Raw genomic sequence first — 1,153,433 nt, 5'->3', positions numbered from 1 at the left:
AACTACGTTTTTCATAAAGAAGGCACAGGTTAAGTTGCTAAGAGTATCAGTTCACTTTTGAAGACGCAGAGGGGGATTAGAAGTCAGACCACCCACGGGAACTGAAAATGTTAGGAAGATGAGTCAAAGGCACAAAACATTAGAGTAGAACCTGGAGAATGGAGTAATGACAGGAATTAATTCCACAATATGTCCACATCGTGAATCTAGAACACAGGTGGGACTAGAGCAGAGTGGGAAAAATAGAAGGTAAGCTCTGAGATGTGACTTTGAGCAAATAATAATAAAAAAATAAATAAAACCAAATGTGTTGCCATTGAGTTGATTCCAACTCATAGTGACCCTAAAGGACAGAGTAGAACTGCTGCAAAGGGTTTCCAAGGAATGCCTGGTGGATTCAAACTGACAACCTTTTGGTTAGTAGCCGTATCTCTTAACCACTGTGCTACCAGGATTTCCGAGCAAATAATAGGGGCCTTTAATGTCTTTGAGTTTAATTTTGAGAGAGGTAAGAAGCCACTGAAGATTTTTTGAGGAGAAAGCATATAATCTGATGTGTATTTCAAAAGTATCACTTTAGCTACTATGCTGAAATAGCTTATAAATGAAGAAGAGCAGAACTTTGGAGATCAGTTCAGAGGCTAATGCAATAATCAAGGAGAAAGATGATAGAAGCATCATGGTGGAATTGGAGGTGATGACAAGTGATCGAATTATGAATATATTTGGAAGGCTCTGCTAACAAGGTTTACTGATGACTTGTAGGAAGGTATAAGAAAGAGAGGAGTCAAGGATTACACTAAAGTTCTCGGTCTTAGCAAATATAAACTTCACATTGTCATTTCATAACATGGAAAGACTGCAGACTTGGGGGTTGGGTGGGCTATGGAAATGAAAATGACATCTAAATTTTAAAACACTTCTTGGGTATCCAAGTGGAATTGTTAAGTATGCAGCCAGACTGGAGATATAATTTGAAGTTGCAGTCTTAGGTTGTCCTTAACGCCTTTTAAGTGGGAGGAAGCACCAAGAGCTAGAGAGCGGACATATAATTAAGGCTCAAAGTTCTCCAACATTTAGAGGATGAACAAATGAAGAGGAACAAACAAAAATATTGAGAATACTACTTACCGGGAGGTGTTTAAAGTCACATAAAATTGTCTTCTAAGAGGACCACCTGTCAAATGCTGATGAAAATTAAAACAATATAAAGCTTGGAATTGGCCCCAGGATTCACCAACTTTGAGTTCATGAGTGACCTTGATCCAAAAAAAAAAAAAAAAGCAACTAAAAATATGGTTTAGTAGAGTGATGGGAGTTCAAGCTGATTGAATTAAATTTAAGAAAGAAACAGGAGGAATTGGAGACAGGAAATCTTTTTGAGGAGTATATCTTTAAATAGTATAAATAAAACAAATCAATAACTGAAGCTAGAATAGTTTTGGATTCACAGTAAAGTTGCAAAGAGAGTGCGGAGAGTTCACCTATGCCCCTTACCTAGGTCCCCTTTTAACATCTTACATTTACTATGGTACATTTGTCACAACTAAGGAATCAATACTGGTGCACCACTATAAATCTTTCGTGACCTGTGGTATATATGGCAACCACCTGCATTTTCCACCTCTCAGGCTTACTGGGGAACTGCTATCCCACTTATAGTGCCTGCTGCAATATTTCAGGTGTGGTCCACACATAATATCTCCCACTTCATTTTGTTTAAGGTGCACTTGTTTCATGGTATTATGGTCAAATTATGCATGAGATTACACAGATGACAAAGTCTGTTCATCTCCATTTTATTATCACTTATTGGAGTTCCCTTACTAAATCTTCTTATGTTTAAATTTTATTACCTTTTATTTTATTATTTTTTTATTCTTGCACATCTTGATTTCTGCCCAAATTAACTATCAGCTAATTCTTGCATACACCAAACATATTCTTATTTCGAGAATTTGCCTATGTAATTTCTTCTGCTTTGTATATGCATATTCTTAAATATGTCCACTCCTGCTCTATCTCATGTTCAAATTCTCTTCATACTACCAGACTCATATCCAAAATCAAATGTAACTCATTTCATGAAGCATTCCCACGTGTAAGGAGAATAGTCAGTCCTTTTTCTACCACAGTTGTGACCCAATTCTTACTTTTTACTATAACCTTTTGTATAAGTATTCCCATCATACACTGTAATATCCGTCACAGTAGAGTATTGCAAATTTCATAATATTCTATTGCATAGAATGAGTAAGAAAAAGTATGCATAGATATATAGGTTAGATGTTTGTATAGTTCATGACAAAAGCAACTATATCAAGTAACTTTAGAACACTGAAAATTATGGTTTAAGTATTGTTTATTGAACCTTTTATTTCTGGAGTTCAGGGAATTCTCTTACATGCCATGTTTGCAATTGGCTTCAATTTTAAAAAAGTAGAAAAACACTTCAAAAACTCTTAGCTTTGGCAATCTAAAAAAGAATTATTAGATATCTCTCTCCTTGCTACTAATGAACTTTAGTCCAACATTTTTATTACCTTTCAAGCTGTTAATTTGTCAGAGCTACTTTATCGTCTGCAGGCAGGAATAAGGAATTCTTGAGCAGATAGTTTTTCTATTTCCATCAGACTATTTCAGCTGAACTCCCCCCGAAAACAAAACAAAAAACATGTCCCATCATTCAAATTGTGTTTGGTTAAAATAAAACTGATGGTTTGCTTAGGTATGTTTTAGGAAAATGATTGTTGTTTACACCAGTTTGTATTGATATACTGAAGGAAGCTATTCTACCACATTTACATAAACAGGTCTCTCTTTATCCAAAGAGGGTTGTTTGCATATTGCTTTTTCTCTGAAGTGTTTCCTATTTTTATTCCTGATATACAGCAACCAAAATATGACTGTACACAGTAGTGTTCTAGAAGCACAGGCACATGGTGTATGAAAGTTATTTGCAAGTTGTTTAGTTCAAAATACTCTTTGTAAGGCATTTCTTTATTTTGTCAGCCATTTTTTTCCCACAACAAGCAGTGCATTGTAACATGGTCTTCCAAATAACCTTCCAATACCTCTTTATTTCATTCTCCATGTAAGTTACTTATAGACTAGCACCCAGCAAAATCTAAGTGTAGCATACTTCTGACCTTGTTGATCTCTAACAGTGCTCCTTCTCTAAAATTCCTCAAATATCTCTCAGTAACACTGTTTCAGTTCTAGGTATTATGAACATTTCTTTAAAAGCAAGTAAATGGAATAGCACTAAACCAACTCCTGTGATCTGATAAGTGCTTTTTGGGTTTGGGTTAAATTTATTCCCATTGGGATTTGTTTTACAGACCATAAGATCTACTTTGTACAGGAAATACAGAATCTCTGGTAGCTATCAAGGACATAGATTTTCTCTTCAGGCCTCTGGCTATGTCCACCATTAGTCAATGTCAAGCAAAAAGCTCTAACACAAAGTAGAGGAAAAAGGAATCTAGTGCTTTATTGCTAAAAAATAAGTGATGCAGTTCTTTAGATGTAATATTTACTGATACTGTTTTTAGCCACTGAAACCTAAAATTAGTCAGTGTTTAAATTTTTATCAAAGTCATCGTTATTATTTTTACTATATAATATTTATGGAAACCCTGGTGGCGTAGTGGTTAAGTGCTACAGCTGCTAAACAAAGGGTCGGCAGTTCAAATCCGCCAGGCGCTCCTTGGAAACTTTATGGGGCAGTTCTACTCTGTCCTATAGGGTCGCTATGAGTCGGAATCGACTTGACGGCACCGGATTGGTGGGCTATATAATATTAACTATTATTTATTTATTTATTTATATTGATTCATAAAAATAATTTCTTTCTTGGTGTGTGCCAGGAACTGAGTTATGAGCAAGGAAACCAAATAAGTAATATTCTTTCACCTCCAGAATCTAAAAGTCTAATGGGAAAGATAGAAGCGTAAGTAGGAGTAAGTGTTAAAAGATGATAAATGCTATATTAGAAGCCTGTACCGGGATGTGGGAGATTAGCAAAGGCATCAATTAACTTGACCTTAAAAATATAAACAACCAGGAAATCTGGAAGAAGAAAAACAAGGCAATGCCTATTTTACAGAAGGGATATAATTGTTTTATATATTTTAGATATTTTGAACACAAAAATATACTTGCTTTTCTGCTATTTTACATGCTTTTTAATGCATGTATAGTTATTGCTATGCTAGCTTAACTGCCCTTTTTACTTCCCATTTTAGGTTCAGTAGCATGCTGTCATTTTGCAGTTGAAAAATCCTGTGTTTTCCTACTGCTGTTTAGGCTTCATTTTTAAGGTCCTTCCTGTTTTTCCACCATAAGGTATATTTTGTTAATCCACCATAAGGTTTATTTTGTTAATAGATAAATCATATGAAAAAAATACTAAGGTGATTAAACAAACAGAATATATACGTCCATTTAAATTTGAACTCTAAAGGTTGATCATTTGGTCAATATTAATTTATGATTAAAGACTATCGGACCTAATGTTGGTAAGTTTTATTGCTGAATTAGTAAATCCATGAATTGATAGTGATGGTATAAATGGAAAATCAATTTCGGTAATATGTTTCAGAGACATAGAAATAGCCATATCATTTGATCCAAGTGCTTCGTAAGAACTAATTCAAAATAAATCATTCAATGGAAGAAAAGATGATATATCAATATGTTTATTGCCATCTTATTAATAATACATCACATAAAAATCATAAATGTAGAAAATGGTTAATTCTGGCTCATTAAATCGAAGTGATATTATGTACTTATTTCAGTGCAAATGTTATTATGACCATTATGATTACGTTGCCAGAGAAATAGGTAATGACAAAATGTTAAATAATAAGATTCAAAATTACAACTGAGTTCCAAATGCTATTATGCAAAATGACATAAAATTAACATGAGAAAGATTTTTAAAAAAAACTGCCCTTGTGTTAGGTGTTGTTGTTGCTGTTTTTAGGTGCCCTCGAGTCAGTTCCAACTCATAGCTACCCTATCTACAACAGAATGAAAATCTACCTGATCCTGTGCCATCCTCACAATCATTATTATTTTTAAGCCTATTGTTGTAAACACTGTGTCCATCCATCTTGTTGAAGATCCTCCTCCTTTCCACTGACCCTCTACCAAACGTGATATCCTTCTGCAGGGACTGGTCTCTCCTGAAAACATGTCCAAACTACTTGAGACAACATCTCGCCATCCACACTTCTAAGGAGCATTCTGGCTGCACTTCTTCCAAGGCATTTGTTTGTTCTTCTGGCAGTCCAGGGTATATTCAGTGTTCTTCGCCAACACCATAATTCAAAAGCATAAATTTTTCTTCTGTCTTCCTTATTCATTGTCCAGCTTTATCATGCCTATGAGGCTATTGAAAATGCCACGGCTTGGATCAGGAACTCCTTATTCCTTAAAGTGACATCTTTGCTTCATAACATTTGAAAGAGATCTTCTGCAGCAGACTGACCAATGCAATACATCATTTGATTTCTTGATGGCTGCCCCCATAGGCGTTGATTGTGGATCCAAGTAAAATGAAATCCTTAACAACTTCAATATTTTTTTCTCCATTTATCATGACATTGCTTGTTGGTTCAGTTATGAAGATTTTTGTTTTCTTTATGTTGACGTGTAACTGATACTGAAGGCTGCAGTATTTGATCTTCATCAGTAAGTGCTTCAAGTCTTCTTCTCTTTCAGCAAGCAAAGTGTGTCATCTGCAGATTGCAGGCTATTAATGAATTTTTCACCAATCCTTATGTCCCATTTTTCTTCATATAGTCCAGCTTCTCAGATTATTTGCTCAGTAAACAGATTAAATATGGTGGAAGGATACAACCCTGACACACACTTTTCCTGATTTTAAACCAGGCAGTATCCACTTGTTCTGTTTGAATGACTGCCTCTTGATCTATGTACAGGTTCCCCATGAGCACAATTAAGTGTTCTAGAATTCCCAATCTTAACAATGTTATACGTAATTTGTTATGATCCACACAGTTGAACGCCTTTGTGTAGTCAATAAAACAGGGGTACATCTTTCTGGTATTCTCTGCTTTTGGCTAGGATCCATCTGACATCATCAACAATTATCCCCCATTCCATGTCCTTTTCTGAATCTGGCTTGAATTTCTGGCAGTTCCTTGTTTATGTACTGCTGCCACTGTTTTTGAATTATCTTCAGCAAAATTTTACTAGGTTGTGATATTAACTATATTGTTTGATAATTTCCGCATTCCGTTGGATCACCTTTCTTTAGATCACCTTTTTTTGGAATATGGATCTCTTGCAGTCTGTTGGTCAGTTAGCTGTCATTCCAAATTTCTTGGCATAGACAAGCGAGAGCTTCCAGCATCGCATCCACTTGTTTTAAAACATCTCAATTGGTATTCTGCCAATTCCTGTAGCCTTGTGTTTGGTCATTGTTTTCAGTGCAGCTTGGAATTCTTCCTTCAATATCATTGATTCTTAATCATATGCTGCCTCCTTAAATGGCTGAATGTTGACTAATTCTTTTTGGTAAAGTGACTGTGTATTCCTTCCATCTTCATTTGATACTTCCTGCTTCATTCAATATTTTGCCCATGGAATCCTTCAATATTGAAATGTGAGGCTTGAATTTTCTTTTTAGTTCTTTTGGCTTGAGAAAGGCTGAGCGTATTCTTCCCTTTTAGTTTTCTAACTCCAGGTCTTTGCACATTGCATTGTAATACTTTGTCTTCTTGAGTCACCTTTTGAAATCTTCTGTTCAGCTCTTTAACTCATCATTTCTTACTTTCACTTTAGCTAAGTTCAAGAGCAAGTTTCAGGTCTCTTCTGACATCCATTTTGGTCTTTTTTTCTGTTTTTTAATGACCTTTTGCTTTCTTCATATATGATGTACTAGATGTCATCTCACAACTCATCTGGTCAGTGTGTCAAATCTACTCTTGAGATGGTCTCTAAATTCAGGCGGGATATACTCAAGGTCATACTTTGACTGTAAGGACTTCTTTTAAATTTCTTCAGCTTCAACTTGAACTTGCATAAGAGCAACTGATGGTCTATTCCCCAATCAGCCCCTGGCCTTGTTCTGACTGATGATATTGAGCTTCTCTCTTTCCACAGATGTAGTCAATTTGATTCCTATGTACTCTATCTGGCGAGATTCACTGTTTATGTTGTTGAAAAAAAGATATTTACAATGAATAAATCATTGGTCTTGCAAAATTCCATAATGAGATCTTAGAAATAATTTCTACCACCAAGACTGTATTTTCCAATTACAGATTTCTTCTTTGTTTCTAACTTTTGCATTTCAATCACCAGGAATTATCAACGCATCTTGATTGCATGTTTGATCAGTCTGAGACTGCAGAAGTTAGTAAAATTCTTCAGTTTCTTCATCTTTGGCCTTAGTGGTTGGTGCATAAATTTGAATAATAGTTGTATTAACTCTTCCTCCTTGTAGGCTTATGGATATTATTCTATCACTGTCAGTGTCGTACCTCAAGACAGATCTTGAAATGTTCTTTTTTGAAGATGAATGGGATGCCATTTCTCTTCAATTTGTTATTCCCGGGATAGTAGACCGTGTGATTCTCTCATCCAAAATGGCCAATACCAGTCCATTTCTGCTCACTAATACCTAGGATTAGCAATCTTTATGTGTTCCATTCAATCTCTGATGTCTTCCAAATTTTCTCGACTCATACTTTGTACATTCTATGGTCCGATTATTAATGGATATTTGCAGCTGTTTCTTCTCATTTTGAGTCGTGCCACCTCAGCAAATGAAGGTCCTGAAAGCTTTACTGCATCCACGTCATTAAGGTCGACTCTTCTCTGAGGAGGCAGCATTTCCCCAGTCATAATTTGAGTGTCTTCCAACCTGAGGGGCTCATCTTCCAGCACTATATCAGAAAATGTTCTGCTAGTATTCATAAGGTTTTCAGTGTCCTTTTTTTTTTTTTAAGAAATATATTCCAGGTCCTTCCCCCTAGTCTGTCTTAATCTGGAAGCTCTGCTGAAACCTGTCCACCATAGGTGACCCTGCTGGCATTTGAAATACTGGTGGCATAGTTCCAGCATCACAGCAACAGGCAAGCTATCATTGTACAACAAACTGACAGATGACTGGTGGTGTGTTAGGTGATATGATCATATATACTTCTGTTGTTATCATTTATTTTAAAATTTTAATGTATTTTCATTTAGTTCAATATATAAAAAATCATATATGTAGGAAAATGAAATGGAATATAAAAAATATGCCTGGCATACACCCCTGCTCTATAAACTCAGGCTAAGTTGCTTTGCTATATTCTAGTAATACGGCTAAGAGTACTAATGAATTTACAATTAACATATACTGTATTAAATTAAAATATTAGTCAGAGAACATGATTATGCCTAGAAAGGTTGAGTCGCCTACAATGACAGAGATGGCCCAATCCCATTACTGCGGAGTTGATTTCAATTTATAATGACCCTGTAGGAGAGAGTAGAACTGTGCCATAGAGTTTCTGAGGCTGAAATCTTTACTGAAGCAGACTGCTACATCTTTCTTCTGAGGAGCAGCTGGTAGGCACTAACTGCTGACATTTCAGTTAGCAGCTGAGAGCTTTAAGCACTGCACCTCCAGGAATCCTTACAATGACAGAGATAGGCTTCGATATTTTTTACAAAAATATTGTGCTGCTTAGTATTACCACACATGGAGAAGCCTAATAGACAGGTTTTCTGCTGTTATCCATATCATTAGAGAATTGATTAACTGATTGATTTTAGATTTTGCTAAAATTATGTAAACTGTTTGCTTATATGCAGGTCTAGTTTTGCTCCCCTATTTTCTAATCTTAAGCAGTCAGTGAATCAGGTTTTTTATTTTTTTTTAATTGTACTTTAGATGAAGATTTACAGAGCAAATTGTTGTTGTTGCTAGGTGCCATCGAATCAGCTCTGACTCATAAAGACCCCATGCACAATGAAATGAAACACTGCCCAGTCCTGCACAATCTTCACAATTGTTGCTATGTTTGAGCCCATTGCTGCAGCCACCATGTCAATCCATCTCATTGAGGGTCATCCTCATTTTTGCTGACCTTCTATTTTGCCAAGCATGATGTCCTTCTCCAGGGACTGATCCCTCCTGATAACATGTCCAAAGTATGTGAGACTTAGTCTCCCTATCCTTCCTTCTAAGGAATATTCTGGTTGTACTTCTTCTAAGACAGATTTGTTCCTTCTTCTGGGAGTCCATGGTATACTCAATAATTCTTCCCCAACACACCAATTCAAAGGAATCAATTTTTCCTTGGTCTTCCTTATTTATCGTCTAGCTGTTGCATGCATATGAGGCGACTGAAAACATCATTGCTTGGGTGAAGTGTACTTTAATCTTCAAGGTGACATCTTTGCTTTTCAACACTTTAAAGAGGTCTTTTGCAGCAGATTTGCCCAATTCAACGCATCTTTTGATTTCCTGACTGCTGCTTTCTTGGTGTTGATTGTGGATCCAAGTAAAATGAAATCCTTGACAACCTCAAACTTTTCTCCATTTATTACGATGTTGTTTATTGATCCATTTGTGAAGATTTTTGTTTTGTGTTGAGGTGTAATCCATACTGAAGGCTGTAGTCTTTGGTTTTAATCAGTGTTTCAAGTCCTCTTCACTTTCAGCAAGCAAGGTTGCTGGTTTTAATCAGTGTTTCAAGTCCTCTTCACTTTCAGCAAGCAAGCATCTGTATAACGCAGGTTGTTAACAAGTCTTCCTCCAATCCTGATGCCCTGTTGTTCATATAGTCTAGGTTCTCAGATTATTTGTCCAGCATACAGATTGAATAGGTATGGTGAAAGGATACAACGCTGTCACACACCTTTCCTGACTTTAAACCATGCAGTATCCCCTTGTTGGAACAACTGCCTCTTGATCTATGTACAGATTCCTCATGAGCACAATTTAGTGTTTCAGAATTCCCATTCTCTGCAATGTTACCCATAATTTGTTATGATCCACAGAGCTGAATGCCTTAGCATAGTCAATAAAACACAGGTAAACATCTTTCTGGTATCCTCTGCTTTCAGCAGGATCCATCTGTCATCAGCAATGATATTCCTGGTTCCCCATCCTTTTCTAAATCCAGCTTGAATTTCTGGCAATTCCCTGTTGATATACTGCTGTAGCCACTTTTCAATGATCTTCAGCAAAATTTTGCTTGCAATGATATTGTTCAATAATTTGTGCATTTGGTTGGATCACCTTTCTTGAGAATAGGCATAAATATGGATCTCTTCCAGTTAGTTGGCCAGGTAGCTGTCTTCCAAATTCCTTGACACAAACAAGTGAGCACTTCCATTGCTGCGTCTGTTTGTTGAAACATCTCAATTGATATTCCGTCAATTCCTGGAGACTTGCTTTTTGCCAATGCCTTCAGTGAAGCTTGAACTTCTTCCTTTAGTACCATTGGTTCCTGATCATGTTACCTCCTGAAATATTTGAATGTCGACCAATTCGTGTATTGGTTCCATCTTCTTTTGATGCTTCCTGCATCGTTTAATATTCTCTCCATAGAATCCTTCAGTATTGCAACTCGAGGCTTGAATTTTTTCTTCAGTTCTTTCAGCTTGAGAAATGTTGAGTGTGTTCTTCCCTTTTGGTTTTCTATCTCCAGGCCTTTGCACATATCATCATGATACTTTACAGAGCAAATTGGGTTCTCATTAAACAATTAATACACGTATTATTTTGTGACATTGGTTGATAATCTCACAACATGTCAACACTTTCCCCTTCTTAATCTTAGGTTTCCTGTTATCAGATTTCCTGTCCCCTCCTTCCTTGTCCCTGGGCTGGTAGGCCCATTTAGTTTCGTTTTGTTTCATGAGCCTGTCTAATTTTTGGCTGAGGGATGAATCTCAGTACTGAATCAAAACAGTGTCCAGGGGCCATATTCTCAGGGTTTCTCTAGTCTCTGTCAGACCAGTAAGTCTGGTGTTTTTTGTCAGTTAGAATTTTGTTCTACATTTATCTCCAGCTCTCTCTGTGACCCTCTATTGTGATCCCTGGCATAGCAGTCAGTAGTGGTAGTCAGGCACCATCTAGTTGTGCTGGACTCAGTCTGGTGGAAGCTGTAGTAGTGTGGTCCATTAGCCCTTTGGAGAAAAAGTTTATCCTTTTGAAATGTTTGTGTGGGTCCATGTTTTATTTACATGAATAGAGTTAGGGCTAAATAAAATACCAAATTTCACAGTCAGATTTAAGACACTATCTGAAACACAGCAGCACCATATGGACACTTGTTTGAAAGTAAGCAAGTGGAGCAGCGGTTAAGCACTCGGCTGGTAACGGAAAGGTCAGCGGTTCAATCTCTCCAGTGTTCCGTGGGAAAAAGATGTGGTAGTCTGATTTTGTAAAGATTCCAAAAAAACAAAACAAAACCCATTACCATTGAACTGATTCTGACTCATAGTGACCCTATAGGACAGAGTAGAACTGCTTCATAAGGTTTCTAAAGAACAGCTGGTGGATTTGAACTGCTGACGTTTTGGTTAGCAGCTAAGCTCTTAACTACTGCACTACCAGGGCTCCTTCATAAAGTTTACAGCATTGGAAACCCTATGGGACAGTCCTACCTTGTCCTACAGGGTCGCTATGAGTCAGAATTGACTGGGTGGCAATGGGTCTGTTTATTTGTTTGTTTGTTTTTATGGTTAGTGGGTAGTTACTACTTCTCTGATTTTATAAAACCTTAGTACATAAGATTTTCCTAATTTTATTTAAAAAATATCATAGTCTTGTCTCCAAATATTATAAATAGAGAAGCTAGGAAGTTAATAACTTACTTACTATCATTTCTAAATAAGTTACAAATTAAGAAAGTAAATAGACATTCCCTAATTCTCCAGAGTACACGGAAGATAAAATATAGAGGTAATATCTCATTTTAATCTGTTTAGTTATACTATGTAGTATATATATGTGTGTGCATATATACACATGAATTTGTTATTTATAAATAATAACAATGAGAATAGATTTATTTAAGCATAAATTAGATTTTTTAGGAAATGATATAATAGAAATTCCTCATTTCACTTTATTTTTCTTTCTGAGCAATTAATGATACAATTTTCATTAATGATTGCTTTTAAACAAACTTTTTTAAATGATTAATAATTTATCAGTAAAAAGAAATCAAAGTATTTGTGTGTATGTGTGTATATATATATATACATATTATATATACAAATATATATATATAAAACAGAGCCCTGGTGGAAAACAGGTTTCCAGCTTGGCTGCTACTCAAAAAAGGTCAGCAGTTCAAATCCACCAGCCTCTCTTTGGAAACCCTGTGGGGCAGTTCTACTCTGTCCTAGGGTAGAATTCCTATGAGTCAAAATCAACTTCACAGCAATGGGCTTAGTTTTTGGTTTTATATATGTACATACACATATATTTTCTTTTTTCAACTGGTCTTTTATTGGGGAAAGAAAGACAGTCTATATCCAAGAAAGGTGTGACCACACCTGACTTTCAAACTATATGCCATTTTGGGCATCACTGCTCACAAGCCTCCTTAATACCATGATACTAATTAGCATAAGAAGGTAGTCATAATCAGCACAGGTGGAATATATTATCATTTGATTTAGAAATCACCCCAATCATACCATAAACTTTGCTGTTCTACTGGAAAACACTAGAGTACAGAAGTCTATGTGCTGGAATTTCATTGTTGTCCTAATTGGCAAGGTGTCATCATCCATCAAACTTTCCTAATTCTGCCACTGAGAAACGATATTCTGGCATATGAACTAAAGAATTAGAGTTAACAACTATATATTTAATTTTCTAAAACTGTTTCTGTGGTTTTTTTTAATATAAGAATTTGATTTCTTTTTACTTATAAATTGTTACTTATAAGAAAGTTTATTTAAGAACAATCATTAATGGAAATTCTATTAATTGCTCAGAAAGAAAAATAAAGTGCAATAAGGAATTTCTATTATATCACTACCTAAAATAATCTAAGTTTTGCTGAAATAAATCTATTCTCATTATTATTTCTAAAATAATAAATTCCTGTGCATAATTACATAATATTTATATGAAAATAGGGCAATCAGTTCACCTTCAGCTGAACTACATGCTATTATCTTAAAACTTCAAGTTGGCTTTTTCCCAATATAACATATAATGTCCTATTGAGAGCAGTGAATGGGCAAGTTATTTATTCAGGCCCAATTGATTATTCACTTTGGAGCTGCCAGCTGATATCTTGTCCACATTTGACTATGACGAGTTTAAGAACAAGTCCTCTGACCCATAATTTTTTAAATAATGTCAGATGAATACTGAGAAAAATATTTTCCATATTTCTAACACAGCATTTTCTTAATTTTTTATTGTGGAGTGTACCACATCACAATTTAATTTACCTTCTTCCTATATTCTTTAGCAAATGTTTTGTTTAAAAGTAGGTAGAATATTTTACTCATCATTTAAAACTAGTCAATGTATTGGTATACAATAAGTACTTTGTTTTGTTTGAAAAATGAACATAAACAAATCCTAAAAATTTACTAGTCCCCCTTACCCCCCTTTTACATTTATAAAATACTCGAGTAGAGAACTACAGAAATCATTTTGTCACCTTTAAATTCATAAAATATTCACATTCAAATTAAATTCAAATAATACTGAGGACTTTGAAGCCTGTGTTTATTTATTCTCTTTCTGCATCTTTGTAAAGAGCAGTGTTTTTCTAGATTTGTCACATATGCTTTTGAATTACTTTTGTCATGCACCCCTTAGCCTCTCCTCTGTCAGTGATTTTTACTGAAACAAATTACCTTAAAAATTAGTTATGTTATCAGTAGTCATTTGAGCCAGGTTAAGGATGTCAGTGCAATGTAGAAAGCATATTCCCTGTGATAGTTAATTCTATGGGTCAACTTGGCTAGGCTATGGGGCCCAATTGTTTGGTCAAATACTAGTCTGCATGTTACCATGAAGGTATTTCGTAGATGTGCTTAATGTTTGCAATCACTTGTCTTTAAGTTAAGAGATTATTCTTAATAATGTGGGTGGGCCTCATCCAATCAGTTGAGGGCCTTAAAGGGAGAAACTGAGGGTAACTGGAGAAGAAGGAATTCTACCTCAAAACTGTAATATAGAAACAAACCCTACTTGAGTTTCCAGGCTGCCAGCCTGCCCTATGGATTTTAGGCTTGCTTTTACTAAATCCCTTTATTAATTTTTTTTAGTTGATTCTCATAAATCTTGTAATTTATTCTTCATACATGAAATAATTTTCTCTTTTTCTTTCATTTCCTAAGTTCGATCAACATTTCTTCTCATACCTGTCCATATTTTTTTTTTTTGGAAGATGCTCACTGTAACGTTATTTTTAAAACCAGCATTCGCATAATGGAATAGTTAATTGCTAAAGGAAATCATAACAATTCACTTAGTGGACATTTATAAAGAAAAATGTAATAATATGGGAAAATATTTATGACTGTCATCCTTATAAACTTCCTATACATACAAAAGAAAGATTGAAAGGAAAAATACCAAACGTTAAAAAGTGGTTCTGTTTGGGTAGTGCAAATATAGGTAATTTCTCCTCCTTATTTCTTCCTGCAGTTTTAAATTTTCCAGTTGGTACCAACTTTTACAATAAAAGCAATGCTTCTGTCTCAATCATTCTTTTTTTTTATTCTACTTTAGATGAAGGTTTACAGAACAAACTAGCTTCTCATTACACAATTAATACGTATATTGTTTTGTGACATTTAATTGCCAACCCCACGACATGTCAATACGCTTCCCTTCTCGACCTCGAGTTCCCTATTACCAGCTTTCCTGTCCCCTTCCGGCTTCTCATCTTTGCCCCTGAGCTGGTATGCCCATTTAGTCTCATTTTGTTTTTTATCGGCCTGTCTAATCTTTAGCTGAAGGGTGAACCTCAGGAGTGACTTCATTACTGAGTTAAAAGGGTGTTCGGGGGCCATATTCTTGGGGTTTCTCCAGTATCTGTCAGATCTCCCTATATTTTTGTCCATTCTGTTTTTAGTTTTTGAACTTCTGAGTCAAGTGGCTTTTCATACCCTCATACAAACAATTTTATTTCCTCATGTGAACAATTTCTATTAATGGTTGGTTGTTGTGTGGGGGTAGGGGAGGATATTCGGGGTATGAAATTGTTTCCTTGTTTTCTTTAATAGTTTCTCTGAACTTTTTTTTTTTCATTAACATTGTGATATTGGGGCATTCTACAAGATTCCTAATTTAATGGCATCCTTTTCTGTTAGTTTAGCACACTAGAGGCACTTTAGTAATTTTTTTGCTTGTTTGTGTTTGCTTGCTTGTTTTGGTGGTGGGGGGTTGTCCACCATCTGAGAGAGATTACTTTTGATTTTATGGTTTTGTCTTGAAAGACTCTAAAGTTACTATTCTTCTCTCCTCTTGTCAAAGAGCATTTTTTGTTTCGTTTTGCCTTTTTTTTTTTTTTCCTTATTTCCCAGAAGCTTTATGCTTGGAAAACAGTCCTTTTATATGTTTAAAAACAGTCCCTTTAATCATGGTTTCCCCTTTAAATCAAGTCTGTCCAATTAAATCACCTGCCTAGCCTTTTATATGGCCTTTGACGCTTTAAAACTTGGGTCTGGTCCTTTACATGGAGTCTAGCCCTTTAAATCAGTCATAATTTGAAATTTCTTACCTGAAGTCAGTGCTATAATTTTCTCAATTCCTTTATTAGTATTCTCAGTTTTAGGGTAGGTCTAATTTTCTGGTAGTTGTTCCAACTCATCTTTTGCTACCATACTTCTCTTCTCATCAATTTTCTAGGAATGTGTGTTTATCCACACATCTATCCCAAAGGTGAATGTTAAATAAAACCATTAAATTTAGTAATTAAGTGTATTAAATATGCATTCAAAATTCAGCATAGTTTTGTATGCCAAGGAGTGCTTACATCTCCCCCTACTGTATTACTGGCAGTGATTCCATAGTCAAGGGATATGAGAAAACAAAATTTGCAGCATTCACTATAATAGCACTTTTATGAATGGTATTAGAAGAGCCTACAAAATATAAGATTAATTACCAGAAGGGAAACTTTTTTTTATATTTTCAAAAGCAATTAATTAACCTATAGTAATTGCATTTTTCTTGCAGGCATTATTTACATATATTTAAGCAACATTAGCATGATCATTTGTATAATTACAGCATCTTTTGTACCCCTTTATTATCCGGAGGTCTGTGCAAAGAAGCTCCTAGTCCAGGGGAAGATTGATGAGAAGGCCGACACAGAGAGAAAGCTTCCCCTGGAGTTGACACCCTGAATTTGGACTTTTAGCCTACTTTACTGGCAGAAAATAAACTTCTCTTTAGTTAAGGTCATCCACTCGTGGTATTTCTGTTATAGCAGTACTAGATAACTAAGACACCCATTAACCTAAAATATAACACATAATAAATGGAAAGTATAAAATAGCATATTAATGTAAATACATTATAAGGACTTAACTGAAGTTTATTACAGCTCTAGACGTGGATTCAAAAGGCATGATCACAAGTGGAGTAAATGAAATCAAAGTGTTACTCTACACATTTCAAACCTAGAAAAACACAAATTAAAAGTAGAAACAGCTTTAATTTTCCCATAATCTGCTTCAAAGTAGTCTTTCCAGTAAGATGAGTTCTCACTCATATCAAGAACACTGTTGGCAATCAACGGTGATTAGATTATTACGCGGTCAGTTAACGCAGCACAGTGTTCCCTCAGTATCCTCGGGGGATTGATTCCAGGACCCCCGTGGATACTAAAATCAGAGGATGCTAAAGCCCCATACCTAAAATGGCTTAGTATTTGCATATAACATACACGCATCCTCCTGTATACTTTAAATCATTTCTGTTGTTGTTAGATGCCATCAAATCACTTCCGACTCATAGTGACTCTAAGAACATCTGAATGAAACATTACCCGATCCTACATCATCCTCAAAATCGTTGTTATGCTTCAGCCAATTGTTGCAGCTACTGTCAATCCGCCTAGCTGAGCATCTTCCACTTTTTTGCTGACCGTCTACTTTACCAAGTATGATGTTCTCCAGGCAATGGTTCCTCCTGAAAACATGTCTAAAGTACTTGAGAAGACGTCTCACCATCCTTGCTTCTAAGGAGCATTCTGGCTGTACTACTACCAAGACAGATTTGTTCATACTTCTGGCAGTCCATGGTATATTCAATATTCTTCACCAACACCATAATTCAAAGGTGTCAGTTCTTTGGTCTTCCTTATTCATTGCCCAGATTTCAAAAGCATATGAGGCCATTAAAAATATCGTGGCTTGAGTCAGGCACACCTTAGTTGTCAGAGTAACATCTTTGCTTTTCAATACTTTAAATAGGTCTTTTGCAGCAGATTTGCCTAATGCAATATTTGGTTTGATTTCTTGACTATTGCTTCCAAGGGCATTGATTATGAATCCAGGTAAAATGAAATCCTGGATACCTTCAAATCATCTCTAGATTACTTATAATACCTAATGCAATGTAATGCTACATTAATAGTTGTTTCCTCACAATTTAAGACTTGCCCTGGAAAGAAGCCTTTCTCTGAGTTCCTTGAGTTCTTCTGGGAACCCTGATGCTACCTGGGCCTCAGCCAATGCTGATTCCTCTGTAATCTGAAGTTCTTGAGGCTGTAGTTCTTTATAGAGCTAGCCAGCCATCCCTTACTAGCCTGAAACTCCTTCCTCTCCCTCCTCAACCCCCTCATACTTAGCCTCTGAGGGAGTGCTTTTACCCCTTCGCTGATTTTTAGGAGCCATTTTTGTCACAGAAACAAAGGGTGCACACAAAGCAAATAGCGAAGAAACTAGACGTGAGGGGGTAATGCTCAAAGGAGTGCTGAGAAGAGACTGAGGAGCTATGAAATGGTGGGGGAGCTACAGCAGGGGATGCCTACACATCCCTTCATTGGAGTGCATTCAGCATAGTGTTCTGTACACGGCAAATGCAAGTTTTGCTTTTTGGCACATTTTTTTCCTGAATATTTTCAATCCATGATTGGTTGAATACACTGATGCAAAACCCAGGGTAAGGAGGTCCAACTGTACATCTTGAATTAGAAACATTGTCTTCCAGTCGATTCTGACTCATGGAGACTTACAGAGTCTCATGGAGAACCACCAACCTTTACATTAATGGTCGAGCACCAACCATTTGTGCCACCCAGGCAGGTGAAACAAATATTAAGGCAACTCAATGTAGAAGAGTAACTTTTCCTTACTTATAATCATTCACTAAATCAATGTTCATTGACTTGAAGATAAGTTTAAATTTTAGGTCCCTACAAAATTTTGCAAACTGTTGCTACTCCAATTTATTATGGTTGGACATGGATTTCTGTGGCTCTCAGATTGTTCATGTTGTCATTATTCCCACTTTCTTATATATACCAAAAACAAACCCATTCCCATCTAGTCGATTTTGACTCATAGTGACCATATAGGACAGAGTAGAACTGCCTCATAGGGTTTCCAAGTCTAAATCTTTATGGAAGCAAACTGTGACATATTTCTCCTACAAAGCGGCTGGTGGGTGGGAACTGCCAACCTTTAGCCAAACAATTCAATTATTATTATTTTTTTTGGTAGCATACATAATGAGCAAAACAAAACAAAACCTCCTGTATGTCAGCCGTTTGCCAGTTGACTACTTCTCTAATTTCTTTATTGCTCTCATTTTCTAATTGAGCTTCCATTCAGGAAGAATGGGATGAAAAACTTGGGATAAAATCAATATACTCTCTATCCCATGATGAGACAAATAGTTTTTTTGATAGAACACTTTGGTTTTGGCAATGTGTTTCCAATTTTATTTTCTGTATGTTTTTGTTTTGTTATGATATATAACTCTTTTATTTCCTCAGATTTCATCCTTACAATTTTGGTCAGTTCTTTTGTCCCCACAATGTCGTTAATGAATAGATAAGCATCGCAGATGATTTGACAGAGATATTCATGTCTTGCAAGGTATAATAAAGCCAATTTTATATTTATGTTATATATATACATATACCCAGAAAAACCCAGTGCCATTGAGTCGATTCCATATATATACTTAATCTGGTGATTCAGATGAGTATCAAAATTATTTTTAAAGATGGGTGATATAGTATTTCGTCTTTAATGATTAAGGAATGAAATTCTACAGTATATTTTAAATAAACTGACAGTAAATAATTGTTTTGAAATATGGATAAAGTTATTACAATTAGAATAAAATTTTCATCTTTTTGAATAAAATTTCAATCTTTTCCAATCTGTAGAGTTATCTCCACATATAAAGTCAAATGCAATTACCATGCTGCCAAATAATAATTACGAAGCAGCAAGGTACGGAATTTCCCTCACATCATTCTGGGTTGGAAACAGAATTTGATTTGGTTTCAAAATACATGAGTTCACCAATACCCCTATACTGAAACATACATTAGCTGTGTTATATGTAATATAACATATACATATGTCATATGTATATGACTTTACCTGTTTCTGCTTTTTTACTTTAAAATACATATAAGAAACCTCTGCTTAAAGACAGAACATATTAGTTTCTAACATTTTGACACTAAGACTGAGAACTAGGAAAAGCATGGAACTTTTTAAAAAATGTCATATATTCAAAGGCATCCAGAGAGGCACGGAAACAATAAATTCTAAATGGACTACAATTCCAGGGATGGGAGATATCTTCAGAAGTGTGCTGAGTGATCAATATCCCCTTTTATTTTCTATAGTGGCGTCTATACTTTCTGGATTTTGGATGATGATTTGGGTGTAAAGGGGGGTGCTACTGTTCCCACTGATTGACTTGAGATATGTATACACACAGGCATAGGTACACACACTATTCATTTGATGGCTGCACTAAAGAACAAAATATGTATCCTTGATTTATCACAACCCAATGTAAGTTATGACTTTTACAACTTGACAGACAATGCTGGGACTTCACAGAATTTACCTCCATTCACTACACTACCCGACTGTCGTGTAATTGTTGTTGAGCATATTTATCCTACATTTATTCTGTGGTCCAGAGGACATTATTTTTACAGTTTTCTAAAGTCAATATTGATTTTATATACCTGGATTTCCATACATATGTAGCTCTTTATTTCTTCTTTCATTCACATGGGATCATTTTCTTATGCTTGAAAAAACCACTATGGTACTTTTTTAATGCAGCTGAGACTTGGCAGTGAATTCTCTGTTATTCTTCGTTCACAAGTATCTGTATTTTTACCATCATGTTTTCACAGCTTTAGTGATATATAATTACAGAAAAATTATCACATATTTAAATTATATACTTTAATGAGTTTTTCATATATATACTCCCATGAAATCCTTAATACAATCAAGATAGCAAACATTTCTATCACACCCAAAATTATTTCTGGCTAATTGTAACATATTTCTTCATTCACTCCAGTCCCAGGTCACCATTGATATGTTTTTCATCACTATAAATTGGTTTGCATTTTCTAGGACCTTATATGTATGGGATCATTCAAAATATACTCACATTGGCTGGCTGGGTGAGATCTTCAACTCAACAACTCAAGGATCTAGGAAACCACTACCAACTAAATGGAACAAAGAAAACCGAATTGTTTTTCTGTAAGTTAATGATTAGTAGCCAGTTCTAGATCTACTATACTATTACTGTAAAGTTATTCATTATTAAGATATGGAAGAATATGTTGCCACCAGAAAAGAAATCTCCTCTAATATCCTTCAAAGTAAAAACAGCAGTTTGCCATAAATTTCCATGAAATATTACCATCACACTAGGAAGAGGGCAGAGTTTTTTTTTTTTTTTTTAATTATTCCATAAAAAAATCATTCATGTAAATGTTCACACAGAGAAGAACTGTTGTTTTTAAGTCAAGGAAAACAGGCAGTAAGAACCCTTTGTTGCTGTTGTGTGCCATCAAATCAATTTTGACTCATAATGACCCTATAACAGAGCAGAGCTGCCTCTTGTTGTTAGGTGCTGTCCAGTTGAGTTCCAACTCATAGTGACACTATGTACAACAGAATGAAATGCTTCCAGTCCTGGGTCATCCTCGTCATAGTTCTTATGTTTGAACCCATTGTTGCAGCCACTGTGTCAATCCATCTTGTTGAGGGTCTTTCTGTTTTTTGTTGACCCTCTACTTTATCAAACATGATGTCCTTCTCCAGGGACTGGTTGGTCCCTCCTAATAAATCCAAAGTAAGTCAAACAAAGTCTTGCCATCCTTACTTCTAAGGAGCATTCTGGGTATACTTCTTCCAAGACAGATTCGTTCATTCTTTTGGCAGTCCATGGTATATTCAACATTCCTCCCCAACAACATAATTCAAAGGTATCAATTCTTCTTCAGACTTCCTCATACGTTGCCCAGCTTTCTCATGCATGTGAGGCAATTGAAAATACCATCAGGTACACCCCTGGTCCTCAAAGTTACATCTTTCTTTTAAACGCTTGAAAGAAGGACTTCTGTAGCAGATTTGCCAAGTGCAACACGTCGTTTGATTTCTTGACTGCTGCTTCCATGAGCGTTGATTGTGGATCCAAGTAAAATGAAATCTTTGACAACTTCAATCATTTTTTCCATTTATCATGATGTTTGCTTATTGGTTCACTTGTGAGGATTTTTGTTTTCTTTATGTTGAGGTGTAATCCATACTGAAGGCTGTGGTCTTTGATCTTCATTAGTAAGTGCTTAAGTCCTCTTCACTTTCAGCAAGCAAGTCATGTTATCTGCATATTGCAGTTTGTTCATGAGTCTCCCTCGAATCCTGATGCCCCATTCTTCCCCATATAGTCCAGCTTCTCGGATTATTTGCTTAGGATACAGATTGAGTAAATGTGGTGAAAGGATACAAACAACCCTGACACATACCTTTCGAATTTTAAACCACACTGTATCCCCTTGTTCTGTTTGAATGACTTTTTTATTCTATGTAGAGGTTCAGCATGAGCACAATTAAGTGTTCTAGAATTCCCATTCTTTGAAATGTTATCCATAATTTGTTACGGTCCATACAGTCGAATGCCTTTGCATAGTTAGTAAAACACAAGTAAATATCTTTCTGGTATTCTTTGCTTTCAGCCAAGATTCATCTGACATCAGCAATGATATCCTTCATTCCATGTCTTCTGAATCCTGCTTGAATTTCTGGCAGTTCCCTGCTGATGTACTGTTATCACTGTTTTTGAATTACCTTCATCAAACTTTGACTTGCGTGTGATATTGATGATATTGTTTTATAATTTCTGCATTCCATTGGATCACCTTTCTTTAGAATGGGCATGTATATGGATCTCTTCTAGTTGGTTGGCCAGGAAGCTGTCTTCCAAATTTCTTAGCAAAGATAAATGAGTGCTTCCAGTGTTGCACTCATTTGTTGAAACATCTCAATTGGTATTCTTTCGATTCCTGGAGCCTTGTTTTTCACCAATGCCTTCATTACAGCTGGAACTTCTTCCCTCACTACCACTGATTCTTGATCTTATGCTATCTCCTTAAATGGCTGCATGTCGACCAATCCTTCCTGGCAGGGACTCTGTGTATTCCTTCCATCTTTTTTTGATGCTTCCTGCATCATTCAATATTTTGCCCATAGAATCCTTCACTACTGCAACTCAAGGCTTGAATTTTTCTTCAGTTCTTTCAGCTTGAGAAATGCCAAGAGTATTCTTCCCTTTTGATTTTCTACTTCCAGGTCTTTGCACATTTTCATTATAATACTTTCCTTTGTCTTCTGGAGCTCCTCTATGAAATATTCTGTTCAGTTCTTTTACTTCATCATTTCTTCCATTTATTTTAGCTACTTTACATTCAAGAGCAAGTTTCAGCATCTATTCTGACATCCATTTTATCCTTTTCTTTCTTTCCAGTCTTTTTAATGATCTTTTCCTTTCTTCATGTATGATGTCCTTGATGTCATCCTACAACTCACCTGGTCTTCGATCATTAGTGTTCAATGTGTCAAATCTATTTTTGAGATGGTCTCTAAATTTAGGTGGGATATACTCAAGGTCACACTTTCACTCTTGTGGACTTGTTCTAATTTTCTTCAGCTTCAACTTGAACTTATATATGAGCAATTAATCAACTGTTCCTCAGTCGACCCCTGGCCTTGGTCTGACTGATGATATTGAGCTTCAAGATGTATCCTGTAGTACAATGCTGTTAGTGATAAGTTAATATCCATAAGCCTACAAGAAAGATTAGTTAGTATGATTATTATTCAAATGTACATACCAACCAGTAATGCCAAAGATGCAGAAATGCAAGATTTTTACCAACTTCTGCAGTCTGAAATTGATCAAACATACAATCAAATGCATTGATAATTGCTGGTGATTGGAATTCGAAAGTTGGAAACAAAGAAGAAGGAACGATAGTTGGAAAATATGGCTTTGGTGATAGAAGCAATGCCAAGATGGCATGATAGAATTTTGCAAGACCAACCACTTACTCATTGTAAATATCCCTTTTCAACAACATAAACGACAAATATACACGTGGACCTTGCTGGATGAAATACACAGGAATCAAATCAACTACGTCTGTCGATGGAGAACTGACCCTTGCCATTCTCTAAAAACTACTTGCTGTTTAAAATTATGCATATGTGTTCCCTTTGCCCTTAGTGTCCTCTCTCACCTTTCATGCTCTGCAATTCCCTTCTGTTTACTCAAAATTCAATTTATTCTTTATGAATTTTCCTTTGGTGGTTCAAGAAGAGTTAATATCTTGCGCCATAGCCATAACTTGTACGTACTGATGATATTGCACTTAGACTATTTTATTGTGATTATTTGTTTTTATGTCTGTCTTCCCTACTATATCAGGAAGGACTGTATCTTATGCATCTTTAGATTTTCAGTTTCTTGGTACATATTAAGCTTTGAAAAATATTTTTCAATGGATAGCATGCTTAATGAAAGGAAGTGGATACTTTTCTTTTAGATAGTTATCAGGTGTGAATCACAGGCTACAAGTTTTAAATCTGTTCCAGCATGCCCCCAATAACATTACAGATTGGTGATCATTCAAACTCAGTCAGTCAAGCATCTAGTTAATGTCCAAACATCGGTGATAAACTCTCTCTGCATTACCATTGCTGGTTATCAACAGAGCCCTCACTCCCACACCACATGATGCCACAGTATCCGGTAGCTTTATATCATTATTATTATACTTAGGGTGTGGTGTTCTTCAGCAAGGCTGGGGACCATCCAGGCAAATTCATCTCAGCTTTGTCCTCTTCTTTATAGGCCTTAAAAGGCAAGATGAAGGTTATAATGCTTTTAGAACCATTCTAGCAAGATTAAAGGGCATAAGGGGCAAGTGTGCCAATCTCTTTAGTGCTCCTTAATATAATATTTACTATCTTCCTTCTGGCACATTACATTTTGAAAATAATACCATTTATTCATTTAGTTTAAACACAACAGTAAACAAGATAGACCAATTTCTTATGCAATGGGAACTCCAGTTAGAAGACAGGACAATAATTATAAATGTGATAAGTGGTATAATAAGGAAGTAGTCTCTGGGTCCACATAGGAAAGGTAACCAATCCAGTCAGGTGGGAGAAATAACAAAGAGCATTTTAGAGGTGGTAATGTCTAATTTGGGGGCAATGGCGGTACAGTGGTAGAGTTCCTGCCTTCCATGTGGGAGTCCTGGTTTGTATTCCCAGGTAATGCACCACAAGCACGAACATCTCCCATCTGTCAGTGAAGGCTTGCATGTTGCTATGATGCTGAGCAGGTTTCAGTGAAGCTTTCAAACTGACAGACTAGGAAGAAAGGCCTGGGGATCTACTTATTAAAAAAATCAGCCAATAAAAACTCTGTGGATCACAATGCATTGGACCAACAGACACTGACTCAGAGGCAGCCAACAGCAACAACTATGTCTAATTTGAGATATAAAGGGTGCATGGGAAAGAGCTGAAATTTGATTGTAATATAAAACATGAAGATAAAATTTCAAGAAAAAAAGGCAAGTAAATGTTAGTGTGGAAGGATCACAGAATGTGATATAAGAAGACTGAGAGAAGTGATTGGAGAGGCAACAGATGTGGGTTTGAAATCTAGCCCAGTAACAATGGGAAGGTAATGATGAGACTTAAGACAAAGCGTAGCATAATTAGGTTTGCACTTTAGAAATACTACTATGTAGTGTTCTATGAAAAAACGGGGGTGGAGGGGCAAGTTAGAAGGCATTCGGCCATAAATGTGTAACTATGGTACTGACTAGGGTAGAACTGAGAAAAGTAAAGAGACTTAAGAACAAAAAAAAAACAAAAGCTAAGAAATAGAATCAGCAGGGTCTGTTTATTGATTGAGTGTGAGGAGTAATCGAGAGAATAAATTATTATTCCCAGAACTCTATCAGGAAGATTCAGTACTTTCATTGAGAAGGCATGCAGGAGAAGCAAGCTGACAAGTCAGGGTTTGGATGAAGTTGATGAGATTCAGTCAAGGGGAGATGTCGAATAGCAATCAGATATATGAGAGGCAGGTCTAGTTGGTAGAAATAAATTTGGAAGTCATCAGGCATAGATGGGAAATGAAGCCAGTGAAGTAGATAAGATGCCTTGTGAGTGTATATACAGTGAGAATATCTGAAGACATAGGGTAGAAACCTGAGGAATACTTTTTTTTTTTTTTATTATATAAGCTGAGGTCTGGAGGCCTGAGAGGAAGTAGAAGCCAGTAAAGCGTAAGAAGAACCTAGAGAAGTTAGTAAAATGGGCACCAAGAGGAAAACATGATTTCGGAATGTGGGAGTGGTCAAAAGTATGTAACCAAATGGTCATATAATTAATAACATCAAAATGTCCATCCACACCTTTCAAAAAAAATAAAACTCCCTTTAAGCACTGACCTAGGATACTTTTACTTTCTCAGTATTTTCAAAACTGCTTCCAACACATTTCAGAGAAATGAAACCTAATCTTAAATACATGTATTTTTTTTTTAATCAAGAAGACAGTCTAGGTTGCAAGCAAACAAAAAAGCACAGATTGATTGTGACTTTCCCTGCAAGCACTTAACTGCAAGGAAAAAAAAAAAAAAACTCAAGCTGATTTCTGGTATTTTGTAGCAGAACGAAAGAAGGCAGATTTATATTTATGTTCTCTACACTTTTTACTGCTTCCCAGTCATCCTTTTTTTTTCCCTGTGAGTTGAAATTCAATTTAAAGCAAGGTAGGGATGAATGAAGCATTGGACCTGGTGAGTGTACCACAAACATACTCAGGGTTTTCAATGACCAATTTTTCACACTATTTGAAGGGAGTGAAATGTTAGAATTCATCTCACATTGAAGAAAGCAGAAAAGGCACAGTTACACTTTTCAGCCTATTTGTTTGTTATTTGAAGTGTAAACTCAGAAACTGTAGTTATAGAGAGGAATACAAAAAGGCACAGAACAGAAACTGGATTGTTTTATCTTGTTAAAGGCAGACTCTACGCACTGGGCATTATTTGGATTTCAGAACGCCATCCATTTTAATTGGTTGATTGATATTCATAAAAGTTCTTGGAGCCCTAAACAGATATTGCGTGGAGAAAAGAGGGAAGTGGTAAACAAATGTGTCTCTTTATTCACGCATTAATTCTTCTCATAAAATCAGGCTAAACAGAACATTAGCCTTAGTTTCTGAGCCCTGGAAGTACATGGAAGCATGGCTAGGATAAGCTGAAATAAAATAGGAAATAAAATCTCATAGAAATACTTTGAACTGTGCTTTGCAACCTCCAATATATTCTACCCAGTTCTACTACAGGAAGTGTGAAACAATGTTGTAGCCCAATTATTACAAGAACATGAAACAAACAAAAACAAGATCTTTCTCCTCAGCTCCGTCTACCCACACACAGACAGCAGGAAAAAAAAAAAAAACGTGGCATTTCTCCTGCCTTTACCCAACAGAATGTGCCCTATTAGGTTTGAACAAAACGACAAACCAAAACAAAAACCACTTTGAATATGACCATTTGCTTACAATCTGTTTTTGAAGAATTTTAAATAACCTTGCTTTTAAAGAAAACAAATATTTCATGATCAAAATGATACTTTGCTATAAACTGATTAATTTAAAATAACAAAATCTATTTAAATAAAATTATGAAAAAAACTGATCACCTCTTTGATTACTAAAAAAAAAAAATGAGAAATTCAAAAACTCAATTCGATTCAAACCAACTTGTATACAAATCATTCCAAGAAATATTTGTTTTCTACAATACGCGGTATTGTGCTGTGAGGTACAAAAATATCAAACAAGACCAAGACTTAGACCAGCCCTCAAAAAGCGTATAGTCTAATAAGGGAGACAGACTTTTAAACAATTGATTGAAAAACAACAGAACACGAAATAGGTATCACAGCAATGCTGCACTGACAAACAGTAGCTTAAACTTTAAGTTAGATATTTGATGCTAATATTTCTTGTTTATATGATTTGAGAGGACAAATAAACAAAATCCCCTTCCCTCCTTTCCAATATAAGAACCAAAAGCAACTGAAATAAAATTTTGAATGTTATTTCTGCTGGCATTGCAAGTTGACTTAATGTAATAGTCAAATTATCTCTAAACGTCATTAAGATTCTAGGAATATCTCATCTGAGACAAAGTTTGGATGTCTAGAGCAGCAAGAACTCTTAATCATATCATTGTCTCACTCTAGTCCAGGATGGAGAAGGAAGGAAAGATAAATACTTGCCTTAAGGACAACCAGTTGGGAAACGTTCCCCATAACAAGGTGGCTCATTCCATCTCCAGTAGATGGCATATGAATGAAGCGGCAGGATACTAAGACTGTTAGTGCAAAAATCTCTCCTTGGAAAAACAAGAATGGGTCGGGGATAAATATTTTCCCTGACTATCTCCCAGGTATTTGGTCTCTTAAAAATTTCAATTAAATATTAAGCCAATGCTCTTCCTTCCTGGGACCATTCATTTAATACCAACAACTACTCCTTTTTGAAACCATTGGTGGACGGTGTTGAGTTTGCCCCCAAAAGGCCATAACGTGCCCTAGGTCAAAAGTTCATACTTGATCCTATATTCAATGAACATTTAGTTCTCATCAGAGATAATGCAATGGAAATAATTGAAAATAATTCAAAAAGTTTTTTTTAAATGTAGAGATACTTGAAATTTATATATAAACTCTATGCCACTGTGAATTACCTTGGAAAATTAAAAACCCAGTATTAAAATTCCAAACACACTGAAGTCCAGCATTCTTAATTAAAGTTCAAAAATAATTAATTAATCTATAAAGAAATTCACTGTACCACATCTCGTACAATGAGTGTCTTCTTGACAGTCAGGTAATGATTTTAATACAATAGCAATATCACAGTCACCAACCAAAGAACACCTAGTTCTTCCAGGAGACAACTTATGTGCAGAGAGAGGTCAAAGAAATAAGTGGCTCACACTACACTACTTGCTCTCAATTAATTCTGTGTTTCAATCAGAAAGATGAATCATTCAAGCAGAGTGATGATGCTTTTCTCAAGGTAATCCCACCCTTTATCTCCTCTGGGATGATTCTGCTTTCTAATCACGATTCCAGTGAGGAATGAGTCATTAGTCTCCAAATGCAGTTTCCACCACTGTAGTGCAGAAACCATGCCAAGTATGTTCATAACTCTTAGTTTGATCACAATATCATTGATATTCCAGGTATGATCAGAGAGTATAAGTAGCTGGCTGAAGTGTCCTTGGAAAGTAGTTATGTTGCATGAAGTATTAGAATCAGCTATCCTTTCCAAACTCCAAATATCTTGATGGCAAATTTTCTAATATAGGTCTAAATATCAATTATCAGGTGAGCACAAAAATAATTATTTACATTGTTCTATAAACATCCGCCTATTGTTCAACTGTTGTGACCACATTTTCTATGCATAATTTTTTTGAAGTAAACAAGACCAGATGCTACAGGCAGATTCAGTTAACCTAATCATTGGCTTTAGGCAACCAGAATCCTCCAATTAAAGATAAACCAGGACCTCTAAGATTACAAAATACATTGTATTCAAGATACATATACCCTGTTCTGGGAAAGGCAAAAAGTGTCTCAAAGATATACAGGTAGTCTCTGACTTATAATAGAGTTCCATTCAGATGACTTTGTTGTAAGTTAGGTTCTGACTAAAGCTGAATACCTCTTTTATTTTTTAGTTTTCATATTATTGCCTTATATCATTAGTGTCTTTACAAATTGGATCTTTGAACATCTGCAACTGAACATCTGAGAATGATAACATCAGAAAATTACTCACTGCAACATTATATGTAGTACATATTACTAATAAGGATGTGGCTATTAGGTGCTGTCCAGTCAGTTCCGACTCTATACACAATACAACGAAACACTGCCCAGTCCTGCACCATCCTCATGACCACAGTTATGCTTAAGCCCCTTGTTGCAGCCACTGTGTAATTTCATCTCATTGAGGGTCTTCCTCTTTTTTGCTGACCCTCTACTTTACCAAGCATTATGTCCTTCTCCGGGGATTGGTCCCTCCAGATAACATGTCCAAAGTATGTGAGATGAAGTCTTGCCATTCTTGCCTCTAAGGAGCATTCTGGCTCTAAGGAGCACTTCTTCCAAGACAGATTCATTTGTTCTACTGGAAGTCTATGGCATATTCAATATTCTTCACCAGCACCATAATTCAAAGGCATCAATTCTTCTTCAGTATTCCTTATTCATAGTCCAGCTTTCACATGAATATGAGACAATCAAAAACACCATGGCTTGGGTCAGGCCCACCTTAATCCTTAAAGTGACATCTTTGCTTTTTAACACTTAAGATGTCTTTTGCAGGAGATTTGACCGATGCAATGTGTCATTTGGTTTCCTGAGTGCTGCTTCCATGGGCATTGATTGTGGATCCAAATAAAATGAAATCCTTTACAACTTCAATATTTTCTCCATTTATCACGATGTTACTAACCATAAAATATACAAAAAAAAAAAAACCAGATGGTCAAAAGTGCTGTTCATCATAACTTGAATACATTGTAAGTTGGGAACTACTTGTATTTGAAAATTCATATCTTTGTACGGTACTTGTTTAAAGCAAGCAAACAAAATATTTCCAACATCTATTATTCTAATCAAAGTGTCTCTGGTGTTGATCAGATATAAAGATAAATGCAGCACTTCTGGAAGAAAGACACTTAATAAAGTATAAGCTCTCCCCTTAGAATGCTAGCTAAACATCTCTCAGATTCGAGGTTCTGATTTAGGTAACTAAGCAATCCTAGGGTATAACTTAAGCTAACCAATGAATACATAATACCATACCACTTATGCTAAAATATTTTAAAGTAAGTTGCCTCCTTATAGCATATAACAATTAAGAAATGTAATTTTTGAGTCCATGTAGACTTTGGAAAAATAATTTTAGTTACATGACCTAAAAAACAAAGGTGCTGGAAAAATAGTCATTCAAAAATATTGCATTTGGAATGTATCATGAATTAAGTGCCTGATGAATTAAATGTCTGATGTTCCAAAGAGATCAGAGAAACCAATTAGGACAACATCACAGTTTAGGTGATATGTTAACTCTCAAAATTTTTGAAGTTTCTGCCTAAGTTTTCAGAGATTGTACCAGGTAGCTTGAAATGTACTGAAGGCATTGGCTGGTGAATGGAGGAAACATACCAAAAATGACTAAATTACTTTCATTACTCAAGTTGAAGCCAGAAGGAAGTAGTTACCAGTTTAGTAACTATCCAGATCTTGAGATGAGGAAGCCACCATAAGCCACACTTGGACTGAGGCTGGTCTGAAGTAGGTGACTGGAATCAGTCTATCTATATCAAATGTTCTATTATCTGGCCTAAAGAACATAAGGATGTACCACTATTTAGGTGCCTTTGTACTAATTTTCACTTATATTTAGAACTTCATGTTAGTTTCTTTTGAAATTTCCCCAATATCTTACTGAGCAGAGCAATAAAATTTTTCTCAGTTTAACTCATTTACTTTGGCACAAGACTGCTTAGAGGAGGATGGAGAAAAAGCCATGGCAAATCCTACTGATTAGCTTCTTACCTGCCTAATTTATGTTATTAAGGTATATCTTAAGTTATTCATGGACTATTTAAACATTGATAAGGATTTTCTTCTTTTCCTTTTCTCCAAGAAAGAAAAGTAATGGTATGGAATGCAGATAAAAAGCCTATTAATGAGTTCTTAGGACGGCAAGCTAAATGCCAAATAAACTCCCAAGTTAAGATTTTTGGGTTAACATAAACTTCTACACATTCCTAAGACTGTAAGAGTGGCTTTCTATAGCTCAACTGTTAAATGAATTATTGTAAGTGGTTAGGAGAGCCACATTAGTTTATTAAATTAAGATTCAACCATATTATTTTCCAAGACACACAAATTCATTTTTATTGATCAGTAGGATGATTTTAAAGCCTTGGTTATTTGCACAACCTACTTAAAAGTATATAGAGCTGTGGGAGACATTAAGATGTATTTTTGTGATACATAACAATTGTGATTTTTACACCACAGTGGTATTTCATATTCTAACAGTTTTTTATTTTTCTCTATATTCTTCAGTTTTAAGTGGATCAATACTGCCTCAGTTTTCCTAAAGACCCTTGAATGAAAATCACAAAAGAGCAGAATTATAACCTAAAATTCAACCCTCTGTCTTCATATGAGAACATAAACGGTAAAAGGAGTCTTCATTTCCAGTAGTAAACAATTAACCAATTACTAAGAAATGGAACTGACACAAAAACATTATTTCATTCTAGATATCATAACAAGTGAACAATAAAAATTGGATGTGGTCTAGCTACTCAGTTGAGACAAACATTTTCAGCCTTATGTATTCTGCTCAACTACAAGAAGTTTAATGTAAAACTCATTTTTAGGTCCTGTGTGAAGGTTGAAGTAAGACAGCACCATGGTGAAAACACCATGTTTTGGGTCAGGAGCTTCTTAGTCTTCAAGGTGACATCTTTGCTTTTTTTAGCACTTTAAAGAGGTCTTTTGGAGCAGATTTGTGCAATGTAATGCTTCTCTTGATTTTTTTTTTTTTATTGTACTTTAGATGAAGGTTTACAGAACAAGCTAGCTTCTCATTAAACAGTACACATATTGTTTTGACATTGGTTAACAACCCCACAACATGTCAACACTCTCCCTTCTCGGCTTTGAGTTCCCTAATGCCAGTTTTTCTGTCCGCTCCTGCATTCTAGTGCTTGCCCTTGGGCTGGTGTGCCCTTTAGTCTAATTTTGTTGGGAAAAAAAAAAAAAGTTGCCTTTCAGTTAATTCTGACTCATAGTGACTTTATAGGACAGAGAAAACCTTATAGGACAGAGTAGAACTGCCCCATATGTTTCCAAGGAGTGGCTGGTGAATTCAAACTGCCAGCCTATGATTAGCAGCAGAGCTCTCAACCACTGTGCCACCAGGGCTCCTCTTTATTTCTTGACTGCTGTTTCCATGAGGTTCGATTGTGGATCCAAGTAAAATGAAATCCTCAACAACTTCAATCTTTTCTCGGTTTATCATGATGTGGCTTATTGGTCCAGTTGTGAGAACTTTTGTTTTCTTTCTGTTGAGGTGTAATCCATACTGAAGGCTGTGGTCTTTGATCTTTATCAGTAAATGCTTCAAGTCCTCTTCACTTTCAGCAAGCAAAGTTGTGTTATCTGCATAACGCAAATTGTTAACGAGTCTTCCTCAACCCTGATGCCCCGTTCTTCTTCATATAGTCCAGCTTCTCAGATTATTTGCTCAGCATGCAGATCGACTAAAAAAATCCAATCGACTAGGTATGATGAATTCATACAACCCTGACGCACACCTTTCCTGACTTTAAATCATGCAGTATTCCCTTGTTCTATTTAAATGACTGCCTCTTTTTCTATGCACAGGTTCCTCATGAACACAATTAAGTGTTCTGGAATTCCCATCCTTCCCAAGGTTATCCATAATTTGTTATGATCCACACGGTGGAATGCCTTTTCAAAGTCAATAAAACACAGGTAAACATCTTTCCGATATTCTCTGCTTTCAGTCAGGTTCCGTGAACATCAGCAATGATATTCTTGGTTCCACATCCTCTTCTGAATCTGGCTTAAATTTCTGGCAGTTCCTTGTACTGTTACAGCCGCTTTTGAATAATCTTCAGCAAAATTTGACTTGCTTGTGATATTAATGATATTGTTCAATAACTTTGCATTCAACCCTTGCACATTCATATACAAGTGGTGTTGAGAACATGCAACATGTTTCTGTCCATCTGGCATTCTTAGGTATTCAGAAAATATCTGCTGCCTTCAACAGTAGAAGATCTGAATTATGCTTTCATAATTTTGAAGGATTCCCCATATTTACTCATTACTTTCCCCTTCCTATTCTTACCATATTATGAAATAGGCCCTTGGAAATTTGGAATTTGAACAGTCATAGCATAGGCAAGTCAATGCATAAGTGAATTTTCCTGTCAGTTTTTTTTTTTTTTTTTTAAATCAAAGAAAACTTCATCTGGCCTGTGAGTGTATGGAAAAATTGAGCTTCAGTGTCCATCTCTCTGACGCTCAAAGAAAATGTAAAAAAAATAAAAGTACTTAAATGATCTCCTTGGGAGCTTTGAGGGTCAGCTGTTACATCCCTAAGATGCAAATCTCAAATAAAAGAAGCACAGTCACTAGCAATTTGATAAATGAGTAGTACCTCCCATCAAAAATTAGAAACTGCCACATCTTAGAGGAAACATAGATGGTAATAAATGCCCATTAAGAGCACTATATTAATGAATAGATCTTATATTATTTTTTTATCCCACTGCTAGGTGTCTTCTACTGGTCATGTTTACAAAATAATGTCTCTAATGGTAATCGTTTTATTTTCTTCTATACTCAATCCTATGTGATTTCTTACATAGATATATTTACTAACTAGAATTATATTTCTCAACACTAACAAACTATTAATATAAGGTAAAAACATTTTCATCTAATAATATTAAGGGTAACTTGTAATAAAGAATACTTAATCGTATACAAACTTTTTAACCAGCAGCAGGACCTCTGAACTGTTTTACATGATATCTTATTTGAAAATAATTTTTCAGTATATTGACCTAAATAACCTATTTGAAATATGTACATTTTCTGAAGCAAGCATATTAAAACATTCCATATTTGATTTTATTTATTTTGCAATCCGAACCAAACCAAACCCGTTGCTGCTGAGTTGATTCTGACTCATAGCAACCTTATAGTACAGGAGTGTCTGGTGGATTTGAACTGCAGACCTTTTAGTTAGCAGCTGAGCTCTTAAGCACTGCAGCACCAGGGCTCCATTTGTAATCAGACTTGGAATTTAGAACAATTCTTAATAATTAGCATATCCAATTTTTACAGCGGACCTTACAGATTTTCTCAGTAGTACATTATCTAACATAAACAAACAAAAATATTTCCATAAACATTCAGCAAGTTTTGAATAATCTAGTCAATATGTAAACAGAGTCATAGATCAGTAAAGCCAAAAATCTAAAACAGTTTTCTATACAGAACTAACAACCGTTTGCTTGGAAAAGACAATTTGCCTTCCCATTAGCCCTTGTACGTGGGGATCACATTTGATTGGATTCTACACATCATTTCAGAGGGATACTAAAAACCCATTGCTGTCAGGTTGATTCCGATTCATAGCAACCCTAAAGGACAGAGTAGAACCGCCCCATAGGGTTTCCAAGACTATAAATCTTTATGGAAGCAAACTGCACCACCAGGGCTCCTATCCAAAGGGATACCAAAACCAAGCTCATTGCTATGGAGTCTATTCTGACACATAGCGACCCTACAGGACAGAGTAGAACTATGCCATAGGGTTTCCAAAGAGCCCCTGGTGGATTTGAACTGCTGATCTTTTGGTTAGCAGGCTGTGCTCTTAACCACTGTGACACCACATCTCCATTCAAAGGGATACACTGTGTTAAATTTTGTGGCCTGAAATTCCCAGGTGACCACTAACTTGGATTTATCCGAAAAAACTCAAACAAACAAACAAATATCTAAATGGTTATCTAGGAAGTTTTAATAATAGATAACTGAACCATATCAGTGGGAGAAAAGACGTGGCAGTCTGCTTCCATAAAGATTTACAGCCTTGGAAATCCTATGACGCAGTTCTACTCTCTCCTTGTTGGGCCACTATGAGTTGCAATCAACTCGATGACAATGGGTTTGATTTTTTGGTTAAACTATATAAAAATGAGTATGCAATAATATGAATGATTAATAAAACCCCGTAGAAGAGAGAAGGAAGAGTTACAAAGAATTGTCTTTTGGTCCCCTTCCCAAATTTTCAGATAATCTTTTCAAAATAGATTTACTCTTTGCAAAATCAATTGTGGATTGATAGTTCATTATAAGCGTGTCTTCTGGGAGACTACTGCTATGAATAAAGAGGGAACTCTTATAAAGAAGATCTTTTGTCTGCTAAAATAATTACTATGCAATTATATCCGTGCAATTTTTACTTGTATAGCATTGTTTAATTTCATCAATAGATACCTGTTTTAGTTTCCATAGATTTAAGTTTAAAATATTTTATAATCTTAATTAAAGTTAAACTTTCAAACATATTTCATCTGTATTTTTAAAATTCTCAATCTTTGGAGGAAAAGGGAATCTATTCTCAAATTAAAAAAAAAAATTTTTTTTTTTTTTGGTATAATCTCATGATTTCTCCTCTCTAATTTCATAATTTTTAACATGGTTTTAAGATGAAAAATTAGGCTTGATTCTTGTGGTTGAAACATGCAGAGAGGCCAAGAACTCTGGAGAAATGTATGTTTGAGAAGCTTCTAATTTTCAAGTGTGTTATTTGTAAGAAATTTCAGAATAGTATCAGATGGGAAGACCTATATAAAATACAAATTCTTTTGGTTGATAAAATGAATCAAACTAAATGGGCTTTTTGACCTTTACCCACAAGCTGAGAACATTAATGCTTGTGGCTGATAACAAGTCAATCATTTATATAATGACATCCATTAAACCACATGAGTATTAAATGAAGGCATTATTCATGTCTATTAATTCATGTCTATTAATCAGCTGCTTTGGCTTAGCCTAGCTAATTTCCTTCCCCTGTGCTGCCAGTATCATTAGTAACATATTACTCCCATCACTCAAAAAGCTTCATGATGAACCTCAGCCATTGTTTCATACATGTTACCTCCTTAGCATTATTAAAGGATATTGTTTTGATTTTTATATATGCAACCTGTTTTTCAACTAGGAGCATTAAGATGATAAAGCTATGAAGTGACAAATAACTCACAAATAATTTGAAGGAATCTATAACCTGATTATTCTGAGAACCATGTCTGTGAGTGGGTAAAGGTTTAACGAAGCCTGTGTTCTGTATTCTGGATGAGGGTAGGGAAAATATCAAATCAAAATCCCATATTAGAATTAAAAATTTGATCTTCCAGGACTATTAACAGAGAGTGATTGAATGCTACTGCTCTACATGTTTGGCATATTTCCTACACTTCTTTAAAACTGATGAAGGCAGGCTTAATAGAGGGAAGGAAAGAAAGTTGAAAAATAGTGGCATCCATAAATACAAAGAAAAATATTCTACTGTAATTCAAAATTGAAAATATGTGAAAGTCAAGGTTTTTTTTTTAACTGAAAAATTGAAAATATGTGAAAATCAAAGTTTTTTTTTTAACTGAATGGCAGTATTCTGGGGGTATAGTTTATAGACAAATGTGGAAGTAACTAAGACACTCTAAATAAATTAAAAAAATAAACACCTTAAACATGATCACCATAAAAGTCATATCATAACCGTTTTTTTTTTTAACCAGTTATAGATTGAATTGTGGCTCCCAAGAAGATGTGTTAAGTCCTAATCCCTATACCTGTAAAAATGATTTTGTTTGTAAATAAGATCTTTGAAGATAGTCTCAGTTAACATGAGGTCACACTGGAGTAAAAACACTCAAAACTAAATCAATAGCCATCCAGTCAATTCTGACTAAAAGCAACCCTATAGGACAGAACTGCCTCATAGAGTTTTCAAGGAGCAAACTGATGACCTTTAGGTTAGCAGCCCAGCTCTTACCCACTGTGCCACCAAAGTTCCTACTGGAGTAAAGTGGTCCTAATTTATATGACTCGTGTCCTTACTGGAGCCCTGGTGGCACAATGGTTAAGTGATATGGCGGCTAACCATAAGGTCAGCAATTTGAATTCACCAGCCACTCCTTGGAAAACTTGTGGGCCAGGTCTACTCTGTTCTGTAGGGTCGCTATGGGTCAAAATCAACTCAACAGCAACAGGTTTCATTTTTGGTTTGGTGTCCTACGAAAGAGAAGATACACAGAGACAGGGAGACAGAGGAAGGACGGTCACATGGCATCACAGCTTCAAGCCAAGGACTGCCTGGAAACTAGGAGAAGTGAAGACAGAAACAAGGGACAGTTTCTCTTTCAGAGCCCTCAGGAGGTATCAACATGACCAGGGACGGATTACCCAATAAGCCAGGTATGCGCGGGCTTAATTGTGCATTACAGATTAGTACACAAGCACAACCAAGCCTGTGCATACCTTCCTTACTGTAAGCTAATGAATACTGTGCTTACGGGTAGTTCCACCCCTGAACACAACCAATATTTTGATTTGTACTTCTAGCCTTCAGAACTGTGGGACAATAAATTTGTGTTCTTATAAGCCACTTATAAGGAAACCCCGGTGGTATAGTGGTTAAGTGCTACGGCTGCTAACCAAAAGGTCCACAGTTCGAATCCTCCAGGCGCTCCTTGGAAACTCTATGGGGCAGCTCTACTCTACCCAATAGGGTCGCTATGAGTTGGAATCGACTCGACGGCAGTGGGTAAAGTATTATAAGCCACTCAGTTTTTGACAGTTTGTTACAGAATCCCTAGAAAACTAATACAGGCAGTCTCTTGGTTATGAATGAGATTCGTTCCTAAGTGTGTCTTTAAGATGAATTTGTAGGTAAGTTGGAATAGGTGCACAAGGTCCTTATTTAGCCTTACTTTTAGTGTGAGAAAAAGGCTCAAAGCCTTTTCAGTGATCTAAAAGCTGCACCTGCAGGAAGCGAAGGTGATTGTAATGAAGAATTTGTTGTAAGCAGAGGTTGCTTCGATCCAGGCCTTTGAACTCGTTCATTCTGGTTCAACACCCTGCTGAGAATTTGCATTTCAACCCCATATATACTGAATCAGAATCTATGTTTTAACAAGATCCCTAGGTAATTCTTATGGATTCCCACGAATGCATAAGAATACATAAATGTGTCTTTAAGTCAAATGTGTAGGTAAGTTGGAACGGGTGCCTATGGTTCTTGTTTAGCCTTACTTTTGGTGCAGTGGTGAAAAGCCTGACTGCTAAGCAAAGGATTTTCAGTACAAATCCACCACTGCTCCTTGGAAAACATATGGGGTAGTCCTACTCTGTCCTATAGGGTCACTAAGAGTCAGAATCATTTTGGGGGCTTTCTTTTTAGTGCAAGAAAAGGCTTGAAGACCTTTTAATGATTTAAAAGCTGCACATGAAGTAAGGGAAGGTGATTGTGATAAAGAATTTGTTGTGAACAGGGTTTGGTTCTATTAATTCATGTCTATTAATCAGCTGCTTTGGCTTAGCCTAGCTAATTTCCTTCCCCTGTGCTGCCAGTATCATTAGTAACATATTACTCCCATCACTCAAAAAGCTTCATGATGAACCTCAGCCATTGTTTCATACATATTACCTCCTTGGCATTATTAAAGGATATTAAAGGAATCACCTGTGGATCTTGATTAAAATGTAGATTCTAATTCAGTATATCTGGAGTGAAATGCAAATTCTCACCAGGGGGTTAGACCAGAATGAACTGGTTGAAGCCCCGCCTTATTATCTCTATGCCTACATCAATCCACCAAGAGGACATATTGAAGTAATAAAGATAACATGTATTGCATTCTTACCTGCTAAATAATACTTGCATTATGTCATGTAATCCTTATAATAATTCTATTGCATAGGTCCTGTGCAGATTATCCAGATTTCATAGATTAACAAACTGAGGGTTAGAAAAGTCTAGTTCACAGCAATTGACAAAGCTGGGCTTCAAATCCAGTTCCTCAAGACTCCAGAACCCAAATTCCCAAGGCTATATTACTCTAGCCTATCAACAAGTTCATATACTCTGAACTGGTTTTTACAATTCTAGTAATATGTCCTAGAATAGAAACAATGCCGGAAATCGAATGATACAATTTTGCAAGACCAATGACTTTTTCATTGCAAATACCTTCTTTCACCAACATAAACGGTGACTATACACATGGGCCTTGCCAGATGCAGTGCACAGAAATCAAATTGACTATGTTTGTGGAAAGAGACAATGGAAAAGCTCAATATCATCAGTCAGAACAAGAAATCAAAAGACGCGTTGCATTGGGTAAATCTGCTGCAAAGGATCTCTTTAAAGTGTTGAAGAGCAAAGATGTCACCTTGAAGACTAAGGTGCACCTAACCCAAGCCATGGTATTTTCAATCACATCGTATGCATGTGAAAGCTGGACAATGAATAAGGAAGACCGGAAAACAGTTGACACTTTTGAATTGTGGTGTTGGCGAAGAATATTGAATATACCATGGACTGCCAAAAGAGTGAACAAATCTGTCTTAGAAGTACAACCAGAATGCTCCTTAGAATCAAGGTTGGCAAGACTGCATCTTACATACTTTGGACATGTTGTCAGGAGGGATCAGTCCCTGGAGAAGGACATCATGCTTGGCAAAGTACAGGGTCAGCGGAAAAGCGGAAGACCCTCAACAAGGTGGATTGACGCAGTGGCTGCAACAATAAGCTCAAGCATAACGACGATTGTAAGGATGGCGCAGGACTGGGCAGTGTTTTATTCTGTTGTGCATTGGGTCGGTATGAGTCGGACAGCACCTAACAACAACAATAAGAGTAATATATCCAAAGGAAGTAATGAGAGATACTGAAATAGCTGAATCATTCTTTTAGAAATGATATCACAATTTAATCATTTTAAGAGCTAAGTTACTAAAATATCTGGAAGTGCAAAAAAAAAAAGGAAAAAGATAATCATTTAATCTCGGGAAAAAATCTATCATCTGCAAGAAACATTAAAATAAGAACCTTTGTGCATACATTGTCTTTAATGGAGGGTACATATTTTTTTAAATCAATATTTCTCATGTAAAATAACCAATTGTATATTTATAAGTAAAAATGTGCTGTTATCAATCTCTTTAGCTTTGTAGCATGTAAACATTTTTTTCTCGTTTAACTTCAAAATCATTAGTCTCTGTCAAAGTTTTTTTTTTTTTTTTGTAATATCTTAGAACACATATGCTTAAAATCCTTTTGTAATCAGCACCAGGAATATTGTGTACAATATAACATTCATTTTACATGCTCAGCTATGAACACACAAAAGTAAGGAAGAATGGTGGGGTGTAAGAGGGTGAGATAGAGAGGAGTGAGGAGAGAGACAGACAGTGACCTACTACTACTAAAAGCCGAACATAGAACAATCAAGACAATGTCTTGTAATAATACAATTTGGGGTATTTTGACTGAGAGTACCACATAAAACCAGAATTCCAGAGGAACTAAAAATCACATTGAAATTATGGTTAGGGAAGAAAAAAAGAAAATCTCTCTTACAGACTTGCTGGGATTAAAAAGCAAGTGAGAAAAAAAAGATAGAAACTTGCCTGAGACTAAATCTTCACAGGCTGTACTTCTTGTGTTTTCATTTAACTTAGAATGCTTACGTGTCCCAGAAATCCTAAATGCTGTCAAATACTAATGGAAATTGAAAACTTAATCAAAGAATAAGTGATGCTAAAGTGATAAGGTAGAATAAAAAATATCTTTTAGATATCAAAATATAATAGTTTGAACTAAAATTCATCACTATGAGTCAGAATTGATTCAACGGCAAAGGTGTTTTTTTTGGTATGATTGGCCTAAAACATATTAGACATAACTGATGAGATAATAAATCGTAGCATTTTCTTAAGCTAGTTCTGAAAAACATGCTATGAAATGGAGATTTGTCTGCAGGAAGTGAACAGGAGAGTAATCTCAGGATGAACACCTGGCAGGAATAAGGGAAGAATGGTGGGTTAAAGAAAGAAGTTGAACTACAATGTAGTGACAACAGCAGCCTCACAGGATCCCAAGAGAAGTTCTGAGCCAGGAATGACCCTCAGAGACCCCCTTAATTGAATGGTGGCATCCAGGGTTGTGTCACATTAATCAGTCATTGGACATAGCCTACCCTAGATAGTATAACCTTGGGAAAGGCAGCTTCCTTCTGATGAGAGTAATTCTTGGAGGGATTCAAGAGTAAACCATCAGTGGACAACACTCCTGGCAGCTGGAGGAACGACTGTGAGTTCAGAAGTGAGATCTGGGCAGAACATGACCACAGCCACTATAGCCAATGTAGTCTGATTTTCAGTATCAGAGGAGGGAGATGGGGCAGGCCTGGGCTATTCATCCCAGTTCACATCTCTTTAATCTATCAAACATATACTATGCATATATATGTAGAAAATGAAATGTATATACAAATACATACACATATATGTACATCTATTTCTATACACTATGTTTGTTGTTGTTAGGTGTCATCGAGTCAGTTGTAACTAGTAACAACCCTATTTACGTATAACAGAACAAAATACGGCCCAGTCCACATGAGCACAATTCAGTGTTCTAAAATTTCTATTCTTTGCAATGTTATCCATAATTTGTTATGATCCACACAATCGAATGCCTTTGCATAGTCAATAAAACATAGGTAAACATTTTTCTGGTATTCTCTGTTTTCAGCCAAGATCCAAGATGTGAAAACACTATGTACACATATTACATATGAGCATGTTTGTATGTTGATTCGGTGGTCATAGTCGACAAATACATCTCTCTTTGGAGAAATAATTCATGTAAATAATTCTCTTTAGCAAGTGCAATCTAACTTGCTGAAGAAGATTTTACAATCCAAATTTTTTGTAACTTGGAAAGTCAACTGTTTGTTGTTATTTCATTTTAGTTTAATGCCTGATTGTAAATTCCAAAATCAATCTCAGCATGAAAGTCACCTTTTTTGTAAAGGCCTCTGGGAATAAGTCCAGGGAATCCCCTTATCTGAAGTGAAAATATCTAAAATCTACTCAGTTAATGTGCCTTTAATTCTAACAATTTATTCTATGCCCAAAGAGTAGAGTGGAGTCTCAAGTTAAACTAACTTAATAACAAGAAAACATGCCCATATAAAAACGTTTGATTATGCCACATAAGTTTAAAAGAGACACGTTTAAAAACAGCTTTATTTAAGTATAACATCATGCAATAAACTGTACGTAATTAAATTGAATGATTTGTTTTTTTTGTTTGTTTAATTTTTATTTAATTATCATAAACTTAACTATGCAATCCAGCTATACTTGGAGGAGGATAAGTAAAAATATGGAACCTAAAAAACTGCAGCAAGAACACAAAGATTACAGGATATTGCAAGTAGTCTGGGTGTGGAAGGGTGCTTTCCCCAGCTATAGGAGAAACGGTCTGATGGTTAAGACAAACATGAAATACTGATGCAAATTATTAGAGTTGTCCACAGTTGGCAATGGTGATCCTCTTGCTGGTCTTACCTTTCCTATACCCAAAACACTCCTTAATGTTCAACCTTCTTTCACCTTGCCAAAGGCCACATGCTTGCCATTCAACCACCCAGTCTTGGCAGTGCAGATACAAAACTGGCAACCATTTTATTGGGCCCAGCATTCACCGGGCAAGATGCCAGGACTCATACGCATCAGGATAAAGTTTTCATCATCAAATTTCTCCCTGTAGATGGACTTGCCACCAGTGTCTTTACAGCATGTGAAGTCACCACCCTGGCATATTGGAAAAAAACAAACAAACCATTGCTGTTGAGTCAATTCCAACTCACAGCAACCTTGTAGGACAAAGTAAGACTGCCTCATAGGGTTTCCAAGGCTGTAATTTTTATGGAAGGATACTGCCACATCTTTCTCCTACTGAGCAGCTGGTGGGTTAGAATTGCCGGCCTTCTCATTAGCGGATGAGTATTTAACCAACATTTCTGTGAAAGCAGAAACCTTTATAACCAAATCTTTCTCCCCAATGCTCAGAGCGTGAAAGCTCTCTGCTGTCTTTGAGACTTTGAAAACAGCTTGAAGGAGACACATCCCCAGGAGTTAGGAGTTCAGGGCAATGTCAAAATACATGGTGGGGTTGACCATGGCTGGGCGTAGTGGGGCTGGACGAAGCTTCTGATCTGGGCAATAGTGGGGGCAAAGTGGCCAACTGGATGTTTTTACATATGCATATACCTTTGAAGTCATGGCCATAAATAAAGAACATTAACATATCCAACTTCAAAAGTTTCTTCATGCCAATTTTTTGCTTTAACTTGTCACAGTCTGCTTTGAAGTAAAATTATACAGTTCAGTGTATAGTATAACAATCTTACAACTTTCTCCCCTCCTGAAATATATGCTATTGTAACACAATTTTTTATGGCCCATGTGGTTAGAGGTTTATAAATTTTGTTGAAAGAATGTGTACTCTGTGATTGTTGGTTGAGATGCCTTATGAAGGTCAATCATGGTAAGTTGGTTGTTAAGCAGGGTTTCCTCTCTACATGTTCTGTCACTTACTGAAAGAGATACTGAAATGTTTTGCTATGATTTTGTATTGTCTGTCTTTGCATTTCTGTCAGTTTTTGCTTCATGAGAATATATATTATTTGCAATTACACATGAAACAATTACCAAGAAAGACCATATTCTGGGTCATAAAAAAAATCTCAATACATTTAGCAATTCAGGTCATATAAAGTATATTCTCTGACCTCATTGGAATTAAATTAATAAAAGTAACACAAGGATCTCAGGAATATCCCTGAATATTTGGAAGCTAAATAACAAACTTCTAAATAACTCATGGGTCAAAGAAAAAATCAAAAAAGAAATTCAAAAGTATTTTGACCTAAGTTAAAATGAAAATAACTTTTTAAAATGTCTGGGATGCTGCTAAAACTAATGTGGGTATATATTTTTCATAAAATTTTGAAAAACTTCAGGCATTATTTTTCAATATTTTTCTTATATCTCCCCTCTTCTATTTCCTGTTCACTGAAGACTCCCGTTATAGAGATTTTAAGCCATGGTGATTCCACAGTTCACAGATGCTCTATTAATTTCTTTGTGTGTGTGTGTCTGTTTATTCTCTTTCTCTTTGTGTTTCACGTTAGATAATGTCTATTATTATGTCTTCAAGTCCATTAATCTTTTCTTCTGAAATTTCTAATCTGTCATTGACTGCATACAGTGAATTTTCCACTGGAGAAATTGCAATGTTCATGTCTAGAAGTCCAAGTTTGTTCTTTTTTATATCTTCCTTATCTCTAATTATCTAAACACATGAAATTCAATTATAATAATTGTTTTCATGTCTTTGTCTGCTAATTCTAACATCTGTGTCAAATCTGGGTTGCTTTTGATTGATTGACTTTTCTCCCTGTTATTAATCATATTTTGCTGCCACTTTACATGACTGGTAAATTTTGATTGGATGCCAGATATTGTGAATTGTACCTTGCTGGGTGTCAGATATTTTTGTATTCCTATAAATGTTCTTGAATTTTGTTCTGCACAAAATTCAGTTACTTGGAGACAGATTGATCTTGTTGTGTCTTGGTTTTACAATAGTTTTTGGAAGAACAAGAACAGTGCTCATTCTAGGGATAATTATCGGCCACTGCTGAAGCAAAACTCTCTTGTGTACACTTCATAATAGCCAGCAAATCTTGGGATTTTCTAGTCTAGGTGGTGGGAAGTCTCTCTTCCCGTGCTCTGTAAAAGTACCAAGAATTGTTCCTTCTGATCTGTTTAGCTAATTCTTTCCCTGGCCTCAGTAATTTCCATACATGCACGTGCTGATGAATACTCAGTTGAATACGACAGAGGTTCACTCTGCAGATATCCACAGACGTTCTCTGTGCAACTCTTTCCTGCTTACTGTTGTTGTCTTAATCCTCCAGGACTCTTAGCTGTCTCTCCTAAAGTCAAGGATTCTGCTCAGCTCCCTCTACTAGTGCTGTAGACAGGAAAATGTCACAAGGCAATTAGCTACGGCAATTGTAGGACTTATCTCATTTACTTCCTTTCAGCGATCTCTGTCCTTCATTGCCTGATGCCCAGTGTCTTACACACAATTGCTTCATTTATTTTGTCTGTTTTATGGTTCTTTCAGGAAGGGGAGTAAATTCAGTCCCTATAAATCCATCTTGTTCAGAAACCAAGGTCCGGGCACTCTTTTTATGCTTCTCTGGGTCTCTGTCTTCTCTGTAAAAACAGCCAGTAGCCGTGGAGTCGATTCCACTCGTGGTAACTCTATGTGCGTCAGAGCAGAATTGTGATCCATAGGTTTTAAATGGCTGACATGTCATAAATAGATCACTAGGTCTTTCTTCCAAGGTGCCTCTGAGTGGGCTTGAACCTTCAACCTTTTGATTAGCAGCTCAGGGGTTTAACCGTTTGCACCACCCAGGGACTCCTATCTTCCCTATACTCTCTCTATACCTGAAACAGACTGTTTATGAAAATCATAAAAATTTCTCCATTTTGAATCAAATGATAGTTATTAGGCTTTGGAATATCTTCTAAATTGCCATTTTTCTTCATGGTTCAGTATATTAAGAATAATTCATTACTGATGCATTCAATATATATTTATTTAGCACCTACCCTGTGTCATGTACTGTTATGGGTACTCGTAAGGAATAGCAAAAAAAAAAAAAATCTCTTCTCAACTAGAACATACATTTTGGAAGAGAAGAAACAGAAAATAAACAAAAATGAGTAAAATAAGTAATATGTTAGCTTGTAAAAGGGAAGAAAACGCTAGAAAGTATATATTGTTTTTATGACTTCAGATAAAGGAGTCCAGAAAGGCCTCACAGAGAAGTTGACTTTTGAGTACAGACCTAAATATGAAAGGAAATCAAAGCATTGATAACCAGGAAATGTTTTCCCAAGAAAGGTGTGTTCCAGAGGAAGGGATATGTTTGGAGTAATTAAAGATTTTTTAGAAGGAATTATCTCTAACTCTGGTACTCACAGAGAAATTAAAATGACCTATTATTTTGCCAAAGATCTGTTGTGCCTTTTTGTGTGTGTATGAGTGGGTATATATGCATGCCTGTGTGTGTGTGTGAATAGAGGGAAAACATTTTTTTAGACCACTAGCAAAAACCCGCATAGTGTTTTGTATTATAAGGTGCTATGTTATTTTATTTTGATAATCACTACATGTGATTGAGGAAGGAATATTATGCCCATTTCTAGATGATAAAACTAGCACTCAGAAAAGTTAGGAGGTTTTCTCAATTTCACAGTTAATAAGGAACAGATCCAAGAGGTCAGCCCCAATCATTTGCCCCAGAACTCTTTTTAGTCCCACCCTAAAAAAAAAAAAAAAAAAAAATTTTTTTTTTTTTTTATTATGGTGCTTCCCATTGTTCTGCAATCTTCCTTCTAAGCTGTATGTCAGTAATACCTTTCTGTACATAAAATGGCACCCTGGTGGTATAGTGGTTAAGAGCTTGGCTGCTAACCAAAAAGTCAGCAGTTTGAATCCACCAGCTGCTCCTCAGAAACCTATGGGGCAATTTTACAACTAAGGTGCATACGCATCAACTCAAGCATTATAAAGAAACACTGATTTAAAAAAAAAAAAAAAAAGACCTTTTGGTGTCAAGTCAATTTCAACGCAGATGCAATGATAAGGTATATAGAAATTTGGACATAGCACTGCAATTACCTTTACCATTAAATCTTTCACCACCTGTTTCACAGAATTGACCTCCTCCAGTGTTTGGGAAAATGCCTGATTACAAGAGTATTACTTCTTTTCTCTTAAAAATATCAAAGACTCCTTACTCTTCTTTCTCATTGCCTTTCTCCTTTTGTGCCATTCTGTTGTTTATTAGCTGAATATCATTTGTTGTTCCCTTTTTTAATATATGCTTTGAATGGATGAATGCATTTGTATTCCCCTAGCTTTAGGAGTTCATTGAAATTCATATATGTGTGTGTATGCTTTCTTTATACATATTATACCTACAATATATGTATTGAAACTTTCTAGTTGTCATTATACTTATTACTCTGGATTATAGACAAATTCTGGTAGTTAATTTTGGTCTATACAGAAATAAATCTCCCACACACCACTAACACAAAGAAGAAAAATAGTATCAGTATTACTTCTCTTCCACAAATTTTTGTGAACATTAATGGTGATATCCAATTTACAGCATAGCACTATTAAGTCAAACATTAAGATAATTAAAATTATAATTTGAAACCTGTAAAGTATGTGTGTTTATATATGCGTGTGAGTTTCCGTACGTGTCACTAGATTGTGAGTAAGCACAGTATTCAAACCTTATTTTGGGGAGTAGCTCCTTCCTCAATACCCCAACCTATTGCTGTGAGTAGCATAATACTTGGCATGTAGTAGCAGATACTCTACTCATGTTTGTTAAATTGAAATTGCTGATTATTTTTATAATAAACTGAAATTTCAAACAACCGAGCTCAAAATATACACACAATAAAAATAATAATGTGAAATTTCTGACTTACTGTATAAAATTAAAGTGCAGATGAAATACCCAGGCTCTGAAACTTTAAAATTATTGAAAAGAGTTTAAGGATATTAGGGGTAGAGGAACGAATCACGGGATCAAAGAAATTAGATGGAAGGGAGACACAGGGAAGAAGCAATCCTTGCATTATAATAAATTTACTGATTTAATGTAAAAATAGACCTCCTTCCCTTATAATCCACTTTTTCAGGTAGTGGGTATTTTAAGGACTCAGATAATTTTATTACTAGTCATTACTTTAAATTATCAATTAATGCCTTAAAAGAATTAGTGATTAAGAATTATAAAGAAATTTTTGATAACTCCAATGTAATACAGCAACTTTTCTACTTCCTTAACTAGTTTTCTTCTTTACTAACGTCTAATTATTTTTTCTCTCACTATTATATTGTACCCACATTTTGACCTTAAATGCCTCTCTCCTCTTATGTATTGTGGCCCAAAGACATTCATTTCCCTTCATTTTATTTTCTTCTCATACTTTTGCTTGTCTAACCTTCTACTTAATTTAACTTAAAAATCATTCATATGAAAAAGATAATTTTTGTTGTGTTATGTATGTCTTTATTTTTAATATTCTTTTCTAATATTTTTCTGCTTTTAAACACTTCCTTTTCTTTCTCCTTCACTTCCCAGTTCATACAGTCAGAGATCTGAATATGAATTTGAGGTGCTAGAGGGGACTTTGGATAGGTAGATGATAAGCCAGAATTGTCCAACAATGTGCACTTAGTTTGAGATGTCAACAGGGTCCAAGGTTTATCAACCATCTTTGAAGGTCTAAAAAGTCAGTTTTTTTAATGTTCTGATATTGATGATGGTTAGACTTAAAAACTTTATTGAACACATACATAATCTAGAAAGAACATGCATTAATTTATAATGGGACATACAATCAAGTAGGTCACTTGACTGGCCCTGAACATCCTCTCCTTGTCAACAAGATACATGGGGAACTAAGATCAGAGTTATACTTGGTTTGCATTATTAACTCAAAGCATTGCAATTATATGAAAGAATATTAAATGTGCCTTTATAAACTCCTTTTCTCATGTACACTGATAGAAAATCCCTCTCCTCTAAACAAATACATATACAACTGAATATACTACAATTCCTAAGGTAGTTATAGCCTTAGAATGGAAGTTATTCAAATTCCATAAGACTTATTTCCCTGTTTTTAACTTTTAATGCATAATTTTTTTCTCATTCCCTAAAACAAGAGGATTACCTAACTTGTAGTCAAGTCCTTATAACTACACTTGTTTTTATGTTTAGATTTTCATTATATTTCAAATATTATTTCTTTTTTGTTTACTTTTGTTGATTTATTTATAAAAATATATTAACATCAGCAATTGAACTGATTTCATGATGTTAACTTAATACAAACCGTGTACATCTAAACCGTGGTCCTAACTCCATGAATTTCCACCTGTGTAACTATGATTGTTAATCTATCTTAATAGTATTTTAGTAGAAAGGAATTTTATATTTTCCTTCCTTTTTCTACATTTTAAAATCTATAAGGTGGAAAATTGTTTTTCAATCTATTATTAGAGGAATTAAAAAAAAAAAACACAGTTGCTGTTGAGTCGATTCCAATTTATGGTAGTTCCATGTATTTCGGAGTAGAACTGTGATCCACAGGGTTCTCAACGGCTTTAGGAGGCACTCCGAATGGATTAGAACCACGACCCTCTCAGACAGTAGCTGAGCACTTAACTGTTCATGTCATAGAAGGACTCCTATTATAGGAATAAAAAAGAATAAGTGGGGGATAAATAACTCTACATAGGCACAAAGGTGGATTGGTGCTGTTAATGCCCATTTTCTTTATCTGGGAGATTGTTTTGTGGCATTATTCTTTGAAACTTTGTAAAAATTCACCAAGCTGTACAATTAAGATTTGTCTATTTTATGCATTCCTGCTATTCTTCAATAAAATTTACTAAAAAATATTCCTGAGGTGATCTGTAAATCATACAATAAAACCTTTCACTTGCAAGGATTTTGAAGTTTGTAAATAGTATTGTTATCATGTTTAAAATGTAAAGCTTTTCTTCTGGATATTAATAGAGACAATTATATTTGGTTCATGTATCAGTAGAATTTGAAAATGGAAAGCACTAGAATTATCTATTTCAACCCCCAAACTATATAAAAGAGCAAATGAGACTTATAAAAGATTACAGAGCTAATTAGTAGAGGAACAAGAATTAGAAACTAGCTCACTGAAAAATATTCTCTTTTGATGTATTTAAAAATAACATCTAGGTCATTCTACATATTAACTTGCTTGGGCAAACAACTGAAGAGTCATTTTAAATAAGATAAATGAAAACTGAGATAAGATACAAATTCTCTAATGATTAATTGATTAAAGTTGTTGAAACCTCATTATAATTTAGTTTTCATAATTGTTATATTCTTTATGATCTGGAAATATTTTTACTTCTTTGGCTGCTATGGTATTATAAAGCAGTTATGAAGGGCTATAGTGCCATTTGTCATCGACTGATGTCATGATTATGAATTATATTCTGAAGTTTAGGTGACTTTACCAATTTATTGAGCTTTCTGAAGGAAATAAAGTACCTGGTGTTGAAAGTTCATTTTTTTTTTTTTTAATGTTTATGGGTTACGTGTAATCTAATTTTATATATACTCCATTGATAAATTTACAGAGTTAATTTTCTTTCTATTGCTTCCTCTTCTACTATAAACCATGGTTTCTGTAACAGGATTAGGAACACTAAGGCTCACATAAAAGCTCACACTCTTCTTTCATCTGGGATACTCAGAAGTCAATATGCCATTGTGAACTTTCATAGAGCAATATATAATTAAACTGGAATTTTTTCCAAAAGGATATTATAAGAGATAAAATACTTAGTAAGCTTCCAAAAACGATTAAACATTTATACAAGAATAGCATATGTTAGGCTAAAAATAAAGGCTATTAATAAAAGCCGTTGTGTAGTATTGCTGTCATCAAATCCATCTGTCCCTGTGAGGACTCAGCATGTGCATTTCCAGTGCCAAGAGAGCTGTCCTGTGTTGCAAGGACTTTGGATGACCTACCACCGATGAATATAATCCTCCTAAATTCTCTTAGTTGGATGAATGTGGCCTAACAAGAAGAGCACTGGTCTGTGAAACAAGTGATCTTCATTCCCATCGCATTCTGCCCTAATAGCTCTTTGAACTTCAGTGCCTCAGTTGTCTTGTCTAGAAAATGGAGCTACTTCATTTTCAATTAACTGATAAGTTGTTTGTGTAATTAATATTAGATGATGTATTTGAAAGCATTATATTATTATATATTGGTTTTTGCACTATCAGTATGTGCTTTGAGATACAAGGATTATGGAGGTGATTTGTCAGTTCTTCATAGATAGAAGCCAGTCAAGAACCCGGTATTCAAGCTTTACGCAGACACAGTGACAAAGTGTTCCAATTGTCCATCAAAAAAAGGGACTAATTTGAAAAATTCTGTGTTACAGCCACACAATGGAACACTAAGAAGCCATTAAAGTGAATAACTGAGTTATGTGAGCTGATATGGAAAGAACTCCCAGTTGCATGTATAAATTTAGAATTAGAAGTGTAGAGAAGAATTAATATTACAGGGCCACTATGAGTCGGCATCAACTTGACAGCAATGGGTTTTTGGGTTTTGGTTTAAGTTCTTATTTATATACGTTTAATATATTGTTTACTCATATAAATGGCTGTTTATGTTTGTCAGTTTAGAAATGATGGGCAATGTGGTTATGATGTGCTTCCCCTGGGATCTGGGATAGATGATTATTTATTGGGTATTTATCACTGGGGGTTTTCAAAACCTTCAATGAAATGGCATCTTTTGTACAGTTTATATATTTTTGCTACATTCATGTACTCTTTTTTGTATCTTAACCTTAATAATTTTTTTTTTTGGGGGGGGAAGCAATTTAAAGAAAAGGAAGTGAAAAAGAGGGAACTGAGCCTTTCAGTGGGGAGGGGCTTCGGAAAGAACAAACGTGGGGCTGGAAGAACTTGAGGAGAGAACAAGAAGAGGGATATTTAATGGGGATTTAATGGGGAATTGAATCCTGGCCAATTTTTCTGTGTGAGCTCATGAGATAGCCTTGGTATGATTATTTGTCTTTGGAAGCTAGAAGAAGAGCTCAGTTTGATGAAGGAGTGGGGATAGAAAGGAGTCAGGTGATATGGATCAGGGATACGACAGTCACCTCTGTCATCTGCAGGGTTTTACTGTTCACCGCACCAGCTGCTGTGCAGTCGATGCCAAGTCATGGGGACCCCACGTGTGTCAGAGTAGAACTGTGCCCCACAGAGTTTTCATTTGCTGATTTTTTGGAAGTAGATCCCCAGGCCTCTCTTCCAAGGCACCTCTGGGCAGACTTGAACTTCTAATCTTTTGGTTAGCAGCTAAGCACATTACCTGTTTGCTCCACCCAGTGATTTAGTTTTACTGTTGGAGCCTCGATATCACAGATGATGCACCATAATCTGTCACTAGTAGTTGACTGTCACTGAGAAAATGTGATAGCAAAAAACGAAGTACACGTGCACTAACAGAATCCTTCCTCCTCTGTGTTTATAAAACACATTCTACAGTGTTTTAGCTTTAAGGAATCATTTGCTGTAATCAACCCTTTTCAGTATTTTTATTCCATTTTCATTATGCCTAGATGACACTCCCCCAGTTTTTAAACATACTCCGACACTTCCTGTAGCTCTGTTACTGAAAGAACGAAAGATAAACAAGAATACATATGCAGAGGACATGGCAGGAGAAAGGCCACACCGCAGAAATAAAGTACTGAAAGATAATACATAAAATAAAACAATTGAACAGATTCTTTATGGACTTGCTCCATTATATTACAATAATCTATTTATGTACCTGTCTTCCCCAGCAGACCATAGAAAATTCCTAGAAGGCAACACCCTTATCTTAATAGCATTTGTATTCTCAGTGCCTGGAAACGGGTACATACAAATTGTTCAATAAACACTTGTTGAACAGGTTCACATTACTTAATATAGGCCTTTTTGGAGGCTTTTTTTTTTTTTTTAACTACAGGCAAGTACAGCTGCACCCAATTTAAGTCACACAGACTTGGAACATGTCTCACCAAATATATTACAATGAGATATTTGAAAATCTAGAACAAAACCCAAACACCCAGCATATTTCATTCAATAATAATAGTATTTGAGAAAAAAAATACAATGATATATACATTTTTATTTGCCTTTCAGAAATGATTTTACATTTGTTTTCCGTTATATTTAAGTCTTCATATTACCTAAAATCTGGGATATGCTATGCAATTTTGATGAAACAGTTTCTTGAACCATTTATTGAAATTGTTTCTAAGAACAGAAATGTAGGAACAGAATAGCAGTTGCAATTACTGCATTAATTTAACCTCTGAGATAAACCAGAATAAATTGAGTCCCTTTGAAAAAAAAAAAAAAGTTACTTTTTACCTTTCTCTTTGTTCAGGTATTCTTTAATACTATAAGAATCTAAAACAACCAAAAGGAACTTTGATGTAGGAACATTTTGTAGGTCATATTCACGTTCCTTTTCAATAGACTGAAGCTAAAATTTGGGGCCAAAGAACATCCAAGGTCCAACAAAGCTGTGGATACACTCTTCCTCTCTAACTTCATCTCTCAAGCTTTCCTATATGTGTTCTATTCTCATTCCAGGTCAAACTCCTTTCTGCTTCCAGGACTTTACTGGGCAATCATTCTGACATCCTGTGCTCTCTACCTGAAATATGCTCCTATTTCTCCAACTTGCAACCCCGACTCCCAACTCTATCACCTTCCCTAAATTCCACACATGACACTTTCTCACAATCCCATTCTACAAGTGAAATCTTCATTCCTTTTTAGATTCAGTTAAAGTGAACCTTTTCCTAAAGTCCTCAGACAAGAGTTTTTAATATTTTCTCTGAGCCTATACTTTATATTCAGCACTTAAGCATTATATTGTTGTTAATAGCCTACTTCTCCTTCTCACCTATAAGACTCTGACTTCCAAAGAATGTTGTTGTAGTTAGGTCCCATTGAGTCGGGTTTTGACTCATAGCGACTCTATGTAAAACAGAACAAAGCACTGTTCGGTTCTGCATGACCCTTATAATCTTTGCTATATTTGAGCCCATTGTTGCAACCACTGCGTCAATTCATCTCGTTGAAGGACTTCCTCTTTTTTGTTGACCCTCTACTTTACTAACCATGATGTCCTTCTCCAGGTATTGGTCCCTCCTAATAACACGCCCAAAGTATATGAGACGAAGTCTCACCGTTTTCCTTTCTAAGGAGCATGATGGCTGTACTTCTTCCAAGACAGATTTGTTCATTCTTCCAGCAGTCCACAGTATATTCAATGTTCTTTGCCAGCACCATAATTCAAAGGCATTAATTCTGCTTTGGTCGTCCTTATTCATTGTCCAGCTTTCACATGCATATGAGGTGATTGAAAATACCATGGCTTGGGTCAGGTGCACCTTAGTCCTCAAAGTGACATTTTTGTTTTTTAACATTTTAAAGTGGTCTTTTGCAAAAGATTTGCCCAATGTAATACATGGTTTAATTTCCTGACTGCTGCTTCCATGGGCATTGATTGTGAATCCAAGTGAAACGAAATCCTCAACAACTTCAATATTTTCTCTGTTTATCATGACGTTGCATATTGGTCCATTTGTGAGGATTTTTCTTTTCTTTATGTTAAAAAAAAATTTTTTTTGATGTAATATATACTGAAGGCTGTAATTTTGTATCTTCATTAGTAAATGCTTAAAATCCTTTTCACTTTCAGAAAGTAATGTTGTATCATCTGCACGGTGCAGGCTGTTTATGAGTTCTCCTCCAACCCTGATGCCTCGTTCTTCTTCATACAGCCCAGTGTCTATGATTATTTGCTCACTATATATTTTTTTTTTATATAAAGACTGAAGAAGTACGGTGAAAGGATACAACCCTGACACACACTTTTTTGATTTTAAACAACATTGCATCTCCTTGTTCTGTTCAAAGGACTACCTCTTGGTCTGTGTACACATTTCTTCCAAAGGTTTTCCATAATTTTTTATCATCCACATAGTTGAATGCCTTTGCATAGTCAACAATACACAGTTAAACATATTTCTGGTATTCTCTGTTTTTATCCCAGACCCATCTTACATCAGCAATGATATCCCTAGTTCCATGTACTCTTCTGAATCTGGCCTGAATTTCTGGCAGTTCCTTGTCAATGTACTGCTGCAACCATTTTTTTATCTCCAGCAAAATTTTACTTGTGTGTGATTTTAATAATACTGTTCGATAATTGCCACATCCCATTGGATCACCTTTCTTTGGAATGAGCACAAATATGGATCTCTTCCTGTCAGCTGGCCAGGTAGTGTCCTCCAAACTGACAGATGAGTGGTGTCCCTAAGAATAGGGAGAGATATGTTACTTAGCATTGCTCTCCCAGGTCCAGTTGGAACATCTAGACCATAGCAGGCTTCCAATAGATCATGAATGCCTATAAAACATGAATGCCTATATAAATGAATAAATCACGATACGGAAAACAGGGTAGGTAAGACTGAAACCTAGATTCAAATAACATGTAAACAATTAGATAATATTGATAATTTAGCAGTAAGAAAGAAAGGACCTGGAGAAATGAATAAAAAGAAAAACATTAAGAATCACTTAAGAGACAGATATTATGAGATTTGCCAGTTACTGTTGAAAGGAGTCAGTATGTGCAGATGAAGGTCAACAATGTCTATATTAATCATCTTAATAAATATCTTTATGTAGAGTTCATTATTAAGTGTTCTTTTCTGAAAGCATTTTGTAAACTCCTTGAAGTTAGTGAATATTTCTCATCTTGTAGTATGCTTCTATAGTTCCTAGCGTGAGGCCAAATATAAGGTTAAGGCTTCAGTTCGTAATTTTAAGTTCAGAGGTGGGTCCACTTTTTTCCGAGAAAGACACCTCAAATTTGTAATGAATCACAGTAAGCAATGGCTTCAATAACAAAACTATATAATAAATTCAAATTTTCCTATCTTGCCTTATTTTGGTAATGACTTCACTATTTTACTTTAGTCATCCAAAGCATATAGTCAAAGTTCATGTTGTAGCAAAATATTTTTCTTCTTTTTTTGAGTGTTTTTCTTTTCCATTTTTAACGTGTAAGATTTGATTTGTTGAAAATGTTTCTTACTTAAATATAGGAACTGAATGACCCTGAGATAGCAACGTTTGCCACAGACTTTGTTGAAGATCCTTAAGGAAAAAAGCAATTGAAGAAATCAAGTAGAATTCGGACATTTGGAATCCTCAGGGTTATACTGATGACACGTGAAAGTCCAATTATTTCTTCCACTTTATAGACTTGTTTCTCTACTTAGAAAATGGAGAGTTTTCTTTTTCCTTTAAGTTGCATCAATTATTAATTGCAACAAAGAGTACGTCAAAATTACGACATTACAAAACACATTAAAAACCAATTCTGTGTTTAATTAATACAGGAGTCAGACTGATAATGAAATAGATTACATAATGGGATTCACCGTGATTGGCTGCTGTACATACTGTTGACACCTGTCATAACGACAATTTATTTGTTAATTATAAAATATAGCAACTTAGAAATGGCTTTAGATAGAACAGTTATTCTTGTTAACATCATAAAATGAGCATACAGATTGAATAGGCATGGTGAAATAAAGAACGTTTTGTGAAAATTATAATTTTTTAAATCCCTTGAATTACTAATAATCAATTGGCATTGCTCTGAGAATATGTATTTCCAAGCTAATGTGTAGAAATACAAAAAGCTACCATACACATCAGTTTAGTGATTAGATTTTTTATCAAAGAATGTAAACCTCGTCCCCAAACAGAAGGTAATGCAAATATGTAATACCTGTTTTGATTCCAGTTATACATGATGTAGATGCGTTGATTATTACATGCATGTGTGCAATCTGACTACTAAACAGATTACTGGTCTTGATAAACTCATTAACTTCGATTCCTGTTTTAAGGATAAGACTGAGCATAGGGAGGAGGTGGTTATCAAAAGTTTGAAATATGGTGTGGAAAGGATGCTGAATCCTTGCAAACGTGCCTTATATGTAAAAGGCTGATTTAATTGTTTAGGAAAACAGCTAGCAATTTATCTGGAGATTTAGGGACAGGGTGTGAGAAAGGGTTCTTACTAACTAAAAAACAATTTCATTATTAGACTGTCACAGCCTTCAGGCATTTTTTCTTATCTTCTATCTTACTGCAACTCTATTTTTTTTGCGGTTAGTGAAACATGGGTTAACAAAATAATTCACTGTAATTGGCCAATGAGTATATTGTTGACATATAACTTTCACATTTCTCTGAGATACCACCCATCTCAGAAAGGCATAATAACTTGTTTAAAGACATGATTTGTTCGTTCAGCATAAAGTCAACAAGATGTGACTTTATGGAACAGAGCTCTGAAAATAACATTGGTAATCTACAATGTTGTGAAAATCTACATGTTGTAAAAATCCTTTGCATGTAATTTGATTACTACTCAAACCAGGCATCAAGTTTAATTAAACAGCTGAAAATTAAAAATTCTAAATGTGATTGATTTTGTGAAGTTACTCAGATAAGAGTTCAATACAGTCACAATGGTTTCCCAGTAGTCATCCTACTCTTTTCCCGCCTTTCATTCCATCACCAGCTTCTTTACTCTCAGAACTATGATTTGGTTTAGGTACCCTTTGGAAATACACTTATGAGTGAGCACAGCAACAAGGTAAATTGTGTCTACTCTGAATTAATCACTGTAATCCCATTTCTCGTTGCCAATGATTAAAGTGACTGGGTTTGTAAAGTGAAATGCAGGGAAAAAAAATACAAAGATGAATTTCTTTGCAAATTTTTTGTTGTTTTTGATGATGTTTTATCTTTGATAATAAAAATAGATGCACAAGAAAGTACTATCCTTTCCTTCCTGCCTTTGGGTACAACCTTCTTGTGACATGACAAAATAATTGCTGGCAACTCAGAGTGGCAGGACAGAAAATTGGAAAGTGCCCATGTCCTTGATGACATCACTGACCCTTGAACAACCTTTAAACTTATGCTTCCTAATTTACAGCTATATGGTACTAGAATAACCAAAAACCAAATCCGTTGCTGGCAAGTCAATTCCAACTCATAGTGACCCTATAGGACAGAGTAGAACTGCCCCATAGGGTTTCCAAGGAGCACCTGGTGGGTTCCAACTGCCGGCCTTTTGATTAGCAGCCATAGCTCTTAACCACTATGCCACCAGGGTTTCCATGTGATATTAGAAAGGAACCACTATTTAAGAATTAAAAGCATGAAATCTTGGGCTATGTTATTGAGGTTTGAAACATGGCTCTGACATTTACTAGCTATGTAAGCTTAGGTAAGTTATTCAATCAATATGTGCCCTTGAGAGGAAAGAGCTAACACAGCACGTCTGTATCCTAAGTTCTTGCTTATCTCTGTAGTCATGGTGATGGCCCTTGGTCAGCTCTGAAAACTAAACTACTGGAATGTTCACAAAATTTCTCAGTAATGATGTTTTACTATGCACCCAAAGCAGTGGGCCAAGATGAACCAGGCTGTTAGCATGTGTTAACTAAAACACGAAGGCTCATTAGGTGCACCTGGTGCCTGGTTTGGATTTCTCACCATGGCTGGCTTTGGAGCACAAGACTGGGCAAAGACATCTCACAACGTCCCTGCAGATTACAGCTGGTGAGATGCATGTCCACATAAACCCTGTGGAGGGAGAATAAGAAACCCTGCTTTTGACCCTCTGGCCTTTGTCTATGTGTATCTTTGCTCTGCTTTTCCTGCACTGTATTCTTCGTAGTAATAAATCTTAGTCATGCGTATACATTTATGCTGAGTTGTGTGAGTTATTCCAATGAATCACTGAACTACTGGTAGGTTGTGGGAGACAGTCCTTGATTAAAGCTCTGTGAAATAAAACTAATATTAGTATCTACCTCAGATTTATTTGAGAATTAAAATAATCAATATGTTTAAAACACTTATTAAACAAGTGGAAACCCTGGTAGTGTAGTGGTTAGGTGCTACAGCTGCTAGCCAAAAGGCCGGCAGTTCAAATCCACCAGGCGCTCCTTGGAAACCCTATGGGGCAGTCCTACCCTGTCCTAGAGGGTCACTATGAGTTGGAATCAGCTCGATGGCAACAGGTTTTTTTTTTTTTTTTAATAAGTGTTTAATACTAACACTTAGGAATATTTATTAAGTAAGTGTTCTTTTGAGGCAAATAGAAATGTTTATGGAATAGCCACTTCCAAGAACAAATCTGTCTTGGAAGATGTACAACCATAATGCCCCTTAGAAGCAATGATGGCAAGACAGCATCTTATATACTTTGGACATGTTGTCAGGAGGGATCAGTCCCTGGAGAAGGATAACATGCTTGGTAAAGTACAGGGTCAGCGAAAGAGAGGAAGACCCTCAATGAGATGGATTGACATAGTGGCTGCAACGATAGGCTCAAGCATAACAACGACTGTGAGGATGGCGCAGCACCAGGCAGTGTTTCGTTCTGTGGTACATAGGGTCGCTATGAGTTGAACTGACTGGACAGCATCTAACAACAACAGTAGGGTCGCTACGAGTTGGAATCAACTCGACGGTAATGGGTCTACTATTACTGAAACAACAGCAACAGCAATAACAAAACTCTTTTAAAATGAATTTTGGTCAGTATTATCTTACTTAAATAGAAAGCACCCTACAGTTTCAGGCTTTCTATTAAAAATATTTTACAAATCTAAGATTTCTAGATGATTGGTCTAGAAAACGTATGGAGAGGGTATCTATTGAGTAATGAAGAACACAAAGGGACAGGGCTTCTAACTGTGTTTATAATTGCTGAATTTATATAAAAACTAAAATTTTTAGTTTAGCTGTGTTATTGGTTGTCAGTACATAAATGGCTTCACTATCAGCTATCTATCCATGAAACTATATAGCTGGATTAACGTTAATAAATTCTGGGTGTGTGGCTTATAACAGTTAGGCAATAACAATGCATTGTTAATCATTTAATTAATTAAAGAATAGCAAGAATGACATTCCACTCTAATGTAGTGAGCAGGTTTATCTTATACCACAACTAAAAATGCAACTGTTGCAGTGCTGACAAGAGCTAACTCAATGAAATGAAAGCACCATCTGTGCCGAGAAGACATATACCTGTTTGTATGATTTTCTTCTCAACAGCCCCTTGTTTACAGTGTAAGTGGATTTTATATCAATATAAAGTGTTACTGCTGCAGAAGTCCGTGACATGGGAAATAGACACACTGAAAAGCGTAAGATTTATTGTCCTTGTAAAAAGCAGAAACACAGCATGCACCAGTGAGAACGCTGAAAAGAACAGAAGACGTGGAGGCACACTTACATTCACCAGAGGTTCAATCTTGCATTACATCTTCTGGGGACCGTATTCAAACTTACTCTCCAAATTAGAAAAGCTAAAAATAAAATAACAATGTCTCATAACGAGAGATAAAAATGAACTCTAGATTTTAAATTCCCTTATGAGATATGAGCCATCATCCTAAATTAATGCGGGTTTTAGTAATAGACGGCAGTGGGGGCGGGGGAGTAATAGTAACTGGTATCTGCCTAGCGTTCTGTGGTGTATTTTCACATTCTACACTGCACTTAAGGAAGGTTTCGAATCTTGAGTGAATGTTCGCTACCCACCCGATACTGTACCTTCTGCTAGGCGCTCTCCATGATGATAATGATAATGGTGATAACATAGCCACACCAAGGGGCTCTGGGAGGCATTTAAATACATTTAATTTACTTGTCTATCATGTAACACTCCCAATAGTCATGGAAATAGGAGAGAACCAACATTACCTAGCTTTGTGGGGGTCTTTCCTCTGAGTTCTAGGTTCTGCTAACCCCAACCTCTTCCCTGTTGTTCCCTCAAGCCCTAGGAAGGCTAGTTGCTTCCTGAAATTACAATCTCTGAGTTATCTCTGGGATCTGTTTTGCCCTGTCAGCCCTCCAACACCTTACTGTCCAGTTTCCTATGAAAAGCCCCCTCCGTTGAATTCCTATAGTGGTTTCTATTTTCCTGATTCGACCCCCATTGGTGCAGTCACACAAATTATATAACCTTTCTTCAAATTCAATTTAACTTCATTCACCAAACATTTATTCAGACCATAAACTATGCCAGGCACTGTTACAAAAGTTAAAAAGAAAAAAACCACGGTCCTCAGATAAGAGGGACTGAAAGCAAGTTCTCCTGAGCAGCCCCCTCTGTCTGTCTGCTCCTCTGCTTATTGTTCAGCCAATGCCCCTGAGTCATCAATACCTACAGTAACCATTTTACAGTTCTGAGACCTGAAGCTTAACTGCTGATTATCTCCTCCCAATGACAGTATTTTAAAACTGCTCCTTCTACCTTAGTAATTTAATTCTCCTCTTTGTTTTTGAGGATATATTTGTCCATTTAACTTCAACTTTTTAAGGAAAAGATTTAAAGCTATTTTAGTGCAGTCTGTCCATCCATAAAAAAAAAAAAGTAATAATAATGAAGACAAGCACTGAAGAAAGATTTAGTACTCTTTAAACAGGTGTAATTAGGGTGATGACATGTACAGATTTAAACAATAGTTTAGAACTATTATGCCAACTTAGCATCTAGTTTAGCATTTGTTAAGATTTTGTTAACTATTATTATTAACACTTGCATTAAAATGAATTTGCTTCCTTTGCTATGGTCTGTTCTAGCAGTTAGTGAAATGTACAATAAAAGTGTTCTCTGAAAGATGGCTGGCAAGTAGTTGTCTCTTTTTTTCATATTCTCTACAAGCATAGGGTTACTGATAGCTACTTTTTAAGTTAAACATGCAAAGTGCTGGCTGAATAAATGAATTATCTTGCACCCAAATAGCCAGAGACAGTTTCCAATCTTAGGTGGTAGTGGTGGGCAGGCATTATTTGATGTTGCAGTCTCTACCAGTTATTTGGTGTACCAGCTGGTTGCACCACACCAGGACAGATTTCTATCGAATCTTCCACATAGCCAGTTGGTATGTTTAGTAAAAAACATAATAAATTATAGGTTTAAGTATGTATAAAATATGTGCAGGAATTAGGCTGATAGTTGTCTGAATGTTCTTGCTACATTTTTTTTTTTAATGTTTTATGTACAGTAAGTCTACTTTCAATTTATTATTTGGAAACATTTTTACTTGCAATAATCTCCTTTAAAGCAATTACCCCAAACACAGGAAAGTCATGTTAAATATAGATTTAAACACTAAATTCAGATACAAAAGACATTTGAGAATGACCGTATAACTAGCACTTGTTAACATTCACCATTCTCCATGGGAGAATGATTCATGAGAGCCAGATGCTACAAGTCTTCCTAAAAAGCACCAGCATCTACTTCATAAGTCTGTAGTCATTTTAAGAAGACAATTTAACATGTGCAGTGCAGGAGGTTCAATTACATATCACTCTGTGAAGCATTACTTTACATTTAAATCAAACGACTGTTCTTCTAAATCAATTTCACCCTTTTTGATTCCATGTTTTCTTACAGATGTAGAAAAACTATTACTGTGTTGTCTCTATTAGCATTAAGGGCCTCACATACAATTAAAAGTTGCCAGATATATACAAATGCTTTAGATATTGCCCCCCCCCCAAAAAAAAGTGCATTAGTTTCTTTGAATAATTCTTTCGCCCTGCAGTGATATAGCCCTGATGGCACAGTGGTTAAAGTGCTCTGCTAACTAAAAGGTTAGTGGTTCAAACCCACCAGCAATGCCCTGTGGGAGAAAAATGTGGCAGTCTGCTGTGATATACCAGAAAAGTCCCTGAGATACAAGTGGTAGATAATAAAAGGAGTAGGGAAATACCAAAAAAAAAAAAACACAAACTAGATTAATGTTCTAAGATCTCTCTCTCCATACTGAGAAAGATCTTTATTCTCTCCAACTCACTAGTTTATTCTCTTCATCATTGTTATGGATTGCATTGTGTTTCCCAAAAATGTGTACCAATTTGGCTAGGGCATGACTCCCAGTGTTGTGTGGTTGTCCACCATTTTGTGATATAATGTGATTATCCTATGTGTTGTAAATCTTAACCTCTATAGTGTTAATGAGGAGGACCCAATCTACAGGATTAGCTTTTATCTTGAGTTTATCTCTTTTGAGATATAAAAGAGAATAGAGAGGAGAGGGGCCTCATACCATCAAGAAAGAAAAGCTGGGAGCAGAGGTATCATTTGGACCTGGGGTCCCTGTGCTGAGAGGCTCCTAGACCAGAGAAAGACTGATGACAAGAGCCTTCTCCCTGAGGTGACACAGAGAGAGAAAGCCTTTCCCTGGAGCTGGCGCCCTGAATTCAGACTTCTAGCCTCCCAGCCTCCCAGACTGGGAGGGAATAAGTTTCTGTTTGCTAAAGCCATCCACTTGTGGTATTTCTGTTGTAGCCGCACTAAATAACTAAGATATAATTTGGTACCAGGACAGTGGGGTGCTGTTCTAACAGATACCTTAAATGTGGAAGTGGTTTTGAACCTGTGAATGGGTAGAGGAAGCGTTTTAAGGTGCTTGAAGAGACTGTTGGTGGAATTATGCACATCAAAGACAATCCTAGTGAGGGCTCAGAAGGAAGTGAGGAGAGCTGTAACACTGGACATGGCACACACGGTGAGAAGCAGCAGCAGAGAAATGGCAGCAGCAGAACAGGGAGACTGACATGAGACTGTACAGGAGCCAACACATGGAAGAAGACATCTGAGAGCTTTTGGACAAGATGTTTCCTGGTGGAGTAGGGTACCTCCAGGCATCTATTGGTAGAGCTAAAGAGCTTTGGTACACTTTGTTGAGCAGAACAGATGCTAGGCCAGCCTGAAGGTCTGAGAGGCTGGGAGGCCAAGGAACCAGTTAGCAGAAATTGAAGAGACAAGGAACACAGGATGCCTCAGTCTTAAAGGGTAGGGCTATGACCTCTGCAATCTCAAAGGGTGGGACCATGGCTTCTGGGGTTTCAAAGGCTCGAGCCACAATCTCCTAGGTTTCAAAGAGTCAGATCTTCACCAACTCAGTTCCAGAGTGTGGGGCTGCCTTTCATGAGTGCCAGCAGGCTGAGGCCAGATCCACTGTCCAAAGCTGAGGAGGCAGAGCTGCCATGCCCAAGGTGCAGAAGAATGGGGCCTGCCAGGGCCAAGGGGGTAGGGTCACCACTCAGATGGACTGGGAGAATGGAGTTACCCAAATGCAAGGGAGCAGAGTTGCCATTCCAGTGGGCCTAAAAGGTGGAGATGAAGCCCAGGGTCAAGGGGCCTCTACTCAGAATCCAGAGAGTGTGAGTGTGACCAACACCAAGAGTCTGGAGGACAGGGCCATTGCCTAAATGGTCTCAGAGAAGAGAGAATTATTTTCAAGCCTTGAGAGTTAATGCAATATGTTCTGCTGACCTGCCTGGTACCTGTTATTCCTTCTTTCCCTCTAATTTCTCCCATTTGTAATGGAATTATCTAGCTTGTTCCTGTTCCACCATTGTATCTGGATGCAGATAATTTGTCTTTTGATTTCACAGATGAAGAGGAATTTTGCCAAAGATGAGATTCTGGACTTGGAGTTGATTTAAGACTTTTGGGATGATATGATGGGGTGAATGTGTTTTACATGTGGCAAGGACATGAATTTTGGGGGGCAAAGGGTAGAATGCTATGGATTGAATTGTATCCCCCCAAAATGTGTATCAACTTGGCTAGGCCATGATTCCCAGTATTGTGGGCTGTCTACCATTTTGTCATCTGATGCAATTATTCTATGTGTTATAAATCCTAACCTCTATGATGTTAATGAGGTAAGATTAGAGGCAGTTATATTAATGAGGCAGGACTCAATCTACAGGATTAGCTTTTATCTTCAGTCAGTCTGTTTTGAGATATAAAAGAGAGAATCAAGTAGAGAGGAAGGGACCTCATATCATCAAGATGGAAGAGCTGGAAGTGGAGGTGTCCTTTGGACCCTGGGTCCCTGAGCCAAGAAGTTCCTAGACCTGAAGAAGATTGATGACAAGGACTTACTCCCTGATCTGACACAGAGAGAAAGCCTTTCCCTGGAGGTGGTGTTCTAAATTCGGACTTCTAGTCTCTCAGACGGAAACCCTAGTGCATAGTGGTTAAGTGCTACAGCTGCTAACCAAACGGTCAGCAGTTCAAGTCTGCCAGGTGCCCCTTGGAAACTCTATGGGGCAGTTCTAATCTATAGGGTTGCTGTGAGTCAGAATCCACTCAACGGCACTGGGTTTGGTTTTTTTTTTTTGTGGTTTAGTCTCCTAGACTGTGAGAGAATAAATTTCTGTTTGCTGAAGCCATCCACTTGTGGTATTTCTTTTATAGCAGCACTAGATAACTAAGACTACATCATCTCATAAACTGCTCAGTCCTCTCTGGGTTTCTTACTCCCTTCATTTCCATAGTCACCAATTATGATTTTTACCATATTTTGTGTAAGTAAAAAAAAAAAATCATAAGTAGTGACTATCTTTTACTACATTTTTTTACCATCTTTTTTGTATGTCAGAGCCCTAGTGTCGCAGTGGTTAGGCATTTGGCTGCTAATCAAAATGCCGGCAATTCAAATCCACCAGCTGCTCCTTGGAAACTCTATGGGGCAGTTCTGCTCAGTCCTATAGGGTTGCTATGAGTTTGAATCAACTCAACGGCAATGGGTTTGGTTTTTTTGGTTTGCGTATGTTATTACAATATCAAGGAGCCCTGGTGGCTAAGCAGTTAAGCACTTGGCTACTAACCAACATGTTGGCAGTCCCAACACACACTGCAGCTCCCAGGTAGAAAGACATAGCAATCTGCTCTTGTAAAGATTACAGCCTAGAAAACCCTATAGGGCAGTTGTACTCTACCACATGGAATCGATGTAAGTCGAAATCGACTTGAGAACACCCAACAGAAACAACAACAAAGTATTATTCCAAATAGTCATTGACTGGAAATAAAATAGAATGGCAAATAAACACGAACTAAATACTTAGAACTGTGCCTGACCCATAACTGGTGCTGAATAAATATTAATAATAAATATGTTGTGAATGAATAAAAGGAAAAGGCAGAATGTTGGTGAAATTAGACTGAAGAAGGATGGACAATAAAGATAAAGCTCCTTAGAAAGCAGAGTAAGAGAACCATTAATTTTACAGTTGAAAGACACTGTAAATCAATGGAGGAAAAGTTTCTTTTATACAAATTTGATGTGCATGAAAAGTTTTAGGGTCACGATACTTATAAACAATGGTTTTCATGAAACATTTTGAAAATCAAGACCAATTTCCATATTACAAAACCAGAAATATTGCTCATTTAAATAGTCATTTGCTTCCTATAGCATCCATTTTCAGGTAGGTATAGTTCAATTGCTCATTCTGCCTCAGTCTTTTGAAAGTGTTTCTGCTGAAGCTAGGAAAATGGTCTCCTGAAACAAAGTTTTCATAATCCTATACCAAGTATTAAATCTCATCTCCTATCTTCTATGTTCTAATTAGCAATCCATTATCACTACTTATGGCTTTTAATCTTTATGGCCATGCATTATGTTCACTCTTTCATTGTTAAAACTGTTAGCAATGTAAGCTCTTTAGAGAGATGCAATTCATTTGAGTGAACATGCACATTCATTCTTGTTCTCTATAATCTCACTCCATAAATTCTGATTCCCTTAGCCTTTCTTCACGTTTTTGAAACTTAGAGCAGTATAAAATCACAGCCAGAGTATCTACTTGTAAGAATGAATAGAATATTGCCAGCTTTTCAGGAGGGATGTGCAGTTCTATTAACGGATCTGAAATGATCTAGGGGGTCACAATTTCCATAAAGGCTTTCCTGATGCCCCACCATGAGTAAATTCTCCCTCAAACTCCTATCTCCTCATTTATTTTTGTTTTGAAGAATACTTTTTTTGTGTCTCTTAAAAAAAAAAAATGATTGTTTACTCAGTAATGTTAACAACAACAACAAAAAAAAAAACTCACTACCATCAAGTCAATGCCAACTCATAGCGACCCTATAGGACAGAGTAGAACTGCTGCATATGGTTTCCAAGGCTGTAAATATTTACAGAAGCATTCTGTCTCATTCTGCCTCATCCTTCTTCTGTGGTGGGTTCAAACCACCAACCTTTCAGTTAGCAGCCAAGCTCTTTAACCACTGTCCCACCAGGGCTCCTTATGTTAATGCTAACAAGGTGTGTAATATATATAAGCTCCTTTTATTTTTAACTCCATCCTCGGAACTGTAATTAGGTTCAGACATGTATGTTCATCTCTCACAACACCTATAAAAATTATCTTCTACATGTTAGCTACTAAAATCTCTTGAATTAATAAATTAGTGAATCCACATTAAAAAAAAAAAGACATCTCTGTTTAAGAATAGATATAAGCTGTTACATCTTCTTAAATAGTTATATCCTGTTAGTTGTGCATTCTGTTAAATAGTTACATCCTGTTAGACATTTCAATGAGGGTAATCTTTCATTACTCAATGCCTACTATGAGCTAATTCTATGGCAGTTGAAGTAAAGTGTGATGCAAACATTTACATCCTGCAGACTTTGTGAATTCTTCCTTGTTCAGTTACAAGAGCTCTGTGATGCCATTTAAGGACTCACTGAGGTAGGAATACTATGGCCATGGTGATTGGAGAGATTATTTTTTATCCTCCATGTATGTGAGTGTGTCAAGCTTTTGTCCAGCTGTGTGGTATATCCTGCAGGCTGGCTCCAATTCCAAACTCTTTCTCTTCTTCTTCCTTTTTTTTTTTCTACTTGGCACCTGGAAAAATAAGCACCTAATTTCTCAGCTTTGCTTTGCATCTAAGGATGGACATATGACATACTTTTCAGTAATGTGATATAAATGAATGCCTTCTTTGGTAAGTTCTGGGGAAGGTTTTCTTTCCCAACAAAAAGGTCAGAGATGCAGCTGAGGTTATCATTTTGATTGTCTGTGACTGTCCTTTTTTTTTTTGCTTTGAAATAGGATATGAGTACCAGAACTGCAAGAGCACCTTGTGACTATGAAGTCACAACAGGCAAAACTTAAAGCCAGAAAGAACCTCAGTCTTTAATGGCATCATGGAACAGCCGATCCAACATCAACAATTGCCTCCTCCAAACGTCTGTGTGTGAGGAAAATGAAATCCAATTTATTTAACTCACGAAGGTTAGGTATTCTATTACTGGCAGCGGAGCACATTCCTGATTGATTCGTGGTACAATGGAGGACAACTCTCATTAATCATTTGTTCATTTTAACCAGTTCACACAATTTGGCACAACTGAGGAAAATCACTGATTAATTTTGATAAAAATTGATTTTACTTACCGTCATTTTACAATTCATAAAGGGATATAAAGTTTGATATTTTCAATTAGTTAGAAATAGTTTGTGTCAGAAATCTGTGAGTTATTGGCTACATTTTATAAATAAACAAAATATTCTCTAATTTTAGATAATTAAATACAGGGGCAGTTTTTTTTTTTCCTTAGAAGTAGAGCATATCTTATTGAAAAATGACAGGACATGCAAATATAGTGTGGTTAGAGATATTTTTCTCTTCTCCTGTAAGCCAAGATGTGTGGAACTAGAAGCCAATTTTTCTTCTGTGCTGAGAAATTGAGGCTGGACAGCTAGTGAGAGTTGAGCACATCAGTGCAGGATAAAAATGCAATGCCATCTAAAGACTCTCAAATAAAACCTTAGCAGAAGAAAGTGTGCAACAGACTCAGGCATTTTCAAAACTTACAGACTTTAAGGGAAAAAAGTGTTAAAATGTATTTTTGATAGAAGAAGAGGAAAAAGTAGGAAGATTACAATGCTACCAAATAACAACAACTGAAATAATGAAACGAGCCTAGGCTATACAATGCTATTTGTACTAACTTAAATCAGGTTTTGTCTTTATTAATTACAAAATATGCTAAGCATGTTAGCAGTTTTAAATAGTGTAGATCACTCTGGTCAGTTAGCGTCTGTTCAAGTAGCAACTGATAAATATGCATGTCCTAAATATTTTAAATGTAAAATATAAAATGATGGGAAAGCCCTCTGATGTAAACATATAGTATCAACTTTTTAAATTAAAAATGAATTTTATAGTATTCTCACCCACACTTAACAGCAAAAGTTTTGTTGTTGTTTGCCATCAAGTCGATTCTAACTCACAGCACCCCATGTGACAGAGTAGAACCGCCCCAGGGTTTTCTTGGCTGCAATCTTTACGGAAGCTGATCGTCTGGTCTTTCTTCCATGTTGCTGCTGGGCGGGTTTGAACTGTCAACTTTCATTAGCAGCTGAGAACTTAACTGTTGTGCAACCAGGGCTTCCAAGAGCAAAAGTTTTAGCAAATTATCAGTCTGATTAATCACTCAACCAAGTTTTCACTGAAATAAGAACTCATTCTTTTTTCTTTACTCATATTTTCTAGTTAATGTACTCCTTATTTAAAGAATACGATTTCAGTAAGTATACCTAAAATAGTCATGAAACAGATATCATTCTTAATAAGTGCATGGGCATATCAGAGAGTAGCTTATTAGCTGAGTGATCATCAGTGCAGTCACTAGGGTTGGTGTCACCCAGTGCGGTAACTCACGGTGTCACCCCCCTACCGTGGACCTCCTCCCTACCAGACCATGTGGAATCCTTAGTAATGTTTTTTGTACTAATGTTACTCCTAAATTTTAATTCCCATATATAACTCCTTTTCCTTTAATTAGTACTTCATTCTCAAAAAAGTTATTGATAATAGTTTGATAAATACTAATTACCACAATATTGTAGCTAAAACATCAGAAAAATTGACTATAAAAACACCAGCAGCAATGAAAACAACAGCCCATGCTTATAGTATGTGCAGATGAAACCATGTGATTCGAGGTGTCATTATAATTGGGTAATAATAGCAGCTATTAGAAGGTTCAAAAAGTAAATTAGCATAGAGTTTTAGCTTTGTAGGTATATTGATACATGTAAGCTAGGCTTATGAAAAATGTTTTTATTGTATAACTAACTACAGGGATGTTTTTATAGACAGTCATTTTGGTGTCACCCCCTCTGACAGTGTCACCCCGTGCAGTCCGCACCCCCCACCACACCCCTTTAGTGAAACCACTGGTGATCATATAAGTCATTGTCCAAACTCGGATGATTTTGAGAGTAAAGGATATGTTAATTGAATGGGGCACTGGGAACAAGGATAAACTGTGACAGTTTATAAATAAACTGAAGGTATTTTTTATATTTACTCTATTTGCTCTAAATATTCAAGATGTGATTAACATCCATTAATCTATTATAGGAAGAAGACCCATTAGAATATACAGATGAAATGCACTTTATTGATAGGTGGTGTTATTTACTTACGTGTTTGTAGAAAAAGCTTAACTGATAGAATCATGCATTTATTTATAATGTATATTCTATCCCCTCATATAATGGATCTATGTTAGAACATAAGAAATATAGTCATTTAAATTAGACCACCCCTTTTGCTTAGTGATTTTGACCTGAAATAAAGAATCTATGAATGGTAGGGTCAAATACATACCAGTACAATATTAGGAAATCCTGTGAAGACCTTTCCACACCTTCATTCAGATGTGAGGTTACTTATTTTCTTGATGTTAATGTGTTGGAGAGGTTCTGTAATACTCCCTTGTATGAAAACTCGTTAGCTTCATTCTATCTAGGATAAGGGTCTTGTACCATACACCCATGTCTCTGAAAGGCCAGTATAGCCATGTTCCTGAAAACTATTTATAATAGATTAAATAGACTAGATGTTCATATCAGGTGGATAGATTCCATCCACAAGCTATAAAACAATTTTAGTTGCAACTGCAGTGAAGCATCTCCCTGTGACTCACTTAAATCAATTTTCTTTGTTTGCCATTTCCATCTACTTCCAAACTTGCTCATTTTGATGCTTTCACTATTGTAGCTGTTAAGGTCTGTGTTATGAAATATAAACTATACTGTATCAGATACTGCTTTTATGTTTCTTTTTGGGTTTGGCTGTAATAGTGGATCATAATGAAATGCATGGAAAATAGAGTAGAGATACACACAAATAAGAGAAAGAAAAAGCAAACATTTAATTGTCTGAGTCTATCTCCCTAGAAGGCTCCTGGGTGATGCAAACTGTCTGTTCTCGACTAGTAACCTAAAGGATGGCGGTTTGACTCACCCAGTCACACTGTGGAAGAAAGGCCTGGTGATCTGCTTCTGTAGTGATTACAGTCAAGACAACCCTAAGAAGAGGTTCTACTCTATAATACATGGGTTGCCATAAGTCAGAATCAACTGACTTTATTGTATGGTTTTATCGTATGTCTGTGTGTTTAATTTCCCTAAAAGAGTGGGATTTACTCCTCAAGGTACACTTTAGCCTCTCCTTACTTCCTTTTGTGACAATTTAGAGACAACGAACATGATTTGGGAAATGAACAATTCTAGATTCTTCTTTGTTTCCACCCTACACATTAAAAACAAAATTGAAAGTCTTTCTCTGCAGAAATCAAAATACTTAACTTCTCTCCCCATTTCCTAAATGATGTTTCAGTTTTTACTTGCTCTTTGACAGATACGTCAGAGGAATCATTTTTACAGCTCAATGTGAATTCAAAAAGAAGCGTGGACTCTGTGTTTCAATGATTTAACTTTGTTTCTATAGTTTTCCTACAACATTTACATTAGAACTTCCAAAAGGCATTTTAATAGTTCTTCATGTAAATTTTGTCTAAAAATGATTACTTAGATAACTTTTTTATTGTAGAAACATTCCTTTAGAAAGGAAAAAGCTAGAATAAAAGTGACTCTGGATTTGAGTCCAAAGAGAATAATTTTACTCCAACTTTTTACTTTAAAAAGTTCAAGTATATAACCTTCACCTAATTTATCAGTTATCTACCCCACACACATACACACACACAATCATGTCATAAAACAAACCAAACCCATTGCCTTCGAGTCCATTTCGACTCATAGAGACCCCTATAAAATAGAGTAGAACTGCCCCATAGGGTTTCCAAAGAGCAGCTGGTGGATTTGAGCTGTCGACCTTTTGGTTAGCAGCTGTAGCTCTTAATCACTGTGCCAATCATGTCACAACACCCCTAAATATTTCTGTGCATATCTCCAAAGAACAAGGACAGTTTCATTTATAACCACAATAAAGTTACCACCTCTGGAAATTTAACATTGACCCACTATTAGTACGTAATATATAGCACAAATTCAAATTTCTGGAAATTAATCCAGATTGCAATAAGGATTATGGATTGCATTTATTTGTCGTGTCTCTTTAGTCTCCATTATTCCCGAATGTTCTCTCACTTTTTTGTTTTTCATGATATTGATATATTTGAAGAGTTGAGGCTAATTATTTTGAACAGTGAATCTTAACTAGGATTTATGTGATTGTTTCTTCATGATTACATTAAGGTTAAACTTTTGACAGGGACACTACAATAAACACAGTTGTGTTCTTCTGAGTGCACCACATCAAAAGCATATGATCTAATTTTCCCCAAGGTAAGAACCCTGATTCCCTCAAACACCAATCTATTTACCTATTTCTTTAGTTGTTCAATAACCAATAGTTCTGTTATTATCATTCCAATTCCACTACCAACAACAAAGCTAGTAAATAAACTTCAAGATTTTCTTTTAGCTCTTCTTTTCCTTAGACTATACTTTACCAAGTTGTCGTTAGGTGCCGTCCAGTCGGTTCCAACTCATAGCGACCCTGTGTGCAACAGAAAAAGACATCCCTCTGTCCAGTGCCATCTTCACAAATCCTTGCTATGTTTGAGCCCATTGTTGCAGCCACTGTGTCAATCCATCTCGTTGAGGGTCTTCTTCTTTATCACTAACCCTACACTTCATGAAGCATCATGTCCTTCTCCGGGGATCAGTCCCTCCTGACAACATGTCCAAAGCATATGAGACAAAGTCTCGCCATCCTTGCTTCTAAAGAGATTCTGGCTGTACAACTTCCAAGACAGATTTGTTCATTCTTCTGACATTTCGTGGTATATTCAATATTCTTTGCCAATGCCACAATTCAAAGGCATCCATTCTTCTTCAGGCTTCCTTATTCACTGTCCAGTTTTCACATGCATACAAGGAAACTGAAAATGCCATGGCTTGGGTCAGGCACACTTCAGTCCTCAAAGAGACATCTTTGCTTTTTGACATTTTAAAGAGGTCTTTAGCAGCAGATTTGTCTAATGTAATATGTTATTTGATTTCTTGATTGCTGCTTCCATGGAAATTCATTGTGGATCCAAGTATCATCTTCCGGAATATCATGTTGAAAACATACTTGGATTAATGATTTTCTTCTTCTTCTTTGTGTGTTAATTTTATATAAGGTTATATTTATTATCTTCCTTTTTATATTCAGTGTTAAGGTTTTTCCAACTTTATGAATTTTTCTTTTAAAATATGGTAATATTAGGGAAAATAATATGAAAATGTATCCTCAGAGGAATTCTACAGTCTTCACTGCCCATTTGCACTATTTCCACCCACCCCTTTGTTGGTAATCAATTTCATTCATTTCTGTCTTATTACTCCTGCTTTTTTTTTTTTTTTTTTACAAAACTTCCTCTTTTCTGTTACACAAAACATTGCATTCTATATACACTCTCATAAAAAGGAATATTATTAGTATGGCTCTGGCATCAGATGCTGTAAGGACGACTGAAGAGTTTGGAGATAAGGCTAGCTATTTTGAAGGTAAGAAAGTGACACATATAAAATATTTCAAAAAGGGAGTTGCATGAATTTGTGATTTTGATTTTAATCATCCTTCATAAATAACTCAATACCAGTCTAATGATAAAAATATATGCAAAGTTAAGTAAAGCATTCTAGTTCTTACCTAAATAGCAGCAAAATAACTTGCAACTGACATTTTCCAATTTTCTGTGATGGATTCAATCATCTGGACAATTAAAAAATTCTCCAACACCTTCATTTTTCACATTGCAATTCAAGACATGTTTATCCTCCTACTATATGCCAAGTTGGGACTAATATTCTATATTATTTTTGTCATTTAACTTTTGCAAAAATCCTGCATTTTTTTCTATTTTGCAATTGAGAAATATAGACGGAGACATACCTGGGACTTAGGTCATTTCCCAACAGAAGCTATCTTTCCAACAGGTAAATGTAGCCATCACTATAGTGCAAGCATTTTTTTCTAGATTTTAAAAAACAGCTTTTTCTGAAACCAAAAAACCAAAACCAAACCCAGAGCCGTCGAGTCGATTCCGACTCATAGCGACCCTGTAGGACAGAGTAGAACTGCCCCATAGAGTTTCCAAGGAGCACCTGGCGGATTCGAACTGCCGACCCTTCGCTTAGCAGCTGTAGCACTTAACTACTACGCCACCAGGGTTTCCCACAGCTTTTTCTAACTTTCATAAATACATATTTTGGGCATTTTCTCTCCCTCTATCCTCTCTCCTCTGTAAATTATTTCTGTAAATATTTAAATTATTTCCCCCAAATTAACCACAACAAATAAAAACAACAGCAGATACTCTATGCTGTAAAGTATATGTAAATGAATGTTACCTATGTGATACAAAATATACTTTACATTCCCGATTCAATTGGTACAAAATAACAAAGAATAGCTTGCTCTCTTCTGCTATCAGATTTTCATACCTACATTCCTTGAATCTCTGTTGCTCACACCTCAATCGGTATTCCCTGTCTGTTCAATCAGACAGACCCTTACCGAGAATGCTCCTTCCAGAATAACTGACACACTAAACTCAGATGATCCAAGAAGCAAGAAGTTAACTTTTCTTACAGTTTTTCTTCTAAATTCATGGTTCTTACCTCTGAAACCTGTATGATTTCTTGACATCAGATAAAACTCTCTTTCATTTTGAACTCGCCCTGAGATGCTCTTTCTACGTTGAAGTTCCCCGAGAATTCAAGATTGCCTTTGCAGAATGCAAGCCCTCTCAAACCCTTTGGGCCTCATTACAGAACAGCCTTGCCTTGTTCCTTCAGGGTCAGACTGCGAAGTACCAACTTTAAACTTCAGAGTGTCTGGAGCGTCAGTCCTAGTCAGCACTTTCTGACCATCACAAAGACTCCTGTGCTGATTAAAAGTGTATTATGTTTCATTCCTCTTTGATAATTTGGAGAGAAAATGATCCTTAATTTATCTTTGCATTGTTAAAGACTGAGTGCACACGGAGAACTATGAAAGTGAATTAAGTTGACAATATTACAGAAAGAGTATCTGGGCATTGTTTGTCAGTTTATAAATTATTTTTGCCTGGTGAATTCCTTCAAACATTGAACAACAGCAAATAGGTATAATTCATGACAAACCCTAACAGCTTAGCTATTTTCTACTAAATTAACACAACAAATGGAAACTACAGCAGGCACTCTCCTTGTAAGGATTCAGGAATAGAATTAATATCGGAGACACCAAACATACGACACAACATAAATAAGAATGAGAGTCTTCTATGGAAAATGAGGATACCACAGTCATATTCCCCCATGCATCTGTCATTTTGTTGTACTGTTGGGGCTTGCATGTTGTGGTGATGCTGGAAGCTATGCCACCAGTATTCAAGTACCAGCAGGGTCACCCACAGCGCACAGGTTTCAGCTGAGCCTCCAGCTAAGACAGACTAGGAAGAAAGACCCGGCAGTCTACTTCTGAAAAGAGTTAGCCAGTGAAAACCTTATGAATAGCAGTGGAACATTGTCTTATACAGTGCTGGAAGATGAGCCCCTCAGGTTGGAAGGTACTCAAAATACAACTGGGGAAGAGCTGCCTCCTCAGAGTAGAGTTGACCTTAATGACGTGGATGTAGTCAAGCCTTTGGAACCTTCATTTGCTGATGTGGCATGACTCAAAATGATATGAAAGAGCTGCAAACATCCATTAATAATCAGAACATGGAATGTATGATGTACGAAACTAGGAAAATTGGAAATCATCAAAAATGAAATGGAGCACATAAACATTGATGTCCTGAGCATTAGTGAGCTGAAATGGACAGGTACTGGCCATTTTGAATGAGATAGTCATATGGTCTACTATGCTGGGAATGATAACTTGAAGAGGAATGGCATTCCATTCATCATGAAAAAAGAACATTTCAAGATCTATCCTGAAGTACAGTGTTGTTAGTGACAGGAAAATATCCATATGCCTAAAGGGATGACCAGTTAATATGACTATAACTCAAGTTTATGCGCCAGTAAGACCAAATATGAAGAAACTGAAGATTTTTACCAACTTCTGCAGTCTGAAATTGAAAACCTGCAATCAGGATGCTTTGAGAAGGACTGGTAGTTGGAAAATATGGCCTTGGTGATAGAAATGATGCTGGAGATCACATGATAGAATTTTGCAAGACCAAAGACTTCTTCATTGCAAATACCTTTTTTCATGACTACACATGTGGACCTCAGGAGATGGAATATACAGGAATCAAATCAACTACAGCTGTGGAAAGAGATGATAGAAAAGCTCAATATCATCAGTCAGAACAAGGCTAGGGGCTGACTGTGGAACAGATTATCAGTTGCACATATGCAAGTTCAAGATGAAGCTAAAGAAAATTAGAACAAGCCCACGAGGGCCAAAGTATGACCTTGAGCATATCCCGCCTGAATTTAAAGAACATCTCAAGAATAGATTTGACATGTTGACACTAAAGACTGAAGACCAGGCGAGTTGTGGAATGACATCAAGGACATCACACATGAAGAAAGCAAGAGGTAATTAAAAAGACAGGGAAAAAAAAAAGACCAAAATGGAAGTCAGAAGAGACTCTGAAACTTGCTCTTAAACATCGAGTAGCTAAAGCAAAAGGAAGAAATGATGACGTAAAAGAGCTGAACAGAAGATTTCAAAGGGTGGCTCAAGAAGACAAAGTAAAATATTATAATGACACGTGCAAAGACTTTGAGGTAGAAAACCAAAAGGGAAGAACACGCTTTGTATTTCTCAGGCTGAAAGAACTGGAGAAAAAATTCAAGCCTCAAGTTGCAATACTGAAGGATTCTATGGGGAAAATATTAAACGATGCAGGAAGCATTAAAAGAAGATGGAAGGAATACACAGAGTCAGTATACCAAAAATAATTGGTCGATGTTCATCCATTTCAGGAGGTAGCATATGATCAGGAACCAATGGTACTGAAGAAGAAGTTCAAGTTGCACTGAAGGCAGTGGCAAAAAACAAGGCTCCAGGAATTGATGGAACACCAATTGAGATGTTTCAACAAATGGATGCAGCGCTGGAGGTGCTCACTTGTCTATGTCAAGAAATATGGAAGACAGCTATCTGGCCAACCAACTGGAAGAGATCCATATTTATGCCTATTCCCGAGAAAGGTGATCCAATTGAATGCAGAAATTATCACACAGTATCATTACTATCACACACAAGTAAAATTTCCTGAAGATCATTCAAAAGCTGCTATAACAGTATATAGATGGAGAACTGCCAGAAATTCAAGCCAGATTCAGAAAAGGACGTGGAACTGGGGATATCATTGCTGATGTCAGACAGATCCTGGCTAGAAGCAGAGAATAGCAGAATGGTGTTTACCTGTGCTTTATTGACTGTGCAAAGGCATTCAACTGTGTGGCTCATAATAAATTATGGATAACATTGTGGAGAATAAGAATTCCAGAACACTAATTTGTGCTCATGAGGAACCTGTACATAGATCAAGAGACAGTCATTCAAACAGAACAAGGGGATACTGCGTGGCTTAAAGTCAGGAAAGGTGTGCGTCAGGGTTGTATCCTTTCACCATACTTTTTCAATCTGTATGCTGAGAAAAAAATCTGAGAAACTCAAATATAGGAAGAAGAACAGGGCATCATGATTGGAGGAAGATTCATTAACAACCTGCCATATGCAGTTGACACAACTTTGCTTGCAGAAAGTGAAGAGGACTTGAAGCACTTACTGACGAAGATCAAACACCACAGCCTTCAGTATGTATTACATCTCAACGTAAAGAAATAAAAAATTCTCACAACTGCACCAATAAGCAACTTCGTGATAAACAGAAAAAAGACTGAAGTTGTCAAAGATTTCATTTTACTTGGATCCACAATCAACACCCATGGAAGCAGCAGTCAAGAAATCAAGACACATTGCGCTGGGCAAATCTGCTGCAAAAAACCTCTTTAAAGTGTTGAAAAGCAAAGATGTCACCCTGAAGACTAAGGTGTGCCTCACTCAAGCTGTGGTGTTTTCAATTGCCTCATATGCATGGGAAAGCTGGACAATGAATAAGGAAGGCTGAAGAAGAATTGACACCTCTGAATTGTGGTGTTGGCTAAGAATATTGAATATACCATGGACTGCCAAAAGAATGAACAAATCCGTCTTGGAAGAAGTACAACCAGAATGCTTCTTAGAAGCAACGATGGCGAGAATAAGTCTCACATACATTGGGCATGTTATCAGGAGGGATCAGTCCCTGGAGAAGGACATCATGCTTGGAAAAATAGAGGGCCAGTGAAAAAAAGGAAGACCCTGAACAAGATGGACTGACACAGTGGCTGCAACAATGGGCTTAAGTATAACAATGATTGTGAGGATGGCAGAGGACCTGGCGGTGTTTCATTATGTTTTGCGTGGGGTTGCCATGAGTTGGTAGCAACTCAATGGCACCGAACAACAACAGCAACAACAGTCATATTTGGTGAAACACTTGAGTATTTTTGATACAGTGTGGAAATACTGCCAGATGTAATTAGAAATACATTTCCATTTACATCATTGAACTGTGGATACCACTGACATGTTATATTTTCCTATTTTTGTTCCTCAGACGGCTCATTGTTTTTCATTTATTAGTTAACTTAGCTTTCAAGTATATTTTAAAAGCCATAGAAAATATTTTAAATGAGCATGTCAAATTCCATATTCAAAGTAAAACCATGATCGGAATTAGGAGACATGCTGAATAGAGGCCTTTTGAACATGAATGTTCTTAAGACAGTTCAATACTCACCTCTTTATTATTAATACTGACCTTCATTTGTGATATTTTTCTCCCCTAGGCTGATTTATGACAAGACAGAATATCCATTCTTTATGATAGGATGTGAGGTACTAATTTACTGAATTTTTTTTTTCAGACCTTAGTACATATGGTGGCCAAAACTCTTTTATATATTTAGCAGCATAACTAGCTCCATGGCTATGAAAATTTATTAATCAATTGCCTCTTTCTCTAACGCCTTAACATACCATTGTGCTTTGAAAAATAATATTTTTCTCCCATGTCTAAATAGGATGGAGGAGACTCAATTCCAATTAATGGAAGCTATGAGCTACTAATTATTAAAGAAAGATAAAATTGTTTTCCTTCTAATAACATTTAGTAAGATTAACTGCTATACAAGTGAGGCCTAGTAGAAGTCCTACTGGGTCTACCTCAATAAAAAAATAAGATTACTTTTACTAATAATTAATGAATATTATTATTATGCAGAGTGATACAAGGGAAAGCTCAAGCATTTCAACTAAGATTTTATGCTTTGTGCATCTTTTTCTTTTTTTTTTGTAGGATTACATAAATAGGCTTTAGCTCAGTCTTAATAGAATACACATCATTTGCTAGTAACCAGTTAATAATAATAATGAACACGTTCAGTCCACAATCCCTGGAGATGAAATTTAAATAAGTACCACCGAGAATATATAAAGAACACATAATAAACTGAGTTAATTTTTTATAATTTCAATAAATTTGTAAAACTTATAGTAGGAATTAACTTGATTCCAATTTTGGTTAAATCTTTATGGAACAGTAAAAACACATTAACTCTTCCAAATTTCAGACGATTCTTTCAAATAAATTATAGTTAGGAGGTAACTCTCTAAGGTGAACTTATGGAAAATGTATTCTATTGTCTCATCTAAATTAATAAGTGCACAGTATATTCTATCTCATTTTAAATTGTTGAACTTTCACCAAATAGTTTAAACTAGGTTGGGAGGACTGAAAAAAGGTGATTGAGAATTTAGTCAAGGCAGAGAAATCAGTAAGCACAAAGATATGGGAAAGAAAAAGTGAGGCATTCAGAAACTTTCCAGTTATTTGAGATTGCTATAATGTAGTACTCAAAGACAGTGCTTTTAAGAAATCAACTCAGATCATGAAAGATCTTATATGCTGAAGAACTGGGATTTTATTAAAAGGCTATGGTGAGGCGCAAAGAAATTTAAGCAGAGAAGTAACAGAATGACATTTGCATTTTGTAGAAACATCACCACAGAGACCTTGCTAAGAATGGCTTAGCAGAGGGTTTAGGGTTGGTGAGAAGTGGAGTGCAAATTTGGGTAGGCAAACCATGTTTGCCTTCAATCATTTTCCCTCCATGAGTGAAATTTGAATTTGGAATAATGTGTTTGACTTGTTATATTCATGTTTCTTTTTTTTTTTATTATTGTACTTTAGATGAGGGTTTACGGAACAAACTAGTTTCTCATTAAACAGTTAGTACACATATTGTTTTATGACATTGGTTAACAATCCCACATGTCAACACTCTCCCTTCTTGACCTTGGGTTCCCTATTACCAGCTTTCCTGTCCCTTCCTGCCTTCTAGTCCTTTCCCCTGGGCTGGTGTGCCCTTTAATCGCCTTTTGTTTTATGGGCCTGTCCAAACTTTGGCTGAAGGGTGAACCTCAGGAGTGACCTCATTACTGAGCTGAAAGGTGTCCAGGGGCCATACTCTCAGGGTTTCTCCAGTCTCTGTCAGGCCAGCAAGCCTGGTCTTTCTTTTGTAGTTAGAATTTTGTTCTACATTTTTCTCCAGCTCTGTCTGGGACCCTCTATTGTGATCCCTGTCAGAGCAGTCAGTAGTGGTACCTGGGCACCTTCTAGTTGTACTGGACTCGGTCTGGTGGAGGCCGAGTCCTTTAACTTTAGTCCTTTCAACTAATCTTTCCCTTGTATCTTTAGTTTTCTTCATTCTTCCTTGCTCTGGAAGTTGACTTGTATTCATATGGCAAATTGGGATGGGTTAATTGCCCATTTGGTAGTTTACATTCTGGTTCCCAGCAGTCTTAAGCCAGATAGGGAGTTATAATCTGGATCTAGATTCATTCCAGCGTTTGAAATACACTCAAGAAATACGGAAGCAAGCAGGACTCAACTATCCTCTATGATTCAAAGAATACGGATGTAATCAATTTATTAATAATTGCTCAGTTTGAGTAGTTCCACATTCTTTTGGATAAGTTCCGAGAGATCCTATGTTAGAAGTAACAGCAACCACCTTTTCATCCTTTCTCTGAGCATGTGACCTGTCTGAGGGATGGTAAATAAAGCTTGGGAAACTTTTGGCAGTCTCACACAGCAATGCATGCATGCACATATTCATAGAGAAAAACATTTAGACTCCAAATCAGAGTTCAGAAAAAAAAAATGACATGAAATTTGGGGTGTGGAAAAAAAACAACAGTATTCACTCTGGAAAGAAATTATTGGAAAGCATATCGTCTCATCCCGATAATAAACAGCAAAATCAGAGGCCAAAAGTCCTGAGAGAAGGACATGTACTTTGCATATTATGCTCTTCATATTTTCAATTTCTTAAATGTTCCTCTTTTTTATCTTTCAATGTTGAGTAATTTTGACTACGGGAAGATGTAATTTTGACAACAAGCTGATGTCATTCTACTGTCAGGTATTTAAAAAAAAATTTTTATTTTTTTTGTATTTAGGATGTATTAATACAAAAGAGTTGAATTCTCTGAGAAAACAGCAAAGCACTTACTGATTCCTGGATGCATGACAATGAAGGTCAAGAAGTCAGGGTGTAAGATGCTTCTGTTTCCCCTTCCTCTTTGCCAAGGGGTTATGCCCTGTCACTAGCGTGACATCTACAGAAGGTTTGTTACTAGGGCTGGGAACATGCAGGAGCAATAACTTGCAGCAATAACATGAACAACTGAGGAAAATACTCAGTTGAATACCAAGTAAGTTAAATGTTCATTATCCTGTTCTTTTTTTTGTTTGTTTCACCCATTAAAAAGAATAATAATAATAATCTGTTCTTTGTCATCATGCAGGATGCTGGAAAACATGATCCTGAGTTCATAGGGCTTCCCAAGCCTAAATCCAGTGTCAGCTTAGGGTGTCTTTCTTCCTCCTTTTTAAAGCAGATAATATCTTCAGGTCTTCAAGGGATTGAATATAGTCATAGTTTATCTTTTCTAGTGGACTAAATGAAACTCTAATATCTTGAATGAATTTATGCATTCTTCCTCATGATCAATTTCATGCCATAGGCATCAGTAAAGAATCCAGTCAAAAACAGACATGGAGATGCCCAGAGAAAGATCGATAGCGATGAGTATGCAGTCTAAAAAAATGACAGCCAAAAGGTGAATCAGAATCAGGTTCTAAATAATGAATGGATTTTCCATGTGAATATTAACCTCTGAGAATGCAGTGAAAAATCAGTGCATAAGAATGTGCATCTATTTAGGTGGATCTTGTGAAAATTAAATATAAATTGGCAATTTTTATTTTATATGATAAATGTTTTAAACATTTCAAATTAAATTTGTATTAATCAGTGCAACGTTGTACAGCTGCCCCATGTACCTGATCTTCAAGTGGTTGAAGCAGTAGGAGCCGGTTGCCGTCTAATAGATTCCAACTCACGGGAACACTATTAGAGTACCGAGTAGAACTGCCCCATAGGGTTTTCAAGGAGCAGCTGGTGGATTTGAACTGCCACCCTTTTTTTGGTTAGGAGCCGAGTTCTTAACCACTGCACCACCAGGGCGTAGTATAGCACGGTGATTAAAACCACAGACTCAGGATCCAGAATTAAATGCTTTTGGGCTCTAATATTCAAAAGAAACCCTGGTGGTGTCCTGGTTAAGAGTTTGGCTGCTAAACAAAGGTCAGCAGTTCAAATCCACCAGGCACTCCTTTGAAACCCTATTGGACAGTTCTATTCTGTCCTATAGTGTCACTATAAGTTGGAATCCACTCAATGGCATTTTTTTTTTCAATATTTATAAACTGGGTGAGCTAGGAAACACTCTTAATAGCACATCTATGTGTACCAATTTCCCCATCCGTGAAATGGGGAAACAAACTGCACTTAACTTTTAGAGTAATTTTCAGGATTCATGTAGTCAATATTTGTGAAGTGCTTAGAAAATAGCTTGGTACATAGTAAATGGTATATAAAGCATTTAAGTCAACGAATCGAAAATGAATTAATAGAAAAGTATTAACGGTTAAAATCTGGCAATGTAATACGCTATATTAGACACGGCTCAAAGTCCTTCTTTCAGACACAAATGCCAAATGAAACACAACAGAGAACATTTTTCAAAAAATACATACTGACTGAATGAAAACACACACACGTGTGTGTATTACTGCATCTTTATAAAATTAAACAGTTATTCCTCCACCTCATGCTATAATTATACTGACACACCATATTACAGGGAAATTTCTGTCAAATGAAAAAAAAACTAGCATATTCTAAATATTAAACACATATAAGAGAAAAACCAAGGCATCAGAATGTTCTAACTTGTTACAACTTGTTTGAAAATTATGGATTCAAACCTGAATAGTCACAAGGATCACCTGAGGAGCTTTTAAAATATAGATTTTCAGACCCTGCCACAGATATACTGATCCATGATCTCAAGATCTCTACGAGTAAGACCCCAGAATTCTTCTTTGTAAAACAAAACAAAAACATAAAAAGAAATACAAATAAAGTAGAATCCTGTCCAGGTGTTGTAATTATAAACACCGTTAGGAATCTCTAGCTACGAGATCTCTAAAGGTTTCTTTCAGACGTTTACTTCTATGATTATGTATGTATATGACTAAGGGTGTGTCCTTCTATAATTAAGAGTGTGTGTCAATGTTTTTGTGTGTGTGTGCTAACCACCAAGTATGAATTTAGAGCCAAAACATTTAAAAAATGTTTAATAAATTCTAATTTCCTCACCTCATCTATATTACCCATTTCATCTTTAATAATCCAAGCAATGTCAAGTCCAAATAATTGTATATAGTTGCCCATGTACTCACTTTGTATCATATGAGCGATTTGACTCATAGGGGAACAATGGTCTCATGAAGATAAATGAAACAGATTTCCATTGCGGTCACAACTAAAAGCATAGCTTTTACCAAAATAGTATCTTGCTTTCAAAAATCCATATCAAGTGATAAGGCCAACGACTCATTACATCTGAATAAAGCAACTAAACTAAAGGAGGCTGAATTTTTTTTAAAGGGGAGGGATAGTGGGTTTGTCATCTTTGTTCAGAATGGTCCAGCTGACAAAACTCAAATATACTTGTGCGACATACAGAGAATAAAAAAAATAGAGGGGAAAAAATGCCCACTTCCGCATAATTTGCCAAATAATGGTTTCATGGTACTGTGCTATTTATTTTCAGGATTAAAAATACAGTTACATAGTCAATAAAAATAAGGTGTGCAATTATTAAAAGATGATTTGTTTAAGAAATACTAGGTACAATATCTCAGTAGGCAGAGCACATAAATCCTTTTGCTTATTGTATTGATTTGGTACCAATTGCTGGTAATAGGATTCAAGTAAATTATACGCAGATGGTTTATTGGCAGAAGTTCACTCTGAAGTGTTGAGAAACATTTCAAAAAGGCTGCAAAGTGTTCCATTCCCATAGTCAAATCAGCTATAATTGCCTATCTTTCATTAGCCAATAATAAAGAGATGCATTTTAGTTAGGGTCTAATTGGTTTTAGATCATCATGCCTTTCATCAAAAGTTGTAGAAGGATCCTGCAAAGGTACAGTTCTTTCTTCCCTCTGGGCTTCATTCACAGAGTGATATTTAATGATAACTGTACTTCTACTGGTTTCTATGGGAATAACACACTTCCACTAAAATAAGTAAATACACAGAAGGATTTAGATTCTTAGACATTTTCATCTGCTGCTCTAAAATATTTGTCAAGCAAAATAAATCAGCGTTTCTACTTACATGATATTTTATCAGTACTTCTTTCCATGGCTAAGTATTACTCCCTGTTAGGGTTCACAAAATTTTGTTTTTGTGAAGTTCAGTGATTTTCTTGCCACCTATCCTTCATTTAACTTCAGTTTTCTATTCAGAAAGTATATCTCCACATCACAAAAAAAAAAAATTTTTTTTTTTTTATGATGCTCCCTTTAAGGTTTCCTTTCCAAAAACACCTAGTTAATCTAATAAGAAAATCAAAGGAATAGATCCAACCCAGTTGTTTCCTGACAGATAATCAAGAGTGATGTAATTAGATTATCTAGAGTTTACATTGATTTTATATATATATGTACATATATATATACACACATATATATCATGACAAAGATAAAATTATATAGGAAATTTTTATTTTATCATAGTCCAATTCACTTATTTTGATAATTATAGATGAATACCTTCAAATGTAAGCTGCCCTTCAAATTCATTTTTACCTGCAACCTAGGTTTTAAAATGTTACAAATTTCCTCTTCTCAAGGGGCAGTAAGAAAAACACCATTCTAGCCTTCAAACAAATATCCTGCTGAGCTTATTTAACCTTGTTCAAGCTAAATAAATGTCTGGTAATATCAACTGGGCATGTTGGGATTTGGTATCAATAAGCTCTCAGAATCACTGCCTATAAGATCTCATTTTTGTTAATAAGCATATTTAATACTATAAAGGCCTAAAGAGTAACATTTTAGAAGATAATTAAGAACCACTTATGACTGTCACATGTCTTTTATAGCACAGCAATGTATCTGTACTAAGACAGATGGACTGTGGCTTGCTTACCCTACAAACATGCGGTAACAATGGAAATTTTACTAACAGGAGGAAGTAAACTTCCAATGCTTTGATACCTATTGTAAGTGCAGTGGTTATGAACTCGGCTGCTAACCAACAGGTCAGCAGTTCGAATCCACCAGCTACTCCTTGGAAATCATATGGGGCAGTTCTGCTTTGTCGTATAGGATCGCTATGAGTTGAAATCGACTGCATGGCAAAGGGTTTGGATTTGTTTGCTGGTTTTGGTAATCAGTAAATAAGCCACCCAGACAAAAGCTAGGGTATGTGCTACTTTCAAACTTCTCGTTATTTGAGCAGCAGATAGAAATTTAAAAAACCAGGTGCTGTCCAGTCAGTCCTGACTTATGGCAACTTCATGTGTGTCAGAGTAGAACTGTGCTCCACAGGGTTTTCGATGGTTGATTATTTGGAAATTGATCACCAGGCCTTTCTTCAGAGGCACTTCTGGGCAAAGTCGAATCTCCACCCTTTTGGTTAACAGCCTAGTGCGTTAACTGTTTTCACCACCCAGGGACTCCATGTAGAAATTAAAAGAGTTCATTAAATATTATTCTCCACCAGGGATTTGCATAAAATACTTTTCATACTGTTTGTACCCTGAATTAACCAGCAGCTTCAGTAAAACAAATGGTCAATCTACCCAAGATTTTAATAACCTTAAAACAGATTTTATAATTACATATTTTGCTGTGATATCAAGCACAAAGTTAATGATGTAGCAATAACTCTGTTAATTTTTTCCTACTGCAATAAAAATAGTAAACAGAACCTCCAATTATCTATCTATTTTTCATGATTTCTCAGAAGTTGATTAGTCAGTATGTGTTAATTATATAATTCCTTGCAATGGTATTGTTAGTTGCTCAAGCTTTTTTAAATTCAGGTGATTATTAAGTCTTCCTGATAAGTACCTTTTATGCTATACCCAAAGAGAGAAACTACGGGTGGAACACTGGAAATTATACCAGCTGAGCCTTAAGTGCTATACAAATGTAGCCTGTGAGTAGTCACAGCTCCCACCTGCTGTGCGAGCACAATGCTAGATATGAAAGCTGTTCTGGAATTCTAAAGATGAACAAACATGGAAAGGGTAGAGAGTAACAGCGAAAAAGAACTGAAGGAAACTCATTTGCTCTCTTCCAAAAACAGCTTAAATGCAATTATTTCAATGGCATTTATGGCTGTTAAAACATAGATATTGTAAGTAATAACTAACTTGGAAAATTTTCAATTAATTACATTTATGTTATTGAACACATTTTCCTTGTAAAAATGACTACTTTGGTGAAAACTCATATGCATATCAATTTAAAGCTCATATAACCTTCATTGACCTTTACTATAAATTAAAATGTCCTACAGAAATTACTTTACCCCACAATATCATTGAAAGCCATATTTCAAAATAAAACACATACATCTAAAAAAGCAAATATACTAAGACAAGGTCATAAACTGAAAGCTATCAGGAAGAAACTATGTTTCGGTAACATAAGCACTTATTAGCAAGTGTTTGAAAAGAGAGGTCTCATCTCTCCACAGAAAACCCCATAATATTTTTTCAAGAGGAATAAGGTGGCAGAAATATAGGAGCATTGAATAGTAATGAAATAGGGAGTATATTTTGTTGCTAAGAGTAGAAGTAGGTGTAAATTGAATCAATGTCGCCTCAAACCCTAGAAATAACTGAAAAGTATAAAATATAACTTACATTTACATGAAAAGACACATTGATTTGAACAAGATGGAAACCCTAACTCTGAATGGACAGGTAATGAATAGTGCAAAAGATAATAGGTATGAGTTGCTCACGGTGCCAGAGTCAACATCAGGATGAATGTTTGAATTGATTCTATAGAATTCTATAGAATCCATCAAGCAAATCAACATATATTAAGAGTTATATGGAACATGGTATCAGAGATACCTATCCCTAGGTAGAATCAGTGAGTGTGAGACCCTGGGAAAGAGGCACACATGGCTATATGGTTGACGGAATCGAGGAGTGTGGGGAAGACTCTAAGCCAAGAGGATAGCTATTGGTATACTAGATTAGCAATATGAGCTAAATTGCAAAATGTGGATAATTAAAGAGAAAAAGTAGTGAACAAAGAAATTCTTTCTTCAAGTTGCGATATATATTCTGTGGCTGTTGCTGTTTTGTCATCGTTTTAAAGACAGCATCCATGCCGTCTGTCCAATTCTTGTGATGACAACACGTTAATTTTCTTTTGAAAATTGACTTCTCCTTCACTCAGTTCCTCTGGGTCTTTGAGAGGAGTTTACACCTCACAAAGGTGTTGCTGCCTGTGGCTGCTGCCCTCTTGAGATCACAAGGTGAAATACTTTCTGGGAAGGAAGACAATACATTCAGAAAATCATGGCTGAGATCAGAGACAGAGCCCAGTTCTGGGAGTTTGTCTGACACTCTTCATCAGTAGTCAGTACATCTCTTGACTTTCCACTTAGAAGAGCTTATGGATTCCTTTTTTAGATGAGGTTGTTGAAGAGAAATCTCTGCCACTTGCAACTGAAAATCTTAAACACAGAGTGTAAAAGTGAGAGATGAAATATAAGGAAGAAAAGTCAAGGGGCATAAAGGACTGATATGGAAACAAGGAATTTTCTGGGGGAATCTAGTAGAATCTCCTGGAAAAAAAAAGAAAGTCAAAAAGTGGAAGAGAGCAAATTAAATCAAAGAGTACAAAGAAGCAATGAAATATCAGGGTCGGCTAAGTGCTAAGCAGGATTGATGAGTGTAGATGCAATATTTAGATGTATCATAATAATATTTAAAACCAGCAAAGATTTTTAAAAAATCATCACAAGGAATAGAGAAAGATATGTTCGATGATCTGAAATCAAATTATCCGATATGCAGATTCTTAGTTATAAGTTAAAAAATAGCAAAGAGATAAACTTATTTGTTGATACAGCAGGAGTGCAAACCCTACCATTTATGATTCATATTTGAGAGAATTATTAGACAATACAAGGGTAAGTCAAAAAGGATTGCTACAAAATGATAGAGACCTTTATTAGACAAAAATATCAAAATGTGAAGCTACTGTTTCTCAACATAGCCTCTACCTAGGTCCATACCCTTCTGAAGGCGGTGTTTCCATCTCTCCAACCCTTCCCCAAAGAATTCTGTGCTCTTTGATTAACATGGCAGTTTGGGCATACTTGAGGTAGTCAAATTTTGTACTTTTTAAATGTTCTTAGAGTTTTCGGAACAAAAAGAAGTCTGAAGGGGCAAGATCAGGACTGTAGTGTGGCTTGGGTAAGGTTTCCCGATGAAATTCTTATAGGACAGCCCTTGCTACCCTTGGAGAAAGAGCAAGTGCATTGTCATGATGGAAAAAAGAAAAACTTCCTTGGGCAACTTTCCTGGCTTTTTTTGCTCACCAATGCAGTTTTCAATTTCTTTAAACTTCTTCATAAGGCCCTGTGATCATCCTCTGTCTTTTGAGAAAATCTATCAAGATTGCCCCTTTGGAATCCCAAAAAAGAGTCCCCCTAATCTTCTACTAGTCTTCCCTCTCTTGGTCCATCTTTGAGGTCTTCGACCTTCCTTAAAACACTTGATCCATCTAAAAACTGCTGTTTTATGTGGGGCAGCATTCCTATAAACTTGTTGGAAAACTTCAATGATTTGAGAAGATGTCCACTTGAGTTTTGTTAAAAATCTGAGGGTAGCCTTGACCTCAAAATCATTTTTTTCCATGGCACAAAAAGTATCCTTTTTCTGAAGGCACCAAAACAAGACTAAGACGAATGTCTTACTGAGAGAACTTACCTGCAGCCATCCACTGACTGCAGAGACATATTTAAACATGTTTGTTTGGAATCGGCCTGTGCATTTCTGAGCTGGAACCCTAGTAGCAATACTTTTTGACTCACTGAAAAATGGCTTGAGGATGGTGTCTGACTTCCTCCAACCCCTCAAGGGGGAAGGAGACCCAAGATCAACAGCCCAAGGCTGATTCCTATGAGGTGGAGGTCAGATACGCCTCCTCTCTCTGCCGTCTTTACCAATTTGGATACCAACCATCCCTCCCACAGCACTTTCTACTGGGTTCGATAATTCACTGCAGTGGCCACACACAACTCACAGACCACACTCACAACTAAGAAGTTATTAGGGAAGTAATAGTTACAATTCAGGCTCAGGGACACTCAGGATACAGTTCTTCCAACAAGAGAGCCTCTTTCCAGCCATGCTCACAGACGCCCCTCTCCCTGGTCCTAGGCCTCTCCCCCAAGGCACTCAATTTTCTCTCTATGTGGGCTGGGAAGCCCGTTGTGCCATCTTCTGCTGCCGAGTCTGCTGCAAGTCTCTCCTGTTGGTCTTTTCTTCCTTGGTTGTGGTGGGCTTTTTCTCTCTCCTCTGGAATTGGCTCACTTTTAAGGCAAAACTGACAAATTCCCTGGGTAGGCCACAAATACCCTATCACACAGTCCCACCCAGTCACCTGGGTGGAAGTTACAAGACTGTGGCTAGAAAGGCAACACAAAAAAGTAATTAATCGCACTGTACTTACTCTTTTATATTGAAGCAAATATTATTAGTATTAATTCAAGGGGGAGTTATGCAATACTAGAAGCAGTGATGACCAAAGGTTAAAAAAAAACAAAACAAAACTGAAGTCCAAATATAAGTGTTGAGGACTAAATAATATCAATACAGAAAGTGGGAATATTTGTAGAGGCTGATATATTTCTTATCATTGCTGAAATAAGGGCAAAAAATTAGATACTAATTAAACCAAAAAAACAAAAACCCATTGCCGTTGAGTCGATTCCGACTCATAGCGACTCTACAGGACAGAGTAGAACTGCCCCAAAAAGTTTCCAATGAGCGCCTGGTGGATTTGAACTGCCGACTTTTTGGTTCGCAGTCATCTCTTAACCACTATGCCACCAGGGTTTCCAGATACTGATTATTTGTAGATAAATCATCATCAATTTCTCTCCCTCAGTTAGATGATCCTTACCAGTGTAAAACAGTCTACACATCTATCTCTAAAATGAAAAAAAAAATTATTCCTTGACCCCCACATTCCTATCCAACTACTGTTATGTTTATTTTTCAGCTTTTATCCTCAGGAAAACATTGAGAGTTGTTTGTTCTCTCTGCCTCTGTTTCTCAAACTTAAGTTCTCAGTATACTGCTGCTAGGCTTCTGAACTAATAACGCAATAAACTTGCATTTTCTTTGTTTTGTCTTATTTGTTTTTTTTAGGTTTTACAAGAATCTCTGATATGGTAGATGTGTTGTTGTTGTTGTTGTTGGGTGCTGTTGGGTCAATTCTCACTCATAGTAATCCAATATGACAGAGTAGAATTGTCCCATAGGCTTTCATAGGCTGTAACCTTTATGGGAGCAGGTCCCAGGTCTTTCTCCCATGGCACTGCTGGGTGGGTTCAAATTGCCAGTCTTTTGGTTACCAGCCAAGCACTTAACTCTTGTGCCACCAGGGCTTCTACGATATACATAGTCATCATTTTATTTTTTCAGGACCATTAAACATATTTGACTATATTCTTCTCATTTTGGAACTGTCATTTGTTACCTCATGTAGTAGCAGTCTTAGTTCTTCACCTAACTCAGTGTAACCATCTCAGTTTCTCTTTTGGCAACTTCTTTTCTGCCCAGTGTCTAAATGTTGGAATGCCAAGGGTTCATTCCTGAATCTTTTTCTCTTATTTATTTACGTTCTGCTACTAAGCGACTTATGCAGTTCAATGCCATAAAGTATCATCTCCTTATTGATGAATCAACATTTTTTCTACAGTCTTAAGCAGTCCTTAGAGCTCCAGACCTATCTATACAGTTACCATTTCAGTATTCCCACTTGACTCTCAGTCATCATAAACTTAGTATCCAAAACTGAACACTTGATTTCCATGAGCACGTGGTACTAGTCACTGCTATCCTTCATTTTGACTGATGGCACCACATCTACTCAATTACCCAGATCCAAACTGAGAGGCCATCCTTCTTCCCCTTCTTGCCCTTCCTTCCTTCATCTAATCCTTAAGCAAGTCCTATTTCCCTTCCTTAGAAACTGTGCAGAACTGTCCACATTTTTCCATCATGACTAACATCCTAGTTGAAAACATTATTAACCCTTAGCTGGACTACTGAAGAAGCCTCCTAACAAATCTCCTCATTTTCACTGCTTGTCCTTTGTGCCTATAATCCATTCTCCTCAGAGACGCTCATGTGAACTGTAAAATTGGAAAACAGGCCATCATCATTTCCCTTCTTAAAATCCTCCACTGCATTCCAATACTACTTAGAATAAAATTTAAAATACTTATCATGGATTTTCTGTATTCTATCTGAGCTTTCTGTACTCTATCTCTACATAGAACAAGAGGCAGTTGTTTGCACAGAACAAATGGTTTCAAATCAGTAAGGTGTGCATCAGGGTTGTATCCTTTCTCCATACTTATTCAATCTGTAGAAAATCTTCTGCTACTATTCAGATGGATCCTGGCTGAAAGCAGACAATACCAGAAGGGTGGTTACCTATGTTTTATTGACTATGCAAAGGCATTCGACTGTGTGGATCATAACAAATTACGGATAACGTTGAGAAGAATGGGAATTCCAGAACACTTAATTATGCTTATGAGGAACCTTTACATAGGTCAAGAGGCAGTTGTTCGGACAGAACAAGGGGATACTGATTAGTTTAAAGTTAGGAAAGGTGTGCATCAGGGTTGTATTCTTTTTGCATACCTATTCAATCTGTATGCTGAGCAAATAATACAAGAAGCTGGACTATATGAAGAAGAACAGGGCATCAAGATTGGAGGAAGACTCATTAACAACCTGCGTTATGCAGATGACATAACCTAGCTTGCTGAAAGTGAAGAGGACTTGAAGCACTTACTAATGAAGATCAAAGACCATACCCTTCAGTATGGATTGCACCTCAACATAAAGAAAACAAAAAACCTCACAACTGGACCAATGAGCAACATCATGATAAACAGAGAAAAGACTGAAGTTGTCAAGGATTTCATTTTACTTGGATCCACAATCCACAGCTATGGAAGCAGCAGTCAAGAAATCAAGAGACGCATTGCATTGGGTAAATCTGCTGCAAAGGACCTCTTTAAAGTGTTGAAGAGCAAAGATGTCACCTTGAAGACTAAGGTGCACCTGACCCAAGCCATGGTATTTTCAATTGCATCATATGCATGTGAAAGCTGGACAAGGAATAAGGAAGACCGAAGAAGAATTGATGCCTTTGAATTGTTGTGTTGGGAAGAATATTGAATATACCATGGACTTCCAAAAGAACGAACAAATCTGTCTTAAAAGAAGTACAACCAGAATGCCCCTTAGAAACAAGGACGGTGAGACTGCATCTTACATATTTGGACATGCTGTCAGGAGGGATCAGTCCCTGGAGAAGGACATCAGGCTTCGCAAAGTACAGGGTCAGCGGAAAAGAGGTAGATCCTCAACGAGGTAGACTGCCACAGTGGCTGCAACAATGAGCTCAAGCATAACAACGATTGTAAGGATGGCTCAGGACCAGGCAGTGTTTCGTTCTGTTGTGCACAGGGTCGCTACGAGTCGGAACCAACTCGATGGCACCTAAAAACAACATTCAATCTGTATGCTGAGCAAATAATCAGAGAAGGACTATGAAGAAGAACTTGGCAGCAGGGTTGGAGGAGGATTCATTAATAACCTGTGTTATGCAGATGACACAACCTTGCTTCCTGAAAGTGAAGAAGACTCGAAGCACATACTATCAAAGATCAAAGACTACACCTCTTAGTTTGGATTATATCTCAACATAAAGAAAACAAAAATCCTCACAACTGGACCAGTAATCAACATCATTATAAACAGAGAAAAGATTGAAGTTGTCAAGGATTTCATTTTACTTGGATCAAAAATCGACACTCATGGAAATGGCCGTCAAAAATCAAATGATACGTTGTTCTGGACAAATCTGTTGCATAAGACCTCTTTAAAGCATTTAAAAAGCGAAGATATCATTAAGGTGCACCGGACCCAAGCCATGGTATTTTCAATCACCTCATATGCATGTGAAAGCTGGACGATGAATAAGGAAGACCAGACAAGAATTGATGCCTTTGAATTACGGTGTTGGCAAAGAATATTGAATATACCATGGACTGCCTACAGAATGAACAAATCTGTCTTGGAAGAGCACAGCCAGAATGTTTCTTAGAGGCAAGGATGGTAAGACTTCATCTCACATACTTCAGACACATTAATAGGAGGAACCAGTCACTGGAGAAGGACATCATGCTTGGTAAAATAGAGGGTCACTGTAAAAGAGGAAGACCTTCAATGAGATGGGTTGACACAGTGGTTGCAACAATGGTCTCGAACATAGCAATGATTGTGAAGATGGCACAGGATCTGGCAGTGTTTCTTCTAATGTACACAGGAGGGCTCTGAGTCAGAACTGACTTGATGGCACCTAACAAGAACAACATCTGATCTTTGACTCATATTACACCATTCTCCTGCCTACGAAATATGTATCGATGAAATTGACTCACTACATTCTGTCAAATGTGCTAAGCTCATCATGGGCTCCAGGACTTATCACAATGCCAGTAAAAGTGCTCTCAAGACCAGCAATATCAGCAACATTTGGGAACTTGTTAGAAATTCAATATCATGGGGCCCACTCCAGACCTACCAAATCAGAAACTCTGGGTTTGGGTAACTGCTGATCTGTGTTTTAATATCCCTCCAGGTGAATACGATACAGGCTAAAGTTTGAGAACCATTTAGTAGATTCTTGCATTAATGATTTCTCGATATTTATTCCTCATTTTAAATGCACTTCTACTAAGAAGGCCTCTCATCATCTGTTTGAAAGTAGACCATCATATGAATTTCAACCAAACTGTTGTTATTGTTTTTGTTAGGTGCTGGCAGGTTAGTTATGACTCATAGCAACCCCCTGCACAACAGAACAAAATAGTATCTGGTCCTGCACCATTCTCAAAATTGTTGCTATTTTTGAGCCCATTGTTGCAGCCATGTGTCAAATCCATCTGGTTAAGGGCCTTCCTCTTTTTCTCTGACCTTTTACTTCACAAAGCAGGATGTCTTTCTCCAGGGACTGGTCTCTCCTCTTAACATACCTGCAGCACATGAGATGAAGTCTCACCATCCTAACTTCTAAGGAGCATTCTGGCTGCACTTCTTCCAAGATAGATGTTATTAGCTCTTCTGGCAGTCAATGGTAAATTCAACATTCTTCACCAACACCATAATTCAGAGGCATCAATTCTTCTCTGGTCTTCGTTATTGATTGTCCAGCTTTCCCAAGCATATGCAGCCATTGAAATACTATGGCTTGGGTCAGGGGCACCTTAGTCCTCAAAGTGATATCTTTGCTTTTAACACTTTAAAGTGTTCTTCCAAACTAGTATATTTAAGTTGTTAAATCAACCTATTTGTCTATCTTTACACCAGTACCACACGGTCTTGGTTACAGTACCTTTGTAATACAAATTGAAATTAGGTAGTAGGCTTTATTCTTTGTTCTTTTTGAAAATTGTTACGGGTATTCTAAGACCTTTGCATTTTTATGAATTTTAAAACTACTTTGTCAACTTCTACAAAAAAAAAAGCTTGCTGAAGTTTTGATCAGAATTGCATTGCATCTATAAACCAATTTGGAGAGAACCATTTTAACAACAGTAAGTCTTCTGATACATGAATTTCATATACTTCATCTATGTACACTTAAATCTACATAGCTCTTGATTAATTTTCCTAACCGAAGGTTCTGGTTTTCTGTTTATAAGCCTTGCACAAATTTTGCCAGATTTACCCCTTATTTGATGATTTTTGATGTTCTTGTCAAAGGTATTTTTTAATTCTAAATTCTGATTGAAATTCTTTGCCTGTATATAGAAATATAATTGCTGTTTGTATATTGATTTTGTATCCTGCAATATTTATAAAACTTTTTTTATATACCATCTGATTTTCTAAATAAGCAATGATGTCATCTGTAACTAAAGACAGTTTTATCTTTTCAATTCCCATTTACTTATTCTATTTTTCTTGCCTTTATTTTGCCCTGCCTACTACTTGCGGTATAATGAGGAACGAAAGCAGCGAGAATTTCCTTGTCTTATTCCTGACTTTAGGAGGAAATCATGAATCTTTCACCATTTAGTATGAGGTTAGTGCATACTTTTTTTTTTTATGTTATTGATTTCAAATTTAATTCCACTGTGGAAAAATAGAATACTTTGTACGACATATGGCCAAGAATATGGTCTATCTTTGCAAATGTGCCATATGCACTTGCAAAGAATTTATCTGCTGCTTTTTCAGTAGCAAGTTTAATAATATCAATTAGGTCAAGGTAGTTGATAGTATTTTTCAAATCTATATGCTTACACTGATCTTCTGTTCACTCGTCTATCAGTTATACCGAGAGAGATACTGAAAATTTCTACTAAAATCAGAGATCTGTTCTTTGTTCTATTAGTTATATCAGTTTTTGCTTCATGCATTTTAGAGCAGTTATTAGGAGAATAATTGGTTAGAACATTTTGTTTCTATAAATTTGATGTGTCTGTTATTCATAAATGACTCTCTTTATCTCTGGCAATATTTTTTGCTTTCAAATCTCCTTTGTCTGATATTGATACAGCCACTCTAGCTTTGTTTTTGATTAGTGTTAGTGTGGTAAGTGTTTTGTTTTTTTCAGTCTTTTACTTTTAATCCATTTGAGTCTTGTATCTGAACTGTGTTTCTTACAGGCAGTGTGTAGTTAGGTCCTTTTATCTCCTCTGACAAATTCTACATTTAATTGGGGAATTTAGATCAGGCGTATTTAATGTTGCTATTATTGATATGTATACTTTCAAAATCACAACGTGGTTTTTGTTTTCATTTGTCCCATCTGTACTTTGTCTATTTTCCTCATTTTCTGCCTTCTGAACTAACTGAAGAGTAATTATACTTCAATTCTATCTCCTTTGTTAGCTTATTAGCTATAATTCTTTGTTTATCTTTACACCAATTTTAGTGGATGCTTTAGTTTTTTAATAGTATTCTTAAATTTATCACAATTTTCTTTAAAGTGATATTATGCAACTTTACCTAATAGTATAAGACTGTTATGGTTTGAATTGTGTCCCCCCAAAATGTGTGTCAACCTGACTAGGCCATGATTCCCAGTATTGTGTGACTGTCCTCCATTTTGCCACCTGTGTGATTTTCCTATGTGTTGTAAATCCTACCTCTATGATGCTAATGAGCAGGATTAAAGGAATTTATGTTAATGAGGAAGGACTACAAGATTAGATAGTGTTTTAAGTCAATATCTTTCGAGATATAAAATAGAGAAGCCAGCGGAGAGACAGAGGGACCTCATACCACCAAGAAAGTAGTGGAAGGAGAAATGCAAGTCCCTTAGACCCTGGGTTCCTGCACTGAGAAGCTCCTAGTCCAGGTGAAGACTGACAATAAGGACCTTCTTTCAGAGCCAGAAAAGAGAGAGAAAGCCCACCCCTGGAGCTGACTTCCTGAATTTGGACTTGTAGCCTACTAGACTGTGAGAGAATCAACTTCTGTTTGTTGAAGCCACCCACTTGTCTATTTCGTTACAGCAGCACTAGATAACTAAGAAAAAGATCTTATATAGTATACATTCATTTCTCTCCTCCTGACCTTCGTGTTACTGCTATCATATATTTTAATTTTATAATTTTTAATAATACCCAACTGTTGTTGTTGTAATGTTGTTAGGTGCCAGCAAGTTGGTTCAGACTTGTAGGCACCCTATGTACAACAGAATGAAGCACTCCCCAGTTCTGCACCATCCTCATAATTGTTGTTCTGCTCAAGCTCATTGTTTCAGGCATCATGTAAATCCATCTCATTGAGGGTCTTCCTCTTTTTCTCCGACCTTCTACTTTACCAAGCATGATTTTCTTCTCCAAGGACTGGTCTCTCCTGATAACATGCCCAAAGTACGTGAGACAAAGTCTTGCCATCCTTGCTTCTAAGGAGCATTCTAGCTGTACTTCTTCTAAGACAAATTTGTTTATTCTTCTGTCAGTCCATGGTATATTCCATATTCTTAACCAATGCCATAATTCAAAGGCATCAATTCTTCTTTGGGCTTCTTTATTTATTGTCCAGCTTTTGCATGCATATGAGATGATTGAAAACTCCATGGCTTGACTTCATTCCTTAAAGTGACATCTTTGCTTTTTAACACTTTAAAAAGGTCTTTTGCTGCAGTTTTGTCTAATGCAGTCCATTGTTTGATTTCTTGATTACTGCTTCCATGGGTGTTGGTTGCAATCCAAGTAAAATGATATCCTTGACATCAATCTTTTCTTTATTTATATGATGTTGCTTATTGGTCCTGTTGTGAGGGTTTTTGTTTTCTTTATATTGAGGTGTAATCTATATTTATATTGAAGGCTGTAGTTTTTGATTTTCAACAGTAAGTGCTTCAAGTCCTCTTCACTTTCTGCTAGCAAGGTATGTAATCTCCATATCCCTGATTGTTAGTGAGTCTCTTCCAATCCTGGTGCCCTGGTCTTCTTCATATAGTTCAGCTTTTCTGATTATTTGCTCAGCATACAAATTAAATAAGCATGGTGAAAGGATACAACCCTGACCCACACCTTTCCTGACTGTAAACCACCCAGTATCCCCTTGTTCTGTTCCAACGACTGCCCCTTGGTCTATGTACAGGTTCTTCATGAGCAGAATTATGTGTTCTGAAATTCCCATTCTTTTCAATGTTATCCATAATTTGTTATGATACACATAGTCAAATGCCTTTGCATAGTCAATAAAACATAGGGAAACATTTTTCTGGTGTCCTCTACTTTAAGCTAAGATCCATCTCAAATCAGCAATGATATCCTTCGTCCAAGTCCTCTCCTGAATCCTGCTTGAGTTTTTGGAAGTTTCCTGTGTATGTACTGCTGAAATCGTTTTGAATGATATTCTGCAAAATTTTACTTGTGTGCTATATTAATGATATCGTTCGATAATTTTCACACTTTGTTGGATCACTTTTCCTGAATGGGCACAAATATGGATCTCTTTCAGTCGATTGGCCAGGCAGCTGTCTTCCAAATTTCTTTTTTTTAACCAAAGTCACCACTTACCTGTTGTCTATTTAGTGTTTTTCCATCCCCACTTATCCCCTCCCTCATAACCATCAAAGATTGTTTCTTTTTGTGTGTAAACTTTTTCATGAATTTTTATACTAGTAGTCTCATACAATATTTGTTCTTTTGTGATTGACTTATTTCACTGAGCATAATATCCTCCAGATTCATCCATGTTGTGAGATGCTTCACAGGTTCATCCTTGTACTTTATTATTGCATAGTACTGCACTGTGTGTATGTACCACAGTTTGTTTATCCATTCATCTTTTGATGGGCATCTAGGTTGTTTCCATCTTTTTGCTATTGTGAACAATGCTGCAATGAACACCGGTGTGCACATGTCTATTCATGTGATGGCTCTTGCTTCTCTAGGATATTCCTAGGAGTAGGACTTTAGGATCATATGGCATTTCTATTTCTAGCTTTCTAAGGAAATGCCATATCATTTTCCAAAATGGTTGTAGCATTTTGCATTCCCACTAGCAGTGCATGAGAGTTCCAAGCTCCCTGCAGCCTCTCCAACATTTGTTATTTTCTGTTTTTTGATTCGTGCCAGTAATGCTGGGGTGAGATGGTATCTCATTGTGGTTTCCATTTGCATTTCTCTAAGGGCTGGTGATAGTGAGCATTTCCTCATGTGTCTGTTAGCCACTTTAACGTGTTCTTTGATGAAAGGTCTGTTCATTACCTTTGCCCATTTTTTAATTGGATTATTTGTCTTTTTGTTGTAGAGGCGTTGGATTTTCCTGTAGATTTTAAAGATTAGACCTTTGTTAGATTTGTGACAGCCAATTTTTTTTCCCCAATCCGTAGGTCTTCTTTTTACTCTTTTGGTGAAGTCTCTGGATGAACACAAGTGTTTATCTTCCAAATTTCTTGGCATAAACACTGAACTCTTCCAGAGCTGCATCCGTTTGATGAAACATCTCAATTGGTATTCCATCAATTCCTGGAGGTTTTTTGGATGTCTTCATTCAGTACCATCAATTCTTGAGCATATCCAGTGCCATCGAGTTGATTCCGACTCACAGAGACCCTATAGGACAGAATAGAACTGCCCCATAGAGTTTCCAAGGAGCGCCTGGTGGATTCGAACTGCCAACCCTTTGGTTAGCAGCCATAGCACTTAACCACTACACCACCAGGGTTTCCGTTCTTGAGCATATGCTATCTAAATGACTGATTGTAAACCAATTCTTTTTGGTACTTTCACCCAGTGTATTCCTTACATCTTTTGATGCTTCCTATGTCATTCAGTATTTTCCTGATAAAATTCTCCAATATTGCAAATCTAGGTTTGAATTTTTTCTTAGGTTCTTTCAGCTTGAGAAATGTCAAGCTTGTTCTTCCGTTTTGGTTTTTTATCTTCAGGTCTTTGCACATTTCCTTATAATGCTTTTCTTTGTCTTCTCAAACCACCCTTTGAAATCTTCTGTTCAGCTTTTTTACTTCATCTTTTCTTCCTTTTGCTTACTTCTTTCTTCAACATTCCTTTTGCTTTCTTCAACATTCCTTTTGCTTTCTTCTTTCTTCAGCATTAAAGAGCAAGTTTCAGAGTCTCTTTTAACACTCATTTTGGTATTTTCTTTCTTTCTTGTCTTTTTAATGACCTCTTGCTTTCTTCATGTATGATGTCCTTGATATCATTCCACAGCTCATCTGCTCTTAGGTCATTAGTGTTCAATGCTTCAAATCTATTCTTGAGATTGTCTCTAAATTCAGGTGGGATATATTCAAGGTCATACTTTGGCTTTCGTAGAACTGTTTTAATTTCCCTCAGCTTCAACTTGAACTTGCGTGTGAGCAATTAATGGTCTGTTCCACAGTCGGCCCTGGCCTTGTTCTGACGGGTGATACTGAGCTTTTCCATCATTCTACAGATATAGTTGATTTGATTCCGGCGTATTCCATCCAAGAAGATCCGTGTGTAAAGTCACCATTTATCTTTTTGAAGAAAGGTATTTGCAATGAATAAGTCATTGGTCTTCCAAAATTCTATCATGTGATCTCTGGCATTGTTTCTATCACCAAGGTCATATTTTCTAAGTACTTGCCCTTGTTCTTTGTTTCCAACTTTCACATTCCAATAACCAGTAATTATCAATACAACTTGATTGCATGTATGATCAATTTCAGACTGCAGAAATTGGTAAAAATCTTCAGTTTCTTCATCTTTGGCATTTGCAGTTGGTGCATAAATTTTAGTAACAGTTGTATTAATTGGTTTTCCTCGTAGGAGTATAGGTATTATCCTATTACTGACAGTATTGTACTTCAGTATAGATTCTAAAATTTTTCTTTTTGACAATGAACGTGAAATCTAGAAATGTTCTTTTTTGACACTGAATGTGACACCATTTCTCCTCAATTTGCCCTTCCCTGCATAGTAGCCCGTATGATTACCTGATTCAAAATGGCCAGTACCAGTCCAGTTTGGCACAATAATGCCTGGGATAGTGATTTTCATGCATTTCATTCATTTTTGATGACTTCTAATTTTTCTTGATTCATTCTTTGTACATTCCACGTTCCAATTATTAATGCATGTTTGCAGCTGTTTCTACTTTATGCCACATCAGCAAATGAAGGCCCTGAAAACTTTACTCCATCTGTGTCATTAAGGTCGACTCTACTTTCATGAGGCAGCTCTTCCCCAGTCATATTCTGAGCACTTTCCAACCTGAGGTGCTCATCTTCCAGCACTATATTAGACAATGAACTGCTGCTATTCATAAGGTTTTCACTGGTCAATTTTTTTAGAAGTAGATCACCAGGTCTTTCTTCCTAGTCTGTCTTAGTCTGGACTCTGCTGAAAATTGTCCACCACGGATGACCCTTCTGCTATTTGAAATACTGGTGAGGTGGCATAACTTCCAGCATCACAGCAACACAAAAGCCACCACAGTATGACAAACTGACAGACAAGTGGTTACTCAAGGTCATACAGGTAGGAATTTGAACACAAACTCTCTGTATCCATAATTCCTACTCTTATCTGTTGCCCTATTATATTTATAAGGAAAACACAAATTTCTAAAACCTTTTTTTTTTAACTGGTCAGGTAATAGATATTCATTTCAACTTCTTTTTTTTGAAAAGTAGTGATATGTGAGATACCATGTAGGCCAATGTAAAAACTTAAAAGTGAGCAAGGCTTATTTATAGCCCTTCAAAATGATTTAGCAAAGCATAATTTTGCAGAGAAATTAAATGATATCATCTCAAAATGACAAGGCCAAAATATTTTATTTTTGTTCATATGCTTAATTTAGAAAGTTCAATAAAGATTTCCAAGTTTTGTATTTATTTGTTTGTATTTTCAGTTTTCTACAGTGATGTATATCTTGGGCTCAAATATTTTCCTAGAACAAATCTTTGTGAAGTTTCCTTGGTAGAAATAAATCAATATGTTCCTCTTAATATCTTCCCATGGTTCAATTTTCCAATGTTTTCTCTTATCTCTTACATAGATTGAACCCATCTGTATTGATGCAGGTGTTATGAAAACTTCCTTGGTTATCACTTAAATTCATTGTTTCAGAATCTCCTTAACCTAAGGTACTGCTGATAATTCTTGATACCTTTTGTTTATGTTTATTTAATTTCAGTAAGATTGTATAGAGGTAAGTTAGGTGAGTTTTCCATAACTGCATTTAAATTCACTATATTATGGATTCCCTTTGTAATTCTAAATTCTTTCACTGCCACCAGCATGTATTAGCTTTATTTTATTGACCTTCTGCTGAGCTTTTCTGAGAAAGCGAATTATAAAGTACATACAAAAAATAAGTAAATTCTGGTGATTATATAGAATGTGCATGAAACCTGAGCCTGCTTGGAAAAATTATTAATGCAATATAAAACAGACACTAAATCTTCCAGAGTAATTTTCCTTTAAAACAAGGAAACCAAAAATATTCCATTAAGTTTTCTTTAAACCAAACAATAGTAAAGAATGTCTGCCTTGAGCACTGTATTCTTTTAAAGAATTATCTATATGGGATCAAACTGACAAGTCAAAAGGTTAGATAGGAAGCTTAGGGGGCAGTAAGTTTATGTTAATGGTGAAGGAATAATTCAGAAAAGGAGGGTTAGAAATGGTTGCATATCTTGAAGAATGTAATCAAGTACGAGTAGAACTTGTTGCATTAGTGTGTATTTTGTTGTGTATATTTTAAACAACAATAAAAATAAAATAGATTATTTTTTAACACCAGTGTGGGGGGGGGGAGGGATGAATAGCTTGTAAATCAAGATAAAAAAAAAAAAACCTACGTTATGACACGTAATGAACCAGAGATACAAGTATATGGAGGGAAATTATATTACTTCTTTCAAAATTGGCTGTACAGAAAATTCATACACGAAGTTTGATTGTTTCTTATCATTTTACGGCCTCTTATAAAAACAAATGGAAACCCTGGAGGCATAGTGGTTACGAGCTACGCTGCTAACCAAAAGGTCGGCAGCTTGAATCCACCAGGCGCCCCTTGGAAACTCTATGGGGCAGTTCCACCCTGTCCTATACGGTCACTTTGAGTGGGAATCAACTTGACAGCAACGGGTTTGGGTGGGTATAAAAAAAAATACACAAACACACACACATACATACCCCACAAATAGAAATATCTGTGCATTTATTCTATTTTTATTCTTAGAAGTAATTTAGTAATGAAGAGAATGTATAATATGTATTCACTATTACGAACTGTGAATACATTAGATGTTATTTAAATTTAATCAATGAAATAAAAATACAGGTATAAAATAATATGCTATCAAAAATATATTTTAAATTATTAAGCTTTACAGACATTAATATAAATGCATATATTTTAGAAATGTGAAAAATTGTTTCCAAAATGCTTTTTCAGTAAACACCATTAGATTGACCATTTATAAGTTTCCAATTTGAATTAGGATTCAAGCTGAAAATATCTACCTCACACACTGTGATGGTTAATATTATGTATCAGCTTGGCTAGGCCATGATTCTCAGTGGTTTGGCAAACATTATGCAATCACTTTCCATTTTGTAATCTGATGGGAGCAGCCAATCAAACTGAAGGGTATTTTCCTTGAGAGTGTGGCCTGTATCAGATATATATGGATGTTCTAGCAAAGCTCACACTTTCTCTCCACCCTGCATTCATCTCATTATTCTCCAAACTCCATTTCTTGGTACAACATCAGAAGAATTCAGTCTACTGCCTGACTTAAAAATTTTGGATTTGCCAGCTCTCCCAGCCCTGTGAGCCAGTAGCCTGCTGCCTAACATGCAGATGTCGGGTTCCTCAGCTCCTGTAACCACATGAGTCAGGAAAAGTCTCTAGCCTGCTGTCTGACCCACAGATTTGGGACTTGCCGGCCTCCACAATTGCATGAGCCCTTTCCATGAAATAAACGTCTCTCTATATATTTGACTCATTAAAAAAAAAAAGTCAATTAGCCATTAGAGAAATGCAAATTAAAACTACGATGAGATTCCATCTCACACCAGCAAGGCTGGCATTAATCCAAAAAACACAAAAGAATAAATGTTGGAGAGGCTGTGGAGAGATTGGAACTCTCATACACTGCTGGTGGGAATGTAAAATGGTACAACCACTTTGGAAATCTATCTGGCGTTATCTTAAACAGTTAGAAATAGAACTACCATACAACCCAGAAATCCCACTCCTCGGAATATACCCTAGAGATACAAGAGCCTTCATACAAACAGATATATGCACACCCATGTTTATTGCAGCTCTGTTTACAATAGCAAAAAGTTGGAAGCAACCAAGGTGTCCATCAACGGATGAATGGGTAAATAAATTGTGGTATATTCACACAATGGAATACTACGCATCGATAAAGAACAGTGACGAATCTCTGAAACATTTCATAACATGGAGGAACCTGGAAGGCATTATGCTGAGCGAAATGAGTCAGAGGCAAAAGGACAAATACTGTATAAGACCACTATTATAAGATCTTGAGAAATAGTAAACCTGAGAAGAACACATACTTTTGTGGTTACGAGGGGGGGAGGGAGGGAGGGTGGGAGAGGGTTTTTTATTGATTAATCAGTAGATAAGAACTGCTTTAGGTGAAGGGAAAGACAACACTCAATACATGGAAGGTCAGCTCAATTGGACTGGACCAAAAGCAAAGAAGTTTCCGGGATAAAATGAATGCTTCAAAGCTCAGCGGAGCAAGCGCGGGGGTCTGGGGAACATGGTTTGCGGGGACTTCTAAGTCAATTGGCAAAATAATTCTATTATGAAATCATTCTGCATCCCACTTTGACATGTGGCGTCTGGGGTCTTAAATGCTAACAAGCAGCCATCTAAGATGCAGCAATTGGTCTCAACCCACCTGGAGCAAAGGAAAATGAAGAACACCAAGCCCACATGACAACTAAGAGCCCAAGAGACAGAAAGGGCCACATGAACCAGAGACCTACATCATCCTGAGACCAGAAGAACTAGTTGGTGCCCGGCCACAATCGATGACTGCCCTGACAGGGAGCTCAGCAGAGGACCCCTGAGGGAGCAGGAGAGCAGTGGGATGCAGACCCCAAATTCTCATAAGAAGACCAAACTTAATGGTCTGACTGAGACTGGAGGAATCCCGGCGGTCATGCTCTCCAGACCTTCTGTTGACACAGGACAGGAACCATCCCTGAAGACAACTCATCAGACATGAAAGGGACTGGTCAGCGGGTGGGAGAGAGACGCTGATGAAGAGTGAGCTAATTATATCAGGTGTACACTTGAGATTGTGTTGGCAACTCTTGTCTGGAGGGGGGATGGGAGGATAGAGAGAGAGGGAAGCCGGCAAAATTGTCAAGAAAGGAGAGACTGAAAGGGCTGACTCAAGACGGGGAGAGTAAGTGGGAGTAGGGAGTGAGATGTATGTAAACTTATATGTGACAGACTGATTGGATTTGTAAACGTTCACTTGAAGCTTAATAAAAGTTATTATAAAAAAAAAAAAAAAAAAAGTCAAATACATAGAGAGACAGCAATGGGTTTGGTTTTTGCTTCGGTTCTATATATTTGCATATATGCTTCACTGGTTTTGCTCCTCTAGAGAACCCTGCTAAGACACACACTCTAAGGTTTTATTCCATTATAATCCTTTTCTTTAAAATAATAACTGCAACCTACCTCATTTAATTCCACTTCTATACTATCTCACTTTCAGGGCATTCACTGTTTTGGGCGACCTCTATATTCCATTCAAGCTTCTTAGGACAAGACCATTAGAGATATCCTGTAGCCTTAGGATGAAGATATTATCTTTTAGCCCCAAACACTGACTCTTCCCAGTATACCCTGCTCCCTATATTTTTATATTTTCTCTACTTTCTTTTTTTATTTTGTTCTGTAAAATATCAATGTAAGTGATCAGTGATTTCTCTTGATGTAATTAGTTTCTAAGAGATTCAACTTGTTTTCTAATCTAAACATTTTAAACTGCTGGAGCATATAGCAACTGGCTTCTGAATATCAGAATAATGAAAAGTTACTACAGTTTCATAATTTTCTGTCAATATGCACATTCAATGTTCCTATTCTGAAGTTATATTCTGCAAGAAAACCCTAGGATTTCTGCCAAATAATCCATGATTTGGTTGATATTCACGAAGACCTTAATAGGCCCTATTTTATTACCTCATTCTGCTTGACATTGATTTGCCTTTGAACCCGACTAATGTCCATTACTCCAAAACTCAAGTTAATGAGTATTTAAATAGGAAATTCCTTACCATAGCAGTATATCTCTCAATTTTTTATTGATAAATTTATTGGATGCTCAAAATCAATCAGTTTCTATGCACACTTCAGAGAATAATGAAGGATGATTCTGAAGTGTGTATTACTGTTGTATACCTAATATAAAATAGAGGATCAGAACATGTTTCCATATAAGATAGGCCACTGCTTTTTTTTTTTATCTTACTTATGTGGATTTGTGTAATTATTTTTAACTACCTGAGATAATACTTTGTACAAAAAACTTAAATGATTTATAAATGAAATGATGATATATAATTGTTGAGCCAGCAAGTGGTTGAATGCCTTACTGCAGTACTTCATATCCGTATATAGTCAGTTGTAAGTTTTATTTGTTTATGATTTAACTACTTTTCAATACACTATCTTGAAGAAACACTTTTAATAGAGAAAAAAATTAATCCTACATACCAGAACAAAGTTGACACTTAATTGAGAATTTTAAAAAGGACTCCTCTGTCTCTGAAATCTGTCTGGGAATATTCAGTCACTTTTTTTTTTTAATCAAAGCAGTGGTCTGGGAAAATATCTGAATTACATCAGAAAACAATCAAAGAAGATATTCCAAGGGATTGGCAAACAGTACAACCACAGGCCAACAATTATCCTCTAGATAACACAATAATGTGCCTAACATCTAAATGCTTTGTACAAAAGCTACGTATTTTGGTTGTTCTATATTCCACACTTCATTTCAGCTAGAAATAGAAGAAGATGAAAATGAAGATGAGACTATGATCTTTAGGATAAATACATTTAATTTTCTCATGATGACTCTCCCAAGCTCTGATTGTAAAGCACAATTCTTAATTATCTTAAAGAATGCAAAACCATTAAAGAGGTGATCTCTGTGTTTGCATTTCTACATAGTCACAACTGATGTGTACACACTGAATCAACATCGTTATTATTATTTACTGAGAAGTAACTGAGCAATCACTAACTTTGATACCTTGACATCACATAAAAAAATGAATAAAAGTTTGTAACATGCCAAAGCTCATTTAAAAGGTGAATGATGAAACCAGGCTGTAAGGCAATTTACTGATGACTAGTCTACCCCTCTTAATTTATGTATTAATTTTCATTTTAAGAACTTTAATTTGAAGTATAATATACACATAGAAAAGTAACCCTAATAAAAATGCAGAGCAGGATGAATTTACACAACTGAACACATTTAATCAGCCCATGCATTACAAAACAGAACATTACTCTCACTCAAGGAGCCCACTTTGTGCTTCCTTCTGTCACTACCACCCACAAGGATAACCACTAAGCTAATTTCTCACCACATAGACAGTTTTGTCTGGTTTTGCCCTTCATTTAAATAGAATCATAAGGTATATTCTTGTGTCTGGCTTCTCTCGCTCAACATTAAGTTTATGAGATTTAACTCTATAGCTGCTCATAGTGGCTCTTTCATTCTATTTGCTTCATATCAGTCTCTGACGTGAATATGTCACAAAGTAATTTTCCATTCTACTGTTGATAGACTTTCTGGTTATTATAAATAGGATATGCTGTGAGGATTCTGATATTTTAGTAGATTCTTTTTTTTTTTATGTTTGCACTTCTGTTGAGAATTTACCTCATGAGCTTCCAGGTTACAGAGTACACATATGTTTAACTTTAGTACACGTTGACTGTCAGTCATTCAGAGCATTTACACTTCTATCAACAGCATCTGAGAAATTCCATTGCTTTAGATCATCGGCAACATTTGCAATACAGTCTTTTTTTTTTTTTTATGTTAGACATTCTGGTGAGTGTGTAGTGGTATCACCATGAAGTTCTAATCTGTCTTTTTCTGATGGCCCCATGAAATTGAGCACCTTTTATGTTATTTGGTCATTTGATAGCCTTTTGTGTAAAAGGATTTCCAAGAATCAAACAACTTACTTATTTTTCTATTGGGTTTCCTCCCTTTCAGTTATTGATTTATGGGAGTTTAAAAAAAATATTATGGATACAAGTTTTACATATATGTGTTTTTTTAGTTTTTAGGTTTTGGTTTTGTATTTTTAAACTGTTGTTGTTGTGTGCTGTCAAGTCGATTTCAACTCATAGAGACACTACACGACAGACTAGAACTGCCCCAACGGGTTTCCAGGAGCAGCTGCTAGATTTGAACTGCTGACCTTTTGTTTAGCAGCCTGAGCTCTTAACCACTTTGCCACCAGGACTCCATTTTTAAGTAGATATCAAGATATTCATATTTTCAATTTCTTCTTCTGTTTTGGTAGTTTTCACTTTTTAAGAATTTATTTTATCAAGACAGAATTTATATATCTCTCCCTCCATTATTTTCATTGCTCAATATTGCTGAAGTTTCAATTTTACTTACCTTTTCATGACCAATCTTTTGTTTTTTTCTTTTCTTTTTCATTTACTTTCTGTTTTAATGAGTTCCACCTTTATCTTTATATGTTTTATTTTCTCTGTATTGTACTGATTTTTTTCTAGCCTTTTAAAACAGAAACATTATTTTTTTCCTAATATAATGCCTTTGAGGCTATGAATTTCCCTCTAAGTACTGCTTTAGCTGAATTATATACATTTCAATATATCATATCTTCATTATCATTCAGTTCAAACTATTGTCTGGTTTATATTTTGATTTTTACTGAAACAGGTATTATTCATATATGTTTCATTTAATTAACATGTATTTTATTTTTTCCAGTTATCTTTTTGCAATTAATTTATAGTGTTATTTTATTGTGACAGTATAAACCCTGCATTATTTAAATTTTTTAAACTAGTTGAGCCTTAATTTGTGAATGTCATGTGGTTGATTTTGATAAAAATTTACTGAACTTGAAAAGTTTACTGCACTTGAAATTAATGTGAACTCTGTCATTTCTTGAGAGCAATGTCTATGACATTGAGATCAAATTTGGTAATTTTGCTTTTCAAATTCTCAATATTCTTACTGATTTGTTTTTATCTGCTTATTCTATTAGCTATTGAGATTGGTATATTAAATTCTGCTACTATGATTTCGAATTGGTCTACTACCATTTTTATTGTATCAGCTTTCCTCTGTACAAATAGAAATTCATTATACAGGTCACATAGCAACCCTGTAGGACAGGGTAGAAATGCCCCATATGGTTTCCAAGGCTGTACTCTTTATGGAATCAGACCACCACATCTTTCTTCTATGGAGCAGCTGGTGGGTTCAAACAACTGACCTTTTGGTTAACAACCAAGCACTTAACTACTACCCTACCAGGGCTCCTTGTACAAATATAGAATACTGATATTTTCCTGTTTACTGCCTCTTCTAAATATAGGAAAATCCCTTTTTTCCCCTCTGGTAGAGCTTCCTCCTCTAATGACATTGTCTCATCTTAATATGGCTATACAATTTTCCTTTGCATTGTTTATCTTTTCAAATATCTTATTCTCAAATTTTCTGTGATCTATTTAAAGTATGTCTCTTTTAAGCAACCTATATTTGGAAATTGTTTTATCTAACTGGATGATATTGGGTTTTTCTTTAAGTATTTATGTCTTATCATTTAATTATTTTTATATCTAAAAGCTTACTATTTGTTTTTTATTTGTCCCATCAGTTATATATTCCACTTTTCTTCTTTTATTTTAAATTATTCATATAATTTACACATTTATTGGGACATCATTGGCAAGCAGTTAGGTGTATATGTTTAAATTCACAATTTCATGAATTTGAAAATGTGTATACATGTTAAATAAAATATGAATAATAAAAGTATGGACATAACTATCATCTCCAAATTTTCATGCACATTTATAATCCATCCATACTCCACCTTCCCCCAGGTAACTATTGATCTATTTTCTGTTACATTTTTCATTTTATATAGGCTTACATTTTCTATGAACTTGTATGGTACGTATTTTTTTTTTTTTCTGGTTTCTTTAATTCAGCATAATTACTTTGAGATTCATGCTTGTATATACATATATTCTGATATTTCATTTATTTTATTACTGTATAATCTTCCATTGTATATGTATATCATTGTTGCTGTTAGGTGCCAGCGAGTCAGTTCCGACTCATAGCAACACTATGTACAATGGAATAAAACATTGCCCAGACCTGAACCATCCTTACTATCATTGCTGTTTGAGCTCATTTTTGCAGCCACTGTGTCAGTCCATCTTACTGAGGGTCTTCCTCTTTTTCACTGACCCTCTACTTTACCAAGCATGATGTCCTCCTCCAGGGAGTGGCACCTCCCGATAATATGTCCAAAGTACGTGAGATGAAAGCTCACCATCCTTGGTTCTGAGGAGCATTCTGGCTGTACTTTTTCCAAGACAGATTTGTTCATTCTTCTGGCAGTCCACAGTATATTCAATATTCTTTGCCAACACCATAATTCAAATGCATCAATTTTTTTTCATTCTTATTTATTGTCCAGTTTTCGCATGCATATGTTGTTGTTGTTAGGTGCCAGCAAGTTAGTTTTGACTCATAGCTACACTATGTACAAGAGAAAGAAACACTGCCCAGTCCTGCGCCATCGCTGCAATTGTTGTTATGCTTGAGCCCGTTTTTGCAGCCACTGCATCAATCCACCTCGTTGACAGTCTTCCTCTTTTTCTCTGATCCTCTACTTTACCAAGCATGATGTCCTTTTCTAGGGACCAATCCCTCCTGATAACATGTCAGAAGTATGTGAGAGAAGTCTTACCAACCTCACTTCTAAGGGGCATTCCAGCCATACTTCTTCCAAGACATATTTGCTTGTTCTTTGGGTGGTTCATGTTACAAAATCAATATTCTTCACCAACACCATAATGCAAAGGCATCAATTTTTCTTTGGTCTTCCATGTTCATGCATGTGAGGCTATTGAAAATACCCTGGTTTGGGTTAGGGGCACCTTAGCCCCCAAAACGACACCTTTGCTTGTTAACACTTTAAAGAGGTCTTTGCTGCAGATTTGCCTAAAGGAATATGTTGTTTGATTTTTTGGTTGCTAGTTCCACAGGCATTGATTGTGGATCCAAGTAAAATGAAATCCCTGACAACTTCAATCTTTTCTCCACTGATCATGATGTTGCTTATCGTCCCAGTTGTGAAGATATTTGTTTTCTTTATTTTGAGGTGTAATCCTACTGAAGGCTGTAGTCTTTGGTCTTCGTCAGTAAGTGCTTCAAATCCTCTTCACTTTCACTGAGAAAGGTTGTGTCATCTGCATACCGCAGTTTGTTAACGAGTCTCCAGTTCTGATGCTGCGGTTTTACTTCATATAGTCCACCTTTTTGGACTGTTTGCTGAGCATACAGGTTGAGTAAGTATGGTGTAACGATACCCTGATGTATACATTTCCTGACTTTAAACCAAGCAGTATCCCCTTGTTCTGTTTGAACTACTGCTTCTTCATCTAGGTACATGTTCCTCATGAGCAGGGTTAAGTGTTCTAGAATTTCTATTCTTCACAATTTTATTCATAATTTGTTATGATCCACACAGTCGAAGCCTTTGCACAGTCAATAAAACATAGGCAAACATATTTCTGGTATTCTATGCTTTCAGCCAAGATGCATCTGAAGTCATCTTCTAAATTTGGCCTGAATTTCTGGAAGTTCCCTGTTGATGTACTGTTGCAACTGTTTTTGAATTATCTCCAGCAAAATTTTACTTGTGTGTGATATTAATGATAAAAAAAAAAAAAAGTTTTTTTTTTTTTTTTTTACTGTTCTATAATTTCCACATTCTGTTGGATCACTTTTCTTGGGAATGGGCACAAATATATATCTCTTTCAGTTGGTTGGCTAGGTATCTGTCTACCAAATTTCTTGGGATAGGCAAGTGAGCAAGTACACCATAATTTATTTATTCGTTCACATGTTAATACACATTTGTTTCCAGTTTATAAGTACTAAAAAAAAAAAAAGTTGCTGTGAACATGCATGTACAACTCTCTGTGTGGAAATATGCCTACATATGTCTTATATAAATTGCATTGGTTGGATTATATTGTAGAAGTACATTTAATTTTTTAAGAGAGTGCCAAATTGTTTACCAAAGTAACTATACCATTTTACTTTCTCAGTTGCTCCACATCCTCACCCATATTTTATACGGTCAGTTGGGTGGTTTTTGATGTTGTTTTCTTTCTTTCTTTTTTTTTTTTTTTTAACTTTATAGAGGGTGTGGAGTTGTATCCCACCATGGTATCATTTTTCATTTCCCTAGTGAATAATGATATTGAGTACATTTTCATATGGTTATTGCCATTTGTATATATTCTTTGGTGAAGTATCTGCTTAAATTGAATAACATTTTTTGGAATTGTTTATATTCTTATTAATAAGTTGCAAGGGGATACACATAATTTTCTCTAGTTAAGCTCTATGGGGATTATAAATTTGAAAAGTATTTTCTCCCTGACTGCAGCTTGTAATTTCGTTTTCTTAATAGTGTCTATTGATGATCAAAAAACTCAACTTTATTATTGTATTAGTTACATGTTTTAAAATTTACCCATTTTAGTTTATAGTTCTATGAGTTTTCACAAGCATGTAGAGCCACACAAATAAAGATATGAGACATTTCCATTACAATGAAAGTTTTCTGCTGTTCCATTGAAGTCAATTCCTCCTCTATTCTAAATCCCAAATATCTGGCAAAACTGATTTTTTTTTTTTTCTTATTCCTTTAGTTTTTCCTTTTCAGGGGGAGAAGGAATATAGATATAGACATAGAGAAGCAGAACGTATCCTTTTGAGTTAGTCTTCTGTCATTATGTATAAAGCATTCCATACTGTTGTGCTCATCCATGCTGTGTATTTATTGCTTTGCTACATAATGTTTTATTGTATAACACAGTCATTTATTTTTACACTATTTCAAGGACATGTGGGTTGTTTCCACTTCGGTGCCTTTATGTATAAAGACACTATAAACATCTCTGTACAGGTTTTGGAGTAAACATGTTTTTATAAATTTTTAAATATTATCAATAATAAAAAATCAAACTTGGCCACCGCACAACTGTTAACCCAAAACCCACTGCAATCAAGTCATACAACTATTATATGCCTAAAATTTAAAGCAATGACAACATCAAATGCTGGAGAGAATGTCAATGTTGAGCAACAGGAACTTTCATTCATTGCTGGTGGGAATGCAAAATGATACAGTCACTTTGGAAGACAGTCTGGTAGTTTCTTACAAAGCCAAATGTAGGCTACCTATTTTTTTTTTATAATCCAGTAATTATATTCCTAAGTAACTATCCAAATAGGTTGAAAATGTATGTCCGCATAAAAACCTCAACATGAATGTTTATAGTAACTGTCATGGGTTGAATTATGTCCCCCCAAAAATGTGTGTATCAATTTGGCTGGGCCATGGTTTCCAGTATTGTGTGGTTGTACTCCATTTTGTGATTGTAATTTAAAGAGGATTAGGGTGGGGTTGTAACAGCCTTACCCAGGTCACATTCCTGATCCAAAGTAAAGGGAGTTTCCCTGGGGTGTAGCCTGCACCACCTTTTATCTCTCAAGAGACAAAAAGGAAAGGGAAGCGAGCATAGAGTTGGGGAACTCATATCACCAAGAAAGCAGTGCTGGGAGCAGAGCGTGTCCTTTGGACCCAGGATCCCTGCACAGAGACTCTCCAAGTCTGGGGTAAGATTGATGAGAAGGTCAAAGCCTTCCCCTGGAGTGGACAACCTGAATTTGGACTTTTAGCCTACTTTACTGTGAGAAAATAAACTTCCCTTTGTTAAAGCCATCCACTCGTGGTATTTAGGTTATAGCAGCACTAGATAACTAAGACAGTAACTTTCTTCATAATTGCCAAAAATTGGAAGCAAACAAAATGTTCTTCAGTAGGTGAATAGATAAACAAACTGTGGTACATCCATTTAATAGAGTATTATTCAGTAATAAAAAGAAATGCACTATTAAGCCAGGACAAGACATGAAGAAAATTTAAATGCATATTGCTAAGCAAAAGAAGACAGCCTGAAAAAGCTGAATACTGTATGATTACAACTATATGATATTTTGGAAAGGGCAAAACTACAGAGACAGTTTAGAGATGAGTAGTTTCTGGGGGTTTAGGTGGAAGGGGAAGGGATGAATTGGTACAGCATAGGGCATTTTTAGGACAATGAAACTATTTTGTGTGCTACTATAGTGGTGGACACACGACATTATTCATTTTCCAAAACCCATAGGAACTGTACAATATAAATTGAATACCCCAATGTAAACTATGGACTTTAGTTAGTAATAATGAATCAATTGTAACAAAAGTACCACAGGAATGCAAGACGTTAATAATAGGATAAACAGTGTACAGAAGGGAGGGGGCATATGGGAATTTTCTGTACTTTTTGCACATTTTTTTGTAAATCTAAAAATGCTCTAAAAAATAAATACTATTAAAAGTCAAATTTTGATCAACCTAATAGAGGTAAGACTAAACAGGCTGTCGTGTTTCTATACAATATAGTATTGTAAAATATTGCATTAAATATGATATAAGAATATGGAAATAAACATGTAGAAACATATTGTAAAGTATATTACATGATTGAGTAATATAAATATTTCGTTACTTTTCTGGATTTCATTAGGATTGGTTTTGGAAAATTAGATATGATCTATTTTGTCCGTCTAAATAAACATGGCTTATGACATGTAAACTTTTTTTTAAAATAATTATGCATTTTTTTCCTTAAAGTTGTCCCCCAAATTGTGGGTTTCAGCTCCCAGGAAATCTATATTCACTACTGAGTGAAACATAAACACAAGCAATTAACAGAAAATTTTATCTGTTCTTTTTTAATGAATTTGGCATCTTATCTCAATTAAATTGCATCACATTTGACTGGGTTTCCTCTTTTCCCACTCTCTTTCAAATCTTGGGAAATTTTAAAGGTATCTTCCTGTCTACACATCTTTTTCTGTGACATTGAACAAGTTATTCTCGCTCTGTCACCTTGAACAAATAGCTTTTTTATCTCAAATATTCTCTTCTCCAAAATAATGAATGACAAAATGTTTATTATCCACAGAGTAGACAAAAATTGAGCTTGGCATAGATTTAAAAAAAAACTATTAAATAATACAAGGAGCTGTTCAACCCTGTTTTGAAATCCCCTCATTATTTGTGTACAAACATCCCTTATAAGCCAAAAACCTTGTCATTTTTAAACAATAATTAAAATGATCTTAAGCATAAAACCAATTCTACCTTTTCTCTATTTAGGCCTCTTTAAACTTAAACATGATCTTCCCCATAAGAATTATTTATATTGCTAATGAGTGCAATGACTTTTGGTCATTTTTATACAGTTGAAGTTTATATTCTCGTACATCAAAGTCACCAAACATTTCTCTTGCTCTATTCAAAAGCCTCACTGTTATTATATCTCAGATTCTATATTATTTTCTTCAGGGTGCAGGGACTTGTAAATGAACACCCACTAGCTTCCCAGGATCTTATAAATAATTCCCTTTGCTCTATTGCTATTTTTCCACTTCCTCTGCCAAACTCTGTTCCTTTAACACACCTCAAAATATATCTCAGTGATTATAGAATCATACTCTTTCTGATTACTTAAAATACCTCAGTTTATATCCTCCTCCTTCTTTCTTTCTTTTCTCTCAGACAGTAATCTAAAAGAGCTGTGTGGCCTGAAATGGTTTGGGCTTCTAGGTCAATTGCGTTCACATTGTGGCACCTTCAGATACTGAATCAGATACAGAAATGTTTCTGATAAATGTTTTGGAAACATTGGCAAAAGTACACTGGGGCACTGAGATTGAAAAATACTAAGAACTATTTCTGAAGGTTATCAATATTTGGGTAATTTTAAACGCCTGTACTTGAATGATGCAACATTCATTTGAATAATATTCTTCAAAATAGTAGTGTGTGTTTTGGAGAGTGCTATGGTTTATGGCAGGAGCCTTGGTGGTGCAGTGGTTAAGCACTCTGCTGCTAACCAAAAGATTGGCAGTTCAAACCTACAAGTTGTTCTGTGGGAGAAAGATGTGGCAGTCTGCTCCTGCAGAGTACAGCCTTGGAAACCCTGTGGGGCAGTTCTATTCTGTCCAATGGGGTCACAGTGAGTCATAATCGATTTGACAGTAATAGCTTTGCTTTTTTTATTGGGTTTGGTTTATGGGAAGCTAACCTAAGAGTCATCGTGAGGTGGGGAGAGCTTACAGCAAAGAGAAGTGGCTCTAGGCCCCACACCTATGCAACCAATCAGAACACACCCAAAGCTGTTTGTCAGGGTCTCCAATAAAGAAGATAAAGCTCCTGTCGTTTTTTACTAGCTTCACTGAGGGATAGAAAATGGAGGCTACCATGTAGAACTTGAGAGTGAAACTAATTGAACAGAAAGCTCAAGAGATCCAGAAAACTGATCCCAAGCACAATGTTTGAGCAAAAAATTCAGGCCTATTTGAACCAATTATTGCCCCTAGATTTCTCAATAAGCAAGGTATGTTACTGTTATTGCATTCTGTTTCAGCTGGATGTTCTCCTATTAGCAACTAGAAAGATATAATTAACAGAAGAAAACAAGAAGAAATATGTGAAGTATAAATTTACTTGCTTTGTTGGTAATTAATCTCTTTATTCACTGAAATGCCTAAGAAGCAGTGTATTACAATAATCTAGAAATATCCTGATTTACCCTAGTCTCATCCACTACCTCAGTAGTAAATTTGTATAAACCATGGCTCCAAAAAATATATAATTAATATATTCATTCAATTACCATTTAAAGGCCAAGATGTTTTGCTTTTCATTTATTACCTAGAATACATACTCTCTGAAGACAGAGTACACCCTATATATAATTTTCTCTTTAACTCTCACAGAAGATGTATGACAATGATGTGCTTATGTGGATATTCAATAAATTAAAACAATAACTTTTCCCCATAAAACAGAAAAAAAAACAGAAGGGTCTGCTAAATAGGAGTTGTTGAAAGCCAATAGAAAATAGCAAGGATCAGCTATTTCTAATGTGGTCATCCCAACTGTGTCAACTCCAGAGAGGTGAAGGCTGCAGCTGAAACTGCTGAGTTTACCTTCAAATGCACTGCATTTCAATTTGTTTTAAAATGCATGGAGTTTCAGTGTCTTTATGTTTACAAAACACAACTTGCAATACATTTTACATTTTAAAGAATTTTCCTAAGTCAGTCAGCCAGAAATACTGTACTTCTTGGCAGTCTTCTAGCCCCGGGGCTTGTAGTTAAATAGGAAATGATCAGAAAGAATACAGGATCCTGGGGCGAGGAAACCAAAGAATTTAAATGACTCGCTGGTTTCCCATGCCTTCTCTGGAAAAGCTGGAGGAATGTGAATTTCATTTCAGTGTTTTGAGCACATCCACTGGTTTTACACACACACACACACACACACACACACACACACAGAGTTGTTTCCTAAAAGTTCATAACTTTAATGGTTACCAATATCACTAAAATCCATCTACTCATGATGTACTGTGAGGACCTGATTATATTTCATTAACCTTTTGATATCATACCTTTTATGAGGTAATGGCAAGATTCCTGTTATCAACTGAAAAATCTGGTAAGACAGTAAGAGATAAGTATTGTAGAAGTAAGAATTCTATACTGGCAACTAGTTCATAGACCTATCAGTTTTCAGAAGGTCAACTATTATCAGATTACCATCTACCGTTTGAGGACCAGGAGTCCCTGAGTGGTGCAATTGATTAACATACTCAGCTGTTAACCAAAAAGTTAGAGTTCTGAGTCCACCCAGAGGGATCCTGGAAGAAAGGCCTGGCAATCTACGTCCAAAAAGTCAGCCACTGAAAATCCTGGGGGGCACAGTTGTACTCTGATACACATGTGGTCACCCTGAGTCAGAATCAACTTGACAGCAACTGGTATTTGAGGACATTTGTTCCAAAGTAAAAGAAACATATAAGCTTATTTACTGAATGGACAAATATTGGAATGATATTTGGCTATATCTGTTCTTTTTTTCTAGGGGAAAAAATACATATGGATGGTCTGAACAATGAGCACATTTGAATTTTTTCCCTTAATATGGAACAAATTTTTTTTTTCCCCATAGGCTTACTTATCCAATATATAATGAATGCCATAGCTCCTGATAAAATTAGCTATTTGCAGGCAGCTAAATAACACTTCATACTGAGAATGATCTACAAAGACATGACACAGCAATACACACTCCATAAAAAAAATTAAATGTGATAAAAACAAAACTGAATGTCTGCATTATTCTAAATAACTTTTATGTTATTTGAGAATTTTGAACACATAGTGAAACTTCTTTTACTAACATTAACTTATTAAAGACACTTGTGATTCCTTCTGAATGTAATTAAATGTGGAAGGTCGTGCCCAACCAGAAGAACGAGGGTCTACTCTTGAATGACAAATTTGTTTTTAAACATTTATTGTCTAAATGAAGGATGAATTTTTAATTAAAATAAATATTTCCAAACATAGCATATTTCCAAATAGCATATATATAATATAAACATATAAAATATCGGTTTCAAAATATTAACAAAATAATGTATACGACATATATATTTAAATGTTTTTTTTCCTCAAACATGGCAAGTAAAGCAGAGAATGAGCCACTTGCTTGAAACATTTGGCAAATGCATCTATTTAATTGGAGCAATGATATTTTGTTTGCATAATACAGGAAGCTACCTCAAGTCTTTATCAAGAATGGGTATACATTGCTGTTATTTTTCCTCCATGCCTTTAGAAAATTATACATGATCTCACGGTCTAAGTGTCAGGATATGCATTTTAGGATAGCATTGTGTTAGTTCAATATTCAATGAAGAACAAAATATTTAATTACTTTATATTTTTATGAATCACACTTATAACTAGTGTGGGCTGAGGGGGGAAATTGGAACTGACAGCAGACATAAATTCAGAGGGCCTGTCTTCTGACATATTTACTTTGTAGCCTTGGCAAATCACTTAACTACCCTTAGCTTTAGTTTCTTCCCTTGTAATACTGAATTAAAAATTTTTTCCTATGTCTTTCTTAGAATGTACTGTGAAACTGGCATGAAACCATGTATGAGAGTATGCTTTGTAGACTGGGAGCTGATACCAACGAAAGGTGCTAACAGAGAGAGCAAAATATTGTACTAGGTAAAAACATAGTAGGCAGTAGGAAGCCCTCAAAATAGTTTTGCTCATTAATTATAATATTAATAAGTATATTAGAGTTGGGAATATTATTTTTCTTCTTCTTTCTGCTTCTCCTTTCTTCCCCTTGAATGAAGGAAAGAAGGTTTCCTTCTCAAGCCAAATCAGGAAGACTCCATGAAAATTGTTCACGGATTTTGAGGGTGCCAACAAAATTTCAAGCATCTCACTCTGGCTCATAGGACCAAACACTACGGGGTTGCAAAGGAGATAAGTGTGGTGAACGAATTCTTCAGAGAACCTAATGCATATTCCTGGGAGCCTGAGTAATATTAAAAGTGGCGAGCGGCCAAAGATGGAACAGCTTGCTCTCCTTCTGGCATGACAAGGGTCTCTAATTATACCACAGGTTGTGGGGATGCCACAAAAAGCAGCTGAATTTGTGTTCTCTTGCTAATTCCCCATTCCAGGCGTTGGTCACCAGGCATGGGTCCCCCACAGCAAACAACTGTGGTATGTACTGTGGAGACTGAGATCAGAAAAGCATGATTAGTATGCAGTCACAACCAGAGGGGTCTCCCATATCCAGGAACTCTTCAGTGAAGAAGCTCCTACAGATCCTCCAGAAGAAAACACACTTGTGCTCCATGTTGTTATTCTCATTGTATGCTGCTGAGTTGATTCCAACTCATAGTGACCCTAAAGGACACAGTAGAACTGCCTCAGAAGGTTTTCAAGGCTGTAATCTTCATGGGAAAAGATCACCAGGGGGAGATATGACATGCTGCATGAGAGAGTCAATACTGGAATGACTGCCAGAAAGAAAAAAAAAAAAAAAATCAGCCTTTTCTTTCTAATTTCCTTTCACTATGCTCTTGCCCTGGAGGATGAAGGAGCACAAAAAGGTGGGGAGGAAGAGTAAAAAATAAGTGTTAAAAGAAGAGCCAATCCTCCTTCTTAGTGCTGGTGTATCTGGCCACAAATCATCTTAGGTAAAATGAGGAAGAAAGTATGTGGGTATATGATAGAACTGATGATTTAGACTGGAGTGGACTCATTTTAATTACAAAGTGAATGTTAATTACTAGAGGGATATTTTCTTATTAGTGAATATGAATAGACAGCTGTAGGATAAGCCCAGGATATCAACAAGAAACAGGAAATGGAGATTCAAGAAAGCTTCTTGGAAATGGCAAAATTAAAGATGATTAATCTATAAAGTTGGCACAGTGGTGAAGATCTCAGCTGTTAACCAAAAGGGCAGCAGTTCAAACCCACCAGCCACTCCTTAGAAACCCTATGGGGCAGTTCTACTCTGTCCTATATGGTCACTATAGGGTCAGCTGGATAGTAATGGGTTTGTTTTTTCTTTTTTTTTTTACTCTGTCAAGTTCATCATATTGGTTAACATCATGTACTAGATTCCCTATTTTCACTTTTTTTCTCTTATTTTGTTTTACCTTTTAATGGTAGTAAATTTTCTTAGTTTTGACTTCAATATTACTGACTTCATTTACTCCAATGCAAATTATGCTATTTACTATTTAAAATCATTAGGTAATTTCAAAACACAAATTTCTCATCTCACCTTAGTTCCCTTTTCATCTCTGATCAAATTTGTCTTTTCCATTTTAACTTCATCTGCTATTTTATCATCTTATTTTTAATTTGTTTCTTGTTATCTTAAGAATGGTCTAAGTTTCATTTTAAATTATTTTGTTATAACTTCCTATGTTCCCTATGCTTCGGAGTTATAGATCCTCATTAGAAGAATAATGTTGATATCCAGTTTTAAGCTACTCAGATACTGTATAAATAAAAATACACAAAATACACAGAGAAAGATTAATTATGGATGGACAGATGAATATAAAAGCATGCCATATTTTGTCATACAAATTAATTTATAAAATTATTGGAATGTTGGTATATTTTAGGCCATCGTCCAGGCTGATGGAGAAAATATTCAGGAGAGAAAAGATTTAAATTAGACAAATAGTAATGGGTTGAAAAATTACTATGGTCTATTTTATTGAATCTTCAAAATTTCAACTCAGTTTTCATGGTATTTATATTTGTTGTTCAGTTATAAAACATATTAAAGAGTATTAGTGGAAAAATGCCTATTTTTGTCATATGTCCCCCAATAACATAAGCTATTTTATTATCTGCTAGATGAGTGATTTGCACTTTCAATTATTCCCAATTCATGAGTGAATCCATTTAGTTCATCATAAGCTATGCTATACAATAAATATTCTTTGCATTAATATTTGAGTCTTATTAACAGCCATCAAGAAAATCAATAGCCATTTTCTTTATAAATAAGCTGAATATATAAAAATACTCCTTTTCTTAACTGTGGAAAACCACTATAAAACCTGAAATTTGTCATTAATGATGCAATATGTACACTATGTTAGTAATGCATACCAAATAAGTTATTTCCTAAAATACTTAGGGTTTAAAATACCATGTTTCCCAGCTAAATAGTATGAAAATTAGTACGCTATAAAGACAAAAATGCTAAACATATCTCAAATTCCTCAACAGGGAAAGACAGACTATTTAAACAGAGCCAAAAACAAACACAATCATTGATCAAAAGTTACATCTGCATAAGCAGTCTTCCCTTGCCTTCCAAAAAACTTCCTTCTTCCACAAAAACCAAGCTGCTGTTATATCCACGGCCGTATTTTAAAAGGAACGAGTGTGTCTAAGAGAATGGAAATAACCATTACATTGAAATAAGTTATTTTAAATATGTTTATTGAACTAAATGAAAGTAAATGGGAAGTTAAATGAGTACTAGAAGACAAAACTTTTTTTCACCATATAATTTATTAAGTACTCTGGGGTATATAACTTTAGATAAAATATTTGCCATTCAAAATGTTTTAGAAAAAATGGTATAGCATCCAATTCTATAATTTAATACTACTACATCACTTCTGTTTACCCTAGTTATTAGGCCGTTTTGAGCTTATGTAAATTAAGATGACATCTAGAATGCTAAAAGTTTTTCATGCATATTATACATGTTTCTTTTTAACAACTGTAGCATAGATAATTGTGAAAATACACCCAGGAAAAAACTAAGCTCCATGTCTCTATTCCCATGTTTTGTTTATGCTTCCTTCACCCTAAAAAATGGATTTTATACTTAAAATATAGCATTATTAATATATATTGAATGCCATGTGCACAGCAGTTTTATTTCTATTTTTAAAATAATCTTATATTTTTGTAAGATGGCCTATCTGTCAAGCTTTTTATTCACCACATCATTCTAATCATAAGTTTAAATTTCTACCTATAAAAATTTTTCTTTCACATGAGGGATTAGATTCAAAAATTATTTTGAACAAAAAATTAATCATAGTGAGGATGTAGGAAGGACTTATCACTCCTATGAAGAAAAGGGATTATTCTGGGTTTTCCGCCATATCAACATTGGTACTTATTCAAAACTATTCTGCTTTTCTTCCTATTAAAATTTATTACTTTGAAATTGAGCATTTGAAGATATGAAAAGGAAGAACAGTACATGTTCTTGATTATGTCTCAAAGCCGAGGGTTTAATCCTGAAGGAAAATACTAAGGCTTCTTTATAGCTAATGTTTCATAGTGAAAAGTAAAAGCACTTGAATACTTTGGACGAGGATGCAGAGAACCACAAAACAGTCGGCATAGATATAAGCAGAGCTTATTACAAGGTTGAGTTCATCGAGAGTGCTCACATTAATTTCTGCTGCAGAAAAATAAAAGAGTGGCTTGAGAGCAAGGGTAAAGTTGCCTCATAAAGAGTTTTCCTTTTACTGTGTGAAAACTGCTTCAATCCTCAAAGCTTAAGGGCATTTTAGTACTCTGAAATCACTTTGAAAATGCTGCCTTCTGCTTCAGTTGCCAAAGGAAGCCTAAGCTGATCTTAAAAGTGTTTATATTGTCCTTATGTTCACAATCTATCAAATGCTCTTGGAGAATTATTATAGATCTATGCATCCTCTTAGAGCAAAAGATCATGGAACTTCTCTTCCCTAAGCTAAAGTTTCATAATATTATTATTTTTATTTCATGTTTATGTGAGAAATGAACCTTTAGAAAATAACTGAATATGACTGGCCATTTGAATTAACTTAAAAGAATTTATAGATCCAAATGGAGATTGTGATTTTGCCACTAATTTCTGAAAAAAGTTTTGAAGTGGTCATCAAATTATGTCAAATATCCTTTTCCCTATTTTCGACAGTGGAAAATAGTTATCATTTGCAAACACCTGATCTTAATTTGGAACTAATGAATAAAGTACACAAACTCAATAATCAGTTTGGGGTGATGAAATAGGCAATAACCTAAACCTCTCTCTATATATCAGTTTTTTATCTGTCTGCTGTAGCTGCAGAGTAAAGACTTTAGTCATTTCCTCTTGAAAATCCTTTCAACTTTTAGCCGGGGTTTGCGGTATTAAAATTCATTAAATTGTTTTCTTAACTCTCTACAACCACAACACTGCTGGCCCCCACTCACCCCTTCCCTGCTTTCTTCACAAACTCATCTTCAACTTGGATTTAAGAAGAGAAAGAGTAAAAATTTCCCTTATGGTTTATGTTTTCACCATATCCCAAACACACTTGATTCTTTTTTCATCTCTGATGTTTTATCTCTCCTACTCATTGTTTCAAAGTACATCAAAGGAGAGAAATTGCTGGACAAGAATAGAGAAAAGAGCAAAAAAATCTTAACTCCTTCCCACTTCCTACATTGTAAAGACTCTCATTTACATGCTTTGGGCAATCATTCACTAAAGTGATTCGATAACCTCATTCAAGGGTTTTCATTTATTGTAGTGAATTAGTACTACATAAACAGTGTTCAGCCAAGAAAATGGTGCTCTGATACGTGAAATTCTTTGATGAAGCTTAATGGTTTTTCTCATCATTTTTGTTAGCTGTTGGGCACGTTGGTCCCACTAATTTCATAAACTTTTCTGCTATTTTTTCATCTCGAGACTTAGGGTTCTCTTGAGTTTCAGTCTCACTGTTGTTGTTTGGTTAGAGAGGATTTATAAGAGTAAATAATCCTCAAGCATCAAACAACTCAACTGTGTCAGAGTAATCAGGAGGCCTGGTGGTTCAGCGGTTAAGCACTCAGCTGCTAACTGAAAGGTCTGTGGTTTGAACTCACCAGTTGCTTGGAGGGAGAAAGATGTGGCAGTCTGCTTCCATAAAGATTACAACCTTAGAAACCCTATGGGGCAGTTCTACTCTGTCTTATACAGTCACTATGAGTTCCAATCTACTTGAAGGCAGCAGGTTTGAGTGTCAGAGTAAGAACATACCCCAGTGACCTTGCTAGTGTGAAATCATAATGTTAATGAGATCCGGATCCATCAGGAGCCAAGAGGACACAAGAGAGTAGCCACTGCTCCACGTCTGTTTGCCAAGTAATGTGTAATTACTTCATAATATATACTCAATAAGTATTTGTTTTATTTAAATAAATTTGACTGAGGTAAAACAAAGGGTTTTGTCACCAGAGTGAATATTACCCAGTATTTGATCAAAGTTGTACTTCAATTCTTTACTATTAAGAAATGTATAGGAAATTAGGATGATCCATCTTTTTTGTTTCTGGAATGATTTTTATTTTCTCCAAAAGTCCATCTAACAAATGACTCTTAAATGTTCTCTGAGGAACACCACAAGATGGCAGTATTTCAGAAATTAATCCATAGAGGGATCGTTGCTTCATAGTACTTAAAATAATGAAATATATTCTGCTATATTTTTACTGACTAAAAATATTCAAACTTGCCATTACAATGATTAAAAATTAATGATACTAGGAAGTGTGTTTAGTAATAAGCAAGTTATTTCCATTATGTAACTGTCAGTTTTATTGTTCCAAAACATTAGTAAACTGCATAAACATAAATGATTTGATGCTAAAGGATTGTCATAGACTCGTAAGTCTCTTAATTGCTTACATGCCAGTCTATAACTATTATCATATATATTTCTTAATTGTTTGATAAAATTAAGAGCTCATTCTAATAAAACATCAATTATATTTTATTTCTGCATGATTGTTTTATAACCAGTTTTAGAATGAGATAGAAATTAGACATTTTACATATTAAGTAAATTACTCAGACTTTTAAAAACACTTCTTGATTTTAACTATCATAAAACTTTAGAATATTGCTTGTAAAAAGAGAATATGGTTTCAACCAAAAGAAGATACTTTAAGATGTATGAATATGTAAAATGCAGAGGTTGCTGTAAACGCAGAAGGGTAGTAAAGTAGCTTCGAGATTTGAAGTGTTATTTCCTTAATGCCTGATTTTAATTGTGAACTATCTGCTCAAAATTAAAAAAAAAAAAATAGATTGCTACAGAATAGCCTAATAGTTGTTAGAGCTACATCTGGGTGATGCTAATTACTCTTCTAGTGCCAGCAACGCTAGTTATTAAGAAGTTACCAAAACTCATAGGAATCCAATCTTGGTATTTTAAGTATTGTACAAATAATACCTGTTTCTTATTACCTTTGAATGTGCTAATAGGACATTTCAAAATGCAAAGCTTGATTTATGGAGAAAAATTAAGCAAAAACTTATATCTTTCAGTAAAAGGTATTTCTTACCAAAGAAAACAGGAATATATATCAGTATGTTTTTTACATTAATATCAGCACTGAATTACAGAAATTTGAATAATTTCTGTTGAATAAGCCATAATATATTTTGTGATTTCTTGCCAGAAGTAGTCTTTTTTTTTTTTTTTTAACTTCAATTACTTTAGTTCTCTATTTGGAACGGTTATTATTACCAAAAGAAATGCACATTAGAAGTTTCCATTTTCAGAACAACTGACTGATCAACCTCAAGGCTGCCCAAACGCAGAGTCAGTATGCATGTCAGTGTTCTATCACACCATCCGATGTGATAACCTCTCTATGGTTCCTCATTTCTCCCAGAAGCCCCCCCACATTGTGCTAAAATGGGAAGTATAATATTAACACCTGGAGTTAAAGCATTTTCAGTAAGTTCTGGTTAAAACTAACAGTCGGAGCAGTGCAGCACCAGGAGTGGTGTCACCCAGGGTGGTAACTCATGGTGTCACGTCCCCCTTGAACCTCCTCCCATACCAAACCTTACAGAGTCCTTAGTAATTATCAATTTTAATCATAGAATAATATGGGATAAATACAGGTGTAATTTGCTTAAATGCAACATTTCTTAGATTATATGAATACTAACAACAAAACTGTTTATAAAATCTTTCTACACTGAATTACAACATCATTAGTAACTGAGCAGAAACCCTTCATTTTTCTCCTTTTCCTTTAGTTACTACCTCATTCGCAGAAAAGTTATTAATAGAGGTTCACATATACTACTTACCACAATATTGTAGCTAAAACACAGGAAAGCCGGAAGCAATGGAAACAACAGTGTGTGCTTATAGCACGTTCAGATGAAACAACATGATTCGAAGTGTCATTGTCATTGGATAATAACGACACCATAGAGTTTTAGCCTTGTAGGTATATTGATACATGTAAGCTGCACTTATGAAAAATGTTTTTGTTGTTATAATTAACTACAAGGATGTTTTTATAAAAAATAATAAATTTCTGCTGAAAGACTGCACAAAAATTTTAGAGACAGTCATTCTGGTGTCACCGCCTCTGACACTGTCACCCAGTGCAGTCTGCACCCCTTCCCTCCTCCCTAGTGATGCCACTCCCTAGTGAGTCAAAGTATGGTATAGGTAAGCCTCAAACATCCAGGAAGCTGCAATCAGGGGAAATGTTTAGTAGCATAAGTTAAAAGTATATTAAAAAAGTGTGTCCTAAGGCTCCTGTTCACTGGGAGAGATGTTTTTATGCATGCCATATTTAACATAGACAATGTTATCTTTCCCAAAAAAGCCAGTATAGTTATAGGATATATTACCATGAGAAAAAAACTAAAAAAAGACAGAGTAAAAAATATTCTTAGAACAAAGAGATGATTATTCCAAATGATGACATTAGGAATTGTCTTAGTTATCTAGTGCTGCTATAACAGAAATTCCACAAGCAGATGGATTTAACAAAGAGAAGTTTATTCTCTCACAGTCTGGGAAGCTAGAAGTCTGAATTCAGGGTGCTAGCTCCAAGGAAAGGTTTTCTCTTTCTGTTGGCTCTGGAGGAATGTCCTTGTCATCAATCTTTCCCTGGATGAAGACTTTCTCAGGGCAGGGGCTCTGGGTTCAAAGGTTACGCTATGTTCCCGGTGCTTCTTTCTCATTGATATGAGGTCCCCCTGTCTCTCAGCTGTCTTCTCCCTTTTATATCTCAAAAGAGATTGGTTTAAGACATAATCTAATCTTGTAGATTGAGTCCTGCCTCATTAACATAACTGCCAACAACCCCATCCATTAACATCATAGAGATGGGATTTACAACACACTGGAAAATCAACATCAGATGACAAAATGGTGGGCAATCACACAGTACTGGGAATCATGGCCCAGCCAAATTGACGCACATATTTTGGGGGAACACAATTTAATCCATGCCAGGAATTTTCAGTGTTTATCAAAGGGAAGCAAGTATTTATTATTTCCAAAATTTTATTACTGAAATTTGAATAAGATCTGAAAAACTTTTAAGATTTACACTGAATATTAAAATACCCACTATTAAGATTCTGCCATTAAGATGTTTATACTTTTATTACAAACCTTTCCATATCTCCATCACTATAATCATACATTGATCTATTTTATTTTGCGTGTGTGTATTTTCAAGTAAATTGCAGGTATCAGTAAACTTCCTCTAAACATTTAATCGTGCATTTTATTAACTAAATCATATTTGTAAATGTTTTAAGTGAAATGTGCATATTGATGAAATGCACGAATTTTAACGGTATAGTTCTGAGACATTTTGCCCAATGCATACACCCGTGAAAATCATAAACTTAACAAGAGGCAAAACCTTATGGTCACTTGAAAAATGTCCCTCTTGCTCCTTCAAAGTCAAACACATTCTCATCAACTCAGAGGCAACAACAACTCTTTTAATTTTTCTCCAGCACAGGTCAGTTTTGCTTTTTCCAGAATTTCGTAGTAATAGAGCAGAATGCTTTCTTTTATATAATGATTTTTTTACTCCACATAATGTTTTTGAGATTATACCTGTTGTTGCATAAATTAATATTTTACTCTTTTTGGTTGCCTAGTAGTATTCCATCGTATATAGCACTCTGTTTATCTCTTTTCATACTAAATGACTTCCTGCTGTTTCCAGTTTTTGGCTTTTATGAATACATAAGTTTTGAGCATTTTTGTCTACATTTTGTCCTCATTCTCTGGAGTAAATACCAGGAAGTTAAATTACAGGGTAAGGGTAGATAATAATAAAATAAATTGGCAGGCTTGTTTTCAAAACTGAATGCACCAACTTCAGGTCCAGGCAAGATGGACTTGTTTCTCTCTGTTCTTCTCCACTAAGCAAAACCATAAGCTCTGGAAATAATGAAAGAGGAAAGCAAAGGGGCAGAAATATGGGTGCACAGAACAAATTTTCTTCTCCTTATGAGTTTTATAAATTATACTAAAAATTGAAACCAAAGTTATAACACCATTTGAGACTCAAGACAATATTTAAAAGTAGGCAAATAGACCTGATTTTAAATAAGTTTTCCACACTTCACTTGAAGTTGTAAAATACTGAGACCTGTAGGCTTTGATATGTCACATATGTGTATTGTAATACCCAATGGAACCACTACAAAAGCTAAAGAAAGAAATACAATAAAAACATACTGAATAAATCAAGGTAGAATCTTAAAAATTCTTCAAGCAATCCAAAAGAGAAAAAAAAAAGGATAAGCAGAAATGAGAATCACATGAAACAGAATAGAAATAAAAAATAAAATATCACTAACATATCAATTATAACTGCAAATGTAAATGGTATAAACATACCTATCAAAAGAAAGAAACTGTCAAAGTAATTTAGAATAAAAAACATGATGCAACTAATACTGTTTCCAAGAGGCCCACTTCAAATTCAAAAAAATAAGACATAGGTAAATTGAAAGTAAAATAAAAGAAAAAGGAAAAAGATATACCATGCAAACTTTAATCATAAAAAGCAGGAATGACTATATTAATATCCAATAAAGTAAATTTCAGAGGAAAGAAAATAGCTAGAGACTAGTTTTTTTTAAGAGGGACATTACAAAATAACAAAATTAATAATCCATCAGTAATGCATAACAATCTTAAACATACATGGACAAAACAACAGAGTCTCAAAAAACCTGAAGCAAAAAAAAATTATAGGTCTAAAAAGAGAAATTGAAAAATGCATAATTGTAATTGGGGACTTCAACCTCTCCTCCTAGTTACTGACAGAAGAACTCAGTAGAAAGTCATCAGGGATAGAGATGATCTGAACAACACAATCAACCAATAGAATCTGTGGTTGTTAGGTATCGTCCAGTCAGTTTCAACTCATAGCAACCTACGTACGTATAGCAGGCCCTAGTCCTGTGCCATCCTCACAATCTTTGTTATGCTTGAGCCCATTGTTGCAGTCACTGTGTCAATGCTCCTCATTGCAGGTCTTCCTCTTTTTCGCTGATCTTTGTTTTTACCATGTATGCTGTCCTTCTCCAGGGACTGATCCCTCCTGATAACATGTCCAAACCAGGTGAGACATAGTCTCATCATCTTTGCTTCTAAGGAACATTCTGGCTGTGCTTCTCCCAAGATGGATTTGTTCATTCTTTTTGACAGTCCACTCAATATTCTTTATTCAATATTCAATATTCTTCCCCAACACCACAATTCAAAGGTATCAATTCTTCTTCGGTCTTCTTTATTCATTGCCCAGCTTTCACGTGCGTACGAGGCGAATGAAAACACCATAGCTTGGGACAGGCGCACCTTAGTCTTAAAGGTGACGTGTTTGTTTTTTTAACACTTTAAAGAGGTCTTTTGCAGCAGATTTGCCCTATGCAATGCATTGTTTGATTTCTTGACTGCTGCTTTCATGGGTGTTGATTGTGGATCCAAGAAATATGAAATCCTTGACATCTTCAGTCTTTTCTCCATTTATCATGATGTTGCTTGTTGGTCCAGTTGTGAGGATTTTTTTTTTCTTTATGTTGAGGTGTAATACACATTGAAGGCCGTGGTCTTTGATCTTCATCAGTAAATGCTTCAAGTCCTTTTCACTTTCAGCAAGCAAGGTTGTATCATCTGCATAACTCAGGTAGATTATAAGTCTTCCTCCAATCCTGATGCTGCATTCTTCTTCATATAGTCCAGCTTCTCAAATTATTTGCTCAGCATACAGATTGAATAAGTATGCTGAAAGGATACAACCATGACACACACCTTTCCTGACTTTAAAATGCACAGTATCCCCTTGTTCTGTTCGACCAGCTCCCTCTTGATCTAAGTACAGGTTCTGCATGAGCACAATTTAGTGTTCTGGAATTCCCATTCTTCACAATGTTATCCATAATTTGTTATGACCCACACTACACAGTCGAATGTCTTTGCATAGTCAATAAGACACAGGTAAACATTTTTCTGGTATTCTCTGCTTTCAGCCAGGATCCATCTGATATCAGCAATGATATCCCTGGTTCCACGTCTTCTTCTGAAACTGACCTGAATTTCTGGCAGTTCCCTGTTGATGTGCTGCTGCAGCTGCTTTTGATGATCTTCAGCAAAATCTGACTTGTGTGTGATATTAATGATATTGTTCAATAATTTCCACATTTGGTTGGATCACATTTTTTTAGAATAGGCATAAAGATGGATCTCTTTCAGTCGATTGGCCAGGTAGCCCTCTTCCAAATTTCTTCGCATAGACGAGTAAGCACCTCCAGAGCTGCATTCATTTGTTGAAATATCTTTATTGGTAATCCGTCAATTCCTGGAGCCTTGTTTTTCACCAATGCCTTCAATGCAGCTTAGACTTCTTCCACCAGCATCATTGCTTCCAGATCACATGCTTCCTCCTGAAATGACTGAACATCAACCAATTCTTTTGAAAGAGTGACACTGTGTATTTCTTCCGTCTTCTTTAACGCTTTCTGCATTGTTTAAGATTTTCCCCTTAGAATCCTTCAATATTGCAACTCGAGGCTTGAATTTTTTCTTCAGTCCTTTGAGCTTGAGAAATCCTGAGCACGTTCTTCCCTTTTGGTTTTCTATCTCCAGGTCTTTGCACATTTCCTTACAATACTTTGTTTTCTTGAGCCACCTTCGAAATCTTCTGTTCAGCTCTTTTACTTTATCATTTTTTTTTTTTCCATTTGCAAGTATCAGAGTCTCTTCTGATATCCATTTTGGTCTTTCCTTTCTTCCCCGTCTTTTTAATGAACTCTTGCATGTATGATGTCCTTGTTGTCATTCCATAACTTGTCCAGCCTTCAGTCACTAGTGTTCAAAGCCTCAAATCTATTCTTCAGGTGGTCTCTAAATTCAGGTGAGATATATTCAAGGTCGTACTTTGGCTCTCGTCAACTTGTTCTAATTAACTTCAGCTTCTACTTGAACTTGCATATGAGCAACTGATGGCCTGTTCCACGGTTGGCCCCTGGCCTTGTTCTGACTGAGGGTATTGTGCTTTTCTATTGTTCTCTTTCACAGATGTAGTCAATTTGATTCCCGTATCTTCCAACTGGCGGGATCCACATTTATAGTTGCCGTTTATGTTGTTGAAAAAAAGGTATTTGCAATGTAGAAGTTGTTGGTCTTGCAAAATTCTATCACGTTTTCTCCAACATCATTCCTATGACCTAGGCCATATTTTCCAACTACCAGTCCTTCTTTGTTTTCAGCTTTCACATTCCAATCACCAGTAATCATCAATGCATTTTGATTACATGCTTGATCAATTTCAGACTGCAGAAATTGGTAAAAGTCTTCAATTTTTTCATCTTTGGCCTTAGTAGTTGGTGTATAAATTTGAATAAGAGTTGTATTAACTGGACTTCCTGTAGGCGTATGCATATTATTCTATCTCAGGACAGATCTTGAAATGATCTTTTTGAAAAGGAATGCAATGCCATTCCTCTTCAAGTTGTCACTCCTTGCATAGTAGATCATATGATTCAAAATGGCCAGTACCAGTCCATTTCAGCTCACTAATGCCTAGGATATGGATATTTATGCATTCCATTTCATTTTTGATGATTTCCAATTTTCTTAGATTCATACTTTGTATATTCCACATTACAATTATTAATGGATGTTTGCAGCTATTTCTTCCCATTTTGAGTCATGCCACATCAGCAAATGAAGGTCCCAAAAGCTTGACTCCATCCATATCATTAAGGTCAACTCTACTTTGAGGAGGCAGCTCTTCTCCAGTGGTATTTTGATTGCCTTCCAACCTCCAGGGCTCATCTTCTGGCACTGCATCAGACAATGTCCCACTGCTATTCATAAGGTTTTCACTGGGTAACTCTTTTCAGAAACAGACCGCCGCGTCCTTCCTCCTAGTCTGTCTTAGTCTGGAAACTAAGCTGAAACCTGTCTGCCATGGGTGACCCTGCTGGTGTTTGAATATCACTGATACAACTTCCAACATCACAGTAACATGCAAGCCCCCACAGTACAACAAACTGACAGACATGTAGGGGAATAGGATCTAATGGACATAGAATATATATGTCAACAATATCAGAATACAGATGTTTTTCAAGTGCTTATGTAAAATTCATAAAGATAAACGATACCATATGTCATGAAACAAATCTCAACAGTTTTAAAAGAATTAAAGAACAAGTAGACAACAGGAAAATCTCATGCATTCCAAATATTTTGATATATTTTATTTCAATTTTTGGAGTCCTTATGTGGCGCAAATAGTTAAACAGGTAACTACTAGCCAAAAGGTTGGAGGTTCAAAACCCCTCAGAGGCACCTCAGAAGACAAGCCTAATCTGCTTCCAAAAGATCACAGCCTTGAAAACTCTGTGCAGCAGTCCTATTCTGCATACATGGGGTTGCTATGAGCTGAAATCAACTCTAGGGCAACTGACAACATTTCCATTTTCATTCAGTTCTATGGATTTTCAAATTTCCTTTGAGATTTTCTCCTTGATAAAATGTGTTTTCATTTTACAACCATATATGTATTTTTTAAAGAAGTTTCTCTTGAGACTCCCTCTTTGTGTGTTTCTAAATTTTTGCTGTTTTTTTTTTTTTTAGCAATCATACTGTTATTGATATTTTGTTTAATTTCACTGTGGTCTGAGAATGTATTTTGCATGATTTCTATTCTTTTAAATTTGCTGAGTTGTGTTATGGCCCAGAATGCAGTCTATTTTGATAAATGTCTCATGTGAGCTTGAGAAGAATGTGTATTACACTGTTCTCAGATTGACTATTCTAAAAATGTCAATTAGATCAAGTTGATTAATAGTACTGTTCAGGTCAATTATATCCTTATTGATTTTCTGCCTCCTGAATCTATTAATTACTGAAAATGGAGTGTCGAAGTATCTAACTATAATAACATATTTGTCTATTTCTTTTAGTTCTGTCAGTTTTTGCTTTATCTATTTCTGAATCTCTTTTGATAGGTACACACATGTTTAGGGTTGTGATGTGTTTTTGGACAACTGGCTCCTTTACTATTATACAATAGTCTCTTTATCCCTTATAATTTTGCTTGCGCTGAAATCTTCTTTGTCTGAAATTAACAATGCTATCAGCCTTCTTTTTATTACCACTAACATGATATATATTTCCCCATTCCTTTAGTTTTTATTAAAACACTTTATTTATTCCTTTCTGACATTCTTTTTTTGTTTTTTGTTTGTTTTGTTTTTATCTACGCTCATATCTAGTTCATTTAATTCCCCATATTTTAATTTTTCTAAGAGTTTTTATTTAGTCATGAATGGTTGTTGAGTTTAATATTTTTTGCATCAATTGATATGATCTTGGAGTTTTTCTCCTTTAGCCTGTTTATATACCCGAACCTTGCTGCCATCAAGTTGATTTCTACTCATAGCCACCCTATAGGACAGAGTAGAACTGCCCCATAGAGTTTCCAAGGAGCAGCGGGTGGATTTAAACTGCCGACCTTTTGGTTAGCAGCCGTAGCACTTAATCACTACACCACCAGGGTTTCCACCTGTTTATATATGTTGTTTATGTTGATTATGTTGTTTAATATTGAGCCAGCATTGCATATCCAAAAGTAAATTCCATTTAGTGATACTATATAATTATCTTTATTCATAGTTGGATTTGGTTTGCTAATATTTTGCTGAGGAATTTGGTTTCTAAGACCACGAGAAATACTGTTTTACAGCATTTATTTATTTATTTATTTGCTTGTTTATTTCAGTAGCCTAGTAGGAGGAAAAAGTCATATCAAAGAGTTATGATCAGGTAGGCAGAACAGTTGTATTTTGAATTCTAATCTCAAATCTAAGCATGCTCCTAACCCTTTCATGGAAACCCTGGTGACGTAGTGGTTAAATGCTATGACTGCTAACCAAGAGGTCAGCAGTTTGAATTCACCAGGTGCTCCTTGGAAACTCTATCAGGCAGCTCTACTCCGTCCCTATAGGGTCACTATGAGTCAGAATCCACCCAATGGTAGTAGGTTCGGTTTGGTTTGGTTTAACCCTTTCATGGGTATATATACATAATTATATGTACATGTATATACAGATATGTAGTTTTTTTTGGTGCTGTCACTTTTTTTCACTAATGGAATGGATGCTGAATCATTGTTTGTGGGTAGCTTTTTTTTAATTATTTGAAAAAATGGGGTGCCATTTGCAAGTGGTCCATATCAGTACCATGTTCCATTAAGAACATCGCAAACACAGTACGTATAAGTACCATGGCCCAGGACATGCATCACACTTCCTGGGTACACTTCTGCCATAAGCTATCTTTCTCAACTTTCCAAAAATACACAGAAAATACTAAATAAACATTGCACTTGCTACACATAAAACTGTTATCGGTTTGATTTAGAGTGGGCCATTTCGGTACCATGTTCCATGAAGCACATCACACACATGGTACATATTGGTACCATGGCCTAGGATAGATAGATTTATCTATTAGATAGATAGATTTATCTTTTAGATAGATTTATCTACTGGTAACTATTAAACGGTTAACTATGAAAACGTTAAAATTTAATAAAGTGCAAGTTAAAATATGAACCTTTATAAAGCCTAACTTAGAAAACAGTTGTTTTGCTAAGTAAATGTTAAGTAACTTTAAGTGACTAATTTTTGCCCTTCTTTCTTTTGGATAATAAGGCTTACTTCATTGCCATTAAGAAAAACTGCGCACTAAAATAAACCCCTAAATAGGACATATAAATGCGGAGTAATTAAATGGTAACTGGATATTCATGTAAGATTATTGAAAGTAAAATTCAAATGTTGATACTACCTATTCAACACCTACTTCTAGTATTATTTCCTCTATAAAACCATTTCTTACTCTCCAAATTAGATTTTTATACCTGCTCTTCAATACTCATTTATACATGCATAAGATTATCTTCTATTAGTCTCTTAATAGTAAACAATTAGCACCATATCAGGCTAGAACCTAATAAATGTCTACTCTGTGCCAGGGGTTTTACTAAATACTGTGATTTTTAAAAAAAGACTCTGCCATTCCCTTAATACAATTCACAGTCCAGTGACGAACAAATAAAGGAATAATAAACAAAAGTGATTCATTGTACAGCTTGGAGAATGTAATCAATGTCACTGAATTATACATGTAGACATTGTTGAATTGATATATGTTCTGTATATATTTTTAACAACAAAAATCATTTTTTTTAAAAAAGTGGTTGAAAAGCAAAATGCTTTCAATTGTTCCTATATAAAAACACTTGATATTTACATTAATTGATTATGACAGTTTTTAATTATTAATAGACAATGGAAAATAATATATATTAATAAGAGAAACTGTGGCTCTCTTCCATAAATGTCAATTGAAGCAGCATAATTAATGTCACATTATCAGTGACAGGTATTTGAACAAATCCTTTACTGAATCTGTATGTGTGTGGTGTATGCGTGTGCATGTATACAAGTCATCAATATAGAAATCCATGGTTTCTTTTAAACAAAGTGAAGAGAACCATTTAACTTGCCCGAAGATTAAGAAACAGAAGACAACTAGTACCTCCCACGCTCCCTTCCAGTCACTAACCACCCCAACAGTTAACCACAATTCTGACTTCTAACACTATAGATTACCTTTTTTTTTTTTTTTTGAAGTTTATATAAAGGAAACCATACATTAGATACACTGTCGTCAGGCTTCTTTCATTCAACACTATGTTTGTGAGATTTACCTGCATTAAAAAAAAGGCATACTCATTGGGTGTTCGTGATACTGTATTTGCTCCATTGATGGTGCCAGGTACAGTGGGCTACATGGAAGACGTTATTTCTAATTGTCTTTTCACTAGGAGGACAAAGCATCTGTAGCTAGTTTCCCCAACTCCGCTAGGGATGTAGGATCATCAGTTACTTCTTATAAAGTCAGATGAATTGGAGCCTTTCCTAATGATACTCTGTCTGAGATTATAAATCTATATATTACTCATTCTGATAATCTGCATTATCTAACACTTTAAGAGCCCATCTCAACATCTTTTTGTGTGGCAGAGTTAAACTGGGTATTAAAAAAAAATAGTTTGTTAATTTGTAAGTGTAATGATTGTGCTCAATTGTCAAATGGTATCAACAATAAGTGGTCCACTTATACTTTTTTCTTTACATTTGGGTAGGGCCTATCCTAATTATAGTTCCCTTCTGTAAGTCTTGTAGGTGGTAACTTCAAAAGCATATTAATAACACTTTTCTCTGATTGATTATTGGAAGTATTATAACAGAGCACAGGTCCTACCCATATCTACGTCAAAGCGAGTAAGGTCCTATTTCTGCCATTCAGCTACTCAGTCTTGTTGCCATTAACAATTCCTACTCTTAAAAATATGTTCACTATATTAAAACAACAGTTTTACTTAGATTTTAGTAGGAGGCTTCTTGGATTTTTAACATTTATTTTTATTAATTTTAACATGAATATGTATACAAGGTAATCTGTTTCAGAGACAGGTTATTATTATTCAGTTAAAAATAAAATATTGGCTTTGTGGTTCCCATATCTCTATATTCTAACATAACCCTGAGATGACACAATGAAAGCCAGATCAAATGTCTTACTCATACAAAATCTATACAGAGGCAAGGGACAGGGAAAACAGGACTTTCTCTGTTTATATACAGGAGAAAGAGGCAGCTTCCTCCCATACCTCTCCTGGAAGAGGAGAAAGACCTTTGTTCCCTAGAAACAGAATGGAAAGGATCCTGGGTTCTCATTCCAACCTTTTGGAATATAAATACATCTCTCCAAGGGTACAATAAACCCTGCTGTATCCAGTCTTTATGGCCAGGACATGTATTGTAGATCTTGGACTCTCCTTCCCTTGAAATCTAAACACATGCCTTCCAAGTTAGGTAAATTGTCAGTATATAGGAACGTTCTCAAGTTTCATTATCCATGCAGTTGTAAATTAACTTACCAACACTTGGTCTTAGCCCAGGATCACAGTTTTCAGGAAAATTTATTGAGACCAAGCTCTGCAGAAACACAAAAATATTTTCTCTAAACATCAACAGACCTATACAATCCACCAATATAATGTTTTTAAATTAACCAGTTAACCAGTTGCCGTCGCTTCACCTCAGACTCATGGATCTTACATGTGTCAGACTACAACTGTGCTCAAGAGGGTTTCCAATGGCTAACTTTTCAGAAATAGATTCTCCAGGCCTGTCTTCCAAGCTGCCTCTGAGTGCAGCTCAGCTAGCTGCCGAGCACATTAACCAATTGAACCAATCAGGGATCCATTGTCTCCCTGGATCATGAAGTTGATCAAGATATTCAAGAAAACGGTCTACTATTAATTCTTTCTTTAAAGTCTGCTTTATATTCTGTCTATATAGACTATTTGTTATTATCAGACTATTTGCATTCCCTCATGCCAGTGAGGGCAAGGCCGACTCTTGGTGAAATGAACCGGCACAATAGCCACAACAATGGACTAGAACATACATGAGATTGTGAGGATAACGCAGACCAGGCACTATACATTTTTGTTCTACCCGGATTTTCACAGGTCTGTCAGATTATCTGGATTATACCAATGTTTATGCGATAGTGATTTACAAAGTGTTTTCAGATACGAATATTTCTGTGCTTTCGTTCTCTCTTTATCATTTGTCTGTAGTGTTTTGGAATTTACCGTTTTCATTTTACATCCAAAATTCTTTCATACTATCTATAGATAAAACACCTATTTTGTCTTTAGGGATACCCCTATCTATTAGGGATTTCCAGATTTTTTTGGTACATTTCTTTATAGATAATAGCTGAACACAAATACACATTCCTGTGTATGTATATATGTATGCGTACAGATAGACAGAAAAATACATACATATATTGTTTCTTTTGTATTTTATTTTTCAACTATAATATTTATCCTGTGGCATTTCCTCAGTTTCTCAAGGCATCTATCAATTCCTCAATCTTTTCTATAGTAGCTACAATGCTACCTAATATAGTTTTTCCTCTTTGTGCTACAGATCTCATTAATATCTTTTTAATTCGTTATGTTGCTTCTATGTAAAAAAAAAAAAAAGTCCATGATACCTTTTTGAGTGTATTCACATACCCATCAAGGGGACCTGGTGGTGCAATGGTTTAAATGCTCGGCTGCTAACCCAAAAGGTCAGTGGTTCGAATCCACCAGCTGTTCCATGGGAGAAAGATGTGGCAATCTGCTTCAGTAAAGATTACAAACCAAAAAAACCCAATCCCACTGCCATAGAGTCAATTCCCACTCAGCGACCCTGTAGGACAGAGTAGAACTGCCCGATAGAGTTTCCAAGGAGTGCCTGGCAGATTCGAACTGCCGACCTCTTGGTTAGCAGCCTTAGCACCTAACCACTACACCACCAGGGTTTCCTCAGTAAAGATTACAGCCTTGGAAATACTATGCAGCAGTTCCACTCTGTCCTATAGGGTCACTATGAGTCTGAATTGATTGGACAGCAATGGGAGTATACTCATTATATCATTCCAATTTGTTTACTAACTCAATGGCTGCTGTATGGTTTCCATGGCTTTATCCGACCCAGTTTTCAGTATTTCTCTTCTTTGAATGTCTGACTTGATATTATTTTTATGCAGAATTAATATTTAAATTCTGGAGCCCTGATGGCACAGTGGTTAAGAGCTACAGTAAGCTACACTTATAACCAAAAGGTCAGCAGTCCGAATCCACCAGCTGCTCCTCAGAAACTCTACGGGGCAGTTCGGAATTGACTCAATGGAAATGGTACCTGGTATTATATCAGTTATCTCTATTCTTGGCTTCCTAGCAAACCCATGTAATTTTTTTTTTTTCATTTAAATATTATGTAGAAGCCATGAAGCTCTTTGATTTTCCTGACTCACAGCAGAATCTCTTCCTCACATTTTCTTGGTCTGCTCTGTTATATTCTCTAGTTTCCATGACTTTTGTTTGTGGGATTCCTTCTGCTTAATCATTGCTTTAGCTGCCAGAGGCCCATTATCATCATATCTTTTATCCTAAATGGAAGATTTGTAGAACTAGGGCCACATGAGTCACCAACTGGTAGCTATCTAGTTTTAATAGTTTAGTATTTTAGCCATGTTTTCTCTCCCACCTTTCTGTCTGTCAACACCACTCAAGACCTCTAATCCTGGGTTCAGGATACCGAAGGTAGGCAATATGGAGAGATGTCACTGACATCAAGCTGCTCTTGCTAAGTGTATTTACGTTTATTTTCTTAACAAGCTGAGGAGGAGAATTAATGAGGAGGAGAAAGGGTATGTCAACCTCTCAGTGCCTCCATCACCTTTGAGTCTCAACCAGAGTATCAGTAACCTCTGTTAGGAAGATTTTTCTCCTCTGGCCTGTACAAGACATTGATATTGCTTCACAGTATGCGTGTCACTATCCACAGTGTATCTGATTCTCCATGAGAGACTCAGAGAGATTGGTGTTTGGTGCTCAAAGCTCAGTGGCAACATGGATGGGCAAGCCATAGTGTTAAACTTTTTACTAAGGGATTGGGGGATTATAGGAGTCAGAAGTCACAGCATAAATTCTTATTACTGTTTCCCCAGGCTTTCTTACAAATACAAGTATCTTGCTTACATTATACACTTTTCAGGTAAGAACATGTTTTGTACTTTTTAACTTTTCTCAAAAACAACATGTTCAAAAAAGAGTTTTAAATAAACATATTTATCACATTTCCTACGAACATGTTCTCACTTTCACAAAGGAAGGTGAAAACACTACCAAAACAAGTCCACATTTTTGGGGAGCAGGGAGAGCTATCCTTTACTCACTTTCATCCCATTTACACATATTACATATATGTATGTTTAGCTATAGTAAACAAAATAATGCAATCCATTTTTCCAAAGTGATTGTGCACACAAGCACACTGTATGTTAGACATCCACCTGCTCCATTTCTAAAAAAACACATAGTATTGTCTTTCTTTTTTAAAAAGTTTACCAGTTCTGGTGGCGTAGAGTGGTGCTGAATATGGTTTTAATTGCAACTTCTTGATTACCAGTGATATCGAATACCTTTCTATAGGTTTATTGTCCAATCCCTTTTGTGAAGTGCCATTCAAATGTTTTGCCTATTTTTCTATTGAGTTAGACTTTTATTGACTTGAGGAAGTTCTTTCAATATTATAGGTACAGATTTTTACTATATATATTTTGCAAATAATTTCTACCAGTATATGTTCTCACTCTACTAAGGATGACTTTGCTGCACAAAATACTTTTAATACAATCTAATATATTCCTGTTTTCCTTTCTGGTATGCATATTTCCTGTTTTGCTTAAGAAATCTTTGCCTACCTTAATGTCATATATATATTCTTTCATGTCTTCTTAAACATTTATTATTTTATTTCTCACATTTATATCTACAATCCATGAAACTGTTTTTTTTTTTTTTTTAATTTTTTTTTTCTGGTATGGTGTGTGCTAAGGGTTAAGATTTTTTTATTTCATTTGGCTATATGACTGATACAGCACCACTTCCTTTCTTCATGGCCCTTCATGGTCACTGGTTAACAAATCAGAAGTCGCTATAAATCAGGGTCAGTTTTGGGATAGTATAATTCTATTTCAGTAGTTTATTTGTCCATCATTGCACCAAAAACCCTATTCCCTTATTTATTATATATAATGTAAGTCTTAATATCTGATTGCTTAAGTCCTCTAGGTTTGTTCTTCCTTTGCCATTTAGTGCCCTTTCATTGCCATATAAATTTCAAAATCAGCTTATAAATTCATACACACACTAACACATAAACTGCTGGGGGTTTTGATTAAAATTATATTGAACTTATAGATCAATTTGAGAATATCTGTCATTTTAGTATCATATCTTCAAATCTGAATAAGTTATACTCTTCTATTACAGTTTTTTTTTTTTAATTGCTCTCAGCGATGCTCTGGAGTTTTAAGCATAATTTTTTTTTTTTGCAAATACTGTGTTAGATTTACGATTAGGTATTTGATGGTTTTGGTGCCAATGAAAATGGTATTAAAATATTTTATAAGAGCTTACAATAAGCATATTGAAGTATAGTTATTTTTTATATTTGTCTCATATCCAATGACCTTATTATTTCTTTCTAATCATTTATCTGTAGACACTTTTGGATTTTCTGCAAGCACAGAAATATAAATGACTTTTACATACAATAACAGCTGTTTTGTTTTTTCTTTCCCACTTTTTTGTCTATGTATTTTTATTGCCTTATTTCACTGATTAGGAACTTCAGGATATGTTGCAACGCTATGTGATAGTGGGCATTTTTGCCCTGTTCCAATCTAGGTTGGGTGGGGGAGTTTCTTAATGAACATCTTGTCAGATTTAAGAAGTTCCTTTAACTTCTCATTTACTAAATGCTTTAGTACAAATAATTGTTGAACTTTTCTCAAATGCTGTTCCTGCAACTATTTAGAAAACTATATGTCATTTTTTTTAATGTGATGAAATAAACTGGTTTGAAATGTTAAACCAAGATTAAATTCCTGGAGCAGATATTATTTGGATTCAATGCATTATTCTTTATTACTGGATTTTAATTGAAGATATTTTGTTTGGGATTTTTGCACCTCTGTTTATTAGGTTGTAGCATCAAGCTGTCCTCATAAAACAAGTTAGAAATTGTTGTCTCTTGATGCGTTTTTTTTTTATGTTCACTAGATGAGTTTGTGTAAGATGTGTATTTTTTCTCCCTTATAGGTTTTTTTTTTATAGGTTTAGAAGAATTCTGCATTGAAGCCTGCGATTTCCTCTGTGAGAAGTTCATTTTCGTTTGTGTTTTTCTTTCTTTCTTTTTAATCAATGGATTCAATGTCTTTAATAGGCATACAATTATTTTCTGTTAGTTTGCATGTTCATAGCCAATACATACATTCTACCATTTTTCTAGTTTACATAAAATTATTTACATAAATTACAGTCCACAATAAAATAAGTTGCACTTTGTCAAAATGCATGATTTTAAAATGATGCAATTTCTACTAAAAAAAAATCTAAAAAATAGAAAGGGCCTGCAAAATGTATTCTTGTTATATGTGTGCCTGAATTGGAAATTAATAAAAACCTTGACTAGATACTTGTCCTTGGGCAAATCATTTAATTTTCCAGGACCTATATTCCGCATCTGAAAAAGGAAGAAAACACTTGTACTAACTACCGAACAGGTCTTACATGACTACTAATTCGAAGAATCCATTTATCCAAGTAACAGGTATCAACTAAAAAAGCTGACTCTACTCATTGACTGTTTAAATGCATAATGATTGATTGTAATTTGTACTAAATTATATTTTAGTTATGTTAGACAAATAGCTTTAAGGTTTAATTTTTTAAATAGCTGAATGCTTTTCAGATATTACAACCTAAAGAAGAAACACAGTTGTCTATTAAGAAAACAAAGCCACTTATAAAAAATATCAGTGGAGCTAATGTGAGACAGTTAATGCGTCCTCTGATTTCTTACTGCTGCTTCCAGGGGTGTTGACTGTGGATCCAAGTAAAATGAGATCCTTGACAACTTCAATCTTTTCTCCACTTATCATGGTGTTGCTTGTTGGTCCAGATGTGAAGATTTTCATTTTCTTTATGTTGAAGTGTAATCCATCTGAAGGCTGTAGTCTCTGATCTTCATCAGTAAGTGCTTCTAGTCCTCTTTACTTTCAGCAAGGTTGTGTCATCTGCATATACAGGTTGTTAATGAGTCTACTCCAATCCTGATGCCTCCTTCTTCATATAACTCAGTTTCTCAGATTATTTGCTCAGCATACAGATTAAATAAGTACGGTAAAAGGATACAACCCTGACTCATACCTTTCCTGACTTTAAACCAGGCAGTATCCCCTTGTTCTGTTCAAACAACTGGTCTCCTGGTCTATGTACAGGTTCCTTGCCAGCACAATTCAGTGTTCTGGAATTCCCATTATTCACAATGTTATCCATAACTTGTTATGATCCACACAGTGGCATGCCTCTGCATAGTCAAAAAACATAGGTAAACCTCTTTCTGGTGTTTTCTGCTTTAAGCCAACGACATCTGACATTAGCAGTGATATCTCTTGTTCCACGTCCCCTTTTGAATTCGGCTTGAACTTTGGCCGTTCCCTGTCAATGTACTCCTGCAACTGCTTTTGAATGATCATTAGCAAAATCTGACTTGCATGTGATATTACTGATATCGTTTGATAATTTCCACATTCTGTTGGATCACTTTTCTTTGGAATGGGCACAAATACGGATCTCTTCCAGTAGGTCGGCCAGGAAGCTGCCTTCCAAATTTTTTGACATAGACAAGTGAGCACCTCCAACGATGTACCTTTCTGACCTCAGCAATGATACCCTGTGTTCCATGTCCTCTTCTGAATCCAGCTAGATTTCCTGGCAGTTCCCTGTAGGTGTACTTCTGCACACCATTATGAATTATCCTCAGGAAAATTTTACTTTTGGCTGATATTAATGATATTGTTTGATAACTTCTGTGTTCTGTCATATTTATACCTACAGATGATTTTATTCAACAGAACAATGAAACTGAGCAACAAAAAAACCTTAAGGATTTTTTGTGGTTTCATGACATTTTAAATCTAGCAATCCTAAAGACTTGATTTTCCACAACAATGTTCTAAAATTTTATTAATCCAGAACTTCTATGTGGTAGACATAAAGATGTGCCAATCCTCTGGGGACAGCCAGCATCTAGAGACTAAGTGCGGTAGGCTAGAAAGACTTGGACATTTCAAATCAACACCAGACAACTGTGCCACGGGATACTCGCCCCAAATCTCTAAAGTGTGAATGGATTTGCATAGTAGCTTGACTTCATTCTCTGTTCAGTGCTGCTTCTTCCTTGTTCCTTCAAAAGTATTGATCCCTAAAAGCCTTTTCATAGGTAAATTATTCATTTATTTGGAATTTTTTGGTGATGACCTATTTTTTCACTGAAGGAACGGATGCTGAATCATTATTTGTTGGGAGTTTTTTATTATTTGAAAAAATGGTGTGCCAATTGTAAGCAGGCCATATCGGTCCCATTTTCCATGAAGTACATCATATACAGGGTACATATCAGTCCCATGGAAGTATATCACAAACTGTTTTCAGGGAGGTGAGCATTTTATAAAAATGTCATCAGGAAGGTGAATATTGCAACTGGGTCATATCAGTCCCATATTCCATGAAGTACATCACACACGTGGTACATATTTGTCCCATGGCCCAAGTAGTGAATCACAAATTATTTTCAACCCCAAAATAACTCATTTACTTCAATGTTTCCAAATGCCAGTAACCTTATCTTCCCAATAACACAAAGGAAATAGTAACCATTCTTGTAAGCCTTATCGTCCTGTACAGAAGCCAAAAAACACGTTTCACACAGTCACTCCTCTAGGAAGCATCCCCTCATATGAATGGCTCTCAACACTCAAATGTGGCACAGACCAACTTCTTTGTTTTTCAGGCAGTTGTACCAGTATCTGCCATGATGCCAGAACATACTAAATTGGTTCAAATCCCTGCCAATAAACCTCCAGGGGCAAAAAATATAGCTGGAACCATAGCATGTTAAAGAGATACACATCTTGGCCCCCGAAATCCATCTCAACAATGGCTTTCTGGCACACCCAACCTGTTAGTCTGAAATTGGTCCTTCATGAACATGAAAACCAGTTTTCTTTGTAGATTTTCTTCCTTTATTATACTTATGGTCAAACAAGTTATTTTCATTATTTTCTGGGAAACTTATTTTGAAAATTATTTTAGCTTAAACACTGAAGGTTTAGTTTTACATTTTTTATAATAATTATTTGTACAGAGTGTATTTGTTTAAAAGTGTAATGCTACTTTGTTTATTCTTTTAATTCCTGTTTATTTCTTTGTTAATTCCTTTTTATGGAGACTGGAGATTAGGGTTTTTCATATTTTTTAAATGTGTTTGCTTATTTGGGACCCTGGTGGCACAGTGGTTAAGAGCTGGGCTGCTTTCCAAAAGGTCGGTAGTTCAAATCCACCAGCCTCTCCTTGGAAACCCTATGGGGCAGTCCTACTCTGTCCTACAGGGTCACTATGAGTCAGAATCGACTCAATGTCAATGGGTTTTATGGGGTTTGCTTATTCATTTCTGTGCTCATGTATGACAAAAACTAGTGATTTTGTCCACGCAATATTTCTTGTCCCCTTTTTCTACAGTTAATATAATATTTCGTTTTTAGCAGTATTTGTGTCTACCCAGAAAAAAAGACATTTTCCATCTTTTCTTTAAATGGATTTGGACATTGACTAATTTGTAGATAATATTTTTAAGATTGCTATTACAACTTCTAGGACTTTGAAGGATGAGGAAATGCCCCTTATCTCCACTCTATTCCATTCAGTCTCTTAAAATGTGGATGTAATGGCTGACATTAGGCCATCATGGACAATGAGGACAAGGCTCATCATTTAGGAGTAATGAATCACTGGAGTCACCGAATTTTGGACAATGCAAAGACAATACAACACCCCTGCAATGCAATGCCTAGACTTGGTCTTTTACAAGAGAGAACTGTTTGAATCAGTATTAATCTGGCCTTAATTTTTTTTTTTTTAAGGACCAAATTACTTTATTAGAAAGACTGGTATAAATAAAAGAACTTAAGTGGATGTTTCAATACAATTTATAGGAAAGGTAGAGCCAACTTCCAGGCGCTGTCATGGTGACAATTGAAGTCACCCTCCTGCCTATGGGGAAGCCAACCTTATGCTTACCTTTCTTCATCACTGTCTCCTGGGTGTGCTTGTGAAAGAGACACTCTGCCAGGCCAGATTTCAAGCCCCATGTAGCCCAAGGTGGTTACAGTCCCACAATTCTTTGATGGTTTTCACCTATTCATTCAGAGACTGCATGTCAATAAAGTCACAAATATGGGTCATTTTAGTCAGTGGCCAGTTTGTGCAGTTCCATTAGCGACCAATTCAGCCTTGTTTCCAATGTAATGCACACTCCATTGCATTCAGCCTGCTCTCCAGACGTCATGTCTGGCGTCCTGACGTTAAGAAATGCTGAAGGGAGATTCTGCCACCTTGTTGGTTCTGCTCAGGTACCAGTTTCTCAGCATGCTTCCTCTCCTCATGGGATTGGTGAAGACAATATTTGGCAAAATTCTTCAAGGCCGTAAAATTAAAATAATAATAATAAAGAATTCTTCAAGGCCACATCATCATGGTCAGAGAACTAAACTAGGAAAATAGATATAGGGGACACAGAACTCCAAAGGTAATCTGTCAGTGAATGGCGGCCTCCCAGTCCCAGTTGTAGCTCTGGAATACCTGTGAAGGGCACTTACCCTCATGGTAGGAGGCTGAGGAGAGATGGCCACTGCGAAAACCGAAAACCGTGGCAACTGCGGCTGCGCAACGCTGGGTCGGAGGCGGGGCCTAGAAGTGGGTTCACGGCGCTTGTGAGGTGGTGGCTGTTGCTTGCTCGGAAAGGGTTTCTGCCCCAGCAGTGTTGGAAACCGCGGCGACTCTTCCTAAGGTCTCTCCTGGGCTTGCTCTTGTGTGCAGCCAAACCTAACTGCTACTGGTACAGCTTATTTGTTATGTGTTTTGCATGAAAAGTCGGATTGGACTTCACAGCAACGGATTTTGGTCATTAATACACTCACATATAGCGTAGTAATTTAATGACCCACGTTTGGAATTATTCTGAGTGAGTTCAAGTCCTAATTCCAGAACTTAATCATTGTGTGGCCTCAGAAAAATTATTAAGACCCTAAAAGCCTCACTTTTTCAGTTCGTGATTTGGCGTTAACAATAGTACATGTCTGACAGGTTCGCTGAGTGTATTAATTATGAATATATATGTCAAGTGCTGAGTGCTATGTGTGGCTCATACTAAAGCTCTTAATGTTAGTTACTATTGTGTTATATTATTTATCAATTATGCTCAAAAAGATGACGGCACATTTTTGGTATCAGCAAAGAACAAAAAGAAATAGACCTATTGAAAGAAATAGTTATGAGAATATTTGGTACTGATACTTTTAAACTATGTGGGCATGAATGATTTATAAGCCTAAAATGACCACATACTGTTCATGATTTTTTTTTTTTTTAAATCTGCTGTTCTCTGGACTTATGATAGATGAATTTTTTTTTTTAAACTCTATTCACAGAGATATTGTGTTATTTTTAGTACTCATAGAAACAGGGTCCTTGCTATGGGCAAGAAAGAAAAAAAAAAAACAGAGTAACTCCATAGGAACATAAAAGCCTTCAACGATCTCCTGATAGATTTTCTCACTCACTCTAACATCCATGAATATATGCAATCAGGATTCAGCTCTTTGTGTAATTTAAGTGTGCGTAAACTTTAAATAATCAATTCTGTTCTCCGAATGCTTACATTCTTATCTGTTATTCTAAAAGTGAAAAAAGAAGTCTCCAGATTGTTCACATTTGTTTTCTTAGCTATTGTACACCCTCTCAGCCCTATATCATTCTGCATTAAAGTTGGTGTATTTTTATTTAACTCCATATTATTAGACATCATCATATTGAAATGTCTTATTACTTCAAGACTTTAGCTTATTATAATGTACAATTTCTCTTCTGATAAATAAACAAAGGTGATTTCAGGAATTTCTTTGCTGTTTGATGTAGTATAATAAGCAATTTACCAGGAGTCAATTATATCAATATCAAGCTGCATGAGTTTAGCTAAGTAACTTCAAATTTTTAAGTGTTATGGGTTTAAGCAATAAAATGAGGGACAGATATTCCATAAAGGAGATTTATATTTTTATTTATTTTTTCACATGATTGTCAAATATGGATCATCTTCCTTCTTAACCTGAAGTGGTGAATTATAACATACTGGTATTAAAATAGGAGTTTCAGCATTATCAAAATAAAATACAGTAGACTAAACTGTTGGGGTTGGGGGAAAAAAGGGTGATAACAATTTTAACTCCAGTATTTACATATAATACAGGGTTGGAGGTGGTTTCTTAAGTTTGATTCAAGCAGTTTCATGAAAAAGAATGCATGTTCATAGAATCATATAGGTCCAACATTACCCAGAGTTTGGCCAAATAATCAAAAATATCTGTAATTCAACGAGATGGGTTGACACAGTGGCTGTAACAACGGGCTCAAACATAGCAACAATTGTGAGGATGGCAAAGGACCAGGCAGTATTTCTTCTGTTGTACGTAGGGTTGCTATGAGTTAGAACCGACTTAACAGCACCTAACAACAACTGAAATCATAGCGCCAGCACCAAAATAAAATGGGTTTGTTTTGGGAGGTACTTGTAAGGAGCAGGTGAGAACAGTGTGCACTAATACATTCATTGTACTACAGCACCTTCCTTGCAAAGAGTGCAAAAAAAAAAAAAAAGTTTTTCTTTTTTTTTTTTTTTATATTAAGTTTATGAATTCCCAGGTAAACTAAAGCAAAGGGCCTGGGCAGCAAGCCAATAAGCATTGTCTGAATCTTTTCTTTCTTGTAAGGTAGAAATGAGGCAGGTAGTATTTCAACTTTTATTGAATAGTTAGGAAAATTGAAACAGAAGACATAATCTTGTTTCTCAAAGGTCACACAGCTAGTCAGCAGAGGCAAATACTATAATGTCTGCTGTTTATTGAATACCTATTATGTCAAGGACACGTTGCATACATTGTATATTTTAATGTACATTTTTAGGCCCTTAAACCTTATTTTTTCTTCAATACAGATCAAGAACAAAGGTTCAGAAAGATGAAATAACTAGCTTAAAGTCATGCTTGTATTAAGTGGCAAAGCTAGGATTTTAACAGAGATTTGCAAGTCCTCAAAGCATTACTTCCCTTCTCCCAAATAATTAGCCATATTAATATTCAGAGTTGCTGTGATCTCTATAGAAGACAGTATAGAAGTTCATCAATAGCAAAACTAAATAAGTAGAAGGTCTTCTGTATAAAATTGTTACAGAAAATGGGATTTTATCACATTCCAGTTCCACAGCAGTCACAGTAGCAAAGTGATTCTAATTTGAGACCCTGGTAATGTATTTTAGTTAAAAATGAAAATTTTCATATTTTGGTTTCCAAATACTCCACAAAGTATAAACGTTTGGTACGAGCTTGTCTTTAAATGGGGTAAACATGACTGGTAAAATCTATTTACACCTTTATTTATTTTTTATTATTTTAAAGAAATACAAAAGTTATATGTAAACCAACTCTCAGATCACATCACCACAGAATTCCAATGTTTACAGCAAGAATTAATGAAATCTCCTTTTTTCTTGTCGCAAAACTCACTACCATTAAGTCGATTCTGACTCACAGAAACTCTGTACGACAGAGTAGAACTCCCCCATAGAATTTCCAAGGCTGTAATCTTTATAGAGAGCCTGGTGGTGCAGTGGTTAAGAGCTTGGCTGCTAGCGAAAAGGTTGGCAGTTTGAATCTACCAGCTGCTCCTTGGAAACCGTATGGGGCAGTTCTCTCTGTTCTATAGGGTCACTATGGGTCAGAATCAACTCAACAGCAATTTTTTTTTTCAGGTTAATCTTTCTGGGAGCAGACTGCCACATCTTTCTCCCGTGGAGCTGCTGATGATTTTGAACCATGGACCTTTTGATTAGTAGTTGAGCACTTTAACCACTGTGTCACCAAGGTGAAGAATATTGAATATACCATGGACTGCCAGAAGAATGAACAAAATCTTTATTGTAAGAAGTACAAACAGAATGCTCCTTAGAAGCAAGGATGTCAGCACTTTGTCTCACGTACTTCGGACATGTTATCAGGAGGGATCATCGTGCTTGGTAAAGTAGAGACGGTCAGCAAAGACAGGAAGACCTTCAAAGAGATGGACTGACACAGTGGCTGCAGCTATGGTCTCAATCATAGCAATGATTGTGAGATGGTACAGGACCAGGCAGTGTTTCGTTCTGCGGTACGAAGGGTCACTATGAGTCGGGACCAGCTTGACAGCACCTAACAACAACAATTTACTGCAGTTATTTGAACGAACAGAGATTTACTCTGGATTATGAAACCAGGTAAAATAGCTGCTATGTAAGTACCTTATAGGCTATGAATTATACTTGCCTTGTGAGGGAGGAAGAATGTTTAAAGTGTTTATTAACTATTGAATATTTACACAATAATACTAATAATATTTTGCATATATATTGTACTTTCCAGCTAGAGCAACTTTTGGAGATTGCATCCAATAAATATAGGGCAGAAAGCATTCTTTTCTGTAACGTACCAGGGTAAGTCCATAGAGTGTCATTCAAGTAGAAATTTGAATAAACAAAGAACTGGAAGCTGTATCTGCTAAAACAAAATTAAATAGGTTATAAGCCTGATCAGTAAAGAGGGTTATCCCCTGTCTCTATCCAAGAGAAAGTTTGCTACAGTAAAGAGGCAGTATCATAGAGATGAAAGGTCATTGCGTTTGTATTCAGAAATCTTAACTATGAACTCTACCAACTGTGAGACTTCGTGAAAATCACTTAACCTCTCTTCTCAGTTCTAAAAGAGGAATAACCACTCTTGAGCAACTTACTCTTAGGTTAATGTGAAGTATATTAGCATGTAACAACACATTTAAACCACATAAACTGTAAAAATATAAGATGTTATATTTTGCTAGACATTGCTAGACTTAGTACTATAAAGCTGTCATGATCAATCAAGTTAATATCACAGGCAGTTTGTGAAAAAAAGTACTCTCTAATCCTGCGTGATTTCACAATCTGGGAGTTGACCATTTTAGGCCTTAGTCTCCATACTAACCAATCAGTAAGTGGTAACATGAAATACTAGTTGGCTGACTCTAGGATTCATGCCAAAGAAACAAGGCTCTAACAGTGCACCACGGGCTTTGTTAGACTGCAGCGAGTCTTCGATTAGAACCGAAGAGCCCTGGGATCGGTTTGTATTTAATGTTGATTGAGTTGCCTTTTTATTTCTAAGAAGGATCGCTCTCTCAGTCTTGTAAGATTGGTCTTCTATAATTCTGGACATAATTGTGCTTCTTACAATTGGTTCACAATATTCAATAATAAAACTGTGCACTTTTTTCTGCAAAAAATATTATATAAAATATCCCATCATGATTTGGACTTTTGATGTGTCTTCATAATTCATGTATGAAGCAATAACTATGATAATGTAGCATGTACCAACCCCTCCTTTAGGCCTACATAAATAAATCATGAACTCTTGTCATAATACTGGATCTTTCCTCAGTGACCTCCTCAACACAACACTCCAGCAGGTTATCACCAATTAATTGCCATTTAATTCAATTTGCTGTCTCTGCTCTAAGATTTGGGATAGCTTTAAGAAGTAGTCTATGAGAAAAAATTTGCAGTCCTTTACTTGGAGACACCATGGCCTTTATAAGGATTCTTAAAAATCAGTCCTATAGTACTGTGATTTCCTATGTGCTATGGCATAAAATGAATTATTATGGGCATACATATAACAGTTGTTGGCTAATTTTTTTTTTTAATTGTACTTTAGATGAAGGTTTACAAAACAAACCAGTTTCTCATCAAACAGTACACACATTGTTCTATGACATTGGTTAAAAACCCCACCACATGTCAACACTCCCCCTTCCCAACCCTGGGTTCCCTATTACTAGCTTTCCTGTTCCCTCCTGCCTTCCAGTCCCCACCCCAGGGCTGGTGCATTCCTTTAGTCTTGTTTTATTCTATGGGCGTGTTCAGTCTTTGGCTGAAGGTTGACCCTCAAGAGTGACCTCATTACTGAGCTGAAAGGGTGTCCTGGGGCCATACTCTCAGGGTATCTCCAGCCTCTGTCAGGCAGGCAAGTCTGGTCTTTCTTTTTAGTTAGAATTTTGTTCTACGTTTTTCTCCAGCTCTGTCCAGGACCCTCTATGGTGATCCATGTCAGAGCAGTCCGTGGTGGTAGCCGGGCACCACCTAGTTGTATTGGCCTCAGTCTGGTGGAGGCTGTGGTAGATGTGGTCCATTAGACCTTTGGACTAATCTTTTCCTTGTATCTTTAGTTTTCTTCACTCTTCCTTGTTGTTGGCTACTTTTACCTCTTTATGTGTGGCAATAATATTATCATCATAGATAACAGTAATAATTCAGTGAGTAAAAATAAGAAATATTTGGTTAGTTTAAAGCAACTATATGCTGCTGTTACCAACCTATCCGAGTCAGTAACAGCAGCATATAGTTGCTTTAAACTAACCAAATATTTCTTATATATTAACTTTGATATATTAACTTTGTTATGCTGTTATTTTGCTTAGGATTTTTGCATTGATTTTTTTTTTTTTCTTTTTTAATTTTTATTGTGCTTTAAGTGAAAGTTTTGAAATCAAGTCAGTCTCTCACACAAAAACCTATATACACCTTGCTACGTACTCCCAATTGCTCTTTCCCTAATGAGACAGCCCACTCCCTCCCTCCATTCTCTCTTTTTGTGTCCATTTCGCCAGCTTCTAACCCCCTCCACCCTCTAATCTCCACTCCAGGGAGGAGATGCCAACATAGTCTCAAGTGTCCACCTGATCCAAGAAGCTCACTCCTCACCAGCATCCCTCTCCAACCCATTGTCCAGTCCAATCCCTGTCTGAAGAGTTAGCTATGGGAATGGTTCTGTCCAGGGCCAACAGAAGGTCTGGGGGCCATGACCACTGGGGTCCTTTTAGTCTCAGTCAGACCATTAAGTCTGATCTTTTTACGAGAATTTGGGGTCTGCATCCCACTGCTCTCCTGCTCCCTCAGGGGTTCTGTGTTGTGTTCCCTGTCAGGGCAGTCATCCATTGTACTTGGGCACCATCTAGCACTTCTGGTCTCAGGCTGATGTAGTCTCTGATTTATGCGGCCCTTTCTGTCTCTTGGGCTCATAATTACCTTGTGTCCTTGATGTTCTTCATTCTCCTTTGATCCAGGTGGGTTTAGACCAATTGATGCATCTTAGATGGCCGCTTGCTAGTGTTTAAGACCCCAGACACCACTCTTCAAAGTAGGATGCAGAATGCTTTCTTAATAGATTTTATTATGCCTATTGACTTTTTCCAAACCCCTGCCCCTGCTACACTGGCCTTCAAAGCATTCAGTTTATGCAGGAAACTTCTTTGCTTTTGGTTTAGTCCATTTTTGCTCACCTCACCTGTATTGTGTGTTGTCTTTCCCATCACCTAAAGTAGTTCTTATCTACTATCTAATTAGTGAACACCCCTCTCTCACCTTCCCTCCCTCCCCCCCTGGTAGCTATCAAAGAATATTTTCTTCTCTGTTTAAACTATTTCTTGAGTTCTTAAATAGTGGTCTTATACAATATTTGTCCATTTTCAACTAATTTCACTCAGCATAATGCTTTCCAGATTCTTCCATGTTATGAAATGTTTCAAGATTCATCACTGTTCTTTATCGATGCATAATATTCCATCGTGTGAATATACCATAATTTATTTATCCATTCATGCATTGAGGGACACCTTGGTTGCTTCCATCTTTTTGCTTTTGTAAACAGTACTGCAATAAACATGGGTGTGCATATATCTGTTCGTGTAAAGGCTCTTATTTCTGTAGGCTATATTCCTAGGAGTGACATTGCTGGATTTTTATATTCCTAGGAGTGACATTGCTGGATCTTATGGTAGGTCTATTTCTAGCTTTTTAAGGAAGCACCAAATCGATTTCCGAAGTGGTTGTACCATTTGACATTCCCACAAGCAGCGTATAAGTGTTCCAGTCCCTCCACAGCCTCTCCAACATTGACCGGTTTGTGTTTTTTGGATTAATGCCACCCTCGTTGGAATGAGATGAAATCTCATTGTAGTTTTGATTTGCAATCTCTAGTGGCTAATGACCCTGAGCGTTTCCTCATGTATCCATTAGCTACATGAATGTCTTCTTTAGTGAAATGTCTGTTCATATCTTTTGCCCATTTTTTAATTGAGTTATTTGTGTTTTTGCAATATCCTGTAGATTTTAGAGATCAGGCACTGATCAGAAATGTCAGAGCTAAAAACTTTTTCCCAGTCTGTAGATAGGTAATCTTTTACTCTTTTGGTGAAGTCTTTGGATGAGCATAGGTGTTTGATTTTTTAGAAGCTCCCAGTTATCTAGTTTTTCTTCTGCACTGTCAGTAATGTTTTTTTTGTATACTGTTTATGCCATGTATTAGGGCTTCTAACGTTGTCCCTATTTTTTTCTTCCATCGTCTTTATCATTTTAGATTTTATATTTAGGTCTTTGATCCATTTTGAGCTCATTTCTGTGGATGGAGTGAGGTATGGGTCTTGTTTCATTTTTTTGCAGATGGATATCCAGTTATGCCAGCACCATTTGTTAAAAAGACTGTCTTTTCCCCATTTAACTATTTTGGGGCCTTTGTCAAATATCAGCTGCTCATATGTGGATGGATTTATGTCTGGATTCTCAATTCCGTCCTATTGGTCTATGTATCTGTTGTTGTACCAGTACCAGGCTGTTTTGACTACTGTGGCGGTATAATAGGTTCTAAAATCAGGTACAGTAAGGCCTCCCACTTTGTTCTTCTTTTTCAGTAATGCTTTACTTATCCGGGGCATCTTTCCCTTCCATATGAAGTTGGTGATTTGTTTCTCCATCTCATTAAAGAATGTCGTTGGAATTTGGATCAGAATTGCATTAAATGTATAGATCGCTTTTGGTAGAATAGACATTTTTATAATGTTAAGTCTTCCTGTCCATGAGCAAGGTATGTTTTTCCACTTATGTAGGTCTCTTTTGGTTTCTTGCAGAAGTGTATTGTAGTTTTCTTTGTATAAGTTTTTACATCTCTGGTAAGATTTATTCCAAAGTAGTTTATCTTCTTGGGGGCTACTGTAAATGGTATTGATTTGGTGATTTCCTCTTTGATGTTCTTTTTGTCGGTGTAGAGGAATCCAACTGATTTTTGTATGTTTACCTTGTATGCCGATACACTGCTGAATTCTTCTGTTAGTTTCAGTAGTTTTCTTGAGGATTCCTTAGGGTTTTCGGTGTATGAGATCATGTCCTCTGCAAATAGGGATACTTTTACTTCTTCCTTGCCAATCTGGATGCTCTTTATTTCTTTATCTAGCCTTATTCCTCTGGCTAGGACCTCCAGCACAGTGTTGAATAAGAGTGGTGATAAAGGGCATCCTTGTCTGGTTCCTGATCTTAAAGGGAATGCTTTCAGGTTCTCTCCATTTAGGATGATGTCGGCTGTTGGCTTTGTATAATTGCCCTTTATTATGTTGAGGAATTTTCTTTCTATTCCTATTTTGCTCAGCGTTTTTATCATAAATGGGTGTTGAACTTTGTCAAATGCCTTTTTCTGCATCAATTGATAAAATCATGTGATTCTTGTCTTTTGTTTTATTTATGTGGTGGATTACATTAATTGTTCTTCTAATGTTGAACCATCCCCACATACCTGGTATGAATCCCACTGGGTCATGGTGAATTATTTTTTTGATATGTTGTTGAATTCTGTTGATTAGAATTTTGTTGAGGATTTTTGTATCTAAGTTCATGAGAGATATAGGTCTGTACTTTTCTTTTTTTGTGGTGTCTTTACTTAGTTTTGGTATCAGGGATATGGTGGCTTCATAGAATGAATTTGGTAGTACTGCATCCTTTTCTATGTTCTGAAATACCTTTAGTAGTAGTGGTGTTAACTCTTCTCTGAAAGTTTGGTAGAACTCTGCAGTGAAGCTATCTGACCCAGGGCTTTTTTTTTTGTTTGGAGCTTTTTTATTTCCTTTTCAATGTCTTCTTTTGTTATGGGTCTATTTAGGTCTTCTACCTCAGTTTGTGTTAGGTTAGGTAGGTAGTGTGTTTCTAGGAATTCATCCATTTCTTCTAGGTTTTCAAATTTGTTTGAGTATAGTTTTTCATAGTAATCTGATATGATTCTTTTAATTTCAGTTGGTCTGTTGTAATAATGCCCATCACATTTCTTATTCTGGTTATTTGCTTCCTCTCCTGTTTTTCTTTTGTCAGTTTGGCCAGGGGTTTATCAATTTTGTTGATTTTTTTCAAGGAACCAGTTTTTGATTTTGCTAATTCCTTTAATTATTTTTCTGTGTTCTATTTCATTTAGTTCTACTTTAATTTTTATTCTTTGTTTTCTTCTGCCTGTAGGTTTCTTTTGTTGCTCTCTTTCTGTTTGTTCAAGTTGTAGGGATAATTCTTTGATTGTGGCCCTTTCTTCTTTTTGGATGTGTGCATTTATTGATATAAATTGTCCTCTGAGCATCGCTTTTGCTGTGTCCTGAAGGTTCTGATAGGAAATGCTTTCATTCTCATTGGATTCTATGAATGTCTTTATTCCTTCCTGAATGTCTACTATAATCCAGTCCTTTTTGAGCAGGGTATTGTTCAATTTCCAAGTGTTTGATTTCATTTCCCTGCTTTTTCTGATACTGATTTCCACTTTTATGGCCTTATGGTCAGAGAAGATCCTTTGTAATATTTCAGTGTTTTGGATTCTGCTATGGCTTGCTTTATGACCTAATATGTGGTTTATTCTAGAGAATGTTCCATGTGCACTAGAAAAGAAAGTATACTTGGTTGCTGTTGGGTGGAGTGTCCTGTATATGTCTATGAGGTCAAGTTAGTTGATTGTGGCATTTAGATCTTCCATGTCTTTGTTGAGCTTCTTTCTGGATGTCCTGTCCTTCACCGTAAATGGTGTGTTGAAGTCTCCTACTATTATTATGGAGCTGTCTATCTCATTTTTCAGTGCTTATAGAATTTGTTTTATGTACTTTACAGCCCTGTCTTTGGGTACATAAATATTTAATATGGTTATATCTTCTTGGTGTATTATCCTTTTAATCATTATATAGTGTCCTTCCTTATGCTTTATGATGGGTTTAACTTTAAAGTCTGTTTTGTCAGAAATTATTATTGCCACTCCTGCTCTTTTTTGCTTGTTGTTTGCTTGATATATTTTTTTCATACTTTGAGTTTTAGTTTGTGTCTCTAAGTCTAAGGTGTGTCTCTCAGAGGCAGCATATAAGCAGATTGTGTTTTTTAATCTATTCTGCCACTCTCTGTCACTTTATTGGTGCATTTAGTCCATTAACATTCAGTGTAGTTATGGATAGGTATGAATTTAGTGCTATCATTTTGATGTCTTTTTTTGTGTGTTGTTGACAGTTTCTTTTTCCCACTTAATTTTATGTACTGAGTAGATTTTCTTTATATATTGTCCTTTCTTCATATTTATTGTTGTTGATTTTGTTTCTGCTGAGTCTGTATTTTTCCCTTGTATTTTATTTTGATGAGTAGGATAGTTTGTCTTCTTTGTGGTTACCTTATTATTTACCCCTATTTTTCTAAATTTAAACCTAACCTTTATTTCTTTGTATCGCCGTATCTCACTCTCTGTATGGAAATCTATGATTGCATTTCTTAGTTCTTCTTTATTGTTTTAATGTTGTCTTCTTTTACATAATAACATCACTGTTACCCTGTTTTGAGCTTTTTTTTTTTAATCTTGCTTTGTTTTTTTTTATTTCCCTGTCTGCTGATTGCTCTGCCCAGTTTTCTAGTCCTGGGTTGATACCTGATATTATTGATTTTCTAACCAAAGAACTCCTTTTAGTATTTCTTGTAGTTTGGATTTCGTTTTTACAAATTCCCTAAACTCCTATTTCTCTGGAAATGTCCCAATTTCACCTTTATTTTTAAGAGATAGTTTTGCTGGATATGTGATTCTTGACTGGCAATTTTTTTCCTTCAATTTTTTAAATAAGTCATCCCATTGCCTTCTTGCCTGCATGGTTTCTGCTGAGTAGTCTGAGCTTATTCTTATTGGCTCTCCTTTGTAGGTGACTTTTCGTTTATCCCTAGCTGCTTTTAAATTTTTCTCTTTGTCTTTGGTTTTGGCAAATTTGATTATAATATGTCTTGGTGACTCCTTTTAACATCTACCTTATGTGGAGTTCAATGAGCATCTTGGATAGGTATCTTCTCATCTTTCATGATATCAGGGAAGTTTTCTGCCGACAAATCTTCAACAATTCTCTCGAATTTTTTGTTATCCCTCCCTGTTCTGGTACTCCAATCACACTCGTAGGTTATTTCTCTTGATTGAGTCCCACATGACTCTTAAGGTTTCTTCATTTTTTTAAATTCTTTTCTTTAAATATATTAGTGCCAAGTGATTTATCTTCAAGTTCAGAAATTCTGGCTTCTACTTGCTCAGTTCTCCTCCTCTGACTTTCTATTGAGTTGTCTAATTTTGTAATTTTATTGTTAATCTTCTGAATTTCTGATTGCTGTCTGTCTATGGATTTTTCGAGCTTATTAAATTTTTCATTATGTTCGTGAATAATCTTTTTAATTTCTTCAGTTGCTTTATCTGTGTGTTCCTTGGCTTGTTCTGCATTTTGCCTCATTTCTTTCTTGATACCTTGAAGGTTTCTGTATATTAAACTTTTGTATTCTGCATCTGGTAATTCAGGAATGTGCTTTCATCTAGAAGATCCCTGGGTTCTTTGTTTTGAGAGCTTGTTGAGGTGATCATGGTCTTTTTCTTTACAGAAGTTGATATTGACTGTTGTCTCTGAGCCATCTATAAGTTACTGTGTTAGTTTATGCTTGCTTACTGTGTTGTAGCTTCATGCTTTGTTTTGTTTTGATATGCCCAAATGGGTTGCTTGAGTGAGCTGGCTTGATTATTTTCGCCTTTGGAGCTCTGACGTCCTGTCCCCAAATGCCCAGAGCTATTATCAGGTATATCAGTCTTGGAGTCTGTTCACTGTTCTGGTATGAATTCAGCTCAGCTGTCCAGGTAGCTATCATCAAGTGTGTGGTACAGGCCCTGTCCTACAGTCTTAGAGGGGCAGGGGTGATTGGTGTATGTACCAGTATCTGATTGCAGCAGGGGGTCACGCTCTGAATAAGTCAGGGGGCTGAGAACCAACCCGAGTGTCTCTGAGGAAAGCGCATCCCTGCTCCCTAGAGCATGCAGGCGGGTAGGTTCTGCAGACAGACCATGGGCACCCAAGGTTTTTGGTTGTAAGGACTGGGAGGTACCAGTTATCCTTGGACCCCTGTTGCAGGTGGCTGGATGACCTAGGTGGAGCTACATGTCCTTAGGCCCCTGATGTAGGTAGGTAAGGACCCTGTTTAACAGGCAAAGGAATGTTAAACTTGAAACACCCACTTCTCAACCACACAGCTGAAAATGGTTGGAGTCCGCCAATAAGGGCCTATTCTCCTGAAGTAGGCCCACACAGGTCCACTCAAGGGGGAAAGGTGCTCAAAGTCCATGGACCTTTTGTGCTTGGCTAGGAGCCACTTCTGTTCTGAGCTCCCTCCAGTTAGTGGACCTGGCAAATTACCTCTTCCTCCAATTGCAATTTTTTTTCCTTCTCCAAGGATGGGAGGATGGCTCTAGGTGCTCAACAGAGCCTATCTCAGGCCCAGGGAATTCAGCCACTGAAGCCAGCTTGGGGGTGTGGGGGCACGTAAAATATACACAAGTGCTTAGCTTTTGCCAAGAGCACCGTTTTTCTCTGGTTCCGGAGGTGTGAGTAGGCTGTGTGGCTGGGTGCTTCTCCCTGAGGAAACTGTGGCCCAATGCTAGTACCAGCCCACCATCACCGCTCCAGGAATGGTGCCTGAGGGCTCCCTGCAATTCAGGTCCTGTAACTCCTCTCCGCTTCTGAACTGTCTCTTCCTCCTGCTGCCCCTCTGTTCATTTTCTAAGCTTGCCTGTGATACTCAGGGCTCCTAGCTTGTCATAAATATACTCATTTCACTTGTTTTTTCGGGTCTTTATTATAAAGAGGGCTTGCCAGAAGCGTCTATCTATTCTGCCATCTTGGCTCCCTCTGCACTGATATTTCATGAGGAAAATAGGCTTGTAATTATCTTGTCTTATAATGTCTTGGTTGTATTTTGTTTCCCAAATAAGGCCAGGCAAATAGAATAAAATGGTAAGTGCTCCTTTTTATAATATTTTGCAAAATTTTGGGTAAAATTAGATGAACTGTTCATTGAAAATTTAGTAGGGATTTTTGACAGCAGAAATCATGCCCTTCTCATCATTGAGTCTCCCAATTTTAGCATAAGATTTAACATAATACTGTTGTTGTTGTTAGGTGCCAGGGAGTCGGTTCTGACTCATAGGGAATCCTGTGTACAATAGAACGAAACACTGCCCCATCCTGTGCCATCCTCACAATTGTTGTTAGGCTTAAGCCTACTGTTGCAGCCATTGTGTCAACCCATCTTGTTGAGGATCATCCTATTTCTTAGTGACTGCCTAATTTACAAGCATGATGTCCTTCTCCAGGGACTCATCCAAAGTATCTGAGATAAAATTTTGCCATCCTTGCTTCCAAGGAGCATTCTGGTGGTACTTCTTCCAAGTCGGATTTGTTTGTTCTTTTGGCAGTCTGTGATATATTCAATACTCTTCACCAACACCATTATTCAAAAGCATCAAATCTTTGGTCTTCATTAGTCACTGTCCAGCTTTCACATGCATATGGGGTGATTGAAAACACCATGGCTTGGCTCAGGCACACCTTAGTCCTTAAAGTGACATCTCTCTTTTTAACACTTTAAAGAGGTCTTTTGCAGCAGATTTACCCCATGCAGTGGGCCCTTTGATTTCTTGACTGCTGCTTCAATGGGTGTTGATTTTGAATTCAAGTAAAATGAAATCCTTGACAACTTCAGTCTTTTTTCCTTTTATTGTGATGTTGTTTACAGGCCCATTGGTGAGGATTTTTGTTTTCTGTATGTTGAGGGATAATCCGTGCTGAAGGATGTGGTCTTTGATCTTTATCAACAAGTGCCTCAAATCCTCTTCACTTTCAGCAAGCAAGGTTGTGTCATCTGCATACTGCAGGTTGTTAATGAGTTTTCCTCAAATCCTGATGACCCATTCTTCATGATATAGTCCAACTTCTTGGATTATGTGCACAGCATACAGTGTAAAGAAGTAGGGAGAAAGATCACAACCCTGATGCACACCTTTCCTGATTTTAAACCACTTGATATTCCCTTGTTCTATTCAAACAACTGCCTCTTGGTCTATGTACAGTTTCCCCCTGAGCACAATTAAGTGTTCTGGAATTTTCATTCTTTGCAGTGTTATCCATAATTTGTTATGATCCACACAATAGAATGCCTTTGCGTTGTTGTGAAACACAAGTAAACATCTTTCTCGTATTCTCTACTTTCAGCCAAGATCCATCTGACATCAGCAATGATAACCCTCATTCCATGTCCTCTTCTGAATCTGGTTTGAATTTCTGGCAGATATCTGTCGATGATGTACTGTTGCAAACCCTTTTAAAATGATCTTCAGCAAAATTTTACTTGTGTGTAATATTAATGATACTGTTGGATAATTTCTGCTTTCTGTTGGATCACCTTTTTTTGGAATGGACACAAATATGGAACTCTTTCAGTTGGTTGATCAGTTAGCTGTCTTCTATATATGTTGGCATAGACAAGTTAGTGCTTCCAGTGCTGCATCTGTTTGTTGAAACATTTCAATTGGTATTCTGTAAATTCCCGGAGCCTTGTTTTTCTCCAGTGTCTTCAGTGCAGCTCTGACTTCTTCCTTTAGTACTATTGGTTCTTGATCATATGCTACCTCCTGAAATGGTTGAACATTCACCAGTTCTTTTTGGTATACTTTTTTTTTTTTTTTGACTATGTATTCTTTCCATCTTCTTTTGATGTTTCCTGTGTTGTTTAATATTTTCCCCATTTTACCCAGTGCTGTGGAATCGATTCCAACTCATAGCGACCCTATAGGAGAGAGTAGAACTGCCCCATAGAGTTTCCAGGGAGCGCCTGGCAGATGCGAACTGCCGACCCTTTGGTTAGCAGCTGTAGCACTTAACCACTACACCGCCAGGGTTTCCTTTTCCCCATAGAACCCTTAAATATTGCACCTCGAGGCTTGAGTTTTCTTTTCAGTTCTTTCACCTTGAGTAAACCCAAGCGTGTTCTTTGCTTTTGGTTTTCTAACTGTAGGTCTTTGCATATCTCATTGTAAGACTTTACTCTGTCTTCTTGAGCTGCCCTTTGAAATCTTCTGTTCAGTTCTTTTACTTCACCATTTCTTCTTTTTGCTTTAGCTACTCTACGTTCAAGAGCAAGTTTCAGAGTCTCTTCTGACATCCATTTTGATCTTTTCCTTATTTCCTGTTTTTTTTAATGACCTCTTGCTTTCTTCACGTATGCTATCCTTGATGTCATTCCACAGCTCCTCTCGTCTTTGGTCATTAGTGTTCAGTGACTCAAATCTATCTTTGAGATGGTCTCTATATTCAGGTGGAGCATACTTAAGGTTATACTTTGATTCTCATGGACTTGTTCTAATTTTCTTCAGCTTCAGCTCAAACTTCCACATGAGCAATTGGTGGTCTGTTCCATAGTCAGCCCCTGGCCTTGTTCTGACTGATGATATTGAAATTATCCGTTGTCTCTTCCCACAAATGTAGTTGATTTGATTCCTGTGTATTCCATCTGGCAAGGTCCATGTATATAGTGGCCGTTTATGTTGGTGAAAAAAAGTTTTTGCAACGAAGAAGTCGTTGGTCTTGCAAAATTCTATCATGCAGTCTCTGGTATCATTTCTAACACCAAGGCCATATTTTCAAAATACTGTTCCTTTTTCTTTGTATCCAACTTTCTCATTCCAATTGCCAGTAATAATCAGTGTACCTTATTGCATGTTTATCAATTTCAGACTGAAGAAGTTGGTAAAAATCTTCAATTGCCTTATCTTTGGCCTCAGTGGTAGTGGTTAAATATAATATATGCAGGCATAGTCGTATTATCTGGTCTTCCTTGTAGGCGTATGGATATTATTGTATCATTGGCAGGGTTTTATTTTAGGATAGACCTTGAAACGTTCTTTTTGACGACGAACGGGACTTCATCCCTCTTCAATTTGTCATTTCTGGGATAGTGTACCAATGATTGTCTGATTTATAGCAGCTAATACCAGTCCATTCTTGCTCACTAATGCCTAGCATATTGATGTTTAACCGTTCTATTTCATTTTTGACGATTTCCAGTTTTCCTAGATTCGTACTTCATCGTTCCACATTCCTATTATTAATGGATATTTGCAGCTGTTTCTTCTCATTTTGAGTTGTGCCACATCAGCAAACAAAGGTCCCAAAAGCTTGACTCCATGCATGTCATTAAGATTGACTCCATCGTCAGGAGGCAGCTAGCTCTTCCCCAGTCATCTTTTGAGTGTCTTCCAACCTGAGGGCCTCATCTTCCAGTACTACATCAGTGTTCCACTGCTCTTCATAAGGTTTTCACTGGCTAATTTTTTTAGAAGTAGACCACCAGGTCCATCTTCCTAGTCTGTCTTAATCTGGAAGCGCAGCTGAAACCTGTTTACCATGGGTGACCCTGCTGATCCTGGTGGCATAACTTCCAGCATTACCGCAACACTCAAGCCACCACAGTACGACAAACTGACAGACTTGCGGGAAGCATAATACCAGTAGTATTTTAATAAGTTGTTTAAGAAACGTTTTTGTGAGGAAATGTACTGTACTTCATCTTGACTGATAGATAAATAATGCGTCAGATTGGGAATACAAATAACTGCATTACATATATTTAATTTTAGAAAGTAGAGCTGCGATAAAATATGACCCTTTCATAAAAAATAAAATTAGAAATGACATGAACTATATTAATTTTTGAATTATAAATATAATAGGTACAGACATTAGTTTTTATACAACGTGGTACACACACAAGTTTTGCAAAAGAAGGGATTCAGCTTAAGTTAACAGAAAAGCAAAATATTTTTGGCAGCTATTGATTAATGGAATAATGAATGAACTCAGCATAATGAAACATGGATTTAAGCCTCAGCTCTGTTTCTTAAAAGCCATGTGATTTTAGGTAAGAGTAAAGATTTCTGAATCTCTGCTATTCTTTACCCGAAAATGGCACAATTATTTGCATCACAAGGATTGAATCAGGTTATATATTTTAAGCACCTGTGAACTATAAAGCAATATACAAATATAGAGTGTTATTAGAGCTGATTAGGTGTAAACTGAAACATGATAGGTGAAAAAAAATTTTTTGACAAGAATATTAAATGAGATTCTAAATCAATTAAAAAACAGATTCTCATATATAAGGAGTTAGCTAGATAATTATTGAAGCTTAGTTTTCAAATACTCAGAAATGGAAAAGGTAATAATGGACAAGCTAAATGAATATTCTAAAGTTATGTAAAAAAGGATTTTTCTAATGGACTTTCCATCTGCAATTATCTCTTGCTAGATTGGAGACAGTGTGCAGCTTAGTTGGCAGTATTCATTACAACCAATTAGCATCCACTGAAGGATGCTAAAGGAATTCAAAGATGGAAATAGGGAGATATTTACCAAAATGGGCAGCCTAAAATCAAATCAAGCATGTGGTAGGCAGAATGGTTTCCCAGGGATGTAAACCTGTGAATGTTATGTTGCATGGCAAAATGGAATTTGCGGATATATTTAAGGTTACAGACCTTATAATAAGGAGATTAACTTTTTATACAGGTAGGCGCAATATAATTACCTGAGCCCTTAAAAACAGAGAACTTTCTCTGGCTGGAAGCAGAAGAAAGATGTGGCAAAAGGAGAAGCCAGGAAGCTTCAAGCATGAGAAGGATTTGGCACACCATTTCTTCTCTGATATGTAGGAGCCTGGCGCAGTGGTTAAGAGCTATGGCTGCTAACCAGAAGGTCAGCAGTTCGAAACCACCAGATGCTCCTTAGAGATCCTATAGAGCAGTTCCAGTCTGTCCTTTAGGGTCACTATGAGTGGGAATCAACTCGGCAGCAGTGGGTTTTTTGTTTGGACATTCAGTGACCAGAAACAGACCCTTAGGAACTAAGTACAGCCCTTAGCTGATAGCCAGCAAGAAAATGAGCATCTCAGTCTTCAAAAAGGACTTGAGGTTGTCTTAAAAAATCTGGATTCTTCCAACAATCTGGAAGTGGATTCTTCCCAGAGCCTCTTGCTAAGGGTCAGGCAGACAGACACTTTGATGTTGGCCTTGTGAAAACCGGGGCACAGAAACCAGTTGATCCAACCTGGATATCGAACCAACAGAACTGTGAGATAATAAATTTGTGTTGATTTAAGCTGCTATATTTGTGAAAAATCTATTGTGGCAGTAATAGAAAACTTATACAAACTACAGGACAAGAATATGAATAAATAGCAAACCAACCACAAGCCACTGGACCAATTGATTACAAATGTCTCTCTGGGTCTTAAGAATGGTCCAGAAGATATCCAAGGAATAAGGCATCCAAAATATGCACCCTCATAGTGTAAAGGTTTATGCAGATAACACACACCTTTACGTTTGTTTGCTAACTGCCTCCTCCCCTGTGAGGTATTTTCATAAGTGCCATATTATGCAGTATTTATGAAAACATCTCCCAGGAGGAGGGTGCAGTTGGCAAACAAACGTACAGAGCACACATTATTTGCATTAAAATGGTGACTATTATCAATTAAAATTTAAATCACTGAATTTCCAGTTTTCCTTTTTAACATAATGAACATCTAAATATAAAACTTTACACGTACACTTCAACCACATAAGTTAACAAAGGAAGTAAATAAAACACCATATGATCCACACCTACAAGAAAAAAAAAAAATACCATGAATTAAATATATAAGCACATGGTGAAATAAGTATCCAAAACTATAGAACAAGCGCCGGAGCTCATCAAGAGCATTAGAAGGAGACCGTGTGGGATACAAGAGATAGCAACGGGCGCCAGTTGGTGATAAACAGATAAAAATCACTCCGAGAGAGACAGTTCTCTTCTGAGGGGGCAAACACTAAGAAAATCTCTGGAAAGCGAGAGCATTTGTTTCAGGGAATTACAAAGAAAAGGCCAGAAGTAGAATCTGAGGAAGACACTGCTTCCAGGTGAAAGAGAGATCTCCTCAAAGAGAAAGGCAACACCCTGAGTATTGGTGGTGAAGAAAAAAAGCAAAACAAAGGGAAAATCAGTTTAAGTCCTATAGAAAAAAAAAAAATAGAAACAGAAGAGTATCAAAATGTTAGAAAACACAGTATGCTCCCCAAAAATCCTCCACCCTCTTAAAAATATGTTAAAGACATTGCACTTACCTGTACCAACAGAAAATCAAAAAAACACAATTTGGTCTAAGAAACCCGGTAAAGATGTCCAAATTCTTCATTACTGCTTATATAGAGGAGCCCTGGTGGTGCTGTGGTTTAAGCATTTGGCTGCTAACCAAAAATTCGGCAGTTAAGCTGCTCCTCGGAAACACTATGGGGCACTTCTCTGTCCTGTAGGGTTGCTATGGTTTGGATTCAACTTGAGGACTATGGGTTTTTGGTTTGGTTGCTTACGCAGAAATACCTAACAGATGTTTCAGGAAAATAGTAGATATTTCAAAATAAGATCAAAATAAAAACTGACAATATCATAAAAAGCTAATAGAGAAAGAAAATAAATGCCAAAGCATTACAGGTGATGAAAGTAACCCCTCAGAACCATCAATGGAGGAAAACTGTAACAACACCAAACCCCAACATAATTAACCAACTGCTGTCAAGTCGATTTCAATTTACGGCAACCCTACATGTTGTGGAGTAGAACTGTGTTCCATAGGATTTTCAAGGCTGTGACCTTTGGAAGTTTACCACCAAGCCTTTATTTTATTTAAGGTTTGAACCACTAACCTTTTGGTTAGTAGTTAAGCACTTAACTGTTTGTGCCACCCAGGGACTTTTCAACATAATTAAACATCCTTGAACAAGCACTGAGTGACATTAAGAAACAACTTGAAACAAAAATTTTTTTCACGTCTTTCTCCCACAGAGCAGCTTGTGGATTTAAACCATGACCTTTTGGTTGGCAGCCGAGTGCTTAACCGCTGTGTCACCAGGGTTCCCTGTTTAACAATAATCAATGTAAATTTATAATTACACCCACATACAATCATAATACAGTCTGAAGAAATCCAGAAAGCCTGGACATGTTAACCAAAAAAACCAAACCAAACCCGGTGCCGCTGAGTCGATAACGACTCATAGAGACCCTATAAGACAGAGTAGAACTGCCCCATAGAGTTTCCAAGGAGCGCCTGGCAGATTGAAACTGCTGACCCTTTGGTTAGCAGCCATGGCGCTTAACCACTACGCCACGAGGGTTTCCACCTGGACATGTTACAGATCATAAAATTGATCCAGCACATTGATGGCAACATGCCAGCATGCTGAAGGCATTAGTATGCAACATGTTTTCCAGATGGTGGAACATAAAACCTATGAAGATTTAAGAATCTGCCACTTCAGTAAAGTTTGTAAGCGCCCAGTGGTCAGAAGACATCACTTCCAAAGTAAAAGATACATTGCTTTATCTTGTATCTGCTACTAAAAAGAAGAAAGCATAATCCCTGAGTGGCTACTCTGCATTCTGGGGATACTTTTCACACCTTAAAAAGTACTACTCTAGCCCTTTTATCAAGTAATAGGAAGCATTTCCTGGTTTCTGTAGGCCCTATTTTTCCTGGAGGAATCACTGATGGAAAAAAGATGCAATGTGGAGTTTATTGCATGCCTGAGAGGAAGAGTTTTTTTTTAGTTGATTCCCACTCATAATAACCCTGTAGGACAGAATGGAACTGCTCCAGTGGGTTTCCAAGTCCGTAAATCTTTATGGAATCAGGCTGCCACATCTTTCTCCCATGGAGTGGCTGGTGGCTTCAAACTGCCAACCTTTTGGTTAGCAGCTGAGCAATTTAACCACTCTGTCACCAGGGCTCCATTGTCTATGTAGCACATTTGTTTTTTTTTCATCAACCTAATGAAGGGCATCTTGCTTATTTCCAGTTTTTGGCAATTATGAATAAAGTTACTATAAACATTTGAGTAAAGGTGTAGATAATAAGTTTTTAATCAGCTGAGTAAATACCTAGGAGCATGAAGGCTGTAGTGTATGGTAAACTGATACTCGTTTGCTAGACTACCAAATTCTCGTCCTAAGTAGCTTTACATTTGGATTCTCGCCAGCAGTGAGTGAGAGAGTTCCTGTTGCCCTGTATCCTTGCCAGCAGTTAGTGTTCTCAGATTTTTGGATTATAATCCTTCTTTGTCTTAAATTGCTCTACTTTCTTTAATTTCCTAGGGTGAACCCTCAGGTTTTTAATTTCATATCTTTTATCTTTTCTAATATGTGCATTCGATGCTATGAATTTCCTTCAAAGAACCACTTTTGCTGCATATCACACATTTCCATAAACTGCATTTTCAATTTCATTTAATTCAAAATATTTTAATTTTTTGTTTGATTTCTCAGACCCAAGTATTATTTAGAAGAGTATGGTTTAATTTTAATTGTTTTGGATTTTCCAGCCACCCTTCTGTTATTGATTGCTAGTGTAATTCCATTGTGGTCTGAGAATACACCGTGTATGATTCCTATTCTTTAATTGTAGTAAGGTGTATTTTTTATTATCCAGAAGGTAGTCTGTCTAGCTGAATATTCTCTGTGAGCTTGAGAAGGAAGTTTTAGTTTCTCATTTTTGGATGCAGTATTCTATAAATGCCAATTAAATTAAGTTGGTAGAAAGGTATGTTCAGGTCAAATATGTTATCATTGATTTTCTCCCTGCTTGATATATCAATTACTGACATGGGAGTGTTAAAGTTTCCAACTATAATGGTTGATTTTTCACCTTTGGATTCCATCAGTTTTGCCTCATGTATTTTGACATTCTGTTTTTAGGTGCATACACATTTAAGACTGTAATGTCTTCTTGGAGGAATGATTCTTTTATTGTTACATAGGACCCCTCTTTATCCCTAATAATTTACCTTGTTCTGAAGTATAGTTTATCAGAAATTAATACAGCTACTCCAACTTTCCGTTGATTAGTATTAACATGGCATATATTTCTCCATGCTTTTTCTTTTAAAATATCAGAGTCTTTATTTTTAAAATGAGTTTCTTATAGACAGTGCACAGTCACATTTTGTTTTTTAGTCATTCACTTTGACAAGCTCTATTTTTTAAGTGGTGTATTTAGAGCATTCATATTTAAAGAGAGGAGACAAAACAAGAACATTAGAGAGACTGGAAATGTCTGGAATCTATAGCAACAGCAAACACTAAACAAAACCCAATTCACAGACAGATTAACATAAATCCTCACACTAATAGTTTACTTACCTCAATTCGCATTACATGAAACAGCCTGGCCAGCTTCGAACAAAAAATTGCATTCTTGCCCAAAGGAAAGGAAACACAAAATCTGAAAAGACAAAATAAGCGTAGACAAGACTCAGGTGTAACAAATATGCTGAAATTATCAGATATGGAATTAAAAATAGCTACCATTAATATATTAAGAGCTCCAATGTAAAAAGTGGACAGTGTGCAAAAACGGACAGGTAAAATAAGCAGGGAAATAGAAATCATAAGAAGCAATCAAAAGGAAATATTAGACAAAAAAAAGAAAAAAACACTGTAAAAATGAAAAATGCCTTTGATGGGTTCATTAGTAGACTCAGCATGGCTGAGGGAACGGTAAGAGAGTCTGAAGGTTTGTCAATAGGATATGTCAATAGAAACTTCCAAAACTGAAATACAATGAAAAAAGTAATAAAATAGAGTAGAACATCTAAGAATTGTACGATAATTCCAAAAGATTTAGTATACACAAAATTGGAATACCGGCAGGAATAATAGAAAGAATAATGGCCAAGAAATTTCCAAATTTAATGACCAATACCACATAACAGATCCATAAATCTCAGAATCACCAAGCAGAATAAAATCAAAAACAAAACAAAGCATAACAAAAACTATACTTAGGCATATTAAAACTGCAGAAAACCAAAACAAAGAGAAAACCTTAAAATAGGACAGAACGGAGGGGAAAAAAAAACCTCCCTTATCTACTAAGGGGCGCAAATAAGGATTACAACAGATTTCTCGTCAGAAATCATGAAAGCAATAAGAGAGTGGGATAAAATATTTAAGGAATTGAAAGAAAAACAAACAAACTTAGATTTCTATACCCAGCAAAATAGCCTTCAAAATGAAGTATAGATTTTCTCAAACAAACAAAAACTGAAGGAATTGATTGCCAGCAAACTAGTCCTGCAAGAAACATTAAAATATTTTCCTGATGCAGAAAAAAAACAAATTTATATAGATCAGAAACGTCAGTCTGCATAAAGAGTGTCCAAGATAAAAATAAAATACAATCTACTACTCTTCTTATTCTTAATCGATGTAAAATTGTTTCTTTAATAATAATAGCAGTGGATTTGTAATTATAGCATATGGGTGTACACGATGATGGATTGCTTTTATATGGCCTTTCTCACCGTAGTCTTGTAACTCCCACCAAATAATTGTGTGGGACTATGCAAATAAGGTGCTCGTGGCACACCAAGGGATTTGGACAGCTTGCTCATAATGCAAATAAGGTGCATGGCACCTTTGTGGGGGTGGGACCGTGCAAATAAGGTATATAAAACACTAACAAGGGGATGGGTCAGTTTTGCCATCCCACTAGGCTTAAAATGAACCATCCCAAAGGTGGGAAGGGGATCCTCAGTACTACCAAGAAAGAAAAGCTAGGAGTGGAGTGCATCCTTTGGACCCAGTATCCCTGCATTGAGGACCTCCTAGATTCAGGAAACAGCAGAGAGCTGTAACACCAGAGACGGCAAAAGATGGTGAGAAGTAGAAGCAGAGAAACAACGGCAGCAGAGGCAGCAGAACCAGGATGCTGGCAGGAAACAGCAGGGTGGGCTTCCCGGCCTACAGAGTGAGAAAGCTGAGCAACTTCAGGTAGAAAACTTGCTTATAGAGTGGTATGCCTCTAGGCAGTTGGCAGAACTAGGTTCACCAACCAACAGAGCTAGAGAGCTGAGTGCCTTCGATCTGAGGCTTCCTGGTGGAGTAGGATGCTTCTGGGCACTTATTGGCAGAGCTAATGAGCTTTGTAATGCTTACCTGACCAGGGCAGAGGCCAGGGTGAGGGGCTGAGGGATGGAGGGCCAGAGAGAGGCCTGCTTGCGGGCATGGCTGAGAAGAGGCTGTCCTCATAGAAGAACTGTATCCTGAGTCCATCCTGATCTTGATCTGTAACCTGTTACTTCCCTAATAAACTTCATAACTGTTAGTATAGTCTGTGAATTCTGTGTGGCCATTGTAACGTTTTATCAAACCCAGCAAAGAAATAGTGCCATGGGAGGGACAGATGGTGTCAGAATTGGAAAAAAGGTTGGAGAGAGGAGGTATATTTAACTTCCACTTCATAGTTGTCAGCCTTTGGCTGTTAATGCTGATAATGATTCTCTCTCCCCCCTTGTAAAATTAGAGGAGGAGGTCTGACACTGATGCCATGCCATTCTTTTCTACAGTTGGTGTCAGAACTGGAATTCATTACAATGGCTTCAGATTCATGGAAGCATGGGACTTTGTGAGAGAAAGAACACAGGGGCATGGGAAGTGAAACTTTTGATTACTTAGATGGCTACTTTGGTTGTTGTTACATGTAATAGCTAAAAGGAAGGTAAGACATATTATGCTGAAGCTGAGTAGAGAAAAGCCTCTTCTGGAGTGGCTCAAAAGCAAAATCCAGGCTGGTTAAACAAGATGATTGATAGAAGGCCAAGGTCAAGTCTGGTTCCACCCAGCCAGAGGCCAAGGCCATATGCATATAAATGGGAAATAGTCAAGGGATGGACAAGAGAAGATGGAATGTTTTAAAAAGGGTTATGTGTTTATTTTAATGTACTGTGGATACGTACGAGTCGGAATCGACTCGATGGCACAGAGTTTTTGGGTATACGGATATTGAATGTTTCTCCTACCTATTTTTTTTTTTTATTGTTTTAAAGCAGACCAATATATATGATGGAAATGTATATTGGGTATTATAGATTATAGCGAATGTGTAACTCTGCCTTCAGCTAATATTTGATTGGATATGCTGAAAGGAGAACTAGGATTTGCCAGAAAGAAATAGAAGCTGTTCATATCAATGCAGTAGACCTGTGTATAGAGATTTGGGGGCTTAGATAAAAAAAAGTGAGCTCTGCTTAGAATCTTTTTAGTTTTGAAAAGACAGGCAGACCTATCCAGAACTCCTGAGAGAACAAGAGATATGCATTTGAAGGAAGGACCTGCAGGAAAAAAAAAAAAAAAGACTTTTTGAATTTTGAGTAAGCAGTTTGCTCTTGGGAGCTTTGAGGCTGGAAATGTCAGTGCCCATCAGAAGAACCTCCTTCTAGGACTGGAAGTTAAAGGGAGCCAGGGAGTAGACAACCTGGTGTGCTTGCTTGAGGTGACCACTTGGGGCCACGAGATTAGTAGAAGTTGGGGAGGTGCACCAATGAAGACATGGGCTGAGGTGGGCACCCATTGACCTAACCCATGGGGGCTAGGGATGAGCTGACCAGAACCCAGCCAAATTAAGAGAGAGAAAGATGTTTGACACTGTGACCTGGTGTAAATTGCCGGACTTTAATGGCTTGCTCAGGACTGGACTTTGCTTATGGATGTCTATGCTCAAAGTTCCAACCAATACAAAAGAATTCTTCAGATCAAGGAACATACTTTCTCCTCAGAGTACTGGTTTGATAAGGACAGGCAATTTAAACATAGGCTATCTAAAATGGAGGGAGATAAAGGCATGGATTGGCTGGCTTACATGCTTTAGTGGTTGTGCTTACACTAAAAATGAGGGGGACAAGGGAGTATCCCCACTGAATAGATTCGTCTTTTCCTAATAGGTCCGGGGAAGAGAAGGTGAGAGAAGATGCTGATAGGATTATATGATTCAGTTGAGCAGGGACAGATTAACCGGTGAGCCAGGTATTAATGTAAGCCAGGCTTACATTAAGCAAGGTATGCACAGGCTTGTTTGTGTTTACTTACTAATCTATAGTGCACTATTTCACCTTTTTTTCACCACATGATGTATGCACCTTGTTTACTGGGTAATCCATCCCTAGTCATGAGTGTTGACTGTTAACCAGGTTAATTGTGACTGTAAAATCTGTAATTGTAGAAGTAGTAACTGTGAGAATGGACTGAGGGGAAAGCACTTGCTGGACTGGTCTTGCTATCAGCAATCTGGACTGGCACAGCAGCTGAACATGATGTCCCTTTCCAAGGTAGAAAAGTTTGGGTAAAATAAATGACAAATGGAAGAAAGGAGAAATAATAGTTAAAGATATGAGTAAATGGGTTATGCAGTGGGGGAAATCTAACATCATGCTGATACCTCAAGTGAGACTCAGAGCAAGGGAATAATCTTCTCTCAGTTTAATTTTATCAGAAGGCTAGAGAGGATAAAGCTGAGGTGGCTTTTGAAAAACCTGGCCAGATCAGATGGATACCTGCAGCAGACCTGACAGGCTAGTTCCTAAGTAACCTCACCCTGAGGACTCTTCTTAAGAACTAATTGTTGATGACTGTATTGGACTGGTAAAATGATTGGGAGGGGGCAGTTTTCCTCTGAGTATGAAAGAACCATGGCTAGAAAAGGCAGAGGGTGGCCTGCAGTGCGATAGATGGCTTTTATAAAGCCTTTCTCGCCATAGTCTTGTAACTCCTACCAAATGATTGGGTGGGACTATGTAAATTAGAGGCTTGTGGCCCACCAAGGGGATTGGACAGCTTACTAATAATACAAATAAGGTACATGGCAGCCTTGTGGGGGTGGGACCATGCAAATAAGGTGTATAGAACACTAATGAGGGGATTGGTCAGTTTTGCCATCCTGCTAGGCTTAAAATGAGTCATCTCAGAGGTGAAAAGGGGGACGCTCACTACATCAAGAAAGAAGAGCTAGAAGTGGAGTGTGTCCTTTGGACCCAGGATCCCGGTGCTGAGAACCTTCTAGTCCCAGGAGATAGAGAGAGAGAGAGCTGTAAGTCCAGAGACGAGAGACAGTGAGAAGCAGTGGCAGGGAAATAGCAGCAACAGAGACAGCAGAACCAGGAGACTGATAGGAGAAAGCCTAGTGGGCTTCCTGGCCGTCAGGGCAAGAGAGCTGAGTGCCTTCTGGCCAAGGCTTCCTGGTGCAGTAGGTGCCTCTGGGCACTTATTGGCAGATCTAAAGAGCTTTGTAACACTTGCCCAACCAGGGCAGAGGCCTGCCTTTGTGCACAGCTGAGAAGAGGCTGCTGTGATCAAAGAACTGTATCCTGAGCATTCCTGATCCTGAATTGTAATCTGTTACTTTCCTAATAAATGCTATAACTGTGCGTATGGTCTCTGTGAGTTCTGTGTGGCCATTGCAATGAATTATTATTAACCCACCAGAGAAGTAGAGAGTGCCATGGGAGAGACAGCTGGTGTCAGAATTGGTAAAAAGGTTGGAGAGATGAGGTATGTCTGACCTCTGTCTTGTAGGAATCAGCCTTGGGCTGTTGTTTGTGATTCTCCTTCCCCCGTGTGAAATTAGGGGAGGTCAGACACCTGCTCCCCCCACCCCAGCACTGTCATGCCATTTTTACAGGATAAGTGAAATGAATGATAGCAATGTCAGAAGATCCAGGTGGGAGAAATTTGGAATGTTCTTTTATAAGGTACCTGCACTACACATGAACTGGAATAGTGTTATTTGAAGTTGGACTTAGGTTAGTTAGAAATGCATATTGTAAACTCTAGGACAACCAATAAAATTATTTTAATGAAATATAATTGATATGCTAAGAGATAAATGGATTCATATTAAGTTCTCACAATGAGAGAAGCCTCTGTTGGCAAACAGAAAACAGATACAAACATGGTTGTTATTAATCCAAATACATAAATTATCACTTTAAATATGAATACTCTAAAGCCCAAAACCAAACCCGTTGCCATTGAGTTGATTCTGACTCGTAGAGACCCTATAGGATGGAGCCAAATTGCTCCATAGGGTTTCCAAGGAACGGCTGGTGGATTCGAACTGCCAGTCTTTTGTTTTAGCAGCTGAGCCACCAGACACCAGAGCTCCATGAATACTTTAAGTACACCAATTAAATGGAGGGAAATGTTCAATAATCTTTCAATTAAATTTCAGTCTTTTATTGACTCTTGTTCTAGCCTATGACATTTATAAGTTCTTCTTCATGTGTAGCTTTCCACACCCTCAAGTGAGAAATTGAAGCTAGTATGGACTAGAGTGTGAGGAATGCAGTTCCCCCTTGCTCTGGGACAATCCTTTGCTATGGAGACGGTGCTGGGATATTTCACAATGGTTACTCTTCCCCTCCCCCATCAGAGACACAGGTGATTTTTCTCAGTTCTTCACCATGACAACCTGGTAAGGTTCCCAGAGGTAAAGCCCATGAAAGTGGGAGGGCCTCCCTAATTCTGAACAACCAGGTGCTTCTCAGTGTCACGCTAACCTATGCTCTTTCTCCAGCAATTCATCAAAATTACCATTTAAGTATTCCTGGCCCTGGTGGCACTGTGGTTAAGTGCTTGGCTGCTAACTGAAAGGTTGGCACTTTGAACCCACCAGCTGTTCTGTGGGAGAACAATGGGACAATGGGCTTCTGTAAAGATTTCAGCCTTGGAAACTCTATGGGGCAGTTCTACTCTGTCCTATAGGGTCACTGTGACTTGGAATCAGGGTTCTTACCAGTTTATGGCTCCAGTGGCTTTTGCTCTAGATATGCAGATCTGAGTACCAAAAAAAAAAAACCAAACCCACTGCCGTCGAGAGTTGATTCCGATTCATAGCAACCCTATAGGAGATCTCAGTAGTCTTAGTAAACTCTAAAAACCAAAGTGACTCTGAATTTGTCTGTGGAGACTCATTTCTCTGATAGGGCCAAGAAGGGTCACTGATTTTTAATTTGTCTAGCTTTGTCTTGTAAGTATGGAAATACCAACTTCCAAGCTTTCTACATGTCAGAACTGAAAATAGAAATCCTCCATATGTATTTTTTTAAGTGTCAATAATAAAGTTTTAAGGAAAAAAGATATAAGATAGGAACCCTTTACAAGTTACTTCTGGTTAATCCCCATGATAAATCTGCGTAATTTTTAAGTCCCTGGATCTATGGGTCAGCAGTGCGGTTAGCTGTATTTTCACCTTGATTTAACAAAAGCATGAAAGCAAAAGAAAAACTGGATTTGAAAGAATTTGTAATTGAAATTCTGCAATTAATAATTTATGTTCTTGTGTGAATAGCCAAGGAACTAAATCCTGGGTTAGTCTTACTGCCAGTTAGGTCTCAAAGAACACTTGGGAAAAAATATGGCTAACACTTAAAAATAAAAACAGTTTTTCTCTTTTATTTCTCATTTGTAAAGCCCTCCCTCATTCTTTTATTTATTCTGTACATTCACATTGACAATCAGATGTGACTAATGTTCTATTTTGGCCTTTTCTATGTATGAGCTTAAATCAAGACAATAAAAGACAACTGGTAACTCAGAAATTCTAAATTCTCTTTTCAGCCCTAGAAGAAAAATAACCCTCAGGAACACCACGCTACATTTTTTAAGGCAAAGTATTAGGCCAGCAGCAGACTTTGTCCTCATTTTCTGCCTCCCCCACACTGCCTTTGGCATTCTAGGCTATGTTTTTTTAGTCTGTGATCTCTATCATTAAAGGGTTGGAACTGATATAGAGCCAGTTCCACCCACCACACAGATGCAGGAACCGATGAGGGGAAAAATGAGGCTGAAAGTAAGTACCTGTGATTTAAAGGAAATACAATCCTCCCAAAGACAAAACATCAGGCATTGTGAAGGCCAAGAAAGATAAGACAAGGGAGCTATGTTAGAATACCAAACTTACTTAACTGGCTACTGAGTACAAACAAAAACTGTTTCCCCAGTGGTTCTGAAAAGAAAAAAAAAAAATGATTACTAATGAAATATTCATTTTAACAGTGTTTCTTTATTGCTTAAATGTTCTTATTTAAAAAATGATTTTCTGCTATACAAAGTCCATGTTTTAATATTAAAACAGTGGAAAAAAAAAAGTGAAATAGTGCTAAATTTTGAATATTTTCCAAAGGAAGGTGTCTTGGGTAATTCACATGTGTTGTTTTCTTTTTTTCTTTGTATAAAAATAGATATTAATTGGGACTGTGCAATGGGAAATTATTTGACTGCTTTTGGGGTATTAGTTTTCATAAATAGTATTTTTCGTTGTGATATTTCATTTAACCTTTTTATTTCACTTAAGTTTTATGCTATTAAACTTAAGATCAATCTATAGAAAATATTCACAAGACCATTTTTAAAAGTTTCTCTTTTTACTCAAACATCTCCCTGTGAAAATTCTCAGCAACACCCTTTCTCTTTTCTGTGCTGCATTTCTCCGAAACATAATAATAAAGAAAGATTGTTCGATGGGGCAAAAGTTTTGCCTATCCCAAATGTACTATTGCTGGTTTCTCCAGAGCATTGCTTGTCTCCTTAGTGTATCTGGAACATCACTGGAGCCTCAAGACAATAAGGGAATTAGTTCCATTACAAAGAAGCAAAGCATTTCCCCCATGTGGCTATCAAGCTGCTTGACAGTAAGATAGATTTTCATCAAAAAGACTCATGAAGTTCAAAATGAAGTATTGAGTTCAGTCCTCCTTGATGTAATGTCCCAAACCTTTTTCTCCTTTTAAAGATGAAAGTACTCATTCCCTCTTGTCGTCTTCTGCCTTTTAAGCTTCAACGGCCCCTAATTAAGTGAAACCATGCTGTCACCATCCATCAACTGCCGGGCCTCTAATTCCCAATACAGCCTGATACTCTAGTTCCAGCAGGCAGGGTAGAGTTACCAGTTGGATTTGCATTTTAATCTAAGAACTCATAATATCCATAAATTTTCTGAGAATATTAAGAACTCTGGAGTGAAATAAGAGCAAGTCCTGTTTCCCTCTTCCATTCAGTTGCTAAAAAATACATAATTTCCTCAGGTTTATTTTTTTGGAAAGGAATCTTTGCCTTTTTTTGTTCATTGATGTATTTCAAGCCGCTAGAATAGTTTCAGGATCTCTGGTGGCACAGTGGTTAATAGTTCAGCTGCAAACCAAAAGGTGGGCAATTCGAATTCACCTTGGAAACTCTATGGGGCAATTCTGCTCTGTCCTATAGGGTCACTATGAATTGAAATTTGTTACAATTAGTACATAATAAATAATGAGACCATATGACAACATATAAATCATATTAAGTAGGTTTAAATTAATGGGAAATGAAAAAGGTTGAAAAGAATTGCCGTATACAACTGAAACAACAAAGGGATTTTATGAAATACAGATACTCATTCACAACCTGCTGGCTGATAAATTAGCATCTTTCTTCTGTTTTCAGGTCTTGCTCTAGGAGGCAGTTCTGCTATTTCAAGTTTAAAACTTTCAATTATTCTCAAACATAGTTTTTTTTTTTTATGATTAGAGTCATGATCTGATATTACCCTGGGACATTCAATGTTAAGAAAAAAGAATCTGATATGAGCTATATGAGCTATACAATATGAGCCACTCTACAAATATATAACTACAACTGAACAAATAAATATTTGAGTATGGAACTATTTGTATATAATCATATAGTTAAGATGATGGCTCTGAAGGCTTGAAATGCAGAAGACAAAATACTACTTTGTTTATAATCGTTATTCAAGGGTAAATGAGAATGTGGGACAGTTTCATTATTTAGAGGACTAATGGAACTTAAACATATGTGATGGTCCTTTCAAATAATCCGAGCCGTTCTCAAAATTCACAGGTAGGGATTCAAGGATATAGCAAATACAGTACTGGGACTGAATGCAGAAAAGGTAAGATTTGGCACACTCTTCTCATCTCTTTAGATATTTTAAATAAAGGGTAAGTACTTATTCCTCAGTGGTCAGTAATTGATGTCACTAAAAGTGATCAAAGTGATGTAAGTTAATGGGCACTCCATGACCTTATTCCAGCATCAAAAGAATAAAACTTTTTATCCTCCCATATGACAGATATCCTTACAGTGATTCATATATTTCTCAGAAACCCCTGACTTTTGAATTTTTATTAGTTACTAATCCTTATAAGTTAAGAATATGATTATTATGAGTCATTCATATTCATGGGTTTTAAAAAGTCCAACCTGCAGAGACTTTTTTTCCATTCTGCAGTTCAGTAGTATACCCAAATGTATATGGAATTTAATAGACAATTTTCTACAACTAGAGTTTTGCCATATAGTAATATATTGGGCATCTTTGTCAACATTTATGGCTTTATCTTATTCTGTGCAATTGAGTCACATTCAATTTAAAAAATGTGCCATAATTACTTTAAAAAATAAGATTTTTTTCTAATATTGTGATGATGTGTGCACATGGTAATACTTTTTTTTTTTTTACATATACTAGAACAGATTGCTCTTGAATGTATGTGATTTTTTTGAAATTGTGGTTTAGATGAAGGTTTACAGAACAAATTAATTTCTCATTAAACAATTAATACATACATTGTTTTGTGACATTGGTTGCCAACCCTGCGACGAGTCAACACTCTCCCCTTCCAGATCTCGAGTTCCCCTTTTCCATTCATCCAAATTTCCTGCCCCCGCCCCCCACCCTCTCATCCTTGCCCCTGGGCTCATGTGCCCATTTAGTCTTGTATATATGACTAAGCTGCGTGTATTATTGTTTTTTATATGGGCCTATCTGATCTTGGGCTGAAGGGTGAACCTCAGAAGTAGCTTCAGTACTCAACTAAAAGGGTATCTGGGGCCCATACTCTTGGGGTTTCTCCGGTCTCTGTCAGACCAGTAAGTCTGATGTTTTTTTGTGAGGTAGAATTTTGTTCTACATTTTTCTCCAGCTCTGTCCAGGACCCTCTACTGTGATCCCTGTCAGGGCTGTCTGTGGTGGTAGCCAGGCACCATCTAGTTGTGCTGGACTCATTCTGGTGGAGGTTGTGGTAGTTGTGGTCCATTAATCCTTTTGACTTATATTTCCCTTGAGTCTTTTGTTTTTTTCATTTTCCCTTGCTCCAGACCGGGCAGGACAAGTGGAGTATCTTAGATGACCACTCACAACCTTTTAAGTAAGATCCCAGACATTTTTCATGAAGGGTAAAAGCTAAAGTCATGATATTATTAAAACTGTCCATGAGAACCTATAGGATTTCCTCTCCGTCATCCTTTTCATTACTCCTGATCCAACTTCCCTTGCTTTCCTCAGCCATACTGGATTCTAGGTAGAAAACCTTTTTCATGAAAAATATGAAGCTATTAATTATCTTTGAGTTTCTGATGCTGGTATAAAATCTGATATTAGTCTTTAATTTTTTTTAGTAGGTTATCTGTGCTTTTAACATGAAATCCTCTGGAATGTTTTTCTTTATTCTTAGAGTTCTAATCAACTCGATGGCAACAGGTTTGGTTTTGGTTTTTATGCTTAGTTTGAGATATATCGTTAATTCTCTTTGAAATGAATTTAAATATTTAACCTCACAATTGGGAATTTAGTAGCTTGGATCATTTTTCTATTATTTCAATTTACTCTATCAATTTTTCTAAGTTATGTACAAAATATACCATGTATGTATTTTCTTGAGTACTGGTTTTCCTGTATGAATTAACACAAGCTTTTTTATTCAAGTTATTTGCATCTAATTAATCCCATACTATTTTAATATGTTTGATCTATCTGTATTTGAGAGTTTTGTGTTTTTTTTTTAATCCAAAAGAATGCTGTGCTTGTTGTTGTTGTTAGGTGCTGTTGAGTCAGTTCCGTCTCATAGCGACCCTATGCACAACAGAATGAAACACTGCCTGGTCCTGAGGCATCCTAACAATAGTTGTTATGCTTGAGTTCATTGTTTCAGTCCACCTTGTTGAGGGTCTTCCTCTTTTCCTCTGACCCTGTACTTTGCCAAGCATGATGTGCTTCTCCAGGGACTGATCCCTCCTAACAACATGTCCAAAGTATGTAAGACGCAGTCTCGCCATCTTTGCTTCTAAGAAGCATTCTGGTTGTACTTCTTCCGAGATACATCTGTTCGTTCTTTTGGCAGTCCATGGTGTATTCAATATTCTTCGCCAACACCACAATTCAAAGGTGTCAGTTCTTCAGTCTTCCTTACTCATTGTCCAGCTTTCACATGCATATGATGCAATTGAAAATACCATGGCTTGGTCAGCCTCACCTTAGTCTTCTAGGTGACATCTTTGCCCTTCAACACTTTAAAGAGGTCGTTTGCAGCAGATTTACCCAATGCAATTCGTTTTTTGATTTCTTGACTGCTGCTTCCATGGCTGATGATTGTGGATCCAAGTAAAATGAAATCCTTGACAACTTCAATCTTTTCTCCATTTACCGTGATGTTGCTTATTAAAAAAAAAAAAAAAAAAAATTTTTTTTTTTTTTGCTCATTGGTCCAGTTGTGAGGATTTTTGTTTTCTTCATGTTGAGGTGTAATCCATACTGAAGGGTGTGGTCTTTGATCTTCATTAGTAAGTGCTTCAAGTCCTCTTCACTTTGAGTAAGCAAGGTTGTGTCGTCTGCATAACGCAGGTTATTAATGAGTCTTCCTCCAATCCTGATGCCCCGTTCTTCTTCATATAATCCAGCTTCTCATATTATTTGCTCAGCATACAGATTGAATAGGTATGGTGAAAGGATACAACGCTGATGCACACTTTTCCTGACTTTGAAGCAATCAGTATCCCCTTGTTCTGTCCGAACAACTGCCTGTTGATCTATGTAAATGTTCCTCATGAGCACAGTTAAGTGTTCTGGAATTCCCATCCTTCACAATGTTATCCATAATTTGTTTTGATCCCCACAGTCGAATGTCTTTGCATCGTCGGTAAAACACAGGTAAACATTCTTCTGGTATTCTCTGCTTTCAGGCAGGATCCATCTGACATCAGCAATGATATCCCTGGTTCCACATCCTCTTCTGAAACCGGCCTGAATTTCTGGCAGTTCCCTGTCAACATGCTGCTGCAGCAGTTTTTGAATGATCTTCAGCAAAATTTTGCTTGTGTGTGATATTAATGATATTGTTCTATAATTTCCACATTTGGTTGGATCACCTTTCTTGGGAATAGGCATATAGATCTCTTCCAGTCAGTTGGCCAGGAAGCTGTCTTCCATATTTCTTGGCATAGACGAGTAAGCACCTCCAGCGCTGCATCTGTTTGTTGAAATATCTCAATTGGTATTCCATCAATTCCTGGAGCCTTGTTTTTCACCAGTGCCTTCAGAGCAGCTTGGACTTCTTCTTTCAGTACCATTGATTCCTGATCATATGCCACCTTTTGAAATGGTTGAACATTGAGTAATTAGTTTTGGTATAATGACTCTGTGTATCCCTTCCATCTTCTTTTGATGCTTCCTGCATCGTTTAATATTTTTCCCATAGAATCCTTCACTATTGCAACTCGAGGCTTGAATTTTTTCTTCAGTTCTTTCAGCTTGAGAAATGCCAAGTGTGTTCTTCCTTTTTGGTTTTCCATCTCCAGCTCTTTGCACATGTCATTATAATACTTTGTCTTCTTGAGAGGCCCTTTGAAATCTTCTGTTCAGTTCTTTTACTTCATCAATTCTTCCTTTTGCTTTAGCTTCTCAACGTTCAAGAGCAAGTTGCAGAGTCTCCTCTGACATCCATGTTGGTCTTTTCTTTCTTTCCTGTCTTTTCAATGACCTCTTGCTTTCTTCATGTATGATGTTCTCGATGTCATTCCACAACTCATCTGGTCTTCAGTTACTAGTGTTCAATGCGTCAAGTCTATTCTTCACATGGTCTCTAAATTCAGGTGGGATGTACTCACGGTCATATCTTGGCTTTCATGGACTTGCTCTGATTTTCTTCAGTTTCAGTTTGAACTTGCATATGAGCAATGGATGGTCTATTCCACACGCGGCCCCTGGCCTTGTTCTGACTGATGATATTGAGCTTTTCCATAGTCTCTTTCCACAGATGTAGTCAATTTGATTTCTGTGTGTTCCTTGTGGCGAGGTCCATGTGTATAGTCACCGTTTATGTTGGTGAAAGAAGGTATTTGTAGTGAAGAAGTCGTTGGTCTTGCAAAATTCTATCATTTGATCTCCGGCATTGTTTCTGTCACCAAGGCCATATTTTCCAACTACTGATCCTCCTTCTTTGTTTCCAACTTTAGCCTTCCAATCGCCAGTAATTATCAATGCATCTTGATTGCATGTTCGATCAATTTCAGACTGTAGCAACTGATAAAAATCTTCTGTTTCTTCATCTTTGTCCCTAGTGGTTGGTGCATAAATTTGAATAATAGTTGTATTAACTGGTCTTCCTTGTAGGCGTATGGATATTATCCTATCACTGACAGTCTTGTGCTTCAGGATAGATCTTGAAACTTTCTTTTTGATGATGACTATTGGTATTCCATACGATTATGTGTTTTATAGATATAAATACATGTAGATCTTATTATACATGTCCTAAAAGACCTAAGCTCCATTCTAACTCACAGAGATTTGCTTAATTTCTCCTCCTTGATTAGAAATCATCCCCCAAAGAAGACAGATATATTAGATAAATTACACCCACTCCTCACTTATGGACATGGTTAGGTTCCAAAGATCAACTTGTGCGAAAATCAGCGTTATGAAAAATATTTAACCATTTCCTGTTCTGCCTTCCCTCTTTCCCAGCCACGGCCCTCCCACCTGGGTGATCATGGCCCCTCTGTACCTGTGGGGGTCACAGGCTTGTCCTCGCTCTGCTGGCTGGAATCCGAACCCATGCTGTGGGCTGCTGTCCAAATGTCCTCAGCCACCCGCTATCCCAGCTTGGGCTCTCTGTGGCACTTGATGCAGAAAGCAGAGCAGCAAGGCTGTGCACAGTGGCCTCGGTAGGGGGCGGCTCTGCAGAGGTAAACACTGCCCACCACCCGCACCCTGCTTCTGGCACCTGCTAACCAATGCCTGCATGATAGGCCAAAGGCACTAGACGAGAGCCAGCCAGAGGGAAGGAGGTGTGGCCTGGGAGGAGTCAGAGCGTCTGGTAGGCTCCAAACTGGGCTTAAATACCCCTGTCAGCACTGTGCCTTCCTCCGCCGTACCCTCAAGGAGCAGTGTGAGGGTTGGTTGTGTAGGTTGCCGGGGTCGTTAATGCTCAAAGTAGTCAGATGGTAAATTTTTTACTGTTGTCCTCAGTAAGAAGCATCATGTATAGAGATAGTCGATAAATGAGGAGTCGGTCTACTATTAACTGCGCATTTGCAACTTTCAAATATTCTAATTTTCATTCACCCATATTTTTCTTTCCCATTCCTATTTTCCTTTCATTCAAGACATGCTTTTCATCAGTCCTTCAATTCCTCAGAACATTTATATAGAAAAAAAGGATACTAATTAACATCTCAGTTAAATAGCTCTGCTCTTTTTTCTCTGTTTAGAATTATCGTTACAGCAAGTATTTCAATATTGGAAAAGAAAATAACAGCCGTGATGATCCTCCTGAACCCTGTTTAAATGTTCTATTTTGACTTAATATAATAAGACCATGAAATGATTGTTTTTCTCTGAGAATACCTTGCCAGTATCTGGGTGTTGGAAAGTTATTAGAAGGTTTTTTATTGGTACCTTTGTGGGGAGAGAAAGACTAGGTTTTGAAATAAAGAGGCATTTACAAGGGATTATGTAGTCAAATGAAGAAATATGTTTAGATATATGTAGTACCGTACTCAGAAAATCAGTACTACAGGTATAGTAACAACTTCATTAAAAAAAAAATAATAAAAATGAGTTCATTTAATTGAATTACTTGTAATAGCTAATCAATTAGAAACACTTCCAGAAAAGGTTATGGCATTCTTGGGTTTCAGGTTAGAAAACCCTCAGGGCATAGAAGGCTCATTAACTGTTCCCTATTTAAAAATGAAATGAATTAAGACCTAGGATTGTAAAGATTTAGACTCTCACTTAGAACATTTTTAAATAAGACATTATGAAATAAAACAAAGAATTTTATCTTTCCCAAAAAGAGGATGAAGCAAATTTCTGAAGTACAGTTAATATTTAAACAACACACATCTATGTAGTATAACTCGTTGCCATCGAATCATTCTAACTCATAGTGACATTCCAACTCACAACTGCCCCTTAGGGTTTCCAAAGAGTGGCTGGTGGATTCCAACTGCTGACCTTTTGTTTAGTGCCGAGCTCTTAACCACAGCGCCACCAGGGCTCCTACGTAGTATAATCCTTAATAAATATTTTTTTCAATAATTTTTATTGTGCTTTAAGTGAAAGTTTACAAATCAAGTCAGTCTCTAACAAAAAAACCCATATACACCTTGCTATACACTCCCAATTACTCTCTCCCTAATGAGACAGTCTGCTCTCTCCCTCCACTCTCTCTTTTTGTGTCCATTTCGCCAGCTTCCAACCCCCTCCACCATCTCATCTCCCCTCTAGGCAGGAGATGCCAACATAGTCTCAAGTGTCCACCTAATCCAAGAAGCTCACTCCTCACCAGCATCCCTCTCCAACCCATTGTCCAGTCCAATCCATGTCTGAAGAGTTGGCTTCAGGAATGGTTCCTGTCCCGGGCCAAAAGAAGGTCTGGGGGCCATGACCACCAGGGTCCATCTAGTCTCAGTCAGGCCATTAAGTCTGGTCTTTTCAAGAGAATGTGGGGTCTGCATCCCACATTATTCTGCTCCCTCAGGGGTTCTCTGTTGTGTTCCCTGTCAGGGCAGTCATCGGTTGTAGCCAGGCACCATCTAGTTCTTCTGGTCTCAGAATGATGCAGTCTCTGGTTCACGTGGCTCTTTCTGTCTCTTGGGTGTTCTTTATTCTCCTTTGATCCGGGTAGGTTTAGACCAATTGATGCACCTTAGATGGCTGCTCGCTAGCGTTTAAGACCCCAGACACCACTCTTCAAAGTGGGATGCAGAATGTTTTCTTAATAGATTTTATTATGCCAATTGACTTAGATGTCCCCTGAAACCATGGTCCCCTGAAACCATTGTCCCCTGAAACCATGGTCCCCAGACCCCTGCCCCTGCTATGCTGGCCTTCAAAGAGCATTCAGTTTATTCAGGAAACTTCTTTGCTTTTGGTTTAGTCCAATTGTGCTGACCTCTCCTGTATTGTGTGCTGCCTTTCCCTTCACTTAAAGTAGTTCTTATCTACTATCTAATTAGTGAATACCCCTCTCCTACCACCCCTCCCTCCCCCATCTCATAACCACAAAAGAATGTTTTCTTGTCAGTTTAAACTATTTCTCAAGTTCTTATAATAGTGGTCTTATACACTATTTGTCCTTTTGCAACTGACTAATTTCACTCAGCATAATGCCTTCCAGGTTCCTCCATGTTATGAAATGTTTCACAGATTCCTCATTGTTCTTTATTGATGCATAGTATTCCATTGTGTGAATATACCATAATTTATCCATTTATCCGTTGATGGGCACGTTGATTGCTTCCATGTTTTTACTATTGTAAACAGTGCTGCAGTGAACATGGGTGTGCATATATCTGTTCGTGTAAAGGCTCTTATTTCCCTAGGATATATTCCAAGGAGTGGGATTGCTGGATCGTATGGTAGTCCTATTTCTAACTTTTTAAGGAAGCACCAAATCGATTTCCAAAGTGGTTGTACCATTTGACATTCCCACCAGCCATGTAGACGTATTCCAGTCTCTCTATGGCCTCGCCAACATTTATTCTTCTGTGTTTTTGGATTAATGCCAGCTTTGTTGGAGTGAGATGAAATCTCATTGTAGTTTTGATCTGCATTTCTCTAATGGCTAATGATCGTGAACATTTCCTTATGTATCTGTTAGCTACCTGGATGTCTAGTGAAGTGTCTATTCATATCTTTTGCCTATTTTTTAATTGGGTTGTCTTTTTGAAGTTGAGTTTTTGCAGTATCATGTAGATTTTAGAGATCAGGCACTGATCAGAAATGTCATAGCTAAAAACTTTTTCCCAGTCTGTAGGTAGTCTTTTTACTCTTTTGGTGAAGTCTTTGGATAAGCATAAGTGTTTGATTTTTAGGAGCTATCTAGTTTTTCTTCTACATTCTTTACCATGTTTTCTATACTGTTTATGCCATGTTATAGGGCTTCTAACGTTGTCCCTATTTTTTCTTCTATGATCTTTATCGTTTTAGGTTTTATATTTAGGTCTTTGATCCATTTTGAGTTAGTTTTTGTGCATGGAGTGAGGTATGGGTCTTGTTTCATTTTTTTGCAGATGGATATCCAGTTATGCCAGCACAATTTGTTAAAAAGACTGTCTTTTCCCCATTTAACTGTTTTGGAGCCTTTGTCAAATATCAACTGCTCATATGTGGATGGATTTATGTCTGGATTCTCAATTCTGTTCCATTGGTCCATGTATCTGTTGTTGTACCAGTACCAGGCTGTTTTGACTACTGTGGCGGTATAATAGATTCTAAAATCAGGCAAAGTAAGGCCTCCCACTTTGTTTTTCTTTTTCGGTAATGCCTTATTTATCCGGGACCTCTTTCCCTTCCATATGAAATTGGTGATTTGTTTCTCCATCTCATTAAAGAATGTCTTTGGGATTTGGATCGGAATTGTGTTAAAAGTATAGATCACTTTTGGTAGGATAGACATTTTTATAATGTTAAGTCTTCCTATCCACGAGCAAGGTATGTTCTTCCACTTATGTAGGTCTCTTGATTTCTTGCAGAAGTGTACTGTAGTTTTCTTTGCATAAATCTTTTACATCTCTGGTAAGATTTATTCCAAAGTATTTCATCTTCTTTGGGGCTACTGTAAATGGCATTGATTTGGTGATTTCCTCTTCGATGTTCTTTTTGTTGGTGTAGAGGAATCCAACAGTTTTTTTTATGTTTATCTTGTATCCTGATACTCTGCTGAACCCTTCTATTAGTTGCAGTAGTTTTCTGGAGGATTCTTTAGGGTTTTCTGTGTATAAGATCATGTCATCCGCAAAAAGAGATACTTTTACTACTTCCTTGCCAATCTGAATGCCTTTTATTTCTTTATCAAGCCTAATTGCTCTGGCTGGGACCTCCAACGCAATGTTAAATAAGAGTGGTGATAAAGGGCATCTTTGGTTCCCGATCTCAATGGGAATGTTTTCAGGCTCTCTCCATTTAGGGTGATGTTTGCTCTTGGCTTTGTATAAATGCCCTTTATTATGTTCAGAAATTTTCCTTGTATTCCTATTTTGCTGAGAGTTTTTATCATGAATGATTGTTGAACTTTTGTCAAATGCCTTTTCTGCATCAATTGATAAAATCATGTGATTCATGTCTTTTGTTTTATTTATGTGGTGAATTACATTAATTGTTTTTCTAATGTTGAACCATCCCCGCATACCTGGTATGAATCCCACTTGGTCTTGGTGAATTGTTCTTTTGATATGTTGTTGAATTCTGTTGGCTAGAATTTTGTTGAGGATTTTTGCATCTACATTCATGAGGGATATAGGCCTATAATTTTATTTTGTTGTGGTGTCTTTACCTGGTTTTGGTGTCAGGGATATGGTGGCTTCATAGAATGAGTTTGGTAGTATTCCATCCTTTTCTATGCTCTGAAATACCTTTTGGTAGTAGTGGTGTTAACTCTTCTCTGAAAGTTTAGTAGAACTCTGCAGTGAAGCTGTCCAGACCAGGGTTTTTTTTGTTGGGAGTTTTTTGATTAACTTTTTCAATGTCTTCTTTTCTTATGGGTCTACTTAGTTGTTCTACGTCTGTTTGTGTTAGTTTAGGTAGGTAATGTGTTTCTAGGAATTCATCCTTTTCTTCTAGGTTTTCAAATTTTTTGAGTGTAGTTTTTCATGGTAATCTGATAATGATTCTTTTAATTTCAATTGGGTCAGTTGTAATATCGCCCCTCTCATTTCTTATTCAGGTTATTTGCTTCCTCTCCTGTTTTTCTTTTGTCAGTTTGGCCAATGGTTTATCAATTTTGTTGAGTTTTTCAAAAAACCAGCTTTTGGTCTTGTTAGTTCTTTCAGTTGTTTTTCCGTTTTCTATTTCATTTAGTTCAGCTCTGATTTTTATTATTTGTTTTCTTCTGGTGCCTGTGGGTTTCTTTTGTTTCTCTCTTTTCTATTTGTTCAAGTTGTAGGGATAAATCTTTGATTTTGGCCCTTTCTTCTTTTTGGATGTGTGTATTTACTGGTATAAATTGGCCTCTGAGCATCACTCTTGCAGTGTCCCAAAGGTTCTGATAGGATGTGTTCTCGTTCTCATTGGATTCTATGAATTTCTTTATTCCATCCTTAATGTCTTCTGTAATCCAGTCTTTTTTGAGCAGGGTATTGTTTAGTTTCCAAGTGTTTGATTTCTTTTCCTGTTATTGATTCCCACTTTTATGGCCTTATGGCCAGAGAAGATGCTTTGTAATTTTTCAGTATTTTGGATTCTGCTAAGGCTTGCTTTATGACCTAATATGTGGTCTATTCTAAGGAATGTTCCATGTGCAGTAAAGAAAGTATAGTTTGTTGCTGTTGGGTGGAGTGTTCTGTATATGTCTATGAGGTCAAGTTGGTTGATTGTGGCATTTGGATCTTTCGTGTCTTTATTGAGCTTCTTTCTGGATGTCCTGTCCTTCACCGAAAGTGGTGTGTTGAAGTTTCCTACTCTTATTGTGGAGCTGTCTATCTCACTTTTCAATGCTGATAGAGTTCATTTTATGTGTCTTGCAGCCCTGTCATTGGGTGCATAAATATTTAATATGGTTATATCTTCTTAGTGTATTGTCCCTTTAATCATTATGTAATGTCCTTGCTTATCCTTTCTGACAGATTTAACTTTAAAGTCTATTTTGTCTGAAATTAATATTGCCACTCCTGCTCTTTTTTGATTGATGTTTGCTTGATATAATTTTTTTCCATCCTTTGAGTTTAATATGTTTGTGTCTCCAAGTCTAAGATGTGTCTCTTGTAGGCAGCATATAGACAGATCTTGTTTTTTAATCCATTCTGCCACTCTCTCTTTATTGGTGCATTTAGTCCATTTACATTCAGGGTAATTATGGATAGGTATGAATTTAGTGCTATCATATTGATGTCTATTTTTGTGTGTTGACAGCTTCTTTTTCCCCATTGATTTTATGTGCTGAGTAGATTTTCTTTATATATTGTCCTTTCTTCATATTTGTTATTGTTGATTTTGTTTCTGCTGAGTCTGTATTTTTCCCTTGTATTTTATTTTGATGAGTAGGATAGTTTTTCTCCTTCTGGTTACCTTATTCTTCACCCCTATTTTTCTAAATTTATAACTAACCTTTATTTCTTTGTATCACCGTATCTTCCTCTCCATATGGAAGGTGTATGATTACGTTTCTTAGTCCCTCTTTATTATTTTAATGTTGTCTTCTTTTAGGTAATAACATCGCCGTTACCCTGTGTTGGGCTTTTTTTTTTTAAATCTTGCTTTTTTTTTTGGATTTCCCTGTCTCGGTTGACTTTCTGTTGCTCTGCCCAGTGTTCTAGTCTTGGATCGATACCTGATATTGATTTTCTAACCAAAGAACTCCCTTTAGTATGTCTTGTAGTTTTGGTTTGGTTTTTACGAATTCCCTCAACTTGTGATTATCTGGAAATGTCTTAATTTCACCTTCATATTTAAGAGACAGTTTTGCTGGATATATGATTCTAGGCAGGCAATTTTTTTCCTTCAATTTTTAAAATATGTCATCCCATTGCCTTCTTGTCTGCATGGTTTCTGCCGAGTAGTCCAAGTTTATTCTTATTGGCTCTCCCTTGTAGGTGACTTTTCTTTTATCCCTCACTGCTCTTATAATTGTCTCTTTATCTTGGTTTTGGCAAGCTTGATTATAATATGTCTTGGTGACTTTCTTTTAAGATCTACCTTATGTGGAGTTCCATGAGCATCTTGGATAGATATCTTCTCATCTTTCACAATATTAGGGAAGTTTTCTGCCAACAAAGCCTCAACAATTTTCTCTGTATTTTCTGTTATCCCTCCCTGTTCTGGTACTGTAATCACTCGTAGGTTATTTCTCTTGATAGAGTCCCACATGATCCTTAAGGTTTCTTCGTTTTTTTGTAATTCTTTTATCTGATTTTTCTTCAAATATATTAGTGCCACGTGATTTATCTTCGAGGTCAGAAATTCTAGCTTCTATTTGCTAAGTTCTGTTCCTCTGACTTTCTATTGAGTTATCTAATTCTGTAATTTTATTGTTAATCTTGTGAATTTCTGATTGCTGTCTGTCTATGGATTTTTCCAGCTTATTAAACTTTTCATTATGTTCCTGAATAATCTTTCTGATTTCTTCAGTTGCTTTATCTCTGTGTTCCTTGGCTTGTTCTGCATATTGCATCATTTCCTTCCTGATGTCTTGAAGGGTTCTGTATATTAAACTTTTGTATTCTGCATCTGGTAATTCCAGGAATGTACTTTCATCTAAAAGATCCCTGGATTCTTTGTTTTGAGAGCTTCTTGAGGTGATCATGGCCAGTTTTTTGTGTGACTTGATATTGACTGTTGTCTCCGAGCCATCTGTAAGTTATTTTATTAGTTTATGCTTGCTAGTTACTGTGTCGTAGCTGCTTGCTTTGTTTTGTTTTAGTATACCCCTATGGATTGCTCGAGTGAGCTAGCTTGATTATTTTGGCCTTTGGAGCTCTGGTGTCCTGTCCCCAGCTGGCTAGAGCTGTTATCAGGTATATCAGTCTAGGAGTCCATTCAGTTTTCTTGTATGAATTCAGCTCAGGTTTCCAGGTAGCTGGTATCAAGTGTGTGGTACAGGCTCTGTCCTACAGTCTTAGAGGGGCAGGGGTGATTGGCATATATACCGGTATCTGATCGCAGCAGGAGTCACGCTCTGAACAAGGCAGGGGGCTGAGAACTGACCCCCAAGTGTCTCTGAGGAAAATGCGTCTCTTTTCCCTAGAGCATGCTGGTGGGTGTCCTCCAGAGAGGGACCATGGCACCCAAAGTTTTTGGTTGTGAGGACTGGGAGGTATCAGTTATCCCTGGACCCCTGTTGCGGGTGGCTGGGTGACCCAAGTGGAGCCACCAGTCCTTAGGTCCCTGTTGTGGGTAGGTGAGGACCTTGTTTAATAGCCAAAGCAATGTCAGATGTTAAACACCCACCTCTCCACCGCACTGCTGAAATGGTTGGAGTTTGCCAACAAGGGCCTATTCTCCTGAAATAGGCCCGCACAGGTCCATGCAGAAGGGAAAGATGTTTGAGGTCCATGGACGGTTTATGCCTAAACAGGAGCCGCTTCTGTCCTGAGCTCCCCCAGTTAATGGAGCTAGCAAATTATGATTTCCTCTTGGTTGCAAATTTTTTCCTTCCCCAAGGCTGGGAGGACGGCTCCAGGTGTTCACCAGGGTCTATCTCAGGCCTAGGGATTCAGCCGCTGAAGCTGGCTTGGGGGTGGGGGGGCGTTGTGGTAAAATATACTCAAGTACTTAGCTTTTGCCGAGAGCACGCTGTTCTTCTCCAGTTCCGGAGTTGTGAGAGGGCTGTGTGGCTGGCTACTTCTCCCTGAGCTAGTACCAGCCTGCCACCGCCACCGCCCCAGGAATGGTGCCTAAGGGTTTCCCATGATTCAGGTCTGGTAACTCTTCTCTGCTTTTGAACCGTCTTTTCCTTCCCCTGTCCCTCAGTTCGTTGTCTAAACTTGCCTTTAATGCTCAGGACTCCCAGCTTGTCACAAATATACTTGTTTCACTTGTTTTTTCGGGTCTTTGTTGTAAAGAGGGCTCAACGGAAGTGTCTGTCTATTCTGCCATCTTGGCTCCAGCTCCCCCTAATAAATATTTTTATTTAAATTTAATTCAATGAGTTTTTATCAAAATCACATCTTCTGTTAAGAATCCAGTACTGCTATATGTGACAGATTTGGATTCCCATATGTGATATTAGAATCTTAAATACTGATGCTTACCATTTGTGTGAACTTGGCAAGTTACTTTAACTATTTGTGTGTCTGTTTCTTGATCTATAAAATGAGGTTAATAATACTATCTGCTCCTTAGTTAGGAAACCCTGGTGGCATAGTGGTTAAGTGTTACGGCTGCTAACCAAAGGGTCAGCAGTTCGAATCTGCCAGGCGCTCCTTAGAAACTCTATGGGGCATTTCTATTCTGTCCTATAGGGTCGCTATGAGTCGGAGTCGACTCAATGGCACTGGGTTAGGTTTATTTTTTGGCTCCTTGGTTATTTTTAGAAGTAAATAATATAATATGTAAAAGGTCCTTAAAACAATGACTGGAATTGAGTAATGTTTAGTAAATGTTACCTGTTTTTATATAGTTGTTGTTATTTTTATTTTTATTACTCACTTTTCTCTCTGTCCACTTGTATATTTCCCTTTTTGGTATAAAGGACAATTTGTCAGCTAGAGCTCCAGGTACGATTTAGAAATTTCCTCAAATCCTTACTTAAATCTCTCGTCTACTGAGCAACAGCCTCTTCTGAAACCAGTATTTGATTATCTGTAACTCTGAAATGTGGACAGATTTTTTTTTTAAAAGCCAGTGTGAGCTACTATTTTTTTTTTTTTTGGCCTGTGCTGTTTATTCTTAGTGCTTTATTTGTGGGGACTGTACTTTTTAGAAACGCAAATGACATTTTAAGCACCCCCACCCCACCCCACACATACACACTGACTCCTCTACCCCTCTCCTGAGAATCACTGCCTCTGCTTCCTGTGAAAATGATCGCTAACGGAAAGGTCCGTACTTTATCTGGAAGAAAAAGAATCGGCAAAGAGCAAGACTAGGTTTGGCTGCTTAATTTTTGGTTGTTTAAGGCTGATTCTTTGACTCAGCAGATCGTGAGAGACATTTAAAGCACCTTCCTACTACTTCCCAGGCAGCCTCTGTGTAATAAGGTAGATAGATGGATAGGTAGGTAGGTAGATTAGATAGACAGACAGACAGACAAAACCAAAAACCAAACCCATTGCCACGGAGTCGATTCTGACTCATAGCAACTGTAAAACCAAACCAAATCCGTTGCTGTGGAGTCCATTTTGACTCATAGCGACACTACAGGAGAGAGTAGAACTGCTCCATAGAGTTTGCAGGGAGCACTCGGTGGATTTGAACTGCCATCCTTTTGGTTAGCAGCGAATTCTTAATCACTACACCACCAGGGTTTCCAGCAACCACAAAGGGCAGAGTAAAATTGCCCTGTAGGGCTTTCAAGGAGCAGGTGATGGATTTGAACTGCTGACCCTTTCGTTAGCAGCCTGAGCTCTTAACCTCTGCGCCACCAGGGTTCTGGTAGATAGATTAAAAAAAAATAGATGATGATAAACAGATAAATGATGATAAAGGTAGAGATTGAGAGAAGTAAAAAGACAACATAGTGTGAAATGAAGGGAAATCTGGTAAGTTCTTCACAATAAAATTGCTATGCCTTGGATGCATATTACAAGTTTCTGACATTTTGTACATCTGTCTATTCCTTTACCTTTTTTAATTTTAGAAATCACTTAACTAAATCATTAGGATGCTTTTTTCTTTTAAATTCTCTTATATTTTATTTTTTAAGTAGTGTTGTAATATCATCACATTTTATAACATTTTCTATCTGTTAAGTAAACATTTGTATTAATCCAATTTTAAATGGATTCAGATCCCAGCGCTTTTCTCTTCCTGAGTTCTTTCCATAGCTAATTTTGTAATTAGTTGTTTTTTTGTCTCAAAATAGATTTATCAAGGAAGGCTTATTTGTGTTATCATCCCTGAGTTTTCCCATAGCTGACACTGTCTTTAGTTTATATTTTGTACTTGGAAAGTATTGAATTTGAGGATAATATCCTTAGGTTACACTTTCCATCTCTCAGAGCTTTTCGGTCCTCATTGCAGTGTTTTCAAGCATTTAAGGTTGTTAGAGAGAAGTTTTAGGCTGTGCTGACTGGTTGCTTCTCCTTTATGAGATTCCCATGCCACCCTCCCCTACTTCACGGCTAAGGTAATTCTTTCCTCAGACTTGAACATATGTAATGTTTCTCCGTAATATAATATAGAGGATAGCACATAGCCTGTATTAGATTATTTCTACCCTGCTTATTCTTTTCTTGATATTTTGAATTTATTTTCTTTGTTTTTCAAAGATTGTTTTGATCCTTGATCAGATTCTTCAGATCTACAAACTATGTTGTCATCCTACCTTGTTGCTGTTGTTGTTTTATAATTCTGTCTTAGAAGTATTGTTTAATTAAATTAATATACTATTTTAAGCGTTCAAAGTATTTATGGAAAATTTGCTTGTGTTTTAGCATTATATAATCTGGTCTACACTGTGTAATATATGATCTTTTATTTATGTGGTGTGATTTGCGTAGTGGCCATTTATTTTTCACTTTTGTCCTGCTGGGGTTGCTTTGTCTAGATCTCTGCTCTTTGTCATGTCTTGACCATGTTCTTACCATATCCATATTGTTTGTTTCCTCTGCTTCATTACTGTTTGATAGCTAGTTATATTATATTTTATGTTTTTGTAGCCTGGAAGCATAACAGGTAAAGGAGAAAGCTAGAGTGAGGCTGTCTCTAATCTTTGTTAGAACACTTGAGCTCTGCTTTTATTTCTGTAATGATTTTAAATGTGCAACCTCTGTGTTCCCTGTTGTCTCCTCAATAACTGCCACATAACCTACATTTTAGATGCACAATAAGTTTTTATTGAATGAAATAATGGATAAATGTCTTAGACCAGAGTGCCTGTCAAATAATTGGATGGTTATTATGCTTCTGCTACAGATTGTTTCCCGGACTCATGGTATACCTTGAAATTCACACTTCAGTTAGAGAGAATTAGCAGAGACATGCAATGCTACATAAAGCTGTTTGGAATTGACACACTGTTGTTTTCATTCACATTTTATCAGCCCAGACAGGTCTCACAGCTGAGCCTGATATTGAGGAAGGAATATGTATATGCCACCCACAGAGAGATGCTGAAAATGCCAATGGGAAGAGATGCGTATTTTCTTAAAGGGAAGAAATGTTCTAGAACAAAAATACAATGTACCTTAAGTTGTTCCACCCATTGCATGTAAGCAACCCTTTCTAGAACTCACCTATCAATACGTGTAAGATAAGGATAGAGTGCCATATTTTATTTTATTTTGTTTTTCTTCTTATTTAAAGCTAATATTAAACATTTTCAGGCCTATATTTACTCCTATGGCTCATGGGTATATGAGTTTCAATAACATTATCTGCTTTCTTACAACTCAGACTTTGTAGTCATTAATAGGAAAAGGGATCAGTTTTCAAAATAGCTATGAAGGATTTCAGCTTTTCCTCATAAAGGAATAACCGGTATGAGAAATAAATGACAAACTGAAGAAAGTGTATGAAGCAACAGTTTTCAGACTTCAGACAAATAGCAGCAAAATGAAAATTTGAAATATTGGCAGGGATATGGAGCAAATGGAACATGCACACATTGCTAGTGAAAATACAAAATGGCATAGGAACTCTAGAAAACAGCTTGGCAGTTTTTCACACTTATATATATACTTGTTAAACGATCTACCAATTTCAAGTCTAGGTATTTACCTAAGGAAATTGAAAAGATATCCACACCAAGTTTGTACATAAATGTTCATAGCAGCTTTATTTATAAGAGCTGATAACTATAAACAATTCAAATATCCAACAACACATGAATTGGAAACCAAATCATACGATAGAATGCTACTCAGCAAAAAAAGAAACACACTTATAACACATGAAACAGCATGAATGAAAACAAAAATTATGCTTAGCAAAAGAACCAGGCGTATAAGTGCTCATAATCTGAGTCCATTCCATATGGGATTCTATAGTGTACAACTCTAATCTGTAGTAAAATTAAGCAGATAAGTGGATGATTAGAACCAGAGAGGTTGGGGGATTGACTAAAAAGGCTACAGAGGGCTACAGTGTTCTATCATATTGGGTCCTTTCTTTTGTCCATTGATTTGTTTGTATATTCTGTCATTCTTTTCATAACTGGCAATTCAAGATGGCAAAAAACCTGTCCATCAAACTTAGAACTAGTGGAAATTCCTCCAAACTTTATCAATTGGTTGACTACAAATTTCAATTTTGATGGTATTTTCAATTGTCATCCTTTTTTATGCTTAACGCATCAATTTTTGTGTAGTTGGGAGAGGCCACATCAGCATCTACTGGCCGAATGCAATTTTACACCACTGATCTTTTTGCTAATGGAAAAAGATGAGCAGTTTTGCGTTATTTCCTAACACATTGTTCCTTAGGTAAGCACAGCACATATTCTTATTATGTGTACTGAAGGCAATCATGAAAAAGCGGTAAAATTTAAATAGAATCTTCAAAACTGCTCAAATATATGTAACTTAAACAATGTACACATACATAAAATTGAATCACCTAATCGTTAACTCTTGTTTCAGCTCTATTTCTCTCCCTCTCTTTCACTCGTACTAGGTGCTATGTAAATTACTTGGGTTTTTTTCTAAGTTTGGTTTTATTTCTCTTTTGGAACATTTTTTTTTTTTAATCTATTTACTTCTTATCCAGAGTATTGTGTAACAGAAAGTGTTAGGGGCTTTGTGTTCTATACCATACTTGCAACATATTTATTAAGAAGCCAATCCATAGATGTGGTTCTCTCCCTCCTTAGGCAAAGTGCAGTATTAATATCTCCTAGATTATAGAAATGGAAACCCTGGTGGTGTAGTGGTTAAGTGCTACGGCTGCTAACCAAGAGGTTAGCAGTTCAGATTTGCCAGGCGCTCCTTGAAAACTCTATGGGGCAGCTCTACTCGGTCCTATAGGTTCGCTATGAGTCAGAATCGACTCAACGGTAGTGAGTTTAGATTATAGAAAGAGGTGAGCCTGAGCATTCATTAGAATTTTTTTGTTTTGTTTTGAAAGCTTGACTGAATAGCCAGCTTCCCCAGTGAAATGAAAGAACAATATTCTCTTTGTGATCTGTATATGCCTCCTTTTACTCTGTTTAACATGTGGGGTATTCTAATGTTTGTGGTATGTCTATCCAAGTTGCTAACTTTTTTGTCACTAAGCTTAAAGCTACAAAATACATCTCTTCTTTTTGTTTTAATCAGCTTTCTGGGTTAGACAGTAACACAAAGGAGCCGAAGTTATGGGTCCAATTGGTGTTCCCACCATGCTCTTCCATGTGAACCCGGTCTCCAACTCACTCTGGCCAATCATTGCACTTAAACACGTAAGCAGTCAGCCACAGGCAAAGCCTGTTAGTTACATATTCACTATACAAGGAGTGGAATTTAGGAAAATATACCCAAGTTACTGGAGAATGTGATGCAGTGACATCTCGATAAACTAAAACCACAGTGTTGTCCTGTGGCTAGCATTAATATTGGGAACATCGCTCAATAAAATGTTTTATTGGCATCATGGAATGTCAAGAGAATGAGATACGGTGCAATTATAATGAACATTTTTTTAATTCAAATTTAAGTCAAAATAATTGTTTTTGTCTATCTCTGTTTTGCATTGCATGATATAAATGCATCTACTTACTATTCTTTCTAGTTGAATTAGAAATTTTATGTGTAATATATTTTTCACTGTAAGGGACTTCAGTTTTATAATAGCCTAGAAAAATGTGCTGGAGCATGATAGGTAAAAATATTGTGGCATTGTTAAAGCTAATTGCCCAAAGATTTACAAGTGAAGACGTGTTTAAAGGTACAATCATTTTGGTGATTGCTTCAATGAGTGCTTTGAACTTTCAATATATTGTTAAACAATGCCCTAGAGAAGTGTCATTTCTAACACATTATTTTTGATATGGCATCCCCTAGAAATACGCCAGTAAATGCCAAATTTACTATTAAACATTATTTCTACAGTTATTCATTCTTTATTAAATGATCCATGATCAATGAAAAATTAGCAACTTGATATCACACATCTAAATTATAATCTAGTGAAAAGGTATGAAGAGTTAGACTTTAACATCTCTGTGGCAATAAAATAACTTAAAATTGAAAAAGCAATTTTAAGGGGAAAAATAGGCTTCAGTGTTGAAGATTATTAAAAACCCAGCACCATAGCCACCTGGTTTTTCTAAGTAAATACAAGTAACAGCTCACACAGTTTTAAAAATCAAGAACAGTCGTGTAGGATAAATTATTTTTTATGATTTAGTTCCACACTCTGTGAAAGGTGGAATTGTAGCAAATATACCCAATCTATCAAAAAAATCTATGCTCTTCTAGTTACTGAAATTCAGTGTGGGTATCTCTGAACGTGTCTGATCACCGTCTCTCACAGGGTTTGATTCTCATGCAGAGGTTACAAGTGGCACCATTTCGAAGATGGACATTTTCTTTGAGCTTTTGAGTTTGAATCAATGTTCAAATTATTTTAGTAATTTTATGAAGGGACCTTTATCTCGGCTTATTTTATTGCGCAATGGGAAAACAAAGGAAAACAAATAAAAGCCTATGATCTTGCATAAGATAGCCTAAATTTGAGTTCATTTCTTTCGTTTGCTAATTGTTAAAGTATTCGGCTTATATTTTCTCTTGTGATCATAAACATTAACAATGTACTAAAGTAAAGAAGGAATACATATTTATTAATAGCACCTAGTGTTTCTTTACTGTCACCAATCCCCCAGATTTATTTTTGTTTTCCTTCTGGTGGGTAGACCTAGTGTTGGCACAATGTATGAGTAATTAGCCAGAAGCATGAATAAGTTTGGTCTTAAAATTACCCGTCAATCTTTTGTAAATCAATACTTCTAAGAAAAAAAATACACTAAGGTATTTTCTTAAAGTAGATTGTTTAAAGTTCTGGCAAACACTGACACATAAACAGATTAATCAGTTTAAATGAAAAGAAACACACCAAGGTTTATGTGAAAAGTACGTGTGTATCAACATTCTAAAGTGGTGAATTAGAGCAGGTATGGGACTTGCATAGACATATCATCAAAGTAGTGTCTGAATCAGTGATGACAACTCAGCCTTCAGTCTACATGTCCTTCCTTGCTGTGTCATATGCCTTTGATAGTATATTAATATCACAAGAATTTTAATCCCAGTGATTAGCAGTTGCTTTGTGAAAGCACTCACTCAGATGAGTTATTTCATTCAGAGCTCCTGTCACCCAACTTGATTTTGATTAGGAAAACCAAGAAAATGAAAATCAGAAGCTATCAAGGAAAAGGTCCACAGATTTGCTTACATAAAAATAAAGATCTTCTGTACACAAAATATCATAAACTTAGTTAATATACTAGTAATATTCTAGGGAAAATATTTGCAATATATAGAAAAGGCAAAAGATTAATATATAAAAATTTTCTAAAATATAGAAAATTAATCACTAGAATAATGGACAAAGGGAAGGTAGAAGCAATTGATTAAAAAAAATAAATTATAATTTGTCAACAAACATAAGATGCTCAAACACAGCAACAGGTATTAATGAAAATTAAAACAAAAAATCACCATTGTCCACCCATTAGATTATTAAAAAATAAGATTTTTAATATGCAGTACTTACACCTCAACGTAAAGAAAACAAAAATCCATACAACTTGACCAATAAACAACAGATAAACAGAGAAAACATTGAAGTTATCAAGGATTTCATTTTACTTCGATCCACAATAAACGCCCATGGAAGCAGCAGTCAAGAAACCAAAAAACTATTGCATTGAGCAGATCTGCTGCAAAAGACCTTGTTAAAGTGTTTACAAAGCAAAGATGTCATTTTGAGGACTAATGTGCCCCTGATCCAAGCCATGGTATTTTTAATTGCTTCATATGCATGCAAAAGCTGGACGGTGAATAAGGAAGACCAAAAAAGAGTTGATGCATTTGAATTGTGGTTTTGGCAAAGAACATTGAATATACCATGGACAGCCAGAAGAACAAACAAATCTGTCCTGGAGGAAATACAGCCAGAATGCGCCTTAGAAGCAACGATGGTGAGACTTTGTCTTCGCATACTTTGGACATGTTACCAGGAGGGATCAGTCTCTGGAAAAGGACATCATGCTTGGTAAAATATAGAGTCAGTGAAAAAGAAGAAGGTCCTCAACTAGATGAACTGACACAGTGGCTGCAACAATGGGCTCAAACATAGCAATGATAGTGAGGATGGCAGTATTTCATTCTGTTGTTCATGGGGCTGCTAGGAGTCGAAACCTACTGAATGGCACCTAACAACAAGTCCCAGCATGGTGCAAATGGTTAAGCACTCGACTGCTAACCGAAAGATTGGCAGTTCAAAGTCACCCAGAGGCACCTCAGAGACAAGCCCAGTGATCTTCTGAAAGGTCACAACTTTGAAAACACTGTGGAGGAGTTCTGCTCTGCACACGTGGAGTTGCCATGAATTGGAATCAACTTGACAGCATCTAACAACAATGACAACAGTGATATTGTAGTGCTATGGCTGTCTTTTATAATGTTAGTAGCAGTATGCAGTAAACTCATTTTAGTAGGCTAGTTTACAATATCTTTAATATTTTAAGTTCTCATATATTATCTAAGAAATCTGTTTCTACAGAAACATTCAAAATATTTTTGCATATATGTGAATGTTCACTGCAATATTATTTATACTGGTAATATACTAGTAATATAAATGTCTACTTATTAGGGAATGGTTAAACAAAGTTACACTCATACAAAAGAAAGTTATGAAGTCATTAAATGTAATTGCTAAGAGCTAAGAGATCTAAAATAATGCCCTAGCAAAAGGGATTTTAAAAAAGCAAATTTCAAAATTATACATAAGTGTATTACATCACTTTTTTGTTGTTAAAAACAACTTTGGGTTCTCTAGCGGGGCAAAACCAGTGAAATGTATATACAAATATACATAGAGATTTACTTCAAGGAAATGGCCCATCCAGTTGCGTGGGCTGACAAGTCCCACATCCTTGGATCCAGCAGCAGGCTGGAGAGCTCTGCTAGCTCATGAGGCTGTAGTGGCTGAGGAACCCAAAATCTGCTGCTCAGGCATCAGGCTGGGGACACCTGCTGGCTCACGGGGTTGAACAGGCTGGTGAATCTGAGATCTGCAGGTCAGCAGCGGGCTAGAGACTTTTGCAGGCTTATTTCCTAAGAACCAGAGGTCAGGTGACAAGAGTGCAGGGTTAAGAGAGAGAGCCTTTCCGTGAGCTGGCCACCTGAATTCGAGAATGGCAAGACTTCATCTAACATAATTTGGGCATGTTATCAGGAGGAACCAGTACCAGGAAAAGGACATCATGCTTGGTAAAGTAGAGAGTCACCAAAAAAGAGGAAGACCCTCAACCAGGTGGATTGACACAGTGTCTGCAACAATGGCTCAACCATAGCAATGATTGTGAGGATGGCACAGGACCAGGCAGTGTTTCTTGCTGTTGTACATAGAGTTGTTTTGAGTCAAAACCAACTAGATGTTACCTAAAAGCAACAACAAACTGAAAGAAAATTTCTGTTTGTTAAAGCCACCCGCTTATAGTACTTCTGTTAGAGCAGCACTAGGTAACTAAGACAGCAGGCTAATGAGTACAGGAGTTGGCCATTCATATTTCAGCTGACTTTGGAGTTTGGCACCATGACTTTGCAGGAACAATACCTTACCTGGTTTGTCATTCATGTAGCCTATTTCTGCTGGTGTATATTCTTCTGTTTTCTAATTGATGTTATAAAGTCATGTATCTTTTCTAATTTTTGTTTTGTAAGTAGTTGCCTAATTAACTATTGAAATTTTAGGATTTTCGTTATGCAAAGGACTTTAGCTTAAGCCTTTATACGTTTATTTGTTCTCAGAGAGAAGTCATTTCTTATGAACGTAGCAGTCCATGATTTTGAGAACTGGATGGTAAACCTAAGAAAACCTCAATGAAGAGTAGCTCTTTCTGCCTCCTGGGTTCTGAAGAAATTTCATATTCGCTATTCCACAAACAAACTGTGTACCTCTCATTTCTAACAGAAAGAAGAAAGCCTAGTTATTTCTCCTGTCTCCTATTTAAAAAAAAAAAAAAAAAATTTTTTTTTTTTTTAAATTAGTTGAGGCTAAATAAAGTAGTGAGAACAAAGGTAAAAACATACATTATGGAAAAGCGAAAAATTGAAATTTCAATCTTCTGGTTTCTTCCTTCATTGTTTTATTTGCTGAAATCTCAAAGGACTGCAATAGGAAAGAGTGATAACTATAACTATAAAAGAAAATAATAAAAAAGTATAAAAAGAAGGCAGTTACACTTGGTAGTGGAGAAAGGGATTAAGAAAAGAGACATTTAAAGAAAAAGGAAATAATCACATAAAACTGGCTCCTCTTGCCATTAAGAACAGGCCCGAGGATAGCAAAGAACAACAACAAAAGCTATTAATGCGGATCTCATCATGTTGACCAGAAAGTCTGTGTTCCTAGGAGTAAATGCAGCCCACAGCTATAGTTTCTAATTCGATAACTACTCTGCTTTGGACACATCAAGAAGGAGTCACTTCCAGAACCATGTAGTTCTTTTCTTCTCTGCCTAAGGGTCCTAGACTTTGGGAAAACAAACATACAGGAAATTGTGTCTTGCCTCCCCAATAAACCACTGAATGTCTCCATCAAAATGTTATTTAAAAATCAGGTTGCAAAGCAATATATACAGTTGATCAAATTTATATGAAACGAACACAAAACTGCATATTTCTATGAATGCATATATATGAGTAAATACATGATTACATGCAAAAAGATCTGGAAGTATAGGCATCAAATTAGCAATGATTACCCCCTAAGATGGGAGAGTGAATTTGGATATTCGGCATAGAAAAATCTGTAATTTTGATGTTTTAATGGCAGGGTTTTATTATGAATTTCACATGTTATTTTAAAAGAGGAACACAAAATCGATAAGTAGGCGATACATTGCTAGATCAATATATTACAGAATAAAAAGGATAATCTGTAAGATTTTATCAGATGTTTAAGGTCTAGATTTGTGTTTTGAGGAACTCTTACCAATTTGAGAAGCTAAATAAATTTGTTCCCATTTTCCCTAGTGCCAGTTAAAATACCTAAGAAAATAGAAATCTTGTATAAAAATACCATGTTGATTCAGAAAAGAATCATCAGTGAATGTTAAAACTATTGGGTGAAAATTTGAGGAGAAACAGGGTATTTACATTATCTTAAAATACCTCACCACAGAATGCTTACAAAGGAAAACATGCTAAATTTCAGCAGGGAAATCTAGCAGCTACTACTTTAATCAAGTGATCAAATTAATATCTCAATAATAGGAAACTGACGTCTGTATCTCCTATTGTGATAAATTGAAAAGGACACAAAATCATTTTTTCTATGTATCTGCCAAAAATAGATGTCATCCATCCAATCATGAGAAAACATCAGTCAAATCCAAACTGAGAGGTATTCTATAAAATACCTGGCCTTTATTTTTCAAAAATATCAATATCATGAAAGAAAAAAAAATTTTTTTTTCTGAGAATTGTCCTAGGCTAAAGAAGACTAAAAGAAATATATAAATACAATGTTTTATACTACAGTAGATCTTGGGTCAGGGAAACATTTGCCATAGTGGAAGTTACTGGGACAACTGGCTAAATTTTAATATATATAATGTAGTTTTATAATACCATTAATTTCTTAGATTTGATAATTTTTTTTTTTTTACTATGGTCAAATTAGAGAACATCTTTTCTCTTACAAAATACATGCTGAAATATTTAGAGGTAAAAGAGCATAATGTCTGTAACTCTCAAAAAGTTCAAATAACTAATTTTATAGTTTTTTTGTGGATATTTATGTTCATATTCCATATGCAAATATACATAATTACATATATAGAGAGAGAGAGTGCATATATGAGCCATTGTAGGAAACAAAAATTGGTGAGTCTGGGTGATGGTTTACAAGAGTTCTTAGTATTATCCATGCAATTCTTCTTTAAATTTAAAATTATTTCAAAATATTTTTAAAAGGCCATTTTCACTGAGGCAACTTGGGAGAGAACAGTATTAATGTATCATATTATTTTCCACTTTTCCCTCCAAAAGAATCAGAAGACAACGTCAGCTTTGTGTCTCACAGCTCTTATGCTCTTTTCTGTCCTGTCCTTACAATTCATAAACTAATAACTGAGCCCTTTCCCCCAAAATATTGGTGTTTATCTTGGTATATATGAAGTACTGATGTTCCGTGTGTAAGTGACTCTGAACACTTAACCAAAATATCCATGAGATAAATACGTAATTATCTTTGGCCTCTTGAGTTGAACACTGTAGACTACGGTAGATGTTATTGTTTATAGAAATGCAATTGATTTTTGTGTATTAACTTGTATCTAGCAACTTTACTAAATTAATTGACTAGTTTTAATGTTTTTAGGTGGATACAACGCAGTCACATCATCTGTGACTAATGACACTTATTACTTCTTTTTAGTCTTTGTATATGTTTTTGCTCTTTGTTGCATTGGCTAGGAAGTCCAATACAATGTAAAGAAAACTAGTTATAGAGGATATTTTTACCTTTTTCAAGCTTTTTCACCACTAAGATTTATATTCTCCAACAATACAAAATGTATATGTACATAATTATTAATTATAAAATTATTATCTCAAAATATTGCTGCATTGCCTTAAAAGTTGTCTCCAGATCCCAACTACGCACCAGAGTAATTCTACTGAGTGATACCCACCACTCCATGGGTGTTATGTCCATTTATCCTGAGCAAGTCATACACATGAGACACATACATGGTGTTAGCAATAGTGAAAGTTGTTCTAATTACTCACAGACAGCAGACAGTGCACACAGGAAAAGTTCCGTCATAAGCAGTCTTCCCCGGCTCAGAAGTGGTCTGGGCAGGATGAAAAACTTCCACAGGTACCCCTTCTCTTTGCACCATGGACGAAGGACCCTGGGAATCTTCTCGCGCCTGGTTTTATATTCCAGGGGTTGTATATTTCACTGCACAGCGTGCAATGCGTATTTTCCCATCTGCTAACTCAAAGAGGGGGGTAGTTAGACATGAGGGTGCTGGCCTGGAATAGTTCTGGGTTTTATCTCGTTAGCCCTGCTCCTCAGACAAACCATTAAGCTTCATAGGGGAAGGTACAATGGTTTGTTGCAAAGCCCAATGATGATAGTAGTGGGAAGAAATAGAGGTAATTATAGCTGTTTGGGCCATCCAAAGGACTACCTCTTGTCAATTGCAAACTACCAATTGCCAAACATATGCATCTACAAAAATGAGAAGAGATGCATGAACAGATGTGGAGTGTTTTTCAAAGTATATTGTTAAGGGGGGGAAAAAAAAACTAAGAAAAGAAGATCCGTAGTATACCACCTGTTGTGTAAAGAAGACTGGGAGGTAACAAAATATAGTTGATTTGTTTATTTGTATAAGTCAAAATTTGCTTATTTGTACAAAGGCTGGGAGAGAACGGGCTGAAAAGGATAGAAGAAATGAGGGAGGTGAATTGACACTGCAAGTAGTCCCCAAATTATGACGTATTCGAATTATGATGACCAGCACGTAGGACCATCTGTTTTACTTTGGTTCTGTGCACCTCATCATTAGTAATTTGTACTACATACAATGTTGCAGTACAAAATTTGCTGATGTTATTCTCAGTTGTTCAATTTTTATGATTTACTGTTCAAAACATTGCCACATAGCAAGCTATGGCCTGGTCTACAATGAAGTCATTGTTGGTATTGGGAGTTGTAATGGACAGAAAGTTCAGCAATGTTCAACTCCAATGACGTATGACAATTGAACTGTGCATGGGCCTGACAGCCATTATGACTCCAGCCTCATTGTTACGACACTGGAGCTGACTTCATTGTAGACTCGGTTTATAGCATGATCTTATTCAGCATTTTGTAACATAAGAAGCATTAGTTGTTAATTTGAAGCCAAGTTGTTCATATTTCTCTAATTGTAACACTCCATAGGTTATAACCCCAAGAAAATGTGTAGCAAAAGAAGTGATGCCACTGAAAGTTCTAATCCAAAAAAAGAAGGTGAGGAGGTCTCTAGACATGGATATAAAGATGAAGATCACTGAGGCCTAAGATTATGGAAAGAAACAGCACAACAGCACGTAAAGACTGTTTCATTCAACAGTTTTGACAATCATTAAGAACAAGAATAAGATTTTGGAGGCAGTTAAAGGAGCAATTGGCATAAAATTGACAATTTTAACAAAAAAGAGGCAAGGGCCAATCCACGAGATGGAGAACCCGTTGATGATTTGGATGGAAGACCAAATCCAAAAGAGAATTCTTATGAGTTTACTGGTAATTACAACGAAAGCACACACCCTTTTTGAAAATCTGAAGGAACAGCAAAAAGACTACTTTGAGTACAGGCATATCACGTTTTATTGTCCTTCGCTTTATTGAGCTTCACAGATACTGAGTTTTTTAGAAATTGAAGGTTTATGGCAACCTTGTCTCAAACAAGTTTGTTGGTGCCAATTTTCCAACAGCATGTGCTCACTTTGTGTCTCTGTGTCACATTTCTGTAATTCTCACAATATTTCAAATTTTTCATTATTATTATATCTGTTATGGTGATCTGTGATCAGAGATCTTTGATGTTAGTATTATAATTGTTCTGGAGTGCCAGTAACTACACCCATATAAGATGGCAGACTTAATAAATATTGTGTGTGTTCTGACTGCTCCACCAACCGGCCATTCCCCATCTCTGTCCCTCTCCTTGGGCCCCCCTATTCCCTGAGACATGACAATATTGAAATTAGGCGGCCACGTACTAACCCTACAGTGGCCTCTAAGTGTTCAAGTGAAATGAAGAGTCGCGTGTCTCTCACGTTAAATCAAAAGGTAGAAATGGTTAAACTTAGTGAGGGAGGTATGTCAAAAGCCAAGATAGGCCAAAAGCTAGGCCTTTTGCACCAGACTGGTGGTTAAGTTGTGAATGCAAAGGAAATTAGAAGTGCTACTCCAGTGAGCACATGACTGATAAGAAAACGAAACAAACTTATTGCTGATATGGAGAAAGTTTTAGTAGTCTGAATAAAAGATCAAACTAACCACAACATTCCCTTAAGAAGCCAAAACCTAATCCAGAGCAAGGCCCTAACTCTCGTCAATTCTATGGAGGCTGAGAAAGGTGAGGGAGCTGCAAAATAAAAGTTTCAAGCTGGCAGAGGTTGGTTCAGGAGGTTTAAGGAAAGGAGCCATCTCCATAACATAAAAGTGCAAGGTGCAGCAACAGCTGCAGATGTAGAAGCTGCAGCAAGTTATCCAGAGGATCTAGTTAAGATAATTGATGAAGGTGGCAACACTAAATAACAGATTTCCAAGTAGATGAAACAGACTTATATTGGAATATACCACCTAGGACTTTCATGGCTGGAGAGGAGACATCAATGCCTGGCTTCAAAGCTTCAAAGGACAGGCTGACTCTCTTGTTAGGGGCTGATGCAGCTGGTGACTTTAAGTTGGAACCAGTGCTCATTTACCATTCTGAAAATCCTCCGGCTCTCAAAAATTATTCTAAATCTACTCTACCTGTGCTCTAAAATGGAACAACAAAGTGTGTATGACAACAAAGTGTGTATGACTGAATATTTAAAGCCAACTGTTTAGACCTACTGCTCAGAAAAAAAGATTTCTTTCAAAATATTCCTGCTTATTGACAATGCACCTGGTCACCCAAGAGTTCTGATGGAAACATACAAGGAGATTAATGCTGTTTTTATGCCTGCTACACTTTTTTTTTTTTACACAGTATCCATTCTGCAGCCCATGGATCAAGGAGTAATTTTGAGTGTAAGCTCTTTTTTTTTTTTTTATTGTGCTTTAAGTGAATGTTTACAAATCAAGTCAGTCTCTCTCACAAAAACCCATATGTATCTTGCTACACACTCCCAATTACTCTCCCCCTAGTGAGACAGCCTGCTCTCTCCCTCCACTCTCTCTTTTTGTGTCCATTTCACCAGCATCTAACTCCCTCCACTATCTCATCTCCTCTCCAGGCAGGAGATGCCAACATAGTCTCAAGTGTCCACCTCATCCAAGCAGCTCGCTCCTCACCAGCATCCCTCTCCAACCCATTGTCCAGTCTAATCCATGTCTGAAGAGTTGGCTTTGGGAATGGTTCCTGTCCTGGGCCAACAGAAGGTCTGGGGGCCATGACCATGGGGGTCCTTCTAGTCTCAGTCAGACCATTAAGTCTGGTCTTATGAGAATTTGGGGTCTGCATCCCACTGCTCTCCTGCTCCCTCAGGGGTTCTCTGTTGTGTTCCCTGTCAGGGCAGTCATCGGTTGTAGCTGGGCACCGTCTAGTTCTTCTGGTCTCAGGCTGATGTAGTCTCTGGTTCATGTGGCCCTTTCTGTCCCTTGCGCTTGTAATCACCTTGTGTCTTTGGTGTTCTTCATTCTCCTTTGATCCAGGTGGGTTGAGACCAATTGATGCATCTTAGATGGCTGCTTGCTAGCGTTTAAGACCCCAGATGGCACTCTTCAAAGTGGGATGCAGAATGTTTTCTTAATAGATTTTATTATGCCAATTGACTTAGATGTCCCCTGAAACCATGGTCCCCAGACCCCTGCCCCTGCTATCCTGGCCTTCAAAGAGCATTCAGTTTATTCAGGAAACTTCTTTGCTTTTGATTTAGTCCAGTTGTGCTGACCTCCCCTGTATTGTGTGTTGTCTTTCCCTTCACCTAAAGTAGTTCTTATCTGCTATCTAATTAGTGAATACCCCTCTCCCACCACCCCTCCCTCCCCCCTCTCGTAACCACAAAAGAATGTTTTCTTGTCAGTTTAAACTTATTTCTCAATTTCTTATAATAGTGGTCTTATACACTATTTGTCCTTTTGCAACTGACTAATTTCACTCAGCATAATGCCTTCCAGGTTCCTCCATGTTATGAAATGTTTCACAGGTTCCTCACTGTTCTTATCAATTCGTATTATTCCATTCTGTGAATATACCATAATTTATTTATCCATTCATCCGTTGATGGGCACCTTGGTTGCTTCCATCTTTTTGCTGTTGTAAACAGAGCTGCAATAAACATGGGTGTGCATATCTGTTTTCGTAAAGGCTCTTATTTCTCTAGGATATATTCCAAGGAGTGGGATTGCTGGATCATATGGTAGTTCTATTTCTAGCTTTTTAAGGAAGCGCCAAATCGATTTCCAAAGTGGTTGTGCCATTTTCCATTCCCACCAGCAGTGTATAAGTGTTCCAGTCCCTCCACAGCCTCTCCAACATTTATTCTTTTGTGTTTTTATGCCAGCCTTGTTGGAGTGAGATGAAATCTCATTGTAGTTTTGATCTGCATTTCTCTAATGGCTAATGATCGTGAACATTTCCTCATATATCTGTTAGCTACCTGAATGTCTTCTTTAGTGAGTGTCTATTCATATGTTTTGCCCATTTTTTAAATTGGGTTATTTGTCTTTTTGCAGTTGAGTTTTTGCAGTATCATGTAGATTTTAGAGATCAGATGCTGATCAGAAATGTCATAGCTAAAGACTTTTTCCTAGTCTGTAGGTAATCTTTTTACTCTTTTGGTGAAGTCTGTGGATGAGCATAGGTGTTTGATTTTTAGGAGCTCCCAGTTATCTAGTTTTTCTTCTACATTCTTTATAATGTTTTGTTTACTGTTTATGCTATGTATTAGGGCTCCTAACGTTGTCCCTATTTTTTCTTCCAGGATCTTTATCGTTTTAGATTTTATATTTAGGTCTTTGATCCATTTTGAGTTAGTTTTTGTGCATGGAGTGAGGTATGGGTCTTGTTTCATTTTTTTGCAGATGGATATCCAGTTATGCCAGCACCATTTGTTAAACAGACTGTCTTTTCCCCATTTAACTGTTTTGGGGTCTTTGTCAAATATTAACTGCTCACATGTGGATAGATTTATGTCTGGATTCTCAATTCTGTTCCATTGGTCCCTGTATCAGTTGTTGTACCAGTACCAGGCTGTTTTGACTACTGTGGCGGTATAATAGATTCTAAAATCAGGCAAAGTAAGGCCTCCCACTTTGTTTTTCTTTTTCAGTAATGCCTTATTTATCCAGGGCCTCTTTCCCTTAAAAAATGTTGTTGGGATCTGGATCAGAATTGCATTAAATGTATCAATTGCTTTTGGTAGAATAACCCAGCACCATTTTTATAATGTTAAGTCTTCCTATCCACGAGCGAGGTATGTTCTTCCACTTATGTAAGTCTCTTTTGATTTCTTGCAGGAGTGTACTGTAGTTTTCTTTGTATAAGTCTTTTACATCTCTGGTAAGATTTATTCCTAAGTATTTTATCTTCTTGGGGGCTACTGTAAATGGCATTGATTTGGTGATTTCCTCTTCGATGTTCTTTTTGTTGGCGTAGAGGAATCCAACTGATTTTTATATGTTTACCTCGTATCCCGATACTCTGCTGAACTCTTCTATTAGTTTCAGTAGTTTTCTGGAGGATTCCTTAGGGTTTTCTGTGTATAAGATCATGTCATCTGCAAAAAGAGATACTTTTGCTACTTCCTTGCCAATCTGAATGCCCTTTATTTCTTTATCTAGCCTAATTGCTCTGGCTAGGACCTCCAACGCTATGTTAAATAAGAGTGGTGATAAAGGGCATCTTTGTCTGGTTCCCGATCCCAATGGGAATGTTTTCCCATTTAGGGTGATGTTGGCTGTTGGCTTTGTATAAATGCCCTTTATTATGTTCAGAAATTTTCCTTGTATTCCTATTTTCCTGAGAGTTTTTATCATGAATGGGTGTTAGACTTTGTCAAATGCCTTTTCTCTATCAATTGATAAAATCATGTGATTCTTTTGTTTTATTTATGTGGTGGATTACATTAATTGTTTTTGTAATGTTGACCATCCCTGCATACCTGGGATGAATCCCACTTGGTCATGGTAAATTGTTTTTTTGATATGTTGTTGAATTCTATTGACTAGAATTTTGTTGAGGATTTTTGCGTCTAAGTTCATGAGAGATATAGGTCTGTAATTTTCTTTTTTTGTGGTGTCTTTACCTGGTTTTGGTGTCAGGGATATGGTGGCTTCATAGAATGAGTTTGGTAGTATTCCGTCCTTCTCCGTGCTCTGAATTACCTTTAGTAGTAGTGGTGTTAACTCTTCTGTGAAAGTTTGGTAGAACTCTGCAGTGAAGCCATCCAGACCAGGGCTTTTTTTTTGTTGTTGTTGGGAGTTTTTTGATTAACTTTTCAATCTCTTTTTTTGTTATGGGCCTATTTAGTAGTTCTACCTCTGTTTGTGTGTTTCTAGGAATTCATCCATTTCTTCTGGGTTTTCAAATTTGTTTGAGTATAGTTTTTCATAGTAATCTGATATGATTCTTTTAATTTCAGTTGGGTCTGTTGTAATATCGCCCCTCTCATTTCTTATTCAGGTTATTTGCTTCCTCTCCTGTTTTACTTTTGTCAGTTTGGCCAGTGATTTATCAATTTTGTCGATTTTTTCAAAAAACCAGCTTTTGGTCTTGTTAATTCTTTCGATTGTTTTTCTGTTTTCTATTTCATTTAGTTCAGCTCTAATTTTTATTATTTGTTTTCTTCTGGTGCCTGTGGTTTTCTTTTGTTGCTCTCTTTCTATTTGTTCAAGTTTTAGGGATAATTCTTTGATTTTGGCCCTTTCTTCTTTTTGGATGTGTGCATTTATTGATACAAATTGGCCTCTGAGCACTGCTTTTGCTGTGTCCCAAAGGTTCTGATAGGAAGTATTTTCATTCTCATTGGATTCTATGAATTTCTTTATTCCATCCTGAATGTCTTCTATAATCCAGTCTTTTTTGAGCAGGGTATTTTTTAGTTTCCAAGTGTTTGATTCTTTTCCCTGCTTTTCCTGTTATTGATTTCCACTTTTATAGCCTCATGGTCAGAGAAGATCCTTTGTAATATTTCAGTATTTTGGATTCCGCTAAGGCTTGCTTTATGACCTAATATGTGGTCTATTCTAGAGCATGTTCCATGTGTGCTAGAAAAAAAGTACAGTTGGTTGCTGTTGGGTGGAGTGTTCTGTATAAGTCTATGAAGTCAAGTTGGTTGATTGTGGCATTTAGATCTTCCATGTCTTTATTGAGCTTCTTTCTGGATGTCCTGTCCTTCACCGTAAATGGTGTGTTGAAGTCTCCTACTCTTATTGTGGAGCTGTCTATCTCACTTTTCAATGCTGACAGAGTTTGTTTTATGTATCTTGCAGCCCTGTCATTGGATGCATAAATATTTAATATGGTTATATCTTCTTGGTGTACAAAAATGTATTGTCCATTTAATCAGTATATAGTGTCCTTCCTTAACCTTTCTGATGGATTTACCTTTAAAGTCTATTTTGTCTGAAATTAATATTGCCACTCCTGCTCTTTTTTGCTTTTTGTTTATTTGATATATTTTTTTCCATCCTCTGAGTTTTAGTTTGTTTGTGTCCCTAAGTCTAAGATGTGTCTCTTGTAGGCAGCATATAGGCAGATCTTGTTTTTTAATCCATTCTGTCACTCTCTGTCTCTTTATTGGTGCATTTAGTCCATTTACATTCAGGGTAATTATGGATAGGTATGAATTTAGTGCTATCATTTTGACGTCTTTTTTGTGTGTGTTGACAGTTTCTTTTATGTGCTAAGTAGATTTTCTTTATATATTGTCCTTTTTTCATATTTGTTGTTGTTGATTTTGTTTTTGCTTAGTCTGTATTTTTCCCTTGTATTTTATTTTGATGAGTAGAATAGTTTTTCTCCTTTGCGGTTACCTTATTCTTCACCCCTATTTTTCTAAATTTAAAACTAACATTTATTTCTTTGTATCGCTATATCTTCCTCTCCATTTGGGAGGTGTATGGTGTATGATTACATTATTTTAATGTTGTCTTCATTTATATAATAACATCGCTGATACCCTGTTTGGGGCTTTTTTTTTTTTTTTTTTAAAGGGTTCTGTGTATTATACTTTTGTGTTCTGCATCTGGTAATTCCAGGAATGCACTTTCATCTAGAAGGTCCCTGGATTCTTTGTTTTGAGAGCCTTTTGAGGTGATCATGGTCTGTTTCTTTATTTGACTTGATATTGACTGTTGTCTCTGAGCCATCTATAAGTTATTGTATTAGTTTATGCATGCTTACTGTGTCGTAGCTGCTTGCTTTGTTTTGTTTTGCTATACCCCTATGGGTTGCTTGAGTGAGCTAACTTGATTATTTTGGCCTTTGGAGCTCTGGTGTCCTGGCCCCAGCTGGCTAGAGCTGTTATCAGGTATATCAGTCTAGGAGTCCATTCAGTTTTCTTGTATGAATTCAGCTCAGGTTTCCAGGTAGCTGGTATCAAGTGCGTGGTATAGGCTCTGTCCTACAGTCTTAGAGGGGCAGGGGTGATTGGCGTATATACCGGTATCTGATTGCAACAGGGGTCATGCTCTGAACAAGGCAGGGGACTGAGGACCGACCCCCAAGTGTCTCTGAGGAAAACGCATCTCTGTTCCCTAGAGCGTGCTGGTGGGTGTCCTCCGGAGAGGGACCATGGACACCCACAGTTTTTGGTTGTAAGGACTGGGAGGTACCAGTTATCCCTGGACCCCTGTCATGCTCATCGAACTCCACATAAGGTAGATAGTAAAAGAAAGACACCAAGACATACTATAATTAAACTTGCCAAAACCAAAGATAAAGAGAGAATTATAAGAGCAGCAAGGGATAAACAAAAAGTCACCTACAAAGGAGCACCAATAAGAATAAGCTCGGACTACTTGGCAGAAACCATGCAGGCAAGAAGGCAATGGGATGACATATTTAAAAAACTGAAGGAAAAAAATTGCCTGCCAAGAATCATATATCCACCAAAACTGTCTCTTAGATATGAAGGTCAAATTATTTCCAGATAAACACAAGTTTAGAGAATTCGTAAAAACCAAACCAAAACTACAAGAAATACTAAAGGGAGTTCTTTGGTTAGAAAATCAGTAATATCAGGTATCAACCCAAGACTAGAACACTGGGCAGAGCAACAAGAAGTCAACCGAGACAGGGAAATCCAAAAAAACAAAGCAAGATTGTTAAAAAAAGCATCTGTCTATTCTGCCGTCTTGGCCCCGCCTCCTCAACTCTCATTATTTTAGAAATACATTTTGTAAGACTATAGCTGCCATAGATAGTGATTCTTCTGATGGGTCTGGGCAAAGTAAATTGAAAACCTGGGAAGGATTCACCATTCTAGATGCCATTATGAACATTTGTGATTCAGGGGAGGATGTGAAAATATTAGCATTAAAAGGAATTAGGGAGAATTTGATTGCAATCCTCATAGATGACTTTGAGGGGTTCAAGACTTTGGTGGAGCAAGTAACTGCAGATACGGTACAAATATCAAGAGAACTAGAATTAGAAGTGGAGCCTGAAGATGTGACAGTTGCTGCAATCTCATGATGAAACTTTAATGGATGAGGAGCTGCTTCTTATGGATGAGCAGAGAAAGTGGTTTCTTGATATGAAATGCACTCCTGGTGAAGATGCTGTGAAGATCATTGAAATGACAAGGAAAGATTTAGAGTATTACCTAAACTTCACTGATAAAGCAGCAGCAGAGTTTGAGAGGATTGACTACAGTTTTGAAAGAAGTTCTACTGTGGATAAAATGCTATCAAATAGCATCACATGCTATAGAGAAATCTTTCATGAAAGGAAGAGTCAGTCGATGCAGCAAACTTCATTGTCTTATTTTAAGAAATCGCTACAGCCACCCAAACCTTCAGCAACCACCATCCTGAGCAGTCAACAGCCATCAACACTGAGGCAAGACCCTCCACCAGCAAAAAGATCACAACTCACTGAAGGCTCAGATGATTGTTAGCATTTTTTAGCAATAAAATATTTTTTAATTAAGGCATATACTTTTTTTTTTTAACTTAATGCTATTGCACAGTTAATAGACTACAGCATTGTGTAAACATTACCTTTATATGCGCTGGGAAACCAAAAAAATCATGTGACTTGCTTTATTGCAATACACACTTTATTGTGGTGGTCTGGAATCCAGCCTGCAGTATCTCCAAAGTATGCCTGTTCTTTAATCCCAGTAAGGACTGGTTTCATTGCATCAAATGCAGATTTGGCTTACATGATGTGCTTAAACCAGAGAAGCAGGTAGCACTGATGTTGAAACTACCAAAAAATTGAATGATGAGCTGGACAAGGTAATACAAGATAAAGAATATCTACCAGAGCAGATTTTTGATGTGGATGATACAGGCTTGTTTTGGAAAATCATGCCAGAACAAACCTGTATTCACAAAAGAGGCGAAGTTGATGCCTGATTTCAAGGCATTTAAAGACAGAATCACATTGCTGTTTAGAGGAAATGCTGCTGGATTTAAATTAAAACCTTTTCCTGTTTGCTCTTCTGAAAACCCCTGAGCTTTCAAAAACATTGACAAAAATAAGCTGCTGGTCTACTGCAGGAGTAACTCCAAGACCTGGATGAGCATTGTGTTATCTGAAGACTGTTTTTTAAATTGTTTCATCCTCGAAGTGGGAGCCTACTTCTTTGAAAAAAATATTCCTTTCAAGATTCTGCTGCTACTTGGTAACGCCCCAGGATATCCTGCTCATGTGGATGACCTAATTCAAGATGTGCGAAAGGGGTGTATCTACCTCCCAGTAAAACAGCTGTGGTTCAGCCTATGGATAAAGGTATAATTGCTAACTTCAGGACGTACTGTGGACTACGTTTGCTCAGGCAATAGCTACAACAAATGGAGATGTGGTAATGTTATGCAATTTCTTGGAGAATTATAATATTCTTCAGTGTATCTGGAAGATTGCATCTTCCTGGGAGGAAGTTAAGAAAAAATGCATTCAGGGGATATGGAAAAAAAAAAATGCTGAGTTATCTGAACATGCTCGAAGCATTCTATCAGGATAATATGATGGAAGAGATCTGTGGGAAAATTGCCCATATGGCAAGAACACTGAATTTAGAACTTGATATCACCAATGTGGAACTTCTTATAGACCACAAAGAAGTGGAATTGAGAGATCAGGACTTAATGAATTTTGAAGAGGAAAGAAACGCTGAAGGAGAAAGAAATAATGAGGAAGGTGAGAAGTTTTCCAAAAATTTTACAGCGAAAGAATAGCTAGAGTTTTTTTAAACTAATTCAGGGATTCCAGTTGCTTGAAAACATGGACACTAACACTGATGCTTTGCTAAAGCCTATAGGCAAATTTGGAAAGTAGTGAGACGTTACCACAAAATATATGAAGAAACAAAGAAAAGGATCATACAGACAACTCTAATTTGGAAAGTAGTGAGACGTTACCACAAAATATATGAAGAAACAAAGAAAAGGATCATACAGACAACTCTCACTAACTTTCTGGCTAAAAATGCCATCTGAATTCCCAGATGATGCAGAACCTTCCACAAGTGGAGTTACTACTGCAGCTGACAAAATGCCAACATCTACCAACTCTTTTTCATTGTCAGAGTAAATTTGTATGATTTCTCTACTCTAAAGAATATAAAAAAAAAAAAAAATTTTATGTATTATTAAAATATATCTGTAAGTTTGTATGTAATGTTTCCAACCCCCAAAGACAACTATAGATTGAATTTCTAAAGATACTGATGATAAAAAACAATAATAATGAAAAAAAAAAAATGAGGTCGTTGACTTACATCAGAACTGACTTATGCTGGAGTCATCAAATGGAACTCCATTGTAGCTGGAGACTACCTGTACTTTGGACTTACTTATTCTGACTTCTGGAATCATGTTAGTGTTTCACATATAAAACAAAGGGGGGAGGGATAAAATCAATAGGGATGAAGAAAATGCTTAAAATGGAACACAAATAGAACAAAGTGAACTGACTCTACTTAAATCACTAACATGACCATACCCTGAATGAGGAAAAAGAACATCATATATGATTTTTTTTGAAAGGACAGTATTCTATGATATTTATCAACATATTTGCAGTTCTCAAAGCTCTTCATTTTTTCCTAGAATTTCTGTGTCTGCATGAATATTTTTTTTTACCCTCAGACTTTGGTTTTTTTTTTTTTTTATTATAATGAAGTATTTAAGTTATGAATATTTTCAGTATTTTTCATCAAAAGTATTTTATCTTCATTTTTGAAGGCTTTTATTGATGGCTATAGAACTCTACTTTGGCAATTTTTTGGTTACTGCCTTAACCAAATAAGCAGACCTTAGAAATAATGGGAGAAATTAAAATATCAGTACTTGCTGATCACCTCCAAAAAGAAAACCAAACCATTGTCGTCGAGTCAATTCTGACTCATAGCAACCCTACAGGACAGAGTAGAACTGCCCCATACAGTTTCCAAGGCTGTAAGCCTTTACAGGAGCAGACTGCCACATCTTTGTCCTGCAGGGTGGCTGGTGGGTTCAATCCACCGGACTTTGAGTTAGCAGACAGCACTTAACCACTGCGCCACCAGGGCTCTTCCATAATCTCCTAAACATCTTCAAATATCACCATTTTCATTTGGTTACACTCAACAAATAGCTACAAAGCCCATTCCCTCACCTTGCTTGCCTACTTGAGTTGACCTTGCTAAATGCTCTTATAATACCCTCCACTTCTTTCACAGCACACATCTTGCTAAACAGTATTGTTATCTCTTTGTTACTGGTCTGTATTTCCTTAATACTAGTTTATATTTGTTATGTATATAGAAATGGGTCTGTTTCTGAGTCAAATGTAGACTTCCAGAGGGAAGTTATGGTTGGAAATGGTCCGTCAAAGCTCTGTGGGAGGGAGAGGACTTGTCTTTTATTGCTCTCCGTGACTTCTGTAACCTTGGAAACTATGTCAGTCAGGTTTTCAGTAGAACCCTCAAATTGAGTAATTGGAGGAGAGGTTAATAAGTATACTATTTAACAAAGGTTTGAGCAGGAAACTCAATAAGAAAATTATAAAAGTTAGTAGAGTATCCCAGGGCTAGAAACAGTCCACTAGTAATAACTCAGCCTAGTCCAAGGGGTGTGCAGAGGGAGTAGTTAGCAAAACCCAGAGTGAAAAAGCTGTCAAGGGAAGCAGCCAGACAGAGAAGACCCCACAGGAAGGGAGTCAGGATCATTCTCCTTCCTTTCTTTGTTCTACCAGTGCTCTTCATTGTCTGGTCCTAACCAGAACACAAAGGATTCCATTGATGAAATCTACAGAGGTAAGAGTCTCAGGGCATGGAAGAGGTTGTAGAAGGGTAGAAAGTATATATGGAGGTGGGGGGTAGGGGGGCAGTACCAAAATGTATCTAGTACAGACACTCTGAAAGAGGGGGGAGGAAACATGGCAAATGGTGATTGGCATGAGTGCGAAACCTCAGAAGGGACAGGCTTAACTGTTGACTTTTCTTCTCTGAGATACTTTCCAATGTTTCAGCAAGAAGAGAGGGTGGTAAAGACATTGCTGTTATTGAACCAGAAGTAAACTTTAAGATTTTGCATTGTATTTAGCCCTCTTGGCAAGCCATCCTGGGAAGGAAAAAGAAAAGTAGCCTTTAAAAAAAAAATAGATTAACAACTGAGCCAGGCAATTTAAGCATGCCTTCTATTTCACCCAAAAGGAAACCTTCAAGAAACATAATGTGAAAATAAAAATTTGCGCCCTACAGAGATCTCACAGCACATTTGCCCAGGGAGAGGCAGTCGTCTATTACACATGCCTCAGGTTAACATCCTCCCCTACAGCCCTGGGAACTGCGGCATCTGTCAGACTGGTTGCAGAAGGACTGTTTGAAGGATGGTGCAGCAGCAACAACATCTCTGATTTTTTTAAATGTAAACATACTGAGCACACCAGCAGATTCACCGTCTTCAACTACATCCTACAAGTGCCTAAATAAAACACTTTTTTTTTGCATCAGATAATTAGGTGAGGTTAACTGAAAATAATTACATAGCTCTTCAAGTTCTAATCATTATCTTCGGGAAATGATAGGTTATAAGGTGTACAACATGGAACAGTTTGTAAATTGTTTATTTTTTATCCTCCAAGAAACTAACAAAGTGATACCAGTTTTCAAATAAATAGAAAAACAATAATAAAAAAAAAAGTAAGCATTGGCACAGGTGTCAGGCAGATCTGATTAATACTAACTAAACCATGTGATCATGAACAAATTACCTAACTTTTTACACGTCAGTTCCCTTAAGGGTAAGATGAAAATTACTATGGAACCAAATTCGAGTTTGATGAAAGGACTAAATAAAGTTAATGTCCATCCAATTAAACATGAAAGAGTGAACACTCCCTCCCAAAATCCTACTAAAACTATAGCAAAGGAATGAAAAAGTTTAAAACTCCAAGAATAGGAAGGAGAAAAGAAGTGGCAGCCACTCTGATATGATAGGAGCCCTGGAGGTGTAGTGGTTAAGAGCTACAGCTGCTAACCAAAAGGTCAGCTGTTCAGATCTACCAGGTGCACCTGGGAAACTCTATGGGCAGTCTGACTCTGTCGTAAAGGGTCACCATGAGTGGGAATCGACTCGACGGCAACTGATTAGGTTTTTTGTTTTTAGTTATACAATATGTCAACAAATATCTGGAATGTGTAAGTGGGAAAATGAGTAGTAGAAGACTTATTACTGCAAAGAAATCAGAAGCCTAAGCACTTTCAGAGTCCAGCTCTAGGCCAAAATCCTATGTTTGATCTTTCAGGCTTGACCATAGGCAATTATAGGGCTTTGCCTGTCAGGCTTCATGGAGGCAAGTTGCTCTTCCCACACCAGACTTGGTACACAGATAGTGCGTTGCAGTTTTCTGGAGGGAGTTACGGTCAATGACTCAACCCCCTCTCCCTCTAGGCCAGCCATGCTGACAGGCATAGTTGCATTCCCAGCTCAGGTGCCTTCATTTGGGGGCCTCATTATGGGTGATTGGGGAGGGGTGAGGGAGGAGCTTGGCTGAGTCTGACTCAGTGGTTTTCCACCCCTAACTCTTCCCTCCTCCCTTTCCCCAATTCCTTGGGTCCCTGGGTCCATCAAAAGGCAGGAACCTTTTGTCATGGCTCTTCAGCAGAGAAATAGTTCTGCTCATCTGGGCTTTGTTGATTTGACCCTTAGTTCATATAGTTCTGTGGAGAAAATGGAACACTTTTGGGCAGGTGCCTCTCTTTTGGGCCTCTTGCTTGCACTGTCTCAGTAAGTCAACAAAAGCTTGCTTTATTGCTTTCCGTTTGGGTCCTTATCCTAACTGACCGCCTTGGCACCTGGATGCTAGACAGGGACAGCCAGAGCCCAATCACTGTGTATTATGCAAGCCATGAAATTACAGAAAGACTAAACACTATAGCCAACAAGTAGGTCTTAGAGCAACTAGGAGAGTGAGGTGGAACTAAAAGTCAGGAAGAAGTTTTGAAAACTATGTGGACTGCAGTTAAGTACCTAGATTTCCTATTGTAAGCCTATAGTCATCTCCAACCATGACCTTAAATGTGGGTGGGGGGGGACCCATTTCTCTCAAGTTGATTCTGACTCATAGTGACCCTATAGGACAGAGTAGAACTGCCCCATTCAATTTCCAAGGAGTACCTGCTGGATTCAAACTGCCGACCTTTTGGGTAGCAGCCATAGCTCCTAACCACTACACCACAGGGTTTCCTTAAATGTTTAAGGCCTCCAAAATTCTGAGGAAAAGCTAATGTTGACCGAAGTCACTTGACACATGCAAAGGATCTAAAAATATTATCTTAAACGCACCTTTCCTGGAAATGTGTTTTATCTAATGTGAAAAGTAAGTCATAATGGGGATAGATCTGGAATTCAGGAAACCCAAAGTGCAGGGAACTGACAGAATAATGAGAAAGTGTAATCTCAAGGTGACAGGTATGCAAGGGGCATGGAAAGCAACCATTAAAAACTAAAGTGATAGAAGAGACGCTTCTAGGAGGGATGTTTCCAAGAAAAACAAACGGAATGAGTACATTGCCTATTATGTGTGACCATTGTAAAAGAAATTTTACACTTCTGCCAGAGAATTTGTAAATAATTAGAGATAAATATATGTAAAGCTAAGCAAGCAAAACAGGGCAATTGTAGCTCCAGAAAAATAAAATAGTTCTACAAGAAAAAAATATGGTAGCAGATTATACTGCTTGATTCAGTTTAAATAATATTTAAATAATCATAATATTGAAACACAATATCCAATTTAGCCTGAAATTATGATACTACTGTACTGCTACAGTCGTATAACTGTCACTTCTCAGTGTGATATTTTCTGTTGTTGTTGTGTGCCATCAAGTCGATTCCAATTCAACCCTATAGGACAGAGTAGAACTGCTCCATATGGTTTTCTTGGCTGTAATCTTTATGGGAGCAGACTGCCAGGTCTTTTCTCCCACAGAGCCACTGATGGATTCAAACCACCAACCTTTTGGTTGGCAGCCAAATGCTTAACCACTGTGCCTCCAGAGCTCCTGCCCAGGATGATGATGGTGTTAGGAGCCGTCAGGTTGGTTCTAATCCATAGTGATCCTGTGTGCAACAGAATGAAGTATTGTCCAGTCTTGCTTCATCCTCTGAGCCCATTGTTACAGCCACTGTCAATCCATCTTGTTGAAGGTCTTCTTTTTTTTCACTGACCCTCTACTAAGAATGATATCCTTCTCCAGGAACTGGTCCCTCTTGATATCATGTCCAAAGCACGTGAGACAAAGTCTTACCATCTTGTTTCTAAGGAATATTCTGGCTGTGCTTCTCCCAAGACAGATTTGCTCCTTCTTTTAGCAACCTGTGGTATATTCAAAATTCTTCATCAACACCATAATTCAAAGGCCTTAATTAATCTTCGGTCTTCCATATTCATTGTCCAGCTTTCACATGCATTTTAGGCAATTGAAAACACCATGGCTTGCGCCTGGCACACCTTAGTCCTCAAAGTGACATCTTTGTTTTTTAACACTTTAAAGAGGCCTTTTGCAGCAGATTTGCTCAATGCAATGCATCCTTTGATTTCTTGACTGCTGCTTCCATGGGCATTGATTGTGGATCCAAGTAAAATGAAATCCTTGACAACTTCAATCTTTTCTCCATTTATCATGATGTTGCTTTTAGGTACAGTTGTGAGGATTTTTGTTTTCTTTGTGTTGAGGTGTAATCCATACCGAAGGCTGTAGTCTTTGATCTTCATCAGAAAGTACTTCAAGTCCTCTTCACTATCAGCAAGCAAGGTTGTGTCATCTGCATATCACAGGTTGTTAATGAGTCTTCCACCAATCCTGATGCCCTGTTCTTCTTCATATAGTCCAGCTCCTCCGATTATTTACTCAGCATACAGATCGAGTAAGTATGGTGAAAGGATGCAACCCTAACACACACCTTTCCTGACTTTAAACCATGCTGTATTCCCTTGTTCTGTTCGAACAACTGCCTCTTGGTCTTTGCACAAGTTCCTCGTGAGTACAAATAAAACCAAAAAAAAAGAAACCCACTGCAGTCGAGTCGATTCCGACTCATAGCAACCCTATAAGACAGAGTAGAACTGCCCGATAGAGTTTCCAAGGAGTGTCTGGCGGATTCTAACTACCCACCTCTTGGTTAGCAGCCGCAGCACTTAACCACTATGCCACCAGAGTTTCCGAGCACAAATAAGCCTTCTGGAATTCACATTCTTTGTGATGTTACCCATAATTTGTTATGATCCACACAGTCAAATGCCCAGTATGATGCGGGGGGGGGAGGGAATTGTGTGTTTGTGTATTGGGCGTGAAGGGATAGATGTAAGATCGTTGATACTGTATTATATATTAAGAAATCAAGAGAGAATAATTAAAGCTGATTAACAGGGCAATAGAAGTAGAGCATGGTATTCAGGAATAAGTCATAATTACAAGAGGAAACCAGAATTAAAGTAGTTATTTCCAGGAAATTGGACTTATAGATAGATAAGTGATACTCAGGAGGCCTGGTTGCACAATGGTTAAGCACTCAGCTGCTAATCAAAAGGTTGGTGGTTCAATCCCACCAGCTGCTCCATGGGAAAAAGATGTGGCAGTCCACTCCTGGAAAGACTGAAACTTTGGAAACCATATGGGCAGCTGTCCTGTAGGGTTGGTATGAGTTCGAATCTACTTGATGGCAATGGGTGTTTTTTTTTTTTTTTTTATGTGATAGTGATGGGGGCTGCTTTTTTGTGTGTTAATATTGTAGTGCCACGTGTAATACCTTTTTAAAAACACTAAGCATTTTAAAACTATGCTTTTAAGGGTGTTCGGAAAATGAGAGGGGAAATGAGTGACTTGCCTAGTCTTCAAGTTTTAAGTAAGAGAGTCAAAATTCTAATTAAAGGTAGCTGAATCCAGTGATTTTTCAGTAATAAGTTGTTTTTTAGGCCTGGATATGGGTTTTTCCATTAAGTTTTAGGTAGTGTCAAGTTAATCTATTTCTCAAGTGGAATTCCTGAAAGTTTGCCCTTCAAATTGTTTCCTACTGACTACTGGTCAAAATCCCTTACAAAATTGACATTGACATTAATTGAACTACTCTCCACTTTTTTTTTTTTTCCATTGACCCAAATAATGCTTAATTTGGTTATTCTTTTGCCTTATATGAGTAATACAGGAGACTTTGTTAAATCATTACGTAAGTGTTTATTGATCAACTCTATGCAAGAATTGTAATAGACGTGAGAATATAGATTAAAAAGATAGACAGGGCCCACCTCATGGAACTTAAAATCAAGAATGGAAAAAGTCATTAAACAAACAAGTTCATTCTTTATTATTTAATTACAATTGTAATATGTGTCATATGGACAAAAAATATGCTATTGGATTATATAACAAAGAGAACTGATCATATTTGGGAGTCAGAGCTGATTTCTTGAAAGAAATTCTTAAGGATCGATAAGAATCCTTTGATTGAAGGAGGTGAGAAAACATTCCAGACAGAGGATGCAACACATAAAAGGCCTGAAATAAGGAGAAATGTCACACTTTCAAAGCTTGCTTTCTGATTGTTTCATCTTGGAAAATTAATACCTGAGAAAGTTCCTGTAACATGTCACATAAATTCCTTCCTTTTTAAAGAAGTGTCATATAGAATTCATTGGTTTATATTTGAGCATGATGTTGCTTAGAATATGCAATGAATGTGAGATAGCTTTGTACAGATTGACTTGAGGGAGTAAAAATATTTAATTGCTGAATACTAATAAATTTTGTCATTCTAAATATATTAAAGCCTTTTTTTTATGCTAATAATCAGTTAATTTCCTGCTGTTTGGAGCGAATGAGAATGAAGCTCCATTTCTGACCTAATGAGAAGCTTGATTCAGTTGGGAATTTGTTCTGTTCTACATGACAAGAGTTGGAGATTTCATTCAAGTCAGGGCAGAGGGGTGGTATGGTAGGCGATTTTCACTAGAGATGAATGGGATTTCATCCAGGTCATGGAGGACAGGTGGACTGGTGTGTGTGTATTTTATTTGTTTAGATGATGTTTGAGGCCCAACCTATTAACCAAAACCAAAAACAAAGCCTACTGCCATCGTAGCAATCCTATAGCCACCCACAAAAAACTGTGGGAAATGAATGGAATTAAAATGGGATTCCAGTATAGCCAAATAATGGTCCAAGTGAAGACATAAATGACAGACATTAATATCAATAGATCAGAGCCACACCCTATTCAAGGGAGAAATGTTACACTATAAGTTTATTCTGCCATGGTAAAAAACTGGGGAGATTATATATATATATATATATATATATATATATATATATTATATATATATATATTTTTTTTTTTCTTAAACAGTCTAGTTTAGTTGGATAAGCTAAACTTTAATTACTCTAACTACTCCAAAACCATCTGGAATACTTGACAATAATATAACATGAAAGATACAATTATTCATTATTTATGATTTTACTGAATATAAGGATACAACATGAACATGACAAAGACTTCTCTACTGGTGTTTACATTCAAGTGCATGTGAGAGAAAATAAGTTTAAAAAAAATAGATGCATAATGAAATGAGAAGTAATGGTATATAACCCCCCCCCCAAAAAAACACAACAAAACATAGCCATTGCCATTAAATTGATTCTGACTCATAGCTACTCTATATACTCTGAAGAAAAAATAAGGTAGGATAAGAAGAGAGCCACTGGGACTGCAATTTCAGATAGGGTGACTGTGACTAGGAGGTGACATTTGAACATAAACTTGAATGAAGTTTGGGAGCTTGCTGTGCAGGTAAGCTGCTAGCTCAAGTCCCAAGAACCAGATGTCCGAAGAACAAGAGGCAGCTGCAGGATCCAGAGAGGTCAAAAACCAGAACGTCCGCTTATATTTGGATGCAGGCTACACGCCCGAGGAAACTCCCTTTCAACTGATTGGCTACTCACAGCAGATCCCATCATGAGGGTGATCACATATAAACACTGAGAATCAAGGCCCAGGCAAGCTGTCACACAATCTTAACCATCACACAAGGCTTAGTATTAGAGAAGTAGCCAGAAGCCAAATCACATAGGTCTGTTCAGGCAAAGATAAATGGATTGAACTTCATTATAAGTGTGATGAACAGCCTCCAGAAGTTTTTGGGTAGAAGAATGAGATGGCCTGAGTCAAAAAAAAACAGCCACCCTGGATACTCTCTGATGAGTAAATTCTAAAGGAGCAAGATTTATACAAGGAGACCAGGTAGGAGGCAATTATAGCAGTGCATGTGAGAGATGATAATGGCTTGGATTAGATTATTGTCAGTGGAGATATTTAAAAGTGGTCAAGTTCTGGATAACAGTGATGGTTGAACAACCTGATGAACATAATTAACGTTGCTGAATTATACATATAAAAATTGTTAAAATGGCAACTGCTTTGTCATGTCTATATATTTGCCACAATAAAAAAAAAAGTGGTCAAATTCTGAATGTATTTGGAAGGTAGAGTTGGAAGAATTTACTATGAAATGAAATGTGGGATATGAGAGAAAGAGAAATCGAATGAATTCTAAAGTGTATAACAGAGCAACAAGAGGAATGCGTGTGCTGTTTTCTAAGATGAAAAAGATTGTAGAAAAACCAAATTTGAGAGTGAGAAATAACAAGTTATATTTTCAGCACACAGCATTTGAGGTGGTGAATAGGCAGTTTTACATTCAACTCTTGAGGGTGGAGATACACATTCTAAAACTTCAAAGGGTCAAGATATAAATTTCAGAATTGTCACAACATATTTAAACCCATGGGATTAGATTCTATTACCCAGGAAGTAAGTGTAAGTATGGATAAAGAAGAAAAGCCCAAGAGTTGAGACCAATGGCACTGCAATAACCTCATGTTAGGTGAAAAGAAGTATTCAACAAAGCAGACAGGTGGTCTGTGAGATAGAGAAAAACTAATGTCCTGGAGGCATCGTTGTTGATCCTGATGATCTCGTGTCTATAGAACGTGCGACTTGTCCCTTCAATGCTCATTCCATGTATTAGTTCTGTGTTGTTTTTTATTTTATTAACTATATACCTGTCTATATTTCTTAAATAATAGTGTAGTCCTTTGACCTAAAGGCAACAAGGTCCAACTGATATGTTAGGTCTGAAAAACATATATAATCTAAATGTTATTTGACACCTGCAATAAGTCTATGATGATTTCTATTACTTGCCAAAACATTCCCCAATTACTATTTTGCATTTGGTTCATAAAACTCAGCATCATCTTCAGTCATCCCTGGACCAGCTGTTCTGATTGTGAAACTTCAAAGAGTTTCTCTAATCACCAGCCTTCCATGACTGTGTTTTAAGTTCCGAAAGCAACCTGGGATAAATATAGAAATCAAGAACAAAGCACATATGAGACTCTAGATTTAACAGCTTGTGCCTTTTAATGGCATCTGCCATCATGCCTTTGAAAAGCTATTTATCACCACAATTCCCTACTGTACTGTTTTGAAATGGTGGCCTTTTTATCTTCCTCACCTAAACACGCCACATAAGCAAGTCCGCTAGGATGCAAATAAGATATCGTATTTGATAAAGAACTACTTTTGTGTGCTTTGGAGAAGCATAAAGTGTATCTGGCAACCGATATTCAGATACAATTAAATATAGTATTTTTCCCGATATTTCAAAGTACATATTTCTAATATTACCAGGTCTTATGACATCATATGGGAAACCTGGTAGTATAATGGTTAAGAGCTACATCTGCTAACCAAAAGGTCAGCAGTTCAAATCCACCAGATGCTCCTTGAAAACCATGGGGCAGTTCTCCTCTGTCCTATAGGGTTGCTATGAGTCAGAATCAACTTGACAGCAACAGGTTTGGTTTGGTTTTATGACATGATGTGAGACATGCCTAAGCCTCACCTGAGCGTGGATAGGCATGTGATACACAGAACAAAGCGATACATAAGGAGTAGTAGAGTTAACATTAAAAGGTTGCCCTGTGGCATTGGACATGTTCATCATCCCACGTGGGCTAAAATGACCTCGTCTGAGAAATTAGAAATTTCACTCACATAAATTTAAATTCCCTTTTGGGTATGAAAGTTTACACATTTTTGAGCAATAAGATAAATCCACCAGGTTTAGTTCCCCATCAAAATGGTAGCATAAATCACTAAGAAAAAGGACAGGTTAGATTTTAGCTTGAATGGCTCAATAAAATCCATTACCAAGACAGGTTTTGACTCCTTTGAAGTGCACATTAATAACACAATACAAGGTAGTTTAACTTACTAGATGATATTTAGTAAGGCACAATGGGATTTGGTACCATAGTTTAAGAAAAAAAATCATTGTACGTATTTCAAAAACTTAGATTTCAAGAAAAATCTGGTAAGATATTCATTAGGATAAATATCAGATTTGGAGTACTTCTTTTTACCTCCCACCTACATTAATTCATAGTGTAACTTTTCCTCTCCTCTTCCTTTGACCACCTCCCGAGTGCCCTTCTCCAAGGAGTGTCAGAGTTTGTCTGACAGCGATAGATTGTAAAACAAACTAATCTCATCAGCATTTGGATGCCAATGAGCTCAAGATCTTTCCTGGCTGGGCATAGTTTTCAGACTTTCTTTCAGGGACCTGCCATCCCTGTCTGTCTTTACACAATCCACTTCTACAGACTCGTCTGAAATGAATAAGGTGATTCTGTGATATACTGCCTGCTCAAATGCCGTGCTCCTTACTAACGTATCCCTTTATTATTCAGTTCACAAAAACTCTACAGACCACATCAATTTAAACTATGAGTAAATCTCATGCTTATTCATAGAAAGCTAGTTCAAGATAGGTTTATTTTACAGACAGTTTTCTATCTACAGAAAATTAAGATATAACTTCATAGGGAGCTGTTTAGTGTAGGAAGTACAGGACAGAGTGTAACAGTGCCAGAATGTATTAATTTGCCATGGTAGTGCTTTCTGACATTTTTGTATCCCATTTTCTGAGTGCTGGTGATTGATGAGTCAGGAGGGCAAACCAAAAAGTACTGCATCCATTCCTCCAGTAGCTAAACTGGCACCTTCCTGCAGTGAGGTGACAGCCACAGTGGGCATGAGCCTCTACAGAGAACTGAGTTATGCATTTTTTTGGAAGCAAAGGGTGAGCTAAGTTTTTCAAGGAAGGCCACGTTCTCTGTTAGTTATAATGCCAATGACTTGCATTTCTAAAGCCTCTTCTTACTCCATGTGAAAAGCAGAGGACCAATGTAAGCAGCTACGAATGTTCCATGGTTTCTTATCAATTTCCAATCATGAAAAATCATGAACAAGTTATCTGGCTAATGACCTCAATGCTGCATTTTCTTTTATCTGATTAAATATAGTCCTTCATGCTTTGTAAATAAAGGTGTTTTGTTTTATTATTATTGTTTTTTTTAATCAGAAAGACTTTCTTCTACTCTTCATTATACTTGGATGGACACTGTCATGTCCTAGACAAGAATATGAAAAATACCCTTATTCAATTAGTTTGCAAATTGCAGAAGGAAATAGGCAAAAACAAAAATATGGTGTCATTTCTATCACTTTCCTTGGTTTAGAATTGGTCAGTTTAAGATGATTCCTAAATCAGCTTCAGATTTCAGCTGACACCTTACATCACCTGCTTTCCCTGTACACATATTCCCATCTACTATAGCAGAACACTAGTCATTTTTACTGTAGCTTGTTAGAATTTAGTAACCTTAAGGGTTGATGGCAATGGTGAATGGAAGGGTCGATGAGACTAAACAAGGAGAAATTGGAAATGAGGATTCACATTTCTCCTAGGTTATAAGAAAAATACACATGTGCATTTATAAAACCAAACATATGTTCCTAAATGCCATATATGAAGTGATAAGAGCTGCCACACAGATTACAGAAGCCCACACAAGTATCCTTCTAGATTGGATGGATCTTGAAATAATCTGAAATAACTGTAAAATGCATGCAGTATACTAGTGTTAGATGCTGTCCCTCTACGGCTTGATATCTGTCTCTGTGTGTGTGTGTGTGTGTGTGTTCGATTTGCTGTTTTGGAATTGTTTGATGCATGTATTCTGTTAATAGTTGATATGTATATTGTGACATTTCTTTTATTAATATTTAACCAGAATTACATTTCAAATGTATCAGATTCTATCATCAGGTTTTAGAACTTTAATTATTTTAAATAAATCAATAAATATTTTATGTCTTAATTTGTATGTAGTTTATCTGTGTACTATATTTTTTCAAATTTCTCTGTAAGTTGTTCTGCCAGGTGGTGTAGTACCTAGAATTATTTTTTTTAAACGTTCATCTTGTTCCAAGGGTAAAACGAGTCTGAAGCAAATATCTTAATTATTGCATATTTATTTACTTCATCTAATTGTCCGACTGGAGGTTCATCTAGGATCTAACAGTTTTTTTTTTCTGCAGTCTAATCTGTCTGAATTAAAGAAAAACTAAAGCATAATTTAACAATATTATTCTGAAAAATGAATGAGAATTTTTTCCATAGCTGAAATGCAAGTGTTCGCTACTAAATTAATAAAAAAAAAAATAGCTCTGCTAATTTATAAAATGTTTCATTGTTGTTGTTAGGTGCCACTGTGCCAATTCCAACTTATAGAGACCCTGTGTACAACAGAATGAAACATTACCCAGGCTTGCACCATTCTCACAATCGTTGTTTTAGATTTTTTAAATTTGAAGAACCATTTTAATTGTCAAAAAAAATGAATCTTTGAATAAAGTGAAAGGTGGGGCAGTGGCTAAGCATTTGGCTACTAACTGAAATGTCAGCAGTTCAAACGCGCTGGCCGCTCAGTGAGAGAAAGATAGGGCAGTCTGCTTCTGTAAGATTTACAGCCTAGGGAATGCTATGGGGCAGTTCTACCCTGTCCTATAGGGTCATTGTGAGTTGGAATCGACTCAATGGCAGTAGGTTGGTTGGTTGGCATAAAGGGAGGTGTTATTTCAGGAATTCACTTTTAACATGTTTGTTACCTTGGTGTGGACTCAAGTGTGCACACATATTTTATACTACTCAGTGTCTGCTCAGCTACCCATTTTTCTTTTATACCATGTTATACCAGATATCTGTAGTTTGACATAATCTATTTCTCCACCAGCAGTTTTCTCTGTGATAGTGGCAGTGTTAGTTTCATTGAAGTGGCTCTGACTGATGGCACCATTATATATAACAGAAGAAAACATTGCCCAGCCCTGCCGCATCTTCATGATCATTGGTATGTTTGAGTCCATTGTTTTGGCAGTTGTGTCAATTATCTCATTAAAGGTTTTGCCTTATTTTCATTAGCCCTCTTCTTTACCAAACGTAATATCCTTTTCTAGTGATTGATCTTTTGGTCAGCCATCTGTCAGTTTGTTGTATTGTGGTGGCTTGTTTGTTGTTATGATGCTAGAAACTATGCCACCAGTAAATACCAGCAGGGTAACCCATGGTGGACAGATTTCAGCAGAGCTTGCCAACTAAGAGACTAGGAAGAAAGTCCTGGAGATCTATTTCTAAAAATTAGCCAGTGAAAACCCTGTGGATTACAACAGGTTTTCTCTATATGTGCAGCTATACATAGACTTCCTCATTCCTAAACTAAATGTCAACGGTCAGATATGTATGGGATTTAACTACAATCTCAAATTTACTTACATATATATCTCTGTGTGGAGCCCTGGTGGCACAGTGGTTAAGACCTTGGGTGCTAATCAAAAGGTCAACAGTTTGAATCCACCGGCAGCTCCTTGGAAACCCTATGGGACAGTTCTACTCTCTCCTATAGGGTCACTATGAGTTGGAATCGAATTGATGGCAATGGGTTATTTTCGGGTATATCTTTATGTGACCAACATATTAGAACCAAACAGCAGTATATATATTCTTATAAATATAGGAATGATTTTTTACATACAATCATATTTTCTTCAAATAGTCAAAAGAGAAAGGATTTGAATTCTGGACTGGATCCAAATCGGGTTACAGTGTCCAGCCCAGGTAATGCTTCATTTCTGAATGTAGAAATGCAAAGAAATTCTTTATATCATATGACCATTCTTCATATCATTTTGTTTAGACCTACAGTGAATTATCAGATTTTTTTTTTAAAGGCTTTCTACAAAGTAGCTTTTTAACTTAACCTTGCTATTGATTTCTAATGAGTCTTCAACTTGGTTTATAAGTCTTAATTTATTACTAGAAACTTTAAAAATATGATATTCTAAAAAAGATTAGGCACTGGTCACCATCCATGACCCAGAATTTCAGTCTGATCAGCATTACATTAGTTAGATTCCAAATTGCTATAAACTAGAGGTAAATTAGACCTCAGGAATTGTTTTATTTCCAACATCATTTGACCTTGAAAGGTAATCTTAATGAGAGCATCATGATTCTTAAGAAGATTCCAATTAATTTATGGTATGAGCTAGAGGGAAATGAATTGAAGCACCAAAATGCAGGACTAAATGAAGCAAAATAAAAGGAAATTTATAATTACTATTAGGAAAATCATCAGAGTGAGAACAATTTTACTTACTTTTCACCAGAAAAATAGTGGAAAACACTAAGGGAGTTATAGTCAGTGTGCCTATGGGACACATTTTCAGTAATCACAAACATGAACATGATCACATGAAAAAATTAACCTTTATTATTGACAAATATATTAGATAAAATTTGTTTAAAAATAGGTTAAAAATCAACTCTTGTTTATGGAGTACTGAGTTTTGGTTTAGAGTAATGAAAAGATCTCATTGATTAGGGGGAGTGTTGCACAGCTGATTAATGTAATTGCTGTCAGTAAGTTGTACACCTATAAAAGGTTGAATTGGCAAAAGTTGTGTGATAGAGACATTTACAACAATGACCAAAAAACAAAAAAGAGTAACTGCTAAGGCTGGTTATGTGCCATCAAACATCTCACAATATTTGGTTCCTTGGTTTGGAAGTTTACGGTAACGGTTCTGTGGGACATTCAGTTAATAGATCCAATATTGTGTTTAGTGCTTCTGCTCTCACTCCTAGTTTGTTGTGTAGTCCCTGGAATCTTAAAAGCTTGCAAGTGGCCATCCAACATACAACAATTGGTCTCTATTCTCCTGGAGCAACAGAGGAAGAAGGGGAGTGAGGAGCGGGAGGAGAAAATGGACTATGGGCTAACTGCCTCTATGAACAACTGCCTGCCTTGCCATGAGACCAGAAGAACTGGGTGGCACCCAGCTGCCATCACTGAACGTTTTGATCCAAGATTCTATAGACGAATCCTGACCAAAAGGGAAAATGCAGAACAGAATCTCATATTCTTATGGACTCCAGACTTTCTGGAGTCGTGGAGGCTGGATGAGTTCCTGAAACTATTGCCCTGAAATAATGTTAAACTTTAAATCAAAATTATTCCCTGAAGTCTTCTTAAAACCAAACAATAATTTAATTAAACTAGTAAAGAAAGTCTGCCTTGAGCATTATGCTCTTTTAACATCTATTCATATGGAATCAAATTGACAACAGCAACTCAAAAGATTAGGTAGGAAACTTAGAATGTATGTTAATGGGGGAGGAACAACTCAGAAAAGGAGAGTGAGAATGGTTGCACAACTCGAAGAATGTAATCCATGTCACTGAATTGTACATGTAGAAACTTGAATTGGTATGTTTTTTCTGTGTATAGTCTCAACAACAAGGGTATAAATTATTTTTAAAAAGTCAACTATTGTTGAAATGGTTATTTAAAAAAAAAAATGTTCTAGTCTCTTCATGACCTGTCAAGCACCTCAAAAGTAAACATATGTAACTGTTCAGCTGTTTTATCTGGTAATTATCTTCATAAATCTAAATAACATGGACTTACTGCTACATTATCTGTAATCATTTTAAACATTAGCTGTCAGCCTCTTACAAGGTTGTATTATTTTAATTCACTTACACACCCCCTATTCAGCTCTCAATATAAGTGTTTGAATTCTTGCTTGAAAACATTTAATGTTTCCCTGATGACTTTTCAAATACTGTTCATTGCTGAGCCAAAAAATTGCCCCCTTTGATTTTTTTCTTTGAATTTATATGCCTCTCCACATAATCCAGAAGCTCTGTAATAGACCTCATTATAAAAATTTCCATATCGTCAAACCCGTCATCTAATTTTCAAGCATGTTTATTTTTCTTCAGAAATACCTAATGGCGAAATCTAACCTTCACATAAAATAACCCTGGTGGCATAGTGGTTAAGAGCTATGGCTGCTAACTGAAAGGTCAGCAGTTCAAATTTACCAGGTGCTCCCTGGAAACCCTATGGGGCAGTTCTGCTCTATCCTGTAGGGTCACTATAAGTTGGAATTGACTCAACGGCAATGTTTTGGGTTTGGTTTGGTTTGGTTTTTTTTTGTGCACTCTAGGCTTCCTATACAACTGTCACATGGATGCTTGCCTTTTGGTATGATCTGGGGAATTGTCTTCACCTCCTAGTGTGTTGGGTGCTCTGTTCCTTGGATCCCAGTTCTTTTTATTTCTTCCTTTGTTTGATAGAAACTATTTTCAGCCTCCTGAAAAAAAGGGTAGAAGACTCAAATTTTATATACTTTTAAAGTCTAAAAATACTTTTTATTCTACTCTGCTTCGTGTTTGAAAGTTTGACTGAATAAAGAATTTTAGCTTGTAAATATATTTTTCCTCAAAATTTTGAAAATGTTTTTCAATATTCTTGTCGCTTCTCTTGTTGCTTTTGGCAATCAGATGTCATTGTGAATTACAATGCATTAGACTTGTTTTTTATTTGAGTTATATTAGGACCTGCTCCTTACTTTCTGTGTTCTAAAATTCATAATATGTTTTAAAAACTACTTTTTTTTAATTGCCTGTTCTGAGAATTCATGAGCCCATTAACTCTGCAAATCTATGTGCTTTAGTCCTGAGATTTTTTTTTTTTTTTTTTTCCTGAATGATTGCTTTGAAAACATACTTTCCTTTATTTCTCCTTTTGTTGAAGTTCTAGTTGCCAGATTTGGGGCTTTCTCAATTTCTCTCCTACTTTTCTTTTTTTTTACCTCTCCTATACATTTTTTTTTATAGTATGTTATCTTGTCTTCTTTTTCTTTTCCGACTATTTTACTGTTTTATAGGCATTATGTTTAGAATTTACAAGACCTCTTTTTTTTCTGAATGGTTTTTAAGTATTGCTTGATAGTTAGAACATCTTTTCCCATCTATCTAAAAATATTACTTATATATATGTATATATATTATATACATATAAATTTTTCTTCTATCATTGTCTCTACTTCCTTTTTTCTGTTTTTTGTTTTGTTTTGCTTTCTCTATATCATTCCTTCTTAAATGTTGGCAGACTATTTATATTTACAAATGAGGTGCTAAAAATTGGATTAGAAGTTCTGTGTGCATTGAATATACTGTAGGACAGTCAGGTCTCCTTGCCTGGGTGGTATATATCTGGCTGCTGTTGTTCAGTCTCTTTGGGTAGCCTTACTTTTTAGATGCAAAACTGAAGTTATTCCCCCTATTTTTGTAATATCACCTGTCCCTTAACATCTACTGTGCCTAAAGATCTTGAGATCAGAGACTAAGCAATGCAGACCATATACTTCTTGATTGTGCTACTACATTGGATAGAAGTCTGGGAGGACCTTTTGTTTTTATCATCTTTCAACCAGCACCCCTGTTTTTTCTACCATCACCCCACACTACCACAGTACCTAGTGTGTTAGATCCCAGAGCTCTCCGAGGTTTCTATAGGGCTTCTCATTAGCACTCCCATTCCTTCTCCTCCACCCAACTGGGAGACATTTTTTTTTTTTTTTGCTAAGACACTATTTGTTCTTCTGCCTCATGTATTCAAATATTGTAGTTAGGTTTGCAGATTTCTCCTACTTTTATGGAGCATATATTTTGTAGTAGTACTTCTTGACATCATGCTACTTGGAAACAATTATTTTAGAGAACTGGGAAGAAATATCTCTATTTCACCATCCTAAAACCAGAAGATTGGACACACATTAAATTTTATTATTCCATAAATGTTGAATACATTTTAAAAATAATTTATTTTTGTTGTTGAGAATACACACAGCAAAACATACACCAGCTATCTCTACATGTATAATTCAGTGACATTGATTGCATTCTTCAAGTGCTGCAACCATTCTCATCCTCCTTTTCTGAGTTGTTCCTCTCCCATTCACATAAACTCACTGTCCCCTAAGTCTTCTATCTAATCTTCCCAGTTGCTATTGTCAGTTTGATTGCATATTGATAGATCTTAAAAGAGCATAATGCTCAAGGCAGGCATCCTTTACTAGTCAAGGTAATCTGCCATTTGTTTTTAAGAAGACATCAGGGGATATTTGTAGTTTATGTTTTAAAGATTATCTCAGGCCAATAGTTCTAGGTGTTCATTCAGCCTGATTTGCTCCAGAATTTTTGGAGTCCATGAGAATTTGAAATTATGTTCTACATTTTCCCCCTTCTGATCAGGATTCTTCTGTAGAATCTTTGATCCAAATGTTCAGTAATAGTAGCTGGGCACCACCCAGTTCGTCTGGTCTTATGGCAAAGGAGGCAGTTGTCTATGGGAACAATTAGCCACACAATCCATTTCCTCCTCCTCTTCCTGACTTCCCCTCTACCTCTGTTGCTCCAGGCGAGCAGACACCAATTGTTGTATGCTGGATGGCTACTTGCAAGCTTTTAAGACCCCAAGGACTATGCAATGAACTAGGAGGCAAAATAGAAGCATTAAACACATTCTTTGATCAATTAACTGGGATGTCCCATGAAACCATGACCCTAAACCTACAAACGAAGAAATCAAACCCCATGAGATGTTTGGTTGTACATGAGCAGCCGCAACAGCTACTCTTTTTCTTTTTTTTTTTTCATTGTTATAAATATATCTATCACACAACTTTTGCCAATTCAACTTTTTACAGGTGTACAACTTATTGACAACAATTACAATAATAGATGTGCAACCCTACCCTTAATCAATGTGATGTAAACCTCCTTAATGAACCATCTCTCCTTCATTTCTCACTGTCCTACCTACCTCAGTGTGAGATGAGAATCTAAAACTCTCCGAAAGTAAAAGTAGATTGTTAAGAATCAATACAACTTGAAATTTTATAGGAATAACAAAGATGGTGAAGTATTTTAAAAGCCTATTTTTAATCCTTTTAAAATGTTTTTGAAGAAAAACATGACACTGATACCTCAAAATCAGTACATTTCTTCAGAGTTGCCAATACATTCTAGACCTTTGCAAGAAGTTTGAGTCACTAAGACACCAAAGAGATATAGACTACATGGTACAACCATAGAAGTTAATTCTATGAACAGAATCAGGGTATCTTTGATCAGATATAAGCTTTAAAATGGAATTTAAATATATTTTATAAAAGTTTTTGTCATTGTTGTGAAAAGCAACCTGATATTGAAAGTCAGTATCTTTATTACTCTGTTCCCTTTTGTAATTAGCAATATTCACAATTGTAAAACAATGGAATAGAACATAATACTCAGGATGCACCAATGCAGTGGAAAAATACTGGATGCTTTGACTCAGACTATGCCAAACCAAGTGGCTGCAGCACTATATGAACAGGGAACTGCCAGAAATTCAAGGCAGATTTAGAAGAAGACGTGGAATGAGGGATATCATTGCTGGTGTCAGATGGATCCTGGCTGAAAGCAGAGAATACCAGAAAGATGTTTACCTGTGTTTTGCAAATTACGGATAACATTGTGGAGAATGGGAATTCTGGAACACTTAATTGTGCTCATGAGGAACCTGTACATGGATCAAGAGGCATTCGCTTGAACAGAACAAGGGGATACTGCATGGTTTAAAGTCAGGAAAGGTGTGTGTCCGGGTTGTATTCTTTCCCCATACCAATTCAATCTGTATGCTGAACAAATAACCCGAGAATCTGGACTGTAGGAAGAAGAACTGGGCATCAGAATTGGAGAAAGACTCACAACTTGCATTATGCAGATGGCACAGCCTTGCTTGCTGAAAGTGAAGAGGACTTGAAGCACTTACTGATGAAGATCAAAGATCACAGCCTTCAGTATGAATTACACCTGAACATAAAACAAAAATCCTTACAACCGGACCAATAAGCAACATCATGATAAATGGAGAGGAGATTGAGGTTGTCAAGGATTTCATTTTACTTGGTTCCGCAATCAACACCCATAGAAGCAGCAGCCAAGAAATCAAAAGATGCTTTGCATTGGGCAAATCTGCGGCAAAAGACCTTTTTAAAGTATCGAAAAGCAAAGATGTCACCTTGAGAACTAAGGTACCCTGACCCAAGCAATGGTGTTTTCAGTCACTCATATGCATGTGAAAGCTGGGCAATGAATAAGGAAGATCAGAGAAGAATTGATGCCTTTGAATTGTGGTGTTGGCGAAGAACATTGAATATACCGTGGACTACCGAAAGAACAAACAAATCTGTCTTGGGAGAAGTACAACCAGAATGCTTCTTAGAAACAAGGATGGCGAGACTACAACTCACACACATTGGACATGTTGTCAGGAAGAATCAGTCCCTGGAGAAGGACATCATCATGCTTGGTAAAGTAGAGCGCCAGTGAAGAAGAGGAAAACCCTCAACAAGGTGGATTGACACAGTGGCGGCAACAGTGGGCTCAAGCATAGCAACAATTGTTAGGATGGCACAGGACCTGGCAGTGTTTTCTTCTGTTGTACATGGGGTTGCTGTGAGTTGAAACCGACTCAACGGCACCTAACAACAACAATGCCAAACCTGTAACTGCATTTACATATTTGTTAGCTCTCATATCTGGCTCTCATTCTCATGAATATAAGGGGTTCCAAGAATTTATGGTATGCTTTCATCATAACCACATTATAAAGCCCCATTTCCTGGTATCTACTTGGCAGAATATTTTTTTTTTAACTTGGCAGAATGCTAACCTTGGTGATGCTTTGAGAAGAAATGTTTCTGAGGTAAATGTTTTCAGGCTTTTACCTCCTTATTCTACTTTTAGAGATTGAAAATATATACTCACATAGTATAAGTGATGCTGAGTTGTGCAGTAAATAAATGCAACTTAGCAATCTTTCCGCTCATATTTGCCCAAAAGTATTTGATCTCAGAACCACTTTTCATTATTCCTATTATGACATTAAAGTACTACTCATTTAAGCAAAGAGTTTCAGAAGTTTAGTTTTCTGTTTGTTTTCTTCTTTTGATATGAAGAAGACATAATCCAAAGAAGATAAAAAAGGAGTTAGCTGATAAAGCTATTTCAGTCTTAGCATTGATAATAGTATATAAGCCAAAACTTTTCTACTTGTACGTATACCTTTTATGAGGTATAAATAAGCTTATAACTTCTATCTTCTTAGGTTACTTCCTTTAAGGGTCTTAAAAAGGCTCTGTTAAGTTGGTCAAGGAATAACCTGTCAGGAGAGATAGGAGTGTGTAAAACACAGCATCGCTTGCAGACAAGTGGTTATGTTGATAATACACTATTTTTTTTTTCTACCATTGGAGTGCTTATTTGGTTCTAGTTTGTCACAACCTTTGATCCTAGTAAGTTCCAACAAGTGAATCTTAAACATGTGGTTTTTCCCACCCCAAGGTTATTTGAATCAAATACAAACCATTTACTAGACCTTTCCTTACCATTGGTCTTAACCAAAATCTTTTATTTCTGTATTCTCAGAAGACATCTCCAAGCTCAATTTTCAGGATACGCAGAGTCCCTGAGTGGTACAAAAAGTTAAGTGCTCAGCTACTAACCCAAATTTTGGTGGTTTGAGTCCACCCAGTGGCAGCTACTTCCAAAAGGCCTGGCAATCTACTTCCAAAAGATCACAGTCATTAAAAACCCTATGGAGTGTGGATCTACTCTGAAACACCTGGGGCCATCATGAGTTGGAATGGACTAGATGACTGGTTTGTTTTTTTGGTATTCTTTATTTCAGCAACAGAGTGTTGATCTAACAAAATACATCACTTACTGCATCATACTTCATTACTGTTCAGAGGCCTAACAGAGACATTCTAAAACATGAAGTCAGAAAGGACACAATGAGACTGTATTTGGAAACTGTATTTTGAAAACTCTTTTTCTGTTCATGACTTTGTTTCCTTGTTGCTGACTCTGTTTCCAGTTACCAATTTACATATATAAAAATCCAGAATGCTAAATCCAATCCTGAGCTCTGAGTGCTTCCTGTGTTTAATGATTTGATTTAGCATTATTGATCCAGGACTCTATCTTTTAATAATCCTTATATGGTGAGTAAAGAAAGTCCTGGATTGTTTTTGATGGGCAAAGGAAACTCTGCAGCCACCAATGAAGACTAACCTTGTGCAGGAACTACTACATCAGTGACTGTAAGCCTGGTTGCAAATGGGAAAACTGGAGCGCTTATATTCCAAGACTTTATTTTCACAAATTCCAAGCTTGTGCTATTAATACATGTTCTGTTGGGTAGCTGAATCGTCTTTGTTCAGAGGTGAGAAAGAGGAGGTGAGAATGAAAGGGGATTTTCTTTTAAAGAGGAAAAGTAATCTTTTTTCCATCTGCCTCATTCATATTAGAAAGGATCTAAGTTATGGAGAGATATTCCATTTTATGGATTAGAAGATTCAGTATTGTTATCAATGCAGTCTTAATCAAAATCTCAGCCAGTTATGGATTTTGACAAACTGATTGTAATGTTTATATGGTAAGGCAGAAGACACAGAATAACGAACACAGTATTGAAGAAGAACAACAAAGTCATAGGGCTGTCATTACCCAACTTCAAGGCTTACTATAATCAATACAGTGTGGCATGGGCAAAAGTACGGACAAATACATCAGTGGAACAAATTAGAGACCCCAGAGATAGACCCAAATAAATAAAGTTGATCGTTGACAAAGGAGCAGAGGCAATTCAGGGAGTAAAGATAGTCATTTCAATAAATTGTTCTGGAACAACTGAACATCCACAGGTGAAAAATGAATCTAGATGCAGACCTTATACCTTTTAGAAAAATTAACTCAATATCATAGACTTAAATGCAACATATAAAACTTCTTCAAGATCACATAGTAAAAAATCTAGGTGATGTTGGGTTAAGAGATGATTTTTTAGATTCAACACCAAAAGCACAATTTATTTAAAAAAAAATTGATGAACTTCATTAAAATTAAAAACTTCAGCTCTATTAAAGACACTGCTTAAGAAACTGAAAAGAAGCCACAGACTTGGAGGAAATGTTTGCAAATCACATGTCTTAGTCATGTAGTGCTGCTGTAACAGAAGTACCACAAGTGGATGGCTTTGACAAAGAGAAATCTATTTCTTCACAGTAAAGTAGGCTGAAAGTCCAAATTCGGAGCTTCAGCTCCAGGGGAAGGCTTTCTCTCTCTGTTGGCCTTCACATCAGTCTTCTTCCAGACAGGGAGTTTCTCCGTGCAGGGACCCTGGTCCAAAGGATGTGCTCTGCTCCTGGCACTGCTGCTTGCTTCCCTTTTCTTACATCTCTTGTAAGATAGAAGGCAGTGCAGGTCACACCCCAGGGAAATTCCCTTTACATTGGATCAGGGATGTGACCTTGGTAAGGGTGTTACAATCCCACCCTAATCCTCTTTAACATAAATTTACAATCACAAAATGGAGGGCAACTGCACAGTACTGAGAATCATGGCACAGCCAAATTGATGCACACATTTTTGGGGGAACATAATTCAATCCATGACATTCCACCCTTTGGCCTCCCGTAGAATCACATCCTTGCAACATGCAAAACATTCATCCTATCGTATCATGGCAAAAGTCTTAACTCCAAGTCCAAAATCCAAAAATTCCTCTTCACCTGTGAAATCTAGTATATGAGTTATCTGCTTCCAAAGGTACCGTGGCAGAACAAGCATAAGCTAGACATTTCCATTACAAATGGGAGAAACTGGAGGAAAAGAAGGTGTAAGTGGCACCAAGCAGTTCAGCAGAACACATTACAGTAGTCCTCAAGGCTTTGCTTTATATATCTTGACACCCTGTCATTGGGTGTGTAAATATTTAATACAGTTATATCCTTCTGGTTTATTGTCCCTTTAATCATTATGTAGTGTCGTTGCTTATCCTTTGTGGTGAATATAACTTTAAAGTCTATTTTGTCAGAAATTAATATTGCCACTCCTGCTCTTTTTTTATTGTTTTTTGCTTAATATATTTTTTTCTAGCCTTTGAGTTTTAGTTTGTGTCTTTAAGTCTAAGGTGTGTCTCTTTAGGCAACATATAGATGGATCGTGTTTTTTTATCCATTCTGCCACTCTCTGTCTTTTTATTGGTGCATTTAGTCCATTTACCTTCAGTATAATTATGGATAGGTATGTGTTTAGTGCTGTCAGTTTGATGTTTTTTCTGTGTGTTGTTGGCACTTTCTTTTTTCCACTTAATTTTTTTGTGCTGAGTAGTTTTACTTTACATATTGTATGTTTTTCTTGTATTTTATTTTGATGTGTAGGATTATTAGTCTCCTTTATGGTTACCTTGATATTTACCCCTGTTTTTCTAAGTTTAAACCAAACTTTTGTCTCTTTATATTGCCTTGACCTCCTCACCATATGAAAGATCTATGACTACATTTCTTAGTCTCTCTTTATTGATTTCATGTTGTCATCTTTTACATAATTGCTGTTTCCCTGTTTTGAGAGTTTATTATCTTGATTTATTTTTGTGATTTCTCTGTCTGGGTTGATATCTGGTTGCTCTGTCCTGTGTTCTAGTCTTGGGCTGATATCTGATATTATTCATTTTCTGACAGTAGGACTCCCTTTAGTATTTCTTGTAGTTTTGGTTTGGTTTTTGCAAATTCCCTGAACTTCTGTTTATCTGAAAATGTCCTTATTTCTCCTTTATGTTTGAGAGACAGTTCTGGTGGATATGTTATTCTTGGCTGGCATTTTTTTTTTTTCCTTCAAGGCTTTATATGTGTCATCCCATTGCCTTCTTACCTGCAAGGTTTCTGCCGAGTAGTCTGAGCTCATTCTTATTGACTCTCCTTTGTAGGAGACTTTTCGTTTATCCCTAGCCGCTCATAGGATTTTCTCTTTATCTTTGGTCTTGGCAAGTTTGATTATAGGTCTTGATGACCTTCTTTTTGGATCTGCCTTATGTGGAGTTCGATGAGCATCTTGGATAGATACCTTCTCATCTTTCACGATATCAGGGAAGTTTTCTGCCAACAAATCTTCAACAATTCTCTGTGTATTTTCTGTTAACCATCCCTGTTCTGGTACTCCAGTCACTCATAGGTTATTTCTCTTGATAGAGTCTCACATGATTCTTAGGGTTTCTTCATTTTTTTTAATTCTTTTATCTGATTTTTCTTCAAATATATTGGTGCCAAGTGTTTTATCTTTAACCTCACTAATTCTGACTTACATTTCCTCAGTTCTGCTCCTCTCTGACTTTATATTGAGTTGTCTAATTCTGTAATTTTATTGTTAATCTTCTGAATTCCTGATTGCTGGCTCTCTTTGGATTCTTGCAACCTATTAAATTTTTCATTATGCTCTTGAATAACCTTCTTATTTTTCTCAACTCCTTTACCTGTGTGTTCCTTTGCTTGTTCTGCATTTTGCCTGATCTCCTTCCTGATCTCTTGAAGAGTTCTATATATTAATCTTTTGTATTCTACCTCTGGTAATTCCAGGCATATATCTTCATCCAGGAGATTCCTTGATTCTTTGTTTTGGGAGCTTGTTGAAGTGTTCATGGTCTGCTTCTTTATGTGATTTGGTGTTGACTATTTTCTCGGAGCCATCTATAAGTTATTGTACTAATTTATTTTATGTTTGCTTACTGTGTCCTACCTTCTTGCTTTGTTTTTTTTTTGATATGCCCAAATAAGGTGTTTGAGTGAACTAACTTGATTATTTGTGCCTTTGAAGCTCTATTGTCCTGTCAGCAGATGTCTAGAGCTGTTACCAGGTATATGGCCTAGGAGTCCATTTGTTTTTCTTGTATGGATTCTGCTCAGGTATCCAGATAGTCAGTCACCAAGTATGTCATGCAGGCTGTCATGTACAGTCTTAGAGGAGTTGGGGTGATTGTTGTAGGCACAGGTATCTGGTTGCAGCAGGGTATCATGCTCTGAGCAAGGCAGGGGGCTGATTGATAACAGTGCTCTGAGTGTCTGTGAGGAAAGCAGATTCCTGTTCCCTAGAGCGCACAGGTGAGTGGGCTCTGCAGCTGGACCATGCACACCCAGTGCTTTTGGCTGTAAGGACTGGAAGGCACCACTTATCCTTGGACCCCTGTTGCAGTGGTTAGGTGGCAAGGGTGGAGCCACCAGTCCTTAGGCCCCTGATATGGGTAGGTGAGGACCCTGCTTAATAGGCAGAGCTATGTCGAATGTCAAAAACCCACCTCTCTACCACATAGCTGAAACAGAGGTCCATGCAGTGGTGAGAGGCATTCAAAGTCCATGGAATATTTGTGCCTGGACAAGAGCCGTTTCCACCCTGAGTTGCCAGCTTAGGGGAGCTGACAGATTATTTTTTCCTGATTTGTTAATTTGTTCCTTCTCCAAAGCCAGGAGAATGACTCAGGAAATGCAGCAGAACCTATCTCAGGCCCAGGGAAATCAACAGCTGCTGAAGCTGGCTTGGGGGCTGGGGCAGAGGAAAGAGGAATCAGATAAATGAGAGTTCTTTGGTAAGAGGTACTTTTGATCCGTCATGTAAATTAGACACAAGCACTTATCTTTTGCTGAGAATGCTGTTCTTTGCTGATGACAGAGGTGTCAGTAGACTCTGTGCTGCTCGCTAACTCTCCCTGGCTGAGGAAACCACATTCCGAATGCTACCACCAGCCCCGCCACTGGTCATGCCAGAGGATTGGGCCTGAGAGGCGCCGTTCCCACTGAATCAAGTCTGGCAACTTCTCATGGTTTCTGAACTGTCTCTACCTCCGCCTGTCACTCAGTCCAATTTCTTAACTTTGCCTTTGATGTTCACAGCTCCTAACTTGTCACATATATAATCAATTCACTTGTTTTTTGGGGTCTTTTTTGTAAGAGGGAACACTGGAAGCAGCTGACTACTCTACCATCTTGGCCCCGCCTCCAGTCCTCAAGGCTTTGAAGATAATCATCTGTTCTCTGAGACAATTTACACCATGCTCCTGCCCTTCAGACTCTATGTATTGGCCACACTCTCCAGATTCAGAGTAGAGGCCCCTCAGCTCTGTGTTTCAGCTCCACCTTCCAGGACCGCTGGGACAGCAACTCTGACTCCTTGGCTTTAGGTGCACCATTCTCCAGTCCATCTGAGTAGCAACTCCACCTTTAGAAACACCAGAGGCCGTGGCTCTACCCTTTGAAACCCCAGAGGTCATGGCCATACCTTTTGGGACTGAGGCAGTTCGGTTTCTTGTGTTCCTTTGTATCTTCAGCTTCTGGTTCCTGGTTTCTTGGCCTCTTGGTTCCTCAAGCCTCACACCCTCATCTGCCCTGCTGGGGCAAGTGTTCCAAAGCTCTGTAGCTCTACCAATAAGAGCCTGGAAGCACCCCACTCCACCAGGAAGCCTTCTGTGCACAGGCACTCAGCTCTCTTGCTCCATGGGTTTGTAAGCCTAGCTCCACTGACAAGAGCCCAGAGGCACCCTGCTCCTCCAGGAGGGCTCCTGCGCACAGGTGCTCAGCTCTCTCACTCTGTGTGTCAGCTCCAGCACTGTCTGGCCTGGCTTCCTTGTTCTGCTGTTTCTGGTTCTCTGCTGCTGCTGCTTCTCTGCCACTGCAGGCCCTCTGCTGCTGGCGGTTCTCAGCTGCTGCTTGTCCTCTGTTGCTGCTGCTCCTCTGTCTATTCACAGCTGCAAAACTGCTTCCACATTTTAGGTATCCGTTAGAGCAGCACCCCACTCTCTCAGTACCAAATTCTGTCTTAGTCATCTAGTACTGCTATAACAGAAGTACCACAAGTGAATGGCTTTGACAAAGAGAAATATATTTCTTCACAGTAAAGTAGGCTAAAAGTCCAAATTCAGGGGTTTAGCTCCAGGGGAAGCCTTTCTCTCTCTGTTGGCCTTCTCACTAATCTTCCCCTGGACTGAGAGCTTCTCTGCACAGGGTCCCCAGGTCCAAAGGACATGGTCTGCTCCTAGGACCGCTTTCTTGGTGGTATGTTGTTGTTGTTCTTAGGTGCCGTCGAGTTGGTTCCAACTCATAGCGACCCTATGCACAACAGAAAGAAACACTGCCTGGTCCTGAGCCATCCTTACAATCATTGTTATGCTTGAGCTCGTTGTTGCAGCCACTGTGTCAATCCACCTCATTGAGGGTCTTCCTCTTTTCCACTGACCCTGTACTCTGCCAAGCATGATGTCCTTCTCCAGGGACTGATCCCTCCTGACAACATGTCCAAAGTATGTAAGACGCAGTCTCGCCATCCTTGCCTCTAGGGAGCAGTCTGGCTGCACTTCTTCTAAGACAGATTTGTTTGTTCTTTTGGCAGTCCGTGGTATATTCAATATTCTTTGCCAACACCACAATTCAAAGGCGTCAATTCTTCTTCGGTCTTCCTTGTTCATTGTCCAGCTTTCACATGCATTGGTGGTATGAAGTTCCCCAATTTCAATTCAGTGATTCAATTCATGACATCACATATCTGATAAAGGTCTTGTATCCATAATATTCCAAGAATGCTTGAAACTCAACAATAAAAAAAAAAAAAACTGATTTGAAAAATCAGCAAAAGATCTGAACAGATACCTTACCAAAGAAATATACAGATGGCAAATAGGCATATGAAATGATATTCAACTTCAGATGTCACTAGAACTAATTGCCAGTTGAGTTGATTCCAACTCATGGTGACCCCACGTGTTTTAGAGTATAACTGCATTCCATAGGGTTTTTGGTGACTGTTCTCTTTCAGAGGAGACCCTGGTGGTGTAGTGGTTAAGTGCTATGGTGTTAGCTAAAAGGTCGGCAGTTCGAATCCACCAGGCACTACTTGGAAACGCTACGGGGCAGTTCTACTCTGTCCTATAGAGTTGCTATGAGTCAGAATCGACTCTACGGCAGTGGGTTTGGTGTTTTTTGGTTTTATTTTCAGAAGTAGATTGCCAGGCCTTTCTTCTAAGTCATATGTCATTAGGAATCGCAAATCAAAACAATAATGAGATACCATTACATGCCTATTTGAATCCAAATCCAAAACAGCAACAACATAAAATGCTGGAAAATGTGGAGCAACAGGAACTCTGGTGTGAATGCAACATGCTACAGCCACTTTGGAAGACAGAAGGGCAGTTTCTTGCAAAGCTAAACATAGTCCTGCCATATAATCTGGCAATTTTGTTCCTTGGATTTACCTAAATGAGTTAAAAGCTATGTACACATGAAAACCTACATAAAAATATTTATAAAATTTTATTCATAATCACCAAAAACTGGAATTACCAAGATGGCCTTCAATACCAAGATGTCAACAGATAAACTATGGTACATCCATACAGTGGAGTGTTTCTCAGTGATAAAAAGAAATGAGCTATCAAGTCAGGAAAACACATTAAGGAACTTTGCATATTGCCAAGTGAAAGAAGGGTCCCCGGATGGTGCAAGTGGTTTGTCATCTGCTGCTAATTTAAAAGTTGGCAATTTGAACTGACCCAGCATCAGCCAGGAAGAAAGGCCTGGCAAACTCCTTCTGTAAAGATTACAGCCAAGAGATCTGTAGAGCAGAGAATTATAATAGTTGTGAAACAAGTTCAGTCATCTCTATAAACTTTATTCTTTCAAACATTCAGAAAACATTTTTATTTCTCTTTTGAGTGTTAAGCACTATGACAAACTCTTTAAATAAGTGCACTATAGGTTTCATGTCAGATGTATGTACAGAATAAAATAGGGGAGCACAAACCCATGAGTCACTCTACTTGCATGATAGGATTATTTTTTAATCTACATAAAAGCTTTTGAACAAAAAATGAGTTGGAAAAGTGGCTAACAATTTATTCTGGGTACAATTAATACATTAAACTTCTTTATTTATGTACTTATTCAAAAGAGTTCAAAATTTCCCCATTTCCTTTCAAGTGAAGTCTAATATTCTCACCTTGACAGTCAGGCTGTTGGCAATGTGACCCATCATACTTTTCAGCCTTCGTCTTCCAGTACCTCTTTTGGTGCTTAAACAATTTTTAATGGACCTGGATTGCTCACAGTGTGCTCATATACACATCCCCCCTGCCACTCCCCTTTTTATTTTCTCCTTTTAGGTGTCCACCTCAAGTTTCCCTCTCTAACATTTCTGCGTTTTTGTGCTTATACACTTCCTTCATTAAGCTTTTTCTGATATTTTTATCCATATTATCTTTTTTCCCCCTCTAACCTTCTCCACTGCATTTTTTATGTCTTTTGTAGTGTTTATGGTAGTCTACCTTTTATTAAGGCCATAATGGATTATAAACTCCATGAAGCAGACTCTGTTTCTTATTATCTATGTATTTTATAACAAATTGCTGTTCTTGATAGGTATTCAAATATTGCAAATATTTATTGATTTACGTTTGATTTTTTTAATGCCAGGTTTATAATATAATCTTATATTTTTTAAAATAAAAACTTTGATGGAGTTTTCATTCTCATAAATATTCTGTTTTCAGCAATTGTGCTGAGTTAAATATATGAATATATTTTTCAAAATGAGGGAATTTTAAAATAACAATGAATCCTCCAGTGCAAGTATCATTACTGGGTGTTTTCAGTGGTAGGAATTATGATAAGAGGTTTGCCACATAAACTTCAACTTAAGCTGAAATGCCAGGAACAGAAAAAAGAGCATAAGTTGTCTTCAAAGTTAAAAAAGGCCTCAAATTTTTCATGCTTTTTAGAATTTACATCTCTCAGAAAATACTCTCTGTTAAGCCACTAGTTCTGTTTCGCTTATGAAATAGTTAAGAGGATAGTTAACAAGTTTGGTGCATGTGCACATGTGTGAGCAACTCATGCACACACTATGATTATTTTTAAATCCCACTGGATACAGTACAAAATTTGTATTGTTTTGATACAAAGTTTAATAAGAAACACTGTATTTTTTACAATTCTTTATGAATAACACCATTTTGTAGCTTGCAGGGTTACCAGGAATGTTTACGATGTTCATCTCTCAATGTGAAGCTCTTCGTATAATATTCACATTTGTGTATGATCCTTCATTTCCTAAACTTGATCCTTGAACAAGAGGCAAAATACAATTGTCTTTTGTTATTCAAATTGCTATGTATAATTTTTTATATTATTTCTATTATTTATTATATTATCATTTGGTTATTCATCCGTACCTTGGCCTAGTTCTAATAGAGAGATGATTTTGTAAGTCATGAGTCTATATGTGTCAATTTGAGATTAGTTGTGGAGAAAACATCCGAGCGCTTACATAGGATGCCTTGAGTGAGAACTCAAGATCTGCAGGAGAAGGTAATGAATTCATAGTATTTTCTTTTAGTTCTCACCTCTCCTGAGATTAGATTTATCCCATTCCATTTCCAATGTAATAGCTATTTTGATCATGAGAATAGACGAATGTTGTGTCTTTTTCAGTCCCCATTACAATTCTGTGATGAAAATGTGGTATGGAAATGTTAACATTTTATATATTTCTGACAGTAGTAATGTATAATTCTGTTTTGACCTTTCCAATATGATACAGATCGATTAGCTTGGCAATTTATTTCTTCCTTTGTCTACTACTGTAATAGTCTATTAAGAAAAAGGGCAAAATAATCAATCAATCAAATTTTCTAATGTGTTATATAATAGTTCCCCAATTATGTCTAGTTCAGTTAGACATATCTCTATCGTTTAAATACATTTTTACACACATTCCTGTCAGTATAGGTATTCTGTTACTTAATATATATCACAATAAATCACTATAATTTTTTCTTTTGAATTATAGTTTTAATATCAAATTTTATGCTTTCCATAGCCAGTTACAGATTTTGAATAAAAAAGAAAGTCGTGGCTTTTAGCTTCTAGCTTCTAGAAATTTGGAATGCTTTGTTTTTGATAAAATAGAATGATTTTCTTAGGTATACTGGACAAAATATCAAGCTCCCTAGATGTTATGTTAAATTAATGAAAGACCTTGAGGTTTCTGCATGTATCTGCAAGGTAGCTGAACTAAATATTTTAATGTATACTCTCAAATTATTTATTTATGACAACAGAGACAAGAAGGAAAGAAGAAAAATTCCAGTCTCTCCCATTCCAAAAGTCGTCCTATCACTGGAGAGTTTAAAATGCTTTGTTCTTATTTGATCTATGCAAAGGAATCTCTGTGATGAAAACCAAACATTTCACTCTAAAATCTCTCCTCTATGGGCGATATCAAAATAGCTGCATTCAGAGTGGGAGAGAGGTTTAATAAGTGTGTCCTAGGATCTCCTGGCTCACTCCTAAGGAAATCAATCAATAGCAATTCGGTGATTAACAGCACTGTAGGCCAGGTTCCCGGAGTCAATAATTTCCATTTGCACCACTGCAGGGATATCATAAAAGAAATACAATATGTTATCCTGAAGTTAAAATTAGTGTTTTTGCCACCTATTAGGCAGCCTTCAAAGTCTGCAAGTTATTGAGGGTTACTGCTTATATATTTTAGGTGAATATTATACTAATGATTTCCAGTATGAACATGTCATTTGAACATTTGGACACCAAAAAAAAAGTGCCATGTAGAATTCTTTCCAAAGTGAAATAAAGAAATATAATACAACCATACTATTTTTGAAGGACTTGGAATGGTTTGAGACACTATTAACAAAAACAACTCAAATTTCTTATCAAGCCTCTTGTCCTCTGGTTACCTTTGCTGTCTATTTTTCCTAACACAAGGTAGACTACAAAATCTCATTCGAGAGGAAAAAGGAAAAATAAGAAAGTTACAAGCTAGCATCTGTTTGTGTTTATATGGAAATAAATGGCACAATTAAACACTTGAGAGAGATCTCTACCTATAACACTGGAGTCATCTCTTCCTGTAGTTCCCCAAGAAGAAATCTGGGAGTCATATTGATTACTCTGTCTTCCACATCATGCATATCCAGTGGGTACCCAAGGCCATTCATCCGCTACTTCCATCTCTACTCCCACTGTCTTCTTTCTCATTCAACAGATACTTGTCTAGTTCCTGTTTTGTGACAGGCACTTTGCTTGAATTTTACCTGGATTTTTGCAACTGTTTTTGTTTTGCATACCTCCTATCTTAGTCTCATCCATGGCATCTACTGCATTGTCATTATTAACTCATGTTAAACAAAAATAAACAAAAAACCCATTATCACCAAGTCGATTCCAACTCATAGCAACCCTATAAGACAGAGAAGAACCGTACCATAGAGTTTACAAGACTGTAATCTTTACGGGAGCACTGCCACATCTTTCTCCTGTGAAGCGGCTGGTGGGTCCAAACCGCTGACCTCTTTGGTTAGCATGCAAGCACTTAACCACTGTGCCACCAGGGCTCCTTGGATCATTTTAATGTCTAGTCTTTAATGCTTCCCCTTAGCTTTAAGGTTTGGTTCATAAACATTAATGTCACACATATCCTTTAAAGAATAGGCCACTAACTTCCTCCCCAATAGAATTTCCTCCTTCTTGCTTATAGAACATTCTAAATTCTTACAGTGCTGAGAAATAGCATGGCCTAGACTACATTGTTTGCATAAACTGATCTCTGTGCCTGAGCCACTTTTACTTTACCGGTTGTCTAATTTTTGCTCAGTATTCTTTGCCTACCAGTCTAAATTATATAGCACTCCCCTCATAGCAAGCCGTGCTTTCTTTTATATTAGCACACATTGCATTGCATTTCAATTTTAATTTAATCAAATGTTCTATTTTGAGATAATTGTAAATTCACATACAGTGGTAAAAAATAATGCAGAGAGATCCTGTGTGCCCTTTGCCTACTTCCTCCCAGTGGTAACATCTGGGAAATCAGTAATACAGTATCACAGGGAAGACATTGACATTCATGCAATCCACAGATTTTATTCAGATCTCCCAGGATTTGTGTGTGTGTGTGTGTGTGTGTGTGTGTGTATTAAGTTCTACTAAGTTTTTACACATGTGTAGGTTCATGTATCCGGCACAGTCAAAATACAGGACTGTTCTCTCGCCATAGGATCTCTCATGTTGTTCTTTTATAGCCACACCTACCCACTTCCCTCTTGGTTGCTAACACTTAGCAACCACTACTCTGTTCTCCATTTATATATTTTTTTTTCATTTCATTAACACTATATAAATGGAATTATATAGTATGTAACATTTTGGGATTGGCTTTTTTCACTCAGTAATGAAAGAAATAAAAGAAGGCCTATATAAATGGAGAGACATACCATGTTTATAGACTGGAAAACTCAATATAGAAAAGATGTCAATTTTACCCAAATTGATCTATAGATTTAATGCCATTGCTATAAAATTCCAAGGAGTTTTTTTTTTTTTTTTGTGGACATAGTTAAGCTTATCTAAAATGTATATTGAAAGTCACTGGCCCTAGAATAGTTAAAATTATTTTTAAAAAGAATAAAGTGATATGAATCACTCTTCCTGACATAAAGGCTTACTATATAGGTACAGTGGAGCCCTGATGGTGAGTGGTTAAGAGCTCAGGCTGCTAGCTGAAATGTCAGCAGTTTGAATCCACCAGCCACTCCATGGAAACCCTATGGGGAAGTTCTACTCCACCCTATAGGGTCTCTTTGAGTCAGAATTGACTCAGTGGCAACAGGTTTATATAGCCACAGTAATCAAGACAGTATGGTAATGGCAGAGTGATAGACACATAGACCAATAGAACAGAATGGAGAACCAAAAATAGACTCACACAAATATTTCCAGCTGATTTCTGACAAAGGTGCAAAAATCAATTCGATGAAGGAAAGGCAACTTTTTCAACAAATGATGTTGGAGCATTTGAAAATCCACAGGTGAGAAAGTGAACCTGAATCTAAATCTAAAAAAAAAAATCAAAATAGATCATGGACTTAGGTATAAAATGTAAGAAAATAAAATTTTAGAAAAAATAGAAAAATTTGGGATCCAAAAAAAAAATTTTTTTTTTTTTTTTTTTTAGTGGTAGACAAAGAGTTCTTAGACATAACACAAAAAATGCATTTCAATTATTTTTAATTCCACTCCACTGGATTTTGAGCTCTTAATGGTAGGTAACTTGATAGAAAGAACTGTATCTCATTTATCTCTGTAAAATAGATATTTGTAATAGTGTTTGCTTTTATCCGTGATATCCATGATATGTTCTTGACTGGCTTTCCTCTCCAGACTTCAACAACATCTTCACTCCTTTACAACCTATAGTATATTTTGTTATTATTTTTACTCATAATGATATCCAAACTAAAAACCTACTTGGAAACAAAGTGCCAGTCAATTACATTGGACTGAGTATTTTCTCCTCTACATGGGCCTGGGTAGCTTCTCTCTGAAGGAATGGATTTTAATGCTTTCCCAGGCCAAGGTCTCCCAAGGACAAGAAATAAGGGATGGTTAGCAGTCTTATAACATGAATAACCACACAGTTATGGGAAGAAGGTACAAATCTTGGCCCAAGGGTCTGTCTAAATAATGAGGGAGAAAGGGAGACAAAGCTCACTTCCATCTGAAGGGGAGGAGGCGAGCTGGTATGCTCCAACACTCCTCTGTGCATATTTTTAAACTGATGGCAACCATTGCTTCTATCACCTCCTTCAGCTAGTCCTTATATATGGACCCAGAGGTCTAGCACATGCTGCTCCGTTCATCCTTGCCCAAGGTGAGCCTCAAACCCACAAAGAAAGTCTTTGGACAGGAAGTTCTGGTTCACTGTCTTTAATTCTACCAAATTGAATTATGAATCACTTTATGTCTTGCCCTTCTCTTATCTCCATAAATCTTCTGTGTCATCTCCGTGTCTTTTCTTACGCTATTCCATTACTCTGGAAATTGCCAATTTCACTATATTTCTTATCTTGTCTCCATCTACCCAAATCTAACTCATCTTTCATGATCCATTTCATGACCACAAGCTCCATGAGACTTTCCTTTAGGCCTTCAATTTGCATGTGCTCCCTCCTCTCACATCCTGTAATACTTACCATCTTCTACATCATATGCTACATTTATTGTGCTTAATCCCCCCTGTGTTTTAGCCTATCCTAATTGCATAATAAACTCTATGATATTGGGCCTAATAGATGTTTTTAATAAATATTGGATATTAAATGTTATTATTGTGTGTATGTATGCATACATATATAATACACATACACTATGCATATATTTGTTTGCATTGCTATGTTGTTAAAAATTTTTTTGACGTAAGTTATTGTCAGTAACTTTGATTCACACATCCAAAAGTTTAATATGTTTAGTGGTTTAATATGGTCAGTGCTGTATGATACTGTAATACAGTAGATTGTTAGTAAAGATGTATGTGTGTGTGTGGGTAGGTGAGTGTGTGCTTATGTGACTCCTTAGACATCTGACCCTAAAAAGTTTGGTAGAACTTGTGGTACACTGAATACGGTGTTTTTGGTAACTCGGCTATATCATGAAATGTGTGATTTAGCACTTCTCATGATTACTGTGATTCACACATATTTGAATTCATGCTGAAACTCTGTGCTAAATTCAGTTAGGAGCCACGATTTGGAATGTGGGTGCATCCACAATATTTTTCCCTTCTCTGTTTATCTGCTTGTTTTGATTGATGATTACTAGCAGCTGCTGTGCGTACTTGCTGCTAATAAGAGATGTTTAGTGTTCTGTTTTCCAGTTTCTCTTGCCTGGAACGCTCCATGATAATCAGCTTATCTGCATTTGGCATTGACACGGTAAGATTATCTATACTCCCATGGGTTTAGTCCTTCCATCATGGATATGAATCATTGAGACTGGGCACGCAGCAGTGTGAACTTCCAGACTAAGACAGAATAGGAAGAAGGACCTGGTTATGTACTTCTAAAAATATTGGCCAGTGAAAACCTTATGAATAACAGCAGAACATCATCTAATATGGTGCTGGAAGATGAGCCCCTCAGGTTGGAAGGCACTACACAGTGGCTGCAACAATGGGCTCAAACGTAACAACAATTGTGAAGATGGTGCAGGACCAGGAAGTGTTTCATTCTGTTGTACATAGGGTCGATATGAGTTGGAACCAATTCAATAGCACCTAACAACAGAAACAGCAACACACAGCAGCGCTGACTTTAGAACAATCAAGAATGGGCCCCGTTCTGTCTTGTTCACTGGCATCAGCCCCCATCTCTGGAAGAAAAGATTTAGAGAACTTGGTCATGAAACATGTTTGTATATCCACTTGTTGTTAACTGGGGATGAAGAACAATTTCTTAATGGTGCCTATCAGCCAGTACTCTGCAGATAGATACGCAGAGAGACCTCATATTTTGAAGTTAGCGTGTGAGATTATCAGAGTAATGTTTCAGAGCTGTTCGACAGGCATTCTTCTCCCCCACTTGTATAGGGATGATGTGGGATCCAGGCTGGTATATCTGGAAGCAGAGTCTAAAAACCCACATTCTCTTTTAGTTCATGTCCCTGTCATGTATCTTTGCACTGGAGTAGATAATATAAGAAAGACAAATCCGTTGATTGAGAAAAGTAGTGATCTTCATTCATCTTAAGGAATTTAACTTCTTTAGTAAATCTTAGATCATTTCGTTAAACAGCATGAAAAGGTGGTTCCCCACACTCATCTTTTAACCATTTGTGCTTTGGCTCATTTATTTATGTCAGTGGCATTTACTCAGAAATCTTGAATTTGTCAAACACTTCTAAATTTGTAGTTAATTATAGGTAAGTGAATTTTACTCCACTGGCTTCATCTGAAGGAAGGATACTATATCAATGCTTCTCAACCTGAAAATGATTCATCATTTGTTCCTACTATGGGCTATATATTAGTATCACCTGGAGGCTTTTAACTCTCCTGATGCCCAGACCAATTAAACCATACTCTCTAGGAGTCGGCTCCAGGCATCAGGATAGCATTTAATGCTCACAGGTGATTCCACTGATTGTCAAGTTTGAGGACCAATGATTAACTAATCACCCTCGAGTGCCTAAATTGAAATAGTCATCTCTTCTGCTTTACTAGGAGAGTCAAAATCTCTGATTTGTTTGCTCATCTCTGGAATTTAAATTTTTGTTTGTTTGTTGCTGTTCCCTCCTACTTACACATTCCTCCCCTTTCTGTTAAGATCTAAATGTCTACAAAGTGTTTTGTCTTCAAATCTCATTCTATTTGTCTATGCTCTAATATATCTCAAGGAGTCACTGGGTGGTGTAGTTAACGTGCTCAGCTGCTAAGTTAAAGGTTAGAGGTTTGTGTTCAGATGCCTTGAAAGAAAGGCCTGGCAATCTACTTCTAAAAAAATCACCCATTGAAACCTATGGAGCACAGTTCTGCTCTAACACACAGAGGGTCACCATGACTCAGAATCCACTTATGGCAATAGTTTTTTTTTTTTTTTTTTCCTTAAATGTATTTCAACAAAAATCATAATGGTTTCTCTGTTAGCTATGAATATTAGGGGGACCCTTCCTTGTTTTTGCTGCCAGTGAAACTGCTGAGCCTCACAATGATGTCCAAATCACAGTAATAGAAATGTGCACATGGCCTTGTAACAGGGGTGCATCAGAGGGTCAGCTTTAAATAATACGATACAGTGAAACAAGTTACAGAGAGATTTTCTGGGCTCTGCTGTACTCAGTGTTCAAGCCTCAATGTTTAGGTTTTATATCATCTGTATAACTTTTCATGTATATTGTTTCCTGCCATGACTTATGCTTATTTCCTACATACTATTCATGAGTAGAGGCATCCAGTAGGATGAAATAAAAAATAGCCTTTATCTTCCATTTTTTCTTATCATATATGTAGATTAATAGCAACAGTCATTCCTGTTGTAAAGTGGGGACACAACCAGTTTTGAGGGTTCATAATCTTAGACACATAAACGAGCCCCACTGGTGCAATGGTGAAGTACCTGGTTGCCAGCCAAAAGGTGGTGGTTTGAAGCTACCAGCCACTCAAAGGCAGAAAGTTGTGGCAATCTGCCTCCCTAAAGATTACAGCTGTGGATATCCAATGGGGCGGTTGCACTCTTTCCTGTAGGATCACTATGAGCCAAAATTGAGTCAATGGCAATGGGTTTGGCTTTTGGAATATTAGAGACGTGTCACGGAGATGTGAATATCAGTTATCACATAATGAATATTGAAGACAGCTCTCATTTCAGCATTTTTCTTCAGCTTACCTTGTGGTTGTTGTTATTGTTGATTTTGAAAAATACCTAGTAAATGAATGTTTTTGAAAAGTTCTAACTGTAATGACGTGTGTCTATCAAGAAGCAAAGGCTTCCTATCCACTCCTCAAAAGTTTTACTCCCTTCTGAGATACAATCTCTGATAACAATCTGAATTCAATATGAATTGAAATTATAGCCACAGTTATAAATACACACACCTATGTGCATATATGGAGGACTGTTGGCCTGGTGGTTAAGAGCCAACAAAAGGTTGGCTGTTCAAATCCACCAGCCATTCTTTAGAAACCCTATGGGGCAGTTCTACTCAGTCCTATAGGGTCTCTATGAGTCAGAATCAACCTGATGGCAAGGGGTTTGTTTGTCATTTGCATATATATGCATGATTGTCTATGTGTAGAATTATAGAAATACATAGAAATTTTATATATGTATATATTCCAATTGGATTCTTTTATAGCATTATTGTTCAGGAATTTGCTTGTTTCCCACAACAGTGAAGAATTTTACATATCTGCAATTATTGTTTCCCTATATTTTTTTATATTTTTTATTAAAATATACTTACACATAGTAAAATGTACAGATCATAAGTGAACAGTTCAGTGACCTTGGACAAACATACACACCCTTGTAAACAACACTCCAATCAAGATATATAATACTATGATCACCCCAGACAGTTTCTGCCTATTTCTTCCTATGAGTCCTCCCTAGAGATGACCACTGTTCTGATTTCCATCTCTATGCAATACGATTTTAATAACAGCATGGTATTGGCTTTATGAATATATGGTAATTTGTTTATTGTTGTCTTATTGATAAACACTTGCACTGTTTCCATTTCCTCTTTTTTAAAAAATTAAAATGAATACACATGTTCATTTATATTTATGCACACATACAAGTATTTCTCCAGAATAGATTCCCAGATGTGCAAAGTTTCAGTCAAAGCGCATGTACATATTTACTTTTAATAATATTGCCAAATTGCCTTGAAATTCATTGATTTTGATGACAGGCATGTTTTCCTTCACATTGTGAGGATGGGGAGTTAGAGGGGAATGCTTTTAAAGACCAAATTGATAAAGGCTTTACTTGGGGTATGAGCCTTGCAGATTTCATTCTCAAGTGGACTGTCTTTTTCTCCTCCCCATCCATATCTCTTGTGAAAATCTAGATATATATTAAATTCTGCTGCTCTGTTTCTCTCTCCAACCCCAATTAGCATGAAAGAAGTCCCCACTTCTTTGAGTTTTTGAGTTCATCTGGAGGTAAACATAACAATCCAGCCACTTCTATAGGCATGCCTGGCTAATCTCTTTCTCAAGCAGTCCTTCATTTGATTACTTATACGATCTTTCCACAGCTTACTTTTAGTTCATTCTGAATTTGGAATTTCTCAGTAACTTCTTTAGCAAAACTTCATCTTACCCTTGCAACTGTCCAATTTTATGCCTTTTTAGTAGTTTTTTTTTTTGTCTTTTCCCATATGACCTCATTTGTTTTCTATCTTCTAGAAAGTCTCCATTTTTATCTATTTTGTTATTTCTAATTATTTTTATTACTATTATAAATTTAAATAAAATATATTTTCTGCCAATTCGATGTAATTGAATCAAGAGTAGGTGGGAGAAGAAATAAATGCATGTACACAGGCCGTCACCTGGAAACAGAACCCCCATTCTGCTTCTAAAAAACACAATTCCCTTATGCAGCATCAGTGACTATGGTTAGCCCATAGTATGTAAGTAATATCTCCTCACATCTTTATTCTCTTCCCAAAGCTAATAATTAATCACTATACCTTGTTGTTCACAATTTATCTTTAGCGCACAAAGGAAGGCAAACTTAAAATAATATAAAATTCTCAGCATTATATGATTTTAACTATTTGGTTATATCCACTTACTTCTTGTATCTGAGCATTTTTGGTTGTGTATATGTGAATAACTAGGCAGCGTTTTGTTCTGTTGTACATAGGGTCGCATTGAGTTGAAACCCCCTTGAAGGTACCTAAGAACAACAATATGTGGTTATGCATGAATGTTTAAATGAAGATATATTTGTTGGAGTTCAGGGAGAAGTTTCAAATTGAGATAGTCCTTGATTCAGAGTTATTCACATAAAGTTGATAATGGATGATTGATATCAACAAATCTGAAAACCACACTGCCTTCTCTTTCTTCTCTTCTGAGATTCCCATGGCTACCTCTCCTGAATAAAAAATAAATAAATAAATAAAAGTAGTCTCCAGATTCTGAGAAAGAATCTATAGGCACCAAGACAATTTTGATCCTATTCTCGGTTCCAGGTATGCAAAGAAAAAATTGCTGACTTGTGTGGATGCCATTAAAGTTGGCTTAGATGACTTAGAACATGTTACACTAAATAAATAAATAACCACTAACTTGAGAGGAAAAAGAGTACAATTTACTTCATAACCAAACAAACCAAACCCAGTGTCGTTGAGTCGATTCCGACTCATAGCGACCCTATAGGAGAGAGTAGAACTGCCCCGTAGAGCTTCCACAGGGCGCCTGGCAGATTCGAACTGCCAACACTTTGGTTAGCAGCTATAGCACTTAACCACTACACCACCAGGGTTTCCATTTACTTCGTATGAGGCATTTTTTTCCAATTTTTTATTCCATTTCAGGTTAAATGATACAGAAACTCTTTTTGCAAGAACTGAGTCTTAATAAAAATTCTCTTTGATAGATTGTTTCTCTGGGTACTTTAATATTTTGATCATGGCTAACCAAGGCAAGGTTCTTTTTTTTTTTTTTATGAGCTTTCTTCTTCAGTTTTTCTGTATAATTTTACTTAAAAGAATTTTTTAGCATTTTTTTGGTTGTTTATCTGTACAAAAAGGAAAGTAATAAAATGGGAAGCAATTTGTCTCAACTTAAATAATGGAAACTCACAGGACTCATTCAGACACAGAGCTTTAGGCCAAAGACTGCCGGGGACCTTGACCTTGAAAGTCCATGGCATAATGTATACAGCTTGATAAGTCAGAGCTCTTCTAAAACATCTTGAGAAATTTTAGTAACTTTAGAATCATGACTGATAGTAATAATTTTCCAATTAGGTGCAAAGATGTTTTAGTAATATACAACATGATGGCTTATTAATAAATAGGTCTTACATTTTTAAAATGTTTAAACTTTTATGTGAAAACTTTGGTAACTGTGCTTCAGAAGAAAGCACTAAAGTCCAGCATCCTTATATAGAATATACTGAAATATAAAAGAGAAAATTTCTGGCCCAAATTTAGGGCTTATCATTTAGAGTTATTATTTTAAGGGTAATAGAGAAATTTTTTAAGAACTTGATTATATATGTTTGAAATATATGAGTAAGAGTAATGGGGCACTTCAACCAAAAAGTAATACTTTAAAAGAACTCTCCATTAAAATAAAAACATATTTTACTGGGTTAAGAAGGATACTAGACTACTAATACAGGTTAAACTTGTACACGTTTAAAATATTACTAGGTATAAAGCAAAAATCAATATGTAATGGATCAATTTTTTTATCTTATCAGAGGAGTTTAGTTAATCAAGAATCAAGTGAATCATATTAACAGGGAGTCTAATATATGTTTGATGAACTTAGAGTGAAAATTTAGAGAGATTCTGTGTTAGTTAGGGTAGGCTAACCTGTTGTAAGAAAGATACACAAAATTTTGAAGACTCAAGCAAGGAATAGTATATTTCTCTCTCATTTAATAATCCAGATCTGTGGGAATGGTTAACTTGTGTATGCCTGGTAGTGGTGGGGGCGGGGGCGTAGAGGAGGAGGAGGTCTCTGCTTCAAAGAGTCATTTGGAGACCCAGATTAACAGTAACTCTTCCATCTTCCATACACGGCTTCTGAGATCATGTTGGTCATAGCCATTCTAGACAACGAGAAAGAAGTAGAGGAGTTTGCATGGCAAATTTTAAGGGGCTTTCCTGAAACTAGAACATACACTCTGTTCACATTAATATGACTGTAATTATGGCCTCATCTAACTGCATGGAGGCTGGAAAGGTTAGTCCAGCTGTGTTGCTCAGGTGACAAAAGGAGAAAAGATTTGGGTTGATGGCTAGTAAACCAATGTCATACTTAAGTGTTTTAAAAAGCTACCTTATTTGTTGGGCTCAGGAACAATAGAAACTAAAATTTAGAACCAAAAATATTTTATTTATCAAGACTTTATTCTTATACTTTCAAGTGGAGTAATGTTGAAAAATACTAATTATATCTAAGAATAGTTAGAGAATCACAAATAAAGAAAAACAAAATGCCAAGCAACAATTTGCTTTGTGCAGTTTAGGTTTTTCCCAGTAAATGCTGGTCCGTTCTACTTGAATCAAATGTGTAGATGTTACTTGCAAAATACAATATATTTCAAACAAAGAAACTTTAAAAAAAAAAAAAGGAAGAAAAAGAAACTCAAGTATCACACAAGAAAAGCAACCTTTGGTAATAGCCAGAAGAAATAATATATGTGAGATATGTGCTGTTGAGTCAGCTCCAACTCATAGCAATCCCAAGTACAACTGAATGAAACACAGGCCGGTACTGAGCCATTGTCACAATCGTTGTTATGCCTGAGCCCATTGTTGCAGCCACTTGTCAATCCATCTCATTAAGGGTCTTCTTTTTCGATGACCCTCTACTTTACCAAGCATGATGTCCTTCTCTAGGGACTGGACCCTCCTGATAATATGTCCAAGGTACCTGAGATGAAGTCTTGCCATCCTTGCTTCTGAGGAGGATTCTGGATGTACTTCTTCCAAGACAGGTTTGTTCATTCTTCTGGCAGTCCAAGGTATATGCAATATTCTTTGCCAACACCATAATTCAAAGGCATCAATTCTTCTTTGGTCTTCCATATTCATTGTCAAGCTTTTACTGCATACGAGGTGATTGAAAATACCATGGCTTGAGTGAGGCGTACCTTAGTCCCCAAAGTGACATCTTTACTTTTTAACACTCAAGAGGCCTTGCCATCAGATTTGCCCAATGCAATATGGGTATGTACAGCTCTTAAAAGACTATGTTGCAACCAGAAAGAATCAGCTTTGGGCACCAACCATAGCAGAGTAGCTCTGCTCTAACATACCTTTTTATTCTGACACATGGGCACATGACATAACTTGCCCAGGTTGCCACAGAGATTGCCTCTTTGTTTACAGTTTTATGCTGTACAATTCTGTAGAAGATTTGGATACCATTTTCAGATGCTCTAGAATTTTCCTCAAGATTCATCAATACTGTATAAAATTTGGCTATTATAATTATAACCAGAAAATCAGTTACAATGTAATTTACTTAGCATTAGTAGCCTACAGTTTTTTTAACTTGCATTCTATAGAGTACTATTCTGTACTGTAATTTTCAGTCAAGACGATGAGTTATAGTTATTACACAGACATATGTGACCATCTACTTCATTTCATATTATGGCTGAAAACTTATGATATCAGTTTAGTGTCTCTCTCTGTATGTGTGGGTATAAATATATACATACAAATAAGTTATGTATATATTTGTGTATATACATATATGTATATATACACACATATCTATATAGGCATACAGGCAGTCCCCATGATTATGAACAAGTTCCATTCCTAAGTCTTTCTTTAAATCAAATTTGTATGTTAAATTGGAACAGTTAGGTATGGTTTGTATCTAATGTTAGTCAAATACTTGTCTTAGTATATAGTATATAGTGTAATTTTCTGTGCAGACAAATCATTAAAGAAACACTTCCAGATACACTAAAACATCTTTAACATAAGAATACAGTAACAATAGTAATAATAATAATAATGTTTTGATGTTCATTGTAAAGTAGTGCTCATTTCTTATTACCTCGAACTTTTAATATGTTGGGCCTCATGGGGGTTGGTCTGTAACTAAAGATTGTACTTAAGTTGGACTTCCTTTACCAGGGGTCTCCCTGTATATATTGACTTGACACTCTAAATGTGGAAAATATTCTATCCTGAGAACAAAGATACTTGGCTAATAGTATATACATCACATTAGAAAATATAATTACTAAGAAAAAGTGTCAATATTCTTTACAAATTCATAAGTCCTTTTCAAATACAAACACTATTCCCTGTGTCTTAAAGTCCAGACCTAAGCCGTCATCATTTAATACTGATAATCAAAACTATATTTCCAGAGATTCTAAGCCATCAGCTACTAGAAGCTAGACATAGCCCCATGCTCCCTTATCTTATTCTCCACATGACCGAAATACCCCATGGACTCCATTTACTTAACGAGACGCAATCTAGTGTTTTGTTCAACGCAAGGGTCTATCAAGTGATTGCTGTTTTGGGCAAATTACATTTTTACTTTGTACCTATTCCCCAAATATATACATATAAAGATGTTAACTATAGTTCAATGCCTACCTCACAGAATTCTATGATGTTTAAATGAGCAAATGCTTGCAAAGAGTTACCACATGCCTGATAAAAAAGTTAATGCTCAATGAAAGTTAACATTAATATTGTAAAAGAGAATAATTATTAATTTCTTTTTACTAATATCCTTTCCACAAAACTCATACTTCTGAGTCCAAAATAACAGTCTCCAAAATAATAGATTTATGTGTGTAATGTTTTAGCTAAAGTAAGAGTGATGAAATAAGAGTAAATACAGACAAAATAAAATTTCACGTAAAAAATTTCAAGAAGAAAGCAGTTTCATGGCATATTTTAAGTAATTTATCGTTTTAACAAAGCCAATTTGCTTTTCTCTTTTTAAGAACAAGACTTTAAAACATTGATAGTTCTACTATTGGAAGATTGTTGTCCATTCAGCCCCCCAACTCATGGGCAACCTCATGCATGGCAGTATCGAACCATCATGATCCACAGGTTTTCATTGGCTGGTTTTCGGAAAGAGCTCACCAGGCCTTTCTCCCTTGTCTGTCTGAGTCTGAAAACTGTTTAGCCTTATAGCAACGTGCAAGCCTGCACTGACAGATGGGTGGTGGCTGTACTTGAGGTGCTTTTGCCAGGAATTGAATCCTACATGGAAGGTGGGAATTCTACCACTGAATCACCACTGCCCTTTGGAAGATTCGGGTGGCTCATATTAAACAGGTGAGAGTCCCCAGTAAACTGTTTAAATTAGTATTTAACAGGATGGTCTTAACTTTATTACTTTATAACTAAGCAAGCATACACATACCCCAAAACTCATATGTTAGCAGAGTATTCAACTGTCAAGTGCTCTTGAAAAGGCAATCAAAAGAACTGAGAAAGTTTTTTTTGTTGTTGTTGTTGATGACATAATCCAAATGCAGAAATGCATTAAACCATCCTCTACATATTCCACAGCTTAATGACCAGTCTCATCTCCCTTCAGCATTTTTCAAGCACTTGTGCTTAAATGGATAGAAGTAATTTTAAAACCATCTTTCATACACATACAATATATCTCTCCGAATTATGAGAACTGTAAGAAATGCAAATGTAATATATTACCTGAGCAAAACGTAAGCGCCTTAACTCTGATGTTTCCTAAGAGCTTTGCCTTTGAAGGATATCGCCAATTTCAAATGAGCAAAATGTGTGAAATCTTCTTATAATGGAAATACAAAAAACCCAGCAATTGTTAAAATTAGATAAAGTTAAGTACAACAAAGCTGCATGGTAAAGAGAATGAGACACAGTTTCTTATAAATCCACCTATTGAGTCCAGATGATATGTCACTGAGTATCTGTTTTTGACACTTTGTGTTTGGGGTAGGGACTATCATTGACCTTGGAATATTGAAGAACCAAATGGTACCATTGTAAATGAAAGCTGATGAAACTGACTTCATTAGCCAGTTATTAAGAACCTCATAGAACCCAGGGTTTTTTTCCATTGGAATGTAAAATTATGTTTTTTCCTATTTATCAATAGAATACAAAAAAAATTTCATTTTTTTATCAATAGAATACAAAAAAATTTTTTTTTTTACTTACAGATATATAAATACCTGTGAGGACAATATAAAATTTGCTCCATCTATTAGATTATAGATGTGCTGTGTTTCATAAACAAATATCTCATAACTCACTTCAGGAGATCATGAATTTTGAGTCATTTTAAGTAGCCATAATGATTTTTTACTAATTGATTTTTGTGTGTCTGCCTTCCAAATAGTCACCTCTGTTAAAAACATCATTCTTTATGGGCCAGGTTTGAGGTAGGGGTTTTTATACGATTGTCAAATATAGTGCTTACAGGTTTCTTAAATTATCAAACATTTTAAATTCATTAGCATGGGGTATTCATGTACTAAAGTAAATAAAAAGGTGAGTTGTTTCACCATAATTTCAGAATTTGTGTTTCCTTCTCCTTTGAATAGTCTCCACCTATCCTACAACACTTTTCCTACTTTTCTGAGTAACAAACTGAAAGCATTCAAGTTGGCAACCTACTCCCTTCTAATTTGTCTAAAAAAGTTCCCCATTGTTATTTTCTTTGTTCAACACTCTATTCATTTCTAGAATTGTGATAATGGTGTTTTCTCTTACAGAGCAATTGTGCTACTTAATTAATGTTTGTTAACACTCGGACATCTTTGAATAGTGGGTGATATTCTGGTGCCAAGTACATTATTATTTCATTAAAATTAATGCCAAGATGAAAGATAATGTGGAAGGTGATGGCCTGGAAAGTGTTTCCTATTACTGAATGGAAAGGATACATTTGTTTAGCATCTTTCTAGGTTCAGTCAAAGCAGGTGGCCACCCACAAAGTGATACTTAGAAATGTTTCAACCAGATAATTTAGGGTTCAATTGAATTATTTATAATGTATATAAGTTTGGGATTGCTTTTACTAGGTGATGATTTGATAAATAACTTTGTTAAAAAACTATAAAGAAACAAATAAATCTTGAAATTAGATTTACAAAAAACTGATATTTTCAAGAGACAATTTAGTGTAATGAAAAGAACATGAGCTTGGAGTCAGAGAAGTTGGACCCATCCGTGCTGAAGTCCCATGACACACAGACTAGATCTGTCTTGTTCATTGCTGTATTCCCAGCATATAGAACAATACCAGGAACATACCAGGGGCCCAATATCTATTTGTAAGTGAATAAATGAGTGGTGACCTTGGGCAAGTCATGTAACCTCTGAATATTAGTACACAATATATTAGTATATTAGTTTCATTGGTCTTAATATTCACTTACAAGTGTGAAAATCAACTCAAATAATGAATGTAAGTGCTTTATAAATATATGTCATACATATTAATAGAAGTAACCTGTTGTTCTAAAACCTCATGTAACATCTCCATAAGCTTTAAACAACAACAACAACAAATCCGGTGACCTACATGAAGACTTTTTCTTTAAGTTTCAGTTCTCTCCTTTTAGCTTTAAAACAAGTCCAGAACCATCTCTACCGTATGTTTCTGATCCAACCCAATGCCGTCGAGTCGATTCCTTTTTCTGATATAACAATTTAATGAATGTGAAAGAAAAGTAATACTGCCCAGAAAATATTAAGTGCCAATTAAGTCAGAAGTGTTATTATTAGCCTGTTCACTATACTATCTTACTGGAATTAAATATTTTTATTAAAAATTTACAGTATATATGTTAATATCTGGGATAAAATGTTCTCTCATATCACTGTTCCTTTTAAATATGTGCTTGGATATTCTCAATCATTTATCCTTTCTCATTTCATCAAACTTAAAAGACCATTGGAATTTTTATTAAAAACACATTTAAATGTCTATATCTTATTCTGTTTTCCAGTTTTATTGATAAAATCTTCACTTTTAGATCACATTATTATTATTGAATATTTTTGTTATGTTTCTACTATTTCAAGAATTATTTTTATTGTTTGTATTCCCTTTGTATGCATATTTACATTAAAAAAATTACATTAGCTTTGATTATTTCAACTTTTCCACATGCTTTTCTTTTCAAAGATTTGTATTATTCTTTTCTTGCATTTCATTCTCTATTCTCCACATCAGTAAAGTTTTTGTTGCTATGTTACCTATGAGTCATATTTACTATGCTAATGTTCCCCTGTTTTAATTATTTCTCTCTGTTCATCAGATTGTAAGGTATATTCCTAAAGTTTCATCTACATCACTAATTCCATTTACATAGTTTTCTTTTAAAAATGGATGCCAAGTTTTAAGATATATCTTTATTTTCCTTATAATACTTTTATACCACAGTATCGTCTCTCCTCATTTTCCTCCTCTTTCTTCTTCTCTTCCTCTCTCTCTCAGTGCTTCTTTTTTTACCATGTACACTTCATTTTAATCTATTGGGTTATTATCTCAGCTTTCATCTGTTTTTATGATTAGTACGTTCTTGAATTTTTGCAACTACATAGTTACATTTTTCTTACTTATCTTTCTTGCTATTGCCCTTTTTATGTTGCATATCTTTAATTGATTTTATTATAAAATTAAGCTGCCTTTTCCTAATCCTTAAATGGAGAGAGATCCAGCTTAATTTAGGCTTTGACATAAGCAGAATAGCTAATTATTTCTGCCTTTCTAATTCTTTGAGTTAGACATTAATCTGGATTGTACCATGTGTACACCCTACTCTCTGTTATTTAAGGTTCATTTATCTAACATGACTTTACTGAAATTAAAGGGGTTTCTTTTGTTCAATGACATAACTTCATTGCTGCAATATTTGAAGCTGGCTGTAATTATTTCCCTTTTAGAAACTGCAAATGACCCACTGCAACCCCTAACACACCACCATTCCAGTTGTTTCTATCTCTGTCCTTCCCTACCAAGAACCAGTGTATAACACATGCTAGTGTGTAACAGGTCACTGAATGTAACATTTCTACTTTCAGTCAGCCCTTGAAGTGGCAATGAATGAAAACTAGAGATCCCATGTAATCACAGAGGTATGAAACAGAGAAAAATAGAAAGCTGCTCTTGTAAGATGTGTGCATGTAAGATTTGGGTAGAGTAAGGAATAGATCATTCCTTTCCTAGTCTGGGAAAAGATGTTTTCTCTGGAATTGGTTAGAAATCTGCCATCATCTTCTTGGCTCCTTTCATTTTGATGCTCCAGAGTCCTATCTCTGCTGTGATTAATGACAGTTTCTTCAGGGTTCTGCCAAGTCATTGACTAGTATTCACAGTTTTTGCTTGTATTATAACTGTATGTCTCTTTCTGTGTTTTCATAGGTAACTAGAAAGCAGTAGTGCCAGCGAAAAGCCATGATGTCAAATTGCAATAAAGTTTATTTTTGGCTACATATTTCATCACATCAATAGGTGCAAAAAAAATACCTAAGATTTCAGCAGTATATTGGCTGTCAGCCTTTCCTTTTGGGGATGAAATTTCTGTACTGTCTTGTATTTTTATAGATATCTTAATTAGTTTGCAAAAACTGGGCAAGGCAATGTCTTATATTTTAAATTCTGATTTTCATATTTTCATGATCATCAAATAAGCCAGCTAATTCTTCCATATATTTTTCAAATTATTTAGTGACATAAAAAAAAAGTATTTTTGAAATTCTGGTGTATTTAGTCACACTTCTTAGGACAGAAGTCCTTTATAGTTATGTGTCAGTAATAAACCAGTATAACCTTACAGGTAATGATGTGGGTATCTACAGACTGTGCCTTGTTTTGGTGATGTTTTCCCAGTGCAGTCCAACCACATCAGCAGAATTCTGTACATATGCGGACTAGAAGACGACATGTTATTAAACTCATTTTGAGCAGTTGACATCAGAAAATCTCAAATGTTTTGACCTATTTTAAGCAAGTCACAAAGATATTTCTCACCCAACTTCTCAGTTCCTATCGTTGTTTTTCTGTCATATTCTTTTGAAAATAATTGACTCCCATGCATCCTATCATCTTTTTAAAAGCTCAAAAAAGGCCTTTAGAACAAACAGAGTAGGCAAAAAACCAAAAAGCAAAAAAATGCTTCAAAGGAAAACTGAAGCACAGTTTGAAACTGTGCCACAGAGCTGAGAACTGCTGAAAAACGGAAATTGTGCTCAGACTTACGGACAGTCCCTTTGGCTGGATCCTGACTTTCCCAGTGACTGCTTTGGGGAGTTATAAGCAGCAATAAATACGTGGTCTGAATCGCAGCCTCAGATTCAAATCAGAACAGTGTCTTCCCTTTAGCTCGGTGCTGCAGGTGTTTGACGTTAACTTGGTTAGGTTTTGGCTCCTGCCTGTAAGAGAGATCTCTTCCTTGTAGATGTGCATCCCTACCGGAGTCCTGTTCCTCTGTCTAAAATCTAAACAGAGGAAGAGCAACAGAGAACGGTTCAGGATCAGTGGTGAGAACAACCAGCAGTACTATTCTCTCCTTTTCCTTCAGCTCTCATACCCCGTGCAAGTCAAAACCACAATTGTAATTCCAAATATAAATATGAAAACATTTTTAATAACTTATAAAATATGCAGGACTTATAGAAAGAATTAGTAGATTTAAGGAGATTTACCCACACCCATGGTAATGATCATTGGGTATGATCATTTTATCTATTGCCGAGCAACAAACTACCCAAATATTTAGTGGCTAAAAACAACAACCACTTCAGTATGCCTCATTGTTTTGTGAGCCAGGAATTTGGATAGGCCTGGGCTGGGTGATCCTTCTGTCCCCTATGTCATAAACTGGAATCATTATATATTATTTAGCTGGACACTGGACTCCTCTGGATGGTTCAAGATGGCTTCACTCATATATCTGGCATGTTGGGCCGAAAAAGCTGAAGGCTGCACTCTGTTGGACTCATCCACTTCTCTGTGTAGCTTTAGGATCCCTTCAAATGGTCTCTCCAGCAAGGTAGTTAGATATCTTATGTGGTGGCTTAAAATTCCAACAGGTTAAGATAGAAGCTTCTCATCTTACTAAACCATAAGCATGGAGTATCACTTCTATTGGTCAAAGTAGTCTTAGGATAGCCCAGAATCAGGAGGCAGGGAAATACCCCCACCTCTCAGTGGGAGGAGAATTGAAGAATTTGTGTCATTCCTTTATCCACCACAGGGCACTACTTACTTTCAATAGTTCGTAACATTTTGTCCTTCAGTTTAGTTGCTATGTGTGTACTCATCTCAACTGTACTTTTTGATACAAGGATGAATTTCACAGATAGGATTTCATACTCTAGTACAACCACCATTTATTTACTATTCTCATGTGTGTTTGTGTGTGTGTGTATAATCAAGTCACCATGAATCTATCTATCTATCTATCTATCTATCTATCTATCTATCTATCTATCTATCTATCTATCTATCTATCTATCTATCTATCTATCTATCTATCTAGCAATCTAGCAATCTATCTATCTATCATCTATCCACATCATCTATGTTACAGAATGAATTTGAGGCAGCTATCCTGATTTTTTTTTTTTTTTTATCCTGAGTTTCCAAAGCATATTAAAACAGTATGTGGTAAGAGTTGATAAAGATTACTTCTTCTACCTGGGAGACTTTAAGGGATAAGTAATCATATATTCATCAGTGGGATTACTCAGTGTTATTTTAGAATTCTAGATGACAAAAATTTTTACAATGGATTAATAATTGAAACATAACCACTCCCTAGCCCATCCTCTGATTTTTCCTAAGAAGGAAGGAAGGAAGGGAGGGAGGGAGGGAGGAAGGAAGGAAGGAAGGGGTGGAGGGAGGGAGGGAAAGAATAAGGGAAAAGAAAAAAGAATAGAAAAGGAGTGGAAGAGGCAACACTTACCGCAATTATTTTCATCTCAGACACAACTAATTTTTTCTACCAAGTATCCAGCAACACAAAATCAATGTTATAGTAGTGGTGGTTATCCCCAGGTAGATTAGTTTAAGCAGTTCATTGTTAACTAATAGAAGGAAATAGTTGTTTGTTTATTTTGCAGTCTTCTCAGTACTTTATGCAGGAATGATGCAGTTATTAAATCCACGTTAAATGAAAGAAAAATAATTAAATTAGAACATTAGATCAAGTTAGGATATAATGAATGGATCATATGTATTGGCTTTCTGGCTACATTAAATGCACCATTTTACATCAGCTTTGAAGACATCACCCAAGTAAAGAGATGAAAAAATATAAAAATAATTAGATATTTGGGAATGGGCATAAAGGTTCTTTTCACTTTTTTGAGAACTGATTTTATTCAGACATCACTGAGGGTATTTCTAATACAGAAAGTTAAGTTAACATAAAAAATTCAGCAATTCTATCCTGACTCGTAGTAACGCTATAGGACAGAGTAGAACAGTCACCATAGGGTTTCCCAGGAGCAGCTGGTGAATTCAAACTGCCTACTTTTTGGTTAGCAGCCGGACTTTTAACCGTTGCGCCATACTCCATGAATATCACAGTTATGTTTAGAATTACTCATTTTTTTTCACAATGTGGTTTCTCATATTCATCACAATTCTTCTGAAGCAAAGAGAGCCACCATCACTGTATACCGTAACACTACCCGTTTGTGTATCATAAATCGTGACTTGCTTCCAGGCCTCTGTTTTAGGGATCTAGCATGGGAATGTCGTCATAAGGAAGGTCATTCTCAGAATCTCAAGTCATTAACACAAGTCTATACTTTTTCCAAAGACATCCTCAATTGAACACCATGAAGCACAGCTAGTTATACATTATTTTCTATCATAATGTATCATATAATTTATCGTATACATTTTAGGAACATATACATCAAAAATTTAGGCAAATCTAAAAATTCAGCTGAGAAATTAATATGGCTGTCTAATAGAAACCATCTATGGAAAGTGGGTATCATGCTCACATGACTGTGATTTTATCTTTAGATTTCTTTCTGGAATCACCTGATAATTTTGATATAAGTATTTTAAATAAACCTTATATCCAAGTGCATTGTTATTCTATTGCAGTTATTCCTAGAAGAAAATGTCTCAGCTTTACTATTTATTTAGAAGCTTCTGATTTTTCAATATATGTTTTTCTACTTGAGAGAAAAACAGTCAAAATAAAATAGCAACTTCTTTAAACTAAACTATTTGATCATGTATATATCACTTAAATTTTTTTTTTTATATCACTTAAGTTAATCTTCTCTCATATTCTCTGGTACTGGTGCTCATGTTGTTTACTGGTACAGTTGTGAGGATTTTTGTTTTCTTTATGATTAGGTGTAATCCATACTGAAGATTGTAGTCTTTCGATCTTCATCAATAAAAGTTTTGAATCCTCTTGGTTTTCAGCAAACAAGGTTGTGTCACCTGCATATTGCAGATTGTTAATGAGCCTTCTTCCAATCCTGATTCCATGTCTTCTTCACGTAGTCCAGCTTCTCAGATTATTTGCTCAGCATACAGATTGAAAATATGGTGTAATGATACAACTTCCACGCACGCCTTCCCTGATTTCAAACCAAGCAATATCCCCTTGTTCTGTTCAAGACTGCCTCTTGGTCTATGTACAGGTTCCACCTGAGCACAATTAAGCATTCTTTGCAATGTTATCCATAATTTGTTATGATCCACATGGTCAAATGCTTTTACACTGTTAATTAAACACAGGTAACCATCTTTCTGGTATTCTCTGCTTTCAGTCAAGATCCATGTGATGTCAGCAATGATATCCCTCATTCCATGTCTTCTTCTGAATGTGGGTTAAATTTCTGGCAGTTCCCTGTCAATGTACTGCTGCAACAGTTTTTCGGTTATTTTCAGCAAAATCTTACTTGCATGTGACATTAACGATACTGCTCTATAATTTCTACATTCCACTGGATCACCTTTCTTTTTAATGGGCACAGGTATGAATCTCTTCCAGTCGGTTGGCCAGGTATATGTCTTCCACATTTCTTGGCATAGACGAGTAATCACTTCCAGTGATGCATCGTGTGTGGAAACATCTCAGTTGGTATCCAGTCAATTCCTGGACCCTTGTTTTTTGCTGATGTCTTCAGTGCAGCTTGGATTTCTTCCTTCAGTACCATCAATTCTTGATCATATGCTACCTCCTGAAATGGTTGAATGCCGACCAGTTCTTTTTGGTACAGTGACTCCGTGTATTCCTTTTGACACTTCCTGTGTAGTTCAATATTTTGCCCATAGAATCCTTCAGAAATTCAACTTGAGGCATGAAGAAAAAAATGTTTACCAGTACCAACTATTAATTTCAAAAGAGATTGAATAGCTCTGTATTCTGAACTTCACTTAAATAGATTCCATTACAGAATATTCTCAATTAATTTTTAGGATGAAATTTATTTTATTTCATTTCATTAAACTACTCAATCCTCTGCAGTTAATTTGCATTAAAAATTTAAATGTGGTGTTTTAATCATTCCTTTCATAAATATGTCAGGTGCTATGCTAGGCATTAGGGATTCAATAACAAATACATAGACCATACACACAGTTTTTGAGACTTGTGGGAGAGAAACGGAATTTCGTTGTAATTTGAAAATACTCAAAATATTTCAGATGCTATTTTTTAAATTCTAAAACATGATAAGAATGTTTGCAGGTTAAATCAAGAATCATAACAAATAAATTATAGAAAATATGTCACTACTCTTCTGAAACTCAGAAAAAAACAAACCCGTTACTGTTGAGTCAATTCTGACTCATAGCGACCCTACAGGATAGAGTAGAACTTCCCTACAGGGTTTCCAAGGAAAGGCTGGTGAATTTGAACTGCCCACGTTTTGGTTAGCAGCCATAGCACGCCATAGCTCTTAACCACTACACCACCGGGTCCCCAAAACTCAGAAGATATCTAAATTATCATTTAATCCAACATCTCATACAATCCACTAATCATTCTAAATTATCCTTCCAAACCAACCTTTTGCTGTTGAGACGATTCCTTCTCACAGCGACCCTGTAGGTCAGAGTAGAACTGCCCAATGGGGCTTACAAGGATGTAATCTTTACGGAAACAGACTGCCACATCTTTCTCCTGTGGAGCATCTGGTGGATTCAAACCACTGACCTTTAGGTTAGTAGCAGAGTGCTTTAACCACTGTACCACCAGGGCTCCATATATTATCCTTGAGACGTAAAAATTCAACTATTCTGAGGCAGTCCCTTTCATTGTTTGAGGGTCCCTTTGGAGCTAAATCTTACTTATAATGAATCAAAAGCAGCTGATTGTCACTCCCAACAGCTTTGGGAGCACAGATAATTTTACTATTTACATCCTGGCAAATTTACTATCTATGATATTTAAGTATATAATTATTTGATCGTTTTGTTTAATGCCTTTTTAGAATAAGATTTCCGCAAGGTCGAGAAATTTATTTTGTTGATTGGTGTTCTCCAAGCACTTAGAACAGATCGTTCCAAATAATAGGTGCCCCATAAATAATGGATAAATAGATGAACAAATACAGTATAATAAATATGAAGCAGAGTGTGGCAGATGCTATTGGTGAACCAGCACAGTTGCCCTGGAGCACCTGAGTTCACCCTTAGCTACAGACAGGTGGGAACACACTGACAGAGTCTTACCTCAAGCCCCTGTATCTGTTTCTGTTCTCTACCTGAGGGATTTCTCTAGCCCTGAGGGCACATATTTCCCACTAGCAGATGGAACTATGTAGTATGGTGGAGTTAACCACCCCTGAGAACAACATTCAAACAATGAGGTTTGAGAGTTAGTAGGTGAATACTAGAGCCAGGTTGTCCTCTCTTGAGACAATTCTGGGATGTGTTTTGCACTCTTTCTCAGAGGCCCTAGTAAGATTAAACCCTAGTTGTTTTCAGGTGTAACTGCCTCATTAATGCATTTTTATTGGCTTTTGTCTGTGCCGCTATCGCCACTTCCTCACCTGTGCTTCTTTGGATCGCCTCCCAGATAAACTACTGCATCCAAGTCACTTTCTCAGAGACTGTCCTTGTGGGTACCCAAACTATGACTTAAGAGTTGAAGTCGTAGCCCACTAGACACCATTAAGTGATAATATTAAGTTATCAATCATATTTCCCCTGAGCAATGCTTATAATTGTATAAAGATGAAGTTAATGAGAAATTGCATAATAATTTTGCATATTTTGTTAAATGTCTGAATTAGAAACAAAAATTGGAGCCATCAAATTATACATTAAAATAACTTTACTCAATACTTATAAAACATGCAAATAGATGCCAAATATGAAGTAGGTACTATCTTTATGTTTTATGTCATTGCTTATCACCCTGCTATTCTTAATTGCCCTTCACGGCTTAAATTGGAGAACAGAAACCTTCATATGAGTGACATAGATTATACCATTTTTTATTTAACAATTATCTTCATTAGGGTTTAACTAATCACTATGGCTTTGGCAAATAACATATTATTTTATTACATTTCAAGGTGAATAGTTAAATGATAGAATAATGAAATCTTTCACTTGTATATTTCTTAGCAACAAGAATTTTTATACTTTGTATATATTTTCCAAATATTCTGAATATTATTTGTTTCCCAATTAATTTCCAACTATAGTCCATTTTTGAAGACTTTCTTCTTGAAAAAGTAAATTTTAAAAATGAAGATAAAAAGAAAATGGGAATAATCCATTTTCATTTTAAGTCAGGAATATAAAAACTGACTTATTTATATACAGTATACATAACTTATCAGTGATACTTTTTCCTGGTGGATGTATTTATTTTATGCAATATTTGAAAAATAATGTAAAATGAGATCCATCCTTTCCATTATCCAAAGTGTTTTATTAGGTAGCCCATGAGATGGAAAGTGAAAGAAGAGAAGTTCTACATTTGAAGAGAAGATTCTGTTCTTATGTCTTTCTATATATGTCCTATACAATAATGCATTATTAAAACCACTATGCCTTGTTGCTAAATCAAATGATCACAGTGAGACTAGAGATGACAGGTTCATTTGTGGTATTAATGTAAACCCCACAATACAGCATTTGAAAGAATAAAGAAATTTATTCCCCTTTTATGCAATAGTTCTAGATAAATGGTCAGTGTTTATAAGACAACTCTGTTCTACATGGTCATTCAGAGTCTCAGGTTTCATCCATCGCATTGCAGTCACATCCCACAAAGCACTATCACTGTCTCAGTGGTCAGAGCTGGATCAGCTGGGCTCTAGATATTCTGCCAGTAGGAAGAGTAAAACCACTCTCTAAAGGACTACATCTAGAAGTGGGGCACATAACCTACTCGCATTCCACTGACAGTCATATAGACACACCTCACTCCAAGAGAAGTACAAAATATGGTCTAACATGGTCCAAGGAATAAAGGCATATTTTGGAGGAACACTGATTATTTCCCAAACAAATAGTTCGTGCTTATTCACTAATAAGTATACATACATCTAATGTAATTTTAAAATTCTTGAGAGTGGCCTAAGTTTAAAAGACAAGGATAGTGTCAATTCCCATTGTGTTTTCTTAACAAATGTGGACTAGGTGTTTTGAACAGGATTATATTTTCTAATATATAAATCAAATCTATTTTATGACATACCTTAATAAAATATTGATATAAAGCATCATATTCAAAGAAGTTTAGAAGCAACACATCTTAAGTAGCATGCCTAACTCCTTGAGCATAGATTCATTTGAGAATTATTGTAGAATCATTCTGATTCATAATATTATTATATGTTCACAAAAGCTAAAGTTTACAAATTGCAATTAGTGCATGCATTGTTCCCTGGTGATAAAATTATAGGAAGAATGGCACTGAGCATATAGGCAAAGACAGCTTCATTTTTTTAGTGAGCTTATGTGTACATGGAAACCCTGGTGGTGTAGTGGTTAACTGCTACGGCTGCGAACCAAAGGGTCGGCAGTTCAAATCCGCCAGGCGCTCCTTGGAAACTCTATGGGGCAGTTCTACTCTGTCCTATAGGGTCGCTATGAGTTGGAATCGACTTGACGGCACTGGGTTTGGTTTGGTTTGGTGTGTGTACATTAATAACATAAGAAAAGTAAAGATTCCAAGACCTTGTCCTATACCTACCCTTTAGACAGTTGAATATAGCAGCAATTTTATCCTACAAACTAACATAACATAGTTTGGAGAAATTAATTAGCCAAATAAACAATATTGTTAGAAACACCTGATTTAGACTTTATCGTGGTTTTTAAATATTTATAATTATTATCTAATAATAATTGCTCCAGCCTTCAGTTTCAGAAACACTAAACTTCTTTGCATTATTCTATTATGTGGAGATTGAAAACTATGTATTTAAAATTGATGTTCTGTGTACAGGACTGTAGAATTAATTTTATGAAACAAAAAGCAAAGTGACTCGACTTGATGGTTTCACCTAGTTTAGTGAAATAATTTTGCAATATTATTGATTTTTCAAATAGACTCATGGCAAGGACATGAAAAATGTAAGGGTCCTTATCTACTTTATTCAGCATGCAGACTGTATTATTTATTCATGATTCTTCCTTTCTTCTCCACTCTTGCCTTGAATGCAGGAAAAAAAAATCTGCATTCCCACTGACTTTGGCCTTGGTCAGGTAACTTATCCTGATCAGACAAATGCAGGCAGAGTTTTCAGAGACATTGTGTGTTCCTATCCATGATTCTTCTTTTTCTCTCTTCCACCATGAGAACACATGTCTCAGAGAAGAGATGATACTTTGTCCTGGTTTCCAAAGTGAGAAGACTTGTGGAACAGTCCTGTACCCAACTTGCATCCTAGATCTAAGTCCAGCAAAGTCTTGAAGGAGCCAACTAGAGCTCTGTAGAGCCACAGGAGACCCTTAGACACTAAAGCAAGGAATAAATGTAAGATGTTGTAAACCACAGAAATTGGAAATTAAATGGTTTGTAGAATTATCACAAAACCAAAGTAATACAGAGATTGGTACCAGATGTGGGCTACCGCCATGACAAACCATAAAGTATATGGATTTGGCATTGGAAATCATGATGATCAGTGAGAATGCTATTTCTGTAGACTAAAAATTTTCAACCCATGCTTAATGTTTTTTTTTTTTTTTTAAATTGTAACCCGAAATAACTTGAAGTAGAAATATTCTAATAAATTCCTGATTTGAGGGCACAGAGGTCCCTTAAGGTGAAGTGGTATGTGCTAATCCTGAACAGAAGTTTTTAGAGGCATTGCATGTTTCTGTCCACACCTCTTGCACTTTTTCTTCTTCCATGAAAACCGCATTCCCTAGATGAGAGGTGCAACTTCAGCCTGTGTCCCAGAATGAAAAGATGTGAAACAGACCTAATTCTAACTCTCAGGCTGGGGCCAAATTTGACTAAATCCATCAGAGATGAATCCCTGCAAAACCCACGATAGTTAAGTAGAGAAGCAGCCAAAAATGCTTAGATGGAGTAGCAATCAATAACTGTCAGTGGCTACAACCCAACAAGTTTCAGAGTTATTCATTATGCAGTGATATTATATCAACACCTGACAAATTATACTCAGGTGCCCTTGCTGATTTACTTCTATGACATATTTAGCATAGTCATCACTTTTACTTTATTTTGACCATTTTTTTCTAACAATTACATTATTTTCTGACAGTATTTGCTTTTATACAAAAATTATTGCAAAGAGCTTTTTTTTTTTTTAATGCGTAATGCCTTTTAATATAAATAGGAATATTTGTGAATAGGATGGACTCTGCTTTATGAGTGTGTGCCATCATTCTAAAATATGTCTTGATTGAATCTAAAATTTATGTTAAAGCATAATCAACTGCATGGTGGAAGAGAAAAAATTAAGAGTGGTACATGGAAAATACACAAAGGGTAAGGGAATTAAATCAAGTTTATTACGATTAAGACTTAGATTCTTAACAGAAATCCATTTGGTAAGCTGCAATTATCAACATAAGCGAGTCTCTCTTTCCTTGCCAGCTTTGCCATCTACCTTTACCAAGCATTAATTTCTTGTTTTTAAAATGGGAATAATTATAATGCCTCCAAGTTTTTTTTTCTAATGATTAAATGTAATAGCATATATTTAGTGTATGCTAGCAAAAGATACTAACATTTAGTAAGTTTTCCACATGTATTACTATTTATATTATTGCTAGGATTGTTATCTTTATAGAATATATATAGAAAAACTGCAGAAATTGGTAAAAATCTTCAATTTCTTTATCTTTGGCCTCAGTGGATGGTACATAAATTTGAGTAATAGTCATATTAACTGGTCTTCCTTGTAGGCATGTGGATATTATCCTATCACTGACAGTGTTGTACTTCAGGATAGATCTTGAAAAAAAAATTTTTTTTTGATGATTCGTGCAATGCCATTCTTCATGTTGTCATTCCCTGCGTAGTAGAACATATGATTGTACAATTCAAAATGTCCATTTTGGCTCACTAATTCCTAGAATATCATTTGACTGTGTGGATCATAACAAATTATGGATAACGTTGCAAAGAATGGGAATTCCAGGACACTTAATTATTCTCATGAGGAACCCGTACATAGATCAAGAGGCAGTCATTCGAACAGAACAAGGGGATACTGCATTGTTTAAAGTAAAGAAAGGTGTGCATCAGTCTGTATCCTTTCAATCTATATGCTAAACAGATAATCTGAGAAGCTGGGCTATATGAAGAAGAACAAGACATCAGGATTGGAGGAAGACTGATTAACAACTTGCATTATGCAGATGACACAATCTTGTTGCTGAAAGTGAAGAGGACTTGAAGCACTTACTGATAAAGATCAAAGACCACAGTCTTCAGTAGGGATTATATCTCAACATAAAGAAAACAAAAATCCTCACAACTGCGCCAATAAGTAGCATCATGATAAATGGAGAAAAGATTGAAGTTATCAAAGATTTCATTGTATGTGGATCTAAAATCAATGCCCCTGGAAGCAACAGTCAAGAAATCAAAGGAAGCAATATGTTGAGTAAATCTGCTGCAAAAGGCCTCTTATAAAATGTTAAAATCAAAGATGTCACCTTAAACGCTAAGGTGTGCTTGACCTAAGCCATGGTGTTTTCAAACACCTGTACACATGTGAAAGTTGGACAATGAGTAAGAAAGGTCGAAGATGAATTGATGCCTTTGAACTGTGGTGTTGATGAAGAATATTGAATATACCATGGACCTCCAAAAGAACAAACAAATGTATCTTGGAAGAAGTATAACTAGAATGCTCCTTAGAAGCAAGCATGGCGAGACTTCATCTCACATACTTTGGACATGTTATCAAGAGGGATCAGTCTCTGAAGAAGGACATCAGGCTTGGTAAAGTCGAGAGTCAGTGAAAAAGAGGAAGAACCTCAACAAGATGGATTGACCCAGTGACTGAAACAATGGGCTCAAACATGACAGTGATTACTGAGGATGGCACAAGACTGGGCATTTTTTCCTTCCATTGTGCATCGGGTCACTATGAGTTGGAACCATCTCTACAGCACCCAACAGTAACAACAACATATAGAAAAACATGATACAGATACAGAATCTGCTTCTAAACATTAGTACAAACAAACGGTACTACTTATATGACTTCAATTCATTGTAATGACCAAGTGCTAAATTTCCCCATGGGTCTGTCAATTTGCCATACTGCAGAGGCTTGTGTATTGCTGTGATGCTAGAAGCTATGCCACAGGTATTCAAATACCAGCAGGTTTAACCATGGTGGACAGGTTTCAGCTAAGCTTCCAAACTAAGACAGAATAGGAAGAATGACCTGGCTGTCTACTTCTGAAAAATTAGCCAGTGAAAACGGTATGAATAGCTGTGGAACAAGTGTCTGATATAGTGCTAGAAGATGAACCCCTAAGTTTGGAAGAAACTCAAAAGACGACTGGGGAAGAGCTGCCTCCTCAAAGTATAGTCAGCCTTAATGACATGGATGGAGTCAAGCTTTTGGGACCTTCATTTGCTGATGTGGCACAATTCAAAATAAGAAGAAACAGTTGCAAACATCCATTAATAATCGGAATGTGGAATGTACAAAGTATGAATCTAGGACAATTGGAAATCGTCAACAATGAACTGGAACACATAAACATTGATGTTCTAGGCATTAATGAGCTGAAATGGACTGGAATTGGCCATTTTGAATCAGACAATCTTATGACCTACTATACCAGGAATGGCAAATTGAAGAGGAATGTCCTCACAATCATCATCAAAAAGAACATTTTACAATCTCTGCTGAAGTGCAATGCTATCAGTAATAGGATAATATCCATACCACTACAAGGAACATCAGTTGATACGACTATTATTCAAATTTATGCACCAACCGCTAAGGCCAAAGATGAAGAAATTGAAGATTTTTACCAACTTCTGCAGTCTGAAATTGATCAAACATGCAATCAGGATGAATTGATAATGCTGATGATTTTAGTGCAAAAGTTGGAAAAAAATAAGAAGGATAGATAGTTGGAAAAATATAGTCTTGGTGATAGAAATGATGCTGGGCATCACATGATACAATTTTGTCAGACCAATGATTTCTTCACTGCAGATACCTTTTTTCAACAACATAAACAGCACTATACACATGGACCTCTTCGAATGGAATACACAGGAATCAAATTGACTATGTGGAAAGAGACAATGGAAAAGCTCACCAGTCAGAACAAGGCCAGGAGCCAACTGCAGAACAGATCATCAAATGCTAATATGCAAGTTCAAGTCGAAGCTGAAGAAAATTAGAACGAGGACACGAGAGCTAAAGTACAACCACTTGAATTTAGAGACCATCTCAAGAATAGATTTGATGCATTGAACACTAATGACAAAAGGCCAGACGAGTTGTGGAATGACATTAAGGACATCATACACGAAGAAAGCAAGAGGTCATTAAAAAGACAGGTAAGAAAGAAAAGACAATAATCTATGTTAGAAGAAACTATGAAACTTGCTCTTGAAAGTTGAGCAGCTAAAGCAAAAGAAAGAAATGATGAAGTAAAAGAGCTGAACAGAAGATCTCAAAGGGCGACTTGAGAAGACAAAGTAAAGTATTATAATGACATGTGCAAAGAGCTAGAGATAGAAAACCAAAAGAGAAGAACACGCTTGGCATTTCTCAAGTTGAAAGAACTGAAGAAGAAATTCAAGCCTCGAGTTGCAATGCAAAAGGATTCTATGGGCAAAATACTGAAAAATGCAGGAAACATCAAAAGAAAATGGAAGGAATACACAGAGTCACTGTACCAAAAGGAGTTGGTCAATGTTCAATCATTTCAGCAGGTAGCATGTGATTAAGAACTGATGGTACTGAAGGAAGAGGTACAAGCTGCCCTGAAGATGTTGGGAAAAACAAGGTTCCAGGAACTGATGGAATACCAATTGCAATGTTTCCACAAACGGATGCAGCACTGGAAGTGCTCACTTGTCTACGGCAAGAAATTTGGAAGACAGCTACCTGGCCAAATGACTGGAAGAAATCCATACTTATGCCTATTCCAAAGAAAGATGACCCAACCAAATGTAGAAATTGTCTAACAATATCAACATCACATGCAAGTAAAATTTTGCTGAAGATCATTCAAAAACAGTTGCAGCAGTACATCAAAAGGGAGCTGCCAGAAATTCAAACCAGAAGGGGACATGGAACAAGGGATATCATTGCTGACCTCAGATGGATCCTGGATGAAAGCAGAGAATACAGAATACAGCCAGAATGCTTCTTAGAAGCAAGGATGGCAAGACTTCATGGCAAGTACTTTGGACATGTTACCAAGGAGGACTAGTCCCTAGAGAAGGGACCTCATGCTTGGTGAATTTGAGGGTCAGCAAAAAGAGGAAGAACCTCAGTGAAACAGATTGGGACAGTGGCTGCAATGATGGGGTCAAGCTAGCAATGATTGTGAAAATGGCACAGGACCTGACAGTATTTCATTCTGTTGTACGTAGGGTGGCTGTGGATTGGAATCGACTTGATGGCACCTAACAACATCATCTGCATCAGGACCTATTGATGCAGATGTACTGCTTTTTCGTGGGGGTCAGGATGGTCCAAAATAAATTGAGCTGGTTCTTCAAACAAATGATTTTTCCATGATTCATTTGTTTGTGAAACACATTTTCACAAAATTCCAAGAGGTCAGAAATGGCAGCAAGGAATGTCTTAGAAGAGGTGTCTCAAGTTTGATGTATCAAAATATAAGAACTTGCATATTATTTATACTTAGAAAAAAATTAGATAAGTGTTTTTTAACCTTTGCCTTATTAGTCAGGGTAGTTAAAACTAACTGTTGTAAACAACCACACAAAAGTCTCAGTAATTTAATACAATAAAGTATTTCTCACACGTGTTATATTCCAGTGGTGTCAGGTGATGCTCCTGGGTATATCTTCTCCAAATAGCCATTCAGGTACACATGCTTCTCTTGTAGCTACATGATCTAAAGCACATGTCATCCTGGTCATTCTGGGAGGGGTTATAAGATGATATAAGATGATTTTAAGTGCCAGGGCTGGAATTATCTTTTATCACTATAGCACACATTTCATGAGCCAGAACTTAGGTACACAGCCTCCAACCTAACTACAAGGAATGTTGGAAAAGATGATCACTCTTTATACCCAGGAGGAGAAAATGGTGTGGAGAGCGTACTGCATTGTCTCTACCAGTCTTCTTAAGGCCATTTTCTATATCTTACTAATATTTTAGGCCATCACTGAAATGTATTCATTATCTGAATTCTAATTCCATCAAAAATCAATACAGGCGATCTATGTCTTTGAAATAATTTTAGAAATAGCAGATTTTGTTTCAGCACTCTCATCTGCAAATATAACTTTGTGTCCTAAAATTGTTAAAATTAGAATTATTAATATATAAACAAACTAAAGAACTATCACAGTAAGAAAGATAAAATTTTCATCAAATACATTTCATGCTAGTATTTCACGTAAGTCAAAAAGGGTGTTTAAGAAATCAGTTACTTTATGGTAAATATGTAGGAAATGTAAAATAGGTAAGTCAGCTAGGAAAATAATAGGAATAAAAATAAAATGAAGGTACGTGTCATAAAATTGAGAAAGAAAGGAAAGATCAATCATCTTTTTGAAAATAACTCCATTGCATTTTTAAAAATTGTGAATATTTGCCATGCATACATAACTAAATCTTCTTCCAAATATCAGGGAAACAAAAACGAAAACCTTCAAATACAACAACGAAATTGTTCCCTTGAGCCAACACCTTCATACAATGTTGACTTTTTAGATGAATAATAAGTTACAAAGATGTCACATAGAAATGATAGTGATACCATTCCACATGAATCAAATAAGGATACAGGAAAATTAAAATAGAAGATAGGCGTGTGTGTGTGTGTGTGTTAATTAAAAATACCCAATGCATTATTCAAGGGTGAAGGGAGAGGCAAGTTTGAACGAGGATTTCCTAGATAAAAACAGAGAGGAAAAAAGGAAATTACTTTGTTAAAGAAATAAGCTTCAAGAAATTGATTTTAGCTAATGATAATAAGTAGGAATGTTCTCAGGAAAGCAAGTTCAAAAGGTAAATGAATCCAGGAAGTCACAGTGTGACTTGCAGAAATAATTCCAAATGCATTTTCTAAATGTCTGTAGAATATTTAAAAATGAACAAAAATAGGCAATTTAAACTGAGAGCAACATAATAATGTGAAATTTAAACCCACTAACATGGAAATAGGAAAACAACAAAAAGGACAAAGGTAGTTTAAAGATATTCTCCTCCTAAAATACAAAATGGAGGAACATCCTTTAAGATATATTCTGCATTTATCAAAACACAAACAAAGCAATAATACTTTGGAAGAAAATGGAAGAGGTTAATTAATAGTGATAGCAATAGAAGGTCGGCAGTTGGAATCCACCAGGCACTCCTTAGAAACCCTATAGTGCGGTTCTACTCTGCCCTACAGGGCCGCTATGAGTTGGAATCGACTCAAGGCAACAGGTTTGGGGTTTTTTTTAATTATTTTTATATTTAATTGGACTTTATTTTTCCAGTGGTAATACATGCACATGATAAAATATGAAAAGCAATCCTCAGCCTTACCCCCACTCTCAGCTGCTCCCCATCCTTCCAGAGGCAACCACTGTTGCCAGTGCTTGTGATTGCTTTTGAACATTCTCAAAGACAGTTTAGCCGTACATTAACATATGTGTATATACTTTTATGCACATACACACATTTAGACACACAAAAATGGCCCACTATATAAAATATTCTTTATATTGCATTAGTCAACTAAAAAAAAAGCATATCTTGAAATTTTTCACGTAAATATACAGTGAAACCTGTGACAGCTGGAACTTGATGGGACTGCTTTGTCTTTCCAGGTCTCACAAGTTCTCCCGGTTTGACAGGGTGCAGTCTTAAACCACTTTTCGATAGTTTTCTGTCAGCGAAAAAACATTTGAGTTTTCCTTCTCTGACAGGTTTCCTCCTTACATAGGTTTCAGCTTTTGTGGATTTGCTATGTATGAAACTTCTGTATTCATTAAACAGATGTATATGTAGATATATGTATAAACATATATGTAAAGCTATACCATATTTACATATTGTGTAATTTTTTGTTATTTGAAATAATACAATCCCTGGGTCAGAGTATGTAAATTTTAATTCTGATAAACATTTTTAACTGCATTATTGTCAAACTATAAAACAGCAAAGTAGAACAGCTCCTATCTTTCTATTCCTTCTAAGAATGTAATCAAACGGTATGTCTGCATTGCTGACCCAGGCCACCAACAGATATATTCAGCTCCGACAACCTTCTGACACACCCCCCACATACATTTTGACATTTGGCAGCTCAGGCCCTGACACTGGCTAGTTCTTTTATTATTTTTTTAATCAAATTCAAATAATAAAATACCCTCTATTCCTAGTATGTGGAGAGTTTTTATCATGAATGGGTGTTAAATTTTTCCAATGATTTTTTCTGCATCAATAAATATGATAATATGATTTTCCTCCTTAGCCTATTGAGGTGGTAGATTTCATTAACTGATTTTCAAATACTGAACCAGCCTTGCACACCTGGAGAAATCCCATTTGGATATAGTATATACAATAAAACCTGCAAAAGCTGTCTTTGTAAGGCAGAAAACTGTCAGAGAAGGAAAACTCAAATATTTTCCATTAAAATGAGCAAGAGAAAAGTAGTAAGACTGCATCCTATCAAAGGCAGAAAACTTGCAAGACCTGGAAAAACAAGTCAGCCCCATCAAGTTACAGCTTTCACAGGCTTCACTGTAATTCCTTTTATACATCATTGGATTTTATTTAATACTATTTTGTTGAAGATTTTTGCATGTATGTTTATGAGAGATATTAATCTGCAGTTTCCTTTTTTGTGATGTCATTAGCTGGTTTGGATATTAGGGTAATGCTGACCTCATAGAATGAGTTGGTAAGTGTTCCCTCTGCTTCTGTTTTCTGGAAAAGGTTGTGAAGGATTAGTTTCATATCTTCCTTAAATGCTTGGTAGAATTCACCAGTAAAACCATATGGGCCTGATGCTTCCATTTAGGAAGGTTTATTCATTTCCTAGGGCCGTCACAACAAAGTACCACAAAGTGGGTGGTTTGTAAGAACAGAAATGTGTTGGTTGTCTCACAGTTCTGGAGACTAGTAGTCCAAAGTCTAGCTAAACTTCCGGTAGCCCCAGGCATTCCTTGGATTGCAAATGAAAGAAAACTCAGTTTGTACATGATGGTTTTCTTCTTTTATCAGACTTTATGTTATCTTAATTGATAACATCTTCAAAGACCCTATTCCCAAGCAAGATCATTTTCCAGGTACCAGGGGTTAAGACTCAAACATGCCTGTTTGGTGGGGACAAAAATAGACAATCATTCTACTGCTGTATCTGTTGTTTCAAAGAACATATGAAATATGGGGTAAGTCGGTACAACTTCACTAAGGTAAATGAAGACACTGAGAGGTATGCAAGAATAAAAGACAATTATTGCAAATGTTATATTCAATTTTGCAAGAACAGTAATAACCAAAAAACATGCATGTGATTACAGAGATAGGTATGCTACATGTGTATAGGAAGGTGTATGTGAGTACATGCACATGTATGTATAGGTAGATTTATAGGCATAAGTATATACATGTTTGGGTGTGCTTGTGATTACTAAAGTTATGTGTCAGCTTGGCTGGGCCATGATTCTCAGTGGTTTGGTAGTTCTGATGCGGTTTGACAGTTGTTTGATGATATGATCACTTCCATGATGAGATTTGATATAATGTGATCACCTCAATGATGGGATCTGCTGTGAGTAGCCAGTCAGTTGAAAGGGAGTTTCCTTGGGGGTGTGGTGTGCATCGAATATATGTGGACTTTCTTGCAAGTCTCCTGGACTTTTGCTCACTCTGGATACTGAAGCTGGCTCCAGTTCATCTGACTCCCAGTTCCTGAGACTTGAGCTAGTAGCTTACCTGCCATCTTGCCTGCCTATCTTGGGATTTGTTGGTCTTTGCAGCCTATGAGGAAGAGCTCTGCTATCTAACTTACTGATCTTGGGTTCACCAGCCCCTGTGCCTAAGTGAATCAGGAGTAGCTTCCAGCCTGACCCATGTTCCAGCCTCTACAATGCCATGAGGCATTTCCTTGGTATAAATCTCTCTCTATATATATTTATACAGTTTACTGGTTTTACCTCTGTAGAGAATCCAGCTACCTCTGTAGAGAATCCAGCCTAAGGCAGCAACTCTACGAAGGTTCAAACCACCTACCTTTCAGTTACTAATGGAGTGCTTAACTGTTTGTGCCACCCAGGGACTACTATTAGCAAGAGCTTTATTCACTGCTTTCATCTCATCATTGTGGTTTCCACAGTACCTGTTCCTAACTCTTTCAGTCCATATGGCCACAAGCTACCTCCTCTATGGCCATAAAAGCATGGACTTTGAGGTCACTTAAACTCGAGTTCAAATCTTAGTAATTTCACATTGTATCTCCATGACCCAAGATAAGACACTTTACAGCTTGTAGACTAGATTTCCTGATCTGTAAAATTTACCTCCCTGATGGAATATTTGTAAGGGTTTAATTGGATAAAACACATATTATGTGCAGCATAGTACCTCACAGAGACTGTTGTTGGATGCCATCCAGTCAGTTCTGACTCATAGCAACACTGCGTACAGCAGAACAAAGTGCTGCCCGGGCCTCAGTCATCCTCACAGTCATTGCTATATTCGAGTCCATTGTTGCAGCCACTATGTCAATCTATCTCATTGGGGGTCGTCCGCTTTTTTCTCTAACCCTCTATTTTGCCAAGCATGATGTCCTTCTCCAGGGACTGGCCCCTCCTGATAATATGTCCAGGGTAGAAGAGACGAAGTCTCACCATCCTCGCTTCTGGAGAGCATTCTGGCTGTACTTCTTCCAAGAAGTACAAATTTGTTAATTCATCTGGCAGTCCATGGTATATTCAATATTCTTCACCAACACCGTAATTCAAATGCATCAATTGTTCTTCAGTCTTCCTAAGCACTCGATAATTGATAGTTCTTTAAAACTATTATGATGATCATTATGATTAATATGTTGATAGTCATCCAGTTTCAGCTGTCTCAGCATCCATTCACTTCAATTCAAAATAGATTTGTATCTCACAGTCACAGGATGGCAGAACGAGGAATGACCTTAGAGATGATGCCATATGCCTGGCATAATCCATACACATACTGGGCTTGTATGCAGTGCTGAGAAATAATACTGGTAACTTTGCCCCCATCTTTGTTTTTCCATTGAAGGAAGCATACTAATACATCAGTGATAACACAAGACAAGCTTCATAGCAATAACTGAAATTCTAAATTAAGAAAGACATTTTGGTACCTCAAACCACCAAGAAAGTAGTGCCAGGAACAGAGTGTGTTCCTTGAACCAGGGGTCCTTGTGCTGAGACGTTCCTAGACCAGGGGAAGATTAATGACAAGGACCTTCCTCCAGAGCTGACAGAGAGAGAAAGCCTTTCCCTGGAGCTGGCACCCTGAATTTGGACTTTTAGCCTCCTAGACTGTGAGAGAATAAATTTCGCTTTGTTATAGCCATTCACTTGTGGTATTTGTGTTATAGCAGCACTAGATAACTAAGACACTTACATTCTGACAATACAAGATATTCCAGGTTCATCGTGTGTATTTCCTGACCCAGTTCTAGAATTAGGTATTTCTCCAATGAGACCTGATTTTTTTAATTGCACAATAATATTGGAAGCCAAGATCCGGGTGGTGTGAGTGCGTATAGCTCATTGCTGTTTGAGTGTCATTGGTGCAAAGGCCTCTAAGGTGACAGAGGAAGGAAATATATGTGTGTATACTAATCCATCTCTGTCTCCTAGGGATCCCTGGTGGTGCAGTGGTTAAGAGCGACGGCTGCGAACCGAAAGGTCAGTGGTTCAAATCCATCAGCCACTCCTTGGAAACCTTATGGGGCAGTTTTACTCAGTCCTATAGGGTTGCTGTGAGTCAGAATTGACTCGAGGGCAACCAGTTTGGTTTTGGAAATCCTGGTGGCATAGTGGCTAAGAGTTCGGCTGCTAACCAAAAGGACTGCAGTTCAAATCCACGAGGCGCTCCTTGGAAACACCTTGGGGCAGTTCTACTGTGTCCTTTAGGGTTGCTATGAGCCGGAATCGACTTGGCGGTAACTAGTTTGGTTTGGTTTTTGGTATACTAATCTATGTATATACACATATCTATAAATATTTTTACGCATAACCATAAGTGTATCGACATTAACTCATATAGGTGTTTCCAACTCTATGTATCACGTGGAAAAGTTTAGCCCCCTCTACTTTCTTATCTGTAAATTCTACTGCAACAGTGAGAAACTTGACTGCCATCATTGCCATCCATTTACTTAATTGATAAATTCCAGTATACTTGTATATAAGAATAATGCTCCTCATGAACCCTTGAACTTCTGTCTTTCCATATAGATTTTAGAATCAATTTGTCAATATCTGCATATTAACTTGCTAGTATTTTAATTGTTCCTGGGTGGTGAAAGTGTTTCTGTTTTTATGCTATTGTGAATGGTATAGTGTTTTTCATTTCAAATTACAGATGTTCATCTCTGGTGTACAAAATTGATTCTGTATATTAACCCTGTATTCTGCAACCCTGCTATATTTACGTATTAGTTCCAGAAATTTTTTTAGTCTATTCTTGGGATTTTCTACATAGACAATGTTGTCATTTGTGAATAAAGGCAACTTTCTTTCTTTATAATCTCTATAGTTTTCTTTTTCTTGTCTTATTGCAGTGGCTAGGAATTTTAGTATAGTGCTAAAAGGTGTGGTTATAGTTTATTCCTTATATTGGAGAAAAAAATGGCATTTCTAACCAATAAATATAATATTAGCTGTTAGTTTGTTATAAATATTCTTTATAAAGTTGAATAAATTCCCCTTTATTTCTAGTTTATTACTAGTTTCTAGTACTGAATTATATTCATTGAATTTCCGGTGTTAAACCAGCCTTGCATAACTGGAATAAGTCCCAATAGGGCATGATATGTAATTCATTGTATAAATTGTTGAATTCTTTTGTATTTTGTTGAGGATTTTTGCATGTATATTGATGAGAGATATCACTCTCTAGTTTTTCTTTTTTGTAGTTTTATAACCTAGTTTTGGTGTTAGGGTAATATTGGCTTCATACAATGCATAAGGAAGTTTTCTATTTGTTTCTACTTTCTAAGAAAGATTTTGGAGAATTGATTTTGGAGAATTGGTAAATTCATCAGTGAAACCTTTGGGCCGGCTCCTTTTTGTTTTAGAAGGATATTAATTGTTGATGCGATTTATTTAATGGATATAGTTCTATTCAGATCATCAATTTCTCTTGGTATGAGCTTTGACAAATTGTGTCTTTCAGGGAATTGGTCTATTTCATTCAAGCTCACGAATATGTGGGCATAGATATTTTACATGTATTCTTTTATTCATTTATTATCCTTTTAATGTCTATAATGTCAGTAGTTGATGACCCCTCTTTCATTTTTGATAAGCTGAGTCTTTTCTTTTTTTTTTTTTTTTCCTTGTTAGTCTAGTTGGAGTTTTGTCAGTTTTAGTGTTCTTTTTGAATAAGTAGCTTTTGGTTTTGTTGATTCTCTCTATTGTTTTCAACTTCATTTATTTCTGCTTTTTTTTTTATTATCTTTTTCTGTTTTCTTTAGGCTTAAATTACCAGCTTCCTAAAGCGGAAGCTTAGATTATTGGCTTTAGATTTTACTTTTTTTTCTAACATATACATTTAATGCTATGCATTTCCCTTTAAACACTGCTTTTGCTCTGTCCCAGAAATTTTTGCAGGTTCTATTCTTATTTATTTAGTTCAAAATATTTTAATTTCTTGCTGAGAAGCTCTGATGGCAATGAATTGCCTCAGTTTTTGTTCTCTCAGGAATTCTTTATTTCTCCTTCACTTTTGAATTGTGGAAACCCTGGTGGTATAGTAGTTAAGAGCTACAGCTGCTAAGCAAAACATCGGCAGTTCAAGTCTACCAGGCATTCCTTGGAAACCATATAGGGCAGTTCTACTCTGTCCTGTAGGGTCACTATGAGTGGAATTGGCTTGACCGCAATGGGTTTTGGTTTTTCGAATGGTAATTTCACTAGCTATAAAATTATATATTTGTGTTTTTTTTTTTTAACACTTTAAATATATTTACACTTAAATATATTTAAGTTTTTCATTCCATTCTTTTCTTTCTTACATGGTTTCTGATGGGAAGTTCACTGTAATTCTTATTCTTGCTCCTCTATAGGTGTCTTAGTCATCTAGTGCTGCTGTAACACAATTACCACAAGTAGATGGCTTCAATAAAGAGAAGCTTATTCTTTCATAGTCCAGTAGGCTAGAAGTCCAATTTCAGGGTGCCAACTCCAGGGGAAGGCTTTCTCTCTCTGTCAGCTCTAGAGGAAGGTCCTTGTCCTCAGTCTTCCTGTGGTCTGGGAGCATCTTAGCTCAGGAACTTCAGTTCCAAAGGACGCACTCTGTTTCTGGTGCTGGTTTCTTGGTGGTATGAGGTCCCTATGTCTCTCTGCTTGCTTCTTTCTTTTATATCTCAAAAGAGATTGGCTTAAGATACTACCTAATCTTGTAGACTTCATCAGTATAATTGCCACTAATCCATCTTATTACATCATAGTGATAGGACTTACAACATATAGGAAAATCACATCAGAAGATAAAATGGTACCCAATCATATAATCTTACATGGGAATCATGACCTAGCCAAGTTGACAGATATTTTGGGGAGTCACAATTCAATCCATGACATTCCACCCTTTGGCCCCGTTTAGAACATATTCACTTCATCATATTATAGCAAAAGTCTTAAATCAACTCCAAGTCCAAAATCCAAAAATTCTTCCTCATCTGTGAAATCTAGAATACAAATTATCTACTTCTAAAGGTACAGTGACAAAACAAGCACAGCTAGACATTTGCATTACAAATGGGAGAAATTGGAGCGAAAGAAGGTATAACAGGCACCAAGCAATTTAGCAGAACACATTACAGTAAACGTCAAGGCTTGAAAATAATCCTCTATTCTCTGAAACAACTTACATAATCACCCTGCTCTCCAGACTCTCTATATTGGCCAGACTCTCTGGATTACAAGTGGAGACCCCTTGGCCCTGCGCTTCAGCAAAGCCTTCGAGGCCCATTGGACAGCAACTCTGCTCCCTCAGCTTTAGGCACACCATTTTCCTGGTCATTCTGAGTGGCAGTTCCATCCTTAGAAATATCAGAGACCATGGCTCCACCCTTTGAAACCCTAGAGAATGTAGCCATACCTTTTGAGGCTGAGGCAGCTTGGTTTCCTGTGTTCCTTGTCTCTTCAGCTTCTACTTCCTGTTTTCTTAGCCTCTAGGCTTCTGGGGCCTCATGCCCACATCTGCCCTGCTGGGGCAAGTGTTCCAAAGCTCTGTAGCTCAATTAGTGGTTGGAGGCACCCCACTCCGCCAGGAAGCCTCCTGCACACAAGCACTCAGCTCTCTTGCTCCATGGGTCAGGAAGCCTAGCTCCACCAATAAGAGCCTGGAGGCACCCCACTCCACCGGGAAGCCTCCTGGTCACAGCTATTCAGCTGTCTTGCTCTGTGGGTCAGCCCCAGTGCTGTGTGGTGATGGTCTTCTGGTTCTGCCGCTGTGGGTTCTCTGCTGCTGCCACTTCTCTGCCACTGCTGGCCCTTTGCTGCTGCCAGTCCTCTATCAAGTCACAGTTTCAAAACTGCTTCCACATTTTAGGTATCTGTTAGAGCAGCACCCCACTCTTGGTACCAAATTCTGTCTTAGTCATCTAGTGCTGCTGTAACAGAAATACCACAAGTGGATGGCTTTAACAAAGAGAAGTTTATTCTCTCACAGTCCAGTAGGCTAGAAGTCCAAATTCAGGGTGCCAGCTCCAGGGGAAGGCTTTTTCTCTGTTGGCTCTGAGGGAAGGTCCTTGTCCTCAGTCTTCCTGTGGTGGGAGTATCTCAGCACAGGAACCTCAGTTCCAAAGGACTTACTCTGCTCCCGGTGCTGCTTTCTTAGTGGTATGAGGTCCCCATGTCTCTCTGCTCACTTCTCTCTTTTATATCTCAAAAGAGATTGGCTTAAGACACTATCTAATCTTGAGGACTTCATCAGTATAATTGCTGCTAATCCATCTTATTACATCATAGTGATAGGATTTATAACATTTAGGGAAATCACATCAGAAGATAAAATGGTAGACAATCATACAAGGAAATTATGACCTAGCCAAGTTGACAGATATTTTGGGGGGACACAATTCAGTCCAGTACAGTAGGCTAACAAATTCTTAAATAGTCTATTCCCCATATTCCCTCAAGATTTGGTCCCACAGAATACTATATCCAGACTTTTGGTTATCATCAGTCTCAGGCCTAAGATAGCAGGTTGAATCCCATTTGACTGAAATCTAGGTACCTATTAAAATTCTCAAAAAGGCCTTCAAAAGATGATGCACTGAAGCATTAATGAGGTTTCTGAAAAAGACAGCAGCAGTTCTTTTACATCATTGGTGGGAAGGGAATACCCAAAGACATTTAAAATCCTATAGCAGAACATGTTTAAAATTAGTTACGAAGATATATTTGCTGGAATTGAAAAATTGGATATGGAGAAGAAAATTTGGGAATCATGACTTATATTCTAGTAGGAAAAAAAAAATTCAGAGCCGAGAGCACACTTGACTTATCTCTATATAATGCAAAGCTAAACATATAAATACAGCCCTGGAGTTTCTGAGGAAATAAATTTATTATCTCAGAACTTGGAAGTATTAAAGCCTCATAATTTTTATGTAGGTTTTGCTTACTGGTGTAAGCAATATGTGTGTTTATGTGTGCACCTATGTGCAAGCACATATGTTGACATATTTATTTTTCATCACAATAAAAGGATCGAGGATGATGAGAGAGAAATAAAAGAGACACAGAAAGCTATGTAAGTGAAGACTCTGGGAGAGGTAAATTTGGAGGATACAATTTGTGCTTTGAGCTCTGAAGTTCCTAGTCTTGTAGAGAAGGTTATCTATCCCAATACTTCGAACTAGATAATAAACAATCAAAATAAAAGTTTCCTGTTACTAAAAATACTAGTTTTCCAAGTTTCAAAGATCTGAGCAACAGATGGTGTCACCGGGCTTGCAATCAGAGGCTTCCAAAAGCAACATGAAGTTGGGAGGCTTTCTCATCCTTGTGGCCCTCCTGACCCTCAGCCTAGAGGTACAGGAGCTTAAGGCTGCTGTGAGACCCTGGAAAATTCTGGCTCCTGCGTAGAGCTCTGCAGAAGTAACTGGGACTTTGAGGCAGAGGAGCAGTGTGTCAGCACTGGGTATGGCCACGTCTGATGTGCAGACTAAGGCCAGAGTTCCTACCTTTGAAGATGTGACTGTTCGGAATTCCTTGTCCAGGAGACATGAAAATGGGGATTCATGGATGGAGGTTGCAAGGGCATGAGGGGGAAAGGAAGAGGAGTTTTTTTTTTCTTTCATAAATCATCATCATTAAAAGAAAAAAAATGAAAAGTTTTAGCAACACGGGACAATTCCATAATAGTGATAATTTGTTGTATACATATATGATAAGGACATATGATCTGGTTAGTAGCCCCGAGTGAAAATTCTAGAGAATCTTGCCGTCTGTAGTGTGCCTAAAACATTATAAAAAACATTATAGACGTGTCCTAATATTGACACATTGAACCATTTCCTATCTGGCATTTCTCAAGTTAGGAAGTTAGGATAAAAAATAGTCAAGTATCAAAAATGTGAAGGTAACACAGTAATTTTCCCCCTCCCCTCCTCCAAAATTCAATTGAAATCTTTAAGTTTCCCAAATACTTTACAGAATTTAAATTCAGTCTTTGCCAGGCTTTCATACATCTCCCCCAAAACTGAATGAGTTCCCCCACACGGGGAGATAAGTGAGAGGAAATAAAGTTGTGATTAATTTTGTACAAAATGATGTACTGGGCTGTCTACGGTTTGCTGTCTACTAATTACAATATTAAGAATGAAAGTAAAACAACATGGGAGTCAAGTAGCATGCTTATGATTGTAAATGAACTGCATTGACAAGATGCTTCACTGATCCCATAGGGTGAGTACAAGTTCATTTAAAGTCAGCTTAGCTAGCAAGTTGTCTTCATGGTGTATAATAAGATTTCCGGTACCCTGGATAAGAATAAGGAGAGACAAACTTAAATCATAGTACATGACACTTCAAAAGGTTTTTTATCTCACCTAATTTAAGATTCATAACTACAGCCAGGCTATGATTTTATTCTGACATTTCATCTGCTTAGCATAAGGAAGAGTCATCATGACCTCAGAATCTGAGGCAGCCACAGTCATTCAGCAATCTAATTTTATACCCAGTGGGCTGGAATACTTTTTATCATTCTGAAAGTGTTCTGGTTCATCTAGGAAACACTGGTTCTTGTATTTTATCTTCTAATAGATTGGTCGGTGATCATGAGGATTAAGACTACATGCATTTAGTGGTCTTAAAAGTGCAGATTTTTAAAACCTCGCTCATGAGAATAATCCGCTTCAGGTAGTTTGTCAGCTGCTTGGAAACAACTGTTCTCTAGTCCAATTCATACTGAGATGTTTGTTTCTTGAAGTTTTCCTGATTAGGTGAATCAGAATATTTAGCATGCAATTTATACTTCTCTCAATTCTAGGTTGATCTGCAACACAGGTTGAATTTAGAGTCAACTGTTATAAAATTTTTATTTTTATGCCTTCTTTTTCAAATTCTTGTGTGCTTAATATTTACCCTCTGTAACTCGATTTTAATGTGGTGCAATTCTAGTCAGCGCATGTAAAGTTTGTGACATAATAATAATACATAATTTCTTTAAGAATTATATATCAAGGTTCTGATATTTCTACAGATAAATTAATAATACATTTTTTGAATGGGTTGATTAATCCTGATAAAATCTAGATAAAAACTAAGACTCATTCAAGATCAACTCAAACATCAACATAATTTGAATGACATCTTTGGGTAAGAGATGAAAATATTAAAGGCTGGGATCAGGAAACTGGGTATATGAAAATAACATTTCTAAGGAACAGCAGACTGGGCGACATACTTGATTAAATGAAAATGCCTAGATCACAAACAAGTGTATAGATCTCATGTCCTGTAATTTTTTTTTTTATTCCATAATCCCCACCCCCAGTCACCACCACGAATCCTCTAAGAGGAGAATGGTATGACTGAAGAAGAAACCCAAGGAAGGAAGGAAGGAATATTCATCCAACCAATCATCTGCTTCTTTTCCCTTCTCGGTAGCCACAGAAATATCTCTAAATAACCCAGAGATTCCAGGTAACAGAACTGAAAAAACTACTGTTCAATTTTTTTTTTTTTACGTCCCTAAAAGCTCATCTTTAACAGATTTTTTTAATTGTGTTAATATTATGCCTCCCAGCAGTGCTTTTAAAAGTGATGAGGTCAAAGAGAGTTATGATATTTATTAATACTGCTTAAAAGGTCAAAAACATAGAGCATGTGAAGCCTGATATAAAATAGTATTCTACGGGTAGACGTAATAATACCTTAAAGGGCAGAGATGGACTGAAGCACGTTATCACAGATGCTACAGGAATAAAACGACATAGAACCTTACAGACGTATCAAACATGATTAATAGTTCTCCAAATGTGATTTACAGGAAATTTGTTGTCCCTGGGGACATTTATTGCAGGTTGTCTGCTAGCCTAGGTTTCTGTGTTAAATTAATGTTTGTATTACTTAATTTATTTATATCCTGCCTAATTCCAAAAACGATTTGGAGTTAAAATACACACAAGAGGAAAAGTTGAGTAAATAATGTCCAAGATCCAAAAGTAGGCAAAATATGATGAATCCAAGGAGATGTTATTACTTAAATATTATTGTCAGAATTTGTATAACAATTAGGAAGAGTTTGTAAATGTCTGATACAAAGAAGGAAAAATAATTATGTTAATTATAGTGATCATGAAGTTGTTTTTGTTGTCAGTGACCATAGAGTTGGCTCTGACTCATGGTGACCTCATGTACAGCAGAACAAAATTTTGCTATTTTTTGTACCATCTTCATGATCGTTGGTATGCTCAAAGCCATTGTTGCAGCCACTGTGTATTGTGAGTGCCTCCCAACCTAGGGGGCTTATCTTGCAGCATTATATCAGACAATATTCTGTTGTGAGCCACAGGGTTTTCATTGGCTAATTTTTGGAAGTAGATTACCAGGCCTTTATAGTCTGTCTTGGAAAAACAGTTGAGTGCTTCACTACTAGTTGAAAGGTTGGTGGTTCAAATGCACCCAGAGGTGTCTCAAAAGACAGCCTGGTGATCTGCTTGTAAAAGATCACAGCCATGAAAATTCTGTGGAGCAGTTCTACTCTGAACACATGAGGTCTCCATGAGTCAGAATCAACTCGATGACAACTAACAACAACATGTGTGTCTGCTTCTGTCTCCCTAAGTAGAGGCAGAGAATAAAGTATGCATGCATTTACTTTGCCTCTCCAGGGCATTACAGAAAAAATTTTTTAACTAAATAAATACTCCTAACTTTCAGTTTTGATATAAAAGTGACCTGTAGGATTCTAACATGAACAAAAATTTACATTAATTGTAAACAATTATTCATCAAGATGAAAGAGATAGTTCTTCAGTGAAAAAATAGACTAAATATCATTGAAATAATTTTAAATGCTTGTTGAAATTTAAAACAGAAATAGTAGTTATACTGGATTTGTAGAATAACAGAGCTAAAGAATATTTATTTTTATATTAACTACACAAGAATTTGAAAAAAAAGCATAAAAATGAAAATTTTATATAACAGTTGACTCTAAATTCAATCTGTTACAGACCAACCTACAACTGAGAGGAGTGTAAATTGCATGCTAAATGCTTCTTATTCATTTCCTTCTATATTACTTTTATAGAAGATCTAATCATGGAATCTCTTCTCAAAAAGCAGTACAAAGGAATTGATAGTGAAAGGTGTGGAAAAAAAGATAAGGAAAATAGAAAAGGGAAGCAGAAATTCTAAGCTCCTCTAATGGTGACGAAGGAGAAAAGAGAGTGGAAGAATGGCTCTCTTTAATGAAATAAAAGAATATTACAAAGCTAAGGAAAGTTGTGCATATGCAGATTGAAAGGCCCCTAAAGTGCTGAACAGAATAAATAAAATAGTTACAAAATTTTGTATCGTGAAATTGAGAATATCAGCTAAAAAAAAAAAATCTGAAAACTTTCAGTCAAAAAAATGTTAGATTTGTAATAAATCCAAATTATGTTGCCATCAGAATTTTCATCAACAACAGTAGAACCCAGGAAATAAGGAATAACATTTTCAAAGGGTAAATAAGATTCTGTACTTAAGTACGTATACGACTGAGCGAAGCATTTTTAAAAATGTATCACCTATAAGTACTTACTGGAAGAATTTCTGGAATACACAAACTCAGCTAGAAGAAAATTTAATTCAAGAAGTGGAATTAGGTTGCAAGAAGAAAAGTTGAGTGAAGAAATTAGAAAAGCTAAATGTTTAATGTAACTAAGTATAAATACATTTCTAAATAAATTACCTGACCGAATCAACAGAGAACATAAAAACTGATGATAAAGACGATAGCTCAGGGCATTAAAAGCATGATTAAACATTTGTTTTTCTTGGATATGGAATATAAATGCTGATTAATTGTACACATATTTAGAAACCAGTAGCCAGTTGCCATCAAGTCAGCTCCAACTCATGGCAACACAGTGTGTGTAGAGTAGAACTGTGCTCCGTAGGGTTTTCAGTGGATGATTTTTTGGAGGTAGATCACCAGGCCTTTCTTCCAAGGGGCCTCTGGGTGGACTCAAACCTCCAACCTTTCAATGAGCAGCCAAGGATGTTAACCAATTACACCACCCAGGAATGCCATTTTTAGAAAACCTAAGTTTAAATATGTGTGCTACGTATTGAATGCTAAGTAGCTCCTGATTCCAGAAGGCTATATATAGAAACGGACCATCCTCCTACAGCACAAATAGCCCTGAATTACCACAAACATTTTTTAAAGCATTTCTAGACTCACAGAGAATAAAAAACTACCTAAAAGAAGAAAATAAACAAGATGAAAAAAAGCTAAAACCGATCTAACAAATGCAAATGATTGCATTGCTTTGGGGCAAATGTCAATCAGAGAGCTAAAATCTGGAAATGAAGTCTTGACTTCATGGAGTAAGACCATTCTATTGGAACTTTTAAGAGACAAAAGTGGTCCCAGATAAGTAGTACCCCGAGATTCTGGCAAGAGCAAATGCAATGCTCCCTGTACTTTAATGCTTTACAGTATGTTTACCAATACCAACATTTTGAGAATTTGGAGCATATTGTGAGAATGTGTATAGGGAAAAAAAAAAAAAAAATCTGTTGGCAACTTGCAGCAACTGTATAGGACAGAGTAGAACTGCCCATAGGGCTTCTAAGGAGCAGCTGGTAGATTTGAGCTGACCTTTTGGTTAGCAGCTGTAGTTCTTAACCACCGCGCCACCAAGTTCCATACATGATATAGATTGCAGAAGTTCTTGTCAGGTATATGTCAAAAACATTCTTGAATTTCTGGAAGTGAATATCCAAAATTCAGAAAGATCCCAGTTTGCACAGAAAACAATAGTACACATATTTTCCTTACTCCAGATAAGGTGGCTGAACCTGTGGTGAAGGTTGCAGGTATTTTTAATGTTAGATCGAAAGTGAGTCATAACCTAAGGACTTCCTTCCTTCCTTCCTTTTTTCCTTCATTTAGCTTCTTTAATTAAATGTTGACTCTCCCTAGACATTCTGCTAGGTTTGGAAAATTCAAAGATGGTCAAGATAGAGTTCTTGCTTAAAAAGGCTTTACTACCTATTAATGATAGGTAGGCTCTCAAATTGAAAGAAAAGATCCAGCTGTTAAAAAAAAAAAAAAAAAAAATCATTCAGTTGTGTTGATCGCTTAACCTAATGGATCCAGGAAGAAAATTAGAGTAGAAAATAGGCTTCTGAGTGAAACATGCCATCTATATCAGGCCTTAGTATGCATAATTTGCAGTACAAACTTATAAACTCAGAAGCTCTTTGGTCTAATTCACCACACACCCTTGCAAGGGCTGATTCAGGTTTTGTGTGGGCTTAAAGATTATGCAGTTTGGAGGAAAGGGACCTCTTCATACGCAATTTGGAGGAAAGGGACCTCTTCATAAAACATAAAATTACTAATACAAAAGTAATTTTAAAATGTGAATATTAATCTAAAATGAACAATCGCAACAAATTATAAAAAATTAAAAGCTAAAAAATAACAAATAGCAAAATCTCCACAAAAAGTAAAATAATAAATTTTTCATAACTGGCAGAACTCTGAATTTTTAATGTTCCTAATTCTTCCTGCATATTCACTGATTACCTCAATATTACAACAGTTATAATATCTTTTTTTTAACTGAGAGAAGAGATAGTCCAGTCTTTACTCTGACATGGTTAATCTATATATATATATATATATATAGATATAGATAGATAGGTAGATAGATATATTATTCATAATTCAGAACAGTTTATTCAGCCTCACAATGTATTTTATTATTGGCAATGTATATCTAACCTCTTTATCAAATGTCTTCCATAAATGAGCTATGAAGTCTTAGTGCATTTAAAAATTTTTTTACACTGATTAATGGTAAATTCTGTACAAATTTCTGACACTCATTAATAGTTGCTGTTGATATCCTGAGGAGCCCTGGCTGCTGATTGTTCAGTGGTTAAGTGCTAGGCCGCTAACTGAAAGGTTGGTGGTTTGAACCCACCAGCCACTCCATGGGAGAAAGCTGTGGTAGTTGGCTTCCATAAGTCTTGGAAACCCTGGGGAGCAGTTCTATTCTGTCCTAAAGGGTCGCTCTGAGTCGGAATTGACTCAATGGCAAGTGGTTTGGTTTGGTGGATGTTCTCATTACAGTGGCTCATAATAAATGTATATTTTTTTCAGCTATGTCAGAATTTCGTCAGTAAAAAATTAATAAGACTGTCTATAGCTGGGTTGGGTGAGTCCATTTCCAGGCCAAAAAAAAGGCAGCAACAAAAATGAAGAATCTCTGGGCTCATAATACGAGAAGCCTTATGTGGATGGTAAGGAGGATAGCAGTGGCCATCAAGCCAAAAAAAAAAAAATCACATGAGTCATTTTTAAACCAAAACCAAACCCACTGCCATTGAGTTGATTTTTAGGGAGGTAAAAAATGGGGCCAAATGCGTCAGTGGTGACATAAAATCATCTTGGTTTCAATTAAGTAATCAAATGCATGTTGATGGTTCACAAAGAATATGCAAGATTACAGTGAGGTTTTTTTTTTTTTAGCACCATAGATGATAAACTTTTTTGAATCCTCTACCACTTACTAGCCTGTGACACTTTGCAAGTTATAACTATTCAGAGAAGTGACTACAAACCTGATGAATAAATCTCATTTAAACTCAAACTAAATATACCCCCAACTCAACACTCCCTTAGCCAGATCCAAAAAAAAAAAAAAAACACTTAGCAGCCACTGCAACACCTTTGACACAGGGGAAGTGTGAGGGACTGGTTAAGAATCAAGTATCTTCTAGTTAGTGTAACAGGCATTTTTAACAAAGTTTTGAAAAATTATGAAATATTTTTGAAAATTTGACAAAAAAGATATGATCTGGAAAGCATATTGCTAGAGCTCCGGATCATAGAATAGAATTTTTTTTTTTTCTCTGTAGAGACTCATCCAAGCTTAGGGCCCTAAAGTATAAGCTTTTCTAGCTTCGTAGTTCATCTGCTTCTCCTGTCTTGCATGGCTCTTTCCTCCTCCCCACCTGTCAATACGTATATCCTTGAAGTAGCCCTAAGTGATGCAGTATTGCAATGGCACTGGAAGGATACTTTTGTTGTCATTGGAGTGCCCTTGAGTCAATACTGACTCATAGGGACCCTATAGAACAAAGTAGAACTGCCCCATAGGGTTTCCTAAATCACTGTAAGTTGACGTCCATTTGACAGTGACAGTTTTTTTGTTGTTGTTTGTTTGTTTTTTAACCTTTACAGGAAAGATTGCCGGGTTTTTTCCTCCCACAGAGTTGCTGGTGGATTCCAACCACTGACCTTTTAGTTAGCAGCCAAGCGCTTAACCCACTGAGTCACCAAGGCTTCTTTTGGAAGGATACTAGGTGTATTAATCAGCAATCTGAATATTTAAGGAAGTGTATAAGAAATGGAAACCCTGGTGGCGTAGTGGGTAAGTGCTACAGCTGCTAAACAAAAGGCTGGCAGTTGGAATCCACCAGGTGCTCCTTGGGAAACTCTATGGGGCAGTTCTACTCTGTCCTATAGGGTCGCTATGAGTCGGAATTGACTTGACGGCAGTGGGTTTGGTTTTTGGTTTATATAAGAAATTACCACAGTTTGGATGATACTTATTTAAATTTATTGTCCATAGCTTATAGTTTTTTTGATCTCTGAAACAAAATAGCAAGACCAGTCCAGGGAGAAGAAGGAAGAAACTTTAACTGATTTACTACTGAGTTTTCTTGTCTAAGACAGAAGCAGTAATCTGAAGAACGGAAGGTTTAATGGCCCACTTAGCTATTTTTCACAAACTATAATGCTTTTTTTTTATAATGAGGAAATTTGAGGAACAGTATTATATCTGGAAATTTATGCACCTTTAATGACCCAAAGTTTATAGGTGACATGCCATATAAGGAAATAATATAGTAAAATAAGACCAAGACTGGGAAAAAAGGAGACTTACATTTATTTACATTCTAGTGTCAATATACATACTGTCTTGCTAAGACAAACAACTCAGCCTGTTCTTTGATCTTACTTTTTAGCAAAGAAAAACTACAAAAAAAAAAAAAAAAAATGAGAAAACACCACTGGAATTTCCAAGAAAACATTAGGAAACACAAACAGGTAAAAAGGAAAAAAGCATCTGTAATCCAAACCCACTCAGGAAAACACTTTTATATTAAAAACTTCACCCATACACATGCACAAACTCATAGGCACATGTGTTTGTTTAATATATTGATAGAAGTTGCAGAGAAAAGGACACATATTACAAACTGAAATAATACAATGGCTTAGCTAGTAAAATAGATTAGAAACAGCAAGAAAAAAGTAGTCATTACTGAAATTAAGATTGTCACTTTACACATCGAGAAAGGAAAAAGAGATTCATGCAATGAGAAGGAGATAATAGGACAAAGAGACTGATGACCCCACAGAAGGATCCTAAAATGAATGTTTCAGCTGAAACCTGGAAAATATATTCAGAGAAATGACACAGCTAAATTTCCCTTAAATGAAAAAAAGACATCACTAGGTTAAAAATATGCCAATATACCAAAACGAATTAAAAGATAAAAATCAACACTGAGTTATATCTTGGACATTAAAAAGGTCAAATATATATATTTTTAAAAAGCTTATTTCATTTGTCTAGGTAGGAGATAGTCATCTACAAAAGGATAATCAAGCTGGTCTCAGACGTCTCCACAAAACCAAAAGACAGTATAGCATAATTTTTTAAAAGTACTTGAGGAAAGTATTGTTACCAAGCTCGTACTTGATAATTTTATTCGGCCTAGTTTGTATGCAAGTATAAAGCAAAATAAGATATCCTAAAAAAATAAGGAAACTCAGAACTGTGCCCCGTTTGAAAAAAGTAGATGTTGACATTTAGTTAACCAAGAAAGAGTCAAAATATAGAATTTAAAAATGGAGAAGCATTTAGAAGGACTGTAATCATACTTTGAATTCATATAAATATAGAACTGCAATTTTGAAACAAGGAGGACTGTAGGATGTGTTACAAACTTTCACCAGGTTAAAAAAAAAAAAATGTTTTATACGCCAGAAGTTGTAGACAGAGAGGAATTAGAGTGAGTGGAGTCCCTGAGTGGCAGAAATGGTTAAGCAGTGAACTACTAGCTGAAAGGTTGGAGGTTCAAACACACTCAGGCATGCCTTGAAAGAAAGGCCTGGCAATCTGCTTCATTAAAGATTATATCTAAGAAAACCCTACAGAGCAATTCTACTCTGTAACACATGGGGTCACCATGAGTCAGGATCAACTCAACGGAAACAAGTTATATAAAGGTTAGCTACATCAGTGTTAAACATCAGTGCTAAAGAACAAACTGGAAAATATTAAGAAGTTTGACTAAATTAACCTTTGATCAAATAGTTAGGCAAAAATCAAACTCCTTATTTCCCTCCTCTATTCAAACCTGCTCCTCTCCTAGTGTTTTCCTATTTCAGCTGAGGAAGTTTCCATTCTTTTCTGCCCTTCCCCATCCCCTTAATTGTGCATGACTCATTTCTTTACTTCAAATAGGACTCTTCACAAATCACTTTCTCTGAGATGACCACTCTGATTACATTATCTAAAGGAGTCCGTTTGTTACTCTACAGCTCTTTTTACTTTCCTGGTTTTTATTTTTATTTTTTTTAACCCATAGCACTTATCTCTACCCAATATATATTATATTTATTAGTTTATTGTCTGTAATAACATGAGAATTTAAGTTTCATGAGAGCAGAGACCTTTCTTGTAAAACCACTTTATTGAGATTTGACTTATATACCCTACAATTCACCCATTTAAAGTGTAAAATACAATGATTTTTAGTATATTCACAGAGTTGTACAACCATTATGACAATCAATGTTAGAACATTTTTGTAACCCCAAAAAGAAACCCCATAGCAGTCAGCAGTCATTCCCATCTTCCCCAATACCTCTCCTCCCAGCCCTAGGCAACAATTGATCTCTTTGTCTCTACAGATGTTTATTCTGTACATTTAATATAATGGATTCACTAATTGAAATAAATGTGTTATTTCTACTAAGCTCCTCCCAATATTGAACATTATGCTCCTATAATTTTTTTAAGAACTCATGTGATAGTTATAATATTCAGAGTACTATCTTATTACAAGTTTAAAACAAATTGCCAAAGCCCTATTATTCATAAAACACTTTCTTACAGAAAATGGTTAAAAATGAGAGACATTACTATTTGAAGGTTCAGTGAGTCAGTTAATGTAATTCAAACACATTTGCGTTCAAGTAATATAATTTGAATAATGGATAAAGATGCTGTATTTTTGTTAATTTTACAAAATATGTGTTACATGAAAATATATGCATAATGATGATTAAACTTTACCCTTTTTAATTAAGAAGTTCCTGGGTGGTGCAAACGATTAAGAGCTAACTACTAACTGAAGGTTGGTAGTTCAAATCCAACCTGTGGCACCTCAGAAAGAAGGCCTGGCAATCTACTTACGAAAGATCGGACACTGCAAACACTACGGAGCACAGTTCTACTGTGAAACACGTGGGGTCACAATGAGTCAGAATCGACTCTAGGGCAACTGGCTGGTTTGTTTATTTTTTTTAAGCTAACGTTATTCTCATCAAAGAAAATGGTAGTCCAATAATAAACTGGCATCGAGTTATATGTCTGCTGCTGTTATTCAGTTATATATCTACCATGTTTAGGTAGAAAAGTAATTAATAACATGACACATATGCCATAAAAACATGATTTAGAACAACAAGATGTCATTGTTCTATTTATGTACTATTCTCAACCAGTTCAAATTTAAGTGCATTTCTAATACTTCTAGAAAAGATACTATTTTCTATTAAGGAAATTACACATAGGACTGTAATTCCATAATCAATTAATATAGCTTTTCTTCTTTCTTTAATTGTAAAACAAAACCATAATATAGCAAATGACAAATCTTATATATATATTATATATATGTAAATAATTTAATAGCTAATCTCTGAAAGAAGGACATCCTATGCCCCATAACTCTGAGAGTGATAGACTTCTCACAGGTTATTTGAACTACCCTGAAAAGCCGTTTATGCTACTGAAATATTATCCGAAGAAAATAGAACATTTTTTTTCCTAGTGAAAAACCTCAGCAGCTACTAAAGTAATGATTTCATTATACATATATTGGAACCTGACCATAGCCAAACTAGCTTTGGCATAACATACAAAGGCAGTTATTTTTGATGTTCTTCAAGGGTTTTATTACTGAAAGTACCAGATGGAAATGTTGTTGTGCCCATAACATTACTGTGGCATGGACTTTTGTACAGGGTTTTATTTACTCTGATTAACCAAAAAAAAACTCATTGCTGTAGCATTGATTCTGACTCATAGTGACCCTATAGAACAGAGCAGAGCTGCCCCATAGGGTTTCCAATGAGCACCTGGTGGATTCAAACTGCCGGTCTGTTGGTTAGCAGCCATAGCTCTTAACTACTACACTACCAGGGTTTCCTTAGTCAGATTACGGATACCAAAATCATAAATTAAGATTTGAAAACACAAATAGCAGAACATTAAAAATGAGGGCCTCCATTAAAAAAAGCTAAGCATATACTTAAAAATGTATCTTTTTGTATCCGTAGTAATCTGATTATATATTTTGGTAAATAGAATATCCTAGTTGCTAGTTTATTTTTCATGTGTGTAAACACTTACAAAAAAAAGTTTAATAAAATGCATTTAACATTTAAAAAGTTGTCATGCAGTATAGCCCACCCCCACTTCAGTAAAGGACTTCAGGAATTGGGAAGGGTAGATCCATACACCTTGCCTCTCTCGCTGTCAATGTGTGTATCTGTTATGTAAATGAATAAGAAATGGCTTCTTTGTATTGGCGTCTAGTTGTCTTCTTTTTCATAACAAGCTGAGGCTCTTTACCCCAAAAAGCCTGCTGGAGCCAAACTCAAATTTGCACTCACCCAATTGTTTTAAAAATAGCCCAAAGAAGCAGACTTTAAGCCACTTGGAGCCTGCTGCTGCTGTACGTACCCTGCAAATCTCCACCTAATGTGTAATAGCCATATAAGATAAAACCCTTTAGTTATAGGGACCCTGATGCCGTCCATCCAAGCTCACTGGCCCAGAGACTCCCCTCCTTATGGCAGCAGGAGGCACCTAAACCACCCCTTTTCTCATCTTCCCAGTGCTTTTTCATGCCCTCCTCCCCTTTGGTGGCTTCCGGTGCTGCTCGCTTCTGGCAGATGTCCTGCTGTAGGGGAATTGCATGTGGCCATCAATGGTTGGCCCTAATAAGTAGCTTTTTGTGCACATCACCTGGTCATACCTCCTTTCTTAGTCAGCCCTGGCTTCTCTCCAGCTGACTATAGTATTTGACCAGGCTTTGAAAAACATAGCTCAGGGAATAGATTCAAGTTTACAGGAAATTAAAAAGCAAAGATAATAATATTGTAGAAAGATTTTCTACTAAGTCAAACAAACCTTTGTTTTAAAAAATCACATAGAGAAGTAAACAAAAGTAGAAAAGTTCTGAATAAATCTTGATACTGCATTACCAAGAATGCGGTCATTACTAAGAATGTGGTCAATTTCAACTACTTGACATCAGAAGTTAGGGTAGATCTGGCTAAAATGTTAAGAGCAGGAACCTAGGCAGAAAATCCTCATTAGTCCAGATACAATGGGGGCTGACTGGGTTGACTGTGGAAATTTTGTTCAGATGTGTTTAGGAAAAAGAAATCAAAGAAGGAAAGTAGTTGTTAATTGCCTCTGAGTTGATTTTGACTCACAGGGATCCCATGTGTACAGAACTGACTCATAGCTACCTCACGTGTGCAAAGTAGAACTGTTCCATAGGGTTTTCGAGGCAGTGACCTTCTGGAAGCATATTGCCAGGTCTGTCTCTGTAGGAACTAATGGGTGGGTTAGACCCACTAACCTTTCTGCTAGTAGTCAGGTACTTAACTGCACCACCCAGTAACTCCTAGATGGGCTAACAAATTTAGTCCACTAGGTCATTACTCCAAGGAGGCCTATACGCTTGGTGAGTCATCCATCAGCAAGGCACTCACTGTTTCTATAAAAATCCCTTCCCAGGTCCCATCATACGTTCATTCCAGACCAAAAAAAAAAAAAGAATCCCAATTGTGTTATTGATGCTTGATTCTTCCCTGGAGGTTGGGAACAAGGTCTCTGAAATGGGGAGTGTTAGCAGTGTGCTGACAACTTCAAGTCTTAGGCCCATTCTTAGGAGAACAGTCATGGCCCATTACTCTCCCACTGTGAAGACAAGGGGTTTTCTTAGAGACTATTTCCTTCATAAAAATATGTTAGTCACATTCTCCTAGTACATACACTCAGTCTAAATAACTATGTTGTTGTGTTACCTTGCTCAACTTGACACTAGAATGACTTCTTTATATCTGGGTAGATTTGTTAGAATCTCACTTCCTTTAGGAAAGGCAGGAGATGACATCTATTTGCCAGTGCTTGCCTTTAAAATAACTTGGTTAATCTCACATCACCTGAGATAGCTATTAAATGGATTTTACAGAGGATGTTGGATCATTAACTAGCCCAAGGTCAAAAGGGAAGGAAGGAATTTGAAACCAAGTCTATCTGATTCCAAAGGTCATTCTTTTTCAAATAAGCAAAAATGTCTCCTAAAATAAAGTATGGACTCAGTACTCTAATATATTTAAAAAAAAAAAAAAGTTCCCTCAAGTTGATTTCTACTCATAGTGAGCCTATAGGACAGAGTAGAACTGCCCCATAGAGTTTCCAAGGCTGTAAATCTTTACAGAATCAGACTGTCACATCTTTCTCTTGTGGAGGGATTCATGGATTTGAACTGCCAACTTTTTGGTTACAGCAGAGGGATTAGCCACTGTGCCACCAAGGCTCCTTACTTTAACATATAAATAAGGTCAATTAATTTTCTTTAAGTTATAACTTGTCCTTAACTTACAACTTAGAATGCACATAAAAAAACCAAACTAAACCCATTGCCATCGAGTAGATTCCAACTCATAGAGACCCTATAGGTCAGAGTAAAACTGCCCCATATATATGGTTTCCAAGGAGTGCCTGGTAGATTCAAACTGCCGACCTTTGGGTTAGCAGCCACAGCTCTTAACCACTATGCCACCAGGGTTTCCAGAGTGCACATAAGGATCTTGTATTTCCTCAGAATTATAATCAAATCACTAATTAGCAATAGCAATTTACATATTGGTTTATTTGTAAACAGTCTATTGCCCCACTTGAGTGCCTTGTTCACCACTATATAGTCAACCCCACACATTCAGCCCAGCATACTATCAATGTTCAAATATTTGTTGGACAGATGATTTAATGAAGTGTTGGCAGAAGTCGTTATTGAAACTTTCAGGGAGACATATGGAAGAGTTGACTAATAGAAAGTCTTAATAAAATGTTTGGCACAACATTTACAGCAAATATGTGACCTTTGTCACTGCCTTTCCCTGTTAAGTATGCAACAAACATAAAAATGTGATATATTGGTTAAATGTCAAAACTCCATCATTTTTACTCACAGCTACTGCCACTTGAAGGGCATTTGCCAAAGTTGCAAAATGAAATGTACAGTTTGAGAAAAATAACTCTCAGACTGTCCCAACTCAGAAAAGTTATTACCAGAAATATTTGTCCACAAAATAGGGGACTTCAGTACCTCCAAAATCTTAACAGCAATACAAACTGGAAAACTACAGCTATTCAAATGCAAGGTGATAAAGTTTCTGCATATTAGTATCTGAAGCCTGCATAAGTACAAAAGGACAGCATTCTTTGCAGTTATGATATCATATCTTATCCAAGGATTTATCTGGCAAAAAGCAAACTCATTTGGAACTGGTTTATTAAACAAAAATTAGCAAGTGCATCAGTATAAAGAAAAAAGAGGCCTGGACAGGACCAAGATAGAAGAAATCCCCCAATTCCTTTAGTGAGGAGGGTTTGGTAATTAATTCCACAAGCATGGTTTAGGCATATTAATATGCTGTATTTTTTTTTCTGCATATATGTCATTTGTATTTACATTTAAGTCATCTGTTTAAATAGTCTTTCATAACACATCTTTTCTGTGGTTGGTAAAATTGTTTTCTCTCCAGGCAAGAGGAAGTAAGACAACTCACAACACAGGGAAAAGAGATAAGCTAAATCGACTTCTTAAGCCTTTTGTTCAATTTCCTTGGTCCTGGTGTTCTGTTAAAAAAAAAAAAAAAAATCAAATCCTCTTTTCCATTAATATTTTGAACATATCCAGTGGCCATCAATTTTGCAACCCATAATTTTTCACTTTTAATCCAGCTTGAATAAATGGACTGTAACATAATTGGATGCATGATCCAAGAGGCTAAGACAGAGTCTATATTGTCTTTTGTTAAGACTATTTATTCCCATTGCTCCTCTGAATCCAAGAGCTATATTCTTGGAGCTGCTGAGAATGGTTGAGAACGTGTCTCACGGGTGTCCAGAGCATGCTTGATGTTAACACCACAGGACAAGGGAGATCTATTCTTGTATACCATGCAGATCTCCACAGGGACAGCTCATTTTCTTTTGCTTTCTAACTTGCCATAAAACACATTTTTTCCCCACAACTCTGTGTTAAAAAAAACAATATTAAGTTGTCAGCTGTTGAAAATTGATATAAAGTGTACTTACAAATTCATTGAACTTGATTAGATTCATTCAAGAGTCCCAGTGGTTCTGACAATTTAAATAAGAATTACTAAGTAAGTAAATTTTTTCATCTGTTTGGACATATCATATTGTACAAATACTTCCACAATGGAGATAAAATATTGTATATAGACAGTTCCAGTGAAATATGTCCTTGTGCAGAAAACATATTAAAATAGCAACCAAAATCTTAATTAACAGAAATGTATATAAATAGGTCTCTATGCCAGAAGTAAGAAGACTCATGCTGTACTCCTTGTAGCACTTATGAAAATGTGTGGTACACACATTATGTTTTTAAAAATTATGTGCTAAGTTAAATAACTAAGTAAGTTATTTCATTGAAGCTTAACTTCCAATCTGTAAAATTCAGATAATAAGATTTTTCCTACTTTACGTTACAGACTAATAACCATTTTTAGAAGAATTGAATAGGTTGTATAATAAACAGTACACCCACTTCTCACTTAACAACATGGTTAGGTTCCAAAGACCAGGTTATTATGTGAAAATTGGCCTTATGTGAAAATGGAGTATAACCACATCAGATCACAAAATGCAGGATGACTACATCATTATATAACTGCCAAATTACATCATTACATAACTGCCAGACCACTAAGAATCATGGCCCAACCAAGGTGACACATAGCCTTAACCATCAAACCATCTCACCTTGGCATTCATTACTGCCAGACATACATTGTTAATGTGCAAAATAGATTTTTTTTACTGTTGTCATAAATGTGAAATATCAGGTAAGATAGTCGATAAGTGAGGAGTACCAAAACCAAAAACCAAACCCAGTGCCGTCGAGTCAATTCCGACTCATAGCAACCCTATAGGACAGAGTAGAACTGCCCCATAGAGTTTCCAAGGAGTGCCTGGTGAATTTGAACTGTTGACCCTTTGGTTAGCAGCCGTAGCACTTAACCACTATGCCACCAGGGTTTCCAGTGAGGAGTAGGCATGTGAAATAAATAGATCTCTAAAATATATAGAGTAGTAATATTTTTATGTTTAAAAATTACGTGCTTTTGACTTTTAAAAAATAAAGCAAGCATATATTTTAAAAATCAACTAGTATTAAAAGACATATGTCAAAAATAGTTATCTCCTTCCCCACAATTTTGATCTCCTAGTTCTATTCCATATAGTCAGCAACTTTCAATAACTTTGGGTATTTCTTTTGCCTTTAACCTCCATATTTCTGAATAATATGCTTATAAAATTATTTCTATACTTATCAATTTAATATACGAGTTATTGATATCCTTATAAATGATTTAGCACTTTTGAGTCTTCTACTAAAAAAACCAAACCCACTGCCGTCGAGTCGATTCCGACTCATAGTGACCCTATAGGACAGATTAGAACTGCCCCATAGAGTTTCCAAGGAGCGCCTGGTAGACTTAAACTGCCGACCTTTTGGTTAGCAGCTGTAGCACTTAACCACCACTCCACCAGGGTTTCCTTGAATCTTCTACTCAACCCTATATCCTAAACCTCTTGCTCTCCCCATCTTGTTGGTTGTTGTGAGGTACCTTTGAGTCCATTTTTGACTCATAGCAACCCCATGTGACAGAACTACCCCATTAGGTTTTCTAGGCTGTAATCTTTATGGGAGCAAATGTTCAGGTCTTTCTCTTGCAGAGCTGCTGGGTGGGTTCAGGCTGCCAACCTTTCGCTTAGCAGCTGAATGCTTAACCATTGTGCCACTAGGGCTCTTACCAATAAAAATTTTTTTTTTTTCCAATAGCTATATTGAAATTGTTGGATGGTTACATAACTATTGACTATGTAATGTAGTAGGATTATGTTTCCATTCTTAACACATTTTTATCTGAAATTATTAATTACTTTGATTTTCTATGTCTCTAGCTATTTATTAATGTGCTTTCATAGATCTGTCAAAGCACAAAAATTATTGCAAATGCCCATGAACCTCAGGTGATGTGTTGGCTTGTTTTTCGTCTAGAGACTTCCCTTCCATTGCTCTCCATCTTCCTATTCTAATCTGGACTGAATAGATATCAGTACTAGGAATTTCTTCAAAGATTCTCCTTTGAAAACCTCCTGTTTCATGGATGCCATCTCTTTTTTATGTTTCTTCCTACATCACATTTTCCAGAGCTTCATAAAAAAGGACAAAAATGAACTTTTTTTTGATGCCTTGCATGTTTGAAAATGTCATATCATATCCTCCCACTTGAATGAATTTGATCAAGTATAGATTTGTCTTTAACTTCTGTGGATAGTCTCCCTCCTCAGAGGCCATAAGAAACAGTGGACTGCTGTACTACAGTGCTGATTCCACTGACAAAGGCATGAACTCGACTGGCTGCTATCCTAAAACCTGCTCTTGCAGGAATACAAATAGGTGGAAGAGATGAAGCAATGCAATTGTGCTATAACACTGAGGAACTTAAACTCTCTAGTCTCCAAGCCAGTGAAAGAAACAAGAAGTTCCCAAACAAATAGGCTGGGACTTACATATAAAAATCGTTCTTTTTTTTTGGTCCCAGTTTTTGATTCAACTAACTTTCCATCCAGTATCTTCCTCAGGATAGGGCCATACATCTCCTTACTTTTCTGACCAAATCAGTCTGCTTAAAATAGGATACATTATAATATGCTGAGTGAAGTGGTGTTTTAGGTTACATTTTTCTTGTGCCTAGGTAGTCCTTTCTTATTATATCTTTAAAATATTTTCAGAGAAAGAAAACATCCTTTCCTTAATTTTTAGAATTTGTAGACAGTAAAAAAAAAAAAAAAAAAAGTTGGTATTATATGTAATCCATCTTACCCCCTCCCCCATTCTTTGTACTTTTGTATTTTTTATTGCAACTCATTATTTTCTGCTTTCAAGTTGTTAGTGTACTTCTAAAATACTACTTTAAGTTGAACTTTTTAAGTGTATTTCAGTTTAAATTTTACTTCTAATCAATTTTTTCCCCAAGATTAAAAATTAAATATCTTCAGGAATTTGAAGTCATTACTCCACTCTCTTCTAGGATGCAATATTGCTATTGAGAAGTACACTAACATTCTGTTTCCAATTAGAATCTTTGGTCATTGCATGATGGTGGACTTCCATGATCTTTTTCTGAGGGTCCCCAGAAACTTCAAAGAGGTACAATGGCCCATGCAGAAGTAGAAATATCTCTGCATGAAGACCTAGAGTTTCAGTTACTTCCCACATTTCTACAGTCTCAAACTGTAATATTTTGTAAGTGTACTAGAAGAATAAAATTTATAAAACAAGCATGCATATATAGACAAGCTTACAAAGAACTCTGGGAGCACTTAAAGATTTTACATTATATTCTGAATTAAATAGAAATATGTGATTATTTGTCATAAAACTATTGTTTCTCTTTAAAACATAAAGTGCCAAAAACCAAAAAAAAAAAAAACTCATTACTATCAAGTCAATTCAGACTCATAGCGACCCTGAAGAAGCATAGAACTGCCTCATAGGGTTTCCAAGGAGCATCTGGTGGATTTGAACAGCTGACCTTTTGATTAGCAGCCCTAGGTAGCTCTTAACCACTACAGCACCAGGGTTTCCAAAGAAATAGTTCTACCTAATTGCTAAATTGTTGGCCTGTTTCCTGCTTCCTGATAATTGTCTCTGACTATAGTTTTTTTCCTTCCTTCATTTGAATAATAAAGCCAACTCAAAGATATTTATGTGCCTAGGCTATTAATTAAGGAAAGCGGGAAATTGTCAAATAGAAACTAAATATAAATATATAATCAGGAAAAATCGCCAAATCAAAAAGAAAATACAGAGAAGTAGACATCCAAAATTTTATATATTGACGTCTACACAATTTTAACTCACCAGACACCTATCAGCATTTAGCCTTATGTTCAACACATTTTCACTGAGCAATAGTGAGAGTAAGAGAAATTTCCAAGTTCCTGTCCTTTCTGATCCATTGATTTGTTCTGTGACCTTCCATCCTGACATCGTTGAACCTTAATTTCACAATCTATAAAATGACTCCTGTTAGATTTACTATTGGTTCCATAACTCTAGTCTCTGGGATAATTTTTTTTTTTTCCCTGGGATACTTTTTGGGAAAAAGAACATAATCATACCACCTCTTTACGCTATTTATACTATGCAGTTCAAAACAATGCATCCTTTCTGTAATGCTTATATCATTCTATAATCTGAATTTTTTTCACTGATCATATTTTTATGTTTATAATATATTTTATATAATTTGAGATTGTATTAGCAGTCATTGATGAAAATAATTTTCAGTCTAAATTAAAATTGTTTAAAGTGTACTTCAAAAAGAAAGTATAGAATATTAAAAAAATGATGGCAAAAATTCTTCTTTCTGTAATGAATAACTTTAATTTTATTCTTCCTTGGAAAAAAGTGGAAGTTGTCTTCCAACGGCTCTAAAGAAACAATTAACATCTAGAATTCTCACTACAAAATACAATCTCCACAATCTCCCTTATATAACTCAATGCATTTTTCTCCTCTCTGCAGATAGGATAATTTTTGATTTTAATGTATGTGTTATACAGTAGGGAAATGGAGAATAAAAAAGAAAGTTCAGTCAAATGAAGATTTTTTTCCCCCAATATATACTGTCAGAGAGAACATTTTACGTAAAATTGGTGCAAAATACACCCAGGTGTCTTATGTACTCTTACCAGAATTTCATTAGTCTTTATGTCTTTAGATGGTCCCTGAGTGCCTTATAATGAAGGTCCCTGCCATCTTCTTTAAAATGTCTTTTTTCTTTATTTGCCTATCATAAATCTTAAATTATAGATGTATTAATATAGTAACATCAGTAAAGGATTTTAAAAATATGTGATACCTGAATTCAGGATTAATCATGACATCAGTGTAATTGCTTATTTAAATATTAGCTATTTTATACCTTCATACTGAAAAAGTTGCTTTTCATTTTATTAAAGGTACTGTCTTAGGCTGGGTTTTCTAAAGAAGCAAAACCAGTAAAGTATATAAATATATAGAGAGAGATTTATATCAAGGAAATAGTTAGTGTAGTTGTAGAGACTTGAACATCCCAAGTCCATGGTTCAGAATAGAGGCTTCTCCTGATTCACGTAACCAGAGAGGCTGTTGAACCCAAGATTTACAGGTTAGAGAGCAGGGCTCTTGCTCACAGGCTGCAAAGATCAATGAATCCCAGGATCAGCAAGCAAGACTGCAGGCAAGCTGCTGTCTCAAGTTCTAAAAACCAGAGGTCAGGTGAACAGGAGCCAGCTGCAGGATCCAAAAAGAGCAAAACCCCACAAACCTTGCCAGAATGTCCATTTATTCTCTCAATGCAGGCCACACAAGGAAACTCTCTTTCAACTGATTAGCTACTCACAGCAGATCCTATCATGGAGGTGATCACATTATATCAAATCTCATCATGGAAGTGATCACATCATAATACCACTGCTAAACTACATCATAACTTCTGAACCACTGAGAATCATGGCCCAGCCAAGATTATACATAACCTTAATGATCACAGTCCACCCCTTGTCAACCTGGTACCTGTACTAATCTTAAACCGTACATAATTTCTGAATAAAAACAATTATAAAGTCATTCTTGTGCCTAACATGATACAACAAACACACATACAAGGCAGAAATATTCGTGACAATTACAGTCCTTGTTTTTACAACTGGCCATGTGCTTGTAACTGGTATTTAGAACTACCTTCTTCCACCATCCACTCCGGATTCCCTTTGTCCTCAGCAAGCACCTCAGCTGATCGTAGTTCTTTCCCTGGTGGGGTGACCCAAACCTTCATTTCTGAAGGGTCTGGACAATTATTGGTCATGTCAGAATTGGGTTGCTGTAGTTTTCCATTGACTTAATCACAAGGCGTGGTAGTACTAACAGATGCTCTAGTGGATCATCGGCATTCCAGACATACTCTTCTTTACCTCCATTATGTAATAGCAATCCAATTTCCTCTTGGTAATCAGGATCAATGACACCAGCCAATATGGTAACTCCCTTCTTTGCTTGTTGATCCAGAGGCATAAAGAGCCCAAAGTGGCTTAACTTCCAGTTCAGTGGAATCACTGATGTGTCTCCAAGTAGAAGCATTCCTCCCTTTAGAACTAAGATCTCCAGGCCTGCAGAGCATAAGGTCATGGGCACAGGAAACAAAAATATTGCAAGTGGTTCACTAAGGGTAATAGTGAGTGGTGCCACTCCCATTTCCACCCCGTGATTCCTGGACCCATGAATTCTGGCTATGGGAGAAATAGCACCATATATTGGATGCTGGTTTAGAGCATATACAGCCTCCTGGAGAATATTGCCCCAGCCCTGCAAGGTATTGCCGCCTCATTGGCACTGTAATTGTGTCTTTAGAAGCCCATTCCATTGTTCTATCAAGCCAGCTGATTTAGGATGATGTGGAACATGGCAAGACCAGTGAATTCCGTGAGTATGGGCCCATTACTGCAGTCCATTTGCTGTGAAATGAATTCCTCGATCTGAGGAGATGCTCTGTGAGATACCATGGTGGTAGATAAGGCATTCTGTACGTGTGTACATGGTAGTTTGGGCAGAAGCATTGTGTGCAGGGCAAATCCATATCCAGAGTAAGTATCTAATCTTGTAAGAACAAAACGCTGCCCTTTCCATGATGGAAATGGTCCAGTGTAATCAGCCTGCCACCAGGTTGCTGGCTGATCACCTCAAGGAATGGTGCCATATCGGAGACTCAGTGTTGGTCTCTGCTGCTGGCAGACTAGGCACTCAGCAGTGGCCATAGCCAAGTTAGCCTTGATGAGTAGAAGTCCATGTTGCTGAGCCCATGCATAACCTCCATCCTGCCACCAGACCACTTTGTTCATGGGCCCATTGGGCAGTGATGGGAGTGGCTAGAGGAAGAGGATGACTGGTTTCTGCAGAACATGTCATCCTCTTCATTTGATTGGTAAAATCCTCCTCTGCTGTGGTCACCCTTTTTTGAGCATCCACATTGAGGCACAAATAGCTTCACTGCTTTAGCCCATTTGGAGATATCTATCCACATACCTCTTCCCCATACCTCCTTATCTCCAATTTTCCAATCATGTTCCTTCCAGCCAAACCATTGGCCACAGCCCATGGAAACTCCCTTTCAACTGATTGGCTACTCACAGCCAAGCCCATCATGGAGGTGATCACATTACACCAGTTCTAATCAGGGAAGTAGTCATATCATTCATAGCACTGCCAAACCACATCATAACTGCCAAACCACTGAGAATCATGGCCCAGCCAAGTTGACACACAACCTTAATGATCACAGGAGGCAACTTTGCCTTTAAATTTATTTTAATGATCAATATTTGTTTTCTTGAATTTAAGTATATATAACTGGGTAGATGGGGTCAAGTAAACAAGTATTTCACCAGTATTACACCGCTCTACTCCAAGGGTCTTTTTGAGAAAATCTTCCTCACAAGCCACAGAAATAAGATTATGACTTGCCCCCTTACCTCTTAAGGTGACTAATAGTACCACACATTTCTTCTTCAAACATTTATGGATCATTAATTAAAAAGCCAGGAAATGTCAGCAAGTCAAATGATACTTTATTAATGTTAAATATCCATGTGTAACTTAGAAAAAATATTCTGGATTTCATAAAGAAGGTATTGACTGGGCTATTAATTTTATAATTAATAGAATATATTTGTATATAGTGTATTTGTATTAATGCAAATACAGTATAATTAGTATAATACAAAAAAAATTTTTTTTTTTGTACCACAATAATATACCTATAACTAATATAATATATTTAGAGAAAGGAATTTGATGAGCAACACCTTGCATTGATAAGAAAATAAGTTGTCTCTGGATTTAAAGCAAGGCTTTGAACCAGTTCTGTTTGGTTCAGTCATGGCTGACAAATGAAACCCAAACAGACCCACATTTTTAAAATGTGGGTTAATCAGAATGATAACCAGAAATGGAAAAATCACAGGTCAAAGCCCTGCTATTAACTTAATCTTCTTCTTAGAAAACAAGCGCAATATGCACGTTGCAAAGCAACTAACTCTCTTGACTGGCAGAGTTGGAAACAGCAGTGCTCTGCTCAAAGATGGCAGTCAGTCATGCCTCTTTGAATGTGTGTCACTCTCCACAGTCCTGCCAATAATCCAATCTACTGCATCAGGCTCCTAAAAGGTCTCACTAACCTCTTCCGAGTCTCCTATTCCAGGACTTCAACCTATAATTTTCCCCATTCTGCTTATTGTTCCACTTCACCCAAGTTTTAAAAATTTGGGCCTGTTCTGATTTCACTTCGTAGGCTTGAGTGAATCAGTTCAAACTGGTTTGAAGCCCTGATTTAAAGACCTAAAATTATATCTTTAAACATTTATTCTCAAAGACTCTAATTGTAAATTTGTAATGTTAAACAATAAAACACCATTATAAAATCAATTTATTGTGGTTTTTTTTTTTTTTATCCATATAATAAACTACAAGGAAGATATTAGATATCAAGTTTTGGAATTGTTTTTAATGGTGTGGAAAATTCTTGTATGTTAAATTAAAAATAAAATGTATAACTGTATGACCCAATATTATTCAAAGGGTTATATTGTAGATATATATATATATATATAATGTAATAAAATGCGAAATGGAACCTTTTTGTCCAAAACTGGTGAATGGGTCTGAAAGCTAATATGAGACCAAACATGTGTAAGATCTCAATCAGCTTGTGGGTATAGATGCAGGGAAGGGAAACAAATGCTTTCTATAGAAAATACTAAAAAATGGCTGGGCTCAAACTATTATCACAAACTTCTGCTTCCACTCACCTACTTTCTCACCAAACCATTTATGTGAACAAATATAGTAATGTGTTAACCAATGAGAGGACAACTCAAACTTTTCCCTTTCCAAGCTCGAACCAGTTAAAGAGCTCCCTTCAAGGTAAATAAAAAGGATACAGGAGAACCATTCATAGAGATTTGGGGGAGGCAGGCAGGAAAGAGAGACCATCATCTTATTCCAGAACTGAACATCTTTCTACATATTGGTTTGTGCATTGCCTCTTGTGTTTATTTGAGCAATGGTTGAAGAGAAAAACAGCAAGTCTGACAGGATGGAACAGATGATAGTGCCCCTTTTTAAATGACAAGTATACATGAGTTTCCTGTGGATCAAGTATAGGGTATTGGGGCAGTGAGAGGGGTGGAGTGCAGGGTGAAGAAGTCTGGTCAGATTATTTCCAAAGATAAAAAAAAAGATAGTGACTGTGAAATAGACTTAACACATTGATCACTGACTGAAGACCAGACGAGTTGTGAGAAGACATCATGCATGAAGAAAGCAAAAGGTCATTAAAAAGACAGGAAGGAAAAGACCAAAATGGATGTCAGAAGAGACTCTGAAACTTGCTCCTGAATGTAGAGTAGCTAAAGTGAATGGAAGAAATGAAATAAAAGAGCTAAACAGAAAATTTTAAAGGATAGCTCAAGAAGACAAAAATAAAGTATTATAATGAAATGTGCAAAGACCTGCAATTAGAAAACAAAATGGGAAGAACAGCATTTCTCAAGCTGAAATAACTGAAGGAAAAATTCAAGCCTCAACTTGAAATTTTTAAGGATTCTATGGGCGAAATAGTGAATGAAGCCCCCCCCCCAAAAAAAACCCACTGCCATCAAGTTGATTCCGACTCATAGCGACCCTATAGGACCGAGTAGAACTGCCCCGTAGAGTTTCCAAGGAGCGCCTGGCAGATGAATGAAGCAGGAATCATCAAAAGCAGATGGAAGGAATACATAGAGTCAATGTACCAAAAAGAATTGGTTGGTGTTCAGTCATTTCAGGAGATAACATATGATCGAGAACTGATGGTATTGAAGGAAGAGGTCCAAGCTGCCCTGAAGGGAATGGCAAAATACAAGGCTACGAGAATTGATACAATATCAATTCAGATGTTTCAACAAAGGGATGCAGCAATGGAGGTGCTCACTCATCTATGCCAAGAAATTTAAAAGACAGCTACCTGGTCAACTGACTGGAAAAAATCCATATTCGTACCGGTTCCAAAGAAAAGTGATCCAACAGAATGTGGAAATTATCAAACAATATCACTAATATCACATGAATGTAAAATTTTGCTGAAGATCACTCAAAAGTGGTTGCAGCAGTACATTGACAGGGAACTACCAGAATCAAGCCAGATTGAGAAGAGGATATGGAACGAGGGATATCATTGCTGACGTCAGATCAATCTTGGTTGAAAGCAGAGAGTACCAGAAAGTTGCTTACCTGTGTTTTATTGACTATGCAAAGGCATTTGAATGTGTGGATCATAAAAAATTATGGATAACATTACAAAGAATGGGAATTGCAGAACAATTATGCTCATGCAGAGTCTGTACATAGACCAAGAGGCAGTTGTTCAAACAAAGCGAGGGGAAACTGCATGGTTTAAAATCAAGAAAAGTGTACGTCATGGTTGTATCATTTCACCATACTTATTCAATCCGTATGCTGGGCAAATAATCCAAGAAACTGGACTATATGAAGAAGAATGTGGCATCAGGATTGGTGGCAGACTCATTAATAGCTTTCGATATGCAGACGACACAACCTTGCTTACTGAAAATGAAGAGGACTTGAAGCACTTCCTGATGAAGATCAAAGACTTGAGTCCTGAGTATGGATTACACCTCACCATAGAGAAAACAAAGATCCTTACAAGTGGACCAGTAAGCAAGATCATGATAAGTGGCGAAAAGAATGACTTTGTCAAGGATTTCATTTTACTTGGATCCATTATCAATGCCTATGGAAGCAGCAGTCAAGAGATCAGACTAAGTATTGCTTTGGGCAAATCTACTGCAAAAGACCTCTTTAAAGTATTAAAAAGCAAAGATAACACTTTATGGACTAAAGTATGCCTGACCCAATCCATGATATTTTCAATCACCTTATATGCATGTGGAAACTGGACAATGAATAAGGAAGACCAAAGGATAATTTGTGCCTTTGAATTATGGTGCTGGTGAAGAATATGGAATATACCATGGAGTGCCAGATGAATGAACAAGTCCGTCTTGGAGGAATACAGCCAGTGTGCTCCTTTGAAGCAAGAATGGCAAAACTTTGTCTCACATACTTTGGACATGTTATCAGGAAGGGTCAGGCCCCGGGAAAGGATATCATGCTTGGTAAAGAAGAGGGTCAGGGAAAAAGAGGAAGACCCAACAAGATGGATTGACACAGTGGCTGCAACAATGGGATCAAACATAACAATGATTGTGAGGATGGTCCAGGACCTGGCCATGTTTCGTTCTGTTGTGCATAGCATCACTAGGAGTTGGAACCAACTTGATGGCACATAACAACAACAGCAACAGTGAACTGTGCAGTGTAGGCTCCCTGTCAGTCCTCCCATAAGAGTTACATGTGCAGCTCAGTATTTGGAAACCAACCCCAGTGTAGCAGACGAGTGGAATATAAGAAGAAGGAAGGAAAGAGAGCGTTTAATTTTCCCAGGAGCAAGACCTCTTTCCATTCCAGGTCATGTAAGCACAAGTCTAACCAGGTATGAATGGAAAAGGAGGGTGTCACAAAGCTTTGAACTAGGTAGAGGATGGCATTTTAAAGTGAACTAGACTTGACTGAAGTTTATGATTATTGAAAAGGACTGAATCTTCCAAACATATCATTTTGGAATGAGAAAAAGAGATTCTCCAGCATGGTAAAAGTCAATGACTAGAGAAAACTAAAACCATTTCTTTTTGTAGTCTACTGATTACAGATTGTTTAATAAATTGATTAAAACAATTGCTTGATGAGGAATGCTTGACAATGCTTATCTAGGAATTGCTTGATTCCTAGCATAGCATAATTACTGGTACTAAACCTCCATGTAATAATTTTGACTAGAGTCAAGGGAAGGACTATGATAAATAATTTCATTCAAATTAGTCAATTCATTCAATAACCTAGGAGTGGGGTGGAACACTTTGCAGCTAACATTTCTTGATAGCCCCTAGATTTGTAGGCTCAGTAAATATCTATTGCAATTAAAGTAACAAATACCTAATACCTAGTCTTAGAATAAGGAGCCTTGGTACTGCAATGGTTAAATGCTTGGCTGCTAACTGAAAGGTCAGCAATTTGAACCCACCAGCAGCTCCTTGGAAGAAGAGATTTGGCAGTATGCTTCCTTAAAGATTACAGCCTAGGAAACCTTATTGGGCAGTTCTACTCCGTCCTATAGGGACACTATGAGTCAGAATCAACTCAAAGCCACACAACAATAACAGCCTTAGAATTTTAGAGATTAAATTATCTATTCAATCTATGACATGGAAATTGGTGGTTTCATCCAATTACCTCAATAAATACAAAGATAATACTTACAGACAGCTTTACCTCATCCACAGGTACCCTTGAAACAATCCTTCAAGTTGAGTGGTGATAACAATTCCAGGAAGGAAATGCAGACTTCTGTGAAAGCACAGAGATCACCCATCAATCAATAACCAGAATATGAACTTGCCTAATAATTCATTACAGCACAGTATGCCTAGGCAGTGATGCTAGAGCCAGACTGTCTGGTGTCAAACTTCAACCCTGCCCCTTCCTGGCCATGTGACTTTGGGCAAGTTACTTAAGAGCCTCAATTTCCTCATTTTTACAAAAGGGGCTGATAGCTTTAATACTTCTTAGGCTTACTGTAAAAAATAAAATACAAAAATAACTTGGAATATTAACCAAGACATAAATTTTGAGTTTGCTGTATGTAGCTCTTGACAAAACCCCAATTGGAACAATCAGTATTTGAGAAAGAATACAAGATAGCATATATTGTTCTACCTTTTCCTAAGTCTTATTCTTGCTTCCTTATTTATGCCTGAACCATATTATTTAGCACCCTGACATTTTTCTGAATTATATTTCAGTACTTACATATCTCAATATAAGAAATGGGCACTAAGGATAATTGTCTAGGCATGTCCCCTATTTAAAAATATACATCATAAATTCTATAATTGAGTGCCAGGAAAAAATACCTCTCTCCTGACGAAAGGATATATACTTCCTTTCATCATGCAATAAGATTATCATGTATCCTTTTTTTAGTTTTACATACAGGAAACAGAATATATTCATCAAATGAAACCACGTTAGACTATAATTTTATGTAATTTTCTTTCCCCTTTTTAGAAGATTTTACATTTTATTATTGTATTTCTAGATGCTCATGTTAAATTCTGTTGCTGAAGCAGGGAAATTTACACTCTACAAGTAGTTTAGATGAGTATGAGTGAACTACTATTGAGGCAGACTCTTCCATCCCACAGAACTATGAAGTCTCTGTAGAGTGAAATATAGTCAGCATTTATGAATATAAAGAGTGGGATAAACATACAATATGTCTGTGATAAAAGTCTAACTAAATCCTCTATTTCTGACCTGGATAGAGAGTCAGGCAGAGAAAGCAAAAAAGAAACAAGAGAGAAATGAAACAGGAGAGGAGAGGAGGAGGGGGATGAGGAGGAGACAGATCAAGATGAATGATGATTAGGCACAAATGTAATAGATAACACCTACCACAGTCAATCATGAGACCAGATGCCTTATTAGGGGTTACTGGCAACAAGTCACCCTTGTACCTCAATGCTCCTCACCATTCCAAGAATAGAACTCTTGGAATTACTTTTTAATAGGGAAAATAGCATACAGTTATAAATAGATTTGTTAATGTCCAGTGATTTTTTTCTGTAAGGAAACACATCTGTGTTTTATCACTTTGTTTAATGTTCAGTGTATTAAAATATAAACCCTGTATCTTACTCAACCACAAGATCAATTTCAGTTTGTCCTGGTTTGGGAATTGGAGAGATGCACAGTACACAACATGTTTACTTAACTTTGAAGGACACTTGTACACAAGGTAATATAGCATCCAGCAAAACAGTCATTGGGTAGGGAGTTCCCCAAACATCTCAGATGCTACTTTCAGGCTCTCTACCTCACGGTGAACATTTGGTTGTAAGAAATGAAGGTGAGACAAGTGTGGACCACTTCAATATAGGAAAGCTGCCCCTATCATTCCTCTGCTAATTTGTATACTATTCCAAGTATCTCCTCTGGGAGGAGGTGCCAAGCTGTATCCCTTCTAGTGTAGCTGCAACCCACCAATCAGTTAATTCAACAATAAATAATCCTGATAACTGAGTACGATCTGCTTGGTACAGCATGAGCCATTAACATTGCACATTTATCTTAATTTAGTACTTTTCAGAAGGCACAGTTTATAAGTAGGCAAATGCAGTCATATACCCCAATCTCCCTGGACTTGAGGTAAGAGTTCAGACCAGCTACTCATATTTTCTGATGGCTGAAACATTGAAAACCAATGCTTTTCTAAGCATTTAATTGCTAACTACAAAGTGTATTGATTGAAAATCTCTGTTATTGTTTTTGTGAGGTGCCATCGAGTCAGTTCTGACTCATAGTGACCCTACGTACAACAGAAGGAAACGCTGCCCAATCCTGCACCATCCTCACAATCATTGTTATGTTTGAGCGTATTGTTTTAGCCACTCATTGAGGATCTTTCTCTTTTTTGCTGACCCTCCATTTTACCAAGCAAGATGTCCTTCTCCAGGGACTGGTCCCTCATAACATGTCCAAAGTATGTGAGATGAAGTCTCACCATCCTTGGTTCCAAGGAACACTCTGGCTGTGCTTCTCCCAAGACAGATTTATTCGTTCTTCTGGCAGTCCGTGGTATATTCAATATTCTTTGCCAACATCACAACTAAAAGGCATCAGTTCCTCTTTTGTCTTCTTTATTCATTGTCCAACTTTTGCACGCATATAAGGCGACTGAAAACACCATGGCTAGGGTCAGGAGCACTTTGCTTTTTAACACTTTAAAGAGGTCTTTTGCAGCAGATTTGCCCAATGCAATGTGTTGTTTGATTTCCTGACTGCTGCTTCCATGAGTGTTGATTGTAGATCCAAGGAAAATGAAATCCTTGACAACTTGAATCTTTTTTTTTTTTCCTTTTTATTGTGCTTTAGATGAAAGTTTACAGAACAAATTACTTTCTCATTAAACAATTAATACACATATTGTTTTGTGACATTGGTTGTCAACCTCACAACGTGTCAACAGTCTCCGCTTCTCGACCTTGGTTTTCACATATCCATTTGTCCAGCTTTCCCATCCCCTCCTGCTTTTTCATTCTTGCCCCTAGGCTGGTGTGCCCATTTAGTCTCATAGAGCTAGGAGTTTTATTGTTTGTTTTATGGGCCTGTCTAATCTTTAGCTGAAGGGTGGACTTCAGGGGTGACTTCAGTTCTGAGTTAAAAGTGTGTCCAGGGTCCATACTCTCAGGGTTTCTCCAGTTTCTGTCAGACCGGTAAGTCTGGCCCTCTTTTGTGAGTTAGAATTTTCTACATTTTTCTCCAGCTCTCCCTGGGACCCTCAACTGTGACTCCTGTCAGAGCAGTCAGTGGTTGTAGCCAGGCACCATCTAGTTGTGCGGACTCAGTCTGGTGGAAGCTGTGGTAGTTGTGGTCCATTAGCTCTTTGGACTAACCTTTCCCTTGTGTCTTTGGTTTTCTTCATTCTCCCTTGCTCCAGTCAGGGTGGGACCAGCGGAATATCATAGATGGCCACTCACAGCTTTTAAGACCCCAGAAGCTACTTACCAAAGTAGGATGTAGAACATTTTCTTTATAAACTATGTTATGCCAGTTGAGCTAGTTGTCCCCCAAGACCATGGTCCCCAGGCTTCAGTCCAGTAATCTGATCCGTCAGGGAGTTTGAATGTGTCTATGATGCTTCTATCACTTTGCCTTTATCAAGTTGTGCTGACTTCCCCAGTATTGTATACCGCCTTACCCTTCACCAGATTTACCACTTATCTGTTGGACAAGTTCAATCTTTTCTCTGTTTATCATGATGCTGCTTACTGGCCCAGTTGTGAGGATTTTTGTTTTCTTTATGGTAAGGTGTAATCCATACTGAAGGCCGTAGTCTTTGATCTTCATCAATAAGTGCTTCCAATCCTCTTCACTTTTAGCAATGTTTCATTCTGTCGTGCATGGGGTTACTATTAGTCAGAAACAACTTGATATTGCCTAACAACAGTGACAACAACAGAATGTATGTACGTATTTTATATATATATATATATATATATATATATATATATATATATATAATCTTTCATTATGTCACTGCTAAACTTGACCCGGTAGTTGCATCAGTCTTGGCCCGTGTATGTCTCTAGTGCCCTAGTGTTGAATTTTATTACTATTCTCCATTTAAAAAGAATTAGAAGGTTAGCTGCATTCTTGTCTTGGGTCAAGAAGAGATCAAGAGGAGTCTTTTATATCTTGTCATTACCTAGGATAAAAAGATGCTATTATCAGGATTAACATTCTTTCATGGAGCAGTGTGAAACGCTAGGGATGTTGTGATAATTTTTGTATTAAGGAGATAATAACAATAATGATAAAAAATAATTATTTGAAACAAACTGAGTCTGTAAAACCCATGAGTTTACATGAAATATGTGGCAAATATTGTACAGGTACTCATCAATTTTTTTTTTCCTCTTCCTGAGCAAAGTTATGTTTCTTAGTCCTTTTAATTATATGTAGGATCAGGTGACTGGTTCCCACCAATGAAATATGAGTAGAAGTGATGTGCCATTTCTAGTATGAGGCATTTGAGAGCTGCTCCACAATCTCCTCTCTCTTTCTTTCCCTGTTGTATATATAAGTGTACATATTTCTGATTTGAAAATGTATTTTTCAATTTAATGTGTTATATCACTGTTTATATATATATATATATATCCCTGTTGGTACAGTAGTTAAGTGATACTGCTGCTAACAAAAAGGTCTGCAATTCAAATCCACCAGCTACTCCTTGGAAACCCTATGGGGCAGTTCTACTCTGTCCACTAGGGTTGCTATCCAGTTGATTCCGACTCACAGCAACCCTATAGGACAGAGTAGAACTGCCCCGTTGAGTTTCCAAGGAGCACCTGGTAGATATTCCAACTGCCAATCTTTTGGTTAGCAATCATAGCTCTTAACCACTATGCCCCCAGGGTTTTCATATATATATATATATATATATATGTAAATATATACACACACACACATATACACACATGCATATACACACATATATATATACATATATATAAACCAAAAAAAAAAAAAAAAAGCCCAGTGCTGTCGAGTCGATTCCGACTCATAGTGACCCTATAGGACAGAGTGGAACTGCCGCATAGAGTTTCCAAGGAGAGCCTGGCGGATTCAAACTGCCGACCCTTTGGTTAGCAGCTATAGCACTTAACCACTATGCCACTAGGATAGAAATATATAAAATAATAATGGGTTTCATTGACAACCAAGGCCTTCTATTACATTAACAACTTTGTAGATCAGTTACAACCCTTTCAGGCTTAGTTGAGAATCTAATCCAAGTATTTCCAGGTGGATGAAGCTTGAGTCCAGGCATTTTTTAAATATACCTTTTCACTTATGACTGCAATCAGAAAGTTGGTCTGACTTCTATAGCTAATAACCAAATTGTCAGATTTTTCCTTCTAAGATATATGGTAAATTGTTCTAAAGATTCTCTTTTAAGGAGAATTTAGCTCACCATTAATGTCACAAATTGTTATAAAACTCTAAAAGTATATACAGTGGTCTATTAAATGAGTACTTTATGTGATAAAGTAATAACTTTTATTACAGTATATTATTATAATTATTCTATTTTTTATTGTTAATTTCTTACTGTGCCTAGTTTATAAATTAAACTTTATCATAGGTATGTATGTATAGGACAAAATATAGTATATATAGGTTTCGGTATTATCTTTCAGGCATCCATGGGGTAGGGGTCTTGAAACATATCCCCCGTGGATAAGAGGGGACTATACTAAGTTTCAAGTTACCTTTTTCTCTTCACACTTTGAACGAAAAAAATACCATATTACTGAAGCCTAAAATTCCAAAATTATTTTTGTGTATTTCATTTGCTGGGCCTTTTCTCTCCCCAAATTCATTCATATGCAGAATTACCCATGATATTCTGAAGAAAACCGAATGTCATTCTCTAAATGAAACACTTGGAAGGAGGGTATATCTATTTCAAGCCTCCAGTTTATTTTAATTTATTTGCTGATGGAGCCAAGATCTGCAAGGAGCAATCCCACTTTCTCATGCTGATTCTAAGTGCAAAAATCTATATCATGACCTTTGTATTAACAGATACAATATAGCTTTAAAAATAAAAGATTCCAGCCATATAAGCCAGGGTCCTAGTGGCTTCAAATCTGAACAGACAACATTACTACAGAAAAGATGCAGTCTTGAGAAGAACAGCTTTCACACAACCGAATGAGAATAATTTTTAAAATGAGCTTAAAATACATTGTCAGACTACCAGCATCCAAAATAGAGTAAAAATGCATGTTTTAGCATAAGCATTTTTGTCTGTCACTCATTTCATGGTTTATAATTACTCTCAAGTGAATATTATCAAAAATGCCTTGGTCTCTTCTGTCGCCATTTCTCCTGAGTGCTCCTTTGAATATCCATGAACCAGAGACGCATTACCCAATAAGCAAGGTACACATGGGCTTCCTTGTGCTTACTTACTAATCTGTAGTGCACAATTTCACCTGTTTCTCACATCTTTGAATCTGAAATTCACATCTCACCCATGTGATTCGCCCCTGCCAGGAACCATTCTCCACGTCCTGTGTGCAGTCAAGTCAGTAACTTAGCCACAAGTAATTTTCCCTTGGCTCATCCTTGTCCTTCGCATTCTTCAAAGAACACAGAAAAAGTTAAATAAACACTAGCACGTTTAGAGTATGCTATTGGAGCCCTGCAATGTTTTGTTCTGCGGTAGGGTCGCTATGAGCCGGAACCAAGTCGATGGCACCAAACAACAACAGCATTGGAGCCCTGGTGGCGCAGTGGTTAAGAGTTCAGCTGCTAGCCAAAAGGTCAGCAGTTCGAATCCACCAGCCCCTCCTTGGAAACCCCATGGGGCAGTTTTACTCTGTCTTGTTGGTTGGCTATGAGTTGGAATCGACTAGACAGCAGTGTGTTTGGTTTTGGTTATGTAATGTAAGCCATCACCCATCTGTCAGTTTGTCTTAGGTGTCTTGCATGTTGCTACAATGCTGGAAGCTATGCCACTGCTATTTGAAATACCAGTGAGATCATCTATGGTGGACTACTGTCAGTGTAGTTTCCAGAATAAGAAAGACTAGGAAGAAAGGCCTGATGGTCTACTTCAGAAAGTTAGCCAATGAAACCTTATGGATCACAACAGAATATTGTGCGATATAGTGCTGGAAGATGAGCCACCTAGAGTGAAAGGTATTACATGACAGCTGCACCGATGGACACAAATGGACCAGTGATACTGAAGATGGCACAGAGCTAGTCAACATTTCATTCAGTTATACATAGGGTCTCCATAAGTTGAAGTCAACTCAATGTCAACCAACAATAACAATAGAGATGTCAGAATAATAGAATGGTTGGTGTTTTGTTAGGAGATAGGTTGCCACTGTCCTTTGAGGCCAACATAATTGTTCAAAAGGAAAAGAGACTGGTAAAATCATTGAGCATGTCGTCAATAGGGGACTGGGGGTCCTCTTAAAGGAACAGATGTCCTGAATGTTTCCCTTAGAAACTGGAGAACTAGATCCCAATTACAATATTAATAAATAAATATTGGTATTGTATCAAGTGCATAGCATTGTACAGTTTACTGTAAGTGACATTTCATTTGATGTAAGAACCTTGAAGGTTAGATGACACAGACATTATTGACAATTTTAAGCTGAAGAAGGTTTGGAAAATTTAAATGATTTAACCTGTCTTACAGTTTTGTTTTGTTTTTTTTACAGTTAGTGTGTGCCTAACTGAAACATTATGAAACGGATCCTTTGATTCAAAATTCTATGTTCTTTTTTTTTTTTTAACTTCATGAATGATTTTCAGATTGCAGTCTGCAATGATATAGGACTAGAGAGGAACCTCAGGGGCACCACAAGGTACAAGGGGAGAAGAGGAGAATCAAGTGGAAATGGCAATTGTATCCTCCCCTACTTCAGTCAAAGCAACCCATTTCTATTGGTTGTCTATATTGGGATTTAATGTAAGATTACGTTTGAAAATAAAAAATACTTCCAGTAACTAAACAACACAAACAACAACAGGCTTTCAATACAAACCATTGTACTATATATTCTTTGCTTTCCTGAGAGTGCTCAAAGTGATTCCTAAGTAAATCAGCCTATCGAGTTTACCTAGGAAGAGATGGGAACTGTAAGATCAGGATCTTTTTAATGGTAGCATATAGATATTTTTCTTGCTAACTTTCTTTAAAGATCAAAGGGTAGCTGATGTACTTAATTTACTGATGCAGTGGTCACCTGTTGAGGAGGTCTGACTTGGAATTCTTCTGTGAAAAGGAGCAGTTGTTATTGGCTGTTGTCAAGTCAATGTTTGACTTGACATGTGATGGAGTAGGACTTCCCCCTAGGCTTTTTAAACTGTAATCTTTATGGAGGCAGATTGCTAGGTCTTTCTCCTGTAGATCCTCTGGGTGGATTCAAACTGCCACTCCTTCAGTGAGCACCCAAACACTGAACAGTTGCACCATCACGAGAGATGGATGCCTTTATGACATAACCCTGACTCTTGACCATGGATGATTGAATTAAGATTGATATTTGACCCAAGTTGAGTCAAATTTATGAGCTATCACATATAAAAAGTAAATAGGTACAATGAGTGGAAGATGGAAACTCAGTCACACTAATAGTAGAGCTTCACAAATTATAAAACTGCTCATATTTCTGCCAATCCTGCAACCTTTGTTTTTCAATATTTTCTTGGACTCTGTGAGGTTCTCTTTCTTTGTTTAGTTAGCTTAAGTGCCATACACCCTCCTTTTACAACCAAAAATACCCTACCTAAAAAAGCAATAATTTAAAAAACTATTTGTGTGTGAAAACCCTGGTAGCATAGTGGTTAAGTGCTACAGCTTCTAACCAAAGATCAGCAGTTCGAATTCAGCAGGTGCTCCCTGGAAACTCTGTGGTGCAGTTCTACTCTGTCCTATATGGCCGCTGTGAGTTGGAATTGACTGGATGACAACAGGTTTTGTTTTGGTATTTGTATGTGGAACAATTATGTTTGGTAATTCAGACTCCTTTTTTTTTTTTAATCTCATGAATGAGTTCAAGAAAATACTTAATTACTGTTTTATTTTACAAGTCATCAGTCCATCACTGAGAATGGGGTTTTCTTCATTTATTTCCAGTGTATTTTTATAGCAAATGTAAGTGATCCAAATAAGGTAAAATCATATCTCTTTAAAGCCTACTAAACAAATTAATGGGAGTGCTTTCCAGATGTTAAATCCAGTTTCTCATAACTTCTACTTCCAATCATAGAAATGCATTTCTATATTTGAGGATTCTTCACTTTGTATATGGTTATTACTTTGCCAAAATATTTGAAAACAGACTATCTGCTTAATTTCACATTATCTCAAGTATGACCATTGTTGCACATGGCATTTTATCTAAGACAATATGCTAAGATAGGGCTCTTCTTAAATGGTCACCATGTAAAGTATAATACCTACTTTATATCATACTCTATTAGCAGAAATGTGGACTGTACAAAATGAGTAATTATATATATGGGAAGATTTTACTGGTAATGACTAAACTTCTAAAACTTTATTGGGTTTCACAGTATGCTATTTTATTAACCTAGAGGAAAAGGGGACAGTTTGCATACCTGGACCTGTCATTCATTATTCAATTAAATAGACTGTTTGAAAAATAAAATTCTCATGTAAACTGGTGAATTAGGTCATTCCGAAAGTCTTCTGATCAATTTTATGGTTTGTTCTTAATAGTGGTCCATTATTGCCTTATGTTCCGTTGGTTCAGGTACCCATCAATTCACAATTCATTACAATAAACTCTCAACTGTCCTCAATGTCTTTGGCTTCTTTCTTTCCTATTACTCTAAATCCAGTCCAATCTATATCCCGTCCATGGATTAATCATCATAAATACCACACTCATCTTGCATCAGCTTATTAAAAAACAAAAACAAATTTTAATCCTATTTTAAGAAAACAAACACTTTTGGGAGGCATTCAGGTATCTCCAGATTGACTTTATTTGGCCCAAAGACAACTATTTTTATAGAGCCAGGCATCTTTAATACATTTTCTTTAATCCTTATAAAAACATGTTTAGTAGATTTAGTTATTCCAGTTGAAGAGCTGAAGAAATCAAGGCACAGAGATTTAGCTAATTTTCCAAAGTTACAGAGCTAACAAGTAGAGGCATCTGCTTTACAACCCAAGTCTGTCTGGATTCCATAAAATACTTCATTAAAAATGGGTTTCAAGGTCAAATAAGTTCAGGAAAATAATGTAGAATATATATCCATCTTGAAAACTCAAAGTTTCCAATAGCGTTTCAAGGGCCTAAATAATCCCATAGTGAGAATTGCATTCCAATTTGATTAATCCAGAATTTTCCAAAAAATATTGTACCTTACTATCTTTTACATCTTCTACTAGTAGCATCACTAACTATTGTAGAAGTATTTTTTTGTCTGCCTAATATATATTAGGAGCCCTGGTAGTGAAGTGGTTAAGAGGTCAGGTTTCTAATCAAAAGGCTGGCAGTTCAAATCCACCAGCCACTCCTTGGAAACCCTATGGGGCAGTTCTGCTCTTTCTTATAGGGTCTCTATGAGTCAGAATCGAGTTGACGGCACACAGCAACAACAATAACAATATATAATAACATGCTTTTTTCAATGGCTTCACTGAGACACTCCTCCTCCCTACTACTGTTTCAGAGTGGTGCTATCAATAGTATATCCACCTCCCCGATGCAGTGCTGGACACACTGCACATGCTGTTCAGTAAGAGTTCCACATCCTCTGTAACACAGTAATTATTTCAAGACTATCAAATGACCTAGGAAACGTCAATTAGAATATTTTTTGGACACTAGGAAAGAAAAGTTACCTTTACAGAGATCCATCATATGTGTGTCGAATAAAGCCAAGCTAAGTCAAGAGATAAGTAATTGAGACTCCTAGGTCCAACTATGTCTGAAGTCAACTTTACCCTTCAGTCTCACAAACACAAAAGTCAATGAATTTTCTTTTGACTAAGCTCATTTGAATTAAGGTTCTGTCGCTTGCAAAAAAAAATAGTGTGACACATAAAAACCTGTGAAATTTCTGTACCATGCTATGACTTCGGCAACAGCTGCATAGGTCTATGCTAAAAAAAAAAAAAAAATGCATTTTTTAATTTCTAATAAACAATTTTTCAGATTATATCTTTTAAACTATCATTTCTCTGTAATATGATGTATATTTAACTGCTTATCAAAAGGGCGCTAGTTTTTGTGTGCGTGTGTGCGTGTGTGTGTGTGTGTATTCTTAAATTAGGATTTACCTATCCTGAGTATGTGTGTATATTCGTAAATCAGAATTTACCTTTCCTGAGCTTGAATCATGTTCCTGTTTATCTAGTTGGTACAACCCTATCTTAAATCACATTTCCTGTAAACTTAGCCCCTGGATGGGGATTCTTGTGCGAGTGATTCATTAAGGTATTATTCTCAGGTGAAAAGTATAAGGGAGTGAAGTAAACAAAATAAAATAGGAGAGGGGAACAAGCTTGCAACGATGTGCAAGCAGGTAAAATTTAGCCTAAGTCTCATATTGTAGATAGTCCTTGCACACGAATGTCCACAGAGTTGTCCTACCTTTCAGCAAAGTGGCTCCCACACCCTTAGGGCAATTCTCAGAAGACTTCCCCTGCAACTGTGACTGTTAGCACCCAACGTTCACAGAAACTGGGAGGTGGATGCCCTCCATCCAGTAAAGGGTTCTTAGGAATTCACCAACCCCCAACTACTTTCAAAAGTTTTTTGAAGTCACTTTGAGAAACTGCATGGTATAATCTAGAAAGAACTCAGTTGTATCAAACTAATCTAGATTCAAGTTCTAGCTCTGGCATTTAATTTCTGGATTATCCTGGACAAGTTATTTGACATCCACCCACCTAGGAATAATAATCTGTTACTTTCTTTGTGAGGTACACAAAATAGTTAAGAAGTATTGTTTTAGGTGCCGTCCAGTGGGTTCCAACTCACAGCAACCTTATGTATAACAGAATGAAAATTTGCCCAGTCCTACATCTTCCTCACAATCGTTGTTATGTTTGAGCCCATCATTGCAGCCACTGAGTCAAGCCATCTCATTGAGGGTCTTCCTCTTTTTTCTCAGACCCTCTACTTTACCAAGCATGATTTCCTTCTCCAGTGACTGGTCGCTCCAGATAGCATGTCCAAAGTACAAAAGATGAAGTCTCACCACCCTCACTTCTAAGGAGCATTCTCACTGTACTTCTTCCGAGACAGATTTGTTCCTTCTTCTGGCAGTCCAGGGTATATTCATTATTCTTAGCTAACACCATAATTCAAATGCGTTGATTCTTCTTTGGTCTTCTTTATTCATTATTCAGCTTTCACATGCATGTGAAGTGATTGAAAATACCATGGCTTGGGTCAGGCACACCTTAGTCCTCAAAGTGATATCTTTGCTTTTTAACACTTTAAAGTGGTCTTTTTCAGCAAATTTGCCCAATGCAATACATCTTTTGATTTCTTGACTGCTGCTTCCGTGGCTGTTCATTGTGGAAGCAAATGAAATCCTTGACAACATCAGTAGTTTCTCCATTTATCATGATGTTGCTTACTGGTCTAATTGTGAGGATTTTTGTTTTATGTTGAGGTGTAATCCATACTGAAGGCTGTAGTCTTTGATCTTCATCAGTAAGTTCTTCAAATCCTCTTCACTTTCGGCAAGCATCATTGTGTCATCTGGGTATCGCAGGGTAATGAATCTTCTTCCAATCCTGGTGCCCTGTTCTTCTTATAGTCCAGCTTCTTAAATTATTTGTTCAGCATACAGATTAAATAAGTATGGTAAAAGGATACACCCTGACACATACTTTTTGATTCAAAACCATGCAGCATCCCCTTGTTTTGTTTGAGCCACTGCCACTTGGTCTATGCACAGGTTCCTCATGAGCACAATTAAGTGCTCTGGAAATCCCATTCTTCACAGCATTATTCATAATTTGTTACGATCCACACAGTCAAATGCCAAATACCTTTGGGAAGTCAATAAAACAGATAAACATCTTTCTGGTATTCACTGCTTTCAGCCAAGGTCCATCTGACATCAGCAATGATATCTCTTGTCCCACATCCTCTTTTGAGTCCAACTTGAATTTCTGGTAGTTCCTTATGTATTTTCTGGTAGTTCCATATGTATCTTGGTGCCTTTGTAATCTCAGTCCAATTCAAAGAAGCACATCTTATATTCAAAAATAATTTCAAAATAAAAGTTTGTTGAAGCCTTTCTCTTAAAAAAAAAAAAAGTCAATGGACTTACATCTTGAATGAATGCCAAACCATGCATGCCAAACCACTTCACAGTCTTCATTCTTCAACCCTGTCCTAAACTCTAAGCCACAAGCCAGCTGTCCCTAAAGTTCAAATCTTTCTCCAAAGCTCCCCAGGCTACACCCCCGAACACAACTTATGTTAAGTCTTCTTGAATTGTTCCTTCTTTGTTCCTGTAGCTAGTATTTACCAGATGCTCTCAGTTCTTTCCAGTGTAAATCCTGTTGGCCTTTCTGGCTTTACCAAGTTTGCTTATCTCTCTTTATTATGAGGGTCAAGGGGCATAAAAATGGCCCAAGAGTCACTCAGACAAAGGAAATCCTTATTGGGTACTTACTGGGGAGGTGAAGGGGAACAAATAAGAACGGTCATGAATTAAAATTTTCCCTGTCACATTTTGTAATAAAAATAAGTAAATCTTGCAGAACACCTTACTGAGTCTCAAAATCCCATAAAATATGTGTGAAACCTTAGTAGTAGTAAAATATGTTAAAGTAGGCAATGGCCATCTCACTGGAGAGCAGAGGGAAAGTTGAAAGCACTTATTCTGTGAACCTGAGAATATTAGCTAAAAAGAGTATGACTAGTTCACTGTTTCCTCAGGCAAAGTTTTGTTTTACTTTAATTCTGATTTTAGAATGGAAAATAGACTGAACTCTTAACAGAGGATGGTATTTACTTCATAAAACGTTGGGCTTTTGCAAACAGATAAGATGACTCGAAAGAAAATTACTAGATCAAGTTACATTGTTTACATAGGTGTCTCTTCATATTCCTGGACTGCTTAGTGTTATTATTTGCCTGAAGACAGCACCAGGGCAGGGCAGACACAGGTTATCTGTGAAGACAGAGATGACTAATTTTTTGTAGTGGGCTACTTGGCTGTGAGGCTGCCTACGAGGGGAAAGATTCATTAGAAAGTCATTTGTCTGGGGAGAACAACCATATCCTCCAACTCAGAGGAGTGAAAATCAATGTTGAAAAGAAACAACATAAGGGTGAGCTTTGTCCATACAGATAAATAGATTTTTAGAAACACAGGAAAAAATCAAGAGCTGAGAGAGACAGAGACCTAAAACCAGTTATTAATATTTCTATTTATATTAACTTTCATTTCTTCTGTAAAAGAGGTATTTTCAGTATTGCCTTTTCATTTATTAAACACATTTCCAAGCTTTGCATTGTTATTGATAAATAGTCCAAAGCTTTTCTTTTTTTTATTTCTTTGCAATATGAATTTTTAAAAATGAGCTCAATAGCTCAGGTGCTTTGGGATCATCATTAACTTCCTAGTCTTTATTTATTAATGTTCCTTCCTTACATCTTGTGTTCCCTTTTCTCCAGATATATTTGTAAAATTCTGTTCTCTTCAAAGCCTTTGACTACCATGAATTATTTCTGGCTTTTTTTTTTTTTTTCTTGTACTTATTTCTGATTTTTTTTTCTTTTTGGTATGAAAACGACAATAACGTAGCATGTCTTTGTTAAGTTTCCTCTTTCCTTTCTTTTCATTTTTAACATCAGCTTTTATTATAACAAACAGAACCATAATCAGATTTTTTATAGTAGTGTACTAATAATTTAACCAATATCATTTGTCATAATTGTATAATATGTAAACCTATAATCCATTGCTGTCAAGTTGATTCCAACTCATAGTGACTTTATAGGACAGAGTAGAGCAGCCTTAGAGGGCTTCCAAGGAGCGGCTGGTGGATTTGAACTGCTGATCTTTTGGTTAGCAACCAAGCTCTTAACCACTGCACCATCAGGGCTCCATAAACATGTAAGGCTTATCCAATTTGTGGTGGATATATCTTTACAATTGAAATACATGGATACTTTAGAGACAGGGAAAATTCTTATAAGAAATATCATTTAATAAAGTGAAATGCAAAAGAGAACATTAGGACTGGCCCTGATTTTGAAAGAATCATAGCTCTTGAAGGCTATACATTATACTGAAAAGAGCATGAACTAGGTTTAAACAGTTCTTGCTGGGAGACAATTACCTCTTATCCTCATATGAATGAGTATCCTTAGAGTGACACTTTGGACTTTCATATATACATGCCAAAAAAGATTTAAGACTCTAAGGGAAGGCAAAAGAAAGACAAAATACAGTTCTATAGGTAGAACCATAATAGGTTAAGTCTAAACCTGGATTAGATATTGGTAGAATGGGAGAAGACCTTAAGGGTGAGATTGTACAGTTAAGGAAGGTGAAGAACAAGATTTAGTTGACTAATTCATGTTTCTGTAGACCAAAATTGTATTATTCAGAGGAATATATATATATATATATATATGCCAGAAAATTAAAGATTAATGGAAGGAAGTCACTTAAGTCCTAAAACCAACCATCACCCTGTACGTACAAGGAAAACAAAAAAGTCATAGGAAGAAACACGACTAAAGACATAAAACATTTAAAAGCTTAGAAAAGCTAGAGAATTTCACACTTCCCCTGGGAAATGGTTTTGGGTCTAGAAATGGAATTGTTTTTAAACTATATTGTGTTTAGGGCAATTATTAAATTTTTTTTTCTGTCCTATTAACTCTTTGGCCTCTTTAAAAAAGATTCTTGAAAAACTTGCAAGAGTATAAAATATTTGAAATTGAATGTCTACCTGATGATTGGATAATAGTGGGAATACATTCAAATTTGAGATATATCTTTTTATTAATATTTATTAGTATTTAATATATGCACCAAATGCAAACATCTTCCATAAGTGTCACAGTTCAGCCTTAGTAAGAAATTTTCCAGTAAAGCAATACATTCCACTTCTCAAAAGACCTCATCATAGTGTTAAAAAGCAAAGATACCACTTTGATGAATAAGGTGTGTTTTTTTTTTTTTTTGATCCAAGCCATGGTGTTTTCAGTTGCCTCTTATGCATGTGAAAGCTGGACAATAACAAAGGAAGATCGAAGGAGAATTGATGCACTTGAATTATAGTATTGGTGAAGAATACTGACTATACTATGACCTGCCAGAAGAACGATCAAATCAGGTTTGGAAGAAGTACAACCAGAACCGTCCATAGAAGTGAAGATAGTGAGACTTTGCCTTGCTTACTTCGGACATGTCTTCAGGAGGGATCAATCACTGGAGAAAGATGTCATGGTTGGTAAAGTAGAGGGTCAGCAAAAATGAAGGAAACCCTCCATGGAATGGACTGACATGGTAGCCGCAACAATGGGCACAAACATACCAAAGAATGTGAGGATGGTGCAAGACTGGGCAATGTTTTCTCAGTTGTACATACATATGGTCACCATGAGTGAGCAACTCAGTAAAGCCTACTGTCTTAGCTATCGAGCCCACTAAAACTGTCAGAAAATAAATTTCTGTTAAAGCCATCCACTTGTGGTATTTCTGTTGTAGCAGCACTAGATAATGAAGACACCTGCCCTGAAATTTTACCCTGAATAACTCTGTACATAAGAGAAACCTTAATGTATCTGAAAATAATTATTAAGTCTTGAAAAATGCTCTTTTTTAGCATAAAAAATTAAAATGTTCCTGGACTATTACAATACACAAATATGTGTTAATCTTATTTTCATTAATATTAAACATGTAATTCTTCCTGATGTTTTCATAGGTCAAAACTTTGAATTCCCTTATATTCATTCATTGACCCTTCCCCTTCACGTGTTCTTGCAGTTTTTAAAAACACAGCACTCAAGATTGAATGTGAGATTCCAAGCATAATCTGACTACCACAGACTTTGACTTTTGTGACAATGGCATAATCCTGTGGTCACCTAAAATACTAAGCTTTTGCGCATTGTGATTATGACACATCTTTTGGATCTAATGAAGAACATTAGCAATTTTTAAACGGTGCAGCACTTTGCACTTCTCTTAATTATATTTTATTTCAGATTCAGTCCATCCTTTTAACCTGCAAAAATCATTGTTGATATTAATCCTTTCATTGCTTCTTTATGTAAAATAAATTGTCATAACATGTTATATGGAACATTTTCCAAGTCATCTATTGGAGTGGAGTTGAACATGATAGAACTTAAATGGAACCCTTCTGACATCACTATAATGATCACCTCTGGGTTAATTTCTAGGTATCAATGAAATATTCAACATAGCCCTCAATTTCTTTAAAAGTCTGCAAGGCACTATCATCACTAGACTTCAATCTAGTACTTCACCTTATCCACATAGACACCAAAAAAGTATTAGTAAAAGGGTTTGCTGATACTTAGATTCATTAGATTTCTATGATGTTCGTGGTTAATTAGTATAAAAAAAATGAAATCTGTTACAATTAAGTTGATTCCAACTTAGGGCCACTCCATGTGTGCAGAGTAGAACTGCATTCTATTGGATTTTCAGGACTGTGATCCTTCAGAAGCATATTGCCAGGCCTTTCTTCCTGTGGTTGGGTTCAAACCACCAACATTTGAGTTCATGGTTGAGCTCTTTACAATTGTGCAGGGACCCAGTAAATAAGGTAAATAAAGATCTAGCATTATCTATTTCTAACCAATTCATGCTAACATCTGGAGATCTTTCGAATCTTTATTTATTTTTTCTCTCCTGGAATTGTAAAACACACGGTTTAGAGGCTATAGAATCTGCTTTCTTTACCTTTTTAAAAAAAGAATGACATTTGCACTTCTCTGTTAGTCTTCTGGAAATTTTCTTCCTCTCCACAGTATCACAGAGATTACAAAGAGAGGTTCCTTTATGTCATCTGTGCCCTAGAATGCCATTTGCTAAGCCCGAAGAATTGAACACTCTTAGAGAAGGTGGTTGTGTCCATACTATAGCCTCAGTGATCATCATGTTCAATTTCTTGTGACTAATATTTTCTTAGCCCTTAGACTTTGAGGATCATTCTCCAGTGCTGAGAAAACAAACCAACATGGAAGTCAGTTAGCTTCAGTTTCTCCAGTTTCACATTTTAGACCTATATATCCTCCTTTGGAATTTGTCCTTGTTTTGAATGTAACTGAACAACCTTCACTTTTGTCCTCAGCATTTTCAATTGGTTCTAGTGATTCTAGAGTTAGCCTGGTTGACAGTTGTTTGTGCCCCTCTTTATATGTCTCTTTGGATATTTGGCATTCTTACCATTTGCTATATGCTTATGCTAAACTTAGATTTTAGAGGGCTTTCTGAGCATCCACTTTCATCTTTTTAAATATTTATTTCCATAAAATTTATCTTTAGATGTATTGTCAAAATTTAATATTGCTTAGCCTAAATGGGAAGTGAAGGTTTTTGAAAGGTCAAAAAGTAGTTAGAAACGTAGTTAAAGAGTTTAGGCAAACATTCTAACAATTGTTAAACTATGCTACAAATATAGACAAATTTTGAAATTATGTATAATAATTCCTCTCAAGAAATTGTCTTCAGCTGAAGAGAACATCTTGCCCAGTCTTATCTCCCTCATGGAGGCCAGCATGCATCCAGTGGTTGATGTGAGAAAATAAACACTTGGCAACCTTGCCTCAAGTTGGAGAAATACTGAAGGGATACTTCGTCTCTAGAGCTGCCCCAGGATAGACTGAGACCTTTGCTATAACTACATCATGGTTCAATTCCTCCTTCAGTCCAGTCCTGCTTCCTTCATTCCTCTGCAGGTGTTGAGCCCGAGGTCAGTGCCAAATAAGTTTTTAGCATGTGAATAAATCTATGTCTCATAATTCATTTCCCAAGAAAACCTCTATAAAACAGTTGGTACTTGGAGTGGTGAAAGGAAGCAGAATCTAAAATAGGATTTTGGAACTGGACCACCTGCCAGCCAGGTGCAAAAGAAGACCCTATTTGGGTTTTCATCCTATATGGTAAACTGTTAAAGTTTACCAGTGAACTGAGATGAGATAGATATGCACTGGCAGGTACACTATCTTAGGCTTTTTAGGGGTTCCTTGGAAGTACAATTGTAAGAACAATGGGATCCTGATAGCTCTTGCTGGGTGCCATTGATGCACTGGAAAAAGACAATAAAAAGCAGAAAGTGATTAATCATAGAATGAAGTGTTAAAGGCAGAGGGCATCCTTGGCAGTGTATAGAGAGACTCTATCTCCTAGAGCCAGAGGGCAGAAAAATCTAAGGAAGAGGCCCAGGACTTAATTACAAGAAGTAGTAGAGTTCCAGGGAAGAGAGGACAGAGAAATCTAGTAAATAGAACCAGAATTTAATTTTATGAGTATCAGAGGTCCAAGGAAGGTTGAATTCTCACCCCCTCCCCCTGGTCCTGCTATGCTATGTCAAGCAAGACTTGGAAAGAGTGGTACATGGAGTCTTGGCATGGTGATATCTAGATGGATGCATTAAAAAAAAAAAAAAAATGTTGAAACCAGGGGCTTTCAACCAATTTGAACCCCTGCTGAGAATTTGCATTTCCACTACAGATATAATGAATCAGAATCTACAGTTTAACAAAATCCCCAGGTGATTCTTATGTATATTAAATTTTGAGAATCACTGCAAGTAGTTCTCAGAATTGGTCCCTAAACAGCAGTATTAGCATCACCTGGGAACTTGTTAGAAATCCAGATTCTCAGCAGGGGTTCAAATCTGAATGAACTTGGTCAAAGCCCTGGTTGAAACCTTACTCTAGTGAACTCTCTCAGAGCCTGCAGAAGTGACTCACTCATTATTGTTAGAGGATGGGGCTACCCTCTTATTTAAAGTTAAGGCAAAAGCTGCTGACTTTCAAGGCAAAGGAGTCCTGGTGGTGCAGTGGTTAAGCGCTCAGCTGCTAACCAAAAGGTCAGCAATTCCAACCCACTAGGAAACCCTGGTGGCGTAGTGGTTAAGTGCTATGTCTGCTAACCAAAGGGTTGGCAGCTTGAATTCGCCAGGTGCTGCTTGGAAACTCTATGGGGCAGTTCTACTCTGTTCTATAGGGTCGCTGTAAGTCGGAATCGACTCAACAGCACTGGGTAGCTGTTCTGCGGGAGAAAGACGTGGCAATCTGCTTCTGTAATGACTTACAGCCTTGGAAATCCTACGGGGCAGTTTTACTCTGTCTTATAGTTTCTCCTTGAGTCAGAATCAACTCCAGGGCAACTCCAGGTTTAGGTTACTTGGTGTGTAAGTTTCAGAATCAATCCACACCTCCTTTCATAGCCAACTACCAATTACTAATAGTAATTCACAACATGCCTGGGGAAGTTGAAGGCATGCTAAGATAGAAAAAAGACTACACTCCAAAGGAGCTGCAAGATCTCTAGCCATCATTTACCAGATGGTATGTATAAATCAGGAACCTATGTATGCTGAATCAAGAGGGCTGGAATATGAGGCTGGATGTTGTTGTTGTTAGGTGCTGTCAAAGTCAGTCCCAACTCATAGCGACACTATGCACAACAAGACAAAACACTGCCTGGTCCTGTGCATCCTCACAATTGTTGTTACGCTTGAGCTCATGAGGCTGGATCGGGAGAGGTTATTGACATGGGAGTACTTTCTTGGGATATAGGATACAACACTTTGGCAAGGATCTCAGGAAACAGTACTAACTGCTGCTAAGATGGCTCTTGAAGGCATGGAGAAAATAATGGCCCACACTGGCTAATGCTGGACAGAAGCATTCCTTTCTCAAATTTGAGAGATTAAAAAAAAAAAAGGTTTCATCCCAGGGGGAATGGCAGGATTAGCGAAGACAGGCTAAAGTGGATATAGTATATAAGGCTTGAAAACTGACTAGCTACCTAAGTTCTACAGAAGGGCCTGAAGGGCATTCCATTTACCAAAATGGTACAGAATGCACTAGTAACAGGAGCATCATTGTAAACCTCAATGGTGGCTGTCCCCTGAACATCGGGGCTGACGGTAGTAAATGCTGTTATAGAATTAAGCTCCCTGATAGCAACAGAGATTGCGCACTAACATACACACACACACATACACACCTTCCCCGCCCATAAGAGAAGTCAGATAGAAGCATTTGGCCATGTTAAAATTATCCTAAAGAGAGAGAAAGTTGGAATGGAATCAGAGAAGGCCTGATTGCGAAGAAGAATGGATGTGTTAATAGAACACAGTGCCACATCCCTCCATGGACCGGAAAGTTGGACAGTCAAAGAGGTTACTGTTCACTTTATACAATCAAAAGGGAGGGATGATTTTTGAGCCTGAGCTTGCTATCTCAAGAAAAGTCATGCTCCTTTGCCAAGTTTATGGATTTGAACCTGTTTTCAGGTCCTGATCCCATTGACTGAAGGAGATGCCAGGTCGTCATAAGGAAGTACCCTGAAACACCACAGCAAATCCTTGTAAAAAATGATTCCCCCAGTTCTTCTCCAGAAGGACATATATATATTTACTCAGGTAACCATGTGTTGGGGAAAAGAGAATACACAAACCCTGGTGTCACAGTGGTTAAGCACTATGGCTGCTAACCAAAATATCAGCAGTTTGAATCCACCAGGTGCTCCTTGGAACTCTATGGGGCAGTTCTACTCTGTCCTATAGGGTCGCTTTGAGTAAGAATTGACTTGATGGCAATGACAATGGGTTTGGTTTTTTTTTTTTTAACTTTTCATGGAGGACTATTGGATACAGGATCTTAGTTAGCATTGCTAATCAAGGACTTGAAGCAGTATCATGGCCTTTTGGTTGGAAGAGGGAAAATGTAGTTATGGCCTTCCTTGGTAGGGTGAGAATTGTTTGGAGGCCAAGAAGTACATGGATATGCCAAGCTCAGGTCCAGCTCTCAGTGAGTCCTTGAACCCACCTAATGATCACTCTTCTGTCCAAGTATATATTTGCATAGACATGCTTGATAGTTGTCAAAAGCCCCACATTGGTACCTTGCCCATGGATTAAGATTCATTATTGTTACGAAGTACAAATGAAAGACTTTCAAATGGCCACCTCTCCCCCAATTCAAGAGAGGAAATAAAAAACCTTATTGCATCCTAGGGGGAATGGCAGAGATTAAAAAAAAAAAAAAAAAAACCAAACCCATCGCTGTCAGGTCGATTGCTTCGCTATAGCTATTCCTAAAGATTACAGGAACGGTGGTCCCTATGGTATCCCCATGTAATTCACTAGATTACAGGAGGTGTATGCTAGAGATGACAGTGAACACTAAGTTGCACCTCCATTGCAGCTGCCATGCCAATTGTGGGTTTTTAGCTCAAAAAGATTAGCATGGCCTTGGGTATGTAGTAATATTTGTGATCTCAAAAATTTATAATCTCACAAATTTATTCTTTTCCATCCTCCTGAGGAAGGAGGCTCTAAAACAGACAACTGTATACATTTATGATTTTGCCCTTTTGTTATAATTTAAAGTGACAATGTGAAATTTTACCTGAACCCTGTGATCCTAGAAAACAATGATAGTTAAAGAAATCCCCCACTCTTTGTGTTTCAGGAGATGGTTTACTGCAAATAACCACCCACGCCCATTTGACTTAGATAAGATCCATGGATGGCCCCTATTTACCTATGACAAAACCAGACACAGACCCTCCAAATTTCCATTATTCACCTCATGAACGATTCATTAAACTGTTTGTTTCCACTGATGTTAACATTTGCCACAAGACAATAACCATAAATATATTAAAAATTTGGGGCACACTATGTTTCTTTCTTTATACTTTTCTATATTTTTCAAGTAAATTAAGAATTTTATAATCTGAAATTAAGAACTATTTTAGGACAAAAATAAGAATAAGGGAGCAAGAAAGAATGTATAAAAAACAAATTAAGGATATAAAGCCCTACCCAAGGACTCTCATGTACCTGACTTGAAACATCCTGAAGACATTTTTGGAAACGGTGTTTCTTTATCAAGCATATTTCCGTAATATCTAAGCGAATTGAAGTAAATAACATTTCTCCAAAATGAATATTAGTGTTGTTCTCCAAGGAGCAAAATTTGCTTGAAGAAAAAAGCAAGGATGTACATAAAACACAGAAGTTAGTATACAAGGTAAAATGTGAGCAGAAATTGCTTCTGAAGCCTAATATTGCCTCTTTCAATCTCACTCCTCACAGTTCTTCTATATTGGTTAATCCCAACAGTGTCCCAAATTGTACTGTTGAGCAAATTGGAATCAAAGAACGAGTCAGTGAACCAACTACCACACTCTTTTTTTCTCTTTTCTCTCTCATTACAAACTCACTCCCATTGCCAACAACACCCTCTTCAATTAAAAAAAGAAGAAACATAGCTAAAAAAATTCTAAAATGCATGTTCTTTATTCCTTTATACAAATTAGGAGGAAAAAACTGCTCATATAGGAGAATTATACTCAAAAAGAACTATAGACAAAATAAAACTGATGGAGACCATGGGACCTTTACTTTGTTCTTTTCTGATTATTAAAAAAAAAAAAAAAAAAACCCATTGCCATTGAGTCGATTTCGACTCATAGTGATCCTATGTGATCACTATGAGCAGAGCTGCCCAGTAGAGTTTCCTAGGATGGCCTGGTGGATTCAAACTGCCAACCTTTGGTTAGCAGCCATAGCTTTTAACCACCATGCCACAAGGGTTTCCTTTCTGATCATATACCCACAACAGCATCATAAATATGAGGCATTGTATAGATAGACATAAATATTCCCATTACAATAAAAGAGAATTCAGAATGGGCCTTGTTGTTGGTGTTAGGTGCCATTGAGGTCAGTTCCAACTCATAGTCACTCTGTGTATGACAGAAAGAAACACTACCTGATCCTGAGCCATCCTGACAATTGTTGTTGTGCGTGAGCCCATTGTTGCAGCCACTGTGTCATTCCATCTTGTTGAGGGTCTTCCTCTTTTTTGCTGACCCTCTACTGTATGAAGCATTATGTCCTTCTCCAGGGACTGAGACCTCCTGATAACACAATCAAATTTTGTAAGGTGTAGTCTCTCCAATCTTGCTTCTAAGGAGGATTCTGTCTATACTTCTTCCCAGACAAATTTGTTCATTCCTTTGGCAGTCCTTGGTATGTTCAATATTCTTCATGAACACAAATTTGAAGGTATCAATTCTTCTTTGGTCTTCCTTATTCATTGTTCAGTTTTCACATACATGTGAGGCAATTGAAAACACCATGGCTTGGGTCAGGTGAACCTTAGTCCTTAAAGTGACGTCTCTGCTTTTTAACACTTTAAAGAGGTCTTTTTGCAGCAGATTTGTCCAATGCAACGTGTCTTTTGATTTCTTGACTGCTGCTTTCATGGGTGATGATTGTGGATCCAAGTAAAATGAATTCTTTGACAACTTGAGTCTTTTATCCATCTACCATGATGTCATTTATTGGCTCAGTAGTGAGGATTTTTGTTTTCTTTATGTTGAGGTGTAGTCCATACTTGAACCACTCACTGATAAAGTTATAATGAAATCTGCCCACCTTGAGTGCCCCACCAGTATTTGAATACTGGTGGCATAGCTTCCAGCATCACAGCAACAGGCCCTCCCCCAGAGTATGACAGACTGACAGGCATGTGGATCTCATTAGAGGCCCAGTAAACCTGAAAACTGAAATCTGTTAATACTGTTCTTTTACCCATAACCCTACATCTTGGGTTAAACAGAATGATAGCTATATAAAGTCCCTTGGGTTGTGGGTAGAGCCCTCCTGAGCCACTTATATAGGAGACATTTAGAATTTGTGTTAGACCTGGAAAGAAAGGAAGAGAGAAGACATCTGCCCCAAAAAAGTTGGAGGTAGATTTGATCAGCCAGAAGAAGATCTGAACAGCTGGATAGAAGCGTTTTGTAAGGTGAGACTTTAAAAAAGCCTACAATGAAGTTAGTCTAACAGCACATATTAACTTCTCAGCAAAGACTGAATTTCCTTCCTTTGTTCTTTTCTTCTTCCCTTCTTCTTCTGTATGTATAAATATATAGAGAGCGTGAGAGTGGTGAAAATAAATTCTTATAATCAAAGAACTGATGCTGTGCCATGAGAACATCTAACTTTGAAATGACCATTAACAAAATTTTAATGTTCTAATACTTTCAACCATTTTCAACAATTACCACTTTAAAATAGCAGTTATTAAGAAAATACTTTTTGAGCACTTGAGATGAATATCTGTCCCACTGTTTCTCAATTAAGAAGACGTTAATGCTCCACTATGATGTATAACAAGGAGGAAATAAGGATCTGAATCAGCACTTTGTTATAAAGAAAATCACTTTGGTACACATATATATTTTCTATCCTAATGATAAAGCTACGTTATAGATAAAGCTACTTCCTTCAATTTTAGAACAGTTGGTATATGCAAATAATAAAATGAACTTGGTGAATGAGAATAATATGCATTCTCCTTCCATGCAGTGATACTTTGTATGAGCTATATTAAAGGGACCGACTGTTTCCTGTTTCACCTTAACACTTAGATACATTTAGTTATTGCAGTTCCTTTGCTCCCTTGTATAGTTGGCAAATCTTGATAACCTAATGAAATACTATTTGTTATCTGAATAAACACACTAAAAGTTCAACATGGCTTTGAAATTACTACCCATATTAAAATAAACCATAATAGCAGAAAAGGAAGCTGTAGTTTAACCTCTACTATATTTAACCATACTCTACCATATCAGAGTTCCAACAGAAATTTATTAGCACACTCAAAATAGGATACTTCAAGGAGTGTTTGTTTATAGATAGGTTATTTATAAAGACTGGCAGTAAGATCAAGAAGAATGGTGCAGTAACCTGGAGTTCGTAGTGAGCTGGAGACCAAAGGGAGGAAGGGAAAGACTAGTTACCAGGATCTGAGAGGAAAAAGTCCAGTAGAATCATTAGCTTTGAGAGGAGCAGTATTCTTTAATCAAGGGACACAGCCAACCCAAGGTATCCTAGCAGGGACAGAGCTAGAGGAACAAGCACTCTGACCTTACTCTTCCCCCGCCCCCCCGCCCACCTTGGATATCCTGCTATGGTTGTTCATTTTCAGTACCCAACCTAGGGCCAGAGGGCATGGAATTGCATTGACATAATCAATAAAGTTCAGCCTGCCAGGGGTGAGAGCAGGAGGAGAAGGTAAATTGTAGATTTGGAGGTGCAAAAGGAACACAACCACCACAGTTAACTTTTTCTCCTTTTACTTGAACATAATAACATAATGATAATAATAACAATAACAGTAGTTTGTAAATGGACACTGAATTTGTTGATCTCCATGTATTATTAGAGAGTTCGGACCCATTTTTTATTATGTTTCATCTAATACAATGTGATATGATGTCCAGGGTGGAATTTAGTTTTCTGGGGACTCACCATTTCAAAGCATCCAAAGTTTCCAAGAATAATACAAGCAAAAAAAAATATATATATATGTATATAACCAAACCCATTGCCCTAGAGTCAATTCTGACACTTAGTGACCTTGTGCCACCAGCACTCCGTTTCCATATATATATTCACACACACAGATATATTACAGCTCAACATAAAGAAAGAAAACAAAAATCCTCACAATTGGACCAAAAAGCAACATCATGATAAATGCAGAAAAGATTGATATTGTCAAGGATTTCATTTTACTTGAATCTACAATCAACGTAGCAGTCAGGAAATCAAGCAATGTATTGCAGTGGGCAAATCTGCTGCAAAAGACCCCTTTCAAGTGTTAAAAAGCAAAGATGTCACTTTGAGGACTAAGGTGCACCTGACCCAAGCCTTAACATTTTCAGTCACCTCATATGCATGTGAAAGCTTGACAATGAATAAGTGAGACCAAAGAAGAATAGGTGATTTTGAATTATGGTGCTGGTGAAGAATATTGACTATACCATGGACTACCAGAAGAACACACAAGTATGCCTTGGAAGAAATATAGCCGGAGTGCTCCTTGGAAGCAAGGATGGAGAGACTTTGTATCACGTACTTTGGACATGTTATCAGGAGGGGCCAGTTCCTGGAGAAGGACGTCATGCTTGGTAGAGGGTCAGCAAAAAAGATGAAAACCCGCATTGAGAAGGACTGACGCAGTGGCTGCAACAATGGGGTGAAACATAGCAACAATTGTGAGGATGGCGTAGGACCAGCTGGTGTTCCGTTCTGTTGTACATAGGGTCACTATGAATCAGAACCGGCTGGATGGCACCTAACAACAACGACAACAACATATATATGTGCATATGTATGTTTGTGTATAAGAGGAAATGGTATATTTCCGCTAATCTCTGTATTCGCCGTAACTCTTGATTTGTTTATTGGACCTTCTGAATTTATCCTCTAATTTTCTTATAAGTTTACATTATTTTCCATCTTATTGTCTTTTTGTTCTTTTATAGAAATTTCTTTAACCTTATTTTCCAACTTTTCAATCAAGGATTGCTATCAGATATTTAATACCCAAGAGCTCTTTTAGGTTCTGGGAACGCACCTTTTTATATACACTTATATAGCACTGTTTCAGAGATACCTGGTAGTGACAATTCCTGAGAGTTCTGGAGATCAAGCAGTATTAATTTGTTTACTTCTTGGCATTTCCCATTTCTGGCTTCAAATTCACTTTTAACAGGAATGCTAAGTAATTTACCACTTGTCTTTCTGCATTTCAGCTTCAAAAATTATGTTACTCAGGTCTTATTTCCTGTTCACCTGACCTTGTGAATCTGTGTTTTAGTAAAAATGTCCCTTTATTATTATTTTAGTGGGTTTGCCAGAGGAAGCCAAAGTAGATGTGGGATCATCCTGCCATTTTTATCTGAATGTCCTCTGTGTTTCTTGCTTTTTTTTTAAGAACTAAATTAACTCAGAGTTAGCATATGCTAAAATCATATTGTAGCCCATGCAGCCGCTATAATCAATTTGCTATTTTGTTACTAATATGTGATAGAAATAAACCAAAAAACCAAACTCACTGCCGTCAAGTTGATTCTGACTCATAGCGACCCTATAGGACAGTGTAGAACTGCCCCATAGAGTTTCCAAGGAGCACCTGGTGGATTCGAACTGCTGAGCTCTTGGTTAGCAGCCGTAGCACTTAACCACTACGCCACCAGGGTTTCCATAATAGAAACAGCTTAAAAAAAAAAAAAAAAATAGGTTAAAAAGGTTCTAAACTCATTCTGCTTCTTCCTTTCCTCCACTCCTAATCTAGATACATTTGTTATATTTGCCAATATTGCACTGATTCAAAATTGTGGATCTAAATTTTGGAAAAAATAAATAATAATTCAGTTCTTTTGCTAGTCCCTTTTCGTCTTTCCATTCCCTAAATGTCCTTCTGCACTCCCACCCTGCCTCATAAGATCTCAGCTTCTTGGCCTTTCTCTCACTACAGTTTTTTCTTTGAGAAATTGCCACTTCTTTGTATTCATTTTTCATTGAAATAGTAATGACTTATTTACTTTATATCCCTACCCTCTCATTGATCATCCAATCTTATATTTCCTATAGCCTATGTGATGTCACAATATGAAAGATCAGTTGCTATTTCAAAATAAGCGTGTCTACACGTGAACTCATCTTCACCCCCAAGATATGTATCCCTTCCTTATTGCTCAATGCTCATTTAAGGAACTATCTTTCTTCTGTTTACCGAGGTTAGGAGGAGTCTCTTCCTGTATCCTTCATCTTTTTGCTTCATCTAATCTGCCTGTCAGCCCTACCATTTCTTCCTTTAAAGAATCTCTCAGGTTTCCACTTTATCTCCTTTCTTGTTATCTCTATTCTGGTTCATCTGCATGTCATCCAAATCCCAGCTCACCAAGCATGAAACTAATTCAGGAAATTTTTGTTATATTATCTAAATGATAGATTTCACACACTCGATGATGCTTTCATAAATGAATGTTGGAAATTTTTCAACCTAAAATTAAGGTAAAACCTGATTCTATTAATTTAATCTACATAAGTATCAGGATTTATTGATACCTGAAAGTAGAAGAAGAAGAAACAAGAACCAAGTAAGTAAACAGTCAGATGTTTTATTATTATTACATCATCGGTATAATTCAAATGAAGTTTGGAAAACACTTTCCCCAAATTAATGATTAAGTCCATGTATCTATTAAGGTAAAAGCATACTAATATTTATTCACATTAGTTAATTCATTCAGTTCATTCAATCAGTACCTACTATGTATCAATAACTGTGCTGAGGTTTGGTTGTGCTTGGATAAGGATACAAATCTGAATAAGAAAATTTAAATGTGACCTCCCACTGTTCAAAGTCTAATTGGAATGATAAATTTTCACCCAACGGTACGCAATATGCTGTGTTAAGTGCTATAATAAAGGCAGACAGGGGATACAGGGTGTAATTTTGTACTCCATTAAGCTATGTCCTGAGGTTAAGGAAGCCTTCTCAGAGGAAGAGGCACTTAAAATGGATAGGGTTTTAGGATGTAGAGTATTCCAAGTAAATACATCAAATATTGAGACAGAGTGACATGTTCACAACTGTGTGTTTAATGATTGTGTGTTTAATGATATTTTCTCTATTTATATCTGTATTTTTATTACCAGGGATAGGTGTTGGTTCATACTATGTAGTCATTAAAACATAATTTAAAACCTATTACATTTCATTCATTGAAATGAATGTCCCATACATGTCTGTTTCTAATATATATATATATTATATTATATCATATCATATCATATCATATATATTTTTTTTTTCTTTGGTAGGTAGCGTTTATCTTTGCTCTTAGAACTATGGTCTATATGCTGTAGTCCCTGCCCTCATAATCATGGATAGCCCTGTTGGACAAGACCAAGGCTTATGCAAATGATACCATAATAGAAAAATTTGTACCATATGTATGCAAAGTAGAAGGTTTTGTAGAAAAAGCTCTGAACCAGAAATCAGGAAACCTAGGTTCTGTCCCCAGACTTCTCTCTAACTAGCTGTATGACCTTCTTATGATCAATTATCATTGCTGTGTACCATGTTCTTAATTTAAAAGAGTGACTTGCATTAGATAACAACTATACTTCTTTTCAGTTCCTAAGTTATTTAAGTCACTAAAAGGACAAATAGCATTCCTCTGCCTATATTCTGTGATAATTATGTCTGGCAAGGTTTGACTTTTGTTTTTAAGATCAGCACAGAAGCCAACTTATCTCTCCTCTGAACTCTTATGGAATTGCATCTCTAGCTCTCTTATGGTTTATTATAGAATAGGATTAAGAGTACAGGTTCTGGAGCCACATGTATTCACTCTACCTAGATGTCTGATGAAGGAGTGTAGAAGTCTACTTCCAAGGAAGCCCTGAATGGAGCAATGATTTCTTTGTGTTCCTTACAGCATCAGCTAAAAGTGCCCTTATCTAATTCTTCATACTATGAATGAGGAAAAGCTAGGAAGTAAGGTTAAGTGAACAGGATTGGCTACATAATTTGTAGGGCCAGTAAAAAATAAAAAACTGGGGACCTCATTCAAAAAACAGGAAAAGATACTAAAATACAAGGCTTTTTTTTTTTTTTTTTTCTGCTTATCTTTGCTGCTCATGCATGTGCTCAAGGTGTCACTGGACTCCACTTACAAAACACCAGCTCAAAGATAAACTTATTAAGAATATCAAGACAGTTATAGCAGAACATTAAACCAGAGTATTAATCTACACATGCACTCCCATGAACGTGATCTCGTAAGAGAAAGGCAGAGACAAAGACAGGGAGAGGGAGGGACAATAAATTTGATTAAAAAGGTTTTGGGAGATGTTTTACTTCATATGAAGGTACAACCCATATGTTTTAAATGAAGTAAACTCTAAGCAGCCCCACATTTACTACATCCTTTTATGTTCTGTGGTATAAAGTCTACCTTACCCAGCCCTGAAACTGAGCTATCTCCCTAGTTCCATTCTAAAGCAACCCTTCTCTCTACCTCCAGGACTCATAATGGAAGCCTCAAACTTCCATTTCAAAAGAGAAAACACATCCTCAAATGTTTCAGCATTCCAACGTCATATTTCTTCTGGAAATAAATTTACTGATATTAAAGTGTGAACTTTGAAGACACACTGTTGAAAGTATTCATGCATTCTACTGTATTTCAAATGAGAATATCTGTTTGAAAATGAAATTCTTAAACAATTCTTAGAATAAATGTAAATGTGAATGACCTATGATTATATTCTATCCAACCTAAAATATATTTTCAGAGGAAATTGCAGAGATTTTAAAGAAATTCTATCAAAAATATGAGTTAAAATTTGAGATACTTCCCAATGTTTGCCTCTTCTTCCTTCTGCTCCAAGAAATTACTTCCTTTGTTGGTCCATAAGCATTGGCTTTAATTAGGAGGCAGTAACTATGGTGATATAGTCTAGACTTGACAAGTCAATAATTATTATACAAGTTTCTTTAGAAAACATTAAATTTTACTTTAGTTCCATCAAATTAAAAATATCATAGTATTTTTTAATGATCACATTTGCTCTCATTAGAAGTGTTTGTACATTGTTGTAAAGGTCAAAACTTAGACCAGTTTTACTGACACTTCATCAGAAAATGATTTAAAAACTAGAGTGTTCAAGTTTTTCACTCCATAAAAGTGAGAGCCACATAGTAGGTGGTACTAGCTGCCTCCACCTTTGACTCAGACCATTTACTGTGGTGCCCAGCTGAGTATTACACACATTACTGTGTCCTTGTTGGATTAGGTGGCTTACATCTGCTCTATTGGCTTATGTATCCAATCAAAAAATATTTGGTAAGTTGAGGGTTAATTATGGATTATTTTTGTCACACATTTTTGAAATCTATGTTTTTTTTTTTATGTTTGTAACTCAGTAAAGTATCTATTTGTTCAATTCTTCATGCGACTACAGTTGTAATGCAGTTTTGAGCACTGTATATTTTCTGCAGATTTTTTTGTTCAAATAAGTATAAAATCTAGTGTAGCTGAACATATCCCTACTGACTGTACATATGAACAAGCTCAACAGCTCAATATAATCCTTGTAAAGATTATAAGCGTTTGCCTAGACATAAAAATTCAACAATAAACATGTTTCATAAATTGAAATTGGCGAGAGAATAGATCTATGTAGAGGCTAGACCCTGCAGCTTGTGACTTGAAGTCAAATCATATTTTCCCTTTCCTAAGATACATTTCTTTGACTCTAAGTACCAAATCACTAACAACATTATATTCATGGATCAGAGGAATGCACCAAAGGCTGGATTAAGACACGTGAGGGCCCTAAACACTGATAATCTGTGGTGCCCTCTCTTGCTTACTCATGTATTGGAATGAGGATATGTGATATACACACACACACACATAATACATATATATGTGTGTATATATATATATAGAAACATATATGTGTATACATATACACACATACATGCAAAGCCCTGGTGGCTCAGTGGTTAAGCATTTGGCTGCTAATCAAAAGGTAGGCAGTTTGAATTCACCAGCTGCTTCTTGGACAACCTATAGGGCAGTTCTAGTCTGTCCTATAGGGTCAATATGAGTTAGAATCAACTCAACAGCAATGAGTTTGTATTTTTTTATACATAAATATATATATATGTGCATGTGTGTCTTATCTATCCATGATGTAACTTCTTTTTAAATGTGACTATAATAGCAATTGAACACAAAACTGGTGTATACCATTTTAGAAGAATGAGATGAACTGGATTTTAAAATTTTTAGTGGATGTGGGGTACTGAGGTTTTTACTCTATACCACATTTTTGACAGAAAGAAATTCCACATATTCTACAACAAAGAAAATGAGTCAGGGAATTTAGTTGTTTCAACAATCCATGTAAAATACTGTTGATCTCCACAACAAGAAATTGACTCTCACCGATTTTCTTTAAAGGCCTCATACTTCAATTTTTACGCTATGATTATAAATGAACAAATGAAAAGATGTCATAAAACAAAATTTAATGATCAGAGAACAAATATTACAACAAATCACTATATTTTGTTTTTTAGATAGAGCTGTAGGGCTTTCATCTCTAACATGTTATAATTTTGAAAATTTCCTTCTATTATTTGGTCTTATAAATTCTTCAATGATTTCATCACAATTAAGCTGCCAAACAATATCTACTTCCATACAAAGTAAGGATAATGAATCACCGAATTATCGTATGCTGAGGGTTTTTGATTCTCTTTAAGGATGAAAATAAGCATTCTGTTGTGCAGTTTGTGATTATTAAAGTTAGGAATATGTGTAAAGCAATTTCAATATTAGGAAACATACATTGTATTTTATCTTCTATTATGGAATCATAAATGCCTGTTGTTGCTGTGGTGGTGGTGCTGTCGAGCCAATTCTGACTCATAGTGGCCCTACACACAACAGAATGAAACACCACCCAGTCCTGTGTCATCCCCGCAACTGTTGCTACGTTTGAACACATTGTTTCAGCCACTGTGTCAATCCATCTTGTAAAGGGTCTTTCTCTTTTTCGCTGACCCTCTACTTTACCAAGCATATCTTTCTCCAGGGACTGATCCCTCCTGATGACATATACAAAGTATGAGACGAAGTCTCTCCATCCTTGCTTTTAAGGAGCATTCTGGCTGTACTTCTTCCAAGACAAAATTTGTCTTTCCTGAATCTGTAAATGTAGCTCTTATGTAATAATGAAATTGTCACACTTCTCTGTAAAGGTGTGTATTTAAGTCATTGGGATAATCCTGTACTCATTTCTTGGATGCCTTCATGTACTATTCATCAGGTATGTCCACATTAAGAAGGAAAATCTACTTGGAAGAACTTCATACACTTTCTCCCATCGTGTCATGCAAGATTATGGTTTGGAAATGATGTAGTATGTAGTTACTCAAAATCGATCTCTGGTACTTAGTACCTCTGGAGCACTCCCATCATTTACTTATTTCTTTCTAATGCTTCTGCTGTGGTGAACTGCTTGATAATCAGCATTGGACAGTATTTGTTTTGTTGTATTTTCAAAATCTTCTCTTAAATTATATAAACACACTTTTAATGACTAATAGAGATTTGAGCATGTCTTTAAATTTACTTCTGCATCTTAGAGGGCTTGAATTGTCCAATGAAAATCCTGCAATATATTTGCACTTTTGGATGTTAACACAATTACTTGTGTTAACACAAAAACTTGGACTTTAACACAAAAACTTATGTTTTAAAATTGTTGTTGTTATTGTTAGGTGCTCTCAAGCCTGTCCCAACTCATAGCAATCACATGCACAACAGAACGAAACACTGCCCAGTCCTGAGCCATTCCTCACAGTTGTTGCTATGCTTGAGCCCATTGTTGCAGCCACTGTGGCAATCCCTCTCATTGGAGGGGTCTTCCACTATTTTGCTGACCTCTGTTTTACCAAGCAAGATGTCCTTCTCCGGGGACTGACCCCTCCTGATAACATGTCCCAAGTATATAACACTTAGTTTTACCATTCTTGCTTCGAAGGAGCATTCTGGCTGTACTTCCTCCAAGGCAGATTTGTTCATTCTTTTGGCAGTCCACAGTATATTCAATATTCTCCTCCAGCACCACAATTCAAAGGCATCAATTCTTCTTTGGTCTTCCTTATGAATTCTCCGGCTTTTGCGTGCATATAAGGCAATTGAAAACACCATGGCTTGGGTCAGGCACACCTTAATCCTCAAGGTGACATCTTTACTTTTCAAAACTTTAAAGAGGTCTTTTGCAGCAGATTTGCCCAGTGCAATGTGTCTTGTGATTTCTTGACTGCTGCTTCCATGGGTGCTGATTGTGGATCCAAGTAAAATGAAATCCTTGACAACCTCAATCATTTCTTCATTAATCATGATGTTGCTTCTTGGTCCAGTTGTAAGGATTTTTGTTTTCTTTATGTTGAGGTGTAACTCAAACTGAAGGCTGTGATCTTTGACCTTCATCAGTAAGTGCTTCAAGTCATTAATGATATTGTTTGATAATTTCCAAATTAGGTTGGATCACTTTTCTTGGCAGTAGGCATAAATATGAATCTGTTCCAGTCAGTTGGCCAGGTAGCAGTCTTCCACATTTCTTGGCATAGACAAGTGAGCACTTCCAGAGCTGCAGCCATTTGTTGAAACATCTCAATAGGTATTCTGTCAATTCCCGGAGCCATGTTTTTCGCCAGTGCCTTCAGTCCAGCTCATACTTCTTTCTTTAGTATCATCGGTTCCTGATCATGTTACCTCCTCAAATGGTTGAAAATTAGTAAGCAAAAAAAAAAAAAAAAAAAAATTGGAACATGTAATTTTGTTCTTTAGGTCTGAGATATTCAAAAGAAATAGTACTTACAAGGCAGTCGGAAATAATTTCATTTGTTTGTCAGATGATGTTTGTTAGCAGGCCCTTCTCAGATCTCCATGAGTGTTTTTTGTCTTGAAATAATATTCAAAATCTTTGGCACTCACTTTCTGTCTTTTGATGCTGTGCCTCCACAGTTCATTGGACTATACTGCTGATACCTGACGAGGGTGAAAGCAATCACAGAGAGCACAATACAAATACAAGGGTATGCTCAATCTGAAGAGGCGTTTTGGTTAGCTTTGCATGGGGCAGAGCCAGATACGTCATGAGTCACATGATTATAATGCCAGTGGTGTGTTCTTACATGGTCAACGAAAGAGAACTGAATGTGAGGTTACAAATGATCAGTCCAAAATGAAAATACAAATATAATTGTAATCATATACAAAATTTATAAAACATATATTTTATTTCTTTGTGGAATTGTTCAACTCCCATATTCGGAGATACATACATAATTGATGTAATAATAGCACCACTTCTCGACAAGCAAATTTGCTTTGGGAGTCATAACAATATCAATCAATTTCATAAAAGAAAGTAAGTCTGAAGGGAAATGGAAAATAAAATACATTTATATAATTCTTATTATCTAAATATTCATTTAATTTATTTCCTTGAGCAATTGTTCAATTTTCTTGCATGCAAATACATAAATAGTCTGATAAAATATAAATGTAATGTTCTGATAAATACCCTTTGTTGCGTTCTTGGAAGACAAATTTGGAAGCACACTCATTGTTGCAAGACAGAAACATTTTGCACAATAAATAAATATTGAATTTTGTATCCTCGTAATGTGACTTATACCTTCTTTAGTAGCATATAAAGAGTAATATCAAGCACTGTGACTCACACAACAGACAATAAAAAATGAAACTCACTTGATACATAAATTAAAACTTTTCTTGTTAGATAAATATTAATATTTCCAGTATTTTTGGACATTTGCTAGGTTAGTATTAAATTATTATACATATTAAAAAAAATAGTATCATATAAATATATACTAGATTGCATCCACATGTATGCCAAACATACTTTAAAGTTATAAATATTGTTTACAAAACTTAGGACATAACTGTACATAAATGTTGTACAGCTAAAAAGTAACTTGATTGAATTCATTGCAATGGTTGACTTAGTCCAGTTGCCTTACTTTTACATGTCATCTGGGACCAGAGTTCGCATTGGTAGTTTACCAGGACGTGCACAAGAGCATACCCTTGTGTTTATATCATGGCAAAGAGCATTACTGGCCCTCTTGGCTGGAGTTGCTGGGTTAGCCAGTGTGGATGTACAAGATGGTTCTCTCAAGATGGATCAGAGGCCAGTTATCTATTAATATATTCATCCTTGGCCAGTAAGCACACACGTTGGATCCAGTTGCAGATTGGGTGAATGTGGCAAGAGTTAGACTCGACAGCCCACCCCTATATTTCTTGCTTATTAAAAAGAAATATACTCCCAAGAGACCCACCGAGATAAGAAGTTTCAATTACACCAGAGGGAATCATAGGAGACAGATGTCAATGAAGGCGTTGAAATGGTAGGGGTCTCATAGCTAAAACAGCCTTGTAAACTGGTGCCCTTGTTACGCTGTGTGAGCTTTATTTCTGACCAGCCATTCTCAGGCACTGGAGCTGGCATCAGTGTCATTTAGCGCCCTGCCGTTTACCTTCCACTGCAGCGCTTGCTTTTCCTTGTGCCCTGTCTTCTTGGCATCTATAGGTCTTTGCTTTGAACAACCGATGCCTCTGTTTTGTTGATCCCCTAAGCACCTGCTTACCTTCCTTGCTGGGTGATCCATCCCTGAATGCTGCCAAAGTGTTGAGGGAAAAAAGGCTTGTAACAGTCAAATGAATTTGGAAATATATAGCATTGTTATTTACCACCCTTATATCAAATTCTAAGTAATATTGCTAATTATGTAGCAGGCATTTATACAATGTTTTTTACAAACTTAGATGGGTAAACTATTTTTACAGTGCATTTTAGGTCCTTCCTCAATCTCTTATTAATATCTATGCCAATAAATGTGTCTTTAAAATGATGCTTAAGTCAAAGTTCTTTTGATATGGTGTTTTATTATCTTTTTGTAACTTAGCTTGTTTTAATTTATGTTTAGGGACTTGATAAATGCTTCTCATGTCTTCCTTTTCTCAAAAGGTAATATGCAATGTAACAGTAAAAAGCTCTGTTCTTAGGGTCAGAAGACAATGCCTACTATGTGTCTGTCATATGAGATGCAAAGATAAACATCGTCTCATCCTTACAGAATTTAAAACATGATAAACAGTATATAATGGGGTAAAGCTTTCTGGGAATGAAGAGGAGGAAGCATGAAACTTCGGGGTTTGAAGATAAACTTTAAAGAGCAAGATATGTTTGAGTAACAAGTTGCCAGAGAATGAGGAAACAACATTTAAATAAGAGGAAACAGCCACTGCATGGACAAAGAGAAAAAAAAAAATATTCCCGGAATTTGTAAGTATTCTGACATGGCTATATTACAGTAAGTGCATGTTGGCAGTGGTGCTGGGGTTGAGGGAGAGAAGAGAGGTGCACAAGTTGCAAGAATGACCTGAAACCATAGTAGAAGGGGTGGTAACTTTATGCTCCAAGTAATGGTGAGCTCTTCCAGAAACTGATCAAGAAGTCAGGCTTTTTTTTTTTTTTTTCATTTTTGCTGTAGCATTGTACACTGTAGACTTTGCATTAGAGAAAGATAAACTGTTGCAAGGAGGCCAGTTAAGAGGCTATGGCCATAGGACACTTGGAAAGAAACCATGGCTTATTGTAGGAATAGGAATGAAGAAAGATGGATAGATTTGACAGTAAATTTATACCTTTTTATAAGCACTTTATCTTACTTTACAAAAGTACCTAGTAAAATTTTCATTTCTCAATATAGAAGACATTGAAAGTGTTTCATCTTAAATTCTTACTTTCTGCTCTTCTGTTAAACTTTCTGATACGTCTAGTGCCCATGCTGTTACTTCAGGCAGTAATTTCATGTTTTTTTTTTTTTTTCCCCCTCATCCCAGACTCCTAGCTCATTCTCTGAAAATGACTCATGGTGTTAGGATCACTAATGTGCCAACACATCACCATGCTTCTCTTCCTCTTCCCACCTCACTGGGAATTTATTGACCCTTCTTTGTTTCCACATTACATTTTGTCCCTTCTATGATTGTAAAAAAAATTTTTTTTTTTTATGATTGTACCTTCTACCCTAGTTTTTATTGCGCTGGGTTTTTTTGTTTTGTTTTGTTTTTATGCTAAATTTACTTTATTATAAGATTCTTAAGGGTAGGGATTCTGCCATGTTTGAAAATGGGACACAGATTCCTTTGCTTATCATAAACACTAAATAAATGTAGGTTGAAAAGAAAAAATAATTGATTCAAATCCAACTCACATGGTGCTGTGAGGAAGCTCCATGGAGAGGTCTACATGGAAAGGAAATGATGTCCCAGGCCCTCAGTCCTGCCTGAACCCCCCTTCCAGCAGCCAGCACCAACTGTCAGCCACGTGAGTTTAATGTCAGCGTGGTTCAGCAGCAGGCCTTACTTCCTCACCAAGCTTTGACTGCCTTATAGATTTATGAGCAAGATAAAATGACTGTCTATTTTAGGCCACAGAATATTGGAGTGGTTTGTTAAAAGGCCATAGTAACCTGCATAAAAGTAAATAAAAGATTTGCATATCCTGCTTTATAAAATATTTGCTTGTAATGAGAATATGACCTCATGGGCTATCGCAGTTGCTCTGTTTGGTTGATGTCCATATTCTCAGTGCCTAAAATGGAATCTGGTCCAGAGATTACAGTCAGTACATAAAAGGTAATAAAAAAATAAAAATAATAAATAAAATAGACAATATAAATCAAGGATAATAAGCTTTAAAAAATATATGCAATTAAAAATTTTGCAATGCACAATTTGTCAGATTGTTGCAGAAATTTATGAAAATGTTGATATAAATAAAAATTAGCAAAAAGCATTTTTTGAGGTTTAAAGATAAATCAAGGATAATAAAAGGCTTTTGGAAAATGTATGCAATTAAATATTTGCAATGCAAAATTTTTCAGATTGTTACACAAATTTATGAAGTTGTTAGTATACATAAAATTTGCAAAAAGCAATTTTTTAAGAATAGGTAAAGTTGCAAGAATCTCAAAACATAACATACACATTTATTTCACATTAAATTCATGCTTAATTTCAAATATATATTACTTATGTTGTCTCTCAATACTATAGCTAAAATTATATATCAATTTTTACTTTAATTGTTCACATTATTCATTTAATATTTTATTGGTACCTGAGATATAGAAATTGTTTCAAATATCTTGAAAAAAATTCTCTCTGTTCTTTCAAATATCATGTGATACTTATAATTTTGGTTTAAAATGTGCTAAGTTATCTTCTCAAAGCAAATACTTTTTATGATTTCTTCACTAGCAATATAGGTAGAAAGGTAAATTGTGTCTTTCTTAAGTATTTTTCTTAGTTGAAAAAGTCCCTGCAGGCATTATCAGTTCAATGATTCAGAGATTCAGCCTTTTTTTTTTTTTTTCCAGTTTATTGACTTGAAGTAAAGCATATTTTCTGTACCAACACATAGGGCTTTGGGGAAAATTTTTGTTAACTATGGAAAATGGCTTATTATTTACTCTGGATTGTGGTGCAGAGCCCATTCCAAGTGTGATTGACAAGAGAGGCACATTGACTAAACTGGCATATAAAAATCAGTCTGAGGAAAATTTTAAAGTAAAAAAAAAAAATCACTGAGTAGGATATTATTAGCCATTATTATATTTATGTAATATAAATTTATCTCTGATGAATTTTGAAAACTTCCTACAAAGATACTTAAATATATTCCAGAATACAGCAAAAATATTCACTGTTTAGTGTTATTTATTATCAATGGGCTCACTAATACTTAAGTTCAAGGAAACACCATGATTTAAATAATTTTAAAACAAATTTATTTAAGTATCAGAAACATCGTCCTATTTAGGGAAATACCACCTTAGACAAAAATAAGCATTCTTGCCATTATACAAATCTATTTTAGAATAAAATTTTGTATTTTCTTTTATTCAAAAAATTATCTGGCTATGTTAAACGCCTCAAAATTTGTCAGAAGACAAAATTTATTTTTTTAAATCTAGAAACTCCGTATGGTTAAGGTTAAATTGCAGAGTTGATAATGTTTCACTTTGAAATGATCTTTTATGGATAGATCTTGAAACTAAAAATTAAAAACAATACAAAACAACAATGGTTGTTGTTGTTAGGTGCCCTCAATTCGATTTCAACTCATAGTGACCCTATGTGACTTACGACAACAAAAACCCAGCATATGGACTTAGTTTTAACCCACTGCTCTTGAGATATTTTTCCAAGGTGATCTAGCAAAGAATGAAGATAAACAGCTTTGCTTTTCAAAGATAAGTGCTCAACAGTTCCATCCACACAAAGACTATATTTTATGTACACTATATTTTAAGTTGGTACAGTATTTCATATTGCATATAAGACATAGTGATAAATTTCATTTTGTAAATGTATCACATTTTGAGACTTAGAATGTGATTCTTAAACTGACAGATAAACACCCTGAAACATGTAAAATAAAATGTTAATATCACTGAGTAAAGAAAGCCAAATTTATTATCTCCTCTGATATTTATTAGAATTTGTAAATAGAAGGAAAATGTACTGTAGTCTCTTGCAAGGAACTCTTAAGAGAAATTCAATATAATTCTGCTTTGGGGAAGGAAGAATACCAAGTAGATAATTGATTAATAAACCTTCAGTCTATTAATAATTTAGTAATAATAGCACAAATTGTTGAAGAGTTCAAATAAGGATAAAAATGCACTATTCTTTCACTGTCCCAAATATCCATTGAATCACAAAATTATACTTATTTCTCATCCTGAATACTTCCTATAGTATTAAGAAGCAATGCTTAATACAGGGACCTCTGAGAGCTGCCTTCTGCCACTGTCTTCCTTAAACTTACTGCTTCAGAAGGAGTGAATTAATTGTGCATCCCCCTAACATAGTGTGGATTCTCATTTCCACGCTTTGGCTTATGCCATGTTTTTGGTTCAAAAATGCACTTAATGCCAGCTCCACATGGCAAAATTTGACCGAGCTTTTAAAAATCAGTTCAGCAGTGTGACAGGTGTCCCCAAGGCCATCCTCATTTTTGAAGATTCACAAGAAGGACTCATGGGGCTTGGCATATAAATATACTTACCGTCAAGATTTATTACAGCAATGTAGTAAGGATATATAGCTGGAACAAAACAGAGGCAAAATCTGGAGGGATCTATGTGCAGGCTTTCATTTGCTTTCTCCTTCCCCTGAGGCATAACACAGAGCACACTCTTCCCCCAGTAGCAAAATGCAGCAACATGTGTGATGTTTCTGCCCAGGGAAGCCCATCAGAGATCTAGCTAGGGGCTGTTCATATAGGAACCCTCTACCTTGTTGTTGTTACTGTTATGTACCATTGGCAACTCATAGCGACCCTGAGTATAACAGAACAAAACACTACTAGACCCCCAGAGGCAAAGCACACACTGTATTGTTTGCACAAACATTCTAAGCACAGTGAACCACTCTCACCAGTTAACTATTGACTAGAACACTCTGAAAGCCAATTTCCAGGTACCAGCCAAGGGCCCATGTTTCAAGCAGGCCTTTCTGAGGATAGCAGTCTCAGGTCTTCTAGTTTAACTCTTCTGCACACAATAAGTAATCTCTTAAGAATTCTATCTAGGTTGAATGGACATAGGGAATGCAGGGTGGAGAGGAGAAGCGTGCTGTCTCATTAGGGGGACAGCAGCTAGAAGTACATAGCAAGGTGTGTATAAGTTTTTATATGAGAGACTGACTTAGTTTGTAAACTTTCACTTAAAGCACAATTAAAAAAAAAAAAGCATTCTAGCTATGATTCCTGGAAAGTCAGCTGCTGATCTTCAGTACTCCCATGCTGATGTACCTCATAGTATTTCCTCCTCTAGAGTGCAATTACCAGTATATTCAACCTTCTCTGCCACATTACAATTGAATTTTCTAGACATAAGCTTTGGAAAAGTAAGTACATAGGAAGAGTTTATGAAAAATTATAAAAATGGACCATCAAAGTGGGACCAAGATGGCTAAGTAGAAGCTTCCACTGATCCCTCTTGCAACAAAGACTCGAAAAAACAGGTGAAACGATTACATGCATGACAATCTACCAACGCTGACCATCAAACACAGAACTAAGGAGTTGACCTGAGTGATGGGAGTGAAAAGCCATGCTCTGAAGCAGCGACTGCTTCTGGAGCCAGTGTTCACACCGCAGCCTTGAGCCCTTGCGGTTCCTTGGTGCCAGAGTGGTGGGGGCTGATTGCAGCTTAGTGAGATGGGGAAAGCGTGGGACGCAGCCCTAACCCACTGGAGCAACCTTGGCGGGGGCCCAGCCAGCGCACGCATGTTGCACACTGACGCGGCTGATGGAAATGAGAAACCACAGGGAAGCAGCAACTGGTTTCAGAGCCTGCAGTGCAGAGCCTCATCCAGGAGACCTTGGTGCTGGGCTTTGGAATAAGTGTGGCGGGGCTGATCACAGCTTCCTGAGACTGGGCAAGCACGGGACACAGCCCTAACCCCCTGCAGCAATCTCAGCATGGACCCAGCCAGCACACACAGGCTGCATACCTCTCTGGAATCTCATATAAAATAGTCCTCACCAAACAAGATAAATAGCTTTGTCTATTTTGCCACGCTACTCTCTCCTATCTATCTGATCCCTCCCCTCTCTGCCCCAGCCGGCTTCATTAACATTGGAATTCCCTGGGCCAGAGAGTGAAGTGCGTCACAGGGTTTTTTAGCTTTTTTGTTTTTTTTTCTTTTCTAACCCATTCTTCTGGCTTGAGAAAAGCAGGAATTAACAATCAGGGGAAAAAATCCTTCCCTGACTTCCCTAAACTGGAATAACAATACAGAACCAGCTCCATCCAGGCATAAGAGATCCACAGTCTTTGGCTTTCACCCCTACAGGGAACCAGGTGGCTATTATAATGCAAAGGCAATTCTGATAGATATCTGACTGTAATTGTTTTAGCTAAGCAGTGGAAAGGCAAGTTTTGGAGGTCAGATACCTCTCTACCTATTAAACAGAGCCCTCACTGATCCATAGCAGGGAACTGAGGGCTGAGTCTCCATCCATACCACCTAGCCACCTGCTAAAGGGGTCTGAGGATAGTGACACCTACCAATCTTTAGAAGTACAAGCATTGGGTGCCTAAGGTACAGATGCAGAACCCACCCACCAGAGTGCTCTAGAGAATACAGAGACTCCTACCTCACTGGCACTTGGGGGAAGGCTGTCAGCATCCTGCCCTCCTCGGAGTGTGATCCTCTGCTGATACTAGAAACTGGAGCATACACCATCACCACTACTCCTCTAAGTTAATAGGTGACAGCCTTTACCACACACTACATGACCTGCTATCAGGACACCTGAGCTGATTCTATTCAAGAATAGTGAATGGACTCTTAGGCTCATATACGTGGTAACAGCTCAAACCAGCTGGTAACAGGACATAAATGATTCAAAGGCTATCAAGGTAGCGCACTCTAGTAGCCCATCTGGGTGTATTGAAACAAAACAAGACAAGAAGATAAGACTCAGTGAGCAAATGTAAAATAAATGATTACAATATCTTATAGATGGCTAGGAGACAGCAGTTGATATCGAGTCACATAAAGAAGCAGACCATGATTGCTTCTACAAACCCCCAAATCAGAGAATCAAAATCTTTCCCAGATGAAGATACATTCCAGGAATTGCCAGATGTGGAATATAAAAAACTAATATACAGAATGCTTCAAGATATCAGGGATGACCTCAGAAATGAAATAAGGCAATCTACAGAAAAAGCCAAGGGACACACTGATAAAGCAGTGGAAAAAATCAAAAAGATTATTCAAGAACAGAGTGAAAAATTTAATAAGCTACAAGAATCCATACAGAGACAGCTTTCAGAACTTCAAAAGATTAACAATAAAATTACAGAATTAGACAACTCAATAGGAAGAGAAGCAGAATCGAGGAACTGGAATGCAGAATTGGGGAGATGGAGGATAAGGCAATTGACACTGATGTAGTTGAAGAAAAATCCGATAAAAGAATTTTAAAAAATGAAGATTCCTAAGGATCATGTGGGACTCTATCAAGAAGAATAACTTGTGTGTCACTGGGGTTCCAGAACAGGCAGGGATGACAGAAAATACAGAGAGAATAGTTGAAGATTTGTTGGCAGAAAACTTCCCTGGCATTGTGAAAGATAAAACTATATCTATCCAAGCTGCTTGCTCCTTGGATCCCATACGAGATAGATCACAAAAGAAAATCACCAGACATATTATCATCAAACTTGCCAAAGCCAAAGATAAAGAGAAAATTTTAAAAGCAGCCAGGGATAAACGAAAAGTCACATACAAAGGAGAATCAATAAGAATAAGTTCAGCCTACTTGGCAGAAACCTTGCAGGCAAGAAGGCAATGGGATGACATATATGGAGCACTGAAGGAGAGAAACTGCCAGCCAAGAATCATATATCCAGCAAAACTCTCTCTCAAATATGAAGGTGAAATTAAGATATTTACACATAAACTCAAGCTTAGAGAATTTGCAAAAACCAAACCAAAGCTACAAGAATTACGAAAGGAAATTCTTTGGTCAGAAAATCAATAATATCGGATACCAACACAACACAGGGTCACAGAACAGAACATCCTAATATCAACTCAGATAGGGAAATCACAAAAACAAAAGGTTAATTTAAAAAAAGAATGCTCAAAACAGGGACTCACTGATTTCATTACGTAAAAGATTACAATAATCAAAAAAGAGGGACTAAATACAGGAGGCATAGATCTTCCATATAGAGAGGAAACCAAGGTGATATAGGGTGATACGAGTTAGGTTTTTACTTAGAAAAATAGGGCCAAATATTACGGTAACCACAAAGAGGTCCAACAAGTCCATACTTCAGAATAAAAACCAAGATAAACATAACAACTCAGCAAAAACAATTCAACTACTATGAAAATGAGGAGCACACAATTTACAAAGAAAAACTTCTCAGCACAAAAAAGTGGAAAAATGAAATTGTCAACGACACACAAAAAAAGGCATCAAAATGACAGCGCTAAACTTATCTATAAATACACTTAATGTAAGTGGACTAGATGCACCAATAAAGAGACAGAGAGTTGCAGATTGGATTAAAAAACACGATCCGTCTCTATGCTGCCTACAAGAGACACACCTTAGACTTAGAGACACAAACAAAAACTCAAAGGATGGAAAAAATATATATATCAAGCAAACAACAATCAAAAAAGAGCAGGAGTGGCAATATTAATTTCTGACAAAATAGACTTTAAAGTTAAATCCACCGCAAAGGATAAAGAAGGACACTACATAATGATTAAAGGGACAATGGGCCAGGAAGATATAGCCATATTAAATATTTATGGACCCAATGACAGGGCTGCAAGATACATAAACTCTAACAGAATTGAACACTGAGATAGACACCTCCACAATTATAGCAGGAGACTTCGACACACTACTTTCGGTGAAGGGTAGGACATCCAGTAAGAAGCTTAATAGAGACACAGAAGATCTAATTGCTACAATCAACCAACCTGACCTCATAGACTTACACAGAACATTTCACCCAACAGCTGCAAAGTATACTTTCTTTTCTAGTGCACATGGAACATTCTCTAGGATAGATCAAATATTAAACAAGCCTTTGCAGAATCCAAAACATCGAAATATTACAAAGCATCTTCTCAGACAATAAGGCCATAAAAGTAGAAATAAACAACAGAAAAATCAGGGAAAAGAAAACAGACACTTGGAAATTGAACAATACCCTGCTCAAAAAAGACTGGGTTATAGAAGACATTAAGGAGGGAATTAAGAAATTCATAGACTGCAACGAGACTGAAAACACTTCCTATCAAAACCTTTGGGACACAGCGAAAGCAGTGCTCAGAGGTAAGTTTATATTAAAAAATGCACACATACCTAAAGAAGAAAGAGCCAAAATCAAAGAACTGCCCCTACAACTTGAACAAATAGAAAGAGAGCAAAAGAAACTGTAGGGACCAGAAGAAAACAAATAATAAAAATTAGAGCAGAATTAAATGAATTAGAGAACGGAAAAACAATTGAAAGAGCTAACAAGGCCAAAAGCTTGTTCTTTGAAAAAATTAACAAAATTGATAAACCATTGGACAGACGAACTAAAGAAATACAGGAAAGGAAACAAATAACCCAAATAAGAAATGAAAGGGGGCATATCACAACAGACCCAACGGAAATTAAGAGAATCATATCAGATTACTATGAAAAATTGTACTGTAACAAATTTGAAAACCTAGAAGAAATGGATGAATTCCTAGAAACACACTACCTACCTAAACTAACACAAACAGAAGTAGAACAACTAAATAGACCCATAAAAAAAAAAAAAAAAAAGATTGAAAAGTTAATCAAAAAACTCCCAACAAAAAAAAAGCCCTGGCCTGGATGGCTTCACAGCAGAGTTCTACCAAACTTTCAGAGAAGAGTTAACACCACTACTACTAAAGGTATTTCAAAGCGTAGAAAAGGATGGAATACTCCCTAACTCATTCTATGAAGCTAGCATATCCCTGATACCAAAACCAGCTAAAGACAGCACAAAAAAAGAAGACTACAGACCTGTATCCTTCATGAACATAGATGCAAAAATCCTCAACAAAATTCTAAACAATAAAATTCAACAACATATCAAAAAAATAATCCACCATGACCACGTGGGATTTACACCAGGTATGCAAGGTTGGTTCAATATTAAACAATTAATGTAATCCACTGTATAAATACAACAAAAGACAAGAACCACATGATTTTATCAATTGATGCACAAAAGGCATTTGACAAAGTTCAACACCCATTCATGATAAAAATTCTCAGCAAAATAGGACTAGAAGGAAAATTCCTCAACATAATTAAGGACATTTATACAAAGCCAACAGCCAACATCATCCTTAATGGAGAGATTCTAAAGCATTCCCCTTGAGAACGGGAACCAGACAAGGACACCCCTTATCACTACTATTATCCAACATTGTGTTGGAGGTCCTAGCCAGAGCAGTTAGGCTAGATAAAGAAATAAAGGGCATCCAGATTGGTAAGGAAGAAGTAAAAGTATCCCTGTTTGCATATGACGTGATCTCATACACAGAAAACCCTAAAGAATCCTCAAAAAAACTACTGAAACTAATAGAAGAGTTCAGCAGAGTATCAGGTTGCAAGATAAACACACAAAAAATCAGTTGGATTCCTCTACATCAACAAAAAGAACATCAAAGAGGAAATCACCAAATAAATACCATTCACAGTAGCCCCAAGAAGATAAAATACTTAGGAATAAATCTAACCAGAGGCATAAAAGACCTATACAAAGAAAACTACAAGGTACTACTGCAAGAAACCAAAAGGGACCTACATAAGTGGAAAAACATACCTTGTTCATGGATAGGAAGACTTAACATTGTAAAAATGTCTATTCTACCAAAAGCCATCTGTATATACATTGCAATTCTTATCCAAATTCCAATGACATTTTTTAATGAGATGGAGAAACAAGTCACCAACTTCATATGGAAGGGAAAGAAGCCCCGGATAAGTAAAGCATTACTGAAAAAGAAGAACAAAATGGGAGGTCTCACTCCACCAGACTTTAGAACCTATTATACCACCACCTGGCATAATGGTTAAGTGCTATGGCTGCTAAGCAAAGGGTCAGCAGTTTGAATCCGCCAGGCGCTCCCTGGAAACTCTATGGGGCAGTTCTACTCTGTCCTACAGGGTCGCTATGAGTCGGAATCGACTCGACGGCACTGGGTGGTTTTTTTTATACCACCACAGTAGTCAAAACAGTCTGGTACTGGTACAACAACAGACACATAGACCAATGTAACAGAATTGAGAATCCACATATAAATCCATCCACATATGAGCAGCTGATATTTGACAAAGGCCCAGTGTCAGTTAATTGGGGAAAAGATAGCCTTTTTAATAAATGGTGCTGGCATAACTGGATATCCATCTGCAGAAAAATGAAACAGGACCCATACCTCACACCATGCACAAAAACTAACTCCAAATGGTTCAAAGCCTAAACATAAAGTCTAAAATGATAAAGATCATGGAAGAAAAAATAGGGACAACATTAGGAGCCCTAAGACATGACATAAACAGAATACAAAACATTACTAAAAATGCCAAAGAGAAACCACATAACTGGGAGCTCCTAAAAATCAAACACGTATGTTCATCTAAAGACTTCACTGAAAGAGTAAAAAGACCACCTACACACTGGGAAAAAATTTTCAGCTACGACATCTCCGACCAGTGCCTGATCTCTAAAATCTACGTGATTCTGCTAAAACTCAACCACAAAAAGACAAACAACCCAATTAAAAAATGGGCAAAGGATATGAACAGGATCTTCACGAAAGAAGACGTTCAGGCAGCTAACAGATACATGAGGAAATGCTCTCGATCATTAGCCATTAGAGAAATGCACATCAAAACAACAATGAGATTTCATCTCATTCCAGCAAGGCTGGCACTAATCCAAAAAACACAAAATAATAAATGTTGGAGAGGCTGTGGAGAGATTGGAACACTTATACACTGCTGGTGGGAATGTAAAATGGTACAACCACTTTGGAAATTGATTTGACGCTTCCTTAAAAAGCTAGAAATAGAACTACCATATGACCAAGCAACCCCACTGCTTGGAATATGTCCTAGAGAAATAAGAGCCTTTACACAAACAGATATATGCACACCCATGTTTATTCCAGCAGTGTTACAATAGCAAAAGATGGAAGCAACCAAGGTGCCCATCAACTGATGAATGGATAAAGAAATTATGGTATATTCACACAATGGAATACTACGCATCGATAAAGAACAGTGAGGAATCTGTGAAACATTTCATAACACGGAGGAACCTGGAAGGCATTATGCTGAGTGAAATTAGTCAGTTGCAAAAGGACAAATATTGCATAAGACCACTATTAATAAGAACTTGAGAAATAGTTTAAACTGAGAAGAAAACATTCTTTTGTGGTTATGAGATGGGGGAGGGAGGGAGGGTGGGAGAGGGGTATTTACTAATTAGATAGTAGATAAGAACTACTTTAGGTGAAGGGAAGGACAACACTCAATACAGGCGAGGTCAGCACAACTGGACTAATCCAAAAGAAGTTTCCTGAATAAACTGAATGCTTCGAAGGTCAGTGCAGCAGGGGGAGGGGTTTGGGGACCATGGTTTCAGGGGACATCTAAGTCAACTGGCATAGTATAATCTATTAAGAAAACATCCTGCATCCCACTTTGGAGAGTGGCGTCTGGGGTCTTAAACGCTAGCAAGCGGCCATGTAAGATGCATGAATGAGTCTCAACCCACCTGGATCAAAGGAGAATGAAGAACACCCAAGGACACAAGGTAATTATGAGCCCAAGAGACAGAAAGGGCCACATGAACCAGAGAGTATATCATCCCGAAACCAGAAAAAGTAGTTGGTGCCCGGCTACAATTGATGACTGCCCTGACAGGGAACACAACAGAGAACCCCTGAGGGAGCATAATAATGTGGGATGCAGACCCCAAATTCTCTTGAAAAGACCAGACTTAATGGCCTGACTGAGACTAGAAGGACCCCAGTGGTCATGGCCCCCAGACCTTCTGTTGGCCCAGGACAGGAACCATTCCTAAAGCTAACTCGTCAGACATGGATTGGACTGGACAATGGGTTGGAGAGGGATGCTGGTGAGGAGTGAGCTACTTGGATCAGGTGGACACTTGCAACTACGTTGGCATCTCCTCCCTGGAAGGTAGATGGGAGAGTAGACAGGGTTAGAAGCTGGCAAAATGGACATGAAAAGAGAGAATGGAAGGAGGGAGCGGGCTCTCTCACTGGGGGGAGAATAATTGGGAATATGTAGCAAGGTGTATATAAGTTTTTATGTGAGAGACACTTGATTTGTAAACTTTCACTTAAAGCACTATAAAAATTATTAAAAAAAAAAAAAAAGGACCAGCAAGGCTCTTTTCTACTTAGTTTAAAGGATATATAGCTCACCCCTTTCTCTTAAAAAAAAAATTGAGTCCTGCTAACATGAAACAAGGCTGAGCAAACTAAGTGTTTACGCGTGAGGAAGAGAGTTGGCAGGTTTGGGTTGCAGTGGCCAAAAATAGGGTGTTAGAGCTAAGTAGGGGTAAGGAGGAATTCCACAGGGTAGAGGCAGACTGGTTTGGATGCTAGAGCCTAAATTGGATGAGGTGTTTACAAGGCAGGTGACCCAGCATGTTGTGTGAGAGTCTCGCAGGAGGAGGGCACCCAAACAGAGTGAGGCCCAAGGCAGGACTTGAGGGCAGGGTGAGGATGATGTTAACAGAGGAGTGGGGCCATGACAGCAGGGCCCAGCAGAGACGACTGGAGCATGAGCATGGGGAAGAGGGGAAGACAGCATATAGTGGGGGAGGGGCAGTGGCAACAATGCGTTATTGGTTGCTTAAAGGAGGATCAATCAAATAAGTAAACATAATTTAGATAATGAGAAGTAGGGCTCTTACTGTCAGAGAGGAGCATTATAATTAAGAAAGAAAGAATACAAGAATTTTGGGTTGAAAGTATCAGGGTGAACTCTGGGTTTCAGCAGATAGATAGATAGACAGCTAATGAATTTGTATGTGCATATATTCTTTTTTTTATATCCTCTGAGATGGCCTGGAAGAAGTGATGTCCCAAAGGCAAGGAACATACCTAATGTACATGCAAATCTTATTTTTAAATAACATTCTTCATTAGAATGAACTAGCACTCCTTGGAGAAATGGCCAATTCCAGGGTTGAGGCAGGGGAAGAACAAGATGAACTTGAAACCTGGGGACATGTCAAAAGGACATGTCAACAGAAGCCAACTTGAAAAATCTCCCACTGACCAAATATGGGACTATATGAGTATCAAAATCAACAATACTAGTAGTGGCTTATAATCCACTGAATGAAATAGGAAACCATGAGCCCATGTTGATATATGTATATATATACATCGAAAATTTAATGAGTAACAGATATTTACATAGTGCCAAAATACCACTCCCCCAAATACTATTTAATTTTGTGGGAGAAAAAAGGTTAACTTTACACTAGAGAAATCTAGCAGATGACAACTTAATCAAGTAATCAGAATGAACACCATCCATAATGCAACAAGTCAAAATTGTGTGCCATCTGACAAGACACAGTAGGAATACCACATCACTTAAGTGATACTGCTGCCAAAGAAGCACCGTCAAAATCAAGTCATGAGGAAACATCACAGAAACACAAATTGAGAAGCGTCCTACCAAATAACTTCCTGGTAACAGCCAATGTCATGAAAATCAAGGAAAGATGGTAGATGGGTTCCAGATTGAAGGAGACGTTGTTACACTCAATGCGAGGTATGATTCCAAACTAGATCTATTTGCTAAAAGGGCATTACTGGAACAGTTGGAGAAACTTCAGTGTTTCTGAGAATTAAAGCATAAATGTCGTTTCCTGATTTTTAAGGTTATATTGTGCTTAAGGAGGATGCCTGGTGGTGCAGTGGCTCAATGCTCTGCTGCTAACCAAAAGGTTGGTAGTTCAAACCCACAATCCTCTCTGTGGGAGAAAGATGTGGCAATCTGCTTCCATATAGATTCCAAACCCAAAAACTCATTGCCATTGAGTCTATTTCAACTCATAGCAACCCTATACAGCCTTGGAAACCCTGTGGGGCAGTTTCACTCTGTCCTGTAGGATCAATAAGCGTCAAAATCAACTTGATGGAAATGGAAACAAGTTATTGTGGTTATACATCCATGCTTGTAAGAAAATACCAATGTATTTGGAGGTGTTAAGGCAGAGTGTCAGCAATTAGTTTCAACTGGTTCTGGAAAAGCGGATTTTGTCCTATACTTGTAAAGTTTCTCTAAGATTGCTTCAAAATTGTCAGAATCAACTCAATAGCAGTGGTTTTGGTTTTATATACTTGTACATTTTAAAAGTTATGTATATGTTTCTATTCTCTGTTTTCCTTATATATGAGTACAAGAGAAATAATAGTAAAAAAAAATTTAATATTCTTTAATGAAATAGTCCACTGGTTATTTTAATGAGAACATATTCCTCTATTTGGGGGAGATACATTATTAAGTAAACAGAATATAAGCACTCATGAAATGTTTTATTGCTCTTGATCTCTAACTGATTTTTAAAGCTTTTTTTCCCCCTATTTCAAGATTAAGGCACTACATCTAAGAGAACTGGAGGCAAAGTTGGGGACTTAGAACAGCAGACTAATATGCAAATGTTTAATGTCAAAAAATTTTTTTGAAAATTTAGGACAGCAAGCTCAGATCTTTCATCAAACCATTCTATCTCCTGCATATAAAGCCTACTGCATCTTGTGTTAGCATGCCCACACAGAATGTGGCATCATTGTTTCCTCAAATATGTTTTTTTTCCCCCTACTTCCTTGCTTCTTACCTTTATTCTCCCAGTCACCAAGCTCAGAATCTGGGTTATCTTTTCCTCTTTAGCCTTTCATTCAAACAATCATACACTTTTTTTTTTTTCTCATACTTTATCTTATGTCCATCCTTCATTTACTTTTTTTATTACCTTCATTATTTGGAGTAGACTTGTTTTAGTTTTTTTTTTTCTTTTTCCTATCAGTCTCTTCTCCCTTAGATTTCTCCTGCACAAGGCTATAATGAAATAAAACATATCTGTTATTTTCTCTTTAAATTTGTTATATAAATTAGTTACAGAAATAGACACAGAGAGAGTAGGATCAGTGTTGGAATATCTCTCCTAACTCCTTTCTATTCTAACTTCACATTTTCATTTTTAACACAAGCAATACCTGCTTCCCCTATAGTATCTTCTGCTCATATCACAAGTTGTCCAAACTTCCTCTTTTTGTATTTCAAATGTTCTAAATATGTTATTATATTATTAAATGTGTTTTAAATATGTTTAAAATATTTAAGTAATCCTCTATGCCCTCTTTTTATTATGAAATGTTTTGCTAGGATAGAAGATTAGAGCTTTCCAAATGTCTTAATTCAGAGTACAATTCATGTTTTCAACAACAACAACAGCACAATACTGGAAATTAGAACACCTATAGACCAAGAACATGAAAGGATAGACCGAGAACATGCAAGGCAATCACTTAATAAACACTGCGTTTGTTGCTTCCCAAAAATCTATAAGCACAGGACTCCTCTTAAAGTCAGTGAGAGTTTTACCATACAAAGATTTCACACAAGGGGAAAAAAATAGGAATTTAAACATAAAGAGTTAGAACAAACTTTAATAAGCTCTCTCGATAAGCATTATCTGAAGGACCGGATGAGCTGCAATGTAAATACCTGTTTAATAACTATCTATTAAAGAATGACCAACTGACTGGGAGAGATCCATATTTGTGCCCGTTCTGAAGAAATGTGATTCAGGGGAATGTAGAAATTATCAAACAATATCATTGATATCACATGCAAGTAAAATTTTGCTGAGGATCACTCAAAAATGGTTGCAGCAGTACTTCGATGGGCCAGAAATTCAAGCCAGATTCAGAAGAGGACATGGGACAAGGGTTATCAATGCTGATGTCAGATGGATCCTGGCTGGAAGCAGAGAATACCAGAAAGATGCTCACCTGTGTTTTATTGACTATGCAAAGACATTTGACTGTGTGGATCATAACAAATTATGGATAACATAGCAAAGAATGGGAATTCCAGAACACTTAACCTACGTACAGGTTCCGCATCTGCTCATAGAACAAGAGGCAGTCTTTCAAACAGAACAAAGGGATACTGCATTGTTTGAAATCAGGAATCGTGTGCATCAGGGTGTATCATTTCACCCTACTTACTCGATCTGTATGCTGAACAAATAATCCCAGAAGCTGGACTATATGAAGAAGACTACGGTATCAGGATTGGAGGAAGACTTATTAACAACCTGCAATATGCAGATGACACAACCTGGCTTGCTGCAAGTGAAGAGGACTTGAAAAACTTACTGATGAAGATCAAAGATTACAGCCTTCAACATAAAGAAAACAAAAATCTTCACAACTGGACCAATAAACAACATCATGATAAATGGAAAAATATTGACATTGCCAAGGATTTCATTTTATTTGGGTCCACAATCAATGCCCATGGAAGCAGCAGTCAAAAAATCAAATCTGCTACAAAAGACCTCTTTAAAGTACTAAAAAGCAAAGATGTTACCTTGAGGACTAAGATGCTCCTGACCCAAGCCATGGTACTTTCAATCGCCTGATATGCATGTGAAAGCTGGACAATGAATAAGGGAGACCAAAGAAGAATTGATGCCTTTGAATTATGGTGTTGGCAAAGAATACTGTATATACCTTGGACTGCCAGAAGAACAAACAAATCTGTCTTGGTAGAAGTACAGCCAGAATGTTCCTTAGAAGCGAGGCTGTCAAGGTACTTTGGACAAGTTATCAGGAAGGACCAGTCACTGGAGAAGGACATCATACTTGGTAAAGTAGAGGGCCAACAAAAAAAGGGGAAGACCCTCAATGAGACTGACACAGTGGCTGCAAGAACAGGCTCAAGCATAACAATGATTGTGAGGATGGCGAAGGACCAGGCAATGTTTCGTTCTGTTGTGCATGGGGCCGCTATGAGTCGGAACCAACTCGATGGCACCTAAAAACACAACATTAAAGAATGATCTTTATTTATTTTGAAATTCAATTCATGCTAAGTTGTAAACAAAAGGATTTACATAATATGCATTTTTAAAAGTGGTAGTACAGGGAGCCATAGTAACCAAATCTTTTTACGTGTTACATCGTTTGCTTTTCTTTAAACTCTACTATTTTTAGTGATTACTAAAGCAGACCACATAGTTTTGTATAAAAATAACAAAGTAAATATATTTTGTGTATCTGAGTGGTTTGTTAGAGCATATCAAGTAGTTTTAAAGAAAGTAAAAACAAGGACGTTAATTGCCAATTTCCTCTAAGAATGTGGCTTCTTAAATGGTGAAAATTGTATAAGATTTCTTCAAGGTCTTCAACTCCCATAAACTATTTGGAAGTAATTTATCTTCTTTGCCAGTGTTAGTACCATATGCAAGAATTTGCTTTTCTCTAGTTTTAGATATATAAGGCTTTTGTCTCTTCAGAACTCTTGGTTCTTCTTTCTCATTTGTAGTCACAATTCTCAGTTTATGGCACTGGAATTATTCCATAGCAATTAATCCCAAAGTTATAAATATGATAATGAGTCCAAGAAGCAAATTTATATATTCTCTCTTATCTTCTCTTTTTCTAATTGTAACAACTGAACAGTTCCTCAGAAAATGAAAACTCAGGGAAAAGACTCTAAAATGAAATTCATAAATTAAGGTTACTTTTGGCTTAAAAGAGATCTCCATGTTGTCTTTTGTTCCATCTCGGATGTCACGCTAGCTGAAGGCAGATCCATCTTGAATAACTTGGGCCACTCTATTGCCTAACTTTGTGCCTTGCACATTGTCAGTAATCAATAATAACAATGTATGAAAACCTGACTCCCTTTCTATTTGTCCCTGCTTTTTTAGGTCACGTAAACGACATGGGCGTCACCACCCATGAGACCATGAATATTGTAACAACAACAACAGCAAAACGAACAAAACCTGAATTCCTTTATAATGACTGCCATCTCATGAGAAGAACTGACACAGTAACATAATGGTTAAATTTCTTTAGATCTAATTACAAAACTGATTTACCTTACAGAGTTCTAATTCCATAGAATGTGACAGTCTCAGGACAGCATTGTGGGAACTTTGACAGGAGAGTCTACTTCATTACATAAAATATATTTAAGATTTTCTGAATAAGAGGAATAAAGTCCTTGAAAATGAGTTATTTTTAGTAAGAGACAGTCAAGGTCTAAAACATGAAAAGTGGAAGATTCTTTGAAGAGGACTTTGAAAAGGACTTTGATGGAATTACTAAAGGAAAAAAAAAAGTTGATCTCTGGTTGCCAAATCATCTTTTTAATAGTGGTCCAAAGAAAGACATTTCTATGTCATGGGGTCATTGCCCTTTACTTGATGATAATATTCTAGGGATCCTGAGGTATTTGAAGTCTCAAGTATGTTTTAAGTATTTAACTAGACCTACCTATTCTGTTTCCTTTTCCATTGCTCAGCTTTTGCATGCAAAATGAAAATGGACAATGAAAAACGAAGAAGAATTGATGCATTTGAATTCTGGTGTTGTTGAAGAATATTGAATATACTATGGACTTCCAGAAGAATGAACAAATCAGTCTTAGAAGAGATACAACCAGAATGCTCCTTTGAAGTGAGGGTGGTGAGATTTCAGCTTGCTTACTTTGGACACATCATCAGGAAAGACTAGTCACTAGACAAGGACATCATGATTGGTAAAGTAGAGGGCCAAGGAAAATGAGGGAAACTCTCAATGAAGTGGTTTGATACAATATCCATAACAATGGACTCAAACACACCAATGATCATAAAGATGTCACAGGACAGGGCAACGTTTTGTTCTCTTATACATAAAATCACTACGAGTAGGGACCAACTCCAGGGCAACTAACAACAACAATCTGTGCTGTGACTTTCACATGCCCCTCCCCCAGATTTTATTTCTTCTGCAAACAGAAGCAAAAAAAGAGTGGTGACTTATATACTTCTTTCAGTGAATAAATTATCCAAAACAAAGTTACCTCCAATCAAGCATATTTGACAAAGACTATCAAAAAGAAAATGGAGCACAAAATAAAAATAAGCTATTTTTTTCTGCAGAATCATATTTTTTGTGGAATTTTTGCAATTTGTGATCAATATTTTAGGATGAAAATATTGATGTTTTCTTGTTTTAACAGTATAAGTCATGTGGTGCTTTAAAAGAAATTTGGAATATAAAAATGCGTAGTAGCAAAAAAAAAAAGTTGCTAGACCTTAATCTAGCGCTTAATTTCAATTACTAGCTAAAGATTTTGCTGAGTTTACGTGTTGTTTAAACTTTCTTAACTCAAGCGACTGATTTTTTTTTTTTTTTTTTAAGAAAGGTCATACTATGTTGACCTATCTCAGACTCTTAGAAAGTGTTGTTTAAGAGGAGGTTCTAAGAATATAGTCAGATATACTAAATTTGTTTTATGTGAAATGTATTATCTACGTACTAAAATTTGTTCATTGCTCTGGGCAGTTTGTGTAACTGGTTGAAGTATGGGATGAACAGGTATGGTGCCTCCCTTCCCTATGACCAGACTAACCAACCACTTTGGCCAGAGATCTCACAGAGATGTGCCACGCAGGATCAGTAGGACAGTATGTACCTATCTGTGCAAATACATCACCAGATGTTGAACTTATTAGTTTTGGAGTACTAAAAACAACAACAAATTGCAAATGTCAGTGTGTTTATTCAGCTAAAAGAATATGTAGTTTAAGGTCAGAAGACCTGAGACCGAGTCAGCTTTTGCTACTCCATTGTACAATACAATCCTGGAAAATCACTTAATTTTTTTTTTTTTTAATTTTAAATTGGGCTTTAGGTGAAAGTTTACAGCTCAATTTAATTTCTCATTCAAAAATTTATACACACATAATTTTGTGACATTGGTTGGCAATCCCCACAATGTGAGAGCATATTCCCCTTTTCCACCCTGGGTTCTCTGTGTCCATTCTTCCAGTTCCTGTCCCTTTCTGCCTTCTCATCTTGCTCTGGACAGAAATTTCCCAGTTGGTCTTTTATATTTGATTGAATGGAGAAGCATGTGGAAGCAGCAGTCAAGAAATCAAATGATGCATTGCGTTGGGTAGAAAAGACCTCTTTAAAGTCTTCAAAGATGTCACCTTGAAGACTAAGGTGTGCCTGACCCAAGCCATAGTGTTTTCATATGCATGCAAAAGCTGGACTATGAATAAGTAAGACAGAAGAATTGATGCCTTTGAATTGTGGTGTTGGCAAAGAATACTGAATATATCATAGACTGCCAAAGAACAAACAGATCTGTCTTGGAAGAAGTACAGTTAGCATGCTCCTTAGAAACAAAGATGGAGAGACTATGTCTCACATACTTTGGATATGTTATCGGGAGGGATCCAGACCCTGGATCAGCAGAAAAGAGGAAGACCCTCAATGAGATGGATTGATAAAGTGGCTGCAACGAAGGGCTCAAGCATAACAATGACTGTGAGGTTGGTGCAGGACAGGGCAGTATTTCATCCTGTTGTACCTAGGGTCACTATGAGTTGAAATTGACTTGAAGGAACCTAACAACAAAAACAACAACAACCATGTTCCTCACGTGTGTTACTTTTTATTTTATAGGCCTGTCTAATCTTTGTCTGAAAAGTGGGGTTCCGGAATAGTTTCAGTTCTGGTTTAGCAGAGTGTCTGGGGGCCTTAGTCTCAGGAGTTCTTCCAGTGTCTGTTAGACCAGAAAGTTTGGTCTTTTTTCATGAATTTGAATTCTGTTCCACATTTTTCTCCCACTCTGTCTGGGCTATTGATGGTAGTAGCTAGGCACCATCTAATTCTGGTCTCAGGCTGGTAGAGTCTCTGGTTCATGTGGTCCTTTAGTTCTTTAGGTTAATATTTTCCTAGGGTCTTTGGTTTTCTTCATTATCCTTTGCTGGCATGGGACCAACAGATGTTTTTAGATGGCCACTCGAAAGCTTTTAAGACCTCAGGTGCTACACACCAGAGCGGGATGTAGAACATTTTCTTTATGAACTATCCTATGCCAATTGACCTAGATGTCCCCGAGACTGTGGTCACCAGGTCCCACCCCCAGCTACTGAGCCCCTCAAAGTGTTAGGATGTGTCTAGGAAACATTTGTGTTTTTGCTTTGGTTCAGTTGTGCTGAATTCCCGTATATTGTGTGTTGTCCTTCCCTTCACCAAAGTTGACACTTGTCTACTATCTAGTTAGTGATTTTTCCTCCTCCTCCCACCTTTTTTTGAATTTTGTTTCCTTTTGGGTAAAATAAACATAAGAATAATACTCACCCCACAAGGTCTTTGTGAGAATCAACAGTAATAAGTATACTGAGAAAGCACTTATTATAAAGCTATAGATATGTGAGCCATTGGTCTCAAAGTTAAGGTAATTTTTCCTTCCCATTGTACATCAGGATAGTAAATCAGCCTGATTTTCTATAAACCTTTTGAAGAGTTACAATAATAATCTATAATGGGGAAAATCTGCATATTAATGATTAGTTAGAGTATTTATTCACTAATTCAACAAACATTTACTGTAATTCTATTATGTGCCAAGTACAATGGTAGATATTAGGGATACAGAGAAAAAAAGACCAGTGTCTTCCCTCAAAGAGATCACAGACTAGTATCTAAGAAAGGGAGGAAACACACAAATTTCATCTAAGCTGTTAAAGTTTCTGGTTGTTGTTGTTGTTAGGTGCCGTCAAGTCAGCTCCGACTCACAGCGACCTTATGCACAAGAGAACGAAACACTGACTGGTCTTGCGCCATCCTCACAATCGTTATGCTTGAGCCCATTGTTGGAGCCACTGTGTCAATCTGGTAGCGCACATGAACTGAACACCACTTTGAGGAGGTTAGGCAAGGGTTCCTGGAGGATGTGACCCTTGAGCTGAGTACATAACTTTGGGAAACAGATACTTGAATCAAGGTAAAACACATCCAAAACTGAAAATAGATGAGTAAGGCTATGAAGTAGGTTAATGGTAAGGCAATAGCATGAAATAAGGGTTAAATGGTACAGGAAGCTGAGACCCTACAGAGTTCTATATTTTCTGCTAAGGACTGGTTTCTGAAAAAGATGGAAGGCTACTAAAAGGGGTAATGACATGATTATAAATACATTTAAAATCACTCTAAATAAAAGGTAGTTTTCAAAGGAAGCAGTAAAATTGATCCTACTTACAGATTACATGACTGTGTAAATAGAAAATTTCCAAAACTAATGAAAAGGTCCACAAAGTCACAGGATACAAGATCATTACACAGAAACTAATTGAAGTTCTATATACTAAGAATGAACGCATGGACATAGTAAAACAAAAAGCAAAACAAAACAACAACAACAACAAAGACACGGTATCATTTGCAATTGTTCCAAAAGAAATGAAGTATTTAGATCTACAAAGCATGTACAGGATCTGTATTCTGAAAATTACAAAATGATGGTGAAAGAAATCAAACAAGACCCAAATAAATGAAGAAACAGACCATGTTCATGATCATATCAATTCTTCCCGAATTGATTTGTAGGCTTAATGAAATTCCTATTAAAATCCCAGAAAAGTTTTTTTTGTATATATAGGCAAGCTATTTCTAAAACATATATTGAAAGGCAAAGAGCTAAAATAGTTAAAATATTTTGTAAAAGAATAACTCTACTTGATGTTAAGGTTTTCTACACAGCTACAGTGTATTGTTGGAGAAGGTATAGACATACACAAATGAATAGAGTAGAATAGACAACCTGGAAATGTTGTTGTTGTTAGGTGCCATTAAGTCAGTTCTGACTCATAGCAACCCTGTGTGTAACAGAATGAAACACTGCCTGGTCCTGTGCCATCCTCACAATCGTTGCTATGTTTGAGCCCATTGTTGCAGCCACTGTGTCAATCCATCTTGTTGAGGTTCTTCCTCTTTTTTCACTGACCCTCTACTTTACCAAGCATGATGTCCTTCTCCAGGGACTGGTTCCTCCTCAAAACATGTTCAAAGTACCTGAGATGTAATCTTGCCATCCTCGTTTCTAAGCAGCATTCTAGCTGTGCTTCTTCCAAGATACATTTGCACATTCTTCTGGCAGTCTATGGTATATTCAATATTCTTCAACACCATAATTCAAATGCGTCAATTCTTCTTTGGTCTTTCTTATTCATTGTCCAGCTTTCCCATGCATGTAAGGGGGTTGAAAATAGTTTGGCTTGTGTTGGATGCACCTTAGTCCTCAAAGTGCCATCTTTGCTTTTTAACGCTTTAAAAAGGTCTTTTGCAGTAGATTTGCCCGATGCAATGTGTCCTTCAATTTTTTGACTGCTGCTTCCATAGGCATTGATTATAGATCCAAGTAAAATGAAATTCTTGACAACGTCAATGTTTTCCCCTTTTATCATGTTGCTTACTGGTCCAGTTGTGAGGATTTTTGTTTTCTTTATGATGAGGTGTAATCCATATTGAAGGCTGTAGTCTTTGATCTTCATCAGTAAGTGCTTCATGTCCTCTTCCTGTTCAGCAAGCTAAGTGTGTCATCTGCATATTGCAGGCTGTTAAATGAGACTTCCTCCAATCCTGATACCATGTTCTTCTTCATATAGTCTGGCTTCTCCGATTATTTGCTCATCATACAGACTGAATAAAACCCTGATGCACACCTTTTCTGATTCTAAAACATGCAGTATTCCCTTGTTCTGTTTGAATACTGCCTCTTGGTCTATGTACAGGTTTCACATGAGTATGAGTGAGTGTTCTGGAATTTCCATTCTTTTCATCCATAGTTTATTATGATCCACACAGTCAAATGCCTTTGCACAGAAAATAAAACAAAGGTAAACATCTTTATGGTATTCTCTGCTTTCAGTCAGGATCCATGTGACATCAGCAATGATAACCCTCATTCTACATCCTCTTCTGAACATGGATTGAATTTACGGCAGTTCCCTGTCGATATAATGCTGCAATTGCATTTGAATGATCTTCAGGAAGAATTTACTTGCATGTGATATTAGTGATAGTGTTCAATAATTTCCACATTCTGTAGCTCACTTTTCTTTGAAATGGGCACAAGTACGGATCTCTTCCAGTAGGTTGGCCAGGTAGCTGTCTTCCAAATTTCTTGGCATAGACGCATGAGTGCTTCCAGTGTTGTATCTGTTTGTTGAAACAGCTTGATTGACATCCTGTCATTTCCTGGAGGCTTGTTTTTTGCCAATGCTTTCAGTGCAGCTTGGACTTCTTCCTTTAGTACCATGGGTTCTTGATCATGTGTGATCTCCTGAAATGACTGAACGTCAGCCACTTCTCTTTGGTACAGTGACTGTGGATATTCCTTCCATCTTCTTTTGACACTTCTTGTGACTCAATATTTTGCCCATAGAATCCTTCAGAATTGCAAGTTGAAGCTTGATTTTTTTCTTCAGTTCGTTCAGCTTGAGAAATGTAGAGTGTTTTTTTGTTTTCTCCCTTTTGGTTTTCTAACTCTTTGCACATTTCATTATAATACTTTGCTTTGTCTTCTTGAGCTGCCCTTTGAAATCTTCTGTTCAGCTCTTTTACTATATCATTTCTTCCTTTTGCTTTAGTTAATTTATATTCAAAAGCAAGTAGGAAAATAAAAGTCACCATCAGGTTGATTCTGACTTACAGCAACCCTACAGGACAGAGCAGAACTGCCCCGTAGGATTTCCAGGGACACGCTGGTGGTTTCAACCTGCTGGCCTTTTGGCTTGCAGCTGAGTGCTTAATCACTGAGCCACCAGGGCTATGCAAATAGCAACAGACCCTCCAAAATTTTCCCAAATGATTTTGACGATGGTACAAAAGTAAGTCAATATAGAAAAGACTGTCTTTTGACAATTGGTGCTGGGACAATTGGACATCCATAGACAAAAAAAATAAACCTTGACCTAAACTTCACAATTTTTACAAAAATTAACTTAAAAGATATCATGGACTTAAATTTAAAACAATAAAACTTTTAGGAAAAAAAAAGAAAAGAAAATCTTTATCTAGGCAAATTGTTCTTAGACTTGACACCAAAACCACAATATATAAAAGTAAAATTTGATAAATTGTACCTCATCAAAATTAAAAACTTCAGCTTTGCAAAAGGCACTGTTAAAAGGATGAAAAGAAAAGCCACAGGTTAGGTGACAGTATTTGCAAACCAAACCACATATCTGATAAGGCATAATTATTTAGAATCCCACCCAAGAATATATATATGTAAAGAATTCTCAAAAGTCAACATTAAGAACTGCTAAAATAAAAAATAGTGCTATCATCAAACTCTGGTGATGATGTTGAGATACCAGACAACTCATACATTTCTGGTGGGATGTAAAATGATATAGCCACTCTCGAAAAAATTATAGCAATTTCTCAAGAAACTAAACATATGCTTAACATGCTCAATTGCACTCTTGGGCATTTATCCCAAAGAAATAAAACATATTAATACAAAAACCGGTAAATGAATGTTCATAGCAGCTTTATTCATAGTAGCCAAAAACTGCGACCAATCCAAATGTCCTTCTATGAGTAAGTGGTTAAACAAAATGTGGTCTGGTATATCCCTACCATGGAATATTACTCAACAATAAACAGGAACAAACTATTGATACATGCAACAACTTGGATGCATTTCAAGGCAATTCTGCAGAGTAAAAAAAAGGTAATCTCAAAAGGTTACCTACTGCCTCATTTCATTTATATTGTTTTTAGGTGCCATTGATTCAGCTCTGACTCATAGTGACCCCACGTATAACAAATGAAATGTGGCCCACTCCTGTACCATCCTCACAACCATTGCTATCTTTGAACCCATTGTTGCAGCCATTGTGTCAATTCATCTCATTGAGGGGCTCCCTCTTTTTCACTGACCCTCTAGTTTAGCAAGCAAAATGTCCTTCTCCAGCAAATGGTCCCTCTTGATGATATGTCCAAAGTTAGTGAGACAGGCTACATGAGAAGAAGTCTCGTCATTCTCTTTTCTAAGGAGCATTATGGCTGTACATCCTCCAAGACTGATTTGTTTGTTTTGAAAGTCCATGGTATATTCAATATTCTTCACCAACACCGTAATTTGAATGGGTCAATTCTACTTTGGTCTTCCTTTTTCATTGTCTATTTATGTAACATTCTTAAATTGAAAAAAAAAATTATAGAGTTGGAGAACAGGGTTAGCGAAGGGGGAGGGAGGGCAATGGCTGTGGCTATAAAAGGGTAGCAGGAGGGTTCGTTGTGATGGACATGTTCTATATCTTTACTGTGATAGTGGTCACATGAAAGTATATGTGTGATAAAACTGGGTACAACTAAATATAAACACACAAAAATTAGTCCATGTAAAGCTGGTATAATCTGAAAAAGTTTGGTGAATTGTATCAATGTCAATTTCTGCATTCTATAGGTCACTTTTCTTTGGAATAGGCACGAATAAAATAAATCACATTACAATTTTGCATTACAGTGGAAGCAATTAATATAGAACACCATGTTGTGATATTGTATTACAATTATACAAGGTGTTCCTTTGTGGGAAACTAGGTGATGGGTATCTCTTGGAATAAAGGGACTTCTTTGTATCATTTCTCACAACCACATGTAAATCTATAATTAATATATATAGATACATGGAAACCCTGGTGGCATAGTGGTTAAGTGCTATGGCTGCTTAACCAAAGTGTCGGCAATTCGAATCTGCCAGGCACTCCTTGGAAACTCTATGGGGCAGTTCTACTCCGTCCTATAGGGTCACTATGAGTCAGAATTGACTCGGCGGCACTGGGTTTTTTTTTTTTTTTTGGTTTATATAGATACATATAACCAGCTGACTGGAAGATCCGTATTCATGCCTATTCCCAAGAAAGGTTATCCAACTGAATGCAGAAATTACTGAACAATATCATTAATATCACAAGCAATTAATATTTTGCTGACAATCATTCAAAAGTGGCAGCAGCAGTATATCAACAGAGAACTACCAGAAATTCAAGCCGGATTCAGAAGAGGACATGGAACCAGGGATATCACTGCTGATGTCATATGGATCTTGGCTGGAAGCAGAGAATACCAGAAAGATGCTTACCTGTCCTTTATTGACTATGCAAAGGCATTCAACTGTGTGGATCATAACTAATTATGGATAACATTGCAAAGAATGGGAATTCCAGAACACTTAATTGTGCTTATGAGGAACCTATACATAGATCAAGAGGGAGTCATTCAAACAGAACAAGGAGATACTGCATGATTTACATTCAGGAAAGGTGTGCCTCAGGGTTGTATCCTTTCACCATACTTATTCAATCTGTGTGTTGAACAAATAATCTGAGAAGCTGGACTATATGAAGAAGAACAGGGCATCAGAATTGGAAGAAGATTCATTAACAGTCTTCAGTGTGCAGATGACACAACCTTGCTTGCTGAAAGTGAAGAGGACTTGAAGCACTTACTGATGAAGATCAAAGACCACAGCCTTCAATATGGATTACACCTCAACATACAAAAAACCTCACAACTGGACCAAAAAGCAACATCATGATAAATGGAGTAAAGATTGAAGTTGTCAAGGATTTCGTTTTAGTTGCATCCACAATCAACACCCATGGAAGCAGCAGTCAAGAAATCAAAAGATGCATTTCAATGGGCAAATCTGCTGCAAAAGACCTCTTTAAAGTGTTGAAAAGTAAAGATGTCACTTTGAAGACTAAGGTGTGCTGGACCTATGCCATGGTGTTTTCAATCGCCTCATCTGCATGCGAAAGCTGGACAATGAATAAGGAAGGCTGGAGAAGAATTGACACCTTTGAATTGTGGTGTTGGTGAAGAATATTGAATATATCATGGACTTCCAAAAGAATGAACAAATCCATCTTTGAAGAAGTAAAACCGGAATGGTGTCCTTAGAAGCATGGATGGAGAGACTACATCTCACACACTTTGGTCATGTTATCAGGAGAGATCAGTCCCTGGAGAAGGACATCAAGCTTGGTAAAGTGAGGGCCTGTGAAAAAGAGGAAGATCCTCAACAAGATGGACTGACATAGTGGCTGCAACAATGGGCTCAAGCATAACAACGATTGTGATGATGGCACAGGACCAGGCAGTCTTTCGTTCAGTTGTACATAGGGTTGCTATGAGTTGGAACTGACTCAAAGACACCTAACAGCAACTAACAACATATATACATATATTTTAAATCACTCCAGTTGTAGTGTGAAGGTTAGATTGGTAATGGTGGGTGAACATACATGACTTAGTGGCTCGTTGGATGAGTACATGTGTTTGTTGGGGAAAAGTAGTGAAGAACAGGCCAGGGTCTTTGATAAGCTCCAGGATTCTTCATTGGGATTCATTCATCAGAAGAGAGAGAAGAGAAAAGGTACAGGTAACTGGAGAAGAGAAGTGATGAACCAGATTTTGAACTTTCTCAGTTTGTTTTCCATGTAATCAACTAAAAAGAATGCATGTATATAAAATGAGATTACAAGAGGACAGAAGAGGAAACCCTGGGCAAGGGAAACATATACAGGGCTCTGCTGGATTTTGTATATATATACCTTTCAATACAACATTTAATGCATAAATAAATATTAAAATATCAGAGTCATATGCATGTCAGGCAAGGGGATGTTTCGACTCAGAGGTAAGAGTAAATTTACAAAAGTATCTGAGTTTTAAATCCAGGCTGGATAAAATAAATCACGTTACAATTTTGCATTAAAGTAAAAAGGAATTAATATAAAACGCCATGTGACAATTACTAAGTTGTTGTCCATAAGAGTTATCCTGTTTAATCCTCACAATAAGCCTGAAAAGCTAAGGTTTTGTTAGCTACAATTTCTGATCAGAGAAGTTAAGAAACCTCTATAGTGACACAAAGCTAATAAATAATTTCTTGGGCTGGAATTTGAATCTAGATGTGTTTAACTCTTAACCCCACATTCTTTCCAGTATACCGAGAAGATTGTGCTGGGTAGAGAAAGGAAGATGATCTTACCTTCCTAAAAACTACAAATTTTCTCTTCTTCCTTATTTGGGAATTTTTGTGGTAGTATGCTTCTACTTTTATAGTTTTAAGTGTTTAGTCTCTTAGAGGGAAGTTTCAAGGACTCTATTTAGGTCCCTTGACACATCTCTATGGGATGGGTAACCAGTATTGGCCTCAACTGAATATTCATTGTTCTCCATTCTGTAGACGCCCTGCCCAGCACTCTGTACAGCCAGATAATCAAAGTATTACCGTATCCTCTAGATTAGAAAATAATTAATTTTCTTACATTAATTGGTAGGTAGACCTGTCCTTTTTATTTTCTAGTTAATGTCTTTTTTTTTCTTCAGTTATGCAGGCTATATAGATTTGTTAACAAGCATCTTCACCTCAACTTAATATAAACAGATATACAGCAGGTGTCTTCATTCCATGTCCCCAAAGTTATATGTTGCATTTGTTCCGATTTCATCAACCACTTCGTAGGACTCCATAAATCTCTATAGAGGTAAACAAACAATGAAAAATCACTACTTTTCCATTTCTACATAAAATCCTGTACTATCAGGTTTGTTTTTCTCCTCCTCAGGTAACTTTCTATATACCCTCTTTTTTTCATCCATCTATATCAGATTTCCAAAGTTGACACATCATGCCTGGGATCTCTAGGGCTTGAAAGTCAATTTTTGTGCTGCATCTCACAGTCCACGGACTTTGCCTGGAAAAGGTAATTTTCAGGCAAAAATTAGGCTCATCTCCTTAATATATGGATGCAGACTCGCTATTTCCTAGGGCCTTAATTTTTTTTTTTAATTACTATTATTTCTACTACTACTTTTATTCAGTAATCTTGATTCAAGGGCATTTCAGCAGGAAACTCTCCACATTCATCCGATACCCATCAACATACAGACTCAAGTCTGGGTAGTAAATCTCCTATAAATATTAAAAAGTGGGTGGGGGGCCGGGGGATTTGGAGATGTTTATGTGACGCAATCCTCTGTTGGGTCAGCTAATTTTGATCCTTCGCCTTTCTAAAGCATCCAAGCCTGTGGTATAGATTTAACTTCTCGCCATTCACGCCATCTAGTGGTTATATGTTACATGTTTGGTTCTAAAAAGATTTCCTGATGTCTGGGGGGCGGGGTACGAGAAACACGAAACTGTCGGCCGCAACAATTTCCTGGTCTCTCGACAAAACACTTACCCTCGCACGGACACCTTGAACTGTTTTTACCATTTTAGAGATGCGCAGAGAGAATGAAGGGGACATGCACTCACAGAGACAGGCCTCATGACGCTGACATTTAGGAGTGGGTTCTAAATCGCTCATGTCATTCGCAAAGGAGGGGAAAAGGAGTTGTGGCAAAACGTAGACCAAGGAGACTGTCTGACTTTTGAGCAAGTTGGATAGATTACGTATTAATCTCTGCAATGTTAACAGCTGGTTTTTACAAATAAAAAGAAGGGAAAGAGGGAAAAGCACTTAAAAATTACGCCGCGGAGCTTTGCAGGTCTTGCCACACAGTCGTCCCCAGAAGACGACCAATTCCCTCGCGTTCCGCTTCTCTCACTCTCCTTCCCAGCTTCTCTCTCTCGCTCATTTTTTTCCCCCTTTTTTTCCCACGCTCGCCTCGAACCGGGATTCAGGGATGCAGAAACAGGCACCGGTCCCCTCCATCCTCTCCACTACCAAACCGTGGCAGCCCTGCGCCTGAAGCTTCTTCCTTTTGTTCGTCCGAGGCTCGTTTTCCTCGCCAGGCAGATCCACCTGGATGCTCTCCCTCGGTGACATTTTGCGCCGGGGCCAGTGGGTGGCTGGGGTGGAGCAAAAGGAGCCCGAGGAGGCGGGGGCGGAGAAAGGTCAAACCGAGGCGAAGGCAGAAGACGCCTCAGCTAACCTGCTCGGCGGGGCGTGCACGCCGTTATTTATTTATTTTCGCCTTATTTATTGATCGTAGGAGCAGCACGACGCAGGGAGCCTGGGGAGATGCAGGACCACCCACTGGCGGGGAAGCAGCCAGCCGCCCTCCCGCGCCCCCGTGCTGCCGAGCGCATCCTGCCTCCGCGCACTGGCAAGACTCCTCGCAGACCCCGGCCCCGATCCCGCCGCGCCGCCGCCGCCCGCCTGGCCGCCCCGCAGCCCCGGGGCCCCGCAGCCCAGCGCCGCGCCGCCCCGGGCCCGGCGACAGCGGCAGCGCAGTAAGTTGGCAGGAGCGGGTCCCCTCGGTTCTCGCCTCCCCCGCACCTTTTGAACTTGTTGCTGCTGCTCGGCTCCCCTGCGCCAGGCTTTTGGAAGGTGAAAAGGAGGAGGGCGCCTGGGAGGGTGGGGGAAGGGGAAGAAGAGCTCGCTGGAGCTTTATTTATGCGCTCTGGGCGGATTGCATTCAGCGGCTCGGGAGCTGCTGTCTCTGCTTTCCTCATTTCGGGTGCACAGCCAGGAGAAAGTCTCTATGCAACTCAGCCCCGGCGCGCACTTGGCCAGGTATGTACCGCGGCAGAGGCGCGTTCTGCGCGGTGGCAGATGCTGCTGCCGCCTTGGCGGCGGCGGCTGCCAGCTCTTGGGCTCTGTAACTGTCACACTGCACCTCAGCTGAACTTGAAAAGAGTGTGAAGGGGCGATTGGGCGTACGCTTTTGGCAGACACAGGGGGTGCTTGTAGACGTGGGGGAGGAGGATCTGCATCAACGCCCCCCACCGTGCCCACCGCGCATCACCTCCATTTCTGCAAATATCGCCCGTGGAGTAGAAGCGGCGACCGGACTCCCAAACACAGAGGTGGGGCAACTGCCGTGACCGTGTCTCGGAAACTACAACAGGTCGCCTTTTGAGACTCCTTTGGCGGGAAGGGGCACTTGGAAAGGGAAGGTTTGAAAGCGCGAAAAGAGAAGAGAGAAAGGTTCCCTAATTCGTCAAAAGAGTATCACTGGGTGACTGTCCTTCCTCCTCTTCTCTATCCTACACGAGGCATATTGACCCCTCCTTATCCAGACTGTGTGTGTGGGGTGGGAGAAATCGCAAACACCTGTTTGAAGAAACTGCTGCACCTAAAGTCACCTGTGTGCTGATTTGTGCCAGGGGGTGGCTGGGTTCTGTGTCTGAAAGAGATTTAATAAGGTTTTTTTTTTTTTTTTTTTTTGGTGGTGGTTGTTAGGACATTGCAGTTGTTCTGTTATTACTCCTAAATACTTGTCTCTGAGTACTATAACTTCACCAGGAGCCCTACCTTGAAATCAGTGATACCTCTGCAACACTTTTCTCGGCAATATTTTATTTGAAGGGAGAAAGCAGGTTTGTTTGTGGCTACTTCAGCTTACTGTAGAGGCCTGGTTACCCTCTCCTCGCCTCCACCCCCAAGGAACCATGGCAGCGGGGGTAGCAGCATGGCTGCCCTTTGCCAGGGCAGCAGCCATCGGGTGGATGCCTGTGGCCTCGGGGCCCATGCCAGCTCCTCCGAGACAGGAAAGAAAAAGAACTCAAGATGCTCTAATTGTACTGAATGTTAGTGGCACCCGTTTCCAGACGTGGCAGGACACCCTGGAACGCTACCCAGACACTCTGCTGGGAAGCTCTGAGAGGGACTTTTTCTACCATCCAGAGACTCAGCAGTATTTCTTTGACCGTGACCCAGACATCTTCCGCCACATTCTGAATTTCTACCGCACTGGGAAGCTCCACTATCCTCGCCATGAATGCATCTCTGCTTATGATGAAGAGTTGGCCTTCTTTGGCCTCATCCCAGAAATTATTGGCGACTGTTGTTATGAGGAGTACAAGGATCGCAGGCGGGAGAACGCCGAGCGTCTCCAGGACGATGCTGATACTGACAACACGGGCGAGAGCGCGCTGCCCACCATGACTGCTCGGCAGAGGGTCTGGCGGGCTTTTGAGAACCCCCACACCAGCACAATGGCCTTGGTGTTCTACTATGTTACGGGGTTCTTCATTGCCGTTTCAGTCATTGCCAATGTGGTGGAAACAGTACCATGTGGGTCTAGCCCAGGTCACATTAAAGAACTGCCCTGTGGAGAGCGATATGCAGTGGCCTTCTTCTGCTTGGATACAGCCTGCGTCATGATCTTCACAGTCGAGTACTTGCTTCGCCTGGCTGCAGCCCCCAGTCGTTACCGTTTTGTGCGTAGTGTCATGAGTATCATCGATGTGGTAGCCATCCTGCCTTATTACATTGGGCTGGTGATGACGGACAATGAGGATGTCAGCGGAGCCTTTGTCACACTCCGAGTCTTTCGGGTCTTCCGGATCTTTAAGTTTTCCCGCCATTCTCAAGGCCTGCGCATACTGGGATACACGCTGAAGAGCTGTGCCTCAGAATTGGGCTTCTTGCTCTTCTCGCTCACCATGGCTATCATCATTTTTGCTACAGTTATGTTCTACGCAGAGAAAGGTTCTTCAGCTAGCAAGTTCACCAGCATCCCTGCTGCCTTCTGGTATACCATTGTCACCATGACAACACTAGGGTAGGTATCTTCAAGGGGAATGAGGTGGAGGTTGGGTATGAGGGAAGGTGATTAGGAAGCCGTTAAGATGTCTGGTAATTTAGAGAAAACAATGCTACCGTTTCCTAAATGTTTTTTGGAAAGCATTATTTAAATGGCTTTGAAGGAGTATTTTGATCTATGAAATGGGTGTGCTGCATACGTTGTGGTACTTTAGAAGTTGCTGGCAGATGTTGAGTATTGATGACTGAAAGTGATAAATACACAAATAAATTTGAGAATTCCTGAATATAGGAAAAGATTTACCATAGTATATGTATGTAGTATATGTATATAGTATGTGTATATAGTATAGGTAGGTATATAGTATTTTTTATAGTATATATATATGTATAGTATATGTAGTATATAAATACATAAAACACAGTGACTGAAAAACACAAAATATGTGCCCAAATAAAGATACGAATATGCTCAATGTATATTGAAAGGTGTAGAAAGTGCTTCTATGTATTCAAAAGAAAAGTTTCTATATATATTTGAAATATTATTTTCATATAAATATATGCTTATGGAAAGTATTTTTCCTCTAAGGACCATAATTTTTGTTTTACATCATTGTAAAACACATCTTTGTAGATGTCATTATCAAATGATTTTGTAATATGTATGTGCATATTCATATATTTGCATTTCATTATGGCTGATAGGTTCTGTAGTGCCTTAGAACTTGAGTGCTGAAACTGTTCAACTCCACAAAATGTAGTGGAATAATATTTGCATGTTTTAAACTTTAGGTTCATAGTTTCAAATTAAAAAGCACATGACTGCCATCCACACAGTTTTGAGAAAGTACAGATCCCATCAGGCAAGGGGCCTATATCCCTAAATAAAAGTAGAAGGTAGAGTAGTACCTGGTGGGATCGATAGTCACCAAGGACTGGTTGTATTACAGAATTTTAGGTTCAGATTTCATTCTAGAATCTTTTGTGTATTTTTTTTATTTTGGAGTATTGATGTTTTGTAACCAAAGGGACATACTCTGAATTAATGTGCTTTTACAAATAAAATTTTAGGGCTAGAGTTAAGATTTTTTAGGTGGCAGAAAAAAATGAAAGATATTGAATGATTAATAATGTTAATCAAACTGCAGAAAAGCACCAGCATTTTTTGTATTAGAGAATCTAATAAAATAAGATGGTTAGAGCCTTTTACTTTTATGAGTTCTTAGATAAGCCAGGGAGTGATGTTACTGCCCTTTCTTCAGCTTTATGCTACTTTTCTTGCATAGGTAATCAGTTCAATATGAGTTTGGTAATGGCTATAAAAGTTATTCCCAAAGCTGCTGTTTAAGGTTTGTATTTCTGACTAATTTAATTGGCTTCTTTAAATGACAATGTGGTTAAAGGCAGCTTAATTTTGTTAGACATATTGTGTTGAACAGAATTTCTCATGTTATCATGTGGCCAAATAATGGAATATTTTATTTGTGAAAAATTTTTGACTAATGAAGGATTTCCGAAGTAGTTATAGTAAAGTAAAATACAATGACTTATGATTTTGATTTAGTCTTTTACATACTTTTTGAAGACCTACTGGTGCACTTTCAAAATTGAGCTAATGAAAACCCATATTCTACTGTTTCTATTTCCCTTGGAAACCCTGGTGGTGTAGTGGTTAAGTACTACGACTGCTAACCAAGAGGTCGGCAGTTCAAATCCTGCAGGCGCTCCTTGGAAACTCTATGGGGCAGTTCTACTCTGTCCTATAGGGTCGCTGTGAGTCGGAATCGACTCGACGGCACTGAGTTTGGTTTGGTTTTGGTGCTATTTCCCTTTAATTCTTTTGATAATTTTGTGACATTATGAAGATGATGCCGAATACCTTAGCAGTTTTGGTGCTTATTCCTTGTCAGAGAGTTTTTTTTGTTTGTTTGTTTGCTTTTTGTTTTTCTGTTACTTGAAATCATTGTTAAGGAAAACTGGATATCGCAGAACACTATTATGACTTCAAAGTAGAAGTTAACATCAATATCAGAGGACTCCATTTAAGAGTGAATAAAGGAAGAAGTGTTAAACGGAAATCTACTTTTAAAAAACTTGGCATAAATGACAATATTTTCCTGAGGTATTAGTGAGTCATTTTAATGCTATGTATTGTCTGTATGATTTAATATAGGTATTATTATTATAATGAATGTTGATGAGATACTAATTACACCTGTTAGAAATTCTCCTCTTAAACTCCAGAAGCTTGTATCATTTTTTCCCTAATATGACTTACAAATTTTTATTTTATTTTGAAAATTATTTTCCCTTTCAGAAAAAGAATGAAGAAATGTTAAAACTATTGATCTTTTTGTTTTTATTGCATAAGTGTAAAATGCTGGTAACATTCTACTTTTTTAAATGATTTAAGAAACTGAATCACGATGCCTGAGTAAAACGTATGCATTCGATTTAGTTCACATGTTCCATATGTAAGTGGATTAGAATAATTAAATGCATACTTTCTGGGGATGTGGAAGCAAAATGGGAGTTACTTTTAAGACTAAATTCCACCAAAGTTGAGAAATTTATTTGCAGGAAATTAAAACTAATTAAGGATCATGATGAAATACAGCAGTCATACTTTTAAGATATAGAAATGTTGATGCAGTCAAAATTCAATCCCTTTATTAGAGACTTCGTATGGACATTTAACAAAGCATAGGCTTTATAATATGGCAGAGATTGTAAGGAAAATGTCCTCAGTTTATCATCAAAATGTATTTACAATGGATTTTAATTTCCTGGAGACATGTATATATTTTTAAACCCTGCCTTTTTTAGCGTCTTATCATTCATTGGTTGCAGTGTGACTCAACAGCTTTATTTAAGAATAGAAAATATTCAGTAAAAGACATTGCCTAACTTTATTTTTTACATTTCAGTTTTATACTTAGAGGATAAAGTGTAAGATATGAACTTACTGTCAAATATCTAATAATTGGAACTAATACTAAGCTGTGTCTGATAAATGATCAAGATGTTTCATTATACTCTTTGAGCTCTATTTAGTTGGCTATTATTTTTAATGGAGTTAATATTCATCAATAATGATAATAGAAGTGCAAAGGAAATCCCAAACAGTAGTTATCAAAAGTTTCAGCTCATAGAGATGTTATCCACGTGAGAAGAACTAACCAAGAGCATTGCCATTTGTTACCTCCCAGTCCACTTTAGACAATATTGAGTTGTGCTTTATTTTCTGAATAAGAGTAGTTTTTATCTTAAAAGTATGTTCATCTAACCATTTTTGTGCTTCCTAAAATATAACATATTATTATACTACAAATTGGCCATGCTTATTACCTAAGTAATTTTTTAACTTTCTGATAAAACAAATGCTTAAAATATTGTTTTAAGACTACATTTTTTCCTATTATTTAAGGTAGGAACCATCAAAAGCATATTTTAAGAAAAAAAATAAAAGTGTGTTGGAAAGATTTCGGAACAAATAAGTGTTTAGATTGTGTGGCTGCGTAGAACTGTACCCCCGTTCCACCCTTTATGAGCATCTTTGTTGACCTTTGCTGGGCCCTGAGTCCCCTTTACTCCCCCACCCCCTTCCAGATGTAAATTGTACTCACTACCATAGACTGCCTTGGGAGAAAAGAACCTTAATCCTTTTTTATCCTAAAGACCTTTGGCAAATAACACCCCGTTTTTATTTTTCATTCAAATAGTCGTACTGAAATGTTGCCAAATTTAGAAAATTTCCAGATGTTCACAAATAATCAAAAACTATGTTGTAAAAATACATTCAACACAGTCCGGTTTCAACTTACCGATTGTATCTCAGGCTCAGACTTCTGAGTTAGAAATGGTCCTGGGTGGCAGAGTAATTAATTTGAGGAGCTATTTTTTTTTTTTTAATTATGTTAGGTAATATTTGCATTCTTGGTCCTGATTACTAAACCCTTAGACCCTTTTTTAAAAACAGAGATTGCATAACTCATAACAAAGTTAAGAACTTGAGAAGTGTCATTTTTATGGTCTATACCACTTCTTTAATTTTAAAACAACATTATTTTCATCAGTTTTCAGTACAGGAAAGGCAGCTACTACACAACGTTTTTGTATATTCATCTTTGTAATGAAACTTTATGATTTTAACTACATCATATTCTGATCTCTGAATAAATCTTGGAAAACAAAAAGTTCATTTGTCTTGTACATTCATCGGAAATAAATATGGTAGAATTTCATCTTTGCTCTGAGAAAACAGTGTAGTTGTCTATTTATATGACCCTGAGAAATTAAATCTATGATATTTAAATTTTAGTAGGTTTGGTGAATTACTATTTTAAGAAACAAAAGGCAAGCTAATTTTTCATTGCAATTTCCCTAACAATGTATCAGGGAAATTCCTTTTTTAGAATGACATGATTCAAGAGAAATTTATCATAAACATAGATAGGCAGATAGAAAGATAGAGTTTTAGAAAAAGAAGGATAACCTTTTAAATAGCATCTTCCTGCTATCTGTCACTACTCTGATTACATAGCTTTGGCGAATGTTGGAAGCCTATCATTCAGAATCATTTGTGTAGAGACTTTTGGCTTACCAAGCTATTACTGAAAATGGATGGAATTATTTTCCGCTATGCCAGCATCTAGACATAAATATTGCTGAAGTCTTAATCTAACACATCCTTACAAAGTGGAAAGTACCAAATTTAACTCTCTGATGAAGAGCCATGCTATGGGTAACATCCATTTTGACTTTGGCATACTACAACATATTTTTATAAAGTTCTTTATAGAGCATGTTAATTGATGGGAGTTGAAAATGAGCTTTTAAAGGTATGGAGAAAAATTTGATATATATTTATCTTTTAGCATCACAGATAGCCAAATCTAAAGCATTTTGGTTGTGTTTTAGCCATCATTTGAATTAAAGACAGGATTTGGCATGGTATAAGTATATGCATTTACTGTGTATTGATACAGCATCTGTAACTTTAGCAATTCCTTGATTGAGCTACAGAGATATGACAGGAAAAGATAATTAATGTCCTCTCAACACAGTGCCCCAGAGAAGGGGCCATTTTCTAAGTTTCACTGGTTTCGTTATGCTATTTGTTTTTTTCTTTTCAGGATTTCGTTTTAGACTACTGATGGACTTTGTATTATTTTATTTGCATAGTTACTTTTTTTTTTACTTCTGGTGTTTTCCATGTTGTATTTGTGTAAAAATTCCTCCTAATTATACTAATCGTTCAAAATGAGTTGTTGAAGTCCCAATTTCTTATTAGCTAATCTCTGAATTCCTGGTGGAAGGAAATTTAACTGTTAAATATTTAAAATTCATCATTTTGCACATGCAAGATTGTTGTGGCTTGCCCAGAGTTCCACAGTTAAACAGCAGGAACATTTTTGGAAGTTTCATGTTTTATGTTAGTTTCATCTGAAGACTTTGAAATGTGTTATAATGACTATTTGAGAGTTGCTGCATGCTACCGAGATAAGAGAAGGAATAAATTGGCTCTTTATTCCATCACTGTGGTGCACTTCACTCCTACTTCTACTCCCTGTGACTTGCTGTCTCCACATTGCTCAGTATCAGTGCTGGCTGGGCATTTATTCACACAGCACTGGGGTTCATCATGATGGTGCCCAGTTGATAGAATACAAACTTGTGCTCTCATCCAATGACTTATTAAGCCATTTAGAGACAAAGTACTTGGTGGAGAGTATTTTACCTGGCCGGCCGGATGGAGAGCAAAATAAATTATAATTATTTCGCCAGGATTATGCATCCCTTCACTGTTATCTAAAAAGAATTGGCCTGTGGTTACTTAAAGCTGTACACTTTAACCTCTCTTTCACTGAAAGAACAAAGACAATGAAAAGAATATTCACTCAAAAAGAAATACATTCTTTCAGAGCTCTAATAATGACTTCACTCTTTTTTTCCCCACTCGCCTTATGTCACCTATAGTTTTCTGAGCACAAATATAGTATGTACAGAAACAAGCATTGTTTTCCCATCAGCTTTGGCATCTAGGTTTGATGGTGTAGGATAGATAAGGTCTGGTACTGAAAAGAAACCCGGGGTGATTCACTGTCTACATTTCTGTGTACATTTGTAGTGCTCTGCTTTAGTGGATTCCATTTCAATGCTCTGCCCTTTAGTTTTCCCCTTTGAGGGCCAGCCTTTGCACTGACCTTCTCCATGAAGCCTTCTTAACCTCCCAAGCCTATATCATCTATAGCTCGAATTATGCTTGACATTATTTAAGTGTTATATATAATTTATGGTTTTATTTGTCTTTCTAACTAGATTAAAAGGCTTCTGAGGTTTGTGATGTAAACCTTTTGGGGCCTTGTTATGTAGTTCTGTGCTCAGAATGTAGAAGAATATATATTAATGTGTTGCTAAACGTGGTGTGAGATGGCATCTGTGCAGGCTATGGAGAAATCCTTAGCCATGGAGCAATACCATCTCAAAGTTCCCAAGAATCTACTAATCAGAGCAAAATTATCTTAGTTCAGTGTTAAAATTTTTACATTTGTTATTTGAACATTTTGTTTGAATGAATTACAGTCCACCTTTTTCATTGTGCTCTTGTGGATGGAAAACCCTGGTGGTATAGTGGTTAAGAGCTACAGCTGCTAACCAAAAGGTCAGCAGTTCAAATCCACCAGGTGCTCCTGGAAACCCTGTGGGGCAGTTCTACTGTGTCCTATAGGGTTGCTATGAGTTGGAATTGACCTGACGGCAATGGAGTTTTCTTGTGGATGGAGAGGGCTATGACGTGTCTTCACTCTTTCAAACATAACTAATTATTCTGCAAAGATTAGAATTAGTGACTATCGGTGGCTGTTTTCTTAATAAATGTGCTTTCTAGTGAAGGCTGGGTAAATTGCATATCCATCTGGGAAGCATATGGAGATACCTCATACATGTAAGTGAGTCAGTACAGAAATATACTGCCTTCTCTTCCAAGAGCAGTCCAAGGAACCTACAGGCCAAAGATACTTTGATGTCATTTCCTCACTAGAAAGTTGCATTTCTTTCCCTGCCCAGTAAACGAAAGCTAGCACTTTTTTTTTCTTTTCCATCCTGAACCATTCATTTATGCATAAAATGTAATTATTTAAAAATAGTGAACTATTATCTGTAAATGATACATAAAATAGATGCAGTCTTTGTCGGGAATAAGTTGGCATTCTATGTGCTTAAAAGGCGAGTGAACAAAGTATAAGCAGATATGTAGGTACATATCCTGGCACAGCACAATCCATTTTGCCTTTGGAGTTTTGACAAGTCTGTTATGTAAAAAAAAAAAGGATCCAAATAATAAAAAGTGTGAGGAGAATGGGGAATAAATTAGCAAAAGTTAATAACGTGAAAAAAAAATAGAATAGGATGGCAGTAGAGACAATGTAAAAAAGGATGGGAAAGCTTGGTTCTAAAGTAAAATCTTGTTTTATGTGGGCTTAACTCTTCCATCTTCCTCATTTTCTTCACTTTTAAGAATACCAGTAACAGTCCTTTTGGAAATTCAAAGTCATCCTAGTACCATATACTCTCAGGAAACCTAAATTGTGCTCACAGAGTTCAAGTCAGTTTAACAGATTTCTCTTGATTACTTACTACCTGTCATTGACCACAGCAGTGAATGTAACTGCCAAATTCCTGCCCTGAAGAACCATGTGTTCTAGTGGGAGAGGCTGAAAATAGATATAAACACATAATATAATGCCAGACAGTGATGTTTACAATGAACAAAATAAATAGATTAGAGAAAGGAGTGTGCTATTTTGGATGGGAGGACAGACAAGGCCTTTCCAAGGGAGTGGCATTTGGTCAGATGCCAAACTGAAGAGATGCAGTGAGTCCTGTGATTGTCTGGAAGAAGAGTTTTAGGGGAAGAGAGAAAAGAAGCACAAAGACCTCAAGGTAGGAGCAGGTTTGGTGTTTTCCGCCTAATACAATGATGATTTAAGCAAAAGGAATGAGGGAGTTAGTAGCAAATGGTATTGGAAAGATAGTTGGGATGAGATGATTAAGGACATTGTAGACCATAGTAAAGACATTTGTTTTCATTGGAGATGTGATGGGGAGACATTAGAGAGTTTTGAGCAGGGTAGGTATAGAATATGATTTCTTTATTAAAAAGAGCACAAGCTCTTAAACATTTTTAAAAATCCAAATGGTCATTTTTAAATTCATTTCTTTACCATGTATACGTTTTCATTCTTTATTAGAGTCATGATATCTACCTTAACTTATATTTTATATCCAATTATTCCAGAGATTTTCCAATTATTTTAAAAGAATACATGATTAATTTATTCCTGCATCCTGAAACTAACTAAAATAAAACGTTTAATTGAAAAGAAATTAATTTCATGTTCTAGTTGAAAAGATAAAACTGGTGCTCAGTTGATAAGGAACCATTTGGGAAATGACTGAGGATAAATACTTATTTTGAATATATATTTGAAGACTTACAGTTGTCAATTCTATTAATAGTGTTCAAGAATATCAGATATACTTAGGTTTCTATTTAAAGGATTTTAGTTTCTTTTTTCTCACTCTGTAGTAGGTACATATATGTATTCTCTCCAGGTGTCTTGTTATTTTTGTGAGTTTGAAAATAAAATGGTTTACATGTCTTGAAATCTGTGAAGGATGTCATAGTATATGTATTTTTCAACCCAAATTAAATTGGGTCCATGCATGTAGCAGGTGTATAGTGAAAATTTTACACAGACAGTATTTTGGTAAGAATCACCATGCTGGATAGTGAAACATGTTTGTGAGTGAATAATTGGAGCGGATTTGGGGTTGGAAGAACCAGAAGTAGATTAACATCATAAAATGAAAAAAAAAAAAAAAGTATGCTTTCCAGAGAAGCAAGTGGTGAAAACAGTTCCTGAATTTAAAGAAAATTCAGGGTGGCATCTCTCTTTGACATGCTGTTTTCATTAACACTTCTGTCCTCTAGATAATTCTGCATCCTACTCAGAAGTTCTAGCCAAAGACTTGTTTCCTGATGAGGCAAGCTAGGATTCATGAGGACCAACACAACAGAAGTTCTGGTGTTCTCAGTTCTTTGTATGTGATGAAGCTGGTAGTGACAATTATACTTTTATAACTACTCTTCATTGTCTATTTTGAATGAGGAACTGATTTTCTTTCACGATGCTTTAGAAACTAAGAGGTCATCTAAACCTATATCTTCTAATGTGCCTGGGAGCCCCACTCCGCAGATTCAGGTGTTCTGCATAACGCCCAAATCACATACTGTCCTATTTCACAGAATGTATAGTGCACATTAAGCGAGGCATGGCTATATGTATGTCTAGGTATAGGAGCCCTGCTGATGCAGTGGTTAAAGTGTTCAGCTGCTAACCAGAAGGTCGGCTGTTCGAACCCACCAGCTGCTCCATGGGAGAAAGATCTGGCAGTCTGCTTCTATAAAGATTTACAGCCTTGGAAATCTTATGGGGCAGTTCTGCTCTGTGCTATAGAGCTGCTATGAGTCAGAATAGACTCGACAGCCATGAATTAATCTTTATGGAATCAGACTGCCACATCTTGCTCTTGCTGACTGACTAGTGGGTACAAACTTCCGACCTTTCGGTTGGCAGCTGAGTGCCTAATCTCTTAATCACCCCATGAAGGCTCCATATATATTTATATTTATGTATATGTGTATGTGTATGTACATGTACATGTACATGTACATGTATATGTATATGTATATGTATATGTATATGTATATGTATATGTATATGTATATGTATATGTATATGTATATGTATATGTATATGTATATATGGGGCAGTTCTACTTTGTCCTATAGGGTTGCTATGAGTCAGAATAGACTCTATGGCACACAGCAAATATATATATATATATTTATCTAGTGGAGGACTATAAATTAGTAACATAATAAGCAAATTCACGTAATAAATCTCATCATTTTTTCCTTGATCGTCTGATAATTGTTAAATTGTGTTGAAACTAAAGAGAAGAAATTGTTGAATTGAAGGTTTCAACTCTGAATTTTAGACAATTTTATGACGATATTTTAGACAAAGTTATGATTTTGTTCTAATATCAATAATGTGGGAAACAAGCTGTAAAATCAGTGTCAAATCACTTGGTTGACTTGCTGTAGTCTGAAAAACTGAAAATCAAAAGTTGGAAAATAAGGTACATTCATAATTTGATCCAATGAAACATCTAATGTTTCTTTCATTAAATGAAAATACATGTTAAGGTTAAAATGAAAGAAGATTTCAAGATAGTATACAATTAAAAGGAGCCCTGGTGGTACAGTGATTAAGTGCTTGGCTACTAACCGAAAGATGGGTGATTCGAACCCACCAGGTACTCCATGGGAGAAAGTTGTGGCAATCTGCTTCCATGAAGTTTACAGCCTTGAAAACCCTATGGGGCACTTCTGATCTGTCCTATAGGCTTGCTTTGAGTCAGAATCAACTTGATGGCACCTAACAACAACAATTTTTCTTTTAGCACACAACGAGAATGTACAATTAAACATTGTAATAGGAAATATATTTTGAGGTAATATTCACAAGTTCATTTAAAGAGTATGTTTCTACTTTGAAAAACATAAAATGCTGTTCTAATTTCTGGAATCACAAAGGAGGAATTCTTCTATTATTTCCTTGAATTTTTTGAAAGTTAATATTCTAGAAAACTAGGTCGTAAAAAGATACTTCACATGCATATTCAAGATGAAGCTAAATTAATTAATTATAAGGAAGGGTCTTACATTGCAACAGATTGTATTTAGAAGAGCTAAGCACGCCATGAAACATTGCTTTTGATTTCATAATGTGCACACAAAATTTAACTAATAATTACCCTTTTTCATGACATTGTTCTATCATTCAGCCAATGATGGCCCTCTTTATCATTTTTTAAAATTTATTTGGTAATATCATTAATGGAATATGCACACATAAACTCACCACCCAAACTAAAGCCATGTCACTGTTAATAATCTGTGTTTAACCATATGTGCCTTCCTTTCCCATCTCGTCCCACTGTCTCTTTCTACTGGAGGTAACCATCATCCCGTGTCCTATAGTTATCGTTCTTAAAAATATATATTTTTAATTGGGAGTTTTTTTTTTTTTTACTGTATAAGAAGTTACCATGCCACATGCACTCTTCTGTGTGATGATATCACTAAGGTTTATGCATATCGTTGCCATGCAATGTAGCTCATTTGTTTTGGCTGCTATATAATACTCCATTCCGCTATGTGGACATACCCATCCCGATTTTTTAAATGTGAACATAGCACAGTTTATTCATCTACTCTCCTAATGATGATGTTTGGATCGATTCCAGGTTTTTGCGAAAAAATGATGATATGAACAGTGTTGACATGTCCTACTATTTCTCCTGTGTATACATGTTGGAGTGAAATTGCTGGGTTGTAGGCACAAAAGATGAGCTTCGAGGAATGATGTAAAATTATTCCAAGGTTGTTTCATCAACTGACACTCTCACTAGCAAAAAAACAAAAAGAAGTCTATGAGGCACGCACTTAATATGAAGAAATTAAGAATAGAGTTTCCATTGGTATTGCTTTTGCATGATGTTTTTAAGATGAGAAATGAGTACAACAGTGATAACTTGCATTTCATTCAGCTCCATGATTTGCAATCTGATTCTTCTGAATTTTTCAACCTGAAAATATTTATTCTGATAAACATTGTACTTATATGCTCACAATGTGTACTTTTTAAAACTTCACTTATACATTTGAATGCAGATAACTCAATCCAAGCTAATAATATAAAAAATATCAAACCTGAAAATATCTCGTGAGGCTTTGGTTTATTTATTCTTATGAAATTCAAGAGTATTGAAATTGATATTCAATCTGTTGATAGTCAATAAAATAGTATTTTATAAAAGGTTATATAAGTTTTTGCAAATAGGTACAATCAAGAAACTGTTCACATTTTTTCCATCCATATTTTCTAATTTATCAGGATATTCTTATAGCCAGAAAAAAAAAGTGCTAATTTCAAAGCATCTCATAGGCATTCAGAAGGAGATACATCATTTTGAAATAGGATGTAAGAATAAATGTTGAAAGGAAATTACTTCCATTTCAGGAAATTCTTCATTATGGAAATTGAGATGAATATTATTTCCAACCCTTCGTAGTTAGCTTTGCAATTTTTTTTCATGTTTGAAAAGCATATTTAACTTGGAGTATATACATGTTAACCTACTGTTTATTTTCAAATATAGCATTTCTGGTTTTGACTGTAAAAAATATATGAATGTGATACATCCATATGAGCAGGTAACACAGTAAATATTCCAATAAAAAAGAAAATGAAAGCAATTTAGAAAATATCTATAAAACTCCTCTCTCTGGAACTAGGGCACTTTCCTTATTCAAGGTTTGCAAGGTCCTAGAGAAATGAAAGTGAAGTGCCTATGGATTTCATAAAGCACTTGATTATTTTCATGTAAAGAGTCCATATACCTTCATAATCCTCTTATCAAAAGGTAAGATTATTTTACTTAAAAAAAATTAAAGGCAAGCATTTTTCAGTCAAGTAGCAATTGTTGGCAGTGTGTTTTGAAATACACTATTTTAAGCCAAACTATGAATAAATTAAGAAATTACTTTACAGACTACTAATTTCTTTAATTCTGTCTGCTCATGACTTCCCACATTTTCAAGTGCCCAGTTTCTGGCCCTCCATGTATTGTTTCAAATATTACTAAAATATATGTGAGTGTATAATGTATGCTCAAATATACATTTATGAAATAAAAACACGTATAAATATAACATGAAATATATAGATATGTAACAAATATTACACACACATGTATATGTTGGTACATACATGTTGTGTGCCATCAAGTTAATTCTGACTCATAGTGACCGTATAGGACAGAGTAGAACTATCTTATAGGGTTTCCTAGGCTGAAATCTTTATGGGAGCAGCTCTTTCTCCTACACAGTGGGCTGGTGGGTTTGAAAAGACAACCTTTTGGTTAACAGCTCTTACCCATTGCGCCACCAGGGTTCCTTGTATTTACATAATCCCCCTTATTTTTCTAGGAGGTAATAAGCCTATAAAACTTACTTCATTAGCCTATAAAACTTTTGTTAAAAGAGGGTCTCTGGTGAAATCTGAGACCTATTTGCTTTGTATTTTTCCATGTAAAAACCTTATCATATGTTATTTAAAAATAGATACCTACCACCTACAATAACTCTTTGATGATTCACTTGAAATATATTAAAGATACAGGATAATAGAAAAGAGGCTGCCTGGATTCTAAAACCAGTGCCCCAAAACACCAGCTCAATGAAGTTGGTCAGTTTGCTTAACCTCTTATTGCCTGAGTTTCCTCATAGGTCAAAATGGATTAATAATATCTACCTCATAGGATTTTTAAAGAAAAAAAATGTAAATATGTAATTTTTTCAGAATGTGTACTGGTGGAGTAGTGGTTAAGTGCTACAGCTGCTAACCAAGAGGTCTGCACTTCGAATCCACCAGACGCTCCTTGGAAACTCGATGGTGCAGTTCCTCTCTGTCCTATAGGGTTGCTATAAGTCAGAAATGACTTGATGGCAGTGGGTTTGGTTTTGGTGGGTTTGGTACTTATACAGAGATGCTATATGAGGGTTCGATGTTATTATTATTGAATATAGTATTAGAGTACATATTTCCTCTGCCTAAGAGAAAGTCTCTAGTGGGTCACAGCGGTAGACAATTAGACAGGGAATGATAACTGAAGGGTTGTTGATTGGCAACACATCGGAGTAATTTCCTGTTGGGAAACTGGAATTTTGAGTTGCCTTTTTTTAAGAACTTTTTTTTTTTTTTTTGGTTAAAAATTCAACAATTAAATGAGTTTGGGTTACCAAAATATAAATCCCTATGTCTGGCAAATTCTTTTTGAAATTATGTTCTTAATCCACTCCTTTATTACTTTTACTCCACCAATTTTCTTTTTTTGGAAAGGAAGGAAACCTGTTTTTATTTGCAGACATGTTATCTGTGTAGAAAATCCATAGAATCTACAAAACAGTGGAGAACTAATAACTAAGTTTAGCAAGGTTATAGGATATAAGATCAATATACAAAAATCAATCATGTTTTTGTATACTGGCAATGAAAAATTGGAAATTAAAATGAAAATAAATACGAAATACTTAGGCATAAATCTGACAAAATATGTGGTAGACCTACACAGTGAAAATTGCAAAAGTTTTATCTATTTTGGAACCCTCTCATTGTGTGCGTAGATGTTTATTATGGTTAAGTCTTCATGATGAATCGTCCCTTTAATCATTATATGGTGGCCTTCTTTGTCTTTTATGGTAGATTTTGTTTTAAAGTCTGTCTTATCTGAGATTAATATTGCTACTCCTGGTCTTTTTTGGTAGTTATTTACTTGATATATTTTTTCCATCCTTTGATTTTTAATAAATTTACGTCTTTGTTTCTAAGGTGTGTCTCTTGTAGACAACATATTGATGGATCCTGTTTTTTTTTTTTTTTTTTTTTTTTAATCCTTTCTATTGCTCTGTGTCTCTTTATGGGTGTGATTAGGCCATTTACATTCAGTGTAAATATTGATAGATATGAGTTTATTGCTGTCATTTTGTAGGACTTTTTTTTTTGGTGGTGCTAACATTTTCTTTGTTACTCTTACTCTCCTGTGCTTAGTTCCTTTTGTTTGTGGATTTCTTTTGTTTTTGTAGATTTTGTTTTTATTGAGACTTTATATTTTTCTTCTTTATTTTGATGAGTAGGTTTGTTAACTTTCTTTGTGGTTACCTTGAAATTTACCCTTATCCTCCTAGGTTTGAACCAGGCTAATATTGCTTGGTATCGCCTTTCCTTCTTCTCCATTAGAAAATTCTATACCTATACCGGTTTATTCCCTCTTTTGTTGTTCTGACATTGTTGTCATTTACAGATTAACCTCTCTGGTTCCCTGTTGCAATTGTTTTGGTTTTGGATCGTCCTTGAGAGTTCATTTCCTAGGTTGGTACCTGGCTGGTATAATCTTACATCCTAGATTCAGGCTGTGGTCTGATGTTGTTTGTTCTCAGACCAAATGACTCCCTTTAATAATTCTTGTAAGTTTGGTTTGGTTCGACTTACTCCCTGCATTTCTGTTTATCTGGAAATGTCCTAATTCACCATCATATTTGAATGAAGGTTTTGTAGGATATATGATTCTTGGTTGGCAGTTTTTTTCTTTCAAAGTTTTATACATGCCATCCCATTGCCTTCTTGCTTGCTTGGTTTCTACTGAATAATCAGAGCTTAGTCTTATTGTTTCTCCTCTGTATGTGACTTTATGTTTTTCTTAAGCTGCTTGCAGGGTTTTTTCTTTGTCTGGTTTTAGCAAGTGTGATTATGATATGCCTTGGTGTTTTTATTTAGGGTTTTTTTTTTTTTTTTTTATCCTATATGGGAGAACCCTGGTGGTGTAGTGGTTAAGTGCTACAGCTGCTAACCAAAGGGCCGGCAGTTCGAATCTGCCAGACGCTCCTTGGAAACTTTATGGGGCAGTTCTACTCTGTCCTATAGGGTCGCTATGAGTCAGAATCGACTCAACAGCACTGGGTTTGGTTTTTTTGGTTTATCCTATGTGGAGTTCGTTGAGCTTCTTGGATCGTCAGCTTTTCATCATTTATATTAGGGAAGTTTTCTGCCAGCAATTCTTCAACAATCTTCTCTGTGTTTTCTATTTTCTCTCCCTGTTCTGGAACTCCAGTCACTCATGGATTTTTGCTTCTGATTGTGTCCACATATTTCTCAGGGTTTCTTCATTTTTTATTGTTCTTTTTTCTGATTTTTCCTCAGAGTTGTATCCATGTGTTTGTTTTCAATTTCGCTAATTCTGTCTTCCATCATTTCAGACATGCTACTCAGCCTTTCTCTGACACTGTCCATTTCTGAAATCTTGTTTATCTTTTGGATTTCTAATTGTTGTTTTTGAATGATTTCTAGTTGTGAATTTATTTTGGTGTTTTGTTCCTATATTATTTTCCTGAATTGTTCCATTTTTTTGGTCTGTATTTTCCATGAATTTGTCTACCTTGTCCATAACTTTGTCTGTTTTTTCCTCATTTTTTATCTGCTTTTTGCTTTAACACTTGGATTGCTCTGAATATTAGAGATTTGAATTCTCTATCAGGTAGTTCTAGTGCCTCTTCTTCTACTGGAAAGTTATCTGGTGTTTTATTTTGGACACCTACTGGAACAATTCTGTCCTGTTTTTTTATGTTTTCATATTGTCTGCTGTCTTTGGGACATTCAGTAGTTATATTCTTCGTTTCTTGATTGTGGATTTGTTTGTTTCATCCTGCCTTTTTGTTTTATTTGGTTATGTCTGAGCAGGCAGGCTGTGCATTCTTTGTTGTTTGCTCACGTGTAGTCACAGTACTTTTCACCTCCTTGTCCAATGGGCAGGGCCAGTCATTCAGCTATGCTGCAGCAGGGCAGATCCAGCTGAAGGGGCGGGGGTCGGGCTGGGTTGTTTGTGGCACGTTCTAGGGCCAACAGAGCAGGCCAGGAATCAGTGCTGGGCAGGTTCCAGTAGGCTGTGCCTGTGCTGCTTGGGAGTGTGATGCTCAATGCACGGTGCAGGTAGGCAAGAATGGGGCGGGGGAGGTTGTGATGTGTGGAGCTAATAGGGGTATGGGAAAGAGGAAAGAGAGAAGTGAGAAACAGGAACCAAAAATAAACAAGAAAAAAAAGAGTGCTAAAGGAGCTTGCCATTGGAGAAACTGACGAATAGAGAAAAGAAAAAAAAAAAAGGAAAGAAAAAATAACTAGATAAAAACTTGGAAAAGAAAAGAGAAAAACCCCCAGAGAGTCCCATGGTGGGGCTGCTAAGACTGGGGCAAGTGGCTCCAGGCTGTGCAGTATAGCCTAGCTAGAGGGGGTACAGATGTCACACAGCACTCTGTATTCAGGAGACAGGAAAAGAAGATAAGTGTAGAGAGGAGAACTGAGAAATGGCGAAAGACAGAAAGGGAAAAAGAGAGAGGTAAGAGGAAAAAAAAAGAAATGCCCCCAGGGATCCCACCTACGTGGCTGTGCAGATTGGGGGAGTGGCTCCTGAGCCATGCAGTGCAGCCCAGCCAGAAGGGGCACCCAAGCTGTGGGAAAAAAAAAAAGAAAACAAAGCAAAACAAAACATAACAAAGCAAAACAAAGAGAAAAAAAAGAAGCCCCAGGACTCCCACCAGTGTGGTGTTGCGGGCTGGGGATGTGGTTCCCCAGTTGAGCATGGCTTCACAGCCTTTCAAGAAAAGCAAAGATGGCACATGGAGCTAGATGTTCCAGGTAAAGAATGGGGAGGTGGTAGGAGGCACAGAAAAAATGAAAAGAACCAACACCAGCTCAGGGGCCCGGCCATTGTGGGCAGGGTGAATCCAAGCAGCCTGAGCCCAAACAAAGCAGTTGCCTTTTGGCCAAGAGACTGCAGCCGGCAGGAAGCAGAGAAGGCGTGGGGGGGGGGGGGGGCGGGGCGGGGCCAGGAAACTGTACATTGGTCCTTACGGGTGCTCTGCCTCCTGCTGAGAGCTTCATGAAGCTGTTTTCCCGTACTCCCTGTCTGCTGATCTCCGATGGTGGGTGGCACAAATTCAAGAGGCACTGATGCTGCACTTCCTGGCTGGCCAAGCCACCATAGCTGGCCGGGAAGTTCAGAGGTAGAGCAGTAGGGAGAGAATGCAGGGTGGGAGAACATGTTCGCTGCTTAGCGGGTGCTTTGTCTCCTGCTAGGAGTTCTGCGAAGCTGCTTTCCCGTGGTCCCTGTCTGCCCATTCCCGACAGCAGTCCAAGATGGCGGATCCATGCTGCATTAGCTGAGGGGGTTGCCAGCACGTATTTCTCCTCTTTCTCTGTCCTCTTTCAGTTTTTTAGTCCATTCAGTGCTTGGCTGAGTGCTTTATCTCTACATTGGACACTTCAAGTTTCAGGAATGACATTTATCTCCGTTTTGCTTAGTTTTTGATGTCTTTGCGGTGGAGGGACAGCACAGTGCTTCTGTCTATGGCACCATGTTGGGCAGAAGCCTACTCCACCAATTTTCAAACAGGATTTGAAACCTTTAACTATTAAATAAACTAAAAAAGGAGAAGTAAACAAGTGCCAGGAATTAAAGATAAAGGGAAAATAATGAGGAAAAATATGTTAAATAAAGCATTGCTGAACGTAAAATTAACCCTGAATTTCCTGGAAGCCAAAGAAAACAAGGAAAATATACCATGTTTCACAACTCTATTTATCCAAGAAAAAGGAGTATAGCACTTCATGAAGAGATTTTTTTAGAAGAGTAGTGTTTGAGAAAGGAGCCATGGTCATGCAATGGTTAAGAGCTCAGCTAATAACCAAAAGGCCTTTAGTTGGAAACCACCAGCCGGTCTGCAGGAGAAAAGGCCTGGTGATCTGCTCTCATAAAGATTTAAACATAGGAAACCCTGTTACATGGGGTACTATGACTCAAAGTTGACTCCAACTTGGGGTCCCTATGAGTCAAAATGAACTCAATGGTACCTAAGAATAACAATAACGAGAATGTACAAAAGGGATTTGTCATGTGGATCTCTATAAATAGGTTATTTAATAACTTAATGGGTAGTGTCTTTACCAGTAGTTTCACAAAATCTTTAGAACTATTTTTTTTATTGTAGTTTAAGTGAAAGTTTACAATTCGTCAGTTTCTTATACAAAAACTTAAACACACATTGTTATGTGACCCTAGTTGCTCTCCCTACAATGTGACAACACACTTCTCCTCTCCACCCTGTATTTCCCGTGTCCATTCAACCAGCTCCTGTCCCCTCTGCCTTCTCATCTCACCTCCAGACTGGAGCTGCCCACATAGTCTCATTTGTCTACTTGAGCTAAAAAGCACATGCCTCACCAGTATAATTTTGTGTATCACAGTGCCAATCTAATCTTTGTCTGAAGGGTTGGCTTTAGTTGTGGGCTAACAGAGAGTTCAGGGGCTATGTCCTCTGGGGTCCCTCTAGTCTAAGTCAGATCATTAAGTTTGGTGTTTTTACTAGAATTTGTGGTCTGCATCCTACTTTTCTCCTGCTCCATCAGAGATTTTCTGTTGTGTTCCCTGTGAGGGTGGTCATTGGTGGTAGCCAGGCACCATCTAGTTCTTCTGGTCTCAGGCTGATGGAGTCTGTGGTGTATGGAGTCTCTGTGTCTCGGGCTCATATTTTCCTTTGCTCCAAGTGGGTTGAGACCAATTGATGCATCTTAGATGGCTGCTTGCTAGCTTTTAAGACCCCAGATGCTACTCACCAAAGTGGGATGTAGAGCGTTTTCTTAATATACTTTGTTATGACAATTGACCTAGATGTTTGAACTATTTTTTGATTTGCCTATATTGTAGATAAATGTTTATAATGCAAGTATACCATATTTAACTGTAAGAATATAAAGGCATTTTAATAAAGTATTAATAATTTGATAAAAATATATAACTTCCAGATAATAATGAGATTCAGATATCCAAACCAAAACCCACTGCCTTAGAGTTGATTCTGCCTCATAGCAAACTTGGAAACTCTAAGAGCTACGGCTGCTAACGAAGAGGTTGGGAGTTCAGATCCACCAGCAGCTCTTTGGAAACCCTATGCAGCAGTTTTACCCTGTCCTGCAGGGTCACTATGAGTCAAAATCTACTCGATGGCTACGGGTTTGGTCATAGTGACCCTATAGGACTGAGCAGAACTGCCCCATAGGGTTTCCAAGGAGCAGCTGGTGGATTCAAACTAATGACCTTTTTGGTTAGCAGCCAAGCTCTTAATCTCTGTGTCACCAGGGCTCAGATACGGAGTTGAGCAAATCTAGGGAAAAGTTTCTTAGTGTAGACTGAAGACCACCAGAAAATAAATCATCTGCAAAGTCTTGGAGTTCACTTAAAGCAATTTAAATAGGTCTAGAGGTGGGACCTAAGATATCTATATTTTCACCTCTCAAATCAAATTTTGATAATCAGTGATCTGGAAGAATACATGCCCAGCCTATTTCTAATGTTACCATCCTGGAATATTATTGGTCTCAGCTGAAATTTGGAGGTGGGGTGGGGGGGGAACGTTGCTGTTGAGTCAATTCCAACTTATAGTGACCCTACAGGACAGAGTTGAACTGCCCCATAGGGTTTCCAAGAAGCAGCCAGTGGATTCAAACTGCACTGTAACTCTTAACCACTGTGCCACCAGGGCTCTGGAATTTTGAAAGGAGGTAAAAAAAAAAAAAATCATTTAAAACTATGATATGGATAAAAAAAAAGATAGGGTAACTAAAATACTAATTTTTAGTGTTTACTGTGTATAGGTAGAAATACTTGAATAGTTCTCAATATAGGTGATAAACTAATTTATTGCAAATACCTATCATATGCTAAGGAATAAGGTTTAAGGGATAATAAGCTAGTGTTCTGGAGAGTAACCAGAGTAGAGAAAACACAACCGCTTCTCTCTGGGTGTTTAGGAAATGTGAGTTTTTAGAGTTACTGATTTACTAACACCATCAAGGACGGGTGGGCTGAGCTTTTCTTACTGGAGGCATAGACAATTGACTGATAAACCAAAAACCAAACCCACTGCTGTCGAGTCGATTCCGACTCATAGTGACCCTATAGGACAGAGTAGAAGTACCCCATAGAGTTTCCAAGGATCGCCTGGCAGATTTGAACTGCCGACCTCTTGGTTAGCAGCTGTAGCTCTTAACCACTACACCACCAGGGTTTCCAATTGACTCATAGAGCATTATAAAAATGAAGAACACGTGGTCTTAGATGGGAGCCTCTGAGGAGGGGATGTGCTTACGAGAAACGAGACAGCACCAAGTATGAAGGGGGTAGTCTTAATCTCTAGGATTTTCTATGATCCTGCTCTCTTTTTTCCTTCTATGTGAGCAGGAAGTTGATTTGGACAGATTTGCTTTTATCACAGGTTGGGGATTTCAACTGTATTGTGCAAAACCTAAACATAGAAACAAATTACTGGTGAATTCTCAGATTATAATTGGGCATAAAGGAAGTTTTTTATGTAAAAATTCATTGAATGGCTGATTTAATGCTGAACTTTTAAATTGGCTTTTCATAGCCATTGGCCTGTCCAGATGGCTTCATATTTTTCCCAGGTAGATATAGGGAAGTAGGCAATAAATCTTTGCTCATGAAGTCCAGGTGCAAAGAGAACTGTCATGTGAAAGACTGATGATTTATATGGCCAGGAACTGAAATCCACTTCCCTGCCTTGGAGGATGCTGTCTAATTATCTGTGGTTACAAGATTTTTTGGACATGAGCTTTGGTTAAAAAAAAAAAAAGTAACACATAGTGCAATCACCAATCATAAAAGTCCTGATAACTCAGGTGCTCCTTAGTGTTAAGATCAAGAAGGAGGCCTGACATGAAGGTCTTGAAATCTTGATTTGAAGTGAGGTTAGTCCAATGAGGCTGATTTATCCTAGACTTCAGATAAGCAGGAAGAGAGTCTTATAAACCCTCTCTAGGCCCTCACTTCTTGAACAGAACATATATGCGCAGAGAGGAAGGTGTATGGAAGCAATGTAACTCTTACAATGGGACAAGGAAAAAAGTCTATTTAGTGGGCCCTGTGCTGTGTCAGTTATCACCCTTCACATGTTGCTGTTATTAGGTGCCTTCGAGTTGATTCTGACTCATAGTGACCACAAGTACAACGGAATGAAACACCACGCAGTCCTGTGCCATCCTTACAATCCTTGTTATGTTTCAGCCCATTGTTGCTGCCACTGTGTCAGTCCATCTCATTGAGGGCCCTCCTCTTTTTCACTGAGCCTCTACTTCACTAAGCATGTGATGTCCTCCTCCAGAGACTGATGATACATTAGTAGTGTTATTTAACTTCCATACAGCGCACAAGCTGTTCCTCCTGCTTTGCTACTTTTTGATTTCCGTTGGCAAGAGAGATCAATTAAAAGAAGCTAAATAATTACTCAAGAAAATGGAAGAGGTGAAATCAAAATAAGGCCACTCCACTAAACACATATTTATGTTCAGATAGCTAGGGCTAACATTAAAAAAAAAAATATCAAGCAAATCTTCTTAGTTAAAAAAAAAAAAAAAAAATTCAACCCCAAAACAATAGAATATGCTGTGAGCAGCAAGTCTGACTTATGATATATGAAATTCTTCTTCTGGGAGAATATCAGAGTAGGCATAGCAAATAATTCATGTACTCAATCTCATGTCCCTGATCAGGAGTCCGGATAGAAGAACCTTATGCTTCTACCAAAGACCGGAGCCTTAAGCCACAAAGTGAACAAGTCCTTTTACCTTCCTGCAGAAAGGATCGATGGGTTTGCAGAGCCAGCAGATGGTGTGTCTCTGCATCTCAGGCCAGACATATCCATCATCCAAACACCATGCTTGCCATGCTTCAAAGTTCTGACTTCCTATTTAAACCTGGAACATTGTAAACAAATGACTTTCAAATATTTAAGATGTATTTTGGTTGGGCTTTGATTCTTGCTTACATTTATTTTAGTTCATTATGAGGGCTCTGATTGAAGAGCTACATATACAATTCATTTTTTATTTTTTTAATAACTTTTATTAAGCTTCAAGTGAACGTTTACAAATCCAATCAGTCTGTCACATATAAGTTTACATACATCTCACTCCCTACTCCCACTTTCTCTCCCCCTCTTGAGTCAGCCCTTTCAGTCTCTCCTTTCTTGACAATTTTGCCTGCTTCCCTCTCTCTCCATCCTCCCATCCCCCCTCCAGACAAGAGTTGCCAACACAATCTCAAGTGTACACCTGATATAATTAGCTCACTCTTCATCAGCGTCTCTCTCCCACCCGCTGACCAGTCCCTTTCATGTCTGATGAGTTGTCTCCGGGGATGGTTCCCGTCCTGTGCCAACAGAAGGTCTGGGGAGCATGGCCGCCGGGATTCCTCTAGTCTCAGTCAGACCATTAAGTTTGGTCTTTTTATGAGAATTTGGGGTCTGTATCCCACTGATCTCCTGCTCCCTCAGGGGTCCTCTGCTGTGCTCCCTGTCAGGGCAGTCATCGATTGTGGCCGGGCACCAACTAGTTCTTCTGGTCTCAGGATGATGCAGGTCTCTGGTTCATGTGGCCCTTTCTGTCTCTTGGGCTCTTAGTTGTCCTGTGGCCTTGGTGTTCTTCATTCTCCTTTGATCCAGGTGGGTTGAGACCAATTGATGCATCTTAGATGGCCGCTTGTTAGCATTTAAGACCCCAGACGCCACATTTCAAAGTGGGATGCAGAATGATTTCATAATAGAATTATTTTGCCAATTGACTTAGAAGTCCCCTCAAACCATGTTCCCCAGACCCCCGCGCTTGCTCCGCTGACCTTTGAAGCATTCATTTTATCCCGGAAACTTCTCTGCTTTTGGTCCAGTCCAATTGAGCTGACCTTCCATGTATTGAGTGTTGTCTTTCCCTTTACCTAAAGCAGTTCTTATCTACTGATTAATCAATAAAAAACCCTCTCCCACCCTCCCTCCCTCCCCCCCTCGTAACCACAAAAGTATGTGTTCTTCTCAGGTTTACTATTTCTCAAGATCTTATAATAGTGGTCTTATACAATATTTGTCGTTTTGCCTCTGACTAATTTTGCTCAGCATAATGCCTTCCAGGTTCCTCCATGTTATGAAATGTTTCAGAGATTCGTCACTGTTCTTTATCGATGCGTAGTATTCCATTGTGTGAATATACCACAATTTATTTACCCATTCATCCGTTGATGGACACCTTGGTTGCTTCCAACTTTTTGCTATTTTAAACAGAGCTGCAATAAACATGGGTGTGCATATATCTGTTTGTATGAAGGCTCTTGTATCTCTAGGGTATATTCCGAGGAGTGGGATTTCTGGGTTGTATGGTAGTTCTATTTCTAACTGTTTAAGATAACGCCAGATAGATTTCCAAAGTGGTTGTACCATTTTACATTCCCACCAGCAGTGTATGAGAGTTCCAATCTCTCCGCAGCCTCTCCAACATTTAGTATTTTGTGTTTTTTGGATTAATGCCAGCCTTGCTGGTGTGAGATGGAATCTCATCGTAGTTTTAATTTGCATTTCTCTAATGGCTAATGATCGAGAGCATTTTCTCATGTATCTGTTAACTGCCTGAATATCTTCTTTAGTGAAATGTGTGTTCATATCCTTTGCCCACTTCTTGATTGGGTTGTTTGTCTTTTTGTGGTTGAGTTTTGACAGAATCATGTAGATTTTAGAGATCAGGAGCTCGTCGGAGATGTCATAGCTGAAAATTCTTTCCCAATCTGTAGGTGGTCTTTTTACTCTTTTGGAGGAGTCTTTAGATGAGCATAGGTGTTTAATTTTTAGGGGCTCCCAGTTATCTGGTTTCTCTTCATCATTTTTGGTAATATTTTGTATTCTGTTTATACCTTGTATTAGGGCTCCTAGGGTTGTCCCAATTTTTTCTTCCATGATCTTTATCGTTTTAGTCTTTATGTTTAGGTCTTTGATCCACTTGGAGTTAGTTTTTGTGCATGGTGTGAGGTATGGGTCCTGTTTCATTTTTTTGCAAATGGATATCCAGTTATGCCAGCACCATTTGTTAAAAAGGCTATCTTTTCCCCAATTATTTGACACTGGTCCCTTGTCAAATATCAGCTGCTCATACGTGGATGGATCTATGTCTGGGTTCTCAATTCTGTTCCATTGGTCTATGTGCCTGTTGTTGTACCAGTACCAGGCTGTTTTGACTACTGTGGCTGTATAATAGGTTCTGAAATCAGGTAAAGTGAGGCCTCCCACTTTCTTCTTCTTTTTCAGTAGTGCTTTGCTTATCCGGGGCTTCTTTCCCTTCCATATGAAATTGGTGATTTGTTTCTCTATCCCCTTAAAATATGACATTGGAATTTGGATCAGAAGTGCATTAAATGTATAGATGGCTTTTAGTAGAATAGCCATTTTTACTATGTTAAGTCTTCCTATCCATGAGCAAGGTATGTTTTTCCACTTAAGTATGTCCTTTTGAATTTCTTGTAGTAGAGCTTTGTAGTTTTCTTTGTATAGGTCTTTTACATCCTTGGTAAGATTTATTCCTAAGTATTTTATCTTCTTGGGGGCTACTCTGAATGGTATTGATTTGGTTATTTCCTCTTCGGTGTTCTTTTTGTTGATGTAGAGGAATCCAAGTGATTTTTGTATGTTTATTTTATAACCTGAGACTCTGCCAGACTCTTCTATTAGTTTCAGTAGTTTTCTGGAGGATTCCTTAGGGTTTTCTGTGTATATAATCATGTCATCTGCAAATAGTGATAACTTTACTTCTTCCTTGCCAATCCGGATACCTTTTATTTCTTTGTCTAGCCTAATTGCCCTGGCTAGTACTTCTAGCACGATGTTGAATAGGAGCGGTAATAAAGGGCATCCTTGTCTGGTTCCCGTTCTCAAGGGAATTGCTTTCAGGTTCTCTCCATTTAGAGTGATATTGGCTGTTGGCTTTGCATAGATGCCCTTTATTATGTTGAGGAATTTTCCTTCAATTCCTATTTTGGTAAGAGTTTTTATCATAAATGGGTGTTGGACTTTGTCAAATGCCTTTTCTGCATCAATTGATAAGATCATGTGGTTTTTGTCTTTTGTTTTATTTATGTGGTGGATTACATTAATAGTTTTTCTGATATTAAACCAGCCTTGCATACCTGGTACAAATCCCACTTGATCAGGGTGAATTATTTTTTTGATGTGTTGTTGGATTCTATTGGCTAGAATTTTGTTGAGGATTTTTGCATCAATGTTCATGAGGGATATAGGTCTATAATTTTCTTTTTTTGTAATGTCTTTACCTGGTTTTGGTATCAGGGAGATGGTGGCTTCATAGAATGAGTTGGGTAGTATTCTGTCATTTTCTATGCTTTGGAATACCTTCAGAAATAGTGGTGTTAACTCTTCTCTGAAAGTTTGGTAGAACTCTGCAGTGAAGCCGTCCGGGCCAGGGCTTTTTTTTGTTGGAAGTTTTTTGATTACCGTTTCAATCTCTTTTTTTGTTATGGGTCTATTTAGTTGTTCTATTTCTGAATGTGTTAGTTTAGGTAGGTAGTGTTTTTCCAGGAATTCATCCATTTCTTCTAGGTTTGCAAATTTGTTAGAGTACAATTTTTCATAATAATCTGAAATGATTCTTTTAATTTCATTTGGTTCTATTGTGATGTGGTCCTTCTCGTTTCTTATTCGGGTTATTTGTTTCCTTTCCTGTATTTCTTTAGTCAGTCTAGCCAATGGTTTATCAATTTTATTAATTTTTTCAAAGAACCAGCTTTTGGCTTTGTTAATTCTTTCAATTGTTTTTCTGTTCTCTAATTCATTTAGTTCAGCTCTAATTTTTATTATTTGTTTTCTTCTGGTGCCTGATGGATTCTTTTGTTGCTCAGTTTCTATTTGTTCAAGTTGTAGGGACAGTTCTCTGATTTTGGCTCTTTCTTCTTTTTGTATGTGTGCATTTATCGATATAAATTGGCCTCTGAGCACTGCTTTTGCTGTGTTCCACAGGTTTTGATAGGAAGTATTTTCATTCTCGTTGCTTTCTATGAATTTCCTTATTCCCTCCTTGATGTCTTCTATAACCCAGTCTTTTTTCAGGAGGGTATTGTTCATTTTCCAAGTATTTGATTTCTTTTCTGTAGTTTTTCTGTTATTGATCTCTAGTTTTATTGCCTTGTGGTCTGAGAAGATGCTTTGTAATATTTCGATGTTTTGGACTCTGCAAAGGTTTGTTTTATGACCTAATATGTGGTCTATTCTAGAGAATGTTCCATGTGCGCTAGAAAAAAAAGTATATTTTGCTGCAGTTGGGTGGAGAGTTCTGTATAAGTCAATGAGGCCAAGTTGGTTGATTGTTGTAATTAGATCTTCCGTGTCTCTATTGAGCTTCTTACTAGATGTCCTGTCCTTCTCCGAAAGTGGTATGTTGAAGTCTACTATAATTGTGGAGGCATCTATCTCGCTTTTCAATTCTGTTAAAATTTGATTTATGTATCTTGCAGCCCTGTCATTGGGTGCATAAATATTTAATATGGTTATGTCTTCCTGATCAATTGTCCCTTTTATCATTATACAATGTCCTTCTTTATCCTTTGTGGTGGATTTAAGTCTAAAGTCTATTTTGTCAGAAATTAATATTGCTACTCCTCTTCTTTTTTGCTTATTGTTTGCTTGATATACTTTTTTCCATCCTTTGAGTTTTAGTTTGTTTGTGTCTCTAAGTCTAAGGTGTGTCTCTTGTAGGCAGCATATAGATGGATCGTGTTTCTTTATCCAGTCTGTGACTCTCTGTCTCTTTATTGGTGCATTTAGTCCATTTACATTCAGGGTAATTATAGATAAATAAGTTTTTAGTGCTGTCATTTTGATGCCTTTTTATGTGTGTTGTTAACAATTTCATTTTTCCGCATACTTTTTTGTGCTGAGGCGTTTTTCTTAGTAAATTGTGAGATCCTCATTTTCATAGTGTTTGACTTTATGTTAGTTGAGTCGTTACGTTTTTCTTGGCTTTTATCTTGAGTTATAGAGTTGTTATACCTTTTTGTGGTTACCTTATTATTTACCCCTATTTTTCTAAGTAAAAACCTAACTTGTATTGTTCTATATCGCCTTGTATCACTCTCCATATGGCAGTTCAATGCCTCCTGTATTTAGTCCCTCTTTTTGATTATTGTGATCTTTTACCCGTTGACTTCCATGATTCCCTGTTATGTGTATTTTTTTTTTAATTAATCTTAATTTGTTTGTTTTTGTGATTTCCCTATTTGAGTTGATATCAGGACGTTCTGTTTTGTGACCTTGTGTTGTGCTGATATCTGATATTATTGGTTCTCTGACCAAACAATATCCTTTAGTATTTCTTGTAGCTTTGGTTTGGTTTTTGCAAATTCTCTAAACTTGTGTTTGTCTGTAAATATCTTAATTTCGCCTTCATATTTCAGAGAGAGTTTTGCTGGATATATGATCCTTGGCTGGCAGTTTTTCTCCTTCAGTGTTCTGTATATGTCGTCCCATTCCCTTCTTGCCTGCATGGTTTCTGCTGAGTAGTCTGAACTTATTCTTATTGATTCTCCCTTGAAGGAAACCTTTCTTTTCTCCCTGGCTGCTTTTAAAATTTTCTGTTTATCTTTGGTTTTGGTGAGTTTGATGATAATATGTCTTGGTGTTTTTCTTTTTGGATCAATCTTAAATGGGGTTCGATGAGCATCTTGGATAGATATCCTTTCGTCTTTCATGATGTCAGGGAAGTTTTGTGTCAGGAGTTCTTCAACTATTTTCTCTGTGTTTTCTGTCCCCCCTCCCTGTTCTGGGACTCCAATCACCCGCAGGTTATCCTTCTTGATAGAGTCCCACACAATTCTTAGGGTTTCTTCATTTTTTTTTAATTCTTTTATCTGATTTTTTTTCAGCTATGTTGGTGTTGATTCCCTGGTCCTCCAGACGTCCCAGTCTGCATTCTAATTGCTCGAGTCTGCTCCTCTGACTTTCTATTGCGTTGTCTAATTCTGTAATTTTATTGTTAATCTTTTGGATTTCTACATGTTGTCTCTCTATGGATTCTTGCAACTTATTAATTTTTCCACTATGTTCTTGAATAATCTTTTGGAGTTCTTCAACAGTTTTATCAGTGTGTTCCTTGGCTTTTTCTGCAGTTATCCTAATTTCATTTGTGATATCTTTAAGCATTCTGTAAATTAGTTTTTTATATTCTGTATCTGATAATTCCAGGATTGTATCTTCATTTGGGAAAGATTTTGATTCTTTTGTTTGGGGGGTTGGAGAAGCTGTCATGGTCTGCCTCTTTAAGTGGTTTGATATGGATTGTTGTCTCGGAGCCATCACTGGGAAACTGGTTTTTCCAGAAAATCCGCTAAAAAAAAAAAATGCAGTCAGACCCCTATCAGAGTTCTCCCTCTGGCTCAGGCTATTCGGATGTTAATGAAGCCGCCTGGGGAGGGTGGGGGAGGGAACAGAGAGATAGGAGAGTAGCACCTCAGAATATAGCCAGAGTTGCTTGTCTTGCTTGGAATGACTATTATATCTGAGATTCCCGTGGGCGCGTCGCCTATGTGTGCTGGCTGTGTGGAGATCGCCCGGGGGGTCTGGCCCGCTGGAGTTACAGTCAGATCCTCCGCTTCCAGCCCCACGCCCAGCGTCAAGGCTCCCCTACTGGGACGGTGCACTCTCGACTCCAAAATCAGTCGCTGCCTCCCGGGGACTTCTTGTCCCTCCAGCCGCGTGGCCGTGCCGCCCCCGCGAACCAGGTGGGCCCCCTCCCAGGGTTAGTTCAGATGGGTGGAGCAGCTCCCCATGCTTGTGCCGTGACCGAGTGTCCCGGCTGGGACGCTGTTCTTCCCGCTCCAATACCAGTCGCTGCCTCCCGGGGACTTCTCCTATCGGCTGCATCCCACGCGGCCCGCACGACCCGGCTGGGCCCCTTCCCGGGGTTAGTTCAGGGGGGTGGAGCAGCTCTCTGTGTTTATGCCGTACCTGAGTCCAGTCCAAATCCCGGCGAGACGGTTCCCCGGCTGGGACGCTGCTCTTCCTGCTCCAAGACCAGTCACTGCCTCCCGGGGACTTCTCCTACTGGCTGCGTCCCACGCCGCCCACGGAACCGGCTGGTCTCCCTCCCGGGGTTAGTTCAGGGGGGTGGAGCAGCTCTCTGCGTTTGTGCTGTACCTGACTGGTACGCTGGCTCCAGGCTCTGGAAACAATCGCTGCTTCCCTGTATTAGTTCATTCTCCATGTCTAAATCTGTGTTTGTTGTTCAGGGTTCGTAGATTGTTATGTATGTGATCGATTCACTTGTTTTTCCGTGTCTTTGTTGTAAGAGGGATCCGAGGTAGCGTCTGCCTAGTCCGCCATCTTGGCTCCGCCCCTGCAATTTATTTTTAATAAGTTATTTCTAAGCCCACATTGTCTGCTTATTTGTAGTATCCTTTGGAAACCCTGGTGGCATAGCGATTAAGTGCTATGGCTGCTAACCAAAGGGTAGGCAGTTCGAACCCACCAGGCATTTCTTGGAAACTCTATGGGGCAGCTCTACTCTGTCCTATAGGGTCGATATGAGTCAGAATCGACTTGACGGCACTGGGTTTGGTTTTTTGGGTTTTTAGGAAGCAAATAAGAAAAAAAAAGAAAGAAAGAAATCCATGATTCTACAAATCTCTGCCTGGAGCCTTGTGTTTAAGGGGCCTCAGTATACCTGCTGACAACAGTTCTACCTTCAAAGAATCTCAGACTAGTTGAAAGCTTCCCCACAGGTTTTCTCACAATGCCTAGAACACTGCTTTGCAAGCCATAGGTGCTGAATAAAGATTTTGTTCTTCTCTTTACTGTAGAGTTAAAGGTCCATTCAATTTTAGGAGCTTATATCCTCCCTGTACGTTCTAGCTACTTCTTTTCCACCCTCACATCCTCTCACACAAATATCAACATACAAAAATAACATTTCCACAGATGCAGTCTTCAGCACTGTCAGTTCAACATATGTTAAAAAAAAAAAATACATAAACTCCTAGAAGAACGTTTATACTTTTTTGATATGTTCATTTATTCCTCTGTAAAACTGCTTTCCAAATTCTTATTAATATCCTTCACCTCAGAAAGAAATCCCTACATTTCTGTGCTTCTTCTCTCATCTCTATGCTGTTGGCTCATAGCTACATGTATCTGTCCTGAACCATTCTTCTGAACTTCAAACTATGATTTCCAGATTTATGTCATCAGGAAATACTATGCACTTGTCTTTTAGAGACAAGCAGCATAAGAAATGGCATATGGAGAATACTTCCAAATCTAATGAAAAACCATTAGACATAAAATACTGTCTAGTTAGCACATTACTCAAGATCTGATATATTACGAGCTATACATATATGGAAATATGTATATCTATTCAAGAAAAAAAAAATATATAATTATATATATATATTTTTTCTTGAACGCCATCTCTAATCAGAGTTTGGACATTTGCTGGTATGACTAATCAGAGTTCTGAGGCATGTCCAGGGTCACTAATAATGGGTGCCATGACCAATTTGTAATGCCCGCCACTGTTTGGGTTAGAGGAGAGACCTTTATTGGAGATAAGCAAAGTTTCAGGGGCCAAAAATGCAGAGCGTATTCTGGGTACATTGAAAAAAAAAAAAAAAAAAAACCTGTTGCCTTTGAATGGATTCAAACTCATAGTGACCCTACAGAACAGCGTAGAGCTGCCCCATACAGTTTCCAAGGAGCAGCTGGTGAATTTGAACTGCAGACCTGTTGGTTAGCAGTGGTCTTTTAACCACTACACCACCAGGGTTCAAACCAAACCTGTTGCCATCAAGTCGATCATAAGTACATTCATTTGACACTCAATATCTTTTGAATGTTGACTGAATAAATTTCTGGTATCACTTATCGCTTTTAAATCTTAATAAATTCTGGTATGAGTTGATTTGAAAGTAATTATTGCAGCACAAAAAAGTATACATTTACTTAAAGGTTATGTTGGTTCTCATATTTGTATTTTTATATTCATTATATATTTTGTCTCTCGTGAGTACTCAATAAATATTCATGGAATGAATGAAAGAATAAATGAAATTTTTTTTACAGCCATTAAAAAATGACAGATTTATACAGTTGGAGAAATTAATGGTAGCAGTAGGAAAGAATAGAGATTGAATCAGATGACATTTGTGCCTTGTCTAATACTCCTTACACTTGAAGTCCACCACCAAATCTGTTATGTATGACATAATATTTTACTTCTGTGTAATACAGCTCTCTTTACTTATGTCTCACCTCACTTTAAAATTAATATTGGTGGTGAAAATTAAGTACTGAGGTAAGTAACCAAAAGGTTGCTGGTTTGAATCTACCCAGAGGTGCCTTGGAAGAAAGACCTGGCAATCTGCTCCCAAAAGGTCACAGCCATGAAAACCCTTTGGAGCACAGTTCTATTCTGCAACACTTGGGATTGCCATGAGTCAGAACTGACTTGAAAACAACTTTTTTTTTTTAATTTATCAATAGCAGATGAACATGATGCATATTTAAATATTGTGTAGAGCTCAACATACATGAACACTGCTCTTTAAGAGAAACGAATATGATGTCCAGAAATAGGGAAAAAAAAATTTACACAGTCATAGACACAAAACTTTGCAAGTAAACACAGAATCCAGATTTCATTTAACTCAATTTATTGGCTGTTTATGCTAGGCAATATACTTGACACTGTGAACAGAAGATGTAAATATGAGAGATCGAATGCTGTGCAGAGCTGGGATTTTAAACCAAAGGATCGAGTCTTTAATTTCTGGCTTTTCGCACTGGCTAACTCTGCAGAGGCAGAATGTAGTTACAAAATATATTTGTATTTGTATGATATAAAATGTGTGAGGAACTTTTTAATGCTCTGAAAGTGATGGATTGAGTTGGGAAGAACCAAAGTGAGACATCCATTCTTCTTAGTCGAGTTAGAGCCCATGGAGCGTATGGGATTAGATGGATATTTGAACGTAGTTTTCCTTCTACCAGTGCCTCCTTGCCACCTTTTAGGACCATCCTGGCAAATGGGGAAATGTAGTTAGGATGCATGGAAACGACATTTTGAGCTGACCTTTGTCTATGCCTATTGCCTGTCTCTTGTTCTGTTTTGTTTAAATATAAGTAATCACTTTTTTTTCCCCCCATACAGTTTAAAATTCCCCACTCTTTATAGTTTTAGGTAGTATGTGATAAAATTGATAAATGGTTTAATGTTACCTTTGAGTAAAACCTTTGAGAGTATATAATATTTGCTTAAATATAGATTGGTAGTTTTATATAGTTACATTGAAATATTTACACGAGTCTTTAAGCACTATAAACGTGCTAGTCACATTTTGAAAGACACATTTCTACGATAAGAAAGCAATTGCTTTAAATATTTCTTTCTAATTCTTATAGTGTTCCTGCTCCTTTGTCCTAATTAATTTTCATTGATGTGCAATGGTATCCAAATCTTTTTCAATTTAGTCGTGGATATTTAAGCCCATCATATTACCAGATGCTTATATTTGTTGGTGATTATGTTTCATAGCTATAGACATTTGGATGACATTCTTTAATAGTACTGTTCTATATTTCATAGAATCATGAAATTATAAGTTCCCTTGTAGGTCATCTAGTTCAAACTCCCACCCATTGGAAGCCTCTCTTCTGACATTCTCTGTATTTATTTATTATGCTTATTTTTTGAATTTTCATGGTCTTCTATAAGCTGTTTGAATATTCTGAGGCAGGCCATTTCTTTGCAGCACAGCTTAAATTTTTAAAAATTGAATCTGAAAATGTATACCTTTCTCCATCATCCATTTATCCAAGTTATTTTTTATGAAGTTAAAGAGAATATGTCTTCTTATAGAGTGCTAACTTCAAGAGTGCCATCATGTCCAACCTTAGGCTTTTCTTTGCTCAGGTCAACCACCCTAGGCTATTCAGACTTTTGCCTCACTATGTGATTTCTGGAGCCCTTCATTGCCTTGATTTCAGATCCTCTGAAGTTGATATGATTGAAAGAGATCACACTGGCATGCTGACTTACTATGACACCAACACTGTGAACCTATGGAAAGAGCCTAAGTGCATTGACTCATATTGATCTTGTGGTAAAATAACATTAAACATCTTTTTTTTTTTTTTTACTTGAAATGCAATAAATCTTTTTTCTGCTTTTTTTTTTTCCATACTGTTTGGTCCTCAAGGATAGATGCAACCAGATAGTTTTTAATCCTTGTTAAATTTCATTCTATGAGCTAATGAAACTGCATTGTTTGCGTGTTACCTAGCTACGTGGTCCAAACTTCTCTGTGAGTCTGTTTAATTGTATTATAAAAATGAAATGGAACATACAATAGACAGTGTTCTTCTGGAAAATCTATAAAGGAGCAACCTTCTCATCAATGGAATTGCTTATCCAAACCATTATACCACAAAGAAACTCTCTAGTGCAATCAACATTTAAAAATCCAACAGGAGAGGGAGAAGAAAAGGAAGCAGTATATAAAAAAATTCTAGTGGTATTGTTCCAGTGCCAGTGGGCTATTTCTGTTCTGTTTTGACCCCAGGCTGAGCTTTACGCAGGTCTCCGGTGGCTTTTTCCTTTATTCTCTTGGTGGATTATTAATGATGAGCCTGTTAGGACAGCTGGGTAGTCAGAGAAAAAGGATCAGGCACAGGCAACTTTCTTGTTCCTCTTTATTTGATCAAATTAATGCTAAGGGATGAAATAACAATCATCAATGTCATCATCATCATCTTCACCTTTAAGACAGAACCTCTCACCTAATGTGTAATTGCCCTGGGTCAGGCACTGTACTCAGCTCTGGTTTGCATATATTTCCTCTGATCCAATATGATTCTGCATCGTAGGTATTACCTTCATTTCACAGGTAAAGAAAATGTGACTCAGAAAGGACTGATGTTAAGTCTTTCTGACTCTAAAGCATGTAAATTATCCACAGAAGCATAAACTTTCAGAAATTATATTTGCCAAATAATTAGTACTAGTAATATAAACTCTCAGTCTGGAGATAGAATTGCTGAGGAAGAGGTTTGGTTTAAAGTGTGTCAGGAGCAGCAATGGCAAAACTAAAGTGCCTGCTCTTGAAGTGTATTTATAAAGACTATCATTTTTTTTTTTTTATCATAACAGAGTATTCTAGGCATGTGTTTGTTTTCGATTTGCAAAGTTTAAGGTTCCTAATTAGAGTCACTCAAGATGAAAAACAATCCTCAACACGGCCTTTCTAAAATGGTTTAGAGAAAAGTTGGGTAGATGGTGAAGGGTTGTTTGTTTTATCTTACTGCAGTCGGAAATAATCCTATAGAATGTTTTCTAACATCTTCTGTTTGAAGTTATCATTCCAGGTATCACTGAGATAATACATGACTGGGTAAAATATACATTCATTATATCCGGGAGGATTGATAGGGTTACAATGGCAGAAATAGAATTTATATTGAGTACAAGGAGAAGTTAGTTGCAGACTCTTACATGACTTGCTTATTGGTATGTCATGTTAACAATAATAGACTTACATTAAGCCTGAAAATTATGTCAGCTTACTCTTGATAAATGCACAAGCAATATTTTTAACAATTCTTTTTTTTTTGTCTCTAATGGAGGTAACTTTATTCATTACATTATCCTCATTTATTAAACCACTTGATCTGATTATAATAGTGTCCCCCAAACCACTGCCGTCCAGTCAATTCCAACTCATCATGATCCTATAGGATGGAGTAGAACTGCCCCATAGGGTTTCTAAGGCTGTAAAACTTTATGGAAGCAGACTGCCACATCTTTCTTCTGCAGAGCAGTTGGTGGGTTCAACCCACTGACCTTCTGGTTAGCAGCCAAGCACTTTAACCACAATGCCACCAGGGCTCGATAATTAGTGCCATATAAAGTAAAAAGGTATGATTATGAAATACATATATATAAAGACTTTTTTCTACCTAACTTAAAATTTAGGTAGAACATATGTACAGGGTATATAGCAAACATCTTAGCACGGTTGCAGAATTTACTGAACATTAATTGGGACGTGATTAAAATTCATTCCTATAATAAATGCATTTTTAAAAATCATTTATATGAGGAAGATTTGTAATAAAGATATGCTTGTTAAGTAAATACTTTCATCTGTTATTGTACATCTAACTTCTCTATATTTCTGTGCTATGTATGTATATATGGCATACATATATGTGTATATAGACCTGTATACACAACATATACACAAATCTATTTGTAAGATATCTATTATTTATCTTGTACTCTCCCCTATATTATAAGCCTTTGGAGGTCAGGACTTGCATCTAACTTTTTTTTTTTTAATACTCTGTGCATTAAGTACATTCTTTTGCTGGTTTTATATTGGTTTTGATGATAATATGCAGTATTCTATTTAGAAAGGAGGATTAACTTGACTTGGAGATAATGATTTTCAATATGTAGCACTAAGAATTCATATTGATGCCAAGGATGCAAACTCAATAAAACATCAGTTTAGTTCAGCTTTGGCTGCAAGAATATTATAATGTTCTATCTCAGTGACTATTAGAAAATATAAAGATTCTGCTATTTCATTTATTCAGCAAATATTTGAGTGCCTACTCTGGGCCAGGCTCTCATGAAGTGTTAAGTGTACAAAGATTAATGAGGCGTAGTTTCTGCCTTGAAGGAATAAGCCATAGAATAGTCTGACACATGCACACACACACACACACACACGAAAGATAATTCTACAATACAATGCAAAGAACATAGTAATAAAATTATGTGAAGGAACTATGGGATCCCCTAGGAGGGGCACCTAATCTAGCTGGAAGTCTCATGGAATGCTTGCTGCTGGTGGGTCCTGAACTAGTAGATATCAAGAGGAATGAGAAAGGAAAGTGGGAAGAGCATTCTAGATGGAAAGAATAGCTAAATCAAAGGGATAAGTAAAATATTTTAACAATAATACAAATAATAGGTACTATGTGTTTAATACCATTTTGCAGACTAGGTGATTCAAATTCATAGTTCAAATGCAGGAAAGCTAGGATTTTAAAACAAGCAGTCTGACTCCAGAGTCCCTATTCTTAAGCCCATACAAGCTTGCCATTTTGGGTAAGGATAAAAACAACACACAAACCCATTGCCATTACATTGATTCTGACTCATTGTGACCCTATAGGACAGAGTAGAACTGCCCCTTTTTGCTGGTGGATTCAAGCTGCTGACCTTTTGGTTGGCAGTCATAACTTCTAGCCACTGCCCCACCAGGGCTCCACTGTGTCAGGATACTCCCAACAACTCAGAGCAGCTATGAACTAGACTGGAATGAAGGAAGCAGGGACAATTGAGCTGGAATGCCGTAGCAAGTGTTCGTGAGAGGTAAACACTGAATACTCAAATATAAAATAGAAAAAAAAAAAAAACTTGGACATTTTCCTATTGCAGAGTACTAAAGATTTAATAAGATTTAATTCTGTTTTTCACTCATTGAAAAGGTTGGCCTATCTGTTTCTAGTTCTGGACTATATTTATGTTGTCATTTGGTTTCCTTTTGGCAGAGTCAGGATTGTATTCATGCACACTCTATAAGAAATTGAAGTGTTGCCTTTGAGGCTGACATTTCTTCCCACTCTGGGAAAGCTGTCTTTTATACACCATGTTCTCCAACTAAAGTGTTTGAGGTCATATTTCTAATTGTGACTTTTGCCCCCAAAATTTTCAAAAAGTCACATTCAAAATGCTAGATCTCATTAAATTTAATTCCTAGGACCATGGAGAGAGGAAATCTCTATTTCAATTTATTTTCTTAAGAACTGACTTTCCTATTTCGAAGAAATCTCCTGAGAAAGACTTAGTACTAATAATTAGCTTCATGTTATCCTTTATTTTGTACCTATAGTATGATCATACGGGAATACTGATTGTTTATTTGAAAAAACCTCTTTTAGTCCATAGTGAAATGATTGAAGAATGAATCCTTTATAGCCATTCTAATTATCTGGGTGGTTTTCATTACATAAATTCCGAAGAATGCAATGCTGCACTGTACTGAGCGGCTTAGAGACATACTTAAGAGAATTGAAGGAGCAAATACTGGAAATAGTCTTTGGCTCTATTGGCTAGGGTACAGGAAACCAGAGCCAGACCTGGAAATGAGACATCAATAAAATGAGCCAAGAATGAACAATTAGGACACCCAAACACTAAGCTTTTCATCTATTTAGCAATTATTTTCTAAGAATTTTTAAGCTATTGGTTTTTCAGAATTATAATTTTGATGTAAGGAAATAGTATTCCATTGTTCTTTTTATGAGTTGAAAGCTCTGACTTGACATTTATATTCCAAAAAAAAAAAAAATTTTTTTTTCTTAATGTCTCTTTTAAATTGGATTTTTTAAAAATAACTTCTCTGTGTCCAGAAATTCTATTTTGTAAACATCTTTACTCATGCCTGATTTGTGAATAGTTATCATTTCTCATGGTTTTCCAGCTTCATGCTCTGTTACTGGAATATTTTAGAAAAAAATGTATTTTATAAGTTTGTTCTGTTCAATTAAGTTCATTTTAGATGTTAACTTTACATTTTTAAATCATTACTGTTTCAAATGGTGTTGATGCATGAAAGTCCAGTAGAAGTTTCTGTCATCATGGCAGAGTTTTATATCTGCTTTGTTCAGTACAGTAGCCACTAGCCACATGCGGCTATTGAACACTTGAAATGTGGTAAATATGGCTGAGGAATTGAATTTTTTAATTATTTAAATATTAATTATTTTAAATTTAAATGGCCACATGTGGTAGATATTGGATAGAGCCATTCTCGTTATTATATTTTAACTGTGGCTAGTAAACTACTATATTTCTAAATATGCATAATTGAGATAACTTAGCGCTCGGCTCAAAAGAAAACTGTCTACATGTATGAGAGCCCTGTATGTGGAGCAGCCTCTGCCTGTGTAGTTTCATTGCAAAATTGGACTAATCACCAAAAAGGGAAATAATTTGAGTAGACTATCCCAAACATATTACTATGCTATGTTGGTATTGAACATAAAAATCAAATTTTTTTTCACATTGGGAACAACCAAGAGTATGAAATATTCCAGTGAGCGGACTGAAGTTTTCCAGCCACCTAAACTTTTCCGTGGCGCTATTTGCTTATTGGTCACTTAATGATTTTAAAGGGACTTTTCAGTGTGATTTAGATGATGGATGATTGGGAGTACTTCCTTTTGCAGCCGTAGATTTCTGGTGTTCATGCTAATAATCTCCAAAAATAAGAAACAAGGGCTTCTGACAGAAGGGATGAAACAGATTCCGATAGTAAAGTTTCCTTTAGAAGATAATATTTAATAAAAATGGCTTTTCTGCCTCACTATTTTAGACTATTGTTTTGGCACGTATTATCACTATTCCTGAGATATACAGAGCCTTGCAAATAAATTTCAGAATAGTCCAAGGCTCTAGGCCCTGTTTCATAGCAATGTCAGTATTAAGAAAGATCCACAGTATAAATGGGTTGGTCCCATTGAGCGGGGTAGTGAGTCAGACACCCACAAAAATATACCATGTAAGAGACAAACTCTTCTTTTTGAACAGTTTGGAAATGATTCCCTTTACTAGTCTGACAACTTCAAATGAATTACTTCTTGTGAATAGGATATTTCCATTATGCTATTGTGTTATGTCTTGGAAATATGGGTCAGGTGGCAAAGAAAACTTAATACAGTGCTCAAGATGAACTCATCACAGTAAGGAGGTAAAAGAACTAAATGCTTTGGCCATGTGAACATATCATAAATCTGCATATATTCTTTAGTACTAGATTTGCATCTGATTGTTGACTTGGCAGAAGACTTAAGAGAATAAACTAATAGCTTTTAGAATCCTATTTAAGGATACGAGTATATGTTGTTTTCATTTCAAGATTATCCAAAGCATATTGTTTTTTCTATGAAATATATAGTGAACATGGATATTACCGGAGGGGGGGGGATGACATTAAGAGGTGAACATATGCTAAAATTATATTTTCTTTTTTGATTAAATTAATTTTATAGTAACTGATATGTTTTAAAATATTCTCATAAATTTAATAAGATGTAAACCAATTATCATAGTATAAGTCTTTGTAAATTTAATAACTAGTGTCTCCCATGTACCCCAGCTATAAATTTAGCAACTCTTCTCTCCCGTATACTCCAAGTCCGTGAAGATTCTGATATTCACAGGACCAACTCCTCTGTTTGGCAGATTAGGCAAGTACCTATGGCCACCATTACTTGTATGGGCACACACACACGCACACGCACCCGCACACACACACACCAAAGTGTTTACTTTCTTCTAAGATAGGAAGAAAATGAATGTTCAGGTTGAAAAATATTTTAATATTAATATGTTAATATTTATACCAATGCTGTTGTATAATATAATTTCAATTTTTTTTTTAATGGAAGATGAGGCACACAAAGCCAAAAGTCCCAAGGACCCACCAAAGTCATAATGTAGCCCTGGATAGCCAGATGAGAATCTGAAGAAAGACTTCCATTCGGTATATATAACAAACAGTAACATAACAAACAAGAGCTAAAACTTCTATAATATTAACTATGGAACAAATGCTGTTCTAAGTGCTTTATATAAATTAACTCATTAAATCCTCACAACTAGTCTGTGAGGAAGGTGCTGTTGTTATAATCATTCCCCTTTTAGGCAGTCCTTGCCACTCTTCATTTTTTGGAAAGGTCCTGAAAATAACCTGCTTAGCAGATGTTAACTTTTGCTTCTGAGCAGTAAACATGAAAGTGCTACGACACTGGTATTATCTCCTTAGTAAGGAAACCAAACAGAGTTAGTCATCAGGTGTCTCTCGAATTTCTCCTGCAACATTTATCAAAGATCTAGTTATTTTTTGGTTCATCACAGTCCAAACGCTTTTAACAGCTTTAAAGTTTTTTTTTTTTAATCTCCATGAAATGTTGAAATGCTTTTTCCAATTTAGTAAATCCTCTAATTGTCTACTTTCTTTGTTACTAAATATCATGAAAATTGCTACCACATTGAGTTCAATTCCATGGCAGCCCACTTTCTTCAGCAACCTATGAAATCGTATTATTCAGATATCATCTGTGCTGCATAAGAGTATTTGAGCTTTTGTGGCTCAAAAAAAAATTGCTCAAGCTATGCACCTCAAGTTAAAATTTGTATAAAGTAAGATTCAAATCCAGAATATAAGTTGAATATAATCTAAAATAACAAAAATGAAAAAGCGTTTGCTGCCATCATTGTCTGCATAATCCTTATAAAGCCTACTTAAGAGATTTGGAAAACTGAAACAGTTCACCAGATGATTATTTTTTACCCAAAGGCATGCTTGCTAAATTATATGTATAATTTTAATAGCCCAGCATTGTGTTTTCCATGTCTAAATATCGCTTTAGTTTACTTGTTATAAGTTGTAACACCAAGCTACAGACCAGTTAATATTTTGATAAGTTGTTGTATATATACAATTATGATATTATATATTATATGATATATAGATGTGTGTGTGCTTCAGGTAATCAATATCACTAGTGAAGACTTCCTAAATATTCAAAGCAGTTCTGTAACCACTTAATCTAGCGGCATTATTACTCTAGTAGAATGAGGGTATCATTGCATGATTGTTGTTGTTAGGTGCTATCGAGTCAGTTCCGGCTCATGGCGATCCAGTGTTCCACAGAACGAAATACTGCCCAGTCCTGCGCCAGCAGCCTCATGATCATTGCTGAGCCCATTGTTGTAGCCATTGTATCAATCCATCTCGAGGGCAGTAACATTAAATAATAATACTCTAAACATTATATTAAAAAGGGATCTGAAAAAATGTTTATGTATGGTTGAAACATTTGAATTAAAAGAGCAGAATAAAGACAGCTTATTAATTTCATTTCTACCAGTGAAGATAACTTTTTACTTGTTAAGACTCAGGTGCAAACTGCTTTTAAAAGCTATTTCTGAAGTAAGAACTTTACCAGTGATCTCATCTGGCATACGTTTTAACCTGCAGCCAGCCTGGTACCAGAGCCAGTTTATCAGACTATATCAATCTGGAGAGTTTGAGTGGATTTTAGTGGTAATCAATCCTAACATTTTCATTCTACATATGAGCAAAATGAGATGAATAAAGGTGAAGTTATCCTTACAAGGTTACATAGTTGTTGAGAGGCAGCAATGGAACTAAAAGCAAGATATTAGAATCTAGGTGTCCTCACTCCCATCCTTTACACTATATTTTGTTACCTATGCGAGATGTTATAGAATTCAAAGCTCTACTGTTAATAGACTTTACTTTGTCTCGTGGGCAGTCATTTTGAGGAAAATATGATAGCTGAGTATTACAAGTAAAAATGATTATAAAAGCTGATTTTTGGCAATGATATTTCATAGATTGCAACATCTTTAGATGAGACAATTACTTCATGAAGAAAGATACTGCAGTATTCGAGAAAGAGTAGATTATGAAGTTTATTCCTGGAGATCTATACCCAAAGGAGCCCCGATGGAACAACTGCTAAGTGCTCGGCTGCTAACCAAAAGGTCGGCTGTTTGAATCCACCTGGCAGCTCTGCCAGAGAAAGATCTGGAGATCTGCTTCCATAAAGATGACTTACCCACTGCTGTCGAATCCATCCTGACTCGTAGTGACCCTACCTTGAAAACCCTGTAGGAAAGTTCTACCCTGTCACATGGGGTTGCTATGAGTGGAAATCGACTTGATGGCACCTAACAACAGTAAAAACATGCTCAAACCCATCCGGAATTGTAAAAGCACAGCATAGCAAAACTAGTTTTACCTCTATAGATTATGAAACGTCAAATTGGTGGTATTTTCCTGTTGAAATAGGGAACTGGATTTCCAAACAGATTTATTATTTTCTTATTCTTTTTTTTATTAAGAGGTTTAAGCGGTTAAAGATAAAATCATTAAATACCTGTCCTTGTAAACTTTGAAAAGAGGTATTATATAGCATATGTGCTTTCTTCTGTTTTTATCATCTTGAATCATTTTTAGCTTCTAAAATAAAGTTTAAAAAATAAGTTTGGGTATTACTTCTCAGTATTCAGCCAAGGACAGACTTGATTGCAGCAGATTAAAGGAAATATCTCTTGCAACCCCAGCCTCTCTTTGAACATCCGAGATTTAAAACGATTTTCAAGGATGTTGATCCAGAACAGCAGAAAATATGTTTACTCCCTACCCGCCTAGGCATCCTTAGATGGGTGAAAGGGAGAATGGCCCTCCCTACTCTCATTCAGAATATACAGTCATACATCTTTCTACTGTTTGTCAATGTCTCTTTTAAAGTGATGACTGCACAAGTAAATAAAAGTACAAACCAATAAAAATCACAGTGGGATCCTTTTCTTGTTCTTGTGAATCTTGGGGGAATTAAATACCACAACACATACAGAGCGCTTAGCCAAATCCCAACACAGAGCAAGTGCTCGATTACTGTTTTAGTAATTGTGGTTGTAGTGGTACCTGTAGCTGTTGTGTTAATAAGGCTTTTGATACATAGTGCCAGAATGCGTTCTGAAACTAAAACAAATCATACTTGAACCAGCCATGAGTGACAATGCCCATTTTATCTTATGATCTCCTGGGCCGGTCTGTCACTGTGCCATCAGCATAAATATGATGCTTTTATGCTCCATTAAGCTTTTTTTCCCTACCTTTGATATGTATTTAATTACAACACAAACATAAGTAATGATTTTAACAACCATATAGGTAAAAAGGTCAATGATTTGAAATAAAAGAATACAGCACATAGAAAGGGTGATAACTTTTAGAAAGGTGGCTATTGAGACAATTAATAATGTAAGTGACGAACTTAACTACACTTTTCTTGCTAAGAGTCTGTATAGACAAAGGCCGTAAAAGTGATTCTCAAAACATGGTCCCCAGACCAGCAGCATCAACATCACCTGGGATATTATTAGAAATGCACACTTATACCCTCCCCCAACCCTGAACATACTACAAGACTTCCGTGGATGCGGTCCATCAGTCTATGGTGTAACAACCCTCCAGCTTCTCCTGATGTATATTAAGATTATAATCCAAAGATACATAAAGTGTCAAACTTCTCTCTCCTCTCTCTCCCCCAGTCTCTTCCTTCTCCATCCTTCCTTTTTACCCTTCTTTCCTCCCTCCACTGTGAATTTGTGGCTGAAGCCAGTTATTAAGACATTGTCAAACTGGAGGAGTTAACTAATTTGGCTGAAGTACTCAGCTGATTGTTTAGAGCCTAGATAGGAGTGCATATCTCCTTGCCTTCAGCCCAGGCTTCTTTTCACTGTACCGCAGTCTGCTAATAGGTTGAAACGCTCTTGAAGAAACCTCCTTCTATTGTCAATATTATTGTCCTTGGAGACATTGTCTCTCTGAATATAATAGAATTTCAAAGCTTACTGATTTAATCTTTCATGCTTCAAATCCAGAAACTGTGTTATATTATAGGTGGAAAGATTGCTATTTCTTTATTATTAAAAGAGGAATTGTGTCTTCCTAGCTATAATTAGTTACATCAGCCTTCATATCAAAAGGGTAGTAATTTTCTGAACCAAGGCTTTGAAAAGTAGCAAGAAAATAATTTTCCAAGTGTCTTTTTCAAGAGCATGAAAATTATGAGGCTGTAGGTTCAAACTATTCAGTTGAAAATGTGCCCAAGTTAAGCCAGACATAAATTCACATCCTTTCTTTTTTCTTTCTTGTGGCTCTTATGATGTGGCTATGACTCATTTTAACTCACCTTGAAAGCATTGTGAGGAGATGGTTAGATGTAAGTTTAAGTAAAAAAAGTAGACAACCTGCAATGAAAGAGATTTAATTAGGGGATATATCTTCGAATAAGAGACAATGAGGAATTTTTTTTTTTATCTTTATGAAGCATAGGAAAACCTTACCTATTTTTTGTTTCCCATTTCAGTCTCCATTATACTCAACCTTGAGCTCCTTTATCTCAAAGCACAGTTCCATTTGAATTTTCCTACTCAAAATCCTCAGTGACTTTCCAGAATCTACAGATTCCTCACCATAAAATCCACAACCCTCCAAAATATACCCCCACCTTCCTGCATCCCATTTTCTGTTCTTAAATACTACTATTCTTCTAAATGTAGCCAAATTAATCTGCCCCAAGTGTAGCCCAGGTCTTCTTGGAGGCATCCTGAAGAATTACAGAGTCTGTACTCTCTTTACAATATTGTTATTGCTAACTGAACCTTTATTTGGTGAGAAATGCCTTAAAATTCTGAATTTGAATGCTTTTAAAGGTCTGATCGTTTTGATACTTGGTGGCAGTGTAGTTTGTGAGATTGCTCAAACTTACCTAAGTATGACCTTTGGCAAGTTTCTTAATAGCTATAAGAATACTAATCTTAAAATGGAAACCCTGGTGGCATAGTGGTTAAGTGCTACAGCTACAAACCAAAAGGCCAGCAGTTCGAGTTCACGAAGCACTCCTTAGAAACTCTATGGGGCAGTTCTACTCTATCCTATAGGGTCACTATGAGTCGGAATCTACTTGATGGCAATGTGTTTGGGTTGGGCGGCATAGTGGTTAAGAGCTTGGCTGCTACGAAAAGATTGGCAGTTCAAATCCACCAGCTACTCCATGGAAACCCTATCGGGCAGTTCTACTCTGTCCTATACGGTTGCTATGGGTTAGAACCTAACAACAACAATCTTAAAATGTGCCTAAAAATGCTTTTATAGTAGAGTGTTTAAGGATTTGTTGAGATAATGTAGGTAAAAAACCCAAAACCAAACCCATTGCCATGGAGTTGATTCTGACTCATAGTGACCCTACAGGACAGCGTAGAACTTCCCCATAGGGTTTCCAAGGAGCAGCTGGTGGATTCAAACTGCCTACCGTTTGGTTAGCAGCCAAACACTTAACTACGGCACCACCAGGGCCGTAATATAGGTAAAGTGGTTAGCATAGAGTAGGCCCACATTAAGTGGTTATTGTTTGTTCTTGTTAGCTGCTGTTGAGTCACCCTGAAATATGGTGAGCTCACGCACAACGGAGCAAAACACTTCCCAGTCCTGCTCCATCCTCACGATTAGTTGATGACAGGACCATTGTGATTCATAGGATATTCATTGACTGGTTTTTGGAAGTAGATATCCAAGCCTTTCTTCCTAGTCCATCTTAGTCTGGAAGCTCCCCTGAAACCTGTTCAGTATCGTAACAATATGCAATAGGTGGTGGCTGCACATGAGGCATGTGAGCTGGAAATTGAACCCATATTCCCTGCATGAAAGGGAAGAATTCTACCACTGAACCACCAAGTGGCAACTATTGTTATTTCCTACATTCATGACTTTCTTCTGCTGCTTCCTCCACCAAGTCTTTTGTGGCTCTTCCCTTAGTGTTTGAAATCCTATATTGCATTGAGGCCCATCTTCAATGCCGCCTCCTCCATAAAGTGTCTTTTAGGCTCTGCCTTACAAAATAATGTAGATCTTTATGACCACACCTCACTCTATATTATTAGTAGTCAATTGTGTATTTTTCTCAAGCCCAACCATGAATTTTTGTTAAAAATTAATATTTTTGAACGGTGCTTTAGTCATTGTTTTGAGCTCTTCGTGGTGCCCTATTTATAGAAAATATGCAATAATGATGACTTGAACAAAGGTTTATTTTTTTTAATAAATAAAAGAAAATATTTAGCAAAATTTAAGACGTGAAGTAAAACAAGTAGGGGCATTTCACAAATAATTCTTGTCACATTATTGTTATAAATAGTATTAGCATAACTTCATTAGTTATGTTTCTTCTTACTATTACAAAAGTATATACGTATTTGCAATAAAAGTATCTCTATTTTATGAGGGCATGTTCTTAATCAACTGATAATTGCCACGTTGCTCAAAAAAATCTTTCACAAAACTCTATGTGCATGTGTGTGGGAGTATGCGTATAGAACTTTTTCAGATATTGATTACTGTATCTTCTCCATATTTCCTCTCTCCTTCGATCAAACAGTTTTTGCTTCCAGGAACTGAAAAAAAAAAATGTATTGAGACATCAAAATCATCTGGAATAGCTAGAGACGGGAAAGAAGAAAAGAGAGAAATCTTGGAGTAGGATAAAGTAGAAAATGGAAAATAGTTACCACATTTTTTAGACTGGTAGTTTAACGTTGTAACTTCCAGGATATTGTATTGTCATGGAGTAACCTCCAGAATGACAAAAGTTAATAGAAAATGGATATTGCACAAATATGGATAAAATAGTAAAACATAAATTATATATTAGTGGCAAATATTAAAATCAGGGAATATGTATGTATATATATCACACACACATTTAAAACAATCATATTTTATAAACTTAGTTTTTTTTTTTGTTAAATTGGTGGTATCTACAACAAATAGGGAAGTCCAAACTCGACAATAAAAAGCACAAAACTTTCTCTCACATAAGCGCACATTGGAGTAGTTCCAGGTGATTCTTGGACTTTGAAAGACTCTCAAGTATTTCTGCCTCAAAACTAAGACCTCCAAAACCTTATAAATTAGCTGCCATCCAGCCAGTTCTGACTCATGGCAATCTCACGTGTGTCAGAGTAGACCTGAGCTCCATAAAGCTTTTAATGGCTAATTTTTTGGAAGTAGATTGTGAGGCCTTTCTTCAGAGGCATCTCTGTGTGGACTCGAACCTCCAACCTCATAGTTAACAGCGGAGTCTGTTAACCATTTGCACCACCCAGAGACTCCCTGAAACCTTACAGCTCCTGGTATTTTTAGATACCTGAGATAGATAGTAAGCAAGAAAGAATTTTGCAAGACACTAATTGTTTTGTAAGACAACTGTTTCAACCATCAAGTAAGGGAAATTAGTCATGTTTAACTGTCAATGATCTTAATTTAAATTAGGGATTCTCTGAAGAACATAAAATAATGTGTTATAATCTATAAGCCATTCAATACAAAATCATTAGGTTTAATACTAGCTGAATTTCAAAATTAGGTAAAATGTTACTAACCATTTCTATGCAAGAAATGATTATATAGAAATATTAATTATCACTTTTTTTGAAAGTCTCAGTCAAAACAGTCTTTAAGTTAATGGCTATTATTATATCCAGTGATAAGAAATACATATTTTCACAACTGCTTAAATATAGGTCTTCTACTATTAAATCAAATAAGTGTAGTAAATATGTATCTCATATAATTGACTATAAATTATTTTAGGGATTTAAACCTTACCTAACTGCATATTAAAATAATCAAATAGTAAGACAAAACAATCAAGGGAATATTACTAATTAATATAATATTCAGAATTAAAATCAGTGAAACATGTTTGTACTTAATATTCCCAGAGTTTTGGACTGTAGTCTGTCATACAGATTGTTACAAGATTTTATAAACTGGAAAAGAAAGAATAATCAGACCTAAAATGGACAGTTCTACTCTGTCTCATTGGGTCACCCTGAGTCGGAATCTACTCGACAATATGCAGCAACAACAATAAGCAGCATTTGGTCACATTAAAGTTTTGATTAAGGTCAAAGCTTAATCACAGGACTGCTTTTAAAATCCATGCTGTGTTTATGATTAGAAATAGATTTTTTTATGTATTTATATATTCTTTAATCCTCTAGTTTTTTTTTTTTTTTTTTCAAAATCTGACACTATGCAGTAAATATGCATATCTCCCTTTGGATAGCTCATTATTGCAGGGAAAATAAAACCTTCACAGCAAATAAGGGAAGTATACAGTTTTATAACTAGTTTTTGTCTACTATTCATATCTTCTTTCAACAAGGGGATTTATCAGTGTAAGGTGAGTGTTTTTAAAAGATAGTATGTTGTTTTACAAGATGATAAAAGCACAAAAATATGGGAATAGTGATGTGCCTGCTTATCTTCTGCCTAGCTAACAGTTTCCTGGTAACTTTGATCAACATGGTATTATCTCCAGAGTCTTGTGAAATTATAGTGCCATGATATTTTGTAAGCACAGCATCAAGCAAGGCTTCTTTCTCTTCTTGAAAATATGTCTAAGAACTGAAAGTCCTACCTCTACCATTTCTAAAATGAGCCAATCTTCCTAGTAATAGAAAAAGATTGAAAAAGAAAAACGTGTTTAGACCTTGCTTGTGTGGCCAGATACATGTTGTGTCACAGCCTGGATTACTCATGTTGCATAATCTACTCAGAAAGCATGCCTTAGCCATCTGAGTAGAACATATCAATGTACAGAAGTTGGAGTTACTCTTCAGAACCAAGGCAAGCTTTAATAGATGCTGCACAAGCATCTGAGACTAGACACCGTGAAGATTCTCTGGGCTATTTCATTAACAAATTGTATCTCTGCAGCATGCTTTCCTCTACTTATTTATTGAACAGATAATAGGAAATAACTACTTTCTTTGTGAAGTCGTAAATAATATGGCAGAGGGATATTAAGCGCACTGAGATGTGACAGAAGAGCTAAAACTTGTGGGTTTTAGAATTTTATGATGCAAGCTTTTTTTTTTTTTTTTCCATGAGTACATGTAAAGTAAACAGATATATCTGAGCTGTTTATGTGGACAATTATCAATTTAACATTGCAGCTGCTGAAGTGTGACAATCTTAAATTCTGTGATGAACTTGTATTTTTCCTGTAATACCACTTGCTGAAGGACTTCACTGTAGAGGGAAGAAAAAAAAAGTTCTCCCTTAGCCTTACCCATAGTCCAGCTTCAAATGATGCAAAACCTTTTATGATTATAAAGGTAGTTTTCTGCCTGTGTTTCTCATAATCACTGTATGGCTTCCAGAAAGGTGGGAGGAGGGCACCAGCTCTTCTAGTCTAACATGGCTTTATCCTGTTTACTGAAATTGTCCCTAGCAGTGCCATGCCAAGATGACACATTACCATTCTTACTCCTATCAGCAGGAGAGCTCTTTCAGCTTGTCTTTTGAGGGCTTAGCAGGATTCTTAACAGTTAGCGAACAAAAACTCTCATCAAGATAAAATTACAGAATAATGGTTTCAGTAGGCATTGTATTTGTTTTTTACTATCACAAAGACCTTGAATTATACCAGTCCATATAATTTGCTGATTCAAGTGTTGTTTTCAGTTGTTATTGAGTGCGGAGCTATGTTGTAGATATGATCAGTTTGGTTTCTTCATCAAGAAGTCAGATTTATATTGTTCAAGGAAGTGTGGGATAGGAGAAAACGGCCTGAGAGGCAGGTACATCTACAATTAATTCATTAATTCTGTGCTTGGGCACTTAACAGCTGTGTAAATGGCAAGTGTCTTTTACAGGGAATACTAACATGAAACTAGCCAATGTGTGGTAAAGAAAACCAGAAACGTTCAAGAAGTGAAGACACCTGGTATTTTGGAGACATGTGTGAGGAATAGTTAGGACTTTTGATTCCAGTGTACTCCTCGTGACCCTGGCAAAAGATAAAGCATTTATTCTTTTGGGAAATTAAACCAGAAAACCTTTGAAGAAAGAGAGGCTTGGTAGAGCAGAGAACCATATTAAAAATAATACTATTTAGAGAAGGTCTATGTAACTGGATACATTGCTAGAAGAAAAAAAAAATAACTTGAATAATGGAGTTTCCCTAGTGAATAAGTAAAATACAATATGAAATATTTATTTCTTAAATTCTTACACAGCTTATTATGTGCTAGGTTCTGTTTTAAGTACTTTACGGATATTAAAATGCATTTTAATCCCCAGTACAACTATATGAGGTGGTGGTACTGATTGGTTTCCTACATTCAGATTGACCTAACTCCTCCAATCTGTTCTCTGATCTTGTCACTCTCCAGCTTAAACCCATTTAATAACGACTCTCTACATGCAATAAAGGAGCCCTGGTGGCATAGTAGTTAAGAGCTACAGCTGCTAACCAAAAATTGGCAGTTCAAATCCACCAGTCACTCTTTGGAAACCCTATGAGTCAGAATTCACTGGATGGCACTGGGTTTGGTATGTATAATAAAATACAACCTTTTTATTTTGCCACATAAGACCCTCCGTTACCTACACACCAGTCAGGGGAATTCCTTACCATTCCTTACCAATTCTTTCATATTGGTTTGTCTTTGCATACACTGCTCCTTCTGCCTCTGACTTTTTAAATTCTTGTGCACTTGACAGACTTCTACTGTTTCTTAAAATCTTCTCCTTTCAGTTGTTACTTCTGTGACACCTGTCCTGACTCCCCCGAGGAGTCGCTTGCAGAACACACAGAACATCTTCCTAGAATAGTAGCGATGGCTCTTACTCACTGTACTCATGTGCTTTATGTGTACGTCTTGCTACATTGAAGCATTGCTGGAAAAAGGGAAAGAAAAGAATTAGAGAAAGTCAAAGAGAATAACTAACATGCAGTGTGAATTTTAGGTTTAAGAAATGTTTAAAGGTAGGTAAATAAAAAATAAATGATCTAATGGACCACATCTACCACAGCCTCCACCAGATGGAGTCCAGCACAACTAGATGGTGCCCGGCTACCACCACTGACTGCTGTGACAGGGATCACAATAGAGGGTCCCAGACAGAGCTGGAAAAAACTGTAGAACAAAATTCTAACTCACAAAAAAAGACTAGACTTGCTGGATTGACAGAGACTGAAGAAATCCTGAGAGTGTGGCCCCCGGACACCCTTTAAGCTCAGTAATGAAGTCACTCTTGAGGTTCACTTTTCAGCCAAAGGCTGGACAGGCCCATGAAACAAAACGAGGCTAAAGGGGCTCACCAGCCCTGGGTCAAGGACTAGAAGGCCGGAGGGGACAGGAAAGCTGGTAACAGAGAACTGAAAGTTGAGAAGGGAAAGTGTTGACATGTTGTAGGGTTGTTAACCAATGTCATAAAACAATATTTATATTGTTTAATGAGAAACTAGTTTGTTCTGTAAACCTACCTCTAAAGTACAATTAAAAATAAATAAATAAATTCAGCGATCTGTCAGAAACTGTCATTTGTGTCAACCCAAAAGTCTTAAAGTCACACATTTTTATGATATCAACAGATACATAAATTCATAAAACTTGTAATTATACCTTAGTAAGTATCACATCGGAAACCCTGGTGGTGTAGTGGTTAACTGCTACAGCTGCTAACCAAAGGGACAGCAGTTCGAATCCTCCAGGCACTCCTTGGAAACTCTATGGGGCAGTGCTATTCTGTCCTGTAGGGTCGCTATGAGTCAGAATTGACTTGATGGCTCTGGGTTTGGTTTTAAGTAGCACATCATATATTCTTCACTGTTTCTAAGGACAGTGAAGAACAGTTTACCTTGATTTGTCCTCCATTATGTTTTTCTTTAAAGAAACCGTTTTCTTACACAAAGATAATTGACACCTGTCAAATACTATTTGCAAAATGCATACCTAGCTGACAACACACAGAGTGGCACGATCAGAGGATTGGGTCTGTTTCTGTGCCTTTCTTTCATGCTATAGAATTACTACTATGTTTAAATAATATGATATAATTATGTTTTTAAGAGCTTGGCTGCTAATCAAATGTCGGCAGTTTGAATCTACCAACCACTCCTTGGAAATTCTACTCTGTCATCTAAGGTCTCTATGAGGTGGAATCGACTCAATGGCAACTTTTTTTTTTTTTATATATATATCATGTAGGAAGCTATATATTACTTATATGTGTTGCTTAGATTGTGTGTGTAGGTACTCGTGTACATACATGTAACAGTAAAGTATATACTGCAGGTTATATTTTGATTAGTTAGTGAATAACTTAGGCCTATTGGGTTCTCACTTTCGTAGCATGTAAAGTGACCTCTTCTTTAATTAGTTTTCAGATAAATAGAGCATAGAAATATGCCACGTCTTCTTGTTAGCAAAGCAGTGTGGGAAATTTTGCTGACGTATCCAGAATTCTTGATGGAAATCTCAAGAAGCTAAGTGGCATCACGATAACAATGCATATTTTAAAGGAGATTTTTTGCATGGTCTTTTAGATAATTATTCAGGTGGCCACTGTAATGGAAAACAAGAAATCAAAGAAAAACACAACAATAAAAATGTCTTAAACATATGCCAGCATTTTCCATGGCAATGATAGTAAGGGTTTTAATTAATTATAGAGGCAATTGGGATAGAATTGGACATTGAAGAAATGGCATTAATTTGAGGAAGGCAAAGTTAAGAGTGAGTCCAAATTTTCTAAATTGCTCCCTTGTAGTGATAGGGATACAGAAAAAAACAAAAACAGAAAACAAACCCATTGCTGTCAAGTTGATTCTTACTCATAACCCGTGTTTATGGAGCACCTACCGTGTTCCAGTAACTATTCTGAATGGATTATAGCCTTATATTCTCAGAATACTGGGCAACTTACTGTGTTAATCTACATCTTTTAAATACGGAAACTGACCCATAGTTGTAAAGAACTTGCTAAGTTCATGCAGCTAGAAAGTCCTTATGTAGATAATATTTGGTTCAGTTTTGGATGTTTAAAAATTGACATGTATGGCAACAAACATCCATGCATCCAGCCTTAAAAGAATTCCTTAAACTCTTCACCAATTTTCCCAGAACTTGGTTACTGCCTAACATTTTTAATGATAGTGCTAATTTGGTCTTGAATAGGTGAACATAAAAAAGCATTATTGCCATTGGATTGTAAAAAATTAACTCTTAAACACATAGATATTGAACCAAAACCCAAACCCATTGTTGTTGGGTCAGTTCTGACTCATAGTGATCCCACAGGGTTTCTAAGGCTATAAATCTCTGTGAGAGCAGACTGCCACATCTTTCTTCTGAGGAGCTACTAGTGGTTTTGAACCACCAACCTTTCGATTAGCAGTCAATTGCTTTAACCACTTTGCCACCAGGGCTGCTTAGATATTGATAGTACTAAAAGTAATAAAAGGAGCCTTGGTTGAGCAGTGATTAAGTGCTTGGCTCTAAACCAAAAGGTTGGTGGTTTGAATCCACCACCTGCTCTGTGGGAGAAAGATGTGGCAGGCTGCTTCTATAAAGATTACAGTCTAGGAAACCCTATGTGACAGTTCCACTCTGTCCTATAGGGTCGCTATGAGTCGGAATTGACTGGACAGCAACAGGAAGGATAATAACTACAAAATAAACTTGAGTAAATGGATATATGGATGGTTAAAGGATTAGATGAAGGATCCCTAGCAGCTATTTTAAAGAGATTAGAAAGACCATTTTTTGGTAATTTAAAACAAAGGCTAATGAGAGCCTTCCCAATATTTTTTCACAAATCTCAGGCTTCTAGCTATGATCAGCATTACCTGGTCTAGAAGCATTTCTAACATGACTCAGTACAGTTAAAGACATTCTGAGGACTGGTCTACTGCAGAAATTTGAAAAAAGTGAATTTATTTATGATAGTTTTTTGAGATGGATCCCTGCTAACACAATGGTTAAAGTGCTCGGCTAACCTAAAGTCTGGCAGTTCTAACCCACCCAGCGGCCCTGTGGAAGAAAGACCCAGTGATCTTTAATCCATAAAGATTACAGCCTAGAAAACACTATGGATCAGTTCTACTCTGTTACGTGGGCTTGCTACAAGTTGAAAATCGACTTGACAACACCTAACAACAAGTTTGTTTAGCCACTTTTAAAACTAATCCATGAGGCCAAACACTGCTTAATTCCACACTTCCATTCTTCTTTGTAATCATTTTAAAATGTCATTGTGAATTTTCTTTCTTTGGTTTAGCACAAAAGGGGAAATGAAACATACATCAATAGGTGCTTGTGGAATATAAATTTAACTTCTGTTACTACTGACTAGGAAAATTATCCTAAACATATACACTGATAAAGACCAGCTTTTTATCTTATTATCCTAACAGATACAATATTCCTATTGTATGTGTAGTAGAGTAGTAAAAAATGTGTAGATAAGTGTACACATGAAATTAAATAATGAGCTGCTTGTGTCATTACTGAGTTAAAGAGTTTTTGGGAAGGAAGGCATTTGCTGTTCAATCTTTTCTTGTGAAAAGAGACATTACTAAAGGTTTAATCATTTTAAATGTGGAAATCAAAGTTACAGCTGATGTAACTCAAAAGACATTTTCTGTCTTTTCCTTTCAGTAGTAATTAGAAGAGCTGGATGGCAAGGGTAGGAGGACTTCTGGAAGTGGTAGCAGCTGGGTCTTTGATGCCATAGCCTGCCTTGTTGGTGGTGTCCAGGTTGCTTTTAGGTCTGACACTGTCACTTCTGCTAGCGGAGTATCTGTGTTTTGTTGTTTTCTAGAAAACTCTGCACAAGTTGTCTCTAGAGGTTCTTTTTGTAACTTTAACGAACAATGTCCTCCTTTGGAAACATGCAATATTTTTAGAATCCTGTGATATTCTACTCTAAGACATAATCCAACAGTTTACACATCCCTGTCCAGAATGTTGAATAATAAATAATCCTAGGAATTTAGGCCTCTATTTTAAGGCTCTCTAGGGATGCTTTCATTTCTTCTGTATAAATACAAAACAACATAATTTGAGCTTCTACTCACTTCAGAAAGGACCCTACACTAGGAAAAAATAAACAAAATGCAGAGGGGAAAGAGAATTATTCAGATTTTGTGAAATTCTTATTTTTTTTTTTAATTGTTTTTGTGAAATCAGACCATGAGTAATGTGGGCAGTATGTTTATATATCGTAAAGGAAAAAAAATCTATTAATATGATTTATTTAAAATCCATGCAAGTTTGAAAGAGTTGAACCTTAGCATTTCTTCTGGGCTTCTGCTGCCTCCTGCCTTTCCCAATACCACCACCACTTACACAGGCTTCAGTTTGAGCCAACCAGGATTTCCTGTGGAAATTGGTGTATTTGCAGGAACAGTTTTATGAACAAGTTACCATACTTTCATCAGAAAAATCCATTTTTACACATAGGATGGGATGCTTTTCTGAGTCTTTAGGAGTTTAAACTATTACAGGGTGTATTTAGGGCAACACAGTGGAACCAGAAACAATACAAACCTGTGATACTTGAATTTTCCACGCAAAGTGGGAGCCTTGCAAGCAGTTGCTGTGTGCCATCTAGTTGATTCTGACTCATAGCGACCCTGTAAGACAGAGTAGAACTGCCCCCATAAGATTTCCTAGGGTGAATTCTTTACTTGGAGTCCTAGTGGTGCAATGGTTCAGAACTCGGCTACTAACCAAAAGGCTGGCAGTTTGAATCCACCAGCCACTCCTTGGAAACCCTATGGGGCAGTTCTACTCTGTCCTATAGGGTCACTTTGAGTTGGAATCAACTGGACAGCAACAGGTTTGATTTGGTTAATCTTTACTAGAGCAGATTGTCAGGTCTTTTCTCCTGTGGTGTCACTGGGGAGTTCGAACCACCAACCTTTCCATTAGCAGAATGATACCTAATATTGTCTATTCTTCAAAAATTTTGGTATCAATCATTTTGATAACCCAGATAGACATAGGAAAAAACACACTTATTGCCTGTGAAATATTTGACAAATGCAGATGCCACTCTTGGAGATAGTCCCTGAGGCTCTCAGAATGTCAGTCTGTCCAAAATCTGCCCCCTAGAAAAACATGTTGTAAATTTCAAGGACATAAACAATTGTTGAACATGCGGGGAAAATAAAGCAGTGAAACACAGAGTGCCTTATGGCTTTTCATAAACACTTTTTTTTTTTAAGACTTAAGATTTAGTGACTTTCCTCAATTTAGGAGTAAGCAGATTTCTAAATTCCAATCATGGTATACATTGTGAAGCTCACAAATCTTTAAATCAAAGGAAAATGCATGTAATAAACTGTGGGGCATTCGATAAGCTGTTTAGTTTTTTTTTATTTGAGCCAATAGCTTTCGTGTGTTTGTTATTTATATTTTTAAACATATAGTGTGTAAGTCTTGAAAAATGTATTTCTAGATTTGATGATCCATTATAAATTATAAGATGTAATTTTGAGTATATTTTAAATGGCAAATACTATATTTAGTATAATAGATATAATTTCCTTTTTTCTCTCCAAGTTTGCAGATTTAATGACATTGTCCACAGTTTTAAACTAAAATCTTCTGGGTGAATTTTCAAGACTAAATAATCTTATTAGTGATTGCTTAAAAATTATACTTTAATTATGATTAAAACAAAGAATGAATACAACCTCAATTTTCTTCTAAAGCCGTAGTTCTTAGGTTTTTATTATAGTAAGGAACATAATGGTATGTAACCCTCCACAATTTGAGAGGTATGAAAAACATTTTAGAATAAGTTTACAGCTCTTACTTATATTATGTAGTAGGCAAATGGATTCATCAATCAAAACTATTTTTTTTAATCTTTTAGATCCTCTGAGAGCTCTTACATCTTATCTCTGTAAGTTGTTCACCACTTAAGTGCTTAAGTGATCTTTAGAACCACCAATATCCTATACCAAAATATGTAGCATACTGAAAAACAGCAAATATAGATGGAGAGACATAGACGAGGTTATTTCATTCTGTTGGTTCTTTATGACCAGATGACTCTGTAGTGTTGATTTTCATGATGCTCTCTTCCCAAGTAATTGGGCAAAAAAGATTCTCAGAATAATTAATTTAGATATTACATATCTAAGAAAAATGACTATGGAGAGAGGTAATGCTGATATATATCCCTAGATAAGTAAACTTTTATCCCAAAAAGTAAAAATCAAACACTATGAGAGAGAACAGTTATGAGGACATCTACAATCTTCAGAAACATGGCTTTTCAAAATGAAACAGAAAAAATTTACCTTCTCATTGATGCTACATCATTGCCCTTTTTAAAATGGCTACACTTTGGATCTAATTTTGACTTTTGATGTTAAAAGAAGTGTTTGGATGGGATTGCAGAAAGTATGCCAGAACCCTAGGCATGAACTTACCATTTGAACAGAACTACCTTCTTTGCCAAAACATTTATGAAAAGTGACCGGACTGTAGAGAAACTTTTGATCTCTCATCTTTGGAGAAAATGAATTATGTGAATTGAGGACACAAATCATATATAGCAATTTTTTTTTTTTTTTTTTTAATTTCCTGAAGGGAACTTTAGCAGTATTATGCTAGGCTCTAGGTGTTAATGTAGAGTTCTAGAGGCATGATAGATGAGCAAATGTTGGGATTTTCATAAAAATAAATCCATGGATTACTGAAGCTTTCCTCAACATGTTGGAGATTAGATGGGTTCAACAAGTACTGGAGAAAAAAAATAGATTTGAGACTACCATGTCAATAGTTTATGAGATGAAAACAAACTAGAGAATCCATTAAACTACTAGTCGATCAAAGATAAGAAAGTGCATTAAGGTATGAACATATCTCTGCATCAATAGGACCTCTTGGCAAAGTACTAATCAGAGGGTAATGTTTGGCACTCACCCAGCATGGTGATTAACACATTTGTTCTCAGTTATAATAATTGGTCTGTAATATCAATTGTAGAGCATCAGACTAAGAAATGTACCCATTGGAAGATGAAGAAAATTGAAGGTGATTGAAGCAGAGTTTTTGTAGATGCATCAAAATTCCAGACATCCCACCTTGAAACACAAAAAAAGGAGTGTATACAAAAATAAATGCTTGAATATATCAAAATTGGTTTATGGAGTTCAAAAGGGAAAAAGTTGCAAATATTTGTTTATTTTGAAAATTTAAATACATTTGTGGTTGATAAAGTCATAATAGGTTACTAAAGAAAACTCAAAGTTAGCATTTACCTTCAGTTTTGGAAACCTCAAGGATAAAACCATATTATTTTACATCTGCCTTGATGTGTCTTACAAGAGATTGAAAGCCGGGTGCTTCTGGTTTCTATAGTACTTTTCTTTGCACCTATTAAAATTCCAATTTTACCGTAAGAGAAAGAAAAATTATTCCACTTCTAGGATTATTTATCTAGCTGTGTGATGCAGAGGCAATTTTCAGATGCACCTTCTTATCATTGTTTCTGTATGCTCAATTATTTTAACAAAGTCTTTTCAATTTCCCCTAATGTTTTTCCATAACTACCTCTATCTTACATTTTTAAATCAAAACTAAATTTTGAAATAATTCATTTCTACTAGACTTTTGAAGCTTTCTGCATCCTGTGTAGATGACGCTCCTATTTCTACATGTGAAGTTTAGTATAAAGATATTCTTCACAATGTGTTTATTAAGCCTTAGCCAAAGTAATCGTAGTAAATTTTAGGCTTGCATTTTTATCAGACTCAATAGCCAATATATTTTCAAATCATGTTGATATATTGGCTATTGAGTCTGGTTACTGTGATGAAGAACGAAACCTTTAAATAAGTTCTCTCAGAAATGTCTATTGGTAAAGCTTTGCATTTAGCAAAGAAAGAGTATAGTTTTTTATTGTACTGAATTATTGTGCGTGATGTTCAGGACTAAAGAATCAAATTATGATATCCTAAATGCAGACCTTTTACATAAATAATTTATGTATTCAGTGATTTATTGAGTAAAAATATATGTCTCAAACTTCTGCAAGAAATCCTTTGGAATACATTTTCGCTTCTGTTTCCCTTCTGTCTGATAAATGACAACTGCTCTGAGAAAAAGTAGCATCAGAACAATAGGATCAAGTCCTTTAACACAGACATTAATTGGAAACTAGTGAACTTTTATATTGTTTAATATCGAATTAACTTTCAAGATAAACCAAAAACAAAGCCATTGCTGTCAGGTTGATTCTGACTCATAGTGACCCTATATTTTAACCAAAATGTATATACATGTTGTACCTATCTTATACATAATAGCAAGTTAATGTCCTTAATTGTAATTATATGCTTTTTTTGAAAAAAGGGAATACATTGTGTTTTCTTTCTGCATTCAGTTGTACATAATGTGAATTATGTATCTTTTACTAAGAACATCTCACTCTAATTAAAAAACACCCATTTAATATATTTGGTTCTAACATGACTTAGAGTTACAAGTTGCCAGGGATTTAAAGATAAGTTTAGAGGACTGCAAAGTGAAACAAATTGCTTTTCATCCTTAAACTTCATCCCAATTTGATTTGTGTGAAACTATGATCTGGCTGAGATTATAGTACATGGCTTCAGAAATTAAATTGTCTTTAGAGATTATTGCTACTGTGCATGTGTAATTAAGTATACTCATTATTGTCTATAAAGCTGTAAAAACCCGCAGTTTTATGGGAAGAGTATAAAGCCAATGATTTCAAATCAATCAGTTGGAGAGAGCTCTAAAATGTTCCAACCATTAGTTTTGTGAAAAACTTTAAGGTAGGCAATCTTCCTGCAGTCACCCTAGATGGGACAAAGTAGCAAAAGCTATGCCATATTAATTAAACAAGCATTCATTAAGCACCTGCTGTGTATTTACCACCTTGTGAGGGCTTCAATGAAGGATGTAAGAAAGTTATGAGAATGTTAATGTCGGGAAGAATTTTAGAAAGCATCTTAGTCCAATTTCCTTTCTTTATTGTTGAGACCTAGAAAATGCAAGGGACTTAATTAAGTTCACACATTTAAAATTAGAGTCAGCACTAGAATTAGACTTACAAGGGAAAACAAAATTAAAACGAGTGAACCTGAGAGCCCAGAGTAGGTGTTGGGTAGACTAAAGATAGTAAAGTGTAAACTGTACAAATTACAAAGCAGTGTCATAGGAAGGAAAGTCAAGGAATGATTAAATATAAAACTTGATTGTACATCATTATGTGTAAATAACAATCCCCATCTTTTTCAGAAATAATGTCAAACAACTTCATAGAATTTTTGGTTGATTAAGGTCATTCATAATGACCAAAACATGGGCTGAATTAATATTTTACAATAATTTTAATTTAATTAATGATAGCATCAATCACAACTCTCATGTTCATGCAATGTATTTATTTCCTCTAAAGACAATGTTTACTGCTCATTTGGCTTTGGCAATGTTTTGAAATTGGTGGTCTGACACCTAGGTTAGCAACATCAAAGCCCGCTTGTAGTCCAGGTTTCTGACTTTATAGGAAAGAGTGGAACTGCCTTATAGGATTTCCAAGTAGTGGCTGGTCGATTTGCACTGCAAACTTTTTGGTTAGGAGCCAAGCTCTTAACCACTGTACCACCAGGGCTGCGAACCCTAGGTTGGGAACCAAGTAAAAGCCGATAGGAAGGTTCTTTAGTCAATGGTATACTGTCTTACTTATCTAGTACTGCTGTAACAGAAATACTGCAAGTAGGTGGCTTTAAAGAATAGAAATTTATTTTCTCACATTTTAGGAGGCTAGGATTCCAAATTCAGGGAAGTGGCTCTAGGGGAAGGCTTGCTCTCTGTCAGCTTTAGGAGAAGATCCTTGTTTCTTTCAGCTTCTGTAGCCCCAGTGTTCCTCTGTTCCTTGGTAATCTTCATATGGCATCTATCTCCCTCTGGCCCTGTTTGCTCTTTGTATATCTCAGAAGTGATTAGGTTTAGGACACGCCCTATACTGATGTAGCCTCATTAACATAACAAATAAAACCTAGTTCCCAAATGGGATCACATTCACAGGTATGTTATTGTTGTTAGGTGCCAGCCATTCTATTTTGACTCATAGTGACCTACCGCATAGGGTTTTCTAGGCTATAATCTTTATGAGGGAGACCCTGGTAGCATAGTGGTTAAGAGCTATGGTGGCTGCTAACCAAAAAGTCAGCAGTTCGAATCCACCAGGCGCTCCTTGGAAACTCTATGGAGCAGTTCTGTTCTGTCCTACAGGGTCGCTATGATTCGGAATCGACTGGACAGCAACGGGGTTTTTTTTTGTTGTTGTTTGAATCTTTACTGGAGCAGATCATCAGTTCTTTCTCCAGTGGAACAGCTGAGTGGGCTCAAACAACCAATCTTTCAGTTATCAGCCGAGGTGTGGGGTTTAAGATTCCAAAACATTCCTTGGGGGGACACAATTCAATCCACAGTATATATATATAGCATTTTTACAGCTTCAAGACTCTCTTTCAAGCTACACAATCATGAAGTACAAGGGAACACTTCTGATGAATCAAAACCACAAAACTCATACTACATGCTAGCATAACAGATTTAAAAGACAGCTTTTGCGTGGAAGCAAATTCATATTACTCTTTGAGACAATGCCTTATGCTTTCCTAAATAAATAAATATATATATTTTTAGAACACCATTAATATATCTCATAGCAATCTGAAAAACTAATCTTACATCAATATGTGGAAAACCTCAAATTTTGTAAAGATTATTTGTGTTCTAAAGTATTTATCTGTAATTTAGAGATAATTTTATGCTATTGCAATCACTATTGTTCAACAAATAAGCTCAGTTTTCGTTTACCAACTATTCTTTACCCTTCTGTTTCCCAGTAGCATTAAATACATGGAAACATCAGAGCATTTAGTTTTATATTTCCTGAGCCACGGTTTCTTTCCATTAACCTGGTTAATAGAGATGACTTGAGTACCTTTCTTCCTGAATGAACCCTAAGTTAGCTGTATGATCTTTTTCTTATTTCTTTGAAGGCTTTAAATATAAACTTAGGCATCCTTCCAAAATCCTGGTGCCTTAACAAGTGAGTAGCTTTAGAGGAACGATAGGGAGCCTATGCTGGACTGAGGGATTAAACTCTATTTAAATGCATGTGTGCAAGTACATGTTAGATTTTTTAAAATTGCATGTTGAGTATTTGTGTTATGTAAGGAGGCATGGAAGAGTGTCTAGTAAAGATACATCACTTTTATAGAAAGTAGATTGAATTTAGACAGTTTAATGACTCTCCATTTTGATGGAAAATGATTACTGAGCATTGAGTCCAGGGACATCTGCTGAAGGGCGCTGGGGAGATTTCAGACGTTTTTCTTCTCTATTATTCAGTCCTTCCGTTCTAACAACCCCCCTTCCCCCCATCGCCCCCTCCCTTCCTTCCTTCCCTATTATTATCAGTGCAGTCAAAAGGCAATTACCAATAACATGGAGAAGATTGTGTCAAATGAGTGAAAGTAGGTGTGAAATGTCACTGAAGTGTATGTTTTAAAAATTGAAACATACCAGGACTAATAAAGTACACATGGGCTATAGATCTAAAAGTCAACAAAGATAAAACATGAAACAAAAAACAAATACAGTTTGTCAAGTAGTACAAATAGTTGTGGATTTTATGTTTTCATTTTAGGCTTGCCAAATATGCTTTTTGTGAGCTATGTATTTTCAGAACTGTAAATGACAAGTTGAATATGAACAAATGAGTACTAAAGACATTTTAAGAATATCTTTCAAAGAAAAATGTGAATATGGAATAACAGATTAAGACATGGAAAAGTGGCAGTTTGAATAAGAAAGTGGAAAGAAAATATTAGGCTGATGGAGTGGCTTAATCCACACTGAAGGTTTTGGGACCTAACTCATTGTACGAAGTTGCTATAAGACCCTAAGAGAGGCTGTCATAAAATATCTGAAGTATCTAAGAAGTTAACTATTAACTGAAAAAGAAGCTAGAAATGGGCAGAGAAAGTTGTTGATGATGATAAAAAATAAAAGCCAAACCTGTTGCTGTTGAGTCAATTCTGACTCATGGCGACCCCATAGGACAGAGTAGAACTGCATCCATAGTGTTTCCAAGGAGCAGCTGGTGGATTTGAACTGCCGACCTTTTGGTTAGCAGTCGAGCTCTTAACCACTGAGCAATGAGGGCTCCTTGATGGTGGTAGCTATGATTAATTGCCCTTATTTATTTGATCATTCTTAAATTTCTTAACAGAGTAGTAATTTGGCAAGTGAAAGAAATCTTACTCCTCTTGTTAACCAACTTCAGTTTTTTGGTAGACCTGTGTGAATAACAATCTAAAATACTCATTTTGCCTTAATTAATTTTTATTACTAACCCCACCTTTATAAGATATGCTAAAAAATGGCAAAAACAACCTTTAATCTTCACTTGGTTTATTTCCCCCATTGATAGTAAAGTCAGTGATTTTCAAGCCAGCATTTCTGGAGATAAAGGAATGTTTACCCATCTATCTAAATAATAGGAGTTTAGGATATAAAGATAGGTAATTTAGAGAAGAAATCTGAAAACAAAATAAGGAGTGGTAAAATTTTTAAAATTAGATTCTGAAAGTAAAGAAAACTTAATCACAGGTCAAATAAATCTAGTATTGCCTCAAAAAACAATTCTTTTTTAAAAAAGGGCATAATTGAAGTCAATGGGTACATAAAATGGCCTAGTCCATAATACTTTTAATGTCAAATGTAAGCTCTTTTTATTTAATAGGTTTATAAATTTTAGAAATCTAAGTAATGCAACACCAGTTGTTCTACAGCCCTTATTTGTAGTGAGGAAACTGAGACCCAGGGGCATTAAGCACTTCACATAAGGCTGCACATGCAGTCAGTGAGAGAATTAGGACAAAATCCAACCCCCCTTCTTTGTCCAGCACTGTTTCTGCTACACAGAATTGCCATATATAATCATATATTCATGTTGAGAGTATTTTAAAGAAGAAACTTCATAAAACAAAACAATTTCTAGTTATTTATAATGTTGCTTTTTTGTGTTGAATAGTAACTCCATAGTCTTTCATAACTTAAATAAGGTTTTATGTTATATTTCAGACAACTTAACCATTTAAGAAGGGAAAATTTGTTTTAACTGTGCCAGTGCCATCATCTTGCCTTGTTTTCTGTTAGGCCAATGTAAGGATTAAAGATGACACTTCTGTCTTGATAGCTGGTTAGTTGATGGTATTTTCTATGTCTTGAGTAACTCTCAATAGTATTATTGGCATGACTTATAATAGATTGGTCTTTTGAAAATGTAAAATGTGTTCCAATGATTGACTTTTTAGGTGCTGAATCAAGAATATTTGACTTTTTATCCAGTGCTATTCCATGGAATGTTTCAAAATAAATCCTAGATATTACTAAAAGTAATCCCTTACTGTAAATGTGATTTTCTGATTCATAATAAAAAACAAATAGTTCTGAAACAAGGTCATTGATCAGCACAGTGACTTTAATGAATAGCTTAAAATAACAACCTGGAAGAAAAATGGTCACCATTTAAAAATAGAATCAACTAATTGAAAGTAATGGTGCCAGTTTAGGGTGCGATCACTGGAAAATTATTATTGATGCAATGGCGGTGAAGAGCCCTGGTGGCGCAGTGGTTAAGTACTTGGTTGCTAACTGAAAGGTTGGCCGTTCAAACCCACCAGCTACTCTGTGGGAGAAAGATAAAGCTTACAGCTTTATCTGCTTCCGTAAAGAATACAGCCTTGGAAACTCTATGGGGCAATTCCACTCTGTCCTATACAGTCACTATGAGTCGGAATCAACTCAAAGGCAATGGGTTTGGTTTCAGGTTAGTGGTAGTGACATGTCCTGTGATGTGGGGTCGATCTTCAGTCCTGAAGGAAACCAGTACTCACAGAAAGAGAAGAAAGCCAGCATCAAAGGGAAAGTCTGAGAATAATAGTTCAATTACAAGGAAAATTAGTAACCCAGGTTTTCAAAGCTTTTCTTAACTGTACAAATTGATTTCTTTAAAGACGCAAGTTTGATAAATGATGTGGTTGGTTCACACAAAAACATAAATGAAAGCGTTTCTGGGTGGAACCTATTTTCTTATTGTGCTATTGTATTACTAAAATATTCTTTGCGTATAAGTTTAAATATTTATATTGAGTACTACATGACTGTTTATATATTAAATATGCACTTACTTGATTCAGAAGGATTGGTGCGGAGTGCACCTGTGAACAGCTGGTGTTTACTCTTCTTTGGGACTACTTGAAAACAGCACTCTGCTAAATTGAATGTAGCCTTCTTAACAGTTCATTAGTAAAAGTGTTCCATCACTTTATGACAGAGAAAGAAATAGGAAAATTATACTTGTTTTATGCTTTATTGACATATTACCCCCGCCCAAAAGCAGACATTTCTAACTTAATTCTAAAAAATTCAAAAGGAAAAATGACTACATATAGTATTTACATGAATATATTTCTTTAAGTGACCTGTTCGATTATAATATGCATAAATATGCATGGACATCCATGATTATTTACAGATATAGGAGTAAAATCAAGAATAATTGGTGACTATTATTGAAGGAAAAGTATTTTTTTTGTCTTAGAAATGGAGAATTTGGAACTCTTCAAGAAAGTTGTGCAGATAATTATAATCAGATATAGATATAAAATAATAAAATGAATATTTTTTTCCTTTCGTGTATTCTGCAAATATGTATTGAGACCATATTTTTTTATCTTCTATTTTATTCAGAAATGTAAGCTGCAGGAAGGCAGCAACTTGGTTTTCCTTCTATACCCTGCTTCACTAACAGTGCCTGGCACATAGTAAGCAGTCAATAAACTTTTGCTGATGGAATGAATGTCTGGTACCGAACAATGTGATAGGTGTAAGGTGGGCACCAAAACAAGGATGGTCTGCGGTCTTAATGTGTAGTCAGTGAGAGGAAAAAAAATTGAATACTTACGTCAATAAACATTTAATTATATTACATTAAGTGATATGAAGAAAAAAGTGTCATGTTTTTCATATTCCAACCCTTTGTTGACAATAAATCTCTCTTACACATTTTTATAAAATATGGAATGCATAAAACCTGCTACATTAAACTTGGGCTCAAAAGAGAAAAGATAAAGAAAAATGGAGTCTAAAGCTTTTCCGGCATTTACAGTAGAGAATTAAGAGTGTGAGTTTGTAATCAGTTACCCGTCGTGACCGATTAGCATAAAAGGTCTTTAGAGATTGCAGTTTATATTCCACGGGAGTTACATTAAACCTCTGAGCTGTACATGTCCCAACGTGAATTCACACACAACCCTAGGAGAAAACCTTAATGATCATTAAATTCAGAATGTGTTTGTGAATGTTTTTATCTCTGCATTTATCTAAAACACTTGTTATATAGATTAATTAACGTTTGGAATTTTATCTCCTTCTCCACCTGCGTCAAGAATTACTCTCCCTAAACGGTAAATGGGGAAACCGTGGTGACGTAGTGGTTAAGTGCTATGGCTACTAACCAAAGGGTCAGCAGTTCGAATCCTCCAGGCGCTCCTTGGTAACTCTATGGGGCAGTTCCACTCTGTCCTCTAGGGTTGCTATGAGTCAGAATCGACTTGACGGCACTGAGTTAAACGGTAAATAGGAAACCTCACTGTTTCAAGGCTAGAGACACAACTTTGCTAGAACTCAATTCTGAATTTCAGCAACTAAAGAAATTTATGAATTAATAAGATTACAGGAAATAATCAATTCTAATATGAGGCACATAATATGCTATTTGACACTTTTATAACCCTTCCTATATTTATTCAGCTCAATCAACATGGAGGAATGGAAAATATGCAAACTCCAATTTTTAAAAGAAGTGCCTTATAGAGATGATCACATTCAATGCAGAAGGTGTCTACCTTAAGAAAATTTTAAACATAACTTCTTTTAAAAAGCAAAATGGTCCAGATCATTGAATTTTTGGGGTATTTATTTTTAGTTGTGTTATATATAAAAATCTGTGACAATATCTTTCACATAAAGTGAGACACTTCTCACTAAGCTCTTTCTTTTTTGGTTAAGGTCGAGACCAGGCCATAGTAACTAAGTCTCTGAATCTGTAGATTCAGTGTTGTCCTGATCTCCTTGAGCACATAACCAACTACAAAGATTGATAGTACATAGTTAACCCACAAGATCTATATCTTAATTTTGTCCAGTTGCTTTTTGTCATTATTCTGACTACTACAGTCCTTGTATTTCATGGTATAATAGCATAGCAATCCCAGCTGAATCCGGTGGTAGCATTTTTCAATATCTTTGTCTTTTGATTCAGTGGCCATTGCTTAGTTCTATAGAATACTGCACAGCTCTCATGAGGTGTTGTTATTAAAAGGATTCATAAGAGCCTATAGGGTCGCTATGAGTCGGAATCAACTCGACGGCAGTGGGGTTTGGAAGAGCTTATGAAGTCAAATTCATTATTAATTTTTTCTCAATATTTGATAATATATTTTGAATAATAACGCGTATGTTGTTGATATTGTTGTTAGGTGCAAATTGCCTCTGACTCATAGAGACCCTACATACAAAAGAAGGAAAAACTGCCTGGTCCTCTGCCATCCTCAAAATCCTTGCTATGCTAAAACCCGTCGTTGCAGCCACTATGTCAGTCCATCTCATTGACTGTCTTCCTCTCTTTTGCTAACCTTCCACCTTACCAAGCATATTGTCCTCCAGGGACTAGCCGCTCTTGATAAGATGTCCAAAATATGTGAGACAAAGTCTCGTCATCCTTGCTTCCAAGGAGCACTCTGGCTGTATTTCTTCCAATACAGACTTGTTCCTTCTTCTGGCAGCCCATAGCATATTCAGTATTCTTTCTCAACACCATAATTCAAATGCATCAATTCTTCTTTGGTCTTTTTTATTCATTGTCTTGGTTTCACATGCATGTGAAGTGATTGAAAACATCATGGCTTGGGTCAGGTGCACTTAAGTCCTCAAAGTGATATCTTTGCTTTTAAACACTTTTAAGAGATCTTTTGCAGCAGATTTGCCCAGTGCAATATGTCGTTTGATTTCTTGACCACTGCTTCCATGGGCAGTGATTGTATATCCAAGTAAAATAAAATCCTTGACAACTTCAGCCTTTTCTCCATTTATCATGATGTTGCTTATTGGCCCAGTTGTGAGGATTTTTGTTTTCTTTATGTTAAGGTGTGATCCATACTGAAGGCTGTAGTCTTTCATCTTAATCAATAAATGCTTCAAGTCCTCCTTGCTTTCAGCAATCAAGGTTGTGTCATTTGCATATCACAGGTTGTTAATAAGTCTTCCTCCAATCTTGATGCCTAGTTCTTCTTCATATAATCCTACTTCTCAGATTATTTGCTCAGCGTATAGATTGAATAAGTATAATGAAAGGATACAACCCTGATGCACACTTTTTCTGATTTTAAACCACGCTTATTTCATTTAAATTTTAGAACAACCCTATTAGGGTAGATACTGTTATTATTCTCATTTCTTATATGAGGAAACTGGTGGTTATAGGGAGCCCTGGTGGCACAGTAGTTAAGGACTTGGCTGCTAACCAAAAGGTTGGCAGTTCAAATCCACCAGCTGCTCCTTGGAAACCCTATGGGGCAGTTCTACTCTATCCTATAGGGCCGCTATGAGTTGGAATCCACTTGACGGCAACAAGTTTGGGTTTTTTTTTTTTTTTTTTGATGGTTATAGAAATAAAGCACCTTGCCTACAGCTACATAACTAGTACATAGCAAGGCTGTAAGTCTCACCTAGGATTATCTGGCTCCGATGTAAACATGCTTAAGGACTGTGGTATAAATATATGGACTTGTTGAATTACAATCTCAAGAGAAGGCATTTTATCTTAAAATGAATGAATGAATGATTATATAGAATGTATCTCAATGCCAAAGAAAGGCCGAAGGAAAAAAAAAAGAACTCTGAAGACATGGTGGTTAAATTTCTAATTTGTAGGTTACTTATGTTTTATCTTTTGTATTTACATTTTGGCTTTCAGCTGCGAAATAGGAAAATAATTTTCTGAGGTTATGTGTAAGAAAAATAGGCATATTATAGTCTTTGTTTTCCCTTCGGTATTAAGGGTCTAAACGTACTTTCAAAAATTGTTTTAGTTATATGTTCTTTTACATTGAAGTTTTATGAGTTAGATGATATTCTAATAAGTATGTATTTGATTCTTGTGAAATGTAGTTTTCAGGGATTTTTAGCACATCATGTTTTTATGTCCCTACAGTCATCTGAGAAATGCCATAAAAAATATCATCCTATAAATTGTTCAATTGGTTACTTATTTTCCCTCTCTTAATTGGATTGTGTAGACTCTTAATCTAGCTAATGGGCAGCTACTGCAGCCTACTGTCATGGAAATAAAATAATATAATGTGGCAAGATGAAAATGCAAGATAATAAAAATATAACTAGCTTAGTGTGTATTTATACCCATGCATACTTTCTGATTCGGAACCTTAATGTGAACTTTCCTTGCTATTTGAAAATTAAGTTAAATCTCCTGAGAGTTCATTCTGATTGTTTTCCTGAAAATTAAAAATGTAATTAATTTTAAAAGAAGGACTTGTTGCATTTCTCAGTAGAAAATGTAGGATTTTTGTCTACTAAATGAGGGCATGTATATATTTTTCTGTCATTTGTCTCTTCTGAAGTGACAGTTCTGTTTTCTCAAGACCTTTTTGACAATGAAGTAATTGTTTTGAGCTCTAGAATTTGCAGTTATTGGAAAATAATCTTTCAAACTCTCCTGAAAGTGACCACTCTAGATTCCAAATAACTGATTCTGTCTAGGCATTGAGAGAAGATCTTTCTGCTATTATCCACACAAGTTAGAGTTTTAGCATCCAGTAAATTTCTGGATTTAGATAAATGTAGAAAATGCTTGTTGATTGTGCTACAAATTTGTTCAAGATCCATGTTGTTTAATTATTCATGACTTTAAAAGTGGCATCTATTACAATTTAGTTTCCATCTGGAGATTATTATTAGAATGCACATAATATATGGATGTGCTCAATTACTTTAGAAAGCACTTCTCAGTGGTGAACCTCCTATTAATTGCCTGGCTCCAGATAATAGTTGGTTGTAATTCAAAATGTCCATATATTCATAGCATAACTCTTAAGCAGTTAATAGGAGGTTCACCACTGAGAAGTGTTTTTTGTTAGTTATGTTTTGTTATAAATAAAATAAGATCTGTAGGGGAACTGTAGAATAATGGGTCTGTTCTCTACAGCGGTATTGCCTGGGTTGAAGCTCTGCATTCGCTAGACATGTAGCCCTTGGACAAGTTGTTTACCTTTGTTTGCCAATTTCTTCATCTGTAAACTACCCAAACCCCACTGCTGTCGAGTAGATTCTGCTCATAGCACCCCTATAGGACAGAGTAGAACTGCCCCATAGGGCCTCCAAGGAGCTCCTGGTGGAGTTGAGCTGCCGACCTTTGGTTCGCAGCCATAGCTCTTAACCGCTACGCCACCTAGGGCTAATAAAATGCCTACTCCGGAATGATCTTGTGAGGGCTGAGTTAATCTCCGTTAAATACTCAGAAGAGTGCCTGGCACATTAAAAACAAAAACAAAAACAAAAAAAACAGTTCATATTAGCTAGAATTACTATTCTCAACATAGATTTTTTTTGAGGGGGGGTCAAATTCAAACACAAAACCTGCTGAAATAAGAAAAAGGCTGTAGTTCTGCATTTTTATACCAAAGGTTGTGGATGCATACTATTTCAGGATGTGAAAAATCATAAAGCAATCATGCAGGTGCAGAACAATTAATATATGTAAATATTTGGCTATTATATTTATTTGTGCTCCTGTTTCTAAATAAAGCATGATGCTTTCAACACTTCAACAAGCTTTAAATATAGGTTATGAAATATCAATGTTGTTAACAATGTAAAATCCACATATACGCCTAACTGAAACTGAAATGAGACATGAAGCAGGTTTTGAACTGCTCTGCGGATTCAAATGAGAAGAAAATTAGGTTGGAAATACCCTTTTAAAAGAAAACTGGGTTTGTGTGACTTTTTTTTCCTCTCTTAATCATTTTCTAAGATTTTGAAACAATATTATTTCCTGTGTTTTAACCTATTACACTATTAGAGTTTAATAGCCACCAACCAAAAAACCCCAAAAAACTAAAAACCAAACCCACTGCTGTTGAGTTGATTTTGACTCATAGCAGCCCTATAGGACAGAGTAGAACTGCTCCATAGGGTTTCCAAGGAACTGCTGGTGGATTCGAACTGCTGACCTTTTGGTTAGCAGCCAAACTCTTAACTGCTGTGCCACCAGGGCTCCTTAATAGCCACAGTAGCATGAAATATTTGAGGAAATAATATTTTTATAGGCTTGTATTTTAATCATATGTGTCCTTGCACTAGCTCATTATTATTACTAGAAACAGAAAATTTTAAATAAATCATTTTCAAATATAATTTGGTCATTTTAAAATTATTTTAATTTGTAAAGGAAAAAAATCAAGGCATAGGCCCCTTGCTTTTCTTTTTTTTCCCTCCTTATTCCTTTATAAAAAAATCATTATATATTTAATGGTCATACACTTTATTTTCAATATATTTACTGGTTGTACACTTTACCTGAGGAGCCCCGGTGGAAGTGGTTAAGCACTCAGCTGCTAACCAAAACGTTAGCAGCTCAAACGCACCAGCCATTCTTTGGCAGAAAGATGTGGCAGTCTGCTTCCGAAAAGATTTACAGCCTTGGAAACCCCTAAGGGGCAGTTCTAATGTGGACTGTAATGTTGTTATGAGTTGGAATCGACTCCATGGCAATGGTTTGCTTTGGTTTGACACTTTATCTTAGAGATTTTCAAAATTATTTTGTCCTGAGCCTAGGGTCTCAGGAGTGCTTTTTCATTAGCTGTCCCCCCCCCAAAAAAAAAGTTTGTGTGGATGAGGGAGGAATGAGAAAGGTAGACCTTGCTGATGTAAGCTATAGTAGCAGGAAAGATCAGATGGGTATTTTTGTTTTGTTTTAGCTTTCATAATCCTATACAAAATTGAGGAAATTCGCAATGATTATGAAGTATGAGTTATATTTATAAATATGTCTTCTGGAGCAGAGCCCTGGCATAGTGGTTAAGAGTTAAGCTGCTAACCAAAAGGTCAGAAGTTCAAATCTAACAGCTGCTGCTTGAAAACCCTATGGGGTAATTCTACTGTGTCCTATAGAGTTGCTAAGAGTCCTAATTGACTCAATGGCAATGGGTTATTCTGGAGCAACATTTAATAATTTGTCATATTAAAAGAGAAACATCACCTTATAAATTATCTTGCAGCCCACCTGAAGTAAGTGAAAACATACAAAAACTCAAAAATCACCTTGGTGCTTTCTTTGGCTCCACGTTAAGAGCCACATCCTGATGTTTTAAAATACCTTGATTTTATCCCTTACTCTCTAGCCACAACTCCCTTTCTGTTTTTTTTTTTTTTTTTTATCTCCAGCACCTACTTGGGGTCACTGTGGATCTGAATGTATTCAATGGCAACTAACAACAGCAACAATTGCAATGGTACTTGTTCTTGTTGGGTGCTCTTGAGTTGATTCTGACTCATATCAACCCCATGTGACAGAGTATAGAACTGCCCCATAGACCCTTCTTGGTTGTAAGTTTTACAGAAACAGTTCTGCAGGTCTAGCTCCCACAGAGCAGCTGAGTGGGCAGATTGCAATGGCCAACCTTTAGGTTAGTAGCCCAGTGCTTAGTAGAAAGTATATCAAACAAGAGTTAACATCAGAAGCAGCTCTTTATCTCTTCCACCTAATCAAAAGAATAAAAAAAAAAAAAACAGAAAAAGGCAAATATCCACGTGTGGAATCATCTTTAAAGTTTTCCTAAATGTTAAGCCAATTATCAGTTCCTGTGGCAGTACATAATAGCTGACTTTTCAGCACAAATGTGAGACATTAAGCAACATTCCACATCTATTTTATTCTTGCTTTAAAAATCAATGATACGTTTACCAGTTAGGTTGCAGAGGACTAATTATGTCACATAAGAAAACCTAGGTATATGTGGCTGACATTTCTTGGAAGGTTATTTTTTAAATATAAGAAACCCAAATGCAGTTAGCTTTTCATCTAATCAAGAAGTATTTCCAGTATAAATGAACGGCTATTGAAGCCTTTATATTCTGTACTTTTTTCTCAAATGCATCATTGAAGGTTTAATACTCTGGCATCCCAGTTTAGAACTTCTTTTAAAGGAGTCTTTCATAAAACTTGAGGGCAGAAACCTGCTTTAGAGGACCACATGGAGAGTTGTACAAAAGAGAAACAAATTATAAGAGCTCAGTGTTACTTGGTTACTTAAGATATCTCTTTTCCTTCTTTGTTTAAAAAAAAAATTGGGGTTAATCACTGACCTACTTTTTAGTTCATAGATCCTAAATAGTTTATATAAAGGTTATATAAATTGTTTTTATAACAAGTGAAAAGACAGCTAGACAAGCATTTTGAAATTAAGCAAACAAAAATTTAACCAAAATAATAAAGACCAATTATTTAACACATTCAGTATCAGTTCATCTCACATACCATTTAAAATAACAATACACCCATCCAGATCTGTTGTGTATACTCGAAATAACAATACACCCATCCAGATCTGTTGTGTATACTCGACAGTGTTTTTTGGTGTGTTTTAGAGTTTATCTTCATGACAAACATTCCATACAGCATTGAGGAACAATCGGAAGGGCATGTGTCTGGTGTCTAGAGACCATGGTCAAGTACAGATTGAGCCACTTATCATATTATCTTGATCTGTTAAAAAAGAACAAAACAAAACAAACAAATAAACAAACAACTGAAGTGTAGCAGAATTAAGTTATCTGTAAAAAGGTGTTAATAATTCATTCCTTGGCTACTTCATAGGTTTATTGAAAGAAGCAAATCAAATATAGTTTGCTTTCAGACTGAAAAGAGTTTGTAATGATCAAGGGTTATCATAGCTATAGATTAAGGGATGTGATTATATTTAAATGAGTCTTTCCTGCTTGCCTTGATTCCTTTGCAACTGGTTGCTGTCAATCATCAGAAGAATTATATGATAAAACATGGGCAGATTCTTAGTAATTCATCCCCATTCATGCAAAAACAACCCAAAACTTGCTTAAACCGGAAAATATTGTTTCTAATAAAGCATCTAAGGACCTCTAACATTGTGGTACAGTTTGAAAAGTAAGAAAAATAGAAAACATTTGTGAAAATATTTTAATATACTTTTCTAGAATAGAGTTCACTGATTACATATATTTTGGCTCCAAAATTTAACTGACCATATTGAAATTATTATTTTATTTTAATCAATAGAGATAGTATAACTAGCCAGTTCCATCCATAACAAACACTGTGGTGCTTGATTTAGTAGAAATGGCTATTGACATTAAACAAAATAAATTATTCTTGCCACAGTTCTCCTTCATTTCATGTATTTGCAGACAATTTATGAGGACACGCTTCCAAAATATTTTCCAAAGTGTATTTTGGCACTTTAGATCTTAGCAACATGCCAGTATTTAAAACATTTGTATTTTAAAGTGCCATGTAAATATAATCATTTTTTTTATATGAATGGATTATAATCAGAATTTTGTCTATTACAGGATAAAGGTGGAAAGAAAATGAGTTCTTAAGATAATACATTTGTTTAACATTTGAAGCCACTTTTTGGGGGATTTTCTGTTTCAATGGACGTCTCTTCAAGAGGAATATATAGGAAAACCTGACTGTCTAGAAGAAACGGGGACTAATCAATGTCACATGAGGATCAAGAGGGATAAAATAGCTGTTGTTGTTTAGCCTAGAGAATAGAACATTCAAAGGTCAAAATAGAAATTTTCAAATATTTGAGTGGATGCCCATTCGAAGAGTGCTGTACTTTATATATTTTAATGGCTAGAACTCATACCACTTGGTGGCAGTTACAGGGATACTAATACCTCTTCAATTAAATGATGGATTTTCTAATAATTTGACTCTTACAACTACAGAATTAGTTGTCTTTGTTCTGATCATTTTCACTTGCTTGAGGTAAGTCCTCTAAGCTTCTTTAGTAACTTATATGTCCCTAATAGAGGGATCCTAAGTGTTTCTTGCTTGAAGGATACAAATTTCAATCAGTGTCAAAAACTATCTTCTAAGAGCCTACAGATAAGTCACTCAAAAACGCACAGTAAAGCTGCACCTCCAAAGTTCTATGTTTGTCCAAAGAGTTTAAGTACCATACCTTGTACGCAGAAGTGTGTAAGGTGTCCACGGTGGTTACTTGCTCTCAGATAAGACCAAGGGAAAATTCTAACAGAGTACTGGGGTCTAAAACGACAGTGAGTTCAGTAAAAGAAACAGTTTATTTGGATTCCCTCACATGACCCACTATGGTTAAAAAAAAAAAAAACATGAGTCTTCATAGATATAACTCTTTAGGCATAAGCTTTTAATTTTGCTGCAGTAAACAAAGAAAGACTAGCTTTCCCCTTTTTCCTAACTCTTTCCCTGAGTAGAGTAATGCCAAGATGGAGGTGACAAGTAACAGATGTGGACATGGGTTCTTGAAGAGTATAGCTTGACTCCACTGACTCTTAGTCAAGTGACACCTGCTCCCTCCACTGAGCAGGAAAAGCTGAAAGACTACCTTTGGGTCTAGATAAGTCATCCATATGAGAGACATATAATTGGCACTGATGACAGGCCAAGGTATGTCTAGGATTGTTTTATTTTTTAATTTACTTCTTTTCTCCCTTCACTGGCAGCTGTAGTATCGAGATTGCCTTTTAATAGCACAGCTTCCCCAAAGTTACTGCATTAGAGGCACAATTTAATTACTTCATTCATTTTAATCATAGATTTTCCCTATTTGGCCCAAGTACTTAATCAAATTCAAGGAAGCACAAGAAGCAATATCACAGCTAATATCTGGTAAGTAGTAAAAACATTTCCTAATGCAAAAATTCAAAAGCAAACATCCTAAATATTTTTTTAACTCTTATTATTTAAGAGGAGATAAACATAGTTACCTTTTTTTAAAAAAAATTCCCATCTCATTCTTTTGTCACAGAATTCAGTCAATCAGAAGTAATCAACCTCCCTAGTGAAGAATACTGCAGAATTTACTTAAGGACAAGATGGGGAGCTGGATTGAATAATGTCTATCAAATAAACCCAAAAACCAAACCTATTGCTACTGAGTGGATTCCAACTCATAGTGACCCTATAGGACAGAGTAGAACTACCCCATAGAGTTTCCAAGGAGCACCTGGTAGATTTGAACTGCTGACCTCTTAGTTACCAGCTGTAGCATTTAACCACTATGCCACTGAGGTTTCCATAATGTCTACAGACATTTCCAAATGTGAGAGTCTATGATTCTGTTAATCATCACTCTGCTTTCCCACTGCCCACCCCTCACCTTCAGATTTCCACCCACATTGTCCACATTGTCATCTAAGATGAAAGTGCCACCTCTTTTTTTTTTCAGTCATGTATTTTAGATTGGGCTTTTTCCCAGGTCTCTTGACACATTCTTCCTTGTGTTTGTGCAAATAAGTCCTTTCCTAGGAAGATACTGTCCTTTGAAGGCAGATTCCACGTAAGGTAGGGATGTATATTTCCTACAAATTATTAGCATAGTTATATATATATATATATATGTTTTATATATATATCATATATGTAGTTATATATATCTATGAAATATAGATATATATATATATATCACAGTTAGATATATATAATATATCTACATGGAGAGGCAGTTAGAGTTATTCCAGGTCTTCACCTATAGAGTACCTATCTGAAACAATGAGTTGTACTATTGGTAGAAGACAGACAAGATGAGGAACAATTCTGCCATTCAATGCACAGTGCATCAGTATTGGCTGGGATACTTGTTAAAACCTCCAAGTAAGTGGGGGAGGGAGGAGTTAAAGGGGGAGCCAGACCTGTAGTTTGTATAGGATCTCCAAGCAAATCTCATGAACGCTAAAACTTTAAAAAAAAAAAAAACGGTGATCTAAGAAGTCATTTTCTCACTACCAGGATTTGTTTACAACTCCACCATAGTAACTATAAGGTCTACATTCCCACCTGAAGTGGGAAGATTGACTATGCAAGGAGTATAGTTAGCATTTGTGACTCATGGTTTTCAAATTGTATATTATTTTTTAGTCAAGAGCAAACATATAATATTTTTCTTCTGGCCAACCAACTTCATTTCCTTTTATTTATTTACCTTTGAAAATAGGCACTTTAAAACATGAAGAGTATTCTGAATAACTTTGCATACAGGTCATAATTTTTGCACTTGAAATTGAAATCTTTTTAAATCTTTTATTCAAGCAAAGATCATCAATGTAACATATATATATATAACATAAAGCATCAGGGTCTAGTAAAGACTGTTTCCTGAGGCTCCATCAGCTTGGTGTACACAGTAAGGCAATGTGGAATACTGGAAAGAGCACTCAGTGAGAGTCAGGAGACCTGGTTTCCGTTGATGAGCAGTTTTTTAAATGATTTTCACTCCTCTTTCTCCATCAGTAAAATCAGTGCTTTGGAATTGATTACCGGGAAATTTTCTTCCCATTCTGAAGTTGTATCTCCTTAGTTTTAATTTTCTAAGCCTAAGAAGTTCATAGACATATGAGTATACATAAACACACATATGTACATAATACGGACAGTCCCCAGGTTACCAATGTCCAACTTACAGACAACTCATACTTAAGAACGGACTGCCATAAAGCCTATTATTTTAAAATTTTGAGTTAAATACAGTGATTTGTAATAATGAACGCATACACTACTTTGTGACACTCATGAAAATATTGTGTAGTGTGCAAGTATTTCTTAAGTGATTTGTATGCATAGAAAGGTAAAATACACACCAAATACTAAGGCAAACATTTGACTAACTAGTGCTGAATAAGAACCGTATGTAACTGTTTCAAGATACCTACAATTTTAACTTAAAGTCAGACTTAGGAAGAGATCTTGTTCATAATCCAGGAACTGCCGATATACACATATAGAGAGAGAAGGAGAGAGGAGGACTGGGAGAGAGGGAGAGAGGAGGACTGGGAGAGAGAGAGGGAGAGGGAGAGAGGGAAAGAGGGAGAGCGAGAGAGAGGGACAGAGAGAAAGAGAGGGAGAGAGAGAGCACCTGGTACAGTGGTTAAGAGTTTGGCTGTGAAACAAAAGATCAGCAGTTTGAATCCACCATTTGCTCCTTGGAAACTCTATGGAGCAGTCATTATGAGTTAGAATTGACTTCATGGCCATGGGTTCAGTTTTGGTTTATATATACATATGTATAATATATATATTGGGTCCTTTTCTTCCAAAACACCTTATGCTCTTTTGTCATTGTATATATAAAATGAGGAAACCCTGGTGGTGTAGTGTTTAAAAGCTATAGCTGCTAACGAAAAGTTTGGAAGTTCGGATCTGCCAGGCGCTCCTTGGAAACCCTGTGAGGCAGTTCTGCTCTGTCCTATAGGGTTGCTATGAGTCAGAATTGACTCGATGGCAATGGCTTTATATATATATATATATATATATATATATATATATATATATATATGATGACAGGAAGATCTTTAGAAATTTGAAGGGTTTAAGGTCCTTTGGAAGAAAAGGACCCAATTAGAGTAAGTTTACGCCAGGGCTTTGAACCAGGTTGCTCCAGTCTGAACCCCTGCTGAGAATTTGCATTTCTACCCCAGATATGCTGAATCAGAACCTACAGTTTAAGAAGGTCCCCAGGTCATTCTTATGTACAGTAAATCCTGAGAACCACTGCTCTGTTAGTGGTTCTCAGAATTTGTCCTAACCAGCATTAGCATCACCTGGAAACTTGTTAGAAATGCAAATTCTCAGCAGGGGTTTGGGCCAGAATGAACCAGTTTGAAGCCCTGATTTATACAAATTTTGAAGATGTGTGCTTATTGTTTTGAAAACAAATTTTTTTTTCTGTTTTCTAAAACAGTATCAAGAACATGCTTCTTCTGAGAAATGATTTTAAGACAGTGTGTTCTTTTGAAGCTTGAAGTTTTTATTTAGCTGCACAGAATAAAGTCTATTTGAACATAATATACCTACATGATAAATCAAAAATGTCAAGCTGTTTTACATTTCTGAGTCTCACAGTAATAAAAATTGTCCTTTTATCCATTAAATATAACATCTTTACACAGGAGAGCTATGCTAGAAAGATCTTTAGAAATTTGAAGAGCTTAATGATTTCACCAAGCACTTGAGTCTCTTCTTCATGATTGCTGTGCTGTCTTTAGGCATCCTAATTATAAGTATTTCATTGTCTCTTATAATTTTATTACTGTGGTATTCATTTATATCACAGTGTGGTACATTGAGCAGAAGACCAAAATGTAATTAAAGTTTGAAAGACCTTCACAATTCAAAGACAGTGTTTAGATTTTGTCGATATTTAGTGTCTTTCTGAGCATAGGGAGATTTCTACTTACCAGGCAGTAGAGAGTATAGTGACTTCTAAGTGATCTAGTCAGTCTTTTCTTCAATTATTCAGGGAGGGAGACTTTTTATAGGGTTTTATTTTGTCTAAATTTTGTTTGTTCTTGTTTTCATCTTTCTAATACAAACGTGGATTTCTTAGAGCACAGTAAAATGGCGTTTCAGAGTTACCCACTGACCCTCTACCTCAGTCTTTTTGTCATACGGACCTCACCTAAAGCTCACTCTCAGAAGGTTGGGAAGAATATAACAGCTCCAGACCATGGGTGAGCTCTTCCCCACTCCTTTTTTTTTTTTTTTGAGGTTCTTCTACATATACTGTCAATGTTTTTGAATTGACTTTAGGTGTATAATTTTTTTAATTGTCAGTTAATAAAGTAGTTATTTGGTTTATGCAGTAGACATCTGTGGGGTCTCTCTGAGTTGGAGTTATTTTGATGACACACAATAACAACCACAACATATTTAAATGCATGTCAGGTTTTCTGCATAGTGTTGAGTACAGCAAAGGGCACCAGTCTAGTAGGCAAGCGACCTGGTTTCTGATTTTAGGCTTGCCACTTTCTGTAATTGCTATGTAATATTGTTGTTGTTCTTAGGTGCCCTCGAGTTGCTTCTAACTCATAGCAACTGTATGCACAACAGAAAAAAACACTGCCCGGCCCTGTGCCATCCTCACAATCATTGCTATGCTTGAGCCCATTATTGTTGCAGCCACTGTGTCAGTCTATTTCGTTGAGGGTCTGCCTTTCTTTCGCTGATGCTCCACTTTACCGAGCATAATGTCTTTCTCCAGGGACTGGCCCCTCCTGATAACATGTCCAAAAATGCCTGAGACAAAGTCTCACAATCATTGCTTCTAAGGGAACATTCTGCTTATATTTCTTCCAAGACAGACAGATAACATTAAATAACTTTGACTTTCAATTTTCTCACTTCAAGCCATGTAAAAGGTCCCCCATTACTGCAGCATTCAAGCATAGGCTGGAAAATTAATATGGGAAAAAAGGTAGAAGAAATATAAACATTATATGCATGATTGGGTTATATAACCTTGAAGGTTCTTTTTGAGAGCCTATTATCCTATATACAGCATTATTAACTATCCTTCAGGTGTAGATCATTATCATATTTGAATTAACCAGGACAAATTTCCAGTTCTCTTTAGAGCTGTGTGTTTATGTATATGTGTGTTGTGTATTGTGTGTAGAATGTAGGTTTAACCAAGCCTATGCTTCATTAATTTGTTCAATAAATGTTTATTGAGGCACTGTTTTAGGCATTTGTATTACTTTACTTGGAATATATATACATACACAAACACACAAATTGTGTAGTTGGTAGAAAATGATAACCATTATTGAAATCACAGAGCAGAGGAGAAGGAAAGAAAGTCAGATTCCATTTTTTAAGTGGGTAGTCAGAGTTGGCCTCATTGAGAAGGTTGCCTCTGAGCAAGGAGTAAATGGAATTCAGGAGATTAACCAAGCAGGTATCTGACAGGATAATGCTCCAAGAAGTTATACTACTGACAGCCCTAAAGTCGAGCATGTGTAGTGTGCTTGCTGAATAATAAGGATATCAGGTGGCTGGAAAGGAGCGAGTGAGGGGACTGTTAGTTCTGAAAAGAAGTGGGACCAGATCCTATGGTCACTGTAGTGCCTTGTTGGTGTTTGTAAGGACTTGGGCTTTACTTTGAGATGAGGAGATTTTAGAGGATTTGGAGCAGAGAGAGACGTGATCTTACTTAGATATTACAAGGATCACTCTGGCTTCTGAATAGAAATAGTTTGCACATGAATGGAAGCAGAAACACCAGTTAAAAGACTACTACAGTAATCCTAGTGAGTGATGATGATGGCTTGGTACCAGGGTGATAGCAATGGAAGTTTTCAGAAGTGGTTGGATTTTACATGTATTTTGAGATATTACAGCAGTATTTTTTATTTCTAACAAATTGGATATAGGGCATGGGAAAAGGGAAAATCTGTAATAAGTCACCAAGATTTTGAACTAAAGGGATGGAGTTGCCATCTGCTTAAATGAGAAATGAGAAAGAGAATAGGTTTGTATGGGTGTTGGGGCGTGGGGGGGCGGGTAAGAGGAATGAAAAGTTCAGTTTTAGACATGTTCAGTAGGCGGCATCTGTTAGACATCTTAGCGAATGTCAGGCAGGCAGTTGGATGTATGGCTTTGAAGTTCAGAACACATGTCTGGGCAGGAAATATACACATGAAGACTTGGGCATATAGCTATTAGTAACAGTCATATACCAACTGAGGTCACAGGGGAGTGGAAGTAGACAAAGAATAAAGGACTGAGCTCTAATGAACTCCAACATTAAGAGGCCTGGAAAAGGAGGGTGAGATGGAAGAAAAATGTAGTTAGAAGAAAACCAAAAGTATAGTGTCCTGGAAGCCAAGTGGAGAAAGTATAGCAAGGACAAGATACTAGATGTTGTTAAACCCAGTAAGAGAGAAACTGAAAAATGATCACTGAATTTGGCAATGTGGAAGTCATTGGTGTCCTTGACTAGAATTGCTTAGGTGTGATGATTAGAGGAAAAACCTGTTTGAAGGGGCTAAAGAAAGAATACAAAAAAAAAAAAAAAAAACCCAGTGCCGTCAAGTTGATTCCGACTCATAGCGACCCTACAGGACAGAGTAGAACTGCCCCATGGAGTTTCCAAGGAGCTCCTGGTGGATTTGAACTGCTGACCCTTTGGTTAGCAGCCATAGCACTTAACCACTAAGCCACCAGGGTTTCCCAAAGAAAGAATAGGAAAAATGAAATTGGTGTTACTGAGAACAGTTGAATATTTCAGGATGTTTTGCTACAAAAAGGAGAAGATAATCTGGGGGTAATGAGGTTTAAAAATTTTTTTTTTTTTTTTTAAGATTGGAGAAGAATAGCATTTTTATTTTCTTGTGGTGATCATCTCTCTCCACTGCAAGGATAAATTAATTTCACAGAAGAACAAGGAATAGATTACAAAGTGTGTTCTTGAATACTCAAAACCACTGCCATCAAGTTGATTCTGACTCACAGAGACCCTACAGGATAGAGTAGAGCTGCCCGTAGGGTTTCCAAGAAGTGGCTAGTGGATTCGAACTGACCCTTTGGTAAGCAGCCAAACACTTAACCACGGCACCACCAGGGCTCTGTGTTCTTGACTAGGTGATAGGAAATCGTATTTAACACGAAAGGGCAGGTTTTAAAGAGGTGTAAATACCATTTATCTCTAGAAAAATGCAAGAAAGAAGAGCAGATGTGTTCAGTTGCAGGTGGATATATGTGGCTGTGAGATTCTCCGAAGATGTGGTTTGCTTCAGTTTTCACAGTGGAGAAAGAAGCAAAGTCATCAGCTCAGAGTGAGTATTAGGATGGAGGCGTTGGAAGTTTGAGAAGAAAGGAGAAGGTATGAAATAGTCATTCAGGAGGGTGGAAAAGTAGGTGATCCAGGGATGTGTAGTGTGATTATTGGCAAGTTTAGGGTTGTTCTGACAGTTTTTCAAGTTGAATTCAAAGTGAGATCATTCAAAGTTGTTGTGCTTTTCTTTCTGGACATGTTTAGAGTGGAGGAGGCAGAGAGTTAGATTTAGCCAGGGTTATAATTTTGTCTAGTGAAGAAGGTCATGTATGCAGGCAAAGCAGTGATTGCAAGCAGTGGTTTGCCCTGGGATTTAATATGGGTAGAGAGAAAGTTAGGGTGATTAAGAGTTTGGCTGCTAACCAGAAAGATCAGCAGTTCGAATCCATCAGCTGCTCCTTGGAAATATGGGGCTGTCCTACTCTGCCTATAGGGTCTCCCTGAGTTGGAATCGACTTGACGGCAATGGATTTTTGTTATTGTTGTCGTTTTGTAGAGAGAGAGTAGAGGACATCAAGGATTAAGGGACATTGAAAAGCATGTAGGATCAACTGGTTGAAGGTCTTAGTGAGATCAAATGATTGTTTGAGTTGGATCCTAGAGGGAATGAGCCGGAAAGATAGGATATGGTGATCAAAGAATTGGATGCATGAAACTGAAATTATGGAAGTATGTTACTGGTAATACCTAGGTCTAGAAATGGCCATGCAGTTGAGTGGCTGATATAATGTAGAGGACAAGATGTTTAGGGAAAGGAGTTCAAGGAATGAATAGGTCAGATTTTAGAAAGGACCATATATGTATATATTGGAATTGTTAATAATCAAACCAAGAGCCATGCTAGGGACAGTGACAGTGAGGTGGGAACTAAAATAGTTGAGAGGCAAGGAGGAGGTCATTGTAAAATCAGTAAATGACTGCAACAGTGAAGGCAATGAGCAATATAATCTGATGACAGAGGACTGAAAGCAAAGATTTACAGGGTGGAGGAAAGGAGAATGTTATAGAAATGATTTTGACAATGGAAGTCGCCATAGATGAATGTGACCTCTTTGATAAAAGGAAAATTTTCATGTGATTTTAAAAAACTTTATTATGTCTAGCATAATGTAGGAATTTATTAATAATTATTTGTATTATATGTTGATATTTACAAAAGAGAAGTGCTTCAAATAAGATGTCATGAAAAAGCACGTTTGAAATACACGCCAGAGAGAAAGAGCATGAAAGAAGGAGTAAGGCAAATTCGAGTTTCAGTCATGGCCCTACCATTGATGAGTGCATTCTTCATTAAGGTGTTTAATCTCTGAAATGGGGATAAAAATAACTGCCTTACAAGGTGGTTGTAAGGAGTAAGTACAATGATGTATATAAAGTATGTATGTAAAGTACTGGCATAAAATAAGCTTTCAATTGATATTCATTTCCTCTCTCATAGTAGAGATTCAAATATTGAACGTATTTATAGGGTATTATAACAAAGATAGATTTCTGAGGTAAATAATTTCTATTTGTATCACCACTGATAAGGAGCCCTGGTGACACAGTAGTTAAAAGATTTCAGCTGCTAACCAAAAGGTCGGCAGTTTGAAGCCACCAGCCACTCCATGGGAGAAAGATGTGGCAGCCTGCTTTTTTTTAAAGATTACAGCCTTGAAAGCCCTATGAGTTGCTTTGAGTTGGAATCGACTCAGTGGCAGTGCGTTTGGTTTGGTACCATCACTGATAAATGACCCATGAACTCATTTCTTACACCAAATGAATGTTATTTCAGTAACTTGAGAATGTACTTGTGGGCTTTTTAAACCTGTTGCCGTCCAGTCAATTCCAACTCAGTGGCCCTGTAGGACAGAGTAGAACTGCCCTACATGGCTTCCAAAGAGGGGTTGGTGGATAGATAGTGACAATCAGAAGAGTAAAATCTGGATATTATCATTCCTTTCATAGTGAATATTAAGCAAGCAAGTACTAATTTTTTGCTTTACTTTTTTAATTCTAGGGAGAGATATTAGCATGATCAATAAAGAACATGTAAATATATAGAATAATTAAAGATTTAGACTCCTTTAGGAACATTTGGAGGCATACAATTGAAGAATAATTACATGGCAGAAGTTTTAAGACAATACATATTTCCTGTTAAAAGTACACTCATGTGGAATGAAAACTATCAAAAATTGTGGTTTCTGCTAGTTTGGCAATCAGTGCCTGGGGCAGTAAATACTTGCAAGTGGCCACCAAAGATGCAATAGCTGGTCTGCATTCACTAGGAACAGCAGTGGAAGAAGTAGACCCAGGAATCAGAGAAGGACATGAATTGCAGGCTTAATTACCTCTGTAGATTTCTACTTCCATTACCCTAAGATGTGGATGATGCCCTGCTACCATTACTGAATGTTTTGATCAAGGACCTAATAAACAGACCCTGATCAAAAGGAGGAAAAGCATGGAACAGAACTTCAAATTCTTTGGAAACCAGATTTACTGGATCCATTGAAACTGGGGAAACACCCCAATCTAATGCCAAAAATAATCTTTAAATCTTGAACCAAAACTATCCCGTGAAGCCACGGTTAAAGTAAACAACAGTTTAGCCCAGTTAATAAAGAATATTTGACTCAAGCATAGCACTTTTATGAAGAATTATCTATATGAGTTTAGGAAACCCTGGTGGTGTAATGGTTAAGAGCTATGGCTGTTAACCAAAAGGTCAGTGGTTCAAATCCACCAGGCGCTCCTTGGGAACTCTGTGGGGCAGTTCTACTCTGTCCTAGAGGGTCACTATGAGTCAGAATTGACTTAATGGCAATGGGTTTTTTTGTTGTTTTTTTTTTTATGAGTGTAAGCTGACAACAGTTAATCTAAAGCACAGAGGAGAACTTTAAGGGGCAGAGAGCCTAAATTAATGCCGTGTTAACAATATGTGTAGAGATAGACTGGTGATGTAATGTGAAATATGTAACCAATGTTATTGAACTGTTCATGCAGAAATTGTGAACGGATTTATGTTTGGTTTTGTATATTGCCACCAAAAATAAATAGAATGCTTTAAAAAAGTAGTTGCTTATCTAGAGAATTTTTAAAAGTGATGGGATATATCCCCAGCATTTTATGATCAAGGAGCGAAGTAAAAAATAAATTATGAACAACAAGAATACCATATAAAGTAGCAGAAGGAGGAGGAGCTGTCTTCCATAGTCATTGAGGCACCCAAGTCCTTTCCATCTTGGACTTCTGCAATTCCCTAGAATCCTGTAGTCCTTGCTGGCCAGTGGAAAAGTACAAAGGAGAGTGCATATAGGATTGTGAAAGAGGTTTAAGGGTCAGGCCTCAAAGTGGTGAACATCATATTTGCCTACATTCCATTGGCCAGAACCAGTCATGGCCTGCCCAGATGCAAGGAGGCTGAGACATACAGTCCAAATGTGTGTCAAGGAAGAGAATGCATGCTTATGGGTGGGCAGCTAGCCTATTCCAGAGGTGATGTGTGAGTAGGTGTTAAATTAAAAGTTAAATATGGACTTTCTGGTACTATAAAAATTCTAAAAATGGATAGATTGTTTTGAGCCAGAGAGCCGGATTTTTTTTTTCCAGTTGTAGTCAAATGACACTATGTGTGTCAGAGTAGAACTATGTTCCACAGGGTTTTCAGTGGCTGAGTTTTCTGAAGTCAATCAGCAGGCCTTTCTCCCAAGGTGCCTCTGAGTGAACTCCAGCCTCCAACCTTTGAATTAGTAGCTGAGTGTGTTAACCATTTGCATCATCCAGGGAATCCAGGTAACTGGGGAATTCGGCATAAAATGGGTGGACCTTGTGGGTAGGCCTAGAAATACACGAGTTTCTGAACAGATTGAGAACATTTTTCAGGAAGCAAATAACTGAGAGTAGGAATGAACCTGCATTATATTTCAACAGTGAAATGAGTCTGAAATGGCCTTTAACCCATGAGAGTTAAGAAACACTTACCTATAGGTAAGATAGATAAAGTAGGATCACAGACCATGGTCCATATGGCATACCAGGCTGGGAAATTTTGTCATTCTTTGAAAGGCATATTTTTCATTTGTGTTATTTTAAAACTAAATAATATAATATTGACAATACATTAACTAAGAGGTTAATAGCAAAAATGTGTATAATACTGATTTTTTAAAATTTTATAGTAATTTGAGTGGAGTATTATTTTCACATGTTATTTATTGTTGCTTGTTATACAAAGCAATGTATAAACATATGTATCTTCACATGCAAATCAGTATGTATCCCTCTCGCCGTGCATGCGTTTAGTACCTCACTGTCATTGTTGGTATCACTGATGAAGCCATAAAATTTTCGGAGTTACAAAGAAGTTTTGAGGTAATCTAGTCTTAGGCAGTCAAATGGCTTTCCAAGGAATCACTGTTAATTCTAAATCTATATCTAAAAAAGATACCAAAAATCGAAAGCAAACTCCTTGCCGTCGTGTTGATTCCAACTCAGACCGACCCTATAGAACAGAGTAAGACTGCCCCATAGGATTTCCAACACTTTAACCCTTTCTCTCGAAGAGTGGCTGGCTAGTTCAAACCACTTAACCACTGCACCACTAAACCAAAAAAACCAAACTCATTGCCGTTGACTTGATTCTGACTCATAGTGACCCTATAGGATAGAGTAGAACTGCCCCATGGAGTTACTGCACCACTAAAAAAAACTAGGGCTCCTTAAATCTAGATACAGGTTTTCTGAATTCAGTATTGTTTAGAGGCAAATCATATTTCCTATTGCCTTAATTATACCAACTACAGTGTGCATATCCTACTTAGAAAGGGCCTTGACTAGATTGTCTTATTACTTTGAAAAAATAGCTTATTTTAGCCTAAGAATAAAAGAATAACTAATAGGACACAAAAGTGGATATACATTAGAAAACAAATTATGGAGAACATACTACACTACCTACTCAGAACTGAACCAGACAAAATAAAGTATATAAGAACAGATACTGCAGTAATGAGAGCACAGGTGCTTGGAATTCTACTGAAATGTAGGGAACATTATTCAGGGAATAAAGAAAGAAAACTAAAGAGAACAGCTTTAAAACAGCACCTTCATATTTAGCTTCATATTGCATATTTTACATATTTTAATCATATCCCACTTCCTTCCAAAATAGATTTGAGGACGTTTTTAACAAGATAATGTTACAATAGCACAGACGCAAGAATAAGACAGGATGGGGTAATGGTGGAATAACACCAGATTGCTCATACTAGATCACTTACGTTAAGGGTGAATTTTATTTAGGACAACCTTCTGGCATTTAGCTTCTTGGTTTGTAAGTCAAAAAAGAATATATATATGTATGTATCTATATCTTTTCTTATAAAAAGAAGCTGCAGAGATTTTTTAATTCATAACACTGACCTCTTAGAGGAACTTATTTTGCAATTATTTAATAAGACAGTTTTACAAGATGTGGCTTCAACATCATCCCATAAATAAATACTGAACTTCTATTTCTTGCCTGGCACTCTGCTGAGTGCTTGGAACACGTAGATGAAAGAAACATCCTTTCACTTAAGGAGCTCACAGCTTGTATAAATCTAATTGGGCAGTAAAGGCAATAAATAAGTGCTAAGCACAATGGTGGCCCAAAGGAGAGTGGTCAGTGTGGTCAATAAGAGAAGACCTCAAAGGGAAAGAAATATTGAGTTGATTCTTAAAGTAGTACTTTAAAAATGGGAGAGTGTAGTTTTATGCAGATACTTTGTGAGAACCTTCCATTGGAGAACCAAAATAATATAGTCCAGGTGCCTAGAATTTAGGGGAACTGATTTGATAATAAGTTCCAAGATTTAAGGAGTAAATGGTTGATGGGTCCCTTAGGCCCTATTTGAATATTACTGGTCATGAGTTACCTAAGTTAATAGCTCATTTCTTTTTATCACTGAGTAATTCTGCATTGTACGGATGTACCTCAGTTTGTTTATCCATTCACCTATTGAAGGATATTTTGGTTGCTTCCAATTTTTGGCAATTATGAATAAAACTGCCATAAACATTCATGTGCAGATTTTTGTGTGGACATATGTTTTCAATTCATTGGGATAAATACCCAGGAGCACAATTACTAGGTCACATGGTAAACACTACCAGACTCTTTTCCAAAGTGTCTGTACCATTTTGCCTTCAGCTCACCAATGAATGAAGATATTCTGTTGCCCCACATCCCCCCCAGCATTTGGTGTTGTCAGTGTTTTGTATTATAGCCATTCTAGTAGGTGTGTAGAGTTATCTCACTGTTACCTTAATTCGAAGTTCCCTAATGACATATACCTGTTGCCTTCAAGTGGATTCCGACTCATAGCAACCCTATAGGGTAGAGTAGAACTGCCCCAAGGATTTCCAAAGAGTGGCTGGTGGATTTGAACCACTGACCTTTTGGTTAGCAGCCAAGCTCTTAACCACTGTACTGCCAGGGCCCCAATGACATGTGGTGCTGATCATTTAGTTTTGACATGATGCTATGCTTTTAAATCACATAAGTAGTAGGATTAAGATTTCTCTCAGAAGTTTTCCCTTGAATCAGTTCAATGCTATCTGGTAGTTTAGGTTCATGGAGTAGAGAATTTTTGTCCTGGACTAAAATGGGAGTGTGAGTTAGTATTTGTTTTGATGTCCTTCTATTTTAAATGATTAGTCATTAGTATTCATCTTGATAAGGATAATATGATCTTTAAACCCACAATCTCAGAATAGATTATATTTCCCATGCATATTTTAAAGAATAAAAAGAAATGTTAAATAAACTGTGAAATAAAATTTAAACTTTCCAACATGATAAAAATATACAGTGTGTGTGCATGTGTGTGTGGGGGGGAGGGTTATGTTAGGTGCCCTCAAGTCGATTCCAACTCATAGTGACCCTATGTTCAACAGAAGGAAACACTGCCTGGTCCTGCACCATCCTCACAATCATTGCTGTTTGAGCCCATTGTTGCAGACACTGTATCAATCCATCTCATTGAGGGTCTTGATCTTTTTTGCTGACCGTCTACCAAGCATGATTTCCTTCTCCAGGGCCTGGTCCCTCCTATAACGTATCCAAGGTACGTGAGATGAAGTCTTGCCATTCTTGCTTCTAAAGAGCATTCTGGCTATGCTTCTTCCAAGACAGATTGGTTCATTCTTCTGGAAGTTCATGGTATATTCAATATTCTTCACCAAAACCATAACTCAGAGACATCAGTTCTTTGGTCTTCTTTATTCATTGTCCAGTTTTCGCATGCATATGAGGCGAATGAAAATACCATGGCTTGGGTCAGGTGCACCTTAGTCCTCAAAGTGACATCTTTGCTTTTTAACGCTTTCAAGAGGTCTTTTGCACAGTAAAACCTGAGAAAATTGGAACCTGTGTAAGGCAAAAACCTGTCAGAGAAACAAAACATAAATATTTTCTGCTAAAACGAATGATAGAAAAGTAGTAAGACTGTACCCTGTCAAAGACAGAAAGCTTGTGAAACCTGGAAAAACAAGGCAGTGCCATTGAGTTCCAGCTCTCACAGGTTTCACTGTACAGGTGGGCCCCGCCTCGTGGCAGGGTTTCATTTGGATGGTTACTCTGTCATAAGTCAGTTCTGAAGTGAGTCGATTACCTCATTATTTTTTTTTTTTTTTTTAAGATTTCATTATTACTGCCTTTTATTATCAGTACCTTTATAAATTCGATGTTTGTCTTTGGGGTTGGAAACATTACATCTGAGAATGAGAACATCGGCAAATTATGCACTGCAACATTGTGTATAGCCTGTAGTTCTAAGGATAAGATGTACAAAAAAAGAAGAAAAGACTAAAAAATGACAGTCATAAGTAGGGTTCATCATACCTCAAATAAGTCACAAACTGGGGACTACCTGTATAAGTGTGCTGAAATGGAGTAGTTTCTGTAAATTTTTGCATTTCTGTCTCTTTGGGAAACCCTGGTGGTGTAGTGATTAAGTGCTACAGCTGCTAACCAAAGGGTCGGCAGTTCAAATCTGCCAGATGCTCCTTGGAAACTCTACGGGGCAGTTCTACTCTGTCCTATAGGGTCGCTATGAGTCAGAATCGACTTGACAGCACTGGGTTTAGTTTGTTTGGTTTTCTCTTCTCTTTTTTAAATTCCCTTATATTGGTCCCACTTTACTGGTGCCTTGGTCTCCCTATTAGGTAAGCTAGCACTGTGTCTTGAATAGAAATTTGAGAACCTTCTTTAAGATATTCCAGACTGACATGAGCAGAATTATTCGTAATAGCTGTCATTTCCTTACCACATACTAAGCACTATTTTGTGCTCTACTCTGGAAGGAAGGTGAATGTGAGAGGTTAATTACCACATTGTTCTTTCCCTCTAGGGACTTACAGTCTAATGGGGGAAAGTGAGGCAATTAACTTGGGTGAAATGCGTTTGCCTGCCTTTAGTGTTCCCCAGGCACTTTTGATTGCAGCCAAGGTATGAGCAGCATTTACCCTAAGGGTTAAGCCCAAATCTTCCCACTCTTTTGTATAAGTTATTTCTAAGAGGATTTAAGTTAATAAAGGTTAACTTGCTTTCATAGAACTATATAAGCTGTTGCTTTGAGGATTTTTCAAGTCTGTTTTTTGTCTTCCAGTAAATAGTTATCATAAGGGACAGCATCCCTTAAATACACAGGGAGCCAGAGCATGTTTCAGCCTGTATATACCCAGTTATCACAACAAAGAGGACTCAGCTTCTTAACACCTACATCTGGCCATTTTGCTACGTGTGTGTGCAGACCCAGTGGCACCTGCACTGAGGGACTGGGTGAGCTCAGGAAGGAAGCTCTAGTGTTTGACACTAAAAAGGCTATTTTCTAGACGAAGATAAAACAACAAAAAAAATCCAAACATATTGCCCTAGGGTCAATTCTGACTCCTGGTAACCCCATGTGTTACAGAGTAAAATTGCTCCATAGGGATTTTTAGGCTCTATTTTTAATCGTTATGGAGGCAGTTCACTGGGTCTTCTTTCCAAGGAGATTCAGATAAACATGGAATTAGTGAACACACTATAATGCTGCCTTCTTGGTTTCATATGTGGTGTCGATTTCTTTTAGATGTCCCACAAAGCATCACTGAATAGAATAAAGTGACTATTACAGATGAGTCAGTCCACTCCATTTGTCCTCCCCAAGAGGGCTAATACAGGCTGGCTTCCTTTGGAGGTCTTTCATAGATGGAACTTTAAGAAGCCATTCATGATTGCATTATAAAGCTTCCCATGGTTATTTTATTGGTCAAATGATTTAAAAGATTGAAAAGAGTGTCAATTTAGTGCCAAACAAATAAAATAGGGACATTTGCCTTGAGAAAGATAGTGTATACTTTAACAAAGGCCAAGTATTCTCATCAAAGAGCCGAGACAGAGGTACAAACTACCTTTGTACGTGCACAATGGCTAAGAAATAGTTCTGCTGGGAACAGAGATCAGAGCAGCCAGCCTACTGTATCCTCCTCAAGACCTGAGTGAACACAGCTTACAGCCTCACTGTGAGTAAATTCATTCTCCTGAGTCCAGCATTCTTTCTGACAAACGATATGACAGACCAGAAGGAAAGCCACCACCCCTCTGCTACCCTTTAGGAGGGGCTGCTGTAACCGTTGTGAAGATATGTTTGAGAATTATTCATAGATCTGATTTTTAGCAATAAGATTGTACATTTCTAAGTTTATGTATATGTATTGGTTTTACTTTTGCTACTTCATTCCTGTAGTTTACTGTGCTGTCCTCAGAAGGCAGAAGTCATATCTTCCTCATCAGCTTGTTACTAGCAGCGAAGTGGGATTTGAGCGTCAGAGCCTGACTACAGAGCCTATAGTAATATATCAAATAATATATATATATATTTTTTAGTGTATGAATGAATATACAAATCTGTGGGGCAAGTTCACAGGAATAATTTCCATTGACCTACTCTGGGATGGGTACCATTATACTCTGTTAACATCTCACAGTGTCTCCCATTTATGGGAGTTTTAACTGCTTGGGAAACCCTGGTGGTGTAGTAGTTAAGTGCTACAGCCACTAACCAAAAGGTGGGTAGTTCGAATCCACCAGGCACTCCTTGGAAACTCTATGGGGCAGTTCTACTCTGTCCTAGAGGGTCACTATGAGTCAGAATTGACTCAATGGCAATGGGTTTGGGTTTTTTTTTTTTTGGTTTTATACTGCTGTACATAGCCTTTTTCTCAATCTTCTGATGAAATTTACTTTTATTATGCTGCGTTCCCCTAAGAAAGGCTCAACAGGCTTTCCTGATGCTCAGCCTCCTAATTATATGGACATCTTGGGTAATGAGAGAAGTATGAGATCACTACCACCATGGCTAAGCTACTACACATATACACACACAAACACACTCTCTCTCTCTCCGAGGACATTTTAACCATGCCTTTCTGAAATGAATGCACCTGTCTTTGTAGTTTCACCCAGAGAAGTAAATATGAGTAAGATGGCCTGAAGTGCAGCCTCTAAAGTCTCTGAATTTATCCTTGCATGGATTTTTATTGCAGACGCACTTGACTTTGCATTTTTTTTCCTGCTGTAGCCTGTACGCCAGTGACTCAGATTTGCTCTGCTGTCAGACCTCTATCGGGGAACCTCAGTAGCAATAAAGAGGTTTCATTGAACTTTATGCTATTGAAGATAATCATGCAAGTAATATGCAACAAATATTTTTCAAGTAGCTATGATAGCCCAGTTACTGTTCTAGATACTTTTTATATTTCAGTGATGAAAACGAGCAAAGTCCTTGGTCGCCTTGGCATTTAATTTTACTATTCCTTATCATTTGTGTTGTTGTTTTTGCTATCTTTTACTCCTTTTGGTCTATAGTCCATTATAGACAACATAAGAATGATGAAATCTTAATGATATTTACTACTGGAGATAGAAAACCAAAAGGGAAGAATATGCTTGACGTTTCTCAAGCTGAAAGAACTGAAGAAAAAATTCAAGCCTCGAGTTACAGCAGTGAAGGATTCTATGGGGAAAATATTAAACAACGCAGGAAGCATCAAAAGAAGATGGAACGAATACACAGAGTCGTTATACCAAAAAGGATTAGTCAATGTTCAACCATTTCAAGGGGTGGCATATGATCAGGAACCGATGGTACTGAAGGAAGAAGTCCAAGCTGCTCTGAAGGCACTGGCAAAAAACAAAGCTCCAGGAATTGAGGGAATATCAATTGAGATGTTTCAACAAACGGATGCAGCACTGGAGGTGCTCACTCATCTATGCTAAGAAATATGGAAGACAGCTACCTGGTCAACTGACTGGAAGAGATCTATATGCCTATTCCCAAGCAAGGTGATCCAACCGAATGTGGAAATTATAGAACAATATCATTAATATCACACATAAGCAAAATTTTGCTGAAGATCATTCAAAAACGGCTGCAGCAATATATCGACAGGGAACTGCCAGAAATTCAGGCTGGTTTCAGAAGAGGACGTGGAACCAGGGAAATCATTGCTGGTGTCAGATCGATGTTAGCTGAAAGCAGAGAATACCAGAAGAATGTTTACCTGTGCTATATTGACTACGCAAAGGCATTCCACTGTGTGGATCATAACAAATTATGGATAACATTGCAAAGAATGGGAACTCCAGAACACTTAATTGTGCTCATGAGGAACCTTTACATAGATCAAGAGGCAGTCGTTCGGACAGAACAAGGGGTTACTGATTGGTTTAAAGTCAAAAAAGGTGTGCGTCAGGGTTGTATTCTTTCATCATACCTATTCAATCTGTATGCTGAGCAAATAATCCAAGAAGCCGGACTATATGAAGAAGAACGGGGCATCAGGATTGGAGGAAGATTCATTAACAACCTGTGTTATGCAGATGACACAACCTTGCTTGCTGAAAGTGAAGGGGACTTGAAGCACTTACTAATGATATCAAAGACCACAACCTTCAATATGGATTACACCTCAGCAGAAAGAAAACAAAAATCTTCACAACTGGACCAACGAGCAACATCATGATAAACAGAGAAAAGATTGAAGTTGTCAAGCATTTCATTTTACCTGGATCCACAATCAACAGCATTGGGAGCAGCAATCAAAAAAATCAAACGACACATTGCATTGGGTAAATCTGATGCAAAGGACCTCTTTAAAGTGCTGAAAAGCAAAGATGTCACCTTGAAGACTAAGGTGCCTTTGACCCAAGCCATGGTATTTTCAATGGCATCACATGCATGTGAAAACTGGACAATGAATAAGGAAGACTGAAGAAGAATTGACTCTGAATTGTGGTGTTGGCAAAGAATATTGAATATACCATGGACTGCCAAAAGAACGAACAAATCTGTCTTGGAAGAAGTACAACCAGAATGCTCCTTAGAAGCAAGGATGGCGAGACTGCGTCTTACATACTTTGGACATGTTGTCAGGAGGGATCAGTCCCTGGAGAAGGACATCATGCTTGGCAGAGTACAGGGTTAGCGGAAAAGAAGAAGACCCTTGACATTGACACAGTGGCTGCAACAATGAGCTCCAGCATAACAACAATCATAAGGGTGGCGCAGGACTGGGCAGTGTTTCATTCTGTTGTGCATAAGGTCGCTACGAGTCGGAACCGACTCGACGGCATCTAACAACAACTCTCATTCTATCTAGTGCCTTCTCAGTTCCTTTACAAATGCAGTGAATAGTAATACAATTATTTTATATTTATTTATAATTTTTTTTTATATGGTGTATATATAGAGAGAGAGAAAGAGAGAGTACCAGTGGTTAAGAGCTCAGCTGCTAACCAAAAAGTCAGCAGTTCGAATCCACCAGCTGCTCCTTGGGAACCCTATGGGGCAGTTCTACTCTATCCTATAGGGTGGCTATGAGTTGGAATGGACTCAACAGCAATGGGTTTGGTTTTCTTGGTTTATGTATATATCTAGTATATAAATGTATCTTTTGCACATTACTTAGTGAATAACATTTTTATAACTTGATGTCACATAAATAAGCTTTTGCAGATTTTTCAGGCATATTTAATATCATTTTATGATGTGATATATACACTTCATCCATGTTTGCAAAAACTACTAAGTTATAAAGTTTTCTTCTGCTACCTTTAAATGCAGGTGCTGCAAGTGTTCCATTCAAGAAAACAGGCATCATTTTTGTTAAGTGAGCATAGTTCATTTTTTGAACCAGTTTATTTTCTTAAATTGCAGAATCCCTTGCTAATACAGTGTTAGGATTGCAGATTTAAACTTTCCTTACTCAAGAAAGTGAAAAGTTAGAATTTTCATAACAGCATTAATTTCCCTACGCTGCTCATGCCTTATAATAAAATGTGCGTTTAGAACAGTAACCAGCAATCCAGGAATTATATATAATCAATGTTGGACAAGTTAATGTTACTAAGAGGATCTTAACTCTCATATTCTCTGATTTGTTTTTAAATTTACAGCTCTAACATTGCACTAATGGAAGGCTTTTGCATTTAATCTTCTAATTTTTATGAAGCGGACAAGAACAGATAATAAAGGTCGGGAAGTTGATAACGATTATTTCAGTACTAGCGAATTTAGAGGCAACTCTGTGAATTTTTAATCAGTGTGTTTGGTTTCAAAATGTTGATGTATATAATGCAATCATTTTATTTCTATTTCAGTTCCTTAGTCAATTTTCATCCTCTGGCCAGATCTCTGTTCACATGATAGCCTGTAACTGAACACCCATTGGTATCCACAGGCAATAAAATCAGTTCCCAAATCCTAAATTGTGGTTCCAATTATACTTCTATTTCAACCAGTACTCATTTAAGCAATATACTTCCAGGTATCCTAGATGTATTCAAACTTGAAATCACTTACAAACTGTAACAACACAAAAATGAGTCTAAAGAAGAATCTACCTTGAACTACCATTTCCCTATTGAATGTTGGTGTAAAGAAATTTACATGTAGTTATGGAAATACAAATGTGTTTTTATTATTAATAGATAGTAATGACTTTAATCAAATTTTTTGTAAATCCTTGAAAAGATCTCGTGTAATATTAAATATGCAAATTATTCTGTTTATTTCTCTAAAAAGCCATATTGTATAGAAAAGTATAGAAAGCATTGTTATATATCCTATATTATCAACCATATGCTATATAACTATATTGATATTACCTATTATACCTTATATTTATATTACATAGTTCTGTTTTATATTGTGTGTTTATATCGCATATTAATTTATGTATCCTGTATCATGTGTGTAAACACTGGTGGCGTAGTGGTTAAGAGCTATGGTTGCTAACCAAAGGGCTGGCAGTTCGAATCAGCCAGGTGCTCCTTGGAAACTCTATGGGGCAGTTCTATTCTGTCCTATAGGGTCCCTGTGAGTCGAAATTGACTCGATGGCACTGAGTTTTTTTTTTTTTTGGTATCATGTATATGCATTTTCATTAGTATCAGTTAGATCACCTCACAAATCAAGGAAACTGCACACATACACACAGACAAAAGCAAAATCCAAGGTTGTAATCATCACGGGTTCTGTCTAAGACCCCAACAGTATTGGCAACAAACCCAGTTCACACTGTGAAGAAGTGTGTATGTAGTAAAATTGGTACTGTGATTTAATAATTTTATTTATTGGCCCTTTTTCAGGGGCAGCATATGAATTCAGGGCCATGGACTTCATATAATTTATTTTCAAAGTTCAGATAAATGTAGACCTAGGAGGCAGTTGCCTTCATTGTGTGATTTGGTATGTTCCAAAATATTTCCTTACTGAAAAATATATCCGCACCATTCTGTCATGAACCCTGCCAGCTCCTGGCACTGTATTCTCTGCCGTCTTCTATAATAGGGCTCATTAACCTTGTCTTGGCCCCGCACCTCTTTTGAGAATCTGAAGAAAGCAGTTGATGTACTTTCCCTCCAAAATGTGTGCCTGACCTTCACTAAAAAATGTGCATAATTTGGTGGAATTTCCCCACCCTTCCTCAAGCCCACAAATGAAAAGGTTAAGATTTTTGCTTTTATGAGCCTTTAGAAGAAATCTGCTTTAAGAACAGGCTTAGGGATTTTGCCAGTTTGGGGACAATATGTTTGCAGGTTAATTTTTTTGTACAGTTTATATGTTTTAACCTATTACGGGATTTTTATCTGGTAATTAGTAGGGTCTTGAGAAATTGAGACATGTAATTGGAGAACATGCAAATAGTAGTTCCCTAAGTAAGTCTGCATTTGTAGATAATTCAGAGAAAACTTTGCATTCATTAACTGACAATTATTAAGCATCAGCTGTATTTCGGATGTTCTGCTAGTCCCTGGGCATAAAAGGAAGAATAAGTTATAGTCTATAACTTCAAGGAAATCATAGTCTAGGAGGGAAAAAGACATGTAAGCTCATGCCTACAACAATATTGAGATAATGTTAAGAAGGGAATGAAAACATAATAATAAAAAAAAAATTTTAATAGTTAATATTTATTAATAACGTGTTAGATGCCAGACTGTGATAGCACCATATGAATTTACACAGCACTCGACGTTTTTTTCTATTGAATTATCTCATTCTTTGCTTTACAACCATTCGTGATAAATACTGTTACTAAAAAACTATTTTACAAAGGCAAACAATATAGCACAGAGAGCCTAAGTAATTGCCAATGTCACTCAGCAAGGAAGCAGCAGAGGAAAGAATTGAGGCTACAACCTTGTGACACAGTCTCTGCCCCTAACTATTGTACCATCTAGATTTGTTTTTTCAAAAGCTAACATCTGAGGACAGCAGAGGATGAATAGGAGGAGAGAGAGACAGGAGAAAGGAAACTACTAATCGGGCAGTTTTCTTAGGTGCTGAAGACTTGAATTAACTCACTCTTGGTGGGGTTGGACAGGAAAGAGTACAATTAAAAGATTGTACTTAGAGATTAATTAGATGTAAGGGGTTAAGGAGAAAGAGAGTCAAGAATGACTCCTAGGTTTCTGACTTCAGTGACGTGGCAAATAATGACATCTGAGACAGAAAATGAAAAAGAAGCAGCTTAGGGGAAGAGGAGGAAACATGGTTGATAATCAGTTACAATTCTTGAGTTGATGACGCTATGTTATTTAGGTTAACAAGAAATGGGTTTATGATTATTATTTTTAAATGAAATAATATAAAAGTTTACATTAGAAAATTAGATTGTATTTGGTGATTTGGAACTGTCTTGAGCCTCAATTCTGAGGGAAATGAAACTCTGCCATTCACTGAGGTTTACCTCAGATACTCTTGGGGTCCATTGCATAAGACATGCATTGCATGAATACACACATATAGAATTATGTGACTAGGGAGAATCTTACCTGATATTGGTAAATACATTTTATGGAATTTTCTTTTGCTTTTTTTTAGTGACTTTAATTAGACTTTCTCTTAAGAAAAACTCATAACAAACAGTTTATACATGAGATAAATTGTATAAACTATAATATAAAAAAAAAATTTTTACTATAATACTCTAGCTTTAATAAGTATTCAAAAATATTTATGTTCAAATGAACAATACTAAGAAGCATTTTCTTAAAAGGAATAAAAAACCAATAAGTCAATATTCTGGTAAAAAATAATCATTCTGCTTAAGCTACATCTGTCCAAACAATCAAGAAAGGATCTCCCCCACTCTGCTTTTTAGATTGAAGCTCCCTACCATACATGTATCTTATGCTAAGAAATTCTTGCAATTTGTCTTCATTGATTTTTATTTTTATTATTGCTTGCCATTTATGAGGAACTTCCACTTGATAATATTTCTAAAATCCCATGGAAATCCCTTATAAATTATAATATCTGTATCACCGGAGAAAATGCATGTACAGACCATTGAAAACATGTAGTCTTGTGGATATTTGTTCTCCCTAAATTCTTATGGTAGGGAGCATTTAAAGTGTTATACTTTAGAATCAAGAGTTCCTAGGATACCAGATAACTCATTTAGAAGAGGAAAAGTTATGAGAAAGGACAAACCAGTCTCAATGGGAGTATGAATCCTGTGATTCCTCTGTGTTAACCTTGAACTGAGGGAGGGCACCTAATTCTTTAAGCCAAACCCATATGACTAACATTCAAATGGAAAACTACTGAGCTGTTGTATGCTCCCTGAACAGAAGGGATGCCTTCCCTGGTGATTTTATAATTATAACTTTTTACAAAGTCATAAAATAATGTGTGCTCCCTTAGGTATGCCTTTAACAGCATATAAACTCGAATTACACTGCTGCAAGTATAGCTACTTTAAGGGTAATAGCAAGTATTAGGGTCTTTCTTTATAAACATAAAATCTGAAGGCATTGTAATAGGAATTCTAAAGCATAGATGAATATTTTTAATGACCACAGGTCCTACAGTAGTATATCATGACCAAGAAAACCTGTTGCTGTTGAGTCAATTCCGAAACATAGAAACCCTATGTCATGACCCAAAAAACCACAGCAGGTAGTAAATGAGATTATCATGAAAGGTAAGTCACATTGCCATGACTTAATTGAAAATGTGGTTGATCAGAGTAGGAGACCCTAGTCTGGCTCAGAGCTAGTATGGAATTTTGAGCAGCCGTAAGGATTGGTAGAGTGGAGAAATAATGAAATCGAAGCAGGAAAATAATCACAACTTCCGTTTCCCTGTCCTCCCTTACTATCAGCTCTTTCTTAGCTTGTCTTACTTTCTTATCCAGCATGGATCAAAGACCTAACTTTTCATGGAAATTTCCACTAGCACTCTCATTCTCTCTAGATATTCTTTTCTTTTGCCCATATCCTCCAGACTAATGCCAAGCTCCAATTAACATTGCTGGAAAAATTTATGTGATCATATGGATAGGTATCATTACAAAGCTAGGGTCCCAGGCTGAGCTAGATCTTTCCATGCTGCTTAGGAGTCCTTTCTTTCCTCCAATAAATAAGCTGTGCATTGTTCTGTCTTCTGTACTTTACCGGCTCCTTTCAGACCTCTCATAATACATTTACCTTTTTTTAAGGTTTAGTATTTCTGTAATTTATTCTTTTTCTAATTTTACTACTTAAACTTATCAAAATAGCTAACATTTATTAAACAAGTATCACCAGAAATTAGAGTTAGTGCTTAACAGTCTCTTTAACTGTAATAATACTGAGATTTAAGTGTTATTATTATCCACTATTTAAAATGATGAAACTGAAGACCTAGCTACACAGTTATTAATTGGAGGAGTCAGGATTCAAACTTTGACTCCAAAGTCAAAATCATCCCGTTACACTGTCCTCTTCCTATTTTGTACTGGTATGCTGAAGTGATTTTTACTTTCTTCTATCCTAATAGTGGTTTAATCTTCCTAAAGAGTGCTTTCTTCTGTGACAATCTGAAATCAATTCATTCATGTATGCATACACTTAGTTAGCGAACATTATTGCAACAAATAAAATATTCCAAGCGTTATGATTTTTTTTAAACAAAATGAAATAACTTTCTGCCCTGTCCTCCAGAGACTCAGAGTTAAATAAGAGAGATAAGAAGAGTCCTGAGTAAACACAGACATCATATAGTCCTCTAGTGAGTTAAAAAAAAAAAAAAATTAGAAAGTTGAGAATTAATTATAGTATGTTGTTATGTGCCATCGATTTTCTATTCATAGTGACCCCGTTTGACAGAGTAGAACTGCCCCGTAAAGGCTGTAATCTTCATGAGAGCAGATCACCAGGTCTTCGTCCTGGGGAGCTGCTGAGCAGGTTTGAATCACCAACCTTTTGATTCGCAGCCTAGTGCTTAACTGTTTCAGCACCAGAAAAAAAAAAAAAAAAAAATAGGTGGAGGTTATTCTGACACATACCCTGGAGGGAAGGAGATATAAGCTAGAGCTTGATGGATGGGTATAATCTGGAAAAATTTAGCACAGGGGGTAGAAAATTTCGTACGATGAAAATCAACTATAGGAGCAAAGATACTTATGTAAGAATTAGCAATGTGTGTGTAACAGGTGATAAAGTTGGGAAAATGTGTTAGGAGAGATAGTGAATTCCTTGAAAAATCATCTCAAAATCTGCATTAGGATACTCTTTGAGTTAGGAATGTATCTCTCTCTTCTTCCTCACCAATAACAAAATCTAGCCGAGACTTACAGTTTTGTTTTGGATTGATTCAAAGCTCAAGTGATCTGCTGGTGGTAAACAGTTTCCACTGTTTATTGCATTGAGTTCAAACTTTTCATTTTGGTGCTTTAATGACTTCAATTTAAGGTTTTCTTTTTAAGGTTTTTTCTTATCCAACCTTATCTCATCTTTTCATCCAGCATGAACCACGTTTCTGTCAGCTCAACATCAACACTATCCCTAACACCTAGACATCATACCTAAATCTACTCTTAGGCCTTTGCTCATGAATTTACCTTGTTTGAAATGCCCTACCCAAGTCCTCTTCATTAATCCAATTGCTGTAACTAGGCTACCTTCAAGTTCAACTTCCATACTTATATGCCTTGCTTGAGGTTTGTAACCAATAGATGTCTAAAGCACTTACAGACTGTATTCTTCAGCAAAGGATTTGATAATAAATACTCTATCTTGCATTGATCTTTGGATAATCATGCAGGTGAATTTTGTCTTCACAACTAGAGGCAAGGATATCATTTTCATTTCTACCTTCTATACTACTTGACTATACTACTTGACGTTGCATTGTGCATACAGTAGATACACAGTAAATTTTATTGGCTATAGTAGCAGGGCTATTCTGTGGCATAGCTCAGCTATTTAACAAAAGAGAGAGAGAGAGAGAGAGAGCGTCACAAACCACAGGTGAAATTCATTAATCCTTAGTGTCTAATCTTTCTCATTGTTGCTTTTTGAGTGATTAGTAATAGTGGTATTTTACAAACTGAAGTAAATCACGTTAGATGTTCAGTGCTTCCCATAATGGAAACCTATTGAGCTTTGCCTGAGGCCTACCTTATCAATGACAGCCTTGGGAAAGATTTTATATCCTATAAATATTTTCCAGAATTTTCTGCCAAAGAAAGTGTCCGTTCTCTATCTACAATAACACACATTCTGTATATTACAAGTAAAGTTATTAAGAAAATATTCAGGAGGAGGGGAAATTGTTTTACATCTGTCTCCCCGGTGGCACTTAACCTTTTGGACATATAGGGTCGCTATGAGTCGGAATTGACTTGACGGCAGTGGGTTTGGTTTTTCGGTTTGGTTGTGACCTGTACTACCACCAATACCTGACAGCTCCCAGTGTTTCAGATATTCTGAGACCTGATAATATTTTAAGATCTTATGTGTCCTTACAATGTATAGCACTCATAAAAAAAAAAAAAAAGCACTCATACAATCCAGAAATCCCAAGTTGCATATGTTTTGTATAAATGATAAAGTAAATTTTACCCCTCATAGTTCTCTTATTTTTTCCTTAAGAAGAATGATCGACTATAAGGTGGTGGACTTTAGAATGTCTCCTTGTGATATTGCAAAAGTGTTCAACATGGGAACAAGTTTCTGCATCGTGAAAGCTTTTGACCCCAGAAAAACCCGTGGAGCTTTTGACCAGAGAGACCTTAAATGTGGAAAATGTGTAAATATGGCCATTTTCCTTTGGGGGTAATAGAACGCTCCATGCAAAATCCTGATTAGCCTACTGATAAGGATGCTAATGATTGCTATTATCTGCTCGTTTTGGATTTAAGTCAATTCAATGCAATATATTTTTACTCATCTTTATAACTGACCAAGATTGATAGGTCTTACAGAGAAAGGGCAAAGACATGTGTGTTCTGACATCAAAGAGTTTTATAAGGTTGTCTTTCGGTCCTGTAACTTTTCTGACCAAAGATTTCCAATGATCTCTATCATTGATAAGGGTTTATCAAAGCCATCCTTCATCCTCTCTTACCTCATCTCTTGCACGTGCCAGGGTTTTCTCATATCATAGTAATTCAAATCTGTCATTTGGAAGCCTTGGGAAAACTATCAGATTTAAAAGCTCTAAAACTTGTAGCAAATTATACCTAAACTCTGTTTAAATATGAAACCTTTGTGCCAATATTATTCGATTCTGTAATGTATATACTTTGAAAGTAGACTGAGTGGCTCTAAATAAATTTTTAATTAAACATCTAATTTAGATGATTTGGCCAAAGTGAAGTTTTTTTTTTTTTTTCCTGCCATTGACCTCTGTTTCTATGTTTTATTTTTCATTAAAAGAAGCATAATTTGGCCCTTACCTATATATCTTGGTGCCATTAATACATGCATTTCAATTTAACACACCAAAACTAAAATTTTAGGTAAAAGAAAACAATGACTAGGACACGTAAAGAAATTCATAGCTTTCAAAAGAAATGGAAATGGCTATTTACCCATTTTAGTTTATTGAAGACTTAAAATGATACAATCATGTGGCTTTTATGCTTTTGCTTTCTGCTAAGTGTGACTTATGAACGTATTGGCCATACACAATAGGTAAGATTCCTTTAAAACATGTCTTCAGGCAATCTTGAATTTCTTTGTTTTACTCAAATGACGTTTAGCTGGAATCCGTTTTGCCCCTGTACACGCAGATACGGTAGGACTTCCACTATTGACCATTTGTCTTGGCGAGAAGATCTATCTTTGTGTGACTGTGTACAAGTTTAGGGCACTGACACATTCCCAATAAGTGGCCCCTCTGTTTTGACTGTCATGGCAGCCTTGATTCATAAAGGATGTACTGTGTAATTTCTGAAGATAAAATACATTTCATTTTTAAACTGATTATGATGAGAAGTGATAATATATGGTTTATTTCATACAATTTTAGGAACCTTAGGGAGAATCTGGAAACCCTGGTGGTGTGGTGGTTAAGTGCTGCAGCTGCTAACCAAAGGGTTGGCAGTTCGAATCCACCAGGCACTTCTTAGAAACTCTATGGGGCAGTTCTACTCTGTCCTATAGGGTCGTTATGAGTCAGAATCGACCGGATAGCACTGGGTTTGGTTTTTTTTTTTTTTTTTTTGGATTAGGCAGAATCTACAGCCAACTTCATATTTTATTGTATTTTACACAAGTTACTATGTAGCCCAAGTATAAAATGCCTGACCTAAACTCTCAAACCAAAGGCTGCTTAGTGATTGTCCTTGGCCCACCCTAGCATAAATATTCTCCTTTATAGCTCTGAAAACAACAGCGAACCTCTTTCCTCTCCCCCCCAGTGTATGTGGAGTGCAACCTTAGGAACAAATTCTTGCTGTATCCTTGAAGCTAGGACAATTTCCTGTCTTTTTTTTTTCCTAAAGAGATACAGCTTGGAAATAAGATGTAAACTAATTTCTTAGTAGATAATCTGGCTACATTAAATTTTCAATAGATAACCTTCCTGTGCTTAGAAGGACAATTTGTAAAAAGCCATTGATTTGAGGATGGAGAGTTGGGATTTGAAGTGTTTGGGGCGGGTTGAAGAATGAGCAGTGGCACCATATGGTGAGTGAGTTGCATGTTAAGTGTGTTGTATGAAAAGGAGAAGCCCATGATAGAAGACTGAGAAGCAGAAAGGCAAAGTCAAAGTACTTAAAAACAAGGCTTTGACAGTTTCACATACTGATTTCCTATAATCACCGTTAATCCCTATTTGGCTCATTAATGTAATAAGAGAACCTGGTTGAAAAGTGGTTTCAAAGTAAGTTCTAATTCTATTTAAAGATTATTGTGCACCTGACTATTTAATTACTTTAAGAGAACTGATTCTATTTCTATACTACCACAGCTGAATAGAAAGATTTACAGCTCCCAGTGAATCTAGTGCCTTCTTTGTGGATCTAGTAAACACTGTGGCCTTGTGAGGATTTCCTTAAGAAGATATAGAAAGTACAGCTAACGAGTTATAACAAATCACTAATATTCTACTTTATACAACTATAGAAGGTTATAAAATAAAGCTATTCAATATTTTCTACCTGGGAGAAACTGAATCTCTTATTGTTCTCATTTGATCTCATACCTTTCAGTATGAACTTATAACTAAACCAGTAGTAGAACAAAGTACCTCTGGAAAGTCTTAAGAAAATGTTTCTAAATTGTGATAGTCCAGCATCCTCTCAATAAATATTTTTTACAACTGTTGTAATGTCATCATTTTTATGTATCCCAACTCTATTCATTGAAATGCCTTCAAAAGTAGTATTTTCTCCGGTTTAAATGCCAGACCATCTTATTGGTGTAATTCATTTATCTCCTTGACGTTTTACAATTCATAGCCCTTTCATCTTCAGGATCACTGAAGGTTTCAAAAGGCATTCAGTTTGAAAAGGAAGGAAAACAAAGAGCTCTGTTTTCATGGCCAGGAAGGGGGCGACCCTATGCTAAATATCTGGTGTGGAATTGTATTTCAAAATAAAAATATAGAAATAGAATGTGAATGCTGCAGCATAAAAATGACAGCAAAAGCAGGAAACCAGATGAGAGGCAGCATGTTCTAATAGCCTGCAGGAGCCCTGAGTTCTAGCTCTGGCTCCATAATAACTAGATGACTGACCTTTAGGAAGTCATTTATACTCCCTGGGCTTCAGTTTCCTCAACTATAAAATATGAAGTTTGCCGTAGATTCTGCCTAAGGTTCCTAAAAGTCAGTACTTCTATGACATAGGCTATACATTATGACTTCACATCAGAATTGGTTTAACAGTGAAATATATTTTATCTTCAGAAATTACCCAATATATTTTCTATTTTTCTATCGAGCTAGACTATAGGTTGGGCTAAGGGTGATTAGAACCTGGAAGGTCCAAGCAGAATATTTTCCTAGGAAATTATCAATTGAGAAACAGGGAAGGAGAATAATTGGAAAAAGGGAAGGCTGAAAAGGGAAAAGAATTTTGTCTTTTAGGGTGACTCCAGTATGCATCTTCTATGTCTAATAAACCTCTTAGAATCCATATGCCCAAACTTAACTTTTCTAAACAAAAACCTCCTCTGTGCACGTTAGCTATCTCAGCTGATAGAAACTCCATCTTACAATTTCCAAGGAAAATACCTTGGAGACGTCCTTGATCCTAAGCTCTTTTTTCACATACCACATCTAATCTATGGATTTATGTTCAAAATATATCTAGAGAGCATCCACTTGTCACTGCTACCGCACTGATCAAAGCTACTGTCATTGCTCACCTGTGTTTTTGCACCAGCTTCCTAACCAGGGTCCCTGCTTCAACCCTTACCCCCACTTCAACCATTACCCTTCACTCACTCTAAGAACCCTTTGCCAGAGTGATCTTATCAAAACCTAAGTTTGTTCATGGTAGTTCTCTACTCAGAACCCCGCAATTGCTTCACATTTTACGCAGAGTAAGCGCCAAAGTCTTTACAATAGTCAACATGGCCGAACATGAACTTTTCCCATACTGCCTTCTATTCCTTCCCTTTCTGGCCCTCCAGTGTCTCCTCTGACTCTTCCTCTTGATCACTCTGCGCCAGCCTCACTGGACTTCTCCCTGATTTACTATTCCTGGAACTCACTAGGAACCTTTGCTTGGGCTGTTCCCTTAGCCTGGAACACTTTTCCCAGATAATCAGTTGGCTAACTGCTTTACCTCCTTTGAATTTCTGCATCACTGTGTTATAACATCTAGCATCTGTGTCTATTTGGTTCACTGATATGCCCCAAGCACCTGGAACAGTTTCTGGAATATTGTAGATACTCAGTAAATACTTGTTGAATGGGTGAATCTTAGATGCTATATTTCTACCACATGGACTTGCCTTACTTCTACAGTTGCTGATCTCATCCACAACTGCAAACCTCATCCAGGTTGCAAATTTTACCCTGAAGTTAGCTTTGTACTTCATTTGTGCAGTTCTCTGGGAAGCATTGCCCTATGTACTATCAATGGCACAGTACTAGGTGTTTTCTGGAAGGAATCCTGGGTTAGTAAATGGAGATATTTTTTATTTCACTTATTTAGGAGGAAAGCAGTGGAAAGGGGAGTAGGAAAACTTTCAAAGCAAAGACCATTCACAGACTAGGAGGCACACCTTGTGAATGGAGTGAACAGAGAAGATGGCAGGAGGAGAAGAAAGGTTTTTAGAAGCAAAATTAAAAAGTTACTTAGTATGCAAAGAAAATATTAGAATATAAAATTGATATTGCAGACAAAGATATAGAAAGACGTATTTGAAGATAGAATAAGATGGTGATGTTATGACAAAGCCAAGGTAAAGTTTGTAACTTATTTATCTCTTTTTTTTTTTTTTTTGCTTTGAGAAAAGAAAGGAAGGAAAGGAAGAAAAGAAAGCAAATCAAGGGCACTAATTAACAAAGTCTGCTTTTGAGATGTGTCTTGAGCTAAGGAGTTACTTTTGGGTGTGGAAGAGTGCACGGCTAGGCAAAAGTGAAGAGCAGGAATCCTGACAGAGAAACGATCCAGCGGGTTTCACATAGAGCCAGCACCTGAGGGGCTAAGAAGTCTAAAAGCCAAAGAATCAGCTGGAGCTCCCTTTCCTCTTTTTCAGTTCCTATTCAGAGAGGACAGAGGATGCTGGTTTGTGTTTGAACACATTGCCAAGGGTTTAGTCAAGGCCCTGAAAAATCCTACTTGCTCCTGGTTAAAGGTGAGGGCAGAGGTGCCAGGCCTGAGGGGAATGAACATGGAGACGAGAAAATACTGGAATATCAATCTGCAATTACTTAGTACTTTTTAATGTGTATGGTTAAGTCTATAGAAAAGAAGGAGGTGGAAAATACACCTGTGAGAAAAGATAAATGAGATGGTTCAAACAGGATGTGCATGTTCTAAATAAAAACTCTATGTTTAGTAACATAAGTTTCTTTAAGTGTGGAAGATGGATTGTTTGATGACGAATCTTACATGTGCCAAATATAATTTGTAAATATCACTGGGAAAAAATGTAAGAACTTTGTATGAAGGAAAATATGAATAAAACAAAAATGTTACATAGAAGTTTAAAGATATCATTTTAAATTTTATTTAAAATTTTTATTTTAAGAAAGGAGGTGATCTGTGAAAGTGCTTGTAGTGAGTTGACTACTGTGCCCCTTGTTTATAAGTGACTTTGGACAAATACGAATTAAAGCAGAGAGATTCCAGATAACAAGCAGCATGGTAGTGAATCACACAGTCTTATGGAAAAGTACGCTTTATCTTGATGAAGGAGAAATCACTGAGTTGTGATGATGAAACACAAACAGGGTAATGGGGTATAAAGAACATTAGACAAAGTGTCAAGAGGATTTGTATTTAGATTTCCACTAAAAATGTTTGAGAGAACAAAACCGTGGGATAATGGTCTTCTAAAGGTATCTACCATCTAACTGACTTACAGTCCTTTCTCAAATACTTTTTCTGCACTGAATCCAAACTTGTAAAATTCTCTTGGTCCTTGGTGTTCTGAAGTTAATACTCTGCTACTAAGGTTTTACAATGCAGTTGCTACAGACACAGTATTGGTGCACCGTAGATAACATTATGCTTCAGGATTTTATCTTTTACGATCCTTTTTCCATGAGGCAGCAAGTTCATCAATATGGATATAGCCCTAGGAATGGAAAGGCTAGGTATTCTTATCTCTGTGGAAACAGAAGCAGAAATTGTAAATAGGCCAAAGGGTGGGGCTTACTCCAGAAAGAAATGGAATTAGTGAAGGGACTTGGCCCTAGTCCCTATTGTGCATACAGTCCTGTGTTCAGGAGTTGAGGTCAAATGTTTGTGTAGTGCTGTTATCCACTGGGCCAACTGGGTGTGTGTTGTTGTTGTTAGCTGCCATCGAGTCAATTCCGACTCATAGAGACCCTATGTACCACAAAACAAAACACTGCCCAGTCCTGCGCCATCCTTACAATCCTTGTTATGCTTGAACCCATTGTTGTAGCCGCTGTGTCAATCCATCTCATTGAGGGTCTTCCTCTTTTCTGCCGACCCTGTATTTTACTAAGCATGATGTCTTTCTACAGGGACTGGTCCCTCCTGACAACATGCCCAAAGTATGTATGTAAGACAGTCTCGTCGTCCTTGCTTCTAAGGAGCATTCTGGTTGTATTTTTTCCAAGACATATTTGTTCATTATTTGGCAGTCCATGGTATATTCAATATTCTTTGTCAACACCACGATTCAAAGGCATCAATTCTTCTTCGGTCTTCCTTATTCGCTATCCAGCTTTCACATGCATGTGATGTGATTGAAAATACCATTGCTTGGGTCAGGCACACCTTAGCCTTCAAGGTGACCTCTTTGCTTTTCAACACTTTAAAGAGATCCTTTGCAACAGATTTTCCCAATGCAATGCATTTTTTGATTTCTTGACTGCTGTTTCCACAGCTGTTGATGGTGGATCCAAGTAAAATGAAATCTTCGACAACTTCAATCTTTTCTCCATTTATCATCATGTGGCTTAATGGTCCAGTTGTGAGGATTTCTGTTTTCTTTCTGTTGAGGTGTAATCCAGACTGAAGGCTGTGGTCTTTGATCTTCATTAGTAACTGCTTCAAGTCCTCTTCACTTTCAGTGAGCAAGGTTGTGTCATCTGCATAACGCACGATGTTGATGAATCTTCCTTCAATCCTGATGCCCCGTTCTTCTTCATATAGTCCAGCTTCTTGGATTATTTGCTCAGCATGCAGATTGAATAGGTATGGTGAAAGGATACAACCCAGACACACACCTTTCTTGACTTGAAACAACTCAGTATCCCCTTGTTCTATCCAAACAACTGCCTCTTGATCTGTGTACAGGTTCCTCATGAGCACAATTAAGTGTTCTGGAATTCCTATTCTTCACAACGTTATCCATAGTTTGTCATGATCCACACAGTTGATTGCCTTTGCATAGTCAATAAAACACAGGTAAACATCCTTCTGGTATTCTCTGCTTTCAGCCAGGATCCATCTGACATTAGTAATGATATCCCTGGTTCCACATCCTCTTCTGAAACCGGCCTGAATTTCTGAAACCAGCCTGAATTTCTGAAACCGGCCTGAATTTCTGAAACCAGCCTGAATTTCTGAAACCGGCCTGAATTTCTGAAACCGGCCTGAATTTCTGAAACCAGCACTTTCCTGTCAATATACTGCTGCAGTTGCTTTTGAATGAACTTCAGCAAAATTTTGCTTGCGTGTGGTATTAATGATATTGTTCTATAATTTCCACATTTGGTTGAATCACCCTTCTTGGAAATAGGCATAAATATGGATCTCTTCCAACTGGTTGGTCAGGTAGTTTTGTGTGTGGACAACAGCAAAGCAGAGATAGGACAAAAAAAAAAAAAATTTTTTTAAATAAATTTCATATTTAAAATCTCAAAAGTTTTAAAAGGGTCACCATGAGTAAAGTTATACAGTATTGATCCTCTTATATCATTTTATAGTCTGGTACTGTTTTGTTATACTGAATCACAAAAGGTATCTCTATGTGAGGATTATTCATATGTCTTAATACAGCCCTGGGTGTGGAGGTGGAAAGTAAGCTAGTTTTGGGGTTTTGGGAGAAGCTCCTGACTAAGCCAGGATCCTACATCAATTATTTCTCCCAAGCTCTTGGTGGGGTAGATCCTTTATATGCCGCTGCTGCCATTGCTTCTTGCTGGAACCCAACGTGGAAAAACAATAGGATGTAGTCAGATAACTGTATTAGAAAACAATAGACTAGTTTGGTTCAGATTTTCTCACTTGAGTTTTTGAATTTCTCTGGGCTTTTGTCTACTCAATTGTCAAAAGAGCAGTTTGGACCAAATTATTTGCAAAATTTGTAAGTCTTTGTCATTTACTGTGTGACCTTGGACAGATTACCAACCTCTTTGTTTTGGTTTCCTCATCTGTTAAATTACTTGAGACTAATAGTTGTTAATCTGTTGTTTCCTTCTTTATTTTTTTTCTTTTGTTCTTTCTATTAAGTGCATAATATAATACATATGAAAACACTTTTAAAATTGAAAAATGTAGGGTATAACCACAAGGCCTTATAATTTGTAAGGAACTGTAGGCTGACAGCTAGTGAGTACATGTGCCAAACATTGAGCTACCCGCTTATAATACATTATCCCATTGTGTCTTTTAGCAAATCTGTATTGCAGTTGTCATACACATGTTACAGAAGAGAACTCTGGGGCTCATAGAGGTAAACTAGCTTGTCTAAGGTCAAAATATAAACAGCAGAGTTTAGGATTTAAACCTAGGTATGCCTGACACCATTCTGCTTGAGCTGATTTCCTGGAGAGCCAAAAGATCAAGGTAACTGGGGTTTCTCTGTTCTCTCTTGACTGAATGTAATGGCTGTTTGTCTGTTTCCTTTGGGGAGGTAGGAGGAAGAGGTCTATTTAGGTGCCTGTATGGGGTAATACAAGGAGATCATTTTGAGGTATTTGTATCCTTGAGATATTGCATCCTTGCATATCTCATTACTAGAATCTTGGAGTTTTTATAAATGTTATGAAAGTAGATATTGAGGAGAGAGCTCCTATATGGGGAATTTCAGGAAATCCCAAGTTTGAAAAAGCTCCATAGATGATTTTAGCAGGTCCTCCTTCCAACGAGAACCTCTACTCTATAAACTCTTGGGTGAAAAAATATTATAAGATTTTAGAAGTGTAATTCTAATTACTAGGTAGCTATGGGTTTGCTTCTCAAAAGAAATCTAAGACTGTAGTTTCAGAAAATACTGACCAATTAACTTCATAATCATTTTCACAAGGAATAAGTAGTGATGAGGGTATGACTGTTACCCACCAGATCTTCCTCTTTTATTGCCCTATCAAGGAGACTAGGGAAGGGCTGCGTCCACCCTGAGAAATAGCTGCTTATAAAGATTTAACGTCCTTTGGGACCTTTGTTCCTAGAGTATAAAAAGACTTGAGATATTGCTCTATTTGATACTAATTCAGCAGGGCAAGCCATAACCAAGAGTGTCACATATAAAAATTTGAACACACTACTCATCTTCCCTCCCTCATTGGTCTTAGGTTATAGCACTGTGTCAAGGTTCATTTGATCCAAACCATTTCAGCTTCAGCTTTTTTCTCTCACTGGCTCCAATCAAAGATATTTCCAGAATGAAAAGACCAAGAATCCTTTAATAATTAAAAATAAGGATTTAAAAATATATTTCATTATATTGCTCTTCAGATTCTCCTTGAAAATTGAGAGATGAGTTTTCTTACTGAGATTTTCTTTAATCTCAACTGCTATTTGCTCGTAGAGAATAGGTTAGAATTTTTGTTTAATTTTTAATGTAAATTTCTTGATTTTCAAGGTATTTCTTGACAGTTTAAGTGTTTTTGTGTGGAAGCCAAACTACTACCTTAAAAGAAATCAATACATGGATCCTTGATATAAATCTTAAAAGTCTAGTAAAGTATTTCTTAGTAAACATGGAAATGATCAGTAATCTCTTTTTATTCTAAAAGTGATTTTTTTTTGCCAGTGGAAATCTGGTTGTAAAGTAAAAAATATTTGAAAGAATTTTTATTTATAATACAATATACAAATTTAGTTTATCCCAAATTGCATAAGCCCACTGTATATTCCATTTTAATTTTTAGGGGCACTCATTTTCACTATTTCTCCTTTACCATTTTCAGTTTGGTTGAATATGGAGATTTTTAAAGGAAATTTGACTATAAGCCACATATCTCAGAAATAATTACTGCCATCCACAAAGAATTCAAAAGTTGACAAGAGGAAAAGATTATAATAAAGAGAAAGAAGGCTTTGGTGGAAGATAAAGGATAAAAATAAAGAGTCAGAATCGACTTGACGGCAATGGGTTTGGTTTTTGGTTGGTATGTTTCACTTTCAAAATATTTTTATTGAATCAAGATTTTGTTATTCATTGTTCTTGAAAGATTTTACCTTCTGTGGATAACTTGCAGCTGCCATTTCCCAAAGTGATTGGAATTCTTGGGTATATTGATGGGTCTGCTGTGGTAGAGATGGCACTTGGTGTTGGTTTTGTTATCTTCGATAAATATATGTAAGGTATAATTTGAGAGTTGACAGTATTGTTGGGTTGAGGTAAACTGCCTAAATTAGAAAGAAGTTTTGAAAAACATAATAATTTCAAGTTAATATTTTATTAGGGACAACTCAAAAATATTAAAATGTGCACCAATCAACTTTGTTGTTGCCTCTACAAAAACAGCAGAACATGTGGCTAATTAGTTATCTTTCATACTTTGCCTTCGTTTATTTTCAGCTCTGTAAAGTTAAGAAGATGTCACACCAGTGACTCGTTTTATAAGAAAAAAAGATACTATTTTAATCTTCAAAAAACAACAGCTTGCAGAGGTCAATCTTTTAAAGTATCTGCTTCACTGGTTGCAATTATTAATCAGCTTCCTTCAGGAAATATATGAAATTAAATATTAAAGCACAGATCTAAACAGTGCTCAGTCTCAGGGCTTCTGAGGACATGATTTCCTTATGAGCCTGAAATAACTGACCTTCCTAAATCCAAGTGTAGAACCTGTGTGAATATGAAATCTCTCTTACTGTCTCTATACCTCACCCATTACCCGTTGCTGTCGAGTCAATTTTGACTCATAGCGATCCGAGAGGACAGAGTAGAACTGCCCCATAGAGTTTCCAGGGAGCGCCTGGTGGATTCGAACTGCAGACCTTTTGGTTAGCAGCTGTAGCACTTAACCACTATGCCCCCAGGGCTTCCTTATACCTTGCCAGTGAGGCTTTATTTAGTTTTTAGCACTCTTCTCTTTTAATGGCCACAGTTTCTTAGAAGTTAACTTTCCATGATGGCATAGTCAATTGTTAAATAACAGTTTCATTTATAAAACAAGCTTTCACAATATGCTCAGTTTGTTCATTCATTGAGCCAACAGTACTTATTTACCACCTACCATGTACCCTGGTGGTGTAGTGGTTAAAAGCTCAGGTCGGCAGTTTAAATCCACCAGCTGCTCCTTGGGAACCCTATGGGGCAGTTCTACTCTGTCCTATAGGGTCACTATGAGTCGGAATCTACTTAACAGCAATGTTTTATTTATTTATTTAATGTGCCAGGCACTATTGTAATTTCTTGGAATCAATGACCAAAACAAAGAACCCTGCCCTCATGAATTTACCTTGATTTGGGGACAGATAAAAGATATTAGTTATAAACATGTATCATGGCAGCCCCAGGTGTGTCAGAGTAAACTGTGTTCCATAGGTTTTACCCCAAAACCAAACCCACTGCCATCAAGTCAGTTCCAACTCATAGCAACCCCGTAGGGTTTCCAAGGCTGTAAATCTCTACGGGAGCACACTGCCACATCTTCCTCCCGCGTAGCTGCTGGTGGTTTTGAACCACCGGACTTTTGGTTCGCAGTCTATCACTTTAACCACTGCGCTCCTTATAGGGTTTACAGTGGCTGATTTTTTGGAAGTAGATCACCAGGTCTTTCTTCCAAAGCACGACTGGGTGGACTCAGACTTCCAACCTTTTGGTTAACAGCTGAGTGTGTTAACTGTTGGTGCCACCCAGGGACTCCAGGAGCCAGGAGGGACTTGTTATTAGGTGCCATGGAGTAGATTCCTACTCATAGCAGCCCCATGTGATGGAGAAGAACTGCCCCATAAGGGTTCTCTTGACTGTAATCTTTACAGGAGCACATCACCAGGTCTTTCTCCTGCAGAACCACGGTGTGAGTTCAAATCGCTATTCCTTCAGTTAGCAGGCAAGGGCTTACCAGTTTATGTCACCAGGGCTTCTCGTGAGGGACTTAGCAGTGCGAATATTTAGAGGAAGAGTGTGCCAGGCAGAGGGCAAAGCTAGAACAGAGACCCCAAAGCAGAATCATTATCCGGTATGTAGAAGAAGAAGCAAAGAGGCCCGTGTTCCTGAAGTGAGAAAGAGGAGAGTAGAACATGAGATTGGAGAAGGTCAGGTGGGGTGTGGCCTGGTGCAGATCATAGGTGACATCACTGGCTACTGTGAGGATTCCAGTGCTTATTCTGAGAGAAATTGGAAGTGACTGGTGTCTATTGAGCAGAGAACTGATGTCATGTAAATTGTATTTTAAAGATCAATCTGGTGCTCTGAGAATAAATTCCTGAATGAATGCCTAACTTGAACACAGGTGAATTCATTTAATCAAGGCTGTCCTGAAAGCGAGTGGTATGCCAGTGAGTTCTGTATTTTAGTTTTAGCTCTTTGTGCCCAGGGCCTCAAGCTGGTTCCTTCTGATTCAATCCCTGCTGAGAATTTCCATTTCCACCCCAGATATACTGAATCAGAATCTACATTTTAACAAGATCTGCAGATGATTCTTATGATTCAGTATATTTGGGGTAGAAATGCAAACTCTCAGTGGGGAGTCGAACTGGAATGAACCCACTGAAAGCCTGTTTGTTCCTCACTCCAGACAAATCTTCAGGAAAGGATCAACAGATTGCCTTTTTATTTATTTATTTATTTTTTAGGTTTACAATCAGAGTAGGAATGTATGCTGGAAGGCCTTATATCCATAGGAATAGGCTGGTCAGGGAAAGTAACTCCTCTGGAATGACATAAAAAATAAAAGTCTTAGACGCTGTAAGTCAGAGAAAATGTGTGTGTGTGTGTGCGCTCGCGTGTGTGCACACACGCGCACACACGCACACCTGTGTTTACTTTGTTCTTTCTCCAAAGAGGCTCTTGTATTGTAAGAAAAAAGCTATGCTGCAGAGATTTTCTTGAGTTTTAGGATAATTTTTATGATACTCTTACTAGAGTAATTTACCTTGTTTACTTCTTGAATTACATGCTGTGATAAAGATTCTCCAAGTCCAAGGTTTTCAAACTACTTCCTTTTTAAATCTTTTCTGATAGGTCTAGAATTACTATAAATCAAATTGATCTGGAAAGAAAAAAAATGTTGAATTCTGTCATGGATTGAATTATGTCCCCCCAAAAACATATGTTATCAATTTGGCTGGGCCATGATTTCCAGTATTGTATGGTTGTCCTCCATTTTGTGATTGTAATTTTATGTTAAAGAGGATTAGGGTGCGATTATAACACCCTTACCCAGGTCACATTCTAGATCCAGTGTAAAGGGAGTTTCCCTGGGGTGTGTCCTGCACCACCTTTTATCTCTCCAGAATTAAAAGAAAAGGGAAACAAGCAGAGAGTTGGGGACCTCATTCTGCCAAGAGAGCAGTGCAGGGAGCAGAGCACGTCCTTTGGTCCTGGGGTCCCTGTGCGGAAAAGCTCCTAGTCTGGGGGAAGGTTGATGAGAAGGCCAACAGAGAGAGAGGGAGAGAGAGAAAGCCTTCCTCTGGAGCTGTTCAGCGTACTTTACTATGAGAAAATAAACTTCTGTTTGTTAAAGCCATCCACTTGTGGTATTTCGGTTACAGCAGCACTAGATAACTAAGACAAATTCTATCTTGAACATTGCTTCACAAATTTAATATTACTGTTTTTATTCCACTAGGAAATGAATAAAAATTCATTTTGTAAATCCAAATGTACTATATTTTCTCTTTGCAGAAGAGTTTATTTCAGTTTATTTGGCAACTAAAAAGTTGTAATTGTTTTCCTCTTTAATATACAAGCATCCTCTTAGTTAATAGATTTTGAAAAAAATCACAAAATTTGGAATGATTTTCTATTTTTTACAAAGAAAAAATCTGTCTTATAAAATCCCAGACACATTTTTCTGGTAACAATTTTCCTTCATTCCCTTTTTTTAGCATTACAATTCTAGAGCATTTGCCTAAATAGTCAAAACTATTTAACTTTATTAAAAAAAAACTTTTCATTTTACTGATAAACTCCTTTATTTCCTGATAAGTTTCTTTTTCCGTGGAGGAACAGGGCTGCTAAATATAACACTGTCAAATACTCCAGGTTCAAAGCTCTGTACAGAGTCCCCAAAATGGAATAGCTGCCACCAACCTTTCAACTACAAGTCTTTATGAAGCTGGACTTTTTTGGACTGAAGTTAGAACTCTGTGAATTGAATTCTCTATTTTAAAGCTTTACTTCAGACTGGTGCCCTTAGCTTTATTTCCCCTCAGGGATCCTTTAACTTCACTAGAATATTCTCTGGGAAATAATACCTTTCAGTGACTTGTGCCAGAGCCCTATCAGAATTTTCATATTAGTTACCAATGCTTTAGTACTTCCTTCCACATCTAATTCATTATTAAATTCTAGATGTAATTTACCGGATTTTTAGAGTCTTTTTTTCCCCCCACCCTTGCATTTTCATGCCTTATTTTTGCTTTCACCTGATCTAGGACTCGAATTTTGAATATAGCATTGATTTACTTCTTTTTTCTGGCATAAAGAAGGTAGAAGAATACAATAACCTGATTTTTTTACTGGTAGAATTTGTAATTAGAGAATGTCATAAAAAGTTTGTCTTATTTTATGGTAATAGTACTGTATGGATGCTGCATATTAGATCTATATTTTACTACTGTAGTGTTATAGACTGAATTGTGTTCCCCGCAAAAATGTGTTATAATCCTAACCTGTGGTTAACTCTGTGGGGCAGTTCTAACTCTGTCCTACTGCATTGCTATGAGTCAGAATAGACTCAACGGCAATGGTTTTTTTTTTTTTTTTGGTTTATACCTGTGGTCATAATCCCATTTGAGAATGTTTTTTTCTTTGTTATGTTAATGAGACAGTATTAGCGTAGGGTGTGTCTTGAGTCAATCTGTTTTGAGATATAAAATAAACAGATTATGCAAGGAAGGAAGGAAATACAGTTGGGGAAGATAAATGTCATGCTAAAGGAAGATCACCAAGGATCCAAGGAACGCCAGATCTACAGACACTGAGAAGAGACAAGGACCTTCCCCCCAAGAGCCAACAGAGAGAGAAAGACTTCATACAGTTGGAGATGGCAACCTGAATTCAGACTTCTAGCCTCCTAACCTGTGAGAAAGTAAATTTCTCTTTGTTAAAGTCATCCGCTTGCGGTTTTTCTGTAGTAGCAGCACTACATAAATAAGACATGTACCTAGACCCTGCTCCCATTTCTGTTGGGATTAACAAGCACATTTCACTCCTGAATAATCAATGAACACTTAACTTCTCATATTAGAAAACAGGAAAATCTTTTAAAAGAAGTAATTCATGTGCAAATATGTAAATTTCTTAACCTCTCCTAAGAGTTGACTTAACTTTGAGTTGCTTTTCATTTTTAAGAATAATAATGAACTTAAATCATGGTTTTCTGGAATATCCATGCTACTCCAAGGACAGACCTTCCATACTTTTAGAATGTGGTGGAGCTATTTCCACACAGGGAAGAAAGTGATCATGAAAATACATAAAGCTTTAAACCACCTATGTAATTTGAGCATTTAGATGGACCCATTTAGATCCATGGATACTCTGGGTAGTAGACATAGACAAAATTAGAATATCTATGTATTAAAAACATGTGTTTGGCTGACTTTTTTCTTCAAAACTTGGTGTTTTTATGTGGCTATCATGTTTGAGCTCAGGAAAATCCAAACCAAACCAAACCCAGTGCCATCGAGTCAATTCCGACTCATAGTGACCCTATAGAACAGAGTAGAACTGCCCCATAGAGTTTCCAAGGAGCGCCTAGCGGATTCAAACTGCTGACCCTTTGGTTAGTAGCCATAACACTTAACCACTACGCCACCAGGTTTTCTCTCAGGAAAATACCATAGAAAATTGGCTCACAGCTTTACCTACCTAGATCTGAAGAATTAAGGCAGTGTCATTCAAGTCAAACCACTTTCAAGTTATCTATCTCCATTCCACGTTTTTCAGAAAATTTGAAATCATATGATAATTACGTATAGGCATTAATTCTATATTTTCTGATAATTAATAAACAACTAAAGCTTTTAATCCTACTGCTAACTTATTTGTGTTTAAAAGTTGACTTCATAATTAGCATGATTTTGTAGAAGGTGAGATTGAAAATATTGCAAAAGATTACCTAAAATTCCCTTTTTTGGACAAGTCATATCTTATTTGGAAACCCTGGTCACGTAGGAAACCCTGGTTGCCTAGTGATTAAGTGCTACAGCTGCTAACCAAGAGGTCGGCAGTTCAAATCCGCCAGGCGCTCCTTGGGAACTTTATCGGGTAGTTCTACTCTGACCTATAGGGTTCCTGTAAGTTGGAATTGACTCAACAGCAGTGGGTTTGGTCACGTGGGGGTTAAGAGCAACAACTGCTAACTAAAAGTTTGGTAGTTGGAATCCACCAGGTGTTCCTTGGAAACTCTAAGGGGCAGTTCTACTCTGTCCTATAGGGTGACTATGAGTTGGAATTGACAAAATGGTCACAGATTTTTTTTTTGGGGGGGTCTTATTTTAGCTGTCTTAAAGAAAAGCTTCTCTATTTTAACCTGGAATAACATAACTTATATTTTCATTAAATGTAATTTTTGGCTTTTATCCACATAAGGACCATACAATTTTTTAACCTTTGCATTTTTTTTTTACCCTAATGCTTACCCAATTTTTACCCCATGGAAGATATTTAATTAACAGATGAATAAACAAAATTTCAAAGGGGACAAAAAAGTATGTGTTTATTTACAATTCTTCTTAATTGGCCTGCTTCCTTTTATAACTTAGTTTAGGAAGAAAAGAAAAAAAGGTAGATTTGACCTAGGGTTTGGTTAATTAATTGCATTCTATATGACTATTTAAGATTCTTAGTTGAATTACTGCAACTGTTCCTTACAGTTCTCTTTCTCTGTCTAGGCTCAATTTCATTTTCCAAATTACCACCAATTTAAGCTTCTTAAATAACATATGAATTTGATCTTAATTAAGAGACTTTCTTTAAATACTTCCCATTGCATTTTACATAAAATTGAGAAACTTTCTAGGTGACCCAAGTCTTTTCTCAATATGACCCTGCCTTTTCTTTTGGACTGAGAGCCTGTATAATGTGTTCTAACTTACTAAAGCAATTTCCATTTCTCAAACACACTTTATTCTTTGGTGTTTCTGTACCCATAACAAAACCAGTTGTTGCGGAGTCTATTCTGATGGAAGGCAGCTGCATATGTGTCAGGACAGAACTGTGCTCCATAGGGTTTTCAATGGCTGTGATCTTTTGGAAGTAGATTGCCAGGACTTTCTTCGGAGGTGCCTCTGGGTGGACTTGAACTGCCAACTGAAAGGTTGATGGCCAAGAGCTTAACCGTTCGGACCATCCGGGGACTCCTTCTGTACCTGTACACACTGCATTTCTTTGAGTGTACATATCCCACCTCACCTGTCCTGCTGTATTTTAATAATCATGCAGGAGTATGACTGAAGGAGTCCCTGAGTGGTGCAAACAGTTAAGTGCTTGGCCACTAGCCAAAAAGTTGGTGATCTGAACCCACCCAGAGGTGCCTTGGAAGACAGTCCTGGTGATCTGCTTCCGAAGGACCACCCGCCTTTGAAAACCCTGTAGAGCACTTCTACTCTGCACACATGGGAGTCACCATGAATCGGAATCGACTTGAGGGCATCTAACAACAACAGTATCCCACAGCTGTAAGAAATACATCTGATGATATTTTTTCTGGTGGGCTTTTCCTAACCTCTGTCTATCCAGGCCAAGACAGCTCTCTTCTGGTTTACAGAGTCCCTGTCCATTCCCAAGGAACCCTGGTGGCACAGTGGTTGAGAGCTTGGCTGCTAACAAAAGGCTGGTTGTTTGAACCCACCAGCCACTCCTCTGGACAAAGGTGTTGCAGTCTGCTTCTGTAAGGATTACAGCCTTGGAACTCTATGGAGCAATTCTACTCTGTCCTGTAGAGTCGATATGAGTCAGAACCAACAGATGGCGGGGAGTTTTCCTCCATTCCTGTAAAGGAACTTATCTCTGTAATGCAGTTATCTCTCACGTGGGAGTCTAAGCTTCTGAAAGGAAGTCACTTGCCTCTTTCCCAGCAGTTAGCATAGTGCCAGGAGTATATTTGATGCTCAGTAGATGAGGTTTTTTGGTTTGTTTGTTTTTCATTTATTTATTTTGTTGCTGTTTAATAAATATTTCATGACTACCAAAGTAAAATCTCTAAAGTCTCTCAGACTGCTGAATTTGTGTTTTGTGTAGATATTGTTAGTTTCCAGCTGAGTGTATATTTTTGCAGAAATACTTAGAACATCTACCATTTTTGTTTCACGAAGTATCAGTTTATTCCAAAGTTATTAACTAAGGACTTCTGTCTATGCCACGTCTAGCCAGAATACACTTTGAAATTTAGATTCATTTCAATATTCTGTATGTAAATGCTAGGTGGCATGTTTATTACATACCACACAAAGTCTTTTTACATCAAGGAATTGTTCAGCCCTATTCCTTGTCAGTTTAAATGTACCGTAAAAATGGAAATATGCCTTTTCAATATGCTACATTAATTTATATCAAGGCTTGATAACTCAACTGTCAGAAATCCTAAATTTATCAGAGACTGCATTATTTTTATGTAGATAAAAAGATATGGCTCTCCGTTCTATTACATGAATTGTCATCATGATATTACGCTTGAAGCTAATGAACCATTCTCTGGCATTTGAAAAGCCAGTTAACATAGCGTTTTTCTGTAGCTCAAGTCTATAAATGAATTAAGTCTGTTTGTGTGGGCGTTGTAATGATCATGGAATTATTTCTCAACATTATGAAATAACCCCTTTCTGTCCCTAATTAAAATCAATGTGACCTACAAGAAGAAAGAAGTCATACTCATTTAATCAAAATAGGATATGTAGGATTTAAAGGGGAAAAATAATCCGATAAGGAAAATTAGTTGTCATAGCAAACATTTCTACTGAAATCTGAACTGTATATTTGGGTAAAAACAGAGTTTGTTTTTTTATCATTTAGCTGCAACCAGACACAAATTGTGCCACACCCTTACTATTTGTCTGCTAGAAGTGCATTCACATTCAATATCCCATTTTGTCTTTCAAACAAGACACTAGTAAGAGTATCAGACAAAATCCCCAGGGACTTTTTATCCGTCCTCTGCTCTCTTTATTAAAATGCATTGAATTTTAAATGAATTTCAGGTACCATAAGAAAAGCGCTTTTAGCGGGAGGAGTTGGTTGTATTTACACTGTGAACCAAGAACCCAATTACAAATTGGCAACCCTTGTAAGAATCTTTCGGCAACTTTTGAGGAACCAATATTAGGTTTTCTTTGCATTATTAAGAGGGTGAATTATTGTAAAACCTCAAATATGTTCAGTTACTTATATTTGATATCCCCTCTACTATTATTTTCTAAAAAAGGCTTTCACTTACTTTCTTTTATCTCAAATATATTTACATTGGATTAGAATACCTAGACCTAAACTCGCGCTTTTTTGAAATAATTGAACTGAACAATCATTTTTAGCTTTAGCCACAGTGCATTGATTCCCTTTATTTCAGTGCATTAGTTTATTCTACTTTTCAAGAATCACAAAAAAAGTAGGCTTCGTCATTTTTATCTCAACTAGGTTCTCAAGTCCCAGCATTAAAAATTCAATCATACTGAGTATTCTCCATATTTCTACATGTTTATCTTCCCTTTTAAGATGTTGGTAAGGCTTACTAATTTCTCATTTTTGTATAGGCAGAATGTATAGCTCAGATTTTTTTGTCTCACATGGGAATCAAAGGTTTTTTAGTGAACATCTTCTTTTCACAATATGTTAATATTTTGACTCAGGTTGAAGTTAAGATGTTTCCAAATTAGAATTCAGTAATCTGCTTAGCATTAGATGTGGTACGAAGACAGTGCTGAAGTTGAAATCTGGAAAATTGAATTCAAATTTGGCCTAGCCATATAGCAGCTGTGTGATTTTAGACAGGTCACTTGACTTCTCTGAGTTAATTTGTCCCCCTAAAACTGGAGATAAAAATGCTGATTTACCTCCCTGTGATATTCATAGATGGATCAGAGAAATATTGAATATAGATTTAATTGTAAATGTAAATTTTGTTATAAAGCATTTACCTCAGAATGTTGTTTTAATTCTTCATTTAATGGATGAAAAATACAACTAGAAACAGCAAACATCTCGAAAAGCTGTGCTGGGTTCAAGGTTTTACACCCAGAAAGAATTTATGCTTTGGATTTCCTTACCCTAGAGCAGTTTTCTACAAAGCTATTCCATTTACTTTTTAAAAATCAATGAGAAGTATGTTATTAGAAGTTTTTCTAGAGACAAAATGTTTTAAAATGTACTGATTCTATATCTAAGTCTCATATCCTACCCTCTTCCCACCAAGAAAAGAGCATATGGTGTCAAAGCAGTGGTTTAAGGTACTGAACAGATATAAGTTTCTATTCAGGGACCACCAGTTAGGTTTAAATTCTCTGAGCCTTATCTTTATTTGTAAGAATGAGAGCCAGTATATTTGTTTTGTGCTTACCTTTTAAATGGCAAGTATTCTGGGAACCTACCACGTGCCAACGTATTTCCATGGCTTTGCACATACTGTCCCTTCCGCATGGAATAATCTGTTGCCATCAAGATGATTCCAACTCATAGCGACCATGTAGGGTAGAGTATAACTACCCCAAAAGGTTTCCAAGGTAGATTCGAACTGCAGACCCTTTGCTTAGCAGCCAAGCTCTTAACCACTGGGCCACCAGGGCTCCTACTCTTCCCCAATCCATCGCCCTGAAGAACCACTTTGCCTCCTTCAAATCTTTATCACTGAAGGCATTTCCTCAACAAAGCCTTGCATGAGACAGTAAGCCCCCTTAGGCTTTCCTCTTCTTATGCTCACACTGCATGTGCAATGTAACCCCCGTTAAAGTTATCAGTTATTGACTGATAACTTGCTTGGTTACTCTTGGTTACATATATACTTTAAGAGGAAAAGGAAGGGTGCATAGAAAATACTGCATACTTAGTGAATGAATGAATGGTGACATAGAAAAACACCTAAGGCTGGCCTTTAAGGCCAACAAAAATTATTCATATTTTTCCTTCCCTTTATACAGCCATATATATTCAAATATACATAATAGAATTTGTAATTTTAAAATATTTATATATATGCAGTATTTCTAAATTTGCCTTATGTTTGCCACCTGCCATGATTAATACTTGTTGGTGGCATTGTTAGGTGCTATCAAGCTGCTTTTTTTTCTCATAGCGACCACATGCGACAGAATGGAACTGCCCTGTCAGGTTTTCTAGTCTGGAATCTTTAGATGAGCAGATCACCAGGTCTTTTTCCTGCAGAGCTGCTGGGTGGGATCGAACTGCCAACCTTGATTAATATTTGCATCCATCTACTCATTGCCATCGAGTCGATTCCAACTCATAGTGACCCTATAGGACAGAGTAGAACTACCCCCATAGGGTTTCCAAGGAGCTCTGGTAGATTCGAACTGCTGACCTTCTGGTTAGCAGCTGGACTCTTAACCACTATGGTTAAATTTTAGAGTGATAAAAAGATGACTTTTATTAAAGTGGCAGAAATTAAAAAAAAAAAAAACACGTATTATATTGCTTTGTTTCAGTAGGTACAGATTTTGACAATGACATTTGGAACAAAAACTTTAAACCAGGAATCACGAAGTTTGTAGTCTCCCCTGACTGGTTTTATTGATTAAACTCATGCCAATTGAACTGGAAGTCTCCCATCCCCACCCGCACCCCCAGTGACGTCTTTGTAGAAATTAGCAATCAGCTACAGAATTCCCTCAGTGCCAGCTATATTTTCTCCAATGACACATAATACATAGGATTTTAAATGAATGTGTAACAGAATGCAATAATTATAGAAAATTATTTTATTGGCTCTACAAGATGTTTGACATACTAGATATTTTTACTAGAACAAAACTGTATGCAAAACAGTTTCATAAAAATCTGATCACTGGATTCCCTAGCCATATAAATCTTTAGGGATTATTTCTGCTTTCAACATAACTTTGAAAAGTTATTGCTAAGTAACAGCTCAAAAAGGGCAACATTTCAAAATGTGGCAAAAAATATAGAAAGTTTTCTTGGATAATTTTCTTTTTTGTTTAAGACTCTTACTTTTTCCTTCTTTCTTTTTAAATGTAGAATTTCGTACACTGGAACTGTTCTAGGTGCTTAGAGACAGTGATAAAATCTTAGTTGTAATATTACTTTTCTCAGTAGCAAATGGCTCATGTCTTCTACTTTAATCTCTGCTGGAAATTTATATGCATGTTTAAGAGAAGAACTCATTTGTAACTGAAAATACAATAAAACTGAAATAAGTGGCCAGAAAATTTTAATAGTTATTTAAAGGCAGGCAGATCTCCACCCATGCAAATTTTTGATATGAGAAATGTTTCATATGCTTTTTATTCAAGGTTAACCCTTTCTTAGGAATGGAATAAAATTATCTTGACACACATAGCATAGCATAGCCTAGAAAAATAAGATTGTGTTTTCTATGCACTGTGGAATTCCAAACTCTGTAATGTACTTAAAATGGATTTGAAAATGCCACTGATAATGTTGTGGTTATTGGCATGCAGCCATGGAAGAAGTCCCTCATCCATATGTAATAACATATGTCAGGGAAATATTAACAACTGAATTAGTATGGTTATTAATATTTCACTGATGGAATGGTGGCACAGAAAAATTTGATAATGTGCCATGCTTTAAGGTCAAAACTGATCAATATCAGTTAAATTTCATGACTTACTTGCCACTTGACAACACTGCTTTGAAAAATGATACGTTAAATGTTGTTTATTTCCATACAATAAAACACACAGAAGAATTTGTGGGTAACTGTCAGAGTAATGATGGCTCGTTGGTTAAGAGCTTGGCTGCTAACCAAAAGGTCCGTGGTTTGAATCCACCAGCCGCTCCTTGGAAACACTATGGGCAGTTCTGCTCTGTCCAGTAGGGTCACTATGAGTCAGAATGGGCTTGACGGCAGTGGGTTTGGTTTTGGTTTGGGCCAGAATAATTTCAAATTTCCCTTCCTTAAAGTCATTCTTAAAATCTCCCAATTCATTTCTGTCTGTGGTCAGGCAACCATTTAAAAAGAAATAATATTTAATTAGAATATTTTTATCCAGTGATTGTTAATGCATAGTGAATACCTCTCATCCAATAATAAGTATTGAAAAATCAATCTAACCCTTGTGTCAGATATGTTATTTCTTCCCCTGATTTTTTTTTTTTTTTTTATTCCTCTTTGCTGAGTACACATGAAACTAGACTTTCCAAACATCTTGAGTTAGTTAGACTATGTCATGTTCTGCCCAATGAATGTGATTTGGGGAGATACATGCAACTTCTGGGCAGGGTTAGGGAAACGCCTTTGAACTGTTATCCAGTCTTTCTCTGCCCCTGCTATAATAAACTGAAAAGACTCCAGTTGAGATGATGGAGCCTCAAAGTTAAGTTGACTTGGATCTCTGAGTCACCACATGTAGAATAGGTGCCCTGGAGTGTTCGGACCCAAAACATACCTATCTCAATAAAATATCAATTTCTCCATGGTGAGACACTGAGCTTTGGGATTTATTATCATAGCCTATATTATCCTATTCTGATTTATATGTCCTCTTTTTAAAAGAATGATCGTTTATCCAAAAATTATAATAAGTAAATAGACCTTGTTGTTGTTTGTTACCATTGAGTCAGTTCCAACTCATGGTGACCCCAAGCGTGCAGAGTAGAACTGCTCCATAGGGTTTTTAAGGTTGTGACCTTTCAGAAGCAGATCTCCAGGCCTATCTTCCGAGGTGCCTCTGGGTGGGTTTGAGCTGCCAACTTTTTGACTGCTTAACCTTTTGAGAACTATATCTAATGCATGAAAATATGAATTTATAAGAAAAAAAAAAAACCTTAAGGTAAGCACCATAATGCTCTTTCAAATTGCACATAACGTTCAAAAATACCTACTGCATAAAGGAATATATTTTATATGTGCATATTATAAAATCTTACCAGAATTGCATTAGCCATAGCATCATTAATACTAGAAACAGATGCAATGAGGACTGCATTTATGTGATCACCTGTGCATTGTAGACTGTCATTGTCTTTGCCCATTCATCCATGCCTTTCCTCTTCCCACTTATAAACCATGTGTTTGTTTTGAAGTGAATACGGTCTTTAGGTCAGGGATTGTGTAGATGATGAATTGGAGCCTGACAGCTCAGGACCTGCAGTGGCTTCTGATATAGCACAAAGTCCCAAGTAGTATGATTTTAGAAAATGACAAAACTAAAAACAAAGATAATACATAAAAATCGAAAGAGCCAAGAAATAGATTTTTAAATCTAACATATCATTGAATGGACAATATTTAAATGACATTACTCTGTTTTGTAGAATTGCCATGATCAACTTTTAGAGCTACAAACTTAATAGTCATCTGACATTAAAAGTATTTTTGTAAGGAAAACATCCAGTTGTTATATATATGTTGGCAACATAGGTACAAATCATGGCCCAAAAATATAGACAAGTAAAAAGATAACTCTGACAAAGAAAGAAAGATCTAAGTTCTTTCCCCAAATACAAACAGAGAGAGTAGATATACCGTACATAAGTGGCCGCAAACCAAACCCACTGCTGTTGAATCTATTCTGACTCATACCCATTGCCATCAAGTTGATTCTGACTCATAGGGACCCTATAGCACAGAGTAGAACTACGGCTTAGGATTTCCAAGGAGTGGCTGGTGGATTTGAACTACTGACCTTTTGGTTAACAGCTGTGCTTTTAACCACTGCACCACTAGGGATCCATATTCTGACTTGTAGTGACCCTATAAAAGGGCGGAGTAGAAATGCCCCATAGAGTTCCCAAGGTTGTAAATCTTTATGGAAGCAGACTGCTACATCTTTTTCCCGCAGGTGGCTAGTGGATTCCAACTGCCAACCTTTTGGTAAGCAGCCCAGCCCTTTAACCACTGGATCAACAGGGCTCCTCATACATGGCCAGAGATGCAGAATTTAAGTGTGCATATTTATATGTTATACAAAATTTGTTTTAGATATTTTCAGCTCAAGAGCGTTGATAACTAACCAACAATAGTAAATTAATAACTAACATTGGTAACTAATCAACCATAGTAAATTAGTTAAGTAAATTATTTTAAATTCACACACAATGGTATCTTAAAAATAAAAATAACTCAAACCCATTGCTGTTGAGTCCATTCCAATGCTTAGTGACCCTGTAGGCCACAGTAGAGCTGTCCTATAGGGCTTCTAATGAGCGGCTGGTGGATTCGAACTGCTGACCTTTTGGTTAGCAGCCAAACACTTAACCGCTGCCTAGTTAAGACTATAGAAGATTTAAAGATATTTTTCACAGAAATCTAAAAGATTTGAGCAAATTCTCACAATGTATTGCTAAATAGCAAAATTAGGAAACAAAATATTACATATACTACAATTAATATTTTGTAAAAGGTAATTATGTACTATAATTAGTTTTTGCTAAGGGAAGAAGGGGCTTTAAGTTTTATTGACAATAATGTAGCAGACAGTAAAAATAAAACAAGGCAGATTTATTTGGGGCTAGGTTTTGCCAAATATTTAATTATCTTTTTAATTTGATGTAATGGGAGGGATGGGAAGAAAGCCTGTTTGGTGCTAATGGAAAAATAAATAAGTTAATAAAGAACAATAATATGCAGAAATGTCGTTCACAATTTCAATAAACCTGAGGAAGATTCTTTTATATTCAGCAGTAAAACCCATAAAAAAAAAATTATTTATTTATTATCTTATTCAGCAATAAGATGCTGCTAAATATCAACCAGAAATTTAGGTAAAAATCTATGAAGAAGCAAAGTGTGATAAAATTATAATCAAATGGTTTCTACACTCTTTCTACAACGTATTTCCAATAAAAAAAAGAAAAGATATCTTCAAGTATGCAACCAAAACCAGAAACCAAACCCACTGCCGTTGAGTTGATTCTGACTCATACCCACCAACCCACTGCCATCGAGCCGAGTCTGACTCATAGCGACCCTATAGGACAGAGTAGAACTGCCCGAGAGAGTTTCCAAGGAGCGCCTGGTAGATTTGAACTGCTGGCCTCTTGGTTAGCAGCTGTAGCACTTAACCACTATGCCACCAGGGTTTCCCAAGTATGCAAAAGCAATTCGTATTTAAATCTGACTTATATCACTCATTTTCAAGAGATAGGAGAAAACTAGTATTTTCTCATTAAGTACAAAGGTGAAGTAAACAATGATAAAACTCAAAAGTTGAATGATTTTTGTATTTCTCGAGAAAGGAATTATCATGATGAGTAGTTTTACATGATTTATTTACTTGATGGTTCTCTCCAGGATACAATCCACGTTGTGATGCTGAACATATTTTATTTTTCCTTGAGGAGTTTGAAGAATATGTAGCTGATTATGAAGCACATTCAAACAGAGAAAAAAAAAAAAGTTATTATTCTTTCTTTTTTAATTCAGGAAAGTAGGGAGTTTTTAAAATCTAAAGCTATCCAATTGTTTCCTTCTACTCTCTTCAGTCTTTTCGTTGCCTAAGGCCTGAGTATGAGAACAAGGTCCTAAGTAGTTAAATATTGATAAGAGCACTTAAGAGCACAAAGATGGAAATAATTTTATACAGTATAGAGCTCCATGTTTTTAACAAGAACTAGGTAAATTTTGTTATATTGCTAGACGAGTGCAAATGTAGGAAAACATTCTATCCATCTTAGAGGAATTATAATACATCTTTGACTCAAATGAACTGATAATTTTTACCACTATTAGAGTTCAAATACAAATGTCTTTTTGTCTGTTTTGTATTTCCTATTAAATTTTTACCGTTTGCTACTTTAGAGTAATTATCAGAATTAACAAAATGTTTATCATTTAAATACCTTTTTTTGGGAAGAATACTTTTTCATCCCAAATTTCACATAACTAAAATATATCCTTTGCTAAATAATAGTCAAAAATGAATTATATAATAGTATTGTGAAGACTTCGAAGGTACTTCTTAAAAAGCAGTCCTGTGGAGAAATTCCAAGAATTACTCTTTAACTGAGCTTTTAGATCGCCATCCTGGGTTCTTAAAAAGTGTATTTTGGTCTTATGTAACACATACTCTTTCTTCTTTTCCCTCTTGTGCTGGGTGTGAAAACTCACAGCCATTTTCCCCCCATGGATGCATTTGTCAGAGTTTATTGTCACGGTCTGCATCACTCTTACCATCTTCCATGATAGTGCCCAAAGGACAACTGATCACATCTAAGTCTGCAACTCTGACCTGTGAAACACAGCATTCTAAGTTTCAATGACACAGATTTGTTCTGGAATTAATTCTGAGCGATAACCTACCACTCTCCATCCCATAAAGGCATTTTCCCTTATATATGTGATGCCTTATTTTATTTTATTTTATTTTTTTATGTTAGGCTACTGCTTCTCCACTTTCGATTCTCTTCTACCTTTTCCCCTCTCTTTCCTTCTGTCTTGTCCACGTGGCTTCCCCAGACAGATTCCAGGCTGCAGAGATTTCCTGTGCACTTGCACTTGTTCTGAATGGTTTTATTTTCGTTCAGCACATTATGGTCATACAATTCTTCAATCAGTTTACTTATGAAGAAGAATAAATACTATCTGTGAATAATATTAAAATTAAACTTTTATTCTTGCCTTCTTTTTAATTAGCAAATAGCAATTACTGGATTTGGGGGTTGTTTAAAATTATTAGGAGTCACACAATGCACTCACCAAGGCCAGCACTGATATGCTCTAAAGCTTAGTTAAAAATCACATAATTTTTGACATGTGATGGCAGAATGAAGATCAAGACATGATTTTAGAAATGCATCGTTGAATATACAAAATTATAGAAGCAACACTTGACTCCATATTTTACACACACACGCACAAGTGCCTGTAATATCCCGTTATATTTTAACTCAGAAAAAAAATAAGTAATCTAAGACTTACTTAAAAGAACATTCTCTGGCAGTATTAAGTAAAATTTAGTTATTAACAAGGCAAAGTATACATGTAGAAGTGGTTGAATTGGTGAATGATTTGCTGTGTGTATTCTCAAAAACAACAAGGAAAAAAAAAAAAGGCATAGTACACACCACCCTTCATCTTTTACTCCTGATTACTTTGGTGCTATACTTGCTTATGTGTAAGGAAAGCTGTATTAGTGAGGGGAGAGTTATCCGCCTTATCTGTTGGAGAAAGGAGGGGCATTCTGATTAATTTATATGTTGCAAATGTAACAAGGTTTATGTATATCCCATCTATCTTCTCAGTTAGATATCCATTGATAAATTTCCTAATGTAAATTTAAACAAGACGTAAAAGACTGTCCAACAATATTTAAATGATATTAGACCCATCAACACAAACTACTCACCATATTTTCAGCAGACATCTTAAGCTTATTTGTATGAGTAATATGTTCTGTAGTTTTAAAATTAACTTTTGGACTATTTCATCATAATGCAGCATATTACCTTCCACTTGAAACATCATACCTTTATCTTCTATCCATTATATTACTTGATCTAAGCATTTTTTACACAGTTCACACAGAATCTTTCTAGAATATTGATTTTCCTTAGGGTAGATATTATACGAGATATAGGTAGCCTACTAAGTGAATCCTTGCCATGTTATTTCCCATAAATACATGTGAATACTAAAAACAAAATAAAAAACCCATTGCCGTCTAGTCGATTCTGACACATAGTGACCCTGTAGGACAGAGTAGAACTGCCCCATAGAGTTTCCAAGGAGCACCTGGTGGATTCGAACTGCAGACCTTTTTGTTCGCAGCCATAGCCCTTAACCACTACGCCACGAGGGTTTCCATGTGGACACTAGAGAGTGGTTATTCAATGCACTGGTTTTAATAATGGGGAGTTATGTAATTATATTTTTCAAACACTGAATTCTGTGAGTCTTCAAGATCTTTGCCATAATCAGAAGATATGATGTGGGAGAATTTAAGTCACTGATGAGGATAGCATTTAGGAGACAACAGAGACCTTCTGATGCTTTACACTATTAATGGTGTTATAACCTTCTTATGAAATTTTCATTTTAGTTAAGGTAGAGGCAATGATAATATTAAGAAACAGACCCCAAAATATATTGGATTAAATGAAACAGAAGCTTATTTCTACATAACAGAATAGTCTGGGTGGGTGGCCAGGACAGCCCAGGACTAGTAACAAGCTCTGCTACCTTCGTCATGTAGCTTCTGCTTTTGGACTCAAGATAGCTTGCTTGCTTCAGTTCTTGCCACCTCTCAGCCTCAGGAAGCCATAAAAATCATACTACCAGCCATTTTTAGGGCAGAATCCAGAACGGTTCAATCACTGCCACTCACATTCAACTGGTCAGAACTTAATCACATGGACATACCTAGCTGCAACCCAATCCAGTGCCGTCGAGTCGATTCTGACTCATAGCGACCCTATAGGACAGAGTAGAACTGCCCCACAGAGTTTCCAAGGAGTGCCTGGCGAATTCGAACTGCCGATCCTTTGGTTAGCAGCCGTAGCACTTAACCACTACACCACCAGGGTTTCCCCTAGCTGCAAAGGAGGCTGGAAATGTAGTCTTAAACAAGGTAGTCTTGTGCCTAACCAAAACTTTATTATTACAGAAGAAAGGAAGAATGAATGTCGAGGGTCAGCTAACAGTCTTTGATATCTTTACTCTTTAGACATGCTTTCGTCTGTATAAGCAAAGCCATTTGTACACAACTTCTCTGAAAGCATACCCTACGATTTTGTAACTCTTAACTGGATTTTATGCTAAAACTGACAAATACCAATATCAGAGACTTTGGGGCAATTTATTAATCCTAAACTATTTACCAGTCCGACATCTTTATGGTATATAGAGTCTAGCGGTAAGAATACATATTTAGAAACAAGTCTTATTTATCGTATAAAATAACATGCATATCAAAGAAGTGTTCAGCTTTTTTCTCAAAGCAGTGTAATGGGGATGTTTTGCAATGAATGTGAAAAATGAGAGTTCACAGGGAACATTGTGATAGCCTCAATTTTTCCTACTTTGTGTTTTAAGCTGTCTGAAATGTCCAGACTTTGGAGCTGGTGGACTTGGGTTTATTTCCCACCTAATGGCACTTACTAGCTGTGCAGTTTTCAAAAAAATACTTAATTTCTGTGAGCCTTAGTTTCTACATATGTTAAAACAACAGGGATAATAGTATTTAACTGTCAGGCTTGTTGAGAGAGATAAATTAGATACCAATACGCAAATTGCCTAGCACAGTACCGGGCTCATATAAACCATCTGTAAATATTAGCTTCTTGTATCTAATAATTGATGAAAAATTCTTTACCTTCAACTCTTAGATACTTTTGAAAAGAGAATGGCTTAGTGTCATCTAGAAGTGAATTGACTTCTCATTTCCCTTTAGCAGGTGAAATACACTTACACTATTCAAATGTTTCACCTGAAGTTTGCAATGTTATATGTGTTATTTTCCTTCTTTATCACATATCAATGCATTCTTCATAAACTACAGCGTATTTAAACATAATGCAACCTGTGGTATCTGATTATGGAAATGTATGAAGATTTAAGACGTAGACATTTCAGTCTGATTATTTTGGTGCTTAGGTTGCTTAAAAATTGTTTCACGGGATGATTTTCTCAGTTCCTCACTTAAAGGTCTCCAGATAATACCATCAAGCAACGTGGTGAATAAGGCCCATTCATTTCAGTTTTTAACTTTTGAAATTTATCCTAAGAAAATTTCTTTCAATTCTATTGTGTCTAGCCAAGCCAATTACTATTGTCTTCAAAACAGTAAACTTTTTAGAAGGGAATTAATTTTTAACTGCTTCAAAGCACATATTATTTCATAAGAGAGAAAATGTGATAAAACATAAGGAGGTAATTTATCCTTTTCTAGGGAGTAAATAATAGTTTTAAATATATGCCATAATGAATTTAGTTAGTAAAAAATAATCAGAAAGGGAAGGGACTTCTAGTGATCATCTGCTTGGCCTTCCTGCTGTGAAGGAGGTAACCACTTAAACCGACTATATCAAATATCTGTCCACGTATGTTTTAAGATTATTAGTGTTGCTTTCACCTGCCTTTGGATGAATGAGAAGAAAAGGAGTTTCTTCTAACTTTGCTGGGAGCAGATAGATTCTGGTTAGTTATCAGAAATATGCTGCTGTATGTCATACTAATTAATGATGCCAAATTTAGATTCCCTGTCATTGAAACTCTCTTACAGCCACTCCTCACTAACATGATTAGGTTCCAAAGGCCAGGTCATTATGTGAAAATTGGAGTTATATGAAAATGGAGGATGACCACATCAGATCACAAAATGGAAGATGACTACATCATTACATAACTGCCAAACCACTGAAATTTGTGGCCTAGCCAAGTCGACACATAACCTTAAGCCATCACAGCCAGTGTTGCTCTTGCCTCACACCTCGACTTTCTTTACTCCCAGATGTATGTCATTAATGTACAAAATAGTCAGGTAGTAAATTTTTTACTATTTTCATTAATGAAAAATGTCAGATAATGAGATTGTCAATAAGTGAGGAGTAGGTATACTATGATAGCTCCCCAAACATTTATATGCTGAAAGTTCAGCTACCCAGGGATTTATCCTCGAAGATTTCTAGTTTTACACATCAATGGGGGTACCAATATTCTGAAAAATGTGGCTTTGTTTATGACTTTTAAAAATCTTCAATATATGGTAAGTCCTAATAGATTACCACATGTTCTTAGTTACAGTTTTACACTGTACACAGTACACATATTTGAAACAGTTTTCAGTAAATTATCTGATATTTTATTTCAAATTCATTGTAACTCAATGTAATTAAACATCAGCTAGTTGAATTGTTCCAATCTCCTTATTTCATTTTCAAGGTAGGAACATTAACATTGGCTGAAGTATTGAAGAAGTAATTTTTGACACATAACCTTAACCATCACAGCCAGTGTTACTCTTGCCTTGCACCTCATTTTCCTTGCTCACCAAGATTTAAGTAATCACCATGATTTCAGTAAACTTTTATACTCTCCATATACCCTCCTGCCCCATTGCCATCCAGTCGATTCTGACTCATAGTGACCCTATAGGACAGAGTAGAACTGCTCCATAGGACTTCCAAGAAGTGGCTGGTGGATTCGAACTGCCAGTGTTTTGGCTAGCAGCCAAATTCTTAACCACAGTGCCACCAGGCCTCCACTCTCAGGTAAACTGTTTTGCTTGGGGCTACCTTTTATGATCACTTAGAACTTACAACAGAGGAAAGCCCAAGGAATTAGCCATATATTTGGGTAAATAGATTGCACAAATATAATAACTGAACTTCCAAACAAAGTCAGGTTAAGAGGTCCGTGTCCAGAGTCTGCTATTGCCATGCTCCGGCAATTACTTGTTTAATTTGATTCGTATAAATAGCCAAGTTGGTCAATGTCAAACCCAGTATTCACTCTGACCTCAATGCACACTCAGTATTGGTCAAATTAATCATAAGATCAATTGGTTTTTCTCCTAATTGTTGAGGACATTATGTGAGACTCTCTGAAGAGCCTCACAAAATCAACTGTTGTTGTTCAGCTAATAGTTTCCTGATTTATATCCTCAGGGTCAAGAATTGTATTTTATGTTAAATGTCCATGGCACCCTCCTAACTTAGCCTGGAACAGCTCCAAATGATTTATTCTTTTGAACTGGGTAGACTAGTTGTATTTTAACATTAATGATAAGACTTTATGATTCTTTTTTCAATAGAACATTAGATAACTGACTTGAATGTGTTTTTCACTTCATATGTGTTTTTCACTGGGTAGATTCATTATTGTTTGTGAGTTCATATTAAAATCAGGAAGCAGTGTGACTTATAGGCAATTCAGTTAACTAGAGGTGCAATGTTCAGTATTCCTACATTTAATTTAGCTTTATTGTGTGTGTGTATGCATGCACACGCGTATGTGAGTGTGCGTGTGTTGGCATTATAGCCTAAGTGATTTCTGTATGTTTAACAGATGTGAGCTGTTGGTTGTTGGATGACATAATGGGAAAAGCAAAAGCCTTCCAAGTTCACGCCCTACATACCTCAGAGCACCATGACCATGTTGTACAACAGAGCAGACACCAGTGTTTTGTTATCTGTAGTTGTTATTTTATTGAATAGCTTGAGCCTTACTAAATGACTTTACTGTCTTATTTTATCAGTATTTAGCATGTCCCTCTAGGCTTTGGGAAGTCAAGCTGTCCACATTTAATTATTTTCTATTTTCTTTAAGTTAATCTTCTTGAGTAGCTGCACTGCTTATCTGATTTTTGTTTTGTTTTATCTACATGTTCCTAGCAATGAAGGTCCTATATCTATGCAGAACTTTCATTCACCACAGAATAAATAATGAAGTATTACCTTAACCCTGTACTGGGTTGAGTGAAGCTACACCAGCCAGTAGCGGAGCGCTCATGTTTACAGCTAATCTTGGCAAAATTTAAGCATAATTTTGAGTCTTCTCATCAAACTCATTCACCAAATTAGAAAATCTTATTTTCATAATATGCAAACATAAAAACTAACATATTCAATAATATTACCTACGGACCCTGGTAAGTGTGACTATATATTTTCAACAGATTTTCTACTTCTTTTTTTAGTAGTTTGTGCTTCTTTAGCTTATTCCATGGATATATTTAAGGTCTTTTGGCCAGAAATACAAAATAGAGAGTAAAGAGTTAGAAATCTTGAAGGATGTTTCTTTCTCTGTATAATTATTCTGGAAAATTTATGGACTTTAAAGCTCTCAACGTTACTATTAAGATGTTGTTGTTAGGAGTCAGTTCTGACTCATAACACAACAGAAAAAAACACTGCCTGGTCCTGTGCCATCCCTACAATCATTCCTATGTTTGAGCCTATTGTTGGAGCCACTATATCAATCCATCTTGTTAGGGATTCTCCTCTTTTTTGACAATTCTCTACCAAGCAAGTTGTCCTTCTCCAGGGACTGGTCCCTCCTGGTAACATGTCCAAAGTACTTGAGACAAAGCCTCACAGTCCTCACTTCTAAGGAGCATTCTGGCTGTACTTCTTCCACGACAGATTTGTTCATTCTTTTGACAATCCATGGTATATTCCATATTCTTGGCCAACACCATAATTCAAAGGTATCAGTTCTTCTTCAGTCTTCCTTATTCATTGTCCAGTTTTTGAATATATATGAGGCGACAGAAAATACCATGGCTTAGGACAGGTGCACCTTAGTCCTCGAAGTGACATTTTTGCTGTTTAACACTTTGAAGAGGTCTTTTGCAGTAGATTTGCCTAACGCAATACATCATTTGATTTCTTGACTGCTGCTTCCATGGGCATTGATTGCAGATCCAAGTAAAATGAAATCCATGCCAACTTCATTATTTTCTCTGCTTATCGTGATGTTGCTTATTAATCCATTTGTAAGAATTTTTGTTTTCATTATGTTGAGGCATAATCCATACTGTAGTGTTTGACCTTCATCAGTAAGTACTTCAAGTCCTCTTCACTTTCAGCAATCAGAGTTGTGTCATCTGCATATTGCAGGTTGTTGGTGAGTCTGCTTCCAGTCCTGATGCCATGTTCTTCTTCATATAGTCCAGCTTTTTAGATTATTTGCTCAGCCTGCAGCTCGAATAAGTATGGTGAAAGGATACAACCCTGACACACACCTTTCTTTATTTTAAACCATGCAGTATCCCTTTGTTCTGTTCGAATGACTGCATCTTTGGTCTATGTACAGGTTCCTCATGAGCACAATTAAGTGTTCTGGATTCTTTTTCTTCGCAATGTTACCCATAATTTGTTATGGTCCACACAGTTGAATGCCTTTGCATAGTCAATAAAACGGGTAAACATCTTTCTTGTATTCTCTGCTTTCAGCCAAGATGCATGCGACATGAACAATAATATACTCCGTTCTGCACCATCTTGTGAATCTGGCTTGAATTTCTGGCAGTTCCATGTTGATGTACTGCTGCAACCATTTTTGAATGATCTTCAGCAAAATTTTACGTGTGTGTGATACTAATTATATCGTTTGATAATTTCCGCATTCTGTTGGATCACCTTCCTTTGGAATGGACACAAATATAGGTCTCTTCCAGTCGATTGGCCAGGTAGCTGTCTTCCAATTTCTTGGCATAGACCAGTAGATCCTGCACGTGTCATTGTAATACTTTACTATGTCTTCTCAAGCCGCTCTTTGAAATCTTCTGTTTAGCTGTTTTACTTCATCATTTCTTCCATTTGCTTTAGCTACTGTACATTCAAAAGCAAGTTACTGAGTCTCTTCTAATATCCATTTTGGTCTTTTCTTTCCTGTCTTTTTAGTGACCTTTTGCTTTCTTCATGTATGATGTCCATGATGTCATCCCACAGCTTGTCTGGTCTTTGGTCATTAGTGTTCAGTACATCAAATCTGTTCCTGAAATGGCCTCCAAATTCAGGTGGGATACAGTCAAGATCATATTTTGGCTCTCATGGACTTCTTTTAATTTCTTCAGCTTCAATTCGAACTTGCATAGGAGCAATTGAGGCCTGTTCAGCAGTCAACCTTGTTCTGACTGATGATATTGAGCTTTTCCATCATTTCTTGCCACAGATGTAGCAGATTGATTCTTATGTATTCCACCCGGTGAAGTTCACATGTATAGTTGTCATGTATGTTGTTGAAAAAGGATATTTACAATGAATGGGTCATTTTCCTTGCAAAATTCTGTCATGCAATCTTCGGCATTGTTTTTATCATCAAGGCCATATTTTCCAACTTCATGTCCTTAGCTTTAGTATATATATGTTAACTGTGTTTACTTATATAGATAATTAAAGTGGCTTGGTAAGATTACAAGTATAATGTGCTCTTATAGCTATTTTTTTTTTAATTTGATATGAGGAAACTTTGAATAAATCAAGATGGTAAGAGAGAATGGAAGAAAGAAATATAGATTTGATTATTTTTAAAATACTTTTAAGTTGGAGAGATGCTATGAAGAATGAAATGGGACACATGAGACTATATTGGCAGCTCCTGTCTGGAGAAGAATTGAGAGAGCAGAGCGGGTCAGAAGCTGGCCAAATGGGCATAAAAATACAGAGTAGAGGGAAGGAGTGTGCTGTCTCATTAGAGGGAGAGCAACTAGGATTATATAGCCAGGTGTATATATATATATATTTTTTTTTTATGAGCGACTGACTTGGTTTGTAAACTTTCACATAATGCCCAGTAGCTATACTATTATTAAATTGACTTTGAAAACATTTGCTTATAAACAGTGATTTATTGAGAGAAAAAGACATCACATAGAAAATATCTTACAGTCCTTTTCAAATAAACGTGGCAACATATACGATTGCTGACACCTTCACTGTGTACTAAACAGAGAAGAAAAAAAAAACCTCATTAAGCATTTGCTTGATACTCATAGTGATTTTCATGGTTGTTTTGGTCAGTCCATTTTCATTATTGCTTCTGGTTATCCTTCCAAAACTTCTCAATTTTTTGTTTCCCTGCTATATCAAGCAAACAATCGACCCACCGACTGACTTACCTACTTACCTGCCTACCTACCTACCTCCTTACCAACCAACCTACCTACCTACGTACCTACCTACTTACCTGCCTACCTACCTATGTAACATACATATAAGCAAACATAAATACTACCTACCTACTTACCTGCCTACCTACCTATGTAACATACATATAAGCAAACATAAATACTACCTACCTACTTACCTGCCTACCTACCTGTGTAACATACATATAAGCAAACATACAAACAAATAATGACATTCTGTGTCTTCACTATACAGGGTTACATAAAAATTCTTTAGTGTATCTTGTTCATTTTTTACCATTTTTCCTTTCAAGAATTATCTCCTGTCTCCTGTAGTTTTTTTTTTTTTTTTTAATGGGCAAATACTGTATATACTACAAAATTTAGAAGGATACTGCATATGTAGAACACATCTATTGATTATTAAAAGCAATACAGGCTTATGAAAGAAAAAAAGGGTTAAAACATTCCCTAACATTATACCACCCAAAGACTTTTTCCATTTTAATGGATATGTTTCCTCTATGCTTTTAAATATATAGGCTTACTCAACCACATGCAAAAAACTCCACTCTTTTCATCCAAGCCCTCCTTTCCACCTCTTGTGCCTCTGATCTCGCTGTTCTTTAGGGTCAGAGGTTTTCTTCTCCTTCAACTCTACCTAATTCAAATTCAAGGCTCAAGTAAAATTCAAATTCCCTCACTCTTAATTTCCTAAACTTTTTGGTTTTTCCTCTAGTAATAAGTAATTTCGTCCTTTTCTAAATTTCCACCTAATTCAAATTCAAGGCTCAAGTAAAATTCAAATTCCCTCACTCTTAATTTCCTAAACTTTTTGGTTTTTCCTCTAGTAATAAGTAATTTCGTCCTTTTCTAAATTTCCATAAACCCTTCTAAATGTATATGGCTATTTTCTTAGGCCCTGCTGACCAGCTCAAATTAAGGATCCGTGAGAACAGTAGGTTACTGAATGAATAAAAATGAAAGAATGAATGAATGAGTGAAAATGGTCAAAATTTTATTAATAATTTTAAGTTAATTGTAGGCTCTCATATATCAACATTATCATATATCTTATAGGGCATATGGGTATATTTTCATTAATATATCAAATATGTTCACAATAATTATATATTATTTTATGCTACATTGTCTGTATACATATATTTATATTTGTTGTTGTTATGTACTGTCAAGTCAGTTCCGATTCATAGCAACCCTATGTACAACAGAACAAAACACTTCCCGGTACTGCACCATCCCCCCGATCTTGTTATGCTTAAACCCATTATTACAGCCACTGTGTCAATCCTTCCTGTTGAGGGTCTTCCTCTTTTTTGCTGACCCTTTACTTTACCAAGCATGATGTCCTTCTCCAGGGACTGATCCGTTCTGATAGCATGTCCAAAGTATGTGAGCCAAAACCTCACCATCCTCACTTCTAAGGAACATTCTGGCTGTACTGTTTCCAAGAGAGATTTGTTCATTCTTTTGGCAGTCCATGGTATATTCAACATTCTTTGCCAACACCACAATTCAAAGGGGTTAATTCTTCTTTGGTCTTCCTTATTCATTGCTCAGCTTTCGCATACATATGAGGCAATTGAAAACACCATGGCTTGGGTCAGACGCACCTTAATCCTCAAAGTGACATTTTTGCTGTTTAACACTTTAAAGAGGTCTTTTGCAGCACATTTGCCCAATGCAATATGTCCTTTGATTTCTTGGCTGCTGCTTCCATGGGTGTTGATTGCAGATCCAAGTAAAATGAAACCCTTGATAACTTCAATCTTTTTTCCGTTTATCATGATGTTGCTTATTGGTCCAGTTGTGAGGACTGTTTTCTTTATGTTGTGGTGTAATCCATGCTGAAGGCTATAGTCTTTGATCTTAATCAGTGTTTCCAGTCCTCTTCACTTTCAGCAAGCAGGGTTGTGTCATGTACTTAACATAGGTTGTTAATGAGTCTCACTCCAATCCCGATGCCCCGTTCTTCTTCATATAGTCCAGCTTCTCAGATTATTTGCTTAGCATACAGATTGAATAAAAAAAAAAAAAAATTGCCATTGAGTGGGTTCTGACTCATAGTGACCCTATAGGATAGAGTAGAACTGTTCCATAGGGTTTCCAAGGAACGCCTGGTGGATTCAAACTGCTGACCTTTATGGTTAGCAGCCAAACTCTTAACCATTAAACCACCAGGATTTTCACAGATTGAATAAGTATGGTGAATTGATATCATCCTGATGCACACCTTTTCTGACTTTAAACCACGCCGTATCCCTTTGTTCTCTTTGGAGAACTGCCTCTAGGTCTATGTACAATTTCCTCACGAGCACAGTTAAGTATTCTGGAATCCCTATTCTTCTCAATGTTATCCATAATTTGTTATGGTCCACACAGTCAAATGCCTTTATATAATCAATAAAACACGGGTAAACATCTTTCTGGTATTCTCTGCTTTAGCCATCATCCATCTGGCATCATCAATTATCTCTCTCGTTCTGAGCCTTCTTCTGAATCCTGCTTGAATTTCTGGCAGTTCTGTGTCAATGTACTGCTGCAACTGCTTTGAACGATATTCAGTAAAACTTTACTTGTATATATGATTTTATACCCAGTGCTTGGTGAGGAAAAAAAATCAGTTTTAAATATTTTCCCATTTCATTGGAAGATATTATTTCCTTTGTGACATATAAAGAAATGTATTATCTTAAACATGGGGGCTGATTTTAACTCTTCCCAATGCTTATTACACATGACAATGATTCCTAAGTGCTCACTCATAGTGCCTCCTTTTGTAAGTGTCAGGTGTATTTTGACCTTAAAATAGGATTTATAGGAGGGAATGAAAAACTTTTTTTACCCTCCTTTTTTTTTTTTTTTTTACAATTAAATCATTTGTCTGAGATCAGGGAAAATATGTGAAACATAACCTTGATTTCTAAGGATTGTTTTTTGTGCAGGAGAAGTCTTGGTGCTTATACCTTATAGATTCTTATAACATCTATTTTATGTAGTCATAAATTGGTTTTATTATGAAATACGTAAATGATAGCTAACATTTAGAATTTTTAAATGATTTGACATAATGCTTAGTTTTTGAAATGTTTCTCTTGCCTTTTTTTAATTTGTTTTTCACTGTTGCCTTCTTTTGAATGTTTTCCTAAACTTGACTACATATATATACATTAGATGTCTGCCACTCTAGTGTCTATATTCTTCCTTAACCTGTTGTTCACTTAACAGTTAATGTCTTCTCCATATGGTTAAATATATCTGTATATCCTTATGCTGGCTAGATATTTCAGACATATTAACTGCTTACCTACATTAAAGTACTTCCGTAGTAAACACAATTAGCATTAAATAGCTGAAGATGGCACACAGCTGAAGATACTTGTTTCCTGTGAACAAATTTCTAAAAATTGAAATGCTCATTCTAAGGGCTTGCACAGTTTTGAAATAGTTTTATATATATTGCTCTTTTATCCGCAATATATGTTATAGCTAATTTTATCTCAACCAGTTGAGTGTAAAGTTGAACATTTTCTGAATGTGTAGCATTAATAGGATTGATAACATGTCCTTTAATAATAAATTAAGGGTGACCTGATAGAAGCCATGAGGAGACATAATTGAAAATTAGTGTTAATACATTTTGTAAAAGCAAGCCAGAAAAATATTACATTGAGAATTGTCCTGGAAATGATATGAAAGTGAACTTCTCTTCTATGATTATTCATTCATTTAAGAAAATTATTTGCTATACACCTGCCCTGTGGTGCATGACCAGGGTACAAAGAGTAAGGAGCCTTAACCTCATCCTTGTACCTTTGCAGAATATACTTGCATGAAACAGGTTCATTTCTGTAAAATGTGGCTGCAAGAGATGTCTGAAGAAAGTATTATAAGAGCACAAAGAGGGAGTGAGTAGGGAAGTTGGTGGAGACTTCACAGAAGAGATAATAGCAGTAGAAGTATGAGTGGGAGTTTATCAAAAAGTGAAGGAAAAAATAAAATAAATAAACAAATGGAGAGGTGTAGAGTGGAGATAATGAAAAGGTGCTTTTTCACAAAATAGTAGAAGTAGGCAGAATGTGGTTTACGCCCACCTTGTGGAGTGTGGAGTGGCCCATACCATGCTAAGAAATTCAGTAGTTTTAAACCGTATTCGTTCAAAAACTATGGAAAAAAGAAGTTTTTAAATGAGGGATGGCTGACAATTTTTTTATAAGAAAAGTACTCTTTAGGCCTCATGGAGGATGGAGGAAAGTGGAGAGGAAATTGTTGGCAAAATGACCTGTTAAAAGAGGTCAAATGATAGATCCAGAGTCTCAGTGGCAGTGGACATAGAGGGAAGCCAGGTCATGGTGCTTACTGGATGTGCTGCGTGAAGAGGAGGGAAAGGAGTAAAGGGCTGAGGTGTCAGGGAAACCTTGATACAAATAAGCTCTTTCCCCAATTTACCGTCTCTGCTCTGACGCACCCTTTTCCTCTGGCACCACAATCTTGAAGGAATCCCCAAGACCTAGAGGGTCGGTGAATGCCTTGAATGTACAGAAATTAATTTGGAGGCACGAAGATCCATAGTTTTATCAAATTCTCATGTTTCATGAATAAAGTTAAAATGGGAAACCAACGTGCTTATATGCATTTTTCTCAGAGAGACTCCAGAATTTTTATCATTCCTCTTGGTACATTAAAACAACAAATAGCTGAGGAACTACTGATCTATCTAAAAAAAAAAAAACTCAGCTTGTGTGGAGGTTCAGTCTTCAGGGCAGTACTACAAAGCAGTATAGCAAAAAGTATGTGGGTTTTTGTATCAGAGAGACCAGGGTTGGCATCCTGGCTCTGTGGTAATGCTATTTGACCTTGGGAAAATAGCTTAACCTCTCTGAATTGTAATTTCTTTGTGTATAAAGCAGGGAAGGTGCTATGTAGCTCAAATGTGTCATTATTAAATGAGAACTTAATAGCCCAGCTCCTAGTAGTATTTAGCCAAAGGTGCTCAGTAAGTGACAGAAAGAGTAGAAAATGTTGTTATTATCATTACTATGAATAAATGGCAGTTCTAAAACTTGTCTTAGTTCTGTCCCCTCCATGAACTCTTTACTTATCCCTCCAAATGAATTCGGTCTCACCCTCTTTTGAGTTCATGGCATGTACTTCCTCTTGACACCTACCTTACTTTAACTTAAATTATAGTGTATATGCCTTTGCCTCATACAACCTACTACTCAATAAGGTCTTTATTCATCTTCAAATTCTCCTTGGTATTGGTTATTGTGATGATTAAGATTGTATGTCAGTTTGGCTGGGCCATGATTCTCAGTGTTTTGGCAGTCGTATAATGTTGCAATCACTTCCCTGTTGAAATTTGATAGGTGATCATCCCCATGATGGGGTCTGCTGTGAGTAGCCAGTCAGTTGAAAGGGAGTTTCCTTGGTCATCTGGCCTGTATTCTGGCAAGGCTCGGGAGCTTTTGCTTGCTCTGGTTGCTGTAGCTGGCTTCTGTTCATCTGAGCTCCCATTCTTGGAACTTGAGCTAACACCTTAGGTGTGGTCTTGCCTGCCAGTCTTGGAATTCATCGATCTTCACAGCCTATGAGCAAGAGCCTTGCTCTCTGACCTGCCGATCTTGGGATTGCCATGCCCTGTGGCTACATGAATCGGGAGAAGCCTCTATCGTGACCCGTGGACTTAGGACATTCCAGCCTCTACAACTGTGTGAGCCATTTCCTTGATATAAATCTCTCTCTTTATATATATTTATATGGTTTACTGGTTTTGCTTCTTTAGAGAACCCAGCCTAAAACAGCTATCATACATACTACGTAGAAGTTCATTATGTTTTTTGATTATTAAGTTAAAACAACACATTTAGTTCAGTCATAACTATCATAGCATTTATCATATTATTGCATAGCCCACTTCTTTGTCTCTCAGAAAACACTGTGGACACTGTGGACAGTGTTTATGGTGTATACATGGTGTTTACTGTGTATTATGGAAGCAATAAATAATGTTTGAGTAATGACCATAGGTTTTGTGCATTTGAGAAAACTTGGGTATTACTTTTAATCTTTTTAAAATAAATATTAGATATCTTATCATTTTTTTTTTTTTTTATCATTTAGGGTAATCTGATAAACCAGAAAACAGAAAACCAAACTCATTGCTGTTGAGTAGATTCTGACTCATAGCGACCCTATCAGACAGAGTAGAACTGCCCCATAGGTTTTCTAAGGAGCAGCTGGTAGATTTGAACTGCTGACCTTTTGGTTAGCAGCCACCAATTTGATATAGAACCTTAAATATCTTATGTAGTATTGTAATTGTTGTATTAAAATATATCCCATATTTACTAAACTTCCTGTAACTCGAACATCAAAAAAAGTTAGCAATATATAATGTGTAGATGATTCAAAGATTTATTTTTAAAAAATGTTATTCTTTGTATAATGGTTTTCATATATATTTTGTCAATATGTAATTTATCCATAGTTATACATTAAAATGTCAACAAGGCTCTGTCTATCAAACACCAAAAGCTCAATTATATTATTCCAAAACGTTTTATAGCACCTCTCTCTATGCAACAGCAAAATTAGTGGTTAAAGCATTTTGGCTCTTTTGTTTTTGTTTATTTTTTTAAAGTTACTTCTGAACACAATTCTATAGATCAATTATGTCATTTTGGAATGTTTAAATGCAAAAAGATTGTTCAATAACGAAGTGCCCTTTGAGCTTATTGGAACTTTATTAAAAGAAAATTTTATGAATTTTTTAGTATAGAGCAAATAGCAAACAATATATTACCAACTGACACTGCAATAAAGCAAACACATGCTATCAGGGTGTACAGCTGTCAGTGACTTCCCAGGATTGCCAGAACTGAATGGGGCAGCCTTTCCATGTGCTTCGAGAATCCTGTACTCATTTGTCATAGCACCTCTCAGCCTCTGTCTCAATCATCTACTCGTCTGTCTTCCCCACTGGAATGGAATATACTCTTTGTAAACCAGCCTTACACTCCCAGAGTCTATCAAACATCTGACTAGTGGAAAAGCATGAAATTAGTGTTTATGGGAGCAATAGAGGAAGGAAATAATTGGTTAATTAAATAAACTACTACTGTGTTTCCCATTGATTCCTAAACCTTAAAACTTACCTGCAGAGTTCTTTTTAAAATGCAGATTCTAATTCAGTGGTTTATGGAGTTTAGGGAGGTGTATTTTAACAAATACAGCAATATTTCTGATGCAGAAGCAAGAATTGCTCTTTAAAAACATTGATAGAATGTGATTAAGGACTCTTTGAGATTGAGGTAAATCTTAGCAAAATAATTGGGCAAGTGTTCACTGATTCTGAATCGAGAGGATCGAAGTGAGTAAGGACTGGACCTTCTGTGAGGGAAGGCCTGAAGTCGTTGTGGAGGCACACTGGTGAAGGCCTTCTCTCTAACATTCTCCTGTTCTATGCCTGTTAGATTTGTAAGGTCAGCATGAATAGAAGGTAAAGCTGAGAACAAACTTGGCAATGTGGACAGACCATAGGGCAGCCTAAGGATCTAGGTAAACCCTGGCATTTGGATGGGTTGCTTTAGGGTCACTATCCAATGATTCAAACATTAGAAAACAAAATCTAGGGCAGGTAATAGAATAGCATTTCAAGATAGGATCCATGTAGGCCTACTGACACCAGAGAACATCCTGAGTGTGGATTCTAATCCTGGTAAAGATATCTTTCCTCGGTTGACATGCTAAGTGGCCTTTATCATGGGAGTGCAAAGGAGCAAACCAAGTATGTGCTGCTTCCTAGAAAGGGACATGTTTCCTACGTGCTGACCATAATGGAGGTTAGATCTTCTAAAGCATTTGTACTTTTCAGATTCGTCAGAGGATCTTTTAAAACTACTGTGCAGATCCTTGGACTCTAAGCCAGACCTAATAAATCACTACTGCAGGCGGTACACAATGGAAATCTATTTCTGTAAGCTCTTCAGGTGGTTGAGATGACCTGCCAGATATGGGAGCCATGATTTTGAAATGCCTTCACAGATATCTCATTATTGACTTTACGAAGAGTGTTTATATTTTTAAGGAGTCATAGTCCCCTATCTTTAGCCACTAGTCTCTACCCCTTGCACATAACTCGTCTGCTCATCTAGTCTCTTAATAGTCTCCTTTCCAAAATTATTTTGTGTGGCCTTGATTTTTGGGGGGACATTTTAACCCTCTAACAGGAGCCCCTGGGTGACACAAATGGTTAAGCCCTCAGCTGCTAGCCCAAAGGTTGGCAGTTCAAAACCACCTAGAGACACCTCAGGAAACAGACCTGGTGACCTGCATCCAAAAGGTCACAGCCTTAAAAACCCTGCTCTGCACACACAGGGTCGCCATAAGTCATAACTGACTCAACAAGGAATAACAACAACCCTCTAACCGTAGTTGGAAGTTCCTCTATTCCCTTTTCTATCAGTTTTCATTCTAAAGATTTCTATTTTTTTTTCTCTCTGTACAACTTAAACCCTAAAAAAAAAAAAAAAAAAATTAAACCCTAAAGCACATTCAAATTACATGACATACTTCCCACCCTTGTCTTTAGCATATCCATAGAGGTAAGTCATCAGCTAGCCTAAATTTCTAAAGGACTCCTTATGTTTGCACCCATGAGCAAGGCCATCATTAAGGATATAAGAAAAAGGTGAGAAAATGGAGAAAGTTACTTAAAATAAATAGAAGATGGGTTCAGAGTGGAGGAGGGTTAAGACATTTTATATCCTGACTTGTTTTAACAAGATTCTACTGCTCTTTAATTCATTTATAGAATAGTTATAGCCTCTCATTGGCTCAGTACTCCCGTTTACTCAACTACTGTAAATAAAAGCCATCAGCAAAGCTTTTGAAATCTTCAGATGAAAGGAACTAAATTAAGGAAGCTTCCTGTGTGCATCCCTTCCCCACAAAAAAGATGCTGACTAGAACAGAGAGCAAGCAACAGTGAGCAGAGCATGGTGACCATAGTCACCCAGTGCCGCCAAGCTTTTGAGAACCGCAGGTTTGTTCTCCATGTACTAAGGATTTTTTTTTTTTCGTCAATGGAATCAGGGTACAGGGGATTTTATTTTAAGATATGAGAGATATTGGAGAAGGCAATATAAAATCCATCACATTACGTGGATTAATAAATACCACAGTACTTTCTTTCTTTGGGTATTGCAAAGCTGCTTGCTATTTTAGGGCTATTAGTCACATGCTCCTGTACCTGAGAGTGAAATTTTTCATTACCATCCAAAGATGATTCATTTTGTTGCTTAACAGAAGAAACTTTTTTTTTTTTTTAAATGTTCCCAGGTACTTAAAATACACCTACAATTTTTCTTTATTTTGTATAGATTAACATTTTATAGAGTTATTTATATAATTTTTACATATCTTACATAGATTATAGATTTGACTTAATGAGCTTGCAGTGGATGATGATATAATCTTAATGAAGTGCTTTGTAAAACCTTATAAATTAATGCTGAGTGATGGGATCAGTACCTGCTCCTCTAGGTCAAAGGTATTTAATTGAACCAGCTTTATAAATAAAGCTGGGGAGCATAATTTGAGATCTAGAATACAGCTGACTTAGATAACAATGGATTTAAATTTGAAAATGTTTGTCTTGGAGCTCTATCGCATTTTATTTTATTATTATAATACCTGATGAATTCAATGTTTGGTTATGCAGGATGCAATAAACAAAAAATAGTGTTGCCTGCTAAGATCAAGTAACAAGCATTGTATGGGAACAAGGAATATAAGACGTGTTCTCATCCTTCCACAACCTCAAAAGGTGTTTGGTCAGAACAGTAATTTATGTCTAAAAGGATAGCTAAGATACATGGCATTTATTTTCAGTAACAAATCTCACAGCCCTTATTTTTTACACAACTTAGCTGACAATATTTATACCATGTGACATCTCCTATCCCGTAACTTTACACTGTTATTAAAATTCTTGATATATTTGTAACCTCAGAGAAAATTTGTCTCCTAGTTTTTCCAATTTGTTTTCTAAAACATCTTCGGTTTTTGGATAACTAAAGTAAAACTGTTTGAAGTGCTGAAAAATTTTATTAGAATCCTAATCATAAATATCATTACTATTTTAGGATGTAAGAATTTTATAGGCATTATTTCCTCGACCTCTTAAAAAGAATAAGTTGAGTATATTTTTATCTTTTTTGCTATTCAGAGGCATCATTATATGCAGCAGTACTTGCAATACTCTCAAAATAAGATTTTCAATATAGAGTGGATATGGTGAGAAGCCCCTCGGTTCTCTACAAGGGCGGGGGCAATATTGATCTACTTTTATATTAGTTTTACTTTTTCTTCTGAAAACAGTGTCAATCAGTTATGTGTTTTTTCTATGCCCTGGAATGGTTTGCCTTTCTCCCAAATTAATAAACGAATCAAAGGCTACAATACACTTCTTCCAAGGGGTAATTTCAATGTATAAAAAACCATCAACTTTCTTATTGCTATCAGTGATCTTGAGTTTGTCAGTATTTTTGAAATGCCAACTCTGATTTCTGCATCACCAGCATGAAGGATCACCTATAGAGCTCACCCACTTCTCTAGCTCACTTGCTTTTATTTTGTTCCCAGTGTAGGAAAGAGATGTATTTTCATCCTTTGAAGACTTTTTGGTAAAGAGTTGCATTTTTAGGAGCTGGAGTGTGGAGATGATTTTTGTGAAACATCAAAAGGTTAAAAAATTTAAAAATCACTTAATCTTATGGTAACAATAAAATTAATAGCTACTTGATAATGTGTCCTCACGAGATTCCTTCATTCCTAAATTACAGTTTCATTTGTTTTGTGAGCAGTCCAGGAGGTAGACTGTGTCAGAAGTGAGTCTTCTGCAAGATTCATGGAATTCTTCTGAAACATCAAGGTTTTGCTTGCTATCTTTGTTTAAATGTATACCACAGTCCCTTTCAAATGTGAAAGCTAGATTATAAGACTACTGCAACTTAAACCATATTTACTTATTTGTAATACACTCTTTTAGCAGTGGATTTGGGTTTGGTTTTGGTTTTAGACCTGGCAGTCTGCTTCAGTAAAGATCACAGCCTAGGAAGCCCAACTGGGCATTTCCACTCTGTCACATGGGGTTGCTATGAGTCGAAAACTGACTTGATTGTACCTGACAACAATAATAACAGTGAGTATGGTAGGCAGAATAATGACTCTCCAAAGATGTCCACATCCTAATCCGCAGAAGCTGTGAATATGTTATGTTACATAGCAAGGGGGAATTAAGATTTCAGATAATTAAAGTTGCTAATAGGCTGACCTTACACACAAAATCAAACAGTTGCCTTCGAGTTGCTTCTAACTCATGGCAACCTCATGTGTGTCAGAGTAGAATTGTGCTTCATAGGGTCTTCAATGGCTGATTTTTTGGAACTAGATCACCATGGTATTCTTTCTAAGTGCCTCTTTGTGGACTCAAGCTTCTAACTTTTCAGTTAGCAGCTAAGCAAATTAACCTTTTTTGCCATCCAGGGACTCCAGTGTAAGCACATGGGACCTTAAATAGAGGAGAAGAGGCAGACATTTCAGGACCAGAGCAATCAAATCCTGAGAAAGACTCTACTGGTAATAGATGGTCTTTGAGCCTGAATCAAGGAATGAAGACAGACTTTGGAAGTTGGAAAATGCAAGAAAATGGTTTCTCCCCTAGAACCTTCCAAAGGAATGCCACCCAGTGAGACCCTTTTCAGACTTCTGACCTCCAGAACTATAAGATGGTAAATCTGTGTTGTTTTAAGTCAATACATTTGTGGTAATTAATCTAGGCAGCAATAGGAAACTAATACTGTGAGTATTGGAGTCAAAGATAGGAGCACTTTTATGGTGTCAGTCAAACATGGAGAGTCAGTCAAAGAATACAGCCGAGTTCCCATATTTAGGTGAGTGTCTGCAAGGGTGCTCATCTGAAATTTTACATCATTTAGAATCTTCAGAAAATAGAAGTAACTACAATTCCTGAGGTGTAATGCAGACAGGGTAGATGAAATACTTTTATATTGATAAATCAACATATTCCTAGATCTCCTTTTAAAAGTGAAATTATGTAGATCCATTTTATTTCAGCTTGTATTAACTTTTTACATGGTATTAGAAAACAAATAGCAATTGTTACAAACTTTTCAGTCTTACATTAATATTCTTTGGTAATATTCTTTTTATAATACAGTGCTCCTAGCTTAGTTCTTCTGCTACAGTTTACCATTAGATAGGTCACATTGTCTATTCTGTACTTTGGTTTAGTGTGTTGCTGTTGTTGTTAGGTGCCGTCGAGTCGGTTCCGACTCATAATGACCCTATGCAGACCAGAACGAAACACTGCCCGGTCCTGAGCCATCCTTACAATCGTTGTTATGCTTGAGCTCATTGCTGCAGCCACTGTGTCAGTCCACCTCGTTGAGGGTCTTCCTCTTTTCTGCTGACCCTGTACTCTGCCAAGCATGATGTCCTTCTCCAGGGACTGATCCCTCCTGACAACATGTCCAAAGTATGTAAGGCACAGTCTCGCCATCCTTGCTTCTAAGGGGCATCCTGGTTGTACTTCTTCTAAGACAGATTTGTTCATTCCTTTGGCAGTCCATGGTATATTCAATATTCTTTGCCAACACCACAATTCAAAGGCGTCAGTTCTTCTTCGGCCTTCCTTATTCATTGTCCAGCTTTCACATGCATATGATGCGATTGAAAATACCATGGCTTGGGTCAGGTACACCTTAGTCTTCAAGGTGACATCTTCACTCTTCAGCACTTTAAAGAGGTCCTTTGCAGCAAATTTACCCAATGCAATGCGTCTTTTGATTTCTTGACTGCTGCTTCCATAGCTGTGGATTGTGGATCCAAGTAAAATGAAATCCTTGACAACTTCAGTCTTTTCTCCATTTATCATGATATTGCTCGTTGGTCCAGTTGTGAGGATTTTTGTTTTCTTTCTGTTGAGGTGTAATCCATACTGAAGGCTGTGGTCTTTGATCTTCATTAGTAAGTACTTCAAGTCCTCTTCACTTTCAGCAAGCAAGGTTGTGTCCTCTGCATAACGCAGGTTGTTAATGAGTCTTCCTCCAATCCTGATGCCCCGTTCTTCATATAGTCCAGCTTCTCAGATTATTTGTTCAGCATAAAGATTAAAAAGGCATGGTGAAAGAATACAACCCTGACGCACACCTTTCCTGACTTTAAACCAATCAGTACCCCTTGTTCTGTCTGAACAACTGCCCATTGATCTATGTAAAGGTTCCTCACGAGTGTGCTGGAATTAAGTGTTCTGGAATTCCCATTCTTCGCAGTGTTATCCATAATTTGTTATGATCCACACAGTCGAATGCCTTCACATAGTCAATACAGTACAGGTGAACATCCTTCTGGTATTCTCTGCTTTCAGCCAGGATCCATCTGACATCAGCAATGATATTCCTGGTTCCACATCCTCTCCTGAAACTGGCCTGAATTTCTGCCAGTCCCCTGTCGATATACTGCTGCAGCCGTTTTTGAATGATCTTCAGCAAAATTTTGCTTGCGTGTGATATTAATGATATTGTTCTATAATTTCCACATTCAGTTGGATCACCTTTCTTGGGAATAGGCATAAATATGGATCTCTCCCATCAGTTGGCCAGGAAGCTGTCTTCCATATTTCTTGGCATAGATGAGTGTTGAAACATCTCAATTGATATTCCATCAATTCCTGGAGCCTTATTTTTCACCAATGCCTTCAGAGCAGCTTGGACTTCTTCCTTCAGTACCATCAGTTCCTGATCATATGCCACCTCTTGAAATGGTTGAACATCGACTAATTCTTTTTGGTATAATGACTCTGTGTATTCTTTCCATCTTCTTTGATGCTCTCTGCGTTGTTTAATATTTTCCCCATAGAGTCCTTCACTATTGCAACTGGAGGCTTGAATTTTTTCTTCAGTTCTTTCAGCTTGAGAAACACCGAGCGTGTTCTTCCCTTTTGGTTTTCCATCTCCAGCTCTTTGCACATGTCATTATTGTACTTTATTTTGTTTTCTCAAAATGCCCTTTGAAATCTTCTGATCAGTTCTTTTACATCATCAATTCTTCCTTTTGCTTTAGCTGCTCGACGTTTGAGAGCAAGTTTCAGAGTCTCCTCTGACATCCATCTGGGTCTTTTCTTTCTTTCCTGTCTTTTCAATGACTTCTTGCTTTCTTCATGTATGATGTCCTTGATGTCATTCCACAACTTGTCTGGTGTTCAGTCATTAGTGTTCAGTGTGTCAAATCTTTTCTTCATATGGTCTCTAAATTCAGGTGAGATGTACTCAAGGTCATATTTTGGCTCTTGTGGACTTGCTCTGATTTTCTTCAGTTTCAGCTTGAACTTGTATATGAGCAATTGATGGTCTGTTCCACAGTCGGCCCCGGGCCTTGTTCTGACTGATGATACTGAGCTTTTCCTTGTCTTTTTCCACAGATGTAGTCAATTTGATCTCTGTGTGTTCCATCTGGCGAGGTCCATGTGTATAGTTGCCGTTTATGTTGGTGAAAGAAGTTATTGGCCATGAAGAAGTCGTTGGTCTTGAAAAATTCTATCATTCGATCTCTGGCATTGTTTCTGTCACCAAGGCCATATTTTCCAACTACTGATCCTTCTGCTTTGTTTCCAACTTTCTCGTTCCAATCACCAGTAATTACCAATACATCTTGATTGCATGTTCGATCAATTTCAGACTGCAGCAGCTGATAAAAATCTATTTCTTCATCTTTGGCCCTAGTGGTTGGTGCGTAAATTTGAATAATAGTTGTATTAACTGGTCTTCCTTGTAGATGTATGGATATTATCCTATCTCTGACAGCGTTGTACTTCAGGATAGATCTTGAAACATTCTTTTTGATGATGAATGCAACACCATTCCTCTTCGAGTTGTCATTCCCAGCATAGTAGACTATATGATTGTCTGATTCAAAATGGGCAATACTAGTCCATTTCAGCTCACTAATGCCTAGGATATTGATGTTTATGTGTTCCATTTCATTTTTGACAATTTCTAATTTTCCTAGATTTATACTTCTTACATTCCAGGTTCTGATTATTAATGGATGTTTACAACTGTTTCTTCTCATTATGAGTCCTGACACATCAGCAAATGAAGATCCCAAAAGCTTTACTTCATCCACATCATTAAGGTCGACTCTACTTTGAGGAGGCAGCTCTTCCCCAGTCATCTTTTGAGTGCCTTCCAACCTGGGAGGCTCATCTTCCAGCAATATATCACACAATATTCCACTGCTATTCATAAGGTTTTCACTGGCTAATGCTTTTCAGAAGTAGACTGCCGGGCCCTTCTTCCTACTCTGTCTTAATCTGGATGCTCATCTGAAACCTGTCCTCCATGGGTGTGGCATGTTGGCTTAGTGCAGCATGATGAAATTGTTTCAGTCCTTTAAGAACTGTATGACTGATGAGACTCTGAGGCTTTTGAGTTAGGTTGGGTGCTAAGTATGCACACTAGACATATGCTAAGAAAAATAATATGTAAGTAGAGAGACTCAGTGTGCCATTTGGGAAATGGACTTTGACCCAGTCAAGGATAAGGTCCTCTCCCCACCAACCCATACTTATGTTTTGAAACTACCTTATCTCTGTAAGGAAACCCTGGTGGCATAGTGGTGAAGTGCTATGGCTGCTAACCAAAAGGTTGGCAGTTTGGAGCCACCAGGTGCTCCTTGGAAACTATGGGGCAGTTCTACTCTGTCCTAGAGGGTTTCTGTGAGTCAGAAGTGACTCAACAGCAACGGGTTTGGTTTGGTTTTGGTTTTATCTCAACAAATGAGAACCACGAGGACTCTGAAACAGAGTTTGAAGACTCAGTGTGAAGTCTCTAAAGAATCCACTTTGAGCTTATTTATTGGTTAGGCAGGGTTTCATAACTTAACCTGGGCACTATTGACATTTTGAGCCAGATAATTCTTTGCTGTATGCATTTCAGGATATTTAGAAACATCACTGGCCTCTGCCTATTAGATGCCAGTTACACCCACTCCCTACTTGTGACAACCCAAAATATTTCCAGATATTGCTGAATTTCGGGGGCTGGGGGTAGGGAGGAAAATCACCCCTGGTTTAGAACCACTGGATTTTGTTATTTGAGCTCTTAACCTCTTTTTTGCAAGCAAGTCCCCATTTTATCATTCTCTTTTGGTAGCTGGGCTCTGTCTTTAATCCTCTTTTCAAATTTCCTGCACTTATGACTACAAATTACTTCAGAGAAGACCCAGAATTTAAATACTTTTTCCCTAGACCTCGGTCTCCATGGATAGGTCCCTACTATGACATTGTTAGACTGTCTTCTGTCCCTTCCATCTTCTCATAGAGCAAACATCTGCAAAGTGTTCTTGGTGAAATAGTCTTCCCTGCCAGATTTTCTCTATTGACTGCTAGAGGTACCCTCTCTGACTGACTGGCCCAGCCTGAAAAATACCCATCATTTTCTGGTTCTGTTAATCTCTTGTTTGGTCTATTCTAGCAGAATCTTATTTGTAGAAGTCAAATTACAAAAAAAAACAAAAATCTTATCTATCCCTATTCTTACTTTCTCTCTCTCTCTCTCTTTCTCTCTCTCTCTCACACACACACACCCCCTGAAGTTTGAGTCCTCAATAAACTCTGTTTACAACAGAAATCAACTTGAGAGAACCTAATAAAAGAGCATCACAAATCAAAACAAATATCACTAACTTTCCTTAAATATTAACCCATAGGGTGGTTCCTAGAACTCAGAGTACAGAATGGGTTTGAGATTGAGTGCAGGAAATAGAAATGGTTAGGGATTCAGGGATAGTATTTATCCTTCTTCCATCTCTGCCCTGTCTTCTACATTTCTATGGTTCTCTCTGTCTGTCCACTGGTTTTCTCACACACATTGCCTACATGGCAAGATGGTGGAGCCAAAGCTCCCGAGTTTACAAGCTCTTTCTTCCAGAGATTAACCCAAACTAAACTATAATAGCTTAATTCCGCTCTCAGTGACCTTGGTGAGAGAATTTTTGACCATGGGTGTGTGGAGGGAGCATCTGGATGCCAGTTAAGATGTCCCAAGAGGTGACAGCCCAGATTGGTTTAGCAGTTTAGCTAAATCACTTCGTTACCACTACAGAAGAGAATTCTGTTTTTTATTAAAATGTAAGATTTATGAATGAAAACAATTCCACTTGTGAAATTTTAATTGTAAAGAATAACAAATTAAGAACATGTCATTTTTGGCAACAAAATACATTTATATAACTATATATCAGCACCCATATTTCAAATTTTGTTTATCAAAGAGACATTTTAAGAACAGTTTTGTCCAGATACAAAAGATGACTGTTTGTTTTTGTTTGTTTAGCAAAATAAAAATTTAATTCTTCTGGATTTAAAAAAATTAAAATATCAAGATCATTTCAAAGAATCTTTAAGGTTTTTTTTTTTTTTTTGCACATCATTGAAACTAAAGCTAAAAAAAAAGAAATGTTCTAGTTCCAAGATAAAAAAAGATAATAGAATCTTTGTGTGTAACTACAAAGGTGATTTTTTTTCCTAAAACATATTCAGACCATGCTTGAAAATTAATATTTGAGAAGACAGCATAGAAGAAATTTCAGTATATTAAGACAAAAAACTGGAAAGTTTGGACCTTTTTGTTTTCCTAATAAGGATGCTTTGTTTTACTTTCTGAAAAGTTCACTGACGGAGCTTCATAGGTAATTCTGCACTTACCTGTCAGCCAGGAGTGAGTCATTTCTGAATTTACTAAAAATGACATGATCAACATGGCATAGTAATGAACCCTGGGGAGGATTTTCAGATACTATGTGACACCAGATTCTCTCATTAGTGTCATGGGTCTTATTAGTACATGTCATTTTTCTAACCTTTATAGCATTGCTTATAGCATATACAGAATACCTCTACATTTGTGACATCTCAATGTCACATCTGTTAGTAAAAAAAAAGAAAAGCTGTTTATGGCTCATTGGATTTTCTACACATGTTTAAAAGATGAGGAAACAGTATAAAGCATGGAAAATGATAAAACCCATACAATTTGTGAAAAGAAAAGATAAAGTATGTGCCTTTGTTATCTAGTGTTGCTATAACAGAAATATCACAAGTGGGTGGCTTTAACAAACAGAAATTTATTTCCTCACAGTTTAGGAGGGTAGAAGTCTGAATTCAGGGTGCCAGCTAGAAGGGAAGGCTTTCTCTCTCTCTGTCAGCCCTGGAGGAAGGTTCTTGTCTCTTTGAGCTTCTGCTCCTGGGTGACCTTCTTGTAGTGTGGCATCTCTCTTCTCCCATCTTTGCTCCTCTAGCTTGCTTGTTTAACCTCTTATATCTTAAAAAAGATTGATTGAAGGCACACCCTACACTAATCCTACTTCATTTACATAACAAAGACAACCCATTCTCAAATGGAATTATAACCATAGGCATAGAGGCTAGGATTTATAACACATATTTTGGGGGGATGCAGTTCAATCCATAACAGCATGCTAGTACCTTAAGCCAGAAATAATCCTTGTGTCCTGTCAGTTTTTGTACCCTAAGAAAGCAATGTCCTATGGGTCAAGAGTCTGCAAGTCAGGATTACTGAGTTCTAGACTCAGCTGTGCCAGAAATAACTTGTATTGCTCTTAACCTCCCTTAGGTACATATTTGACATGTGTGATATAATTAAAGGATTCTGGGGTTCTTTTTCATTAGCGTTGCTTTTTTTCAGGGTTCTTTGTGAACTGCTCTGCTCTTCTACTCTCTTGGAGTCCCTGGGTGGTGAAAATGGTTAACACCGTTGGGTGCTAACTGACGGGTTGGTGGTTTGAGTCCACCCAGAGACACCTCAGAAGAAACGCCTGGCGATCTACTTCTGAAAAATCAGTCATTGAAAACTCTCTGGAGCACAGTTCTACTCTGACACATATGGGGTCATATGTGTGAGTGAGAATTGACTAGAAGACTACACTCTCCTTCTTCTTTCCCTCCCTTCCAACTTCTCTCCCACAAATTGATGGAGCAAATAATAAATGCCAGGCAAAGTGATTGGCACTGCAGATAAAATAGCGTACTTCATTCTGTATGTGTAAAGATGAAATAGTATTATTATATGCAATTAAATTCATTCACCCCAAACTCATATTTGGCAGTACAGAAAACCCCTTTGGGAATAAATTTTACAAGTTTGGATGCTATTTATTTGCAGTTCAGATAATGGAGAAAGAAGTGCCACAGTTGTGGGTTTATGCTCAACTGCTAATGTAAAGGTTGGCCATTTGAACCCACCCAGTGGCACTGCAGAATAAAGGCTTGGCTACCTGCTTCCGTAAAGATTACAGCCAAGATAATCCTCTGGGGCATTCCTGCTCTCTAAGACACGGGCTCACCATGAGTCAGAAATAACTTGACAGCAACAAACTTGGTTTTTTGTTATCTGCCTTCTCTAAATTTTCTAAAGAAAACAAAGAACCACATTAGTTCAAAAAGAAATAGCTATTTTTACTGTAGTATTTTAAAGACCTTAAGAAGTAATAAAGATTGTATGAGAGTAAGTCCAGTCCATCATTCGTTATCTTCAATTTTGAAGTTAACATTTACCATGTGCTACTTTGAGCCAACTTTACAAAGCCTGTCATTGCTAATATCTGATGTGGTGAGTCCCCGTCGAGTTCCTAATGTCTCTTCCTGACGTTTCTTCAAGAGTGACTGATGGTTGGACAGGTCCAAGTGTACTAAACAGTGCAGATTGATGCTGATACAACCAAGGTTTAGAAGCAAGAAAGAGTGATGAAAAATGCACCTACCTAAAAGATGACATCTTATTTTGTTGACTCGCTGAAAATACAGCATAATTTTTATGTCAGATTAAAAAATAACACATTTCCATGTAGATTTACATAAATGCTTCAAGTAAAAATGAGCAAATAAATACTAAAATATATCATTCACATGCACTCAGTTATATGGTTATATCTGCCAAATTCATAACAATAAATGTCACCTCAAAATCAAAATTAAGAGAACAGATTTTTAAAAAAACCATCTGATTTTGTCAGGTAGTTACTGAACTACTTGTCATCATGTGACTAATTTGTCTTTCTAAAGGCAGAATCATGACAGATATTAAATGTAGAATGGAGGTAGGAGTATTGAATACATTTCATGGTAGCAGTTTAGACATCAGGAAAGCTCCTGGGGAAATACCATATGCTGAGACTATAAATTGCATTGAGCGTTTATTGGTTTCTGTCATGGTATGGTAAGTATTGGTTAGTGATAAAAAAAACGAAGGAAAATTCATTTATTTGTTGCTTTCATTTCTCAGTTATGTGCTTTCTGGTAGGTATATTTGTCTTGTGAAAGAAATAGAAAGGAACTACTTTAGAATTCAATTCAATCACAGACAAAATATTTTAATGTAATTTATTTTTCCCCAGTAGGACAGGAGAGGTATAAGATAAAAGGTGAAGTAACCATGGTTCTAGGGTTCTGTGACTCAGAATTGACTTGACAGTAATGGTTTTGGTTTTTTTGTAACCCTGGTTTGCCAGTAGTTAAACTTAATAGATGCAATTTACGTGTGCTTCTTGACTACTGCTCTTTTCCTCTGTCAAAAGGAGAAGTATTTCAAGTAACATAAAAGGTGGCTTCTTTAAAATATGCATTATTTCTTCTAGGAATCTGAAATCAACCTAGTTTGTACAATATAAAAGATATAAGCTCCCCATCATTTGAAATTTTCTTTATGGCATTTATGTACAATAAAGCTTGTGATTTTCAGGCAAATCCTTCCCTCTGGCTTAGAAGCAGCAACAAAAGACCAGCCATCCGTGATGTGCCTACTATGTGTACTGCCTGCGTGGGGAGGCAGAACATTCAGGTGTGGGTCCAAGAGTTTGAAGACTATTTTGAAAACAAAACATATACATGTTAGAAATGTACATAACAGTTTTAGTCAATAATAGAAATATGCTGCAAAGCAGTACATGATTAATAGCAAAATCAATGGCTTAGGCAGTCATTGTTGACAGAGTTCATAAAAGAAGTACTTCCCTGGGGAGGCTAAGGCACATATGCTTTCAAAGGTAGGCATTGAGCTGGATAATGAGGAACTGAGGCAGGGCCAGAAAGTCATTCTAGGCTCAAGAAATGCAGGAAACTCCCACAGCTATTGCAAAGAGATAAAAAAGTAAAATGAACTGTTTTAAGGTGATAAGAGTGAGTATGGATACATGAAGGGGATCTGTAGAGAGCTGAAATATTAGAAAGTTAGCTTAGAGTTGGGGCATGATGGCTTTTTAATGTCAGGCTAAGTGATTTTGACTTTAATCCTTAAAATCAGAATTTCCCAGAGCACAGTCTTCAAAACAGTAATTCCATGAGATGCAGAGATATAATAGCTGTTCCTGAGGGTGGACTAAGAATGGGGTGAGATTTGGAAGTTCAAATATATTTGGGAAATTGTCCAGTAAAATTATAATAGATTTTCATAGAGCCCTTAATATATTAACGTGCATCGTGAAACTCCAAGAGGAGGTTATAACTCATTAGACCCGTTGCCGTCGAGTCGATTCCAACTCATAGTGACCCTATAGGACAGAGTAGAACTGTCACCATAGAGTTTCCAAGGAGCACCTGGTGGATTTGAACTGCCAACCTTTTGGTTAGCAGCTGTAGCACTTAACCCCTATGCCTGCCACCGGGGTTTCCAGAGGAGGGTATAGAACAGATTAATCACCAAACTCATTTGATGGTGAAATCCTTTTCTTTTGGAGCATCTCACAGCAAAGCTGTACATGGAACAAAATTTAGGAAATATCACCATTGATCATTGTTGAACAGGAGGGCAAATAAAATTTAATTAACTCAAAAGTTTTGAGCTCTACTGTGTATCAACATTTTATCAGAGAGGAAGAATGTATTGCTAAATTAGAAAATACCTCACAGTGTGATCATAAACAAACAAAGAAGTCTAATAGCCTTTGATGAGTGCAGTAACAGGCTATGCAAAGGGAAGGTGGGAATACTGATAGTTAAACATGTGGACTTTGGATCCACACCACTGAGCTTTGAATTCTGCCCCTAGCACTTATCAGTCCTGTGTCTTTGAATAAAGCCCTTGCCCTTTCTGTGCTCAGTGTTTTCATCTGTATAATGGAGAAAAATAATACCAACTTCAGAAGGCTATCATGAGGATTAAATCATAACGAATATAAAGAATTTTAACTTTGCCTGGCAACAATAAGCACCATGTAAGCATTTATAGTTATCAGATAATATAAAAACATAATGACTCCCGAGCTGCCTTTGGGAAGAGGCGCAGGAGTTCACTAAGTGAGAGGTACTGAGGCAGGTGTAAGGAGTAAGGCACTCCAGGAAGAAGGAACCACACTTCTAGAGGCACAGGTATGTGAAGCACCTTCATGTATTCTAGGAATTTTCAGTGATTTGATATCATTGACAGGCACTGCGTGAAGAGATAAGAGAGGAAAGATGAAGCTGGAGACATGCAGGTGCCCTACTGAAGTTTGTTCTTGATCATATAGGTAATCTGGATCCAAGAAAGGGTTATAGGTAGAGAGTTGTCAAGACCAGATTTACAGTTTTGAAAGATCATCCTAGTGAAAAGAGACTCCTGTAATCACATGCTTAAGAAGCTTGTGCTCAAACCAAGTCAATGGAAGTAGAAATGAAGAGAAAATGTCTATATCAAGAGTTATGTAATGGGCATAAATCTAAGAATTTGATGATTGATGAAATGTGAAGGAGAGAAAGGAGCTGAGAATGAATGCGGAGTTTGTTGCTTCAGAGGCCGAGTGAATAGTAGCAATTTAGAGAACAAAAGAAAAAAAAGCAGAATGAGATGAGGGGTCAGAATAGTCTAGGAAGATAAATAGTGGGACCAAATTGTGCTTGTTCTGGGTTTGAGGTCCCAATGGTATATACCAAAAAAAAAAAAAAAAAAACCAAACCCAGTGCCATCGAGTCGATTCCGACTCATAGCGACTCTATAGGACAGAGTAGAACTGCCCTATAGAGTTTCCACGGAGCTCCTGGCAGATTCAAACTGCCAACCCTTTGGTTAGCAGCCACAGAACTTAACCACTATGCCACCAGGGTTTCCAATGGTGTATACAGGGGGTCTATCTAAGAGGCATTCAAACATGTCTGGAGTCCAGGAGAGCGATCTGTGCTAGCGGTAAAGATATACAAGGGTCTACCATGTCACAATACATTCCCGTATTGTTAAAGACAAGGGAAATAATGAGAACACCTAGACAGACAGTATAGTGAAGACAGAAGGTTCCCTAAGGACCTAATGTGAGAAAAAGAAAGAATGTACAACAAAAAGAAACCAAGATAATCTAAGCGATGCTTAGAAATTCTTGTATCTAATACTGTGAAACTCAGGATGGAACGTTCCTTCAGGAGTCATTTGTGACCTACCTTCCAACTCATCACTCCCCTCAAACACAGACGTTGGTATTCTTATTCACTGAGGAGCAGAGTTAGATACAGGTTGTTGTCTTCTTGCCCTTCTTGACATTATTATGTGGGTTCATTTTCCCAAATAATTTCCAAGTAAGCATTTGAAGATCACCCTCCACCAAACACACAATCTTTGATGCACAACAGGTAGATTCTTTAGATCACACGACCTGAGCACAAAAACACAAGAGCAAAAAAAAAGTATTAGAAAAAGGAGACAATAATAACATGTCTAGAGCTACACAGTGTATGTTTTCTAAGAGCGGGAGAAACCAGGGGCCATGCTGAGAGAAACATGTATGCACCTTGTTTATGTCCTTCTGAGATTCAGTGCTACATATTTCAGTCAAGACCAAGCTAACATATCTGATTTATTCCAATTTAGAACACAAGGAGCTGCTGGCAGACAGTGTGACATGGTGGAATGGGGTAGTTGAGTCACAGAGATCTCTGAGTTGGATTTATAACGTGGCCTCTTTCTTGGTAGGGAACTTTAGGCAAGGTATTTAATCTCTATGAGCCTCTGTTTCTTCATTTGCAAAGTGGCACAAAATAATACCTACCGCATGAGATAATTGTGATGATTGAAGGAGATGGATAAAGCACCTAGAATAACCTGTGAAATATTGTGTTAAATGATAGTGGTCCAACCAGTGTGTAGCAGTGAGGGTACAAACATGCTGAATTAGGAACCTCGAAGTCCTTGCAAAAGTCCATGTGAGGCTTTGAGTGGCTGCAGCCCACAACCCATTTACCAGCAGCTTGAACAGCCTTGTCCATTTACCCCATTGGAACATACAAAAATTATTATTATCTATCTGTGCTGTAACGTAAAAAAGTGAGAATTGTGATTAGAAAAACCAAAAGGTATAATAAAAAGTTATCATAACTTAAATAGTACAGTACCGGTATAGTATAGGGACTCAATGAATATAATTTCCATCTGTGTTCAATGTCATACTTTTTAGAGCGATCCTTGTCATGTTCTCCTGGTGGCTGGGATTACAGAATTTATTGGAATTAATTCTCTTATGCTAGTTCCTATCACTGCTCTAAGATTTTTTTTTTGTCAGTTTTATTGAGGTATGAATTACATACAAAAAAAATCACTCGTTTTAAGTGTAAAATTTGTTCAGTTTTGACAAGTGTATACAGTCCTGTAACTACCACCACAATCATGACAGAGATCATTTCCATTACCTCCAAAAATTCCCTTGTGCTTCTTCCACCAACTCAAATCTAGGCAATTTCTGATAGATTTTTCTGTCATAGTTTTTTCTTTTTCTGGAATTTCATGTGAATAGAATCCTATAATAGGTAGTTTTTTGTGCTTTACTTCTTTGACTTAGCATAATGCTTTTGAGATTCATGCTTGCTGGTGTTTGTCAGCAGTCTGTACCTATTGTATGGATATACCATGATTTGATTATCCATTCACCAGATGATGGTCATTTGGCTATCATTGATAAAACTGCTATGAACATTTATAAACACATTTTGTGTAAACATATGTTTTCACTTCTCTTCAGATAATGCCAAAGTTAAAGACTGTTGGATAATATCAGCGTATTTTTTTATGTTTAACTTCATAAGAGGCTGTAAAACTGCTTTCCAAAGCCTTGCCCCATTTTGCAGTGGCTGGGAGTTCCGGTTGCCTTAACATCCTTGTCCAAACTTGGCATTGTCAGCCTTTCTTAATTGAACCAAACTAAAGGGTGTGTAGTGGTATTTCATTACTGTTTTAATTTGCATTTCTCTAATGACTAATCATCCTAAGCATCTTTTCATGTACCTTTTGCCATTCCTATATATTTTTTTCTTGTTGCTGAAGTGATTTAATAAGTACGGCATGCCCGGCTTGCATTGAACAAGGTACCTGTGGTTTAATTGCATTTACTTGCTAATCTGTGGTGAGCAAATTTCACAAGTTTCACCACTGTCTTTCATCTGGTGGGGGTCAGGTGAAATCGTGCACTGCAGATTGGTGCGAAGGCATAATCGAGCCTATGTGTACCTTGCTGATTTGGTAATCTGGCCCTGAGTGGTGTTAAACATTTTGCCAGTTAATTTGATTGGGTTGATTGTCTTCTAGTTACTGAGTTTTAAGAGTTCTTCGTATACTCTAGAACTTGAATATATGAATTCATTGTATAATCTAGATACAAGTTCTTTATTGGATGCTGGTTCAGTAAATAATTTCTCTCAGTCTGTGGTTTGCCTTTTCATTTTCTTAACAGTGTTTTTCTAAGAGCAGAATTTTTACATTGTAATCAACTACATTTTATCATTTTTCACCATCACATACACACGTTCATTCATACACATACTCACATGTAGAGAAAGAATGGAGTCCCTGGGTGGTGCAAACAGTTAAGTGGTCACTTGACAACTAGTGGAAAGGTTGCCAGTTCAAACCCAGCCAGAAGCACCTCAGAAGGTTGGCCTGGTGATCTGCTTCTGAGAGGTCACAGTCTTGAAAACACTGTGGAGCAGTTCGACTCTGCACATGTGGGGTCTCCAGGAGCCAGAACTGACTTGAAGACAACTAACAACAAAGGAAGAATAATTTTAAACCTTTCAGTATGACATATCTAAATAACCATACCAATTCTGTATTCTCACATTTTAGTAGCAGTTTGATCCCTTTTCATGGAAGATATCCTTGAAATACTGAAGCAGAATTAGAGTTTATAATAAAAACACTAAAAAAAAAATCCTTCAAGTTGGTTGAAAAAGGAAATTCATGTTCTGTCTGTGAGCTGCCACTTTCTATCTGAATATTTAAAATAAATGCTTCATTTGAGGTGATTAACATTGGCTGGCTGAAGATTTTTTTTCCCTATGGAAGGTTCAGATGAATCAGTGTTTCCAGGATGTTGTTTTGGCATTACAATATATGGTCCTGTTTTATTCCTTAAACTGATTTATTATGTTTCAGATATTTCCTAAGGCAATTTCCTTTTTTTTCAGAACATGTACAGTAAGTTAATCTATTAGACCGAAGTTCAGTTTTTTTCCTCTGTGCTAAATCTGATGATGAGGTTATAATTCTCTTCTGCTAGCAGAAGAGAAACAGAAAATACAGAATAAAAGCCTCTATTTATGGAAAACTTCTTCGCCCTTTATCATCATTGATGTTTTTTCTTTTATGCTGAGAACCAATTATGCTATGCTTAGAAGTAACAAGAAAACCGACGGCACTGGGTGGTTAGAAGTAACAATAACAAAAAGAATCTCTATAATAATTAATTGTGGCTTTACAGGCCTAAAGTTAAGAGATTAATTTAACTAGTGAGATGGATTATTCTACTTTTTCACCTAAATTAAAAACCACTAGGATTGTTCCGGAAAATTTCCAGCCAGCGGTCACAAAATAGTTGCCAGTTGTCCAATGAGCATTACCTCCATCTGACTATTTTCTTATTGCCAATCATTTACTTAACATTTATTGTGTGCACTTCCTTCAGTCTTCCTCTGCAACTCACTTCCTGCCACAGCCATAGGTGAATATTCGTGTGAATGACACTTAGGAAACAGTTGCTAGGGCCTAGTGTTTCAGTTTCTTGGTCTCCTTGGCTCCTGTAAACGTTGGTGCTATACTTCAGGCAGTCTCACAGCCACACTTTATACTTATCACCCCAAACCATATCACCTATAACAATCACTAAGCATCCTACTTTGGGAAGACAACCTTGATTTTCAAAGTACCCTCACGTGATTATTTCCTACTTCATTGTCACCTCTGCTTCCTTGATGCCATTATCATCAGCCTGTCCTCATTCAACAGCTTGATTGTTGAAGTACCCCCATGTGATCATTCTACTTCATCATGGCATCCAGTGCCTTGACACCACTATTATAGTCCTCTTGTTATTTATTACCTTCCCTTCACCTTTCCCTTTTGTCTTCATTTAACTTTCTTAATTCACTTAGACTGCATGGGTCACCATGTTACTAACTTTATGTCAATACTCAAAATCTCGTTGCTTCACTGTCTTTGACTTCCCAATCAGGAAAACCATCAACCTCAGATGAAACCAACTATCTACTTTGTCCTGCCTGTATCTGTGCAGCTGAGCTTAGCTAGCAACAATAACAATGTAGGTCAAACTAGTACTGCTATAACCAAAAAACCAAACCCACTGCCGTCGAGTCGATTCCGACTCATAGCGACCCCATAGGACAGAGTAAAACTGCCCAGTGGAGTTTCCCAAGAGCGCCTGGCGAATTCAAACTGCCGACCTTTTGGTTAGTAGCCGTAGCACTTAACCACTACACCACCAGGGTTTCCTAGTACTGCTGTAAGTAATTAATATTTATTAATTTCAGCTGGACTATCAATAGTGCCATGCATTCCTACTAGTTCATTTCTCTCATCTTGTGAAAAGATGATTTCAAGCCTGCTCTATTCTCTACAAACCTCCAACATCCCTATTGCATCCTTCATTCTTTGTAGATGACCTAGCCAGAAAAAGGAGGGAAAAAGGCTTTCTTATAAAAAAAATGTTCAATTTGCCATGGAATATGGAGAAGTAAACAGTTATAGGGAGCTATTTGTTAGCAATGTTCTCAAAGCGCTGCTATCAAACCTATACTCTCACCTGCATTAACACCATCCCCTTCTTACCCCCCGTGTTATTAAATCCAATAAAAGTTTTTGAGTCTTCTGCTTACTTGCAATTATGTTTATTTCCATAATAACATACATTTTCTGTTTCTCTCCTACCTCCCTGTAGCTGCCTTCTTGATGTTCTTTTCTCATTGTCCTCTGCTTTTCTGTCAAATGTTGGGGTTTTCCATGTTCTGTTTTAAGGCTTCCTTTCCTTTCTATTCTGTATCCCACTCCAGACCAACTTACCCAGTGAATGGCTTTAGCTTAAAACCACCCATTCATGCCAATGAGCTGGATAATAACTCTAGCTAAGCCCTCTCCTGACTTCCAAAAATCTATGTCACCTGCTTCTCAGTTTCTAAACTTGGATGTTCAGAAGCACATCAAATTAAACATAGCCAAAGTTACACCCAATATTACATACTTACCTTACTCCAGTGTTTTATTCATTAGTGAAAGGATCATCATCTGCCTGTTTGCAAAGGCCAGCAACCTAGAAGTCATTCTGGACATCTTTATTTCACCCTTTATCCAAACCATTATCAACCCATGGTTGATTTTGCCTCCAAATATATTTTGAGTCACTCCACTTCTCCATATGTCCACTGTTTCACACCATAGTGCAATCCACCATAATCTCTTGCCTGAACTGCTTCAAAGTGTCCTATCTGACCTTCCTACATCTTCTCTTATGACTCTGAATTTTTTATGGAACAATAAGAGAGAAGTTTGATAGACAAATACTATTAAACTTTTTGGCTTTTCAAACCATTCTGATCCACTTTATGTGGTCTTTCCTTGTTGTAGTTGTTGATAGGTACTGTAAAGTCAGTTCCGATTCATAATGAGTCTATGTACACAGAACGAAACATTGCCTGTTTCTGCATCGTCTTCACAATCCTAGCTATGCTTGAGTGCATCGTTGCAGCCACAGTGTCAATCCAGCTCATTTGAGGGTCTTCCTCTTTTTCACTGACCTTCCATTTTACCAAGCATGATGTCCTTCAAGGACTGGTCCTTCCTGATAACATTTCCAAAGTAGGTGAGACGAAGTCTCACTGTCCTCACTTCTAAGGAGCATTCTGGCTGTACTTCTTCCAAGACGGATTGTTCCATTCTTCCGGAAGTCCATGGCATAATCAATATTCTTCACCAACACCATAATTCAGAGGCATCAATTCTTCTTCTGAATTCATTATTCATTGTCTAGCTTTCACATGCATATCAGGTGATAGAAAATACCATGGTTTGGGCCAGGTGCACCTTAGTCTTCAAGGTGATATCTTTGCTTTTTAACACTTTAAAGGGGTCTTTTGCAGCAGATTTGCTCAATGCAATACATCTTTTGATTTCCTGACTGCCACTTCCATGGCGTTAATTGTTGATCCAAGTAAAATGAAATCCTTGACAATTTCAATCTTTTCTTCATTTATCATGATGCTGCTTTTTGGCCCAGTTGTGAGGCTTTTTGATCTCTTTATGTTGAGGTGTAATCCATACTGAAGGCTATAGTGTTTGATCTTCATCAGTAAGTATTTCAAGTTTGCTTCACTTTCAGCAAGCAAAATTGTGTAATCTGCAATCACAGGTTGCTAATGAGTCTTCCTCCAATCCTGATGCCCCCTCCTTCTTCATATACTCTGGGTCTTGGATTATTTGCTCAGCATACAGATTGAATAAGCATGGTGAAAGAATACAACCCTGACACACACCGTTCCTAATTTTAAACCACACAGTATCCCCTCGTTCTGTTCGAACAATTGCCTCTTAGTCTATGTACAGGTTCCTCGTGAGCACAATTAAGTGTTCCGAATTCCCATTCTTTGCAATGTTATCCATAATTTCTTATGATCCACACAGTCCAATGCCTTGGCATAATCAATAAAAGACAGATAAACATCTTTCTGATATTCTCTGCTTTCAGCCAAGATCCATCTGACATCAGCAATGATATCCCTTGGTTCCATGTTCTCTTCTGAATCCAGCTTGAATTTCTGGCACCTCCTTGTTGATGTACTGCTACAATCATTTTTCAATTATTGTCAGCATAATTTTACTTGCATTAATGAGATCGCTCAATAATTTCCATATTCCATTGGATCCGCCTTTCTTTAGAATGGGCATAAATATGGATCTCTTCCAGTCAGTTAGCCAGGTACCAGATTTCTTGGCAAACACAAGTGAATGCTTCCAGAGTTGCATCTGTTTGTGAAAACATCTCACCTGATATTCTGTGAAATCCTTGAGTCTTGTTTTTTACCAATGCCTTCAGTGCAGCTTGGACTTCTTCTTTTCAGTGCAGCTTGGACTTCTTCCTTCAGTACCATTAGTTCTTGACTGTATATATAAAAAAAAAAGCTACCTCCTAAATGGCTGAATGGCAACCAATTCTTTTTGGTACAGTGACTTTGTGTATTCCTTCCATCTTCTTTTAATGCTTCCTGTGTTGTTCAGTATTTTGCCCATAGAATTCTTCAGTATTGTAACTCAAGGCTTGAATTTTTTATTCAGTTCTTTCAGCTTGAGAAATGCCAAATATGTCCTTTCCTTTCGGTTTTCTAACTCCAGGTCTTTGTACATTTCATTATAATACTTTACTTTGTCTTTGCGAGCAGTCCTTTGGAATCTTCTGTTCAGTTCTTTTACTTCATTTCTTCCTTTCTCTTTTGCTACTCTACGTTCAAAACCAAGTTTCAGAGTCTTTTCTGACTTTCATTTTGCCCCCTCCTTTTTTCCTTTTCTTTCTTTTAATGACCTTTTGCTTTATTCATATATGATGTCCTTGATGTCTTCCCACAACTCATCTGGTCTTTCAGCCATTAGTTTTCAATGCATTGAATCTATTTTTGGGACGGTCTCTAAATTCTGGTGGGATATACTCAAGGTTGGACTTTGGCTCTTGTGGACTTGTTTTAATTTTCTTCATCTTCAACTTAGATTTGTATATGAGCAACTGATGGCCTGTTCTGCAGTCAGCCCCGGCCTTGTTCTGACAGATGATATTGAGCTTCTCCATTGTCTCTTTTCACAGATGTAGTTGATTTGATTTCTGTGTATTCCACCTGGTGAGGTCTACGTGTATAGTCACCATTTATGTTGTTAACAAAAATTATTTATAATGAATAAGTCACTGGTCCTGCAAAATTCTATCATGCTATCTCCAGCATCATTTCTATCACCAAGGCCATATTTTCCAACTTCTGATCCTTCTTCTTTGTTTCCAACTTTCACGTCACTATCACCAGTAATTATCAATTGCATCTAGATTGCATGTTTGATCAATTTCAGACTGCAGAAGTTGGTAAAAATCCTCAATTTTTTCATCTTTGGCGTTAGGGCTTTGTGCATAAATTTGAATAATAGTTATATTAACTGGTCTTTCTTGTAGGCGTATGGATATTATACTTTCACTGACAGCATTATATTTCAGGATAGATCTTGAAATGTTCTTTTGCATGATGAATGTGACATATTCCTCTTCAATTTGTCATTCCCAGTGTTGTAGACCGTATTATTGTCTGATTCAAAATGGCCAATACCAGTTTGTTTCAGCTCACCAGGGCCTAGGATATTGTTCTTTATGTATTCCATTTAATTTTTGATGACTTCCAGTTTTGCTAGATTTGTACTTGGTACATTCCATGTTCTGATTATGAATGGATGTTTGCAGCTGATCTCATTTTGAGTTGTGCCACATTAGTGAATGAAGCTGATGTGGCACGACTCAAAATGAGAAGCAGCTGCAAACGTCCACTAATAATAGGAATGTGACCTTTTCTTAGTTTCTTTAATGTGCTAACCTCCTATCTGTCTCAGGGTCTTTGCATACTTTTGCTTTTATTTCATACATGCCCCCCCACATATGTACTCCCACCACCTTTGCCTATTAACTTTTATGAACATAGCTCAAATATCACTTCTTCCCTGAAATCCTTCTTGACACTCCAGATAAGATCAGTCCCACTATATTTGGCTTTCATGGTATTCCATAGATATTTGCCATAAAAGCTGGCTTTACAACTAAGTATATATTAATTTGATGATACAGTTTTATGAGAAATAAACAGTTCTATCAAAAAAACATTTACTATCAAACAAACATTTACTGAGTCCATAATATATGCTGGACCTAGTGTATATGCTTGAATATCCCACAATCTCTCAGAGATGTTAGCCACATTTAAAGAAGAAAAAAAGCAAGCAAAATTACTCTTTCAAAGAAATATAGTCCATGTTTCAGTTGAGTGAATGTTTAGTATTTACCATATACCAGGCACAAAGGAAAGACATAAACCCTTCTGAGGAAGGATTCATAGTGTAGCAGGGAAAACAGATACATTTTTTTTTAATTGTAAGGACCCTTGGTGCACAATTGTTAAACACTCTTCTGCTAACCAAGGTTGGAGGTTTGAACCCATAAGACACTCCATGGAAGAAAAGACCTGGCAATCTGTTCTAGTAAAGATTTCAGCCTAAGAAACCCTATGAGACAGTTCTACTTTGTACTATAGGGCCACTATGAGTTGGAATCAACTCAATGGCATACGACAACAATACATGATGCCAGCATGTAGAAAGCTTGCTGGTGAGGGAAAGGTTGGGGCAAACCTGAGAAGTATTTTAAAATAAATAATCCCGAAATAGATAGGATATCTCATTTCCAAACCTGCGTTATCATGGAAAACAATTGTGTTCCTCAGGCAAGAAGAAGTTTAGTCCGTGAAAATGAAATTTCACAGGGACTCATACAAACCCATACATTTGCTTTTTCTTGGTTAGTGGAGTAAATCTGAACTAATCACATCCCATCCCCTCACCCCTCTAAGCTTTTCATTTTTTCAGATGACTGAAAAGATTTATTGAGACCTTCCGGCTGCTCACTCCCTAATAAAGTTCTCCCTCAGTCATCCTGCTAATTTGGTTGACTGGTCTATTTTTAAAAATTAGCAGTTTTCAGAAACAGCCTCCAGTATTGTGGCTGTGAAAAATCTGTTGAGAAGAAATAAAAGGCTAAAAAAAGCTAATACTGTAAGCAAGTATAAATTTTTTGGAATGATATACAATCCTGTATTGTACCAGTTTGGTCCCTGAGGCAGGAAAGAAAGCAATCTGGTTTTCTGAAACATTCAAATTTCTCACCTAAGCTCAGCTAAGAATACATCATTATGGGAAGCAGAGTTGAAACTCACCATTTTATCCTTTAATTTACAGTGTCAGTTGGAACAGCACAACACAGAACCAAGAGTTCAAAGAGAGAAAAAGGATCTGGCTTATGGTGGATATAAACTTAATTTCTTTGAACCAGGTGTCTAGGTCCACCTGTACAGATTTAACGCCAGGCATTCTAGACTTCTTTTAATGGCCCTTTATAAATTTCCGAAATATGATAAAATATTCAGTTCAAAGAAACCACTAAATAGCCACTTGGTAAGTGCTGCTGATCCAAGAAAAGATTTTGGTTGTATCATGAAGCATTTTCCCTGTTTAAGATAGAAAAACTTTGTAGATTGTCCTTCATTTAATATTAAAGGTCAATTCTACTTTCTACCTCAGTTGTGATATTAATCTCTCCATTTCTTTCTAAATCCTATTAAGAGAGAGTAGAGGCTTAACTTTATCATCATAATGACAAGATCTCAGCAAGCGTTTATCTAGATATAAACAAGAATGTATGCCTTTCAGTGGCATTATATCTTCATTGTGATAATCAGAGAAAGAGCTCATACATTAATTGCTATGATTTTACAAAATGGAGTGTTTGGGCAGATTTCTAAGCCCCTTTTATTATTTTCCTAACCTGATAGGCAAGAAAACTTAAGAAGAAATCCTTTTGTGATAAAAAATGTAATTCAAGTACGAGCTTCTTTCAGGGTTCATTTTGAGCTTAGCTTATAGGTATCCAATACACCAAAACTCAACCCACCTAGAACCACCTTAGGTGGGGTGGTGGCTTTTAGAAATACTCCTGCCTAAGAAGGCCCACACACAGAGAGCCTGAATTGATCTTGATTTTGACCTGGGGTGCGGCCCTACCAAGGATAGTTTTTGATTAGTTCCCAGGTGATGCTTACAGTCATCCAGGCTTAAGACCAGTTACCAGCTGCCTGTGAATCAATTCTGACTCATGGTGACTCCATGTGTGGCAGAGGAGAACTACTCCACAGGGCTTTCAAGGAATGCCCGACCTTTCAGAAGCAGATTGCCAGGTTTGGGAACCACTGACTGCCTAAATGCTTGATCCCAGCCTACCACTCTATTAAGTCAGGAGAAACCTTGAAGTTAAGGAAACAACTGAGAGCATCTGAAGTTCCCTCTGAAAATGCCATTTAGTCCCTTGCTCATAATCTTCACCATGGTTTTGTCTTTTGTCATTTCATTATTCCACCAAACAGATCCCTTGTTTTAATATCATAAAGTTATTGCTAAAATAAAGCATTAATTTATTTGAACAGGCAGGGAATTCAGTGGGAAAAATCAGAAGTTAAATCGCTTGTTTGGCTAAATCAATGCTTGGTCTCTGCTAAATATTCATCAAACAGCCCTTCTCCAAATCCTTTGTTGGTGAAATAATCTACCACTGTGCCACTGAATCCCCCTGCTTTTTTAAAAGATATAATTGAATATGAGTGAATCCCTGCATTTATATTTTCCTCTGAAAAAGTACTGTTCCTGTTGTGAAATTGGAACATATCGTACTTCCTATATATATCACTCACAAGTCATTTTTAAACCTGGATCACTGTCTATCCTGAAATAAAAGGTCTACTGCTAGGGAGGGGCAGCTTCTACATCTCTCAAAGCTTATACTTCCCATCTGCTATGCATTCCTGAAGGGGCTGCCCATGAATTTCCCATTGCTTCTGGATATTCTAGGAGACAGAATTAAAATGATTGGTCAAGAAACTTAAAAAAAGAAATGAAAACCATTTACTGTAAGGATTTATGTAAAATTAAAAAAAAATTTAGAATACAGTTGAATCCATTTGTCTTGGTAATGTGTTACAGGCATCCATACATTTGCAAAGGAATCGCCCTTAAATTCAGTTGACTGAGCAGCAGGGTCCAATAGGATGCCTTTCTTGAAACTCATGCAAAGTGAGTTCATAATAGGATCATTTCAGTTGACAATGTGGGGGTGAGATTATATATATATATATATATATATATATATATATATATATATATATATATATATATAATTGTTGTGGTTGTTAGGTGCCATCAAGTCAGTTCCAGCTCATAGTGACCCTATGTACAACATTATGAAACACTGCCTGGTGCTATGCCATCCTCATAATCATTGCTATGCCTGTGCCCCTTGTTGCAGCCACTGCATCAATCCATCTCATTGAGGGTTTTTCTCTTTCACTGACCCTCTACTTTACCAAGCATGATGTCCTTCTCCAGGGACTGGTCCCTCCTGATAACATGTCCAAAGTATGTGAGATTAAGTCTTGCCATCCTCACTTCTAAGGCGCATTCTCACTGTACTTCTTCTAAGACATATTTGTTTGTTCTTCTGGCAGTCCATGGTATATTCAATATTTTCACCAATGCCATAATTCAAAAATGTATACAATATGTATGATGTGTATTTGAAACCTGGCAGGCAATAGCCCAAATATTTCCTCTCTTGTGAGGACACAGAAAATGATAACCAACAACACCGTAAAAACCAATTGTCACAGTTTATGGTCAGAATCTAAGAATTATTTCCACTAGTTACCAGACTTTGGGAACCAGATTAGGAAAGATAAAATTTGCTATCCTTAATAAACTTTACTCCCAATGCCCCTCACCCTCTGGGAAAAAAAGTAAACATATATATTTTTCTCCCTGTCCCCCTACTAATTGAACCTGGTGCACAGCACCAGAGTTTATGATTCCAGAAAAACTGAAGAGCCATCTAGTTTTATATAATGATTGTAAGTACAGGCTCTGAATTCTCGTCCTGGCTTTGCTACTTACTTGTAGTTTGATGTTAGGCAATTTTGTAATCTCTCTAAACCTCAGTTCCCTTTTAAAAAAATATGACAAAGGACATTTACAGTATCTTGTTATGAGAACTCTGTAAGATTAATTTATGCAAAGCCTTTACTTAGGGCCTAACATAGACTACTTATTCTATAATTATTTATTCTATAATTATTAATGATTAATACTGTATTGAATTGAAGATTTTTTATAAGAAGGACACCATACTTGTCTTCTTTTTACATCTATTTATAGAGTAAAATTACAGAAATCAGGGAGAAACAAAGAATTTATAAACAGGGACCTACTGCTTCCTGCAAACAGGAACAGACTCAACAGAACAGTGCCTGGCAGATGGAAGGTGCTCAACAATTATTTGCATAGTTGGGAGATATTCACAACTTGGTATAATGGAGGGTACTGGATGTTTAATAGCCAAGAATGATTTCTTTAGAATATCCATCTGGAGTGTGAAGCGAGGGAGAGAAAGAGAGAGATATCTCAGAAAGGCATGGGATAATCCTACAAGTACACAATGAAGCAAAATCCATAATCTTACCATCTTGTCTCTTGATGACTAAGGAGGCTGGATAAATTTTCATTATCTGAATACAGATAAGAGATTAAAAAAACATGGATTCAAATTTTAAAAATTACAGGGGCCCATGGAAGAGAACATCATCTTCAAGACGATTGCTGGAAAAAAATATGCTTCTGTAGAGTGTTAACATAGGCATTTAACATATCATTTGACATACATAAAACCGTGAGCTCTATGCAACATCAGCAGAAATTTACAGAGAACAAATTGTACTGCTAAGTGATATTGTTATAAAAATAACAATATAATTGTTGTAATAACAATTATTGTTAATACTGTGACAGATATTTGATCCTATCAATAATAAATTTATCAATAGCAATAGTGATTATTTCACTGAAATAAATTTTAAATCATGAGATTATCACTTGACATTGTTAGGTTTCCTATTCACAGCATCTGCAATTCAAGTACCTGCCACTTCCACTAACTACAGGTAGGGCTAACAGAAGCAATGCTCAGCTTTCAACAACAATAATAACGTGGGCTGTTTTTCCTATGTGTTTTTAGCACTGTTGTTACTATTGTGGTGATGCTAAAGGTGGATAATAACCTCCATTCTAGAGATGAGAAGGAGGCCTGGTGGTGCAGTGGTTAAAGCACTTGATTGCTGATTAAAATGTCAGAGCTCTGAACCCACCAGCCACTCCAAGGGAGAAAGATGTGGCACCTTGATTCTGTAAAGATCACAGCCTTGGAAACCCTATAAGGAGGTTCTCCTCTGTCCTATAGGGTTGCTATGAGTTGGAATTGACTCGTCAGCAGTGGGCTTGGTTCTTCTAGAGATGATGAAACCTACGGCCCAAAGAGGTTAGGCAAGTTTCCCGGAGATGTAAGTACAGAACAAGGCCCTTGTCTGTGGCCAGGACACTTACAATCACTTTACCAACCACGTGACACTGCACACATAGCAACCTCTCTGAAACTCAAGTTTCTATTTTGAAGAATGGATATGTGGACGTGTTCATCACACCACCATGTTGAAGATTAAATGAGAAAAGCAATGTGAAAATATTTTAAATGTTTTACCATATTATTGGAACAGACTGTCTAAGATGACACCTAGGAATCTGCTTTCAAAGATCCACAAGTGGTGGTTAATTTTCAGCCAGGTTTAGCGATCACCATTTGGAAACACTGGTTGAAATGTTTCTACCAATCTCCCCTACATACTCCTAGATCTTTGTTTGCCCAGCATTCCCTGGGTAGTGCAAATGGTTATGGTTTTTGGCTGCTAACCAAAAGGTTGGAGATTTGAGTCTACCCAGAGGTACCTTGAAAGAATGTCCTGGAGATCTACTTCCAAAAAATCAGCCATTGAATACCCTCTAGAATACAATTCTACTCTAACACACATGATGTTGCTATGAGTTGGAGTCAATTTGACAGGAAGTTTTTGTTTGTTTTAATATCACAAACAGTCCTCACTTCAGACTGCTCCTTCTTTATTGATGTGTCAAGCTTTCAATTGCCAGGCTAGTCTAATTACAGCCTAGATAGCAAAATAGAAAGTCTATATCTGCAATCCCAACCTCACCATTGATTAACTCAACACAACGTCTCCTCTTAGGAAAAGTAAGAGGACCCAGTGGACTAGCAAGCACTTCTTAGGGAGTTTTGTAAGGTGAGAAATCTTACGTCAGAAGCATGGTTGTTGGGAATTTCAGTGTAGGAATCCAACAATAGAGCAGAAGGATGTTCAATACGTCCTCCTCACAAAATATTTAGGAAAATTACTGAGTTCATGAAATGCTAAATGTAGAAAAGAGTAAAGGGATGGATCCTCTCATCTGGGCCCGGTATATGTAGCAGGGTTAGAATTTTACTTATACTGTAACTAAGGTCGATATGGCAAAATCTGCACCCTCCTTATTTTCTGTAAGTAATCTAAACGTCCTTATGAGCTTTATCATTCTGGAAGGCAGAAAAAGAATGTAAGAGTCTCAAACTTTTCTTGCTTAAAACTTTTTATTGTTGTCATTGTTCCACTTCAAAAGAGTCTCAATAAAATATGCAATCAGTTCAAATCCCATATCATTCTTAGACTTGTTTCTCCTTTTTCCTTCCCCTTCACCAATGCAGTTATTCTCTTGAGATTGGAGAAGGGACTGTTCCCCTTGAGCTGTCTTCTGGGTTTATGCTGGCACCACCTTCAGGTGGTATGATTGGTCTCATCTTTTCTGTGGTGCCTGCTGAATCATGGTTGACTTGCCTTGGTTTCTGTGGGTTCTGTGCTAGCAGCCCCTATTCAACCATCCACTGGGGAGAACCATGATGATTCCATCCATTCCACTCTGTTCTCTGGACTGTTCCTTTTTTCTCATGGGTGCTGCTCATCTTGGATTTCCTACCTCACAGTCTCAGCTACATAGTTACTCCTCAATTTTAAGGTAGTTCATGGTAACCTGGTGGCCCTCAACTCAGCACCTTTCCCTGTCCCCCCTGGGAGCCTTCAGGGTTTGGAGAATTTCTACTTCAGGAGTTAAGATAGAGTCTCTGAGTAAATTTACCATACTGCCGTTTTCCATACGCTTGGGATGCTCCGTGTTTGCAAGAGAACACACTGCAAGGTAGTTTGTCCCAGCCCTTATTCTTCATGGATGCTTCCTTCAGATATTTCTAAACTTCTGTCACGTAGTATTAGTGCATTGCTGAATATGGAACTTCTTTCAACAGCTGGTGATTGTTGTAGATTACGCCTTGAGTAGAAAAGAGTAAATCCCCTGCGTTGGGACTTTACCAAACTTAACTGACCAGTGTTCATTACCTTATTGTCTGGACCTCAAATGGAAAGCCAGGACCTTTTATGTCACTTCTTCTCCGTCCCCATCTACCTTCTCTAGATCAGAAGAGCCTTCATTTACTTGACCATCCTATTTCATGAAATTCTCCCTATTTGATTCACTTCTTCCTTTGAAGTAGCATTTCCCTTCTTTTTAACCTGGGGCCAAAACATAGGGAGGTTTGCAGGTGAATATGATTGATTCGTAGGTTCAATACTATTTAAAAGGTTTTCCTTTTACATTAGACTTCACGCAAGAATCTTCAGGTAAGGGTGTGCTTTGTAGATGTCAGAAATAAATTGTCAGATCAAACATTCAGTTTAACTTAAGTGAGAGCATACTGCCCTTCTAAAGAGCAGTCTCATAGGGTTTACCTCAGTGGATGCCCAGGTTTATACCTCTCCCCATAAAGCTGCTTACAGACTCTCCACCTGGTCTGAACACAAGAACCCACCCCATTTAAGATGCGGCCCAGCTGAAACGGAACTATCATGTCTTCCTTTACCCTCCATGACAGACAGGAAGTATTTCTGTCTCTGGAAGAAGCCATTACACTCATGCTGCATTACTGGTGCTTACAACAAAATGATACATTTTATTGCCTTGTTTACTAACCCTTCCTGTTCTGGTACACACCACTGGCATTTTAAAAATGGGCTTTCTATCAAAACCAAACTGCTTCATTTAGTGATTTTGCTCTTTATTTTCCATCAGGATGTTTTAGCCCAACTTGAACAAAATAAGAGATAAAAATTCTCGTTATATAATTTTTTTTTTTTTTTAATGAGGCAGACAGGCTTATGTCACATTAGGGTGAGCTATCAGGCACTTTCCCTACTTCTTCTCCTTGATAAAAATATTAAAAAATGTTGGTTAGCCTATAGGCCACCCAGCAAAAGTTTGATTACCATAGAATCTCTAAATCCTGGCTGTAACTCTGCCTTCAACAGGCCGTCATAGCTTGTGCTAATAGTGATGACAAAGCGTATACCTATTTCAGCATAAACTTGGCTATCAAGTGGGTGATGACTTCTCGGCTAAGAAGAGGAGTTTTGAAATCAGATCACTGGTGTTCAAGCTCAACACTGCCACTTTGTTGATCTGTGATCTTGGGTATGTTAACAATGTCTCTAAGGTTATAATCTCCATATTAACTCTTGGCAGAGCTGAATGAAGACTAAATGAGATAAGGGATGTAGAATTTCTGTGGGAAGAGCTGATACGTTATCTAGTGGTTTAAGGTTTAGTTAGGTACAATTCACAGCAACTAATTAAGATGGTGACATCAGCATTACTATGTAAATTAATCAACAAATAAAATGGTGGAATATTTTGGTCGCTTTTTTTTTTTTTTTTATTCACTTCTGTTAATGGTCATAATGGCTAGCTTTGGAAGCCAAGAAAAGACTCCTTAGGAAGAAAGATATATATAATCTGGAGCTATGCAGTTTCTTACATTGTATCCTGAAATAGATTCCCTGCTTAATAAACAAACCTTTCCTACAGAATGGATTTGACCTCATCTTCAACTTCATAAGCAGAGTTCACAAATCAGCCCAGTGTAAGAAATTTGAACATAGCTACACTACAGAAAATAATAGGAGGCATAAAAGTAAATGAAGTTACAAATAAATTGCCAGCTTGCTTGACAATAGATGTGAAGTCAAGTTCAATCTACCCCTTAATCTAAAGACAAATTAGTGAAGGGCATTTTTTTCTCCACAGCTTAGAGGCAGCTCTAACTATATTTGTGCTTTAGTGTGACATGCATTTTGCTAGTTTATTTCCACAGAAATAATATCTGCTACTATCACAGAGTTAGCCTAAAAAAAATATCTCAAGGCAGAGCTTTGCTAGAAGGGTAACAAACTGATTCCGTTTTTGTACTGAAACTTCAGAATCATTTCTCTTTCCTTGTTCGTTTTCCAAGGTGTACATAATTAGTTTTCTTTGTATTGCATATATTTGTATATTACTTTTCCTCTTCCTTATGCTCTTCTCTGCTATGTTTATATTTATGTAACAGGTGCCAACTGTGTATATAAGGGAGTAAAAAATACAGAAATGAAGTTATTTGTAGACTCACCCCTTCCATCTAGGTTACTAGAAATGCAGCTTGTTCTACCTACTCCCATTATACAGAATGTTTTGCCATTTAGCAAAGGGAGATTGAAATGAATATAACACACACACGCACATGCCCGCACACACACACCCCGACATTTCAATAACACTGCCAGAGCCTCAGATATGTGATGCTTACCTGAGGCAAACATCACCCTCAATGTCAGTCAATTAACAACTAGTTTCTGAGAAAAGTGATATACACTGACAAAATATTCGAAATAGACACGTGAATTCTGTCTTCAGGATGATCCCAGTGCCAACATCACTTATTTAATTTGTAGGTACCAGTGCTGAACATCCCAGCTACTGTTGTACTATAAAAATTTACCCTTATTACTCCCCTTCTGAAGCTCTTTTGCAGGCTTTTTCTGTAACCCAACTCTATTCAAATTTTCCCATTGTTACTTGGTATGGCAACCCTGTGCTGTGAGTGCACTGTGAAGCCCCGTTCTCTGATTCAAGACCATACCACTCACCGAAGTAGCATTATTCTTTTCATAGATACACATTAATCCTGGCAGTATTGCCATGCTAGATCATAAGTTTCCACCTGGCCTGTGGGGAGTAAGCAAATTGACCTTCTCAATCACTTCAACCTTTTTTTTTTCTTTTTATTTCCTCCCATATTTCAGCATCTACCTTCCTCTTTCCCCTACATTATTTCCCCATTCTTGTCCTCTTTTTATTTTTTAGCACTTCCTAATTTTATTTTAGAAGTAAAGCAGTATTCTAAAAATAGTACTCTTTAAATTCTCTGTGTATATAAAATTTATCTTAGGTGTATCAATAATTGATGATATTTTTAAAAATGAATAAGAAAATATTGCTCAGGTCTGAAATGGGAAGAGCACATGATTAAATTTGTATGTAGTTATAACACTTCATTAATGGAAGAAATATAATAAAAATTAAATTCTATTGCTTCTTTACATAATATTTTCTTAAACAGAAAAAGGTATTCTGAAGTTTGAACCTCTCAAAGATAAAAAATGCTGTTCAAACTTAAATTTCATAACACTGTCTTGTGTCTTAAAGATAGGGATGTACATTTAATATAGATCAAAAGAAAGAAGAAACATAATATTTCCCCATGTTCCAAGAAATTTGTCTAACATTAGAAAACGATTTACCTTTTTTAGTTTCCAGAATGTTGATGGTAAATTTAACTCTGAGTTTGACTCTTAAAAGTTAAATAGCAAAGTTAAAGTAAAATATTTTGAAGACATTTCCTGCCACCTTAAAATCCACTACTCTTTGGAGAATATCATAAGGGACATCTACTCCTTATTTGTAAGTCTCCCTCCCATTTATAGTATTACTTTTTAGTGGAAAAAAAGGGGAAAGTCTTCAATGTCAAGTGCATCTAATGAATTCAGAACAAACCATATTGGTGCTGTAAGCTAAAGTTTGATTTTATCTGCAGAGTTGTCTCGGAACAAATCTCCCAATTCAAGTTCTACAGTGCCTTTCTCACAGTTTGTTTCATGTACTTCCCCTAAGTCAGGGCTATTTACTTAAAAAAAAAACAAAGTTGATCCTAAATCAGCATCTGCTAGTATTTCCATACAAATTTAAATGGCATCAGGACCCAAAATTCCCAGGACTTAGGAAAGAGTTCATTTCCCTTACCCTTTTTCTCATGTCCCCTGCCGCTGTTCAAGCATGCCCTTCTAAGCAGAGCCTTGGCAGTCCACCCCCACGGGGCTGTACTACACCACTCAAACAATTTAGTAGACCAGGACATTTTGATGAATTTTAGCCTGAGCCTTGGACTAAACACTTTAGTTTCCACATGAGAAAGCTCTTCAGATCATTAACATCCAACAAATGGAGAGGACTCAGCTGGGCAAATCAACATTTTAACCACAAATATAATAATGCCAAAGCTCTGACATCAAGTACAATGAGGGGTGAATGGACTATTAAAAACTGACAGCAAATATTTATTATTTTATATATGAAATAAGTATAAAAATGAAAGAATGTGAAAGATATATGAGAAAATATCTATACACATGAGATATTTTATATCAAAGAATTTGTTAATTCTAGCATAAAATTCAAAAACCATGTTGATGATTTTTTTTTTCCATTGTTTTGTTTGCCACTGGGGTGATTTTTCACTCCATTGTTGATGAAACCCTTCTTAGTAGAGGTAACCCCACCAATCTAATAATTGGGAAAGATGCCTGTCTGTCTCTTTCAATATTCTAAATATTTGAACATAGGGCATTAAAACAAAAAGCTCATTACTGTTGGAGCTTCCATTCTAGGTCTCAAATCTCTTCTTTTCCCTACTTCAAAACTCTTCATGTTTCCCTATCAATTGCAAGACAAAATCTAAACTCCTTAATCAGGCTGTCTTGGCCTTTCACAGTCTGGATCCTGCCTGCATTTCCAGTTTCATCTCTTACCTCTTTGCCAAACTTCAATCACAGGGATGGGTGGTTCTCATGCCTCTAACTGCAACTTTTCAGAGATGGTGGGAAGGCAATTTGGGGAGAGTGAGAAAAGGATAATCAGTACCATCTGGAGCCTTCTACAAACTGTACATGTCCCTCTCTCCTTCTTAGAGATAATGCCCCTACCAGGGTTGGTGAGCTCTGTTAATCATGAGGGAAGTTTTGAGTCATATGATGAGTCATTATTAACGCTGAGAGATTATCCTGTTCCTTAGCAATAGAATAGGTAAAAATGGAGTGCCGTTGCACACATTCTGTGAAATCCAAATACTCTTTTCAGAATTTTGCTTAAATATTAATGTCTTCTTGGAAGCCCTCCCTTCTCATCATCAGAGTTTCCATAACACTCTGTATTAGGTTAGCCATATCAGCCCTCAAGAAAATCAACGTAACATAGTTCAGTCTACTAGCAGATCTATGAGGACATATATCACTGTTTTAATTTTTTTAATCCTTTGTTTATAAGTCTGCCTTTTGCTTAGACTGTTACCTCTTGAGCATAGAAATCACATTGCATCCTTGATGACCAGCACTATTGCCAGGCATATAGAAGGTGCTCAGTAAATGAGTATTGAATGAATCGATGAGTGAAAAAAATATTTTACTATTATATTTTATATTAGTGGAAAAAATTTAAAACCTAACATTCAACAATAGTAGAATTATAATATTTTGCAGCGATTGATAAATACAGTATTCATAACACAAGTAAATGTGGAATAGTACTTATAGTATAACAACACGCTTAAAGTATATGATCGTGGTATAAAAGAGTCGAGACATGAAAAGAAACATGAAATAAGGGAAGTGTTAGAGTGATGAGGCTGTGATGATCTTGCTAAATTAAAAATTATGCTATTTTTTACTTCATATTTTAAAAAGAAATGCATTTTTAAGCTTGTATTAAATGTATTAAATATGTTAGTATGTGTCATATTACTTGCTTGTTGTAGAGGGCAGGGCATACCCTAAATCTTTGCATCTCACTTCATTTTGCATGTTATATGTGATCAATAACCACCCACTAAAAGGATGAAAAGTTTAACTGAAGTAATATTAACTGAACTAATATTCTGAAACTTTGAAGAAATATTTTGTATGAACAATGGAAAATAAGCTGTTAAGGGGCATCAGTGGTCATATCCAAACTCATATCATTGTATTAAGAAACACTGATGAAATTAGAAAGAACTCCAATACTGACTGATGTCTTACTCCCTCAGACCCCTTTCCTTGTATCTTAAGTGAGGTTGTATCACACTTCTTGTGAAAGTTTGAATAAACCACAAGGAAGGGTCTAGAAGGGAAAGGTAGCAAGTTCTTTTGGTTTTGTTTTTGATTTTTTTCTTTAGTGCTGGGGGTGAAACGATCAAAAAAATAAAAGCAGACGTGCCCATTTCTGGAATTTCCATCTCCCTTTTTTTTTTTTTTTTTTTTTTGAACTTCCACATGCTCAAGACAGCTGAAGATTAGAGCTCATGACCCCTGGTTTTGGAGATTCTGTCTCCTAAGCAGAGCCTCATGGCACTAAGATCTGAGCACAGGCTATGGTTCTAGATAACCCAATTTCTCCCTTGTTTTTCTTTCCTTTTTTGCCTCCCCTTGTGCCCCTATACCAATTGTCTCCCCTGTGAACATTTGCATGAATTCAAGTGCAATGAAACACAGTGGCATCTACACTGAAAAAAAAAAAAAAAGTGGCTAAATCAAGAGCTCGTATTCTGGTTGAAGTTTATAGCAGGCTTGCCTTTGGACGGGGCCTCTTGTGGGGATATAACTGAGATACCGTCATAACTCATGGGCCCCAATGTGCTGCTTTGACCTAATTAGCTCGTTTTCACCACTGTGTAAAAAGATCCTAGAGGAAAAAATAGACCTTTACAGGTGTGAGCTATTACCCTGAAATAGCATTTCTCACCTGCACTAGTCTGTGATCATTGTCCATTAGTAGATGTCAGAGGACACATTGTCTTCTATCTAAGACTCACAGGACAAAGTGACATATTTGCATGGTAAAAAAACAATTCACCTCCACTCAGTGGGAACAGAGAGGAACATGAACAATTTACCTTGCAAATTTTAAAATTCATATGTAGAATATCAAAAACAAATTTAGATAGCTACCTTTAGCTACTAGTACTTTATATTATGTTTTAGAAAGTTATGTTTGTTAAAAGTTTAACAATGACCAGGTAGAACATTATCTCATTTTTAACAGGAAATATTATAAAACATAAAGTAATGATAGTTATAATAAATTTTAAAAAATATTACAAAATTCATTAGATATTCATATAATTTAGAATCAAACCTTTTATTAGACATTAATAATAAGAATAAATAAATAAAATTCAAAAGGGATTTTTAAACCATTTAACTGAACTGTAATTCCCTCCAGCATGTCTAACTGCACAGCTAGCCTCAGTGGAGCACATCCTCTCTGCCCTTCCCATCCTCGTGTTCCAGTGGATAATGTCTGATTGTTCGTTTGGGCAATGGATGTATTTTCCCAACTTCCCTAGGAGAGCTAATACACTGTTAAGGAAAAGCATGGCCCAGAATTTTGAATCTGTATCAATGTGCTACTTGGTCTAATCAAATGAAAAAAAAAGGAAATTGGTCTAAGAGTAGCATGTGGAGGCTAAATGATTGACCTGTTTAATTGCAATATGAGTACCAACTTAAGAATTACAGTGCTTGAGACCAAAATAAAGAGTCACACAAACAATGAGAGAAGGGAGGAATATAAAACTTTATTTTGCTTTTGGGATTGATAAACTATTGTTGCTATCTTCTGGATTCTTTCTATTCCAGTACAAATATTGACCATTGTTATTGTTGGCAAGCTGGAGAGGAGAATAAGAAAAAAGAAGAGGAAGGGAAACACGTGATAGAGCAGACAAATATTCTTACAATGGAATTTAATATATGCCATGATTGAGGAATGAAGGGTAGTGTATAAATGAAGTTCTACATCTGAGCCCATGCCAAAGAAAGATGATCCAACAGAATGCAGAAATTATTGAACTACATCATTAGTATCACATGCAGGAAAATTTTGCTAAAGATCATTCAAAAATGGCTACAGCAATATATCGACAGGGAACTACCAGAAATTAAAGCCAAATTCAGAAGAGGACCTGGAACAAAGGATATCATTGCTGGTGTCAGATGGATCCTGGCAAATAACACCAGAAAGATGTTTACCTGTGTTTTATTGACTATGCAAAGGCATTTGACTCTATAAATCACAACGAATTGTAGATAACATTAAGAAGAATGGGAATTCCAGAACACTTAATTGTGCTAATGAGGAACCTGTACATAGACCAAGAGGCGGGCATTGGAACAGAACAAGGGGATACTATGTGATTTCAAATCAGGAAAGGTGTGTGTCAGGGTTGTATCCTTTCACCATACTTGTTCAGTTTCAGTCTGTATGCTGAGCAAACAATCCGAGAAGCTGAACTATGTTAAGAAGAACAGGGCATCAGGATTGGAGGGAGACTCATTAACAACCTGCGAGGTGCAGATGACACAATGTCTTAGTCATCTAGTGCTGCTATAAGAGAAATACCACAAGCAGATGGCTTTAACAAAGAGAAATTTATTCTCTCGCAGTCTTGGAGGCTAGAAGTCTAAATTCAGGGTGTCACCTCCAGGGAAAGGCTTTTTCTCTCCTTTGGCTCTGGGAGAAGGTCCTTGTTATCATCAGTCCTCCCCATCCAAGGAGCTTCTCAGCTCAGGAACCCCAGATCCAAAGGATGCACTATTCTCCTGGCTCTTGTTTCTTGATGGTATGAGGTCCCCGTATCTCTCTACTGGGTTCTCTCTTTTGTATCTCAAAAGCGGTTGACTTAAGACACAACTCAATCTTGTAGATTGAATTCTGCCTCATTAACATGACCACCTATAACCCTGCCTTATTAACATCATAGAGATGAGATTTACAACACATAGGAAAATCACATCAGATGACAAAATGGTGGACAATCACACAATACTGGAATCCTGGCCTAGCCAAGTTTGCAGATTTGGGGGCGGGGGAGGGCACAATTCAATCCAAGACACACAACCTTGCTTGCTGAAAGTGAAGAGGACTTGAAGCACTTACTGATAAAGATCAAAGACTACATCCTTCAGCATGGATTATGCCTCAATATAAAGAAAACAGAAACCCTCACAAATGAACCAGTAAGCAACATCGTGATAAATGGAGAAAGTATTAAAGCTGTCAAGAATTTCATTTTACTTGCATCCACGATCAAAGCCCATGGAAGTAGCAGTCAAGGAATCAAATGACTTCTTGCACTGGGAAAATCTGCTGCAAAAACCAAAATAAAATAAGATAAAACAAACCCACTGCCATCAAATCAGTTGCAACTCATAGTGATCCCATAGGGTTTTCAAGGCTGTAAATCTCTACAGAAGCAGAATGCCACATCTTTCTCCCAAACAGTGGCTGGTGGTTTCGAACCACTGACTTTTGATTAGCAGTTGATAGCTTTAACCACTGTGCCACCAGTGTTCCTATTGCAAAAGACCTCTTTAAAGTGTTAGAAAGCAAAGATGTCACTTTGATGACTAAGGTTTACCTGACCCAAGCCGTGGTATTTTCAACTGTATGTATGTATGTATGTGAAACCTGGACAATCAATACGGTTAAAGAAGAATTGATGCATTTGAATTATGATGTTGGCGAAGAATATTGAATATACCATGGACTTCCTGAAGAATGAACAAATCTGTCTTGGAAGAAGTACAGCCACAAAGATCCTTAGAAGTGAGGATGGCAGGACTTCATCTTAAGTACTTTGAACATGTTAGGAAGGGCCAGTCCCTGGAGAAGGAGATCATGCTTGGTAAAGTGAAAGAGAGGTAGACCCTTAATGCGATGGATTGACACAGTGGGTGTAACAATGGGCTGAAGCATAACAACAATTGTGAAGATAGTGCAGGCTGAGCAGTGTTTCCTTTTTGTTTTACAAAGGGTTCTTCTGATTAGGAACCGATTTGGTGTCACCTAACAACACCACCACCACCATACAGTAGTTAAAGAGTTGGTATGTAGGGGTAGTAAATACATGAGTAATTAAGTATATTATGTAAATAAAATAACTAGGAGGTAATATTTAATTAATAAGAGTTAAAAAAAATTTTTTATACTATTTGTCATTCACAGACGTATCAGAGAAAAACCTCAGTGCATATGCTCAGGTGTTCAATATGCAAGAAACATCATTTTCTCTATTTTTCTCTAGCCGAATATGATTTGTATTCTGGGCCCCAGTTCCATCAAATGGCAGAAACTCAATCTCAATCAGCCCTAACCGACTGTCCTCCAGGACTGTGTCTATACAATGCCAGTTGGGGGGCCATCTGGCCCTCAATGTCATCAGCTATTCCTCTTGGCACCTGCTGAGACTTCCTCCTTCCAGTCTGGTCTGTGGTCACTGGTCCTTACAGGTGCCACTGCAGCCTCCTTGTCCTCACTCCAAGGACACATGAGGCCTGCTGGCACTCTCTGCATTTTTCACAGGAGACATTTTGCTTCTCCTGTACTGCTCAAGGCTAAGGAAGACTCTGGGAGCTGCATTCAGCTCACATGCCTAGTCAAGCCTTGTTTTTAGAGAATCCCAATTAATGTGAGGTTTTTGTCAGTCTCTATTTTTTTTTTTTTTTACCATACTGAAGTTTGTTCTGTGGGTACCAACAATCAAACGGCCCTTTTCTCAATTTTCTCAAATATCTAGACTCTGTTGTTTTTTGCCTCTCATTTTCTCCCTTTCCAGCTCGTGGGATTTTTCCCTGGAGAAGGGACTGATACGTACAGGAACAACTACACTTTTACTCATTAGGCATCCTTCCAATTCTTTTAGGTTTTGGAACTTCCAAAAGTACTTGAGACAGTGAGCATAGAAGATTCTAGCTGCTAACTGAATTAGAGAAAGGATTTCAGATAAAAGAAAATACCAAGGACAAAAAGTCACATTGCTAGTATAATTTTCAAGTTATCATGATAAAATTTATTAAACTTCTTTTATGAGTTTACGTATATAATACTGAACAATATATTGACACATTTATTTTACCTATCTCCATTTGGGGTACTGGATGATGTAGTAAATGTGGTTGTAGACTTCAAATTTTTTTTTTTTTCCCTGTAGTAACCATTGGAAACAAACTGAAGGCATGACATTAGAATGCAAATCGGTGTAGCCAAAATTCTGAACGGCTAATCAAATGTGGTCCAACTTTATTCAATAATAAATTATGGGGTACCTCTGGGAATACCTGCTTCCTAGGTGATTCTCCCTAAAAATTCCTCCTCTTACCTAAAGAATCAGAAGCAGAAGAGCAGAGCTGCTGGTTTGTGCTAAGTAATGAAGGCCTGGAGGGTTTGGCTTTCATTTTGATCATAGAAGGGGAAGCATATGCTTTGGAAACCAGATGAGCAGCTGTCACGTTTGGCAAAATATTAAGAAACTGAGGAGATTTACGGAGCACTAGTCCATCTCAGCCAAAGGTGCCCATAGGTAACCTCCACATTTTCTTCAGGGAGCAACTTTCTTTGTGTGCCAGCACATGATCAAGTGCCTAATGTAATCCCCAGAATCTCACAGCATAGACAATGGCAGATGTTATCAGGAGTCAGCCATAATGATGGAACAATTTTATGATGCTTTCCTGGACCATGTTATGCTCATTGGTGAGACTCTTGATGTATCCACTGATACTTAATAATGTGTTTATTATTCAACATTCACTTTATTCGGCTTTAAGTAGAATTATTTTATATAGGTCAATTTGAATTTACGTTTGTCAAACATAAACACGGTAATAATGGAGCATAGTTATACCACATGTAGCTACACTACATGCCTGTAGAGGTAGAGAGAGAAAAAGAGATCTAGACTTTCTGGAATGAGTTTGATAGGCACTAAGTCCAGTTTTTTATTGTGGTCAGTTCATGGTCATAATAATAATAGTAAAACCATACGATATGTATTACAAGAATTCCTGTGCTGCACTTAAATATAAAATGATTTAAATCATAAAGTTAGACATAAAAGTATATTGAAGGGATGATTCTTGTGACATTAAAAATCAGATGTTATTGTACTCATTCAGCCTGGCCCATAGCTTGTTTCTATTCTTTTTTAATTCATTTTTATAAGGTTATTGAATTATAAAGTGTCTTACATTGCTTTAAGCAGCTTTTTCTGTAACACTCCTACATTATTAAATTGACAAATATTTATTAACTTTCCTCTTCATGTCAGAGCCATGTTCTAGGAACTTAAATCTTGTTTAGCATGTCTTGATCTTAGTTCAAGAAGATCGATAGTAGAATAGCTGTTCCAGAAGTTTCTTTGCCCCTGTGAAATATCGGGCTGAAGACTTGAGCCTTCTTTTCATAAAGAAAGCAGTCATTAAGTTCTAAAAGAGATTAAACTTTGAATCACCTTTTAGGGAATACTGGGATAGACGGTGCTTCTAAATGGATTTTGTCGACATCATGTTAAAGGAATTAATTGAAGTGGCGCCCCTTTCCCTGATCTAGATGCTAGCAATTAAAATTTAGATAGTTTTTGAGTCGAAGAATCTTCCCTTGATGTTTTATTTTATTTGAAATATTTAATCAGAATTATTATGTTAGGAAGAATTATTGACTCTGAAACACAGAGGTTTCTTGGTGTTATAAAAGTAGATGCATTAATCTAAATCTCTGAGACATAGTTGAAGTCCCAGTCCTCAACATCAGTTAGTCAATCATTTAATTCATCACCACTAGATACTAGATAGTAACTGGATTCCTACTATGTGTTAGTCATAGTCCTAAGCCTGGGCATGGCAGTAAACTGAACTGACAAGACTTCTTCAGAATGCGTAGTCTTAGTTTATATATGGACCTGTGCTTCCCACAACCTCTCTCTTGAATTTATTCTTTATTTTTGCTATTGGTTCTTCAAATTTTTACTATAATTTAGATTTTCAGAGGAAATCCAAACCTGGTAATAAAATTTTAATTTACTTAGTTGTTAGGTAGCCTCTTCTATAGCCTCTTACATGCTACCTTGACTAAATTAAGGTATGTGTGTGTGTGCCTGTAGGGGTGATCTTATTTATTTCTTGGAATCTCTATTCAGACCAGGAGCTGTTGTTGTTAGGTGCCATTGAGTTGGTTTCGACTCATAGAGACCCTGTGTACAACAGAATGAAACACTGCCCAGTCCTGTGCCATCCTCACAATTGTTGTTATGCTTGAACCCATTGTTGTGCCATGTGTCAGTCCGTCTCGTTGAGGGTCTTCCTCTTTTTCACTGACCCTCTAACAAGCATGATGTCCTTCTCTAGGGACTGGTCCCTCCTGATAACATGTCCAAAGTATATGAGATGTAGTCTCATCATTTTTGCCTCCAAGGAGCATTCTGCCTCCAAGGAGCATTCTGGCTTCCAAGACAGATCTGTTCATTCTTTTGGCAGTCCATGATATATTCAATATTCTTTGCCAGCACCATAATTCAAAGGCATCAATTCTTCTTCAGTCTTCTTATTCATTATCCAGCTTTCACACGCATATAACATGACTGAAAATACCATGGCTTGGGTCAGGAGCACCTTAGTCCTCGAGGTGACACCTTTGCTTTTTAACGCTGTAAAGAGGTCTTTTGTAGCAGATTTGCCCAGTGCAGTATGTCATTTGATTTCCTGACTGCAACTTCAATGCGCATTGATTGTAGATCCAAGCAAAATGAAACCCTTGGCAACTTCAATATTTCTCCATTTTTCATGATATTGCTTATGGACCCAGTTGTGAGGTTTTTTGTTTTCTTTATGTTGAAGTGTAATCCATACCAAAGGCTGTGGTCTTTGATCTTCATCAGTAAGTCCATCAAGTCCTCGTCACTTTCAGCAAGCAACCAGGAGCTAAAGAAAAGTGGAAGAAGGCCATAAATAACATTCATAATTCAAGCTATTTTAAATATAATATGATCTTTGAAGACTCAGAAAGCACAGAGGATTTTATAGTGATGCCTTCATTATTATAAAACATTGCTTTTCAATCTCCTCTAGATACACTGAGTGCTAGATGAGGAGTCCCAAAAAAAAAAAAAAAGCCATACGTAATTTTAATTCCATTCTAAGACTTCTTGAGTTATGTTTACTTTTAGTATAAAAATATCATCCTATACTTTTAGTATAGGATGATATTAATCAGGATCCTGTGTAGAAAAATAAATTCTAAAAGTAGTTCTATGACCTTAGTATACCCTCCTTAACGAATTGTTGAAAACAAATATTTTATATTCATGTCCTTAGGAAAAAAGAATAGCGAGAAAAAAATACAATTTTATCTTTGCTTTTTAGATGATACTGTTTACAAAATTAAAACAGATGGCTAGTGTTTTCAGATTAGGAATGATGAATAGTTTTTAAAATGAAAGAACTTATTTCAATTTCTTCATCTAAATAGATACCATGGTCTCCTTTAGATATTTGTAAATTATTGAGTTCACTTAGCTGTACAAAAATTGCCTTCGGGAATTAAGGCAGGTAATGAGAAACTAACAAATTGTCTAGTTGTCCTAAAATGGATACTTAGAACATCTAGATCTTATTTATTTTCATTCATTTCCCAAGCAAAGAGGCACTTCCAGAGCTTCTTTGTGTAAACCAAATCCTACCTGAACTTTTGACACACTGAGTTGTGCTTACATATACCTCTCCCTGAAGTGAGCCCATGAATAGTTCCTGAATCCTAGGGTCTCTGTGATCCTGGTGAGATTTATATCTTTCCAAATTTTTCTTCTCTGAAGATATTTCTCATTATTCTATCCTACAAAGGAATTTTTTTTTTAATACTAAGGACCATTTTCCAATAACAAGTAAACACAAATGCTGAAATTTGGAGGTTACTCTTTTTTTTTTGTCTGTAGTAATGATCAGTTGTATGAGTAATAGTCAGACTTCACTGTTGTTGATTCAGCTTCTGGTGCCCACATTAATGGCTACAAGGAAAGAAAACACTGCAAGGAAGCCTCACATGACATTAAAAAAAAAGTCATTGATCCCATGTGTGTCAGAGTAGAACTCTGCTCTGTAGCAATTTCAGTGGCTGATTTTTGGAAGTAGTTCACCAGGCCTTCTCCCAAGGCATCTGTGGGTGAACTCAAACCTCCAACCTTTCATTTAGCAGCTGAGCATGTTAACCATTTACACCACCCAGGGATGCCTGTCACATTACTTTACAGCTGGCAATTTCATGGAAAATGAATTATATCTAATCAGTTGCCTAGTTTCAGAAAGATAAAACAACTAGTTGAGAAGAAAATAGATAATTTTACAGAAATTTGAAATTGAGCAGTGTTTTGTAGACCCAGAGGCCTGCATTTGAATCCTAACTCTTCCAATTTGTAGTTCTGTGAAATCATGCAAATTATTTAACTTCTCTGTGACACAATTTGTTCAACTATGTTAATAAAATAAATCTAAGGGTTATTAGGAGAACAAAATTAGTGTGAAATTGAGGAAAGATATTGAGTACTTGGCACATAAAACCAAAAACCAAACCAACTGCCATGGAATTGAATCCAGTGCATGGCAACTCCATGAATTTCAGAGTAGAACTGCCCCCCACACAGGAGATTCTTGGCTGTAATCTCTATAGAAGCAGATTGCCAGGCCTTTCTTCTCTGGGCCGCTTGGTGGGTTCAGACAACCAACTTTTAGGTTAGTAATTGAGCACAAACTCTTGTGTCACCCAGGGGTCTAGTAGGACTTTGATATACGTTTTCTTTATCACAGTAACATTGAGCACAGGTGTATTCATTTTACTCTTCAGGAAATAAGTCTTCAATTTCTATTCTTGGTTACCAAAGACAGAGGTTATTTTGAGTGCTTTGAAAAAATGGCAGGATGGGCTTTGTTTACTTTTCCATTATGTAAAGAATGAGTATATACTTTATAGTAGTCTATAAAATAATGAAGGGCTTATAAAAATAAATGAGTATCTAACAAGCAACCCAGTGAAAATGGGACATTGAAAATTCTCTTTTATATAACATGTAATTAACTTGTAGAATATTTTCCTATACCTAGTTAGACAACAATTAACTGAATGAGTTTTAACAAATGGCCAGGTACAGAACTAAAATTAATTAAGGGGGAGTATCACTGTACTTTAGAAAATAAGCTTATTATCAGTTGGGGACAGAAAATAATATATGTGCCCAAGATTTATGGTTACCATTCTCTGCCCATGAGTGTAAATTTCTTTCTGGCATCTGAGCTATTATTGTGGGTCAGCTATAAACTGCCAGTAAGTTGGCAGCCAGCTAATGTTCAAGAAAGGCCTTCTTGGTCTCCACTCTGTACCTATTCCCTTTGGTTAACTGACAACCAGAAATCTCCCTTCAGAACCAAGAACAAAGTTTTATTCTTGGTAAAAAGTACCACGAAAAAAAACCCCACAACAAACCAGCTACCATCAAGTCAATTCCTACTCATGGAGACCACTTGTGTGTCAGAGTAGAATTGTCCTCCACAGGATTCTGAAAAGGCTGATTTTTTAGTAGTAGATCACCAAGCCTGTCTTCTGAGGCATTTCTAGGTGGACTCAAACTTCTAACCTTTCTATTAACGGCCCAGGACATTAACTATTACGCTGCCCAGGGACTTCATACCAAAGAGAATAAGAAAAAAGCCCATGGCCATTGAATTGATTCCAACTAGTAGCAACCCTATAGGACAGAGTAGAGCTGCCCCAAAGGGTTTCCCAGGAGCAGCTGGTGGATGGAAACTGCCAACCTTTTGGTTAGCAGCTAAGGCCTCAACCACTGTGCCACCAGGGCTCAAGGGACTCCATAGACACTGGCGTGTACTTGCTTCATAGTGAAAGAGAGATTGAATCACCACAAGTCTTTCTGCTTCCGGAAAGATTTCAGCCTTGGAAACCATGTGGGGCAGTTCTACTCTGTCTTATAGGGTCACTATTTTTTTTTATGAGTCAGAATCGACTCGACGGCAGTGGGTTTGGTTTTGGTTTTACAGAGGAAGTTCAGAAGTTCCAGTATCAGGGGACATTGCTCAATTCTCAAACAGCAAAGAGAAGCCCACGAGGGCTGCGCTATATGGAGCCACCCATTAACAACTAAAGACTTGAGGGAAGCTTTATGGACACAGATCTCAAGTTAGGAGTCCAAGGATCAAATGCAACCAGCAGGTATGTTTTGCACACCCAGCTTAGTGACTGTTCAGAGCATTGAATGTAAATTCCTTTTGTGAGGCATGCTACACCTAGGTTACCACAGTCCCCTCTGCAACCTATTATCTTAAGTTTGTAGATTTGCATTTGTAACTCCTGTTGTTGAACAACTCATCTTTAATTGAGAAGGAAAGTAATAAGTAGAGGCTTTATAGAATTCTCTAAAATACAAAATTACATGCAGAAGTAAGTGAGAACTTAAAAGTCAACAGTGTGAAAAAAGAAAACAGCAAATCTTTTTTAAGGTAACGTATAATTAACCTATTGAACATCATGATTTACATCGTTGGAGAGCAATTAATTGCTGGGTGTGTTTAACATAGCACATATAAAGTGATTTTTATAGACACCTCTCTGAGAAATCACACAAAGAACACTTTTAAGAACACAAAGTGGCTTTCTGACTAGATCCAACAGTTCATTCTATGGGGCCATCGCTGCCCCTTAGACAGAGCTGACCAGTGTGGCTGGCATGTGTGACCATCATTTCTAGCCCTTGCTCTAACGCAGACAAACTCAGGGAGAAAGAATTAGTCCTAAGCTATTTGAATTTTTAGTTTAAAACAACAAGCTAAATTAAAAGAAGAAATTTTAGGGCTATGTATGTTCTCAGTGGTTAAGAGCTTGGCTGGTAACCAAAAGGTCGGCAGTTGAATCCACCAGCCATTACAATGTCCTATAGGGTCGCTGTGAGTTGGAATTGACTTGATGGCAATAGGTTTGGTTTTGGGTTATATGTTCTCAAAATTAATCTCTAAGTGGCCACATGACTTTACTTTGTTTTCAGAGAGAGAGAGTACACAAGAGTATATGTGCCGTGTAATTGTGTGTGTGTGTGAGTGGGACCCATGTACCTCCAAGTATTCCTGGACTAGTGGTTTTTCGTCATGAAGAAGTGGAACCATGTCAATTTTGACAGAATACCTCAAGTGTAGCCCCAAACCAGCAGCTCCTGCACTTATTTTTGCAGCTAATCAGGGTGAGATGTGCTGCTGAAATTGCATTTCTGATGCTTGCTTTCCCACTGTGTCCCTCAAAGCAATGTTATTGTGACCGACTAAAGAGTAGGATAAAAAAAAAAAAAAAAAAAAGAGTAGAATAGAAGAAGAAAATCTGGCTTTGAAAGACTAGGTAGGATTTCCTTTTCCTCAGATCCTAAACCTTCAGAAAAACTTGAAAGCTTGACTGGTTAACAATCTTAAAAAATATAATAATAAAAATAAAAAGTGTTCCTAAGATATATTTTTTTTTAAGATATTGGGAAGTGTGTCTCAGCCTCTTTCCATAGAGCAACTGGCATTGCCATCGTTTTCCTCCTATTCATTTTCGCTGCCTATAACCCCTCCTGACTTCTCCCCACTGTTTTTCCTGCAAGTCAGTAACCCTGCCAGTGAATGCCAAATTCATCTTCTTGAATCGTATCTTTCCTTAAAGTTATTCTCAACTCCTTTAAAGACTAATCATTTTGTTTCTCATTTCCAAAACTTTTGATAACTCCCCATTGCCTATCAAATAAAGTAACTTTTCTTTGTATAATATTTGATGTCCTGTGTGATATTAACCAAAAAACAAACCCATTGCCATCAAGTCAATTCTGACTCATAGTGACCTATAGGAGAGTGTAGAACTGCCTCATACAGTTTCCAAGGAGGGGCTGGTGGATTTGAACTGCAGACTTTTTGGTTAGCAGCCACAGCTTTTAACCTTAGAGCCTACTTTTTCCACCTCATTTCATACTGCTTCCTTTCATAAGCTGCATCCTCCAGTTTTTCTCAACTGTGGTGCTTTTGACATTTTTGGAGGGACAATTTTTTGTTGTGTGGCACTGAGTTATACAATTAATAGCATCCTTGGCTTCAGGGCAGTAAATGCCAAACCACCCCTCAGTCATTGTGACAACCAAAAATGCCCTCACCCTCTTTCAAATGCCCAGAGGGAATGCTTTATTCCTCCTTTGAGATCTTCTGGTCTGGAACTTCACTTGCCTTCCTGTCTTCATTCTTTGTTCTGCTGCTTCCTTGGCCTGAAATTCTTTCTCTTTCTCTCTCTCATGTCTTTATACCCTAATCCTGTGTCCCCATAATGAAGTTGCCTTGATTGCTAGTTCAAACCTATTTTTCCTTCCTCCTGAACTCCCACAGCAATTAATATTGCCTGAATGCCTTTTTTTTTTTTTTGAATGCCTACCACATGCCAAGCAATTTTTTAGGTGCTTTTATGTAAATTAATTCCCCTTAACATTGTGCTTCCTTGCTCATAAAAACCAAAAATCAAATCCATTGCCATCAAATCAGCCCTGACTCATAGCAACCTTGCTCATAGTGACATTGAAATACATTCACTTCACAAGAGCCACCCCTCCTAACTTCTACTATCTTCCTCCCACCAGAGGGCAAGTTAGAGGGGAAATCCAGGTCCTCCAATTTTATACCTTTACCATTTGGTTTGCATCAGGGTTGTATCCTTTCACCGTACCTATTCAATCTGTATGCTGAGCAAATAATACAAGAAGCTGGACAATATGAAGAAGAATGGGGCATCAGGGTTGGAGGAAGACTCGTTAACAACCTGCAATGTGCAGATGACACAACCTTGCTTGCTGAAAGTGAAGAGGACTTAAAGCACTTACTGATGAAGATCAAAGACCACAGCCTTCAGTATGGATTACACCTCAACATAAAGAAAACAAAAATCCTCACAACTGGACCAATAAGTAACATCATGATAAACAGAGAAAAGATTGAAATTGTCAAGGATTTCATTTTACTTGGATCCACAATCAACAGCCATGGAAGCAGCAGTCAAGAAATCAAAAGACACGTTGCATTGGCAAAACTGCTGCAAAAGACCTCTTTCAAGTGTTGAAAAGCAAAGATGTCACCTTGATGATTAAGGTGCGCTTAACCCAAGCCCTGGTGTTTTTAATCGCATCATATACATGTGAAAGCTGAATGGTGAATAGAAAGACAAAAGAAGAATTGACGCCTTTGAATTGTGGTGTTGGCTAAGAATATTGAATATACCAGGGACTGCCAAAAGAACGAACAAATGTCTTGGAAAAAGCACGACCAGAGTGCTCCTTGGAAGCAAGGATGGCGAGACTACATCTCACATACTTTGGACATGTTATCAGGAGGACACAGTCCCCGGAGAAGGACATCATGCTTGGTAAAGTAGAGGGTCAGCGAAAAAGAGGAAGACCCTCAACGAGATGGATTGACACAGAGGCTACAACAACAGGCTTAAGTATAACAACTATTGTGAGGATGGCACAGGACCAGGCAGTGTTTTGTTCTGTTGTACATGGGATCACTATGAGTCAGAAACAACTCGATGACACTTAACAAAAAGTAACAACAAGAACCGTTTAGTTGTTTCTACCCTAGGTATGAAACCCCTTTATTGATTTTCATAAAGACGATATTTGGGCTCAGTTGCTGCCTACATATGCCCTTTTCTTTTCTCATCTTCTGTATTGGACCAGTATCTCCCTGAAGTCCACATCTCTACCTCATTTATCTCTGAGTTTCCTCAGATACTCTTCTACCTAGCAGAACTGGCCTCAAAAAAAGTTTGCTGTAAAAACATGGATACTTAAAAAATGACTAATGTATTCTAATTTTAAGTGCTTATGTAACCCAGAGCAGTTCAGAAGAATCAAGACTAGAATATCAGAATATTAGGAAGGGGGTAGGGAAGGAGGAAAGTAGCTTGAAAAAATAAAGCTAAAGACAATGACGTTCAGTTCCACTTTTCAAACAAATGCATAATAATGTCATACTGTAAAACGAACATAAAATGCCAGGAAAAGTTTGATATTTTGAGGGTATTAAGGGGTAAAAATTCAGAGCACATGAAGAAAGACAATTGCACAGTTTCCATTAACATCAATGAAACTCATGTAGTAAACTGCATACACCTCAGTGGAAGCATGACCTCAACTGTCATTGGACATGTTACTTTTCATGGAGTGTGATTTTCTCCTTTAATTTGAGGCAATTTAATTTTCTGCCCACTTCACAAAGAAATGTCAGGCTGAGGGACTAGAGCATTGATGTTGAACATCTTTCTTCACACGTATTTATGGTGAAATTGATTCTGTTATCCTTGATAGCACCAAATATAGGCAATATGTGCAATATCCTTTAGTATGTGCTCACTCACCTTTGAAAATATGAATTTGGACACAAATTATGGTCATAGTTATAAAATAATTTAGTAGGAATGTGAAAATTTTAAAATAAATTTTAGTAAACAAATACAAAAGGCCATTATTGACCAGCAAAATATTCTGTTATTTGTGTTCCTCCGTATTTTGAAAGTATCAGGATAAACTACGTAGACATTGGAAAAGTTGAATACTAGGTTTCTATATTCATTTTAATTTTCATAAATCAAATACAAGGTAGGGGTTAAGGGGACAGGCTCCGGAAGCGGAATGTTCACATCTTTCCTCTCCCTGTTACCAGCTCTGTCACTGTAGGCAAGTCCTGTAACATTGCTGGGCCTCAGTTTCCTTACTGATTAATTAAAAATGGTGGAGTTCTTACCACCTAAGGTTCTTGTGAGGTTAAAATGAGTTAATAAATTTCAAGTACTTTTAGGAGTGTATAGCACATAGCGAATGCACAGCAAATGTTTATTATCCTTCTTATAAATGTGATAGATATACTAGTATTTAAGTATGTTAAGGGGTTCCAGTTCAGAGCACACAAAAAGGGACTACTGCACAGTTCCCATTAAAAACGATGAAAGTCATGTTCCCAGTTTGAGGGGGTTTTTTTTTATCGTTTCTATAAAACATTGGTTCATTAGAAGCTAAACATTTTTAATACTCGAAAATCCCATCCTAATTTAAAACTTAAAGAGTTTACCTTCATTGTGGTAAGCTGAGATGGGATCACTTAGATTTATTAACATTAATGGAAGCAGATGTACAATTTCTAAACCATCAAGATAAGAAAATGATCCCTTTGGGAGAATTTCTATTGAAGAATGAAAAAAAAAAAAAAAAGTCCATAACTAGGCCTGCCACTCACTCTATAATTCACCTACGGTACCTGACTGCCTGTGATGTCAAAGTACGTAACACTGCAACTTGCTTAGCTAATTTCAAATCTAAATCTGTACTGGCAAAGTGCTAGTTTCAGCTTTTTGTGAGAAAAACCGTTGAGCAAAGCTCGAAGGTTGAGCTATATCACTGCAATCACTCAATAATATGAAATTTTGAAAAGAACAAATCATTAAGGGATTCCTAAGGTGAGACATCATATAATGTCCTCTGAAGATTATATTAGAAACACACTTCAATACTTGTTTTTTTGACTCAAATGAAGAAAGTGCCTACTCTCCACCTATCTAAGTACGTAAAAAACCAAAATCTATTGCTGTCGAGTCGGTTCTGACCCATAGCAACTGAGTCAGAGTAGAACTGCCCCGTAGGGGTTTCAAGGCTGTAAATATTTATGGAAGCCAACTGTCCTATCTTTAATGGAGGTTCAATAAAAGCCTCTTGATTTGAATTGTATAGGGAGTGGATAAGGAGGGAAGGTGGGGAAGGAAAAGTGTGTAAGGGAAGAAACAGAAGCAAAAAGATGACAAGGCCATCATAGACAACGGAGAAAAGACCTCCAGGAATTTATATGGGACGGGCACTAAGCAGCTACTTGTGTACACACACTGGAACTCTGTATTCCACCGCAGTATGCATTCTTGCAGTTCGTGCCACATGATCTCATTTAGAGGTATTAGGAGTACAAGACAAAGGAAACATGATTTGGCTCGGGATACGTATAAAAACATCTAAAGTAGTTCACTGTGGGTCTTGTAAACGATAGGGCTCATTTCTTTCATCTCACATTTCTGTAAAGGAAATGACACTTCTGATCTACTGCCCAGGAGAGAATGAGATTAGAGTGTATGTTGCAGTGACTGTTTCTGGTACCTCTTTTACTCAGCCCTGCCCTTAGTAGGCAGTGGGATTTCCTGTGGGCAAGATTGGGGAATCTGACTTCCATTGGGCCTACTCCAAAGATGGTGAAGGTTCTGTTGACTGAGAGTGTAAAGCAGCTCTCTGCAATTCTCAGCCTCATTCCCACCCTCATTCTCACTCTCCTTCTCTCTCCTCTCACTTTCTTTCTCTGTCACTCGCCTGCCATCTCTTTCTTGCCTCTTCTTCAAGCAAAGCACTCCCCTATCCCTGCATTTGCTTCCTCTCTGCGCTTAGCTCAGGTACAACTTTTCCACTGCAGTGGTCCTTTTGGGATTTCAGGTAGGTGACCTGAGTTTTTCATTGTGGAATTTAACAAATAAAACAAAAATTTGTTACCAATAGCAAAATCAGTGCTTTATATAAATTGTTATGTGGCTCTCTGTGTCTATTCACAACTGGTTGGAATCTCCTGGAGGAAAAGTGTCAACAACTTGGCTTACCCTAATCCATTGCTTTTGAGTTGATTCTGACTCAGTGACTCTATAGAACAAGTAAAACTGCCCTATAGGGTTTCCCAGGCTGTAAATCTTTACAAGCAGGCTGCCACATCTTTATCCCATGGACTGGCTCATGGGTTCAAACCCCTGACCTCTTGGTGAAGGGCCAAACACTTAACCACTGCACCATCAAGGCTTGCCCTAGTCTCCAATAAATATCTAAATTCAACTATCAAGAAAAAATATATTTGGAAGAACTCCACTTTGGACAGAATGAGGATTTTTAATGACAGTTATTTTATAACTCTGCAAAAGAAGAAGAAACCAAATGCTATAGATCAATTTATATTCCCCCCAAAATTATGTTCAAGTCCTAACCCTGGTATCTGTGAATGTGATCTTATTTGGAAATAAGGTCTTTGCAGATGTATTTAGTTAATGCAAGGACTTACTGGAGTAGGTTGGGCTGTAATCCAGGATGACTGGTGTTCTCGTAAAAAGACGAGACCTAGACAGAGAAATGCAGAAGGAAGAAGACTAAGTGAAGATGGAACACAGAGATTGGAGTGACTCTATTGCAGGCTGCAGAATGCTTGGGACCACAAGAAGCTAGAAGAGATAAGGAAGGATTCCTCCCATAGAGACTTCAGAGACAGCATGGCCCTATTGACACCTATATTTTGGACTTGCGGCCTCCAGAACTGTGAGAAAACAAATGTCTGTTGTTTTAAGCTACCCAGTTTATGGTACTGCACTTTACAGCAGCTTAGAGCCTTGTAACTTATTTAGACATTTCTTATAAATAATTAAAATAATAATAGTCACCACTGATTGAATATATGTTATAGACCAGGCACTGCACCATGCAATGTACCAATTATTTCGAACACCTTCAATCACAGATTGATAAATGTCTATTGCTAAATAATGCCTCAGTTTTGCCATAAACTGTAAAGGCAAGTTAGTGACATCAGAAGGTCTTATACATGATAAGTAAACATACGACTCTAGTGATGCCACCTCTCCTTCCAGGACCATTTTACACTTTGCCCATCAGTCACAGCACAATCACTACCAGTCAGTCTACATTGACCCATAGAGATGAAACCTATTGGTCATCTAGTGCTGTCATGGCTGATATCTCAGGAAGGTCTAAAGTCTTGATGCTTAGATATTACTGAAACTTTTTTTAAAAAACTCAGTCACTTAGAAGAGTTTCCCAAATATCACGTCACAGGCTAAGCCTTATGTGTACTAATGAGTCCACATAGTCATTTTGAGTACGTTTCTTCTTCTGTAAACTGTTTTCATAGCATTTATATCTGTGATTATTCAAACTATAACAGAAATAAAAAAAAATTGTACTGATAATTTAAAAATTTTTGTCATTTTCTTTCTATTTAGGAGCTCATCATTACAGACTATGAGAGACAGCTAATCCATGACTATAGAACAGACCAGGATGTAAAGAAACATAAAGTATATTAAACTATATAAAGTTTTTAAATTGAAGGGCTGTTGAGCATCATGACTTAGAGCCAAGACTTTGTGTCAAAGAGCTCAGTTTTCATGTTTTGGTTCTTTCACTCCCTCTATTTCCTTGGACAACTTGTATAACCAGTCTACTCCTCAACATCCTCAACTGTAAATTGTAGTTAACAATCAACAGAACCCACGACATAGGCTTGATGGAAAGATTGGGTGTGATAGCATACTTAAAAGCACTTGGCATGAGGCCTGTACACATGTAGGCAGTTATTATTATGGATTATTGCATACTGATAATGAGAGACAGATGTGACATAGTGTAGAGGCTTCAAACCATGCTACTGCTGGGAGAAGGTCTGCAGGCCCCTCAAGTCTTCCCCTCAACTCTGAGTATATCCAATCCACATACATGGGTTTGAATGAAGAGGTAATATATTTTCTTTTTAAAACAGTTCTAGTGAAAGAATTAATGACTAGATGGGCAACTGGGTACTTAACCTAACTTCTCTACTACTCTGAGCCCATTTCTATAAAATAGTAGCATTAGTTTGTATGATCTTTAGTAATCTGTATACCTCTCAAAATCTACTCTTTAGTTATTTAGCATTGATGTAGCACTTCAAACTTTAATTCATTTTACTCATCTTTAAGTTTTTATAATATTAATATCTCTATATCAATATAGTACTTGCAGAATTTCAACTACTGATTTCTATTTTTCTGACCTGTATGCTCCCTGACACTATCGCAATAAGTAAATGCAATTTCATTACAATAAAACAGATTATATTATTAACTCCAAATTTGAAATCCCAGCCATATTAATAACATGTATAAAGCAGCTCAGTAAGAATAGATTTCATCTAGTGTTTCACATCTTAGAATATGTTATTGTAAAGTACACAAAATTTTATCCAAGATAAAAATTTTTATCATTTTCTTTCTATTTAGGAGCAAATTTTACCAAAGATAAAAATTTGATCTGATTAAAATTTCATGAAGAAAAAAAGTCTGTGGTTTTGTTTATGTCCAATTGTGTATGAAGAAAATTCATACATTTATCAGATTCTTAAATTGTTAGAGACCTCAAAATCAGAAACCATTCCCATTATTTCTAATCAAATGACATCTTACCTGTGTTTTTACCCTTCAGTGTGTTCTTCCATATTCTGTAAGTGATAAATATGAAAATGGAAGTGGGAATTGCAAGCTCCATCTTGCGTTCTGTCTCAGGGTAGCATGTATACATTTTTAAAAATGGTCAGCCATATTCATTTTGTTGTTAAATGATTCTTTATTGAGTACTGCTTCAGTTAGGGTTCTTCATTTGAAGAAACAAAGCTAACCAACATTGGTTTATTTAAGCAGAAAGAAAGTTTGTGAAAGGATATTCAGTAAATCACAGAATATTTGAGTAGGTTGGAGAACCAGGCATGAACCTAATCAACCAAGAAAAAACCCCAAAACCATATTTCACAACTAATCCGATAAAGAAAGCACAGTTGCCTCAAAAGAAAGAAGAAAATGGTAACTATCCCTTGCCTCTTGTGTGCTAACTCTCCAGGCTATGTTCTTTGTGGATTTCTCTGCGAGGAAGACCCCAGGTCATAAGTGTGTGCCCAAGACATGGGGGAGGTTAAGGAAGCAAATACTTAATATTTTTACCCTCTGTAAGTCAAGCAGTCTGCCATGTCTAGCAAGACTCATTAGGTGAGTGAGTGCTCATAATCTAGAAAAAGATTCAGATGCTAAATGGCCAAAATGACTAAACGTGCCTACTGTTCTACACTCGCTAAAACCACAACTGTGTGTCAGGTCCTGTAGCAGTTTGAGAATATGAAAACAAGTAATTCATATTCCTTGTTTTCAAAAGAACAGTCAATTTAGGGTATTATCAAAAGGAAAATTTGATTCTATGATAGAAGATTTGGGAGCATAAAAAGGGAGCCCCAGATTGGGAGGTTAAATATATATGGCAGAATTATATGAGAATTGCCACCGTGTTGGAGCCCTGGTGGCACAGTGGTTAAGAGCTCAGCTGCTAACCGAAAGGCAGGCAATTTGAACCTACCAGTTGATCATTGGAAACCCTATGGGGTAGTTCTACCCTGTCCTATGTGATCACTGTGAGTCAGAATTAACTCAATGGGTTTGGTTTGGGTCACTGTTAACTTTAAGTCAAGAAAATGGAGGATTCTTTCTACATTAAAAATCTTTGGAATCATCCTGAACTCCTCTCTTTCACACCTTACGTCTGATCCACCAGGAAATCCTGTTGACTCTTCCTTCAGTTTGAATCCATAAAATTATTATTATTACCTCCTAACTTGCCTCCTACTGTGTTTTAATAACGAAGCAGCCAAAATGAGACATTTAAAACGGAAGTCAGAGTATGTCCCTCAAAACCTTTCAGTGGCTCTCAATCTCTCCCAGAATAGAAGCCCAAGGACTTAGAGTGGCTTCAAGGCCCTACAAAATCCAGCCTCGCTCACCTCCACCACTTCTACTCCTACCATTCCCTCCTTCATTCCCTGCACTCTAGCTCCACTTGTCTCCTTGCTTTTCTCCCAATACAGGAATGTATTTCTGCCTTAGAGTGCTCATTCTTTCTTTCCTTTTTTTTTGGTTTCCTCTGTCTAGAATACTCTTCCTCTAATTATCTATGTATTTTGTTCCTTCACCCCCTTTAGTCTTTACTCAAGTGTAGTTTATTAGTGAGTCCTTTTTTTTTTTTTTTCCAGGATACCTATTTAAAATTTAAATGGCTACCCCAGGGTAGCCTTCCCATGTCACTTCCTTGAGTTACATAGCAATTGTCACTTCCTGGTGTTTTATGTCATTTACTTATTGTTGTGTGTTCTGTTTGTGTCTGTCTCCCACTAAAATACAAACTCCATAAGAATACAGCATTAAGCAGACAGTCAAAAACCGTTGCTCTTAAACTCCATAAGAGCAAGAGTTTTTGACTGTCTGCTTAATGCTGTATCCACAATGGCTGTAACAGTTAAGTTCCTAGCATATAGTAAGCACTCAATAAATACTTGTCAAATAAATGATTGAATAATAGGTATCCACTGGTTTTGTGAAAAGACCCCAATCAAAGAGTAAAAACACATATAGATTTCTCTTTCTGCCTTACTTTTTCTCCTTGTGCCTCAGAATTTCTTTTCCAAGTAATTTCTGCACATATTATTTGAAGATCATATTTCCATCCTTACCCCTGAAAACTCACAGCTCAGGAATCCTTCTCCTTCTTCCCAAAATAAATATCAGAATAAAGACACCTTTCTAGTCTTTCAAAATATCTGTGAGAAAAGAACAAGGAAACATAGAAAATAGTCAATGCAGTAGACTACATCTGCTGCTTCTTTCTTTTGCAATACCACCTTCCTTTTGCTTCTTTCTGCTGAAGGAAAATTTTTCCCTGTCCAGGCTTGGAAATAGCAAAATAATTTTCCTAGGTGTGTGCTAGGCCACTAATTTCCTCCATACCCAGCCATAACGTAATTTTTCTGTGTAGATTTGGTTGAAGTCCCCTTAGAGAACTGAGTGGACCATTTGCTTTTTATTAAACGTGTACTATTGACCAAGCAGTCTTTAGGAGTTTTCAGAACTGTAATATAATTTAATTCAAACAACAATATTATAGCTACAAATAATTATCCCCATATTACAGTTTAGAAAACTGAAGTTGGACAAAAATGGGCAATGTGCCCAAGGTCAGTTCTCTAGGGGTGAAACTATGCAAGCTCATGTCAGTCTGAACCCCCAAAAGTGTTCTTTTCCTACTTTGCTTAGTCCTGATTGCAAATACCTCTTCATGAATTGCATGTGGCCTTCCCTCATTCCAGTTTTATTCTCAGCGCCCCAAAGCATTCTTAGAGGTACTGAAAAGCTTAAGAGGGTTTATTTCATCACCAGGTTTCTTCTTCTTTTTTTCAATATTTGAAATTAGAATTGAGAATGTGAACCTCAGAAACAATTATCTATCCAAAGAAAAATTGTAAGGAGGTAAGTGACCAAAAAAAAAAAAAAAAAAAAAAGCTAAAAACAGCTTGGGGAATTATCAGGGGTCATTTGCATACTGATGCTGATGTATTTTTCTAGAGAGAAACTCAAGTGAGGCAGTCTTCCTAATTTGAGGCTTCAGCCTGCCTTTGACCACTTTCTTTCAATCTAAACAAAAAGAAACACATTGAAGACAAAAAAGATTTTAGAGATTTGACGCTCTCCTTTAGAAATTCAACCAAGAAAAGTAATTCTTATAGACCATTAGAAAAATAATACCTTCCCCAGATAGTTAAGGGAACCGTTTTTTTGCTGCTTTGATATATTACTTGGTGAAAAGAGGAAATGAGTCCTTGTTTTTACTTCATCTTTTATTATTCAACCTAATGTCCGACTTTTTATTCTGCTGTCACCCTGAGCCTTCAGTGTTCCTGGATGCCAAAATTCACTGGATACATTTAGAATAGTAGTGGCTGTGGGGTCATTAGCACTTCCTGCCACAGGCAAATAGTTTAAAGAATTCCTGTGGCAGCCCCCACCTACAATGAAATGTACCTATTGATAGATTAGCAACTAATTAGCATTGGTTGCTTGTCAGCTGTCACTGAGGTCATTCAGCCTCCGTTCTCTTTGTGGAAGATATCCACTTTTTCACTAGGGTTCCTAGAACAAATTATAATTACTCCCCCCGCCCCCCCCCCCGATAAAATATTTCTTCCATTACTGGCATGTCTTCAAGCATCCAGTTACAACTGGTATTTTTGGATATTTTGCCTCACTCCTCCGTTTCATTTTTAGATGTCCAAATTCTTGCGTCCATGCCTCGTTCAAACCTATGTGGCTGTGTCGGCTTTTGAGTTTCCTTTTCATTCATGTTATTATTTTCCATCATGTGCATGATTTTAGACACTTGAGGAGGCTGCTATATATTTGAGCTCTGATTTGAAATGAGATAATTGACAGAGACTTCTACTAACTGTCAGGGTTTTCCAAGAGGTGCAGGAGGCTTTTGAAAAGAACTTTATAAATACCTATGTAGATTAATGGAAATCATGTTATTTTTGTAATATAGAATGCTATTTTTGTTTAAAAAAACAGATTTCTGCCCTCACTTAACTCTGCGCTTGTCACCTTTGTAAAATCACAATCTTCCCACTCCTGTACTAGTAGTTTTCCATTGCAGACCTCACAAATCGGGGGGTACGCTTAGTACATTCAAGAAATTTTAAAATCTACTTGAGAAAGTTGAGTTCTTACATCCTTCCTCCTTGTAAATAACCAAAAAGACATTTATTTTCGTTAGTCAGAATGGGAATTGAGACAGAGATAAGAAATGTCAGAAATGAAATTATAAGATTAAATTCTTCTCACAATGCCATGGTGCTGACTGATTTTTATTATTGGTATTCTCTCTACAAATAATTTCATCGTTTCCTAACAAGCTTTGAAATTTTTTGCCCAAAAATATCCCAGAAAAAAAAAAAAGTGGATTTGGGGGGGTACATAGTGATTTGAAGAATTAGGCCCTCAACAGGTATTTAAAAATTTATATCGGAAGTAGAATCTCACAAATAAGATTGCTAATCCTGAGAAAGCTAATGCAAATGGAGTGTCATCCTATTAAAAAGAGGAAATTCCAACATGGATGCTCAGCACTACTCTTTTGTACAAATTCTAGATTCTGAGATTCAGTATGCTTTACCTTGTTGAAAATAAAGTTGCAGGTGACAGTGAGCATTTTAAAGAGCAGAGACAGCGAAACCGTAATTGTAATGGTCTCTGGCCAGGAAGGAATCTATTTCTAGTAATATTCTTTTAGTAGAATAATACTTATGAGTATATAAACCCCTAACATTCTTTTGAAAATATGCCATTATGGAAAATGGGATAGCATATTCTGTCTGCCATGAGCCATTTCCCTTGTTGGCTGAAGTAATCACCTACCTTGTACTTTATCTTGCACTAAATGATAATAATCCCTATTTTATCATACAATTTACAGCTTATTTTCATGAAGAGAAATAAAACAATAATACAACTGCTAGAAAGGCACAAGCAATGAGAAATAAACTTTTTGAATAAGTACAAAACCATCCACTGTAATTGATTTTCATATTTTAATGATGTATTCAAATATTGAACGTAGAAAACAAAACTAGTCTTTCTTTGCTGTGCTTTACTCCTGATTTCCATTTATTAATTCACACAAACATACTCTCTTCCCATTTGTATATCAAGCTAGAATAGGTTATGCTGCAGTAACAAATAAAATCACGAAATCTCATGGCTTACACAACATAAGCTTATTCCTTCTCTTTTGAAGACTTATGGAGGTTGGTGAAGGTGAGCATATATTTTAGTAGTTTGTTCTAGTGTCCTCTTTTTATTTTTTAGTATCCACTTCTTTAATGTAATCGCTTTCCTAAACAGATTAAATTGATTAAATCAGGGCTTAATCTTACACTTTGACATATAGTTTATCCTTCAAAACTCAGGGGAATTATGCTATTCTTTTCCTATTTTAAATGAAATGTCTGGAAAAACACAATAATTAAATCTCTCAAAGTAAATCTAACAGACACTATCCTTACCTCAAAGTCTTCTCCATTAGTTATTTTAAGAAGTATTATTTTTTACATTTGTAATCTATAAAGTCCCATACATGGGTGTACAAATGAGCATTAAACTTACATTTTTGTTTTGCAGAATATTTAGTATTGCAAGTAATACTTGTGTTAAAAAAAAAAAAAAAGTCTTCTATACATGCAGGTCACTCCATCTGATTCATTCACAATCTATTTTGATACCATTGTTTAAGAGCTGGGCTGCTAACCAAAAGGTTGGCAGTTTGAATCCACTAGCCACTCTTTGGAAACCCTATGGGGCAGTTCTACTCTGTCCTATAGGGTCACTATGAGTCAGAATCAACTCGACACCGATAGGTTTTTTTATTTTTTAAGTCTAAAATAAAGGAGCCTTGGTGGTGTGGTGGTAATGCACTCAGCTACAGCTGCTAACTGAAAGGTCGGCAGTTCGAACCCACCCAGTGGCTCTGAGCAAGAAAAGAAATGGCAATCTGCCTATGTAATATTAAAGCCTAGGAAACCCTATGGGGCAGTTCTACTCTGTCACATTGGGTCACTATAAGTCGAAATGGACGGCACCTAACGTCTAAAAATGAGAGACACAATTTTTAAATCAGTACCTAGTCTGTGTATTTAAACCAAGATGATTCAGCTGTCAGTCTTTTCCATTTACTCTTGGATTATAAATTATAAGCTGCATTTTACCAGCAGCTACAGTGTTTGATTTGCAGAAAGAAACAAAGGAGGCATCTTTGATTGCCACATCTTTGACTATTTGTATCTTGGTTTATCAGAATTGAAGGTGACATTGCTGATTATATGATGTCCTGAAAAGGACTGCTGGTCATGGGTTGGAGTTTTTGCCACACAAGTGAAATCTTTGAATACAGAAAGCAATGAATGTTCATTCTCTAAGAATAGGAATTTATATATATACATCATTAATGTAGGTATATTAGAATACCCTGAGTACATTGGATATGGCAAACATTTTTCATTTCTTTCTCTTGCAGTTGAGCCTTTTTCTTTCAAGAAGACCAGGTACTGAGTCACCCCATAGCAGATCACAGAACTATGTGGTTTTCCCCTAGCTGTCAATTAGACTCTACTGTTATACTAAATTGTGTTGTCAGGGGTCCTGCCTGTGGCTGAGTCCAACCTTGCAAGCTTGTTGGAAGGTTTTTTTTGAGTGGTTAAAGTTCTAAAATATTCCTTTTTAGAGCACCAAACCAAAAGTATGATTGTCACATGAATCTTCTTTGACTTATTTATTTCTTATATAGTGTGTGAATAATACACAATACCTACTTTTAAAGGGTTCAAAAACTAGTGGTAGAAGAAGCAAATACATATACAAATTATAGTGGTTATATGAACAATAGTATAGAAATAGAAGTGATGCATTCGCTAAGATGGAGGAATTGTTGAGGCTTGCTTTGTGTTGAGTATTATTTTTTTTTTTTATTGCAGCCTAACAAATTATCACAAAATTAACATCTTAAAACAGCAGCCATTTATTATCTCACTGTTCTTTAGGTCAGAAGTCTGAAAGGATCTGAATGTGTTCTTTACTCTGGGCCTCAGGAGGGAGAAATCAAGAACCAAGTTGAGCTCTTGTCTGGAGGCTCTTAGAAAGAATCTGTATCTAAACACATTCAGATTGTTGGCAGAATCCAGTTCTTCATGGCTGTCTGACTGAAGTCCTGGTTTCGTTGCTGAGCTGGAGGTCCACTTTCTGCTGTTAGAGACCATTTTCCTTCTCCTGTGGCCTCCTTCATCTTCAAAGCCAGCAATGGCAGGCGAAATCCTTATACTTTCAATCTCTCTGAATTCCTCTTCTGCTACCAGCCAGAAAAAATCCTCTGCTTTTTAAAAGGGCTCATGTGATTATATTAAGCCCACCTGGATAATCTCTCTGTCTTAAAGTCAACCGATTAGTAATCTTAATTACAACTGCAAAATCCCTTTTGCCATGTAAGGTAACAAAATAACAGGTGGGAGTAACATCAGAGGAAGAAATAATGGGGATCATTCTAAAATTTTGCTTACTACCATTGGAGAAAGAAGCCCTGGTGTTGCAACAGTTAAATACTCAACTGCTAACCAAAAGGTTGGAGTTTCGAGCCCACCCAGCAGCTCCATGAGAGAAAGACCTGGCGATCTGCTTCCATAAAGATGACAGCCAAGTAAACCCTATGAGGTAGTCCTACTCTGTCACATGGGTTGAAATGTACTCGATGGCACCTAACAACAATAGCAATAGACTTTGGAGGTCTTTTTCGCAGAGGTAATGTTTCACTCCAGCATTTTAGAGAGAAAAAGGCAGAGACAATGGAGCATGAAAGTTCATGTCATATTTTGATGGAAGTTTGTGTGGTTGTATGGCAGTCTTCAGTTGATACAGGGCTGAGGGGGAATGAAAGGGATAGCAAATCATTTAGGATGTGGCTATATTGTATAAGGTTTTGAATTCTAACAAAGGATTCCAGGCTTCTGAAGAGAATGAAAAATCCTGGAAGGCTTTTCAGCTGGGATTTTGTGTGTTCAGATACGCATTTTAAATTATATACAAGTGGAAGAATAATGAACGGAGTTGAAATAACAACTACTAGCAAAAATTAAATGCTATTTAGGAGGAAATTATGTGTGTGTGCGTGTGTGTACACATAACACACACAATATACATATCTGTATCTACCTATATCTATCTATCTATCTCCGAAAATGAGATTCATGATATGCTGGTAGCCTGTGAAGGACATTCTGGGAAGAGAATCTGATGAAAACAGGCAAGTGATGCCCACCTTGGGTTCTTATAGCCAAATGCTCTGAAATCTCATAGACCTTTTCCATTTTTTTAATACCATATGGCAAATTGTGTAGCCGGTATATTAGAGGATGCTGTGGAACCATAGACAATGAACACAGAGGAAGGGCATTTAATTTAGTCCTCAGCAGTCAGATATCCTGCTTTCATCATCCTATCTCCTTCTTCTGACTTTGACTTTCTTGCCTTCCTATTTTAAAGACCTCTGTGATTACATTAGGCCCACCCGAATAATCCAAAATAATCTCCCCATCTCAAAAACCTTTGGCAAGCCCAAAGTTTCTGAGAATTAAGTCATGAACATCTTGGCAGGGGGGTGGGGGAGAAGGGGCATTATTAAGTTTACCACTGTATGGCAATCAGAAGACTACAGCAATCCGATGATAATGATGTAGGTTAGATACATGGAATTGAAGAGGAAGAATTATATTTGGTAGACATTTTGACTGGGGAACAACAACAACAAAAAGCCAGACCTTGGTCTTGGTATATAAATAAAAGAGACTGGCCTATCTGCCAACTCCTGGGTTTACAAGACTAAGCTATAATAGAGTCATTGTCACTAAGAGAAGCATAATGCCCTGTGTGGTGGTCACTGTTCACTCTGTTTCATTCTCATGTTTATCTATCTACTAGAATATCCCACAGTGCAATTTCTGTGCATTTCAAGGCCATCAGGTGTTCTTTAAATGCAGCCTCTCAAGAAAATAAAGTTTCATCAAGACCACCTGGCAAGTCTACATTCACAAGGGAGCAGAGTGGCAGACTCAACCTGCTTGGGATTCACAATTCATGAAATATAGTGTCAGGTTAGGCACGAACGTTTCTGTCTCTCGTCTCAAAATGGTCAACAGAGGTCATTCTATTGCTCTGGATGCTATTATTAGCCATATAAAATTTGCAGTCTGTTTACTCCTTTTTTATCACCTGAGATCAGATTCATAATAAGCTATACACAATGCATTCTACTAAGCACCGACGCTCGTAACCAGAAGTGGGTGTTGATGCCTAATACATGTAAACGTAACAAGAAACCATTAGACAATGAAAGTTAGCTCCCATATGGTACTGCCATCTGGAACATAAATCCATAAAGGTGCTTTTGTGGTATTTTTAACAATGAAAAATCAGGTCTTACTAAGGATTTTTAATGGCCACTTATGAAGTTCACTGTTAACATTAGCGTTGATAAATGATAATTATACATATATACTCAAACTTGCATTCATCAAGGTAGGCTCTGGAATCTTTGAGCATCTGTTAAAGGGAAAGTATATTGTAAACTAATTGGTCTCTAGGAGGATGCTTGCAGCTGGCTTAGTAACTGGAATGTGAAAATTTTTAATTCCATGTAAGTGTAGAAAACAACATTCATCTATTAAGACATTTTTCTTTTTTTTCCCATTTAAGCTCATCACAAGTATTAATACTTTACTTAATTCTCTCTTACATTCTCATTTCATAGGTAGATGAATAGGAGAAAGAATTAGTCATTTATTTGCAGCTTTAGAATAAATAATAAATGGACTCTCGTATCGTAATATGATTTTGCCTAAAGCAGATCAGGAAATGAGGATGGCTTTGTCTGAACACTATCATAAAGGGTATCCTTAACGTCATTACCTTATCCATGATTCAGACCTATGGCACCCACAGACGGTACTGTAATAATGGTTCTTTCTACTGATAATTTGCACAAAAACTCCCAAATTTTATATGTGGCATTCCTTTTTGGAAAAATTTAAGTGACTTGTATTTAGAAGCTTAAATTTCTATCAGATATTTTTATAAAATTGTATTTTATAAATATTGGAAAGGTCAGAGCAGCAACAAGCCTATCTATATGCTACAATTTTATTTACATATTTATATAGTTTTTAACATTGAATTGGCTCTACTCTTGCTGTTTTCTGTGGAATGAGAGTTGAAGAACTTTAGGGCTGAATTTCAGTGTGATCTGTCTGAGAAACATGCAATAAACAGCAGACAGATTGATTTCCTAGAAACCTGTCATAATGAGATTGCACAGGATATAGGTCCAGCATCGAGCTTATTCCTCATTGATCCCTGACTGAAAGCAGGGAAGCAGTTTGATGACCATCCAATCCCTCTTGTTTCCATATTAGAGCTTATTTAGGAAATATGGCCCCTGGGCTATAACAGAAGATTGTGGAAAAATCTGAATGGATTGGATACCTACATATATGCACACATGGTGTTCCTCATCCTCGAAACGCCACTTCACCTCCTGAGGCTGTTATGGATTGAATTGTGTCCCCCTCAAAAGATATCTTCAAGTCCTAAATTCTGTACCTCTAAATGTGGTCCTATTTGGAAGTAGGGTCTTTGAAGATGGTATCAGTTAGACTAACATCAGGTCATAAGGGAGCAAACAAACAAACAACAACAAAAATAGCTGACCCAATGTGTTTCAGAATAGAGGTGGTCTCCATAGGGTTTTCACGGCTGTAATTTTTCAGAAGCAGATCACCAGGCCTTTCTTCCAAGATGCCTCTGGGTTAGTTTGAACTGCCAAGCTTGTAGGTGAGTGCAAACCATTTGCACCACCTAGAGACTCTTTGAGTAGTGTCTTGTAAAAGAAGAAAACAGACGTGGAGATAGACACACACACTGGGGGAAAGCACCATGTGGAGATGAAAACAGCAAAGGAACACCAAGGATTGCCAGTAGAAGCTGGAGGAAGGCATGGAACAGTTCCCCCCTCAAAGTCCTCAGAAGGAATCCACATGACCAACACCCTGATTTGGACTTTTAGCCTCCAGAAATGTGAGACAATAAAATTCTGTTCTTTAAAGCCATACAGTTCGTGGTATTTTGTTATGGCAGCCCTAGCAAACTAAGGCAGAGTCCTTATATCTTAAAATTAAATTGAAAACTTAATAAGCTTTGCCCATTATGCATTTTATTGGTATATATTCCTCAAATGTCAAGCATGAGTAATTCACAAAACATAGATGAATTGGATCTTCTCATTTGTGAAGCCTAGCACTTCATCTTTGTCATACCTCTGTAATGAAACAGGTTTAGTTATTAGCTGGATGTAATTTTATAAAGATGTGTATTTGAAAGTAAAATGGAACTCATGATTCCGTCCATGAGTGGCATATTTAAATTCCATTCACAGTGAAGTGCTACGTCTAATTTCATTGTGGAATTTTAAATGTCTTTAGTGGATACATAGCTTTTTAGCATTAAATAGGTCCTGTGTGTTCTTTCTTAGCTCCCCAGAGCCAGAAAACTTCAACAAAAGGATATGGAGAGTCAAAGGACACTAATGTCTTTAGAGAAACCATCATTAGTCAACGCTCTGTTTCAGTAGTAGAGGATGGAGTTCTCAAGTCCCAGTTCAGTTTCTGTCTGTTTTTATCTGCCAGATGCCTGGATATTTCCCCAGAATGGTTCGGTGGGACATGACAGAAATCAGAAACCAAATTAGCAGCCCTGGACTGTAGCCATGAACTGGGGTGAAGTACGTCAGCACACATTTGTCCCCTCTTCTCTGTTAAGCCAATTGTGAGTGTTTTTCTAATTGAAATAGTTATAAATCTGAAATGAGTCCGTGAAATCGAAAACAACAAAACTAACGGCATGACACTAGTGTCAGTGTTATTCAGATGAGAAGCTAAAAATCTATCTTCTGGTTCATGAAAGAACACTGAACTTTTAAGGCCAGTTAGCAGTGTAAAAAATGTCACACTTGGTGTGTTGGTTCATTTTACAGATTAAGAATACAGGTTGAGTATTTCTTTGACATTATGGCTAGTAATTTATCTCTGACGTGGAGGGGCTGTGTGTAGTAGAAAGTAATTTAATTTTCTTATTTAGTATTGAGCAGAGTTTCCTAGAATGGCACATTATCTGAAATTGTTTTCCTTTTAATGATAGCAAGACTAATATTCCTTCTGTATTTATGTATGAAAATTGGTACACACAGTTCCTCTTATCCTAAGAAACACTCATGCTCTTAACAAATTAATAAAACTCAGACCTCATGTATAACAATTTCACCACTACCAGCTACCCAGTTATATCTACTCAAAACAAAGGGATAAAATGTGTTCACTCTGTTAAATGTACTGTTAAATGTTTGCTGCTGTTGTTGTTAGGTGCCACTGAGTTAGTTCCAACTCACAGCAACCCCCGTGTACCATAGAACTGTATACTGCTGGTCCTGTACCATCCTTACAGTTGTTGTTATGCTTGAGCCTATCATTGTAGCCATTGTGTCAATCTATCTTGTTGAGGGCCTTCCTCTTTTTTGCTGACCCTCTGCTTTATCAGGCATGATGTCCTTCTCCAGGGACTGATCCTTCCTGACAGCATGGCCAAATTATGTGAGATGAAGTCTCACCATCCTCACTTCCAAGGAGCATTCTGACTGTACTTGTTCTAAGACAGATTTGTTCATTCTCCTGGCAGTCCCTGGTATAGCCAATATTCTTCACCAACACCATAATTCAAAGGCATCCATTCTTCTTTGGCCTTCCTTATTCATTGTCCAGCTTTCACATGCATATGAAACAATTGAAAACACCATGGCTTGGGTTAGGTGCAACTTACTCCTTAAAGTGACGTATTTGCTTTTGAACACTTTAAAGAGGTCTTTTGTAGCAGATTTACCCAATGCAGTGTGTCATTTGATTTCTTGGTTGTTGCTTCCATGGGCGTTGATTGTAGATCCAAGTGAAATGGTGGGTTAAATGTTTGCAACCTAGTAATGTTCATAAGCCCTGGTAGCACAATGATTAAGTGCTTGGCTGCCAACTGAAAGGTTGACAGTTTGACCTCACCCAGTGGCTTAGCGAGAGAAAGAATCAGAGATCTCCTGTGGCTTAGTGAGAGAAAGAATCAGAGATCTCCTGTAAATATTACAGCCTAGAAAACACTATAGCGCAGTTCTCTGTCACATGTATCCCTGTGAGTCAGCACACAACAGCAGTGCCCATAATTCTGGGACATGTATTCCTGTAGGCTCCCTCTTCTCTTTCCTCTCTCAAGCATTCTACCATAGGTGTTGTGTGTGTGTCCTGCCTATTTATCCCTCCTCTGGGTGAGCTAATGGAAACCTTATTTATTTGTTTGTTTAATTAATTCAGATTAAGGTGGTTTATATCCTACATTTCATTTCTTTATTTCTTACACAATAATAACATGTTTTCAAACTTAATACAAAAGATATTCTTCCATTTATAGGACTCCTCCTTATTAAAGTTTCCATAAACCTTTTAACTAGAGGATGTATATGTGTGTGTTTTGTTTTTACTCCACAAAAGTTCAGAGAAAATGGTAAATAGAAATAAGGAAGAAACTAGATGACCTTTAATTTCCCTTTCAAAGCATAGAGAATTTATGATTCTGTAAGAATTAACAGCTGGTCTAGAAAAGGCATAAAAAGGGAACTATCATATAGTACACAAGGGGGATGAGAGGAGGATAGCTGCCATGGTAACTCACTTTATTGTTATAATAATTTGATATTACATTGCATTGGTTTCCTAGGGCTGCAGTAACAAAGTACCACAAAGTGTGTGGTTTATAATCATGGAATTTATTGGCTCACAGTTCAGAGGCTAGAGTCTTAATAATCATGTCCGCCAGGTATGCTCCCTCTGAAGTCTCTAGGTAAAGGCCTTTTCTCTCCCAGCTTCTGGTAGCCCCAGGTACTGCTTGACTTGTGGATGCATCTTCTCATTGTTGGCCTTCCCCTGTCTGTCTGTCTGTGTCTTTTCTCCTCTGTTACATGACACCACTCAGATTGGATTAGTAGCCACCCTGCTCTGGCGTGATCTCATGTGAACTGATAACATCTTCAAAGACACTATTTCCAAACAATGTCATGTTCACATTCTGGGGGGCACAATTCAATTCATCATATTACCTATGTAACGTACAACAAAGGTAAAATGCATCCCAGTCTTCATTTACAGATTGAATTAACGTTCTTGATAATGCCTCACAGTTAAGCCAGTGTGTGATTTAATCATAGAATTTACTAAGCCATGATCTACATCCCATTAACTTAAGAAAAAAGAAAAATGTATGTAGAGTGTGTATGTGTGTGTGTGTGAAATAAAAAGAGAGAACAGTAAAACTGTTAGACACTACAAATGACTGATCAATTAATGGACATGGAATACACCAGGGTTGTTTAATATGCTGATAAAAATTCCATGTTATAAACTATTACATGAACTTATAGGCAAACTCTACTTAACTGTTATATACAATGTAAATAACTGAATTTTTTTTTCAAATTCACCTATTGCCATATAAGGACATTTTTGAGTGGGCTACTATGTTTTAGTATCTTAGAATAGACTGTATCCCTTCTTTCTATTAGTACATCTTCATGATCAACTGAAAACTTAATTTATAATCTTTGTCATCCACCTGTCCTCAAACTGAAGATATCATTAATTTTTTTTTCTTATTAGATGTTAATCCTTAAAGCAAAGATAATTCACTGTGGCAGATATACAAATAGCAGCAACTTGTGTTTGCCTTGACTGGAATACGAATTATACATGTGTATTTGGAGGAAGACAATTCTTTTTAAATATATCTCCAAATTATCTCTAAATAGAAACTGTGTGCATGAAATACTGACACTCCAGATCTGGAATCACATACATTTGATCCAACTGGTATACCTTTTTTACTTTAGCAGCACTCCAATAATGGGTGTCTGGAAATTTGATCTCTTTATTGTCACTGTCTGTCTGCTTCACTCATAGTCAGGCTATCTAATTCTCTCTCAGACTTTAATTTACGATCACCTCATGGGCCTATGCCATGAGGAGACTGATGGTAACAAGATAGCATTACTCCTTTGAAAACTATCCCTATTGGCTAGGACACTGAATTCTACCCTCAATTATAAAATATTAAAGTGAACTTCAAATATGCAAAATATTGGAGTAAACTGTAATAATATAGTAATATTTTATAAAGCAAAATGTAGAGAAAGAAATGATCTACCTTGTCATGGATTGAATTGTGTCCCCCAAAAATATGTATCAGCTTGGCTAGGCCATGATTCCCAGTATTGTGTGATTGTCCACCGTTTTGTCATCTGATGTGATTTTCCTATGTTGCTATGAGTTGGAATTGACTCCAGGGCACAGGACAGCAACAACAACAAAGTGATGTTAATGAGGCAGGATTAGAGGTAGTTATGTTAATGAGGCAGGACTCAATTTACAAGATTAGGTTGTGTTTTAAATCAATCTCTCAAGATATAAAAAGAAAGAAGCCAGCAGAGAGAAGTGGGGTAGGAGGACATCATACCACCAAGAAAGTGGTGCCAGGAGCAGAGTGCATCCGTTGGACTTGGGGTCTGTGTTCCTAGACCAGAGCAAGATTGATGACAAGGACCTTCCTCCAGAGCCAACAGAAGCCTTCTGGAGCTGGTGCTCTGAATTCTGATTTCTAGCCTCCTAGACTGGGAGAGAATAAATTTCTGTTTGATAAAGCCAACCACTGTGGTATTTCAGTTACAGCAGCACTGGATAACTAAGAAATACCTTAAGAGGGGTGATTGGACCAGGAATGGTAAAAAGTTGCAGAAAACATGGCCGATAACAAAACAACTAAACTATAAGAACAAACATTTATTTTGTGTCAAGTATTACCTCAGTTATCCCTCACTACAACTACTGCTATTATTATCATCCATGTTTTGGAAATAAGGAAAATGAGACTCAGGAAAGTGATATAATTTACCTGAGTTTGTACTGCTACTAAATGGCCGGACTGGTTGCTAAAAAGAATATTCCAGGATTGTGTGTAGTTGGGAATGAGTGAATAACAGGCCAACAAAAAATGCCAGATGAGGAAGTACCTGGAGTTAAAGCCCACTGTGGTTTAGTGGACAGTGCTTGGATTTTAGAATGACATTGCTCTAGAAGGGAAGTCCTGTCGTCAAGGATCCTCCTTTGTGATCATGGTCAAGTTAATTTATCAAGCCTCCATTTTTTGTATAGGGACAAATAGGGATGATAATATTGTCCTCATAAGATTGTTGTAAGGCTTGGAATACATGCATAAACAAACACATATTACATATATATTTTACACACACATATATACATATGTGTGTGTGTGTGTATATATATATATATACACATATATATATATATATTTTAAATCATGGAATAATCTTGAAATAGCCAGAACTCAATTCAGTGATGGTAACTCTGAAACTTAGAAATCACCAGAATACAAAATGCTATGAAAAATGGGGAATCCAGGAGTGGCATTAATCATAAATTTAGGAAGACAAGTGATGACGCTAACCAAACAAGTTGCCATTGAGTCGATTCTGACTTATGGTTGGCCCCATGTGTGTCAAATTAGAACTGGCTTCCACAAGGTTTTCAGTGGATGGCTTTTCAGAAGTAGATCGTCAAGCTTTTCTTCCAAGGCATCTCTGAATAGGCTTCACTCTCCAACCTTTAGGTTAGCAGCCAACCATGTTAACCTTTTGCACCACCCAGGTACTCTAGGGAAGACATTCAGCAAAAGCTCCAGCCATAGACCTGGGATTCAGCATGAGGCTGATGTCCACAAGGAGAAGAGAGTACAAAGAATTGTGAACAGTTAACAACCTGTGTTATGCAGATGGCACAACATTGCTTGCTAAAAGTGAAGAGGATGTGAAGCACTTAAACTGATGAAGATCAAAGACCACAGCCTTCAGTATGGATTACGCCTCAACATAAAGAAAACAAAAAGCCTCACAACTGGACCAATAAGCAACATCATGATAAACAGAGAAAAGATTGAAGTTGTTAAGGATTTCCTTTTACTTGGATCCACAATCAACATCCATGGAAGCAGCAGTCAGGAAAACAAAAGATGCATTGCATTGGGCAAATCTGTTAAAAAGCAAAGAAGTCACCCTGAAGACTAAGGTGAACCAGACCCAAGCCATGGTATTTTTCATTCGCATCATATGCTTGCAAAAGCTAGACAGTGAATAAGGAAGACCAAAGAAGAATTGACACCTTTGAATTGTGGCGTTGGAAAAGAATATTGAATTACCATGGACTGCCAAAAGAACAAACACGTCTGTCTTGGAAGAAGTACAACCAGAATGTTACTTAGAAGCAAGGATGGCGAGACTGCGTCTCACATACTTTGGACATGTTGTAAAGGTAGACCAGTCCCTGGAGAAAGACATCATGCTTGGTAAAATACAGGGTCAGTGAAAACGAGGAAGACCCTCAATGAGATGGGTTGACACAGTGGCTGCAACAATGGGCTCAAGTATAACAATGATTGTGAGGTTGATGTAGGACCAGGCAGTGTTTTGTTCTTTGGTACATAGTGTCGCTATGAGTTGGAACCTGCTCTACAGCGCCTAACAATAACAATGACAGAAACAAAAAAAACGAAATGGAATTCAACTGTCAAATTTAGGCAATGACAGTTAGAAGTACTAGAAGCCGATGCCCGAATGTAGAGCTTTCCAGCCTGGGAGCCTGCTGAGGCCAGCAAGCAGACCCAGCTTTAGCAATGGAAGCAATGCCAAGGCTTGGCTCACACCCAGGGCCCAAGAAAACCATGGTTATCAGGTGGCACATGTGTATCTTGGGATTGATCTGGTGGTTTGTGGTATGTGATCCAATGCATCGTTGACTAATGCTCAATTTAAAGGACTAAACTTCTGTGCTCATGGCCACTCTAAGGATGCAATATATCTGATGACGGCAACAAAATGCATCATTATGGGAGGAGATCCAGGTCATGTTTCAGGGTCAGGGGCTCTGTGCTTTCTCTGCCTGGAAGATTCTCCTTATGATCGTTTGGACAAAGCTTTCTAGTCATTCAAGACCAAGCTCAAGTGTCATCTCCTCAAAAAAAAAAAAAAGGCCTCCTCTAATCACCCCACCTACCCTTCTCCTCTGTCCCCAATTAATGCCTGGTGGATTCAAACTGCCAACCTTTTGGTTAGCACCCATAACTCTTAACCACTAGGCCACCAGAGTTTCCATTCTTATAACGAGATAGTAAATTTCACTCTAACATGAACTCATGCACAAAGCAAATGTAATTTCCTTATTTTGTCTATAATCTGAAAAAAAAAAGCAGCCATTGAAAACCCCATGGAGCACAGTTATACTCTGACACACATCAGGTTGCCATGAGTCAGAGTCAACTTGATGGCAACTGGTGGTTTGATTTTTCTTGAGCACTCTACGTACTAACCCAAAAACCCAGTGCCATCGAGTCAATTCCGACTCATAGCGACCCTATAGGACAGAGTAGAACTGCCCCATAGAGTACCAGTACTTCATGTACTGGTTAATAAAAATAAATAAATAAACTTTTAACCTAATCCAATTTAAAGTTGTTTTTTATATTCAATAATTGTAACAATGTTGGTAGGTAATAGTTTTCATACATAAAAATTTTTAGTCTCATAGATGTTCTCCTCTAATCCCACTTCCCTCCTTAAACTAGTGACTGTTGTACTGGAGAGGGAGGAAAACTTTGTGGCCTGTAGTGAGAAGGGACATTCAGGATCCCTGGGAAGGGTCCTTTGCTCTTATTTATCCAACCAGTTTCTGCTTGTCCTATTGTTACTCTTGGCTGAAATTTGTGGTTGTGTAACTTGTGATGGGATTTAATGGTGCGCCTTCCCCATGTTCCACTTGACCTCAGCTCTCACTTCACTGTAGCACTGTGTCATCTTGCTGTACATCCTTTTCAGCCCCAGCTTGGGGAGTGAACAGCCATTTCTTTAAAGCCACCTACCACCACCCTCTTCTATAATGCCCTCTTCTAGAAAATTCCCCAGACATAGCTTCTGGAAAGGTCCTCTGAATGCCACATGGGGACCTCAGGTCTTCCTCTGCCTGACCATTCTTCTCTGCCAAGTTGATATGAAGGAATCAGAGGTGAGTGTAGGGTCATCTAAACGGTGGCGTCCTTTGAGCCCTAAATGAGGACCAGAAGCAAGAGCATTGTCTGCCCTTACTATTTCACTCATCTCCGCACCTCACGAACTTTATCTAGTTTCCCCAGGGGACCAGGGAAGGAGGTCTTAAGATCATTTGCTTCTCCACATATTCTCATTCTGATTTTTACTAAGGCATGAACTCGATCATCTGCTTACCTCGAGGCCTTCACTCTTGATCATTAAGCACCCGATTTTGGATAGCAAAATGAAGCATTGTATGTTTCACTCTCTGTGAATTGTCGCTGTAAGAAATCCTACTCTCCTTCAGACATTGTTATTCAGAAAAGCCTTATGCTTAGGAAGGTAAAGGAGAAAAAGAGGATCAATAGTTTTTAAATATATGTCCTTGAGAAATAAGAGGTAATTATATTCCTCTCCATTTTCTTTTACTTGGTTCGTAAAGTTGCACATAAATACAGAGGGATATACTCTAGTGCACATGTATCGGGGAAAAGGTAGGAAAGTTAACATTTGTTGTGTGACTGCTATGTACTCAGTGCTTGTACTCATCATTTCATTTCTTCTTCCCTTAAGTTGGGGCCCTGGTGGCACAGTGGTTAAGAGCAACAGCTGCTACCAAAAGGTTGGCAGTTCAAATCCACGAGCCTCCTTGCAAACCTTATGAGGCAGTTCTACTCCGTCCTACAGGGTCACTTTGGCAGAATCTTCTCAACGGCAACAGGTTTTTTGTTCTTTTTTTTTTTTGGTTCCCTTAAGTAAGGACCTTTATAACTCTCTTGCACAGTGTTGGCTATATAGTAGGCTGAATGCCCTATCCCTTTCTTTAAAAATAATTGTAAATTAAAATATGAGTAACTTTTTAAATTGTCAAAGCCTTTTTATTTACATTTTCTGTATCAGATCCTCACACCAGCCATGCTGATGTAGAGCAAAGCTGTGAGTAGCTCTCTTTTTTAGAGGTGCAAACTGTGGTTCATGGAGCTTAAGTGACTAGCTCCAATGTCAAATAACAGAACATGATGGAGCTGTGAATAGAACACATGAAAGAAATGTCTCTTTGTTTTCTTCCAAGCATCCTCATGTTAACAATTATCCTATGGCTGTATAGCATTACAGTAAGCAATAGAAAACTTAGCGTGTTCATGTATTAATTGTGTAATGCTATGGCAATATAAGACTGCTGCATGTTATTCTTGACACAAATCTGACCAAGCTACCCACACATTTAAATAGTATTCCCGCTGTTGTATACAACAGCAGAAGGCTACTCAGTAAATTTGGCTAAAAATACAGACAGAGGAAACATAATATGATAAAGTTCCCGTGAAATCAAACTCCTGTGCCTTGAATCATATACTGACAATTGTCAAGATATGGTTATGAGAGGATGAAAAATGCTACAAATGGCAAAGATGAATACTCATCATCATAAGCAAGCCTAAAAAAAATGCTTCTCAATTTCATTAGAGAAGAATGCATCATTTATAAAACACTTGCTTTATAAATGTTTCCATTTTAAAGCTCCCATGAGGCCCCAGGTTGAGGTGCACAGAACCTAGAGAGGAATTACCTGGGTTCAAATCCCAGTATGACCATTTTCTAGTTGCAAGACCACAGGCAAGTCACTTAACCTTCCAGTAGCTCAGTTTCCTCATCTCCATTAATAGTTCCTATCTGATGGAGTTGTTGTGAGGCTGAAAAACACAGAAGTCAATTTAAACAATCCCTAGCGCAGCAAGAAATTTTTAATTATCACTAGAGTGTAAGCTCCTGGAACAGAAATCCTTGTCTGTTTTGTTTACTGTTGCTGAGCCTAGTAAGGCTCTTTCAAGTATTTGTTAACTAAATGAGTGTTTATTATTTAACCAAAGAGGCGAAGTAGAGGATGTGGAGCTAACCAGCCCACCTCATTTTACCATATCATGAACCCTCTAAGGCAATTAATACTTTAGACTTGACCTGTTCTTATTCATATTAAATTGTTGTTTTTCCACAATATTGTGTGTGTCCAGGTGTGTGTGTGTGTGTGCGTGTGTCAGGGGGTGGGGAGTTTGGTAGATAATATTGCTTTCATACATAACCTCACTAAATTCATCCCTACTCTTCCTTCAAAATATCCATTATACTTTTATTTCTCTTCAAGAGAGATTTGTGCTGACTTATATCAGAGGACAATCAAGCTAATGAAACAGTGACAGAAAATTACAACTCATAAAAGAAAAAGAAAGACATGTCTAAACCGTAATAGTAGTTGCTGTGTTTGAGCATCCCATCTGACTGTTTTTGCACAGCCCTCAACCTTTCCCAAAGCCAGCAGAAGGGCTAGCCTTTTCTCGTGAGTAACAGGGTAAATTAGGTAGCCATCACCTCAAGACATTTTGAGAAGTGGTTAGCTTGCTCTCCAACCTTAGCATATTTTTTCCTCTGGCCTGCCTTTAGTGCAGGAATCTTAAAATGCAGATATGCGTGAAAGCAGTGATGTAGTAGCTTGAATCAGTTTAGAAGTGTTTTCAATGTATGCTGCTGTCTTACTATAAGTTAACGAGCTTAGTATATGCCAACTAACATACTCTGTATTGAGGAGCTTAGAGGGGCATTCTGAACATTAAGCATTAAACTTCAATTTTAGGAGATGGATGGCAGACTGCCTCCTGTGTAAAGCATGCTGGACAAATGGACAGCATTGATCTGGAGGTGAATAAATTAGAGAATCGGAGGGCCAGCTAAAGAAAATTCAGCCCCATTTGGCCTCTTTGCTCGTAAGGTGAGATCAGCACGAGGATCAGTATGGATTACAAGACACACAAATTAGGGTGAAAACTGATTAAGAGTTGCTTTCTTTTTCAAAATTCTGGTCACAAACTTCTCTCAATTTATCTCCTACCAGCTTTTCCCTTCAAAATGCTTGGAGTAGATTCTATCCTATACATGTGAGTGTTAACAATATAATAATAATAAAATAGAGTTCTGCTAATCATTCATTCATCATGTGTTGCATATTAAGTCAACAATTTGGAGCAAAAAATAAACAAGGAATAGACTTTATCTAGTGGATTATATGTATAACCTCTATGCTAGCTCAAAGGATTCCTCTAAATCTTCTGGTCCAAATGAGAACTATGTCCTAAAACATTTTCACTAGTAAAAGTACTGCAAACAGAAAAGATACGGTATCATCATATTGTGTATGACACTTTTAAACTGCTCTGTTATCATCCATAAAGTTTTACTGATGTCACACATTTAAATTGACCTCACATCACACAGAAATTATCACTTCATCATACTAGCTACCCCGTCAATATCAATAATAAGTGCTGCCAAGTTTTAGTTACAAAACTAATCAGTGAAGTAGTGTTTTCACTTTACTGTAAAGATGTGACTGGAACCAACTTTTGTGACTTTCTTCATCTTTTCTTTATGCCAGAGGCCTTTAGAAAGAGTGGAAATTAATTTATCCTGAACATAGATAATGGATCATGAAATAAGATTCCTTTTCCTGATGCAGTATGAAAAATAAAGAACTTAAAAAAATTAAAATTTCTAATGATCTGGGTGAAGGTGTGCATAAATATTTTTGAATAATATAATTATAGCTACAAAAAAAAAGCTTAAAAAATAACCTTACTAACAATTCCTATCACTGACTCTATAACAATTTCTTGTACTGGCCTCTGGCTATAATGTTTTCTCTCAGGCTCAAGAGACAGGATCTTTTGTCTCTTTCTTAGACAAGCTGGGAGAATAACCATATTGGAGATTTTATAATTATGTTCAAGTAAAATAGAAGGAAAACTTGATCCTCTCTAATTGAATAATATATTAAACCATTAATATTTTCTCCCTCATTATGCATTTTTATAGGAAGGATATAGTACCTTAGAGCCCTCTCCTTGGTTCAAATGATAAAATTCATTTGAATTTGATACTAACCAGGGAAATAAGTATTTTCTGCGTCTTTGCTGTAGGGAATGATTGAAATAAATATATTGAAATTCATGACTCACACATGACTACAGGCAATATCAACTTAAAATTCAAGGTTTTAGTGTTGCAGATGTGTTGTGAGGTTCCGTGCATGCAATTTCATCAACTAGAAACAAAGGAAAAGCAAAACCTCAACTTTTTTCCTAAGAAGCTTAAAATGCATCCTTTTAGTACACAGGTATGTTGGTGTATGTTAGAAAAGAAAAACATAAATACATGCTATAGGTTCCCTGTGTGTTTTCATATATAGGACATTGTTACAGATTTAGTACAGCATTGGTCTCTACTCAAATTTAACCAAATATGTATTCAGTTAGAATATCTATGTTACATGTCTATATAATAATGATGTTAAAGTAAAAATTCTAATGGAAGTTTATTAAATTTCAGCTTTCTTCTATAAAAAAAATGCATACCTATAAATTAGGATAGTAATTTAAAAATAGGCGTATTACCAAGCATCCAAATCTTTGGTTTTCTATCAACCCACAGGAAAAAAAAAAAAAAGGTACTTTTCTTAGCTTGATTTTATAATACTTTTTACTTTTTTACTTTTACTGAGATTGTGAACTGAAAAGACAAGAAAGAGGTTAAACAGATAGCATTATAAAGGAACTTAAAAAGATTGTATTTAACTATAAAGAAAGTTTTATTCTTTAAAATGAACCTATAACCTCAAAATATATATTGTTATTTCCAGCAATAGATGTTTTTATGGGTGAGGAAATTCAAGTGATTTAAATATAGTGGTGTTGGCAAAGAATTTTGAATATACCGTGGACTGCCAAAAGAACGAACAAATCTGTCTTGGAAGAAGTACAACAAGAATGCTCCTTAGAAGAAAGGATGGAAGGATGGTGAGACTACATCTCACATACTTTGGTGTGTTATCAGGAGGGACCAGTCCCTGGAGAACACCATCGTGCTTTGTAAAGTAGAGGGTCAGCTCAGTGAAAAAGAAGACCCTCAAGGAGATGGATTGACACAGTGGCTGCAACAATGGGCTCAAGCATAACAACGATTGCAAGGATGGCTCAGGACCGGCAGTGTTTCTTTGTGTTGTACGTGGGGTCGCTATGAGTCAGAACTGACTTGAGGGCACCTAACAACGTATATATATATATATATATATATATATATATATATATATATATATATATACACATTTTTTTATATATATACACACACACACTTGTTTTTGTTTTTTTCATTTATCCCTACAATGTTTATATTGATAATTCTCAGTTTAAATTTTCTATTTCATTTGATTAGATACTGTTCTAATGAAAAAAACAATCAAAATAATTCATATAGAGAAGGAATGTGTTGTTGTTAGCTGCCATCTAGTCACCCTTGACTCATGACAACTCTATGCACAACAGAACTAAAGTTTTCTGCTCCTGTACCATCCCCATGATCGATTGTGGGTTGGACCTGTTGTGATACATAGGGTTTTCATTGGTTGATGTTCCGAAGGAAATCACAAGACCTTTCTTAGAAGGAATATACAGGTAATTTTTTTTTAGTAATGTGATATTACTACATCACAGCAGTATATTGACAGGGAACTACCAGAAATTCAGGCTGGATTCAGAAGAGGACGTGGAACCAGGGATATCATTGCTGATGTCAGATGGATCCTGGCTGAAAGCAGAGAATACCAGAAGGATGTTTACCTATGTTTTATTGACTATGCAAAAGCATTCGACTGTGTGGATCATAACAAACTATGGATAACACTGAGAAGAATGGGAATTCCAGAACACTTCATTGTGCTCATGAGGAACCTTTACATAGATCAAGAGGCAGTTGTTCGGACAGAACAAGGGGTTACTGATTGGTTGAAAGTCAGGAAAGGTGTGCGTCAGGGTTGTGTTCTTTCACCATACCTATTTAATCTGTATGCTGAACAAATAATCCGAGAAGCTGGACTATATGAAGAAGAACGGGGCATCAGGATTGGAGGAAGACTCATTAACAACCTGTGTTATGCAGATGACACAACCTTGCTTGCTGAAAGTGAAGAGGACTTGAAGCATTTACTAATGAATATCAAAGACCACAGCCTTCAGTATGGATTATACCTCAACAGAAAGAAAACAAAAATCCTCACAACTGGACCAATGAGCAACATCATGATAAATGGAGAAAAGATTGAAGTTGTCAAGGATTTCATTTTACTTGGATCCACAATCAACAGCCATGGAAGCAGCAGTCAAGAAATCAAAAGACGCATTGCATTGGGTAAATCTGCTGCAGAGGACCTCTTCAAAGTGTTGAAGAGCAAAGATGTCACCCTGAAGACTAAGGTGCGCCTGACCCAAGCCATGGTATTTTCAATCACATCATATGCATGTGAAAGCTGGACAATGAATAAGGAAGACCGAAGAAGAATTGACGCCTTTGAATTGTGGTGTTGGCGAAGAATATTGAGTATACCATGGACTGCCAAAAGAACAAATAAATCTGTCTTGGAAGAAGTGCGGCCAGAATGCTTCTTAGAGGCAAGGATGGCAAGACTGGGTCTTACATACTTTGGACATGTTGTCAGGAGGGATCAGTCCCTGGAGAAGGACATCATGCTTGGCAGAGTACAGGGTCAGCGGAAAAGAGGAAGACCCTCAACGAGGTGGATTGGCACAGTGGCTGCAACAATGAGGTCAAGCACAACAATGATTGTAAGGATGGCGCAGGACCAGACAGTGTTTCGTTCTGTTGTGCATAGGGTCGCTATGAGTTGGAACCAACTCGACGGCACCTAACAACAACAAAAGTAATGTGATGGCAATGGATGTTGATAACTGCCCAAAATATAAACTTTTGTGTTCAAGTATCAAGAATTTTATTCATAAAAAAACTTTAAAGTTTAAACTGTTTAAACCATGTCTTACAATACAGTATTCTTGGACCACAGCGATCAGTTTTCATGTGGCGATTAGATGAGTAAAACCTGTTGCTGACGAGTGGATTCCTACTCATAGCGACACTATAGGACAGAATGGAAGTGCCCACATAGGGTTTCCAAGGAGCTGCTGGTGGATTGAACTGCTGATCTTTTGGTTGGCAGCTGTAGCTCTTAACCACTGCACCACCAGGGCTCCTAGATGAATAAACAGAATATGAATTGTAATATGCATATGCTAAATTGTTCTTACTCAACCTCCACTGTACTGATGGCCTTTTAACACTAAATCTGCAGATAGCTGCACTATAGGAAAAGCTACTTAGGAGACATTACAAAGCATTTGTAAATGCAAAGTAGTCTTCCTTTTTTATAATAAAGGCGGCATTTGAGAACTTCTGACGTACATTGCCAAGTCTCCAGGAGACATTTAGTACAGACACATTGTTTTTCAATTAATGATGTAATGCTATCTTTAACAAAAACAACTCTTAAGGTGAGCATTAATATTCATAAGTTGGTAATATTAAGGCATTTGTCTGATTTTGAAATCAAATTTAATTCTCTTAACTGTGTGATTCATAATATTCTTAGCTTTAGAATTATGTGGGGAAAATTTGTCTTGACTTCTCTCTGGTCCTTAAAATAAACCTTTTGTGACATTTTATCATTGTTGTTAGGTCCCTTCGAGTCGGTTCTGACTCATAGCGACCCTATGCACAACAGACATTTTATAGGTGTCTAAAAAAAAAAAAAATAGTGTCTAGAAAGCTCTCAAAAATCTATCAGCCAGAGTGTTTTCTTTTTAATTTTTAAGGATAAGTTGATTTTTTTCCCCCATTCCCAAATGTCTCCTATTCCACATAGCATCTAAACTTTGCGGTCCATGCGCTACTCAGATCGTTTCTAAATGGGAATCTAGGGAGCCTTGGAATCACACTGTCATTATATCTCATTGAGCTTATCTATAAGCTCATCTATAAATGCTTCTCTCTTGTAGAGGTAATCACTGGATAAATTAATTGCATTAATTAAGCCACACAACTGAAATAATTAAGTCTAATTGATTAATCTTGCTACCCTTGAAACTTGATAATCCTTGTGGCAGAGCATCTTGTTGCCTTCCCTAACATGTATACTCAATTAAAATACACATTTCACAGATCCCCTGGAAACTATGTTTTGAGCAATAAAACGTAGACAGGGAGGAAGAGTGCCCTTCTCTTTATTTTCTTCCTGCTTTCCTGAAGTTAAGGAGCCCTGGTGGCTCAGTGGTTAAAGACCTCAGCTGTTAACTGAGTGATCGGTGGTTCAAGCCCACCAGCTGCTCCAAGGGAGAAAGATGTGTGAATTTGCTTCCATGAAGATTCCCAGTCCCATCCCAGTGCTGTCGAGTCAATTCCTTGGAAACCCTATGGGGCGGTTTTACTCTGTCCTATGGGGTCACTGTGAGTCAGTATTGACTCCCTGGCAATGGGGTTGGTTTTTGCCCTAAAGTTGAACATGGGTTCTCCAGCTCAAATTGCTATTTTGGAGTACACTCTAGGAATTTTGTTTTATTTCTAATAATAACCACTATTGCTAGAACTTATTGAGTATGTTCTGAAAACAGTGATAAATTTTTTATGATTGATTGTGTCACGTATTTCTCATGATCCTATAAATGGGGTACTGTTATTACCTTCATTGTACAGGTGAGAAAACCAAGGCTTAACAAGGTTAAGTGGCTTGAGAAAGTTCACAATGCTGCTAAGGGGTGTGGCCGGGATTCAAACTCAGAGCTGCTGACTTGAAAAGTTTGACACTTAACAACTGTGCTATATGGTCTTTTGACATAAAGGTGTTATACTTTATTAAGAACTGAACTTCACAAAATGTTCATAAGCCTTTTTGACTGACACTGTCAGAGACTTTAAGAGAATGTGGCATTTGCACACCAGGTCTTGAAAGTATGTGCTTGTCAACAAGGGAAAGGGTGAGGAGGAGGAAAACTCAAAAAAGGAAACGATGATTTAGAGTTTGCACATGTGGAGCTTGGGAAGCCAGAATGACAACCATGAGAAAATACTCAACAGGCAACTGTAATATGAATCCAGATCCTTCTGCTTCTCAAAAGATCAGAGCTATACATATAGAGCTGTGACTTATTTGTGTGGAAGTGATGATAGGTAAAACAGAAGAAGTATTCAAGATTGGATATTACCTCAGTAATTAGAACACTAAAAAATAAGACTGGTGGGAAAAAAAAAAAAAAACATTGCCATCAAGTCGATACTGACTCATACAGACCCTATAGTTGAGAGTAGAACTGCCCCATAGAGTTTCCCAGGAACACCTGGTGGATTCGAACTGCTAACCTTTTGGTTAGCAGCTGTAGTAAAAATTTCTGTGTTTAGAAACAGATTGAAATAAGAATGGAGCACTGGTGATGCCGTTGTTTCATCCAAGTGAGAGGAGGAAGATCAGGACCAAGTGGTGTCAGAGTCATCAGGGTATAAACAGGGGAAGACAAAAACGGGGGTAGGAAATGTTACGGAGACTTTGAATAGGGCAGGGATCCAGGTGATAAAAATGAGAAAATGAACACTAGAGACTCTAGGTATTATTGAAGACATATATTTAGCTCCACTCTATCCTGAAACTCCACCAAGGTTATAGGAAAATAAATAAGACAGTATAACCAGGGAGATCAAAGGGAATGGGAGGAAAAATAATGAATGAAAGATCTAACAGACATCTGCGAAGCCCAAGAGCATATAGATGAGTGGTAACTGACTTAGCAGACCAGAAAACGATGAAATAATCATAGGGGAGGTAGAGCCAAGAGGGCGCCAGGTGATTAATGCTGCAGACCCCTAGAAAAACTCAGGAATTGCAGGTACCAAATTCCTCTAAAGGAGATAAGGAAGATGGATTGCAAATTAAGTTAAGGAACAGTTAGCTAGCCAACCAGTCTCCTGGGAAGAGGACCAGAGGTTTGCTTTCTACAAAGATAGAAATCCTGTATACTCAGGAATCCCAGACACAGGTAGGCCATCGTAATGAAAACAGAGGGAATCAGTGAAAATTTCCAAGCAGAATGGTGAGAATTCCCAGGCATCTTTCTTTGCCTAGCTCTTTATTGTCTTTTTCCTGGCTTGGATAACTCAACAGATTAGCTGAGTCAGTTGTAAGAATTGGGACAATACCTGGGGAATTTGTAAAATACTACTACCAACCAGTGCTGTCTTTTCAAACATATATATATAATAAGCCCAAAATATATGGAACTAAAACTTAAGGAATGCTAAACATTGAAAAGGAAAAATCAATGTTAACTTTCAGCCCCAATTTAAATGAATTGAACTATTAAAAAATCAGAGCTACAAAGGAGACATGCTGCCGTGCAATGATTTTAATGTTCTTGACTGACATAAGCAAATTGGAACTATAAGAAGGATCAAGGCTGCAAATGGCTTTGAAAGCCATAAATTGTAAAATCAATATGCTAAGCTACTGGAAGCCAATGTGGAAAGCACAGTGCCGGAGCACTCTAGCGATCCGGCCTGGCTCCCACCTACGCCTGGCATCTGAGTTCTATAAATTAAATTTCAACAGGTCTGGCTTTCTCCCCAATAGGCCTACAGCTCTTACAAGAAATAGGACATGGTCTCTAAGTAAAGGAAAAAAGAAAGATAGCCTTACTATTAGGGCAAGCAAAAATTTAACTCTTCTTATCTGAAACTGAGTTGAATAACTCTCCTGAGTACAACTAAGCATCAAGGGCCAAGATAGGAGAGAATGAGCAATTTAAAAAGTAAAGTATCAGAAAAAATAAAGAAAGTGGAAGAGACAAGGTAGAATTAAAAAGAGATTGAGAGACAGAGAATGACACCAAAATATCTTCAGTATAACTAAATTTCACAGAACCACAGACTTCCTTTGCCTTCTATGTATAAAGACCAATAGCAAACTGACGATGAGCAAGATTGTCTTGGGCTTTTTGTCATTGTTGTTTTGGTTGTTGTTGAAAGTATTCACAACAAAATATATACCAATTCTACAATTTCACGTGTACAATTCATTGACGTTGACTGCATTCTTCAATATGTAAAACTTTTCTCACCCTCCTGTTCTGTGTTGTTCCTCCCCCATTAATACGAACTCTCTGCCCTCTGAGCTTCCTATGTAAACTTCCAAGTTGCTGTTGTCAATTCGATCCCATATAGATAGTGCTTCAGAAGGTCATCATGTTCAAAGCAAACATTCTTTACTAAGTAAGTTAATTTACTGCTTGGTTTAAAGAAGACTTCAGGGATATTTTTGGTTTAAGGTTTAAAGATAAAGATCTCCTAGGTTTTGTTCTACTTCTCTCTGCTTGTCTGCCTACATAAATGAGAGATCCACTGCAGTGACCACGTGTTGTCTCCACAGCCTGGCCCCTCCACCGCAATCAGTAGATTGTGTGGAAAGACTATTTCTGTAGTTGAGCAACATCCACATCACTATATTCGACATTTCTGGAAGAGCAAGGGAATGAAGTACTAAAATCACACCTTTTTTCCACTGCCTACACTTCGCCTCAACTGAGGATTTCTTTCAGATTTTACATAGCATAAGAAAAACCCAAACCTGTTGCTCTACAGTTGATTCCACCTAATGACCCTATAGGACAGAGTAGAATTGCCCCATAGAGTTTCCAAGGAGCGTCTGGATTTGAAACGCCGACTTTTTGGTTAACAGCCATAGCACTTAACGACTACACCACCAGGGTTTCCAAGATTTTACATAGCAAGTAAGAAAACAGATTCAAAATTTTATGTTCAGTTTGAAAGCACCCATGTAAAAGACAAGCAGTAACAAAGTCAGGAAAATAGAGATAGTGGTGTTATTTTGGTAGATGGTCTAAGAGTATATTTTACTGCTTAAATGTTTGTAAAAGATTATGTTATTAGATTTTAAAATATCATTTGTTAAAGTAAAATAATTTTTTTATTTGGAAAAATTAAGTTATCGGTGTTATTTTTATTTACATTATTTCATATTTATTTACTAATTGTTTCCTCTTGCATCACTTGTCTTTTTCATCCTTTTGTCTGCATTTGCCAAAACAGATAAACAAACAAAAAAAACCCTTCTCTTTCTTTATTTAGAATTAATTTACTTAGGAAAACCAATGTGATCAATTATGACTTATTTTGGGCATCTAGCATATTGATGGAAACCCTGGTGGCGTAGTGGTTAAATGCTATGGCTGATAATCAAAGGATCAGCAGTTCGAATCCACCAGGAGCTCCTTGGAAACTCTGTGGGGCAGTTCTACTCTGTCCTATAGGGTCGCTATGAGTCGGAATCAACTTGACGGCACTGGTTTAGCATATTGATTGAACCAAAATACTTTTTTCTAGACTATTGATAATTTAAGCACATATTCAATAAGTTCTTCTAAGTAATCTGTCCAATTTCCCCAAACTATTTGAAAGTATGGAATGTTAGATCATTAGGATAAATTCACAATTACAGTTAAATGTTAACAAGTATCCTGATTAAAATTGCCACTCTGCTAGAAATAAATTCAGTCTTTTTGCATATATATTAATATGCTATATATTAAACACATACCAAAAAAAATCCTGTATCCCCCATCCAGAATAGTTAATATTTGTATAACAAATACATCTCATTTAAAACATTTAGCATAAATAGGAATTACACAAAATACAAATGTAGGTCATTTTAAGTAATTTTTATAACTTTATTACAAGTTAACACTCTTCAGTTGATATATGTTTGCATTAGATACATGCATAAAAACCAAACCAAACCAAATCCGTTGCCATCCAGTCCATTCCAACTCATAGCAACCCTATAGGACAGAGTAGAACTGTCCTATAGGGTTTCCAAGGAGCAGCTGGTAGACTTGAACTGCCAACCTTTGGGTTAGCAGCTGTAGCTCTTAACCACTGTAATGTGTAAATGTAATTTATAATGTGTTGTTGTTGTTATGTATCCTGACACTCCAAGGTCTGCTTGGCGTGGCTGTGAAGACAGAGGGAGCTGGTGGAAGTGAAAGATGAAGCTTTATTTAGTTGGCCAAGCAAAGGAGAACACATGGACTTGGGTTGCCAATGTGTCTCCCAGAACAATAGCCCAAGGGGTTTATATGGATAAAGTAAATTGGGTCTGGGGTCCTCAGGAGCATCCCAGGGTGGGGCCAGCTTGCAGACCGGTTTGACACGAGAGGGCATTCTTGGAGCTGTCCAGTCTTCTATACCTGTTCAGTCTGAAAGGGGGGCTACAAGAATGGCATTTTGCCCATGTCCGGGGTGTAGATGGGTGTGTGTTTTTTGGCCTCTAATGTCAGTAAGTTGTCTGAGGAGCAAGGTCATCAGTATTATGCAGTTCAGGAGGGCCTGAGCTGATCCAAGACCAGTTTTAGCTGGACTGAAGACCCCAGTCTCTTGTTTTCTTTAGCTAAGTCAGAACCAGAAGTATACCTAAATGAGGAGATGCTCTAAAAGCAGAGGTTAGTTCTTGTTTTGCCTAATAAGGGGATAACTTCCAAGCTGGGAGTTAAACCTCTATGTTACTGAAGATGGCAGGCTCAGCCCTTTGGCACAACCTCTTGTTTATTCAGCATGGCTGGTGTATTGCCAGTCTCAGGTTCCACAGAATTGGCTCCGCCTCATAGTGACCCTATGCAGTACAGAACAAAACATTGCCTAGTCCTACCCATGCTCACAATTGTTGTTATGCTTGAGCCCACTGTTGCAGCCACTGTGTCAGTCCACCTAGTTGAGAGTCTCTCTTTTTCACTGACCCTCTATTTACCAAGCATGATTTCCTTCTGCAGGGGCTGATTCCTCCTGATACATGCCCAAAGTATGTAAGATGCAGTCTCACCATCCTTAGTTTTAAGGAGCATTCTGGTTGTCCTTCTTCCAAGACAGTTTGTTCGTTCTTTTGGCAGTCCACGGTATAGTCAGTATTCTTTGCCAACAAGACAATTCAAAGTGATAACTCTTTTTCAGTCTTTATTCATTGTCCAGCTTTCACATACATATGGTGCAATTGAAAAATACCATGGCTTAGGGCAGGTGCACCTTAATCTTCAAGGGGCCATCTTTGCTTTTCAATGCTTTAAACAGGTCTTTTGCAGTGTGTTTTCCCAATGCAATGCATCTTTGGATTTCTTCACTGCTGCTTCCATGGGTATGGATTGTGGATCCAAGTAAAATGAAATCCTTGACAATTTCAATCTTTTCTCCATTTATCATGATGTTGCTTATTGGTCCAGTTGTGAAGATTTTTGTTTTCTTTATGTTGAGCTATAATCCATACTGAAGGCTGTGGTCTTTGATCTTCATCAGTAGGTGCTTTAAGTCCTCTTCACTTTCAGCAAGCAAGGTTGTATCATCTGCATAATGCAGATTGTTAATGAGTCTTCCTCCAATCCTGATGCCACGTTCTTCTTCATACAGTCCAATTTCTCAGATTATTTGCTCAGCATAAAGATTGAATAAACCAAAAAACCAAACCCACTGCCATCGAGTCAATTCCAACTCATAGCGACCCTATAGGACAGAGTAGAGCTGCCCCATACAGTTTCCAAGGAGCAGCCTACTGACCTTTTGGTTAGCAGCCATAGCTCTTAACCACTATGCCACCAGGGTTTCCAACACAGATTAAATAGGGATGGTGAAAAAGGATACCACCCTGACTCACACCTTTCCTGACTTTAAACCACACAGTATCTCCTTGTTCTGTTTGAATAACCGCCTCTTGATCTATGTACAAGTTCCTCATGAGCACAATTAAGTGTTCTGGAATTCCCATTCTTCGCAATTTGTTATGAGCCACACAGTCAAGTGCCTTAGCATAGTCAATAAAACACAGGTAAACGTCTTTCTGGTATTCTCTGCTTTCAGCCAGGATCCACCTGACATCAGCAATGATATCCCTGGTTCCACAATCCTCTTCTGAATCTGGCCTGAATTTCTGGCAGTTCCCTGTGATATACTGCTCCAGCTGCTTTTGAATGATCTTCAGCAAAATTTTTCTCGTGTGTGATATTAACGACATTGATAATTTCTGCATTTGGTTGGATCACCTTTCTTGAGAATAGGCATAAATATGGATCTCTTCCAGTCAGTTGACCAGGTAGCTGTCTTCCAAATTTCTTGGCATAGATGAGTGAGCACTTCCAGCACTGCATCTGTTTGTTGAAACATTTCAACTGATAGTCCATCTATTCTTGGAACCTTGTTTTTCACCAATGCCTTCAGTGCAGCTTGGACTTCTTCCTTCAGTACCATCAGTTCCTGATCATATACTACCTCTTGAAATGGTTGAACATCAACCAATTCTTTTTGGTATAATGACTTTGTGTATTCCTTCCATCTTCTTTTGATGCTTCCTATGTCATTTAATATTTTCCCCATAGAATCTTTCACTATTGCAACTTGAGGCTTGAATTTTTTCTTCAGTTCTTTCATCTTGAGAAACGCCAAGCGTGTTCTTCACTTTTGGTTTTTCATCTCCAGCTCTTTGCACATGTCATTATAATACTTTACTTTGCCTTCTCGAGCTGCCCTTTGAAATCTTCTGTTCAATTCTTTTACTTCATCATTTCTTCCATTTGCTTTAGCTACTCAGCATTGAAGAGCAAGATTCAGAGTCTCTTCTGACATCCGTTTAGGTCTTTTCTTTCTCTCCTATCTTTTTAATGACCTCTTGCTTTCTTCATGTATGATATCCTTGATGTCATTCCATAACTCATCTGGTCTTCAGTCATTAGTGTTTAGTGTGTCAAATCTATTTTTAATATGGTCTCTAAATTCAAGTGGTATATAATCAAAATCATACTTTGGCTCTCGTGGACTTATTCTAATTTTCTTCAGTTTCAGCTTGAACTTACATATGAGCAATTGATGGTCTGTTCTGCAGTCGGCCCCTGGCTTTGTTCTGATTGATGATATTGAGCTTTTCCATTGTCTCTTTCCACAGATGTAGTCAATTTGATTCCTGTGTATTCTGTCTGGTGAGGTCCATGTGTATAGTTGCTGTTTATGTTGGTGAAAAAAGGTATTTTCAATGAAGAAGTCGTTGGTCTTGCAAAATTCTATCATGTGATCTCCAACATCGTTTCTATCACTAAGGCCATATTTTCAAACTACCTGTCCTTCTTCTTCATTTCCAACTTTCACATTCCAATCACCAGTAATTATCAATGCATCCTGACCACATGTTCTATCAATTTCAAACTGCAGAGGTTGGTAAAAATCTTCAGTTTCTTCATCTTTGGCCTAAGTGGTTGGTGCATAAATTTGAATAATAGTCGTAGTAACTGGTCTTCCTTGTAGGCATATGGATATTATCCTATCACTGACAGCCTTGTACTTCAGGATAGATCTTGAAACGTTGTTTTTGATGATGAATGCAACGCCATTCCTGTTCAAGTTGTCATTCCCAGCGTAGCAGATCATATGATTGCCCAATTCAAAGTGGCCAGTACCAGTCCATTTTCACCTCACTAATGCCTAGGATATCGATGTTTATGCGTTGTTTTATTTTTGATGATTTCCAATTTTCCTAGATTCATACTTCGTACATTCCACTTTCAATTATTAATGGATGTTTTCAGCTGTTTCTTCTCATTTTGAGTCATGCCACATCAGCAAATGAAGGTCCAGAAAGCTTGACTCCATCCACATCATTAAGGACTTCTCTACTTTGAAAAGGCAGCTCTTCCCCAGTCGTATTTTGAGTGGCTTCCAATCTGGAGGGCTCATCTTCAGACAGTGTGCCACTGCTATTCATAAGGTTTTCACTGACAAATTCTTTTCATAAGTAGACTGCTGGGTCCTTCTTCCTAGTCTGTCTTAGTCTGGAAGCTCAGCTGAAACCTGTCCACCATGGGTGACCCTGTTGTTATCTGAATACCGGTGGCAGAGCTTCCAGTATCACAGCAACACATGAGCCCTTGTAGCACGACAAACTGACAGACAAGTGGGAAAACTTATAAAGTATAATATACGAGTTAAAGATTAATAATGTTAATAAATCAGTTCCTTTATTTGATAAGTGAGTTTGTTTCCTTTATTTCTGAAATAAACATTCATGCAATTAATTCAGTTGTTCAAGTTAAGCCACAAACCTCCAAATTGAAATAAAGTATCATCATAATATGCCATAAATAAATGACTTTCACAGAAATTCCATGTCCATTACAATGATCTCCTCCCTTTAGCCCTGATAACCCAAAACCAAACCCATTGCCATTGAGTTGATTCTGCCTCATAGCGACCCTGTAGGACAGAGTAGAACTGCCCCATAGGGTTTCCAAGGAACTGCTGGTAGATTTGAACTGCCACCCTTTTGGTTAGTAGCCAAGCTTTTAACCACTGCACCACCAGGGCTCCTTTGTGCCACCAGGGCTCCTTACCCCTGATAGATCATGCCATTTGCTTACAGAAGCATATTCTGTGATGTTGTTTTTCCATATTGTATTTACAGCAATTTCAGTAGAGATGGAAATGCTTATTTCAGTTGGATATTACTCACTTGATCATACCCTTATCAACGACAGCATTAATCTTGAACATGAAGTATTGGCATTTTATGTAACTAAAGAAAGCACAAGGCTTGATGCCCCATCCCAAATGGATGTGGAAGGAGGATTTGTGGTTTGAAGAAAGAAAAATGGTGGGTCCTGGAAATTCCATAAATTAGTGATGATTACTTATATTTCAAAGGTGAATACTATATGATAATTCTGGCATAAACACAGAGAAATTTTGTCAAGATTTTAGGTGGTAAGTCAGCCTAACACCCACCCTTAGTGTGGGGCAGCCAAATGCACTAAAAAGAAAATGCAGAACCTGTGAATTGTTGTGTCACTCTGGCATCTCTTTGTAAACAAAGAAGCACCCTTATTATACTAGACTCAGGCCTTTTCAGAGAGGCCTGGAACCCTGAACCCTGATCCCTGGAAGAGACCTCAGAATAGCTCTATCTCCACAGCTACTCTGGGCCACAGGCAAATCTGGCCTGGAGCATACTCCTCTCAAGAATCAGAGTTCAGTAATACTCTGATGTCCATGAACTTGGGTGAAACAAAATTACAACTTTATTTTCCACAATGTCCTGTTAATATTAGCATTTCCCTCAGTTATGAATATAAGCAACAAACACATTAGTATCACCATACCATATCATTGTTATCATATTGTATTATAGTAGTTGCAATATCTCATATCACCTAACATCGTTTAAACTCACCAGTGCTGTATGAGATGGGTAGATATTAGACCCAGTCTTCGATCTTGTTGCCTAATTTGTTGGTAAAAGATCATATCATGATTTTTATTTTTAATAAATCGAACTGATCATTGGTGTTATTAGTTTCGTTATAGTCCTATGTATTTTATGTTATGCATTTAAAACCCTACACGGAGAATGAACCCATAGATTTCACCAGAATACCAAAGGAGTCTGTAGCACATAAATAGTTGAGCTGCTCAGAATGCAGACCAGAAAGTATGCAGCAGCAACACATTGCATCTTAGGAAACCTAAGGCGTAGCGTGATTTTTATGCTACACTTGTGTACCTCTAGTCTGTACCTTAAGCACTCCCTAGGAGATTGCAAAAGTGCTAATATCCACCAAGGAACTTCAACTGATTGAATGAAATAATTATTTACCTAAAACCAATATGGATAGGTCAGGAAGTAATATTTCTCATCATATTCACCATTAGTCATCAACATCTGGCTCAAAACTCTTGCTAAAGCAAGTAAATCTCTCACTTCATCACTGTAAGTTATACTGAGCTTCAGATGGTGATTGAATAAAGTGCCCACCCAATTGGACACAGTTACAAACTAAAAAGTGGGACTTAGTAAATGCTAAAGAATAAGTCAACGAAGAACTTTGCTGCACATTCACACTGAGACATGGGAGAGAAAAATCTGCCCCTTATGCTTCTGAAAGAGGAGTAATCAAATACTCCCAAGTCCACACAACTGAACAGAGAGTTTTTATTACATGGGTTTTTCACAAAGGGATTCTGAATCCTATTTAAGACACATGAACGCATATCTCATAATTCTAAGTGCTGGGTTCATTGGATTGAAGACACCATGGAGCACCAAGAAAACATTCTAATTGGGCAAGACTGTATCCCCGATATAAGTGTACTGATCAATTACCAATAGTTATTGGATGCCCACTATTGGCAAGGCACTAATGTGTTGTTCCCGCAGCAACAGTGTAGATGTGTGATTACAGAAATTCAAGTATTATGTATTTTTTTAAAAAATGTTTTCTCATATCATGGAAGGGTTTTCCTTCTTTTGAAGTGATACTGTATTATGATTGCTAACCTATGATTCATAAGTAAAAGGTGAGGTTTTCATGTTTAGTGGAACTATGGTAAAAAGCCTAGAATATGGGGATAGTAGCCTAAATTGCTGGTACATGATAGAACAAGTTCCATATAAACATGCATGGGAAATAGAGTCATGTCTTTAAGAGTTAAAGGCCTAGAAGTAATATCAAATCTTAGCAAAATATATGTGAGTTATTCTAAGTGCTATAAACACATTAACTCATCTTTTTAAAAAACGAATTCTCAAATCTCAGCCATCTCTTCATTTTTATTTTAGTTTTATTTTTCATTTCATGTATTTGAAATTTTAGATGTAATTAGGGAATGTTTGAAAGTGCTACTACCTATTTATGTGATTAGTACAATTATATAATTAATGTTAATAGTTACAATCTAGCAATTAAGGTTTACTGTGTTTTAATAAAATACCTATAATTCCTTGAGAGTTCATTTAACAGTAGTTTTTTCTTTATTTAAATCTTTGGCCATTTGAATTAGGTTTAATCAAACTTTTCATTACCAGTGACATACAAACTAGCAGTTGTAATTTTATGTTTTCAAATGAAAAAATGTCTTCTTTAAGCCTTGCATAAATTTATTCCAGACATCCGTATTTGATAGACCATGCTATTTCATGGCCATCAATCAAATAAGAAGTAATTTATTTCTGTGGATCTCAGAAAACTTCAGCTCTTGTCTCTACTCATTCCTGCAGAATGAAAATCTAGTAAAAAGCAAAATGCACACACACATCATATCTGCTCTGTGATAATATAAAATCATAAAATAATGTGTGATTTAGAAAGAAAGTCTTATGGTTGGTGGATTTCTTGAAGTCACTGTATGGGTAAGCTGGGGTGTACCACACCAAGTTGCAAAATTATGTATCATCTTTCTATTGAACCATTGTTTTATATATACATACACACACACACACACACACACATATATATATACTCCACATAGTATATACATATACTGTTGCCATTGAGTTGATCCAGACTCATAGTGATCCTATAGGACAGCGTAGAACTGCCCTATAGGTTTTCCAAGGAGCGGCTGGTGGATTTGAACTGCTGACTTTTTGGTTAGCATCCAAAGCGCACTGTAGCTCTGAACCACTGTGCCACCAGGGCTCCAAATATATACACATGCATATATATGAATATATTTATATGTATGTATACATAGTTTATTGTTGTCATTATTATTATCTACTATCTCTGGTTATTCACCATCTACCCCACCTTCACACGCTTAAGGATTTAGAGAAAAATCAATTAAAAGAAAGAAGAAAGTACATTAAGAGAGGAAGAGGACAATGCTGGAGAGGTTTTTGCATACTTAAAAAAAATTGAGAAATCTAGGTAAAACTCCCAAAGAGTTAGAGAGCCACTTCTCATCCTGAAGCTTCAGTACACTTCCCAGAAACTACTCCAGCATCCTATAAACATCCTGTAGATCAGTGGTTAATATTTCTATTCTTTCCTTCATAATTTAAGAAGAAATTTTAGCAAAGCGATCAGGCTACTATCTGCAAAAGAGAAAATTATGTATTGAGTCACAATGCTTGTCATGAGGGATATGACAGTAAACAAGATGCAGTCCTTACCCACAAAAAACTCACAGTTTGTTAGGGTGGAGCCAGACGTGAAGAAAAAAATAAATTGTGTAAAGTATTATTGCACATATATAAGAAGAAAACAAATAACCAAATAGAAAAATCAACAAAGGACATAAATAGGCATTTTCTTTTCACAGAAAAGCAAAATAAAAATACCAGAAACTTAGGAAAAGATGTTCAACATTATCAGTAATAAGGGAAGTACAATTTAGGACAATAACTACAGGTAGATAGCATTTCAAACTCACTAGATTCACGTAAGATTAAGAAATTTAAAAATGGCAAGTATCGAAGATACAGAGAAATGCAAACTCATATATTGCTCATGGAAGTGGAAATACACACCATCACTTTTAAAAACAACTTGGAATTGGCTTGTAGAGCTGTGCATGCCCGTATTCTACTACCCAGCAGTTACATCCTAAGATATATATTTTGTGGGAACACTTGTGTATTTGTATCAGGAGACACGATAAGAGAGATCGTAGCAGCATAGTCCAGAATAGCATCAAACTGGAAATATCTCAAATACCCAAAGAGCAAATAAATCACAATGTATTTGTACAATGAAATATTAAGTAAGCAGTAAAAATTACTGATCTACAGCTAGTTATATGTAAATGTGGATGAATCAGAGGAGCCGTGGTTTCTCAGTGGTTAAGTGCTTGGCTGTTAACCAAAAGGTCCATGGTTTGAACCCACCAGCTGCTCTGTGGAAGATGTGGTAGTTTGCTTCCTAAATATTTACAGCCTTGGGAACCATATGGGGCAGTTCTACTCTGTCCTATAGGGTCATTATGAGTCAGAATCTACTTGACAACAATGGGTTTGGTTTGGTTTTATGGATGAATCTTAGAAAAAGTAAAACATAAAAATAAACAAAAAGTAGCAATTGACCACTTCTAGAATGATACTTTTAGTAAATTTTAAAAAATAAAGACAAAATATATAATGTTTAAAGATACATGTAGGATGTTAAAAACTATATTTTAAAGCAATAAGATGATAAAAATAACAAAGCTTAGCATTGCTGTTTCCTCTGGTGGGGAAGATGGAAGAAGGAATCCAGAAAGACCAATCAGGTAACTTAAAGTACCAATAATGCCTAGGTTTCCAGTTGATCGATGGTTTTTAGGTAAACATTTTATCATTATGCTTCATAATGTAATATGTTATACATGTTGTTTTGTATATATTATGACATCGTGTTTAAAACCAAATAGTTTAAATAAAATATGTATGTCCCATAAATCAAGTAGCTAAAAGAAAAATATTTAGAACAAGTTACAAAGGGGACGTGGTTGTAGTGGGTGGAGAAAGCACCTGGAAATGCTATATCTAGGTCAAACTAATATAACATTACAGGAAACTGCCAGAAATTTCAAGCAGGTTTCAGAAGAGGACATGGAAAGGGGGATATCATTGATGATGTCAGATGGATCTTGGCCAAAAGCAGGGAACACCAGAAAGATGTTTTTTACCTGTGTTTTATTGACTATTCGAAGACATTCAACTGTGTGGATCATAACAAATTATAAATAGCATTGCAAGGAATGGGAATTCCAGAATACTTAATTGTGCTCCTGAGGAATCTGAACATAGACCAAAAGGCAGTCATTCAAAGAGAACAAGGGGATGCTGTGTGGTTTAAAGTCAGGAAGGGTGTGTGTCAGGGTATCACATTTCACCATACTTATTCAATCTGTATTCTGAGCAAATAATCTAAGAAGATGGACTATATGAAGAAGAATGGGATGTCAGTATTGGAGGAAGACTCATTAACAACCTGCGATATGCAGATTACACAACCGTGCTTGCTGAAAGTGAAGAGGACTTGAAGCACTTAATGATGAAATCAAAGACCGCAGCCTGCAGTATGGATTACACCTCAACGAAGAAAACAAAAATCCTCACAACTGGACCAAAGAGCAACATCATGATAAATGGAGAAAGGATTGACATTGTTAGGATTTCATTTTACTTGGATCCACAATGAACACCCATCAAAGCAGTGCTCAAGAAATCAAAGGATTTATTGCAATGGGCAAATCTGCCGCAAAAGATCTCTTTATTGTGTTAAAAAGCAAAGATGTCACTTTGATGATTAAGGTGCACCTACCCAAGCCATGGTATTTTCAGTCCCCTCATATGCATGTGAAACCTGTGCAACGAATAAGGAAGACTGAAGAAGAATCGATGCCTTTGTATTATGGTGTTGGCGAAGAATATTGAATATACCATGGACTGCCAGAAGAATGAACAAATCTGTCTTGGAAGAAGTACAACCAGAATGCATCTTAGAAGCAAGGATGGCAAGATTTTGTCTCACATACTTTGGACATTTTATCAGGAGCAATCAGTCCCTGTAGATGATCGTCATGCTTGGTAAAGTAGAGAGTCATCGAAAAAGAGAAAGACCCTCAACTAGATGGACTAACACAGTGGCTGCAACAATGGGCTCAAACACAGCGACGATAATGAGGATGGCACAGGACCAGGCAGTGTTTAGTTCTTGTGTACATAGTCGTATGAGTCAGAGCAACCATGATAGCACCTGGCAACAACAACATAAGATAGTCACAATTAGTTCACATGAGTCCATGTATCTGATGTCTTAGGAACACGGTCTTTGTTTACATTAAAAATACATTAATGCTCTGAAGAAAAGCCCATTTATGCAATTCCAAAAAGATTCAAATTCTTTATTAAATAGCCCTGCCGTGGAATCAAAATTATACTTTAACCAGCTTAGGTAAGGTTTGGGATATATTTTAATGCAATTTAAAGTCTGCAGAAGTGTGTATGCATAACATGCTACTTTATCAGTGCTTTGGACTAATTCATCCTTATAGGAAATGATTATGTCACTGCATATTAAAGTGGATAACATGTCTGAAAATAGTCAAAATATATGTAAATTAGTATTTCAAGTAGAACCTAATGGAACCATCTGAACAGGCTTGTTGAAATTTGACCCATAATTATGATTGTATCAGTGTGTTGTCAATTTTACTTCCCACTGCTAGTTGATCACCAGAGGACATAAATATCCGTGGAGTGTATAATTGGTGCTGTGTTGCCACAAGTAGTTATTTAAATTCAGTTTCTCTCTATCCCCCTGAAATCATGTGCATTAGCAATAATAAAGCTACTGAAATAAATAGATGCTTTAGAAATATAATCAAGTCTTTGAAACGTTAGTTTTTGTTTTCTCTCAAGCCATAGTATCCTGGAAACAGTTCATGTTTACGTTTTATAAAATTTACATTTAGGCCTATACTACAAGTAGTAAATAATTTGGCTTGTTTTTAAGCACAGCATGATTTTAAAAATTAATGAATGAAATCAAACATTCCATTAAAGACCAAAGATATTAACAACCTACTCTTGAATATTTTAAAGGAGGACATAGAATGACAACCTTTTTTACCCTAATTCACAATGATCCGGCTCTTGGATGAGACCCGCTTTATCACTGTGAGATAAGAAACAAGCCTGTCAAACACATTTGCCCAGGTCACTGTGTCCCTTTCAATCCAAAAAGCTGGAGTTGTAATGTTACTGACCCAGAGCTATGCAGATTGGGCATTAGCATAATGGCTGATCAACCTAATGCATTTTAATGCCATTAACTTCTTCCCATCCCCAAGAAGGAAAAGAAAATGTAGAAAATTACAATTTTAGATTTGTCCGGGTTAGGTTTTCAATCGAGATTTTTTTCCCAGCATTTCATAACACTAAAAAGTAAAAAGTCACTCACAGAAGGTAAATTCACTTATTCTGGATAAGGTAGATAATTGGAAAGAAATGTGAGGAAAAAAAGCTTCAAAATAGTCTAACGCCCACACTATTAGGGTTGGTATCTACCCAGCTTTAGGCAAATATAAGGTCTTGAAAATAGTAATTCTGCCATTAACGTGGTAGGAAGGATGTGAATGTCCTAGGCTTTGAAGAAGTAAGACAACCAGCTACCATGTTGTTTAACAGGCTGCATACCTAGGACCAGCAGGCACATGACACAGTCAAGCAAATGCTGCAAGGGGGTTAGACAAACACAAGAAACAGGCAAAATCAAATAATGAACAGGTCAACATAGACAAGTAGCTTCAGAATTAATAACAGTAAGATGAGTCATTATCAAGAGTTGTTGAAATCAAGAGGGCAAGACAAATGGCAGTTGGAAGGATTTGTTTGTAAGACGAGGTAGAGGGAACCATTCTGATTCAGAAATCTCACTGGGCAAAAGCGGTTCTGTAACTTGGAAAACTCCTTCCTGAAGAAGTTGCCCCAGTAGACACTGAGGTTAGAGGACTTAGAACTTTAACCCTGAGTCTTATCTGGTAGATTCTAACCCCTCTCCAGCTGTATCTTGTTTGTGTCATTCTGGTCTAAGTGAGGAGGCAATGTATTCTAAACTGGCTCAGAGGTGTACAGCATGCCACTACCCTCTGCTTTTTGTAAATCCTGTTTATTGGCTGTGACCTTTCTCTTCCAGGTCTCTGTTGTCCTTCGTGGCTTGTATCATACTCAGGTTTGTATTATAATTAGTTTTTGTCATACTTTCTGTGTAATTTGATAGCCTCCCCAAGGAAAGGAATCAAGGGTAATTTGTATACAAGCCCTGTAGTTCCTACCACAAAGGTTTCTTGAGCTGACTAGAACTCTCTAGTACCCCCCTCCCCCCGTGAAAAGACATTAATCTGGCTTAATGGCGATGATGATTGCATTTGGATTTGCCTAGGTTCTTTTTAAGATAAAGATAATTTACAAGAACAGTCGTATATCTGAGACTGTAATAATATGCCTTCTTTGCTAAGTGCTAAGTGTAGCATGTAGAAATGTTGATTAATCATTCCCTTTGTTAACGAGATGGAAATGTGAAGTAAAAATAAAGGATACTGCTAACATTTAGAGATATAATAACCATATAAGAACACCCAATTCTATCATCATGAGCTCTTTAATTGAATTATTATTAATTACCAACAAGCTCTCAAGGTATCTTTTATGTGAAGTATATTTTAAGAGATCATCTTGCCCTTAAGAACCCTTTGGAGGGTCAGTATGGCGACAATTGAAAAAAGAAATATTCATAAGGGCATATAAGTGGTATTGTTAGTCTTGGAAAGTTTTCTGGGAGAGTCTTCAGAATGTTTGAAAAGAGACTGTCAGAGAAATGAAGAGTTAGCAAATTTGTTAAGATTAGGTCTACCCGTTTCTCTACATTAAAATTAGATTACTATGGTCTAAAAAGTAGATATTTATATTTCTCTCATTTAAAAGTCAGGTGGTAAGTGTGGCTCTACTCCATAAGGTCCCCAGGGACCCAGGCATCTTCTAGCTGTCTATTTAGCCATCTCTGCCTGCTAGGAGTCAGAATTGACTCAATGGCAATTGGGTTTTTTTTTTTTTTTTTAGGTGTGTTTCTTGTTCTCATGTTCCAAGATGGAAATTGTAGCTCCAGTCATCACACTCAAGTTTCATTCAGCAGGATAGAGGAAAGGATAGTGGAAAAAAAAGAAGGCAAAGATTAGAGCACTCCCGTGTTTTAAGGGAGAATCCCAGAAGATGGCATAGGACACTTTCAGTTACATTTTATTGACCAGAATTATTCACACGGTCACACTTAGCACCAAAGGAGCCTAGGAAAGAACTTTGACTTCGAATGTATGTATGTACTTAGGTAAAACTCAGGTGTTTTATTATTGTGGAAGAAGAGGAGTATGGATATTAGAGGACATCCAGCAGCCTCTGCAACAAAATGGTACAGACTCTAAAGATGGGATTAAGGAAATAAATTTAACTGAAAAAGAGTAGAGAAAGCAACAAGGTCTTAATAATTTTTGCAGCTTGCCTTACTGGTCCTCATTTAATATTACTGCTAGGAGATACCCACTTACCAGCATTTTTTTTTTTAATTAATTTTTACTAAGCTTCAAGTGAACATTTACCATTCCAATCAGTCTGTCACATGTAGGTTTACATACATCTTACTCCCTTCTCCCACTTTCTCTCCCCCTATTGAGTCAGCCCTTTCAGTCTCTCGTTTCATGCCGATTTTGCCATCTTCCCTCTCTCTCTATGTTCCCATCCCCCCTCCAGTCAAGAGTTGCCAACACACTCTCCAATGTCCACCTGATTTAATTAGCTCACTCTTCATCAGCATCTCTCTCCCCCCACCACTGACCAGTCCTTTTCATGCCTGATGATTTGTCTTCGGGGATGGTTCCTGTCCTGTGCCATCAGAAGTTCTGGGGAGCATTGTCTCTGGGATTCATCTAGTTGCAGTCATACCATTAGGTATGGTCTTTTCATGAGAATTTGGGGTCTGTATCCCATTGGTCTCCTGCTCCCTCAGGAATTGTCTGTTGTGCTCCCTGTCAGGGCAGACATTGATTGTGGCCGGGCATCAACTAGTTCTTCTGGTCTCAGGATAATGTAAGTCTCTGGTTCATGTGGCCCTTTCTGTCTCTTGGGTTCTTAGTTGTCGTGTGACCTTGGTGTTCTTCCTTTGCCTTTGCTCCAGGTGGGTTGAGACCAATTGATGTATCTTAGATGGCCGCTTGTTGGCATTTAGGACCCCAGGCGCCACAATTCAAAGTGGGATGCAGAATGTTTTCATAATAGAATTATTTTACCCATTGACTTAGAAGTCCCCTCAAACCAAGTTCCCCAGACCCCAGCCCCTGCTCCGCTGACCTTTGAAGCTTTCATTTTATCCCGGAAACCTCTTTGCTTTTAGTCCAGTCCAATTAGGCTGACCTTCCTTGTATTGAGTGTTGTCTTTCCCTTCACCCAAAGCAGTTCTTATCTACAGGTTGATCAATAAAAAACCCTCTCCCTCCCTCCCTCCCTCCCTCCCCCCTTTGTAACCACAAAAGTATGTGTTCTTCTCCGTTTTTTCTATTTCTCAAGATCTTATAATAGTGGTCTTATACAATATTTGTCCTTCTGCCTCTGGCTCATTTCGCTCAGCATAATGCCTTCCAGATTCCTCCATGTTATGAAATGTTTCAGAGATTCGTCACTGTTCTTTATCGATGCGTAGTATTCCATTGTGTGAATATACCACAATTTATTTACCCATTCATCTGTTGACGAACATCTTGGTTGCTTCCAGCTTTTTGCTATTGTAAACAGAGCTGCAATAAACATGGGTGTGCATATATCTGTTTGTGTGAAGGCTCTTGTATCTCTAGGGTATATTCCGAGGAGTGGGATTTCTGGGTTGTATGGTAGTTCTATTTCTAACTGTTTAAGATAACGCCAGATGGATTTCCAAAGTGGTTGTACCATTTTACAATCCCAACAGCAGTGTATGAGAGTTCCAATCTCTCCGCAGCCTCTCCAACATTTATTATTTTGTGTTTTTTGGATTAATGCCAGCCTTGTTGGTGTGAGATGGAATCTCATCGTAGTTTTAATTTGCATTTCTCTAATGGCTAATGATCGAGAGCATTTTCTCATGTATCTGTTGGCTGCCTGAATATCTTCTTTAGTGAAATGTGTGTTCATATCCTTTGCCCACTTCTTGATTGGGTTGTTTGTCTTTTTGTGGTTGAGTTTTGACAGAATCATGTAGATTTTAGAGATCAGGTGCTGGTCTGAGATCATAGCTGAATATTCTTTCCCAGTCTGTAGGTGGTCTTTTTACTCTTTTGGTGAAGTCTTTAGATGAGCATAGGTGTTTGATTTTTAGGAGCTCCCAGTTATCTGGTTTCTCTTCATCATTTTTGGTAATGTTTTGTATTCTGTTTATGCCCTGTATTAGGGCTCCTAGGGTTGATCCTATTTTTTCTTCCATGATCTTTATCGTTTTAGTCTTTATGTTTAAGTCTTTGATCCACTTGGAGTTAGTTTTTGTGCATGGTGTGAGGTATGGGTCCTGTTTCATTCTTTTGCAAGTGGATATCCAGTTATGCCAGCACCATTTGTTAAAAAGACTATCATTTCCCCAATTGACTGACACTGGTCCTTTGTCAAATATCAGCTGCTCATACGTGGATGGATTTATATCTGGGTTCTCAGTTCTGTTCCATTGGTCTGTGTGCCTGTTTACCAGCATTTTTTAACTATCAGGTAACACTCTCATTGAGATAAGCACATTGTGTGCCACGGTGGCTCCCCGGGGCTATTAGAAGAGCATTTAATAAACCAAACGACAGCAGTGTACTAAAGGCACTGTGGAAACCTGAGCATGTTAATGTGCATCCAAGGGAAATAAAAGCTGTCAGGGGGCTTAGGCTGACCAGTGTACAATGTTTTTGTGGGCTTTTTAATCATTACTAAAGAGACCAAATGAATTGTACTAGATACTATTTTCCAGCATGGTCACGTGGAGATATAAGTAAAACTATTAATATATTTTACTATTCTACTCATAGGGACATTTTTCTATGGTACGAGCATAAGAAAGCTGCAATTTGACTTGTATTCAAAATTATGGGCAGGAAGCAGTTCCTTCACCTGAGCCTTGTATCATAAATTATATTCTAATTGCCTGACCTGTCAAGTTTCTGTATTGCTAAATATTCAGCTGAAGCAAGGGGAAGAAAACCTCATTATATACTGAGCTGTATTTAAATGTATTCTCTGACAAGGGAAATTTTACAAAGCCAGCTCTTATACACCTACAGAAATTAATGAATGCTCAAAACTATATTAGTGTGCTTTATTGTAGATAAATTGTAACTTGATTTAAAAAAAAAATAATAAATAATTTGTATTAGCTCATGAATTTTATTTAACATTTACAGTTCCAAAATAAAGGAGAAAGCCGTATATATTTGACTTCTTTTCACCATCATTAATGGAAAGACTTTTACTCCTAATTTTGTATGTTGTTTGGGATCTGTACAAGGGACATTAAAAGATGGGCAGCTTGTGTTTCTCAAGAACTAAAAATCATTTTAAACTAAGTATTTTCATCACAGAGATTCTTATAAGTAACTTGGGGCTTTTGGTCAAATCGTTCTTTTTATCTGGAATGTTCTTCAATACGCTCCAATCCCCTCTGCCCCTGTACACACCCTTCCTTTAAAGTATATCCTATTTAACTTTTAAGACACATATAGTATCAGCAAAACCATGTTGTCCCCACCTGGAAACCATGTCAGCCTCTTCTGCATTCTAAATATACTTATCTGATTTCTCATGTAGTATATGTATATATATTTGGTTTATACTACTTTGCTGTCATCTTATCTTTTATCTGTCCTATTAGATGACCAGTTTGAGCATCAAATCCATATCTGATTAATTTTGGTACCAACACTGCCTCCACTTAGCCCTGGGTTGGAGACTTAAAAAATGCAATAGTAGTGTATGTAAAAAATACAACACTTAAACAAATAATGCGTTGTATTTGCATTTTCATTAAATTATGTTTTTATGTAAAAAAAAAAAATCCAAAGATTTGACTTCTCGGGTTCCATTGTAATCACTTCACTAATTTGGAAACTGCCCTCCAAGGTCAGCGGTGATCTCTAACCTGAATTTCTGGTAATTATTCAGTGAGTTTAGATTTTTATCTGGTCCAATGGCACAATTCAGAGGTGAAAAGTTACCAGTTTTTCTGTAGTTCATCAAACCCCAGTGAGGAAGGGCAGAGGTAGATAGAACCTCCATTTTGACACAGCACATTCACCAGTCATCTTTAATTTCACGTAAGTAAATGTTCTTTTGCCATAAGAACTTTGCATTCCCATAGCTGTTTAAATAGTGCTTATTCTTTTCTTACCAGATGAGTGATTAAAGTACAGTCTTTTCTGGGGTCATCTAACTTGATTTTATACCTCACTATTGCACCGTTTCTACAAAATCTGTGACAATTGTCACAATTTCTGGAATAAGATCTAAATTCCCAGGTGCTTATATTTCTTTGAAATTCCTCCAGAGAAACACTGCTTTGACCAGATACTTAAAAAAAAAAAAAAAAACTTTAAATATCCGGGGGCCATTAAATCTAAAACAGAAACAAACCAACCAAACCAAAAAACAATAACAACAAAAATAAAACTGTGTTTCAGTTATAAAACTTTTCCAAAGAAAAGCAGGATTTAAGCAAGTTAGATAACTTGATATGTATTTTGCCTCATTTCATAGATTAACTTTGCTTTTCTAAAACATACGTATGTCTAGGAGTAATGATGAATACAGGCTTTAGTATCATTACTGAGAATATTCTACTTGTAATACCCAAGTCTGTGGATAAAAACATGCTTTGGATCACTTTTATTTTGTTGTTGTTAGATGCCGTCAAGTTGGTTCGGACTCATAGCAGCCCTTTATACAACACAATGAACACTGCCCATACTGTGCTATCTTCACAGTCATTGCTATGCTTGAGCCCATCCTTGCACCACTGTGTCAATCCATCTCATTGACAGTCTTCCTCTCTTTCATTGACCCTCTGCCTTGCCAAGCATCATGTTCTGCTCCAGGGACTGGTCCCTCCTAATAACATGTCCAAAGTATGTGAGATGAAATCTTGCCACCCTTGCTTCTAGAGAGTATTCTGGCTGTAATTCTTCCATGATACATTTGTTCATTCTTCTGGCAGTTGGCAGTATATTTAGTATTCTTCCCAGCACCACAATTCAAAGCCATCAGTTCTTCTTTGGTCTTCCTTATTCATTGTCCTGCTTTCGCATGCATATAAGGTGGTTGAAAATATCATGGCTTAGATCAGGTGCACCTTAGCCCTCAAAGTGACATCATTGCTTTTTAACACTCTAAAAAGGCCTTTTGCAGCAGATTTGCCCAAAGAGATACGTCATTTGGTTTCTTGGCTACTGCTTCCATGGGTGTTGATTGTGGATCCAAGTAAAATGAAATCCTTGATAACTTCCTTTATCATGATGTTGTTGTTTATTGGTCCAGTTGTGAGGATTTTTGTCTGTTTGTTTGTTTTCTTTATGTAGAGGTGTAATCCATATGGAAGGCTGTAGTCTTTGATGTTCATCAGTAAGTACTTTAAGTCCTCTTCACTTTCAGCAACAAGGTTACATCATCTGCATGCCACAGGTTATTAATGAGTCATCCTCCAATCCTGATTGCACGTTCTTCTTAATATAGTCCAGTTTTTTAATTATTTGCTCAGCATACATTTTACTATTGTACAATTTTACCGTACCACAAATAATCATTAAATCTTGTATTTGACTTCTGACTAGAATTCATTCTTACACAAATATAGAAAACATAGAATGCTACATTCACTAGGCTTCATGAGAATTCAGCAAATGTTAGCATATAAACCCTAAGGCATTGTTTTAGTTATTTTTCTTTAAAGTAAGCTTACTTATACCAGAATATTAGACTATGTTCATTGTTTCTTGGTTGCACCAATCTTTGTATTTTGCCATATGTCATCTTTGGGAACAGACTCACAGCAAACTAATGACCTTGCCAAGGACCGAGAGGTGTGTCTTAAAGAATTATAATCTCTTGTAACTCGATTTATGTGATTACTGTGTAAAACAGAACTTGTTCGGCAATGATAGATGGCAATCCTGCAAGTATTGACTGATCCATAGAAATATTTATATGACAGGTCCCTTAAGGTTTTGTAGAATTGTAGGAGAGAATAACTGCATGCAGAAAAGAAAAGAGTTGTGATTCAGGTTCTTGAACAATGTACTTAATTATCATATTTCTTCCAGGCTCAGTCTAAAAACTGTACATTTGCCAAGGCAGTTGCAACAAGTGGCATTTAAATAAGTGTCTCCCACCCTTTCAGATTGCTGCTTTGATTTCTGTGACCTTTGTAGGATTATGGATTACAAGAAGTAATAATCTGAAAATTATTTGAAAAGGTAAAGAATAAATTTAAAATCAAAATCTACTCGAATTATTTAGCTTCTAAACTCCACAAGTTCTCTGAAATATTTCCAGTCTGGGAATTACAGAAATTCATAGACACATAAAATATAAGATCGGGATTGCCTTCTCAAGAAAAAAATAATTTAGTCTATGCTGCCAATCCTGCTTAGTTTATAGAATTCCAACTCTTGGAGCTCAAAAACATACTTCCTTCTATGGCTTTGTATATTGCTCTGGGTGCTGCAGACTTTTAAAAACCTTTGCTTTTAAAATTTAATTTTTCACTAAATATTTACTTTGGGTGACTAGAAGAAAAATGTCTTGACTAAGTAAAAGTTTTTGAGGAGTAGATACTTTAAAAAGAAGGTTTCATCTAATCAGTTCAATAAAGTATATTCACAACAGAACAATCTATAATGTGTTTGTAAGCAATGCTTTGAATAGGCAAGGCGAATGAGATATAATCAGAAAGCAACTGTATTTTTGTCCCTACTGCCCTTTGAAATTTACTGAGTGGAGGGAATTCTGTAGCCCAGGGATGAAAATGTAGAAAGTACATAACTTTTTTGCTTCTTTGCTTAAATTGGACCCTCAGTCCCATATAACATTCAGTCCCATATAACAATCAAAACCTGATATAAGTATAAAATTTTTTTACCATCACAAGCTGGGGCCACTAAAGGCTGGCTACTGGTTTAGCCTAGATTATTGTCTTTCTTCTCTCTTTCCCTACTGCAAGCTTTTACCCCCTGTTACGGATTAAATTTTGTCCCCCAAAACTGTGTCAACTAGGCTAGGCATGATTCCCAGTATTGGATGGCTGTCTATGATTTTATCATCTGATGTGATTTTCTTATGTGTTATAAATCCTAACCTCTATGATGTTAATGAAGCAGGATTAGAGGCAGTTATGTTAATGAGGAAGGACTCAATCTACATGATTAGGTTGTATCTTGAGTAAGTCTATTTAGAGATACAAAAGAGAAAATCAAGCAGAGAAGAGAGGGAGCTCATACCACCAAGAAGGAAGAGCCTGGAGCAGAGTGCATCCTTTGGACCCAGGGTCCCTGCACTGAGACCAGGGGAAGATTGATGACAAGGATCTTACCCCAGAGCCAATAGAGAGAAAACCTTTCCCTGGAGCTGGCACCCTGAATTTGGACTTCCAATCTCCTAAACTGTGAGAATAAATTTCTGTTTGTTAAAGACATCCCCTTATGGTGTTTCTGTTATAGACACACTAGATAACTAAGACACCCCCCTTCCAACGTCTTATCAATGAAGATTCTGACACCACTGGCTGAAGGGGAATAGAGAGGGGAGAATAAAGAGAGGGAAGAGGCAGAAGGGATCTTCCTTGACTAGTAAAATGACTTCACCCTCCCTGAGCCTGGTAGATATTTAAAGGTGATTCCTTTCTCATAAAACTCCCTGGGTAGTGTAAATGGTTAACACACTTGGCTGCTAACCTAGGCACCTAGACATGCCTTGGAAGAAAGGCCGGGCTCCTACTTCTGAAGTATCAGCCACTGAAAACCCTATGGAGGCCAGCTCCACTTTAACATGCATGGGGTTGCCATGGGTCACTATCATCTTGATTGCAACTGTTTTTGTTTTAATTTTTTTTTTATTGAACTTTAGATGAAGGTTTACAGAACAAGCTAGTTTCTCATCAGTTAGTACACACATTGTTGTATGACATTGGTTAACAACCCCACGACATGTCAATACTCTCCCTTCCAACCCTGGGTTCCCTATATACCCGCTTTCTTGTCCCCTCCTACCTTCCAGTCTTTGCCCCAGGGCTGGTGCTCTCCTTTAGTCTTGTTTTGTTCAATGGGCCTATTTAATCTTTGACTAAGGGTGAACCTTAGGACTGACCTCATTACTGAGCTGAAAGGATGTCTGGGGGCCATACTCTCAGGGTTTCTCCAGTCTCTGTCAGGCCAGCAAGTCTGGTTTTTCTTTTTGAGTTAGAATTTTGTTCTACATTTTTCTCCAGCTCTGTCCGGGACCCTCTATTGTGATCCCTGTCACAGCAGTCAGTGGTGGTAGCTGGGCACCATCTATGTACTGGACTCAGTCTGGTAGAGACCGTGGTAGATGTAGTCCATTAGTCCTTTGGACTAATCTTTCCCTTGTGTTTTTAGTTTTCTTCATTCGTCCTTGCTTCCGAAGGGGTGAGATCTGTGGAGTATCCTAGATGGCTGCTCACAGGTTTTTAAGACCCCAGACACTACTCACCAAAGTAGAATGTAGAACATTTTCTTTATAAACTATATTATGCCAATTGAGCTAGATGTTCACCGAGACCATGGTACCCACAGCCCTCAGCCCAGCAATTCAATCCCTCAGGGAATTTGGATGTGTCTTTTTTTTTTTTTTGAAGCTACCATGGCCTTGATAACAGCAACTGTTTTTATTGCCTTGTTCATTTGTTTATTTCTCCTTTCTCATAGGCCCCTTCTTAAATGGGGGTCATCACCTAAAGTTCCCTCAGTCTGGATGGAAATTTCTGTATTCCAGCTAATTGCTTACTGGTTCAGCATTTCTTAGGAATCCAGCGATCCACTTCCACCTTTGGTCATCTGGGAGACCATTGCCCCTTCATATGGCTCAAAGAAACAGGGCTCTGTGTTCCTTTTCGTGAACAAGCCATAGAAATGCAAGATAATTGCAGCAAAACAACTACTCTCCTTCACTCTAGCACCAAAGCATTTAGTGAGCTGCTTTCCTGTAGATTTCTGGGTGAAAGTCAGACTTTATACCCACTCACTGCAAAGGATACATAGAAAGGCTTTCCAAGTGGTCCCATTAATACCTTCTTTCTGGACATGCAGTAAAATAGGAGGCATACTCCCCCATCACAGGAAATCTCCTCTGCAAATTTGCTCTACATAGCTAACCCTTGCAACCATGTTATGTGCTTGAAGTATGCAAGAAGTAACTGGTTTTTCAGTTTTTATTTATGTACTTTGAAATTCTTACAAGGTGTGTCCTCCTACCTGTTATCTAATTCCTTAGAGTATAGGCCAAAACATGCATTTTAACATCTTGTTAAAGTAAGTGTAATCTACTGCACTTCAGACACTTAGTAATTTTTTGCAAGCATACTAAAACGGATAAAATCCAAAGCAAAAGAGAGGAAAGAGGAAGAGGAGGTTCATATATGGAAAACACACATTGTATGATGATTCTCCAAATCATATTTAATATATGAAATAAAAAAGAAACGGCCTTTAAATTTGCCATTAAATGCCATGGCGAGGATAAGAGTAACAATAATCCATGCTAATAGGTCAGAGTTTATGTTTTAAAACTTGAGATTCTAAATTAATTTTTTAACGTGAGGCATAGAGTTGTAAAGCTCTGGCCAAGAAAGTATGGACCAAAATAGTGGTATGTCTGTGTAATCTTTTCAGTCACTGTATAAAACTCAAATGTGTTTCAGCATAAGGTTTCAAACTTTATTCTATCTCCCTCCTTCATACTCTCTTCCGTTTCTCTATCTTTCCTTACCTCTTCCCTTCTCCCTTCTGCATTCTGTCCTTTGTTACTCTTCCGCATGTACTTCTGAAGATGTTCTGAAGATGAGTATAATTCCCCCACATTTCTGTTCCTAAGTCCTCCCAAAAACCAAACCCAAACTCACTACCATTGAGTCAATTTTGACTCACAGCAACCCTGAAGGACAGAGCAGAACTGCCCCCATAGGGTTTCCAAGGCTGAAATCTTTATGGAATCAGAGTGCCAAATCTTTTTCCCATGGAGCAGCTAGTGGGTTTGAACCACCAGCCTTCCAGTTAGCAGCCAAGTACTTTAACCACTGTGCCACCAGGGCTCTTTCCTAAGTCTTCAGTGTCCCCTATATCCATTCTTGATGCTGTCGGCCCCATCTATTTAACACTAAGAAGGTGTATAGATGTTTATACGTACGCACTGGTGGAACCACTTTGTATGAACCCTGAAGCTTAAAAAATTTGGGGAGAGTCTTCTTTAAGCAATAGAATACAAAATAATGAACATAAAATTCAGCTCAGGGCCTTGGAAGGGACCCTTGTAAGCGAGGGCCTGAAGCTTCATTAGCTGCACAGCAAATCCGCCTCTTCATCCCTGAATAAAAAGCCTTGAAAAAACTTTTGCTCCTTTCTTCTATCCTTCTAAAACAGTCATAATTAGATAGCTGCTTCCCTATGTCTTTCCCCTAGGTTATATAAGAATAAATAATGAAAGAAACTTGCTAGTTCACATCTTCAAGATCTGATTCTTAAGTGGGTGTTAAATATAAAAGCTACATCACAGTAATTAAGCAAACTTTTTTGGTATGCACAAATATATTACAGTATACAAAAACATAATTTTGGTTCATCCAACACCCTTACACTTACATAACTAATAATGATGCCAAAGTAATATTACTACGTCTCTTAAAATAATTCTTTAGTTCCAAACATGCAGTAAATAGGAAATTTGAGTTCTTAGTTCCTTATTATGCTAACACTATTACTTCAACACAATGAAACGCGGATCTGTTAGCTTTCTTTTATTTCATGATTATTTTATATAAACCTTTATAATCTCAAGGATACAAATCTATTTTTATCATTCATTGAAAAAAGGACCTTTATATTGCTTCTTATTATAAATAACTAAATTTACGCTTGTCCCTCATTTTATATTCGATGGCATTTAATTGTTAGTTGGTTTTAATTATACATCATAGTCTTTGTTCTGGAGACAATCCAAAGAGTAGATCATCGTGGTGTGTAATTTACTGAAACATTTTCTAGGCAGCCTGCCATACTAAAGACCACGTGATACAACTGTCATTAAAATTAGAAAAATATTAGTATACATGTTTGAATTAAGGCTTAGGGGGTGGTTCTATAAATTACAGAAAGCTCTGCAAAGTATTACCAAGATTTGAGTTCAGCCAAAGGGCTAATTCCAAATAACGTTGCAATACACGCATACTCTTCTTGTACCTGTGGTAAGACTTGGGTGAATGTTGCTTCTGCTGGTAGACTTTAGGGTCACTCATGAATATTGATATGCCCTTTTTTAGTAGGTGAGTAGGTGGGCAAATATTTCTGGCATCTGGGTATTGGATGAGACACTAAGAAGCTCTTGTCCCATTACAAAATACAGAACACTTTTGCTTTAAAATAAAGGACTTGAGCTTAAGTTAATATTTTCTATTGTTACAAATAACAATTTGCCTAATTTAAAAAATAATAATAAATATGTTAGGCAGTATTTAAAAATTCATGCTCATGAGGTATAAAACAGCCACTTTAGTTTTATAATTTTATTTTTCTATCTCACTGAAAATGTCAGACAGAGATGAACATGAGCTAGCTGAAAATAAATAGACAGTCCTCCTTCTCCTCCCCTCCCCTCCCCCCGCCCCTTGCTATTTATCCGAGGAACCTTCAAAAACAAGTATCAGGGCAGAATACAAAGGAATCAAAACCAGACAGAGAAGTAGAACTTGTATTTGCTGAACCAGCTGCAAATAAAACCGAAAAGCTCAAGCATTTTTTTCCCTCTATTTTAATGTTGGGCCAAAGCTGTATTCTCGTATAGTAACATTTAGGAAATAGAAATTGTATGTTGATAACAAAACAACACGAAAACATATTTTTGTTTTTACTAAAATTGAATTCTTTCATGTCAATCAAAATTCAAGGTTTCAGGGACTCTTCAATAAAGCCCCTTCCCCATGGACCTATGTTAGCCTACATACTCTCCAATTCTGGAGATTATCCCTTGGCCTAAGTAAACCCAGAGAGATATCAGAATAATCTCTGGATAGCTGGAATCGTGGCAAGAATTCTGGATTCAGAGTCAATACTACAGATACATCAGAGAAAATTACTGTTGGTGAACAGTGGAATCATAAGGGCTAGTCTGCTTATTGTTGTTAGGTGCCTTCAAGTCAGTTCTGACTCACAGCAACCGTATGTACAACAGAAGGGAACACTGCCCGGTCCTGCGCCATCCTCATGATCCTTGTTATGCTTGAGCCCATTGTTGCAGCCACTGTGTGAATCCATCTAGTCCAAGGTCTTTTTCTTTTGCACTGACCATCTACTTTACCAAGCATGATATCATTCTCCAGAGACTGGTCCCTCCTGATTGATAACTTGTCCAAAGTATGTGAAACAGCCTTGCCATCCTTGCTTCTAAGGAGTAATCTGCTTATTTCTATCTCATTTTACTGGTGGTGCAGTGGTTAAGAGCTTGGCTGCTAATCAAAAGTCAGTAGTTCAAATCCACCAGCAACTCCCTGGGAACCCTACAGGGCAGTTCTGCTCTGTCCTATAGGGTTGCCATGAGTCAGAGTCAAAATGGCAACAGGTTTTTATAAGTGGCTGAATGGTACTTGTCCCTTGATCCATGTAACCCCTTGATTGACCTGGTATGAAAAAAGCACATTTGACGTTGGAATATATTTTCTACTCTGCCCAATAGGGTTGCTACAAGCTGGAATTCACTACAGCAATGGGTTTTTAATATATGAAGAGAGAAGATATTTAAAGAAACTGATAGAATGGGATTATAGTTTTATTTAATAAATACTGAGTTCAATCCATATGCCAGGAAATGTGCTAGATGCTAAGTACACAAAGATAAATAAGATTCATGCCCTTGAGCAGCATATAGACAAGGGCAGTGAGTGGCCAGTTAATTGGATTAGAGCACCATACCAAATGATGCCAAGATCATAGATTCCACTTATGGGCCAATTAGCTCCTCTTTGTTCTTTGGCCACAGATTGCATACAGATTAGATAGTTTCATGGGTTTGTGCACTTGTACTCTATTTCTTGCCCAAAAGAATTTGAAAGAACATACAGCAAAGATACACAGAGTACAGAAACTCAAGGAAGATAATAGAAAAGGCTTTTTGAGACCATATTTCATGACTATTCAAACGTGCAAAAAATGTGTTTCTGCTTTAGCCTATGAAACACACTGAAGCCAAAATGTACTGATTAATTTTGTAATCTGGAAAATGTCTTAAATTAAAAAAAATTTTTTTTATAGAATAAAGAAATTTAAGAATATTCAAACTCTTTTACAAGGAACCAAGCCTTAACTATAGTGACCCTATAGGACAGAGTAGAACTGCCTCATAGAGTTTCCAAGAAGTGCCTGGTGGATTTGAACTGCTGACCTTTCGGTTAGTAGCTGTAGCTCTTAACCACTACGCCACCAGGGTTTCCAGGATTAATTTTGTTATCTGGAAAATATTTTTAATTTTAAATGTTTTTTTATAGTGTAAAGAAATTTAAGAATTCTCTAGCTCATTTCCTAGGAACAAAGCCTTAAATATAGAATCTGGATTTAGGATAACAGATAAATTGTACAAAGATGGTAATTTGAAAATAGAGATTTCTTAGTTGTTGATAAACTATCTGTAGACAGATTTTCCCCAATAGAGTTATCGGTTACCTCCTCTGACTTTTTTTCTTATTTATATCAACATTGTTTGCTTGTCTCTAATTGATATCAGAATGATAATCAACATCATTTATTTATTTGTTTTTGTGAATTAAGCCCATAAACAAGAAGGAGCTAAGGACAACATTTCTCATGAGATTTCATAGGCTCTATATATATTTTTTTATATATATAATGGAGTCCTTAGGTGGCACAACCAGTTAAGTACCCTGGTACTAATGGCAAGGTTGGTGGTTCAAGTCCCCCCAAGACACTTCAGAAGAAAATCCTGGCAATCTGTTTTAGAAAGATCACAGCCATTAAAAATGCCATGCATCACAGTTCTACTCTGAAATACTTGGGGTAAGAATTGACTTAATGGCAACTGGGTTTTTTGTCTGTTTGCTTGTTTTACATCTATATAATAACAAATTAACTAGTTGATTTAGTCAGTTTAGTTTAGTATTTACTAAATCTGTTTATTCAAAATGATTTAGGAAGGATACACATGATCGTTGATCATATTCTTCATTTTTTAATCAAGCATATTGTACATTTAGGAGACTAGAGAAAGTTTTTCTTAGTCTTGTTCTTTGAAAGCAAGGAGTTGAAGGATAGCAGGATGTAGGTGTTGGATACGATAACAAATACTTTTATGAATATGACTTATAGTTCCTTGCCAAATTTGTAGAGAATAGGCATATCTGTTGATTTTTCTATGCTAACATATGTGGCAGAGACTTTGGGTTATTTTCAATTTCTGTCCTCTATATTATTCATACTGCCCCTGAATTTTAGCCAGGCATATGGCCACAAGGCAAAGAGACTACGTCTTGCAACCTTCTATGAAGTCAGGTGTGAGCAACAGATGAGGTTTTGGCCAACATCTGAGACAAGCAGAAGCCTTGAGTGTGCAGTTTATAGAAAATACCCCTTATGGATGAGGGCATACCCATTCTCTTTCCTTGTTTCCACTGGCTGGAGTGCAGAACTGATAACTAATACTTCAACAGTTATCTTGGAGTATGAGGTGACCTTGAGAAGAGAAGTTTGCATATTAAGGAGTATCAAGGTAGAATGTATCTGGATATCTGATAAGATAGGATCTGTGTCAGTACCCTATCTTCTAATTCTGGACTTTGGGGTGAAAAAAATACATTTTTAACTTATTTAAGCCTCTCTTGTTTTAGGTTGGGCTGCTATGACAAATTATCAAAAACTTAGTGGCTTAAGACAACAGAACTTATTCTCTCACAGCTCTGGAAGCCAGAAGATGTTGGCAGGACCTGGCTCCCTCAAAATCTCTAGGAGAGAATCCTTACCTGCTCCAGCTTCTGGTGGTCTCAAGGGTTCCTTAGCTTGTGGCTGCATAACTCCAATCTCTGCCTCCATCTTTATATGGCTTCTCTTCTTACATGTCTTTTCTTCTACCTCTTATGAGGATACTTATGATTGGATATAGAGCCAGACTGTGTGGTCCAGGATGATCATCTTGATATCCTTACTTTAATTACATCTGCAAAGACCATTTTTCTATATAAGGTCACATTCACAAGTTCCAGGGTTATCTTTTGAAGGACCGTGATTCAATGCTTGCATTCAAAACTAATCATATCTAAGCAACATATAAGAAAATAATTTTTGACACAATTTGGCAGTATTATATAATATGATTAAATTTACTTTTATGGCAACATTTTGTAAACATAATCTCAGTAAGGGTAAATATATTGGAAAGTTCATTTTCAGTTAAGATGTATTTTGATTAATTGACAAGCTTATTCTCTTCAGCCCCCATGTGTCTGTCAGTTTGTCGTACTGTGGGGAATTCTGGAAATTCCAGAACACTTAATTGTGCTTATAAGGAACTTCTACATAGATCAAGTGGCAGTCATTTGAACAGAACAAGGGGATACTGCGTGGTTTAAAGTCAGGAAAGGTGCGCGTCAGGGTTGTATCCTTTCACCATACCTATTCAGTCTGTATGCTGAGCAAATAAGCAGAGAAGCTGGACAATATGAAGAAGAATGGGGCATTAGGAATGGACGAAAACTTATTAACACCTGCTTTATGCAGATGACACAACCTTGCTTGCTGAGATTGAAGAGGACTTGAAGCACTTACTGATAAAGATCAAAGAGCACATCTTTCAGAATGGATTACACCTCAACATAAAGAAAACAAAAATCCTCACAACTGGACCAATAAGCAACATTATGATAAACAGAGAAAAGATTGAAGTTGTCAAGGATTTCATTATACTTGGATCCATAATCAACACCCGTGGAAAAAGCAGTCAAGAAATCAAAAGATGCATTGCATTGGGCAAATCTGCTGCAAAGAACCTCTTTAAAGTGTTGAAAAGCAAAGATGTCATCTTGAAGAGTAAGGTGCACCTGACTGAAGTCATGGTGTTTTCAATCACCTACTATGTATGTAAAAGATGGATGATGAATAAAGAAGGCCAAAGAAGAATTGATGCCTTTGAATTGTGGTGTTGGAGAAGAATATTGAACATACCAAGGACCATGAAAAGAATGAACAAATCTGTCTTGGAGGAAGTACAACCAGAATGCTTCGTAGAAGCAAGGATGGTGAGACTGCGTCTTACATACTTTGGACATGTTATCAGGAGGGACCAGTCCCTGGAGAAGGACATCATGCTTGGTTAAGTGGAGGGTTCTCAACAAGATGAATTGACACAATGGCTGTAACAATGGGCTTAAGCATAATAATGACTGTGAGGATGGTGCAGGACCTGGCAATGTTTCATTCTGATGTACATCTGATGTACATAGGTCGCTAGGAGTCGGAACCAACTCCATGGCACCTAACAGCAACAAAAATTCTCTTCAGAGTTGTAAAGAGCTATTGAGAGTTTATCTTGCTACTTTGAACATTTTAATAAGCTTTGGAGTTTTCATTCCTTGTTAGGTGCCATGCAAACTAAGTCACATTTACAAGATTTGTTGTTATTGTTGTTAGGTGATGTTGAGTCAGTTCCGACCCATAGGGGCCCTATGTGGAAAAGAAAGAAATACTGCCAGGTCCTGTGTCGTCCGCATAATCATTGTTATTCTTGAGCGCATTGTTGTAGCCACTGTGTCAATCCATCAAGTCCAGGGTCTTCCTCTTTTTCGATGACCCTCTACTTTACCAAACATAATGTCCTCCAGGGACTGTTCCCTTCTGATAACATGTCCAAAGTACGTGAGACAAAATCTTGCCATCCTTGCTTCTAAGGAGCATTCTGGCTGTACTTCTTCCAAGACAGATTTGTTCATTCTTCTGGGAGTCCATGATATATTTAATATTTTTCACCAACACCATAATTCAAAGGCGTCATTTCTTCTATCTTACTTATTCATTGTCCAGCTTTCACGTGTGTATGAGGCAATTGAAAATACCATGGCTTGGGTCAGGTGCACCTTAGCCATTAAAGTAATATCTTTGCTTTTTAACACTTTAAAGAGGTCTTTTGCAGCAGATTTGCTTGCGTTTCTTGACTGTTTCCATGGGTGTAATGAACTTAGTTACCTCCTGTCATTTATTTTTTCCCTTCACCTGCCCCAGTAGTACACTGGTTAAGAGAACAGGCTGCGAACAAAAAGGTCAGCAGTTTGAATCCACCAGGCGCTCCTTGGAAACCCTATGGGGCAGTTCTACTCTGTCCTATAGTGTTGCTATGAACCAGAATCAACTTGATACTAGTGGGTAGGCAGGTAGGTCCCTGTAAAGGAAAGACGTGGTGAACCTGCTGTGCTTTGTTGCTAGCCCCACTGTTCCCAGGGACTGGCACTTGACTTAAAGATTAAAAACAGAGCACATTTGTGAATATGCATGTGACATAAACATTAAAAAGGTGTTTCTGGCAAGAAGTTTCCAAATCAGCATAAGGAATATATCGATTAAAATTTTGATTTTGCTTTTAATTACTTTTTGTAATATAAAAATATTGTGCTAACTGTCACATGTAGAGGAATATAAGGAGAAATGACTGTTAAATATAATGTGGTATCTTGGATGGAATCCTGGAATAGAAAAGGGACATTAGGTAAAAACTAAAGAAATCTGAATAAAATATTGTTGTTGTTAGTTGCTGTTGGGTTGATTCCGACTCATTGCGAACCCATGTATAGCAGAACAAAGTGCTCCTGCTCCTGTGTCATCCCCATAATCACAAGCATGTTTGAGTCCATCTTTTCAGCCACTATGCTAATCTATCTCACTAAGAGTCTCCCTTGCCCTCTCTGGTCCTCTACTTCACCAAATATGATGCCCTCCTCCAGTGATTGATCCCTTCTGATGAGGTGTTCAAAGCAATCATGTGAGACAATATTCTGTCATGATCCATAAGATTTTCATTGGCTAATGATCCCCAGGCTTTTCTTCCTAGTCTGTCTTAACCTGGAAACCCCACTGAAACCTGTCCACCATGGGTGACCCTACTGGTCTTGAAATTCCATATGGCTTAGTTTCCAGCACAATAGCAACACACAAACCACTGCAGTAAGACAAATGGTGGTGCAGTAAAGTATAGGCTTTAATTAATAATAATGTATTAATATTGGTTTATCAACTGTAACAAATGCACCACACTAATATAAGTCCTTAATAATAGGGGAAACTGGATGTTGAGTATTATGACAGCCCTCTGTACTATCTTTGAAGTTTGCTGTAAGTCTAAAGCTCTTCTCAAATGAAAAGCATATTTTAAAAAATACATTAAAATATTATGTTATCAAGAGAGAGGTATTCAAAAGTAAATTCTCATCCAGAGTTGGAATTGTCATTTCAATTTACGAGCTCCTCAATGATCCAAACTCTTTACTTTCTTTAACAACACACCAGAAGAGTTGTATGATTTAGTAACACTCAAATGGCACATTAATTTTTTTCTTTCTGTTTATTGACATTTATTACATCTGTTGCATGGAATAATGGGTGTGTACTAACATAATCTGTCTTGGAAGAAGTACAGCCAGAATGCTGCTTAGCAGCAAGGATGGCAAGATTTCGTCTCAGGCACTTTGAACATGTTATCAGGAGGGACCAGCCCCTGGAGAAAGATTATCATGCTTGGCAATGTAGAGGGTCAGCAAAATTGAAGATGACTCTCAGTGAGGTGGACTGACACAGAGGCTGCAACAGTAGGCTCAAACATAGCAACGGTTGTAAGGATGGCCAAGGACTGGGCAGTATTTCAGTCTGTTGTACATAGGGTCACTATGAGTCGGAACTGACTCGATGGCACCTAACAACAACAACAGCACTAACATATTAATAATATGTTCTTGCAATGGCATTAATTTTATGTCGTTTACCTCAATACATTGTAAAAACAATTCCCAATTGCAAAATTATCTGTCATGTTACGTTCAAGTATGTAGAAATGATTTTGCCTCTTACAAAGAGAGTAATTTCTACAGTCCCTTCAATAATGTATACATTATTGCAGACTCCATGGTTTGACACCATCTAGGATAAGCTTTGGTTCTTTCTTCTGACCCAAACAGTAGCCAAATGGCAGGTGTTGTAGAACAGCTGCTGGGTAAGAATACCGTCTCTCCTACATTGCACCTTCTAGAAAGCCATAAAACCCTGTAGGCTACAATAAGCAGGTTTGTCTCCCACCCTCATCATTTCTCCTACTTTTATATTTGAATTTTAGCAATCATTCTTTACTATGTAGCAAAAATCCCCTGGTATGCACCTCACTAGCACTAACATTCCAGATGAGAGGTCTTGAATCTTTCTAATATCAAAAATGCCCTTGTCAGTGAATTAGATCGATGGTAGCATATCAAATGCAGCATGTACTAGCTGTCAGAGCAAGCCAGGTACTGTTCTACCCACTCTGCATGTATTAAAGTTCATGATTCACAAACTCTTCGAAGATGAAACTAGTATTAGCTTAATTTTAGAGAAAAGTAAACTGTGGCCAGAAGTGTTTACTGACTAGCCCAAGATCACCAGCTAGTAAATGGTGGAGGTAGATTTTGATTCCAGAGTCTGGTTCCAAATTCACTTCACACACTGCCTCCCAGAATCTTACCAGTGCCTCAAAATATGAAAGAAAAAACACTGGGGACCCTAAAGACCTAAACTCAAGTCCAACCTTAGCTAACCATCCTTAAGTCACTTCATCTCAATGGACCTTACTATTTAATAATTTATACAACTTCACTCGATGTCAGCTTTCCAAAGTGTGGTAGGGGGCAGGAGTTGTTTGACATCATATCTTTTAGCAATGCAACATAAAATAACAACCCTATGTAAACATAAAAATCCTATACCTAATGAGCACTAAATTCTTTCCCACATCCGACACTTAATTGTGCTCATGGGGAAACTTTACACAGATCAAAAGGCAGTTGTTCGGACAGAACAAGGGGATACTGTTTAAAGTCAGGAAAGGTGTGTGTCAGGGTTGTATTCTTTCACCATACCTATTTAATCTGTATGCTGAGCAAATAATCCAAGATAACAACCTGCGTTATGCAGATGACACAACCTTGCTTGCTGAAAGTGAAGAGGACTTGAAGCATTTACTGATGAAGATCAAAGACCACAGCCTTCAGTATGGATTGCACCTCAACATAAAGAAAACACAAAAATCCTCACAGCTGGGCCAATGAACAACATCATGATAAACAGAGGAAAGATTGAAGTTGTCAAGGATTTCATTTTACTTGGATCCACAATCAACAGCCATGGAAGCAGCAGTCAAGAAATCAAAAGACACATTGCATTGGGCAAATCTGCTGCAAAAGACCTCTTCAAAGTGTTGAAGAGCAAAGATGTCACCTTGGAGACTAAGGTGCGCCTGACCCAAGCCGTGGTATTTTCGATCACATCATATGCATGTGAAAGCTGGACAATGAATAAGGAAGACTGAAGAAGAATTGACGCCTTTGAATTTGTAGTGTTGGCAAAGAATATTGAATATACCATGGACTGCCAAAAGAATGAACAAATCTGTCTTGGAAGAGGTACAGCCAGAATGCCCCTTAGAGGCAAGGATGGCGAGACTGTGTCTTACATGCTTTGGACATGTTGTCAGGAGGGATCAGTCCCTGGAGAAGGACATCATGCTTGGCAGAGTACAGGGTCAGCGGAAAAGAGGAAGACCCTCAACGAGGTAGATTGATACAGTGGCTGCAACAATGAGCTCAAGGATAACAACGATTGTAAGGATGTCTCAAGACTGGGCAGTGTTTCATTTTGTTGTGCATAGGGTCGCTATGAGTTGGAACCGACTCGACGGCACCTAACAACAACAACAACGTGTCTACATACACTGATTTCTAGAGCATTTTAAAATGTCAGACATACCTTTCATAAATTACAAATTTAGCCATACTAACTAGTTTGCTTCAGCCTTCATTCCCCTCCCCACTCCCATCAATTCTCTACACAGCAGCCAGTGAGTCTTTGAAAACCTAAGTCACTTCTGTGCTCACACCCTCCAACGGCTTCCCACTCAGAGTAAAACCTAAACCGAAATCCTAAAATGTCCTGTTAGTCTCTTGTGATATGACACTCCACCTGTGGCACACACGCACGGTCACACATTTCTTGGAGCTTCTTTCTAACCACCAACTCCTTTGCATAATCCTTACCAACTACTCTAGTCTCCTTCCATTTTCTTGAACATGTCAACAAGACCCCAACTCAGGGCTTTACTAATCCTCTCCCTAGGGCTTTTTATTTTCACCCAGGGAGCTCTGTGCCTCACTCTCACATCTTCGCCCAATAATCATCTTATCAAGGAGACCATCCCAAATCTTTCCTCCCTCTACTGACGCATAGCCTTATTGCAATGCTTCATTTCTCCCCAAAAGTCTTATCAAAGTTTAACATTACTATACACTATTACTAGTTGTTGATTTGCTTTTTTGTCTGTCTCTTTTCCAAATAATGTGTCCTTTTTGAGGGCAGAGAATTTCATTTGTTGTATATCTCCAACACCTAGCCAGTAATAGCCATTCAATAAATGTTAGCTGAACGAATAAATGAATGACAATCTAAAAATGCATTGCATAATTTATACAGTGCATAGTGGGATGCACTTAAAAATATTTTTCTTTCTTGATGCTTTCTACATCTCAGGAATGATTTCTGTGCTATTTGAGTACAATAACTTGTTAGTATCTCATTTTCTACGTATCCCAGAGATATGGATTTAAATTCTGACTGTCACTTTTTATCACTCGGACTATGAATGAGTTTTTTTTTTAAAACCTCTTTGAGATTGTTGTCCCAGTGATAATGTGGGAATAATAACACTTACCTTGCAGATGTCAGTGAAGACAAAATACCTAGGAGATATTAAATTAGAGGTATATGGAAATGCCAGTCTAATATATAAAGCTGTTCATTATTGAGAACATTTATGCCCCTCCCTAAATAGGATCCAAGACCAGCCCATCTGTATTGTATAATAAGAGCCCCAGCTCCCCATTGCTTCTCAAACCTGACCCAAATGGAATTTCCCCAGTTATGCTTCTTTTTTATTTAGATGACTGGAGCAACCTGAGATAAATTGCCTTTGCCCTAACCAGATGTGTGAATTATCAACTGGTATTATTTATTCATACTTGTGCCTCCCTTCATTGACATTGAATAATTGAGAGTTGATTGTGTTTAGGAAGATCAACAATCCCATGATCCAATTCACTTTTAAAAGCAGAGAACTTGCCAACCTACAAAAGAATAAAGAAGAAAGAATGCATTTCAAAAAATACAATGCAAGTGCAAAATTTTTATCTACACTGAAGAGTGATAATGATATTAATGAAATCACATAAAAAAACCCACTGCCGCCGAGTCGATTCCGACTCATAGCACTCAAAGCGACCCTAGAGGACAGAGTAGAACTGCCCCATAAAGTTTCCAAGGAGCTCCTGGTGAATTTGAACTGGTTAGCAGCCGTCGCATTTAACCACTACACCACCAGGGCTTCCATGAAATCACATAGATTTTAACAGGATTGTGAGTAAGGAATATTTATGGACAAATGTATACCCAAAAACAAACCCATTACCATTAGGTCTATTCCGACTCATACAACCAGGTCGGACAAAGTAGTACTGCCCCCATACGTTTCCCAAGGATCGGCTGATGGATTTGAACTGCCAATCCTGTGGTTAGCAGCCGAGCTCTTAACCACTATACCACCAGGGCTCCAATATATGTATAGTTGCTTATTTTTGTTATAAATATGAAATGTTAAACATTAACTAAATATAAATATTAAAATTCAGTGTATGTTATGGTCAGCTTTTTCAACTCCTTTTTTTTAAATTTGTTAAATAAATGTTATGGTCAGCTTTTTCAACTCCTTTTTTTAAAAAAATTTGTTAGTAAACAAAAAAAATCTCATCGAATCTATCGAGCTATTAGCATCAAATTAATTTGCTCTAACCTTCAGAAATTGGGAAAAGGTAGCAATTATACTCTTTAACAATTCACTCTAAAACCAACTAATTAATCATTCGGTGTCCTTGACACTAATAAGTCATTAGTCTTGTGGAGGCTCATTATAAGCAGCAATATGTAGACAGGTTCATTTAGGTAATCCTTTCTGAATGTTGATGAGGTTATTTGTAGATGATACATGCATGTTAGGATCAATCATAACAAATTAGTGAAGGTTTTCTTTTTTCCCTCATTTTTCATAAAGACAGGGAGGATAGAGTCTGTCTAAACTAACTAAGAACTATAGTTTTGGAATGTCTTTGACAAGGTGACTTCATAGGCAAAGTGAATGAAGAATGGAGCAATTTTCTGATGAAACCCAAATTTTTATATCTTAATCAATTAAACTCAGCAGCTCATAACATTCTAATACCTGTTCATGTTGTGAGAAATGCATATTTGCAGTATTTTTGCCTTAACAAAGCTTTGAAGCCAACCAATATAGGCAATCAATAATGACAATATATCACTATTTTTCTTCTCACAAAAATATCTTAATTTATTTGGCTCTTTAATTCCCTTTGTCATAAATACAACATAAGTGATACAGCTTTGTGTTTTATCTATGTGAGATTACAGAATTTAACATTTTTATAGACTGAGATACTTCATTTTTAAGAACAATGATTGAACTGGCTTGTTTCACTGCAATGACCTAGCAATTTCATTAAACTAACTAAATTGACTAACTGTTTTGCTTTAAGTTGATATAGCATAAGTAGATGACTATAAGGCTATAGAGAAATCTTGTTCTATTTTAAATAGTTACAGCACTGTGTTTTTTTCCCCTAATTGCTAGTCCTGTGTTTATTTATTTGTATATGTAAGTATAGCAGAATACATCATTAAGGTAAAATTTTCATTTAATATATAAACATGCAGTTGAGTTCCCCTGTACCTTTTGTATTTTAAGAAACCAATAAAGAGACTAAAAATATCAATTCAAAGCTCCTATGAGTCAAAACTACTGTATGCTTCAGGAATTTTTTCAAAGACAGTTTGATTTAAACCATGCTGCTACTTTAGCAAAACACACAGGCTAACATTTAATGTGTTATTACTAACAATTTAAATATACTAATGGACATTTAAATGTGAATTCATTAACAATAATGGCCCAAACTCTGCCCTTGGATGCTCATATGTTGCTTCCACTGAGGTCAGCAGGACATGTGCTAGAAGTACTAGGCAATTGATACAATGATTTATTTTTTTATCTATAATTTACTTACAATGGTATACATCCCTGGAAAAGATATTGTAAATCTAAACAATATAAGTTAAACCTGATTTTCACAATAAAAAGCTGGTATGATCGAAAGTTTTTCTCATGACCAATGTGTAGCTCAGATTCTTACCTGTCCACACCAAATACCTAGAAGGCAAAGGAGGCTTTGTAACTGTCAAAAAGATGTGAAAACTGTCAAAACTACATGAAATCAGTTGTGAAGCAAAAGTCATGGTTCAGTTTTTTCAAAGACAGCATATAAATTGCAAATATCCATGCTACAAGCACCTAACAAATACATGTCACACTAAGTCTAGGGAGCCGATATCTAGATTTTTATGGATTCAACCAAAAATTACATTTAGGTGATTATAAATTATATCTCTATCTAGTGTAAATTTCAGAAAGTATGTTTAAACAGGACATTCTAGCACCCAATCAAATCATACAAAGTTTTTACTTATTTGTAAATTGTCATTTATTTTTATTGCACCAAATTAGATAGTGAATGTGTGCTTCCAAAATGCATTTCCTTATTGAAGTCAGGAAGTTCATTCTCACTTAAATGCACTGTTATCTCGTAGAATTTTTTAAAATCTATGGTTTCCCTTTAATATTACTTCATAAGATTAAAAGGCTTCAAACTTGTATTTTGCATTTTTGCACACCAAAAAAGACAAATAGTTCTGAGCTGTTCTCACTGTTCCTGTTGGTTTTCCATTGCTCCAGCCAAACTGACCTACTCATTCTTCATATATGCTTCTGTCCAGTCCTCTTTCCTTGTCCTGACCTCTGTCCTCAGTTCACAATGTTACCTTCTATGGCCCAGTAGAAATAAATGTGCTGGTTGCGAAACCATCCTTGATCTGTCTGTGTAGAAGTGAATATTCTTTTCTCTGAGTTTTCACTGCTGTTATTAGTCAGGATCCCATCAGAAAAACAGAAACCACACCAGTTGTTTCAACAGTGAGAATTGAACATAAGACATTGTTTAAACAGGTATTTGAGGATAAAAAGGCAGAAGGAAAGCCTGAAGTTAGGAAGAGATAATTGTTGTGTCCTTTCCAGTCGATTCCAAACCATCGGACCCCATGTGACACAGTAGAACTGCCCCATAGCCTTTCCTAGACTGTAGTCTTTCCTGGAGCAGATTGCCAGGTCTTTTCTCCCACAGAGCTGCTGATGGATTCAAACTGCCAACCTTTTTGTTAGCAGCTTAACCATTGTACCACCAGGGCTTCTACAACATGGTTTGCCACACCTGAAATGAAGTGGGCTCAATTCAAAGAACTTGCCCCAGGGAAAAAAATAAATAAATAAACTCTTCCAGGTGGCCACCAGGACTCCTAGGAAGCTATAATTTCAGAAGAGAGATATCTATCACCTCTAGGGAAGAGACTAGGATTATTGGAACCTAGAAGATCAAGGGAAGCTCTCCATGGAGATAGGTCCTATTCTTTTAGGATGAAATGCTGTTCTGCTGCTGGTGGTACCTCGGGAACTCAGAGAAGGCCTGGCACAGAACTGGGACTTGGAACACTAAGAAGGAACTGAACCAGCTGGCTGGGGCTTGTATCTGTTTCAGGACCTGAGGTAGAAATGAAAAATGGAACAAGCTGATGCTGTGAAGGTAAAAAGCCTTTGCTGGAGGGGGTGCTGACAGGAGCAAGAAGTAAAAGAGTGAAGCATCATATCCTTTCTCCTTACTTTAGCCATCTAGTCTCTAGATTCAAGAAAACCACAGAGAGCCAGGTGGCAAAGGAGAAGCCAGCTCTAGCATCACATATCAGAGTTTAGAAGGGTGGGTTTGGCTCCAATGGACAACCATAGGGTTTTCCGGAAGTAGATCTCTAGGCCTTTCTTCTGAGGCACCTATGGGTGAACTCAAACCTCCAACCTTTTGGTTAGCAGCTGAGCGAGTTAACCCTTTGCACTGCCCAGGATTTCCACGAGCATCACAGCACTTCAATTACGCCTCTCTGCAGGCACTTAGCACTTTCTTTCTTCTAAGGTAGCGATCCATACTATCTTATAACCTATCAGTCTCTAAGATCCTTGAGGAGAATGTCTGGATATGATTCAAATTTTGAACTTTGTCATTTCATTTACTACTGTTGAGTAAATGAGTATACAAATCCCCTGAAATTAAAGGCCATTCTTTTTTGATTATAAGTAATGAATGTTTTATTATAAAACAAGATCACCAGAAGACTAATTTTTTCTTTTATTTGAAATTCAAATAATTTTTCTAGGATTTTATTGAGTATGCTTATTATAATACGTGTATCCAAACAAATATACGAAAGAAAACGTTCTTTTAAAATTAATATTTTGGAGGCTACCTAATTACACAAATATTGCTTCGGTTCTTAAAAAAACTTATTGTTTCTCAGTTCAGTCCTACTCCTTTATCTCTTCTCCACTAAGGGAAAGTGACCCAGAATCCCAGAAAGAGGTCATAATAATGTTTCAAAGAGGCTGTGTAGACTAGGAATAGAGGTTGGAAAGCCTGGGATGAAACTGAGATTCAAAATGAGGATCTTTATGCTACCCACATACAAAATGGCATGCTGGCACAAGTTTATGTACATACTGCTTGTTATAGATTCAGTGAAGGAGCCCTGGCTGCACAGTGGTAAAGCTCTTGGTGGCTAACTAAAAGCTTGGCAGTCTGAACCCACCAGCTGCTCTGCAGGAGAAAGATGTGGCAGTCTGCTTCAGTAAAGATTACAGCTGTGGAAACCCTATGGGGCAGTTCTACTCTGTCCTGTGGGGTCACTCTGTGTCAGAATCAACTCAATGGCTACAGGTATGGATTCAGTCGAGTCCCTGGGTAGTAAAAATGGTTAGCACACTTGGCTGCTTACTGAAAGGTTGAGGTTTAAGTAAACCCAGGAGTGGCTTGGAAGAAAGACCTGGCTATCTACTTTCGAAAAATCAACAATTGAAAATCCTATGCAACACAGTTCTACTCTGACTCACATGGGGTCATTAGAAGTCAGAGTCTACTAGAAGGCAACTGGTTTTATGGATTCACCTGTGTCCCTTAAAAAGATTTGTTGAAATCCCAGCCTGTGACTGTGACCTTATTTGGATATAGGGTCTTTGGAGATATATCAGCTTATATGAGATTATACAGGAGTGGAATGGGTACTAATTCCATCTGAGAGGTGTTTTTAGAGAAGAGGCACAGAGTCTCACAGGGGAAGATGGCTGTGTAAAGATGGATCTACAAGTCAGAGAACACCAAGAAACTAACTGCTGGAGCTAGCAGGAGCCAGCAGAGACAAGAAAGGATCTTCTCCTGGAGACTTTAGAGAGAACATAGCTCTGCTGACATTCTTAATACAGACTACTAACCTCCAGGACTGTGGGGCAATAAATCTGTGTTGCTTGAAGCCCCTTACTTTGTGGTACTTCCTTATGGCATCCCTAGGAAACTAATACACTGCCTGATCCTCCAAGGACTGTAACCTGATCACATGGGAGTGAATTGGCTGAAGTCTATTAACATGAACAGCCTGAATTTAGTACAGAAACTACTCCATGAGACCAAAAAATATAAAAAAAAAAATACATCTACATACAGGAAAATACACAGACTCAAACACATATGCCTTTACATGTTGCTCTTCAGAGCTTCAGAAACCAAGAATAAGACCATTTAATGGATGGAAAGGTTTTATAATGAGGTCCTTTCATAATAACTAACTTGAATAGGCCCTAAGGCAGAGTTGCCTTATGAGAAATTGCCTTAAGAGTTTTTAATTAATGATATAATGAGTGTCAGTTGTGTCTGTTTGATGTGTGAATATTATTATGGATATTAACATAAAACTGTAGAGGTCCTGAGTTTGTTCTAAGATGTATGAAATCAGCATTATAAGCTGTTGCCAAAATTTAATTTGCTCCAAAGGAAACCATTTGTTCCAGTGAAATAAATTTATGAACAGCAGGTCAGACCTAATCTACAAAACAGTGGTAAACTAGGAATTGATTATTCACTTTACAGATTATTGACTACACAATTACTTTTATTAAAGTATCCCCATTATATATTAAAAAAGCAATTCCATTTATCAAAATTGGATTTGCACACAAATTTACACTTAATGATTTGTTTTGTGACTTGATCTACATTGCGTAAGGCACAATCATAGTTAAAACAGGAAGTTAAACTTTCTTAATAATATATTCAGTATCTTTTAGGAGAAAATAAGGAAAATGTTATTCTCAGTGTATTGTTGAGTAATAATCGTGTCTTCTCTATTTCTGTCACTGTTGTTCACAAATACTATTCATACCTGAAGTTCAAGTTATGGATATCAGTAACTGTGCAGTACCGGCAAAGTCGTTATTTAGTATCCAGCTTATAAAAGATAAAGAAAGAAAGAAAGAAAAGGTGTAGTGGTTAAAAGCAAAGAAAAAGAAAAGCACAGAATTTGTGTTAAAATATAATCTCCTTCACTTACTGTGTGACTATAGATAAGTTATTTATCTGAACCTTCATATGCACAAAATAATATTCACCTCTTAAATTTGCTATGTGGCCAAGCACCTAACATGAACTTCAATAAAGGATAGCTGTTATGAGAACCAGGAGTCCTGATGGCACAGTGTTTAAGTGCTGGTCTGTTAATTAATATTGTTGAGTAAATGAGTATATGAATCCCCCAAAATCAAATGCCAGCTGATTGAATGCACCAGGCCCACTGCAGGAGAAAGGTGTGGCAGTCTGCTTCTGTAAAGATATACAGCCTTGGAGACCCTCTGGAGCAGCTCTGCTCTATCCTATAGGGTAGCTATGAGTTGGAATCAACAGAGTTTTTTTCAGTTATTATGAATACACTGCTATTGTCAAGTTTAGCCATTTGTTTTTATCTGTCTTCATTAGTGTACATGAATAAATTGTTAGATTTTTATTTTGGGTCCGTAAAACCTCTTGCATTTCATAACCAGCATTTGATCTCATACAGCTTTTCATCCCTGAAACCTCAATGTGTTGATGAACTAGCACATTTAGAATAATTTTATACTAGTCTGCCTTACATGTCCTAGAAGACCAAGCCTGCCTGCGCTTTGTCCCTTAATCCCCTACACAGTTCTCTTCTCTGCGCCATTCTACTTCGTAGTCTATTCTATGGGGTTGCTATGTGTTGGAATTGACTTGACAACAATGGGTTATGGGCTTCGCATGGCTGGAAAGCACACAATTATATATGCCAGATGAAAAAGTTTGTTAGATGGGTATTTGTGACCATGTCTCTACAATAGATGAGCATCAGGCCTGGGAAATTAGAAAAAAACTCAGTGGGGTCATTGAGGTAAATATCTGCCACTTAAAAAATATAAATAAACTAAAAAAGCGATCAAAACAAATACTTCAAGTATCACACAAAGAATAAAATGTTCAATCAACAAGTTCTTATAGTTTTTCCCCTTGAATCATCTGGAAAATTACTGCAATTCTTTCCTTCATTTTATCTCAAATTTTTTGTTAAATTGTTCATAACAGTAAACCATCTGCTAGAATGAAGTTCAAGAATGAGGTTGTATGTACAAATTATATCAGTTTACCCTTTAAATGTTCTGCTGCTCTTCATAAAGTTTTTATTGGCCAATTTTTTTAGAAGTAAATTGCCAGGTCCTTCTTCCTGGATAATGCTGCGAAAAATGAAAATTCCAGGACACTTAATTGTGCTCATACAGAAGGTATGCATAGGCCAAGAGGCAGTTGTTTGAACAGAAACAAGGGAATACAGCATGATTTAAAATCAGGAAAAGTACGTGTCAGGTTGTATCCTTTTACCGTACTTATTCAATTGTATGCTGAGCAAATAATTTGAAAAGCTGGACTACATGAAGAAGAACAAAGCATCAGAATTGGAGGTAAACTCATTAACAACCTGTAATTTGCAGATGGTACAACCTTACTTGCTGAAAGTGAAGAGGACTTGAAGCACTTACTGAAATGACGATCAAAGACCACAGCCTTCGCATGGATTGCACTTTATCATAAAGAAAACAAAAAATCCTCACAACTGGACTAATAAGCCACATCGTGATAAATGGAGAAAAGATTAAAGTTGTTAAGGATTTCATTTTACTTGGATCCACAATCAACACCCATGGAAGCAGCAGTCAAGAAATCAAATGACATTTTCATTGGGCAAATCTGCCACAAAAGACCTCTTTAAAGTGTTAGAAAGCAAAGATGTCACTTTGAGGACTATTGTGCACCTGACCCAAGCCATGCTTTTTCAATTGCCTAATATGCATGTAAAAGCTGGACAGTGGATAAGGAAGACCAAAGAAGAATTGATGCCTTTGAATTATGGTATTGGTGAAGAATATTGAATATACCATGGACTTCCAAAAGAACAAATAAATCTGTCTTGGAAGTAAAGCCAGAATGTTCCTTACAAGCGAGGATGGTGAGACTTCATCTCACATACTTTAGACATGTTATCAGGAGGGACCAGTCCCTGGAGAATGACATCATGGCTAGTAAAGTAGAGGGTCAGAGAAAAAGAGGAAGACCCTCAAGGAGATGGATTGACACAATAACTGCAACGATGGGCTCAAACTTAGAAATGATTGTGAGGGTGGTGTAGGACCAGACAAGTGTTTCGTTTTGCTGTACGTACGGTCACTCTGAGTTGAAACTGATTCATTGGCACCTAACAACAGCAACAACCCTTTAAATAGTTGTGTATGAAAGAAAAATAGTGTTAGAATTAATCCAGATTTTATTATACTTGTTATTTAGGTAAGAAATGCAGAATCTAAGCAAAATAATTAAAGAGAAATAAGCATTGAAACAATAATTTGTTTCTAGAGCAGCAAAGCAGTTTGTTCCAGGCTGAATAACAGTTCCTCAAAGACGTCCATGCCATAATCCCTGGAATTTGTGGATATGCCACTTTACACAGCAAAAGAGACTTAGCAGATGTAATTGAGATTAAAAACTCAAATCAATCCCATTGCCATCAAGTGGATTCTGACTCACAGCACCTCGATAAGACAGAGTAGAACTGCCTCATAGGGTTTACAAGGCTGTAATCTTTACGTTGGGCAGATCTGCAAAAGAACTCTTCAAAGTGTTGAAAAGCAAAAATGTCACCTTAAGACTAAGCTACGCCTAACCCAAGCCCTGGTATTTTCACTCGCATCATAGGCATGTGAAAGCTGGACTATGAATAAGGAAGACCAAAGAACTGATGCCTTTGAATTGTGGCGTTGGCAAAGAATATCGAGTATATCATGGACCACCAAAAAGACAAACAAATCTGTCTTGGAAGAGATACAACCAGAATGTTCCTTAGAAGCAAGGATGGTGAGACTGCATCTCACATACTTTGGAAATGTTGTCAGGAGGGATCAGTCCCTGGAGAAGGACATCATGCTTGGCGGTAAAGTACAGGGTCAGCGGAAAAGAGGAGGACCCTCAACCAGAAGAATTGACAGAGTGGCTGCAAGAATGGGCTCAAGAATAACAATGACTGTAAGAATGGCACAGGACCGGGCAGTGTTTTGTTCTGTGGTACATAGGGTCGCTATGAGTCAGAACCAACAAGATGGCACCTAACAACAACAACAACTATCTTTATCGAAGCAGACTGCAACATCTTTCCCCTTCGGAGTGGGCTGATAGGTTCGAACTGTCGATCTTTCTGGTTAGCAGCCAAGCATTTTAACTACTGTACCACCAGATTAAAAAAGGGGCCTCAATATAGACAGCGTATCTTGAATTATATGAGTAAAGCCAATCTAATCATATGAGCTTTTAAAAGCAGACAACTTTCTCTGGCTAGAAGAAGGGGTGCCACACAAGGAAAGCCAGTGAGATTCCAAGCATAAGGAGGACTGGGAGTGTTGTTGCTGGTTTGAAAATGGAAGAGGAAATGTGGCACGGAATACCTTAAGGAGCTCAGGGAGCCCTGGTAGCTTAACTGCTAACCAAAAGGTCAGCGGTTCGGATCCACCGGACGCTCTTTGGAAACTCTATGGGGCAATTCTACTCTAGCCTATAGGGTCATTATGAGTCAGAATCAGTGTCAATGGCTAAGGAGCTGAGAAAGACTTGGAACAAATAGTCAGCAAGCGAACAGGGATCTCAGCCCAGATAGCACAAGGAACTGAATATGGATTCTCCCCCAAAACCTCTACACAAGAGCCCAGCCAGACTCGCACCTTGATTTCAGCTTTGTGAGACCAGGAGCAGTGACTTCTAACATAGAGAACTCTGAGATAATACATCGATATTGTGTTAGGCTGCTCTATTTGTGGTAATTTGTTATGGCAGCAAAAGAAAATTGATATATATTTTCTTTTAAATGCTCTTTGAGATGAAATTATTATTTCATCAACACAGCCATCAGAATTTAAAGGATGTTTTCCGATAGAATAAAACTTTTAAAACAAAATAAGATTTATTCTTATATGGTCGGGGTTTTTACACTCAAGTCTGATCCAATACCTTCATATTTATTTAAAATAGTTTCTAAAATTCTGATGTGATTGAAGTTAATGTAATATTTATGCAATCAATGTTAATGTTAAGACATATAATGATTTTATCAGGTAAGCCATGAATATAAATTACAAATTATCATAATCATTAAAGATCACAATATTTGCATATAGAAAATATTTTTACAGAAGTAATGGTTGTTCTCATTAATTTAATACCCTTTCACAGTGAATACATTAACAGTCATTCTTTATAATGAATAAATAATAATAACCATATAATATAGGGATAATAATTACAACATGGAAGAAAAAGTCCTTCTGTAAATGTTTCTGTCTGCCATTTGTGTTAGCAAAGGATATGGTAGTTAAAGTATATCATAATTTTATTAATGCTAATAATCTATTTTAATGAAATGCATCTAAATATGAAAAAAAGTTATACATAAGGCAACTCGCAGCAGTGTCATTTCTGGTGGCAAAAATGCTTATGTGGGAGTTACCCAAATTCTAGGAAGCAGAATCAATGAAATATGATGCGAAGGATAGTTATGTGTATGTGAACCTGTTGCCATCCAGTCGATTCCAATTCATAGCAAGTCGATAGAACAGAGTAAAGCTGCCCCACAGGGGCACCACTTGTGGTATTTCTGTTGCAGCAACACTAGATGACTAAGACACTGTGCCATCAGGGCTCTCTCCAAAAACAAAAACAAAAAAACTTGAAAGGGATGGGAATATAACTGAACCTTGAGATTCTGCTCATATAAATAATCTGATGAACCCATCTCCATCCAGCTCAGCTCCCACAGCAGCTACCTAATCTTCCTTCCATCCATTTCTCATATCTCACTGCAGTCAGAATGATGATTTTCGATGGGAGATCTGACCACGTCACGCTGTTTAAACCTTCCAATGGCTTTCCTTAGGTCAGAGATTAAAGGATAAAATTCTTAGCTTGGCCAACAAGATTGACCATGGCCTACTCTCACCAGACTTTCCAGCTTCCTTTTGAGGCCCTCACCATCTCACACTCTTCTGTTTATCCACCCTGGCCTTCAGTTACTGTCACAAATGTGTCATGCTAAGATTTTTTTGCTTATGCTCCTTTCTCTGCACCTCCCCCTCCCCCAATCTTTTCATAATGTTAACACTGACTTGTCCGTCAGCAATCTGCTCAAACACTTTCATTTATAGTTCAGGACAGAGTAGAACAGCCCCATAAGGTTTCCAAGGAGTGCCCGGTGGATTCGAACTGCCGACCTTCTGGTTACCAGCTGTAGTAGCTCTTAACCACTACACCACCAGGGTTTCCCTGTAGCACTGCAAATACTGCTCTGTGAAAGTTGTTTTGATGCGTATTGGAAGCCTAACGTATACACTTAGTGCCTTAACATAAGAATATAGTAAATGTAGCAGGGAAAAATAAATTCTAGTTTAAAATAACTTTATCCTGAAAGTACATAATTTCCAGTTTCTAGGAAGCATGAAGCCTAAGCCCTCAGAGTGAGATATACGATAGCCAATTTCAAAACAATCATCTCTAGTGTCGTATTCCAAAAATTTCCTTTAATTTTCAATTGTACCACTGAGTTACAAAATCGGGCATAATTATGAAATCAGTGAACATGCCTGTTTTATCTGTGTCAGAGTTATTTTACAGGCTTAACCAGATCATCTTTGTGTAATATTTTATTTCTCCTTGGATTTTCAAAATCTTTAGTGTACTGTTTTTGAATAAATAGTGAATATATTTAAATGTAGACAGAGAGTCACATTCAGCAAAAGAAGAGATAGAATTGGATTTTTAAATATATTCAATTAACATTTCAAGGGATCCATTTCCCAATCTATAAATTGGACTTAATAATATATGTCCTACACACCTCATATGGCTGCTGTGACATTCGAATGAAGGAAAAGATGCCAAAGTTGTTGTAACGTAAAATGTGTTTTTTATAAATATATGTATGTACATCCCTATCAATCTGGATGCCTGGTTATCTTTCTGTGTGTAATATGTATGTGTATATTCACACACATACATACACAATGCGTATCTCACGTGTACATCTAGCAATCTACAGGAACAAAGCATAGCAGTAAATTGGAGAAGAGGAGGCATTGGTGGTTCAGTGGCAGAATTCTCACCTTCCATGCGGGAGCTGACTGGACAGCAGCTAATACAACAACCAAGTGGAAAAACGGCCTTTTTTTTTTTAATGAGAGTTTTGACATCCCTCGGTCTTATATCATCAGCTGCTTAGTTGCCTAAAGGCAAACACCTGGAACAGATGATCTCTTAAGGTCTGTCCCCCTCTACTATTCCATGAAAAAGTGAAGTAATATGATATGGAATTGCATTTCACACACAAGTCGCAACTTGTCGCTCACAGCCTCAAAGTGAGTTTTGCATTTTTAACGTTGGTTCTGGGCCTTCGGTTTTCCTTTTTCCTGCCACTCTTCCTAGTCACCTTCTTCTGCAGTCCACTCTCCCTTCCTTGTCCTCAGTCAGTTAGGAAATGAGATGATTTTCTGCTGCAGTCTTCTTTGTTAGCTGTCATTGAGGCTTTTTGGAAGCGGTCTTGGGTGAGCACTATTCAAAAATCCAAGTTAATCTACTCCAGTTGGACACAGGGTACAGTTTAGAACAGAATGCTTAAAGGCTGACTTCTCAACCAAGGATTTATGGTGTGACCCTGAGCGAAGCACTTAATCTCACTGCATTTAGCTAAGGGAAGTGTCTTAGTTACTAACTCCAAGAGAGAGAGATTGAAAGATCAATGGGATAATATATGTAAAGTGGTCTTTGGAAGGAAGCAAAGGAATAAATACTTCTTCACATCCTCTCCTTGCCTTTAGAAATGAGTCAGTCTACTGTGCTTTGTATGATTGCCATATAAATTGTTCACTTTCAAACACTGCTACAAATCCTAGAAAAAAAAGGTGATTGCTCAGCATAAATTTAAATAACAATACCGAGAATCATCCCTGACAGACAAAAAAGGTAAATACAGGTCATGAATATTCAGGTTCTGTGTGTTCTAAATCCCCAGTTTGACAGAGCTGCTTTATGACCTTAGATATCATACTCAGCTGAAACGGCTTGTTGTTAACTGTCATCAAGTCGGCTCTGACTCCTAGTGTCTGTTATGTATTGAACTGGGTCCCGCAAAAATATGTGTTGTAAATGCTAACCATAGTAAAAAAAAAAGTAGTGGTTATAATTCCATTTGGAATGGGTTTTCTTTGTTATGTTAAGGAGACAGTATTAATATCAGTATTAGTATTGGTATTGGTATTGGTGTTGGTGTTGGTATTGGTATTAGTATTAGTATAAATCAATCTCTTTTGAGATATATAAGAGATTAAGCAAGCAAGCGAGCAAGCAGATGGGGGGAAAAGAGATACCGAGCCTCATAAAGATCACTCAGGAGCAGAAGCTCAAAAGAGACAAGGATCTACCTCCAGAGCTGACACAGACAGAAAGCTTCCCCTAGAGCTGGCACCCTGAATTTGGACTACTAGCTTCCTAAACTGTAAGAAAATAAATTTCTGTTTGTTAAAACCACCCATTTGTGTCATTTATGTTATAGTAGTGCTTTTTTTTTTTTTAGTGCTAGATAATTAAGATTTACGTGTAACAGGGCAAAATGCCACCCGATCCTATGCCATCTTCATGATTGGCATGAGTCCATTATTCAGTCACTGTGTCAATCCACTCATGGAGGGTTTTCTTCATCTTTGCTGGCCCTCCACTTTACCAAGCATGCTGTCCTTCTCCAGCGATTGGTGCCTCCTGATGACACATCGTATGTTAGCAAGTCAAAGCCTTGGACAATATTCGGCGATCCATAGCAAATTTTCAGAAGATCTCCAGGACCTTCTTTGGAGTCTGTCTTAGCCTGGAAGCTCTGCTGAAACCTGTCCACCGTATGTGACCCTGATGGTATTTGAAATACTGGTGGCATAGCTTCCAGCATCACAGCAAAGTGTAAGCCACCATAATACGACAAACTGACAGGGGAGTAGCGGCTAAAACGGCAGTTTTCCATAATACCCTCTTCCATTCTCAGAGAGTGCAGAGCAGAGTTACCCTATTGACCATGGTTCTCCATGTACTGTTACAATCTTTTCTGTAAATGTCTGTCTACCCACCTTACTATAAGTCCTGTGGGACAGGGTCTAGGTCCTAATCATCTTGGTTTTGTTTTTGTTTTCCTTTCCTAACAAAGTTATCGGTATACTGAAAGCATGAAATTAGTTATAGTGTTCAGTTGAATCATTTTAAACATTAGTTATATTCCAAACTATACCCAAATATTACCTGCTAGTTCTAACACTGGAACTAGGACATAAAATGACATGAAACCTGGCTTCAAATCTTATTTCTCAAACGTGCCTGGTACTTATACCGTGATTCATCGGAATATTTAATAATTTATTAAAAGATAAGCAATAAAATACTTGTAGAGAGTTGCCACCTAAAAGAGTTTATTTGTTTCTGTGTCAAGTTCATGAAATTGAGCCCACTTTATTTCAGGTGTTGTAAACAATGTTGTAGGAGCCCTGGTGGCACAATTGTTAAACGCCCGGCTGCTAAGCAAAAGGTCAGTGGTTTGATCTGGAGATCTGCTCCCATAAAGATTACCAAACAAAACCTATTGCTGTCGATTCCATAGCAACACCATAGGGTAAAGTAGAATTGCCCCATAGGATTTCTAAGGCTGAAATCTTTACAGAAGCAGAATGCCATCTTTCTTCCACTGAGTGGCTAATAGGTTCAAACCACTGACTTTTGGTTAGCAGCCTATTGCTTTAACCACTGCACCACTATAAAGATTACAGCCTAGAAACCCCACGGGGCAGTTCTCCTCCTATAGGGTCGCTATGAGTTGCAATCGACTGGACAGCACACAGTAACAACAAACCAGGTTGTGATTGTGTTATTTCCACTATCCATGTTTAGGTAGGTTAGATGATATGTTCTTTAACATTACTGCTTTATTCTAATTGTACTTGATTTCTTGCCATGAAAGAGTTTTGTGCAAAAATCCATGGAGACAAAGTTCTGTATTGTACTTAATAATGAAACGGATTTCCAGACATTTCAGAACAAATTAGTATTCTGTTTTTAATTAAGATAATAAGTTTTAAAAATACTAATGGTTTTATTTGAGTATGTACTGGTCTATGTGTGTGTGTGTGTGTGTATGTGTTTTCGGGAGCTGGAAACATTACTTAGGTTATATATATATAGGGTTTTTTTTTTCTTTTTAAAACTGACATAATTTTTACGTAAAAATAATCACAAGCCAAAACACACCTGTTCAAAGTTTTGAAATGTCTCAATTAATTTCTTATTTTAAGAAATAAATAATTACTTATTTATTTTTAATTTAATTGCTAAGGGAAAAATTGCTATTTCGGGTAGCCAAAAAATAAATGTGCATTGAATCAAGAAGAGTGAAATATGAAAAGCTATGGGAAGTTCAAGAGAAAATTTTAAAAACATATTTTTGAATAGGAAACCCTGGTAATGTAGTGGTTAAGTGCTACGGCTGCTAACCAAAGGGTTGGCAGCTCAAATCCACCAGGCGCTCCTTGGAAACTCTATGGGGTGGTTCTACTCTGTCCTGTGGGGTCGCTATGAGTCGGAATCAACTCGAAGGCACTGGGTTTGGTTTTTTCTTTTTTTTTTGAATACACAATAATTAAAGAGTCAGTTAATGTTTCAAAAAGGCCCAAGATCAGGGAGAAATAGACACGTGTAATAGGAATAATAAGGTAATAGGAACTGAGAAATGGGTGTAGAGCCCAGTAACAAATACAACTTGCAATAATTTCACTGCTTTTAGAGCTTTTTGCTTCAATTCATGTTAGCTTTCAACATATATGTTTAAATGCTTTCTCTTTGGTATTTTGTCTTCAGGCAGTACCGTGAACATAGCCTTCGCTTGTTTAGAAATGTGTTTTCATTTTCCATAATTGCCATCGTAATTGCTATTACCGTAGAGCCTTGTTAATTCACGCTAATGACAGGGAGACAATCCCTGGATTTTGGCAATTACGAAGTATGTGAACAAATATAATAAGTCATGGATATTTTATCAGGGTATTCTTTATTCATTTATTTTGGCAATTTTAGCTTAGCTTTAATTATTCTGATAATGTTAGGAATAGTCAATACCCTAATGCACATTTTATGAAATACTCACAAGGGATGCTAACCTGGCCAACGAATTGCTTGAGTTAGCTAGCTTAGGATACTGAATGATCCTACGGTATAATTAATAAGGTTCACTTTCTTGGGAATGTATTCAACATGGGTGTAACAAAGCCGTTGTACTGTGTACCTGTCTTTGAAGCTCTCACAGTCTGATGTTACTTGGAACTTATATTTTGTATTAAATATTTAACAAGCTTCATTAATTCCTGACTCAGATTTTGCTTCCTTCGATCATTCTGAATTATTATAATTTGGAAACCGTGGTGGCGTAGTGGTTAAATGCTATGGCTGCTAACCAAAGGGTCAGCAGTTCGAATCCACCGGGCACTCCTTTGAAACTCTATGGGGCAGTTCTACTCTGTCTTATAGGGTCGCTATGAGTCGGAATTGACTCCACGGCACTGGGTTTGGGTTTTTGTTTTTTTTTTTTTTTTGGTAGTTATTATTATAATTTATCTTGAGCTTTGTTTTAGGCTAAACTACTTCTATCTGTGATTGGTCAGTGTTACTATCTGTGTTTTGGATATGATGAAATAAAATCCCCAAATCTGAGGTACCTACCATTAAAAAAAAAAATACCATTACTGTCCCCAAATGTTTGTTTCCTTCCCGGTGCAAATTAAAGTTGTCAATCACTTAAAAAATATTAAAAATTATTTTCAAGCTATGATTTGGGGAACAAGTTTTAAAATTTAGAGCTCCAAAATGGAAAGAAGAGTTTTTTAGACTCCGAGCTTGAGTCATAAAGTATACCAAAGAATGAGACTTACCTACTTTGAGCCCCCTGAATTTTAATTAGTTTCTGAGTTCTCACCTTACTTGCCGGGAACGCTCTTATTTTATTTCAGGGCAGCAACTTGTATTCAGAATGCTATGAATATATAGTTTTAAATCAGCATAAAATAGGCTGGAGTAAGTGAAATAAATTCAAAATTCCTGCTTACAATTCTGAGTGCATAAGTAAGGATCTGGCAGGAAATCCCAGTCTTTGCCCCAGGTGGCCACACACTGGGTGAATACATGCCTTTGCAAGGCTTGAATTGACAAATAAATCTCTCTGCACCCTTCGTATAACTCCACAACATTAACATTATACAATTTGTTTACTCCCTGTTGCAAGCAAACACCACTTGCCTACCATAATGCTATTCATTCATTGCAAAATATTATTTGCTTGATGAAAGAGTGAAAAAAGAAAACCTACCATAAATGCCCAGTTGACTCTTACTACCCGGGCAAGGCCAAATTGAGGCTTCTTTTATTTGTCTCTAAGCACACAATCTAGTTGGGATTTTCCTTTGGAAATATTTTCAGTTTTGCCGTGTTGATAACGTCTCATTGTAACCTGATTGTGTTTACTGTGTTTTTCCAATATTCTGTGTGCTGGCGAAGTTTAGTTTACTTGCTGTTCTTTATCCTTTCTTCTTAAAAAATGATAATCATCTGCTATAAGCTTAAGCTTGGGATTTCCTGCAGTCTGAAAGCCCCCTTCACGGGAGAAAGGAAGTCACTACCTTTTGTCTTGACTCAATACATTCTCTCACCAGATCACACTCCTTAACTTGCTGACATATGAGTGCAATCTATAATTCTGTGTTATGAATTTTGTGTACAATTTGCCAGCCATTACCTTCTTATTCTGACTCACTTCAGAATTCAGCTAATCAATCTTGATTATGCCTCTCAGAATAATGGCAGTGTATTTTTTTTTTTTTTTTTTTTATAGAAGAAGAAATAGATCTTAAGTCAAAATGTTGGGGACGAATCCCAACCAGGAAATTTATGCGGCTTTGGGGAAAAATAATTCCATTTAACTCTCTTGAGGTTGTCTCCTCACATACAGAAGGAAGATTATATTTCAAGGTAAAAAAGTATAGGTGTAAACTTTACCTTATAATAAACTTAAGGTTGTTTTCTTATTTTCTCTTTTTTGTTCTGATTGTGCCCATGCACGACTCTAAATATAGTTTTCAGCACCGCATGCACCCTCAAAGGACAAAGAGTGAATGAGTTTGAGAAGCCTGACAAAAAAAAAGAGCCTGATATTTTGTGATTTGTTTATTTTATTTTTATTTTTTTGCATTTCAGGTATCAGTAAACCAACAGACTCACAAGTATAATTTAGAGTAAGAGGGAAAACTGTAATTTAATCCTTAAATACAAAATTTTGATAATTATCCATTGTAGAAATATGTTTATCTAAATTTATAATTGTCCTAATTCTTACTTTTTAAATGCCATAGAATTCATGCTAAACAAGTTTCTTTCGCACATAAGAAATTCTGAGTTTTTTCAGTCTTTCAGCTTCTATTGACATTTCATACATTGGCAGAAAGACAATAAGCTGAAATTTCCAAACAATCACCAGAATCAAAGTTTTAATACATTTTACTCTTTAGAGCAGTTTTAGGTTTACAGAACAATTATGTAGAAAATTCAGAGAGTTCCCATACACTCCCTCTCCTTGCTAAGTACCGTTCCTCCTATTCGTAACAGCTTACGTTAGTGTGGTACATTCGTTACAACTGATAAACCCATACTGGTGCATTATTAACTAATGCCCATAGCTTACATACACTAGGGTTCACTCTGCGCTGCAGAGTCCTGTGGGTTTTTACAATTTTTTTTAATGTCAGGTAGCCACCATTACAGTATCATAGTTCACTGCCCTTTATCCAGAATCAATTTTGAGAAGAAAGTAATGTGCTTTTCCTATACCTGAGTCCACATCAGATGTTTGACTTTAATTCAATAACAACAACAATGGATCATTTGAACTTCCATAAGCACTAGAGCTCGTGATAGTATGATGCAGTGCCTCCGATTCATTGAGTAATTGTGGCGGTGCTTTATCAGATTTGCACAATGTGCTGGCCGAGGAATGACACAGATATATTTACCCTAATGTAGATTGTTGCACATTTTATAATAAATTCTCTATTTTATGGTCTTCTGGGAACTGAGGGAACGATTCAATTAATAAGAACACGTGAACTAAGGGAAATTAAATCAACTTGAATAAAAAACATCGATAAAACATGTTGCTAGCAGAGTGTAGTGGTCGTTAGGAGGCCTAGTTACTGGAAATCGATAAAACATCCCAAGGGTCATATTCTTATAGTTTCTTTCATGTTAGTTGGACCCAGCTGAAGGGCATCCCTAAAACTGCCAAAAAACCCGTGGACCCCTGATGGCAGGTACTCTATACTACTAAGAAAAAAAAGAAAGGTGTTAAGTATGCATCAGGCCCATGTATGGAACTGGGCCTGAGAAAGTTTCCCAGCAAGAGATGTGTGCATTGGACACATGATTTGTGAGAAATGCATGCAGAAAGTAAGAACTCAGGAAGCTTTTTGTTTTCCCTAAATACCCCAAGCTTCCTTAACTAGAAATGATCTTCACCCATTTTTTACCTATAGGTTCTGCTTCTCTTTCAGGATTATGGGAATGGAGGTGGTTTCAAGTTCCTTTTTATATATTTTCTATTTTTTTTTTCAGCTTTTCTAAAATGATTAGGTATATAGTTCCCATAAATTGACGTACATTTTAAATGAAGCACAAATACAAGTATAATGCCTTTCTTCACAGCCTCCCCTCCATGACTAAAATCATCTTTGTATTAATGACCACAATCACAGAAACCATATGGAAATATTTTTTAAATGAAGAAAAAGATGAATGTATACATATCTGTGTGAGATAGGGTAAGTGGTAGGCAGATGTGTGGAACAGGGATATTTACCTGCCTTGAACACAAAGTGTTTCCATGACCTAACTGTGGAAAGTGATAAAATAAATATGTTTTTTAAATGTAGCTGCGAATTTTGTTATTGTGCTACACAATAAAGTATTACAACAATTCATACATACTTTTTTTCTGTGATTTCATTACTTTTCTGTTGCAAAGACAAACATTGTTCCAATACTCTCAAACCCTGAGGGGAGGAAGCATGATTTCCACAGTAGCTTATACAAACTCTGCTCTTTAAATTGGATCAGAAAAGCATCTTTAAAAATGGCAGCACTTAGAATTTAGACTCCCGATTGCAATATGAAATTGAATTTTCAGTAATTTCTAGCTATGGGAAATGATTTAGAGGTTAGATTGAGAAGAAGTTGTTACATTTGTAGAAGATGTATTTAAGGTGATTCATTACAAAAAGTAAATTGATGACACATTTGAGAAGGTCACTTAGCAAACTAGATGTTGTCTGGTTTGTGGTTGGTAGGTGCCATCGAGTCAATTCCCACTCATAGCGACCATGTGCACAACAGAAAGTAACACTGCCCAGTTCTGCACCATCACAATTGTTGCTATGCTTGAACCCATTGTGTCAATCCGTCTCATTAAGGGTCTTCCTCTTTTTCGGTGACCAAGCATGATGTCCTTCCCAGGAACTGATCTCTCCTGATAACATGCCCAAAGTATGTGAGACAGAGTCTCACCATCCTCCCTTCTAGGGATCATTCTGGTTGTACTTCTTCCAAGACAGATTTGTTCATTCTTTTGGCAGTCCATGGTATGTTAAATATTCTTTCCCAATACCACAATTCAAAGTCATCAATTCTTCTTCCATCTTCCTTATTCATTGTCCAGCTTTCGCATGCATATGAGGCAATTGAAAACACCATGGCTTGGGTCAGGTGCACTTTAGTCCTCAAGGTGACATCTTTGCTTTTTAACACTTTAAAGAGGTTTTCTGCGGCCAATTTGCCCAGTGCAGTGTGTCTTTCAGTTTCTTAACTGCTGCTTTCCTGAGTGTTGATTGTGGATCCAAGTAAAAGGAAATCCTTGACAACCTCAATCTTTTCTCTGTTTATCACGATAGTGCTTATTGGTCCAGTTGTGAGGATTTTTGTTTTCTTTATGTTGAGGTGTAATCTACACTGAAGGCTGTGGTCTTTGATCTTCATCAGTAAGTGCTTCAAGTCCTCTTCACTTTCAACAAGAAAGATTATGTCATCTGCATAGCACAGGCTGTTAATGAGTCTTCCGCCAATCCTAAATCCCCATTCTTCTTCATATAGTCCAGCACTCTTAGATTATTACGTATGGTGAAAGAATACAACCCTGACACACACCTTTCCTGACTTTAAACCACGCAGTATCCCCATGCTCTGTGTGAACAACTGCCTCTTGATCCATGTACAGATGCCTAAGGAGCACAATTAAGTTGTTCCAGAATTCCCATTCTCCTCAATGTTACCCATAATTTTTTGTGGTTCACACAGCTGAATGCCTTAGCATAGTCAATAAAACCAGGTAAACATCTTTCTGGTATTCTCTGCTTTCAGCCAGGATCCATCTGACATCAGCAATGATACCCCTGGTTCCACATCCTCTTCTAAATCTGGCTTGAATTTCTGGCAGTTCCCTGTGGATATACTGCTGCAGCCACTTTGAATGATCTTCAACAAAATTTTGCTTGCATGTGATATTAATGATATTTTTCAATAATTTCCACATTGGGTTGGATCACCTTTCTTGGGAATAGGCATAAATATGGATCTCTTCTAGTTGGTTGGCCAGGTAGCTGTCTTCTGAATTTCTTGGCATAGATGAGTGAGCACTTCCAGCTCTGCATCCATTTGTTGAAACACCTCAGTTGGTATTCCGTCAATTCCTGGAACCTTGTTTTTCACCAATGCCTTCAGAGCAGCTTGGACTTCTTCCTTCAGTACCATTGGTTCCTGATCTTATGTTACCTCCTGAAATGGTTGAATTTTGACCAATTCTTTTGGTATAGTGACTCTGTGTGGTCCTTCCATCTTCTTTTGATGCTTCCTTCATCATTTAATATTTTCCCTGTAGAATCCTTCAGTATTGCAACTCAAGGTTTGAATCTTTTCTTCACTCTTTCAGCTGGAGACATGCTGAGTGTGTTCTTCCCTTTTGCTTTTCTGTCTCCAGGTCTTTGCACATGTCGTCGTTATACTTTACTTTGTTTTCTGGAGCCACCCTTTGAAATCTTCTGTTCAGTTCTTTTACTTGATCATTTCTCCATTTTGCTTTAGCTACTCGACATTCAAGAATAAGTTTCAGAGTCTCTTCTGCCATCCATTTAGGTCTTTTCTTCCTCTTCTGTCTTTTTAATGACCTCTTTGCTTTCTTCATGTATGATGTCCTTGATCTCATTCCACAACTCGTCTAGCCTTCAGTCATTAGTGTTCAATGCATCAAATGTATTCTTGAGATGGTTTCTAAATTCAGGTAGGATATACTGAAGGTTGTACTTTGGCTCTCCTGGACTTGTTCACATTTTCTTCAATTTCAACTTGAACTTGCATATGAGTAATTGATGGTCGTATTTACAGTTGACCCCTGGCCTTGTTCTAACTGATGATATTGAGCTTTTCCATCATCTCTTTCCACAGATATAGTCAATTTGATTCCGGTGTACTCCATCTGGTGAGGTCCACATTTATAGTTGCCATTTATGTTGATGAAAAAAGGTATTTGCAATGAAGAAGTCATTGGTCTTGCGAAATTCAATCATGCGATATCTGGCCCATTTCTATCATCAAGGCCATATTTTCCAACTACCGATCCTTGTTTGTTTTCAACTTTCACATTCCAATCACCAGTAATTATTACTGCATCCTGATTGTATGTTCGATCAATTTCAGACTGTGGAAGTTGGTAAAAAACTTCAATTTCTTCATCTTTGGCCTTAGTGGTTGGTGCATAAATTTGAATAATAGTGATATTAACTCATTTTCCTTGTAGGCATATGAATATTATCCTATCACTGACAGCGTTGTACTTCAGGATAGATCTTGAAATGTTCTTTTTGACAATGAATGTAACACTATTCCTCAAGTTGTCATTCCCAGCATAGTAGATCACATGATTGTCCGATTCAAAATGACCAATTTCAGCTCACTAATGCCTAGGATATCAATCCTTATGTGTCCCAGTTCATTTTAGACAATTTTCGATTTTCTTAGATTCATACTCCATACATTCCAGGTTCTGATTATTAATGGATGTTTGCAGCTGTTTCTTCTCATTTTTAATTGTGCCATATCAGCAAATGAAGGTCCCAAAAGCTTGACTCCATCCACATCGTAAGATCGACTCTACTTTGAGGAGGCATCTCATCCCCAGTTGTCTTTTGAGAGCCTTCCAGCCCGAGGGGCTCATCTTCTAGCGCTATATCAGACAGTGTTCTACTGCTATTCATAAGGTTTTCACTGACTAATTATTTTCAGAAGTAGACTTTCAGGTCCTTCCTCCTAGTTTGTCTTAGTCTGGAAGCTCAGCTGAAACCTGTCCTCCATGGGTAACCCCGCTGGTATTTGAATATTGGTGGCATAGCTTCCAGCATCACAGCGACACAAAAACCGCCACAGTATGACAAACTGACAGATGCATGGGGGAACTGACAGACTCTGGCTTAGTATTATTGAATCCATCTAATTAAATATATAATTTGGATAAAGTGTTAATTCATGGTCACTCAAGGTATTGTATGTCATTTAAAATAAACTAAATTGAGAAAAAAGCCAATATCTTCTATTTTTTGAACTCTGTTCCACCTAATATACTCAGACTAGCCAGCACCTTCTAGAACATGGGGCAGAAATTGGCTAACCTGATAAAGGTAACATTATCAGTAGACGAAACAAAAAAATGAGTCAATCTTCTTTTCAAGGATTATATCCTTCTATGAAACCATGGCTACAGCATTACTAAATTTTTCAACTCCATGCAGGAGTCCACTTTTTCCCGGAAATACATAAATACAACCTTTGTCCCAGTTTAACCAGTGTTCTCAGCTTCACTATCTCTTAACTTCAACACATTGACATATGAGAGATAGGAGAGAATGAAGCTGTAAGATTTTCAGAACCTCAAAAGTAACAAACTTGTTTGTAAACATCTGTAGCTGACTGCTTCCTTTTTTTTTTTTTTTTCTGTTAGCAGGTAATAAAACCCAAACCCATTGCTATCGGTGGATTCCAACTCATAGCATAATTTAATTCTAGAAGGGTAGATATTATTCTTTGGTATCTCTTAAAATTATTTGGACAAATGCTGTCTTTAATATTTTTCCTCCTTGCCTATTGGTAGTTTTCACTACAACCAAGGGACTTTAGAGAAGTTAATGTACAGCAAATTTGTACAACAATTGCATATCTAGAGGACATTGACCCATTTGGAAACTAAGTCCAGGGCATACTTTCTGTCTTTGTTTTGCCTGTCTTTCTTATAATCCCCACAGTCTTGGTGGTATTAAGGTTGGAGATTAGACATTGTCTCAGTTTGAGCTTAAGTGAGAAGAATATTCTCCTAGTAGCTTATTCAGCAGTGAAGCTGAGTATTCTGAATTATTGGAATGTAAGAGATGCCAGGATTTCAGATGCGCCATTTCACCTTCAGTCCGTTCTCTTCTAGAAAGCTTTTCATGGCAGCACTCCAGCTGCTTTTCTTCCAGTTGAATTGGAAATGCTCTATTACCTTGGCTAAATTTCAACTATGTCAGTAAAATCTCAAAGAGCAAATCAAGCTAGCACCAAAAGTGCCTCTCCTAAATAAATAGACTGCTGACCCCCAAATACATGAAAAGACACCCTGCCACCAAGATTATTTCACAGTCAGTTTTAATAAGTACAGTCATTTCCCTGTGCGTAGGCTTTCAAATATTTAACTCAAGTTGAAACTAAGTTTAAATGAGCCGCCTGTCTCCTGTGCTGAGCACAGTTTACAGTAGCACTTAAGGAACTCCCTGTACTCCCAGTATGACTGATACTACCAGCCTCACCATTACAAAAAGCCAGAGATGAGTCTCTATAAGGAAGCTACTTATGTTCTCCTAAGACACAGTCAGAGCCCTGGTGGCTCAGCAGTTAAGAGCTTGGCTGCTAACCAAAAGGCAGGCAGTTTGAATTCACCAGCTGCTCCTTGGAAACCCCATGAGGCAGTTCTACTCTGTCCTATAGGGTCACTATGAGTAGGAACTGACTCAACGGCAACAGGTTAAGAGATGATTGGAGCCCTGGGGGTGTAGACATTAAACCTCTGGGCTGCTAACCAAAAAGTCAGTGGTGGTAAAAGGTCAGCGGTTCAAATTCACCAGCTGCTCCATGGAGAAAGATGTGGCAGTCAGCTTCTGTAAAGGTTTGCTGTTGTTCAGTGCCTTCGAGGCAGTTCCAATTCACAGCAACCCTGTGTACAACAGAGGGAAACACTATCTGGTCCTGTGCCATCCTCACAATTATTGTTATTTTTGAGCCCATTGTTGCAGCCACTGTGACAATCCATCTCATTGAGGCATCAATTCTTCTTCGGTCTTCTTTATTCACTGTCCATCTTTTACATATGTATGAGGCAATTGAAAATATCGTGTCTTGGGTCAGGTGCACCTTAGTTCTCAAGGTGACATTTTTGCTTTTTAACACTTTAAAAATATCTTTTGCAGCAGATTTGCCCAATGCAATATGTCCTTTGATTTCTTAGCTGCTGCTTCCATGGGCATTGACTGTAGATCCAAGTAAAAGGAAATCTTTGGCAACTTCAATCTTTTCTCCATTTATCATGATGTTGCTTATGGGTCCAGTTGTGAGAACTTTTGTTTTCTTTGTGTTGAGGTGTAATCTATACTGAAGGCTGTAGTATTTGATTTTCATCAGAGAGTGCTTCAAGGCCTCCTCGCTTTCAGCAAGGAAGGTTGTGTCATCTGCAGGTTGTTAATGAGTCTTCCACCAATCCTGATGCCACATTCTTCTTTTTATAATCCAGCAACTTGGATTTTTTGCTCAGCATACAGGTTGAATAAGTATGGTGAAAGGATGCAATCCTGACGCACATCTTTCTTGATTTTAAACTTTGCAGTGTCCCCTTGCTCTAAAGATTTACAACTTTGGAAACTGTATGTGGCAGCTCTATTCAGTCCTACAGAGTCAATGAGTTAGAATCAAATCTGCGGGAGTAGGTCTGGTTTTTAAAGAGATGATCAGGAGTAAACTCGTCATGCCGTTCTTGCTATTAGTCGCTGTTGAGTCGGCTCCGACTCATGATGACCATATGTATAAAATGCATGAATATTGTATGAATATTCCATCTGTGTGAAATTTTACCCTGTCCTGCGTCATCTTCATGATCACTGGCATGCTCGAGTCCACTATTGTGGCTAATGTGTCAATCCGTCTCATTGAGGCTTTCCCTTATTTTCATTGGCCCACTACCAAACATGATGTACTTTTTTAGAGATTGATCATATATCCTAAATTACTTCAGCTTCTATAAAAAGTCTATTACTTCTCCTGAAACAGATAATTCAATGCATGTGGTTTCTGATTACTACATCCACCACCCTTCTGTGTAACAAACATACATACTATTTTCTTCTTCACTCTCAAATGCATCATTTATTCCAAACTTAACACATACTCTGTTATTTGATAAGTCCATGAAGGTCTTTCATCTAACACATGGATTCTTGGGTCTCTTCTAAGGAGCTTGTTTTTCATCCCACCTCATGCACCCATTCCAAGGCTCTACCTAAACCTGGTCAATGACGATAGTTATAGACATCTCCAAAATCTTGATTTCAAATATACCACCCTCTGACCACAACTTATTGTCTCTCCACCTCGCTTTCTCTATTAGCCTGGTTTCAACCATTATTTGATCCCAAAGTCACCTGCAGTTAATTAACCTTACCCATGTTTTACTTTCCCTCACCCCACTTACCCTTACTCACTGCCCTCCTAAAGAGCTTAGGTTAAATGGTTCATCATTGTAATTAGTACTCCCTTTGCTATTCCCTTATGTTCTTTGCCTATTTGTTTGTTTGTTTTCTTTCTTTTAAAACTCACCTCTCATACCCTAGCTTTAGTTAAATCCAGCTCTCCTCCTACATCAGCCTACATCTGAGTAGCTGAACACCATTGGAGGAAACCAACAGTCGAGCTGACTGATGTTAAATTTATGGCCACAGATTTATGGCTTGGCACTGTCCAGAAATTGTGCTACATTTTCTTAGTCAATTCACACTGCTGTACTCTGAGATAACTTTTTATACCTTCTCTTCTCAAAACTCAAGTGCTCCTTCCCCCTTCCTAACTGGTAAGTGATTGTCTTAATTTTTATATCCCTTTAAAAAAGAGGCAATCAGATAACTTTCTAATTCTCCTGCCACCAAATCTACCAACCTGCTTCACCTTTTCCCATCTATTTCTCTCACTCCTATTTCAATGGATGAATGGTCCTTAATGCTCTAAAAACCAGCAACTTATATTACGTTCCATTCCTTCTCATCCACTCAAAGCTCTTGTTATGGAAATTATTCCATCTTTCTCCAGTACCAAGCAATCATTCTCTCAGCATACTTACTCCAATCAATGCCCTTATCTTAGGAAAAAAAGTATTCCTCTCCAGCTGCCACCCTTCATTAAAAAATATTTTTAAAAAGACTTTTTAAAGGAGTTTTTTTCTATCATTCTCTCTTTGACATATAGTGTGTGCATGCGTATATGTGTGTGTGTAAATATCTTACAATTAGGCTTTCATACACTCTCTGCTTCTGAAAGTTGTTTTTCCTGTGTCGTCAGTAACATCAACGCTTCTCAATTCAGTGATCAGTTCTTTGTCGTCATCTTATTTGGTATTTTAGTTCCATTTAACACAGTTAATCACTACCTCCTTTGTAAAGACTTTATCTACTTGACTTACATGCCACCACACTTTTCTGGGTTTTATCTAACTTGGCTATATACTCCATCAGTGTCATTTATTGGTCCTTCTTTCCCTTTCCAAGTAATGCTGGAGGTCTGTAGTTGTCTGACTTTGGACCTCTTCTCTGTTTAATCTACACTGACTCTCTATATGATCCTTATCAGGCTCATGGCTTTAAATATTACTCATACTCTCAGGCCTCCAGCTTCAAATTCTCCTGAATTCCATTTGGTTGTCTGATAGGCGTATCAGACAGAATTATTGAAGTATAAGATATGGGGGTGGAGTCATATATTTAAATTTTTATTTTCAAAAACCAGAAGCAAATCAGCAAAAATCATGATTCTTGTAAAATCTGTGAGGTGATTATACTATATCAATTATATTCTGAAATTTTCTCTATGATTTCAATGCATTCTTGTTATTTCTTTTAAATAAAAAATTAAATCCATGTTATCATTCTTTGGAAATATAAAACATTAACATATGTAAACATATAATATGATTGTTGTTGTTAGAAGCCATTGAGTTGGTTCCTACTCCTAGAGACCCAACAGAAGGAAACACTGCCCAGTCCTGGCACCATTCTCACAGTGGTTGCTATGTTTGAGCCCATTATTGTAGCCACATGTCAATCCATCTTCTCAAGGATCTTCCTTTTTTTCATTGATCCTCTACTTTATCAATTGTGATGTCCTTCTCCAGGGTCTGGTCCCTCCTGACAACATGTCCAAAGTACCTGAGATGAAGTTTCCTCACTTCTAAGGAGCATTCTGGTTGTACTTCTTCCAAGATAGGTTTGTTCATTCTTCTGGCAGTCCATGGTGTATTCAATATTCTTCACCAAGGCCATAATTCAAATGCATAAATTCTCCTTTGGTCTTCCTTATTCATTGTCCAGCTTTTGTGTGTATATGAGGCAATTGAAAATATCATGGCTTGGGTCAGGATCACCTTAGTCTCAAAGTGATATTTTTGCTTTTTAACACTTTAAAGAGGCCTTTTGCAGCATATTTGCCCAATGCAATACATCCTTTGATTTCCTGACTGCTGCTTCCATGGGCATTGATTGTGGATCCAAGTAAAAGGAAATCCTTAACAACTGCAATCTTTTCTCCATTTATCATGACGTTGCTTATTGGTCCAGTTGTGAGGATTTTTGTTTTCTTTATGTTGAGGTGTAATCCATACTGAAGGCTGTAGTCTTTGATCTTCATCAATAAGTGCCCATTAGATGAAATAAAAAGCTCACCTATTTCTTCAAATCACTCCAGAAACAAAAGATAAGCTAGATTACTAAAAGTTAGGTAGATAATGATACAGAAAAGAAATATAAAATAGGAGGAAAAACATGATGAAAAAGATGCAGTATATCATTTATGTAAATAATCTTTAAAGGGATAAAATTTTAAAAATCTATATGCTATTTACATGAGTCATAAAAAAAATTTACATGAGTCATAGCTAAGACAAAATAACTCTAAATTATTGATGAATAGTCACAACACAGGTACATGCTCATAGAGTAATATAAAATGAAGGCATAGGATAAGCTATGATATAGGATATTATCTTAATATATTAAAAAGAATAAATGCATATGTAAACATACATAGCACACAATACACACCCAGTCCCCTGAAAGAACGTAAAATAAATGTTTATTGTGATTCTCTGAGAGCTGACAAATAATTTTACTCTCTCTTTTTTTAAATTTTTCTCTATTTTTGTCAATAGTTATTCTTCATTTTAACCTTCAATGTCAACCCATTTACAAATTTGTTCACCTTGAATTCAAGGACTTCTAAAATCTACTCCACTTTCTACTGTCCTAATCATTTTTCTGACCTCTCTGTTACATGGAAGCTGATCCAACCCAAAAGTTCTACCTTCTGATGTCCAGACACTGTGCGTGTTCTCACCTTTAGCCAAACCTATAATGCCTTAAAGGTCCAGCTCACATTTTATTCCCTCCATGAGGCCTTGGAGACCGTCATAACCTTTGGAGATAATTCTCTCTGTAAATTCTCATAGTATTTTCTGCACAGTTATCTGGCACTTGATAAAAGATATCTGGCATAGTTATTTATTTTAGTAATTATGTGCCCTAATTATAAGGGATATGATTAAAGAAATAGATTAAATCCCCTACGCCTAGCTGAGAGCTCTATCTACAAAGGCCCTTAGCAAATTTTGGTATTGCCCTTAATAATGATGACATGTAGGAGAGCTAACATGAATCCATTCCTAATGTTTGAAAGTAATTTCAATTAAACCAAGATATGCATATGCTTAATCTCAGCTAACTATGAAATACATTAATTATATGGCAAACTAGTGTAGGTCATATTAATTTGATAACTGAGCCTACTACATCCCACTTCACCGTCTTGACTTTTCTTATTCAGATTGCTCCATGGTCCACTCCATCTTGACATATAAATGTTTTCACAAACCTCCCCTTGCAGGCCTTTAGACACTTTGAGTAAGGTGAGTTAATAGCCTGATTCTCAATTCCATAAGATGATCTAGGTTAAATAATAAGGTAGCCCTGGTGGCACAATGGTTTAGTGCTTGGCTGCTAACTGAAAGGTTGGCAGTTTGAATCCACCAGCTGCTCTGCCAGAGGAAGACGTGGCAGTCTGCTTCCATAAAGATTACAGCCTTGGAAACCCTACTGGGAAGTTATGAATCAGAATCAACTCAACAGCACTCCACCACCACCACAAGAGGTTAAATAATTAGTACTACAGAATAATGAGCAACATCATGATAAACGGAGAAAAGATTGAAGTTGTCAAGGATTTCATTTTACTTGGATCCACAATCAACAGCCATGGAAGCAGCAGTCAAGAAATCAAAAGACCCATTGCATTGGGTAAATCTGCTGCAGAGGACCTCTTCAAAGTGTTGAAGAGCAAAGATGACACCCTGAAGACTAAGATGCCCCTGACCCAAGCCATGGTATTTTCAATCACATCATATACATGCAAAAGCTGGACAATGAATAAGGAAGACCAAAGAAGAGTTGACGCCTTTGAATTGTGGTGTTGGCAAAGAATGTTGAGTATACCATGGACTGCCAAAAGAACGAACAAATCTACCTTGGAAGAAGTGCGGCCAGAATGCTTCTTAGAGGCAAGGGTGGCGAGACTGTATCTTACATACTTTGGACATGTTGTCAGGCGGGATCAGTTCCTGGAGAAGGACATCATGCTTGGCAGAGTACAGGGTCAGTGGAAAAGAGGAAGACTCTCAAGGAGGTGGATTGACACAGTGGCTGCAACAATGAGCTCAAGCATAACAACAATTGTAATGATGGCGCAGGACCAGGCAGTGTTTCGTTCTGTTGTGCATAGGGTTGCTATGAGTCAGTACCAATTCGACGGCACCTAACAACAACAACAACACAGAATAAGAATGGTCTCCTTTTGAAAGCAGCCATTTTAAATAAGGATTTAGTTATTCTAGCCATAGAAGTGGAATTGTAAGGCCAAGAAAAATTCTCCAATTCCCTGATTGGAGTCTGCACCTCAGGGGTTTTGTAAAAATCTTCATTTTGATTGACAACATTTTCTGATAATCTAGAAAATGGATATCAAAATTTCCCTTATAAAAATCTCCTATAGAGTTAGGATCTCCTAACTGCTACAGAAGAAATTCCAGATAATTTATGTTGATACCCCCCACTCACAGAGGTGGAGTTTAACTCCTACCCCTTGAATGTAGGATGTGCTTGTCAACTTGCTTCCAAAGAGTACAGCCTGGAAAGGGAGGAAAAAGAGCTATACTATGAGCAGCCTAACACTACCTCATTCCTGGATCAAGGTTAACATCATCACTGATAAGTCACATTAATAGGATATACCGATGTATAATGTGATCAGAATGCCAGTTTACCTCTGTAGTCTTCCCCCAAAAAAAACTTATAACCTCAATCCAATCACAAGAAATACATCAATGAATCCAAATTGAGGGCTATCCTATAAAATAGTCCTCAAAACTGTCAAGACTATCTACACAAGAAAGTCTGAGAAACTGACCCTGTCTGGAGGAGACTAAGGGGACATGATGACTAAATATAATATGGTATCCTGGATGGGATCCTGGAACAGAAAAAGGACATTAAGGGAAAACTAATGAAATATGAATAAAGTATGAGGTTTAGATAATAGTGATGTACCAGTGTTGCTTCCTTCGTTGTGACAATGTACCACAGTAATACAGCCCGCTGCCGTTGAGTTGATTCTGACTCATAGCGATACTACAGGACAGAGCATAATTGCCCTGTAGGTTTTTCAAGGAACGGCTGGTGGATTTGAACTGCCAACCTTTTGGTTAGCAGCTGAGTTCTTAGCCACTGCACCACTATGGCTCTATAGTAATATAAGGTGTTAATAATAGGCAAAACCTAGTGAGGGCTATACAGGAATTCTCTATACTATCTTTGCAACTTTTTCTGTAAATCTAAAATTATTTTAAAATAAAAATGTTATTTAAACTTAAAATGCCTCTTGTTCTGTCCACTAGAAAATACGGTTTAAAATTTATAGGAAATATAGCACATGTCACATCAAGTAGAGTGATAAAAGTAATCACTATTTTGTCTTTGATACATAACTTCTTTATATGAAAAGTATGCTGGCTAAAAAAAAAAAAAGTGTATTCTAGAAAGTCATTTTATCATTCCAGCAAGATTGTTTTTTTATGTCTTTGGTTTTAAAGAGTTGCAACTGCTACAAATACAGTTGAAATATAAGCCTCAAAAAATAAGAGGGAAACTGAATGAATCCCAATAAAACCTTACTATTATAGTAATCTTCTTGAGAATTATGGGCTGTTCTATATCCTTTGGATGTCTTCATTCTACTGTGGCTAAATCATGACTTATGTCCACCATTTTCCCTCTCACAAATAACAATGTACATATTTCCTATGTGCTTTGCTCACCTGACACATATAGTCCAAAAATGCAAGTTTACTTTGAAGATTTGTACACTTTTCTTCATAAATGGTTTAATAGTATTTCCTTCTCTACAGTTCCATTAAAGTTTCTGGCTTCTTTGAAAAAAATAACTTGGTATTTATCTTAAAGACCCATATTTAACAGGCATTTTGTTTGTGCAATATTTAGATGAGTATACAACAACAAAAAAAAACCCATATTTATTGCTTGTAAAGTTTATTTTGGATTTGGAAGGTAGCATAGATTTTACTACCACTACATCTTCATTAGGGTACATACCCAACTGCAAAGCAGATGCTGGAAATCTGACTTCTATTTCCATGCCCTGATATCCTTCTCCCAAAGTAGTATTTACAACAGCTCTTTTCCCACTGTTTTCGATTTTAATAAGGCCATCTAAATTTCTGGTTCTCATAACTTCTAACAGCAACAAGTTGCTATTAATGCTTTTGACAAATGGGGCAACTGTTCTAAAATTGTCCTCAATGTTATTTGTGGCTGAGAATAGCAAATAAATGAATGTGCTATCCATAGCGGAATGAACAGATCCAGCTGGAGATCATCCACGATCCCCAGAAGACCCTTCAGCATGGTCCTAATGCTGGATAGCTTCAGTGTGTGTGTGTGTGTGTGTGTCACAGCTGCAAGGAAATTATTACAAAGAAAACACAGGCCACTAATTTTTGTCTTTTATTCATTTCTTGGTCTGGAAATCTCCAGATGCTATGGCTGTTAGTTAAGCAAGTCATCCATTTAAGTCATTTTTGAAATGGATATTATATATGTCAATCATATAATATATATCAATTATACATAATATATATCAATCATATGTAATAATAGGTAAATACACACTATACATATAAACAAATACAAGGAGAAGAGATTATAACCAAAAATTCAAATAAATACATAAGGCAGTGGATAGATATTACATATACATACAGTTTTATTTTTATACTTTCTGTGAACAGCTACATCTTAGCATCACTGTATGTTTCAACTGATGTGCATATTTGCCTTGAGAATTCAGGGATACCTATAGCATCTCTCTAGATTTGTTTGCCATAGCCTCCAAATTCATGGAACCAACTTCACTTTGAAGAGAGCTTTGGGTGTCCTGACTAGTTTCCTGATTCCTTATAGGCATCAATGTCTGCAATCATTTGTTAGAAAAACAAGGAGCTCCCTTTGAGCCTGCCAAGGAATAAGCAGTGAGGTGAGGGCAGCAGAGCCATGGAAGGAATCTTGGAAAACGAGGCCCTCAGTAGCACAGACAGCCATCCCTCATACAGTTTCTGAGGATATGACTCAAACATCACCCAAGATGGAGCTTTCTAACGGAAACCCAGAAATCAGTCTTTGGCTGTTAAGTCTTAACATGGGGTAGCATGTAGAACAGCTAGAGAACCCTGTTCTCTCTGAACTCTCAATATGTGGCACTCCAGAGATGAGGAAGAAGGACTGAAAATAGGGAAATTTTCTCACTTGAATTTTTTTTTTTTTAACTACAGGAAGGGCAAGCCTCCATCATGGTGAACCTGATAGGTTGGGGGTTAGAAGACAAAATAGCTAGGGAGTCAAATTAAATAAAATATTCTTGTAAAATGATTTGGCAGGAGGTGTTATATAATAAGTAAAACACTATGTAAGCTGATCTTATCATACAAAATTGTCAAAGTATCCTTGAGGCTATCTCCATAAGCTGCCCTATTTTGATATGTGTATATAGGCTTTGAAAGAACTATAAATTTTTTTAGAATGTATTTTTCATTTAGGCTTTAAGTTTCATATCCTAATATAGTTACTTAAATATTCTCCAGATGGTTCGAGTGGACCCATATATAGGAACATTTTGTCATACCTTGTTGATATACTAGCTTTGACTGTGTTTTTAAAACATGCCAAAATTTAGGAGTGACATTACAATTTTTCTTAATTAGAGTCTTAGACATTTGGATGATGCCAAAGGCTTAGATAAATATTCATGAAAGAAGCCATGCTCAAATTTCCCACACTTCCTAATCAGGTCAACTACAAGAGAAGTTGTACCCAAGGAAGCTGCTTCCTGGGAGGACAACTGTGTCTACACAGGCAGCTCTCAACCATGGCGATACAGAAGTCAGTCAAAATACTAACCAAATCAGTCAACCAATTCATTGACTGTCTTGACTGATTTCCTTGAATGGGATTGACTGTTTCACTAAAAAAGAAATGAAACAATTTTAATTATTTTAATAGCTCAATTGTACAGTTCCTGCACATATAACTCAGGAATATTTTGTAAGAGCAAAATGGTTACCTTACTACTTAATACTTTAAAATTTCTCCAACATTCACTTTTTATCTCTCCTCAATTCATTGGACATTATTTTATTCTTTTCATTGAAAAAAAAAGATTTAGGAATGTTAGAACACAGAACAAAAATGTTTATCTGTTCTCTCCCCACCCCAACATATGTTCCATTTCAGTTTTTTCTCTCAATACTTGTATTAGATATAGTTGGAAATTACTATAAAAATGAAATAAAGACGTAAAATTTGATGTATTTTTAGATTCAAAAGTCATAAAATTACTCATCAAATTGCTTTAAAACTTTTCAAACTTTTCCTCTCAATTTCTGTCCTTAACTTAAAAAGGGAAAAAAATAAAAACATCTCTGAACCTGCAACTCTTGAGCACCACTGCTATAGAATAGATCCTTTGTTCCCAAACCTGGCTGATCATCACAATCGCCATTGGGGACAGAGGAAGCCTTATAAATTGAGTAAGTTTATTCAGCTGATGGAGAAGGTAGGAATAATTTCTTATATAGACTAGAGTGTGGAAAGCATCATCTACCTATGCGAAGACCCCACTAAAAGTAGCCACAAGAGAACCTCATGAAGGATAGAAAGATCAGAGAGCTTAAGAGTCTAACTTCCAGAGTCCTCAGTCTGGAGGAGGATTTTTTGAATTCATGCACGAGGCTGCATGCTCTAAGCACATAAGACCCTTCCTTGGCTGTCACCAGGACAGACCACGGTCAGCGTCCTTTTCGGCTGCCTCTGGCTGCATGTCTGGGACCACCGGATGATCTGAGTTGGATCTTAGGCTCAGTGGCTTGCATAAGCATGGTGTGAGAATTCTTCCAGTCAAGAAGAAAGAGAAAGGGACTATATTATGTCATTAATCATCCCAAGTATATGCATATGCAAAGATCTGTACAATAAATTCACAAGCATCCAGGAGAATTCATTTGAAAGTATTTTATAACCTATGTCATGCTGTGTCTTCTACTCAGCATCTTTCTTCATGGTGAAGGAGTAAATCATTATAATCTTCTGAATGTTTACCTTAAATGCATATACCATTTTACAATCACCTGTTAGTTTAATGTGATGTGTATTTCACCTATTTTATTAAATATTTTAAAATGCTTTAGCATCGAGGGCATGGGTCAAGCATTTGCTTAATGTGATGTGGTGAATTAATGGAGCTAGAAATAGAACCTGAAGTTTCAGATCCTTGGGGCTCAGCTCTGGAGTTTGACAGGCAATAAAATCAAAGACAGTTACCAAACAATAATATCAATATATTGGATTAGATTCAAAGTCATTCCAGTAATCCGTGGTTATATGTTAGCTAATCTGATTTCATTTGTGTCAACACCTTTTATGTGTTTTAAAATCAGCTTTATAACCAGCTTTGGGAGAAACGATCACAACACTTGACACTATTCCCTTGGCTAATTATCATGGTGTCTTATTAGGGTAAATCAGTTTTAAAAGCAATTGACCCATTTTAATTCTCCCTAAGTAGCACAGAATTTTTGAAGTATGTGATCCTGCGTAGTTCCAAGTAAAATAAGAAAATTACCCTGACAATTCACCCAACTTCTAGGAGAACAGCAGCACTAAGTGGATGAGACCTAATGCTAAATTGTTCTAATTGAAACACCAAAGCCATTCCCCCATGTTCTATTCAGTTCACTTCAGCGTATTTTCTCTTTGTTGAAATGTGTCCTCTCAGTGTCTGACTATCAGGGAGCCAGTGGAATACTTTTATTCCTAAATAATAGTAGAGACACTTTCCCCTTTCCAGTGTGCTATTGATACCTTCTGATGCAATTCAGAAGCTGGAGCACATGGGTTGAGAGGCATGGCCAATATGGAAATTATACATTTTAACAATCCCTTGCTTTAGGTTGCAACATAGACACTCTTTATTGCTCACTTAACTCTGTGTCAGGGAATGTAATAAACAATTCTAATTGTCACAGCCTCTCTCTCTCTCTCTCACACACACACGTACACGCACATACCATTCACAGTTGGTCCCCAAAAGTATTGGAAAGTACTCTAGATATTCTCTAAATTTTCTTGAGGAGTATGAGCATGGGTTCCATGGCATGCATTATGGAAAATCTTCTCAAAAAATCTGAGCAATGTTATCTCTCCAAAATGTCTAGTCAGTGTCTTTGCCCTCTCTACGTTAGTCTTTCTGGCTTTGCTTTTCTCTATCCCTTCACTCTCCTCTCTGGCCATTTCTCTCCCCTCCTTTTCAGTTCAGTTTCATTCTTTCAAGGGTTTCCCCATTTTTCTCAGGTAGATCATATCTTTATGGCTGTTCAGCATGCGTGTGTGTATGTGTGTGTGTGTTTTAATACATATCCTTTTTTCAGTTCAAAAAAATCCCTGTTATTAGAAATATAAACAAAGCACTCTTAAGGAGATAGGGAAGAAGGAGAGAATGCAAACCTTATATTTTAGAATTATTTTCTAAAAATGAAGTTTAAAATAAGGCTTATATGGGTGAAGCAGCTTGTTCAGCTACTTGAATAGTTAAAGTACTTTTAAATATTTTAACAAGAACTTGAATAAGGTATTTATACTCCCAAAATCATGTTTTTTACACTGTGCATCACTGTCCCATTGTGGTAGAAATTATGCCTTAATCTATGAGCCTTAGAAACCCAAGACAGTTGTCTTATACATAGATGTACCCTTTATGTGAAATCCCTACTGATTCTCAAACTCTTATCTGTCACTTTTATTTTATCTTTCTTTTAAACCAGGATTACACTGCCCATCCAAACATCTGAATTTCAAAGAAGCTTGGAAAATTCTATTCAGATAATCGGCCTTCTGAATAATAGATATTATTGGAAATGATTGCCTCTTATCCATTTTTTATAACAACCTGCATTTTAGGCAATTGTTATCTCCTAAAATATGTCTCACCTTCTATTAGCTTTCTCATGATGTGTGCAGTTGGAATAGGCCACCACCCTCAGTGACTAATCTGAAGAAGTGACATAGAAGAGACGTGGAGGTGACGACCACTTGACCCCTGAGAAAGCAAATATTGCTCATTACTGTCTACTTCTATGACCAATTTGAATTATGGGTTTGATAAGTAAAAATACTAAATTTATTTTAGAAATGTTTATTCCTCTCTGAACTGGCTACAAAAAAGGGGAGAGGTGTTTTGATTAAGGCAGGATCGTATTGTGGAAAATAAAAATCTTCAAAGAAATAATGTTACATGTTAGGGAGGCTTATCGCAGGTTAGGAGCAGTAGGAAACAGGAAAGCAAGAATATTCTGGCTAAGAGGATTAAAAAAAATTCTTAGGAATGTTTCATACTTTCATTCTATTATGGAGAGAACACCCTCATCTTGTACACCATTATGAGGAAGGATGTCATCTAAATGAGATCTGTTCTTATAGATATTTTCCTTACCCAAAAACCAAACCTATTGCCGTCAACTCAATTCCAACTCATAGCGACCCTATAGGACAGAGTAGAACTACCCCATAGGGTTTCCAAGGAGCACCTGGCAGATTTGAACTGCTGACCTTTTGGTTAGTAGCTATAGCACTTAACCCCTATGCCACCAGGGTTTCCATTTTCCCTACAATAGAATTATAAAAAAGCATTATTATCGTTAAAATATCTTATTTTATTTCAAATTAAAATTTATCCAAGGAAAGATTTTTAAATTCATAATCATTCATAGGTTAATCACTATTCAACTTCAAGATCTTGGAAATATTTTCGTAAAGAATTAAAATAAGCCTAAAGTTAGCGGTTTCTTGGCCTTGGCCTTACGATTGGTTGGTCCTTAAAAGCCCCAAAATCATAGCCCAACCTGCAACACCAATTCAACAATAATCAAAAAAGGAAAACCCATTGCTGACTCATAGCGACCCTATAGGACACAGTAGAACTGCCCCATAGGATTTCCAAAGAGCAGCTGGTAGATTCCAACTGCCTGTCTTTTGTTTAGCAGCTGAGCTCATAACCACTGTGTGACCAGGGCTTCAATTCAACAATAAACCCCCCAAAAAAACCAAACCCATAGCCCTCCAGTCGATTAAGACTTATAGCAACCCTGTAGGTCAGGGTAGAACTGCCATGTAGGGTTTCCTAGACTGTAGTCTCTACAGAAATGGACTGCCAGGTCTTTTTTCTTGTGGAGTGGCTAGTGGGTTCTAACCGCCAACTTTTTGGTTAGCAGCCAAGCACTTAACCACCCAGCACCCAATTCTCTGGGCCAATATTGCCCTCCTGCATTTCTGTCCTTGGTAATAATTACTTGTTTTCCTACAAACTCATTCTCAGTGTCTTCTGCTCACTCCTTTATGCTTCAATGACTGAAAAGCTAATTCATTAAACAAAGTTGGAATTCAAAATCATCTAGTTTTCTTAGGAAGTCAAGTGATAAGAGATGAAAAAAGCTATCTAAGTCTGCTGAGAATTCCCTCAAGTTACCTTGGAATTAAGAGCAAGGCTGACTATCTAAAAATGGAGATAACTCCTACTTAGAGAAGCCCTCTGACAACATTCAGTACTAGTAGTTCCCTCTAGCCTTCTTTAGAGATTTCTTTCACATTTTAGTAGTTCCCTCTAACCTTCTTTAGAGATTTTTTTCACATTTCTATCAACTCTTTTCCTATTCACCTCCATAACATAGCCAAGCAAACATTGCCATAGGTGTCAATATTTAGATTCTAAGCATCAGACATTTCCTTCAAAGGAAAAACACCTTACAAAAGTAACTTGATTCATGCCGTCACTATGTGCAAAAACGACTTCTATTTCCTACCCATGGATCTCTGCAATTCTATGTGCCTGCCAAACACAGTAGCCAGGCACTGAGACTGAGATAGTACAATCAAACAAGACGGATATTTGTCTTCCTACTCTGCCTTCGTTGAAGTTAAACCAGGATCCGTAGGAAAGACTGGAGAGCCTTGACTTAAAGGGGATTATTTCAACATTTCAGTGTTAAAGTATGCTTTATAGGTGTTACAGAAATATGAAATAGGGATTAAACATCTGGAAAAACATTTTCATTATGTAAATTCATGAGTAAAACCTCATTTTCTGATCTATAAAGCTTTACCCTTTAAAATGAACTATTTCCCAAGTCAGCAGTGAAAGTTGTTAAGGGGAAATAATTGCAACATTTTCTGTGATAAGCTAGACTTATAAACAGCAATATCTTTTTCCATTTTTAATTTTTCTCGCTGATCTCCTTTAAAGTTCAGGCCTAGTCTCTGTAGAATCTCTTTGGGCCTCTACTTGCAGACAACAGGTCAACCAGCATTGAACTGATGCACTAGGAAAGGAGATCTAGGGCTTAGCAAGCATGACTTTGAAAACAAGAGAGAAATTATTGGTGTTGAAGCAGTTTGGAAGTAATACTAGGAGCTACAGAAATATCATTCTGAAAATAAATGAAGAACATATTCTAACCTTTCATTCAGCAACTGGTGTTACCAAAAACATCAAATTTGAAATAAACCTTCCTGAGACTAGCAAAGGGCATTGATTTCAGAATCCAGATTTAGCTTGGACTCTGACCTGATCATATACCAAGAAATATGCTTAGAAAAGGGGAAAAAATTCCTGGTCTACCATGAGAGATTGGTCCAAAAATTTAAATAAAAACATGCAAACTAAAATACAAATTAACATATCCATAATATCTATAAATATTTAATTTCCTGCCCAATAATTTAACAAGATCTATATCAAATGGTGATCATCTGGACCCTGTCTCTGCCTCCCCATAAAACTCATTGCCATCAAACAAATTCTGACTCATAGTGTCCCCACAGGACAGAGTAGAACTGCCCCATAGGGTTTCCAAGGCTGTTATCTTTACCGAAGCAGACTGCCACATCTTTCTCTCAATAGTTCGGTAAGATAATGTATCCTCCCTACTTTTAATAATCAAATGTATTAGTGGGGTCTCAATACTTGTTAACTGAGCACAGTTCTAGCCCTCTTAATGCAGCAGTGAATATTAGGTGGAAAGGAGGAAATGGGTGGGATAGAAACATCAGCAGAAAACTCTTTGAATTTGAGAGAAGGGAGATGTTTAGTAATGTGAGAAAAATCATGTTATATGCAATTTTCAAAGTGATTCACATCCATCATTTCACATGATCCTTGTAATAAACCTGTGAGTTAACAGAGGGAAGGTTTACCTATTTATATATATATTTTTTAATTAGAGATCCAAGGTGCAAAACATTTAAGTGGTTTCTCCGGGGTTACACAACTAGTAAGCAGAAGATGAAAAATTGGAGGACTCTGGGTTTTTCTGATGCAGGTCCTTTTATTTTAAATTTCTCTGCCTCCCATCTCCTGCACAAGTTCACCCTGATAGTATTCAAATTATGATTTGGAGAGCTAAGTTATAAACTATTGGACAATAAATAATCCATCAAGCACTCAAAGGATGATTTTCTGTATGACTACGAATGCAAAACACAATACAGACTTTAAGTTATATTTAGTACATGAGAGAAAGCATCCATTCTATGCATTAACATCTGTATAGTACGTATTTCATACCAGCTACAATATAATCTTAAATACAAACACCGTGTCTTTAAAAATTGCTTATACTCTCATATTTTGTCTTCTCAGTAAATAAAAAATCACTCATTTTTTCCATTTTTTCCTCTTTATATCATTCTTCCCATGAGATCTAGATTCTAATTTATCAAGAGCAGGAATTATAAAAGCCATCCTATAACCAATGTTCTTAAGCAATATAGTTATAATAACACTATAAAATTATAAGCACTGACACTGGAATCAAACAATTAATTGAAAATAAAGTATAAAATATTATACATGGAGTTAGGAGAAATACATCTGCTCTTTCCACAGTTAATTCTATGTTTTAAATATAAGTCTCCATTCTATTGAATTAAAATAAGTCTTCAATGGTCAAAAGTAGGGAAGAAAATTGGAAATGAATCATATTTAGCCAGCCTTGACGCTACATGACCTAAATTCGTTGGGGTTGCGTTATTAACGTCAATAGAAGTCCAATAAGTGTAATCATTCTACTCTGTTATCTGAAGAAGCTCTGGGTCTGATTTCACTTTCTAGGAGAGTGGGTTTTTGTGGGTCATGTTGTCCCTAAGCCTCCATTTTCCTTTGGGTCATTACTTCAAATGAATCTTCACTATCCCTATTTCTCTGGCAACATGACAAGCAGAGACTCGCACATATGCTTGTTGCGGTCCCATTGAAGCTATTAGAGCTTTCAGCTGCTTCTGCTTTCTCCCTTTGTTGTTATTAAAGGGTCTGGTACATCTAGGGCTGATATGGATTGCACAGTCAGCTTGAGGACATGGATAAATCATTCACTCATCTTAAAAAGGTACTCAAAATCACTCTAGGCAACTAAGAATTATGCTGTTCTTCCATGTTTACGTGCAAAAAAGACTAACAGATGCTTCCTAAATGTTCTTTGTATTGTCAGTGGTATAGGATGTCCTCACTTGATTGATGCTATATTAATACTGACTCGAGTTCTGAGTAATATATTAAGAATGTGAAGCAGTCAGCTTTGTTCACTTCTGTGTGTCCTAGAGATTTCTAGATACCGTCCTTTTCAGTATTTCAGAGGCAGAGCCTTGGTCTCAGATTCTGTCACAAATATATATGTTACAGTGGCCAAGAGACCTAAACTCCTGGTGACTCAGTTTCCACATCTCTATGTTGTTGTTCTGACTTTGGAATCTTCACAGGGTCTTCCAGCTTTCTTGGTTATTAAAAAAAGGAAGTTCCTCTAGCTGGTAGCTCTGTGGTCCTGAGAATTGCCTCAAACAAGTGGCTGGTAGCATTTCCCAGAGAGAATACATTTATGTCAGTCATCAAGACCCACTGCAGGAGCCTAGGAGGAGTCCCTGGAGGCTTTATTCACAATAGTCAAGCCCTCCCATTTCTGTGGAACTCCCTGGCCTGGCTTATTTTGAAACTGACTGAAATCATGGCATTGGGTAGAGAAAAAGAAATAGAGGGAGGAGGTAGATAATCTTATTTCTGACTAACCAGTCACTGTTGAGTTGATTTCTACTCATGGCGACTCCACGTGTGTCAGAGTAGAACTGTGCTCTGTAGGGTTTTCAATGGTTGACTTTTCAGAAGTAGATTGCTAGGCCCTTTTCTTTTTTTTTTTTATCTGAGGCACATCTGGATGGACTCAAACTTTCAATCTTTCTGTTAACAGCTGAGCATGTTAACTGTTTGCACCACCCAGGGTCTTTTGTTTCTGAAGGTGAGCTAATAAAAAAGTTCTGCTCAAACCTGTCTTCTTTTCCCCCTTCTTCTATTAAGGAAGCAAGCAGGGTTCTTCTTTGGTTTAAATGGTGGTGTCAGTCTCTACATGGGGTGAGTCAGGAGAATCTGAAAGCCCTGCATTTCAAAAACTCCTTCTCTTCCACCCTGCCTCACCCTTCCTGGCCAGCCCAGGACCCTAAAACAGATGAATTCTTCTGTACCGATCAAAGGAAGGGTTTACCTCTGAAAAACTGTCAGTAGGATAGGATGGTTGCAGCACAGGACATTAGTAGGTACTTACCTTAATTATTTGCTGAATGAATTAATTAAAAAGAAATGAGAGAATGCTGGCTTGTAGCTTTCCCTCAGGAAGTGTGTTATGAGATTCAATCATTTTACCAGAGCTGTATAAAGAAAAAAATTTTTTTTTGTATAAAGGGGCTGTGGTATAGAAGAGTTACATTTCAGCATGTAGGGGGAAAATAAAGGGGATTATCCCAGTGGCAGGTTCCACTGGCTCACATTGCTGATGAGGACTGTAAAGAGGACTGGACCAGAGAGGCCAGCCAGGCAGGTGCTGAGCACTATAGTGGGAGAAGACAAGGGACACACCTTGGGGGAATGGCCAGAAGGGAGTGTGTACCTCATTGAACCTGTGTCAGCACTATGTTTCAATGACCATTTCTATTTAGTTGTGGCATTTAGATGTAATCTTTTTACTAGATTTTGGATTCAAAAGAAGTACTTTGTGGCAGGAATTGAATTTCTACAATGTTGGTGTCCCAGTGCAAACTGACCCCACACCCATGAAGGTGTCAGAAGCTAGAGAAACAAGGGCTGACCCATTTGAAGTGAAAGCAGAGGCACCACATCAGTTGTAAACATGAAGACGGTACGGAACGGTCAGTCAAACTGTATTTTAATTGAGCAACGTTAGAAATTTGAAAGCATGCCATTTTAAAGGAGACCTCTATCCTGTTATTGGATTTAATAAAAACATCCCTTTCAGCTCTGTAGATCGGTCACCATGATTTATCGAAATCAGCCATTTTCTAGGGAAGACAAAGGTGAAATATGTAGAAAAATTAAATGGGCGGAGAAAGTAAGAGAAAGCAGAGAGAAGGGTAACAAACGGAGAAGGCAATCACTCTGTCTAAGCGTAATACCCACGCCTGCTGAGGTTTCTGTCTTTGCACACTCAATGCTTGTGTGTTGATTAGTATGATTATGGTTTCATCGATTATTACTTACTGACATGTTGCTGCAAATTATAGCTGCAACACTGTAGCGGGTTACAGATACAAATAGCATTTAAAATCATTTCTTTCCTTTCTACCTAGAGGAATTGTGAACTCACCAGCAGGTTTTCCCTTTCCTCGAAAAGCCTCCACCCTGCTAACTGAGTAAAATAAGTGTTTTTCGGTTCATGCTGGGTTTTAAATGTAATGCTCTCTAAGGTGTTTATTCGCTCACCGATTAGCTGCCATTAGCATTAATGGGAGTTGCCTGAACAAAGACTCCTTGAAGTAGTGAAAATATGATCTTCTCAGGATGCTTTTTTGAGAAATGCTTTATTTCACAGAGAATTCTTCCCTTAACCTCAGCTGTCAGAAGTGTCACACCATTTGTTGTACTGTCAGTCTCTCTTTTTTTTTTTTAATAGTATTGGAAAAACAGAAAAGAGATAGCTGTATCAAAAATGCTTATAATAAAGGGCATAAAGATAAAGGAGAGTTGGGAAGAATAGATCAAAAACACCAAAAGCAAACCTGTTGCCGTCGAGTCAATTCCAACTCATAGCAACCCTGTAGGACAGAGTAGAACTGCCCCTTAGGGTTTCCAAGGAATGGCTGGTGGCTTTGAACTGCTGACCTTTTGGTTAGCAGCCGAACTCCAGTGCCCCACGTGCAGAAACAATCTTACACATAGCTGGAATTGGAAGCTGCCACTATAGAGGGATCTGAGGTTTGATCAACACCCATCTCCTTGGCCCCCATACCAACACCTGTGGTTCACCTTGCCCTGTTGTCCTGGTGTGTGTGTTTGTGCATGTGTATTCAAAATGGAGATAATTTCCTCTTTTTTTTTTTTAAAGTTCAGATATCCTTGAAGAACATAGTATATTATCAAGATGGTTTAGTGAGGCTTACAGTAAATATGGTTACTATGCCCATCTAACAAATGCAAACAATTGAGTTAGCCCAAGATTCGATAGCATGTCAGAACCTGACCAGAGATTGTTACCTTTTAACCCAGTGATCAGATTAAATGTTTACAGTTGCCTCCTCTCCCTCTTTCATATTTTGCTTCAAATCAGGAAGTCCACAGGGTACGATCAACCTGAAGATGTGGAATTAATTACACTTAGATCTCATTGTGGGCTAATCTATCTGCAGATTTTCTGTACCTGATTCCATTTTATGTTAAGAAATAGGAAGGAAGTGGTTTTGCAACCAAGCGCTTTGTAGTCAACCACAGGAGTCTAACTCTGTTTGTATTCACACATGCTCTCCAGCATCTCCAGGGAGCCATTTTCAGGATAAAAGATGGCTTCATAACTCCTTGCCTCTAAAGTAAGAACAATTTGCCTTTATGTTTGTGGAATCTTCTTATCAGTTTGAAAGAGAACAAATTCTGAGGAAAGAGGCAAAATCACAAGCCATTCTCGCATGAACTCTCCATTCAAACAAACACATGAATGGCGTTGGAAAAGCAAGCCTAAAATAGACCTTCTCACATGGAAATATCTCATTTTAAAGGTTACAAATCAGGGTGTTCTGATCAGCAGTGGACGAGCTCTGAGGATAAGATTGTGTAATATTGCGAGCCTGTAACTAAACAGGAGTAAAGAATAAAGCGAATTTGCAATTTTTTTATTATAGAGAACCAAAGACTGCAAAATGCCAATCAACATTTAAGTACAATAAAACGCTTAAGTTTCTTTTCTATTCATTCAGAATTTTTAATAAACTTGGAGGGAGTCTAGCAAAGCTCTGTTTTATAAAAAAAAAAAAAATAGCTGTTTTCAAAAGATAGACTATAGTAAAGAAAGGGAATAGAATGATAACTTGGAAATATTTAAACCATTTAAGTAAAAACTGATTTCCAGCAATTTTACCATGTAAGAATTTTCTACTTGCATAAATTGCTACACAATTTTAAACCATCGTTATCTATTGAGAGCAGGTCTCTAAGAACTCATAGTCATGAAAAACTCAGCATATGGCTACATAGCTCACATGATTTATTTGCTCAGAGACATTTATTCATTCATCAGTCGTTACTGTGCACCTACCTGGTGCCAGGCACTGAACTAGGTATTATAGATGTAAAGTTAAATAACACAAAGTGCGTGGAGAGAATGTGAAATTGGATTCCCACCCAGTAATAACACTGTACCCGTAAGTCAGGACTTCTCATTGAAAAGAGCTCATCAGATTTTCTCAGGGTGCCAAAAGACATGCTATCATACTTGTTTCACTGAAAGTTAGCTTTCATGCTTAAAAAAAAGATTACCACAGAATACTATTGTAGAAGCCATATGATTTCTCATTAGCTAAACCAGGAGAGGTTTGGATTTTTTAGGGCATTCTTACTTTTCTTCCTATAAAACCCCCTCTACTTTAAAAAAGGAGAACAATGCATAGTAGGTGCAGCCTCCAATCTGTCTCACATTCATTGAATGTGTGTTGCGTGCCGGGCACTCCCTGAGCTCAGATGCTGAAGAAATGAAGAATGAGACAAAAACCCTGCCCTCAAGTAGCCTCTGAAGTTATAGCGGTTTCTGGAGATGATCAGATAACCAGGAGACAGAAGGCTAGTACTCATTGTTACCCTGCACTTTCCTCTGCCCTCTTCAGACATCATGGCAGCCCACTTTGACAACAGATAAAAACAAACTAGTTGCCTTCGAGTCGTTTCTGACTCGTGACCTCTTGTGTGTCAGAGCAGAACTGTGCTCCACAGGATTTTCAATGACTGATTTTTCAGAGAGGCCTTCCTTCTGAGGTGCCTCTAGGTGGACTCAAACTTCCAGCCTTTTGGTTAGCAGCCTAGCGCATTAATCGTTTGTACCACCCAGGGATTGCAGGAAACCAAACGGGAAATACAATGAATATCTCTGAGAAAATCGACTGCAATAGATGTCTACCCCAGAAAAAGAAAAGTTTCTTAGAAAGATATGCAAATCCCAGGATACAATGTGTTCTTGTAATCTCATATAAGTGAATTATGGTGGCATCCAAGTATATTAAAATTTCAATGGTACTGCCCCAAAAGAATTCAGGAAAGTTACTTACTATTGTAGTAAGAGAATAAGTCTTGTATTATTTACTGGATTTGAAGGAATAACTAGTTCTGAGAAAAGCCTTCTAAAATTCATGCTACCTTTTCCTGCCATTTTCTTCCCCTTCGAACACCTCACCCTTTTGCGTCTTAATATTTTTTTAAGACAACTAGGTTGTAGGTCCCTTGACATTGTAACTCTAGTACCAGTTACAATCCCCTGTATGTACTGGTTACTCAATATACTGTTCCTGCTGTGACAGCTGCTGAAGAGGTTGATAAATTAGTGTCTCGATCCATCTCCAAATAGAGGAAAGGCCTGCATCTGCCGGGGGGTGATTTTAGGCCATCCTGTGAGCACAGAGATTCAGTCACTCAATAAACTAAAAGGATTCTCGTAATATCTATTGACCAAAGTAAAATTTTAAAGAGATGGATTGGAATTACATACAGGAGAAAAAGAGATTTCTAGCAGCTCCTTATATCCACATCACATGGCTCAGACGCTGGTGGGCGTGGCAGCTCCCATCCTGGGCATAGCTAATTTTCATTCTCTTCCTCAAGAAAAACTTTATCGTGCAAATCACTTAGGAAAAGCTTGGAGGTCTTCTGGGATCATCTCATCCTGTGTCTTGTTGATCTTGGTAAGCAAAGCACACTCTCATGGGGCCTATATATTTAATGTGCTTCACATGGGAATTGCTAGTGTTTGTGATTGCTCCCAACAGAGTTAGCCTGCTTTCCTGCTGAGCTGCAAAAGGATTCAAAGATCAGACTTGACCACAATAGGTACCAAATATTAAACAGTAGCTTAGTCATCTAGTACAGCTATAACAGAAATACCACAAGTGGATGGGTTTAACAAAAAGAAATTTATTCTCTCACAGTGTAGTAGGCTACAAGTCCAAGTTCAGAGAATCAGCTCCAGAAAAAAAGCTTTCTCTCTGTCGGCTCCAGAGGAAAGTCCTTCTCATCAATCTTCCCCTGGACCAGGAGCTTCTCAGCGCAGGAGCCCCGGGTCCAAAGGACACACTCTGCTCCCAGCACTGCTTCCTTGGTGGTGTGAGGTCCCCCACTGTCTGTTTCTCTTTCCTTTTACATAGTGTAAGATACACCCCAGGGAAACTCCCTTTACATTGGATCAGGGATGTGACCTGAGCAAGGGTTTTACATCCCACCATAATCCTCTTTAACCACTGGCAAAGATTAAGATTTATAATGTGTAGGAAAATCACAAAATGGAGGACAACCACACAATACTGGGAATCATGGCCTAACCACGTTGACACATATTTTGGGGGGACACAATTCAATCCATGACACTCGTAGTTTTAAAAAATTGACTCAATTAGATCTTTTAGAGGAAATCAATAACATCCTTCCTGCTACTTCTGACCAGTGTCAAAGCATTTCAACTATAGGAGCTGTAAAAATGAGCTGTAGTTCTCCAAAATTAACCTGAATCACCTGAAGGGCTTTTTAAACACAGATTGCTGGGATCCATCCCTAAAGCTTCTAATTTAGTACTTATGAGTGCTACCCAGAGCCCTGGTGGTGCAGTGGTTAAGCACTTGGCTGCTAACCGGAAGGACGGTGGTTCAAATCCACCAGCTACTCCATAGGGGATAGAGGTGGCAGTCTGCTTCTGTAAAGATTTACAGCCTTAGAAACCCAATGAGGCCATCCTATTCTGTACTGTAGGGTCGCTATGAGTCAGAACCAACTAGATGGCAAAGGGTTTGGTTTGGGGATTTTTGTGGGGTGAGGCCTGGGAATTTACATTTCTAACAGGTTCCCCCCAGGAGATGCTGATGCTTCTATCTGGGGGCCACACACTGAGAAAACCTAGGGCCTGTGGATAAAATCTAGCTAGTTGATTCTATCAATCCTTGCCGTTGTCTGGGCTTTCTCAGTTTCTTCTAATCCCCTTCCACCATTCACATACTCAAATGCAGTGGAACTAAGAGTGAATCACTGAGAATCTGTGAACTCCTGACTGGTCCCCACACTTAGCTGTGTGGAACTCTTCTTTCATTATATAATCCGAATGTAATGTAAGTGTGAGCTAGGGAACAATGTTGTTCTACACCCACCCAGAAATCTGTTGATTCCCTTATGGGGGTTGGGGGGTGGTGGAGGGTGGTGATGATTACTGGGGTGTCTCACATTCCTGGTGTCTGCTGACCCCTAGTGGCTGGTGATGCCATCCCCCTACTCCTATATTGATTTTTACAAACTAAACTCAGCAGGATTTTGGTGGGGGTGGGATGGGAATAGTGCATATTTCATGATATTGGCCATCATACTCAATTTTGGGGGAGTGGGGGCATGGACATGTTATGTGCCTCAAGCTGATTCTGACTCATAGCAACCCGACAGGACAGAGCAGAACTTCCCCATAGGGTTTCCTAAACTGAAATCTTTCTTGGAGCAGATCCTAGGTCTTTTCTACCGTGGAGCCACTGGTGGGTTCCAACCACCGGCCTTTCAGTTAGCAGCCAAGTGTTTAACCATTGCACCACCAGGGCTTCTTAACATGGACATCAAAAAAAAACAAAAAGTTGCCATCGAGTCCATACCAACTCATAGTGACCCTACAGGACAGAGTAGAACTATCTCATAGGGTTTCCAAGGAGCGGCTGTGAGATTCCAACTGCCAGCCTTTTGGTTAGCAGCCAGATGCTTAACCACTGCACCACCAGGGCTTCAAGAAAATATACGGCAGGAAAAAAACAATGACTATGTCCCTGTTGGAACCTTGGTGGCAGAGTGGTGAAGAGTTCGGCTGCTAACCAAAAGGTCGGCGGTTCGAATCCACCAGCTGTCCCATGGAAACCCTAAGGGGCGTTCTACTCTCTCCAGTAGGGTCGCTATCGCTATGAGTCAGAATCTACTCCACGGCAATGGTTTTTTTGTTTGTTGGTATTTTCTCAGTAGAAAGTAAACAGTCGACCAAGCTTTCTGCTCCATGGTTATCATATCTGTCAGGTCAACTTCTTACGAATTCAGGACAGTTGGATTTTCTACAAAATCCAACTGTTCTCTCAGGATTTAGCTTCATAAAACTACAGGGATTAAAATCTGGGTGAAAAGGAAGTTTGGTATGGTTCCAAAGAAATGCAATTTAAAGGCAGATTTAAATAGGTATGCAACGTAAATCAACAGTGAAGATAATGACAGTTATTTCAGAGAACATTTAAGTCAGATTAAGTTTCCAATTGAGCTTCTCAATATCCCTGAATATGAACAGATCTGACAGAAAACGTGCTGGCTTTAGTATAGCTGATAGTTATTAAATAGGCACACCCATAAACAAAATCCAGAGAATTTATTTTTCCTCGTGGACAAAAATGATACAAAGAAAATAGCCTAAAATGCATTAAATATACCATTTTCCTGGTATTAAATATTCATAATTTTTAATGTTTGAAAAAAGGGGGAGTTTGAAACTGAGAAGAACAGCGGAAAGAATCACTTGGCACTTCAGCCATTCTTGAGTCAAAGGCAAACCTGAATTCTTGACACATGGGAATTACAGCAGAATTCTGATTACTTACACAAACTATTTTATACCATCCCCTTGTGTAGGATTTCAAGCCAAACTAAGCAAATTGCCATCAAGACCATTCTGACCTGACTCATGACAACTCCACATGTGCAGAGTGGAACTGTGCTCCGCAGCGCTTTCAAGGCTGTGATCTTTCAGAAGTAGATTACCAGGCCTTTCTTCCGAGGTATCTCTGGGTGAATTCGAACCACCAGCCTTTCAGTTAGTAGTTGAGTGCTTAACCATTTGCACTACACAGGGACTTCATATGATTTCAAAGAGATTGATATTAAGTGAAAAATGGTGATTTAAAAAATGCCTCCAACACTACTTGTTGCCCTCCCATCCCTCAGTGTCTCCAAAGTGACGTGTATTAACACACACACACGCACACACACACACACACACACACGCAGTTGCCATGGTGTCAATTCCAACTCGTGGTGACATCATGTGTGTCAGAGTAAAACTGCGCTCTATAGGGATTTCAATGGCTGTGATCTTTCAGAAGTAGATCACGAGGCCTTGAGTCTGGGGTGCCCATGGGTGGATTCAAACAGCCACCTCTTGAGGCTTTATGTTTTTCTTCTTTATTTTGATGAGTATGTTTGTAAACTTCTTTTGTGGTTGCACTGAAATTTACCTTTATCTTCCTAAGTTTGAACTAGTCTATTATTACTTGATATCGCCTTGTCTTCCTCTCCATTAGAAAGTTCTGTACCGATACCATGTATTCCCTCTTTTATTGTTCTGACATGGTTGTCACTTACAGATTAACCTTTCTGGCTCCCTGTCATAATTGTTTTGGTTTTGGATAGTCCTTGAGAGTTCATTTCCTCAGTTGGTGTCTGGCTCATATAGCAACCTTTTGGTAGGTAGCAAAGGACATCAACCATCTGTACCACCCAGTGATTTCCCTGTGATGTCTCTAGAGAACATGAAAATTAATACATTATCCTAGTGAGCCATAAAGAAGGAATCTTCTTCACATTGAATAATCTTTGTGTCAAGTGTTGGCCCATCCCCACAGTGGAGCAGGTAAACCATTGCCCTTCTAGCTGCTGGAATGCACACACAGAGAGACTCCGATTTTTGATGAATGAAGGTGCCCCAGCTACTCTATACGTATAGTTAGAAAGCAGAAGAGAGCAGACCCAACGAGGAGTGTTTTCTCAAGGAACACAGGAAATTCGGCTTCAAGAGAGCAGAGAGACTGGAACATATGGACATGGGTTAAACATTTAAAGATCTCCCCTTAGAATGAATGGATTACTAGCCAGGAATTTGCTTCTTTTTATCATGATTTCAAAGACTTTTTCTGCCAGTTTCTTCTAGGATCTCATCAGCTATGTGGCTAAAGTGCTTTATTCACTATGATATTTTACTTTATCGGGATACAGAATGAGGACTTGCTAGTAAAGCACAGATTTTGAAATGAGAGGATTTATTGCACACATGCACAGAGAAACAGTATTACCTGAAAAAAAAAAAAAATGTGCGGGCAAACGACCTAGACTTACAATATTAATAAAACAGATTTACCTGGATGATAGACATGAAATATAAATCACTCTAGGGAGTTTGTGGCATATTAACATTGCATGAAGCAAAGCTACCTTGGGTAGAAAATTTCTTAGTACCTTCAGCCCAGTTGGAAATTTTGCGATGATACTGAGATTGTTAGTGTCCATATTTTAAATCAACAAGTGTGTTAATCTATAACTTCTCAACTCTTGAAGTTTGTAATCCTGGATTTTATTCCTGAGTTTTGCTTGCTGTCTGCTGGTTTTTATTCTTCCTATCTATGAGAAACACAAGAGGTTTTTTGTGTCACTTTCTGGAAAAAGAAAATTAGATTGATCTAATAAAAATCACAAACGAAATGATGATATAAAGTGCTTTGTATAAATAATATCTCAGTTTTGTTTCCCTGTAAAGACATCATGCTGCTGGCCTCACTGGAAATATCTTTTCATTTCCTTCTTCCAGTACAAAGTTAAGGCCCATCTTCCCCAGGGATCATGCCCTCATTTTTCAACACTTTTTCTTGTTTCGAGAACAATGTCACTTACTATTTGTGCCCCCAAATTTCCCACTAAATGATATCTGTATTTTTAATTGTTTCTCGTGACTTCCCACCTACACCCTAAACTCCTTGAGAGCTTCGAAACTTTTTATTCTGCTACTTTTAAATTCCAACTAACAGAGTGCTGACACTTAATAAGTGCTCAGTAAGAAACCCTGCATTCAGTGTAACGTGAACACCTACTTTAATCCTAGTTTGTGTGGCAGTTGTAGAGGCACTGAAAGGCACTGGTATTTTTTAAATACCAAACTCATGGGGAAGTATAAGATCTGAAAATTCGTAATTGCCATAATTGGCTATCTTCCTGCGACCTGATTGACAAAATTTACAATAGAGACCTCTTATAAAAAAAATTATATTTTATTAAAAATGTCCCATTTATGCCTTTATTATGAACCTTTTTTTTTCAGAACCCTTCAACTTTTTAAGAGGCCTTTAGAAAATTGTTGTACAGATTTCCATGGCATGTTTAGTTGTATTCTCACAGAGTTTGGAACTCACCCAACAATAGAGTTCACCTCCAGGAAATTAAAATCTGATACTTACGAGGTAAAACTTTATTCCAGGCTTACATAACATCACGAGTAACTAGAAAACTCTGCAAGGGAAGGAATATAAATGGCCCTGGTGAATCACAAAAGGAGAGGCGTTGCAATCATAGGTACTGGGATGAGACAGCCAGAGAGGGACAACCATCACACCCTTAAATTATAGCATGCTTGGTGACAGAAAGAGCTCTGAAGACCTCTTCCTCCTACACATAGACACACCCTCACCCTAATAGTTTACCCCCAGAAGTGGAGGAACTGCCATTACCACTGCATTTCCAGCTCAGAGTTAATTTAATCTATCTGTGCATAACTCCGGATTCTAGGAAGAACTAAATGGAATCTGTAGGATATACGTGAACAACTAATTAGCCACACTGTCTCTTATAATATCTTCACGTAAATGATTCTTTCCATTGAAAATAATCGTCTATGTCCTATGGTGAAACAAATTGAGTCAGCTGTTCTCTGAGCTTTTCAAGGGATAATAAGTTGATGAATTTGTACTTTATAGGTAGGGTAATTTGGGCCTTAAATTCTTATTTTTTTTTATAGTTGTCTGTACCCTTGAAATATCTACTCCCTCGGCCTGTGTAGACTCGGCATAGTCTGGTAAGAAGCAAACACAAATATCTAGGAAATCATTATATCCAAAAGGGCACAATGGCATAAACGGAGGTAGGTAGTCCAAAACATCACACCAAGCCCCTTTGGCTTATAGATTATCTAAGTAGATGTACAATTGCTAAGTGACATAGCCAGAGTTCACAGAGTAAATACACTTTTTGCATTACTGTCATGTAAAGATAAAATACTATAAAAACATTGAAAGTATTAAAGTATTTGAATCACCTTTTATGAGAATATAATTATCTCTAGGTGCACAATTTTATTCCTTGATGAAGTGATAATTATGCTGCTACCATAAGCAAGAGTCTGTTTTTCTAGTAACTTTTAGTTTAGTTTCATGATGATAACCGTAACACTACTGATCGACTCAATGGCAACAGGTTTACTACCACTAATAAGTAGAATTACCCAGTTACTCTCTATTTGCCAGGCACACACTACATCGCATATGCTCTGCCAACAATCCCAAGTAGTCACCACTATTCTTGAAGAGTAGTCAGGTCTTCCCATTCTACAGCTGAGAACACAAAGGTTTAACCAGATTGGGAAACCTCTTCCAGATCATACAGGTAGAAAGTGGAAGAGCAGGAACCCAGTGCTGAGTATTAGCATGACCCTTAAAGATGAGATTTAGTCTAGAGGCTATCCTTTTATCATTTTTTATCTAGACATGGCAAGATTTTTGGAACCAAAAATTTCAAGCAGGGTAATTTGGGCCTGATAGGTACAAAGAAACTATACTAAGGAGAAAGTGGGACAATAGGGTAAAAAATGAGGCCCTGTTAGAAAGTCACACCGTTGTGATAGTGTACACTTTGGATCGTTCCATGGAATACATTCTAATAGAATAAGCTGCTATACACTGGGGTTTGGCTTTATTTAAATGTTATCTTTGAAACTTATTCTGTTAAGCTTCTCCATCAAAATGGGAATTCATAAATTTTCTAATTATATCCCAGAAAATTAATGAAGGTTGCTCTCTTAAGAAATAGCAATCTTGATCACCTAAGCATGCATCGTGAAATACCCACAGTCGTTTTGGAGCAGAAAATTATCAAATGAAGGATAGCCCTAATGTAAAATAAATAATTTAACGCTGCATTCAAAATAACTTTCTGTAGGCCATGATAGAAACAGAATGTCTTTCCTATTTCTCTACTCAAATCATAATGTGACTGTCTTTCACAAAAATAATAATTTCAAGCAAATGGTTCATGTGGGCCAAAATTGTTGGGTCATTCTCAGTTAAAATTTAGCATTAATATGGCTGACTCATAAATAATTCATCATTGATATAAACACTGCTCATATTCACGGGAAAGTCTTTTTCCCAGGACCCAGAAATCATTTTTGCAGTCCATTTTCTATTACACAAAGGCTTCCATAGATTAATCAGCAGAAGAAATTTTAGCTATCCAGTAGCTTTAAAAGGCTACATTTAAGAGACTTGCTACTTGAAGTGGAAAGATGAATCAAATTTGATTTAAAATATTTTGCCTTTTAAAAAAACTCCAATCAAATAATCATGGGGAAAAGTGACAATAAAGTGCTGGAACTTGTCATTTTTAAAAGCCAATATCATCTTAAATGATAGGGATTCCATTTCTATGGAGCCTTTTCTGGGCCCAAGGTCAAAATTTTAATGTAGTAACCGGCTTAAGCTAAAATCATTTGCAGTTTTTGGAGAGAAGGATTTAATATTTGAAATGGATGCAAATGAATTCAAAGACAGGGAAATTCTTGCAGAATTAAATTTAAAAAGCTGTCTTCTAAAAAATTCTGTCTATCAGCCTGTCTATTGCACTAAGCAGCAGGCTGGGAAATCAAGGTTATTAGTTTAATATCTCTCTGCCTGAAAATTTCTACATGATGGGTACCTCTCAGGTGTCTCATATTTTAATGTTGAATAATTGTTCAACTCTATTAGAATCATAAATGTTAAAGGATAATTGAGATAATTCTAGTCCAACTTACTAATTTTAGAGGAGGTGAAATGGGGGCACAGAGACTCTGTATGTAACTTGCTCATGGCTACAAAAATACCTCCCCCCAAAAATACCAAACCCACTGCCATAGAGTTGATTCCAACTGTTAGCAACCCTATAAGACAGAGTAGAACTGCCCCATAGGGTTTCCAAGGTTGTAATCTTTACGGAAGCAGACTGCCACACCTTTCTCCAAAAATAGGAGGTGGCAAAATGATCCATTGTTACACTAAATCCTGATCAGCCTGTAAACTAACCATCACTATGGTCATGTCACATAAGGTTCACACACAGCAAGACTGATTAACAAATACACCAACATGTTTACGTTTAAATGATCTATCTTTCAAAACAATTACCTTAAAAGGATATACAATATCCAGAGATTGCCAAAAAAGAGATTTAGAATCCCCTTTTCAGAGCCAGATTTTATGACATTGATGCATTATTTATTATATAATATTGATTGTGGGCCTACTCACCACTGTTATTGTTAGGAGCCATCCAGTTGGTTCCGACTCATAGTGACCCCATATACTACAGAATGAAACACTGTGTGGTTTTTCGCCATCCTCGCAATTGTTGCTATGTTTAAGCCCATTGTTGCTGCCACTGTCTCAATCCATTTCATTGAGTGTCTTTCTCCCTTTCCCTGACCCTCTAGTTGACCAAGCATGATGTCCTTCTCCAAGGGCTGGTTCCTTCTCATGACATGTCCAAAGTAAGTGAGACAAAGTCTCGCCATCCTTGCTTCTAAGGAACATTCTGGCTGTACTTCTTCCAGAACAGATTTGTTCTTTCTTTTGGCCATCCATGGTATATTCAATATTCTTTTGCATTGGGCACTGCAAATAAAGGTGAAAGGCACTATGTCCTTGTTTCAAGGATAGCACTAGCAGTGAAAATGGAGAAAAGGAGAGGTAAGTAGGAGATACAATCCTAATAAAATCAAAAGATTGACTGGGTTCAAGTTGTGTAGAAGACAGAGAGGGTGAAGGATAATAATGACAGCCTACACACACTGTGTCAGGAACTGTTCATTTATAAAAACTAACCCTCAAACCAATGGTATGGAGTATATTGTTTATTATCTTTATTTTAAAGATGAGGAAACAGAGACCTAGAAAGCCTGAACAACTTGTCCAAAGTCACAGAGCTGGGATTTGAACCCAGGCAGCTCAGTTATAGAGTCCACATTCTTAAACACTAAGCTTCCTGGCTTTTATACAAATTGCTCTGATAATGCTCATATTTTTGGCTTGAGGACCTAAGCAGATGGCAGTATTTCTAAAGTGGATGGGGTGTGAAGGAGTAGAAATAGGTTTATGAGGCAGGGAGAAGATGGTTCATTTCTCTATTTGGACAGGCTCAAGATCCCTTATGAGAAGTCAGGGCTGCAGACATCTCTTTGGGAGTTATCACTACAGAGGTAGCAGTTGAACATATGGGCATGGCCAAGTTTGCTGAGACAGAGTACAGCTTAATGAGTGAGAAGAGAGTTTCCCTGAAGAACAAACACCAATACTTAGGGGAGAGAGAAGAAAAGAAACCAGTAAAAGTGATTGAAATGGAGGAGTCAGAAATGAAAGAGAAGAAAACATGAGGGCACTGTATTACAAAAAAAACTTTGAAGAATGAGTCCCTAGCTAGGCTTTTGTTATTCACATTTTTTTCAGCCTTCATACTAGTCACACTGCTCTCAGTTCTTCTCCTCCTGAATCCATTCTCCAACACATATGGGTCATCCTAATATACAAATGTAATATCTTCAGTGTCTTGCAATCATCCTCAGGATGAAGCCCAAATTCCTTAACATGCTGTAGAAAATCCTTAGTGATCTCTGAGCCATGTATTCCTCCACCTCTAGATTCAGGCTAAATTTAATTACCTACAGTGTTTCAAATACTCCAGGCATATTCCTACATCCCAGCCTTTCCAGAAATTGTTCCCTCTGCCTGGAATTCCCTATCATTATTCCTATTCCTCCTTCATTTGTCCACATAGGTGTCTCCCCTCCAGGAATCCTCCTGCAATGCCCCCAAATTGAGTTAGGTATCTCTGTCCTATGTGTGCCCCCAAGCCATCTGTACTTTTTATAAACTACATCTAAATTATGTTTATCTGTTTCTACTTGAAGTGCCTTAAGGAAAAAGAGTGTCTCTACTTTGAGGTCCCTGGGTGGTGTAAACAGTTTGCACACAACTACTAACCTTAAGGCTGGTGGTTTGAACCCACCCAGCAGTGCCACAGAAGAAAGGACTGGCAATCTGCTTCCATAAAGGTTACAGTCAAGAAAATCCTATGGAGTTAATTTCTACTCTGTAACACATGGAGTAGCCATGAGTCGGCATCTACTCAACGTAGATAGGTACCAGTACTTCTTTACCTTTACGTATATCCTGTTGTTAGTTACCGTTGAGTCGATGCGGACTAGTGGCGACCCTAGCAGAAAAAAAATAATGAATGAAAAAACCTTATTTCTGTATATAATATATCAATAAATTTGGGCAAATAACTTTTGCTCTACAAGCCTCTGATTTCTTATCTGTAAAAGCACAGGATTACTGAAAAAGATCAAAAGAGACAATTAAGCTAAACCCCATTGATGATAATAAAGCACACACATAATGTACACTTTAGTGCTGTAGTTTTAGTTGTCAGTGATTCCTTGTGAAATGGATGCCACAGATACAGGTGGTTTTATGAGCAGCCTGAGACAGCAACATGATATTCTCCTTATGGAGAGTACCATATTGCAGATCTGGGCTTTCCCGTCCACATTTTGACAGCATCCATCAGTGAGAGGAGTCCCTGAAGGAGACCACAACAGTAGCCCATGAATTAATGACTGGTTATTAAGAGTTTGTTTCAATAGATTAGAGATATTTGATTAATAAAGATGTTACTTAGCAAGGATATAAATGTATAACCTTCTATAATACAATTCTTAATAGATCGAGTATAATAGAATTAGACTTAACCTCAAGAACTTCAGAATTAATTTAACTCTTCGGGTATTTCCACACAGAGTTACTTGTGGTTTCAAATTTTTAGCTTATAATCTCTTATATACATGCTATGAAAAGCATGAGAAATACCAAGGATTGTCTCACATAGTCCTTAAAAAGTTATATAAGCCTTAAACATCTGGCTCTCAATTTTTCTGTGCCTAATAATTACCTATGATTTATTAAAAATATACAATTCATGTTCACACTGCTAGAAATTCTGTATCATTACTCTGGTTCAGGGCTGAGGAATTTGCCTTTTAATGAGAACCTCAAATTATTCTGATAGAGATTTTAATCAGTTTCACTCTTCAGAAATTTTCTCTACAAAATGTGTCCATACTAGTTTCTCATTTACTTACAAAAAAACGCTGTATTTTTTTCATCATACTTAATATATTGCTGAACATGCCTCTTTGCGTAGAGTAACATTTTTAGATACTTGTAAGGAGGGAGTTCTCATTTTCTAAAATTCCATTCACTCATGCTCAATTGAAGTTTCAAGAACATAAATAGTGTATTTTCTCATTCATGTAGGAACAGGTAGCCACAGAATATATAGAGATGATATTGTTCTTATGTGATTGGTTTCCTGTTACTGGCATTACATTAGAAGGGGGAGTGGAGAGATCTGATGAGACCTGAGGGCATCTACTCTGCCACTACTTCTGTGACCTTGGACAAGGCACCTCATGGCCATGGACCTCAAAGTCCATACCTGTACAAGGAAATTGTACTAAATCTTCTTTAAAATGCTTTCCAATTTGAAAGCTATGCAATCCCCATAAATTTTAAATCATTTTAACTTGTAAGAACCAGTTTTGTACATCTGACTTTATGTTTGCTAATTTGGACCTAAGCAGGAAATGTGGTCTATTTTCAAAAGCACCTTTGTGTTGCATAACTTATGCATTACTTATGTTCTGCCCATGACAGAAAAGAGGTAACAAGACTGTTAGGGGGGAAAAAAAGATCATTCCAGAACTGTGGCAGACCCTCAGGCTGCATCACCGGGAAAGGGAATGATGGCAAGGCTTTATCAAGTATCCATCTTATCTTATAGCCAAAATTGTCAGTCATTAATCTAGCTGCGTTAACAGGTTTTTTGTGGACAGTCTCATTAGGATCCAGTGTGTGCTAACACATTTGGTTTGGGGAGTTCTATATGTAATTCTATCATCCTGCATAGGTGTGAAGTCACAGACCATTATCTGGACGACAAAGAGGGTTCCTGAGATTCCTTAATCTAAACTGAAATGTATGTCTATTAAGTCAGGATAAAAGAGCCTTGAGAATTCTTTTCCTGCAGTGTTCCTTCTTTCAATGATTAAAAAAAAAAAAATTGCATATTCTTGCAGAATACCTGGAGGGATTTGCGAGACTCTGCTGCTGTCCTAGCCTTATAAAATCAAAGTCTGAATGGTTGACAATCATTTAGCTTTCAGAAGTCCAGTCAAGCTGAGAATAATTAGTCAACTTTCCTTTCATATAACACCAGGGTTCCACAATTATTCTCTAATTTCCTTAGGGAAATTAATATTGAGGACTCGCAGACCACACCTGTCCTCCACCACTAGCTGATGGTGATCCTGGACAGAAAGGGCTCCTGGGAACTTCTGGGTCAGAAAAAAGATACTCTTGCTCAGGGGCTTGTAACTGTTTTTCTATTACTTACATGTGTATGTTGATTCATTGGGTACCCATTTGCCATTAATCTTCCATCTTGATAAAGCAGAGCTGCGCATGGATGGAAACCCTGGTGGGGTAGTGGCTAAGTGCTGCAGCTGCTAACCAAAGGGTCAGCAGTTTGAATCTACCAGGTGCTTCTTGGAAACTCTATGAGGCAGTTCTACTCTGTCTTATAGGGTCACTATGAGTCAGAATTGACTTGACGACAACGGGTTTGGTTTTGGGTGCATGGATGGGGGAAGAGAAGAGAGTCATTAGGGAAAGGGACATAGCTCTCCTCATTATTTCTGAATTACTTGAGCTAAAATAGTCTAGATACTAACATGTCTTTTAAAATACTTGTGTCCCCTCTTTAGCAAGAATTAGCATTGCTGTTTTTATAAGGTTCACTAAGGCTCAGCGAAATCAAATCCCTCAGCCAGACAGCACAGCACATCTATATTTATATGTATAGCTTTATTGTTGTTGCTGGATCTCATTGAGTCTATTCCAACTGATATCAACCCTATTTGACATACATGCATACATATATACAAAATAACATGTGTGCATCCATATATGTATATACATGCATGCAACATATTTACAATAAAATATATATACACACAAAATACACATTTACAATATACATGCACATATGTATCTTGTACATACGAAATATCCATATTCAAAACAACAACAAAATATAATGGGTATATGGAAACTAAATTTCATTGGAAACAATATAGTTTCCATATATAATTCCCATTATGTTTTTACTGTTGGTTTAGGGAACTTTCTACAAATAAGTTTGAATGTATTTACATTCATACCTAAACCTGTGGCAATGGACTAAATTGTTGATCTGTTTGTGAAGTGTATGATTATGCCTTAACTAATGAGTACCTTGGAAAACACTAAGCATTTTGTTTGTGTATGATCCTGTTGTACATTTTTAGAAAATAGGATATTATATTTCATCAGAACATCTATTATAAGATATTTCTCTAAAGGAAAAAAAAATTACTGTAAATGAATTCTCACGCTCCTGTTGTGCTTATCTGTGTTCAAAAATCATTTGAACCAACCCTTTTATTATCTCTTCAACAACCGAAATGATTGCTATGTTCTTGCATGGGAATCTGAATGCTCTCCTTTATAAAACCCCCCAAATAAATATTATTGCACTCTGCTCTAGCCACCCAGTCTGTGGACAGAGAGATGTAATTGTATATACTTAATATAATTTTCCAGCCATCCCAAATCTCAATATAGATAATATTCAGTTTATATTTGTTACATCATCTCCCTCCACTTGATACAAATGACTGCCTCAAGTGTATTTATTGCTTCGAAATCCATGTATCTCGTATCTGAAAAATAGCCCAGAATCTGAGAGAAAAATTAATTCCCTACAATTTGGAACTCAGAAGTTAATTTTCTTTCAGGTAGACTTATAAAGCTGAAGCTGCAGATTTCTCTTTCAAAGAACAATGCAGTAGAACACTTTCAGAATTTTAGCTACCAAGGTGAGGTCATCCCATAAACCTCTGCAATCACTTGTCTTTGTATGTAAATGTTTTCAGAGAAAACCAAATTTTTCAAATGAACGAGTGCCTTTCTCCTCCCAGTATCAAACGTTGCTTATAATTGCTTCCTGACATGATAATTTTGCAATATAACATTGCCATTAAGATTTATATTTCTGCCTGCAAAGCTAGATACAGATTTTAAATCTTACGTATCAACATTATGCATTATTGGTGCCAGAATACCAGTAAAGAAAACCAAGGTTTATGGAATAAAATGAGATATTTGTAGATAAGACCACAGTCTGTAGCATCAAACCAGTTAAACACTCAATCCTTTCATCTTCTTGTCCAGTTGGATATACAGTACTTGGCATCAATAATGTATGTTTTTTTTTTTAATTAACCAATATATACATAAAGGATTCGTTTAGTCCTTCTCTCTGTATGTTCTTAGTAATAGACCTACAAGAAAAATGGTTGACACAAACCAGCTTCCAGTTTAAAGCATTGCAGTAATATTCAGGAGTGTTTACATAACTCTTTTCTCAACATAAACAAAAACAAAAAACAAACCCGTTGTGGTCAAGTTGATTCAGTTCATAGCGACCCTGTAGAACAGAGTAGGACTGCTTCATAGGGTTTCTAAGGAGCGTCTGTCTGGTGGATTCCACTGCTGACCTTTTAGTTAGCAGCCGTAGCTCACCATAGCGTTTTAACCACTGCACCACCAGGGCTCCTTTCACAATATAAGTGGAGCCAAACCAAAACCAAACCCATTGCCATCCAGTCGATTCTGACTCATAGCAACACTATAAAAAACAGTAGAGCTGCCCCATAGGTTTCCAAGGCTGTAATCTTTATGGAAGCCGACTGCCACGTCTTTCTCCTGTGGAGAGAGTTCAAACCGCCGACCAGTGCTCACTTATAAGTGGAGAAATATGTCTAATGACTTTGAGGCAGGCAGAAAATAAGCCCTTTTCTAACTCTGAAGATTAATATTGTAGTAAATTTAGCAGGGTTTCATGAAGACTGCTGTTATCTTAAATTAAGAATCTGAGGCCTAAAACTCTGTATTTTGGCTCTAGAGCCACTGAGTTTGTAATGATATGACCATGTTCTGGTGATTGCTATTTATAGTTAGCAAAAAGTGTATTCCCAGCATTAAGATAAAAAAACTAATCAAGAACAGAAGTCTTCTGGAACTTCAAATAATTCAAATGGTTGTAAATGAATGATAAATTAATGGATTAAATTTCCCTTTAAAGTACATTTACATCTTGTTTTAGGGCAAAGATTTTATTAAAATCAAACCCGAGGACTTGCAAAAAAGTTACTTAAGATATGTGACAAATGTTTCAATCACGAAAATAATTGCTTTAAAGTACAATTAACAGCCAGAATTAAAACACTGAGAGTTAGTGCTGAGAGGCAGTTTAGCACATGAATTCTTGGGCCAGATTGCCTGGCTCCTGCCTTTTCTCAATTTGTTACTTTCAGGAAGTTCTGAAACCTCTCTGTCTCAGTCCCCTTATCAATGAAATGGAGGTATTAAGAATACCTGCCTTGTAAGTATGTTAAAAAAAAAATAGGAGGATAAAAATAAGTTGGTTTAATACCCACTATATAATTGTTTGAAACCCTGGAGGTGTCGTGGTTCAGAGCTATGACTGCTAACTGAAAAGCCAGCATTTCAAATCCACCAGGCACTCCTTGGAAACCCTATAGGGCAGTTCTACTCTGTCACATAGAGTCGCTCTAAGTCAGAATTGACTAGTTGACAACAGGTTTGGTTTGGTTTATGTAACATTTGTTTGGCTGCTGGTTAATGCTTGGTTGCTGACTGAAAGGTTGGCAGTTCAAACCCACGAGCCACTCTGTGGGAGATAGTAGATGTGACAGTCTGATTCCATAAAGATTACAACCTTGGAAACCCTATGGGACAGCTCTCCTTTGCCTTGCAGGGTCACTATGGGCAGGAATTGACTCAAGGAGAGTGGGTTGTTTTTTGTTTTTTTTCTGTAATTGTTTGCCGTGCTAAAGTTGGTAAGGAGCATTATTAATTATTTGATAATTTATAATTGATTATAAATCTAATTTGAGGACTTGAACTACTCCCCAGTCACCTCCAGATTGTGAACTCCATGAAGGAAGAGAATGTCCATCCTTTTCTTTTTTTTTCCTCTGGCAATTCCTGGGCTTGGTGCTCCATAAGGTTTTGCTGAATGTTGAATGAGTCATTCACTTCTGGCCATGCCATTTCTCACAAGCGCCACCAGTATACGGAAAGGGTAAACAAGTATGGCAAGAGTAAAAAATAAAATGCTAACTCTGGGGACAGTTCTGAATTCAGGTGCACCCAGGGGGAAGTTTAGAATAATAAGCACTTTTTTTTTTATACCCCTCCCCTCCCTGCTGTATAAAGATATTTCTGAGTTGAACATTGAATATTGTAATTGGTATCTTCCTTTTTTTTAAGCACAGTATTTCTAAAGAATCTTTACAAATAAGCGAACGTTCTAGTTTTAAACTTTCTTGATGTTGTCTCTAAAAACTGCTTACCTAATGATTTCTTGATTGTCTCCTTTTATTTATAAATAAAATGTAATCTCCAGAACTGTTTCTCTTCCGTTGGGAAGCATTATCATCACCCAAGTCAAAAGAGATCGGAGTCGAGAACCCTGTAGCCTTTCACCTGTTCACAAGCCTGCCTGCTATCTCCTCCCCTCTCCTTACCCAACTCTGCTCCTGCAACACCAACCAGGAAAAACAAATCAATAGTTGAAAAAACAAAATGAACCTAGGATAGAAAAATAAAAAATACCCTCATAAGACAAAATTTCCCATACATTTGCCAACTATCTGTCTAGGAGATGTTACTTTAAAAAAATCTAGTGTGGTGAACAGAAAAACAAGTAAATAATTTTTGCTTAAATTATCTTTCCAGATTTTTTTTAAGTGTAATAGCTCTCTAAGATGATTTTGTAAACTCTGTTTACAAAATGCGATTCTAAAATAGAGGACAGTTGTTGTCGATTTGTAATTGAATCACAGCCTACGCAGGGCCTCAAGAGTGACCGGTTGATTGAGTTGGAATGGAGACAGGGACCTTTCAGACAGGGATTGATCTTTATTTGACAAATGCTAATAATGGCTGAAGAGGATAACTGAAACACTCCAAGCACTGTCTCTGTTAGGTAACACATTAAGGATATTTAGAGAAGTGTCAGCCTCTTTCTTTGTGTTTTAATTGATGTTCCTCCTACCTCTTAAAGCTTTGTAAATAATTTGTGTTTGTTAGCCCCTAATTTCAGGCTATCAGTGTAGTAGAAAGAAATCAGGTATTTGAAAATTGTCAATTCAACACTGGTAATATTTGATATTTCCGCTTTCTTTTGATTTTTCCATTTGTATATAGTGCTTGCATTTTTTCTTTTAATCTCTTTCCATAGCAATTAATTTTCACTAAATTTCATGGTATTTACTTCTATATCCATGCATTAAAATATAAAAGCAAAACATAATTGCTGTTAAATCAATTCCAACTTTCAGCAACCCCATGTGTATCAGAGTAGAACTGTGCTCCATGGGGTAGATTAACAGGCCCTTCTTCTGAGGTGCCTCCTGGGGGCCTGGAACCTCCAACATTTGGGATAGCAGCCAAGTACCGTTAACCATGTGTACTTCCTTGGAGCTTCATATCCATGTACAAATAACATGTTATCTTTCTTGCTGAAGGTGCTTCTCAATTAAGGATCCAACCATTCCTTTAATTTTTTATTATACTTTATATTATAGCTTTCTCATAGTGTTACTTCCATCTTCAGATTCCTTAAAATTCCAATCATCATGTAGTATTTCTTTACAACTATAACACCACCAGCCCTGTTCTTAAAACTAAACATAGACTTTCCTTTCCTGGTTAACAATCATCGTGTAGTATTTCTTCACAACTATAACACCACCAGCCCTGTTCTTAAAACTAAACATAGACTTTCCTTTCCTGGTTAATATCCAAAGTGTATGTATAGTTGGTATTTCTTTCTTTCTTTTTTCCTAATACACATCTTTTTTTGTTTCTTTCTTTGTTTTATTTTTAAGGTTCTTTAGGTGAAAGTTTACAAATCAAGTCAGTCTCTCATACAAAACTTTATATACACCATGCTATGTACTCCTAGTTGCTCTCCCTCTAATGAGTCAGCACATCTCTCCTCTCTACCTTGTATTCTCCGTGTCCATTTAGCCGCTTCTTTCCCCCTCTGCCTTTTCATCTTCCCTCCAGACAGGAGATGTAGTTGGTATTTCTTAAATATGCTTCCTGTTAGTAATGTTTAAAAAGCTTTGAAAAATAAAAGTGCCACCATGATATAAGTGTCAGTGCAACTTTGTTCTAGGAATTCCGTCACACTGCTTGTATCTCCATCACCTTATCATTTCTCTGACTATAACCCCTCTGGCAGCCTTGTTCACACTCCACCTCTTGCTGCGGCTGCCTGCTGCAGGATCACCTGGCGGATTTCAAACTGCTGATCTCTCGGTTAGCAGCCGTAGCACTTAAGCACTACGCCAACGGGGCCTCCACCTGTTAGCTTCGCCAAAACAGATCCCAAAAGTCCCCCTTCATTGCCCCTCACTTCCTGATGTTTACGATGCAGTTGATGTCCAGACTATGTGTCCCCAAACACCTTTTCCTAGCTCAGCATTGGCTATATTTAGCTTTTATTTGTGACTAATAAACCTATCTAAAGCTTTGAATTGAAGAGAAAAGCTGAAATACGAACAAGAGAGAAAAGAATAGAGAGAGCATTATTATTTGGTTTAGCAAAGGAATTAAAACTGAAATCAGTAAAAGTAACCTGAAGGGAAGCTTGCCTTAATTTGGCCACAGCTCTTTAAGCTCTGTGCCTTGCTCATAGCAGTTATTCATATGGGTTAATGAAAGAAAGGGAAGGAAGGCAACAAAAAGGCAGAAAGTAAGAGAATCTAGATCTTTTTGGAATCAGGCTATGGACTGAGGGCAGCCTAGCTTTCCATACCTCTCTCTCCCCAACCTAGAAACACATGGGCAGGAAACAATTTAGGTTTTTATTTTACATAAAACATCATGGCAAGAAACTACTCCTTAGGGGCCCTTTGCATGTTCACCATCTGTCTCCTCTTTAAAAACTGCATAAATCTTTCTCAATGAACCATCTTCCAAGGTGTACATCACCTAAACATCTGGCTAAGTAAAGCCAACTATGCTATTAAAACTAAAACTGAATTGTCCACAATATGATCCACTAGTCTAGTCTTCCTCAAAATCAGATATTTGAACTTCAAACACAGTTGTGTGGGCTTACTGGCTGCATTTCCACCTAGAATATTTTCTTCTTTCTTTTCTATAATGTCGTTTTGTTCAACTCCATTCTCAAAAGTCTGATTAGAGCAGCAAAACGAAGAAATAGTGACAGTAGAGGGAACAATAGTGAACATAAATGCTGATCTCTCTAATTGGGATTTTTCCAGTTTCACCTTTGGGATCAGTTCCTTATTGATGTTATTTATCTGATTTACTTTCATCTGGTTAAATGAAAAGGATGATTCCACTGATTTTTACCATATAGGCTTAAGGGGAAGCCTAAGATGGCTCTAGTGCTTGAGTTTTCCCATAGAACGATGACTGTTTTTTTTTTTTTTTCAAGTAAATTAAAATACAGTCCATTGATTGCTTAAACAATGGGCAAAAGCCATCTGTTCAGAAAATATTTTCCTCTGTTAACATGACAGTAGTAGATGCAAAGATGACATAGTTTGTAGTACTGGACTGGAGAGAGGATTTCAAAGACAATTCGTTCTCTGCTATTACTGCTTGTAAAAACAATGCAGAAGTCTATTGTTTGTACATACATAGTTTTTACATGGTTTATGACTTCAGCAAATTCCTTATGCATGGATCAGGCAATCCATTGCCTTATTCAGTGTGACATATTGATGATCGGTTACAGTTTGTCAGTTTAAGAAAGTGTGAACATAATCTGTATAACCAGCTTAATAAAATAGTTTCAAATGGGAACTGAGATATAGATTAACCATTACACACACACACGTGCACAAATACACAAAATATTTTCCATTTAAAAAAAATTATTGCCCTTTTGATTTAGGAAACATTTAAATGTTAACATGAAATGCTTTCAGGTTTTGATAAGATATGTTCTGTTAGTTATAGTCTAAGAATATTGTATAGATTAGGTTGTTGTTGGTAGCTCTCCTGGCGTCGCCCCCAAGTCTTGGCTACACCGTGCACAACAGGATCCGACTATTGTGATCCATAGGGCAAGTTTTTCAGAAGTAGGTAGCTAGGCAGGTCCCTGGATGGCACAAGTAGTTTGCGATTGGCTACTACGCTACAGGTTGGAAGTTTGAACCCACCCAGTGGCGCTGCAGAAGAAAGACCTGATGACCTGCTTCCATAACGATTACAGCCAAGAAAATCCTATGAAGCAGTTCTACTATGTGATATGTAGGGTCACCATGAGTCATAATGGACTCGATGACAACAGGTTAGTTAACCAGGCCTGTCTTCCTAGCCCATCTTCGTCTGGAAGCTCCTCTGCAACCTGTTCAGCATCACAGCAATATACAAGCCCCCCGACGGAGGAGTAGTGACCGCACTTGAGGGGAATTGACTGGAATCGAATCAATGTCTGCCACGTGGAAGGGGGGAATTCTACCACTGAACCACCACTGTCTGAGGCCTCAAAGCAAGACAGCGTGTCTGCTGTCTAGTATTTCCCCCTCTATTATAGTTCCTTAAATTCTATCTTTAAAATCTCTGTTAAAGCAGCAAAATGGGAATGTTTTTATCTCCTACAGTGCCTGAATTTGTACATAAGAGCAAAAAAACTATAAGTCATTTATTTGGCATTGTGTCACTTTTCACTTCTTGTTCTAAATTACATATTATCAATCAGACTTCAGATGCAATTGTAAAGTGCACTTTGGAAACTAAAATCTAGTATTTTCCTTAAGGTTTGGCTAAGACTTTTAGAGTTCCTACCAGAAATGTGGGAAAGAAAAATTTTCCAACGATTTCCTATCCAAGGTTCACACAGAACTGCAGACTGCAATGAGGCCTCTTCCCAAAACAACAGTTTTACCATTTGCATTTTTCCCTTTGAGCTTATTTACAACCAACTACTGTCCTCTATGCAACTAATGTGGCTGCTTCTAGCAGTCCGGGGGCACCTGTTTGTCATAACAAATGAAGGGAAAGGCTTGGGAAAGTTGGCATCTGGAGGAAAGTTTCATTCATTAGTAAAGGCCATTTGATGCTGCCAGTTTAAGGGTTTGGAAAACATAAGAAGCCTACAAGTGTGAACATCTTTGTCAGAAAAATCAAAGGGGAGACATTTGCATGCCGGATACAGTCCCAAAATGCTGATGTTAATAGGTATTCTAACAAAATGCCAGAAATTGAACAAAGCATCAACTCCAAAACACCCCACTTTGATAAATTATAGCCAAGAAGCTACTCTGAAATTAAATCAAGAAAATTTAGAGCCTTGTAACAAATCCTATCTTAACTTTTTGTGCACCATTCTCATCTTTGAAGAACATAAATTCAGGCATTAAAAATACTTGTATGTTGTTTTAATGCTGATCTCTGCCTTTGTGTCCCTGTGCTAGATGAAGCACTTAAAGGAAGGCCAAGTTATAGATCCCTTTAGAAAGAGAAAAAATAAAATTAAGTTAAATGAATCTTAGAAAACTTTAGGGTTTAAGACCCTTGGCTTTTTCTCATTCCTTCGTTAGATAGGCAGAAGATATTGTTCACATTTTTCCATCACACAATTTAATAGAGAATGTTATAAAAATGTCATTTCTGACAGCTGTTTATAAGCGAGAAAGTGTATTCAATTTTAAAAACTGAAGGGACTCCCTTTTAATTGCTTCCAAAATGAGGTGGTGTAGGTGTAAATTGACCGTGATGGCTTGAACCCATCCCTGGCAAGTATCTTGTGACCACGAAATGAACTGAAATACTTGTCAACATCCAAGTCTTGCATTTTATATGTGAAAATAAAAATGAAAGATGATTGAAAATAGCAATGACAATATTTGAGAAGGCACAGCTGAAAGCAAAAATAGCAGTAAATATACTCAATGATGTCTCTGGTTACAATATCTGTAAAACGACCTATGAATTTAAAAGAAAGTGATAGAACCTTAATATTCAGTAAGAGACTTGCAGCAAAGGACAAAGTTTCAAGAAAAATATTCAAAACCCCCTAGATTGGTGGTTCTCAAACTTGGCTGTACTTTGAAATCACATAAAACGCACTGCTGTCAAGTCGATTCTGACTCATAGTGACCCTATAGGACAGAGTGGAACTGCCCCATAAGGTTTCCAAGGAGTTCCTGGTGGATTCGAACTGCCAACCTTTTAGCAAGCAGCCATAGCTCCTAACCACTACGCCACCAGGGTTTTCTTGAAATAACATGTGAGCACTAAAAAAATATGAATGAAGACCTCGGCTGCTAACCGAAAGGTCGGCAGTTCCAATCCACTAGCTGCTCTTTGGAGACCCTATGGGGCAGTTTTACTCTGTCCTACAGGATTGCTATGAGTTGGAATCGACTCGATGGCAACGGGTTTGGTTTTGGTTGGGGTCCTGCTCTCAGAAGTTGTTTTTTACTGGACTAGGGTACAGCCTGTACGTTGAAATTTTTAAGGCTTTTCAGATGATTCTAATGTGTAGTCAGGGATAAAAACCACTGTGCTAGACTGATTTTTTCCCTCTCTCTTCAAATCAGATTTTGCAACTTCAACAAAAAAAATGACTATAGTTTGATCTTTGGGGTAGCTATCTAAGATGGTTTTCTGTAGCTATTCTTCTTTACTTGCTCTTTGAAGTATCTAAAATTTCCTTACTTATAAATAAAGCTAAGCCTTAAAGATTTGGAAACTGTGAAACTGATTCCCTTCTTCACTCTCATATAGATATATACTTAGTCAATCACTCCTCATAGAGTCACCTTACAAAATGATTCATGTTCCTCAAAATCTGCCCTCCTTCCTGTCTGATACTTGTCTTAGTTTCCTAGAGCTGCTGTAACAGAAGTACCAAAGTGAGTGGTTTTATGAAATAGAAATTTATTTTCTCACAGTTCTGGAGGCTTTAAGTCCCTCTCATGGTCTCAGGGTCAATTCCTTCCTTGTCGGTAGCCCTGGACATTCCTTGGTGCTTGACAATCTTCAAATGACATCAGTATTCCCCAGTATGCGCCCTTGTCTATGTCTAATCTGCTGTTTTAATAACTCAGAAGTAATTAGGTTTAGAACCCACCTACATTGTTATGGCTTCATGAAGAAAACCCTGTTTCTAAGCAGAATTACATCCACCAGTATAGAGATTAGGATTTGAACACATATTTTAGGGGGACACAATTCAATCCGTAACAATACACAAAAACACGTGCTTAACTGACTGATTTAAGTTCTGGAGACGCACAACAAATGAAACGTACACGCTTTTAATGTAGCCTTGAATTCCTAGCTGTGCTGGTTGGACCAGAAGCAAGCTGGGTGACTCTGGTGTCGCTGTATGATTAAGCACACAGTTAATTCACATGCTCTTGGAATAAAGTTTTTCTGTCTCTGCAACTCTGCAACTCAGCTTCCTCATTTCTAAAACAAATAAGCTTGACAAAGTCACATTTAAAGTTCTTTCCAATTCTCGGATTGTATACTTCATTTTTTTTACATCTTAGTGAATGTCTTCTTTTATGCATTCATATATAGATAAAAATTGTTCTGCTATAAAGCTGGGATCATGATATATTCAAAGCCTTCTATCCTAATTCTCTCACAGCTTTATATTATGGCTGATTAGGAAAACATCATGTACATAAAATAGAAAACAGAGAAAGTAATCAAAAAAGTGAATGATCACACTTGTCTCACCACCCAACATTTTAGTATATTCTTTCCTAGTCATTTTTCTAAGAGTTATCCAGATTGTACTTAGAATAACTATTATGTAAAAAAGTAACATTCATGACAGCAAAATCAGATAAAAAAGAAAAAAAAATTGAACGAATCAGTAAATATCACCAATAATCCTACTACCAGCATTTAATAAATATTTTGAAGGACTTATTTCTTCATTAATATTCATAACAAGAATATTTTCCAATACCATAAAATTTTAAAATAAAATATTTTAATCAGTGTACAATATCCTAGTGTTAAACATTTAGGTCATTTGCAGTGTTTTTGCAGTCGTAAATAATGTTATGAGTAACAATTTCGTATGTGCCTTTCATTACCTCTAATTATTTCCTTGGGCTAGCTTCTATGGGATGACAATTCTAAGAGTATGACCATTTTTGAAACTCTTTATTCACATTGCTCACTGGTTTTCAAAAGTTCTGTTACAAATTTAAACTTCCTGTAGCAGCATGTGAAAAAGCCCCAGAAGCCACACGCTCACCAAAATTGAGTATCTATACATTTTTTTTTCAACTATACAATTAAATGAAGGCTTTACTTCTAAACTTGATTTCCTCATTTTTCCAGGAAATCTTATCCTTCATTCTTAGGCCTGTAACAGAAGGTGAGAATTCACTGATGATTATAGCCTAATGAAGACAAGTATGCTTATCACATAACATTGTAGCTATTAAAAAAGGGTCTTGGTCCTAAGACTCTTACCAAGAATAATATACAAAAAAAAAAAAAAGTAAAATAACAAACTTTTTTTAAAAAAAATTTTAACCTTGGAAATTTTTTAATTATCAATTTCATATTTTAAGAAGAACTGCATGATAGATGTGAGGAAGATAGAAAAGAACAAAAATAATATGACTAGAAGGTCATTCTGATTTTTCTCTTCTGCTGCATACACATTTTTTTGTTCATAACTTAATATGAATATACCAATCACAAACTTTTTTCCTGGAACATGTACCATTTCTACAATTCTGTTAAACTGACTTTCTCATGGATGTTGGAGGAAAAATGAAACCTACTTGCCTACCATTTCAGCCTATGTAAACCACTAACTTGACTAGGCCTTTCTGGACCAAGGGAAGGGTAGAGGAACACTTAGGAGTGTTTTCAAGAAAAAGTTTTCTGGTTAAGGTTTTATTCATTCAAAAAATATCCTCCTGCAAAACAATGAAACACCAAACTTAAAAGTCAACTCATTTATTTTGCTAGAAAAGAGGCTAGTCTTGTACATTAAATTCTATCACTTATGGTTACCCCATGAACCCACTATTAGCCAATAATTACTTTTTAAGTATGTCCCTCACCAAGGTAATTGAGAAGATGTAATACACAAGAATGAAAGTTTACAAAATCTTCATTTTTTTCTCTTATAAAATGAAAACTAACCCTAGAGATCCACTCCAAAACAAGCACTTTAATATACTTCCCAAAGACAAACAGAATCCATCTATTTCTAATTTTACTTCAAGTTGAATAAAGAATATTTATTTTAACCATAATAAACCAGAAATAAACTATACTAAGAGTGTAGTATAAAATTTGGCAATTTTCCTCTGTGCCAAAAAAAAAAAAAAGCATCTAATCATTGAGAGAATAGCGAATTCGGAAGCTAGATACAGGGTATCCATCAGAATCTGGGAATAGCTTTAGTGGTCAAAGGCTGGACACCCTAGCTCCATTGCTGATACTGAGAAGTGTGTGTTTAAGAACTGGGCCTTAGATACCTGAGTCACCTTGGTTGTACCCAAGCCAGTGGGTAGCATTACACCTTCAATTCCCACTACCTTCACCATCTCTCACTGACACTAACCAGTTGGACTATTTCTGTCAAGGTATGAGTATCAGTAGAGCATAACCTTTTTCCCAGTAGGCAAGACAAACCTAAATGGAGGAGGAAAAGGAAAGGGTGGGCTGATATGGGAGTCAGTTGGAACTATCTCTCTTCTTCCTCCTCCTTACCCCCATCTTGCTTCTGCTCCCCAAGCAAATAGTCAGCAAAGCGTGTAGAAAATTTGAGAACCAGAAGAACCCACTTAACCAGAACCAGAACACTGCATCCACTCAGTGATAATTATTCAGACATTCCTATGTTGTTTACAAACACCTGCTCTTGCTCCAAATGTCTAATGTTCTCCTTAGATTCTTGAACATATTTCCAATTGACATTTCCTTATAACTTGTACTCTGTTAGTAAAAAAGACATAGTTTTCTTTTACATTAAAGAAGCGATTTTTTTATGTCTGAAAAACTACTTTAATATCTTGATTTAGCTTTGTCATATGTAGCTGGAATATGAAAAATAACTTTCATAACTTAAATGTATGGGCTTTTCTATCATGACACAATGACCAACTTCAAGAAGTAGTAAGCATCTTATTCATAAGAGCACTTAAAGAGGCTGAATGAGCTTCTTGTAAGGATAGTTGAGCATGAATTCCTAAATTCAGTGGAAGCCTGGACTAAAGAATTTCTACATTTTATGTTAACTCCAAAAATTCATACATGGCACCTATTTCCAAAGTTATTTGAGAGGACTTACAGTTAAATGAAAAAGGAAGACCAAAGAAGAATTCACAAATTTAATTATGGTGTTGGCGAAGAATATTGAATGTACTGTGGACTTCCAGAAGAATGAACAAATCTGTCTTGGAAGAAGTACAACCAGAATCCTTCTTAGAAACTAGGATGGTGAGACTTTGTCTTGCTTACTATGGACATGTTGTCAGAAGGGACCAATCACTGGAGGACATCATGCCTGGTAAAGGAGAGGGTCAGCGAAAAACAGGAAGACCCTCAGTGAGATGAATTGACACAGTGGCTGCAAGAATAGGCTCAAACATAGCAAAGACTTCGAGGATGGCCAAGACTGGGCAACATTTCGTTCTGTTATACGTAAGGTAGCTGTGAGTCGGAACTGACTCAAGGACACCAAATAACAACACAGTAAAATGCATACTATAAATCTGCTACAATGTAAATCGAAACTAAAATTTTAAGAAATTAGGATTAAATAATCCCTAATGCAATGTCTTAATAGAAGATGTAATAATAGAGGATACTTGGATAGACAGATTTCTCAAAGCTTATTCATACTGTTCTGAACAAATTTACTTAAGTGTGACCAGTGTCAACAGACTGTAATTTTTAAAGTCAATTAAATATCCTTCCTTCTAAAAGCAATTTTATAGTTTGTTTCTCCCTTGCCTATAGAAGCTCTTATAGAAAACATTTAGTTTCTGAGTCTGGAAAAGCTTTATCTCAGAGGCAGTCCTTAGCACAGACAGTGTCTTGAACCCAGTAGGTACTACATAAAAGTGTATGAAATGAATAGACTAGGACAGAAAGTCCTTATCCGATTCTATTTTTAAATGTTTTATCTCTCGATGAAGGGTGAAATACAAGTCCTGAGGAAAACTGAATTAGATTATAAAGGAGGAATGAAATATAACACCAATGAACAGAAATAGCAACTATTGAGTTCCTCTCTGTTTGGAGGGGGCCCTGGTGGCACAGCAATCCTCCACCTACAGTTTTTCCTTACAGAATAAAAATGTGGTTTGTACCTTGAATATTCTTAATCTCCAAATGGGAATTAAGCAAGGTGAGTAATAGGTGAGCTACTTGCCTGGAATCCAAAAGTAGTAGATCTTAACAATTTATCAAATTGTAAAAGAAAAAGGAAAGCCTGCAATTCTCTTAATATCTAAGGATAATATATATCACTCTTCATCCAGAAAATTCAGTGTAATTTCCCCACATTTTCTCTTTGGAGTTCTCAGAACGTTGGACCATGTCCTCCCTGGCCACAATTCTGCAGCAACATCAATCACGCCTTCCTTACTGTCCTTCAAAGATCCAGATATGCTCCTTAATATTATCTTGATATTACTTAAAAAAAGAAAATCAGTTGACCCTTTTGTTGGCTCCTAATCTGTTATTTTTCTTCTTTCTAACAAATTTAAACTTCTCCATTATTTTCACCATTTTACATTACCTCCTCATTTTTAATATTCTGTATTGAGGCTTTTGCCTCACCCTGTAATGTTTTAGGGACACAAATTCATTATTCTATGTATATTATTGGCACTCTCTGCTTCTCCCACCTTGAATTCTGTCACACGCACCATCTTGGGTCTCTTCCAGATGCTCCAGCTACTCCCCCTCTGCCTTTTTCGCCAGTTACCTCTGCCATGCCAAAAGCCTAAAAGTGGGCTTTCCTCTCAAGGTATTGACTTTTGCCCTCATTTTTTCTTTACACCTTTGTCCTCTGGGGTCTGATTCACTCCTGAGCAATGAAGGGTTAACTCACTATGCCAGATCATCTTTAAAAAATAATATAAATATAAATACATAAATAAGTAAATAAAAGTGATTTTCCCTCAAAGATATCACTTCATCTCTTGATCAGTGTTGGTCATCTTGGCCCCACTCCTAGTCCAGCAGGGAACCAATCTAGGTGGTTTATTCTTCATGTCATTCATTCCCTTTTCTTTCTTTCCATTCTCACTTTCAACTGTTGCATAACCCATGAGACCCTCAAAATAGCTTCCTTCAGTTCTGTTAACTTTTAACTTTAATTAGCCACTTATCATATCTGCTTGCCATTGCATTTTTCTCTTTCTCTGTCTCTCGCACATGTGTGTACACACACAGTATATGTGTGTACCAGATATATATGTTCTCATCATCATTCCCCAACTTCACTGTAAGCTCCCAGGAGGGCAGAAAATATATTATATAGTTGCAGTATAAGCTATAGTCCTGGCACAGTGTCTTATTCATAGTTGATATTCAATAGATATTTCTATTTATGAAGATTGTTGATAAGAACTAAGTATCAGAAGCATGAATGAGGACCATAGTGTAGCCTTTTCTCCATCACATCAGATCCCTGCTCTCCACACCACACAACCCACTCCATGTTCAACACCATTTTCATAATTCTTGCTGATTATGTATTAAATTATTCTCCAAAGATATCTTTTCTGAGTTCTATACTACTGATATAATGTTATTCAATTTTAAATCTGAAACACTTGTTAATTTAGATGTGTGCGTGCATGTGTGTGTGTGTGTGTGTATGTACATTTCTTCTTCTAAACTTATATCTATGTGTGTATATGATAGCAGGACATAAGAATATCTGTGTGCCGTCGGGTCAGCTTCAACTCATGGTGGAAAAGTTTACCTGGTCTTGCACCATCTTCATGATTGCTGGTATGTTTGAGTCCATTGTTGTGGCTCCATCTCACTGTTTCCCTAGTTTTCGCTGGCCCTCCACTTTACCAAACACGATGTCCTTTTCTAGTGACTGGTCTTTTCTGATAACATGTCCAAAGTGAGCGAGCTGAAATCTTGCCATCCTTGCTTTTAAGGAGCATGTGTATATTAGCCAGGGGTTTTTCAAACTATATCACACACATACATAAACCAGTGAAAGAAATTCAAGTAAAAATTATTTCGTGAAAAACAGGGAACTATAGAAAGAGGAGACATTAGCTTTGATTAGAAAAAAGAAGTATACAAAAATTTAATCAATCCCTCAGCCCATGTCTGAAGAATTTAGCTGCAAAGGTGTCAACCACAGGACATCAGGAGGTCACCGTTGTTTTTGTTGTTTCAGTAAGGAAAAGGAAGTAGCTAATACAGCCAGTGGAATTTCAGAGGGTGTTAATCACATCAATTCTGAGTCCCTTGAGAAATTCTCATGAAACTGTGGTAAATATCTGGAATGCACGTGCATGCTTTAATAATATAAATCAGCTTTCTATCCTCTCCAGATGCATAAGTTACATTTTAAGTTACCTCATAGCACATATGCTGCCCTTGTGAATCAACAGTTTAACATTCCGTGCAGATCCATTTCCCAAAACAGTCTCTAGACCTGGGTCACTTATTGATTATGTTCAGTTGTGACTGTTACTGATCTTTTTCAGAGTCACAGTCAGGTGGCACTTTCAGAAGATTCTAAAATGGCCTTGTTGGCATCCTTGCTGTTCTTAGGTGACTCATATTGTAGTTTTCCAAACTTACTCTCTTAACAGTCAGAGGAAAAGCATTTACTCAGCTACGGTGGATTTTATGTTCAGTGCTGTTTTAAACTATCAGTGAAAAAAAAAAAAACTGAATATTTTAGTGTTTGGAACAATGTAAAGGGGCCCATTTAGGAATTAGCTCCCTGCAGCATAGCCTCATGTCAGAAAGACTTGTCCAACTGCCCTTGAGCTGTCACATAATATGACTCTCAGCAGACCTGAGAGAGACCCATTTTCTTCCACATATTTGTATGTGACATTCTGCAGACTGTGCATGAGTGTGTGCACATGGGTATACACACACATACACACACACACACACATATACACGCGGACACCACACTTTGGATGAAGAGTAAAGTATTGGCTAAAAAATTGCTAAAAAGGTGCAAGCGTATTGGAGTTTCAGGAAAGAATACCTTATTAATTCTCATGGTCAACACTGAAAGGAGAAAAAATGGAATGGTAGAAAAAAGAATAAAGGCATGGGGAGGATTTTTGAGTATATTTGCATCTGTTAGAGTGGTGATTTTTTTCACTGAGTGCGCACACACTCTTTAGGATGGCATCATATAGGAATATTTGGGCTAGGCAGGGCTTTATCAAACCATATATGTACCTCTGTGTTTCTGATACACATTTAGATGTGCCTCCTCTTCTTGGGAACCCTGAGGTGTAATAAGTGACAGTACAAATCCCTGTTTTATATACCTATGAAGAGTGTATGTTGTGGTGGGGAACCATGCTGGGAACACTGTAGTAGAATATAATTTACTTCAGTTAATCAATATCCATCCCTTTGATGACTCACAAAGAAACATGGATGGAAGAACATAGGAGGAGAAAGGGGGAACTGATGATACTGGAGGTAGGGAAAATCATCATAGTTGGCCATAAGTTTGATGTGATCCAGTATGAAATTCACAAAACACATGGTTCATAGTGACCCTATAGGACAGGGTAGAACTGCCCCGTAGGGTTTCCAAGGAGTACCTGGTGGATTCCAACTGCTGACCTTTTAGTTACCAGTCAAACTCTTAACCACTACACCACCAGGGTTTCCAAAACACATGAAGAGGGAACTTGTTAATTTGCTCACTCCGTAGGCATGACTTGGGCAGACAGGATAAATGGAGGTAAAGAATGCAGAGAAAAGTATTATGGTAGGACTTTCTAAAAGAAGCCAGTGTCTGAAAGCCAAATAGACAGGAGGAAGACTGATTTGTACCATACATTAGAAGTCAGAGTTCATACACTATGAAGCATGGTCGGAAAGAAGTAAAGGAGGGGTGCCATAAGAATGAATAGGTAAAGACGAAACTCTAGGAAGCAGGACAGGGAATTAGGAACCTGGGCCAGGAGAATAAAGACAAAACATGGTCTAGTGAGTGAAGCATCTCAGTGCTCAGCTGTTTGAACCAGGGACCTATACCAACAGTAATATTTGTTAGCAATGGTAATGAATCTTAATCCCGTAAATATTCATTAAATAATCTAACTTAGATTATTTTTCCTGGTGTCTACAAACTATTGCTGGCTGTTCATTTAGCCCACATTCATGAGAAAATTCCCCAGGTTTTACTGTGGAAAATCAACAGCTCTTCAAGATTGATCTTTTAACTGTCGTAATGGCTCAGCTTAGTTCAATCTATAAATTCTGAGCTCACTCTCATAATCTTTTCTCAAGAAATATGCCCAAGGCTACTGCCCTTAATTTCTATGAGTTCTTTTTCTTCCGCCCATATAAGGCTTGTGTGATCAGATTCTAAAAGATCTCACATATCATATAAAACATGCAATTGCTATAAACACACACACACACACGCACACACACACACGCACACACCCACAAACACAGAGGCCTGTAAAGACCAGATAGTTGCAAAATAATGACATTGCACTTTTTTCCTATCAAAATTGAACCTGGTAAAATAGTGGTGTTTGATCATTATTTTTTCTTTTTCTGAGGTCTTTTCAATTCCCTTTTTCTCCGTTTAAGTGCTGAAATTCTCACCAGTTTTGTTTTATTTTTTGTCTTTGTTCTTGCCAAAGGACAAAAAGATATTTAACTACACTTAACATATGCCAAAACCTTTGTTCATAATTAAAATTGTAAGATAGGGTGTTAGTATCAAAATTAATAAAAATCAAACCTGTGTCAGAAATTGGCAAGCACAAAAAGAACATTCTGTCACTTTAAAAAAAGTGTAATTCTCCCTTTTCTACACTCTGTCTATATGCAACTAGACTGTCAAATAGCCAAAAATGTATTAGTAGTGATTTGCAACATTTTATTGTAAAGGGTTTTACTGCTTTCTCAATGGTTTCCTGACTTTCAGAGGATTTTCTTTTTCTTTTTTTCTTTCTTTCTTCTTCTTCTTCTCATTTCCTACCAGGGTAGCATCTTAAGTAGATGTTATAAATCTCTGCCAAAGGCACATTCATAGCGCTGCTTGAATGGTTTCATTTAGACTGGGACTACTCTTACTCTTCAAGTCTCTTCAAGATCATTATCATGGTGAAATAACACTTTGTTTTCATTAAAGGATAAAGCAAGACCTTCTAAAATGCCCCCATAGTCCCAAATATAGATTACTTTTCTGATTTGTGGAGTAGATCTGGTATAATACCACATGGATAAATTAACTGTAAATTTCTACTTCAAATCAAAATGTGGATTTTTAGTTTAAGTTTTTATTTTTCTTCAGGGGGCAAAGAGGTACCTCCAAATATATATGTTGTAATGTGCCATTTTAGTTCTAAAAATCAAGCAGCTTTGATGCTTCTGCTCTGAAAATTCTCCACAGGGGCAAAGAGAATATCCATTTGTACTGGCACCTTTTTTTTGCAACTTTAGTTAAACATGTTCTACCAGGCTAATGTTGAGTATGGGTCTTTTTTTTTTTTTTTTTTTTAAGCTTTTCAGATTTTTAATTCAACCCACAAATACTTCTCCAAAATGCACCAAATCCAGCACCGAAACATACTGAGTCTGAAATTCAGAAAGGGAAACCAAAGACAGTAACCTTTCCCAAATCCCATTTCTAGCCTAGCCAAGTAGACACCAAGAATACTAATTTCCTGAAAGGTATCATAATTTTTCACAATTTTAGCCTGAACGCAGTTGTAGATTATTCCTCTTGATCTGTTGCACAATGAGTAAGAATGGTTTATTCATGTGGTTATAAGTGGCAGGGGAATATAATGAATTACGGGATTTTTTTCCAGGTGAATAGATTTCTCAACAGGTGATGCCTTCCAGTGAGGGCGGCGGGGGGGAATCAAGTGAGTCAGGGATGAGCTGACCTTTCTCTTCAACATTTCTTTTGTAAGATCAGTCATCCTGCTCTCCCCTTATAGTAATGAAAACAACCACTTTCAGTTTTATAAAAACTCCTGTCTTCACAATGACCCATTTCATAAGGCATTACTCTGCCTTAATAATAATACCCATGATCAATGCTACCACTCCCACTGTGTGCTATTGTATTTATTCTCATCTCTTTAATTAGTGTGTCAAATATTAAGAAAGTAAGTTTAATAGAATTCAGAAATTTTGATCTACAGACCTCGGAGTCCCTGGGTGGTGCATGTAGTTAAGTGCTCAACTACCAGCCTAAATGTTGGTGGTTCGAACACATCCAGAGGTCCCTCAGAAGACAGGCCTGGTGATCTGCTTCTGAAAGGTCACAGCCATGAAAAATCTATGGAGCAGTTCTACTCTGTACCCATGGAGTCGCCATGAGTCAGAATCGACTGGATGACAACAACAGCGTCAGGTCTACAAACACCTCCTACAGATTTTGTGGCAGACTCTAAATCCCCTTACAGGCTGGGACCTATGTTTAGAAGGCAGGTCTTCATTGCATATACTTTTAAAATATTCTTATGTTCATGTTGACTTATAAGAGCTAAAATGCTACTACAAAAAAAGACACCCTCTTCACCTAGTAAATAACAAAACTATATATTTTTATCATAACCCTAAATTCCAGACTTAAAATGCTTTTTTTTTAAGGCATACATAGTAATTATAGTTTTATATTACAGTTAGGAATAATAATAGATGGAGGCTACTATGCAAAATAAATACCAAACAGAATTCCTGATCTGTAGCAAGTAAGTTAAAATTGAACTGATTCTGCGAGCCCAATATGGCGAGACAGTGGATTCCACCATTAGGAGAGAAACCCTCAGGGTCTAGTTTAGGTCTAAGATATGTCAAGGATTTGAATCCAGAGACATATAGAACCAATGGTGAGCATATTTTTTCCTGAGGGTGTCCCCTAGACTAGAATCTTAGATACCACCCAGTTTGGGACCCATAATCTTGCAATGGAATCTAAAATAGAGCTGTTAGTAAAAGCATAGCTGAGCGCTCATTCTTCACCCCACCATTTATTGGGGGGATGGAACTCGATTCGGTTTCATTTCACAGCTGCATCCACTCCTACCTCCTTCTGACATCTGTGGGCTAAGGGAACACATTCTTGTGAAGAAAACTACATTCACTCACCAATTACAATGCAAACTTTAAAAGGGGGTGGAGGAAGGAATGGCAAAATAGACAGGAACAGGAAGAGAACTGAATTAATTTTATACCATCGCCTAATGTATATTTTTAAATCTGCCTTATCTGATTTCTTTAAGTCTGGGATATAATTATCCACCTGCCTGTCTGACAGTATTTTATTCAATGTTTCATGTAACAACATCGTGGGGTTTCAGAGAATTCTCTTGTGCTAACTTTAAAAAACCAAAATTATTTTCTACCTTGGAAATATGTGTTATCATGAAGCAAAGCAATAAACATTAATCAAAATAACCTTCTCATAAGCTAGTCCAGAAGCATTCTCCTTAGGACGCAGGGCAAAGCTCGTGAATATTATTTAGCTGAAAACTAGAAACTAGCACATGTGTGCAGTCCATTTTACTTTTATAAAACTGAACTCAGCCGTGCAATAAATAGAGAATCTTCTTTCTAAAGCTAGAATTTAAGTTAACATAAACAATGGCTAGTAGGATTGTAAGTGTGTACTAGAATAAGAAAAATTCATGTTGTGAAACAAATATCTGCAATGAATGATAAGTCTGCATAACACAAGGGTAAATGGAAGTTTAGGCATCAAAATTCAATTTTACCACTCTCACCAAAATATATATTCAAGGTAAACATTACTGAAGAATTTGGTAGACCATTTTGTGAGGTAAGGCTGTAGATTTTTTATTAAACCTCAGGATCAAGAGTGTTTGACAACAATTTGTTACAAGTATGAGCATTGGCAAGAGGACATTCAAATTCACTTGAAATGTTTTCTAGCTCATTGAGCCTAAAATCTTTATATGCTAGGACTAGCCTGCAGACAGTCAAATACATCTTACAGTATTTTTTTTTGAAAGTATAAAAAGTTGGACTTTTACAAGTTCAATTTATTTTAACTAATTTATTCTCTAGAAAAAATAAGTGCTACAATTTTTTTTTTTTTTAAGTAGAGAACTTAAATCTTCTTTCCAAATAAACTTTATTAAGGTGTCATGTCTGGAGTCAGACCTTAGGTAAGTAATCTCATTGTGCCTTGGTTTACTCGTCTATAAAATGGGGATAATGGTAGTGCTAACTTCACAGAGTTGAGTAGGAACCTCAGTGGGAATATGTAAATGCTCAATAAATGTTAGCTGTTGTTGTGTGCCTTCAAGTTAATTCTGAATCATAGTGACTCTATAGGATAGAGTAGAACTGCCCCAGAGGGTTTCCGAGGCTGTAATCTTTACGGAAGCAGATTCCCATGAGGAAGCTGATGAATTCGAACTGCCAACCTTTCGGTCAGTAGCTGAGTGCTTTAACCATCACGCCATTGCAATTTTATTCCACTTCTAGGCAAAGAGAGACCTCTAAAGTTCATGTCTTGGTTGTGTTCCTTAATTTTTATAAAGGCCATAACTCCATTATCTTCATAGGGGATTGTCAGAGCAAATGGATCACTTCTCAGTTAGGCACAAAACAGTACGGGCCCACTGCAGCCCTCAATTCTCTGCTGTTAATTCATCCCCCAAAACCTGGGTGTACCAACCCGTTGTTAGAGGGATTCTGAATGTGAGGGTTGGGGTTCTGGGAATAAGAAATGCCACTAGTTCTTTGGCTATACATAGAATTTATTAAATATATTGTAATTATAATTTTGTTTCTGTATTTTTGGAGAGAAGAGTTCTAAGTCATAGATTTCATCTGATATTCAAAAGGTTATGTGGCTCCAAAGCCAATTCTTCTTATGAGATCTTCTGAATATTCTAATTTTATCCTTGGGTGAAGCCAAGCCATCAGAAAATGATGTATTTGGACTGTACTGGTTTGGTCTTTTCTAGAATTTTTTGCTGAATTACTTTGGTGTTATCCCATTATTATCTAGTTATAGTTGTATTTATTTTATAGATCATTGTCTAGGATAGCCTTTACAATAATCTTATTATGAGGACTTATTAAGACACATTTTACTAGTATCTAGAATAAAGTTCTGAAAAGGTGTCTTGTTTTTATCTTGTAAACAGGTGACTTTTTTTTTTTTCCTTGAGCTGCTAGAAAACCTGTACAGCAATTCATATGCAGGTTTCTCCATGTTAAACTTATTCTGGGTTGATTATTTTCCTACCATTATAATCCTTCATCTGGATTTCCCACAAATTTTCTTCGTACAATGCTAAAATGAGTAGTCTTTTCCCCAATATATACCATTACCCATGTTCAATGTCTTTCACTAAAGTTATGCCCCAACTTTCCATCTATATAATCTGAGTTACAAATGAAATACTTCTTTACAAATTAAGTAAATGCTTATGAGATAATCAGGGATTTTAGGTTAAAATAACATGTAGCAGTATTAAAATGTACTCTTTTATAGCTTGCGTTATCCTAAATTATTGTTCACCAAATACCATAGTTAGCAAAATAATGTATTGTCTTACAGAAGGAGACAGTGTGGTTCCATGGAAAAAGACCTGCTTGTAGAGTCAGAAAAGGCAATCGAGTCCAGGCTCTTAAGCCTCAGGTAGATGTTTAACCTCTCCATGAGTAGAAAAGAATGATACTACTATGCCTGTATACCGAATAAGATTAAAAAACAAAAATGTTAGAATAAATAAAATAATACAGTGAAAAGCACTATAGAAATATACAGCCTTCATATAACCCATAATTTGAATAAGTAGATTCAATCAAATGTCTTGCTTAATGCAGAACCATAAGCAAGCTCAGCTTTATGGTTTTAGCCTATGGTTAAATATCTCTCAAGTAATATAAATTTATTAAGTTTTTAATCAGTTTCCCTTCACCACTTATTAGTTAAAGGATTTTGGGCAAGTTTCTGAGCTTGCCAGTCCCTCAGTCTCCTCACAGGGCTGTTGAGAGGAATAAATGAGATAATGCCAGTAAAATCCTCAGCACGATACCACTGTGCATGAAGATCAATAAATCTTAGCCATTATTATTAATATGTAATTTCTCTGCCTTGTCCTTAAAGTTAATAGGCATTACAAAATGAAAGCCTATTTCATTAAGCTAAAACATACACACTAAGTGTAAACGGTTTCATATAATAGCAACTGGAGGCTGACAAGATTTTATAAATAATAATTTATGAGATTTTAAGCACTGATTAAAATTTAATAGAAAAAAAGCTTTAATTTAAAAATTGCTGTTCAAAGTATCCTAGTCACCCAGTTTTGGTTTAGGGAGAGGGACGGAGTTGAGGCCTGTAATGAGGCAGCTGCTAGCGTGATTGTGCTGTCAGGTGTATTTAGTCACCAACCAGCTCTCTGCAACAACTTTGACAAAACAGACTCCTGTGACAACAGTCGTGGTCCTCTAATTAAAGAAGAAAATGGAGGAGAATGCTTTGTTAATCTTTCATGTTGTTGTTGTTGTTATTAATTTCCATCGCATTGGCTCCCACTCATGTCTACCTTCTTTAAAACAGAACAAATTGTTGCCCAGTTCTCTGTCATCTTCATGATCCTCGGTATGTTTGAGTCCCTTGTTGCCACTGTTGTATCAATCCATCTCATTGACAGTATCCCTTGTTTTCTCTGAACCCTCGACTTTACCAAACGTGATGTCCTTTTTTTAGCAATTGGTCTTTCCTGATGACATGTCCAAAGTAAGCAAGTAGTTTTAATACATAATTTTTGAAAAAGTGAAGAAAGTTTGTTGTAAAGTCAAAAGGGCATGTTTGTAACATCATGCTCCAATCTGCATGTTGTTGTTGTTGGGTGCCATCGAGTTGATTCCAATACATAGTGACCCCAGGTGACAGAGTAGAGCTGCTCCACAGGGTTTTCTTGACTGTAGTCTTTATGGAAGCAGACTCCAGCCTATATTCACAAATCCCCTTATTACAAGTCTCTTCTTGTTCAAAACAGTTATACAAATTGTATAGTCTAGTAAATATTAGTGTATATTAGTCTAGTGAAAATTAATTCCTTTGGATATGAAGAATATCAAAATGCATAGTAACTAGAGACTCACACTGCTACTCAAAGGTTCTGCACTAGTATTATATTTTATAAATGTATTTTATGGATATATTTAAGAATTTTAAGAGGAAAATAAAATGTCTAAGGAGGTCAAAATATGATCCTGCTAAGCGCTCTTGATGTTCATGTTTTCTAGAAGACTAGAGAGATAGATATCTTGTTGTCAATACACTCTGAGAAATATCAAATATTATAAGCAAACACACCTTTGTTAACATATTCATATAAAATGTCCATCTAAAATACCAGCCCCCCAAAAAAGTTTGACTATTTAAAATATAAAATTATTTTTGTAAATGTTCTACATAAGTTTTTATAAGAGTTTTTATATAAAATGTAAGTTGGAATATAAAGTTATTTTGAATAGATTCTATTCAAAAATCCTCTTACGTTCAGCAGAGAAATGATAAGAAATGGAAAAAAAAGCCCTGAGCTGTAAATATTCCCTCCCAGAGCAGACATTGGACCCCAAATAAGATGCAGAACGTGACAGCTGATCCAATCACATACTAATTTATCTCTTCGTTGTTTGTAAGGAATACTTGATTTTCAATAGGACAAGTTCCTGATTGATTCACCAGAAAGAAATGACTTCAAAATGCACAATCAAGGAACTAAGTAAATTTCCCTACCAAATGAGGTCCATAGGCATTGCCCCTTTATAAACTGGAAGACAGTGTCATAGAATCCTTTCAAATATATACTCCCTGTCACATCCCACTGTTATTAAAACCAAGCAGTTGATTGCGATACGGAAGCTACGTCTTATCCCAAAACCTCCCTGCCAATAACCAGGCAAGAAAAATCCATCCAAACAATTTTGGCAGCAAGAGATCTTCCACCAGAGACCTAGTTAAAGATGTTTTAGAACCTTGATGGCACAGTGGTTAACAGCTCGGCTGCTAACCAAAAGGCCGGCAGTTTGAATTCACCAGCCACTCCTTGGAAACTCTATGGGATAATTCTACTCTGTCCTATATGGTCGCTATGAGTCAGAATCTTTTTTTTTTTTTTTTTTTTAAATAGTAATAGATTTATTGAATCACAAAAAGGGAGGATTTTAGGATATGTATAAATGACCGGACACAAATAAGCCAAAGGTCTACCCAGACCATTAACCACACCCAAAGTACAAATGTGACACCACAGAGACCAAGGGTTAGTTCTCTGATCCCTTGCCCACTTCATTAGAAGGAAATCAAGCCTTTAGCTGCAGTTTGCCTCTCTGGTTATTCCTCTAGCAGTCCTTGGGGTTGGGGAGAGAGTAGGGCATTTTTGTGTATATCCTCAAAGCAGTGAGTCCCCCTGTTTGGATGCTCCATTGACCACTGCTTCCTGCTGCCTCTGGACATCACCAGTACCAGCCTCCACCAAACTGCTAGCCGTGGTGCTCTTTTCTGTGACTCACAGGAACATCTACCCCTCATAACAGATAACTCAAAAGACAGAGCTATTAGAGCCCTAATACATAAGAGTTTGTTTCCTAGGGTTTCCAAGCCTCACTGCACATCAAGATCATCTTGGAAACCCTTGTAAAAATAGCTTTGGGATTCTCACCTCCAACCTACCCAAAGTGAAGTTGTAGGAGCAGGTCTCATAAAATCTGTATTTTGAACAAGTTCTCCGCCATAAAGGCATGTAAAAATGGCTTGAAGGCAGCGTCTGACTTCCTCTAACTTCACAAGGGGGAAAGTGACTCCAGATCAACAGCCCAAGGCTGAGTCCCATGAGGCAGCAGTCATACATGCCTCCTCTTTCTGCCATTTTTACTAATTCTGACACTGACCATCCCTCCCACGACACTCTATGCTTCTCTGCTGTGTTCGATGGTTCATTGCAATGGCCACACAGAACTCACAGATGATACTCACGATTATGGAGTTTATTAGGGAAGTAACAGGTTACAATTCAGGCTCAGAAACACTCAAAGATACAGTTCTTCCATCAGGACAGCCTCCTCCCAGCCATGCTCACGGGCACTCCTCTCTCTGCCCCAGGGCTCTGTCTAAAGGCACCTAACTTTCTCTCTCCTTGGGCTGGGAAGACCACCGTGCTGTCTCCTGCTGTTGGGTCTCTACTGCCAGGTCTCTGCTGCCTGTCTCTGCTCCCAGCTCTCTCCTGCCACTGCTTCTCACCATCTTCAGTATTACAGCTTGCTCTCTCTCTCTGCCCCCTGGTCCCAGGCACAGGGATTCCAGGTCCAAAGGATGCATGGGCTCCTGGCTGTTCTTCCCTGGTGGTGGTGGTTATCTCCTCTTTTCCAGCCTCTGGGATGCCTCATTTCAAGCCCAGCAGGATGGCAAAACTGACCAACTCCTTTGGTGGGCCACAATTACGCTATCACACAGTCCCACCCAATTACCTGGGTGGGAATTACAACACATGGCTAGAAAGGCCACGCAAGAGTGATCTATGGTACCACAAGGCACAAAGTGAGAGGAAAACAAATAATTGTTGAATTAATTCCTAGGCAGAGACTACAACACCAGCACACAGACTGGCATTTGGAAACTACAGTTTATACCACAGCCGTTTTCATTCTGTGTATGCCCCAAACATACTGTGGCAGTTAAAGAAGCCCTTAAACATTCTGTAATAGACTGGAGGTTGGTGTGTCAGAAACACACAGTGGACTTCTAGGGAGAGATGTTGCCTAAGTCCCTCCCTGAGGTTGAAACACTTACTTCTAAAACCAAAAAAACCATACCCATTGCCATCAAGACTCATAGTAACAGAGTAGAACTGCCCCATAGGGTTTCCAAGGAGCAGGTAGTGGATTTGAACTGTTGACCTTTTGGTTAGCAGCCACAGCTTTTATCCGCTGCACCGTATGCTGAGAAAGCAATAGAGCAGAAATGCATTAGTTCCAGAAAAAAGAGGGCTCAGTATACATATTTGTCATAGGAAGCTATATGTTAAGGGAGAAACTAACATTTATATTAGTAAAAATTAGAACAAGACATGTCACATAGATTTTGTTTTGTAGTTTTTTAGGTAAAAGAAAGAGGCACGTAAAGTTTCTGAATCTGCATAAGGTGCCGCCAACTGTCTGTGTCAAAGCTACATTTTGATGTTTGATTCCAAAGCTTATACTGTTTCCAGATAAGTCTTATTAGGGCTCTGGATCAGGACTGAGAAGAGTACTCTCAGATGCCTTGTACATAAAATCAACAAAACTCTTATGCGCTAAATAGTTATTACATCGTACTGCTTTTACCATGTTATGCTAGTTCCTGGGTACTCAAAAATCAGTGAGATCCAGTGTCTACCATAAAGAAGCTCATGATCTCCACGGAAGGTAAAACCAGTGCACATGTGATTGTACCCTGCTGTGTTAAAACCTGAGAGGAAAATAAATAACCCTAGTTAACATTTGTTAACCAATTCTGTGTGCCAGGCATTGTACTGAGGACCATATACCAACCTCACAAGAACTCAGAAAACTGAGCCTTAGGCTAAGTAAGTTAGCCACAACTAATTTCAAACCAGCCACTACTTGGAAACCATATGGGGTAGTTCTACTGTGTCCAGTAGGGTCATTATGAGTCGGGGTCAACTTGACAGCAATGGGTCAAACTCAGATAGTCTGTTTCTGGCACTCATACACTTAATTACTATTCTATATTTCTTCCCAGGTTAGAAAGCGAAGGAGAGACTGGAAGAAGGAAGATCAGTTAGGTTACTGCAATAATCTACATGAACGATGATTAAGGGCCTGGAGGAGAATGGCAGCCCGTGGAACTGGAAATGAATTAGACAAGAGATACTTGAGAGAGAAACGAGAGCACTTGATTTGTGCTTGGATGCGGGGAAGGCCAGGAGGGGTGTTGATAAGTCACAGGGAAGAGTCAAAGATCAAGGGCTCTAGCCCAAATGAAGAGCAGGATCGTATATTCTTAACAAAAATAGAAAATACAGAATCAAGAGAAATTTGTGGGGAGAATAGATGGGTTTAACTTTCAATATGTTTAGTTTAAATGAAAAAAGTAAGAGTTCACAGATGCAATAAGATATCTAATCAATTAAGACTCAGAAATTAAAAGGGTCCGAAAGACTTTGGGTGAGGGAGTTAGCTGATCAAATGCTATCTATTCTGTGTGGAAGGACTCACATGTTATTTAGTTTAGTATGAAGTTCTTCTTCACCAATTACAGTGCATTGTGGGAATTTGAAGAATTAGCAAGGCTGGTTCCTAAAGTCTTTCACATCCAATTATTTGTCCTCACCAAGGTCTTACAACCTTGGTATATGCAGAACCCCCTGGAATTTAAGGGAGTCTACAATTCTCGTTACTCCGTGACTGACAAGTAGAACTGAGAACCATCTTTTGGGAAAGTGAGACAACCTAAATGATTTACATCCTAAAGACTCTGGGAACCTGTCCCCAAACATGCTAAAGAAAGTCATTTGAGAAATATAAATACGTTTACATTTCAGCAGACTCAGGGCCTGATCAGTTTTGTTTCCTGAGCTGACTTGTTCTTTTAGAGACAACCTGTGCGACATTTATAGAGACTGTGATTTAGGTAAGGACTCATTGGCCTTCTGTCTCTAGGGAGCTCTTCTTTAAGTCAGGAGGACCATCTGGGCTTGAAGTGGAAGATTTCTTTGCAGATGCTAAAAATTGCCTCCACAAAAGCATTTAACCTCCCCTGAACATGTGAGTTTTTCTCCAGAGTGCGTCAGTCCCCAAACCATCGAGGTGACACTTCCAGTTCTGCGGGTGAAATGCTTTATGTATATATATATATATATCATTTAGTAACTATCTAAATTGTTCCTGTGAGGAAAAGTTTATCTCTCCTTTATGACTTGAAGTTTAATAATATTTATTTTTGCGTATTAACTCTAACACTAAGCAGTACTTCCATTATCACTGATAATGAGAATAACCTGCTCCCCAATCATTTTAATGAACTTATTTTATGTAGCTGCCCTGTATTTGTATTGGTTGATTATCATTTCATAAAGGGATGAAACATGGTTTACCTATTTCTCTTTTATATGACAAATAGAGTACTGGGAGGGATATGATGACTGATATGTTTGTGGTGGTTCCATGTCCTGTTAAGTGTTACTTATCTGTGCTTTGTTGACAAATAATAATGTATGAAACAAATACAATTTCCAGATTATTTCTTCAAAAATGGATTTGGTATTTTACTGTCATGAATTAATTGGTATTGCAGGTAGTTATATCGGACCTGTTCATGTTTCATTCATGTTTCAAATGATTCTTTAACTTGTTAATGATATTTGTAAATGGGTATAGTAACCTTGTCAGTACTATTATGTGCTTTTAGAATGAGTGTCAATGAATGAAGCTTTTCTGCTTTTTCTCATTGCATACACACTTACAAATAAAACATAAACACTGAGTGTCCCATCCAACCTTTTTAGAAATTGAAATACATGGGAGATGGCCCAAGATGGCTGCCTAGTCACACACACCATGACTTCCCTCTACAGCAAAGAACGAAGAAACCAAGTGAAACAGATAAAGGTAATGATCTGAGAACCCAGAACAGCAAACAGAAGGATAAAGAATTAGACCAAACACTGAAGGGAAGAAGAAACTCAATGAAAACAGTGTATGAGGAGAATTACAGGCTGTCAGCACCCTGCCAGCTAGCCCAGTACAGAGTGATCATCTTGAGGCAAAACAAGCAATATTTTAGAAGACCTAGAAGACAGAGATAATGTGTAGACAAACCCAAAGTATTTCATTTTACTTGGATCCACAATCAACACCCACGGTAGCAGCAGTCAAGAAATCAAATGACGCGTTGCATTTGGCAAATCTTTTGCAAAAGACCTCTTTACAGTGTTAAAAAACAAAGATGTCACTTTGAAGACTAAGGTGCGCCTGACCCAAGCCATGGTACTTTCAATCACCTCATATGCATGTGAAAGCTGGACAATGAATAAGGGAGGCAAAAGAAGAATTAATGCCTTTGAATAATGGGTTTGGCAAAGAATATTGAATATACTGTTGACTGCCAGAAGAACAAACAAATCTGTCCTGGAAGAAGTACAGCCGGAATGCTCAATAGAAGCGAGGATAGCAAGACTTCATCTCACATACTTTGGACATATCATCAGGAGGAACCAGTCCCTGGAGAAGGACATCATGCTTGGTAAAGAAGAGGGTCAGCAAAAAAGGGGAAGACTCTCAATGAGATGCATTGACACAGAGGCTGCAACAATGGGCTCAAGCATAATAATTGTGAGGATGACAGAGAACTGGACAGTGTTTCGTGCTGTTGTACATAGGGTCACTATAAGTAGGAACAGATCAAATGATTGACTAAATGAGACCAAAAGGTCAACGTTTACCCAAAAACAGGGAGGCAAGGGAAGCTAGATCAACGGAAACAGAACAAACAAAATGGAAATAATGAGCATGCTGACACACTGTAAAAACTGTAACCAATGGCGCGGAACGATTTGTATAAAAATTGTTAAAAGTGAACCTAATTTGCTGTGTAAACTTTTACCTAAAACACAATAAAATACTATTTTAAAAAACTGAGATATAATTCACATACAGTAAAACTTGCTCTTTGTGGTGTACGGCTCTATGAGTTTTGACAAACATTGTCATGTAGCCACCATCATAATCAAACTATAAAATAGTTCCATCCCACCTATGCCCCTTTGTACTCAGCCACCACTCATTAATCTGTTTTCTGCCCTCAGTTTTGCTTTTCCCAGAATGTCATATAAAGGGAATCAAATACATGCTCCCTTTGGAGTCTGACTTCTTTCATTTAACATAATGCATGAGATTCACCTATGCTGTTGCACATATCAGTAGCATAATCCTCTTTTTATTGCCGACTAGTATTTCATAGTGACTGCAACAATGGGCTCAAACATAACAACAATTGTGAGAATCATGCAGGATCAGACAGTGTTTCGTTCTCTTGTACAGAGGGTCACTGTGAGTTGGAAAAACACCACCACCACCAAGTTTGCTTAGCTGTTCACCCACTGAAGGACATTTGGGTTGTTTCCAGTTCGTGGCAATTATTAGTAGAACTGCTATAAATAGTTGCATGTTTTTTTTTGGAAACATGTGTTTTGATTTGACTTAGATAAGTATCTAGGAATGTGATTGCTGGGTCATTTGATAATTGTATGTTTAACTCTATAACCTAGTCCTAGTAACCTAGTGCCATCGAGTATAAGAAGCCACTAAACTGTTTTCCAAAGGGCATCTGTATTTTACATTCTCACAATCAATGTATGAGCATTCTAGTTATTCTGTTCCCTTGCTAGAACTTGGTATTGTCAGGTTTGGGGGAGCTTGTTTTCCTTTTTTTTTTTTAATTCAGCCTAATATCTATTTAGATATTTTGCTCATTTTTATTGGGTTGTTGTGTTTTCTTATTACTGATTTTTTTTCTTTTTTAAATTGTGTTTTAGATGAAGATTTACAGAACAAATTAGTTTCTCGTTAAACAGTTAATACACATTGTTTTGTGACATTGGTTGCCAACCCCACAATGTGTCAACCCTCTATACTTCTCAACCTTGGATTCCCCATTGCCAGCTTTCCTATCCCCTCCTGCCTTCTTGTGCCTGCCCCTGGGTTGGTGTGGCCATTTAGTCTCATTTTGTTTTATGGGCTTGCCTAATCTTTGGCTAAAGGGTGGACCACAGGAATGTCTTCAGTACTAAGTTACAAGGGGATTTGGGGCCGTACTCTCGGGGTTTCCTCAGTCTCTGCCAGACCACCAAGCCTGGTTTTTTTTTTTTTTTTTTTTTTTTGTGTGTGTGTGTGTGTGTGTGTGTGTGAGTTAGAATTTTGTTCTGATTTTTATCCAGCACTGTCGAGGACCTTCTACTATGTTCCTTGTCAGAGCAGTCAGTGATAACAGCTGGGAACGATCTAGTTGTGCTGGACTCCATCTGGTGGAGGCTGTAACTGTTGTGGTCCAACTAGTTCTGTGGACTAATCTTTCCCTTGTATCTTTGGTTTCTTCATTCTGCCTTGCTCCAGACGAGGTGAGACCAGTGGAGTATCTTAGATGGCTGCTCACAAGCTTTTAAGACCTGAGACGCTACTCACCCAAGTAGGATGTAGAACATTTTCTTTATGAATTATGTTATGCCAGTTGAGATGTCTCCTGAGACCATGGTCCCCAGCTCTCAGCCTAGTAATTCGGTCCCTTAGGGAGTTTGGATGTCCCTATGAAGCTTCTACGCCTTGGTCAAGTTGTGCTGACTTTCCCAGTAATTGTGTACTGTCTTACCACTGACCAAAAAAAACCACTTATCTATTGTCTAGTTAGTGTTTTTTCCTTCCCTCCCCTCCCTTGTAGCCACCAAAGATTGTTTCTTTCCATGTGTAAACTTTTTCATGAGTATTTATAACAGGAGTCTCATACAGGATTTGTCCTTTTGTGATTGACTTATTTCACTCAGCATAATGCCCTCTAGATTCATCCATGTCGTGAAACGTTTCACAGCTCCTCATTGTTCTTTATGGTTGTGTATTATTCCATTATGTGTATGCACCATAGTTTGTTTATCCATTCATCTGTTGATGGGCACTTAGGTTGTTTCCATCGTTTTGCTGTTGTGAACAATGCTGCAATGAACATGGGTGTGCATATATGTCTATTCCTGTGACTGCTGTTATTTCTCTAGGATATATTCCCAGGAGTAGAATAGCTGAATCATATGGTATTTCTATGTCTAGCTTTCTAAGGAAGCACCGTATCATTTTCTAAGATGGTTGTACCATTTTGCATCCTCACCAGCAGTATATAAGAGTTCCAAGTTCTGTGCAGCCTCTCCAGCATTTGTTATTTTTTTATTCTTGCCAGTAATGTCAGGGCGAGATAGTGCCTCATTGTAGTTGTGATTTTTATTTTTCTAATAACTAGTGATCACAGACATTCCTTCATCTGTCTATTGCTTGAATGTCTTCTTGGGTGAATTGCCTGTTCATATCCTTTGCCCATTTTTTAATTGAATTACTTGTCTTTTTATTGTAGAGGTGTTGGATTTTCCTATAGATTTTAGAGATTAGACCTTTGTCAGACTTGTCATATGAAAATTTTTTTTCCCAGTCTGTAGGTTCTCTTTTTACTTGTTTAGTGAAGTCTTTTGATGAAAGTAACTGTTTAATTTTTAGAAGACCCCAGTTATCTAGCTTATCTTTTGGTGTTTATGTATTATTTGTTATGATTTGTACCCTACCAATGTCATGTATAGGACCTCAAGCATTGACCCTATTTTTTCCTCCATGATCTTCATAGTTTTTGGTTTTATATTTAGGTCTTTGATCCATTTTGAGTTAGTTTTTGTGTATGGTGTGAGGTATGGGTCATGTTTCATTTTTTTACAGTTGGATATCCAATTTTGCCAACACCATTTGTTAAAAAGGCTGTTTTTTCCCCATTTAATGGACTTAGGGCCTTTGTCAAAGATCAGGAGACTGTAGGTGGATAGATTTACATCTGGGTTCTTGATTCAGTTCCATTGATCAATGTGTCTGTCATTGTACCAGTACCAGACTGTTTTGGCTACCGTAGCTGTATAGTAGGTGCTAAGGTCAGGTAGTGTAAGTTCTACTTTATTTTTTGTCTTCTGTAGTGCTTTACTTATCCCAGGCCTCTTTCCTTTCCATATAAAGTTAATGATTACTTTTTCCATCTCTTTAAAGAGTGCTGTTGGTATTTGGATCAGGATTACATCGTATTTGTAGATTGCTTTGGGTAGAATTGACGTTTTCATAAGATTAAGTCTACCTGTCCATGAGTATGGTATGTTTTTCCATTTATGTGGGTCTTGTTTGGTTTCTTGCAGTAATGTTTTATAATTTTCTTTATATAGACCTTTTACATCCCTTGGTAGGTTTATTCCTAAGTATTTCATTTTTTTAAGGACTATTATAAATGGTATTACTTTCCCGACTTCCTTTTTGTATTTCTCTTTATTGGTGTATAGGAATCCAACTGATTTTTGTGTTTATCTTGTATCCTGCTACTCAGATGAATCTATTAGTCCAGTAATTTTCTCTTGGATTCTCTGTGTGTAGTATCATATCATCATCAAATAGGGACAGTTTTACTTCTTCTTACCAAATTTGATGTTGTTTATTTCTTTTTCTTGCCTTATTGCTCTAGCTAGGACTTCCAGCACAATGTTAAATAGGAGTGGTGATAAAAAGGCATCCTCGTCTTGTTCCTGTTCTCAGGGAGAATGTTTTCAGCCTCTCTCCATTAAGAATGATATTAGCTGTTGGTTTTGTATAGATGCTCTTTATCATGTTCAGAAATTTCCCTTCTATACCTATTTTACTGAGAGTCTTTATCAGGAATGAGTGTTGGACTATATTGAATGCCTTTTCTGCATCAATTGAGATGATCATGTGATTCTTTCCTTTTATTATATGGTAGATTATATTGACTGATTTTCTAATGTGAACCATCATTGCATACCTAGTACGAATCCCACTTCGTGGAGTTTTTTTTTAATATGATGCTGAATTCCATTGGCAAGAATTTTGTTGAGAATTTGTGCATCTCTATTTTTTATTCATGAGAGATATTAGCTGTAATTTTCTTTTTTTGTGGTGTCTTTCCCTGGTTTTTGTATCAAGGTTATGCTGGCTTCACCAAATGAATTCAAAAGTGTCCCTCCCTTCTCTGTGTTCTGAAATAGTTGGAGTAGTACTGGTGAAAGCTCTTCTCTGAATATTTGGTAGAATTCTCCAGTGAAGCCATCTGGGCCAGGGCTTCTGTTGTTGTTGTTGGGAGTTTTTTTTTTTTCTTTTTTAATTACCTTTTCAGTCTCTTGTTATGGTTCTGTTCAGATTTTCGACCACAGTTTGTGATAGTTTAGGTAGTTAGTGTGTTTCTAGAAATTTGTCTATTACCTCTAGGTTTTCAAATTTGTTGGAGTATAGTTTTTCATAGTACTCTATTATGAACCTTTTTATTTCAGTTGGGTCTGTTATAATGTCCCCCATTTAATTTCTGATGTGGGTTATTTGCATCCTCTCCTGTTTTTCTTTTGTCAATTTGGCCTATGGCTTGTCAATTTTGTTGATCCTTTCAAAAAACCAACTTTAGGTTTTGTTGATTCTTTCTATTGTTTTTCTATTCTCTATTTCATTTATTTCTTCTCTGATCTTTATTATTTCCTTTTTTCTGGTGTCTGTGAGCTTCTTTTGCTGTTCTCTTTCTGTTTATTCAAGTTGTATAGCTAATGTTTTTTATTTTGTCCCTTTCTTCTTTTTTGATGTGTGCCTCCTTTGCTATAAATTTACCTTAGAGCACTGCCTTTGCAATGTCCCAAAGGTTTGGTGTGGTGTTTTTTCATTCTCATTTGATTCTAGGAATTTTTTGGTCTCATCTTTGAGTTCTTCTGTTATCCAGTGGTTTTTAAGCAAGGTGCTATTCAGTTTCCATGTACTTGATTTTTTTTTTTTTTTTTTGCTCTTCCTATTATTAATTTCTACTTTCCTGGCATTGTGATCAGAGAAGATGGTTTGTATTATCTTAACGTTTTGGATTTTATTGAGGGTTGCTTTGTGGCCTAAGATGTGGTCTATTCTGGAGAACATTCCATGTACATTAGATAACAGTGTGTACTTTTCTGCTGTTGAGTGGAGTGTTCTGTATATGTCTATGAGGTCAAGTTGGTTGATTGTGGCCTTTAGGTCTTCTGTATCTTTGCTAAGTTTCTTTCTAGATGTTCTGTCTTTACTGAGAGTAGTGTATTGAAGTCTCTTGCTATAATTGTGGAACTGTCAATTTCTCTTTTCAGTGCCAAAAACCCATTACCATCGAGTTGATTCTGACTCATAGAGTTTGTTTTATGTATTTTGAAGCCCTGTCATTGGATGCATATATCTTATTATTGAATTTTGATAGATCTTTGTATATTTTGGACAAAAGTTTTTACAGTATATTTGCAAATATTTTCTCCCAATCTCTTGTTTACCTTTTCATTTTTCTTTACAATGCCTTTTAAATAGCAGATTCAAAAAAAATTTATCAACACCTATTTTGTAAGTTTTTTTCTATTAAGTATTGTGCTTTTAGTGTCACATTTATTAAATATTTGCCTAATCCAAGGTTATAAAGATTTTTTCCCCTATACTTTGTTCTGCAAGTTTTATAGTCTTTGGTTTTACATATAGGTCTCTGATCCACTTTGAGTTAATATTTACATATGATGTAATGTATGAATCAAGGATATTTTTTCAATGTGGCTGTCCAAATATTCCCATGCAATTTGTTGAAAAGATTATAATTTCTCCCATAAATTGCCTTTGTGCCTTTGAAGAAAATCAATTGGCCATATTATGTAGGTCTATTTCTGAACTTGCTATTCAGATCTATTGATATATGTGTCTGTCTTTTTGCCAACACCACAGTCTTAATTACTGTAGTTTCATAGTATGTCTTAAAAGTAGACAATGAATCCTCTAATTTTGCTCTTCTTTAAAGTCATTTTGGCTATTCTAAATGCTTTGCCTATCCACATAAATTTTAGAACAAACCTACTGATTTCTACACACACACAAAGTGCTGAGACTTTCATGGGGATTAAGCTGAATCGCTAGACAAGTTTGGAAAGACTTGGCATTTTAACGATATTGAGTCTTTAAATCGATAAATTTAGTATATCTTTCTATTTATGTAGGTGTTCTTTGATTTTTTTCACCAATGCCTTGTAGTTTTCAGTGTATAGGCCTTGTGCATTTTGCTAGATTAGCTCATATTTTTCATGTTTCTTGGTGCTATTTTAAATTGTCCTTTTTCTCTACTTTCAATTGTTTGTTGCTAGTACATAAAAGTAAAATTATTTTTTGTATATTGACTTTGTATCCTACCACTTGGTTAAACTCATTTATTAGTTTTAGTTGCTTTTATGTAGATTCTTTGACATTTTCTATGTAAATAATCATATTACTGTGAAAAGAAACAATGTTATTTCTTTGTTTCCAACCTGTATGCCTTTTATCTCCTTGTCTTTTTGTACTGACCTCTAGTACAATGATGAATAAGAGTGGTGAGAACAGATATCCTTCCCTTATTTCTGTTTGTATGGGGAAAACATTTAGTCTTTCACAACTAAATATGATCTTAGCTCTAGGTTTCTTACAGAAGCCCTTTTTCTGGGTTGAGGACATTCTTTCCTATTTCTACATGGTTGCAAGATTTTTGTCATGAGTGGATGTTGAATTTTATCTGTTTTTTTTTTTCCTTGCATTTATTGAGATTATCATATAGTTTGCCTTCTTCAGTCTGTTTAAACTGGATTCTTTCACTTAGTGGACTTTGTGCGAGGCCATATTGATAATCACAAGGTGAAAGCGTCATGCCAGAGGGTGAGCCCTCTTTACAGAGGTTTACAAATTATGTACATTTGTTATGCAATTAGACTTCAGCCATCCAATGCCACACCATCTCCTATATACACTGAGCAGACAGGCAGCAGAAAACCTTCTTAGTTTCAGTAAATCCTAAAGAAATACATCCAAACATAATTTTTAAAAAATAATTCAATTATGCCTTTTCAAGTTCAAAATTTACAAGACTTAAAATTAAACATAGTCCTATCATCTCTTATAGTTCTACGGTATATAAAATATTCAAATGTATCTCATTGAAACAACACAAACCCAAAAACAAAGCCATTGTCTTTGAAGCAACTTTGTTTCATAGAGACCCTATAGGACAGAGTAGAACTGCCCCATAGAGTTTCCAAGGAGCACCTAGTGGATTTGAACTGCAGACGTTTTGGTTAGCAGACATAGCTCTTAATCACGACACCACCAGGGTTTCCCATTGAAATTAGTTCCACTGAAATCCAACTTCTATGGACAGAGTATGAGATATTTAAGAATCCCAACATTTTCAAATGGACCCCAAGCTTCATTAACTATTAATTTTTGATAATCTACTAAGTGTTCATTCAAATGAAAACCGGAAGACTGTGAAAGTAAATTGTAAATTGAATTTTCAAAATACCAAAACCAAAAACCAAACTCATTGCTGTGAAGTCGATCCCAACTCATAGCGACCCTATAGGACAGAGTAGATTTGCCCCACACAGCTTCCAAATAGAGGGGACTAATAGTGATGTGTCTAATTACCAGACTAACATCATTGCTTGTAGTAAAACATATTTGCCATCATTTGTTAGAGATTTAAGACAATTAATTATTAATTTCCTTTTGTCCTTAATTCTAAATCATATCATACCTTATTTTCAGGATTTAGTTTTATATGCAGTGCCTTGGTTATCTAGTGCTACTGTAACAGAAATGCCACAAGTGGATGGCTTTAACAACAACAACAAAAATTTATTCTCTCACCATCTGGGAGGCTTAGAAGTCCAAATTCAGAGGGCCAGAGGACATGCTCTGCTCCTGGCTCTGCTTTCTTGGTGGTATGAGGTCCCTAATTCTCTGCTCATTTCTCTTTCTTTTTATCTTTTGTGAGATAAAAGGTGATGCAGGTCACACCCCAGGGAAACTCTCTTTACATTGTATCAGGGATGTGACCTGAATAAGTGTGTTACATCCCACCCTAATCCTCTTTAACATAATCTAATCTTGCCTCATTAACCACAGACAGAGATTAGGAATTATAACACACAGGAAAATTACATCAATCATGAAATGGAGAACAACCACAGAATACTGGGAATGATGCCTTAACAAAGCTGACACATTTTGTGGGGACACAGTTCAATCCAAAACATGCAGAAATGTGAAAATTGCATTTATGTGGTTTATGTCTTATATCAATGAATGTTCTTTAAATGAACAACTGCACAAATCAATGACCGTATCATTTTTACTGAAAATGAAAAAAGAAAATGTTCCATTATATATAATTCCTTAATTTTAGTCCAATTTTATTTTTATAAGCTTTTATATTTGTATGTTTTTATTAAGGGTCACCTTTTGTTTGATAAATCAGATATGTGCTTGTAGTACCATATATCAATCAATAAGCACTTTAAGCAGTTCTCTTTTTTTCTGTGGAAACCCCTGTGCTAGGTACAGAGGATACAAAGATAAATGAAACACTGTATCTATGATCTCCAGTCCATATTTTATTCTAATGGGTGAATCAGATACATAAATAAGAGTTACAATATTGTAAATCCCCTCAGAGTAAGAACTGTGTTGTATTTAGTCATATTTGTGGCCATCCTGTTAAAACAACGCTTGCCACAAAGCATGTGCTTACATGTCTGATGGAGACGGGACACAGAGGAGCCAATGACCAATTCTTCCTTAGTTAAGTCTGTATGGAGGAGATGACATGTGACATGAATCCCAACAGTTGGAGGAAAAAAAGGGGGAAAGAAGGGCATTCAAAGTAGAATAGCACAAGTAAAGGTGTTTCAATGATAGTAAAAGGATTTCCAAGACACAGCTAACCTACTATGTGGAACAATGGTTACAGAAACTGGCTACAGTTAAGAAGACCTAATCTGTGGACAGAAAACTGGGATTTACCCTTCCTGCATAGATCTGCTTCTCTATAGGAGAAGCAGGCAACCACTAAGGAAGCCTAACTCCATGTTAAGCTGTATAACATACAACATATTACTCAAATGACATATGATTCAAGAGTGTTTTAGTATTGATTCAACAGTGCTTTAGTACTACAAAGCCACCCTGACCAGTCTCTTCTATTTTTCACCCTCAAAAACCCCTGAAATAAGCATCTACTAAAAGCATCAGAACACCTCACCAACACTGAACTATAATATCATTTGGAATACATAACCCCTTCTCACTTAGCTAATTTATAGGCCTACCTGCTCGTGTATGAGGCCAATATGGAACTCTGTTCAGTGATTTTTGCAATTTGATCAGCCTGAAGAGGTGGATAAGGAAAATCTTTAAGTATAAAACTGTCTAGTGAAGATAAAACCATATAATTTAGGACCTGGAGCAGCAGACAGCATTACTTATTGCTTTTCCTATGCACTGAACAAAAGCTGCAGTGCTCCATACCTAGTGGCAGAATTACTGCCTCTACTTCAAGTCTTTTGTGGTAGAGATGTAAATAATAAAGTCATGTAAATAGCCATAAGGGAAAATTTCAACATCTTCTATACTTATTAGATTTTCCCATTTTAGAGGATTCATGGGTGTTAAAGGTGTTATCATGGAAAAATGTTGGGCTTCAATGATCATTTAAGTGTGGTAAAATTCCCAGTGTCGGGGACGGGCGGAGCCAAGATGGCGGACTAGGCAGACGCTACCTCGGATCCCTCTTACAACAAAGACACGGAAAAACAAGTGAATCGATCACATACATAACAATCTACGAACCCTGAACAACAAACACAGATTTAGAGACGGAGAACGAACTAATACGGGGAAGCAGCGATTGTTTCCAGAGCCTGGAGCCAGCGTACCAGCCAGGTACGGCACAAGCACAGAGACCTGCTCCACCCCCCTGAACTAACCCCGGGAGGGGGACCAGCTGGTTCCACGGGCGGCGTGGGACGCAGCCGGTAGGAGAAGTCCCCGGGAGGCAGTGACTGATCTTGGAGCAGAAAGAGCAGCATCCGAGCCGGGGAACCGTCCCGCAGGGATTAGGACTGCACGCAGCGGATTTTCTGGAAAAACTAGTTTCCCAGTGATGGCTCGGAGACAACAATCCATATCAAACCACTTAAAGAAGCAGACCGGGACAGCTTCTCCAACCCCCCAAACAAAAGAATCAAAATCTTTCCCAAATGAAGATACAATTTTGGAATTATCAGATACAGAATATAAAAAACTAATTTACAGAATGCTTAATGATATCACAAATGAAATTAGGATATCTGCAGAAAAAGCCAAGGAACACACTGATAAAACTGTTGAAGAACTCAAAAAGATTATTCAAGAACATACTGGAAAAATTAATAAGTTGCAAGAATCCATAGAGAGACAACATGTAGAAATCCAAAAGATTAACAATAAAATAACAGAATTAGACAACGTAATAGGAAGTCAGAGGAGCAGACTCGAGCAATTAGAATGCAGACTGGGACATCTGGAGGACCAGGGAATTAACACCAACATAGCTGAAAAAAAATCAGATAAAAGAATTAAAAAAAATGAAGAAACCCTAAGAATTATGTGGGACTCTATCAAGAAGGATAACCTGCGGGTGATTGGAGTCCCAGAACAGGGAGGAGGGACAGAAAACACAGAGAAAATAGTTGAAGAACTTCTGACAGAAAACTTCCCTGACATCATGAAAGACGAAAGGATATCTATCCAAGATGCTCATCGAACCCCATTTAAGATTGATCCAAAAAGAAAAACACCAAGACATATTATCATCAAACTCACCAAAACCAAAGATAAACAGAAAATTTTAAAAGCAGCCAGGGAGAAAAGAAAGGTTTCCTTCAAGGGAGAATCAATAAGAATATGTTCTGACTACTCAGCAGAAACCATGCAGGCAAGAAGGGAATGGGACGACATATACAGAACACTGAAGGAGAAAAACTGCCAGCCAAGGATCATATATCCAGCAAAACTCTCTCTGAAATATGAAGGCGAAATTAAGATATTTACAGACAAACACAAGTTTAGAGAATTTGCAAAAACCAAACCAAAGCTACAAGAAATACTAAAGGATATTGTTTGGTCAGAGAACCAATAATATCAGATATCAGCACAACACAAGGTCACAAAACAGAACGTCCTGATATCAACTCAAATAGGGAAATCACAAAAACAAACAAATTAAGATTAATTAAAAAAAAAAATACACATAACAGGGAATCATGGAAGTCAATAGGTAAAAGATCACAATAATCAAAAAGAGGGACTAAATACAGGAGGCATTGAACTGCCATATGGAGAGTGATACAAGGCGATATAGAACAATACAAGTTAGGTTTTTACTTAGAAAAATAGGGGTATATAATGAGGTAACCACAAAAAGGTATAACAACTCTATAACTCAAGACAAAAACCAAGAAAAATGTAACGACTCAACTAACATAAAGTCAAACACTATGAAAATGAGGATCTCACAATTTACTAAGAAAAACGCCTCAGCACAAAAAAGTATGTGGAAAAATGAAATTGTCAACAACACACATAAAAAGGCATCAAAATGACAGCACTAAAAACTTATTTATCTATAATTACCCTGAATGTAAATGGACTAAATGCACCAATAAAGAGACAGAGAGTCACAGACTGGATAAAGAAACACGATCCATCTATATGCTGCCTACAAGAGACACACCTTAGACTTAGAGACTCAAATAAACTAAAACTCAAAGGATGGAAAAAAGTATATCAAGCAAACAATAAGCAAAAAAGAAGAGGAGTAGCAATATTAATTTCTGACAAAATAGACTTTAGACTTAAATCCACCACAAAGGATAAAGAAGGACACTATATAATGATAAAAGGGACAATTGATCAGGAAGACATAACCATATTAAATATTTACGCACCCAATGACAGGGCTGCAAGATACATAAATCAAATTTTAACAGAACTGAAAAGCGAGATAGATACCTCCACAATTATAGTAGGAGACTTCAACACACCACTTTCGGAGAAGGACAGGACATCCAGCAAGAAGCTCAACAGAGACATGGAAGATCTAATTACAACAATCAACCAACTTGACCTCATTGACTTATACAGAACTCTCCACCCAACTGCTGCAAAATATACTTTTTTTTCCAGCGCACATGGAACATTCTCTAGAATAGACCACATATTAGGACATAAAACAAACCTTTGCAGAGTCCAAAACATCGAAATATTACAAAGCATCTTCTCAGATCACAAGGCAATAAAACTAGAGATCAATAACAGAAAAACGAGGGAAAAGAAATCAAATACTTGGAAAATGAACAATACCCTCCTGAAAAAAGACTGGGTTATAGAAGACATCAAGGAGGGAATAAGGAAATTCATAGAAAGCAACGAGAATGAAAATACTTCCTATCAAAACCTCTGGGACACAGCAAAAGCAGTGCTCAGAGGCCAATTTATATCAATAAATGCACACATACAAAAAGAAGAAAGAGCCAAAATCAGAGAACTGTCCCTACAACTTGAACAAATAGAAAGTGAGCAACAAAAGAATCCATCAGGCACCAGAAGAAAACAAATAATAAAAATTAGAGCTGAACTAAATGAATTAGAGAACAGAAAAACAATTGAAAGAATTAACAAAGCCAAAAGCTGGTTCTTTGAAAAAATTAACAAAATTGATAAACCATTGGCTAGACTGACTAAAGAAATACAGGAAAGGAAACAAATAACCCGAATAAGAAATGAGAAGGACCACATCACAACAGAACCAAATGAAATTAAAAGAATCATTTCAGATTATTATGAAAAATTGTACTCTAACAAATTTGAAAACCTAGAAGAAATGGATGAATTCCTGGAAAAACACTACCTACCTAAACTAACACATTCAGAAGTAGAACAACTAAATAGACCCATAACAAAAAAAGAGATTGAAACGGTAATCAAAAAACTCCCAACAAAAAAAAGTCCCGGCCCGGACGGCTTCACTGCAGAGTTCTACCAAATTTTCAGAGAAGAGTTAACACCACTACTACTAAAGGTATTCCAAAGCATAGAAAATGACGGAATACTACCCAACTCATTCTATGAAGCCACCATCTCCCTGATACCAAAACCAGGTAAAGACATTACAAAAAAAGAAAATTATAGACCTATATCCCTCATGAACATTGATGCAAAAATCCTCAACAAAATTCTAGCCAATAGAATCCAACAACACATCAAAAAAATAATTCACCCTGATCAAGTGGGATTTATACCAGGTATGCAAGGCTGGTTTAATATCAGAAAAACCATTAATGTAATCCATCACATAAATAAAACAAAAGACAAAAACCACATGATCTTATCAATTGATGCAGAAAAGGCATTTGACAAAGTCCAACACCCATTCATGATAAAAACTCTTACCAAAATAGGAATTGAAGGAAAATTCCTCAACATAATAAAGGGCATCTATGCAAAGCCAGCAGCCAATGTCACTCTAAATGGAGAGAACCTGAAAGCATTTCCCTTGAGAACGGGAACCAGACAAGGATGCCCTTTATCACCGCTCTTATTCAACATCGTGTTGGAAGTCTTAGCCAGGGCAATCAGGCTAGACAAAGAAATAAAAGGTATCCGGATTGGCAAGGAAGAAGTAAAGTTATCACTATTTGCAGATGACATGATTATATACACAGAAAACCCTAAGGAATCCTCCAGAAAACTACTGAAACTAATAGAAGAGTTTGGCAGAGTCTCAGGTTATAAAATAAACATACAAAAATCACTTGGATTCCTCTACATCAACAAAAAGAACACCGAAGAGGAAATAACCAAATCAATACCATTCACAATAGCCCCCAAGAAGATAAGATACTTAGGAATAAATCTTACCAAGGATGTAAAAGACCTATACAAAGAAAACTACAAAGCTCTACTACAAGAAATTCAAAAGGACATACTTAAGTGGAAAAACATACCTTGCTCATGGATAGGAAGACTTAACATAGTAAAAATGTCTATTCTACCAAAAGCCATCTATACATTTAACGCACTTCCGATCCAAATTCCAATGTCATATTTTAAGGGGATAGAGAAACAAATCACCAATTTCATATGGAACGGAAAGAAGCCCCGGATAAGCAAAGCACTACTGAAAAAGAAGAAGAAAGTGGGAGGCCTCACCTTACCTGACTTCAGAAACTATTATACAGCCACAGTAGTCAAAACAGCCTGGTATTGGTACAACAACAGACACATAGACCAATGGAACAGAATTGAGAACCCAGACATAGATCCATCCACGTATGAGCAGCTGATATTTGACAAAGGACCAGTGTCAATTAACTGGGGAAAAGATAGCCTTTTTAACAAATGGTGCTGGCATAACTGGATATCCATTTGCAAAAAAATGAAACAGGACCCATACCTCACACCATGCACAAAAACTAACTCCAAGTGGATCAAAGACCTAAACATAAAGACTAAAACGATAAAGATTATGGAAGAAAAAATTGGGACAACCCTAGGAGCCCTAATACAAGGTATAAACAGAATACAAAACATTACCAAAAATGATGAAGAGAAACCCGATAACTGGCAGCTCCTAAAAATCAAACACCTATGCTCATCTAAAGACTTCACCAAAAGAGTAAAAAGACCACCTACAGATTTGGAAAGAATTTTCAGCTATGACATCTCCGACCAGCGCCTGATCTCTAAAATCTACATGATTCTGTCAAAACTCAACCACAAAAAGACAAACAACCCAATCAAGAAGTGGGCAAAGGATATGAACACACATTTCACTAAAGAAGATATTCAGGCAGCCAACAGATACATGAGAAAATGCTCTCGATCATTAGCCATTAGAGAAATGCAAATTAAAACTACGATGAGATTCCATCTCACACCAGCAAGGCTGGCATTAATCCAAAAAACACAAAATAATAAATGTTGGAGAGGCTGCGGAGAGATTGGAACTCTCATACACTGCTGGTGGGAATGTAAAATGGTACAACCACTTTGGAAATCTATCTGGCGTTATCTTAAACAGTTAGAAATAGAACTACCATACAACCCAGAAATCCCACTCCTAGGAATATACCCTAGAGATACAAGAGCCTTCATACAAACAGATATATGCACACCCATGTTTATTGCAGCTCTGTTTACAATAGCAAAAAGTTGGAAGCAACCAAGGTGTCCATCAACGGATGAATGGGTAAATAAATTGTGGTATATTCACACAATGGAATACTACGCATCGATAAAGAACAGTGACGAATCTCTGAAACATTTCATAACATGGAGGAACCTGGAAGGCATTATGCTGAGCGAAATTAGTCAGAGGCAAAAGGACAAATATTGTATAAGACCACTATTATAAGATCTTGAGAAATAGTAAACCTGAGAAGAACACATACTTTTGTGGTTACGAGGGGGGGAGGGAGGGAGGGTGGGAGAGGGTTTTTTATTGATTAATCAGTAGATAAGAACTGCTTTAGGTGAAGGGAAAGACAACACTCAATACATGGAAGGTCAGCTCAATTGGACTGGACCAAAAGCAAAGAAGTTTCCGGGATAAAATGAATGCTTCAAAGGTCAGCGGAGCAAGCGCGGGGGTCTGGGGAACATGGTTTGCGGGGACTTCTAAGTCAATTGGCAAAATAATTCTATTACGAAATCATTCTGCATCCCACTTCGAAATGTGGCGTCTGGGGTCTTAAATGCTAACAAGCAGCCATCTAAGATGCAGCAATTGGTCTCAACCCACCTGGAGCAAAGGAAAATGAAGAACACCAAGCCCACATGACAACTAAGAGCCCAAGAGACAGAAAGGGCCACATGAACCAGAGACCTACATCATCCTGAGACCAGAAGAACTAGTTGGTGCCCGGCCACAATCGATGACTGCCCTGACAGGGAGCTCAGCAGAGGACCCCTGAGGGAGCAGGAGATCAGTGGGATGCAGACCCCAAATTCTCATAACAAGACCAAACTTAATGGTCTGACTGAGACTGGAGGAATCCCGGCGGCCATGCTCCCCAGACCTTCAGCTGACACAGGACAGGAACCATCCCCGAAGACAACTCATCAGAAATGAAAGAGACTGGTCAGCGGGTGGGAGAGAGATGCTGATGAAGAGTGAGCTAATTATATCAGGTGGACACTTGAGATTGTGTTGGCAACTCTTGCCTGGAGGGGGGATGGGAGGATAGAGAGAGAGGGAAGCCGGCAAAATTGTCAAGAAAGGAGAGACTGAAAGGGCTGACTCAAGACGGGGAGAGTAAGTGGGAGTAGGGAGTGAGATGTATGTAAACTTATATGTGACAGACTGATTGGATTTGTAAACGTTCACTTGAAGCTTAATAAAAGTTATTATAAAAAAAAAAAAAAAAAAAAATTCCCAGTGTCGGAATTGATCTTCTGTTACCTCTTTTTTTTTTTTTTCTTCCACAAGTACACCACTGAGCTTCAGTGTACTTTTTTGTTGTTGTTCTCCTCTCTGTCACCCCACTCCAACTATATGAGCTTCTGTAATCTGTCCACTCTGCCTGGACTGAGCTCTGCAGTTCCCGGTATCGAGACCCAACCTCAACATTAGGAAGTTGTGGAGATGGCGAGCAGAGAGGGATTTATGCAGGTAACATACATGAGGCTACCCCCTTTCATCTACAGTAATAATGCTAGACAGTTCCATAGTCTGTAGAATTTTTCATCATAATTATATGAGATCGTAACCTAAAAACACTCAAGAGAAATGTGAAAAGAATCCCTTTTAGAAATGTATTCTTCCTCAAAAAACAACCACCTTAAAGCTCTTAAGGAATGAATGTCCAAAATTCAGAAAGACATCCACAGAGAATGATACATAGCTCATTTTCTTCTCCAGTTGTTTCTATGGAAACATTTTAAAGGGTTTCTTGAAATAAAGCAGAGAAGATAGAAGTAAAGACTCAAATACAGAAATAGTTTGTAAGAGTAAACATTGCTTTTAGAAATCTATTGAAATATTTCCCTCTATTTCTGGGACAAAAATGAGACTGAGCTCAACAATTGTGTGAAGGGTTGAATTATTAAACTAGACAGAAACATTTTAATAGAACACAAAATTTCCTGGAAAATAGTTATGATGTTATCTACATATGGATCCTGGTATAATAGAAAGACACTAAATATGGAATTAAAAGTCCTATGTTTTCCCACTCATTGACATGCAAATAGTAGAAATTACTTAAATTCTCTGAATCTCCCTCTCTTCATTTATCTAACTGAAACATAGTAGAACCTGGCTTACTATTTCATGGATTGCCAGGAAGTTCAAATATAATCATAAATCACATTTTACAGCTCCTCATCCTGGAAGGAATCTATGGTGGGTGCCCTCATCTAAGGAAGGAAAATTTTCTCCTAAGGAAGCCACAGAACAGATCATTTCTAGGACTCAAGCTTTGTTTTCTGGGCAATGAGTAGAAGTGGTTGTAAGTTCTATACCCATAGTCTGTGTATACAGTCAAAATCTGGGACTAGCGCTGAGACTAGCATGTTTGATATGTATTATCTATGCTTTGCAGTATATTGAGAAGCAGCATGGTGCTGTAGAAAGAGCGAGGGGTAAGTGGTAAGGTAGCTGTGGGTTCAAATCTTGGCTCTACACTTGTTAAGCATCTCTGACTTTGATTTCCTCCTCTATAAATCCAGACATCTACCCCAACTTTCTCTGTACACACTACAGGTTCCAGTGTTGACAAGTTCCCTCTATGTGAAACTATATATGTAAGATGCTCATCATAATGATTTTTATCTCTGTTGGCAAAGATGGCATTGATAACTGAGTTCTGTGTTATTAGAAATGGGATCCAAGTCAGAACCATTGTTCCACACTAGTTCAATTAAGGCATAAGAACTTTTATTTATCTATTTATTTTAATTTAGTGGGAGGTTAGTATAATCAACCAACCAGTTGCCATCAAGTCAATTCCAACTCATAGTGACCCCGTGTGTGTCTGAATAGAACTGTGCTCCATAGGGTTTTCAGTGACTGACTTTTCTAAAGTAGATTGTAGAACTTTCTTCTGCGGTAACTCTGGGTGGACTCAAATTGCCAACCTATGGTTAGCAGCCAAGTTCTTAACCGTTTGTGCCACCCAGGGACACCATAAGGTTAGTATAGTACATAGGTTTCATAGTTAAATAGACCCAAATTCAAGACCTAGCTTCATCACCTGTGTGTCCTGAATCTTTTTAAACCACAGTTTCTTTAGCTGTAAAATGGGAGTGATCCCAGGAATACTACCTAATAGGATCATTAGTACCCATTACCATCAAGTTGATTGCGACTCACAGAGACCATATAGGACAGAGTAGAACTACTCCATAGTGTTTTCAAGGAGCACCCGGTTGCTTCAAACTGCCGACCTTTAGGTTAGCAGCCAAGCTCTTAACCACTACATCCCAGAGTTTCCAGGTCATTAGGAATTAAATATAATCTAAAGCATGTCCAAGGCCTGACCCATTTCATATATTCCAAAATGTTGGTGATTGCAGTTATTCCATAAGTGATACCTTTATAAGGGAGCCCTACCTTTCCTGTCTTTTTGACTTGGTATTTTTAAACTTCAGTGGTGTCTCTTCTTTTAGAGAATCCAATTTGGATGCAATGTTCTCACTGGCAGTTAAAGTGGAAACAGGTGTTCCTTGCATTCTCTTGTCTTGAATATGCAAAAGTTTGATTTATTTTTATTTATATAATTATGCTTTAATCATTGTGGGAAACAGACTGAATATTTTTCAGTGCCCTCTTAAGTACAGAATGTAACAAGAAAAATATCTTTTTTATGGTGCATCATCTTTCATCTAAGAATTATAAAAAGAAAATTATTCATAAATGTGACCTCTTAATCATTCTAGCATACGGATAATGTGGATAGAATATTACTACCTATTATTCATATAAGAAAACTATGTTGCAGATTATTTCTACTCTATATATTTGCAATTTGATCTCCTGAACTGCAAGCAATATTTGAAATGAACATTAACATAATTTTTTTTAATTTTTCTGCATCTTTATTATTTAAATACATCTTTAAGATCATTCCAGAAAAGCCAAACCAAACTGGTTGCTGTCGAGTAAATTCTGACTCATGGTAACTGCAAAATCTTGCCACATCAATGCATATAAGTCCACATCAGGAGTTCTTAATCAGAGGCAATTTTGTCCCCCCCACCCCCACCCCACCACAAGGTGATATTTAGCAACATGTGGAGACACTTTTGATTGTCGCAACTGGGAGGTCGTTCCTGGAATCTAATGAGTAGAGTCCAGGGTGCTGCTAAACATGCCACAATGCACAGGATGGCCCCCCAAAACAAAGAATATCCGTCGTAAAATGTCAGCAATGCTGAGGTTAAGACTCCCTGGTCTACATCAAACGTTTTACTGTGACCCTGTATTCCACAGTTGCCCTATGGATATCCATAGTTTATTCTCCTGTTGGTGGACGGTTGAACATTCTAGTGTAGGCCTTTAGGCACATGTGTGAGTATTTTTGAATTATTAATTCCACGGCACTGGGTAGGAGTGAAATGGTTGGGACAAAAGCAAAGTGCCTTTTAAATGCTGATGCCAAATCGTCTTTCTGAAAGGCTGTCAAATTATACTTCCAGCAACCAAGTGTGAAAATATCTACTTCGTTACATTCTCACCATATTAAATTTTGCCTAATTAAATTAGCAAAATCTAGTGTTAATTTAATTTTCATTTTCTTGTCTGATAGTAAGGTTGAACAGCTTTTCATATATTTAATGAGCACTGGTATTTTTTATGTGGTCTTTTGTGACAGGCTTATTTCACTTAGCATAATGTTTTAAAGGTTCATCTATGTTGTACTATGTATCAATACTTCATTCATATATATGGTTGAATAATAGCCCAGTCTGTGAATTTGCTACATGTGTTTATCCCCCTGTCTGTTGTTGGACATTTGGGTTATGCCCACCATTTTACCATTGGGTTATGCCCACCATTTTACCATTGGGTTATGCCCACCATTTTACCATTGGGTTATGCCCACCATTGTACCATTGGGTTATGCCCACCATTGTACCATTGGGTTATGCCCACCATTTCACCATTGGGTTATGCCCACCATTTCACCATTGGGTTATGCCCACCATTTCACCATTGGGTTATGCCCACCATTTCACCATTATAAATGATGCTGCTACAAACATTCTTGTACAAATTTCTGCATGGACATGTGTTCTCATTTTTGTTGGGCTGCTGCTTGTATTTTAACTTTATTTATGATCTCTTTTACCATATAGTAGTCTTTAAAATGGAGATATAATTCACATACTGTAAAATTTACCCTTTTAAGATGTTCAATTCAGTGGATTTCAGTACGTTCGTAAAGTTGCACAGCCATCAGCACTATCCAGTTCCAGAACGCCTTCACCACAGATCGGCCCATCGCCTTCGGGTAGATTCTGACTCCTAGTGACTTTAGGACAGAGCAGACCTGCTCCATAGGGTTTCCTAGGCTGTAATCTTTATGGGAGCAGACTGCCACATCTTTTTCTCATGGAGTGGCTGGTGAGTTCAAACCGCTGACCTTTTGGTTCACAGCCGAGCACTTTAGCCACTGCGCTACCAGGGCTCCTTTCACCAGAAATAGAAACCCCATATTTACTAGTAGGGACTCTCCCCTCCCCAGTCCCCTGAAAGCCACTAATCTACTTTCTGTCTCTATGAATTTGTCTATTCTGATGTTTCACGTAAATGAAATCATAGAATATGTGGCTTTTTATCTGGCTACTTTCACCTAGCATGATGTTTTCAAGGTCCATCCATATTGTAGCATGTATTAGTAGTATACCATTCCTTTTTAGGGCTCAATAATATGCCATTGTATGTGTATAATCACATTTTATTTAACTATTAATCCATCAATGGACTTTTTGGCTATTATGAATAATGCTGCTATGAACATTTGTACACAAGCTTTTGAGTGAACATATGTTTTCAGTTAGGTAAATACATAGGAGTGGAATCGATCAGTCCTGGTGGAATAGTGGTTAAGTGCTACGGCTGCTAACCAAAGGGTTGGCAGTTCAAATCCGCTAGGCTCTCCTTGGGAACTCTGTGGGGCATGGGGCAGTTCTACTCTGTCCTATAGGGTTGCTATGAGTCGGAATCCACTCCACGGCACTGGGTTTGGTTTTTTTTTTTTTTTGGTTTATGGTAACCCAGTAGAGAGTTCGTGAAAAAGAGGAAGACCTTCGATGAGATGGATTGACACAGTGGCTGCAGGAATGGGCTCAAGCATAACGATTGTGAGGATGGCACAGGATCGGGCAGTGTTTTGTTCTGTTGTACACAGGGTTGCTATGATTCAGAACCAACTCAATGGCACCTAACAACAACAACAACATGGTAATTCTATGTTTAACTTTTTAAGGAACTGCCAAATGGTTTTCTAAACTGACTGCAACATTTTATATTCCTACAAGCACTCGACGGCACTGGCTACTGGGTACAAGCAATGTGTAAGGGCTCCAATTCCTCCATACCCACACCAATGTGTTACTTTCCATTTTTTTTATTATAGCTATCCTGGTGAATGTGAAGTAGCACCTCATTGTGATTTTGGTTTGCATTTCCATAATGACTAACAATGTTGAACATCTTTTAGCTTGCTTATTGGTTACTTATATATCATCTTTGGAGAAATGTGTGTTCAAATTCTTTGCTCATTTTTAATTGGATGATTTGTCTTTTTATGATTGCTTTCTTTACATATTCTAGACACATGTCCCTTACCAGATAGATGATTTGCAAACATCAAACATCTTTCCCCATTCTGTAGCCTGCCTTTTCACTTTTTTTTGAAAGAGTGAGAAAGTTTATTCAGGAGATGGCTACATCACCAGGGACAGCAGCAACACAGGCTCTTTTCACTTTTTTGATAGTGTCTTTTGAAGGATAATTTTTTTTTTTTAATTTTGATGAAATCAATTTTTTGTTGTTGTTGTTACTAGTGCTTTTGGTGTCATAATTTATGAAACAATGGCCAGATCTATGGTCATGACAATTTAGCCTACGTTTTCTTCTAAGGATTTTATAGTTTTAACTCCTGCATTTAGATCTTTGATTCATGGTAATTTTTGCATATAGTGAGGAAGTGGTCCAGCTTCATTCTTTTGCATGTAGATATCCAGCTGTACCTGCACCACTTGTTAAAAAGACTATTATTCTTTCCCCATTAAATTGTGTTGCCACCTTTTTCAAAAATCAATTGATAGTTAGTGTAACAGATTATTTCTGGACTCATAATTCTGTTCCGTTTATCTATCCATATCTATCAAAAGCATCGAAATCAGGGACTTGAGTCCTCCGACTTTCTTCTTTAAGATTATTTTGGCTATTCTGGGTATCTTAATAAAATTCAGATTCTCATTTCAGTCTGGAATGGGACTTGAGATTCTTAATTTCCAACAAGCTTTCATGAGATGCTTGTGCTGCTGGTCCTTGGACTATGCTTGAGAGGTGAGGCCATTGAGGACACAAATCAGTCACCTGCCCTGAAATAAACACAGGGTAGATATACTATGCAATCACTATTCCTGAGGAAACAATTACTTTCTGAGCTTGGTATAGTCATTATACTGCTATATTTTAAAGAAGCTACATTCTCTTTGCAGAAAAAAAAGGAAGTCTTCATACTGAAAGGGAACATTAACAGGATGCTGCTCTTCTGCTCACCTTGTTTTTATGGCTTGGTTATGTAGACAAATGTGTGTTTTCAGAATTATGAGCACAGCCTGCCCTTTTATTCTCTTCACCCACTGAGTTATGTTCTTAGAACAATTCCAACCTCACATCTACCAAAGGCCATTTCCCACATGAGTTCAGAAGCTGCTCATCCTTCTGTCCCACGAAAATCGCAAATCATCTAAGTTTTACTTCTACTGCTATTGTTGTTTGGTGCTGTCAAGTCAGTTCCAACTCATAGCAACCCTATGTACAACAGAACAAAACACTGCCTGGCCCTGCACCATCCTTGTAATCGTTGTAAGGTTTGAGCATTGTTCAGGCACTGGGTCAATCCATCTCGTTGAGAGTCTTCCTCTTTTTCACTGACCCTCTACTTTACCAAGTATGATGTCCTTCTCCCTGGACTGGTCCCTCTTGCTAGGGGAGAATAATTGCCTACTGAATACAATGCTCTATAGCCTACAGCATCCCTACTGAAGCATTAAACTATGCCATTAAGTAAAAGATGGTAATAGACAAGACTACCCTGATGACAGATTCCTGGGTTCCTCTACTCTGTTACCTAATAAATTCCAAACAGCTTGCAGATATTGTTTAACTAGTATACACCTTATTTGTGAGTTGTATTCTTCTTTTGCTTTTCTAAAATATGAAGCCACAAATAGTACTGTTATTGATTCAAAAATCCATATTAAGAAACTAAATCTTAAAGAGAACTCAGGTAATTTAACATGACCTTTCAAGGTACTGTACAGAAGCCCATAGACTTCCTCTGGTCCAAACATAGAAGAGTGTGATTTGGTACCCTATAATTTCAGGGGGTGTAGGTTACTGTAGGAGCTCAGGTGGCTCAGTGATTAAGAGCTCCAATAGGTTGCCAGTTCAAATCCACCAACCACTCCTTGGATACCATGTGGTGCCTACTCTGTCCTATAGAATCACTATGACTTGGAATCAACTCGACTGCAATGAGTTTGTTTGTTTTTGTTGTTGTTGTTTTGGTTTACTTTATGGTAGAGGGGCCCTGGTAGCACAATGGTTAAGCACTTGGCTGCTAAACAAAAGTTCTGTGGTTAGAACCCACCAGGGGCTCTGTAGGAGAAAAGACTTGGTGATCTGCTCCAGTAAAGATTACAGCCTAGGAAACCCAAGGGGCATTTCTACTCTGTCCTGTAGTATCACTGTGAGTTGGAATTGACTGGATGGGAAACAACAATAACAGGTTACCATAGAAATGAGCTTTTGCTGAAAGGTTGTGAGTGGTATTGTGATTTTTATTTGGTTAGAGTTGGCATGAGGTATGCAAAAGGGCTGGTGTAGAGATTTTTTCTCAAAGCTCTAGTCTGTGCCCGGCAAATCCTGACTGAGTTGATGAGGAAGGAACAGACGAATAAGGATGCACAGGTGACAAGCTGAGAGATCCCGAGGTAAAACATATTTCACTTTCTGCTCTCCACAATGAAGTGCAAAAGCAACTTTGTTCCAGGGTGAGTCTCCTGATAAAATGACATGTGAAGGCATCCTTTTAACGATTCTTAAAAATCACTTTAAAGTCACACAGCTCTGGAATCGTCATGGGCCTTTAGCCTGTGCTTCTCTGGGAAAACCATTAACAGAGGCTAGAAGAGAAAAGGGTATTCCAGAGGAGTAAATCTTTGTCGCCGGTGTTGAGATTCCATGGGTTCTACTCAACAATAACATCTATGTTGAATTTTCTGTAACCAGAAAAATTATGTTTTCACACATCCGATCTGGGCTCCCCAAACTCTGCAATGTACCTCCTCCAAAAATGAATGCAGGAATTTGGTTCTCTCAGCTTTCCCAATCCACCTGATAGAACATTTAGGCAATAGCTCTCTCTACTTCGAGATACGGCTTTTGTGACTTGCTCGCTACTAATGAACAGATAGAGAGCTATTGCACCATTGCTAATTTGCCCCTGAATTTGTATGTAAAGGGCTGATAAACAACTTAGGATGAATTTGAACAAGAATTTATGTCTGGGAAAACACCATAACCTGTCTCTCAAATCCTCTCTGCCCAAACACTTAAACTTATAGTTCATGAAATAAAGAGCTAACGTTGCACTTTGGTTCCATAGTTCTGTCTCCTCACAACACTTTAATTTTGTGTAGTGTTTCCCGTTAAATAAGGCAATTAAGAATCATTCAGCAGCGAAGGAAGTCACACAGAAGGTGTCCTGCTAATGTACTAAATAAGTTATGAAGGAATGTGGTGAAAGAAAAAAAAAATCTATGTCTGTTTTACTGAATTTTATGAGCCATGCGTATTCATTTCACAAACCTTTTTACATTATTTTTTTCAAATATTAAGTTTTGCCTCTGTCGTATGGAATACTCAGACTATTTACAGCATGTACACACTAAGACCCCATGCATTTATAATTTGGTGGCAAACCATACGTCTGAAGAAATGTGCATTTCAGTCATGAAGGTTAGTTTCTAAAAGAGATTCTTCCTCATGCATGTTTAATGATTTCTGGTTATTAGGCTTTATAATTTTTCAGCCTACTAAGAAACTTGATAAACTCATGAGTACAAAAATCACATGGGTCTTATCTAGTTGCTTCTATCGGCTTTTGAAGAAAGATGTTAGAAGGATTGAATTTCTATTGATTAACTAGAAACAAGGTATTTTATTCCCACACTTTTTCATAAATCAAATTGTAAAATAAAAGAAGTTCGAAATGAATTGCTCATTACAGAATAGTGTGTATAGGAACCCAGGAAGGCACAAAGACAGCCACAGAAGTGGGGAAAGGTAGCCAGTACCTTGTCCAGTAGCAAGTCCAGATTTCTAGCTTAATTTTCAATTTCTTTTTGCTGCAATGATCTTGGATTATGGGGTGTCTACTAGCTATTACACAGTGATTCAGAAAAAAACAGCATACTACAGAAACTCGAAAGGTCAGTTGGCCTAACTCCCTGCCTGCAGCAGCTGGATAACTAAAGACTCAAGAGAGAAGATCATAACATTTACACAGTTAAAGACAGTTAACTATTCAGCATTTGTTCCTTTTTTTCTCCAAATTGAGCAAAACCTGACTCCTTGGATTGGTCCTCGTATTATGCCGTTATGTAACACGTCTCTGATATACCAGGGAAATTTTGAAACCTATTTTTCTCCTTCATTTTCCTTATGAGATCCTTTGCCTTTTTCAGGAATAGAATTTCAGTCCTCTCTATATTTTCCTTTTTTTTCTATGAAACCATTACCACTAAATATTTCTAGAACTTTTTCATCACCCCAAACAAAAGTTCTGTACCATTAAGCAGTAATGTCCCATTCTCTCTCTCCCCCAGCCACGGGTAACCACTAATCTACTTTCTGTCTCTATGTATTTGCCTATTCTAGATGTTTCACTGAAATGGGATCATTCAATATTTGTCTTTCCTGTTTGAATTCTTTCACTGAGCATACCATATTCAAGTTTCATCCGTGTTGTAGCATGTATCAGAACATTTCTATTTATGACTAATATTCCACTGTATGTATACATCACATTTTCTTTATCCATTCATCCATTGATGGAGAATTGGGCGTCCACCTTTTGGCTACTGTGAACGATGCTGCAATAAACAGTGGTATATAAACACCTGCTTGAGTCCTTGCTTTAGATTTTTTTCAGTATATACCTAGTAGTGGAATTACCATATGCTGGATCATGTGGTAATTCTATATTTAATTTTTTGAGGAACTGCTAAACTATTTGCCACAGTGGCTGTACCATTTTACATGCCCACCAGCATTAGATGAGGGCTCCAGTTTCTCCACATCCTTGTCAACACTTGTTATTTTCCATTTTTCTGATAATAGCCATCCTGATAGGTATGAAGTGGTAGTTCATTGTGATTTGGATTTGCATTTTCCTAATGACTAACGATGTTGAGCATCTTCATGTGCCTATTGGTCACTTGTGTATCTTCTTTGGAGAAATGTCTATTCAAGTCCTTTGCCCATTTTTTTTTAATTGAAGTTGTTTGTCTTTTTGTTATTGAGTAGTAGAAGTTCTTTCTATCTCTATACTTTCTTGACTGATAAAAGTCCTAAAAGACAGCTCCTACTTCCCTAAAAAGATACTAACCAAAGTTGAATCCCACATTTCATATTCTAGAATATTTACATATTAGCTATCTTTTTGCCTAAACCTTAGATATTGTTTTAAAGAAACTATAAAATATATGCTCCTGTTGTTGTTGGGGTCTACAAAATTATTTTTACTTCAAATATTTTTTCAATACACTGCTCTCCAATAAACCATGCTTAACCTTCGTCAGAATAATTTTAAAAGATTAAACTCAAAGTTCAACGCCTTAAACATTTGGCACACAGAGCTCCAGTAGAGAATCATTTGGAGGTTTGCTTGCTATGTCCTCAGCTCCTCTCCAGCTGGAATGAAGTCTGTGGAACTAAAATTCTTCCTCACCTAGATTAATTTGTAGTTGTACAACTCTGCTGCTTCATTCAACTTATTTTCCAGCAACCATCTGCATTTCACTTCCCAGCTTCCCTCCCCATGCACACATCTTCCCCAGTCATATTTTATATGTTCCCTAGCTAACCCAATTAAAATGCACTGAGCATTGGATTTAAATTTTATTTATTAACTTGATGTGTGCCAGGAGGTATTCACCTTCATAGGATAAATGTGGAGCAATCATTTCTATATTTGCATTTTTTAATGTTTGATAATTATAAACATCATTTTGTATTAAAATAAACAAGGATAACGTACGGAGCAAAATGAAACACTTGCATAATGTTTAAGATTAAACAAGAGACTTCAAAGAAATTTCCAGAAGGAGATATTACCATCCTCTGCCTAAGGGAAAACTTAATGGAAAAGTTTGGGAAGTATTAGGCTTTCTGTATTATACCTTGAGCTTTTCTTTTCAAACAACATACATTAAAATTTTAAAGGCATTTGTCATAAACTCAAAGGATTTAAAGTAAGTAGGGGCATGTAAGATAATCTAAATCACCTTTAGGTGAAGAAATTGAGTCCCTGAAGACTTGAATGGTATTTTTTAAATCAAGATCTCGCACCTAAATAGTTGCAATAACAAGATGAAAACTCATAATCTTGACTCATATTCCCATTCTTCCAACTACACCATAATGCTTGATGGAACTATTTGCTTTGCTATGTTTGCACCTCAGAAATCTGTAACGGAGGAGGATTTACCCCAATTATCGGTGCTAGAAGATAGCATTTCCACTGACAGTTCTCCAGTGAAGCCTGGCTTCAAGACCATTTATGAACAGACTCTGAGTTGGCAGATAGTTTGTAAACCCTATCGGGAGTGGCTCGGAATGGTCTTATGTGTAAACATAAGATATTCTTATATATAAAGTGCTCCCTAATCTAGGCTGAGAAGGTAATACTAGTGAAAGGGCCCAATGTATGACTCTAATCTTAAAGTACAAATGAATACCAAAAAGCTTTCTTTCCAAGGTAGTAAACCCTTTGTCTTTCATCAAAGCCCTGGCACTCAATACAGAATTCCCGAAGTACATCCTTATTTGGATGTTTAAAACCTTAGTACTTTAAAATCACACTAAACATTTTAGCAGAGAATACAAATTTGAATCAATTACTAAGATTCTACACCTACATTCTACATATTCTCAATGATTGTAACTGATGTCATCCTCCATCTATTGTTAAGATATTTCTATCTAAATTTATACAAAATAGAAAGGAAAATATACCCTTTGACAAGTATGTTGAGTTCTGTTGTCGATTGCAATAAGTAATTTAGCCATGAATGACTCTGTGTAAAGACTTCTCTGTTCTGCTGTAGTTCAGATCCTTCATTAGACATATTGTCATAGCGGTTGGCAGGCACGTTACGAATTTCATGAGTTACACCTAGATCCGGAAAGCCTGACCTTTGCTAAAGGTATTTTCATGGTAAAGAACTCCAGCCCTCCACCGCCTGAGCCTTTTTTTTCCATAACGAAATCTGCGGATCTCTGTATGGGCTGCATCAACCAGCACTTAATCTGATATGAACAGAAGCCCTAGAGCTAAAGCGAACATTCAAGGCAGTGCACTCTGGGGTGACCTAAAGTGCTGTGTACCAATTTAATGCCAAGAATTCCAAGATGTGCAACGTGTGGCAGATTCCTAGATTATAAATATTGAACCTGCAAAAATCTAGCACAGATTTCTGTTCCATCATGAAACTTATAAAAGACTTCTTGTCTAAGGAAGGAGTCGCCTTAATTCTATGGTCAACTAATGTTAGGTTCTGCTTTTCTGATTCATATCATGGCTTTGAACTATCTTTTGCCCTCGACTTCTTCCATTTATCCAATAGCAGGCTATGAAGGGCATCAGTGCAGTCTTAGTTACTTTTGTCTCAGTGAATGGCAGAGTATATTCTAAGTAACTATTTTTGTTGAGAGACAGAGAGAATTTACTGAGTTTCACAGGCTTGAAAACACAAGTGCTAAAGTCAAACTGCCTGTATTAATATACCATTTGCCACTTACTAACTCAGTAATGTAAGGGAAAATTATTTTGTCCCATTGAGCATCAATTTCCTCAACTAGAAAACTGGGATATGATTTGTACCAACTTAAAAAGGTTGTTTTGAGGTTTAAAAGACAATATACATATAAAATACATGTAAAAGTGGTCTAACTTTAAAGAGCTCTCTATATTTTAGGTTTTATCATATGGGGAAATGCAATTTGAGAATCTGATGGAAATGGACTATCTCCTCAACTAATTTCATGGCATTAACAAGCTCTTCAAACCCATCCATGTACTCCATTTATTGAGAATTCCTCATTGAGACTGGTGAATAGTAAAATCTATTTATTGTGTATGGAGCAGTAATATTTAATAAAAGAGAATGGAATGGAATGAAATAGAGTAGAATAGAATGCATCCTTAATCTCATTTAATGAGGGTAAATACAAGTAAAACTGTGAAACCTTGTGTCTGTTATATAATATACGTGTGTATGTGTGTGTGTGTGGCACATGAGTCATTCCATAGGTTATAATGTAAAATGCATTTCTCAAGATTGGTCACACTTGAGAATCCTTCAAACACTAATGCTAATCGTCTTGTTAATGCTTCCTGTTTTTAGTTTGGAAACCCTGGTGTCATAGTGGTTAAGCGCCATAGCTGCTAACCAAAATGTCGGCAGTTCTAACCTACCAGGCGCACCTTAGAAACTCTACAGGGCAGTTTTACTCTGTCCTGTAGTGTCGCCAAGAGTTGGAATCAACTTGAAAGCAACAGGTTTGGTTTTTGGTTTGTTTTTTAGTTCCACCCTGTTTGCTTGATTTCCCAAACCTCTAAGTGTGAAAGCTACATTTGCACATACAGTTGAGCATTAGGGGTTATGGTCATAAAAATAAAGGTTAACTAACCCAAATGATCACACTAATCATTGCATATTAACCCCAATGTAACATAAATGTCATGTTCAGAAGACAAGACGTATGCATCCAAATTTCAGTGTGCCACGTGGATGATGTATTCCAGAGGTGCACTGTCATACTGTCCTTAGACTATGACTTGGAGCATGTTATACATGAAACAAGAATAGCAAGGTACTTCCAGTAATTAAATTATTCTGGATAACATCCAAAATACCAGTTCTAGGCCAAACTCTCCTACAGCGTGATGCCTTACAACAAAGAAATTGTAATGAATGGGTGTTCTAGATTTTCCCAGTGAAAACTCTTTAACCCAATTTATAGGCTTACTTAACTAGAACCCAGAATCTAAATATGAGTCAAGTGACTTCCTATATATAATCGCGCACTTACATTTAAAATACTATTTGACTTCTAGATACCAAAGGTTAGGTTTACAAAAGCCAAAAAGTTTGTAGATGACATGGATATCACCTCACCTGTCTATCCCAATGACCGTTAATCTAATTATCTTCTTCCCAAAATAATGCCTTTTCAAGAAGGATAGTTTCTTACTGAGTCTCTAAATCGAATTTCAGCTGCATTAACTGTATGGATTCTAATTATAAATACGTCTTATTTAGTATAGAATTTTTTCAGTCACTAACATGTTAATATTAATGCTTTTTTAAGACTGCCATTGTTTTACAAGGAAAAGGCAAAATTTTTTTAGGAAAAAATGCAAGCATTTATTGTCTTCCACTTCATGTATAATTTTCCTAATTATCACATTAGTGATTGATTTACACTGAACTAGGAAAAGTTTTCTAAATTACAGTTTAATTTAGTGAAAATTAACTTTAGTCAGCAACATTTTGCTATATTTCAGGCTAGAGACAGCAGTTTTTAAAAAACGTATACACAAATTATTTCTTCTTGCTGTCTTATGCTCTCACATAAGAGATTTTACAAAGATTTACCAAAAGAATCTCAGAAGTGGAAAGTAGTCATGTATTTACGTTTTCTTCCATAAAAAGTTTGAAAGTTTTCACTAATCTATACCTCAATTGAAGGAGTTCTGTTGATGTAGTGGTTAAAAGGCTCGGCTGCTAACTGAAATGTCAGCGGTTTGAATCCACCAGCTGCTCTATGGGAGAAAGACTTGGCAGTCTGTTTCTATAAAGATTTCAACCTTGGAAACCCTATGGGATGGTTCTACTCTGTCCTATAAGGCCGCTATGAGTCAGAAATGACTTGACAATAGTGGGTTTGGTTTTAGGAAGCTTTTCCTAGTTCATTTTGGTTTGGTTTTTCCTAGGTCATAGGTAGGCCTATCTTAAATATTTGTTGAATGACTGAAGGAAGAATAAAACAAGTAACTTAAGTTAGAAAATAACAACATGACTAAACTCTTTTCTCTAACATTACCTGGCCTTTAAGTAATGATGTAGGGGTGCTTAATGCAGATATACGTCTTTTATAAGCTTTGGGTTTTGGGGGTTTATAAGCTTGAAACATAAATGTTCAAGATTCCTAACTTCATACACATGATATGAATACGTGAAATGCAGCAGCTAGCTGTTCATGCCTGAATTTACAAAACCAGATAACTGACAGCTGATATAATAAATAGTATTTGTGTGCATGAAAACTTAGGAAATATAATTTACTGGCATGAAATAGAATTTGTAACAATGGTAACAGAAACTAAACAAGCAGAATACAGTCGTATGATATGGTTCCTTAAAGAGCATTAGGCTGGCAGCAAGGAAGCCTTAATTGTATTTTTCTTATTGTCATCACTATTCTTGGGTTGTTGTGATCTTTTGGAAACTGGACCTCAGATCATAAATTTGTGAAACAAAAATACAAAAGCAAGATTCACACTTGCCTTGCTCAGAATAGTATGTGGGGAAAGAGGAAGCTGAAAAGGACCTGTTTTGCAAATAAAGATATCCAAGTAGTTGCTTTATTCGTGAAGCTAATATTTAGCCAATATTACTGTGCTTCTACTAACGTCTTAAAATGAACATTTCTGTTTAAATACATGAAAAACCTGTTTATATTTTCACAAACGATGAGCTTCTTGAGAAAAATTCAAAATAAGCATAGAAATAAGTCTATTAATTATGAAAAGTAAATAATGAGTATCATGAGTTATTCATTTAAACGATGTCGTTCATTCTCTCATATGAAAAACTGGCGGAACCCTAACTGCAAAATCTCTCTCTTAAGAGGCACTAAGTCATTTTCATTCATTTACAATTTATAACATCTCCATGAAAGAATGTAATTTGGAGTTTAGAGGCAAACATTGAGAGCAGGGATTTTATTTATCTTGTTCTCTGCTATATCTCTAGCACAGTACCTAGCATGTAGCAGGAATTCAGTTAATATATATTGAATAACTGAAAGAAAATAATTGAGCCTGGGAAAGTGAAATATGATAAAAAGTGTTTGTGGTTTTAGTACAGAGGAGCAAAGATTCCTACCAGGCATTTTGCCCTCTGAAAAGGTTCTAAAACAAAAGACTAAATTTCTTGGGAAAACTAAGTAAATTTTTATCAATTTATTGTCCAGTAACTTGGAAAGACTCATGATTTTAAGAATCAGGCTACTTCTCTCCACTGATAGGAGGAGAGAAACTTGATACACTAAACTATATGGTCTTGATCTATATAAATTGGATGATGTTGTTATTTGTTCTTGTTAGGTGCCGTCAAGTCGGTTCCGACTCATAGCCACCCTATGCACAACAGAATGAAACACCGCCCGGTCCCGAGCCATCCTTACATTCGTCATTATGCTTGAGCTCATTGTTGCAGCAACTGTGTCAATCCCCCTTGTTGAGGGTCTTCCTCTTTTACACTAACCCTGTACTCTGCCAAGCATGATGTCCTTCTCCAGGGACTGATCCCTCCTGACAACATGTCCAAAGAATGTAAGACCCAGTCTCACCATCCTTGCCTCTAAGGAGCATTCTGGCTGCACTTCTTCCAAGACAGATTTGTCCATTCTTTTGGCACTCCATGGTTTATTCAATATTCTTTGCCAACACCACAATTCAAAGGCGTCAGTTCTTCTTCGGTCTCCCTTATTCATTGTCCAGCTTTCACATGCATATGATGTGATTGAAAATACCATGGCTTGGGTCAGGCACACCTTAGTCTTCAAGGTGACGTCTTTGCTCTTCAGCACTTTGAAGAGGTCCTTTGCAGCAGATTTGCCCAATGCAATGCGTCTTTTGGTTTCTTGACTGCTGCTTCCATGGCTGTTGATTGTGAATCCAAGTAAAATGAAATCCTTGACAACTTCAATCTTTTCTCCATTTATCATGATGTTGCTCACTGGTCCAGTTGTGAGGATTTTTGTTTCCTTTCTGTTGAGGTGTAATCCATACTGAAGGCTGTGGTCTTTGATCTTCATTAGTAAGTGCTTCAAGTCCTCTTCACTTCCAGCAAGCAAGGTTGTGTCATCTGCATAATGCAGGTTGTTAATGAGTCTTCCTCCAATCCTGACGCCCCGTTCTTCTTCATATAGTCCAGCTTCTCGGATTATTTGTTCAGCATACAGATTAAATAGGTATGGTGAAAGAATACAACCCTGACACATATCTTTCCTGACTTTCAGTATCAATCAGTATCCCCTTGTTCTGTCCAAACAACTGCCTCTTGATCTATGTAAAGGTTCCTCATGAGCACAATTAAGTGTTCTGGAATTCCCAATCTCCGCAGTGTTATCCATAGTTTGTTATGACCCGCACAGTCAAATGCTTTTGCATAGTCAATAAAACACAGGGAAACATCCTTCTGCTATTCTCTGCTTTCAGCCAGGATCCATCTGACATCAGCAATGATAAACCTGGTTCCACGTCCTCTTCTGAAACCGGCCTGAATTTCTAGCAGTTCCCTGTCAATATACTGCTGCAGCTGCTTTTGAATGATCTTCAGCAAAATTTTGCTTGCTTGTGATATTAATGATATTGTTCTATAATTTCCACATTCTGTTGGATCACCTTTCTTGGGAATAGGCATAAATATGGATCTCTTCTAGTCAATTGGCCAGGAAGCTGTCTTCCATATTTCTTGGCATAGACGAGTGAGCACCTCCAGTGCTGCATCTGTTTGTTGAAACATCTCAGTTGATATTCCATCAATTCCTGGAGCCTTGTTTTTCGCCAGCACCTTCAGAGCAGCTTGGACTTCTTCCTTCAGTACCATCGGTTCCTGATCATATGCCACCTCTTGAAATGGTTGAATATCGACTAATTCTTTTTGGTATAATGACTCAGTGTATTCCTTCCATCTTCTTTTGATGCTTCCTGCATCGTTTAATATTTTCCCCCATGGAATCCTTCACTGTTGCAACTCGAGGCTTGAATTTTTTTCTTCAGTTCTTTCAGCTTGAGAAACGCTGAACGTGTTCTTCCCTTTTGGTTTTCCATCTCCAGCTCTTTGCACATGTCATTATAATACTTTACTTCATCTTCTCAAGAGGCCCTTTGAAATCTTCTGTTCAGTTCTTTTACTTCATGAATTCTTCCTTTTGCTTTAGCTGCTTGATGCTCAAGAGCAAGTTTCAGAGTCTCCTCTGACATCCATCTTGGTCTTTCCTTTCTTTCCTGCCTTTTCAGTGACCTCTTGCTTTCTTCATGGATGATGTTAGGCAAGTGAAAACCCTGGTATGCAAAGGCCTGGATCCTGGAAAAACCTAGCCTCATCTTGGGTAAAATAGCAAAGCATTTTTTTTTTTTTAACATACTCGTAAGATATCTGGTCACCATGGCCCTCACTCCAATTTGTCCACACCACCCCATCACCTTTCATTTGTGTTTCTGTTAAATTCGTTAAAAGATGAGGTGCCTATTTGTGCAGTTGTCCCTGGGGATGAGATACCAACAGGCGCTGTTTAACCCAGAGGTTCCCAAATACACGTCAATACACCGTGAAGTCTTTGATAAATGTTTTAGTTACCATGGAAGAAAAAAAATGAACAATATGGACAATGTAGTCAGCTTTTCATTAAAGTATGTTTTTCAATTTTAGGATCTGTTCGTCATTACAAAACTGTTGTTTTCTTTTGTAAATTAAAGGTCAGGTTAACTGTTAGGTTGTTTTTTCTAACAAAAAATAAAGTTGATAAACTTTGTGGTCACCAAGTACAAATAATTTAAAACATGTAGACAGTAGGTAATAGAAAAACACACATTCTGAGACTGAATAAAAAGAAGGAAATAGAAAACTTTGGATGGCTTACTGCAAGAAGACAACAAGATGAAAGGAGTAAATTTTAGTATCCCAATTTTCAACTGCTATTAACCAGTGGGTGTTAACCAGTGAAGGCAGAAAGTCTAGGACTACTGTGAATGGGGTTCCTTCCTCTTTTTATTCACCTTTGCTGAATGAATCCAGCTACCCTGATACCTCTGCGAAGAAAGGCATTCAACTATATGACAAATAAAGGGATGTCTTTTTTCTCCCCAGAACGAATCTAGCCTTGTTCTTGAAAAGTTCTTTCTTCTTTTTTATTAATTCATTCTGACATGACCAAGTTGTGATAGAACATCTTACAATATGGTATATACATTTTGCTAGATTGTAAATAAAAGAAAAATACTTCTAATTTTAAAATAAATAAGCCCATATTTAAATAAATGGCTTATTTCTGTGTTAGATTATGGATCTTGGCTGAAAGCAGAGAATACCAGAAAGATGTTCACCTGTGTTTTATTGACTATGCAAAGGCTTTCGACTGTGTGGGTCACAACATTACAGATAACATTGTGAAGGATGGGAATTTCAGAACACTTAATTGCGCTTGTGAGGAACCTGTACATAGATCAAGAGGCAATAGTTTGAATAGAACAAGGGGAGGCTGCATGGTTTAAAGTCAGAAGCCTTTTTCTCTATATCAGCTCTGGGGGAAGGTCTTTGTCTTCTTTCAACATCTGTAGGCCCAGTGTTCCTTGGAGATCTACATGTGTCTTGGCACCAGTGTTCCCCAAAGGCCTAGGAGGTTCTCAGCTTAGGGACCCTGGGTTCAAAAGACATACTCCACTCCTGGTTCTTCTTTCTTGGTGGTAGTCAGGTCCCTGTCTCTCTCTCTGCTTGCTTCTCTCTCCTTTTATCTCTCATGAGATAAAAGATGATGCAAGCCACACCACAAGGACACTCCCCTGACTTTGGATCAGGGCTGTGACCGGAGTAAGGGTGTTGCAGTTCACCCTAAACTTCATTAATATGACCTAATCCTTTTTAATCCTGCCTCATTAACATAATGGACAGCTCACTCCCAAATGGAGGCATAGAGGCTAGGCTTTACAACACATCACAAAATAGAAGATAATCAGGTCACAAAATGAACGGCAACCACACAATACTGGGAATCATAGCCTAGCCAAGTTGATACATATTTTGGGGGACAAAATTCAATCTATGACTTTCTACCCTTAAAAAAAAAAAACCTAAAATTCATGTCATTGCCACATGTGAAACATTTTCTGCCTATCATATCATCCCAAAAATTTTAAGTTAACTCCAAATCCAAATTCCATGGTGCACCAAAATTCCTCTTCATCTATGAACCTGGGATCTAGAATACAAGTTACCTGTTTTCAAAGTACAAGTACAATGATGTAACAGGCACAAGGTAGCCATTTCTATTACAAATGGGAGAAATCGGAGGGAAAGAAGGAATAACAGGCATCAAGCAATTCAAAAACCCAGTGGAACAATTTACATTATCTCTCAAGGCTTGAAAATAATCCTCTGTTCTCTGAGACTATCTAGGTAGTGGCCCTGCCCTGAAGACTCTGGGTGTTGGCCATGTTCTCTGGATTCTAGGTGGAGGGAACTCGGCCCTGGGCTTCAGCTCCACCTTCCAAGCCCACTGAGATGGAACTCTGCTCCCTCAGCTTTGAACACCCCATTCTCCTAGTCCAACTGAGTGGCAACCCCACCCCCTTGACTATGTTAGGCTCCATTCTTCTATTCCTTAGGCAAGGTAGCCCCACCTCCTCAGCTTTGGGCAGTGGATCTATCCCCATCCCCCTCACACACATACACACAGGCCCATACTCTGGAACCAAGTTGGTGAAGATCTCACTCTTTGAAACCTAGGAGGCTGCTGTCCCACTCTTTGAAATCCCGGAGGTTGAGGCCCCACCCTTACAGACTGAGGCAGCTCTGATCCCCATGCTTCTTGTCTCTTCAGCTTCTGCCTCCTGGTTCCTTGACCTCTCTGTTCCTCAGCCCCTGGGGCTGACCCAACATCTGCCCTACTCCAGAAAGTGTTGCAAACTCTTTAGCTCTACCAGTAAATACCTGGAGATACCCCACTTCTCCAGGCCACCTGCACAAAGGCATTCAGCTTTCTCACTCCATGAGTCAGCTGCTATGCCATCTCACACCAGTCTCCTGGCTCTGCTGCTGCCATTTCTATGCCGCCTCTTCTTGCTGTCTGTGCCATCTCCAGTTTTACAGCTCTTCTCACTCCTCCTGAGCCCTCACTAGAATTGCCTTTGACATCCATAATTCCACCAACAGTCTCTTCAAAGCAATCTAGGATTTTACTCTTAAAAAATTACTCTTAGGCACCTTAAAACTCTTCCAGTCTTTACGCTCTACCCAATTCCAAAGCCACTTCAACATTTTAGGTATCTGTTAGAGCAGCATCCCAGTCCTGGTACCAAATGTCTGTCTTAGTTACCTAGTGCTACTGTAACTGACATACCACAGATGCATGGTTTTAACAAACAGAAATTTATTCTCTCAGAATTTAGAAGGCTAAAAATCCAAACTTTAGGTGCCAGCTCTAGAGGAAGGCTTTCTCTTCCTGCTGGCTGTGGGGGAAGATCTTTGTTTCCTTTCACCATCTGTGGCGCCAGCCATCCTTGGAGATCTACGTGTATCTTGCCATCAATCTTCCCCTGGGTCTAGGAGGTTCTAAGAGCAGGGACCCTGAGTCCAAAGGACATTCTCTGCTCATGGCACATTTTTCCTGTGACCTAATTCTACCTCATTAACATAATGGAGAGCTCACTTCCTAATGGGACCATAACCACAGGCATGTTGTTGTTGTTGTTAGGTGCCATCAAGTCACTTCTGACTCATAGCAACCCTATGTACAACAGAACAGAACACTGCCCAGTCCTGTCCCATCCTCACAATCGTCATTATGCTTGAGCCCAATGATGCATCCATTTCATTGAGGGTCTTTCCCTTTTCCGCTGACCTTGTACTTTACCAAGCATGATGTCCTTCTCTAGGGATTTGTTCCTCCTAATAACATGTCCAAAGCATGTGAGATGTAGTCTTGCCATCGTTGCTTCTCAGGAGCATTCTGCTTGCACTTCTTCCAAGACAGATTTATTCATTCTTTTGAAAGTCCATGGTATATTCAACGTTCTTCACAAACACCATAACTCAAAGGCATCAATTCTTCTTCAGCCTTCCTTATTCATTGTCCAGCTTTCCCATGCATATGAGGTGATTGAAAACACCATGGCTTGGGTCAGGTGCACCTTAGTCCTCAAAGTAACATCTTTGTTTTTTAACACTTTAAAGAGAGCATTTGCAGCAGATTTGCCCAATGCAATGTGTCATTTGATTTCTTGACTGCTGCTTCCATGAGTATTGATTGTGGATCCAAGTTAAATGAAATCCTTGACAGCTTCAATATTTCCCCCCATTTAACATAATGTTGCTTATTGGTCCAATAGCGAGGATTTTTGTTGTCTTTATGTTGAGATGTAGTCCGCACCAAAGGGTGTAGTCTTTGATCTTCATTAGTAAATGCTTCAAGTCTTCTTCGCCTTCAGCAAGCAAGGTTGGTCATCTACATAATGCTGGTGGTTAATGAGTCTTCCGCCAATCCTGATGCCTCATTCTTCTTCACATAGTAAAGCTTCTCGAATTATTTACTCAGCATACAGATTGAATAAGTGAGGTGAAAGGATGCAACCCTGACACACCTTTTTTTACTTTAAACCACTCAGTATCCCCTTGTTCTGTTCGTACAACTGTTTCTTGGTCTGTGTACAGGTTCCTCATGAGCACAATTAAGTACTCTGAAATTCTTATTCTTCACAATGTTATCCATAATTTGTTATGATCTACACAGTCGAATGCTTTTGCATAGTCAGTAAAACACAGGTAAACATCTTTCTGGTATTCCCTACTTTCAGCCAAGATCCTTTATATCTACGCATTTATGTGACCAAGAACCAGTGGTACTGTAGGAAGAAGTCCAAGCTGCCCTGAAGTCATTGGCAAAAAGGAAGGCTCTAGGAATTGATTGAATACCAATTGACATGTTTCAACAAATGTATGCAGTACCAAAGGTCCTTACTCATCTATGCCAGGAAATTTGGAAAACAGCTACCTAGCCAACTGACTGGAAGAGATCTATATTTGCACCCATTCCAAACAAAGTTGATCCAACAGAATGCAGAAATTGTTGAACAATATCTTTAATACGACATAAAGTAAAATTTTGCTGCATCAGTACATCAACAGAGAACTGCCAGAAATTCAAGCCGGATTCAGAAGAAGGCATGGAACAAGGGATATTGTTGCTGATATCAGATGGATCTTGGCTGAAAGCAGAGAATCACAGACATAGAGGCTAGGATTTACAACACATCACAAAATGCAGGATAATCAGATCACAAAATGGAGAACAACCATACAATACCGGGAATCATGGCCCAGCCAAGTTGACACATATTTTGTGGGGACATAATTCAATCCATAACATCATTTCATCTTTTCCATTAATAATTAAACAAGTAAGTAAGTATATAAAAACATATTCCAACTTCCCATCCTTCTCAGGTGATTATAACAGAATCATGGACCGCTAAAGCTAATGTCATTACCATATTCTATCAGGCTTTAACGTAACTCTTCCTTTTCCTTACACACTCACAATTTAAACCCCTTTCCTTTATACCTACACACTTCTTGCTAAACCAAACCAATATATGCCTCCTTTGAAGAACTCTTAATTTTCAAATATAAAACAATTATTTATTGAATGCCCTCAATCAGTTATGTAGGAGAATCAAAGAACCATTAAGTAGAGTTACTGTTCACAGCATCTTTGCAATCAAATCTGGGAGAAATAACATATAGTCACTGGAAAAAGTAATACATGGATAATGATTTAAATGATAAGTTTAGGCAAGGGAGTATCAAAATATTGGAAGGACAGAGAAAATAGACATGGGTTTAAATCCTGACCCGGATATTAGCTGACTAATATTTAACCACTCTGGAGCTTAATTTTTGTGTGTGTGTAAAATGAACATACTAACAACTACATAACATAATCTTTGTCGGGACTGGAAGCGAGGCATGTTAAATGCCTAGCATTGGGTTCAGCACATACACTAGAGTCAGCAAAATAAGTATTTATGATTATTAATGTATGTCATGGCATTAATATTTATAATCGTACTTGGTTGTAATCTTCTCTCCCTTTAACCCCTCCACCCACCACCAAATTTTGTTTGTAATTCTCTTACAACCCTTACTCTCACTCTGCGTTGATTATTTAATGCTCTATTAGTCGGTAAAGTGTACAAAGGCAGGCCCTGTATGATTTGCTCATGTTTGTGTCTTCATCAGCAGTCTTTCTCCAAATGTAATCACCAGGGAATCTTGTTAACATGGAGATTCAGTACTGGCTCAGCAAGTCTAGGCAGGGTCCTCAGACAGCGCTTTCAACAATACTGTTATTTCCCTGACCACACGTTGAGTAACAAGGCCCTTCAGCATTTAGTACATTGCCTTAAATCTGGAAGGTATTCAGTAGTATTTCTTGAATTAAAAAGGAATATCATTTTTAATTAAAATCAAACATAAAACAATTAAAATTGTCAAATTAAATATAGAAACAACCACCTTTTTAAGATGTTCAGAGGGGGGAGTTATAGGATATATTGTCAAATAGGGAGAATTTATGGGGATCCTAAAGAATGACAAAAAATGCAAATTGTCAGAGTAAAGGAAAAGCAGTTCAAAGCTTGTGGAAGAGAATGGGCCAATTTTTTTTGTTTGTTTGTTTCCAGTTGCTGTCTAGTTGTTTCTGACCAGGATCAGATTACTCAATAAACAAGGTAAACACAAGATTACTCGTGCTTACTTGCTGATCTGTAGTGAACAGTTTCACATGTTTTTCACCATGTGTGAAACTGTTCACTACAGATTAGTAAGTAAACACGAGTAAGCCCATGTGTACCTTGCTTACTGAGTACTCCATCCCTGTCAGGGATTGTAAATTTGAAAAGAGGCTTTGATTCTGTAGGAAGGTGCCATGTGGTTGGAAGAGAGACAGATGCCAGCAATACCTAGAAGCAGAATCTCTGATATAAACAAATGTAAAATTTTTCAAGATGGATTAGTAAGTAAGCTCAAGTAAGCCCATGTTTACCTTGCTCATTGAGTAATCCGACACTGATTCTGACTCATGGCGACCCCATGTGTGTCAGAGTAGAGCTGTGTTCCATAGAGTTTTCAATGTCTGATTTTTCAGAAGTAGAACACCAAGCCTTTCTTGCCAGATGCCTCTGAGTGGAACTGAACCTCTAACATTTCCAGTAGTAGACAAATGTGATAACCATTTGCAACAACCAGGGACTCAGAGCGAAATTGTTGAAGGAGCAAAGAAATGTTCAGTGTGCCTAAAACATAAGATGTGGACTAAGCTAAAAAGAGAAGTTTGCAAATATTGATTGATACAAATGTCGATCTGACAAGCAATGAGCAAATGTTGCAAGTTTTTGAGCTGAGTCGGTGAAGTGATCATTATGTCTTTAGGAAAGTTATCCTGGGTAGAGGTGTGTAAGATGGATGATGGTGAAGAGAAAATGAAAGGAATGAGGTTCAATAAGGTTGTAATTTTAGCTTCTTACTGAATATTTGATTAATCTTCTAGAATTTAAATTTGACACCAAATATAAGACATCTTTACATATTCCTCCTTTTACAATCTTAAGTCACATTCTTACCAAGTCTGAATATGATTAAATAGGAGTATAGGTGTTTTTTGGTCTCAAAATAAATGTGTTCACAGGTCCTTCTACCCACAGAACACATAAATATGGTGTAGTTTTCCTGAATTTGGGCGTCTCTAGACTTTTGAGATCTCCAGCACCTTTACCTCTAGAGAGAAAAACAATGAAAATAACTGATTGCATTCTATTTAGAGGCTCATATTCAGGACATATTATCATTATTTCCTTAACATTACAGTTAAAAAGTTAATGGTGCATAAAAATATTAGCAATCCTTGGGGGTAAAAAGCAAACCAATTATATATATTCCATAATAAATCAAAGTGTAAAAATTGAGTATGGCATTGTCTAATAATATATTTAAAGATAAATTGAGCAGAGTCATGTCTTTGGAAAGCAGTTTTGATTATATTGTAGAAGAATCAACATGAGTTTCTATCACAAATTTATGAAGTCCGCAGCTGAGAAAATCACTCACTAATGTATATCTGAAAGTATCTAATTACAATTTTGCCTATTATGTGATTCATTTCCAGGAGGGAAATAGAATGAGACTTGGCCCGTATTGTGTGTTATTAACATCTAACTATAGTATATAGCTGCTATAAAATTAACCGAAGAGTAGCCTTCATAAGAGATGTCTAAGATCAAGTGATTTAGTGTATTGCATCACTTAGAACCAATGAAGCAGATTAAGTAATTGGCAGGGGGAAAAAAAAACATAGTAAAACAGCAAAGCAAGGCAAGTGCCATTAACAGAAAAATGTGATGATCTCATTAAAGGCATTGCATACAGACTCCATTCCAGTTTCCACATCTCTGGATTTTTCTGAGCCTTACAAAAATATTATCTACTATCACATAATATTTAATTTAATTCAAATGTAAAATAAGAATATATTTTAGATCTTTATTATAGGGCTCATACTCATGTCGCCATGGTCCATATACAATATCAACTATTCCAATCAATTTCCTCCCCCTTCCTTTGTTAAAATGAGAAACAGTAATTCACTTAATTAAAAAAAAAAGTCCCAAGGCAAGGTACCATTGATTGATACCATATATTCAGGAGCAATAATTATTTTACTTGTGGAAAACACAATAGGAATCATGGAAAAATTCATAGGATTATTGGAATAAGGCTTATTCAGAAGTGTATCTAAACTTTTTGAGCTGTGCAATAGACTGAAAAATTCATGGGAATAACTTGCTTATGAGAAAGTTGTGGGAATCATGGATGTGTCAGGCAAAATCAAGAACAAATATAAGAAACTTTAAAAACTTTGGCTTCATTGGTGGTTTCAGTTTTCCATTTTACTATTACTGATGATGATGATAAGTTACTAATATTTTGTTATTTTGAAAATTGAAAAAAGGTGCTTTAAACTACCTTTGATAAATTACTTTATGAGGGTATAGTTTTAAATGCACAGGTAAAGACATACAAAAGGACAGTGGTACACTCTAAATTTTGCTACACTTTACCATCTAAAACAAGAAACTATTTTCAATTATTCTAATCATGTTTATACTTGTTACAGACTTTGTTTTAAATTTAAGATCTCTATTAAGAATGTGTGGTCTGAATTACTATTTAATCATTTACTTTCCTTGCGTTTTTTGTTCTATTACTTTGTAAATACATAGTTTATAAATATTCCTGGTCTGTTGTTTCTATAGAGAAAACCAGACTCTAAGAAGAGTCTGAATAACCAAAAAGTTAGTGCTATAGATGTTCAACAAAAAGATTTATTGAAAACTCACTTTGTCCCTAAGCATTACAGTGGCGAATACATAAAAGAGAAGGTAAAGTCTCTTTTTTTTTCAAATATCACAAAATCCTTTGTGATATAACAAAGTTTCATAAAAGTAAATGCTAATTATCATTGTGTATATATATTTTTATAACATGTAAGTTACACAGTGAGTCAATTCCTACTCATAGAGACCCTATTGGACAGAGTAAAACTGCCCCATAAAGTTTCCAAGGCTGTAATCTTATGGTGGGTTCAAACCACAGAACTTTCAGTTAGCGATGGGGTGCTTAACGACTGCACCACCAGGGCTCCCTTGCAACGTGGGTTAGGTAGTGATTCCTGAGTTTTTCATCAAAGGCATGGATAGGTAGAGATAGTATAAGTGCCACTGTGAATCAACACTATTTGACTCCACCAATAGTGACGAAGAAAATGGCACATCTCTAAATCAGCCCATATCCATGGCACCAATCTCCTGGGGTTTTCAATTATTTGAAAACAAGCATTACAGTATTCTGAACTACGTAATAAGATGCAATTCTATTCAAGATTCAAAAGCTGATCCACTGCGTAACCTTGGGCAAATTATTCCCCTGTTTTTGTAGAATTTTCTTCTCATTTCTAAAAGGGAAAATATAGTTTCTTCCCTATCCAACCGTAAAGTTGTTTGGAAGTTCAAATGAACTTCACAGTAAATATGCTCTGAGAAGTATAGTACATTAAAGAAATACATCACTGCAAGAAACTCCTAAAAAAAACCCTCGTGTCTGTTTTCTCGTGGTTCTTAAGTTTCCTTCCAGTGCTCTGATGTGTACTACACACAAAACTTGGTCTCTTGAAGTCTGTCTATTATTTTACCTATAATTGGTCAATATCAGCCCCGTATATACAGTATGATTTTCATCATACACCACAAGACTATTCTATTTCAATGTAACTTCAAGTAAATACTTAGTACAGCAGGAATCTAGATGGAACTGGAAATTGAATTCACTATTTCCACAAACTTAAGTTAAACACCTGCCATGTGGCCAGTGCTGTGCTTCTCACAGACAGGAAAGACAGTGTCTGTCCTCCAGGAGCTTTCATCTAGTTGAAGACACAAATGAACATATAATAATACCCCCACTTTAAATATGATTATTTTAAAAATGGATAAATGAGGATTATTTATTTATATTAAAGACGAAATACTCGATTTAAAAGGTTACCATGTGATTCATCAAAAGGAGCTACAATACAGCCATCTAAGATAATCCACTGGTCTCACCCTGTCAAGAGCAAGAGAGACTGAAGAAAACTAAACACACAAGGGAAGATTAAGTCCAAAGGACTAAGGGACCACAACTACCACAGCCTCCAGCACAACTAGATGGTGTCCTGTTACCACCACCAGCTGCTCTGACAGGGATCACAATAGACGGTCCTGGACAGAGCTGGAGAAAAATGAAGAACAAAATTCTAACTCACACACACACAAAAAAGACCAGACTAGAGAAGCCCTGAGATTATGGCCCCCAGACAGCCTTGTAGCTCAGTAATGAAGTCATCTGAGGTTCACCCTTCAGCCAAAGATTAGTCAGGCCCATAAAACCAGCCCAGGGGCAAGGACAAGAAGGCAGGAGGGGATAGGAAAGCTGGTTTGCCCATGTCATGGGGTTGGAAACCAGTGTCACAAAACAATATGTGTATTAATTGTTTAATGAAAAACTAGTTTGCTCTGTACTTTCATCTAAAGTACAATTTAAAAAAAAAATTTTTAAAGAAACTACAATTAATAGTATGATTCCACTCAAAAGTGTTGATTTACACGTAATTTTTCAAGTAAGTGTCTATTTCGAGAAGTTCCTGTTAAAAGTTATCCGCTAGAGTTTATTTCAGTTTTGTAAGAGTCATTCTTTAATCTCATTCACCTGACAATGTCCTAGCAGTCAAATGTAAAAGTCTTTCTGTGAGCTAACCCTTTCTACTGCATGAAAGCACTGTGTTTTAGTCTACACTACAGCTTAAGGCAAGAAGATATGGCAGTGGCCCAGATAGCTTCATCAAGGAATTTTATGCTTATAGAACTGTATATTGCTCCTCTGAAGATTCATTTATAATGAATTATATGTAACATTAAAAGCCATCTATTAATTGATTATAAATAGGTGAGGAAAACATCCATTTATTTGCAGACACACTATAAAAATTGCTATTTCCATCACCTTTGCTAAGGAAACCTTGAGGAATCCAATAATTAATAATTTGAAACATAAAAAAAAACTCTGCTAGGTCAGAAAGTTTAATATAGAAAATGTACACACTGGTTTCGGAAATCTTGAGCCGTGAGGAAATATAGCAGCATTTTTTATTTTTAAACCTAAGAAGCACTGGGGGCCAGAGAATATACAAGAGTCTAGAAAGCAGAAAAAACAGATTACAAGACATTTATGTATTATAAAGAAATGAACAAAGACCCAAAATAATGAAAGCTGAAATTCCGATTCAGTTTCTTCTTGTGAGCTGAAGACAATGAGTATAAAGAGAACGGTATAAAATCAAAACAAACCAACAAACCAAATCCATGCTGTTTTCTGAGCAGTCAGGTCACTTAGGAGTGGAGCCCAGGCACGATTAGAGTTACTGCAATGCTCAGTCAGAGGCAGCAAATCCCTGTAGAATGCCTACATTACAGACACCAAGACAAAGTTAGCTATGATGCTACCAGCCAACTGGAGCTGTTCCAGCAGGAAATCATCTCTCAGGTAATCCTAATTTTTTTGATGACTGCTTTTCCAGGTAAACATGTCAGTATTCATGAGGAAGCGGGCCTACAGATCTGTAAATGAAGGGCCCAAGAATGCTATCTTCCTTGGTGTGTACCTGTCATAACTAAGATTACTATAATGAAATGAGAACTAGCTATGCCTCTAAGGGAAAAATATTCTTTCCCATAAGTGCTTAGGAATTCTAGAGGCTATAGAAGGAGCATATTTCTTAAGCCCAAGTGCCCAGTTCCAGCCATCACATAAATGGGTAGCACCCCAGGAAACATCTATAATTAAATCCATATTTACCACATTCTCCACACCACTACTCATACAGCTTTTGTGACTTAATTCAATAAATTTTTTCTCTCTTCCTATTTTGTGCCAGGCAATGTTCTTATTTGCTGCTGAAACCACAGTGAAAAAACAAAGACTGACCTCAGGGTGAGGGGGTGCTTACATACTGGTCAGGAGATGAAGACAATAAATACATGAATGAACACTGTGATAAATGCTATAAAGAAAAGTCAGTAGTGTATGGGGAGCAAGCGATATAGGGGATCATGGAAGAGCTCTCTGATAAAGTGTCACTTCAGAAACTACTTGAAGAAACTCAAAGAGAGAACCGTGCACGTAGCTGAGGGAAGGGTTTTCAAGGCAGAGGGAACAGGTTCAAGGTGCCTGAAGCAAGAAATTGCTCAGCCTATTTGAGTTTCAGAAAGAAAGCTCAAGTGGCTGGGCTGGTGTGAGCAAGGAGAAATGGATGAATTGGCAGGTGGGGCACGACATAAATGGCTGAGACCTTGTAAGTCATGGTGAGCACTTTTTACTTTACTTCGAGTGTGGGAATTCATTGATCAGACTTGGGTTTTAAGTGAATCTTTTTACCTGCTGAATGGTACTATTGCAGTAGCCTTCTAACTAATCTGTAACAGATGATGGGAGAAATTGCATTCTTAGAAAGCTATTGCAATAGGACAGATGAGACTTGTATTGGCTGACTTTAGGAAAATAGTTGGAGTGGTTATACTCTATAAGATTCTGGATATATTTGGAAGTTGTTGGGTTGGCCGTGGTATGCAAGAAAGGAGTAAGGGATGATCCTAAAGGTTTTAGTCTGAGCAACTAGAAAAATGGAGTTGCCATTTACTGCAATGGGATGATTGTGGAAGCTGTTAGTCTGGAATAAAAATAGGTGAGGGAAATTAAGAGCTTGGTTTTGAACTTAGAAAGGTTGAGATGCCGATTAGACGTCTAAATGGAGATGATAAGTAGAGACAATTAGATACATGAGCCTGGAGCTAATGGAGATGTTGGAGCTGGAGTTATAAATTTGGGAGTCATCAGTATAGAGGTCATAATTAAAGCCATGGGAGTGAGTGCACCAAAGAAAAGAAGAAGTCCTGGGACAAACCTTTAGGCAAGATGAAGAAGAGTATACAATCTTGGCATTTCTCTCATTAAGGGATAAAGTCTCTAAAGACATTAAACAGTTGTCTTGCAGTGTTCAGCTCAGAACCATTCATAGATAGGCAATTAGCAAGCCACTTTCATGATGATGTGGCAGGCCCAAGCAGTACTGACCCCAACACACTGAAGCAATTACTCCTTGGCCGATACACATTGATTAACGTTTTACAAAGGATGAAGTACTGTAGCATCTTAAAGAAAGAAATGTGAGACAGAATCTCAAAGGGCATAGAGAGTGATTTAAAGAGTTAAAGTTGCTGTTGCATTTCCTTAATGTGCAAAAATTTTCTTTTTTTCCAAATTATCGAAAATCTCAGCTGCCAATTTCCATTGCTCTAGTTATAGAAATATCCAGCTATGATTCAGCCAAGTTCATTTCTTCAAGCTTGAATAGGAAGGAGCTGTTATACCAAAAAGCTCAGATCTTTTATGTCATAATGACTTGCTATAAATATTTTTACAAGGGAACTATTAGAAAAACATCATAAATAAAAGTATGTATCCACGCAATACTAGTAACTTGCCTTCCTGTTGCTTATATCATTAGGGAATCCCCAAAGTGTTGGAAGGACAAGGGAATTGTTGTGTCTCCCTTAATGGCTATTGAGACCAATGCTTTTAACAATATGGTCTTCTAGGATAAATCACATGAGTCTTAAAATATCTAAGTTCTAGTTTTGCATTTTCATTTGTTGTGTTATTTTGAAACTTATTCTTGCCAGAAGCAGACTACAACAATCCTTTAAGGAAGAAATTGAAATTAGGTGTATGTGCCTGCTAATGTTATGAGAATAGTGCTAACTACATCTGCTAACTAAATCTGTAAATTAGAGAATCTTTGGTTTAGTGATCACATCAGCCTTAAGGAGCTGCAGTTTAAAAGAGATTAGATGTATTGCTAACAACTGCTTCCAAAGCTGTTGATAGAAAAGGAAAGTAAAATCTACTATTTTGAGAAATGTCTGAAAATTTATCAAGGCAATATTTTGGTCCTTTTTTCACTTTAAAACTAAAACAAAAAAAAAATTTTTTTTTTTTTTTTCAGTTTTCAGAGAGCATTAAATCAAACATCCAAAATCCCATAGCCATTGAGTCAATTCGGACTCATAGCGACCCTATAGGACAGGGTAAAACTTCCCCATAGGGATTCCAAGACTGTAAATCTTTAAGGGAGCAGACTGCGACATCTTTCTACTGTGGAGTAGCTGGCGGGTTCGAACTGCCAACCTTTCGGTTAGCCACCAAGTGCTTTAACTATTGTACTACCAGGACTCCTAAATCAAAGTAGGGCATCATAAAATACTGTTTTTGCAAGTTTAAGTAATATTCTTACAGTCTTTACCTACTAGGTTACAATCTATCCAATTCTTTTTCTGAGATGCCACTGTATTCTTCTAGAACTAAAAACACTACCTCTTTTTCTGAATTTCTGTATATTATATGAAGTAGCCCAGCACTCGAAGAGTTGCAGCATTTCAAGTGGAGGCCTGGTGATTTTTAAAAACAAAAATACTGTCTAAAGTTATTGAAACTCATTGTCTTGCAAAGACTGAAAAGTAATGCAAATGTGAAGGACTTTTAAAAATGCAAGCTTTTATATGAGCATTTTTTACTTTTTAGGAAGACATGCAGAGAAATCAACATCAGAATTTTCCTCTGGCAGGAAATAAAAGTGCATCTTTTACTTGATGCAATGCCTTCTAAAGCAGCGTGTTTAGCTCTTTTATGAAGTTAGATTCTGGAAGATATAGGAGAAGAGTGACTATTGTTTAGACAGCGGGTTCTGCTGAATGGATTGCCTTTTGTCTCTGTAAATAGAAAATATGGAAAAGTAATTTTGTATATGCATAATTTATTTTAACAGCTCATAAGTGAGCATTGAGTACAAATAGTTCATTGTTCCTAACTTAATCTAGAAATGGGGATTAAAGACTTTTCATCATACAGAGGTACAAGCTCCATTTTGAAAAATTCTTACTAAGAAATAACAGGGAAAGTTTAAAATGATAGATGCTCCATGTGGTAAGCATTGTCCTCATTTTATTCATGTATTCAGTAAGTTGTAGCTTCACAAAATGAAATTATTAGGAGACTGTCTCAATCCATGATGTCATGGCTCCCAAGTTGACTTCAGGTTCTTATCATTACTCTAACTCGGACCTCAATTTCCTTGGAGGATAAATGGATTTCTATATATTTTTATAACCTCTCTGGGACATAACATGGCTTCTATATGATTAGAGGAGAGCAATTCCAATAAATTCTATTCATAATGCAGCATCTGCTATTAAAGTCTCTCAATTCTCTATTTCAAAAAAAAAAAAAAAGATGGTACAGAATATCTCATAATTCTGCAATTTGCTATCATTAGAATGTAACTTCAGCAGTATATATGCACACATTCTGAAGAGTGGCAAACAAGGGCATACTTCCAGAAAATAAATAATTCTGTCTTTCATTGGTATATACCTCGCATCTAAGAAATTGAAAGTAGTTAAATAAATGAATTTTTAAAGCCGGAGACAACAACCTGTAAATTACAGTTACTCCTTTCCTCAGAGAGGTGAAGTGCACAACAAACAGAACAGGAAAAATGACTCTCTCTGGAGTTATTGGGAGAGTGAGAGGACTGCCCTGAATGTGTCTCTCACTACTGATATATGAAGGTCTTTCCTTTTTACAAGATGAGAAAATGTATACACACTTGCCCAAAATGTCCCACACTATGTTTCATTTTATTAATTGGCTTTTACTAAATAATAATAACAGCTATGATTTATTTCTTGTCCTCTATATGCCATGAACTCTACATACATACATATGTACTCTACATTAATTAACCCATTAAGTCCTTACAACATCAAGAGACGTTATTTACCGTTTCATGTATGATTACCCAGCAAGAAGCTAGGGCTAAAATCCTGCTCTGATACCTGTAAGTCTCAGAAGGAGTCCGTATTAGGCTGACATCTACCTATGTGGGTGCCTAGAGTCAATTTGCAGAGAGGCATGGAGAATCTCCCAGGACTGACCAGGACTCACTTTCTCTATCTGGTTTAGGGTGATACCCAGCCTTGGCATAAGGAAAGGCTTTAAAATCTGCAGTAATTCATACCCTGCTGGTCAAGCTGCAAGAAAACAAATTCCATTGCTAAGAGCAAAGTCACAGGCTTGATTACTTGTTGTAAATGACACATTTAAAACCCTGAGTTATTACCCTTTCAAATATGGAGAGAAAGATGTATTTTCCTTTTCAAGGGAAAGGAGAATTAAGAGAAAGGGCTAAGGATATGTCTTCATTTCAAATTAACAGCCATTTTCTTCATTGCTGCTCTTATAATGGGTTGTTCTTTCATTAGGATTGTTTCTGTTTAGCCAAACTTAGCAGGTAGGTCCAGAGTGATTAGTCCATTTGGAAAAGCTATTTGTCAGTGCAGAGAAACGCACTTCTCTGAACCTCTGATGTATTTTATTTTACTATTATTATTTTTGTACTTTAGATGAAGGTTTACAAAACAATCTAGCATCTCATTAAACAATTAGTAGACATATTGTTTTATGACATTGATTACCAACCCTATGACATGTCAACACTCTCCTTTCTTGACCTTGGGTTCCCTATTACCAGCTTTACTGTCCCCTCTTGCCTTCTTATCCTTGCCTCTTGGCTGGTATGCCTCTTTAGTGTCATTTTGTTTTATGGGCCTGTCTAATCTTTCGCTGAAGGGTGAACCTCAGGAGTGGCTTAATTACTGAGCTATAAGGGTGTCCAGGGGCCATACTCTCAGGGTTTCTCCAATCTCTGTCTGGGCATTAATTCTGGTCTTCTTTTGTGAGTTAGAATTTTGTTCTACATTTTTCTCCAGCTCTGTCTGGGACCCTCTATTGTGATCTCTGTCAGAGCAGTCAGTGGTGGTAATCAGGCACCATTTAGTTGTGCAGACTCAGTCTGGTGGAGGCTGTGGTAGTTGTGGTCCATTAGTCCTTTGGACTCATTTTTCCCTTGTGTCTTTGGGGTTCTTCATTCTCTCTTGCTCCTGATAGGGTGAGCCCAGTGGACTATCTTTGATGGCTGCTCACAAGCTTTTAAGACCCTAGATGCTACTCACCAAAGTAGAACATAGGACATTTTCTTTATAAACTATGTGATGCCAGTTGAGCTAGATGTTCCCTGAGACCATGGTCCCCACAGCCCTCAGCTCAGTAATTTGCTCCATCAGGGAGTTTGGATGTGTTTGTGGAGCTCCCATGGCCTGGACTTGGAGAATTTGTACTGGCTTCCCAGTATTGTGCTCTGTCTTACCCTTCTATTTAGTGTTTTTCCACCCCCATCCCTCCACTCCCTCATAAACATCTAAGATTTTTCTTTTTGTGTGTAAACCTTTTCATGAGTTTTTATAGTAATGGTCTCATACAGTATTTGTCCTTTTGTGATTGACTATCAACAGCCCTGAAAGGAGCAGCCAAGAAATCAAATGATGCATTGCATTGGGTAAATCTGCTGCAAAGGACTTCTTTAAAGTTTTGAAAAGCAAAGACGTTACCTTGAAGACTAAGCTGTGCCTGACCCAAGCCATGGTGTTTTCAATTGCATCATATGCATGTGAAAGCTGGACAATGAATAAGGAAGACCAAAGAAGAATTGAGGCCTTTGAACTGTGGTGTTGGTGAAGAATATTGAATATACCATGGACGGCCAAAAGAACAAACAAATGTGTCTTGGAAGAAGTACAACCAGAACGCTCCTTAGAAGCAAGGATGGCGAGACTGCATCTTACATACTTTGGACATGTTTTCAGGAGGGCTCAGTCCCTGGAGAAGGATCTCATGCTTGGCAAAATACAGGGTCAGCAGAAAAGAGGAAGACCCTCAATGAGGTGGATTGACACAGTGGCTGCAACAATGAGCTCAAGTATAACTACTGTAAGGATGACGCAAGACAGGGCAGTGTTTCGTTCTGTTATGCATAGGGTCACTATGAGTCAGAACCGACTCAATGGCACCTAACAACAACAACAATTTCACTCAGCATAATGCCCTCCAGATTTACCCATGTTGTGAGGTACTTTGCAGATTCATCATTGTTCTTCATCATTGTGTAGTACTCCCAAGCCCCTAGGCACTGCACAGCCGGTCTAGAGGGATGGAGATGGCACACAGCTCCAGGTATTCAGGAAACAGGAATAGAAGGAAAGTAGAGAGAGATGAGAAACTGGCAAATGAAGAAAAATAAAAAGGAAAAAAAAAAATGCCGCAGGAATCCCACTGCTGTGGCAGTGTGGACTGGGGAAGTGGTTCCCCAGCCGAGTGATGCTTCACAGCCTGTCAAGCAGAGGCAGAGATGGCACACGGAGCCAGGTTTCCAGACAAAGGAAGGGAAGGAGGTGAGAGAGAGAGAAGAAACCAAAAGAAGCTGAAAAAAGCAACAAGCAAATGGTACTGAAGGAGTCGGCCAGTGTGGGCAGGACAAATCCAAGCAGCACAGAGCTGGCGTCTCCCTGGTGGAATGACCTTGGCCTGCTGAAAAGTGGCAGAGGCTGAACAGGGGAAGAAAGGTGGGAGTGAGAAAGCGTGTGTCACTGGTTACCGGGTGCTCTTTCTCCTGCTGAAGAGCTGTCTTCCAGTACCCCCTGTCCCCGGATCTCAGGGGTACGGAATCCAAGATGGTGAATCTCTGCCATATTAGCTTATAGGGGATCTCCACTCTCTCATTCTCTGTTCTCTGTCAGCTTCCTATTCCATTTGTTGCTTCGTTGAGTTCTTTATCTCTTCATTTGATGCTTAGGGTTCCAGGATTGGCATTTGTCTCTGTTTTACTTAGCTTTTCAGGTCTTTGCTGTGGAGGGAGAATGTGGTGCTTCCATCTATAGCACCATGTTGGCTCCACCTTCAACCTCCAATGTATATAAGAGAGGGAAACCAAGTCTAAGATTGGCACTTAGTGGATGGTGAGGAAGGAATTATGGACATTTAGAAAGAAAAAAAAAAAAGACACTATTTCCTATGATAATCAATGCTGATCCATCCAGATAGTAATAAGAGCTAACTTTCACTAAGCACATGCTTATTGGTATTCTCTCATTTAATTTTACCAAAAAGTCGTGAGAGTGTTATTATTTCCCATTTTACAGAAGAAGAAACTAGAGTTAAGAAAGTTTAAATACTTTATCAAAACTATTTGTAAACTGTTGACCCAAAATTGAAACCCAAAGCATCTAGTTCCTTAGCCCACATTCTTAACCATTTTGCTACTCTGACTCCATCCCATTATATATAGATGAGAAAGGTAAGTAGTCACTCATAGTTTTTTTTTTTTTTTTAACAACAATGAAATTTTTGCATTAGGATTAAGTAAACATGTAAACTTACAAGAGAACCAGAACCTTATGTCATTTAGAGAATAAATCAAGTTTAAAATTAGACAGGATAATATGGAATTTCAAATCTGGCAATTTGAGAATATTTTTATATAACCAAAACCAAACCAAATCTGTGGTTCAAGTGAAAGATACGGTAATGGAGATAAAGTCAAAGGTTCTGAGTACTACCTAATATCCCATAAGCCTCTTGGCATTTGTGGTATCTTTTCATTTTAGACAGTCTGATACTGATCTAATTAATAGAGTATAAAATTTGGAGTAGGATTTTGAATGGATTCATTCTTACGTGTACTTAAGAATCTCCTGGGGATCTGTAAGAATCACCTTGGGATCTTGTTAAAATATAGATTCTGATTCAGTATATCTGGAATGTAAATGTAAATTCTCAGCAGAGGGTTGAACAGGAATGAGCCAGTTCAAAGTCCTGATTTGGAGCTATAAATTCCAGGTTGTATTCCAACTCCGGTACAATGAATAAGGAAGACCAAAGAAGAATTGATGCATCAGAACTATGGTGTTGTTGAAGAATATTGAATATACCGTTGACTGCCAGAAGAACAAACAAATCTGTCTGTCTTAGAAGAAGTACAGGCAGAATGTTCCTTAGAAGCAAGGATGGTGAGACTTTGTCTCACCTACTTTGGACGTGTTATCAGGAGGACCAGTCCCTGGAGAACATCACGTATGGTAAAGTACAGAGTCAATGAAAAAGAGGAAGACCCTCAATGATATGGAGTGACACAGTGACTGCAACAATGGGCTCAAACACAGCAACGATTGTGAGGATGGTGCAGGACAGGGCAATGTTTCATTCTTGAGGGAACCTAACAACAACAGCATTCCAACCTTTGGGCAAGAAACTTGCACTTCAACTCTTTGATCCTCAGTTGCTTCATTAGAAAATGGGGGTATTCAACAAGCAACAATTATTCACTGAACAGTAATAATTATCATAATACCTTCCAATATCAAAATTTTATTTGTAAGTTTAAGTGAGAAAAAAAGCTGTAAACATTCTAAATTCTATACAAGGACAAGATAGAATTATTTGACAATTCCAGGGATTCTTACTAAGTGCTACTTGGCATCTCTACCAAAATGTCTGTAACACATTTCAAAGTTAACAAGTCTGACCCTGGACTGCTGTACTCATCACGTTCCTATGTTCCTTAATTCTAAGAACTAGTGCAACCCTACACTCAAAACTCAATCCAGAACCCTGAGAGTTATATTTGCTACCTTCCTCTAGTCATGTACTGGGTTTTTTCTAGTCACTTGTCACATCCTGTCTACCAACAAGTCTGTTAAATACACCCTCTTTAGCTCTGAAAGGAGTCCTGGTGGCACAGTGATTAAGCATTTGGGTGCTAAAGAAAAGGTGATAAGTTCAAATCCACCAGCTGCTCCTTGGAAACTCTATGGGCAGTTCTACTCTGGTCTATAGGGTTGCTATGAGTTGGAATAGATTCAACAGCAACAGGTTTTTGGTGTTTTTTTTTTTTTTTTTTTAATAGCTCTCAAAGCCATACCAATAGCTCTCTACATACCAACTATGATGGCCACCATCTCTTGCCTGACACCTGCAGAAGTTCCTAACAGACCCATCATGTTTTCTCTTGCTTCCCTCCATTCTATTGTCCATATTGAATTCAACTGAAAATTTAAAATTATTAAAGAAATCCATTTTACTGGCTTACCTAAAACCCTGGGAGAGCTTCCCACTGTCATTAGGGTAAAGTTCGAGGCTTTGATGAGGCTGCTTTTCCCCACTCTCCGCTCCCTTCTCACCTCAGGCAACATCCCCACCTCACATACTCGATGTCAGCAACCTTGGAATTGCTTTATCCTGCCTCATAGCACATCTTCCTCATGTCTCAATAGTCATCATGCTTTTCCCCTTTTATGGACTATTCTTACCTCTTCTTCACTCAAATGTTTTTTTTACTGATCCTTCAAATATATGCATACACATCGTTTTGTCTGCAAGGCCTTTTCTGATCCTTTGAATTGGGTTAGAATTTTTAGCTAGTGGGAATCTAATTCCTTTTATTTTCCCTCAGAAAATTGTCATAGTACTTACACTTACTTATTTTATGAGCTGGTCTGTCTTGTTCATAAAGTGTAGCCCTGGTGTCCTCAGTGTTGCGTGATATGTAGTAGAGTCATCCATTGTTGTTGTTGTGTGCCATCAAGTTGATTCCTATGCATAGTGACCCTGTAGGACAGAATAGAACTGCTCCATAGGGTTTTATAGGGCTTCTTAGGCTGTAGCCTTTATGGGAGCAGAACACCAGGTATTCCCTCCTAGGTAGTCACTGGTGGGTTCGAACCACCAACATTTTGGTTAGCAGCCAATTGTTAAACCACTGTGCCACCAGGACTGCTTTAAAAACCTGATGCCGTTGAGTTGATTCTAACTCATAGCAACCACATAGTGATCCAAAATTACCAGTTAGAAAAGAAATAAATAACATCACCCTAAGAGAACTTACATTATGGGGTGGGAGTCAGGGAAAGAGCCACAACTATAACCACACAGAAGATGGAATGGTGCATAAGAGCGTTATGGACATTTACAAAAATGAAGAACTCAAGCTAACTGCAAAACCTTCGTTAGTATTATAAAGTAAGTGCTCTTCCTCACTATGAAATATTTATGTTTGTACTAAAGAGTGTAAAACATGTTTCTTTGTATTTTAATAATGCTTCATGGGCTATGTTTGCTGTGGATGCTATTATTTTTTGCATAATTAAGTAATGAAACAATTAACACAGCAGGCACATGTCAACTAAATAGTGGTTAAAATTTGTGATTAGCTAGAATTTTTTGCTTTGTTTGCCAATATTCTCCTTTGTACCAAATGAAGCTGTACTTTCTCCACAATGAAGAAATTGGCCTCCCATTTCTTTATGTCTTTGCCTATAAAATAATGTAACTAGATGAGGTTTAGCAAAATGTCTCAGTGACATAAAAATATGCACTAAAGAGCTGTCTGTGAAGACCTGTGAATTAAATCACTAAGAATATAATTTAAGTGGAAGAAAATATTGAGGAATAAACACTTTAGCAAGATACTTAAATTGATAGCTTACTCCTCTACAGTCCACCAAGTAATACTACAGCTCTCCAGCTCTTTTACTCTCTGCCTATACAGTCTCTGACAAATTGACAACCAAGTGCTTTATATTTATGAGCTTACAGTACTATGAGCAAGGAAACTGGCTCTTTTAAATTCCAACTGGGTGAATCCATTATGTAGACAAAATGGAGAGAGAAGGTAACTCATCCAGACTCAAAGTCCACCAAAAAAAAAAAAAAAAACCCCATTCCCATCCAGTCAATTTTGGCTCATAGTGACCCTATAGGACAGAGTAGAGCTGCCCCATAGGGTTTCCAAGGAGTGGCTGGTGGATTCGAATTGCCAACCTTCAGGTTAGCAGCCAAGGTCTTAATCACTGTACTTCAGGACTCCACCAAGGTCCACCAGTGTAATTTAGTTCAACAGGCATTAATTGTGTACCTGCTCTGGTCCAAGACCATGCTCTACTCCCTGACTCAGGATGAACAAAAAATGGTGTCTACCCTTGAGAAACATACAGTCTAGACCAAGTGGGTAAACACATAATAAGGGCCAATAAATACTTGCTGAATTTTGATGAGTCTCAGGAGTTCTCAAATTGAGTCTCCTTAACCTGCCATCTGGAATTTTTTTTCCATAGACTTTAAAAAAGGGTAGAATTAAATAAGAAATCAGTACAGGTAGTATAGAGTCCAGGAATTAAGTCTGAAGATCTGACTTCAAGTTCCATCTCTGCATCTTGCTTGCTGGTTCAATTTAAGTCCTCTTTGAGTCTGAAATATGTGAATGATTATGTTCTTTGCCTTGTCAAGACGTAGCTTTGAAACCAGACTCAAAATAAAGAATGTGTTTGTAGGGTATTATTCTTATTTACCTTTTTTCCTTTGGAAAATTTGCATTTTTCTCAACTATTTCAAGACAATTATCCATGTAAAGAGGTAGAAACAACTCTAATGCAATTCATTCATTGGGCATTAACACTATCCTGAAGAGACAGGAAAAATTTAGTTTAAATTGACTTTGATGTAAGCATTAAGGTAAGGCCACAATATCTCTAAACACTCCAGTGCCTATTTTGTAAGTGGTCGAGTGGATTAACTTGATTTAATCACCATGAAAAATAAACCCATCTGTGGGTTTATTTTACTAAGTCAAACTTGGGATATAAGTTCTTCAAATTTCTTAAGATGATTTAAGAGCTTGAAGCATCTTAATCGGTATTAATAACCCACAGACTGTGATAACCATCACAGAGTTCTAGGACCTGTTCTAAGAAATTAGCTCCTATGTGGTTTTTGCTGACAATTTGAAAACAAAGACCCAGCAGAATTCCTGCCTCAAAGCTACAATAAAGTGTAAAAAATAAGACACTGGAGGAAAACCATTCTTAAAAAAGCAAAAGCCAAAACACAAAGCCCCACACAAACACAACTGATAAAGGAAGCAGTAAAAATGGACCAGGAAAAAAAATGCATTAAAAATTGAGATCTTAGATTATATTGGCATAAATGGTAGAGAGGAAATAAAGTGGCTGCAGTAAAGTCTAGGTCAGAGCAAGAAGTTTGACAGGGAAATTTAGGATTAGGATCTTCCCCGAGAATTTCTGAGAGGTGTGCTGGAGAAGAGAATCGTTCCCCACTGCTCAAGAGCTGTTTTTCTCTTTGCCGTTTTACTGCCTCTGTGAAGGTCCAAAACAAAATAATGGAGAGTTGTAAAATATTTCAAATGTGGACTTTTCCTAGCTAGCACTCTATCTGGGCTTCCAGAGATTTGGCCATCTGTAAGACACATTGAACCACAGGTCAACTGAGGGACAGATGTGTTTGGTATTACAAATTTCAGATAACCCCCAAGTACTACATCTTTAGGGATAGTTCTATGATAAATGTGGTAGAAAACTAATTTGCAACAAAGAGATTTCTCTCTGCCATTTGGGATGAGATTGAGATGCTCTGCCTAACTGATAACTATTTGCTTTGTCGACTTTAAAAGCTTATTCTCTCAAGGGTTATATTTCATGTGTGTCTCAAAACAACCCTTTGGACATACTATAATATTACTTCAGGAGAGAGATAGAGATGCTGTATGTATGGGTCTCAATTGATTGACAAATAGTTTCCTGCCTAAGATTTTGAGAATAATAGGTCCCATTTGTAAACAGTACTTACATACTGAAGAGGCCTTGGAAAACACTTCGCTTCTACCTCAAGATGGAAAACTGTCTCTGGAAACCAAAAGAACACTTGTACCTGGGAGGTGCTTCATACATATTTTGGGATTGTATGGAAATGGAAGAGACCATTGGAGCATTAAGGATGTCTAGATTATTTGGAGTCATACCTATCATTGAGAGGGAGGGCTTTGTATACTGTGGAGGGGGGGGCAGGGATGTGTGCACGTGTACACGTGTGTGAAGAGAGATTTATAAAAGTGAAATACAAGAGGGCACAGGTTGTTACATTGCCAAATTCCTCTGTAGTAATATTCTGCTTAGAGTGTTTTAAAGTACATTTTCCCAGAGTGAATTTTATTGCATAGTTTTTCTTTGGAGCCACATGTATACACAGACCTGAGGGAACTTTATATGCGAGGCGTCACACACACACTGGAATTTTTGAATAAAGCCTGGAGAAAGAGGTACTATGACAGCTTTGATGGCATTGATGTCAGAAAGAAGGGATCCTTTTTGACAGTAGAAGATAGAATATTCTATAAATTTTCTGGCTTTATTATGAAAGTTAAAAAGACTAACTCTGGAAGAACACTGAATCAGGTCTTCTTTTACTGTGGGATCTTAAAAATCTTCTCCTTTCAATATGGTTTACTTTTGAAAGCCAGAGAACAAAGCTTAGGAAACTGAAAACCTGATCTTTATAGTGAATAAAATTATTACTTCCAAATGATGCCAAGTACACAACCATGAACCTCTTTCCCTTCCCTGAAAATATGGGACTCCTACCTCCAGCAGGGGGCAGTACAACTCCATTCCCTGGGGAGAAAGTGACATCTCCCACTATTCTTGTTGCTTGCGGCAGAATAGGCATAGTGTTTTGGGTTTCTTTGTTTGTTTTGTTATTATTTTTTTGTTTCATAGATTCATGTCACTGCTTGTGTATCATGCAGAAGTATTAGGTAATAAGGTCAGTTCAAGCCTAAGCAGTTCAAGCTTAGGTTGGGGGTTATATGAAATATCCAGAATAGGCAAGTGTGTACAGACCTAAGTTTATTAGTGGTTATCAGGGGTGGGCAAGAGGGAGGAGGAAAGGGTGACTCATTGTTTAGGAGACACTGAGCTCCTGTAAGGGTGATAGAAAAAATTGGAAATGGATAATGGTGTTAGTTGCAAAACATAACAGACGTAATAATTTTACATGTGAAAAATTTTGAAATGGCAAATTTTTTTGTTACATATATATTCACTACAATAAAAATTAAAAAAAAAAAAAAAACCAGGCTGGTAAGAAAACTTTATTCCAGTATTTTGTAGTAGATCAGAGTAATGAATATACCTAATCCGATTCATTCATGCTTAGAACTCATAAGTTTGTCTGCCTTGTTTTGTTGTGTGTTTAGACTTTGTTGGGATCTGACCCAGGCCAGTTAGCAAGTGCAGTGGCTGAAAATTAACAAAAGCTTCACACACAGGGATTTTTCTGCCTTACAGGGGTGGAGTTTTTATCAAAACCATACCATCGCTAAGACTATGCTCTATTTTTTAATACATTTTTTTGTTTGCTTAATCATCTTAATCCTGCTAGATAGAAGGAAAGAAAAAAGCCCCATATAACTCTCACACCTACACATATACATCACACCACTTCTAGCACATTCATTTTTTAGACTTATGGATATCTTAAATGTAGCTTTTTTAATAACATTGAATGCTTTCAAAGATTGATTATTCAGCAGTATTTCTTCCTTCCCACTGTGGTTTTAGCTTACCCTGTGGAGTGTGTTGATGAAAGTCTGGTAATATATTGAGCCTTCACTGAAATTTATTGTCCTTTTTAGATGACACATATAAATATCCTAAATGAAATGTTGGCACCACCATCAAAGTACTAAAATATGTCATCATTCCTCTCCAGCAATTTCATATTTTATGTGTGTTTGATGTTAATGTGAATGTTATATTCGGGCTTCATAAATATATGGTATGAGGAAAAGTAAATGTCAGTAGGCTTCTTGAACCCTTTCATTAAACGGTTGTGTTGCATGAAAATACATCATAAACGTAAGAGGCATTGTAAATCCTGTTTGTCAACATTACCTAGTCCCATATACCTAAATGATTTATATTTGCATAAATGTATATTTCTATAGAGAACAGGCTGAAGTTCTAACGGAAATTCCTTTTAAATGTTTTAAAAAAAAAGTTTCATGTTTGATTTGTGAATTTGATTACTATTAATAGTTCGAGGTATCAGTTCTTCAGTTGGTTTCTTACTCTGAAAGATACTGTGTAGCCATTGTAGAGATCTAAACTTGCCTTTTTTGCTTACATGTTGTCTTAGTTATCTAAAAAAAAAAAAAAAATTATCTAGTGCTCCTATAATAGAAGTACCACAAGCAGATAGCTTGAACAAACAGAAATTTATTTTTCTCACAATTTAGGAGGCTAGAAGTCCAAATTCAGGGTGCCAGCTCCAGGGGAAGGCTTCTCTCTCAGTCACCTCTGGAGGAAGGTCTTTGTCTCTTCTGAGCTTGACTTGGCATCTCTCTTCCCCCATCTCTGCTCTGTTCACTTAATCTCTTTTATATCTCAAAAGAGATTGAATCAAGATATGCCCTACACTAATCCTGCCTCATTAACATAACAAAGACAACCCATTCCCAAATGGGATTATAAACACAGGCATAGAGATTAGGATTTACAACACATATTTTGGGGGGACATAATTCAATCATAATACTTGGGATACATTTCTCATAGAAGGAGTATAGAATAGAGGCAAGGAGAAGAGAGAGCTGAGGAATGCTATTTCTACAACTAATGTAGGATACCTAATTATCCAGAGAATTAAAATTGAATCCAACTGAAGTCCTCAGGGCTTTTGTTTAGGCCAGCAGCTTAGTTAACCCAGCAGATCCAATTACCTAACCCTGCGTAGATCTGGCATCAGCTCTTTCAGGGACTGTCATCTTGGCAACCCCAGCTAATTGTTTAATATTGAATCCAAGCAGAACACGGGGAAATTGAAAGGAGATGGCCTTTCTGGAATGGCTGCTCCAAAAGGCCTTGTACCCACCAGATTCCCTGGAGACAGGCAGGCAAGACAATGTCCAGCCAAGCTTTCTCCCCACCAGCATGCTTTCAGAGGCCTAACTACGCTGTGACCTTGTGTAAATTACATCGATAATGGACATTATTCTCCAAGTATCTACCTCTCTTTTCCTCTGGGTGCCTGGTTCCACTGACTTTAATTGGACTTCCGCATATGGGCTTGGGGAAGCACCCTAGGAGCAATGCCCCCCAAATACAATGGGCTGACGGCTAAAACTTCAAAGTATCACTGCTTAACATTCATACAATGACATGAACGTGAGATACAGGCACTATTAGTGACATTGTTACATCACAAAATTGGGCTTTTAAACACTGCATGCTCCTTTAAAGTGAGAATCTTATTAAAACTTTTCTGAGCATTTTAATTTTTTTTTTGCACATTTGATACTTAATAACCCAATTATAAAAAATTCCTGGAAAGAATAACCAGTGTTCTATGTTAAGAAGCATAAAGCATAAAAGATAATGAAAAAGAAAGAAAAGCACAGCACTTTCATACTCACCTACTAACGTGTAGCCTGAAAAACCAGCCATTGTCATTTCCTAACAAAATTGGAGCTCTAAGAACTTCCTTGTCCTTCTGGTTGCTGGGACTTTGATGCCTAGTTTAAGTTCATATAACAAAAATGTTATTGAATCAGAATCTAATTAAAATATTTCTAGATGTTTGCTGGTGAGAGCCTCCTTTTATAGTGCTCCATTTTCTCCTTAGCCTTAGGAGAGCTATCAATAGTTCTTTCTACTCTTTCCCTGTTCGTATCTCAAATACATCACAGGATCAAAGGTATTAGTCTTGCCCTAATAGAGTCATGGACATCCAGATAGGTCCTTTTCATTATGTTCAATGTGTAGACAAATTTTTCACCGTATAAAATACCCTATGTGGATTTAATTAAATACTTTGAAGAGAAAAAATGATGTAGTATGGTTATTTAGAAACAATTTTCTCTTTCTCTTTCTCTCACTCACTCACTCACTTTTATTAGATGCTATACCTCAAGATTCGGAAACCTTGGTGGCATAGTGGTTAAGAGCTACAGCTACAAACCAAAAGGTTGGCAGTTCAAATCCACCAGGTGCTCCTTGGAAATCCTATGGGGCAGTTCTACTCTGTCCTATAGGGTCGATATGAGTTGGAATCAACTCGACAGCAATGGGTTTATGGATTTATACCTCAAGGAGAGCCCTGGTAGAGCAGTGGTTAAGCATTTGGCTGGTAGCCGAAAAGTCAACAGTTCGAATTTACCAGCTGCTTCTTGGAAACCCCATGGGGCAGTTCTACTGTGTCCTATATGGTTGCTGTGAGTCAGAATTGACTTGATGACAACAGGTTTGGATTTTTTGGTTTGGTTTATATCTCAAGGTCAGAAACCATGTTTTATAATAATAATAATAAACATTTATAAATTACCTCAGAGTTTACAAATCATTTTCATTTACATTATCTCATTTAATACTATCTTCCCATGAAACAGATATGGCAGGTGGAAAAACTGGGTCTCAGATAGGCTAAATGATTGGCCAAAACCTCACTGCTAGAAAACAAAATAAGCAGGACTCTAACCATATTTTATGATACCAAAATATCATGTTTTATTCCACAGTGTGTACTCAAATTTATATAATAAATTTTCAACCATACAATAATAATAACGTCCATTGCATGGCACTCTCTCGGCTCCAGAGTATGTTATTCCATGAGATTTGTCACAAAAATTCTTCCAAGTGCAACACTACAGAGCTTTGTACATAGTAAGTGTGAAAACATGTTTGCTGCCTCAAAGAATGACAGATTCAGAGCTGTAGATGTTGACATCTTTTATAGAATACAATGCTATGTTTTAAAGCCATCGGGTATTTCACATATAAGTATTTCTTTGGGCCAAAGAAAGGACCTAAGAATATTAACCAGGAGAGAATGTAGCCTTAATCCAGCAAGTGACATTAAGATAATAATAATAAAATATATAGTGGGCTTCAGATGATAGGTTGCAATTTCCGAAGTTTGGCATAGAATAAGAAATATCACCCAGTACTGAAAACTAGCATATATTTCTCAAAACACTTAAGCTAAAACATATACAATAGCAAATTGCAAAAGCAAAACTCTGTTGATCTGATCAAAGTAGTAGATTTTTATATCTTAAACTACATAGTATTTCATTTTAAATGTCTACGAGGGATTTTGGGAAAATAAATGACTCACACCACTGTAGGCTTTGGGGAAATCATTTCAACATATTAGAAGCCAAAGTCCTTTTAAAGACTAATCATTGCTTGGAACACTGACAAATAAAAATTGTGATACCTACTTTTCAAAAATTGATTTTAAATATATGGCCTATTTGGTATTATAGACACACAGCAGCACTACAAAATAGTTATACAAGATTATCTTACAGAAGAAGTTAACATATTTTTATCACGAGCGAAGCAGGAAAAATAATTGCTACCTACTCTCAAAAAATGAAGAATGTTTACATGACATATGCATACTTTAATGATGTGAATTCAAGGGATTATATGTATGTTTTAAGTGAGATACATTTAAGGCTTACAAAAAAAAAGTTGCCATCAATTCAGACTCATAGAGACCCGATAGGACAGAGTAGACCTGCCATATACTGTTTCCAAAAGCGGCTGGTAGATTCAAACTGCCAAACTTTTGGTTAGCAGTTGAGCTTTTAACTACGGCACCACCAGGGCTCCATATTTAAAGCTTAGCTAACTTGTATCCTAGTTCTTAAGAAGCTGGGTGGAATCTCTTTAGAGACACAATCTACCAGGTTTGGGAATCTAGAGTAATATTTAAAAAGCTAAGATAGGGATTCCAGAACTTTATATAGAAAGAAAGAGAACATGATGAAGTTGTCAGATGACCATATATATGGGACAGTTATCTATTTCAGGGATACCCATGTTATCATTTCTCCCAGAAAATATCTTAGTCACATACTAGAACTCAGTTTCTTTTCTGAGGCCCAGAAATTCCAGCCAGACTATACTCCCAAATAAAATTTGACAACTCTAGAAAAGCAGGATACTATGAATGATAGGCCTGTTCACTTTACCAAGGAAACTGCTAGGATAAATGATTTAAATTCAATTTTCATACCCTTAGAAGAGAACAAAGTACCAGGAAATGACCATATTTAATTTCTATAGTACTAAATCAAGCAAAGGGATCATTAGCATAGGTTTTGTCTCTGGTCATGATGATAGCAACCAGTCTCATCTCTTCAGCTAGCTTCAATGTTCCTTGACGTCCGAAAATTTTTGTCTTTCCCACAAAGATCAGGAATGTGCAGATCACAAAAAGTCATTTAATAATTTTCTGATGGCTTTAACTGTAAATGCCCATTACCGTCAGATGCTATGTCCTATCTTTGGACTTCAATTAAGAACTACTAATGGTTCTTAATAACACATTTTATTAATTTAAGTTCAAAGCCTTCTACAGAAGTTATTTGTGTATCTAATATTTATCCCTCATCCCGATAAATCTCAAAATGGAAATAAATTCTTTTGATAATTTTTTGAAACCCTGATAGTCGGCTCGTTTGCTCTCTGGGGTTTGGTCTGCCTAAATGTGTCCTGGCCATAATCAAAGTTTGTAATAACTCTGTTTTGGACACATTTATATCCACAGTATCTGAACCATAATAGACAATGAATATTTGTTGAATGGATTCACAGTTACTTATTTTACTTTATGTGTTGATGGTTTTTTTTTTTTTTTTTCCTTTGAAGTTGTTCTTTTCTGCTTTTGGTAAATATTTTATATGTCCCATATCTGCCTTTAATCTCCCTGTACCATTGCAACAATCCAGATTCAGGAGGCATTTGTTATATGTTGTTAAATGACTCCGGAAGTGGGTTCAGTAAAACAGGTATAAGTTCAGAAGTAGTTCCAGTCCTCACAACTAAATGAAGAGATTGAAGAGAACTGCTGCCAATCAGCTGACCATGTGATAACTAACATGCAATATAGGGTTATGTGCCCACTGGCAAGATATCTTAACATTCATTCTGATAAAGTCATGAACTCCATGGATGCTGCAAAAGCTCTATTTTCCCCTCTCTTTTAGGAAGGATTGGAAGCCCTAGCTAAATAGGCGAGAACAGAAATCCCACCACGTAAGCATCTATCACCACGATGTGGCTTTGTTACCTTTTGTGCAGATCTGGGTCAGGAAATTGCTTCACATTCAGAAGGATGAAAATGCGGCCCTAGAAAATTGAACTGAGGTCTGTTGGAATTATTTTGGGATCCAGATATTACAGCATGACAATCTGACCCAAGGTTTTCTTTCCACAACTGTATGTGACTTACACAACATGACCCAGTAAGTGACTGCATTTCTGAATGAGCAATGAAAAACATTCCCCCACAGACCACCATGCTACGGAACTGGCCAGACTTGATCTGCATGGCCTGACTCCTTCCTACTTCCCCTTCTTCCACATCGATAGCTCCTTCTTTTCCCTTTTCCGTACAACTCAGTCTTGTCTCAACTCCTAGATGCAATCATGCCCCAAAACATCTTTTTAAAAAATAATTTCTCTATTTGCGATTTTATTGATCGTAACTTAAAAAAAAAAAAAACTTTTTTTTTTTTTTAACTTAGCTTAGAGACCTGCCTTCAGTTTTGTCTACAGTGATTTGTATTCTGTATCAGCTGTCATGTATGCGTTTATTTGTATGTATGCAGATCTCTCACTGCCCCTCTTTCTGGTTTTTGCCCATGCCAGTGTACAGTGAAAGGTCTTTCCCACTCCAGGATCATACATGTGTTCACATGGCTTCCATTTTACTGAAATAAAAGAAGCCCTCGCCTAAAGATCTGTTTCTAAATGAAGAAGCTATTTAAAACCAAATGCAGGGGAACTTACAGATATTACACCAGTGGGGAACAGAATGAAACGTGTTTTTGTCTCAGCAAAGAGATTCAGTACTGAATTAGCAAAAACTGTATTCCGTTAGAGAGGCATCAGTAAGAAAACTGCATTTTCTGTGAACCAAAATACAAGCCTCATTTTGGGTTTTTCAACATTCCCTCTTGGTTTTATTTACTCAGGTGTTAGAACTTCTGGAAAGACAACTTAAAGAGCCATTTTCCCTTCAGTTTTCAGATCCGTTTCTCAGGTATCAGGAGAAAGAGAAGGCAGTCTGCTTCTGTGAAGATTAGAGCCTTGGGGACCCTACGGGGCAGTTCTACCCTGTCCTGTAGGGTCACTGGGAGTCAGAATCTACTTGATGGCAAAGGGGCTTTTTGTTTCTTTTTTCTTAGATATACAGTGCTTTAAACAACTTAACCTAAATATTAAGAGTTCACTGACAATATATTAGGTTGAAAAGTATTTGTTTCACCTGAACCAGTTAGCCAGTTGGTGTCAAGTCTATTCTGACTCATGCTGACCCTTTGTGTTTCAGAGTAGAACTGTAATCCCTGTGGTTTTCAATGGCTGGTTTTTTCAGTAGATCGCCTGATCTTTCTTCCAAGACGCCCCTGGGTGGACTAGAATCGACAGCCTTTGGATTAGTAACTGAACTCTTAAGACTGCTTGCATCACATATGATGTAATAGTCTCTGTACTACCAGGTCTCAAACTTGTCTCCCAATATGATTTAAGCTTTTCTATTTTCAGTCCTCTCTTGTACCCAGTGACTCTCTCCATTGATTGACTCTCTGAATACAAAGGCCTGTGTTCATAATCTGCATTAACTTAAACACATCTATCAACCTTCAGGGCATAGAGTTTGCTTTCACCCCAGCTGCCTGACTGCCCTTCATCCCAGTTCACTGTGACTGGCTGGAAGTGGAAGGTAGCAACTTCAAAGAATGAAATCACAACTGCAGGGCTTTTAGGAAAGGTGGAGGAAGGAGCACCATGTGGACTGTCCCTGTCTACACTTCTGCTCTGTGACAACCCAGGAACATCATGCCATCATTTTAACTTTGTAGCTGATCAAACTGCTTGTCTTCTGTGCGCCTCGCACACCAAGATTCCTGTCACCCTCTTTTCTCCCTTTACAAATACACCCATTAATGCAGGGCTGAGATCATTTTCTTTCCATACTGAAAATAAAGCTCCTTTTGTTACTTGATGAGTTGAGAAGACAAGAGTTTATTGACAGATTTTGCTGTGGACAACAGTAATTATTTTAATTTACGTAAATACCTTACCACTTATGCCTAATAACTGTTCAGTAGAATGCTGCTAATGTATTTTATTTAAATGTTTGTCAGATTAACCTCATCCTAAATTTTCATTAGTTTTAACACTTATCTCTGTCCGTGTGTGTGTATGATATGCTGTTGATAGTATTATGCTCACATAACATGGGAATCTACTCACAACTTTTAATAAATTTAGTGGTAACATTGACAAGAACATAAGGATTTTATATGCACTGTATCTCCATATTTAAGCATGCACATAGATATGGAAATGGCTCTCTTGTATATACCTATAGATGTATACAGAAACCCTGGTGGCATAGTGGTTAAGTGCTACGGCCCCCAACCAAAAGGCTGGAAGTTTCAATCTACCAGGTGTTCCTTGGAAACTCTATGGAGCAATTCTACTCTGTCCTGTAGGGTGGCTATGGGTCAGAATCAACTTGATGGCAACGGGATAGATGTGTATAAGACCTTCTCCCGCCTAGTCATCCAAATCCAGTAATATTAGCAATGGCAGGTAGTTTTTTTGTTTTGTTTTGTCTTTGTTTTTTATTGATTAAGTGGGTGAGTGGTTTTGTACTTCTCACAAGGAATATGATAAAAATCTCTTCTTTTTCTCTCCTCAACTAATGCAATCAAATGTTAAGTTAGTTTTCTACCTGTTTTGTTCTCTAATATTTCAGTCCTATGGAGATAACTAGAAAAACCTTTTGGCACATGCTAGGGGCACAACGTGTATTTACAATTAAAACAGTGAATAAGTAAAGGTAAAGATAATCATGGGTTGGTATGTATGAATTGTATTGTGTATATCAAGATAGGAAGACAGAAGAGGAATTAAGAAAAGGATAGGGGCTCAAACTACAGGGCGCCATGGAAACAGAGGCAGAAAAACAAATCAAAGTAGTAAGTGGAAGAAAAGGAGAATCAAGTGAAGAAACATACGTTAACAGGAGGACTTCACAATGCCACTAATTTGCGGCAGAATTAAAGACCAGAACTCAAAATATGACTTCCTTTCTCAGTTACAGTCAAGATATGTAACCTTGTGATTTTTTTTTTTTTAATTTTGGTTTTTGTTATTTTCTAAGAAATACATCAGTACTCACCCATTAGCACTGATTAGGTTTTTTTTTTTTTTTTTTTTTCTTAATCCTGTAGTAAAAATCCTCAGGTAAAAAGCCAGGGTATAGTCATAGCAATATGGAGAGATAAAGAAGGGTGTCCAGAGAGGCACAGAGGAAGAGCAGTGGCCCAGGTGAGCAGGCACAAATAAGCAGAAATAAGCAGACAGAAATGAGGGCACAAAAATGAAAAGGTCACTTCAGTGTAAGAGGGAAGGAATTGGGTCATTGTGTTAGCTCTGTGCTTCCAGTATCTAGTAATGGATTTTTAGTGTATATTAATGACTTTTGTTTGATTATGAATTTCAAATTTGATATTTCCTGTAAACATTTTAAAATAACAAAATTTATATAGAGTGGCAAAACCGAAAACCTTGAAGAATTTGACTTACACACGCACTGTATATAAAGTCCCCTACAGCAACGCAAAAATATGTCACCTGTGTATTCCAACTGGGGTAGCACTTCTTATTAACCGTCTCTGTATTTCTTGTAATTTAACATCTGTAGTAATACTTAGTACTGTTGTTAGTTGCCACTGAGTCTATTCTGACTCATGGTGACCTCGTGTGTCAGAGTAGAAATGTGCTACGTAGGGTTTTCAAGGCTGTGACCTTATAGAAACAGATAGCCAGACCTTTCTTTCAGGATGCTCTGGGTAGGTTCAAACTTCCAACCTTTCAGCACTTAACTACAAAGTCACTGTAAAAAGTCATTTTTTATTAGCAGATTTGATTTGAATGTACTACAAAATTAATAAGCCATCTAATCATATTAATGAAGATTTTGCTTAGCTAATTGAATTGTAACTATTGTAAAAACAAGTAGATTCATAAACTCATTGACACAGGAAAAAATATCTTAAAGATAGGCTAATGCTAACTCCTCATTTAAATGCTGAGTAAAGTGAGCCGAGAATTGTTAAGAGATTTTCATTCCCAAGGACACATAAGTAATTAGCGGCAGAATTAAAGACCAGAACTCAAAATAAGACTTCTTTTCTCTGTTATAGTCAAGATATGTAGCCTTGTGATTTTTTTTTTTTTTTTTGGTTTTTGTTATTTTCTAAGAAATGCATCATTACTCACAAATTAGTGCTGATTAGTTTTTTTTTTTTTAATCCTATTTATTGTAATGCGGTCATAGTCAAAATTGAAATCCATTGCAGTGAAGAAAAAAAAAAAAACTTCTAAAATGAGTAAGACAATAATTTTCAAAGGATAAACAACAGAGTATTCCAAGAATGCCTACTTTAAAAAAAGTAAGGAGAGGGACACACACACCTAATAAACTATCTTTTCCCCAAAGGGCAAAGATATTTCATTGGAAAGTAAAGGAAATTTATCTACATTGAACTTAGATTGAATATACCTCATATTTATGAATCATAAAAATAAAATAAAGGAAAATGAATCACCAGAACTCTACTTGACTAAGGTTTCATATGTTGAGTGTGATTAAAAAAACAAAAAACACTGAAAGCCATCTGGTTTCTTTTGGTCATAAATATTTTTAAAACGTTCTTGCATACAAAACTTATTCAAGATTTTTTCTGTGATATTCTGGTCTAGTTCATCTATGGCCATGTCACTTTTATTGGGGAGGAAACAGCAATGCATTTCAGAATGGATCTGGTTTCTCAGTTATTTTAATGGCCACTCAACTTGACGTTTTGATACAACTATCTTAATACAGATTACTGATGTGGGTAAGATTTCAGAATCAATAGTTAATTCAGATTCCTCATAGGGCTGCAACCTACCAACCTGTAAGTAATGATAGTAAAAATAAATATTACTCTGTTACCTTGGTACGTTTTTGTATAGAGCTTTTATACTCACTATCTTTTTATGAAAACGCTGTGTATGATAAGTAGGATAAATCCCAGGTTTGACTTTAATAGTAAGTATAAAGGCATAGATTAAGTGATTTGCCTAAATGTATATGGTGAGTCAGTATCAATGTTAGGATCAGAATCCAGTTCACCAGTTCCTAGCTTAGATCTTCTTCCATTCTGAAAATAAACCCCAAGAAGACAAGAATTTTTGTCTGATTTGTTTACTGGTATATCCCCACCAAACTGCTAGGAAGACTGTATTGTTGTTGCTGTTAGGTGCCTTTGAGTTTCTGCCCACTCATAGTGACTCTGTGTACAACAGAATGAAAAACTGCATGTTCCTGTGCCATTGTCACAATCGTTGCTAGGTTTGAGCCCATTGTTGCAGCCACTGTGTCAATCCAACTCCTTGAGGGTCTCCATCTTTTTTGCTGACCCTCTAGCTTACCAATCATGAAATCTCTCTCCTGGGATGGTCCCTCCAGATAACATTTCCAAAGTATGTGAGATGAAGTCTAGCCAGCCTCGCTTCCAAGGAGCACTCTGGCTCTACTTCTTCCAAGACTGACTTATTCGTTCTTCTGGCAGTCCATGATATATTTAATATTCTTCACCAATACCATAATTCAAAGGCATCCATTCTTCTTCAGTCTTCCTTATTCATTGTCCAGCTTTCACATGCATATGAGACAAATGAAAATATCATGGTTTGGGTCAGGCACACCTTAGTCCTCAAAGTGATATTTTTGCTTTTTATCACTTAAAAGAGGTCATTTGCAGCAGATTTGCCTAATGCCATTCATTTGATTTCTTGACTGCTGCTTCCATGGCCATTGATTGTGCATCCAAGTAAAATGAAATCCTTGACAACTTTAATCTTTTCTCCATTTATCACGATGTTGCTTATTGGTCCAGTTGTGAGGATTTTTGTTTTCCTTATGTTGAGGTGCAATCCGTACTTTAGGTTGGAGTCTTCGCTCTTCATCCGCAAGTTCTTCAAGTCCTATTCAGTTTCAGCAAGCAAGGTTGTATCACCTGCATATTGCAGGTTGTTGATGAGTCTTTCACCAAACCTGATGCCCCGTTCTTCTTCATATGGTTCAATTTCTGAGATTATTTGCTCACCATACAGATTGAATAAGCTTGGTGAAAGGTCACAACCCTGGGGCACACCTTTGCTGATTTTAAACCGAGTAGTATCTCCTTGTTCTGTTTGGACAACTGCCTCTTAATCTATGTACAGGTTCTGCATTAGCACCATTAAGTGTTCTAGAATTCCTATTCTTCATAATGTTATCCATAATTTGTTATGATCCACATAGTGAGATGCCTTTGCGTAGTCAATAAAACATAGGTAAACATCTTTCTGGTATTCCCTGCTTTTAGCCAGCATCCATCTGACATCAGCAACGATATCCCTGGTTCCAAGTCCTCTTCTGAATCCAACTTGAATTTCTGGCAGTTGCCTGTCAATGTACAGCTGCAACTGCTTTTGAATGATCTTCAGCAAAATTTTACTTATCTGTGATATTAATGATATTGTTCAATAATTTCTGCATTCCGTTGGGTCACCTTTCTTTGGAATGGGCACAAATATGGATCCCTCCCAGTCAGCTGGTTAGGTAGCTGTCTTCCAAATTTCTTGGAAATTTGAGCATCTCCCACCCTGCATCTGTTTGTTGAAACATCTTAATTGGTATTCCATCAATTCCTAGAGTCTTGTTTTTCACCAATGGCTTCAGCACAGCTTGAACTTCTTTCTTAAATATCATCAGTTCTTGATCATATGCTACCTCCTAAAATGGTTGAACATTGACCAATTATTTTTGGTACAGTGGCTGTGTGTATTCCTTCCATTTTCTTTTGATGCTTCCTGTGTTGTTCAATATTTAGCCCATAGAATCCTTCAAAATTGCAACTCGAACCTTAAATTTTTTTCTTTAGTTTTTTCAGCTTGAGAAATGCCTAGCATGTCCTTCCGCTCTGGTTTTCTAACTCCAGGTCTTTGCACATTTCATTACAATACTTCAATTTTTCTTCTCTAGTCACCATTTAAAATCTTCCGTTCAGCTCATTTACTTCATCGTTTCTTCCATGTCCTTTAGCTACTTGATGTTCAAGAGCAACTTTCAGAGTCTCTTCTGACATCCATTTTGATCTTTTCTTTCTTTCCTGTGTTTTTAATGACCTTTTGCTTTCATCATGTATGATGTCCTTGATATCATCCCACAACTCATCTGGTCTTTGGTCATTAATGTTCAGTGTGTCAAATCTATTCTTGAAATGGTCTCTAAATTCAGGTGGAATATACTCAAGGTCCCGTGTTTTGGTTCTTATAGACTTGTTTTAATTTTCCTCAGCTTCATTTTAGGTATTCAAAAAGTTTGTGTTGAATTAATGAATAAATAAATATATGTGTTTCTCGATGATATCCGGTTTCTTTTTTCTAAATTTTAAGTTAGAGCTCATAAATCATTTTAAGACAATCAGTTCTTCGAGTCACATTTTCTTCTACCTTAAAATAAATATCTTTAAGTCTTTCCAAAAGGGAAACAGTTGGTCCATATGAATACTCTGTGTATTTCTGATTTTATCGATGTACCCATGACTCTATCTACTTTTGATGAAACATATGCTTCAATCAAGGAAATAAATGCTATTGGGAATCAGTTACTTTTAGTTTAAAAGAAATTGCCTCTCCTCCCCTCAATTTACCTCAAAGCCCACTACACCACCAGGGTTTCCCCTGTCCTAGGTAGTGCAGTCTAATGGGACATGGGTCAGAGTAGGAAAAAGAAGAACTAGAAGGTGGAGAGACAAAGTGATTCTTCCCTAGGTGCCCTCATGCCCTTTGACCTCAGATGTCCCTATTATTCAAAAAACAGTTGAAGAATGTATTGTTAACACATAATATTATAACAGAGACAACTAAGCAGAAGGCTAGTTTTACCTGTGCGATCCATGAGAAGGATCCTTGCAACTATGAAGACATTTCCGAAAATGGTCTGACTTGAATAGCAGTTGAGGTAAATGAAAATAAACCACTTCTATGGAGTTCCTTGAGCTACCTCTTAAGGTTGGCCTTTGGATAGTTGCCACTTCAAAACTATTGTCCATACGAACTGCAATTTCAGTTCTTTCTACTGGAGAAAGGAAACTAGGTGAGGGTTGACTTTGGAGAGAGAAAGAAACTGAGATATCTAGATTCCATAATGGTAACACAACTTATTAGTTTTCAAGAACCTTTGTAGTTTCCTCATCTTATTATAATCTTTATCCTTTTCTTCTTTCTTTTGGTAATTAGCAGTAAAACTTTTAGTATGTAAAGGACATATTTTTGGTGACACCAAGCACAGAGATGGCTAAAGGAACTGACCCTTTCTACAATCCTTTTTCAGGGAGAAGAATCCCATGGGAGAGTGGAATAATAGCAACTCAATAAAAGAGAGATTTGAAACCAAATCTCAGGGACTCTGCAGGCTTTAGAAAAGGGCCACTCAGTGATCTAGGCTGAGCCTGAGGGGTGCCTTCATAAGTTCATTTGTTCTTCAGGAGGCAGTATCAGACTGTCCAACCTGTTATCAGAAAAGTTTAAGAGACGAATCCTGCCTATACAACTAACTAGCCATGAGATCTGGAACAAGTTACCCTTTTTACGTCACTTAACACATCCATAACAGAGTAACAACAATATTGTTTACATTATTTGTTGTGGGGGATAAAAAGAGAAGTTACTCATCATTCATTTCTTCCTAAAACAAACAATAGTTAATACCTACCACAGGGCAAGTGTTCTGCTAAATACTACTGAGGATACACAAAAACTCAAACGGTTGACCTGAAGGAATCACAGTCCAGGGGTAGCTGAGGGGTCAATGAGCCGACACAATACACAGTGAGTGAGGGTACAATATAAACAGAGCATGACGGGAGTATGGAGGAAGGTGTCATTCCCTTGGCTAGGGAAGTTAACAAGCAGCAGGTTTGTCTCCCCATGGGGTATATTGAAGGCATGTGTCTATTCTCTCCACTCATCTTTAAATTGTTGCCTAAATGCACTCAGAAATTGTTCAATTCTGAGTTCTGTCTACACTGCTTTATATACTGTTAGTGCTCAACAAATGTTTATTATTAGCAATTATGATACACTCTTTTCCATGAAGTTCTATTGTTCTATTATAGACAAGGCAGGGGTGGTTGTAATCTCTCACACCGTTCTTCAGCCAGTGTTAATAACAAGTTGTGCTTGTTGTTTTTTTCACATCCTGGGATGAGTCCAAGAATGCAGGATATTTGATATTGTCAACGAGGAAAAAGCTGTCTTTGTTTCCTAGGATGCTGAATACCATATTCATATTCATGTATAATTAAGCAGGTATTTGACTGGAGAGATACAGTGCTTAGAGAATAAACACACTCTGCCTGTGAATGTGATGAGTAATAGATGCTTGTATCCATTGCTGGTTGGAATATTAAGTGGTGCAATTTCTATGGAGAGCAATTTGGAAATATCAATCATAATTTATAATCCACAGATTCTTTGACCCACCAATAATAATTCTATGATTGTATCTTGCAGGCATATTGGCCATTTGTGAAGTGACTTATGTATGAAGATATTTATTGCAGTAGCTGTAATAGCAAAAGATTAGAAACCACCTAGATGTGCAATACAATATGGCACTGAGTTGTCAAGCTATGCAATGGTTAAAAAAAGACTGCACTGACACAGTGCCAAGTAAAACAGTAAAGCACACACCATTATGTGTGTAGTGCACAGTCTTAGTGGGACATATATATATATATGAATAAGGGGCCCTGGTGGCACACTGGTTAAGTGCTCGGCTGCTAACTGAAAAGTCTCCAGTCAGAACTCACCGGCCGCTCCTTGGGAGAAGAATGAGGCAGTTTGCTTCCATAAAAATTACTGCCTTGGAAATCATATAAGGCAGTTCTACTCTGTCCTATAGGGTTGCTATGAGTCAGAATCGACTCGTTGGCAGCTGGTTTGGTATATATATGGTTATGGCTTGTGCTCAGCTACTAAACAAAAGGTTGATGGTTCAAATCCACTAGGCACAGCCACAGAAAAAAACTCTGCCACATAAAATTACCTCCATTGAGCCCTATGAAGCACAGTTCTGTTCTGAAATTCATGGGGCCGCCATGAGTCAGAAACAACTCGAGGGCAATGGGTTATGGATATACATACATACATTCATATTATCTTGTGTATGAATAAACTATCCCTGGAAGGACACATAAGAAATAGTCACAGTGGTTACTGGGGAAGAAGATAAAATAGAAACATGCCCTCATCATTGTACCTGCTTTTGTTCTTTTTGAACGTGGTGTTATGTATATATATTACCTATTCAAAAATGCGTTAAGTGAATTAACAGTGACAGGAAAAAATAATAAAAAACCTAAAACACAGAATGTTCTCCTCAACCATACTCATAGTAATTTATTTGGCAGAAAGTTTTTCTGTAAATTCACAAAGGTTATAAATGTTCACTCATTTTCATATTTATGTAGGGAAAAGACTGAATTTTTTTTTCTAGAGGAAGAATATGTTTTTAAGTTCTTTAAATTATGTTTTCCCCCAGGAAGTCAGTAAACTTCAATTACTTTACTCCAAAAAAGGCAGCATCAGCTATTAAAAAAAAAAAGGGAGGGGGATGGATCCTATATTCGATAGCATAACAAGGCCTAATAATCAAAGAAGACTTTTGAAAGGAAGAACTGTGAGCTACTGGATCCTTGGGATGCCAGCAGTAATTTACACACCATTACTTATTCAGGGCTGCATTCCTAATTACTCCTTAGGAAAAAAAAAAAAAAGATAATTATTATACTGTAGTGATTGCTCCTTTCACCACACAAGAGAAACAATGCTGATATAGGCATATCTTAAATATAACTTTAGTTTGTTGATAAACTTGTTCATATGCGGTATTTTTGAGGGGAACATATTAATAAGAAAAACATATCTTAAAGGGGCATTAAGCTTTCGCACAAACTCTCATGTTCAAGTAATTCTAGAAAAATGTCCATAAAAAAGGCAATTAAAACTAGATTCTAGATTGTTCATGACCCACTGTTTTTCTCTCAGATATGTGTTAATGCACCTGTAAAAACTAATGGAGAGTCAGGAAGAAATAAAAGGGGGAAGATAAATTTGCCCCTTTAGGGTGAATATGCATGCAAAAGCTGGACGATGAATAAGGAAAACCAAAGAAGAATCGACTCCTTTCGATTGTGGTGTTGGCGAGGAATATTGAATACACCAAGGACCGTCAAAAGAATGAACAAATCTATCTTAAAAGAAGTACAACCAGAATGCTCCTTAGAAGTAAGCATGGCAAGACTATGTCTCACATACTTTGGACATGTTGTCAGGAAGGATCAGTCCCTGGAGAAGAACATCATGCTTGGTAAGGTAGAGGGCCAGTGAAAAAGAGGAAGACCCTCAATGAGACGGATTGACACAGGGGCTGCAACAAAGCGCTCAAGCATAATAATGATTATGAGGATGGCACAGGACGAGGCGGTGTTTAGTTCTCTGTTGTACACAGGATTGCTATGAGTCGAAACCGACTGGACAGCACCTAACAACAACAGTTGTAAAAGGATGGCATAAACATTTAATGCACTTGCTGCTAACTGAAAGGTTGGAGGTTTGAGTTCACCTAAAGTGCCTTGGAAGAAAGGCCTGGCAATCTACCTCCAAAAAGTCAGCCACTGAAAACACAGCGGAGCACAATGCTACTCTGACACACATGGGGTCACCATGAGTTGGTGTCAACTTTATGTCAGCTGGTCAGCATTTATAAAACACCTGATACACAAGCACTCTTATTTGCCTACAGTCATAACTGAAATATGTATCTATCCATCAGTCTATCTATCTAGCTAATATATCTAACTATACAAACCAGAATTTTAAAAAAAGAAAATCCATGCCTTAGTTACATACACCCAAACTACAAAAGTTCCTATTTTTTCATCTGTTTAAAACTATATATAGTTCATGTGTTTTTCAAATAGAGAAGTTTTTTAACAAAAAAGGGAAAACTTTTCATATTCTAGCAACTCTCCTTTATCCACTTATGGATCATTTATATGACATATTTAATTCTAAGAGGAGTTTCATACTAGCATGTATTGCTTTCTATGGCTGACTTAGTTTTCCGTGCCATTAGTTGGGGTATACTTACAAACACATATTTTGTTAATATTCTAAGCCAAGCAAAATTTAGAAGGTGAACATGCAGAAAATACCCAAGGATATATTCGAAAGTCAAACGTGTGTTTGTGCTTTTCAGATTATGCACAGCATCGCCTCTTTACATTCCCGTGGACTAGACTTGACTCACAGGCAACTATTTCATTTCATAATTTGTCATTGTAAAGCAAATTTCTAAATCTGAAACGGTGGAAATGGGTCTTCCATTATATTTCTAAATACGCAGAGCATCCTGATATGCAGTATTTAGAATTCATACCCAAGTGTATCTATCACATGTTTGAATAAGGTCATGAATAATGAAGGAATTTTATACAATGTGGAAAGCTGTGAACTGTGGCACTCAAGTGATATTTATCTATGAGGTACATCTGTTTTACCATCCTCTTTTCATCAATTTCATTTCCACTTGTGGAGTTGTGTCATCCGCAAACTAATTAATATGACTTATCCTGTGGCTAAGCAGGAGGGGTTTTTCACTTTTTCTTTATTCTTCCACCTTGTACCAAATCATTCCGCTCAACACCGCATTTCTCTCTCCCATCACCCTAGGGAGTCCCTCGTGCAGAACGACTAGGAGGAATACAAAAGGGAACAACAATCTGGCAGCCTCATCGTAAAATGTGATATGTTAGCTCTTTCTCTTTCCAAGGGACCTATCCAGTTGAGACTGTATGAGGCCTCGGGGCCACACACGTAAATGCAGGGAACTCACATCCCAAGAAAACTTCTTTTTGCCTTTTTTGGGAAATAGCTCTTTAACAGAGCTCACTCAGGAAAAACATCATTCTGTTTTGTCGGAGTTCTTCAAGTTGCAGAAATAAACTAGAAGAATATGGCAAGAGGAGACATTTTTACTGGATCGTGTATGCATAGAAATGGAGTCGGGTCCTTGCATTCTTAGTGCTCATTCCAGAAGGATTGTTCATCTCTAGGGTACAAAAGTCATTTTGAAAATTGAGCAGGTATCTGTCAAAAAAAAAAAAAAAACCCAGACCATATGTTATTAGAAGCAGGCAAATGATTTTTGCTCATAACAGATGTGTAAACAGACATTGATAAACGCATACCATATATCATATTTTTTCCTCTTATGGTATTGGCCCTCATTTGGATGGAAACGTGCCTCTTGGTAAATACGGAGATTTTATTCCTAATTTCTATTCTTTAGGCTTGTGGTTGGTTGTCAATAGTAGCAATAGATATAAACCAAACCAAAAACCCGTTGCTCTTAAGTCGATTCAGGCTTATAATAACCCTATAGGACAGAATAGAACTGCCCCATAGGGTTTCCGAGGAGCGCCTGTTGGTTTCAAACTGCTGACCTTTTGGTTAGCAGCTGTAGCTCTTAACTACTATGCCACCAGTTTCCAGGGAGACAGATATATGCGTACTTAATTTACCTGAGTCTCATTTTGACTAATACCACACGTTCTGAAGTGTTTTGCTAGTTCCATGCTCACACCTGTTGTTATGGAACTAAGAGAACCTAACTGACTTGGACACTGGTTAACCTAGTACCTAATCCATATTTCCACTATAATTTGATCAGTGCACCCAATCAACCTCACATTAAAGAAAAATGCACATAGCTCTAGATATTTCAGACGAGAGGTAAAATTTTTCCAACAATCAGTAGTGATAGTTTCAATCTCCAAACAAGCAAGGAGCTGAGTCTGCCACTTTCCTTGCTACAGCCCCAACATCTAGAATAGTCTCTGCATTTGGAGCCTTTCGTGTCATAGATGCAGACAACCTTGCAGAATGAGCCACGAAACATGAAACCTGATGAGTGATTTTATTGTTGTAATTAAACAAATTTAATCTGGCAAATACTTATGATACACATAATGTCTACTGTGTAACTAGGGGTTTAGGCATAACTGTTAAGCAGTTCAAATACGTGATTGAAATTAGTGTTACTTTAAAAAAAAAAAAAAAACAGTTTTTTGTTTGTTTTTCTCCCTTCATTTGGCCAGTCATTATCCACATCAGCGGTACCATCATACACTCTGACACTCAAACTTTAAAACAAGAAGGCCCAGGTTCCTTACTTCCAAGCAGTCACAGATCACATTACAGAGGTGGTACAAATAGTTATGCCCTCAGGTGCTAAGAGAAAGGTTGGTGATTCGAACTCACCCAGTGGCTCCATGGGAGAAAAACCTGGCAACCTGCTTTCATAAATATTACAGCCAAGAAAACCCTATTGGGCAGCGGTACTCTGTCATATGGGATCCCTGTGAGTAGATATCAACTCAACAGCACCTAACGACAAAGCGTCAACATGCCAAGACCTGGTGTTTCTTTTTCTCTATTACTACCTTACATCAAAATACTTTATTACAAGTTACTAAAATGCTTTAACTGAAGGTGTGCTCCTTATACACTTACACGTTCAACAGTTATGAAGCACGTGCTAGGCATTGTAGTATGCGTCTGAAGCAGCAGGACAATGCTGAACGTTGAGAAAATACAAAGATGAAAAAACAATTCAGAATCCTTCCTTCAAACTTAAACACCAGTAAGAGAGGTAAACTACATACAGGAATTGGAAACTTCCTAGCCATGTATGTAATAATCCTCGATATATAGCTTACCAAATGAGTGATTTTTGCTAGAGTTAAGGATTTAGAAAACAGGAAAGTCTTGGATACATAAAATTCAAGGGAAAAAGATCAAAAGCAAGAAGAAACAAATATGCTCCCAATGGAGGGCCAGGGAACACAGACAGAAGATCATTGAAACGTGGAAGAATTCAGTTTCCCTCTGGCTCTGGAATGTCTTCATCTGGGCAAAGATATGTAGACAGTATGTCTTTGGACAATGCTTCTAGAATGAATGGATCCAGGCTATCACGCATCTCACAATAGAGCTTATGGGAGGTAACTTCCTCTTCCAGACTCTTTATTAACCTTGACTCTGAGTCACAAATGTTGCTGCAGATGACACAACCACGTGGTCTCCCGGATCAGGGAACTTAATCCAGCAAACATGGCAATATCAGAGGTACCACCTGGAAAGACGTATTTGTGCATGGAATTGTGTGACCTATTTAAAGTCCGTATACAAAAAAAAAAAAAAAAATTTTAAGGTCTATATATACAATACTGGAAAATAACTAGAAAATGCATGAAAATGCCTCATACATTTACATCACAATTGTGACACTTTTCTTTAATTAGGATGTTGTACTGTTGATTACATGCTATGAAGAAAAAATAGTAGGTGAATTTGCAACTGTCCTGGTATGTCAATCCAATAAATCACTCATATTTAACCAGAAAACTAATTTCCACATGGCATATATAGCAAGAAAGATTATTTTTTGGACTTCCTAGTTACTGGAGGGAGAGGTAGAAAAAAACATCTGCCCCCAGAGTTTCCGTAAGTTTGGTATGAATGCCATATTATGGGTGGTTATGCTCAATATAGGAGCTCCGGTGGCATAATGGTTAAGTGCTCGGCTGCTAACCAAAAGTTTGGTGGTTCAAACGCACTCAGAGGCTCCAAGGGAGAAAGACTTGGTGATCTGCTCCCATAAGGATTAGAGCCTGGAAACCCCTATGAGACGGTTCTACTCTGTTACAGGGGATCGTTGAAATCAATTCAATGGCACCTGACAACAACATACTCAATGTATTATGTTCCAAGGAACATATTAACTTGTTACAGACATTTCTCCTCTGCTTCAGCACATGGGAATGGCATACTGGTGGCTTTAAACCCAGTATTCATATTCCACTGATTTTCTTAAACTTGGTAACTAAAATCCGAGAGTGTGTATAATACCTGTTCTGAAATCTTTCTTCCAACTAAAAGCAGTGACCGTTGTACATTCAGTCTTCTGAGTAAAATGCATTCATCCTTTATTTTTTTTTTTCAAAAGAGAAGCAATAACTGATCATGTGAAGAAAATCTTCTAATCAAGAAAAATATCTTTCCCCTAAATAAAGCAAGAGTAAACCTGAAAAGGAATCTTCAATTAAGAACGGATCATTTCTTTTCCCTGTATATTGTGACCTCCTACTTCTTTTCAGTCGGCTGGATTTCGATAGAAATAACTTTTATGCTAAGTTTGTTTAGCTTTAATTTGCTATAAAAACATAAACTGTGTCATTATCATTGATTAGGGAAGGGCTGCCATCATGGCCTTGAAAAGCTATTATATGCAAAAGGGCAAACAGATCATTATAATATGAACTGAGGCTTGCTTGCATACAAAAGCATCAATGGAATTAGTATAAAGTCATTAACAATTCTTAGGAAGAATTTTTTTTTTTTTTTAGTTTCAATCAAGGACTATGTAGTGCTCTTGGATTTGTCTCAATGACTTATTTATAAAAATATGTCCCCATGGTATAATGCTTTTTCCCCCAGCAATTAAAAAGGAAAAATCCAAGAGGCCTTTTCCTAGAAGTTGAAAACTGGGGGCAAGAGAAAGGGTGTTAAGTATTATTTTCTTTAAATATTATCTTATATGGAAAACTTCCTCAAATGTTACCTAGGTAAGGATTTTTAACTTCAGTATAGTTTATAAAGATCTTTGAGCTCAAAATATCTGAACCTAATTTTTAAAGTTGGGGATAGTGGGCTAGAGGATCATTGAGGCAGGCAGCCTCAGAGCCCAGCCCTTCTAAGAGACACCTGCTCTGGTTTATCCTTTGACACCGAGCAAAATAAGCTGCCCTTCTGAAATTATCCTTGACAAGATAACCACAGAACGGGCCATAGATGGCCTCAACCTGCCCTGCCTCTGGATGGAGACTTAATATCCTAAGGAAGAAAAATTCATCCCTTCCTCCATCTTGGGTGATTGAACCCTTGACTAAAGAAAGTGCACAGCCGTCCCCAAGCTCCGAGGGCCTGCATGAAGGTCAATCCTGAATATTCATGATTAACTTTCATTTTCTTATCTGCTCTCTGTAAAAGTCCACCTCCCCAAGCTGCCTGTAAGCAGTCTTAGAGGCGGCAGCCCCATTACTCCTTTCCTTGTATGATGAAATAAAGGTGTCTTTCTGATCTCCCACCTCAGCCTCTTGTTTATTGGCTGTAACAAGTTACACCGAGCAAAACCTGGGGTTTTCACCTGGCACACTGAACTTGCAAAATGGATCATCTGCATTACTCCTAGAAGCCAAGGAAAAACCTCTATTCTTCTAAAAATTTTCAAGCCAGGAGAAATTTAACTGTTATTTTTTTCTTAATACAAAATATGCTAACATGCTGTTTGTAAGGATATTCATGGTCGCAGATTCGAAGGCTTAAAGTGATGAATGAACAGCAGGAGAAGAATAAAGGAGGGCAGCGGGTCTATGAGGTCTACCTAAGCTTCAAAGACACGGCGCCTTGAGTCATTACACTGAACAAATAACTGAGAAAATGAAATAATACGGTAAAGGATCTCTTAACGACAGCATACAGGGCAACTGATCTTTAGCTTGTTGGGGCTGTGCTTGTGTTTATCCTTGTCTTACCACACAGCATATGCTATGGAGAAAAACGAAAAACCATCGAGTTGATTCCGCTTCATAGCAACCCTATAGGACAGAGCGGAACCGCCCCATCGGGTTTCCAAAGAGCGCCTGGTGGATTCCAACTGCTGACCTTTTTGAGTAGCAGCCGTAGCTCTTAACCACTATGCCACCAGCATTTCCATGCTATAGACAGGCTTAGTAAATACTCTATACATTTTTTGTAAAACTTAATTAAGTTTTATAGTCTTCTAAATGTCTCAGAGCATTTAGAATATTGTTGGTTTTAACCAGATAAAAATCTCATTACAACAAGTATCATTTTGATAATCAGAGTGCCAGATAACTAAACTGTATCTGTTTAGTTATCTCCCAAATAAACAATGCCTCAATGATCTGATTGCCTTTTATTCTATACAATACAATAGTATACAACGACTTTCTCCATTTCTTGTTCCTCTAATAGCCATTTATAATGAAAACAAAATGTGCGTAGTATTTATAATGCATGGAGACAAACTGAGCTTACATATCATACAGAAATTACACTTCTTTCTCTTTTTTCTTCTGTTCCTAAATGAAGATGATATTATCCTTAAATTCTCTTAACTATTTTTACTTCAAGTAATTCAACACCTAAATAAAATTCATCTTGCACACTAAAGCATCCACCAAAACAAAAGAACCACAAAAAGATACGGAAAAGCAGAAGGTAAGGGTGGAATAAAGATTTGTATCTGATTCTGATTTCTGACACCAACTCATTTTCTTCAGTGGATTTCAAAGTCTTAACTGAGTGCTGTCAACACAGTGATTCATCTGAATGCGTTTGGGCTGGGAAGAAGTTTTAACAGATGTCCCACTTTTTTTACAAGTGTGACCAACCAGGTATATAGCAGACTATTTTACTGATAATCAGGAAAACTTTACACTGTGGGAAACCCTAATGGCATAGTGGTTAAGAGCCATGGCTGCTAACCAAAAGGTCAGCAGTTCAAATCCACAGGAGCTCCCTGGAAACTCTATGGGGAAGTTCTACTCTGTCGTACAGTGTCGCTATGAGTTGGAAACGACCGACGGCAACTTTTTTTTTTTTTTTTTGCCCTGTGAATAAAGCAAGTTTCTCTACACCAATATGTAATGTGTAATATGACCTGGAAAGACAAATTTGTAACATGATGGTTGATGGTAAGTTGAAAGAAATTTAATTTCTTCCTCTTCTAATTTCCTGGTGGAATTTCTCCATATTTATTTTAGGGAGCTGGAGCCCTGGTAGCACAGTATTTAAGCGCTCGCCTGCTAACCAAAGGGTCGGTGGTTCGAACCCACATGCACTCGGCTAGAGAAAGATGTGGCAGTCTGCTTCCATAAAGATTTACAGCCTCGGAAACCCTATGGAGGGTACAGAGTCGCTGTGAGTTGAATTCGACTCCACAGCAATGGGTTTTGGTTTGGCGTCTTAGAGAAATAATCACATTACTTTTTTTACTGCTTGCATTCACTTACACTCCACATCTAATAACCAAATTAACTAAAACAGGAAATTACAAAGGAGTTCAGTTTATGGTCATATGTCAACAATCTGCAGTAAAAAAAGAACAAGAGAACAATACTGCAGTGATATTCCTAAAGTAATTTTACGTCCTCTCTGCCTATTTGATCTTTAAGGGCTTTTTTATTTTATAAAATAACGGAACATTTGAAAAAAGATGACAACCTAGTGACAGTCCTCCATTTTTGTGATAATTTTGTAATTTATGACAAAACTTTAAAAGCTACAAAAAAAAACTGTTGCTCTTTTAATTTACTCAATTTTTGAATTATAAAAGCAAAAAACTATGTGAAACACCAAATACGCAATGTATAACGAAAAAAATTAATCATTTACCCTGACCATTCTACTCTAATTTCATCTTCCTGAGGTAACCAATACTTATCTATCTTTGTCTTTCCCCACTTTTCTCTGTGCTCATACAAATGGGTTTGGATACATCCATGTGATTTTAAGTGTGTGCTTGTTTTTCTGTAATAGGACATGTTAATACTATATCATAAATAAAATCCCAGGCCAATACAGCCAAGAGATGGACTGTGGTGAAAATATACACTTTGCAAAATCTCTAAGCCTTCAGGTGCAGCTGCTTCTTTGTACTTTCAAGCATCATCAATTAGTTTCCTAACCATTATACACCACAATTTAAAATTTACAGCACTTGTGCTCAGTAATCCAATTATACTTCTAGGGTATTTGCATAGATTAGAAATCTAGGCATGCGAGTTACTCTCCATGACCTTTAATAACCTAGTGTGTGGCCTCCCTTTCAATAACAAATTCCATTCAATGCAGGTACCCCACCCCCCACACACACACCGTGAATCCCAGGTGGTTATTTCTAAGCAATTTTCACCATTACAATTAGTTGTTTCATTTTTTTTGTAGGTTGGTTGATTTTTGAGCCTTCTTACCATATAAGTGTCTTCTGTTTGGGAGTACTGCTTTTGCCTACCTGACACACCAATTTATTTAATCTCCTGCCTTGATCAACATACTTTATAAACCAACCATCAACAGCTTTGAGTTTGGTCATTATGCATTTGCCTTACAAACTCATCAGACAGATCCAAATTTGCATCTCTGTATTAGGAAGGAAGGAAAGAGCATGAAAGAAAGGAATGTGTAAGCCAGGAGAAATGCATATTTAGCATTAATATTTAAAAGATAATAATTGTCTAATTAGCACTGCCCAAGAACGGAGCTGCCTGCCCTTATTTTGAGCTAGAAAATTCCTTGTCACACTAGGTTTTCCAGCAGAAGCACAAGTGTCATGTCCCAGGGATGGTTAGTGGGTGAGAAAACAGGATTTATGAACCCCTGCTTTTCTTTCAGCCCTAAAAGTTTTGATTACATGTTTCAGCTGCAGTTTTCCAGACACCTGGGCTACAGTGATTATTGTGAGTATTCTAAGTCATAGAAATTTGTAACAGAGATCTTTGGAGGCAGGGAAACTCTGCAATAACTTTCCGGCCAAATAGTTGTATTTACCAATTTCCCCCTGAAAGTTCACACCCTGAAAAAAAAAATATGAATGTCTCTCTTCTATCATATTTATCTATCATATTTATAATTTGTTCTGGCTTACTGCTTTTATTTGATAAGATCCATTAGGCCATGGTTTAATTTGACAAATATGTAAACCTGGGGATCTGAAATGCGATACTTTTTCTAGAAAAGTTGAGTTTTGGATGGATAGCAGTGGCAATCCAGTTCATAAGGCTCATTACTTTTTGACACTTAGATTATGGTGCAAACCAGGTGACATTTGCGGGTAAGTTGGAATAGAGAGAAATAATCTTTCTGCGATGTCATAACAAAACAAACTATTGAGTAATTGTTAAAATAATCTGATTTTGTTCAGGAGTGTAGACATGAGCCTTAGGCAAATAGATTTTTGATAATTATCTGTTTTACTATAGTTCTACATTTAAAAACACACCAGATATTTCAGTTGAATGGACACATCTACCTCTCTCCAAGCAATACTCAAACTCAATTTGTTTTACTCATACAACTTTACTTGATATATCAATGCACTTTTCATTATCTTAAATTGAGTTAATTACTCATTAACTAGCTTTATTTTACTGAGTTACGTTCTTATATAGCATGCAAACAGATTCAAGTCCTTTATTTTTTTCCAAATATTGTTAACAGCTTTTCTTCCTTCAGAGTATGAAAGAAAGGTGTTGTATGCCTGCGGACTTGCTAGCAATAAAGCTAACGTAAAATTAGTTAAGAAGGAAGAAGGGGAATTGGGAGATTTTCTGTGCTACTTTTACTAATCTAAAAGAAATCACTAGAGTCATTTACTTTCCATTCTCTTTACGATAATTGACTCACACAACCCATCTCTTTTTCTTTAAATAGTTCTACAATGATCAGGCTAGATTGGATCTTTCTGTGTTGTGTCTGTTTATTACAAGCACAATTATTCCAATAACAAATGGGAAAATCATCTATAAGCATGCACCCCCAATCAGGTATAAATCTGCAGTTGCTACGTTAGTGATCATAGATAATACTTCACACGTGGTCCATATTTTTACAGATAGCTTAATATGCTAAATATTAAGTTCTTGACTAGGCAAGTAAACTTTCAAATCAGCCAGAAATAATATATAGGAGGGGAGGACAGAATTAATAAGAAAACTATTATTGTGTACAAGTCTTTCAGAAAATTGAAAGGATTTTAATTTTTTTTTATTATGGTGAAAATATACCCAAAAGACATTAGCCAGTTCAACAATTTCTACATGTATAAGTCAGTGACATTGATTACATTCTTCATGTTGTATAACCATTATTACTATCCTTTTCCAAATTATCCTACCACCATTAACATGAACTCAATGCCACCTAAGCAAAAGCCCCCTCAATCCTCCTTCCCTCTCACTTCTGGTAACCACTAGTAATATTTGGTTTCTGTATATTTGCTTACTTCATATAAGTGAGATCGTTATGTATTTGCCCTTTTGTGACTAACTTGTTTTGGACATCATAATGTTTACAAGGTTCGTCCATATTGTGGCTTGCATCAGAACTTCATTTTTTATTAAGGCTGAGTAATATTCCATTGTATGTATATACCACATTTTGTTTATCCATTCATCTGTTGATGACATTTCAGTTGTTTCCAAAAGACTTTATATTAAAAGTTCAAGCAGATTTGATAGTTATTCACATGTGAGTATATCATGCCAGTCCAACATTATATTATTAAATATTTTTAATCTTGAATCTATCTGGTAAATTGTTAGCCATAATTCTTTAAATACACCATTTTGCAGGGAGGGAGGGACTTGAGATTTAAAGGGCATTGTACCCATGGCATTGAAGATCAAGGATGAACAGAATGCCCACTGTCATTAAGGAAAAAAACAAATCCTACCATGTAGGATTGAGACACCTACTATGTGCCAGGTAACTGGCCGGTTTCTGAAGAGAGTGATGTAAAAGATACATCTATTTTACTTAAGAATTTTAAAGAGTAGTAGGGAAATAATATTATTCTGGTAAAACAGGACCACAAAATGTAAATAATATCTTAGAGCACCCTTGGAAGCTTCTGATTTAAATTTTACCCACCTATTTACTCAAAATGAAAAGAAACAGCTGCAAGCATCTATTAATAATCAGAACCTGGAATGTATAAAATATGAATCTAGGAAAATTGGAAATCATCAAAAATGAAATGGAATGCATAAAGATCGATATCATAGGCATTGATGAGCTGAAATGGACTGGTATTGGCCATTTTGAATCAGAAAATCATGTGGTCTACTATGCTGGGAATAACAAATTGAAGAGGAATGGTGTTGCATTCATCATCAAAAAGAACATTTCGAGATCTATCCTGAAGTACAATGCTGTCAGTGATAGGATAATATCCACATGCCTACAAGAAAGACTAGTTCATACGACTATTATTCAAACTTACGCAGCAATCACTAAGGCCAAAGATGAAGAAGTTGAGGATTTTTACCAACTTCTGCAGTTTGAAATTGATCAAACATGTAATCAGGTTGCATTGATAATTACTGTTGATTGGAATGGGAAAGTTGGAAACAAGGAATAAGGATCCGTAGTTGGAAAATATGGCCTTGGTGATAGAAATAATGCTGGAGATAGCACGATAGAATTTTGCAAGACCGTCGACTTCTTCATTGCAATTACTTTTTTCACCAACAAAAAAGGTGACATGGGCCTCACCAGATAGAATGCACAGGAATCAAATCAACCACAACTGTGGAAAAAGACAATGGAAAAGCTCAATATCAGTAGTCAGAACAAGTCTAGGGGCTGACTGCAGAACAGACCATCAATTGCTCATAAGTTCAAGTTGAAACTGAATAAAATTAGAACAAGTCCACAGAAGCCAAAGTATGACCTTGAGTATATCCCACCTGAATTTAGAGAGCATTCCAAGAACAGATTTGACTCATTAAATACTAATGACCAAAGACCAGACAAGCTGTAGAACAACATCAAGGACATCACACATAAAGAAAGCAAGAGATCATTAAAAAGACAGGAAAGAAAAAAAAATGTATTTCAGAAGAGACTCTGAAACTTGCTCTTGAACATCCAGTAGCTAAAGCAAAAGGAAGAAATGATGAAGTAAAAGAGCTGAACAGAAGATTTCAAAGGGTTGCTCAAGGAGACAAAGTAAAGTATTAAAATGACATGTGCAAAGACCTGGAAAACCAAAAGGGAAGAACAGGCTCAGCATTTCTCAAACTGAAAGAACTGAAGAAAAAATTCAAGCCTTGAGTTGCAATACTGAAGTATTCTACGGGGAAAATGTTAAATGATTCAGGAACCATCAAAAGAAGATGGAAGGAATACACAGAATCGCTATGCCAAAAAGAATCGGTGAACGTTCAACCATTTCAGGAGGTAGCATGTGATCAGGAACTGATGGTATCAGAAGGAGGAGGTCCAAACTGCACTGAAGGCATTGGTGAAAAACAAGGCTCCAGCAACTGACGAAATATCAATTGAGATGTTTTGACAAACAGATGCAGTGATGGATGTACTCACTCATCTATGCCAAGAAATTTGGAAGACAACTACCTGGCCAATTGACTGGAAGAGATCCATATTTATGCCTATTCCCAAGAAAAGTAATCCAGCCAAATGCAGAAATTATCAAATAATATATTTAATATCACGGGCAAGTAAAATTTTGCTAAAGATCATTCAAAAGCAGCTGCAGCAGTATATAGATAGGGAACAGCCAGAAATTCAAGCCAGATTCAGAAGAGGACATGGAACCAGGGATATCATAGCTGATGTCAGATGGATCCTGGTCTAAAGCAGAGAATACCGGAAGCATGTTTACCTCTGTTTTATTGACTATGCAAAAGCCTTCAACTGTATGGATCATAACAAATTATGGAAAACCTTGCAAAGAGTAGGAATTCCAGAACACTTGATTGTGTTCATGAGGAACCTGTACATAGATCAAGAGGCCGTCATTTGAACAGAGCAAGGGGATACTGTGTGGTTTAAAGTCAAGAAAGGTGTGCATCGGGGTTTTATCCTTTCACCATACCTATTCAGTCTGTATGCTGAGCAAATAATTCGAGAAGCTGGACTATGTGAAGAAAAACAAGGCATCAGGATTAGAGAAAGACTCATTACAATTTTCATTATGCAGATGACGCAACCTTGCTTGCTGAAGGGAAGAGGACTTGAAGCACTTAGTGATGAAGATCGAAGACCACAACCTTCAGTAAGGATACACCTCAACATAAAGAAAACAGAAATCCTCACAACTGGACCAATAAGCAACAGCACGATAACTGGAGAAAAGACTGAAGTTGTCAAGGATTTCATTTTACTTGGGTGCACAATCAACACCCGTGGAAACAGCAGTCAAGAAATCAAAAAAGTCATTGCACTGGGTAAATCTGCTGCAAAAGACCCCTTTAAAGTATTGAAAAGCAAAGATGTCACCTTGAGGTCTAAGGTGTGCCTGACTCAAGCCATGGTGTTTTCAATCGCCTCATATGCACGCAAAAGCTGGGCAATGAATAAGGAAGACAGAAGAATTGATGCCTTTGAAATGTGGTGTTGGCGAAGAATATTGAATATACCATGGACTGCCAAAAGAGTGAACAAACCGGTCTTGGAAGAAGTACAACCAGAATGCTCCTTAGAAGCAAGGATGGCGAGACTAAGTCTCATATACTTTGCACATGTTCTTCGGAGGGAATAGTCCCTGAAGAAGGACATCGTGCCTGGTAAAGTAGAGGGTCAGCAAGAAAAAGAGAAAGCCCCTCAACAAGATGGATTGACACAGTGGCTGCAATAATGGGCTGAAGTATAGCAATGATTGTGCGGATGGCACAGAACCAGGCAGTGTTTTGTTCTGTGGCACATACGGTTCTCAATGTATATGCAAGTGGGAATGTTCCTGTTTGCTTGTTCCATGTCCAAATTGTGCAAAGTGCATAAGCCCTTACTGGAGCATCCCCAATGCCACCATCCAGATCAACCTCAAAATTTGCTGGCTAAGTCAGCACAGCTAGCCTAACTTCTCAACACCAAGGTCCTTCACTGAAAGAAAAAATTCCAACAAAGGATGATGCTTCAACCTGCCTCTTTTTACTTGCCACTCATATGCAGTTCTCTAGGTAACACGGGGGAAAAAGCTAAAACTTCATAAATGAAGAGTCATGAAATTTTAGGGCCAAATTTATTCAATAGGTCTCAACTCTCTAATTCATTCTTTCTTAGCTCTTTTTTAGGGAGAGAAAAGGAATAACTGAGGAAAGAGTAGAGGAAAAAAGAGAGAGAGAGAGAAATAGAGAAGACTATGTAAGCTAGGCAGGAGTCTTAATAAAGAGAAAATAGAACAGAAGTGGAACTTGAAGCAGTAATTTACTTGTGTATAGTAGCAGACTAATTTTAAGTTTAGTTTCATTGTCCTTTGATGGAACGGGACTCTTACTAAAGCAATGTGGAGGCTTTGAGTTCTCATTTCAAGTGTGACAAGGAAAAACTGAAATGGCTGCTAGTGCAAACCATGAATTCAATTTACAGTGATTCTTTAATTTGGCGGGGAGAGAGGGGGCATTTAGAATTCTAGTAAAACACTGTGGACCTCCCCAGACAACTGCTTATGCACATGTATATAAACGGTCTTTTTTTTTCAATTCTAGCTCAGAATCCACACAGCCGTCCATGGACCGGGTTTGGGTTAACATGTTGTTCCTATCTTATCTGTATGTCCAGCTAATTCTAGCAATGAAAGAAGGGAGAGGCTATACTGTTTGTATATAAAAGTCTAGGAAATAGCATACTCAATCAGATTAATGCATTTACAGTCATCCCCTGGTATGTGCAGGAGATTGGTTTCAGGACCCCCTCAGATACTCAAATGGAAGATGTTCAAGCCCCTTATATAAAATGGCGTAGTATTTGCATATAACCTATGCACATCCTCCCGTATACATTACATCATCTCTAGATTACTTATAATACCTGATACAATGTAAATGCTAGGTAAATAGTTGTTATACTGTATTGCTGAGGGAATAATGACAAGACCCGAGGGAAACAATGCTGAAATAACCAGTGCTGGAGAGAGAGTGAGGATCTGTGACATGGCGGGCAGCTACAGCAGGGGCTGCCTACACATCGCTTCACTGTCCTGGGTTCAGAGCAGTGCTCGGCGTGTGACAAATTCAAGTTCTGCTTTTTGGAACTTTCTTTTTTCTTCTTCAAATATTTTCAGTCTGTGGTTGGTTGAATCCGCAGATGCGAAACCCGTGGATAAGGAGGGCTGACTGTAAGTCACATGAAAGTAAGAAACACCATACTGGGTGAGATGGCTGAGGCTCCAGCTGCATACTTAGTTTCTAAAAGTAGCCTTAAGAAAAAATCAGAGTGTGAGAAATCCTCATGATTCTTTTTTTATTTAAAAACATTAGAGTTGTTCAACCAAATATATCTAACCTCCTCATAATAGTCCAGTCTCTGTCTCTACTCACAGATATGAATAGTTCCGAACTTGTCTCTTTGTTGAGCTTTCGGGGGAAGGAGAGTGTAGAAATAAAAAGGAAGCAAGACAAGAGCTGGTCCAAATATATCGCTCTCCTCTGACCTTAGCTTCTGTTCCTCACAAGGAAAACAAATAGCCTTCTCAGGTGTGAGACATTCAAAATGTTATGTAATACCAAAGTAACCCCACTGACAACCCCAAATGAAAGCAGAAATGAAGAGCCCTTTAAAGATTTCAGTTAACTAAAAGGTTTTTTACTACGCTGAGTGACCAAGAAGGAGCATGCACATGTTAAATATATGTGTGATAACCCCAAAATAAAATAAAAATTCACTGAAGCACTCAGAAATAGTGGCTTACTGGAGAAACAAATGGCTTATGAGTAGATGTTTCATGGACAAGGTTGTGCATTAAATTGGCATGCCTATATTATCTAAATGAATGGATTTTCTTCCTTGAAAATATTCACACATCGATGGCAACATAAAATTTCACTCTCTCTACTCTCTTTCTAACACTGTGTGAAGCAGTAATTTTGCTATGTCAAGTTGTAAAACAGCTGGGAATTGAACAAAATTAAAAACACATTTCACATAGGTCATGAGCTGAGAATATCCTTTTTGCCCAAGTGAAAATCATTGGAAGAAAAAAATAGGGGGGGGTTCCTGAAAAAAGAAAGTCATTATAACAAATAGATCATTAAAAGAATTACCCTGCATTAAAAAATGCCAACAAATAAAATTCTAACAAATTCTAATAGTCCTTTTACAAAATTTTTTTTTCTGATTTTTTAAATGTTTCTCGACATGAAGCAACCAAGGTAGTTGTTAGAATATAGTAAAATTACATTGCGTGTCTTTTGAGATATTTGTCCAAGTCTAATAAAATTTTAATAGAAAACTATGTTTAATGACTTTAACTTACTGCTGAATGAATAGTACTCTGCAGGATTTGATAGTATATGACTCAAGAAAAGATTATGAAGAAGAAATATAATGCACTTTTATAAAAGATATTTGCAGGAAACCATTAGATGGTAGAGAAAATCAATAATGTCTTAGTGCCAATTTCAGCAGCATTAAAAGTACAGAGCTCATTGATATTTATGATGATAGAGCTACCCAATCATTTCATTTTTATCTTTCACTACGTTGGCACTTTTCTTCGTTATCTGGGACTGGTTGCAGAGTTTGGTCAGTTCCTTTTTAAACGTGTTTTATAGATGATCCTGTTTCCAAACATCTTTTCTCTGGGAAGGGCATTAACAGTCCATTTTTTCCAGTTTAATGTATGAATGGATTGGTAAAGCTCTTTCCTTTTAGGGAAGGCATAATAACTGTAAAAGTATTACACCAAAAAAAAAAAACACAAATATTGCCATCAAGTCGATTCTGACTTATAGTGACCTCATAGGACAGAGCAGAACAGCCCCATAGGGTTTGCAAAGAGCAGCTGGTAGATTCAAACTGCCTACCTTTTCATTAGCAGGCGTAGCAATTAACCACTGCATCACTAGCGCGTCATTCAAATAGATCTTAACAGAACCAAGTAAAAAGGATTTAATAAACAGAGTTAGTCAGCTTCCTTTTTTTCTAGAGGAAAAAAATAATGATTTGATAGTCTCATTATCTCATATGTATAAAAGTGAGGTTCTAATAGTAATAACTAGTGCAGTGGTTAAAAGCTATGGCTGTTGACCTTATGGTCAGCAGTTCAAATCCACCAGCAGCAGTATAGCCACAGGGAACTGCCAGAAATTCAGGCCAGATTCAGAAGAGGACTTGGAACCAGGGATATCACTGCTGATGTCAGTTGGATCTTGGCTGAAAGCACAGAATACCAGAAGGATGTTTACTTATGTTTTATTGACTATGCAAAGGCATTTGACTGTACGGATCATAACAAATTACGGATAACATTGCAAAGAATGAGAACTCCAGAACGTTTAATTGTGCTCATGAAGAACCTGTACAGAGATCAAGAAGCAGTTCTTTGGACAGAACAAGGAGATACTCTGTGGTTTAAAGTCAGGAAAGGTGTGTGTCAGGGTTGTATCTTTTCACCATATCTATTATTCAATCTGTATACTGAGCAAATAATCTGAGAAGGTGGACTATATGAGGAAGAACGAGGCACCAGGATTCGTGGAAGACTCATTAACAACCTGCGTTATGCAGATGATACAACCTTGCTTGCTGAAAATGAAGAAGACTTGAAGCACTTACTGATGAAGATCAAAGACCACAGCCTTCAGTACTGATTATACCTCAACATAAAGAAAACAAAAATCTTCACTACTGGACTAATAAGCAACATCATAATAAATGGAGAAAAGATTGAAATTGTCAAGGATTTCATTTTACTTGTATCCACAATCATCACCCATGGAAGCAGCAGTCAGGAAATCAAAAGACGCATTGCATTGGGCAAATCGGCTGCGAAAGACCTCTTTAAAGTATTGAAAAGCAAAGATGTCACCTTGAAGAGTAAGGTGCACCTGCCCCAAGCCATGGTATTTTCAATAGCATCATATGCATGCAAAACCTGGACAATGAATAAGGAAGAACAGAAGAAAAATTGATACCTTTGAATTGTGGTATTGGTGAAGAATATTGAATATGCCATGGACTGCCAAAAGAACAAATGAATCTGTCTTGGAAGAAGCACAACCAGAACACTCCTTAGAAGCAAGGATGGTGAGACTACGTCTTACATACTTTGGACATATTCTCAGAAGAGATCAGTCCCTAGAGGACATCATGCTTGGTACAGTACAAGGTAAACAAAAAAGAGCAAGACCCTAAACAAGATGGATTGACACAGTGGCTGCAACAATAGGCTCAAGCCTAACGATTGTGGGCATGGTGCAGGACTGGGCAGCGTTTTGTTCTGTTGTACGCAGGGTCTCTACGAGTGGGAACCAACTTGACGGCACCTAACAACAACATAGGGTCGCTATGAGTCGGAATCGACTCAACGTCAATGGGTTTTTGTTTGTTTGTTCATTTGTTTTTAGTAATTGTCCAAGAGTAGAAATCTATACGTTGTTGTTAGTTACTGCCTACTGGATTCCAACTCATGGTGACCCCATGTGTTACAGAGTAGAACTGCTCTATAGAGTTTTCTTGGCTGTAATCTTAATGAAGGCTTGCAAGTCCATATAGGGCACAAATAAATCTCTTGAATTTCATCTGCATCCTTCACCAAGGTTACCCAAATTATCATGCGAACAGGGATACAGAGCTTATTTTTATTTGGCTTCTGAAGTAACCCTATGATTTTTTTCAATCTGCTAGAATATTATCACCAATGGAATTTAAACAAATTGATAGAGTAGGCAAGAAAGAAATACAAACCCCAAACCCATTGCCATCGAGTCGATTTTGACTCATAGCGACCCTGTAGGACAGAGTAGAACTGCCCCATACAGTTTCCAAGGAGCACCTGGTGGATTTGAACTGCTGACCTTTTGGTTAGCAGCCATAGCTCTTAACCAGTATGCTACCAGGGTTTCCAAAAAAATAATAGATGTGGTGAAATTTTGTTTCTACCATTTTCTGACTTGGTGCTCTGAATGTAAAAAAAACAAAAGCTATTTGGGTTCATATCTCAGTTACCAGACTTCTCCACAGGTAGGGAGACACTAAGATACAGAATAAATTGCTGTTGTTATTAGGTGCTCATAGCAACCCTATATACAACAGAGATACCTCACTGGAAAACGGTCTACAATTGCTGTCCCCAACATGAAAAGGACAAGAAAAATTTTACTGATTCCAAAACCCTAAGCGTCTCAGTTGTAGACTATCGATACAGAAACTGCCAGAGGCAAAGTTATTTCACTGGTGGCTTCCATGAATTGTAAAGTCTGAGGCAGTGATAAGAAGCTGAGAGAAAAATTTCAGATCTAAAGCTTCTGTGTGTCAGGATTTTTCATAGTAACCAGTCTGGTACATTTTTAAGCATTAAATTCACATACACTAACACATGTAATAAAAACAACAATAATAAGAGGTGAGGGGAAAAGCTCACACCCACTCCTAATGGAATCTGTTTCAAAAGATGAGCCTACCGCCTAGAAGAATAAAGATATGTCAACAATATATAAGGCTTTCAGTAGGGCCAAGTCTCCTTGAGTTTAGAAAGTCACAGATATAATACTGAATTTTGACATAAAAATTCTACAACTTACTCTCCCATCCAAACCAATGTATCATTTTTCATAATCCTATGGAAAGTTCCCTGAACTTCATTTTCCAGCTCAATCCTGAAAGCCAGATATAAAACTGCCAAATATGTACTAATACTTATTGGTCAAATTTTCAGCTAATTATTGGCAATTTTTAACTTTTCTCATTCATTGGATTATATAAATCAGACATTGGCAACTTCCCAAAAATGGAAAAGAGCTGACCTTTAACCTGCCGTAGGCTCCATTGGTTTGTTGCTAACTGGATTCCTGTTCCTGTCATTGTCAAGAACTACCAGTGGCCTCCCAAAGAGTCTTTGATTTATCCCCCAAGTTAAAAATTGACCACGAAACCATGCCCTCATCTTCCCACCAACTATCTTGTTACTTGCCTTTCTAGAAGGGAGGTACAGAATATTGTTTATCACTTCTGAAAAGATTGGTAATCCCTGTGCTAGACTGTAACTATGTCTAAATATTCATCCACCTTACAACTATAAACATTTATCCATTCCAACTTCCTATATTTCCTTACATATTTGTGTATTTAAATGTGTTAATTTTTCATGAATTTGGGATAGTTTCCTTTTAAATTTGGCTTACCAAGTGTGCTCAGCATGAAATTCTCCATGAATGCCAAAAGCAGACCTACAAGAGATCTAGGCACAGGAGCCACTCAGGTGTCTTGTGCTAAATCAGCAGGCCAATTCACTGTAAAACGGCAACAAAATCACTCCCTGGGCAACCATGCCAGTCAACCATGAACGTTCTCCAGCCTCCTTGTCAGCCCTCATGCACAGGAGAATTTGGCCTGTGACATCTCCCTCTGTATACCAACTATTACCATCATTCTGGTGCCCCTGGGCAATACAAATGATTAACACACCTGGCCTTTAACTGAAAAGCTGGAAATTCAGATTCACCCAGTGATGTCTCAGAAGAAAGTCCTCGTGATCTACTTCTGAAAAATCAACCACCGAAAACCCTATGTAGCATAGGTCTACTATGACACGCATGGGGTCACCAAGCGTCAGAAGCAACTCCACAGCAACTAGGAAAATAATAATAATTTCAGAGGATTTCAATACCAGTGTCTCAACCATTCTATAATTCAACCTTAAAAGTTGTTGAATTATGACTGCCATTTCTTCCACTCCTCTGCAGCCACCCACTAACATGGACTCAACTTGATTCCTTTTTTCATTTGGAAATATATACCTTTTATATTTTAAATTCCCATTTACCAATCTCTGAGAAAAATCATCTATCATGCCAGGTATTTTATTCTCCTCTCTAAGTACCTGCCTTGACTTCATTAATCTCTCTAGTCCCCTGACTCACCCTTTTCTTTCAGACTGTCATCCCCATGAAAGGTTCACTTTTACTCCTCTTCAGTAGATATCCCATCCTGCACCCTTTTTACCTCCATCTTGCCAGTATTTCCTACTCCTTGATCTGTCTGCTACACTTACAGGCCTCAAACCATGTCATTCCAACATGCCTCTTCTTTGTTCCAGTTCCACTGAACACAGATAGAAAGATAATAATAATAACAACACTGCATGGTCTCATGATCCAGGTGATTCTTTCAGTTCCCCAGAACACATTTCCTAAAACTTCCTCAGCCTCCTGCTCCCCATCTGCAAATTTACCTGTGTCTAAACCTTCTCTCACTTTTTGTCCTCCTATCTTCAAAGAGAAAACCCTGGTGGCATAGTGGTTAGGTGCTACGGCTGCTAATCAAAGGGTCGGCAGTTCGAATCCGCCAGGCGCTCCTTGGAAACTCTATGGAGCAGTTCTACTCTGTCTTATAGGGTCGCTATGAGTTGGAATTGACTCGATGGCGCTGGGTTTGGTTTTTTGGGTTTTTATCTTCAAAGAACAGTCCCTATTGTTTCAAACCTAATCCCCACCTGTTTACTTACTCCCATATCCTCTTGTCTTCTCAGGGGCTTCACTATTATTCTCTTTTTCTACAGTATATTCAAAACATTTTTGCTCCACGGTCTTTTCGTGATCAAATGTACAAATGCCCATTTTAGAAAATCCTTCTTTTGAGTCCATGAAATCCCTCCCTTTCCTTTCTGACATGGAAAAACTTTTAAAAGAAAAGTTCACTCCTCCTTAAAGAAGTTTCCACTTCTCCCAATATACCAAACTGTATAGAAAAAGTTTTCACTGAAATCATCAATATATTCTTTGTTGCTAAATCCAATGGACACATTTCAAACATCATGCTACTTGATATTTTATATCTACTTGATACTTGTGATAAAAGCTATTGACCACTCTCACCTCTTGAAATAGCTCTGTTGGCTTCTATAGCAATTTCTGTAATAACTTATTATCTCACAGTCCTAGCCCTTTCAGAGTAGACTGTTCTGTTAATTCTCTCTGTTTCTGCAGTAATGTCTCAGGGCTTCATTCTAAACGCCCTAAACATTTCAGCCAAATTATCCCCTAATTTTTATATCTTCTCTGGATGATATCATTTATTGTTATACATGTTCAATTACCCCTGTAAGCAGTGGGTCCCAAATTTACCTGCAGGTCTGGTCCTTCTCTTGAGCACCAGATCCACAAATATAACCTTACAGTTATCTCAATCTGGATGTCTCACAATTTCTTAAAGCCTAATATGTCCAAAATTAAATTCATTTTATTTCCCTCCAAATCTACTCTTCTTTTATTCCCATATTGTTGATAGACATCAGCATCTAACCAATTGGCCAAAGCTGAAGTCTGGTGGTCATCATTGGCACACTCTTCTCCTTTGGCCGCCATTGTTGTTTGGTTACGAAATAGTGTTAATTCTTCATATGGCAAATCCATCCCTTTCTCCGGATCATTGTTTCTCACTTAAATGCCTCATCAGCCTCCTTCTAGTCTCCTTTTTCACATCTTGCCTTGCTCTAATCATCCTTCAAACTGCAGCCAGTTTACCAAAATGCAAATCTTATTATGTCACTCCCTGGCTATAAATCTTTCAGTGGTTCATAGCCTACAATATAAAATCCAAGTCTCATTATGGCATAAAATGCCCTCCATGACCTAGTGACGACTTAGTTATCTAACATCATCTGTCTCTGTGAATCAATACCCCAGGCTTCCTGAATCATGTGGGGTTTTTGAATGTTTAATACACTTCCCTCCATGCCTTTTTACATCTTCCCTTCTTTATCCGCCTAAGTCTAATTTTTCTTTCAACAGTAAGCACAGATGTCACTTATGAAAAGCCTTACTTAAATGATCAGTACTTCCCAGGTTGATCTAGGTGGTCCTCCCATGTGAACCAAAAGTATTTTATGTATATTACCTTATCACACTTGTATTACAATAGACTCTACCTATAAACTCAAGGCACTAGATTTAAAGTCTTTGACAAACCATTGTCTTTGCATCCTGTAGGTCTGGTATGAGTTTAATAAATTTAAATTGATGGAAGAATAAATGAATATATGAGTATATGTTTAGGCATATTCGATTCTCTATGGAACTTCCTGGGGGATGAGCCATTGGTAGACATGGTTATAGTCTATGAGTCTGAGAATTTTCCTGGATAAATAGTTTCAGATATGTTCCCTAAATCTTTCAGTTATTAAATTTTTCCTACTCCTATTAAAAAAAAAAATACAGCCACTTCCCCAGTGTAATTTATTGACATGTAGAAAATCCATCTAGCTTCATGGTCAACAACATGTACCCACAAAGCCCAAAGAAATAATATTACTCCATTTTACTAATATTTCACCAGGGGATGGAGGTTTCTTCTTTTTCCAAAAAGGTAAAACAGTAAAATTTGCCTTTATAATGCTAAAATTTATTTAATAACAAATATGCCTTAAATGTACATCTTTTTAAAAAATAATTCCTTGATTTTCACAAAATTTTTGTAATTACTATTTACTTTAAAACATTATCTTAGCCTTGAATAGAAGCTATCAAAACAAAACAACAATAAAAAAACTCCTTTCCTACCTAAGGTTTTGTGGGTTTTTTTTTTTTTTTTTTTTAGAAATTATGACTTGCTTTGCCTATCTTTTTTTCTCACAGGTCTCTCATCGAATCACTCAACTTTTCCATCTATCTAGTTATTTAGAATCACTACAAATTATTCAACTCTGTTCACACTGCTGCAGCTTGCCAACTCCTTGGGTGTTTAACTTTATGATTTTTTATTGATTTCCTACAGTTTTTCGATGATGAATACATGTATATGTCTAACAGATGCCTGAGTCTCTGGAATACGTAAAATGAATCATAGAGAGACTTCCCATCTGCCACATACCTATTTCCATCTCAGGTCGAAATGGATGCAGCTAGAACTGTAGATGTCAGGAGTGAGAATGACCTCAAAGGTTATTGTGCTCTCCTAACACTGCTTATTCCTCAAGGATCTCATTTGTCAGCATATCATAATAAGCTCTATAGCTGTTTGTCCCCCTAACTAGTTCATAAGCTCTGTGAGTGTAGCATCCTCTTACTCATTTTTCTACTCTCAGCACCTAAATTAGCCTAGCATTTATAGATGCTCAATAAATGCTTGTTGTACTGAATTGTTTTGGCCAGCTGCTTTTCTCTTGCCAACACTAAAAGAGTTTTTTTTTTTTCTTTACTTTTTGGAGGAGTTTTGTTTTTAAATGCTTCTCTTTCCTTTTTGCAATTAAATGCAATTTTATCATCATCTGAAAACCCATTTTGGATATATTTCACTTTGTTTAATTGCAGTTTAGACATTGTTTGGTCCCACTGTGCTATGATCTGCATCATTGAATTTAACTCCAACGAGTTCAGTTCATAGCTGTCTTTAAACTGTATGGATTGTTAATTTTTCTACGTTGTAGAGTTACCTGTATTTTTTCCCTCTGGATCAACACTATATTCGCACCTTTTTAGAATATAGAAATTCCATATTAACCATAAGCTTATATTTCTTTAATAATATATTAAACATGTATGTATATAATCTGATTTATTTTCAGATAGATGTACTTTCAAGACATCAAAGATAGGTTTAGAATTGAGCAGAAATTCTGATCAATGATTTACATTTCTCCTGGGAAATTCTGTACATACCTTTGCTATGGTAGCCAGACTTGTTTTTGGTTTTCTTACAACTTTTCCTTCCCTTGCATCTCTGGTCATTTCAAAATAAAATGACTGAAGTGCTTACAAATACGACTGTTTGATGATGCAAAATAGGAAGAAGAAAAGAGGAGTCTGGGTGGCCATGATCTGCATAAGAAATAAGAAAGGTGGCTCTTTTAAAGAATTTATCTGAATAATCAGATTTGTTGTGTCCTTCAAGGTCTGAAGTGTTAGGTCGTAAAATCATAGCTAGTGAAGTTCGGTCATAGTAGAATAAGCCTTCTGTAAATCTGATGAGTAATCACTATGGAAAAATCAAGAAAGTGCTTAATCACACTGAGTTAAAAACTGCTCTTCTACCTTGGGAACCTTGGTGGCAATCCAGTTGTCAGGATTTTAAGAGCAGAGGGTGAATATCATGGTGCTTGGAACCGAATAAAAGCAGTAATCATTGATACAGGGACTAATAGAATTTATTTTGAAGAATTGGCATGCAGTGGCAAGTGAAACAGTGCTACCAGGAGGTCATCTCTAAGTACATGGATATGTCAGATATTTGCATGTCTGACCTCAGAGGGTCTGGGAGCACCTTGGAACAAATCAGGGTTCCAGGGAGAGTAAGCCAATAAGCCGAGAAGCTGATGAGAACCGGGGACAAGCAATGACAAATGAGGAACTGGTCACTTGTGAGGCCCGAAGGCCATATCCAGCTTCTTGTTCATTGCCGTAGAGTTGATGACAACTCATGGCAACCCCATGTGTGCAGAGTAGAATGGCTCCATAGAGTTTTCAAGGCTGTGACCTTTGGGAGCAGATCACCAGGGCTGTCTTAGAGTCACCTCTGGGTGGGTTTAAACCCCCAACCTTTCCAGTTGTAGATGAACACTTAACCGGTTGTGCCACCCAGGGATCCTCCATACCCAGCTGGTTTTTGTAAAATAGTTGTGGACAGAGGTGGATCTGCTGCTGAGATGTGTTTCCATGACCATCTATAAGTGCTTGTGAGAACTATCAATATATAAAAGATTTAATACTGGTCTAAATGTTACTCTAGATTACAGAAGGCTGAATATCCAGAACATAGAGCATAAGAACCCTTACTTCCAGACGCTAGAAGGAGCATCAGTTAGATGAAGTCTGTCCGCCTTCAGGAGATCATCTCCTGTGAATATAATCAAAGCAAAAAAAACAACCAAACCTGTCACCATCGAGTTGATTCTGACTAGTAACGACCCTACAGGACAGAGTATAACTGCCCCATAGGGCTTCCAAGGAGTGACTGGTGGAGTTCAACTGCAGACCTTTTGGTTAGCAGCTGAGCTCTTAACCATTATGCCACAGGGCTCCAAATACTAAGATACTTCAAAGATTAGATTCTGTAGGAAAATATTGTAATATGAATGAGTCCTTTAATACCTAAGGTAACTAATGTAGGCTGGTGTTTTAAGAGGGGATTCAAGCTTTTTCCTAGGTCAGTAAAAATATGTATAGCAAGTGTTATTTTAGGGTTCATGAAACTAATCAGTAGTCCATATAATTTAATCGTTGTTCCACCTATATCCTTTACCAGAAACTTAATCACTAATTGTAGGCCATTTTTGTTGAACTGTCAGTGCAATAGACGGCTTTAATGAATTGAGACTGAAGCTGATCCTTTACTCCATTTATTGAAAATAAGCCTTATCTGAACAGAACACATGCACTATGTGAGCATGGGTTACACTTAAACTTTATTATGATTCTTGAATATTAACTCTGAGATGGTGAGGGGGATCTGACCTTAGCAAGAACATCACTTACATTTATACCAGCAGCTAAATAAGTACTGTACATTTCCAATTCCTTGCATGCATCTGACTGCATAGGGCTTGGTACTATAAAAATGGTTTTTATTCCCTGGAGCTCTTATACTATACAACTGTTCCCTCTCAACAAAGGCATATAATGAATACAGAAGACCAATTTTGGTGGTGTATATGTGTGTGTGTGCTTTAATTCTCAACATAAAACCTTCTGAAACTTGACTCAGTTTTACTTCACTTCAGAGTTATGCTTGCAAGGTAACAATATGTGTTTTTTTTGTTTTGTCTATATTACTGTTAAACATTAAGTCCTTTGAAAGTACTAAAGGTAGTAGAGAATATATACAGATAATATGATCAGGCAGTTACACAGCTTTACATAAACAGTGAAGTTTGCATATTTGCATCTATTTTCATCACACATAGACTATTCCACCTGGTAGCCTACCTCCAGGTTTCATTTTATCACTCTGCTTGGCCCGTAAAGTCCCTTGAGATTGTTATTGAAATAAACAATGAAAATGCTAATTAGTTACATTTTTCATCATAATCTTTTTTTTTTTTTATTATTCTAAGGTTGCCTCTTCCCTTTCTGTTCCGGCTTCTCTGCTCTTCCAGTGACTTCCATTGCCCCAGAGCTCTCATTTTTAAGCTTCTAATATTGTTTTATCTTCACAGGGCTTAATAACTACTTTTTAATGGATTCTGTTTACCTTAGGGGCAGGCATTTTGGAGAATTCAGCTTATATTAGGGCAGGATTAAAAACTTCTATGTGGCTTTGGGGGCTTCTTCCCTCAGAAAATTAAAATGGTTTAATCTTTTGACTGAAAGAGGAACCAAAATGATTCTTTTTAATGTGACACATTTGGGATTTGAAAGGGATCACAAAAGAAGACACTCCACCATGTATTTAAATGTTTAATGCATAGACAGCATGTTTTATGCACATAATTATTTTAGTTCTTTTAATTATTTCCTTTTACCTGCTGCAAAATGGAGGCCTAACTAAGCACTAGATGTAGAAGTTCTTTTGTTCTAATGAGAATAACCACAGAGTCCAAGTTGTACCTTTCTTTTAAAAGCTTCTTTTTTAACTCAAAAGCTTTTCAATTTCTTTGCTGCCTTTAGTCATGAAAAGCTCATTTCATAACTGGATTAACAATATTAAATTCAATGCCCAGGAAGGCTCCTTGCATTTATTTCTTTGCTCATTTAAACATATGTTGCTCACAGACCCCTAGTAACTGCAGAGATTGATAGAGAGGCAGTAGCCTGTTCATACTATGGGTACTGATAGGATAAGATAGAGGAAGAAGTCAGAGAACGTGTAGACGTGGGTAGATACTCTTAAGACAGTTAAGAGGGAAGGCTGCATTTGATTTCAGAAATGATTAATTTGGAGAATAGTTGTCTCCTGCTAGACAATATAAAGACAGCAGTCACTGAGGGAAGAAACAGTACTCAGAGAATGATAGCCTCAAAAACAACAAAGTTGCATTGTTCAGACAGGGCGCAAAGAGGGCAAGCACTGTGCTAGGACAAATAGGAAAAATACATAAGACATGCATGCCTTCTTAGTATCTGGCTGGGAGCCATGATGAGTATGTAAGATCAGTCTCTTCACTTTCTCTCCATCTTCTGAACTCCCTGGCACTTTACCAAAATTTATCTTCTACGCTTACCACTGTCTGCTGTGTTTTATAGTTATTTCCACATATTTGTGTTATATCCCTAATGTTAGAGCACCATAAGGGCAACAAGTATTGACTAGTTCATCCAAGTATAATACCAGGCCTGGTACCTTACAACAGAGGGCACGTTACAGATACTTACCAGTGTTTGAACCCTGGTGGTGCAAACATTTAAGCACTTGGTTACTAACTGAAAGGTTGGTGGTTGAAATCCACCCAGTGCTTCCATGGGAGAAAGACCTGACGATTTGCTCCTGTAACGATTATAGCCTTATCTTAATCATCTAGTGCTGCTGTAACAGCAATACCACAAGCAGATGGCACTAACAAACAGAAGTTTATTCTCTCATAGACTGGTAGGTCAGAAGTCCGAATTCACGGTGTCAGCTCCAAGGGAAGGCTTTCTCTGTTGGCTCTGGAGGAAGGTCCCTGTCATCAATCTTCCTCTGATCTAGGAGCTTCCCAGGCACAAGGGCCCTGGGTCCAAAGGACTTGCTCTGCTCCCAGCGTTGCTTTCTTGCTGGTATGAGGTCCCCCTGTTTCTCTGTTCGCTTCTCTCTTTTATATCTCAAAAGAGATTGGCTTAAAACACAATCTAATCTTGTAGATCTCATCAACATAACTGCCACTAATCCAGCTCGTTAACATCATAGTGATAGAATTTACAACAAGTAGGAAAATCACATCAGATGAAAAAATGGTGGACAATCACACAATACTGGGAATCATGGCATAGCCAAATTGATACACGTATTTTTGTGGAACACAATTCAGTTCATGACAAGCCTAGAAAACCCTATGGGACAATTCTACTCTGTCGCATGGGGTCACTGTGAGTAGAAAACAACTTGACGGCACCCAACAACAACTGAATCAATTAAGCAAATTACAATTACATGACAAAATAAAGCAGGCTAAGTGCCATATAAATGGGGTCTTTAACCAAATGTCATATTTGAGAGGCCTTCTCTGACCACCCTGTCCATATTGTGTCCCCAGCCCACCACCTGTCTAACCACTCACTCTGCTTCATTCTCAGAGTCCTTATTGCTGCCTTTCATTACATTAATGTTAACTTGTTTATTTTCAGTCTCGCCAAATAGTATCTAAGCTCTTAGAAGGAAATTTGTCTGTTTTACCCACTGCTGTGAAAAGGCTCCTCATTTTAGAGCACTGCTTGACACAGTAGGGTTCAATAAATATTTGTTAAATAAAGAAATGAAGAAATAGGTCTTAGGGAATCATAAGCATAATTATTGATAAGTTGGGTTTGAGGCACTGCTAAGTCACCCAGATCTATTTAATTAACACCCAAATGCTAGATGGAAAGAAGCAGGTTCCCTAGGGTCTTGAGGCCCTTGGCTGATGTACTAACATGGTACTGTGTGTTGGTGTAGGGGTTGGATAAGTAGTTGTATCATGCTGGCTAGTGCATTGGGGAAAATCCTATAGTCCACAGCCAAAGGCTAAGGTTATTTTAGCTTTTGAACAAATTATTTATGTATAGGGAGACTCTGGGTAGTACAATTAAACTGCTCAGCTACTAATCAAAAGGTTGGAGTCTCCAGTCTACTCAGAGGCACCTCGGAAGAAAAGCCTGGCAATCTACTTCTGAAAAATCAGTCATTGAAAACCCTGTGGAGCACAGTTCTACTCTGACACACACAGGGTCTCCATAAGTCGGAATCAACTCCACGGCAACTAAAAACCAAAAAACCAAACCCATTGCCATGGAGTTGATTCCGACTCATAGCGACCAATGGCAAATGGTAGTGGTGAATTCATGGATAGTGCCTCTCGTGTTATATAAACAAGCAGGTTTCCAAAGCAGACTTGTTTTAAACTGACACTTGGATGGAATAAGTGGCCCCTGAAAAATGGAGGTTGCCCAGGAAAATTCATTTCAGGATGCTGAGTGGAAATCAGGAGTTCCAGGGCCTCTGCTGCTGCTAAATAACAGAGGGGCCTTGGATTTGTCAGCATCTCCATTTCCTCCTCACTGAAATGAGGGTTAGGCGCAGCGTAGATTAATTATAAAGCCCCTCTCCACCCGCAATGATTCTAGATTTGGTTACTGTCAGGAAGGAAGACTTTGGTAGTCAGAGGGATGGGGAAGCTGAGGGGAAGAAGCAGGGCGATTATGCTCTAACTAGGTACTTCCACTGGAAGTGCCATTCTTTACCTGCGCTGACATCTGGTGACATCTCTGTTAGAAACATTTAAACTGTGTCGGTAACAGATAAATAAGATCTATATCCGCCTCCGTAAAATGAAAGAGTAAGCATTATAATTTTAGTAGAAAGTTATTACAGTTGTCTCTACTCAATTTTTATCAAACTATCATACGTACGTAAGTGAGTTTTGGGCTCCCTAGTTTCTCTTTATCCTTTGGTCCTAACTGTTTACACTTTCATTGTTGAATGACAGGAAGTCTGTTTATCAGCAGACGAGATAAGGGGAAGAAAAAGGCAGAGTATGTGAACACTGGTTTTATAGCAGAGATTGTGGATTTTTTTTAATAATGGAAATATCCTATGCCAAATATCTATATGAAAGGCTCTCTTTCATTTCATAATAACATAATTAGGCTAACTAAGCAGCTAATATCAACTCGGAGATAATTAAATGAAAATCCCAAAAAGGCACAGTTAAATTTTAAGTAGATAATAGTGCAAGAGAAAAGATACTGTTAAAAAGCAAATGATAAAATCCTACATAATATAATGAATATAAATTAGCTTTAATTGTAGTAGTTTATTTTCTGGATTCCAAAAACATAATCTTAAACTCTGCTAGAACATAAGTTATCATAACTTGAAGCAACTCATTTCATCACTATAATAGTAACTTTCCCTCGTTTTCCTTTTACTAAGTTAAAGAACATCGATATGATTTCAAGAGATTTTTGTTTTTTCTCTGAGTTAAGGTTGTTTTCATTATATCAATTATTTCCCTCAGAGATTTGCAGAGAAACAAAAGATCATTTTAACAAATATGACAGTAATAACACATCTGTTGCTACAGATAATAAATTACATTAGCAGGACATTGAAACATTAAAAATCAGCAGTCTTTCAGATACAGATTCAATCATAGTCACATTTCTTAATTGATAGGACATAGAATAAATTAAAAGTTTTAATTGACATTGATATGGAATGTAAAATGGGTTAAGACTTCAAGTGTGCTGTTCCTTCTGAAGATACCTATACATGCAAACAAAGCACAAAGATTCTACTGAGCCAGCCAAAAATTATCCCAGTTATCTACTAATAATATATAAACTGGTCCTGCTGGTCAGTCATTTTTAAGGCTCAGTGGAAGACATAGCACACTTTCTTTCACAGCAACATTATACAGCTAAAGCTAAGAGAAGACTTCAGAAATTAAGCGGTGACTCAGGAGTATTTGAATGGGAAACATGGTTGCAACACGTATCAGTTAAGATCCTTTAGCTGTATGTAGCACAATACCCAGCTAAAAGTATTTTAAGCAATAAAATCACTTATTGTCTCTCTTAACAAGAATTTCAGAGTTGGATAATTCAGCAGTTTAATAAAGTCCTTAAAGATTCGTGTTTGTTCCAGTTGCTGCTCTGCCAGCATTTGGTGGTTTGGTGATGTCCCCACAGAGGGTTTTGAGACGACTGCAGAAGTTGTAAATATCATGGCTTCATACAGTAACTTCCAAATGACTAAAAAAGGAGCAGTCTCCTCATGCGCCGTGTACCCAATTGGCCAAAACCGCTTCACTTTTCTTGTTTTGTTAGATGCAGTCAAGCTGACGCCAACTGAGGCAAACTCTTACGTAAGAGAATACAAGGTTGCCCAGACCTGTGCCATCTTCATGATCATTAGTATGCTTGGGTCCACTGTCAAAGCTATTGTGTCAATCCATCTCCTTGAGGGTTTCCCTCATTTTTGCTGACTCTTTTCCAAACATGATATTCTTTTCTAGAGAGTGGCCTTTCCTTATGACTAGTCCATCCCTAAGCCAATCACTGGCAAAGATGAATGGAATTGCCATGACTAACAGAGACAACATATTGGTTTATCTTATGAAATACTAATTGGATTCTACTTTTTCAGAGAATAATGCTAGCTCATACCTAAGCAAAATTGGACTTCTTTGGAAAAGAAGGATATATGATTATAGAAAAAGAAAACACCAATATTTGCCATAAATATTGAAGATGACTAAAAATTTCACCTGAAAAATTCAATAAAATTCTAACTTTTAACCAATCTTGAAAGTAGAAAAGCTAGCTAAGGGAATTATTCCCTCTCCCAAGTAATTTGAGCAACATTTTATATCAAGCACCAGCATAGTGCCTGTCACTCAATGTATATTTGAAGAATAAATGAAGAAGCCCTGGGGCTTGTTGATTTGCTTTCTCTGACGATGACATCACAAACGGGAGACAGAGAAGGTACTCACCTACTAGTTTGCATTTCTTAAACGAGACAACAAGAGGTTACACTAATAATGATGAGTGTCCTAGAGACCCTGTAAGGTACAGTTGAAAAATGTCACTAGAAAACAGAAGAGCTTTATCCTCTGTGCAAAGGCTAAGAGTCAGACCACTAATTGGAAAGAAGCTTGTAGCCTTTTCATAGCCAGACACCTAAAAAAATGTGAACAATTCTTTTTCTAAGATAGTTGGCAAAAAGAATCATTGTTTAAAGTATTTAAATAATACGATAGCTAGTATTTACTGTATGTACAATTTAAATTTGTATAACACGATTAGAAAATGCTGTGCTTGGAAAGAAAAGATGATTAAGAGCCATGGAAATTGCAGGATAGCACTGCAATCAATGACTAGACCAAATTAGCACAGTTATGACCAAAGCTAGTTATAATACAGAAAATTTAGTAAAATAGAGCATGAGAATTCCCTATGAACTCTAAAAATTGAAAGAGTTGAACTTTTTGATTTTTCTTTAAAGAGGAAAAGAAATTAGAAATGGAACTAGCGTTTCAGAGATTCAACACGCTCAAGGTCTTAGAACTTAAGTGAGAATGGAGTAATGGTAGGAACGATGGAGTAAACACAGGTGATCCCACTGCAGCTTTTATGAAACAACCTTGTTCCTTGTTTTATTTAATGATGTTCTGGCTTCCTACTTGAGATATTGGGATAATAAGGGCCATCTAGAAACAGTGCCTTTATTTAGTAAAATAGTTGCAATAAGAAAATGAAGTACTTTGCCATCACCTAAAAACTAAAGGAATACTGTAATTCACCAGAAAGCCTCTGTCCTGACAAGGTCTAATTCTGTACAAAGGAATGAACCCTTTGCGCGCATGCTACCATAAAAAAAAAAAAAAAACATGGAGTAGCCTTAAACCTGAGCCTTCAATTATAACAAGTCCATCCAGTTTCCAAGCAGCACCTGGTGGATTCAAACTGCCGACCTCTTGGTTAGCAGCTGTAGCTCTCAACCACTACACCACCAGGGTTTCCTTGGCTAAAATACATTTCATAAATTTCACTGCGTTTCAGTGCCTCAGACCTCATGGCTTAAGCAACTACATGTAAGTAGAAAGCATTTTCAAGGAGGAAAAGATGAATCAAAGAGAAGCATTACAGGAAGAACTCCTGCAGTGTTTTAAGAGAGCCTGAGTATTTTCTTAGATAGTGATAACATTAACAGATGGGTTAACATTTGCAATCCTATCCTCGCCGGCTTTCAATTTAAAAAGTCCGAAGATTTTCTGATGCCAGCAGACTTTAGGTTACACGGGAACTTACATCTTCTGGATAAACTTTAACTGGGACTCAGAAGCAGTTTACAGCAAGGCCCTGTTATAGCAATGTTAGATGAATGCCCCCAAAGTAGGGATCTCTGTACATCTACACCGAGACTAGGAGAAAGACGAGACTCGCTCTCCCCACTGAAGGAATTATCACCCTTCCAGCCTTGGTCATTATAAATCTGACAGTTACCTGAGCACGAAGAACATGTAGGCACGGAAGATTCTTCAGTGTCATTAGACCTGTCAAGGTGTAGTATATACACTGATACATGAGTCTTTCCAGGCTCTCACAAATACTTCCTTCTCATCAGATTAGACCATAGGCCATCTGTCTGACAATGGCAGTGGAGCGCTGCACTAGCAGGTTGACGTGATGGTATCAGATGCCACAGTGTCAGCTGGCAGAATTTGGAACTCAGAGATAAATGTCCGATCACATGGCTGAAGACAGAAGTACTCAAATTTAAGTATAGACAACACCTGCTCAAAGAGCTGTTTGTCACTGTGGAATCTGCTTTCATTCAGCATGGCAGTGTAAACTCCATATCTGCTGTCACCAGAGCAGTTACATTTCTACAGCACAGCTTTATTTAAATCTTGATAAAATATGGTGTGTTCTTCATAAGGAAGCTCTTTGAGAAAGCAGTTTCTGAGGAAAGTTCTCTCCAGACCAATTTGTTCAAAATTCTTTACTAATAATAAACTGTGAGAAGCGATGCCATTCTGTTGGTCAGGGGTTGCCTTATTGGAATTTTTTCTGCCTTTCCTCTGAGTCTCTTCTAGGGGAGAGAAGCAAGAATTTCTAGACCTCAAAGAACATATTCAAGAGACTGAAAATGTTAACTCATCTCCTCACCCCTGCCACACACACACACACACACACACACACACACACACACACAAACCTGTTATACTAAGTAGAAAACAGTTATATAACTTTCTCACTAGCAAAGATCAAGGCATTAGTTCCCAAGAGTTATATTCTGGAGAATTTTTATATCTAACATGCTTACATTTCTGGAGCGCTGCATAATATCTGGATTCTAAATGAAGATTAATTGGTAAATCCTACAATCAATATTCTATTCAAGATGTTTTCATAAGATTAAAACCAGTTGCTGTCAAGTCGATTCCAATTCATAGTGACCCCATGGGTGTCAATGTACAACTGGGCTCCATACGGTTTTCAGTGGCTGATTTTTCACAAGTAGATAGCCAGGCCTTTCTTCTGAAGTCCTCTGGTTGGGCCCAATCTGCCAACCTTTGGTTAGCAGCTGAGTGCTTTAACCATTTGTACTACCTAGAGACTCCCCTTCATAAGATTATAGTCACATAAACAGATATTTCCTAAAGACTTAGTGAAATAGGGATTAAAGTATACCTTTTAAAACAGATCCCTCTTTGAAACATATCTCTTTTGTTGTGGAAGTTCAGCAATCTAATCATATTTTTCAGTAAAACGAGTTTAGACATATCAATATAACAAGTACCTGAAGTTTCTAAAGTGTTCAGCATCTAGTTTGAACTATGAGGATGGATCCCTACTGCAACCTGGGAAATACATCCCTGAGCCTCAGGTTCAGTCAAGCACATGGGTGAGTGTGGCTTTCTTAGAATAAAGGGCTGCAAAACTAAAGCTATACCCTGCACACGTTCATTTATCATAGAGCTTACAGCTAGTATAAATAAGTGAAAATGACCAAAATGTCAATGTTAGGGAAGAGTTATGGGCATTAGGCTCTATGCCAGGGGTCGGCAAACTTTTTCTTAAAGAGCTGATAGTAAATGTTTTAGGCTTGCCTACCACACAATCTCTCTCGCAACTACTCAGTTCTGCTGCTGTAGCATGACAACAGCCATAGACAACACAAAAATGAGTGAAAATGAACATGGCTGAGTTACAATAAAACTTTATGTATGGATAAAAAAGTGAATTCCATTTTTTCACGTTTCATGAAATATTCTTCTTTTGGTTTTTTTTTTTTTTCTATTCACTTAAAAAGTTTGAAACAATTTTTAGCTTGCTGGCTGTACAAAAATATCAGGAGGGCTGAATTTGGCTCACAGACCATAATTTGCTGACCCCTCCTCTATCCATGAGTCTTCTCAGGCCCTGAAGACACTACATATAATAATCAGTAATTTGTTGTCCTCATCTTCTCTTATCTGAACAAGTGAAGCTCCCTCTGTTTTATCAGTGTAGACCACCACCATCTTGCCTGTTGAGCTGGGAGAGAAAAATTTGTTTCAAGGCTCCATTTTGATTCCATAATATAATCCTCAAAGTAAACAGGAATTCAAAGAGGAAGAATCAAGCCTGGTTATGATTACAAAAACAGAGATACCTGCACCACTCTAAAAATGCACTTACGTCTGTTTTTCCTGGTGTTAAGACCCTCCAAAAAAATCTTTTTTACAAGACAGCGAACTAGGAAAGGAAGCCTTACCTCATCTACATGAATAATCAGACTCCAAAAGTGAAAAAAAAAATTTTTTTTTTTTTTCGCAGATGGGATAACTCAGTGATAGATTCGAAAGCAGATTCTGCATAATCAGTCCTCTCTTCCAACTGGTGCCCTTCTGTTTTAGCATTCTTCCAGATGCTGTAGAGAAACTCACCATGGATATAATACACACATAGTGTCATGAGGTTGAGCTTTATCTTGTGAGAAATGGTGCTCTGAGCTGAAAAATACACAGAAATGGGCCTGATGCAGATATTCACTCGTGATATCACATTGCATTTTCTCTTTTTGGACAAGAAAAATGCAACCCAGGACACAAAATAAAAATATTCAGTAAGTACAATACAGATTATCAAGAAACATTGTCTTCTTTTTGCTAGTTGCTAATTCTGAATCTCAGTGAATAACACTGCAATAAAAATGTAATTTTCATTTTTTAAATCTTCAAAATTATTATCTTTGAAATTGTTGACATAAGTATTGAATTTTGTCTTTGAACTAAAACGTTTCCAGCTTAACAATCTGGTATCGTTTTTTGCTATATCTTTGCTTATGAGGTGTGTGATTCTAAAGCCACCATCTATATCATTTTGACCTAATATTTACTTGAAATATACATGATAAACTCTAAATCATAAAATTTATGACATAGATTGCCCTTCATTTTACTTTTGGATCAATATTCTGGTTTAGTAATTATGATTTATTTCAAAACATAGTCATAAATCATCGCTATCCTCCTTTCTAGATTTCCTTGGGTAATGGACTCAAACATTGTAATAACGTACTTCTTTTTAGCATAGAATTTGTGTAAGTTAAGTTTATTTTGCATCCCCACTTTTTTCTCCTTTTGAAATGAGGTCATCATGCCTACGAAGAGGCAAAAAAAAAAAAAAAAAATGAAAGGTAGGAACCTAAACAACTTATTGTTTTAGAAATATTCTCCATTAAGTAATCCTTTAAAGTGTCCTTTGGCTAAGTAGTAGGATTCTCAATCTCTTTACCAATGCTGGAGGTGGAGGAGCTTGGAGGGAATTCCAGGTACCCATGTCTTAAACTTTTTCTACCATCCACAGAGAGGTGTGTAGATGTTCTGCTCAAAATAACACACCTGGACCCTTACTGATCTTCACCTTGGCACCTTGTAAATCACAGCCAAATATTTCAATGGAATTCTGATATTAGAAAGTATTTCCTTTTCAATAATATTTTTATCAAAAGGTGAAGATATTATTTATTTGCAATGACAGGCATTCAATAAACAACCATGTGCCATAGTTCTTGTCCATGAGGAGTTAATATACCATGCAGGTATAAGATACTCAGATAAATACCTTCTGTAGAATGGCTTTCAAATTTACTTTATTCTTTTATAAATAAGAACATACATACACACAAACATAGTGCTATTACTTTTTCATGTACTTTTTATTCCTTTATAAAAGAAGGAAAACACGCAAATAACGCCACAAGAGGTTCTGACAGTATGCGGTTGCTTGTACGTATCACTCAATGGGTGGGATCAGGACAAGCACCGGGAGAAATATGGGCTGGAAAGGACATGCTGAGGTGAGCTAGCAAATGCACCAGAGCGAGGGACATAATCCTGTTCGCGTGCCTGCATCACTGTCACCATCATCCATGCCCACCTACCTGCCGGGAGAGGACCAGGACACTGGGACAATGCAACAGAAGCAGATAGAAGTAGGAAGCAAAGAAGATACACAGCAAGGAGGGTGAAGGTGTATTTTAGAGTAGCATACAACTTCCATTTATAACATTTATCCAAATGAGAATTATTTATTTACTTATTTATTTACTCATTTACCACCTTTTTCGTGCCAAACGTTGTTCTAAGTCATGAGAATCCATCATTGAATAAAACAGACAAAATCTTTGCCCTCAAGGAACTTATGTTCTGGAGGCAAGGGGGGACGATAATAGACAAAATAAGTAAGCAAAATACATAATATGTTAGAGCGTGATGCAGCCTATAGAGAAAAGCAAAACAGGAAAGAGGAGGAGAGTACTGGGGAGATGGGTGGAGGTTGAAATTTTAACTAGTGTGATCAGGAAAATCCACACTGAGAAGATGAAAAAAAAAAGTAAAGATCTAAAGGCAGCGAGGAGGTGAGCCTTGGATATGTAGGGAAAGAGGATCTCAGGAAAGTGCAAAGGCCCTGAAGCAGGAGCATGTCTGGGGTCTATGAGCAAGAGCAAGGAGGCCAAGGAATGGCGCTAGAAGGAAATGAGATCAGAGATAGAGATGGCCCTATAGCCATTACAATGACTTTGGTTTTACCTACAGAAAGAGTGGAAGCCTTTGGAGGGTTTTAAATGGACAGGTAAGAGCTATAAGACATTTCCAACTCCTATTTAATAAGATTTCTCTGGCTACTGGGTTAAGATGGACTGTGAGGGACAAGGCAGAAGCAGGGAGACCAACTGAGAGGCTATTACAATAACCCCATAGAGAAAAGATTGTGGCTTGAATCAGATTTGGTGGCAAATGGACAGAAGAGATTGGAAGTTGAGCTGACAGACTGTTCTGACATGTTGGACAGTGTGGGTAAGAGAAAGAAGCACAGAATGTCTCTGTGGTTTGGGGCCTGAAAACTTGAGGGGTGGTATTATCGTTAAATCAACTGGAAGAGAGAGGGAGAAACAGAATTGGAGGGGAGGACTTTGAGTTGAGTTTTGGACATGTTAATTTTGAAATGACATGTAGGCAGTTAGGTATGTGAGCCTGAAATCCAAGTAAGAGTCCAGTATTTAGAGATAAATTTGGACATTATCCAAGTATCACTGTCATAAAACCAGTGACTGGATAAGATCACCAAGAGAGTACATGTGAAGAGAAAAAAGGAGTGGTACCAGTGAAAGGAGTCAAGGAGATAAGGAGGATGCAGTGAAAGATACTGGGAAACACAGGCCAGTTAGGTAGGAAGAAAACTAGAAGAAGGTGGGGTGCTAAAGCTCAAGTGAAGAAAATATTTCAAGGAGGAGCTTGTATTCAGCTGTATCGAATGCTGCTAACAGGTCAGGTAAGATGAACACACTGAATTGACCTTAAGATTTAGTGACTTGGAGGACTTAGAAGCAGCTTTGGTGAAATGGTGAAGAAGAAGGTCTGACTGAAATGGGATTGAGAGAAAATGAAAGGAGATGGGCCAGTGATGGCAATTCTTTCAAGGAATGTTTCTCTAAAAGGAAGGAAAGAAATGAGGAGGTGACTGGGAAGGGAAGTGGAATGAAGAGAAATTTTTTGTTTCTTTAGTGATGAGTAGTGAGAGGAGAAATAGTATGTATGTGTGTGTGTGTATTATATTACACGAAGGCTAACTCCTAGTGCAACAAAGAGTACTATAGCTGAATTTGTACCTATACCAATGACGACTTCCGAAATGATGCTCATTGGCTATGGTGTTTTGCGAATCAATAAAATTTAAATTCTGTATTTTGAATTTGGTAGCTCGCTTTTTGTTTTCTCTCCTCCAGGTATACCCCTAAAGTAATTAGTTCCTGTAATGTTACACTGGATTGTTTATGTGACATGAACACTCTGACAGGACCCAAATTCCCTAGCTAGGGCAGAAAGGGCTTATGAGAAAAAGAGGCTTTTCAGGTAGAATACTTTATTAAAAATTAACCTTATCCCAGATTCCAAGGCCTGCTACAAAAGACCCATCCCTTCTAGGATTAATGAGAAGAGAATTATTACCCAATAAGACAGTGTCTTGCTGTTTGAGACTGCTGACTTCTGTCACTTCATGGTTATGGTTCCGATGTAGATGGGAACTTTGAGTTCTCTGTTCTCTCCAAGCCACAGGGCATGGCAGAGGCTTCAGCCCCTACAGGGGATTCCATACTGTGAAGCTGCCTCAGCTCTATTCATTACGATGACATCTTGTGAGGGAAAACTCTTTATTCTCTATCGAGTGATTGTAATACGATTTGAGTCCCTGGGCAGCTTACTGTTTTGAACTCCAAAGTACGTTTTTCTCCCAAAGGAACAAAGAAATTCCTATTCACTTAAGCAAGGGAAGAGTAAACCTATGAAAGTTTACTAAAACATATGTATAAAAAAAAAAGTGGGCAAAAAAACATGAAATAGAACTCTATTAGGTTGTGATGCCTGTTACTCAACCTCCTGTTTCCAGAAAACTCAAAATAACTAACTGCCAACAATTTCAATTCAACCCAACAGTACATGCATGTATATTTTCTATTGATCTTCTGAGTCAATGCCAACATACATTTTTTTTCTATTTTATTGTTTGTATTTTTTTATTTATAGAAGGAGGAAAAGAAAAAGAGTTCAATAGACCCTATCATTCATTCTCACAGCACCTGTCTTCCTGCTTTGTACTTAATAGTTGTAAAATTTTAATATTCATTTATTTCCTTCTTTAATTAATGTTTGTCTCTCCTATTAGATGGTAACCTGATGAGGATAGAAATTAATTTCCCTCCTTAGAGCAACAATTTATCCTCAGTGTCAAACACAATACTTGGAAGTGATCAAAAAATATTTTTAAATAGATAATGAATAAAAAATGAGAGGAAGGAGGTAAACAAAGGAGGGATAGAAAGAAGGCAGGATAAAGTGGGGGCAGGGTGAGAAGAAAGGAAAGAAGTAGGGAGGGAAAATAGCTTCCAATGAGTGATTTTTGCACGTTCAGCTCTGTACCGATTATTTTACATCTTTGACTTTGATTAATCCTTATTTAAAAAAAAAAAAACTTAAATATCATTCTCATTTTCAGAAGAAAACACTGAGACTCTGTGAAGTTAAGGTCACACAGCTGCTAAGTGGCAGCTAGAACACCATTCTCTCTAACTCTCTAACCCATCTGTCCCTCTCCTTTCTACTATACTGGACAACAAGGATATTGACATGGCCGAGAAAGGCCAGAAAGGAGATGAAAAATGTAAACATTTGAAAATGGCCAAAAATAATCACTGCTGTCTACTTTCTGGGAATTAGGCCCAGAACCAACTCTTGACAACTCTTGTGGATGCCTCTTTTTCTCTGGCCCATTTGTGCCTAATGCCTCCAGCTTGATGCAATAATTGGCTGTTTCCCACGGAGAAATTTTGGGTCTGTTTTCTCTCATCTAAGCTCATCTGTACACTTTTGTGGTGCAGGCGCACCACAGCTTGATATATTAGGAAATGGTCCTTCATGCTGGACACTTATACCCAGGTCCACACAAGGTAATCTTTACAAAGTACAGGCATGTGCATATAAACTGTCCAGTTTGGTGCCTAGGTTTAATGAAGTCAAGCACAATCCGTAAATAATGAAATACGACTTATAACTCCTTTTTTCATTGGAAAAGGCTAGATGCAGACTCAAGCTGGAAGACAACTATTCTTTGCTTTGCGAGCCAAGCCATATGCAATGCAAGTCCAAACTAAGCTGCCCTCTGTTCCAGTGGAAGAATAGATAACATTGTACAGCCTCCAATTAGGAGAAAGACTAAATTTTCAAAAAGCCAGAAGTATCACCATGATTCTATTTTTTGTTGACATTACTTGCCCATGATGATACCTACAACGTTCTGTGATGATTCTGTTTGCCCTATGCATTGATTCACTACTATGAAGTTAATCCTCAGCTTTGGACATACTTAGAAGTCACTTGACATACTTTCCAATTAAAAAAAAAAAACTCACTAAAATGTAAAAAAAAAAAAAAATATAGCCTCATTTTATTATATGACCTCAACTAACACTACTCCCCAAACCTACCACCTGTTCACGTAGTTATACCAATCCGTCCATGTTCTATTCTGGTTCTCTACCTTTATTCAAGATTTTCCTCCAGGCTGGAGTATGTTAGTATCCCTGTCATCTCTCTCAAACTTTACCTAGCCTTCAAGATCCGATTGGAATCTTATCTCCTTACACTGAATTTCTATAGTACTTTTGGTCTTCTCCACCCCACATTTTGGTATTTATTGTAAACTGGATTGATGACAGGATTCTTACTTCACACACACAAAAAAAAATTAAAGTTCCTCAGGAGTTTAGTTCTTATCCTATTACTGAGTGCTCTGTGATGCTGCAAACATGATGAAGTTCAATTTTGTTTTTGAAAACAATCAAAACAAAAATAAACAGATCAGTTCAAACCATATATATCCCAGAAGTTTTCTGCTGTATTGGCCCACTATCATTTTAAGAAAAAACAACCATACACAGAGAAAGTGTATTTCTCCCTAATTATAAAGACAATAATATTTGGCAATACAAAATACGTTAAGTGTGATGTTTTATATTTTCTCCATTGATGAGACAATGTAATTTCCCACTTTAGGTCAGACATATTTTGTAAAAGAGTGTCTGTGAATTGTCATATAAGTTGGCAGTCTACTGTATTGCCTGCTGCCCTCTAATTTTTTTTTTTTTTCTCTAAGTAGGACAGCATTGGACTAGCTTGAAATTCGTATGTTTTTAATAATTCTTAAATGAATATGCTTTCGGGTGAGACTATAGTGAAGAAAAAGCAGAAAATGTTAAGTGCATATGTGAACTTAGTAAGTGTATTTGTTGATGATGATTACAGTGGTAATAGACATTAATTTCATTTTCCTCCTTTATCCTCAGAGCCTTCCACTTCTTTCCTTCTTCGTTTAAAGCTCTTAACTCATTTATTTTTAGGGAAGTTTGTGATGCTATAAGACTAAACAGAATACACATAAAATACTTCAAAGTAGAAGTATAGAGCAGTTTCTAGATGGAGGCTCATTGACCACACTACAATGAGTTGTTTTCAAAAAGGGGTGGAAAATGAAATGCCAAAATAAATCAAAGAGTCAACTAATCCTTATACAAGAGGCCCCACAGACTCAAGGTCCATATTGTATCAATCCTTTTATTCAATAGTCTCAATGAAAACCACTTCTGGGAGCATCAGAGAAGGCAACCAGCCAGAAATGTCATTATCCCAGGCACCATTTCTACTGCATAAAGCTATCTAAAGCAAACTATAATTTATTTTGAGAAAACCTGGTTTTATTTTTTCCTGAACAACCCGATACAATATTATTTTCCATGTAGGCATTCTTTGTTGGTATTCAATGAGAAAAGGAAGTAATTTCACTATATTAAAATATAATTTTTTCCCCAGCAAAAAAAAAAGGACAGAGGTGAAATCTAAATTAGCATTTTGCCAAGTTTATTTAGCCATTCCCAGTGCTAATTAGGAATGGCCTGCAAAGACCACACCCAACATGTATTCTTTTAGTGAAAGCATACTGTATTCTCATGGATTGTATTTTGATATTAAAGTTGGCCATATTACAAAACTGTGTGGATTGAGCCTAAACCCTAAATTGTACTGCTTGATCAGTAAGTAAAACTTAAATATTTGAAAAACCTCAAGAACATACATTTTCCAGCAATGACATTATCCTTTTCTTAAGTCTTGAGAACATTCTGTTTTCACACAGCTTTTGAACTGCTGGATCAGTGAAAGTGTTATCATTTTTTACCCAGGAAGAAAGCATATTGAGAGGATCAATCTTCCCTAAGCACTGATAAATGAGCAAGTTTGCATTCTAATTACAGATGTGGTTTATGTGTTTTTCTCCTTTCAAATGAGATTACTATGAGGTAATCAGAGGGCAGCTTTTTATACGGCAACCAATAATTTTTGCATTACTTAACTAAGCATATTTCCAGTGTTGATTTCTTGAATGCCAAGTTCTAAAAAGTTAGTATTTTTTTTCTGCCTAGTTGGGTAAAATGATTCCCTTTTAGATTTATCTGGGTGTAAGAGGAATTTTTTGTTATAATTATTTGTCTTAGAAGCTATAGTAGACCTCGAGGATATTTAAAAATAACACCAAGATACCTCATAATAAGGAGTCCCTTAGTCTGATATGCTAAACAGGCTTTAACAGCTTTTGCAGAAAATAAATTTTTGCTGTATACTTCTAATATGAAAGCCATGCATGCATTGATATATATTCTTTTGAGAGGTTTCATAAAAATGGGAGAGTATATAAAATGCAAAAGAATAAGGGAGCTGTAGGTTTATCCCCATGGACCAACTGCAAGAGAATGAAAAGTAGAAGCAGAGGGGCTAATGACAGGATAATGGTAAAAATGACAATTAGCAAAGCTGTGAGATATACTTAAAGTGGAAGTAGCCTGGCACTAAGCAATAAAATAGAGTCCAAGGGGCCTGAGACTGAAGAATTATTTTTAACATCATGTATCACCTGCTCCGAAATAAAATCACCAGATACTTCAGAAAATAATAAAGAAGCTTTATTTATTGTTCACCCAATTGTGGTCCTGGATTTTTAAATGTCATTGTATTTACACCCTGAAAAAAACTGACAAAGAATGATTATTTAGATTACTCCTAACCCTCATATTTTAGGGACATATATTTTGCTATATAAATTTACTCTGTTTATTATTTGAGGAGCCCTGGTGGTGCAGTGGGTAAGAGCTAGGCTGCTATCCGAAAGGTCAGCGGTTGGGATCCACTAGCTGCCCCTTGGAAGCCCTATGGGGCAGTTCTACTCTGTCCTATTAGGGTTGCTATGAGTCAGAATCAACCGGATGGCAATGGGCTTGTTTTTCTGTTTGATTGGTTGGTTTTGGTGTTATTTGAAGACCCCTTGTCTATGGCAGAGCAGCTGTTGTTGCTGTGTGCCGTCAAGTCATTCCGTTTTGACTCATAGCAACCCCATGTGACAGAGTAGAACTGCCCCATAGGTTTTTTTCTTGGCTGTGAGCTGTATGGGAGCAAACTGCCAAGTCCTTCTCCCACAAAGCCGCTGGGTGAGTTTGAACCTTTTGGTTAGCACTGAGCTCTTAAGAGTTGTGCCACCAGGGCTCCTAAGAACAGCTATAAAAATAGCAGATTAGTTAATAGTGTGCAGGCTGTAGCCAGACTGCTGGGCTCAAGTTTCAGCTCTGTTACTTGCTAGCAATGAGATCCCAGACAAGTTACTAAACCTCTCTATGACTCAGTTTCCCAATGTGTTAAAATATACCCCGCTTATAACACATAAAAAACAGTGCCTAGCATACATTATGTTCCCAGTAAGTGAGATTAGTTACTGCACCAAGTAAGTACATTAATGATGACTATAATTTTTTATAAGCTATGAGCTGGTCCACACATCATCTTTACTTGAAATGATGTATGAGCCATTTATACCTAAAATCATTCAAAAGATATTTTGTGAAGTGGTTAACCACTCAGCTGCTAACTGAAAGGCAGTTCGAACCCACCAGCCACTCCGTGGGAGAAAGATGTGGCAATCTGCTTTCATAAAGATTTATAGCCTTGGAAACCTTCTGGAGCAGTTCTACTCTGTTCTATGAGGTCACTATGAGTTGGTATCGACTTGATAGACACGTGTTACTTGTACCAGGCTGTATTATTAGTTGAGTAGACTTTAAAGTAAATTCTAATATCAGACTCAATAGGTAGACCTGTTTCCAATCCCGTTTACCTATAAAAGAAATTTGATATTTGATTCTGACATGTGTTTCTCTATCACCACTAAGAAAACAGTAGTGTTATTTGGGTTCAAAAGACAAGACAATAAAATACTACTATGATTCTTTTGAAATCTTGTATATACTCTCAGATATTTGTTTACTGTACAGAATGTCTTTAAAATTAACAGGAATTTAACTTATGAAAAAAGATGACTAGTTGAGGTGGGAGATGATTAAAGTCTAGCAAATGAAAAGCAGAATGAGACCAATGACAAATATATCCAAACAATGGCTATATTTGCAAAGCTGAGGAAACATTCATTCCTTAATTTAAAAAATAATTCTTGAGCTCTTAATTTGTATGTCACTGTACTAGGCCCTAAAGACATAGATTTACAAACCGGAAGCACTGCTCAAAAGGAACTAATAATTGAGTAAGCATGTTATATAAGTTAATAATGACAACATAAGATGGAAATAGAAACCCTCGTGGAGTAGTGGTTAAGTGCTCCAACTGCTAACAAAAAGGTCAGCAGTTCAAACCCACCAGGTGCTCCTTGGGAACCCTATGGGGCAGTTCTACTCTGTTCTATAGGGTCACTATGAGTAGGAATTGACTCGGCAGCAATGGGTTTGGATTTTTGGTTTAAGATGGAAATATTAAACAGAAATGTGACCTTTGGTGTTATAGGAGAAAAACCAGGAGCACAGGACAGGAAAAACCGTAAAAGAGGTCAGGAACATTTTGAAGCAGAGGTGGAACTTGAAATTAATCCTAAAGCATGAATGGGTTTTCCAAGGCAAGGAGAGATAGAGAAGGGACATGGTGATGCCACTATCCAAAAGAGAGACTGCTGGTGAAGGAGAGGGGGGAAAGGAGGCAAGAGCTTGACATTTGAGTTGAATGAGTTCAGTCTTAGATATTTGGAATTCTTTTTTTAATAACTCTGAATTTCAGGAAATAGAATGTACAATTATGAGTCATCAGAAAATAGGGGGTATATGAAGCTTTGATTTACATGTGAAAGTGAGAGAACAAGAGAGCTCAAGATAGAACCCCAGGAAAAACAATATCTCAGGCCTGCTGGAAGAAGAGACACCAGTAAAGGAGAATGAGAGGTAGGCACTAACTTGAGAGAAGAATTGAGCCAAAAAATATTATGGAAGCTGAGAGTTAAGAGAGCTTCAGGAACGATGTTGAAAATAGTGACCAATGCCACAGGTTAGTCAAGAAAAATTAGGTCAGAAAAACATCATGAAAGTCAGGATGTAGAGTGTGTTTAGACCAATCTTTCGTGAAGTTTACCTATAAATAAAAACAGAGAAACAGAACATTAAAATAGACATACATTATGAGTGATAAGAAGAGTTGTTTGTTTTTATTTTAATGGAAATATTTCGAGCATTTGTATTTTACTGCAAATAATGACCCAGAAGGAAGGGCTATGTTCCACAGGGCTAACTATACTTTTTTTTTTTTTTTAAATGAGCGCTTGAAAAGTTGTCTCTAACTCTGCCCACAAGGGAGCACTATCTCTTATTAAAACAGGAAAGAGTCCTTGACCCAAACTGAGTGACAGCCTGTTCAGTTTACAAAGCTACATTTTAATTTGTAGTCATTATGTGAAAGTGTGACATGATGAATAGGTTATCTCTTAGTATTTCCTTAGTTTGAAGTCAATAGTCCATTTATATATGACCTTACAACCATGACATATATCATAGTTAACACATTAAAGCCACTGTCAACATGCAACATTTTGTGCACTTAAGAAAATAGAAAAATTGATTTTATTAGGGTTAAAATGACAATTTTAATCAGCTTGGCAAGGTCCTTAATGAAGCAAACAAAAGTGCAAATCAATTTTTTTCATTTCTGTAGGTGTACCATCAAGTTGTTCTTAGATGCTTAAGATTTATATTTTCAATAATACTGATTGAATGCAAAATACATGTAGGCTTCTGCAAAGTCATCGGGGGATAGCTACTAAATGTAAGGTTAAAAAAGGTCTTTAAGGTGAAAAAAGTCCATTATGATCTGTATCGATTAGTTTTAGCCATGGAGCTTAAACTGGATAGAAATGCAGTTGACTGTTACATAGAAAAATAAAGGTAGGAAATAGAAGGGTGATATAAGAGTGTTCTCTTTCCCTTTTAAGAAGATTTCCCAACAGTTCTTTCCAATGTTGTTGATCGTATTTCACTGGCCAGAACTTAGTCTCATGGCCATAACTAGCTGTCCAAAAACCTAGATAAATTGCTGTAATAATGTCCATCTAAAAATCAGGGTTCTAGTTCTGTTGCTAAGGAAAATATATATTGGATATATTGGGAGGTAAGTAGCAATTTCTGCCACATGGTTCCATTTGCAATGAAAATTTTAAAGTTTGCGAAGTTCTAACGCCCCCAGGTGGAAAGAGTTGGGAAGAAAGAGGTAGGAGGTGAATTTAGGATAGTGATGGTTAACTGGTCATGGAAACCCTGGTGGCATAGTGGTTAAGAGCTATGCTGCTAAGCAAAAGGTCAGCAGTTTGAATCCACCAGGTGCTCCTTGGAAACTCTATAGGGCAGTTCTACTCTGTCCTTTAGGGTCACTACGAGTCAGGATCGACTCAATGGCAACAGGTTTGTTTTTTTGGTTTGGAGTTGGCCATATTCAAAAGGAGTGCTCATCTCTCTAAATTAGTTGCCTGGGAACTCTTATCAGCTCACCTTTGTGATTGTTCGTAGACTTAGTTCAGCTCACACAATTCTAATATGTATATAAGAATAGAAAGCTTAGCTTCGAATGTGTAATGTGCTACAAAGAGAAAAAAGGATCTGAAGATTGTCAAATTTTCTCATGTGCCAATTTTCACAGGCACATGAATTGGATACAGCCATCAATGTGACCAACTCCTTATTAAATTAACAACAAAATTATAACTGTCCCACCCTTCATCAGCACCGTCCTTCAGGAATTACCCAAGGTCAATGTTCTTCCTTACTGCCTAATGACAGGAGTCAGCACATAGCCATCACCTTCCAGTGTAAAAGTTCAAGACCTTGGCAAACTGCTTTTCAAAGGTTGTGAACTATAGCAGAGAATAATGACCTGCCTATTGAACTGATTTTTTTCACCCTTTATTGTTAAAGTAATTGGGAGTTATATAGGTAAAGTGCTTGGCTGACAATTTCTCCTTTTTAGGTAACCACAAGTGGCAAGTGGTGTGAGCCCATTCATCTGCTGTAACATGCAGAAGAATAATTGTCACACAGTACTAGAACCTAAATTGGGTCCCTAAATTCAGGAAGAGGAGGAAAGAAAGTGAATCCCCAGACTGAGAAATCAGATATTTATTAGAGGTATGTGGCACTTGCAGGAGGAAAAGTGCTGATACATTGCAGGTGGCACTGGCTGGACTGTAGCGTCAGCAATGTCACATCAGCAGGTCAGATAAAACCTCCACAGTAATGGACAAGGGCTCTGACGTGGCTGGCGCAAAGCCAGATGTGAACCAAATCTCATCTTGTAGCTACATAAAGCTGCTTTATTTCACCGCTAACCTATCATGATTGGATGTCTCATGAAACACTTGACAAAATGCTGTGTTCATTTTAGGGAGTCATTCACGTGTATGACAGGTTCCCTGGCATTTTTCTGTGGCCATAGCAATAATTGATAACACTTACTGGATGTTTACTGTATGAGCAGTGCAATAAATTTGTATTCATCTGACCTCATGTAATAATGGCTATTGGCCCAATATTATACAGTCCTGTCTACTTTCCTTCCAACAGAATCCTGAGTGAAAAATTCTAAATAAAGATATTACCTTTCATAACCTCTGTTTATTCAAGAACAAAAATCAATATCAGTGTAATCAGCCATGACATAGTCAAGGAGCAATTTTTAGAAAGAGACATTTCTAAAATATCAGAATTTCATAATAAATTCTGGTTTATTGTTGGATGATTACATTATTCAGCATGGTAAAATTTCCAGAATATATTTTTTTTTCCTAGAGGCTTAAGTAAGTCTTCTAAATCCTTGAAGTTCAGTTTAAAATATAGAAACGATCTTTAAATCTTAAAAGTTCTGGTCATCTAAGTTGTTTTTCTTATATTCTCAAAGGCTATTCCTACTCAGTAAGAAAATTCATAATCCCTGAGTATTTCTGTACCAAGGTTTCTGTTCAAGGAATATTTAAAAGCTAAAAAAAAAAAAATTTTTTTTTTTTTGTTGACCAGATCATTGATTTCAATGGCAAACCATAATCATTTCACAGGCAGTAAGAGAAGAAACACGAAATAACCAGGACATACTATAAGCCGTGTTTAAATGCCCGTATTTTGAATTTTATATATATTAAACTTCATCAAAGCTAGAAAAATTCCTAGTATATGTAGTCAATAAGACCTGGATAGAAATTCTCTTTTGCCCTTTATCATTTTGGTAATAAAAATGTTACAAAATTCATGAAATAGTATCTGCATGAATTACTTACCATGCATTTATAATACTTTTTTCCTACATCTTTGGATGCATTCTCATTGCTCACCTCTGTGTGTAATAATAATATTTGACAGCACTGGGTTTTGTCTGGGGTAATGTTTTCTATATTACAATTGTTTCTCTTTCATGGGTGATCATAATTTGTTTTCATCTAGTTCGTAGTTGAGATGAATAAAACATAGTTACTGTTTGTAGTACTATTACAGATTTATTTCCTAAAAAGATAAGAATTCTGATAGTTCTAGTTTATGGTTCCCATAAAAAGCGTTGTTGTGTTGTTGTTAGGTGCCATCCAGTCGGTTCCTACTCATAGCGACCCTGTGTACCACAGGATGAAATACTGCTTGGTCCTGCTCCATGCTCACAATCGCTGTTATACTTGAGCCCATTGTTGCAGCCACTGTGTCAGTCCATCTCATTGAGGGTCTTCCTCTTTTTCGCTGACCCTCTACTTACCAAGCATGACGTCCTTCTCCAGGGACTGACCCCTCCTGACAACCTGTCCAAAGTATGTAAGATGCAGTCTTGCTATCTTTGTTTCCAAGGAGCATTCTGGTTGTACTTCTTCCAAGACAGATTTGTTCATTCTTTTGGCAATCCATGGTATATTCAGTATTCTTCACCAACACCACAATTCCAAGGCATCAATCCTTCTTGGGCCGAAGGCATCAATTCTTCAGCCTTCCTTATTCATTGTCCAGCTTTCACATGCATATAATGCAATTGAAAATATCACATCTTGGGTCAGGCACACCTTAGTCTTCAAGGTGACATCTTTGCTTTTCAACACTTTAAAAAGGTCTTTTGCAGCACACTTGCCCAACGCAATGCGTCTTTTGATTTCTTGACTGCTGCTTCCATGGCTGTTGATTGTGGATCCAAGTAAAATGAAATCCTTGACAACTTCAATTTTTTCTCCATTTATCACGATGTTGCTTATTAGTCCAGTTATGAGGATCTTTGTTTTCTTTATGTTGTGGTGCAATCCATACTGAAGGCTGTGGTCTTTGATCTTTGTCAATAAGTGCTTCAAGTCCTCTTCACTCTCAACAAGCAAGATTGTGTCATCTGCATAATACAGGTTGTTAATGGGTCTTCCTCCAATCCTGATGCCCTGTTCTTCTTCATGTAGTCCAGCTTCTTGGACTATGGTGAAAGGATACAACCCTGACGCACACTTTTCCTGAAACCTTGAACCACACACCAAAACCCAGTTCCGTCAGTATCCCCTTATTCTGGCAGAACAACTGCTTCTTGATCTATGTGCTGGTTCTTCATGAGCACAATTAAGTGTTCTGAAATTCCCATTCTTCACAACATTATCCATAATCTGTTACGGTCCACACAGTTGGATGCCTTTGCATAATCAATAAAACACAGGTAAACATCCTTCTGGTATTCTCTGATTTCAGCCAGGATCCATCTGACGTCAGCAATGATATCCCTGGTTCCACATGAATCTGGCCTGATTTTCTGACAGTTCCCTGTGGATATACTGCTGCAGCTGCTTTTGAATGATTTTCAGCAAAATTTTGTTTGTATGTGATACTAATGTAATGGTATTGTTCCATAATTCTGCATGTGGTTAGATCACCTTTCTAGAAAGTGTATGATACATTTATAATTGTGGATCCGGCATTATCAATTATATCCCTGCGAGGAGAGATGTTCTCTTTGATGTACTATTAATGAGAACTGTATCTTTTGCTTAGCATTTTATACTTCAGGTGATTTGAAGAGTTTTCCACAGACTGGCTTCTGTCTAGTCTGGGAGAAACCCCAAACTTTCAGTGCCAAGTGCTTTAGAACACATTGGTACGGTGATATAGCCTCTAGCCCTGCACTTTTGTACCAGGCACAGGGAGACTAGGTACAGAGGTAATAGATGTATTCCTGGAAATAATCCCTACACCAGGATACCCTTTATTGTCAAGTCAATTCTGACTCAAAGCGACCCTATAGGACAGAGTAGAACTGCCCCATAGGGTTTCCAAGGAGTGGCTAGTGGATTCAAATTACTGACTTTCTGGTTAGCAGTTGTAGCTCTTAACCACTGTGCCACTGGGGCTCCCTACACCAGGATAGTTAGCAATAATAACTATTCATGGAATTGACTTCGTATTACATAAACATAATCCACTAAACTCAACCTAAATACATGCTCGACTCAAGCCCTTAGCTAAGTCCCAAAATGCTGCAACACTCTCTGACCAGAGGGAATAATATGAAGGAGAATATATTCATTTCCTAGAATTTAAACAACTGAAATTTATTGCCTCACAGTTCTGAAGGCTAGGTGCCTGAATTCAAGGCATCTGCAGCACCAAGCTCTGTCTGTCTGGTGTAGGGGAAGATCCTCCCTTGTCTCTTTCAGCTTTTGGTAACCCCAGGCATTTCTTCCATCCCTGGGCTTGTAGATGCATCTTCACTTGGCTGTCTTCCCTCTGTCTGTCTCTTTATATCTCTTGTCTTTTTGTAAGGACACCACTCAGATTGGATTAGGACCCACTGTACTCCAGTATGGTCTCATGTTAACTGATAACATCTTCAAAGAGCCTATTTCCAAATAAGGTCATGTTCAGAGGTACTGGGGATTAGGACTGCAGCATATCTTTTGGGGAACACAATTCAATCCATGATAATTGGGAAATGGAAGTGAACAGAGACAGCAACCAGCCCTAACCTATTCTAGTTACAAAATCTTACTTTGGGAAATTAAATAAATATAACCATGCCACTGTGAATACTTGCTAGAGCCCCTATCAGGGCCCTGAAACTTAAGCTTTGTTAACTTTACTGTAAATCTGCCTGTCATCAGGGTATACCAGAGGTCAAAGTAGGACAAGCCCTCAGGATGCTGCTAAGGGATGGCCAGCCAGGCTGAAGTAGAAGAACACTCTTCCTGAAGGCCACCTTGAGCGTTCTAGCCCATCAAGCAACAAAGGCTGCAAGAGAGCTACTGATGAGGCAGATGAAGGGGCAGCAAAGGCCAACTCCACCTATTACAATATTTTGCTGAGGGATAGCTCTACATTTGCCCCATCTCCCAGACACCTCTGCTTCAGCCAGAAACTGACTTCAGGCCTAGGACTCCAACAGGCATGATGGCACAAGAGGTTGTTACAGGTAAAAGAGACACAAAGGAGACAAAAATTCCATGACTGATAGGAAGTGAGAGACAAATATGATAACTCAAAGATACTTTTTTTTTTTTTCATTTTTGTAGCAGTTGTTAAATATCAATGACAAGTGAAAGAAAACTGAAGACAGGAAGGAAAGATCTCAGCTAGCTTTCTTTACTTGAAGTGCTATTGTGCCCAAAAGTAAGTGTGTTCTCATAATCTAATGAAACATAACTGAGTCAGACAATATCTGAATTCAGACTATGTGCTGTAGGCCTCCCAGGTAAATTCAGTGAAAACTGATATGAGTATGAGAAAGGGCTATCCATAGCAAGGAGAGAGAACTAAGAGAATGAGATTGTACTATTTACTAAAATATCAAATTAAATAACATCAAATGACTGACTATATTGATGATAAACTTCATAAAATATATGGATTGATGGTGAGGATATGGCAAAAAATCACCTTGTAGACCGAGTAATGATGTTATAGAAGATGTACAGCCAGAACACTCCTTAGAAGCGAGGATAGTGAGACTATGTCTTGCAAATTTCAGACATGTTATCAGGAGGGATCAGTCCCTGGAGAAAGACACCATGTTTGGTAGAGTAGAGGCTCAGCGAAAAAGAGGAAGACCCTCAATGAGATGGACTGACACAGTGACTGCAACAACGGGCTTAAACATAACAAAGATTGTGAGGACGGCACAAGACAGGGAAGCGTTTCATTCTGTTGTATGTAGTGTCACTGAGTCGGAGCCAACTAGATGGCACCTAACAACAACAACAACGTTACATCAGTCTTCCAATAACGAGGCTTGTGTAAATTTTCTAAATCCTTGAACTTCAGTTTAAAATACAGAAATAATTGTTAATTCTTAAAGATCTGGTCATCTGAGTTGCTTTTCTTATATCTTTTTTTTCAAAGGCTATCCTGCCCAATGAGAAAATTCACAGTCTCTGACTGTTTATATACTGAGCTTTCTGTTCAAGGAATATTTTAAAAAGCGTTGACCAGATCATTGATTTCAATGGCAAGCTGTAATCATTTCACAGATAGTAAGAAAAGGAACACAAAATAACAAGGACACAACATAAAAAAAAAATTTTTTTTAACATAAGCCATGTTTAAATGCCCACGTTTTGAATTTTATATCTCTTAAACTTGAGCGAAGTTGGAAAACTTCCTAGTACTTGTAGCCAACAAGACCTGGATATAAATATTGTGTTACCCCTTATCATTTGTGAGACCTTGCATAAGTCACTTCATTTATCTACATTTCAATGTATGTATAGTAAGTACGTATTAGAAATACCCAAAAATCAAACCCATTGCTATAAAATCAATTCCGACTCATAGCAACCTTCGGACAGAGTAGAACTGCCTCGTAGGGTCTCCAAGGCTATAAATCTTTATGAAAGCAGATTGCAGCATCTTTCTCCTGCAAAGTGTCTGGTGGGTTTGAACCGCTGACTTTTTGGTTAGCAGTCTAGCACTTTAATCACTGTACCAGCAGGGATCCTTGGATTAAAAATAATGTATGTAAAACACAGCAGGTACTTGATAAATGGTAACAACCATTGTCATTTTTCTAGTTTTTTGTTTGTTTGATAAACTAAATCACACAGAGTATATCTTTGAAATGAATGAACATGTGAAATATAACCAAATCCCTTTTTAGAGGAATCTTTAATATTGCCTATTGATGTTCTCTTTTAGAGTTAAAAAAAAAATGTGAATTATTAGATGTGAATTTGCCAGAGGTAAGTTGTGTTTTTTGGTTTGTTTTTTAAGCACACGCAATATTAAGTTATATCGTGAATTCTCACACAATACCACAATGGATAAAATTGAATGGATCTCAGGGAACACCTAGCTCAGTTGGCATAACATAGTTTATAAAGAAAATGTTCTACATTCTACTTTGGTAAGTAGTATCTGGGGTCTTAAAACCTATGAGAGGCCATCTAGGATACTCCACTGGTCTCACCACTTCGAAAGCAAGGAAGAATGAAAAAAACTAAAGATACAAGGGAAAGATTAGTCCAAAGGACTAATGGACCACATCTACCATGGCCTTCACCAAGCTGAGGCCAGTACAACTACATGGCGCCCAGATGCCACCACTGACTGCTCAGACAGGGATCACAATAGAGGGTCCCAGACAGAGCTGGAGAAAAATGTAGAACAAAATTCTAACTCAAAAAGAAACACCAGGCTTGCTGGCCTGACAAAGACTGGAGAAACCCTGAGAGTATGGCCCCGGACACCCTATCAGTTCAGTAATGATGTCACTCCTGAGGTTCACACTTCAGTCAAAGATGGGACAGGCCCATAAAACAAAATGAGACTAAAGAGGCACACCAGCTCTGGGGAAGGACTAGAAAGCAGGGAGGGATAGGAAAGCTTGAAATAGGGAAACTAAGTTTGAGAAGGGAGAGTATTGACATGTTGTGGGGTTGTTAACCAATGTCATAAAACAGTATGTGTACTAACTGTTTAATGAGAAACTGGTTTGTTCTGTAAACTTTCATATAAAATAAATTTTAAAAAAATTTAATGGAAAATGTGGTATGTCTGAGGTACCCAAAACCAACCTCAGGCTCAATGATTCATTAGAAGGGCTCATAGGACTCAGACGCTGTTGTTATACTCATAAAAACCAAAAAAAACCCAGTGCCGTCGAGTCGATTCCGACTCATAGTGACCCTATAGCACAGAGTAGAGCTGCCCCATAGAGTTTCCAAGGAGTGCCTGGCAGGTTCGAACTGCCGACCCTTTGGTTAGCAGCTGTAGCACTTAACCACTATGCCACCAGAGTTATACTCATAAAAAAAAAAATAGTTATGGTTTATTAGAAGGAGCCCTGGCAGAGTGAAGGTTAAAGCACTCAGCTGCTAACCAAAAGGTCCGTGGTTTAAACTCAACAGCTGCTGCATAGGAAAAAAGACGTGGCCATCTGCCCCTGTAAAGACTGTTGTTGTTGTTGTTGTTGTTAGCTGCTGTCGAGTCTGTTCCGACTCATAGTGACCCTATGCACAACAGAAAGAAACACTGCCCGGGCCTGAGCCATCCTTACAATCATTGTTATGCTTGAGCTCATTGTTGCAGCCACTGTGCGAATCCACCTCATTGAGGGTCTTCCTCTTTTCCATTGACCTTGTACCCTGCCAAGCATGATGTCCTTCTCCAGGGACTGATCCCTCCTGACAACATGTCCAAAGTATGTAAGACGCTGTCTCGCCATCCTTGCCTCTAAGGAGCATTCTGGCCGCACTTCTTCCAAGACAGATTTGTTCATTCTTTTGGCAGTCCATGGTATATTCAATATTCTTTGCCAACACCACAATTCAAAGGCGTCAACTACTTCTTTGATCTTCCTTATTCACTGTCCAGCTTTCACATGCATATGATGTGATTGAAAATACCATGGCTTGAGTCAGGCGCACCTTAGTTTTCAGGGTGACATCTTTGTTCTTCAACACTTTGAAGAGGTCCTTTGCAGCAGATTTGCCCAATGCAATACATCTCTTGATTTCTTGACTGCTGCTTCTATGGCTGTTGATTGTGGATCCAAGTAAAATGAAATCCTTGACAACTTCAATCTTTTCTCCGTTTATCATGATGTTGCTCACTGGTCCAGTTGTGAGGATTTTTGTTTTCTTTATGTTGAGGTGTAATCCATACTGAAGACTGTGGTCTTTGATCTTCATTCGTAAGTGCTTCAAGTCCTCTTCACTTTCAGCAAGCAAGCTTGTGTCATCTGCATAACGCAGGTTGTTAATGAGTCTTCCTCCAATCCTGATGTCCCGTTCTTCTTCAGCTTCTCAGATTATTTGCTCAGCATACAGATTAAAGATTACAGACTAGGAAACCCTATGGGACGGTTCTACTCTGTCATATCCATTGCCACAAGTTGGTTCTGATTCATAGTGACCCTATAGGGAAGAGTAGAACTCTCCCATAGAGTTTCCAAAGAGTGTCTGGTGGATTTAAACTACCAACCTTTTGGTTAGTAGCCAAACTCTTAACCACTAGACCACCAGGGCTCCTACTCTGTTATACAGGGTTGCTATGAGTTGGAATCAACTTGACGTCACACAACAACATGGTTTATTGTAGAGAAAGGATACAGATTGAAATCAGCAAAGGGAAAAGGCACATAAAGGGAAGTCCAGGAGAAACCAGATGCAAGCTTCCAGGTGCCTCCTTTCCATGGAGTCTCATGGGATATACATAATTCTCCCAGCAATGATGTGTGGCAGCATGTACAAAGTGTTGGCAAGGAAACTTACTTGAGTCTCAGTGTCCAGGGTTTCTACTGGGGGATCAGTCACAAGGTGTGCAGTGCTCAGACTCCAGGTCTCTAGAGCAAAAGTAGGTATTTGCCATAAATTGCATTGTTAACATGAACTATTTGGTCAAACTGGTGCAGCATGGCCCAAGGCCTCAGTCATGCAAAATGCTTTTAGCAGGCAGAACATTCCAAGTGCTCATAGCTTAGTTCCTAGGAGCCAGTCAAGGGACAGTCCTGAAAACAGGCCTTTTTTTGCGAATATACAAGATTTGAGCAACCCAGGCCTGTGGAATTAACCTTTCCTAGACAGGTATTTTTTATTTCTCCCCTTTCCCAATCCTTTGTCCAGTTATCTCCTACTCATCCTGTATGTCTCAGTTTAAATATTTCATATCCTCGGCAAGTCTCCTCTCACAACCCAAACTAAGTTAGGTTTCCACATCCTCCTCTAACTTTCTTTTTTTTTTTTCTTAAATTTTTTGCTATATATAGATTTTTTTATGTTGGGCTGGTAAATACGTACATAGCAACATTTGTCATTTCAACATTGTTCACATACCCAGTACATATTCAATATAAAACCCAGACACCAGTGCGATTGAGTTGATTCAGTGACATCAATTATATTCATCACTTTGTGCAACCATCACTATTATCCATTTCCAACTTTTTCCATCACCTTTAGCACAAGCTCAGTGTCTCCTAGGGAAAGACTCTCAGGAAAAAGAATTGTGGGCTGCCATATCTTTCCCTTTCCTTCTAGGTCATCATTTCATCCTGAGTAGTTGGCCAATAAAGGGAAGTAACAGGAGTAAGAAAGGATGTGGTCAGGTTCCTTGGTTGCCTGTGTTTCTTAGAATGTCATTCCTTCTTTCTGCATTCAAAGCAAATTCTGGTTTGAAGGCAAAGTGGAATTTTTCAGAGCTGTCAACACCCTCCACCCCACTTACTCTGACATAGATGTATCATGCTTATCTTATGTTCACTTTGAGTTTCACTGAAATCCAACATATCGTGAGTCTACCAGAATTCTGTGCTCATGAGACATCTCTGGAGCTACATGTAACTGCAACAGCAAGGAACAGCTGACACACGTACTGTGCGTATATCCGCTGCTCATGCACAAACTTCATTGTCCCACTAGATCTCACTTACAAAACACGAGATCAAAAACAAAATTATATGAATTTCAAGACACCTCATGGAATTTGGTTCCTTAGTTTGGAACTTTAGGGTCATGGTTTTATGGGATATCCCAGTTAATTGGCTTAACATGTTTAGTGCTCTTGTTCTACCTCCTCATTTGTTAGTAGTGTCTGATGTCTTAAAAACTTGCAAGTGGCGATCCAAGGCACAACAAGTCGTCTCTGTTTGTCTGGAGCAACAAAGGAAGGAGAGTGAGGAATAGGAGGAGGAAATGGATGTGCATCTAATTGTCTCCATGAACAACTGCCTCCTCTGCCATGAGACCAGTAGAACTGAATGGTGCCTGGCTACCATTACTGAGCATGTTGATCAAAGATCCTATAGAAGAATCCTGATCAAAAGAGGAGAAATTAAGAACAAAATTTCAAATTCTAACAAAATCCAGACTTTCTGAAGCCATGGCAGATGGATTTATCCCAAAACTATTGCCTTGAGATAATCATTAAACCTTAAACCAAAAATATCCCATGAAGTCTTCTTAAAACCCGTCAGTAGTTTAGCTTAATTAGTAAAGATGTCTGCCTTGAGATTTATGCTTTTTTAAGATTTATCTATATGGGATCAAATTGACAACCGTAGCTCGAAAGTTTACTTAAGAACCTTGCGGTAATGAATTTATGTTAATGGGAGGAACAACTTGGAAAAAAAGGGTGAGAATGGTTGTACAACTCGAAAAATGTAATCAATGTCACTGAATGGTGCATGTAGAAATTGTTGGTGTATGTTCTGCTGTTTATATTCTCAACAATAACAAAAATGAAATAAATTATTTAAAAAGAAAAGAATTTGAAGATAGCTACAATAGAACATTAAATCAAGTACAGGACCCTTGTGAGGACAAGGCCCTGTGCAATAGCATGGGTCACATGCCCATGAGCCAGACTTTCCTACTCTTTTAATCTACTGTGTGTTCCTGCCTTGTACCTGGTAACAGTATATCCAAACTCACATAGTGATGAATCATATTATAATGAGACAAAGATACCTGATTTCACTATACCATGAGGACAACCAAGGGTGACAAATGGTCCCTAAGTCTCTTTTCAAACTTCTCTTGTAACTGGTAAAGCAGACAGATACATATGTGTGCACACCAGAAATAAGGAATTATTTTTATTTGTAGATGTGTATAATTGCTATGCTATTCATTGAGCTATTTAATATTCAAATGTGAGCAGGGAACAGGTGATTTAGAGCAGCAATATTTCTCCCCCGCTTCATTAGTGAAATCGAAAAAAAAAATAGAGTTAAACAATAATACAATTGCAAAGATGGCGAGGAGCAAGACGTTGTACTCTTCACTCTTCAGCTTCTTTTGACGAAAGGGACAGTCTTAGGCAAGATCAACTACGTTCATGGTGGTTTGGGTCCAAGTTGATTTTATACTATTATTCCCAGTTTCTCCTGACACAGACTCCAGTTCTGAGGACAGCAATCATACTTACAGCGGCTTTTTCTTATCCACCATCGCACTTGGGACTGTCATAGCCTGGGATTCCTTTCTAAGGCTGGTGCTTAGACTGTGCCAAGAAAACAACGAATTGAGGTTTCAGGTCATTTTGTTTTTGTCGTGTACCGTCGAGTTAATTCTGATTCACAGCAACCCCATTTAACAGAGTAGAACTGCCCGTAGGGTTTCCAAGGCTGTAGTCTTTACAAAAGCAGACTGCCACACCTTTCTTCTCCAGAGCAGCTGGTGAATTCGAACTGCTGACCTTTCGGTTAGTGGCCAAGCACTTAACCACTGTGCCGCTAGGACTCCTGAAAAGGCCTGAAACCAGAGATACAGTAATGATATTATCTGTACGCTGTTACCAAACTAGAGCTATTCTACCCTTTTCCCTCACCCGTCTGATACATATTTGAATTTACAGTAGTCAATCAGTTCTGCTATATCCTCATATACTACTGCACACAGTTTTAGTCTGCCTACACTGTTTCTCACATATTTCTACTTTTTTGCTATTTTTCTGGAACTGTAAATATACAAGTATATTTCCTTAAACTATATAACAATTAGAAAACTTAGAAGTAAACCCTTTGCTTAGTCATATATGTGATACAAAAAAAATATTATATAGTATATTTTATATGAATTTATATTATAGGTGTAATATAAAAATGATTAATACATACAAATGAATAAACAACAAAGTAGAGTTGTGAATTGTCTGAGAAATGTCATCTCCTGTCTTCATCAAAGATACTGATTTTAGCATTTGATCAAAGTTACTGATTTCATCTTTTTTAGGCATGTACTTTTAGATCTCTGAGTTTATATTCCACATCTTAAATAACATTTATTATTTATTCAATAAAACTGAAGGTTAGTGTTATGCAAAGCAGTGAATTCAACATTTTATTTTCAGTGACTTGTATTGGCTTTACCAAGATGCCTACAACAGTTCAATGTCTGATAGCTATGAAGCTGTCTTTTTCTAAACTTAATTTAAGAAACACCAAAGCCCACATTAAAAGGAATCCTATTCTCTTATGAAAACAACTGGACCCAAATAGGCTGTGGAGAATGTCACACCAGGAAAAAGAGCCCATAGGGCTCCCTACATCAGGTCACATAAGGAAATAGCCTTTCTTGCCACTGAGGATTTGACATAAATTCTTTGTATTTTTTTTTTTAGAAATAAGTAAAAGGACTTTAAATAGTTTTTGTATTTTACAGAAGTTCTGTTCAGATTTAGTTCAGAGAACATTCTGGTTCTATTCCTTGAGGGTATGGTTTCTGTGCAAAAATAGTCCATAACTGATTAATGGGGTGATTTTATTTTTTATTGTGGTTCCATTTAATGTGAGGGCTCGCCAAATTCTGTAGTAATAGTTTTAAAAAAAAGTAATAGTTAGGATCAGTTTATTTAAATACCTGGTTTTAATCAGGTAAGTCAATAAATGAATAAGTCAAAATACACAAGCTCAAGTGAACAGTAGAAGAGTTTATTGTATAACCAAAACCAAAAACCCACTGCCACTGAGTTGATTCCAACTCATAGCAATCCCATAGGGTTTCTAAGGCTGTAAATCTCTATGGAAGCAGATTACCACATCTTTCTCCCAAGGAGCAGCTGTTGGGTTCCAACCGCTGACTTTTTCGTTAGCAGTTGGTCCCTTTAACAACTGTACCACTGGGGCTCCTTTACTGTATAACAAAGACTCTAAATACCTTTCTGGAAAATTAAGAAGATTCTGGGTGTTTTTGCACAGGGCTTAGAACCAGTTCATTCTGGTTCAAACCACTGCTGAGAATTTGCATTTCTAACAAGTTCCCTGCTGAGAATTTGCATTTCTAACAAATTCCTAGGAAGTTATACATAAGAATCACCTGGGGATCTTGTTAAAATGTAGATTCTGATTCAGTACATCTAGGGGTGGAAATGCGAATTCTCAGCAGGGAACTTATTAGAAATTCAAATTCTCAGCAGGGGGTTGAGCCGGTTTGTTCCTGCTTTTATACCACTCTGTGATTGATGTCTCAGGTGCTTTCTCAGTTTAAAAGATTAAAAGAAACTGATGAAATCTGATTCAGTTGCTGATTTGCTCTATTTTCTATCAAAAAGGACCCAGATATGAAAGCTATTTATTTTTGTCATGGTAGGCCTAATTTGTACCTGTATCTAAGGAGCCCATTTAATTTTTAAAAACTTCACTTTTGTAGATTTTCTTTGAATTTTGGATTTATGAGATGTATTTTCAAACAAAGTTTTATAGCCTAGGAAGAATATAAATGAATAAAAGGATATTAGATAAGGAGAGCAAACAAAAGCTCATAATGAAAATTACAAAATATTTCCACCTAAGAAAATAAATTTGGTTTGATTTTAAACTAGAAGAACAGTGAAAGAAATAGTAATCTTAAATTGGAAATTCAAAAACCAGCTACAAGTCCCTGGAGTGACAGCTGAGCCTAAACTTCCTTAAGGATTCAGAATGTATCCCAGTTGCTTCTTCGAAAGGCTTTTATTTCAGCTGTGAGGTCCAGAATGCCTGGGTCCAGATCCCAGCTCAGCCACCAATGAGCATGCACAATATCTATATGCATAGCGTTATTTATAACTAGCTGGCTGAATGCAGAGAATACCAGAAAGATGTTTACCTGTCTTCTACTGACTATGCTAAGGCATTCAACTGTGTGGATCATAACAAATTATTGATAACATCGAGGAGAATGGGAATTCCAGAACACTTAATTGTGCTCATGAGGACTCTGTACATAAGTCAAAAGGCAGTCATTCGAACAGAACAAGGGGATACTGAGTGGTTTAAAGTTAGGAAAGGTGTGCGTCACCATACCTTTTACCAAAAAACAAAAATCCATTGCTGTCAAGTCAATTCTGACTCATAGTGGCCCTATAGAACAGAATAGAACTGCCCCCATACCTTTCACCACACCTATTGAATCTGTATGCTGAGCAAATAGTCCAAGAAACTGGACTATATGAAGAAGAATGGAGCATCAGGATTGGAACAGCCTGCATTATGCAGATGACACAACCTTGTTTGCTGAAAGTGAAGAGGACTTGAAGCACTTACTGATGAAATCGAAGACCACAGCCTTCAGTATGGGTTACACCTCAACAGAAAGAAAACAAAAACTCTCACAACTGGACCAATAAGCAACATCATGATAAATGGAGAAAAGATCGAGGTTGTCAAAGATTTCATTTTACTTGGATCCACAAGCAACAGCCATGGAAGCAACAGTCAAGAAATCACATTGCATTGGGCAAATCTGCTGCAAAAAATCTCTCTAAAGTGTTAAAAAGCAAAGATGTCACCTCGAGGACTAAGATGCGCCTGCCCCAAGCCATTGTATTTTCAATCATTTCATATGCATTTAAAAGCTGGACAATGAATAAGGAACACCAGAGAAGAACTAATGCCTTTGAATTATGGTATTGGCAAAGAATATTGAATATACCGTGGACTGCCAAAAGAGTGAACAAATCTGTCTTAGGAGTACAGCCAGAATGCTCCTTGGAATCAAGGACAGCGAGACTGCGTCTCACATTCTTTGGACATGTTGTCAGGAGTGATCAGTCCCAGGAGAAGGATATCATGCTTGGTTAAGTAGAGGCTCAGCGAAAAAGAAGAAGACCCTCAACGAGAGGATTGACACAGTGGCTGCAACAATGCGCTCAAGCATAGCAAAAACTGTGAGGATGGCACAGGACTGGGCCATTTTGTTGTGCACAGGGTTACTATGAGTGGGAACCCACTCGACAGCACCTAACAACAACAACAACATTTATAACTAGGGTCAAAAGACAAAAGCTGAGGCCCTTTAAGAATCTAAGGCCAAAGCCACCTAGCCCTTCTTGCCTATCCTGCAATCCTCCCTGCAGACACTTAGCCTTTCTAAGCCTCCTTCCCTTCCCTATAAAAGTGGGGTAAACACATCATTGTGGGGTAATGCGTTTATTATAAATGTCTTTTTCCATATAAAGTCCTTATATTGTAACCCAAACCAGAACCATTGTCATCCAGTCAGTTCTGACTCATAATGACCCTATAGAACAGGGTAGAACTGCTCCATGAGGTTTCTAAGTCTGTAAATCTTTAGGGAGGCAGACTGCCACATCTTTCTCCTGTGGAGTGGCTGGTGGGTTCAAACTATAGCAGAGCACTTAACCACTGCACCACCAGGAAATGGTGTCACTAGGCTTGGTGTCACCCAGTGTAGTAAGTCATGGTGTCACATCCCATGAAACTCCTCCACGTATCAGACCAAACAGAATCCTTAGTGATGTTTTTTATACTAATGTTACTTATAAATTGTAATCCCATATATCACTCCTTTTTTTCCTTTAATTACGACTTCATTTTTTTCATTCTAAAAAAAGCTATTCATATAAGTTCACAAATACTTATTACTGTAATATTGTAGCTAAAACATCAGAAAACCTGACAAAATCAGTGACTATAAAAACACTGGCATCATCTAAGATGCATCAAAAGGTCTCAACCCACCTGGAGCAAAGAAGAATGAAGAACACCAAAGACACAAGGTAATTATGAGCCCAAAAGACAGAAAGGGCCACATAAACCAGAAACTACATCAGCCTGAGACCAGAAGAACTAGATGGTGCCCTGCTACAACCGATGACTAACTACCCTGACAGGGAACATAATAGAGAACCCCTGAGGGAGCAGAAGAGCAGTGGGATGCAGACCCCAAATTCTGGTAAAAAGACCAGACCTAATGGTCTGACTGAGACTAGAAGGACCCTGGAGGTCATGGTCCCCAAACCTTCTGTTAGCCCAAGACAGGAAACATTCCCAAAGCCAACTCTTCAGACAGGGATTGGCCTGGACTATGGGATAGAAAATGACACTGGTGAGGAGTGAGCTTCTTGGACCAAGTAGACACATGAGACTATGTTGGCATCACCTGTCTGGAGGGGAGATGAGAGGGCAAAGGGGGTCAGAAGCTGGCTGAATGGACACGAAAATAGACAGTAGAGGGAAGGAATGTGCTATCTCATTAGGGGGAGAGCAGTTAGGAGTATATAGCAAGGTGTATGTAAATTTTTGTATAAGAGATTGAATTGATTTGTAAACTTTCACTTAAAGCACAATAAAAATTTTTAAAAAACAAAAAAATACCAGCATCAGTGAAAACAAGGCCACATGCTTCCAGCGCATGCAGACGAAACCAGGTGATTCCAAGCATCACTGTAATTAAGTAATAGTGATAGGTCTGGCCAGACTGCATTTAAAAAAGAAAAAGAAAAAAAAAACTGCATTAGAAGGTTCAAAAAGTAAATTGGCATGGAGTTTTAGCCTTATAGGTATATTGATACATGTAAGCTGAGCTTAGAAAAAATGTTTTTGTTATAACTACCAAACCAAAGAAAAACCAAACCCATTACTGTTGATTCCTACTCATAACTAACTACAGAGATATTTTTGTAGACAGTCATCTTGGTGTTACCCCTTCTGACACTGTCAACTGGTTATTCATTGCTATTTGGTGCTGTCTAATCAATTTCAACTCCATGTGACAGAGTAGAACTCCCCAATAGGATTTTCTAGGCTGTTATCTTTACAGGCGCAGATCACCAGGTCTTTTCTCCCACAAAGGCACTGGTGGGTTCGAAGCTCCAACCTTTTGCTTAGCAGCTGATCACTTAACCGTAGTGCCACCAGGGCTCCTGAACATCACTTATGCAGACTAAAACTCGCCAGTATTACTGCAATTCAGCCCTTCTTGAGCGAAGCTCCCTGAGAGTCTATACAGCCTGCATGCACTAACTCAGCCTCCAACAGCAAACAGTCTGCCTGGACAAAGACATTACAGTTTAGAGTAATGATCTTTATCACAAATTGAGATATAGAAAGAGCTATTATTGTTATCCCATCCCCACATTTTACAGATAAGGAACCAGTCTCAGAAAGGTTAGGTTATTTACTGGAAGTCACACGGCTAGTAGGAGACAGAGCCAAACTTGACTGCAGGTCTTCTGACTTCAGGTCTTACAAAGATTAAAAAGAAATAACTCAAAGTCATGTTGTTTCAAATAAAATGGAGTAACAAGGAGCATACTACTGTAGTGCCTGGCAATTGAGCATGCTACTTCAGTGTTCGACAATCAGGCTCTTTTTTAGCTAAGTCCTTGCAAGGGACAAGTCTGGGCAAACGTGCCATCAGAGATGGACATGGAGAGTGACAAGTGCCCCCAGGTAAAACCCTGATACAAATGATTCCCTTATCCTAATTGGAAAAGATTCCTAATTAGAAATCTTTTGTATCACATTTTTCCTCAAACAAGTGTTCAGCTGGGGATTGCAGAACTTGTCACCAGGAGGTTGGACTGTAATGGTATCAGTTATGTGAGCTGCAGCCTTAACCATGAGGGTAAGGACTTCAGAAGGTCTGGATTGTGATGACATACCATTCTTACTTCGGTTCTGTTTAATTTTCCTGGAATATCAGAAGCAAATTCAGACAAAGCAAATATGAACAAGTCCAGCAAGAGTATCATCTTGATGACACACATTTTTCTGCTTGGAATAATAGCTTATTCCTGGAGAGCTAATGAGGGAAAATACAGCTTTTGCTCATATCTGGGGGATAGTATTATCTTACAATGCTCTCTTGAACATATCAATCATTGTTTAATCTCTATAGATATTAGATGTACAACCAGTACAAGAAAATCCAACACTTGATGTACAATTCTGAGTCGTATAGAACTATGCTGACTTCAGTCTCGCTCAACAACTCACTTGTTTTATTCATTTTCTTCCTAAAAATGTTATTTCCTTCCTACAGTTTTCCACTGAGAATGGTGCTATTGAGAATTTTCATTTGCCAGCTACTTCCGTTGATCAGATAAAACTTCCTTTAGATGATAACAAAGTTTTGACAAAATTAATTACAATTTTTATCTGATTGTGTGACTTAAAACATTTGTTGATTAGAGAAATAGTGCAATTAATATGTTAAAAGTGCTCAGATATAATTCATAGATTTGTACTGCAACACACGATGAGCCAATATTGTGCTTGCAAGTATCTACCCACAGAGACAACTAATCACAGTGATGTAGCTTACCAGTTGTTATTTTTGATCTTTGAACTCTTGTTCCCAGAACTGCATATTAATTTGAAGTCATAAGAAATTAACAATATTCAGTTTTATTTTGTCTGGTCTTCCTGTTTGCTCGCATCTAATTTTTATAACATTTACCTTCCCCTGGGAAGATCACAGCACAATGAAGTAGAACATAAAGAGGAAAGATCTCATCACAGTAGCCATTTCTAGCCTTTGGTAATTGAGACATCCTTCCTTTCTTGTTTGGATTTTACAACACCCATCTATATGTATGTACAGGCAGTCCCCGGTTTAGGAACAAGATCCGTACCTAACCATGCCTTAAAGACTTTAGGTTGATTGGTAGGTAGGTCAATCAGAACAGGTGCATATATTCTTATTTAGCCTTACTTTAGCGGAAGAAAAGGCTCAAAGCATTTTTAGTGATTTAAAAGCTGCACGTACAGCAAGTGAAGGTGATTGTGATAAAGAATTTCTTGTGAGTAGGGATTGGTTCAATCGCTTCAGAGTGAGGGCAAATTTACAGAACAGTAAAGGGCAAGAACAAATTGTCCATAAGTTGGACATTGGTAACGTGGGAACTGCCATGTGTGCGTGTGTGTGTGTGTGTATAAATACCTTATATATAGTTTTCAAGTGAGTTAAGTCATAAACAACATGTCAGAAATTTTAAATAGCCCGTGAGATGATTAAAGGCATATTGGGTTATCAGAAATCAATGATGGGTAATAATAATTAAAAAAAAAAAAAAAACAGTTTGATGATAGCACAGATCAAATATACCTCTCACTCATTTTTCTGACCCGACTTTGGCACTCACCTTTAGGGCATAAGAGACAAAGCCCAACTCTTACCGGTCAAGGTTAACTAACTAAAGAAGCTCTTGGTTGGTGGAGGTGGCTACCGGGAATGACTCTCATCTCCCTGCTTCACAGGGCAGGGGCTGGGAGAGGCGTTTAGAATAAGATTGTTTCCGTCCGTTTTGTTTTGTTTAGAGATGTTAACACTGTTGTTGTTTCTAGATGCCATTGGATCAATTTTTGATTCATAGCGACCCCTAGGGTTTTCTGGACTGTAATCTTTATGGGAGCAGATTGCCTGGTCTTTCTTCTGTGGAGCTTCTGGTTGGGTTTGAAACTGCCAACGTTTCAGTTAGCAGCCAAGCATTTAACTGTTGCACCACCAGGCCTCCTTTAATGTTAACATCGTTTTTGGGGGAAAAGAAAACTAGTAGTTGCATAACCAAGTAACGTAAAAAATTGTTAAGGAGTGATTGTGCACCTCCAAAACTGCTTAGGCTTTAAATATCCAATTTGAGGGGAAACAAAAAATACTGCTTCACTTATCTCTTTGCCTGTAGTTAATAACTCTTAACTGCTGAATACTCTTCTTAATCCATCGCTCCATGAAAGTGAGATGCCCCAGCTCTCAGAAGAGGACATTACAATGTGAAAGGTGGATGTTCTACACACAAAAACAGCTCTAAAACAAACTCATTAACTTTATTCTTAGTCACTTACTAGGATTAGTTACTTAAAGATTTCTTTTGTTTTTGAACACTAGCGTGGCAGTGGTTAAAAGCTCAGCTGCTAACCGTAAGGCCAAAGGTTCAAATCCACCAGCCGCTCTTTGGAAACCCTATGGGGTAGTTCTACTACAGCCGATGTGGTCACTATGAGTTGGAATTGACTCAACGGCAATGGATTTGGTTGGGTTTTTTTGTTTTTCAGTAGGAAAATTGAGAGATTGTTAAAACAGCGTATTGCACATACCATGAGAAAAATCTTAGACCTTAAAATTACCCCATACCACCGTGGTCCAACATTCTCGTTTATTAATGGTACCATACTACAGTAAGGTATACAGTGATGACTCCTCATAAGGAGCCAAAATATTTTCTGGCTTCCTATCAAAGACAACATGTAACTTTCCCTGTGGGTTTTCTACTGTCTATCTTTGTCAAAAACCACTTGTAGACTCATTTGAATGTTGTCATTAATTACAAATTAGTGATCTAAGCTTGTATCTATACATGATCAGTTAAGAAATCATTTTATCATTTAAAAATGTGAAATTTCTTTGAGCTCACTCAGAGAAATAATTAGCTGATGAACAGAACTTCCTTACTATTCCGCTGACATAGCATGCCTAAGCAAAATTCCACTCAAGATTTTCATATGCCTAGGCTAGCAACCCTGGTGGTGTAGCGGTTAAGTGCTATGGCTGCTAAACAAAAGGCCAACGGTTCGAATCTGCCACGTGCTCCTTGGAAGCTCTATGGAACAGTTCTACTCTGCCCTATAGGGTCGCTATGAGTTGGAATTGACTCGATGGCAGTGGGTTTTTTAGGCTAGCAAAAACTCAGAATTACCTAGTTTCACTACTATTTCAAATTTTTCACAATCTCTTGGGACTTTTCAATAAGGAAGCCTCACTAAGGCTAAGAAAAAATGGATTTTTAACATTTTATTCCTTCTAAATGTAAAATCACAGGAAACCCTGGTGGTGTAGTGGTTAAGAGTTTGGCTGCTAACCAAAAGGTCAGCAGTTCAAATCCACCAGGTGCTCCTTGGAAACCCTATGGGGCAGTTCTCTTCTGTCCTATAGGGTCACTGTGAGTCAGAATCGACACAACAGCAATGGGGTTTATGTGTAAACAGTAACTCAAAAGCCATGAATAAAGTTAGGAAGTTAGGTAAAAATTTGTTTTTCTTACCTCATGTAATAGAGTTTCATTTATGAAAAACAACTTTCCTACATTAATTTGTTTATGAAATCTTATGCTCTCTTCTCCTCAGCAAAGAGGGAGGCATCATAAATGCATATTGACATGCCCACTGTGGGCTTATTTGGAAGAGAGAATTAATCTTCCATTGTGTAGCAGTCAAGTCCTATTTAGTGGTTTGTCTGTGAAGATCAATACAGGGTCTCTAAGGCATAATGGCTGGCTCCGTTCACTCTTGCTAGACAAACAAACACCCTTTCAAAAGTCAGTCCACGAAAAATCTTAGGCACAACCAGCCGTGGGTAAAACTTTTAAGCAGTCTAATCTGGATTTCAGTGTCCCAGCCTTCATTTCTGGGCCCTGTCCCTTTTTTAGATGTCACTTCTCACCTAGCTCTCGCCATTAAAGCCTACCTTCAAAAAATAATTCAATATGTATATTCAATCCCAAAGAGATACGCATTGAGTTCAGAGGCGTAACGTGCGACCACTCTCAGCAATAACTGCATTTTAGCAAAAAGAAGAATTCTTAGGCAGAATTAATCTCTAATTGTAGAATTTAAGTAAGCAAAGATGCTTAGAGACACGTAGTTGTCAGGAAGTCATCTCAGTGTCCCCATAGACATAAAACCATATGCCTCTCCCTGCTGCTAAGAGTTGCCTAAAAGGGTAGCACTTCCCTGCCTTATCACCTGACTAACTCCTTTTCATTCTTCTAGATTCAATTCAAATCTTGCCTTATCTTGGAAGTATTTTCCAAGTACTCTCAGCTCCCGAGGAATTCCATGATTACCTCTGTTTCAGCAGTTATAATATTTCATTGTTTTTTCCTATGCTGCCTCTCTCCGATTAGAGGTCTCTAAAGTGCAAGAACCACTGCTGTTATTCTCTGACTTCCACCGCTTAGTAGAGTTTTGGGGCCTTAATAGCTCTCAACCTCCACCCCAAAATTACATGAATGGTAGACAGCAACCAGGGCAATCAGCTCATTCTCCCTTTCATCAGTTATAAGCCTGTCAAGAGAAGTATCCTGTAATGGTGGACAGGGCAGTCATAGGAAAGGGGTAGATGGGCCAGGATACAGAGGTGCCTCTTCTCTCTTTCCCCAAAAGGTGCATTCCCTGAAGTTAAGAAAGCATGAGATGTTTGAAGAAATCCGTTTAACAGTGTTGAAGTAATGTTTTGTTGAAAGGGTTCAAGCTAGTCTGGAGGAAAACAACATTTAGCCTTTCCAAAGTGAGCTGATTGCACAGAGGACGATTCCTCTAAATCAGGGGTTGGCAAACTACAGCCCATGGGTCAAAGCCAGCCCATCGCCTGTTTTTGTACTGCCCTTCAACTAGGAAAGGTTTTTGCATATTTAAATGGTTACAAAAAAAGTCAGAAGAATATTTTATAATACATTAAAATTTTATGAAATTCAAATTTCAAGTGTCCAAAATAAAGTTTTATCGGATTACAATCCCCCTTATTCCTTTATATAGTATCCATGGCTACTTTGCACTACAATGGCAGAGTTGACTAGTTGGGACAGAGACCATGTGACCTACACAGTCTAAAATATTTTCCATCTTGCCCTTTATAGAAAAAGAGCTTTAAATGAGTGTATTAGGAGCAACGTAGGCAACCTAGTGACATTATTTACATCTCTTTGAAAAAAAAAGTTCAGAGACAATTGAGAATGAGAAACAGGTTTGTCTCCAGCTTGAGTAGAGTCAGCCGTTGGGGTTTTCCTGCTTAGGGTGAATAGCAGGAGGTGGAAACAAGATAATTAATAGCTGTTGGCAGCAGAAGTTAGATCAGAAAGAACCAGAAATCCAAACGATAACCTTAGGCATGTTAGAGGTAGGAGGAAAAAATACATAAATATTTAGAAATCTGAGATAATGAGAATTCAGTTATTTTTGATTCCTCTAACTTCCTTCCTTAACTGTGAGATCTTTAAAAAAGAAGCAAGAATTCAATTTAATATCACCATTAAAGTACCCCACACATTATAAACAAACAAACAACAATAAAAAACCAAACCAGTTACTGTCCAGTAGATATCAACTTATGGTAAGCCAACGTGTTATGGAATAGAACTGTTCCATAGGCCTTCCTTGGCTGTAATCTTTATGGAAGCGGATTGCCAGGCCTTTCTTCCATTGTGCCTCTAAAAAAACATTAGGAGGGTTCGAATCGCCAACCTTTAGGTTAGTAGTTGAACACAAACCATTAATACCACCCAGGGACCTACCCCACTCGGGAACTAGATAAATTTTTGAGGAAAGAAGGAAAAGAGACAGAAAGGCAAGAAGAAAATTATATTTGAAAAGGATATTTCCTTTTAGGCTTTACTATTTGCTCTAACATATTTTTCCTTTTTCATATATGGAGTTCACTAATTTAAGTGCTTTGATCTAAGCAGTTTTATTTGTACGTATAAAAACACTAGCAAACATTCTAAGTTTTTTTTTTCTTTCTGCTCTTTCAATTTTAAGCTTCATTTTGCACTATGAAAATCAGCCACCATTGACCACATAGTGACTGGTGTCTGAGGTTAAGGCATCAGGTTAAGAGGGAGAGAAAGCCCCCAAAAGGCTTTACCCTACCACTGTAAATAAACCGTTATCATAAACCCTCATTAGTAGCAGAAGCTTCAAATTATAAAACAAATTTTCAGAGTATTCTAGCTACTCATGTTAATGACGACTAAATGGGACCACTATGTTCTTTCTTGTTTTTAATTTAAAGCACACATCATATATTTTCATTTTATTGCCAAAACCTTCATCCACAATCTTATATTCTCCTCTATGCATAAGAATATTTTTTCTTTATTTAAATTTATAACTTACAGCCACGCTCTGACATGTTTAGCTATAGACTTTCTATTTTCATTACCATAATAAACAACAACAACAGAAATGAGAACTCCTGCAGCAAAGAGGCCATGAGCAACTGGACTAATTGTGGAACCATGTTCATTTTTAAAGGCAACTTGGTTTTACACACACTCACCTGCCCTTAAAATATGACTTTAATTTTTTAATTGATTACTAATGGCATTTTCAGTGATCTCCTAAAGGATGCAACTCTGAAATGATTTATTCTAATTAAAAGGCTCTTGCCAGCACTTAGTCATCACTCACTTTGGAAGCCCCAGGGACCAGTTTTTATTACTCATTGTGCCCATTTCATACAAGGAGAACATTTTACAATCGTCAGATCTAATTGGACACCTTTTTAGTGTTGCTTCATGTTTGGCATTTTTTTCCTCACAGATTTTTGGGTTCTTTAGCTCGTTCTCATTTACAAGGGATTCCAATGCACACCTTGACAGAAACTGAAATGCCTCGAGCCTGCTCTAGTAGAAGGTCCAACTCTTCCTTACTCCTGAAGGTAGAAAGGAGCCCTGGTGGTGCAGTGGTTAAAAGTTCAGCTGCTAAACAGAAGATCAGTAGCTCAAATCCACCAGCCGCTCCCTGGAAACCCTATGGGGCAGTTCTACTCTGTCCTACAGGGTCACCGTGAGTCAGAATCAACTCCACGGCAACAGGTTAGGTAGAAAGGCTGATTTGCTTGTGGTATTTCAAAAAATAGATGCCATGGTACAGGGTGGTGCTATCTGGAGAGGTCCTAACAGTCACACTGGTGGGGTTTTAATTTTCATAACATTTAATTGGGTACTTTTAGGGGAAGGCTGGGGTCAGTCAGCAAAATAAAGCTCTGCATCTGGGTCATAACATCTTAGAAATGGAATGAACCTTAGCAGTGAGCGGCGATGAGGTGGGCAGAGCACATCTTTAGAGAAAAAAAAAGCCCTTGGGTTCCATTTTGGTTATTCTTCTTACTAACTATGGAGATCCCAGCAAGCTCCATTTTCCAGGCTGGCTTGTCAGCTAGTTTTCTGCCAGTTCAACAGCGGGAAGCATTGGCAGGAGATTAGGGGAGGAGCCAGGGTATTTCTCCTCCTTCTTTGCATCTTACCCTGTAGCAGCTGACCCTCCTCCTTGGCTCCACCTCCTTCCATCACGGCCTGGTGAGGATCCATTTTTTATCAGGGGACCCTACCCTTGGGCTTAGACTGCTACTAACTTCTGGAATAATTTCCAGACCCTTGTTTGGTTTCCCAGCTCATCCATTACCTGTGCAAAAAATGCCCTCCGTTAACTCCATTCTGTTGTAGCTACTTGACATGGTTGCAGTGTTCCTGGTTAGATCCTGAATACAAATAATATTATTTTATAAGCAAAGTGTTATGCTTATAATCTTCTATAACTGCCAGTCAAATTAAGTATAGATAGCAATATACAAAGAGATATACATAGCTATGCATTACATGTACTTGGAATGTGAGATTTTCTGGAATTTTCTTTTTTAATTTCTAGTGTCAACTAATTTTCATATGATTTGTTTCCTTTTTCCTCTTAAAATGAAGACTAGATAATTTTTTTTTAATATAATTTTCTTTTAAGTTGGTTTATTGTTTAAGGAGGTGTACCATTTTGTTCTGTCTTTTGTTTGTTTTTGTTGTTTTTAACTGGATACAATCAGAATGCAAACACAAGAGCATTTTCAGACAGAAATCTGACAAATTAGAAGCATAGAGGTAGAGCCATGAATTTATTTAAGAACTCCTTTGCTTATATTTTTCCTGGATATACCCTAATTTGCATAGTTAAGAGAAAGAATAACCATTCTATCAATGCTTTAACCTCCTAAAAAGAAACAAAAGGACCTAAATACAAAATGTGTATATAATACCTTCATTCACGTTTAGGAGATAAATTGTCTCTCATCGATCAGAACAGAATGGTTCTAAATCATCTCAAAAGTAAATATAGACCCTTGTTTTATCATCAAAATCAAACTTTGTTTAAGACTATGAAATCTTTCCCAGGTTCAACTGAAGGCGGGGATTGGACTGGAAATTTCCAGCTGTCTTTGGGAGGTTAAATTGCACCTTCTCTGATCTCTTTTCTTTTTGTATTTGAAGAGCTGCGATGGTTTACATGAAACAGGAATGTAATAAGTTATTTATGCTTAAAGAATTTGGGGATTGTTAGCAGGGAAGCAGTTCCTGGTCAGCGACTAGGCAGAGCGATGTGTAGATGAGGAAGGAACAAGGCAAGCAGGTAGCCTGACTGAATAATCAGTGGAAAACTGCCCTGTGGTGGTTAACTCCAAACTGGCCCCAAGGCTCTCGCACAGAACGCGCTGAGCCCAGGCCTGGCCTGGGGTTGTCACCTGAGTGAGGGGCTCCAGGCTGGTCATGGGATTGCTGTTAGATCACATTTTGGTATTTGGGGATATGAATACTGTGGGCATGGCCAGGTCGACTAGGAAGGACACAACTTGTATTTGCTGTACCAACATCTTAGACACTGCTACTTCCAAAACAGGGTCTAATTTTTTGCCCAAATAGCCCAGTCTCTATCTCTGGTAAGGAGCTCTTATGGCTCAATGGTTAAGTGCTTGGATGCTAACTGAAAATTTGGGGTTTCAGATCCACCCAGCAGTTCCACAGGAGAAGGACCTGGCAATGTGCTTCCACAAAGATAACAGCATAGAAAACCCTATGGGGCAGTTCTACTCTGTCACATGGGGTTGCTATGTGTCAGAATCAACAGACCCAGCAACACAACTGCAATGATCTCTGGTACAGTTTGTTTTTTGCACTTTTCTCAGTATTACTTAAGAAGTAGACAATAGATGGCAAAATTATCAGGCCTTCCTGGGCTGAATTAGAAACAAGAGATGCATTAGGTCATTACTGGATAATCCATAAGTAATTCAGAATGTACAGTTCAAAATAAAATAGGTAAATAATTAAAGACATCTTATAGATGTCATGAGGCCTATAATCGCTAATGGGTTTTAGCCTGTGTAAACTCAGGTGAGAAAAAATGAAAACATGCTGTATTAATGTCTGCACTTCTTGCTTCAAGCTGCCTAACTGAAAGTCTTCTGTAAGGCTGACACTGTGGGCATAAACCTGGCAACCGGCTCCTCCTTCTTCTCACGACAAAAGCACTTAAGAGTCTTTGAATGGATATCAAGCAGTGAACAATTTCACAATTTCAGTGGTGTCAGCAAGTGAAAGAAGTAGTTGGTTATAAGGAAACAGGTTTATGAACAGAACTGTCAAAATGGCATAAGGATTTGGCTCCTTGGGTGACAGCCTGCAGAGCAGTAGCAGTGACTGGGAACCATGCACACTGGGGAGCTTCATCCAGCAAAGTTTTACCTTCCAAAGGATGGAAGAGATGGAAGCAACGGCAGCAAGCGACCAAAGAAAACCCCCAATGTGATAGCAGCTCTGACCATGTTGCAGATGAAACCCCTTGGGATACAAAATCAAATCATGCATCTTATAGAAGGTGGTGCTATCAGCCTGTAGCCAAAATGGCCAGCCATTTGTTGGGCCCTGGATTTGCTTGATGGATATACCCCCAGGGTATAACCAGAGAGGACTTTGTTAAAAGAAATGGATACCCACCAATGGGATTTTCAGAGTTACTACTGTCCCTTCTTTTTTAAGTTTAGCAGCCTTACAAAGAATAGAGGGATATGAGGGACCCAGCAATTTCCCAGGATAAGTGAAATTCAGAGAACAAGGGATCAGCATTTGTTCAAATTGTTGTGCTTTTGAAGATTGAAAATTCTGTCATATTTTGGGGGGATTTGTGTTTCAAAATCCTGGTCAGATGCATGTTTGTGAAGCATGCCACAATGGAATGCAGGGAGAAACTGGAAGCTGCCAGGTTTCTCCATTTCTCTGTTTCCACTTAGAATAATCTAAGTTAAAAATGACTTTTCTGGGTATAAAAAATAGGATTTATTGGCAGTGCAGAACCAGGTAACGCTGGGAATTTCATCTAAGTACCTGGAGAAAAATTCAGTCACTACTGAAAAAGTGGAGATGAGAAAAATTGAGAATATGAGCTGATGCTGGATGTCTTAGCTTTATCAGAAAAACCACAAGTGGATGGCTTTAACAAAGAGAAATTCATGCTCTCACAGTCTAATAGTCTAGAAGTCCAAATTCAGGGCGTCAGTGCCAGAGGAAGGCGTTCTCTCTCTGTTGGCTCTGGAGGAAGGTCCTTTCATCCACCTTCCCTTGGTCTGGGAGCATGTCAGCGCAGGAACCTCAGGTACAAAGGGCTCGCTCTGCTCCTGGAGCTATTTTCTTGGTGGTATGAGGTCCCCCTGTCTCTATCTCACTTCTCTTTCTTATATCTTAAAAGAGATTGGCTTAAGACACGGTCTAATCTTATAGATCTCATCAATGTAACTGCCAGTAATTCATCTCATTAACATCATAGTGATGGAATTTACAATATAGGGAAATCTCATCAGATGACAAAATGGTGAACAGTCAAACAATACTGGGAGCCATGGCCTAACCAAGTTGACAGATATTTTGGGGGGACAGAATTCAATCCATGACACTGGGTCTGGGCAAGTAATAGGAATTCTGGTTAAGAGAAATAGAATGGTAGATATGTGTCTCCATTTGCTCCCTCCCATAGTTATTGTTTATCGTCAGACCTCTCCCTGGAAGATTTATCTAAGCAATAAGTGTTTATCGACTATTTGTTAGGCACTGGAGAAGGCCTCTGCTAGTCTTCGGTTTGTAATGATGACATGATCCTTGACCTCATGGACCTCAGAATTTAGTGGGAAAGATAAAACTGTAAAAAAACAAATCGTACTCTACTAGTCGCAAGCAGCATTGGAAGTATAGAAGAGGGAGTACATTGCTCTTATGGGACAGAGATAAAATACTAAGGAAATTCTTCAGATAAGAATTGATGTTTGTGCTGAATCAATCCAAAGAATTTATGCAGTGGGGATGGGAAGGGATATTCTAGAAAGAACAGTATTACAAAGGTATGGAAAAATGGAAGGACATGGTACAGTCCAGTAATAGAGAGTTATTTGTTTCAATTGGAACACAGAGTATGTGTGAATGAGCGATGAGGGATGAGATGGCCAAGTCATGACGAGCTGTGTATATCATGCTAAGGAGCTTAGTCTTTTTCCTGCAGGTGACGGAGAGACAACGAAGGCTTTTATGCGGGGGAATGACATGATCAGACTCAAAGATACGTGAGGGTGAAAGGATAGCCTTCGCAACAAAGACTAGGATCCCAGGGCAGGAGAGAGGGGAAAATATTTCCGCTGGTCCCACAGCTGGGAAAGCCAGACCCTAGTGTTTTTTTAATGTGTGCCTCATAAGAATCCATTGTACAAATATTTGCATAACTTTTAAAAAATCAAAGGCTAAAATAAGTGTTACAAACACGGACTCTGAAAATCATACTTTGAAAATAAAACATTAAAAGCAACTATAAAGACTTTCACTGATGGTATTTATTTAGGTAGAAACATTTTGTTAGAATATTAGGTCACAATCAAATATTGCATTTATAACCTTTAAAGCCCTCATTTTATTATATAATAGACTAAAATCAGGAGAAAAAAATGAAACTGGCAAGAATTTTTTTTTTTTTAAAGGCACAGGCTAAATAAGGGGTACAGTCAGTAAGCCCTGCTGAAATCTAGCTGAATGAGAGCTTATTGTATAAATGTGAGCAGATGAGTTAAAAGCATGTTAGCTCCTTTCCTGGATTTTCCTCTTTCTGTACACAAAACCATTCCTCTAATTTCCCCTTAATTTTCCCACTAAGAGCCCTGCTTAAAGGGTACCTTGTTTAAAATTACGCTGTAGTAAGATCTCACACTACCAAAAATGACTTATCCTTCTAACAGAAACACAAAATGCTGTCAGAATTGTTCTGCATCTTTCTGGAAACACCTTCGCAATTTATGAAATTGGTGGGATTTTTTTTTTTCCTGTTCAACTATTTCCAGAGCAATAAGTTGCCCAAAATATGTCCTAAATATTGAATGTGTGTAGGCAAAGATATGGAATTGGTACAAGCAATTTACTGGAAATACTTTTCTCCTCTCAGCGTGTGAAAACCAGAGCCTAGTTTCCGAACTTTCGTTTAGGTTTTTATGCCCCCTAGTGGGTATCTTGTATACTTGCAGTTGTAAAGTAATGGTGGTATTTTTATACTTGCAGTTGTAAAGTAATGGTGGTATTTTTATAGCATTTCCTTTGTAAAATGTGTTTTCAGACTTTGTATATTAACAATATACATATTAATATTCCTTAGATGTGTAAATCAGAAATTTATAACATTATTTGGGCCATAACACTGCTTATTGTTTAATAAAAGCCGCAAGAATTCTTTTCGTGAAAACGTACACTATGTTTAGTTCCTTGACCCATCTGAATTCCGTCCATGGATTCTCTACATGTCCATGGATCCTGGGTAAGAATCTCCAGTTTGAGTGGGACTCCTGACTTCCCCTTTCATTTATTCTATGCTAAAATTATTAGTGTCATGAACAATGGAAAAGATTAAAAATACGCTTATATAGTTTAAAAGAATTGTTAGTTGCTGTCAAGTCAACTCTGACCTATGGTGACCCTGTGTAGAACAGAATGAGACATTGCTCAGTCCTGTTTCATCTTCAAGGTCACTGGTATGCTGGAGTCCATTGTTGCAGCCACTGTGTATTCTTAGTACCTTTAAACATAGGGGGATCGCCTTCCAGCACTATAACAGACAATATTCTGTCATGATCCACAGGGTTGTCATTGGCAAATTTTTATAAGTAGATTGCTAGGCCTTTTTTCCTAGTCTATTTTAGTCTGGAGGCTCCACTGATACTGATATTTGAAATATCAGTGGCATAGCTTCCAGTATCATAGCATCATGCAAGCCACCACAGTACAAATTGACAGACGGGTAGTGTATTAAAAGAATAAACCAAAAACCAGCTGCCGTCCAGTCGATTCTAACTCATAGTGACTCAATAGGACAGAGTAGAACTGCCCCATAGGGTTTCCAAGGACTGCCTGGTAGATTCAAACTGCCCATCGTTTTGGTTAGCAACCAAGCTCTTATCCACTGCGCCAGCAGAGCTCCCAAAAGAATAGTAGCTCATAAGCTGGCTTAGATGAGAGAATAGAATAAATAAATATGTATGTGAGAGAGTCCAGACAAATTCTCAAGCTTTCCAACAGAGACAGGGTAGTCTAGTGACAGGTAAGATAGAGAAAAGGAGGCAAAATCAAGGAGATTTTTAGACAAACATTGATTTTAAAATGTCAAAGAGAAATCTGACCCTTGTCGAAGTAATACCAGGGCCCCTTTGGCAAGCAAGTTCTGTACACAACAGGTGTTACATAGAAACACTCAAAAAAAAAGTTGTTTGCTATTTGCAAACATTGCAGCTACTATAAAAATTATCCATCAAACTGTGATCCTTCTAGAATCCCAAGCTTTATGGCAGAAAATCCATGGATAACATCACTCCTGAGACCCTAAGGGGTAGAATTTTTAGTTGAGAAGTGACCCAGCTTCCAGGTCAGAAGAAATTGTTTCTTCAGCCTCCCTGATCAGCACTCAGGTCTATGAGGAAAATGTAAACACAAAATCAGTGACGAAAACACACACACAATCAGCTAGTGGTTTTCTCCAGAATATTATACACATCCACTAACTTTCACCGAACTTTTTAAAAATGCGTGTTTTTCGAATGCCTACATCCCCAAACACAGATCTTAGGTTTTGTTTTTAACGATTGAAATTGCTGAAGTCTTCCTTGAGCCAGCACCTGCCCTATACAACATACAGGATGCTTCTGAACTTCTGTGCAGCTGGTCAGACTCCGTTCACTCAATTCTTCATACCTAGCAATTTAAGACTTTTTTTATTGTAAAAAGAAAAAGAGAGAGATTGAATGACATAAGCATTGAGGTTTGTTTTAAAATCAACATTTTCTTCCTGTGGTATGAAAATCTCTACCTTCAGGACTGTTTTTAAAATACATGTTTTTTTTTTTTCTGTCTTAGTCTCCTTGGGAGATAGCTTCACAGAGAGAAGTCATGTCTCAGCTGGAGAAGCTTGCCTTCTGTAACATTTCTCCTTTGTAAGGAGATTACATTTACACTCTGCAGACAAAAAAAGAAAAATTGAAGTGAAGTGAATAGGACTAGTAAGGTAACAGGATTGCGTTCAAAGAATGTGTTGGAGAAAATTCAAGGAAATATTTTGCTATTGAAATCTAAAGGCAGCTACCCTCTAGCCATAAAATTTCTGGAAAAATTCCAAAGAGGGAAAAATGGAGTAGATATTAATAAAATTTGGCTTAAAAGTGTATTATGTTTAAAATTTATGCACACTTTCCAACCTATTCCAATATGACTTGATAATTCAGAACTCATGTCTTCATTCTAGGTCTTTTGTCTAAATTAGCCAGATTTAACCACTATTCTGACACTGAGAAAACAGAATGCGTGCCATACTGCCAAGATTGTGCACGAATCTTTCACGTAATAGTTCAGATTAAAATTAAAAGCTTTGAGAACCAAAAATTGACTCTCTTCTAGAGAATTGGTCCTCCGTTCAATGTGATCTTTAACATGTGGCAAAAGACAGAAAATTTACCAAGTATTTGGGGGCAATATGTTCAAATTTAAAATGAATATTTTTGTGTGAATAACACATCCATATCTTACCTTTTTAACTGACGTGAGGAGAAAGGGGAGCCATCAATGTAAGCCTTGACAGATGTCCAGGGCAAATAAGGAGCAGAAGGAAAACTGCATGACTCTACTAACAACATGGTAATTATAGGGAAAAGGGAAACTTAGATGAAGCAGGAGAAAGTAAGAGAAGAAATATGCAGAAAACTTTCTATCACCTAGCAAATTTCAAGTCTGCTCATTTGTGTTATATAGAACTCTTGATAATTATTCTCTTATAGTATGCTATCTTCTCCTCTGTTTTCTTGTATTTTTAAAAGAATTCTATATTTACATTGGAGCCCTGGTGGTGCAGTGGTTAAGAGCTTGACTGCCAACCAAAAAGTTGGCAGTTCGAATCCACCAGCCGCTCCTTGGAAACCCTATGGGACAGTTCTACTCTGTCCTATTGGGTCGCTATGAGTCAGAATCAACTTGATGGCAACGGGCTTTTTTTTTTTTTTTTTTGGTTTTTATATTTACATAATTTGACATTGTGGGCCCTAAGTAGTTTTTTCATCAATTTTATTAAATATGGGAGGGGGGGAGTCTGTAAGAAAATAAAACCACATCTATGTAATGTTTTAGGGTAACTCTTTTTGGGAAATGGGTTTTTTTTTTTAATAATTTTTATTGTGCTTTAAGTGAAAGTTTACAAATCAAGTCAGTCTCTCACATATAAACTTACATACACCTTACTGCATACTCCCATTTGCTCTCCCCCTAATGAGTCAGCCCATTCCCTCCTTCCAGTCTCTCCTTTCATGACCATTTTTCCTGTTTCTAACCACCTCTACCCTCCCACCTCCCCTCCAGACAGAAGATGCCAACATAGTCTCAAGTGTCCACATGGTGCAAGTAGCTCACTCCTCATCAGCATCTCTCTCCAACCCATTGTCCAGTCCAATCCATGTCTGATGAGTTGGCTTCAGGAATGGTTCCTATCCTGGGCCAACAGAAGGTTTGGGGACCCTGACTGCTGGGGCCCTTCTAGTCTCAGTCAGACCAATAAGTCTGGTCTTTTTGTGAGAATTTGAGATCTGTATCCCACCGTTCTCCTGCTCCCTCAGGGGTTCTCTGTTGTGTTCCCTGTCAGCGCAGTCATCGGTTGTGGCCGGGCAGGGAAATGGGTTTTTGAAGACTGGAGAAATAATATTCAATTCTGAAGACAAGCAGAACAAATGGAATGTATAATAGTGCTTTGTTTAGCATAAAGTTAAGGATAATGACTCAGAAAAATGAAAGTATGCATTTATATGGAATGTAAAGAATAAAATACCAACCCGAAAACAAGGTGCCCAGGATAGAAAGAATCATGAAAATATGGCATTATTGTAGGCAATAGTTAAACTTTAAATGATAATTTAGCCAGTATAAGTGTCACTTCTCTTTACAAAGCTTTCTGTCTGGAAGCTTTCTTCCACCAAGCTTTAGAGAAGTAGGATTACTTAGGTATATAATGTTGTTTTGCCCCTTGCTATGAGTTTGAAAAAAAAAAAAAACAACAACAACATCGTCTACCTCCTTGGAAACTCTACGGGGCAGTTCTACTCTGTCCTATATAGGGTCGCTATGAGTCGGAATCGACTTGACAGCACTGGGGTACTGGGTATGAGTTTCAACGCTAGTTTAAAGGTCCTTTGTTTAACAAAGGAAAGAAGCTGGTCTCACCAGAGAACTACTTCTCATTCCCAGCAGATTCTGTGCCCAATTCTAAGTTTACAGAGAAAATTTCCATTTTCATTTCTCAAGGTCATTCCTAAATGAGAAGACACGAAAATGGACAATATAAGACGAGATACAAATCACACTGTGCATTTGTCTTTATTTTCCAACATATTCAAACTAGTGAAATATGCTTAAAATATTACAAATATCAACAGCAGTCCGATCTTGAAAAGGCAAGAGGAGCAGGAAGAAGAGCCCAAAGGGTAATATATACATTCCCAAGAGGTACTTGGAAGGGTGGTGCTTGGCTAACTGAAAAATTGGAGGTTTGAGTCCACCCAGAGGTGCCTCGGAAGAAAGGCCTGGCAATCTGATTCCAAAAAATCAGCCATTGCAACCCCTGTGGCACACAGTTGAATTCTGGCACACACAGGTTCATCATGAGTCAGAGTCAACTTGATGGCAACTGATGTGAAAGGAGGTAGTTTGTGCTCCTCGGGAAACAGCCAAGGTCTCAGGCTGCCCTCACATGAATAATCACAGGAAAACCTGGACTGTCTTCACACCCCGGCCTGTTCTGCCCCTTTGTGCTCTGTCACCATCCCCCTCTGCCTTGTCCTCACAACAGGACCATCCTAGTTTGCTGTAACGTGGGAAAACTCTTGTCTCTCTTCCCAAGAGTAATGAGATGAAAGATGCTTTATTAATTTGTCCAGAGTCACCGAGTCCCCTGAATCTATCTTCTCCCTGCTTCCTTTAGGCGTAGGCTTTCTGTGTACAGGATTCCCCAACTCCTACCTGCTGTGTAAACTTACCACTCTTCTGTCTGATTGTACTCTTACTGAGCATTGAACTATACCACACAGTGTAGCCCTTAATTTTTCTCTAATAATCACAAGTGCACTGACCTTCTCTGCCCCATAACGTAGTGAGACTAGGATACAAAAAGCATTTAATAAGTACTCAAAAAAAACGAAACCCATTGCCATCCAGTCGATTTCAACTCACAGTGACCCTACCAAGGCACAGTAGAACTGCCCCATAGGTTTCCAAGGTGTGGCTGGTGGATTCGAACTGCTGACCTCTTTGGTTAGCAGCCGGAGTCTTAACCGCTGTACCACCAGGGCTCCTAATAAACACTGGTTTTTAAAAATCTGTCAGGAACAGGAGAAACTACATGAGGTATTTATTTAGCTATTCAAGGCTTGTTTTAATAACATGAACTCACTTCCTGTCCCCTCTGGCTATAACAAATAATTGAATTTTCGTTTACTTTCCTTTTTTGAGAAACCCTTTCTAAATCTTAATTGATAGGCATAAAATCAAATTCTTTTTTGTTTTTAAGCTGTGTTGTAAGTGGTGTGTGTGTGTGAGTGTGTGTGTGTGTGTGCACCTAATGCATAATCAGTGCAAAGGGGAAAAAACACATTACTGTGGAGTCGATTCCAACTCATAGTGACCCTATAGGACAGAGTAGGACTGCCCTATAGGGTTTCCAAGGCTGTAAATCTTTACGGAAGCAGACTGCCATATCTTTGTCCCGCTGAGCGGCTGGTAGGTTTCAACCACCAAACTTTCGGTTAGTAGCCACGTGCTTAACCACTGCACCACTAGGCCTCCTTAAAGGGAAAAAAGATATTTATAATATATGGCTGTGCGTGGATGTGAACCACAGCAGTCAGAAACTGGCTCATGTGCTTACAGCATTTTAGAAAAAGGAGATGACTTTCCAATCCTACTCACGTATCCCTATAGTAAGAAAGTCTTCATGCCTTTTTCATTCATCTTCTAAATTCCTTTAGATTTGACTGTTTCCTCATTAACATAATCTGCACATTCTGCTTCAGCTTCCCAGATGGCTAGACTGGAAGCAAAGATCCTGAGCAACTGGGTGGTTGCTAGCCCCATTTGTTTAGAGGTGGCCAACTGTGGGAGGAAAAAGTTTGGGGGGAGATGGGCCAAAGGGACAAATGAGATAAAGAGTTCCATTTCGGTGAGCTAAGTTTTAATTGCCTCTTAAATGCCCAGTGTAGGGATAATCACAAAAGACTACAGGAGAGATGAGTGACTTTTGAGGAGACATCAGGACTGTTAATATAAATCAGGGAATTGGCAGCATCTAGATAGTTTTAAAGCTATAGGATGAGATGAAATCACAGAGGGAGGGGGTTTATATGGAGAAAACAAGGGGACTCAAGCCTCAGCCTTAAATTACTCCAAGATGTAAAAACCAAATAAGGGAAAGGAGCCAGAATAGAAGACGGAAATGAAGCAGTCAATGAAGCAAGAGGACCACTAAGGGAATTTGCTCATATAGATGCCAAGAGCAGAGAATGTTTCAATGAGAGAGTGGACAATTATGCCAAACGCAAATGAGAGAGTAAGATTAGCATGGAGAAACTCCATTGGATTTCCAAGTACAGATTCATGTGGACCTTGAAATGTTTATTTTATAGTGATTATATCTCTTGAAAGAAATGTGATGTACTAATCTTTCCCCTTAAATTTCATAACAAATCCAATGTTTTAAAAAAAATTAACTGGAAAGTGTGTTATCTGGAGTATAAAATTCAGCAAGGAAATATTGACTATCAAATAAGTATTAAGAGCCATGTCATATTATATAAAGAACAAATTGAAGCACTATCACTAAGCCATGTGGCTTAAAATATTTTCCAGTCAGAGATTTCTGTTAGAAACAATTTCTGCAGGGGTGAAAGACAGATTTTATATTCGGGTATTCATAATTTCTAGCTTATGAAAGTCTGAAGTCATGTATATTGCCATCATGAAATAGAAATTAATATATCTAAAAAAGTAATTGACTTAAAGCAATACAAGTAGTTTATTGTCTTTCTGTGATTTAAAAAAAATATATATATATACTTTTTTTTTTTTTTTCTATTCCAGGTATGGTGACATGGTACCCAAAACCATAGCAGGGAAGATTTTTGGTTCCATCTGTTCGCTAAGTGGGGTCTTGGTCATTGCGCTACCTGTTCCAGTGATTGTCTCCAACTTCAGTCGGATCTACCACCAGAATCAACGAGCAGACAAACGGAGGGCACAGAAGGTGTGTGTTCAGCTCTCTGCCGCCATGACTTAGCATCTCCTACTTTTTATAATAAGCTTCATAATCCCTTACTGGCTATTCAGTGTTCCTGGTTTGTTCAGTAGTTGCATCAGTAAGGACAAGCTGAGTTATATTACAGTAAGAAGAAACTTAAAATCTCAGTGACTTAAAACGACAAGGAATAATTCTCAGTCATGCTACAGATCCATCAGAGGTCCAGTAATATACGCTCCATCTTGACACTGTACTTCTGTAGTCATTCAAGGAGGGGTAAAATGACACTACAGCCCTCATCTAGATGTGGACTCACTTCCATCTCTATTGCATTAGCCAAAGCATGTCACATAGCCATGTCTAGGTTCAAAGAAACGCAATCCTACTAGAAGTAAAAAGAAAAAAAAAGAATTGATAGACAACACTAATGACAGTAGTAAAATCAAAGATGGCTTCTTGGAAAGTTTTATTAGACTAAGATGTCTAGATCTGATTTGTTTAGCCTCCGTCCATCAGGGGTCAAGCTGGTTCCAGCAGATGAGGACTGTTAAAGGGCAGTTTACTGCTTCTCTGAGCCTTGAGCCAGTTAATTAGTCCCTCCGAGAGTAAGCATAGTGCACGCTCCTCTGTAAGATGGGGAAAACAATACCTACCTCACAATAAGATTAGGTTAAATGCAAATGTATATGTGCATCTGTATAGATGCATCATATTAATATGAAGTAACATAATAATATTAACAGTATTTAATATTTAAAAATTTAAACAAAAAAATCTGTTGCCGTGGAGTTGATTGTGACTCATGGCAACTCATGTGTTTCAGAGTAGAACTGCTCCATAAGGTTTTCTTGGCTGTAACCCACCCAATGGGTGGGTTCAAACTGCCACCCTTCAGGTTACCATTCAAGCACAAACTGTTTACAAACTGTTGTGCCACCCAGGGACCTTCTTAACATTTACCGATGGCTTATTATGTGCTAGGCATTGGTCCAACGGTTTTCAGGAAACAAATTCATGTAATCTTCACAACAACTCTAGGAATCAGTTCCCATTATTATTCCCATTTTGTAGATGAGAATCCTAAGGTACTCAGAAATTGAGCAATTCTAAGGTTACATACCTACTAAGAAGGAGGGCTACTACTATTCAGTCCAGGCCAGTCTGGCTCCCAGGTTCACACACCTGGACACTATGATAGGCTGACTCACAGAAATACTTGACTTTAGCACACTGCCTGCCCATTTTTGGCAAAATAGTCATCTTGGGAGACAGAGCCCTTGTTGCTTAGAAATAATTTTGGAAATTTTTTTTTATAGTTTCTTCAGGGCTTATGATTCAATGTTTCCAGTATTCTTCAAGGTCACTATAACTTTGTTCCTTTAAGGATAGATTCATTTTTTAAAAAAAATCCCAAAACCACATATAATAATGACTCAAGCAGATGTATAAGCTGGATAATGGGGGGTGACTATAAAACAGCATGAGAGATTTTGATGCAGTTTGTAACTGGCTTTGTAGGTAAGTTCTAAAACAAGGTTTTAAATACGCTTTTGAACAGTATCAGCCTCTTTAATAAAGCATCAAGTCATATAAAATAATTCTTTGGAAAGTTAAAGTTATTCAGATAGGTGAACGCTGGGGTTGTTACTAAGTTCATGTGTTGTATGGTCATGTCGCATATTATATAGAGAACTCATTCGTGTCCATTGTCAGAGACCCTCTTCCTTTAGCAAAGAATCACTCCATCAGCCTTGTCATTACTTTTACAGACCTCCACCTTTGGACAAATACCTAGTCTTAGACCATTTATTGTAGGAAAGAGTCATAATAGTCTAGTTAATGTGGATATATAGAAAACGGGTTATCCAATGAGCTGCAAGGATTAGAAGAAGGTACTCTGAGCAGTTGCCCTCATGGCATAACAGTTAAGGGCTTGGCTAACCAAAAGAGTGGCAATTTGAACCCACCCAGTGGCTCTGCACGAGAAAGACCTGGCGATCTACCCCAATAAAGATTACATCCTAGAAAACCCTATGGGGGCAGTTCTACCCTGTCACATGAGGTGGCTATGAGTAAAGTCGACTTGACGGCACCTAACAACGGCTGGGCAGCTGCAGTCACACGCAGGCTACACAACTTGGCAAGCAGAGCTGGAAGGATTTCAGCCACAACTGGCCACTCCACCAGGGGCCTTCATATACTACCTGATGGCCCTGCTCACAGCTGTAATCCCTCTCCTGGACACAAACAAACATTGTTTGTGAAAAACTAAGCTACCCACCACTGGTCTATCTTAGTTCTAGAAACTCCTTTTCTAATAAACCCTTTGCCATCGAGTAGATTCCAACTCACTGAGACCCTATAGGACAGAGTAGAACTGCCCCCATAAGGTTTCCCAGGAGCAGCTGGTGGATTCAAACTTCGACCTTGTGGTTAGCAGCCGAGTTCTTAACCACTATGCCACCAGGGCCCCCTCTCTAATATAAGAGGGAACTATATGAAAACCTCAGGAAGTACAAAGCTGTCATATAAACCAATCCCAAGAATTTCTGTATTTTTTTCAAACTCTAACATCTACAACAAACAAATCAATTCAGAAAATCTTAGAATATTTTTGAAGCCTTTTGCCTGAATGAATTTAGAATGCAAAAAGAAATAAACGTGATGTTGTAAAAGTACACTAAATTGGAAACTGTTTTATTAATGCCTTTTGGTGTCTTTAACACATCTGCTGTATTCTACGTTTCTGCTATAATACAATGAATTTTGCATATCATGACTATTAGAAAAATTTACTTAGTAAAACTGTATGTAATAGCTAGTTTAATGTGTCCAGTAAATAGTCTGTGACCAGTAAACTGAGCATAATCATCTAAGAAAGAACCGTAGAGACTGAACTGAGTAAGTTACCAAAGGATAGTTCCTATTTTCCTTCCCAAGATATTTTTAAAAATCTGAATAAACATCAATCAGGCTAAGACAGTTTACACGTATCTGGGGCTGGGTGATTTGCAAAATACTGAAGTGGTGTGGAAACAGCTAATTCAGTCAAGCAAGCAGCTCGTTCATAAAGACATCAGCCAAGCTGACTAATAAGTAACATTGTCGGAGTAGTCATTTGCTGCGGAGTGCATTCAAGTAATATTACAAAATGTTTTTGTTTTTGTTTAACCAGATTTTTCAGTGTTTAATCCCATTGCCAACTCCAGCCTCAAGCAAAAGCTTGCGATAAACACAGTACGCATTTGAGAATATTCCCATCTCCACTCTCAGGATCCTTTCCTTTTTCTAGGCTCTTCTCCCTACCAAGGAGCCTTGGTGGATAAAGTGCTGAGCTGCTAACCAAAAGGTCTGTGGTTTGAACCCACCAGCTGCTCTGTGGGAGAAAGATGTGACAGTCGGCTTCCGCAAAGATTACCACCTTGGAGACCCTATGGGGCAGTTCTACTCTATCCTATAGCATTGCTATGAGTCAGAATCAACTCCATGGCAGTCAGTGGGTCTGGTTTTTTTTTTTTTTTTTTGGTCTCCCTACCAAATACTCTTCCTGATTCCCCTACGCACCCCACCCCTTCCAAGAGAACACATCATTAATCCCATTTCTATCAACCCTTAATAAATCCTAACTAATCACTGAGGTGTGGGTGAATATAAAGCTTAAAGTATGACATGTCTCTTCTACCCCCACAATTGGTAACTGTACTTTAATAGAGTTCTCCATGCACTCAGTCATTCAGCAGATGTACTAAGTAGAATGTATTTGCCAAAATAAAACTAAATTTGTGCAATGACAGATGATAGGGCCGATTTATTATTATTTTTATTGAGCTTTAAGGGGAAGTTTACAAATCAAGTCAGTCTCTCATACAAAAATTTATATACACCTTGCTATAGACTCCTAATTGCTCTCCCCCTGAAGAGACAGCCCACACCTTCCCTCCACTCTCTTTTTTCCTGTCCATTATGCCAGCTTCTAACCTCCTCTTTCCTCTCATCTCCCCTCCAGATAGGCAATGCCAACATAGTCTCAAATGTCTACTTGATCCAAGAAGCTCGTTCTTCACCAGCATCTTTTTCTATCCCATTGTCCAGTCCAATCCCTGTCTGAAGAGTTGGCTTTGGGAATGGTTCCTGTCTTGGGCTAATAGACGGTCTGGGGACTATGATCACCAGGGTCCTTCTAGTCTCAGTCAGACCATTAAGTCTGATCTTTTTACCAGAATTTGGGGTCTGCATCCCACTGCTCTCCTGCTCCCTCAAGGGTTCTCTGTTGTGTTCCCTGTCAGGGCTGTCATCGGTTGTAGACGGGCACCATCTAGTTCTTCTGGTTTCAGGCTGATGTAGTCTCTGGTTTTTGTGGCCCTTTCTATCTCTTGGGCTTGTAATTACCTTGTGTCTTTGGTGTTCTTCATTCTCCTTTGCTCCAGGTGGGTTGAGAACAATTGATGCATCTCAGATGGCCACTTGCTAGCATTTAAGACCACAGACGCTGCTCTCCAAAGTGGGATGCAGAATGTTTTCTTAATAGATTTTATTGTGCCAATTGACTTAGATGTCCCCTGAAACCATGGTCCCCAGACCCCCACGCCTGCTATGCTAGCCTTCGAAGCATTCAGTTTATTCAGGACACTTCTTTGCTTTTGGTTTAGTCCAGTTGTGCTGATCTCGCCAGTGTTGTATCTTGTCTGTCCCTTCACCTAAAGTAGTTCTTATCTACTATCTAATTAGTGAATACCCCTCTCCCTTTCTCCTTTCTTCCCCCACCCCCATAACCATCAAAGAATATTTTCTTCTCTGTTTAAACTATTTCACAAGTTCTTATAATAGTGGTCTTATACAATATTTGTCCTTTTGCAACTGACTAATTTCACTCAGCATAATGCCTTCCAGGTTTCTCCATGTTATGAAATGTTTCACAGATTCATCACTGTTCTTTATCGATACGTAGTATTCCATTGTGTGAATATACCATAATTTATTTATCCATTCATCCATTGATGGGCACCTTGGTTGCTTCCATCTTTTTGCAATTGTAAAGAGTGCTGCAATGAGCAAGGGTGTATATATATGTTTGTGTAAAGGCTCTTATTTCTCTAGGATACATTCCAAGGAGTGGGATTGCTGGGTCATATGGCAGTTCTATTTCTGGCTTTTTAAGGAAGCGCCACATCGATTTCCAAAGTGGTTGTACCATTTTATATTCCCACCAGCATTGTATAAGTGTTTCAGTCTCTCTACAACCTCTCCAACGTTTATTATTTTGTGTTTTTTGGATTAATGCCAGCCTCGTTGGAGTGAGATGGAATCTCATTGTAGTTTTGATTTGCATTTCTCTAATGGCTAACGATCACGAGCATTTCCTCATATATCTGTTAGCTACCTGAATGTCTTCTTTAGTGAAGTGTCTGTGCATATCTTTTGCCCATTTTTTAATTGGGTTATTTGTCTTTTTGTAGTTGAGTTTCTGCAGTATCATATAGCTTTTGGAGATCAGGCACCGATCAGAAATGTCATAGCTAAAAACTTTTTCCTAGTCTGTAGGTAATCTTTTTACTCTTTTGGTGAAGTTTCTGGATGCGCATAGGCGTTTGATTTTTAGGAGCTCCCAGTTATGTAGTTTTTCTTCCGCATTGTTAGTAATGTTTTGTATACTGCTTATGCCATGTATTAGGGCTCCTAAAGTTGTCCCTATTTTTTCTTCCATGATTTTTATCATTTTAGCTTTTATATCTAGGTCTTTGATCCATTTTGAGTTCATTTTTGTGCATGGTGTGAGTTATGAGTCTTGTTTCAATTTTTTGCAGATGGATATCCAGTTATGCCAGCACCATTTTTTTAAAAAAACTGTCTTTTCCCCATTTAACTGATTTGGGGCCTTTGTCAAATATCAACTGCTCATATGTGGATGGATTTATGTCTGGATTCTCAATTCTGTTCCATTGGCCTATGTATCTGTTGTTGTACCAGTACCAGGCTGTTTTGACTACTGTGGTGGCATAATAGGTTCTAAAATCAGGCAGAGTGAGGCCTCCCACTTTGTTCTTCTTTTTCAGTAATGCTTTACTTATCCGGGGCCTCTTTCCCTTCTGTATGAAGTTGGTGATTTGTTTCTCCATCTCATTAAAAAATGTTGCTGTAATTTGGATTGGAATTGCATTAAATCTATAGATCACTTTTGGTAGAATAGATATTTTTCCAATGTTAAGTCTTCCTATCCATGAGCAAGGTATATTTTTCCAATTATGTAGGTCTCTTTTGGTTTCTTGCAGAAGTGTTTTGTAGTTTTCTTTGTATAAGTTTTTTACATCTCTAGTAAGATTTATTCCTAAGTATTTTATCTTCTTGGGGTCTACGGTAAATGGTATTGATTTGGTGATTTCCTCTTCAATGTTCTTTTTGTTGGTATAGAGGAATCCAACTGATTTTTGTATGTTTATCTTGTACCTCGATACTCTGCTGAACTCTTCTATTAGTTTCAGTAGTTTTCTTGAGGATTCCTTAGGGTTTTCTGTGTATAAAATCATGTCATCTACAAATAGAGATACTTTTGCTTCTTCCTTGCTGATTTGAATGTTCTTTATTTCTTTATCTAGCCTAATTGCTCTGGCTAGGACCTCCAGCACAATGTTGAATAAAAGTGGTGATAAAGGGTATCCTTGTCTGGCTCCCAATCTCAAGGGGAATGCTTTCAGGCTCTCTCCATTTAGGATGATGTTGGCTATTGGCTTTGTATAAATGCCCTTTATAATGTTGAGGAATTTTCCTTCTATTCCTATTTTTCTGAGAGTTTTCATCATGAATGCGTGTTGAACTTTGTCAAATGCCTTTTCTGCATCAATTGATAAAATCATGTGATTCTTGTCTTTTGTTTTATTTATGTGGTGGATTACATTAATTGTTTTTCTAGTGCTGAACCATCCCTGCATACCTGGTATGAATCCCACTTGGTCATGGTGAATTATTTTTTTGATATGTTGTCGAATTGTATTGAAGGCCGATATTTTGAAACAGGAGCTTACCCTGCTTCAAAATACAAATTGCATTTAGTACATAATCATAGTAATTATATCATAACTTAATAATACTAACAGCAAAAACAACCCTCCCTGAAGCTTTTATTCTCTCCCAGGTGATTTACATATGTTATTTATAATCTTCACAATCAACTTCCAAGGAAGTTACTACCATTTTACAGACAACTTACTCATGCTGACATGTTGTTTTTGTCTTTAGGTGCCAGCGAGTCACCACAGTGATCCCATGTGACAGAGTAGAACTGCCCCATAGGGTTTTCTAGGCTGTAATCTTTACAAAAGCAGATGGCCAGGTCTTTTTCCCACAGAGCCACTGGGTGGGTTCCAACAACCAAGCTCTTAACCACTGCACCACCAGGGCTCCTCATACTCACATACCTATTGATTAAAGTCTAAGACAGAAAACTTCTGGATTACTAAAACTATATATCTTTACAGAGTTCCCTATAAAACCCATTGCCATTGAGTCAATTCTGATTTGTAGTGACCCTACAAACCCACTTCCATCCAGTCAATTCTGACTCATAGCCACTCCATAGGGTTTCCAAGACTGTAAATCTCTACAGAAGCAGACTACCGTGTCTTTCTCCAGTGGAGCTGCTGGTGGTTTTGAACCACCAACCCTTTGGTTAGCAGTGGAGCGCTTTAACCACTGTACCACCAGGTCTCTTTATACAGTGAGAAGTTTCAAACCAAAGAGCCAATGCTGAGTGTGAGTAAATTTTTGACTTTCCACCTGAGGGTTTTGACACTGACAGAGAAAGGTAAGTTACCAATATTCAGTCTGTCCATTTTTACACCCTACTGTAGTGGTTCTTAAACTTCTGATTCATTGGAATTATCTGGAGAGCTTGCATGTTAAAACAGGTTGCTAGCTTGAATCAGATGATCTTCTTTCATGGTTTTGGGGTTAGAGCCTGAGAATTTCCATTTCTGTGAGTTTCCAGGTGATGTTGATACTGTTGGTTGGGGATCACACTTTAGGAATCGTTGTAGAGTACGTTCAGGAATTTTTTTACAGGATATTAGAATAATCAAAAGGTGAGAAATAACTCCTTGCTAGAGCCTGAGAATGATCTTTCTTAGATTATTCATTACAAAAAAAAAAAAATCCAGTTCCTACCCTAAACCTCTGTTTGTTTGTCTGACTTCTTTTTTTGTTTGTTTGTTTTAAATAACCCCGTATTCTCAACAATGTCATACCCTGGCACAAAATAGGCAGGCACTTAAGACTTTCAGAATGGGTGAAAGAATGAATGCATGAATGACAAGACTTGTTCACTTTGGCAGTGCCCTCCATTACTACGGCTTGGTGGACATTGCTAGGACCAGGTGAAAACAATATTGAGAAGCATACATTTGTCTCTGGTAGCCTCCTAGACCCTCTGTCAGGTCCCACCTCTTCTCTACTTAGCCCTCTTGTTGCTCTCTCAAAGCCAAGTCCCTTCCACTACCACAGTTCCCAGCACTGTTTCTGCCCACTGTACTATCTCCAGGATTAACCAAGCTCTGGGGCTGAGAATTCTGGGCTATCTCCCACTGTCTTTCTTGTTCTCTGTCTCTTCAGCATTGTTTGACGCTGAGTTTTCTCATTTCTGAAGGAGCTATTTTCTTTACTGAATGGAAAGACTCAAATAAACTCCTTAAATTTTCAGAAGCTGATAAACCATAAATGAAAGAAACAACTAAGAGTAAAATTCCCTGACTAAATAATATAGGGAATACTTGGGCCAATATTTGAGGAATAAGGACTTTTCTCAGATTACAAAGAGACGAGCCATTCTCTACCTCACTTTTAAGGCTACCCAAGGCAGTAGGGTTACTAGGGGAGTGTGGGAGCGTGGACCACTTCCCCTGACACTGTCAGAGGGGGTGACACCAAAGTGACATCAGGATCAGTGGAAGCAGTGGTGGCAGTGGCAGCAGGTAGGGCCTCCAGGGAAAGGGCCACCAAGGAAGGAGCCACCAAGGTAGTGGCATCCATCACCCAGTGCGATAATTCATCACACACACACACACACACACACATTACCCCCCATCACCAACCAGTCAATGTGCAGGTGGCCAAGCTGCAGCGCCTGCCATTGGGTGGAGAGGAGAGACTCTTACTTGGCCAATGGGAGAGGTGAGGAGCTGCATGGAGCCCCAGGGGCAAAGGCAGGGCCACAAGGGGTGGGGCAGGTGCAGCCCTCCACCCTGCGCAGGGACAGGGTGGGCCAGGCAGCCCTGCTCATGAGTGGGGGATGTGACACCATGAGTTACCATACTGAATGACACCAACCCTAGTGATGCCACTGACCCAAGGTACCTTTATTTTCTCAAAGTATTGTAGACATGTTTTGATATGGTAGCAAAATGGTCCAGTAGCTGAGCCCTGGTGGCACAGTGCTTAAGCACTGGGCTGCTAACTGAAGAGTCGGTGATTTAAAACCACCATCTGCTCTGGGGAGAAAGAGTGGCATTCTGCTTCCATAAAGATTGCAACATTGGAAACCATATGGGTCACTTCTACTCAAGCCTATATGGTTGCTATGAGTCAGAATACACTCCATGGCAACAGGTTTGGTTTTTTGGTTTTTTAGCTTCCCCCAGTCTGCCTCACTCCTCGTTTAGAAGATGGATGCTCCTTTAAAGAATTCACTGTCTCATTAGTGTTTGACTTAGAGATCGTTCTTTGATTGGCTTCCTGGTCTCTGCTTCCACTCTTAGAGGATACATGGCAGCATTTACAAAACGAAGTTTGGCGTCGTTAAAAAAAATAATCTACCTTACTGAAAACCATTGCGTAGCACTGCATGCTGGCCTCTGACTGCTCAAAAGTAAAAGTGTTCTGTGTAGAATTAGTTAGAGAAAATCTGGACCCTCTATCCATCCCCATCTTGTCTTCACAGTGGAGGTCAACATATGAAATACTATGAGGAATCCAGCAGCAAAGAAATGGGTGTAATATCTCAATCATTTCCCAGCCTTTTCCTGACCACAGAACTAGTTAGTATTTATTTGGTTTGGTTGGTTTGGGTTCTGCCTATAATACTTACTAGTCCTGTGGAAACAACTTTGAGAAACACTGATAAGTTTACCGGATTAGGAAAACTGAATTTATGAAGAATTGAGGTACAGGGAGAGAATACATTTATAAGACAATTTTTCCCAAAGAAGATAAAAATACAGGTGAATAATTTGAAAATAGCTGCATAGAGTTTTTTTTTAACCATCTGCTTTCTATCTCTGTGAATTTACCTATTCTGGATCTCATTGAAATATTTCATACAAATGAAATGTATAGGCCACAATCTGTTTATCCATTCATCCATTAATGGGCATTTGGTCTGTTTCCACCTTTTGGCTATTGTGAATAGTGCTGCTATGAACATTTGTGTACATGCATTTGTTTGAGTACCTACTTTCAATTATTTGGGGTATATAACTTGGAGTGGAATTGCTAGATCATATGGCCATATGGTAATTCTTTTTTTTTTTAATTTTTATTGTGCTTTAAGTTATAGTTTACAAATCAAGTCAGTCTCTCATACAAAACCTTATATACACCTTACTGTATACTCCTAGTTGCTCTCTGCCTAATGAGACAGCACACTCCTTCTCTCCACCCTGTATTTCCGTGTCCATTCAGCCAGCTACTGTTCCCCCTGCCTTCTCATCTCCCCTCCAGACAGGAGCTGCCCACATAGTCTCATGTGTCTACTTGACCCAAGAAGCTCACACCTAACAAGTATCATTTTCTATCCCACTGTCCAGTCCAATCCCTGTCTGAAGAGTTGGCTTTTGGAATGGTTCCTGTCTTGGCCTAACAGAAAGCCTGGGGACCGTGACCTTTGGGATCCTTCTAGTCTGTCAGGCCTTTAAGTCTGGTCTTTTTATGAGAATTTGAGGACTGCATCCCAACACACCAGAGAATCCCTGAAGGAGCAGGAGAGCAGTGGGATGCAGACCTCAAATTCTGCATGGCTATTTTTATACGTGTACACGGATAATATAAACTTTATTTTTAATTAAATTTATGGAAGACGTCCTGATTTCCGTATAGACAGAGATAACCCATTGACTTCGACTCGATTCCAACCCATTAAAACATTTACTAAAACCTAACTTTAATTTTCATAATATGAAAGTAGGGTAAGGAGGCAGAAAGGAATACATTTCTTTTTAGCAGTGGTTGGTTTTCTTTTAACCTCCCAGTTGCACAGCCAGAGCTGCCAACATTGTCACACTGAGTGGGTCAGGAGTAAAGTAATTTTCTAAAACATCATTGTAAAATAACTTCCCTCAATTACCTGCTGGAACAAAGATGTAATCACAGATCATAAAGGCTAGCATTCAACAGACATTTGGTGTGGTGCTCTACAAGACCAGTTAAACAAATTAACTCATATAGTGTTGTAGTAAAGTGTAGGAAAAGTCAGGATTGAAATTGCGATGGCAGATTCTTTTCCTAACACAGTACATGAGCTAGCCAAAATGGCTATTCTTCTGTCTCTAAAACAAATGCTACTCTTTTCCTAAGCTTAAAATTACTTCTATAGGAGTGATTAGCACCATATGTAGGCTTTCCGTTGTGAGAAATTTACGTCTTTTTCCTCTGCTGGGCAGTAATTTTCTTAATGTGTATGTGTCATTAAGAATGCAAATAATCTTTCCTAATACTGCTGCTAAATGTTTGGAGATAGAGAGAAAAAAATGACATAGTTGAGTTAGTAACTATAGCTTAGGCAACATAATTACACACAGTAGTTGCAAAAAAAAAAGCGGGAGGGAAGGAAAGAGACTGAGAGAAGAACCAAAAAAGCAATGGATGTTCCACGAAATCGAAGAAACTTTGGAACTGAAATTTTGACAGTGACTCCTTTCTGGAAACCAGATGCATATGTAAATTGCTTATTTCTGAATTAGTAGGTCAATTCTAAGTCATTTCCAAATGTTTTTGTCACTAGCCATTGTTTTATTGAGCCTGGCTTGGAACCTTAGCTTCACAGCACAGCATTTGACACTGAAAAGTTTCAGCCTTCTGACTTCATTCTCTACTATGGTCTCAGTGTTTTGAAACATTATATTGCCACCAAAGGGTAAAAGTTGTCTATTTTTCCCATCACTTATAAATATGATCTTTGGACAAAGTATCATTTTAACCTAGAATCAGCAAACAGGAAGCATAAATTTAGGGAGGAAGGGGGAAGAGGCGGAGTTGAAGCCGAATGAGATCTTAATGCTATTTAGAGGGCCTGGAACATCTTCGTGCTGCTTTCAGGTGCTGTGGGTGGAAGAGCATCTTGGGTGGAGGGAAATATGGTAAAACCTACCAAGATTTCTCTCTCTCTCTCTCTCACAAACACACACATATACACACACACACATACACACACACGCACCCCAACCAAAAAACCAAACCCAGTGCTGTCCAGTCGATTCCTACTCATAGCAACTTTATAGGACAGAGTAGAACTGCCCCGTAGAGTTTCCAAGGAGTGCCTGGCGGATTTGAAGTGCTGACTCTTTGGTTAAAAGCCGTAGCACTTAACCACTACGCCACCAGGGTTTCCCACACGCAGACCACATACCCTTTAATCCGGGAGTAATTCTGCTTCCAGGTATTTGTCTTGCAGATAAACTCACCATGACGTTCAAAGCAGGCAGCATTGCTTGTAGTGGCAAAATGCCAAAATAATAATAATAATAATGATACATTTTAATTGGTCGTCTATTACACATCTGTAACCAAAAGAAGTGGATCTATACATGCAGATATGGAAGGAGCTCTTAAGAAGTATTAAGTGAAAACAGCTAAGTGAAGAAAATGTGAGGAGTATTCTCCCAGCTGAGTAAAAACATATGTGTGTATACTCGTGGATTTATTTATTTGTTTGTTTATATTTGCTTTAATATGCTTTGAAAAATTCTAGCAGGGTTACCTATAGATGGTAGGTAAGTTCTGTGGTATAGGGCAGCTCCAGGACCAAGAAAGACTTACTTGTCTTGTGTACTTTTGTACTATTAAGATTTTTATCATAGGCATATATTCATCCTCCATTTAAAAAAAAAAAAAACTTTTTAAAAATATTATTAAAAAGAACATTCCATGGCTGGAGCCTGAAGTTGGTTTTTATCTGGGTTGTTTACAAAGGGAGCAAAAAGGAGACTTTATTGGGTAAGTTTCCAGGAAAGTTCTTGTCCAAACCATCCCAATTACTTCTTTACGTACATTCGCTATTGACACGATGCCAATAGTCAAAATAAATCATTAGAATTTTTAGAGACCCGTGTTGTTCAGCATGGGGTGTACATTGGCCAATTTTACAAGATAATTGCAAAAACAAAATTTTACAGTTGAGGGTAGAGAACAGCTGAGTAATGGTTCTTAAAAAAAAAAAAAAAAAACAGGCAGTTGGTTCCTGGAACATAGGTAGTAATTTTAAAAAGAACATTAGTTTTAAATGAAAGAGAAGAGCTGGCAGCTGCTTCTCTTGGTTACTGGTCTTCATTTCATTAAGGCACTCAGATTGGGATAAGTGAAAATATGAGTAAAGTAATACCACTATTTTTCTCTTCACACAATTGACAGAAATGATAATGACTGTAAAGACTTAACTACTGTTCTTAAATGCATAACCCAGCTCCAACGGGGTTAGTTGACTTTGCTGATAAATACTAAAATGAGTTCCTCAAAATAGTGAAAATTTAGTTCTCAATAGTTACATGTGAAAATCTAACAAACTGTTAAAAATATGTATGCTGACATTAGGACTTACCCAAGAGTGCATTCTCTGGTTTAAGAAATACAATACGTAAGTATTAACGGGACATTCATTTTTCTTCTTCCATAGAAAGCCAGACTGGCTAGGATCCGGGCAGCCAAAAGTGGAAGTGCAAACGCTTACATGCAGAGCAAACGGAATGGCTTACTCAGTAATCAGCTACAGGTACAGTCAAGCACTTCGTATTCTCAAAGGTTCAATGTATTGATGTGAGATCGATTTAGTTTTATTTAACCATGTAATTTTATTGTGGGTAATTATGAAAAAGGCTACTGAAACAACAAAAGAATCCTTTTTTTTTTTAAATAGCTTCATGCTATGCATCACAATTGGCTCTGACCCAGTTGCCCTTGAGTCAATTCAGGCTCATGGAGACCCCGCTTGTATCAGTAGAGCTGTGCTACATGGGGTTTTCAATGACAGGTTTTTTTGGAAGTAGATCACCAGGGCTTCCTAATGAGGTAACTCTGAATGGACTCAAACCTCTAAGCTTTCAGTTAGCAATGAAGCGCATTAACTGTTTTCACCACACAGAGACTCCCCAGTTGGCTCTAGCAGGTTTGAAACCCCGCTGTGGGATGTTGGCAGCAAATCAAGATTCCCATTCATGACTGGGTAGTATTTCTGCAGTGACTCATGTTATCATGGGAGAAGTCAACACATTCTCAGAAACTCAAACACCTAATTTATTTTTATTTCAAAAATATTTATGTTCCTTAAAAGTTCTTTGGGGGATGATGTGATGACTTCCTTTATTTTTAATAGAGAAGAACACACTACTCTGTGTTATGAAGTTCACACAGTATAAAATACAATTCAGAAACTTTACTTTTACCTCAAAACTTTGCTTTAATATTTAAGATTGCAATTATCTTTACTTACAAAGTAGCCTTGAGGTAGTTGTTTCGAGATTATCTAAGTATTAGGTTAAATTTTGTTATCCAAAAACAACGGCTTCCAGGCTTACAAAGATAGTTGAATGTAAAAACAATTTAAATTTTCAATTCGGGGAGGCGTATCTAAAAGACAAGACTGCTAATTTGACTGAAATGTCAATACCAAGCTTCAAACTTAAAAGCAACTACACATTTGTCTCTTTTGCTTTAGAAAAAAAAAAAAAAGCTGCCCTTTAATCTAAAAAAAAAAAAATAGGCCAGATCTCTCCTGTGGAAATGTATCACTGAGGTTCTCATTGTTTGCAAAATAAACCAGGAAGCACCCTTGTCTTCTCTGTGTTAACAGTCCTCAGAGGAAGAGCAAGCCTTTGTGAGCAAATCCGGCTCCAGCTTTGAAACCCAGCACCACCACCTGCTTCACTGCCTGGAAAAAACCACGGTAAGGAGCCGGCCTGCCTGCCTGCCTGCTGCGCATGTCACAGGACAGTAATCCCATTTGGTTTTGTGACTGCTTAATGCTTCCAAGTGTGAGTCCACTGTCCGCATCACTGGAAAACATACTAAAAAGTGAAAAAAAAAAAAAAACGATATTTGAAATGACTTTGGAAGACCACAGTGCCATTCCAACTTGTTGTTATGTTAGGTGCCGTTGAGTTGGTTCCAACTCACAGCAACTCTATGTACAACAGAATGAAGCACTGCCCTGTCCTGCGCCATCCTCACAATTATGGCTATGTTTGAGCCCATTTCATCTTAGAAGGCATTGTAGATACGTACTTAGGCATTATTATTAGCCTTAGTTGTTTTCTTTAAGACATCAGCTATCAGGCCAGCAAGTCTGGTCTTTCTGAGTTAGAATTTCTGACGGGGACAGAGAAACCCTGAAAGTATGGCCCCCAGACACCCTTTCAGCTCGGTAATGAGGTCACTCCTAAGGTTCACCCTTCAGCCAAAGATTGAACAGGCCCATGGAACAAAATAAGACTAAAGGGTGTACCAGCCCTGGGGCAGGGACTGGAAGGTAGGAAGGAACAGGAAAGCTGGTAATAGGGAACACAGGGTTGGGAAGGGAGAGTGCTGACATGTGTGTACTGTTTGGTGAGAAGAAACTAGCTTGTTCTGTAAACTTTCACCTAAAGTACAATAAAATATATATATATATCAGCTAAATGCTGTTGGAAAGTTGTCTTCTAACAGCTGACTGCAAGTCTTACAAAATATCTTTTTTTCCTGATTCCTAAAATGGTGATTAAAAAACAAGGGCAAAAAAATATAGTTCAAATGTTACTGATTCCTGGATAAAGAAAATACTAATATCAATAACAAAAAAAAAAAAAAAGAAAAGAACTGAATATAAGCATTTCTTTCACAGGCATAATGAATAGAGATAAAAAGATAATAAAAAATGTTCTAATAAGAAAAATGACACATTTAACTGGTGCTATGCCCTTCGGGGTTGAAGACTGAGTTGGCATTTCTGCATTTACCAGGACCTCCTAATTGACAAAGCACCCACCCCTCAGCCAGCTTTTTTTTTTTTTTTTATGCCCTTCGGGGTTGAAGACTGAGTTGGCATTTCTGCATTTACCAGGACCTCCTAATTGACAAAGCACCCACCCCTCAGCCAGCTTGTTGGTAGGAATCAGTCTGTGACTACAGAGCAGAAAAGACTTTCACCATATTTAAATCAGGTTGGCTCACTGACTTACCAGAGATGCATATTTCAATTCTGAATTCCAGTATATTGTCCACCCATTTATTCATTTAGTCATCTAGTTATTCAACAAATATGTATTATTTACCTACTGTGTGAAGACAGACAGTGAGCCAGACTCAAGATACACCGTGAAGTCAGGCATGGCCCCTTCCGCCGTGGAGTTTCCATGTATAGGACAAAGCACTGATTTACTGGAGAAGGGCAGTGGGCAACAGAAGCAATGATGGGGTCACAGTGGAATGAGGCAAAGAGAACAGAGTCATGAAGGTACGGGATCAGGCAAGGCTTCCTGGAAGAACTTGAGAACTCTATTAGCTTCCTGGGGCTGCACAACAAAGGATCACAAGCTAGGTGGCTTATTAGAATAGAAATTATATTGTCTCTCAATTCTGGAGGCTGGAAGTCCAAATCAACATGTCCATAGTTCCCAGCTCCCTCCAAGTTTCCAGGGAAAGATTCTTTCTTGCCTTTCCTGGCTTTGGTAACCCTAGACACTCCTTAGCTTGCAGACATGTCTTCACATGGCTGTCCTTCCTCTCTGTGTGTCTGTCTCTTTTCGTCTATTATCAGGACACCACTCAGATAGGATTAGTGCCCACCCTACTCTAGCATGACCTCATCTTAATTTAACTGATAACACAGGCCCTCAATGAGATGGATTGACACAGTGGCTGCAACAGTGGGCTCAAGCATAGCAACAGTTTTGAGGATGGTGCATGACCGGGTAGTGTTTCATTCTATTGTGCATAGCGTCACTATGAGTCGGCACCTAACAACAACAACAACATCATCAAAGACGCTATTTCCAAACAAGGTCATGTTCACATGTCCCAGGGGTTAGGACTTCAACATGTATTTTTCTTTTCTTGGTGGGGCGAGGTGGGGGACACAATTCAGTCCAAAACAAGAACGAAAGGATGACTGACCAGGAGATAATTAGGCAAAGAAATGGAGGGGCCAAGGTGATAGGCTTACCTAAAGAAAGGCAAGAACTTGGCCTAAGAGGATGTGAAAGAGTTTGTGGTTGGCCAGAAGGAGAGGTTATTAGCATGGGAGAAGAGGAGGCAGAGGTGAAGGCAGGTGTGCCAGATAATCCAGGCCTCCGAGGCGATGTGAAGGATTTTGGACTTTATTTCATTATAAATGAAAAGTTTTTTAAGGGTTTTAACAGGGTTGTTACATGATTACATTTGCATTTTAAATAAAGTTATGAACATGTCTATCTATAATATTATGTTAAATCTCCAAAGATTAAGTGATATGTTAATAATAGCATATGTTTATGTTTATCCCAGTTTTTCTTTGCTTTTACTTTCCTTTTAGCCAATATTTTATCATTTAGGATTTTTTAAGCAAAAAATTACTTAACATAAATTGCTACAGTTTAAATTGAGCTGTATATAAGATATCACGGTAACGAGCAACAGAATGGCTTCTTCACTTCTAATTCCTGGTGAGGACATTAGTATCTCATGCCTTGTAACTTGTGCTATGTGTGTGAAAAGTGCATTACAAGAAAATAAAACAAATTGTGAATCCTTTGTGCATTATATTTCTTCTCTGAAATTTAATATTTAATGTGAAATTCTGTCCTTTCTGATTACATTTTTCTCTGAACTTTAAACAGTAAAATGGTAAATTTCATTTCTTTCAAAATGCTTGTCTCAGCAAAGAAACGACCAAACGAGTAACTAAACAATCTATTTTCTATTAGGCAGTGAATTGCTTCAATTGTTTTACTAGTATTTTAGGATGAAAGATGGCTAAGTGGAATTTGGTATGTGCAAAGCTTTCCATTATAAGACTATTCCCACCCACACGAAAGGAAAATAGTGATTGAAATCATTCTCCAGTAGGTCAGAACAAAAATGTTTTCTCTTGTATTTCTGAGGTTAAATTCTTGCTTTGGCATTTTAGAAGGCAATTCTTCATTGAAAATTTTTAAAGCAAAATGTATACCTCATTTCTATAAAACAGTGTATGTGAAATGAGGACCATCACTCTTTGTTTCCGGAATGGAATTCAAGAAGGTCGGGTGGAAGAACTCTGCATGCAGGCATAGATCATGAGTGGAGTTAATGATGGATCCCAAAAATAAGATACCAGACCACAAAAGTTCAGTGCTAACTCTTTCCACGTCAAAGACAAAGTGACACATTTTGCAGATAAATGTATTTTACTTATTTAACTAATGAATCCTATTTTTCTATATGCTTGGGATTTTAGAGGAGAATCTAAGAAAATGAGAAGTGTGTTAAGTATCTCATTTTCTAATAAGAAAATCTTTTCAATTCCATGTGAAAATATTTGCTAATATGTAACAGACAATCTGACTTGGGGCATTCTTTTAAAATGGTCTCTTTTCCATTGCTTCAATCCGTTTAAAAATATAAAGTCAGTGTGAATCTGTAAGTTCCCTCGAGGTAATTTCTGTATTTGTTTTTAATAGTTTAAGGGTTTTTAAAGGTTTCTTTAGTTTTTTTTTGTTTTTAGTTTATAATGATTAGATTTTATGTTGACATTAGCAAATAACATTTCAAGATTAAGTCAGTCAATTAATAGACTAAATCAGCCTGCATGTATCCATCTCAGGGTCAAACTGGATGGGTTTTACATCCGCACAAATGCCAAAAAGAAGGGCCTTTGATAGTGTTAGTTATCTGTTGGATAGAGTCTATGCATGGAGCACAGTTGAGTTCTCAAAGCATTGCCATGCATTTCCTTTTCTGTTAATTAAAAAAATTGTGTTTCTGTGCTTTCTTTACATGCTCTCACAAACGTGGAGCAGAATCACGAGTTCGTGGATGAACAAGTCTTTGAAGAAAGCTGCATGGAAGTTTCAACTGTCAATCGCCCTTCAAGTCACAGTCCCTCTCTCTCGTCACAAGGAGTCACTAGCACTTGCTGTTCACGACGACACAAAAAAACTTTCCGCATCCCAAATGCCAACGTATCAGGGAGCCACCGAGGCAGCGTGCAGGAACTCAGTACGATTCAGATCAGATGTGTGGAGAGAACACCACTATCGAACAGGTACCTGTTGGAATGAACCTGAGTTGTGTATACACGCCTGTGCTGGCTCACAGGTTATAGCTCCTCCTTCAGTCATGCCCTGGTGGCGGAGTGGATAAGAGCTATGGCGAGCTAAGGCTACTAACCAAAAGGTCGGCAGTTTGAAGCCACCAGCCTCTCCTTGGAAACTATACAGCAGTTGTACTCTGTCCTGTAGGGTCGCTATGAGCCAGAATCAACTCCACAGCTATGCGTTTGTTTGTCAGTCATGCTGCTATCTCTGTAGCACCTAAATTCTAGCTGTCAGGGTTTAGAATGAGACAAAACTGATGCTGTAACAGGTAGGAAAACTGAGGTACTGGCATAGTCATTAAGGGTCAGAAGTACCCGTTGTATCAGCATCAAGAGGGTAGAAAGAAAAAGACGGTCGGACACACACAAATGTCTTTCTGCCTCTTCAACACCACATTCTTTTCTTTTTGAGCCAGGACCTATATACTCAAGGGTCCCTTATGTAAACTCGAGGAGCCTGAAATAATAGTCAACACTACTGAAAGAGACAGACAAAATTGGCATGGCTATGATTGAAAATTATCCGGCAGCACGTAAAACTACATCAACACATTCCATGTACCAGTGAAAATCAAAACTATGCCTACACAAAACTCTTGAATCAACAGGCAATTTCGATCATAAAGGTGTTTTTGACCATAGCAAACACAAAATCAATCCAACATGGAAAAAAAAAAAGTAGTGAAATGTTAAAACTTTATCTCTGGTTTAGGGACAATGTAAGTGATATTTTGATATTTATATTTTCCCTTTGTTTTTCTTTATTTACTATTTGTATTTACCATAAACATATATGTGTAATAGTAAGTAGTACATTTAAATGGTACAAATTTTTAAAAATAATTTTACTTTTTTCATCACATGAAATAGCTTCTGTTTTTAGAATATCAGTCTATTGATTCAGCCCTACTTCTTTGCCAGCATTCAACAACCTTTGCTGAAAACTTGGATGGGATCCAGAATTCTCTGGGACCAGCACATTCAAATTGGGAGCAATGAAAGATTTCTATCGCTAAGATATTCTGCCCCTGAGTTTACATTATCACAAAGCAAAGTAGAAAGTGGAGAAGTTTGGAAAGAAAATCTTAATATATTAACATTTTAATGGTTTTCTGTGAAAATAAAAATGTTTTTAAGCTTCTGTTTATACCTTTTCGCCCCTTCTCCTTTCTCCCACTTCCCTGCATAGAGTATAAAATTCATGCAAGAATGCCACTTTGGAACACTTTGAAGTATGAGATAGTAATAACTAACTTTTGGGGGTTTTAACATGTGGCCAAGGAGCCCTGGTGGCACAATGGTTAAAGTGGTTGGCTGCTAACCAAAAAGTCTGCTATTAGAACATACCAGCCACTCTGTGGGAGAAAGATGTGGCAGTCTGCTTCCGTAAAGATTGCAGCCTTGGAAACCCTATGGAGCCATTCTATTCTGTTTTATAGGGCCACAATGAGTCGGACTTGACTCAACGGCAGTGGGTTTGTTTGTTTACTTTTTCTAGTTTAGTGTCTTAGCTATCTAGTACTACTGTAACAGAAATACCACAAGTGAGTGATTTTAACAAACGGAAATTTATTTTCTCACAGTTTAGGAGGCTAGAAGTATGAATTTAGGGTGCCGTCTCTAAGGCAAGGCTCTCTTTGTCCAATCTGAAGGAAGGTCCTTGTCTATTTTTAGCTTCTGTTCCTTGGCCCCTTGATGATCTTCATGTGGCATGGCATCTATCTTCCCCACCCCTGCTTGCTTCCTTAGTCTGTTCTTCTTTAATCTCAAAAGAGATTGATTTAAAACACTTCCCACACTAATACTGCCTCATTAACATAACAAAGAAAACCCGCCCTCAAATGGGATTATAACCACAGGTACACGGAAAAACCAAATGCATTTCGTCTCCTAGTGATCCTGTAGGACAGAGTAGAACTGCCTCATAGGATTTCTGAGAAGCAGCTGGTGGATTCAGACCTGCCAACCTTTTTGGTTAGCAGCTACACTCAACAACCATGCCACCAGGGCTCCAACCATAGGTGTAGGGATTAGGATTTACAATACGTATTTTGGGGGAGCACAATTCAATCCATAAGACCTAGATAGTATGTCTCATTTAAAATGGTTTCTCAAACCTCTCAGAGGTCCTGTCTTAAAAAAATTATCTATTTTTTGCTCAGCCCTGGCTCCCGAAAACTTACCTGACCCTTTTTCTTGCATTTTTGTGGAATAGGGTTTTTTTTATATACTTTGTTTGAAAAACACTGTTTGAACCAAATTGAGCTGGCTTTTAGGTATCTATTTAATGTTAGTGACCTGATTAATGTTCACCTCACCAAACCAACGAAACCCACTGCTGTCCAGTCAATTCCAACTCATAGCGACCCTGTAGGACAGAACAGAACTGCCCCACAGTGTTTCCAAGGCTGTAAATCTTTACTGAAGCAGACTGCCACATCTTTCTCCCTTGAAACCACTGGTAGGTTCAAACCACTGACCTTTCAGTTAGCAGTCAAGCACTTAACCACTGCACAACTAGGTCTCCTTTACTTATCAACTTTAAAACATATACCTCAGTTGTATGGAAAAAAAAAATTCAGTGAAACAACTTACTTTCTTAAATCTTTTTTTTTTTTTTTCTCATCAGCCGGTCAAGTTTAAATGCCAAAATGGAAGAGTGTGTTAAACTAAACTGTGAACAACCTTATGTGACTACAGCAATAGTAAGCATCCCAACACCTCCAGTAACCACACCAGAAGGAGATGACAGGCCAGAATCTCCTGAATACTCAGGAGGGAATATTGTTCGAGTGTCTGCTTTGTAAAACAAATGGGAATAAAGTCTAAGAGAATGTGAGCCTGGGCTGTGAAAAGAATCCTTAATGCGGAAGAAAGAAGAAACGCTAAACCTTTCTCAGATTAAAACGGTGAAGCAAGGAGGTTGGTAGTGAGACCAAAACATAGCTCCTGAACTTGAGGATGTGAACAAGACCACCAAACGGCATTTCCAGACAGACTTCGACCTGTTAGACAGCAAAATATTCTGTGGCCCTTTGACTTTGTGAATGAGCACAATGAAATGCCACCTATCCATGCTTCTTAGGACCAGAACTCTTTTTTAATAAAATAAATCTTTGAACATAATGTTCCAGTTGAATGCAAAACAACAGCCACCACAAAAAATGGAAACATTTTGATAATTTTTTTTCCTGTTAAAACCATAAGCATTGGCTATGATGAAGATTATTACATATTTAAAAAAAAAGGACTCATGTAATACATTTGTATTGACTGAAGGAAATACCATCATAATGCATGCTAGAATTCTTTGGAGCAGTGATCTCAGTTCCCTTGCGTTGTCTTCAGAATAGGCATGATAAACTATAATTGTAGAAAGGCGGAATTTCTGTGCACTTACAACAAGCCGATCATTCATGTTCTATGGTGGGCTGTGCAAATAAACTCCTTTTAGAGCTGCAGTATTTCTCACGGGGATGCTCATTAGTAAAGCTAAAGTGTTCAGATAAAAAAAAAAGTGTTCAGATAGTTAGTATTAATTATCGTTTCACCTTGCACCTAGATACTGTTACAACTGCAATAATTCATTGTATACCTGTTGTATCAGGAATCAGGATTTTTTGTTGTTGTACTTTCCAGGTCTTCATAGATACAGTATGAGTTACATTCATAGAAAAAGTTCTGGTGTGGCCAAGTTTGAGGTAGCTTTTTAAATCCAAAACTATTATGCCATAAATGTTTTTCAATAATATCCTTTGGTCGGCTGTATTCCTGTGATAACGTCCATTATCTGTTCCTGTATTTCTGTAGCACCTTTGTATTGGGTGTATCACCATCAACTGGACTAGCTTTTGTAGTTCAAATGACTTTCATACTTTTGCAAGTAATTATCATCAATCCCCTTGTCAAAGCTTTGGGAAAAAAAGGAGTTGACATCTCTGAATTATCTCTAGCCTCTTTGTTGTTATGGAAAAGCCAGATATTGGATATATTACTAGATGTTTCATGAAAACAGTTGGCTGGGACTCATAGAACAGGATCAATGACCCCAGAATTTTACTTGATATATTATTTATTTTGCTTTAGATCTCAAATACATTTTGAGAATAACTGATGTGAATTGAAATGCAGGGATAAACTGGAGTGCTTTATGTAGCAATATTTGATGAAAGAACCATCTCCACACCATTCAGGAGGGCAGCACAAATTAATCTCAGAAGGTTTCCTACATATTCCAAGGAGCAATTTTCTCCACTGCATCAGGAGGACAAGAGTTTGATGACGCAAAGTTGATCTCTATGTACATTTAAATGAAAACTCTTTCTACCTTTTCATCTCTAAAAATATATCTGCAGATACATCCGCACGTGACAGTGTAAAAAAGTTTTACATCAAATAAAAAGTTTTGTTCACTCCAAACCACCACTGTAAGGAATAAAGTTTAGCTTCCATACATGGAAAGAGTTAATAATTATCCCTCTATTATAGGGATTTTTAAATGCTTATCATAGTTTATCATAAAAGTGAAATTAATTGAACCATTTTAAAGTAAATCCAGAAATTGACCTTGCTTCCCATTTCTAGAATAGCTTCTAAAACAGTGCTATGCACACAGTAGATGCTCAATAAATATTTGCTGAATGAAAGTAAGATAAACTTTACTATCCCTTGGGAAGATCTGGCTTTATTCCTAGTATGTATTTTAAAAAGTTACTAATCTTCCAACAGTGTGAATATTAACAATTATTAGCACTTGCCTCATGTCACTGTACGCTTCTAGAGCAGATGTATAGTGAAACTTCTTTGATGGCATTTATTGAAAAACTTTTTAAAGCTAGACTAAGAAAACCACAATGCAGACCTATTTAGGTGTTTTGCTTCCCAATGTGAAGTTTTCTTTTCATGGTCTTAATATTAAATAAAAGAAATGCAGTTAGATTATTTCAATTAACAATTTTTGCCTCCTCTTTCAACTTATTGTTTATCCAAAACTGTTACTTTCTTTAGAATTTTGAAAAAGAAAAAAAAAAACGTTTTGCTGTTTTAGGTGATTTTCAAATATACTGTGTTGGTGGTGACTGATTATTGACAACTGTGTTAAGTGCATCTGTGTACTGTAAGTGAAATGTAATTATTTCTGTGTACCATATGGAGTAACCAAGGCCATTGTTTTTGACAATTTTGTTTGAGATTCATATATATTATTTCAAAGGGTAGCATAATATCTGCATTATGCTGGAAAAAATAGACTTTTGGAGAATACTTAAATAAATCATGTGCATGCTTGAACAGGATGACATGGTTGGCTGTATGTTGCCCTTTTTTCTCAGACATCCTGCCTTTCTAAAATCAAGGAGCAAGGAAGCTCCATATGCATAAAACATATTTTGAGGAAGCCTGTGTCTTAGTAAGGTTTGTCTAGAGAAACAGAACAAGTGACTTTATGTATATATGATAACATGGGAACCATAGCCTAGATAAGTTGACACATAAAATTAACCATCACACCCTATAACACAATCTCAAAGAACTTGATGAGTCTCCATGTTACACTTAAATCTAGTCTAAACTGGTCAGACAGCAGCTTCCTGCTAACAACTGGAAATTTAGCCAGAGACTTTAATAGAAGTGTTTGTGTCATTTAAAGAAAGAAAAGTGCCACTCCTTTAAATGGTCATTTTTGCAAACAACGATGACAACTCCATAGCTACCAACTGAAAATTTAAATATATTGCAAGATTTTATTTGTCATAAAAAAAAAAATCTGCTAAAATCAGTTGATTTTTGTAATCGTTGCAAATAGAGTGCTCCCAGCAGCATGTGGCCCACAGTGTATTAGCTTGTACACTGCATGCCACTTGCCCCACGCACAGTGTTGCTCACAAGGAGAAAGAAGTAAGAGCTGGTCCTGAGCCGTACACTTCTTTATTATTATTTTCTTTAATATTTTATTGTGGTTTAGGTGAAAGTTTACACAGCAAACTGGATTTCTGTTCAACAATTCATACACAAATTGCTCCTTGACATTGGTTAGCACTCTCATTGTTTCCACCCTGCCTTCCGCATTTCCATCTATCCAGTTTCCCTGTTCCTCCTTGCCTTTTCATCTTTGCTTCTGGATACATATTGGCTGTTTGTTCTCATATAGTTGTTTAAAGGAGCACATTCCTCACAGGTGGTATTATTTATTTTATAGGCCAATCTATTGCTTGGCTGAAAGATGACCTCTGGAAGTAGTTTCAATTCCAAGTTAAAAGGGTATATTAGGGCAATAGTCTCAGGGTTCCTCTAGTCTCTATCAGACCAGGAAGTCTGGTCTTTTTTGTGAATTTGAGTTTTGTTCTACATTTTTCACCCATTATAACCATGACATTCTATTGTGTCTCTGGTCAGAAGAGTCAGTGGTGGTAGCCCGGCACTATGTAGTTCTTCTGTTCTCAGACTAGTAGAGGCTATGGTTCATGTGGGCCATTAATCCTGTGTCCTAATTTCTTTCTTGAGTCTTTGGTTTCTGTCACTCTCCTTTGCTCCAGACAGAAAGAGGCCGTTAATTTTATCTCAGATGGTTGCTCACAAACTTTTAATACTGCAGATGCTACTCACCAAAGTAGGACGTAAAACATTATTGTCTTAGTTATTTACTGCTGCCATAACAGAAATACCACAAGCAGATGGCTTTAAAAAAGAGAAATTTATTTTCTCAGAGTCTAGTAGGTTACAAGTCCAAATTCAGAATGTTGGCTTCCAGGGAAGGCCTTCTCTCTCTGTCGGCTCTGGAGGAAGGTCTTTGTTCTCAATCTTTCCCTGGTTGAGAAGCTTCTCAGGCACAGAGACCCCGTGTCCAGAGGATGCGTTCTGCTTCTGGTGCTGCTTTCTTGGTGGTATGAGGTCCCCAACTCTCTGCTTGCTTCCCTTCCCTTTTATATCTTGAGAGATAAAGGGTGGTACAGACCACGCTCCAGGGAAACTCCCTTTACCTTGGATCAGGGGCATAACCTGAGTAAAGGTGGTGTTACAATCCCACCCTAATCCTCTCAATATAAAATTACAATCACAAAATGAAGGACAACCACATATGGCCTAACCAAGTTGATACACACATTTTGGGGGGACGTAGTTCAAACCATGACAATTATCTTTGTGAATTAAGTTACGCCAATTGACCTAGTTGTCCTGTGAGAGTGTGGTCCTGAGCCTTCAAGCCCAATAAATCAGTCCCATAAGGTGTTTAGATAGGTTTAGGAAGTATTCCTAACTGATCCTATGTGCTTTACTGTATATGTGAGTATACATGCAGCACATACAAACATGTATACACATATGCCCACAAATATACGTATATGTGCACATGCACGTACAACCATACACGTTCCCACACCCATATAGCATACATATCTACCTATGTAACCACTTATAGGTTTTTTGCTTGTTATTACTGTTGTTGCAAGATGGTATATGTTATACCATTTACCATACCAAAACCAAACCTAGTGCCGTCAAGTCAATTCTGACTCATAGAGACCCTATAGGAAACAGTAGAACTGCCCCATAGAGTTTCCAAGGAGCGCCTGGCGGATTTGAACTGCCGACCCTTTGGTTAGCAGCCATAGCACAAAACTACTACGCCACCAGGGTTTCCCCATTTACCATACTTGTCCTTTATTCTTGCGTACTTTTCAGTGTCTTCATTTATCTTGGTCAAGTTGTGCTGACTTCCTACACGGGGTATTGCCTTTCCCATCAGCAGAATTATCATACGCCTACTATCTTTTTTTTTTTCCCCCTCCTTCCCCCTCCCAAACGTCGCTTTCTGCGTGTATACTTATTCTTGACTTTTTATAAAAGTGGTATCATGCAATATTTGTCCTTTTGTGTTTGATTTATTTGACTTAGAATAATGTCCTCCAGATTCATCCATGTTAAAAGATTCTTGCAAACTCATCTTATTCTTTATTGTTGTGTAGTATTTCATTCCATGTATGTACCAAATTTCTTTTCTCCATTAATCCATTGATGGACACTTAGGATGTTTCTATCTTTTTACTATTGTGAATAATGCTGCAATGAGCATGGGTGTAGATATATCTATTCATGTCACTGCTCTCATATCTCTAGAATAAATACCTAGGAGTGCGATTTCTGAATCACAAGGTATTTCTATGTCAAGCATTTGAGGAAGCACCATGCCATTTTCTGTAGTGTTTGTATGAGCCCTGTAATTCTTAAGGGTCACACCTTGTGTTAAACAAAGAGAAGTTCTGTTGTTGTTATTAGGTACACTCAAGTTGGTTCCAACTCATAATGACCTTTTGTACAACAAAATGAAACACTGTCTGGCTGTACCATCCTCAAAATCATTACTATGTTTGAGCCCATTGTTACAGACACTGTCAATCCATCTAGTTGAGGGTCTTCCTCTTTTTCACTGATCCTATACTTTAACAAGAATGACGTCTTTCTCCAGGAACTGGTCCCTTCTGATAACATGTCCAAAATATTTGAGATAAAGTCTCGCTCTTCTTGCTTCTAAGGAGCATTCTGGCTGTAGTTCTTCCAAGACAAATTTGTTCCTTCTTCTGGCAGTCCTTTGCATATTCAATGTTCTTCCCCAACACCATAATTCAAAGGCATCAATTTTTCTTTGGTCTTCCTCATTCATCGTACAGCTGTCACATGCATATGAGGCATTTGAGTATACTATGCATGGCCTCAAAGTGACGGATTTGTTTTTCAAAACTTGAAAGAGTTTTTTGCAGCAGATTTGCCAAATGCAATATGTTGTTTGATTTCTTGACTGCTGCTTCCATGGCTGTTGATTGTGGATCAAGGTAAAATGAAATCCTTGACAACTTCAACCTTTTCTCCATTTATCATGATGTTTCTTATTGGTCCAGCTCTGATGATTTTTTTTTTCTTTATGTTGAGGCATAATCCATACTGAAGGCAGTAGCCTTTGATCTTCATCAGTAAGTGCTTCAAGTCCTCTTCACTTTCAGCAAGCAAGGTTGTGTCATCTGCATAATGCAAGTTGTTAATGAGTCTTCCTCCAGTCCTGATGGCACATTCTTCTTCATATAGTCTGGCTTCTTGGATTATTTGTTCAGCATACAGATTGAATAGGTATGGTGAAAGGATACAACCCTGACGTACACCTTTCCTGACTTTAAACCATGCAGTATCCCCTTGTTCTGTTTAAATGACTGCCTATTGGCCTATGTACATAATTCTCATGAGCATAATTAAGTGTTCTGGAATTCCCATTCTTCAAAATGTTATCCATAATTTGTTATGATCCACACAGCCAAATGCCTTTGCATAGTCAATAAAACACAGGTAAACATCTTTGTGGTGTTGTCTGCTTTCAGTCAGGGTCCATCTGACATCAGCAATGATGTCCTTGTTCCATATCCTCTTCTGAATCTGGCTGGAATTTCTGGCAGTTTCCTGTTGATGTAATGTTTTAAATGTTTCTTAATTATATTCAGCAACAATTTACACTATTAATGATAGTGTTTGAAATTTCCACATTCTGTTGCGTGACCTTTCTTTAGAATGGGCACAAATATAGACCTCTTTCAGTCAGTTGGTCAGGAAGCTGTCTTCCAAATTTCTTGGCATAGAAGAGTGGGCACTTCCAGAATTGCATCCATTTGTTGAAATACCTCAATTGGTTTTTCACCAGTTCCTGGAGACTTGTTTTTTGCCAATGCCTTCAGTACAACTTGCATTTCTTCCTCATTACCATTGGTCCTAGATCATATGCTACCTCCTGAAATTGACTACTTCTTTTTGGTACAGTGTGTTGTATCCCTTCCATCTTCTTTTGATGCTTCCTGTGTCATTTAATATTTTCCCCGTAGGTTCCTTCAAAATTGCAACTCAAGGCTTGAATTTTTTTTTCAGTTCTTTCAGCTTGAGAAATGGCGAACATGTAATTCCCTTTTTGTTTTCTAACTCCAAGTCTTTGCACATTTTATTGTAATAATTTAGTTTGTCTTCTTAAGCCACCCTTTGAAATCTTCCATTCAGCTCTTTTACTTGAACATTCTTCCATTTGCTTTATCTACTTGATGTTCAAAAGCAAGTTGCAGAATCTCTTCTGACATCCTTTTTTGTCTTTTCTTTCTTTCATGTCTTTTTAATCATCTTTTTTCCTTCATATATGATATTCTTGACATCATTCCACAACTCCTCTGGTCTTCCATCATTAGTGTTCAATGCGACAAATCTATTCTTGCAACGGTCTCTAATTTCAGCTGGGATATGCTGTAGTGGTACTTTGGCTCTCATGGACTTGTAATTTTCTTCAGCTTCAACTTGAACTTGAATATGATGGACTCTTCTGCAGTTGGCCTCTGGGTGTCTTCTGATTGATGATACTGAGCTTCTCCATTCTCTTTCCACAGATGCGTTCAATTTGTTCCCATGTATTCCATTTAGCTGTTTATATTGTAGAAAAAAGATATTTGCGAAGAATAAGTCGTTGGTCCTGCAAAATTCTATCATTAGACCTGCAGAGTCATTTCTATCACCAAGGCCAAAGTTTCCAACTACCGATCCTTCTTCTTTGTTTCAAACTTTCACATTCCAATCACCAGTAGTTATCAACACATCTTGATTGCAGGTTTGGTCAATTTCAGACTGCAGAAGTTGGTAAAAATCTTCAGTTTCTTCATCTTTGGCATTAATGGTTGGTGCGTAATTTTGAATAATAGTCATATTAACTTGTCTTCCTTGTAGGTGTTTGGATGTTATCCTATCACTGACGGCATCGTACTTCAGCATAGATCTTGAAATGTTCTTTTTGAGGATGAAGGCAACACTCTTCCTCTTCAATTTGTCATTCCAGGCATAGCAAACATATAATTGTCTGATTCAAAATGGTCAAAACCAATCCATTTCAGCTCACTTATGCTTGTGATATCAATCTTTATGCATTTCATTTCATTTTTGATTACTTCCAGTTTTTCTAGATTCATACTTCGTATCTTCCACATTCTGATTATTAGTGGATGTTTTCAGCTGTTCCTTCTCATTTTGAGTTGTGCCACATCAGCACATGAAAGCCCCAAAGGCTTGACTCCATCCACGTCATTAAGGTGGACTTTACTTTGAGGAGGTAGCTCTTCCCCCATCTTCTTTTGAGTGGTTCATCTTCCGGTACTGCATCAGTGTTCCACTGCTATCCATAAGGTTTTCTTTCACTGGTCAGTTTTTTTAGAAGTAGATAGCCAGGTCCTTCTTCCTAGTCTCTCTTAGCCTGAAAGCTCCACTGAAACCTGTCCACCATGGGTGACCCTGCTGGTATTTGAAATACTGGTGGCATAGCTTCCAGTGTCACAGCAACACACAAGCCACCACAGTACGACACACTGACAGAGGAGTAGCCAGAATTCAATTAAGTCTTTAGCCAAGGACTCTTTTCTCTCTAGGAAAACAGAGTAGTTTATTTGTCTAACTACGTGTGTGTGTGTGTTCGTGTGTGTGTGTGTGTATACATATATATGTGCTGCTTTATGTATTTTATACATACACATTGTACCTGGGTTGTATCGGCAGTTCATGTGCTTGGCTGCTAACCAAAAGTCTGGCAGTTTGAGTCCACCCAGAGGTGCCTAAGAAGAAAGATTTGTCAATCTACTTCTGAAAAATCAGCCACCGAAAACTCTACGGAGCACGGTTCTACTCTGACATGCATGGGATCACCATCAATCACAGCCGACTGGACAGCCACGTAAACATACATATATATTTTTTATTCATTTTTTTAAATTTGCACACACTGATGGCTTTTCCTTAATATCTTGAAGGGCAGCAAAAGCAAGGAAATGTTACGATATTACTAAAAAAAGGAAGAAAAAGACAGAGTAAATCATTTAGTAAAGAATGTGACTTTAACTAGTGATAGACATAATTCCTCTGGTGCATCATCACTTCTTTTTTTCCTTGTTTCTTTCCCTTCATAGTCCTTGATTCACTGAGGTGCCAACTCTGCTTTAAAAAGGTTCAACACACTTCCTTATTCCTATACCCTATTCCTTCTAGGCACAATGTTGGCTTGAAAATAGCCCCCAAGGAGTTATATCAACGTCTGCCAGCAACACTGATCAAAAAAAAAGAAAAAGAGTCTTGATATCGGATAGATGAGCCCTCAGAGTTTCATAAAAAAAATATATCTCCCCTTTCCTAGAGTGTCATTAAGGTGTTTGTTTTAACTCACAGGTACAAGAACGGTTATTGCTTTGCACTACATAAACATCATTAGAATTTTCAACACAAGTGTAGTATAGCACACTATAATAATATTAAAAAATGGAAGTTTAAATTCTATCCACCTCAGCTGGTGGCTTACAAGATAGTAAAACACTTCGAAAGAGGTTTTTTGTTTGTTTGTTTGTTTTTTAACTTGTAAGGAATTATTGTTTTCAAAAAGAAATTTTGCTTAAGACAATCATAAAATATATTTACTGCAAAAGGATTTTAGTTGAAAATAATATCAAGTACATACTATACCTCTGAGTCTTCGCTCTTTACTGCCCCTTGCTTTTCCTCTCCTTTCTCTTCAAGCTGTAAACATTATTTAGTAGATTATTCTCCACCTTTCTCTATTTTTTTTCTCTGGTTTTCTATGGAAATGCATTAGGCAACTATCATTCCTTCTTCATATAACTCTAGTGCATACTATGGACCGGACACTGTAATGGATGCTGGAGAAATATAGATTAAAATGCAGACCAAGTTCTCCTCAAGGAGTTGTATATACCAGATAACAACTCCAAGTCCTTTCTGCCTCACACTGCTCTTCATACTCTTATACTACAAGAATTCTCCTGCCATACTGGTAGTCATTTTTCTGCTTTAATCTCCTGAAGAAGTCTCTTCAGAAGAGGTTACATCAACTGATTGTTCTTCAAGGTACTTTCTAAACTCTGTCCATCACATATTTAAATTCATCTTTAAAGCCCTTAAATAATGGTCCTTTTTCTATGCCACTCCCCAGCCCTCCACCCAGACACAGGGCACATAAACCCTTTCCTTCATGGAGAAAGAATAGAAAATAAAACAAAACAAAAAGGGAGGGAGAGCTTCTGGTTTATGATCTGAACATGGAAGAAAGCCTTTCCTCAAGTATCTACTCTACTTTGCCTACCATAGATTCAGAGAACACGAAGAAAGCTATTAAAATAATTTTTCAAGAGTGGTAACACACAGCTGCCATGAATCTTTATACCCAGCTCAAATTAGTTCATCTGATAAAGCCATTTGCTATCCAGTGATTCCAATTCATAGTGACTCTATAGGACAGAGTAGAGCTGCCCCATAGGGTTTCCAAGGCTGTAAATCTTTACTGAAGCAGACTGCCACATTTTTGTCCTGCAGACCAGCTGGTGGGTTCAAACCACTGACTTTTCAGTTAGTAGCAGAATGTTTAACCACCGCACCACCAGAGGTTCTTAATTCATCTGATTAAACCCACCAAAATATCTGAGAGAAAGGGACAACAAAGGTGTAAGTTTAGAAAGAAAAGATAAGCCCGTATTCAGGAGCCCTCACCAAAAGTGTAGTCCCAGGTGGCTTATGTCACTTCCAAAGCATGGACTGGCTGAAGGATACTGGGGAGTGGGAACCAAAGATGTGGGAGAGATTTGAAGGAGCCCTGGAAGGCAAGAGTCTTGGGTTGTCAAAGAGCTGCAGGGTGCCAAGGAGCCATCCTTGGACTTTTATTCTAATTGACAATCCAGCATTTGTGAGTTTGGTTTAGATGATCAATTCCATTCTCCTATTCAACATATACATTACAGCAGCAAAGGGTATTTATCTTAACCTATTATCAGTTTTTTAGCACTCAAGCACTGATAAATTGTTCAGAAGTCTGTCATGCTCCCTGTACAACAGAGAGCAGAATCCTAAAGGAGCAGAATAAGGGATTGGTAGTGAGATATGGGAGAGTTGAAAAAGCCGATGCACAGGCCTTGCTTCTGAACAGAGAAATCTATTAAATTTCCTAATTAGAGGCATTGGAATAAAAATTTCAAAAGTAACAATGTCATGAGCATCCAGGGCTTAGAACCATTTTCATTCTGTTTCGAGCCCCTGCTGAGAATTTGCATTTCTAACAAGTCCCCAGGCTGTGCTAATACTGCTGGTTAGGGACCAATTCACAGAATCACTAGTAGAGCAGTAGTTCTCAAAGTTTCTTATACGTAAGAATCACATGGGGATCTTGTTAAACACAGGTTCTGATTCAGTATATCTGAGGGTGGAAATGCAAATTCTCAGCAGCTGCTCCAACTGGAACAAACTGGTTCGAAGCCCTGCGAACATCATAGGATTCAATCGGGACTTATGCGCGTTATTTTTATTTACAGCTGACGTGGTGAGAAACCAACTTACAACCCACAGAAATAAAATCCTAATGCCTCATTTTAATATACAGTTTCTGCAACAGATTTACTGTGAGCATTAAATAATGATGATAATAACAACCCTGAAATACTCATAATAATAACAACAGTAGTAATCATTGCTGATACTTCTTGAGTCCTAAATTTAAGCCAGGTGCTGTGCTAATGGAGTTCCTGGACAGTGCAAATGGTTAACGCACTTGGCTGCTAACCAAAAGGCTGGGGGTTCAAGTTACCCCAGAGGTGCCTCAGATGGCAGACCTGACAATCTACTTCCAAAAATCAGACAATGAATAGCCTATGGAGCACAGTTCTACTCTGACATACATGAGGTCACCATGAGTCGGAATCAACTTGACCGCATCTGGTTTTAACTGGTACCAGTACTAATCAGTTTATATGTATCAATTTTTAGGGAACTTTTTTTTACTAGCCACGTTCTCTGTTGAGAAAACTTTAACACTGAAAAAAGTGGGTCTTGATTTTCCTAGTTTAGAGAATGTTAATTTTAAATATCAGATCATGCATCTCTATGGTAGAATTCTCTTTTGTAGAAATACAATGCTATTTCTTCTTTTACAGAAAAACATAAGTAAAAAGAAATTAAGGAGAAAAAAGCTTGGTTATATCCATGCCCTTTTTTGCCTTGGTTGCAGTGTCTGATCCAAGGCAATCGATAGCTCTTCCCATTTTCTTTGGTCTAAACTTTATTTCTAATCTTAAAGAGTGTGCTGCCAACAACTGCTTCCTGATTGACTATGAGTAAATTAAAATGAAAACTAGCTGGGAAATAACGGAAAGAATTATGTGTTGGAGTATCCACCACGTCTCACTTTGCTTTTTGAACAAGGCCTGCCAAAAAATTTCAGGTTTGTTGATCAGGGCTGTAAACATAGCCTGCAACCTCTAATTGGCCCACAGTCCAAGTCCTGGAGGCTGATACTAATGGGACAGGAATATTTTGGAGTTAACGTCAATAACCACAATTCCCACCCTTCATCATCTTTCGTATCTTCCTGAAATTCTGTTGTTGTTGTTGTTAGGTGCCGTCGAGTTGGTTCCGACTCATAGCGACCCTATGCACAACGGAATGAAACACTGCCCGGTCCTGCACCGTCCTTACAATCGTTGTTATGCTTGAGCTCATTGTTGCAGCCACTGTGTCAATCCACCTCTTTGAGGGTCTTCTAGCGGCAAAAATTTCAAAGGATGACTGTGAACTGCCTTTTGGCATTTAATACCACTTGAAAAATAAGATGAAGGGCGATTCAGATAGGCAAAATGACTGCATAATTCAATATACCAAATTAGAATGATGCCTTTAAAAATACCCTTGGATTTTTCCATCCTCGCAAAGAATTCCAGAATATTTCTGTAGGCCGTTGATAGTTTTATTTGTTTCTAATAAAATAGGAAGCTTCAATAAAGGTGTAAACACAGACGTTTGATTTATACAGAACTGTAGAAAATTTAATGTACCTTTTAAAACGGTACTTGGGATGTAACTACTTGCTATAAAACTTCTTTGGTTTTCATCATTTGCTTGTTTTATGTTCCAAAATAACACTAGCCTATTAATAACATCCCTTTACCTTCCATTTCAACCTCTCCTACCTCTCCAAAAGTAAATTCATTGTTCGTTGTAAGCATCCAACACTTCTTTTACATGAAATTCAAGTTGCAATTAAGATTTTTAAATGGATGGGAAAATCAATATTACATATTATTTATCATTGTCAAATCCTATTAAGGATGATGATAAATCGTAAAACTTTACCCCAATGAAACTTCTTTTTCTTATTTTAAATATATCAAATTGTCTAACAGAAGCATGAAGTATCTCATTTCTGCTTTTTCAAAGTCGGAATATACAACAGGTAAACTCTCATCTAAAATTACACTATCCATTGAAAAGGAAGCATATATGTAACATCAGGCAGTCCCACTAGGGTCTTAAACAAAGTGCATTTGTTCATCCAAGTGTGCACGAGCCCAACATTCAGAGATAATTGGAAAATGGATCCGTAAGTAACTAGAGGAACAGGGGTTAGATACAACCGATATTATGAAGATGGCCCAGGACTGGGCAATGTTTCATTCTGTTATACGTAAATTTGCCATGAGTCCGAGCTGACTCAACAGTAACTAACAACAACAACATACTCTCTGAGAGACATGGAGTTTGAAAAGAGACATACAATGCATGCAACACTGTACCAATGTTCTTTGGCTATCTTATCTAGAATTTGTTTATTGGCAAAGAATTTAATAATTTAGTTAGATTTTACTAGTTATTTACTATCATATAGGTTATGTATTCTGTAGGACTACATGAAATTAATTCAAGATGTTCCCCCATCACCTGTGTCCTCAAATTACAATAATTATCTCAATCTAAAATTCAGATTGAATGCTAAAATGAGTATAATAAGCTCGACTTAGGAAAATAAGGCCAAAGCCAGAAGTCTGAGGGTATAAACGCCTCAGTTTCTGTGTCTGAGTGCCTGTGTTTCTGATTCATATGTCCTTTTATTATCTCTATTTTTTATAGTCAGAAATCTAATGTAAATGAACTTTAGAATGATTATTTTTTTAATTAACTGTACTTCTCCATTTCTTCTCATAATTGACAGCAAAACATATACAACAACAAAAATGTACCATAAAAGCACAACCTTGATAAATGATTTTTTGCAACATAAGAGAAAGTCATACCAATAAGTTAACTTGAGCATCCAGTAAATCCCTCATAATAGAAACACGTAAAGTAATAGAATATTTGATACCATTCTTAGGACATATCTTTTATGTACATTTCTGTTCTTAATAATAGAGGAACCATATCATTTATGTAGAGATTTTGTTATGAAATCTCTTTCATGTCTCCAGTAAAACTCAGGAAAGAAAAGATCAGAGGGAAGGGTGAACATGCACACACACACACAAACATTGTGACAGGCAGAATGTGAAGTTCCGTTTGTTTTATCACTTGATGAAAAAGGAATTTTAATGAAATGTGGAAGGAAATTTTTCTTGGCAGTAATCATTACATCTTCAGTTTTTTAAATTTTTTTCCTTTGTTGCTTGTAGAAAATTATAATGTAGCAATGTCTACGCTTTTAAATGAATCTCAGTGAAAAGAACTCTCAAAAGTAGCATTCCTAGGATTACCAAGCAGCAATTTTCTTTCCTGTAAAGCTTCAATGCGTTAGAAAGCCTGAACCTGCAGTAAATAGTAAAGGGAAGAACTAGAAGAGCGACGATTTTCATGCACACGTGAAAAAGAGAAATTCACCATTTATTAACTTACAAATATATTGAGAACCCGTGCTGTTCCAGGTTGTCTTAAGTAAAGCAACAGATAGTTTTTAAAAAATGTAACCCTAAATTCCTTAGGTAAATTTGTTTTAAAATTTAAGCTAACTATATCTGCTAGTGGATTGTGAAAGGCAAAGTATCCTTCTGGTCTATTACCGTGAAATCAAAGAGGACACCAGGAGTTATTAAACCCTGGTTCTCAAGATGTATCTATGAGCTTCTGCCCTAGTCTTCTCCGCAGTGAAGAAAAAAATAGCAGAGTCACTTTCTTGGTTGTCCTTGTTAAGTGACTTTGAACCTAGGCTGTAATCTTTATGGGAACATGTCGCCAGGTCTTTCTTCCACGGAGGCACTGGGTGGATTCAAACCACCAACCTTTTGGTTTGCAGCCGAGCCATTGCACCATCAGGGCTCCTTAATTTGTAAGGATCATAGAAGAATGTCTATGCCCACATCCTCCAAACAATGTTAACCATAGTATGTGACACTATGCCGAGAACTGGAAGTTCGCCAAGAGGATGGAGGCAAAATCCCCTCCCTCAAAGGGAATCCTCAGCGCATCCTGAATATTAAACAGTATGAGATGAATCTACAGACAGTTGTTTTAAGCTCCCTCATTACATAGTCTAATGCCTACACCTTGAAATTACACAAATTTCAAGAGGTTTTCTTAACAACAAAGAGATTTCCTTAAGGCAAGACTCTCACATCATACTTCAGTGATGACTCAAAATGTCTCCCAAAGGGACGTAATGAAACACAGGCTGTGCAGGTAGCTAATTTATTCATTCCTTTTCTTTTTAGAAAACATTCTACATTCAAGGCACTATGCTAGATGCTAGGGATGGATCGATAATAAGACCTCCCTCCTTGGTATTTAGAGTCTTCTTTTTGACCTGGACCAAAAAACTAGTAGAAATTTAATTAAACAAAATTTTTTCAGTGAACTATGTTTTAGGACAAAACATATAGGATTCTCAGATTAGCAAAGAAGTGATGCAGGGGAGGGATGCTTAATATGATGCTGAAGGAAAGAAATAAAAAAAAAAATTTTTATTTCTTTCCTTCAGCATCTGCTAGAAAAAGACATTTAAGCTGAGGCCAACCTAAAGGAAGAGCAGAGAGAATTCTAGGCCTAGGAAGCAGTGTCTGTGTTTGTGCTGGGAATGTAACGAATCAATCAACTTGATTTCTGTAAAATTCATGGGTTTTATTTTTTTCCTTTCTATTACTTCTTATTTCATGACTTTTTTGGTCAATTTTTTTCTACCTATTTTAAAGACATTAACAGACTTACTCTTGATTTATATTTCTTTCCCTTTCATACTCCTAGTTCCAAAATAAAGGTTTTTCAGTAAAAATAACAGCTAATTAGTATTCATTAAGCAACCCACATGAACCATTCACTTCCATTTGAGTCTCTGCAACAACCTTGCAAAGCTGGTGTTAAGATAACCATTTTCCAAGCAAAGGAACTAAGAGCCAACTTGCTGGACCTCACACCACTTGGTAAATAGTTAGGATGGAATTTAAATGAAGTCTGACTGTAACGCCCATGTATTTCACCCTCTAAAAATAGTCTTTCATTTTCTTAACAATAAAATTAAGTATTGTTTAGTTATTATTTAAAGCTGTGTACAAGACACAATTCTGGACTCCATCACTTAAAAGCAAAATCTTTAGGAATATTTTATGACTTGCTTATATCTGAGTTACAGGACTAATTGTATTTTCATCACTTTTTATTTATGTCAACCACATTTAATTCATTGATTTTATTAATTTGACGAATATTTATTCAGCCCCTTATATATGCCAGATGCTGTGCTGGGACATTTGAGATGCAACAGTGAATAAGACAGACATGATCCCTGCCATTATAATGCTTGCATCTGGTTGGGAAGGCTACCAAGGAGCAAATAAATACACAGATAACATATAATTGCAAATTGAGGTGCCATAGTGGAAGATAGCAGGGTACTACAAGAGGAATAACAGATAGGCCCTGAGTTAAGTTTCAAGGTTCAGAAAAGTTCTCCTTGAGGAAGTGACATTTAAGGTGGAACACAAAGGAGAAGCGAGAATTAACCAAAAAGGAGAAAAAAAACACTCCAGGCAGACTCATGAACCAAAACTGTAATCCATGAAACAGAAAAACTCTTGTAACCTTTGGAAAAGTGTTAGAAGACCTGTTTGGTTGAGACACAGTGAATGAAGGGAGGAGAGGCTAGAAATTAAAGAGTGTACCAGGCAGAGGACATGTATGTATGGGCTCATAGGTCAGCATAAGGGTATTGAATTCTGTCAATGGAAAACCATGGACAATTTTGAGCAGAAAAGTTACATGGTCCAATATACCCTTTTTAATAATCATTCTTGTTGTTGTTGTTGTTATTTGCCCAATTCATGGCAACCCCATGTGTGCAGAGTAGAACAGCTGCATAGGGTTTTAATGCTGTGACCTTTCAGATCACCAGGCCTGCCTTCTGAGGAGCCTCTGGGCGGGTTCGAACTGCCAACCTTTCAAATAGTAGCCAAGCACAAAACCATTTTTTTCACCCAGAATTAATAAAGATCATTACAGTAGCTACATAATAAAGAATGAGTTGGAAAAAAGACAGGAGGAGAAGCAAGGAGACCAATTAAGAATCGATTGCAGTAACTCAAGTGAGAGACTTAAAGTAGTGGTAGCAGAGAGTTGGAAGATGTAAGGGACATTTTGGAGGTAAAGTCAAAGAGACTTGGTAATGCTAGGTTTCAGAATGAGAGATACCTAAGAAAGTTGAAAGGTTATGATTTTAGTAGCTAGTGGCTCAGGAGATGATCAGGCATTCTGTTATTTAACATATCCGTGAATCATCCAAAAAGAGGAGTCAAATAATAGCAGTAAGAAGAAGAATTAGTAAGTACTTAGTAAATGCTTGTAATTAAGTTCTTTAAATGTATTAATTCATTTATCATCACAAAGATCTTATGAATTATATACCACTTGCTTCTCTAGTTTATGGAAATCCTGGTGGTATAGTGGTTAAGAGCTATGGCTGTTAACCAAAAGATCAGCAGTTCAAATCCACCAGGCACTCCTTGGAAACCATATGGGGCAGTTCTACTCTGTCCTACAGGGTCGCTATGAGTCAGAATTGACTCGATGGGAACGGTTTGTTTTTTGGCTCTAGTTTATAGAACAAGAAATAAAGACACAGAAATGTTACACAACTTACCTAGGGTCACACAGCAAATAAGTTGCAAGACTGGGATTGAAACCAAGGTTTCTTACTCTAACTCCAAACGTGCAAGTTTAGCCACCTTTAAGTAGGCAGTAAGATACACAGCACAGAAGAGGATGTGAGAGTTATTCATCTAAGAATCAGCAGCATAGAGGAGGTATTTAAATCCAAGAGAAACAAGGAAAGGGTAGAAGGATTCCTACAATGATCCAGAAGCACTACAGAAAAGTCTGAGAAAGAGTGGCCTGAAAAGAGGGAGGAAGCCCATGAGAGTGTTGAATGGGTTTCAAGTTGAAAGAAAGGGCCAGCTCACTGAATGCTGCTGAAATGTCCAGCAAGATGAGAACTGAAAGAGTTTGAGAGATTTAGAGCCAGAGTGAATTTTGTTCAACTGATCAAAAGCAGATGATATAATATGATGGGCAGAAAACCCCGAATGGGTTAAAGGCAGTGAGTATAGAAAACTTTCCTGAGCTGCTTGACCCTGAAGTGTTACTCACGGGTAAGGAGGTTTCTAAGGGCCACATGAGGTGAAAGCGGGTGGATTTCTTATTTTCTCAATTTAATAGGCTATAATGAGGTGTGTTCAAATCTGTGTAAGAAAGGTCTAGAAGGGAAGACAAGGTTGTAGTTGCAGGAAAGAGAGGAGAAATATAAGAAGTGAAGTCTGAGGAAGGGAGGGCATGAGATCAGAGTGCATGGAAAGGAAAAGGTCCTTGGTAGGAGGAGCATCACTACCCCTGTGGCACATACAGGCACCTCTCTGAAGGGTTCGCTGTGTGGTTACATGTGACAGAGCCTGAAACAATCACTGAATGTGCCCCTTTGCTGTCCTTGGCTTGTGTGCACATGGAGTGATTGTGTCTCCTGGGAACAAGTTTGCCTTTTAATTGTTCTGAATAAAAGGAGGAATGATCTTAGCTCTTAAGAATCCATTGCCATGAAGTAGATTCCAGCTCATAGCTACTCTATACGACAGAGTAGAACTGCCCTATAGGATTTCCAAGGAACTACTGATGGATTCCAACTGCTGACCTTTTGGTTAGCAGACGAAGGCTTAATCACTGTGCCACCAGGGTTTCACTAAACCATATCGTGGATGACTCAGCAAAATGTGAGAACAAGTGAGTTTTTCATTGGTTTCCTCTTACTTCCTTCTCTGTACTCCCCTCTCATTCTCCAGTGTCACCCAATCCTATGGATGAGGGAGAATCCCTGTGATCCAGAGAGATAATCCAGGAGACTTCACCTCAGCAAGCAGCCCACCCACCACTGACTCAGGTTTCTCCAGTTTCCCTTTTCTGAGCTTCTTCCATTCAGTGCTTATCTCTTGTTGGTGCCAGCAAGTGCTAGAAGGAACACAATCTAATTGTAACTCATAAGAAGATACAGATGACTGATGAAACTCCAAGGATATTTGCAATTGAAAAGAGCCCACTTAAACGTAATGGATCTCTAGAGAGATATTAATATTGAGAAAGAAGGTATCTGTGGCCCTGAGTATTCTCTAGGGAACTGTCTATTCTGCCCAGCCTGCCTAATCTGCCTATCAATCAGGATGGCCTTATATACACAGAGGCATACAAGATACACACAGACGCACACACACACACACATTATATGCACACATGCAAACATGCATATAACCATACATACACAGATATGCACTCACACACAGTTTGTGCTAATATACCTAAGTATTGTGTATGGGCCGTTGTTGTTGTTTTTGTTAGGTGACTTACAGTGACCACATGGGACAGAGTAGAGCTGTCCCAGAAGGTTTTCTTGGCTGAAATCTTTATGGAAGCAGATGTCTTGGTCTTTCTCCTGCAGACCTACAGGGTATGTTCGAATCACCAACCTTTTGGTTAGCAGCCAAGTGTTTAACCGTTGCTCCACCAGGGCCTACAGGAGCTCAAATGTTTCCCTGAAATATTAGCTATCCTTTTATAACCCTTGTCCCTTTTTTATATATGAGAAAAAAAATTTTCTCCTCACTCATTCTTTAATGAATTCAACAGCTGTTTATAAAAGAGCCTTGTATATGGTAGTTACTTGTCATGGATTGAATTGTGTCCCCCCAAAATATGTGTCAACTTGGTTAGGCCATGATTCCCAGTATGGTGTGGTTGTCCTCCATGTTGCGATTTTCCTATGTGTTATAAATCATAATCTCTGCCTGTGGTTAAAGAGGATTAGGGTGGGATGTAATACCCTTTCTCAGGTCACATCCCTGATCCAATGTAAAGGGAGTTTCCCTGGGTGTGGGCTGTAAAAAACCACTTTTTATCTTATAAGAGATAAAGGAAAGGGAAGCAAGCAAAGAAGGGGGATCTCCTACCACCAAGACAGCTGTGCCAGGAGTGGAATGCATCCTTTGGACCTGAGGTCCCTGAACTGAGATGCTCCCAGACCAGGGGAAGACAGACAAAAAGGACCTGCCTCCAGAGCCAACAGTGGGAGAAAGCCTTCCCCTGAAGCTGATGCCCTGAATTTGGACTTCTAGTCTACTAGACTGTGAGAAAATAAATTTCTCTTAGTTAAAGCCGTCCACTTGTGGTATTTCTGTTATAGCAGCACTAGATAACTAAGACAGTGCTGTTTTAGGCCATGTGGGGAAGGAGCAGTGAAAAAAAAAAAACAAGATCCGTGATTTTGAGAGGCTTATACCCTAGCAAAAAAAAACACAAATGCGTTGCTATCGAGTCAATTCCAACTCACAGTGACCCTACAGGACAGAGTAGAACTGCTACACTGGGTTTTTCAAGGAGCAGCTGATGGATTCAAATTGCTGACCTTTTGGTTAGCAGTAGAACTCTTAACCACTGCACCACCAGGTCTTCATTCTAGTAAGAGGAGACAAAAGTAAACAAGAAAAATGTCAGGCAGTGATAAGCATTCTGTAGCAAAGTAAAGCAAGAAAACGTGATACAAAATGCCTGGGTGACTACTTTTGAGTGAGTGGGTCAGAAGAGATCTCTTCAAAGAGATGTTATTTAGCTGACACCTCAATGATAGAGGGAGCCATCCAGGCAGAGAAAAGACCCTTCCAGGCCAAGGGAATAGCCTTTCAAAGGCTCTCAGGCAAATACAGGCTTCATAAAGACCAATGTGACTCGGTAATGGGCAGGGACAAGGCTATATAAAATATTCTAAGTCACAGCTAAGAGTTTGGGTTTATTATTTTCACTGAGATAGAAAACCATTCAGAGTTTTAACAGAGGAGCATCAAGAGGAGACTTCATTTTAAAAGCAGCACTCTGGCTGCAATATAAAGAATACGTATAGGGACCAGAGAAGAAGTAAGGAGACCCATTAGGAGGTTATTACAGTGGGTCCAGGTGAGAGGTAGAGGTAAGCTGGACCAGAGTGGTGGTGGTGATGATGGAGACAGGTTGGTAGATTAAGCTACTATATTGAAGTATGCACAGACAGGACTTGCCAAGAGATTAGACACGGGATATAAAACAGAGAGAGTTTAAGCTCGGTCAATTTACTAAGAAAAAGAAGGCTGGGAGAGAGGGAAAAATCAAGAGTTCTCTTTTAGCTTGGTACATTTTAAATTCATGGGATCTGTGTGAAGATATCAAGGAGCAGCTGGATATATAAAACTGGATTTCTAAGCAGAGGTTGGGGTGCAGATAGAAATATAAGAATTTTGAGACTAGAGACGATATAAAAGGCCACTGACCGAGTAAGCTAGGAAGGTGATAGCGTAGATGAAGAAGAGGCCTACAGCAGCTGGTGGCCCTCCAACATTCTAATGCCAGCTGAGGAGGAGGGGGCAGCATAGGGAACAGAAGAAATTATTGGGAAAGAATGAGAAACGACAGGAGAGTTTTTATCAGTTTTACCAGAATGCGAACCAGCCGAAAAGAAGCAAATCTATTTTATGTGCTTTCTTCTACAAAAGCTAAGAATTTGGGCAAAGCATGGTGGTTCTTTTGAAGATATATCTACAATTTCTTGGATATTCCTCCCTTCAAGAGGTGGAGCTTAACTCCTCTCCCCTTGAGAGTAAGCTGTACTTACTAACTCACTTCTAATGAATCAAATTTAGAAGTCATGATGGGATGTCACTTCAACATTAAGTCATAAACAAGACTGTAGCTGCCGTCTTGAATGTTCTCTCTTGTGCTTTCTCATTCTCTCTTGGATCACTTGTTCTGGGGAAAGCCAGTTGGCATGTAATGAGGTAGCCCATGTGGAGAGGAACTGAGGGCTCCAACCAACAACCAGTATCAACTTGCCGGTGGTGTGAGTAAACAAAGTCACTCTAGCAGATCCTCCAACCCCAGTTGAGCCTCCAGATAACATTTTGTCTTCAACTTCATTAGTGACCCTGAGCCCGAACCATCCAGCTTAGCATCTCTCAGAAACTGAGATAATACATGTATGTTGTTTTAAGCCACTCAGTTTTGGAGTACTATATTAGGAAGCAATAGATAATACGATTGCATAATGAAGACAGAAAATGCTGTGTGCACATTCATATCATGTGTAATCATTTTTTCCCAATATTCTTTTTTTTTTTTTTTGGCTTTAACAAACAGGAATTTATTCTCTCACAATCTAGGAGATTAGAAGTCTGAATTCAAGGTGCCAGCTCCAGGGGAAGACTTTCTCTCTCTGTTGGCTCTTTGGGAAGCTCCTTGTCATCAATCTTCCTCTGGCCTAGGAGCTTCTCAGGACAGGGGCCCCAGGTCCAAAGGATATGCTCCTGTCCTGGCTCTTGCTTGGTGGTAATGAAGTCCCTCTCCTCTCTGCTCAATTCTCTTTTTTTTTTTATTAACTTCTATTGAGCTTCAAGTGAACGTTTACAAATCAAGTCAAACTGTCATGTATAAGTTTATATACACCTTACTCCGTACTCCCACTTGCTCTCCCCCTAATGAGTCAGCCCTTCCAGTCTATCCTTTCATGACAATTTTGCCAGCTTCCAACTCTCTCTATCCTCCCATCCCCCCTCCAGACAGGAGATGCCAACACAGTCTCAAGTGTCCACCTGATACAAGTAGCTCACTCTTCATCAGCATCTCTCTCCTACCCACTGTCCAGACCCTTTCATGTCTGATGAGTTGTCTTCGGGAATGGTTCCTGTCCTGTGCCAACAGAAGGTTTGGGGACCATGACCGCCGGGATTCCTCTAGTCTCAGTCAGACCATTAAGTCTGGTCTTTTTATGAGAATTTGAGGTCTGCATCCCACTGATCACCTGCTCCCTCAGGGGTTCTCTGTTGTGCTCCCTGTCAGGGCAGTCATCGATTGTGGCCGGGCACCAACTAGGTCTTCTAGTCTCAGGATGATGTAGGTCTCTGGTTCATGTGGCCCCTTCTGTCTCTTGGGCTCTTAGTTGTTGTGTGACCTTGGTGTTCTTCAGTCTCCTTTGCTCCAGGTGGGTTGAGACCAATCGATGCATCTTAGATGGCCGCTTGTTAGCATTTAAGACCCCAGACGCCACATTTCAAAGTGGGATGCAGAATGTTTTCATAATAGAATTATTTTGCCAATTGACTTAGAAGTCCCCTTAAACCATGGTCCCCAAACCCCTGCCCTTGCTCCGCTGACCTTTGAAGCATTCAGTTTATCCCGGAAACTTCTTTGCTTCTTTCCCAATATTCTTACTGTTTATTTTTAAGAGAAAAAAAATCAAATCTGATAAATGTATTAAGAAAGAATGGAATCGGTATCATCTTCTCTTCACACAGAAATGAAATCTTGTGACACGGAAAAGTGTGGTTAACATCTCCCACCTTCAGCCACTTTGGACAAAGCTCTGTCTGTTTTGATTGTTGTTGTTAGTAGGTGCCACTGAGTCGGTTCCAACCATCAACACCCTATGTAACAGAATAGAAATGTCCCATAGGGTTTTCTTGGCTGTAATCTTTATGAAAGCAAATCACCAGGTCTTTCTCCCACAGAGCCTCTGGGTGAGTTTGAACTAACAACATTTTGGTTAGCAGCCGAGCGCTTAACTGTACATCACCAGCGCTCCTTCTACTTTGATTAGTATTTCTGAAAATGAAACATGAAACTTAGGGGCAGTGCCAATATTCTCTCTGCTCCATAAAGTACTCCCAAAGAGGATTAATTTAAATCTTCCCCAATCAGTCCGCAACTGTAAGGTCAAAACCAAGAGAACACATGTAAAAAGGCAGATCAGGATGTACTACTACCTAGCAGTGAATCCTTGGAAATTTATCCAGCCTTTTAAGACTTAATTTCTTCATTTCTAAATTAAAGTCTGCCCACCCCAAGGATGGAAGAGAGCATTAATAAAATAAAGCATGTGAAAAACACTTTTACATTACATCATTTTAGGACTATCACAGAGAAGCCCTGGTGGCACAATGTTTAAAGTGCTAGGCTGCTAACCAAAGGTCAGTAGTTTGAACCCACCAGCTGCTCTACTGGAGAAAGATGTGGCAGTCTGCTTCCGTAAAGATTTACAACCTTGGAAACCTATGAAGCAGTTCTACTCTGTTCTTTGGGTTGCTATGAATCAGAGTGAACTAGACAGCAGTGGGTTTGGTTGGTTTAGGACTATGACACAAACCATTCTTATTTACTCACTCTGTTATTGGTATGTTGATGGGAACAGGTGAATAGACATCAATGGTTGAGGTTGATGACAGAATGCATCTACTCAGGTGACCCTGAATGTTCTGCTTTCAATTTGCTCACATATTGTATGACCTCACCACATTTTATTCCAAGACACCATTTCTATCTATGTGTCTCTATATAGTCCCATATGCCTGATTCAGCTTTTCTTATATTTTACTTTTCTAATTGATTATTAAGAACTTAATCTTTCTCCTCTTTTATTATTACTGGTGTGAGCCCTTTTATATCTGAATTACAGACACAGAAAAATCTCAGGGAATATCTGTAAAATCTCAGTCAGATGAGTATTCGAAGCATAAGTTTCTACCCTCATATCTCTCTAATGAATTCATTGACAAGGACAATACTAATGAGTCAATTCTAAGCTGACTTGATCAAGTTAAAGATTACCTTCTCACATAAAACTCTTGCTTTGAGGAACTCTACAAATAATCACATAAACAAAATGTATTTGCTGGTTGTTGGTTATTGAGATAACTGTAGGATCAGACTTAAATTTGTCATTGCTTTTAGCTTTAGTGTCTTTTAACATAAAGGAAGAGAAAGGCATCCCTAGAAAAGCTGCTGGTCTCCAGGAATAAATGGAAAAAAAAAAAAAAAATACCTTCATAATGGCCAAATTGATTTACCAAACTAGTAAAAATGCATTCAGAATTAGAAACTCTTCATTGAAAAAAAAATTAAATTAAAACATAAACTTATTTATTCATCCCTTTTTGTCTTCTTAGAAGTCAATTTTTGTAATAAATTCCTTTTAATGGCCTTTATTTTAAATATCACTTCTTTGAACTTTTGCAATCTTTTTGAAATGTGATCTGTACTGCAAACATATTTAGTTACAACCATTGGCTTCATCTGAATTGTTTGTTTAAAAAAAAATTTAACATGAAATATTTTGAAAATAATGAAAAGTAAAAAGAATAAACAACACTTGTGTTCACACCACTAGGAGCCAACAAATGTTAATATTTTGCCTTGTTTGTTTCAGATATTTTTATTATTTTTAAGAAATGAAGCACTATAATTATAGATGCAGCTTTGCAGATTTCATTTTTCTTCTTTCCTTTCCACATTCAAATATGACCCTAAAATTTGTGTTACATTATCCACTTATGTTTAATACTTATCCTGTATATGCATGCATTCAAATTAAATGAAATCAAGATGTCAAAACATCTTTGGTATATTATAGGTGAAATAATTCAAAGCTTAGGGAGACAGGAATTTGGAGTGAATTTATTATGTATGACCAACTCACTCATCCACTAATTCTGTCCCAAGGGAGTGGTCAAAGAACACTTCCTTAAGAACACCTCATTGAGAAATACATTGGTCAGGAAAGGACCAACATCCTAGAAAAGCTTAGTACACTTCAGGCCAACAATGATGTTGAGAGATGCTACTATTGAAATGAACTCCCTCATTCTTAATCTTAAGGAACAGATGGAATTGGTTACCAGAATGGAGAGCATGACCAGAACAGTAATCAAAATAGTTGATCCACAGAGATCTTTGATAGTAGTTAATTAATTATGCCAAGAACAAATATGGAGACTCTGGATGGTGCAATTGGTTAAACACTTGGCTGCAAACTGAAAGGCTGATGGTTCAAATCTGGCCAGTGGCCCTGTGGGAAAAAAGCCTAGTGACCTACTTCAGAAAAATCACAGCTATTAAAAACCCTATGGGTCACAGTTCTACTCTGACCTTGAGTTGGAATTGACAATTTTTTTTTTAATTAGAATAAATGTGGATAAATGGACAAGCTGTAATGTAAGAAAGAAAACACTTTGGTTCTTGTGAACAGAGTCTTGACTTTAATCAACATAATGGAGAGTCACAATCTCTTACTCAATTCCCAGAGTTGAGCCAATTCACAGACATGAGCCCCTTAAATGAAAGGGAAACAAGACTCCCAGAAAAATACCCCTGCCATACTGTCACAAGTAGGTTCTGTAAATCTTCCTGCTTGAGTTCCCCCAAAGGCACCTGTAGTCATTCACTCGTGTTGCTTTGTACTAGGGAAAGAGAAAAACCCAGGCTTTTCAGAGATTATTGGATTGGCTCTATACTAACACTAATTCCTGGAGATTCAAGATGTCACTGTGGTCCGGTAGTCAAAATGGGGGCTTATGGAGGTCAGCAACATGCATTAAAGGATTCAGAAATCCTTTGTTATAATGATGCAGAGGAGGGACTCTTAAAGTCAGAGTCCATCTCACAGTGAAATGAGTGGGTACATGAATTTGCCTGTGTTTAACTACACAGGTTCTGGGCACAAATCTTACACTCAGCAACAAGAATCCCCGCTGTAGTTCCTTGATCTTAGAGTAAGGACTACGAGGTAGGAAGGGGCAAATGGAAGCCATTGGAAAGCCACTAGAAAATCACAAATGATATTCCAGAGATTACTGTCACCATATAACTTGAAAGATTAAAGAGTGGATATTTCTTCCACATCCTCATTTAGCTCACCTATGTCATCTATACCAAAGACAGATGAACATTGTTGAATTATGTGGACTATTATAAACATAATCAAATGGTGATGCCATTGCACAACTGTTCAGATGTTTTCTCCTCCTGTAAATCTAGAATATCACTATTAATCTGGCTTTTTCCCCACCGCTTGCCAGAACAAGTGGTAAAGACCACCAAAATCAATTTGCTTTTATGTGGTAAGAATAGTACTATAGATTCCCTGTATTAATTCAGGACTTTGTCAAATCCTCGGTTCTCCATCTGTCTTTAGTTATCTAGTGCTGCTATAACAGAAATACCACAAGTAGATGGCTTTTTGTTGTTGTTGTTGTTGTTAGGTGCCGTCGAGTTGGTTCCGACTCATGGCGACCCTATGCACAACAGAATGAAACACTACCCGATCCTGCGCCATGCTTACAATCGTTGTTATGCTTGAGCTCATTGTTGCAGCCACTGTGTCAATCCACCTCATTGAGCGTCTTCCTCTTTTCCACTGATGCTGTACTCTGCCAAGCATGATGTCCCTCTCCAGGGACTGATCCCTCCTGACAACATGTCCAAAGTATGTAAGATGCAGTCTTGCCATCCTTGCCTCTAAGGGGCATTCTGGCCGCACTTCTTCCAAGACAGATTTGTTCATTCTTTTGGCAGTCCATGGTATATTCAATATTCTTCGCCAACACCACAATTCAAAGGCTTCAACTCTTCTTTGGTCTTCCTTATTCATTGTCCAACTTTCACATGCATATGATGTGATCGAAAATACCATGGCTTGGGTCAGGCGCACCTTAGTCTCCAAGGTGATATCTTTGCTCTTCAACACTTTGAAGAGGTCTTTTGCAGCAGATTTGCCCAATGCAATGTGTCTTTTGATTTCTTGACTGCTGCTTCCATGGCTGTTGATTGTGGATCCAAGTAAAATGAAATCCTTGACAACTTCAATCTTTTCTCCGTTTATCATGATGTTGCTCATTGGTCCAGTTGTGAGGATTTTAAACAAACATAAATTTATTTTCTCACAGTTTAGGAGACTAGAAAATCTGAATTCAGAGCACTGGCTTTGGGGAAGGCTTTCTTTCTCTGTTGGTTCTGGAGAAATGTTATTGTATCTTCAGCTTCTGCTACCTGGTTCCTTGGGTATCTCCATGTGGTTTAGCATCAACCTTCTCCCATCTCTCCTCTGCTCCATTATTTAATTTCTTTTATATCCCCAAAGAGATTGACTCAAGATACACCTTACACTAATTCAGTCTCATTAACATAACAAGACAACCCATTCAAGTCGGGCTTATAACCACAGGCATAGAGGTTAGAATTTACAACACATATTTTGGGGGCGGGGATATAATTCAACACAGAACATTCCACCCTTTGGACTCCAAAAATTCATGTCCTTGCCACACGCAAAACACATTCACCCCATCACATTATCGTAAAAGTCTTAAATCAACTCCAAGTCCAAAATTTCATCTTCTGAAACATCTAAATCAAATACGGGTGAGACTTTAGGTATATTCAATCCTGGGGCAAATTCCTCTTCTTCTGTGAACCTGTGAAATCTAGACTACAAGTTATCCATTTCCAAAGTACAATGGTGGAGCAAGCACAAGGTAGACATTTCCATCAGAAATGAGATCATTGGAGGGAAAGAAGGGATAATGGGCACCAAGAAAGTTCAAAACCCAGCAGAACAATTTACATTAGCTCTCATGGCTTGAAAATAATCCTCTGTTCTTTAAGACCATCTGGGCAATGGTCTTGCCCTCCAGACTCTTGGTGTTGGCCACAACCTCTGGATTCTGGGTGGAAGACCCTCTGCCCTGGGCTTCAGCTCCATCTTCTAGGCCCTCTGCGATGGCAACTTTGATCCCTCAGCTATCAAAACACAAACCCACTGCTGTCAAGTCGATTCCGACTCATAGCGACCCTATAGGACAGAGTAGAACTGCCCCGTAGAGTTTCCAAGGAGCGCCTGGCAGATTCAAACTGCTGATCTTTTGTTTAGCAGCCGTAGCACTTAACCACTACACCACCAGGGTTTACCCCTCAGCTTTAGGCAACCCCATTCTCCTAGGCTATCTTAGTGGTAACCCCACCCTCTCAACCCCAGGAGGCCCCATTCTTCTGCCCCTTGGGCATGGCAGACCTGATCCCTCAGCTTTGGGCAGCAGATCCATTCCCCTGGCACACTTTAGTTGCAGCCCCACAGTCCAGAACTGAGTTCGTGAAGATTCAACTCTTTTAAACCTAGGAGGCTCTGTCCCTTCAAAACTGAGAAGGAACCTACTTCCCATGCTCCTTTCAACAGTTCTGGTGATTTCTGAGCTGCTCCAGGGATGGTCCTTTTCTTAGAGGACAACAGATGTAACTCCTTTGGCCTGTTTCTTGCCTGTAGAATTTCAAGAGGCAGACAGCCCGCTTTCGTTCTTTCTCTGTCCTCTTCAGTCTAAGCTGATGAGTTTTTTGCTGTCATAGATGGTTAGGTCACAGGCCTAATCTCTTTAACAAAAGATTTTGTAGCAACGTCCTTGGTGAACATTCCAGGACACATGTCCTTAGAATTTTCCAAGTTAAGCTCTGTTTTCACTTTGCACAGTTAATTTTTAAGTGGCAATGAGAAATCACTCAGCACCTTTAAGATCTTGCTTAGAAGTATCCTCAGCCAGATATCCAAGTACATCACTTACCTTCCACCAAACATCTGAACATAATTCAGACAAGTTCTTTGCCACTGCATAAAAAGCACTATCCTTCCTCCATTTTCCAATCATATGTTCTTCATTTTCTTTTAAAGCTTTACCAGAAGCACATTTAACATCAACGTTTCCAGCAACATTCTTTTGCTCACAACATACGTATTCTCTGACAATAGAGACTTTCTCTGTAGCGCTCTTCACTTCCTTCTGAGCCCTCATCAGAATTGCCTTTGACGTCCTAATTCTACCAACAGTCATTTCAAGGCAATCTAGACTTTTACTATTTGAAAACTTAAAACTCTTCCAGCATCTGCTCATTTCCTAATTCCAAAAGCACTTCCACATTTTATGTATCTGTTAGAGCAGCACCCCACTCTGCCAGTACCAAATTCTTAGTTCTATTGTGCACTATAGGAGAAATACCACAAGTGAATGGCTTTAACGAACAGAAACTTATTTTCTCACAGTTTTAGGAGGCTAGAGGTCTGAATTCAGAGCACCAGCTCTAGGGGAAGGCTTATTCTGTCTATTGGCTCTGGAAGAAGGTCCTTATCTCTTCAACTTCTGCTTCTTAGTTCCTTGGCATCTCTCTTCCCTCATCTCTGTTCTGCTTGCTTGTTTAATCTCTTTTATATCTCGAAAGAGATTGAATCAAGATACACCCTACACCAATCCTGCATCATTAACACAACAAAGACAACCCATCTCCCAATGGGATTATAACTACAGGAATGTTGTTGTTGTTAGGTGCCATTGAGTCAGTTCTGAATCATAGTGACACTATGTACAACAGAACTTAACACTGCCCAGTCCTGCGCCATCCTCACGATCAGTGTTATGTTTGAGTCCATTGTTGCAGCCACTGTGCCAGTCCATTTCCTTGAGGGTCTTACTCTTTTTCTCTGACCTTCTACTTTACAAAACATGATGTCTGTCTTAGTCATCTTATGCTGCTATAGGAGAAATATCACAAGTGGATGGCTTTAACAAAGAAACATTTATTCTTTCACTGTCTAATAGGCTACAAGTCCAAATTCAGGGTATCAGCTCCAGGAAAAGGCTTTCTCTCTGTCCGCTCTGGAGGAAGGTTTTTGTCATCAGTCTGCACTTGGTTTCGGAACATCTCAGTGCATTAACCTCAGGTTCAAAGATGCTCTTTTCTCCCGGTGCTGCTTTCTTGGTGGTATGAGGTCTCCATGTCTCTCTGCTCGCTTCTCTATTTTATATCTCAAGAGAGATTGACTTAAGACACTACCTAATCTTGTAGACCTCATCAATATAACTGCCGCTAATCCATCTTATTACATCATAGGAAATCATGTCAGATGATAAAATGGTAGACAATCATACAAGGGAATCATGACCTAGCCAAGTTGACAGATATTTTGGGGGGAAATAATTCAATTCATGACAATGTCCTTTTACAAGGACTGATCCCTCCTGATAACATGTCCAAAATATGTGAGATGAAGTCTTGTCATCCTTGCCTCTAAGGAGCATTGTGGCTGTCCTTCTTCCAACACAGGTTTGTTCATTTTTTTGGCAGTCCATGGCATATTCAAAATTCTTCACCAACACCATAATTCAAAGGCATCAATTCTTCGGTCTTCCTTGTTCATTGTCCAGCTTTCACATGCATATGAGGTGATTGAAAGTACCATAGCATGATTCAGGAGCACCTTAGTCCTCAAAGTGACATCTTTCCTTTTTAATACTTTAAAGAGGCCTTCTGCAGCAGATTTGCCCGATGCAATGTGTCTTTTGATTTCTTGACTGCTGTTTCCATGTGTGTTATTGTGGATCCAAATAAAATGAAATCCTTCACAACTTCAGTATTTTCTCCTTTTATCATGATGTTGCTCATTGGTCCAGTTGTGAAGATTTTTGTTTTCTTTATGTTGCAATGTGATCCATACTGATGGCTGTGGTCTTTGACCTTCATCAGTAAGTCCTCTTCACTTTCAGCAAGCAAGGTCGTGTCATCTGCATAACACAGGTTGTTAATGAGTCTTCCTCCAATTCTGGTGCCCTATTCTTCTTCACACAGTCCAGCTTTTTGGATTATTTGGTCAGCATACAGACTGAATAAGTATAGTGAAAGGATACAACTCTGACACACATCTTTTCTGACTTTAAACCATGCAATATCCCCTTGTTTTGTTCGAATGCCTGCCTCTCAATCTATGTCCCATTTCTTCATGAGCACAATTAAGTGTTCTGGAATTCCCATTCTTCACAAGGTTATCCATAATTTGTTATGATCCACACAGTCCAATGCCTTTGTATAGTCAAACAGGTCATAGAGGTCAGGATTTACAACACATAATTTGGGGAAACATAATTCAGAGTTTCTATCAGTGTCACAATCTAGTTCCAGTGATCTTGATTATCATACCATCCCACCAGATATAATGTTGACCTAATATTTTGATAGTATCATGCTAATTTTACCTGTAATTAAGAATGTGGGGACATCATTATGTTTAAACTGAATTCCTGCAAGTTATCCTCTACTTTGACAAATATTATATCTTTTTCTCAGCTTGCAGTCTTATTTTCTTTATTTTGTCCATTTATCTAATAAAAGCCATCCCTTACCTCACAATTTATTTCCTTGTTTAGGTTTTATTACATGATGTGCTCATTTTCATAATTTTTGGACTTTCCTTCTCTGTGTCTCTTACTGGTTCTATTTATTTCCTCCCCAACACAAAAAATGTGGCTCCATTTCAGCCATTTCTCTTTTTCTCTTTACACTAAATGTGTTTTTGTCTCACGGATCATGAGGAAAATGTGCTCCAGCCTAGGAATTTTGAATAGAAAGGGATTTAACACAGGGAACTAGAAACTGACATAATTGTAGGGCTGGAGGAAGCAAAAGTAGACCCAAAAAGTGGCAGGAAATCTAGAAGAGAGAGCTCACAGGGGTGCAGCCATCAATGACCTCAGCTGCATGTCTACAGATGACACAGGGAAAAAAAGTGAGGACTGAGCCTTCCAAACTTCATACAAGCGCTTCTCATTGGAATAACCTACTCTGAAACCACACAAACAGGGACAGATTATCCAATAAGCAAGGTAGGCATGGCCTTAACTGTGCTTACTTACTAATCTGTAGTGCACAATTGCACCTGAGTTTCACCACAGAAACCCAAGTGAAATTGTGCACTGCAGATTAGTAAGCATAATTAAGCCCGAGACTACCTCGCTCACTGTAAGCCAATACATACTGTGTTTACCGATTAATTCGCCCATGCCTACAAGAAAGGAATTCCAAGGAATTTGTTCTGGGTGTCTCCTATGAAGCACTGAAGAACGAGAAAAGGGGCAGGTTACTGCTCGGTTGACAGGAGACATCCAGTGATCTTCCAGGATCTAAGCTTACCACTCTAAGAATACCCATTTTTAACCCGAGCCTCTCCTGTTAAAAACTGTGTGATTGAGTTTCCACAGTTTTCTGCAATTCAAGTCAAAGACAAAATCTTCACACTGGTTCTGCCTTCTAATTTCCTTAACCGTCAGTAGAACCGCATTCTCCTGCGTCTTTGACGTTTAAATCATGGAGTCGATTTTTATTTCTTCTTCTTCGTTCATCTTCATAATCTGCATTCCCATTGTTTTCTGCTTCTTCACACTGTTTATGTCTTTCTTCTCAATCACACAGCAACCAGAACACTTCAAGTTGTCATTACCCAATTCCCACATTTCGACATTTAGGTCTCCCTATGAGTATCTTCCTTCCAGTCTGATTTTGCATGCTATTCAAGTGTAGACTTCATAAAGCACAGCTCTGCTGATAACACTCGTGTGTTCTCCATGTCCTCAGAATAAAGACGAAAATTCTTATGAGGCCCATTGTTATCTGACCCCACTCTAAGTGCTTTTATCTTCTTCATGGTCTCCAGTCAGAATGGTCTCCTCCTTACAGTGGACACACGCTGTGCACACACTTACCTCTTTGATTTGTTTATAATTAGCCTGACCTGAAATATCCCTCTCATTTTTTCTCATCAAAATCTTCCCACGATATGCCCACTTTGCTCTCTTACTTTCTCTGAAATCCTATCTCTGTACTACTTACTTTTGCATTTACTATTTTTCAGTGTTGTTTAATTCAACTCACACTTTAATGAGTTCAACTAGTGTGCCAGAAGCTGTACCAGGCACTACTTAACTCCTCCATGTCTATTTGCCCAATCTCTCCAACTAAATTGTGAGTTCCTTGAGGCAGGGATTATTTTTTTATGTTTTTCTTCTGATCTTTAGTGTGTCCAGCCCCACTTATTCTACATAGCAGATGCTCAATGCGTTCTGCTGAATAGAATTGAATTGGTCTCAAACTCGGCAAGAGAAAATAAGAAGATGAATTCCAAGGAAAACCAGGAGTGAACAGAAGGGAATTAGGAGGTACCATTAGACATGTCATTGTCAGATTTATTCCTGTTGAACCTCAGACAGAGTAATAGCACATTGTGTCTTCACCACAGCAATTCTCTTTTTTCAAATTTTGCCAGAGCACAGTTTTCCAGAGGGAAATAGATTTTTAAACTGTGCTGGTGTGGAGAACTTAACAACACAAGGGCAGTTAAATTCTCACACACTTAGTCCATAATATATAAAAAGTAATAGCCCAAGGCTTACTTACGAACTCTGGAAACTGCGTCTATTTCTTTTTTCTTGTAACAGTCATAGTTACAGGATCCTACCCTTTGACAAGCACGTGAACAATGAGTTACAAAACAGAGAGAACTTGCTCCTGCCCCGGACAGTAACAGGTGCTTTCTATCTTTCCTAGTGGATCAAAGATAATTATTTGTAGGCCTATTTTATTAAATCTTCTTTTAAGAATAAGAAGGAAAATGTTCTGGGATCACAGAACAGTTGCTGTCAATGGGAGGAGAAGAAAATCGCTGAAGAATGGGTGAGATACTGCATCTGACTGCCTAGCTTACTAAATCATGGCAAGCCCTTAATGCATCACGCCAATGAGCAGGCTCAGCATTTGATTTGTTCAACTCTGTCCAGGTGAAATTGACTTAAACTGAAACAGGGAAAATTTAGTTAAGTCTTAATAAAATGTTATTGTTGTTGTTAGGTGCCATTGAGTCAGTTCTAAGTCATAGCCACCCTATGTACAACAGAATGAAACACTGCCCAGTCCTGTGCCATCCTCATAATCATTGTTATGCTTGAGCCCATTGTTGCAGCCACTGTGTCAATCCATCTCATTGAGGGTCTTCCTCTTTTTCACTGACCCTCTACTTTGCCAAGCATCATGTCCTTCTGCAGGGACTGATCCTTCCTGATAACATGTCCAAAGTATGTGAGACATAGTCTTGCCATCCTTGCTTCTAAGGAGCATTCTGGCTGTACTTCTTTCAAGACATATTGGCTCGTTCTTTTGGCAGTCCATGGTATATTCAATATTCTTCACCAACACCATAGTTCAAAGGTGTCAATTTTTCTTAGGTTTTCCTTATTCATTGTCCAGCTTTCACATGCATATGAGGAGATTGAAAACACCATGGCTTGGGCCAGGCGCACCTTAGTCTTCAAGGTGACATCGTTGGTTTTAATACTTTAAAGAGGTCTTTTGCAGCAGATTTGCCCAACGGAATGCTTTTTAATTTCTTAACTGCCGCTTCCATGGCTGTTGATTGTGGATCCAAGTAAAATGAAATCCTTGAGAACTTCAGTCGTTTCTCCATTTATCATGATGTTGCTCATTGGTCCAGTTGTGAGGATTTTTGTTTTCTTTTTGCTGAAGTGTAATACATACTGAAGGTTGTGGTCTTTGACCTTCATCAGTAAGTGCTTCAAGTCCTCCTTACTTTCAGCAAGCAAGGTTGTGTCATCTTTATAACGCAGGTTGTTAATGGGTCTTCCTCCAATCTTGATGCCTCATTCTTCTTCATAGAGTTCAGCTTCTTGGATTATGTACACAGCATAGAGATTGAATAAGTATGGTGAAAGGATACAATCCTGACACATGCCTTTCCTGACTTTCAGCCACACGGTATCCTCTTGTTCTGTTAGAACTACTGCCTCTTGATCTGTGTACAGGTTCCTCAAGAGCACAATTAAGTGTTCTGGAATTCTCATTCTTCCCAAAGTTATCCATAATTTGTTATGATCCACACAGTGAAATACTTTTGTACAGTCCATAAAACACAGGTAAACATTTTTCTGATATTCTCTGCTTTCAGCCAGGATCCATCTGACATCAGCAATGATAACCAGCAGTGATAACCCTCGTTCCAAGTCCTCTTCTGAATGTGTCGTGAATTTCTGGCAGTTCCCTGTCAATGTACTGCTGCAACTGCTTTTGAATGATCTTCAGCAAAATTTTATTTGTGTGTGATATTAATGATACTGTTCGATAATTTCAGTGTTGGGTTGGATCGCCTTCTTTGGAATAGGCATGTCAGTTGGCCAGGTAGCTGTCTTCCAAATTTCTTGACATAGACAACTGAGCACTTCCAGAGCTACATGTGTTTCTTAAAACATCTCTGTTTGTATTCTGTAAATTCCTGGAGCTTTTTTACCAATGCCTTCAGTGCAGCTTGGACCTCTTCCTTCAGTACCATCAGCTCCAAATCATATGCTACCTCCTGAAATGGTTGACCATTGACCAGTTCTCTTTGGTATAGTGGCTCTGCGTATTCCTTGCATCTTGTTTTGATGCTTCCTGCATCAAAAATACTAGCTACTAAATACTGCCACCACTTGCCATCAAGTGGATTCTGACTCATGGTGTCCCGATGTGTGCTCCTTAGGATTTTCAATAGCTCTGACCTTTCATAAGTAGGTCATCAGGACTTTTTTCCATGTTACTGCTGGGCTGATTCAAACTGCCAACCTTTAGATTACGAGTTGAGTGCAAACCGTTCGCACTACCCAGGGGCCTGGGAAATAGTTGTTATTGTTGAGTGCTGTCGACTCTGACTCATGGTGGCCCCCATGTGACAGAGTAGAAATGCCCCATAGGGTTTTCTTGGCTGAAATCTTTATGGGAGCAGATCACCAGGTCTTTCGTCAGCAGCCAGCCTTTCAATGAGCAGCCAAGCACTTAACTGTTGTGCCAGCCAGGCTCCTTCTTATAAATAGTAGGAGGAATAAAATTAGATATAGAGAAGAGTCATTTTGAAGGAAGAAGTAACAGGATTTGGAGACCAGTTGTGCCTGGAGGGCACTGATTCACATGGAGGAGAATCTGTCTTATTTGTGAAAGGATGTAGCTGAGCTTCATCACAGGCTGCTGAAGATGCCCATATCACAAAATGGAGCAGGAGGCAGGTAGAGTGCTGCTTACTAGTTAAATACATTTACTTGATCTCTCCAAGTTCCTCTTTCTCTTTTGTAAAATTGAGTTAATGATGCCCACAGGTGGCAAAGAGTTGTGAAGAGCAGAAAAAACACATGTAAAGCACCTAACACCATGTGCCTGGTACTTAGTAGGCACCCATGAATGTACGAGATAAAAAATGATAGCAATAACCTAAAAACAACAGGTGCCATTGAGTTGACTCCAATTCCTGGCGACCCCACGTGTGTCAGAGCAGAGCTGTGTGCCATGAAATTTCCAATGGCTGACTTTCCAGATGGAGCTCTTCAGTCCTTCCTTCTGAGCTGCCTCTGGGTGGGCTGGAACCTGCAACCTTTCAGTTCATAGTGGAACACATTAACTGTTTGTGACACCTAGGGACTCCAGAAACAGCATAGTGTAATGGAAAATAAATGAATACAAGCTTTTAAGATGAAATCAAAGATTTGCCCATGCATGTTTCTAGAATGTGTTTGCATGTGAGGAAAAATGAACTCAGTTAATAAGAGAGAATCCATTTGTGAAGCACAGGATGAGAATGAGAAAGGGGCTTGAGTGAAGCAGCATTGCAGTTGGCAGTATTTTTTTAAAGGGAGTGGCTTCTTTTGCCACAGAAGATTCAGTTGTGTATTTGTTTCTCATTGCTTTACCTCCCTTGACTCATCAGCAGGAGTGGGAGCTCAGACAAAAGGCAACTCTTTTAACATCCTGCTTAAGATTCTCCTCATATAACATTTGGTTCTCAGCCCATTTTCTGTCAGGCTTCCTGAGATGGGAAAGCAATGCATAAAAATTCTCAGGCACGACAGTGAACTCTCCGGAGCTCCAGACTGAAATTTACAGCCGCCTGTAGCCATCTCCATCTGCGTGTCCTGCAGGCAACACCACTCACTATGTCCCAAACCAAATTAATTACCCTCCCACATGCCTGTTCCCCCTCCAGAGCCTTCTATCTAGGTTAACGCCATTGCCAACTTACCAGGTACAAAATCTAGAAATTTCAGTTCTTCTATTCCTTGTCACACACTTCCCAAGGTCAATCTGCTGCCAGTTTTTGCGGATTCACCCTGTTGTAATGTTTTATCCACTCTGTTTTGACTTCCATCATCCTTTTTAGGATCACAGCAATGGCGATAGAGCTAGTCTCCCCTCAGGGTTCCCTGTAGTCTACAACTCCAGGTGACCCATTTACCTAGACTATACATATGGAAAACCCTGGTGGAGTAGTGGTTAAGTGCTATGCCTGCTAACCAAAAGGTCAGCAGTTCAAATGCACGAGGTGTTCCTTGGAAACTCCATGGGGCAGCTCTACTCTGTCCTATAGGGTAGCTATGAGTCGGCAACAGGTATGTTATGAGTGATGTCCTACTCTTGGGGGATGTGTAATGGGGTATACCTGCCTCCTTGCTTCCAGTTTCTCACTTGCCTAATGCCATTAATTTTCTGAAACACAAATCACTTCGCTTTCTGAAAGCCTTCAGTGACTCTCCTTTCGGCCTACGGAATGAGGCCCCAAATTCCAATGTTCACCCATTTCCTTTCCTATGGTATCTCTTCAAGCATTCTTGGTCTGTCATGCCCTCTAAGATAATGTACAATTTTTAATCTCAGTGATGGCTCGTAGAATGTTCTCCACTCCTCCTTTCTGACCAAGCTTGAAGGTCATCTCCTTTGGGTAGCAGTCTTGACTCCACTCATCTGGCTCTTATTCCTAAGCAGGCTCCACTCATGGCATTTGCCTGTATTTATTTTATCTGTGGTTAGCCTGAGTGTCTCTCACCCAGACATTTCAGTGCTTGAGTATAGAGACCATATCTTACTGCCACTGCTGAGTCTCTGGGGCAGTTTGAATTGACTGGTAACCAATCTACAAATAATCTTCTTGAGTTTTTATTTTAAAGATAGTGATTTTACAAAAGAAAGCTTAAAAATTTCCCAAGAAACAGTTAACAACTTTATTTGCAATGTACCCAACCAGTGAACTCCCTCAGCTCCACTGCATTAAGTAGACTTTTTAGTCCTTCAGTTTTATTATTCCAGGTGCATTGCTACCATAAGAGGCCTTTGTGGACCACTGCTATAAATGTCATTTATTCCCATTAAGCCAAGTATATCATATATGATTGTCTAAATTTATGTTGACTATTCTAGAGGGTAGTAAATCAGGTAATATATCAAAATATTTGAAGCCTAAAAATGTAGAAATCAACTGGTATTTTATAATTTGAGGATTTTTTTCTTGAGCTCAATACGTGTTTGTTCTTCTTGTGTCTTGGGAGACACATCAAAAGAGAAGCAACCAAATTTGGCCGTTATTTAAATAATCCAAGTAAGAGTCATGACTGTCTCAATTAGGTGGCTAATTTTAGGTAAAATTATGAGGAATTTGAATGTTAAGGAAACTATAAAAAGGGATTCTTTTAATCCTGATTGATCGTGTGTTTCTCTCATTTTTTTTTTTTTTATCTGAATCCATGGAGATTTAAGTCTGTTATTTAATTTCAAATATTGTATTCCTTAACAAAACAAAACCAAACCCAGTGCCGTTCAGTCAATTCCGACTCATAGCGACCCTATAGGACAGAGTAGAACTGCCATTAGAGTTTCCAAGAAGTACCTGGCAGATTCGAACTGCTGACCCTTTGTTTAGCAGCCGTAGCACTTAACCACTACACCACCAGGGTTTCCATTATATTCCTTAGACTCATTTTATTTTAATAGCTATAATAACATAGCTATAATAACTGGGATATGAAAGCACTGAGAAGATAAATTAATATAAATGGGCATATTTTTAAAATTATATGGCACAACTCATTATTCATTGTTTAGTTCAAAAACAAATCTGAAAATAGGCATCTTTGTATCTTTTCTTGGTGAAGATACACACTCTTATAGAGTCATTCCAGTTTGAAATCATTAATAGTGCATACAATAATTCATTTTTCATATTTTTCTTCCCACGACAATGCTTGTAATGTGTAAAAATCAGCCACAAATTATTGCTCTCTAAAAAATATTTATTGACACTTGTATTTTCTTTCAATAATCTGACAAATAAACACAATACACAAAATACAGTAAAATGCACTCTTCCCATTTCAAATAAATATATTTTACTCTTGTAAAAAATTTAATAATCTGTGTAATTCACCACAGCATCTTCATCAGTGAAATAAAGCAAAAACAATCTCTAGTTAAAGTTAAAACATCGCTTACTTTAATGATTCCCACAGCATTTTGCTGAGGAAAAGGGACATTATTCTCTGAGAATTAAATTCAGACTTGGAGACTCTTCTTATTTTGGGAAGGCAAAGATAAGCTCCTTTAAAAAGCATTTAGTGTCAAAGAGAGTCTCAGCTTTGGAAAAAAATTAGCATCAAAGTCTTTACTGAATGAATTAACTTACGTATAAAGTTTCTTGTTAATACTTCCTAGAGACCAGACTACATTCTGAATAATAATGATTTATCACACTGGTAATTTATCACACTGATAATTCTTCCTATTTATCACACTGGTAATTTTTCAAAATTTGTGGTTAAGTATTTAAATCAACAGTTATGTATGTTATATAAACCCAAGACAGAATTTTAAAGCTCTTTTTAACAGGAAAGGCTAAAAAATGGTGCTATACAGGACAAGTTTATGCTTTTCTCAATTGTTATTCTTAGTAGTTATTAGAACTGGAATCTACTGAATTATACAGACTTCACACAGACTCTTATATACACATAGATCCCTGATCAGTCTAAGACAATGCATTAGTTTCTCTTTTAAGTGGTAACAATATTTGAGTGACCAGAAAAAAAAAAAAATCACATTTAGGTAGTCGCCAATCTTCAGAGTTTTCTTATGTATATATAAACTATTCACCCTCCAAAAAATACATCACCAAATAATAAAAGTCATTAGTACTGTCTAACTTTCTATGTTAGCAGTTAATTGGTACTTTATAAACTAACTGTGGAAGTAAATCAAACCTTACTCTAGCTCCAACACCACTATAGCAGGGCCCATTTTCATGGATGTAGAAATACTGGTCAAATCATGCCACCTCAAGGCATAACTCTACTCAGTAAAAATCTTACACAGTCAATAAAGTTGGTGTTAGATCTGTCCCCGACATTATAAAGGGTATTATCAGTATGTCCAGGTGGTGACTTATAATATGAAACTTTTCCCTCTTCATTTTAAAGGGTAGATAACTATATGCTTAAGCATTCTTTGATGGCAACATTTGTATTTGTACACATTTCTGAAGCAGATAAGTGTGTGCTTGAAAATTCACAAGTCCAAAAAAACAATCTTGTGATTTCCTTCCTTGATATCCACTATAATTCCTCCATCTCAAAGTGTGTATTAAAGCTGTTCGCCATGGATGTGTGTTCAAAAATCCTTGACAGGCTGGGTTTCAACAGCTCTACCGAGTGACAGGACAAGTGCTGAGACGCGTCATTCTTCAAGGAAATCATTTGGTCTGTCCCAGGCTCCCTTCTATCATAGTAGAGAGCCCAGAGCAGAGTAATGGTGAGAATCATGGCCAGGATTTGTGTCACTCCAATGGAGATTCCCAGAAACCTTAGCACCTGCAGTTGTTTGGTTCCTCTCAAAAAGGAATACATTTTCTTCCCACAACCCTGTAAAAGAAATAAAAAAAAATAAGACGGTCAATATTACTTTGGATGCCTTACATACTGTCAAAATTAGTTAGTGAAAACAAACAATCTGTATCAGTTAATGGAATCAAAATACTTGATTCATAAAGTTTAAGACAGTGACTCTCAACAGGAAAAGCCTACGAGAAGCTGGAGGAGAGATGAAGGTGTGCACCTTTTGAAAATCCTGCCCAAGTGATTATGATGAGTCTATTCCTTCTCATGGCGCAATGGTTGAGCACTAGGATGCTAAAAGGTCAGTGAAAGGTCAGCGGTTCAAACCCGCCAGCTGCTCTGCAGGAGTAAAGATCTGGCAATCTGTTCCAGTAAAGACTTACAGCATAGGAAACCCTATGGGGCAGTTCTACTCTGTCCTATAGTATCGCTATGAGTCAAAATTGACTGTCTGACATACAACACCAACAGTCCTAAAGTTGAGAACCACTGCTATAAAACAATCTAACATTTAGACCAGATTCCTGAGGTGGTACAAACAATTAACATGCTCCGATACTAATCAAAAGGTTGGAAGTTCGGGTCCACCTAGAGATGCATCAGAGGAAACGCCTGGCAATTTACTGCTGAAAAATCGGCCTATGAAAACCATACGGAATTATCAATTACTTAAATTTAAGAGTTAGCTTTCCAAAAGAATATTCCTCTTCTTGAGGAGACAGTATTTCCCCAGGTTTCTCCTCAGCCACTCTACCTTCTTCTTAGAAACAGCTCCAGGTTTTCTGTTATTCTGCATCATCTTTATTAAAGTGATTCAATTGAGCGCAAGCCTTGTGTTTATTCTGAGCCAGTCTAGTAATTGTGCATAAAGTTTATACTTTTTAGTGTCAACTCGGACACTTTCTGTTGAGAAGCAGGACACTAATTCTAAAAACATATATATATATATATAAAATCTATTGTACTACTATAGATATTTAGTTGTATAAACAAACACTTTTGTTGAGTGAGGTCAAGAGAGTAAACAGAAATGTTAAGAGTTCAAAACTGCATTCCATTCCACAAAGGATATTTTACTCCAAATAGGAAAGAAGTAAATTGTACTCATTTGCTTCTCTCAAAATAAAAATACTCTGAGGTGATTTTACTTGAATATGTTTTCTACCTAAATACAGTTATCTTAGCCCTATGCTGTGCAGTGGTTAAAAGCTTGGCAAAAGGTCAGCAGTTCAAATTCACCAGCTGCCTGGAAACCCTATGGGGCAGTTCTACTCTGTCCTATAAGGTTGCCATGAGTCAGAATCAACTGGACGGCAACAAGTTTGGTTTGTTTGTTTTTGGCTCTATGTTAATAACCTCAGATAATTCAAATGTATAAGACAAGTTAGCTAACTTACTTCACTTGCTGTAATATTAAAACTCTAGTCAACTATTAACTGTAAATATTAATGCTACCTCAGAGCAAAGGTACTTAATCCCTACATTTCCGGGAACCTATTTGAAGGCATGTCAGGGTCACTCATTTCACTTGCGGCTTCAATGTGGAAATTATATACTTTGAAATTATTCTCTGATCTATCTCCAAAATGAGTTTTCTAAAATTGGAAGTACATCCATGGCGTCTCAGTTCTCAATATTCACAGGCCACATCAAAGAATTCAGCAGCTCTTGATGTACTTGTGAAGATAAAGTATAAATAAAATCTGGAAACCCTGATGGTGTAGTGGTTAAGAGCTATGGCTGCTAACCAAAGGTCGGCAGTTGGAATCCACCAGATAAAATCTAGGTGCCGATAATTCCAGTATTGATATTTTTGTAATTGATTTTTATAATAAACATGACTCTCTAGTTTGAAACTGTTGTGTTACTCATCACAGTACAAATACATAATCTTCAGCCTTATTTCTTCTAGAACTGAAGAAGTAAATGATGATAGCAGTTCGTGAGTTCACTCTACATTCTTCTTAACAAGGTTGAGCCAAAAGTTCTCTACTGCTAATGTTAAGCTCCTCAGGGAAATTAGTCCTTCCTTAAAAAAATAAAAACATTAAACAGCAAGTAGTAAAATTCACTGAGGATAGCCTATTCTCTTAAGAGTAGCTTTAACTAAACCCATACATAGGAAATGCAGGAGAAAAAGTCTTCTCACTATTTCTAAATACATGGCAGCCCTTCATTTTTTTATTTAGTCCTCACAATGTCCTCATTAGATAGGCAGAGTGACCAGATTTAAAAGACTGGGCTTGCTGACCATTTCTCAGTGAGTGCCGCTGCCACTCTCCAGGACAGTTCAGCAGTAGCGGGTTTCCCCCTCCCAAGTGAACAGAATATTCACAAAGTGCTCATTCCAACATTTTCTCTCACTGGTGGTGTTTTCGTCTACCCTAAACGCTTGACTACAGCAAGCTGGAGGGTGTTCAAACAAGCAGTGTGAAAAACCAGATCCAATCCCAAAAATCTAGGCCTGACAAAATCTACCTTTGGCAAGACCAAATATATAAAATCGAAAAATACATACTTTTCTGTCATCACAAGCAAAACAAGAGGCAAATTAGCTTATTAAAAATCCAATCATAGATGACTACTTTTCTTATTGACTTTAATAAATACCTTACTAAACTGCTGTTATCACTGTCATTATTATCATTAGCAGACACCGCTCACCAGAGATTTGTGTTTAATATGTGCTGCATGTTGTGTAAGGGTTTGTCCTGCAGTACGTCAATTTATCTTTGTAACACAACAACAAGGTGCTGTTGCTGGGTGCTGTCAAATCAATTCGACTCATAGCGACCCCATGTGACAGAGTAGAAGTGCCCCATAGCGTTTCTTAGGCTAATCTTTTCGGAAGCAGGCCGCCAGGTCACGCTCCCACAGAACTGCTGGGTGGGTATGAACTGCCAACCTTCTGGTCAGGTCAGTAGCCAAGTGATTAACTGTTTGTACCAGCAGGGCAGATAACCATTACCTTATTAGATAAGAATATTGAAGTTTGGAAGTGAAAAAACTCTATACAACACTCAGCTTTGTTCAGGCCATGTATGCCACATCTCAAAAGGTTAGTGTATAAAGCATGAGCTTTGGCATCAAATAGATCTGAGCTGAGTCACTCATCAGCTCTATCACACTGGGCAAGTCACTTAACCTCTTTATGCCTTTCTTTTCTCGTCTGTAAAATGGACATAATAATACTGTAACTTCTTCATAGTAATGCTTTAAGGTCTGAATGAGGTCATGCACGTAAAATACTTGCTCATGTTGTTGTTGTTGTTAGGTGCCATCCAGCCAGTTCTGACTCATAGTGACCCCACGTACAACAGAACAAAACACCGCCCAGTCCTGCACCATCCTCACAATCGTTGTTATGTTTGAGGCCGTTGTTGCAGCCACTGTGTCAATCCATCTTGTTGAGGGTCCTCATCTTTTTCGTTGACCCTCTACTTTACCAAGCATGATGTCCTTCTCCAGGTACTGGTCCCTCCTGATAACATGTCCAAAGTATGTGAGACATAGTCTCACCATCCTCATTTACGAGGAGCACTCTGGCTGTATTTCTCCCAAGACAGACTTGTTCATTCTTCTGGCAGTCCACAGTGTATGGCCTCATAGGGCTGAGCTCTAAATATGTATCTTGTAAGAAAAATCCAATGCATACTTTTCCATCAATTTGCTTTAGCTCTCAGCTATTAATGGTAGTATATACTGCAAACGGGCACTATTCTAAGAACTTTCCATATGATCATTTATTTAACTCTCCAAATAACCCTCTGACATGAGTTATTATCTCCATTTCACAGATGAGAATACTGAAGCACAAAGAGGCTAAAAACTTGCCCAAGAACTAAGAGTTAGTAAGGAGCAGATCCAAGTCTTAAATCCAGAGAGTCCAGTTTCAAAGCCATCTTAACTTTTGAAACACGCTACCTCACCAAAAGAAAAACTCATTTCTAAAAACCTTCCCTCCCCTGACTTTCAGGACACACCTTTCTGTTTCTTCTCTTCCTAAAATGTAGTGTGTCCTTCTCTGCCCCTAAGTGTTGTCATTCCCCAGAGCTCCATCCTTGGCTGCATACATGACATCATCTCTTTGTGTGGTCTTATCTCCACCATGCCTTCATCTGACACATATACTATGATGACACCTGTGTAAACTGTTAGTCCTCACACCCCCAAATCCATTCTCCACTTTTTCCACAGTAAAAATGTTGTCCATGGGAACATAGCCTTCTAGCCAGGGACCACATTTCCCAGCTTCTCTTGTAGTTAAACAAAACTCGTGAGTTCCCACCAATGGAATGTGAGCAGAGGTGATAGGCACAGGCTTTAATGCATTGAATGTGCTCCTTCCAACTCCCTCTCCCTCTCACCACTGAATACAATTGGGGACTACCAGAAGCAACTTTGGAAGACAGGTATTAAAAAAGGTGATGTTGCCTCACCATGCTGGGCCTCCGGATGAATGTGTGCAACACAGTTGCCTGGCAGTCAGACCAGCTGGCTGGTCTATAAGAAAATTAAACTCTCACCTTATTCAAGCTATTGTGTTTTGGGTTAACCTTTTCCCTAGTTAATACATGCAAAATTCCTATCTCTAACTGTCTTGTCAGCTCCATATTGCCTACTAGGCTTGTGCACGTGGAGTTCCTGGCAGCATTTCCAAAATGGAACTAATCAAATCCAACCTCTGCTCTCAAAAAATGGCTCCTTCATCTATCCAGGGTCCAAATCCAAGACCCGTCCAGCACCCTTGTGGTTTCCCTGCCACTCATTCCCCACAGTTAATTCATTACCTCCTCTTGTTTATTCTGCCTCTTCATTATCATCTTTCACACTCCTTCACTCTCTTTATCCTCAAGGCCGCCACCTGAATTCCAGCCCTATAATCACTCACATGAACTCCCTGCAATTCTTCCCTTCCCTGCTCCCAGACCAGATCCTCACTCAATCCCCCATCTCAACTCATTCTCTACAATAGTAACATAATGCTTTTTAAACACATTCTCTCCAATTGCTACCTTGTGAGTTACTTTCTCAGGCCAAACTATTATAATGGCTTTCAGAGCAGTCAATTCTAAGGGCAAAATTTGCAAGTCTCTATTAATAAAGCACAAGAGGAAACACAGATTGAATAGTGAATAGGTAACAGGAAACTCACAGTTGACCACGTCAAGAGAGAGCGAAAGAGAAGAATTCATTTGTATTCCTGAAGCACAACAGGCAGACGAGTGCATGAGCAAAGCATGAAGATAAAAGAATGCCCCCCCCCCACCACCACGCCCACACTGGTCCTGCAGGGCTTTGGATGATAAAACAGGTATCACCCCAAGTCAGAGTCAACCTGATCCACCAGCAGTTGCTGAGGAGATAATGACGTAAGCAGTGAGGTGGGAGGGAATGTCTTTGACTTTATAGAAAAGAACCCTGTGAATGGAACTTCTTGGGGATATTCCATCTAAACAACCACTGAGCCCGAAAGCTGCTGAGATAGTAAACCGTAGGCAGCTGTGTGTGTTTCTGGGAGGATGGAGTTCCATTTTTAATAAATCGGCAATCTGTGTCTACTCTGCCCCTGAACCTTCCTTTCATGATAATGCTTCACACTTATGAACATGTTTGCCTTTTTATCTGGCAACTACTCCCAGGCTTCAGTATGAAATCTGAATGTCTTAGCAGGACAAGGACCTTCATGGTACAGGCCCTGCCCTGCCCAGCCCTGTCAACATCCCCTACTCACATCCTGTGGGCTCTCTTGCTTCCATTTCTAATTTTGCACCATAGCTTCTTTGCTAGGAAATGTCCTTTTCAACCTCATACCACCCAAATATTTCCTGCTCTTGGCTAGCACTTACTTATCCTTTAGATTGCTCAGAGGCTCCAGAAATCCTAATAAGTTACTACCACTACAATGCGCTACCACTGCATATCTCAGTCAGAAACACGATGACTAAGGATCGCCTACTTTAGTTCAGGAACCCTGGTGGCGCAGTGGCTAAGCATTCAGCTGCTAACCAAAAGGTCGGTAGTTCAAATCCACCAGCTGCTCCTTGGAAACCCTATGGTGCAGTTCCACTCTGACTTACAGGGTCACTATGAGTCAGAATTGACTTGACAGCCTTGGGTCTGGACTACAGTTCACCACCACCTGTCTGCCAATTTGTTGTACCTGCATGTTGCTGTGATAGGGGAAGCTATGCCACCAGTATTTCAAATACCAGCAAGGTCACCTAAGGTAGACAGGTTTCAGCAGAGCTTCTAGATGAAGACGGACTAGGAAGAATGTCCTGGTAGTCTACTTCTGAAAATTAGCCAATGAAAATTCTGTGAATCACAACAGAATATCATCAGATATAACACTAGGAGATGAGGTCCCTAGGTGGGAAAGCACTCAAAATATACAGTGGCTACAACAATGGACTCCAGCACACCAGTGATCCTGAAGATGGTGCAGGACTAGATATTCAGTTGTACACAGGGTGGTCATGAGTCAGAGCTGACTCCACGGCAACTAACGACAAGCTCTCTAGGCCAGGCACTCTCTTGTACCACTTCCAGATCATCTTATTTCTACCTCTTATTCCAGCCACTGCCATAGGGACCAGTTCTATGCAGATCTGACCAGCTTCTGGTTGGTGCGGCTGGCCAGAACCCAGCTGGGGCCTGAGCTGTATACCTGTGCCTTGGACTTCTCTTTTAACACTTGCCCTACTTTTATTTTGTTTTGTTTTAAGTGGGGAGGGGATGGCAATTTACTTGGTCCTAAAAGAATTTTAAGAAGAATCTTGTTATCAACCTAACAACAGGGTTCCCTGGGAGAAACACAGTCAACCTCGTAACTAGGATGTGTTAGAGAAAAGATATGGAGAAAGTCTTCAGCCTTGCCCTTTTGTGCCCAAATCACTTTGTAATTTCTCCACCTCTGGTTCAGAAGTGTGAGGAAATATTATTTATGTGTATACTCTGTTGAATGTGAAAATTAAAAAAGCTGTTTCTATTAGTCAAAACAAATAGACATATACCATCAATTCATCTTTCTAACTGGTGGAAGTTGTTAACAGCAGAGGAGTATTGAGGGCTGAGGTAATGCCAGAAAAAATGTATATAGGTTATAAAATAAATACTATTTGTCAAAGACAGGTCCCGCAATCTGGTTGAAGATTGACAGCATGAATTTCTACCTTCTTTAAATGTAGACGAGTGCTGGGTAGTGCAAATGGTTAATGCCCTTGGCTGCTAGCTGAAAGGTTGGCAGTTCGAGTCTACCCAGAAGAAAGGCCTAGCAATCTACGTCTGAAAAATCAGCCATTGTAAACTCTACGGGCTCAGCTCTACTTTGACACACATGGGAGTCACCACAAGTTGAAACTGACTTGAAGGCAACTGGATTTTTTCAAACTTGTAGACGTTTTATGGTGTTGGGAGAAGAAACAAATGGCCATCTAAAGAAGGAGACATGGTTTTGGGCAAAATTTTTTGTTATTAAGGAAATAATTAAAAGCATTTGACGTTCAAACCCAACACATGGAACACTCAAGGCCTAAGGAGTTAAAGGAATTGTGTCCAAAGACACACAGCTGCCTGGAGAACTTCTATCTCCCCGTCTGGCTCTTACATGGACATCTGTGATGACTACTTTTCCCTGAGAAGCTGAGCCAATGTATTTTAATAGCAGTCTTTCTTCTAACTACAAAAGAAAGAAATGTATCTTTGGTGACACATTTTAATTTACTCTTTCCCTCCTTATTCTACATTTTTAGTTGGTCCATTGAAGTAGAGATTCTATAGTGAGTCTATTTACTTCCATTTATTTTTTTTAAAGCCAAGAAGCAGAATGGCACTGTTTAGGCTTCACGGCACACCTGAGATGGTGAGCACTGTGAATATCCTCTACCACTGTTGTTCCTCACAATTGTAAACATGGAAACTCAGAAAGAGTTGTTGAAAGCTATGGATCCCATATGCTGAAAAACACATATAAAATATCGAAAATAATTTCAGCAGTATCACCCAGAAACAGCCCAGGTCCATGGGGAAGAGACTGGGAATCCCTACTGTATAAAGACTTTTTTTTCACCTTCCCTCCTTTTTATCTGTTCTTTCTCTCTTCATTTCTTCGCCAAAACATGTCTAGACACAACGCTTTAGTAACTGAGATGATTTAAAACTCAGCAGGTGAGAAAAGGAAGAGATACATTCTAGACCTGTATTTTATCAACTTAAATTCCACATCTGTTGTTTTCCTGAGTCCAAATCTTGTACCTAGTATTCAGAAAGTGTGGCTATGGGAACAATTCCAAAAAAGAGGAAGCTAACAGGCAGTCAGTAATTTGTTGACCCAGGCCTCCTGAGGGTGGGCTTTTGTACTGCAGTTCCTCAGGCCAAGAATACCCTTCACCGGATCTTTGTATGGTTTCATGAAAAGTCTCAGCTTAAACGTCATCTCCTGTATCAGTCAGGGTTCTCCACAGAAACAGAACCAACAGGAGATACATATTTATTTTTAAAAATTGGCTCACATACGTGTGGGGACTGGGAAGTCTGAAATTCATAAGGCAGGGCCACAGGCTGGGAACTTAGGCAGGAGCTGACGTGGCAGACTGGATTCTGAAATCTGTGGGCAGGCTGGCAAACTGGAAACTCAGCAGGTGTTATACATGCTACAGTCTTGAGGCAGGATGTCTTCTCTGGGAAAGCTCAGTGTTTGCTCTTAAGGCTTTCTGACTGGATGAGGCCGATTCACATTATGGAGGATTATCTCCTTTAAATAAAGTCAACTGACTATAGAGGTTAACCATATCTACAAAATACCTTCACAGCAACATATAGATTGGCGTTTGACTATATAATTGGGCTACTCAAGTTGGCATATGAAACTAACCATCACACCTCCTAAGAATGGCTATTCCTAACCATCCTATCTTAAGTAGCTCCCTCTTCAACAAAGTCACTCTCTGTCACATCACCCTGTTCAGTCTTCGAAGTGCTCATCAGCACTTGCAATTCTCTTCTAGTGTTGTTTGTTCTTCTCTTTTCTTGTTGAATGTCTATATTCTGTAACTAGAATATAAGTGTCATGAGAAGAGATTTTATCCACAATGCTTTCCACTCTACCCCAGCATTTAGAATAATGCCAGGAAACCAGTAGGAACTCAACAAATATTTTGAATGAGTGAATGTGACAGGACCAAACTGATGGTGAGAGGTACTTTCATTTGTAAGTTTTAAACCTATACTTTTATACAAGTATGCAGCTTATTATGGATATTCTGAGGCACTGTATACCAAACCTAATAATATTGCTGATGGAATTTTTTCTAAAATGTACAATTGTTGCCGTATTTCTGCTCTGTCATTTTTTACAGGTGTCAAAATGTGTCATAAAATAGTATTGGGTCAGGGACCATGCAGGCCACCAGATGGTAGAGAATGATTTATTTCCTTGATGGCAGAGAACTAAGAAAGATTGCAGAAGGAAAGCCAGTTCTTATCTCTGAGCTCACAGAACAGGAAAGATAAAAGGGACCTTGAAGTTCATCTAATCCAGATTCATATTTAATTTAAAAACCCATTCTACACCACCAATGACATGGTTATCTGACCTTGACTTTAATATTTTGAGAGATGAGATGCCCACTATTTTACAAGATAACTCGTCTCACAATTGGACAGATTTTGATGAGCAAGGTCTTCCTTCTATTGATTCAAAATTTCCTTCCTGTAACTTCTGGCTCTTGGAGCAACAAAGAATAAGTCTAGTTCCTGTGCTGAATTATGAACTAGCAAATACTTAAAGACATCTAAAATAGCCCCCCTTAGTTTTCTCTACTGCAGAATAAATATCCAAAATACCTACAGCCATTTCTCACTTGTCTCTCCTTCTAGAACTCTCGTCTTCCTAGTGGATGATCTCTGGATGCAGTGCAATCAGGAAACATATGTTCTCTAGGGCAAAGTGAAATTATGTCTTATTTTTAATTATGACTTTAATTGTACATGTTCCATGAAGCTGTTAAATGATCCACTTTTGTAAGTCAACTATGCATATAATTATGCATATATCATTATACCAATACCAGTATCTGTTATTAGCTGTAAAATGCAAAAGCAGATTACTTTGATATAATGAACCCCCATCTTGCAAGGAGTTTGTGTCTAAAGGACATCTCATAAATGACAATGGCAGCTTGCTATTGAAGGTCTTTTGATGAAAATATGAAACACTTTAAAGATAATTTGGGCCATCAATTTTCATATGCACGATAAGGTGGCTTCTTTCCATTTTAAAAATCATGGAACAAGGAATCATAAGAACAAGAATTCCAAAAGCAAAGCATCCCATTATAAGGTGCTATTAGAGAATGAGAAACATTACCAGTTGAAAATAATCTAAGACAAACCAGTAAAAAAGAATTGTATTTTTACAAGAAAGTTGTTAAATATTAAACTGAACACTTTTCAACTAAGGTAAAGTAAAATTGAAGAAAATTTGTCCATATTTGGACTTTTTTGGAAGATTTAGAAATTGGTTCCTGTTGTGCCATTTCATGATCAAAATTGGTTATAATTATATCAGTATTAATCACTAAAGAAGGTAGAAGTTATTAGACATGGTACTGAAGTCCAATAATTTTCTAGGAATTGCTGCTGCTGCTGTTAGGTGTTGTTGAGTTAATTTAGACTCATTGTAACCCCATGTGACGTAAGGTTTTCTTGGCAGCTGAGGAAACCCTATAGAGCAGTTCTACTCTGTCCCATAATGTTGCTATGAATCCGAATCATTTGATGGGACAAAACAACCACCTTTTCAGAAGCAAATCACCAGGGCTTCCTCCTGTGGAACCACAGGATGGGTTCAAACCTCTGACCTTTTGGTTAACTGCCCCACACTTAACTGTTGAGCCACCAGGGCTCCTTCTTGCTAAAGACCAACAAATAGATTAAGTTCACCCTAGGAGAGCTGATGGATTTCAATTCACGTGTCTACACTTACATCTATACAGTAACCATCTGTTCTTTTAACACTTAATGGTAAATTATAATGTGTCTGAACATCCCCAAGGATGTTTGCATTTAATGTTGTCTAACAAATATTAAGTACTGTTTTCTATGTTATGAAATGGTCTTACCAAAACTACATTTTTAAACACACCTTTCACAACAGAAATGTAAACAAGAGTTTAACTGTTGCATTTGTTAGCTGACCATCCCTACTATAGACATTAGCCAAATTCAGCTTTCACTCAGATAAAAAAAAAAAGGTGCAGCATAATCACTGAGGAGCCCAGAGACAATGACTCAGCAATCCTTTGTTAAATATCTATCTATTGTATATTCTTTTTCATTCAAAGTCAAATGCTCCTAAACATAATATGTTTAAAATGATAACATACAAAAACAATGCTTCTCAGTACTGTGAGACATGTCTAAAAGTACTGTGACTACTTTTTAAAATAAACAACGTGATGGGAATGTAAAATGGTACAAACATTTCAGAAATCGATTTGGCGCTTCCTTAAAAAGCTAGAAATAGAACTACCATACGATCCAGCAATCCCACTCCTTGGAATATATGCTAGAGAAATAAGAGCCTTTACACAAACAGATATATGCACACCCATGTTCATTGCAGCACTGTTTACAATAGCAAAAAGATGGAAGCAACCAAGGTGCCCATCAACGGATGAATGGATAAATTATGGTATATTCATACAATGGAATACTACACATCAATAAAGAACAATGATGAATCCATGAAACATTTCATAACATGCAGGAATCTGAAAGGCATTATGCTGAATGAACTTAGCTGCAAAAGGACAAATATTATATGAGACCACTTGAAAAATAGTTTTTTAAAACAGAGAAGAAAATATACTTTGATGGTTACGAGAGGGGGGAGGGAGGGAGAGAGAGGGGTTTTCACTAATTAGATTGTAGATAAGAACTATTTTAGGTGAAGGCAAAGACAACACACAATACAGGAGAGGTCAGCACAACTGGACTAAACCAAAAGCAAAGAAGTTTCCTAAATAAACTGAACGCTTCGAAGGCTAGCACAGCAGGGGCAGGGGTTTGGGGACCATGGTTTCAGGGGACATCTAAGTCAACTGGCATAAAAAAATCTATTAAGAAAATACTCTGCATCCCACTTTGGCAAGTGGCATCTGGGGTCTTAAATGCCTGGCAAGTGGCCATCTAAGATGCATCAATTTGTCTCAACCCACCTGGAGCAAAGGAGAATGAAGAACACCAAAGACACAAGGTAATTATGAGCCCAAGAGACAGAAAGGGCCACATAAACCAGAAACTACATCAGCCTGAGACCAGAAGAACTAGGTGGTGCCCGGCTACAGCCGATGACTAACTACCCTGACAGGGAACAAAACAGAGAACCCCTGAGGGAGCAGGAAAGCAGTGGGATACAGACCTCAAATTCTTGTAAAAAGATCAGACTTAGTGGTCTGACTGAGACTGGAAGGACCGAGACGTCATGGTCCCCAGACCTTCTGTTAGCCCAAGACAGGAACCATTCCAAAAGCCAACTCTTCAGACAGGGATTGGACTGGACTGTGGGATAGAAAATGATACTGGTGAAGAGTGAGCTTCTTGGATCAAGTAGACACGTGAGACTATGTGGGCAGCTCCTGTCTGAAGAGGAGATGAGAAGGCAAAGGGGGTCAGAAGCTAGCCAAATGTAAACGAAAATATAGAGTAGAGGGAAGGAATGTGCTGTGTCGTTAGAGGAAGAGCAACTAGGAGTATATAAAAAATATAGGAAGGTGTATATAAGTTTTTGTATGAGAGGCTGACTTGATTTGTAAACTTTCACTTAAAGCACAATAAAAATTAAAAAATAAATAAATTAATTAATAAACAACCTGAGTTATTCAGTTGTTTCAATGTATCTGAAACTCTTTTGAGGGGGCATACCTTCAGAACCCAAAGCACTTTACTTTGAATACCCTTAAACGTGACATACTTTTGTCCTTGGAAATGATTTTTTTTTCCTTTTTTTAAAATTATTTTTATTGTACTTTAGTTGAAGGTTTACAGAACAAACTAGTTTCTCACTAAACAGTTATTATACATACTGTTTTATGACATTGGGTAACAACCCCTCAACATGTCAACACTCTCCCTTCTCAACCTTAGGTTCCCTATTACCAGCTCTCCTGTCCCCTCCTGCCTTCTAGTCCTTCCCCAGGGCTGGTGTACCCCATTAGTCTCGTTTTGTTTTATGGGCCTGTCCAATCTTTGGCTGAAGGGTGAGCCTCAGGAGGAGATGATTTTTTTTTTTTTTTAAACAGCCAAAAGTTACTGATATCAAATACATGAATAAGATGGACTGGACCATGTGTAGAGGTAAAACACAGCTTTCTTTTTCAAAGTAGTTAATTCACATAATAAATTAAAGAAACCAATTTTTGTATATTTTTACTTTGGAAGAGAGCTTAAGGGATGCTTTAACAATAATAGTATTCCTGGGGGGAAATGTGTAACCTATTAAGGTTATATATCTTGGAATCTCAGATGTGTATTTTTATAAATCCTGCTGTGTTTTGTTTTAATGCCTCATTTCCTTAACACCATACTATACATGTGAGTTGTATTATGAATAACGGTGTTAACTTTATATTAAGCCAAAGGTTCTCAACAGGGCTCTGTGGTACTCAGGTACTTCCCTGGAGATGTACCTGGAGGAGGTTGCCAGCCCCCTCACCCTGAGCAGCTTCACTTTTCTCTGATCTACATTTTGAGCTTCCATTCTAGATCAACACTGCTCAGTAAGACTATCTGCAGCGATGGGAATGTCCTATACCTACACTGTCCAACACAGGAGTCACTGGTCGCACATGCTATTGAGCACTTAAAATGTAGCACTGAAATCTTAGTTTTATTTAATAATTTCAACAGCGGAGTTCTAGATTTTAATTTGAAAACAGGATTCCATTGCTAAGAAAAAAGTTTAAAAATCACCACTCAAAATGAAGGAACAGGAAAATTTCTGCCTATAAGGAATACTAATGATTGCGACAAATTCTCCCAATAAACACAAATATGCTAGTTTCTTGGGTACTCGAGGATTGGTTTTAATCCACTGAGTATAAAACTTCATCAAACTAGCTCACCAAAAACAACATCACTAATCACTAGCCAGCATGGAGAACTGAAAAGCGGCCCAGCAGCACTTTCTCTGGACAGTGACTTTTTGTTATTGATTTTTTCACATACATTTGAGGTTATGTGGAGGCCCTAAACATATTCTACCCAGAAACTCCAAACCCTGTCTTCCTGAATACTCAGTGTAAGCTAAAAACTCTGCATGTGTCTGTTTGCAAAGGGAGTGGCAACAGAATTTGGTTCTAGATAATTTGGTTCTAGTTTAAAATCCAAGTAATGAGCTATTCCATTCTAAAACGTGGTCTTTGTCGCTTTCCTTTGTTAAAATGTGATTAGCGTCCAGATTTCTACATGGATATTTTAGGCTTTATCTGTTCTATCACATATCAGAGAAAAAAATTAAGGCCCTTTATATTTAGACGGAAAAGGAAAAATTTCAGTGGCACTGTGCTGATTCTTCACTTAAAAGTTATTATAAGAAAACTTTCATCTGTGACAACTTAACCCCAGACAGCCTTACCTCCTGATACAGGTCACTGAGATCTTCCTGGTGGGCCTGTTTGGAACATCCTGGGAATTCCCTAACACAGCAGGAATCTGGGGGCCAGTCCATCTCTGTCATTTCCAACCAGTCGGTGAAATACACAACTCCACAGCACTTAAACTGAAAAAGAATGACTGGTCAGGCTCATTCTACTACAAAAATATTTTCTTAACTTATAGGAGATTAAATGTTAGATTTCTTAAATTTTTGTACCCAGAGCTAAACCCACTTCTGTCATCACCTAATGATATATGTACGGTCTATGTTGCTGACTGAAAAGCAGTGAAGGAACACCCTGGCTAACCAATCACTCCATAATGGAACAAGTCTAAACAGTAATGCTCCTAACACATAATACAGATCAGGCAAGACTGAATCTCATTCCCTAACTGCAAGATCCTCTACGAAAGATCATACAGCAACAGATTTAATACACATTATAATTAAAAAAAAAAAAAAAAGCTGAAATATCTTTATCATTAAGCTCCTAACCACTAAAGAGTAGGTGATCAATCTATTTATGTATCACCTAACCCGTTGCCATCGAGTTGATTCTGACTCATAGCAACCCACAGGGTTTTCAAGGCTGTAAATCTTTATGGAAGTAGACTGCCACATCTTTCTCCCTTGAAGAGGCTGCTGGGTTTAAACTGATGACCTTTCGGTTCGCAGCCAAGCTCTTAACCACTGTGCCACCAGGGCTCCATATATCATTTAGTATTGGTTTAATTGCTCAATAAATTCAGACATTATATTAAAAGTTTCCAATATCTCTGCAGAAAGATTTGTTGACCAAAGGCTGCACCACAAAGATCACCAGACTTGGATTCACGAGCCAGTGAAATTTGCAAAAATATTTGAGATATAAACACAGGTTTGGCCAACTAATTTCTATTCAACCAAGTGAGAGTTTTAAAATAAACTATCACTTTTTACCACCATAATCTCAGAAGAAAGGATGTGCCTTTAACTCGGAAAAAAAAAAAAAAAAAAGTTGAATAAAAAAAAAAATCCAACTTCTTCTTATTTCACCAAAGATTTGCAAAAATTTTCTCTGCTCCATGTTTAGGAGCACTGCTTAAGGATATATGTAGATTGGATTCAGAACAATTAACTATGATGAATAATTCTCAGTCCTTGGGCAGAAGGAGTTTACTCTTCCAGACAGTCAAAAGCAAGAAATATGGGCAGTCACTGAGAAGAATTTTGCCAAGAGTGACTGACTCTGCAAATTATGTAGTTCAACAGATAGGTCCGTCTCCAGTATTAACATTGCATCATAAGGTATCACAACCCACTACCATTTCAAAGTTTACCTAAAATCAACTCTGAAGAATTCTGAACATCTCACTCAAAGTGAAAGAACAAAAACACTATAAATGATTTTGCATTTTTCACTTTCTTAAATAGCTAATTTAAAAAAAGAAAAAGAAAGAAAAAACTTCTAAACAGTATTATAAATGAATTACTGAAAGCTATTTTTTATGAGTTTTTTTTTTATGAGTAATACTAAGATTTTCTGAGATATTTTCTTTTTTATCTTTAGTATTTCCCTTTTATAACACTCTAAAAGCCACAAACGTATCGCAAACACCCCCAATTAACACAAATACAATTTGACACTACATATTTTTTAAATTGATTATCCATGGAAAACACGTGTAACAAAAAGACATCGCTTTCTTAAAATCATAAACTACTAGTGTCAGAGTCTGCCTTTTTAAATACTGGAACCCAGAGAAAACCATTTTTCTCAGTTCCTGATGATATGTGTTCTTACTGTGTTGATGACAGAAGGACAGTTCTTGGAACACTCTAACTCCATCCACAGTGGAACAGCCCATTTATCTGGCCTTGCCTGGAAATGAGGTGCTCCACATGAACGACTTCTCCAAATAACGTAAGCATATTACTTTCAATGCCAAAGCATTTTTTTTTTTGTAATTTTAATAACTCGCTGAAATGCTTTTTCTTTTTATATCATTGTTTTTCTCCTTCAACAGAAGACACTGAATTTGTACTGAAACTTCCTCAGGGCTCCCTGAAGCAAACCCATTACTACATCAAACAATGCCATGGGCTACAGTTCCTCCGTCCTATCTCTGCCTCCTTTTATTGTGAGACAGTGCCACTCTTGCTAACATTGTGCCATTTTACATTTGAAGAAATGGAGGCTTTGAAAGGTCAAGCTACTTGCCCAGGTCACAGACCAGCGTGTGGAAGGGCGTATTTATTCCAAAGCACATACTCCACCCACTCTCTCCGTAAAAGGAAAAAAAAAGGGGGGGTTTGTTTTCTGAAAGTTACAAAATAAATCCCACCAGAGCTTAAAGGAGATTCCACCAGCCTGATACACATACACAGAATGACACTGCATTAGGAGTCAGGAAAACTGGGGCTTGGCCAAGGTTGCTTTCAGCTCTAATATTTAATTATTTTAGAAAAGGGGCTTTTAAAACTCTTCACCACTTTCTTTTGGGTGAATGAGGCCTATGACATGAAGGAGGGAACTTCACATGTGACAAATCTAAAAATAAGTGTGCTACCATTTGCAATGCCTGTACATCGTCGGAAACGCTGGTGGCGTAGTGGTTAAGTGCTACGGCTGCTAACCAAGAGGTCAGCAGTTCAAATCTACCAGGCGCTCCTTGGAAACTCTATGGGGCAGTTCTACTCTGTCCTATAGGGTCGCTATGAGTTGGAATCGACTCGACGGCACTAGGTGTGAGTTTTTGGTTTTGGTACATTGTCCATCTAGGCGGCGCCCCACCAAGAAAAGAAACACTTTGTTTTTTAATGGGGATTATCACGGTCTACATCACAAATCAAATAAAGAGCTCTTGGAAGCTCCTGCCCTGATCAGACCTTACTATAAATTCCCTGATGCTTCAGTTATTTTACCTTCATGTTGTTTTTAGGACAAATGCCCAGTAAACAAAGTCAGGAAGCATTCAAATAAACAGGAAATCTGTGTTAACAGTGATAATTTTCACCATCTCAACAATTGTAAAACAAAGAGCCAGATTTGGAGACTGTCCTGGATTTGAACCTCTGCTCATATACAAGAAAGAATAACTGAGCAGATAGCTGGATATCCATCGGATAATATACTGATTCTCAAATGTTTTATGACCCAGGTATAAGAGAAATTAAAGGAAACCGCTACATGTGGTCATGTGGGAACGTCCCTCCAACCAAGGAAGGTTGGAGACATTGACACTCATTTGGGATCAGAGCTTGATTTGAAGCAAACTTGATGGTTAAGTTCAAGCCACTAGATTTTACACATCTAAATACAATCCTCATTTGAGAAGATGACTGCCTTGCTATACTGTAGTTGGGTAAGAAAAGCCAGAGGAGCCTATACTTTGTAAAAGTTATTGTTAATAACCATATTCTAAAATGAAAAAAGACTGATGATCTCATTTAATCTTCTCCACAACAAAAGGAGACCGGTAATTTTATTATTCCCATTTTACAGGTAAGGAAACTGAGGCTTAGGGATGTTAAGTAAATTATAGAAGCTCACTTTATAGTAAGCAGCAGAGCCAGGATTTGAACTAAGGTCTTTCTGACTAGAAAGCTCATGCCCTTATTTCAAATTCTGAAATGAGCACCATTATTTTTAAAAAATTAAAAGGATTTTTAAATCACAGATGCTTTAAAAGTCATGAAAAATTATCAATTCAAAAAGAACTTGAATATTTACTAAGTAACCTCTCCTTAAATGGAAACTTCACAGCAGTTTAGCAAAATGGCTTTTCACAAATTGGAAAATATAAATCAATCAGGTGAAATGAAGGGGCCACGTTATAGATGGGAAGGAAAGTAGGGCACAGAGTTATTTGAGGGATTTCTCAACAATGAATTGCACCATTGGTAACTGAATCATAGGCTTAACTTTTCAGCACAGAGAAAATTACCAGAGCCAAAGTTTTGGACATTTGTTTTCAAAGTGTGCCACTTGTTCCATGCTCTCTACCTCAGAAATCTGAGCACTTACCTCTCTCTGAAAAAAATTCCAAGCATGAGTAAGCCACCGGTATCTAGGTAAGCCATAATTTGTCATTCTCGCTTTCAAAGTGACCATATCTGACCACTGTACTGGAACCTGGAGACAAAAAGCATATTATCAACAACTGTAACACCCACACACTCTCAGAGATATACTCACATACCACGCACACACATACTTGAAATATATTGCAATTGATGAATTTTAAGCACAGCATTTTATACTAAGCAAAATAATCAGAAATGATTGAAGTGCCAATACTGAGTTCAAGGAAATTCCGAACAAGTAGTCATCTATGCATTCTATACAAACACCTGAAAAGCTACTCATACCAAGTGATCCCTTGAGAGAAATGACCTCTGATTTGATTTCATACTGCTATAATGTTGTTCTTTAGAATCACTGTAGATAAACAAACAAAAAAACCAAACCCCTTGCCATCGAGTCGATTCTGACTCAGAGAGACCCTATAGGACAGACTAAAACTGCTCCATAGGGTTTCCAAAGATTGGCTGGTGAATTGGAACTGCCAACTTCTTGGTTAGCAGCTGCACCCTTAGCCACTGCACCACCAGGGCTCAAAAACTAAGGGAGAAGAATAAAAAGAAAAAGAGCTTAGCTTAAGTCAAGCTTCATTTTGGAGTAATTTCCTAAACACTTTTCAAAAATTGGATTTAGCCTCTTTAACATGTAGCTTTAAAAAAAAAAATTAGCATCAAATGCTGGTGGCGGGGCTGCCTCACGGGGGGAGGAATGGGTGGGGTGTTATTTGCATAAAATACAGTATATGGCTAGGAGAATTGGTGGGTCATATGCAAACTGTGTTGAGCCTTCTGAGGAGCCACCAGACAATTGTTTAAGGTGGCTGCACCATTCTGCAGTCCCACTATCAGTGTTGTGAGGATATCAATTTCTCCACATCGTTGTCAACAGTTGTAATCATCTTTTTGATTACAGCCATCTAAGTGGGTATCAAGTGTTAGCCTGTTATGTTTTGATCCGTATTTCCCCGATGACTGACCACGTTGAGCATCTTTTCATGTACTTGTTCGTCATCTGCATGTCTTCATTGGAGACATGTCTGTCCATATCCTTTGCTGTAAGAGTTCTTCATACATTCCAAGTACAAACCCCTTATCAGATATATGATTTGCAAACATTTCCACCCATTCTGTGGGTTGTCTTTTCACTTCCTTGATGGCATCCTTTGAGGATAATATGTTTTAATTTTTTTGTTGTGGTAAATATATATGTAACAAAACATTTGCCATTTCAACATTTTTCACATGTACAGTTCAGTGACATTAATTGCATTCATCATGTTGTTCAACCATCATCATCATCCATTCCCAAATTTTTTCATCACCCTTAACAGAAGCTCAGTGTTTCCTAAGCAACGAGTCCTCCTTTTCCCCTCCCTCCCGACCACTGCCGGAAACCACTAATAAACTTTGGTCTTTATATTAAAACAAACAAACAAACAAAAAAAATGGGCAGGGGATATGAACAGACACTTCACCAGGAAGGATGTTTGGGTGGCTAACAGGCACCTGAAGAAGTGTTCGTAATCACTGGACATTAGACGGATGCAGATCAAAACTACAATGAGATACGATCTCATCCCGACATGACTGGCACTAATGGAGAAGACAGAAAATAACAAATGTTGGAGAGGTTCCGGGGAGACTGGAACTCTTGTACACTGTGGGAGTGTGGAATGATGCAGCCACTACGGAAGACAGTATGGCATTTCCTTAGGAGGCTAGAAATGGAAATATTATGTGGCCCAGAAATCCCACTCCCTGGTATATACCCTAAAGAAACAAGAGCGGTGGCATGAATAGATATATGTACACCGATGCTCGTTGCAGCACTGTTCATGGCGGCAAAAAGATGGAAGCAACCTAGGTGCCGATCAGCAGATGAATAGATTAACTGTGGCACATACACAATGGGATACTATGCAATGATAAAGAATAATGACGAATCCACGAAACATCTCACAACATAGATGAATTTGGAGGACATTATGCTGAGTGAAATAAGTCAACCATATAAGGACCAATATTATATGAGACCACTGTTATAGAAAATAATAATAATAAAAGGTTCACACACAGAAAAAGAAAAAACTCTTTGATGGTTACCAGGGTGGGAAAACTACCAAATAGACAGAAGACATGAGTCAACATTGGTGAAGGCAAAGAAGGCAATGCACAATATAGGAAATGTCAGCAAAAAAAAGGGGGACAACGGTAATTACAATAGCATAGACAATTCTGCAGCAATATTAACAAACAGTAATTTATGAATGGATGCATGGGTAGATAGGTATGCCAAGAGTTATGGGAGGGTGTAAGGGAACACATCAACCTGCAGACACAGGTTTGGTGGTGGATATTTCTATGTACATAGCTGTAGGTGCTGCTTATATATTAACATAGACAATAGAGCACATAAGGGCCACAGTCAGGGCAACTTCTTAGACATAATCAAACACCTCGCGGGACGAAGTTCCTAGGCTTGAAGGTGAAGAAACAAAGACTCGGGGAACATCTAAGTCAATTGACACAACATAGTTCATAAAGACAAAGTCCCGCATCCTACTCTGGTGAGTAGCTTCTGGGGCCTTAAAAGCTTGTGAACAGCCATCTAAGATACAACTATCGGTCTCTTACCGTTTGGAGCAAAGTAAAGAAAATTAAAGACTCAAGGAAGCAATTAGTTCAAATGACTAATGGACCACATGAACCACAGCCTACATGACCCCAAGGTTAGAAGAACTACATGGTGCCCGGCTACCACTACTGACCACTATGACTGGGATCACAGTAGAGAGTCCAGATACAGCAGGAGAAAAATTACAGTACAAAAAATCAATTTCACAAAAAAGACCAGACTTACTGGTCTGATAAAAGACTGGAAGAACTCCTGAGACTATGGCCCTATGATACCCTTCTGAACTGGTACTGAAGCCATTCCCGGAGACCATCTTTCAGCCAAACCACAGACAGATCCATAAAACAAACAGTAACACCCGAGAGGAACGTGTCCTTTACACCAATCAATTATACGAGATCAAAAGGGCAACATTTGCTCAAAAGCAAAGATGAGAAAGCCGGAAGAGGTAGAAAATCAGAACAAGAGAAAACGGGGTACCCAGGACGGAAATGGGGAGAGCACTGACACATTGTGGGGAATGAAACCAACGTCAGGGAACACTTTATGTACAAACTATGGAATGGGAAACTAATACGCTCTGTAAACTTTCACCTAAGGCACAATAAAAAAAATTTTTTTTAATTGGATTTAAGGCGCATGCTAAAATTTTAGAATGAACAGTTCTCAAAACTTCAGGCATTTTTGTGCTTCTATTTTGAAGTCATCTAGCACCATGTCCATTAACATGTTTAATCTTGACAGACCTTCAGGTGTGCAATACAGCAGCTGGCTAGAAATCGGATCAGCATATCATTCTATGGTTCATCTCTACGGCCAGAGCGGAAACTGAGGTATACAAATCCTAGTCTCACTACATGTGTGGCAATAAAGCAACTCTTGGGAAATTGGGCATACATCCATGTTTGCTTCATGGAATAACAGAGACCTGGCTTAGTGAAGCAAGCTTAGCACTTAACAAATGAAGTAAAGATGAAGAGGTAAAAAGGAGAAAAACAAGAGGTTGAGTCAATACAGCCCAGATGAAACTCAAGATTAGGGCTGCTTCAAAGAGAGTATTAGTTAAACAAACTATGGTACGTACACACACTGGAGTATTATGCAACAGTAAACAACAATGATGAATCTGCGAAGCATCTCATAACATGGATGAATCTGGAGGACATTATGCTGAGTAAACAGGTCAATCACAAAAGGACAAATATTATATGAGACCACTACTGTAAAAACTCATGAGAAGGTTTGTGTACAAAAAGAAACAATCTTTGATGGTTACAAGGGAGGGGAGGTGTGGGGAGGGAAAAACACTAAATAGACAAGAGATAAGTGGTAACTCTGGTGAAGGGTAAGACAATACACAATACTGAGGAAGCCAGCACAACCTAACCAAGGCAGGGTCATGGAAGCTCCACAGACACACCCAAGCTCCCAGATTGACTGAACTGCTGGGTTGAATGCTGTGGGGACCTTGGTCTCAGGGAATATCTAGCTTAATTGGCATATCATAGTTTATAAAGAAAATGTTCTACATTCTACTTTGGTGAGTTGCGTCTGGGGTCTTAAAAGCCTGTGAGGGGCTATCTAAGATACTCCACTGGTCTCATCCCTTCAACAGCAAGGGAGAATGAAGAAAACTAAAGACATAAGGGAAAGATTAGTCTAAAGGACTAATGGACCACATCTACCATGTCCTCCACCAGACTGAGTCCGGTACAACTAGATGGCGCCCAGCTACCACCACTTATTTCCCTGTCAGGGATCACAACAGAGGGTCCAGGACAGAGCTGCAGAAAAATGTAGAACAAAATTCTAACTCACAAAAAAAGACAAGACTTACTGGCCTGACAGAGACTGGAGAAACCCTGAGAATACGGCCCCAGGCACTCTTTTGGCTCAGTAATTAAGTCACTCCTGAGGTTCACCCTTCAGCCAAAGATGAGACACAAAAAATGAAACAAAATGAGACTTAAAGAAGCATACCAGCCCAGGGGCAAAGACTACAAGGCAGGAGGGGGTAGGAAAGCTGGTAATAGGGAACCCAAGGTTGAGAAGGCAGAGTGCTGACATGTCATGGGGTTGTTAACCAATGTCATAAAACAATACGTGTACTGTTTAATGACAACCTAGTTTGTTCTGTAAACCTTCATCTAAAGTACAATTAATTAAAAAAAACAGTACTAGCAATAGAAGTAGTTTTAAAATGGCTGACCATAGAAATTCCGCTTTGTCCATTTTATGACTTGGAAACATACAGTACCAAAGAAAACACCCTGATTCAAGGGATTAACCAAAGTTCAAACTACTGACTGTAAATCAGTATTATCTCATACATTTCTGGGCATAAAGTACATGGACAGAAGATAAGTTCCCTAGGAATTCATAATCAGAAACAATTCATATTATTGACAGATTTTATCTAAAGAAAGAATATTTTTAAGGGGTGAATGTGTATAAACAACAGAAATATAGGGAAACAGACTGTCTGATTTCAGTTATTAGAACAGTCATTTTTATCTTACATTCCAAAATAAAATATAGGTTGTTTCCCCACTGTGACCACAATTGATCTGAGACCAAAAATGGCAAGAAACAGGGAAGACCACTGAGGTTCTGGCACAAAATACTGGGATCTAGCCATAAAGTAGAGCACACATTTATTAGTTACTTGCCTGGAACAGCCAAAAGCACAAAGCTCATTCTATGTGAAGGCTGGCTTCTGCAAAATTTGGCAGATAATAAACTTTAATGGCACTTTTCATTCACACTGCTATTAGGGTAAAAGCAAAAAAAAAAAAAAAAATCTGACAAACTTCTTTTCTAAAGGCCTATTTTCCACAGTTCACATTTAAACAACCCTTGTTTTATCCTGGTAACTTAATGGGGCAGACCCACACGAGCAAAACAGTTATATATGCCTTCAACCAAAATGGCAGCACCCACCCATCTAGTACCTCTGCAATACTGAAAAGCTATCTGCAGACTGCCCCTCAACAGAATAAACAAAGGACGAATTCCTTTCAGTTTTCCCATGTTTCTTAGAATTATATTAGAATTAAAACATTTCCTTTCAAATACTTGAACTCATTTAGAACTAGTTATAACTTAGGAGATTTCACAAACATTAATATTACACATACTCTATAAATCCATTTAAAAATCTACAGAAGGTAAATTTATCTCTAAAATCAAAGCTAAGGTAAGGGGATTAAGAATCAATTATAAGATTTATTGTCCCTTGCTTGAATGTCAAGGAGATAAATTTATTATTTGGAAACAGAAAAATTAGAGAGACAACCGTTTTACATAAAACACATAGAAACTAAGTCCCTGGAGCCATTTCTTTCACTTAATTAAGGAGCTTAGTGGTGCAGTGGTTAAAGCACTCAACTGCTAACCAAAAGGTTGTCGGTTCAAAACTACCAGGGGCTCGGAGAAAGAAAGATGTGGCAGTCTGCTTCCATAGAGATTCACAGCCTTGGAAGCCCTATGGGGTCGCTACGAGTTGGAATTGACTCGACAGCAGTGGTTAATGATATAAAACTTCTAGGAACGGAGTGAAAATATGATTCTCAAAGACAGCAATAAAATGCCTGTTCTAATGGCAGATTTAATTTTGAAGAAAGTTTTTTTTTTTTTAATATTAAACTAGTTAGAACCCGCCTTGAGTTTTCATTTTTTTAATAGAGAGAAGAACGATCATAAATCCTGTCTTCCTACTGAGAGCTGTCATACCGTGGAAGCACAAGTATTTTTACAGGGGTTTAGATGTGTGGCGGTGCCAAAACATCGTTTACATGTAAACAGGAGTACACAGTGTATCTATACGTCTCATTATCACTTAGTACTTAAAACAGTCTCAAAGGAGAGTAGCAGATTTGTCAAAGAGTCTTTAATAACTGAATCAGTACTAGATACAACTTCAGTTTGATTATACGGCTGCCAAAATGCCTCTCTTCCCTCTGAAACAAATAACCACCCTCTCTTCTTAACGGTTTTCAAATTTTACAATATAAGAGTCCCCTAGGGAGCTTGGGTGGGAGAAAGATGTGGCAGTTTGCTCCTGTAAAGAAAGATTACAGCCTTGGAAACCCTTTGGGGCAGTTCTAGTCTGTCCTATAGGGTCGCTGTGAGTCGGCATTGGCAGTGGATCGGGGAAACTTGTCACAAATGCAAATGTCCAGTCCCCTGCCCCTTCCTCCCTGGTCTTCCCCTCCATTCTGACTGAGCAGATCTAGGCTGCCGCCTGAAAATACTTTTTTCTTTTTGTTTTAAGAATCTCCCTGGGTGACTCCTGATGCAGATGGTTCAAGGCCATATACTGAAAAACACCTCTTGCGAAACAAAATTATTCCAGACGCTTACATTGGAAAACTGTGGCCTGCCTCCAGGAAGACAGCCAGCATTCAGACATTGAAAGGTGTATGACCTCATTAGTGATAAATGCACCAATTAAATGAGCAAGCATTAAGTAATATTACCCAGTGCAAGCAATGTGAAGTGCAACTGCTAAACCAAACTGTGGTAACATTTTGAGACTGAGACAGTCTTATCCTCATTCACTCTAACATATTTATACAAGTTGTTCCAGCAGCTTCAACTGCTAAAAGAAAAGAGAAAAAATGCTCAAGAGTTGTTTCCAAGTATCAAGTCTCAGATTCTGAGAGTGTTTCGACACTGGGCTTAACATACAGCAACTCTTCAAACACACTCCTTAAAAAGCGGAAGATTTTTTGGCTCCTGGCACACAGGAGAAGCGTGCTTCCTCCTTGGTATACTGCTGAAGTCAGCATTTTATAAGGCTTTCGCATAGATTTTGAAGTACTCGCAGAAAATCTGGCTGCAAATGTGAAATCTTTCCTGTTATACACTGGTAAAATTCATTTTAGAACACAGCAGTATTTTTACTCAGTTATATACATGTTTTAAAACTCTACGGAATCAAAGACATACACCACATAGGATACCCCGTGAAATGTTACAAATCATGGTTTGGAAATGTACTTTAGCTAGAACAGACACAGGAAAGGTATTTTTCAGAAGTACTGGGCCTATTCACTGTTATCATGTACCATGTTGCTACCGTTGTTAGCTGCCCTTGAGTCCATTCCAACTCATGGCGATAAATACACAAATTAGTAATAATGTGTCTAAATTACTCCAAAGTAACAGATTTAGAATGTTAAACTGGGTATTGTTTTAGATTGTGTTTACTCCCGTCTTGAACTCACCATGATTTCCTGTTCATATGTCCAAACACCACAAGCCAGTTCTACACAGAAAATGACAAGTAAACTTCCAAAGTACTGCAGGAGAACAGAAAATTATGCTGTTAGTTTAGAATTCAAGTAAAGCACGGTCATCAGAGGCAAGCTAAATATTCTTCAGTGTTATGTTTATCTGATGGAAAAGTAAACAGAGACGCATTTTCATGAACCTTCCTCAAGAACAGATGGGTGAAATTTCAGCAATATCTTGCAGACAACATTCAATACTCACCTAAGTGGACCATGGTTTATTATGCATCTTCTGGGACAAACATTTTATAAATGCCAATACTTTCATTAGGTTAAGCTAGAATTTGTATGTTATAGTTTGATAGAATATATCAAGTTCTCCATACTGTGGCTGAGAAAACGGACCTAATTTTTTTTCAAAGTGGGTGAGATGAGGTGAGCAGATATTAAATCATTGCAGGCAAGGGGACCTCCCTTCCATTCTTAGGAAACTACAATATACAGCAAAATCTCAATTACTGATCATGCTTTAATATGTATAATAGCATAAGAAGTTCCTATTATGTGGAAGGAGACCCTGGTGGTGTAGTGGTTAAGAGCTACAGCTTATAACCAAAAGGTCGGCAGTTCAAATCCACCAGGTGCTCCTTGGAAACCCTATGAGGCAGTTCTACTCTATCCTATAGGTCACTATGAGTCGAAATCAAAACAGTGGCAATGAGATTGGTTTTGGTTATTATGTGGAAGGCACTTGGGATATATAAAAGAATATCAGAACTTCTGATAAGGCACACGTAGGCAAAGAAATAACAAAGGTGAATACAATGTCAAAAGCAGAAATGAAGATAAAAATTCAGAGGGGTCCTGTGAGAGATGTGTGCCAGGCCTGAAAATTGAAGAGGACTGGAAAAGAGAGACAAGAAAATTCCAAACAAATATGTACAATTGTGCAGAGGCGGCAGGAAAGTAAAATAAATATTTAGGAAACAGGAAACATCCACCTAGCTGTACTGGGTGGTCATAAAGAGGAATGGTAGAAGATCAAATTTGAAAAGTAGACTGGAGCCAGATTATGGAGAATTTTAAGTAAAAAGCTAATGGGTTCTAAATCTATCCTGTAGGTCTTGAGGTGGCATCTTTTTTAAAGTTTTTGAATAGGGGAACGAGAAGATAAAACAAATATTGAGTTCAGATTAAATAACTGCACAGTTCTAAATGGATTGGAAAGAAAAGACCAGGGGATGAACGGTCCCTTGTTGTTTGGTGCTTTCCAGGCGGTTTTTGACTTATACTGACCTTGTGTGACAGAGAACTGCCCCGTAGGGTTTCCTAGGCTGTAATCTTTATGGAAGTAAATCACTAGGTCTTTCTCCTTCAGAGTTACCAGATCTTTTTGGTTAGCAGCTGAGCACATAACCACTGCACCACCAGAGCTCCTTGAAGGGTCCCTTAGAAGGCAGCAAAGCAGAGACATTTGGTGAGGACCTGAACTTTGTTAGATGGTAGTCTTGCAAATATGTAAGGGAAAGAATAGATTCAAGAGATGTAACCAGAGAAAAATTGACAACACATTTTGACTGATTGGACCTAGGTACTGAGGGAGGAAGATACATTTGACCAAATAGAGAATAGTCCTGTGGGAAGAGGAACCATTCATTTTAGATGTGTTTTATGGGAATGTTTGTTAAACTACTAGAAATGTAGATCTGGACCTCAGGTGCTCATGGGTGTAAATGGAAATTATTAGGATGATGATGATGATTACTATTGCAAACAAAAAATACTTTTCTATTTACCAAGTACTTTCATAATTAATAAGAAGCCCTGGTGGCACCATGGTTAAGCACTCAGCTGGTAACCAAAAGGTTGGCAGTTCGGATCCACCAGCCGCTCCTCAAGAGAACCTATTTTACAGATGAGAAAATTAACACCAAAAATAGATACTGTGATTTGCACAAGAAATATGCATAGTCAGTTTTGGCATATTCTGTGGCAGTGTTCTTTATGCTATTCCTTCCCACCTCCCCAGCTGTGGAGGTAACTATACACAGACAAGTAGTAAAGGTACGGGAAAGAATGAGATCTCTGAAACTTCTCTTCACTAATTCCAACAGGAATACAACAACGTCCCTGCTTTCATAAATCTTCCATTCCATTTAGGGTCGGGGTACCAGGTAGTGATGATCATCAATAATCTCTCTTTATTGGCATAAAAGCTCCATGAGGATAGGCGATTTATTGTGTTCTTCAGCACACAGTGGGTGCTCAATAAATGTGTGACACAAAAAACAATGGATGAAATCAAAGCAAGGTGGAATGAGACTAAGACTTGGGAGCCATCTTGGACTAAGTGATCAAGAAATGTCTCTTTAGGAAGGTGATGTTTCAGAAGAGTCAGTAATGACAGGAGTCAATCCTGCTAGGATTTGTGGAAAAGCAATGCAGGAAGAGGAAACATGAGGTGCAACACAGCACCACAAGGTGAGTTATTTACTTAAGGACTCAGTGCTAACTGGAGCACAGACAGGGCGGAGGGGTACAGAAGTTCAAGCAGATGACCATGGCATTCAGAGGTACAAGAACCCAGATCATGAGAGGGCTTATGGGCCCTGGAAAGGATTTTGGATATTATTCTAGCTGCAATAAAAATCCCCTGGCAGGTGACATGATCTAATGTAAGTTATAAAAACATAATTCCAGCTGTTTTGTGAAAAACATCCTGTAGGAAAGCAAGGCTGTGATTAGGAAGACCAAATAAAAGACTGCTGACCAGGATGGTAGCAAGAAAATGGAAAAAAGTGGACTGATTTAGGATTCTGAGTCATCAGGACTTGAACTTTAAGTTTCTTTGCCCGTAATTTTTGCGAAAAAAAAAAAGGAAAGAAAGGGATGGAAGAAACTGGATGGATGTTCTACTACTTCCATGATATGTCCCTCATAATTTCAAAAAATAAATCCCTGCTATTAGTTTTCATTTATTTCTTTCAAATATAACATGCAGAATATATAACTACATAATCTCATAGACAATAACATGGCTTAAAAAAATTGGTTCAAAAATAAAACAATATTTCCTTGAGTGAATACCATTTTACCAGCTACTTTTATTTTCAGCATATGTAATACCCATGTTCAGCTTCAATCTCCTCAGAGCTCATTTCCAAGTGTTACTATTTCTAGGCCTTACTTTAAAGATTTCAGCCTCGATATAATGATTAGAAGAACTTTTGTAAACTCTAAGTCAGTTTTTCTCCAAACTCTCTTTAATGCTTTACTTAAGAGATTACTAGACAAAAATAGTATTAAAACTGCAAAGTGACCAAAGATGCTTTAACTATATGCTAGATCAATCTTCTTTAATGAGATCGAAAGAGATCCTAGGAGAATATGAGATTCTGGGAAAGAATAACGTTACGGGATACCTTTGCTCTCCTCTTCTGTTCCTAACCTAAATTCTTCTCAAAATTGACATCAGGTTACGATGAAAATCAAAGCAGCCCTGAAATAACAAGATATCTCTAAAGATAAAACATGAACACGGATGGTAGTTGTGTGTACTGCTGATAGAAAGGGATTAAGGGATACCCTGACATTGCCTTGGGGATAATCACGTAAGGAGGGTGTTCTGGAGTGATTTTATAACCGTTCAAACCTCTTTTGAGGTCACCAGGTGGTGCAAATGTTTTGGACTCATCTGGTAACTGAAAGGTTGGTGGTTTGAACCCACCTAGTGACACTGTGGAAAGACAGCCCTGGCGCTCTATTTCCGTAAAGATTATAGCCAAGAAAACCCTACGGAACAGTTCTACTCTGTCACACACGGGGTCGCCGTGAGTTGCAATTGACTAGACGGCACTAGATAACAAAATTCCTTTTGAGTCACCTCATTACCTACCTCCTGGAGTCACTGCCCAGGTTACAAAGGCAGCAGAACCAACAGGAAGGCCCCAAAACAGAGCCATCTGGAAGTGCCCAGATGTGTATAATGCCTGAGCAACTCTCCTAGGTCTATGGATCAAAACAACAGTGTCATAACAGCAGGGTGACAAGAGTCTTTGGTTCCTCAAAGCGAGGTTTACAACGGGCTAGTAATACCATAACTTATACACAGGCAGGAAAGCAAATGTAAAGCATGTGTATCCAAAGCATCTCTCACTTCAAACTGAAAAATGAGACTGGACCAGTCATTGGGGATGGGGAGAGAGAGACTGGTCCACATGAGCTGAACCCTCCTAATTCTGAAGAAGATCCAAAATGATTGTATCTTTCAGATTTCTAGTGGATTCATTTGAGGCAAGTTCTCTCATGTAAAAGTTTCTTTGTCTTTATTCTGCTAACACTCAGGAGCACTACATTTATTTGGCCTTGGGGTTGAAAGTATCAGTTTCACCAACATTATAAAACTTTCATGGAACAAATTAAAGTCAAAACTTTTTCTATATATTTTGCTGCAGCTTCCTGGTCATCTCCCTTTGTTTTGTTGTTATTGCTTCAGCCTGACACATTCAGTCTTCTAACTCCAAGGAAAACGTGAAATGTCAAATCCATACATAATACAACACACGAAGGTCAACTGCATTTTAGGTCAAACTAAAATCTCTTTATCGGTGAGCCCTGGGTCCTGGATAAAGTCATCCTCTTGATTACTGCATGCGCAGAGTCACTCAACCAGTATTTAATTTAAGGGCTGGATTTGAGACATCTGTAAAGCATGGTGTTAAGCCATAGTTTCAAACAAAACAAAACTAGCAAGGAATTAAGCAGTATCTCCAGCTGAGCTCTGTTATGGTATAAAGTATATCTCACATCACATTTCACTACAAAATTGTTTGCTGTCCTCAACATCACTGGACGCATGCATTTATCTCCCCCAGCGGTGTTCACTGGTAGGGTAGTAAAATGGCCTAAGTACTCAACTGCTAACTGAAAGGTTGGCGGTTAGAACACACCAAGAGGCACCTCAGAAGAAAGGCCTGGGCTTTTGCTTTCAAAAACCTTGAAAACCCTACAGAGCAGTTCTACTCTGCAGACATGGGATCACCACGAGTCAGAATCAACCTGACAGCAACTCTTTGGTTCGCTGGCTTTGTCACGGATTGAATTATGTCCCCCCAAAAATGTGTGTATCAACTTGGTTAGGCCAGGATTCCCAGTATTGTGTGGTTGTCTCCCATTTTGTGATTGTAATTTTATGTCAAGAGGATGAGGGGGGGATTGTACCACCACCCTCACTCAGGTCACCTCCCCGATCCAAGGAAAAGGGAGATTCCCTGGGGTGTGGCCTGCACCACTTTTTATCTCTCAAGAGATAAAAGGAAAGGGAAGCAAGCAGAGAGTTGGGGACCTCATACCACCAAGAAAGTAGCACCAGGAGCAGAGTGCATGCTTTGGACCTGGGGTCCCTGCACCTGAGGAGCTCTTTAACCAGGGGAAGATTGATGACAAGGAATCTTGCTCCAGAGCTAAAAGAGAGAAAAAGCCTTCCCCTGGAGCTGACACCCTGAATTTGGATTTATAACCTACTAGACTGTGAGAGAATAAATTTCTCTTTGTTAAAGCCATCCACTTGTGGTATTTCTGTTATGGTAGCACTAGATGACTAAGATAGGCTTGGTATCAGCACGTCTCACTTTTCCACTACACATGGCTTGAAAAAATGGCCCCTGCCAGTCCAGCTCGCAAAGCAACGTGCCCCCCTCTTCTCCTTGTGTGCTTTCCTTCTGGAATGGTGGAAAGACCTCTGAATTTGGAGTCAAAAGATCAAAGCTCAAACCCAGCTCTGAAATAGACTATGGGATCTTTGGTCAATCATTAACTGCTCTGGCTTCAGTTTACCAGTATAAAATAAAGATAAAAATAAAGTCTTCCTCACTGTTGTCATGATTGATCTCATACATGTGAAGATGCTTTGGAAAATGTGCAGCATTATAGAAATGTTCTTTTTTTCTGGTTTGTGAAATACAATCCCATATTAACTTTTCTTTGTCTCCTGTACCTGGCCTTCCTTCATTCCCTGCAGTTTGCCACAGTTTCTTCCTCGTAATTGTTTTCTAGTATTTCACTGCTTGGTCTTTACCATTTTACTTTTCTCCTTCCTTCTGCGTAGTAGAGTTTCCCATATGCTGTATTTCAGGCTTCAGAGGCTTCCACTTTTAAATCACTTGGCTGCTTTACCAACAAGTCACAGTGTTCACTTTAATCGCCAGTCGGTCAGTTTTGGCTGGCAGGGATCTTGTCCTTAAACATTTTTTATCCCCAAAGCCCAGCAGTACCTGTCACAGAGCAGGTATTCAATAAATGTTGGTGGCAATAATGATCGGTTACCAATCAGAAAAACAATTTCAGCATTTCCTTGGGTTTCTCTGACTCATTTGAGCTCTGAGTTTCTTGTTAACATTCAACTTCCTTGACTTCTGCCTACAAATTTACTATTTATAACTCTGTCCCTCTGTTTCACTATGAGTCTTTTTGTGGATTATATTATGAGACTCCACCATGCCTTTAATCATTTAAGACAATTTACCTAGCTAAATAAAAGACTCAATATATAGACATTCCTCTTCTCTCCTGAACTACAATCAACTAAACATATGGGAAAAAAAGTGTGTTTATACAAGGAAAATAGAATGTAATTGTTTGCATTACAAAGTATTTTATGTCCTTTAAAAATTATTCAATACAGAGTTCCTTGAAATAGCTAAGTTTCTCTATTCTAAAGAAACTAAAATTTGTGTTCTACAAAGAAGTTTTATACCCTAAACATATGTTCTTGGAAAAAAAACTGCATCAAGTAAGAGACACTGATAACGGGAAACATTCCCAAAATGATGTTAATTAATTAGCAATTTTCACCAAACCTCAAAAACTGAGAATAATCACCTTTCAGTTAAAAACTGAGTGCCCTCACTGGGTTAGACAAAAGATCAGGGGATTAGGTAGGACAAGGTATGTCAAAGTTTTTTTTTAAGCAATACAAATGAAAGAATGTGGGCTTTGAGACAAAATAGACCTGGTTTCAGATTCTAGCTCTTTACATACCATCTGGATGATCTTGGACAAACTACCAGGCATCAGTTTTCTCATCTACGAAATGAGATTTAATAAACTCAAACTACTGTGCAGGGTTGTGCTAAGGATTCAATGAAGTAAAGTGCCAAGCACAGAGCTGCAGCATGTAAAAAACAAAACAAAACCTGTTACCATTGAGTCGTAGCGACCCTACAGGACACAGTACAACTGCCCCGTAGGGTTTCCAAGGAGCACCTGGTGGATTTGAACTCCCAAACTTTTGGTTAGAAGCCGAGCTCTTAACCACTACGCCACCAGGGTTTCCATGTAACCACTCCCCCAAATGTTGGCCATTATTATTAAACCATAAACTCTATGAGCAAAAGTACCATATGTTTTCAATACCTAACATACTACCTGGTACACAGAAGGTACCCAATACATATTTGAATAAGGTATAACTAAAATTAGAGGATGATGGTGAGTAAAATTGTTCATCCTCCTGAAATTATCAATCCCACCCCCAATAAAGTACATTTAACCCCATAATCTGTTGTTATTGTTGTTGTTGGGTGCCATCAAGTCAATTCTGACTCATAGCGACCCCGTGACAGGGCAGAACTGCTCCATAGGGTTTTCTTGGCTGTAACCTTTACAGAAGCAGTTTGCTACATCTTTCTCCCATACAGCCTCTGGGTGGGTTCAAACCACCAACCTTTCAGTTAGCAGCTGAGCGCTTACTTTTTGTGCTACCATTGTTTCTAATCCCCTAAACTATTTGGTAAAATTTCTAGTAAAAACCATGTTCAGTGAGAATATAATTGGTGTTTTTCAAAACATGTTGAAAACCTCTTATTCACTAGGAAACTAAGGCAGAAAGGGTGTGGGGGGTGGAGAACCTAACTTTTTTTTTTTGAAGTACAGAAACCAATTGGTCTGTTATTCTAAACTAACTAAAACTGGGCCACAGATTGGCAAGAATGGCATAGGTTATTAGTCCCTTTGTCCATTGGAAGGGGGAGGGGCATGAAATCCCACCTTCCTATGTAAGCCCTGGTGAGTTGTGGGCAACGGCATCCCCCGATAGAAACAAAGCAGACTCATTCTCCCTATTAAAGATTATTTCACCTCATTACAAGCATACAGACAAAACAGTCAAGTCTCAAAGAGGTCCTTTTCTTAATGAAATGTTTATTTTTTTAAACGATCTGGTTCCCTGACACCATCACCCCTGGGGTTCCCCTTAAAGAAGACAGACTGAACACATGACTTATACCTTTTCCCTCTTGAAATGTCACCGCTGTTGTTGCTGGGTGCCGCTGAGTTGATTCCAACTCACAGCAACCCCATGTGACAGAGAACTGCTCCATAGAGTTTTCTTGGCTGTAATCGTTACTGAAGCAGATCCCCAGGTCTTTCTCCCATGGAGCCGCTGGGGGGGTTCATACTGCCAACCTTTCAGTTAGCAGTCAAGGGTTTACTCATTGTGCCATCAGGGCTGCTGAAATGTCACTAAAGCAACATTAAAGGGATATTTTAAAAGACGAAAACCCATAAGACAAAGAAGGAAAAGGAGTCAAGAGCTTCCTAGGAACATTTCAGAAAGTGCAAAGTAGATAGAAGCGGAACAAACGACTCAGAAGTCCCCAAAAAGCTGAATAATAACCTTAACGTACTTGCTGCTAACTTGAAGGTTAGAGGATTGAATCCACCTAGGGGATCCTTGGAAGAAAGGCCCGGTGATCTACTTTTGAAAAATATATCATTGCAAACCCTGTGGAATGCAGTTCTGACACACATGGGAGATGATCTGAAGGCAACTGGTCACTAGTAACCCAGCAGTGGGGTAAGCTGGGCAACAACCTGATTCATATCACGGAGCCCTCAAAATGCTGCGGAATTGATGATTTCGGCTATCTCCGGAAGCGCACGGAGGCACTACGAAAAAGAGAGGGACTCTTGAAAATATGTTTAAGAAGTTAGACCCTCAGTTCTCCTCTCCCACACTATGAAGCTGGGTAGCTACCCCACCCCACAAATACAGAGGTTTGGGGGTTTATCCCGTGGAGACATTAAAACAAAGCGTCTCAGGACTGGGGGAACACTAGGCACAGCAGAGGATAAAGTACAGTACTGGACACGGAGAGTTGAAGTCCAAATTCACATACCTTTCCTACAAAGGCTCAAAACAAATAACCAAAATAACAGAATGTTGGGAGCGAGAAAACAGTGGAACAGTGCCTTCAAAATTCTGTGACAAAATGATTTCCAAACTATAACTCTATAACCATCAAAATTAACATCTAAGAGTACACATAAAGCCATACTCAGGCATCAGGCGTTTAAAAATTTATCTCCTATGAATGTTTTCTCTGGAAGCTACTGGCAGATGTGCTCTCTAAAATGAGAGAATAAACAGGAAAACACACTAACTTGGAATCCAGGAAACAGGGGATCTGACACAAGAGAAGCAAAGGAAATCCAGAATGGTAGTGAGGAGATAACTAACAATGGAGATAATCCCAGCCGACCTAGACTGGAGTAGGTCTAGAATGTTCTGAGATAGATTTCTTCTAAAAAAAATCATTGATAGAATGCCCAATGTATTTGAATACACAAAAAGAAAATTAACATCAGAGGGAATTTAAAGTTGAATTAGCCATACATACATAGAAATATCAAAAAAAAAAAAAAAAAAACACAATTTATTAATTCTGAGAAAAACAAAGTATTCCAGAAAGAATGGAAGGAATGGAAAGAAGGAAGGAAAGAAGGAAAGGAGGGCAAAGTTACCTGGCCCAGCTGTGAACACCATTTACATAATCATAATGATATAAACACTTAATAATGATCTAACCAAAACCATCTGTCCGTGTTGAGTCGAGATGGGAAGTATGTATGTGTGTCTGGGGGAGAGGAGGATCAAGGGCAGGAAGGAGTGCCAGTTTCTCATCTTCCATAAGGGGAAGCCAATGGATAGCGCCTAAAACTAAAAGAGTAAGAAGAGTTACATGCGATTTAGAGATACGGAAATAAATATCAAAGAAATCAGCTAAAACAAATTGAAAGTGGCTGGCCTTGGGAGATGGAAATGGTAGGGGTGAAGCACTGCTGTTTTTCATAATAAGCCTTTTAGAACTAAATTAACCCTTCAAATTATGTGTATGAAGCACTCTTAAAAAAAAAAAAGAAAAATTAAGACAAAAAATAGCTGCCCTGAAACCTTGACACCAAAGAAAAAAAACTTAGTAGCTAGGAATTTAAAATACTTTTTTATATAGAAAAAGTAATTCAATAAGGCTAAAACTTTTAAGTAGCCCAATTATACTTGAGGGTGACTCAAGCTAAAGTGAGTGGGTAGCAATTACGCACAGGTACCTTTCTCCTTTTGCTAAATATACCCTCAGTAGCTCAAAATAGGAGTGCTGTAAAAAATACAGAAAGTGTATACTTGAATGTGGTTTATGGACTCTACCCAGAGGCCTCTTTTGCCAGGCCCTGCCTATAAATTTAGGTCTCTCCTGAAATATCGCTCATTAAAACTATCCATTGAAAACCAAACCTCCTGCCATCGAGTCTACTCCGACTCCTAGCAACCCTATAGGACAGAGTAGAGCTGCCCCATAGGGCTCCCAAGGAGCTGCTGGTGGACTCGAACTGCCAACCTTTTGGTTAGCAGCCTGAGTTCTTAAGCACTGAGCCACCAGGGCTCCTGGTCTCTCCAGAAATATTGCTCATTAAAACTATCTATTGGGTCTGCTCAAATCAGTGTAGGTTGTTATTTTCCATGACAGTTCATTTCAGTCATAAAATTACGGAGCTTAGAATTCTATCTTCACAATTTCATTCAATGAAGGAAGTCCGAATTTATTTCTGATGAGATATGTGTGTGTGTAAGAAAGTATTGCATGTATATAAAATAACAAGTATATAACAATAAAATATACTTCTATGTATATATCTGTGTCTCAGAGCCCTGGAGGCATAGTGGTTAAGAGCTCAGCTGCTAACCAAAAGGTCGGCAGTTCAAATCCACCAGCCACTCCTTGGAAACCCTGTGGGGCAGTTCTACCCTGTCCCACAGAGTTGCTATGAGTTGGAACCGACTTGACAGCATCTAACAAAAACATGTATACACCTGTATATATCAATAACATGTATATACCTGTATATGTAAATGTGTATGTGTGTGCATATATATATACACACACACACACAAATCATTTATTGTGCCAAAGATTTACATATACAATATCATTTATTCTCAAAAAAATTACAAAAAATATCATTATCTCCATTAAAAAAAAAAAGAAAATGGAGCTGGGTGCAATTCACCAATGACTGACAGGCAACAGAGCACTAAATTTTTCAGAGGACAGGCTCTGCAACCAGGCTTCCTGGATTCAGACCCCAGCTCTCCCACTTCGTAGTTGTGCAAGTCATTTAACCTCTCTGTGCCTCAGTGTTCTGGTTTGTAAAAGGGTGACAACAATAGCGCCCACCTTTTAATACAGTTGGGAGGATTTAATGAGTTAATACATGGAATGCACGTAGTGCCTGGCACATAGTATATATTACATTAGTGACATTGTTGCTGCTGCTGTTACTGTTAAAAAACTGTTAGCATCATAATAATCCAACTTCTGTGTCCACAGAGCACACATGCACACAAGTGCCTGTCCACATGCATTGTACAAAGCCCTTCTTGTCTTTAACTAGAGAGGGAACCAAACCCATTGCCATCGAGTCGATTCTGACTCATAGCAACCCTACAGGACAGAGCTGAACTGCCCGATAGGGTTTCCAAGGCTGTAAACCTTGACCGAAGCAGACAGCCACATCTTTCTCCCATGGAGTGGCTGGTGGGTTCCAACCACTGACCTTTCGGTTAGCACCCAAGTGCTTAACCACTGTGCCACCAGGGTTCATAGCTAAAGAGGAATAACCTAAAAACCCTATGTGCTCGTCTTTGACCTTAAATACTTGAGCTTCAGTTGAGAACAAAATGACTTAACAAAATATAAAAATTTTAAGGATGGCAAAAAATTCTTCTTTTTTCCCACCTACTATTGCTATTCAGGAAACCTTGGTGGCATAGTAGTTAAGAGCTACAGCTATTACCCAAAAGGGTCAGCAGTTCGAATCCACCAGGTGTTCCTTGGAAACCCTATGGGGCAGTTCCACTCTGTCCTATAGGGTCACTATGAGTTGGAATCGACTCAACAACAGCAGGGGTTATTACTGCTATTCAAGGCACAAATGCTGCTTTAAATGCTAGGTCAAAATCCTTGACAAATTACAACAGATAATGATGCCCTCTTCTCTTTTTATACTTTAAACTTATATTAAACTTATATCAAGGCACTCATATCATTTTCTTTCCACTAGTAAAATTAATTTTTGTTCCTATTCACATGTTACAATTTTTATGATGAAGTATAGTGGCATGTTGCCAGTGAATGCTTAAAAAGATCCATTAAATTGAGCATTTATAATGGCACTAAAAATAATAATAATAACTAACTGATTTTTATTTACATTTTCATTGCTAATAATTGATTATTAACAAAATTGCAAAGATCGTAATAGTTGCATTTACATAAACTCAAATAAGTTTCACTTTGGGGGAATTAGATTGGTTTTTAAATTTTCATTTCTAACTTTTATGAATCTAATGAAAACAAAAAATAATCCACCCTAAAAAGTCAATTAATTGAATGTCTATTTGTTGGAGTATTAAACTCGGTAAGCACGTGAGACATGTAGGAAAAAAATGTTTTTGATTCCTAAGAGCATTTTTGGAGAAAATATATCCTATGGATGTAAAACTTTACATCCTCATTTCATCCAGCGTTACTGAGAGGGGCCTCTGAGAGAGATATATCTAAAGGAAACAAACAAAAAAAAAAACCTACATCCAACTCGCCACAAAGACTAATGGACATGCAGTGGTTTTTCAAACTGTTTTCCTATAAATGCTACCTGGAAAATGACTTTTGCCTAGTACAACAAAATTCTCATATATTCTCTGAACACTTATGCATAAGTTTCCTTGTGCAGGCAGGCAGACAACTAAGTATCAGAACACCCTCAGTAAGAATATATTTCACTGTGAGAAAGGTAAAAACTGTAAACCCTATAAAAGTTCTTTTAAATTGCTTTCTTCTCTCTTAATTTATAACTGAAAACTCAGTTTTTTCCTAAGAAACATTCAACATAATTTAAAACCAGAAAAGTCAGATTTGCTTTATCTTGGAAAATCAGTACAACCGTAGATTCACCTCACCCTCAAATAAAAAAACTATTTCAAAATAAAACATTCTTTACTAGACATTTTCATATTTCAAAACAGGGTACCTTCTGACTCCTAACTACATACTGAACAACCAACACTGTTAATAAACAAAAAGCACAATGAAAGGCCCGCGTTCACCAAATGATAAATGATAAACTCCAGTCTCTATCCTGTCAAAGACTAAACTCTGCAAGCTTTCAGTGCTAAGTATCTCTCTGTCAGCTGTTTATTTTTCCTTTCCCGGTTGTAGGAGGTTTAAAAATATTATATTACTTATAGTTAGTAAATAAGGGAATTCCAGTGCCAAATATTTGTACAAGATAATGGAACAGCCGACATTCTGTTAAGAGTTCACTGAGACTAAAATACTAACACAGGAGAGTACCTGCTGCTTAAAACACACGCACACGGAGCCTCTGTTTAGCCAATTCTCACAAAGATGTAATAGCGGGCCCAGGTCTGGTCCTTTCTGAAGGCCAATCATTTACCAATTTTCAAAGAAAAGGCAACATTAAAGAGCCTCTCTTTTTAAGAATCATAATTGGAATGAAGTCAGCCAAATTTAGAAAAAGCCTAGAACTATACACCAGTTTTTAAAGAAATAAAGTCTTGTAACTCCTAAGTACATGTGGAAATTCAAACTAAGGTAAGAAAATAATGGTAAGCTGTTGACACAAGAGGCACAACAATGGGCTCAAACATACCAAGAATCACATAGATGGTGCAGGACCGGGCAACATTTCATTCTGTCATACGTAATGTTGCCATGGGTTGGTTGGAGCATACCCAACAGCCACTAACAATAACAACGGTAGGCTTTGTTCATGATTATACGTGAACAAATACAGAAGAATATTTCTAATCTTTTAAAGCGTATATTAGCTTAACCCAGTTAGCTTACATACCCCTTTTTTCAACTGTATTTACACTGGTCACTGCTTAGTTAATTATCAAAGATGTTGGTGAAATTCAAATTAGTAAGCTTTTACTTTGTGTGCTATTTAAACTACGGACAGAAATGTGTTATGCCAGGATCCGAGAAACGAACCAAGGGCTACGAGTTCCCAGGTCAATGAGCTGTATCAGGAGAGCTAAACCATTAAAATAAAATAAGTTAAGGGTGAGGCAATGAAATAGCTGGATACGCTAGAAAGGTCACCACGGATATAGCTTCTGTTGTTTTGTAAGCTAGATCGGCTCAAGTCTGTATGTTCAGCTAGATCTCAAAAGATTTACAAGGTATTACTGGTCTCTGAAGAGGCTGTCTCTGCATATCGTTATGTTGTTCCTCAGAATGTGACACAAAGCCCTCATCTCCAGAACCCAGGCATGAAGGTGCAAGTAGGAAGGTGCCTTGGAAATATCCTAAACAATGTCGCCAAAATAATACCAGACTCAATTCTGACCTAGATTGTGTCTTCATGGTTGCTGTTGTTGTCAGGTGCCATCGAGTCAGTTTCCACTCACAGTGACCCTCACTTGACAAAGTAGAACTGCATCACAGTGTTTTCTAGACTGTGATCTTTATGGGAGCAGATCGCCAGGTCTTTGTCCTGTGGAGCCACTGAATGGTCCGAACTGCCAACCTTTCAGTTAGTGGTTGAGGGCTTAAATGTTGTGCCACCCAACCAAATGGCTAGACCCCTCCCAAACCCAAGAGGAGCATGAGTTCACGATCAGTCACCTTTATAACACCTTTACAAGATAAGAGGTTAGGAAACTGGAAATTTGAAAAGATGATGTCTGATTAGGCAGAGAGAAAACTTTTACTATCTGCCAATAATTTTTTAATCTATCTATAATTCTGATGGAGCCCTGGGGGCACAGCGGTTAAGCGCTCAGATACTAACCAAAAAATTGGCAGTTCAAACCCACCAGCCTCTCCTAGGGGAGAAGGATGTGGTAGTCTACTTCCGTAAAGATTACAGCTTTGGAAACCCTGTGGGTCAGTGCTACTCTGTCCCACAGGGTCTCTGAGTAGGAAACGACTCAACGGCAACGGAATAACTCGGATATCTATGAAAGTATCTTTTTCTAAATCATATTCTTTTATTTAACCTTTTTCAGACACAAGGTATTCATTTTAACTCGTTTCTATATTCTCCAGAAAAACCACAAACTCTATTTGTTAAAAAGAGTATTAGAGGAAATGTTTCCTCTAAATTTTATAAATCTACATACACCAATATTTATTACAAGTGGACAGTTGTTTTTATTTTGTTTTGTTAGTCAGGCAAATAATATCTTTTTGTAACCCAAAAATATATTCTCTTCACTGCTCTTTTTGAAACAGGTTGCTACGTGATTCACGGACATGGTCAAGGTTCAGGGAAAGAAAACTATGCATGAATGATGATAAAATCATTAAATTCTCACCAAAATTGCTAAAACATCAGATATGCAGTCTAATTAATAGACCAAAGTGAATTAAATAGCAGGAATTGCGGAATGATTTTTTTGTTTAAAAAGAATGCACTTACGTTACAACAAATATTTAAATTATAACAATGTTGAAAAGTAAAGCCTCTAGAAGCCCTGCTTTTATAAACAGATCTTGATGATTTGGAAGGAGCATATCCATTACCTGCAGGTAACTGTTGGCCTCTAACATGCTTGCAAAGTTTGTTCTCAAACAAGTTAAGCAGTTCTCCACAATCCTCCCATAATAGTCATTTGTTTACGGAAGTCCCCCTCTCCCAGGCTGGAAAATTACTGTGGCATTCCAAAGAACTACTGTTTTAACCTTTCAACAATGATCCTTGCCTCTGGCTTGTCTCCCTAATGCAAAGCTTCCCAGATCCTAGCTTAGCTTTCTGATCATATGTTTGCTATCAAATCTGAATTTAAACCATCCAGATTACATAATTTTACTTATAATGTGTATCTGGGAAAAGCAATCTAAAACGTTTGATGGGCTTCGCATCATGAACACCTTTAATCAGGAAAGGCGCACTGTTCATATAAAAGTACCTCTTGTATTTTCTCTTCTGTACCATTAAAAAGGGTTTTCTATATGTGATGCCTCTTTGACCCAAAGTAGCAGGACCAGGTAATCTTTTTCTCCCAGGTAAGTAAGCAAAAGGCTTAGAAGCTGCCAAGGACATTCACTGCCACCAGGGTTATGGAGCAAAAGACACATCAGATCCTGTCGCTCTTTGGCTCACAAAACTTCGAGCTGCAGATAATGACATTCAAAACCCTTCCTAAATTGGCCCCAGCTCATGCAGCCAACTCTCAGCCCTGTTACACCTGGCACACACCCACCCAATGGCATTCATGTGCCCTTCTCTAAGGACACCTTGAGCTTCCCAATCTTACTGCCAACACTTCGTCCACTAGCCTTTCGGTTCCTCATGGTTCCTCACGATACCTTGCTGCCCCACCCCACCTCACCCTATCCCCTAGCCCTGTTCCCTGCCCCCAGCAAGGGCCTTTCATACCCCTTTGCTCTTTCCCTCGCCCCCATTCACCCCTCACTCATCCTTTCCTCTCCCCCACTCTTTTTCTTCCCCATCAAGTCTCAGCTCAGGTAACACTTCCCCACGTCCTATTATTAAATGTTTTCAGTGACACGGTCTATTTTTCCTTAGAGTTCTTTTAAAGTATGTTTCATAACGAAAAGAGAAATTTTAGAATTGAAATGTTTTCATTATAAGACGCAAACCTCTAACTGTCCTGTTAACAGTTACCAGTCCATGCCTTCAACTCAGTTGTATAAATCCTGCACAGGATACGAAATTTTTAAATATTTTAAATGCTTGTTTCACAGAGAAGACACTGAAGCTATTAAATTTTTTACTTAAGAAAAATTCTTACATTGACAAATATCACCTAATGAAATTCACATCTTCTTATAGACACGTTTCTGAAATGGCTATAAAAATGTAATTATTTTGAGGAAATGTGTAGTCTCCAAATTTTAAAGTTTTAAAACTAAAATCAGTTAGTCTAAAGAAAATTCAATAACCACTTATTTTAGAATAATTCAGTGTTATTACTTAACAGTAATACTAAGTGATACACCTATAGTGTTTATATATGTTAAATAAAATTTAAATAATTGTTTCTGTTATCTGAGCTGAGAAGATTCATCTTAATCTGAGCATATAAGCAGGGCCAATTACCAAAGGGGAAGGATATATAGATCACAATTCTGAAAAAGTTAGTTTTTTAAATGTATGAAATTTAATGAAAAAAGCTTGCTTTACTTTGAATCGAAATTTGTTATTTAGCCATCCATTGCATTGGACATACCACACAAAGTAAGCACTAAATATTATTTTTCTAAAAAGTTTATCTGAAAGCTATTTTCCTCTTTGGCTTCAGTGTTTTAATTCTCTCCTCCTCAAAAGGTGTTATTTGTCCTTCTCTTATTATGACTTTCTCTACAGTTAGGGATACTGTTTCCTGAGTCATTTAAACATCTGAATCATTTTAAATGAGTGTCTATTATTTTATGTTTCCCAAAGGAAGTCAGTAAACAGACACTGTGGAAGTAGATGAGAAAATGAAAACTTTGCCAAAAAAAAAACCTGTTGCCGTCGAGTCGATTCCAACCCATAGCAGCCCTACAGGACAGAGGAGAACTGCCCCACAGGGTTTCCAAGGCTGTACTCTTTATGGAAGCAGACTGCCACATCTCTCCCATGGAGCGGCTGGTGGGTTTTGATTTCGGAAATAATATTAAAGTTATGCCCTGTCCTTGAGCATAGAGAATGTGACCTGGCTGAAGCTGAGCTCACAGGATGACTCATCAACTGGGCCCCGAGATAAAGACAATAGCTAGGATATCTTGGAAAATATCTTTTAGGGAACCTCTCACATAAACCAATCAGATGGAACACAAAAGACTTTCTACTCTCATCTTTATCTATTAGTATTTAGTGAATAGAAAATTTGTTGGACCAATGAAGACCCTCCTGCCTGTTGTTACTGAAACCTGTACCAATGATCATTAAGGAAGACGATTCGAAATGTTAGATCACAGTTTCTAGCCATTTGGGAAAAGGTGAAGTTTTCAATGATTTTGCCCATCTCTAACGTTAATACATACTGATAGTTCTGATGACTCCCTGGCTTGGGCAGACACGGCTCTGGCAGCATGCTTGTCTGTTTCCCACCTTTGCCTTTTTGAATATATGCCGAATAGAACTTTCTTTTTGCTTTACTAAACTCTGTGATGTTTTTTACCCTACAACGGTTTGAAGCGCAGACCTTTCAGTTAGCAGCTGATCGCTTAACCACTGTGCCACCACTGAAATAAGCAAAAATGTCCAACGAGCACCCAAAATAACTATCACGATGACGTAACACTAAGGCCATGGATATTACACAATCGTCCTGCACCCTAGGCTCTGACATAGCGCTTACTTTCAAAGACATCTGCTTACATGCTTTTCTGATGCACGGCAGAAGCAGTCAAAACAGTAATACTAAGAAAGAGAAGTGGCTACAAGCACAGGCTTTGAGCACCTACTAGCCCGGAAGCGGGGGGGCCCTCTATCGCATACAAAAACTAGCTGTGCAAACTAAGAATCTGAATCAAGAAATCCCTAACTACTTACTCAGCTTCCTGTGTTTGAGATTTTAGGAATTCAGCATCTAAGTTTTAAAACTCTAGCTTTTAAACAATTGTACTTAACCAGTCAAAACAAAATGTATGTCTTGAAAGGATATTTTATTTCATGAAAAAATGTACAAATACGTGTAGAAGAATACTTTATTTCCTGATACGAAGTAGCAGAAACATTATTACCATGTGTAATTCTTTATACATCATTCTACCTCAGCAAAGACTACTTAGTTCATATCCCTGTCATGGCTTGCTAAGGCTACAGTGTAACTTCTAACTGGCCTGCCAGTGCCTTAATTATCATTTCATCCCACAGTGACAACATCCATTGCCTCTCTATGTTGTTGTTGCTGTCTGTCCTCAATTTGATTTGATTCCGACTCATAGAGACCCTATATGACAGAGAAGCTAAGATGGCCAGACCTCGTCTTGCCTACTTTGGATTTACTATCAGAAAGGACTGGTCCCTGAAGAACATCATGCTTGTTACAGGGTCAGCAAAAAAGAGGAAGACCCTCAGCGACATGGACTGACACAGCAGCTGCAACAATGGGCTGACACACAGCAAAGATTGCGAGGATGGCGCAGGACTGGGCAACGTTTTGTTCTGTTATACATATGGTCGCTATGAGTTGCCTAGGAAACACTGGTGGTGTAGTGGTTAAGTGCTACAGCTGCTAACCAAGAGGTCAACAGTTTGAATCCGCCAGGTGCTCCTTGGAAACCCTATGGGGCAGTTCTACTCTGTTCTGTGGGGTCGCTATGAGTTGGAATCAACTCGACGGCAGTGGGTATGAGTTGCCTAACACTACCACGTAACAACAACAACATGACACAGTAGAACTGCCCCATAGGGTTTCGTAGGCTGTAATCTTTACCACAGCAGATTGCCAGGTCTTTTCTCCTGGTGTTTTCTCCTGCAGAGTCACTGGTAGGTTTGAACTGCCAACCTTTCAATTAGCAGTCAAGTGTTTAACCATTGTGCCATCAGGGCTCCTTGGCTCTCTATAGCCCAAGGGATGACATCAGACTTTCCCACAAAGGTCTTTGCAAGTCTACCTACTTCCTCCTCTTCTCATCAAGCACCAAACACCACAGCCACGCTGAACTTCTAAGTTTTGCCTAAACTTGCCATTCCCTTCATACCTATCTTTGCATACATTTTTCATGCTGCTTTAAATCCCCTTCCCTCCCCTTCACCACTTGAAAACTTCTATGCGTTTTCAACATCCAGCTTAAATGACGCTCCTATGAAACCTTCTGGAAGTCTCCAATCACTCTTCATTCTGTGTTCACACAGTAATTTATTTATAACTTGAATACTGTATTTTGCTTTGTTGGTTTCTTTCTATTCTCCCCTTTCATCTGTGTATCTCAAGTGTCTGTCACAGACTGGGTACTCAGTAGATGTTTAATAAGAAAAGTAAAGAATAGGGGAATAGAGGAGTCTGGAAAAGAGAGAAGAAAATGGAAAAACTGTCAGGTTCTTTGGCAGAATAATGCCCAATAAAATTTCTGTGAGAGAATGACAACTACGGTTGAATTTTAGAGTTCCTTTTATAATAAGAATACTAAAAGGTTTTGTTTTTGTTTTCCTTAAAGTGAAATCACAACGGAATGCCTTGGTTTTATAAATGAAGTGTATTTAAGTCTTACAGAAATATTCTAGTATTTAATTAAATGTATTGTAACAGCGGTGCAGTGTAGGCAAACAAGCACGAGCTTTGAGCGTAGACTATACTCAAACCCTCGAAAACTACTAGCTGTACAGCCTTGGGCATGTTACCTTCCCTCATCTGTAAAATCGTTCTAACCACATACAGTTGCTTTGAGTATTTTCCGAGAAAACAAAGGTAAAATGCTGGGCAGGTGCTAAAAACGCAGTAAGTGATATGGACCGTAATGTGGAAATGAAGTCGCTAGGCTATCAGCCAAAAAAAATAAATAAACAGAAAATAAGCAAAGATGTTAAACTTAACAGTTTAACTTAACTTAATGACTTATGACTATCGATATAATTTTAAAATGTTTACTACATAAGAGAAGTCCTTAAACAGAGAATTTTTAGAAAATTGTTATACTATCTGAAGATACTCCAGTTTTGCATTACAATTTTAAACAAGAAGTTGAGAAGGAGAAATTTCTTCATGGCCATTGAACATCTACTTGATTTCCACTAAGAGGATGATTTCAGATCTGGTTCAATCACTTGATATTTTTAAAAAGCTTTAAAAATGCTTCCACACAATCAATTAAAAAAAAAAAAAACTCATTGCCATCGAGTCAATTCTGACTCATAACAACCCTATGGAGCAGAACAGGACAGCCCCAGAGGGTTTCTGCAGCTGTAATCTTTATGGAAGCAGACTGCCTCATCTTTCTCCCAGCCAAGGGCTTATCCACCGCGCCACCACACAATTAAGAGACATATGCAAAATCCCTCAAGTAATAAAACTGAAAAAAAAAAAAATTTACCCCATTAAATATAGCCTGCTAGTCTTCAACATGTACAGGTGCTTCCAACTGAATTTTCTGACCAGCACTTGCCTAATTAGTTTGCCGGCAAAACCCTAAACAAACCCATTGCATAGATTCCAACTCATAGCAATCCTATAGGACAGGGTAGAGCTGCCCGAGAGAGTTTCCAAGGAGCAGCTGCTGGATTCAAACTGCCGACCTTGTGGTTAGCAGACGTAGCTCTTAACCACTACTCCACCAGGGTTTCCAGTTTCCCAGCAGTTGAACATATATCAGCATCACACTCTGACAAATGATGATCTCCTGATGGTGATACCCAGCTGTTGTCGACAGTGTAAACACGTCTGTTCAATCTGTTTACATTCCCCCTGAGCTGCCACTGCTCTCCTAATGCCTGTGTTAATAGCAAGGCAGAATTGCAATAACAAATGAACTTCATTTAGTCTACAGCTAAAAGCCTTTGGAAGTACCCATCTAAGGCTTAAAACCAATTTCCATTTAGCTTCAATATGTCTTTTAAGGAGAGAAGGAATTCCTGCTACTGAAATTACCTTGAAAGTCATGGCATATTCAGGTTTATTTGTCTAGTTATTTTGGCTTGCCTCTCCAATAAAATTAGAATCAAATTCTTCTTAATCTCCCCAGAGACATATAGAAAACTTTTTTGTTCTATGACAGCTTCACGTTTATTAAGCACAAATATAATTACAGTAAGGGCGTCAGATTTAGCAAATAAAAATACAGGATGCCCAATTAAATTTTCATTTCAGATAAACAACAAATAATGTTTTAGTGTAAGTATGTCCTAAATACTGCATGGGATATACTTATACTAAACATTATTTGTCATTTATCTGAAATGCAAATTTAATTGGATTTCCTTACTTTATTTGGAAGCCCTAAATTAGAATGTTTTAATGGCTTGTCAGTGCTTACGAGCTTGACTGCTAACCAAAAGGTCAGCAGTTCAAATCCACCATCTGCTCCTTGGAAACCCTATTGGGCAGTTCTACTCTGTCCTATAGGGTTGCTATGAGTCGGAATTGATTTGACTGCAATGGATTTTTGCTTAATGGCTCCTATCAATAATTCCGTAAAAAGGTCAAATTCATGACCAAAGTTCACCAAAAATGCTTTCTGTTTTCCAAAAGGTGGCCTCTTAAAGTGTTTTGTTTTTTGTTTTTTTGGGGGGGGGCGGGGGTTGGTATAATAGTTATAAAAATCTGGTTTGAGGCTCTCTCATTTTTTCTCAATCAATCTGATAAATAACGGCATTTGAACTCTTGCTTGAATGCCACCACAGCCCAGCTGCAAGCATTTTTTTTTTTTAGGAACTCTTTGAGATGTGGCAGCCTTCAGAGATACTGGTTGTCTTAAAAAAAAAAAAAAGCTTCACTACCCTAATCTTCACCAGTTTTGAAAGTGAAACAAGGCTCTGAATACAGGGAAATGGACAAGCTGGGTTGAATGCATTCTGCTTGTTTAAGTATCTACATCCAAAATTTAAATAAAGAACCTTCTAAGTTTTTTTTTTTTTTTTAAATCAGAATAAAAAACTAAAGGCACAAAGGGAAAAGCCATGGAGTTGCCTTGCAAACATTTGCCGAAGGCCTAACAGTTTGTCACATTTTGCATTAGTTTCCCCCTTTAACAAGCCTAACAAGCCTTAGCAAGCCTAAACCTGTGAGCCTAAGCCTATCTCACAGCCAGACTCCTCCTTTAAAACCTCACTCTCTTCAATGACTTCAGGCACCATCCTCAATCTGATGCGCTAGTTTACCCCTACTCTTCCTATTCAATTTCCTGACCATTATTCAGTTTAATAACCATTTATTAAAACAATGGACAAGGCGAATGGTTCATATCATCAAGCTGTTTAGACTCTGGTAGTTTGGGCTGATTATAAAAATAGGAAGTGTATACTAAGGACAACATACCTGACTTCAAAGGTTGAGAAGAGTCTATTAGAGACATCAGCAAAGGCACAGTGAGCATGAGCTTGGCACTCAGAAACGCTAAGGTCTGAATCTGAGCTCTACCACTTATTGCTGAGTGACCTTGGGCAAATTACTGAACCTCTCTGAGCTTCATTTATAATTACCTATCTCAGAGGACTGCTGTCAGGTTTAAAATGAAGATCACATGTAAAATGCTTTACATAATGGCAGACTTATCTATAGGCACTTAGGAAAAGGCAACAATTACACAGGTTAAAAAAAAAAGTGAAGTTGTTACACATACATTGTCTGGAACTGAACTGCCATGCTCTGAATTCCAAATCTTCTATCTCTTAGCTATGCACACTTAGGCAAGTCAATTAACCATCCTATGCCTCATTTCCTTATCTCTATTATGGGAATAACAATAGTATCTATCTCATTAGAATCGTGAAAAGGATAAAATTAGTTAATTCATATAAAGCTCTCAGAACAGTGTCTAGCACACAGTAAGGACCAGAGAAACGTTAACTATTTTTTATCATCATCATTATCATTAGTTCAAGAGGTGGCATTTCAGACAAGTCTTAATGAGCTGGTAATATTTTGATAAAAAGTATTAAGGAGAAATTTCCTGATAAGTGGACAGAAAAGGAGCCCTGGTGGCACAGGGGTTAAGGACTTGCCTGCTAACCAAAAGGTTGGCAGTTTGAACCCACCAGCCACTCCTCAGGAGAAAGACGCTGCACTCTGCTTCTGTAAAGATTTACAGCCTTGGAAACCCTACGGTGTAGTCCTACTCTGTCCTATACGGGTTGCCACAAGTTAGAATTCGACTCAATGAAAATGGGTTTAGTTTGGTTTAAGCAGACAGAAAGATAAAAACAGGGAAAAAAGGGGCAAGGAAGTCTGGTTAGGGATCAGAAAATACAGTTTGACCAAAGAATAATGAAGTAGGTAAGGAAGGTAAAAATGGCAGATGAAGGTTTTATGTAGAAGGTCTTGATGCAAGGCTGAGGTATCTATAAATACTTCATTATCCATTAGGGAGTCTTTCAAAGTCTTAGAACAGAGGAGTTATATGATCATGGTTGCATTAGATTAACCTAGCACCACTGTTTTTGGGTATACTAGAGGGAGACAAGAGAGGCTGTAAGATTTGTTAAGGTACTCTGCACCCATTTGAGCAAGTCATCAAGAACAGCCTGAACTTGGGCATTCCAAATGAGAACAGAAAAGAGGGGACAGAGTCCCAAGATTATAGAACCAGAACCTACAGGACTTGGCAACTGTTTAGAGGCAAGGGCTTTAGAAAGGAAGTCAGAGAAGAAATGGCCCGAGAAGCCAACCAAATGTATATTGGTTGAGTGACGGGTAACTGAGAGTAGAGACCACAGACCATTCTGTAGCAGCGGAGAAGCTGAGTTGAGGCTAGACTGAGTAAGACCTAGAAACTTACCAGAAGCAGAGAGGCAGCCAAATGGGAATAGGGAATGAGCTTCCACAGGCTGTCAACCTAAGGAGCAAACAAGATGTAGACAGCGACCATGGGCACACAAAACAGGATGGGACAAAAGGTTTGTGAAATAGACTCAACAAGCAAAGGGAATGATGGGGAAAAGCAGTGTCAATCTACACTCATTATCCTCCCAGAGGCTGGCACTGACCTTGGAGCTGAGGTTGGATCTCCTCATTTCTGGCCTCACTGGAGCTATATACACCCTATTATAGGTCTTAGCAAAGAGTAGTTGAATTGCCTGTAATACGCACTAGTCTGAGGGCAATAGCTAGTAGCACATATGTGCTCAATAGGTGTTTGAAGAATGAATAAGTTAGTATCCCTTAGAACGCAGTTGCCTGTCACCTTTGCATCATAAGGCTCCTTCCAGCAGCACAAGCTGGACTTCATTCATGAGTGTTTATGACCCGTCCTGTCCTGAAGTAGCAGCCCAAATTACTTTATTTGTCTACTTACTCTATTAGCATTTAAGCAGTCTAATGGAATGCATCAATCGTTTTTAAATGGTTTTCCTAAAAAAGCCTTTGTGATTACATCAAATGCCTCCACTCCCACCCTCATCCTAGTCCCCTGACCAGGATCCATCCAGAACAGCACAAGTTGTAGGAAGGGAACAGAAAAGCAGCCACATTTAAATCAGTTATATAAGTGGGACATCATTGTATTGCAAGACTGTCATTTTAAGAAAAGATTCTGAGATTTTTTAAGAAGTTTGAAATCAATTTTCTGTCCGTCAAATTACAGAAGTTTCATAGAAAGTCCCTTAGTGTTTATTTGAATTATTGCCCCACCCCAGAGGTCATGGTCCCCAGACCTTCTGTTAGCTCAAGACTGAACCATTCCCAAAGCCAACCCTTCAGACAGGGATTGGATTGAACTATAGGACAGAAAATGATACTGGTGAGGAGTGAGCTTCTTGGCTCAAGTAGACACATGAGACTATGTGGGCAGCTCCCATCTGGAAGGGACATGAGAAGGCAGAGGGGGACAGGAGCTGGCTGAATGGACATGAGGAATACAGGGTAGAGAAGAGTGTGCTGTCTCATTAGAGCAACTAGGGGTACATCGTCAAGGTGTATATAACTTTTTGTATGAGAGACTGACTTGATCGCAAACTTTTACTTAAAGCACAATTAAAAAATAAATAAAGAAATTATTGCCCTAATATCTTAAGTTGGAAAATAAGATTTCAAACCCTTCTACCATTCTCCTTTCCACTGCACAGTATACCCACATGGAGAGAAATACGACAGCAGGCATGGTCCCCTTTTCTGAGTGCCGTTTGTTTTCTACAGCATTTTCGTTTTCCACTCATGGGCCTGAAGAGCTATGCTCCAAGAAGCCTAGTAGTACATCGACGCAGGCTGCTGCTGTGAAATTCAAAGCTTTAGTTTGACCTCACACTAAGACTGTGTTTTAACTGGCTTGAGGTGGGAGCCATCAAGCACTCGTGTGCGGGAGCCAGCTCCTGAGAGATAATTTATGCTCATCTCTTCCCAACTCCAACCCACATTCAGTGATGTTCCGTTGGTAGCTTGAAATCGACCACACTGGGAGTATTTACCTCATGGAATTCCTTAGATATAACAATTAGGGCTTTTTCTCCCTCCAGAGCTCCAGTTTACAAGTACACTACAGAAAGGAATATACTTACAGAATTAATTTTCCGGGAGTCTCATGTGTCTGCAAAACAGCCCTGGTAGCGCAATGGTTAAGCACTTGGCTGCTAACGAAAAGGTTGGCGGTTTGAACCCACCAGCCTCCCCATGGGAGCAAAGACCTAGCAATCTGCTCCCGTAAAGATTACAGCCTAGGAAACCCTATGGGGCAGTTCTACTCTGTCCTATAAGGTCACTACATGTTGGAATTGACTCGACTGTACACAACAACAACAACATGTGTCTGCAATAATGTGTTAGCCTCACTACCTGGGACCACTAGCATGCAGTGTATCATATCCTCTTCTAAAAAGCTATGTTTTCAATTGACTCAAATTTTGACTGTTAAAACGTTTGCCAATTTTCTGAATGAAAAGTCTAATCATAGGTTTTAGAGTCAGAATTTGAGGGCCGAAGGGAATTTAAGAAGTAACTTAGTCTAACTCTTTCAGAATTAAAAAATAATAATAATATTTTTTATATCCGCCAAATCGTGTAGAGAGAGTAGCAGGATTATAATCTGTCTGCTATGTTAACCACCTGGATTTTTACATGCATTTATACGGTGGGTTTGTTTTGAAAAAAAGAAAAAAGAAACACAGTTCCATTGTGACTTCTAAACTCGAGTCCTGAGGGTCTTTCTGAACGGTAATAAGGCCCCTGAGCCTGGAAAGAGCTCAGGCTTTCAAATGGAAATTTTAACATGGAGCCTGAGTGAAATAATTAAGTAACATACACATTTCCACACCTCGCAGTCTGAGTACAGAAAATGCTTGCATTGAAATCATCTCTCATGGAAAGAACGTCTCTTGTCACATGATGCTGAACAATTACCCCAGATTAGAGTACTGCTATCACAGTCCCCTACCCCCGTATCTTGTGGAATGATTAGAAAAGAACACGTTACTGGTTGGGTTTTCTAACAATAATAAAGGGAAGATATAAACACCGTACCCATGCAAGAAGCAACAAATTTCTTTTCACCGTTCCACAGTACCCTAACATTCCCACAATGATCAGGAAACAGCAAACGGCAATCAGAACTGGGTGCACCACAGGAAAGTAAGTCAAGATGACCGCCTCCTCTACCCTGAAAGAAGAACATCATATTATAAACAAAAATATCATCAAAATACAAGCAAGACACAGCACAAGACAAAATCGTGATTTTTATTGATAACTCTTTAAATCATCATTTAAAGATAACCCCTCAAAGCTGGGCTTGCTGTTTCCAAAACAAATGCACCACTGTGTCTTTATTTGCTTGCTCGTCTTACTGTTGTTTCTGTTTGGCTGATTTTGCGTACAAGTGGTAGCATTCTGTTACATAAATGAGCCAAAGATGCCCTCTATGTACTGACTCCAGGTTATTTCTTCAAAACAGGCTGGGCTTGTTAGCCCAAAAAAGCCGACCAGTGCCAAACTCAAATTTTCACACACCCAGTTCTTTTAAAAATAGCCCCCAAAAGCAGATTTTGACCAATTAGAGCCTGTGGGCTTTACGTACCCCATGAAACTGCACTCAACATCTGCTAGCTAGCCTTAAAAAAAAAAAAAAAAAATTTTATTTTTATTTTTTAGGTGAGATAAAATCCTGTAGTTGCAAGGATGCCCAAGTTGTTGCTGTCCTTGGGGCTCTATGACACAGACTCTACGCCTTGCTGCAGAAGGACATTCCTTAGGCATATGTAAGCCTCTCCCTACCTCCCTTCTCCTTTACCCTGGGAGCTTCTTTCCCTCTGGAAGACCTCCTGCTTTGGGGGACTGCCCCCTACGTGTAGTTGTCAATAAATGCATTGGCCCCAATAAATTGCTTATTGTACAAAGCTGTTATCTCTGGGTCATATGTTTTTCCATGATCAGCTCTGAACTCCTTTGAACTCCCTACACAACCGTAGCAACTCATTTCAATTATAAGATAACCAAAAAAATCCAAACCTATTGCCGTCAAGTCCGACTCACAGTAACCCTATAGGGCAGAACACAACTGTCCCATAGGGTATCCAAGGCTGTAAATCTTTACAGAAGCAAACTGCCATCATCTTTCTCCTGAGGAGCTGCTGGTAGGCTCCCACAAGAAGTGGATCTACTGTTAGCTCTGAAACCTGAGTAAAACCTGGGACCCTTTGCTGTTTCCCAGTTGGGAGAAATGTCCCTTCTCTTCTCTGACCTGGGACTCCACATGTAACCCTTTACTTCTGCCTGACAACTAGTCCTCCCCCCAAAATGTGGGAGGCTGCTATGCAGATGAAAAGCTGTTTATATTAAAAGGAAGAAGGAGGGAAAGAGATGATTTCTGCTAGAACACTATGGAAAATCTATTAATAAGAGCCATGAACGTAGGAGTGATAATAACAAAAAATCCCATTATCAGAGGCTTCCTAATTGCTAAAAAACCAAAACTAAACCCACTGCCATCGAGTCGATTCTGACTTATAGCGACCCTATAGGACAGAGTAGAACCCTCCCATAGAGTTTCCAAGGAGTTGCCTGGTGGATTCCAACTGCCGACCTCTTGGTTAGCAGCAGTAGTACTCAACCACTCCACCACCAGGGTTTCCCCATTATGTTAAGGACTTTACAAAACCGTACTTCATTTAATCCTTATGACAATTTAGAGCTGTAAGTTACAATTGCCAATCAGAGACAAACAAATTGAGGCTGCAAGAAGTTAAGTAATATGCTGCTTATGATGTCAATGGGCCAACCCTTGAAACTAGGTAAAAGAATGCCCTTATAGTGTTTGGTTTTCATTAAGTCAGGATCACGAAGGTAAGGAGAAGTCGATGGTGATTTTCTAGAGAAAAACAGCAGAAATATGCAGAAATAAGTAACTGTCCTTTATATGCAAGACACAGTCAACTGGTGGTACAGTCGTTAAGAGCTTGGCTGCTAACCAAAAGGTTGGCAGTTCGAATTCACCAGCCACTCCTTGGAAACTCTATGAGGAGCAGTCCTACTCTGTCCGGTAGGGTTGCTATGAGTCAGAATTGACTGGACTGCAACAGGTTTGGTTGGGGTTTATATGCAAATATGATGTGACCAACACACAGTCAAGAGTGCAGGTGGCTGGTGTTACCATATGCTGAAATACCCTTAGAAACCTGCTGCCCCCTGACCCTCTCTAGGACCACTGGCACACCTTAATGAGAATGTTAAAAACGCAAGTGTCCACAACAAAGGTACCCAGGGGCAAGAACAACTTACCGAATGATTATGGGACAGCACTATCACCTAAACAGCTGATGACAAAGTTACTTAAAAACCAGCATCGGAAAAAGCCTGATGGAAGAAGTTAATCATTAGTTACGACGCCTACCTTGTTTCTGCAGTTAAAGTCAGAACATTATTTAGGTAGTCCCTCATCCATGCAGAAACTGCCAACACACTGATGGACATTAACTGGGGAGAAAAAAATACAAACTGGTTGGTTACCAAGGATTTATGCAACATTAGCTCAGGATTAATGATCAAACTTCAATAATTTTCATTACATAATCTTTATGCTTTTTCCTAATCACCCTTTACCAACTGTTAAAATTTATTATTGCTATAAATATCTGCCATTTCATTTTGTAGTCATGCCATAGCTACTAAATAGAACACCACTCAACAGGATGCAGAAAAAGGACACTATTAAATGGCTGATTCCAGGTTCAGGACAGGAATTACTCAAGACAAGGAGGCCAGAAACAGGTAGATTATCAAATACCTAAAATGAACTTAGAACATGTTGTCATACTCGAAAGCAGCGAAGCAATCAAATACTGCTGAGGTGGTCAAAAAGACACAGGGCTAACTTGAAAGGGCTTTTGAGAATCAAATAATAACTAATGATTTGAACCATATCAAATATGATAAAATCTAAAAACTCATAATAACATTTAAATGAAACTCATTGGTCACTTTTGTAGGATACTGGATACTCAGCTCATTAGTCAGAAAACTGATAATCCAGTATCTACCCTATCTTTCCTATATACACTAAAGCATGAAACAAAGACTTAAGGACAGAACATTTCCCGTAAAAGAATTTCTGCTAATAAAAACAGAAGGCATGATAGAGTACCACCACTTAACAACCCTACAGAAATAACGGGTCTCCAGGCAGAGATCTTCAAGGGCTGCCAAAAATAGGAGAAAAGTTTTTAACAGTGAGGTTTCTCTGAATGTCTGAACTATACTCTTTGACCATTGGGGGCTCAGTGGCTCTTAATCTGTGGATAGATAATTAATTTCCTTTGTAATCCACTGTTTTATTGTGTGTGTTAAAAAAAAAAATTATTCTGAAAATGGGTCCATACGCTTCACAACACTGTCAAGGAAGTCCATGGCCTAAAATAAGTTAGGAACCTGGAACTACAGTTTAGAGTAAAATTAGACTAGTTATTATTCTAGGGGTACTGGTGGTGCAGTGGTTAACAGCTTGGCTGCTAACCAAAAGGTCAATGGTTCGAATTCAACAGCTGCTTCTTGGAAATCCTATGGGGCAGTTCTACACTGTCCTATAGGGTCACTATGAGTCAGAATCAACTCAACAGCAATGGGTTTATTATTATTCTCATTTGTCGTGAGTCAAGAATACATTATAAACCTAATAAAAGTTACCAAGTAGGTCAGACATAGGGCTAGCAGAGATCCCTGGACTCTTTGATTAGATCTGAGGCTATCTGTTTTCTTTCTACCTGGCTACATGTGGAAACCCTGGTGGCGTAGTGGTTAAGTGCTACGGCTGCTAACCAAAGGTTCAGCAGTTCGAATTCGCCAGGCGCTCCTTAGAAACTCTATGGGGCAATTCTACTCTGCCCTGTAGGGTCGCTATGAGTTGGAATCGACTCGATGGCACTGGGCTTGTTTTTTTTTTGGTTTGGCTATATGTAGACTGCCAGGCCTTTCTTCCTAGTCTGTCACAGGGACAGGAAATCTAGTGACCTGCTATTTTACTTAAATTACCTTTAATTCTTTTGACCTGTAATAATTCTCTCCTATCTTTATCACTTTTCAAAGAAATGGCCATTCTTGGTTTCTCCATCTTCTAATTTCTTAAAGTCTATTTAGCCAGTTTTCAACGTCAAAGCCCTAAGTCTAGTGTCAATGAATTATCTCATTCTTCATTTCGTATGATATATTTTCAATCGCTGTCATTGTCCATAGTTCTTCCATCACAATGAAAATGAGTATTTCTATTAGACTAGTCCAAGGCATTTCTTGTACGATAAAATGGTTAAAAGCCTGGGGCTTTGACGTCATTCTTCCATTCAAAAAACAGGTATTGATCCTTGTTCTTTGCCAGGTTCTGTGCGCTGTGCTAGGTTCCTGGTTGGCACAAATGGTTTGTGCTCAACTACTAATGGAAAGGTTGGCAATGCCAGGACAGAAAGGCCTGGTGACCTACTTCCATAAGATCACAGCCATTGAAAAACCTATGGAGCACAGTTCTACTCTGAAACACATGGGATCGCCATGAGTTGGAATCAGGTTTGGGTTTTTTGGTGCAATGTGCTAGAGATACACTGATGAGCAAAAGAGCCACCATCTCTACTCTATGGTGCAATGAACCTGGTGAAGATGACACACGTTAATCAACGCAGAGAAATAAATATGTAACTACATACTGTGGTAAGTGGCGGGAAGGAACAGCACAAGGTGCCATGAAAACCCATTTCAGGGATGCCTAACCTACTCCAAGAGTGAAAGGGATTTTCTCCAAGAGAGCTGAAATCTAAAGGATAATTATCCAATTAATTAGCAGGGGTTAGGAGGGGGATGAAAAAGAACATTCTAATTAGAAAAAGCAGCAAATCCCAAGGTGAGAGGAAGGCAACATGATGCGTTCAAGCAAGGGAAAGTAGCACATGATAAGAATGAAAAGGTTAGCAGGGCCAATCAGACCAGAAGCTGAGAGGCCATTTTAAACGGCCGGTCTTGATCGTACTGACAATGGGAAGCCACCGAATAGAAAAGCTTTGGGTCTGAATTCCAGCTGACACTGGGCATGCCATTCAATCTTTCCTAAGCCTTAGTTTCCTCATCTATAGTATGTTGTAATAACCATACCTACTTCATAGAAAATTTCTGTGACTAAAAAAAAGAAGCGTTCTATACATATTACCTTTTATTACCTCAAGTCACTTAACCTAGAGTTATCTCCTAATCTTTCTCAGTCAGCTTAGGAGACTATACTACTCTGAAATCAGTTCAGAGATGGAAGCGTCAGATATTTGAAGGTCTACCAAATGGCAGAGGGATCAAACTGTGACCTCTCTACCTCCTGAACCACCACGGCCATTCTCAGTATCAAAACCGGTTGTTGTCGATTCCAACTCACAGCAACCCTATAGGACAGACTAGAACTGCCCCATAGGGTTCCAAGGGGCAGCTGGTTGATTGGACTGCCAACCTTTATGGTTAGCAGCCTATCTCTTAACCACTGCGCTACCAGGGCTCCATTCTTGGTATCAAGATCTCTAAAACTGAACCCCTCTCCATCCCCCTTCAAAGCCTGCCTGTCCTTCCCACCCTTTTTTCCTATCTCAATAAATGGCATAATCAACTCCTTAGTCACACAAACTGACAATCTGGCAGGAAACCTGACCCCCTCCCTCTTCCTCAGCCTTACTTCGAATTCCTTTCAAGTCCCACCAATTGTTCCTGCAATGCCTCTGGTGAATTCCTCCACAATCACCCTGTAATAGAAACTTCCATCTCACACATTCCACCTCGAATTCATCCTTCAGTTACCGTTGTAAAACATAGATCACATTACTCTTCTGCTTATAATGCTATAATTTGTTCTTGTTAGCTGCCACGGAGTTGGCTCCTGACTCATGGCAACCCCACACACAACAGAACAAAATGCTGCCCGGTCTTGCACCATCCCCATGATTGTTTGTGGATCAGACCATTGTGATCCATCAGGTTTTTACTGGCTGCTTTTCAAAAGTAGATTGCCAGGCCTTTCTTTCTACTCTGACTTGGTCTGGAAGCTCTGCTGAAACCTGTTCAGCATAACAACACACAAGCTTCCACTGACAGACAGGTGGTAGCTGTTCATGAGATACATTGGCCAGGATTCAAGCCCAGGTCTCCCAGGTAGAAAGGGAGAATTCAATCACTGCCCCTTATCACTCCTCCCCAACACTTACTCTCTCTTCCCCAGCTCCCTCCTAGACAATAAAGTCTAAACTCTTTAGCAGGGCCCTTTGCAGTCATCCTTTAACCTCTCTTCAACACTGTTTCCTGCCAGCTCCTTCCCACACACATTCTGTACTTGAACCACAAACAACTACTTCCATTTCTCCAAATGGAGAGTGCACCATTACAGATCTCCCAATGCCTCTTTGCCTTCGCTCAGTGCCTCAGTGCAGTTCCCTCTGCCTGGAACGCCATCCTGCCTCAGCCTTCCCACCCTCTCACCCTCATCACCAAGCAACCTCTACTTATCCTTGAAGGCCAATTCAAACATCAGCTGTAGTGTAAGGCTATCTCCCAACTCCCTCCTTGCCCACTGGCCTCCTCCTTCTCAATACCATTTGTACAGATCTCATAGAGCAGTTATCACATTGTTTCCCATTTTCATCCAACCAAAAGGTTGGTGGTTCAAACCCAACCAGTGGCTCCACGGGAAAAAGACATGGTAATCTGCTCCCATAAAGATTCAGCCTAGAAAACCCTACGGGGCAGTTCTACTCTGTCACATGGGGTTGCTATGAGTTGAAATTGACTAGACAGCACCCAGTTACATCTCACTCCATTAGGTCCCTGGTTGGCTCAAACAGTTTGCGCTCAACTACTAACCCAAAGGTTGGCAGTTTGCACTTACCCAGGGTACTGTGAAAGAAAGGCCTGGCAATGTGCTTCCATAAAGATTACAGCAAAAAAATTTCTATGCAGCAGTTCCACTTACAATACTTGGGGTTGACCAGAGTCAAAACCGACTGTGTAGCAATGGGTTTGCTTTGGTTTGACTTGACTTCATCCTACGAGAACCGTAAGCTCCTTGCAGGCACAGGTCATTGCTTACTCATCTTTATATTCCCATCAGGTAGTAGACTGCCAGCCACAGCAGTGTAGCCTAATACATTTTAGATGAGTAAACGAAAGAATAATTAAAGGGCAATGATTTTAAAAGAGTAGATAAGCTAACTATTAAAGATCTTTAACAAAACTGGGACATGCTTTAATAAGAATGAAGTTTCTACCACTGGAAGTGTTTCAGTAGAGAGATGCTTACAGAATGACTGGCTCAAAGATTTATCCATCAGGTTAGAAGCTGGCTTAGGTGTTCTCAACAATTCTTTAAACTACAAACTTTGGATTCTCCTCTGCCCTGCTGCCTTTTTTTTTTTTTTTTTTATAGGAGCATATCCAAGTATTGCAGCTGTGCATAGAACATTAGTCAAACTAAATAATATCAACACAAAGCCTTATCCCACAGTCAACAAGCAAGTCTTAGAATCAACTGCTTTTTCTTATGATATCAATTCCAGCAGCATTAAATGGATGAGCACAGTTTCATTCTCAAAAAGTGATTTCACCCACTGGGTTGAGAAAGAGATAACAGTAACAACAATTGGAGTGCGTGCCCACAGCAAAAAGCTTAACTAAAATCAAAACCGAAACCAAAAAAACCAAACTCGTTGTCATCAAGTTGATTCTGACTCACAGGGACCCACAGAACAGAGCAGAACTGCCCCATAGGGTTCCCAAGGCGCTGCTGGTGGATTCGAACTGCTGACCTTTTGGTTAGCTGTCGTAGCTTTTAACCACGATGCCACTGGGGTTCCAAAAAATGAGAACAGGCCACCTCAATAGCTAATCCTGATGTTATTAAATCTAGTGGCCCAATTTATGTGAGCAATTCAGGACTCCTTATGGATAACAGCATTTTCTGCTAATTTTCCAAATTAGTTACAAAAATAATTCTTCACCTCTGACTCATGATGACTAACTTATTAGGGACATTGTAATTAACATATGTAACTAGGCTTACTCCTCCTTATGTTTATGCCCATATTACAAAATAGTACTTTAAGTTTAAGGGACCACTGAGAAAATAACATAAGTGTTAAATACAAGTATTAAATACAGAAATGTATTTAATACACTACTTACAGGGCTCTTGCTACATTCTGTCTTGCAAAGCACTTAGGAACTGCTAGCTCTCAACAAATTTAGAAATATGAAATCTGCTGTGTTGGGCCCATATTCTGGGTTTGCTTGAATCGAATTATGCAAAAACAAGTCTTGGATCAAGTTGTTTTCTAAATCAGAATTGTATATGTATGAAAATTCCTTCAATCTACTATCAAATGTATACTTACAGTTTGCACAAAATAGTCAAAACACAAACTTTTAAATACTTCAAATGTCTGCCATACATAACATAGTCTCACATAAGGTGACAGTGACACAAAAGAATTTCTGTTCAAGGATGATAGATCTCTAAAAGCACCTTTCTTTTTATGTAAAATCTGGTACTAAAAAGCAGGATTCGAAAGAGAGATCTGGATCTTAGGTCTGTCTTACAGGTCTGTCTCTACAAAGAAAACTTGGGCAAGTAATTCAAACTTTCAGAACTTGTTTCATCATCCTGAAAATGGAGAAACTGGACTAGAAGCACTTTAATTTTTCTCGAGGATTCAATTAGTTCTTTATTAGAAGGTAAAGATAAGATCTACCACCAGTCTATCAGCTTGCTGTACTAAGGTGACTTGCCCGTTGCTATGATGCTGGAAGGTGTGTCACTGGTACTCCAATACCAGCTGGGTCGCCCATGGTGGACAGGTTTCAGTGCAGCTTCCAGACTAAGACAGACTAGGAAGAAAGGCCTGGTGATCTGCTTCCAAAAACTGGCCAATAAAAACCTACAGATCACACCAGAACACTGTCTGATTCACTCGCTTTCGACATGTCACCAGGAGGGATCAATCACTAGAGGAAGACATCATTTTGGTGACGTAAACAGCCAAGGAAGGAGAGGCTGAGACGAATCGGCACAATAGCTGCAAAGACGGACTCTAATATGTCAGCAATTGTGAGGATGATGCAGGTATGACAACACTCCATTCTGTTGTACATAAGGTCACGGTAAGTCAGAGCTGATGTGACAGCATCCATCCATCTATCTATCTGTCTATCTGTCTGTCTGTCTATCTATCTATCTAATCTATCTAAAAGTAAGATCAATCCCTGATTCAGAGGTGGGCAGCCCAGTGTAAGTGCTGCCAAGACACAGGTCTCCTTTACGTTTCCATGCCTGCTCCCCACTGCCTTTTTCTCAGTTCATGCCTCACCAGAGTATGACCAGCAGAAAAGAGAGAAAACAGGTAACACTATTTGCTAATTCTAGGAAAAAACAGGCAATGTAAATAACAGCTGAAATGAGGTCTGCTGATTGTGGGTATCACTTAGGCATAAGCCTGCACTGATTAGAGCTGAATGATCTGTGGTACCCGGGAACTAACTCATTACCTATTCTACTGACAGTGTTCTAGAGCGCCAAGTTGCCCTACAGCTAGGGTAACCATGCATTCTAGTCTGACCAGGAGAGCTCCACACTAAGCTTCTGTTGTCCTCGTGCAATTGTTATTAGCGAAGGCATTCCCATCAGTTCACTCTGAACATGGTCGGGTTTAGGTGCTAAGTTATATGGCCACCCTGCAGGCCCGGCAGATAAGAGAAGGGGAAAGTGCCGCCCTGCACCCTGAAGCTTCAGAGCAATCCAACTGCAGTAACCTCCACTCCCCCAACTGCCCAGCCTGTGATTAGTCTCCGGGTGGAGGCGGGTGAGTGAGGGGCCTACTGTTCCCGGCTGCAGCGGGGATGCACGCCAAAGAATCGTCCCTGCACTTGTTCTTAAAAAGCATTCCTTAGGAAGCATGCAATGGCTCCAGTCTTTGCTCAGCGGAGCCACACTGTACAAAAAAGTGTATCAGCTTTGCCCCCGAGACTAAAGGAATTCACCATGGTTAAAAATCAAGTTAAGTTTTGATGGTGACATCACAATTCCACTGAGAATGAAGTTTATTTTTAAAAAGCAATGGTTGTTCGTTGGCGGGCTCTTCATTAATCCTCAGGGTGAGTTAAAGAAAACATTTATGCCATTCATAGTGTAAAGCTGGGGAGCAACAATTTTAAAAGTAGTCCTTTTTTTTTTTTAATGTATGACTATAGAAATGCCAGGAGCCCCGGCGGCACGGTGGTTAAGCACTTGGCTGCCAACCGAAAGGTCTGCAATTAGAACCCACCAGCCGCTCGCTTCACAGGAGAAAGATGTGGCAGTCTGCTTCTGTAAAGATTACAGCTCTGGAAACCTTATAAAGGGGCATTCTACTCTTTTCTACAGGGAGGGTGGCTATGATTTATCTGAAGATAACTCTTCAGGGCCTACACGGGTCAAACATGTGAGGTTCACTAGAAGTGGCCAGAGAAAAAGAAGCCCAGGACTGAGTCTTCTGTTCTTTCATCTGCCTAGCACACCCCCTTGCTATGGATTCCAGTATTGTGTGGCTAGCCTCCATTTTGTCATCTGATGTAATTTTCTTATGTGTTGTAAGTCCTAAACTCTTTGATGCTAACGAAGCAGGATTAGAGACAATTATGTTAATGAGGTGGGACTCAATCTGCAGGGTTGGGTTGTATTTTGAGTTAATGTCTCTTGAGATATAAAAGAAAGAAGCTAATAGAGAGGAGAGGGACCTCATGCTAGCTCGTGAAGCACTGGGCGGAGGAGCAGTCCTTTGGACCCAGGGTCCCTGCAAGGAGAAGCGCCTCGACAAGGGGAAGACTGATGACAAGAACCTTCCCCCAGAGCTCCCTGGAGATGGCACCCTGAATTCAGACTTCTGGCCTCCTAAACTGCGAGAGAATAAACTTCTGCTTATTAATTTCTCATGATATTTCTGTTATAGCAGTGCTAGATAACTGAGACACCCTCTAAAAGTGTAAACTAGATTTCCTGTCTACTTCTTAGGCTTTTATTTATAAGTTTATTTTCACATTTAATCAGGGTACCAATACTGGTGGTTCTGGGTTTACCAATACCAGCTGCTGTCGAATTGATTCTAACTGGTAGTGACCCCATGTGTGTGAGAGTAGAACTGAGCTCCACAGGGTTTTCAGTCACTGATTTTTCAGAAGTAGATCACCAGACCTTTTCTTCTGAGGTAATTCTGGGTGAACTGGAACCACCAACTTTTCAGTTAGTAGAGAGTGCATTAACCATATGTACCCAACAGGGACTTGTTAAACAGGGTAGTTCCTCCCTATTGCTAGTATCCTAACAGTAAGAAAAAAAGAACAGTTCTTATTTGACTGTGAGAAATGGGAGCTAAAAACTACAGGTGGTATATTATCCTTTTAGAAAATAATACACATATTTGAAGTATGATGTGTTAACCAGTTTTAGGAATTTTCAAAGAGAATCTTTGCTCATATTTGTAATAGCAGAAAATTATCATCTAAGAACAATAAGCACTCATAAAGCCACAGACATTGTCTTTAAAATTGGAGGAAAGTATTCATTGATTCAAATTACATGCCATTAAAATAGTAAAAGTTTAGAATTTTTGGAGAAAAGGTAACTCATTTCCTTGCTCCATCATGGACAGAATGTGAATCATGGTCTCAAAGGAGCTCAATGGACAGTTTACTCATGTGTACTATGTCCTACGCCCCCTATGTGCCCTATAATCCCCCTCCTATTACAAGTCCACAACATTCATGACAAACCTAGAAACCCTATTACCCCTCTACCAATCCCAATACAGCTGTACTGAGATCATGCTTCGACATAACATGGGAGAGCCACTCAACATGGCAAATCACGATGACTGAATCCATAGCAATGAAGAGATCTTGAATGTGCTGAGAATTGTTACTTTTAGACACATTGATGTCTCACAGTTATCAAAAAATTAAATATTCAAGATATTTAAGTATTTACTTACTTTAAAAACAAAATCACTCAATTTGATTTTCAACCCCCAGAACACAAAACAAAGTAGTATAGGTTCTCAGTGTTTTCCCAATTAAGAACTACTTTCCTTTTCCCTAAAATCTTTGCGTGATAGAGAAGGGAAGAGAGTCTTGACACAGTAGAAACAGATATGAACGGGTCTGTCAAAAATGCTGAGGGAGGAGAAAAAGGCTACAGCTTTTGAGCCCACAGGTAACGAGGGCAGGTTTCTCAATCTTGCAAAAGCAAAGGGAAAAACGATCACCCTCTCCACACCCAGGATGTGAAGTCTGGTTTAAGAAGTGGGTTCATGTTTACATGGGTTTGTTCTACTTCTAATTCCAGTAAGAACAAAAACAAGTACTAATCTTCAACGTGGGGAACCAGGAGCAGCAGCATCACAGAAGAGCTTTCTAGAAATGCAGACTCAGGAGCAAACCTGGTCCTATAAAATAGAATCTGCAGTTTTACGAGATGCTCAGGCAATTCCTGCACACACTGAGGTTTGAGAAGCACTGCTCAGAGGACTTGGAATGGGCAGGTGCACAACTAATCCCTTCGTACTGAGGATGTTTACGTTACTCCTCAGCTGCAAATAAATCCACTCCCATTGCCGGTAGTATAGCTTTTGCTGCACTTAGGGGGGGAAACTGGGCTCTGAATCCCTGTTCTGGTACGTACTAACAAGTTCCTGAACTTCTATGGGTACGAGGGTTTTTTTTACCTATAAAATGGGAATTAAAAAAGAAAAGGGACACAATTTTGTAGGGCTGTTTTGTGAATTAGATGGGGGTAATGGAAGGGAGAGCCTAGGAACGTTATCGGCTCAGGCTCCAAAATGCCTCTGACTCGGTAATTAAACATGGGAGCCACAAAAACTGTTTTACCATCAAAAGCATAACACCAGTGTTCTCAACATGAGCATACACATCTCACACAATCCCAGCAAAATTTCTGATCGGATAAAATAATCTTAAAGTTCATATGGAAAAAGAATCCTTAAACAAGACGAGAAATGCAGGTGCTTTAAGAGAACAGAAGGATGTATGTAAGGTTATAACATTTTTAACTATTGTGTAGCAAGAGATACCACACATGAAATCAACAGACAAACCATTGAGGACAAAATATATTAAACACATTTTTTTACGGCCTCTTACAGAGTAGGAACTAAATAAATGTTAACTATTTTGTTGGTGGCGTTACGACATACCCCTTGACATAGCAATTCCACTCCTGGGAATCTAACCCAAATGACAAAAACAATTAACAAAAAATCGTGAGTCTACATGTATTTGAATGAATATATACGGACCAAAAGAAAAAAACCCAGAAAATCAAACCTGTTGCCGTCCAGACGTTTCCAACTCATAGTGACCCTACAGGACAGAGTAGAAGGGCCCCACAGGGTTTCCAAGGAGTGGCTGGTGGGTTCAAACTGCTGACCTTTTGGTTAGCAGCCGAGCTCTCAAACACCGGGCCATCAGGGCTCCATATATGGATAGGTATGAGTAATGTAACTTTGTATGAAACAAAGAAAAAGACCAAGTGATACCTACTAGGTTGTTAACATGGGTTACTTTGTTGGAGGAGAGGAGGGGCGATGTTGGGAGAATAGGCAAAAGGGGAAGGCACTCAAAACTGGCGAAAGGGGGAAGCAGCCAAAATAGACAGATAGGTTACAGAACACACACATCTACAAAGTGGAAATACACGATAACAACAATAAAAGAGCATTTTAAATTCTTCCGAGGCACAAAGAGCATTGGAAGAATGTAAAGAGTAGATGTTAAGCAAATTTTATTTCTCAGCAGAGCAACATTTTTCTTAAACATTTTTATTTATCTCCGCCCACACCCCCCCCCACACACTCATAATACAGACTATTAAGAAACTTTCCAAAGCATTATTCTTTCTTGAACAAAAAAATCTTAGTAAATCCAAGATGCAAAACTCCGTACAGCTGCATGTTAAAGACACTGCCTGGGGCAAAACACCAGAGTTCCGTTCCTGGCACTGTCACCAGTGGGCAATCTGGCCTTGAGCAAGGCACTCCACCTATATTTAGTTTCCTCATCCACACTGGAAGGAAGTTTGACCAGGTCATCTTTAAAGCTTCTTTCAGTTATAAAATGTGATAATTCTATAACTAGAAAATATAATGTGGAAAAGGGATAAACTAGCAAGTAGGAGTGATAATTACACATTTTAAAGAAAGACATCCAAATCTGCATGCCTTATAGCTAAGCAGGTAATTTAACAACCCACTTCAAAATGTGCCTCTTAAGGTAGCTCAATAAAGTGATTTTACATTTCCAAATGGTAAATTTAATTACCCAGTATTTTAATTTTCATGTTAAGAAAAGAAAATGCTGGAATTTCAGATATTTTTTCCATCAGTCACTGTAGTAAGGCTTAATTTGTCACCCTAAAATGATGCCATCCATAAGGAGCAGCTTTACCAAAATGTCATCCTATATTGAATATACCACGGACTACCAAAAGAATGAATGAATCTGTCTTGGAAGAAGTACAACCAGAATGCTTCTTAGAAACAAGGATGGTGAGACTATGTCTCACATACTTTGGACATGGTATCAGAAGGGATCAGTTCCTGGAGAAGGACATCATGCTTGGTAAAGTGGAGGGGCAATGAAAAAGAGGAAGGCCATCAATGAGATGGACTGACAGAGTGGCTGCAACAAAGGGCTCAAGCATAACGATAGTGAGGATGGCGCAGGACCGGGCAGTGTTTCATTCTGCTGTACACAGGGTCGCTATGAGTCGGAACCGACTCCCCGGCACCTAACAACAACAACAACAACACAGATTACATGTAGCAGTCCTATGAAAAAAGGTTGGTCAATGTGAACGAGCTAGCCAAATAAATAAATTGCACATTAAAATTTCTATCAGAACATTTTAAATATAAATCATTAAAAGAACACAAATATGGCAAAAAGAATCTATTCAAGCAGGACAGCTTCCTAAAGCAACTTTGAAAGTTTCAATTTTTAGATTTTCCTTATAAATTTTATAAATATTAATGTGATTATTAATGACACTTTATAAAAATTTATGCCCAGACATACAGCATAAAAAGTCACTAGCTCATACAGCATAAAGATTTCCACAAGCTTGTTAAATTTTAGGTATTTTATTTCCTTAAATGGTTATGGGATTTTTCCAAAAGCATACAGAAAATTCCCTAACACTTTGCCAGCCTGGAAACAGTTACATGAAAACCACCTTTTCAGACTGTATGGAATCCCAAGAAAAATCTGCTCAATCTTGATAGGATATCTGGGTATGGATTCCTACAAAAACATGCTGAGACTGCTTGCTCCAACCAGGTTTTATTGGCTAAAATGACGTAAAGAAAAAATTTATGGCTTGCACAGTTATCTGAAATTCCTGAAAACGCGCGGTTCCCTAAGTAGTATGTCATGATTTTTTTATCTACAAGCACAAGCACGTGCATTTATTTATATCCCCAGATTAACTCCAAGTCTAATTTTACTGCTACTAGCTTCCAGTGGCGGATTTCTTTTTTCTAATTACAAATGGAACTTGCGCTAGATCAAAGGCATTTTAAGAAGGTCAAAACTGACTTCTCTGAAAAATGGAGGGTGTGATCCCATGTAATTAATTAATGCTTAGCCATGCCCTTTGGCGCATTGTCTGGTGACTGTAAAAAACCGGGTCCAGCCGTCCCCACCTGTTGCTGCAGTGGAACTGTTTGACTTACCCAAAACAGCAGATTGAGGGCGTAGAGCAGACAGCGCAGGCACTTCACGGAATCTTCTCTGGCCATTGTGAGTTCGGGGAGGGAGAAGCCCCATCCTTTCACCACATCCTACCCCCGCGGGCAAAACGGCAGCAGCGATCTGCAAGGGACAACGGGAGATCTCACACCACCGCGCTCCCCACCCCCGGCCCAGCCCTCCTTGGCCAGCCCTCAGCTGCGTCCAGAGGGTACGAAATCTAGTTCACCCGAGACATCGCTTCATCAAAAATCATTTGTTAAAGTCAAAATAGTGATCGAAACTCCCCCAAAAGTACAGACAGACTCCAGATAACACCTGCTGGGAAGAGAAAAGATCGACTCCCGGGATGAATGGAAGACGCACATGGACTCGGTTCTCAGGGGACATGCGGCGGTGCCCTCTGCATTCTGATGAGACGCTCTTTAAAAACCTCCCTACTCTGGGACAGCTCTGCTCGGAACTGTCCCAAAGGTTAGAAACCAGACTGCCCCCCCACCCCACCCCGGACACGTCATAGGCGCCGCCGGCGAGCCCGAAAGCCCGAGTGCCCTCCGGAAAAGGGCAGTTCCCGGCCCCCAAGTCCCGCGCCCCTCACCCCGTCCCGCAGCTTGGTGTGAACGCGCGGGGCCAGAGGGGGCGCCGCGCCGAACTGGGATTCCGTCCGGCGATTTGGATTTCTTTGGAAGAACGTGAGAAATGAGGTTTTCGGGTGGGGATGGTGGATTAGCCTGGGGCGGGGGGCGGGCGGGGCGCTGGGGAATGAGGGTCGGCGCAGCGGTGCAGACGCGGGGCTTGCGCGCTCCCAACCCCCACCCCCCGACCCCCGGCCGGGCCGCGACCCCGTGCTCGGAGCGGCCGGCGAGCACAAAGCCCAGCGCTGCCGCCCGCCGGCCCGCGTCGCCGCGCGCGCCCCCGGCAGGGCGCAAGGGGAAACGCGGCGGCCGAGCGCGCGGCGCGGAGCCCCGAGCCACCTCTAAGTGCTTTAGCACACGGCGCCGAGAGCTGCCAGCGCCTGGCGGGACTGCGGCAGGAAGAACGGGAGACGCGCGGCACTCACCGTCGGCAGTGGGCCCCGCGCCCCACTCCCGCCCGGGGACAGTCGGGGACGCACGGCGGGGGCTCATTGGAGAAAGGACGCTCCTCCTGAAGAGCCGAGGGGCTGCATTGGCTCCAACTTAAGACGCTTTTTTCTCTTCCTCTCCCCACGCCGCCGTCGCCTCCTGGGAAAAAGGGGAGAAAAAAAAAAGTCTCGGGCAGCAGTTGCTGGAAAGTCTCTGCTAAGCCACCTCCCAGCGCCGCTGTCCCTCCCAAGTCCTCGCCAAGTCCGGACGAGGCAGCGGCGGCAGCCGGGGCCAGCTGCACAAACTCTCAGCGCATGCTCGGGCCGCTGGCTGCCGGGGTTGGGTCCTAGTGGGTGTTTCTTGTCCCCGCACCCGGCGTGAGTCCCCAAAGGGGCGCCTCACCTCTGCTAGACACCGTCCGGAAAGAGATAAAGCCTAGGAACTTTGGAAACGTACGCGCAGTAAACCCCTTTAAAATGGTAGTGTCGGAGGAGGGGAGGCTGGGTTATAACCATAGGGAAACAGGCTTTTATTATATGAAAATATTTGTGTTTCAGAAGGGGGGTGAAGGAGTGGCCCAGCCCAATTCCTGCAATGAGGAACTAGTTTTCACAACCTTTATGAAACCACCTCCTGTGATTTGTCACTGCCATGGTGCCCAGTGATCCTTCTGCTTTGTACCCCTCCTGGATTTTAAAAAACACTTCTTTCTCATTTCCATAAGGCACTAATGGCATATACTTAAATATCAAAGAGTATGCGTGTCCAGGACTGACATCAACAAGAGGAAGAGAACTTTTTTAACACTTGCACAAGTAATGCCAAGTTTTTAAAATTTCTCCCAATAAGGTGACTCGAGTTTTAACTGGGTTATTTATCTTGAAATGTATGAATAGTAGTGGATCTTTGGAAAACTGAATTTTTTTATATTAGAGTTTCAGGAAATATTAAAATAATAATAGGTTATCCTTCCAAAAGTGCTTTCCCATAAAAATGAAAATCACTGGATCATTTTCTCCCCCTGAAATTTTGATGTGTTATGCCTCATGTTTTAAACTTCATTAACAGATACGAGTTAACTGAAAGGCAGGCAACACCTTCAGGGGGAAAAAAAACTACAAGGGGAAAGAGTACAAAGAAATACAGCCACTCATCCACTGGATGATTACAACTGTGATAACCAAGCATCCTCTGGTATCATGGAGAAGAGAAAGCCACTTTCTTTTATCCTCTATGATTTTCTTCTCAAATTGAAGTGTAAGCCTGGTTTAATGGTAAAACAAGGGCCATTCGAATGCTGTTGGTGCCGTACTTTACTCACACCGGTGAGAGGAGTCTATGGCTACCATGAAAACAGACCAAAACATGCCAGAGCAGTACAAATGATCCCCATGTCTCTGAACAGAGATCCTCTACTATTTCTAGAAGGCGGTGAAGTGCCCGGTCTTCACTTTATGAATCTTTAAGAGCCAGCTGCCCTAGAATAATAAAGTTTTAGAGGAAGATGCTTTAGAGGTCCTTCTCTTTTTCATAAATAAGAGCTATGGGACTGTAGTGGTTAAGAGCTTGGTTGCTAACCAAAAGGTTGGCAGTTCGAATCCACCAGTCGCTCCTTGGAAACCCGACATGGCAGTTCTACTCTGTCCTATAGGGTTCCTATGAGTCAGCATCGACTCGAGGGCAATGTTTTGCTTTGTTTTTTTAATGGGACTAATAGAAGTTAAAGGAGTTGTTCAATATTATGTCTTTATTTAAATCAGATTCCAAACTGAAGTCCAGAAGCACGACTTTCAAACTAGTTTAGTGATTCTCAAATTTGCTGCACCTTAGAATCACTTGAGGAGCTTTGGAAAAAACCTGTATGCTCAGGCCATGTCCCACACCAATTAAATCAGAATCACTGCAGGTGTGGCCAGGCACTGGGATTTTTCAAAGCTCCCTAGGTAATTCTAATCTGCAGCAAAATTTGAAGACCACTGTGACTAGCTCTTTATAGCTGCCTGAAAACTAACACAGCAGTCTCTTCAGGTTTAGCTGGATCAGATCCCTCACCTGAGAGTTGATGAATTGGGGTTAATAGCCCCGTTTTAGAAGTTAGGAAGAAAACAAAGCTGCAGTTACTGCTATAATGTTCATTAGAGTCTGTGAGTCAACACGTTCTGTAGAGGAGACCTCACCACATTTGAGGCATTGTAGTGCTGGGCAACTTTGATTATTCAAACCTGGTCATGCCTCCCCTTGACTTCTACTGCTTGTTCCTAGTTCTGCCCTTTGGAGTTTATAGTGTGAGCAAGCCCCTCTCCCATCTGACAGCCCTCCGGCTCCTTGAGGGCAGCTGTCATTCCCTCCCTCTCCAGTTCTTCTCTTCTCCGGGATTGTAGAAGCACAGTAAGACCCACACCACAGCTGTCATTCTGACATCACAGCTGTCATTTCTGAGGGTAGAAAAATCACAGTATGGACATGATGGTTTGAATGTGGGAAAGCACATTAGGAGGACTGTAGGGTCTATTCATTGCCCATGAGGGAGGAAGTCAATTCTGTGGAATGTGTGTCATTTGAGTGTGTGGCACCCATTCTGCCAGTTGCTGAAGATACTAAAAATAAGATAGTCCCTGCACTCCAGGAGAAGGCAAAATGATTCTTTTTCATTTAGATAATAATATTCTTTATAATAATTATTATTGTATTATTAATAATATCTACCATTTACTGAACAATCTCATATGTGTCAGCCCCAGACTCAGGAGAAAAATTTCATCTATGCAGTAAGGTAATACAAGTCCCTCACCCCACAAGGCACCTTATTTGACCATATCTTATTCCACTCATTCTTCGAAAAGTATGGACGGGGGAAGGAACAGTGTAGGGGTTTGAATGGATGAATGAGTTTCTATTGCTTCTTAGTATGCCTGTTGCTGTCGAGTTGATTCCAACTCATAGCGACCCTACAGGACTCAGTAGAACTGCCCCACGGATTTCCAAGGAGCAGCTGGTAGATTCAAACTTCCGACCTTTTGGTAAGCAGCTGAGCTCTTAACTGCTGTGCTACCAGGGCTCCACTTCTTAGTAAAGGATCTTAAAATTATACCTAAGATGGTTTCTCACAATCGGTACTGGAAAGAGGACTAGTATGCATCGAACAAATAATATGTGCCTGACTTAATAAATGCTTTATACAATGTATCTCATCCTACGTGAGATACATGATCTCATGTATACAGTGAAACACAGTGAAATTTGTCCAGAGCTGTATAGCTAATAAGTAAGGAAGCTGAGATTCTATCTAAGGTCTGTCTGACTTCTTCCACTGTTAATATGTGTTATGATAAAATTTCAAATCTGAGCAGGAATTTATTGACAAGCCTTAGGAAGAAAAATATTTTAGGCATTTTCGATTAATTTTTGAGAATGTGAGGTTGTGTTTCACATGTGTATATTCAAACTGTAATGGGTAAAAGTATATATATATACCTTAACCTTTTCTTCTGAAGGAAGTATCCAAAAACCAAACCCGCTGCCGTGGAGTCAATTCTGACTCATAGCAACCCTATAGGACCTGAGAAAAGCTTTTCATCACTGAATTAAGTAGACTGCTTTTAACTGAAAGTATAGAGTTGCCAGATAAAATAAAGGATTACCTGTTAAATTTGAATTGAAATTTCACATAACAGCCAAAAAAAAAAAATTTTTTTTTTTTTTAATGTCCATATACCGCATAGGACAAATATCTTGTTGGACATCTTATGGTATACTAAAAACTATTCACCGTTTATCTGAAATTCAAATTTAACTCAGCATCCTTTATTTTTACTTGTTGAATTTGGCGACCCTATGCAAACCAGAAAACTCAAAGTGCCACACAAAAAGTGAATAAGTCAATATACTATTTCCCATAGCAATAAGTCCAGAAGTAGTGATTCATTCACTCAGTAATGCTGTCAAGGCCTTAGTTCTTTTTCCACCTTACTTCTCTGATGTCTATAATGTATCAGCTAGTGCTTTGGGCTAGCTCGCCTCATAATCACAAGACAGCTGTGCAAATCCAGACATCACATCCAATTGCTAGCAGATCCAGAGAATGAAGAAGCCATTTCCTTCTGTGAGTCTCTTATAGGATCAGGGAAACCTTTCCCAGGAGCTTTGCAGCAGGCTGTCCCTTATGATTCACTGGCTAGGTCCAGATCACATAACCCACATATGAACTAGTTACTGGCAAGGAGTATGGGTCTAACAGGAGCCCTAGTAACATAGTGGTTAAGCACTGGAAATTGGCAATGGGTTGTGGGTCTACCAGGACTGATTAAAAGTAGTCAAGGTGCATTCCTTGTGCCTTGGGCCAGTTTTCTCTGAAGCAAAATGCCAAACAGAAGAAGAGAATAACTGAACACAGATTTCTGTTTGAAGCGTTAGTGGTAGGGGAGTGAGGAAAGGAATGGATGCTCGCAAAAACCAAACCCATTGCCGTCAAGTTAATTCCGACTCATGACAATCCCATGTGCTACAGAGTAGAACTTCGCCATAGAGTTTTCTTGGCTGTAATCTCTATGAAAATGGTTTACCAGAACTTTCTTGTGAGGAGCTGCTAGGTTTGAACCACCAACCTGTAGGTTAGCAGCCAACTACAAACTGCTTGTACCACCTAAGGATGTTGAGTGGATGCTGGTGTTGGGTGCCACTGAGTTGATTCCAACTCGTAGTGACCCCATGTGACAGAGTATAAACTGCCCCATAGGGTTTTCTAGGCTGTAAACTTTATGGGAACAGATTGTCAAGTCTTTCTGTTGAGGAGCACTGGGTGGGTTCAGACAGCCAACTTTCAGTTAGCAGTCAAGCACTTAACTGTGTGCTACCAGGGCTCCTTATAAAACAACCCAGCTTTTAGTCAAGTTCTGTGGCACCACTTAGCAATGGTGCTCAGTTGCCAAGAGAGCCAAAGAAGCAGGATCCTGCTTGCAGAAGCAACAGACCATGAGGAAAACTCCAATCACATCCTTTCTACCCCATGCCGTAAATGTATAACCCTCCTTACCTACGTTTGCATTTGTACACCACACTTGGTTAGAGGATTGCCCAAATCAGCCCCCTACTATAAATCCTTACAGCACTCCCTGCTTAAAGTTTACCCAAACCCAGCCTCTGTCTAAAGTTCAGAGATTTGGACTCATTTCACCAGCTGACTTTGTTAAAATAATCCAATCCTAGTCAATAAATATTGTTGAATTGCTGCTACAAACTCAGAACTGTGCTAGGAAATACCAAAAGTTTTGACATAATTTCAACTTTCAAAGGATTTATAATTTCATTAGCATACTTCCTCTTCAGACAGTGAAATTTATACAACTTAAGAACTCTTTTCCCTTTGTAAGCAGTCTTAATTTACAGTTCTCTGAAACAAATTGTAAAGAAAAGGAAAGAATACAGGCTCCGTTTACAAACAGCTGCCAAACCCTGCTTTTCTAAGAAAGATCACTCAGGAATTAGTCTATTATACTACTACTTCAGCTTCTTGACATGCTTACAATACAACAACGAGGGGAATGATAAACAAATAGTTATCATGAATATTAGATGGCTGTCTTCATCAGTGGCCTCTTCAGTTCCGTTGCTGTGTGTTAAAGCCTTTAGATTACTCCACTGTACAAATAAAACATTTACTTATTTGTACTAGATAAAACATGCCATTCTTAAGATGATTTTTAAGTTAGCTAATGAAAACTCACTTTACAAGTGTTCTCACCCCACTAAATATAAACTAACCATATTATGTAACAAAAATAATTGTGATGTTGTGATTATAATGCAGCCTTTTCAAAAGCTTTATTGTTGAAACTTAGACTTTGTATTCCTAAATTACTATTTGTGTGGGTGTGTGTTGGAAACCCTGGTGGCATAGTAGTTAAGTGCTATGGCTGCTAACCAAGAGGTGGGCAGTTCAGATCCTCCAGATGCTCCTTGGAAACTCTATGGGGCAGTTCTACTCTGTCCTATAGGGTTGCTATGAGTCAGAATCAACTTAATGGCAGTGGGTTTAGTTTTGCCTTGGGGTGTGTATTAGCCATAACCATGTAAGGCAAACTAGAGATACAGTGAATTTTCATTTTGTATTTCATAGTATGAATGCATAAATGATTGACTGATGAATAACGAAGAAATTTAGTACCTTGATATCTTTTAGTGATGACACTGCACTTGTTTTCACGACAAAGAAGATCATTTCTAACAATTGCTATTATGTTCTACTATCTTTGTATTGTCAGTTTTCTTTCTTTGAAGGCAATATTAACTGATTACTATTTACAATAATGGAGTCCTTAGGTGGTACAAACAGTTAACATGCTTGGGTGCTAACCAAAAGGTTGGAGGTTTGAGTCCACCCAGAGGTACCTCAGAAGAAGGGCCTGGTGATCTACTTTTGAAAAATCAGCAATTGAAGACACTATAGAACACAGTTCTACTCTGAGACACATTGTGTCTCCATAAGTCAGAATTGACTCAGAAGCTACTGGGTTATTCATAGTAACAAGGGAAGAAGTATCTCATCAGGGACGTAGAACTTCCAAGTGCTTCTAGTTCTTTAATACATTTCTTCACTTTATCAGTAATAGTATTCACTGTAACTGACTAGAGAAAAAACTTGGAGTGTAATATTTTTGATTTAGAAAATTTAACAAATATTTTCCAAAATTGATTGTTGTTGTTAGGTGCTGTTGAGTTGGTTCTGACTCAGAGCAATGCCATAAATAACAGAATGAAACACTGCCCTGTCCTGAGCCATCCTTACAGTCGTTGTTAGGTTTGAGCCCGTTTTTGCAGTCACTGTGTCAATCCATCTCCTTGAGAGTCTTCCTCTTTTTCACTGACTCTCTGCTTTAGAAAGCATGATGTCCCTCTCCAGGGACTGGTCCCTCCTGATAACATGTCCAAAGTACATGAGATGAAGTCTCGCCATTCTTGCTTCCAAGGAACATTCTGTATTACTTCTAAAACTCACTTGTTTGTTCTCTGGCAGTCCATGGTATACTGAATATTGTTCACCAACACCATAATTCAAAGGCATCAATTGCTCTTCGGTCTTCCTTATTCATTGTGCAGCTTTCTCATGCATATGAGGCAATTGAGAATATCATGGCTCGGGTCAGGTGCACTTTAGTCCTCAGAGTGGCATCTTTGCTATTTCCAAAATAACTGGTAGCAGGTAAATTATCTGGATTTTTTGTTTTGTTTTGTGTGTATGAGTTTTTTTTTTTGTTTTTTTTTTAATACTGTTGTGAGTCTTTGTCACCTTAGCACTTGGCCCAGAGAGGAGTCATTCTAAGTCTGCCCATGTGGAAATGAGCTGGTTCTCACTTTGGGGGAAAGCAAATAAACAAACCAGTTGCCATCAAATAGCATCAATTCCAACTCATAACAACCCCATGAGTTTCAGAGTAGAACTACTCACAGGGTTTTCAGTGGTTTTGACCCTTCAGAAGTGGATCACCAGGCCTGTCTTCCATGGTGCCTGTGGGTGAATTCGAACCATCAACCTTTCCATAGTAGCTGAGTCCTTAGTCTAAAAGGTGGTACCAGCCAGCTTGGGCTGCAGGACTGGCCATATGTTGAATTGTTTAATTGGGTCCCAGCAGCCATTCCTCAGATCAGATATAAAAACTGAAAACAAAGCAGCTGAAAACTTATGTTACTTAAGTGGACTCTCCTTCTCAATCTTTTCTTGCTTTCTTGCTTTTACTGTCACCAACTTGCAAGTATACGAATGATAATATAAATCACCTCCTCTTCCTCCTCCCCTCTACAACCTTCACTCTATTCAGGTCAGTGTTCCCAATTATCCCATGAACTTACCACGTTTGCTACATGTGCAAGGTTTCCCAAACATATTCGGTTATGGGAGCAAGCATGGAGGGCCAGAACCTAAAAACTAGAGCAATCAATTAGGGTGTGACTGGAACTTGCGGGAAGATCCATCAAAAAGCAATGTAAATGCAGGCAGTCTAGCGGAACCAAGTATGAGGAGAATGTGTTGGCCAGCGCTAGGTGGAAATCTTGGCAGGAAGACAGATGGCAGCATCAGAGAGGCCCAGCAAATGGTAATAAGCAGGTGCCCTGGCAGATGGTCAGAACTCAGTGGCTCAGGGGTTGGGCAGCAGAAAACATGGAAAGCTTCACACAAGCAAGAAAAGACCCCCTCCATGTCGAGGGGATTGAGCCACTCCCCGAGGAGGCCCAGTCTGTGAGGCTGGTCCAGGGAAATGAACTCTGGTCCCTACAAAAGCAAATCAAGAACAAAACAGAAAAACTACAGTCCCAGAGAAATTCCCCTAGACCATAACATCCAGATTCATAAATGTTAAGATGTGGGGAATCTGTGGATTCCAGATTAAATAACATCCTAAATGCTAGGATGAGGAGCTCTCACTTTATTCAGGGGCAATGGCAGCCAAGGAAGGGTTTAGACAAGAGTAGAAGGAAAACATAAGGACCAACAGCAGTTTTGAAGTAAGACCTGGATTTGAATTCTGGCTCCACCACTTGAGAGTAATGTGGTCATGAGCTGATGACCTCAACTTCATAAGCCTAAGTTTCCTTATCTGTCTACCTACCTCCTGAAGTATTATTATATGCGAGTGACCTAAATTTAGCTGGGGTCACACTGCCCTTTGAGATTTAAATAGAATCCTGAGCTTCCTTCCGGTAAGCAGTGGGTAACTCATTTTCCCCTTGCAATCCCTCTAGTGATTCTTGGGATAGGGCAAGAAGGGGAACACTTCTAGAGTCCTGAATTAAGTCAGTATATCGATCATCTCGTCACCCCATGCATACTATTCTTTTCTCTGAAGTTTTTAGAAAAAGATTCCTCCCCTCTCAAAGTACTACCACCAGCACAAACCTACCTTCATAGTTACCTTTGACTGGTGTCAGGGAACCTGAAGGATTTCTCCAGCACCACCACAAAAGCTGATATTAGCAATGCTCTCTGGCTACTCTAGTGCTATGTCTTCCCAGTCACCTTTCCCTGCAGTTTCCACGTTCGCCGGGCCCTGCTCTCCATTCTTCCTTCCTACTGCTTACACCCCAACCTCAAATTCGTGGTAACTTCTCATGCTGCCGACATAGCCATCCCTTTTTGTTTTATGGTGTTCTGCCAGACTATGACCTAGAGGTCTCAGCTTTCACACAATTCTCCTATTCTCTCCCTAAGAGAAATTCCGGTGCTTTTTTTTTTTTTTTAATATGAAAAGCAGATTTTTTTTTATACTGCTTACTATATGTGACTAGGACCCTTGGTGGCACAGTGGCTAAGCACTTGGCTGCTAATCAAATGGTCAGCAGTTTGAACCCACCAGCCACTCCACAGGAGAAAGATGTGTCAGCCTGCTTCCCTAAAGACTTAGGCTTAGAAATTCTGTCCTATAGGGTTACAGTGAGTTAGAATCTACTCAATGGCATACAACAACAACAACTATATGTGAGAACCTATTTTAAGTATTGGCCAAATGTTGACAATTTAATCCTCAAAACAACCCATTTTCTATAAAAGGAAACTGAGGTAGGTCATGTAACATATCCCAGGACACACAGTTGTTAAGTAAGGTACAGAGCCTAAACTCAGTACTGGGTAGTTTGGCTTCAGAGTCTACAGTAGCTAAAAACACCAACACAGTGCCTAGAAATAAATGTTTAAAGATTGCTCTCATAGAAGCATATAGAACGGAGCTCAGTAAAGAGAAAATGATTTGCCAGATTTAAACAAAGTTCTGGGGGAGTGTTCTATAGGCAAATGCATTTAGGAAATACTGTTATTTTCCCCTCCTAGGAAATTTGCAGTCTCATCAGCATATTAGAATTTTTTAAGAAATTTGTGTAGGAAAGAAATTTCTTTTACTTTGTATAACCCAGTAGTTCCTAAATATATTTGATTAAGTAATCTGTGTGTGTATGTGCATGTGTGTGAAAGACAGAGAGAAAATCTCCTATCAACATTGCATAGATCTAATATTTGACTGAACACACTTTGAGAAATACCAGTCTCTATAGAGAAATACTGCGCCATTTCAAAGGACTTGGCAGCTAAGTAGAGGTGAGGAGCAAAGGGATAGAAAGACGAGGAAACTAAAGGAACCTGAATTTGATCACAGCACTGAAGTATCCTCCTCATATCTGCTCTGACCTAACCCAGCATCCGAGGTCATTCATTTGGAGAATTCAGTGCTCTTTATCAAAGCCTGAATAGTCCATATCTACTTCAAGCCACTGTCCTCATTTCTACATTTCACAGCAAACTTGAAGACAGGCATTTTACCAGACTTTTGCATTTTTTTTTTTTTTTTGCATTAGCTCTGAATAGCTTTTGTAATCAGCTCTTCATATTCAGTTTCCCTACCTCTGTCTTTGTTATTTGTCTTTCTTTCTCATCCTCATTTTGATTTTGAACTTCACACTAGGTCACGGTATGGGTAGAATTGTGTTCCCCCTCAAAATATGTGTTAAAATTGTAATCCCTGTACCTTTAAAGATGGCCCTGTCTGGAAGTAGGAGTTTTCTTTTGTTATGTTAATAAGGTCATATCAGAGTAGGGTGAATCTTAAACCTAATTGCTTCTGAGTTATAAAAGGAGCAGAATAGAAATAGAGACACACACAGGGGAAGATGCCACATGCAGACACACACAGGACAGATGCATCCACAAGCCCAGGAACCCCAAGGATTGAAGGCAGCTACTTGAAGCTGAAATAAACAAAGGACCTTCCCCTAGAGCCATGCCCTGAATTCAGACTTCTAGCTTCCCAAAAGGTGAGAAAATAAGTTTCTGTTCTTTGAAGCCACCCCCTTGTGGTACGTTTTGTTATGGTGGCCATCTCTCTGACAACAAGCTCTACTCATCTCTTCAGTTACTGTGTTTACTGATGTCCTCCAGCCATCCTAAGTGACCAACTTTCCCAGTTTGGGCCATCCCCCAAACCTTCCCGGCTCAGCAGTCCCCAGCACTATCCTGCACAGTCCTGTCAGACTCATCAGTTAATGTGACAAAATCACAGGGCAAAGCCGCACAACCAAGGAAATACACTCTATTTGCACAAGTATAATGGAAGCTTACAGAATGAGACTTAACTAAGCGAGAAAAATACATAACAAACCTTCCATCTACTTTGGCAAGGCTAAAGATCTCATAAAAAGCTTTGCTGGACTTAAGAGTAGCTTCACAAATGTCAGAAGCACTAAGGAGAAAGGGAATAGGGAGGACAGGAGGATTTCTGCTCTATATGTGGCCAGATTGCTGCCTCTTCCCAACAGATTTCTTCTTTAAAAAACAACCCGCTTTCCCAGTGGCTTAGATGCCTAGCAGAAAATAAAGCTAATTAAAAAACAAAACATTTTTTTTCCTCTTTATTCCCGAAGCTACCTTCTCCTGCTCCATACAAATGACATCTTACCACATTTCTCTTCCTCCTCAGGCTCATCCACCCAGGGTGCTTTTTCCAGAATGCTGCAACCAGTAGCGATACTTCACTAATGGTGAGTCCTTGTGAATCCCAGTCCCTACCTCTCTCCATAGCTAGGGTTACAAAGGTTTCAGTCCAGATACTACAAGTGGGACATCAAATTCGTACATAATTATTAAGGAGAGGCTAAAAAATGTCACCGAAGTTACTAATCTAAGACTCCTTGAGTTTCCCTGACCAAGAACAGAAATCAGCCCAGAATTTAAAGCAGGAATAAGTGTATGGATGGAAGAGTAGAAGCTCCAGCTCAGGGTTACTCTGCTGCTGGGGGCCAGAAATGAAGTAGACAATGTACATTATTTACTTATGTTATTCTCCTTTTCTGAAATGTCTATCTTCTTCTGTCTTCCCAGACATCTACAAATCCATCAAGGCTCCGTGTAAGTTTTTCCTAGACTATCAGGTCTCTTCTACAATATGAACAACGTGAATTACCATATTCTTCAAATACTCATAGAATGTAGTAGATTCCACCCCATTTATGATATAACTAACTAATGTTTAGTATTATACTCTTTATTCATTCATTGACCAATTAGTAATTGAATGCCAACTAAGTGCCAGACCCTATGCTAAGTGCTGGCTGTCAAATAGTTGACAAGACAGCCACCATTTGTCTAATGTCACATGTGTTAAAATCCTGTGGTAATCCAAATTGTAAGGTCCTTGAGGACAAGGACTGTATATTTTGTCTTTGTACAGTTATGTATCTTCCTGGAACAATACTGAGCAAAAAATAGGTGGCCAATAAATAGCTATTAATAGACTCCTAATTTTAACAGTCAATATTTGAGTGATTTAATCTTCTGTAGTTCTAACTAAAATAGGTTACGGTGGTAATGCTAACATTGGCATTATTCTATCAAGACAAGACTATTGGTATGGCTCCTATTAGTGAGTCCTTTAAAAGAATTTGAGGAAAGAATTCCCCATGTCCTTGCCCTATCAAAGATAGTGATCCAGCCCCTATCTTCCTTAATAGTCACTTGCTAAGTTCTTGATGCTCCCCCCCAACCCCACAGTCTCAACTCGCTCTGATCCTGAAACAACCCTGACATTGCAGATGGTCTAACTGGAAGGATCAACCTACTTGCACCCAGGGCTTCCTCAAGCCCCTTTGTCCCCCAGTTGCAGCCTGTCCCTATTTGCCCCACTTTGTTGGCCTAGTACCAATTACTGGGCTCCTGCTTCTGTTTTCCCTGAATAACATTCCAATTTAGGATGTCAGAAGAGTCTCTGAAACTTGCTCTTGAATGGTGAGTAGCTAAAGCAAAAGGAAAAAATGATGAAGTAAAAGATCTGAACAGAAGATTTCAAAGGGCCTCTCGAGAAGACAAAGGATCAGAATGACATGCTCAAAGACCTGGAGATGGAAAACCAAAAGGGAAGAACACGCTCAGCATTTCTCAAGCTGAAATAACTGAAGAAAAAATCCAAGCTTCAAGTTGCGATACTGAAGGATTCTATGGGGAAAGTATTAAACCATGTAGGAAGCATCAAAAGAAGATGGAAGGAATACACAGAGTCACTATACCAAACAGAATTGGTCGACGTTCAACCATTTCAGGAGATAACATACGATCAGGAACCGATGGTAATGAAGGAAGAAGTCCAAGCTGCACTGAAGGCATTGGTGAAAAACAAGGCTCCAGGAATTGGCAGAATACCAACTGAGATGTATCAACAAATGGATGCAGTGCTAGAAGTGCTTACTCACTTATGCCAAGAAATATGGAAGACAGCTACCTGACCAACCGGCTGTAAGAGATCCGTATTTATGCTTATTCCCAAGAAAGGTGATTCAACCAAATGCAGAAATTATCAAACAATATCATTAATATCACATGCAAGCAAAATTTTCCTGAAGATCATTCAAAAGCAGCTGTAACAGTGTACTGACAGGGAACTGCCAGAAATTCAAGGTGGATTTAGAAGAGGATGTGGAACAGGGATATCATTGCTGATGTCATAAGGACCCTGGCAGGAAGCAGAGAATACCAGAAAGATGTTTACCTGTGTTTTATTGACTATGCTAAGACATTCAACTGTGTGGATCATAACAAATTATGGATCATATTATGGAGAATGGGAATTCCAAAACACTTAATTGTGCTCATGAGGAATCTGTACATGGATCAAGAGGTAGTGGTTCGAACAGAGCAAGGGGATACTGTGTGGTTTAAGTCAGGAAAGGTGTGTGTCGGGGTTGTATACTTTCACCATGCCCATTCAATCTGTATGCTGAGGAAATAATTCGAGAAGTTAGACTATATGAAGAAGAACGGGGCATCAGGATTGGAGGAAGACTCATTAACAACCTGCATTATGCAGATGACACAACGTTGCTTGCTGAAAATAAAGAGGACTTGAAGCACTTACTGGTAAAGATCAAAGACCACAGCCTTCAGTATGGATTACACCTCAGCATAAAGAAAACAAAAATCCTCACAACTGGACCAATAAGCAACATCATGATAAATGGAGAAAAGATTGAGGTTGTCAAGGATTTCATTTTACTTGGATCCAGAATCAACACCCTTGGAAGCAGCAGTCAAGAAATCAAAAGATGTGTTGTATTGGGCAAGTCTGCTACAAAAGACCTATTAAAGTGTTGAAAAGCAAAGGACTAAGGTGCAACTGACCCCAAGCCATGAAGTTTTCAATAGCCTCATATGCATGTGAAAGCTGGACAATGAATAAGGAAGACTGAAGAAGAATTAATGCCTTTGAATTGTGGTGTTAGTAAAGAATATTGAATATACCATGGGCTGTGAAAAGAATGAACAAACCTGACTTGGAAGAACAACCAGAATGTTCCTTAGAAGCAAGGATGGTGAGGCTAGTCTAACATACTTTGGACATGTGATCAGGAGGGATCAGTCCCTGGAGAAGGACATCATGCTTGGTAAAAAGTTGAGGGCCAGAAAAGAGAGGAAGGCTCTCAACAAGATGGATTGGCACAGTGGCTGCAACAATGAGCTCAAGCATAACAACAATTCGAAGATGGCGCAGAACAGGGCTGTGTTTTGTTCTGCTGTGCATAGGGTCGCTATGAGTTGGAGCCAACTTGACGACACCTAACAACAACAATAACAACAACAATGGCTATTCACCTGGAGGGTAAGAAAGAACTTTTTATCCCTAATATTCTATTACCCAACCCAGTGCCGTTGAGTCGATATAGCTTCTTTAATTTTAATATGATATTTCCAACTCACGGAAACCCTGGTGGCGTAGTGGTTAAGTGCTACAGCTGCTAACCAAAGGGTCAGCAGTTCGAATCTGCCAAGCGCTCCTTGGAAACTCTATGGGGCAGATCTACTCTGTCGTATAGGGTCACTATGAGTCAGAGTCGGCTCAACGGCAATGGGTGGGTCTGGGTAGTTCCAACTTTGAGCAAGTATATTCCTTACTTAAACTTTTGTCCTTTCTAGTTCTGACAGAAATTGCTACTCGTAACAATTTTTAGAGGTAAATTTATGACTCAACATCCTTTTCTTAAATCTAAACACAACATTAAGTACTTATATGGGGAAATGTCCTTCAACTGTATTATAACAATTCAGTGTTTTGATAATGACAAGTCACATCTCAATTTTTAAGGGTCAAAGCTAGGTTTACAATATTAGTTTATATTACATTTGTTTAAATTTTTTTAAAAATTAAAAAGAAAACTAAATGCCTTCTGTGTTTAAGAGAGCTTTAGAACTAGTCCCCAAACCAAAACCCGTTGCTGTCTGTCGAGTGGATTCCAACTCCTAACGACCCTATAGGGCAGAGTAGAATTGCCCCCACAGGGTTTCCAAGGAGCGGCTGGTGGGTTATAACTGTCGGCCTTAGGGTTAGCAACCGAATGCTTAACCACAGCACCTTCACTGTTCCATAAATCACATACTCACTTCTCTGAGTGTACCTAGGAGCCCTGGTGGTGTAGTGGTTAAGAGTGGTTATGAGTCTACATTCACACTTAGGCTTGTAATTTTTGGGGGGGTACACTGAAGATTCATCAAGGAGCCGTTGTACTTTATAAATCTGTGCTAATTAGTAGCTGCTAATGTTCTCTGTTAATTCAGACTCAAGCCCATAAATCATGATACATTTAACCTATTCTTTCATTTATAAAAGTAACGACACTATGATTTTTATGACTGGACAGCCATCAGAAAACAATCAGTGCATCAGTAATCAATAGCAGCTTAGTACAAGTACTCTTAAGACTCTCAGTTGAATAGACCTAAAGAAAGGCATGATTTCCAAAAGACATGTTTTCTGCTAAAACTAACAGGAGTGTCAAATCTTTTAGAAATTTTTGCAATGCAGGTAATAAAACTGCAATGAATTGGACTAGAAATATCAAACTCATTTCAAGTAACTGACTCATTCTCATGAGTTAACCTCCTGACTTTGCCATATGCATCCTCCACAAGAGTACTGTAAAAGAAACACTTAACAACCCCTGATGAATACAACAACTGTAACAAAAAAGAAATTAATGCATCAGAACAGACGAGTATGGTCTGTGAGCAGCTAATTAGGCTTCTTCTGTAATTATCCTCCATCTGAGGAATTATCTTAATGTAAAAATGATAAAACAAATCATGAGTGTTCACTTAGTTTAATTACTTAGCAGCTCAAAGGCACATTTTATTTAATTTAATCCATGTGTGTTTTTTTATGTGTGTACACACACGTATATACATACATATTTACATTTCTAATAATCTATAGAAAAGCTGGATATTTTAATATTTTAAATCTTTTACAGTATCTGCATCATAAAACCTTTCTTAAACACCCTATCTCCTATCCCCACACAGACTCTCAAATTTTCATTATTGTGCTCAATTTTATGTGGGGAAGCCACTAAATAGAAGGGAAAAGATTAAGAAAGTATTGTGGGATAGGGGTTAGAGCAGGAAAGGAGGGAGGGAAAAGAGACGGAAAGGGAGAGGGAAGGAAAAGGAACAGGAAAAAGAGGGGGGAAGCGAGGGAGAGAGAGAGAAAAATGAAATTGAGATTGAAAAGGAAGGGAAAGGAAGGGAAGGGAAAAGAAGAGGAAAGAAGAGAAGAGAGAAGTGGAGATCAAAATAAGAAAAGGAGGAGAAATCAGAAGGAAAGGGTGAACGGGGTGGCTGGAACAGAGAAAAGTGGGAACCAGAAGATTCTTTTGCATCTGCATCCCTCACTGGTGACCTAAATCTGGACTTTCTGCATTAACCACAAACCTACTGCCATCGAGTCGATTCCAACTCATAGTGACCCTATAGGACAGAGTAGAACTGCCCCATAGAGTTTCCAAGGAGCACCTGGTGCATTCGAACTGCCGACCTCTTGGTTTGCAGCTGTAGCACTTAACCACTATGCCACCAGGGTTTCCCTTTCTGTATTATTACCTTAAAAACCAGAGAACTTAGGTGGAAGCACTCAACAATCCATCAGGAATGCATTCTTTGAGGGGGGAAAATGTGAAATACATTGTTATGCATTGTATTGTCCCCCCCTCCCCCAAAATGTAGAGGAAACCCTGGTGCCATAGCAGTTAAGTGCTATGGCTGCTTACCAAAACGTCAGCAGTTCAAATCCACCAGGCGCTCCTTGGAGCCTCTATGGGGGCAGTTCTACTCTGTCCTTTAGGGTCAACTATGATTCAGAATCTACTGTTTAAGGCAATGGGTTGGTTGTTTGTATACCTATGGAGGTAACTCTGTCTGAAAAGAAGGTTTTCTTTGTTATGTTAATGAGGCCCTATCGTTATAAAAAAAAAATAGGAGACCAAAAAGCCCAGTGCCCTCTAGTCGATTCCAACTCATAGCGACCCTATAGGACAGAGTAGAACTGCCCCACAGAGTTTCCAAGGAGCGCCTGGCAGATTCAAACTGCTGACCCTTTGGTTAGCAGCCGTAGCACTTAACCACTACACCACCAGGGATCATTATAGGGTGTGGCCTAAATCTTATCAGTTCTGAGGCATAACAACAACAACAAAAAAAACTACTGCCATAGAGTCAATTCCGACTCATAAGGACCCTATAGGACAGGGTAGAACTGCCCCATAGGGTTTCCAAGGAGTGGCACGTGGATTCAAACTGCTGGACTTTTTGGTTAGTAGCAGAGCTCTTAACGACTTTGCCACCAGGGCCCTAGTATAGACACAGAGCCGAGCAAACACAAAAGGAAGGAAGGTAGTTGCTACCCATGTGAAGATCGACAAGAGACAAGGATCTTCCCCCAGAGCCTACAGAGAGACAGCCTTTCCCTATAGCTGGTACCCTGAATTCCTGAACTGTGAGAGAATAAATTTGTTTTTTTAAAGCCACCCACTTATGGTATTTCTGTTACAGCAGTACTAGATAACTTGGTTTTTTCCGTTGTTTTGTTTTTAAATTATCCTTCTATCTCTGCGGAAAAGCACCCGAGAGAGGACTAAATTCCACCTTTAATTCTCAAAAACAGAAAATTCTTCCAAGTTCATTAATAATTTTTTTCCTTCTTTCAGTAATCAAGGAAGCTTTGGGCCACCCATTTGGACTGAGAGAGTGAGTCTTGTTTCTGAAGACTGCAAGTCCTTATCCCCGCCCTTCCCACCCCTCCCACCCCCCCCTCCCCCCACCAAAAATGTGGCCCTTAGTCATCAGGGCACTGTTAGGAGGTTAGAAAGTAACTCCACCTGAGTGTAGGCAAACAGCCTTGTGCGCATGCTCCATTTTGGGTGGTCAGGATAGCCATCCACCTGAACATGGTGGCCAGGACCATAACTGAGGTTCACTTTAGGAGCCAGTACACCTAACTCACTTTATTCTCCCACTTGCATCAATGGCAAAAAGAAAAAAAAGAAATCAGTCTTTCAAATTAGTAACGTTTATACTTTATGATCAACACAGTTAATTTGCTAATTGTGATTATCTTTTTACAAACCATGCTTGGAAAGGCTGTGCCAAATAAGTACGATCCCAATCTTTATGTATAATGACCCCGAAATACTTCAACTGCATGTATACATTAAAGTGCTTCAAGGCATAAATGAAACCTCAGTTCTGAGCTATACAAGCCCATTGATGATGATTCAATTTTGTTTATAGATCTGAGGTATAAAGAACGTTTCAAAGTAAGTAGTTCTAAAATGTTTCCTACCATCAAGCTTAATGCTTAGTAAAATAAATACCTGGTGAATAATCAAGAAAACATGCTCAGCTATACTGACTGAACTAAAACATAAAAAATATGCTGCACACCATTGATTCAAGTTTTCCAGAGGGAACGTTTGGGACCTGCTGTCTAATTTCATCAGAGCTTATATTCATCTGGCAAGCATTAACATGGCCGTGCTGGTCATCCAAGTATTGAATCCTTCTGAACTAGTTGGTAAATAGCTTCCACTCGGAGCCCCCCAGGTGGTACAAATGGTTAATGTCTTCTGTTGCTGGTGGTTCGGGTCCACCCAGTGGCACCTGGGAAAAAAGGCATGGTGATCTACTTCCGGAAAAATCAGTCATTGAAAACCCTATGAAGCACACTTCTACTCTGGCACATATGGGTCACTATAAGTGGGAATTGGCTCAACAGCTAGTTCTGAACCCCCTTGCCTCCCCAGCCACCCTGTGCCCTCCCCAAACCTTCGCATTAGCTAGAAAACGAAGCATTAATGTCAGGGTAGCACACGTCCCCCAGGATCTGCTCCAAGGCTTCCGAAAATAACCGTTCTAAGGTGCCTGGGCCATAATGGTATCAAATGTTTTTAATATAACCCTTGAATGAAAACTGTGCGGCCACACCATCATGAGAGAATACGATTGCAGGAGGGAAGGCGTGATATAATAACAAGCACTGTTGTTGCTTCCTCATTTGAACTGCAAGCTTTTATACCATCCTTCCTGTCATCAAGATCCCAGCTTACCTCACCCAATCTCAGAGTATCGCCAGTACTTTGTTCTATAGACACAGGTTCCATTATACCAACTCAGCTTTTGTTGCCAGTGTTGGCCTCCATTTCAGGACCCATGGTGCTCTTGGAAATCTAGGCAAATCGTGGTTCATCTTCATTGTTGTTACTTTCCCATGGACTTTTCCATTTCTTCTTTAGTTGAAGAGGTAGAAGGATGTGTATGTATAGGGGTGACAAGGTCCTCATCTAGTCAGCACAACACTCTTTTCGTAGGTTCATGATCAGAGTGGTTGGTCTCCCCGAACTTTAGTCTCCCCGTACTTTAATGTTAGAAATTATTTTTACGTGAGTTTTTATTTACAAGTAGTCCTCGACTTATGATATATTCGAGTTACAACAAACCACACTTAACAACCGTTCATTTTTTTAAAAATCTTATTGTAATATGTACTACATACAATGTTGCAGTATGTAATTTGCTGAGGTTATCTTTCTCAGATGTTCATTCACAGAAATCCAATTTTATAATTTGCTGTTGAAAACACTGCTGTATAGATTTAATTTTCTAAACTAAATCAGGGGCTTCAGTTACTTGAAAACATGGACCCAAACACTGATGGCTTTGCTAAAGTCGTTATGCAGATTTCAGAAGCAGTGACATGTTACTGCAAAATACATGAAAAAAACAAAGAAAAGGACCATACAGACAACTCTCACTAATTTTCTGACAAGAAACACCATCCCCATTCCCAGGGAAAATCCAGATGATCCAGAACCTTCCACGAATGACGTTATTACCACAACGGACAAAATGCAGACCTTATCCAACTCTTCATTGTTGGAGTAAACTTTTATGATTTGTGTATATTTTTATGTATGTATATATGTATTACGGAAACCCTGGTGGCGTAGTGGATAAGAGCTACAGCTGCTAACCAAAAGGTCAGCAGTTCTAATCCGCCAGGCACTCCTTGGAAACTCTATGGGGCAGTTCTACTCTGTCCTATAGGGTCGCTATGAGTCAGAATCGACTCGACGGCAGTGGGTTATATGTATTAAAATGTATCTGTAAGTTTATATGTAATGTTTCCAACTCCTGAAGACAAATAAAAATCAGATTTATGAAGATACTGATAATAAAAGGCAACAATAATGAAAACTAGAAAAAAAAAATGAGGTATTTAACTTACGTCAGAACCAATTTAGGACAGAGTCATTGGAACAGAACTGGGGACACCTGTAGTTTCCTTTGGAGCTGGGTTGGAAGGACCATGACTAGCAGAAATCAACCTTTCTCACAGTTACTTTCACAGACCTAAAACTGATCGCCTTTACTCTCTCTTCAAAACGAATGCCCTAGAGACCAGGACCACTGCTGAGAAAATCCCTCTGCTCTAGAGGCTCATCCCAAAAGCCTGTGTCAATTCCAACACATCCAGACCTCTCTTTTCTTCCGGGAGGTAAATGAAGCCTTCAGAGGCACCACTGCATTGTGAAAAAGATGTCCAAGAGATGAAGAGATTCAGTCTTCACTGCAAACACACAACGGGTCTGGCTATAAGAATGTGCTTCTCTCCCAATCATCTTTACTACACTTTTAATATCTTCTTTTTTAGTTATTATTCCAAACTCTTGTATACCACTGTAAAACATATCCAAAATGATTGTATGAGTTTATATTTTATATGGCAAAAGAACAGAAATGCTGAATAAAATAAAATTCTTAATTTATTTTGTGAAAAAAAAAAAATTGCTGATGTAAACTCAAGCCAGTACCCATTTCAAATCTATTTTCTTTGTTGTCTCCCTCTTCTCTGAGTTAAAAGCACTTCAGGTGAGAAGTGATGGAACATTGATGTGTCACTTGAAACTTTCCTTTTTCCACTGAGCACTAAGGGAAATATTTGCCTTCTACTTTTCTTTTTTTTTTTACTTCACGAACAGGTCTTTTCTTTAAAACTTGCTGAACTTGTTTTTTACCCCAGGAACTTCAGTGCTGACCATAACAGGGGTGCTTTAGATTCTCATCTCTTTCATTCCTTAAGGGGAAAAAAATAGAAAAAACAGTTCCCCAGCTTATAGGCTGAAGAAGGAGAGAAAAGAAAAGTTTCCTAGTTCACAGTAAATCATTTTTAAGATATTGTTGGCTTATGAAATTATTTCTTTCTAGGAAAAAAAAAAAAATTTTTTTTTTGAAATGTCAACCAAAACAAATCACTTACTGTCAGACACATAATATATATAGAAACTGCCAATATAAATTTTACTTTATTTTATAGCAATGTGGAAAGCACAAATTGAAATGGTCATTTATAATTAATGAGTGTATAGTACTTTAGAATTTGAATAATAGCATTTGCTTATTGTTTGAACTCAGACAGAAGAAGCTAGAATATTCAAGATTTTTATACCCTAGAAACATTTCAATTCTACTAGAAACTACCCTCTGTAAACCTACTTTATTCAATTTTTTATTTTATTAATTTTTGTTGTGCATTAGGTGACAGTTCACAGAACAAATTAGTTTCCCATACTTATTCAACTTTTTTAAAAGCCATATTGGTAGGGCCTAAAGTTATACACATTTCACCATAAGAATATTTTAAACTATTTCACCTATTTAACAAAATTATTCCGCTAAAGCTAGTCTTCAAATTACTACGCAGAAGAGCCAGCAGCTGCTTCTATTTAAGGCTACAGTATAGGCCCCTACTGTCTCCCCGGTACTCCGCCAAATTAACCCAAGAAAGAGACAGCAGGATTAATTTCAAGAGCCCTTTCTCCCTGCAGGTCACCACGAGATAAAGGATGGGGAGCAGCTGCATTTCCTAAGCCATTTCATTCCTTCCAGTTTTGTTCCTTCCTTTTCTTTCCCTCCACAGTCTCGCCCTTCTCTTATACAATCACATTCAGCTCCCAAGCTTTAAGTTCCGTTTACATCCTGATGACTCCTACATGTACATCTCTAGCCCAGGCTTCCTCTCCTAGGAACTCCAGGCTCTAGTATCCAACCAGCTACAGGATGTCTCAAGCTGAACATGTACAAAATGGAATTCTCAGGAGAGGAAGACTCTCACCCCTTTGCAGTAAGTAGTAAATGGCATCACCATTCATTCAAACTGTTTTTCAACCAGAAGACTAGACATTATTCTTTGTTCTTCCTTTTCTCTTACCCCACGCTGTATTCACTCTAACAGAAAACTCTATAAATTCTACTGCAAAATACGAGGGTAAGTCAAAAAAAGTATCGCTACTAGGATTCCAGTGCATACATGCATGGGTTTATTCCAAACAAAACATGTTTGAACGTGTCTCTGTGATCAGTGGATGGCTACAGACAAGTTCTCTCAATAGTACATTTGTCTTGGTCTCGTTAGGGTGCCTTCTAAAAAAAAATGGGTACTTTTTGTGCCATGGGAAAAAATGATTTTGAGATCAGGGCTAATATCAAATTTTTAACAAAAATCAAGTGGACATCTCTGCAAATCATTGGAGCTTTGCAACAAGTTTATGGGAATGCTGCCCAACATAAAATAACAGTTTTTACATGGACCAAACATTTTAGGAAGACCTCAAAGATGAGCCAAGAAAGGGAAGACTGCTCAGAAGATTATGGCAACTGTTTTTTAGGATTCCTAAGGGGTAGGGGTAGCTGCTAACCAAAGGGTCAGCAGTTTGAATCCGCCAGGCGCTCTTTGGAAACTCTAGGGGGCAGTTCTACTCTGTCCTATAGGGTCGCTATGAGTCGGAATGGACTCGACGGCACTGAGAGAAAGGAAGGGGTAGTCTTGATAGATTTTCTTGAAGGACACAGGATGATCACGGGGGCTTATGATGAAGAAGTTTTAAGAAAACTTAAAACTACAGTGGTGAGAAAAAGGCCAGGAAACTTGCACGGAGGGATTTTTTCTATCAGGACAATGCACCTGCTCATTCTTTGAGGGTAGCAAGGCCTGTCCTACCAGAATCTTGTTGAGAAACTTTACGCCATCCACCCTACAGCCATGATTTTGCCCCTTCAGATTTCTTTTTATTCCCAAAATTCAAAGAACATTTAAAAGGAACATAATTTGAGTCCCTCAAGGATACCAAAACTGCCATTTTGACCTGGTATGAGTCAAAGAGCACAGAATTCTTCAGGGAAGGGTTAGAAAGATGGAAACACTGCCTTCAGAAGTGTATAGAACTAGATGGAGGATATATCCAGAAGCAATAGCGTCACATTTTGTTTTTTGTGTATGATTTTGTAGCAATACTTTTTGACTTACCCTCGTATATCTCAAATTCCTCCCTCACCTGGACTGTTCCCACAGCCTTCACCAGATCCATATTTGCTCCCCTCTAACCCATTTTCCATGAAAAAGTAGGATGAGATCCATAAAATATAAATAAGATCAGGTAATCCATACACTTAAATCCTGAAATGCCTTCCCAACGCATTTAGAATAAAATGCAAACTCCTTACTATTGCCCCTACATGTATTGCCAACCTCTTTCCCTCAGTCATTGTGCTAGAGCCCCACTAGTCAAGGCTTGATTTCTCAAACACATCCAGCTCTTTCCTGCCCCGGGCCTTTGCACGTGCTGTGCGTTTTGCCTGGAACATCTTTGCTCCTGATCTTCTCATGACCACCTCTTTCTCATCTTCAAGAGTTCCTCCAAGATATCAGGCATGCTGACCCTACCTAAATTAGGTCCCCATCCTATTCCCAACTGACTTCCACAGCTATCTTTTATCTCTGTCCTTGTCTATTTTTTCCTAATACACAATTTTTACTGATTTTACATGCATTATCTCATTGAATCATCCTAACTACCATGTACAATAGGTATTACTGTCACCATTTCACAGACAAGGAAACTGTTTACTGACAGTAAATAACTTTGTCCAAATAATACGTCCATAAACAATAAGACTGGAATGTTAAACCAGGTAAACCAGGCTCAGAGGTTAAGCAACTTACTGGCTGTTCACATTATGAGTTTTTTTTTTTTTTTTTACTAAACTATGGTGCTACCCTGTTTTTAAAGGAATAATGACCAGAGGATATTTTTCATGTCTCCCAATTAAAATGGACAAGAAAACACACACACAGACACACATGCATGTGTATACATATAGTGTAGAAAATATCAAAATATTAAGGTAGAATTATGAGTAATTTTACTATTTTCTACATAATATTCTACATTTTTCCAAATTTTCTACTAAAAATGTATACCCATTATAATCAGAAAATCACAATTTTAAATAGGTCTGTAAAAAACTAAAATATATTTAAATGAACTAAGTTAAAACTGAAACATTTCACCCTTTTTTTTGTGACTAATTTTTCATTTCACAATTTTCATTAAAGTCATTGATTTTTCACTAATTTCATGGATTGTGTTATAGGGTTAGTCCAAGGCCTCTATACAATTGAGACTAGAAACTATCGTGTTTTAGAACTTGGCTTCCTCTGCATATTTTCCTGGCCAAACCCATTATTAAAAGCCTTTTTTAAACTAAATCCTAAGCCACTCTAAAAATCACTTTATATGTAATGCTGCATTTCTGTGTACACTTGAAATTAATCATGAAGAATAGTGTAGCATTTACATGAATGACAGACGCTTCTCAGAGCCATTAGACTTTTTCATAATTGTGAGTAGTCCCTGGAGCTACAGCTCCAGCCTCTAGCTTGCTCTGAACTTCCAGGGCCGCACATCCCGCTTCCTCCTGGCGATCTGCTGGCCTGCTCAGCACCAGTTGCCGCTGAGTCCATTGTAACTCATGGTAACCCTACGTGTGTGTGTGAGTAGAACAGCGCTCCATGGGGTTTTCATTAGCTGATTTTTCAGAAGTGGATCACCAGGCCTTTCTTCCAAGACACTTCCGGGTGGCCTCAAACCTCCAGCCTTTTACTTAGCAGCCAAGCATGTTCACCATTTGCACTACCCAAGGGCTCATGTTCAACACAGTAGGCCTAAAGTTTAACTCTTGGTCAGTCACAGGCTGAATTTAGTGTGCCTCACTGATGCTCCCATAACATCCTGTGTAAACCTCTCTAATTATTTGTTTGTATATATTTCCCACTAGACTGTAGACTAAAAAAAACCAAACTAAACCCATTGCCGTCGAGTCGACTCCGACTCATAGTGACCCTATGAGACAGAGTAGAACTGCCCCATCGAGTTTTCAAGGACTGCCTCGTGGATTCAAACTGCCGACCTTTTGTTTAGCAGCTGTAGCATTTAACCACTAGGCCACCAGGGTAGCCTACTTTCTGTAAATACCCTAGTATCTAGCAATGTTCTGGTAAATAGAAGGTACTCCATAACCATAGTTTTCAGTTTAAAAAATTTCTCTAAAATAATATAATAAAAAAAATAAGTTTCACCTAACCAAAACTACAATTGAATCCTAATTTAATCATGCTAAGAAGTGTCATTAACTCTTAGAGACAATCAACGTATACTTGATGTTTAAAAGATTGAGTTTCTCTAGGCCAGGTTGGAAAAAGTTCGATGGAATACTTTATCAGAAAACTGGAAAATTTGGGATTTTTTGGCACACCAAACCGAAAATACCAACAAAGTATCTTTGGGATGATGGTAAAGTGTTTGATTTCGGCGTTATTGACTTCATGGAACTGGTGTCAGTTTCTTTCTGTTCGTTAGACCCTATCGCTGTTAGAGGTACAAAGACTTCACTGAAAACCCGTGAATTTCAGTAAGACTGTGAATGACAGAGATATCATTTTCCTTTCATACGGCTTTCAACGTTTGGAAGCAAAAAGGTGAGGTCTCTAAATAACCGCACTCTTTTGCTTCCAAATCTTGTCAGCACATTTGATTTCTCTGTCTTTTCAGGTAAATTCTGTTGTGTTGTTGTTAGTTGCCATTGAGTTGGCTCCAATGGATGGTGACCTTATGTGTCACAGAAGAAAATGTTGCTGGGTTCTGTGCCGTATTCATGATTGCTGGTATGTTTGAGTCCATTGTTGTGGCTACTAGGTAAATTCTAGATCATTCTATTTGATTCTTTGAATGCTATATTTAGTTTGGGGGCCTGATATAAAATGCCTGTTTCAGAACTTCATCAACCACAGCAGTATATATTAGATAACTTTATTTGTCGTTAGCTGATGTGGAGAAGACCCCCAACTCATGGCCATCCCATACCCAATCCTGCTCTAGCCCCGTGATCGGTTGCAGATTGTACCATTAGTGATTCATATGGTTTTCACTGACCGATTTTCAGCAGTAGATCACCAGGCCTTTCTTCCTAGTCCTTCTTGGTCTGAAAGCTCTGCTGAAACCTGTTTAGCATTAGAACACTCCAGCCTCCACTGACAGCTAAGTGGTGGCTCTGCGTGAGGTGCTTCGTCCAGGAATCAAACCCAAGTCTTTTGCATACAAGGCAAAAATTCTGCCTCTGAAACACCAATGCCTTCTCACCTTTTTTTATAGTTCCCATAAAAGAGTTCAAAGTCTGATACTTTGCCTCAAGTAATCATGGGAAAAAAGACAGGTACCCACTGGGCATGTGGCAGGTAAATGAAGGGAGTCTTAAGGAATTAGGTAGGCAGCTCAAAATCTATGTGGACGTTTGTTGGGTTTTCCGATTTTTCTCCTGGGAGTTTTTATCCCAATGGGATATAGGGTATATGATCTCCAAAAGATTGTATGAAGCCAGAGCTTCCACTTCCCAGGAAGTCTGAAGCTATAAGTCTCCTTGGGTATCACGTACACCACACAGATCACCGTCTGACTTTGCACCAGGTCCTTTACAGCCTCTGTTTGGCAGCCAGCCATGAGTCACTGCAGCGGCATGTTGTCAAGGCAGTGTTCATATACGCACATGCTCAATCCACTGCAGAAACTAATCTCTTCTCACCTAAACACACACATACCCTTTGTTCCCACTACCTTAAGAATCATAGATACTATTCATTCAGGGCCAATTTTGTACCAGGTCTTTTCATATAATACTTCTAAGCTTTACAACAGCCCATGGTAGGTATCGTTGTTGGTAGATGCCGTCAAATCAATTTCAACTCATAGTGACCCCATGTGACAGAGTAGAACTACCCCATAGGGTTTTCTAGGCTGTAGTGTTTACAGAAGTAGCCGTAGTTGCACAGTGGTTAAAGTGCTTGGTAGCTAACCAATAGGATGGCGGTTCAAAACCAGCAGTGGCTCCACAGAGAAAGATGTGGCCGTCTGCTTCTGTAAAGATTTACAGCCTGGAAATCCTATGGGGCAGTTCTACTCTGTCCTATAGGGTCACTATGAGTCAGAATCGACTTGATGGCAGTGGGTTTGGTTTTTGGTTTTGATTACTATTTAGAACCAGTTACAAACCTTGTGAATTAAATTCCTTGTAACATTTTAATCTGTGTTAATATATGTAATAGACTCAATTTCTTTCTATCCGTATGTAAATTATCTAACAAACTTAAAATATTTAAGCAATACTTATAAAATTAATAAATGAAACTTCAGAAAAGGTGACCTTTAAGTTTACTTAAATGTTCACATACCATATGTAAACCTAATCATATTCAGATTAAACATACAATTATAAATCAGTTCTCATTAGACAATTGAAAATAGTGTTAACAAGGCTGACCTGTTTTTCTAATGGATTAAATCTCTTGTTCGTTACGGGTAGTTAAAATAGCAAATATGTAGGCCTTTATTAATGTAAAAATATTAATATTATATTTTGGTTCTTTTAAACATTTCTACAATTAATTAAAAAATTTCTCAGGTCTGAAAGATGCCTTTCCACAAAAGGAAATATTTATATCACCTCAGAGAATTGTAGGAGGTATAAAACAAACAAACAGACCTGTTGCCATGAAGTCAATTCCAACTCATGGCGACCCCATGTGTTATAGAGTAGAACTGCTCCATGGGGTTTTCTTGGCTGTCATCTTTTACAGAAGCAGATTGCCAGGCCTTTCTTTCATGGTGCCACTGAGTGGGTTCGAACAACCAGCATTTGGGTTAGTGGTCTCCACATAATTGTTGGAGCTGCCTTCTTAGCTTTTCAGTAACATGAGGATAGTTCCGGGGCCTGACAATATCTGTGATATTGTGACATGGATGGAACATACTGAGCCCTCTAGGCCAGAATAGATGATAACAAGGGCTTCAAACCTGAAAGATAAAAACTTCACGTGGCTCAAATCTGTTAGCTGTGAATCACATCATTATCTAAGTTTCAAGTCAGATTAGAGTCTCCTATGGAGGGAGCCACATCTCTTAATTGGATTTTGCTTTCCTTAGTTCTTAAGACAAGTACATGTTCTCAGAGGTAGGTCTAAAAGCCTTTGAACCTAAGGCAATCCTGCACTTTCCGACATGAATCAAACTACACTACTCTTCCTGTTTTTAAAAGAATATCGGATTGAATTCCGGCATCACTCACAGCTTTGCCTGACTATTTTGCTCACAACTTCCAAGGTCATTCTATCAACAGATCCATCTCTTCAGGGCAGATGCACTTTAACTCAAGCTCTGAAAACTAAAGTATCAAAGAAAATGCCAATGTCTTAATTTACAAGGAGAAATAGAACTGCTGAGGAGACCAGACACTTAAAATCTTATGGTGATCACATTATTTTTCTATTGACAGGCTCATAAACAGACAGGTTATTATCTGAAGGCTGCTTGTCTTGATGAGCAGGGAATCAGAACAAGGGGAGTTAGATATACAATTTGAAGATCTAATGACATCAGCATGAGACAATCTGATATGTCTGCCAGGCCTTAGCAATGGCTAGCAGATAGCATCCTTTCTTTCCCCGCCAAGTTTGGAGCCAACTAGAAGGCAAATATGGGAGTCAAACAGATGGAGCTCAAAATGTCACTTTATTACTAATGAGGCTAGATTGAAAACACAGCTTTAGCTATGTCTCTCCACTGAGTTAGACCAACCAACCCGTCACTGGCACAGCTATTCAGACCTAGTCATCTCCACAGCCAGGCACCTTACCACAGGGCAGTAGGGAAGACCAAGATGCATATGTCCTATGGGAAGACTGGCTTCTGAAGAGGAGAGAGAGAAAGAAAGAAGTAGAGAAGGACAGGAAACAGAGAATGTCATCTTTCTCTTCCAAACTTCATTTATTAGACAAAACGCTTCTCTTCCTATGGGAAGTAGTGAATAGGGGAAAGAGAGGCGAGAAGTGTTTCTTTTAGGGAACCCGTCACATCAGGACTGGGGAATAAGTTTTCCCAAACTCTGGCGACATCAGTCCACATGAAGAATTTATCTGCCAAGGGGCAAGAAAAGGGTTGTGTACTTACTACCACCCTGGATGGAATCAGAAAATACATGCCTCTGATTCTCGTGCTTCCATCCTTCTAATGCTGACTAATCCCTTCGTTCATTTGCAGTTGTTTTTTTTACTTCTGTTAACATATTAAATCAGGCTGATATCAAGTTTTGTTGGCTTCTAGGTCTCTAAACACTCCTTGCATGTCTCTGCTCTGATCCATTATCCATATCTCAATCTTTATTTCCTCAATTCCAAATTCATGCAGGACTCACTGAGCCCAGTCAAAAACTCACAATAAGTACTGAAAGTTTTTATATAGAAAATAATATATCAGAGGAGAGTGAAAATATGGTCAGCTACTGGAACCGCGACGGCGCAAACAGTTAAGGCCTCAGCTAATGAAAGTTGGCAGTTCAAACCCGTCCAGTGGCTCCAAGGGACAAAGATCTGGTGACCTACTCCAGAAAAGATTACAGCCTAGGAAACCCTCTGGGGCAATTCTACCCTGTCTCATGGGGTCACTATGAATTGAAACATCTCGGCAGCATCTAACAGTAGCAACAGCTAATCACCAAGAGGTAATCGCCTAATTTGTAGTCTAATAATGCTTCTTATGTCTTTCCTACATCCTTTTTACTGTGCACACTTGTTTTTTAAATGCCACTGGTTCTTTTAAGTTTTTTTTTAATTGTACTTTAGATCAAGGTTTACAGAGCAGACAAGTTTCTCATTAAACAATTAGTAAACATATTGTTTTGTGACGTTGATTGCCGACTGCATGACATGTCAACACCCTCCTCTTCTTGACCTTGTATTCCTCATTACCGGCCTTCCTGATCCCTCCTGCCTTCTTGTCCTTGCCCCTGTGCTGGTGTACCCAGTTAGTCTCATTTGGGGGGGGGGGGGGGGCGGTCTAATCTTTTTTTTTTTTTTTTTTTTCCTAATCTTTGGCTGAAGAGTGAATCTCAGGAGTGACTTCATTACTGAGCTATAAGGGTGTCTAGGGGCCGTATTCTCGAAGTTTCTCCAGTCTGTCAGACCAGTAAGTATGGTCTTTTGTGTGTGTGTTTGTGAGTTAGAATTTTGTTTTGCATTTTTCTCCAGTTCTGCCTGGGACCCTCTTTTGTGATCCCTGTCAGAGCAGTCAGTGTTGGTAGCCAGGCACCATCTGGTTGTACTGGACTGGGTCTGATGGAGGCTGTGGTAATTGTGGTCCCTTAGTCCTTTGGACTAACCTTTCCCTTATGTCTTTGGTTTTCTTCTTTCTCCCTTGCTCCAGATGGAGTGAGACCAGTGGTGTATCTTAAATGGCCACTAACAAGCTTTTAAGACCCCAGACACTACTTGCCCAAGTAGAAGATAGAACATTTTCTTTATGAACTGTTTTATGCCAATTGAGCTAGATGTTCCCTGAGACCATGGTCCCCAGAGCCCTCAGCCCAGTAATTTGGTCCCTCAGGGAGTTTGGATGTGTCTATGATGCTTCCATGATCTTGCCTTGGTCAACGTGTGCTGACTTCCCCAGTATTGTGTACTGTCTTACTCTTCACCAAAGTTTCCACTTACCTATTATCTACTTGGTGTTTTTCCTTCTCCTTCCTCCCCTCCCTCCCTTCCCTCCCCTCCCCTCCCTCATAACATCACAGATTGTTTCTTTTCTGTGTGTAAATCTTTTCATGACTTTTTTTAGTAGTGGTCTTATACAATATTTGTCCTTTCATGACTGACTTATTTCACTTAGCAAAATGCCCTCCAGATTCATCCATGTTGTGAGATGTTTTGCAGATTCATCAATGTTATTTATGGTTGTGTAGTATTCCATTATGTGTATGTACCATTGTTTGTTTATCCATTCATCTATTGATGGGCATCTAGGCTGTTTCCATCTTTTTGCTGTTGTGAACAATGCTGCGATGAACATGAGTGTGTATATGATGGCACTAAAAGCACCCTCTTAGACTTATTTAGACAATGATTTTCATCATATGATATTTTCTTACACGTACATTAAAAGGAAAATAAATCATATAAGATATTCCTACCGCTATTTCACATTTAGATTTTACATACACAGGATGTTTTTTTACTCAGAGTCATTGATATCCATGTTATTCCACAAATAGTGTTTGCTGTGCCATCAACAACAATAACATTGAGATTGCAGCATTTCTGAGAAGTAGTCCGTGATTTTCTTCCAAGCCCCTGTGACATCTTTTCTCCAAGTTTTGATGCTGGCACCTCCTTGATCTTACTAAAATATGTCAAAGGTATGTTTTCAGATGGCAGTCAGGACTCAGTTCTTCCTCCAATGGTCCTTGAATGGTTCACTGGCTGAAATACTGACGGGTTTCAAGTGTAATTCCACCAGAAATAACAAGCATGTTCAAGCATATATACCTAATGAAAGGTAAGTCCTAACTGCCACTCAGCCAACCGTGATTGAATAATGCCAATGGATATAAGCAATGGTGTTAAAACATGAAAAAAAAAGTGTGCCTTAGAATTAATAAAATATGCTGTATACCAAGCACCTACTCTTTGCCAGGCATTTTCCTGAGTGCTAGAGGAGCACAGAAGTGAACAAAACAAAGCCTCTGATAGAATTTTTGGCATTTCCCAAACATATTTAACCATTGGGATTCTCTCTCATGAGTAATGTTTCACACAAGAAATTCAGGAAAATGTTGGTAGAGTGTTTCAGAATTTGCAAAAGTCTTTCTGATATGTGCTGTTATTTATAAATGCACAAATGATATAAAATTTGGAAAGTTGAGAAAAGTAGAAAGCAGAAAAATATCCACCCATAATCTAACCCCAGAGACAATTACTATTAAGATTTGGTCTATTCACAGCCTTCTTCCCTCTGTGTCTATTTACATCTGGACATGATTTAACATATCACTTAAGTGACTATAAATGATTTTTAATTCCTCTATCGCAGAATAGTTTGGCTTACCTGACACATACCCAAGGTTTATGGGAGGAACCTAATGATGATCTATCTATTTTTTCCATGCCTTATAAGAGTAAACAATCTTAAAAAGTAAATTTTTAAGAGACCATTGAGTTCCAAGTTAAGATGACAGGCAGAGGCATCTAATTTTGCTATGCTCCCCAAATCTCACCGAAACTAAAGGAAAAAGGTTTTTAAAGACATAAATCTACAAGAATAAAAAGGACAAAAAAGGTTATAGCTCTCTCCCTGCCTCCCCGCCCCCCACCAAAAAAAAAGTTAGAAAAGCAAATGAATGAGTGGGAACTGATTTAGTAGACTGAAGAAAGCCGAATTTCAAGTAGTGATAAAAGCTGTAAGAATTCCTTGACTTACTTTGGATAGTATTGAAAAATACTGAACCTAGCAACACCAGGAACCTCTGATGAAGTGACCTGGCTAAAATAAGGGTTCATAGGCTACAGTTTCAATCCTAGTTCTCTTCTCCGTCCCGCACTGGAAAGCTGCCCCTTTACATCCTAGCTAAAGAGTTATTCCCTGTTGAGTTTCCATGGTCAGAGTGGGCTCCCTACCAAAAGCAGGATGATTAAAAGTCCATAATGCCATTGAGTCCTGAATACAGGAGCTCCCCTGTCCCCACTTCCCTAATGAGCTCTCAGAACAGACAGCTTAGAAAGGCCATTGGAAGATTCTTCTCTAGGAAATCTGTCCCACCAAGAAAAAAGACTAAAGATACTATCATCAGGGATTCCACAACAACAGCCTGTCCAGTTCACCCTGCTAAAGCCCAATATCAACAAACCCACCTACATGCTCAGAGTTTCCAACTACTTTTTAAATCCCCCAATCATAATAAAGTAACCAAGGTATACAGGGAGGATTGTCAGAATTAATAACAACTCATTGCCCTTGAGTTGATTCTGACTCACAGCAACCCTATGTCAAAATTAGCAATAAAAATACTGTACACCCAGTTAAATTTGAATTTCAGACAAATGACAAATAATATTTTTAGTATAGTATGTCCCACGTAATATTTGGAATATACTTACACTAAAAAGTATTCGCTCTTTATTGGAGATTCAAATTTAACTGGGTGTCCTATCTGACACTACATACACTGCATCCAAGGAATACCTTTAATGTGGAAGATAGAGACAAAAAGAAATGGAAAAATAGAGCAATGGCATCAAAATCTTGATGAAAATTTATTGCCAGTCTAGTATTCTATACCCCACTGAAATATTAAGTATGAAGATAGAACAAAGATATTTTTAGTCTTGTAAGATCTCAACATATTTACTTCTCGCTTACCTTTCTGCACTAGAGGATGTGTTCTACCAAAAAATGAAAGAGGAAGGCATGGAACTTAGACAACAGGGAATCCAACACTCAGCACAAGAGAAAGAAGAGATGTCCAGGGTAATGGTGCATGGAGATGCTAGGATGACAGCTGTGCACCTGACTAGAGGGCAGCCGGTTTGGAGCAAGAGTCAGACATGCTGAAGGGTCTCATCACCAAGACTCATGAAGCCACTGTAACAAATATTTAGGCAGAAGACAATGTCTGGATGAGCCTGGCCCAAGTTTGTATCTATCTGTGCTTGACTTTTCCTGTTCACATACTGGTCAGGTATCTGCTCTCTCCTCTGTGCCCTTAGCCTGGGTCATTTAAGAAAGACTCATTTTACCCCACATGACAGCACTCTTGAGGGTTGCACAGGCCATGAGTGACTTAGAAGCAAAAATTATAGAGTAACCCCTTTGACCATATTTCTGTTGAACGTTTAGTCCCGAGCCACAGTATATCCATGTCCAATGTCCTAAGGTTGATGAGTCTTACGATCCTAGGCCTTAACCAAGACTTGCCCACTGACTTTTTCAGAACAGACTAAGTGGAAGCTAAAGCTGCAATATGAGACGTAGAGATTTTGGAACCTTCATTTAATAGCAGTAATATTACTCTTTTCACAGATAAGTCTGGCTTTCTGCTCAGTTTTTCAAAAGTAAAAATATAATTGTTTAGGAATAAATACATAAGTGGTAAAATTATTGTTAAAATAAATGAGAAAAAGAGTAATACAAAAGTCAAGTGAGTGGTTACTTCTTGGGGGAAAGGGGAGAAAATGCAATTGGGAAAACACAGAAGGCAGGGCTCTCTGAGTACTTGGGGTGCAGTGAATTCCTTAATATGGACCTTTTAGGCATGCATAGATTTGTAACTCTCCACAAAATGATGGGAAGGGCTATGCTAATAAGGTGCTTGTGGCCCACCAAGGGAATTGGATGTCTTGCTAATAATGCAGATAAGGTGCGTGGCACACTTGTGATGGTGAGATCATGTAAATAAGGGGTATAGGACTCTAACGAGAGGCTTGGTCGGTTTTACCATCATGCACCACTTAAAGTGAGCCATCCCAGAGGCAGGAAGGAGGGACTTCACTACAAATAACAAAGAAGATCCAATAGTGGAGCACATCCTTTGGACCCAGGATCCCTGTGCTGAGAACATTCTAGACCCAGGAGATAGAGGGAGCTGTAACACTGGAGACAGCAAGAATCAGTGGCAGAGAAACAGCAGCAGTAGAACCAGGATACCAGTGTGAGATGCCATGGTGGACTTCCCAGCCCACAGAGCAAGGCAGCTACAATGGGCATGCTGACCCACAGAGCGAAAGAGTTGAAAGCCTTCAGGTAGGATGCTTTCTGGTGGAGTGGGGTGCCTCTGAGCAGTTGTTGGCAGAGCTAGGCTTGCCTACCCATGGAGCAAGAGAGCTGAGTGTCTTCGGGCAAAAGGCTTCCTGGCAGGGTGGGGTGCCACTGGGCACTTATTGGTGGAGCTAAAGAGCTTTGTAACACTTGTCCAAGCAAGGCACAGGGCAGGCCTGAGTGGGGGCCAAGGACCAAGACAGAAGGCATGTTCTGAGGTAGCCAAGAGGAGCCTGTCCTCAGGGGGATGAGAGGAGCCCTGCACAGCTGAGAGGAGCTGAGTGAGCTGTCCCACACTGAAGAAGAGAGCCTTTGTGTCTTAGTTATCTAGTGCTACTATAACAAAAATGCCACAAACGGGTGACTTCAACAAACAAATTTATTTTCTCACAGCTTAGGAGATAGAAATCCGAATTCAGGGTGCTGGCTCTAGGGGAAGGCTTTATCTCTCCTTTGGCTCTAGAGGAAGGTCTTTGTCTCTTTGAGCTTCTGTTCCTGGACAGTCTTCATGCGGCTTGGCATATGTCTTCTCCCATCTCTGCTCTGCTCCCTTGTTTAATCTCTTTTGTATCTCAAAAGAGAGTGACTCGAGATACACACTATACTAGTCTTGTCTCATTAACATAACCAAGACAACCCATTCCCAAATGTGATTATAACCACACGCATAGAAGTTAGAATTTACAATACATGTTTTGGGAAGGCATAATTCAGTCATAACACTGTGCCTTCCTGATCCTGATCCTGAGATGTAACCTGTTAAATCCCTAATAAACTCTATAATCATGAGTATTGTCTGTGAGTTCCGTGTGGCCATTGCAACAAATTAATAAACCCAGCAGTGAAGTAGACAGTGCCATAGGAAGGATGGTTGGTGTAAGAACTGGTAGAATGGTTGGAGAGAGGAGGTATGTTTGACCTCTAGCTCATAGAAATTAGCTTTGGGCTGTTGATCTTGATTCTCTCTCCTCTCCGTAGTAAAGTTAGAGGAGGTCAGATGCCCTAACACCATTTTTCACAGTGCTGTTAATGTTATATTTCGGAACCTCAGGGGTGGATGCACAGGTGTGTATTATTATTATCTACACATTAATATTTTTCTGTACGAATTGTTGTTGTTGTTAGGTGCCGTTGAGTCGGTTCTGACTCATAGCGACCCTATGCACAACAGAATGAAACACTGCCCAGTCCTGCGCCAACCTTACAATCTTTGTTATGCTTCAGCTCATGGTTGCAGCCACTGTGTCAATCCACCTCGTTGAGGGTCTTCCTCTTTTCCACTGACCCTGTACTCTGCCAAGCGTGATGTCCTTCCCCAGGGACTGATCCCTTCTGACAACATGTCCAAAGTATGTAAGACCCAGTCTCGTCATCCTTGCTTCTAAGGAGCATTCTGACTGTACTTCTTCTAAGACAGATTTCTTCATTCTTTTGGCAGTCCATGGTATATTCAATATTTTTCGCCAACACCACAATTCAAAGGCGTCTTCTTTGGTCTTCCTTATTCATTGTCCAGCTTTCACATGCATATGATGCAATTGAAAATACCATGGCTCGGGTCAGGCGCACCTTAGTCTTCAAGGTGACATCTTTGCTCTTCAACACTTTGAAGAGGTCCTTTGCAGCAGATTTGCCCATTGCAATGCGTCTTTTGATTTCTTGACTGCTGCTTCCATGGCTGTTGATTGTGGATTCAAGTAAAATGAAATCCTTGACAACTTCAATTTTTTCTCCGTTTATCATGATGTTGCTCATTGGTCCAGTTGTGAGGATTTTTGTTTTCTTTATGTTGAGGTGTAATCCATACCGAAGGCTGTGGTCTTTGAGCTTCATTAGTAAGTGCTTCAAGTCCTCTTCACTTTCGGCAAGCAAGGTTGTGTCATCTGCATAACGCAGGTTGTTAATGAGTCTTCCTCCAATCCTGATGCCCCATTCTTCTTCATATAGTCCAGCTTCTGGATTATTTGTTCAGCATACAGATTAAATAGGTATGGTGAAAGAATACAACCCTGAGGCACACCTTTCCTGACTTTAAACCAATCAGTATCCCCTTGTTCTGTCCGAACAACTGCCTCTTGATCTATGTAAAGGTTCCTCATGAGCACATTTAAGTGTTCTGGAATTCCCATTCTTCGCAGTGTTATCCATAGCTTGTTATGATCCACACAGTTGAATGCCTTTGCATAGTCAATAAAACACAGGTAAACATCCTTCTGGTATTCTCTGCTTTCAGCCAGGATCCATCTGACATCACCAACGACAGCCCTGGTTCCACGTCCTCTTCTGAAACCGGCCTGAATTTCTGGCAGTTCCCTGTTGATATACTGCTGCAGCCATTTTTGAATGATCTTCAGCAGAATTTTGCTTGCGTGTGGTATTGATGATATTGTTCTATAATTTCCACATTCAGTTGGATCACCTTTCTTGGGAATAGGCATAAATATGGATCTCTTCCAGTCAGTTGGCCAGGCAGGTGTCTTCCAAATTTCTCGGCATAGAGGAGTGAGCACTTCCAGCGTTGCATCCGTTTCTTGAAACATTTCAAGTGATATTCCATCAATTCCTGGAGCACTGTTTTTCACCAATGCCTTCAGAGCAGCTTGGACTTCTTCCTTTAGTACCATCGGTTCCTGATCATATGCCACCTCTTGAAATGGTTGAATATCGACTAATTCTTTTTGGTATAATGACTCTGTGTATTCCTTCCATCTTCTTTTGATGCTTCCTGCATCATTTAATATTTTCCCCATGGAATCCTTCACTATTGCAACTCAAGGCTTGAATTTTTCTTCAGTTCTTTCAGCTTGAGAAACACCAAGTGTGTTCTTCCCTTTTGGTTTTCCATCTCCAGCTCTTTGCACATGTCATTATAATACTTTATTTTGTCTTCTCGAGAGGCCCTTTGAAATCTTTTGTTCAGTTCTTTTACTTCATGAATTCTTCTTTTTGCTTTAGCTGCTCGATGGTCATGAGCAAGTTTCAGAGTCTCCTCTGACATCCACCTTGGTCTTTTCTTTCTTTCTTGTCTTTTCAGTGACCTCTTGCTTTCTTCATGGATGATGTCCTTGATGTCATTCCACAACTCGTCTGTTTTTCAGTCACTAGTGTTCAATGCATCAAATCTATTCTTGAGATGGTCTCTAAATTCAGGTGGGATATACTCAAGGTCATATTTTGGATCTCGTGGACTTGCTCTGATTTTCTTCAGTTTCAGCTTGAACTTGCATATGAGCAATTGATGGTCTGTTCCACAGTCAGCCCCTGGCCTTGTTCTGACTGATGATATTGAGCTTTTCCATCGTCTCTTTCCACAGATGTAGTCAATTTGATTTCTGTGTGTTCCATCTGGCGAGGTCCATGTGTATAGTCGCTGTTTATGTTGGTGAAAGAAGGTATTTGCAATGAAGAAGTCGTTGGTCTTGCAAAATTCTATCATTCGATCTCCAGCATTGTTTCTATCACCAAGGCCATATTTTCCAACTACTGATCCTTCTTCTTTGTTTCCAACTTTCGCATTCCAATTGCCAGTAATTATCAATGCATCTTGATTGCATGTTCAATCAATTTCAGACTGCAGCAGCTGATAAATATCTTCTATTTCTTCATCTTTGGCCCTAGTGGCTGGTGTGTAAATTTGAATAATAGTCGTATCAACTGGTCTTCCTTGTAGGCGTATGGATATTATCCTATCACTGACAGCATTGTACTTCAGGATAGATCTTGAAACGTTCTTTTTGATGATGAATGCAACACCATTCGTCTTTGAGTTGTCATTCCCAGCATGGTAGACTATATGATTGTCTGATTCAAAATGGCCAATACCAGTCCACTTCAGCTCACTAATGCCTAGGATATCAATGTTTATGCATTCCATTTCATTTTTGATGATTTCCAATTTTCCTAGATTCATACTTCATACATTCCAGGTTCCGATTATTAATGGATGATTTCAGCTGTTTCTTCTCATTTTGAGTCGTGCCACATCAGCAAATGAAGGTCCCAAAAGCTTTATTCCATCCACGTGGTTAAGGTCAACTCTACTTTGAGAAGGCAGCTCTTCCTCAGTCATCTTTTGAGTGCCTTCCAACCTTGGGGGCTCATCTTCCAGCACTATATCAGACAATGTTCCGCTGCTATTCATAAGGTTTTCACTGGCTAATGCTTTTCAGAAGTAGACTGCCGGGTCCTTCTTCCTAGTCTGTCTTAGTCTGGAAGCTCAGCTGAAACCTGTTGTCCACGGGTGACCCTGCTGGTATCTGAATACCAGTGGCATAGCTTCCAGCATCACAGCAACACATAAGCCCCCACAGTATGACAAACTGACAGACACATGGGGGCTGTATGAATTATATACTTCAAAATAAAAAAAGTTATCCATGATAAGTGTGGCATAATTCCATTTATAAAAATTTTATCATTGTGAGTGCATGTATACAAATAAAGAGATGTGTGAAATGAAGATCACCAAAATGTTAATGGCAGATATTTAAGGATGGAAAGGTTTCAAATGGATTTTTTTTTGTTTACTTATATTTTCTGTATTGCATTAACATTTTGTGTTATTTTTATGATTAGAAAAATCCATAGCTGTATTCACTATCAAACAAAAAAAGAAATATAACTCCTGAACATAAAAAGTTAGTTTAAAAATTTTGTATGTGGCTTTATTTTTCAAATTTATTATAATTAAATTGCAATCCTAGAACTTTCTTTTTCTCTAGTAAAAGGAAAAGTCAATACTTAGCATATTGTATGTCTACATGGACATGCCTGGTACCAAGATCTATGTTGTTATTGTAGGGTATCACCAAGTTGGTTCCAACTCGTAGTGACCTTATGTATAACAGAACGAAACCCTGCCAGGTCCTGTCATCCTCACGGCCATTGTTATGCTTGAGTCCATTATTGCAGGCATTGTGTCAACCCATCTTGTTGACTGTCTTCCTCTTTTTCACTGACTCTGTACTTCACCAGGCATGATGTCCTTCTCCAAGGACTGGTCCCTCCTGATAATAAGCCCAAAGTATGTGAGACGAACTCTCCCCATCCTTGCTTCTGAGGAGCATTCTGACTGTACTTCTTCCAAGACAAATTTGTTCATTCTTCTGGTAGTCCATGGTGTATTCAATATTCTTCGCCAACATCATAATTCAAATCATTAATTCTTTGGTCTTCCTTATTCATTGTCCAGCTTTCCCATGCATATGAGGCAATTGAAAACACCAGGGTTTGGATCTGGCACACCTTAGTCTTCAAGGCAACATCTTTGTTTTTTAACACTTTAAAGAGGTCTTTTGCAGCAGGTTTGCCCAATGCAATGCATGGTTTGTTTTCTTGACTGTCACTTCCATGGGTGTTAATTGTGGATCGAAGTAAAATGAAATCCTTGACAACTTCAATCTTTTCTCCATTTATCATGATGTTGCTTATTGGTCCTGTTATGAGGATTTTTATTTTCTTTATGTTGAAGCGTAATCCATACTGAAGGTGTAGTGTTTGATCTTCATCAGTAAGTGCCTACAGGGTCGCTATGAGTGGGAATCAACTCAACGGCAGTGGGTTTTTTTTTTTTTTTTGGTTTTCATTAAGAGCTTCAAGTTCTTTTGACTTCCAGCAAGAAAGGTTGTGTCACCTGCATATCGCACTTTGTCAGTGAGTCTTCCACCAATCCCACTGCTGTGTCCTTCTTCGTATAGTCCAACTTCTTGGGTTATTTTCTCAGCATTCAAATTGAATGAGTGTGATAAAAGAATGCAACCCTGACGCATACCTTTGTTGACTTTAAAACACTCAGTATCCCCTTGTTCTGTCTGAATGCCTGCTTCTTGGTTTATGTCCATGTTCCTTATGAGCACAATTAAGTGTTCTGGAATTCCCGTTCTTTGAGATGTTATCCATAATTTGCTGTGATTCACACAGTCGAATGCCTTTGCAAAACCTATATTACTTTTTTATTGCTGCTGTAACAAGTTACCACAAATTTAGTGACTTAAAACAAAACGAATTTAAAGTTCTATAGATCAGAGGCCTACATGAGTCTTACTGGGTTTAAATTAATGTATTGGCAGAGTTGTATTCCATTCTGGAGACTCTACAGGGCGACCCATTTCTTTCCCTATTTCAGCTTAAAGGGTGCTGGCATTCCTTGGCTAGTTAGTGGTCCCCTCCTCCCATCTCTCTGATCATTCTTATATAGTCACATCTCCTTCTGATCCTCTCCTTAGCTGGGAAGATTCTTTTAAGGACTCATGCAATTGGGTTGGGCCTACCTGGACCATAATCATATCTGAAAAGTCACTTTATCCATGTAAGTTGACATAATCACAGGTTCCAGAGATTAGGACTTGGATGTCTTTAGGGGTCATTATTCTGCCTACCATACCTGGTTTATAGATACAGAATTGTATTTCTGCATTTGTCTATTTTTTTTGTTGTTGTTAAAGTAATTAAAAAAAAAATGTAGGAATCTATTTTAACTTTCAGAAAACACATTGTCACATCGGAGCTTAATTTAGTCAAAATAATTTCTAAATAGAAAAGGAAAAACATTGTTTATGATAGCTGAAAACAAGGGTGCCCAGTTGAAAAATGCCTACACTTTAGAATTGTCAGGAAAAAAAAAAAAATGCAGTCATGTAAATACTGAAAGCCCAAACTCGATGGATAATTCAGTGTTTTAAAAACATAGGGTTCCCCCTCCACAACAAACCTAAAAAGAATATAAAATGGCCAGCTGTGTGCCACAAAGAGGTACAGGAATTATTGTACATCTATCTTCCTCAACCAGGGTCAGTTTTCCAAACAGGTGAAACGAATGCAGGTGGAGCCAGTTGCTGTCCACCATTCAGTCCACTTTTTTTCACCTGTTACCTAGGTTGACAGTTCCCTTAATAATAATTCATTCCTTTAGGCCCTGGAAGGATTCTGACCTTTAGAAATTCTGTAGCAAAATGCCAGTCCCCAGAATATCAGTGTCAAATTGTCTAGGATTTGTTAAAAACTGGGAGCCAAACTTGACATGTGAAGAGGAAAGTGTACCAGAAGAAAGCTACCATCAGCGAGGAGAGGCTTAGTGACATGGACAGTGATGATCTAACTTTTCCTATTTTCTATGTTTTAATACAACACCATCTACCAGTAATAAAGCAGGGCATGTCAACTAGCCAGGGTGAGATAAAATAGAAGGATATGGAGATATTTTATTAAATTAAAAAAATTAAATGTCCTGACCAGAGAAGAAGTTGAGGAAGAATTCTTGGTGAAATAATAGAAAAGCTAGATATACTTTTAAAAACAAGATAAAAACAGATACATATACCCAATCATAAATCATTGATCTTACGTGTGGCTTGATGTTATATAACGTTTTCTTTGCCGTACCCAACAGGTTTATTTATATTAATCAAAAATAACCTGAAATTAGTAACAAAAGCCTTCAGAAAATATTGCAAAACAAGAACATTTCTTGCAAGATTACTTCCGCTTTTGCTCCAAAGAGTTTGAACACTTTTTATCCCTAGGTGGCACATTTTCATTCTAAGCAGACTCGCCTACTTTCATCTCTGTGCTATGTATAGCGTGTTGGACTATCTTCATAAGATCAAAGGGAAACTCACTGTATTTTATTTACAAAGGCAAATTTAATGGGTAACCAAGGTACTGACTTCACTGAACTGACTAGTCCCTTTGAACTCCTATCTTCACTGATCCATAGACCATGCTCGAAATGTGGAGAAGGATCCCTTGCGTCTGGAAAATGTTCTTAGTCTAATTGGTGCACTTTCTTTGAACTATGCCATGGCTTTACTCTGCCGTAAGGGCATGGTGGAGGTTTCTTCCAGACACACGCATGCTAAAATACTTGAGTAAACAACAAACCGAAAGAAATTTTAAAAAGACAACTTACCCTGCAAAAATGAAACTGTTTTATCTCATTTATATCAATAACAGATAAGAATAGCTCACTCCAAAGTACATTATTAGATTAGTCTTTTTTACAATAATTCTCCTACCTATCTGTACTTATCTGGCAATGGAATAACTTATAATGCTCACATCTACACTGATTTAAGTGGAAAATATATTTGTTCTGAGTGTTACAGTAATATAAATGTGAAAATCATTATCTGTGAATATAGATTTTGAAAGAATATAGATTTTGGAGTTTTACATTCTAATACACCGTATATGACCAGTGTGAGTTTGCCAAAGTTGTCAACCTCTCTCTGAATTCCAGGCTCTTCATTTTCAAAATAGGGAGTCACTTTTGGTTGTAGACGTGAGTGTTGCTTACCATTATCTGATTCTCTCTGCCCCTCTGAGATTATACACGGTGATGTAACTCACTTTGACTAAGGAAATGTGAGTAGAAGTAATATATCACTTCTTGGAATGAGTATTTATTGGCATTGTGAAACATTACAGAAGTCTTTTCCTCTTCTGGGACCAGCATGTGTTGATATGACACAGGGTGGCAAGGCTAAGCCACTGCCTGGACAACGGCTGCCTTTGAGAATCCCCAGGACTTGCAGATCTTGCTGTTGTACGCCACGGAGATTTGTTACCACAGGATGGCCTACCCATCCTGACTGGTACATCCTTGTAGGAGTCATAAAAAATTAAGTGAAATTATGTAAACAAAGCACCTGTTAGTTGATTAATAAATGCTAGTTCTTTTCCTTCCTTTTCTCCCTTAAGTCTCGGGCATTAAAAAAAAAAAGCAAGTCTGCTGTTATATAATCTCACAATAATATAGAGTTCATAAAGTTTTCTTCTCACCCTCCATATCCTCTCCTCTTACCTTTGTACTTCCCCGCTTGCCTAGCTCCCAGCCACCAACTATTATGGCTAGAGGTGGGAGGGGAGCTTCATGGCTGTTTCCTCATTCTTCAGAGTGGCAGTCTCCAGAAAGAAGTGAAAGGTAGGCTCTAACTGCCTGGAATTGCCGAAGGGTCATCAGAAACTGTAAAAGTAGTCCACTCTGGATTATCTACCACTGACGTTAGGACCTTTGACTACTTCCCAGGAACCATGGCAGTTATAAAAACTACTTTCAATTATGTTTACTTCAGAGCCACAATTTTCTTTGATCTAATTAGTCTGACAATTAGTTACATTTCTAACTACTCTTGGTCTTCAATGGGATTTTTTTTTTTTAAGTTACTGTAAGCCTGTAACGCGGAAGCATATGGAAATTAAAATAAAAAAAAGACTTTTCCAGTTTCAGAGAATGCTAGAAACGGGCCCTGAATGTATTTAATATCACCATGTCTAATAAATATAAAGCACTATGTGCTAGGCGCTACGCTAAGCACTTTACAAGCAACCCTTTCTTTCATCCTCTCTGCAATCCTATGAAGTAGGTACTGCATTTAAGTCTGATGAAGCTGACTTTAAAGAAACTAACTCACCGATGTTCCTAACTAGTAATAGTGGAGGAGAGACAAGGACCCCAGCAGTCTAATTCCAGAGCCCATACTCTCAACCATTTCCCAGTACCAGCACCATTTGGTTAGAGGCTGTCCTCACAGCCATTTTGTAAGTTATCAAGTCATATGGCTAAACTTATATGAGCAGATCATACTAAATACGTTCCTTATAGACTAAGCCTTATTTTTAACTGTCACTGGGTAACTGGACCACATTCCCCACATACAGGAAGAAGGGTATTTTTATCTTTAAATTTCCTGAAGCTCAAAGGCAGGATGAAGAGGATGTTGTTATTTTTCTCTTTGCTATTCAGGCCTCAGGTAGTGATAATTAGTTCATTGTACTCTTGGGGTATTTACCAAAAATATACAAGGCAATGTTTTCAAACCATATTTACTGCAATATTGAATATGGTTGTATAGAAGGCACTGTAGAAGAATATTTATGAAACACAGAGCTCTGATTCTTCCTGCTGAAGTTCAGCTTCAGAAGGTGAAGTGGCTCAAATGTGTATCATGTTTATTTATTTATTTTTTGGCCATGTGGCTGCGGTCACCTGTTGTGACAGGTGAAGGAATAATATAGCTCTAGTTATCTTTGTAGAATACTTAAATTTCATTCCACATTTAAATTAATTAAACTTCTATGGAAACATTACCTCTAGTGCCTTTAGTTCTTGTTCTAAAAAATTCTGAAGATAAAAGGAAATAGAAGGCATTCATTACTTTTCCTATTTCCTCAACTTTAATTTTTAAGCATAAGGAGACTGCTAGAGTACTTCAGATATTCTGAGATAGAAAGGAAATATTACATATAATGAACTGAGAAAGCAGAGATATAAAAAACCCATTGCTGTCGAGTCAATTCCTACTCATCAATGCTATAGGATAGAGTGAACTGCCCCATAGGATTTCTAAGGGACAGTTGATAGATTTGAACTTCTGAGCTTTTGGTTAGCAGCCACAGTACTTAACTACTATGCCACCAGGGCCCCATGGATCAAGAAATTAATGAATAAGCTATAAATGGAGTTTTCCAGGTTAGCAAGCAATATTGCTTTGACATGACAATTAGCTCACTATTTTCCCCATCATCTTTATTTTTACTACAATTTGTACATACTATTTTCTTCTGTGTTGATGAGAATTTTCAATACCAAAATTATTTGAATGATTGCCATTTACTCAAGGCTGTATTCTAAAATACTCTTTAATTCTACAGAGATAGTCACACATGGGAGAGAAATATTAGGGACTAAAAAGTGCCATAAATTTTTATACCATTTAGTATGTAGGAATATAGGTTCATATGAGTATATGTACAGAGTCAAAAAGAACTTGAAGGCATTGAGATCATACCTTGCCTCCAGGTACAGAAGTCCATAAATTATCAAAGATAGTTACCTGAGAAGTTTTGCTTGATTGACCATGAATTTGCTACAGGAGAAGACCTAGAGATGGAGGGATAAGTAAGCTGAAGTTTCCTCAGGCAGCAATTTTAAATTTTAATTTTGTTAAATTATAAAAGTAATACATGCAATCCCAATCCAAATACCAACAGCATTATTTAATGAGATGGGAAAACTAATCATTAGTTTTATATGAAAAGGAAAGAGGCTCCAGTTAGGTAAAGAATTGTTAAAGAATAAAACAAAGTAGGAGACCTTGTGCTACCTAACCTTAGAACCTTCTATAGAGCTACAGTAGTCAAAACAGCCTGGTACTGGTACAATGACAGACTCATGACCAATGGAACAAAATCCAGGCTTGGTGGTCTCACAGAGACTGGAGAAATCCCAAGAGTATGGCCCCTGGAAGCCCTTTTAACTCAGTACTGTAGTGACTCCTGAGGTTCACCCTTTAGCCAAAGATTACATAGGTCTATAGGGCCAACAATAACACACATGAGGGTCATGCTTCATATTCCAATCGTGTATATGAGACTAATAGGCACACCAGCCCAAAAGCAAAGATGAGAAGGCAAGAAGGGACAGGAAAACTGGATGAATGGAAACAGGAAAACTAAGGTGAAGAAGGAGAGAGTATTGACACGTCGCATGGTTGGCAATGAATGTCGCAAAATAATTTGTGTATTAACTAATTAGAAACTAGATTGAAGTCATCAATAATTTCATTCTACTTGTATCCAACCTCAATGCCCATGGAAACAACAGTCAAGAAATCAAATGATGTATTTCACTAGAAAATCTGCTGCAAAAGACCTCTTTAAAGTTCTATAAAACAAAGATGTCACTGATGACAAAGGTGTGCCTGACCCAAGTCATGGTCTTTTCAATCACCTCATAAGCGTGCAGAAGCCGAACAATGAAAAAGGAAGGAAGAAGAGGAATGGATACGTTCAAATTGTGGTTTTGAAAAAGAATATTGAATATAGCCTGGACTTCCAGTAGAACCAACAAAACAGTCTTAGAAGAAATACAATCAGAATGCTCCTTAGGGTGGAGGATGGCAAGACTTCAGCTCACTTACTTTGGACACAACATCAAGAAAGACTAATCACTAGAGAAGGACATCATACTTGGTAAAGTGAAATGTCAGTGAAAATAAAGGAACCTTCAGTGAGATGGAATGACACAAGAGCTGCAACAGCGGACTCAAACATACCAACGATCATGAAGGTGACACAGGCCAGCAACATTTCATTCTGTTATACATAAGGTCACCATGAGTCATAGTCAACTCAATGGGAACTAACAACAATAGCATTAAGGCATGACACATAAAAGAAAAAAAAGTTAAATTGAACTTCATCAAATTAAAAAAAAAATTCTGCTCTTTGAAAGACACTCTTAAGAAAATGAAAATAAAAGCCAAAAAATGGAACTGAATATTTGCAAAACACATATCTTACGAAGAAGTTGTACCAGGAATATATTACCAAAAAAAAAAAAAAAAAAGAAAAGCAAATTTAAAAAAAAGAAATATATTACAAACTCACAAGACTCAATAATAAGGAAATAAATTAACCTTTTAATGAGAATAATTTGACATATACTTCACCAAGGAAGACATACAGGGGGGCAAATAAACTCATAAGCTATATCCTACATCATTACCTAGTCTCCATTATAGTTAGGTGCTATGCATAGCAACCCTATGTACAAAAGAACAAAATACTGCCCAGTCCTGCACCATCCTCAAAACTGTTGCTATGTTTGAGCCAATTGTTGCTGCCACTGTGTCAATCTATCTCATTGAAAGCCTTCCTCTTTTTCAGAAAGACCCTCACTTTACCAAGCATGAGGTCCTTCTCCAGAGACTAGCTCCTCCTGATAACATGTCCAAAGTACATGAGACAAAGACTCACCATTCTCTCTTCCCAGAAGCACTCTGGCTGTGTTTCTTCCAGGACAGACTTCTTCATTCTTTTGGCAGTCCAAGGTAATATTCAATTTTCTTCCCCAACGCCGTTATTCAAAGGTGTCAATTCTTCTTTCATCTTCCTTATTCATTGCCCAGCTTTCAATTCATATGACGCAATTGAAAATAACATGGCTTGGATCTGGAGTATCTTAGTCCTCAAGGTGACATCTTTGATTTTTAATAGTTTAAAGAGGTCTTTTTGCAGCAGACTTGCCCAGTGTAATATGTCGTTTGATTTCTTGACTTCTGCTTCCAAGGGCTTTGATTGTGGATCCAAGTAAAAAGAAATCCTTGACAACTTCAATCTTTCCTCTATTTATCACACTTATTGATGGTATTAGTCTTTAAGCAAAAACCAAACCAAACCCAGTGCCATCAAGTCTATTCCGACTCATAGTGACCCTACTAGAGACGTGCAAATTAAAACCACAATGAGATCACCCTGCCCATTTATTACAAAGACTAAAAATAAGTAATTATTATACCAGGTGTTGGCCAGGATGTGAAATACAAACTAGGTGTTTTAAAAAAACATAAATTTATCCTTTCACAGTTTAGAGGGCTAGAAGTTCAAAATCAAGGTGTCCTCAGAGTTGGTTCCTTCTGGAGGCTCTGAGGGAGATATCATCCTATGCCTCTCTCCTAGCTTCTGGTGGCTCCCGGCAAGCATTTCTTGGCTTCTAGCCACATCACTCCAATCTCTGTCTCCATCTTGACATGGCTTATTCTCTGCATTTGTGTCTCTATGTGTTTTCTGCTCCTCTTCTAAGGATACCAGTCTTTGGGTTTAGGGTCCATCCTAATCCAGTATGACCTCATCTTAACTTGATTACATCTGCAAAGACCCTATTTCCAAATAAGATCTCATTCAGTTTCTGGTGGTTAGGGCTTGAACATGTATGTTTGTGGGACACAATTCACCCCAGTTCACATAGTGACTGGAGCTCTCATGCATTGCTGGGGGAAATACAAATGGTACAGTCGCTTTGAAAAATATGTTGGCAGTTTTTTATGAAGTTAGACACACACAAAAAAAAAAAGACACATAGTCGCCATAAATCCCAATTATCTCATTACTAGGGATTTTGTTTTTATGAAAATTTATTTTGACTCAAGTACAGCTATAAAATGTTTATAGCTGCTTTCCCTGTAATTGCCAGAAGTTGGAGAAAACTTACATGACCTTCAACTGGTAAATAAATTAACAAACTGTGGTATATCCCTCAATGGAAAACTACTTGGCCATTGAAAGAAACACACTTCTGATACACACAAAAGCATTAGTGAATCTCAAATATATTATGCTAATTTTTAACCAGACTCAAAAAGCTACACAACGTCTGATTCCATTTGTATGCTATTCTGAACATGGCAAAACAATAGGGGCATAAAAGAGTTGCCAGAGGCTGGATTTGGAGAGAGCCAATGATGATGACAGAGAGACATGAGAGAATTTGGGAGGATGATAGAACTGTTCGATATCTTGATTGTGAATGCATTTCTCAAAACTCAGAGCAGTATGTAAATTATACCTCAATAAAAAAACAAACACCATCACCACCAACAAAAAATGCTTTCTAGTATCTACAAAACACATTGCAGTTAAACGAAATATATTAGCTCTCTCAAAACTTAATGCATTAATTTTTATGGATTTCCCAGGGATGAAAGGTATAACTAGAGTCTGGGGTAGAACATTCTTTAGCATTTAATTCACAAATGTCAATGTGAACACAATATAAGGTCTTTAAGTCTGCATCTTGAAAATGATTTCTTTGTATGGCATAAGCAGAAAGTTGAGTGGATGGCTTGGCAGCTGTTAGCATTTGCTCAGTTGTCATCATTTGACGCACATGGGAAATAAAATTTATTCTTCTACCAGAGATAGCAAGAGGGTTCCATTTTCATTAAATGACTAGCTTAAATAACATTTTTCAAACTGAAAAAAAACAAGCAAAATTGTGTCATGCTTTTTAAAACAAAGGAATAAATAATTGTTTGGAAGCTAAGCAAACATGACAATATCACTGACTTAAGGATAAGGATTGGACCTTTGAATCCTTACAATACAAATAATTGCTATGAAAGTATATGAACAAAAAAGGCACTTGTTTTATAAATTTGTTTGGAAAATAGAAGCATCATTTCACAAAGAAGAGAGAACATGGAATAAGGCCATCTAGAATAGACATTCATTAGATTTCTGGAATTTTTTACCCTTTCCCCTCCTTTATGATCCTTTGCCAGCCGGGGCCTCAAGCTGTAAAAATATGGAGCAAGTCATAGCTAATCCCATCCTGCATAATAGTTTTGTGCTCTACCTAAGCACCCATAAAAATGCTTAAATGATCTCTCAAGTAACATTATTAAAAATAATGCATAAACACACTAATATGTTTCTTAGCATGGTCTTAAGAAGGACATCAGTGAATTAGCTTGGTTAAATAAAAGAAAATGTTGACAGCATGTAGATTTATTTATTATTTCTAACTGTGACCTTTAAGACTTTCAGAACTTATCACAAATGACTATAGGTCCATTTAAAATACCATGAATCTGGTTTTCTGTTAGAAAATTGTTTCTAAGCAAGCTATACCAAAACCTAAGGTATGTGATAGATAAGCGTTTTCTTATAGACATTGAGCTAATTTATGAATTTTTCAATTTCTATAAAAAATGTCATTTTATGACTTTTTAAGTTTTCTTTTAGTTATCTTTGTTTAGCATCAATCTTTTAACAGAGAACATGATATATAAAGTATTAGGGAATAAGACTTGAGGAGACAGTAGGGAAAGTTATCTAATATAGATGTTCTGTGCAACAGTTTAAGTTCAATAACATAGTAAAATTAGCCTATAAGGAAGTGAATAAATAAGTGACTCATCAATTGCATGTTAATCATAGAGAAGAGGGTTTGTCTCTTCTTCAGTGGTTACTGGAAATTAGGCTGAGTAACTTATGGCTCACTTAGTAAGTGGAAGGAATGGAGTGTCTCAGGCTATGTAAGTCCTAACACAGTAGTGAAAGTCTGGAGGCCTTTTCCTCAATACAGGAAGTAAGGGGAGGATGTACATACAGCAAATATCTGCCATCCATCAGAGTTATCCCTCACACTTTCTCAAGCCTCTCTCAACTTAAGCAGAATGCCATGGCCTCAAATCCTTGCAAGAGGTGGAAATGACTGATATGAGCCAGCAAAATCCAACGTTACATGCACTATGAACTTCTGAGTGGTGTATCTCCATGCTGGAAAAAGGTATGGCAGTCACTATCTGCAAATAATATGAGAAGCTGGACTATACGAAGAAGAACAGGGTATCAGGATTGGAGGAAGACTCATTAACAACCTGTGTTATGCAGATGACACAACCTTGCTTGCTGAAAGTGAAGAGGACTTGAAGCATTTCCTGATGAAGATCAAAAACCACAGCCTTCAGTATGGATTACACCTCAACAGAAAGAAAACAAAAATCCTCACAACTGGACCAATGAGCAACATCATGATAAATGGAGAAAAGATTGAAGTTGTCAAGGATTTCATTTTACTTGAATCCACAATCAACAGCCATGGAAGCAGCAGTCAAGAAATCAAAAGATGCGTTGCATTGGGTAGATCTGCTACAAAGGACCTCTTTAAAGTGTTGAAGAGCAAAGATGTCACCTTGAAGACTGAGGTGTACCTGAACCAAGCCAAGGTATTTTCAATCGCATCATATGCATGTGAAAGCTGGACAATGAATACAGAAGACCAAAGAAGAATTAATGCCTTTGAATTGTGGTGTTGGCAAAGAATATTGAATATACTGTGGACTGCCAAAAGAACAAACAAATCTGTCTTGGAAGAAGTACAACCAGGATGCTCCTTAGAAGCAAGGAAGGCCCGACTGCATCTTACATACTTTGGACATGTTGTCAGGAGGGATCAGTCCCTGGAGAAGGACATCATGCTGGGCAGAGTACAAGGTCAGCTGAAAAGAGGAAGATCCTCAAAGAGGTGGATTGACACAGTGGCTGCAACAATGAGCTCAAGCATAACAACGATTGTAAGGATGGCTCAGGACCAGGCAGTGTTTCGTTCTGTTGTGCATAGGGTTGTTATGAGTTGGAACTGAGTCAACGGCACCTAACAACAACAACTTCAAATGTACTGGTGCCATTTACTTTTCTTAGACATATCCTATATACCCAGGAAATTCAGAATGAGGGGTGGAGTGGGGAATGAGAAGGCCAATAGAAAGATGAAGATGCTTTGGATAGCAAAGGCAGACAGACGCACTCTCACTATAGGTGTGTTCACAGAATGAAAGATTATACACCTGATTCACCAGGACAAAATTGTCTCCAACCCAACAAGTGTCCTGTTGGGAAAACCTAATATCCGTGGTGTTTTGAATTGAATTGTGTCTCCCCAAAATATGTGTTGGAATCCTAACACCTATTCTTATAGATGTAATCCTGTTTGGAAACAGGGCTTTCTTTTCTGTTAATTATATTACACCCAATTAGGGTGGGTTCTAAATCTAATCAATTCTGAGTTACAAAAAGCAGATTAGGCACAGAGATACACACACAGGGAGAAGAGAAAGACAGATGATGAGACAGATGCATCTACAAGAATTGCTGGCAGCTACCAGAAGCTGAAATACACAAGGAAGAACCTCTCCCTAGAGCCACACCCTACGTTTAAACTTCCAGCCTCCAAAACTGTGAGAAAACAAATTTCTGCTCTTAAAAGTCAACCACTTAGGGTATTTCTATTAGGTGACTAAGGCACCTGGGTTTGAACTGTACACTCTCAGGAGGAAAGAAGAGAATCCTTTATGGCACTGGTTCCAAAGGAGCTGTGGTGGTGGTGCTGGAGAGGGACTTCAAGCACATACAAGAGTCAGTTTCCTGCCTCTTCCCAATCTTGAAAAAAAGAAATAGAAATATAGCTAAAGCTATTCAACTAATTCTTAATTCTAAAGATAGAAAAACATCTTTCTGAAGATTTTTAATTACAATTAGAGCTGAGATAAAAGATTGTATTTTTAAGGGTGTGGTGATAAGTAAAATTGAACTGAAGTAGCAGATAGGTCAGAAGCTACCACGGAACTTCCCAGAGAGAATTAGGAATTTCAGTTGAAAGAAGACCCCAGTCAGGGAAAGTAAGGAATTCATCTTGATTGACTAGTTCATGTTTGTAGGAAAGCAGGCACGGGGTGGCAGGGGAACAAGTTTCTTCAGTATGTCTCATAGTGTAGATCAGTTGGCCTCACCATCTTCAGAAAGGCTCAATTACATAAGAGAACACACAAAAAAAGAAACTTCCCACAGAAAACTATTTGTTCAGAAAATACAATTAGACAGAATTTGGGAAACTCTTGTATATTCATTATTTAAAGTTGAAAGAAAACTTAATAGAAGTTCACTTTAGTTTTGGGACTAATGCAAAGGGCAAAGTTTGGACCTGTCTTTGATATTTACTCCATTTGAACCACACATGTGAGCCACAGGGCATGGGTTCAGTGGCATCTCTGATAAGATTACCCATCTTATGGGAAGGCTTCCTAAAACCAGATATTGTTGTTGGAAAACCAATCTGACATATAAGCCTGTGTTTGGCCTAATCAGGCATGCCTTCCAAATAGTTGCTTCTCCAGCAGGGCTCAACCACTGCTAATTCAATATGATGGCTCCCTTGTGCCTTTAGTCTTTATATGCTTGAGATCCAAGTGGCCACAAATAATACCCATTGGAAGCTGGGCTCTTTAGCCATACTCAGATCTCTTACCACACTTACTCAGCTCAGGCTGTGACAATACTGAAGTTCCATTTTGTCCAGACATCTAGACCTTCATTAACTATATTTTAAGCTGCAGAATCCTTCTCATAATGGCTAAAATCATGAGGCTTAAAGAAGAACTGCCATTAAATCTTTGGCTTTGGCCAAGGGAAATGAACTATTAATCTTCCTTATTTCCACTTTTTTTTAGTTGTGCCAATAACCAAAGAAGTATGTAAGTTTGTGTGGGAGGAGGGGCAACTGTATATGTCTATCTGTACACTGTCTGGCTATTTGTGTGTTGGTATTTTATGTTTTTAAAATATGTGGAAAGAGAAAGGAAGCTGTGTACTTGAGGTGTTGTTGTTAGGTGCAGTCAAGTGGGTTCCAACTCATAGCGGCCTCATGTACAACAGAATGAAACACTGCCTGGTCCTGCACCATCCTCAAAACTGTTGTTCTGTTTGAGCCCATTGTTGCAGCCACTGTGTCAATCCATCTCATTGAGGGTCTTCCTCTTTTTTGCTGACCCTCTACTTTACCAAGCATGATGTCCTTTGCAGAGAATGGGAATTTTGGAACACTTAATTGTGCTCATGAGGAATCTGTACATGGATCAAGAGGCAGTCATTCCAACAGAACAAGGGGATACCGCATGGCTTAAAGTCAGGAAAGATGTGTTTCAGGGTTGTATTCTTTCACCATATTTATTCAATCTGTATGCTGAGCAAATAATCCAAGAAGCTGGACTACATGAAGGAGAATGGGGCACCAGGATTGGAGGAAAACTCAGTAACAACTTGCATTATGTAGATGACACAACCTTCCTGGCTGAAAGTGAAGAGGACTTGAAGCACTTAATAATGAAGATCAAAGACCATAGCCTTCAGTATGGATTACACCTCAACATAAAGAAAACAAAAATCCTCACAACTGGACCAATAAGAAACAACATGATAAATGGAGAAAAGATTGAAGTTGTCAAGGATTTTGTTTTACTTGGATCCACGATCAACACCCATGGAAGCAGCAGTCAAGAAATCAAAAGATGCATTGCATTGGGCAAATCGGCTGCAAGAGATCTCTTTAAAGTGTTAAAAAGCAAAGATGTCACCTTGAGAACTAAGGTGTACCTAACCCAGGCCATGGTGTTTTCAATCACCTCATATGCATGTGAAAGCTAGAAAATGAATAAGGACGACCAGAGAAGAATTGGCACCTTTGAATTGTGATGTTGGCAAAGAATATTGAATATACCGTGGACTGCCAGAAGAATGAACAAATCTGTCTTGGAAGAAATACAACTAGAATGCTCCTGGGAAGCAAGGATGGTGAGGCTGCATCTCACATACTTTGGACATGTCGTCAAGTGGAATCAGTCCTTGGAAAAGGACATCATGCTTGGTAGAGGGCCATCAAAAAAGAGGAAGGCCCTCAACCAGATGCATTGACACAGTGGCTGCAACAATGGGCTCAAGCATAGCAACAATTGTGAGGATGGTGCAGGACCCGACAGTGTTTCACTCTGTTGTGCATAGGGTCACTATGAGTTAGAATCACCTCGACAGCACGTAACAAACAGCAGCAATGATGTTCTTCTTCAGGGACCGCTCTCTCCCGATAATATGTTCAAAGTATGTGAGATGAAGTCTCGCCATTCTCATTTCTAAAGAGCACACTGCCTGTACTTCTTCCAAGACAAATTTGAGGTGAGTAATACAAATTTTGGAAACTACAATAGTAGTTCCTGAACTTTAGAGGTCGTGTCCTTGAAAATTCTTGTGTAGGAGAGTTTGTAGTTGAGAAAAAGAGAATAGATTCGCTGAAATCAGAAATTAATTTGTAAAAGCTGTTAACTTTTATGTTCCCTACACAAAGCAGAAAAGAAACTATTCTCACTAAAGACAAGGTCAATGATGATTAATAAAAGCAAGTAACAATTGATTTTGTACTATTATTTTTTTATTTACTACCTAGCTCACTATTTAGGCTCTCTCTCTTCCCTGAAGTTTCAACAAGACGTGCCTATCTGTTCGACCACATTGAAGGTTATGTACCAGTTACTGTAATGCTTATAGATTTGTAATCCATGAGGTCCAGCCTTAGACCAGCAATGCAGATGAAAGAACACAACAATGAAAGAAGTAATTTTAAAATAATTTAAGCTTTTCACGTATATTTCTTGAATTCCATGAAGGGGCATATAATCTATTGCAATACATAAAATCTTCTTTCTCTGTCTCATCAGTGTCTTTCTCATACGGTAACTCCTGTGCCTCTCTTCTGGAAACTCTGAAAAACTTCCATGAAAGTTTTAGTCCTCATCACTATAAAAAAAAAAAAAAAAGTCCTCGAATTATTTCTCTTTCTTCCCACATCCTGCCTTCTAATAGTGCATCATGAAAGCCCCCAAAGACCAGTCTAGGAGACCAGACACATTTTGAGGTTCATTGTAGGGGAAGAACCTGACCAGATGAAGCTCAGATTGGTTTTAGAAGACAGGGAGAAAGATCAGTATCATTCATTAGTTAATACATTTCCCATCTCCAATTAAAAATACCCTTTTTTTTTTCTGTTTCTAGCCCTTTATCTAAATGTTTAGCGACTTTCTGATTTGATGACTTTGAGATGCTGACATCTACACGCCAATCTGTTCCTCCCTGGTCCTGTGTTCCTGAACCCCTAGTTCATCTCCACCAGCTTCTTTTGTACCTAACTCAGCTCACTTTCACATTTTATAAGAACTGAATACGCTTCTCTTTAATATCCTTTATCTTTTCCAGACCTTAGTTGTAAAAGAAAGTACTCTTTGTCTTCTATTTGATTTACTTCCCTTTTATATTCTTAACCCTGGCTCCTTCTTCTGTAACTACCAACAAGAGTGATTTCAGAAATCGCATATACTGGGACTAAAACTTAGGCAACTGACACAAATGTATGAATAAATGAACAATTCTCAAATTTTATCGAAGGAGAGTTTGTTATTGGGAAATGATGACTTTATTTCCAAGTCTGTCTTAGCTTAAAGAAGTAAATTTTTGACTAGAAAGATTATGTTGTGTCGAAGGCGTGATTGCATTACTTGTTAATTGGTTTGTAGAGTTTGCTGTTTCCTCTGCCTAACGGTTGCAGATGCCCCCTTTCAGCTTAGTGCAACAGCTGCTTCGACATCCTGTTCACAGTGGTGTTGGGTTGCATTAAAGATCTCGGAAATGCTGGAAGACTGGCTGTGGTCCAGGGTCTTAGCAGCGGCGATATTATCTGGTCATTTCAGATGAAGTATGGTAATGAAATATATTATGAATAAAATGTAGTAATTACAATGTTTGGTTAGGAGTCTGAAGTCAATATCACAGCCTACTCTGCATTCCAGCCTAGCTGGTTTTGATTTTCTGTTTCAGTTACTTCATTATTTCACAATATGTGCTGCCTAGGCATGTGTGTATAGTCATCGCCTTAATTTTAATTTGGTATGCATAAATGTTTAATACATACAATATACCCTTAGCATAATCTCCAAAAATCTAAGTCAATCTATTAAAGTGATTGTTTAAGGCTAAATTATATAGTTATAACTAGTATTTTGCCTGAATGCTGCCTTGTTTTCTGTCACATGTCTGTGGAAATCTGGCCAAAACATCTTGGATCATGCACAGAAGACCTGGCCCAGCAGCTTCTAAGAACTCTGCTCGTTAGAAATGCTGTGGTTTTGGTAGGCACCAGCTGTGATCCTGTGACTCTCTTTTTAAGATTGTGAATGTAACAAAGAAAGAGTCTACAGTTAGTGAAAAATAATAGAAACAGACATCCTTGCAGTGGACATAATGAAGACAGAACATTGAGGAGAATGAGGCCACAGAGTCAAAGTTCAGATAAAGACTTTGTCATTTACCAGATCTACCTGGAAGAGATCCATATTTATGCCTATTCCCAAGAAAGGTGATCCAACCGAATGTGGAAATTACAGAACAATATCATTAATATCACACGCAAGCAAAATTTTGCTGAAGATCATCTAGAAATGGCTGAAGCAGCATATCGACAGAGAACTGCCAGAAATTCAGGCCAGTTTCAGAAGAGGACGTGGAACCAGGGATATCATTGCTGGTGTCAGATGGATCCTGGCTGAAAGCAGAGAATACCAGAAGGATGTTTACCTGTGTTTTATTGACTATGCAAAGGCATTTGACTGGGCGGATCATAACAAACTGTGGATAACACTGCGAAGAATGGGAATTCCAGAACACTTAATTGTGCTCATGAGGAACCTTTACATAGATCAAGAGGATCAAGGGGATACTGACTGGATTAAAGTCAGGAAAGGTGTGCGTCAGGGTTGTATCCTTTTACCATACCTAAACGATCTGTATGCTGAACAAATAATCTGAGAAGCTGGACTATATGAAGAAGAACAGGCAATCAGGATTGGAGGAAGACTCATTAACAACCTGCATTATGCAGATGACACAACCTTGCTTGTTGAAAATGTAGAGGGCTTGAAGTACTTACTGGTGAAGATCAAAGACCACAGCCTTCGGTATAGATTGCACCTCAACATAAAGAAAACAAAAATCCTCACAACTGGACCAATGAGCAACATCATGGTAAACGGAGAAAAGATTGAAGTTGTCAAGGATTTCATTTTACTTGGATCCACAAGCAACAGCCATGGAAGCAGCAGTCAAGAAATCAAGAGACGCATTGCATTGGGTAATCTGCTGCAAAGGACCTCTTTAAAGTGTTGAAGAGCAAAGATGTCACCTTGAAGACTAAGGTGCACCTGACCCATGCCATAGTATTTTCAATCACATCATATGCATGTGAAAGCTGGACAATGAATAAGGAAGACCGAAGAAGAACTGATGCCTTTGAATTGTGGTGTTGGTGAAGAATATTGAATATATCATGGACGGCCAAAAGAACGAACAAATCTTAGAAGAAGTACAACCAGAATGCTCCTTAGAGGCAAGGATGGGGAGACTGCGTCTTACATACTTTGGACATGTTGTCAGGAGGGATCAGTCCCTGGAGAAGGACACTATGCTGGGCAGAGTACAGGATCAGTGGAAAAAAGGAAGACCCTCAACGAGGTGGATTGACACAGTGGCTGCAACAATGAGCTCAAGCATAGCAACAATTGTAAGGATGGTTCAGGACCGGGCAGTGTTTCGTTCTGTTGTGCATAGGGTCGCTAGGCGTCGGAACCAACTCCAAGGCACCGAGGAACAACAACCTGCGGGATAGAGTAAGGAGTCAGCCACAAGCTGGAGTTCTTTCACTAGCCAAGGTAGGGATTGCAGTTTCTATCCAAATTTTACATCACGAATCGCTTTGAGCATGGGAAAATTTGTGGTGTCGACTTATGAAAAGTTGTTTTTTCCGAAAATAAAAATAAAAAGGTTAGGAAAACCTCTAACAAGTGTTTAAAAGAAAATATTTATAAGTTGTTTACAAATTATTATTTTTATTTATCTTTTTACTAAAGTGGGGCAGTACAGAGGGGGACAAGGTTGGTTTAGATAACCTTCTGTCCCATAATTTTTATTATTTTATAACCAGGACTTTTGCTATTAAAAAAAAAATTAGGCAAGATTAAAAACTGCCACCTTTTAAGAAAAAGACTTGTGGTAATTAAGCCACCTATGACTTGGCCTGGGGCCTGCTCTCATCAACCCTTGAGCTAAAAATGTTTTTGAACCTATGACTGTGCTGGAAATTATAGTTGTTTAAAACAGTTTAATTCATATGCAAGTTTTAAAAAAAGAAAAAAAACCAAACCCATTGTGGTCAAGTCATTTACAATTCATAGCGACCCAGTAAGAATAGAACTGCCCCTTTGGATTTCCAAGGAGCGCTGGTGGATTCAAATTGCTGACTTTTTGGTTAGCAGCCAAGCCTTTAAGCACTGTGACATCAGGGCTCCATAGTTTTATTAGATGAATGATGAACATGTAGTATCAACAAAAAGATAAAATTCTGTAGACCAATATAAAGATGCAGGGGATAATCTACCCACAGATTCAAATACCTTGTAGCCATTAAATACCATATTTGTGATTACTAACTATGTTGTTCTTAGGTGCCATGGAGTTGATTATGACTCACAGATACCCTATGCACAACCAAACGAAACACTGCCAGGTCCTGAGCCATCCTCACAATCATTGTGCTTGAGCCCATTGTCGCAGCCATTGTGTCAATCCATCTCATTGATGGTCTTCCTCTTTTTCGATGACCCTTTCCTTTACCAAGCATGATGTCCTTCTCCAGGGACTGATCCCTCCTGATAACATGTCCAAAGTATGTGAGACATAGTCTGGCCATCCTTGCTTCTAAGGAGCAACATACAAGCACATACATATAGTCATTTTGTCTTTGTGGCTATAAACACAAAATTCATTCAGGAAAAAATTTCAAATTCAGTTTCCTTATATTTTTACCAACAGGCATTTCATCTTCTTATTTTAATCAAGTGTTTTTTTAATTGTTTGATTGGATTAATTGATTGGGCACCTTTCCAAGTACCATATTTTATGCAAATATCACACACCTTCTAAGTTTGTTTGATGTTTGTTTGCCAACCCGGCCCTCCCCCCAGAGGTGTTTTCATAAGTGCCGCTATGCTAATTTTTTTTACAAGTTGCTGTAAAACAAATCAGCATAGTGTGCTTATAAAAACACCTTTGGGTGGAAGGGAACTGTCGGCAAACAAATGTAGAAAGTATGTGATATTTGCCTAAAAATGCAATAATCAATCATAATTGGAGAACTTGAGATCTCTGAACACCATTTTAATTTTTTAAAAACTATGTTTTTATGAATCACAGTGCTCAGGGCTCTTTTGAGAGAATAAATCCTACATCTGTAAAATAAAGATAATATCATTTGTTAAAATGCAATCACTAATATTTATACATTGAAATTTCAGTGTCTGTTCAATAACTCTTCTTGACTAGTACAATAAACCCTGAAACATACAGTTTTGAGGTCTCCTTTTTATTTTTTTTTTAAGAAAAAATAAATAAATAACAAAATTAAGCACAAATGTAAATATGTATTTAGAATGAAAAACAAATCACAAATTTACAATTTTAAAAAGTGACAAATGTCACAGATATTACAAAATACAGAAAGACAGCTTAATTTTTTATTAATTAGCTGCCTGACCCATCTCTGAACTACTCCTTTTTCACTATATTTTTGGCTGTATCTCTTTTGATTGGCTCTTTACATGACAATGACTTTGTAGTATTATTTTCTGTAGAGAGAAATCTATATGTGGAAAATTTGTTTTCATTATTAATATCATGGACAAGCTTCTTGCAGCTTCACAGCTCTTCATTGTTAATATCATGTAAATGTTTAAGATTTTTGCCGATTTAAGAAAACCTCTATCAAGCCTCTGATTTCTTATACAGACTATACAATTTCAAGGCAGATCAAATTTTCTCGTGCTGTTCCTCATCTGAAATGTTCTTTAAATGGATAAACTCTTTAACTAGTTTGTCATTGATTTCCTTATGCATATTGTATTCTTCTTCACTATTGCTCAGGTCAGTTTTTTTTTTTATTTCTTATTTGTGAATTTACTGAGTCTCATGATTTTCTCTTTCGGTGCTATGGCATTTCCATTTTGCATACTTTCTTGGATATCTTGATTCTTTTCCTTTTCTTGATCACGTAGGCTATCGGATTTTTTACTACGAGATAATAAATGAGTTTTCGACATTTTAAAGCCTTTCCATTCTTGTTTCGGTTTGCATTTCTTTTTTTACTTTAACTAGTCAACGGCAGTAGGGTTGGGGTTAGAATACTTGCTGCCAGTCATATTTGAATTTTGGTGAGATCAATAATTCTGGGAAAAAAATAAGGTTAATCCCAAATTAAGGCATGTCCATGGCAATTAAAAAATATTTTAAAAATAGCTACTACTTTATACTAAGCTATGTGTGGGAAACTCTGGTGGCATAACGGTTAAGTGCTATGGCTGCTAAGCAATAGGTCGGCAGGTTGAATCCACCAGACACTCTTTGGAAACTCTATGGGGCCATTCTACTCTGTCCTATAGGGTTGCTATGAGTCGGAATCAACTCGACGGCACTGGGTTTTTGGGTTTTGGTATATCACTGTGTGATCTAATCACACTGATACTATGCAAACTGACTTATTAATGCATATGGGTAGGAGTTTTGTCACTAGAACTAGTTTTTAAAGTTATTTCACGGAGATCAAAGTAGTTTTTCATGCTGATTATGTTGGGACTACAAGACCACTTCACCACACTTCTGTCAGTTTATCATTTTGTGGTGGTTTGCTTGATGCTGTGATGCTAGAAGCTATACCACTGGTATTTTCAACAGCAGAAGGGTCACCCATGGTGGACAGGTTTCAGCTGAGCTTCCAGACTGAGACAGACTAGGAAGAAGGACCCAGCAGTCTACTTCTGAAAAGATTTAGCCAGTGCAAACCTTATGAATAGCAACAGAACACTGATAAAGTGCCAGAAGATGAGCACTTCAGGTTGAAAGGCACTCAAATTAGAGTCAATATTAACGACGTGGGTGGAGTCAAGCTTTTGGGACCTTCATCTGGTGACGTGGCACAACGCAAAATTTGAAGAAATAGGTGCAAACATCCAATAATAGCAGGAAAGTGGAATGCATGAAATATGAATCGAGGAAAACTGGAAATCATCAAAAACGAAATGGAATGCATAAACATGGATATCCTAGGCATTAGTGAGCTGAAATGGACTGGTATTGGCCTTTTTAAATCAGACAATCATATGTTATACTATGCTAGGAATGATAACTTGAGGAGGAATGGTGTTTCATTCATTGTCAAAAAGAACATTTCAAGATCTATCCTAAAGTACAACGTTGTCAGTGATAAGATAACATTTTTACGTCTGCAAGGAAGACCAGTTAATATGACTATTATTCAGATTTATGCACTAACCATTAATGCTGAAGATGAGGAAATTGAAGATTTTTACAAACTTTTACAGTCTGAAATTGATCCAACATGCAATCAAGATGCACTAATAATTATTGCTGATTGGAATGCAAAAATTGAAAACAACGAAGAAGGGTTGATAGTTAAAAAATGTGGCCTTGGTGAGAGAAATAGCACTGGAGAACGCATAATAGAATTTTGTAAGACCAAACACTTCTTCAATGCAAATATTTCTTTTCAACAACATAAATGGTGACTATACAGGTGGGCCTTGCCAGGCGGAATACACAAGAATCAAACTGACTACATCTGTAGAAAGAGATGTTGGAAAAGCTCAATATCATCAGTCAGAACAAAGCCAGGGGCCAACACTGGAACTGGCCATCAATTGTTCCTATGCAAGTTCAAGATGAAGCTGGAGAAAACTACAAGTCCATGAGAACCAAAGTATGACCTTGAGTATACTCCACCTGAGTTTAAAGACCATCTCAAGAACAGATTTGACTCATTAAACTCTAATAACTGAAGACGAGACAAGTTGTGGAATGACATCCAGGGCATCATACATGAAGACGGCATGAGGTTATTGAAAAGATAGGAAAGAAAGAAAAGACCAAAACAAATTTCAGAAGAGACTCTGTAACTTTCTCTTGAGAGTAGAGTAGCTAAAGTCAATGGAAGAAATGAAGTAAAAGAGCTGAACAGAAGATTTCAAAGGGTGGCTCCAGAAGACAAAGTAAAGTATTATAATGAAATATGCAAAGATATAGAGTTAGAAAACCAAAAGGGAAGAACACACATGGCATTTTTCAAGAAGAACTGAAGAGAAAATTTAAACCTCAAGTTGCAATATTGAAGGCTTCTATGAGGAAATATTAAACAATGCAGGAAGCATCAAAAGAAGATGGAAGGAATACACAGAGTCACTATACCAAAAAGAATTGGTCTATGTTCAACCATTTTAGGGGGTAGCACATGATCAAGAACCAATGGTACTAAAAGAAGAAGTCCAAGCTGCACTGAAGGCATTGGCAAAAAACAAGGCTCCAGGAATTGATGAAATACCAAATCAGGTATTTCAACAAATGAATACAGCACTGGAACCGCTCACTTGTCTATGCCAAGAAATTTGGAAGACAGCTACCTGGCCAACTGAATGGAAGAGATGCATATTTGTGCTCATTTCAAAGAAAGGTGATCCAAGAGAATATGGAAATTGTTGAACAATATCATTAATATCACATGCAAGTAAAATTTTGCTGAAGATCATTCAAGAGTGATTGCAGCAATACATTGACAGGGAACTGCCAGAAATTCAAGGTGGATTCAGAAGAGGACTTGGAAAGAGGGATATAATTGCTGATGTTGGATGAATCTAGGCTGAAAGCAAAGAATACTAGAAAGAGGCTTACCTGTGTTGTATTGACTATGCAAAGGCATTTGACTGTATGGATCATAACAAATTATGGATAACATTTTGAAGAATGGGAATTCCAGAATACTTAATTGTGTTCATGCAAAACATGTACATAGACCAAGAGACAGTCATTCAAACCAAGCAAGTGGATACCGTGTGGTTTAAATTCAGGAAAGGTGTGTGTCAGGGTTGTATTCTCTCACCACACATATTCAATCCATATAATGAGCAAATAATCATAGAACCTGGACTATATGAAGAAAAACATGGCATCGGGATTGGAGGAAAAAACTCATTAACAATCTGCAATACGCAGATGACGCAACCTTGTTTTCAGAAACCGAAAGGGACTTGAAGCACTTACCAACAGAGATCAAAGACTACAGCCTTCATTATAGATTACACCTTAACATAAAAGAACAAAAATCCTTACAACTGGACCAATAAGCAACACCATGACAAACAGAGAAAATAATGAAATTTCAAGGATTTCATTTTACTTGACTTCATAATGAATGCCCATGGAAACAGCAGTCAAGAAATCAAAGGATGAATTGCATTAGGCAAACCTGCTGCAAAAGATCTCTTTAAAGTTTTAAGAAAACAAAGAAGTCATTTCTTGAAGGAAGGTGAGCCTGACCCCAGCCAAGGTGTTTTCAGTTGCATCACACGCATGTGAAAGCTGGACAATGAATAAGGACGACAGAAGAATTGACGCCTTTGAATTTTGGTGTTAGCGAAGAATATGGACTGCCAGAAAAGCCAACAAATCTGTCTTGAAAGAAGTACAGCCAGAATGCTCCTTAGAAGCAAGGATGGTGAGACTATGCCTCATACTTTGGACATATCTTTAGAAGGGACCGATCCCACAGGATTGGGCAATGTTTTATTCTGTTGTATTTTGAGTGGCTGTGAGTGGGAACCAACTCGGCGGCATCTAATGACAACAACCAATAAAAGTTTGGCTGCCAACTAAAAGATCAGCAGTTTGAATCCACCAGCCGCTCCTTGGAAACCCTTTGGGGCAGTTCCACCCTGTCCTATTGGGTGGCTAAAAGAGCAACAGAAAAGTGGTAGAACTGCACCCTATCAAAGGTGGAAAACTTGTGAGACCCAGAAAGACAAAGCAGTCCCATTGAGTTCCAACTCTCACAGGCTCCCTTTACATATGCGTATATGTATATATATTATGAACGTATCTATATTGAACAATTTAAGATTATTTACAGACATGATGACTCTCTGCGCCAAATACTTCAGTGGGTATTTCCTCAAAAACCAGTGCCGTTAGTGGGTAAAAAATTCTCCTATATGACTATAGTACAATTATGAAAATAAGAAAATTAACACTGATTCAAACTACTGATTTAAAGACTTTTCAATTTTTTCCCAATTTTCCCAATAATATCTTTAAAGAAAGGAAGCAAAACAAACAAACAAAAAAAACTGGTCCATAATGGAATCCAGGGTCATATGTTGCGTTTAGTAGCCATGTCTCTTCAGTCTCTTTTGATCCGGAACCTTTCCCCTGCCTTTCTTGTCTTTCATGACTTTGACAATTTTGAAGATTATAGGTGAGTTATTTTGTAGAAGACACCTCAATCTGGATTTTCCTGATATTTCCCCATGTTGCATTCAGATTATACATTTTGTCAAATATACTGCAGAAGTAATGTGTTCTTCCAGACCATCATATCACAAAGCATGTGATACCGGTTTTCTCCGTTTCTGTTGGTATTAACATTAATTATTTGTTATGGTCACTCCTGCCAAGTTTCTCCACTGTAAAATTACTCTGTTTCCCTTTTAATTAAATATGTATTTTGTTAGGGGATCCTTTGAGACTATCTAAGTAAGCCTATATCTCATCACACTTTTATCTACTTGTTTTTTTAAAAAAAATTAGCATCCATTAATTATTCTTGCCGGAATTATTACCATGATTGTTACCAAATGATAATTTTCAAACCTTATCATTCCTTCAACATTTATTAGCTGACATTCTACTTAAGGAATAGTTTTTCCTTCTCCATCATTTATCTGTCCCAGTTTTGACCAGTAACAACCCCTTCAAATTGATTCCTAAGGACATTTTACATTACAAAATATTTATATACACTTCATTTTTTAGAGCAGTTTTAGGTTTACAGAAGAATTGTACAGAAAGTACAGAGACTTTCCACATACCCTCTCTCCTATTATTAACATCTTACATTTTTTACAATTGATGAACAACATTGATACATTATTATTAACTAAAGCCTATAGTTTACATCAGGGTCCACTATCGGTGTTGTACAGTTCTATGTGTTTTAACAAATGCACAATGTCATATATCCACCATTGCAGTATCATACTGAATAATTTTAGTGTTCTTAAAATGTACGGTGCTTCACCTATTCATTCTTGCCCCTCTTCCCTCTGAGCCCTTGCCAACCACTGATCTGTTTACTGTCTCTAGAGTTTTGCCTTTTCCAGAATGTCATATAGTTGGAATCACACAGTACACCTTACACTTTTTACAAGGTGCAGTAGGAGGCGGGATGAGTCCCTGGAGAAGGACATCATGCTTGGTAAGGGAGAGGGTCAGCTAAAAAGAGGAATACCCTCAACGAGATGGGTTAGACACAGTGGCTGCAACAATGGGCTCAAACAGAGCAATGATTGTGAGGCTGCTGCAGGACTGGTCAGTGTTTTGTTCTGTTGTACATAGGGTCACTACGAGTTGGAACTGACTCAATAACACCTAACAACAATAGAAAAGATATGAGATTGTTAGGGATGACCTGGTCTCTTGGAGGTTAGAATCAGACAGAATCGGTTTATAATCTCCCTGAAACAACAAAGTGTTTTGAATCAAAACCAGATCTGGTATGAACAGCTCTAACAACCCTGAACACTAAAGCGAAAATTAGGGATCAGAAATGAAAGTAAGATAGTGGAGGTCTTACATGTACACCTATTCCTCAGCCTGCTATCCCCTCTGCTGTTCTCAGGATCTGATGATCCTCCCAAGACTTCACCAAATTGTGGTGGAAAATAAGGTAACAGACTCAGATTTTACAGTTGGCCTTCGTCAATTGCAAGTTGGCAAGAAGGAGAGAGACCCAAGTTCATTACGGCTCCTGACCCACTTCTTAGTTCCTTAATGGGACTTGCTAGATTTGTAATTCATATCCAAAAAGAGTCAAAAAATTTTCTTTAGTACACTAAGTTATAAGGCAAACTGGTCATTGCCTGTAGTGTTTACTTATGATAAATATTCTGTAAGTTTATATAATGATCCCAAATCCCAAAAGGTGTAAGCCACTATTATGCTTTTAGAATACACACATATCTAACCACTCATAATATGCACATAGAAATAGAAATATGTATACCTTTGTGAGACTCTCTAACATTAACTGTAAGTCATTAGTAACCTATGTCATAAAAAATTATTCAGAAATTTTCTGAATTTTGGCATAGAAGCATATAAAGAACATAAAGAAACTTAGGTTCACTTTGACCCAGCATGCTGTGAAATAAGAAAACATAACAAAAATCTAAACAACTTCCTAATCTCTAACCTTGAAAAGAAGATGTATCTTTTGGCTACTCTCTAACCTTGGAGAAAAGACATACTAGTCTTTGAAGTCCCATTGGCCCTTGTGTGGAGCCGAGGTGACAAATTTACATATAAACCCTAAATTTCTGTCCACTCACTGAGAGAAGGCAGAGTTGGACCTGAGATTCTGTCCACTGCCACTGACCTTGGACCCGTAGCTACGAGGGACCTCTGCTTAACTCAAGCCATGCTTAAGCCTTCCTCCCGAGACCTCTCTTTAAAAAGTAAACCTGAAGCCTAAAGATATGGACTCTAACCATTGAATTAACATCGTAATTGTAACTGTTCATTCTGAGTCTTCAGCTCTAGATGAATGTCCTGAGGACTTACTTGCGTGCTTTACCACGACTGCCTTAAAAAAACGACTGCCTTACAATACACTAAATGAGTTTATGCATGTCAAACCTGAGTATGTCTCTATTAATTTTCTAAGATAAAATCCTACCCAGCAATAGTTTAGCAAACTTTGAGAGTTATTTAACAGTGATAGTAGCATATTTTAAAGTAATAGTACATTTGTCCAGAGAAAGTAAAACACAAGGGTCTTACCAGTTTGCTGAGCCAGTAACTACATGCGTGACCACATAGTTTGGACTATTACGGAGGTTGGTCTCTTTTTCTAAAGAAAAAAAGGGAAGCGGAGCCATTACAATGATCCAGACACAATATAAAAAGGGATACTTAAGGTACAATCATTGAAGATGTTTAAGATAAAATGACCTCTAGGAAGTATCCTGGAATGGTACAAATGAGGTTCTCTGATAATTCCATAATCTCCTGCCCTCAGAGTGATAGCTACATCCTTGTTTGATGATAGATTTCCAATAAACCTATTGGGTTAGCGGAAGTTCTAATGACATCACTCTGAACAAATAGCTTTAAGGAAATTTTATTGGTTCTTATACTCTCCCTTTTGCCACATTGCTCCATCCATACCAGGCTCCTTGTTACTCTTATAACACATCACATATGTTTCTCCCTCAGGGCTTTTTACTATCTGTCTTGTCTACCTAGAGATATCTTTCCCCCAGTATTGGCCTGACTGACATGTATAACTCCTTCAGCCCTTTACATAATGGTCACCTTCTCTGTCATGTCTTCCCTGCCTATACAAATTAAAGTAGCAACCCCCGCTCACCCGACTATTTCCATCCACTTAGCACCACCATATGTACTATATTTTGTAAAGTCTGCTACATGAGGACAAGTATTTTGTTCATTCTGTATATCCAGTACCTAGAACAGTGCCTGGCATTCAGTTGAATGAATGAATGAGTAGTAAACATTAGGATACCATCCTGGTTCTGGGGGACTGACTATGAGCTGTTTCGGGAATGTATAATGGGAAATGATATCTCCAGGAAATGTAGTTTCTACATTTCTCTACTTCCCCCTGAATGCTTTGAGTAAACATCCTTCCTCTGAGTCATTCTGCAGTCTCAAAAAACTTAATCCATATCATGGCAAATATGATTTGGAAAGAAAGAGAAAGAAAAAATATGGAGGAAGATCTTGGCAACTAAATTTTAGTTTCCAAGTTCTAAGCAGTTCCAATTTTCCAGGCAGACCTCTTGCCTTCTTCTTTACTTCCTGTGATCTTTTGTCTTTTCATATGATCTTTTCTTTGATTTTATCTTCCTAACTCTTAAGAAGTGATTCCTGGTGGCACAGTGGTTAACTGTTCAGCTGCTAACAAAATGGTCAGCAGTTCAAACCCACCAGCTGCTCTGCAGGAGGAAGATGTGGCAGTCTGCCACTCATCAAGATTAAACCCGAAAAACCTACTGCCATTGACTTGATTCCAAATCCCAGCGATCCTATAGGACAGAGTAGAACTGCCCCATAGGGTTTCTAAGGCAGTTCTACTCTGTCCTATAGGGTCACTATGAGTTGGAATCAACTTGACAGCAACAGGTTTGGTTTTGAGGTAATTCTAAGGAGCAAATGAGTAAAAGACAAACAAGATGCTGACTGAGAAATTTAGGACTTGTGGAAGAGAAGGAGGAAATATTTCAGTACACCTTCCCAGTATTTTTGATTTTTAAAGCTTCAAGAGTATTTTACTGGAGATTTCTAGAAATAAACTCCTATAGCTTGCCCAAAGAGGCAGTTGCAGCAATTTTTATTGGGAAATGATATCTCCTGTAAATGTCACTGATACGTAGTTTACTAATATCATCTAAGGATTTCAGCTTTAAAGCAGGGACATATTTCCTATAAAGATGTTTTGCCATACTGTAGTGTATATTGGTGGATTTAAACCTAAATTATAGCAAATATAGTAAAAAAAAAAATGAATTACAAGAAAGAATTATTTTTTACAGCACATTTACTCCAAAATATACTTTTGGAACAATTTTAAGTCATGAATTATTATTTAGTCAGGTTGTAAAATTTATTATCTAGTAAACAAGTCTACAGATCCAATATTTACCTAAATTGACTTTTAGTTTTTGTTTTAGAGATTTATAAATTCTTAAAAGCCATGTTTTGTTCTAAAAGTAGTATATTACCACTTTCTTAAAAAAATTTTTTTTTTTTTTTTGTATAAGCACCTCTTCTTAGAGATTTCTACATCATTAATCCTGAAATCTTTTGGTCGAATCAGTTATAGAATTACCATTTTACCACATTCTTGTATAAGTACCCTGGCTTATAGTGTACTACACCATTCATCACTCTGCTGTTATGGAAAAGTGTTTCTTATCAAGGAAAACTCCTCTTTGAATCAAAAAGACTAATCCAAATCTACTTTTAAGAACAGTAAACGATAATCTCCTCCACGTCAGACTTGTTTTCTAGAGTAGGCCTAGAATATACAATCGTGATCTACAATCCAAATAAATGACAATTTTGAAGATGACAAGCTTAGGTATGCAGCTTAGGGAAAAAGTTCCATCGTTATGGTTAACCAGACAATGTGCACTTCAATGAAGTTAATATTCTTTCTTCTGTCCCAATACGTATTTTTTATCCAAAAGAAGGAATTGTATAAAATTCCAACTGACTGTAAAAAGTATTACACTGACGAATGTAATGGGATTAAGTTTGAAAAAGCCAAAGGCATGGTCTAAGTTCACCAGCTAATGATTCACTGGGGGTTAAAACTGGTCACTACTTTCTGAAGGACTTAATTGAGAAGTAAATTTCAAGTAAGGCTTGGATTTCCCAGGTCCTAGTTTAACTAACGTTCCCTGGGTGATGCTAAAGCTATGTGCTAGACTACTAACCAAAAGGCTGGCTGTTCCAATCCTCCCAGCAGTGCAGTGGAAGAAATATCTGGCAATCTGCTTTCATAAAGATTACAGCCAAGAAAACCCTACAGAACAGTTCTATTCTGTAACATATGGGGTTGTCATGAGCCAGAATTGACTTGATGGCAAGGGGTTTGGGTTTTGTTTGTTTTTCAGTTAGCTAAATAGTGAAGAGTAGGAGTAGCCAGAACCTAGATTTATAATAAACCACTAAGGCAGAAAAGACAGGGATGGGCCCAGTTAGAGTTCTCAGAAAATAGAAAAGCCCAGTTAGGAGACATAAAACAGTGCCTAGTCCTGGAGAACAGAACATAGCTTTACACTGCATGGTAGGCAATCTCCAGTATGGTCCCCAATGATCTCGCCTCCCAGTATTTACACCCTTATGAATTCTCCTCCCACAATAAATCTGGGCTGTTCTTAGGCAACAGCGGAGGTGACAGTGTATGCCTCCTGAGGTTAAGTCATAAAGGCTCCTGATGCCTCTGCCTTGCTATCTTGGATTGCTCACATTGGAGGAAGCCAGCCACCAAGAGATGCGGTCACTCAACCAGGTCTACCAAGAGGTCCATGTGGAGAGGAACTGAGGCTTATTTCCACAACTGGAACCAATTACTATCCACGCGAAAGAGCCACCTTGGAAGAAGATTTTCCGGCTCTAGAAAAGCCTTCAGAAAACTGTTGCCCTGGACTAGCCCTGAACGACATCTTAACTACAACCTCATTTGAGTCCCTGAGCTGGAAATGCTGCCTAGACAATTAGCTCCCAAATTCCTGACCACAGAAATTGCAAGAGATAATAAATGATTATTACTGCTGTAAGCCTCTAAGTTTTAATTTGTTGTGAAGAAATAGATAAATAATCCATGTTGCAGAACTGTTAAGACAGTACAGAGCCAAGCACAACAATGAGAGTAAATCAGGAACATTCAATATTTGAAGCACAAGTGTTACTATGACAGCGACTTAGATATGTACACAGGGTCAAAGTTACATTAGCAGCAAATTCTTTGGAAAGAAATGTTTAAACACTTCCCATGGAAAAGGTTGTGCTTTGTCCTGGGTGTTGGAGGCAAAGTGAGACTTTTCGAGAGACTAGTGGCCCAATTTATGCAGGGAGATGAAACCTAAAGCCTTGAATTAGGCACAGCTGGGAGAATGTTCTGAATGTATGTGTAGTATAAATTTTAATACAAATAACTCTCTTTTGCCTTTTCAGATGGAACTATAATTTCATGCGATTTCTGTGAGTCATGTTCCTCTTTGCACTGACCTCTAATCCTGAATTGAGCTTTTTTTCCAAGGGGTTATTTTTAGCCAATGTAAACAGGAACTATTTTAAAGAGATGATTTCTTGATCTATAAATTATTAACAAAAATTTATAATAATTCTAAAAGTATGGTCCATTATTTTTAAAGCTGCTATGTTTTCGAAATATATAAAAAAAGAATAATTTCTTCTTTTGTGTTTTAAATTTAAAGAAGATTACTAAGCTTCTCAGTCTGCTAACCAGATTGTGCACCCCATAAAAGAAACCAGACTTTTGAAATCCTCTTTATTCTGTTCCTGGTTAAAATTTTACCCTATATTGATCCGCTGCTCTTAGCTGTTAAGAGATAATGAATAAACCAATTCACAAATATAGTGATTTTTGAAAACTCCTATGAAAGACAGTTTTTATAAGGAATAATATTTGTAATGGTGGCTTGTTGGTGGAGAAACTACTTTTGGAAGGAGAGCCTTCCCATGTAGACATTTGCCGGCCCTGGTAGTTGTCAGTCCTGGGTCAGAGGATGGGCACAGAATCAGCATGTGGATGAATGAGGACACTTTGAATCGAAGGGTCTTTGGAGTAAGGAAAGAGTGACACAGAGCTGTATTAATTCAAGTCAAAGCAATTTTTATTCCTGTCGACCCCCAACAGATAGGCACTTAAGGAAGTCATAGTCTTTGTACACCTAAAAATACCGTTGAGCATAGACTACATTTCTTGTTATTTCCTCACTTCTGTTCACCTGAAAATCTGCCCTTTCAAAAACATTGAAAAGACTTGCTAAAACATATTTGGAAGTTCTGGGTACCACTGGTGGCTTACCACGTGGCAAGTGTTATGTTCAGCATTTCATCCAATGGGCTCTACTGTACCCAATTCAGACCATATTAGGAGAGTATTTATTATTACCTTCATGTAACAGATGGAAAGATAGGAGCTGGGAGGGGAGAGGAGAGTGAATAAGTTACTTGCCAGGTCCCACTGGCAATACATGGCAGAAATGAGTTTAGTACACAGGCCTGCCGAACTCCAGGACCCACGGTTTTAACCATAAGGGTGTATATTGGAGACACCTTGGTGGAGTAGTGGTTAAAAGCTATAGCTGCTAACCAAAAAGTTGGCAGTTTGAATCCCCCAGGCACTCCTTGGGAACCCTATGGAACAGGTTTTTTTTTTTTTTTTAATTGGAGAAAAAATAGCTACCATTGTTATTAACCCATTGCCATAGAGTTGATTCCGAATCATAGCAACCCTATAGAACAGAGCAGAACTGCCCCATAGGGTTTCCAAGGAGCAGCTGGTGGATTTGAACTGCCAACTTTTGATTAGCAGCCGAGCTGTTAACCACTGCAACACCAGGGCTCCACAACATTATTATAGTGCCTAAAAACATCAGGACCTCTTCAACAACTTTACGTATGTACTTTTAATTCTCACAGCAATCCTATAAAGTAGGAATTATTATTATCCCTAGGAAGCTGAGGCAAAGAGGAGTCCAGTAACAGCCAAAAGAGAGGCACTGACCCCACGCTCCTAGGTGCATGCTACTAATCAATACACCAATAAAAGTTAAAAAGAACAACAACAACAAAAAAAGCACAGTGTATTTTGAAGATACTACACTATAGAAAAAAAAATTATTTTTTTTACACTGTAGAAAGTTTTAAGAGAAATTAAAGTCAAAATTTATCTCTGATATTGCCATAGTAGTAAAAGCAATAAACAATATTTAATCAACAGCATTGCATAAGAAATCAGTTTTTGGAGACATTTCAATATTTTAATGACCCCAAACAACCTTTCAAAACTACATTATATTTTTCATTTATATGACCCAATTGCAAAGTTGGGCCTTCAAAACCTGCTTTTGTTTCTACATACAGTAATAAACTGTTCAGCTAAAATTGAACTTTTTAACTTTCACTTTTCTAAGTGTTAATCACTTCTGAAGTCGTTAGATTTTTGTGTTAAGGGTAAATAATAAATATGTGAATTAATTCAAACAAATCTTTGAGAAAATGGAAATTAAATGGTTAATAGCTGATGATATCTTTGCAGAGTATAAGGAAACTATGACTAATCCAGCTGCAAACAAAATTAACTCAAAGAGGTGTGTATTTGCCTCACTCTGGGCTAAAAGTCAAGCTTGAAGATATGCGGAAATTCTATTTTCCTGTTGATAAATCAAGTCAATTAATGATTGTAATCTTGAAATAAATGTGTTACCATCCATAATTCTTTTCTCCAGTTGAAAATTTTCCATAAGAATGAAATGTTCATGGTAAAAGCACCATTTGTTCAATGTTTATCATCATCCAGTTGCATTTATTAACATATCTATCTAAGAATTTACAATGAAGATGGATAACGCTGAAGCTGACTGTAGAGAAGGCAACATATAGTTGCTCAATCTTAAAAATAAAGCTGTGTATGTCTATATATTGTGTGTCTCTAATGTGGACTGGGAAGGAGAGGTATGAGGAGAAAAGAGGAGCATAGTTCCTATTGGAAGTAAGTTTATATCGGTGGTAGGATCATAAGGGGTTAAAATATTTTCTTAAATATTTCAATGAACCTTGGCTTGAAAACCTTGAACTTTAAAAGATTGAGAGGGAAAGCTCATTTAAACAAAGAACTCACTATAAAGTAGTAATAATAATAACTGGGAAAGATAGCTCTAAAATTTATGAATGTTTAGACACAAGTAGATAGTCGTGAACTGTTTTTCTCCCAGATTGTCCTATGTGCCTTTACTATAGAAAGTGTGGTGAGTGGGAGAGAGAAAGAAAGCAGTTTCTTCCCAATGCAGAATAGTTGGGAACATCCACAGGACAAAATAATGTCTTATATTTGGCACATTCTAATCAAGTGGCTAATTGTCCAAAATGCTCAATCAAAATCAGAGCTAGAAAGCCAAGAAGATTATACATGGGTATGATGATCTGGGAAACCCTGAGGGCCTGGTGGTTAAGAGTTACGGTTGCTAACCAAAAGACTGGCAGTTCGAACCCACCAGGCGCTCCTTGGAAACTCTACGGGGCAGTTCTGTTCTGCTCTACAGGGTCACTATAAGTTGGAATTGGCTCGATGGCAATGGGTTTTTTTTGGTTATGATGATTTGACACTAAGGATAAAGATCACGGCTAACGTTATCCTTAATTTAAAATAGAACACCAGCATTAGGCTGAGCAGAAGTGTTGCAACTGATGATTAGGGAGAATTTTTTTTCAGTATTTTAGGCTTTAAATTTTGCTCTAAAAATGTTCCTTTGCTTGGAAATCATGGGAAACAAAGGAAACACTAAAAGCAGAAAATAATATGAAATCAGAACTAAATGTCAACATGTGTACTTTCATAAGTGAAATGGAATATATTAATCTGTTAGATTGGATATAAAATAGTAGCTATCAAATACTAGACACAAGAGATATACCTAAAATAATACGACTCAGAAAGGTTGAAAGTAAAAGGAAGGGCAAAGAAATACTGATCCTATGGGGAAAATTAGGGTTTACAGTATTATGGTGGTGGTGTGCCTTCAAGTTGATTCTGACTCTCAGTGGCCCTATAGGACAGAACAGAACTGCCCTGATAGGGTTTCCTAGGCTATAAATTTTTACAGGAACAGATCTCTAGGTCTTCTCTCATGTGAAACCACTGGTGGGTTCCAACCACTGATCCCTCAGTTAGCAGCCCAGTGCTTAACAATGACACCATCAAGGATCCTTTGGCAGTATTAGGATTAGACAATTAAGAAGTCCAAGTGAAAACAATTAAAGGGAAACAAAAAACGGATACTTCAAAATGATGAAGGATTTAATTTATCATAAATTTCTCTCAAGGATCTTTATGCAACAAATAACAGCTTCAAAATTCGGAAGCCCACAGTTGTTAAAAATACAACAGAAAAACAATGGCAGCAATACGTAGCTCAGAACACAAAAATCAAACAGATAGAAATGTAAGAATATAAAGTAACAGTATGGTAGAGCTAATAGGCAGATATTGAAATCTATATCCTCAAAACAAAAACAAGTTTTCAATTCCTTTAAGCATTTACAGAATTTTACTATATGCTATTCCACAAAAAAAGTTATAAATTCTAAAATACAGAAACAACACAGAATGTATTACCTGATCACAATGACAAAATTAGAAATCAACAAAAATGGAAAGAAAATTCCCACAACCACCCAGAAATTAAAAATTCTTTAGTGAAATAACTTTAGGGCAAAAAATACCAAAACAAAATTTTAGAATATTTAGAATGCAAAGCAATGACAAGGAAAAAATAAAGCAAGGTTTAAAGAAAATTTTAACTTTATACACAGACTTTACACAAATGCATGAAAATAAATATGGAAATACTTAACCAAAATAACAAACTTAGAGATTCCAATATGTTCATCTTCCGAAGGATGAGAAGAGTCAAAAATGCTGTCATAAGATAACTGAGTTAGGGTTAGCACTAAGGTTAGGGTTATACGCTATAAGTGTATAATTAATGTTACAAATTTAACCAAAGTGGGAAAATTTTTGATTTCTATATCAAATGCTAGAAGCAAGCACTCAGAAAAACCAGTTGTCATCGAGTTAACTCTGAATCATGGTGACCCAATGAGTGTCAAAGCAGAACTGTGCATAAGAGGTTTTGTGGTTAATTTTTTGGAAGTTTTTTTAGATCACCAGGCCTTTCTTCTGAGGTACCTCTGGGTGGACTCAAACCTTCAACCTTTTGGTTAGCAGCCAAGCATGTTCACTGTTATAGATAACACAAACTCCATCCAGAGGATGACTTGAAGTGGTACATAAATAGTAACCTTCTAACATTGTAAAATGCAAGTAGCAAGTTCAGTATTTTCTTATTTCAGATACAGTAAACAAAGAGGACCTGGGTCTCTTTCTTCAAGCCATAACAAATGTTAACAGTGGTCCTTTATGCACAGTGAGGTAACTAATTTTTGTGTATAATACATAGGTTGCAGAGCAGATATTCTAAGATTCATGTTATTGAAATTAGTTGATTTGGAAAAAGACTAAAGATATAATTTAAAACTTCCTTGAGCATAGAGAGTACTAATGCAAGGAGAATCGATGTCTCTGAATTCCATTAAATCAATCAGAAAGGAACATATGCTTAAAATAAAGATTGCTGGGTTCAGCAATTCCCAAAAATAAGGTTATTAAATCCTAGACCAGGCTAGTATGATCAATTATACAAAGAAGTATTAGATGATATATTTCAGCTTTTCAGTATTTAGATCCAAATGGTAAGTTTTTTTTTTTTTTTTTTCTAAATAGTAGTATGTTGCAGATGTCAGTGCTCAGGGCATATAAGAAGATTAAAAAAATCATGGTCCCTATATACAAGACTTCTATTCTCAAATCTTGAATATGCCGTAGCTTAAAATATGGTGTTTTCTCTCAAAAATACAGAAAATAAATTTTTCTTTAGCTTTAATGTTTTGCTTTTATTATTATTTTTGTTTTAGGGTTTAAGAAGATTAGAAAAAGGGAAGAAAACTCTGGAGGACAAATGATAATATAACAAAAAATTTTGTTTATCACTGCCCTCTACTGTACGGTTTTCTCAAACCAACACTGTTTGTTTAAGGACATGGCAATGTTATTGTTAGGCATGGAACATGACCCAAGAATGCTGAGCGCCCTTCAACTACAGCATTCGTCTGCAGCAAAGTTTCTCAGGCTCAGCACTATTGACATTTTGGGCCAAATAATTCTTTTTTACAGGTGCAAAGTAGGGGGAGGGCTGTCCTATACATTATAAAATGTTCAGCAACATCCCTGGTCTGTACCCACTATACGCCAGTAGCTCTTCCCCAAGTTCTGACAACTAAAAATGCCTCCAGACATTGTCAAATGTCCCCTGGGGGTGAGAGGGCAAAATCGCTCCCCATTGAGGACCGCTCAGGTTAGCAATATCTTTAAAGTGGTCTCATTATGAGTCAAGACCATGAGTGTTGAACAATGCTTCCTGTTTCCATTCATCCACTTATAGTCTATAGCTAGATGATATATTGACTTATTTGATTCTCCATTAATTCAGTCCTAAAAACACACTCATATGTTGAGCAAGGAGAGAATGCAACTCAAGGGACATCATACTGCTATTGATATTTCTCTCAGGATCAATCCCTCCAGCAATCATCACACAACCATCACAGGACTTAACCTGAGATCCAGAACCAAATCTTACCTCTACGATTAATGAAATTCCAAAACCTGAATTATGTTTTTTCTACTACCTCAGCCGACCTCAACTTAGCATTTTGAATGTTGCCCTGTGTTCTGGAATTTGACTTGGCAAGAAATTCTTTCCTCCATGTGTTCTTGACCTCATTTCCTATCTGTGTATCTGTTTCCCCCAGATCCTGACCTTTAATACGTTTTTCCCAGGCCAGTAATAGAACTCAGAATCCTAAATACTCCCTTTGCGTAATGACTTGGTTTGGTGTTCTGATACTTGGACGCCACCTTGACCCTAAAAACAATATCAGTTCAACAGGAAGGCTTTGAGAATAAAATTGATGATTGCCAGAATAGTTGAGATGTTTGCCCATTTTTTTAGAACTTGGAATAATATTTGGATACAGACATAGCACACTACATAGGTTACTAATCTGATTGCTTTTATGTCCCTCTCTCTAGGTATATCTATATATATACACACATATATGTATTTATATGTGTATATATTTCCAATTATAAAATAGTATAAAAATGCTTTAAAATTCAGAATATATAGAAATATTATAAATAAAATATTATAAATAAAATGTAATCACCTGTAAATACACCATTGTTCAGAAATAACTATGTATCTATTCACATACACTTTTTATTTTACAAAAGTGGTATCGTATTCTACACAGTGTTTTGTAGCCCACTTTTTTACCTTTTAATATATCCAGGAAGAGATACTCAAAATAATTAAGAACCCATATGGCACAGGCTGGCCTCACTGAAGCAGAGTCCCAGGGCTCCAGATGATGACTCTATAGCTAAATACATGGTGCCTTAGTTACCTAGTGCTGCTGTAACAGAAATACCCCAAGTGGATGGCTTCAACAAAGAGAAATTTATTCTCTCACAGCCTAGGAGGCTAGAACTCTGAATTCAGGGTGCCAGCTCAAGGGCAAGGCTTTCTTCTCTCCGTTGGCTCTGGGGGAGGGTGCTTATCATCAGTCTTCCCTGGTTGAGGAGCTTCTCTGCACAGGAATCCCGGATCCAAAGGACACGCTCTGCTCCCAGCACTGCTTTCTTGGTGGTATGAGGTCCTCAGGTCTCTCTGCTCACTTCTCTGTTTTATGTTTCAAAAAAGATTTACTTAAGACACAACCTAAATTTCTAGATTACGAGTCCTGCCTCATTAATATAACTACCACTAATCCTGCCTCATTAATTTCATAGAGGTAGGATTTATAACACCTAGGAAAACCACATCAAATGACAAAATGGTAGACAATCACACAATACTGGGAATCACGGCCTAGCCAAGTTGACACACATTTCTGGAGAACACATTTCAATCCATAACACATGGTGAGAGAGGCCCAGTGTGTCAGAGGAAGGGCCGGGGTGGTATAGGACACCCTGGGGGCTCAGAGTAGCTGTTATTAACCAACAAGAAGTATCTCAACATTTTAACAACTATTTAGGAACACATCAGTGTGAATTAGCTGATTGTTGTTATTGTTCTTTGCCCTCAAGTTGATTTCAGCTCATGGTGGCCCCACATATGAAGAGTAAAACTGCTCCATAGGGTTTTCAAGGATGTGACTGGCAGATTACCGGGCCTGTTTTCCAAGGTGCCACTGGATGGATTTGAACTACCAACCTTTTGGCTAGTAGTTACGTGCCAAACCATTTGGGCCACCCAGGGACTTTGAATCAGCTGATTAGCAGCCTCGCATATATTGTATTTTACCATATAGTTAGATAGTGATCCAAAACATGGTATTTAATGGCTGCAAAGTATTTAAATCTGAGTATACTATGCTCCGCATCTTTATATTGATCTCCAGAACTTTATCTTTTTATTGATACTCAGGTTCATCGTTCATCAAATAAACTATATTTTTTTTAATTTCAACTCTTGCTTTATTTTACTTTTTGCTCTCCCAAATAATTGTGCTCGAGTAAATACCTCTTTTGAATAAAAAAGTAGAATATGGCTTACGTCTAGCTTTTGACCCGAGGCAAGGATGTTTTGAAGAAGAAAATCTTTGAAAACGTTTGAATATTCAAATATAAATAACTGGCTATGTTGACTGTGCTTTATGATCTTTTTTTTTTAATTGTACTTTAGATAAAAGTTTACAGAGCAAATTAGTTTCTCATTAAACAATTAATACACATACTGTTGTGTGACACTGGCTGCCAACCTCACAACATGGCAACACTCTTCCCTTCTCTACCTTGGTTTCCCCATTATCAACTTTCCTGTCCCCTGCTGCCTTCTCGTCCTTGCCGCTGGCCTCGTGTGCCCATTTAGTCTCTTTTCATCTTATGGGCCTGTCTAATCTTTGGTTGAAGGGTGAACTTCTGCAATGACTTCAGTACTGAGTTAAAAGAGTGTGGGGGGCCATAATCTTGGGGCTTCTCCAGTCTCTGTCAGACCACCAACCCTGGTCTTTTTTTGTGTGTGTGAGTGAGTTAGAATTTTTTTCTACATTTTTCTCTAGTTCTGTCCAGGACCCTCTATTGTGATTCCTGTCAGAGCAGTCAGTGGTGGTAGCTGGGCACCATCTAGTTATGCTGGACTCAGCCTGGTGGAGGCTGTGGTAATTGTTGTCCATTAGTCCTTTGGACTAATCTTTCCTTTGTGTCTTTGGTTTTCTTCATTCTCCCTTGTTCCAGAGGGGATGAGACCAGTGGAGTATTTTAGATGGCCCTCACAAGCTTTTAAGACCCCAGACTCTACTCACCCAAGTAGGATGTAAAATATTTTCTTTATAAACTATGTTATGCCAATTGAGCTAGATGTTCCCTGTGACCATGGTCCCCAGCCCTCGGCCCAGTAATTTGGTCCCTCAGAGAGTTTGGATGTATCTATGGAGCTTCCATGACCTTGCCTTGGTCAAGTTGTGTTGGCTTCCCCAGTATTGTGTACTGTCTTAACCTTCACCAAATTTACTATTTCTTATCTATTGTCTAGATGGGAGCCCTGGTGGCATAGTGGTTAAGAGCTACTCTGCTAACCAAAAGGTCGGCAGTTTGAATCCACCAGCTGCCCCCTGGAAACCCTATGGGGCAGTTCTTCTCTGTCTTGCAAGGTTGCTATGAGTTGGAATCTACTCGACAGCAATGGGTTTGGAAACACTGGTCGCATAGTGGTTGAGAGCTACAGCTGCTATCCAAAAGGTCGGCAGTTGGAATCCACCAGGCACTCCTTGGAAACTCTATGGGGCAGTTCTACTCTGTCCTATAGGGTTGCTATGAGTCGGAATCAGCTTGATGGCAACGGGTATTGTCTAGTTAGTGTTCTTCCCTCTCCACCCCTCCCTTCCCTTGTAATCATCAGAGATTGTTTCTTTTTGTGTGTAAACCTTTTCATGAATTTTTATAACAGTAGTCTCATACAATATTTGTCCTTTTGTGATTGCCTTATTTCTCTCTGCATAATGCCCTCCAGATTCATTCATGTTGTGAGCCGTTTCAAAGATTCATCATTGCTCTTTATTGTTGCGTAGTATTTCATTATGTGTATGTACCACAGTTTGTTTATCCAATTATCTGTTGATGGACACTTAGGTTGCTTCCATCTTTTTGCTATTGTGAATAATACCATAATGTAAACTATAATTTCTTCATTGAATTTATATAAATTCCTCTTATTGAATCATCTCTAATCTCAATTTCTTTCTCAAAATTTAACCATATTATTATAATACCTATGATACTGTTTTTAAATTACCTCCTTAGCCATCTGCTTCCCCTACTACAATGCAGTGAATTACCTAATACAGTCCTTCTAGCCACAGTCTTTGTAACTCCCACCAAATAACTGGTTTATTGTTAGGTGCTGTCAAGTCAGTTTTGACTCACAGCCACCCTACGTACAACAGAATGAAACACTGCCCAGTCCTGTGCCATCCTCACAATCTTTGCTATGTTTGAGGCTCTTGTTACAGCCACTGTCTCAATCCATCTCACTGAGAGTCTTCCCTCTTTTTTGCTGACCCTCTACTTTACCAAGCATGATGTTCTTCCCTAGGGACTGGTCCCCCTTGATAACATGTCCAAAGTCTGTGAAATGGTTTCGCCATCCTTGCTTCTAAGGAGCATTCTGGTTGTACTTCTTCCAAGACAGATTTGTTTGTTTTTCTGGCAGCCCATAGTATATTCAATATTCTCTGCGAACACCAAAATTCAAAGGCGTCAATTCTTCTTTGGTCTTCCTTATTCGTGGTTCAGGTTTTGCATGCATGTGAGGTGATTGAAAGCACCATGGCTTGGGTCAGGCACACCTCAGTCCTCAAAGCGACGTCCTTGCTTTTTAATACTTTAAAGAGATCTTTTGCAGCAGATTTGCTAAACAAAATAGGTGGTTTGATTTCTTGACTGCTATTTCCATGGGCATTGATTATGGCTCCAAGTAAAATGAAATCCTTGAGAACTTCAATCTTTTCTCCAGTTGTCATGATGTTGCTTATTGGTACAGTTGTGAAGATTTTTGTTTTCTTTATGTGAAATGTAATCCATACTGAAGAGTATATAGTCTTTGACCATCATCAGAAAGTGCTTCAAGTTCTCTTCACTTTCTGCAAGCGAGGTTCTGTCATCTGCATATCACAGGTTGTTAATGGGTCTTTCTCCAATCCTGATGCCGCATCTTCATAAATGACTAGGTAGGACTATGCAAATGAGGTATATGGAACTTTAACAAGGGGATTGGTCAGTTTTGCCATCCCTCCAGGCTTAAAGGGAAACACTGAGAGAGGGAGAGGGCAGAGCCATAACACGGAAGACAGAGAGTGAGAGCTGTAACACCGGAAGATGGTGGAAGCAGTGGCAAAGAAATGGTGGCAGGAGAACCAGGAGACCAGCAGTTAGATGGCGTGGTGGGCTTCCTGGCCCATGGAGCAAGAAACCTGAGTGCCTTGGAGCAGGGGACTTGCTGGTGGAGTAGGGTGGCTCTGGACACTTGGTGGAACTAGGTTTGCCAACTTACAGAGCTAGACCTGATCGCCTTCAGGCCAAGGCTTGTAACACTTGGCCTGAGCAGAGGCTGAGGGGCCAGAGAGAGACCTGCCTGTGGGCACAGCTGAAAAGAAGCTGGTCTGATGGAAGAACTGTATCCTGAATCTGAATTGTAACCTGTTATTTCTCTAATAAGCCTTGTAATTGTGAGTATTGTCTGTGGGGTCTATGTGGCCATTGCAAAGAATTATCAAACTCAGCAGAGAGGTAGGGAGTGCCGTGGAAGAGATGGTTGGTGTCAGAGTTGGTAAAAAAAAAAAAAAAATGGGATGGTAGTAGAGGCATGTCTGATCTCCGCCTCATAGCGATCCTTCTTGGGCTGTTGATCTTGACTTTCCTTCTTCATTGTGAAGTTAGAGGAGGTCAGATGCCCTCGCCCTGCTGTTTTTACACATATCACGCTGTATGTACTGCAAAAACAGGGACTGTGTCTTGGTCATGTTTCACATTACTGATGTTTGCTGTTCAATCAGTGTTTACTGAAAGGAACTGTAGGAATATTCTTTCTCATTTTCCCTAGAACTCTTATTTGTTCTGCTTGATTAATACTTAGAACTTCAAAGGATTTTTTAAAATATACAGCATCATAAATTACATTATTATTTTTATTTTCCCTTTGTCTATTCTCTCAGGGAACCCTAATTAAAAATCACTATGGAAGTCAACCTACTCCTATATTTGAGAATCCTTCAAAGACTTATATTTAGAAAATTTTATCAGCATTCTAGTCTAGCTATTTAAACCACCACTGGAATTCTAGTTTCTTCACAGAGCTCCACTATTTGAACAATCATGATAACTTCATCTTGTCCTCTGTGGTGTGAACTCGGAAACCTGTGAACTTGTGCTCGATGCTCATTCATTCATTCATTCAATAATTCATTACATCTCTATTGAACTCATATTACCTGCCAGAACTTGTGCGTCAACAGATGAATAAAATATGATCTCTACCCTTGAGGAATTCCCAATTACTGGGTGAGGCTCTACACTACAATGTAGTAAGTCTCATATGAGATATTTATATAGAGACTGTATAGTTAAAGCACTGTATTGTCATGGCTGCACACTCTTTTTCCTCATGGTAAGAATATTTTAACCAACCTTGGAAAAATACATGTATCCCTACTAGCAAAAACAGGCTTTCTAAGCCTCTAATGATTTGGATTCATTAAAAACAGAAAGAAAAAAAAATAAGAAAAAAGTCTGAATTTTCCCAACACTACTACTTTTCACTACCTTAAAGCACCTGGGTGACAAAGCAGACAAGAAATGGAAAAGTGGAAACTTTGCAGAATTTCCAGCAGTGTTAAAAATCCTCAAAGTTACTGAAATATTTCCATACTGCATTACATGGAGATGTTTGGTAATTTACATTACCAGTCTCAGGAAAATGAACATGAGCAAGCCTAAGGCTTTCAAAATCAAACCCAGAGTAATAGTTACAGACTATGACAACATTGTGTATAAATGAACTTATGCTCGTGTTTTTTTTTTTTTTTTGTGAGAGGCATTTATACAAGCTTACCTAGCATATCTGACACCTGGAGCAGGTCATTTTCTTAACGTACTCCTTCTCTCTACAACAATATTCTTTTCAAAAATACTCATGAAATAAAATAAATAATAATGGCCAGAAGTGAATTCAGACGTTGAAGATTGTCTTTTACTGAACTTTATAGTCATGCTAAAACCCACTGCTATTGAGGTGGTTGATTCCTACTCATAGCCACCCCATAAGGTTACCACGGCTATAAATCTCTACAACACCAGACTGCCACATCTTTCTCCCTCAGAGCCTCTAGTGGTTTTGAACCACCAGCCTTTCAGTCACCAGTCGAGCACCTTAACCACTGCGCCATCAGAGCTCCTTATAATCATGCTAGTAAAGAGTAATTAATAAATTAATTTTACAGTGAAGAGAAAAGGAAAGAAATAATGGATTAGTCATTTTAAATTGTATTTAAATATTTTTATTAACGAATAGCACATTAAAAATGAACAGCAATTAAATAAGAAGCAAGGATAAATATTTTAAAAGATATTTTAATTTTAAAGATTGTCAAATTCAGTAGCCTATTTCATGTATGCACCAAAATTTGCACTTAATAAACAAAAATATTATGCCTAGCTGTTGGCAGTCAGTTTTACTCTTTTAAATTTAAAACATGATAAAAACTCCAAGTGATCATTGCTGTTGTTGTCATTGTTAGGTGCTGTGGAATTGATTTTAGACTCATGGTGTGATATAATTGAAATAACTGAAGTTCTGTGTTTTGTCTTTATAATCACTGCATTTTCATGGTTAATTCCAAGCCACTATTTAACCAGAATATGTAGTGCTGTGGTTATCAAAATTCAACAGCAACTACAGCAATTGTTTAGAATTTACACCAACAAAATATTTTTCAGGGAGAAACATTTTATCACTGACATTGTTTAGAATCGCTGGCACATAGTGATAGTAAAAAGCAGACTGTAAAAGTTGGCCTAATGATTGTTCTTTGTTGTTGCTGTTAGGTGCCGTCGAGTTGATTCTGACTCATAGCAACCCTATGCACAACAGAATGAAACACTGCCCGGTCCTGAGCCATCCTTGCAATCATTGTTATGCTTGAGCTCATTGTTGCAGCCACTGTGTCAATCCACCTGGTTGAGGGTCTTCCTCTTTTCCGCTGACCTGTACTCTGCCAATCATGATGTCCTTCTCCAGGGACTGACCCCTCCTGACAACATGTCCAAAGTATGTAAGATGTAGTTTCACCATCCTTGCCTCTAAGGAGCATTCTGGCTGTACTACTTCTAAGACAGATTTGTTCGTTCTCTTGGCAGTCCATGGTATATTCAATATTCTTCGCCAACACCACAATTCAAAGGGGTCAACTCTTCTTTGGTCTTCCTTATTCATTGTCCAGCTTTCACATGCATATGATGCAATTGAAAATACCATGGCTTGGGTCAGGCGCACCTTAGTCTTCAGGGTGACATCTTTGCTCTTCAACACTGTGAAGAGGTCCTTTGGAGCAGATTTGTCCAATGCAACGCGTCTTTTGATTTCTAGACTCCTGCTTCCGTGGCTGTTGATT

The 1,153,433-nt window shown here is 37.5% G+C and overlaps 2 protein-coding genes and 1 pseudogene across 5 annotated transcripts; 1 reads left to right on the top strand and 2 right to left on the bottom strand.

The window, feature by feature from the left end:
* Positions 1-42,804: 42,804 nt before the first annotated feature.
* Positions 42,805-43,466, bottom strand: LOC126081812 (peptidyl-prolyl cis-trans isomerase A-like; annotated as a pseudogene).
* Positions 43,467-396,366: 352,900 nt separating this feature from the next.
* KCND2 (potassium voltage-gated channel subfamily D member 2) lies at positions 396,367-954,411 on the top strand. The gene is made up of 6 exons (XM_049894139.1): positions 396,367-397,692; positions 931,534-931,696; positions 945,561-945,656; positions 946,734-946,826; positions 950,893-951,137; positions 953,818-954,411. The coding sequence occupies exons 1-6, from the start codon at positions 396,578-396,580 to the stop codon at positions 953,993-953,995; spliced, it is 1,890 nt and encodes a 629-aa protein (XP_049750096.1). The 5' UTR covers positions 396,367-396,577; the 3' UTR covers positions 953,996-954,411.
* Positions 954,412-994,275: 39,864 nt separating this feature from the next.
* TSPAN12 (tetraspanin 12) lies at positions 994,276-1,067,228 on the bottom strand. 4 transcript variants are annotated; one of them, XM_049893874.1, is made up of 9 exons: positions 1,067,124-1,067,228; positions 1,066,718-1,066,880; positions 1,065,642-1,065,780; positions 1,052,255-1,052,337; positions 1,049,890-1,050,025; positions 1,022,463-1,022,537; positions 1,014,544-1,014,651; positions 1,010,517-1,010,660; positions 994,276-995,905 (listed from the first exon to the last, which is right to left on the bottom strand). In XM_049893874.1, exons 3-9 carry the CDS (start codon positions 1,065,705-1,065,707, stop codon positions 995,600-995,602), a joined length of 918 nt encoding a protein of 305 aa, XP_049749831.1. In that variant the 5' UTR covers positions 1,065,708-1,065,780; positions 1,066,718-1,066,880; positions 1,067,124-1,067,228; the 3' UTR covers positions 994,276-995,599. The 4 variants fall into 4 exon arrangements, with proteins under 4 accessions (XP_049749831.1, XP_049749833.1, XP_049749832.1 ...); XM_049893876.1 differs by lacking the exons at positions 1,066,718-1,066,880; positions 1,067,124-1,067,228 and adding an exon at positions 1,066,256-1,066,349; XM_049893875.1 differs by lacking the exons at positions 1,066,718-1,066,880; positions 1,067,124-1,067,228 and adding an exon at positions 1,066,024-1,066,115.
* Between the last annotated feature and the right edge of the window lie 86,205 nt (positions 1,067,229-1,153,433).

Source organism: Elephas maximus, chromosome 8 (assembly GCF_024166365.1).
Source record: "Elephas maximus indicus isolate mEleMax1 chromosome 8, mEleMax1 primary haplotype, whole genome shotgun sequence".
Classification (NCBI taxonomy): domain Eukaryota; kingdom Metazoa; phylum Chordata; class Mammalia; order Proboscidea; family Elephantidae; genus Elephas; species Elephas maximus.
This window is presented reverse-complemented; position numbering and strand designations above follow the sequence as displayed.

Coding starts and splice junctions, on each gene's coding strand:
- KCND2 (XM_049894139.1), top strand. CDS start 396,578: ATGGCAGCGGGGGTAGCAGCATGGCTGCCCTTTGCCAGGGCAGCAGCC. Junction 931,697..945,560: donor ACAAACGGAGGGCACAGAAG/GTGTGTGTTCAG, acceptor CTTCTTCCATAG/AAAGCCAGACTGGCTAGGAT. Junction 945,657..946,733: donor TACTCAGTAATCAGCTACAG/GTACAGTCAAGC, acceptor CTGTGTTAACAG/TCCTCAGAGGAAGAGCAAGC.
- TSPAN12 (XM_049893874.1), bottom strand. CDS start 1,065,707: ATGGCCAGAGAAGATTCCGTGAAGTGCCTGCGCTGTCTGCTCTACGCC. Junction 1,014,652..1,022,462: donor CATATGAACAGGAAATCATG/GTGAGTTCAAGA, acceptor TTTTGTCTCCAG/GTTCCAGTACAGTGGTCAGA. Junction 1,010,661..1,014,543: donor GGAATTTTTTTCAGAGAGAG/GTAAGTGCTCAG, acceptor ATTCTTTTTCAG/TTTAAGTGCTGTGGAGTTGT.